The 959730-nt window shown below is 40.5% G+C and overlaps 15 protein-coding genes and 2 pseudogenes across 25 annotated transcripts; 9 read left to right on the top strand and 8 right to left on the bottom strand.

The window, feature by feature from the left end:
• Nucleotides 1–6284: 6284 nt before the first annotated feature.
• tay (tay bridge) lies at nucleotides 6285–495537 on the bottom strand. Of its 9 annotated transcripts, none has more exons than XM_065221311.1 (11): nucleotides 492273–495537; nucleotides 376733–377326; nucleotides 324258–324446; nucleotides 25923–26213; nucleotides 10455–12169; nucleotides 9776–10383; nucleotides 9357–9715; nucleotides 8988–9020; nucleotides 8477–8753; nucleotides 8281–8407; nucleotides 6286–8207 (listed from the first exon to the last, which is right to left on the bottom strand). In XM_065221311.1, the coding sequence occupies exons 1-11, from the start codon at nucleotides 492618–492620 to the stop codon at nucleotides 7097–7099; spliced, it is 5652 nt and encodes a 1883-aa protein (XP_065077383.1). In that variant the 5' UTR covers nucleotides 492621–495537; the 3' UTR covers nucleotides 6286–7096. The 9 variants fall into 9 exon arrangements, with proteins under 9 accessions (XP_065077379.1, XP_065077380.1, XP_065077383.1 ...); XM_065221310.1 differs by having other exon boundaries at nucleotides 6288–8207; nucleotides 9357–9730; XM_065221307.1 differs by having other exon boundaries at nucleotides 6285–8207; nucleotides 8281–8753.
• Nucleotides 495538–513974: 18437 nt separating this feature from the next.
• Vkor (Vitamin-K epoxide reductase) lies at nucleotides 513975–528175 on the top strand. The gene is made up of 2 exons (XM_065221406.1): nucleotides 513975–514374; nucleotides 527652–528175. Exons 1-2 carry the CDS (start codon nucleotides 514193–514195, stop codon nucleotides 527989–527991), a joined length of 522 nt encoding a protein of 173 aa, XP_065077478.1. The 5' UTR covers nucleotides 513975–514192; the 3' UTR covers nucleotides 527992–528175.
• A 254-nt stretch (nucleotides 528176–528429) lies between these two features.
• LOC135700752 (solute carrier family 35 member E1 homolog) lies at nucleotides 528430–540023 on the top strand. The gene is made up of 4 exons (XM_065221384.1): nucleotides 528430–529194; nucleotides 538589–538923; nucleotides 538993–539232; nucleotides 539302–540023. The coding sequence occupies exons 1-4, from the start codon at nucleotides 528867–528869 to the stop codon at nucleotides 539593–539595; spliced, it is 1197 nt and encodes a 398-aa protein (XP_065077456.1). The 5' UTR covers nucleotides 528430–528866; the 3' UTR covers nucleotides 539596–540023.
• An 8327-nt stretch (nucleotides 540024–548350) lies between these two features.
• c12.2 (von Willebrand factor A domain-containing protein c12.2) lies at nucleotides 548351–552991 on the top strand. Its single transcript, XM_065221327.1, has 5 exons — nucleotides 548351–548666; nucleotides 548722–549149; nucleotides 549206–549370; nucleotides 549425–552705; nucleotides 552772–552991. Exons 1-5 carry the CDS (start codon nucleotides 548468–548470, stop codon nucleotides 552872–552874), a joined length of 4176 nt encoding a protein of 1391 aa, XP_065077399.1. The 5' UTR covers nucleotides 548351–548467; the 3' UTR covers nucleotides 552875–552991.
• A 9783-nt stretch (nucleotides 552992–562774) lies between these two features.
• Acbp1 (Acyl-CoA binding protein 1) lies at nucleotides 562775–563791 on the top strand. The gene is made up of 2 exons (XM_065221286.1): nucleotides 562775–562893; nucleotides 563157–563791. Exons 1-2 carry the CDS (start codon nucleotides 562888–562890, stop codon nucleotides 563409–563411), a joined length of 261 nt encoding a protein of 86 aa, XP_065077358.1. The 5' UTR covers nucleotides 562775–562887; the 3' UTR covers nucleotides 563412–563791.
• Nucleotides 563571–566095, bottom strand: Rbsn-5 (Rabenosyn-5). The gene is made up of 2 exons (XM_065221285.1): nucleotides 565800–566095; nucleotides 563571–565743 (listed from the first exon to the last, which is right to left on the bottom strand). Exon 2 carries the CDS (start codon nucleotides 565739–565741, stop codon nucleotides 564149–564151), a length of 1593 nt encoding a protein of 530 aa, XP_065077357.1. The 5' UTR covers nucleotides 565742–565743; nucleotides 565800–566095; the 3' UTR covers nucleotides 563571–564148.
• Nucleotides 566096–575434: 9339 nt separating this feature from the next.
• LOC135700743 (uncharacterized protein DDB_G0271670-like) lies at nucleotides 575435–613341 on the top strand. The gene is made up of 7 exons (XM_065221372.1): nucleotides 575435–576606; nucleotides 582478–583263; nucleotides 591862–592369; nucleotides 592431–592535; nucleotides 592604–592747; nucleotides 592811–593196; nucleotides 610649–613341. Exons 2-7 carry the CDS (start codon nucleotides 583164–583166, stop codon nucleotides 610981–610983), a joined length of 1578 nt encoding a protein of 525 aa, XP_065077444.1. The 5' UTR covers nucleotides 575435–576606; nucleotides 582478–583163; the 3' UTR covers nucleotides 610984–613341.
• On the bottom strand, nucleotides 607756–609196 carry LOC135700704 (uncharacterized; annotated as a pseudogene).
• An 18008-nt stretch (nucleotides 613342–631349) lies between the features above and the next one.
• On the top strand, nucleotides 631350–683529 carry Pvf1 (PDGF- and VEGF-related factor 1). Of its 2 annotated transcripts, XR_010517595.1 has the most exons (7): nucleotides 631350–631549; nucleotides 645832–646336; nucleotides 668139–668247; nucleotides 669775–669980; nucleotides 670039–670344; nucleotides 670526–670906; nucleotides 682877–682966. XR_010517595.1 is itself a non-coding variant. In XM_065221393.1 (6 exons), the coding sequence occupies exons 2-6, from the start codon at nucleotides 646079–646081 to the stop codon at nucleotides 682958–682960; spliced, it is 963 nt and encodes a 320-aa protein (XP_065077465.1). In that variant the 5' UTR covers nucleotides 631350–631549; nucleotides 645832–646078; the 3' UTR covers nucleotides 682961–683529. The 2 variants fall into 2 exon arrangements, 1 of the variants encoding a protein (XP_065077465.1); XM_065221393.1 differs by lacking the exon at nucleotides 670526–670906 and having other exon boundaries at nucleotides 682877–683529.
• LOC135700749 (uncharacterized) lies at nucleotides 668308–683789 on the bottom strand. The gene is made up of 3 exons (XM_065221379.1): nucleotides 683615–683789; nucleotides 669474–669709; nucleotides 668308–669413 (listed from the first exon to the last, which is right to left on the bottom strand). Exons 2-3 carry the CDS (start codon nucleotides 669707–669709, stop codon nucleotides 668381–668383), a joined length of 1269 nt encoding a protein of 422 aa, XP_065077451.1. The 5' UTR covers nucleotides 683615–683789; the 3' UTR covers nucleotides 668308–668380.
• A 5248-nt stretch (nucleotides 683790–689037) lies between these two features.
• Spg7 (Paraplegin) lies at nucleotides 689038–701854 on the top strand. Its single transcript, XM_065221340.1, has 3 exons — nucleotides 689038–690007; nucleotides 690080–691210; nucleotides 701440–701854. Exons 1-3 carry the CDS (start codon nucleotides 689183–689185, stop codon nucleotides 701791–701793), a joined length of 2310 nt encoding a protein of 769 aa, XP_065077412.1. The 5' UTR covers nucleotides 689038–689182; the 3' UTR covers nucleotides 701794–701854.
• Nucleotides 701855–701913: 59 nt separating this feature from the next.
• LOC135700754 (protein SON-like) lies at nucleotides 701914–703586 on the bottom strand. Of its 2 annotated transcripts, none has more exons than XM_065221386.1 (2): nucleotides 703497–703586; nucleotides 701914–703340 (listed from the first exon to the last, which is right to left on the bottom strand). In XM_065221386.1, exon 2 carries the CDS (start codon nucleotides 703253–703255, stop codon nucleotides 702173–702175), a length of 1083 nt encoding a protein of 360 aa, XP_065077458.1. In that variant the 5' UTR covers nucleotides 703256–703340; nucleotides 703497–703586; the 3' UTR covers nucleotides 701914–702172. The 2 variants fall into 2 exon arrangements, with proteins under 2 accessions (XP_065077458.1, XP_065077459.1); XM_065221387.1 differs by having other exon boundaries at nucleotides 703434–703520.
• A 47244-nt stretch (nucleotides 703587–750830) lies between these two features.
• Nucleotides 750831–804928, top strand: LOC135700751 (progestin and adipoQ receptor family member 4). Its single transcript, XM_065221383.1, has 6 exons — nucleotides 750831–752150; nucleotides 769775–769990; nucleotides 781444–781547; nucleotides 781640–781777; nucleotides 793423–793563; nucleotides 794536–804928. The coding sequence occupies exons 1-6, from the start codon at nucleotides 751646–751648 to the stop codon at nucleotides 794641–794643; spliced, it is 1212 nt and encodes a 403-aa protein (XP_065077455.1). The 5' UTR covers nucleotides 750831–751645; the 3' UTR covers nucleotides 794644–804928.
• An 8283-nt stretch (nucleotides 804929–813211) lies between these two features.
• CIA30 (complex I intermediate-associated protein 30) lies at nucleotides 813212–814304 on the top strand. The gene is made up of 2 exons (XM_065221283.1): nucleotides 813212–813826; nucleotides 813886–814304. The coding sequence occupies exons 1-2, from the start codon at nucleotides 813284–813286 to the stop codon at nucleotides 814300–814302; spliced, it is 960 nt and encodes a 319-aa protein (XP_065077355.1). The 5' UTR covers nucleotides 813212–813283; the 3' UTR covers nucleotides 814303–814304.
• Nucleotides 814305–814361: 57 nt separating this feature from the next.
• On the bottom strand, nucleotides 814362–815874 carry CLS (cardiolipin synthase). The gene is made up of 3 exons (XM_065221282.1): nucleotides 815764–815874; nucleotides 814818–815704; nucleotides 814362–814753 (listed from the first exon to the last, which is right to left on the bottom strand). Exons 2-3 carry the CDS (start codon nucleotides 815586–815588, stop codon nucleotides 814499–814501), a joined length of 1026 nt encoding a protein of 341 aa, XP_065077354.1. The 5' UTR covers nucleotides 815589–815704; nucleotides 815764–815874; the 3' UTR covers nucleotides 814362–814498.
• Nucleotides 815875–824055: 8181 nt separating this feature from the next.
• Nucleotides 824056–825778, bottom strand: LOC135700675 (uncharacterized; annotated as a pseudogene).
• Nucleotides 825779–847121: 21343 nt separating this feature from the next.
• On the bottom strand, nucleotides 847122–955617 carry DCX-EMAP (Doublecortin-domain-containing echinoderm-microtubule-associated protein). Its single transcript, XM_065221338.1, has 9 exons — nucleotides 953894–955617; nucleotides 858867–859052; nucleotides 854660–855171; nucleotides 854437–854586; nucleotides 849567–849834; nucleotides 848769–848906; nucleotides 848436–848696; nucleotides 847953–848373; nucleotides 847122–847894 (listed from the first exon to the last, which is right to left on the bottom strand). Exons 1-9 carry the CDS (start codon nucleotides 955235–955237, stop codon nucleotides 847341–847343), a joined length of 3834 nt encoding a protein of 1277 aa, XP_065077410.1. The 5' UTR covers nucleotides 955238–955617; the 3' UTR covers nucleotides 847122–847340.
• Between the last annotated feature and the right edge of the window lie 4113 nt (nucleotides 955618–959730).

Genomic DNA, 959730 nt, shown 5'->3' with positions numbered 1-959730 from the left:
AAATACCATACGAGACAAGTCCAGAGCTCTTGTAGAACAGGTCCAATGATTCTATAGAACAAGCCAAGAAGCCTTGTAGAACAACTTCAGAGGACTATATATGGAATATGGTTAAAATTCAAATCAAGCTCGGGGCTTTTAGATTACATGTGTAATTATTTGGCAGTTATCAATCAAAACAAATGTCACTATTAATGGGGGAAAATGTCGTGACATTTTCTCCTCATAGTATTTCAATGACATTTACCTCCTCTGTGGCGAGTTCAAATACCATTCTGGATCTCATTCTGGATAGAGGGTATTGCGATAGCTTCGACAGACATGGTGGTACGAGTGCTGTACTCCTTTAATCTTTTACCTAGATGGATGAAATAGATTACAGGAGTACAGGGTTTGTACAATTATGTCTGTCATAGGTTTGAAACAAGTTCTGAAGGCTTTTAGAACAAATCCATAGAGTCAAATAAAATAGTCCCCTTGTGGGACTACTTCCGAGAACAGTGGGACCAGTCTAATGGTCTCTATGGGACTAGTCCACAGATCTCATATGATAAACACAGAGATCTTCAGGCCCTATGAGTTAAACTCAGTTCAAAGACCATGCGAGACAAGTTCAGAGCTCTTGTGGAACAGGTCCAATGATTCTATAGAACAAGCCATGAAGCCTTGTAGTACAACTTAAGATGACTGTAGGACGATTCCTCTTGAACTCTTTTCAGAGTAGCTCTTGACCTTGAGGTTCCTTTGCAGGCTCTTAACACTCTGTTTAGGGATTCTCTTAGACCCACAAAGACTGAGTTAAGCTCAGTTCAACGATCTTGTGAAACAAGTCCAGAGCCCTTGCGGTACAGGTCCACTGGATTTATGTAACAAGTCATGTAGCGTGGACTGTAGTCCAATAGTCTTGTAGGACATCCCAAAAGTCTCATGGGGCCCATTCAGAAGTCTTGTAAGACAAGTGCAGAGGCTTTGTGGAACAAGTTCAGTGAACTTGTGGAACAAATCCAAAGGACTTGTGGAACAAATCCAAAGAACTCGTGGGACAAATCCAAATGGCTTGTAGAACAAATCCAAGGGACTTGTGGAACAAATTCAAACGATTTATGGAACAAATCGAAAAGACTTGTGGAACAAATTCAAAGGCCTTGTGGAACACATTCAAACGACTTGTGGAACAAATCTAAGGACTTGTGGAACAAATCCAAAGAACTCGTGGGACAAATCCAAAGGACTTGTGGAACAAATACAAATGACTTGAGGAACAAATCCAAATGTCTTGACTTGTGGAACAAATCCAAAGGACTTGTGGAACAAATCCAAAGAACTCGTGGGACAAATCCAAATGGCTTGTAGAACAAATCCAAGGGACTTGTGGAACAAATTCAAACGATTTATGGAACAAATCGAAAAGACTTGTGGAACAAATTCAAAGGCCTTGTGGAACACATTCAAACGACTTGTGGAGCAAATCTAAGGACTTGTGGAACATATCCAAAGACCTCGTGGGACAAATCCAAAGGCTTGTGGAACAAATACAAACGACTTGTGGAACAAATCCAAAGGACTTGTGGAACAAATCCAAAGGACTTGTGGAACAAATCCAAAGAACTCGTGGGAAAAATCCAAAGGACTTGTGGAACAAATACAAACGACTTGTGGAACAAATCCAAAGGTCTTGACTTGTGGAACAAATCCAAAGGACTTGTGGAACAAATCCAAAGAACTCGTGGGACAAATCCAAATGGCTTGTAGAACAAATCCAAGGGACTTGTGGAACAAATTCAAACGATTTATGGAACAAATCGAAAAGACTTGTGGAACAAATTCAAAGGCCTTGTGGAACACATTCAAACGACTTGTGGAACAAATTCAAAGGCCTTGTGGAACACATCCAAACGACTTGTGGAACAAATCTAAGGACTTGTGGAACACATCCAAACGACTTGTGGAACAAATCTAAGGACTTGTGGAACAAATCCAAAGGACTTGTGGAACAAATCCAAAGGACTCGTGGGACAAATCCAAATGACTTGTAGAACAAATCCAAACGACTTGTGGCACAAATCCAAAGGACTTGTGGAACAAATCCAAATGACTGGTGGACAAATCCAAACGACTTGTGGAACAAATCCAAAGGTCTTGACTTGTCGAACAAATCCAAACGACTTATGGAACAATCCCAAAGGATATGTGGAACAAATCCAAAGGACTTGTGAAACAAATCCAAATTACGGCCTTATGCAATAAACTCAGTTTATAGACCATGTGAAACAAGTTCAGAGCTCTTGTGGAACAGGTCCAATGGTTCTATAGAACAACTCAAAAAGCCTTGTAGAACAACCTCAGAGGACTGTAGGACGACTCTAATGAACCGAAGTTCCTTTGCAGGCCCTTAGTTCAGTACAAATACCATGTGACACAATTCCAGAGCTTTGTGGTACATGCCCAATGGCTTTACAGCCTTGTAAGAGAACGACATCAGTCTCGTGGAACAAATTCAGAGGTCTTGTAAGACAAGTTCACAAGATTTGGGGGAAAATCAATAGTACTTGTGAAGTAAATCTGGAGCCCTTGTTGACGGGTACTTCAGAAGACTCCGAAACACCTCCAATAGTCTTGTGAGACAAATACAATAATCTTGCAAGACAATTGTAGAAGTCTTGTGGGGCAAATCTACGAAGGACTTGTGGACCAAATCCAGAAGTCTTATGGAAAAAGTCCAGAGTTTTTGTAAGCAGATACTTCAGAGGACTGTGGGACACAACTAATGGCCTTGTGGGGACAAGTCCAGTAGTCCTACACGTTGAGAAGACTCGTTGAATACATCCATAGACCTTGTGAACACGTGAACTAACGTAAAAATCACGTTTGGCTACTTCCGAGCCCATTGGAGATAATTCAATAGACTTTATGGCGTCAATCCTGAGATCTTATGAGACAAGTCCGGTCCAGAGATCTTGTGAATAAATCGCGAAAAACTCATGGAACAAAAATCATCGGCTTTGTAGAACACGCCTAAAGGACTTGAGACCCAGTGAGAGGCCTTATGAGATAAGTTACTCTTAATGGTGCTTTTGAAACCACACCACTCCAGAGGTATTGTGGAGCAAGTTCAAATGCTTTTTGGGCTAAATTGGACGCCTCTAGAATACTTGTGGAACAAATGAGACTAGTTCAGAGGCCTTAAGGAGCAATGTTGAAACCTTGTTAAGCTACTTCACGAACCTTTATCTGTTCGGGCTAGTAAAGAGGCAGTACAAGACTCATTTAGAGGGCTCAGAGCATTCCAAAGCCACCCAGCGATGGGCAGCTGGGTTTTGTCAGGTGTCTAAACTAAAATAGAAACCAATTCGGGGAGTCATTTTAGAAATGAGAATGAGAACAGCGGTGAAGATGCTCTTAATGGACCATGCTTTCCAAGTCCAATTATGGGAACTCTTCATGTGCAACAAATGTATGTAGTTCAGCATCCTGCTTGGAAGGCAAGTGCAAGGTCCTCGTGGGACACATCCTGTGGTTTTAAACGACAAGCATATATGTCTTCTAGAAAAAAAATTCAAGGGCCTAAAGCCCTGTTAGATAAGTCAAAGCCATTATAGAACTAAAGAGTTCAGAGGCCTTGTAGGACAAATCGGCATGCCTTATGAAACAAACTTAAAAGACCCTCTTAGGGAAGAAAATCCAGACGTCCTGTAAGACAAGTCCAGAAATCTTAAGGAACAAATTCAAAAAGCTAGTCATGAGACTATTCCAAAGAGGTATGGACTAGTTTCATAAAAAAGGTTAAGACGTCATATAAGACTCTTATATGACGTCTTAACCTTTCTTATGAAACTAGTCCATACCTCTTTGGAATAGTCTCATGACTAGCTCTTATAATAAGAGTGACGCTCGATGACATAATGGTGCAAGTCCAGATGTTATGTAAGACAAGTCCAGAGTGGCTGTGGAATAAATTCAGAGGAAAAATTTGAAAGACTTGTTCTGCTTATGCCGAGACCTTATGAAAGAAATTCAGAGTCCTTAATAGATTTGGCTTATGAGACAACCCCAGAGGTCTTAAAGACAAGTCCAGTACAGATGCTCTATGGAATAAGTCCAAATGCCTCATAGAGCTAGTTCCGAGGTCTTGTAAAACAAACTCCAGAGGATTTAGGGACTGATGATTTCGTGCAAGACTAGCTACAATATTTCGCAGGGTGAATATGTGAGACATATCCAGGCATCTTAAGGGATCAGTCCGAATACTTTATGAGGCAATTACAGAGGCCTTTTGAAACAAATGCATGTTCGAAGACCTTATGGACCGAATCCAGATGTTATGTAAGACAAGTCCATAGAAATCGTAGAATAAATTCTTGATGGCTTATAGGAAAAAAAATTGAAAGACTTGTTCTGCTAGTTATGAGAGAAGTTAAAATACCTTAATGGATTAGTGATGTGAGAACGCTTTAAGGCAGAGTCTCGTGGGATAAGTTCTGGGACCTAACAGAACTGCTTCAGAAGGACGAATCTTGATGATTTTTTGGACAATTCCTGCGGAATTGTGGAACGCATCTTGTGGGGCACGTCCTGAGCCCTAATGGGACTTTTATAGGCAGCCCTTAATTTCGTATTAAGCGAGTATTGTAGCTTCTACCCAGAGGCCCTTTAATAATCTATTTCGTGACCATTTCCAAGCTTTACATTTAGAACATTTCGAGACAAACCTCTGGACAAGTTTAAAGGGCTTCTGAGACAAGTTTAAAGATCTCGTGGCCGTGGGTCTACTTAAAAGGCCTTAAGCTCTCATGGATATCTAGTTCAGAAGCCTTATGATACAAGGGACCTTAATGACCAGATCAGAGGCCTTGTCAAATCTCTTGTTAGACAAGGTCGGAGGACTCTAGTCGTTGCTCTGCAAAAAGTTTAAATGACAGTGCCAGTCCAAAGTTCTTGTGAAACAAGTCCAAAAAATTTACACGAGAAGCCCGAAAGCGTACAGACTAAAATTTAAAATGTTGCTTAACACTATATTTAGGGATTCTCTAAGCTCATATCCATTGATTCCTTTTCAATCTAGCTTTCTAAATAACTACTTGCGATACATTGGGACCTTTTTGAACGCCCAGTTGGAACTTTTTGGAGATACGCGTATTTTGGGAATCTAACCAATGAACCACTCAGGCGCAGAATAGACCTGATTTTATTAAGTTCAATGCAAGGTTAACTTAGTTTCATTATTTCTGGTCGATGGTCTGATATCAAGGACCCTCCTCCTGGCAGTTTCCCGATGGTCCTTCTGAACTTAACCTGTTGAGACGGCGTTCCACCTTTCACGCTTATCCAGGTAGAACAATTTCTCCAACTCTTTTCTCCTTTTCGTCTCGTCGATATATGCCTTTTGACCCCTACCTGACACCGAGCTTGACCTGTATCACTTCGAAAAGGTCCCTTTTTTTGGTCTTCATTAAGAGTTTCTTGATCAAGGTTTAGTGAAAACAAAGCGTGAGACTTCCATCGAATTGTTCGACTGAAATCCCTGGTGAATCTCCCAAGAATTTTTACGTATAAATTGTATCGAAAACTTCAGACGAATTTGAAATACTATCAAGTTTTGAACATTTAAATTTGTTAGAAGAATTTCGTAATTAACTCCAATGTACTTTCCCTAACACGGACATCAATTTCAAGTACCAAATAAACTTCCCTAACATAAACATCAACATCAATTAAATTAAGCAAACTTTTCCATTTGTTATAATTGCCAATCTGCGCTAAATGAGAGCCAATCGGAGATGGAACATATCATTATTTTGAATTATTTATGTTGTACATTTGCCTTGTAAAAATCTCCTTTGTAAAAAAATTCTACCGTTAACCGCACAGATGGCATTGTACACTCGTTAAAAACAATCACGTTGCCGACTACTTGTTGTCCTAAAATCATCCAAACATTCTTTCAAGCACAGGCGAAATTATTTAAAAATAATACTAAGTCGAAATCTCGGTCAAAATTAAAACCCCGAACGGGCTCATTGATCCCATTATCGAATGAAAAATAAAATTTTGCACTTTTAACATAACCAACCAATCGAATCTTCATCCACTCATGGTTTTCCATAAAAAAACTACTATTTACACAAATCGACCGTAAAAAAAACCACGATTCCCCTTTTCCTCTCTTTACTTTTTTGACTGGTGGTGGCGACCGTCGCTTCCCTACACTGTGAAAAGAAAATACCGTAAACTTTTCTCCTTTTGTTCCTCTCTCCCCATTTTCCTTTTTAGTTTTAAAAATAAATTAGCTTTCTCTTTGTCACACATTTCTCCGGTTTCTCTTCCCCATCATCGTCCCCATCTTCTTTTTTTTAGTTTTGTTTTTGTTTATACAAATATCACTACTTAACATTTACAATACAATATAGTACAGATGCGTGTATGCCTGTGTGTGTGTGTGTGTCAATTGTTGTTGTTGTGGTTGTTGTTCTTAGTTTGTTGTTGTTACCATTTTGCGCAAAACATCAGTTTCACACACACACACACTTGTTTGTTGGTGGTGCTTAACAACTATAGAGCGAAAAAAACACTACTGTATTACAACACTTTCGCTGCTTTCCATTAAATTGGAAAAAAATGCACAATTTCTATGTTTCTGTTCTTTTCTTTTTCTTTTTTGCTGTCAATATATGCGCGCGTGTGTGTGTGTGTGTGTGTCTGTTTGTGTATGTATATATTAAATATCTCACTAATAATTTCCGTCTCTCTGCGACGAAGGATCATCATCCTACACGCACACAGAGAGGCATGCAAATATTCGCACCGGTTTTTTCGCCATTCGATTTAAACGTGTTTAACCTCCTAATTACAATTTAAAAATATCACCATTTGTTGTTTATTCCTCCGACCGACCGTCCGTCCGTCTCCTCCTCCAATCCTACTGTTTCTCCTTCATTTTGCATCACATGCTCTTTCACCATTTCCGGCACACTCCGGCTCACACGATTTTGATTCGTTCTGCTGTGGTTTGTTTGTGTGTGTGTGTTTGTGGGTTGCAGCTCCTTCAATCGTCGTCATCGATAACGATTAATGATGTGGACGCTGATGATGATGACTATCATCGCGATTGGCAGGAGTCTTCCTTTTTGTGCATATCGACCGACCCGGGTAGGGGTCCGGAGCCGGGCATTCCTGGGCCACCCTGTGCACCGGGTGGGGGTCCACCGGGACCACCTTGTAGCCCTCCCGGCCCAGGGCCGTTCGTCGGTGGACCTAGCGGATGGGAGGAGGGAGGTTTGAGACTGCCTGGTGGGCCCCCCTGGGGTCCTCCGGGTCCTTGAGGTCCCGGCTGCATCCGGTGGTGCGATTGAGGTGGTGGCACAGGACTTGGTTCTTTGCTTCGGTAGTGCGCAGCCGATTGGGCTGCGTACATAAGCGAGGCCTTGGCTTCCTCTGCTCGGTACAGGTCCATCACGGGATTGTAACGAAGCTGTTGATGCAGGGATTCGAGCCGATAATCTCGGAAGGGATCCGGTCCCCACGGGCCTGGAGGTGGAAAGTGTGACGGTAGACCCATCGAAGGCGGTAACATCGATCGGGAAAGATGCGCACCAGACATCATGTGCGCCGGATGTCGACTGGTCATGTACGGATGGGGCATCATCGAGGGATGATAGCGTGGATCGGAGGCTGCTGCTGCTGCGGCTACCGCTTGATTTCGCATCATCATCTCTTCCTCCTTGCTTCGCATGTTCACTTGAGGTTCTTCCTTGATTCGGACATCCAAATCCGTTCCGTTTCGCAGTGGAGAACGATCCCGCACCATAGAATTCGCACTAGCCGCTGCAGCAGCCGCTTTCGATTCCCGTTGCTGTTGCTGCAGCATCCTTTCCCGTTCCATCTCGCGTCGTTCCATTTCCCGGCGTTCCTTTTCCTTTCGTTCCCGTTCCCGCTCGCGTTCCCGTTCTCGTTCTCGCTCTTGCTGCTCTTTGCGTTGCTTTTCTTCCCGTTCCCGTTCCCGTTCCCGCTGTTTCTCCCGTTCTTCCCGTTCTCTCCTTTGCCGTTCCCGTTCTCTTTCATCCCGTTCCCGTTGCCGTTCTCGTTCTTCCGCCTCTCGGCGGGCCGTTTCGGCTGCCACGCCCGGATCCGGCTTAATCGTTGGTGGCCACGCTCCGCCAGCTCCCGGTGGTGGCCCCTGTGGGTACCCAGCCACTCCACGTGGTATTGCACTGCAAATTAAAAAAAAAAACAAGAAAACTAAGTACACAAGCCCAAAACGAATTGTAAGTGTGGAATTCTTACCTTCTCCACGGGTCGTGTAACGAACCGGGCATTTGAGATCCAATCGGGATGTCCCGCGAAAACGGTGACAGCCCACTGAAGGGTGAGCCACCGTACGGCGAAGCGTATCGACCGAAGGGGGAAACACCTTTTGAAACACATGTAGCATTTAGTACATGGTGACTGCTGAAGACCGTGCCAGATGGGAAAACCTTACCTAAATGACTAGCGGCCGAACCGATGAAGCTCGGTGGCAGCGGTGCCGATTCGTAGGGCCCGGGTCGACCCTGTAGGCCCGACGGTGGGTAACCCGACGACGGAAGATCATGCGGCCGCACAAGGCTCGCTGCCGACGGAGGATACATGTGCGACGGAGGCCGTAGCATGTCCGTGGCCGTTTTCATCGAGGCGGCCTTGTCCGGGTTCTGCTTCGCCTGGTGGTGGTAGATTTCCCACGCTATCCGCACGTGCATGGCGTTCCACTTGCCGGTTTTCTGCAATTGATGGGGAAAGATGGAAGCATTCAGGGCGTGTGATGAGCCTCAGGTGGCAAATTTATTTCTAATAGGGTTGGGCGCTATCGGCATGATGTGTGTCTTCTTACCTCGGTAGCGAAACCATCGTGACCACAGAACATGCATTAAACCTAACTAGGACCCAACAAACACATAATGAATGAAAAAGCGCGATGAGCAACCCTGGGAGGTACGAAGGACATGGGGACCTACCTTTTTGGTCGGATCAACCGGTGGTGCCTGTTGCTGTGAGGTGTTTCGTTTTCGTAGTAGTGATCGTGGTAGTAGTAGTAGTAGTAGTATTGGTGGTGATGACGATGAGTGGTTACGAACCAAAAAGTAACACGAGAACGAGAAACAAGAAAAACAAAGCTTTATGATTGGCTGCTGCGCGTGGTGATTGGAACATTTACGAATATGGGGTAGTAGTAGTAGTAGTTGGACACAGTAACGGACAACAGAACACAAACGGTCTACTGCTCACTAATGCGTGGCGTGTGTGTGTGTGTGTGTGTGTGTAGGTGAATGATTTGATCAGCGGATGAGATGAGGTGAAGTTTGAAGGAAGGGAAGTGAACTTACCTTCGGCACAAACGATTGCAGATGGCTTGGCGGAACGAACTGGGTTGGTCCACTTAGGCCGGGGTGTAGCAGTCCGGGACCGTACGGATAGGCGGGCATCCCGAGCCCCGTCCGGTAGAAGGGCGAATCGACGGCACCGATCTTCGGCACGTCCTTGAAGAGAGGCGGTGGAAAGAGGGCAGGCGATCCAGAACCGCCCGACTGAAGGATTGGCTGATGCTGATGCTGGTGTTGGTGCTGATGCAGATGCGTATGCTGATGCTGATGGTGATGTAGTTCCTGTCGCAGGTAGGGCGGAGCACTGAGACCGCTTCGGTCCAGAAACCGGTTGTCCAACTCACGCCGCAGCATGTCTTGGTCTGCATGGGAAGAAGCTTTATTGGGGTGAGTATTATCTGGGCGAGCAACGACGGACTTACCTTTCGTGGAGAATAGCGACTCTGCTGAGAAGGGATGCGGTGCCGAGGATTGCGAGGGTGTGCTTGCCGTCGATACGACCGGTGGAGGTAGCGGCGCTGCGAACAGTGGCGCTGGGAATGATGTTGGGGGTCCCGAGGAGAGCGACACCGGTTGATTTGGCGTTGGTCCACTGGACGAGGCAGAAGGCGAGGGAGGAGTTGGTCGTGACAGGGAGGAAGAACTGTTATTTACAATGGAACCGGCTGCGGCTGGCGAATGGGACAGTGGTGCACCCGCGGAAGATGCTCCCGGCGCAGCCGAAGGTGGCCATCCTGGTGGGCCGCCCTGTGGTAAGCTTGTGCTGACACTGGAGCTACTACTGGTCGTAACGGCCGTTAGCGAAGATTTAGGGTAGGTTAGACTAGAAGAAACGACTAACGAAGCCGCCGACGAGACGGACATCGCTGCCGGAGAGGATAATGCAGGTGGACCAGCCGAACTGTAAGGAAGCGTCGGTGATGGACCCGGTGGTGGACCACCGGTACTGGCGCTACTCGCATTGCTGCCGCCGCTGCCGTAGGGTAGCGCCGAACCCGGCGTCGATCGGGATAAACTACTTACGTTACTACTGAAAGAAGAAGAAAAATCGAAGATTAGTAAATTGGCGATAGGTGCTGCCATCTATCTACGAAAACTTACCTATAACTATCTCTTTCCCTATTAGGACTATGCCCCCTCGGAGAATGCGTTCGCGAGCTGCCGCCACCGGGAATCGACGACGGATGCGACGGATGGGTACTATTGCTATTACTACTGCTACTGCTGGTGCTCGTAGGCGGGAGGTGTGACGACATATGGTGCCCGCCTCCGTGTGACATTCCCGGAGGATGTGGCCCCACCAGCGGATGATGCGAGGAAGGTCCTACTAAATGCGGCGCCGGTGGTTGAGGATGAGAAGAGAGCGGTGGCGGCTGTTGTTGGGAAGCCGCCGCTGCAGCTCCAGGATGATGAGGAGGTAAGAGATGTGATGGTGGCCCTGGATGCGTCATCTGAGGTGGCTGCGACGACTGCTGATCCCTCAGGGATGGATGTGATGACGGAGGAGTGGCACCATGTGGCGGAGCACCCGAGTTTAAACCGTGTGGGGATGGTATGTGTGAGGATGGTGGCGGCACGGGACCACTCGAGGAATGAGGGGGTGCCGCCGCCAATGCCGAAGGCGCCGATGAAGAATTACTATTGCTACCATTGCTGTTGGCGTTCGGGGTGATGGGACGCACGGTTTTCGATGGCGGTTGACCCATCGGAGAGACGTCCCGATCCCGAAGATGCGAAGGACTTCCATTGTTTCCTACCATCGGATGCTGCAATCGTGAATCCATTAGGCCGAGACCGAGCATCGAGGGGGGTATGACGCCGAGACCTGGAGGAGCGCCTGGATGCATTCGAGGAGATAGATTCGGTGCCGCCACCGATGGCGACAGATACGGATTGTGGTTAAAGCTACCGTACGGAGAGTACAGAGGGTATCCCTGGTACGCCGCTCGATAGTGCGGTGGTATGCTACCGAGACCATTCGGTATCATCATGGCGGCCGAATGTGGGATTCCCGGATGGGTGGCATGAGATCCGTTGAAAAGACCAGTTGGCGTCACGGCTGCCGAGAGGGCAGCACTGGTGGCCACGGCTGGACTGTGCGTTCGAAGCCCACTTGTCGATGCAGCCAGTGAGCTTTCCACCGAAGGATGGATGGCTGGACTTTGCCCGCTTGCAGGCGTAGCTGCCGGTGGCGTGTGTGGTACGTTCACTGGCAGTGAAGATGGCGCTGCACTGTTACTGCTAGAGTTGGTGTGCGGCGGCTGGCCACCATTGGCTGGTATAGTTGGCGGGGGCAGTCCATTTGGTAACGAAGCCGCCGTTGTGGCAACGGCCGCGAAGGAGGACCCAGCTCCGATAAAACTCGGAACCGACGAAGGCTTCACGGGGCCACTATTACTACTACTACTGTTACTGTTGCTATTGTGCTGCTGCATTGATGTTTGTTGCGGCGAAGGCGGCGGCTGAGATTGCGGCGTGTGCGGTTGCTGCTGCATTGCCGGTGATCCGGGTATCGATCCGATCGGCTGTTGCTGCAGCGGTGACTGAGGAGATCCTCCTTGCTTCCCTGGCTGGGATGATGATATTGCTGTCGTTACCGTCGTCGTTGCAGTCGTTGTACTTAACGTCGCCGGAATCTTGGCCGACGCCGTCGGGAGCAGCGGTTTACTGCTCAGGCCGGCGGCCGTCTGTGGTGACGCAGGAGGCTGTGGTTGCTGGGGTGAAGCCACCCCGGGTTGCTGCGACTGAGGCGACGCCACAGCAGCAGGATGGCCGCCGATCGGTGTTAGGTGGGTACCTATCGGACCATTTGAGACCTGTTTGAAAGAAGGAAGGAGAGCAGAGCAGAAAAAACATTGTCAATGAGCTTGTTTATGCTAATTGAGGTGCTATTGAATTAGTGCCCATTACGATGCTAAGTGGTGCCATTAGTTAGGCGCGATTGACAGTCGGGCAAAACCTGTCGTAGCAAGGGCGTTTAGCAGCGCAGCGGCGACGCCACCACCGCTTAACCGATTTATTAAAACATAAATCAGAAGCGTGCGGAGCTGCCTGGGTGGAGAGGACTGTCGCACCGCGGCCTACATCTGCATTGGTTGTTAGATTAATGAATATACTATTGATTAGCACGTCGCATGATACACGGATCACCCGGCGACATCCGCAATTGAAACTCACCTTAAATTAACAGTTTCGTCCCCACCTACAAAACAACCACCATAAGCGCGCACTTAATTAAATGCTCATTAGCATCGCGTTGCAAAGGCTATAGGCGCAAAAAACCGTTCACAAAATTATCATTTAATTTAATCACCCACACAACAACATAATCCAGTTTCGAGTCCCCCCCCCCTCCCCTCGAATGCGCCGAGTTGAGTTATTTTGCAAATCAAATTAAAATCTACCTCCTCCGCTTGCCCCCACGGCCTTTTCAAGTGCGGCCGATGAATAATCGATGTGCGAGCGAATAAATTGGCCAGGAATTTTAATTATTTCATGCCAACGCGAGTCCATTATGCATAAATTGATTTCGAAATAGAGAACTGCCTACTGCTGTATTGCTTCCCAGTTTGCGCACTCTTTGCAAATGCATGACAACTCCATAGAGCGGGAATTTTGGAACCAATAGACCCGATGCATATGTACATATAGGGGTGGGGGTTTTGTACGGAAAAAAAGGACGACCAAATAAATTCGTAATGCAAAACCGATGTCCACAAATTCGATCCGGCGCGAAACGAACGTACGAACGAACAACTCAGCGAACGAGTTCTGGACGACCGATAGGACGGACAGGAAATCAATACAATTATGCAAATATTTGCTTATTTGGGCAACCCCAAATTGAATTGTCGTCAGACAAACTTCCGTCCTATGTTTCTCTGGTGCAGTCTGCTGCGCCTAGCCTACTACTCTACACTCTTCCCTGCAACACGTTGTGCCTAGCTAGAGTAGGCGGTGCATGAGGTTGAAGAGAGCGGGAACGGCGGACGAAGGGGATGGCTAATTGTCGTTATGATTATTTCATTAGGCAACCATTATCGAATTGTATGTCGATATTGCATATGCAAGAGCAAGCAAGCAAGCAAGCAAGTAGAAGCACGAAAAGCGAAACCTGTCCCATTGTTTGTTCCATTTCTGGCAGTTAGTTCGACGGCGACGGTTCGTTCCGGGTCTCTGGTGTCAACCGCGGACGAACGATGACGACGACGACGCCATGCGGTGGTCTCAAATCCCGCTTCGGAAACAATGGGGAGCGGTGAGTGCAATTGCGTTTATTACCGCCACGAGCTTTGCCATCATTGTCCATTGGTCACAGCCCGTGAAATGGAAAATTAATCTACCCTGCGGTGACCGCGGGTTCAGCAAGGGGTATGGGGGCCTTCAAACAACTGCGGAATGTGTTTGCGCAATTGAATTTGGCGCTATGTGCGGTTTCGCTATTGCCCAAATGATCAAACTGAAGAGTTTCGTGGGAGAATTATCGCAATTTTTTTTTCTGTGAATCTAATAACTTAATTAAATCTAGTGAATTAGACAATTTAGTAAAATTAAAAAATTTAATGAATTTGGTATTGTTTTTTTTTTAAATTTAGTATATTTAATAAACTTCGTAGATTTAGTAAATTTTGTAGATTTTGTATAATAAATAAATTATGTAAAATTATAAAATTTTAGTTAATTTAGTAACTTTCAGGGTGTCCATGCAAATCAAATTTATCAATTCCCGGTTTTTCCCGGGTATTTAATAATAAACACAACTCAAACATCACTCCTGCCTTAAACAAAAAAGGCGTTCACAAATAACCAAAACGTCTACTTTGTAGACAAATCTCCAAAATCTCATGGAATCATGAATTCGTATAAAATCAAAGAGTCTCACAGCTAGAAATCTTGTTTTGGTATGTCGAAAAAAAAGCATCAATACAAGAGACCTGAGCAGGAGAAACGCAGTATTAAAAGTTCTTCAAATCTTCCTGGAGTTTAGATCTTGAAGTTCTATAAGTCAAACAACATTGTGTGGGATACAAAGATGTGTAACCAAAACATGTATCATTCTCCAAATTGTCCTGGAAACATTATACAGGATAATCACAATCTTGTTCGACTGTTCCGACTCAGAATTTTAGAGCATTTTGTACTTCTACCAACATCATTTAATATTTTTTAATTCTGTTTAAAAATAACATTGTTGGATTATCCAAATTATCCGGATATCTAATATTGAAGTTCTGAAGACTCAGCACGATTATTCGTCTTAATGATAGAATAGGTAAACTTTTGTGAAGCCCCATAAGTAATATTATTGGTTTTGTTTATTAGGTTTTCAAAACTACCTGTACTTCAGATCTTTTTTTTTTATTACAGCCACGCCAAAATAAATTCTAAAAATTTATTCTATAAGCTATCGCAGTAGGAATAACAGCAAAATCGCCGTTTGCCTCGTGCACTGTGAAAGAAATAAATAGCGTTTATGTCATTTTGCCACAGTGAAAGACATAATATGATTCTTAAAGACCAAGATTGTCACTTGGGTTGAGTAAATATGGCCTTTCCCGGTGCGATTTGGGTTTTCCCGCATTTTCCTCGATTTTTTCCTGGAAAATGCTAATTCCCGTTTTCTTCTCGGATTTCCCGGTTTTCCCGGTTGGATGGACACCCTGAACTTTAGTAATTTTTTTATATTTTGAAAATTTATTAATTTTTTCTAATTTTGTAAATTACGTAAATTATGCATATTTTGTAAATTTTTAAGTTGTTTGAACTTCTTTCATTTAAATAACCTTTATCGTACCCTAATTTTGAAAATTCAGATTCAATTTAGTTATATTATATGTTAATTTTGTATAATTTGCAAATTTTGTAGATATTATAAATTTTGTAAATTTTATAAATTTTGTAAACTTTATAAATTTTGTATTTTTTAAATTAAGATAATTTTGTAAATTCTGTAACTTTTGTAAATTTTGTAAATGTAGTAAATTAAGATTTTTTGTTAATTTTGTAAATCTAATAAATATTTAAATTCTGTAAATTCTGTAAATTCAGTAAATTTTGTAAATATAGTATATATAGATTTTTTGTTAATTTTGTAAATTTTGTAGAGTTTTTAAATATAGTAAATTTTTAAAATTTAATAAACATTGAAAATTTTGTAAATTTAGTAAAAATAGAAAATTTTGTAATTTTTGTAAATTTTGTAATTTTTGTAAATTTAGAAAATTTTGTAAATTTAGGAAATATTGAAAATTCGGAAAATATTGAAAATTTTGTAAATTTAGTTAATTTAGTCAATTCGGTAAATTAAGTCAATTAAGTAATTTTGTAAATTTAATAAATTTAGTATATTTAGTTAATTTAGAAACTTTGCAAATTTTGTAAATTGTTTAGTCTGAGTAAATTTTGTGAATTTTGTAAATTTGGTATATTTTGTATATTTTGTAAGCTTCGTAAAATTTGTTAGCTTAGCAAATTTCGTAAATTTTATAATATAAGAAAATTTTGTTAATTTTAAAATCTTTTGAACCTCTTTTATTTGATTAAACTTTCTCGAATCCGAACGTTGAATATTCAGTGTCTATTGAGTAAAAATTTAAATTTATTAAATTCAGTACCTTTAGTAAAGTTAATATATCTAGTAAATTTAGTAAATTTACCATTTTTTTAAAATTTTGTAAATTTGTAAATTTTGTAAATTTGTAAATTTTGTAAATCTAGTTATTTAGAAAATTTAAGAAATATTGAAATTTTGTAAATTTTGTAAATTTAATCAATTTAGTATATTTAAATAATTTAGAAATTTTGCAAATTTTGTAAATTGTTAAGAGCTTTAGTAAATTTTTTACATTTTGTACATTTTGTGAATTTCGTAAAGTTAGTAAATTTTGTAAGCTTCGTAAACTTTGTTAGCTTTGCAAATTTTGTAAATTTTATGATTTAAGAAAATTTTGTAAATTTTAAAGTCTTTTGAACATCTTTTATTTAACTAAACTTTCTAGAAACCGAATGTTGAAAATTCAGTGTATATTTAGTAAAAATAGAGTACACTAGAGTCGCTTTTTACGCGGTTTTTTTTACACGGTCTTTTTTCACGCGGATTTCGGAATTTACGCGTTTTTTTTACGTGGTTTTTTTTTACGCGGGACGTATCACCCGCGTAAAAATTGACTCCAGTGTATTAGTAAATTCAGTAGCTTTAAATTTAATAAATTTTGTAAATTTTAAAAATTTTATAAATTTTGTAAGTTTGTAAATTTTGTAAATTTTACAGTCGTTTGAACATCTTTGATTTAACAAACCTTTATCGTAACCTAAGTTTGAAAATACAGTTTCAATTAAGTTAAATTTAATAATTAACTGTACTTTAAGTAACTTTAGTAAATCATGTTAATTTTGTATAATTTTCAAAATTGATAATTTTGTAAATTTTGAAACATAAGCATATTTTGTAAATTTTGTAAATTTTGTGAATTTTGTGAATTTTGTAAATGTAGTATATATAGATTTTGTGTTTATTTTATAAATCTAGTAAATTTTGATAATTTTGTAAATTTTGTAACACAAGTATATTTTGAAAATCCTGTAAATTTTGTGAAAGTTTGTTTAGATTTTTTGTAAATTTTGTAAATTTTGTGAATTAAGTAAATTTTGTAAATTTTGCAGTTTTTAAATATAGTAGATTTTCAAAACTCAGTAAACTTAGAAAATTTTGTGATTTTTTTTTCAATTTAGCAAACATAGAATATTTAGTAAACTTAGTAAATTTACTAAATATAGTAAATTCAGTAAATTACCGCATTTACTGAATTTACTATATTTAGTAAATTTACTTAATTTATAATTATTAAATTTACTAAATTTACTAAATATTCTATGTCAATAAGTCAATTTAGTAAATTTATGGAACTTAGAAAATTTTATAAATTTTGTAAATTTAGCAAGTTTTTATAAATTTTGGATATCTAGTTAATTTAGAAACTTTGCCAAGAAAATTTAGAAATAAATGTAAATTTAGTAAATTTTGAAAATGTTGTAAATTTTGAAAATTTATTTAATTTAAAATTTAGTAAGTTTAGTAGATTTCGCAAATTTAGTAGATTTTGTAATTTTTGAAAATGTTGTAAATTTTGTAAATATTTTTAATTTTGTTGCAAATTTTGTAAAGTTTGTTAATTTGGTTAGTTTAGTAAATTTTGAATTTTTCAAGCTTCGTAAACTTATATATTTTATAATTTAAATTTTTTTTTGAAAATTTTGAAGTCTGTTTAACATCTTTTATTTAACTAAGCTTTCTCGAAACCGAATATTGAAAATTCAATGTCTATTAAGTAAAACATTATAATTAGAAAATTCAGTATCTTTACTAAATGAAGTAAGTAAAATTAAGTAAACTTAGCAATTTTTTAAATCTTGTCAATTTTGTAAATCTAGTCAATTTTGTAAATTTTGTAAATTTTGTAAATTTTGTAAATTTTGTAAATTTTGTAAATTTTGTAAATTTTGTAAATTTTTTCAATTTTTTCAATTTTAAAAAACATTGAAAATTTTGTAAATCTTTGCAAATTTATTTATTTTAAAATGTAGTAAGTTTAGTAAGGTTTAGTAAATTGAGTAAATTTTCTAAATTAAGTGACAATTTAGTAAATTTTGTATTTTTTTTTAATATTGTAATTTTTTTAGAAATTGTAAAATTTGCCGGTTTTGTTAACTTTGTAAAAACTTATTTAATTTTTAATTTTAGTAAATTTTGCAAATTTTCATTATTAATGAGCATCTTTTATTTAACAAAGCTTTCTCGTAACCAAATTCTTAAAATTCATTAACTGTCACTATATATTTACTGATTTAAATTGTTTACTTAATTAAAAATTATAAATAATAAATTCAATCACTTTAGTAAATTTGGTGTGTTTTGTAAATTTTGTAAAATTTATAAATTAAAAAAAATTTAATTTTGTAAGCGTTGTAAACTTTGTAAATTTAGTATATTTGGTAAATTTGGTAAATTTGTTAAATTTGGCACATTTGTTAAATTTGGTAAATTTGTTAAATTTGATAAATTTGGAAAATTTGGTAAATTAGTAAGAATTGTAAATTTTGTTAACTTTATAAATTTTTAAAATTGTCTTAATTTAGTAAATTTAGTAAAATTTTTAAATTTAGTAAATTTTCGAAATTAAGTAAATTTTCTAAATTTAGGAAATTTACTATATTTAGTAAATTTTCTAAATTAGTTAGTTTTCTATTCTTCGTATATCTTCCAAATTTAGAAAATTCACTAAATTTAGAAAATTTACTAAATTTAGAAAATTTACTAAATTTACAATATTGCCATTTTGTAGAATATGTTAAATATTATAATTTTGTAAAGGTTGTGGCCGTTGTTTTTAATGCAGCTATCTCTTTTGAAAAATTAAGTTTCAACATGATTGAATAAAAATGTCGAGAATTTTGAACCTTGTTTAAGATTAAAACCTGAATTTATTCACCTATGGTGAAATTTTTGCAGGCATTCGTAACATATCTGGATGTGTCCAATGTGGTCCTGGGCACCCAATATGACTTCCATTGAACTTGTTTTCGAATTCTCATGTACCTTGATGTGTCACATGATGTGTTTGACACAATTCAGGTCGAATCTTGAATCATAACCAGTAATCGCCGGAACATGTTCGGGCCGTCCCTCCGCAACCAGTAAACCAATTCAAAAAAGTAAATAAGCGTTTTATTGGATCATGATACCATTGCTTCCAGTTCGGTGCTGTGGTTGTACGGATGTGGCCAAAGTGTTCCTGGGCACTCAATATGACTTCTATTGAACTTGTTTTCGATTTCTCACATCGCAGGATGTGTTTGTCACTATTTGGGAGTGAATAGCTCTCCAAACAGAGTGCATATTCAGAACCGAAAAAGTATGAAAATGGAGTATTACTTTCCACCACCAAATCCGACAGATGTCGCTCCGCCAGTGGAGGATAAATCAGTTTTCGAAAAATTGTCGATTTCGTGGAAAGTGTTGATTTTAACGAACCTTGGACCTTTTGCAACAGATAAAGCTTTGAAATATTCAACCAAGGTGTCTCGCTCGCTGTACTTGATCGACCTGAATATCCACAGGACTTTTCTGAAATCCTTGATTAGCTGGAGATCTTTTGAATTCTTCCTGATCAATGAGTCATTTTGGGCTATTCGGAGTAATTGGTCATATGGGATTATGATGAGACATTCGAGATAATGGCATTTGGGGTAATGAGTCCATGTCATTGTATGCCTGCCTTACTCCATTATCCGTCAATGTATTTATGTCCATTATGCCTAACCATGTGTATGCTCGTTTCTGTATACTCGCTTATTATCTTTTGATTAGATGGGCCACTAAATCAGTGCCTAATTGATTTGATTATTTCACAATGCGCACCACTCAAGCAGTCTGATTTATTTGAGTCCGAGTCCGACAACCGGTTCCGAAGATATTCATCACTCACAGGGTAACAACACAATAGTGCGTATACGTATGGTGAGCCGTTAATCCAACATCGGCCTTCTTTGGCATTCACCTTTTTTTTTTACAACCAACGACATAACCCCGCGCTCATGAAAACAGATAAAACTCGCATAAAATATTAACGATTCATTTTTTTTTTTGTCTTCTTCTTTTTTACAACCCGCCCATCGTTATCGGCAATCGCGGCAGGGAGTTATACGACCAATTGGCGCAAGCTGTTTTGTTCTTCTTTTTTCATCGTGCTTTGCATTTATAGTAGTGAGTAGGCCCTGCCCTGTTGCCAGGGTGGGAGCCTAATTTGCTGCCTAATTGTCATCTTGATCGTTTACGCCGACATTTAAACCGACGTTTATTGCTGAATTGTAGTAGGTGCCGCAGACCCAGCGCCCGTAACTTGATCCCAGGCCATCCCGGGCCATCCGATGGGACCTGTTCCGTCCGCCGCTAGCCTCCGGGGGCGTTCGGTCGATTACGATTTCGATTTAAGATTCGACGACCGTTCGCGAATGGGGTTGAGACATAATCGTAAATTTTTCGATTTAATTATCATTGCTTGGGATTTGGGAATCGCTGTTCGTTGGATTTTACAATCCGTGCTGCGGTCGGATTTTCGAGGGCAGATTGAATCACAATGTCGGCTTCGGAAAGGGTACCCGAGTAAAACTTGATTTTTATTGGAAGTCAAGTTGGCAAGTTGATGTCAGTTGCTGCTTGTGTGCAAACTGCAGACGTAGGTGGCAGCACTGGCGGTTATTATTTGGGGCATTACTCGTACTCTTTGTGCTCAATTCTAAAAGACGAAATGGTGACATGGCGCTTTCACTGAAACCCACAAACGGATTCGTAATAAAATTGACGATTCAACCGTCGGAGACAAATCGGTTGAACGTCGTCATCATCATCATCTCATCCAGGCCACTTGCACTAAAATCACACTTTGGTTGCGGTTAATTCGTATCCAAGGTGATTCCGAAAGGCGGTAAAAACCAACCAAGGTCCTGTTCTGGTGATGGTCGCTTTATTATCGGACTGTTAAAACTTTCTTAGCAACATGATAGCCTCTTTTTTCTGATCGATCGTTTCGGGCGGCAATGGCGGTACTGAAAACGGCAAACACATAGGGTCGCCTTTTTTTTACGAACCGAGATAGTTCTGCGCGCGCGTTCCAGTTTCGGCACGTAGCAGAAATATCATAAAATTCCGTGGGTGAATTCTCCTACGTGCAGCAATATAATGTGTTATTTATTCATCGGAGCTGTCGAAACACGAATGTGGAATACATTTTATGTGTGCGTTTATTATTGTTCAGTCGCTTTCGGTTGACGAGTTCGTTATAGATTAGTATCTACTGGCACTGGTGGCAAGTTGTTGTTTTCGACTGTAATTGAGCTATTAAAGGCAATTCGAGGCTCGGAACTAGTTTACTGCACTGCGGAGCTATTTGATCAGATATGCGTGTTCGAAACACGACTTGAATGCACAATTAGAGCCTTCGAATGTGTAATGGTTGTCCGAATTAGTTATTGTTTGATTTGTGTTTGCTGATAGCGATCATGCTTAAATTATAAAAAAAAATGTCTTCATGCTTCAGTTTGCCTTTTGAATTGGTAAGTTTCGAGCAAATAGTCAAAACATCGCAAATGCATTTACATGCTGACTCACGACTGATTCTCAAAACGGCGTATTCGATATTTTTCAATCAGTGTTGGCAAAATCAGCAATCATTTGATATTTTTCCGCTCTCATACAGTCTCAATATCACCCGTGATATTGGAAAAATATCATGCTTCATATTGATTTTACAAGCTCCTTTGATATTGCGAGACTATTCACAACGTGCAAAAATCAAGCTGAGAGTTGACTCGACACAAAAATGATTCCGTTTCGCATCGTTTTCTTAGAAAGAGAAAGTATAGTTTGCTATCTCTTTTTACTCTTCACCGATGGCAGACACGAAGTGACTGCTGCCAACCGTTATGGAAGCTTCGGTTGCGTTTGGATGTAAAGCAAAAATCGTGAAACTCAATCTCACCACAGTTTGTTGAGATTTGCAGCTGGTGAGTTTTGTGAGGTTGATATTCCGAGCTGCGATATCGCAGCTTACAAAATCAACCGCAGTTGTTTGCTTGTTGATTTTTGTCTACGAAAATCAAGCGTGATCTTGGGCGTTCGTGAGATTGGATGTTTTGATATTTTCCCAACACTGTTTTCAATAAATAATAGCACGGAAACGGCTCAACCAGTGTTTCCAGCTTATCAGTATCAACAAGTTTAAAAAAAATCGGTATTTATCGGTATGTTATCTTAATTGATCTTATATTTCTGCCGTTTTTTATGCCGAATATTCAAACTTTTGGACTAAGAGCGGAAAATTTGCTTTCCAGGAGAAGTCGGAAGAAATTTCCGGACAATGTTTGAACTAGCTTCTGGAGGAAACCGATAAAACTTCCAGAGAAAGAATAAAGTAGCTCTTCTGGAGAAGTCGGAAAAACTTCCGGGGAACTTCCAAGACAAATATTGAGAAAATTCTGTTGAAAATTTAAAAGGGCTGTCGAAAAAAAACGGGTGGCACATCCAGAGGAAGGAAACAAATTCCAGGAGTAGTAGCCATTTTCAGGGAAAGCCAGAAGAAGTTCAGAAAACCTTCCAATACAAACCGAAAAAAAACCTTCCGAGAATGGCTTATGGAGAAAGTTCCAGAGGAAGACGGAATTTCTGGGAGACACATTTGGTAGAAGTTTAACTGAACTTCCTGGAGAAGACGGAAGAAACTTCCTGGAGACGCTGGAAGAAACTTCCTAAGGTATATTGGAAGATACTTCTGGAGAAAGTCGGAAGTCAGAGAACTTACGGATCAGTCGAAAGACACTTCAAGGAGAAGTTGGGGAAACATTCCATAAGAAAGAGAGTTCTTGGGGATGTTAGCACAAAACTCCCTGAAGTTCTTTACATGTTTTAATGATTCTGAGCAATTTTCCTTATTTTTATAAAACATCCATGAAGACCCAACAATGCTCCTGAAGTTTCCTGAAATGCACTTCTCATCCTCGGAATGCCTTGAAATGTCTTGCAATTCTCCTAAAGTTTATGGAGCTGCTTTGAAATTCTTTGATCATCCTCGAAGTACTCGGAATTTCCTTGATCATAACGAAACTACCAGAAAGTCTCTAATCTTCTTTGAAGGTATTCGGAACAGTCCTGAAAACCATTAAATTGACTTTTCCAAAATATTTCTGATGTTTCCTAAAGTTCATTGGAGTTCTCTGGACTTTCCTAAAATTCCCGAGTTCTCCAATTTTAACAGAATTTAATGAAACTTTCTTCAATTCATCGGAACTTACCCTGATATGTCTTATCTGCAAATCCTGCAATCCGATATCGTAGCTACGAATATCAACAAAACTCACCAGCTATGATGATGTTTGCTTTACATCCGAACGCGACACGAAATTACCGTCACTGCTGGCAGCCGTAGCTTCGTCCATCGGTGAAGAGTAAAGAGAGATAGCAAACCATACTTTCTCTTTCTACGAAAACGATGTGCAACGGAGTCATTTTTGGGTCGAGTCAACTCTCAGCTTAATTTTTTACATGTTGTGAATAGTCTCGGAATATCGAAGGAGCTAGTAAAATCAATATCAAGCATGATGATTTGTTCAAATATCTCGCGTTATTGAGAGCGCATGATAGCGGAAAAATATAATTTGATTGATGATTTTACCAACACTGTTTCAGAGTGATTTTTTTCCTGAAAGGGCAATCCAGTTTCCTATAAGTTGCTTCCGTTATTTCGATTAGATGAGCCATTTTCGAAAATTATGCGAAAGACAAAATGGCCGAATTCCAGCACAGACTTGGTTCATTGCACCAAGCGAACAATTATGCGAATTTCTATATAATTCTGATAGGTAAAATCTGAAATTTGTTCGCTATTTGGCATGGGCCCGGGCCCGTCTCAGACTAGGTCAATCTATTGGCAAACTTCTGAGAAAAACTGAGTTATATCTAAGGTCATTTTAGGTCAGATATCTCTAGAATCAACATGAAAGGCTCAAGTTCAGTCTACGAGCTAAGTCAAGATATCTAGAGTCCAGGCTCATCGGTCAATTAATGTAGCATTAGTTACAATTACAGATGTCTCTTGATTTCTTGAATTTACTTCAAAGATCTTATCAGGAGCAGATATCTCTAGAATCAACGCCATAAGCCAACTCCAGATTTCTCCAGAGGACTTTTGACGTAGGACTATGTCTGTGAATTCTATATGGGGGTACACTTTGTGAAAACCGAAAATGGAACATGTAACACAATTATGAAAGATTTTGAACGTTAATATCTCAGCTACCCCTGGACCAATTTCAATAATTTTATCCCTAATCGATCTGGAATATTTCTACGCATATGTTTTCATTTTTCAAAATGTCACTATTGAAAATTGCACGAATGTGCAACTGTTGCTATGATAGTAAAAATTATCACCGATTGCCTGCGAAAAGCGATTTCCCTAACACAGATTTCAAACTTGAACTCCATCCGGTCTCACCAAACGGTGTTTATCCTATCACCACGTGGTGAGTGGTGATGTTCTCCAGTACACAACGAAATGCTTCCCGCGAGCAGCTAGCTACCAAGGCTGACCTCAACCGCTGGTCGGATTCAGTTCCAATCACCGTGTGTGGTGATGTCCGGTCATCGACATCAGCTGCAGCAGCAGGCAGTGATTTCGGCGCGTGGCGTTGAACATTGTTCTCCAGTACACAACGAAAGGCTGTCTGCAAGCAGCGAGCTGCAGCCCACATGAGCATCCATAGAAGGAGGAAAAAGCCGGACCGCTATTGATCGGAATCAGTTGCTCGTCGTGAGAGAAGTTGGAGAAGTTGTAGGTAATAGTATGGTCAAACCGAAAAAAATGCACTGAGAGAAAAATTACTGTAAAATCGTGTTTGGTAGTTAAATTGTAATTTTTTAAAGACCCCCTTTAGTAATTTTATTTATTTTTTGGTGAAGAAATCTTAAGTTATGCCCTCAAATATGGTGCAGTCTAAGGTGGTAAAATGCTTAAAAGTTTTTGTTTTTAACAACATTTTAAGACATTCAAAACTTACAAAAAAAGTCCATTTTGGAGACCTTATGGGATGAACTTAACGGCCTTACAGTTACAACTTCGGACACCTTACAGTTTGAGTCCTTGTCCTTATGGGTCAAATTTCTTTGATCAACGCCACAGAGCTTCTGGTAGTACTGAAAGTCTAGCCCAAGGTCTTACGGACTAAGAACAGCCCAAGTAACACTTTAAATTTTATCATGGTCTTTTAGAACATTAATTAGGTTGCTTTAAAATCTTGATAAACTCCAATGACCTTATGAATCAAATCCAGACGTCATTTCGGTCAACTCTATAGGCTTCACAGTTAAGTTTCAAGACCTTAGAGTTTGGTCAAACGGTATCTTTGGAAATGGACCTGGCCTGAGAATCAACTTCAGAACCCATATGAGTCAGCTTTAAATGTATTTTAGGTTAACTTCAGAGAGTCAACATCGGAGGACTTATAGGTTCAGTCCAGTTGGGGGGACATACATTTGTAGACCCATAAATTGCCACTTTATCACCATAGTCCTTCTGTGAAGTTGTTTTTTTAATAAAAAAAGGCTCCCATTTAGATGAATGTTGCAGATAGGGGGTCCAAAAATGACGAAATAACAAAACAATAATAATGTTTTCCTATATGCGCTTACATCTAAAAAAAAATCTAAATCTTTGAAGGCTCAAAAGCTAATATAGTCCCATAATCTTGAACATATTTACTTAAGAAGAAGAGGAGACAGTAGAACCAATTTTCTGTCAAACGCGAACCTCTATGATCATACTCTGTTCCAAAATATCGTTCACCACTCGTATGGCGGGTGACCAGCTAGCAAAACTAATCCATACAAAGTTGCGATTCCGATTAGCAATCGAAGATTGATCATCACCAATACGGCTCAAAGCTGGCCGAGCCGCCCTCTTTAGCACGCAGAAAAAGGGTCCCCAACCTAACCTCGTTCTTTGGAATCGATTGACTCACCTGCATTGGTGTCGTAGGATAAGGCGGTGGCAGGCTGGGCGGTGGAAGCGCCGCTGGCGCTGGGGACGGTGCCGGTGGAGCAGGACCCGCACTGACTCCGGGTGGCACCGGCACCGGGCTGGCACTGCCGGCCAGTCCCGCCAGCGGTCCATTGCTGAGCGGCAGCCCCGTCGGAGGGAAGTCCGACTTGCGTGGTGCCGCAGGACTCGGAGCCGCCGCCACCGGGGGCACCGCCTGCGACGGTTGTGTCTGTGGTGTCGATGCAAATACGACTGACCCTCCATCAGAACCCTGCCGAGAAGAGAGAGAGAGAGAGAGAAAAACAAAGTGTACAGATTAATAATTGATCACCGGTGGTGCTTCATCTACGCATTTTATTGAGTGTATTAAGTCTAAAAGAGGATAGAGTACATATTGGAGTGTAAATTTACATATGTCGTTGGAGCGACGCGGCATTGCCATAAATTATTGATTTAATCAATTTGCAAACAGATAGCGCTCGTGCATGGCGAATGAATGCAGTCGCACATGGACGAGGGGTCCATCGGGGGGAGGAAAACAGCGTTTAATCCGATTCTCGCTCGGCAGGCATGTGCATGTGCATGTAGGTAGAGGGTAGGCTTCGTCATTCGAGTTGTGGAATCAATATTTATTAATTTTGAATTAATTTACCCCGGCGCGTTCTCGGAAAGCCGCAATCGGCGGCGACACCGAAGTAGGCGGGTGAGTGAGAAATAATCCATTCATTATAATAATTACAAGGTAAAATGAGTAGGCTAATGCGCGCGGTACAAATGCGCTTGAGGGGCGACGTGATGTAGGGAGCGAGCGGGCAAAGTGGGAATAAATTTGCATATTTGATTAATTGTTACGATTAATTTTCATATAAACATCGACAACCGGATAAAAATCTACAATCTGCAGCAGAGGCGACAACGGCAAGCTTGGGTGTGCGATAGGTTATAATTAAATTTGCGTTACTGGCTGTCCCCTCGTTTTCTATCGGACTGCGGACGGGGCGAATAAAAAAAATGCGACAACAATGACAGCGAGCACACAACACTTGGGGGGGGAGCAAATTACTTGACACCTTTTGTAATCCAATCAGGCGCGATGAAACGCGGGCCTAAAAAATGAAACGGTGTGTATAAGTAGCTTTTATCACATTCCGTTTGCGATGCGGTCACAGACAATTGGATGTTCAATTGAGCGATGATTTATGGAAATGGGTTTCGGTGATTGAGGTGGGAGATTTTTTTTCCACTCACACTGGCAACTCTTCCAGCCTTTGACGACAAAGTAACGCAGTAGCCCGTCGTGGCGGACAGCAACATGGCGACCGTGCGCTATAAAGCTAAAGTATGTTGTGACTACCGATTTGAAAGGCACCGATAAGCCAAGCGCTTCGAGCGAATCCATTAGCTTAATATTTTTTTACGTCTGTTGTAAGCCAAGCAGAAAACTGGTCGCTACATCGATAACTAATGTGATTACCCGTAGTGCGACCACTTTGTGAAATCCGTGCCGCTTTGTTGGCCAACAGCGTGTTTGACAGGTGGGACCCCATCGATAATGTCAAAAGAGTCTGACTGCAACCCGTGAAAGGGTAATTTATACATAAATTAATTATTTTCTTGTCTCGCAGCGATCAACTCGCTTCATCAAGAAAGTCAGCGTGAGCAAGATAGCTATCGAATCACCCCTCGTCGTTCGCTGCTCGTCGATGTGCAGTCGATGGGAGAGGGGGTAAAATTTATTATGCATTCACGCGATCGCCTTTTGGCATGATCTTCGATCCAACGACGGGTTGCTACGACGGTGATAACCTGTGGTCGGAAAGGGGACTGAATTTATTATGTCCAATCCGCGCGCTCTCCGGCATGGCTGTCTGTGGTGGCCGCCTCGGGTGCCGCCACTGACTGCCTGGTACGATGCCCGATTGCGTTGTTACCACACCACGTATGGTACCTACCTACTCTGTGTACAGCCTAATACCCATGCATGGGCTGCGGTTTATCAACAAGATCGTTGTCAAACCACTCGCGTGACCATAAAACAAACGAGTAGGTTCGTACATACACACATTTATGGCGTTAAAGCTGTCGTTTTATGCATATTTGTGCACCATCTTTCCTGGCCTATGAGGCCGTGCAGCAGCAAAGTGCACCCCACGGATCCGTGTCCGTATAAATAGAGTCACTGAACGAGCCGGGTCTTCGTCGTCCGTATGGTAGATACAGAAATGAGCCTTTCCCGTCCCCTAGGATCGTTCGTTCGTCCCTCTTCGTTCGGTTGTCGGTGGTTGGCTTGTGCTTGTGCTGTGGCCCTCCTCTTGTTCGTCGGTTTGTTATAAACTAATCTGATTTTATGTATATATTTAATATTATTATGCTTATGAACATTGGGCGACATGAGCTGAGCCGTGCGACGGATGACAGGGGGCACAGGAAGGAACGGAAAACGGAACGGTTTCGTGCTCGGTTGGATATCGATGCAAATCAAATCGTGTATGTTGTATTTTGCTTCCCTGCTCCAGCCGTTGTTCAACCGTCGGTTGTCGGAGCTGCTGCGGTTGCAATGTGCCCACACGTCGTCATCGTCATCGCACCGGCCCAGGGGCTAGGGTGGTTCGATTTTATCATACAAATTCAGAAGTTATTCGAAAACGGTACCATAACTTTTACGGCCAATTTGATGTCGATTTTAAAAACGTTAACAAATGTAAAATAGATAGCCAAACAATGCGAAAATAGCAGATCATATCTACTAATTTAAATTCCAACGCAATATTAGATGAGCATGAGCATGGAATTCATAGGAGTTTCTCCTCCTCTGAACTTCAGAGGAAAATTTCAAAGGCAGTCTGAGAATAATTACATGAAGTTAGTGAAAGACAACGAAATCGGAGCATAAGTCCTCATATTGTTTAGTTAATACTTAGCGGGTGATGGGGATGCTAAGAGAAGGATTACAATTAAATCTGCGAATAACTCCAGAAGATCTTCAAAGAAATTCGGAAAATAATTCCAGGAGAGATTGCCGAACAAATTAAGGGGAGAAATCTAAGGAATTTGTGAGGAGAAATGAAAATGAATTCTTATGAGCCTTTCAATGTGAGTAGAATTCCAAGTGAGAATAAACTGGAAATCTGAATGAATTCAATGAAAAATATGAGATTCTTTCCATAAGATTTCTTACTGAAGAGACTTTCAAGGCAATTCCTAGGAAAATTAAAAGAAAATTGAATTCGGTGTATAGTTTCAACGAAATTTTGAGGAATATTTCAATGGAATTGCGAGAAGTATTCTAACTATATTCTTGTAATATTTTTTTAGAGAATTCAGAGAAGCGTTCCATGTGAATTTCTGAAATAATTCCATGAGAGTTTCGGAAGAATACGAGCGTAATATTAGTAACTTCAAGCAAATTTTCATGAGAAATCTCCGTTGAATATGTAATGGACTAGGTCTGAGGTCTTCAGAACAGCTTGAAAGTCCCCAAAATATTCCTGAAGTTAATAAAACTGCCTTGAAGTTATTTTGCAGTTCTCATTAATGTTTTCAACTTCTCTAAACTTTTTTGGACTTTCTAAAATTTCCACAATTTTTCTAACGATCATGAATCTTTTCTAAAGTTTTAACAATTCACTGAATTTCTCAAAACAATTTTTTTTAATTTATGTTATTTCTGGAATATCTCTGCTCTGAGGATATCTGTTCTTTCTTGAAGTTTTTTTTTTGTAGCGAGATCAATACCTTTCTTGAAGTTCTCAAAACTTCTCTAAAGTGTTTGCAGTTCTTATGAAGCTTGTTGTACTTCCCTGATTTTAATTGAACTGTTCTAAAAATGTTTGAGCTTCCGTGAGCTTCTGGACTGATGCGACAATCTCAATCTAGGAACTTCTTGAAATTTCCCGCTAATTTAGTGACACTAATGAAACTGAACCCCCCTGAAAATCGCCTTGTTTTTGGAGCTTTACTAAACTTATTTAAAATGCTCCCGAAATGTCCCTATAAGTTTCTGAAGTTATCGGATCTTCCCTTAAGTTCCATAGACTTTTATGGAGTTCTCGAAATGTTTCTGACGATCACTTTTGTGAAGTTTTCGAAGTTATTCTGAAATTACAGGATCTCATTTAAGGTCCCGTAACGAAATAGCTAATATAGTTCTACGATTTTCACTGAAGTTCTCAAGATTTGTCTGAAGTTCAAATTATCGAAACTAATTCATAACTTCCTCAACAGTCTAGAGTTTCCTGATGTTTTTAAAACTGCCCAAAATATGTCTCAATTTCCTTAAAATTCTCTATATTGAATATTTTAGTATTTTTTTTAAAAGAACCCACCATTTTACTGGCATTGATTGAATTGCCTTTAAGTTCTTAAGTTTTCCTTAAGTTTATAAACGCTCACGGAAGTTGGCCTTAAATCACTAATTTTCCCTGGAAAGTCCAGCCCTGAAGTTTTTTATGCTTACCTTAATTTCTCTAAATTGATCAAATGTTCCGGTAAATTTTCTGATATACATTTTTTATTCCCTGAATCTTCTAAATTTTTCAGATCAATCAAAGAATTCTAAATGATTCTAAAACGCAAACAATTCGCTAGCATTTTCCAATGGCTTCAAAAAAGGCCAAAATAGGTAAGAATCAACAAAAAAAAGCTTTATAAAAACTCCAAATATAGCTATAACTTTAAAGGGCCTAGTATCTCCTAAATGACTGAAAACAACAAAATGCCCTAGAATTGCATAACAAGCTTAAAAAATGCCAAATAAATCGCTATAAATGACCAATCCACAGTGGTCCAGGAATGCAATCTAGCTGTGTAGTGACTTTGTGCCTTCGGTAAAGGTTTTTTTTTAATATAAAAGCGCCATATTTTGTTCAAAAAAGAATTGTACTAATATTGTACTAAAATGCTATTCAAAATGTATCTTTCTAATTATTCATTCTGGAGATTTGATGTCTTCGACAAAGTTGTTTATTAGACTCTTACAAAGACGCCAATATTGAAGCTCCTTTAATTTTCAAGATATTTATTTTTAAAATGTGATGTCTAAAAACCAGTTTTTTACACTTAACTATGTCAAAAGTCAATCAAAAGTAGTTTATTTTTTAATGACGTATTCCAACAAAAGTTGAAACTTTGCCGAAGACACTACCCTGTTTTGACGCATCGTTTCAAAGATATTTAACAAAGACCATTAAATTTGACGTAATTTGCAAAATTCATATCTACGTAGTCGCACAAAATCACCCCTTAGAATTTTCAGAGCCTATTAAATACTGGATATAGGAGAATTTACGTATTCTCGTCAATCTAAGCAGCTTCAGCACTACTATTAGCAACTTCGTACACAAATGACGGGATTGTGTGTTTACATTTATCTGCTGCTTGCTATTCTATCAATTTCAATCGACAGCATTGTCCAAAACGGATTGGAAACGTTTTTACAACGCTTCAAACTTCTCAGGTGAGTGTGACTATTGTCGGCAGCCTCTTTTTCTTCGGCAACAACCTTCCCATTTGAACTGCGTGTTAACCAGCTGTTCTATTATCGGCAACTCTAAATAAGCAGTATTTTGTGGTACGTATAGTCCATTTGAAGAAAACCGTTGCATAGCAGGATTGCTCAGTCGTAAAAACGTAATCAGATTGCAGCTGAAAGACCAAGGAATCATTTAAATACAATCAGTGTTGTTGGTGAGAAAATACAGTGAAATTTACCGTATAAATGTTGATAGCCGAAAACTGTGAATGGGTGCCGAAGCCATCATTTACCCTGTATAGACTATATTTAAGAACGGAATTCCTTGTAACTTTTGTGTAATTCAAGTTTATTTTAGAACTGATTGAAGAGAACGCAGTAGGCAAGTACCTTGAATACCTTGAAAACTAAGGCAGCTACAATGTTGACGCCTTCGTAAAAGTTTCTTATTTGTGACTAATTTTTGAATAGCAGTTTAGTACAAATCTTTAGTGACCAAAATATGGCGCTTTTTATTAAAAAACATTGCCGAAGATACAAAGTCACTAAAATGACTCGTTTTGGAGTTATTAATTTAACTAAAAAATGTAAAAAATCAACCAGAATATCTTCAAAAATGACAAATTGCCAAATTGCAAATGACAAATACATAAAAATGGCCTAAAGTCTCCAAACTACCCAACAATCACCAAAAATAGCTTTATACAAAAGCCATACATGACCTTCACTCCAGGCTTTTAAATTACAAAAATTACCTTAGTCATAAAAGGCTTCATCAGTACATCTGGGCTTAGACGGTTCATGTTAGTTTTCACGATAGGCTTTCAAATTCAATCGAAACGGCCAAAAAACTTGAACTTGGACCTAATAGTTACAAATTATTTTTACAGAACAGTAGGTACTTTTTCTTCGACTCTAAAATGCGTGCAACTCAGACTGTGACTGTGACTGTGACTTTGGCTGTGACTGTGACTGTGACTTTGACTGTGACTCTGACTCTCTGACTCTCTGACTCTCTGACTCTCTGACTCTCTGACTCTCTGTCTCTCTGACTCTCTGACTCTCTGACTCTCTGACTCTCTGACTCTCTGACTCTCTGACTCTCTGACTCTCTGACTCTCTGACTCTCTGACTCTCTGACTCCGTCTTCGATTCAAACTCCGACTCCACAGCCCTGGTTAGGATACATGACTTATTATGAGAAAATTTAAATATTTTCCAGCCATCCAGTTTAAATTTTTATTTGATTTTCACCAACTGGCTTTTTATTGTAGCTCAATCTTGATTATCCAAACATGAAACTTCTACAGCAATATTGCATACTTATCCGAAATTGTTAAAGTCAAAAGTTACCTCATGTTACGGAATTTTTAAAATCTTATCGACCCATCATCGATTATTCAACTTTGGTTTAAGCCTTCGATTATAATTCAGAGTAAATAGAGGGGGAGAGGTAGCTCATCGATTCTTCCGGTTCGCCTCCTAGCATCGTGCTATAAGGTACCAGGCGATAACCAGGGTAGTTGATCGATAGCTCGATGACGTCATTTCGTTGGCGTCTGCAATGGGAAATTCTCATAGCAGTCGTTGACGATGGGACGTTGTCGAGTTGTTGAATAGCAACTATCGTGGTAACTCACCGATTACCTGTCGATCTGCCAAATTTGGAAAGACGTCTGCATTGAATTGTCTCATATAATAATATTCCGCCCACTATATCACAAGAAATTGCGAGTAGCTGAGTGGAATGGAGATAAGTTAAGCATTGGGTACAGGACCAAGTCTCCCCTGGGTGGTGCCAAAAGATGAGCGCAATAGAATCATCAAGTTGCCATAAGGCACGGAATGAGATTATTGCATGGCTGGGTAGTCACAGTCTGCCACTCGTTAGTCATTTCAGGTGGATTAGAACAGGTTTAGGTGGGCGTTGGCCAGATTTGGATTTTTCAGATGTGATCCTGGATAGGACCCTGTCATTGAACGTCGCGTGAAAGTGGAACTTAATGAAGGCCTAAGTACTTTTTCGTAGTTTTTAGTTTTCGGATTTGAAAGATCGTCGGTTACAGTGGCCTGCTTACTGAGCAGAAAAACGCGGTCCCAGGTCCTTACATATCAAAGAGATTTATGGTAAAATCGCTTGTGTATCGTGTGTTTTGCGAAACTCGTTGTTGTCGTTGGTTCCGGGTTTGAATGGATACACAAATTTGAGCAACGGTATTATGTGATATGAGGGGCTCGGTGGCCTTAGAGCAACCGTTTTTGCTTACTGAGCAGAACATCATGAGTCTAATCTCAGGCCAATCCACATTCAAGATTCGTCAATCGTTTTATTTGTTAATATGACTACATGGTAATATCAGCAACTCGGTGATTAAAAAGGTGCTCGTCTGCCTAGTGGCAAACGTTTTTGCTTACTGAGCAGAAGACCGTGGGTTTAGTCCCAAGCTCCTTCGCGTTATATGATCGTTAGGACATCAATTCAGCTTATCGTTTACCAAAACGAACCCTGCTGCAAACCCAACCCTCTTATCCAACATCCCAGTGATTACTCGTGGAAGTGCAGAGGTGTTCTCGGCTTCCATCAAAGCGAGTGTCATGTCAACACAATCCTTCCCATTCCTTTCTTGACCTGTGTTCGGGCGCGGCCGGCGCTGGTATTGCCTAATTTAAGATCACCAGTTTTTACACATTGAGGATGATTGCTAGTCCCAAGCATCGTCTATTGGTTCTCTGTGTAATTACAGCTGATCTGGCAGTAACAGAGTAGCAACCGTGGGCGGTCAATCAAGCTCAAGCTCAAGCTCAAGCTCGATTATAATTCAGAGTAAATAGAAATCGAAATAAATAAATACCCTTCATGGGTTTAAAATTCACGAATCTGCTCTACAACTAACGAATAAGATCGTACCAAGAACTCGATTTGCGACTATGATTTGGATGCGAACATTTCATTTGGATTACGCAACGCCTGCCTTGATTTTATTGACAGTGTTGCCAAACACCAACCTTCTTTGGTTTCACTCATGGACTCAGATAATTGAAACTAGGAAAGTCAAAGTCAGTTCAAATTATAAATACCGATTTTGGATTGAACCACTGTACCGAATGCTCATTCTTGCAAACCTTACGGAGCCAATCAACCAATATTTAATCCCGAAAGCTCAATTCTCTTTTTAGAACCACCACACGTGCCCCCACTTCCTCCCCCTGACAACTCTTGCACACACACATGGGAAGCATCAACGACCCCCCGGAGGCGGCTCAGACCGCCGCTTCAGAGATCTCGTCCAGCCCCATCCGCGTGCAAACAGCCAACCGCTGGCAGGGAGCAGCAGCGATTGGAAAACCGAGCTATTATTATTTGTAAATTGGTTTCGTTCAATCCATAAATATTAATTTCATTGAATAATAATGGTTTCGTTATTCGATTTATGCATACCATCATGTGGCTCTCGCTCTCGGTGAGCCCCTCGTTCGTCCGCACGTATCAACTTCATTCGCCGTCGGTGTAGGATTTCAAACAAAACCGATCGGCGGAGGGAAAGGACAGGGAATGGGGGATTTCCAATCGGATATGGAAAGGATTTACGGATGTTTGCATCCGATTGCTGTGCACTTCATCGAAATCCCGGTCTGTATGCTATGCAGTCGCTTTGGGAATCCGTAAATGGTAGTGCATTTTTGCATATTTCAGGCTCCCGAGGGGGCTGCAGCGGTTGCTGCTGCTGCAAAGGTAGTTTATCAATTGGTTCACTGCACAACGTTGAGTACGACGACGACGGCTCGGTGCCCGGAACGAGATATTGAATTAGAGATTGAGCACTTTTTTCGCCACGAGAGGGAGCCTCCCCATAACAAGAACTCGATCGAGTGCAGCGGAGCTCGCGGTTTGCATTGCATATTTGTTCACCTTTTTAAACAGTTTTATGGTGGTTTGTAAATTTAATTTTCATGCCATATTGCGAGAGCAAACACTGGAACAAGGGGAACTGGGGATGTAGACGCGATACTCACATTTGCAATACATTATCATTCAATAGTGGAACGAAGTGGAAACGTGTGCCGTTGGTGAATAGCATTAATAATCTGTTTGGATTTCGTTTGCCATATTGAGATCCGATTACATATGATGTTGCCCCGTTCTGCCTCTGTTTGATATTCATATTAGCACGACGATCCTATTGATTACTTATTCATACGCTTACAGCGGCACGAGGAGAATGATGACAGCCGTGAGATGTCGCTAGCGTCTTCCATTTTACATTGTCATTAGTCGTCGTTCTCCGGAGTAATGGGCACGGTATAATCATAACTATTATTGCCACTATCGTCCCGACTGATTATCATGTTGGTCCTCCTCCGGTTTAGCAACTGGCACAAGATGTTCCCTTTCCCTTTTGCCAGAAAGGCCATTATTAGTCTACCTTCTTCTTCATATGGTGCAAACCGGTACGATGCAACTTGCCACGAACAGCAGATTACTATTATTATCATATTGGGGTAGCAATCGGCCTGCTTCTGCTGCTGTCATATGCTTGCGGAGCAGTGTACAGGAATGCAGTAGACCCGACTAAAAATTTGTTTTGTTTTTGGCTGAACAAATCTCAATGCTGAAAATTGGAAAAACCCACCAGCGAAAATCGATTTTACTCTCGTTCCATATGGTTTACAGTGATGCGCAATAATGCGCACTACTTCCGACGTATAACGTCAGTGGTGTCGCCCTAACCTCAAAGTTTTTTTTAAATCGATACAAATAAGTGAAGCTACAAGACCCTATGTATTTTGAGACCGATTTGAATGTAGTTGTCGATTGTAGTGTAGAAAGTGGTTGAACAGGTAAAAAGTGAGGTTACGGGACGCATAGAGCGAGAGTAAAATCGATTTTCCTTGGTCGGTTTTTTTCAGTTTTCAGCTGTAACGACAATATATTCGATGTTTGATATGAAAACGTATGAAAGAAAAATGTCACGAATGAATGATTTCTGACATTTTCAAAATATCAAATGAACGCAACATTTTATTCGGGAACACATGGGATCAATTCCGCACAACGGCACTAAGCCACGGTGGTCTGTCCTCTTCGTACCGTCTTCGGCCATCACCTTCAGAAGGTAATCTTGTGTTGCAAGTGGGCTGAAGTAAGTAAGTAGCGGACGGACAACCGGCCTCAAGTTTGTCTTATCATAACCAACCTACCTAACAACGTCATTACCGTCGGTTGGCCAATTTTCGAAGAACATGCTGGCGTAAGAAGAGTCGCCAACCTGAAGGGAAAGTTGGCGGTCTTGCTGTGATCCAGTGAAATGTTATGCAATGAAGACTCAATTCTGAAGTTTTGATTAGATTTGACACATGTAGTAGTGCTATTTACAACGATTACTTAAGCTGGGTTTAGACAGGGCAAGTCAATTGATCAAGTCAGTTGAATTCAACTGACTTGAACGCGAATTGAACGTGGAAACCATGATTTGATCAACTCACTTGAATTGAACAAAGTTGGACCAAGCTCAACTTTTCAAGCCAATTGAATTAAAGTGAGTTTGCCAATTTACTTGAATCATCTAAGCCCAGCTTTAGGTTGAACAGTTCGGGGTGCATTGAGGTTGGTATTTTTTTTATTATTGATCAACAACACTGGCCTTAGATGAACACGGTAAGAATTTACGATCCCAATTTTGGCAATAGATTTACTCAAATTTGAGTTCGCTTCATAAAACTGCTCTTGTAGGTAAAATTTACCCGAATGTGAGATGACGATTGTTGGTAAATGGTCATCAAATTTCTATAAAAGTTACTTAAATATTGATTACCAAAATTACATTCATTTGTAAATGAATGTAGAGTAAGGTAGGGTAAAAATTAATTCTGAACACTCTTCCGAAAAAATCATTCTAGCTACGACTGGACTGAAAGAAAGTTCTGTAAGAGAAAGTTGCAAACTTTGAACGAGAATGGAACTAGTTTGATTTCAAATGCTTGGAGTTTTGTGAAATATTATTTTTTTTCAACTAAGGTCGAACTTTGCCCCACCATACTCTACATACAGCCCGTTATTCTGAGATTTTCCCGATTTTGGTAAATTGTTTTGTAAACTACATGGGGTTTAAGCGAAGGCAACACATCAAGAATATATTTGATAGCAAAGATTCCAACCTCAGAAGATAGGTTTACGTATTTGCTCATTTTCTATGCACTGTACCAAAACATCATCCTCTGTTCGAATGAAACCTCAGACCATTCAAATCGATTTTTCGAATGAAAGCTGACGTTCCTTGAATACAGGATGAACATTGATAGGAGAAACGAACGGACCTCAGTTGAAATACGTAATGCTTGTCATCTCAAATTGAAGTGAATATGGTATTGGTTCAGCCCCATAACGCAAATCATCCAACACGATGATGTAAATAATTCTATCGAACGTAATTTGCTGATCTGAGCTGACAAACGAGGTGGAAACATAATCATCGCTATCAGAGGTGGTACGAACTTTGGTAAAAGGGGGTATCCGAAGATTGTCTATTTTGTGGTGGATGAAGAACGATGTTTGAATCCATGTTGAAATGACTGTTTATGGATATTCAATATGAAAATATAAACAATGGAATTTTTAATCTAATTTAAAGCATTTGCAAGTCATCATATTCTTAAATTCTTGTCCTATGAGCGCCAATTTTCAAATAAATATCATCCTTAATTTGGATGCCAGTCATATAGATGCTTATCAGCTGATGACGAATTCACCTATAAGGCAATCATCCGAAGTTCGAAAGCATATGGTTAAGAGGCTCGAGCAATGCAATAATCATTCAAAACATTGAGAATGTTTTCGTTCAGTGTGGGTTACTGCCAAGCACAGCACTTGCGGGATTCGGGCAAAGTTGCCAGTCTTCTTAATGTGATGTCTTTGATTTAAGCAAGCGTCTACTGCTCGAAAAAATGGTTTTAGTTTAGTATAAAAGAAGAGCGGATTCAAAACAAACTGCTTTGGTCATTTCTAGCAACACTGCCAACGTAATCAGGCGCTGCTCGATTAGCTCTGGCTTTGACAGTTCGTTTGGCTCAAAACCAGCCAGTCCACTCCTCTCTTATAGCAGACCCTGGCTAGTTTTAGTCTTTACGATAATGTTACATAGGGGACGACGGGATGAGACGGAACAAGTCACTGATGTCTGATGATTATGCTCAATCAACTGTTCAGCAGGCAACGCTGGATTTTCTGGCGCCTAGTAGCACAAAAATCATGGGTACTATGTCACACTGCAGAATACAGGTTGCCCATAGTAATTTTCATATAAACTTCAAATGGTTTGTGCCAAATCAGTTTCTTATCAAATGAATTCAAATTTTGGGAGGCTAATCAGGAGTCGATTTGGTACCGCTTGAGTACTGTGGAGCGAAAATTTCAGGTCAACGACCGCTTAGGGTGGTAAAGTAAAATTTACCCAAAAGTATATGAAATTTCCGCGATAAATTAAGTGAATATTGATCTTAAGAGTTCTTTCCCTAATTACATTAATTTTCAGGAAATTTCCATTTCATTTGATGATGGCATGGATATCTCATATGGAAGGTAACTACCTTCGGCAAAGTTGTACAGTGGTCCAGGACCGATTGGTTAGAGAACAGTGGTTCAGAAATTTTTCACTGTGCGGCGCTAATGTGCAAGTCAATTTCCTGCATAAAATATATCTTAAGATTGACTATTGACTATATATGAAGTTTCCGTCTTCGGAAATGTTGTTCCGCTGACCATGGTCTTCGAAATTGTGGGCAAGTTTAGTTCAGAATTATATCACTACGCTGCACTAGTATGCCTGTGGACTTCACGTTGATGTCCTGATCATCTAAAAAGTTGCCCGAGGCTAAACATCTTTTTAATAAAAAAAAAGTAAGAGGTTGTATCCAAGACATGACCGTACATTTGACGTAGGATTACGTGCTCGGTATCAATATTCGGCGACTGTGTTAGGGAACCAATTTTTTCCCATCACGGAAACGCCCAAAATCACGCGTTTTCGTGTACAAAACCGTACGGAATTTTTGGTTTATTCAATAGATAATAAAATAAGCGAAAATTTATTGGAGGAATTTCTTGCTAAAATTTTCCAATTGCGAGATATTCGCAATCAATCACAAGCTTTAGGGGTGATGTGGCTGGCAGCAAAATGAGCGAACGTTCTATGAAGATTAATTCTTAAACAACAATAATTTATAGTGGTCCTGAAACGAACCGTTTTGTCGTGATGGTTGAGTAATGCTGAGCTATTAGGGTGTTCAACTCGGATGAGGCTGGCGAGCTGTATGTTGTTTGGAACGAGGGTGACGCGCTTGGCATAGATGGCCCACAGCGGCTCACATCGAGCAACTGAATCCGATCAGCAACGTGCGGCTTCTTCCTACTTCTTCGGTCAATGGACGCTCATGTGGGCTGCTGCTAGCTGCTTGCGGGCAGTCTTTCGTTGTGTACTGGAGAACAATGTTCAGCGTCACGCGCCGAAAACACTGCTGCTGCTGCTGCTGCTGCAGACATCACCACACACGGTGATTGAATAAGCACCGTTCGGCGAGACCGGATGGAATTCGAATTTGAAATCTGTGTTAGGGAAAGCGCTTGTCGCAGGCAATCGATGATAATTTTGATCAACAGTTGGAAGTAGACATGGAAAATCATTTGCATTCATTTCATGCATTCTTTAACATTCATTTGCCTCTAACTTTTTTCATCAACAGCATTCCGTAAAATGATGTAAATATCTTTTGTAGGTTTTGTTATTAGCTACAACTTTTGTTAACAAGTCAAATCCGTATCTCTGATGCATGACGAACCAGAGCGAACAGAAGCCACTATTGTTTTTCAGTGAATGTATTTTACATTCACAGAATAACAGTAACAAGTTCTGCCCGCTCTAGTTCGTGATGCATAAGAGATACAGATTTGAGTTATGAGCAAAAGTTGTAGCTAATAACAAAACTTAAAAAAGTTCTGTACATTATTTTGCGGAATGCTGTTGATGAAAAAAGTTAGAGGCAAATGAATGTAAATGAATGTAAATGAATGTATGAAATGAATGTGAATGATTTTATATGCCTGGTTGGAAGTTTGTGTTTTTTTAATAGTAACCTTTTGAAAATTGATAAAGTGTTCATTTTATTCAGATTCGTAGACAAATTTCCAATCGATTAGCTTGTTTAGAATTAAAATCCATCCGCTATAGACAAAGTTATACGTGGTCAAAACCTGACCACTTTTCGTAACGCGATCGATTTTGGTTTTTTTTTTTAATTGCACCCCCAATATGTTGCCGAAAGACGTAATCCTACGTCAAAAGTCCTCAGATTAAAAACGATCAAATTATCGGGGGTTCACGGTAGTTGAATATGTTCCTGACAACAACACCAAGTTGAAGTATTTATTATTCTATTCCATATATTTTCCCAATTTAGAGTAAAATTCTGTGAGAAAGACACGTTAAAAAATTAACTAATTAAAGTTTCTAATGGCATAATTACCAAGTCCCAGGCACTCATGTCAATCACTTCATCGTAGGCTATTTCTAGCATTAACCTGCTCAAATTTAACAGTCATCACATAAAATAGCTAGAAGTGCGTGAACACATTCCCCTTAACACATGTAGTACCCACCGAACTGTTCTTCAAATGAAGACATGCCGATTATTGCCCGAGGTTGGGCACTTAAAACTAATTAACAACTCTTTTCTGCAGAACAACTACTAGCCACCTGAAGTAGTTGTTTTCTTCCCCCTCGCTTGTTGTCCTCTTTTTAACACCGCACACACTCTTGATGATAGTTAGGATTCGAAACGGGGAAGAAAAGCTCGTACGCAGCAAAGAACGACTAGGTCGTAAAATAATTGCCACACACCATTCGAGTGTGCCATTTTGACCGCAAAACATTGGTCGTAAAAAATGTTAACAGGACTCCGAAAGCTCGGGAAAAAAGGAAAACAAAACAAATTTTTATTGGCCCGTGTCGTTTTTTTTTTTTATGTGTTTATTTTTATGTTTACCCGCAGGCTGATTTTAGAGTGTAACGTTGTTTGACAGCTGCGCGAGCACGAACGAGGGGTTAATCAAAGTGCGCGGTTTATACGGCCCCGTACGAATGCGAAGCGAAAGGAAGTCGTAAAATTAAGTTGTAATTAGAACTGATTAAAACAGTTCGTATAGTTATAGCAGAAGTTGTGTGTATTTATGATTGAGAAAAGAGGTGTCAGTTACCGTGTCGTGCTACCGGTTGGTAGCAGCTGCACCTGTTCCGAGCACGTCAAAGCAGAATAGCGCTAAAGTAGGCGACTCGAGTGAGTGACAATTAATTACCGCTTATTCAGTTTAGCAACGCGCTAAACGATTTAACGATGACGAGAATGATGACAGAGAGACGCGGCGGTTGCCATAAGAGAGTGTCGCCGTGAGCAGCAATCACAGCAAGCCAAGCGCGCGGCTCGAGGGGTGCACCGGTGTTGCGGAGCAGCACGACGTGGAATGCGATTAATTAACCTTTCAATTTTACACTTCACCTCCGATGATGCAGTGCGGCGGAGTCAAACCGCGGTCGTCGGTTTCTATCTAAACGGATAATGATGATGTTTCGCGTCAGTTACGTTACGACGACGACGATGATTAACTGCCATCGTTTCGTGATTTACCCCTCGGCGGTCGGTCTCTCATGGGAATGGGGGTACAACAGCATTTATCGTCGTGTTTTGTGTGTAATAAATAACGATAAACAAATCATTTCAGCGGGTTTCAATCGTGATTACATTTAATTTGGATTTAATTACTCATAAATTAGCAACATCCCAACTGGGGACACGACGATTTTGCCCTCGTCCGCGTATGGCATCGTAATGGGAAGGAAGTGTAACACGGGAAATAATTAAGAAAATTACACCATAAAGTGAACGCAAGCGTTTCTTGGAAATGCGGTCGCAGTCGGCCTACTAGTTCATGACTGACAGCCAGAGACAGGGAGAGTGAGGTCATGTGTGGTGGCAGACCAGACCAGGCAGTCGTCACTCGTCAATCGTCTCGCTCGCTACCCACTGCTCACTGACTTTGGCCCATTAATTAACATCAATTATTTCAATCAAATTTAATTGTTGAATAATTGAGAGCGAATTGAAATGTTTGGAGCAACTAATACAACCCATCGTCGTCGTCGTCGTCGTCGTCGTTGACGATGTGGGTTTGTAAGGGGGTCGGTATTATCGTGATTGAATGCAGTGTGGACAACCCTGTCACCGCCGCCAGCGCCTACTACCGGATCTCGCCTAGCTGTCAAGAGCTGTTAACTTTACAAGATGTATGCGGCGGACGGATTGCGTGACTTGTTGGAAGTTTATTTTACAGCTTGCTCATTAAATTGCAAAAGTTGTTATGCCACCGGTCGAAACCAGGCTAATCAACTCCCACCACCGCCAAGGGGTGGGCAAAAAACTGTCAGCATTGATCCTGCTCTGTTCCGTTCGGCTCAGAGCGGCTCTAACAACTCAATAAAACTGGTCTTGAGTGCTTTTCCCAACCCCAATCTGCCTTCTTTTGCTACAACAAATAAAAACAGGAGTAGAGCTATTTCAATTAACCATTCTCAAAGACCCATCAAAAGTTTACAAATCCCATCATTATTAATTATTTCAAATCACGCTCGCCTTAAATAGACAGCAGGTGCCGTAAAAAACAGAACCGAGCCAGCCACGAACGGGTAAAGGAGAGCCCCTCGCACACAATATAGATTACATTTATTCTCCTCTTTTCTGTTAGTTCAGACTTCAGAGCCTGCCGTTCGCGTCGCTTCACTTCGCGAGCATGAATATACAAAAAAAAAAGATCAACACTTTTAAATATTCAGTAGCTTGAAACTAATGAAATATTTTAATAATAATAACATCAACAACATACCAAACAGCAAAAGATCATACCATCACACAACCGACAATGGCGCAAAAAAAAGACGAAGCGAACAAGTGATCAAGAAGAGGAAAACAAAGCACAGAACTAAGTGAAATGAATTACAAATTATACGCTGTGTATAACAACCCATAATAGCTACCTCTTCGCTAAGCCATCATCATCATCATCATTATTCATTTTTGCTTTTTTTTTTCCTCACTCCACTCCACTCTCTGCTGCTGCACGACTCACTCGCAGTCTTCCTCGTCCTGCCCTTCACCCGAGATCCGTATTTTTTTTATTGAGTTTCGTTACCACTATCTTTTATACTATTCGCGCTCTCGGTGTGTTCATTATTCGCCTGCGGCTCTTGAAATAAAATAAAAAAAAGAATAAGAGAAAAAAGTGCTACACGGCGGCGGCGGTGGCGACGGACCGGACGGACCGACGAACGGCTGAAGAGCGTATACATTACCGGCCATCATTGTTCCTTTCTATAGAATTCAAAAGGGCAAAGTGGAGGGAAAAATGCTGCGCAAGCGCTTGATGAAAATTCCATTGAGGGACCCCTACCCCGTCGGTGCCCGCAGTCACAATAAACGTCAAAATCTACACGCTTATTTGCGAGTGATCAAATTTGGTGCTTCGAGTAGACCATGTGAATGCTTGCACCACGATTTTGTTCGCTCAAATTTTGCAATAAAGCATAGAATTGTAGGTTTTTCCTGGACAATATTTTAAACATTTCCGTTGTCAGACTTTCAGTTGAAACAAAAGGAATTCTAAGAATCACTTTAAAAAACTACACAACTGGCAATGAACTTCTTCTTAAAAGTGCCTGATAATTCAAACTGAACACTGCATTGGGTCCTAAGTGGCATCGATCGATTCTCTTCATCGATTAACTTGGGTACTGGACCGTTTCTTGTCATATTTGTCGTGTAAAATGATAGATAATAGCTGGTTTTATCAATCTGTGTGCTGAAATTAGCTGGGAATGTTTTAACATGACCGAGAGGATGCAAAGAGAAACTCAACGAAGAGAATCTGCCAACGTTACTTAGGACCTAATGCATTGTTCTGCTTGAATTGAACTTTTATAATGTATTATCATAAGTAGACCGGAAAAATCTTGAACACACGGAGATCGCTTGAACAAAGGCCCAAATAGCCTTCAACAGTCAAGGGTATTCTCACAACGCTCTTCAAAAGATAAAAAAAGACTTAAAATGTCTCAAAAACTACAAGGGACAGCCCTATGGGGTTGTACGCAATTGTGACGTAGGACTACGTGGTCTTATATAATACATGTTATTTGTTAACTGCAGCAGGAGCTTGTGTTTTGTGTTGGACTAGGAATTTGAGCGGGGTTCTCTCTGTTTGTACTCTTTAGAATGACGCGTTTGACAAAGATGGCCTACAGCGACTTAAGAAGAGCTACTGATTCCGATCAATAGCGGTGCGGCTTCTGCCACCTTCTATGGATGCTCATGTGGGTTGCAGCTCGCTGCTTGCAGGCAGCCTTTCGTTGTGTACTGGAGAACAATGTTCAACGACACGCGCCGAAAGCACTGCTGCTGCTGCTGCTGCTGCTGCTGATGCTGACGACCGGAAACCACCACACACGGTGATTGGAACTAATTTCTATCAGTGGTTGTGGGCAGCCTTGATAGCTAGCTGCTTGCGTGAAGTCTTTCGTTGTGTACTGGAGAACATCACCACCATGAATAAACACCGTTTGGTGAGACCGGATGGAATTCAACGTTGAAATCCATTTTAGGGAAATCGCTTTTCGCAGGCAATCGGTGATAATTTTAAATTTTTTCATTTCAATTTTAATTATCATATTCGTGCAATTTTTAATAGTGACATTTAAAAAAATGATAAAATGCGTAGACATATTTCTAATCGACTGGTGTTAAAATTATTGAAATTGGTCTAGGGGCAGCTGAGTTATTAACGTTCAAAATTTTTCATAATTTTGTTACATGTAACATTTTCGGTTTTCACAAAGTGGGCCCAGAGGAAACAGAGGTAGTCCTAAGTAAAAAAATTATATATATACATATAAATCGCGATCTTAAAATACAACAATGTTCTAAAAAATGCCGAAATGGCTTAAAGAACAGTCGGATACGGTAGGCATAGAATCAAAAAAAAAAATTACGTTCAACAGGTCTGAAACATCAACAAGGGCTTCAAAAGGCCAAAATTGCCTTAGAACAACGAAAATACCATAAACAGCTCACAAAAAAAAACTTGAAAACACTAAAATTATATTAGAATTCCAAAATGGCTTCGAAAAAGCCAACATTTACTACTCAATCGCCCTTTGGACAACAAAAGTGGCCATGATTTATAGATTATTTTGGTTTAAAATTGTCCAATATAATCTAATGGAATCTAACACCAGAACAGCCAGATCATGAAAGCATCCTGGAAACTGATAGATCTATCACAGACAAACAGACATAAAACATTTAATATTTCTCACTGTAAAACATCGTCGCTAAATCACTACGGCCATCTGTTGAGTACACTGTGATGGGCAGTATGCGCAACAGATGGCAACAGTGTATGAACGTCAAACGCAAGACAGTCGACTATGCGCGCCGCAGGTGGTGGTACTACCAACTAAGAAACATTTAAATTGACCGTTAAATGCGTGTTCGATGAACAACTTACGAGAATTATGTCTGTTTGTCTGTGGACATCCATCACTTTTCTTGTCTATTTATCAGAGATCCGTAAAATATATCAAAACGGCCAGGCTTACTGTGCGGCATTTAAGGGGCAAGATGATTCAGATACATCGGGCCTGTTTAAATCCAAGATTTAAACACGATACTTCAGAATCTAATAAATGAATGAAACGTGGACAACTCATACCGTATTATATTGTTATTTATAAATTATGGATCGTTGGGAGGATCCAGTCTAAATGATGCTTTATTTTCCTCTAGTTGTCTATTGTCCTAGCACTATATGGCTTACGGTTGTAGTCTTAGTTTCAAATTATGTTTAAAACCGCTAAATCGCCAACAAGCCCTTCAAAACGCGAAAGTCGTTTTAAAGCGCCAAAATAGCACTGAAAATGCTCAACTGAAAAACTCCAAAATGGCCCTGAAGATGCTGACATTGTGTCAACTTAAAAACGCTAAAATAGTCTTTGTTAAAAATATCCTCAAATATCATAAGCCTCTCGCTCAAAAATAGCCCTAATTAAGTAATAATCACAAGGGGTAGGTCACTCCGCACACCAATCTTGGGTCATCCTTTTTGTCAGTGTACCGATTGTGCCGGTCATCAGGGCTGAAAAAATCACTGAAATTCATCAAAGTTCACTATGGATGAAAAATTCATTTCATAGTGAATGCTGGTGATTTTTTCATGATTTTTTCAACTCTGCCGGTCATAGAGCAAGTTGCGATGGTTTGTAAAATATCCATCCCGGTAACCCGGCATTTCTGACACCTTGAATGTTTTGGGTTTGAAATCGCAAGGATAAATCGGATTGAGGAAGACGCGGGAAGTGGCGGGTGTTTGAAATTTTGGTGTTTTGTGTTCATAGGATAATGAAAGTCCTGTGTTTTAGGGTTTTATATTGCCCTTAAAGGAAGACCAGAAAGCTAGCCTTACGTGATGTGAAAAGCAACATTCTATCAGCTGCCGGAAAAAAATTGGAACCGGTGGGGGACATTGTTGGAGACCGACTATAGAGGATGATGAATAGACTTCTGTAGTTTGTTTTGTGTGAGTTGTAGCATTATTTAAATTAAGGGTATTAATAGGGTCTGATTAACTGCCTCTTTCTCTTGAGCCCACTCTAAAACCTACATTTCAGGGGAAACATCTCAGAAGTGTATAACTCGAAACGTAAACAACGACTTTGAACGTCGATTTCTCTTGAATGACCACACACCTACGGAATCTGATTACACCAGCTCATAGAACAAACATTGCTCTGTCAGATGATTTAGTTAGTTTGAGTGGGTGTGTTGTCAGTCGTAAGACGATCCAAGACACTGTTTACGTTTCAAGTTAGACCCTTCTGACATGTTTCCTCTGATTTTGTATTTAGATCTTTAAAAGAACTACTGGTCTTAGTATTCAATTAGAGGATGTTCCTTAATATACAGTCAAACTGCACGTAATGTTGTGAACAACTTCAATGACAGTTGTCCAGCAGTGCTCCCATTTTCTTTACAACAATCCAATGCACACAAGATTGTGCTGAAAGTGTGCCGATGGATCTGCCTAAGTTGTGCCGAATCTAATGTCGGCACAATGTGCTGAGTGACTTACCCCTTGAATAATCATCAAAAAATATCGATAATAAAATTTATCACTTAATTGAGCAATTTTGGGCAGTGCTAAAACTCATTTCTTCTACACTCAAATTAGCTGAAAATGAAGACAACCTTAACAGATAAACCAACTACCTGCATGAATTTGAATTTTGACATAACAGCATTATCTTCATCAAGACAACCTCTGACTATCGAAGTCAACATTTGTTTTTCTTCATTCATGGCTGCATGTTTATTATCGCCTCTGTTTTGTCAATATTAATATTCGTCTACATCTTGGTAGGGATGATTTTGAGGGTCAAATTACAGAATGATTATTTTAATTTAATACAAATAAAGCGCTTAAGAACGTGTCGTGAAAGTTTTTACACACAGATCGATGAAAAATTATTGCCTCATGCTGAATTGATGATAATATCTAGGTTTTAGACTCTGCATTTGATTATTTTGCTTTTGAGGATCGCTTCTGATTTAGACAATTTTGGGTTAGATAATCAAGCACTGATGAATATCAACAAACGCGTATTCGTTGATGTACACCCAAGTAACAATTTGGGTTTTATGAAGGTTCTGCAGACCATAAATTAGATATAAAACCTCGATAAAGCTTAAAAGGTTACTTGGGCAATGATCTCGGGGCCTCCTTTAGCTCAGTCGATAAAGGAGCAGCTACAAAGCAAGACTATGCTGGAGCTGGCTGGGTTCGATTCCCGGTTCGGTCTAGGAATTTTTCGGGTTGGAAAATTTCTCGACTTCCCTGGGCATAGAAGTAAGATTGGACTTGCCACACAATCATATCAATGCAAAAATGGCACGCAATAAGCTAATATGCGATATGCAATAAGCTTGAAATGCGAAGAAGAAGAAGAAGAAGAAGAAGATCTCATTTGTTAATTTCGCTCATACTTAACAGCGCAACAAACGCAATTCATCTACACATCCTTGCTTGTGATGGTAAATTTTCATTTTCATTTTGCAGCGTTTGGTGGGGCAATGGGAGCGCAAGTCAATCCAAAGCCGAGGATAAAGGAAGGGTAATGGCTGAATAGTCTATGCGGACCACTTGAACGCCATGGGAAAAGGAAGGGATTGAAGAGGTCGGTTATTGGGGGGTTTTGAGGAAATGACACATAGTACTAGATTTGTGTTGCAAAATGTAAAGAAACCGAAAATCCATCTCCCACTGATTCATCCTTTTACATATATACCAAATTGATATTTTAAAGCAACCATCAAAATAAACAGACAATATATGAAAAGGCTAGTTGCCTCCCTAAGCGGACCCCCCGCATCCTAACTCTTTTGTTAATTTACTTAATGTTATTAGGCTGTCTAAATTTTCTTATTTAAGTTCGTTTGATGATTATGATATCTCATTAGTCTAATTTAATAAATAATTGAAATCTCTAATTTAGCTAATCAATCATAACCCATGCTTTAATCAAGTACCTAAACTGCTATGTAATCTAAAATTTAACGTGTTTCAAGTAATTTCGACTTTCGACGATCTATATTTATTATATCTTAGATCGACCCAGGTGACACCTTCAAGTGACTAAAATGCTTCACTTTGAAATTAGTTTCCTAGCTGATTTTTTAAATTATATAAGGTATATGCTCCAACTACACTCACACGTTTCCACTATGTCGTCCCACAAAATTACGTATGGATATATCACAATAGAAGCACGCCACAGTGGAAATCCCGAGCCATAGTTCAAACACTTATCCCAAACCAAAATGAAGCATATATAAGATTAGTTACAATACCATGGTGGTGTTTAATATTGTTCCCTGAGTAATGCTTCAATGAAAACAACAATGAAAGCTTGTCACGCAAATAGAAGGAGCACCGTTGGGCACTTTCTGAAATATTTCAATAGTATACTTCCCTTGCAAACCCAAATAAATCTATCTGCGTAAAAATAAATAAAATAAGAGTGATTTGCGGCAAAACCCGCCAGTATCGCACCCAACGTCAGTGCCTATACGTAAGCGTACTACAACGCGGCTTTCAAATAAAGGAGTAACAAGTGTGTTACTATCACTTCAGGCTAGAACTTTGGTTCTCTTATGCAATGGTTCATCAGAGAGGGGAAGCTCAGTAATCCTAATCGCATGCTCATGACGCTATTCTGTCACGGCATGAACCAACGATGCCGAACCTAAACCAACCGTCTCCAACGCTCCACTATGAAGCATAAGATTAGGCCCACCCACCAACGTCCAGGTTAAAAACTAGCCAAGGGGAGGGCACATCCTTGCTTGTGATGGTAAATGATAAAAAACAGACACTGGTTTTGGGACGTTGGGACCAGATATTTCTAAAAAATTAGGCAATTCATTTGAGATTTTTTAGGCCAATCATAACCTATCATGATATTTTGCAACTGTTTTCGCTTAACTGTAGTAATACAAAGAGAAAATCGATAAAGAGAAACACTGTGAAATATATCTCGAAATTCAAATAATCAAAGCCTTCCGAATGGTGGTCCGATTAGTTCAGACTTCTGCCACCATGCGGCACCAATGTGCATGTAAACTTCCAGTATTAGTTATATCTTGAGATCCAGACCAGTTGGGTAGTTGCTGTTTAAAAAAAAAAGTTGTTTAGATACAGAAAACCATTCGATGAAGAAGATTAGTTCAGAATTTTGCCACTATGCGGCACTGGTGTGCATGTGAAGTTTCAAACTGTGCTATATCTCGAGATCCTAAAAAATCTGAGATCTGGGAAATAATTTTACTTTGGCCAGCTTTGGCGAAACCTTCCGTAGGGTGCATGTAAAAACACATGGTCGAGATCCTGGCCATATGGGAAGTTGCTGACCACTGCAAAGTGGTTCAGCAAACAAAGGCCTTCTGGAAAGGAGCAGAGATTAGATAACAATTGTGTTGAAGGCCTTCGTTACCTGAATAACTTTGTCTAATACAGCAATGTCCTAAGTGGTCAGGATATCGAAATATAGTATTCGCTGCAAGCTCACATGTACACTAGCGCCATGTAATGACATAATTCTGAACTAATTTGTTCACCATTCGAATGGCTCTGGTTACTTGAACAACTTTTTTGACGACAGAAAATACCCAGGTGATCAGAATCTCGACATATAGCACATTTCGGAAGTTCACTGTTACCACGTAGAAAGCCTCGAAATATAGCACATTTTGAAATAACACTAGTGTATCATGTAGTGACAGTAATTTTCTCATAATTCGAAAGGTTTTGTTTATCTGACGTTTTGCCGGATCACGAGACATAGCACATATTAAAATTTGACAGAAACACAAGCGCCTAGTAGTGAATTAATTTTCAACTAATATCTCCACCATCTGAAGGACTTTAGGTAACTGGCGAACTTTGCCAAAGACTACTTCTTTCTGAGTGGCTAGAATCTTTAGATAAACTACTGATTCTCGTCTTATATTTTGAATCTTCAATGACGACAGTTGATGATCATGATCGGAGATTATCACTAATGGTTAAATTGGTTTAATTCGGGTAGTAATAAACATCATTTTAAACTGCTCGAATAATGTGATCCTGTGACAGTAAAATCTTCTGAAACGCAGAAAGGAATGCTATCAACATAGATGGCCATACAACGCAAATGCGAATGTCGCATTGGAATGTCAAAATTGAATTAATGACAAAAGGTCGAAACACAAAAGGTAGAAAGACAAAAGGTCGAAAGGAAAAAAAGGACAAATGGACGAAAAGTCGATTGAATTTAAAGGGACCCGCGCTTGCTTGAGTTTCTTCACGGTGACACTATTGAGGCCATCACAATTCTTCTTCTTCTCCGCTTTTCAAGCTTATTGCATATCGCATATTTAGCTTATTGTGTGCTTTCAACTTAGTGTTCTAGATGCACTTCCACAGTTATTAATTGAGTGCTTTCGATGCCTGTACCATTTTTACATTGGTATAATTGTGTGGCAAGTCCAATCATACTTCTATGTCCAGGGAAGTCGAGAAATTTTCCAACCCGAAAAATTCCTAGACCGGACCGGGAATCGAACCCAGCCACCTCCAGCATGGTCTTGCTTTGAAGCTGCGCCTTTACCGACTGAGCTAAGGGAGGCCCCAGGCCATCACAATGCTATGTTTGAATTAGACAGTCGGAAACCCTCAGCCGTGGTGCCAGTTCTGAATTGACTGTTTGGCAACAGGCTCGAGAATCTAGTGTTGCCAAAATCAAATGGTATCATTTTGAAATTTAATTTATGATTTCGTTGATTTTGGACCACCATGCGTAATTTTTATGACATAGATGTTATTAGCAATTAAACTTTTATTAAAAATTGTAATCACAAGGAGCAAAAATACATTATTTTCAAAATCCGTTCGATTTTGGCACGGTGCCAAAATCAAGCCCCGTGCCTTAAACGAACGGTTTTGTGGTTTTGTTGCCAAAATCGAACGGATACTGTATGTCAAAATCACCCAGACAATGTCAACTCTCCTAACAACAATCTCAAACTTAGTGAAATTATTGCCTCATTCCATTACCAAACTGGTCTAAATACGTCCGTTGAAACGATGATTACCACACCTCACACAATTTTTTCCCTCAGCAAACCCACTCCCCGGCGGCATGACTCGGCAGTAAAATTTTCCCTTTACCTTCAGAAAACAAAACAAAAAAGCCCGCATCAAAATAAAGCTATCACAATCAATTTATCAAATTTTCGTTGATTACTGGACAAAAAGTGCTCGCTCGCAACGAATCAATCTCCGGTTCGCGCCCCTTCCCTTCGCACACTTGTCAGTCCGGCTCAAGTCAAGTCGTTAAGTTGGCCGACCGAATAGGCCATTAAAATTTGCGACCTCTTGCGGCCATCTTTAAAATCGGGTCAATGGGAGAAGTTTTATATTTTTATATTTTTTTATATTTTTCGAATTAAGTACTTTTAATTTATTTGATTATAAATCGATAAATCATCGAAAAAAATATTAAAATCTTTATTTGAGAAATAGAAGCATTCAAAATTTTGACATCTCCATCATCAAGTCGTTCTTTCAAGATGGCCGCGACTATATTTTAATGGCCTATTTTGTCAGTCACACGGAGATTGGAAATCGAAAAATTACATTGGCCTCTTCTAACGCAGGGCCGGCCGACGACGCGAAAGGGTTGTCAGTTTCAACACCTCTCTTGAGATCTAGTAGTCGGTCGGTCGGTCGTTTGCTGTCAGATTAGCACCGCCCCGCCGCCGTTCCCGTACCGCACCGCCTACTGCGATGATGACCCTGTTTGGTGGTGTGAGAATGTGTGTAAATTAACGGGCGCTCATGGAATTAATTAACAGGCAGCGCGCACGGTTGAATAAGAAACAAAGAAAAGAAATCATTGGGAAGGGACCTCTAGATGCGGTTGTGTCCGGTAGCACCTCGTGAGATAAGATGGACCCCGTGGCATGTTTCTGATTTTATTTTGTTTGTTCCAGCCACCATCGGAAGGAGGCGAAGCGTTTCAAACTCGGCTTTGAACAGGAGAAGGAAAGGGAGAAGGGACTAATGTATTTAATTACTATGTTACGGGTCTGAAGTTGCCGGGCATCTCTTGCCGCTGATGAGCATCAGCAGGGTTGCCAACCGACCAAACACAAACGAGTGAATAATTATGCTAATTCGCTTGATATAAACAGCACGAAATTTTCATAAAATAAATATTAATTCAATTTCATATGGGACGAGCCGCTACGTGTAAGCGTCGCGTTTGTAAAAGCATTTTGCCCCCCTCCAGTTTGCGTCGAAAACGGTAGACAGTGGCGCCGTTGCACGCCATCACCGATCGCTTGGCTTCGCATCAGTCAGAGTAAAGTGGCTTACCGGAGCCTAATGAATGTTTACCTCCCTGAGGGTTGTAAAGCGAGCAGATATATAGAGGCAGGGGAGGCACCCAACCATATTCCGGCATCGTAGCAACCTGTGAGTAAGTACTACGTGTCTGTATGTTGTTCAGCTTGCTACGATGTTTTCTCGCCTTGTCAGCACATCATCTTCCACCGAGGAAAAGGGCCGGGGAGTGGGCAGGAAGCGATAACATGCTGTTCAACATGCTCCAGGTTACGGGAGCATCGGCAACAGCATCAGGCGTGTTTAGAGCTTAACGGTTATGATAATGGGATGAATGTTTTAAATCTGCCATCACGCGCCTAGTGCCGATAATGGCGAAAGTTGAGGTGAAATTGAGCGAAAATTGCTGGTATTTTTTTGTGTGCCTAAAATGGCGCGCGAGGATTTTGCGTTAAATTGAAAATAATTGAAAAATACGGTGGTTGAAGCTTACTGTGCTGATCGAAACGAAACGCCGGAAATAAGCTAAACACTGTTTCCAATTTAAAAATAAACACGATGGATTGGCGCTGAAATTGTAAAAAGAGGTTATACTGAAAGTTGTTTTCTCACAATATGCCGTAATAGAAAAATTTGCAAATAAATATTTCGTTCAGTGTAATCAATTGCGAGGGGTCCTGCTCTTTACATAATTACTTTACTTGGAAAGTGTAAAACATCAAATATGTCGGATCAAATGAAGCAAAAGATCATGAAAGGAAAACTGGGAAGCCTTCAAGGGGCTGTCCATAAACTACGTAGACATATTTTAATGGGTTTTAGATTCCACTCCCCCCTGTGTAGACGAACTCATGAAAATTTTCCAGCCTTGCCATGTACGGATCATTTAGAAAGATTCAAATCACAGACGGATTTTTTTGTTTTGGATAATCATGATTCTGGTACAGCACAAAATTATCGAGTTCCCAGACTTAGGAATTTTCTCCAAATCCTGGACTTAGAAAGATGTTCAAGATCCTGGACATTGGAAGAATTATTCACACGGTCGTTAAGTCTAAGTCGAAATTCAGAAGAATTTCATTCATTTTGGCAAAAACTGTGAATACTCATGTCATGAGTAAACGGTGCTCTAGAATTGAGTATATGTCATTCAATTTTCCCCCAACACTACCGTATGGTATTGAGAAAGTATGCATTTAAAATTTTGTTCAGACAATTTAATTTAGTTTTCATATAAATATTATGGTCAGTGTAAAAATAATTAAAAAACGAGGGGTCTCACAATTTAATTCATTACTTTATTGGAATGTATGTAAATCAATGAAAATTTGACCAATGTTTTTTTTTTGCGGATTCAGTGTATTGTGGCACAAGGCACAATACACTGAATTAGCAAACAACTTTCGTCAAAATTGCTAAAAATTTAGGACGGGAGTTCAAGTCCGTTTTAATGCGGATTTCGACAGTGGCGTCACCTTAACCTCAATCTATCAGCTCTCAAAACGATAACAAATATTAAAATATTGCTTGCATAGGATTCATTTCAGTAAAACTGGGAAATTCTGTTCATTTTGTGTTTGATGCGATAGACCCTTTTAAACATTAAGCGAGAGTTCTCTACTTAAATTACTTGCCCCAATTTGATAGAAAGATGGATGCTGTCTTTGGCAAAATTGTCCAGATGAATATAACGTATGGTGAACAGCTCAGTTTAGAATTGACGCGTTAACATGAGTTTCTGGCAACGAAAATTGCTGTCTAGTGCAATATTGTTTATATGAAGAAAAAAACCTATTGGATGGTGAACATTTCAGTTCAGAATTCTCTCAAAAGGTTGGTACAATTTGGTTTCTCATTGTTTACTTCTAATCTTGACTGCTCGAATAGATAGAAGGCGTCAGAATTGGTCAGATGGACACTATTGAATAGTTGACAGTTCATAATTGCCATTTTATTTCTGCTTGCTTTAGCTTGAAATTCTGACTAGATAAACGGTTGCTGTCTTCGATAATATTTTTTTTAGATAAACTAGACCAGGGGGAACACACACACCATTGAGTTTCTAATTTGAGATCCTGGCCTGTTAGACGGTTGCCGTCTTCGGCGGTGTTGTTCCGCTGAACCATACCTATTGTAGTTTTTTGTTTATTGATTTATTTGGTAAGGCTCAATCGAATTAACTTTACAGAGCCGAGGATTCTTGGTCACTATACAATACATCCTAAAACTATAGTCAAAAGATACAAAACAATAAACACTTTATCTTCCGCTATCCAAAAAGCCTCCTCGATCAGAACGGGAGCCGGTTCCAATGGTTTCATTGTATGGCAGTATTGTCAACGTGGGTCAGAGCACTTCTATTGGAGCAATGGACGCAGAACGTGGTCAACACTAACACACTCATCACTAAACGGTTGCTTTCCAAAGTCGACGGCGCATCGACCGAAAGAACTGCTGATGACGAACAATGAGGAGGACCACACAATGGTTGCTGCCGAGAAAACAGACGATCGCGTGGCACACATCGAGAGTGGCCTGCTTTTGTCGACAGCCGAGTGAACATTGACCAGACCTATTGGATGCTGGACATTTCAGTTCTTAATTCCTTCACCAGGTGCCGCTAGTGTAGCATTCGACAGCACGACTAGAAAGAAGGTGGCTGTCTTTGGCAATGTTGTTCAGATGGACACAACGGATTTTGACTAAATAGGAAGTACTGTCGTTCAAATGGACCTGTTCAGGAATTATCTTTGTTTATACATATATGCATATCGCATATTAGCTTATTGCGTACTCTTTACTTAGTGTTCTAGATGCACTTCCACAGTTATTAATTGAGAGCTTTCGATGCCTGTACGATTTTTGCATTGGTATAATTGTGTGGCAAGTCCAATCATACTTCCATGCCCAGGGAAGTCGAGAAATTTTCGTACCCGAAAAATTCCTAGACCGGACCGGGAATCGAACCCAGCCACCTCCAGCATGGTCTTGCTTTGAAGCTGCGCCTTTACCGACTGAGCTAAGGGAGGCCCATTCGCATATTCGTAATCTGCATTTAAAAAGGAACCGAAATTCAAAAGTTCATCAATTTTGATGCACTGGAACTATTTTAAATTTAACGATTACATTAGCAAAAATCATCATCTTAGCGCCCCTCGGTGGGACTGAGCTGTCAAACAAACATTTAGGGTCAAACAGCCATATTTACCATATGGTATGTAAATGTATTCTATGTAAAGGATACCACTCATTGTTGTAGGTCACAACCATTAGACAGTGGACTGTCCACCTCGTATGACTTGATCAAGTACGATACCTGGTTGTATTCAATTTACTATTGAATGAAGGGCCAAAAACGGAGGGTGGACCCTTAAGCAGGGACACTTACGCGTGATCCACGGGAGCAAAAAGAATCTCCTTCCAATGATAAAAATGTTCCAATCCGATACAGAACAAGCAATCATACGAGGGGATGTTCCAATGAGTGGAGAGAACAGCCCACATTCAATTCACGAAATGTTATCAACAGGGAGTTGGTAATTCCACTCTCCCCATCCAAATCACTTCAATCAGGTGCCCTGATGGTCCCATCCCTACCCAATAAATTAATATGTTTATATGAAAATATGTAGAATACAAGAATATAATACTACCAATGATTTTTTGCTTAGTAAGCAAAAACGATCCCTTCAGGGTAATCGAGCATCTCAAATCCACAACACTCCACGACAAAATATGATTAAGTTTCCGCTTGGTATGTAGTGAACAACAGAGATACGCGATAATTCATATAGTTTCTGCGGTTGATGGTTAATTTTGAATATACGAATGGTACTGTCACGAATCTCTTTCAGATGGTGTATAAAAACCGATCATTGTTTATATCAAACTTCGATGAAAGAACACGGCAAAAGAATAATAATTTTACGAAAAGTGGTCAGGTTTTGACCACTTATAACTCTGTCAATAGCGGATGGATTTTAATTCTAAACAAACCAATCGATTGGAAATTTTTCTATGAATCTACTAAAACGAACACTTTATCAATTTTCAGTAGGTCACTTTTGAAAATTACACAAATGCCCAACTGCTGCAATGGCGATTAAAATTATCACCGATTGCCTGTAAAAAAGTGGTTTCCCTAACACAGCCGCCAAATATTGATACCGAGCACGTAATCCTACGTCAAATCTACGGTCGTGTCTTGGATACAACCTCTTTTTTGGTTCTTTCATTGCCTCGTATTCTACTGTTGGGCACACACAGTCTGGAAAGAGCAATGAATTGAATAGTGCAACCCTAATAACAATACCATACCCGAACGAAAATCCAAACGATAGAACTATTCTAGCAATGGTTTGGATGATACGCTGAACACGTCGTTAAGCAAAATAACCAGTGTGATAAGGGAATGTTTTCACACTCAGCCTAAGCATTCAATAGTTCTACACTTTGGGCATTTCAATTAATAATTTGTTTGAGCTTCGTCAGAAGACTTTGTCTTTGAGCAGTCAACAACTAAAGTAATGAAAGGAAAAAAGTCAGCATTGAATAATTTACGGACTCCAGGAGGTCCTCGATCTACTTTGAGGTAATGTCTCGAGACATCATTTCATTCAAGTAAAAACTTTAAGATAAACGCAAAACGTAATTTCCAAAAACATCAGACTTTGTTCTAAGCTACAAAGACACTGTTTTAGAGATTTTAGAACTCTCTCACACTCCCTTCCATTAACAGTTCCAAACGAGGGGCGCTATGATGGTGATTTTTGCTAATGTAATCGCACTTATTTAAAACATTTCCAGTGTACCAAAATTACGAATATGCATTTACCGCAATACCCTTAAAGAACCCGATGCAATCTGGGACGGGACTTGACAATCGGGTAGCGATTTCGAGCCAATTTTCTGTCAAATCCGAGCCAGTTGCTGATTGGTCGATTTGACCGTAGCAATCGTGGAATAAAAAGGACAGAGGGATCACATCAATCTGACTGGCAGTGATGCCGGAATCAATGTTGACGTCAATGGCGTTGTTAATTGTTAGTATTTGCGAAAGTAAAGTTGTTTATGGTTGTTTTTATTGTGTTAAGCAAAAATGATGTACAAGGTGCTAAACTGCGGTAGAAACTCCGGATCAATTTAAAACTAAAATAGAATAATCATTCTGCAATCCTGGCATCATTGGTCAACTCCGTCAAACACCATGCACTAATTTTCGATAGGCATTCATCAAAAACATTAAGAAGAGTGAGAAGCTGGATTGCCAAGTCCCGTCCCGGGATGCAATGTGAATAAACGAGGGGTTCCCCGATGCTGTTTTTTTGCCTATTGAAGCAAAGTTTTAGTTCGCAATTGCCATCGAAACAACGTGTCAGTAGCGCCACGCTTCACCCCAACCATATTCCATTCAGCAGAAACTTATGGACTGTCAAACAGGGGCCCCACCGAGCCAGGGGGCACACATCTACCCTCTAGCGTTCATCGTAATCGGGATGGCACATGTTATGATTATTAAGCAATAAAAGAAATCTCATTCTCAACCTTCGCCACCACCCCACCAAACAACAAGAAGGATGTCACGTCATCCGTCGCTGTCGATGTCGATGACGGCCAGTAGGGGGGGGGGCATCTCATCAGTGCACAAGTTGTAAGATGCCTCTTCACCCCATGATGGTCGTAAAATTATTATACGATCACAAGCCGTTTGTGTTCCGTTCTCTGACTGACTGTTATCCAACAAGAGGAAAAGGCGGTGCGGTTCGATGGGGGGTCGCCCATTAAACTTTATCGTACTCCGGGGGTATTCATTCAGTTTATTTTTATTGCGCCCCTCGCTTTTTATGACAGATGCAATATAAGTTTATTTTTATTTTCTTCGTGGCTCGGTCGGCTCGGGGAGCATAGCCTCCTCCTTCTCCTACTCCACTTTGAGTCAGTTCTTCCCTCCAATTTCCACAGGCAGAGCTTGCTTTGCTGCGGTTTTGGGGCCCTGTTTCTCACTCCTTTGCCCGCTTTTACGATACCAACTATTAAAAATGATTCTATTTACACTTTATTATCAACAATGTGTTGCCGGGGCTGACTTCGTCGTTTCCCTTTTCCGCTCGGCAGTCTAATATTATTATCCGGTTGTATTGTTGTTGTTGTTGTTGGCGAAAAAGGCGGAGGAGTCATAAGGTTTCGGTTTTTATACTTTTAATACGTTTATTGCCGTCATTATACACAGCACAGCACAGAAACAGAAGGAGGCTGAGCAATGGTCCGTAACAACTTCGGAAACAGTACGCCCGGGGCTCGTTTGGCGGCGCTGTTCTGTTGATTGTTGGAAATTAGGTGGCAAATTGAAAACTAATCTTAATTACATCTAATTATCGATGTTATCTTTCCTCTCACAACTTGTTTTTTATTCGTTTGTTCGTTCGTTCTTCTCACGCTCGGTTCGATTTTCGAATTCAAGTTGGTGGAGCGCTCAGGAATGTGCCGGTGTGTGTATTTCGTGTGTTCGACACCAGTCCGAACAGCGGCGCGCATCTCGATTTCAGCTAATAGCGTAATTATTATAATGGAACAATATTCCTCGGCTCTCGTCTCTCATCCGCCGCGCATTAAGCATGCCGGATGATGTATACACTATAATTGAACAATTGTCGGACCCCTCGTCGCCGTCGCCACTACCGCTCATCCAGCGCCAAAGAGGAAACAGCTAAAAAGGCGTAATGATAGGTTAATTAGCTGAAATCAATTATCTCCCTCGTGAGAGATATCTTTTGCTTCAATTATCCCCTCGCGGCCCCGGCGGCTGCAGCCTTAAGAAAGGCTTGTTCGACATTTTCCGACCGATTTGTTTGTGGAAATAACAGCCGAGGAAAACAATCAACTGCAATCAATCAGCGCTCGGAGCAGCGGAAACCGACTACTGACGCGCCCCTCGTTCAACCCTTTTATTGTTGTCAGTCACTCATGCCACGCCAACGCCTCCTTCGATGAGTGCGCTTTTCATTTAGCTAAACATTCTGCAGCGGGTGTGGGTGGGAGTGATTAAATAACGACGGCGACGCTTGCTTTTTGACAGCGTATTTTGCCCTTGCCTGCTGCGATGGAAAAACATGGTGCCACGTCACCGGCGAAAAGAAGCTCCTTGATGAAAGTTGATGTTTTTCGCCAAACGCAACCCGAGAGCGGTGAAAAGCGAGAAAAGGTTTGTTTTAAAGCGGGCATGGGAAAGGGGATTTAAATTAGTAGACAAAAGGATTTGCAATCGGCTTTCAAGCGAGGAAAAAGTAATTATAAAAGTATACACAGAAATCCCCGGCGCCACCGCGCTTTTTTCCACTGGGTATGGATGGGGGAAGGAAAGTGGATTGGGGAAGAGTAAATTAAAATTAAATCCTTTTGCCGGAAATTTTAACGATCCGCTAAGAACGTGCCTCCTCCAGCTAGAGCTGGAAAAAGCGAAAGGGAAAAGTTGCTTCCTGGTGGTTTGAGGGTAGTCTGATTATGCTTACATTAATTATTTTCACCACACTTTTACTTGAGAGTTGCACATTTTTCGCCGTGCTTTTTCCGCTGGGCCGATGGAACGGGAAGCACAACTCTCGCGTAACATTTGAAAAGGGCCTATGTCCAAAATGTAAACAATCCAGAAAATGAATTGTAAATTTTTCCGCCAGTATTTAATTCCTATATAAATAGATTGAAGTATTTTAGGCATTTATATTGTTCACAATAACAATAGTAACTATATCTCAGTACACAACATCCAAAACATGCGAAACGTTTTCAAAAATACATGAAAATCGATAAAAATTTAATATCACAGTAATAAGCCTTTTTGTGAATCTTTAAATGGTTAGGCCCTTTTTGTTAAGCCGTTGTGCTTGTCATCATAAATTGTAGGCCCTTTGCTAAGCCTTTTCTTAACGTCAAATAAATCATCGGCCCTGCCTCAAGCAGTAGGGCTTAGCTTTGATTTGAAATTTTTCAATCATCGGCCCTTCTACGTCGCTAGGCTTATGAATGGAACCTCATCGAACGAAAAAAAATATATGTTAGGCCCGAGGTTAGGCCGTTTTAGCATGAATGATTGGAAAAATTTGGTGGATCGGCCGTTTTTAAAATCAAGTTATTTTTAATGATTTGTATCGATAATGCGGAACATTCCTATACGACTGGTAGCTAATTACCAGTGCTACAGAATGGTATCAAAAATCGGTTTGTTTACATTTTGGACATAGGCCCTTTTCAAATGTTACGCGAGAACTCTTCTGGAACTGGAACTTTTACAAGCGCACTGGAGAGTGGAAAGAGTAGCAACATCTTCCCAACGTCATAAAAATAAATTCCCTCAACTATTACTATAAATGCAAATGTTATGGCGTACTGCTTTCGCTACGTTGCAAAAGAGCGAACGACGACGACGACGACGAGGGGTCCTTCTCAAACAAGGATCAACTAACAAGTGCTCCCTCGGTTTGACAGCACCACACAACATTGTTAGCTTTGCATGGACCGAAGGCGAAGCCTCATTTTTCCGATTGCTGGTGGAAAATTTCACCCGAAACCTTCCTTCCTAAATGGTTGGCAGGAATAGTTCATTTTATATTTATTTTATGGCCCCCTCGGTTGCTTCGACTAGCGAGGGACGGAACACTACTCACGTTTATTAACATAGCCATTTTGTTAAAATGTCATTTCTTTCGTTTCGCTTGCTTCGACGTTGTTGCTGCGGACGGAGAAGACGCTCGGTCCGTCCCGTCGGATGCGGATGACAGCGAAAAAAAAAAAGATGGCGACGTCGTTAGGTTCTTTTTTATGACGCTCGTCGTCGTCGTCGTCGTCGTTCGTTCGTTCGCTCGCCCCCATATCGTAAAAAGTTTGTCTCTATAAAATCGTGTACGGTGGTGGTAATGCTTTCCGTGTCGTAAAAACTACAGCGATTTTTATGAATCTCTTTACTCGGTTGTCTAGTGGCGGCGGCGTTCGAGAATTCCACCGCGGCATGACAAATGTGTTAACATTTTCTACGCGCGTTTATTTGCATGACTGACGTTTCGGTTTCAGTTGATGACAGCAGCGTGACCCCTCGTAAAACAGCACATTTGTAATAAATTGCTAAATTTTATTCAACTATCAACTGCTTTTTACAGCATGATTACCGAGGAATGGGAATGGGAACGACGCAGCTTGCTGCGATTGTCTTTGACAGTTTGTTGCGGCGGCGACAGCGGACGACGCCGGGGGGTCCCCCGTACCTGCTGCTTTGCATGTATGCATACACGTGCGTAGCCAGAGAGAAAGAGAGAGAGAAAGGAGGAGGAGGAAGAAGCAAAACAAAAACAACAACAAGCGGAGGTTACATTATAATGACGATGATTATCGTGTCGTTATACTGCTGTTTATTGTCACAAGATTATGATTATTATCTTTGGGTCGGTTTTATGGCGCTCGGGTATGTGTGTGTTCCCTCGGGCGAACGAGGGGTGAGGCGATAGCCGTAAGTTGAGTTATTAAGGTCGTGTTGCTTCGTTTATGTTATGGGAGTTTTATAGTCTTCATTTTTTTTTTTTGACAAACAAAAGCCCGGAAACTGCTAGTTTGGTGGGCCGTCAAGTGATTTTAATTGTCGGTTTGCTGGGCTTCACGGTTTTAGTACCATCAGTAGGCTTTGAAAAACGGCATTTGATGATGTATTTCAATGCCTGCTTCAACATCGTCGCCAATTTGCTGTAGGCACATTGAGAAACATAACTATTTCGTTAAAATTACGTTTCATTACTGGCGTCTTACATTGTTGTACTAAATTTTTACAACAAAAAACGAGATTCGGGGTAGATCCACTGTTGTACTAAAATGTATACCAAACATTTGCCATCAAATCAAATTAGTTTTATTTTATTACGGTTTTGTACTAAAATTCACAAACAAACAATCGTTCAGGATGGACCAACGACTGTCCTTAAATTTACCGAAAAAAAAAACACCAACAAATCAAATTTGTACGACTCGACATGCAACGCGGATGGGAATTCTTGTCAAACTTTCCGCACCACAATGGATACGGTAAAGTTCTGCTACATCATCGTCAGAAAAAGAAGGTATAGATAAAAGTACCTCCACCAAAAAACAACCTCAATCCAAGAGGAAAACTTTTGTTATAAAACTTTTTAAAAGCATCTTCATCGTTTTCAGCTTTTTTTTCCATCGGCTCCTCCCGGCGATAATGCACTGCTGCAAAATAGCGAGCTTGTGGAAAAACTATTCCCATCTTTCCATACGTTTCCCGGTCTCACGCGGTGGTGGCACTGAAGTAGACGATGATAAAAAAAATTCCACAAGAGCTGTTGCAACTCGAGAGCCATCCGAAAGTTGGGCACTGTGATAAAATTGAAAAAATATCCATATCGTGATTTCTGTAACCGAAATCAACTTAGTAGCATCCATGCCGCTAACACTTGAGGTCACGAGTTAAAATTTCATCCCCGGACTAGTCATGAATAATCTTTTTTTTTAGTACAAGTGTACTAACATATGAATTATTTTATTCTGATTGTTTATTCTTCCAGTGTGTTTTTTTTTTCGCAGTGCCTCAAACCGGAAACGAAGGGAAACAGGCGAAAGGAAATGCTCGTTTTTCACCGCCGGATCCGCTGGCATTTTCCGACGAACAAAAAGCTACTACTGCTGCTGCTACTGCAACTTATCGTCGTTGTCGTCGTCGTCGTAGTCGTCTTCTCAAGCCAAGCAGAGATAGGACGGCAGCGTTGTTGTTAGCGATTTTATTTATCTTCTTAGCAGCAGCAGTAGGAGTGACTGCTTCTCTGCGCTCTTCTGTGTCAGTTTTCCGGGGAAAACGATCCACCAGGAGAGCCAGACCAACTCGGAAAAGTTGAAGTTTATTTATTTTATATTACGCTGCATCGCGTTACGGGGATATCCCGTTGAAGAGCTGGTGAATTTCCAGGGTCGAACACGATTCCCCCGTAAAATTTAAATTTTAGTACAATTGTTCTAAAAAATTGCGAACAATCAATTGCGCTCGAAATTAAACCCTTTTCCAATAAAATATAAAACTTCCACAAGCCTAAATTCACCCCTGTTCCAGCAGCAAAAAAAATCTCCCCCAGAACAACGAAGATATTAAACCACAAAAGCCGGAGGGTGAAGCGGTAAAACTTTGCTTTCGACTTGGGGTGGAAAACAAAGCTAAGTAGACACGAGCAAAGAGACGAAAAAAAAAACAATTTCAGTTTAACAATAAGCAGATGAGCATCACAGGGTTGCCAAGCCATAAAAAGCCAACCCCACCCCCTGGACATCCGTGCAAGCGCCGCGACAAGACGATTTATAAAAACTCAAATCAGAAGGGAAAACACGAAACGACGAGAAGAAAGTCCTGATGATCCGCTTCGCTCCGCTCCTTCATGTTGTCATAATAAAAATAACATTTTTATGATGTAATATAAATTTAATATATTTCGCGATAACAATTCCCGAGAGGGTTCCTCCGCCGGCAGCAGGGGTGGGTAAAATTATGAAATTACATGCAAGTACACGAGCATCGGAGCAGCTCGGAAAAGCTGATGACAGGATGTGGTGTAAGCAGTTTTACGAGCAGAAACCCACAGATAATAATACGGCAACTTCTGCGTGATTTTTCAATCCTCGCAGGGGTGGGCAGAAGAGTACTCGAAAATCGCTAAAGCGATCATTAATTTATGAAACTTCCATATACCGCTCCAACCCTCATCACGGGCGACGAAACATCACATCGCAGAAAAGAGCTTATCGCTTCTTCCAAGTATGCACAACTTCGAACACACCCCTGAGCCGTTAGTCGGAGGAGCCGCAATCAACAGGGGCGGAAAAATCTACGAAGAGCGTTCTCGTTCCGGGAAAAACGGTTCAGAAGCCGGGGAAGGTGGATTAAGGACCCAAATCCTCGCCTGAATCTCTTCCATAACAGATTGAAGCCGCATTAGGAGCGACATCGAAGCTTGGTGACGGCGACGGGGGGCGCTCGTGGGAGCACACAGGAGTAAAAATCATTACTTTACGAAAAATTATGATGATTACTGTTCTCTTTCCTCGGGTCCTCCGTCAACTTCGGTAGCGGACAAAAGAAAGACTTTTATCTCGTCTCTATTTTTTTTTATTCGATGAACCCCTTGCTCCGGAAAGGGGGTTGAAAAAAAGGCGGTCGGGGAAAAATTACTTAAAGGAAAAATCCGGACACCGGACTTTGTCGGTCGTTACCACCGCCCTGGCAAGATTTGGGTAAAAATTAAACGAGGGATAAAATCTTTTTAGTTGTTTTCTTTTTTTTCTCTGGGGCCGTTCAAATAATGGATTAGGACCGAAAACGCGGAAAACTGGTGACAACGAGGGGTGAGTGAGGTCTTGGAAGGACCTTTTTCACATCCTGTTTTTCTTCTACAATGTTCATGGCATCGCCTGACGGACGCGACTGACGGACGCGCAAGGATGTAAATTAAAAGGGCAGTGAATTAAAAATAGATAACAAAAAAAGGTGACTTAATGAAGCCGAAATCGGTTCGTAATTAGATGGGTGACTGCAAAAGGGACGAGAAAGAAAAAAATGGCGTTGTTGTAAGAAAACTTTGGTTTTTTTAGTACAACACCAGGAGATGGCTTGGAGGAATCCACAAAAGGGCGAATGATTAATTTAAATTGAAGTGGAAAATCTACACCTTTAGAGCCTTGATGAGATGCGATGAAACGGGAGATTTCCGGGGAATCAAAGGATGACAGCTAATAATGTTGAAGGGCCATTCAATGATGACGTCCACTGTACAACTTGTGATGGTATATGTAGTATATATATATATAAGAAAATGCGGAACACAAAGAGAGTAAATCAAAAATTAAAATATGTTTGTGGACGTCACATCTTAAATGTAAAATTTTAATTTTGCAGATATGGCAGCACTGATTAAGATCACCAGCATTGTCAGACTTAACTGGGCGAATGCCGCTAGTATGATGGTAATATTTACCGATATGAAGAGGTTCCCTGCAGGACAGAGGCTTACCTGAAATGAAAAAAGTAATCGAAGAATTAATATAAGCAAATAATGGAATAATTGTACTAAACATTGAATGACGATTCACGACAGATTTGAAAGGAATTCTGAAACACTTTTACTAGTCAAATTCCGCTTTTTGATCAAATCATTGCTTAATGATGAAAGTGTCAATCTGTTCATTATTAAGGTAAGTTCAATTTTAGTACAGCGATTGATTTTCTGGACTGAGATTTTTATTACAGTTATCGTTGTAGTAGATTTTTTAGTACAAATCATTATTCGCTACATTATTTGAAATGACGATGGTGAGAGCACTGAATCACTGTTTACTAACGATGTAATCAGCTGATTTTATATTGTCTTCTGCTAACATATAATTTTGAGTTAAAATATGACAAGTTTGACGAAAATCCAGTGCAATTAAATTTTAGCGCAGGCATACATTATTCGATACCTTACTAAGTATCCCGTATGGCTCAAATGAAATTGTAGGTTTCTTGAATATAAATTGTTCTGTTTCATAGTAAATATTTGTAACAGCAAAAAATACTGTTTGTACTAAAAATTTAATTGACTGAAAAACAGCGACAAAAATATGTTTTTCTCGATTAGTAATCAATATTAACAGGTGTGAATTGGTAGGAACCTCAGCTGGTTCACAATGAATTCAACTGGTATTAGTTAGACAACTCACCAATGGTCTTCAAAATTCAAAACCCGTTGCACAAACTGTACAAATGTGGGTTAATTATTGGCAGAGCGTTTTTTAGCACAAATATTAAATCAATACTGCTTTCACACCATGCAAAATGGCGAAGGTGAGAGCACTGAATCTCAGTTTATTAACCAATAAATCAGCTGATTTTTCGAGTGCCTTGGACTCATAAATACTTTCTACAGAAGTTAGAATGACGAAGTTTCACAACAAATACATATTTTTTTAGTACACATATTGATTAACCGATGTCTCAGGAATCATGGAGAAAAGTTTAGATTTTTTAGTTAAATGTGACCAACTTTGTTTCATATTGAATACATATTGTAACTTCTAAGCCCACTGTCAAAGAGTGTGATTATAAAACAGCAAAAAATATGTTTTGAACTAAACATATAACAAAATGCGTGACTTATCTGGAGGTTGCAGAGTTCTATTTATTAATTAAACTTTAACATGGATTTGTAAATCTATTTATAAATAGAGTTAAGAATATTTAGTACTAATGACATGTCATCAAGCATTAGAAAAAGAGGCGTCTTGATATTCTCTGAATTAAAAAATGGTGACAATATCAGCTACTTTACAATGAAATTTATTAATTTACTTTTATTTACAGTTCATAAAGGTCATCAATTGTCAGCATTTAGTCAGCAAACTTTCCTTATTTGTTATTTGGTCATCAAACTGTCATAATTTGGTCAACAAACGGTCCTAATTTAGTCAACGAACTGTCCTAGTTTGGTCAGCAAGCTGTCCTAATTTGGTCAGCAAACTGATATAATTTGATAAGAAAGCTGTCAATTTTGTCAGCAAGCTGCCTAATTTGGTCAGCAAGCTATCCTAATGTGTTCAGCAAGCTGTCCCTATTTGGTCAAAAAGCTGTCCTAATTTGGTCAGCAAGCGGTTCAAATTTGGTCAGCAAGCGGTTCAAATTTGGTCAGAAAGTTGTCCTAATTTGTTCAGCACACTATCCTAATTTCGTCAGCAAGCTATCCTAATTTGATCAGCAAGCTGTTCTAATTTAATCAGCAAGCTGTACTAATTTGGTCAGCAAGCTGTCCTAAGTTGGTGAGCAGGATGTTCTAATTTGGTCAAAAAGTTGGCTTAATTTGGTCACAAAACTGTCCTAATTTGTCCAGCAAACTGTCCTAATTTGGTCAACAAACTGCCCTAATTTTGTCAATAAACTGCCCTCATTTCGTCAGCAATCTGTTCTAATATGGTCAGCAAACGGTGCTAATTTGGTCAGTAAGCTGTTCTAATTTGGTCAGAAAGCTATTCTAATGTGGTCAGCAAACTGTCCTTATTTGGTCATAAAGCTGTCCTAGTTTGAACTACAAATTGTCCTAATTTGGTCAGAAACTGTCCTGAATTGGTCAGCAAGCTAATCATTTGGTCATCCAGATGTCCATTTTGTAAAAAGGCTGTCCATTTGGTCAGCAAACAGTCCTAATTTTATCAGCAAGCTGTCTTCATTTGGTCAGCAAACTGATATAATTTGATCAGCAAGCTATCAATTTGGTCAGCAAGCTGCCTAATTTGGTCAGAAAGTTGTCCTAATTAGGTCAACAAGCTGTCCTAATTAGGTCAACAAGCTGTCCTAATTTGATCAGCAAGCTGTACTAATTTGGTCAGCAAGCTGCCTAATTTTATCAGCGATCTATCCTAATTTGATCAGAAAACTGTCTTAAATTGGTCAGGAGACTGTCCTAATTTTGTCAACGAACTGTACTAATTTGGTCAACAAACTGTCCTAATTTCGTCAGTAATCTTTTCTAATTTGCTCAGCAAACTGTGCTCATTTTGTCAGTAAGCTGTTCTAATTTGATCAACAGACTATCCTAATGTGGTCAGCAAGCTGTCCTGTTTTGTCAAAAAGCTGTCCTAATTTGGTCAGCTCACTATCCTGATTTCGTCAGCGACCTGTCCTAATTTGGTCAGCAAACTGTCCTAATTTGTCCAGCAAACTGTCCTAATTTGGTCAACAAACTGCCCTAATTTTGTCAATAAACTGCCCTCATTTCGTCAGCAATCTGTTCTAATATGGTCAGCAAACTATCCTAATGTGGTCAGCAAACTATCCTAATGTTTTGTCAAAAAGCTGTCCTAATTTGATCAGCAAGCTGTTAAAATTTGGTCAGCAAGCGGTTCTAATTTGGTCAGAAAGCTGTCCTAATTTGGTCAGCTCATATCCTGATTTCGTCAGCGACCTGTCCTAATTTGGTCAGCAAACTGTCCTAATTTGGTCAGCAAGCTATCCTAGTTTGATCAGCAAGCTGCCTAAATTTGTAAGAAAGCTGTCCAATTATGGTCAGAAAGCTGTCCTAATTTGGTCTGCACACTATCCTAATTCCGTCAGCAAGCTATCCTAATTTAATCAGCAAGCTGCCAAGTTTCGTCAGAGATCTGTCCTAATTTGGTCAGCAAACTGTTATAATTTGGTGAGCAAGCTGTCCTAATTTGGTCAGCAAGCTGTTGTAATTTAGTCAGAAAGCTGTTTTATTTTAGTCAGTAAGCTGCCTTAGTTTTGTCAGCAAACTGTCCTAATTTTATCAGCAAGCTGTACTAATTTCATCAGCAAGCTGTCCTAATTTGATCAGCAACTGTCCTAATTTTGTCAGCAAGCTGATCATTTGGTAATCCAGGTGTATATTTTGTAAAAAGGCTGTCCATTTGGTCAGCAGCAAACTGTCTTAATTTTGTCAGCAAGCTGGTCTAATTTGGTCAACAAACTGATATAATTTGCCCAGCAAGCAGTCAATTTTGTTAGCAAGCTTCCTAATTTGAAAGTTGTCCTAATTTGGTCAACAAGCTGTCCTAATTTGGTCAGCAAACTGTTGTCCTAATTTGGTCAGAAAACTGTCCTAGTATGGTCAACAAGCTGTCCTAATTTGGTCAGCAAGCCGCCTATTTTGATCAGAGACTTGTCCTAATTTGCTTCACAAGCTGTCCTGATTTGGTCAAGTGTTCCTAAATTGATTAGCAAAGTGTCCTAATTTGGTCAAAAAGCTGTCCTAATTTGGTCAGCAAGCCACCTATTTTGATCACAGACCTGTCCTAATTTGCTCCACAAGCTGTCCTAATTTGGTCAAGTGTTCCTAAATTTTATCAGAAAACTGTACTAATTTGGTCAAAAAGCTTCCCTAATTTGGTCAGTAAGCTGCCCTAATTTGGTCAGCAAGCTGTCCTAGTTTTGTCAGGAATATGTTCTAATTTGGTCAGAAAACTATCCTAATTTGGTGAGAAAGCTGTCCTAATTTGATCAGAAAGCTGTTCTAATTTCGATAGAAATGTGTCCTGATTTGATCAGAAAACTGACCTAACTTGGTCATCAAACTGTCCTTATTTGGTCAGCAAGATTTCCATTTAGTCAGCAAGTCCATTTCGACAGCACAATTTTGATTCATACAGTAGGTTATAATTTTGAACAGCATGCTGTCCATTTGGACAGAAATCAAAATTTATACAAACAAAAATCACTTCTGACACCTTCTACTCTACCCGGCCCTAAAAATCAAGCGATGTGTTATCTGCACATCAATAAACAAACCTCCTAACGATTTTTATCATCCCGAGAAAAATCCGACACGTGTCCGGAATAGAAATCTACATACCAAAAACCGTTTGTTCAGAAAATCCTGGAGTAATTTGCACACCCTCCTTTGGAGATCCCCATACAAAAAAAAAACGAACTCCGGATGCGTTCAGCAATAGCAGAGAGACCTTTATTGTGAAACCAATTACCGAAACACTTCATTCTCGTCGTCCTATTATATTAACGCAGAGAGGACTATTGGTATTGGCCCCCTACCCTAGCCTGGATCCAACCCCTCAAGATAGAGTAAAAGCATTATCATGCTTATCCCATATTTTCACTCTCGCTTCCCTTCCCTTCGGGCCGGCCTATGGACCCCGCCGGAACACACCCTCGGGGGTATTAGACTTCACCTCTATCTACGAAGCAGCATAAATCCCATCTCGATGCACAGCAAAAAAATAATTTTGATATCACGTCAAAGTGGATGCACTACAATCATGTCGAAAATATGGTGTAATATTACTTGCTAAAAAGGAAAAAATTATCATTAATACAATGCATAAACTGACATTACGCTGCTTTTACTGCATTTGTTTATTTATGTGGTCATAAAAATTACATGAAATTTTCGACATGATTGTAGTGCATCCACTTTGATGTGATATCAAAATTATTTTTTTGCTGTGTGGGATGGCTAAACGATTCCCAGTCAATGACTTCCGTTTTCCACCACCGTAGGGGTGGGGATCATCCCTGAGCTCATCTTTCCCTCGGCTGAAGTGAGGAAAGGGGGGTGGAACAAGCATTAAATAAATTCATAATAATAGCGCTCCGAGAGGAAATCTCATTTATTTTTCATAAACTTTGTTCCAAGCAATCCCGTGGAGCACCCTTGGTCGTCGGTTCGGGCTGGAAGCCCGAGTAAAAAATTTCCGTAAATTATCTTCTCTAAAAAGTGTAGTTCCGACGTTCTAAACGATAAATTCAATAGTTTCGAGCTTATTGGCACTTCAACAGGAAATTCTACTGAATTTCTACTCGGCAAATAGCCAAGGAAAAGGGAGAAGTGGTTCAAGAACCTGCCAGCTCCTTCAGAGAAAGCGATTTTCCCGGGGAAAAAAAACTAGACAACTTTCTTTCGCAAGCCAACAACAAGAGTATCGCCGGATTCCTTTCGACAGGGAGGGGACCAACAACGGTCTGCTACAATTCCGCATGAGTATCTGTGATTTAACTGTGCCCTGCTCGGCTGCAGTGTGTACAGTAGTGGTAGTAGTAGTAGTACCGAGGGAAAAGGAAGGATAATGTTGAATCAATGGAATAGTTTTATCTTTCTTCCGTTCCTTCCGAGATGCTTGTGCGATACAAGATGCCATGCCGGAAAAAGGTGAAGGGTGCTGTGGAATAGCTGTAGCTCAGGCTCTTCTTCTGGTTGGGAAGAAAATTGCATTCCGGGAAGGTTTCGTTCGCGCGTTCCTTTTCAGAAATTGTTGGAGAATGAAAATAACTTGGATTTAATCAACATTCTGGAACATTCGCTTTGTAGATGGGATCGGAGAAATGAGGACTCCAGCAGAGAAATAATCCGGGTGGAAGTTGCTTTGAATGGAAGGTGTTGCTCGGGACCGAGGAAGCTAGATTCTGCGGTTTGAAGACATGGGGAAGTCTACATTCCGGCAAAAACGCCTTATTATTAAGGGAGGTGGGTAAGTAATTTGGCTGATTTGGTCATTGAAAAAACTGGCCCATTTTGTCGATAAGTTGTCCAATTGGTCAGCAAACTGTCCATTTGGTCAGACAGTTGTCAATTTGGTCTGGTCGACTTGATATGAAAGCTATTCATTTGGTCAGCAAGTAGTTATTTTTGCTCAGCAATTTGTTCATTTGGTCAGCAAGCTGTCTATTTGGTAAATTTGGTGCATTTGGCTTAAAAATTATCCATTTAGTCAGTAAGCACTTATTTTGAACAGCAAGCATTATTGAATTAGGTCAGCAAACTGTCCATACAGCAATCTATAGATTTGGACGGCATTCTTTCCATTTGGTCAGCACGATGCCCATTCAGTCAACGAAGATGTCCATTTGGTCAACACGCTGTCTATTTAAATAGACAGCTGTCCATTTGGTGAACAAAGATGTCCATTTAGTCAGCAGGCTGCCATGTATTCCTGCCCATCTGATAAGCAAACTATTCATTTGGTGAGCAAGCTGTTCATTTAGGCAGCAAATTACCCAATTGATTAATTCTAGAGCCTTCATATAAAACCATGCTCAATCACAGCCAAATCGACACAAACGAGTCCGTTTCTGCTCAGTTCTCACCCTCAATTTTGTTTACGTTCCATCTTCTGAACACATCCATCTTCTACTCCTACGTGCCATGCCATGGGCTTGAGAGGGAGCTTGAGAGATATTATCGTATTATTCCATCAGTAGATTTGCCACTTGAGTGATTTAACATGATCAGCACACACTACACAAATATTGTTCCTCTTCCTGCCTTCCTTCCCCCGAAACTCAAGCGTTTCAAATACAACACACTTCATGCTCACACTCCAATCTTCACTCGATCGAAGCAGAAGAAAAATAACCACCAGCAGAAGACGATGAATCTTTCAAGTGTGCAATCAATACTAAACACTCTTGTGCTAGTTCGGATCGGTTGTTCATTCTTTTCCCAAAGATTTTTAACTTGAAAAAAATAAAGGAGAGTCGAAAAGTTGAGGGTGGACGAAGAGAGCAATGTGGAAACGTCTTCTCAAAATGGATTTCGAACAAATGTTTCCCTATCGTGAAAATCAATGTTGGCTGAACAAGGTACTTTCAGTCGTAGACAGGGATCTTTGGCCACTCTTGGCTCTTAAAAGGGTTCTTTTGGATCCCAAAATGGGCATTTCGGATTACGAATGATTTGCCGTAAGCAACGGGCAGCTCATTTTAAGCTCTTTAAAAAAAAAACAATGTTGGCCTTAAAAGACGCTTTTAGCTCAAAAAGGCCTTTTTGGCTAGTTTTCACGTTTAAAACAGCGCCTTTTGGCCATTCTTTTGAAGGACCTATGGAACTAAAATAACCATTTACGAAAAAACTACTGAAAATATCCAGCAGCTCATTTTATGCTCTTGAAAAAAAAAAGTTGGGCCTAAAAAACCTTTCTGACCACCTTTCACCTTTAAAAAAAAAAACCTTTTGGCTATTAAAAAGTGTTTTTGGGAACTAAAACAACCATTTACGAAAGAACTGCTGCGAGCATGGAGCAGCTGATTAGAGCCTCAGTACAATTTTGGCCATTGATCAGTCGCTTTCAAAACTGTTTTGACCCCAATTCGTTTTAAAATTAAGCACCTTTTGGTCCTTTAGGACTGTCATGGTGGTTACTCATGGAGCTCCGAAAACCGAAGTTTTTCTAATCAAAACTTTAGAAGTTCCGAGAATTTCAGGGAAGTCCAAAAAACTACAGCGAAGTACAGAAATCTTTAGAAATATTTCAAGAACTTCATGGAAGTCCAGAGAACTTCAAGGATGTTTAAATATTTTTCCAACAGTTTCCATTTATCAAAGCGCTTCAAAGAAGCACTTCAGGAGAATTGCGAGAACTTCAAGAAACCTCCACAATCAGAAAACCTCAGGGCAGTTCAATTAACTTCAATGAAATTACGGAAATTTCAACGTAGTTTTGAGAAACTCCAGAATTTTCGAAAACTCAAGAATTTCCGAAAAGCGCAGTTCCGAGAGTTTCAGGAAAATTGCGGAATCTTTAGGGAAGGTCCATGACCATCGGGAAAATGCGGTAACATTTTATGGGAAGTTCTGATAACTTCGTGACATTATCGGGAACATCAGAAAAATTGCGGGAACTTCTGCGAAGACCAGAGAACTTCAATACAATCTCATTAATTTTAGAAAAATAAACAAAAAAACTTCTCTGCATTTCCGAGATCTTCAGGAAAATTAAAAGAATTTCAAAGAAGTTTTGAGACAGTAGGCAGTTTCTCTATCTTCTAGATAGTTCCAAGAACGAGATCAAGGAACTTCAGAGAACTTTCATTAATTTCAGTAAAATTCTAAAAACTATCAAGAAGTCGCAAGGAATTATGGAAAATTCCAAAAACTTTCAGAAATGTTCCTAAAGTTCTTATCAAGGAAGCTTCATTAATATCAGAAAAAATGCCAGATCATAAGGAAAGTTCCGATGAACTTCGGAACTATTTCCATTAATTTCTGGAAAATTTCAAAAATTATCAAGAAGCCTCAAGGAATTATGTGAAAGTCCAAAACTTTCAGAAATGTTCCTAAAATTGCAGGAAATGGCGTTGTTATCAGAGAACTTCCATTACCATCAGAAAAAATCCAGATAATTAAGAAAGTTCAAACAAACTTCAGAGCACTTTTCATTAATTTCAGGAAAATTTCAAAAACTATCAAGAAGTCTCAAGAAGTTGTGTAAAATTCCAAAACTTTCAGAAATTTTCCAAAAATTTCAGGAAGTGGCTTGGTTATCACAGAAGTTCCATGGACACAGAAAAAATACCGGATCATTAACGATTTAAGGAACTTCGAGAAGCACTAAAAAACGTCAGAGAAGGTCTTAGAACTCAACAGACATTTTTAGCCTTATGCAGCTTAAAACAGGGTCACTTATCTTTTAGCCTGCTAATTTGTTTGTGTGGAAATTTAGGGATGTTCCGAGATTTTAAAAGACATTCCGTGAGTATAATGATGTTTCTACAACTTCAGGAAAATGTCGGTAGCTTCAGGGAAGATCAAATAACTTAAAGGCAGTTCAATTAACTTCAGGAAATAGATCGAAACTTTTAAAAATTTCTAAGAAATTCAGGGAAGCCTAGAGAGCATTAGGAAAGTTTAGAGAACTTTAGTGCAGTTCCAATAACGAACACGTCAAAAATATCAAGACTTTCGGAGAAGTTTAGCTCCTGAAGAATTTGTTTTGATAAATTAAGTGAATTTTCATGAACTTTGAAAAAAGTCGAGAACTACACAGAAAATTTTAAAACTGCATTTATTATTTAATTTTAACTTCAGCAAAATAACGGAAACCTTGCAGAAGTTCCGGGCATTTTTTGGAAGTCCATAGAATTCGAGAGTAGTTCCACTCCGATTTGCATAAAACTTTGCATTTTTTTTTCAAAATGGCGTTTTTGTAATGTTTCAATAAATTGTAGCTCGTAAATGCCACTTCTGATCGAAATGAAGTCTGAGACAAAGTTCTAGAGAAAAATAAAGTCTTTATGGAAAATTCCCAAGTAACATTGCAAGATTTATTGAGGTTTAAATGCACGCTACAAGTCTAAATCATGGTCTACAGAACCCTCATAAAACCCAAATTGTTACTTGGGTTTTACATGGTATTTAAAAATTATCGGAGTTCCATTAATTTCAGGGAAAAGAAAGACACTTTAAGAAGCTTTCAGGAAGTCTAGAGAGCTTCAAAATAGTTTAAAAAAACATTTGAAAAATTTCAAGAATTTGTCAGAAGTTCAGAGAACGCCAAGGCAGCACAGTTCCAAAAACTTCAGGAGAATATCAAGCCCTACAGAAACTTCCGAAAATAACAGGGAAGATCAAAGAACCTCAGAGCAATTCTATAAACTTCAGGGAAATTGGAAATATGTTTTAGGGAAGTTCTGACTCCTCCAGGATGTTGCAAGAATTCCAGAAAAGTTAAGGGACGTTCAGAAAATATCCATGGACATTAGGAAAATTGAGGAAACTTCAGAGAGGTTTTTGGAAGTCTAATGATTTTAAAGCAACTTTCGTGAGCATCAAACTTTCTAAAAATTTAACTTAAGGAAAATTTAGGGAGTAAATAAGTACTGAAAACATTAGGGAAATCCATTTTCAAAGTCTGGAGAAATTTTCAATAGTTTAGAAATCTTTATGAAAGATACGCAAACTTCAAGGAAAATTAAGGATTCTCCAGGGCTACTTTAAGAAAATTTGAAAAATTGCAGAATCGCTAAAGGAGTTCTGAGAATTTAAGGAATTTGAGGTGGGCGGAGGGTGCATTTATGAAAATTTGTGAGTACTTCTTCTTCTTCTTCTTCGCATTAGAAGCTTATTGATTATCGCAAAGTAGCTTATTCTGAGCTCTCAACTTAGTGTTCTATATGCACTTCCACAATTATTAATTGACAGCTTTCGATGTCTGTACCATTTTTGCATTAGTAGTATTGAGCGGCAAATACAATCATACTCTATGCCCTGGGAAGTCGAAAAATTTCACAAACCGAAAAATGTTCTAGACCGGTCAGGGAATCAAACCCAGCCACCTACAGCATATGGTCTTGCTTTGTAGCTATGCCTTTACCGACTGAGCTAAAGGAGCCCTCAAATCTGTGAGTAACCAGCTCTTAATTGACCATGACAGCACTGATTTAAGCCGCACAAAGAACAATGCTAGAAAGAGCTGGAATTAGGGCGTAACAGATTTAGTAAACAATGACTTCTTCCGTTGATTTTTTTTTTTGGAATTCAAGACACACCTGCACAAGCCCACATTTCCATTTGGGTAGGGGAAGTCTTCCCCTTCTCGACGGTGATGTTGGTTTGCCATCGAGAGAAGTCATTGTGCACAAAAACTGATACGCCCTAATTCCAGCTCTATCTAGAATTTTGGCTTTCATATCTCTTTTAAACAATCACGTTGGCCCTGGACAAAGGTAGCAAGTCACAGTGGTCCAGGATGGAAATTTAGCAAGACAAAAGCCCTAGAGTACATTGATCTTAAGTTTTAGAGGAGTAGTGTCTTGTGTAAACTTTTTCTGCTTGAAAAACCTCTGTCTTTCGGGCGTTTTTAAAATTAGGGTGGTTCACAAATTATTGTCATAGAAAAACTAACTTTTTTTATTTTTGAAATGTACTTCAGCAAAGTTGTAGCTGATATGATTTCAAACTACTTTGCTGAAGAAACACTTTTTCTATCTCTTACTGAGGCTTTCATTTTGAAGTAATTTTTGCTGAATTGACTTAGGGTGGTCCTGAACAAACTCACTTTTTTAATTGTAACTTTTTTTTTTACGTGAAAGTCACCAAGAGATGATTTTTAGGGCTTTTAACAAGTACATATTTTTGTCGAGGAAAGTAAATTTATATCACTTATTATTTACGAGATAACATTCGTTCACTGAAGCACAAGATGGAGATTTAGCAAGACAAAAGTCCTACACGGCAAATTAGAACAACCCAAATTTGAGTTTATTTTGCTCATGATCGCCAAAAGTGCAGGAACGCAGCGATGAGTAAATTTGCCTCATGTTCATAAAAATCTGACGGAAAATGAGGAAATTTGACGAAAATTTTACTCAATCTAGGAGTAGTACCAATAGACTGAGTGATTTCATTTTTACTTTTTTCATGATCGGGAATTTCTTTCTGGACAAACCTGGAAAAACATGAGGCAAATTTACTCATCGCTGAGTTCCTGCACTTTATGTGATTTATGAGTAAGCTAAACTCAAAATTGGGTCGTTCCCATTCGCTGTGTAGTGCTTTGTCTTAAATTTTAAAGGATTTACGTCTACTGTGAAATTTTTCAAATAGATGATATAAAAAACAAACTTTTTTCATTTTTTGCAAAAAGAGACACATAACGTTTTCCCAATATTATGTTCCGACAATTTTCGATGAATAAAGAAAGATCTTCTCACATTGCACAGTGGTCCAGGATGAAAATTTAGCAAGTCAAAAGTCCAAGTACTTTTGTCTTAAATTGTATGGGTTTAGTGTCTTCTGTGAACTTTTTCAGCTGAAAAGCTCCTTCTTTTGTCTGTTTTTAAAATTAGGGTGAGTCACATTCTGATTTCTTGACAGTTGTTGTACAACTGAAAAAAAGTAACCACCAAATATTATTGCTTATTTGTTAAGAGTTATAAATGTTCTAGAATTGAAGAAAAAACAAAACAAATTGAGCTACTTAAATCAGGAGCTCTAGATCAATTGTTATAGGAAATCTAACGCACATTCCAAATCTGCAATACTATTTAGGGGTTATCTCGATTTTTAGTACAGTACAGTGAATCTTTATCAACAAGATTTTTAGCCATAGGCTAGCTATTTTCGGTGTTATAGACATTGTAATTTAACGTCAAATGTGTGTAAATTTGTATTCAAGACGTGTATTCAGCTCTCTTACAGCAGTACTACTTTTTCATTAGAAGGCACTCAATTTTAGCGCAATTGTTCAAAATGTACGTAAATTAAACATGTATCAATAAATTTAGTACACTTTAGTACACTTCAATTTGCGTTGAATTCAAAGTATTCAAATTTAGAAATGCGTAAATTTAGTCTCATGGATTGTGTGGTATGCAGTTTATTTAGTTTTCTCATAGAAAATCTGTTAAAAAAGTTATAGAAATTGTTTTTTATCTTTAGTAACAGCTGTAGTCTAGTTCATCTCGGTGTTATTAGAATTAGAATGTGTGTAAATTTGTATTCAGACCTATATTTAGCTTTATGAAATCAGTACTAAATTTTCATTAGAAGAATTGCCCAGCATTCAAGTACGCAAATCATACATTTAACAATGAATTTAGTACAACTTAGAACAAGACAATTTGTGTTATTAGACCATTTAAAGGTGTAAATTTAGTACAACCGTTTTTTTAGTAAGTAGGCCTACTTAGATTTTTTAGTTACAGAATGAGTCGTATCAAAGAAAATCTGATCAAAAAGTAATAGATACCGGAATTTTAACGTCAAATGTGTGTAAATTTGCACCCAAGGCTTGTATTCAGCTTTCTTGCAATAATACTAAATTTCCATTAGAAGACACTTAATGTTAGCAAAATTGTCCAACATTTCAGTACGTAAATTATACATTTAACAGTGCATTTAATACAAGTTTAGTACAATTACGTTCCGGTTGAATTGCAAGTACTAAAATGTGTTAATTTAGTACAACAGTTATTTTTTTAAATTCTGATCCCAAATCAACCCGCCACGCAGAAGGCCGGAAATGTTCCGTTGCAGCGTCTGCAATCCAGGTTAAATTTCGGATAATAAAGCCCGATTCGATTCGATCCGAACCGATTCGCTCCCTTCCAGCTCAATAAAAGTTCAATCTTGTGTGTGATCTCGAGGCGGAGAAAAATCGTAAACGATGGAAGTGAAGATGAAAGGAACCCTTTTTTCGACTTGTTATTTTTCCTTCAACCCCTCTCCAAGCGAGAGAAGGCGGGGGTGTGTGTGTGTGTGAAATGGAGAAAGAAAGAGCGAGAGCTCAAATTGGTGATTTATATTTTATTTGTCCGTTAAATAAAAGTTTCGGGAGTAGGGTCGCCGTCGGAAGCGGTGGTGTTTTGTTGTTGCAAACTGGCTTTTGGCCTCTCCGGAGGACCGGCCGATAAAAAGTGGAAACGACCCACTTTTCGGGCACACGCTGCAGTCGAAAAAATAAAAATGGTAAAAAGCAGTTGTAAAAACCGAAATAACCCGCAAATGGCACGTTTGTGGAGTGTGCCCCGTCGTCGTCGTCGTCGGGTACAATGGGTCATTTTTGTGGGTGGGAGTACTTGAAGAGATTTTCTGTTTTATTTGTCGGTGGTAGATGGTACACGGGTGATAATGTTATGGGATAGGATATTTATTCCGAACCGGATTGATTGTTAAAATGAGACAGGAATGTCCAAAATTGGGTGGCAGCCATGAATACGTTGATTAACCGGATGAGTAATTGCCTGAGATGGCTTGGATCTAGACGAAGCTGGTCGTCTGCTGTTCAAACGGACTGTTTACAGTCCAAACGGACTACGTTCGAGTAAACGAACTCAGTGTACTGTCCAAAAACACACAGTGTACTTCTCAAACGGGCTGAGTTGGAATAAAGGGACACAAGCTACAGTTCAAGCGGACTCAATCTTATATTCAAACGAACTCAGTCTACTATTAAAACGGATTTAGTTTACTGTTCATTGTTCAAACGGACTTCGAATGCTGTTCAAACGGACTCGATCTACTGTTCAAACGGACTCAGTCTACAGTTCAAACGGACTCAATATACTATTCAAACGAACTCAGACTACTGCTCAAACCAGGCAGTCTACTGTTCAAACGCACTCGATCTACTGTTCAAACGGACTCAGTCTACTGTTCAAATGGACTCAATCTACTATTCAAACGAACTCAGAGTACTGCTCGAACCAGGCAGTTTACTGTTCAAACGGACTTGATCTACTGTTCAAACGGACTCAGTATACTGTTCAAACGGACTCAATATACTATTCAAACGAACTCAGACTACTGCTCAAACCAGTCTACCAGTCTACTGTTCAAACGGACTCGATCTACTGTTCAAACGGATTCAGTATACTATTCAAACGGACTCAATCTACTATTCAAACGAACTCAGACTACTGCTCAAACCAGGCAGTCTACTGTTCAAACGGACTTGATCTACTGTTCAAACGGACTCAGTATACTGTTCAAACGGACTCAAAATACTATTCAAACGAACTCAGACTACTGCTCAAACCAGTCTACCAGTCTACTGTTCAAACAGACTCGATCTACTGTTCAAACGGACTCAGTCTACTATTCAAACGGACTCAATCTACTATTCAAACGAACTCAGACTACTGCTCAAACCAGGCAGTCTACTGTTCAAACGGACTTGATCTACTGTTCAAACGGACTCAGTATACTGTTCAAACGGACTCAATATACTATTCAAACGAACTCAGACTACTGCTCAAACCAGTCTACCAGTCTACTGTTCAAACGGACTCGATCTACTGTTCAAACGGATTCAGTATACTATTCAAACGGACTCAATCTACTATTCAAACGAACTCAGACTACTGCTCAAACCAGGCAGTCTACTGTTCAAACGGACTTGATCTACTGTTCAAACGGACTCAGTATACTGTTCAAACGGACTCAATATACTATTCAAACGAACTCAGACTACTGCTCAAACCAGTCTACCAGTCTACTGTTCAAACAGACTCGATCTACTGTTCAAACGGACTCAGTCTACTATTCAAACGGACTCAATCTACTATTCAAACGAACTCAGACTACTGCTCAAACCAGGCAGTCTACTGTTCAAACGGACTTGATCTACTGTTCAAACGGACTCAGTATACTGTTCAAACGGACTCAATATACTATTCAAACGAACTCAGACTACTGCTCAATCCAGTCTACCAGTCTACTGTTCAAACAGACTCGATCTACTGTTCAAACGGACTCAGTACACTGTTCAAACGGACTCAATATACTATTCAAACGAACTCAAACTACTGTTCAAACCAGGCAGTCTACTGTTCAAACGCACTCGATCTACTGTTCAAACGGACTCAGTCTACTGTTCAAATGGACTCAATCTACTATTCAAACGAACTCAGAGTACTGCTCAAACCAGGCAGTTTACTGTTCAAACGGACTTGATCTACTGTTCAAACGGACTCAGTATACTGTTCAAACGGACTCAATATACTATTCAAACGAACTCAGACTACTGCTCAAACCAGTCTACCAGTCTACTGTTCAAACGGACTCGATCTACTGTTCAAACGGATTTAGTATACTATTCAAACGGACTCAATCTACTATTCAAACGAACTCAGACTACTGCTCAAACCAGGCAGTCTACTGTTCAAACGGACTTGATCTACTGTTCAAACGGACTCAGTATACTGTTCAAACGGACTCAATATACTATTCAAACGAACTCAGACTACTGCTCAAACCAGTCTACCAGTCTACTGTTCAAAAGACTCGATCTACTGTTCAAACGGACTCAGTCTACTATTCAAACGGACTCAATCTACTATTCAAACGAACTCAGACTACTGCTCAAACCAGGCAGTCTACTGTTCAAACGGACTTGATCTACTGTTCAAACGGACTCAGTACACTGTTCAAACGGACTCAATATACTATTCAAACGAACTCAAACTACTGTTCAAACCAGGCAGTCTACTGTTCAAACAGACTCGATCTACTGTTCAAACGGACTCAGTACACTGTTCAAACGGACTCAATATACTATTCAAACGAACTCAGACTACTGCTCAAACCAGGCAGTCTACTGTTCAAACGGACTCGATCTACTGTTCAAACGGACTCAGTCTACTGTTCAAACGGACTCAATCTACTATTCAAACGAACTCAGACTACTGCTCAAACCAGGCAGTCTACTGTTCAAACGGACTTGATCTACTGTTCAAACGGACTCAGTACACTGTTCAAACGGACTCAATATACTATTCAAACGAACTCAGACTACTGCTCAAACCAGGCAGTCTACTGTTCAAACGGACTCAGTATACTGTTCAAACGGACTTAATATACTATTCAAACGAACTCAGACTACTGTTCAAACCAGGCAGTCTACTGTTCAAACGAACTCATCTATTGTTCATACGAACTCAGTCTAGTGTCCTGTTGAAACGAACTGAGTCGGAGTAAACGGACACTATATAAGAATGGACCCCGGGTACTGTCCAAATGTAGTTGGAACTTCCGGAACCCAGTTCCAAAAACACACACGACACACGTATACTAAAATGTCCGCCATAGACTCGAAACAAACCGACAATATGTCAACCACAGAGATCACACAAAAAAAAACCCCTTTCCACCTTTTCCTTAATGTGAGCAAATATTTGTCCTTATTATTACAACACAGATCCGCTCTGTTACGATTGCAAAAGAATCTTCCATCCAACCCTAGCAGCCAACCAGTATGCATCAACGTCGTTCGTTCGTTCGTACCGACCATGTTCTGAAATATAAATTGATATGATTCCATTTCAATTCCTGACATAATTCAATTCACAATGTGCTTCTGTGTTTTCCATTCATGTGTTCTACCTCGGAGCACTCTTGGAAACGACAACGGCAAAAGTTCACAAGTCAGAACAATAGCCCGGGACTTGCTGAAGTTAACTGTGGCTTTTCGTCGTCAATCTGATGATGGTGGTGGAAGATCGTCGGCGGTCGAGAGAGTCGGGTTCGGTTGAGGGGACGGAATCCAATACTTCTACTTCACCGGCAGCAGATACTGGTGCGGAGAACATTGCTATCTATTCCGGATGATAAAATATTATTGCTGAAATGATTTAGATGTTATACAACACTCTCCCGGTCCTGGTCTTTTTGTGTCGAACTGTCGGTTTGTGTTGTGAGTCTTTCTGAATCATCTGTAGGGGGGTAGGGGGAGTTGGCTTTTCAACATTGAGTGGGTCGAGAAAAAAGCAGATGGCGCTCCGTTCGGTCGGTCGCTGTTGAAACGATACGTTGGATCCGGGACGAAACCGACAACGACATGATTCCTGATTCTACTGCTTCTGGTTGTCGTTGACAACGGGGTCCCCACTTCCGTTTGAGTCGAGATAGATATGGGGGGTGGGTGGAGGTATGCATTTCAATAGCTTCCCACATCGACGTCGTCGTCGTCATCGTCGGCCTCATCATCCTTTCCAACAGATTCACATATTGGACAGACGACGATGACGGCCAGGACGAAGCACATTGCAAAGCCTTATCCCCCCTCCTTTTGGCTGCGATTGAACGAAATCCAAAATCCTGTACACGAAGCGAATACTTTTCAAATATTTATTTATGAGTTTATCTGCTTTTTGTGTGACCGGTGGCGAACAGCTCTCTACCGTCGGTGAACGAGAAAACGGTTGTCATTGTCATTGGACTCTCGTGTGTCCCGTCCGGGAATGATGCTGCCATGAGCCGGACAAACGGACATTCCAAAAACAACAGAAGAGAAAGGCACTGGATGTTTTGTTTTCAATTAAAATTTGATTTGCCATTGCCGATTTCGGTCGGAAGACTTCCCCGTTGTTGTTGCTCTGAACTGGTCCGGTACGTCAATTGCAAATGGTTTCTCATTCTAGCAGACCAAAGCAAATTAGAGTGAAACAATATGCAGGATCACGTACGGAAAGGGACCTACTGTGAGCACTTTTCGGAAGCAAAGCGAACGGCCGGTACATTTTGGCAAGTTCCATCATCGTTGAGGTTGAAATCGGAGCCAATTGTCTGGACGAATGAACTGCCACCGTAGGCAACGGTCTCGAAAAAGCCATTTCTGGCTGAAAAAGGTGCTTTTCGCCGGAGATGGACCAATTTGGCCACCTGAGAAGGCCTTCAAAAGGCACCGTTCAACCCTGGAAATGTGTCTTTTGATCCTATTATGGCCATTTAGGTTTAAGTGAGAAACGGGTCTCTACAAAAATCAAAAATGTTGTCCTTAAAAAGCCATTTATGGACACCTTTTGTTTTTTGATAGAAAATATTGCCATTTTGGCTTACAAGTGGGCTGCTATGAACAATTATTCTCATGCAAAAAATAAAAGGGCATAAAAGGGAGCTTTTAGCCATTTGGGCAACCTTTTAGCCTAAAAATAGGGTCTTCTAACCCTGAAAAGCTGCTTTTTGCTAAAGAAAGTGCCATTTTGACTTACGAATGACACAAAGTCAAAGAACCAAAGGTCGAATGGACGAAACGTCAAATTCAACTTAGATGGAAAAAAGGTCGAATGGAAAAAAGGTCAAATTGAACTTAGAGGGTCAAAAGGTCGAATGGGTACAAATCCGAATGGACAAAAGGCCGAATGGACAAAAGGTCGAATGAACAAAAGGTAGAATGGACAAAAGGTAGAATGCACAAAATGTCGAATTGAACTTTGAGTAACAAAAGGTCGAATTGAAATTAGAGGGACAAAAGGTCGAATTGAACTTAGAGGAATAAAAGGTCGAAGGACAAACGGTCAAATAGACAGGTCGAAGGGACAAAAGGTCAAATTGAAATTAGAGGGACAAAAGATCGAATGGACAGGTCGAAGGATCAAAAGGTCAAATTGAACTTAGAGGGTCAAAAAATCGAACGGGTACAAATTCGAATGGACAAAAGGTAGAATGGGAAGAAGGTCGAATTGAACTCTGAGTAACAAAAGGTCGAATAGACAAAAGGTCGAATAGACAAAAGGTTAAATTGAAATTAGAGGGACAAAAGGTCGAATGGACAAAAGGTCGAATGGAACTTAGAGAAGAACAAACGGTCAAATGGACAGGTCGAAGGAGCAAAAGGTCAAATTGAACTTAAGAGGGACAAAAGGTCGAATAGACAGTAAGGTCGAATGGACAAAGGGTTGAATTAAAATTTGAGGAACAAAAAGCAAAGAGGAAAAGGTCAAATTAAACTCAAGAGCGACAAAAGGTCGAATGGACAAAAGGTCGAATTGAACTTAGAGGAATAAAAGGTCCAAGGACAAACGGTCAAATGGACAGGTCAAAGTGGAAAAAGGTCAAATTGAACTAAGAGAAAAGGTCGAAAGGACAAAAGGCCGAATGGATAAAAGGTCAAATTGAACTTAGAGAGTCAAAAGGTCGAACGGGTACAAATTCGAATCGCCAAATTCCGAATGGACAAAAGGTAGTATGGACAAAAACTCGAATTGAACTTTGAGTAACAAAAGGTCGAATTGAAATTAGAAGGACTCACCCCAGCAGGCTTGGGTTCAATCCCAGTCGGCGCCGCCGGGATGTTCTGAGGCATAACATCTCTGATCACGCCTTCCTTCGGAAGGGAAGTAAAGCCGTTGGTCCCCGGTTATGAGTTGATGGGTCGATAGGTAGGGTCCAGGTGTGGGAGCTGCCTCCCTGGCGTCGGTAGCATTGGTGCTCAGCACGGAAAACAAGATCGACGGAAAACAAATCAAGGAAAAAAAATTAGAAGGACAAAAGGTCGAATTGAATTTAGAGAAGGACAAACGGTCAAATGGACAGGTCGAAGGAGCAAAAGGTCAAATTGAATTTAAGAGGGACAAAAGGTCGAATAGACGACAGTAAGGTCGAATGGACAAATGATCAAATTGAACTTAGAATTTGTAGAGAAAAATAATAATGGGAAAAATACATTATTTTCAAAATCCATTCGATTTTGTCACGGTGCCAAAATCGAACCGTTTTGCAGTTTTGTTGCCAAAATCGAACGGGTACCGTATTCCAGTCCAGAAAACAACTGCAACTTGTACCAAAACAGGTAATTTCAGTGGCGTCGCCTTAACCTCAATCTACCTGTGCACCAACTCTCAAAACATTAACAATTATCAAAATATTGCTTGCAATGGATAGATATCGAGTTGACTAAAAGATTAAGTGTGTTTTTCAACCGATTCGAGCATGAATATGGCATTAAATCTGGTTTTTTAAAGTTGGTGCACAGGTAAAAAGTGAGGTTACGCGACGCCACTGGGTATTTTTGAATCCAAATCGAGTTGCAAACAGGCCATTTCAACATTCAAATATTTTGGCCTAACAAAACCTTCCAATTTTTGTCCGAAAATGACCACTTTGATTACAGAAAAAATGTCCTAAAATGATTCCATTTAACCTTGAAGATCATTCCATAAGGTTACTCTGAAAGGATTCCGAAAAGGGAACTTGGACTGAGATCCTGAAACAATGCAATTTATGAGCTTAGAAAAGCCTTTTGCGTCCTTTTGGAATGTCATTTTGGTTATCACTAGGTCATTTAGGATTTGAGGAGGTTATTTTGAACTTGAGAAAGGAATGTTGATCTAAGAAACGTCATTCTATACTTGGAAAGGTTATCTTGGGTTTGAGAAAGCCCATTTCGACATTGAAGAAGGTAATTTTGGATGTGAATATTATTTTGACCCTTGATAAATTCCATTGCACAGTGGTTCAGAAGCCGATTTTAGGTGGAATAAATTGTTTGTGTCTAAATCATTAGTTTTAAGTATATTGTGTCTTCGGGAAAGTTTTTTTAAATTTATTTTGGCCAATTTTAATATGTGCAAGACGTTAGGGTGGTTCATATAGTTGATGAGTTCTTAATAGCAAGTGATTAGTTATTCAAAATAGACCAGTGTAATGTTGGACAAAGCTGTTGAATCAGTTATTTGAAACAACTTTGCTGAAGAAAGCAATTTTCTTCAATGGTTAACGATTTATTCTGATTTTTAGTATCTAACTTAGGGTGGCCCCCAAAAATCGGGCTCTAAACAGTAACTTTTTACACATTGATTTCTCGTAAAATAGACACTTTTTTAAATTTTGATGGCGCCAAGCAATCAAGGTGCAATCTCATTTTGTTTTAAAGTTAGAAACGATATTCACTGATATTCAAATGCTTTGTTCGACAAAGTTGTAGAACAACTCATTTGAAGCAAATTTCTTTAAGGAAACAATTATACGTTTTATACGTTTTTTAATATCTACTGTAAAAAAGTGTCTACAACATATATTTTACGAGCAATCGATATATAAAAAATTACTGTTGAAAACTAGATTTTTGGGGCCACCCAAAGTCACTTATTAAAAATCAGTATAAAACGTGATCCATTAGATATAGAAAATAGCTTGTTAAGTTAAGTTGTTTCTTATAACACGTTAAACAACTTTGTCCAACTGGTCTATCTCGAATAACTAAAAAGTTGATCTTTAAATCCATAAACTGTATGGACCACCCTAATGGCTTGCACATAACAAGGTTGGCCAAAATAAATGAAAAAAAAACTTTCCCCAAGACACCGCTAATGATTTAGGAACAAATAATTTATTCCACCAAAATACGGGTTTTGGACCATTGAGTATTGTTAGCTTGAGGAAGCCAAATTGAGCCTTCAAGATTGTGTTGTTTTGAGCTTGATGACAGTTGTTTTGGCCTTGAAGAAGGCCATTTTTACCAGGGGAAGGTCATTTTGGTCCTAGAACTGGGTAATTTAGGGTGTGAAGAGGTCTATTTAGGCCTGGAATACTGTCGTTTTGGCCTTGAGAATTTTGAAATTTAGTAAGCCTATTGGCCTGAAATAAAGCTTTTTTGAGCTAAAAAAGGCTGCGGGAGCCATTAGGTACACCATTTTGGGCAAATGAATGCCTTTTAGACGTTAAACCGATCATTTTGCACTTTGAAAGGTAACTTTGACCTTGGGAGAAAAGCATTGAAGGAAAGACATTTTGAACGTAGGAAGGCCATTTTGGACTTGAGGAAACCAATTGAAGCCATTTTGGATTAGAAGAGAAAAACTTTGTGACCCTTGAGGATGGTCATATGAGGGTAATTCTGGATTTAAGTTAGCCCATTTTAACCATGGTTCCTTTGAAAAAGGCAGGTTTAGTCTTAAAGGAGACAATTTGAACTTTTAGGAAGGTTATTGTGGCGTTCATTTTGACCAGTTAGGAAGACCGTTTTGGACTTAGCATTTTGGCCTCATCAGGGTAATTTTGACCAAGACGAACGCCATGTTTTTACCTTAGGAAAGGCGACTTTAGCCTTGAATAAATCCATTTTATGTTTGAGGATGGAGGCTGGTTTGGCTGTTTAGGAAGATTATTGTAATCTTAGATTGCCTTGGGAGAAAAGCCATTCCAGCATCGAAGGAAAGACATTTTGAACTTAGGAAGGCCATTTTGGCCTTGAGCAAACCAATTGAAGCCATTTTGGATTAGAGGAAGGCCTTGAAAAAAACGTTTTGACCCTTGTAGATGCTCATTTTGGTCATATGAGGGTAATTTTGGCCTTAAGTGAGCCCATTTTGGCCAGTTCATCTTGAGTAAAGCCATTGTCCCTTTGAATAAGGCAGTTTTAGTCTTAAATGGTCGCCTTCGTTTTGACCAGTTAGAAAGACCGTTTTAGACTTAGGAAGGTCATTTTGGCCTCATGAGGGTAATTTTGACCAGAAATAACGCCATTATTGTACCTTGGGAAAGGAGACTTTAGCCTTAAATAAATCAATTATATGTTTGAGGATTAAGGGTATGGCTGTTTAGGAAGATTATTGTAATGTTAGATTTTTTTTTCGACTTGAAAAGGTAATTTTGCCTTGGGAAAAAATCCATTTCAGCATCGAAGGAAAGACATTTTGAACTTAGGAAGGCCATTTTGGCCTTGAGAAAAACCATTTTGGATTATAGGAAGGCCTTGAGAAAAACTTGTTAACCCTTGAGAGGATGGTCATTTGGGTCATATGAGGGTAATTTTGGCTCATTACGGCCAGTTCATCTTGAGAAAAGCCATTGTCCCTTTGAAGAAGGAAGTCTTCTATTGTGACCTTCGTTTTGACCAGTTTAAACTTAGGAAGGTCATTTTGGCCTCATGAGGGTGATTTTGACCAACGCCATTATTGTACCTTGAGGAAGGCAACCTTAAATAAAACCATTTTATGTTTGAGAATGGAAATCCTGGTCTGGGCTGGGTTTAGACAGGGCAAGTCAATTGATCAAGTCAGTTGAATTCAACTGACTTGAACGCGAATTGAACGTGTAAACCATGCAAATTCAACTGACTTGATCAACTCACTTGAATTGAAAAAAGTTGAACCAGGCTCAACTTTTCAAGCCAGTTGAATTCAACTGAGTTGATAATTTGACTTGCCTAGTCTAAACCCAGCTTTAGGAGAGGCTGTTTTGGCTGTTTAAGAAGACTCGTGTAATCTTAGATAGTTATTTTGGATTTGGAAAGGTAATTTTAGCCTTGACTAAGAAAGATCATTTCAGCATTGAAGGAAGATGGAAATTTTGGCCTCCAGAAGGTTATGTTGACCTAGTTCATTCTTAAAGAAGGCCTTAGCAGGGTTAATTTTGGCCTTGAGGAAGGATGTTTTGGTTAAGGAAAGCCATTTTTACGTTGAAAAGACCATTGTAGATAGCAGATAGGCAATTTTGACCTTAAGTAAAGCCTATTTTGGCCTCAAGGATGACAATTTTGGGGCTTCCCTTAGCTCAGTCGGTAAAGGCGCAGTTACAAAGCAGACCATGCTGGAGGTGGCTGGGTTTGATTCCTGGTCCGGTCTAGAAAATTTTTCGGTATGGGAAATTTCTCGACTTCCCTGGGCATAGAGTATGATTGTACTTGCCGCTCAATACTACTAATGCAAAAATGGTACAGGCATCGAAAGCTCTCAATTAATAACAGTGGAATTGCATCTAGAACCCCATGTTGAGAGCACGCAATAAGCTTAAAATTCGAGCAAGAATAAAAAGAAGAAGAAGAATGACCCTTTTGTCCCAAAAAATACTATTTTGGCAATAAAGGCCCTTTTTTTATTTAGATTAAGAAGTACAATTTTGGGATTTTCGTCATTAAGCACGATTAATTTTGAAACTTTTTTTTTATTTTAAACGTCCCGAATTCGTCTATCCTGACCCCATCATCCCCTCACCTCATAGTTGATCAACCCACCAAAAAACGACAACAAACCAAATCTCCATGACGACAACTCGGAAAACGGTCGTCGTCGTTGTCATTCGCAATCGCAATGATGGCCGTCGTTTCTCATCTCGCCTGTTCGTATGCAAATCTACATACTTCACTGCGGTGCCAGAGCAAACACAACGTGAAAAAAATCGCCACATCCCGGCGAAAAAAAAAAAGCGCGCCAGTGCTTCTCCTTTTCATCAGCATTTTCCGAGATAATGGAATCGGAATGGACTTTTTTTTTTGCTGCTCCGTTGGTTGCTCGGACGTTTTTGCTGCGATGCCCAGTCGGACAAAAGTGAGATTAAATTGTACCCGTCCAGTAGTGGCAGGTTTCGCTTTTTTTCGCCATGGCCATTTTCGTCGTCATGTCACAATGACACGGAACGCATATATGGGACGGGGACTCGGGCGCGGACAGAATGTCCGGAACGTCGATTTCAGGATGAGGAAAACTGCTTCCTTTTCGTGCCGAGCTCGCGCTCTCTCTCTCTATCTCTCTTTCTCGTTTGGACATCCATCGGAATGACATAGCACAGGAGTGGTGTGGATTTAGCAGCCTCAGACAGCGACGGAAAAAGGGGATTTGGCATCGTCGTCATCGTTGTCGTCAGACCTGGCCATAGGACCTGAAGGCTTCCTGCAGAGATTGACTGGATTACGTGTGCGACGAACGACGATGACAACGGGGGGTAGGATTCTGATACCATCGTCGTCCTATCCCCCCCAACTGGCAGTTGCGAAGGTTGAAATTTTGAGGTTAGGACGCAGACGACGACGACGACGACGACGACGTGGAACAACTGCTGAGATGGAGTGCAAGTATTTTATTTTTCCTCTCCGATGGAAGGATAAACGGCTTAGTCAGGGGCTTAGACTGGGAATAAAATGGTATTTTATGCTCCTTCTTCGTATGAATGTTTCGACGGGGGGAGTGGAATTTTCGGGAGGCTTTTGGCTTCCGTACTCGTTTTGGTGCGAAACCAGAGGCATTTATCCGGGCTGGGTGGACGTCGTCGTGGTGCCAGCCAAGGTAAGTAGAATAGTAGGGGTGTAGTAGCAGGATCAGTTTCCGATACGACCGATTGGGTTGGGATTTGATCCGTTCGGTATTGCGGAGAATTCGATTTCGGCTTTTTGCACTCTGGGCCCCCCCTTCGGAACCGGTAGGCGTGTGTGTTTGTGCAGTATTTTCACTTGATTCGAAAGCCGAAAATGGTCATGCAGGGGTGGGATTGAGCCTTCTCGTTCGGAAATTCGGAGCGAATTTGACGGAATCTGATTCAGGTTGATGAAGGTAGAGTTCTGAAATTGCCACACAAAGTGATCTGTTCGTTGCTTATTGAATCGCAAAAATCAGCTCTAAATTTGGCATGCCCGATTTCCGATCGATTTCTACCACTGTGAGAGCAGAGTTTCAGCCTGGGCCAAAAGAACAAATGCTCCAGGATACCCATCCTTGTACACCAGCAAAACCAGGTTGAGTGGGAAAAAGGGATGTTTGCAGACGATTTTCATTGTTCAATTTAATTCCGAAAGTGACTCCCCGGGCTGCTCTCGAGTCGAAACGCAGACCTCCATGTCTGTCTTGAAAAACCGGAAGAGAAATGTACTCCCATTTCGGAAACTTGTAGTGCTAATTTTTCTACCCTCTCGAGAGATTGTCCTGCCCCTCCTCCTATCACACAAAAATTGCTCCAAGCCATTGGTGCTCCGGTCGGTGGTGGTAACTCCTCCGACATATGAATGGGATTTGCTATCATCGTCGTCGTCGTCGTTGCGGAAGCTTGTTCCGAGAAGCATCAGCAAAACTCTGTCTTCCATCGCTTCGGGTATGACGACGACGACGACGGTCGGTACGATGCAGAAGATCACGTTCCAACTATATAACTAAATTAGAATCCTTGTGCCGGGGTATTCTGCTTCTGACAGGAAACAGGACTCCATCCCTTCCATCGTTCGGTAGAGGGGGGCGTGGTCGGGCGGTGCCATGGTCTTGGTACATATTCCCAGTTCGATTTCGTCCGTTGCAGCGCCTGGCATAAGAGCGAGCCGATGTTCAGTTCTTCCGGATCTTCTCCTGATGATGATGGTGGTGCATCCGAACGAGCAAGCAAGTAGTCATGAAAGTCAGACCGTCTAACACGGGATATAAGAGCAGCTCGACGTCGTCGTACCCGGCACATACGGAACGGAGAAAGGAGCTTATACACTTATTTATTTATGCAATATACGGACCAGCAGCAGCGGCAGGCGAATAGACTCGTTCAATGTTGGCAAATCTCGACTCATACAGGCTATACCTTCCTCTATACTGGTGTCTAGCAAGAGAGATAGCTTCGAAATGCAGTCAAGTGAGTGTGTGCAAGAAACGGACGAAAACGATCCGCATAAATAGATAATTTAAGTAGCTTCGTGTTAAAATAACAATTTACGACGAGTGGATGCCAGCACCGACGGCGTGCCACCGTGAAGAGGGAGGGGAAGGGATGCGCCGGAAATGACGTACTGGGGTGGTAGACTAGCGGTTGGTGGCAATGCAATGCGATAGGACATGAGCTAATTGCCGTGTAAGAGGGTTGTACCGAAGGGTTTAACAGCTCTTATATCGGTAATGGGTTGATAAGGGATGGAGTTGGTATCTAACTATTTGCAAAGTTCCAGCATGTAGCTTCAGCGTCAACTGAATTGGATAACATTTTTGTTTAAAAGTAATGCACTTCCATAGCAGAAAGCTGTAGCAACTTGGTTGTTCATATTCTGCAATTAGAGTGCTTGTTGTTGCCAAATGCCACAAAATTAGCTTGATTTTGGTAGTTCATATAAGGGGCTCGATGGCGTTAGAGCGACCGATTTTGCTTACTGAGCTGAAGATCATGCGATCAATTCCAGGCTCCTTCACATTTAGAATTAGGATAACATCGCATACTTGTCGTGTTTTGCCGTCGTCGTCACCATCCCGGCGATGGTTGAATAAAATTATATGAGGAGCTCGATGGTCTTGGAGTGACCGTTTTTGCTCACTAAGTAGAATAGCATTAGTTCAATCCCAAACTCCTTATTGTTATCAATATAGTTTTTTGTGTGCTTCGGAATTTTATAACCTTTAAGGGAGGGAGATCAATAAAAAAAAAATTACGATGTATGGACAATTTTGGCATCTTTATCACTCAAAAAACGATGCTTCCGGTAAAATGTGTAACGGCAAATTGGCAACGATTAAAAAAAGCAGCTCAGCCATTTATTGACGCATTTGAAATATTTGACATTTGAAATTAAAGACTTTCAAGATTTGTTCGGTTAAAAATCGATCCATAAATTACTGAGTAATGATTTTTCAAAAATTGCCAATTTGAAGCTACACATTTTACCGGAGGCGTCGTGTTCGCAGTGTTAGGGCTATCGATTTAATTTTTAAAACACACTTAAGCGATGCTAGGGCCTCTCAGATTTTTGTATAATTGCTCGCTAGGCACAACGAACCAAGTTTGTGCTGGAATCAGGCCATTTTGATTCTCGCCTAATTTTTCAAAATGGCGCATTCGATATTCTTTAATAAATTATAGCACGAAAACGGCTCATCTGATTGAAATGACGCCTGAGACAAAGTACTCCGAAATAATCACTAATTTCCGTAAAAAAATTAAATTATTAAAAACTTCAATAACAAAAAAAGTGCAGTTATAAGATTTATAATCATGCAGCCATTTCATAGCAAAATGATACAGTGGTTCACAGAATTTCGAAAAAAATGTAGTTTTGTTCTTTATTGCAAAATATTAGACCAGTCTGATTTTAATTTGATATAAGGGTGACCATTTTTTCTAAAAATTACCTTATTTCCTTAATTACCTTATAAAAGTTATAAATTTTTGAAAAAAAATCATGTTTGAAAAAAAAAACAATTTTGTTGACCACTCTAACATGGAAATGGTTACCCTAATAAAACAAATAGGGGTCTAGTATTTCGCAATAAGGAACAAAAACTCAATTTTTTACGAAATTCTTAGAACCACTAAATCGTGTTGCTATGGAATGGCTGCATATATTTATTTGAAAGCTTATCCAAAATGCTAGCTTTTATTAAATGGACACAATGGATACTTCAAAGTTGATCAAAGATATGCACATTTAAAAAGAAAACCAAATTGTAGATAGGATCTCATCATTTGGAGATTTTTTTAGAATTCCTGCGAATTCATAGCTCCATGTGATTTTGGAGATCGAGGTCTGTAGTTCATATTTTTCAAGCTGATAGTAGGCGGCCTTTCTGGTGAGCAGTTCCACGTCAAATGACCAATCGAAAAAATTCGATCACGTTAAATTTTCAAAATGGCTTCTTTGAATTAAAAAAATTTAATCCAATTGGGTTTTTTAGGGGTATTGAGGTAAATGCATATCCGTAATCTGCATTAAAAATGGAACCGAAATCCAAAATTTCATCAATTTTAGTGTACTGGAACTATTTTAAATAGGTGCGATTACATTAGCAAAAACCGCCATCTTAGCGCCCCTCGGTGGGACTTTGTATGGGAGTGAGCAGTCAATTTGTTAGTTTAGAGTCAGCTGTTCCATAATCGAACTGTGAAACAATTTGAACCACCAACCTGCGATGCCACAAATATCGATTTGTGTACACGAAAAATGTTGGGACCCCCTTGTTTATTCTATTTTAATGTGTAGCACACCAAAAGCGAAATTTTCAGTTTCCCAGTTTCCCCTTTCATGGACAGCGCCACCTACTGGAGTGGATACGAACTTTTCCAACCGAAACAAATGCAATTTCAGCGTGAAAATGTATTCAAATAGCCTTAATTTGATTTAACGAAAAAGAGACCCCTCCCCCCCAATCCAATGAATTGTAGAGCGCTGCAAAAATTCAGCAAACGAGTTACAATGGATCAATTTTCGGACCAGCTCCCGCAGTTGGAAGAACAAGACCAAAGTCACAAGGCGGTCTCTCCAAAATTAAATTACAACAGGAACGAACGAAACTTGTCGGCACTCAACTCGATTCCGGCTGCGTTCTTCTATCTGGATACACCGCATCGCAAACCTCCCCCCCCCATCTCTTTTCTCGCACTTTTGCTATATAATAATTGAACTGATTTCATTAGACACACGGTTGCAAATCGGGGGTGGTGGCGGTTTGTTGCTTGCTGGCTGCCAACAATTTCCTACCAAACTTTCGACTGCTTCTCAAGATTCTTCCGCCCCCTTGTGGATTGAACAGCTCTCTCGTCGCAGGTCGCAGCAGACAGTAATCATATTTCCCACCCTCAGCGACGTCGCCGTCCCCCCGCCCCTTATAGCAAGAGAGAAAAGCTGTACTCTAATAATTTAATTTGAAAAACTTTTAATGGCTTTTTCATCTAACTTTATCTTTCTGTAATTTATTTTATCTTGCTATAATTTCGCTGCCTGATGCTTCTTCAGTTGCTGGTGGTTAGAAAGGCAGCAGTAAAGGCAGACACTGAGCTGAAACTCAAGTGAAAAAGTTTTCCCTTTCCCTTTTCTCGTAGTAGGCGGCGTCCGTCGTCGTCGTCGTCGTCGTCGTCGTCGGCGCTGGAAAATGGCGACGGGTGCCGACGAAGAAGGCACGTGCTGCTGCTGCTTATTGGCAGGCAAATCCGAATGTTTTTCCTCCCGAGTGCGAGAGAGGAGCAGAATTGCAACAAATTTTGATCGGAAACCGTAGGAAAAGTTGAAACTAACAGTCAGTTACCATTGGAATACCATTTGCGCTATGGTACCGAGTACAAAAGAAGAAACTAATTTATCTACCAGCGATGCACCTCGGGCCGAGGCGAAACTTTTCCACTTTTCCATCGTCAAGAACCGGGAGGGGGTGATTATCATCGTTTCGCCCCTCGGTCGTGATAGTAAGTATAGCATGGAAACTTTTCCTCTAGAATATTAATAAAAGAACGATCGTTCCTTATTCGATTCAGCATGGTTGTTCTCGTCGTTTGCTTCCTTCCCACCAGCACAGGGGGATAGGAAATCGTTAAGAGTAGCAAATTGGATTATCCCTCGTCGACTGACGACGACGCCGTTCGAGTTAATGAACTGACAGGTTACGACCGTCACCCCTCGCAGCGCATTTGGAAAATTGAATTAAAAATTCTCATCCGTCCCTCAGATCGGAGGAAAGAACTTCCCGGTCACGCCAAAAGTGGCCGCCTTTGGCAATTAATTTACAGTTTTAAATGCCACTCTCCCTCACTTAAGAGCCATGGGCATGGCACTCCAAGTGGTGCGTGCAGTAATCTCCGTTGATTTATGTGGAACGTACCTGAAACGAAATAGAGACAGAGAAGAGTAAGCCATTAGGAAAAATGCATTCGAACCGAATTCCAGGGTAAAGTAATTGCTAGCATTTTGTGTAATCCCTCGGAAAAACACAGCGACTACACTGACTTAAGCCAGTCTCGCTCACCCCTCATCTCTGCCAAAGATAAACACCCAAAGCCATAACAATAAAACGTGTTGTTTATTTAGAAAACATGGATCCCCTTCTACACACAAGCAGACACGTTTGTTTCACCACCGCCAGCTTGCTCGCATCGAAACGAGGGACAGGAAACTGCAGATTAACGTCAGTCAGTCGATTTTATCCCTACAACCAAGTAAGCCATGGGTGAGCTGTTGCTCTCGGCCACGACGTCGTAAATGCACTAAATGTACACACAAGTTCGCGTTACACGAGAAAGTCACAAAAGCGGCTATTTTTGACAGTTTATGGTCGTCGCGCCTCCTCCCATATTGGTGCGCCCCCCGAAAGGCCCATTTTATTGCGAACGAAAGCCGCGATAAATTACCAAAGATTGTGTAAAACTGCGCTACACTGCCACAGCAGGAGAGATCAAAGGCGAACCACAACCGCGCGTAGGGCTCGTAAATCTCTACTCACAGACAAGTCGGCCGGGTCGATTGCCGCACAGAGTTCGAAAAAGAAATGGAAACGAGGGGCGTAAACTTGCACGCCCCATAAAGAATAAAAAAAAACGCAGCATCCTATCCCATCCCCCACACCCCTTGCGTTGTCGTCGATGCCCTCCGAACTTCGATCTGCGCAAATTAACAATAACTCAAAACCCTCCACGACTCCTTGCGATCGTCGTTTCTCCCGGAGTGCAACTTTCGCGCACAAAGCGCAATATCATTTAAAAACCAGTTACGACCTGTCAATAGGGGCAAAAATATTGGTACAACCTCACGTCGTCGTCGTCGTCGTTGTTGTTTTCGCCAGCGCTAACCGCCAACCTTAACCAACAAGGCGCAAAAAGCGGAACAGCGAGCAAAAGTCGGCATATAAATAACTATTGTGTCACTTTTATTGAAAATCAATTAATTGCAGTCCCATTTAACGTTCCTACCCCTCGCACGTTGTTAAAATTTGACAACCGAGCAGACAGGAATCAAAGGAGGCGCTGCTGCCTCTGCAGCTTGCTTAATTTTAATCACTGAAATATGCAAATTTTCTCCTTGTGCGAAAATGTCAAACTGGATTCTGTTTTCGGCTTCTCCCGTTTTTTTTTTGGATCGCCTCCAATATTTGCGCCGCCTTCTACAACACACTCAATTAAAGCTTCTAATTGCCGTTATGATTATTTTTGAATTGGAACGGTTTTTCTGAGTAGAGTAGAGTGCCAAGAAACGAATTAGCAAATTGTATACCCCCTTGGCTCCACCACGCAATCGCCATCCATTCGGACCATAACCTCAAATGGTGTCGTTGGCGATATCCCCGCCATCATAATCGTAATGGTCGCACTGTATCGCATACGGCTGGCTGGCAAGATATACTCTTGGCACCGCATGTGAGGTTGGCGATAGTCATTTTCGATGCACGAGTCTAGTTGGGCGTTTGAACAACTTAATAGTCCTATCACACCCGGTGTTCAGAAACGGTTGCAGGTGGCAGGAAGAGTTGAGCAGAGTGCCAGCAAAACACTTTGACACATTGGGTTTTCGAAGTACGGTTGACGGTTAGATTGTGCTAGCGTGATCTGATACTCGTAGACGACATTTTAAAAGGTGCCCCAAAAATGCAAATTGGGTCATTTTGGTTGGTGAGAAAAAAATCGGGTGAGGGAGAATTGACTGTAAACAAGCATAGTCAAACATATATATGCTGCGGGCAGCGTAGATAAAGAAGCCTTCGTTACTTAAAAAATGCTGATCGAATGTACAGCAGTAGAACGAAACAGGGGAGAAACTGAGAGAATGTGAAAAACGTTCTCTGTCGAGTGCAAACCCGATTGAATATTAATAAACAAAACGGCACCACAAAGATCTAGAATCGGCGATCGAGCGATCGTTTTTGGCTCAATAATAGAATCATTTAGGAACAATATCGCATGTTTTATAGTATTAGTGTGATACTTTCACGTGAATCTACTAACAAATAATACGCTAGAATGCTTGGTTGTCTCCATCAGCATCCACTCACACCTGAATTGCACTCGAAAATGGCACAGCATGGAAAAAAGAATCACTGAAGAAATGTGCAAACTCAGAATCAATCACACCATGAAATGTTTCGCTAAATTCTGCGTTCAACAAAGAAATTCGAAGCTCGTTTCGAAATGAGACACTTTCGAATTGAGTGGAATCAACTGAAGTCTGTTGAACAACTGTCACATTATCAGGCAAGGGTCCACGATGAGCTAATCATCTTTATTGAGGTAGGAAGTTTTAGATGAGTGCATTTCATGATTCTACTAGCGGAGTTCAAAATAGAACTCTAACCAAAAGGTAACCAAGATACATTCCTGCCAGAGCCTGAAACTTGAACAAAAAGGACAATTGTACTTTTTAAATCTACATTTTACGATCCAAGAGAACTCTCCTCGGAATTTTCTAGGAATTCTCGTCGGAATTTTTTTGAAAAAAAATCTCAGAATTCACTTCGAATTTACTTTAGAATTCTCTAAAGATTTCTCCCCAGACTTTTCAAAGAATAATAATTCTTTCGAAATTCTTTTCACTTTAATTCATCTTGGTACTCCATCGGAACTAATCTCAACCTTAGAATTTCCGTTGATTTTGTTCAGACTTCTCTCCTAAGAATTCTGTTGGAATTTCCCTCAATATTCCTTTAGAAATATCTGCAGAACTCGAAATTCTTCCGGGAATTTCTGTGGAAATCATTATAGAATTGCAATGGAATTGACTTCACAATTCCTCTTCAATTCCTTCAAGGATCCCCTTTAAATTCACTTCCGAATTTCTTTGGAACTGTTGTCAAAATTTCCTTCGTATGTTCTTTATAATTCTTTTGGAGCTAACCCTAAGAACACGATTTCCTTGGAATTGTTATCAAAATTTCCTAGGAACTATGCTTAGAATTTCCATAGAACTCTCCACAACATTTCCTTTGATTTTTGTTTTTAACGAGATTCCTATGAATTCTCACTCAGAACACTTTTGGAATTATCACCGGAATTCCATTAAAAGTGTTCCAGATTTTTTCAGAATTAAATTTCAATGGATTTCTTCGCTTGCAACCCGTTATTGGATTCCCTTCGAGTTTTGCACAGAATTTCCTTTGAATGTTCCTGAAATACTCGTGACGATTTCCTTGAAAATATTCTAAGAGTTTGAATCTCTTATCAATCTTTTGGAGCTAAAGGGTGTCCACGATGAAATTGCCACACTATGAAATTGATCTAACTTTTTAACCGTTGGGTTGAATTTAATAAAAATTTGGGTGGATTTAGTTCATAGTGCATTATTTACATCCTGCAAGTTAAAAGTCCTGTGATCAAAACTCGCGGAAATGGAGTCGAAAGAACAGCTCGTGCGTGATAAAATCTTGCGCATTCATCACGAGAACAAGGATCTTTCGCATCGTTCCATCGCTAAAACGTTGGGAATCGCGAATTCCACAGTGTCGCGAGTGATTAAGCGGTTCGAGGAACGGTTGACCACCGATCGGAAGCCCAGAAGTGAAGGAAAAAGTATTCCGTACAACACCAAAAATCACAACCGCGTAGTTGGGGCCTTCAACCGAAATCCGAACGCCTCCGTTAGGGATGTGGCCAAGAAGCTGCACCTAAGCCGAAGTTTTGTCCAGAAGGCCAAAACTAAGGCTGGGCTTCGAACGTTCAAGGTACAAAAGGCCCCTAATCGCGACGAGAAGCAGAACAAGTCCGCCAAAACCCGTGCCAGGAAGTTGTACCTCAACATGCTGACGAAAGTTGAATGCTGCATCATGGAGGACGAAACATATGTGAAGGCCGACTTCAAACAGATCCCCGGCAACCTTTTTTTCACGGCCAAGGATAAGTTCAGCGTTCCGGAGCATGTCCGCACTCAGAAGATGTCCAAATTTGCGAAGAAATTCCTGGTTTGGCAAGCCATCTGCACGTGCGGGAAGCGGAGTGCACCTTTCGTGACCCAGGACACGATGAACGGACAGGTGTACATAAAAGAGTGCCTCCAGAAGCGGCTGCTTCCTCTCCTGAAGGCCCACAACGTCCCAACAATCTTCTGGCCGGATTTGGCCTCATGCCACTACTCCAAGGACGTGCTGAAGTGGTATGCGGACAATAAGGTCAATTTCGTGCCGAAAATGTTCAACCCTCCCAACACTCCGGAGCTCCGCCCCATCGAGAAGTACTGGGCGATTATGAAGCAGCACCTTCTTAAACGACCTAAGGTAGTGAAGACAGTCGAGGAACTGAAGAAAGTATGGGTTTACATGCAAAAAACGGTTGATTCACAGGTTGTGCAGAATCTTATGGCCGGGGTTAAGGCCAAGGTGCGGGCATTTGCGTATGGACTGTAAATAAAATACGAGTAAAATGGTAACATGAAGTTTAATAGTTATTTCTCAATCCCTGAAAATTTGATGGCAATCGGATGAAAACTCGAATTTTGCGAATCAATTTTGTGTGTGGCAATTTCATCGTGGACACCCTTTATGATCAGAATTTGACTCTGGAATTTTTCCCTGAATTTTCTGTGAAGTCCTCTCAGAATTCCATCTAAAATTTCACGAGAGTTGCCTGTGATCTTCTCAGAATCCTTTTGACCTACCGCCGAATTAGATTTCCTTGGAATTTTTCTCGAAATTTCCATTGGAATTCTCCTTAGAATTTCCCCTGAACTCTCCTGAACATTTCCTTCGAATTGTCATCCAAATTCGATGGATTTCCTATGCACATGCTAATCTAGAAATTCCCTTGGAACTAGACTCATAATTTTAAAACCCTCCTAAGAATACTCTAGAAATGTATCCCAAAATATCCTTGGAACTATGACCAGAATTTGATTCTGAAATTTTTCCTGAATTTCCTGTGAATTCTTCTCAGAATTCCGTCTAAATTTTCACAAGAGTTGCCTGTGATCTGCTCAGAATTCCTTTAGAATCATCCTTAGAATTCATTTGGAACTAACCACACAATGCGATTTGCTTGGAAATCTTCTTGAAATTCCCGTTAAACTAACAGTGGAATTCGCTAGGTGCTACACTAAAAAAAAAATCTCTTGAAATTTCACTTAATATTTCCTTGGAGAACTATGAATTCTTTCGGGAATCCCCTTGGAAGCTTTATTGGAATTTACCTCAGAATTCCTCTATAATTCCTTCAAGTTTTCCGTATTAATTATTTTCATAATTCTCTTAGAATTCCCATGGAATTATATAATTTCCAAAGAATACTACTCAGAACTACTTTCAGAATCCGATTCACTTGGAATCCTTGGAATCAGAATTCACCAGGAGCTACCCTCAGAATTTCCTTTGACTTTGCTTCAGACTTCCCTTGGACTTATCCCTCAATATTCCTCTAGAACTATCTGCAGAGCTCGGAATTCCAGTGCAAATTTCCTTAGAATTCCATTGGAATTGACCGAGTACTCCGTATTAAATATTTTCAGAATCTTTAAGCCGGAATGCCATGAGAACTATTGTCAGAATTTTCTTCGTATGCTCTTTATAATGTTTTGGAGCAACCTCCAGAACACGATGTCCTTGGAATTGATCTTAAAAATTTCCTAGGAACTTTCCTCAACATTTCCTTTGAATTTTCAACCAAGTTAGTTTTGAATTTTTTCGCAAGATTCCTATGAATTCATCTCAAAACTCTTTTACAATAATCACTCCAATTCCATTAAAAGTCTTCCATTTTTTTTTTCATAAATTATTTTACTTTGATTTCTTCGCTTAGAATCCTTTACTGGATATTCCCAATGAGTATTCAACAGAGTTTCCTTCGAATGCTTCCAAAAATTCTTTGAAATTCTCGTGAGGATTCCCTTGGAAATATACTAAAAGCTTGATTCTCTTATCATTCTTTTGGAACTATGCTCACAGTTTGAATCTTCGTCTGAATTTTGTGGGAAGTCGCCTCAGAATCCGTAATAAATTTTAATAAGAATTGAACTCCGTTCAGAATTTCCTTGGAATCTTTCTTAGCATACCTTTGTAGCCAACCACACAATTCGATTTGCTTGGAACTCTTCATGAAATTCGCTTAAAAATAAACATTAAATTCACTAGGAGCTACTCTCAGATTTTCAATTGATTTTTATATTTCCCAGGAACTCTCTTTGAACTATGAATTCTTTCGGGAATTCCCTTGAAAGTCTCATTCGAATTGACCTCAGAATTTCTCTATAATTCCTTGAAGTATTCCCTATTAATTCTTTTTAGAATTCATTTGGAATTATTACTGGATTTCCATGAGAACTATTATCAGAATTTCGTTCGTATCGAATTCAATTTCCTTGGAATTTTTCTCCAAATTTCTTTTGGAACTCTTCTAAGAATTTCCCCTCTCCTGAACATTTCCTTCTAATTGTCATCCAAATTCATTGGATTTTTTTCCAAGAGAATCCTATGCTCTCTTCTCAGCATTCTCTTGGAATTATCACCGGAATTCCACTGAAACTTTCCTCAGAATTTGGAATTCTTCTCGAATATAGCTTGGAACCATTTATTGAATTCCTTATGAGTTTTCCACAGAATTTCTTTCGAATGCTTCCAGAAATTCCGAGAAACTCTCGTGAGGATTCCCATGTAAACATCCAAAGAGTTTGATTCTCTGATCAATCGTTTGGAACTATGCTCAGAAGTTGATTCTGGAATTTGTCTTTAAATTTCCTTTTTGCTCTCATCTGAATTCCCTAGGAATTCTCCTCAGAACTCCGCCTTAATTTTCATCAGAATTGCTTATGAATTCTGCTCAGAATTCCCTTGGATGATTCATCAGAGTTCCCTTAGAACAATTCAATTAACTTGGAACTCTTCTCGAGATTCCCTTGTAGCTAGCCTTAGAATTTTCCAGGAGCTAACCTCAGAATTTCCGTTGATTTTTTTTTAGCTGTCATTTGGAATCATCCTCGGAATTTTCTTAAAACCATCCTATTGGAATTTATCTCCAAATTTCCTTGGAACTATCCTCCAAACTAGGGTTTTTTTCTGGGATTCCCTTGGCAATCCCTATGGAGTTGACCTCATAATTACTCTACAATTCCTTCAAGTATTCTCTATCAATTGTTTTCAGAATTCCCTTGAAATTATCTTCGGAATTGCATGAGCACTTCGTATGCTCTTTAAAATTATTTTGGAGCTACCTTCGAATTCGATTTCCTTGGAATTGGAACTCTCCTTAAAATTTCCTCTGAACTCTCCTCAACACTGTCTTCAAATTGATACCCAAATTAATCTGGATTTTTTTCCAAGAGGTGCCTATGCACTCTCCTCAGAATTCTCTTGGAATTATCACCGGAATTTCATTGAAACTCTCCTTAGAATTCCTTCAGAATTCAAATTCCCTCGAATTCTTCACGCATGTTTGGAACCTTCCCGTTTCCCTATGAGTTTTCTACAGAATCCACCCAGAAATTCCGAGAAATTATCGTGATGATTCCCTTGGAAATATCGTATGAGTTTGGTTCTCTTATCAATCTTTTGGAACTATGTTCAGAATTTGATTCTAGAATTTCCCTTTCAATTCCCATAGAGGTCTCCTCCGAATTATCTTGGATCGCTCATCAGAATTCCGTCTCAATTTTCATCAGAATTGCCTATACATTCTGCTGAGAGTTCCGAATTCCTTTGGAACTAATCCTACAATTCAATTAACTTGGAACTCTCCTCGAAATTGCCTTGAAACTAGCCTCAGAATTTTCTACTCTAATAATTTCCGACAAATTTTTTTTAGATATCCATTGAAAAATTCCTCGGAATTTCTTTAAAATTTTCTTGGAACTTTCCTCAGAACTAGAAATTGTTTCGGGGGTTCCCTGGGAAATCTCATTTGAATTGACCTCAGAATGCCACTGAAATTCTAACTAATTGTGTTCAGAATTTTCTTGGAATTATCTTCGGAATTCCATGAGAGCTAATGTCAGAATTTCCTTCGTATGTTCTTTATAATTTTTTGGAGCTACCTCCAGAACACGATTTCATTGAAACTGCTCTCGGAATTTCCTTGGAACTCTACTCAACATTTCCTTCGAATAATCACCCAAATTTGTTTGGATTTTGTTCAAAAAATGTGTATGCACTCTGCTCAGAATTATCTTGGAATTATCGCCGGAATATAATTGAAACTCTTCTCAGAATTTGTTCAGAATTAGATTTCTTGGAATTTTCCTCGCATGTCGCATGGAACCCTTCTTTGGATTCCATATGAATTTTCTACAGAATTTCCTTCGAATGCTTCCAGAACTTCCTTGAAATTTTCGGAAGGATTCCCATGGAAATATCATAAGAATTTTATATCATTTAGGAACTCGAACGTATTGAAGTAATCCTTAGAATCACCTTGAAACTCTTTTGGAATAATCACCGAAATTCCATTGAAACATTTCTCAGAATCCGATTTCTTTGGAGTTTTGCTTGGAAGTCGCATGACATTCTTCTAAGGATTTCCTTTTGATTTTCCACAGGATTTTCATTGAATGCTTTCAGAAATTCCCTGAAATTTTCGTAAGGATTCCCTTGAAAATATCCTAGGAATTTTATTTCCTATTTCATTATTTTGAGAATTCAAATTCCGTGGCATTTCTCTCTGATTTCGCATGGAATTCTCCTCAGAACTCCCTCTCCTCAGAATGCCCTCTAAATTTGCATCAGAATTGTCTATGAACTCTACGCAGGATTCCTTTGGAATCTCATGAGAATTCCTTTGAAACTAACATCAGAATTCGATTTGCTTGGAACTATTCTCGAAATTCCCTTGAAACTCTCGTCAGAACTCATTTTGAATTCTCCTTAGGCCCCTGACAGATTGAAAACTCGTGACCGAGCGGATCAAATTACTTTTATTAATCATTGTTATTCCTTTTGCTGGTATTTTCACTCTGCCAGGGGCCTCTAAATTGAAATTTGCATTGCCTAAGAATTCTCCTCAGAGTTCCTTTGGAATCAACCTTAGGAATTAGATATGCTTGGAATCAGTTATGGCATAATCATTAGCAAATTGATATTTTCCGCTCTCATACGCTCTCAATATCATATATGCGTGCTATTGGATTGATATTGGTATTGATATTGATATTGGAGCAAAATATAATGATATTGATTTTACAAGCTCTTTTGATATTGCGAGACTATTCACAACGTGCAAAAATCAACCTGTGAGTTGAATCGACGCAAAAATGATTCCGTTACACCTCGTTTTCTTAGAAAGAGAAGGTAGAATAATGCTCTCTCTCTATTCTCTTCACCGATGGCAGACACGAAGTGGTGACTGCTGCCAGCCGTTTGGTGAGTTTTGTTAGCATGATATTCCGAGCTGCAATATCACAGCTTGCAATATCAACCGTAATTGATCGTGTTCTTTGGTGAGATTTGATTTTTTGATATTTTTCCAACACTGCTTGGAATCATTTTAACAATTTCGTTGGAACTCACTCTAGAATTCAATCGGAATTATTCGTAGATTTTTTGAAATTCTTCTTACAATTCACCAGAAAATCTCCTCACAATCTGCGTGAACTTTTCTTCAACTTCACCGACAAATGTCTACTCAGAACTCTTTTTAGAGTTCAATAAAAATAAGCAGCGCCTAACTACCTATTCCGGATATCATCCATATTTTATGTGATATGGTTGCACCATTAATGATATCGTTCGTTTATGTTACTCATTTATTGGGCTTTCCTTAAAATTCTTCCAATAATTACTTTTGAATTCTTCTCAAAACTCCCTTGAAATTTTGCTCAGAATTGCCTAAATCACGCGCGATTGCGGCCATCTCGCCGGGAGCAAACGAAAATCAACAATAATGATGAAAAGCTTACAAGAATGTTCGATTACTTGAATATGTTTACATAGAAGAAGAGCTGTTTCATCCACTCAGAGTAAATCAATTAATGGCAACATTTGTCGAATTTTTCCCACCGTGCAGCGGATCCCGGAACTGGTAACCAAAGACTCAGTTCCACTCGTTCTCATTCAGCTTTCATTCGATGGCTAAGCTCCCTATTCGATGCTTCTCCTTCCAGAAAATAAATCTCCGCATTCACAAAAAAAATAGAGACATAGAAGCAGTTTCCCACTCGAGAAAACACGGAAAACGAGGGGAACCGGCAGACGCCATCAAATTCAAGAGCCCTCCCACCCAGCCATCTACAGGAAATCCCCTTTTTCAAGAAGGAAAACTATAAATCGGATGTGTCGCTTTCCGGAAAGGACAAAAAATCGTCGACTTGGCAAAATCTCCCGACTCGAAGGAAGGCAAAATATGCAAATATCGACGATTTCCACCAGATGGCAACACTGTCTCGGTCGCCGTAGTACATTCGTCGGTCGGATTTCGTGCAGAATCGAAATAAAAATTGTGAATTTATCGAAGCAAGGCGTTCTTTCCCCGTTCCGGGTTGTTGTAGTCGGAATCGGGAAAAAGAAAACAACACGGAACAGGAGGAGGGTACAATTTTATTAATATTATTGTTATTAGCGTCTGTCGGTGGCATGTGATTTGAATTTCGCCCGGTGTATAAAACTGAAAGGAATATAAAGGAACATTTCCCTAAACGGCTTCGTTTTTTTTTTTTTTGCCAGGAGCTGGCTCTGTCTGCTTGCTTTTCTCTCGATAGGGCTCAAGTTTTTACTGCTTTTCGACCCTCGTCTTCTGCCGGAGGAGAGCCCTACTATGTGATGTCGGTACAAATTGCTTTGCATGACAAGAATCTGTTACCGAGGGTGAACCAGGACGGGATATTCGAAGTCGAGTCGATTTTTCCTGCGGGCCTCGTCCGTGGAACGAGGTGAGACAATAAGTTTTTATTGATTGTTTTCTGCGAGCTGTGCTTTTTTTTCGGAACGAGTGGAAACAGTCCGAACCCATTTTGCATGCTGAACACAAGTGGTCGGTGAATTTATTGCATTTTTTTTTCTGTTTGTCCCACTCCGAACACGAAACGGTGACGATAGTTTCATAAAATGGGAACGTGCCGAAGGGATTTCTAAGTTAAAAAAACTCGTTCGGCACGAGAATCGATCCCACACCCCTGTCAAACGTGCAAACGTGCTGGGCTGCGACGCCGCTGTTACCGCGGCACCGCATATTTCCCAGATCAAGAAACAGAGTTGAAAAGTGATTTAGAACTGTGCTTTACTCTGCTCGGCTCTTCTGTTCCAGTTCGGGGCTAAGTGAGTGCGAGAAAAAACCGACCGACAGGCACGAATGTATTTTTTACGGTCCGTGTTCTTGTGCGGCGCGTTTTCGACAAAAAAAAAAGCCACTTGTTTGGCGTGGCAAAGTGGGGAAAGTTTCGTCATAATTCTTTTTAACAGCTTGCTCGTAAAAAAAATATCCATTGAAAAACCGCACACTGATGAACAACAACTTTTGCCAAGTTTTCAAGCGCTCGCTCTCGACGACTGTGAATAATTGAGTTGAGAGGAAGATGCGGAAAAAGAGACAACCAAACATCGACCATCGGCCAACGGTGGAGGAGCGCTGGAAAGCCAATAAAGTGCTCGCGGTTTTACATCCTTTTGGTTTTTGTTTTATTTGAAGAGTGAATATTCGGAAGGGTGTCGGTGGATGGGATAATTAAAAGTCGCTTCTGGTATCGTTTTAATGTTCCGAGGCTCCCGGAAAAGGGATACACTCGGATTGGCATCTGCAGATTAAATTAATTACGATAATTAACACGCTGTTTCAATGAACGGGTCGTATTTTGAAAGCACATAAAATGCATGTCATAAATTCGACAAAATTCAGTGTTGAACTCCGAGTCAATACCATCGATCGGAACTCCGACAGATTTCCGTCTGATGTTGGAGCCGAATGCCGTCTCGGATTTCTAAGGAACTTCATATTATTATTATGTGAGTTCAAAGCACATCATGCCTATTTAATTTGAAAGCTCACTCGAGCTTCAGACAGGGTTGACATTAAACTCCGACAAGAAAATGTCCGTTGTCTACCGTTATTTTTTAAACAGAAATATACATTTATAGATTTTCAGCTGAAAACTAAAATTTGGGCCTTTTATCTATATCTTCTTTTTGAACTCCGACACTAAGTAAACTGAGGTTCAACTGTATCAAGCATGATGATTTGATTCCAAATCTTGTCTTGGATTCCGACACAGGTTTGAAAATAATGTAAGGATTTTTTTTTTCAACCACTTCGAAATGACACTCCGACAGATTTCCGTTTTTAAAGGTGACCGAATGCAATCGCGGTTTCCAATGAAATTTTGCTAAAGCGGCACAATTTCTACAGAAGTTGGTAAGTTATACAAGTTGGAATTAAAATCGAGTCTTATTGTCATTGTTGACTGAAATCCAGTAGCACGCGCACAATAAAAAATATATGTATATTCATGGAGTACCGATTGTCCATAAATTGTCCCATAAATACGAGATTAGGATTTCACATGCTTTTCAAAACCCAAGATTTTTTTAATTTTTATGGTTCATGCCTTTGGGTCGAATTTCGGAAAGCAAGCATTTGAACAGGATTTTAATGAAGGTATAGAAAATATGTAGACGACTTCTGAAGGAATTTAAGAAAATAAGTTGTCGGAGTTCAATGCAACACTTCTCCCGGAATCTGAAACTAAAACTCTATCGGATGCCTAAGATAGAACTCAAACCTGTAAATTTTGTCGGAATTCTATTCAGGTGTGGCCATGGATTGAGTAGAGTGGAGCCGACTTCTTCGGACAGTAAGTCTATTCACGATTTTGTTGAAGTTTAAATCGGGAATCCGAAGAAGATTTCACACCTACATAAATTACCGGTAAATACCGTCAATATGTATTGAGATGGTACCGAATAGTAATAAAAATAAAATGTTCAGATCAAATCTTTCAAGTTCCATACTTTAGTCAAAGTCAAAGAACTTTTGAATTTTGATGGGCTTCAGAATTATTATTTAACAAGACCACTAGGCCTAACGGTATTGTCCATTTTTTTTTTGATGGGCTACCACTCAAGTAACATTGCAAGCTTTATAGAGGTTTTATAGCATTCTACAAACCTAAATCATGGTCTACAGAACCCTCATAAAACCAAAATTGCTACTTGGACAGTCAAACTCCATTAGGTAACATTTTGGAAAGCGAGAGATTGTACAGAATTTTACTGAAGCCATAGAAAAGACGCAGACAACTTCTATGTAGGAATTCAAAAAAATATGTTGTCGGAGGTCGATACACGAATTCTCTTGGAATCTGAAACTTAAAGTCTATCGGACTCAACCCTTTAGATTTTTGTCGCAGTTCTATTTAAGATTGAATTGAAATTTAAATCGGAGTTCCAGATTGACGTTCCTTAGGGGGAATCCGAAAAATAATTCACATCTATATAAATTACCGGTAGATTCCGTCAATTCGTGGACATACAAATAAAATAAAAAGTTCAGATCATATGTTCCAAGATCCATTTGTCATAGTCTCAGAATTTTTAAATTTTTATGGGCTTCAGAATTATTATTTTTCAAGACCACTAGACCCCAAACGTTATTAGGCCAATTTTTTGGAAAGGGAGAGATTGAACAGAACCTTACTGAAGTCATAGAAAATATGTAGACGGCTTCTGAGGGAATTCTGAAGGAATTCAAGGAAATATGTTGCCGGAGATCGATACAGCACTTCCCCTGGAATCTGAAACTAAAACTCTATCGGGCTCTTGAGATAAAATTTCACCTGTAGATTTGATCGGAGATCTTTTCCTGATTTTTTCGAACTTTAAATAGTAATACTGCCGGACTTCCAGATAGAGCTTTCTTTGGGGAATCCAAACAGAATTCACACCTACAGAAAATACGGAATGTCAAATAAAAAAATAAAAACATTTGCGAAAAAAGTTTGAAGGGATTTCAGATTTTTCGGAGTAAAATTAGAGAATTTCTCGATGTCTAATATTCCAGGAGGGATTTCGTTGGCATTCGGTCCGAATACCGGACGGAATTCCATCGGATTTTTTGAGAGTGTTCCGATTCATTTCGTAACTGAATTGTGTGCGAATCCCGTTTATGTATTTAGCTATTTAGCTATTATATTAAACTAATTAGCTATTTAGATATTTAGCTATATAGCTATTTAGCTATACTGCTATTTAGCTACTCAGCTATATTGCTATTTAGCTATATTGCTATTTAGCTATATTGCTATTTAGCTATATTGCTATTTAGCTATATTGCTATTTAGCTATATTGCTATTTAGCTATATTGCTATTTAGCTATATTGCTATTTAGCTATATTGCTATTTAGCAATGTTCCCACGCGCCGAAAGCACTGCTGCTGCTGATGCCGACGATCGGACACCACCACACACTGTGATTGGAGCTGAATCCAATCAGCGGTAGAGGGCAGCCTTGATAGCCAGCTGCTTGCGGGGAGCCTTTCGTTGTGTACTGGTGAACACCACCACTTACCACGCGGTGATTGAATAAACACCGTTTGGTGAGACCAGATGGAATTCAACTTTGAAATCTGTGTTAGGGAAATCGCTTTTCACAGGCAATCGGTGATAATTTTAATTATCATAGCAACAGTTGCACATTCGTGCAATTTTCAATAGAGACATTTTGAAAAATGATTGAGTCTTAAATTTATATAAGTTGCGTAGATGCGTAGAAATATTTCTGATCGAATGGTGATACAATTATTGAAATTAGTGCAGCGGTAGCTGAGTTATTAACGTTCAAAATCTCTCACAATTTTGTTACATGTTACATTTTCGGTTTTCACAAAGTGTACCCCTATATAGAAATCACAGGCGTAGTCCTAAGTCAAAAAATATTTGCTTGGAGAGCTTCTGTTGTTTTTAAGAACAAAGAGTGTAAATATTTATACTTTGCGCTCGTAGCTTTTAAACTGAAATATCCAAATGTAATCGTTAACGCCGAACTCATAGACTCGATGTTTTCTGCTTGATACACACTTAGAAATGATTACCGACTTCGGTAATTTTAACCGAACTTGCAACAGCTGAACTGCTCGGTAAAAATCGGGCAATTGAATTCAATTAGTTTCAAATCAAGGAAAACTTTAACGCAATGGCATAAATCGATTATTTAAACAGGGCTGGTTGGTTTTTTGAAATTAAAATTAAGTGAAACAGCTTTTGTAATGAGTGTCAAAGTTTTACCGAACGTTCATCTGTTGAAAGATCGGTAAAAATTACCGAAGTCGGTAATAATTTCTAAGTGTGTAGGACGAAAATGGGCAATTAGGCCGAAGTAAATGTTTACCTACCTCCTTATGAAAATTTATCATTGAATTGACACAGAAGTTTACCCGAATCAGAGATTTGGTTCTTTCAGAATAACAACAGCCCCATAAATTCGTTTTCCCCCTTTGAAGTATTGCCACTCAATGGGACCACCCTTCTTGTCGAAATAAAAAAAAAAAAAAACAACTCAAATCACGCACACACATCAAGGGCAGCCAATTTCCGATGCTGGGTGGCCATCCCGGTACGAGGAGCAAATACGACCGTAATCGCACCAATTCCACGCTTAAACTCACATTACTCTTTCCGAGCAGCGAACGACCGTTCAAAATATTTGAAACATTAAAACGTCATCATCACCGCCGCCACATCACATCGGCCGCGCGCGTCGCCTTCTTTGATGTACGGTCGCGAACCTCCCAGCCGACAAAATGGCGGCGACTTGGCAACGGGCAATTCACAGTGGAAACCTGACGCAGAGGCAGAGCAGTAGATGTTTTAAAATATAAATACCCCCTATTTTATCGCTAATTAAGCCGCATTCGCGCTGTTGTGAATCACCCCTCGCCACAAAAATAAAGACAAATGTCACACATTCGGCTGACGAGGGGCATGTCACACCGAGATTAAGTTGCGCGCTGACTAATCTCCCGGACTGCTGCGGGACATTATTTCCCCCCCAGCACTCTGGGGGATTCGAACAGACCTATAAATATTTGCAATGACAACCGTGGTGGCAGCAGCAGCAGCAGCAGTGACTGGTAAAAGCCGCAAAACCCTACAACACAGAAGCTGTTGGGGCACATAAACTTTTAATTTCATTAGCAGTAATCAAATCAAATCAGCTTCATCATCATCTCAACAACGATGAGGCCGACGGCAACGGCACTGCTGAATGTGGCATCGTTGGCGACGACGACAAATGGCACGAAATCACTTTCCTGGCGACAGAGCAGGAGAAGGTGGCTCCCTCGTGTGGTGGAAGGAATTTGTGTTCAACATTCATCGCATGTCAGATTTATTTTCAGAACTTGTTTTCAACTTCTCGCCTACCGGTTTTTGGCATGGCTTGCTCTGATGATGGTGCGAACCCAAACCAGTAGGCCAGGAGGACGGCGATCACAGACAGATCTATGCCTACTTGGCATGGCATTCTACGACGACGACGATGATGGTGATGCATCGCACCACCGCAAGAGAGCGTGAAGTGAAATTACGATATTATCGTATTAATTTAGATCACAAAATAGTTCCACTCTTCTTGGCCGTCGTCGTTCATACGATACATTTCACTGAGGCAAGTGCGGTAGCACGGACATGACTTGCTAGAGACGTCGTACCGAGATGGTGCGAATTACAATACTCCCCGCGCTCGAGGGTAAGTGAGTGATAGCGCGCGCTAGTTAGTTGGCCTTCTCCCAATTAGCCCAGCCAGAGTCTGTCTGTATACGAACTGTCAGACAGCTAAATTGCAACAGTTTTCGCGCTTCGGATCGTCGCTCATCGTCAAGTGGCACAAAAGTAAACATTCCATCCCCCCACACTGCCCGTAGAGTGAAATGGATGCCAAATGTGGAGGGAAAATAAGAAACACACCAATGAAACCAAGCAAACGGCGGAATGACAAGCATTTCGCGCGGTGTTGGTAAATTATTTTGGCTAGATGTCAACATATTTTAAATCTTTCGTTACCGATCTAATTTAGCACGTCCATCCGTCGGCATGTGTCTCTGTGGGGTTTTGGTTTTTGGTTTTGGTCGCTGAATAGGAGCAACAACAAGACAAAAAAAATGATTGAAAGATGTTGTGCCGAAACAGAGCTGCTGCTGCGGTTGACCGATGTCCGCCTTAATGGCGGTTGACAGTGTGCCAAAATACCGCATTTCTGCTGAAATCGATCCACTTTCCATCACGGTTGAAGAAATGCGATGTTCGACAGATCTTGGTTTGTTGGGAAAAGTTTCAATGAACAGGTTCAAATATTTCAGCGGCCTTTCAAAACTGTCACCTGAATCCGGAATAGAACTCCGACAAATTTTGGATCCCAACGGATCTACGATCTGGGATTTTAATAAATTTGTGATCCATTCATCTCCTTAAAAGTGACCTGAATCGAGATTTTAAGGGTGTTTGGGAGTCTTGATCGAGATTTAAGGGATGTTTGGGAGTTCAAATCGTTACATGTTTTGACGTAGGGGTACACTTTGTGAAAACCAAAAATGGAACATGTAACAAAATTATGAAAGATTTTGAACGTTAATAACTCAGCTGCGCCTGGACCAATTTCAATAATTTTAACATCAATCGATCAGAAATATTTCTACGCATCTGATAAGTTTAAGACTTTATCATTTTTAAAAATGGCACTATTGAAAATTGCACGAATGTGCGACTGTTGCTATGATAATTACAATTATCACCGATTGCCTGCGAAAAGTGATTTCCCTAACACAGATTTCAAAGTGGAATTTCATGCGGTCTCACCATACGGTTTTTGTTCAATCACCGCGTGGTGAGTGGTGGTGTTCTCCAGTACACAACGAAAGGCTGCCTGCAAGCAGCGAGCTATCAAGGCTGCCCACAACCGCTGATCGAATTCAGTTCCAATCACCGTGTGTGGTGTTGTCCAGTCGTCGGCATCAGCAGCAGGAGTGCTTTCGGCACGTGGCGCTGACATTGTTCTCCAGTACACAACGAAAGGCTGCCTGCAAGCAGCAAGCTGCAGATCGTATGAGCATCCATAGAAGGAGGAAGAAGCCGCACCGCTATTGATCGGAATCAGTAGCTCTTCGTGATTCGCTGTGGGCCATCTATGTCAAGCGCGTCATTCAAAAGATTATAAACAGAGAGAACCCTGCGCAAATTCGTATTCCTACACAAAACACAAGCTCCTGCTGCAGTTAACAAATAAGATTTATTATATGAGACCACGTAGTCCTACGTCACCATTGCGTACAACCCCATAGGGCTGTCCTTTGTAGTTTTTTTTTTTTTTAATACGGCTTGGCTTGACTCGAGATTTTAGGGATGTTCTAGCCTTTTATTTTCGGTGATGTGCTGAGTTCAAATCTTTAAATTCATTTATCTTCGTAAAAACTACTATAGTAGAGGTAGCTCCAACCGTTTCTCTAGGATGTCAACTTAATTAATTTGATATGACAATGGAAAATTGTGTGAAAATCCAATAAAAACCTAATGGAATCGCGTTCGACAGAATTCAATTTAAATTTAACACAACGGCAGCGTTGATTTCGAGAATAATAGATTTAGGAATCGAACAAATTCAGGCTACACAAAAACACACAAATTCGTCTCTGTTCGACAAAACCCACACGAACTCCATTCATGACTCTGCACACTAACTTGAAAGTACCCATTAATGGTTAAAAAAATACCCATTCTGAAGAAAAGTGGCTTACCTAATTAAATAAGTAAAAATGTTACCCATTAATGAGTATCTGTTACCTATTAATGAGTCAGACGCCATTTTGAAAAAATAGAAGATCAAAAATGGCCAAATTTTAGCAAAAATGTGAACCAACAATTATGCAATGTTTCTAAGTGAGCTAAAAACGAGTATTTATTTTGGAAACATAAATCTGTCTCAGTCCGACAAACTCAAGGCAAACCCCTTTCAGATATTAAAATCCATCTGCAACATCAGCATACAACAAACAGTGGAACCACTGTGAACTCCGACAGTTTATTTAGGATTTAAACTGAATTCAATATAAAGTAAGCTCTGTGTTTAAAGACAGCGGTGATTTTTGAGTAAATAGATGCTAGAATGCGATAATTTTGGCTTAACAAAACGAACAGAAATTTATCGTAGTTAAACAGGTTCAAACCAAACCATCATTAAAATAGGTATTGAGCTATTCCACAGCCGCAGGCAGTATATCAAGCGTACACTCTTTTGTATGTGAATTTTAGGGCATACCTCAAATCCCCTTATCCGTCAATGTATGAGCTAGGTAAAGGAGTGTGCGTTTGATTAGTGTTGTCGTAATTGGCCCTTCGTTCGGTTTTCAACTCTAGCAGAACTATCAACTTTCATAGCTTATAAATAATCGCACTAAAGCTTCATGTTTATATAAGTAAAGCATTTCATCCTCACTCTAAAATTTTTAAACTTCACGTACGAAGTAACAACACGACACGAGTGCTTAAAAATCGAATTTAGTAACGATTTGGTTAGGAAAAGTAGGCCATTATGTTATTCAAAACAGTGTTGAAAAGTGACACTGAGTTTAAAAAAATTACATCCGCAACTCCAACATACAGCAAATATTAATTTGCCGGCCATTTAATTTGTACTGCTGTTTACATTCATAGAATCCCAACATATTTATAAAAATTGCAACTCCCCTAGATTCTTTAGGATGTAGGATGTAGAAGATTCCAATTGAAAGTCATGTGAAAATCATAAAATAATACCGGAATCCGATGAATTCTGACTAAGAAATCCAAAGAAATCCAAAGAAATTCGACTATAATTTGGAGAATTTTTGGAAAACTTTAACTCCGACAAAGATGTTACCTAAATTTGATTTTAATTTCAATGGAAAAACGTGTGTACATTTTTAAAAATCGCTTCGAACGGAATTCCATTTAGATTGATCTAAAACGCAGCGGAGATTTCGAGAAAAAAATATCCGGGAAATCTGACTAAGAAAAATCCAACAAAAAATGCTGTTAAACCGACAAAACCTGAATAATCTTCTTTTAAATCTCGTCATATTAAGCGCGTAACAACGACTTACAGAAGGTATTCAAAATCGATTTCAGTCAATGAGTTTCTGCGGTTTTATTTTTAAAACCTTCCCAATTTATGTAATTCCGACAATCCTCTAAAGCCGGCGCCAGTGGTGTAGTGGTAAGCGTGACTGCTTTCTCACCTCAATAAGTCTGGGTTCAATCCCAGCCGAGGTCGGTGGGATTTTTCTGAGGCATACAAATCTCTGGTCACGTCTTCCTTCGGAAGGGAAGCAAAGCCGTTGGTCCCGGCCCATGTGTGTTGAAAATGGGTGCGATATCCTACGCAGGTGTGGAAGCTGCCTTCCTGTACATTTGAATGCTGTCAATGGATGGCAATCGATGTCCGTCGGTAAATGGCACTAGATTGCGGAATAGAGATCGACGTTAAATAAAGGATAAATAAAGAAGACAATCATCTAAAAGTCTCTCGTTAGAGTCTCTAAAATTGTAACAAAATTGGATTTGGAAAATCAAAAAAAAAAAAAATGGAATCGCATTTGGGTTTTTAAAAGATGTATAAAAATCTGTCATCGTAGGTAGAGAGGAAAAGGTATACATTCATTAAAAAAGTGTCTACGTAGTTCATGGACAACCCTTTACAAAGAATTCTAATCAGATTTAGTTAAAAGCCTCAGTCCGGCAAAGTCAAATCGTCATATTTCTTCCGCAACTCCGACAACATACGATGTATTATAAAATCAAATTTCAACCGTTCCCGGTCACTGGTTTCATTTATATTTACACAACCCCTCCCAATTACTCACTGCAAGACAACGGTTGTTTACCCGGAGCATTTATCACACGTCTTTTTTTACGACAATTTTTATTGAATCAACAATGGAAACCTTCCACTCAAATTGTACTCATTCCACAGAAACACGAACCCTCCTCCTGCTCCGCATTCTCAAATATCTCACTCGAGTCAATGCAGACAAGAGTTTAAATTTAACTCCAAGTGCAATAAAAAATGCTTTGTGTACACTCACTCCTCCGCATATCGGCACCTCTCTCTCTCTCTCTCGTTCTCCTCTAGCACAAATGTTATTACAACAGGGCAAATATTCCGAGTCGGAATTCCCAAGTTTTCCATTCAACGGCCGATCGAGAGCGCATTTTTCTTCGCGACTCACAGTAATCACATTAAAATCCATGTTTACAAAATAATAAAAATTTAAATGGGATATTTTCCTCGCGCATACTCCGCACTTGCTCTTCTTTTTCCTACCCCCCCCCCCCCCCCTCCCTCGCCACTCGCTGCGCTGTTCAACGAGGGGTTCGCCAAAAATAGAACTGGAACGTCACGTTTTTCAAAACTCGACGACTCGACGACGAAGGATTAAAAATAAATTAAATTCGAGCAGCAGCAGGAGGGCGGCGGTGCGTTTAACGAAGAAAATCTACTCCAACTGAAATGCGTCGATTGATGGGACGGTTTGACAACCGGGGGGTGCACCAACGGTGCGTCTTGTTTGCAGTTTTTCCTTCCTTTAGCACTCAACGGCTTACAAATGATCCAATTAGCAAAGTGACACTGTGTTGACAATTAATCACGCCAATGATGTCGAAAATGTCTCGCATCTCAGCGGCTGGCTGTGCGCTGTTGTTTGTTGGAAAACTCAGGTAATTAGAAACTTACTCATTCACCGCTCATTCGCGCTGAGAATAGCTCTTGTGAGGGAAAGCAGTAAACCAGTAAAGTGCAAACATCATCATCGTCGTCGTCGTCGTCGTCGTCGTTGTCGATGCTGCTGAGAGTTTCCAATGTAATCTTGTTTACTTTAGAAAAACACAGAGGGAGACTACGCAGACGATGATGGCGAAGAAAAAGGGGAAGCACAGTCTGAGTCGTCCTCATCCACAGCAGTTGGTACGTGTAGTACGTTAGAACATACTTTTAGAGAAAAAAATACCTCCTGTCAGTTCAAGTATTTTTATACGATCTATTTAGAATAAATGACACGGTAATACATCAGAACTCCAGTTTGCCTTTGCCGTGCGGGACTGTTGACAGAGCGTGCAACATATACAGCAGAAGAAGGGAAGGGAGACGGCACAGATGAGAGGTGTGTAAAAGCAAAGCGAGAAAAAGGTCTTGACACTGAATAGGAAACGAGATAGGAACATGTGAACCTTTCGTCGTGTGTGTCACAGACAAACGGATTGCCCACTCCAAAGGGCCTGGGTTCAATCCAAGTCGGCGCCGTCGGGATTTTCTGAGGCATCAAATCGCTGATCACGCCTTTCTTCGAAAGGGAAGTAAAGCAGTTCGTACCCGATCCATGCGTTGATGGATCGATAGGTAGGGTCCAGGTGTTGGAACTGCCTCTTTGGCGTCGGTAGCAAGTGTACTGAGGAGGAAAGGATTGAGATTTCGCTCCCGGTCTCTGGGAGGGGGAACTGTCTTTGTTTCCTGAAATGATAAGAATATTCTCATACTTCCACAAAGTTTCTTGAACTTTTACTCAGGTCCATGTACTCAAACTTGTACTTTCCAATCTCTATAGATTATCCGTAGTTTCTTTACCTCCTATGAATCTCCCTTAACTTATGGATTGTTCCGCCAATTTCTAGGGAGTTCTTTCAACTTCTACGAATGTGGTTTATCCATGACTCATACAGAGTTACCTAAGCTTTTAGGAAGGACTGAATTTCTACAACGTTAGCTAAACTTGAACGAGTTTCCGATAACTTAAACATTGTTCCCTGAACATCTACAAAATTCACTAAACTCCTAGGAAATTTACTCAACTTCTACGAAGTTTTCTGAACTTATTCCAAGTTCTAGAATTATTATTTTTCAATCTTCCAACGCAACCAAGATCTCAGAACATCTATGAACTTCACCGTGAAGATCCTCAACCTTTTCTACGAATATGCCTGAACATATGGGAAGTTCCCTGAAATTGAACAAAGTTTTCAAAACTTCATGGAAGTTCATTGAACTCTGTTGAAGTAACTCACAAACTGCTGCGAAATTCCTCAGGTTGATACGAAAGTCCTTGAAATTCTACGAAATTCCCTGAACTTTCACAAAGTTTGCCGATCTTCTACTAGGGTCTCTGAACTTTTACAAAAAGTAGAAGAGTCTGTGCCTAGGGGTACGAACGGAAGCTTGAGCTAGGACCGCTAGTGGATGGAACAAATATGTTGATCATTTAGTTCTAAACTCTTTCCGTTTTAGCATTGATGGCCCTAAAAAGGGCCGGTTGTTTTCAAATGGTGGCCACACCAGTGCAAGTCGATGCCGACCGGATGACGGCGGCCTAGTCATGCTGCCTCTTGCGGGAAGCCTTTCCTCCGGTCGATGTGGGTGCTTTCATCGTCGTCTTCGTATTGGTGCGATGCGTGTTGTTCCACTTATACGTCGTGTCCGACGCTTATCCATCCGTTGCTCGAAAGCAAATGACGAAAAAGCGATTTGGCAAGCGTTTTTACTATCGCTGCTTTTCTCCTCCCTTCCTTTCATTGGTGAAATGGTGAGCGGTCAACCGAGCATTGAGCTCGCTCATGTGAGCACGTGCAATGTGTGGTGTGCTCGATTTGCGCTCTATCGTTGCGTCCGTGTTTGGGATTTTTCGTTACATGTCTGAATTTTGATGAAGTTTTGCGAAGATCCTCGAATTGCCACGTAATTCGCTATAAAGTTCTCTGTGTTTCTCTGCGAAGCTTAAAAATGCTTTCTGAATTTTTACGAAAATACCTGAACTATATAAATTCCATCAAACTTCAACGAAGTGCCCTGAAATTGATAGAAGGTCCTCAAGCCTTTATGAGGTTCTCTCTAATTTGAAAATGTACCTTTAATTTTTACGAGGTTTCCCAAAATTGTGCAAAGTTCGTGCAAACTACGAAGCTCTACGAAGTTCCCAGATGTTCTACGAAGTTTCCTGAATTTCTACAATGTTCCTTGAACTACAACGTAGCTCCCTGGATTTCTAAAAAAATATTTCTCAAAAAAGGCTCTAAATTTCTACAAAGATGGCTGAACTTCAACAAAGTTTGCTAAAGTTCTACAAAATTCACTGTACCTCACTGACCTTCTATGAGGTACCCTAAACTACTATAATGTTTCCTGAAGTTTTCCGTAGTTTCCTGCAAATCTACGAAGTTCCATGAAGATCTACAACGTTTCCTCAACTCTTACGAAGTTACCTGAAATTAAGTGATGTTCCCTTAACGCCACTTCTGTTTTGTCATTCAGTTTTATAAAACAAAAATAGTTAACACAAACTCCCCCACCCCCTCCTCGCCTCCCCTCATACCTGGTCACAAATTTGAAAGGTAGTGAAGACATTTCGTCCATCTCGTTGAAGATTTTTTCTAAATGAGCTGTTCCAGGCAAAAATATCAAAGAATCAAAATCGATTGAAATCAGAGACTTTCTTCTTCTTCTTCTTCTTCTTCTTCTTCTTCGCAATTCAAGCTTATTGCATATCGCATAATAGCTTTATTACGTGCTCTCAACTTAGTGTTCTAAATGCATTGGTATAATTGTGTGACAAGTCCAATCATACTTCCCAGGGAAGTCGACACATTTGCCAACCCGAAAAAATCCTAGACCGGACCGGGAATCGAACCCAGCCACCTCCTGCATGGTCTTGCTTTGTAGCTGCACCTTTACCGACTGAGCTAAGGGAGGTCAAATCAGTGACTGAACCTGGTTTATTAATGGAAGCTAACCATTGTCAACCTTGTTCAAAGGTGAATTTAAGGCAGTTGTTAATCAAAACCAATCTAAATCAGATAGTGGGTTCCTGAGCCACAACTGTTAAATATCGTCAAATGTGAATTCAGGGCCATTTTGATTCAAACCCTATCGAAATTAAAGACTGAGCCTCAACCACCACCAGGGATGCCAGTTATAATTGAGCAATTCCACGCCAAATGACGAATCGGAAAAACTCGACCTTCTCCGAGTTTAATGAAACCTGGCATCCTGACCCTCACTGATTTCAATAGATTGTGAATCCCAACTGCCTTGAATCCACAACTGACTAAATTTAACCGTCGTTTCAATCAACACGGTAACCCCAAAATACCCAATAATGACTAATTTTTTTGAGGGAGACTGGGACTACCCATTAATTGAGTAAACATATAACCCATTTATGAGTATTTGTTATTCAAAAATGAATACTTACTACTTGTTTTTGTAGTTGCAATTACTCATAAATGGGTTAAATTTTACTCATTTCATCGGTAGTCCCAATTTCCCTCGAAAATGCTTTCTTTGCAGTCATTATTGGGTATTTTGCGGTTACCGTGAATGGTGTTTGAAGTTCCCAGTCTCTGATTTCGATAGGTTATGATTCACATTTCACAACAAGTGTTTCCAGATTGTTTTCTTGCTTATCGGTATCAAATGTTTAAAAAATCGGTATTTATCGGTATTTACAATTTTAATTAATTTTATATTCTTTGAAGGTGAAAATCCAAAAATTTTGGGCTAAGAACGGAAAATTAACTTTCCTGGATTTTTTTGACGTAGGACTACGTCTGTGATTTCTATATGGGGGTACACTTTGTGAAAACCGAAAATGGAACATGTAACAAAATTATGAAAGATTTTGAACGTTAATAACTCAGCTGCCCCTGGACCAATTTCAATAATTTTATCACCAATCGATCAGAGATATTCCTATGCATCTGTTAAATTTAAGACATTATCATTTTTAAAAATGTCACTTTGAAAATTGCACGAATGTGCAACTGTTGCTATGATAATTCAAATTATCACCGATTGCCTGCGAAAAGCGATTTCCCTAACACAGATTTCAAAGTTGAATTCCATCCGTTCTCACCAAACGGTGTTAATTCAATCACCGCGTGGTGTTTTCCGGTATACAACGAAAAGCTCCCCGCAAGCAGCTAGCTATCAAGACTGACTTCATCGGACTGATCGGATTCAGTTCCAATCACTGGTCGTCGGCATCAGCAGCAGTGCTTTCGGCGCGTGGGAACATTGTTCTCCAGTACACAACGAAAGGCTGCCTGCAAGCAGCGAGCTGCAGCCCACATGAGCATCCATAGAAGGAGGAAGAAGCCGCACCGCTATTGATTTGAATCAGTAGCTCTTCGTGAGTTTCTGTGAGCCATCTATGTCAATCGCGTCATACTAAAGAGTATAAACAGAGAGAACCCTGTTCAAATTCTTATTCCTACACAAAACACAAGCTCCTGCTGTAGTTAACAAATGAGATTTATTATATAAGATCACGTAGTCCTACGTCACCATTGCGTACAACCCCATAGGGCTGTCCCTTGCAGTTTTTTAATTTTATTCAGGCGAATTATTTTTAGCCACGTCCATCTTTGAGCTTTCCAGGACATGTCCGAACAAATTTCGGGGGATTCTTTGAATTAGTTTCTGAAGCAAGCCGAAAAAAACTTCCAGAGAAAAAAAATAGAGAAGCTTTTCTGGAGGAAGTTTGAAGAAAGTTCTATGAAAAATCTGAAACACATTCGGGGAACTTCCAAGACAAATATTGAGAAACTTCTTACGAAGATTAAATTGACCACTCGGAAAAAATCTGATGACGCATCCAGAGGAAGCCAGAAAAGCTTCGGAAATCGGAAGCAAATTCCAGGAGTAGCCCTTTTCAGGAGATGCCAGAAGAAGCTCGTAAAAACCTTCCAATAGAAGTCGGAAAAGACCAACGGATAATGGCTTATGGAGAAATTTCCAGAGGAAGGCGACAGAAACTTCTTGGGAGAATTCGATAGATAAATCCGGTAGAAGTTCAATTTTACTTCCTGGAGAAGACGGATGTCGGATGCCAGAGGGCTTACGGAACAGTCGTCCAGAAGATAGAGATTACTGGGAGATATTAGCACAATATCCCCTGAAGTCCCTTACATATTCTAATGATCCAGCAGCTTTCCTGATATTCATAAAATGTCCCTGAAGTTTTTGAAACATTCCTGAAATGGCCTTGAAAGTTCCTGCAATTTTTCTGAAGTTAATGGGGCTGTTTAGATGTTCTCTAATCACTCTCGAAGTACTCGGACCTTCAATGAAACTACGGGAAAATATCTAATCTTTTTTGAAGGTCTATTGACTTTCTTGGAGATTTCGGAACTTATCGCAAAACTGCTCAGGCAACTTTTATGTGACTTAATTCAGTCACAATTAAGTTGCTGCAACTTTCTGCAACAGTTTTGTGTTACTTGGGTGTTTAAGTGCTCTCACAATTTTGTTGAAGTTAATGGAACATCAGTATTTAAATTTTGTTATCTTCCTGATGTATTTTTAATTTTTAAAAGTTCTAGAAACTGTCATTGCTTTCTCAATTTTCATATAACTCATGTATCTTACCTAACATTCCCAAAATTTTAATGAACCTCTCGGAAATTTGAAGTTTTCGGAAATTCCCTGAGCTTCTCGGAAATTTTTTAAAGTTTCAGTTATATCCTTAAAATTAATTGATCTGTACTGATGTTCACTGAGCTTCCCTAAATTTCCATCAATTCTCCTGAAAACCATTAAATTTCCCTGAAATTCTTTGGGCTTAACAACGTTTCCTTAAGTTCACTGGAGTTTTCTGGACTTTTCTGAAAATTCAGGGGTCTCGAATTTTAACAGAAATTAAATGTAACTGTCTTTAATTTATAGAAACTTACCCTTACAGATCTTTAAACTTACCCAAAAAGTTAGACATGTCTGAAGATTTAGAACTTCTAGAAGTCTCTCACAATAGTTCCCCCTGACAACTAAGCGTGGGTAGGCAATACACATTTTGATTATTTAAAAATATAGGTATAAATTGGTATGAAATCTCAAAAATCTGTTCACTGAGAAACCTTATCTTGTATCAAGTTTTAAAAACGGCATAAACACTGATAAATCGGTATATCTGGCAACGCTGTTCACAACTGCCTTGAGTTCATCTATAACGAAATTTGACAGTTGTTTCAATTATTAAGTAGTGACTCATAGTGAGACATATGAAATAGCCTTGTTTGCATAAAAATTCAATGGAGCCGACCAACCGCTCTGTTTACTTTGCTAATGGGCCCGACCTAGGTCCGTTTGTCTATGCCACAGAACGGACTCTCTCTCTCTCTCTCCGGACTAGAGTTTCCTTCTTAACAGCGCTCGGCGGCGCAGTTTACCCAGGGATGAATTATGAGTGCACTCGACAATCTCGCTTGTTTGTGTAAACATCCTTAAGCCTTCGAACGTGTGTGTCATCATCACCGTCATCTCGCTACTACAGAGTACATATTTTTTCTCACTCGACGCATCACTGACTGAGTTGCACCAAAGACCCGACTAACCGAGCAAGAAGAGGTGTCCATCAAGCGCGACAAGACTACTTTGTTTAAATTAATCATGAGTCGTGAGACGACAGGCTTTGCCAAGCCTGAACGAGTGACAATTTGAGTGGTATTTATCAAATCGTCCGTGAGCTTTTCGTGTCGTGCTGGAACAGAGTGAATCTTAATGAGCAAACAAATTTAGGAGCCTAATGGCTCTTGGAACAGAATGTTCCTTCAAAATAAAAGGAAAAAAGTGCTGGAAGAGAGCACCTTTTCTGGAGCACATGAACCGGGCTGAAATTAGAACTCGGGCCACGTCTGCGGTCGTAAAGCAGAACTCAATTTTCTTCATCACCAGCTAAGGGGAAAAAAATACAAGAGGAAACGACACGGTCGACCACCCTGAGACGGTCAAATTCCGACGGAAAGAACAAGCAGAAGGCAATCGTCTCAGACGGAAAAGATGAAGTCATCCGAACGAACGAACGAACGGTTTCCGTGACTGGTCCATTTTCTCTGTGTTCACTCGTTTGCGACCGCACAAATCAGAGCTCACCTTTGGTTTATTTTCGTGTCAGGCGACGGAACGGAAACGGGAACGGAACGGAGAGAGGAAAGGCAAAAACACTGACAAAAGAGCCGATTAGCTTGCTTTTTTTTTTGGTTGTTTGTGCCATTGTTGATGTTCTCGCTATATTTTCGCTCGCCGCCGCCGGACAACCACGCGATTAGCCAATTTAGCCACTTAGTCGTAATTATACACCTCTTTTTTCGGTTTTCGTTTTATCTGAAGTAATGTTTTTCTTTCGGTTCGTGTTAGTTTACAATTAAATTAAGCCCCGTAGCGAAAAGAAGGAAAATTTACGAACTCGATTGCATAGCAGCAGCAGCAGCGCAAATAATCGCCGGTGAGCAGTGACGGTCACGCGTCACCGTCACTGTGTGAGCGGAAGAGTGGAAACCATCAAAGCAATCCATGCGGCGATCGCGCGATAACTCTCGAAATGATACTCATCGCGATTGTTAATCTGGGCGCTAATCTCCCAAACTGGATCTCTTTTTTTCCATTTCAATAGCGCGACCAGAGGCAGCAATAGGCAATAGGCAATAAAGACGATGACAATGGTGAATGGGTGTGATTACGATTTTCATTTTCACGGCTCGCTGCAGAGCTGCGGTGCGGCGTGTCGGCGCAAATGCCTATTAATAATTGGCTCTTTCTGTGTCTAAGCTCACTCAAACGCAAAGCGCTCTTCTGACAGAGGTGGGGCCGAGTGGGGGACCCCGCCATTTAATGTGGTGTAGTTATTTATGTTTACACGATCCGTCTCATGTTTTGTTGTACATGTCCAACGGACGGACGGTTGGACGGACGGTTGGTCGGTTGGCCGCAGCAATACCATGTGAGTATCTATCTTTCATTACGGCTTCGCTTTGGTGGTGGGCGTCCTCCTCGTTCTCTCTCCCTCTCTTTCGTACTCTGACAAGCCGACAAGTGTTGTAATGAATGCGATCTGTGTGTATAACAACTTCAGACCAGGCCTACTTGATGGCAATCACAGCCCGAAGGGTCCACCGACGCTATCCGCACTGTGACCGATAGCTCGAACGTAAACCAATCGTCTCGCCCCTCGGTTCCAGTAGATCCAAATCGATACAAACTGTGAACTGTTTGAAATGTTTGAAAGCGAACACAACAAAAAAATGCTCACATCAGCAAGCCACGGTCAATTGTTTGTTTGATTTAACTAAATTTATTTGCCTTTTCCTGTAAACACACAAAGCAGCAAACGAAGAAACGGCCATATTGCTTTCATCGATGACCGCGAGAGCGCGCTCCAAGTCCACAAACACGGCGTTCGATTATGTTTACTCTTTCATTCGATTTTCCCTGTCGCTCCGCTCCGCATCGTGCCTGCGCCGAGCGAAGTGAAGCGAAACAAACCACGTCCGTGTGAGAAAATCGGAAAAGTAAATTAATTGAAAATAATTTGAAATAAATTTCCTAATAATTTACCCAAAAAGCACTCGCGTTCTCTTTCTTCTGTTCGCCAAGAGTGGGATTTTATTACACCTCGTTTCGGTTTCGTGCCCGACGATGGGGGGAAGGAGCAGGGCGTAGCCCCCGGAAAAGGTTAAATGATGGGTAATTTTAGAGATTTTCACGTTTCACGTTTGCAAAGGTGGAGATGATGAAAGGGAAGGAAGCATAAATTAATTTGTTCCATACAGCCGCAGCAGCAGCAGCAGCAGCAGTGCTGAATTTTTCTGTGTTAGAAAGAAGTTTCGGGGGATCGAGGGACCCCTCGACGCCGAATCGAAGTAGGTGACGCGACGCGACGGACGACGATAAGAATGTTAATTATGTTTTGTTATGAGTTAATTTGCATGCTTATTCGGTCGTAAAACGATTCGTTAATGCCACGTGCAGGTGAGTGTGAGTGTGTTTTGAAATCGGTTGGAGTTAATCGGCATTAAATTGCCGTAAAACCGATGAAGATGGCGGTTGTTGCTAGATGAAAGAAATCAGAGATTGGGAACGGCAATATCAACACATTCAACAAAACTGTGGAACTATTCTTTGGATGAGAAAGGTTACGAGCTACCAGTATGGGAATATGACTTGACAAAGCTACACACTAGACACTAAAATGACTCATAACTACCAGACGGATGTTGTCCTGTAACCTTGTTGAACACCCGAAGCTTCTATCTGATCACGTTATCACTAGAATACCGTTATCTGTGCTCTGGCGTCACCTAGTCAGTCAATTCCAAACTAAACTTTTCACTACCGGACGGGTTTTACCCAGCTGAACAACTTTGATGAAGACAGCAAACTTCTATCTGGTTTCGGACCTGAGTTCTCCTTAGAAGAACTTTTTTCTCCGCACTGATTTCCGCCATCTAATAAGCAGTTTACGAACTAACCTACTTACTACCAGACTGGTTTGGGTCAATGGGTCAACTTACTCAAGTCAGGATGTTTATCTCTCGTCTTGAGCCTGAGTTGTCACTAGAAGAACATTATTTGCACTCTGGCGCAGTGGCGCCAAATGTTGAGTCGATTCTGATTTAAGCTATATGTGTCTTGTGAGCATGAGCATGAACATGATTGATCGTCCGAGCTGTAATTACACAGAGAACCAATAGACGTTGCTTGGGATTAGCAATGACCGTCAATGTGTAAATACTTGTGATCTAAAACTGACGAATTATTTACTTTAATAAAAGCCGAGAACACCTCTGCACTTCCACAAGAAATCACTGGGATGATGAATAAAAGTGTTGGGATTGAAGCTGATATGCTGAATTGATGTCCTAACGATTCAATAGCGCGCGGAAGAGCTTGGGTTTAAACCCACGGTCTTCTGATCAGTAAGTAAAATCGGTCGCCACTAGGCCACCGAGCTCCTTATATTACACAAACACAACAATTACGATCAAGTTATCGTTAAATTTGTTGTTACTAGGTGAGAAGGATTGGATATTGATTTCCGATCAACCCGTTTAACCTCAAACTCAAATATTACATCTTTTACATACGCATCCCTCCAACCGAATTTCATAACGCTTTATGTCATGTTATGAAAGCAAGCCTATTTAAAGTATAACTCTATAATGTGAAGGAGCTTGGAACCCTGATTTTCTACTCAGTAAGCAAAATCGGTCGCCACTAGGCCACCGAGCTCCTTATTTCACAAAACAATTACGACCAAGTTCCTGTTCGAGTTTCTGTTGCTGGATCTTGATCCTGGTGGTGACCTCACCGACGACGGTAAAACTACTCTTGAGAAGAATTTGTTTTAGATTTCCTAAAAAGTTGAATATTATTTCTTCTATGTACTCGTTTATCCAGCCGAATTTCAATACGCTTTACCTCATATTAAGAATAAATATGATTTTCACTAAAACTCTATAAAGTGACTACCAAATCTAAATGGGTCTTAAACAGTCGAAAAACGTTTTATCTGATATAGTTCCTGATCGATAACAAAAATTGCATTTGAACTGAACTGCTAAAATGTTGAAGATAGTTTGAAGGGACTTTCTGGAATAGTTCTTAAAAATCAAGGAAATTCAGAGAGATTTCCGAAGAAATCCTCAGCGAAATTCAAAAAGCCATTCCGATGAAAATTTCCAGGAGTTCTGAGTAGCAAACAAGGGAGATTTTGAAATACTCTCTTCTATAAGAAAATTTTGAGAACAAAAGCCAAGGGGATCGAATTCTCAGGATAGTTTCAAGGGAATCCCGTAGGGAATTGGAAGGATTTTCCAAGGAGAATCGTCAGAAATGTTTTAGGACAATATTGCGGAGAATTCCAAGACAATAATTAGGTGCGCACAAAGATTATTCTTTGAAATATTCTAAAGTAATCTCAAAGAGATTTATGGAGAGAAATCCTAGCAAAACTATTAAGAATTTGAAGATAATTGCAACTTCGACTTCGAATTCCCAGCTTTTTCCTGGTTTTCCAGATTTCCCGGTTCACTGGTCATCCTGAACATGTTATATAACTTTGCAGTCTGAACAAGGTTTTAGAGTGTCCTTTCGAGTTGCCAAGCCGATTGGGACACTGAAAATCTTGGACGGTGGTTACATTCACTTATTCCTAATGTTTCTTCGAGAGCGTAATTTAAAGGCTTGGGCTTAAGTCGTGACTTCATTCGTGTGATGAGTAGACTTATGTCCAACCACTACTCGCTAGATTCACATCTCCATATCATAAATCTCGTGGTTAGCAACATCTGTCGGTGTGGAAACGGTTACGATGACATCGATCACGCAGTTCGGCAATGTACGGATAAAGATGCCGCCATAGAGCGACTTTTGAATACCATCGAAGCCCAAGGAAGACAACGTGAGACAGAGACGTGTTGAGAACACGCGATCTCTGCTATATGCAGTCGATTTATATGTTTCTGCAAATGTCTAGTATAAGAATTTAATACCTTTGTCTTTTGTCTCTCTTTATTCGGTTTTGTTTGTCTTGTCGCTCCGTCTCGATGAGTCTCATCGTCGCCCACTGGTCACCATAGCCGGTCGAACTACCACACTACCATTCATGCTGGCGACATCGCTCTGACGAGACAACGAAACCCTATCGCAAGCACTTCCCTTATCTTATCCTTCCAAAATGTACCCCTCTAACCTCGGGTAAACCGCGAGTATTCGGCCCAACGCCTATTAGACATAGAATTAAGTGAATTTTGTTACAAACAAAGTGCAATGAATTACCGGCTCCGTAAAGCTAACGCGATTGAGCCTTCCAAATAAACTAGACCGATTTCTGAAATTCTAAAAAAAAATACTTCACTGGACATATAATAGCATTGCGCTTGCAATCAAGGTACAGACTTTCAATGTTCCGAATGAACTACTGTGGAAGTTCTGATAGTGAATCTATGAAAAAAGGTCGAAAGACCATTCTTCGAAAGACAAATGGTGTAAGGACAAATAGTCTAAGGACAAAAGGTCAAAGGACAAAAGGTCGAAGGACAAAAGGTCGAAGGACAAAAGGTCGAAGGACTAAAGGTTTAAAGATAAAAGTTCGAAGGACAAAGGTTGAAGAACGAACAGTTTAAGAACAAAAAAATATAAGGACAACAGGTGGACTGGACAAAAGGTCGATATGAACAAAAGGTCGAAATAATCAAAAGGTCGAATAAACAAAAGATCTAATCAACAAAAGGTTCAATGAAATTTAAAGGTTGAACAGACAAAAGGTTGAATGAACAAAAAGTCTAAGAGATTGTAAAGGGACAAAAGGTCGAAAATGGAAAAAAGATCAAAATTGACAAAGGTCATATGGGCAAATAGTCGGAAAAACTTTTAAGCACATAAAGTTGGAGTGTTCAGTAGCTTTTATTTGGCAAATCACTGCTCATGTTTTAAAAAAAGAGTATTTCAGCTACTAAGCTTGATTTACTTGCTCTACTCAGCATATGCCTTTCTGATCTTCTTTTTTTTAATTTTTTAATCCCCTAGAATTTTTTATCCATTTTAACCTTTAGGGAATTCGACCTTTTATCCTTTTCAATTTAATTCGACCTTTTGTCCATTTCGACCTTTATCCATTCGACCTTTTGTCAATTCTACTTTTTGTATATTTCAACCTTTTATCCATTCGAACTTTTACCAATTTCGATTTCACAGGCCCGTTGTTTTCTGAATCATCTTGCCACTTAATTGGCCGTTTTGGTAATAAATAGACAAGACAAATGATGGAGGTAGGTATATCAATCATTTTCCACAGGATGCTTTCAAGAACTTGCAGTGCTGGTGTTAGATTAGATTAGATTGGAAATGGTAAATATTGTAAAAAACTCTAAAAGCGATGCAGAATCCGTTCGAAAGATCCCTGCAATCTGCAATAGATTCAGAGACTAGGAACGGAAACTTCAACCATCAATTTTAAGTTCTTCATTTCGGCACTGTCACAACACTGAATAGCTTTAGAAGAATAAAAACCCAGATCATGCCATGACACAGGCTAAGAAATCGAGCTACGCTTACGGTTGATCACGAACGGTTTCGTTGAAAGTTACTATCTTTTGAGCAACATTGGTCTTGAAGAATTTATGAGGAGTGCTGCTGTGCAGAAGGGCAGAACCATCAGTAGTCATCGGTCCTAGGCTTTGCAGACGAAATAGACATCATCGGAATTGATCGTAAAGCAGTAGAAGAAGCGAAATCATTTAGAGCGAACCAATAGCTCTACCAAACCGAATTACATGGTCGCCGGTAAACAGCATGGCAACAATAGCAGCAGTGGTGGAAGAATTTGTGCACCTTGAAACACTAGTGGAAATAGACATCAGACTAAACGCGATTAGTTAAGGACCGAGTTCAGCGGAAAATAATTGTCCGTTCGGAGTAAGCTCAACGTAATAAATTTTGAATTCTAATAAAGAATTAGTTTTATGAATCCATATCGAAGAACATTAAGAATATTGACCAATTGGCAAAAGCAAATAATATTAGTCAGAGACTGGGAACGTTGCTAGCAAATCAAGATTTGTTTTAAAAAACAACTTCAAAAGGGAGTTTCCATCCTTTTTGAGTAAGAGAAATACGTGTTTTATGCTCTTACGGAGTGCAGCAAAAAGTTGATAGTAGAGCTTCAAACCAAAGGTCATTTGGATGTATGAATGCTGTCAACAAGGAACGATATATCAATAATATCAATTGTTTAAATAATCGTTAGGCTAAATCGCACACCAGCTCAAATACTCCCTGTTGGAAGCATTAAATGGCAATTGTTTGAATCTCATCACAGATCTTACTATTGGAGGTCTGAAAAGGTCGATCGGTTTGAGTCTTCGCTAGAAGTTCGACAGAAGAATTCACATGCGAAGGAACTATGGTTGGTTGGTTGTCTTTATTAAGGAGATTTTCAGCCAGACGCTGGTTCATCTCCGGGTAAGAAACTATCTTGCATTCCAATATACCTCAAAGCGAGAGCTTTTCGAACATTAGTGTATAGAATGGCCATCATGAGCAAGTTGCAGTAATTCAGAGACGAGGAACGGCCCCGGCGTAGAGGTTAACATCCATTCCCCGCACGCTAAAGTCACGATTTCAAACGTTATCCCTGGACAAGTCACGAATGACCCAAGTGTTAATAAAGTAACTATTAAAAAGAATCAGAGACGTGGGACGTTAATCTTGCTGTTGGGAAATGGTATAGTATAAAACTGAAGGCAGCATGTCAAGAAGACGGGTGACCTAACTTTAAACATTGACATCTTCGCTATCAAATTCACTAGGAGCTTTCTCCTATGTGACCTAAATTGCGATATTTTGTAACTTTAAATGCCATTTTGTCATGAACAATTTTGCGGTGTTTTGGCGGTTTTAAGACCTGATTGAAAACTGGCCATTTTGGTTTTTCTTTGGCCATTTTGGTGATTTTGTGACCATCTTGACGATTTTAAGGTGATTAATAGCAAATTTTAGTTTTTTTTTTAATTACAAGGTCAGTTTAGCTATTGTTTTAATGTTACTCAACCACTGCCATATTTTGAATTGTAATGCGTCCTTCCACCAAGAGCTTTTAGTTCACGGCTTCCAACCACGACATCATATGAGTGTGCGGTTCTGCTTAACAGTAATTTTGGTATAATTGGTGTTCATTGAATTTTGAAGCTTCAATGTTATCCAGAGACCAGACACGCCCAATAAGTGTTGCCAGCATTACTTTTACCCTTCTTACCTCGCAGAACAAAGCATTGAGGTCCGATTTCTTACCTGAAAAGAGAAAGAGAAAAATCAATTAGAATATTTTTCAAACAAATTTAGCTCAATAAATAAATATTTTAAATTCTCTACGCACAAAAGCTCATACTCTGCCGTTTCCTAGCACACCCCAACCTATTTCATCGCATTCCAATTTTATTCGTTATTAAAATATGCAAATGATGGCGGATGGTGGTACCATGACAGCGCCATCTCCACTCCACTCTCCGAACCGACAGAAATCTCATCCGAAGCAGAACTTTTTTCCTCGCTCACCTCCCCAGAGCTGCACTTTTCAAATATTCATACCAACTTTCCAAAAAAAAAAAACCACCCATTATTCGCCTTCGCCTGCAAGCGCTGCAACCAGCACCAACCAGAAACACATGCGAGCGCTGTTATCGCGTGGCATGAGCATGACTTTCTCCTGTTGTTTTTGACGGCGGCGGCGGCGGCGGCCTGGAGTGGGCCAGGTAAAAGTTGCTCCGTTGTTGTCAGAAAAGTTATATTATTATTTTCCCGCATCATCATCGTCATCATCGTCGTTCTGGTCTCTGGTCCTTGGTCCTTGGTCCTCGATCCCCGGTCCGGGAGAAGCGGCGAAACTTTTTCCCGCACCGAAAAATTCATGGGTTTTGAAAATGAATTGATTTTGTTTATAAAACATTTTAAAACTTTCTCCTTGCCTCGGTCGCTCGATCGGTCGGGATTGGAAGAGCATTGAAATAGGGCGGCAAAATTTACGAGCGGCAGTTGCAATTTTGTATTTGCTGGCGCAAATTTTCAAATAAATAAACACAAGCGGCGACGGGTGATTAACGGGTCGTCGCCATCTTGGATTTCACTCGGCGGGGGTAATTTGAATTTTTATGACCACCACCGCACCGCGGCTTACTTTGTGTTGGGAGTAAATATTTCAATTGAAAGCAAACAAGCGCAGCGCGTTCTCGGTATCTGATCTTTGACAAGATGGCATCATTCTGCGTGGGGTGGGTGTCCCGGGTGGATATTTACGACACAGGACAACTGAACCCATTAGTATAATTTTAATCACTCAAATCCTGCGCTTAAATTGTCCGGCTCGCTCATTTCTCGTTGTAATCTGACAGCGCGACATTTACCGAGCCGTGTCGACCGACTAATAAGTGCTGACAATTTGCGCTACTTTTTCTCAAGTACTGCTGCTCGTTAGGTCGGTAGTGCGCTCATTTTTCATCTGCACTTGTCCGTTGCCCGCTTGGGTTGAAACTAAGTAGGTTTTGCTGCAGCAGATTGGTTGTCATCGCGTTATTATTTTGCTTTTTTGCCATCGAGGCGAGGGGTCGCTCAATGTCCCACCCAAGCAGAAAATCTAATGTTCAAACAATAGCATCACCAGTCCCCTCGGTGTACGGTAGCCAATAAATTTCTTCGAGTAGATTTTTCCGAGCGATTTAGCACCCGACAAACAAATTAGTGCCAGACGGTTGCCAACGCGACGACGACGATAACGAGGGACCCCTCGTTTCCTCACTAGAGAGCTGGACAGGTTCCTACGCGGCCAAAGCGAGTTAGTCTCAATTACGCGCGCGGTTTGTACAAGCTATTTCTCGGGAATTATTCCGCACCGACCACGGATGGGGACGGGACCGGATTCCAAGTTGGGGAGCTAACGACGACAACGGCGATGAAGATAAAATCAGCTTCAACTCACGGTCTCTCGAGGGCTAATGGACTCGTTTTTTTTTTGTTCAACCTTAAAACTTGCAACATGGTAGAAACCAGACGAGGAGGAGGAGGAGAAGGAAAACAATGCAAACAACGCTGAAATTATGCTTTAGCGATCGTTGTCGTCGTCGTCGTGTCGTGTCTTGGAAATAGTTCCCCTGAGGGCAGAGCAGGAGGAATGTCGAAAATTTGAACCATTTGAATTCTAAGTATGATTGGGGGCCCCCTCGTCTCCAATCGAAGCTCAATAAAAATCGCTGATGGTAAGGAATTTGATGTGAAAATATTTTCTCTTTATACAGAGAGCGAGCAAAACGATTGACGTGCCATCGATACGTAGCAGCAGCTTGGGTAGGTACGTGGCTGGGCGGCGACTTCTGACGACGGCGACGGCGACGGTAGCAAATCGCCTTAATTAAATATCCATTAAATCAATTTTAATTAAATTCTCCTTGAAGGTGGATTTCGATTCGAGTAGGTACCTGCCTCCTCCGGCTGCCACTTACGCGCAGTGGTGAATCATAGTTGGAGGTGATTATGTCGTGAACGGAGAGCTCGACGCTCAATCACTCAATCAAGGGGAGTGCGAGACAATGTTGCCAGATTTACTACTTTTGACTCTCTTCTTACGGCGAATTTGACAGATTTCGTGATGACTAATCATGCACGAAACGTCGGGAACGTAAACAACCAACGTTTCATCAATTAGACTGCGAAAGCTAGGAGCACTTGACATATTGATTAGTAGACAGTTCGATAGCATTCCCAGATCGAGGAATCAGAATATTGGCAGATCGATGCGGTGCTTCTAATTCTCAAATTTAATTATTATATTTTTAGGAAAATGAGACAGTGCCGATTCAATGTCAAAGATACCTCATTGTGATCTACTCCGTCAATTGACTAAAGCATAGATCATCAAAAAATGCTAAACGCTTGAAGTCACTACACTGGCAACACCTTTCATACATCGCAGAAACATTAAGTATTAAGTGATTTTTTAAATCTGCTTATTAATTAACTCTTTCCAGCTCGAATTACTTAACCAGTGCTGCCAAATTCCCTGTCAGGTGATCATTCCACACGAACGCATAATTTCACTTGGCGCAAACCACGCCGGTAATCCCTTCGTTTATCAAAACAAACAAGTTTCCCACCATGTAAGAACAAAAGAACCCTCGGACAGGCTCAATTACCGAAACCCCAAACAAGAGCAGCGCCGCCTAGGAACGCAGTGAGTAATCGTTTTGTTTTCGCTCTTCAAAGCAGGCAGCTCAAAAAAAAAAAAATCGAACAAAAGAACACACAGAAACAAGTTCCGTTCCGTCCCTCTGGCAAAGACTCAACTCAACCGAACAACAAAAGCGCTGGATCCGAGAAACCGGAATCATGTATAGGTTTCTAATAACAATAATAATCGGATATGTGCGCTCACTCACCCGGTGGCGGCGACGGCGCAGCACTATACCCATCTTAAATCAAGGGCTAATCCTCTTTTCTCACGCACATTTACCGCACCCCTCACCTCCTCGGCGACGTCGCCGTTTTTGTGAGGTTAGGTTATGGGCCAGGTAGCAGTAGCTTGATCCAGGGTCTTTTGTTCCCTGCGGGAGCAAATTAGAAGCGATTTCCTCCCTGCTTGAACCTTCGGAAAACAATACCGGGAGGCGAACGAAGAAACTAAAGTGGAACACAGAGGATTAGACCGACCCGTTCCGTTCCGGGGGCAAGACCGAGAGCGGTAGTAGCGTAGCTACCCGTGTTGAAATCCGAAGAAGCCATGAAGAAACTTGTCCAACTTGTCGGATTATTACCGCGCCGTGTCGCGCCCTTTTGCGACGATTCTTGTAATGCGATAAATTGTCCACCGCCGCCGAGACTTCGCCTAGGGCTTCCTCTTCAGCCAGGCTTATGATGGTCCGGTGTCTGGCCGGACGACTCATTCATATATGGTAAGTGATTTCACGCGCTGCTGCCAGGTGTGAGCTCGGTGTGCCGGGTCGCGTTACGGTCGATAGGATTTGGCTTCTGTAAGGTTTCCTCTCTCGGTTTTAGAAAAGGGGTTGGGACGCGCTGACGGCGTGGACTGGCGTTCCCTGTCTCTGGGTTTTGGGATCGAAAAAAATAATTAACTGACAATTTTGAATCGCTAAAAATTTGCTATAAAATTTCATGTAGTTGAAGATGCTAATTTCAAATAACGGACTAGAGTGGTAACTATTGTACGATAGATGAGGAGATGAAAGTATAGAATTGATAGTTCCGTTAGAGGACGGCAGGGTGAAATTGTTTTATATAGAGAGTAGAATGCGAGCAAGGACAACTTTTATGAATGAAGGTATAAATCGGTTTGATCATCTCTCTTTACCAAACTCCCCCGTTGGAGAGGGATGGTGAGGGGTATTCCCCCTGCCACCACTGGCAACAAGAGATGATCACCGACACGCTCAAGTACCGACGATGTGTTTGAAACAGTTCTACCGATTTTTACCGCACTCAAGCTGTTATCTGAAGGAAGGCATCCAGTCGTAGCTCTCACCAGAACTATCAACTCTATACTTTCATCTCCTCATCTATCGTATAAAAATTACCACTCTAGTCTGTTATTTGAAATTAGCATCTTCAACTATGTAAATCGTTGACTTCACGCAGAAGTAATATAAAACAAATAGTTAAAGTAAAATTTCATGAATTTCACGGTTCGTTTAATTTTCCTGCACAAAGTTTGGCTTCACGGCTCCGTAAAGGTATATAAATTGAGCCTATGAAAAAGAAACGACTGCACAAAGTTTGCGGAGAACATAGGACAAACATAAAGTTTATTGGTTATATCTCCGGAATTAGACGTCCAAAACTTTACTCCAAATTCGAATGATCAAATTGATCTTCTTTAAAGTTACTATACAATAGAGCTGCTTTTTAGTTTAGATGCAAATGTTTCATCTAGGCTTAAGCTTCACGATTCCGTTAAGGTACTTCGACAGAGCCTGGACAAATAGACGAATTTAATTTAAAAAAAACGGATTAAATTAACTAAATAATATTTTTCAAGGTAAACCAATGCGGCGCCGGTGGTGTAGTGGTAAGCGTGATTGCCTCTCACCCCAAAAGGCCTGGGTTCAAACCCAGTCAACGCCACCAAGATTTTCTGATGCATAACATCTCTGATCACGCCTTCCTTCGGAAGGGAAGTTAAATCGTTGGTTTTAAGCAGAATTTAAAAAGAAAAGGGTTTGCTGCATAATTTCAAAAGAATACAGAGAAAGATTTACAGGAGAACTTTTTTAAGCATGATTCGAGAAAAATGTCGAAGGAATCGTGATCTGAGCAGTCTTGTAAGCGGTCACCGTAGTCGACACATTTTCTGTGATAATCGACTGCTTTCAGATACTTGCAAAACAAGCTATCAAATTACAGTACCAAACTAAAATGTCATATGACAGGCTCTGTCATACGACACTGTCACCGAAGACCGTCACGAATGTATGTATTTTAGCTTTTCTCATAATAAGAGCTGCTGATGTTGTGCTTGTCTGAATTCTAAAAATAGCAAGCAACGATGTCCTAGTAATAAAACATGTATGATCAGAAATGGTTTAATATACACCAAATTGACGAATTATAACGAAATCAAACATGTCATGTGATAGTTATTTGAAAATTTTTTTTTTGCTCGAATGTTGTTCTACCGTTTGTGTTGTGTAAGAGAGACGAAGGTAGAGCATGAGAGTACGAATACAAACAGACTGTCGCGCACGACAACGAAGCGAGTGTAGTAAAAAACGTCAACGGTTTACATCCCTGGTTCTGAGGTAAATAAAGAAAAATGCTGGAGAATTGGAATCAAATTCTTAAGAAAGTTTCACGAAAATTCAGCACAGAGTTCCGAGGGATTCTGAGGAGAATTCCAAAGGGTTTCTGGGGGGAGTTTTGCGAAAGGTCAAATAATTTCAAAGGTTTAAGATAATTAAGAGCTGAATAAACCATTTTAAGGCTGAAGAAACATATCTAGCTAGAGCTGGAACTAGGACGTAAAAGCTTTTGTAAACAATGACTTCTTTCGATGATTGCTTGAATTTGCCAACGCAAATCAACTTCACCATGGTTATGGTGGTTTGTGTGGGCATGCATTGAGTTCATAGAAATCATCGATAAAAGTCAAAGGTTGTTAGGCCCTAATTCCAGCTCTATCTAGATATGTTTGCGTTGCGTTGCGTTTGTACCGGAGTAATTCGTAGGTTGCATACTGGCAACTGTCATGTATCTACTTTACCTTTTCTTATTCTAATTGCTTCAGGATAACTATTTGGGAATAAATAGCTGTCCAATCGGAGTTCAGAACAGGAAAAGCATGACAATTACCATTGCCGGCCACGCCCATCTTCTCCGTTACAGGGAAAAGGAAGGATATTGTCGATGTAACATCTACTTAACGGGAGGCCAGCGACTCACCGACGCCCCCATAGATGCTGCGGAGTTGGATAGTTGATGGATCAGAAGATGGGTCAGGGCTCGCTTAAGCACGCGATGCGATCATGTGTTGTTTTGGAGCAGTTTGGGAATAAACCCACAAGCTTTTGCTCAGTAAGCAAAAGCGGTAGCCGTCAAGCTAGGCAAGCTCCCCAATTTTAATTTCAATCCTGGTTAAAATGTAAGGAATGGTCTCACCCGAATGATCCAGCTGGGGTACCATGTGTGATAAAAACACTTGAAAAGATATGCACTTTGGGGGGCCACTTGCGCAGTTTTGATAACATCTCCAACGAAGGTCGACAGCCGGGAACATTAATACGCACTCGCGACGATGGGGAGCATAAACAAACGCGCTGTAAAGGGTGCCGCTTGCTAAATATTGGGATTTTAGGAAACCCGTCTTTTCACCACATTTTACCGAACAGTTCATCTGTTGAGATTTCGCTAAAAATTACCAAAGTCAGCGATAATTTTTAAGTGTGTTGAAATATCTTTCGATTTGTATAGGCTAAATTATAGCACAGTTTCAGAGATTCACGTAAATTTCATTTCATTTGGATAGCTTCATGTCACCGAGCTTGAACAATTGTCGGTCTCAGTAGTTTACTGTGATGTACGGGGCTCGGTGGCCTAGTGGTGACCATTTTTGCTTACTGAGCAGAGAAGAGCAGAAGGGTTCAATCCCAGGCTTCTTTATATCATTGAGTTGATAGCGTCGCATTATTTGCTTAACAAGCTTCAAAAGACTCACATCACTGTGCAAAATTATTCCAGATCACAGTCGTGGAGATTTATAGAGTAGTGAGTCGTAGTAACAACGGATATCGAACTAGCAATCCTTCCCTTATCCGACGACCGTAAGGACGTGGCCAGTACTGTTATTGATCTAGGAATTACTGATTCACAGGAGTTTACACACTCACTAACCCCAAGCCCAATAAATGTGGTTCTTTGTACATTTCGTTGTTTAAAAATTCAAAAAAGGTAGACTTGAGTTCGAACTAAAGGTATTCAAGAATATAAGCCAGAAGCTGTAATCCGACGCCAATTAGAAATCTAAGATACATTCACTATCCGTAACGATAACCATACATCATTTAGGCGACCTTTATCAGCCAACGTGCCATGTATGAAACCCCTCCTATCATCCAATTCCACGAACACAAATCACAACCTAATCCATAATAAATTAAAGCTCGTTCAGCTCCTAAATACCATGTCTCATTATGTGCCGGTCGCTTCCTCTTGTGTGCTACGCGATCTGGTGGTGGTCGGGGATTCCGCGAGCTAATTTATACGAACAAATGACGATCCAATGGAAGGCATACCACCAAAGGACTCAGCAACGGCAGCGCGACACACAGTAGTGCTAGTCCATGGAGAGGAATTTAATCATCTTCATCACTTAATAATCGCATGGCATCTCCACCATTCAAGTCACCCCTTACCACGGCGGTCGCGTTGGCCCGGTATGCAGTGGGCACCAGCACAAGTGGAAACTATTTTCAGGCTGATGAATATTTATACGACGGGAAAACTCCGGGAGTAATTTACGCATGATGAAATATTTATCGATACTGTGTGAGTTTGAAGCAATTCCGGAGGTCCGTACTTTCCGAATGGAAACCAACGCAACGGTAGCGCCATCTGTGAACGGTTTCAAATTATCATTTTGTGCGCTTGCCAAAAGATGGCACCACCAGAACTGCGCAGGAAACAGTATCAACTCCAAACCCAGTCCGATTGTCTGTGGCCTTTGTTCCAGAGAAGTGGAGGCCTCACAGCAGCAAAATGAGAATATGAGACTTAAATGGCGGGCATATAACACATAAATTATAAGCTTGATGATGATTATGATGATGACGACGTCGACGACGACGACGAGAGGGATAAAAAAATAAAAAACTGGAAAAGAGCACGCAAGAACTTCTCCCGGTCTCGAATTAACATTCTATTAAAATAATTAACGTAAATCGTGATTATATACACTTATTATTAAAGTGTATTATTATAAATAATAACAATTTCCAGCCGACAGAGTCCCGGGTTCTCGCGTTCCGCAGCTCGGAATCGGAAGGCGAAGATGGCAACAAAGAGGAAACGGAGAGAAACGAAAGCGACTGTACGTGGACGAACGTTTAGCGAGGGGTGCGACACTTGAAAGGTTCACGTTTGCACTGAAACATCGGTCAGTGCATCGGCGGACCCCTCGACACGCGGAGACCATTATCATCGTGTTGTTCCACAAAGTTCTGCGAAATCCACGTCCCGTCGTTGGTCGTTGGTGAAATAAAAATGCTTCGTGCGGAAAGCCAGAAAAGTGGGATGGAAGAAGGCGATGGCCATAAATAAGCACCTTTTAAGTGGCGGGAAACGACTCTTGGCTCGGTTCGGATCGAATCGGACCGAGTCACAGACAAGTGGAGCTGTGACTTTCGCGCCGCGCTTTCAACAGATGGCGTGCCATTTGACCCGATGATGTAGCAGTGTGACACCGATTCGGTCCCCGAGATAAAATTAAAACTGTCAAGTGGTTCACCATGTGTCCGAGTTCAGAGCAGCCAAGAGGCACAAAGGGCACCAGACAGCAAAACACCACTACCAAGCTCATCGAGAGTAATTATAGACTCCGAGGTTGGCATCAATGAAGGGTTTCCATTACCGTGAGCGAGTGCTAAAGTGTTTTCTTCTGAACAGGTCCAAGTAGGCCGTGACAGACGACGACGACGACGAGGAGGGAGGGGCTCGACACTAATAACAAGTTTAACATGGCTGTCGTTGGTCCGTCCGTCGTCCGTGTCCACGCTGGCTGGTCTTTTGCACTTTTGCCAAGTGCTCACTCTCCGAAGCTATAGAGTTATTAATTTGATGATCACAACGTGCTCTCGCACAGCTTGATATCTCGTCGTCATGGCCCCGAACCGTCGTCGGCGAGGACGAAGACGACGTTGCGCTGTCGTAAACGTGTAATTATCAGCTATGCTTAATGAGCCCGATTGGTCTTTCGGGCTCGTTACCTACCTCTCTCTAAATGGAATTGTTTATTTTGCCATTTTCGCGAGTCATTTCTCACTTTTCTTCGCCTTTATTTTCCTCCGATAATGGAACGCAAGACGCCAATGTTTTAGCACCGACCGGGAGAAAGTTGTGACGGGAAACTGAGCAGCAATCTAAGATAATTGGATCGCTCTTAGGCCCCGAACACAATAACAAACCACAGCACAGCCCGGCGGATCAATATGTCCATAAACAGGCAACTACTAAAAGTCGAAACGGGAAAATTACTCAATCTCGCTCGGAGGCGGAGTCGACCCCGACCCGAGCGAGACGAAGCGCACGAACCGGCAATAATCGATCTTAATTGAGTGATTAAATTGCACGGAATTGAGGTTAGGCTTCAGGTCAATAACTGTCAAACGCGTGTAACGCTGGTAACACCGTACTGCACCCGAGCGAGCACACAGAATGCTATGAATTAAACATCATCGGCATCGCTTGCTACGTACCTATCTACCAGCCCCGTACTAGTACTAGCGAATGACGTTTCGAAATAATAAACGCCAAGCGCCAAGAGCGCAAAGTGAGAGGAGCGTTGAAATAATAGCACTTTGATAATTATTAATTATACACAATGTTGATGATGAATTAGCAGCGATTATTGTAGCTTGATTGTTTTTTTTTATTCAATGCGGCAATAGCAGCTGTTGCGCTCACTTGTCGGCACCGATGTTATTCTGTTGTTTCAGATTAATTAACACGATTCCATCGCTCTCTGCATTTTCATCGACCAAGGGGTCCTACAATGCAAAAATAGCTTCCTTTATTGCAAACTTCATGATCGAATATGAACAAAAAAAAGAGGTTATGTCCAGCGCGCAACAGCAACGAAACGAATAACCAAAACGAGGGGGAAGGAACTTTAATTGAGGTCATTATTCATTGATATCGCTGCCGTAGTTTTGGTCGGCTGCATCGCTCGTCGGATAACTGCAGTTTCATTTTTTTTTATCCTTTGTGACCATCGAACACGGATGAAGGAAAATACTTTTTTTTTACTGGGAGTGTTTTGGCAATTTATCGCATTAAGAAGAATGCCTGTTATGACGATGACATGCACTCGTTGTCTGCTTGCGCCCCGAAGGGGTCTTTCGTTGTTCCGAATCGATGGCCTTGTTCTGAAACCGATGGTTGTTTTTTTTTGTGGATATAATTTGTAGTATGCCATATGAGACAACTGTGTAATTTCTGGCTAGACTGACGGATTTTTTTTCACACTGCAGCATGAGAGTGAAAACCAATTATTTTTAAGAAACAACTTATTCGATTATATTGGATTTAAGGATTGAAAAATATCTAATACACCATTTTGAAAAATTAGGCTTGAGATAAAATGACCGAATTCCAGCACAAACTTGGTTCAACTAGTGAACATTTATGCGAAGTTTCATGAAATTCGGAGAGGGCAAAATAAAATAGTTTTGTCAGTTGGCAGCTGCTCTACTGATAAAACTCGTTCAGAACGGTGTGAAATAAAACAGTGATATTCTCTCGGTAAAATATGACGTATGCTCCTTCCGTGAACCTCATTTCATTTCATGGCACAGGGCTTGAACGATCGTCGGTCGCAACGGTCTGTTGTGATGTAAGGGGCACGGTGGCCTAGTCGTGACCGTTTTTGCTTACTGAGCAGAAGATCGTGGCTTCTATACTAGGCCCTCTAACATTACTAATAAGATTAATATGAACGAACAGTTTTATCAATTTCAACAAATATTATCAAATAAGTTACCTTCAAAAGATGATGAGTGATAAGTACTGCTACAATGACTTACTTGATTGACTTCGTTGCCACCAACCTCATATTTTTGGCTAAAATTTGGACCAAATTTTGTGTATTGTGTGTGGCCTGCAATTATGTCTTATGGCTGCAAGAAGCTATAATTCGGGAGTTGAAGGATGATAGTTCTGCCGTTCATCCAATAGCCCAATTTGGACTATTAGATTTGCTAGCTTTTTGATTCAAAATTAAGTGACGAATGACTTTAATCGAAGATCACATATCAAAAAGACTGGCAACTCTCCCATTTTCGCAAACGAGCGGAATGAGACAGGCACATTCGCGTCATCTTCCGTTCAAAAATAAATGCTCCAATCGAATTGAATAGCAAAGGTTTCATCCTCAGAAGAAAGGTTTGTGTATTTGCTCATTTTTGAATGCGTTGCTTCCACCTTCGCTTAAGCGCAGCGCTACTGTTTATGTCGCTTGGATTCTGGAAAATTTGCCAGTTTTTTTGATTTGTTGTCTTCGTTTTTCACTCTAATAAACATCGTCATCATCATCATTTCAAATTTTAACTGGCCAAATTTAATTTCTGTTGAAGTCGAACAGCTTCACTACAGCTTCTATTTAGAACCTCAGTCGGCGTCTACAAACAAATTTTCAATCATTTGTCTCTCTTTCTTCGATCGTTCTTGAAGCTCTTCGCTGAATTTCTATGAAGTCCCTCAGACTTATCAGAGGATACCTTAATTTCTCTGGGGCCTCCCTATCTTCATGAAGAATTTCTAAGCTTCTCTGAGGTTCCATGATTCTCTGTGCAGTTCTCTGATGTTCTCTGCGGTTTCTATGAACTTATCTGAACCATGATAAGGTTTCTCTGAACTTGAAATCGACTTGACTTCCCTGAAGCTCTCTGAGTTTCTCTGAGGTTCCCCTGAACTGCTGTGAAGTTCTGCGCTTTTCTTAGACTCTTTAGAAGACATCTATGAAGTTCTCTGAGCCTTGCTGAGGTTTCTCTGAACTTTTCGAAAAATCTTAAGCCTCAGCGTTTCCATGAAGTTCGTTAATTCTCTTAAAATTTGCCGATACCCCCTAATCTAATCTGAGCATATCATAATATCTCTGAGACTCCCCAATCTTCACTAAAGTTTCCAAAGCATGAAGCTCTCAGAGATTTTCTGAGGTTCCCTGAACTGCTCTGAATTTCTGCGAGTTTTACTTTCGAGTTGTTTCTTTCAATTTTCCGAAGTCCCTGAACTGATCTAAGGATACCTTAATTTCTCTGGCATCCCCAATCTTCTATAAGATTTCCCCTTAGTCTTCTCTGAAGTTCCATGATTCTTTGTGAAGATCTCCGAGGCTTTCTGCGGTTTTTAGAATATCTCCGAAGCATCTATTAAGTTCTCTGAACTTTTCTGAAAATCTTCATGAATTCTTTGAAACTTTCTGAGTTTCCATGAAGGTCCCCTGAACTGCTGTGAAGTTCTGCGGTTTTCTCAGACTCTTTAGAAGACATCTATGAACCTTGCTAAGGTTTCTCTGAAGTTTTCTAAAAATCTTCTTGAATTATCTTTAGCTTCAGAGTTTCCATGAAGTTCGTAAATTCTCTTTAAATTTGCTGATACCTCCTAATCTAATCTGAGCATATCATAATATCTCTGAGACTCCCCAATCTTCACTAAAGTTTCCAAAGCATCTCTGAAGTTCCATGATTCTTTGTGCAGTTCTCTGAGGCTCTCTGTAGTTTCTCAATTTTTTTATAAGTTCTCCCAAGCATCTATGACGTTACCTAAGCCATGCTAAGGTCTCTCCGAACTTTTCTGAAAATCTTCTTGACTTCTCTGAAACTCTCAGAGATTTTCTGAGGTTCCCTGAACTGCTCTGAATTTCTGCGAGTTTTACTTTACGTTTTTTTTTTTTTTAAATTTGCCGAAGTCCCCTAAACTGATCTAAGGATACCTTAATTTATCTTCTCTAAGATTTCCCCCTAGTCTTCTCTGAAGTTCCATGATTCTTTGTGAAGATCTCCGAGACTTTCTTAGGTTTTAAGAATATCTCCGAAGCATCTATGAAGCTCTGAAATTTTCTGAAAATCTTCATGAATTTTTTTAAGCTTTCTGAGTTTCCATGAACGTTCCCTGAACTGCTTTGAGTTTCTGCAAGATTTTTTGAAGTTCTTAACTTATCTGACCATATTTATTTTAATTTCTCTGTGACTCCCAAACCTTCGATAAGGTTTCCAAAGCTTCTCTGAAGTTTCATGAGGCTTTGTGCATTTTTTTAGACTCCCTGTGGTATCTCAGATTTTTTTGAAGCTCTTCTCTGAAATTCACTAAATATCTATGAAGTTCCGCAAACTAATCTAATTTCACTGGGACCCCCAATCTTTTATAAGGTTTCCAAAACTTCTCTGAGGTTTCATGATTCTTGTGCAGTTTTCTGAGGTTCCCTGTGGTTTCTCAGATTGTTAAAAGATCTCCCAAGTATCTATGAAGATATCTAAGCCATACAAAGGCTTTTCAAAAATTTTCTGAAAATCTTCTTGACTTTCCTGAAGCTCTCAGTTTTTCGGAGGTTGCTCTGAGCTGCTCTGAAGTCCTGCGAGCTTTTCTTAACTTCAACAGTCCGAAGTCCCCTAAACTGATCTAAGGATACCTTGATTTCTCTGGGATCCCCTAATCTTTTATAAGGTATCCTCCAATCTTCCATGATTTGTTGTGAAGATTTATGAGGCTTTCTGCGGGTTTCTCCGCCTCCTTGGAAGATCTCCGAAGTATCTTTTTAAAGTCGTTTGAACCTTGCGGAGGTTTCTATGAACTTTTTTTTAAATATTCTTGAATTCTCTGAAGCTTTCTGAGTTTCCACGAAGTTCCTCTGAACTGCTCTGAAGGTCTGCAAGATTTTCTGAAGTTTTTCTTAAGATGATTGCCTGAAGAGTTCCCAAATGTCCGTCCAATAATTTCCAGAGCACAAATCATGGACATTTTGGCAACAAAGCAACGATGTTTTGTGAGAATCGATGTTTGTGCTATAGAAATTTCGAGATTATGATGCGGTCAATCAAAAACAAGGTTTCTGCAACGATTTACCTTAACTTCTCTGCAAATTTTCTGATACCTTCTAAACTAATCTAAACATATCTTAATTTATCTGAGAATCTCTAACCTTCTCTAAGGTTTCCAAAGTATCTCCGAGGTTCAATGATTATTTGTGAAGTTCTCTGAGCTTCTGTGAAGTACGATGAGTTCCACGAACTTCTCTAAGGTGGGCACCTCTAAGGATTCTTCAGACTTCTCCTAAGCTTCTCAGAAGTTCCTTGAGCTTTCCTAAGGTTTCCATAAACTTTTCCGAGAATCTTCTTGACTTCTCAGAATTTTCCTGAGGCTCCCCAGAACTGCTCTGAAATTTTGCGATCTTTTTTGAAGTTCTTCCTAACATTACTTATCTGAGGACTACTTAATTTATCTGAGACTTTTTTACTTTCCCAATGGTTTTTAGGAAGCTTCTCTGAGGTTACATGATTCTTGGTTCTCTCAGAATCCTTTAAAGTTTTTCTCAGCTTCTATGAAATTAAGCTAAGCCTCTCAGAACTTCCCTAAGCCTCTTTCTGAGTTTCCCCAGGACTGCTCTGATGTTCTGCGATCCTATCAGAATGTGTTCTTAACATCACAGAAAATTGCTGAATTTATATGAAGACCTCTAAACCAGTGATGTAAATTTTCATATCATTCGATAGAAGATGAACCACTACAACCATTCAATCAATTCTGTGTAAACAAATTCTCACATGACCATACTTTGAAGGGCCCCTTTCTCATTCGAAGCTCATTGTCACTGTCAATTGAGTCACTCAGTATCATTTGATATACGACAGTGGAGTATGGAAGAAATCTAGGAAAATGGTCCCGAACAGACAAGTCGACCCGATGTCGGATCAATGTAAGGCTAATTTAAGGTCGATGTCGACCCAATGTCGTGTTAATGTCGGGTAAATTTTGGGTTTATGTCGGGTCAATGTCGGGTCAACATCGGGTTGGGGTTTGATAGAAGTCAGGTTGGTGTCGGGTTGGCTTAGCTTTTTCGCCGAAATGTCGACCAGAGCTCCGTTTGTGTGTAGGTTACACTCAATCGAATGAGGTATAGCGTTTCTCAAATGAGAATGATCCATGCCTTCGTCAACTGACTAAGCAACTGATATCACCCATTCGAAGGAGGTCCCCTTTGATAGCGAATAGCTACTTTTCTCATTTTCATCAAAAATGTTCAAATGATTTTGAGAATTTACAGCACTGCTCTAAACTTATCTGAGAGCACCTTATTTATTTGGGACCCACAATTCAATAAGGTTCCATGCTTTCTTGTGAAGACCTCTGAGGCTTTCTGTTTCTCCTAAGAAGTTCTCCTAAGCATCTATGAAGTTCTCTGAGCCTTCCTGAGCTATTCCGAAAAAAAATCTGGACTTCTCTGAAGCTCTTTGAGTCTCTATGAAGTTTCCCTGAACTGCTCTGAAGTTCCGTGAGCAATGCTGAAGTGCATCTAAATTTCTCTTAAATTTGCCGTCCGAAGGATTTCATAATTTCTTTGAGAATCTCTAACCTTCCCTTTGGTTTAAAAAGCTTTTCCGAGATTCTATGATTATTTGTGAAGTTCTATGAGCTTCTGAGAGGTATCCTGATTTTCTTGAACTACTCCAAGGTTCTCCTGTGCTTATCTGTGGGGTTTCGTATGACTTATTTGAAGTTCTTCTAAGCCTCTCTGAAGTTCCTTGAGTCTTGCCGAGGTAACCCTGGGTTATTCTGAAATCTCTTTGACTTTTCAGAACTTCACTGAGCCTCTCTCTAAGGTTCTCCTATCGTTTCTGAAATTCTTCTTTGAGATGTTCACTGAGCTTCTGAGAGCTAACCTGATTTCCTTTAACTTCTCCAAGGTTCTTCTGTGCTTCTCTGTGAGGTTTCGAATAATTTTTTTAAGTTCTCCTAAGCTTCTCTGAAGTTACTTCAGTCTTGCCGAGGTTACCCTGGGTAATTCTAATTCTATCTTTGACTTCTCAGATGTTTCCTGAGCCTCTTTCTAAGGTTCTCCGATCGTTTTTGATTTTTTTTTCTTTGAGAAGTTCACTGAGCGTCCGAGAGGTATCCTGATTTCCTTGAACTTCTCTTAGGTTCTCCTGTGCTTCTCTGTGGTTTTCTAAGACTGCTTTGAAATTCTCCTAAGTTTCTCTGAAGTTCCTTGAGTCTTGCCCAAGTTACCCTGGGTTATTCTGCAAATCTCTGTGACTTCTCAGAAGTTCCCTGAGCCTCTTTCTAAGGTTCTCCTATCGTTTCTGAAATTCTTCTTTGAGAAGTTCACTAAGCGTCTGAGAGCTATCCTGATTTTCTTTAACTTCTCTGAGGTTCTCCTGTGCTTCACTGTAGGGTTTCCTATGACTTTTTTTTTAAATTCTCCTAAGCTATTCTGAAGTTCCTTGAGTCTGCCGAGGTTACTATGGGTTAATCTGAAAAACTCTTTGACTTCTCAGAACTTTCCTGAGCTTCTTTCTGAGGTTCTCTGATCGTTTCTGAATTTCTTCTTTACATCACTGTAATTTGCTGAATTTCTAAAAATTCCCCAAAACTAATCTGAACATAGCTTTATTTCACTGAGACCCCCTAATTTTCTCTAGAGGTTTCCAAAGCTTTTCTGAGGTTCCATGTTTTTTTGGGAAATTATATGAGCTCAAGAGAAGTACCGTGTTTTCTTTGAAATTCTCTTAAGTTCTCCCAGACTTCTTAAGTCCTCAGACTTCTTTGAAGTTCTCCTTGACGTCTCTTGAGACTCCCCCGGACTTGCCCGGAATTATTTTTAAAATTTTTGTCTTGTTCTCTTACAGGTATGTGTGCAAGCAACGGTCACCTAAATAAAGTCAATGCGTGATTCATTATTCTTATAATATGTTTCGAAGATCGGATCATTGCCGATTGACAGCTGTTTATTAGGTTGTATTATTTTTGTCGGTCTTGAATATGATGAAGTTTTCCAATGACGAGGATTTATACATATTGAGTGGATTGTTGTGATGGAGCTCGAAGGCCTAGTAGAGACCATTTTTTCTAAGCGGACTGCTCTGTAGTTTTACGAGCTAAGATTATTTTGAATATGCTGATTTTCTCAGCAGTTCCTCCTCCTAATTTGCATTTATGTTCCTCTTGAACCCTTTAAACTTCTCCTGAGATTTACTGAAGTTTTTCCAAGCTTTTCCGGAGCTCAAGAAATGTTTTTCTAATGTACCACGAATTATTTAAAGAACTTCTGAGAAATTTATGGAGCTCTTAAGAGCTTCAGAGAATAATATTGAAGGAGCTTCGGACAGGAAGGAAGATTGACGAGGTACAGCGAGCTTCAGAAAAATGTTTAGCGATCTACTTCTCTAAAGCGAAGACTTCTCTAAAATTAGCCGAGTTTTGAACTTGTATTAAGATTCCTATTAACAATTTCAGCTCTCCTGAGCATAATTGAAGTTCTGGTAAACCTCCCTGAGGTTTCCCTAAAGTTCTCTAAATTAATATTTTCAGAATTTCACCAAACTTTTTCAGAAGCACTTCAGTGAGAGGTAGTTTCTGAAAAGAAGAATCTGTAAAATTGGACCAAGAAGCTTTGGCGATGTCTGTCAGAGATTCAAGGGACTTCGCAGATGTTCAGTAAGCCTCGGGAAAGTTCGGCGAACATCAAAACTGTTCAAAAGACTTATCGTTTTTAGCGATTTTGCAGTTTTCAAGCAAACACAAATCACGGCTTTTGATTGTTTATTTGTCACCTCGTCCGCAAACCTATCGCTTACTGTAACTTTAACCGAAGAAATGGATACACCTCCGAAGGGGTCACCACCCAGAACATTTGATCCTCTCCACTTCAGGCTTGACTGCTTACCCATCGTTGTTGTCGTCGTCGTCGTCGTCGTTGTTATTTCCCAGGGAGACTCTTGATGTCGTGGCATTCTGTGATGGTGGCCGCCGCTGTTGGCAAAAGGTAATCCGAGAATCCCCGAGAGTGCATGACACCCCACGCCAGCAGCAGCAGCCAAGCAAGCGATTGTAATCTGACAACTTCGTCACTCGATCATATTTCATCATTATCTCGCCGTAATCGCATCCCCCTCCGGGCTGCTTCTTCTACTTTGTCGCCATCTAGCTGTTGTTCATCTTTTGCTTGATGACTTGATGTAGTTGGCTCTGACTTGTGCCTGCCGTTTGCCTGTGCTTGCACAGGGTGATTCGGTTGAGTGGTTTGCTCCGCCATCAGTCAGTCTCCGCCGCTGTGTGTATAGATTGTCATCTTTGATTACATTAGCCCCCGCCAGAGGGCCCGGGGAGTTTGCGTTAAATCTTTGGGTAAATTTTCGCATTCGCTTCGCTTCTTTTCATTTGAAGCAATTTGAGAAGCAAGGGACTTGAGGCTGTCACTGATACCGGCTCGCCTCATTTGTTATCGCTTTTTATCGAGTCGACGACGCGATGCACTGGCAAAAATCGTCGGTTGTTTTTCGAAAATGCATCCCAACAAATTCAACTTTTGCACTTCTTTGACATCCCTAAGGCAGCTCGCGCGCGAAAAGAGAACGTGGTAGGAAGAAAAATTGCATCAGCGATAAGACAGCAGGCAGTCTCCGCCAAGTGACTGTGAGTGGAATTAATATCAAAAAGGCAGCAAAAGCAAGCAAGCAAGACTGATTGCCCGCGGAGGAACCTGCTTGCCCGTCGTCTGCGGCGTCGTAGTGGACCCTGCTGGAAGCCTCTCTCTACTTACTTAGGTCAAACAGATACGGGGGGGGGGGGGATAGGCGATGGCTTGAAATTACAATAATCATACCCAAGCTTGGACCCGATGGGGAGGTAATTACGTACTACAAGCACTATGCAAAAATAAAGATATATGTAAGATATAATTTACGGTAATTGCTGTATGTAAAAATGCAAATTTGCACGCCGCGAGCTCGACTAACGAACACGATCGAAGCAAGCTGATGCTCAACGGGAGCGGAAAACGTTTGACATCGGTCATGGCACGCTAATTTTTTTTTGCTTTCGTCGCAGCTGTCAAACCGAAGCAACCGGAGGAAGTTGGCTAATTTCGATTTAGCGTGTAGCGTGAGCTACCAAAACCGACTCCGAACGACAGTTTGCGAGTGGTTTGCGGTTTTTTCCCGGACAATTCACTCCGGGTAGTCAAACCTAAAAAAAATCCAAACATAACGTGTGTGCAATAAAATGGTAATAAATATTAAATTGTGGTTTACTTGCATAATAAACAACTCAAGCTCTGCGGTGATGGCGGTGGTGGACGACGGCACTTGTACTCGATAATCGGTGCAATATTTTAAAATTGAGTGCCAGACCGTGCGCTGTGGTTCTGCGGCCTGAGAGGTGACTAATTAACAGCGATTTTATCGCCTCGGTCCCCTCTGTCTCTCTCCATTTCCATTTCCCATACTGAGAAGACTGTGTGTAATAAATATCAACGAGGCTGTGACAGGTTAATTAATTTCCAAAGAGGTTTTCATCCATCAAAACATAACTGCCTTGCATTGCGCTTTGTGAGAATTCGATTGAAAACGGATGTTATGATATGTCGGAATTTGAACTACATGACAGCAAAACGATCAAAACGAATAACCGGAGGTTTCATCATACTTGAGACAACGCACCCAAAAGCTCCTCCCTTATCCTATCATTCGATAATGTACTCCCCTTGCCCAACTCCTACTAGACATAGAAATAAGTGAATTTTGTTACAAGCAATGAGCAATGAATTATCGGCTCCGTAAAGCTAACGCGATAAAGCTAAACGAACTAGATAAAAAGAATCGGTATTTACTATTTAGCCTTTCCATGAAATTCGGATGAAATTTCCGGGGAACGTTTAAATTAGCTTCTGAACGTGGCCGAAAAAACTTCCAGAAAAAGACAAAAGAAGCTCTACTGGAGAAAGCTTCCAAGAAAAAATTAAGAATCTTTCGGGGGGAAAATTTCAAGACACTTTCAGAGGGAGCCAGAAAGGTTTCGGAAATCGGAAGTAGATTCCAGAAGTACCCATTTCCAGTGGAAGCTAGAAGAAGCTCAGAAAAAAACCATCCAATAGAGGTCGGAAAAAAAACCTTCGGAAGAAGCTCATGGAGAAACATCCAGAGGAAGACGAAAGCAACTTCTGGAAGAATTCGATAGATACTTCCGGTAGAAATTTAACGGAACTTCCTGGAGAAGACGAAAGAAACTTCTTGGAGACTCTGGAAGAAACTTCCTGAGGTAGTTTGGCAGAAACTTTTGAAGAAAGTCAGAGTGTTTTCGGAACAGTCAAAAGAAACTTCTACGAGAAATTAAGGAAAAAAATTCGGAAGAGACTGCCGGGAAAAATTCCGGTGAAAATCGGTAAAATCTTCAAGGGAAAGGTAGCACAATATTTCGAGCCAGAAGAAGCTTCCGAGGGAAATATGCTATGTAAAATGTTCTGCACTCTTCAGGTATAAAAGTTCCGAGAACTACAGGAAAGACCAGAACTTTGTGAGACTTTAAAGATCTTTAAGGATAAGTTCGGAGAACTTCATTGCAGCTCTATGAACTTCAGGAAAATTTAGTGAATTTAGCGTATCAGAGAACTTAACTGCAGTTCCATTAATGTCATGAAAATTACAGAAAACTTTCGGTAAGTTCAAAGAATTTCGGTAAATGTCCGTTAGCTACAGAGCAGTTCCATGAATATCCGGAAAATTGTGGAAGCGTGTGAGAAGTTCCGAAAACTTCAGGAAATTTTTTAAAACTTTAGGCCCGTTCGACCCACTTCAGAAAAATTTCAGGAACTAACAAGATGTTCTATGAAACAAAATCCACAAAACTTTAAAGAACTTGAGAGGAACTTATGGACAATTTAAAAAAAAAAACTTTATGTTGGCTCCATCAAAATCAGAAAGATTATGGAAACACTGAAGAAGTTCTGAGAATTTCATAAAACTTCCAAGACTTTAAAGGAAGTTACGAAAACTTCCTGGTGGTTCCAAAGAATTCAGGAAAGCTTCAGTGAAGATCAAAAAGCTTCATGGTAGCGGCACCGGTGGTGTAGTGGTAAACGTGATTGTCTCTTACCCCAAAAGGCCTGGGTTCAATCCCAGTCGGCGTCGCCGGGATTTTCTGAGGCATAAAATCTCTGATTATGCCTTCCTTCGGAAAGGAAGTAAGCCGTTGGTCCCGGGTCCATGAGTTGATGGGTCGATAGGTAGGGTCCAGGTGTGAGAACTGCCTCCCTGGCGTCGGTAGCATTGGTATTCAGTACGGAAAACAAATCAAGGAAAAAAATGGTAGTCATTCCCTTACCAAAAAATCAGCTAAGATTAATGATCTTTAATTTAAGGAAACTACGTAACTTCGAGCAGTTCTGAGGCCGCAGGGAATTTCCATGATTATCAGAAAAATTGCGAGAACTTCAAGTAAATTTCGAGTACTTAGGGGCAGTTTCATCCAATTAAGAAAAAAATAGCGAGAACTTTCAAAAAGTTCCAAAGACTAAAATAGCCACATCAAGATTTTTTTTAGAAATTTCACAGAAGTTCCAAAAAATTCACGGAAATACAGAAAACGTCGGAAAGTTTTGAGCTCTTTAGAGCAATTTTATTATTTTTTGAAGTGTAGCGAGAACTTCCGGGAAGTTCCAGAAACTTATAGAGCAGTCCACACAAATCATAGGAACTTTAAAGAAGTTCCAAGGATTGAAAGGAGAAGGAGCAGTTTCTTGAACAGACTTCAGAAACGTTCTGACTTTCGGACTCGTTTAAAGGTATGAAGGTGAGTCTAGATAAATTCAGGACAGCACCATGAACGTTAGCAGAAGTCGCTGGAAAATTTCAGAAAACATTAGAATTGTTTTAGGAACATTAGAATTGTTTTAGGAACATTACAGAGAATTTCAGGGAAGTTTGAAGATTTTTAGGACAGTTCAATTCATTTCTGGACAGTACAAAGAACTTCAGGAGGCTTGTGAGAACCTTAGGGTAGCTTCGAGAACATCAGCGAAGATCATTGAACCTCAGGGCAGTTCAATCTTCTGCAAGAAAATCTAAGGAACTTAACAGAAGCTTCAAGATATTTATGTTTCGAGATCTTCAGGAAGTTCAGAGAACTAAAAAGAAGTTAAATGATTTTTAAGAAGTTTCATTATTTTCAGTATTTCAAGGAAGATCGGAGAACTTCAGCGTAATTCCTTTAATTAAATGCAGGGAGTTCCGAGAATTCATGGAATATTCCGAGAATCTCATGAATGTTCCAAAAATTTATAGAAATTTGCGGGTCTTCAGGGAAGATCGATGAATAGCTGGAAAATTTGTGAAAATAAGGTAAGCTCCAAGAACTTCTTGAAACTTTAGGAAACTTTGGGGAAATTTAAAGATTTTACAGGAAGTTCTATGAGCTTCAAGGAAGTAACGAAATCATCAGGAAAATTGTGAGAGTTAGGAAAGGAAAATTGTGAAACTTTTAAAAAGTTCTGAGAAATTCAGGGATGTCTAGAGAACATTATTGAAGGTCAGAGATCTTTAGTAGACTACGCTATGCTGTTTAATAAACTTCTCGTGAATTTTTCTTGACATTGATTAAAAATACAGCAGAAACAGATGTGACTGGTTTCCAATAAGTAGGTGCTTAGTAAAACAATAATTGAAAATTAGTGGGATTCAGATGTTCAATTTCAAAATCACAGCAAAAGCTCATTCACAGGTTCTCCATCTGTTAAAAGTTTTGATATTAAGCATCATAGTTCGCTTCGAAAATGAGCGGTGACGCTACAGGAGCGCTCTTTTATAACTTTACAGGTCCAAGCAGGTCGATGCGCAAAAAAGTGGTACTCGATTATGACGTCTGGGGGCTAACCCTAAGGAAAACGTGTTTGTCATGAAATAGTAACATTGTACATCTTTCAAAAGTTGTTCATGTAAATTTGGAAAAGTATATTATAAGATTCGTATAGTTATTTCCTACCGATTGGCGTATTTGGATTTTCATTTCATCTATAAATGACAATGTTATAAGCGTTCAAAACCTAACACCTTTTCGTGACGGTCACAATTTTAGATTTTAGATTTACCCAATGTACCTTCCCGTAAAACGTAGTCTACGTCAAAAACTCAACATATTCAAAAAGATAAAAGCGAGGATAAAAGCCTCTCACAATAGTTTTCTCTATCATGTGAGCGGGGGCAATAATAATATTGAATATTAAAATATCGGTATCAAGATCGAAAATCGGTACAAATACCGATTAATCGATACATATGGCAACGCTGCTTCAGACAGCCCAATGACAGAATGTCATTATACGCCTTTTTAATGCACCATCAACGTAGAGTGCGCTACGTGAGTTCGAGAAGAAACGTCAACCTAACCGTTTGTTTACATCAGAATAACTATTTTTCACAACGCAAATTAAAGCATTTTTCATTCAACATCTTGCCAATTTCCATCAGTCCACACACAAGAAATCCGGAAGATCATAACCACTAAGGCACTTTTCTAATTTTCCATTTTTCGCAACAAAAATATTCCTGTACACCAGCAGGATCTTTGCAAAAACGTTACAGAATTAATTTTTTTAACTGTATATTAAGTTTTGGAGCATCTCAGATGAATCAATTTATCAGGAAAAGTAAAAAAGTGTTCCGCTTCCTATCCCTCAAGGCAAAAATTTCTGCTAACAACACTCTTTTTGACGTTCTCCTATTCACCACCAGAGGCTGAATCGATCGTTTAGTTCCCATTAAAAAGGCCTATCACGTAAGCAACATTCAGCTCTGCAAAACACATTTTGTTGGGCCCGGGACATGCTGCCTACTGTAAACCTCAGTTGTTGGTATATCGGCCCTGTCAGTGGACTGCCTTCACAGGATTCACCGACGAAGCGACCATTTTCCTCAACATTATTTACCATACTTGTGTAGGTGTGCGGTCAAATCCGAAATAATTGATGCTTACCTGAAAGAAGAGGAGAAAAGAAAGAAATTATTAGTACATTTTTTATAAATTCTTGCAAATGAAATAATATTGACAGATAAACGATTAACGGATAATCAAATTCGCCGCTCATACCGAAAACATCTGGATATCAGTTGAAAAGTGTTCTGGATATTAGTAAATAATATAATAATTCTAACTCCATAATGACACAAAAACGAGCAAAACGATAAAAAATTAAACAACCTCAAAACAACAGACACACTTGGACCATAGACTAATACCAAGCGATGGAAACTAACGATTTTGAATTGGCTCATTACTTGACTAGCCTATTGGTCCCAAGCAAATCGATTAACGTACCCCATTCTAGTCGAAATTCTAGTACTACACAATGTTTGTTTTGATTTGCTATGAAAATTTGACAGATAAAATGAGAGGTTCGTGGATTTTCCTATGTTTCGAGGGGTGCATCGATTAGCTTGGGACCGAAGATAGTACCAGAGCTGCGCTAACAAGCTGAGGAAGTTTCTTCGGGACCTTCTGGTCTTAGAGTCTATTACCTAAGACCGCTAATTGAAGTACCCCTCGAAACGTAGGAAAAACTACGAACCCTTCGTGAAACTCTGTCTCTTTTATAAGACGAATCAAAACAAGCACAGATTTTAGTACGACAATGGGTTACGCTAATAGATGAACTTGGGACCAATGGGGTAGTCAAGTAATGAACCAATTTAAAATCGTTAGTATCAATATCTTGATTTTAAAATGGAGATGATTGTCTATGGGATCGATAAAAATATCGTTGCGCTCAGAAAACGAAGCCGGTATGTTTTTCGAAATAAAAAACCCAATCCAAAAACCGCCATAATTGACACTTAAACGATAGCCTGTCACGCGTTCTTCTGTGAAAAGTGCCAATTTTCCCGTCACTCCATCCAATTATCCAAGTGCATGTTTAAATAGCACAGCTTCTGTTTCATATGTCCCTCCTCTTCACGGAAGCTGTCAATGCGCAACTGAAACTGAAAAGTAGAAACTCACAAAGTCAAAAATCGTAACCAGAGTCCTTCAGGAGCAGATATTAATTAACAAACTCTGCCCCCCACACACCAACCAAACAGTGTCGTAACTCCATTCTTAAAAGCTGGTGGATACCTTTCAAAAGGCGTGTTTGCATTCATCCATCACAAAAAAGCATCCAGCAGGGTTCGGTATGGATGTCACCGCCATCATCATCATCGTCGTCGTCGTCGTCGTCATCGCTGCGATCTGACAGTAGTGCCGAGGGGTGAGTCAGTGGTTGAAATCGAAAGAAGTTTTTAAAAAGAGGAAAACGAGCTCCAGTCGCCGGGAACAAAGTGGCGGTATAACTTTTTTAATTAGAAAAAAGTTTTTCCCCCGATGTGTAGGAGAATGAGCAGCCCTGGAATCCTCTTTTAAGCAAAAAATGAAGAACGAAAAAAAAACGATGCAAATGCAAAGGGGTGTGGGGAATGAGATTTTTTTTGCTGCAGTGGTGAACGATGGCGACGAGGACGACGAAAAGCTGCTTGTTCGGAGCTAAAACAGAATTATGAACGTCATTCGGTGGAAAAAAAAGATGGGAAAAGCTGTTTCCCGTTGACGCGATGGCATGAGGAAAAATATGAAAAATATCGGAGTAGATACACGGCCGATGGGAGTAACTCAAAATTGCGTCGACTTCGACGCAGAATTGGATGAGTACAAATCGAGAAAAATTCTACTCATCGACTGAGTAACCCCACTTTTTCGCAATTTTGAGTCGAATTCGACTCAATTCTCAGTTACTCTCATCGGCCGTGTATGGATAGTAGGGAAAATGAAAAAAAGAAGAAGCGAAAACGTCAGCGCACAGGGCTGCCTTCACACGCACCGATAGCTCGTCGTTCCTCCGAACGGTATTAAAAATGTATGAATGTTTAAAGAGTTTTCCACCGCCACTGGGATAGAGCGGATAACTGACTCCCTTCCTATGTATGTGTATGTGTCGGTATGTATGAGCGCGCTGCCATAGTCAACTTGGTATGTAAATAAGTTTTATTGAAAAATCGTATGAATAATTTATACACACCCCTGGGATTTGCGAGACGTGTCCATCACAGAAGCATAGGGCTCGATGCAGTCGGGCAGACCCTGCCAGCCACCAGCAGAGCAGCAGGGGTGGGATAAACGATGAAAAAGTTGAAGTGCTACTAGAACGGAACGCTTTTTCCACGCTTTTCCACCGACGTTGTGTATGTGTGTTTGTGTATGTATGTTTGCACTTCAACACAGCCAGTCAGGTAGGTGTAGAATAGTGTGCACAGCGACACCGAGCACAGGAAAACACGAACGGTAGCAGTTTCATTTAAAATTCCATCAGACAGGAGGTACAAATTTATCTCGGTGAGGCGGTCGTTGTCATAGTCATCGCCTACTATGTGGGAGAAGCACAGCATTGTTTGCTCGGTGTTTACCTTTTGCACAGGGGTGTGCGAGAGTGGATGTGTCAAGTGGCAAACACAGGACGACGAGCTGGGATTTAAAACAAAACCAGTAGCTACTGATGGTTAATTATTCAGCAGGTTTGTTTATTCCGAGAGAGTTGTCAATTTTGACACTAATTTGACATTTGGGCGAACCGTTTCAGAGGTTTTTTTTTCCGTGCAAAGTCAAACAAAATGGCGCCGTTGCAAGCAATGCCACGCTATCACCTACGGAGAAAAGAAAAGACACTTCCCGACATAGCGAAAGAAGACTCTGAATGGCGATGGCTTATGGCTATAAATTTTTCATCACGAAGTCTTTTAGAGCTACTGCCACTACTCTTCTATTCAAAACGTCCCTAGCAGACTCGACTGTCATTGCGCTTTCAGCCAGAAAGGAGGAAACGAGCTCCATAGCGAAGGAGACTATTATTACAACTATCCTTTGGTTCGGTTTCTCTTCTTATTCTACGAGGACTACTAGCAGGAGCGTAAATGCGAACAAGTTGATAATACTGTGCCACCCTCCTCCTCCAACTGTCGTCTCTTTTGTTGACTCTTATCTGTCGGCACTTGTTCTCGTTGTTGAAAGATGGAGAACCCTGCAGGCTGGTAAACACAGCGCAAGGACGAGAAGCGCGAGATAAGATCGCCAATTTCACTGCTTCTGCCCGTCCCTGCCTGGCTGGAAGGTATCCGTGCAGATTACGTGCGGAAAAGATTGGAAAGCCACGCTAGGATTCTGCTTTTATCTCGTTTAACTGTCATCTGATTCAAGCTTTTCATCCACCTCTGTTACTCGATTCAGAGACAAATTGCTACTTGCTACTTTTTTCTCTTTTTCAATTAGGAAAACTGCAACTGTGTTGAGCTCGGTGTTTCGGGCAGGTTTTGATTCCATTATCGGTCAAAGTTTTCCCGGGGGAAAAGTTGTTTTGGAAGTGGGAAGTTTGCAGAACAAATCGCATTGCTTTTGTGCAAAGATTACGTACAATACCAGCAGCCAACTCAGCAACTGAGTCGAATTCAACTCAAAATTTCAACAAAGTGGAGTAGCTTAGTGAGGGAGTAAAATTTTCCTCACTTTTCGGGGAAAACTGACATTATTCTACTCAGTCAAGGGGTATACTGAAAGACTGAGTGATCTTTTGATTTTCCTGATATTCAAGTTTTTCCTGGAAAATCGAGGAACCCAACTCTTTGTAATTTTGAGTTACTCCCATTGGGCGTGTAGTAGTGGAGAAAATATGCGAGTAATAAATAGTGTCGAAGAAGATGAACTTAACGTTTAAATGTCAAAACGTGAAGTACAAATTTTAAATACAGAAAGATAGGTTTCCACAAAACTTTACAATTGAAATTTTAATCAACATAAGTAAAGGTCAAATCGAATAGATGCAACTTCATCAATGTTTGTATTTCTGATCAACCTTGGTTGAATAGAAGCCAATATAGAAACGCGAAAAAATGAGCTAAAATGTATCGTTTCAAGAACACTATTCCTAAAACGATAAGTTATTTTAAAAATGCGAGTCTTTTAGCTGAATTAATTCATAAGAATCAACTTGGGCCTCATTTATTTTTGTCAGATTTCAATCGACTCGCATATTTTTGTAAACGTTATGCTTCTGAATATCTAATTATTATATTACATATTAGTATATATCAACAATTCGGAATGAGGAGGGACCATCACGGCACTCAATTGAAACGATTTGGATGGGGAGAGCGAAGATGTCAACTCCCTGTTGCTAACATTTCGTGGATAAAGGGCGGGCTCTTCTCCCCATTCATTGGGGCATCTTCCTGTTGGATGGCTCGTCCCAAGGAAATGAATAGGCGAATTGCCTTTCAATCCATCCATTCGTTTTTGGCCCTTCATACAGCGATTTGCTGATGACAATCAGAGGTTATTAAGCTAGATCAAGTTCAACAGTGAGGAGAGCCCACAGCTATCGGACCAGTTTCCGTGCTACACAATGAGTGGTAGACCACTGTCATCATCATCAAGCGAGTCTTTTAGCTGAACCTCCATGACTCTTCTTGATGCTGTCCCTGGTAGGGATTATGTAGAATAAATACAGAAAAGCTATAGACCGAGCAGAAACAACTTATCGTTTTTGGGCAACAGTATCCAGCATTTTACGAGCGCTCATGGCTGCCACAATCTGGTTGAGTTTCTGGTAGGGAACATATGATTTGAAGTTTGGCTTGTGTCGTTTGACCTGTAAACGATCAAATTACATCGTTTATTCGTCAATCGACATAACCGAAACATCAAATCGAATGTTCCCTACCAGAAACTCAGCCAGATAGTGGTGGTCATCAGCGCTCGTAAAATGCTGGATACAAAACGACAAGTTCTTGACAAACTTTTGTCGAAAGATGTAAAGGAGGTTTAGAACATCTTTCGGCAATATCCAGAGGAAATACATGAAAGAGATGCAGATTGCATATCCTATCATTCCAAAAATTCTAACCTGGTTTAATTTTCTTCCATATTTACTAAAACTGTTCAGTGCCATGGTAAAACTACCCTTACTACAAAAGCTCATAAAAATTCTACAGGAATTTCAGCATTACTTAAGCAAGGACTGATAAACGATAAGTAATGTTTTAAACATAATGCTTCATTCACTGACCACTGAAAACGAATCTTACTCAGAGACTGAGTCACGTTTACTCATTCGTATGGAGAAATTTCTAAAAGCGTAGCTTACCCATGTTCTGAATGACCGACACTTTTAGAAATTTCTCCATACGAATGAGTAAAAGTGACTCACTCTCTTAGTTAGTTTCGTTTTCAGTGTAGTTTATGGCACTCATCTGGTTGTTCGGATTTTCACTCCTCCCTTTCGTCTCTTTCAGTAAAGCTGGGTTTAGACTAGATAAGTCAAATGATCAACTCAGTTGAGCCTGGTTCAACTTTTTTCAATTCAAGTGAGTTGATCAAGTAAGTTGCATGGCATGGTTTACACGTTTAACTCGCGTGCAAGTCAGCTGAATTCAACTGACTTGATCAATTGACTTGCCCTGTCTAAACCCAGCTTAACAGAGGAAAATGAAACGACATGCAACGGTCAGTTATAGGTGGTTATAGCATAGACTAACACTAAGACCAGGGGTCCCGAAGAAACATGCTCAATATTTTGGCTCAGGAAGTACCAGACCTTCGATCCCAAGCTAATTGCCGCATCCCTCGAAGCGTAGGAAAATTCAAGAACCCCTTATTAAACTCTGAATACCTAAAACGTCGTAGTTGACTAGATTTATTTCCTTGCAAATCGCTGGTCAAATTTTGTCTAATACGTTTTCTGAAAAAAATATTGCCATCTTCATGGAAACAAAACGTACCGGAACCAATGAAACATACAATATGGATATATGAAGTTTACTAAACATTATCATTCAAACGACTCGTTTACACAGCTGCAGCTCCATCTCTCTTCGTCTTTATATTTCTATTCCTGATAGAGACTGTATGAAGAAAAGAAATAGAAAAACCAAATAACCTAAAACTTATCGCTTTCAGGCCACAGCGCAGAAAACGATAAGTTTTTGAAAAATTGCAGCCGATCTCTTTTTCAATATTCACCCAACAGTGTCATGGTATCTTGTAATGCTTTATTACTCCATGTTTAAAAGTTCAAACCAATTCAAGACATTTTAGCATTTTTCTAACACTGAGTGATAAACGATAAGTTTTTTTTATTTTTATTAAAACATAGCACGTTAACAGCAAAATGCAAAACGTCTTCCTAATGTTCATAATGCTTTAAACTTCAAACCAATTCAAGGCGTTTCAGCATTATTTGAACAGCTGATGGATAAACGATAAGTTTAATTTTATTAAAACCATGTATTTAGTAGCTTAATTTGCTTGAAAATCGCGTTCATGGGGTCGTCAAATGTCGCCAAATAATTAATCAAGTTTTCGGAAACATATTGATCAGCAAATTTTGCAAAACAAAGCACGTTAAAATCAAAATCCAGTGGCAAGTAAATGACGTCTTCTGTAATGTTCATAAACTTTGTCAATGAATCGTATATTTTTCCAGTTGTTGGTAGTGCCAGTATGAATACGAACCCCCGAAGTAGCAACCCACCAATATACACACAGACAGACGAAATCACCTCACTAAACGGGCAGCATTGCCAACATCCTGAACATCTACCAAATACCTTCAAAACGCAATTTAACCATTGGTTGGAAACTAACGATTTTAAATTGGCTCACTACTTGACTAGCCTATTGGTCCCAAGCAAATCGATTAACGTACCCCATTCTAGTCAAAATTCTAGTACTGCACTATGTTTGTTTTGATTCGCTATGAAAGTTTGACAGATAAAATGAGGGGTTCGTGGATTTTTCTATGTTTCGAGGAGTGCATCGATTTGCTTGGGACCTAAGAGAGTACCAAAGCTGAGCCAAAAAGTTGAGCACGTTTCTTCGGGACCTTCTGGTCTTAGAGTTATTTCTATGATTAAACCTTCAAAGTACATAGAAGCACCTGGAAATTGTTTTGCAACACACATAGTGAATATCTAATATTTTATCTTGCAGCGAACACCCCCCCCCCCCCCCCTTCCCACGATTATCACCATGAAAAAGATACCGAAAAACGTTATGAATTCACTTTAGAAATATGGACTTTGCATCTTCTTCTTCTTCTTCGCATTTCAAGCTTATTGCATACCGCATATTAGCTTATTGCGTGCTCTCAACTTAGTGTTCTAGATGCACTTCCACAGTTATTAATTGAGAGCTTTCGATGCCTGTACCATTTTTGCATTGGTATAATTGTGTGGCAAGTCCAATCATACTTTTATGCTCAGGGAAGTCGAGAAATTTTCCAACCCGAAAAATTCCTAGACCGGACCGGGAATCGAACCCAGCCACCTCCAGCATGGTCTTGCTTTGTAGCTCTGCCTTTACCGACTGAGCTAAGGGAGACTTTGCATCTACCACCGTCAAATGTTTGGAATCACTTCTGAAAGTACCGAACCACGTTGAAATGTACTCACTTTAGAAATGTTTGAAATTAATTTGAAAAATATTTAATCACTTCGGGAAAGTTTGGAATCACTTTGGAAAGTTCTTATCACTTCAGAAATGTTTGGAATTTCTTTGGAAAGCAGTGTTTCAGTACTTTCTGAAGTGATTCCAAGCTTTCTCGAAGTGATTAAGTAGTTTCCGGAAGAAGTCCAAACGTAGTACTTTTCAAAGTAATTCCAAACTATACAAAGTGATGTAGTACTTTTCAAAGTGATTCCAAACTGTATCTATAATCGCTGCAGAAAATGCACTACTTTCTGAAGTAATTTCAAACTTTTCCGATGTGATTCAGTACTTTCCAAAGTGATTGCAAGCTTATCCGAATTGCGTCAGTACTCTTCAAAATAATTCCGCACACTTTGGGAAATCACTTTGGATAGTACTGAATCGCTTCAGACATGTTTAGAATCTTGGAATCTCGTTGGAAAGCAGTTATGCAACATTTTCCGCAGTGATTCACTACTGTCCAGAGATTTGAAACTTTCCCGAAGTGGTTCAATACTTTTCTAAATAATTCCAAAAATTTCTTAAGGGATTCAGTACTTTCCAATGTGATTCCAAACTTTCCGATTTCGAATAAATGATTCACTACTTTCCAAGAGATTTCAACATTCCCTAAATGATTCAATATTTTCCCAAGTGATTTCAAACGTTTCAAATGGTTTCCTAACTTTTCCGAAGTCATTCAGTACTTTCCGAAGTGATTCCAAACATTTCTGAAGTGATTACAAACTTATCCGAATTCAATATAATTCTACTCATCGAAATAATTCCACACACTTTGGGAAAGTTTGGAATCAGTTTGGGTAGTACTGAATCACTTCAGAAATGTTTGGAATCTCTTTGGAAAGCAGTCATTCAATACTTTCCGAAGTGATTTCCCAACTGAAGCGATTCACTTCTTTCCAAAGAGATAGAATCTCTTGAAGCCCAGCGATCGTGATGGTGGCTGGTAGTGCTGAACGGCACACACGAGATCGAGAATTCAAACTTTTCAGAAGTGGTTCAATAATTCCAAACATTTCTGAAGAAATTCAGTCCTTTCCAAAGTGATGCCAAACTTTCCGAATTGTTTCAGTACTCTTCGAAATTATTCCAAATAAGTGATTCACTACTTTCTAGAGAGATTTCAAAATTTCCTAAATTATTCAATACTTTCCGAAATAATTTTAAACTTTTCCGAAGTTGATCAGTACTTTTCTGATCAATTCCAAAGATTTATGAAGGGATTCAGTACTTTCCAAAATGATTCCAAACTTTCCGATTCCGAATAATTGATTCACTACTTTCCAAGAGATTTCAACATTCCCTAAATGATTCAATACTATCCCAAGTGATTTCAAACTTTCCAAAATTGTTCCGAACTTTTCGGAAGTCATTCAGTACTTTCAGAACAGAAAGGGATTCAGAAGGGATTTACAGAAGGGATTCAGTAGTTTCCGAAGTAATTCCAAACATTTCTTAAGTGATTCCAAACTTATCCGAATTCTGATTCTACTCATCAAAATAATTCCCCACACTTTGGGAAAGTTTGAGATCACTTTGGATAGTACTGAATCACTCCAGAAATGTTTGGAATCTCTTTGGAAAGCAGTCATTCAATACTTTCCGAAGTGATTTCCCAACTGAAGCGATTCACTCCTTTCCAAAGAGAATCCAAACTTTCCAAATTGATTCAGTACTCTTCGAAATAATTCCAAAGAAGTGATTCACTACTTTCCAGAGAAATTTCCAACTTTCCTATATTATTCAGTACTTTCCTAAGTATTTCCAAACTTTTCAAAGTGATTCAGTGGCTCCCACAGTGATTAAGTGCTTTCTGAAATAATTCCAAACATTTCCGAAGTGGTTCAGTACTTTTCCAAGCAATTCCATACTTTTCTTAAGTGATTCAGTACTTTCCAAATTGATTCTAAACTTATTCGAATGAAATATAATTCTACTCTTCGAAATAATTCCACACTCCTTGGGGATAGTTTGGAATCACATTGGATAGTACTGAATCACTTCAGAAATGATTAAAATTGGAAAGCAGTAATTCGACACTTTCCGAAATGATTCAAATTGCTTCAGTACTCTTCGAAATAATTCCAAAGAAGTGATTCACTACTTTCCAGAGAGACTTCAAACTTTCCTAAATTATTCAGTACTTTCCTAAGTGTTTCCAAACTTTTCAAAGTGATTCAGTGGCTCCCACAGGTATTTTTAACTTTCCCGAAGTGATTAAGTGCTTTCCGAAATAATTCCAAACATTTCCGAAGTGGTTCAGTACTTTTCTAAGCAATTCCATACATTTCTGAAGTGATTCAGTACTTTCCAAAGTGATTCCAAACTAATCCGAATTAAATATAATTCTACTCTTTAAAATAATTCCACACTTCTTGGGGAAAGTTTGGAATTACATTGAATAGTCCTGAATCCCTTCAGAAATGATTGTAATTACGTTGGAAAGCAGTAATTCGATACTTTCCGAAGTGATTTCCAAGCGATTCACGCCTTTCTAAAGGTAATCCAAACTTTTCCAAAGTGATTGAGTACTCTTCGAAATAATTCCGAAGAAGTGATTCACTACTTTCCAGAGAGACTGCCAACTTTCCTAAATTATTCAGTACTTTCCTAAGTGTTTCCAAACTTTTCAAAGTGATTCAGTGGCTCCCACAGTTATTCTTAACTTTCCCGAAGTGATTAAGTGCTTTCCGAAATAATTCCAAACATTTCTGAAGCGATTCAGTCCTTTACAAAGTGATTCCAAACTTCCAAATTGATTCAGTACTCTTTGAAATAATTCCAAAGAAGTGATTAACTACTTTCCAAAGAGATTTCAATGTTTCCTAAATGATTCAGTACTGCCCCTAGTGATTCCAAACTTTTCAAATTGATTCAGTGCTTTCCTAAGTTATTCCTAACTGTCCCGAAGTGAATCAGTACTCTTCGAAGTAATTTCAAACCTTCCCGAAGTGATTTAGTACTTTTCGAAGTAATTAAAAACATTTCCGAAGTGATTAAGTACCTTTTTCTGAAGCGATTCATGCCTTACTAAAGAGAATCTAAACTTTTGCGAAGTGATTCAGAACTTTTCTAAATAATTCCAAAAATTTCTGAAGATATTAATTACTTTCCGAAGTGATTCCAAACTTTTCAAATTGATTCAGTACTCTTCGAAGAAATTTCAAATAAGTGATTCACTACTTCCCAAGAGATTTCAACATTTCCTACATTATGCAGTACTTTTCCAAGTGAATCCATACTTTTCAGTGGTTTCCAAAGTTACTCCTAATTTTCCCGAAGTGTATAAGTACTTTCCGAAGAAATTCCAAACATTTCTGAAGTGATTAAGTACTTTCCAAAGTAGTTCCAAACAATTGTGAAGTGATTAAGTACTTTCCAAAGTGATTCCAAACTTATCCAAATTCCGAAAAATATAATGCTTCTCTTCGAAATAATTCCACACAATTTGGGAAAAGTTTGAAATGACTTTGCATAATACTGAGTCGTTTCAGTACTATCTCTTTGGAAAGCAGTGATTCAATACTTTCCGAAGTGATTCTCAACTTTTCTGAAGCGATTTACTCCTTTCCAAAGAGAATCCAAATTTTTCTGAAGTGATTCAGTACTTTTCTAAATAATTCCAAACATTTCTAAAGAGATTAATTACTTTTAAAAGTGATTCCAAACTTCCAAACTGATTCAGCACTCTTCGAAGAAATTATAAAAGTGAATGAAGAAAGAAGACAAATAAGTGATTCACTACTTTTCAAAGAGATTTCAACATTTCCTAGATAATTCAGTATATTTCCAAGTGGACTCCGAACTATTTAAACTGATTCATTGCTTTCCAAAGTTATTCCTAACTTTTCCGAAGTGATTCAGTGCTTTCCAAAGCGATTTCAAATTTTTCCGAAGTGATTTAATACTTGATGAAGTGATTCCAAACTTTCCCGACTTTTCTAAATCTGAGTACTTTAAGTACTTGCTGACGAAATTTCAACCACTTTGACACATGAATTTGCTGTGAATTTCTATAATTTTAGAAAGGATGTAACATTTTCTAAGCTTTTCTCAATGATTCCAAAAATAGCGAAATAGCTTTGGGTTAAAATCAGGAAAAACATTCTTCAAGGCTCAAAAATGATCTAAAACTCCGAAAGAGAAATCAAACCGCTTGAATCCGGGTGGCCAATTAAATTCCCGGTTGTTTTCCCGGGTTCATAAAAAAATAGCATATAGTATAATGGAATACTCCAAAAAGCCCTAAATTGCATCAAATTGATGGACAATTTAAATAATTTATATCGGAGTTTTGAATTTTTTCTTGATTACATGACATTTTCTCGAATGCCGAGCGGGTTGAACCGAATGATATGTTGAGCTTTGAAATTTCTTTAAAAAACAAAGAGACCACGGATTAAAATTTATATGCTGGAAAGTGAAATTTGTCGAGAAGAAAAAGAAAGAGAGAACACGAGAAAATTTCTAGATTTTGAGAGTAGGCCAGGTTTTCACATTCTTGAACTTGTCGAGATTTCAGACAACGAAAAATTTAAAATATCAAATAGAGTAAGTGAACTAGTTTTTGACCCAAGAGGTTCCGCAAGTGGCCCTAGCTTCATTTCCCATTTTTTTTTATTCTTTATCAACTTTATTTTCATGCCAGGTTAGAACATAGGTTAGTATAATAATATCGCTGAATTAGTGAAAAAAAATCGAAACTTCGCTTGAAACTCACTGACATTTAGTGACCGATAAACGATCAAATTCAATTTTTCGTCTTCAAACCGACAATTTTTGCGTCACTTTTCAAATAGACTAATTTGATCGATTCTGTTCATCGACTCTCTCTTTCGTAAATAACTCGGTTACATACAAGTTTCCTTTTCCTGTCGTCTTTGTCATACTAGATTGTTGCTTCTTCCATCGAACTGTGTGTCGACAATATCCGGAAATAACCTTAACACGGCCGTGCCGATCGAAAGAGACAGTCGATGAAGAGAATCGATCAATGTAGATAGGACCTATTGAAAAGTGACGCGAGAATTTTGTATGCAAATCGAAGCAGTATTTGAGCAAATGAATGATAAACGATCAGTTTTGCAAGCTGTCCAATTTGAAAGCTGAATCTTTTTACAAATAACGATATAGTGTTCTTTTCAACAACTGCACTGGAAATACAACTAATGACATTTTACATTTCGATCGAGTTTTCGATTGAATCGCTTTGCCAGATAAACGATAACAAATATTCGCAGGATATAATCATTCACGATAGCTTTAAACAATTCAAAGCTTAATTCGTTTGAGTAGTATTGAATTCACCAGTATGTTTGAAGCAACCTGGCAAAACTCAGTGACAGATAAACGATAAAACTCGTTTTTCATCGTGAAACCGTCAATTTTTGCGTGGAAATCGCAATACCATTCCACCGCGGCAGGACGACCCGGACCGAGCAAGGAACGCGAGCAGCAACTCGACACTTTGTGGCCTTTTGCTTGAGTTGAATTAATACAAAACGATTTGTTGTAATCCGTGTGGCTAGCAGATTAACTTCTTGTCTGGTCGGACGGTCGGTCGCTGCTAGCTGGCAGGCTGCCTGGTTTGGCTGGTAGCTGGGTAGGTAGATAGGTAGGTATCCCGTTGTTATGCGACGTGTTTTGCACATTGTTCTGCCTGGGCTGCACACAAAGCGAGAATTCCTCGACGTCGTTTTTTTCCCCCTTAGCACGGGGTATCGATTTTCTGCCCAGTGCGAAAAAAAATACTGGCGGTCGGCGGTTTTTTCTCCGCACTGCACTATACTGCGCGCACCAAACCGCGCGCTCGTCTGGAATTTCATCGGATTGTATAAATTATTTATTAAAACACACAGTGGCGGCGGCAGCGGCAGTTCGGCAGCAGGGAAAAAATACAAACGCGAAAGCCAGTAGCAGCGCGGAAAGAATCTGCAGACAAGTATTTGCTGTAATGAAGATGCCATACCAAGCGCAGAGATTACAAACCGCAAAAGCCAGAGCCTGCTGTTGTAACCGGATCGTGTCGGCATAGCAACCGTAGTAGCCCGTGAGAAAAGGCATGAAATTGATCCACTGGGAAAGATCGATCGGCGAATTGAAATTTTTATCGTTCAACTGTCAATTGAGCAATTTCTTGTCGTTTATCACTCATTCGATTGTTTAACCATTGCGTCATTCGTATAGATAAAACGACCGCTGACGACAGTATTCAAAAAGAGTGACTGCCCTGTGGCGAGTAATTAAATTCAAACAAGCGTAAAATTGTTTCCAAGTTAATTAAATTTCCCTGCCTGCTCCGCCGGGCTCGCGCTTGTGTTGATTATAAATTATTCAATATGTGCTCGTCGACGGTCATTTGACATTCGTTTGTTGCTTTTTTTTTGGTCCGTCACTCACCGCCTCCTACTGTGCTGTTGTGTGCATTCAATGGTCTCTGTCATTGAACAGCTGAATTCGTACAAAAAAGGTAGGCAACTTTTCCATTATTTTATTCATGCGTCGATAAAAACGTAAACACATTTCTCACCGACACCGACATTCAATGGGACCAAGGACCGAGCTTGGTTGCAAGCAAAAAAAAACGACAGAAGAGCGATCAGACAGACGTGATGCATTCAATTTACTGGTTCGCCTCACTCAATGTTGTATTGTGTATGTGTGTACAATGGAGAGCCTTTTGTGTTCCCGAGAGACCGTAATCGTGCTTCATTTGCATATTAATCGGTGTTTAAACCCTTTCTGGTTCCCCATTAGCAACTACTAAATATTGCGCAGCGCGACCGGCGGCGCACCCCTCGCCCGTAATTTATCGTTTATCTGTCATTACACCCGTTGCGGGTCGCGGTGTTTGGGTCCGCGCGCTCGGCAGAGTGGCCAGATTATTTTTTTCATTATCGGTAGCTTCTCAAAACTTTTATCGGTAGTTATCGGTAGGTCGACTTAAGAAGGCTTTCCCGATACTTGAAACTTTTGTGAGCGGGGGGGGGGGGGGGGATGACTCTGTGCTCCAGAACAATACACTGTCCTTCAGATCTTCTGCTTTAAACGTGTCGAAATCAATTTTTCTATTTATAATCTAAAAATCTGTGATTCTCGGTAGGAAAAGTGAAAAATCGGTAGTTTTGAACCTTTCGTCTGTGAATCGGTAGGCACCCCGAAAATCGGTAGGACTACCGATAAATCGGTAGGTCTGGCCACCCTGGCGCTCGGCGCGCAGTTAACCATTTTATCGTTTAAATGTCAATTAAGACATTAAGTGCATTTCCAATCCAGGCCTTTATCATATATATATTTTCGCTCGTCGTGCACAAAGCCTTCTTTCATTTCGCGAACTACTTTCGCGGCGCAAAGTGAGTAAGAGAATGGAACAAAAAAGACAACCCGCGACGGACGTCGTAATGGTCGCTGTGCCGTCGTAGCCAACGCCAACAGCCGCAGCAGCAGTTCCAGCAAGAAGGCGAAGTAAATTATCTACGTCCTTTTATCTGGTTTTGGCTCGTTACCCATTTCAAGTTGAATAACTCTTTTTAGCACTCCAGTCGTCGTCGTTGTTCGTGCAGCGAAAAGTCGAACGGAACGGGACAAAAAAAAACCCGTGCCTGTGAGCACCGAAAGATAAGGCGACCGAGGCAACATTTGACCACTTATGGTGAAAATTACGCGTTTGCAAAACGCGAAACAAGCAGCAAATGAAGTTGCTATTGGCTGTTATTTTTAATCCAAGCAAAGGCTTTTTTTTCTTGACAGAAAAACGAAATTTTCCGACAGAAAAACGATAAATTTATTTTTCTTTGCAAAAAGTTTCACAACGATGAATGCCGGCAAAGATTTCCGATCTATCGTGTTTCTCGGGACCTCCCTCCGGTTATTGTACGCGCGTGCAGCAGGGAAATAAATTGCCCTGGCAGTATAATAAACTGCCATCTAGATAAGATTCACGTCCGCGGCGGGCGCGATCGCCGCACGCCCTCAAGACCCGGAGACACTACTGGCCATTAGTCGGTAGCAATCTAGTAGTAATCCATTTCGAAGCCCTGTTTACAAGCTCATAAGTTAGAAAACGAGCGGATAATGTCATAAATTTTAATTGCAACCGGGCCGTTTTACAACTCGCGGCAACGCAGTAGACTAGCTGATCGTTTATCAGTCATCTGAAGTCGCTTAATCCACTCCGAGCAGTTTTATTTATGGCGTGACGAATAATTTAAACTTTACAAACACGGCTTTTCACCGATTGCCGGAAGACAAAAGGGAACCGTCGTCGATAGTAATAATAATTGTTTGTGACGAGATAAAGGGGTTCCCTTATTCTATGGCGTGTATGTTTATTACTTTATTATTACCCCCGTTTTTTTTTTGTTTCGCTTTGTATAGAGGGAAGTTCGCGATTGTTATCGATATTCCCGCTTCGCTTCCGAACGAAACGTTCAAAAAACGCAATTTCCATAAGAATACGCGTACCTCCCTACTCACCAGAAGCGCTGTTCCGCCACTTTTGACAGCCTGGCGGAGCAACGAAAAATTGAAAACGAAAACAAATATTTTGAAGGGTTCTCCAATGGCATGTAATTCTATACGGTACTTAGCGCTCTGCTTGCTCACTCACTCGCTACGCTTCGCGCGGAAAACAGGGTTCGGCTCCTCGTTCGTAGGAACAAAAGCCCGAGAACCGCAAGAGAGACCCTCTTCACTTTTTTTTTTGTTCCGTTGTTCCCCGTCGTCGGTTCGGTTTCTTTCTTCCAGTCAGGCCAGGGTTTGACAGTTGAGAATTTCTCGCACCTCACGTGGTCGGTGGTGCGTCGCTAATTGAAAGGAAACCCCTGGCAACCAGCCACGACTACGACCACCGCGCGCTTCCTTGGCCTGCTGTGAACTTCTTTAATACATGGAGCCAATATGGCGGCAGATGGCGGCGGTTGGCAGCGTTGCTGCCAGAAGAGAACGAGAAGTGCTCAACTCATGTACTTTACGATGAAGAAGAGTCGAATTTTCAAGGGTTATAACCGGGGCTCTCGAGACCGAGAGAGAGAGAGAGAGAGCCACGAGATGGAAACGGTAATTTAGTGCTTGAGTGTTAAGTGCACGCTTCACAATGCGTGTATTTCTCACCAAGTGCTCAGCTCTATAGAAAACTGATCGTTTTTACGTCAAGTGGCGAAGAATTCGCTTGGTTAAAGATTTCAATTTGCAATAAAAGCAAATTGAAAATAGAAATAGATACTTGTATGATTTTTTCGTCAAATTTTGGTTGACAGCACTTATCGTTTTCCTTTGCAAGTAGTATAACTTCATAATATAGTAAACAATCGTATAGAAGAACTGTATTGCGTCTGGCAAACAAAATGGAGTTGCGTTAATCGTGCGAAAAAACGCCGTTTTACCGTTTATCCGTCACTGATGGGCAGAAATAGTATTGCGGTTTTCAAGCCGAATTTCCGCTGAAATCCACCGAACGTCCACCACCATTACTCAACCGAGCAACAAATGACCGCGAAGAAGAAACTGAAAGCCGTGGCAAAAACTGCTGCGCTGCTCCAGTCCAGTCCTTGCTTGGCTTCGCTTCTTTCATTAAAATTTATGTTATTCAAATAAATTTTAATGTATTCAGAAGTGTACAGCTCTTTTCTTGCTCGCACTGTGTTGTTCCGCTCGACTTGGCCCGCTTCGTTCGCTCAAGTCCTATATCTTTTATTATGTTAAATTAAATATCTCTCGTGTTGTTGTGATGATTTTTTATGCGCGCATTTTCCTCCGCACTTCAAAGAGAGAGAGAGAGACCCTTCTGGTTCTCCGTCTTTCATTCTTGCACGCTTCTCGGAGTGTGACTTTTCCCGTGGCTTTTTTGCTTCTTTTTTCCATCAAGATTTCCGTTCGCCGTGTGACAGCACAGAGGGAAATCGCAACTGACAGAACGATGAGCCTCGCAGCAGAACAGGAAAAAACCTCGAAATTTTTCAGACAACAAAAACGTCTTGTATACATAATTTGAATGTAATAAATTGTGATGTCTCTGTTCTTTTTTTTCCCCGCATCTTCCATTTCGAATGAAACGAAGGAAAAAGAACGAGATTCACACGCGATTCCCCCATGCTTCCCGAAGCGGATTTCGGCGTCACATGAGACACTTTTGCGTGAAACCATGCGCTAAGAATGGAGGAAACTGCCACCATCCAAGCGAAAGCCACGCCGGGAGAAGAGCCGATTGTTATTTAAATTTAAGCAATTATGGTTAGATTGGAATATTTATGCACGCATTTAGCTTTAGCGGAGGGAAGCGAAAAAAAACACACGAGGGAACTCTCAGTCCCCTCGTCGTTCAAAGCCGCTTCTGCTGCGTTCACATCCGAGAGGAGCAGTGTCAAGTTGCGCGGCCCCCTGTTGCCTGTCATCGTTAAATGGTTTGGGAATAAATCAGAACGAAAGGAACGAACGAACGAAAAGCGATTATTCGGCTTCTTGGTTGTTGTCTTGTTGCTTTTCGGGTTTTACGATCGATTCCAGTGCCAGTTGAAGCGGGCAAAAAGCAACAGTAAGAGTTTATTGACAATTCACTTTTGAAAAGCAGTTCGAAAATTGATTGTGCGAATTAGCATGTTTTCTTTTTCTTTCTTCTTTTTTCGTCGAGGTTCATTGAATCTTTGTTGGATTGGTGATTGAAAGAAGTGCGGAGCGGGGTAAGCTGATAAATTGTCAAGTGTTGCTTGAATAATGGCAATTTAATGGGCGACAAAAAGCGTTCGATTAAGGAGAAGTTGAAATGTTGACAGGTAAACGATAAGTTTGGAATACTTTCATTTTATTCGCTGGAAGGATCAAATATTGGCAAAATATCAGGTTTTAGGTTCACAAAATAAAGCTTCAACAGTTGGTTGGCTTTCGTCAGCTGGAAATAGGCCGAACACCAACTGAAGTTTAAAAAAGCACCAAACCACACTGAATAGCATTATTTGGTGCATCTCTATAACAAACGATAAGTTTACCCGCTGAAAGGATAAATTTACAACTCGTTATAATAACCGGAAATGTTGAAACGTGCTTCTAAACATCTCGCACAATTATCGATTTATAGTTTAGGAAGTCTCAGATAAATTTACCAGACTTATACCACAGACAAACAGACATAACACATTGAATATTTCTCACTGTAAAATATCGTCGCTAAAACATTACCGCCATTTGTTGAGTACACTGTGGTGGGCACTACGCTGAACAGATGGCGGTAGTGTGTAAACGTCAAACGCAAAGGAATTGACAGTGCGATCTATTACGTTAATCTATTACGGCACAATTCATCAAGCTGAAGTTTTCTCCGAAGACAGATGGTAATGACTTCTATTTGTAGAAAAAATTTCAGGCCAATCTGAAGTTTGTTGTTAGAGATAGACTGATTTCCCTGTTTTACGTTTGTTGTGGAATAATTCTACATAGAGCTGGAATTAGGGCCTAACAGCTTTTGTAAACAATGACTTCAATCGATGATATCTTGAAACTCAAGGCTCGCCAACTCAAACCAACTTCCTCATCGTGTAGGAAAAGACTTTCCCCATCCGATGGTTATGTTGGTCTGCGTGGGCGTTCCTTTAGTTCCTAGAAATCATCGATAGAAGTCATTGTTTACAAAAGCTCTTACGCCCTAATTCCAGTTCTATCTAGAATTATACTTTTTTGTGTAATAAACCTAAACGATTTTTTAAAAATTAACAGCACAACTCATCAAGGTGAAATTTTCTCCGAAGGCTCCGAAGACTTCTATTTGTCAGCGGCTTACGATACTTTTAAATTGTCCGTTAAATGCTTGTTCGATGAACAACTTGCGAGTGTTATGTCTGTTTGTCTGTGCTTAAACGCTAAGTTAACTTTCTAATAGGTCTCGAGTTATAGATTGGGGACTTAGTAACGATTTTTTTTTTAAATTCTGAATTTAGTTGCGAACCATTTTCGGCTTCTGCAACTAATTCGAAGTGATTTTTGAATTCAACAACTGGTTAGGAACAATTATCGACCTCTGCAACTTCTATGCAACAATTTTCGACTTCAGCAACTGTTTGACGTAGTCTACGTCTTACGGCACCCCAAAATGGTGAGCAGCACAGGGGAAAGAGCGTCCTACATAGCTCTGGTCTTCACAAGCTCCTACCTCACGCTTCCACGTGTCGGATGATGACAGCCAGTATATGCCCATATATGTGCTGGTAGCGGGGTGTGGGAAATGTCATCACGATTAACCAATATCGTGATGATAGGAAGGCTAAGGAGGTGCGAATCGTCGAGCGTCTGTCCAGGAGGTGCGGCTCAAACAGCGTCTGTCTGGCATCCAGCATTCCAGCGGCTGGAACAAGAAATGTTGAATCGAGTCAACTAAACCTAAGATGGCAGCCCCATCAACACGATGTAGGTATCGCGACCCTGGTACGGTAGCATACTGAATTATAAAAATACTCAGAAAAATGAAGTTAGAAGAAGAAGAAAAACGAACGGAATTTTCGGCAACTGACCCAACGGCAACGAAATAAGGACAATGAATGGAAACGCGGTTCTTGGAATGTCAGAACGTTAAATGAACCTGGAAGAGTGGGCCTTCTGGCCCGTGAACTGCAAAAGGTGAATGTGAGTGTGGCTGCTATTCAAGAAGTACGGTGGCTTAGATCTGGAGAACGTTAATTCAGGGCGGTAGATGCTATCGCCAACATATCGTTCAAATACCATATCTACCATAGCGGTGGCGATAGAGCAGAACACGGAGTTGGTTTCGTAGTGATTGGGAAACAGATGAAGCGGGTTATGCGGTGGAAACCGGTTAGCGAGCGCATCTGCGTTTTGAGGATTCGTGGCAAATTCTTCAATTACAGCCTGATCAACATCTACGCACCGACTAACGATAAATCCGATGACGTGAAGGACGCGTTTTATGAAAGCCTGGATAAAACCTATGATGAGTGCCCTAAACACGACGTGAAGATTGTCATCGGAGATGCAGACGCGCAGGTCGGAAGAGAGGAATTCTTTCGCCCAATCATTGGAACAGAGAGCCTTCTTCCTGCAACGAATGATAATGGCCTGAAGCTGATAAACTTCGCTGCTGCTCGTGATATGGCCATCAGTAGCACCCACTTTGCACGCAAGGATATCCGAAAGCACACCTGGAGACGACCCTAATGGCGAAACATGCTCCCAGATCGTGTTGGTGGATGGTCGGCATTTCTCGGATGTCGTAGATGTCAGGACCTTCAGGGGTCCTAATATCGACTCGGATCACTACCTCGTTGTCGCGAAAATTCGAGCGCGTCTATCGACCGTTACGAGTTCGAGAAACCGGAGATCGATGCGTTTCAACATCCAGCGTTTGACAGTAGATGGTGTTGCTGCAGAGTACCACCAGAAGCTGAATGAGCGGATAGCGGAAATCAACGTGAACGAGAACCTCAACAATCTGTGCGAAGCTGTCCACGGAGCGGTGAGCACAACAGCACGAGAGGTGATAGGTACAGCTCAGAGGCGCCCCCGGAACGGGTGGTTTGACAGCGAGTGACAGAGAGTCAGAACAGAGAGCGGTACAGGGTAGTAAGGTCAGCCGAGAAACGAACCCATCGCAGGAAAAAAAAAGGCAGTACGAGGAACGCGTTATTGCTGAGGCACAAGAAAGTATGCAGCAGAATGATATGCGAAGGTTTTACGCAACTGTCACAGCGCCGTTTCCCGCCATGTGCTATGACCGTGAAGGTAATCTGCTGACAGATAAAACGATGGTGGCTGCCAGGTGGAAGGAGTACTTCGAGACGTTGCTAAGCGGAGAGAACGAGAGAGCATCTACAAACAGAACACACATCGACGACGATGGTCAAGCTGTGGAACCACCAACGCTAGAAGAGGTGAAAAAGGCGATACGAGAGCTGAAAAACAGTAAGGCTGCGGGGAAGGACGAGCTCCCGGCCGAACTTCTCAAACACGGAAGTGAGCAGCTGCACCAGATGATCCACCGTATACTGCTCAAGATATGGGAGGTGGAAGAATTGTCCCCTCTACAAAAAGGGACATAGACTGGAGTGCGCCAATTACAGAGGAATCACGCTTCTGAATTCGGCGTACAAAATATTATCACGTGTTCTGTTCAACAGATTTGAGACCGCTTGAGGAATCCTTCGTCGGCGAATACCAGGCTGGTTTTCGTGAGGGTCGATCAACGACGGATCAAATGTTTACCCTGCGTTAAACCCTTGAGAAGTTCCGGGAATACAACTTGCAACCCTCATATGTTCATAGATTTCAAGGCAGCGTACGATTCAGTAAAGAGAAACGAGCTATGGCAGATAATGCAAGAAAACGGTTTTCCAACGAAACTAATTAGGCTGATTCGTGCAACGCTGGATGGTTCGAAATCATGTGTACGGGTTGCAGACGAGATTTCGGCCTCGTTCGTGACCTTAGATGGGTTGAAGCAGGGAGATGCTCTTTCGAACTTGCTATTCAACATCGCCCTCGAAGGAGCGATTAGGAGAGCTGGCGTGCAGAGGAACGGTACCATCATCACAAAGTCGCACATGCTCCTTGGTTTTGCGGACGACATCGACATCATCGGAATCGACCGTAGACCAGTGGAAGAGGCGTTCGCGCCTTTTAAGAGGGAGACAGCGAGGATTGGTCTCACGTTAAATTCTACCAAAACGAAGTACATGGTCGCCGGTAGAAAGCGTGGGAGCAATAGTGGTGTTGGTAGTGAAGTGGTGCTAGATGGCGAAAAATTTGAAGTTGTGGACGAATTTGTTTATCTTGGTGCTTTAGTGACGTGCGAAAATGATGTTACCCGCGAGGTGAAAAGGCGTATTGCAGTCGCGAACCGGGCTTTCTACGGGTATACGAAAACGAAATTCGCGCTGTACAAGACGTTGATTCTGCCGGTAGCCCTTTAAGGCCACGAATCGTGGGCATTGAAAAAGGCCGATCGGAGAGCGTAAAGTGCTGCGAACAATACTCGGCGGTAAACTGGAAAATGGCATCTGGCGGCGTCCGCATTAATCACGAGTTGTACCAAGTATATAACGGCATGGATATTGTGAAGCTTATAAAACATGGCAGGCTACAGTGGGCTGGGCATGTGGCACGAATGCCGGAAGAGCGTCAAGCGAAGTCAATATTCAGCAGGGAACCCGGAAGAGGACGCACGCGTTGGCTTTGTGCAGTTGAGGAGGACATTAGGTCCTTGAACGTCCAAGGCGACTGGAAGCGATTGGCTCAGGACCGAGACCAATGGAGACGGTTACTTCGTTCGGCGCAGATTTGAATTCAACGAGTCGTCGCCCATCAGGTACTCAGGTACAGGTACGTCTTGCGGGAAGGTACTGCGGGTAAATAAAAATCTAAAATTGCGACTGTCACGAAAAGGTGTAAGGTTTTGAACGGTTATAGCTTTGTCATTAATAGATGAAATTAAAATCCAAATACACCAATCGATTGGAAATAACTCTCACAATTTGCTACAATAAATGCTTTTCCAATTTTCCAAAAAAAATCGTTGAAAAATGTACAAATTAAAATTGATAATTTTATCACTGTTTCAATGAAATAAACGTTCTCGCCAAACCGAGTACCATTTGGTTGCGCATCGTTTGACTTGAACCTGTAAAACTATATAAGGGCTCTGCGGTTGTTCCTCCGCCGTGGCAAGCAGAAACAGGAGCAAATCAGGAAAAGGTGGAATTTTTCCCTCTGCCTCTGCTGAACATTACCACAGTCAGGCTGGAGCGCTTATGTTGTGAATCCGCACATTTTCGCATCGGACGGACGGTGTGGTAAAATAACACCAGTCAGCGTGATCACTTTGATGACAACCAACGATGAGGTGAAGAGGATGTGGCATTTGTGGAGATCGAACAATTGGTCATACATATTCTACAGAAAGAGTTATTAGGACTGTTTTCGGTCCCGTTCAAATAATATGTAACGCGACAAATGTTATTTTTACATTACTACCCCCTCCCCCCCCATCCTCCTATAACAACAACCTAAAAAGAATTGACGTAAATTTTTTCACCCGCCAAAAGAGCCAAAAATTCAATTTGAGAGAAAGTGTGCATGTCATGTATTCTGTACCTCTAACAACTACAAAATAGTGTAAAACATGTCTGGTACCTCTTTATATGCAATTAGATTAACATCTGAAGTCCATCCTTTTTTACATATTCTGCATAAAAGATGCTTTCTGTCACGCCCCATTAATAAAGAACGGCGGGAAATCCTGTCAGGGGCGGGGCTTAGAAAGTAGTTTTTGTGCAGAATATGTAAAAGAGAAGAGTATTTTTTTCTGCAGAATATGTAAAAAAGGGTGGACTCAGGATGCTGTATACGAATTACAGATGCATTACTGTAAGAACTGTCAAAATCCTATGAATTTACACGCTAGTGTTCGTGAGATTCTACTTGACGAACTGAATTTTGATAATTTTGGGCCGTCCCTGTGTTGAAGTGGGATCCAGTGGGACGGTAAAAATTCATTTACATCTTGAAGTAGAACTTTACATTGGTGTTTGTTACAAAATTCATACACTAAGTGGAGTAGCGAGTTTTTAGATGGTGCTATGTTTAGTTCGGTCCAACAAAAATTAAACCTCTGAAAATGGGTTGTGTGGGATAGCAGGAATGCGGTGTCCTATCCCCCCGCTGCTACCACCGTTTGACAGCTCTCGATTCGACATCCATCAACCAACGTCGTGTCCAACCGACTTCGGGTACGCGCCAACAACGAACGATCGGTACGTGAAACCACATCTTCCTTTCTCATTCCAGCAGTTGTACAGGCAAGTCCATGTTAGCCCCCGCTCTCGAGCAACGGATGGCTGCACAGTTTCCACAGGTTGAAGCATCTTAGTGTAAATGCAAGAATGGCAAAAAGTTAAGAGATATATTTCTGAATACTTGTAGTTCTAGTTCCTCATTATGTGCTTAAGAGGATAAATTCGTACGTTAAGCTATCCAATGAACATTTAGAATTATGATCCTGCTTGGATGGACGGATTTTTGATTGCTTGAAGTAGCAAATTATGATTAAATAATGATCATGGACCAAATTTTCTAATTTTGTGAAAGCACAACTGTGAATATCAAATTTTCGATTGAGCTGATGGAAAGAAAGTGAGGTTGCAATCCCAACTAACCAAAAAGTCTGCATAGTAACAATACGACTAATAATGCGCCAAAGCCCTGTATTAGTCGTATGTTAGCTTTATATAACAAAATTCAATCCAAGCCCGCTATTATTGGTTACCTCCCAAGTATCAATTTGTGTTTTATGAGGGTACTGTAGACCATGATTTAGACTTGTAGAGTGTTTTGGAACCTCAATAAAACTTACAATGTTACTTGGGCTGGGATGTGCAATACATGCTTGTGAACGGTTTCCCACCGGAGGTATCCCACTACGATAAAGCGTTTGGTTAAACGTGTTATCCATAACAAATGTTCAACGGAAATGGGATGGGCTTGAAGTATGTACGGAGAATATATGTTAAAACAGAGGATTAAAGACAAGTGTTTCATATGCGGAAATATCCCCAATAGCAAGTCCAGGAACATTCAGAGTAAATTGACCTGTCAATGAGATGAATTGGAGTTAACTAAGGAAATAAGTTACTTCTACTAACGGAACGATTCTCGGTTTCTGCAACTTGTAAGGCTTCTGCAACTTCTAAGCAACCGTTTTCGACCTCAGAACCTTATTTCGAACAGCTCGATTCTCGGCTTCTGCTACTTGTAAGGAACGGTTTTTGACATTATGATACATTTTTTAATTTTAAACGATTTTTCCCATCTTCGAAAAATTATAAATATTTTGGCAACTTATTTGAAAAGATTTTTAGCTTTTTTTAGTTTAAGAGACGATTTTTGTTTCTACTACTTATGAGGAACGATAATCTGCTTCGGCAACTTATTAGGAACAATTGTTAAGGCGTATGTAACTCTTTACGAACAATCTGAAATCTCCATCTTATCAGAAAATATTTTTGGCCTCTGCAACTCATTACAAATGATTTTCGTTTCTGCAACTTATGAGCAACGATTTTCGGCTTGTGCAACTTACTTGGAACGGAACGCTTGTCAACTATTGCAACTTACAAGAAACGATTTTGGACATCTGCAACTCATCCCAAGCAACATTGCAAGTTTTATCGAGGTTTTAAAGCATGCTACAAGTGTAAATCATGGTCTACAGAACCCTCATAAAACCAAAATTGTTACTTGGGATAAGAAACAATTTTTGAGCCGTCTGATCCTTATTAAGAACAATTTTCGACTGCTATAACTTATTCGGAACGATTCTCGCCTTCTACAGCTTACCAGAAACGATGTTCGATTTCTGAAACTTATTAGAAACTGATTTCCGACTTAGCTTCAATACATTCCTATGCGTATATTGATTTTTTTTTCTCATCCGAAACCGAGGGGCTACCCGATCTTGTTGGCAAATTCATTCAAACCAAAAAGCCATAACATCAACAACCAACCTTGAGAACCGGTTTTGACCGTTTATGCCATTAAAAACTTCCATATTTCCCGTCCACTTTGTGAACAAACGGTGTGACCATTTGCTCTTTCGCCAACGGTCGCCGTCGTCGTTCGTCCGACGAAAAATCGTTAAAACTTTATCATCTCCCGAAATTGGATGGACCACAAATCACCGGAGACCGCCCACAGTTGGTGCGATTAGGCAACGCAACGATCGTCGGGAGAAATTTTTCTAAATTACCGCATCGTCCATAATTCATTTTGACACATTTCCGCGGGGAGCGCCATTGACCCCCCCCCCCCCCCCAGCCAAATTTTTTCACCATTTACAAATGCTTCATTTGTACCGGATTAAAGAGGCATGAACAAGTTTGATAATTAGCATATTATGATTAATGCTCTGTGTTCACTCGTCCCCTCGATTGTGTTTTTTTTTCTTCAACCACAAAACTCGCACTTTCTCGAAAATGATTTATTTAACGCTGGGAGAGTGCCAAATGCAAACAAATCATAAAGAGAGCGTGAATTAATACATTTATAGTCGGATCATCCGCGCGATTCGCGGTTGAGATTTATTGAGTTGAGAAAACGATCGTTTGGGTACACGCGTTCGGAGCTGTCAAAATAAGCGCGAATCACCCCTCGGTGGCACAGTTCGTGCGGAGCCGGATTTCGCGTTAGTGTTGACCTCAATTAGCCCGATAATCGGGCTGTAAATTTGACGGCGGCAGTGCGGTGGCGTGCCGACTGACGACTACTGACGGCGCTTGTTTTCAATCAATCATTCCCCGGGGCTTTGAGTTAATTTGGCAGTTGTTAAGCGTTTGTTTACCTTTTTCGGTCCTTCTCTACTCTCGAAAAGTGGCCTACTGTGTGATTAATGTATATTTTTCTTTCTTCGAAAGAAATGTGTGCGGTGTTATGTCACGTGACCTTTCTCTTTTCCATTTTGCCATGCAGGTAAATGTCAAACCGTTACAACGGATGTGGACTGTAACCAGAAAGAATTTTTAAACCTTGGGAACAGTCATTAGGATGTGTGTTTGCGGGAAGCGGAGTTCAGTTGTCGAGCGTAAATCTCTTAATTTTATGACTCTAAACAATTAATGGACGGGCGTCTGGGGTGTTGAAAGCGGAACGAAAACATTCCGACCACTCTCTCTCTCTCTACTTCTGGGTACACAGGCTGCTTTGAGGGGTTAGGGTTCAGAGAGTGGTAAAGTTGTAGTAATTTAGCACTCAGCAAAACAATTTCAGTGACTTTTGAACAACGTTCCATTCCATAGGCTACTCCGCAACGAACGAATGACTAACCCCCAGAAGAGCTGTCAAAAAGGAATGTGTTAAATACGCCGCAGTGAAGAGCTAACCTAACCTAATTTTCCCTTTGAGAGCTCGTCGGGTTCGGTCGAGTTGTATAGTGTATCACAACTGCGAAGCCTAGCTGCTTGCGTGTGTATCATTTCAACACGAAACAAACGAAACCAGTAGCAACCATGCAGCAAAAAAGCAAACACAACACGTCCGATTGGCAGCCGGTAATCGGTAGCTGGCAATCACGATAATAATATCAAATCAATTTTAATACGATAATTGTAATTTAACAATCCATAATCATGTTAACCATCCGCAGCTAATAGCGATAGATAACATTTTCGTTTCGATAACAATCATCGCCGTACCAGCGTTGAGAGAGCGTAGCAATCGGTGGAATGGGGTGCTCCGCCACCGCCGTCTCGCAGTGTGTACTCTCGGCAAACGTCAGTTGTTATCAATTTTATCGTTTTCGCTTTTAATGCACACCGCGCGCGCTGATGCACACGCTTGCTTGATGTACACGAAAATCGAATTATACGTTTCGTCTTGCTTCGTCCGACCCCAAAATTGGATTCATGGCAGTTCAAATTTCCGAAATCATATCAAAATCACGCCGCACGCACTCCAGTACGCCAAAATGCTATGATTTATATCGTTTTTTTTTTGGGGCCGACCACCTCTCGCCTTTCTCTTCTTCCTCCTCTTTGCCATATGTGAGCGGCACGCGCTCTTTCCCCGGATTGCTATGATGATTGTCAGTTATCAATCATCTCAATTTACAATGTTATTACCCACTTCAATTTTTGTCATGTACATACACACACACACATGCGACATGGAATCAACCCCCCTCTTTTCCACGCTTGCTTTTACCACGGACGATGACAGAGCGAGTGCCGACACCGCTGCCGTCGAGTCGAGTAGGACAACGGTACGGGAATGATGATGATGTCGTTTTGTCGTAACAATTCAATCAACACAGCAAATCTAATCGTTTGTCATTCAGCGCAGTAGTTAGACGAATGGGGAAGCGGTGGCGATGATTTGACGAAAAATATTCGCTCTCTACCCTGTCAAACGAAGCATGCCATGAATAAGCCTTCCGTAATGGGTGCCATTCAACCGCCTCGCTCAGGATGATGGATTACCAAACTGATCGTTTATCTGTCAAAATAATAGCAGAAAAAGTGGTTTCGACGAGAGTGGCTTCTTGTCTCAAGTTTCCGATCCGATCCATTCAGACACAATCGGTTCTCAGTTCTTCTTTCTGCGTGCTGCGCTCCGGCTAATGGACATCATTTAATTTACACGCTCGAATGCGATCCGAGTAAAAGATAAACTCCCGGCCAGACAGACACGGAAAATAGAAGAAACAAGTTTGTCTGTTTGGATGGATCAATATTTACACTCTTAGCACATGTTGTGTGGTGCTGTTACGACGATGAGCAAGCGAATGAACCCCGTCTTGAAACACAAACGGGCAGACGAACGAACGGAGGATCGTCGAGTGTTGTTTTGTGTATTATTGTTTAAGAAATGGAAAAAAATGTCGGTTGGAGTACCCCTCTCAAGCGATACGGTGTACGAGGGGCACTTGAGATTCATTGGCTCGATCATTTGAGAAGCCCCGAGGGAAGTACTCGTGATTATTTATAACTGTTTTGCAGATTTCCAGTACTTTCATCGTTTAACTGTCACTTTACTTTGAAACATCACATTTGCATCGTTTGTCTGCCAATTTTCCGTAACAACAATGAATCCAACTTCATCAAACAATTTTCAAATTACCTGAAATGACCATCATCAAGGAACTGCAACAGTCCTGAGAAACGAGAAACGCTTTTTTTCCAACAAGGAAGAAAAACAATAAACAATTATTTGCGGTTCGCAGCCCTCCACCATTCGAAAAAATGGTGTGCAGTGGCAATGGCAACAGCTGCCATTCAACAACAACAACAACAATAAAACAACGCAAGACACAAGGAAACTAGACTGCGAAGAAAAGCAACAGAAAACTTTTTCCCGAAAATTACTGTAATTAATCCTTTTATTGCATTACATGCTGCTGCTGCCTTCCCTTTGTGTTTCGATGTTTTTCTTCCGTCCTTCCTTCGCCTTCTTCTTTATGATGGGTTGTGTTCTGACAGTTGGAAGGAGATATAGAAAAACGCCAGCAGCTTGTGTTTACTTAATAATAGCCCTTTTTGCTGCTGCTGCTGCTGCTACTTCCATTTCCCATTCTTCAAACCGGAGAAAGAAACTCAATTATTCCGTACTTTTCGGTTTTAAGAAGTTTATTAGGGCTCTTTAGTCACTTGAAAGGGAGAACCGCGCGGCGGCGCGTTGAATCACCCCTCTTCGGCCCGAACAGCTGTCAAACCAAATGACTCCGGCCGACGCAGAGGAGATTTTAACCCCAATTAGTCACTCGAAACCGATTGTTTACATTATCAGTTTCAAACTGCATTTGGTGACGGACGACCCTCGGCTGTTTGGTTTGCTTGCTTCAAGAATCAGGAATCGGAAAAAGAGGGTGAAACTGGACACTGTTATTATTGTGTTTATGTAGCCATAAAATCCCTGCTTTTTCGTGTGACAAAAAGGGGGTGACTGCCATTGGCAATGCAACCGTCAGTGCCAGTTGTCCAATTTAATATTCATGCCAAAATACAATTAAAATATAATCCCCCTACGCTCTGTTCAAGGGCCGTATCGAAAAAGAAGTGAGACGTCACACGCGTCCTTTGTTATTGCAGCGCAGCAACCCTAGCCCTGCCGAATGTCAAACCAAACGGGCGGCGAGCGCACGCAGGGGCGTACGCTTGACAGTTTTATCTTTTCCACGCTTGCTTCGATTGACAATGGGGGCATCGTGCCGCCGGCAGCGACGGTGGTTAATAAAATCGAAATTCAAGTATTTATGGATTATCAAACACTCGTAAATCTGGCTTTTATGGCTGCCGCCATTGACTGTCAAATGCGTGCGTGCGGACGTACATGGATATTTGTTTTTGTGCGCCAAATTTCCCTTCTCCGAATCGGATCCGACATTATTTGCGGTAGGGATTTAGCAGCCAGTCCCTCGTTTTCCTTTTTTTTCTTCCTCTCTCGATCCCATTCGAGGGGTGACAGCAAAATCAATAAATTTGATTTGGACCGTTCGTACACGAGAGGGGTGCGCCAGAAGAGCAGAGAACCGCAAAAATGAATACAAGACACACGAGAAGCGGCTGCTTGACCTGATCCTATTTGTAAAATGATACGGTGTTGGTGAGAAGGGTAATTTTTTTCCACGAATTCCTAGGCACGACAGAGCTGCACTAAGGCTCTTTTGTTGACATTTGTACAAACTTGTTATCAAAGCACGGGCTGCCGACAGTCTCTAAAACATCACCAAGTGCCGGTTCCTGGTAAACAATTGATATTTATGTTCGACGTTTGTAAGTCGCTGTGGCGAGTGAGTAAACAACAGCCCAGTTGACACATGTAAACAACCGGAAAAGTCATGTAGTACGTAGCAGGCCTGGCGTTGACAAATGTTTTGATTAACAAGCAATCGCAGAATGGCTGGTGAGCATGTTTACCTGTTTGACGGCTGACTGGTTCGTTACCGACGAGCTGGCTGCTGCCGTGGCTTGCTGCGACTGCTGTTGGGAAGAACTTCCCGCAGCTGTCGCGGCCGCCGCAGTAGTCGTGGCCGATGCTGAACCGGCGGCTCCGGACGAACCTCCGGAGCTCGCCGCCGATTGCGACGGAGGAGTCGGCGGTGCCGGTGCAGCTGCCAGCTTTTTAGGGCTCTGGGGCCCCGCAGTTTCCTGCGGGGTGTTGGAGGGTTCGACTCGTACTATGATCGCTATTTTGGTTCCTTTTTGAAAGGTGGAAGCACAAAAGGAAGGCTCGCCTTCGGTGGTGGCCTTCGAAGGCCGCTTTGCTCGACGCTTGCTTATTCCTCGTGAGCAGCCCTCGTATCGGCTGCCGATGCTCCTCGTGTTGAACCGAAAATCTGTTAATCCAAGTAGGTTTGTTTACACTGTAACGGGTTTTGGCGCTCTCCTGCGGCAGCGTTACAACATTTCACATCTTCTTCGCAAAAACAAACACAAGCTTTCGCCTTCTTCTTCTGCTAGCAGAGGTAAAACAAATCAAAACAAATACACATCAATTTCACCGTAATTTGCTTCTTGCACACAAATTGACGCCATTTTCCACTCAATTTGACAGCCAGTTTCGTCAAGCGCTCGCGAAGGCGTACGGCGGCAGCGGTGGCCTCCTAACGAGGGGCTACTAAATTATGCAAAATGACGTGCCGGGTGGACCCATTTCTGTAATTGCGAATGGCCCTCGTCGTGACATCGACCATGGTCTCCTCCTCTTCACATCGGGGCGCGCTCTCGACCGACCGTTTATCGTCGTCATCAAATCGTGATTGAGTGGCCTCTCAAGTATTATCATATTTAATAGGCTTAAGTGTGTTGAATTAAGTTGAATCGGTGTTTTTTGTTCTTCATCTTCTTATTTAGCTGTCTTCGTCGCCACTTATTCAAATTTCGACATTTTCCCCACACTTGCTTGGATGGACCCGCTGCTCCATCCGATTTTTTTTTTATTGTGCCTCTCTAAACAACTTAACGCTCGTTGATTCACTCGTCGGTCTTCGCAAAAAAAAATTGAGGTTATAAAAAATTAATCAAGTGGCAGTTTTTTTTTTCTTTTTGTTGCGGCTCTTCTCGTTTGAGTGTTCGGCCCCTTGGAACGGTGGCGGTTAGTTCGCATGATCTTGACACCCGAAGAATCTCGAGCACCGCAGAAGATTAAGCGCTTTGCGCGAATAACAACACACAGAGAACGAGAGAGAAGAGGAGGGGATCAATAAAAGCCCATTCGAGTGCGATTCTTCGACAAGAGAGCCCTCGGGGGGAAATCAGAAAGCGATTATTTCTCGTTTTTATGCCCGCTATAATCTTCTTTAATCATTAAATTAATATTTATACACCCCTGAGCGCTGAAGAAAAAAACAAAATGAAGATCGGGGGAATCGTTAAGTGTAGGAAATAAAACCATTAAGATTACGCGCGGCTACGGTTGCTACGATCGAAACGGATTTGCTGCCGACGCTGCTGCTTGACGAAACTGCTGTCGGTTTTTCGCTTCACACTGCTTACAATTTTGACACTCGCTTGATGATCACAAGCTTGACATTTGCTTCGTTAATTTCCAATCAACAACACACTTTGCTTTTACGGCTTCGCGACCCAGCGCTCATACAAGGGGATAATCCACCGATAAGTAGATGAATGTAATCCGCTTTCCGAAGACTTTTACTTCTTTGCACACACAAACACACGCACACTCGCAGCACTTGGGCTACTGTGGATTTTTCCCCCACAGCTCTTCTTTCACTACTCGTGCGATGCGATGATGTGGATGTTGATGATGATGAGGTGCAGCTCCGTTGAACAAGGTTAATAATCCAATAAATAGTAGGCCGGAACCGAGGCGAAAGCCGTACCGAGAACACTGCGCGCCTCACCGTGTGCGTTTGACAGTTCCGACTGTCACGACGACGACGACGACGCGGAGGGTGGAAGAAACCCTGCCACACAAAGCGTAGCAGAAGGCAAAACTAAAACGAATTTCGTAGATCCGTGAATGAGCGCGACGTAGTAACCGTGTCTTGACCGTACCAAAGTTCAACTCGTTATGAGCGCAAACGGCGCTCACGTAGCAGGCTTCGGCTGCGAGAGAGAACCACCGTGAGCCAATGCCACAAGAAACCGGTTCGCTGCACGCACAACGAGCGGGAGAGCCATCGAGAACAAAGAAAAATGCAACGGCCACGGCGCAGACTCGCTCACAGTGTGAGAATTTTGCACAACATTCGCTCACCGCTCGCGACGTACCATCTACCATGTGCCACTCTCTCTCTTTCGTTCGAGGCTTTTGCACAGCGAGAAAGCGCAACTTGCGCCATATTGCAATATGGCCGCGTGCAATGACATCTCCTCTACTGTTCTTCTGGCCGCGAGCTGAAAGATCTGCACTAGCCAAGTCGGACGGAGCAGTCACGTTCGTGCTTGAACATACCGGAGTCAGCCGTTCAAAAGCGCAACGCTCTCTTGGAACGTTTGGCTCTCCCGCTCCGTCATCGTCGTCGTCGCCGCAACCACGGACGCCATCATGGATTTTTGGTTTTGTTTTTGTTTTCGTTTTCTGTCTGGCCTTGCCAGCGTGTGTTGCTGCTGGATGGAGCTAGCTGACGCAGGCGGATGATGACAGTCTAGAACTGGCTGCGGTCAGTTCACCAACGGAAACGTACCAGTTCGGATGAATGTTTTGCATTCACTGCGCGAAAATTTCAGTCCGACAACCATCAGCTGTCAGCTGAAAGTCAATACCAGTCAATCAACCGAATCACCCTTCGTTCACACTCGCTGCGCCTAATGGCAACCGAAACGTCACTCAGAGCGCCAGTCACGGCCTGCTGCACTCGTCGTCGTAAATAAGCGCGAAACAAATCGCTTTATAATAAGTAACAATTTTCTGCTATTTATCGTGTAAATATAATTATTTTCGAGTTCTCTTCACTTACGTGCCTCCCTAACATCCCACCGCCCCTCACCAGCACTAACAACCGGTTGTTGTCGGCCGTGTTCGTTTAGTATTTTACAAGCTCTCTTGACACCACTCGCCGCGTCGCGTTGAACACAGCTTACCACGACCGCAGCCAACTTCGGTTCGGTGACGGCGGCACACGCGACGATGACGACGACGGTGGCTGTTGCGGTAATTACCGCAATAATAACACTACTAACAAACATTCGTCGAGCGGCGTACACTCTGAAGTGTGCGCCAAGCGCGAACAAAAAAAAAGACGGTCGGTAGGTACCTACTCACAATAACAATAATAACATAAACAAAAACTCGTAAAAAGTACCACTCTACACACTAAAAAAACAACAACAAGAATGACGTTCTTGCTTTCTACTAGGGAACAGGGGTGTGCAGTGCACACATGTGCGCAAACCCGTGCACTGCACATGCACATTTTTTTTTATAAATTTTAACTTTCACGGTGACCAAAGTGACGGCGGTGTGGGGTGTGAGTGACACTTTGCCATTTGGGTCGAGTCGTGACAGACGCCTTGACGGGGTAGCTAATGGCCAACAATTTGCGGTAATAACAATCATCACCACCAGCAGTAGCAGCAGCACCAAAGTGCAGTCTTTCGTCGTCGTCAAAGCTTGTCACGGGCGAGCGCGTGTTCGCATATAAGGGGAGGTTCACAAGATGGCCTCGAAACGCAACGAGAGCGCACAGTTTGAGGCTCGTTTGGAACCGACCAGGTTGAATTATTCAGAAGACAGCAGTAGCAGCTGCAACCAGCGCTGCCATTTATACAGATTTATCTGTATTATACAGTTTTTTTAATCTTAATACAGACCCGATACAGAATACAGATTTATCACAGATTTTTAAATTACAATACAGATTTATACAGATTTTTATAAAATGCTTGAGAAAAAAAATCTATATCAAAATAAGTTATCAAGCAGTTCTCACTAATATCAATATATGTTATAATTTTGATATTCTTCGCATATCTTTCACCTCTCATTTTTGTTCTGTTAGCCATCAACTCCATCAAAATGAAATCAATTTGAGTTATCAGGAATAATGAAAACAACATAATTCTTGTTTTCATTTTGTTCTCACCCTCTGCTCGGGAACCTATCAAATTTCCATCGACAATTAATCATGTTATGGTGTTTTTGACAGCATTCACAACCAGAGGACCAACCGCTTTCGGATGCATATGGAGCTGGTAGTAAACGGTTTGAGATTGTATGGGGATTTACAGTATTAATGGAATATTTCCAATATAAGCATGTATGCCCGCATAGAAAAATACCATTTCTAGAACAGTTCAAACTTCACTGACACCTTACTAGCTATGTTAACTTTTCACAAAATAGTTTTGCTATGGTTTATGGAATGTAATAAACATTAAAGAAACACTACTTTCAACTGTTACAGTTTCTGTTATGTTTCAGCTAAATTTTGTTACGGTTGATCAACTATACTGAACTGTTACAAAACATTACGAATAAAAGTTGTAAACAACTTGTACAACGCTTACGTGTTTCGATTATGGTTGCTTTATGTTTTTACAATTTGTACAAACAGAAGAAAACGCTTTTGATTGAAACGGTGCTCGTGAGTTCATTGTGTTGTTTTGTTCGTTATTTTATTTTTAAAACCCTTGGTAATATTAGCTTAAAGCATAAAATATTTCTTAAAAGCGCATGCATTTTCTACACAAATATTCAGGGCTAACAGCGGTTTACATGTGAAGGAGATTTCGATGTTGGTGGCTCACATCATCCAAAAAGGAAATCGAAGCAGGTACGTTATGCCGGGGCCTTTTTATCTTCCAGAAATGGAATGGAGTTTGTTTTGCAGGGCAAATTCATTTATCTATTCATTTTATATTAGATCAATAAACATGTTACCAAGAGCAAGGGAGGTGTCCACAAAAAGAAATCTTGTAAATCACATTAAAATTAAAGAACAACCCATGATGGCTGTATTCCGGATAAGCTACGACAGTATTTATTATAACGTCAATAAAATAGTAATTTATACCATTTCATAGTATATCATGAAGTTAACAACAATGGTTGGTTCTAAACCGTACTACCTTATTCGAAAGTTAATGGAAATAGTTTCACATATCCAACTAGAACCTTTTCTGATGTGGTAAGGCTATAGTTGTTTTGCTAAAAATGTATGAGAAAAAGCGAGATTTCGTATGGTGAACGTTCTTAACCACCCATTGTTCATATGGTTGGGTCTTCGAAAACCTTAATCAATATGGTCAAAACTTTATCTAGGTATGGTTTGATTAAAGTTGACTGAACCTTTCTCATTATGGTTTTCAGAGGAAGATAAACCATTTTTAATGTGGTAATCGTATGGTTGTGATTTATGCGGGTGTTAAATACAAGAAAAGTGCCCGAGCACATTAAAATGGTACAAATACAAGTACTCGTAAACATTTTACTTGCATTGCAAATGTATTTCGTAAGAAATTGCGGATTTTCTGATATTCTCCATACTGCAAAAATGATTTTACCAGCACTGGCGGGGCGACATCTCTCGACTTTTCGGTGTAACTACCACACAAATGATGTAATTAATTGTATTCATCTATATTAAAAATATCAAATAGTAATGAACTCGTGCACTTTTTTGCATTTAAAACTGCTTATCAGGAAGATAAAGAATAGAAACTAAAATCTCCATACATTTTCAAACGGCTTCATATCACTCTTATAAATAAGTACGGACGATATCACAAATGGCGCAATTATATCCCGTATGGTTAGCACGATAGCCCGAATAGGTGGTTAAGCACTTTTTATGGTTATTTTGTATGCACTGTATTTGTAAAACAACAAAACATGATTAATTAAGAAAAAAAAATCGTCAATACAGAAAATACAGATTTTTTAATAGAGTGGATACAGATTTTTTATAAAACCACCTGGCAGCTCTGGCTGCAACTACAGTGGCAAACGGTAGCCGTTTAAGTCAAGCCCAGGGCGGTTCAACTTGTTCAGCGAATAACGCAGCACTTCAGCGTTGATTGAGCAGATGATTGACTGGACTATGCATTCCGAGCACGAGGAAGTCTTAGCGAATGGTGGAAGCACTGCGGTTTTGATCTTCGATAAAAGCAATTAAAGGACAGAAATGCGTTCCCAGTCTCTGTGTGGTTCGATTTCGATATAGGAACCGATCTCTGGAACAGGGATGCCAGATTTGAAGACTACTTGTCTTCTTTTTGAAGACAGCTGAAATTCTGTGAAGACATTTAACCCGCAGACGTATGCAGAAGACGTTTCACGTTCTGTGAAGATTTTGAGGACATGTTGCAATTGAAGAAGACTTCCGAAGGTTTTTTTTAAATGTAAGCAGACATGTGAAGATATTTGATATAGAAATGACGATTTTGACTTCATATTTTGAGCCATCTGAGGGACGACATTAGATTTTTTGAACAGTTGAAGATCTTCAGACTAAATTTGACCAGCCTGAAGTCTAGAAAAAAATCTCGAAAACAATATCCAGAAGACATGTAAGCTTCAATCAGTTGGAAATCTTTAAATACACTCTGATCAACCTGCCATCTTTGGCGAATATCTGAGAGATGCATTTTCGAAAATTTAGGGATCTTCAGATCATCATCTTAAGGACAAGGTTGATAAAATCCAGAAATGGCCGTTGTCATTGCTGGATTTCCTTGTAAAATCAGCCATAATAGCGGCCATTTGTAAATTCTATCAATCTTGTCGTTAAGGAGAAAGAGGACGTCATTTCATTTTTTTCGAAATTCAAAAGCAAATGAAAATGTATGTCAATGTGTTCGCTGTATTCCGCTAGGCAAGTATAATGCAATGAACACATTTTCATGAACGGAATTTTTGTTTTAAGCGAAAAAACTGCTTTTGAATTTTTGAAAATTAATGGCATCTTATTTCAGCTTAAGCGCTGAACACAGAAGGCGTTTTTAACCGAGGGGGGCGACAAATCTAAACCTTAAGTCTAGATGCTCAACAAATCTCACAATAGCGAATCAATCTTCGAAAAATCTTCTTTCATTTCTCGCATCTACTTTCATCGCGTATAATCTATTTGCAGGAAATCTTCAGAATCGTCATCAATCTTCTTTCTATCTACTCAGCGTGCGCGCAGCTAGCCACAGCAAAACATAATATTTTCTGCATCGTAGATAGAGTCGTCCCCCTCGTTTTTAACGACAGACTTTTTATTAACGATTGTTGCGTGTCCGAAGTGTTCACACGGGGCGACTTTATAGCGACACAAAATTGGTTTGAGTCTTCGGTAAAGGGGCAACCTTGGGGGAAGCAAATAAAACGGAACCAGAAAAAATCTAAAATCGGAAATCTATGAACATCTCGGAAGTTCTATGCACACCTCGAAAATTCTATGAACTGTTCAGAAGCTCAATGTATTGCCCGGAAATTCTATAAAATTCTGGGAAGTTCTACGAGCTGCTGGGAAGCTCTATGGTGATCTCGGAAGTTCTATGCTCATATTGGAAGTTCCATGAACAACTCGGAAACTCTATGAGAGTTTTGGAAGTTCTATAAACTTCTAAGAAGTTTTATGAACTGTTCGGAAATTCTATGATCACCTCGGAAGTTCTAGTAACATCTCGGAAGTTCTGTGAACTGCTCGTAAGTTCTATAAATATCTCGGGAGTTCTATAAACATCTCGAAAATTATATGAATTTCTCGAAAGTCCTGTGAACTGCACGGAAGTTCTATGAACTAGTCGAAAGTTCTAGGGACATTCCGTAAGTTCTATGAACATCTCGAAAGTTCTATGAGAATCACTGAACATAACTTGAGAATCTATGAAGTTCTATGAACACTTCGGAAGCTCTATGAACACCTCGGAAGTTCTATAAACATCTCGGAAGTTATGAGAACTGCTCGTAAGTTAAAAATATCTCCGGAGTTCTACAAACTTCTAGAAATTTATATGAATTCCTCCGAAAGTCCTGTGAACTGCACGGAAGTTCTAGGTATATTTCGGAAGTTCTATGAACAGCTCGGAAGTTCTATGAACAGCTCGGAAGTTCTATGAGAAACACGGGAGTTCTGTGATCATCTTGGAAGTTCTACGAGCATATTTGAAGTTGTATGAACACCTCGGAAGTTCTACGAACACCTCGGAAGTTCTACGAACACCTCGGCAGCTCTGTGAACTGCTCGTAAGTTCTTAAAATATATCCGGAGTTCTACAAACATCTCGAAAATTATATGAATTTCTCGAAAGTCCTGTAAACTTCACGGAAGTTCTATGAACTAGTCGGAAGTTCTAGGAACATTCCGTAAGTTCTATGAACATCTCGAAAGTTCTATGAGAATCACTGAACATAGCTTGAGACTCTCTGAAGTTCTATGAACACTTCGGAAGCTCTATGAACACCTCGGAAGTTTTATAAACATCTCGGAAGTTATGAGAACTGCTCGTAAGTTAAAAATATCTCCGGAGTTCTACAAACTTCTAGAAATTTATATGAATTCCTCCGAAAGTCCTGTGAACTGCACGGAAGTTCTAGGGATATTTCGGAAGTTCTATGAACAGCTCGGAAGTTCTATGAGAAACACTGAAGTTCTACGAACACCTCGGGAGTGCTGTGAACTGCTCGTAAATATCTCGGGAGTTCTACAAACATCTCGAAAATTATATGAATTTCTCGAAAGTCCTGTGAACTACATCAAAGTTCTATGAACTGCTTGGAACTTCTATGATCATCTCGTAAGTCCTATGAACATCTAGGAAGTTAGTTCTATGATAGGGATATTTCGGAAGTTCTATGAGAATCTCTGAAGTTCTATGAACATATCGGAAGTTCTAGGAACATTTTGGAATATGTGTGACCTGCTCGAAAGTTCTGTGAATAACTCGTAAGTTCTAGAAATATATCGGGAGTTCTACAAACATCTCGAAAATGATATGAATTTCTCGAAAGTCCTGTGAACTGCACGGAAGTTCAATTAACTGCTCGGAAATTCTATGATCATCTCAGAAGTTCTATAAACATCCCGGAAGGTCTATGAGAATCTCTGTAGTTCAATGAACACCGCGGAAGTTGTAGGAACATTTCGGTTCTGTGAACTGCTCGTAAATTCTGTACATATCTCGGAAGTTCTACAAAACTCTCGAAAATTATATGAATTTCTCAAAAATCCTGTGAACTGCATGGAAGGTCTATGAACTAGTCGGAAGTTCTAGAGACATTTTGGAAGTTCTATGAACGTTTCGAAAGTTCTGTGAGATTTGCTAAAGATCTATGAACACCTCGGAAGTTGTAGGAACATCTCGAAAGTTGTATGACCTGCTCGGAAGTTCTGTGAACTGCTCGTAAGTTCTATAAATATCTCAGGAGTTCTACAAACTTCTAGAAAATTATATGAATTCTTCGAAATCCCTGTGAAACGGAAGTTCTATGGACTGGTCAGAAGTTCTATGAACTGGTCAGAAGACCATATAGGTCCACCGTTGTATGATTGGCAATGCACCCGTGTACTGAATGGGAATTGTGGGTTCAAATCCCACCGGTGCCCTTAGATTTTTTCGCGAGTTTTCTCACACACACGTCTCTTACCGATGATATGTGCTAATCTCTCAGTATGTTCAAACTATCTTATAAGTTCTAGAGACATTTCAAAAGTTCTATGAGAGTTTTGGAAGTTCTATGAACATCTCAAAATCTTCTTCTATGAACTCGGGAGGTCTATGAACACCACAGCAGTTCCATGTACACCTAGAAAGTTCTATTAACATCTCGGAAGTTCAGTGAACGACTCGGAAGATCTATGAACATCTCTGGAGTAATATGAGCATCTAAAAAATTCTAGAGCACGAAAGTACTATGAACTGGTGAAGGAGATGCTGAAACGAAACGAAACGAATGCAAAGCAAACGGAAACGATCTACGAATCCCTTCGTTTGTCTGATGTTAGAGTCTTATGTGACCATCCCCTCCTTTCGAAAAAATTTTCCCGCCATTGTGTTCTAGTCTTATTAACCTCCTGTTTCTGTGCTACTTACCCCTGCCCAGCCAGCATTCGGTCAACCGTCCGAGAGTGGTATCTGAAGGAGGCTGTGGAAACCAGTTTCCTACCTAGCTTCCTCCAATCTAAATTGTTACCCATTAACTTCGAGCCCGTCACGAGTAATCGGCATCCAATACTAACCTAGATTTACTGCTGTTTAAAATGTAAATTCAAACATTACTGATTTTCGGCTCCGAAAAGTGACACACACGATTGAGCCTAGCAAATAAACGAACTAGCTAAAAAAATGAAAAGGGAAAAGAAAAGAGATTCTTAATTGTGTTGGAGAACTGTGGGAGAATCGGGACCTCCCTTAGCTCAGTCGGTAAAGGCACAGCTACAAAGCAAGACACTGCTGGAGGTGGCTGGGTTCGATTCCCGGTCCAGTCTAGGAATTTTTCGGGTTGGAAAATTTCTCGACTTCCCTGGGCATAGAGTATGATTGTACTTTGCCACACAATTATACTAATGCAAAAATGGTACAGGCATCGAACGCTCTGAATTAATAACTGTGGAAGTGCATCTAGAACACTAAGTTGAGAGCACGCAATAAGCTAGCCATACGCAATTAGCTTGAAATGCGAGGAAGAACAACAAGAAGAAGAAGAACTGTGAACTTGTCGGAAGCTCTCTAAATATGTCGGAAGTTCAAAGAACCTTTCGTAAGTTGTAAGAACTTAGTGGACGATCTATGAACCTGTCGGACGTTTTGTGAACGTACCGGAACTTCTGTGAACCTGTTGGAATTTCTGAGAACTTCTCGGAAAATCCATGAACTTGTCGGAAGTTCAGTGAACCTGTCGGATGTTCCATTAACCAGTTGGAAGTTTACTGAAACCTGTCAAAAGTTTTGTGAATTTGTCGAAAGATCTGTGAACTTATCAGATGTTCTGGATACTTGGCGAAAGATCTGTGAACTTGCCGGAAGTTCTGGGGACTTGTCGGAAGTTCAGTGAACCTATCGGATGTTCCATTAACCAGTTGGAAGTTCACTGAAACCTGTCAAAAGTTTTGTGAACTTGTCGAAAGATCAGTGAACTTACTGTTATAACTTGTCGGAAGTTTTATGCACTTGTCAGCAGTTATTTGAACGTGTCGGAAGATCTGTTCTACGAACTTGTCGGAAGTTTGGTGAACCTTTCGGATGTTCCATTAACCAGTTGGAAGTTCACTGAAACCTGTCAAAAGTATTGTGAACTTGTCGAAAGATCTGTGAACTTATCAGATGTTCTGGATACTTGGCGAAAGATCTGTAAACTTCTCGGAAGTTCTGGGGACTTGTCGGAAGTATTGTCGAAAAATCCATGAACTTGACAGAAGTCAGTGAACCTGTCAAAAGTTCTGTGAAAGAGATCTATGAACTTGTCGGAAGTTCTGGATACTTAACGAATGGTCTATGAACTTGTCGGAACTATTGCAAACTTGACGGTAGTTCTATTAACTTGTCGGAAGTTTTATGCACTTGTCAACAGTTATTTGAATGTGTTGGAAGATCTGTTCTACGAACTTGTCGGAAGTTTGGTGAACCTTTCGGATGTTCCATTAACCAGTTGGAAGTTCTATGAACGTGTTAAAAGTTTTGTGAACTTGTCGAAAGTTCGATGAACTTGTTGGAAGTTCTGGATACTTGGCGAAATATCTGTGAACTTGTTGGAAGTTCTGGGGACTTGTCGGAAGTATTTTCGAAAAATATATGAACTTGACAGAAGTTCAGTGAACCTGTCAGAAGTTCTGTGAACTTGTCAAAGGATCTGAGAAAGAAGATCTATGGACTTGTCGAAAGATCTGGATACTTGACGAATGGTCTATGAACTTGTCAGAAGTATTGCAAACTTGACGGTGGTTCCATTAACTTGTCGGAAGTTCTATGCACTTGTCAGCAGTTATTTGAACGTGTTGGAAGATCTGTTTTATGAACTTGTCGGAAGTTTGGTGTACCTGTCGGATGTTCCATTAACCAGTTGGAAGTTCAGCGAACCTGTCAAAAGTTTTGTGAAATTGTCGAAAGATCTATGAACTTGTCGGAAGTTCTGCATACTTGGTGAAAGATCTGTGAACTTGTCGGAAGTTCTGGGGACTTGTTGGAAGTATTGTCGAAAAATCCATGAACTTGACAGAAGTTCAGTGAACCTGTCAAAAATTCTGTGAACTTGTCGAAAGATCTGTGAAAGAAGTTCAATGAACTTGTCGGAAGTTCTGGATACTTGACGAATGGTCTATGAACTTGTCGGAAGTATTGCAAACTTGACGGTAGTTCTATTAACTTTTAGGAAGTTCAGCGAACCTGTCAAAAGTTTTGTGAACTTGTCGAAAGTTCGATGAACTTGTCGGATGTTCTGGATACTTGGCGAGATCTGTGAACTTGTCGGAAGTTCTGGGGACTTGTAGGAAGTATTGTCGAAAAATCCATGAACTTGACAGAAGTTCAGTGAACCTGTCAAAAGTTCTGTGAACTTGTCGAAAGATCTATGAAAGAAGTTCTATGAACTTGTCGGAAGTTCTGGATACTTGACGAATGGTCTATGAACTTGTCGGAAGGATTGCAAACTTGACGGTAGTTCTATTAACTTGTCGGAAGTTTTATGCACTTGTCAGCAGTTATTTGAACGTGTCGGAAGATCTGTTCTATGAGCTTGTCGGAAGTTCTGGGGACTTGTCGGAAGTATTGCAAACTTAACGGTGGTTCTATAACTTTTGCAAACTTCCAGGCACTTGTCACAAGTTTTATGAACTTGTCGGAAGATCTGTGACCTTGTTGGAAGTTCGGTGTACTTGTCGGAAGTTCGGTGAACCTGTCGGAAGTTAAATTATTCAGTTGGAAATTCAGTGAACCTTTCGGAAATTCTGTGAAATTGTCGGAATTTATCGAATGTTCTGAAAACTAATAAGATTATAACTTATCTGTGGAATTGTAGGAAATTCTGTGAACTTTTCTGTAGTTCCCTGAACTTTCCGGAAGTTCCGTGAACTTCCCCTGAAATCCTTTGGATATTTTTTTAAAACATCAGGTTGATTAGGTATTATTCTGAAGATCTTCAACGACCAACAATTCAACTAATGTTTCTCAGATATTCTATCCTTTCGATATTGTTTAAATCTTCAGGTTGATCAGGAATTATTCTGAAGCGCAACAACGAACCAGCAATTCAAACCATGTATCTTAGATATTCTCTAAAAATATCAGATTGACCTTAATTTGATCAAAGATCTTAGTAAAGTGCTTTGAACATTTTTCAAGACTTCAGGTAGTTCAGATATTCTCTCAAGATATTAGTTTGACCAGGAATTGCCCTTAAGGCCTTCATTTGATTTAAGGCCTCTATAAAATCCTTTCGATATTTTTTCAAGACTTGATGTGGGTCAGTGAAGGTGGGTATTCTCTCAAGATATCAGGTTGACCATTAATTGTGCCAAACGTCTTCAGATGATCAAGGACATAAAACCTTTGGATATATTTTTATCAAGACTTTTTTTTAATAATGCAGGCTCAGTAGCTTTGCGGCGCCGATATTCATTGTTTAGATAACAAAATTACATTAAACTTACGATAGTAAAGCGGGGGCTGATTACTCGCGGCTATCTCGAGGTTAGGGGTAACAAATTGTAACATATTGATGGCAGGGTAGGGATTGAGAACACAAGGTTTGGAGAGCAATGTGCTCTTGATGTCGAACTAAGCGACATACTGATGAAAAATACAAGATGGAGGTATTATCAAGACTTCAGGTCGTTCAGGTATTATTCAGAAGATCTTCTACTGTCCAACAATTCATATCATGTCTCTCTGATATTCTCTCAAAACACCCGGATGACCAGGAATTATTCCAAAGACCTTCAGTTGATCAAAGATCTCAATAAAGTCCTTTGAATATTCAACAGTTCATCAATTCATGTCACGTTTCTCAGATATTTTCAAAAAATTCAGGTTGACCACGAGAATTATGACATTATTATTTTCAACTCTACATGATATTTTCAATTAAAACCCACGTATTACAATTTTCTGAACCACCCTAAAATATTAGATTATTAATATCAGAATGTAGATTCAAGAGTATAAAATTACTTTAAAAGTGAGTATAAATCACAAAGAAACGTTTTAACAAAAAGTTCAAAAATTAGACCAAAGGTTCTTGTTCTACGATTTATGTAAATTTTCCAGCGTCCATAATTTAAAACACCTCAAAAGTTTGAATTTTTCATGAGCTTTTTAATAAAAATCGGACAAGGATATTTTGAGATACTTAGGTTAAATTTTTTTTCGCAGATATTTCAATCAGAAGTGCTGTTTTCGTTCTAATTTTTTTTTAATTCATAGACGCCATTTTGAAAATTTTAAAAGATTCAAAATAGCCGAATTCTTGCAAAAATGTGAAAACAATTATGCAAAGTTTCAGGCAAATCGGAGAAAGTCGAGTGTTTCCGATTCGTCAAAAAATCGAAACCGAAAACTTCATGCCCTATAGGGTGACTTTTCGGTTTTCAAAAACTCAAACTTTGACGATTTTGCGCCATCCCTAAATATCATGTCCGATTGAGCTCAAATTTTGCACAGGGTCTTTTTTTCGACGCCATAAGCATTTTGCACATGTTCGGTTTTGGAAATTCAAGATGACCATTTCCAGTGGCACCCTAATGATATCCCCTTAATACGACTAAAAACGAATCTCCACCATATCAATTTACACTTCAACGTCGGTATTACGCCATCCATTCGCGCGCTTCACCGAATCTGACACATTAAGTCATCAACTCTGCGCCCGCCACCGACTGCTACTGCCTTTCCCCCTTTTGCAGTGATTCTCTATAGCACTCAAGCAAGGAAAAAAAGAGCTGAAATCACCGCAGGAAGGAGAGATTTATTTTAAATGGTAATAAGATAAGATGCGCACAGAGTCGTTTCGCTATAGTGCAGGGATTGAAGAAAAAAAAACACTCTCCTTCAGCGGCAGCAGCGGGGATATTAAGCAATCTCTTGAACCATGTTTCTCTGCGCTTTCGTGCCAAGTCGTAGTTCGTAGTAAAAACAACTCCGAACCAGATAAAAACGGCTTCTTTGCCTTGACTCGCAGTAGAGTGGAGGAAAGAAATCAGCAAATGTCCATAATCTCCCTCCGCATGCTCCTCTTCCGAACTCCCTCCCGGCGAGAACCGTCGACGACAAGTCAACAGAGAGATAGAGAGCGAGCGAGAGACCGTCGGAGTGCGTTATAACGATGATTATCGTTAATAACATTTTTTATTATCACTCATAATAGCTGATAATAAAAATAAATAATAATCATAAATTTACGGCTAAAAGCAAATGTGCCGTGGAAGAGTACACGGCAATCGAGCTCGCTCTCACCATGGTCGGTCTTTTCCACGCAGCAGCGAGCGATGAGTTTCTTCACGGCTGCTCGAACATGTGTGTATGTGTGTATGTGTGTGAGTGTGTGTATAAATTCAGTTAAGCACTTTTAATTACGTTTTAAGTAATTAAATAACCGAGCAACGCGACGGAGATGACGACCACGACGGTGACGGCAAATGGCAATGGTGATGATGGTGACGAAAAGTTAAAGCAGCGGGGAAGCCTCGGTCGTATCATTTCGGTCCGATGAACAGAATTGGAAGAGAGGAAAATTTGGTCTTGCTGTGACGCTGTCAGTGGGTTTGTTTTGTTTTTTTACTTTTATCAGCAGGAAAAATCCATACAAGGACAATTAACGAGGCTCGGTAGCCTAGGGGCTACCGTTTTTGCTTACGTGAGCAAATTCAAGCCAACTAACGAATCGATTTTACTTTTCCATCTCCGAGCTCCATGAAACTTCGCACAATTGATCAATAGCGGCAATGAACCAAATTTTGCTAGAATTGGACCATTTTGACCCTGGCCTAATTTTTCAGAATGGCGTATTCGATATTTTTGAATGAATCATAAGCACGAAAATGGCTCAATCCAATAGAAAGGATGTCTGAGACAAAGTTGTTGGAAACTGGATTACTTTTTCAGAACAATATAAAGCACTTAGAAAAAATGTCAAAGGTCACATACACATTGACCAAATTCGTAGAACAAAAACTTTTCGTAAAATGTCACCCATTATTTACAGTGATGGTCTTTAAATTAACCCCATAGACCGATTTTCACACAAACTAGCCAACTTTGTTTTGTTATGCTCAATTGAGCTGAAATGTTGACACAGAACTACAAATATTCAGAATTTTGCGTGTATGTGATATCAAATTATTGGAAGCACTTGCCGGAAATTGACGGGCTGGTTGAAAATGGACAACTAATTACCGAAGTCTATTATTTCGGAAATGTTTGACCATATCGTTAGTAACTTTCTTAAGCCGTTGTTTATTGGTTGAAAATTTTAAAACTCATTCCAACATTCATGTTTGAATCCACGAAATTTTACTGTTATAAATTTTGAGTTCAAGAGTAATTGATAAAAGTAACTGTGCTGATTTAATCTATTAACGTTTGGGGATTTTGTTCTGGTGATTTTGGAGAAGTAGGTTAGGTTAGGTTTTCTTTGTTAAGGAGGCTTACAGTCTGGGCTGGTTCGCCTCCAGATTTTGGACAAGTATTTCGTATCAGAGAATATTATTTTGATAATAGTAAACCTGTTCCTGTTTACCTGCTCATCTCTGGACAATTCACAAAGGACTAAAAAATTGAATTTCTTTAAAGGAATTTTAACTCTTGCCCTTCATCTCATCTTCTACATATTTCGATCTCTCCAAATGTTGAAGCTATGGTGAAAAATGTGTACACACTAAAATTATTTCACAGATTTCTGCCAAATGCGATTTAGCCAAAGGGATCAATGGGGTTAAATGGGGCAGTCATGGTAAATTCAGACCTGGTTACTCATGGATTTAAAATGTGCAAGAACGCCCATTATGATAATTGTAATATAGGAATGTATAACTGCCTGTACACCCATTTCAGTTCCCTATAATTGACACTAAGGTATGGGTAAAACTGGTCTATAATCAGCTTGTCATAAAACTACGAAGAGCGCCATTTATAATATGCTAGATAATTTTGTTAGCAATCGATATCTGAGGCATGGAATACTTTGGCCAACGAGAGTTGAACCCAGACCCTCGTTTTGATAAGCCAAACCACTAATCACTGCTCTATCCCACCATGCTTCTCTCACTGTCATGGTTCACAAATAAAAACCAGGAAGCGATCATAATGAAACTCTTCGTTACATTACACAGGAACAGATAATAGACGCCATTCCTAAAAGTGTGAATAAACATCTCCAGTAGGTTGAGCATTTACTATTTTACACAGTCCGATATTATATGTAAGATAATATCAATAGAGCTCCTGCAAATGCATGAATGTTCATGAAGCTCTCGGAATTTCTCGTGTATTTCTCTGAACTTCCTCGAAGTTTTCTTGACTTCCCTGCAGTACTGTACTTTTTTGAAGTTCTCAAAGCATCTAAAAGTTTTCACAACTTTCCTGGAATTAATGAAACTACATTCAAGCTTTTTCGAACTTTTCGAAACTAAATTATTGCTCACGGAACATCCCTTAAACTTCCCATTTTTCTCTGGAATTTTGTTCCTACAACTTTCTGGAATTCTAAGAAGCTACTGAAGATTTAATAGTTTCCTAGAAGTTCTCGAAACTTCTTTAACATCATGTAATTAACCTGAAGCTAATGCAACTGCCCTAAGGTTCCCTGATCTTCCCTGAAGATTTCAGAACTTCTCTGGAGTTATTGAAATTACCCTAAAGCTCTTCGCACTGCCCTGGACTTAATAGGACAATTCTAAGAAACCCTAGGCTTTATTGATAACTACCGAACTTCAGTGGAGCACTTCAAAATTTTATAAAGTTTTCACATCTCTCAAGTTTTCTGGAGCATCTGAAAATGTCCCGCAATTTTCCTGAAATTAATGGAACTGCAAACATCTTCCCTGAACTATCATCAACTTCTAGAAGTTCTAAATTTTTTTTAATGGGGATCACTGGCAGAGTTGCGACCTATCACAATCACGATCGTCAAACAGCTGATGGTAGTAACGCTTTGTACATTCCTATCAATGTGCTCGTCGAAGCTCTCTCCATGACCATCCATCAAGTTGACGAAAGAAGTAAAAAGCAACTGGTGAATGTCGTCTTCTGTTGTGATCCATCACCGATCTGGTCATTCCCGACAATCACGACACTCATCTTATGTGAGTGTGTTGGTGAGTGAGCCCAAGAGCTTCCGTTTAATGTTGCCTGCTTTGTTTTTAACAACAGTCGCGCCTGCCGAGACAAACTTAGAATGCGTAGGCATTATTTTCATTTTCTTCTGTCGTTTCGCTTTTTCTCATGATCGTACTGCAGAAGTCTTCACTGTTTTCGTTGTGCTTTTCATCATCGAGTGTAACATTTTGCTTGTGAGTAGCGACCATTACTGGTGATTGTTGTTTGCCATGGCTCTAACTCTCACTGCGTGACAAAACGATCTGTCAACGATAGTCGGTTGATGTGAAGACGAGTGTCACGTGAGTGTCATGATATTTTGCATCACTGATCACTGGACTGCTATAAAGTTCTCTAAGATTTCCTGAAAATTCCTAAATGCCCTGCAGTTCCTTGAACTTCCCTGAAATTTACGGAACGTCTTAAGAGTTCCCTAAATTTTCTAAGATTTTTAATTAAGTTCTCTAAATTTTTCTAAAGATCATAGATCTGATGGAAAGTTCCGGCTTTCCTGATGTTTCACGTGTTTGCTTGATGCTATTTGAACTGCCCCAAATTTCTTTAATGTTCTCTAGACTTCCCTGAATTTCCCAGTAATTAATCCGTGCGTAGATGCAAGCACCATACCCAACTTTGGACGCATCAGTAAAGACGTGGAACTGTATGGAGACCGAATTTGGTAGAAAGATGCAAAACCATCCCATTTGCTAGCCATATCTTCCGGTACTGGATCGTCTCAGTCGAAAGTGACTAACCAAAGATGTTGCGTTTGGATTTTGGCCCATGCTACGACCGGAGAGACCAATCCGAGTGGGTCTTAGAGCTTCGCAATCGCTGAGAGGATCTTGAACCTCGATGCGTAACTGGTCTGGTCCCATCCTGCATCTAGTGTTTCAATTCTCTGGTTTGTTTTGAAGTGGAGCCTTGTGTCAACTCCAAGCGCTTCGGTGGGTAAGTTTTGCAGGATTTCCGCACTATTTGAGCACCATTTTCGAAGTTCGAGGCCTCCTTCTGCCATCAGAGCTTGAATTTCCTTCCATCGAGTCCACGCCCGGTAGTAAGCCGCCTTAACAGAAGATCCAAGAAATTCAGCGATCTCCAGGGAACTTGAGAAATCTTTAGGGAAGGTTCATTAATTTCAGGACAATTCCTGGAACATGATCAGGAGAATAGCGAGAACTTTCATGAATATCAGGAAGCATTAGAGATCTTTAGGGTAGTCCCTTTAACTTCACATACATTTAAGGAATTTTTAAGAAGTTCTGAGGAATAAAATGAAATGCAGAGAATTTTTTTGGATGTTTCGTAACCAAACTGCGGGAACATAAGGAACCTTCTGGAAAGTTCAGAGAAGCTACATGAACTTCAAGGTGGTTCCAGTAGCTTCAGGAAAACTGCAGGAACTTTAAAGAAGTTTTAAGAACTTCAGGGATATTGAATCTTTAAAGAAGTTCCAATCAGTTCAGAGAACCTAGGTCTAGAGATCTTACGGAGGACAGGTCTTAAGAGTGGTTCCAATAATAAGGTAGTTCCAACATTTTTTTGAAAGTCCACATCGATAAGGTTAGGTTCAAATTAATTCAAGATCCATCAAATTCTGGACAATTTCGAGAAACCTCAAGAAGTTCCGGGAATTTCAGGAGCTCTCGGAGAACTCCAGAAAAATTAAAAAAAAACATCAGCAATGTTTCGCAGACTTCATAGGAGTCTAGAGAACTTTAAAGAAATTAAAAATTTCATTCATTTCAGGACCGTACGAAGAACTTCAGGTGAATTGATAGAACTCCAGGACGGATCAGAGAACCTAAGGGCAGTGCAATCAATTACAAAGAATTTGCTGGAACTTTGTAGGTGTTCTGGAATTTTCAAAAACTTCCGCAAGTTCCGAGGGCTTCAGGAAAATGTCGGAAACTTTTGGGAACATGTTTTTCATGGCAGTTTCGATAGCTTAAAAAAATGCTGGAACTTCAGCGAAGAAGTTTCAAGACAGTTCCATTAATTTCAATCAAATTGCGAGAACTTTTAAGATGCTGCTAAATCTTCAAGAAAGCTTGGAGAACTTCAAGGAATATTAGAGATATTATGGTAGTTTAATTATATTTTGGGAAGTTTCAAGTACTTCGTGGGTGCACAGACAGATTCAAGACAGAGCCATTAAATTCTGGATAATTTCAAGAACCCTTACGAAGTTCCGGGAATTTCAGGAGCTTCCGAAGTAATGTTTCGCAAACTTCAAAGAAGTCCAGAGAACTTTAGGGGAGTTTAAAGTTTCATTCATTTCAGGACCATACGAAGAACTTCAGGTGAATTGATAGAACTTCAGGGAAGCTCTGAGAACTCCAGGACAGATCAGAGAACCTAAGGGCAGTGCAATCAATTACAAAGAATTTCCTGGAGCTTTGTAGGTGTTCTGGAATTTTCAAAAACTTCCGCAAGTTCCGAGGGCTTCAGGAAAATGTCGGAAACTTTTGGGAACATGATTTTCATGGCAGTTTCGATAGCTTAAAAAAATGCTGGAACTTCAGCGAAGAAGTTTCAAGACAGTTCCATTAATTTCAATCAAATTGCGAGAACTTTTAAGATGCTGCTAAATCTTCAAGAAAGCTTGGAGAACTTCAAGGAATATTAGAGATATTATGGTAGTTTAATTATATTTTGGGAAGTTTCAAGTACTTCGTGGGTGCACAGACAGATTCAAGACAGAGCCATTAAATTCTGGATAATTTCAAGAACCCTTACGAAGTTCCGGGAATTTCAGGAGCTTCCGAAGTAATGTTTCGCAAACTTCAAAGAAGTCCAGAGAACTTTAGGGGAGTTTAAAGTTTCATTCATTTCAGGACCATACGAAGAACTTCAGGTGAATTGATAGAACTTCAGGGAAGCTCTGAGCACTCCAGGACAGATCAGAGAACCTAAGGGCAGTGCAATTAATTACAAGGAATTTACTGGAACTTTGTAGGTGATCCGGAATTTTCGAGAACTTCCGCAAACTTCCGAGGACTTCAGGGAAATGTCGCAAATGTTTGGGAAGTTACATGAACATCACATAAAAAAAAAGTAGAAGCTTCACCGAAGAAGTTTCAGGACAGTTGCATTAATTTCAATAAAATTGCAAGAACTTCAAGAAATATTAGAGATATTATGGTAGTTTAATTAAATTCATGGATTTTTCGAGTACTTCGTGGATGCACAGATCACAACAATCCCATTAACTTCAGAAAAAAATCAGGAACTTTCAAGGAATTTCGAAGCAATATAAGAGATATTCCGAAAAATTTCACAAATGTTCTGTAGATTTAAGGAACCTTGCCTTGTCTTCAGAAGAGTGTTATGAATATCAGGAAAATTTCCGGAACATCTAGGAAAATTTTGGAAACTTCAAAGAAGTATCAAAAACTACAATGAAGTTCAGAAAAGTTCAGGTAAGATAAGGTATTTTAAGGGAAGTTCCAAGAGTTTCAAAGAAATTATCAAAATTAAAGGACAATTATAGGAAACTGCGGGAACTTTTAAAAAAATACCAAGAAATTCAGGGAAGTCAGAGAAGCGTAGTTCGGAGATATTTTTTTCAGTTCTAATACAATCAGGAAAGCACGTTACACATAAGAAAATTCTAGAATTTTTGGGAAGTTTTAAGATGTCGAAGAATTGGTTTCGATAATTGAAGAGCAAGAAGGGGAAATGTATGTACTGTCGGCCTAAATGCCCCTTAATAGCGACCAAAAATATCCATTAGTACCGTCACAATGACGCGTTCATCTAGATAAAATTGATAAATAGCAGATTTTAAGCGATGGGCCCAATCTTAGATCGATAGGCCAACATTAGAGCCATTTCATCTACTTAATTTAAAATTAAAAAACTACATTGACTATTCAGTTCTTATTTCAGGAAAATACTAGGAACCTTTAAAAAGTTCGGAAAATTTCAGGGAAATCCAAATTACTCCAGAAAAGTTATGAATTTTCAGGAAAACTTGAGAACTTCACAGAAGTCAATAGAACGTCAAGAAAAGTCTATCGTAGAAGTTCAGAAAACGTTAGGGAATGTCAGATAATTCTGGGAAAGCTTCATAAACGTTAGGAAAATGTGGGAGCATTTTAAATGAAGTGCTGTAAGCTTCAGGACAGTTTCAAAATTTAGGACAACCTCAGAGATGATCATTGTAGTTCCATTAATTTCAGAAAAATTGCGGAAAATTTAGAGGAGTTCCCAAATTTTCATGAAATTTAGACACTTTTAAAGATGTTTGTAAAAGTTCAGAAATATTTTGAAGTGAACATAAGTTCAGGAATTTTCAAGAAAGTTAAGAGAATATTAGGATAGTTCTAATTAATTCAGGACAAAGGCAAATAGAATTCGAGTATTTCCGGAGTGATTTGAGATTTGGGCGTAATTGCATTTGTAAACCAACACGTCAATCGCCGATTTCTCACGAATGAAAGCTCAATTTCGAAAACTAATAACACTATGAGGGGAAGGAATTATTCCTCTTTCATTTGGCATAGCTTGTTTCCGAGATTGAGGTTTCATTCAAGATAAATTGCCGATTAACGTGTTTGTTTACAAAAGCAAATACGCCCAAATCACAAATCACTCCGGATTGGGGCTCACTGGTGACTGCCGAAAATGATACCAGCAGAGAAATTCAAAGACGCATTATGGCAGGGAATCGTGCCTACTTTGGACTCCGGAGGACGCTCCGATCGAATAAAATTCACCGCCGAACGAAGTTGACTATCACGGCCACGAGTCCTGAACTATGCTCGTGGAGGACCAACTTGGTGTTTTCGAACGGAAGCTGTTGCATACCATCTACGGAGGAGTGCAGATGGATGACGAAACGTGGAGGAGGCGAATGAACCACGAACTGCACCAGCTGCACATTGCAAAAATTGGGCGACTACGGTGGGCTGGGCACGTCGTAAGAATGCCGCACGACGACCCAGTGAAAATGGAAACGAAATGGAACGACCAAGTAGAAGGCGACCTGCGGATCCATCGCAGACTACGAGGCTGGCGAAGTGTGGCCATGGATCGAGTAGAGTGGAAACGACCTCTTCGGACAGCAGAGGACAACAAGTCCTTAACCTGATTGGTAAGGTAAGTAACCAAGTAGAATTGGATTTTTTTTTTGAAAAGTTCCGAGTACTTCAGAGAAGATCATAAAACCCCAGGGCTGTTCCATTAACTTCAGGGAAATTACAAAAATGTTTCAAGAACTTCTTTGAAAATGTTAATGCGTCCGGAACTTCCTAGAATTCCAGAAAAAAATACGGAGACTTCAGAGAAGATCCATGATCATTAGGACAATTGAGGCTACTTTAGAGAAGTCCAGAGAAGTTCAGGGAAGTAGAATGATTTTAAGGAAAGTTCGTGAGCATCAGCGTAGTTTTGAAAACTTTGAAAGAACTTCAAGGTAGGAAAACTGTGGGAACTTTGAGAAGAGAATTTTAGGGAAGTCCTGAGAGAAATTCTCGAAAGTTTAAAGATTTTTAAGAAAATTACGTGAGTTTTAGAGTAGTTCCGAGAAATTCAGGAAAATTAAAAATTTAATATCTGTCTATAGCAAATAGCAGTCACGTCACCTTGTCTACTGGTATGTTGGTGATTCATATTTTTGCTTGAATTGAATACGTTTATGGCCTAATCCTCTGTAATACTGCGAAGAGTTTAGTTATTAGCGCTTATTTATTTAGTGAAACAAGCATAGTGAGGTAGATCAGTGGTTATGGATTTGGCTTTTCAAGGCTAGGGTCTGGGTCAACTCTAAATGGCGAAAACATTTTACATTTCAGAAATCGATGGCTAACTAAAGGAATTATTTTACGAATGACGCTCTTCCCTGTTAGTATTTTTAAGATTTATTGAGAACTAATTTAAATTTAAGGAGGGATTTCATAGTCCATAAACCCATAGAATAAAACAATTCACAATGAAAACATTTTTTTTTTTAAATAAAACAAAAAAAAAAGGAAATGGTAACCCAATGGTAACACCACCATTTCACCAACCCTTGCAGTTTGGCACCGTTTTGTCGAAAGCTGCACTCTTCTTTCGACGTCAACTGAAAACTTAGATGAAGAAAAATCATAATGAACACATTTAGTTACATGAAACATAAAAAAATTAAATGGTAACCCAATGGTAACCCCACCATTTAGGCAACCCTTGCAGTTTGGCACCGTTTTGTCGAAAGCTGCACTCTCCTTTCGACGTCAAAGGAAGGCAGAAAGCTCTTCAACTTTGCCATGACGCTTCCATTCACTCCGGCTTCCCGGCGACAACAAAGGCAAAAAGCGTCCAAGTCGAGAGAAGCACACTCTTCTCAAGATGCTAACAACTCTGCTCCGCTGAAGAAGCTCCCAAGGTGCAAGCTAGGGAAGATGCAAAAAAAAAACACCATGAAACGAAACGCCACTTTCAAAAGATTACATCGTCTTCGTCGTCGTCCTGGCTGAGTGTGTAGTACCATCCAAAGTGCAGCAGCAGTTTCTCAAAGCGAGAAGCAGTTTGTTTGCGAACCCTCTCGAAAAAAGAAGTTCGCATCGTGAAGTGAGTTGGTAGCGTCAAACCGAAAAGGCGCGTTTCATGGCTGAAGAACGCCCACTTGCGACTGTAATTACAACTTTTGTTTCTTTCTTTAGCTACGTTTTATTTTATTTTTTTTCTTGCTTCTTGCCTAATGCGGTTGAGTCGAGCACTCTGGTTGGGGTCGGGTAGCTGGTAGCCGCCTAATAATAAAATAAATTGAAATCCACTTCGTGTCGGATGCGATAACGACAACAAAAACATAGGGTCGCGTTGGCTACTTTCGGTGGGGAGCAAGCACCAGGCTTAGATTGGAACAGATTACCCGCACCACCCTTGTGAATGGTAGGTACCTGCACGAAACGAAAAGAACTACGGCTGGGGTAATTAATCTTCTCGCATGCCAGCAGCGCGCCGTTCTTTTGCCGGGAAGAGGAGTTACCTGGAAGCGTAAATCAATTAGCACGCGTGAGCTGTTGAATTAGCGACGGAAGAGCGGAATTTATGGCTTCTTTCATGGACTGGTTGCGTTTTTCGGTGAAATGACTCATTCGGTGAACGCTAATTAATGCTTATTTTAATTTGGTTGGAAGTGATTTGCGTGTTGCTTGACGTAAACGGCACAATAATGTTACAATTTCTACCGGAACTTTACTTTTCAAGGCTTTTTGAAAGCATTCGGTGAAACGGCTCCATTTCGCATAAAAATCCAATTTTACTCTATTTCCGACGGGATAACTCCCAGACGAATGTGTACAAACAAGCGGAGAGGCATCCTTGATCCCTTCTTGCCGCAAATGCTCACGAATAGCCCGAATCGGAACGACATACACAAGAACCACCAAGAAATGGAGATTGAGAGCTTATGGTTGGCTTATACACGGTATACTCCACTACCACTCGACAGTCCACCTTCCTGTTCCTATTCGTGCGGTTAAGATAAATCCCGGAGCCTTTCACTTACCAGCAGCAGAGGGAACGATGGCATGCAGATTGTGCAAGAACTCATTTTTACCCTAAAGCCTTGTGTGCGCTCCAAACCGTCCTGTCTGCCTGCTCTCTTATGGTCCGTTCCGTTCCGACAGAGCTACAAGATATATTAAATGTTAAACTTTTCACCCTATCACCACCTAGTTTTTCACCGTGCAGTTTTTTTTCTTCCTGGCTTGTGCGCCTCACGGAATGCATATTCATGTGCTCGCTCGGAGCATCGGAGCAGAGAGCATTGAGCAAACAAACTGACTCCTGCCACCACCAGAGGCTTGACGACGACGACGACGATGCAAACCACATGCACAGTGGGCCAGGAGTGCAATCTAGCGGGACAAAAGTGATAACTTCGAAGTGAAGCGTTTCCGGCAGCAAAGTTGCCAATTAGGGCCATCTATTGGCATAAACAGATAGTTCGATACTCAACCGTATAGATGGCAGCAGAATCTAACTTTTTACTCCGACATTCTGGAGACTTGACATCTTCGACAAAGTTGTTCGTCTTATTAAAATGAATAACTTTTCTGAAGACGTCAAAAATCTACCTTTTCCTAGTTGCTTGAAACTTTGCATAATTGTTTGCTATGGGCAATGATTCACATTTTTGCTAAGACTCGACCATTTAAGATCTTGGAAAATTTTCACAATGGCTTCTTTTAAATTTTTCAAAAAATTGTTGCACGGGAACAGCACTTCTGACCAAAATGAGGTCTGAGACAAATTTGTAGAGAAGAATTATGTCTTTCTGGGAAAAATATATGATTTTTTTAAAATAATTTTAGTAAAAATAAAAAAAAAATACAATTTAAATATTTCAAAATGTCTACGTCTGATTTTAGATATATTTTTTAAATAAGCTTATGAAAACTGAAAACTTTTGGAATGTTTAAAATTGTGGACGCTTACAAATTTTCAAAAATCGTAAAACAAGAACTTTTCGTGACATTTTTTACCTTTTCGTTAAATTTTATTTTCATGTAATTTATACTCAGAAATCAATGTTTGAGACATTTTAAATCATTTTCTGCGGAAAAAAAATAGAGCAGTTCCACGTCAAATGATGAATTGGACAAACTTGAACGTCTCCGATTTGCATAAAACTTTGCATAACTGTTTGTTATAGGCAATGATTCATATTGTTAATAAAACTCGGCCATTTTGGATCTTTTAAATTTTCAAAATGGCGTCTTTGACATTAAAAAAAAAAATGTAGCGCGGAAGCGGCACTTTTGATCGTAATGGTGCCTGAGACAATGTTGTAGAGAAAAATAATGTCTTTCTGGGAAAAATAGGCAATTTTTATTTATTTATTTAAAGCAAAAATTAAAAAAAAAATAAAACCCTAATGTAGGATTTTCATGTCTATCGAAGAGTTGATTATTTTGTTAAGATGCACAACTTTGTCTAGGACGTCAAGTTTCCAGAATATCAGAGTAAAAAGTTAGATTCTGGTGCCATCTGTGCGGTTGAGTATCAAACTAATTATGGTGAAAAACTTTACCGGAAGACACCAAGTCACGGAAATGCTTCGTTGCGGAGCTATTAAATTTGTCTCGCCAGATTGCATTCCTGGCCCATAGTGGTGCCACATGGTAGGAAGGAGTTTCGTTATTTTGTATTACTGCTGCGACTGCGGCTCTGATCTCTTATCGTCGACAACCGCCGACGACGACGACGACGACGACGACGACGATGGCAGCGACGCGATTCCATTTGGTACGTGGCACAAAACATGTACAATGGCCATAGCAGGACTGCTCACCTTCGCCGTCGTTGTCGTCGTCGCCATTGCTAGAGGGAGGATTTTTGCCTTACTCACTGTTCTGCATCAGATTATGGCTGTGCGGACTATCGTATTCGTCGGTGCTCGCCGTAGCAAGGCACCGAGAGAAATTTTTTGATCAGATTTAATAAATTTTCAATCGACCTCATTAAGCACACAACTTAAAGTGTACTTGATCAACTGATGCGAAATTATAATTGAACGGAAATAGATTTGAGTTCCATGATTTTTGAACGAAAATTTATAAAAGGCAATGGTAATTCAATTGGTAACCTAATGGTAACCTCACAAGTTCAAAGGCCTTTGTGGCTTTGCATCTATTTGTCGAGAGCTGCACTTTTCCGATGCCAAAAAAACGGCACAATACTCACAGATTGAGTTCCATGATTTTCATTCAAAACTAAAAATAATGTCTAAGTTAATCTAAAGGTAATCCAATGGTAATGCTATGGTAACCGTATGGTTACCAAATGGTAACCTTATAATTTCCGAAACGCTTGCAGTTTTGCATCGTTTTGACGAAGGATGCCCTTCTTTTCAAGAAGACAGAAAACTCTTCAAAAAGAGATTGAACAGTACTCATTCGGTAGCTCAATTCAAAGAAAGAACTCATACTATCCAAGAAGTCGTGCTAACTAAAATTATTAAATACCACAGGGAAAATTTTGTAAGTTCAGGATTTCATGCTTTAGTATTTTGCATTCTTTGAAGACCTCATTCTTAAGGTAACGCAGAATGCTCAATCTTCTCGGAATGCTCGGATTCTCCAACAAACGACCATCAATTGGCACTTTAAGAACCCCTGAGTACTCTAATGCTACTGCCACAAGAAAAAAACCTGATTCCAACTCTTTGTTCCTAAATGAAGAACACAGATTAACCACCTCTATTGACGCTACCAATCCTCTCCGGAGAGTTCCTCTTTGTTTTTCTCATTGACGAGGACGACGACGACGACGACGATGACTGTTGTTGATTGCCACATGTTTCCCTTCTTTGGATTTGTTTGCCTATCCCGGAACGTGTTTGTTACATAGCAAAACATCCTTCGAGCTCCTAGAATAGAAGCTGCCGGCAGACGGAAAAAGTAGCTTCTCGGAGGAGCCAGCAAAAAACAAAACACTACCACTTGGGCAAGAAGCCATCTCTCGGCAGAGCCCGGGCCCGGACAAAAGAGTAATCATAGTTAATGTAAACATACACACCCCTTCGAACAGGATCACGTTACACAAAAGGAGTTTATCGTCATCCTTGTTGTTTTTGTTGATGCCTTGGCTACGAATCTACACAGTTTAGGCTGCTCCTGTTACTCACCACCGTCATCCGGAGAAGATTGGGCTGTTACATAGGACTTTTCCTGAGCTAGCTCAGGAACAAAAAGGACTTCATTGTGTGATAAATTGGAAGTAATAAAATAGTCAATTTAATTTCTCCTTTGCAGCTCAGTTTGCTCTTCTTGTTAGCTGGAAGTTGGCCCGGCAAAATCCCTACGATGGCCGGATGGAGGGGGGATTGAGTGTCAGATCTCGATGCAAAGTAAATACTTCTTGTCTGTGCAGAGCACTTGGGTACGACGGCAACGAGGGACCTTTTTGGCTTTTCTGGCTGCAGTTTGCGAAGAAGGATGAGAACAAACTGAAAGGTTAATTTATGAGCCAAACTGTGAGGTTGATAGAGCCCAATTGACATTGTTTCTTGAATGAGTACTTTGGTCTCGTGGTAGAAAGCATTGTCGTTTTACCTTGACAGGGGCTTGGGCTCAAATCTCACCGGCACAGAATTTTGTTTTTAATTAAATTGCATACCCATTAGGCGCAATGCAAGCACATTTCGCCACTGATTTAGATTACGAAGTGATTCTCTAATAGTATCTTAACTCCTGACTGTCACTTCCAAAAACACCACTTTTCACACCACTAATCCCAGATAAGATCCCATCAAGGCACCCATAATCGGGAAATCTTAAATATTGCTCTTACTAATTCCCAGTTACAACTTTCCGGAAACCGAAAGCTACCCCGAGAGAACGAGAAAAGTGTTCAGCGAAACTAATCTCGATAAGAGCAAATTTTCCACAAGGTCCTGCCTTCACTTTCCCCCTCTCTCATCGCAATTGCCATGTTTTCATTTCATTATCACCAAACAATATGTAAAGTTGATCCTGCTTTCCCTACTGTTTGCTGTTCTCTCGTAAGTGAACTGGCTGATTTTGCACCGCCTCCTCCCTCCTCCTACACAACTCCAAAACAACCGTTCTAAATTGAAATTTCACCCTCCAGAGAAAAGAGCAGCAGCAGAGCAGTAGACTCGCACAGGGACCGAAGGCAGATATAACCCACTAATAGGGAACTAATATCATAAGTTTGTGATGCTGCAACCAAGGTAGGTAGGCAGCTCGCTTGCATCGTCATCATCGTCACTATCATCGTCTTCAGCATCGGTTGGAGATCAGAGATCCTTACAAACTTAGCCTGCGGAAGGCAGCCGGCTCTTACTCGACAGGGAGTGAGCAATTTGAATAATTTTATCGTCTGTTACAAATATAAATAACCTCCACCGGTTGTAATGGAGATAGCCTGGATTTTGTTACTCGGGTGGGTGCATGTACCTCTGGTGGATGGTGGGATGCCTTCCGGGAGTCAAGCAGAATAAGCCCAATGCACGACGACGACGACGACGACGAGTTGAACCTGGATCAGGACGACCGACGATGAGGTGATTGTTGAAATTATTTCGGAGGTCTTCAAAGCAACTCGTCTGTGTTCCCGATCAAGATAGCTCAAAGCTGTAAATTTATTTAAGGTTAGGATAGCAACAATATAAATTCATGTTTTCTTACATTTAGTCTCCTTACACAATGTACCAATGAATGTAACAAATAAAGAATTCAATTTTCTCTTATCCAGTCTAGAAACAAGAATATAAATCAAATAAAAGGTACTAATTTACTGTAGTATAATATTTACGTAATAATATATAATGTTGCACTCGATTCACCAGATAATGACAAAGCAATTCTACATTTGACATTTGTATCGTCTGACAATTCGACTGACATTTATCCTGTATATTCTTCTCGTTCACGAATACTCTCACGCTGAAACAAGGGACCGCCCGGTGACTGCATTAACCACAACATCCTCCCCACCGTGACGCACAAGATCCTTTTCGGCGTCACCAACTGGAACTACATCAAGTACCGCTAGTTTGTTCACAGGTCTATTTAACACACCGCTAGATGTCTCTACGTCCGCTTTACGTGCTATTCCATCCTTACCTAGATGAGTTCGGATCACTCGACCTCGTACCCAACCATTACGGTTCCCTTCACCAGTTATCACCACTAACATTCCTTCCTTTACCGGTGCTACATCTTGGAACCATTTGCTGCGTCGGGAAATAACCGGTAGGTACTCGACAATCCATCGCTGCCAAAATATGTCCATCATATGTTGGATTAAAGTCCATCCCTCTGCCAAAGCCTTCTTTGTGTTCACGGGGGTTTTGACCGCTTGACGCACTCCACTAGAACTCAGCATCAAAAAATGATTCGGGGTTAAAGACTCCTGTTGCTCATGTTCCAGTGGTACAAACGTTAGCGGTCGCGAGTTGACCATGTGTTCTGCTTCAGCCAGCAGCGTCACGAACCCCTCGTCATCCAGCTTTCGCGCTGTTGGTAACGATCCTAATGCAGTTTTCACGGATCGAACCATTCGCTCCCAACAGCCACCCATATGAGGTGCTGCTGGGGGGTTGAACCTCCACTTGGTATTCGCGTCCGTAAACGTACTGCTCATCGTAGTATTAATCGATCGCAACTCGTTTTGAAGCTCCCTGCTAGCACCTACAAAATTCGTGCCATTATCAGTATATATTTCTTGCGGAGCTCCTCTTCGGGCGACAAATCGCCGAATGGCCTTCTTACACGAATCAGTTGTTAAACCGTGGGCTACCTCCATATGTATTGCGCGGATAGTGAGACACGTAAACAAAACAACCCAGCGTTTGACCGAGTTGCGTCCTACCTTTACGTAGTAGGGCCCAAAGTAATCGATCCCTACAAATGTAAATGGTCGTAAGAATGGCGTGACTCGAACCCTTGGAAGTTGTCCCATTTTTGGAGGTACAGGTCTAACTTTATAGACACGACACCATTGGCAGCGACGAGCTGCAGAACGTACTTCAATTCGTAACTTCGGGATATAGAATTTCTGCCTGACTTCATTAACGATAGTTTCGTTGTTCGCGTGTCGGAATGGTACCAATCCAAAAGCAATTTAGTGATCTGATGTTGTCTTGGTAGGATAATAGGATATCTGGTATCATAGCTGACGTATTCAGCTGCTGCGAGTCGGCTACTGAATCGTAGAACTCCATGTTCATCGAGCTGTGGAGTCAGTTTCGTAATCGGACTATTTTTGTCCAACGGTTTCCGCTGTTCTGGCCCCGCATCCATGTTACGTTTCAATGTCGCCACCTCATCTGGATAATGTTCCGATTGCGCAATACGCCACAAAATTCGTTCAGCTTTCTGCAAATCATCACATGTCAATACTCCTGAGTGATCACGAAGTCCATTTCTTGCCCGTTGCAGCATGACGTCGTAAAAATGATGTACGTACGCGACACTACGTAGTAGTCGCTCGTACTTCGAGAAACGATCTACATCAACCACTGGAACTATCAACATATGGCTGCACACGTATGCTGGACGTAGTTCTTCCACAGTTTCATCCAGTAACTCCAACCTATCTCTCGGCCAGTCATCCTTCTCTTCATACAAGAACGCTGGTCCACGCATCCACCTGCTATCTGGTTTGCAGTTCGGGCCTTTCCCCCATTTTGTTGCCTCGTCTGCTACGTTAATCTTCGTTCCTAACCATTGCCACTCGTCAACTTTCGACAAACTCAGGATCTCATTGACGCGAAAAGCTACATATTGTCGGTAACGTCGGGTGTCCGATCTAATCCAAGAGACAACTGTACTTGAATCGCTCCAGAAATACGTTCGCTTGATTTTGACGGAATGACCTTCTTCTATTGTTTTACGCAACCGTGTGCCAATTACCGCCGCCTGCAGCTCAATACGGGGGGTCGACAAAAGCTGCAGTGGGGCAACCTTTGTTTTGGACGCAACCAGAGAGCATCGTATCTGCCCTCGGTCACGTACGCGAAAGTAAGCGACTGCAGAATATGCTTGTGCGCTACCATCCACAAAGATATGAAGCTCCAATGAATCGTAGCAGTTAGGATCGTACCTAGGAAAGTAACATCGCTGGATTTTCACGTTTTCCAACTCCTTCAGCACTTGCAGCCACGCCTTCCAACGCCCAACAAGTTCTTCAGGGATCTGTTGATCCCATTCCACGTTTGTTTTCCACACGTCCTGTATTAATATTTTTCCCTGGATCACCAGCGAACCCACCAACCCTAATGGATCGTAAATTCTCATTAAGAAACTGAGCATCATCCGTTTGGTGGGCACTCTATCACCTTTTGCTAGTTCTTGAAGCTCTCCTTGTACGCCAAGTTTAAAGCAGAAGACGTCTTCACCGGGCAACCACGATATCCCCAGCAATCGCTCAAAACCACTCTGACTGTTCATCGTTAGGTTCTTCACTGTTGCTGGATTGATCTCTCCAATAGCTTCCAGAACCTTGCACCTGTTTGACACCCAATTCCGAATATGAAAGCCTGCTTTTTGATGCACTTCCGCTACTGCCAATGCCAACTCAACCGCCTCTTCTTCTGTGTCGACACTGTCGAGATAGTCGTCGACGTAATGCTTATTCTTAATTGCCGCAGCCGCCTGTGGATATTCTTGCTCGTGCTCCGCCGCATTCAGATTCTTTACATATTGAGACTGTGCTGGCGAACAGGTTGCCCCGAATATAGCAACGTCAGACACCATAGTGACCATGGGCTGAGATGGGGAGTTACGGAAAACGAATAAAAGTGCACTTCGATCTTCTTCTCTGATCCCGACTTGCAAAAACATTTCCTGAATATCCCCAGACATCGCCACTTCTCGTTCACGGAATTTGAACGTTACGCTCATTTGCGGGGTCAGCAGATCCGGTCCCTTTAGTAACATCGTGTTCAACGACACACCATTTACTTTGGCGGCCGCGTCCCATATCACGCGCACTTTGCCAGGTTTATTGGGATTTAAGACTACCCCAAGCGGCAAGTACCAAGTACGGCGTGGATCAAACTTAGCCCTTTCTTCATCGGTCACTACGTGGATATACCCTTTAAACTCGTAATCTGCTATCTGTTGACGCACGCTGTCATACAGCTTCGGATCCCTCTCCAGGCGCCGCTCGAGACATTTCAGTCGTCGCTCGGCCATCGGTCGGCTGTCAGGGAACTCGAAATCGTCTTGTTTCCATAGCAGCCCTGTCTCGAATTTTCCGTCCGTCTTCCGTATCGTCGTTCCTTCAAGGATCAAGCGCGCCCGTTGATCATCCTTGCCTTCCAAATTCGGTGCAACGGCGACACCTATGCTTTCCACCGAGAAGAATTCTCGAACGTAATTATGTAGATCGAGCTCAGTTAATTCCGCACAAATGTGCATCTGACGATGTAGAAACTGATTCTCTTCACCACGCAGACAACCGCAAACAACCCATCCGATGCGAGTTTTTGCAGCAATAGGCTCTTGCTCCTTCCCTTCACGTATTTTGGCAGTATTTAGTAGATGAATATTATTTACTCCAATCAGCAGTCCTGGCGTAGCCCTCTGGAAACTCTTCACCGGTAAACGTTGTAGGTGCTTGTATTGTTTAGCTAACTCATCTACATCAATCGATTGTTCCGGAAGCCCCAAGTTCTCAACTGTGTAGACTTCTGATAACTGATACACCTTTCTACTCCCAGGTTCCGAAATACCTAGCTTAACGATTTGAGTTGTAGCCACTTTCTTGTTGATTCCGCTGGTCCACTGCATGCACAAGGATTGCACCTTGCCATCGACCCCAAGTTCGTCAGCTATTGATTGCTCTAGGAGAGTTGTAGATGATCCATCGTCAAGAAATGCGTAAGTGTCGATAGTGCCTGTCTTGCCGTACAACGTGACCGGTAGTATTTTGAATAAGGTCGACGTAACTGGTTGTCGGTGGACAGTGACAGTGGCATTCGTAGTAGTCAAAGGCTGTTCCGGCTTAGGGTCGTAATGAAGTAGCCGATGGTGACGTTTCTGACATTCGTTTACTCCACAAACTTCGCCTTCACATGGCCAGCGAGTGTGTGCGATCAGACATCTCCGACAGAGTTTCTTTTCCTTCACCACTTTCCAGCGTTCGTTCACTGAGAGCTTCTTGAACTCGACGCACTTCTCTGCGATGTGGTCATGCGATTTGCACAACGGACATTCCTTTTTTGTATCGCTTTCGTTGCGCTTTATGTTCGATGACTCTACCCGTTGATCACCTTTAGGAAGACTGGCAGATGATCCTTGCTTCTTCTTTTCGTACGTAGTATGTGTGTTCACATATGCTTTTTCCTTCGCCTTAGGTTTTTCATCTTTCTGATGCTTTGAAATCGGACAAACATTAGTTATTCCACTAGTAGCGGTCGTGACTCTTCCCATATATTCGCCAAACGTCCTCAAGTTGACAATCGGCTGTTGCTCCTGGTACAGTGCCCAGCTGAATTTGATGTTGGCTGGAAGTTTATCGACGAGCTCTTGTAGTAGAATGGGGTTGGAAAGGTGATTTTCCATTCCAATCGCTTGTAGATGTCCACACAGATTTTGGACAACTAGACCAAACTGGATTAGAGTTTCCAGCTTGTCCGCTCTTGGTGCGGGAGTGGCACGAACTTTGGTCACCATGTGATGCACGATTTGCTCGGGCCTCCCATACAAGGTCTGTAGAGTTGACATAATTTGAGGTACTGTCGATGGGTGTAGCAGAAAGCTGCTCACCGACTCCTTTGCGATTCCTTTCAACGAACGTTGTAGACGCAGCAAATTTTCCGAGTCTGAATAGCCACATGCATCTGTTGAATGCTGGTAACTACTTACAAAGAGAGGCCATTCAGTAGGATCCCCAGAAAACGTGGGGAGTTCCTTTGGGATCACCTGTCTAGCTGCTAGCTGTTGACGCGTAGGTCCGTATTGGGCATTCAAGAAATTAGTCCTACCGAAATTGTCTAACCCTGGAGGGTGGTATTGATTAAACTGCGTTACATTTGTCGGCCCTATCTCTCGATTTATGGTAAAAGTGCAAGGTGTTCCTGCTCTACCCACCGTACTAATGACACTAGGACAAGGTGTCTTTCTATCCGCATACGCTACAGAATCTGCTTCGAAACTATGAAATCGAGAATCACTCACCATGGACGCCAGAGATGTACCACTTCCCGTGGACTCCGGTAATGCTGCATGTGATGGATGTCCGATTTTCTCTCGTAGAAGAACCGATTCCAGTTGCTGAGCAAGCTGCTGCTCTCGTTCTTTAAGTCGCCGTAGCTCTTCTTCTCGCGCAGCATGTTCTTGCCGCCGTTTGGTTTCCAGTGCCTGATATCGTTGCTGACTATCCTCTAGTTGTCTTTTCAATGCGTTTTCCACTTCCTGTAGCTGTTGCCGCTCTCCTGCACGCTGCTCCTCCAGTCGATTCAGTCGGTTTACAAGTTCTATTTCTCGCCTTCGCCTCAATTCGTTCTCCTGCTGGTGTTCTAGTTCCATGTGACGTTGCCGTTTCAAGTTCGATTCAATTTCGTGTAATCGATTCTCTAATTCCTTCTTCTCGTCGTATGCTTGCTGCAGTTCCGCTTTGCCACGCTTTTGAAGTTCATTTGTCTCACGCGTCCATTTTTCAAAGGGGGTAGGGCGAGAGATAGGGTTCGTTAACTTTCCGATGATCTTCGGGTTCGCACCGGTATTCGGTCGCTTCAAGGTCAGTTCAATACTTGGAATGTTTGGTCCTGACTCCTCCAAAAGCCGCGTGTATGGTTGAATGTTTACCAAATGCAACTTGGGGAGATCTTCCTCTGGACTGTCACCAATAGTGATGCTCTCGATCGTACGGGGTACAGATGCCCGTTGCTCGTCAGCAGCTGGTTGCTGATTTCCAGCAGTGATTGCGCTACCACCCAACGGAGTAGACGAACCAACAGGGATAGACTCTTGTGGTTCGACCGACTCTGGAATGTTTTCTTTCTCACTACCACCGACGGCGCCGGTGCGGGAAATATGCTGCTCAACCCATTTCTCCACCTTTAGTATACTACTACTGCTACTACGACGACTCACAAAGCTCTCAATGTCATCGTCCTGCTGGCGGAGCAACTCGTGCTTTCTAGCTATGAACTGCTTTTCCCGCTCCAGTTTCTCCTTAGCGGCTTTCTCAATCAGCAACTTCTCCTGCTGTATCCGCTCCTGTTCTACCTGCTCTTCAGCTCGCCTCTCGTCCTCCAGACGTTGGATTTCACGGTCAATGTGGGACCTACGACCGCTTGTAGCACTCGATCGACCAGATCCCGACCTAGCTGATCGCTCTGGTACTCTCTTCGACGAACACTCCGCACAGCAAAACTCCTTCGAATAGACAGTATTCGTATCCACCCTCGCGCACGAAAAATGGTTCCAACGCTTGCATCCTCCGCATTGGACCATATACAATTCTGCATTGTTGGGTTGATCACATACAGCACAATCGAGATCCTGTCCGTGCTCAAAATCGATCATCGAAGGCATAAATCCATCCTCTGTCAGGTCCAGATCGTGTTCAGAAGTACTAAGATGTTCTTCACCGAAGAGATTAGACTGTTTGGCAGCCTTGGTCTTGGAACGAGTCTGACGAACAAACGATTTCTCCATTCTCGGTACTCTATAAATCTTTGAGATTATGTTGAAATTATTTCGGAGGTCTTCAAAGCAACTCGTCTGTGTTCCCGATCAAGATAGCTCAAAGCTGTAAATTTATTTAAGGTTAGGATAGCAACAATATAAATTCATGTTTTCTTACATTTAGTCTCCTTACACAATGTACCAATGAATGTAACAAATAAAGAATTCAATTTTCTCTTATCCAGTGTAATAATATATAATGTTGCACTCGATTCACCAGATAATGACAAAGCAATTCTACATTTGACATTTGTATCGTCTGACAATTCGACTGACATTTATCCTGTATATTCTTCTCGTTCACGAATACTCTCACGCTGAAACAAGGGACCGCCCGGTGACTGCATTAACCACAACAGTGATAACTCGGGACCGGTCACGAACGTGAGTTTGCACTGGGAGAAATGGTGCACAGCGATTTGGCATGAAATGCATCAAAGTCGATCATATAGAATTCGGAAAAAATGCTGGCAATATTGAAGCAGTTACCATTGAGTTACCACTAAATATCAAGCAGTATGGCCAAAGTAAAAATTCAAAGTTCAGAGGAAAGAAGATTCAGAAATACGTGCTGATTAAAATTGACGCGTTTACCATTGGGTTACCATTGAGGTACAGCTTTGCAGCTCACCACACACAACATCATGGCTAATTCATAGGATTCGAAGGAACGGCTGAGTAAAAATATGATTATGATTGGGTTATTGTTGAAATACTATTGAAGTACCATTGGGTTTACAAAAATTTTAATTTTGTGATGTCACCACACACAGCATCATGGCTAATTCATAGGTAACGAAGGAAGTGCTGAGTAAAAATAGGGTTATGATTGGGTTATTGTTGACCTACTATTGAAGTACCATTGGGTTATCAAAAAGTTACCAGAAATCCAGATTACCAGAAATGACGAATAAATTTTTCACTTTTACCTTTGTGTCATCAAGGTAAATTCCAATGTGGCATTTATCATCGGGTTACCATAAAATGTTTAGAAATAAGTGCAGAGTAAAACTGTCGCGTTTACCATTGTGTCATCATAGAGATATCATAGTGTAGAAAGCATCCAAGTCGACTCATAGAATTTGGTAAAAATGATGGGTTAAATTGAAGCAGTTACCATTGAGTTACCACTGAATACCAAGCAATATACCGGAGAAAAAATGCCAAGTTTAGACTGTTTAATGACAAGTAAGAAGATTCAGAAGTATGTGGTGAATACAATTGATGCTTTTACCATTGAGTTACCATTTAGGTACATTATTTCAACCTTAAACTGTGTGATGTCACCACACACAGCATCAAGGTAAATGCATAGGATTCGAAAAGGAGGCTTAGTAAAAATGTGACGTTCAAGATTCACGAAACGAAAATCAATTATTTAATTCATGTGTTTCACTTATACATTTTTGCCAAAGCATCAGCCTTATACATTCCATAAGACAAACCACATAGGTCCTATTAGAATGCATAAAAGGTATGTGTGACCGCTTATACATTTCATTTGACACATGATCTTTATTAACTGCTTATTAGTTGACTTATACAATTTATGAAGAATCAGCAATGGAAATTTGCCAAAAGGTATAAGGAGATTTCTATCCGTGTTGGGCTATCGTTGAAGTATCTTTGGGTAACCATTGAACTATCAAAAAATGACCAGAAATCTATTACGAGTAAAAATGTCACGTTTACTATTGAGTCAGTAAAGCAAATTCAAGTGTGGCATTCTTCATAGGGTTACCATTGACGTTCCATAAAATATTTAGAAATAGGTGTAAAGTAAAAATGTTACGTTTACCATTGTGATATCACAGAGATACCATAGTGTAGAAAGGCATCAAAGTCGACTGATAGAATTCGGAAATAAATGTTGGGAGAAATTGATGCAGTTACCATTGAGTTATCACTTAATATCAAGCAATATGGTCGGAGTAAAAATGCCAAGTTTGGACAGCAATAATTGGACAAGTAATAATATTCAGTAATATGTGCTGAATAAAATCGATGCTTTCACCATTGGGCTACCATTGATGTACAATTTTTCTACCTTAAACTGTGTGATGTCAACACACACAGCCCCAAGGAAAATTGATAGATTTCGAAAGCAGGTGGTTAGTAGAAATGTGACGTTTATGATTGGGTTAATGTTGGAATACCATTGGCTTACCATTGAAGTACCATTGGATTATCAAAAAATTATCAGAAATCCAGATTACCAGAAATGACGAATAAATTTTTCACTTCTAACTTTGAGGCATTAAAGCAAATTCAAATGTAGCATTTATCATCGGGATACCATTGGGCTACCATGAAACATTTAGAAATAGGTGCAGAGTAAATCTGTCACGTTTACCATTGCCTCATCATAGAGATACCATAGTGTAGAAAGCATCCAAGTCGACTCATAGAATTCGGTAAAAATGCTGTGTTAAATTGAAGCAGTTACCATTGAGTTACCACTAAATACCAAGCAATTAACCGGAGAAAAAATGCCAAATAGAAGTAAGAGGATAAAAAAAAGTGCTGAATAAAATTGACGTGTGTACTTGAGGTACAATTTTGCTACCTTAAACTGTGTGATGTCACCACACACAACATCTAAGGAAACTCATAGGTTTCGGAAGCAGGTTCTTAGTAAAAATATGGCGTTTAAGATTAGGTTATAGTTGTAGTACTATTGGGTTACCATTGAAGTACCATTGGGTTATACAAAAATACCAGAAATCTATAACAAGTACAAATCTCACTTTTACCATTGTGTTTTCAAAGTACATTCAAATGTGACATTTGTCATCGGGTTACTATTGGGCTACCATCAAATATATAGGAATAGGTGCAGAATTGTCGACTCATAAAATTCGGAAAAAAAAATGCTGGGTAAAATTGAAACAGTTGCCATTGAGTTGCCACTGGGTTACCACTAAATATCAAGCAACATGGGTAGAGCAAAAATGAAAAGTTTAGACTGCATTAATGACAAGTAATAATATTCAGTAACATGTGCTGAAAAAAATTGATGCTGTTACCATTGGGTTACCATTGAGGTGCAATTTTTCTACCTTAAACTGTGTGATTTGACCACACACAACCCCAAGGAAAATTCATAGATTTCGAAAGCAGGTGCTTAGTAAAAATGTGACGTTTATGATTGGGTTATCGTTGACATACCATTGGCTTACCATTGAATTACCATTGGGTTATCAAAAAATTAATCAAAAATCTATGACGAGTAAAAATTTTACTTTACCATTGGATCATCATCGGGTTACCATTGGGCTACCATAAATCATTAAGAAACATGTGCAGTTTAAAAATTTCACGTTTACCATTGTATCATCATAGAGATACCACAGTGTAGAAATCATCCAAGTCGACTGATAGAATTCGTAGCTAGGTAAAATCGAAACAGTTACCACTGAGTTATCACTAAATATCAAACAATATGTGCAGAGTAAAAATGCCCAGGTAAGATTGCATTAATGACAAGTAAGAAGATTCAGAAATATGCGTTTTATAAAATGGACCCGTTTACCATTGGGTTACCATTAAAGTACAATGTTGCTACCTTAAACTGTGTGATGTTACCACACACAGCATCAAGGAGAATTTATAGGTTTCGAAATCGGGTGCTTGATAAAAATGTGGCGTTTAAAAATAGGTTGAAGTACTATTGAAGTACCATTGGGTTATCAAAAAATTACCAGAAATCTATGATGAATAAAAATGTAAATGCTATAATTTATCATAAGATTACCATTGATTGAATGAAGTACTGATGGAAACTAACTATTTTAAATTGGCTCACTACTTGACTGGCCTATTGGTCCCAAGCAAACGATTAACGTACCTCATTCTAGTCGAAATTCTAGTACTACACTATGTTTGTTTTGATTCGCTATGAAAGGTTGACAGATAAAATGAGGGGTTCGTGGTTTTTCCTATGTTTCTAGGGGTGCATCGATTAGCATGCAACCGAAGAGAGTACCAGAGCTGAGCCAAAAAGTTGAGCACGTTTCTTCTGGACCTTCTAGTCTTAGAGTGACCTCTATGGTACCAGCGCATATTGAGAAATAGGTACCCCGTAAACATGTCACGTTTACCATCGTGATAACACAGAGATACCATTGTGTAGACAGCATCAAAGTCGATTTGTAGGATAGCATGCGCTTAGTAAGTATGCGGTGCTCTCAATTGTGGAACCAATGCATAGTGGTCCCGGATGGGAATTTAGCAAGACAAAAGTCCTTCTTCCTTCCTCCTCGCATTTCAAGCTTACTGCTTATTGCGTGCTTTCAAACACAGTGTTCTAGATGCACTTCCATAGTTATTAATTGAGAACTGTCGATGCCTGTGCCATTTTTACATTAGTATAATTGTGTGGTAAGTACAATCACTCTCTATGTCCAGGGAAGTCGAGAAATTTTCCAACCCGAAAAATTCCTAGACCGGACCGGGAGTCGAACCCAGCCACCTCCAGCATTGCCTTGCTTTGTAGCTGCGCCTTTACCAACTGAGCTAAGGAAGGCCTCCGAGATAAAAGTCCTAGTGCATTTGTCTTAAGTTTTAGAGGTTTAGTGCCTTCTGTGAACTTTTTCAGCTTGAAAAGCTCCTTCTTTTAGTCGTTTTCTACATCCACATTCGAACTTCACAGCCTCCTCAAGACCTAAAACGTCCGGATCGCATAATTTAAAACCCATGCGGTCACTTAGTAGACCGTATTTGCCTCGTAAAACTTGCCTCTAAAGTTCCACCTAGTTCGGTTTACCAGTCCATGGACTTACCGGACCTGATTCCGAAAATCGTAGAACCTACCAATTTCAAAATGCCTCATCCGGATACTCTCCAAAATCCTTCAGACATTCCGAGACACTCTTAAAACACTGGAAGACTTGTCTAAGAACTCCACAAAACCAGGTTTTGAAGTTTGCTATTTGAGCTTTTGTGTAACAATTCTTGGTAAAAACTTCTGATCGAAGGGTAGTCCTAAACAACTTCAAATAGGAGCTTACAAAAAATAAGCAGAAGAAAATCCAGTGGGATAACTTCAATGGACATAACAGTTTCAAGTCCTGAAGCTTCAATAATATATCCAGAAGACTTATGGATCAACTATGGGCTAAATCCAAAGCTGTTCAAGAACGAATCCAGCGAAAACCCTTAACAGACGAAATTCGGGTAACTCCTAATATGTGTAGTTGACTCATATGAAGTCAGACATCCTTAGTAAATCCAGATGACTCCGAGGGAAAGGCTCCGAATGTACTCTGGACCTTTCGGGACCAGATGTTCAATGGACATGTTCTCAAAGATTTTCGAATCAATAATGGAAGAGTTCACTAGATGTGATGATGAAATCTCCCAATTCTATTCCAGTGTTGACCCGTACTGAAAACCCTACCCTGGAGGTCACCCTCTCAAGTCCATCTCAAGATGTTGATATTGAAAAGACCACTCCTGAAGAACTCACTCATAGATTAGACCCGTAAACACACTTGACCAACTTTTCCCAAACTTCTATTGATTGTGACCCACCTTTGTTGAAATCCATGAACTCGTGATCTATGATCTACTAACGTTGCACTGGGAAAAAATATTAACACCGTTTCTATTAATTTTAAGGGGTCAGTGGCTTGGTGGAAGTTGTTTATAATTAAATATATAAACGAAAATGGCAAATGAGTGGATCTGATTTTAACACAAATCAGGAATCTAACTTATTTATTCTAAGTTGTAGGTGGTTACATTTTTCAGCAAAGTTTTAGAAGCAAATAATTCAAAGATCTTTGCAAAAGACAACATTTTAATAGTTCTTCGTTTAAGCATGCTAGAACTATTTACCTGCTTTAAATTGGGGTGCCCCTAAAAACATCAGCTTTTCTAATAAAACCTTTTGACGTAGGACTACGTTTGTGATTTCTATATGGGGGTACTCTTTATGAAAACCAAAAATGGAAGATGTAACAAAATTATGAAAGATTTTGAACGTTAACAACTCAGCTGCCCCTGGACCAATTTCAATAATTTTATCACCAATCGATCAAAAATATTTCTACGCATGTTTTATCATTTTTCAAAACGTCACTATTGAAAATTGCACGACTGTGAAACTGTTGCTATGATAATTGCGCAACTGTTGCTGCGAAAAGCGATTTCCCTAACACAGATTTCAAAGTTGAATTCCATCCAGTCTCACCAAACGGTGTTCATTGACGCACCGCGTGGTGAGTGGTGGTGTTCTCCAGTACACAACGAAAGGCTTTTCGCAAGCGACTAGCTAGCTATCAAGGCTGCCCTCAACCGCTGATCGGATTCAGTTCCAATCACAGTGTGTGGTGGTGTCCGGTCGTCAGCATCAGCAGCAGCAGTGCTTTCGGCGCGTTGCGTTGAACACTGTTTTCCAGTACACAACAAAAGGCTGCCTGCAAGCAGCGAGCTGCAGCTTACATGAGCATCCATAGAAGGAGGTAGAAGCCGCACCGCTATTGATCGGAATCAGTTGCTCGTCGTGTGCTGCTATGGGCCATTTATGCCAAGCAAGTCATACGAAAGAGTATAAACAGAGAGAACCCCGCTCAAATTTATATTCCTACACAAAACACAAGCTCCTGCTGCAGTTAAGAAATAAGATTTATTATATAAGACCACGTAGTCCTACGTCACCATTGCGTACAACCCCATAGGGCTGTCCCTTGTAGTTTTTATTTCAAATGTTTCAAAAAGGTGGTCTTGAAAAGAGTTGTTGGGTCATTTATGGCGCACATTTTTGCTGAACAAAATATTTGGGTGTAACTTAACATTCAAGTTACGAATAATTTTTACCCGAAGAACATACAGTCTTTAAACGTTAATATCTCAAGTAGTTGGATAGGTAATTGAATTCTTTGAAAATACCGAAAAATAGTTCTAAAATTACGCGTAAGCGACTATCCACTTATTAGGTAAGATTTGTCTATGGACTTTTCTATCCCAGGTGCCTCTTAGTATGATCTAACATCGAAAATTAACGTGTTCTGTATTCTTCATGTTTTCGTAATAGGTATTTCTGAGATCCCTAACTCAGAAATGCCTTAAATAGCAACTTGCTGCCGTCTGCAAAAATGTCGGCTGTAATTAGTTTGAAAAGTCTTACAGTTATTTTTAACAAAATGCAAAAAATAAATAAATTAGAAGCACCCCAATAAAAAGCAGACAAATAGCTCTAGCATGGTCAAATGAAGAGCTAGACATATGGTGTATTCAGAAAAGTTGCTTGAATTTTTTTTCTAAGACTTTGCTGAAGAATGAAACTATCTTTAACTTCAAACAAGAAACTTAAATATTTGATTTAAATGTTAAATAAGGACCACCCTAATCAAATTTTCCCACAAGTAAACGTATGATTTAACCATGCTAGAGCTAGTTTCAGCTTTTTATTAGAGTGCTTCTAATAAAATCTGTTATCTTAGTCCAACATTTTTGTTTTACATTTCGTCAAAAAGTAGTGTAAGGAAGACTTTTAGAAATAGTTACATCCTACATTTTTGCAGGTGACACAATTGTGCAAAGTTTCATGCAAATCGGAGAAGGACGAGTTATTCCTATTCGTCATTTGGCGTGGAACTGCAAACGCACCCCTCAAACCTCGGGTAGACCGCGAGTATTCGGCTCTACTATTAGACATAGAAATAGGTGAATGTTTTTGAACAATGAACTTTCGGCTTCGTACAGCTAACGCGATTGTGGAACGCTCATAACTAAATAAAAAAATAAGTATGTGCTATGTATTAATTGAAAAATTAGGGAGATTCAGTTGTTCAATTTGAAAATCAGAGCAAAAGCTCGTATTCAGGTTCTCCACCTTTTAAATGCTTCGATAGCAGCGCTCTTTTATAACTTTTCAGATTCAAGCAGAACGATGCACACCCAAGTGGTACTCGATTAAGACGTCTGGGTTAGGGAAAACGTTTAATTCTTCTTTTAAATTTGTCGAACCTCTTAACGGAATCCCTTTATGAAGAGCTTTGAGTGTGTTGGATTATTTCCTTTAAATTCCGGAACAGATACGCGTATTTCGTAACAGCAGGTAGCCACTGCCATGTCACAATTTACCCAACCAGGTACCTAAATTTAGTCTCCAACAGCTGCCTCTACCTGCTACGATGTGTGGTTTGTGGTAGCATGCTAAAGAGTCTCGAGTATCCGTTTCCTTGATCTCTGTTAAGCAATGCTGATGGATATTTCTGAACTTTCTGCTACGTCTAGTTTCCAAGGTGAAGATAAACTCCGAAGGAAATTAATGTTATCCTTTGTCAAATTGTGCCCCTTTGTAAAGATATGTTCTGCAACCTTGGATTTAAACTCATAATGCAGTCCTTTATACATCTCTTTGTAAGCGATGTGTTCCTTAAACCTTGTTTCCAAAGTCCTTTTCGTCTGATCAATGTAGATTTTATTGCAATCTGGACAAGAGATTTTGTAGACTCCGGCTTTCCCTAAGACATTTATTGAATCTTTTGTTGATCCTAACAGTGACCTGCTGCTGAATACTAAATCTAGGCCAAAACTCCTAAAATTCGAAATCAATGGTTTGGTAATGTTTTTGTCGAAATTCACCGCTACCCTTTTAAACCGTCAGTTACTGGTGTAAGAGTTGTCGAAATACGCCAAAAGTGATCCCTTGTTCCTTTATCGATTACTGCTTGAATTGTTTTTTCTTGATACCCATTAAGTCCAGCGATTTCAAAAATGTGAGCTATTTCCTTTGATTTGCCTGTATCGCTAAGAGGAAGAGTTTGGATCCTGTGAACCATGTGGTGAACAGCGGCCATTTTGTGTTGGTGGGAGTGGTTTGAAGTGCTTGGTATTACTCTCTCTGTATTTGTTGGTTTCCTATAGATTTCAAAACTGAACGAAGCCGTGTGAGTAAATTTGATGTCCTTGGGAACAGAGTTGAAAAAATCATGAAAAAATCACCAGCATTCACTATGAAATGATTTTCTCATCCTTAGTGAACTTTGATGAATTTCAGTGATTTTTTCAGCCCTGTTTGGGAACGTTGCTTATGGCCTCCAAAGTTTTTGATAAATCTTCCCTTTTGACAATGCTAAAAATGTCATCCACGTACCTTTACCAACAGTTGGGCAACAAATTCCTATCCTCCAGAGTATTTTCTAGGTTAGCCATGAACAATTCACATAAAAATGGAGAAAGCGGATTGCCCATAGGAGCACTTTTGGTTTGTTTATAAAAATTTCCTCTGAAAATGAAATAATTTTCCTCCATACAAAGACGAGTAAGCTTGAGATATGACCGAACTATGTTTTTTTCAAGTAGAATCCTCACGTTGCTTCAGAAGCCAGTCCTCCTCTAAAAGGCTAATGACTTCCTTTACTGGTACACTCGGAAAAAGTGCTGTGACATCAAATGAAACCATGATTTCATCTTCCCGAATCTCTCCTGATGTTTTGTGAATCTTTGGTAAACCTTAGATGATAGATACAATAGGGTTTGAAACTTTCAATTGATTCGTAATGTTGCCAATAAACGACTTGCTTGTTTAACCATATATGGGAGGGGGTCAATCACCAACTGTCTGTATGGGCCATCAGTAATTTTTTTCGTCATTCGATTGTCATAGTGCTCTTTGTCCAAAATCACTACTGCATTACCTTTGTCAGCTTTTGTATAGAATACCGGCTTTTTTTTTAGTTCTAGTTAGAGAATTCGAATCTCTCTTTTTCGGTTTTACTAAGTGAATGTCCCTTTCCGTTTTGTATTGTCTCTGAAATAATATTCCTGGCAGTCCCGTGTAATTGAATAGGAAGTGTGTGATTGCAGTCTCCATGTCAACGATGGCCTCTTGCACGTCAGGCGATTTACCACAAAACCTTCGACGGATTGCAGCTGTTTTAACTGAACTGTGGGATTTCTGATCTCTCTGCTGTGTTGTGTAATTCAAATAGTATTGTAGTGACCTCAGTTTGTTGTTATGTAACTTTCTTTTCCTCTTTTCCTTGCAGTCCTCCAATACCTTTACTTTAGTCAAAAACCAGTGGAAATTCAATTGTGAATTTTTTGGGCAATTTCCAATCACTTTTTAGTTTTTTTTTATGGAAAATTGGAAATGTTCAGGTTCGTAGAGTTGTTTCCTATCGATGGGTGTATTTGGATTTTAAATTCATCTATAAATGACAAAGTTAATAGCGTTCAAAACCTAACACCTTTTCGTGACGGGCGCACCCTGTAGTCTACTTAAAAAATTATCCATAAATGGGGTGAAATTGTACTTGCATCGTACTTATTCTGATTTCCTTTGGGCTAAAATCGTGTGTGAGCGACGACTAGTTCCACTTACATTCCCCCCGACGCCACATTTTCCGGACTGCACTGATCAAAATACGTACCTGCAAATAGAAGAAGAAAACGCATGATTAGAGTTAAATTTTCAAATCCAACCCAAAGACTGCCCACACGTGCGCAGATTGTGCAATAACAATAGCAATAAAGTAACAACTTCGCTTCTTTCCATCCAGAAGGCGGTATAAGCCGATCGCGTATCTTGATGTTGATGAAGAAATTTAAAACCCATCTCAAACGCGCATCAGTGTTCAGAGTATAAAAAAGAAAAGAGTATCGCTATCCCGGTAGGGAGCGAATGAGGCGACGGTGATGAGGCTGAGAGGATAAAAGTTTTACGAGTGCGCCCTCCGCTCCGTTCCTCTATCGAAACCATTCCGGGGCTTTGGGATCCTACACAATAATAATGCTTTACGATGCCATCGAACAGAGGCGGAAAAAAAAAACTTCAGCAGGTCGGATCAAGGAGGTATTATACACGCAAAAGGGAATGGTGCAAAGAAATATCTCTTTTTTTACTCACTTACTTCATGAACCTCCGGTTAGCGATGGATGGATCGAGATAGAGAGACTGAGACCCGTAAGAAGATAATCGTTAAAAGCTAGTCAAATGAGGGGGAAGTGAGTCGTTAAATGAGATTATCGATAAGCACCGACAGGCAGAGTAACAACAACAACTGCGGCAGGCTTGATGGGGGCAGACACAAATACCTGGTTTCGAACCTGAACGGTTAGACGGTTAGACGGTTGACGCCTACGGAGAGAAATTGCCTTTTCTTGTTCTTCATTTTTGTGTTGAAAAAAAAGGTGAGAAAAGCGTAGAAAGGGGAAACCGGAAGGTTGAAATCGATCTGAGTTGATGAGGTGTTATTTGTCGGGGAAATGGTCCATACGGTGATTTGGTTTGGTTGCTTAAAAGATGTCTTAATTTAAGGTAGGTTCAATAGTTGAACATTCTATCCAAACGTACAAAATAAGCCAATCATAAGTGAGCCATTTCACTGAAAAATAAAGGACCTAGCCTACGTGCATATTTTTCGGTGAAATGGCTTGTTTTATAATTCTGGATAGGATTTTCACCTTAGCCTCAATCAGAGTCATTCAACTATTGAACCTACCTTAAATTTAGAAATACTTTAAGTTACCCAACCAATTCAACGAGTGAGCCAATTCACCGAAAACTTTTTTTTTATTAAACGCTAATTCAGGCCTCCGCTGATCGGTAATTTTTGAACTAAGCTTCGGTAATCTGAATGCCGTGTCTAGCATTCAATCACTGAACCATCAAGCGTAGATGCAAATTTCTCACCATTTCCCGCAATTAGAGTAGCATCTCTCCGGGAACGGCACACGGCCATAACTGTCATCATTAGTGACATTTAGAGCCGCAGTAAAAATCATTTCGAAAACATGACTTTGTAAACGATGGGAACGGACCCACAGAAAACCGAAACACCGGACCTCTTGACCTCCCGTCTCTGGCTTATTGATTTCACTGAGCACAACGCGAGGGATCCACCCGTGACTTCCGTCATAGCAGTGAATCAACTTTAAACAACCACCGAGGGACCCCTCGGTGGATCATTAACGAACCAACAGAAAGAAAAAAATTATGCAAATTTAACGATGCTTAACATCATCGTAACAAGTTTTTCACAACTAGCTTCGCGTGCGCTTCGGTTGCCACGACTATGAATGGAATTGGATGGCCTTTCGCCTTGCAGCGACCCCTCCCCACAACGAGACTCGGTTGAAAAATGACACCCGAATCACCGACCATCATGACACATGGTGTGGGTTATAGTTTTGAATAAATAAATATTTTAGCAGCTTAAACAAATTAGCTAGCTGAGCGACCAAGACAACGACGACGAAAAAAAAAGCAGATCGACAAATGTATTCAAAACATGCCTGGACGACACTAATCTCTGTCAAGATTGTGCGGTTTATTATTTTTTTCTGTTGGGATGGGAAATGAATAACGAGATTAGCCATAAATTTCGGTGGATTAGCCGGAGTGGATTTTTTGGATTTCGTTTTCTGGTTGCACAATTTTCGGAATTTATTTGGTTTGTCGGTCGCAATGCAGGATTTTTTTTTCCGCGCTGCAAATTGACCGTCCTTAGACGATGGATGGATGCGCTAATTGATTGGCCAAACAAGGAACGTGTAACGATCCGGAGGGGGTAAAAATAGGCATCCAAGCTACGCAAGAGGCCGGGTGTCAATTGGTTGGGTAAATTGGGAATATTTTCGGATGGCTTTATTTTTGGAAGTCGAAATTAACGACCAGGCGATAATAGGAGGAGGTTAGTCCACTAAGTGCTCGTTATTTGCTCAGGTAGTTATCGGAGAAGAGGACTCAATTTCAAGTGGAAAGTTTCAACCGGATAGAAGAAAACATTAGAAATATTGAAAGAGTAATCATGTGATTCAATAGTGGAAACTTTCTTCAGTGTAGGACAACTAGTAATCACTGGATGTACACATTTGAGTTCCCCTTACATCATCAGATAATCAGAAGAAAGGTGAAACATTTTCAAGATTCTAGGTTTTATAAAAAATAATGTTCAAGATTTTATAATTAAAATTTTCAACATTTTTGAACTAAGGATTTCATTTTCAAGATTTCGGATTTCATGAACTAAGACAACGTTTTAAGATTCTCAATCCTCAAGACTTCTTTTGCAGATCCTGGAGTTAGATACAATTGGAAGAACCCAGAAGAACGGAATCGAACCCTCACTTCGTGGCACTCATAATGCGCTTGAACGACGCCGCTAACCACACGACCACGAAGCCCACCCTTAATCGAATAGGCTTGCATTGCCTTCAACGAGTCCCAGCGATTTGCCAACCAGTCTCACCCTTAAGTCACTAACAAATCCTTACCATTAAGTCAATCACTAACAAGTTCGATATCATCTAACGGTTCCAAGGTATGCATCGTCGCAATCCAACGGTGCTCCAACGGTCATTACTCGTACTTTCCAAACTTCCCAAATTTCCTCTGCATACCGAGTAGCAAAACCTACTTCCTTTAAAAGTTCAATCGTTCAATCCATTTCCCATAAATTCCGTCATATTCTCTAGCTTCTCATTATTCACCAATCTGCAATAAGCAGAGAAGTTTGACAAATTTCATTGAAGTTAAAGAAAACTCAGATGAGCTCAACAAACTTCAAATAGCTTCAGTGGAGTTCTCTCAATTACAACTTCAGTTAAGCTCTGCTTCCCTTAGAAAAAGTCCTATGCGTTCTGATGAAGTCTTCCCTATTTCAGAGTGGTTTTACAAACTTTCGAGTACTCTTACCAATTTCCTGTAAACGTCGGAGTGCCTCTACATAGTGCAGAGATTTTAATTTCTGGCCTATTCTGCGTGTTTCGAGATGTGAGGTGGCTCGCTGTCCTGGTGAAGTAACGTGTCACCACAACCTAAAACATGATTTTTGAAGATCACTGGATCCTTGATGTTCGCAAAATGCGGAGAAGTTCTCAGACATTTTTTACGTTCGAAGTTCACAAAACAACTGTGAAGTGCGCTGAACTTCTTTAGAGTATACAATACTTCCTTGAAAATTGCTGAACTACTCCGAAGGAGCTTTAAAGAGTTCATATGCAATTTATGAATGATCTGATAACTTCAAGGGAAGTTCTCTGATCTTAAAAGGAAGTTCTCTGAACTTCAGGCGAAATTATCTGATCTTCAGGCATAATTCTCTGAACTTCAGGTGAAATTCTCTGATCTTAAAGTGAAATTCTCTGAACTTCAAGCGAAATTCTCTGAACTTCAGACGAAAATTCTCTGAACTGCAGACGAAAATTCTCTGAACTTCAGGCGATATGCTCTGTACTTGAAGGAAAGTTCACAGAACGCATAATTTCCATTAAAATAATCACAGAATTCTGACGAAAAGTTTACAGATCTTCCCTGAAGTTCAGGGTGCTTAAAAAAATCTCTAAGGTTCACAGAACTTCCCTTAAGTTCACAACCAAAGTTCCCTGATGTTTGATAAAAATTCAGAGAACTTTCGACAAGAAGTTAAGAAAACTTCCTACGAGGGTTTCATAGAGCTTCTTACGATAAGTTAAGAGATCTTCAGAATTTCCAACAAAAGTCCAGAGGACTTCTGAGGAGAAGTTCAGAGAACTGTGAAGGAGAGGTTTAGAGGACATCCGAGTAGAAGATCAGATAAACTTCGTCGAGAAGTTCAAAGATCAGCGAAATTCTCTGAACTGCAGACGAAAATTCTCTGAACTTCAAGCGAACTGCTCTGAACTTCAGGCGATATGCTCTGAACTTAAAGGAAAGTTCACAGAACGCATAATTTCCGTTGAAATGTTCACATAGTTTCTGACGAAAAGTTTACAGATCTTCCCTGAAGTTCAGAGTGCTTAAAAAATCCCTAAGGTTCACAGAACTTCCCTTAAGTTGACAACCAAAGTTCCCTGATGTTCGATGAAAAGTTCAGAGAACTTTCGACAAGAAGTTAAGAGAATTTCCGAAGAGAAGCTCCGAGATGTTCACAGAACTTCATTTAAGTTCTCTGATGTTCCGACGAGAAGTTCAGAGAGCAACCGACGAGATTCAGATGATCAGAAGATGTTCATAGTACTTCCGACGAGAAGTTCAGAGAACTTCCGAGAAGAAGTTCAGGGAACATACAAACAAAAACGTTCAGAGAACTTCGGAGGAGAAGTTCACAAAACTTCTGAAGAGAAGTTCACAGAATTTCCGACTAAAAGTCCAGAGGACTTCTGAGGAGAAGTTAAGAGAACTGTGAAGGAGAGGTTTGGAGAACATCCGAGCAGAAGATCAGATAAACTTCGTCGAGAAGTTCAAAGATCAAGCGAAATTCTCTGAACTTCAGACGAAAATTCTCTGAACTTCAAGCGAAATGCTTTGAACTTCAGGCGATATGCTCTGAACTTAAAGGAAAGTTGACAAAACGCATAATTTCCGTTGAAATGTTCACAGATTTTCTGACGAAAACTTTACAGATCTTCAAGGTTCACAGAACTTCCCTGAAGTTCACAACCAAAGTTCCCTGATGTTCGATGAAAAGTTCAGAGAACTTTCGACAAGAAGTTAAAAGAATTTCCTAAGAAAGGTTCAGAGATCTTCAGACGAGAAACTCAGAGAACTCCCGACGAGAAGTTCAGAGATTTTCCGAAGATAAGTTCCGAGAAGTTCACAGAACTTCATTTAAGTTCTCTGAAGTTCCGACGAGAAGTTCAGAGAGCAACCGACGAGAAGTTCAGATGATCAGAAGATGTTTATAGTACTTCCGACGAGAAGTTCAGAGAACTTCCGAGAAGAAGTTCAGAGAACATACAAACAAAAAGTTCAGAGAACATCCGAGCAGAAGATCAGATAAACTTCGTCGAGAAGTTCAAAGGTCTTCCGAGAAGAAATTCAGCAAACATTTGAGGAGAAGTTCCGAGGAAATGCTCTGAGAACATCCGACGAAAATTTCAGTGAACTTCCGATGAGAACTTCACAAACCTTCCGACACGAAGTTCAGAGAACTTCCGAGGAGCAAATCACAGAATCTCCGATGAGAAATACAGAGAACTTCTGACGAGAAATTCTGAGAACGATTGACGATAAATTCCGAAGACTTTCTACTAGAAACTCACAGTTCTTCCGAAAAGAAGTTCACCCAAATGAGAAGCATAATCAGAAGCATAATTCACCCCGAATAGGCAACATATTTCAACAGGCCAATGGTTCAAAAGTTATGAATTGTTGAAAAAAGTCATTTTTTGGACCACCCTAACATGGAAATGGTCACCCTAATGACAAAATAAAAACAAACACGGGTCTAATATGTCATCGTTTTGTTATGGAATGGTTGAACTACAACAAGGTTTCCCCTAACTTTTACGAGGATCCAAAGACTGATTTGATGATTTAAAGACTTGATAGACCTTCGAGAAAGCATCGTAGAACTTATGAAAACTTCGTACACATTGATTGAACTGCGTTGAAGTTCTGAAAACATTATAGAAGAGTAGCAATTCAGAAAATTCAGCTTAGTTTATAAAAGCCCAGCAAACTTTGTAGACGTTCATTAAACTTCACAGAACTTCAGTGAAATTCAGTTTAACATGAAACTGATAATTTTGTAGAACTTAAGTTTTGTAGAAGTTCTGAAGCATTTATAGAACTTCATCAAATAATGTGAAAAACTTGCTAGCTTTAAAATTTTAAGAGATGAACTAGCCTATGGCTACAAATCTCTTTAATAAAGAAAAAAAAAAAAAAGCTAGCTTTAAAGGAGTTTACCGAATTTTGTAGGAAATCAAGGAACTGAACTTATTTGTAAGGCTCAATCACGTTAGCATTACGGAGCCAATAATTCATTGTTGTGTTTGTAACAAAATTCACTTAATTCTATGTCTAGTAGGAGTTGGGCCGAATACTCGCAGCTTACCCGAGGTTAGAGGGGTATATTGTCGAAGGATAGGAAAAGGGGAGGAGCTTGGGGTTATAGTTTCGTTGTCTCATCAGAGCGATGTCGCCAGTATGAACGGTAGTGTGGTTCTAGATTCGTCTGGAGTTCGACCGGCTATGGTGACCAGTGGGCGACGATGAGACTCATCAAGACTGGGGTCAAGACAAACAAAAACTAATAAATAAATGATGACAAACTAATTAAATTCTTATACTGGACATTTCCAGAAACACATAAATCGACTGCATATAGCAGAGATCGGGTTTTATTTAATCTAATTAGGGATGTTTAGAGGACACCTTTGATATTAAGAGAAAATCGAAGAAGTTCCCGTTGCTTTTTGCAACTCAGAGCCTTATAAAAGTTTGGAAACCTCGTTGAATTTAAAGGAAGTTTGTTTGTTTTGATAGAACTTCATAAAACTTCATTTAGCTTCAGTGTTCTGCAAGTTTATATAGACTGTAAATATAATATGGAAATTTTGTGAAACCACAGAGCACGTTGAAGAAATGCAGGTGACTTCATAATAATTATGAGAACTTTGTGGAATTTAAGCGATTACGTATAAATTCCAGGAAATTCGTAAAACTTCATAGAAATGCTGATATTTTTCCTAAGAAATTGTAGACGCTTAGCAAACTTTGTAGAAGTTCAAAAGAAAATTAAAGAAGTTCAGTGTCTTACAAGGGAGAGAAGAGGGTCCAGTAATCACTCAAAACCCCTTACATAATTTGCGGATGATCCCTTAGTCTTTTAAAAGATAGTCCAACGACTTTGAAGCGACAATTCAGAGACCATCAAATGTAAATTCAGAACACTTCTATTATCAGTTCATAGTCCTGCAAGGGCTACAGTCTTGAGGACTTCATGTGCTAGGACTGTGGGTTTCTGAATAAGACAAGCAAACAGATATTAAACAATCATGCAAAGGTCTACAAGAGAAGTGCACTGTTGATTCACCAGCAAATAAAGAGAATATCAACGACCAATATAGAGGACGAAAAAAAGAGGATCTTCTGATCCTAACCAACCGATCTTTCAAGGGCGAGCTCCAGCGAATCCAAACACATAAAGCAACCAACGATACAGACAAAACTGTTGCTACGACTACCATGACAAACTCGCTCTATAACATAGCTCGATCCGAGTGGTAAAAGGATAATGATATATTGCTTGCCTGCTTTGTTGCAATATACACGGATGAGGGCATAGCTTGATATGAATCGAGAAAAGCATAACAAAAAAAATCCCATAACACACGTGTATTATCTTCGGCTCTACTTCGTGAAGCAGTTGGCCAACAATTTGCTCGTTTCCTTCTACCGCCCCGAGTGAGTTGTGTTGCACGGGCTGCTTGTCATGAAAAAGAACGAAGAAGATTATATCATTATTGCTTTGCACTTCTGACATAGCGTTATTATTCGGTTCGTTGATCGCTAGTCATTTTGTCATTTGGAGATATTTTTGATTCCTTGGCGAGCTCAGAATGGCCCAAAGATCTTTTCAGATGACTTCTAGGGCAAGTGCAGAGATCTTCAAAAGCAGGACATTTCTAGGTTCAGCTCAGATGCCTTCAACAGTCAGTCTAAAAGACTTATAGGGTCAGCTGACTCCAACTTTTTGAAATCTTCAAAGGCACATCTATAGATCAACCTCGGCAAATCAAGCGAATGCCATGACTCGATTTAGGTAACTTCAGGGATCAGTTCCTGTGTAAATTTACGGACATACAGTGCCAGAACAGAGGGCTTCAAAACAGAAAAGAATATCTACGTTAATTCAGAGGTCTTCTTCGCCAAGTCGAAAAGCAGAGGATCTTCTGACCCTAACCCACCGATCTTTCAAAGGTAAGCTCAGAATTGCCCAAAGATCTTGCCAGATGACTTCTAGGGTATGTGCAGTGATCTTCAAAGGCAATTCCAGAACATTTCTAGGTTCAACTCAGATGCCTTCAACAGTCAGTCTAATAGACTTCTAAGGTCAGCTGTCTCCAACTTTTTGAAATCTTCGAAGGCACAGCGGTAGATCAACCTCGGCGAATGCCATGACTCGATTTAGGGATCAGTTCCTGTGTAAATTGACGGACAGACTGTGACAGAGGTCTTCTTCGGTAAGTCGGCCATCCACGGACGAGTCCACAAGATTTCCAAAATTTTGTCCAGAGGACTTCTAGAACCAGTGCAAAAAGTTTCAAAGGCTGGTATAGGGAAATTCTAGCTTCAGTACAGATGCCTTCAAAAGTCAGTCAAGAGGATTTATGAGGCTGGATGTCACAGGATGGATCAAAGGAAGATCCACGGGTTCTCGTGGGCAAATCGAGGATAAAGGACTTCAAAGATCGATTCATGTGAGAGCAAGTTTGAAGGCCTTTTAGGCAGTGCTGTAAATTCTTAAAATCAATTGAACATTTTTGATGAAAATGAGGAAAGCAGCTATCCACTATCAAAAGGGACCTCCTTCCAATGGGTAATATCAGTTGCTTAGTCATTTGACGAAGGCATGGATCGTTCTCATTTGAGAAACGCTGATATCATTCAATTGAGTGTAACCTACACATAGACGGAGCTCTCGTCGACATTCCGGAGAAAAAGCTAAGCCAACCCGACACCAACCTGACTTTTACCAAACCCTAACCCGATGTTGACCCAACATTGACCCGACTTAAACCTAAAATTGACCCGACAACAACACGACATTGGGTCGACATCGACCTTAAATTTGCCTTACATTGATCCGACATCGGGTCGAGTTGTCTGTTCGGGACCATTTTGCTGGGTTTCTTCCATACTCCACTGTCGTATATCACAGGATAGTGAGTGACTCATTTGACAGTGACGATGAGCTTCGAATAAGAAAGGGGCTCTTCAAATTATGGTCATGTGAAAATTCGTTTTCACAGGATTACAGGATAACAGTTCAAAATAAAGGTCATGTCCAAAGTGCTTGAAATGTCCATATAATTTCAAAGACAGAGATTGGCCTTGGTCTTCGAAGTCTTATATTCGATATCCTAAATAATTTAAAAAGCGAGTTTGTAAGGCAGAGGTCAAGTTCAGAGAACTTCTCAAGTAAATCCAAACGACTTCAAAAATCTTTACAAGTGTATATCTAGAAGCCTGCAAAAGCTGATGCTCATGAGATAATCCAGAGATTAGTAAGAGTCGGTCCAGAGATCTTAACGGCAATACATTTAAATACAAATACAGAGGATTTCAGTAATAACTTCTAGGACACGTGCAAAGGCCTTTAAAGGCAAGTCCTGGGAGATTCTACCCTAGGTCAACTACAAAGAGCTTCATAAGTTGAAATAGACGATTTAAAGGACTTGTCCAGTGAAATTTAAGGTTATAGATTATCGTAACTTCTTTGACCATTATATTTAGATTGATTTCAGGGGACACCGGCAAACATATAAATTTTGAAGAGTAAGATCAGAGGTCTGCAAATGCTATTCCAGTGGACTTCACTTCAAACTTCTTGGTCGAGTGCAATGGTGTTTAACAACAAATCCTAGCTCCACTTCAAAAGGCGTCATGAGTTAAACCAGATGACTTCGAAGATCCATCTAGAAGAATTCATTAACGCATAGCAAAGAGTTCTTCAAACACATATTCCTAGGCTCTCATGCATATCTTTAAAACATTTAAGGTTATTTTAGAGGACTTCAAGCTCTTGTCCAGGGGACATCAAAGTTAGTTCAGATACTTCCAAGTGCAAATCTAATGGATTGAAGTAGGGACTTTCCAGAGCAAGTCAAGATGATTGCTCACGTTAATCCAAAGGTGTTTATAGAACATCACAAATAAGTTCATAGGTCAACTTCGATGACTTCCAAAGCAAGCCTTATGGATATGAAAAGCAATTCCTACGCAATTCAAGATCAGACTAGTTAAAGATATATCCATGGTTCAGACTTCTAGGACAAACGAAACAAGAAGCCTTCAAAAGGAATATAAGAAGTGCTCATGAAACAATCTTGTGTCAGAACTAGAGTCAGTTCAATTAACTCCAAATAACTTGAGAGCAGGTGTAAGCTCTTTTAAAAGCGTTAAATATAGCATGAATAAGAAGAGAACTTTAATTGTAGATGCACCGATCTTTAACGGCATATCTGGGAGTCTGTACAATCCAGAGAATAGCAGGATACAGTCCAGAATTTGTCATAGGTTAATATATTTAAATACTAGTGCAAAGCATTTTCGTTCAAACTTTTAAGAAAACTGTAAAGGTCTTTAAAGGCAAGTTCTGGGATCCAGTCTAGCTCAAGCTCAAAGAACTTCATAGCCTTAATTAGTGGACTTCTACGATATATGCACAGGAATTCAAAGTTTCAGATGATCATCAACATCCACAGTACTTCTACATTAGATGGAATGGTCTTGACTTTAAGGTTAACTCTAGGGGGCATAAAATACAAATTCAAACAGTTTGAAAGGTAAGATCAGGTCTCCGAAGACTATCTATCAGAGAAATTCATATCAGTTCAAACTCCTAGGTCGAGTGTAGAGATCTTTAAAGGCAAGTTCTGGTATATTCTAGCTTAGTTCCACTTCAAAAACTTCATGAGTTATTCCAGAAGGCTACTGAGATCCATAAAGAAAAATTTAAGATGGATTTGTCAAGGACATGTTCGTAGATTCTCATGCATATTTTTAGAAGGATATTCAAAGCACAAACCTAAAGTATTCAAACCCTAATACCATTACCTTGGTTACTAGGACATCGCAAGTTAAAATGACTGCTTAGGTTAATTCAAAGGTCTTCATAGAACATCACAACGAAGGTCATGGGTTAATTCAGAGGTCTTTTAAAGTCAGCCTGAAGAACAATTCCTAAACACTTCCTAAGCATACTTGTTAAAGAACCATGTGCATGACTTTGTGCAGACTTGTAAGACAAGTGCAGAAGTTCGAAGGAATTCTAATAAAAATTCAGAAATCTCCAATTGCATATCTAGAAGCGTTAAAAACCATTATCAGAGGTGTTCATGTAACCATCAAGAGTATAGCAAGACTTCAAAGAACTCCACCAATATCTACAAGGTAAAATACAAAGGTCTTCAAGGGTTAATATGGAGACCTTCAACTACAAGTCCAGAGGAATTGATTGCAGACTTTCAGGACTAGTGCAGAGATCTTTAAATGGAAATCCTTATATCTCCTAGGTTAGCTGCAGTTCAAAGAACGTCATGAATTAAACTAAATAAGATCTAGGATTTGACCAGAGAAATTCAGGACACAGTATGGAGTTACTTAAAGATAAAATATACTAGATTCTCTTGCACCATCTAAGACCATCTAAGGTTCAGAGGACTTCTAGATTAAAACCCAAAAAATGCAAATTCATTGATTATCAAAATCAAGTTCAGTCATTCGGTTCGAAGCATTTGACGGCAACAACTTCATGGATCAGTCCAGACTTCTGTTACAAGTGCAAATGTCGTTAGCTGTGACTCCTGGGATTATCAAGCCTAGCTCCACTCCACAAAAAACTTCAGGAGTTAAACTAGAACACTTCTAGCATATAAGTCCAGAGAAATATAAGACTAAGCAAAGAGCTCGAAACGAGACACGTTTCTCATTCACATCTATAGATCATCTAACGCCATTCTATAGAACTTTTTGGTCTCAGGTTTTTAATTCTAACGGTAAATTCGAATATCTTCTATCCAAGCGAATTACTCAAGTCAGTTCAGAGATATCCTAGGACTTACTTTGACGTCCTCAAGAAACTCAAGTTACTCAAAATGACTTGTAAAGCAAATCGAAAGTATGATGCAAGTTATGAAATTGGTTCGCTTGGTATAATACTCATAAGAGTAAAACAAGGTTATTAATTTTCAATGTAATTCCACATAGCATTTTATATCCATGACAAATACAATGTGCAGTCTTAAGCAGTATCATTCTCACTCTCCCATTGTAGTCGAAATATGTATCTGTCATGGATACAAATTGCTGAGCAGAATTCAATGGAAAATAATAACCTTTTTTAGCTCAAATTCAAAGTAATTGAACAACATTTCCAAAGGGCTTCAAGATCAGTTTAGTTAAATTCAGAAATAGTTAAAACACCAAAACTGAATTCACAATAATTAAGTTCCAGCACATTAATCGTCAAATTTGAAAGCTTGAAATTGTTCCAAATCCTAGAAAACAAAGAAAATATATGTTATGATAACTTTAAAAACAAGCGCTTCGTGTGTTAATTCAGGACATGGTTCCCTCACGAGACGAAAAACTGGTAAATTTCGTAAATGTTGACATGCTATTAGCGATTAAATGATTAGAATAAAATTCGATTTAGGCCCCTGACATCTCAAAAGAACCGGAGAACCTTCACTTTTGACGAGTTCCGAAATAATTGACATTGACCCCATTGGCTCTTGATACCGGAGATATGCTGGATTGAAAAGGGGTATATTTCTTCCGGTGAAGACTGTGATTTCTCAAAAACGTATGCCTACAAATAACGATCAACCGCTACTCAGGACTCATACCGAATGTTCCACAATCCGGATCCGAGGACCACATTCTCTCTTTGCCGGAACATGGACATGAGACACATCAGGCTAATTTTCAAAGATGAGAACAATGGAGTACCAGTAGTTTGGCCACTGTGGTCAACATCCGGATCTTCTGGAATCCGGTTCCAAAGACCACGTTTTCTCTCTGGCATGCGACACATCAATTCATGCTTATTTTCAATGGCAAAAACGATGGAACCTATCAAATTGTAGTCTGCCAACGGTGGTCGGTCAGTATTCGAATCTTGCAGAATTTGGATCCAAGAACACCTTTTCCTCTGTGCCGGAATATGGGCATGCGACAAATCAATTTAGGCTAATGTTTGATGACAAAGACGATGTAATATCAAAAATATCTCGAAATTGTAGTCTGGCCACGGTGATCAGTATCCGGATCTTCCGGAAACTGGTTCCGAAGATTGCTTTTTATCTCTCACGATGGGCATGCGACACATCAATTCAGGCTTAGTTTCAATAGCAAGAACGATGGAGTATCAACAATTTCTACAAATTGTAGTCTGGTCAGTTTGCGAATCTCCCAGAATCCAGATCCAAGAACCAATTGGTAGCAATTCAGGCAAATTTCTGACGACAAAAACGATGAAGTGCCTCTCCGATTCTTTTGCTCCGTCAAGGTCAAAATCGAATTACAAACGACTTTAAAAATCAACCGTCGGTAGTTTAAGACACAATAAACTTTTAATTGCCAGCAGATTGTTTCAACTTTAACGAGATGTGATTTTGACGTCTGTACAGCCTTAATCAAAACAAAGTACCAAGAACTAATTGAAAAAAATTACAACACCATCCGGATCGTGACCTCCGGAGCAATCTCTTGCGCGCGTTCCATTGGAGCGATAATGATGAGTCAAAACAATTCCCCGGCGCAAAATAATGATGGTGATTGAAAATGTATAAACTCACTCAACCCACTCAACAGCCGATTGGTGGCAAAGAGCAGAGGTTATCAGCTATTTAACTCGAAGATTACACATACTTTACGCTCATCAACAAACTGGCTACTGAATATTGTTGCTTCCCAGTGAAGTGGGTCACAAACCGGTCGCAGTCGCTCTTATCTCGCTCTTTCCTCCTGAACGACGGACTCGGACCCGGCGGTGGCCTGAAGGTTCAAATGATCATCAATTTCACACGCGGATCGCCTTGCGACTGCTCGCCCTGATAAGACAGAGCAGGGGAATTGAAATGGAGATTTGATTCGAATTAAACGGAAATTTGTTTCGCTGTCCGCTCTCCAAGGTGTCAGGTTCAATTGTGCAAATTTATTCCGCCGTATTATCATAATTGAATCGGGCTAATTATTTAATGCGGCTCATATTAAATTGAAACATTTGAAAAATGTTAATGTATCGGCGATTACAACGATGGCAACGGGAACTAACATCCGTCACGAAACGAATGACGGCGGGGTTGGGGAATGTGTGGAAGTGGAATCCCAGATAAAGCTGTTTGTTATTTTAATTTAGTTGGAATATTCATTTGCCTGGTGAGCAGAAACAATTTTCGATTAAATTGCGCTGCGCTGGAGGCGTCCTACACCCTTGTGAATATTTATTGACATTAACTACTATTCATTGGCATTTAACGCAAATTGGTTCAAACGTGTCTGAGACATCGCTATTCGTTAATCGAAATTTAAATAAATGATATAATGTATAAAAGGAATGACCGATATCGATATCTCGGAAATGGCTCACCGCCGATAAGGGGGGTAAGCACCCACCCTTTATCCAGAAAATGATACTCACCGTCACACAATTCTCGGAATTGCCACTTTCTGGAACCGTTCACACTTTTCCCTCCACACCATATTTAATTAACTGACATTTTCCTGCGCTCCGGCAACGCACAGCAATTTCGATTGATCCGTTCGATTCACGTAATCCCCACGAAATAAAAGCCAGCTACCAGGCTAGCGCCAAATTGTTTGTAAAATTCTCATTCCAAATTCAAACCACGGGGAAACGGGAAATGCGAAGCAATTATTCATTTACGAACCACACACCGGCGCTGCGAGTGTATATTATCGCTAAATATTTAAGTGGAAATTGTTTTGTAAATACGGTGGAATTAGCTGTATCAATCAACAGAACCAGCTGCTGGAGGAAGGGAGGCAGGTTTGGGATACTTGGTGGGGGAGGGGGTTTGGTGGAAATATATATATTTATGGCAGCCCGACTGACTTTCCACACATGGGTGGGTGTGTTGTTTTTACGAGCGAGCTCCGAATATGAAATGTGGAAACTGTCTGTTTATGATGGGTGGTGGAGAAATGTTTCAAACATTTTCATACTCTTTTGTTCGTAGAAATAAACAACCCGCCGCAGTCCGGGGAAAGGGGGGGGGGAAGTAAATTAAGTTTTATTGGTACGGGAAATGGCTGCGAAAAACGTATGCTGCGTGTTTTCGTTGAAATTTCAAAGCTTAAATTCAGGAAGGAGAGGTGCCGTTTGTTTGTAACGTATTTTTGTTCATCCAAAAATATGACAACCCTGATGAAGATCTACAAAGCTTGACCGAAACGTGGTATTATCCGAAGAAAAATCATACATTTTCAAGCTATACATTCATAAGTGGTTGGCCACCTTTATGTAACAGTAGGTAGTGGAGCACAATAAGCCAAATTTCTAATTAAATAACTCTACGGAGCCGAGTGATACAGAAACAAGTATGTGGTCATCCGGAGCCAATTTATAGGTCGCACCCTTAGGAATGTATAATCTTTCCAAAATCTACGATTTCGATTAGTAGTCCCGTGGAGATTTGAATTTCAACTTTCACGTCTATGCCATGCACAATCAATGAAACCGACCCAAATTTTAGATTAGTTCACTCAGTGCAGGGACTCAGTGATGAGTAAATTTGCCTCAGGTTTTCCTGTGGAAAACCTAAAAAATCTGCCGGAAAATGAACAAAATTTTTTTTTCATATTCGGGAATTTTGACGTCTGTGATTTCTATATGGTACACTTTGTGAAAACCGAAAATAGAACATGTTATACAATTATGAAAGATTTTGAACGTTAATAACTCAGCTACCCCTGGACCAATTTCAATAATTTTTATCACCAATCGATCAGAAATATTTCTACGCTGTTATCGCTATTGAAAATTGTGCAACTGTTGCTATGATAATTAAAATTATCACCAATTGCCTGCGAAAATCGATTTCCCTAACACAGTGTTCAAAGTTGAATTCCATACGGTCTCACCAAACGGTGTTTATTCAATCACCGCGTGGTGAGTGGTACACAACGAAAGGCTGCCTGCAAGCAGCAAGCTGCAGCCCACATGAGCAACCATAGAAGGAGGAAGAAGCCACACCGCTATTGATCGGAATCAGTAGCTCTTCGTGAGTCGCTGTGGGCCATCTATGTCAAGCGCGTCGATCAAATTCCTATTCCTACACAAAACACAAGCTCCTGCTGCAGTTAACAAATAAGATTTATTGAATAAGACCACGTAGTCCTACGTCACTATTGCGTACAACCCCAGAGGGCTGTCCCTTGTAGTTTTTTTCCTGAACAACCCTGAAAAAACATGCAACAAACTTACTCATCACTGAGTTCCTGCACTTTATGTGATTTATGAGTAAACTGAACTCAAATTTGGGTCGTTTTTTTCGCCGTGATGTGATCTGCTAATCGTGATTACAAATTTCTCGGTTTATTCCCGGAGTTTCGCAAATTTTTAAATTAAACATAAAACCAAATGCGATTGAGTCGAAGCGAATTAGGTTCTGCGTTTGGAGTCTTGAAATTTTACTCCAAATTCTGTACAGAAATTTATTGGATTGTTTTCAAGCTTTTCATTTAGAATCAGTACCATTCCCAGAGTTCTTTGCAGAATTCTTCTAAAATTATTTTCAGGTTCTGTATGCAAAAGCCTTGAATTTTTTTCTTAACCCTCCGTTACTCCCACTGTAACGCACAAACGCACATGAGTTTTCCATTGCCATTTTGTTGCTGAGTTACCAATCGATCTGAAACCAACGAGTATTCCTCAAAAAACTTGTTTTAATCTAAACAAGCTAAACTTTTATTACAGTAAACAACTTAAAAATGCGGATAATAGGGAAAATGTAAATGGAAACCGCGTAAACTGTGACCATACTACTTTGGATTTGACTTCATTGATTACAACTTAGAATATATCGAGATCCTTACTATTACTGTCCCCGACAAAGTTGTTCAGGAGCTCATAGCCTTCTCGTTGGCGGACAGTAGTTCAGAATTTTCTCACTACCTAGCGCTAGTATACATGTGAAATTCTCGCATATGATATATCTCGAGATCCTGACCAGATAGAAAGTTACTGTCTTTCACAAAGTTTTTCAGGAGGTCAAAGCCTATTGCTTGGTGCTCAATAGTTCAGAATTTGCTCACTACGCGACGCTAGTATACACGTGAAATTCTCATATAAAATATCTCGAGTTCCCAGCCAGATAGAAAGGTACTGTCTTCGGCATAGTTGTTCAGGATGTCAAGTCTTTTTCGCAGGTGGACAGTAGTTCAGAGTTTTCTCGCTTTGCGGCGCTACTATACATGTGAAACTCTTGCATATAAAATATTTCTAGATCCTGACCACATAGAAAGTAAATGTATTCGGCAAAAATTTTCAAGAAGTGAAGATCTTTTTGTTGGGTGACAATAGTTCAGAATTTTCTCACTATGCGGCGCTAGTATAGTTGCTGTCTTCGGCAAAGTTGTTTAGGTGGTCAAGACTTTTTGGCTGGTAAACAGTAGTTTAGACTTTTCTCACCACGTGGCGTTAGTATACATGTACACTTCTCGCATATGATATATCTCGAGATCCTGATCAGATAGAAAGTTCCTGTCTACGACATAGTTGTTCAGGAGGTCAAGGTTTTTTGGCTCGTGGACAGTAGTTCAGAATTTTCTCACTTCATGGTGCTAGTAGACATGTGAAATTTTCGCATATAAAATATCTCAAACTCTTGACCGTATAGAAAATTACTCTCTTAGGCAAAGTTGTTCAGGATATCACAAAATTTTGGCTCGTAGGCAGTTGTTCAAAATTTTCTCACTATGTAGCGTTAGTGAAATGTGAAATTCTCGCCTGTGATATATCTCGAGATCCTGACCAGATAGAAAGTTACTGTTTTGAACAATGTTGTTCAGGATGTTAAAGTCTATTTTTTGGTTCACAATGTTTCAGAATTTTGTAGGCCACTAGATTTGTTTAAATATATTTTTTTAAATATTTAAATTTTGTATTGAATTTTAGAACATAATTAAAATGTTTTTTTAGTACAGTCAGTGAAAAGTGTTAGCGACAAGATTGTTCAAATATTTATTTTAATTTATTTTTTATTTTAAAACAAAATCAAAAGTCACATTTTTAGTAAAGTCTTAAAAGTTGGTGAAAAGTATAAGCCGCTTTTTTGTATTTTTATTTTTTTTATTGTTATTGAATTTTAGAACATAATTAAAGTGCACATTGTTTTAGATAAGCCCTAAACTGCCGTTATACGCATAAGAGTCCCACGGTGCATAAGTATTGCATAGAACATGGTACAGTTATGCGTATAACGGCAGTTAAAGTAAGTAAAAAGTGTTAACCGCTAGGTTTGTTTAAATATTTTTTTTATATTTTAAATTTTTACTGAAGTTTAGAATATTATTAAAATGCACATTTTTTAGCACGGTCCTAAGCATTTGTGAGAAGTGTTAACGGCTAGTTCGAATTTATATTTTATTTGTCTTTATTTTAGAATATTATTAAATTGCACATTTTTAGTTAAGTCCTAAAAGTTGATAAAAAGGATTAGTTTGTTAAAACGTTTATTTTTATTTATTTTTATTGTTTTTGAATTTTTGAACATTATTAAATTGCACATTTTTGGTTCAGTCCGAAATGTTGGTAAAAAGTGATAAGGGCTATTATTTTTTGAAAATTTCTTTTGAATTTTAGAACATAATTAAATTTTGCATTTATTAGTCAAGCCCTAAAATTTAGTGAAAAGTGTTCAACGCTAGTTTGTTTAAATGTTTTTTTTTTATTTAGAATTTTAGAACATAATTAAATTTCTTATTTTTTAGTACAGTCCTACAAATTGGTGAAAAGAGTAAGCCACAAGTTTTCTTGTATTTTTTTTTCCATTGTTATTATTATTTTAGAACATAATTTAATTGCACATTTTGTTGTAAAGTCCTTAAAGTTGGTGAAAAGTGTAAGCAGCTTGTTTGTTTCACTATTATTTTTATTTATTGTATAGTAAACCATAATTAAATTACCCATTTTGTTGTAAAGCTCTTAAAGTTGGTGACACTTCTCAGCACTAGTTTGTTTAAATGACTTATTTTTTTTTATTGAATTTTAGAAAATAATTAAATTTCACATTTTAAGTTATGTCCACAAACTTGGAGAAAAGTGTTAGACACCAGTTTGTTTCAATCATTGTAATGATTTTATTTTATTTTTTATTGGATTTTAAAACATAATAAAGTCCTAAAAATTGGTGACAAGTGTGCGATGGTAGTTTGGCTAAATATTTATTTTATTTATTTTTGATTTTTAATAGTTTGTTTATTTTTTTTATTAATATTGAATTTTAGAACATCATTATGTCATCAAATTGCACATTTGTGTTAACAGAAAGTTTGTTTAAATATTTTTTTAATTTGTTTTTTTTTTATTTAATTTTAGAACATAATTAAATTGCAGATTTTTTAATAACAAAATACCAGAAATGGATTCAAAGCATCATTTTTATTAATCTAGCATAATTTAAAAAAAATCCTGATTGTTCAAACGACAAATTAATGGTTAACACTTTTTACTAACTTTTAGGACATAACTTCAGCATTCCTCAAAAAATATTAAGAAAACCGTTAGGGGGTTCCACCGAGAAAATTAATGTTTTATTATTCATTGACATGAATTTACTGATTTTTCTTTCAGTGTATTAATTTTTAACAGTCATTTTCAAGTTAATGATTTTATGAAAAAAAAAATCCATTTTTAGTTACGCCGTTTTAGTTTAGTTACTCTTGAGAATAATAATCATATTTTAATGAAAAATGCAACCTTGGGTTGTAACCAACATATAAGCAAAGCTTGATTCAAATTGGAAAGGATTGAGACAATATGGTCATATTTTTGTGCGTTTTTGGGTGGAAATGCTGAATTATAAATTTAAACAAAAATCGTAAATCTTGAACTAAGATAACATTTTACAATTATGATACACTGACGAACTGCCTGGAGAATTTGGGTGTTATGGGTGTGCCAAAAGTGTTTTGAGTCCTTTGAAATTCACTCTCTTTAGCAATTTAGAATTGTCCTCAGAATTCCAAAGAAATTTGACAAGAAGTTCCAGGTTATTGTTAGAAGCATTCGTAGATAATTGTCAGGAGAACTAAAGGTGAATTTCAAAGTAGTTCTTAACATACTGTTATAGGGATTATGATGAAAATTCCAGGAAATTCTAAAGCTACTTTGAAGGAATTTCGACAAACTTAATGATGATGTGGATATAATCCTAGCACTATCCTACGGTTGAAAATCTCTTAATGCATAATATATCAATCAGATAATTTTGAGGAATGCTATTGAATATCGATAAGAATTCCAAAAGAACTTAATTCTGAATCAAATATTTAATACAAAACGTTGCAGAATTTAAAGCTAGTTTGAAAATAGCTTCAAGGAATTTCCGGCGGGGTCCTTCAGAGGAAATTTTGATTATTTTCAAAAAAATTGGAATAGCTTCCCAAGAGATTCTATTCTTAAGGGATTTCTGAGGATTTTTTTCAAGGGAATTGGAGAGAAATGGTATCAAATTGTCGTGTGAATTATAAATAATACGAAGAAAATGCGGGAGTTCCAGCGAATTATGGATGGATTAACCCGGCGAAGTGATGAGAACAGAATTTCCCATATGTTATGGAGAAACTTTCTAGGAAATACCCGGGAGAATTATATTTTTTGAGGGGATTTCTGAATATAACTTTCACGTTGAAGGTCACGAGATTCTCGGACAGGGTACGAATAATCTAAAATATATTTAAGTGACTATAGAGTAGTTCCACGTCAAATGACGCATCGGAAAAACTCGACCTACTCCGGTTTGCATAATTGTGTGTTATGAGCATTTTGGATCTTGTATTGTTTATTTTCAAAATGGCTTCTTTGTAAATTTTTAATAAATACGCTGGCAGTTTCTGCGGGTATTGTGAGTTTCCCATGTACCCGCTTCCAGCATCAGTAGGCTGCGGTGGCTCTTCTTTTCCTTCTATCCCTGAATAGAGGAGGTCTTCTAGAGAGATTTTCAGGAACAGTATACAGTAGAATACGAACTACTTGCAGTAGTTTTTCCAGGATATTCTTCGAGTATTCTTCAGAGAAATTGTTCCAGACAAGAAATGAAGCAGCAATCCAGTAATGGAGGATACACTTTGGACGTTTCAAAAATGCTGTAATCACTAGGCCTGATCTAGAATTGAACTCAGCCTGCTCCGGCCGACCCGTCGTCGTCGGCCGATTTCAAAGCAATCACATGCGTACTAATCAACCCCCCCGTATCCTCCGTATTCGATCACTATGCATTCCGCGTTGCCCATCCGGTACGACTACTAGAAGACACATTCAGAGCGAGCTCTGGGTACGCAACAACACACTCGCGAGAAATGGCGTGAAATACGTGCGCTGGGTGTCTGATGATGGCAAGTGCCTACCACCCCCTTCCCCCCGTACATAAAAAACACACTCACTCACTAAATGGTCGTTTTTTAATTGTTTTGCGCGCACTTGAAGTGACTGTTAAAATGCGAATAAATTTCCTAGTTTTAATAACACTTTCAAGAGTCGAACGACGAGAGTCGGTTATCGTTGGCTTGGAATGCTAATTGAGATTCTCCGTTGTCCTCGTGGGATGGGTACTAATGAGCCTTCCCCCCTCCCAATGCATGGGGTCGTGATTTATTTGGTTGTTATTTTTGGATTTTATTGCGCAGGGGGCGTTGAATGCTAATTTTTCTACGGTACTGTTTTATAGCATCGAGTTTCTGTTCGGTGAAGATGAATTGGAGGGAGATTTCGATGGAGAATCGGTTCGCGGACCATTGCTGACCGTCTAAAAAAGTGCTATAACATTTTATGGCACCGATTGTTTATAGCCGCGTGATTATTTATCGATTATGGCATCACCGGGAGCCTTTCAAGGAGCTCATCTTGCTTTCAAGACTTCCTTCAACAAGTAACTGACTGCAGTAATTGGATCAACAAATTCATTTACAGCTCACACTACGGCAGCAGTTCTTGCTTGGCAAACCATATCGAGTAAGCGAGAGCTGCTAACTTATTAAAATTACACTCATCGTTTCTTGCGATCAGCATCCACCGACCGACCGACCAACCGACCGACGACGACAAACTAGGGGACAGAAAGTTGAGACCAGGGGATAAGACGAGAAGGGGGGACTCCAATTTCGTCTCTTTGCTTGCGCGTTCGCCTGCACCAGCCAAACTTGATTAATGTAGTTTAATTAAAGCAGATTGATACGAACATGGAAGCTGAGCTGACGTTGATGATGGCTACCCCGACGACCGACGACCGACGACGACGACGACGCTGACTTATAACAAGCTCCAAGTGATGCGAGGAGCAGTTCTAGAGGAGACTTCATTACGCGCGTTCATTATGATTGAGCAATCGGTTGTTACCTTTTAGAAAAAAAAAAACAAAGATGGAACGAGCAAGATAGCAGCACTGCGCCATCTAGGGAAGAGAGCCAAAACGTGACGACGACCAAAACTGTGAAAAGATCGTCGATGGTAATTAAATTACCAATAAGGCGGAGCGATGATTATCACAATTTTCACATTTCACAACCCTTGTACGAGGAGGAGCCCTTAGATGGCCGAATGGTATGATTGATTAGTCCATTTCCGCGGGGTTTTCTGGCAACCCTGCCTCCTGTCATTCACCTCGACACGAACTGGGGCTGAGGAGCGGTTTCTGCTGAAATCAAGTTAAATCAATTAACACAGTAATTAATTTTCGAGAAATTATAATTCTCCTCTTCCTTTTGAGAGGGCTCGCTCTCTAATAGGATTCGTCGTCAACATTGCGCGCTCTCGCGGAATTCCCTCTTTGGTATGAGATGTTGTTTTTTTTCGTCGCCGTCATTAATTTTCATTCTCCAGCTGCCGCGGAATTCCAAACCTTCCCTCGAACCAAAAAAGGGACCAGCAGCAGCAGATCCTTATAAAAGCCAAGCAGGCAGGCTGCAGCAATCGCTCGGAATGCGTGTCTGGACCTTTTTCCGCTGCTGCTACCGCTCGATGGCTGAAGTCTTAGCATTTTTCGTTGCCCTCGTCGTCCGTCCGTCCGCTCGCTAGTTCGGCTTGGGCTTGGGACTGGAAACAGGGTTGGTTGTGTGCGGGCGCTATTTAAGGAATTTCGATAATGAAATGCCTGCGGTTCTGCGCGGCGGCTGATTCCACAGAAAACCGGCGAACTGGAACGAAACCAAAAAACCAATTCTCGCTGGCAAGTGGTTCGGTAATTTCTTGATTTGATCCGTGCGATAGTGACAGGTATTTCGAGGGGACATTCCGAGGGCAATTTACGTGGTTTTTTGGTTCTTACGAGGGGCAGTGTCCAGAGAAGGGGAGTGTCTGCAAGGTTCGTTGGAAACTCCATAATAGAGCCTCTCCAGGTACGTTGCTGCATTTGGGAGTCAGAGACTCCGATGCTTTGGGGAGGGGACAACAAGTTGCAGCAACTGTAGTGTGAATTGAATCTAGTTACATACAAGTTGCTATAACCGGCCTGCGACAAGTACGCTACTGAGTTAATCCAGAATCTTAGGGAGAAGCCACTTAAATATCTGGGAAATTAAGGTTTTTTTTTATTTTAAATGCAGAAAACCGGAGAACTCTCCCCGCCCTCTCTCTATCCCTCTATTGAGAAACAAAGAAAATTTTCAGAATATTGAAAATTTTTTAGGTCTTATAATTAGCATAATTTAGATAATTTTCGAAGCCCAACATTAGAAATGCCCTTAAATGTCTCAGAACTTTTAAATTTATCTAATTCACATGTAAATTATTTATAAAACTGTAAATCTCCACTAGAGAAGACCGCGAGTATTCGGTTCAACTCCTTTAACTCTAGATTTAAGACATTAATTATGTATAACCCAAATGATAATTTGGCACTGTAAAGTTAATTCGATTGAGCCGGAACAAATAAATTAATTTACAAAAAAAAAAACATATAAATTATTCGAATGGCACTAGACCATATTGATAGATTGAGCATATTCATTGTTTTAACCAGTGTACCAGTGTACCCTCCCCCCCACACTTTTCGTTTAATCCTATTGTATGAAAAATATCGATGACATGTTTTTATGTTCAAGATCTCCGATGAAACTTTGGCGTAGAAGTTTCAAAATGCAGGAAAAGGTGTGTTCTGTTAAATCGTGGAGATTTTGGAATTCAATTTTTTAGTATTCAATTCATTATAACAAGCACCTCATGGGATGATTTTAGCCGAAGGAAAATCGACGATGAACTTCTGTACAACTAGATTCCATAAAGTATTAAATAAATTTAACAATTGACCAAAAGTTTCGTCCGGCTTCTCTGTAAGTCAACTTGTTCCAGACTCAACTACTTCAGGAAGTGTCACCCGACCTCTCCAGAATTAGTTTTTCCAAATTTCCCCGATTTCTTCTGACTTTCTGAGACTAAGACTTAGACCTCAAGAAGTTTCTTTTGATTTCCATTGAAACAATCTTCAGACATCCCTCGGAAGTTTTTTTTTTAACATTCTCCGGAAGGTTCTTCCAACTTATCCCGATAGTTTATTTTCTATATTCCCCAAATGAATCTTAAGACCACTCCTGTAATAATTTTCTTGGAGTGTTTACCTTAACAATCTGGTAGATAATTTGATCGAAACTCCAGGATAATTTGGAGAACCGCGAGCATCTTATAAACATCAAAATAGATTATAAGTCATGCGCAAAAACTCAATGAACATGATTGGCAGGTGTCGTCAATGTGGGTATCGGGCAAGCTTTGGTTGATCCAGGATATTAAATAGGCTGAACTCCTGGATGATTTGGAGAACCTAGAACAACTTATACACATGGAATTTAAACCTAAATTATGCGCATAATCTCTATGAACCTGTTTGGAGTGAATTCGTAATTAAGGGTAATGTATCAGTCATAGTTGATCTGATAGATCATTTGTTCTGAACTCCAGAATACTTTGGAGAACCTTGATCATCCTACAAACATCAAAATAGATTATTAGAGAAAAAAAAACTGCGCAAAAACTCTATGAACTTGTTTGGGTAGGTGACGACATCGCACAGGCCTTGGTTGATCCAGTAGATTAAATAGGTTTAACTCCTGGATAATTTGGAGAACCTTGAACAACTTATACACATGGAATTGAAACTTAAATGATGTGCATTATCTCTATGAACCCGTTTAAAGTTGTTTCATAACTAAGGATAATGTATCAGTCTTTGTTGATCTGGTAGATGATTTGATAGGAACTCCAGGATAATTTGGAGAACCTTGAGCATCTTATATACCTCAAAATGGACTATAAATGATGCACGAAAACTCTATGAACATGATTGGGTAGGTGTCGTCAATGAGGGAATCGCGCAGGCCTTGGTTGATCCAGTTGATCAATTAGGCTAAACTCCTGGACAATTTAGAGAACCTTGAACATCTTATACACATGGAATTAAAACCTAAATGATGTGCATAATATCCATGAACCTGTTTGGAGTTGTTCCGTTACTAAGGGTCTTGTTTCAGTCATGGTTGATCTGGTAGATCATTTGATCTGAACTCCAGGATAATTTGGAGGAACCTTGAACATCTTATATACATCAAAATATATTATAAGAGATGCGCAAACACTCTATGAACATGATTGGGCAGGTGTCGTCACTAAGGGAATCGTGCAGGCCTTGGTTGATACAGTTGATCAAATAGTCTGAACTCCACGACAATTTGGAGATCTTTGAACTTCTTACACACATTGAAACGTAAATGCTGTAAATAATCTCTATGAACCTGTTTGGAGTTGTTTCGTCACTAAGGGCATTGTATCAGTCATGGTTGATCTGGTAGTTCATTTGATCTGAACTCCAGGGTAATTTGAAAATCCTTGAGCATTTTATATAGGTACCTCAAAATAGATTATAAGTGATGCGCAAAAATTCTATGAACAAGTTTGGGCAGGTGTTTTAACTGAGGACATCGCATAGGCCTTGGTTGATCCAATAGATCAAATAGTTTGAACTCCAGTACAATTTGGAGATCCTTGAACATCTTATACACATAAAATTGAAACGTAAATGATTTGCATAATCTCTACGAACCTGTTTGGAGTTGTTTCGTTACTAAGGCCATTGTATCAGTCATGGTTGATCTGGTAGATCATATGATCTGAACTCCAGGATAATTTGGAGAAACCTTGAACATCTTATATACATCAACATATATTATAAGTGATGCGCAAACACTCTATGAGCTTGTTTGGGTAGGTGAGGACATCGCACAGGCCTTGGTTGATCTAGTAGATCAAATAGACTGAACTCCTGGACAATTTGGACAACCTAGAACATCTTATACACATGGAATTGACACCTAATTATACACATGGAATTGACACCTAATTGATGTGCATAATCTCTATGAACCTGTTTAAAATTGTTTCGTAACTAAGGATAATGTATCAGTCTTTGTTGATCTGGTAGATGATTTGATTGGAACTCCAGATTTTTTGGAGATCCTTGAGCATCTTATGTACCTCAAAATGTACTATAAATGATGCACGAAAACTCTATGAACATGATTGGGTAGGTGTCGTCAATGAGGGAATCGCGCAGGCCTTGGTTGATCCAGTAGATCAACTAAGCTAAACTCCTGGACAATTTTGAGAACATTGAACATCTTATACACATGGAATTAAAACCTAAATGATGTGCATAATATCCATGAACCTGTTTGGAGTTGTTCCGTTACTAAGGGTCTTGTTTCAGTCATGGTTGATCTGGTAGATTGGTTGATCTGAACTCCAGGGTAATTTGAAAATGCTTGAGCATCTTATATACCTCAACATATATTATAAGTGATGCGCAAACACTCTATGAACATGATTGGGCAGGTGTCGTCACTGAGGACATCGCGCAAACCTTGGTTGATCCAGTAGATCAAATAGTCTGAACTCCACGACAATTTGGAGATCTTTGAACATCTTACACACATAAAATTGAAACGTAAATGCGGTAAAAAATCTCAATGAACCTGTTAGGAATTGTTTCGTTACTAAGGGTCTTGTACCTGTCGTTGATGATCTGGTAGATAATTTGATCTGAACTCCAGGATAATTTGGAGAACCGGAAGCATCTTATGTACATCAAAATAGATTATAAGCGATGCACAAAAACTCAATGAACATGTTTGGGTAGATGTCGTCACTGAGGACATCGCGCAAGCCTTGGTTGATCCAGTAGATCAAATAGTCTGAACTCCTGGACAATTTGGAGTACGTAGAACATGTTGCAACCAAGCAAATTCATCTAGAATTGTCAAATTGAGTTGAATTAACATCCGTTGCTAACGATATCGTCGCTGTCCAGATTAAAGTCTGTGTTCGTTAGCACAACAACCTTATAAGGTTTTGGAGATCTAGGCCTTTGAGTTTGGCTATAAACTTGTGCCTTCATATTTTACCTGTATAGTTGTTGAAGAAAGCATGTAACTATCGATTAGATTTTAGATGACCACGCGGACTCGAAAGGGTGAAAGATTTTAAAAAATGTGGCTCTTGGACTTGAACAATAATTCAGGATTCCGACAGTCCGAAGCTAGGGAATTATGATGAGAATGCCCAATGAGTTTTGACGAGAATTGTACAGGAATTCTAGGGATGGTTATAAAGGAATTCCGGGGCGAGTTTCAATGGAATTTGAATAGAAATTACTCGGAATGTTGAGAAGTATTTAAATAAAATTATTAGGAGAACTACAGGTGAATTCAAAGATAGTTCTGAAGAGCCTATTAGGGGGATTATGAGTTGTATTCAAGGGTTCTCTAAATCAATTCGGAATACATTCCAAGAAGCATTCCCAGAGAATTTAGAAGGTAATACAATGATAATATGAGTATAACCCTGAAACTAAAGCTAACGCTCACCTACGGCTGACAATCTATTAAATGTTGATCGATCGATTAATCAAAGAGAAATTCTAAGGAGAGCTTCAATGAAATATGGATAACAATTCCAATCGAACCTAATTCTTAATCTAGTAAAAAATCAATGCAGAATTTTAAGCAAGCTTGAAGATAGTTCCAAGAGAATTCCTAAAAGAATTTATAAGAATTTTGAAGATATATCAAAAAGTTTGGGAGGATATGGCAACAGTTTTGAGTATATTTCCAAAGAAACTCTGAGTATTGTTTGTCAAGTTTCAAGTGAATTCCAATTCCAGCATTTTGAAAAGCACTACAAGGAAATTTTGAGATTAATTTCCATGAAATTCTAAGGTGAAACCCAAGAAAATTTTGGGGTAACACTTTTCTAAATTCTAAATTGCGTACCAAGAGATTTCCAGGAACATTCCAGGCGAATTGTTAATAGTATAATGAAGTGAAATTAACACAAACAATTGAAAAACATCAGGAAAGCTTCGAAAACATAAAGGATGTACCAATAACTTTAGGGAATAGCCAACATATTCAGAGAAGTATCAACACACTTCAGGAAAGTTCCGTGGACTATGACAAACTCCAGAACATTGGATAAGTTTAATGATCTTTAAGGGAAAATTCCGAGAGCTTCAGGGCAGTTCCATTAACTTCAAGAAAATTTCGTTAACATGATAACTTCATGACTGACCCAATATCTTCAAGAACATTTCAGGAACTGTACAAGAACTTCGACAAAAAATCTGATAAGATTAGAGATCTTTAGAAAATTAACTTTAACGATTGACTTCAAACAAATTGCAGGAACTTTACGGATGTTCCAAGAAGAACTGTCCTGATCTACGATGAAGTTTACAGTGTTCACTGGGCTGTCGACAGAAGCAGACCACGTGCAATGTGTGTCACGCGATCGTCTGTTTTCTCGGCAGCAACCATTGTGTGGTCTTCCTCATTGTTCTTTATCAGCAGTTCTTTTAGTCGATGCATTGTCGACTTTAGAAAGCAATCGTTTCGAGATGAATGTGTGAGTGCTGACCACGTTTTGCGTCCATTGCTGCAATGGAAACGCTCTGAACCCCGTTGGCGAATCTGCCATACAATGAAACCACTGGAAGCGGCTCCTGTTCTGGTGGAGGAGGCTTATTGGATAGCAGAAGATAAAATGTTTATTGTGTTGTACCTTTTGACTATAGTTTTAAGATGTATTGTATAGTTAACAAGAATCCTCGGCTCTGTAAAGTTAATTCGGTTGAGCCTTATCAAATAAATAAATGAACAAAAAAAAAAATACGATGAAGTTTTAAAAATTCTTAGTAGGGGAATTTACGTATTCTCGGCAACCTAAGCAGCGACCTCCTTTCTATAGCCTTTTTCTCTAAGGAACGCACACATATGCAGTATTGGTTTGTTTACAATCTTTTACTGCCAGCTGCTCTAACAATTTGAGTCGAAAGAATTGTCAAAAACTGTTTTGAAACGCTTTTACAAAGCTCCAATCTTCTCTAGTGAGAGCGAGTATTGTCGGCAACCAGTTTTTCTTCGGCAACCGTTCCATTAGAACTGCATGTAAATCTGCTGTTCTATTATCGGCAACTCGAAATCAGCTACAATTTGTAGTGCGTGTGTTGCATTTCAAGAAAACCTTGCTAGATTGCTTTTTCTAAGTGGTAAAAATATAGTCAAATTGAAGCTGAAAACATAAAGAATCGTTTGCATGCATTCAGCGAAGTGTTTTCGTAAGAAAATCCAGTGAAAATAGCGTTTCAATTTGTGTTGCCGAAAATAGTCTGTCGTGCCGAAGCCGTCATTTCCCCTGTTTGGCTCCGATAGTTACAGGACAGCTCCATAGATTTCCGGAAAATTTGAAGAACTATTCCATTAGATTTAAAAAAAAAAAACAAATTGCAGAAACTTTACAGAAGTTGATAAATCTTCAATTTAGTTTAAAGATGAATATCAGGAACATTGCGGAAACTTCAGGGAGGTACTGAGAGCTACCGATAAGCTTCAAGAATTAAATTCTGAATAATAACGAGAAATTCAAAAAATTAAAGGTATTCCAGAGATTTAAGATTACCAAAAATTGTGAAAATTTGAGACTTAAGTTGAGAACAGATTTCAAAATCCTGGTCTTGAAAAACTTTTTCAGATCATGGGGCTGGATTCAAAATTCTTTGAGAAATATTATAAAGTTCCAGTCAAATTCCCGGTTATTTCCCGGTTGCATACGATTCTCGATTAGTTCCCGGTTCTCCCGAAACTTAACGCCTCTGGAAATCGAGATTGGATTCTTCATTGTCACTAAAACGCCTCCCATTTCTCGGAATCTCACTCTCAATGCTGTGAACCAACAGAAAAAAACGTAGATTTTATCAGAGCGGACAGGAAAAATTGTCATGAAATTAACCCCGACGGTAGAGGGCAGCACCAGTAAACAAACTCCCAAGAAACATACAGAGAGAGAAGCCCCAGCAAGATAAAATGCCGACCCCGGGTTTGGCGCTTCTTGTTTTCGCGCAGATTTGAATCTTCCTGCGCATTGTATTCCAGAAGCCACGTTTTCCTGCGGTTAGAAATCTTCAGCACACACCATAAGTCACGATTTGTTTCACATTGCATTGTGTTGGTTGCACGGGGTCAAATCCCAGCGGGAAATTTGTTCTGGCCCCAGCCACCCTTCGCGATCGATCCGCCGATGAACGTCAAAATTCAAACATTTTCCAAATTCTCCGGTGCAAATTCCGATAAATTGTATTACAGCGGCAGTTCAGGTACTTCCAGCTGCGCTGCGCCTTGACCAGGAGGGTTGACAAAGTCCGACGAGAGAAGTGCCCACGGCGGACACACCGGGCCATAAATAAGGTACGAAAACGACTTGCTTGGAGTCTCTCTCACACACGAATGGGCTTGCTCGAATGGCCCCCGTCCTGTTGTAGCTGTTCAGAAGTAGCACGTGATTTGTGTGGATAATAAAGGTAAAATTGATAGCGACGAATGTGCGACGGGCAATGACTGGGCAAAGCGGTTTCTGGTAGGGGGTGGGGGAGGGTAGAGAGGAAGGAGTAAAAAACATGCATACCTGACCCAAAGTATCCACCTTTTGCAGAAGAGGGAGTTTAGCGAATGGAGTGGAAAAAACGGTTGAAATCGACCAATACACGAATGCAACACAACGGCAATCAGTATTACTAAAAAGTCAAAAGTTAAACACCGAACAGCTTGTCCCCCGAGGGGTAGGCTGGTTCGGGTTATCGAAAGAATTCTTTTTAAAGTAGGCTTTATTGAATTGAGCAGTTCCACGCCAAATGACCAATCGATAAGAATTACGTTTTGGATAAAACTTTGCATCATTGTTTGTGATGGGAAATCATTCAGATTTGTACTAAAAATCGGTCATTTTGAATTCAGATTTTATTTTGCAAAATTGCATGTTCGCCTTTCTCAATAAATCGGAGCACGAAAACGATACTTCTTATCGAAATGTCATCTGAGACAAATTCATACAAATTTCCAAACATTTTTACAGACAATTGTCTACCGGGAAAACAGTTCAAAATTTGTGCGCTTTTGCTGAATTTTGAAATATCAATTGCGATAATTTCAGAGAAGTTAGCATTTATGATAAACCTTTCAAATAAAAATGTGTTTGCATTTTCAAGAAAAAATTGTGATTCTTTTACGTTGCGTATTTTCTGGAACGGCAATCCAGTTTCCTACAACTTTGCCTCTGACGTAATTTTGATTAGATAAGCCGTTTTAGATTTTAATTCAGCCTTAGTTTGAATAATTGTTGTACATATACCACGTTAACCTTTGTTCAGCTTTTAAACATCTAAATCTGATGATTTTAATCAGCCGAAAGCTTAACAGTTATATAGATTATAAGCTTTTTACGGCATTAAATAGCAGTCTTTTCCAACCCTTGTTCAGCCTTCAAGATTTCTTTAGAAAAAAAATAATAATGGAAGACCGCTTCATATCTTATATATTTTTATGGGACTGCAACCTTGCTGACTAATTGGATTTACATATTTATATTGTTATTATAAGTCTAACAATTACCTTTGCACTTCGGGATTCGAACAGGCAGTCGCTGAACGAACCAGAGCGAACAGAAGCCACTACTGTTTTTCAGTGAATGTATTTTACATTCACTGAAAAACAGTAACAAGTTCTACCCTTCTTCTAATTCGCTCTAATACCCGCATAAGAGATACAGATTTGAGTCATGAGCAAAAGTTGTAGCTAATAACAAAACCTACTAAAGCTCTATACATCATTTTGCGGATTGCTGTTGATGAAAAAAGTTAGAGGCAAATGAATGTAAATGATTGCATGAAATGAATGTAAATGATTGCATGAAATGAATGTAAATGATTTTCCATGCCTGGCCATAATTGAGTTATAGTTTTAGAATGCGGTCTGAAAATTCAGTCAAAACACAGAAATACAAATGCTAATACTTCCGACATCGTCGCAGCCCACTTCTACCTGAAGCTATACCTTAAAAGCTCCTCTGCCTTGTCTCGAATGCTGCCGCTGCTTGGAATTAGAACGGGAGTGAATTTAGAAGAACTAAAATGCCGGAAATGCAACTGACTATATTTAACCAATTCGGCTATAAATTTTTTTGTTGTGCAGTGCTGATTTGTGGAGTAGTGTAAAGCTAAAATAAGGCTTGTTCAATCTTTAGATCAGCTAACTTATTTAGGTTGAATAATGGGGATACAATTAGCTTCATGCACTACTAATCAACTATATATTCATCCTGGTGATAATCAGCTTTGTACATCAGCTTCTGTTCTTACTGTTCAGCTTGAATTGTTGCTTGGGAAACAAGAACATGTGCTTGGATGTTGCGAAAATGGTGAAATGCATCCACTGCCTACCGGTTGGAATCAACCCACACCTCCTCGTATGCTAGACGGGCGCTCTACAACTATGCTACTGTCAAAAGGACCTCATTCGAATGGATGATTCCGATCTGATTCGATAATTGGCGAAATCATGGATTATCTTTAAGCAAGACAGCAAGAAAGGCTTGAAGTAGCCTGAGGACGAAAGGGACCTTTGGTCGACATTTAAACCCAATTCTAAGCCAATCCAACATCAACTAGACATTAACCACCCGATATTAATCCGACTCGAACCCGACATTTAGCCGACATAAACTTTACTGCGATAATACTGATACACAGATCAGACACTGTCTCAGGAACCGATTGGTAAGTTGGGGTTTTTCACAGTTTTGCCCTAAAATCTCCTATTTTGCATGATTTGAATGCTGTATCTCAAGATACCGATTATATAGACGGATGCTTTCTTCCGCAAAGTTGATCAGGGGGTCAAGGATTGTTGGATGATGGACAGAACAATTCAGAATTCTTCCGCTAGGCGACACTACTGAGCATTCGAAGTGAATATGTTTGCGCTGCCGTATCTTAAGATCCTGACTATTTAGACGGATGATTTCTTCGGCAAAGTTGATCAGGAGGTCAAGGACTATTGGATGATGGACAGAACAATTCGGAATTTCCCCGCTAGGTGACGCTAGTGAGCATTTGAAGTTAATATGTTTGTACTTCTGTATCTCAAGATCCTGACTTTTTAGACGGATGATTTCTACGGCAAAGTTGATCAGGAGGTCAAATACTGTTGGATGATAGACAGAACAATCCAGAATTCCTCCACTAGGAATTTGCTAGTGAACATTGAAAGTGGATATATTTGTGCTGCTGTATCTCAAGACCCTGACTATTTAGACGGATGATTTCTTCGGCAAAGTTGATCAGGAGGTCAAGGACTGTTGGATGATAGACAGAACAATTCGGAATTCTTCCGCTAGGCGACACTACTGAGCATTCGAAGTGAATATGTTTGCGCTGCCGTATCTTAAGATCCTGACTATTTAGACGGATGATTTCTTCGGCAAAGTTGATCAGGAGGTCAAGGACTATTGGATGATGGACAGAACAATTCGGAATTTCCCCGCTAGGTGACGCTAGTGAGCATTTGAAGTTAATATGTTTGTACTTCTGTATCTCAAGATCCTGACTTTTTAGACGGATGATTTCTACGGCAAAGTTGATCAGGAGGTCAAATACTGTTGGATGATAGACAGAACAATCCAGAATTCCTCCACTAGGAATTTGCTAGTGAACATTGAAAGTGGATATATTTGTGCTGCTGTATCTCAAGACCCTGACTATTTAGACGGATGATTTCTTCGGCAAAGTTGATCAGGAGGTCAAGGACTATTGGATGATGGACAGAACAATTCGGAATTTCCCCGCTAGGTGACGCTAGTGAGCATTTGAAGTTAATATGTTTGTACTTCTGTATCTCAAGATCCTGACTTTTTAGACGGATGATTTCTACGGCAAAGTTGATAAGGAGGTCAAGGAACAATCCTGAATTCTCTCTCTAGATGGCACTAGTGAGCATTTGAAATGAATATGTTTATGCTACTGTACGTTCATGTATTCTTCTTTGTGTGTGTGTGTGTGTGTGTGTGTGTGTGTGTGTGTGTGTGTGTGTGTGTGTGTGTGTGTGTGTGTGTGTGTGTGTGTGTGTGTGTGTGTGTGTGTGTGTGTGTGTGCGTGTGTGTGCGTGTGGGTGTGTGTACTGGATGGTTCTGGTGAAAACTGGCAGCGCTGGATGCTTTGATATAACCAATTGCAGGGTGGCCAGTGATTCTTCATTTTGAAATTCCCGGTATTTCCCGATTTGCCAAGTTTAAATAAAAAAAAAATTCCCGGTTTATAATATTCAGCAAAAAAACACAAGTATTCAATCCAATTTTCAATCAAATCAATGTAATTAAAATTTTTGTAGTTATTTGTGGGAAATTTACCTTCAATAGCATAACTGTAAAATTCAATTTAATGGCTCCTCGAACTAACCATTGATCTTTACGATGTTTTGATCCATATATGACGAATTTAAGGCCAACCCGACAAATGGTTGGCAGCACCCTCTCAGATTTCAATGATATAAAGATATCTTTATGTTAAGAAACTTTGCATACTTAATTGATTAAAAAAAACCTTGACCACCATTTAAATAGGGTCGAACTCTTTTTTTTCGAATATTTTCTACACAAAATTATAACTCGAAGTTTGTAAGTCCTTAGCTTTATATTTATATTACTACACTGAAAAAAATACTTAAAATTAAGATGAAACTAATCCATCTGGAATGAAATTCATCTGCTTAGATTTTATTCAGTGTAAACACAAATGAAGCCAAATAAATTTGTTGATGTCTGGAATTGTGGTTAAGGACACCGTTCATTTTGACGTCTAACATGGAAGTGCGAGACCATCAATAGGTGATATTTCTAATTTCTTCAAGGTGCTGGGTGTAAATGCTGCTAAGATGAAAGCAAACTATCGGTTATCGGAGGAGAAAACGTTATCCAGCAAGTTTAGCCGTTTCAGTTCTTTTTTCTATGGCATATTTTAAGTAAATTTTAACGCTTTTTGTTAGAATTTAGCTATGATAGTAGAAAAAGAGATAGGGAAGAGCGCTACTTCGTCGTAATCACCTATTTCCGTTCTATCGAGCAGAAATCATCAATAATATCAATGATTTCACCATGCACAAAACAATAATACGTTTGTTCCGATGCGTTAGTTCATTAGCTACGACATAAATCCTATTAGAGCGCATTGTATGCATATTTACGCTCATTGTTCTCAAAACAAAAGAAGCGCTCCTAGCGCATCCCCTTTTTCTCCGTTTATCCGTAGGACGAAGGAAATCTAATGGCGTTCCAATGCGTTTGGACGGAATTGAAACGCGTAGGACGAATTTAGAAGCAAGAAGCAGTGTTAGATTTTTAATAATATCTCAACATTGTTTGACTCTTTATCAAATCCAACGGTACGTATGGAAAGGTGGATAAATTTAGAAGTTATCTTTGATGAAAACATTTCATGTTTTGTTCAAACGCTATCCAAAAAGCGTGGTAAAGTGCGGGATGTCCTTAGTAGGACGGAAATTAGATCAAAAACCCTAAATATTTGAATAAAAAAAATGTTTTGGTATGATCTAGGACATCAAAATTATTCTGAAGTTTAGACCTTTATCTTAAAAAGATCAACAGAGGTTCAAAAAAGATGTTCTTCAAATATACGTTTTCAAAAATCCTCGTAATGCCCAAAAAAACACCGAGTTCAAAAATTCAAACCCAGAATTACGCTCATGAAGATGTGTTCATTGCATTCTACTTGCCTACCGGAACACAGTTAACACAATTTGTGTTTTAATAAAAAAAAAACAGCTTTTGAATTTCCAAAAATAAATGACGTCCCCATTCCCCTTACACTTACCAGTAGATTTCCTAGTTACTCTCCTCGTAATTATCTTGAATTTTTTTCCTAGAAATTCTCCTAAGAATTACTTCGGAATCTTTCTTAAAATTCCTTTGTTAACATGTTTCAAACATTTAATTGCTTTGAAATTATTCTCAATTTTTTAAAAACCTTAAAATGCTCCTCGGAAATTCTTTGGAGTTATTATCAGAAATCCATTGGAATTTCTGTTTAAATTTTCCTGACAAATTCCTAAGAATTTAATTTAATTGGTGCTCTATTTTTTGGGAACTATCTGCAGAATTCCCTTGAAGTTCTTTTCTTCTTCAGTATTAATTTGCAATTATCTTCAGAACACCATTTAAATTCTGTTTATAAATCTCTTTGAATTCTCCTTAAAATTCATCAGGTATCCTGATCACGAATCAAATATAAGGCTTTTCAGAATGACTTTAGTATTCAATTCAGAACTTCCTTACCTCTCCCCCATTCTCAGAATTTTTTTAGAACTGTATCTCAAATTATCTTGGAATTATGGACAGAGTTCCTTTAGATTTGTTAGGAATCTTCCACAGCGCTTAACACTTAAAATCTTTTTGCATTTCCATAGGTATTCTCAGCAGCTAGATCCCTGAAAGTTATTTCAAATTCCATAGCCTTAAAAAATTTCCGGAGAGAAATCTGGCATCTTAATTTTTTTCAAGGTCCCACCCTTTGAATATTCTCTCAGTCCCAGATTGATTTGTTCTAAATTGTTCTCAGACTCTAAACATATGTCGACGAAACTTATCTTGGACATTTTCTTGTTTCTTGCTGAATATGAACAACCGGGAATTTTTTTTAGGTTTGCACCGGGAAAAGCCGGAAATTTCAAAATGAAAATTCACTGGTCACCCTGGGTTTTTTTTAAGGTAGACCTGCTTTTTGTAAATCACAGATCTTTGATGTTTTTGGTAGCATTTTTCAATATTAACTTTACCCAAAAATCATCTTCCTAGGACGATCAATTTAAAAGAGAATGGAGTGGAAGTGGAGTGGACGGGAATCGAACCCAGCTTCCTCCAGCATAGACTTGCTTCGTAGCAGCGCCTTTGACGGCTGAGCTAAGGGAGTATCGCTTGGCTAACAATGTTTCATCTTCAGTTTTAACGAAAATTTAAAAGAGTTTTCCAAGGCAATTACGTGGCGCATTTCAAATAAGTAATGGGAGTTCTGAGCAGAACTAAAAATAAATTCCTATGATAATTCCATGGGAATTTCAGGATAGTTCTAAGTGCTGAGGAGAACAGTGAATTTTACAGGAGTATTTTTCAGGGAATTGCTAGAATTATCAATAATATGAGGAGAATTGCAGAAGATTTTCAAACTTATTACGGAGGAAATTATAAAAGAATTCAATTTCCCCACAATTGGACACTGAAAAAGGTCAAGATTCAAGGTTTTGGAAACACAAATTGAAATCCTGAGGCCTTCTTTTCTTGAGATTTACTTAGGCTTGGAAGATTATATGATCCTGGTTTTATGAAGGTTCTGTAGACCATGATTTAGGCTTATATGAAATGTTACTTGGAGGATTGAGATAAATCTTCATAGTTCAGGGTGTTTTATTTAAAATTAATTATTCCGAACATGCAGGTGGGAATTGAAGAGAAGATTTCAAGTTTTGAGAAGTTTTCAAGTTCCAAAACTAGCAAACATATTTGAAACGCTGAACTTTGAACTTTAAGGCTGCGAACTTGAAATTAATCAAATAGCAGAGACGTCATTTTTCTAATTTTTATAAATTGTACAAAATTAAATATATTACAATTAAGCATAACACCGGGAGGATCACTAATCCTAATCACTACTAAGACAGCACCATTATTCCTAGAACGAATTCGGACCTGTGTTCGAATTCTTAAAAATGCGTCTATCTTTTAACTTCCCTAGAAAATTTAAATAAAAACTTTAAAGAATTTCCTTTAGAATATTTTCCCAGCGTTTATTTTTTATAACAGTCTAGAAATCAGCTGCAGATCCAACCAAAAAACATGAAATTCATCCTTAGATTTTCTTCGAATTTTAAAGTTTTTTCTAGAAATTCGCTGAAAATTCCTGCTACAATTCTATTGAAAATTTGATTTCATTCTCTTTTGAATTCCCAACAAATTCACTTCCGAATTGTCTTGAAATTTCGTTCAGAATTTTCTTGGAGTTCTCCTCTAAATTCTTCAGCAGTTTTGCATAGAAGTTGCTTAAAATTCTCTAGAAATTCGTTTCGTGATGGCCTTGGAATTATCATCGGAATTTTCTACACCCAACCGGGGGATGTAAGATTCGCTTACAATTATGTGGGATTCATCATCAGAAGATGTTAGTGGAGACCGCATGAACCGAGGATGCGATATACCTAGCTGCAGTCCAATGCAAGAAAATTGGAGACCGAAAAATGTAGAGTGTATTAGTGAGGTAAATTAGTTAAGTCGAAAAAAAGGAATCAGATTGCCGACGGGACTCGAACCACGAACGTTGCGATTATCAGACCTGTGCTTTCTCCACTGCTCTCTCCATGCTTCTGAATATGGATTGCCTAAAAGCAAACATGAAGCGCTCATTTTCTCGCATACTCAACTTCGTATGCTTTTTCTACTGGAGAGATTCGAGGCAAGTGTGTGCGTCGTTCTACAATGTTCTACAATGTGCGTCGTTCTACAAGCTTACTGATATAACCGAAAGCGTAGATAGAACACGACAAAAAACCATTACATCGCCTGCATGGTCAATTCCTAACATTCGTTGCGATGTTCATGAACAGAGGATGATAGGAAACGGAACTAACATTCATTGTAATAGATTTTTGGTTTGCGTGTATAAATTACCACCAGAAATTATTTGGAACTGTACGCTCAAAATTCGATTTATTTGGCATTTTTCACGGATATATGATTTATTGCTCCATGTTTTCATAGCTTTAGTGTTTAATATTAATACAAAACTAACCAAAGATTAATTTCTTGAAACATATTAATGAGAAGGATATGATTGATGTCTCTCCAAATTGGGGGCCCTGGCTTTAGCCCAGCATCGCCATACCTTTAATACGACACTGCTCAACAGATCTGTAATCTGTGAATTCAAGATTGATTCTAGTATCACAACAAAAAAATCAATTCGAATAAATTTTAATATCAGAAAAAAATACAATTGATGAAAAAGGTCAGTTTTTGATATACGCCTTAAATCTGGCTACCAAAAAATTTCAAATGATTTATTAAAGCTGCTTTAAATTTCCCGTCAAATGCGTCCGGTTATGTCAAAATTGGATTATTTTTCAAAAAGTTAATGCTATTTGAATTTTAACAAAATGTTGCCTGTCCCGATAATTTTGTCTATCTGTATTCTATTCTATTTTTGAAGGGTGTCTGGTGATTTGGTCGATTGCCGTTTGACCGAACGCCATTTGGCCGAATACTTGAAAAGAGCTATCCATTTTTTGAACACTACTAGATTCCTAAATGGCAGCCCTGCGGACTTTTTTTTTACTTTCCACAAGTCTGGTTTTTTGACATAATAAATTTGAGATTTTTTGTTAAATTGTATATTGTATAAAACTGAAATTTTATATTGTCGATGGATTCATTATTTTTTTATAGATAAACCAAATGACCCGGAACATTTTGAAAAAAATGCTTGTTGATGATACGAGAATTACAAAATTCCCTGAGAATTCCAGGTTTTTCCAGCCAAAATTAATTCCTTGAAGATTCCCGGTTTTCCAGGTTTTTCCAGGACACCTTGCATGATTAAGAAAAATATTGTTTTATTGCGAAGTGAGTGGAACAACTCTGCCATATGAGTAGAAAATATGATTATACATCTAATTATTCCACAATTCCGAAAAACATTTTTCAAAGCGAAGTAAGTGGAAGCAGGCCTGGAATAAATCATGGAAAACTTTAAATTTCATCTGTCAGACCAGTCTAAGACCGACGTTCGTCTGCACTGGCCAGCATTTACGCCGTACCACCGTGGTAAGGACCCAACTTGAACTCAAAATTTATTCATTTTCTCAACATCCATTTGCGTTTGCGTTGCCGTTTTTGCTTGTTTGCACTGTTTCTTTCTGCATTTTTTTTTTTGCAATCGTGTATCTCCTCCTGATTTGCTTCAGAGGAACGTGCAATCGGACACCACACTGGGCGCACCGCGACTATATGCCTCCACCATTGCATTGGTTGTTGGTAAGGGATTTGTTTCTTGACTGCTTGTTGGCTACTCGGGGCTTGATAACAAATTTTGTCGTAATTAATTCACCCTCGGTAATTAATTTTAATTGCACTCCATTCCGGCGCGATCTCTCCGGCAGTGATTACACAAACCAAACATGGGTTTTTTTCTGCTGCTGCTAGAAAACAACCCAAACAAGGAGTCGAAACCAGTGTTTTTCTTTCGTTTTAACAACAACAACAACAACGACATAACCTCAATTGGTGTTATCGAGCGGGAAGGTCAGCTTACCTGTAAAGAAACATGGGAAAAAAGTGGATGAGTACAACTGTCAATGTTAAAAGGAGACAAAGTTAAACACAGCCAAGTGCCGCACCATCTGTTGGTTGGTGGTGAGAACATTTATCCCCGTTGCCTTCGGCAAAAAAGCATACTCATTAAATCTTAATTTTCAAACTAAGGGGGGGAGCAGCGGAAAAAGTCAGAACGCAGCAAGTATTTCCAATTAACTCAAATTACCAATCCTCACGGGAGGGAGGGTGACGTGGTGGGTAAGACAGAGTAAACTGATTTTTCGCTGACGACGACGACGACGACGACGACGACGACGACGAGGAGGAAAGTTTAATTAAAGGCAATCTTCCCCTGCTCTGGCAACTTTCTAAATTTGCTCCCCAAGGGAGCCATTCGTTTTCTAATCTCCGACAGAGAAGGAGCGCCCGTATGCGGCAACGGGGGTTGCCAAACATCCTCGGCACATGAATCGTATTCACATTTCACGCGGCGAAATGAACGAGGGTTGTTGATAAATACGGAAGGGCATCAGGGCCGTGCGTATGCTAATGGTGTAATAAAAATGAATATGTAATTATTTCGATGATGTGCCGCATTGTGTGACCCTTTCCGGAACGAAATGCGCTAAATAATCGCACTAATGCGCTGTCACAATGCTATAATCGGAATAGTTAGAAAAAGAAGGCGTTTCCAAGCAAAACCATCAACTGTATAAAAGTAATATTTCGTCAAAATGCTATAAAATATTTTTGCTATAAAAATTTTATAGCACCTGGCCAAAATCCCCGTAAATGATACCTCCATGGAAACCACCCCGTTTCTAGCTTTCTGAGTTCGATCATTCATTGCTACAACCCTGTTTTGATTCAGAAATAATCGCTAAAATCGAAAATGAAGCACAATCTACCACGGCTCACGTAACAACCGCAAATTTCGCATTCCTCCCGATTGGCCGCCACCACAAATCAGTTGGAATTCATCGACAATTGTTCATTTCATATTTCACCACTAATGAAAAACTAATTGAAAACCCGATTTATTTCCCTGCGACCTGGGAACTGTAACATCCCATCCACACTCCCATCCGACATCGGTCCGACAGACCAGGCAGACAAACGAAGCCGAACCGCAGTGCACCCGTGTGCTTCTATTCTACCGACCACACCACACCGCACAAAAAGCGTAGCATAAATTAATTCAGATTGTATTTTAATTTGTGCAAACATGTTGCCCCGAAACACTGCCGTTGCTCGCCGCAGCAATAATAACAATAACAATAAAAACGGATCATCCTCGTCCCATCCAGAACCTCTGATCCCATGGACGACCGGTCGGACAACGGTTGCAATTTATTTACAAAACGCTCGTTTTCAAAACCGGAACCAGGGCAGCGCGCACGGCAAATTTCGGTGCCATGGAATTCCAGCTATTTTTGCCTCCAGCAGTGGCCACGGTGGTTAACTTGATTTGTTTTTGTGCGAGCCGGAGGGCTGTGGACAGAGTATCCAAGGTTACCAATTGAGCGCATCGCATATGTACTTTGGTCGTAGAAGCCAACATAGCCTCCTGGTGGCGTTTTTTTTTGCATTTATGATTTGCGACTGGTCCACAACACAGTCGGCGAGCGGGTCTAGAAGTCGTAACCCAGTTTTTATGGCATTGTACACCCCATTAAAAGAATCGAGGTAAATGATGCCATAAAAATCGATTCAGACGGTTCGGTTGCGCGAGATGAATGCATAAGTAGGTACTTTAGTGGTGCTATAAAAATCGATTGCTACCAGTTGATAGCGCGGCGAGCTGCACGAGCAGAACTGGTTCAAGAGCGATATTTTTTTTTTTTTCATTTTGCGCAGTGTAAAGCCATTTGAGGGCGACGAAAATTAGCTGTTGGTCGGTGGTTAATTAGCACCACATAGCCAACGTCGTCGTCGTCGTCGTCGTCGTCGTCGTCGTCGTCGTCGTCAAGTGGTTTTACGATTGTCGTTTTTATTGACCCGCAATTATTGTTTTAGAGGAGTTGCAAAATTATGGCCCGTCGTAAAAACACGGCATCCAAGTAATTGCTGTTGTTGTGTTTTCAAAAACTGTTTACTTTCGATACATGCTGCTGCCCGACGGGGCAGGGTAGGGGTTGATGTTTTTGCCATAAAATAGCTATAATTGTCTACGCTTCAGTTGTCAAATCGGTTGCTGCTGAATAGTTGCTGTAATGTCTCTATAATAATTTCCGGTAGGATGAAACACTGTTGAAACCCCATCGTACAACTTCAAAAAGCGAAACCATTCTCAGTCTCGGTTCAGTGTTCTGGGCAGCGATGCAATTCAACGCATAAACCAGAAGGTTCCATTTGATCTGTTATGGGAGTAATAACGGGAAAAATGAAAATTACACGATTCGTTGAATCACTGAGAGGATCAAAGGCAGGAGCAAAAGTTGAATGGGTTTTTTGTGTGTGTTTGATATGGGGGGAAAATTGCAGTGATAAGAGAAAAAAGCCAACGGAAATTGCATGGTTTATGGCAAACGACCAAACCCAGCGGACGGAAATATGGCGCGGCGGATTAATTTCAATGGATTGTCACAGGATGCAGCTTTTTGTTTTTCCTTTGTTGCTGATGGGGACTGAAGTTGGGCTTTAATGAGAAATTTAATCTTTGATGTTTGAGGTTGGCATTGGAAATAGACAGTTGCTATAAAAATGGAGATAGCGAACAGAAATAGTCAGATCTTTACATTTTAGCATTATTCTACTCTGTATTAATTAGTCGGATAAGTGGAATCAAAATTTATTAATAAAACATGAAACTATAGTGCATTTAAAGCTTTTTTTATAGCATATAAGTTGTCATTGAAAACTGAATGCCCAACAAATTCAAAACATGCTTGACGTAAACCTTGAAGGCCTTCAGAGCATATTTTGTTTAACAAATTCTCAGATCGTTCTGTGACTATGTTAGCTATGTATCAATAAGGTTTTGGCACCGTCGGGGTTAACCTCAATCTGATGACAGTTCAGTGGTACTGTTTACGTGGACTTAGTCGTTTTTTTCTTGGGTGGATTTTCTCGATAATTTTTCAGACTGCAGTGAGATGCAAACCACACTTCTGCAATGTCTACGAGCAACATCCTTTCAACATCCTCGACAATTTTCAAGTTAAAATTCGGAAATTTTAGAAATTTTTTTTCGAAAAAACGACTAAGTGCTTGTAAACAGTACCACTGAACTGTCAAAAAGGTTCAGCCGATTAACACTGAGTTCATTCGTGACGTCACGCTGCAGAACCTAATTAGGTTTTGCACCGTCGGGGTTAACCTCAATCTGATGACAGTTCAGTGGTACTGTTTACGTGGACTTAGTCGATTTTTTCTTGGGTGGATTTTCTCGATAATTTTTCAGACTGCAGTGAGATGTAAACAGCATTTCTGCAATGTTCACGAGCAACATCTTTGCAACGCGCTGTTCCTCGAAAATTTTCAAGTTAAAATTCAGAAACTTTAGAAATTTTTTTTTCGAAAAAACGACTAAGTGCTTGTAAACAGTACCACTGAACTGTCAAAAAAGTTCAGCCGTTTAACACTGAGTTCATTTGTGACGTCACGCTGCAGAACCTAATGGAGACAAATGGTAGTTGTGTGGGTGCAAAGAGCGCACAATGCTGAACATTCAGCACACTGTACAGAGCAGCATTGGGCACTCTTTGCACCCACACAGTAGTCTAGTCGCATAGGAGTACTGAGCGAAACCCCAAAAACTTGATAAAAAATATTACTCAAAAACGAAAATAAAAACACATCGTTGTGTAAAAAAGCCTAAATGTTCAAGGCAAAGTTTAAAGACATATTGCGCCCTCTGTCTACAAACCATAAAACCATCAAAACCAAATACACTGACGTCGCTTTTTACGCGGTTTTTACACGGTTTTTTTACGCAGTTTTTTTTTACAAGGATTTCGGAATTTACGCGGTTTTTTACGCGGATTTTGGAATTTACGCAGTTTACCGTTATACATTGGAGTCGCTTTTTACGCAGTTTTTTACAATGTTTTTTTGTGGTTTTTTTACGCAGATTTTGGAATTTACTCTGTTTTTTTTACGCGGATTTCGAAATTCACGCGATTTTTTTTACAAGGTTTTCGGAATTTTTTTCCGCAGATTTCAGAATTTACTCAGTTTATCGCTATACACTGTTGTCGCTTTTTACACGGTTTTTACGCGGATTTCGAAATTCACGCGGATTTTTTACGCGGTACGTATCCTTGCGTAAAAAGCGCAGTTTATCGTTATACACTGGAGTCGCTTTAAGGCGGTTTTTTACGTGGCTTTTTTACGCGAATTTCGGAATTTACACGGTTTTTTGACGCGGATTTCGGAATTAACGCAGTTTATCGTTATACACTGGAGGAGCTTTTTACGCGGTTTTAACATGGTTTTTTTTATGCAGTTTTTTTACACGGTTTTTTTACGCAGTGTTTTTTTACACGGATTTCGGAATTTACGCGGTTTTTTTTTTACGCGGCACGTATCCTCCGCGTAAAAAGTGCAGTTTATCATTATACACTGGAGTCACTTTTTACGCGGTTTTTATGCGGTTTTTTAACGCAGTTTTTTTACACGGATTTCGGAATTTAGGCGGTTTTTTTACGCGGATTTCAGAATTTACGCAGTTTACCGTTATACACTGGAGTTGTTTTAATTTCGGAATTTACACGGATTTCAGAATTTACACGGTTTTTTACGCGGATTTCAGAATTTACGCGGTTTTTACGCGGAATTAAGAATTTACGCGGTTTATCGTTATACACTGGAGTCGCTTTTCACGCGGTTTTTTACGCAGTTTTTTTTTTTCGCGGATTTCGGAATTTACGCGGTTTTTTAAGCGGATTCCAGAATTTTTGCGGTTTTTTACGCGGATTTCGGAATTTTTGCGTTTTTTTACGCTGATTTCGGAATTAACGCGTTTTTTACGCGGATTTAAGAATTTACGCGGTTTATCATTATACACTGGAGTCGCTTTTTACGCGGTTTTTACGCAGTTTTTATTCGCGGATTTCGGAATTAAAGCGGTTTTTTTTACGCGGATTTCGGAATTTATGCGGTTTTTTTACGCGGATTTCGGAATCCACGCGGTTTTTTTACGTGGTTTTTTTTACGCAGCACGTATTTCCCGCGTAAAAAGCGACTCCAGGGTACAATCAATGTTTTTCAATACAAAATCCTTACTGTTTAGTATCATTATATTTTTTTCTAAAAAGTATTTTCAATTATTTTTAATTTGTTATTTTGATTTGAAATCAGCTGAGGGGTTCACAAGTGATTTTTGGAAAAAAAAATCGATTTTTTGAACTATCCTTTCATGGAAATGGTCACCCTAATGACAAAATAAAAAAATACGGATACATAGCAATAATTGATCGTTGCCGCTATGCGCCAAGCGAAGACAACAACCTCGGGAGTAACACACTGAGGCAAATAGACTTAAGAATTTCATAAGGCTCGACTTATGACCAACACATATGAATTTCATAAGCGTGACTTATGAATGATTTTCGGGTAACATGAGGTAGCCTCGTAATATCAACGTCCATGGTTCGGTTCCAGTCTGCTCCGATTTATTATTATTTTGTCAATATTATTTTTCATAAGGCAAATCAGTGAAATTCATACTGATTTCTTGTGGCTAAAATTCATAAGTGGATCTTATGGAATTCTTATGTCCAATTCCTTCAGTGCATGCCATAAAAATACGCTTGTGTGCGTAGTGGCGAGATTAATCTTACACGCATACATTCAAACTTTGCGTAGGTATGAGTGAATGCAATTTCACCAATACATGGATACACATCCAGCTGTCAAAGTTGCAGCCCCATCATCATTAGCAGACCTTTTTCCAAAGTTCCGGAGAAATAGGGTTACCATATCAAACACTTGGAAAGGAGGACATTTCATGTGAGGTTTGGAGATTAAGGAGGACAATGATTCCTTTTCTTAACATTAAAGGAGGACAATGAGTTTTATCAAACGTTTTAATAATATGTGCGCTGACTGTTCATAACTTGTAGTCGTAACTAATTCAATTCGGGGGCGACTGCGGCATAGTGGTTATCATCCATACCTCTCACGCCAAAGTCACGAGTTCAAATCTCACCCCCGGACAAGTCACGAAACGAATGACCCAAGAGTGTTAAAGCGACTATAATAAAAAAATAAATAAATAAACTAATTCAATACATCTTCTCGTTATACGTCTGTAAAATGCATCAAACTAGCCTTCATAATTCATTTTTGATACTTGGAAATGATCTAGTCAACCTGATTTGCATTTGATGAATTTTCTGACACTTCGAAAATAAATTATAATGTTCGAAAATCCAGCTGTTTTTGATCGACCGATTATCTAGAAATTGTTTGTCAAAATTGATTCCTGGTTTGTCTGAAATAGCAGGTTTATTTGAAAAATTTCCATTTGTCAAATATAAGTTATAATTCACCAAATGGACCGCAGCCTAAATGTTGACAGCTATAGTATACTCCTAGTCCCACCATCGAATGGAATTTGCTAGATAAGATGAGGTTGTGACATAATTAAACGAATAAGCTCTGCAAACAACGCTCTTCGAAAACAATTTTATGGATATGTAACTGGAAAAAATGCATGGATTAAAAAGGAGGACATTTTTGGGCAAAAGGAGGATGTAGAAAAATTAATGAAAAAGGAGGACATGTTCTCCTTTAGGGTACCATATGGTAACCCTATCAACATTTGTAAACAAACCGGAGTAAAATTTCGCAAGATTTTAGAAAATTCAGGAAAAATTCGGGAATTTCAAAGAAGAAGTCTGTGAACTTTAAGGAAGTCTGCAAACTTTAAGGAAGGCTATGAACTTCAGAAAATTCTACTGAATTCAGGGAAGTCTGACTACTTCAAAAATATTCTGTGAAGTTCAGTGAAGTTAGCGTGCTTCAGGAAAAATACTGGTAACTTCAGTAAATTCTGCTTATTTCAGGAAAATTCTATGAAGTTCAGGAAATCTCTGAAAATATCAAGAAAGTCTGTGAACCTAAAAAAACTGTAAATTTCAGAGAAAACTGTGAAATTCCGGAACGTTCTACGAACATGCGAAAAATTTATCTTTAGGGTAGTCTATGAACGTCAGAAAAAATTCTACGAGATTCATGAAAGTCTGTAGATTTCTGAAAAATTCTTCAAAATTCCAGGAAGAGTTCTGTAAAAGAAAATTATACGAATTCCAGAAGAAAAAAATATGGTAGCTTCAGGAAAGTTCAGGGAACGTCCGGGAACTTCAGGAATAATCCGAAAACTTCTGAAAATTTTAGTAAACAGCTGGAAAGTTTTGGAAAATTCAGAAAACTTTTATCAACTCGAATGAAGTTCAACATACTTTTGAAAAGTTCTGCAAACTTCAGGAAAAATACTGGTAGCTTCAGTAAATTCCGCTCATCGTAGGAAAATTATATGAACTTTAGGAAATCTCTGAAAATACCAGGGAAGTCTGTGAACTTAAAAAAATACTGTACATTTTAGAGAAACTGCCTCTGAGATCTACATGAAAGTTCTGTGAACTTCAAGAAAATTCTACGAGTTCCAGAAAAAAAAAATTCTGGTAGCGAACGTCCGGGAACTTCAGGAATATTCCAAAAACTTCAGAAACTTTTAATAAACTTTTGGAAAGTTCTGAAAATTTCAAGAAAATACCAGTAAATTCTGCTTATTCCAGGAAAATTCTTTGAACATCAGGGAATCTCTGAAAATACCAGGGAAGTCTGTAGATTCCTGAAAAATTCGTCAAAATTCAAGGAAGACTGCAAATTTGCTAATTATTCTAGAACAATGCATTTATTTATTTCCCAGGAAATTCTAAATCACTAGGAAGGTGTTGTAGAATTAGACTTTCAGAAAAATTCTGGTACCTTCAGAAAATTTTAGCGAACTTCAGGGAACTTCAGGAATATTCCGAAAACGTCTGAAAATTGTAATAAACTGTCTGTCTGTCTGTCTGTCTGTCTGTCTGTCTGTCTGTCTGTCTGTCTGTCTGTCTGTCTGTCTGTCTGTCTGTCTGTCTGTCTGTCTGTCTGTCTGTCTGTCTGTCTGTCTGTCTGTCTGTCTGTCTGTCTGTCTGTCTGTCTGTCTGTCTGTCTGTCTGTCTGTCTGTCTGTCTGTCTGTCTGTCTGTCTGTCTGTCTGTCTGTCTGTCTGTCTGTCTGTCTGTCTGTCTGTCTGTCTGTCTGTCTGTCTGTCTGTCTGTCTGTCTGTCTGTCTGTCTGTCTGTCTGTCTGTCTGTCTGTCTGTCTGTCTGTCTGTCTGTCTGTCTGTCTGTCTGTCTGTCTGTCTGTCTGTCTGTCTGTCTGTCTGTCTGTCTGTCTGTCTGTCTGTCTGTCTGTCTGTCTGTCTGTCTGTCTGTCTGTCTGTCTGTCTGTCTGTCTGTCTGTCTGTCTGTCTGTCTGTCTGTCTGTCTGTCTGTCTGTCTGTCTGTCTGTCTGTCTGTCTGTCTGTCTGTCTGTCTGTCTGTCTGTCTGTCTGTCTGTCTGTCTGTCTGTCTGTCTGTCTGTCTGTCTGTCTGTCTGTCTGTCTGTCTGTCTGTCTGTCTGTCTGTCTGTCTGTCTGTCTGTCTGTCTGTCTGTCTGTCTGTCTGTCTGTCTGTCTGTCTGTCTGTCTGTCTGTCTGTCTGTCTGTCTGTCTGTCTGTCTGTCTGTCTGTCTGTCTGTCTGTCTGTCTGTCTGTCTGTCTGTCTGTCTGTCTGTCTGTCTGTCTGTCTGTCTGTCTGTCTGTCTGTCTGTCTGTCTGTCTGTCTGTCTGTCTGTCTGTCTGTCTGTCTGTCTGTCTGTCTGTCTGTCTGTCTGTCTGTCTGTCTGTCTGTCTGTCTGTCTGTCTGTCTGTCTGTCTGTCTGTCTGTCTGTCTGTCTGTCTGTCTGTCTGTCTGTCTGTCTGTCTGTCTGTCTGTCTGTCTGTCTGTCTGTCTGTCTGTCTGTCTGTCTGTCTGTCTGTCTGTCTGTCTGTCTGTCTGTCTGTCTGTCTGTCTGTCTGTCTGTCTGTCTGTCTGTCTGTCTGTCTGTCTGTCTGTCTGTCTGTCTGTCTGTCTGTCTGTCTGTCTGTCTGTCTGTCTGTCTGTCTGTCTGTCTGTCTGTCTGTCTGTCTGTCTGTCTGTCTGTCTGTCTGTCTGTCTGTCTGTCTGTCTGTCTGTCTGTCTGTCTGTCTGTCTGTCTGTCTGTCTGTCTGTCTGTCTGTCTGTCTGTCTGTCTGTCTGTCTGTCTGTCTGTCTGTCTGTCTGTCTGTCTGTCTGTCTGTCTGTCTGTCTGTCTGTCTGTCTGTCTGTCTGTCTGTCTGTCTGTCTGTCTGTCTGTCTGTCTGTCTGTCTGTCTGTCTGTCTGTCTGTCTGTCTGTCTGTCTGTCTGTCTGTCTGTCTGTCTGTCTGTCTGTCTGTCTGTCTGTCTGTCTGTCTGTCTGTCTGTCTGTCTGTCTGTCTGTCTGTCTGTCTGTCTGTCTGTCTGTCTGTCTGTCTGTCTGTCTGTCTGTCTGTCTGTCTGTCTGTCTGTCTGTCTGTCTGTCTGTCTGTCTGTCTGTCTGTCTGTCTGTCTGTCTGTCTGTCTGTCTGTCTGTCTGTCTGTCTGTCTGTCTGTCTGTCTGTCTGTCTGTCTGTCTGTCTGTCTGTCTGTCTGTCTGTCTGTCTGTCTGTCTGTCTGTCTGTCTGTCTGTCTGTCTGTCTGTCTGTCTGTCTGTCTGTCTGTCTGTCTGTCTGTCTGTCTGTCTGTCTGTCTGTCTGTCTGTCTGTCTGTCTGTCTGTCTGTCTGTCTGTCTGTCTGTCTGTCTGTCTGTCTGTCTGTCTGTCTGTCTGTCTGTCTGTCTGTCTGTCTGTCTGTCTGTCTGTCTGTCTGTCTGTCTGTCTGTCTGTCTGTCTGTCTGTCTGTCTGTCTGTCTGTCTGTCTGTCTGTCTGTCTGTCTGTCTGTCTGTCTGTCTGTCTGTCTGTCTGTCTGTCTGTCTGTCTGTCTGTCTGTCTGTCTGTCTGTCTGTCTGTCTGTCTGTCTGTCTGTCTGTCTGTCTGTCTGTCTGTCTGTCTGTCTGTCTGTCTGTCTGTCTGTCTGTCTGTCTGTCTGTCTGTCTGTCTGTCTGTCTGTCTGTCTGTCTGTCTGTCTGTCTGTCTGTCTGTCTGTCTGTCTGTCTGTCTGTCTGTCTGTCTGTCTGTCTGTCTGTCTGTCTGTCTGTCTGTCTGTCTGTCTGTCTGTCTGTCTGTCTGTCTGTCTGTCTGTCTGTCTGTCTGTCTGTCTGTCTGTCTGTCTGTCTGTCTGTCTGTCTGTCTGTCTGTCTGTCTGTCTGTCTGTCTGTCTGTCTGTCTCATTTCACATCCGTTGAACCATTCTGAACGGCCATACCGTTGTGGTTATACCACAACATTACTAATACAAATGTATTTATCTGTATCTTTTCCGGTACCATAGAGTCGACAAAATAAAAGTAAAAGGAGAACAGCAGAACGAAGCACATGCGATACGAAAATGGAGTGATGCAATGTCAATTTTCCACAATGGTGTTACGGTTTTATAAGACGCTACTAGGAATGGACGTCGATATATCGTGGAGCACATCAGAAATAGCATGGGAGACTTTCGGGAGACTAGCAGGAACTAGAAGTGATGCAGAGAAGGACAATAAGCTCACAAATAGACACGACAATTGGACAGAAGGGTGAAGAAACTAGCGAGAGTTGGTGAGATCGTTTTAAATTATTGATCATACACATTCCCTAGTAGCACACATGTCACTGAACAATTGTGGTTACTTGTGTGCCACTTATTCCAGTCACAATCAAGTTGCAGCAGCTTATTTCGATCGAAGTGTGCTGATTGGGTTGCTTGTACTAAATACACGCCAGAATTAAAAAAAAAGGTTTTTTGGAATTCTGCTGTTTCATGAAAACCTGTTTAGCATTTGAAGTGTCCGGTTGGACTTAGGATGACCCGGATGAAATATTGTTTATTTAGACAAACATTATCTGTACGTCACGGATTAATTGACTTCAAACACCACTAGCAGCAATGCAAAAGATCTGTAATAAGGGTCAACAAGAACATCAACAACAATGTGAAAGTCATGATTTCGGAAGTCGGAAGTCGGAAGTCAGACTTCCAAACTTTAGTTTAGAGCTGGAACCACAATGTAAACTGTAGCTCTTGATATTGATCCAAAGTTGCTTCCTAAGGTCGCCAACTCAACCTTGTTCAAATCTGGTAACCCTACTCCTCCCATATGCCATAATTCAATCGTCTTCGCCTCGTGTTTACAACAAACCAACAAGATTTATCGCTTAAAATTCACACATTTTTCAATTCAACTCGCCTTAGTGCCCAGGTTTAGTCTAGTGGGTGTGTGTGTGTCAACATCACCATTAGTCAATTTGGCCACGCTGCTGCTGCTTCTGGCCGCCCAACCACGCCGCATTGTTCGGATTCCACCGAATTCACCCATCCATCAAATTGTCACCTCTTCCCGTTCTCAGTTAGTGTAGTTTGGTTAGCGCAACGTGTAGTGCGCGTGGGGTACGTAAGTCACACCTCAATTCATCAAGAAACGAAGAATAATAAGAAGAAAACAACAAAGAAAAATAACTCAATAATGAGAAGGAACCGTCGAAGAAGAATCCTGGGAGGGTGAGGGGTGATGAGGTACACACATAATTAACATAACAAAAGACCCCGACACTGGTGGCAGCAGCACGCACGTGTGTGTGTGTGTGTGTGTGGGGACTGGGCGAAGGGGGCTATCATTGTGTACGCACATGCCACTGTTTTTTTGTCAGCCTCTCTTTGTCAATTTTCTATTCGGATGGATGTGGACAGGACAGACAACAATACACAATCCGACAATCCTCCTCGTTTGTTATTTATGATAATTATCTCCGGGCGTATGTGTCATCATTATCATCGCCATCATCATCGTCACAGTACCCCGTCGCATTATGATCCGAGCGGGGCGTGGGAAATTACCACCGTTCGATAAACAATCGATTAGTTTGTTTTGGTGATAAATGTGTCCTGGATTCGGGGGGTGCGAGAGACGGGCACAGTTGTTGCAATATTTGCGGTGGTTTCAAGGTTTTATAGCAGATGATTGTCGAGTTTGGTGGAAAAATTCAAGCTGAACAAGGCATTAGGTTCTAAGTCACATTGATAGATTCTCTTCGTCGACTTTCTCTTTGCATCCTCATGACGATGTTAGGATATTCCCAGCGCATAGATCGATTCGGACCTCCCTTAGCTCAGTCGGTAAAGGCGCAGCTAGAAAAAAGCTGGGTGGCTGGGTTCGATTCCCGGTCCGGTCTAGGAATTTCACGGGTTGAAAAATTTGTCGACTTCCCTGTATGATTGTACTTTACACACAATTATACGAATGCAATAATGGTACAGGCATCGAACGCTCCCAATTAATAACATAACTGTGGAAGTGCATATAGAACATTAAGTTGAGAGCACGCAATAAGCTGCTATGTGATAAGCAATAAGCTTGAAGTGTGAAGAAGAAGAAGAATAAGAAGAAGAAGAAGATCGATGAAACAAGCTATTATCCTGCATTTGACACGACAAGAAACGGTTCTGTTCCCAAGTTACTAACGATTGAGAATGTCGATGAAGAGAATCGATCAATGTTACTTAGGACTTAATGCATTGTTCGGCTTGAATTGTGATTCAAATTTATTATTTATTAATAATGTTTTTTTTTAATAACTAAGCTTTAAACGCTTAGCTATAATGTTTATAGCAAACCTATTTGTATAGCAACTGCCAGTATGACGTCAGATTGTACTCAGGCGTTGAATATGGTCAACATCTGAATCGAAATTTCAGTGAATATAATTTGTTTGTGATTTTTGCTGCTATAATGTTTGCTATAATCGACATATTGATGAAGAAAGCAACTGTACAAAACTGATTTAGTATTGGTTTTGCGAGCATGTGTGCATTTTTTTCGGGGTCAAAACCTAGTTCGAGTTCAACAAATTGTTAGTTTGACCAAAATTGCTAACATTTGTCGCATGGATATGACGAATTATGGGTCTAAGAATATTATAGCAGAACTGTTATAGGTAACGAACTCTTCAAATGATCATCTAAGTCCTTTGTTCGGATATTTGAACACCAATCTCTGGAATCTCTAAATATTAGTTCTGCAGAATTTTCTCTTTAGTAGATTCTGGTGTCCACAATTTTGCGTTCCACACATTTTGTAGACCAGTAAAGTTTCCAGAAAATATTCAGAAGACCAGAATACTCTAGAAAAGATTGATATCCAAAGACCAGAACACCCTCCCTGGTCCCTAAAAGACTAAGAAAAAGGTCTCCAGTGGACCAAAGGGATCTTAGGAACAAATCAGAATGGCTTCCAGTAGACCTGAGCATTGATTTGGCAATTCTGCCTGTTCAAACAAGTTCCCAGTTGTCCAAAATAGGAAACTATGGTCATAACTGGAGCACGTACTTGATAGCTATAAAGAAATTTCAACCGTTCTATATAGAATGATTCAAAAAGTTCATTGGTGTTCTCCAACGATCGTGACGTAGTTGAACATCAGGTTTCTGGTCTCAGAAACTTCCTTTAATACACATTTAGTAGTTCCTTCTAAACAGACTCGGAATGAAAACAACGTGGTCATTTATAATAAATCTTATTTGTTAACTGTGTTTTGTGTAGGAATATGAATTTGAGCGAGGTTCTCTCTGTTTATACTCTTTAGTATGACGCGCTTGGCATAGATGGCCCACAGCGACTCACGAAGAGCTACTGATTCCGATCAATAGCGGTGCGACTTCTTCCTCCTTCTATGGATGCTCAAGTGGGTTGCAGCTTGCAGCCCGCTGCTTGCAGGCAGCCTTTCGTTGTGTACTGGAGAGCACCACCACTCACCACGCGGTGATTGAATAAACATCGTTTGGTGCGTTTGGTGAGACCGGATGGAATTCAACTTTGAAATCTGTTTTAGGGAAATCGCTTTTCGCAAGCAATCGGTGATAATTTTAATTATCATAGCAACAGTTGCACATCCGTGCAATTTTCAATAGTGACATTTTGAAAAATGATAAAGTCTTAATTTTAACAGATTCGCAGAAAAAATTCCTTTCGATTGGCGTATTAAGAAATAAAATCCATCATCTCTGGATCAAAATCAGACCATTTTCATACCGCGCTCGACTTTGGTTTTTGAAATTGCACCTCCAATGTTGCCTTAAAGTACATAAGGCGTAACAGCTTTTGTAAACAATGACTTCTCTCGATGATTTTTAGGAATATTCAAGGCACGCCCACGCAAACCAACATTACCGACGGGTCGAGAAAGTCTTACCCTACCTGATGGTGATGTTGATTTGTCTAAGCAAGCCTTGCCTTTCAAGACATCATCGAAAGAAGTCATTGTTTACAAAAGCTGCTACGCCCTAATTCCAGCTCTATCTTGATATGGAAATGTCCAAAATATACTCTTTTACAAATTTATAGTGGTCCCGAAAAGGACCGTTTTGTCGTGATGGGGGTGTTAAACACAGATGAGGCTGATGAGCTGTTTTTGTTTGATGGCCCACAGCGATTCACGAAGAGTTACAGATTCCGATCAATAGCTATGCGGCTTCTTCCTCCTTCTTTGGATGCTCAAGCGGGTTGCAGCTCGCTGCTTACACGCAGCCTTTAGTTGTGTACTGGAGAACAATGTTCAACACCACGCGCCGAAAGCACTGCTGCTGCTGCTGAAGCTGACGACCGGACACCACCACACACGGTGATTGGAACTGAATCCGATCAGCGGTTTAGGCCAACCTTGATAGCTAGCTGCTTACGTGGAGACTTTCGTTATGTACTGGAGAACACCACGCGTTGAATAAACACCGTTTGGTGAGACCGGATAGAATTCAACTTTGAAATCTGTGTTAGGGAAATCGCTTTCCGCAGGCAATCGGTGATAATTTTAATTATCATAGCAACAGTTGCACCTTCTTGCAATTTTCAATAGTGACATTTTGAAAAATGATAATGTCTTGAATTTAGCAGATGCGTAGAAATATTTCTGATCGATTGGTGATAAAATTATTAAACTTGGTCCAGGGGCAGCTGAGTTATTAACGTTCAAAATCTTTCATAATTTTGTTACATGTTCCATTTCGGTGTTCACAAAGTGCACCCCCATAAAGAAATCACAGACGTAGTCCTACGTCAAAAAATCACAATTTTTGGAGTAGATACAGATTTTTTCATATATGTCTATATGGAAAAATAGCTTGCTATAAGTACGAATGACACCAGAATCTTTTTTTTAGCATGTGTAAAATCAATACCTTGTAAGGTTTTTTTTATACCGTGTAAAAAAGACCTGAGTGTAATTCGATTTTGTAAATTTTTGCTCAGAAAATGAAATTGAGAGTCAAAAAAATGTCGCCTCTTCAGTTTATGACGTTTCTCAAAGTGGATCGCAATCAAAAATACGCTTGAGAAATGCTGATCAGACGAAACATGTTTTCTATGATTTAATATAAGATGACCGAGTTGTTTAACAAACTCAACCTGCAATTTATGAATCAAAAATAAATCAAATTGCCTCGACAATAATTTATAGCACAGCATGAATCGTCGCCATGATTCACCGAGCCCAATGGCCCCCCGATTTATCACGAGCAACTAGCGCGTCAGACCGGATTTCGATAATGGAAAAATTATCATTATGGCGTTAATTTAAAATTAAACGACACCAATTTGTCGTGCTGTCGCTCCACCACGACTGTCACCTCACCACCGAAGTAGTAGTAGTAGTACAAAACAGGTTACGAACCGAACGTGAACGTGAAATGATAATTCACGGATCAACCATCAAATCCGTGTCCTCTGACTGTTGCTACAACCTTGGTACTGTCACCCATCATCAGCGGGAGAGGAGTGCAATATGTCAAAAGGTTAATCGTTGTCTGAACTGCCGCTAGGTGTCACCCCCGGGGGCGGCGTGAAGCACGATTTGTCACTCCCGCGCTGCTGACCCGGCTCGCATGCAATAAATGAAGGAGAAAACCAGCCAGTGACACACTGCCGCGCGCGAAAATTGCTCGCCTGTTTATTTACGGCACTTTATTTGAGCATTAAATTTTATGCCACTTTCAATTCAATTTCAAGCTGCCGCGTCGCGTCCCGTTTCGTTCGCCGGTTCAGCGTTGGTGTTGGATTTGGATTGGGATGCCCTCGAAGTGTGATTCTTTTTTTTTTGCGATTGCTCTTTTGCCTTGATGGGATGGGGCAGTGTTGCCATATTTGATTGTTTTTCGATGTTGGTATAAAGTTTGCTGCAATTAAGACACATTTCGTAACTTTCGTGGCGAAAAACGATCTTACTCGCCTGGCAACACTGCCATCGAAGGCATGCATGCGTGTTATGATTGCTATTAGTATTATTATTTCACATATTTCGCGCCTCCTTCCATCCATCGTTTCCGACCGCGCGCTGCTGGCTTTTGAGTTCTTTTTATAGCTTCAGACGTCGACGTCGAGAAGTGCGCGGCATACAGCGGCATGTATATCATCATTTTAATAAACTGGATGAATGACAGCCAACGCGGCCACACCCATTTCCCACTGACTCCGTGCTGTGTGCTGAATTGTTGATTTATGAGTTTACAATCGGGACGACTGCGCGGGGCTATAATGTGCTTGATGGGTGCTTTCTGCCGTTTCATCGTGTGTGATTGTTATTCAAAACTTTTGCACAATGCCGCGAGGAAATATGAGAACCATGTTATGATGTTGTTTCTCCGATGTTTGTCATAACAACTGACAATATAAAATAGCACTCTTGGTGTCAGGGTTGCCAGCTCTCGGGCGTCCCATAAAATCTTTAAATTCCTTCCACAACGGAACGGATTGCGCTTTAGTGCCCCAAAGCAGCTTGAATTCTTGAAACGGAAAATCCCTTCTAAGCCGAGATAATCCCATTATAGTTAAATAGGGTGGCCGACCTTCCCATCGTCGTCTTCTTTCTCCGCCGAGCAGCGTAGTGACAAATGCCTTTGCCTGCTTGCACCGCCATGCATCCCTTCCGTCCTTGCCCTCGACTGGAAAAAGAAGTTTATCTGTGCTGCACGCGAACGAGCTGCCAAGTGAGTAAACAGACAAAATAATCACCGGAAGCCACTTTTGCTTGTGCTCAAGCACAAGCAGCTAGAGAGGTACTAACGTACACTACTCCTCTTTCTCTTCGGGAGCTTGCCAAAAAAGCCGTAACTAATTGAGATATGGTTGAGACGTGTTATTTATTAGCTGCTTCTGGCGAGCGCTTAGCCAAGAGATTCGCTTCCACTTGAGCACCATGATGAAAAATTAGTTTTCCCCTCGGACCGGATTAGGGTGACCAGGGTCGTCCGGAGGGCGGAGGCAAATCCTCTAGTTCGCACACTAAGCTGAAAAGTCGATTTCGGTCGGTCGTAAAAACTATCATTAGCAAAACACTACAACACGACGACGACGACGACGGAACGATGATGCTGTCACGAAACAGTAATCACGGGATTATCTTTCTCTCGTTCCTAATGGTGGGAAAAACGCAGGAGGAGGGTGAAAGCAGTTTTTAGGTTAGGCCATTGGAAGACATGAGAATGCTGATTTTCTCGCTTTTGCCGTCGTCATCATCCAAGACGTTGCGGTGTGTGGTGGGGGTTCTCCGCTGCGGGTTTCGCTTTGATTGGAAGCCTTGAACGGATGGCCATCGGTGGGCCCCTCGTGTGTCGTTTGCCCTGGATAAATATGTTTGTTTACTACAATCTTGTGAAGTTGCAGATGAAGAGCAGCAGTAGACGAAAGCTACATCAAATCACCATGATTATGATGGCGTGTGAGGTACGGCTTCTCAGCTCAGCAGACTGTCGGATAATGCCGAGTAATGGGGTAGAAGTTGTTTTTCCATTTGATAAAATTTCACTGGAAGCTATAGGAGGAGATTGATGGTGCCTCGGCGTTGAGTTTATAATCTGGAGAATTCACCGTTTCAATGGATCGGGACGACTGTTGAGGACTTTTGACAGAATTTTACCATGAAGCTTTTTAAATGGGAATCGGTACAACCCATGAGAACCAGTTTATTGAAGATGGATAGACCGATAACAAATCTTATGAGGGACCGAAAAGAAAGCTTGGGACGACCTCTGATGAAATTTAGATTTGTCAACAATGATATTTGAATCACCACCAAGCTCTATTAAGGTAGCTCGGGAAGACTGGTGGGATTAAGCTTTATTAACTGCTGAAGAAGCTACCTTTGGTTTGTTTTTTCCGTCGATCTTGTTTTCCGTGTTGAGCACCCATGCTACCGACGTGCCAGGAAGGCAGCTCCCACACCTGGACCCTACCTATCGACCCATCAACTCATGAACCGGGGACCGACGGCTTTACTTCCCATCCGAAGGAAGGCGTGATCAGAGATGTTATGCCTCAGAACATCCCGGCGGCGCCGACTGGGATTGAACCCAGGCCTGCTGGGGTGAGAGGTAATCACGCTTACCACTACACCACCGGCGCCGTTGAAGAAGCTACGATTGTCTAGTAGAACTGAACGCCCAAGCAACATTGCAAGTTTTATCGTGGTTTTATAGCATTCTACAAGTCTTAATCATGGTCTACAGAACCCTCATAAAATCTAAATTGTTATGTGGGCGGTCACAATGAAGTCTATAAATCAGAGTCGGGACAAGCCATGGGAACCAGTTTATTGAAAATGGATCAGGACGACCACTACATAATCATCGGAACCTCAGGGCTTGGGACGACTGCTGAGAAAGCTTGTGACAACTATCAGATCCCTTTAAGGTTATTCAAAGTGACCTGTCAACAAGCTGTCCTTTGAAGATGCCTTGGGACGATCACTGACTATAATATTACTTATAAGCTAACATGGGACTCCATGAATGCGACTTGGGACGACTGATGGGTACAAATTTCATAAGGTTTGATCATGACTACCACTGAAGAAGCTTCGACCAAAGTGGTCATCGCGAAGTCTTTAAATTAGAGTCGGGACGACTCATGAGAATCGGTTTAATATGACGACTTATAAATCATTGATTTAAAGGTAATTGACCTTAAATATAGCATGAGAGGTCCTTGGTAATGAAGCTTGTGTCACCCATCAGATCCCATAAAGACCGATGTGGACTCTGCAAGTAAGTCTGTGAACTGAAAAAAATCTTTAAAATAATACCGGATCAACCTGAGGGCTTGAAAAAAATCCTGAGGACTTCAGGAAAATTCAGTGAACTTCAAGAAAATTTTACTAATTTCAGAAAAATTCTGGTAATTTCAGCAAAATTTAGCGAACTTCAGTAAGCTTCAGGAATATTCCGAAAACTTCTGATTTTTTTTATAAACTGCTGGAAAGTTTTGGAAATTTCGGAAAACTTTTATTAACTCGAGAGAAATTCGGCGAGCTTCAGGAAAGTTCAGAATTTTCTAGGAAAGTCTTGAAAACTTCAGAAAATTTCAAGGAAAATCTGAGAATTTTAGGGAAGTCTGCGAACCTCAGGGAAGTCTGCGAACTTCAAGGACGCCTATAAACTTTATTAAAGTTCAGAAAATTGTACTAAATTATGGAAAATCTGCGAGCTTTACGGAAATTTGCGAAGTCCGTGAATTTCTGAGAAATTCTGCGAATTTAAAAAGTATTCTGCAAATTTTAGTGAAGTCGGTGAGCTTTAGGAAAACTCTGCAAACTTCTGAAAACTTCCACGTACTTCTATAATTTTTGGAAAATTCAGAATGTTTTTAGGATCTTCAAGAAAATTTTGCGAATTTCAGGGAAGTTCAGCAATTCTTTCCTTCTGGAAAATTCTGCAAATTTCAGGAGAAATCTAGGAATTTCAAGAAGTCTGGGAACTTCAAATAATTCTACGAACTTCAGGAAAATTTTACTTAATTCAATAAAGTCTGGAAGTTTCTGAAAAATTAATTCTGCGGGTTTCAAAAAAAAATTCTGCAAACTTCAGTAAAGGCGGCAAACTTCATGAAAATTCTGAGAATTGCAGTAAAGTCTGCTTCCACCAGGAAAATTCAGCGAACTTAAAGAAATCTCTGCAAGTAACAGGGAAGTCTGCGAATTGAAAAAAATCTTTAACATAATTCCGGATCAACCTGAAGTCTTGAAAAAAAATCCTGAGGACTTCAGGAATGTTTAGTAAACTTCAAGAAAATTCTACTAATTTAAGAACAATTCTGGTAACTTCAGCAAAATTCAGGAAATTTCACGAATATTCCGAAAAATTCTAATTTTTTTTTGAACTGCTGGAAAGTTTTGAAAATTTCAGTAAACTTTTATTAACTCGACAGACATTCGGCGAGCTTCAGGAAATTTTAGGAAAGTCTTGCAAACTTCAAGAAAATTCTGCAAATTTCAAGAAAAATATGAGAACTTTTGGGAAGTCTGCGTCAGGGAAATCTGCAAACCTCAGGGAAATCTGAAAACTTCAGGGACGCCTTTGAATTTTATAGAAATTAGGAAAATGGTACTAAATTATAGAAAGTCTGCGACCATCACGGAAATTTGCGAACCTATGTGAAGTCCGTGAATTTCTGGGATATTCTGCGAACTTAAAAAGTATTCTGCCAATTTCAGTGAAGTCGGCGAGCTTCAGGAAAATTCTGCGAACTTCTGAAAAATTGCACGTACCTCTGTAAATTTTAGAAAATTCAGAATTTTTTTAGGAACTTCAGGAAAATTCAGAATTTTTTTAGGAACTTCAGGAAAATTCTGCAATTTTTTTCTTATAGAAAATTCTGTAAAATTCAGGAGAAATCTAGGAACTTCAGCGAAGTCTGGAATCTTCAAGTAATTCACCGAACTTCAGGAAAATTTTACTTAATTCAATAAAGTTTGTAAGTTTCTGAAAAATTTATTCTACGGGTTTCAAAAATATTCTGCCAACTTCAGTAAAGGCGACAAACTTCATGAAAATTCTGAGAATTGCAGTAAAGTCTGCTTCCACCAGTAAAATTCAGCGAACTTAAAGAAATCTCTGCAAGTAACAGAGAAGTCTGCGAATTGAAAAAAAAATCTTTAAAATAATTCCGGATCAACCTGAAGTCTTGAAAAAAAAATCCTGAGGACTTCAGGAAAGTTTAGTGAACTTCAAGAAAATTCTACTAATTTAAGAAAAAATCTGGTAACTTCAGTATAATTCAGGAAATTTCACGAGCATTCCGAAAAATTCTTATTTTTTTTTGAACTGCTGGAAAGTTTTGAAAATTTCAGTAAACTTTTATTAACTCGACAGAAATTCGGCGAGCTTCAGGAAATTTTAGGAAAGTCTTGCAAACTTCAGGAAAATTCTGCAAATTTCAAGAAAAAAATTTGAGAACTTTTGGGAAGTCTGCGTCAGGGAAATCTGCGAACCTCAGGGAAATCTGCGAACTTCAGGGACGCCTTTAAATTTTATAGAAATTAGGAAAATGGTACTAAATTATAGAAAGTCTGCAAGCTTCACGGAAATTTGCGAACCTATGTGAAGTCCGTGAATTTCTGAGATATTCTGCGAACTTAAAAAGCATTCTGCCAATTTCAGTGAAGTCGGCGAGCTTCAGGAAAATTCTGCGAACTTCTGAAAAATTGCACGTACTTCTGTAAATTTTAGAAAATTCAGAATTTTTTTAGGAACTTCAGGAAAATTCTGCAATTTTCAGGAAAGTTCAGCAATTTTTTTTTATTCTAGAAAATTCTGCAAAATTCAGGAGAAATCTAGGAACTTCAGCGAAGTCTGGGACCATCAAGTAATTCTACGAACTTCAGGAAAATTGTACTTAATTCAATAAAGTCTGTAAGTATCTGAAAAATTTATTCTACGAGTTTCAAAAATATTCTGCCAACTTCAGTAAAGACGGTAGACTTCATGAAAATTCTGAGAATTTCAGTTAAGTCTACTTCCACTAGGAAAATTCTGCGAACTTAAGGAAATCTCTGCAAGTAACAGGGAAGTTTGCGAACTGAAAAAAATCTTTTAAATAATACTGGATCAACCTGAGGGCTTGAAAAAAAACCCTGAGGACTTCGGGAAAGTTCAGTGAACTTCAAGAAAATTCTACTTATTTCAGAAAAAATCTGGTAACTTCAGGAAAATGCAGAGAACTTCAGGAAACTTCAGGAATATGCCGAAAAATTCTGATTTTTTTTTAATTTTTTTATAAACTTCTGGAAAGTTTTGGAAATTTCAGAAAACCCTTATTAACTCGAGAGAAATTCGGCGAGCTCTAGGAAATTTTAGTAAAGTCTAGCAAACTTCAGAAAAATTCTGCAAATTTCAAGAAAAATCTGTGAACTTTAGGGAAGTCTGGGAACCTCAGGAAAGTCTGCGACCTTCAAGGACGCCTTTAAACTTTATAAAGATTCAGAAAATTGTACTACATTATAGAAAGTCTGCAAACTTCACGGAAATTTGCAAAGTCCGTGAATTTCTGGGAAATTCTGCAAACTTAAAAAGTATTCTGCCAATTTTAGTAAATTCGGTGAGTTTCAGGAAAATACTGCGAACTTCTCAAAATTTCCACTTTCTTCTGTAAATTTTGGAAAATTCTTAATAGTTTTAGGAACTTCAGGAAAATTCTGCAAATTTCAGGAAAGTTCAGCCATTTTTTTCTGCTGGAAAATTCTGCAAATTTCAGGAGAAATCTAGGAACTTCAGGGAAGTCTGGGAACTTCAAGTAAGCCTACGAACTTCAGGAAAATTTTACTTAACTATAAAAGTCTGCGAATTTCTGAAAAATTTATTCTGCGAATTTCAAAAATATTTTGCCAACTACAGTAAAGACGGCGAACTTCATGAACATTCTGAGAACTTAAGTAAAGTCAACTTCCACCAGGAAAATTCTGCGAACTTAAGGAAATCTCTGCAAGTAACAGGGAAGTCTGCGAACTGAAAAAAAAATCTTTTAAATAATACCGGATCAAGCTGAGGTCTTGAAACACATCCTGACCATCCTTGTATCATGAGTCAAAATCAGAGAGACTTGATTTAAATTGTTGGACAGTTGAAGATCTTCAGAATAATATCTGTTAAACCTGAAAATTTGAAAAAATATACTAATGATTTCAGAGAAATCTCTGATCATCTGTAGGGTTTGAAATAATTTCTGATCGTACTGGTATCATGGGTGAATATCTGAAGACTGAAATAAACTCCGGGAAAATTCTTCCCAGAACTCTAGAAAAGCTCTTTTCACATCTTGAGGCAAGTTGCGGCACCGGTGGTGTAGTGGTAAGCGTGATTACCCCTCACCCCAAAGGATCTGGGTTCAATCCCAGTCGGCACCGCCGGTATTTTCTGAGACATAACGTCTCTGATCACGCCTTCCTTCGGAAGGGAAGTAAAGCCGTTGGTCCCCGGTTCATGAGTTTGATGGGTCGATAGGTTGGGTCCAGGTGTTGCAACTGCCTCCCTGGCGTCGGTAGCATTGGTGCTCAGCACGGAAAACAAGATCGACGGAAAACAAACCAAGGAAAAAAATCCTTACATCATGGGTCAAAATCAGAGAGACTTGATTTAAATTTTTGGACAGTTGAAGATCGAAACTGATAAACCTGACAACTTGTAGAAATATCTTGATGATTTCAGAGAAATTTCTGATCATCCTTAGGGGATTTTTAAATATTTTCTGATCATACTGTAACATGAGTGAATATCTGAGAGACGCTATTGTTGTTCAGAATAAAACCTGGCCAACCTGAAGACTTGACTACATATCCTGAAATAAACTTCGGACAATTATTTCCAGAACTCTAGAAAGGTTCTATCCACAACTTGAGGCAAGTTTTTCCCAGAACTGAAGGGAAGTTCTTTCCATAATTTCGGAAAAGTTTTACCCAGAACTTCAGGGAAATTCTTCTCCGAGCTTAAGGGATGTTCTTCCCAGAACATCAAGGGAGTTTTCCCCAATACTTCGGGGAAGCTCTTCTCAGATGAGATAAACTAGACAACAGGCTAACAATCTCAATATAAACAAAAAGTTCTACCAAGACCTTTAGGGATGTTCTTCCCAAAATTTCAGAAAAGTCCATCTCAGAACTACAGAAAAGTTCTTCGCAGAACTCCAGGGAAGTTTTTCATTCAAACTTCAGAGACGTTCTTCCCAAAATTTGAGGGAAGTTCTACCCCGAGCTTCAGGAAAGTTCTGCCACGAACTTTAGGGAAGTTTTTTCCAGAACTTAAGAAAAACTCTTCCTATATTTTCAGGGAAGTTCTTTTAGACCTATAGGGAAGTTCTTTCTAGAACTTCCAAAAAGTTTTTCTCAGAACTCCAGTAGAATCCTCCCCGAACCAGACATGGCAAATCGTTTACTTTCATTTCGTGCATTCATTCACATTCATTTGCCTCTAACTTTTTTAATCAACAGAATTCCGTAAAATGATTGAGGAATGATTTGTAGGGTTTGATATTAGCTACAACTTTTGTGAACAACTCAAATTTTTATCTCTTATGCATGATGAACCAGAGCTTACAGAACCCACCATTGTTTTTCAGTGAATGTCAATTCAATTCACTGAAAAGTAATACCATGTTCTGAAAGCTCTAGCTCGTCGTTCATAAGAGGTACAGATTTGAGTTATTGACAAAAGTTTTAGCTAATGTTAGAATCTACAAAAGTTTCATACATCATTTTACTTAATTCTGTTGATGACAAAAGTTAGAGGCAAATGAATCTAAATTATTTGCCATGCCTGCCCAGAACGGAAACTTTTCTTCAAACTTTATGCAACTTCTTTCCAGAACTTTGCTCTCCTGAACTAAACGGATGTTCTTCCTAGTACTTTAGTAAAACTAATATTGAAAAATATCAAATACGCCATTTTCCAAAAAAAAAAACTACAAGGGACAGCCCTACGGGGTTGTATGCAATGGTGACGCAGGACTATGTGGTCTTATATAATAAATCTTATTTGTTAACTGCAGCAGGAGCTTGTGTTTTGTGTAGGAATAGGAATTTGAGCGGTGTTCTCTCTTCTTATACTCTTTAGTATGACGCGCTTGGCATAGATGGTACACAGCAACTCACGAAGAGCTACTGATTCCGATCAATAGCTGTGCGGCTTCTTCCTTCTTCTATGGATGGTCATGTTGGCTGCAGCTCGCCTTTCGTTGTGTACTGGAGAACACCACCACTCACCACGCGGTGATTGAATAAACACCGTTTGGTGAAACCGGATGGAATTCAACTTTGAAATCTGTGTTCGGGAAATCGCGTTTCGCAGGCAATCGGTGATAATTTTAATTATCATAGCAACAGTTTGTAAACAAATTTATCTCAGACGTCATTTCGATCAAAGGTGACTTTTCAGTGCTACAATTTATTGAAAAATGTCAAAGACGTCATTTTGAAAAAAAAAATTACAGGATCCAAAATGGCCGATTTTTTGCAAATGATTGCCCATACTTCATAATTATTCAAAGTTTCACACAAATCGGTGCAAGGTCAAGCTTTAAATTTTTATTTTTTATATCCTAGCCTGGAACTGAACAATTTCATCGCAAAAAGACGCGCTTCAACATCCCCAACGAACTGTTCGTGCCTGCTCCTCCCAACGCTAAAAAGCCTTAAACGGGACCCTTTGCCACACTCGACGAGAGTGAACTGTGTAAGAACATCAAATAAACATCACCTCAAAAGGCCCATGGTGCGGCGCCGACTTACGGGTTTCACACTTTCCAAGTGTATCTTCACCCACATACGTGCTCTGCCACTTGACACCTTCATCCACCGCGGCCCTTGAGAATTATAAAATCTCGTACAGAGAAGAAAAAAAAAACGAACTGCAACTTCGTGTGTTGAATCACCGGAGAGTGGATAATTAAATTAACGCTCTCTGTGTTGTCTTTTTTTTCTCCTTTCTCTGTTACCATCCGAGGTGCCCCGTGTTCTTCGAAAGACAATTCTCGGCTCACCCGGGGGGTGTCCGGAGAAAAATGCATTATTCATCATCATACATGGCGGATAATTTCCAGCAAGTGGGGTCTTGAGCTTCCCCTATTTTAACATAATTACTTTAATTCAATGATTGAGTCTTTCTCCGGGACGGGATTTATGAAGCACGATTTAAAATTCATGCACGGATTCCGCTTCGCATGAATATTTCATCATTCGACAAGTGAACCGCACACAATCGAAACTACGTTTCCTCTTCGGATGGGTCGGTCGGTTCCTCGAAACGACGCTACGGCAACAAACACCATTACATCCCCTCTCTATCGCATTCAATTGGCCATGGATTTCCTGGTATATCGCATTTCGCTCCGATGGCAAACAAACTCGAACACCGACCGGCACATGCGGAAAGCTTAAAAACATATTCATCTTGTTTCCTTCCTGCCCCACTTGAAACTTCCGAGGGGCGCTTCACTGCTGCTCTTCCTCTCTCCCGAAGCTTCTCCTCCTTGGGAACACAAAAAAAAAGAACAGAACAGCTTGACTTTCCGCCGTTGCTTTTGAATACATGCTCACACAGCATGTAGATTTTTTTTTTCGCATAGCTCGCTCCTTTCATATTCATAAATATAATACGATACAACACAATATTGTATCCTGATGGCGGCAGCCCCCTACCCTCGTTCTAGATTTGCGGTGGTCGCAATTTTTTTCCCTGTCTAGCTAGAAGCCAGAAACCGGTGGTGTGGTTCACAGATTTCCATAAACATTCCTTTCCCCTCGTCGCTTGCCGAGGGGTGAAAGTTTGTTCCGAAGTCAAATTTCAATTTCAACGATTAAATAATCAATCGATGATTTTAGCGAGAAGATTTTCTTCAGTGTTTCCTCTGCCCGCCCATTCGGAGACCCCTCGTGGACAAGTTTTTTTTTCCAGCACTGTTTTTCACTCAGATCCAGAGCAAAATACCCGTATGAAAATCATTTCCGAAGCGCTCACACAACAGCGGCGGTGCAGTTCGAGAAAGGAGTGGGACACCCGACGGGATCCCGACGGATATAGACACAGGAGTATGTATGCAAACACCGCAGCAGCCAGAGCAGACAGCAATGACAAGCGAGGAGTTCCGTTCCGACAAAAAAAAAAACTCACAAAAAATCAAGCCTGGCAGGATAAACTAGCCGAGGAAAACTCGTTCACGTTTTATTACGGCTGCATGCTTCCTGTTTGCGTTTTTGTTCTGCAGTTGAAATTTTAAAACTTCGCTGGTAACTGGTTCTATTACTTCCCGGGAGGAATTTGGCGAGGTTTTGGCAAACTACGGTGCCTCCCCCTGAATGTATGCATAACCGACCCAAGCGCAATCCAATTGAAATGCGAGATTGGATTTGTTGTTTTCGGAGCGGGGATTTTGCTTTCTCGATGCCTTTGTAGTTGGGTGTTCTGTGCCGGATTTTGGGCGGGGAGTGGGTTGAACTTTTTGTTTGCTCAGAAGGGGGACCCGACATGGTAACTGTGCTGTTATAGGGCAATTCGGTTTCAGTTTTATGCATCTGTACGATCTCGTAAACAGGCGTGCTCCCAGGGTCGATTCATGCCAGTGTCGTACCAATCCGCGCATCACGGACACAAGTTCCGATCCCAAATGATGCGCTTTCAGAAGTTGTTCCGAACAGGCCAAACGCATTTTTCGTTCTGATCGGGGTCCACTCGCCACTGGTGGAATTCTGATGGTCATCTCGAACCACAAAACGTACATAAAACCTCGGAAACACCCATTGGCACATTGAAACTAAAGAAAACTTTTGTCAGATCTCTTGTATATGATCGGTAATAGAGTAAAACTTCATGAAGCACAACATGTACCGGTGGAGGTCCCGGTGCACTTTAGGCGGTCGAACTTAGAAAAATGCATTTTTTTTTTGACGTAGGATTACGTCTTTCGGAAACATATTGGGGGTGCAACTAAAAAAAACCAAAATCAACCGCGTTATAACTCTGTCAATAGCGGATGGATTTTTATTCTAAACAAGCTAATTGATTGGAATTTTTTTTTACGAATATGAACACTTTACAATTTTCAATAGGTCACTATTGATCAAAATTATCACCGATTGCCTGCAAAAAGCGCTTTCCCTAACGCAGATTTGCTTATTCAATTACCGTGTGTGATAAGTGGTGGTGTCCGGTCGTCATCAGTAGCAGCAACAGCAGCAGCAGTGATTCCGGCACCTGTAGTTGAACATTGTTCTCCAGTCCACAACGAAAGGCAAGCAGCAAGCTGCAGCCCACATGAGCTTCCATTCACCGAAGAAGCCGCACCGCTACTGATCGGATTCAGTAGCTCTTCGTGAGTCGCTGTGGGCCGTCTATGCCAACTACTGGTAATTCAGTGGAATATCAACGGTTTCTATAACAACCTTGGAGATTTGGAGGTTCTGGTCCGGAAACATTACACCGCGGTTCTTGCCCTCCAGGAGGTCCATAGGACAAACCCAATGCGGCTGAATACCCAACAAACAATTTTAGCTGCAGACTAGCTTATACAGGCAAATATCAACTGTATAAGCCAATTTTTGGCTGTATAAGCTAATCTGCAGCTAAAATTGTTAGTTGGGTAGCTCCCTTTCTGGTAGATACCACTGGACCTACAAGTGTAGCCAAATTAGCATTTATCACTCGATCACAATCGGGATCGCGGAATCCCTTCTCCCCGATTCACTTCAACACCGATCTTCCCATTGTCGGAATTAGCATTGAGTTCCGAATCCCGGTGTCAATCGTAAATGTTTACCTACTCAACGGAAAAATTCAGGACGACCTTCAAAATAGTCTCCAACGAGTGCTACCGGTCCTCTCCTTATCCTCGGTGACCACCCATCCTGGGGGAGTCCTAAAGCAAGTCCTCGCGGCTCTGCTATCGCTGAGCTAACGGAATCACTCAATCTGGTGATCCTCAATGATGGATACAACACCTTCGTTCGCGGTCAAACCGAGACCGCAGTCCCACCATTACCGGAAAGCTTTTATGGAGGAATCTAGAGGACCCAGCCGGGAGCGACCATTATCCGATAGTTATCTTGCTGGGGGATCCCCCTCCAGAAACCTCCAGGCGTCCCTATACGTCCCTTTTCGATCAAGCTGTTACCCATGCATCCAACGAACAATACCGAAGACCAGTCCGTACCCTGACAGGAAACCGAAGCAAGAAGAAAGGCCTTCCGTGTCGCAAAACGTCTGCCCAAGGACCACCCCGATAAAGATCGTGCCACCGAACACTACCGAACCAAGAGAAACCACTGCCGTCAAGCCATTAGGGATGCCAAAAAAAACAGCTGGGAGCTGGGAACTCCAATCAAACGGCCTCAGAGTTTTGGAGCCAAGTCAACGCTCTGAGTGGCAAGAGAAAGGCCAGAGGGTTAACGTGACCCATTTGAGACCTAATCATCCATCAACCGCTACGAAGAGGACTTCAATCGCCGAAACAACGCCGGAACTCAAAGTCTCGATAACATTTCCATTTTGGAGTACGCTGTTCCTCTTTCCATCAACGCTCCTTTCCGTCTCGATGAGCGCTCAATATCGCCCTCAACCGGGAAACAGTGGGAAATCGGCAGGTCCGGACGAGATAGGATATGCTACATCATCTGCCGCTGGAATCCAAACTCATATTTCTCGACTCTCGAGCGCATGGTGAACTTGATACGTTTTCTCGAAGATAATAACCTCTTAGACCACCGGTAACAAGCTTTTCGGACTGCACACGGAACCGGAGCTTACTTTGCAGTTATGCGAGATATTTTACAAGACGCGATTTCCTTGGATTTGGCCAAGGCCTACAATCGCGCTTGGACACCTTGTGTTATTCAACAACTTGCAGCCTGGCCGTCATAGCCGTCACCGTTTTCTTCGTTGCTATGAACGGAATCTTCGGTGCTCTTCCTAAAGGTATTTAGGACCTCGTTTACGCGGATGAGATAGTGTTGATGGCCATCGGCCACGCTCTCAAAGCATTACAAAGAAAGCTAACGGCAGCCGTTTCAGCGTGCTCTCTGAACAGAAAAGTGCGGTCTCCCACATCTGCCGTTCCTCACACAATCCCCTACGAACAGCCATCAAATGCGATGGTATACCGATACCGATACCTTTCAGGAAAACGGTTTCAATACTTATAGTCAGTGTTGGCAAAATCAGAAATCAATTGATATTTTTCCGCTCTCATGGGCTCGCAATATCACGCGTTATATTGAAACAAAATAGGATGCTTGATATTGATTTTACAAGCTCCTTTGATATTGCGAGACTATTCACAACGTGCAATCATCAAGCTGAGAGTTGACTCGACACAAAAATGATTCCATTGCGCATCGTTTTCTTAGAAAGAGAAAGCATAGTTTGCTATCTCTTTTTACTCTTCAGCGATGGCAGACACGAAGTAACTGCTGCCAGCCGTTATGAAGGCTTCGGTTGCGTTTGGGTGTAGAACAAAAATCGTGAAACTCAATCTCACCACAGTTTGGTAAGATTTGCAGTTGGTGAGTTTTGTTAGCTTGATATTCCGAGCTGCGATATCACAGCTTGCAAAATCAACCGCAGTTGTTTGCTTGTTGATTTTTGTCTACGAAAATCAAGCGTGATCTTCGGCGTTGGTGAGATTTGATTTTTTGATATTTTCCCAACACTGCTTGTAGTAATCCAGGACCGACAACTGAGATTTGTCCCACATTTTAATGATGTAAGGAACAGTTGTCACACTCGGCTGAACCTACTCCGGACAATGTCTAAGCCGCACCAGAGCAACAACCGCGAAATCCTGATTAAGGTGGCTAAAGGGGTCGTTCATAGCAGACTCTTTTATGGAGTTGAGATAACAAGTGCTGGTAACGAGTTGTTATCCTCCAGGCTGACACCCATCTATAATCAAAACGTCAGTATCATGGCTGGTCTCTTGCCCACGGCACCGGCCGACGCCACCTATGTTGAGCTGGGAACCCTTTCTTTTAGATACCAGGTAGCGGAAACTATATGCTGCAGGGCCATTAGCTGCATGGAGAAAATGACTGGGACTAACGAGGTCGTTCTCCTTAAGGAGGGGAGTAGCATCCTCAGGAACCTAACCCATTAGGAACTCCCGCCGGCGGCTGAAGTACACTGGAGTGGAGCCAGAGAATAGGACGCCCTCTTGCCTCCGGATTGATTAATCGATATCCAGGTCTTTTAGAGCGGGAGGAAACTCACCTGCAACCTACACCACCACTATACTGATGGTTCTAAAGCTTCGGGCAGAACCGGGTTTGGCGTCTCGAACTCCATTAGTTATACCTTCTTCCGGCTACCAGACCAGTGCTCGGTTTTTTCGGCCGAAGCTGCGGCAATTCACCACGTGGTCACCACTCCTACCGATAAATCACGACTCCGCCTGTGTTCTCGTAGCATTGAAATCACCGGTAACACGTAATCTGTGGATCCAAGGTATTCAAAAGTCAACCCCACCGGATACCATCTTCCTCTGGATCGATGGTCCCTGTGGAATAAGGGGAAATATTGAAACGGATAACCTCGCAGCCACCGACCGTAGAGGTCGCATGGTTACAACGAGCGCCAAAAAGTGGACTAAATCGATACTTCGCGAAGCTTGAGCTAGTGAATAGGCTTCCAGAACCGAGTCATCCGCAAACTTAAGGGGGAACAATAAGATGGACAGGATGTTCCAAACTGGTGGGACCAACGTGTCCTGTCCCGTTTGCGTTCCGGCCACACACGAGTCACACATGACATGGGAAGAGCACCCACCTTCCGAAAGAAATGTGACACTTGTGGAGTCACAATGACGGTGGAGCACATAGTGATCAACTGTCCCTACTTTCAGGGCATCCGAGACCTATATGGAATGCCATCTAGTATCCGGGACAACTTGGGAAACGACTTTACCTTACCAATCAGATTAAGGCCTTGTTGTCCTCTGCTGTCCGAAGAAGTCGTCTCCACTCTACTCGATCCATGGCCACACTTCGCCAGCCTCGTAGTCTGCGAAGGGTCCGCAGGTCACCTTCTACTCGGTTGATCCACCTTGCCCTCTGCGCGCCTTTTCTTCTTGTTCCTGTTGGGTCACTTTCTAGAACCATTTTAACTGGGTCGTCGTGCGGCATTCTTACGACGTGCCCAGCCCACCATAGCGCCCAATTTTTGCAATGTGGACGATGGATGGTTCTCCCAGCAGCTGGTGCAATTCGTGGTTCATTTGCCTCCTCCACGTTCCGTCCTCCATCTGCACGCCACCGTTGATGGTACACAACACCTTCCGTTCGAAAACACCAAGGGTTCTCCACGAGCCTAGTCCAGGTCTCGTGGCCGTAGAGGACCACTGATCTAATCAGCGTCTTATAGACAGTCAACTTCGTGCGGCGGCGAATGTTATTCTACCGGAGCGTCCTCCGGTGTCCAAAGTAGGCACGATGCCCTGCCATAATGCGTCTTTGAATCGACCACCTCGATTTCGACACCGTCAATCTGAACTCGCGGTGGGAGGCTAACATTGTCTTCCCTAGAACCTCTACATTTCATGTATTTTGTCCTTGATGCGTTGATGGCAAGTCCAATCCGCCTAGCTTCAGCCTTCAGTCTGAGGTACGTTTCCGCCATCGTCTCAAAGTTCCGTGCCATGATGTCGATGTCATCGGCAAAGCCAAGAAGCTGGATGGACTTCCTGAAGATCGTGCCACGCGTGTCTATCCCTGCTCTTCTGATCATACCTTCTAACGCGATGTTGAATAGCAGACACGAAAGTCCATCACCTTGCCGTAACCCCCTTAGAGATTCAAAGGGACTCGAGAGTGTCCCCGATACTCGAATAACTCACATCACTCGATCCATCGTCGGTTTATCCGGAAATCCGTACTCGTGCATAATCTGCCATAGCTGATCTGGATCGTATGTGGATTTGAAATTGATGAACAAATTATGCGTGGGCACGTTGTATTTGCGCCTTAGGAAACGATGCTTCATTTAAGACGCCGGATTATATCACGACATTTGAACCACAACAACCAGGAACACGATTGGAGCTTCGATCAGGATAAAATCGCACAGAAGGTCACCAGAAACGGAATTACGATAATGTAAAACGGATTTATTAACATGCTGAGGAACCTTGTCAGCTTTCACGACAGCAATCGGCAGTTCAAAACTCTGTGTACCAAACTCTGTATTATGGGGGATCCCCCTCCACCCCTACCACCCCGTTTTTTCCCATCTGGAATCCCCACCGCAACTCTGCAATTTGGGGTCTCTCTTAAGGAACCCTATTAAATTTAAAAGAGACGAACCAGCCAAAGGTTACAGTGCTTCCAAAAAATTGGAATTTTGTAATCGTAAAATTGAAAATATTTGTAGTTCTGTGGCGAACGTTTCAGCTCAATTGAGCAACGTTACAACATGCCAAAGTTGTCAATTTTGTATGAAAATCGACACACGCTGTTATTATATCGAACAGCACTGCATATAAAATAGGCACTTCGCCTAGTTCAATTCAGTCTTGTAAAACCCAATTCGATCTTGCACTGACCAATTCGATCTCGTGAATGACTGTAACGACATTCTAACCATGAAACGACGAACTGAAGCTTGAGCCAGGCCCAATCTAAAAACTGAACAAAGTACCACGATCGCCTTTCAACGACCAATCCGGCCCTAATGAACACCGAAGCCGGTGCCTCTATCAGAGATAACCTTCCGGGAGCCACTCGATACGCTACCATAAATGAAGCCATTATAGAAAATTCCACCCTCCATGAGATCCCCCGAGAGACCCTCATCAAGATCAACCCAATTAATCGCCCGCGGAGTCCCGCGCACCGCGATCGAATGCGATACAATCGCGCAGCGAAGAACTGCGTGGTGTCCGTGTCCATAACACAACACAGAACTACAAATCGCGAGCACGATCCTCGACACGATAAGGACCGACGACTGAAAGGCCACGGAAAGATCTAGAGACCCGCGATAGGCTCACCAGCAGCAGCGTAAAGAAATCGATCGGCAATTAAATTCAGCATAAAAGCGCATGTTTTCGCTCTGCCAGTGGGTCGTCCCGCAGCTCCTCCGGCGAACGTCATCCAATTAATTTTCAATAAAAATCTCAGGGCGAGGGACGAACCGATCGAACACGAAACTATAAGCAATTTGTAGGAAATTTGCCTGAAGGGATGTATCTGTGAGTGAGAGCATGTTGTTGCTTCACCGCCTGCTTCGCGAAGAGCAAAAGAGCATTGAGATGGCTTGTCGCTGATAAGAAGATGGAAGGTAGCAGCCTGCTGTGATGAATCGCGAAACCCCGCTGTCAACGCGGGCGATGCTCATTACCACAGCTTGAACATCGGAGCTCAGGAAAATCAGTTGGATAGAAGAGCACATGAGTTGGCGAAAGCGTGAGGGGTCCATCTATGGTTCATTAGGCTGTGTAAAACAACTGTATTAACAGGACCCCTCGAAGCGCAAGCCGGGGCCATACATATTTATGAGCGATCTCTCAAATTCCCGTCCCAGTCCGTGCCGAATCCAAGTGCACGAAGGAGGAAATCGGTCCGTTGCAAATTCGATTACGAGAAAAATGGAGCGACGACGACGTCGTTGTCGAAAACGGGAAACTGGTCGATCAATCAAATCGAAACAGAACTCCTGTTGCTGCCACACTGCGCAGCTTGACTTTGTCTTCCATAAAGAGATGTAAATTACATGCAGTTTTGCCGCATGCAGGCACAGGTAGCTCGCTCCGTTGTTGGGTTCCTTTTTGTCCTTTTCTGGACAAGAAGTTGAAAGTGAAGTGGCTGGCAGGTTTCATTTTTTTTTTGTGTTTGCCTCGGCTCCTCTTATCGAGGATCAGTTGCAGCAGATGACGTTGTCGTCCGCCACTGACTTGAAGGGGGTTTTTGCTGGTTTGTTGGAATCAATCAAATTTGATTGGATAAAAGATCAGGTCGGAATGATTACATTGTTTGAAGTTATCGGTTGACGGTATTTTAGGATAATTGAAAGATTTGGTAGGACGGGATGGGGGTGGCCTGCTGAAGATCCATTCGGTTATGTGAAAACGAACTTAACCTAGCGAACACCAGTTTGGTCATGGGAAGAGGACTTTGGCTCCCGTGAATAACAATTTGTTCTTGGGAAGACCAATTTGGTCTTGAGAAAAACAGTTTGGTCTTGAGAAGACCAATTTGATCTTGGAAATACCAATTTGGTCTTGGGAAGACTAATTTGGTCTTCCGATGTCCAATTTGGTCTTTTGAAGAACAACTTGTTCTGTTAATAACCAGTTTGGTCTAGGGAAGACCAATTTGGCCCTGTGTATAACAATTCAGTATTGTGATGTCGAATTTGGTCATGGGAAGCCTAATTTGGTCTTGAGAAAAATAGTTTGATCACGGGAAGACGAATTTGGTCTTGATAAAAATAATTTGATCTTGGGAAGACCAATTTGGTCTTGAGAAAAATATTTTTTTATTGGCAAGACCAATTTAGTCTTGAGAAAAACAGTTTGGTCTTGAGAAGACCAATTTGATCTTGGAAATGCCAATTTGGTCTTGAGAAAAACAGTTTGGTCTTGAGAAGACCAATTTGATCTTGGAAATGCTAATTTGGTCTTGGGAAAACTAATTTGGTCTTCCGATGTCCAATTTGGTCTTTTGAAGAACAACTTGTTCTGTCAATAACCAGTTTGGTCTAGGGAAGACAAATTTGGTCCTGTGAATAACAATTCAGTATTGTGATGTCCAATTAGGTCATGGGAAGACTAATTTGGTCTTGATAAAAATATTTTAATCACGGGAAGACGAATTTGGTCTTGAGAAAAATAATTTGGTCTTTCGAAGGCCAATTCAGACTTTTGATGACCACTTTGGTCTTTTCAAGAACAATTTGTTCTTTTTATTATCAGTTTGGTCTAGGGAAGACTAATTTGATCCTGTGAATAACAATTCAGTCTTGTTTTGTTCAAATTGGTCATGGGAAGACCAATTTGGTCTTGAGAAAAATAATTTGGTCTTGAGAAGACCAATTTTATCTTGAGAAAAATAATTTGGTCTTGAGAAGATCAATTTGATCTTGAGAATACCAATTTGGTCTTGGGGAGATTAATTTGGTCTTCCGATGTCCAATTTGGTCTTTTTTAAGAACAATGTGTTCTTTTAATGACCAGTCTGGTATAGGGAAGACCAATTTGGTCCTGTCTTGAGCAAAATAATTTGGTCTTGGGAAGATCAATTTGGTCTTGGGAAGATCAATTTGGTCTTGTGATGTTGGATGAAAATTTGTTCTGTTAAAGACCAGTTTGGTCTAGGGAAGACCAATTTGGTCCTGTGAATAACAATTCTGTCTTCGGATGTCCAATTTGATCATGGGAAGACCAATTTGGTCTAGAGAAAAATAATTTGGTCTTGAGAAGAGAGAGACCAAAACATAATTTGGTCTTGTGAGTACTAATTTGGCCTTGGGAGACCAATTTGATCCACAGAAGACTAATTCAGACATGTGATGTTCAATTTGTTCTTGTCGTCCGATGAAATTTTTTTTTCTATTTCTTTTTCAACGAAAAGGTAAACGATTATCGTATGCCTACGCATTGCATTGAAGGTTAACAAATGTCGTTTCAAAGTACATCAACAACGTGACCCAATCAAATTAAACATCATGTTTGTGATGACGTACTCTCCACTGCTTTTTGGAATCTAAAAAAAAACAACCGTAATAACAACATCACATCGTGAATAATTTAATTTGAGCCAATCAACCAGCGCCAACGCACCTGGTTTCGAAAATCAAACAGATACCGAAACGGACCCAAGTACAACAAAAAACGCACATCTCATGCAGTGAAATAAATATATTACACTCATAAAAATCACCAACCCACCTGTCAACAAAGCAATCGAACCCATTCCCCAGAAACCGCTGCAGCAGCAACAGTGAGAACACTTTCGGTAAATATTGACGATTCAGGGTTGCCAGAACTGCTCGAGCGAGCTCTTCGTGAGTGTGGCGCAGCAGCAGCAGCAACCAGAAATATTTGTAAATTACCGCCTGATAATTATCACGTCCATTCATTAACAAATTAACGTCTTTCTCTGCACTGCTGGCTGTCCGTGAACGTTACTTGTACGTTGGTTGGTTGGCCGGTTAGCGAGGAGAAAATTAGCGTGTTGAGTATTATTGCCAGCGCAAATAACAAACCATCATCGTTCGGCGATTTTTTTTTTCTTCCCGCGGCTCTATACCCGTAGTTATTCGCTTGGCAGCTCGTAAACAAACCCGGACCCATCGTCTAATAAATAAATAGTTCATGGGTGCTAGTGTGTGTGTGTGTGTGTGTTCACGTCATGATTGTGTGGAAAAGTTCTCAAATGGATTGCTTCTGCTACAAAAACAAACAAACGGTTTCTTGAGAAAACGTGGCAAGTCATAATATAATAAGAAATGGGGGGAAGTTGTACCGGCTGCGCTCGATTTAATAGTGTTAATTTTAGCTACCGCATGATAAATGGTTTCGCGAAGCATTTTGCATATTGCTGCTAGCAACCAAGCACTTCAAAACGCACATCGCTAAAGAGGTTATGAATGAGGTGTGAAAACTGCTCCCTGGGAGAAAATGTGCTTATTTGTTTCAGTGTGTACGCGTGGAAAGAAGTAGGCCAATAGAAATGATTTATGATTTGCATGGACTTGAAGAATAGTTGGATAGAATGCTCCAGAGACTGGGAACGATTGAAATTGGTTTACTATAAACAATCGACATTGTAGGATGGGAAGCTATTGCTTTAGCGAAGTACAGTGAGATGTGTTAAACGAGACTTGAGGTATCTGAAAAAGTGTTGCGATCAGAGACTGGGAACGATTTGCATCAAAAATTGTAATTCTCAATAAAAGTTTCCATTAGGGGTTACCAATAACTTTAGTAAAGGCGATGGATTCCAAAAACTGGGAACAATTCGAGTGAAATAGGCTTCTTACAACAATTGAGATTAGGATGATAAATCAATGCTGTAGCAAAGTACAGTGTGATCGATGAAGGCACATTCCAAACTGAATGAGAATTAATAAATTTCTGGAAAAAAGTGAGTCTACTTAAAACTGAGTTTAAATATTACTCTTTTTTTGAGCAAACCAACGAAAATGAGAGAAACCCTACCTTGCATAGAATTATATTCAACGGCCTTGGAAAATGTTCCGATCAGAGACTGAGAACGTTCCCCCTTGATTTGAACTATTGTATTGTCGTACTACTCCATCACAATTGAGAAATTCAGTAGCGTCGCGTAACCTCACTTTTTACCTGTTCAACAACTTTGAAAATGTTATTTAGGGTCATGTTTACATTCTAATCAGTTTCAAAATTGATTTGTATCCATTGGAACCAATATTGTTTTGTTTGTTTACGTTTTGAGAGTTGTTGAGGTATATTGAGGTTAGGGTGACGCCACTGGAGAAATTATTGCCTTCATCGCAAGGAATCGATTCTAATTTCGCTATTTATACCCTTCTAAAAGTGAGAGCATCCTCCAAAGATGCGCTCTTTTGTCAGTCGAAATTGAATTCCTTAGCAACAAAATTAAGGAATGACACCGATAATGGCCATGCATCAGAACCCTAGTCTTAACCACTTCAAACTAGGGAACAACGAATAGAAGATTAGGAATCACATAGATGAAGACTAACTAACTCATTGTTTACTTGTTTTAAGAAGGAAACCCGAGGACTTACCACTATTAACAAGGCATACAAAGTAACAAGCTGACTAAGATGTGTTCCTTTGATTACTGAAAAATCCTGTTCCCCTAGTTTGAAGTAGTCAGAACTAGAAATCGATGGTAGATCTTACATCCCGTAACGTACCACGACAAGATGATCTACCCACGTTACGGGGCCCGGTAGTAAGTTAAAATTAGAGGAGACGAGTTCCCGAGACTGGCAACGCTTGTGTTAAATTATAAACATTGTAATTTTATCATTGGAAGCTACTGCTTTAGAGCAGTTCCACGCCAAATGACGAATCGATTTGAAGCGACCTTCTCATTTGAGCTATAATTCGGCCATTTTTAAACTAAAAAAAAACTTCAAAATGGTGTTCACGGTAAAAAAAAATACAAGTAATTTTGCGTTAGAAATCCAAACAAAATGTTTCAAACTTAAATAACAAAAAAATACTCATCATTAAGAGGCTTATGAAAAATGCTATCTCTTGCGAACATTTCAGGATGGACACTTAAAAATTAACAAAAATCCTTGAATAACAACTTTGGACACACTTTTGAACTTTTCGTTTGAACAATTTTACACAGAAGACCATCTTTTAGACTTCCAAAATTGTTTTCTGTGCTAATATTTCCCAATTTTTTTTTTTACAAAAATTCATCAAGTTGTTGTTTAAGTATTTTGATTAATTCTTAAGTGTCCAGCTTGATGATTTTTGTTATGCTTTTAAAGAAAAATATATATATTTTTTAATATTAAAGAGTAATTTTCTGATACTTGAGTTTCAACCACTTTTTTAATTTTTTTAGCCAAAATATCTTTATATTTTTTACCGTGTATATTTTCCCTGAAAAGGAATTATATTTTGCAACAACTTTGTCTCAGACGTCATTTCAATTGGAAGTGACGTTTTCGAGTTATAATTGGTTGACAACTCTCGAACACAGTTTTTTGCGAGATTAAAAATGGCGGAATTTGAGCAAAAATGTGAATGGTTAACCATAACAAACAATCATGCAAAGTTTCATGCAAATCTGAGAAGTACGAGTATTAAATGCAATTTTGTTTTATAAGAACTGAACAGATTTGCGCAAATATAGCAACCAGAGACTAAGAACGCTTTGCTTTTAAAGACGCTGCTTTTATGATAAATGTAGCATTTGAAATTATAGCCTACCAGGCGCAATTTCCTTGGACATACGGAATCATTGTGTTTACACCTAATCTGAAAACTCCATTCGAAAGCCGTCACCTTATATCTTAAAAGCTGTTCTTCACTAGTCCGCGGCAGACCCGTACTCACGATTTTTGTTTAGGTGGCCAACTCTCAGTTTTGTGCCCCTTCCCCTGGCGCTTTCACTCGTAAGATGCCCTCATCACATTCCATGAGGATAGCATAAAAGAGAAGAGATATCGCAACAAATTCTAGCTATTATACCCATTTTCTCTGATATGAAGTGGGAGTTATTCAAAACAGGGATGCCAGGTGTTTTAAACAAAAAAAAAATCTTCATTGAGATCGAAGAGATGCTTTCACATGTACCCACCGCTACTTTTAAAATAAGCGGGCGGGGGAAGGAATTCAATATTTATAAAACTGACCCTTCTCAAAAGTTCAGGGACCTTCTTAGAAGTCAAAGGTGGTTCGTAAAATTTCATTTGATTTCAGAGAACTTCGTAGAACCTCTTAGATCATCAAGCAACATCGGTAAGTTTCGAAAAATCGCAGGCATTCATTGAACTGTGTAGCAGTTTTGGGAACTTTCTAGAAAAGTAGACAATTTTAAAGGAACTTCCATAGATTTTCAAGAAACATCGTAAACTTTCGAAAACTTCGTAGACATTCATTGAACTGCGTAGAAGTTCTGGAAACTTTCTAGAAATCCAGAAAATTTTATAGAAATTCTGCTAATTTTGTGAAAGCTTCAGAAAATTTTGTAGAAATTCAACAAGTTTCGTAGAAGTTCAGAGAACTTTGTTGAACTTTATCAAATGTTGTTGAAAATTAGCAAACTTCAGAGAAATTTAGCGAATTTTGTAGAAATTCGAGGAACTTCATTGAAGTTTAGGGATTTTTCTTTAACATCAATAGACTTTTCAAAACTGCAGGAACTTTGTGTGTCCCAAGTAACATTGCGAGGTTTTGTGGTGGTTTTAAAGCATTCTACAAATCTTAATCATGCTCTTCAGAACCCTAATCAAAGCCAAATTGTTACGTGGAATGTTCAGACGACATCGTAGAAATTAAGAAAATTTAATGTAAATTCAGGGAGCTTCGTAGAGCTTCAGAACATTTACAAGATATTCAGAGTACTTTGTAAAAACATTGGGAAAACTTCGTAGAACTGGGAGTCTTATACAAGTTTGGCAAACTTCGTCAAGGTTATGGGAACGTTCTTTACCTTAAGGAATCTTTATTAACATTCTTCTTTTAGCTTCAAGGGCCTTCGTTAAAACTTAAATAGATCAGGAAATTTCGAAAAAAAAATCGGGGAGCAGCAACGTTCATAGGAATTCTCAGAACTTTGTAAAGTGAAATCTTCGAAGAAATCTTATTGCGCTCATGATCAATACAAACCCAAAAATCACAACGGACAGTTCTGGAAACGATAATGCGATTATCATTTGTATTACAAACAGAGGCGTCGCGTGACACATTTGTTTGCCTGTGCACCAAACTTTGTTCGTTAAAGTTTACCACCACATATAAGTTTTTGTTTTATTTGCTCCATGAATTCGAGGGACATATTCTCAATTACTTTATTAACCACTACCTAACGTAACATTTAAAGACTCTATCATCTTGTTTAAACAAAACTTGTATGGCCCTTTTAGCGCTAACCGAAGCAGGAGGAATTGCAAAACTTAACTAATTCTCGTTTTTATCACAAGGCTAACTCTTTCGATTGAAGTGTAATGAAGAATATCCGTCAAACACTTCCGAATTTTATTTTTTACACACAGTAAAAACAGTATCAAAATCTAGAGAAAATTCATGAAGTCCCTTGTGTAGCAAACTTGAATTAATCAACTCTTTATTCATCAGAACAATACTATCAGAATGAACCAGGGGAAGCTCATAAGTTTTGACAGGCGCACCGGCGCAACGCCGCAACCATCGGTAATTGAGAGATTTACAACTGACAAGAGAATGAGAACGAGCTTTTACGCTCTCTTTCTCTATTACTCTCTTTGCCTGTAATCAGATATCCAAGTGCACAGAAAGAAATGCACACTTTAGGCACCCATACATCACAAATGTTCTTCTAATTTAAACTCACACATTTAAACCGGTCTGCAAATATGATACACGTCCAAAGCGTACCAGACTGCTGTTTCCGTGTTGCAATTTCCGTTTCAATTACAACTAGTGGTGCAAACCGCCATGTATTATGGGAAATTTGTGGTATGTTTCAAGTGGTTATGGAAGGTCTGCTTGGCTTACATCAGGCATTTAACCATTCACAAACTAGCCGCCCGCCCGGCACCCAAAAGAGCTCGCTTTTAGGTGCACTATTTAACGAGTTTTGTCATGGCAGTGATATCGACATGCTTAGAAATCAATGCATTGGGGATTAGGCAGACCATCCGAACTGAACTGAATCCTTTTTGAAGCAAATCAAGGTCGAAGAGTTAATTGAGCCACACTATAAAATAGTGTATTCATGGTCACTTGTGGTCTGGCGTAAAGAAATACAGCTATAATGTGACCATCAAATCTATAAAAATCTAAACGCATAATTATGTACACCTGTGTCGTGCACAGGTTGCACATGTGGACGCGACGCACCTGATTACAGATCATGATCATATGAAATAGCGATAATCTTCGATCATCATCATCAACTGTCGTTACTTAAAATACCCCATATAAGACTAGAAAAATCAATATGGATATTTTCAGAACGGGGATGAGATCGAAAATCGATGTACGCCGCCATTTTTAAATCAAAGATGGTGGCCAACGATTTAAAAAAAAACTGTAAAATATCCTGCAATGTGGATATTTTTAGAACAGGAATGATATGCAGATGTAGAAAAATGATGGCCATTGGTTGCAGAAAAACTGTCAAATATCCTACAATATGGGTATTTTTGGAACCGAAATGACGTGTAGATGTCGAAAATCACCGATTGCCGACATTTTGCCTAATTTATTTGACAGTTTTTTTTTTCTTCTAAAACCAATGGCCACTCTCTTGGATTCTAAAATAATGACGGATATCGATATCGGTTCAAAAATTCGCGTATTGTATGACATTTTACAGTATTTCAGCAACCAACGGCCGCCATATTGAATTCGAAAATAGCGGAGAACATGATTTTCGACATCTACATGTCATTCCGGTTCCGAAAATGTCCATATTGTAGGGTATTTGACCTCCAGAACAACTTTGCCGAACACAGCAAGTTCCTAGATTTTGAGAACACATTACCCAGTGATTGTTATCATATCAGTGGGTGGGTTATCGTTTTTGTTGCTGATCATGATGTGTAATAGAAATGGTAATCCATGATCTCGGATGTGCCATGATCATGATTCCGTTTACTAGTGTTTTTAACGTCGGTAAGCATCGGAATATTTTCTTGATTCCCTGCTGGTTAGTTAATTATTCTCCCTCTATGCGGCGCTTCTATGCTTGAAAACTTCAATTACATGCTATAACTCGAGATCCTAACCTTCTAGGAAGATGCTGACATCGACAACTAGAGCCTTTCAAGTGGTGAACTGATAAGTTCAGAGATCTGCCACTACGGGGTACTAGTGTACATGTGAAGTTCCAGTTTATGCTGTATCTCGAGATCCTGACTATCTACAAAGTTGCTGTCTTTGGCAAAGTTCTTCAGATAGCCAAGGCCTTCTACATTGTCAGTACATTTGATAAAAAATCACTCACCACGCAGCGCTATTGTCTATATGAACTACCAAACTGTGCTATATCTCGAGATTCTAACCACCTAGGAAGTTGCTGTCGTTGGAAAATTTGTTGCAGTAATCAACGCTCTCTACATGGTTAGCCTATCAGTTCAAAATTCACAAAATTTAAACTTGCCCATCCACCATCCAGAAGACCTAGGTAACTTAAACATTTTTGCCGGCAACAGCAACTTCCAAGATGATCAGAATCTTGAAATAAATCATATTAAGAAAGTCCGTTTAGTCGCTAGCGCCGAAGATAAAAATTTCCCAGATAGTCAGGATCAGGGCTGGCAAATGTCATTTTCAATGAAAGATTTAACGCGATTTTTACAGAGATACTTCTGTCTCTATCATCGGATGAGAAAACGATGATAGAGATTTTCTTTAAAATCTCATCGAATTTTTTGTCATGACAGAACGTGACACTGTTGTGAACATTGTAACTACTAGCTCATTTATTGATTCTATTGTTACTTGCACCACGAAAATCTTAAAAATATATTCACTTTACCAATTACACATTGCTGCTTGCTTAAAAGTCTCTACATCATTAGGAATCTTTGATTTAAAAACCGTTTGAGAATTATTCTCACGAGTGTTTGATTATTGGATAATGATAAGAAAGTTCATGATAGGTAGCTTCGTCTCAAGATAGTGAGAGAACCTGTTTTCTAATATTCACGTGGCGGCCGTGATATTTACCAGCACTGGTCAGGATCAAGAAATATAGGAAACATCGCAGTTTCACATGTACACAAGCATCGCATAGTGGCAGAATTCTGAATTATTATATATTGAATGGTAACAACAACTTTTCCGAAGGTAGCAACTTCCCAGATAGTCAAGATCTAGAGATATCACTCACTTTGAAATTTTGCATGCTCACTATCACCACATAGGGGCAGAATTTTGATCTAATCTACTCTCAATTAATCATATCGACAGCCTAAAGAAAATATGAAAGGACTTTGTCGTTAACTTATTTCACGGAAATTATTATTAAAAAAGCTAAAATTCAATAAAAATGATTTTTCCTTATACAGATTTACCCGCTTTACTACCAGTCACAAGAGAAAAAAAAATCAAATTTGAAAGAGAAAATTCGCTCTCACGATCTCTATCTCTCACCATGCCATGTATTTGGATGACACTCTAGTTGTGATTTCCCTCTCACAGACTTCAAAATAGAGTACCTAACTTTGCAAAACATGTCTGATACCTCTATATATGCATTTAGATTAACATCCGAAGCCCCTCCTTTTTTACATATTCTGCACAAAATGTACGTTCTGTCTCACCCTATTCATAAAAAACGGCGGGAAATCCTGTCAGAAACGGGGTTAGAAAGTATTTTTGTGCAGAATATGTTAAAAAGGAGAGACTTCAGATTTTAATATAGCTGCATATATAGAGGTATCATACATGTTTTGACTGCACTGCCCTCTCTTAACAATTAACGGAACTACGTTTATGCGTAATTTCTGATAGATGTCACCATTAAGAACAGCAGTGACATCTTAAGGAAAATAAACGCAGAAGCATGGTAGCATGATTATTAAAAAAATTGGCTATCTGAACAACTCTTCCGAAAAAAAAGCAACTTCACACCTGGTCAGGATCTAGAGATGTACTCTATACATCTAAATTCTTTGATTATCTGAAAAACTATGCCGCAGTTTGTTTTGCTGATCATGATGTAACCAGGGAATCAAAAATGACTTCATCATGACAAAACGACATGCGACATACGAGCCAAATAATAATTGGTGATCAGTAAGGGCATGTTACAAAGATAACATTGTTTGAAAGTTTGTCTGCAACAATTGCGGTTGATGACTTAACTTAATCGGAACGGTGGAATTCTTTGACTTTCTCCACAATCACCTAATAAATTCTTCAAGAAATTTTCTCAAAAATACTATTCCATCCCTCACTCAAAGTCATCCAAATCTAAAACCCAAATATCTTTCAAATTTATTTACAAAAAAGTTCTAAAGGTTAGCCTTTCAAACTTCCAGAAAACTCACACCGGAATTCCATTTAAAGTTATTTGGGCCGTAATTTCACTGACATTTCCTCGCGGTAAGTTCAGGCCTTTTTTGTTATAACCCTCACATAGAACCTTCACTAATTTCCTCTGGAAGTCCTTTGAACATTCATGGGAGTACTCTGGAAAATGTAGAATGTAAAATTCATACCAAATTTTGAATAGAGTTCCTGGAAAATTAATCTCAAAATCTTTCGCGAATATATTAATGAGAACTTCGGCTAGGGATTGCCTCTATGTTTCGGAAACAGTTCTTAGTATTTTTTGCTGATTCTCATGTCAAATTATACAACCAACAACGGTACCGGATGTTCCGCATTATAGTCTCTTATTATAAAATTTAACTAGTGAAAACGACTGCAAACCCAGAGACCGGGAACGACACTTTAAACGATCAAAAACCACCACCGGGAAGGTGTCCCTAGTGAGCCACAAAAAAAAAAGTACATAAAACGTTCAACCATCGTTCTCAAGATTCGTCCTAAATTGAAAAGCTTTTCCAGCCGGAGATTCGATCAAATTAACCGCAACGAAGTGAAATGAAGAGACACGGCCACGGAGATACCGAATAGCCTGGGCTGGGAGTGGAAAGTAAGCCCTAAAGTGATTTTATTATCTCTTCTCGGTGGTTGCGGCCGAAAACCGAAACGAGCAGCACCGGCAACAGCAGCAGCAGCAGCAGCAGCAGTCATCGTCGGGTCGGGTCTGGCCAAGGAAGAAAGCTTCAAAGCCAGAAACATAAAAGCGATAGCAAAGAGGCGCAAAGGCAAAGAAAAGCATTCCATTGGTTTGCACCCGTCCGTCCGTCCGTCCGTCCCTTCTTTGCCGTTTCGTTCCGGTTCAATGGAGCCTCCCCGATCCCGGTCATTTGTGGTCGATTCTCACACATTTACGGATCTTGCTTTGCCGTCGTTCGACCGATGATGAAGCCAAAGCGGAAGCCCATTCGTCGAATGAGGTGAAGAAATAGCAACCCTCTCATCATCATCAAAAGGCAAAAGTTATGATGTTTTGCGGCGGCTAGTTTCCAACAGATGGCGGCAGCTTATCGCTTCCTTAAAAAAAACATAAACTTACCTTATCATCGTCTCCCTCGCTATCACAGATATATCCTTTGCCGGAACTGCACCGACTGCTGGCGTCGCTCAGCCGGTCCCGGGAGCTGTCCGGATCCCGCTGGGCCACCGACGACGCGGTCAGCCGCTCCGAAGCCCGGCCACTGTCGTCCGAGGTGCTCGGATCGACGTTCGGTGGCAGCGACAGGTTCTGAAACGGAAACAGACAGATAAAAGCAACCAGTTAATAACCTAACCTCAAAATTGATACACACATTTATGCTCGGCGGAAGCCGACTCGAGGCTGTAACAGATAGCAGCCATGGATAATCGAAATTTCATTCTTTTTTTTTTGTTGGGTTGGATTGTGGTTTCGATTGTAGTGCAGAGAGAGAGAGAGAGAGAGAGATAGAGAGGGCTTTGTTGCGGTTATGTCGAAGGACGACCTAGCGCGCTCACAGCGGGACCCCGTTCCTGAATGAGATGAATATTGATGACGACGTCATTGCCACACTATGTCTCGCCCATGCTGGTTCTCGGATGATGATGATGATAATCATGATGAAGATGATGATGATTATCGGGTTCATCTCTGTGGTTGGTCCAACCGACGAGATGAAAGAATGCAATCAGAGACCGAGAACGGCAATTGGCTATTTGCCTTTATGGGGATCCGGTAGGCCTTATTGATAGTTATGCTAATGTTTCCATCGCCAAATGGGTTCCGTCCATTCGACAAGCCGTCGGTCAACAACACTGGGAGGAGGGAAATAAATTATGGGATACCGTTTTCCTACTTTAGTTTCATGGGGAAGGGAAAGGAAACGGTCGAGGAAAATGAAAGCGGATTGTTCAGCATTCATAAGACCAAGGACGTAATGGGTGGTAAATTAACACGTTTCCTGGCTAATTAATTGTTTCCCCGGATGTTGAGCGTTAAATTATGGCATCCCAGTCCAAGCTCAAGCTCAGGCTTTGGAATGTCAGAACCGAAGCTTCGCTTCTTGGGCAGTAACACGTGTTGGAGGGATAGTTTCAAATTATTTCCTGTGATGATCGATTCTAGGTGTAAACCGTTTAAAGGCGGAAGCTTCCAGAGTGGATTGCATATTTGCTTATTGCTCTACACTGAAAAAAGTTTTCACGTATTTTCTGTTAGGAACGCACATAACATCAATGATTTTTATCTGAATAGTACATAACATAAGACCGATTCCACCAATTTCAGTATGATAGACAAAATATTTTCGGCAGGTGAGAAGACCATTTTGACTATCAAGTTGTTTCAAATTCCTATATCGCTTTTGTCAATAAAAAAAAAACTTTTTTTTTTAAATACTTGTTCAACAGTTAAGGGCAGTTCAAGCTCTAGGTAATTCGTTCTTAGTCGAGGTATTTAGCAAAATTTGCCTCATTGACAGAAACAGCCTCGAGTAAATCGTTCAATGTCTATAAAAAGGATTTCGATAATATCTATCAACGATAAAATTAGGGCAGTACAAGCTTTCAATACTTCGCTCCTTGTCTCTGAAAATGTATGAGCTTTTTTTTAAAAGGCTTTATTAGCGAGAATTTTAGCTCATTGGCTAGTTCATCTCGTAAAAAAAAATTATGAGCTAAAATTAAGCCTAATCCTGAAATCCATTAAAAAAACTTAAATTTCAAACATATGTCTTACTTTTTTTCGATAACTAACCCTACTGCTACGCCTCTCCCTCTCGAATCACGCTAGAGATGGGCAGTGTCACGAACGGTTCTTAAGAACTAGTTCTTCTAAATGAACCAATTAACGACCGTTTTTTAAAAAAAGAATGGTAGTTCTTTAGGAGCCGAAAAAAAGCAAAGGGAATTAATGGATCTAAAAAAACTTGAACGACATAGGAGATCTAGCATGATAATTAACTAGTAAGAGAGACATAGACAAGTCCACCGATGTATTTGAGTTCGTGCACTGATGAAAATTTGACAGGAGAGCGAGGCAATGTTTACTAAAACTTAACACCAAATGTTCATTATTCATGAACATTGTTGAAGCAAGATAGAACGTTAGGGATCGAACGAACGTTGAGCGACCAAATAGGTTCCACATTATCAGTGGGCTATATTCGTTCCACTAGAATGCATACACGTTATCAGTCCCCTTTGTTCTCCCTATCACAAAGATGCAGTGATCATGTGCGAATAGTCCTTTTTCTCCGATCGACTCCCGAGAAATCAAACGGTCAACCGTAAACAGAATCAGCTGTAGAAGAAGAGAGTAAAATAAACCGTCGCGCTTTACACATCATCGGAGCGCGTTTGTTGCTCATTAATTTATTTGATAAGGCTCAAACGAAATAACTTTACAGAGCCGAGGATTCTTGGTCACTATACAATACATCTTAAACCTATAGTCAAAAGGTACAACTTCCGCTATCCAATAAGCCTCCTCCATTAGAACTGGAGCCGCTTCCAGTGGTTTCATTGTATGGCAGTTACGCCAACAGGGGTCAGAGCGCTTCCATTGCAGCAATGGACGCAAAACGTGGTCAGCACTCACACACTCATCACTAAACGGTTGCTTTCCAAAGTCGACGATGCATCGACCGAAACAACTGCTGATGAAGAACAATAAGGAGGACCACACAATGGTTGCTGCCGAGAAAACAGACGATCGCGTGGCACACAACGAGAGTGGCTTGCTTTTGTCGACAGGCGAGTGAACACTGGGAGCGTGTTTGATTATCCGCAATAAATTTTAGTGGTAGTGTTCGCGTTATACTGTAAACGTGATTATACTGTGTTGTGTCCGAAAAGTCGGTTTTACGCACGAACATTTGGTCCTTCGAGCCGGATTAGTTGGATACTTTTAAGACGCAGAAATCGGACACAAGTACTGTGGACAAAAACTGTTGGGAGTAACTTTTGTGCCGACAGCAATTTATTGCACTGTTCTCACCACTGTGTTGAACTCCTTGGAAGGGATTGAGCGGTTTGTGCAGAACTATGATCCAAATATGAAAGGAAAGCTGGAGTTCGGCTTCAAGTTCTAGAAGCGGTTTACAAGGAGTATTTCGAGGTCCGGAGTAAGATCAAGCCTCTACTGGATGAGATCGACCCAAGCGAGGATTCAGAGATGAAGACGGACGATGACCAGATCGAAAGGAATAAAACTACAAGGGACAGCCCTATGGGGTTGTACGCAAAGGTGGGCTTATATAATATATCTTATTTGTTAACTGCATCAGGAGCTTGTGTTTTGTGTGGGAATTGAATTGGAATTGAAGAATAGAATTTGAGCGGGGTTCTCTCTACTTATACTCTTTAGTATGACGCGCTTGACATAGATGGCCCACAATGACTCACGAAGAGCTACTGATTCCGATCAATAGCGGTGCGACTTCTTCCTCCTTCTATGGATGCTCATGTGGGCTGCAGCTCGCTGCTTGCAGGCAGCCTTTCGTTGTGTACTGGAGAACACCACCACTCACCACGCGGTGATTGAATAAACACCGTTTGGTGAGACCAGATGGAATTCAACTTTGAAATCTGTGTTAGGGAAATTGCTTTTCGCAGGCTATCGGTGATAATTTTCATTTGTGTAACTTTCAAAAGTGACATTTTGAAAAACGATAAAGTCTTAGATTTGACAGATGCGTCTAAATATTTCTGATCGATTGGTGATAAAATTATTGAAATTGGTCCAGGAGCAGCTGAGTTATTAACGTTCAAAATCTTTCATAGTTTTGTTGCATGTTCCATTTTCGGTGTTCACAAAGTGTAGCTCCATATAGAAATCACAGACGTAGTCCTACGTCAAAAAGGCTATCAGTGACTTCGAAGATCATAATGTGGCATAAAAGCGGATCTTCTCGAAATGATGGATAAAAAATCTGCATCTCGAGATTTGACAGCAAATAGCTCATCAGCAAGTGGCTTCCAGAAGGTCAAACTCCCGGAGGTCAGGCTTCCGAAGTTCAGCGGAAACATTCTGGAATGGGTCCCCTTCCAGAATAGTTTTTGTAGCCTCATCGACTTAAATACCCAGCTGATGGAGATAGACAAGTTCAACTATCTGCGTTCATCTCTATCTGGAGAAGCGCTGCAGGAGATCGATTCAGTAGAGCTCTCCGCTGTAAACTACACTGTAGCGTGGGAAGCATTGCAAACCCGCTACGAGAATAAGAAACTGAATCGTGAAGGCTCACATCGACGCACTTTTTGCAGTGGAAGGGCTCTGAAGGGAGAGCAACGACGGGCTGAACCATCTCATAAGCGAGTTGGAAAAGAAAGATGAGAAGACATCATAGTGGAGTACTATCTTGGCACACATGGTATGCAGTCGCCTGGGTTCTGCTACCTTGAGGAACTGGGTAACTCATCATATTTGCAATGATGTTCCTACGTACAAGATTCTGATCAGTTTTCTTCGCAATCATACTTCAATCGATAGCTCCAACGAAATTCATCCACGAAGATAATCAGCAAATCGTTCATCGAAGCCAGCAATCTGCCATACCGTCGTCAAATCAGCTAGAGGATGCCCTTTCTGTAACGAGACGTGGCATTCTGCATTTAATTGTGCGGCATTCTTGCGAATGAAGGTTGCTGAGAGGAATGAATGCCACCAATAGGACCACTCCATGTTGCATGGTGGAGAAATACGATCCTCCGTTCCCCACTCCCACAAAAACCATACTCCTGTCAACGGTGCTTGTCAAAAGCCAAGATCGATTTGGGAATTCGATGCTATCACGGGCATTGCTCGACTCGTGTTCTCAGCACTGTTTAATGACCAAAGGCTTCTCGAACAAACTGAAGTTCCGAGAACGCTTCTCACATCTGTCGGTCCAAGGAATTGGATCATCCCATTCAATATCCACCACAGCAGCTACTGCTCTAGTAGGTCCCAGGTCCAGCCATATATCGCAGTATGCCGAAGAGATGAAGGTTCATATTCTGCCAACGCTGACTGTATCGTTACCCACTGCCGCCATCGATCCATTGCAATGGAATATCCATCGGAGCTGAGTACTACCCTGGCCTGCTTTGCAACGAGCGACAAAAAGCGACGAATGACGGACCTACTATGCAGAACACGGTGTTTGGCTCGATAGCTTCCGAACGAATTCCAGACAATGCGGAATGCAGACGAGTCTCCCTGACCAACGTTTGCTGTTCAGCTGAAAATCAGAATCAGCTTACCAGGAAACCAGAAACGCGCAAAGCGGCCAGCACTGACTCGTTGGATGTATCATCTTGTTAATCGAACAACCGCAAACAGCCTTCAAAACGAGTCACTCCCTGCTTTCCCTTTCAGCGGGTTGGAGATGACTATGGTGCATTACAAGCGGTAGCAGATCAGATTCAACGACGAGGAAATGTTCTTCCAAAACCTCGCCTGGATGCAGTTGCAGAGAATCGGCTTTCATCATGGCAACGAATACAGCAGCTCAAGCACGGGATAAGGAAGAAGCGGTCTACACACAATACCTGTCAGACCTACACAATCTAACGAAGTGGACGAAACAAAGAGACAACATTGCTGTTGGGACAATGTTGTCCTGAAGTAGGAGAATCTCCACACAGCAGTTTCTAACGGATGCATACTACCGATCCGAACCAAATTTGCTTCACTGGCCTAGAAGGACTTCTAGAACTAGGACTCCTCCAACGGCGGAGGCTCCTCCGCACACCAGTTAAGTTATGTATTTCTTGAATTTTCGAAAAGTTTACCGACTTTCTTTTTCACACTCACCCTTGTTCCATCCTGTCTGGATGATCAAGGTTTGAACGCTGACATCGTGTTGTCTTTGACCAGATAAGGTAATCTGTGTTGTGCAGTGGTGGATCCTTGTCGCATGCCTGATGCATCTTAAATTTTGACGTAGGACTACGTCTGTGATTTCTATAAGGGGGTACACTTTGTGAAAACCGAAAATGGAACATGTAACAAAATTATGAAAGAATTTGAACGCTAATAACTCAGCTGCCCTTGGACCAATTTCAATAATTTTATCACCAATCGATCAGATATATTTGTACGCATCTATTAAATTTAAGACTTTATTATTTTTCAAAATGTCAGTATTGAAAATTGCACGAATGTGCAACTGTTGCTTTGATAATTAAAATTATCACCGATTGCCTGCGAAAAGTGATTTCCCTAACACAGATTTCAAAGTTGAATTCCATCCGGTCTCACCAAACGGTGTTAATTCAATCACCGCGTGGTGAGTGATGGTGTTCTCCAGTACACAATGAAAGGCTGTCTGAAGCAGCAAGCTGCAGCCCACATGAGTATCCAAAGAAAGAAGAAAAAGCCGCACCGCTATTGATCGGAATCAGTAGCTCTTCGTGAGTTGCTGTGGGCCATCTATGTCAAGTGCGTCATACTAAAGAGAATAAACAGAGAGAACCCCGCTCAAATTCTGTAGCAGTTAACAATAATAAGATTTATTATATAAGACCACGTAGTTCTACGTCACCATTGAGTACAACACCATATGGCTGTCACTTGTAGTTTTTTTAAATTATTGTCCGATTTCTAAGGAAATCGCAGCTGCGCTGTGTTAATTTTCAGAAAACATTGCCCCTCTCACCTATCACATTTTCATCAGTGCATGAGCTAAGTCTATATGGAAATGTACGCAATGCAAAGAGCAGTTTTATGACCGCTTCACACATATGCATATTTTTCACTCTTGTTTGCTTTTTCGTTTTGACTCTGGTGAGCTAACAAACTCATTACAGAACCCTTACGGGTTCAAAATAAACAAAATAATCCCAACTCTTTTCGTGTTTGAAAATCCGGCAATATGGCATCACTGCTGCAGCTTAAAATTCAAAATCTGTTTCTGAAAGAACGGAAGAACTGTTCCAACAAAAAAAAAACTAGTTCTATTCAGTGAGCTGAACGACTCGGAACCGCTCAGTGAAAAGAACTATTTTGCCCATCTCTCGAATCATGCCCTCATCTTCGTCCTCAAATCAGAAACTCTGGCGATCGAGAATGGAAGGAAGCCCGCAGCTCTCTCAGCTAGCTCTGGAAGGTGTCGGATCAAATCATGTGATAATTGAATAAATTGAAAATTAATACACTAACTAATAGGCCTCACTGCGTCATCATTACGCTACTGCTGCTGGAGAGGCACAAGAGCTGCTACCTTCTGAATCCGTTAGTGTCAGTGCACCAACCGACGAGCTAACACGACGGGTGCAAGTAGTGCCTGTGCGCAGAGATGAGTGCAGTGCAGCTTCTGGAAAAGGAAAAGACCACATTTTCCGCTACCAGCCAGGCATTCATTACGAAGTGAAGCGTGGTGGTGAATATTAATGACAGTGATGATGCTGGCCGACGATAAAGGCGCGCACGTTCGAAGCACTTGCATGCGTACAGACAGACACAGCGAATAGACTCGAGATGACCACACAAACAGATCAGGGTACGATTTCACTGCCTGACACTCGTCCGCTATCTGCGCTCTGCTGTCTATATCATTAGCAGTGGTTAGAGTTGTTTCTTTTTAATTAAAACTAAATTGGTACGAGGTGTTAACGTTCATCGGTCGCCGGCCCGCCATCAGCACCTTCTTCTACCGGCCTTACTAACTATATTCAGGTGGGTCGTTATTTGTCTCTATGTCGGTGCCAGGCCACCATTATCGATAATCGATTAAGTTGTTTGCGTTTCCCGGTTGGCATTCCCGGCTAAACGGTCGTATTTTAAAATTGGCGATCCATTCATTTGGGGCAATCAAAGAAAATAATCAGAGACCTGGAACGATTTATCAGAGATAAATTGCAATTTTATCAACCGGTGGAAACTAACGATTTCAAATTGGCTCACTACTTGAATACCCTATTGGTCCCAAGCAAATCGATTAACGTACCCCATTCTAGTCAAAATTCTAGTACTACACAATGTTTGTTTTGATTCGCTATGAAAGTTTGACAGATAAAATGAGGGGTTATTGGATTTTCCTATGTTTCGAGGGGTGAATCGATTAGCTTGGGACCGAAGAAAGTACCAGAGCTGAGCCACAAATTTGAGCACGTTTCTTTGGGACCTACTAGTCTTAGAGTTACCTCTATGGTTTTATTATCAAGCTCAAACATTAGGCGTTCAATTGACTGAAGAGCTGAGACATTCACTTCGGATTGGAATAAACTCGAGGAGCGCTTTTTGCAATCCAAAGTGATGCCTCACTGATATTTTTTTTTTCATGTACTCACCAAGTCACTTTCACCTTAAGTTCATACAACTGATCATGCCGTAACTAAATATTATGCAATCTATCTATCTATCTATATAACGGGTGTTCAATTAAAAAAATGAGAATGATTTCAGTGCCGTCCAGAGCTCTTGTGAGAGCATCGCGACTAAGTTGCGTATGCCATATGAGACAACTGTGTAATTTCTGGCAACACTGACGGATTTTTTTTTCACACTGCAGCATCAGAATGAAAACCAAAATATTGTTAAGAAACAACGTATTCAATACGATTGGATTTAAGGATTTGCGACAACACTGGAAAAAAAGAATTTTTTTTCTGAAAAGGCTATTCAGTTTCCTACAACTTTGTCTCAGACGTCTTTTCGTGTTATGATTTATTGAAAAATATCTCATACGCCATTTTGAAAAATTAGGCGTGAGATAAAGTGACCGAATTCCAGCACAAACTTGGTTCACCTAGTGAACATTTATGCGAAGTTTCATGAAATTCGGAGAGGGCATCATAAAATAGATTCGTCAGTTGCCAGCTGCTCTACTGATAAAACTCGTTCAGAACGGTGTGAAATAAAACAGTGATATTCTCTCGGTAAAATATGACGTATGCTCGACTCGGGTCCTTCCGTGAACCTCATTTCATTTCATGGCACAGGGCTTGAACGATCGTCGGTCGCAACGGTCTGTTGTGATGTAAGGGGCACGGTGGCCTAGTGGCGACCGTTTTTGCTTACTGAGCAGAAGATCGTGGCTTCTATACCAGGCCCTCTCACATTACTAATAAGATTAATATGAACGAACAGTTTTATCAATTTCAACAAATATTATTAAATAAGTTACCTTCAAAAGATGATGAATGATAAGTAATGCTGCAATGACTTACTTCAAACCTAATATTCTTGGCTAAAATTTGGACCAAATTGTGTGCATTGTGTGTGGCCTGCAATTATGTCTTATAGCTGCAAGAAGCTTTAATTCGGGAGTTAGAGGGTTATAGTTCTGCCGTTCATCCAATAGCCCAATTTGGACTATTGGATTTGCTCGCTTTTTGATTCAAACTTAAGTGACGAATGACTTTAATCAAAGATCACATATCAAAAAGACTGGCAACTCTCCCGTTTTCGCAAATAACCGGAAGGAGACAGGCACATTCGCGTCATCTTTCGCTCAAAGATAAATACTCCAATCGAATTGAATAGCAAAGGTTTCATTCTCAGAAGAAAGGTTTGTGTATTTGCTGATTTTTCGATGCGTTGCTTCCACCTTCGCACAAGCACAGCGCTACTGTATCTGTCGCTTGGATTCTGGAAAAATTGCCAGTTTTTTGATTTGTTGTCTTCCTTTTAATGTTAAAATCACTCTAATAAACATCGTCATCATCATCATTTCAAATTTAAACTGGCCAAATTTGATTTCTGTTGAAGTCGAACAGCTCCGCAGCATTCTATTCAGCACCTCAGTCGGCGTCTACAAACAAATTTTCAATCGTTTGCCTCTCTTTTTTCGATCGTTCTTGAAGCTCTTCGTTGAATTTCTATGAAGTCCCTTAAACTTATCAGAGGATACCTTAATTTCTCTGGGACCTCTCAATCTTCATTAAGAATTCCAATCTGTGCAGTTCTCTGATGTTCTTTGCGGTTTCTCAGATTTGTTAAGAGTTCTCCCAATCATCTATGAATTTATCTGAACCATGATAAGGTTTCTCTGAACTTGAAATCTACTGGACTTTCCTGAAGCTCTCTGAGTTTCTCTAAGGTTCCCCTGAACTGATGTGAAGTTCTGCGCTTTTCTCTGACTCTTTAGAAGACATCTATGAAGTTCTCTGAACCTTGCTGAGGTTTCTCTGAACTTTTCTCAAAATCTTCTTGAATTATCTGAAGCTTCAGAGTTTCCATGAAGTTCGTAAATTCTCTTTAAATTTGCTGATACCTCCTAATCTAATCTGAGCATATCATAATATCTCTGAGGCTCCCTAATCTTCACTAAGGTTTTCAAAGCATCTCTGAAGTTCCATGATTCTTTGTGCAGTTCTCTGAGGCTCTCTGTAGTTTCTCAATTTTTTTATAAGTTCTCCCAAGCATCTATGACGTTACCTAAGCCATGCTAAGGTCTCTCCGAACTTTTCTGAAAATCTTCTTGACTTCTCTGAAATTCTCAGAGATTTTCTGAGGTTCCCTGAACTGCTCTGAATTTCTGCGAGTTTTACTTTACATTTTTTTCTTTCTGAAATTTGCCGAAGTCCCCTAAACTGATCTAAGGATACCTTAATTTATCTTCTCTAAGATTTCCCCCTAGTCTTCTCTGAAGTTCCATGATTCTTTGTGAAGATCTCCGATCTCTTCTGCGGTTTTTAGAATATCTCCGAAGTATCTATGAAGCTCTGAACTTTTCTGAAAATCTTCATGAATTCTTTTAAGCTTTCTATGTTTCCATGAAGGTCCCCTGAACTGCTCTGAATTTCTGCAAGATTTTTTGAAGTTCTTAACTAATCTGATCATATCTTAATTTCTCTGAGACTCCCCAACCTTCGATAAGGTTTTCAAAGCTTCACTGAATTTCCATGAGTCTTTGTGCATTTCTTTGAGACTCCTTGTGGTATCTCAGATTTTTTGGAAGCTCTTCTAAACATCTCTGAAATTCACTAAATATCTATGAAGTTACGCAAACTAATCTAATTTAACTGGGACCCCCTTCTCCAATATTCATTGACGTTTTTTTTAAGAATAAACATAAAAAAATACTGAATTCGTTGAAAAAAAAAATTCTAGCTATATGACTGAAAAAATTCTCATTTTTTATTGAACACCCGTTATACATAAATGAATTTCTGTCTGTCTGTCTGGCCCTTATAGACTCGGAAACTACTGAACCGATTGGCGTGAACATTTGTATGCAGGGGTTTTTGAGGCCGGGACAGGTTCTTATGATGGTTCGGGACCCCTCCCCTCTCTGTAAGAGGTGGCTCCCATACAAATGAAACAGAAATTTCTGCATAACTCGAGAACTAATCAAGCAAATGGAACCAAATTTGGCATGTGGTGGTATAAGGAGATGATCATAGGGGGTAGCCCCTTAGATAAAAAGGGGGGGGGGGGGCTACGTGCAATATTAAGTTCACTCATAATCGCCAAAAGTGCAGTAACTCAACGATGAGTAAATTTGCCTCATGGCTTCCTGTGGAAAACCTCGAAATCCTGCCGGAAAACAAGGAAAATTGACGAAAATTTTACTCAGTCTAGGAGTAGTACCAATAGACTGAGTGAATCCAATCTTTACTTTTCTCATATTCGGGAAGTTTTTCCTGGACAAACCTGGAAAAACATGTGGAAAATTTACTCATCGCTGAGTTAATGCACTTTATGCGATTTATGAGTTAAATAAACTAAAATTTGGGTAGTTTTCATTCGCCGTGTAACTTTGCAAAATATTCGCTTGTTAGCTAAGAGACCTCAGGAAAATTCTAATTTTACAGCTGAGTCTAGGCTATTATCGAAGACAACAAATCAAGAAGACTGGCAACTCTTCCATTTTCTCATACGAACGCTATGAGACAAGTACAATCGCGTCATCTGCCGCTCAAAGGTAAATGCTTCGAACGAATTTGATAGCAAAGATTACATCCTCAGACGAAGGGTTTGTGTATTTGCTCATTTTTCTATGCGTTGCTTCCACCTTCACTCAAGCGCAGCGCTACTGTATCTGTCATTTGGATTCTGGCAAAGTTGCCAGTCTTCTTGATTTGTTGTCTTCGCTATTATTTAACTTAGTATCGGCAACATAATTTCCAGAACTTGTCGGCTGTTGAAATCTTGGCAATACAAATTAAGTGTGTATGTCCCAAATTTTTCCCGAATGGGTGACCACACTGTGATTGAAGTAAACACATGTCCATTTTTACCGAAGTCTGGCATAATCAGAGACTGGGAACGGCCTTAGAGTGAAAAATCTGTCGATAGACAATGTCTGCATGGCCGTTGAATTCGACGCATTTTTAAGTTCCGTTTACTAAAATTCGCTAAAACGTAGGTCACTCATAGACTAAATAAAATCGTACTCAAACATGAGTAAATGTCACTCAGATTTGAGTGACATTTGCTCATAATATATGAGTGACATTTAGATCTATTTGAGTGACCTACGTTTCTGCGAATTTGAGTAAACGGAACTCAAATTTAAGTCAGATTCAACGGCCGTGTGTATTGTCAATTGAACTTTCAAAGAAAAACCGTGGCCAATAAGCACAACGTGTAACATTGGTTCTAACAAATCCATTTCTCCTTCTCTGTTGCTGTTATTATTGATTCTCCTTGGACCAATCGTTCTCGGCGGATGTGGATTTATGCAAACAAAAAGCGAATCGAAGCAAAAACCAAAACAGAAACGAATCGCCATGGATGGCCTGGCGAAGGAACGACGGGGGACGACACTTTCCGGAATGAAACCGACAGTGGCAGAAACTTTTCCAATCAGATTTTTCCGATTCGTCCTCTTTCAGGGTTCTGGAGACTGGTTCTAGGTTTGAATGCAACGAAACGAGACTGGACCGGGACAGACGGATCGGGACGGGGACGTACACTTTGGAATAATTGATTTCGTTTTAATGGAAGAGCGGAACGCCGCAGAAAGGACTGCTTGCTACCTAGAAATTGTAGGGTGAACGAAAAAAAAAACAGTACAGGACCAGAAGCCGGAAGGATTTCGGTTTGATTGATTTGCTTTTAATTATTGCGGCAGAATGGTCAGCGAGTGAATGAGTTTGTTGTTGTTGTTGTTTGGTTAGTTAAGAGATGGAAGAGGATTTGAAATTTGTTCTGTCTCGTTTATACCCAGATAATTCCAGATAGAAGAAACGTGTTTGAAACAAAATGGTTACGAAGTTATCTTGGAATGAGCTGAAATGGTGTATTTATGTCTAAACGGACGTTCCATTCCATCATTGATAGGAAGGTGGTCGTCCCGAGCCAGACTAAAACTCTTAATTGATCGACCTAAAATGTCCCAATTCAGTTATGATTGAAGAAACACGGCAGTCGTCCCGATCCATTGGCTCAAATGATCAACGGCGTTTCAAATCAAGTCTAAAAGTCCCACCGGTGGTCATTACAATCCACATTTTCTTCAACTGAGTGTGGACAACTATTGAACATTCCGCGTCAGTTTTGATGAAAAATACCCATCGCAACCGAGAATGGAGTCTAAATCCTTCACTTCAAAAATCGTTCAACAACTTTGACAGACTTCCACATTTGAACTCGCTTACATAAGACATTCATCCGTCAGCCAAGTGTATTCAAAGTGCAATGAAATGAGAACTTTCCGCTTCCAGGATTCCCGGGCAAGAAAGTCCTGCGCTGAGCAACAAGCCGACGCGCGACGTGCGACCGAAGACGAGGGGAGTGACACCCAGGGCAAACTCTTGCTGCAAGTTGGATCGGAAATTTGCTCCCTCTATCGTCGTTTTCCTTTTTTTTTACTCAAAGGAAACGCTGCGCTCGTATAAGAATAATGGAGTTTCAGTACTGTGCTCAAGTTTTCCCGTAGTCAGTGACACCATCCCGCCCCCCCCCGCCCCCCCCCCCCTTTCCGGAGATCGGAAAAGCAGTGCAAACGGGGAAAATTGATTATTTTGCTCTTCCCTCTCGATTCCCTGCAGCGGAAAGAAGAAAAGAAATCCCGAACCAAGTGAAACTTTTTTTTTTGTGTTGTCGCCTCAAACGAAAAAAAAAAAACAGCGGAGAAGAGAAATTCAAATAAAATTTTCAATAGTTTTATTGAATAGGAAGCGAAGCGAAATGAACTGATTCGCTTCATTGAACGAGTCCCACTCCCTCTCGCGGCATTTTTTTCACAGTCTTCGGGTTCAAGTCGGACGAACATAGGTTTAAAGTTGTCAAAGTTGTTTCTTTCTTGAAGCAAAAAAAAAATACATAGGGGAGCGTAAAAACAAAGTGTAAAAAATGGCAACAAACTGGAAAGAAGTGCTTCCCATTTTTGCAAAGTGTTTGAAATTTTTCTGCTACACCATCTTGCTTGCTCGTTTCTTCTTTTCTTCCTGTTTTGTGAGATATGTGAGTTGCCGTAGCAGGCGGGGAATGAGCATAGTAGGCGGGAAGATGGTCCGCCGTAGCCCCGCACTCACAGCTGAGGGCTTTTGATGGCTTGTCGTCGTCATCCTCGTCGTTGTCGCGCAATTCCATTCACTGCCATGTTCGCTTGTGTGTGTGTGTGAGTGAATGTGGTCGCGAGGAGAACAGCAAGTTGAGTTTTTAAGCTTCTTGCCATTAGGAAGCGAGGCGAAAACCGTTCTGTGGGGTGTGAGCACTTTTCATGGCTTTTTATCTCGCTACCGTCTGGAATTTCAACGAGCTGCAACGTTAGGGTGGGGCTTTTTCACACCTTTTTTTCTGTGACTTGGAAAATGTAAAACTTTCAAGGTTATTTCAACAGTAAGGGTTTTATTAATATTGTGACTTTTTCAAACACTTGAAATGTCAAAATCCCAGGGTGTGAATAGAATGGTGGGAAATGTCAAAAGATTTAAGAGAACAAAACAAAGGAAGCAAATCATAAATCGCGCAACCACCTTCACTTCCAGCTCGCGGTAACTTTTCCCTGCGATTTTCTTTTCAACCGGAAAACTTTGCCTTTGTGGCTCAAAAGCAAGGTAAACTTATTCTAATGTCTTCGAATCGCGCGTGGCACTTATTCATCTGACAGTTATTTGTGTTCGAAACACTCCGGAAAGAAAAACACTTGACTCGTTTTCGGTTAATTGGATCTGGAGCTCTTTTGTTGTACCTGTATGTAACCATAACCGGGAATGTAGCCGTAGAGTAATAACCACAAAGTTTTGAAGCAATTTTTACTCCATTATTGCCTCAATTAGGCCCAAACTTGGCCTTCTCCGGAGAAGAACGGTTCAGCACAATCCCTGCATCACCACCACCGCCGCCGCCGCCATTACATCATCTGTCTCATTCTCGCAATGATTGCTGGCAAATTGATTCTGCAAACTCTAATCAAAAAGTTTTCTCCCTCCACAGTTCCTCCCACCGTCGTCGCTCAAAGGCGAGAGGGCCGGCGGAAGAGGATGGCCAGTTTTTGTACTACTACCATGAGCGCCATCTGTTGGTGGCAGTTGTAAAACTTTGACGTGCTCCATTCTAACGCTCATAGGGATGGGGCCCACTGTGGGATAAAAGGGGCTGAGGATCTGGTCAAAATAGACTTTTTCGGTTTTTATTAAAATGGGAATTGAAAAATTTCAATATTATATTTACAAACATCTAACTACCGGAATTTTTAAAAATCTTAGAAGTACTTCAGAATTTTGAAACAAAATTTCAGCTTTTTAGAGGAACAATCTTGTCAGCAAGTTCCTTGTTTGATATAACAGATCTATATGTTTCAGTTGGCTATCAGCTGTTTTCAAAACCGGCAGCAGCAGGTGTATCCTCCTCGCTTCTTTTTCTCAATAAGACAAAAAGAAAAGAAAAATAGGACAAAGAAATAAAATAGGTCGAGGAACAGGTTCAGGGTGTCGACTGAATAGTGAAAGATAAATTCCCTGATTTTACAGTTGCTTCCCTGAAAAAAATCCAGGCAGCTTCGAAGTGATGATAACACAGGAAATCAAGAAATAGTTGAAACATCATGACTAATAGCGAAGACAACAAATTAAGAAGACTGGCAACTCTTACAATAGCGTCATCTGCCGCTCAATGGTGAATACTTCGAACGAATTTGATAGCAAAGATTACATCCTCAGAAGAAGGGTTTGTGTATTCGCTGAATTTTCTATGCGTTGCTTCCACCTTCACTCAAGCGCAGCGCTATTGTGTCTGTCGCTTGGATTCTGGCAAAGTTGCCAGTCTTCTTGATATGATGTCTTCGCTAATAAGCACAATTTTTGATAGTTGCGGTAGTTGCTCAATTTGGTTCCTATAATAGAGGAAATTATTGATTCCTATGGATTCTACTATTCTAAAAGAAGTAACGCAATTATATTTAGGTACAAAGGAGCAAAATCTTATAAAAGTATGTTCCTTTCCGAACAAATATTAAACCTTTAATTGAATGCGTAAATCCGTCATTATTATAGCAAAAGCCACATACCGCAGCTGTTGAAACTTCACCAGAAGACCTGCCTATTGAAAGCCATTTACATTTTCTTGATAGGGGAAATGGATGTAATGTCGGCCTAAATGCCCCTAATTTGGGCCAATACATAAATTCAGCAATCGACTAAATTAATACACAAGCGACCAATCTTCTTATTATTTGAAAGCCCGTGATATTGTTTTGTTTTTTCTAAATTCAGGATCTTGATTTGAAATTTGGAATTACTCTGGACCTTGATATTTTTCCATATTCCAAGATTTTAGATTTACGGTTTAGCGACTTGCAGTCAATTTAATTGTTTGTAAGAAAGTTTCCCTGATTTTAATTTGGCTGTTTTCCAAGTCTGAGATCCGATCAAATTCACAACTAGAAAAGTAAGAGGTTGTATCCAGGCATGGAAAATCATTTACATTCATTTCATGCAATCATTTACATTCATTTGCCTCTAACTTTTTTCATCAACAGCATTTCGCAAAATGATGTTCAGAACTTAAGTAGGTTTTGTTATTAGCTATAACTTTTGCCCATGACTCAATTCTGTATCTCTTATGCATCACGAATTAGAGCGGGGAGAACATGTTACTGTTTTTCAGTGATTGTAAAATACATTCATTGAAAAACAGTAGTGGCTTCTGTTCGCTCTGGTTCGTCATGCATAAGATATATGGATTTGAATTGTTAACAGAAGTTGTAGTTAATAACAAAACCTACAAAACTTCCATACATTTTTTTGCGGAATTCTGTCGATGGAAAAAGTTAGGGGCAAATGAATGTAAATGAATGCACTAAATGAATGCAAATGATTTTCCATGCCTGGTTGTATCCAAGACACGACCGTAAATTTGACGTAGGATTACGTGCTCAGTATCAATATTCGGCGACTGTGTTAGGGAAACCACTTTTTCCCATCACGTAAATGCCTCGTTTTCTGATGACAAAATTACGCATTTTTGTGCACAAAACGCACGGAATTTTTGGTTTAGGAGGAATTTCCTGCTAAAATTTTCGAGATTTTTTTGCTTGATAAAGTGCTTATTTTATCACATTCGTAGAAAAATTTCCAACCGATTGGCTTGTTTAGAATTAAAATCCATCCGCCATTGACAGAGTTATAAGTGATCGAAACCTGACCACTTTTCGTAACGCGGTCAATTTTGGTTTTTGTTTTTTTTAATTGCACACCCAATATGATGCCGAAAGACGTAATCAGTACGAAACCTTGCCAATATTTTAGGTGTATAATTTTAAAAATAGGTGTAAGGCTCCTGGAAGAGTGAAAGCTGACCACCGAGCAGACACAAGATTTTATAAATATTTTTTTTTCTTTTTGCAGGTCAGCTCTGTCACCAGCTTTCACTCTGCCAGGCATCTACGTCGGAAAATTGTAGAAACTCAAATGATCCAGAATCTTGTTTTATAAGATTTGGATTTTAATTAAAATATAAGTCCGCAATCTTCAAAATATTATTAAATAAGAAACTATGAAACATCAATACGTCCCATAATATTGAAGAAATTGTCGATGTTTTAGATATTTGAAAAGTATCTAGTTCAAGAGCTGGATTTAAAGTCTAAGGCTTCGAAAACAATTCACTGTTTCACTTTCCCACATGATTGATGATGTCATTATAGTTGTTAATGCAGTTATTAATAAGGATCGAGATATATTTCCCTGAAATTTAAGAAAATTCCCTGCGATTCCCTGATTTTCCAGGTTTTTCAAGGTAGTCGACACCCTGGGGTCGATAGTAAAACGTGGAGTATTGAGCGAAAACCCAAAACTTAAAAAAATAGAGCTCAAAAACAAACAAAAACACATTGCTGATTTTTTGATAAGTTGTGTAAAATAGCCTAAATTTTCAAGGAAAATATGAAAACATATTGCGACCCCAGTCTACTAACTATGAAAATAAATTAAAAAAAACAAATACAATCAATGTTTTTCAATACAAAATCCATTTTTTTTTAGTAAAATTATATTTGTCCTAAAAAGTATTTTAAATGACCTTTCATTTGACAGTTTGATCTTTGAAATTCATTAAACCGGTTCAAAAGTTATGAATTTTTGAAAAAAAAAAAATCATTTTCGAAAAAAAAAAACGATTTTTGAACCACTCCAACATGGAAATAGTCACCTCAATGACAAAATAAAAAAAAATACGGGTACAATATTTTGCGATAAGGAACCAAACTACAATGTTTTACGAAATTCTGAGAACCACTATATCGTTTTGCTATGGAGGTGCTGCATATAGAAAATGTTTAATCACTTTCACTTTCGTTTCACTTGGTTTACTGTTGCTCTGACATTCGCTGATGACGATAGTTGGTGTCGAGTTGACGCACGAAAAAGAGGACGAGCACATCGGCAAGTCGGCATTTTATAGTGGGTTGCTCCATTTTGCTAGATAGACCGGACAGAGTCAGACTGACATTTCTTTTTTTCCACCGGGCGCCATGATCAGGGGTTGAAACTGTTGACGTTTTTTACGACACTCGCTTCGTTGTCGTGCGTGACAGTCTGTTTGAATTCGTACTCTCATGCCCTACCGTCGTCTCTCTTACACAACACAAACGGTAGAGCAACATTCGAGCAAAAAGAAAATTTTCATATAACTATCATATCATCTCACTGCGTCCTAGCAAGAAGTACGGTCGACTTGTTTCGCGCTCCGTTAATTTGGAAGTTTTCTCGCTATTATCTGACGTAAATAATCAGTTTTTTCTCGCTTAGTGATTCCTGGCATAATTCCCGATAAATTTATCAAAAAGTGAGTTTTTTTTTCTGAGAAGAAAGTGTGTTTTCGGCATCATCGGAAGGAAAATTGTTTTTGCGATTGCCAATTCGCCAACCATTTTGCGCACCATCGGTGCGTGGTCACGCATACCTGTGCACACGGATCATCGTCATCGAGTGTCAGCATCTGCCTCCACATTCAAACCGCTCATCCATCTCGTGTGTTCAGCTGAGTGCCGAGCTTCATACAAGCACACACCAACGAAGACCACGCGGATCGAAGATCATCAAAGCTGCGCGTCGCTCCGCTGCTGCTGTGTAAACGCTCGGTGGTAGTAGTATAGGATTATCAGATAAGTTTTTGTTCTTGTTTCTTTCTTTCTCCCATTAGTTAAATTTTAAGTTTGTGTTTCTGTGTTTGTATTTTTTTTTTCTCGTGTATTGTGTCCGAGTAATTTTGATTATCGTTGCAGTGGTAGAGCGTTTTTCGCTCCCACTAGTACGGCAAAATGGACATTTTGTCAGAAGACGAAATGGACGTTTTGTCGGAAGATGACACCACTTTGCCACGCGATAGCAAGAAGGGTCGAAAACGTCTGTCATCCCAGAAATCAGACGATGCCATCCCTGCTTCGTCATCTCAGTCTGGTAATGGACAGGGACAGATAAGCCCCCGATCGCGAGCCTACCCAGAAGACTCGACTGGCCCATGGGTTGTTTACTTTCAGCCCAAAAAGAAACCTTTGAATGTAATGCAAATTACTAATGATCTGACGAAGCGGTTCTCGGCCGTGACCGAAATCTCGAAGGTGAGGTACAATAAACTTCGTGTTGTCGTCTCTAACCTGAAACAAGCTAACGAGATTGCTGCCTCCCAGCTCTTTACACTCGAGTATAGAGTGTACATCCCAGCTCGTAATGTGGAGATCGAAGGTGTGGTGACCGAAACGAGTCTGACCCCCGAGATCTTGGCGAAGCAAGCGGTTGGCCGTTTCAAGAACCCCTTGCTTCCCACGATTGAGATACTGGAAGTCCAGAAGCTGAACTCAGTATCTTTCAGCGAGGGTAAAAAGAGCTTTACCCCCACAGACTCGTTTCGGGTGACCTTTTCTGGTTCAGCCCTTCCTCACTACATCGAGTTGGGAAAACTTCGGCTACCTGTGCGTTTGTTTGTTCCTCGGGTCATGAACTGCCAAAATTGCAAACAGTTGGGACATACGGCCTCTCACTGTGGCAGCAAGGCACGCTGTTCCAAATGCGGGGAGAAGCACGAGGATGGCGCCTGCACAGTCACTGCACCAAAATGCGTGTACTGTAAGGGAACTCCTCATGGTCTCTCATCGTGCCCGGCGTACAAACAACGCGGGGAGAAACTAGAACGCTCTCTTAAGGAGCGTTCCAGGCAGTCTTTTGCAACAATGCTAAAAACAGCCACACCATCAACCAACGACAAAAATCCCTTTGCTGTTTTGTCTGATGACGAGTCTGACTCTGACTTGGCTGAGGAGGGAGTTTCTTTCAGTTTTCCGGAAGGTTCTGCACGGAAACGAAAACGCATCCGTTCGCGGAAAGTTGCAGATAAGGAACCCCAAATCAGCTTGCCCAAATCAAGGAGTGATGGAAAAAAGGAAGTTTCAACTCCTCCTGGTTTCCGCAGAACTGACTATAACCAGAACTTTCCATCTCTCCCGGGGACATCAAAAACCCCTGATGGCCCATTTTTAAGAACAGAAGCCCCTTCTTCATCCGGGTTGTTCTCATTTGATAAAATTGTGGACGATATTCTTAAGTACCTCAATATTTCTGATCCTCTCAAAAGCATTGTTCTGGCAATGCTTCCTTCTGTGAAGACCCTCTTGAAGCAATTGACATTGAAATGGCCCCTCATTGCAGCAATCATTTCCTTCGATGGATAATTTTCCAAACGAGGTCGGGGATTTGATCACTGTTCTACAGTGGAATTGTCGAAGTCTCATTCCTAAATTAGATTCTTTTAAGTTTTTAATTCACAATAATGATTGTGATGCATTTGCTGTTTGTGAAACTTGGCTCTCTTCAGATATCGATCTTCCTTTTTATGATTTTAACATTATTCGACTGGATCGTGAGGATTCGCGTGGAGGAGGGGTACTTTTGGGGATCAAAAAGTGCCATTCCTTCTATAGAGTGAATCTTCCACAATTTCCAGGTATTGAAGTTGTTGCATGTCAGGCTATTATTAAAGGTAAGAGCCTTTGTATTGCTTCTGTTTATATTCCTCCTAGAGCCGTTGTTAATCGCAAACAACTTTCAGATATCTGTTCGGTACTTCCTGCTCCACGGTTGATTATGGGAGATTTGAATTCCCACGGTACAGGCTGGGGGGAACTGTATGATGACAACCGTTCTACCCTGATATATGACCTCTGCGACAGCTTTAATATGACAATTCTTAACAATGGAGAAGTAACACGTTTGGCTGGCCCATCCTCGAATGGAAGTAGATTAGACCTCACACTTTGCTCTAACTCATTATCGTTGGATTGCACGTGGAATGTGATCCAAGATCCCCACGGTAGTGATCACTTGCCGATCAAAGTTTCAGTTGCCAGTGGGTTCAATCCGTCGGAACCCGTTAACGTCGCGTACGATCTTACCCGTAATATCGATTGGACAAAGTTCAAGAATGTGATAGAAGATGCCCTAACGTCGGTAGAAGGTCTGCCACCGTTGGAGGAATATAACTTCCTCTCCAATCTGATCTTGGACAGCGCGCTCCAAGCTCAAACTCGGCCGGTTCCAGGAACGTCTTTCCGTAGGAAACCTCCGTCCCCTTGGTGGGACCAGCAATGCACTGAGGTTTATCGTAAAAAGTCCGACGCGTTTAAGCTTTTCCGGAAACGTGGAACACCCGTACATTTCGAAGCGTACTCGGCTCTTGAACGCGAACTCAAGAGCCTCATCAAAGCCAAGAAACGCGGATACTGGCGGCAATTCGTGGACGGATTATCGCGCGAAACGTCGATGAATACGCTTTGGAATGCGGCGCGAAGGATGCGTAACCGTTCTTCAAACAACGAGAGCGAGGAGTACTCCGATAGTTGGATTCTCAAGTTCGCGCGAAAAGTATGTCCTGATTCTGTGCCGGCACAGATGATTCCTCGCGAAACGACGAATTCGGTAGACGAGATCAGCCAGCCTTTTTCAATGCTGGAGCTCTCACTCGCGCTCCTTTCGTGTGGCAATTCGGCTCCGGGGGCTGATAGAATCAAGTTCAACTTGTTGAAGAACCTCCCAGACGTCGCTAAGAGGCGCATGTTGAACTTGTTTGGTCAGTTCCTGGAGCTTAATATTGTTCCGGATGATTGGAGGCGGGTGAGAGTTATAGCCATTAAAAAGCCTGGAAAACCCGCGTCAGATCACAATTCGTATCGTCCCATTGCAATGTTATCGTGTATTCGAAAATTGTTGGAGAAAATGATCCTTTTTCGCCTGGACAAATGGGTTGAGTTGAACCACCTACTCTCAGATACTCAATTTGGTTTCCGTAGGGGCAAGGGAACGAACGACTGTCTCGCGTTGCTTTCCACTGAAATTCAGTTGGCTTTTGCTAATAAAGAGCAAATGGCTTCTGTCTTCTTGGATATTAAGGGGGCTTTTGATTCAGTATCGGTTGAAGTCCTTTCAGACAAACTCCACGCTTGTGGCCTTTCTCCATTAATTAATAACTTTTTGTACAATTTGCTGTCAGAGAAACATATGAGCTTTTCTCATGGAAACTCTACAGCTTCACGATTTAGCTACATGGGTCTCCCCCAGGGCTCATGTTTAAGCCCCCTTCTGTATAATTTCTACGTCAGAGAAATTGACAATTGTCTAAGGGACAACTGCACGTTGAGACAACTTGCAGATGACGGAGTAGTGTCTATGACAGGACCCAGAGAGGCCGACCTGCAAGGACCCTTACAGGATACCTTAGACAATTTGTCTACTTGGGCTATCCAGCTAGGTATCGAATTCTCCACGGAGAAAACTGAGTTGGTCGTTTTTTCTAGGAAGCATAGCCCAGCACAACCAAAGCTTCAACTTTTGGGTAAACCGATCACTCATTCTATGTCCTTCAAATATCTTGGGGTCTGGTTCGATTCAAAATGCACCTGGAGATCCCACATTGAGTATCTGAAGCGGAAATGCCAACAAAGGATCAATTTTCTCCGAACAATTACCGGAACGTGGTGGGGAGCCCATCCGCAAGATCTTCTAACGTTGTACCGGACAACGATTTTATCGGTTTTAGAGTACGGTAGTTTTTGCTTCCAGTCGGCGGCTAAAACGCACATCATCAAACTGGAACGGATCCAGTATCGCTGTCTTCGTATCGCGTTAGGATGCATGCACTCGACTCATACGATGAGTCTCGAAGTGTTAGCGGGCATGTTGCCATTCTCTGATCGGTTTTCGGAATTATCCCTCAGGCTCCTCACCCGTTGTGAAATTATGAACCCACTGGTGATTGCAAACTTTGAGAAGCTTCTTGAGCTAAACCCTCAAACTCGTTTTATGTCATTGTACTACGTGTACATAACACAGGATGTCAGCCCTTCGCAGCATAATCCCTATCGTGTTTGCTTCTCCGACTTCGACAGTTCTGTTCATTTTGATTTATCAATGACGCAAGAGATTCGCGGAATCCCAGAGCATCATCGTTCCATGATTGCTCTGTCAATTTTCGCTGCAAAGTTTGGCCAAGTTGATTCCGCAAGATCGTTCTTCACAGATGGATCACTAATAGAGGCGTCCGCTGGTTTTGGTATTTATAACGAATTTCATAGCGCCTCTCGAATGCTTCAAGCTCCTTGTTCCGTATATGTTGCTGAGCTGGCGGCAATACATTGTACGCTAGAAACGATCGCCTCACTTGCGCCAGATCATTATTTTATTTTTACGGATAGTCTCAGTTCTGTCGAGGCTATTCGCTCCATGAGGCCGGTAAAGCACTCCTCGTATTTTCTCATGAAAATACGAGAGCTTCTAAGTGCTTTATCTTTAAGATCTTTTGTCATCACCTTTGCATGGGTCCCATCTCATTGCTCGATTCCGGGCAATGAGAAGGCGGACTCGCTTGCAAAGGTGGGCCTATGGAAGGCGATATTTACGATCGACAAATCGCCTACGACGAATTTTTCTTCATTTATCGTCAACAGTCCCTCGCCAGCTGGCAAAATAAATGGAGTGAAGGGAGTTTGGGACGATGGTTATATTCAATCATCCCTAAGGTGTCGAAGTGTCCTTGGTTCAAGGGGTTGGATGTGGGTCGAGACTTCATTCGTATGATGTCTCGCCTCATGTCCAATCACTACTCGTTAAACGCTCACTTGTTCCGTGTTGGGCTGGGAGACAGCAATCTCTGTGAATGTGGACAAGGTTACCAGGACGCAGATCACATTATTTGGTCATGTGCTGAGCACCGTGGAGTCAGATCCGAGTTGTACGATTCCCTTCGGGCTCGAGGTAGACAACCTAATGTTCCAGTTCGGGATATTTTGGCTAGACGCGATCTGGAGTTTATGCAACTCATATATGTTTTCTTGAAGAATATTAACCATAGATTGTAAGTTTGATTAACCTTGTGTTTAGTTTGTGTTTTGTATGTGTGTGTGTATTTTGTTTTTTGTAGATTTGTTTCTGTAATAATTGTATAATTACAGAGTTGATATAACGTCGATAGGATTAAGTATTTGTTTTAGAAATAGTGAAATTTTTGAATCATAAATCATATTCCAAATCTCCTTTTCCCTCTCCCGATCCAAACAATTGTCATCCACTAACCTCGAGAAGACCGCGAGTAATCGGTTCCAATCCTTTAATTTTAGATTTAAGACATTTATAATGTATAAAGAAAATGATAACTTGGCTCTGTAAAGTTTATTCGAATGAGCCTGTACAAATAAAGTAATTAACAAAAAAAAAAAATATAACTATCATATGACATGTGTGATTTCGTTCTAATCCCTCGATTTGGTATAAATTAAACCATTTCTGATTATAAATGTTATTAATAGGACATCGTTGCTGCTATATTCAGAATTCACACAAGCACAACATTAGCAGCTCTTATTATGAGAAAAACTAAAATACATACGTCCGTGACGGTCTTCAGCAACAGTGTCGTATGACAGAGCCTGTCATATGACATTTTAGTTTGGTATTGTAATTTGATAGCTTGATTTGTCGGAAGCAAAGGCAGTCGAGTATCACAGAAAATATGTCGACTACGGTGACCGCTTACAAGACTGGCCATGATTGACAAATCAGTGAACTGGTGCTAACCAAGGTGTTCCAATGTGTCAAATTCATGATTCAGCCATACTGGATTTTTGTGTGGAACAGCGACCGAGTTTGTTTACAATTTGCTCTAAAACCGCACTACCCCTAAATACTCCATGCAATTCCTTTCAGGCTCTCTCTTGAATTCCGTTGGAAATCTCCTCTTAATTCCCTTGGAATACACCTTAAATTAAATTTAGATATGTCCTCAGAACTTCCATCGTATTCTCCTCATAATTCTCCTAAAATTATAGTCAGAACTCTCTTGGAATTCTCTTCAGAATTCATTTAAAGTTCACATGTAACTCTTCTCCCAATTTCTAGTCAATATTCCTTGGCTTGTGTGCTCCCGTTGAATTTCTCTTCAGAATTCCCTAGGAATAATTCTCACATTTGCTTAGTAATTATGCTTAATTAGACTTCTGAAAATTTTTCTTTAGAATTAAATTGAAGCTCTTTTCGTTTGAATTCCCCTCAGATCTACCTAGGAATTCTTCTCAGACCTCCCTTGGAAATCTCCTCGAATAAAAAGGTCCTCAGTATTACTTAGGAGACATTCCATAGATTTCGCTTCGAAGTTCTCCTCAAAACTAAAATTGAGCCTTAGTCAGAACATAGAATACTCCCTAGACCTCCCTTCAGGTTCACCTCATAAAATTTCCGAAATTCTCAAGGTAGTGCAACAAAATTTGAGAATCACGAATACTTTCCCATGTACCTTGACAATTTTCCAAGATCCATTATATTGATCTTTGTTTTCAAATCTGGGATCTTTTCCAGCATCTTCAAAGTTTCTTCAAGGGTGGATTGGGCCTTAAGGGGAAAGGACACGTCATTATTTTTTGGAAATCCAAAAGCAGTTTTTTTTTCGTTTAAAACCGAAATTCTGTCAATGAAAAGGCGTTCACTCCCCAAGTAAAACTTGTATGCGTTATAAAGGGTTTTATAGCATTCTACAAGTCTAAATCATGGTCTACAGAACCTTCATAAAACCAAAATTGTTACTTGGGTATGGTCCGGTAGGCAAGTAGAATGTAGTGAACACATTTTCATGACCGAAGTTTTGGGTTTGAGCGAAAAAACTGCTACTGAATTTTATGAAATTTATGGGACGTTTTCAACTTAAATACAGGAAGTGAAAATATTCTTCAGCCATATACAATTTTATTGTTTCAGAAGCTGAAGCAGCTGACTCATGATTTTAATATGTTTAATAAATCTCACAGTGTTGAAGATTCTTCATTCAATCAAATCTCAAAAAATTGTCTCGGATGTCAATTAATTCAATTTTTAATTTTTTAAAACAATTTAAAATTCCGCTCCTTCTATTTGCAAAATTCGTGTTTTAGGCTTATTACTGTTTATCCCAGTAACGTTCACAGGCTTCGAAAAATTTCTATCAAATCTATAATAACACATACTTTTTAAAGTTTCAGGTGCCAACATGAATTATTAAAAAAAAAATAACAAAAAAATGATCTTAAGGTATTTTAAAAATTTAAAAAAAAATATCAAATAACAGTATTAAGGAAAGCATTCTCCCTGTATGATTTTATTATTATGAATGATAACATCAATATAAAATTACAGCCATTCCATAGGAAAACGATATAGTGATTCTCAAAATTTCGCAAAAATTTGTTGTTTTGTTCCTTATCGCAAAATATTAGACCCATAGTGTTTAATTGTACCACTAGGGTGACCATTTCCATGTTAGAGTGGTCATAAAAATCGTTTTTTTTTTCCAAAAACTCATAACTTTCAGAACTTATTTTTCCAAGAAATTATGTTTTATTACCTTTCATTTGATAGTTTGATCTTTGAAATCGATCCAGTGGTTCAAAAGTACACCCGCTATCCAACTTGAAAAGAAGAATAGAAGAACTAAGGGAATTACGGACACTGGAGAAAGAAAACAAATAATAAGTAACTTCCCAGGAAAAATAAGAAGAACTTAAAATATTTTTTAGGTTTGAAAATATTCGATTTTACTCGACTCTGAAGACATTTTTAAGACGTTTGAGCCTAGCTCATCGATGTGCTCATAACTCTGGAAATTTCTGGAATCTTCTATACATAAGCATGTACGTAAGCGCGGAGCACTAAGCCTAAGAAACAGGTTAGTAACTTCGATCCATTGTTGTTCTTCGAGTGCTATCGATTTGTGGCCATCCATCAAGTTGTTCTGTATATTTTTCGCTAACTAAGTCTCAGGTTTGGTCAAAATTGAGCAATTTTTGAATTATTGAAAAGCAACTGACTAGTTTCGTTTAGTATCCCATACAAACTTTAAAGATCTTCCGCAAATCCAAATCGTAGCCGAATTCGATCAAATTTGGCACAGTTTTTGGGGACCTCACAATCAGGATGGCAAGTGAATTTCCATTTTTAAATTCCTGGTTTTTTCCTGGTTTTCCTGGCCAATGATGTAAAAATTTCCTGGTTTTAAAAACCATGTTTTAAAAAGAACTATTTTTAATAAAAAAATAAGGTGAATCCTTGTACCATCATTCTTCGCGCAATGCGGAATTTTACAAACCAAAATAGGTATTAAGGTTCTTGTGAATGCCCGTGAAATCTTTATCTGATTGTTTGCTGTAAAGAAGCTAGTAGGGAACCGCGCTACTTCGTCGTATTATGGCGCCTATTTCCGTTCTATGTGCTAATATAGCAAAGCGTTTTCACTCATGTTTTTGCAAAAACATCTTTGCTTACAAGATTAGTTACGATTGACACTGAAACATTTGCGATAACCCGTAAAATGAGCGATTTTAGGGGTGTATGACAAAGAAACGCTGAGATACGATGGACTAGCGCGGAGCCCTATCTAATGTCTGAAATTTAGAGATCTATAAGCCCCTAAATCTTGAGATTTCTGTTTTTGAAACTGTGATTTTTTTAACTTAATTATTGAGATTTTTAGCCAATGGGCTAGTTTATCTCAAGACGAAATTGCGAAGTGTGATATGAAGGAGGACTATTTAAACAAACCTTTGCTTGTAACCATTTTATGGATTTCCAGTTTGTTTAAATTTTCCGCAAATTGTCAACGATTAAGGATCTTATTTAGCGGAATTTTGATTACAACATGATTTCAAAATCATATGATTAAAAGATTTCATAAACAACGCTGGTTTAATAACTCTTATTATTAAAAAGACTGACTGCTGAAGTTCATAGAAACTCCCTAAAGTTCGTAGAACTTCCCTGAAGCGTTAAGGACTTTCCTGAAGGGTTCATTGAAGTTTGTATTGCCTGAATTTCATGGGACTTCCCCGAAGTTCGAAGGACTTTTTTTAAGATCTTAGGACTTCCCTGAAGTTCGGAGTTTTTTGAAATTCATAGGAATTTCTTAAATATCGTAGAAGTACCACGAAGTTCGTAGAAATTCTCAGAAGTTCGTAAGACTTCCTTCAAGTTCGAATAACTTTTTCGAAGATCTGAGGACTTCCCTGAAGTTTGAAGGACTTAACTGAATATATGAGGACCCTAAATTTAGAAGAGCTTCCCTGAAGTTCATAAGGCTTTAAATATCGAAGGGTTTTCCAAAAGTTTGTGGGTCTTTCCTTAATTTCTTGGAAATTCCCTGAAGTTTGGAGAGCTCCCATGAATTTCGTAGGACTACCTGTAGTTCAATCGACTGCTCGGAAGTTCTAGGAACTTTTTTTGAGCTTGGAGAACTATGTTAAGTTTAGAGGACTTCTCAAGAGTATTGAAGACTTCTCTGAAGCTCGGAAAAAAATCATAAGTGTCATGGGATTATCCTTAAGTTTTAAGCAATGCCTAAATGTCGTACAAGTTAAAGGGTGTCCACGATGAAATTGCCACACTATGAAATTGCTCTAACTTTTTAACCGTTGGGTAGAATTTAATGAAAATTTGGGTGGATTTAGTTCATAGTGCATTATTTACATCCTGCAAGTTTTAAAGTCCTGTGATCAAAACTCGCGGAAATGGAGTCGAAAGAACAGCTCGTGCGTGATAAAATCTTGCGCATTCATCACGAGAACAAGGATCTCTCGCATCGTTCCATCGCTAAAACGTTGGGAATCGTGAATTCCACGGTGTCGCGAGTGATTAAGCGGTTCGAGGAACGGTTGACCACCGATCGGAAGCCCAGAAGTGAAGGAAAAAGTATTCCGTACAACAGCAAAAATCACAACCGCGTAGTTGGTGCCTTCAACCGAAATCCGAACGCCTCCGTTAGGGATGTGGCTAAGAAGCTGCACCTAAGCCGAAGTTTTGTCCAGAAGGCCAAAACTAAGGCTGGGCTTCGAACGTTCAAGGTACAAAAGGCCCCTAATCGCGACGAGAAGCAGAACAAGTCCGCCAAAACCCGTGCCAGGAAGTTGTACCTCAACATGCTGACGAAAGTTGAATGCTGCATCATGGACGACGAAACATATGTGAAGGCCGACTTCAAACAGATCCCCGGCAACCTGTTTTTCACGGCCAAGGATAAGTTCAGCGTTCCGGAGCATGTCCGCACTCAGAAGATGTCCAAATTTGCGAAGAAATTCCTGGTTTGGCAAGCCATCTGCACGTGCGGGAAGCGGAGTGCACCTTTCGTGACCCAGGACACGATGAACGGACAGGTGTACATAAAAGAGTGCCTCCAGAAGCGGCTGCTTCCTCTCCTGAAGGCCCACAACGTCCCAACAATCTTCTGGCCGAATTTGGCCTCATGCCACTACTCCAAGGACGTGCTGAAGTGGTATGCGGACAATAAGGTCAATTTCGTGCCGAAAATGTTCAACCCTCCCAACACTCCGGAGCTCCGCCCCATCGAGAAGTACTGGGCGATTATGAAGCAGCACCTTCTTAAACGGCCTAAGGTAGTGAAGACAGTCGAGGAACTGAAGAAAGTATGGGTTTACATGCAAAAAACGGTTGATTCACAGGTTGTGCAGAATCTTATGGCCGGGGTTAAGGCCAAGGTGCGGGCATTTGCGTATGGACTGTAAATAAAATACGAGTAAAATGGTAAAATGAAGTTTAATAGTTATTTCTCAATCCCTGAAAATTTGATGGCAATCGGATGAAAACTCGAATTTGGCGAATCAATTTTGTGTGTGGCAATTTCATCGTGGACACCCTTTACATTCAGTCTGTAGAAAATTCTGTAAAATTCGTAGTTATTCCCCAAAGATTAAAGGACTTCCCTGAAGTTCATAAGACTTCTATGAAATTTGTAGCACTTCTCTGAAGTTTCGGAGAGATTTCCTGACCGTCGTAGGTCATCACAGTAGTTCACAGGATTTTCCTGGAACTTGTATGACTTTCCCGAATTTTGTAGAACTTGCATGAAGTTCGAAGGCCTTATCTGAAGTTTTTAGAAATAGAACTTTTTTATTGAACATGTTGAACAGGTACTTCAAAGTAGTTAAGCGTCGGCACTGCTTAAGTCTGCTATCAATTAAGCACAAACCATACATGCAATTGATTCGAGAAAAAAAATTAAATTAAAAATAAACACAAAATATATTTACTAAATTCTCAGGGTAAATTTTTTTCACAATGTTTAGTTGTGTGAAAGATTTAGCTTGAACAAAATGGTTAGTTTTGACCAGATTATAAAAAGAAACTTTTACATACATAAAATTTAAAACCTATTTAAATTATATAAACAAGATTATATTCCTGGTGGACTTATTAAATTCCTGGTTTTTCCTGGTGAAAATAAATTCCCGATTTTTCCCGGATTTCCTGGTTTTCCTGGTTCACTTGCCACCCTGCTCAATACAGTGGGAAGAGAGTTGTTATTCGCCATACAAACTTGACAACGACCCTAATACTCAATTTATATAACACATGGTGAGATCTAACAACTGTTACACTCAAAATGACAACCAATGATCTTATTTTTGATTTCTGATGTAATTTGATGTGTCGCATGATAGGTTTTAGTTCAAGCCAGATTCTGGCCACTTCCCCGGGGGGAACCCGGAGCAAGCTCGGATGGGACCAATGTTGTCCTGGACACTCAATATTCCTACCAACGATCTTAGTTTTGGGTCCTCATGTGATATGAAGTGTCGCATGACATGTTTTAGTTCAAGTCAGATTATGGCCACTTCCCAGGGGGAACCCGGAACATGCCGGGGTGTGACCAATGTGATTTTGGACACTCAATATGACTACCAATGATCTTATTCTTAAATCCTCATGTGTTGTTATGTGTCGCATGATGGGTTTTAGTTCAAGTCAGATTATGGCCACTTCCCAGGGGGAACCCGGAACATGTCCGGGTGTGACCAATGCGATCAATATGACTACCAACGGTCTTGTTTTTGAAGCCTCATGTGTTTGAAGGTGTCATATGGTGGATTTTACTCGTTTCAGATCCTTTTTGGTCTCATGACGAATACGCATCGAAACATATTCCGGCCGTATCTCCGAAACCAGTTGACCGATTCCAAAAATATTCAAAAGCGCTCTATAGGGCCTATAATGCCTTTCATTTGATGATGAATCCACGAATGTTATACAGCATGGTGACCAACGAATGTCGACCGATTGTCAATTTGCTGCCTGCATAAAACCGAATGCGATTGAGTCGAAGGTGTCACTAGTTGAAATGGGTCATTACTACGATGGCAGCACCCTAGATCTTAAGTTTGTTTCTGCGTCAAAATTCGTTTATTTTTTTCTGATTTAACCAAAATTTAACTATTTTGATAATTTGCGCAGAAATCTACAGGATTTCCTGTAAATATTTCAGGATTGCTTCCCACATACCCTAAACCGACGATAAACGTCAATATCGACTTCAGAAGAGTTGACTGTATTCAATTTGTTTTAAATTGAGCTGAATTTAGCAAGCAACATTAAATTTAGCCAATTTCCACCGCACTGTGCCTAAACTCGAAGCGAGAGCGAAAATCGAACAATCGAGTCGGGTCAAAACTTTTACGGTCGACTATCGCAGCAGTAGTATACCGACACCACCGACCGGTAGATTAGTCGAAAAGTTGTCCTTTTCTTTAGCTGCTCGGGGAGGTTAGAAAATCACTCAACCCCGCATCACACAGGCGGCAGACAGACATAGTAGAACGAACCCGCGGGAGAAGGACGGAAGATTTGAAAGACTTTTTTTTTATTTGGCAGAATTATCCCTCTCTCAAGTATCAATAACGGATTAGGAAGTGTTGGGAAAATGGGTTGATCCCAAGGGGGCGGGCTGGGAGGTCGTGATCCAAGAATGGTTGGAGTGAATTTCTTTTGGATTTTCGGTCCACGGAATGTTGATAATTGGGGCGAAATAAGCGTTTAACATTCGATCGATTCCCCAGATATTTGACTGTGCGACTAATTTTAGTTTGTTATCATCTGAGGAAAAACCCGAATCTATGGTGAGATCTGACTCTTTCTTACGAAATTATTTTTTTGAAGATCTAATCTGTTATCCGAAACATGTCTGATGTGGTCAACGGCAATCGATTTGTATGTATTTCATCTTGTTTTTGAATTCTGATGTAATTTGATGTGTCGCATGATAGGTCGGAAACTAGCTACTTCCTCGGGGGTATCCAAGAAATATGTGGAAATATGTGGCCTATGTGATCCTGGATGCTCGGTTTTACTGCCATTGATCTTGTTTTTGAATTCTGATGTGATTTGATGTGTCGCATGATGGGTTTTGGTCCTAGTCGGAAACTGGCCACTTCCCCGAGGGTACGCGGAACATGGCCGGATGTGGCCAAAGTAATCCTGAGTACTCTGCATGGCCACCAATGAACCTTTTATAGAATTCTCATGTGATGGGTCTGGAACGATTTAGATAACCTCCACCTAACCGAACTGACCGGTACATGTTCCGGTCATATATCCGGAACCGGTAAACCGAAAGATATTCAAAGAAATCACAGCACCTTTGCTTTGATGGTTGTTGGGCCCAATTCGGTTCACTGGTTGTGGAGAAACACGACTTAGTTCCCAAAATCCGTGTTTTTCGGATCTTGTTCCGTCCATATATCCGGAACCAGTTGTCCAATGAGAAGGTCCTGGCCAAATAGTATAAACAAAATTAAGACTCAACCTTCTCCGATTTGCATGAAACTTTGCATAATTATGTGTTATAGGTAATCATTCACATTTTTTCCAAAAATTACGGTCATTTTGGATCTTGTGATTTTTTTCAAAATGGCGTCTTTGAAATTTTTCAATAAATTGTAGCACTAAAACGTCACTTCTGATCGAAATGACGTCTGAGACAAAGTTGTTAAGAAAAGTAAAATAATTCTGAGGAAAATATTCACGGTAATTTTGTGTTACGTACATACACACAAACCATGAAAACTTGAAAATTGAACAATCGTAGAACATCAACTTTTGGTCATATTTTTTTTAACTTCTGTTAACTAGCCTTGTTGTATAATTTTTGCACAGATAACGATTAAGAATGTCTCAAATATATACAGTCAAGATTTCGTAGTACGGATTCGCTCTTGCATAATTCTTATAGTACGGGTGCCACTGGATTCCTATAATACGGTCGATCCGGCATTAACGAATACACGTAACATGGGATTGGAGCTAATTGAGACACTGATTGTACGGTAATTTGAAGACATAACTTCCTGATGCCTTTAGAGAAATTGTTAAACAGATAGTTACCCACTTTTTTTGGGAATATTCAGTTTCCGGTAGGTTACAAGTCTGGCCCTGTGGAAGATCCGGAACATCCGTAAAACTGGTCAATTCATGAAACTGGTCCTAGAGCTCCGCGGTTTTCATCTAAATCACGCATACACTTCTTTTCAGAATTATTTCGGAGTTATGATCGGAAAATAGCCTCTTGGGACCACGGGATGGTCCTCCGGAAGATCCGGAACATCCGTAAAACTGGTCAATTCATGAAACTGATCCTAGAGCACCGCGGTTTTCATCTAAATCACGCATACACTTCTTTTCAGAATTATTTCGGAGTTGTGATCGAAAAATAGCCTCTTGGGACCACGGGATGGTCCTCCGGAAGATCCGGAACATCCGAAAATGTGGTCAATTAATGAAACTGATCTTAGAGCTCCGCGGTTTTCATCTAAACCACTCATACACTTCTTATCAGAATGAATTTGGTGTTGTAATCAGAAAATGGACTTTGGGAACCATGGGATGGTCCACTAGAAGATCCGGAACATCCGTAAAAGTGGTCAATTCTTAAAACTGAGCCTAGAGCTCCGCGGTTTTTTTAGAAACTACTCATAAACTTCTTATTACAATAAATTCGGAGTTGTGACCAGAAAATGGACCCTTGGGACCACGGGATGGTCCACTAATAGATCCGGAACATTCGTAAAAGTTTGCAATTCTTAAAACTGATCAGATAGAGCTCCGTGGTTTTTTCGAAATCACTTATAGACATCTTATTAGAATGAATTCGGTGTTGTGTACGGAATATGAACTCAGGAAACTACGGGATGGTACGGAATATAGACTCTGGAGACTACGAGATGGTCCACTGGAAGATCCGGAACATCCGTAAAAGTGGTCAATTCATGAAACTGTTCCTAGGGCGCCGCAGTTTTTTCGAAAGCACTCATAGACGTCTTATCGCAATGAATTCGGAGTTGTGACCAAATACTGACTCTGAGAACTACTGGATGGTCCTCCGGAAGATCCAGAACAACCATAAAAGTGGTCAATTCATGATAACCGGAATATGGCCTCTGGAGACTACGGGATGAACCTCCAGAAGATCCGGAACATCCGTAAAAGTGGTCAATTCTTAAACTGATCCTAAAGCTCGGTGTTTTTTTTCGAAACCACTCATAGACATCTTATTAGAATGAATTCGGATACATGTACGGAATATGAACTCTGGAGACTAGGGAATGGTCCACCGGAAGATCCGAAACATCTGTAAAAGTGGTCAGCTAATGAAACCGATCCTAAAACTCCGCAGTTTTGTTGAAACCACTCATAGACGTCTTATCAGAATGAATTCGGAATTGTGTTCGTAATATGGACTCTGGAGACTACGAGATGGTCCGCCGGAAGAGCCGGAACATCCTTAAAAGTGGTAATTTTTTTTTTAACCGATCCTAGAGCTCCGCGGTTTTTTCGAAGCCACTCATAGACATCTTATTAGAATGAATTCGAAGTTGTAATACGGAATATGAACTCTGGAGACTACGGGATGGTCCACCGGAAGATCCGGAACATCCTTAAAAGTGGTCAATTTATGAAACCGATCCTAGAACTCCGCGGTTTTGTCGAAACCACTCATATACGTCTTTTCAGAATGATTAGGAGTTGTGTTCGGAATATGGACTCTGGAGACTACAGGATGGTTCTCCAGGAGATCCGGAACATCCGTAAAAGTGGTCCATTTTTTAGACTGATCCTAGAGCTCCGCGCTTTTTTCGAAGCCACTCATAAACATCTTATTAGAATTAATTCTGTGTTGTGTGCGAAATATGAACTCTGGAGACTATGGGCTGGTCCACCGGAAGATCCGAAACACCCGTAAAAGTGGTCAATTCATGAAACCGAGCCTAGAACTCCGCGGTTTTGTCGAAACCACTCACTATTATCAGAATGAATTTGGAGTTGTGACCGGAATATGGACTCTGGGAACTACGGGATGGTCCACCGGAAGATCCGGCACAACCTTAAAAGTGGTCAATTCATGTAAGTGATTCTAGAGCTCTGCGGTTTTTTTCGAAACCGCTCATAGACATCTTATCGGAATTAATTCGGAGTTGTTCGGAATATGGCCTCTGGAGACTACCGGATGGTCCTCCATGAGATCCGGAACATCCGTAAAAGTGGTCCATTTTTTAGACTGATCCTAGAGCTCCGCGGTTTTCTCGAAGCCACTCATAGACATCTTATTTGAATTAATTCTGAGTTGTGTGCGGAATATGTACTCTGGAGACTACAGGATGGTCCACCAGAAGATCCGAAACACCCGTAAAAGTGGTCAATTCATAAAACCGATTCTATAACTCCGCATTTTTGTTGAAACCACTCATAGACATCTGTTCAGAATTATCTTGTAGTTGTGATTGGATTATGGACCCAGGGGATCATGGAATGGACTTCTGGATGATCCAGAACATCTATAAAAGTGGCCAATTCTTGAAACTTATCCTAGAGCTCCGCATTTTTTCAAAACCATTTCATATACGTCGTATCACTATGAATTCGGATTTGTAATCGGAAAATAGCCTCTTGGGACCACGGGATGGTCCTCAAGAAGATCCGGAACATCCGAAAATGTGGTCAATTATTGAAAGTGATCCTAGAGCTTTGCAGTTTTTTTTTTCGAAACAATCATAGACGTCTCATCAGAATGGATTAGGAGTTTAGACCGGAATATGGAATTTTTAGTAAACTGCTTAAGGTATGCTATAGTTTTATCTGTTAAATATGGTTACTATTTCAAATGGTAAAAAATTACCAAATTCTCCAAAAAAATAAACAACCCGATGGACCCTTCAATATCCAGATGTATATAGGTAGTATGGGTTCCCTGCACCTTTCTAAGTAGAATTTCATAAATTTTCCATCCGATCCCCGGCGATTGTAAAAACGTTGTATTTGCAAAAATTGAGTACCTCGTTTCTAGTGTGTACTATTGGTTTAAAAAAATCGGAAAAAGTCGACCTTCTCCGATTTGCATGAAATTTTGCAAAATCATTTGTTATGGATAATGATTCACATTTTTCCTAGAAAACGACGATTTTGGATCTTATAAAACTTCCAAAATGGCGTTATTGAAATTTTCCAAAAAATTGTAGCATGGAAACGCCATTTCTGATCGAACTGATTGAAAATTTTCGAAGACGTTAATTTGAAAATTTTACAAAAATGCTAATCATTGCTCATAACAAATAATTACGCAAAGTTTCATGCAAATCGGAGAGAGTCGAGTTTTTCCGATTCGTCATATGCCTGGAATTGCTCGAATAAACTTTCGAGGCCTTACAAAGCTAATTCTGTCTTAGTAGTTAACTGAAACCCCAGATATCTCTTAGTTCACTATACCTTGTGAGCTAGACTTAAAGTAGCCTGACGGGTCATGCCCTAATGGCTTTAAGACTTACCTTGACGACCTCCCGGCTTGCCTACCAAGGTTTCCAACTTCCGACAAACAACGGATTGAGTTCATAGACCTTTCCGAGGAAATGAGGGACATCTTCAAAATTGAAAAAAGAACCTCACTGTCATCTGGCAACCCTATTACCCCATCACGTTTAGATCCATCATTCCATTTTCGTTCAACCGTGGGAAGATAAATCATTCTCTCGCTTTTCCCTGACTTCAAACGCTGCTGCTGCTGCTGCTGCTGCTGTGTCCATTAACAGCGACGAAAACGACCACTAAAGCCACCACCAGTAGCCGTCCATCCTAGTCGATCTCGGAATCAAGACGACGACGACGGTGACGATCTTCAGCGCTCGAAGAAGAGCGCTCATCTGTCACGAGCTCAATCAAAGCAATTTATCAGTTCTGCGAGCTGCTCCCCTCACGACGCCGACGACGATGACGACGACGACGACGCACAGATTTTGGATTGCTTCCCAAACAACATGTGCCAGAAGAGGAATGCATAATTAATCTTTCGAAATCACTGCCTGTGTGCGACTCTTTACTATTTAGTCGACGATGAAGACTATATGGCTGCGCCAAACGACAGTTGAGGCAGTAGGATACCGAAAGAGAGACGATGGCGATAAATTAAAATAGCTAATTTAAAAGTCATGTTCTCTAATATCTTTATTACCATAGTCAAACATCGTTTGGCGCTGCGGGGAGTTGCACCCTGCCCGCTAAAAGCTCCGTCTTTCCGTGTGAAGCAATCGAGGACGAGGCAGGCGATTGGTGGTGTGTGACTAGCGAGAAAATCAATAAAAGTAAAGATTATTTTCGTGCACACAGCAGATAGATCGGTAGTAGGAGATGGAAGGAGGCAGATAAGGGCGGATGGAGCCACCACACAGCCACAGAAGGGGCCGGGCAGATGGCGCGAGCGCGTCAAGACAATAAGGCAGTAATAATAAAGTTTTCACGCTGCTTCCTTCGCCAAACACCGAGGGGGCGCATTAGGAAGGTGGTGCTAAGCCCAGGGGGGGATGGAGGCAGTGGATAGTGTGTGTGTGTGTGTGTGTCTCAATTGCAGTGTGAGAGAGGGCATTACACAGCAGATTGTTCGAAAGGTTGGCGCATTTGTTGAGATTGAGGTTATCGATGATGGATGCCTTCGGCATTCGGTTGGTGCGAGAATGATGACGAAGGAAGCTGGCTACAGGGGATTTCAAAGGTTTTCAGAGACTGGGAACGGAAGGTTCAGAGTTACGGTGAAACGAGACTGGTTTGTTTCAGAATCAAAAAATAATGTGTCCTATATAAATGTGTTAAATCTATTGGGCAAATCGTAGTATGGGTCAAAAATAGCCTGAAAATAATATCAGAGACCGAGAACGGTATAAATTATGACCATAAAAAAAAGTTGCTCATATCGACAACTTCAACGGAAAATTGTGATCAGGGTGGCAGTGAATTTTCATTTTACAATTCCAGATTTTTCCCGGATTTCTGGTCAATAATTCAACAATTTTCCGGTTTTGCGGGGAATTTTTTTCAATATTTTGATGTGATTTAGACTTAGGAATAAACGGAACCGTTAACCTTTACGCAATATGAGATGGATTTAAAAAAGTTTTTTTTAAGATCCAAGATTTGAACAAAAACAATCGTTATAACCGGTTCTGGAAAATTTTCAAGGCCCTGGGACTTGGAAGAATTTTTGAATTTAAAACAGGTTGAAGAATATTCCCTAGAGTTCTGACGCGAATACCTATGAAATGTTAATGTTAAAGAAATGATGAGGAGTATTCCTACCAAATTCTTGGAAAAATTATAAGGAGTTCTGACCAGAATTCTAATATAATTCTGAGATGAAAACGTAAGGAATTCTGAGATAAATTCCGAGGGATTTCTGGGGAGAATAAAAAATAATGAAAACAGATGAAAATTTAAAAAAATTTCGACTGTATTACGAAAAGTGGTCAGATTTTGACCACTTATAACTCTGTCAATAGCGGATGGATTTTAGTTCTAAACAAGTCAATCGATTGGAAATTTGTCTACGAATCTGCCAAAATGAACACTTTATCAATTTTCAATAATTAACTATTGAAAATTACACAAATGTTCAACTGTTGCAATGGTGGTCCTCAGCAGCAGTGCTTGCGGCGTGTGGTGTTGTACATTTCTCTCCAATACACAACGAAAGGCTTCCCGCAAGCAGCTAGCTATCCAGGCAGGCCTCAAGAGCTCTTGATTCACCGAAGACGGAGGAAGAAGCGCACCGCTACTGATCGGATTCAGTTGCTCGTCGTGAGCCGCTGTGGGCCATCAATGCCAAGTGCGTCACCCTCGTTCCAAACAACATACAGCTCGCCAGCCTCATCCATGTTGAATACCCTAATAGCTCAGCATTACTCAACCATCACGACAAAACGGTTCTTTTCTCAGGGTCATCATAAATTATTGTTGCTTAAGCTTTAATTTTAATTGAACGTTCGCTCGCTTTGCTGCCAGCCACATCACTCCAAAGCTATTAGATATTTAGATAGTACCCAGCAGCCAAACATTTGTGGTCAAATGCATAACAGTATTGAAGTGGTACATACAAATGCTCGCAATGACCGAATAGCACATGACCTTGTCAATTAACCAGAAACACTTCGAATTAAGGTAGGGTTTTCGCCAGGACGCTAGAAAAAAAAAACAAAAATAGGCTCGAATTTGTATGATTGATCGCGAATATCTCGCGATTGTAAAATTTTAGCAAGAAATCCCTCCAATCTATTTTTACTATTTTTATTATCTGTTGAATAAACCAAAAAATCCGTGCGTTTTGTGCACGAAAATGCGTAATTTTGTCATCAGAAAACGAGGCGCTTCCGTGATGGGAAAAAGTGGTTTCCCTAGCACAGTCGCCGAATATTGATACCGAGCACGTAATCCTACGTCAAATCTACGGTCGTTTCTTGGATACAACTTCTTTTTAACTGGTGAAAACTTCTGGCATTTGTCAACACTCCTTAATTTTCGAGTCACAACAAATGTAAAATGACAGTTTGAGAACAATATTTGTGTCCACAAACGGCCATTTTTGATCAGAATAAAAATAATAACAAGTTGCGTTTGTTGGATTGTGCCGGAAAAAGAGTAAGTCTTTCTTTTGATAAAGACTTGCTCTGTTTCACCAATTGATTTTGAAACACTAGCTTAAATTTTTTAACATATGTTAAAGTGCATTGATTTTTCACGGGTTTTCCCGTTGAATTCCAGGATTTTTTTTCGGTTTTCCCGGTGCCACCATGAAAAGTACAACTTTGCGATCTATCCAACCATCTCGATTGAACGCTTTCGCTTTTTTTTTTGACGTTGTGACGTATGTGATTTCTATATAGGAGTACACTTTGTGAAAACCGAAAATGGAACATGCAACGAAATTATGAAAGATTTTGATCGTTCATAACTCAACTGCCCCTGGACCAATTTCAATAATTTTATCACCAATCGATCAGAAATATTTCTACGCATCTGTTGAAATAAAGGCTTTATCATTTTTCAAAATGTCCCTATCGAAAATTGTACAAATGTGAATGTTATGATAGTTAAAATCATCATTGGTTGCTTGCGACAAGCGATTTCCGTAACACTTTCAAAGTTGAATTCCATCTGGTCTCACCAAATGGTATTTATTCAATCTCCGCGTGCTGAGTGGTGGTGTTCTCAAGTGCACAACGAAAGGCTCCCCGCAAGCAGCTAGCTATCAAGGCTGATCGAATTCAGTTCCAATCACCGTGTGCGGTCGTTGGCATCATCATCAGCAGCAGCAGTGCTTTCGGCGCGTGGCATTGAACATTGTTCTCCAGTACACAACGGAATGCTGCCTGCAAACAGTGAGCTGCAGCCCACATGAGCATCCATAGAAGGAGGAAGAAGCCGCACCGCTATTGATCGGAATCGGTAGCTCTTTGTGAGCCTTCAATACACAATGAGAACCGCGCTCAAATTCCTATTCCTAAACAAAACACAAACTTCTGCTGTAGTTAACAAATAACATTTATTATATAAGACCCCGTAGTCCTACGTCACCATTGCGTACAACACCATAGGGCTGCCCCTTGTAGTTTTTAATTTGGTTTACGTACTGCCATCTATGTGTCATAAATGCTAACATGAATGACTCAATCGTACTGTTGGGAATCATAATGAGCAGTACTTATTTTCCATCAAAATACCTTCAATTGGTGTGATTCGTGCTACGTAAAACGTTCAAAAAGGAGCATCATTCCTCGGAGCACTACAAATGTCTCTCCAGCCGTAAATTGTGGGACGGTCGGTCATCATTCACAGGTACACATTTACAACCGTTCTCCCGAAACGGGAGGAAGAGACATTTCGGGCATAACACACGACTGCAAAACTATGCGAACGGGAGGGGGGGGGGGGGACACTGCAATCGATCGGAAAGAAAATCGAGATTGAAAGCACCCAAGGCGAAGTAGAAATGGCTCACCAAGGGCGCATCTACCGACAGCAACGACATGACACAGCGAAGAACAAATTGCTTCGCCGAGATACTCCCCAACTTGATGGCATTCCTTCCCGACGACGACGACGACCGAGATTCACAAAGTACAGTGCAGAGCGGAGAGTAGTTGACGTAGAACATGTGTTCTCCACTCTTGGCGTCGTCGTCGTCATCCTCTGGGAACTACTGCTGCTACTGGCTACGGTACTGAGGAGGGTTGTAGGATTTTTCTCACTATCCGACTCCTTCCCCTGGCCCGTCATCAAAGTTTCATAATGAAATTTGCCATCAATCTCGAGTGCTTCTGATGCCTCTTGTTGTCGTTCGTTGTCCTGAATCGTCGTATCATCGTCGTCATCGCCGTACAAGAGGGAAAGAGCATTGATCTAGCTGGTTCAGAAAACCAGGGGATTACCGATTTACTACACGTGCATTCAAGTCAACTTTTTTTTCATATTCGCAACCATGACGAATGATGTCGAATGGCCTACCAACAAGAGATTAGAGCGAGGGGCTATTAATCATCCGGTTTGTGTGGATCTCGTCACTCCGATAAAGGAAGCACGACGGCTCAATAGAGTGCTCCGCTCAGGACTGGAAGTCGTAGAGCAGTAGCGCGAATGGCCAAAAAAACGGAGTGTTAAAATAATCATAATATTAGTATTAATATTAATTCAATCTGCTAACGGTCGTCCGGTTGGCCGTTTCTTCATCAGGTTTGAATGTGATTTGAAATTCCGGGCCCCAGAGCGGGAAACCAGCTGGATCGGTTCGCACAAAACGGCAACCGTCGTCGTCCGTCCATCCGTCCGTTGCTTGCCATCAAGATTATTATTCATATCACTTTGTTCTCTGCTTCGTATACGGCTACATGGGGAACGACCTACGGACCAAAGGTGGAAGAGACCTGCCCACGATACAATCAAATTTAATCGATTTGATTTAATTTGCATATTTTTCTTTTCATCTTCGCTGCGAGCAGCGCATAGCGAGGAAGCCTTACAAATGTTCGAATTATTGGCACCATCGACTTGAACGAACAGCTTATAAGGTAATTACTCAGTAAACGATAATAGACACTTAGAGGCATTAAGATCTGCGATAGCAATCGCTAACAAAACGGAAGGAACCCTACAAAGGTGTACCTGTCCAGACCATTTGTAGAAAACGTAACTGAATCAATTACTTCGCCGATGCTAATCCAAACGACAGCGTGATCAAGCACAATGAAACAACACATTTATCCCCTCGGCGGCGGTAGCAATCGCTAATGCAACCTGTTCCGGACAGCACATATATTTGGACGAGCGGATACATTTTCATTAGCGCCTCGGGATGCCACAGAACGGCGGTATTTCTCATTGAACCGACTAGGTGTGTGCAACTATGTGACTAATAATTACGTTGTTCGGTCGCTCCACAATAGCAGTAGCGTAGAAAGGTTGAAAGCGGACACCTCCTTCCTTTCGCTATGGTGCGTTGTGGATGGGTGCTCACAAAATGCAAAGCTAATTCCAGTTCACAGCATACGTAGTTCGTCCCCAGTGGCGGGCGACGGCGATGATGCTGATGACGATGTTAATTAACCGAGTACTCATCACACCAATGTGGACGAATACGGCGGAGGCGCCATCGTCGTTGGTATGTATTTCGCTGGATTGGTACCGTTTGACGAACGAGGGATCAAGTGAGTTTGCTCGTATTGGCAATGATGGCAGATAGACGACGGTGGCAACACGACACAGGTACTGGTACATCGTTAATATTATACCGTTTTGCACCGTACTGACAAAGGCGAAGGATTAAAATGTTAAACATCACTCGATTGAGGTTAGAATCACTAGCTGACGCTGAGAGGTCATCGAGTGTTTTGAGGAAGACAAAAAGTGATCTATTCAGTAAATTCGTTGCACTGTACTGAGGGGGGAAGAGCCCGCCTTCTATCTACGAAATGTAGGCAACAGAGTCCGGAACTCGGCGATTTGCAATCCCAGACCGGTTGGCAAGAATTTGACACCTTAAACGTGCACATTCCGATTATTCGGGTATCAGATAGCTAACCACAGCCCACCCCAGTAACTTGACACCGAAACAACGGGGCCACCCAGACCAACACTTGACCCTGAGGGCGATGTTCTCATTCTCAATTCCATTTTATCTTTTTTTTTCTTCTTCCCGAAAACCGACCAACCGAAGAAATCAACCTTCGGCATTAATCACCACACGCTTATCACCCCTCGCTCGGAGCCGGAAACTCACAATTATCCGTCTGAATGGCTTTGCCGGTCGAATGAATGAAGCATGATGATGATGATGATGATGATGATGATGGTAGTAGCGCCGCCGAGGCGTGAAAAGAGCTCTCTCATATCACCGCCGCAACCGACATGAAACCCGAGGCGGAAAATACCAAGAAGCAGAGTTTCCAATCAATAACGTCCCCGGCTCTTATCAGTTCTCGGTTCAATTTCTTCATCCTTCGGTCTACCCCCCCCGCTTTAGTCGTGCTCGAGTTTTTCGCCCCATCGTAACAATAATTAATAACACGGTTCTCTACGTCGCTTGCTCCCAGCCAAGGGGTCCCCCGTCAGTGTGGTCGTAAATTACTTTGATTGATTTAATTGGAATTTAATTTTACACGTTGTTTTCTTCACGCTTCGGCATTTTGTTCGCCCGACCCATCGTCGAAGTAGGTCTCGTTCGTTGTTCGTGCGATGTGTGCGTTTTTCATCCTTCGCAACTATACGCCTACAATGCTACTTAGTTTCTTTTTTTTAGTTGCGGTGCAATTGGGAGCCCTGTGCAGCTCATCAATGCAGATTAGCATTTCCAGCTAATTAAATAATTTCACGCTGTGAGTACGACGTCATGCTCCGTCATCAACGTCATCTGGTGCGATTCCATCCATCCATCGCTCCGCCAGTTGAGTTCAGAGTCGGGCAGACGAAGAGGGAGAGAGAGAGAGAGGGTCCTCTGCTGGTGTATAATTAAAACACCATTTGCTTGTTATTATCTCTCGCTAGAAGAACTTAATCGCATCCGTCGCTGAGCCGCCCGGAGGTTCGCATCTCGGATCCCGAATGAAAATTCTCATGCGAAAATACATTCGGAAGCATTGAGTCATATATCAAGGTTACATTGTGCTTCGTTCGAATCGATTTTTAATCGGGTTCCCATCGTTTAAAACGTGGAGTCACGCAATTTGACCCTCTGCATGCTAGATGGCGCCGGCACTATTGACTTTGCTTTCATGTGAAATGACATGGAGCACGAACGGAAAACGGAAAGATGAAAACAACACTTTTTTTTCGCACATAATATCACAGACCAATAGACGACCTAAGGGAGGTTCACAAATGTAATTGGACGTGGAATGCGATTTTAATTGAAAACGTATTTTTTGAATTGAAATCTGAATTGAAAATTGAAATTGAAATTGAAAATGAAAATTGAAATTGAAACTGAAAATTTAAAGTTGACATTGAAATTGAAAATTTAAATTTAAATTAAGTTTTTTTTCCTTTTAATTCAACTACTATTGAATCACTTTTACTTACACTAATTCAATGATAGTGAAAGTAAATAGTAAACGTCGAATGATGGGGAAAGTGAAAGTGATACAATAGTTGTAGAATTAAAAACAAAAACAACGTAATTACCCTAATAAATGGGTTCCATACACTAAAGATATCACAGATGGTACGACCATACCACATAAAGTTTGCATGATATCCAGAATTAATGGTTAGGCGCGATTATGATTATTGTTTATGCGGGAAGGTATTTCAATTTGAATTTTCATGAAGTAATGAAATTGGGTTGTTAGCGGAATGCTAAATAAAACAGCAAAAAAGGTTATCTTCCATTTAATTCCACTTAATTAATTTTGGTATCCATGACAGATACGTATTTCGACTACAATGTGCAGTCTTCATCAGTGTCATTCCCACTAAAGAACTTATCAAAATCTAACCCCCTTAAGTACTCATCCCCTAGGTAAAAAAGTCAAGATCTTAGGTATAAAAATGAAACTTTCAAATTGAAATTGAAAATTCATACATATATAATTAAGGAAAAATACAAATTTCAACAATCTGGAACTTCAATAAGCCTATACTTTCCACAACTATTTGCTGTACAACTTTCCCAAAGGCCCTGCAGCGATGCCAGGTGTATTAAGAACAAATCTTCATCGAGACGGACGAAATGTCTTCACATGTCTTCATTTCATTTTTTTTTAATTGCGACCGGAGAGTGTTGCGATTTACAAAAAAGAGTCATTACAGAATTTCAGAAAAGTTACGGGACCATCATTTGATTTAGGAAATTTCGTAGTAGTTTGGGGAGCTTCGCAGTAGTTCGAGAAACTTCATAAATGTTCAGGGAGCTTCGTAGAACTTCATGGAACTTCGTATAAGTTCAAGAAAGCTGCGTTGCCTAGAAGTTCAGGAAACTTTCTAAAAGTGCAGCAACTGTTGTAGAAATTCAGCTAACTTTGTAGACGCTCAGCGAACTTCGAGGTTGTAGGTGTTCAGTGAACTATGTAGAACTTTATTGAACTTTGTAGAGATTAGGCGAGCTTGAGAGAAATTTAGTGACATTCAGCGATTTCTTAAAAAAAAACACACGTTCAGGATAAGGCCTCCCTTAGCATAATCGATAAAGGTGCAGCTACAAGGCAATACCATGCTGAAGGTGGCTGGGTTCGATTCCCGGTTCGGTCAACGAATTTTTCGAGATGGAAAATTTCTCGACTTCCCTGGGCATAGGGTATGATTGCCCTTGCCACACAATTATACTAATGCAAAAATGATACAGGCATCGAAAGCTTTCAATTAAAAACTGTGTAAGTGCATCTAGAACTCTAATTTCAAATTCGAAGAAGAAGAACGTTCAGGATAATTTCGTCGAACATAGCGAAAAATCAATGAGGAACGTAAAGCTGCGAGCATCGTAGAAGTGCAGCAAACTTTGTAAGAGTTTAGCAAATTGCGTGGCAAATTGAGGAACTGTTTTGAACTTCGAAGAAATGCAGGGAATTTTGTAAAATATCGTAGGAATCCTAAAAAAAAATCTAAAAAGTTCAGGAAACCTTTAAGCGTTTCAAAAATCTTCAAGGTTTCAGTTTATGGAATTTCGTAGCAGTTTGTCAGAGACCTTATACTTCAAAAAAGCTAAGTGCAGCGATCTCAATCTATTGCTTACAACCCACCGGCAAGTCGCAGATCATCAGACATCTATTCACATTTGAGCTAAAATTCGGCCATCTTGAATCTCGCAAAAAACTGCAAAATAACGTATTTAACAAATCATAACTCCAAAACCTCACTTCCAATAGTAATGACGTTAGAGACAAATTTGTAGGAATAATCATAGCTTTTCAGAAAAAAATATACACGGGTAAAAATTAACGTACTTTTGAGTAAAAAAAAACAAAACAAAATTTAAAACATACTTAACAAAAAAATACAAAATAATAGACAACATTGAACGTTGGAACGATTCAAAGAGGGACAACATAAAAAGGTCGAATGACAAAAGGCCAGAGGTTCAAAAGGTAGAATGAGCAAAAGGTCGAATTATTCCATGAATCCATTTGACCCTTTGTCCCGCTTCTCATCATTCGACCTTTTTTTTCCATTGAGCAGTTCCAGGCAAAAAAAAAAGTTTTGAATCGACCTTCTCCGATTTGTATGAAATTTTGCGTAATTGTTTGTTAAGGGCAATGACACACATTTTTGCTGAAATTCGGTCATTTTGGATCTTGTAAAATTATCAAAATGGCACCCTTTAATTTTTTTTTGAAGAATTGTATTACCGAAACGGCATTGGAGACCAACTTATAGTAAAAAATATTATCTTTCAAGGAAAAATAAACATAATATTTTTAAGTAAAAATACAAAATAAAAAAAAACCCAAATATCCAAAAATTACCTTGCTTGATTTTTTTATCTTTTTATAGAAAGCTTATCAAAAATGCAAACTTTTGAAGGGTTAAAATCATGGTCACTTGAAAACTGACAAAAATCGTAGGACTAGAGCTTTTGCTAAAAATTTTGAACTTTTGTTGATACGCTTTTTCGGATGTTTTTCCACAGAAAATAATCTAAAATATCATGAAAAAAATGTTTTCTGATTATAAATTAGGGGGTGTTCATAATCTACGTAGACAGTTTATGGGGGGAGGGGGTTGACAATCACCGCCGGTTGACCGCCCACACAAATTTTAAAACATTTATATGGAAAATTCAAACATTTGACCAAAAGTCAAGTCTACATTTTTTATCAATTTGTCCTGGTTTTGAATATTTCAAAAGTTTGCATTTTACAAAAGCTTTAATTTAAGACTTTATGAGATATGTGGATTTTTTTTAAAATAGATTTAAACAGAAATTTGCTTCTTTTTTGCAACCTACAACTTAATCTCGTATGTCATTTCGATCAACAGTGCCATTTACGTGCTACATTTTTTTGAAAAATTTCAAGGATGCTTTTTTGAAAATATTTAAGATTCAAAATGGTCGAATTTTAACAAAACTTTTAATGATTGAAATTTTTGCAAAATTTCATGCCAATCGGAGAACGACGAGTTTTTCTATTCGTAATTTGGCGTGGAACTGCTCTTTTTCCATTCGACATTTTGTCCGTTCAACCTTTTTATCTTCGACCTTTTGTACCATTAAAATAATTCGACATTTTGTCCTTTCGACCTTCTGTCCTTTTGACCTTTCGTCCTTTCAACCTGTTGTCCCACTAGAATTAAATCGTCCTTTATGACCCCCTTGGACCTTTTGTGTTTTGACCTTTTGTCCTACAACCAAAAACGAAAGGTTGAAAGGTCAAAATGTCGAAACCTTAATTTAGCCATTGACATTGACAAACATTTTAATTTTTTTAATGAGTATTTGAAAGCGAAAAAATACAAATTTATAATTTACTCATTAAAGTTTCCAATCGGGATCACACATTTTCAAATAACAGGTTTTTTACGATCGATTTTGCGCCATCTATTTTCGACCTTTTGTCTCTTTATAACCTTTGTCTCTTTAGACATTTTGTCTCTTTATGACCTTTTGTCTCTTTAGACATTTTTGTCTTTCAATCTTATGTCGTTCGACCTTTTGTCTTTCGATCTTATGTCGTTCGACCTTTTGTGTTTTGACCTTTTGTCTTTCGACATGTTGTCTTTCGAAATTCTGGCTTTCGACCTTTTGTCTTTCTATCCTTTGTCTTTTGACCTTTTGTTTTTTGACATGTTGTCTTTCAACCTTTTGTCTTTCAAACTTTTTTGTATTTCAACATTTTGTCCCTTCGACCTTTTGTGTTTCGACCTTTTGTCTTTTGACATGTTGTCTTTCAAGCGTTTTGTTTTTCAAGCCTTTTATCTTTCGACATGTTGTCTTTTGACCTTTTGTCTTTCGACCCTTTGTTTTTCGACATTTTGTCTTTTGACCTCTTTTCTTTCGATCTTATGTCGTTCGACTTTTTGTCTTTCGATTTTATGTCGTTCGACCTTTTGTCTTTTGACCTTTTGTCTTTCGACCTTTTGTCTTTCTACATGTTGTCTTTCGACATTCTGTCTTTCGACCTTTTGTCTTTCTATATTTTGTCTTTTGACGTTTTATCTTTCAAACTTTTTTGTATTTCAACATTTTGTCCCTTCGACCTTTTGTATTTCGACCTTTTGTCCTTTGACATGTTGTCTTTCAAGTTTGTTTTTCAGGCCTTTTATCTTTCGACCTTTTGTCTTTCGACATGTTGTCTTTCGACGTTTTGTACTTCGAACTTTTGTATTTCGACCTTTTGTCTTTCAACCCTTTGTTTTTCGACATTTTGTCTTTCTATATTTTGTCTTTTGACATGTTGTCTTTCAAGCGTTTTGTCTTTCAAGCCTTTTATCTTTAGACCTTTTGTCTTTCAATCTTTTGTCCCTTCGACCTTTTGTCACTTCGACCTTTTGTCCCTTCGACCTTTTGTTCCTAAACCGTTTATAAACTACGTAGACTGTTTTTGATAGATTTAGGTTTCAATCCATACAAATTAGTCGAGAAAAGGTTCAACCTGAAAAATTCCGAGCCGGGAATCGTATCCAGCCGCCTCCATCCATGGTCTTCCTTTAAGTTGCGCCTTTACCGACTGAGCTAAGGGACTCCCCCACAGGGAAGGTATGTAAAGATGAATTCTGCCGGTAACCAATCAAATGGAAACGTGCACATGTCCTGTGAAGACAGGATCGTCATGTAGAAGCTCAGGTGTCAATCACGGTCGCCATGTTAGATTGACATGATCATAATTTGTGAATCAGAGAACATCAAATGTAAGCTCAGGAAACCTCAAGGAAAAGGAATTTTCAGGGGTTTTCGTGTCTTTTTTATTGGCAATAGCGGAGCACTTCAATGGTAAAATCAGCAAACTTTCAGGGCATACTCAGAAAACCTCCACCATGGACTTTGAAGGCTAAGGAGTTAGCAGGGTGGCCACTGAATTTAAGAAATTAAATTCACGGTTTTTTCAAAGGTGCCAGCTAACAGCTAAATATGGTAATAAGGAAATACCGGCATGCTTGACTTCAGCAATTTTAATGCAGAAAACCGTAGAAACCCTTCTCCGTTTTCTTTTGAGAAACAACGTAATCTACGGAATAACATTTGAATTCCCGAATTAAGATTTTTTTTTTTAAGATTACATAAGAATTTTTGAAGCACGGCCAGCACTTTTCATGCTTGAACTCTATGAGATTTTTGAATTTAAGTATAGCCTATTTTAAAGATCTCAGATTAAAGAAAAAGAATCATGACTCTTGGACTAGGATAACTTTTTAAGATTATGACGCTTCAAAACATTGGCTGGAGGAGAAATGTAGACGAATTATATGGATAATTATAAAGCAATTCTGGGGCAACTTTCAATAGAATTTGACTATAAATTTCACGTTATTTTGCGAAGTATTTGTAGAAAATTGTAAGGAGAACTACAGGTGATTTTCAAGGTAGTTCTGAAAAGACTATTACGGGGATGATGAGTAGAGTTCTAGGGTACTGTAAAGCAAATCTGAATAAATTTCAAGGAGCATTCAAGGGGAAGTCGAAAGAGGATTCAAACTGCTTAATGTAGTTCAAACAATTCTTTGTAGAATTTTAAGGGATTTCATAAGAAATTTTGAGGAATTTTTAGAAGTTTCCAGGATGGTTTGGGAGGTAATTTTTAACATATTTCCAAAGCAACTGTGAGTAGTGTTTCAGGAGATTTCGAAGAAATTTGAAAAAAAAAAATCAAGTTCGAAGGAAATTTTGGGATAGTACTTTTCTAAATAATAAATCACATACCAAGAGATTACTAGGAATATTTCAAGATAATGGTTAAGAATATAATTAAAGCACATTCTTGCGAGAATTTTTAAGAATAAAAAAAAATAAATGTAAAGTGAATTTCAAGATTTTTCTTTAGGGAATTCCAAAAGTGTTTTGCAAAGAATTCCGAGACTTTTATTTAATTTAATCTTTAATCAAACACCAACACAGCCAGTTCTTGAAAGCATCCTGGAAAATGATGGATATACCTCCATAATTTGTCTTGTCTATTTGATATATGTTTCACATCGTAGATGCGTCACACATATCAAAACGACCGGGTCTACTGTGCAGCATTTAAGGGGCAAGATGATTCAGAAAACATCGGGCCTGTTTAAATCGAAGATTTAAACACGATGCTTCAGAATCCAATGAATGGATGAAATGTGGAAATCTCGTACCGTACGTTCCGATTTTAGTAATTATTTAATTGGTTGATTGTTGGAAGCATCAAAGCTAGAAAGGTTAAGTGATGCTCCAGGTTTTCCTGTTTGAGTGGCCACCCTGAATTAGAGGCTGGTAAACGGTTGGACAATGCGTACCATTGGATGAGGTACGAGTAACCATAGGAAAGATCGAGTAACCACCTGGTGGGACCTTGATCTAATGCAGCTCAGAACAGCGTCTGTTCCGCATGCTAGGGATGGCTGATAACTGTCTTCGTGCAAGCGTGGGACTCTAAACAGAGCTGTGCATGATACTTTTCCGACAAAAAGGGGATTGAGACAGGCCCAACGTCCATAAAAAAAATCGTTGCTAATAATACAGAAGGAATTACGGATGACGACTTCTGTGTACAGCACAGGTCAACCAGGCTATAGTCAGACTGGTAATGCAAGTATGGTTAAACTTAGAGGCGTGTCCAAAAAGTGCGAAAAACAAGTGCAAATGACAATGATGTAAAATATTCTGAAAGCTCAGCAAACTCTGAAGACGCAGGACGTCACGAATAACTTCAGGGAGTACCAGTACTAGTCCAAAGAACCAAGTCCAGTGAATTTAAAAGAAAAACAAGTACAGAACACTACGTATTATGTTGGGTTCTGAGGGCATGTCCAAAGAACCTCAATTATGGAAGTAGTGAGAGCTTGCCATCTGAAAATCAAGCGTAGTCTTTGAAGCTTCAAATGACAAGTCCTAATACTATGTTCAGAGATTTCTAGAAAAACCCCTGCGGTCTCGTTCAAAACGAGAAAGGAAATTGTTCTACTTACATGATTAATATGATTAACGCTGCTGCCACTGCTGACCCCGCTTCCGCCATTGCTGCTAATAATACTGCTCCCGATACCACTACTGCTACTGCTGCTACTACTGCTACTACTACTACTGCTGCTGCTGCTGCCGCCGCCTCCACTGGCGGCCGTGAGCGCGCTGAGGCTGCTACTGCTGCTGCCATTGCTATTGCTGCTGCCAACGGTGAGGCCACTGCTGGCAACACTGCTGCCACTTAGACTACTACTACTGCTACTGTTGCTGCAGCTGTTGCCACCGTTGGTAACGTTCGCTGCCGCCACGGCCGCCGTCACTGGGCCACCGACACTGGTGCCGTTTACCGTTGCCGTTGCCGGCACGCCTACGGTTGGACTACTTATGTTACTATTACTGTCAATAGTTTTACTATTGTTGCTATTGGCATTCCAGCATTCTGCTGCAGCTGCTGCTGCCGCTGCCGCTTTCTGTTGGTCGAGCTTCTGTGCCGTCGTGTCGATAATCCTCGGCGGCTTGTCGTCGACCATAAGCGTCGTTAGCTCGACGAGCGTCGAGAGGCGCTTCTCGTTGCGCTTGTTGCCTAGCTTGACGGCGAACTGCGAAAGAGAAAATGGAGAGGAAAGATGTTAGAATCCGAGTGATAGCTGTTTAAAACTAGAACTACTGAACAATCCACGTGACATATCAATCATTGATAAACAAGCAATGCACCAACAACCAGATTGACACGTTCAGCACAAAAACCGTCCCCGGTGCAAAATTCCCATAGAACATATCCGTCAATTTGAATTGAAAATTTAAGAACCCTGACGCCCACTGCGCGAAGCGGAAGGAATCAAAACAAAGAACCAACAAACGAAAAAAAAAAAAAACGGCATTAAATGTCAAAAACATTTATCCCGACGATGCTTTGCTCCCCCGTTCAATGGGAGCTGTTTTTTTTTCGGATCGAGTAAAAAAACCAAAGCGAACAAATTAATTTAATGCTTTTAAAATTGATTTTCCTCTCTTCCAGCGCAGAACAGAGCGAGCGAGAGGGAGACATATAGAGAATCGATGGGATTTTTTGTTTTGTTTTGCTGCGAAGCGAAGCCCGGGGGGGGGGGGAGGGTGCTTTGATTCGATTTATTTATCGGATACCGATATCGGATTGCATTGCACTCTGCTATGCCTTGTTTGTATCGCTCCTCCGCGACAGCGTCCGATCGAAATTTTCTGGGAACTGCCACCGCCGAGGGGTAGGCAAATGGGATCTGTCGAAAAATAAAAATTAAAATAATCCACCAATCCATCGAAGCGTATGTTTTATTTTCCAATAAATTTTCAGGAGTCCGTCAGACATCATGGGAAAGTGAGATAGAGAGCGAGAGAAAGTGAGAGGTGGACCAGGACAACGAATGAATAATTTGCAGTCACGTTCCAATTCGGCTGGGTTCGAAAAAAAAGTTCTGGCCCTAGAGGATGACTTTGGTAGTAAAACAAAAAAAAAACTTCAAACTGACAGTGATTCGCCACCCCAAGCTGTACACCTATCGGATTTGGAAGGACGAGATAACGGGGGAAAAAAAGACGGCGAGAAGGGCGAGAGAGCTAAAGAGGAGAACGGAACGGCCGGCAGGGGGTCATCCAAATTGGATAAAAACGGATCCTTTTTGCGCTTGGGGAATTTTCAATGATCAATCTCGATGGAGCAACTGCGGCGCGTGATGACGACGTCCTCGACGATGACAACGATACCCGGCGGCGGCCCGGTGATTGATTTTATCTGCTTCGGGTCCGTTCAAAGGCCACCATCGCCACCTGGGGGCGACGGGGTTGCGTACAAAAGCAAAAAAAAACCGACGTCAGAAAAAATAAACGGAAAAACTCCGGAGTGATTTAATTTTTATTGACAGTTTGTTAATTTGCGCGATAAATTTTCCGCCTGTTTCGCTTCCTCGATAGGGCGTGTTGAAATTGGTCACACGGGTGCAATCAATTGAGCGGAAAGGCGGCTCGTGGAATGTTGATTCTTGGGGGAGGGGCAGGCAGGCAAGGCAGGCGGTGCAGTGCACAGGTTGTTTTTTTTTTGTTTAATCCAGGTGATAAACTGAAAATTAAATAATATTTTAAAATTTCGAAATGGTTTTCCCGAACATACATGACATTTAACGGTTGGTTTAAATTGTTGATAGTTGGTAGTGTTGTCAACGACGCCGCATATTCAGCCATTTTGATTTCGCAAAATAATCATGTAGTCATAAGTAATCAAGGTAATCAGAATAATCACAAGTAATCATGAATAATCAATGGTAATCAACTAGTAATGATCATGAAGAAATCATGAGTGCTTAATTCATGTTAACAATAAAGTAAACATGAGTAATCACAAGTCTTGGTAATCACAAAAATCTTCGGTAAATACCGACGATTTATCGCACGAAAATGACTCATTCTGTAAAAATGTGTCGTCCTGAGAAGGACCAATTGTTCGGCCTTCACTAAAAATGATTTATTTGATGAAAACAGTGATACAATTATCATGTGTACATTTCTCACCAGTTTTTCATGGTAAATTGGAAAAGTTATTTCAGCAGATTTCTATAGTTATTTCCTATCGATTGGTGTATTTAGATTTTAATTTCGTTTATAAATGACAAAGTTACAAGCGTTCAAAACCTAACACTATTTCGCCACACATCCACAAATACGTAGTTCCACGTCAAAACGAACGAAGTTTACCCGATTTTTTACAAAGCTCTCTGAATTTGTACAAAATTTTCTGAAGCTATTTGAAGTTCTCCGAATTTCTATTAAATTTCCAGAACTGCTTATAATGTCCTTTGAAAATCGACAAAGTTTCTGAAATTTTACGAAGTTCAATGGAGTTAAAGAAAAATCCTTGAACGTCACTGATTCGTTATTGATGAAATTTAGCTGAAGTTTGCTGAATTTCTATAAAATTTGCTGAATTTGTTAGCAGAACTAACTCCATAACAACTTCATCTCTTGAAATACCACTTCTATGTGAAGAATCAACTTAGCCCTAATCTATGTTCGGCAGATTTCAATCGACTCGCATATTGTTTGTAGACGTTATGTTTCTGATTATCTGATTATTATATTACATATTACTATGTATCAAAAATTCTGGATGAGGAGGGACCATCAGGGCAATTGAAGCGATTTGGATGGGGGGGAGTGAAGATGCCAACTCCCTGTTGCTAATATTTCGTGGATAAAGGGCGGGCTGTTCATCCCATTCTTTGGGACATCTTCCTGTTGGATGGCTCGTTTTCTGACCAATTGGCTGATCAAGTTGTTGGAAGGAGATTCTTAACTGTCCCAAGGAAATGAATACGCAAATTGCCTGTCAATCCATCCATTCGTTTTATTGTAATCCTCCTTTTAGTTCTTGTCGTACTCCTGACTTGTTCGGTGAGCCCTCTAAAGTTGCTCCTAAATTTTAATCTGTTCGGTAATGCCATCCAAACGTGCCGCGTGACGAATCAAACTAATTTTTGGTTGAATGATCAAGTTAAAGAATCTATGACAAAAGATCGAATAGACAAAATGTCGAATTAAATTTAGGGAGACAAAACGACGAATGGACAGAAGGTTCAATTGAACATAGAGGGACAAAAAGTTGAAGTGGATAAAAGTTCAAAATACCAACATCACAATTGACAAAATATTGTTTAGAAAGTTTTCGCTCAGAGTTTAATAGAACTTAAAAAAATACTCATGATTTGAAAAATAAAAAATATTTGAGACTTCGTCACCCATTTTATTCTCCAACAATTTGACCAGTTTATCAATATCGACATTTTGTTTATTCGACCTTTTCTCCGTTTCGACGTTTTGTCGATCTAAGTTCAATTGTCGACCTTTTGTCCCTTCCAAATTTTGTCTACTTCGACCGTTTGTCCCTTAGACCGTTTGTTCCTTCGACCTTTTCTTCCCTCGACCTTTTGTGCTTCGACCTTTTGTCCTACAACCCAAGTTAAAACACAACAATCGGTACAAACTTCCCGTTGTTCACATTTTATGCATAGAGGGCGGTCTCGTCTTCTTTTAGGCCTGATTTTTGTTTAAAATGAATGAGCAAACTGGCACCGTTCCACTGCAAGAATTACCTATCTCATTAAGCCATTATCTTTGCCAAGCTGCCTTGCTTTAGCAGCAGAGCTAACTCCATAACAACTTCATCTCTTGAAATACCTCTCCTACGGTACATCACTATTCAACTCAGATTTCAGCCGAGATCAAACCATAAGCCAACAACGGATAAAGCTCGATAAATTACTTGGCAAAGCATTCCAACAATTTACACCTCACCCTCAAAAGGGTCAACACGCCTTCTTCCCTTCCTCCTCCACCATCCGAAACTCCTCTAATCGCTCTTCATTACACGCTCAAACTCCCGTACACTGCAGCCCACTCACAAACACGATTAACTCTTGCAAAACATTGTGCTTCTCTTGCAACGGAGCGAAGTTACTCGTCGGAGTGGACTTATGTATGTACGTACCTTTGGCGAAGGACCAGATTAAAACGGCCTTATGCAAACAGACGACGACCATTAAATTACTACTACTCATCGTGCTTGCTCTTTCTCTTTCTGGTGTCGCATATGCAGCACACTCCTTGCAAAAGGGTGAACATTCCGCTGCTGCTGCAACCAGTTCCAAAGTCAACTGTGTGTGTGTGTGAAACAGTATGAGGCAATAATAAAGTATGATTTATGCTACAAGCTCTCTAAGCAAAAGGAGCAGGCAGCAAGATCAAAAGTGGTCAAGCACAGTAAATGTAGAAACCCAATGCCAATATAATAATAATAGTTTTATGGGACTTCCTCCGGACAAGAGCCAGGACCTACTGGCAGGCAGGGGAGCAGTCGGAAAAGTAAAATTTCAATAATCTTTAATGTAGATCGGATATTACATGATGTATGAGTATCGGGTAGTCTCTACGACAAAGTCGAAGAAAACCGCAACATGTCAAGGGTTGGATGGTTGGGGAGCTTCTGCACACCCTAGTCAGGGGGGGTAGGTTAGGTATGTGTTTGCTCACATATCAAAACCGTATTCTCCAGAGCAAACGAGAAAGACCTCTCGACAGCAGCAAAAGGGAGGGAGCTCTTTATAACATTGAACCGTGCAATAATAAATTATGATATAACCAACCATATCGTAAACAGGCACTCCTTTCCGACAAACGAGAGTCGTCTTGGCTTGGTTGGGGACCGACCATAAGGCATACCTAATGTAATGGACTTCTGCTTTGCACTGAGGCACTGTGTAGGTTTATCACTTTCCATCAATATGTTGGGAATGGTATGAGTTTACTGTCCTTCTAATATGATACTTCATGTAGAATTAATGCTTCTTTTCCAATTCGTTTATTTGATTGAACTCAAGTGTCTTTTGGGCTGTATGAACTGGAAGATTGTTCAATGAATGGGTGAAAAAGGTCAAGATTTATTATCAAGAAGTTCTGAATTTTAAAATGAAAATTGAAATTGGAAATTGAAAATGAAAATTGAAATTGGAAATTGAAAATTAAAATTGAAATTAAAAATTGAAAATGAGGATTGAAATTAAAATAAGTAGGTTAACTGATGCCATGAAGCGTAATGGCTCCATACTGCAAAAAACATCAAATGGACAGTTAGCGGAAAACCGACATAATAGCACGTTTCAAAGTCGCATATTCAGACGTTTTCTAGTTTACAATTACTTGAAGCTATACATAGTAGAAGGTCTCTGCGGTTCAGTAATTTTTGAATTACAAAACTGTTCGATTTTTAAAGGCCAGTGAAAAATTAAAAATTTATTCCGAATATAAACAGACTCAGTTCACCCCATTTGGGTCGGAACAAATCACAAGTTCCACAAACACAACATTCAATATTCGTTTTACATCACATCTAAACCTTATATTTCAAACGTTTACATGATTTCTTAGCCTTCGCTTTAGTCTTATACTTCTTTGAAGCCGTGATTTTTGACAGTAATGCATAACAGGAGCTACAAATGTTGACTTTATTATGTGTAACACTCAACAAGATATTTCGATATATCGGAAGAAAATTATTAATCATGTAGATGAATTGGATCAAAGCAACTAATTTTTGGGTTTTGATAAATGTAGGGTAAACCATCAAACGGAATACCACAAACGTAATAGTTCTTATAAAAAAGAACGTTCTGTTTTTGATAGTTCCTCCTTATTCAAATAAGATAGAACTGGAAACCCAAATTGATGTGAAAATACCTACTGTGTGAATTTAAACCCAAAAATCTAACTAGACGTATGGATTCAGAAAGGTCTATTCAACCAAATCCAAACCTAATATTGGAAGGAAGAAACCAAAATCCATCTTGGCTGAACATAAAATCCAAATTTTACAAAAATACGTACTTTTATCAATTTAAACCCGGCTTTGTGCGTGCTTAAAAAAATTATCATCGCGTATGAATTCAGCAAGGTCAATTCTATAAAATCCAAGTATAACTTTCAATTTAGCAGAAAAGGAAACCCAAATTTCTAAAAAAATACTTTTCGAAGTACAATTCCGGTTCAACCTTCACGTATGGATTCAGCAAGGTCCATTCTATAAAATCTAAGCCTATTTTTCAAATGACGGAGCCAAAACCCAACTTGACTGAACAGGAAATTCAAACTTCCATCAAAATATGTATCGGTTTTCATTAAAAAATCAAAAATTCAAGACGTATGGTTTTAGCAAGGTCCATTCTATAAAATCCAAGTCTATTTTTCAATTATCGAGCCGAAATTCAACTTGGCAGAACAGAATCAAAAGCTTATATGAAAATACGTACTTTTGTGAATTTAAACTCGGTTTACTCAAAAATTGAGAAATTCAATCCTCAATTTTGGGTCATGACATAAACCTGGAACCAAATGGCCATGGGGCCGTCCTCTGGTAGGTCCGGAACATCCTGAAAAGAGGTCAACCAATGAAACTGTTCCTAGAGCTCCACGCTTTTTTTTCAAAAACATTAGGAACTATGATATAAGAATTTGGGGTCATGGCATAAACGTGCACCTGCATGGCCATGGGATCGTCGTCTGGAAGTTCACGGTTGTTTCCGAGGGGGGCGACACATGTTAATCTCAATTCTAGATGCTAAAAAAATCTCACACTAGCGAATAAATCTTCGAAAAATCTTCTTTCATTTCTCGCATCTACTTGCAACGCGCATCATCTTTTTGCAGAAAATCTTCAAAATCGTGATAAGTCTTCTTTCTATCTACTCAGCGTACGCGCAGCTAGCCACAGCAAAACACAATATTTCCTGCATCGTAGATAGAGTCGCCCCCCTCGGTTTTTTCACAGTTTCATGTATGAAACACTTTTACGGATGTTCCGGATCTTCCGAATGACACGACCCCAAATTCATTCTTATAACACAGATCCTAATATTTTTTTTAAATAAACTGCGGAGCTCTAGGATCAGCTTCATGGATTTACCACTTTTAAGAATGTTCCAGATCTTCCAGAGGACGGTCTCATGCCCATCCGGGTCCATGTTTGCGTCCCCACCTATTTTTTTCTTATATCACAGATCCAAGAGATTAAAAAAAACTGCTTTCACCGATGTTCCGAATCTTCCGAAGGACAGTTCCATAGCCATCCGGGTCCATGTTTATGTCACGATCCCAAATTATTTCTTATACTACAGTTCGTGTTTTCGAAAAAAAAAAAAACTGCGGAGCTCTAGGATCAGTTTCATGGATGGACCACTTTTATGGATGTTTCGGACTTTCCGGAGGATGGTCCTATGGTCATCCAGGTCCAGGTTTATGTCATGATCCCAAATTATTTCTTATATCACAGTTCCTAATGTTTTTGAAAAAAAAACCGCGGAGGTCTAGGATCAGTTTCATTGATGGACCATTTTTAAGGATCTTTCGGAGGACGATCTCATGGTCTATCCAGGATCATGTTTATTTCACGATCCTAAATTATTTCTTATATTCGAAAAAAACCGCGGAGCTCTAGGATCAGTTTCATGGATTGACCAATTTTACAGATGTTTCGGATCTTCCTGAGCACGCTCCCATGGCCATCCGGGTCCGTGTTTATGTCATGAACCCAAATTCTTTCTTATATCACAGTTCCTAATGTTTTCGAAAAAAAAAACCCGGAGCTCTAGGATCAGTTTCGAGGATTGACCAATTTTACAGATGTTCCGAATCTTCCGGACGACCGTTCCGTTGTCTCCAGGATCCATATATAGGAACCATGACTGTATTATGGCTAATCATGAACATTTGTGCCCATTAATCTAATTTATGGATCTTAGGCCCCTTGCAAAACCCATAAACACTCCTTTAAAAAAAGTGTAACGACTCTTTTCGCTTTTCAATAAAGTAGACAATCCTATTTTTAATCTCTTTAAAATCAAAATAATCTACAGACCCTAGTATCACAATTTTTGAAATTCATCTAGAAATGGCTAAGTTATGCTATTGCAAACTTTCCGTTACACGTTTTTCGGAGGCATCGTATTCGGAGTGTTAAAAACAAATCTACCATCAGGTTTGAACACACGAAGGTCGGTCCATTATTTAAAATCTCAGCCTTATTTTCAAGGGATGTGAATCTCACCAGAACAATGAAGGGGTCTAGGGGAGCGAAATCTACGTTAAAAGTTAGTTAAATTACTTCAGGAAAGCTCAGACTAACATTAACTATAATTCAATCACTCTACAGGAAAGTTTGGACTCCCTAAGAAAGGTATTGAACCACTTCAGAAAAGGTTGGACTCCGTTTGGAAAATTTAATCTAAAAAAAGTGTCGGTTCACTTCGGAATGAAGATGACCTAAAAAAGATTGTGTCCTTGCCAAATGACAAAGCAGTTAACGAAAATCTCACTTAGGAAAATGTCAAACCCGTTCTGGAAACCTTGGATTCATTTAGGAAAGGGATTAAATCAGCTTATGTGCCGGACTCCAGAAAATGCGAAACCATTTCTTTAAAACTTGGGTTCGAAATATGTTGAATCACTTCAGGAAAGCCTTGACAACTTTCAAAAGGATTGAATAACAACAGAAAAGAGTTGGTTGGAAATGCTATCAAACATCTAAACATCTAAACTTCACGTATGAAGTAACATAAAAACACTTTGAATATAACAGAAAAGTTGAGACTCAGTTAGAAAAATGCTGATGACTTATGCGAATGTTTTAGCTCACTTCAAAAAAAGTTCAGACTCAGTTTTAAATCTGCTTTGAAAAGTTTCACCTCATTTAGGAATTTCCTGAATCGTTTCTGATTTGATCTCACTTCTCAATTTTGAAAAGATTGGATTTACATTGGTTTAGCTAAAGGGGGTACCAAGGGAACCAGGCCCCCTCCAGAATTATCTAGACCCCCAGAATTTTTGGTGTTTTTTTTTAACTCACGAGTTCGATGTTACTACTTAACAGCGATTAATAAAACTGTACCACAAACAAATATTTTTTAAAGTCTTCATGTTGACTACTTTTGGATTAGAAGAAGCAATTTTGAGAAATTATATGATATCGATATTTAATCGATAGCATAATAAGTCGTCTCCCGGCTCTACAAATTGGCCATGAGCCCAGGGATTTTTCTTTAACTTCTGGGAACTTCGTAAACCTTCAAGGACTTCTAAGAAGTCCAGGCAACATCGTAGAAATTGAGGAAACTTAGTAGAAATTCTGGGAACTTCATAGATCTTCAGAAAAATTCGCAACTTGAAAAAGTTATGAAAACTGCGTAGAAGTGAAAAATTCGTAGAAGCTCATTAAGCTAATGATCGGGAACCTCTATATAATTTCAAGGAACTTTTCTGAAGTCTCACTTGGAATAGTTGTGGAATAACGTACAAATTCAAGAAATTTCGTTCGTGGAACTTCGCGGAAAATAATCACAAAACGTAGATGTGCGCCAAACTTTATAGAAGTTTTTTTCAAATTTCGAAGCATTTAGAGGAGCTGCATTAAACTTCATATAAGTGTAAGGAAGTTTGAAAATGTTCAGGGAATTTTGTATAAGATCGAAATATAGTTCAATAAACTTCTAAGAACTTCAGGAATCCTCGTTTCAGTTTAGGGAACTTCGTTGCAGTTTGCCAGAGATCTTACTTAGAAAAGCTCCATGAACTTCTTGGAGGTTTTGGGAATTTCGTTAAATTTCAAGGAACTTCCTAAATATTCAAGAATATTTGTAGCTGTCTTAGGTGTCTTTCTAGAAGTGCAAAGATGTTCAGAGATCTTCGTAGACTTAAGGGGGTATTCCCGATCTTTTTTTTTCAAAAAATCAAATTTTTTTTTTCACGTTTTTTTGTACTTTAGACTATATACTTTCATCCCCCCAAGCCGTTTTCCGATCAGCGAATTCGGTGTCCAGGCATAGCTGACTAATGGTAAGAACCCCCAAATGGTTTTAACTAAAGTCAAAACTTTAAACGCGTTTTTCTCGAAACCACATTTTTTTATCGGGCGAAGATTTTTCTCCGAAACTATAAGAGATATTGACTTGAATCTTTGCGCATTTTGTTCCTTATTAAATTCTTTGGAGCTTCTCCCACTTTCAGCCAAAAATATTAACATTTAACATTGTTTGAAGCACCTTAAAGCTGCAAAAAAGCGGGCTAAAAATCGCCTGTTTTTTCATATGGCCGCCATTTTGTTAATTTGCAAGATTTTTTGCTGCCAACGGGAGAAGCTCCAGAGAATCTTATGCAGATTATTAATTTCATCACGAAATCTGTTTCAGATGAAGCCGTTCCAGAGAAAAGTCTTCGCCCGTCCAGGCGTTTGCGGCGAACAGGGGTCTGTTTGCCGCCATTTTGTGACGTCAATAATGTCTTTTTTTATGTCGAAAAAAATTTATTTGTAAACTTTAATGTTCAATAAACAAGAATCCCAAAGAGTTAGGCGCATTACTATTCATTTTCCTTGAAAAAAAATTAATTGAAAAACAGGCCGAAAAAAGGCAAAAGATTGGGAATACCCCCTTAAGAGAGATGGAAAAAAATACCATGTTTTCAGGTCAGAATTTTGGAAAAATATAAAATTCAAACTCCTAGCATTAAGTTTTAGTTCCTATGTCAGAGATTTAACTTATAATGAAATATTCAAAATAAAAGAAGCTAGTTACAAAATTCATGGATTACCTAACTCGTAGAATTTTCTAAAGTTTGAGATGCTTATAAATTTAAGATCCAGGCTGCAATGATATAACCTAAACTAAACATGAAAAGTACTAACACTAAACATCAATGAGTCAATAGTCATATCGCAAAAAAAGGAACATGCTGTATCTCTTCGGACCAACAGGGGCTCCAAATGGATCAGTTGCAAACGACTTTCGTAGTTAGGCAATCGGAAGGGATCCGTCCACGGCAGTTTGCATACCGCATATCTCAGGAACCGTCGCTGAACAGACTCAACTCTTTCGACACCGTTGTTGTAGTGAGGAGTCCAGACAACCGAGCAGTATTCTAATATGGAACGAGACAAGGAGCAGTACAAAGATTTAAGGCAGTAGAAGTCTTTGGTAATCCTGAAGATAAACCCTAGAATTCTGGAAGCTTTGACGAAGGCATAGGAGATGTGCTGCTTGAAAGAGAGTTGTGTATCCAGAATCACACCTAGGTCCTTAATTTGGCATGACACGCTCGATTTCAGTGCATAACAAAACATACTTGAATATAATTGAAGATAACATATCAAGAAGACTGGCAACTCTTCAATTTTTTCATACGAACGCTATGCGACAGGTACAATCGCGTCATCTGCCGCTCAAAGGTAAATGCTTCGAACGAATTTGATAGCAAAGATTACATCCTCAGAAGAAAGGTATGTGTATTCGTTCTTTTTTCTATGCGTTGCTTCCACCTTCACTCAAGCGCAGCGCTACTGTATCTGTCGCTTGGATTCTGGCAAAGTTGCCAGTCTTCTTGATTTGAATTCTTCGATATAATAGTCTCTTTCTTGCGCGAAAAGAGATAACCGAGCATTTGGACGGGTTAACTCTCCATATGATTCAGAATACACCAATCAATCACCAAAAGCATTCAACTGACGTTGAAGGAAGCAACAGTCTTCAGTTGAGTGAATTCGAAGGAAGAGTTTAAGGTCATCTGCGTAAGTTAATCGTGGTCCCTCAATTACTAGATTCACGTCATTTAAGTAAATCAGGAAAATCAGCGGTCCCAGGTGACTACCCTGGGGCACGTCGGACGTGGCAGCGAACATACGGGACTGATGATCACCGATGACAACAGCAGGATAGCGATCGGTGAGGTACGACTGAAACCATAGCAAAAGGCAGCCGTGGATATCAAGCCTGTCCAGTTTTCCGATAGATATGCGGTGATTCAATTTATCGAAGGCAGCAGATAAGTCAGTATAAATGACAACCGTCTGAGCACAATCCGACATACTGTTAGAGAGATGTAGGAAGTAAGGCACAGCAAGTTAGTGGCAGTGGAGCGATCAGCCATGAAACCATGCTGGTTGATACTAATATACGGCTTACAGTGAGCGAGTAACGGTTCCATAACTACGAGTTCGGACAATTTAGCAACAGCGCTAAGCGAAGTGATGCCACGGTAGTTCCCAACGTCCTGTGTACTACCCTTATTGTGTACTGCAAATATGTGCGCTAGCTTCCAACAGGATAGGAAAACGCCGACGTCCACGGACCGTTGAAAAACGTGCAGCAGCGGAGACAACAAACTGTCCAAGTGCGTTTTGAGGAACGCCATCAGGACCCGGATTGTACGACGACTTGAGTTTCGAGGAAGCCCTGGAAAACATCTCGGGATTGGTAGCTCAGTCTCTCGTCCGGGAAGACACTAGCAAATTTTTCAGAGAACAGCTGACAGATATCTTGCGTAGATGAGGCTACGTTACCATTATGTATCATAGACGACGGAAGACCAACTGCTTGGACGTTTCGCAACTCGTTTGTATTCGTGATTGATCCTGACACAGTTGAAGGGATAGTGTGCGGTGCTTGGTGAATTTCCAAAGAGCGGCTCTCTTTCTGGATTTCAGTCGACGAAATTCGCTCGTATGCCATGGTGGATGGGTCGTATGATGATGAATCTTTTTCGGAACGTGTCTGTCAATGACATATGCCAAGACATTGGAAATAGTTTGAGCGGCGGACTCAATGTCAACGGTGTCCAATCCAAACTGGAGAGTAACTCAGCGATACTACCATGGTCGGCGTTGCGAAAATCGCAGGAAAAGGAGGCAGCTTCATTCAGCTTAGTACTTAACGTCACCAGTAGCGGCGGGTGGTGCCGATCCAGTCTTACCAGAGGAGTGGGCGCCTCGCATAAGAAAGGAACTATGGCCTGGGCGGTTGCAAAACAAAGATCCAAACTGCGTTTGTTTGATGATTGATTTGCGAAAGAGTGGCTGAGTTGCAATTGTCCAGAAGGAGCGAAGTGTTGGAATGGATGACAGAGTGATCCATATCAGGATAGGAGAAGCCGTTGCGTTTTGTTCCATGAAATCCCCGGGAGATTGAAGTCAACAAACACAATAACTTCATCGGTTGCTTTAACGGTATCCATAACAGAGAAAATCGATTGGCAATGGGTTTCGAACCTCACTTTAAACCTAGAATTTAAGCCACTAAAACACCTCCACCTTTAGCTTTCCGGCTATTAGCAGCATTCCTAACGCAACGGAAAACTTCGTAATCGCCGACGAACACCTGACGAGAGACCGTACGTGATTCCAACCATGTCTCCGTGAGAACAATGATGTCGTAGCAAAGATCCGAGGTAGCTACGCGAAAATCGTCGACATCACAGTTGATACCACCGACGTTCTGGTAGTAGACGGATATCTCATGCTGGCAGTTGGCAGTCCAGGCATCACATGATGTGGCTAGTGCAGAGGCCGCAGAACCGGAAACACAGCTAGAAGTTGAAGCGGCATCAGGCAAAGGAGAGGCTGAATCGTCAATATACTTGCCAGTAATAGCTGGTTGGAAGACCCCCGACCTACATCTACACTCAGGGCCGAGATGACTATGCTGAGCGCTGGCTGGAGTAAGCGCGACTGAGGCAGAGAAATCGGGGGCTTCCACAGTACTATCCACGATGCGTCTCGGTGGTGTTCCTTTTATCATCCATTTCCTAGACGAGTGTGTCGATGGGAAGCCAAACCGGAGCAGCTCCAGGAGTTCGTGATGTTCCGTGATATTGTCCATGCGACGCTTTCCGAACGCGAATATTGTTCTACCCGACTTGGTTACAAATACAAGATTGTAAACAACAACGTAACAAAAATTAATCACTATTGAATCTACACTTGGACAGGAGATGCAATTTAACTCTTGCACGAGATCGCACCGACATGAAATCTGTTGACAGTTTGTGTGACTGAATGACTGTTCTGTACGAGAATCGTTGAGTGGAGCGTTGCAAGAAAACGCACAAAAGCGAATGACAGCTGACCCAGTGCTTAAACTATGGCAATAAAGGAACGAGCGAGGGAGCGCGATCGAGCGGCGCAACACCCAGTGCATGAAAAACAATTATACACTGAAAGTTTTATTTTTACTTTCCCTTTGTGAAAAAATTGAGATTTGTTCCGGCCGTAATGATAATTAATAAACCGGTAAAAATCATTTGAAGTTTAATCGACTTTTCCAGCTTGTTCAGTTGTATTTTCATTGCTTAAGGTTGTATTACTGTATGCTATAAAAAAATCGTTCACCATAAAATTATAGCAAACAATCAAACGACTCGCGATGCTCTCAGAAGTGATCCTCCATCAACATTTCCCCACAACTTCACTTCCTCCGCGAGATTTGTGCTTCGGAAGATGCAAAATAACCCCTCGAAGGCAGGCGCCTTTCAACGCGTCCGAGGAAGACCCGTTTAGAGAAAAACAAAAGCCGTCTACTAATAGTGCGACTAATTAGGTGCTGTTGCTCGCCGCTAAACGCGCTCATTTGTTCGACAAGCTGCTCCGGCGGAGATAGAGTAACGCGATTTCGCCGCTGGCCATTATTATTATAATTATTACACAGTCTATGCTACTATGCTGTTGCCGGGCAGCCTCTGTGAGCGGGCGGTGCTTTGTAACTTATTATTATGCAAATTTCGGTGCACGGGTTTGGTCTGCCAAACGTGAACGTGGTTGGTGCGTGGCTCCGTGCAAGCAAGACCGTAGTACTTTACAATGCTTTCTTAAATTTATCATTTAGTGGGACAACTTTTCACCAGGCAGCATTTCCAACCGAGATTATCAACAAGCTTTTGATTGCCAATTTGTTGCAGGTCGGCAACGTACGGTGCGGAAAGTTTTCCGTATTGAGTTGCCGTCGTTTACGACGAGCAGCAGGATAGAGAGAGAGCATGGAAAATTTTAATCAGCTACGATAAAGTTTCCAATAAATTAAACGGTTTTTCCAGCACCGTTCTTGTGCTCTGTTCCGTTATGCACTGGGTACCGGAGAGTACAAGTGGAACTTGGAAAATGAGTAAAGTTCAACTGCTGCATCCTATCGATTTCCCTCCTGGATCCAGGAAAGGCCCTATCGCTCGGGAAAAACTTGCCAGCCAGTAGCCAAGTTTATTACATTATCACATATTTTCCGTCGTCGTCGTCGTCGGTGCATCCGACTTGTAGTCGGTCCGAGATTGAGATGAGGAAGAGATTGTTTCGTAATAGAATACAGTGATGATCACTTTTATTGAGTACAATTATAGCAGGTAGTTCAAACGATACAACTTGCCGTTATTCCACGATTGTTGATTCAAAATGTTGCGCCATAAAAATCGGATTCGTTCCAATCATAGGGCCACCACTGTAAAGTGACTGCATCGGTGAGTCTCCCCTAATTTAGTGCAACCCCGGAGGATCCAACATGTGCAAACGGCCACTAGTTTACCTTGGTTTCCATTTCGTTCGGTCTTCTCCAAGTGGAGTGGACTCGATAACCTCCGTAGCTCCGAGAGAAGGGTGAAAATCTATGAATACCTACCTCGGGAAAATGGAAAAGGGACAAGTTTTAATTGACTGATAAGTTTATCTTCGACCGAGTTCCAGGCAAACGACGTTCGGTTAGCAATTAGATTAAAAAGTAACTTCTGATTGTGGACCGTCTGGTCCCCGTTATGGCTTTCACGATTGATTGCGACCGCGCCGTTATGACTCGCCATCGCAATCGGTTCAATGGAATGACAACTACCTGGTAGTGCTGCCAGTTGCATATTCCACCACTGATTGTGCGGTCAGTGAGCGCAGTAAGTTTATTTGAATTATTAATTGAGCAATTTCCTCCCTCCTCGCGTGCGCTGAATTGTGGGTGTCACACGGGGTAAACATACTTTGCGCCCGGCTCAAATATGCATTAAAACACTCCATCAAATCACAATCGATTGTGAAGCAACCTGTAATTTTGAAAGGGAAAAACACTTCATTTTCTATCGACGGCGGCTTTCCACAGACAAATGGACGCGACACTGGTTCGTTCGAAGTCTTGTTTTTGTGATGCAATTTTGAGCATTATGGCAACTTGCTATAAAATTATAGCAAACCCTTCAGTAGCGCGGAATTTTCCCAATTCGAAAATTCCATCGCATCAACGTCCACTTGTTTGTGCTGCCAGCCGGCCCCGCAGCAATCCCTCTGCCCTCGATGTCAATCACATTTATGAAAAAGATTGCCATTTTATTGCCCCCTTGGTCGACGTCATCGACGTCGTTGAGCCGTCACGATTCGTCGTAGCGTTGCGGAAACATAAAGAATCCAGGGTCACGACGATGACGACGACGATGGCGGTTTCAATTTTCTGACTCTTCCACTCTATCCTTATCTGTCAATCGCCTCTTTTGTCACCTTTTCTGGGAAGTTTGCACGCCGAAATAACGATACAACCGGTCGATGTCAAGACTGGTGCGATTTTTTTCCCGGGGGTAAGGGGAAGAAAATGGAAGGCAGCAGTTCAATAATCGAACCCATGTTGGTGCACCGAGTGAAGAAAAATTGTGACGGAAGGGGGGAATAATCGATTTCTTCTCTTGCGGTGCTACCGTGGCTGTTGTTGTTGTTGTTGTTGTTGTTGTTGTTGTTGCTTCGGAAGTCGAATCGAGATACGAGCGAGCGACAGTAGTACGTTGTGTGTACAATCTGATAAACATGTCAAACATATTTGCTTTCTGATTGGATTTAAATCACTGCTTCTTTTTTTCCTTTGAGGGAAAACGAAGATCGCAAGATTGTTACGAATATGGTTGGTTGGTTGGTTGGTTGCTCGGTAATTTTGTCGGTGGAAGAATGTAATAATTTGGTGTTGCAGTACTGTTTGGGATGCGTTGAGAATGTTTGGTGTCATAAAAGGTTGTGCAAGAGGGTTGATTTTATGATTTTAATGATCGTACAATTCGTAGTTGCTATTCCGTGATTGACCAGTTTCAGCGATCCATTTTCAGTGTGCAGATTACGGTGAACCAGTATATTCAAGAGAAATAGCGGCGCCGGTCATGTCCTCCCGGTCATTGGGATGGGAAGGATTGTTGTTGCAACAAATCTATAGAACGATTGAGCTGAGAATTTAATCCATAATCTTCTATAATTAAAAAAACGGTCACCCCTAGGCCACCGAGGACCTATTATTTATATATAAGACAATTATAGTCGAATTTGTTGCCGATTTGTTGACCGAATTTGTTGTCGAATAAAAACCGACTTGTTGATATTATCGTTAAATCTTGGCAGAGGCTTCACCGATAACGAAAATGACCGTCACGTGAAATTAAGCATCAGCAGCTAAGAGGCCATTCCGGATGAATGATCGCCCTGGAAGGACTGAATCATGATTTCCAACCACCACAGTTACGCACCTTTTTTTTTTTTTCCTTTGGTTTGTTTTTTCCGTCGATCTTGTTTTCCGTGCTGAGCACCAATGCTACCGACGTGCCAGGAAGGCAGCTCCCACACCTGGACCCTACCTATCGACCCATCAACTCATGAACCGGGGACCAACAGCTTTACTTCCCATCCGAAGGAAGGCGTGATCAGAGATGTTATGCCTCAGAACATCCCGGCGGTGCCGACTGTGATTGAACCCAGGCCTGCTGGGGTGAGAGGTAATCACGCTTACCACTACACCACCGGCGCCGTTAGTTACGTACCTGTTCTAACAAAATTTGTCACACTAGGCCACTGAGCCTCTTACATCACATCACAACAAACCATGCTTCCGACTAATTTTCGGATCCTGATAAGGTCTGTCACATTAATCCGGACACCTTCAAATCACTGTGACTTTTGAAATATTGCACGTAGGATTGAAAGATTAGGTATAGCTGGGAGTCATTGATGAAATTCTATGAAGACTATGATTGGTGTTTACATTCCATGTTAAGTCTTCAAGATAGCGACGAATGAAAAACAATGGCGCGACAAATCCAACAAATCCTGACTTGTCAATACGGGGAAAAATTTGATTTATCTAAATCCACTGTTCACGGTGTGTGTGTGTGTATTCCTTCTAACCCCCACTGGCCGGCAGTGTTATTATGGAAGAACTCTCTCTTCAATGTCACATTTATGGTCATTGTAGACAGCTTTAGTCCGGGAATTAGAAGGTGATAGCTTTATTGCAGATCCAGCAACCCATTTCAGAATGTCTGGACAGTCACGCCCATTCCGAGGTTACTTTCACTTACAATAAGCCCCACGTGCGTGTATTATCTCTATCAATTGGATATTAGTATTACATACCCACTTCCAGGTTTAATTTGATGTTTAATTTATAAATAATAATCTCGGTCTCACCATGTTCCGCTGGTCAGCCGCCATTGATTGCTTCTTTTGGAATCCCTTGTACTTTTTCTCTAACGCTTCGTATTTCATTCCGGGCTTCACCGGCAATTTCCTTCCGTAGATCGTCCTTGGTCGGTTCTGACCAATGACCAATGATGATTCCGCCTTTTCCGGGTTTTTCTTGTTTTCCGAGGGTGATAAATCCGCACTAATTTCTGTTCGATGTTTACTCTTCCTCGCTGGTTGGTGTGGTCAATCTCATGTCCACCATACATACCTTACCAATCAGGCTAAGACCTTGTTGTCCTCTGCTGTCCGAAGAAGTCGTCTCCACTCTACTCGATCCATGGCCACAGTTCGCCAGCCTCGTAGTCTGCGAAGGGTCCGCAGGTCGCCTTCTACTTGGTCGCTGCGCCTTTGGTCTTCTTGGGTCGTTTTCGAGAACCATTTTCACTGGGTTGTCGTGCGGAATTCTTACGACGTGCTCAGCCCACCGTAGTCGCCCAACTTATGCAATGTACACGATGGATGGTTCTCCCAGCAGCTGGTGCAATTCGTGATTCATTCGCCTCCTCCACGTTCCGTCATTCATCTGCACTTCACCGTAGATGGTACGCAACACCTTCCGTTCGAAAACACCAAGGGCGCGTTGGTCCAGGTCTCGTGACCGTAGAGGACCACCGGTCTAATCAGCGTCTTGTAGACAGTCAACTTCGTGCGGCGGCGAATTTTATTCGACCAGAGCGTCCTCCGAAGTCCAAAGTAGGTACAACTCCCTGCCACAATGCGTCTTTGAATTTTTCTGCTGGTATAATTTTCGGCGGTCACACGAACTCATCGACCACCTCGATTTCGTCACTGTCAATCTAAACTCGGGGTGGGAGGCTAACATTGTCTTACCCAGAAACTCTTCCTTTTATGGATTTTGTCTTTGATACGTTGATGGCAAGTTCAATCCGCCCAGCTTCAGCCTTCAGTCTGATGTACGTTTCCGCCATCGTCTCAAAGTTCCGTGCCATGATGTCAATGTCATCGGCGAAGCCAAGAAGCTGGATGGACTTTCTGAAGATCCGTGTCTATCCCAGCTCTTCTGACCTCACCTTCTGCGTGGTTGAAGTTCGTCATAGATTAACCTATCGCAGCCCGGGAAGCCGAGCGATTTGCAGTTCCATGTTCCGAGTTTCCAATCGTAGTCCTTATTTCGTCGCATAGGTCTGTGCCGATTGTTCCGATCCGTATTTCTTTCTTGAGTATTTGCAACGTTATGTTTTTTTTTCCAGGGTGGCTTGTTGGGCCTGCTCCAACCCCCTGTCTCGCCGGGGGACCATCGTGCACAGCTCTGTTTAGAGTCCCACGCTGGCACTAGGACGGTGATCAGCCACTCCTAACATGGAGAACAGACGCCGTTTTGAGCCGCACCTCCATGGTGAACAGACGCTCGGGTTTGATGAAGCATTTCCTCTGTCACCGTGCTATGGTTACCGCGCCAGTGTTCGCGTCGCACCTCTTCACTTATCTATTGCCGGACTGGCAACATTGTCCAGACTATGCCACCCAGCTGTGTCCATGTTTCAGCTGGTAGTATTTTGTTATCATATGACTCGGGGAGGCGTGAAGTAGGAACTTGTCAGGACCAGAGCTAGGTATTCCGCTCCTTCCAGGTTGTCAACTCACCATTTTGTAGCCCCTCATGGTCACCATCTGTTACTGTATTGCCATGGTCATCTGACATAAGGATCGCGTCTTAAATCGCTGGTCCACCTAGTACTCGGAATCAGTAATTGAATCAATGTAGAGATTAGTATGAGATGATTTTATATGCAAAGTGCGAAAAGAGAATGAATGGAATACGAAAGGGATTCGTTTCAAGAAATGATGGTTTCAACAGATTCCCCAACTAACCATACTGCAGCAAAGTAAGTAAATATAAGCTATATTGCGACTAAATGGTTACTTGGGTACTCATATGGCCGTCAGAATGGTTCATCGTTTGCGAAGTGAAGTATTCCTAAAAGTGATGCGTTATATTTCTTAATGTTTTTATTTTATCCTAACGTTATCTCAATGTTATATGTCACAGACAAACAGACACAATACATTGAACATTTATCATTGTAAACCCTACCGCCATCTGTCATATACACGGTGATGGGCAATACACTCAACATATGACTGTAGTGTGTAAGCGTCAAACGCAAGGAATTAATTATGTGCGCCACAAGTGGCGGTACTATCAACTAAGAAATATTTAAATTGACCGTTAAAAGCGATTTCGATGAGTATCTTAAGCATGTTATGTCTGCTTGTCTGTGATCATACCTTCAAATCGCAACTCCGGGTAATCCGCGAAAGTGCTTGCATTTTTCTGAGGCATTTTTTGATCTAACTGCAATCACTCTCTCACACTCGAAATGTGCCACGACTAAATTGGTACAACGACGCCCTATACGCTCTCTGACCAAAGCGCAGGGACCTAAATCCACTTTTCACCGTGTGCTCAAATCATTTTCGGAACGTTTGACGGTCGAGACGAAACCGAGAAGTGATAAAAACATTGGACGAACTGATCCTGTGATGATATTGATGGAAAACCCAAAACTCTCCGTTGTTGGCTCGTAAAATAGGAATTTCACCTGGTTTTGTCTAAAAATCAAAACAGCGTTTGGACAACACAATACGAAACTAACGATTTTAAATTGGCTCACTACTTGACTAGCCTATTGGTCCCAAGCAAACGATTAACGTACCCCATTCTAGTCGAAATTCTACTACTTCACAATGTTTGTTTTGATTCGCTATGAAAGTTTGACAGATAAAATGAGGGGTTAGTGGATTTTCCTATGTTTCGAGGGGTGAATCGATTAGCTTGGGACCGAAGATAGTATCAGAGCTGAACCAAAAAGTTGAGCACGATATTTGGGGACCTTCTAGTCTTAGAGTTACCTCTATGGTTTGGAGCTGAAGTCGTATAAAGTAAAAACAGTTCCAAATTGCAACGACAAACAGAATTTGACAGCCAAATCACGGGCTTTCTATTCTGCTATGGCCAAAAATGCTACAGCTGAGTATTTCAGGACCAAGAAGGCATCGAAATTTCCCAAAAAAATACCTTATTTTGGCAAGAAATTTGCACGTTCATTCCTTTATTTAACGTTATTTAACGTCGGTCTCTGTTCCGCAATTTAGTGCCAATCACCAACGGACATCGATTACCATCCATTGACGGCAATCGAATGTGCAAGAAGGCAGCTTCCATACCTGCACAGGATATCGCACCCATTCAACGCACATGAGCCGGGACCAACGGCTTTACTTCCCTTCCGAAGGAAGACGTGACCAGAGATTTTTAGAACCCTCAGAAAAATCCCACCGACCTCGGCTGGGATTGAACCCAGACCCAATGGGGTGACGAAGCAGTCACGCTTACCACTACACAGCCGGCAATGACACCAGGGCTGGTAGCGATCACTGCTGTCAAAAATATTGATTTTAGTAACCAAGAAATAAGTGACCAAATAGTGACTTATAGTTGTTCAAATAGTGACTAAAAAGTGACCCAAGGGAAGAAAAGTAGTCGTTTTGATGGCACAGAAAAGCTATAATACTTCAAGAAATTTGAAGAATCTGGAGTCAAATTTCATGCACAGTTTTAAAGGCTCGTGGAATTTGATTATTATTATTTCTAAGGACCTCGTTCCAAGGGAGTTCTGGGGAAAAAATCTTTAAGAAAAATATCAAATGCTATCTGCTTTCAAGGCACTTCTGAACAATTTTAGATTTCATGTGAAGCCAGATAGTTTTGAGTAGAATTTCAAGAAACCCTGAATCGAATTAAAAGTAAATTTTAACGAAAACTCTTAGGAATTTCTGAGGAGCACAACTCCTGTGAACTTAAGAGGAAAATTCCAAGGGTATTCATTAAGTTTCTGGTAGAAAACGAATCCACAGCATAAGTCCTTGGAATTTGTATTAAAATACATACTAAAAGGAGGATTGCAATGAAATCTGAGAATAGCTCCAGGACATCTTGAAAAGGAATTCAGAAATTAAATTTAGGAGAGTTTGCCAAACAAATTATGAGAAGAAATCAAAGGAAGTTGTAAGGAGAAATACCAATGAATTATTAGGAGACTTTCAAAATAAGTAGAATGCCAAGGGAATGAGTGAGATTCAAAAAGAAATCGGAAATGAATTCAATGAATATTCGGAGAACCTTTCCAAAGGGTTCATATTGTGGAGAACTTCAAGGTAATTTTCGAGGAAAACAAAAAAAAATCGAAGGATAGCTTCATAGAAATTTTGAGGAATATTTCAATGGAAATCTCCGTTGAATATAGAATGGACTATTCAGAGGTCGTCAGAACTACTTGAAAATTCCCAAATTTTTCTTGAAGTTAATGAAACTGCCTTGAAGTTCTTTTGTAGTTTGAAAAACTAGCCTGATGGTCATAATGTTTCTCATCAAATTCTCAAACTTCTTTAAACTTTTTAGGAATTCCTAAAGTTTCCCCAATTTTTCTCACGATTATGGATCTCCTCTAAAGGTTTAACAATTCGCTGAAGTTCTCTAAACTTCTTTAAAATTTATGTGACTTCTCTCATGTTAACGGAACTGCTCTGAGGTTCTCTGTTTTTTTTTTTGAAATTCTTAAAACTTCTCTAAGGTTTCGGCAGTTCTCATGCAGCTTGTTGTACTGCGTTGAATTTGATTGAACGGTCCTAAAAATCTGAAAATCTGGGAACTGCTTTAAATTTCCCACTAATTTTTTGAAACTAATAGAACTGACCTCCCCCTGTGATTCTTCCAATTTTTGGATGCCCCTCGAATTTTGGTAATGTTCATAAAAAAAAGTTTGCGGATCTCTTCTTAAGCTCCATAGATTTCTAAGAAGTTCTCGAAATGTTTCTGAAGCACACTGTGCTACGAAGTTTTCGAGGTTTTTCTAAATTTCTGGAACTTTTGTGCTCCCGTAATTTTCATGGAATTAAAACGAAATAATTAATATAGTTCTATGATTTTTACTGAAGTTCTGAAGTTCATGGAACAGCCCTTAAAATAACGATACTAATTTAAAACTTCTTCAATAGCCTAGACTATCCTGGTGTTATTAAAACTGCCTAAACGATTACTGAATTTCTATAAAGTTCTCTAGCCTGACCTGAATTTAAGAACCCGCAACTTTACTGAAATTAATTGATTTGCCTTGAAGTTTCGACAATTTTCCTTAAGTAATATAACTATTTTAAACGCTCCCTGAACTTATTTATGCTTATCTGAAATTCTCTAAATTTGTTTAATAATCCGGAAAATTTCTGATATATATTCTTAATTCCCTGACGCTTCTGACGTTTTTGGATCAATTCTATGGAACTCCTTGTAAGTCGCTGCAAATTTTCTTAAGTTAATGGGATTATTCTGAAGCTATCTGATCGTCCTCGAAGTACTCGGAACTTCGCTGAATATCATGAAACTATCTAAAAACACCTAAATTTATTAGAAGTTCTCTGGAATGTCTTTAATTAATGGAACTTTGTTGATGTTCTCTTATCAACTTAGCTAGTTGTTTTGCATTTTTTTTAAGTTCTTCTTCACCCTTAAAATACTCTCACGTTTTCCGGATGTTCATATAATTTTTATCACGTTCCAGAAATTATCTCGGAGCTTTGCTGAAGTTTCCGGAAATTTCCTGAGTTTCTCGAAACTTCGATACGGGTTTTACAATTTCCTTAAAATTATTTGAACTGCCCTTTGATTATCTGATCTTTCTTGATGTCCTCGATGTTTCCCTAACTCTATTAAAGATCTCGGTTCTGATCGGCAAAAAATTGAATTCCCGTAAACACCTTTAAATTTCCCTGAAATTCTCTGGACTTCTGTGAACTTTTCATAAATTTTCTGAAGGTCTCTGTACTTCCCGGAAATTCTCGCAACATCTTAAGGGTTCTCGATTTTTTTCAGCACATCATGGAACTATCCTGAATTTTTCTAAACTTACGATTAAACATCTTTAAACTGCTCCAAAAGTCTGGACCAAAGTTAGTCTCTAGATCTAGCGTTTCTAAGGTGCTTATAACTTATTAAAAATTTGCCCAATACCCCTCAAGTTTTCTATATTTTTCAGGTTCGTTCTCTGACATTCTAGGAACTTCATAAAAGTTCCTGAAAATTTTTGGATGCTAAAAGAACAGCTTTGAGGTTCTTAACGCTTCCAGTAATTTCCCCATATTTTCAGCGTGTTAACTTCCCTTATGTTCCCACAATTTATGGAGCTTCACTGAAATTCTCAGCATTTCCTTTCATTCATCAGAACTTCTCAAAAGTTCCTACAATTGTTGTGAAGTTAATGGGACTGCAGACTGCAGATCTCTAATCATACATAAAGTTTATTACGAACACGAAATAAATCTTCTTTTTTTCCATAATTCTGGCACTTTGAGAATTTTTAAAATTTTGAAGTTGTACATGGAATACGAAACTTCAATACATTGAATGTTTTTAGATCTTGGACCTACTCAAATTAAGTAAGTTATTTTAACTTTTTGAAAGTGAGAAATTAAGAAAGCGTTCAACCTCAACATTCAATGCATTTCATTGTAAAGCTGTTTCTATAAAACTGATTGCCATGTCTTAAAAACGTTTAGGTTAATTGGTGTTATTTTTGATCTATCAAAAAAGCTGTCTTATTACAAGCCTGAACCTTATCCGTTAAAGTTCTGGAAAAAAACAGGAAAACTCAGGTAATTTTATTTAAAAAATCGAGTAGACACCTTGTAGACAGAGAAAGACGATTAATCGTCACAAAGCATCAATCTTGAAATAAATTTACGCTTTAGTGACTTGGCCTTAAAAAAGGAGGCTTTTCAGTGACTGGCTTGAAAAAAGTGACCAAGTCACTAAAAAGAGACATGCTACCAGCCCTGTGACACATTGATGCCTTATGCTTCAATCGAAACAGCCGCGATGACAAACAAAATGTCACTCAACCGTCGACGTTTGATCACACATGAGACTGACCGATACCGACTAGTCCGGTAGTAGCTGGTAGAGCTAGCTAACAGGTTGCTTTTCACCCAACTAAATTAATTTATTATGCATGGAACAAGTCGACCTTTGTCTCCTAGTTGGGGGTCCTCTTTTTCTACAATTCATTCCCAGGAGGAGGTGTAAAAGGATTCCCGATAGGGAGAGTATAGCATGGCATTCCACATCGACGGAGAAGAAGAAGAAGCCATAGCAGGCAGCAGCAGCAGGTATGGTGGAGAATGAGTCAACAAATCATCGGGTGTAGATAACCACATTTATTGACTAGATCCGATTTCCGATAATCATAGGGATATAGCTCTTTGGCATGTACCTCCTCCTTCAACTGCTGCTGCTGCTGCTGATGTGGTGTGCACTCTTCTTTTGTGAGAGCTTTGAAATGATATGATTACAGAGTAGAGAGTTAAGTAGATCGGGAGGGATGGGGGGAGAGGAGGGGGCGATAGAGGGTTTGGTTCGATTCACATGGATGCCCTAGCGTTGATTGACGGTTCTCGTCGACGTCGGCGTCGTCATCGTCATCGTTCCGGATCCCTATTTAATCCCTCGATTGTTGATGTAATTGGCTGGTTGCTGCTGGTGATGATACCGTTGGAATGTGGGAAAAGCGAAAACGATTGACTTTTTACCATGCTGACACGTACGTGGTTGTGGGGTTTGTTCCCTCAGAGGGGGTGGGACCCAGCGGGATTAAACAATTATTTTGATTAGGGATATCATCGCAGGCAGGCAGGCAGACGACGAGATTGGTTGTTTGTGGGATAATTGAGTGTCGATCACTGAATGGCTGGGGCTATTGGAATATTTAAAATCGTTTCACTTGAACGCGGACAGGCGTTTGGTAAAATTAGCTCTCAATGACGTAGTTGATAGGGAGGTGGATCGGGATACGAAAAACAAATTTCTCTTACATGCTATTTATGTCAACCTCAGGGTGGCTAGTGATCTGGGAAAACCGATAAATAACCGGGAATTTGAAAAGTATCCATGTTTAGTATTTAATTAGTTATAACAAGCACCCCATGGGATGATTTTGGACGAAAGAGTTTCTTTTAAGTGACCCAAGAAGACCAAGGGCGAAAGTGACCCAAGAAGACCAAGGAAGCAGCGGGCAAGGTGGATCGACCAAGTAGAAGGCAACTTGCGGACCCTTCGCAAACTACGAGGCTGGCGAAGTGTGGCCATGGATCGAGTAGAGTGGAGACGACTTCTTCGGACAGCAGAGGACAACACGGCCATAGCCTGATTGGTAAGTAAGTTAGGGTAAAAAGTCACATTTTTATACAAAAATTCGGCCATTTGAGAAGTTGTGTTTTTTTTTTGACGTAGACTACGTCTTACGGGAAGGTACTGGGGGTAAATAGAAAATCTAAAATTGCGACCGTCACGAAAAGGTGTAAGGTTTCGAACGCTTGTAACTTCGACATTTATAGATGAAATTAAAATCCAAATACACCAATCGATAGGAAAAAACTCTCCAAATCTGCCACATATACTTGTCCAATTTTCCATAAATAAAAAAAAACAGTTAAAAAATATACAAATAAAAAGCGATTATTTTATCACTATTTTCATGAAATAAACGTTAACGGTGCCGGTGGTGTAGTGGTAAGCGTGATTACCTCTCACCCCAACAGGCCTGGGTTCAATCCCAGTCGGCGCCGCCGGGATGTTCTGAGGCATAACATCTCTGATCACGCCTTCCTTCGGATGGGAAGTAAAGCCGTTGGTCCCCGGTTCATGAGTTGATGGGTCGATAGGTAGGGTCCAGGTGTGGGAGCTGCCTTCCTGGCACGTCGGTAGCATTGGTGCTCAGCACGGAAAACAAGATCGACGGAAAAAAACAAACCAAAGGGAAAAAAATGAAATAAACGTTCTCCCCAAACCCAGTCATCATAATCGAGTACCAGTTGGTTGCACATCGTACTGATTGAACCTGAAAAGTTATAAAATCGCGCTGCTGTCGTGGCTCAACTCATTTTCGCTTCGGACGGCATGGGAGAAGCTAGCAGCAGTAGGAAGGCAGCAGCAGTAGGAAGGCAGAACTCAGCCATGGTTGCCAAAATTTAACTTCTAGTCGGTCAGAAATAACCACGCTCGGATAACAGGGTTATTCGATAACTTTCCATCTATCAATTTTTTCCACGATTTAAATTTAACTAGCCAATTGGGACACAGGCTTGGAAGTAAAATAAGGCACGATCCATAAATAGCGTACCCCCCCTCCACACCTTGACAACAACCTAAAAAGTCATTCATGAACTTTTCCGAACACTTTTTTCCAGGAAATTAGTGCAACAAGCTAAAATTAAATGAAAATGGTTTTTTTCTCGTACATTTTTAACCGTCCCCAGACAGGGTGTCTAATCAATCCAAGGAATCAAATTCCCTGAGTTTTCCAGATTTTTCCAGGTCGGATGAAAACAATTCCAGGTGCATACAAATTATACACATTATTATTTTATCGAACCCCCCTGTTTGCTGGTGTTCACACTGCTTGCACATGTCGAAAGAACTGTCAATTTAGATTTCAAAACAAAACCGTATCAGGAATCAAAAGTAAATACTTCCATCATGAATTACCGGAAAATTGCTCTAGTTTCGGCAGACGTATATGCTTTTATTATTTTAAATAAAATGAGAAAGAGAAGGTGAACTTTGTGGAGTAGAAAATGGTTGCTCAGGAGGAACACCGGCAGGGATTTGGCTCATCTTGTCCATCAAGAGCTGCGATATGAATATGAAAATGGATTTCAAAACTTAGCCAGGATGTCGATACCAACTTTAGACACGCTAGTGGGAAAAGTTCTCACTAGATATACATGATTCCTTGAGCTCTGAAAATTTCTGTTAACAACTCAATTCTTCAAGGTCTTCAACCCTTCTGACGTCCCTGAAGTTTTGTTTCTGTTCTCCGGTAAAATTTCCTTAAAAATCAACAATCTTTCCAGACAATCTGCAAATGTCTCGGTAGTTCTACAGATTTCTTTGAAGTTCTGTGTGTTCTTCAGAAGTTCAGCAAATTTTCCTAAAAACCTACAAAGTCCCTGAATCCCTGAAGATTTAAGATCCTTAAAGATCAACGATTATCGCTGATGTTCACAACATTTCTAATAATCTACAAACTTCTCGAAAGTTCTGTAATTTTCTCTGCAGATTTTCGTGATTCAATGAATATCTGCAAATATCTCTGAACATATATACAATTTTCTAAAGAATTAAAAGATTATCTAGAAATTTCTGAACTTTCCGGAAGTTTTATGAAGTATTCTGAAGTTTTTCTAATTTTTCTGAAGCTGTGCAAATATCTCTAAAGATCAGCGAACTTACCTGAAGTTATGTGAATGTCTTTCAAAATCCAAGAACCGCAGTAAAATTCTGAAAATTTATTTAAACATCTGCTAATTTTTGAGTAGATTTACGACCTACCCTCTGAACTTTTCTAAAGTTCCTAAAATTTATTTCAAATTCTGTAAAGTTTTCTGAAGTACTGTATTTCTGCTCTGTAGATCTACGAACTGCCCTGAAGTTCAATAAATTTCACAGTAGATCTCCGAACTCTTCTAAAGTTATTTAAATTTCTTTGTGGATTCTTGATCTAAAGATCGGCGAACTTTCCCGAAGATCTGCGAGTTTTGCTGAAGTTTTGCAAATTTTTCTAAAAACGTACGAATTTTCTGACGTTCTACAGACTTCTCTTAAGGTCTACGGACTTCTCTGAAGTTCTTTAGATTTATCTATTTCCGACTTCCATGGAGTTCTGCAAAATATTGTACTTTTGTACTTCGCTGCGATTTGTTTTTGGAATTGAGGTGCTTTTCTGACATTTAACGAATTTTTCTGAAGATCTCACATTTGTGTGAAACTTTCCGTCAAATTCCTGCAAATATCTTTAAAGTTCTGTAAAGTTGTCTTAAGCTCCGTAGCTCTATTCCCAAGATCTACAAAAAAAACTTGAGGCGCCATAAATTTCTCAGTAGATCTGCAAACTTCTCTGATGTTTTGTAAATTCCTCTAGGGTTACCCTGAAGATTTGAAAATTTCCTTGAAGATTACCTAAAGTTGTCAAAATTTATCAGAAAATATTTGAGCTTTCTTGAAGTTTTAAATGTCTCTCTCAAGATCTACAAATTTTCCTGAAATCGTGTAAATATTTATTTTTTTAAATCCCTCAAGTTCTGCAATTGTTACTGAAGATCCATTAACATTTCTGAGATTCTTGTGATTTTTTCAGAAGTCCTGTGATTTTTTTCTAAGTTCTGTAGCTTTGTTCTGAATATCTACGAACTTTTGTGATGTTGAATAATGTTTCGAGGATCTCCAAACTTCTGTGAAATACTTTATATTTCACTGTAGATTCTTGGACTTGTCTGAAGTTATGCGAATTTCCCTGAAGATTTGTAAAATTTCGCTTATAGTTTTACAAATTGATTTGAAATTATTTTTGCTTGCTTGAAGTTTTGAAAATTTCTTTGAACATTTATCTGAAGATCTACGACCTCTCTTGTGATTTTGTTTTTTTATGAATTTCTGTTAATAACTTTTAATTTGTTTGTAGTTCTGTTCTCAAGATCTACGAACTACCCTGAAGCTCAACAAATTTCTCAGTAGATCTCCGACCCTCTCTGAAGCTCAAAAAATATTCTATGTTGGGTCTCAGACCTGCTGTTTGGCATGCTTATTCTTATACAATACATGCTTCGTATGCTTCCTTTTGACGGTTGCCAGTCTCTCTTTTTCGGCTGTTTCCTTTTTACGACGATTTTGATCCTCCACATACAAATCAGCGAAGAGCGAGCGTGACAAGACACTCTGAATGAACTTGTCTCGTTCGCACACGTTGTCTTAGCTGTCAGATGCTTGTCAAGTTCAGTGTCCTTAAGAAACGTTTCGAGAAACTGAACGAAAAACTTCTTTTGAATTACGAATGAAGTGATAATTGGAAAATTCCCTCAGTGGAACCAAAATTCCCTGAATATTCCAGGTTTTTCCAGAAAAAATAAAATTCCCTGTAAATTCCCGGTTTTCCAGGTTTTTCCAGGTAGTAGACACCCTGCCAGAGGGCAAAAAAAAAGTTATGAGAGAAAATTCTATCTCGAGCTCAATCTCTCAACATGACATGTATTTTGATGACACTCGATTTGTGATTTCCTTCTCACAGATTACAAAATAGAGTACTTCACACTACTAAACATGTCTGGTACCTCTATATATGGATTTAGATTACCATCCATATACATATTTTGCACTAAAGATACTTTATGCCCCGCCCCATTTATAAAAAACGGTGGGAAATCCTTTCAGGGGCGGGGCTTATGAAGTATTTTTTTAAGCAAAACATTTAAAAAAGGAGGGACTTCGGACGTTAATCTAAATGTAAATTAACAGATACCAGACATGTTTTGCATTGCACTGCCCTCTATGAACAATTAACGGAAAACAGATTATGCGTAGTTTCCGATAGATGTCACTGCGAACAACAGCAGTGACATCTGATGGAAAATGAATGAATGAATGATTTTTTTTAGCGTTCTGAAGGTGAATCGCTGTGGAAATCTTATTTCTGATCAATATCATTACCACATTAAATTTCATTTGTTTATTTTAGATTTGTGCTCTAGAAATCTTGAAGTGATAGTGAATATCAGTCATCATGACGACCATTGTTAGACACTTTAAGAAATTACCTGAAGAAAGCCCTACCTTCATATCTGATTGTAATTTAAGAACCAAAAGGAGTTGAATATGTATTCGCATTTTTATAAGGTCCTGAATTTAACTTAGTAAAACTTAGTAGGAAATCCAAAATATCTAAATCCAGAAAGTCTCTTGAATAAAGAAAAAAATCTAAATATGACCGAAATCATAGGTTACTTCTACTGTATTTAAAATCAATATCTTGAAAAATGCACGAGAATTTCCACTAAAGGGTGTCCACGATGAAATTGCCACACACAAAATTGATTCGCAAAATTCGAGTTTTCATCCGATTGCCATCAAATTTTCAGGGATTGAGAAATAACTATTAAACTTCATTTTACCATTTTACTCGTATTTTATTTACAGTCCATACGCAAATGCCCGCACCTTGGCCTTAACCCCGGCCATAAGATTCTGCACAACCTGTGAATCAACCGTTTTTTGCATGTAAACCCATACTTTCTTCAGTTCCTCGACTGTCTTCACTACCTTAGGTCGTTTAAGAAGGTGCTGCTTCATAATCGCCCAGTACTTCTCGATGGGGCGGAGCTCCGGAGTGTTGGGAGGGTTGAACATTTTCGGCACGAAATTGACCTTATTGTCCGCATACCTCTTCAGCACGTCCTTGGAGTAGTGGCATGAGGCCAAATCCGGCCAGAAGATTGTTGGGACGTTGTGGGCCTTCAGGAGAGGAAGCAGCCGCTTCTGGAGGCACTCTTTTATGTACACCTGTCCGTTCATCGTGTCCTGGGTCACGAAAGGTGCACTCCGCTTCCCGCACGTGCATATGGCTTGCCAAACCAGGAATTTCTTCGCAAATTTGGACATCTTCTGAGTGCGGACATGCTCCGGAACGCTGAACTTATCCTTGGCCGTGAAAAACAGGTTGCCGGGGATCTGTTTGAAGTCGGCCTTCACATATGTTTCGTCGTCCATGATGCAGCATTCAACTTTCGTCAGCATGTTGAGGTACAACTTCCTGGCACGGGTTTTGGCGGACTTGTTCTGCTTCTCGTCGCGATTAGGGACCTTTTGTACCTTGAACGTTCGAAGCCCAGCCTTAGTTTTGGCCTTCTGGACAAAACTTCGGCTTAGGTGCAGCTTCTTAGCCACATCCCTAACGGAGGCGTTCGGATTTCGGTTGAAGGCCCCAACTACGCGGTTGTGATTTTTGGTGTTGTACGGAATACTTTTTCCTTCACTTCTGGGCTTCCGATCGGTGGTCAACCGTTCCTCGAACCGCTTAATCACTCGCGACACCATGGAATTCGCGATTCCCAACGTTTTAGCGATGGAACGATGCGAGAGATCCTTGTTCTCGTGATGAATGCGCAAAATTTTATCACGCACGAGCTGTTCTTTCGACTCCATTTCCGCGAGTTTTGATCACAGGACTTTAAAACTTGCAGGATGTTAATAATGCACTGTGAACTAAATCCACCCAAATTATCATTAAATTCTACCCAACGGTTAAAAAGTTAGAGCAATTTCATAGTGTGGCAATTTCATCGTGGACACCCTTTAAACACCTTAACCTAGTCTACGTCAACCATGCGGTCGTGTCTTGTACACAACCCACCATTTTTTTTTCAATAAATTGTAGCACAAAAACGTCGCTTCTGATCAAAATGACGCCTGTAGAGAAAAATAAAATTATTCTGGGAAAATCAAACATGGTATTTCTTATTAATTTTGATCGGTACAAATCAATTTAATTTTTGACGTAGGACTACGTCTGTGATTTCCATATGTACTTTGTGAAAACCGAAAATGGAACACGTAACGAAATTATGGGGCTCATAGCCTAGTCAGTAAAGGCACGGTATTACCAAGCCGGAGGCAGCGGGTTCGATTCCCGGTCCGGTCGAGGGAATCTTTCGGGTTGGAAATTTTCTCGACTTCCCTGGGCATAGAGTATCATTGTGCTTGCCACACAATATACAAATTCATGCATTGGTATTGGCATCGAAAGCTCTCAATTAATAACTGTGGAAGTGCATTTAGAACACTAAGTTGAGAGCACGCAATAAAGCTAATATGCGCTTAGCAATAAGCTTGAAATGCGAATAAGAAGAAGAAGAACGAAATTATGAAAGATTTTGAACATTAATAACTCAGCTGCCCCTGGACCAATTTCAATCATTTTATCACCAATCGATCAGAAATATTTTATACTGTTACCGTTTGGTAACATTCAATTCATTTGTTGTAGGTGTATAGGGCCCTTAATTTAGATATAGCTAAATAGAGTATAAAGTTTAAACGACAAATGAGGAATGTTGGTAGGTTAGTAACGGAGAGGATTTGCTTCATGGGTTAGAAGTGGTGATAAACCACAACGCACTGAACTCAAAATTGATGAGCGGCGGAAAGAGAGATCTGGGCAAACGAAGAGCGAGGGAGTACGAACACGGTCAGAGTGTGAAGTGATCGAGAAGACGAGTGTGAGTAGAGCACGACAGTGAGTAGAGCACGACAGTGAGTAGAGCACGACAGTGAGTAGAGCACGACAGTGAGTAGAGCACGACAGTGAGTAGAGCACGACAGTGAGTAGAGGACTGTTGAGTGGTGCGGTTCAGGGAGTTGATTCGGGCGGTGTGTCGTCGCCTGTCTGCGAATTTCTAACGTGGACCTCGTGGTGTAGAATCGCTTTACCGGTATCATGCCGTCCATCTCCTCGGCCTGAGCACCCGATCTGCCAGACGGGACCTTCCAGATGTCGCCATCCGGCCGACGCTATCCAGCCGACGCTATCCAGCCGATGCTATCCGGCCAACGCTATCTGGCCAACGCTATCCGGAGGTCACCATCCGATCCACGCCATCCAGTCATCGCCACTCGCAGACCCTATCCAGCCGACACTATCCGGCCATTGCCATGCGGCCATCACCCTCCGCCATCCGGCCGCCACCATCCGGCCACTACCATTCGGTTGTTGCATTTCGCCGTCGTGACTGTCAAAGTCACCTAGCACCCCAGATCAGGTCGGTTCGTCCAATAAATTAAATCAAGGTAAATCTTTAGTTTAGGACACCTACATTATTATTATTATTTATCTTTATTAGGGAGGCTTTCAGCCTTGGGCTGGTTCGCCTCCAAAGGACACCTGCATCCGAAAACCTCCCCAACGCCTGAAAATAAAACCCTGGGACCCGGGAATAAAAGAGGCCTTTGGAGCCCACCCCTGTGGCTGCCGACAGGCTTAAACCAGCAGCTAGGTGCTTAGGTACGTCCCCTTCTGGGACGGCGGAGAATTTCCCGGGATTAATGAGTTTCAATGAGTTTCAATACGCAGCAATGCTTCCGACTGTTGTTTTTCAACAAGAAACTATTGAAAACGTGGTAAATGTCAAGCATTGCCCAAAAGCGTCGAAATAACTAACAAATCCACCAATTACGTACATGCATATGCTGCTTCCCCAACACAGTCATCAAAGCGTCATTAGTAGACGAAACAAGTTGAAGTGGCATTCACCTCCAATCTTCGGGCGTGGGCGGGAGGATGCAATTGCGTAACATTTTGCACACTCGTCGCCATATTAAAAACCACACGCCCCCAACGACCACACAAAATGCTCTCCAGAGTTGTAATCTTATAACCAAACTTGGAAGCAGAGGGTTGATTTTGATCCATTCTCTGCATCGACTTTCTGTATCGTTAATAACTCGACTGCAAACACATTCATTGATACGTTTGTTGTTCTGGGTGATAGAAGAGCATAGCAGAAATAGTGCGAAATAGGTTAGTGGTCATCAAAAGAGGAAATCGATGAAGAGAATTGATTTTCACCCCTCTAATTCAGTCGTCGTTACAGCAATGAAAACTAGCATCGCACCGCTTTTGGTTCTTGGGTTACACTTGCTGGTTGCAATTCTGCTGTTCGGCATTTTCTTCACTATTTTCTAGGGATGCCTAACAGTCCAATTATTCGATTAATCGTATAGATTTTTCCAGCTATTCGATTAAATATATATCGAATTTTTAATTATTTGAGCGCGTAACCGACATCGCTTCTTATTTCTACTCGTTTGATTTAGCGCAGTAGAGAAAATAAAAAGAAGTACAAATTTATCTGAACAGGCATAGAGAAGAACCATGACGTGAAACAGAATCATATATTCACCGAAAAAAGTGTTAAGTGTCTTTCTGCTAAAGGCTAAGATTTACCAACTTGTTGAGAGATGGAGTTTAACGAGAAATACTAAAAAGGGGAGGAGCTTTAGCTGGGTGGACACTAAAGAGTATAAACAGAGTGAACCGCGCTCAAATTCCTATTCCTACGCAAAACACAAGCTCCTGCGGCTGTTAACAAATAACACATATTATGTAAGAGCACGTAGTTCTACGTCACCATTGGGTACAACCCCATAGGGTTATCCCTCTCATCTCCTCATCTATCGTATAAAAATTACCACTTTAGTCTGTTATTTGAAATTAGCATCTTCAACTATGTAAATCGATGACTTCACGCAGAAGTAATACAAAACATCACTCTGGATGGGAGCTTACCATGAATTACTGTCATTGGTCGAAAGGTACAGTAGCAGCACCTACCCTACCCGTGTCCCTCGAGATCGTTAAGTCGACTATGACAGGAGCACATATCGTGGTAGAGGTAACAATAGCTGCAATTGCCAAACCTACGACTGGATGCCTTCCTTCAGATAACAACTTGAGTGCGGTAAAAATCGATAGAATTGTTTCAAACACATCGTCGGTACATGAGCGAGTCGAAGATCATCTCTTTTTGCCATTGGTGGCGGGGGGAATACCCCTCACCATCCCTCTCCAACGGGGGAGTTTGGTAAAGAGAGATGATCAAACCGATTTGTACCTTCCTCAAGTTGTTCTTGCTCGCTTTCTACTCTCTATATGCAATTTTCACACTGCCGTACTCTAACGAAACTATCAACTCTATACTTTAATCTCCTCATCTATCGTATAAAAATTACCACATTAGTCTGTTATTTGAAATTAGCATCTTCAACTATGTAAATCGTTGACTTCACGCAGAAGTTATACAAAACATACTGTCAAAGTATTAAATTGATTTCTTAACTCGTTGTCAGTGAAAAAGTTCGATAGTCTTTGTTTGTTTGAAGTCTTTAGTTAACTCTTTCATCAGTCATTTGTGGTCCTGAAAAGGACCGATGGGTTGAAATCATGGGATCCAGTTTAGAACAATGCTGTGGAATTATTTCCTGCCTTCCATGCCTTACACCTGGATCTATCGATGAACAGTTTGGTGGCCACTTGCCGTGATGGTTGAGTAATGCTGAGCTATTAAGGTGTTGCGAGCAACTGAAATCCGATCAGTAGTCATCAGTAGTAGTCCGACCTTTCGCCGTGTACTGGAGAACAATCTTCAATGCCACGCGCCGAAAGCACTGCTGCTGCTGCTGATGATGATGATAATGACCATTGGACACCACCACTTACCACACGCGGTGATTGAATAAACACCGTACGGTGAGACCGGAGTGATTTCGATTTTTAAATCTGTGGTAGGGAAAGCGCTTTTCGCAGTCGATCAGTGATAATTTTCATTATTATAGCAACAGTTGCACATTCGTGCAATTTTCAATAGGGACCTTTTGAAAATTGATAAAGTGTTCATTTTAGCTGATTCCTAGATGACATTCCAATCGATTGACTTGTTTAGAATTAATATCCGTCCGCTATTGATAGAGTTATAAGTGGTCAAAACCTGACCACTTTTCGTAACGCGGTCGACTTTGTTTTATTTTTTAATTGCACCCCCAATATGTGTTGACGAAAGACGTAATCCTACGTCAAAACTACCGTATATATTTTTCTAAGAAATACTTTTCTTTTCTATACAAATTACGAAATTAAAAAGTTTCATGCAAATCGGAGAAGGTCGAGTCAAACTTTGTTTGTATTTAGTCTATTTGAACTGGAACTAGTCTACTAAGTATCTCGAAAATAACGTGATATTGCGAAATTGCACGTGATAGAAACTTGTTGAAACCGGTTTTGTGTAGAGTCGAGTGGAGATCAGGAAAGCAAGTGCGGCAGAGAAACGTCGCAGTCGATAAACAAATTGAATCTTGTCATGCGATGGTTCGGCCTCGATTCCGAGTTGGCGAAGATGACGATGTGGTGGCAAAATTAGTACAGGTTTAAATGCGAGGCATTTTTTTGTAATTTTGCTTAAGCCAGTAAATTGCTTTTTCTTTTTATAGCAAAGCTACAATATTGCTATAAAAATAATTATAATGCTGTGCAATTCTGTCCAAGTAACAAAAGCTTTAATTGAAATTATAAAATTTTTGAAAATAATCACACACTCCACTAAGGTGGTTCAGTTTTTCTACACCGATACAAACACCAAAAAAATCAACTGAGCAAAACCGCGCGTGTACCGACCGACTGAAATAACAGACCGATAAATTTCCAAATCTTTCAGAATCCTGTCATCATCAGTTATAAACGTCGATAAATTTCGTTCGCCAGCTTCGCCTGGGTAAGCAAAAAACATCGAGAGAAAAATCACTTATGTTATACACTGGAGCGACCACTGACTGTCCGTCCGTACAACTTATCAACTGCGGTCCAGAAAATCCTCCACCTTCCCCCCCCCCTCCCCCTTCCAGTAGTACGAGAAAGAATGAGCAGAGAATGCAATAAAAAAAGTGCCTCTTCCTCTTCGTCCTCCGCCAGCTTCCGCTCCGAGCGTCTTGTGGTCTCCCATTTCCTGGTCTTCAAGAACAACTTTGCCCGACTTCATAAAGAGAGCGACGGTCGGTGCAAACGCGAAGCGATGGAAAAATCGATAAAATAAACAGGTTCCTTCTTGATTTCGTTTCTTTCTTTTTTTTACTGCCAGGCCACAGTGTCGTGGCAGGGTGTAATCGCAAACACACTTGGACAAGCGCCCTCCCACGTCCCACCACCGTCGTCGTCATCCCAGATACAATATGAGATGCGGAGATGCGAACGAAAACGTAGAGTACATGAATCTTACCCTCGACGGGCAGAAAAGAGCATTTATCATTCCGCAACCTGGCCTGGCTTGCGGCGCGCGGCCCTGGCATCTTTATGACGTTCATTGAGGGATAAACTCGAAATTGAATCAATCATTCAGGTGATCGAATTGCTTCCCCTTGAAAGCTCGAGTCACAATCAATTATGCCGCAGAAAAGGTTCGAGATTTTTCCACAGCAATCAGCGGGAAAAAAAAATTCCGTGCTATAAAAAAAGTGCCATAAAATCCGATCGCCACTTTCGTTGTTCTCTTCATGTACCCATTAAATTCCGCTTGGAATTATCTCCTCTTAGTACAAGTCGAGATAAATTCCCCGAGATACGCCTTCGGGGACCGCCCAGAGGGAACGACCCCAATAACACGGGTTTTAATTACCCCGACAACCGAAGGAATTGGCCTCAGCACGCCATATCTATGCTCAGGCGAACTCACTCAGGGCTCAATTCAGCCGGAGCTGACAGTAGGTAGCATGTACGATCGCTGTAAATAATCCTTAAACGACATCATCATAACCATAATCATTTACTTGCTTGCTTGCTCGCTAGGCAGCCAGCTTCATCTCTAACGTCTTTTACGAACGCGAATGTCGTCGTAGCACGCGCCATCTTCAGTCCGCCTTCGCCACGATACGATAACAAATCCATTTTCATGCTACCCGCCGCCGCCGTCGCCGTCGCCCTCGCCGCCAATATGCATGCATGGGCGGACGGCCTACGGGCATTAAATTACGATTTTTTACGAGCTTAGACATGGTCGCATCTTTGCACTGGCCTGGTGGTTCGGTCGTTTGGATTAGTCCCATGTGGCGGTGGCCCTGGCAGGGGCTTCTGGTTTCTCCTTGGCGTGGTGACGATATCGTCGGGTACGCGTTTGGGTAATTGGAATTTATTCGATGGGTCTGGATGAAATTTTCATCGTCACTTGTTCCTCGGGGGTAACCAACTGCGTTCCGTTTTGATTTTGATTGGTCCGAAGAATTTAGAGGACATCCGGTGTATGTGTTGAGAGAAGGTCTGGGGCAACTTTGGGAAATTAATTCTATTTAGATAATTTCTACAATAAGTCCGGAGGACCTCGAACGTCAAGGTGACTTTTGAAGCTCAGGTAACCTAGAAATGAGAGTCTTCCAGGATAAAATGATTAATGATGGAAATATCTTGAATTTACAGAAAATGATGACTAGAATAACTGATGACTCAGGCGCTATCACGCCCCTAGTGTTGGGAATCGAAAATCTTTGACGGTGGTTTGTTTACACTTCAGGGGAAACATGTCAGAAGGGTCTAACTCGAATTTCAAAAAATTACTTGGATCGTCGGTTTCTTACGAATGACGCAACACACCCACTCAATCATCTGACAGAGCAATGTTTGTTCTACGAGCTGGTGTAGTCAGATTCCGTGGGTGTGTGGTCATTCAAGAGAAATCTTGAACGTCGAGTCATTGTTTCGAGTTATACCCTTCTGACATGTTTCCCCTGACTTCTATAGAGAACAACGTATGCAAGTTTGATCAAAGTAGTCGATCGCGTTCAGAAATAACGTCAAATGGAACTGGAAAATCCGGAGTGGTCCGGTTCCAAGCTGGATAAAGTGCTGAAGATGCCGAAAACAACAGTTTGTCGAGTGCTCAAAACCTACAAGGAAACCCTGAGTGTGGAAAGGAATCAGCGGACCTACGAAAAAACTGGAACCAGGGATCGTCAGCTGCGCAGCAAGGTGTTGAGGTACGTTAAAGCCCGGTCTTTCGATCCGTGATGTGGCCAGAAGGTACAACGCCAACTTTCAAACGGTGCGGAACATCCTTGCCAGCGAAGGATACAAGTCGTACAAAGCCAGTAAACATCCGAACCAGCACATGAAGCAGAATTCCGTGGCCAAAAAGCGTGCAAGGCTCTTGTACGACCGTATTTTGATGAAACACAAGGACTGCACTTTGATCTATGACGAAGCATACGTCAAACTCGATTTTAAGCAGCTTTCCGGTCAAAAGTTTTACATCTCGAACGGACGTGGGATGTACCGGGAAGATTCGACGGAAGATTCAACGGCGATGACATCCCAAGTTTACATCGAAGAATGCCTGAAAAAGCGTGTATTGCCGTTCATCCGCAAGCATAGGGGCAAATTCAGTCGATTTTGTCCCCAAGCTAATGAATCCTCCGAATTGTCCGGGATTTCGACCAATCGAAAAATACTGGGCAACTTCAAAGCAGCGACTTCGACGACAGACAAGGACATTCAGCAAATGCGGGCAAAATGGAAGAAATGCGCTGATTCCGTGTCCGTTTCAACTGTGCGGGCGCTGATGAGCTCCATCAAGAAGAAGGCTCGAGATTTCGAGAAATGTAACCACCTAATTCTGTAACTTTGCAGTTTTAATAAAAAAAACTGTAATGCAACCATTAATGGATTTTTTAAACTTATTGAATCACGAATTACAGGTCCTTTTGTGCGTACCAATTTACTTTTAGTCAGTCTTTACAATATATAAACAAATCGGGATGAGTAAGGAGCATCAGGGCACCCAATTGAAGCGATTTGGATGGGGAGAGTGAAGATGCCAACTCCCTGTGACTAACATTTCGTGGATAAAGGGCGGGCTGTTCTCCCCATTCATTGGGGCACCTTCCTGTTGGATGGCTCGTTTTCTGACCAATTGGCTGATCAAGTTGTTGGAAGGAGATTCTTAACTGTCCCAAGGAAATGAATAGGCGATTTGCCTACCAATCCATCCATTCGTTTTTGGCCCTTCATATAGTGATTTACTGATGATAATTTTTTTCGTATCTCCCCGAGCCAATGAAGAACATCGCAGTGGATAATTTAACTCTCAAGGAAATTATACGTGCTCTTGAAACCTTGGATGCTTCAAAAGGTGCTGGACCGGATGGTTTACCACCTATTTTTTTAAAGTCACTTTCGAAGGAGCTAGCAAAACCTTTGTTCTGGCTGTTTAATTTATCCTTGGAATCGAGTGTACTTCCTCCGATTTGGAAGGAATCATTTTTAATTCCAATTTTTAAAAGTGGTAAAAAGTCTGATGTAAAAAATTACCGTGGAGTTGCTATATTATCAAGCATTCCTAAATTATTCGAATCCATCATTAATGACAATGTATTCTTACAGATTAGGTCGGTAATTACTAGCAAACAGCACGGATTTGTTAAAGGACGATCTACAACTACCAACTTGATACATTTTGTGTCATACTGTTTAAACTCAATGGATAAAGGAAATTATGTAGAAACGCTATATACTGATTTCAGTAAAGCATTTGACAGAGTTGATATACCACTCTTGCTTTTTAAGCTATCCAAATTAGGCTTCAGTCCTAGGCTACTGAAATGGATCGAGTCGTACTTATCAAGGCGGACGCAAAAGGTAAGATTTGAAGGAAATCTGTCCACCATAGTTAATGTAACATCTGGTGTGCCACAAGGTTCACATCTTGGTCCATTACTGTTTATTTTATTTGTCAACGATATAGAACATATTTTTAAATTTCTTCATGTTTCTATATATGCTGATGACATGAAACTTTTCATGGAGATATCTAAAGCACCTGATCTTCAAATATTTCAACAAGAAATTGACGTTTTTTACACATGGTGTAAGAAAAATTTGTTAGAACTAAATATTAATAAATGCAATTCTATATCGTTCACAAGAAAGCAAGCTGTAATACACGACACAATTACTCTTGGCCAGAAAACAATCCAAAGATCCTATCAAGTCAGAGACTTAGGTGTTATCCTCGACTCCAAGTTAACTTTTGCTGATCACTACAATAACATTATCTACAAAGCAAGCAACATGCTCGGGTTCATTAAAAGATTTAGTTTGCACTTCAATGATCCCTACACAATCAAAACACTTTACGTAGCATATGTGAGGCCTCTTCTCGAATATTGTAGCATAGTTTGGGCTCCATATCATGATACACATGTAAACCGCATTGAATCAGTTCAAAAGCAGTTCTTGTTGTTCGCTCTAAGAAAGTTGGGTTGGACGAGTTTTCCACTTCCATCTTATGAATCGCGTTGTATGCTAATTAATTTAGATGAGCTCAAAAAGCGAAGAGAGTTCGCAATGATTGCTTTTATAAACGATGTGATTTCGCAAAGAGTTAACAGTCCAGAGATTTTGGAAAATATCAATTTTTATGCTCCCACTCGCTCACTGCGGAATAGAAATTTGTTTAGCATCAACAATCAAAGAACAGACTATGCCAAAAACAGCCCATTGAATAGAATGATGTCTTGCTATAATACATACTGTGAATATATTGACATAACAATGAATAAAAGTACGCTTAAAAAAACTTTCTTCACGAGGTTAGCTAGGCATCAATAATAAAAAATATAAATGCTATGCAAGTAATTGAAGTAAAATTGTAACAATTAGCGTTTAAGTAAAACTGTAAAACGGTCTACACTGATTGACGACTAATAAATAAATAAATAAATAAATCAGAGGTTATTAAGCTTGATCGAGTTCAACAGTGAGAAGAGCCCACGGCTATCGGACTAGTTTCCGTGCTACAATAAGTGGTAGAGCACTATCATCATCATCATCATCAATATATCTTAAATGTTGATGAATCAATTAATCGAGAAACTTTGAGAACAGCTGCAAGGAAATACGGATGATAATTCCATGGAAATCTAATTCTTAAAATAGCATAAAAAATTCTTTGCACAATGCCATTCTACTTTAAACATAGTTTCAAGAGAATTCCTAAAACAATTTGGAGGGAATTTCAAGGAGTTTCGTGGAGCGTTTGGAAAAAAATTCGAGCACATTTCCAAAGAAACTCTGCTCCATAAGAATCTAAAGACATTTCCAATACTAAGAAGAGTGTCAAGATAATTCCATTTTGAGAGGAATCCTGAGCCGAAATCCAAGGAAATTTCGGGAGAATACATTTTGTAATTTTAAACGGCATAGGGTTAAGATCTGATTTCCATCATACTAGTTAAGCACAACCCGCTCTTCCTTTCTTTTTCGAACAGGTTTGAACAAAAAAAAATGAATGTTTTTATCAAAGATGACTCCTAAATTTACCTTTCCACGTTAGATTTGTTAAAGAGTCACAAATTGTTGAGATATTGTTAAAAATCCAACACTGTTTCTTAAATCAAATTCGGTCATAAGAATTTCAATTAACACTCAGGTCGGCCAGGAGGAGGAATTATAGGAAAGTTCAGCGCTCACCAGCTAACGAACGCCAACGGCCTTGATTTCACCGCCTATATGAACATGGCCATTCGTAGTACCTACTTCCAGCATAGCCTCCCATATCGGTACACCTGAAGATCACCGCAGCAGACAGATTTGCAAATCGACCACAATTTGATCGACGGGGGGCACTTCTCGGACATTATCGACGTCAGGACCTATCGCGACGCAAACATCGATTCGAACCACTACCTTCTAATGGTTAAGGTGCTCCAAAAACTTTCCGTTGCCAACAACATTCGGTACCGACGCCCGCCACGGTACAATCTGGAGCGACTGAAGCTGCCCGAAGTCGCAACTGATTACGCGCAGTGCTTCGACGCAGCGTTGCCGGATGAAGGAGAGCTCACCGAAGCCCCTCTTGAGGACTGCTTGAACAGCCACTAACGGCGCTGCTGAAGGTGCCATTGGTTTTGTGGAGCGAAATCGACGGAACGATTGGTTCGACGAGGAGTGTCAAACGGTTTTGGACGGGAAGAACGCAGCGCGGGTGAGAATGCTGAACCAAGCAACCCGTCAAATGTGGAGCGACACAAACATAAGCGAAAGCAAAACCATCTTTTCCGGGATAAGAAGCGCCGCCTGGAAGAGCTGGAGTGCGAAGAAAGCTGTATCGTTCTCACGAAACGTGCAAGTTCTACGAGAAACTCATCACATCCCGCAAAGGCGTTGTGCCGCGATCCGAAATGTGCCGGGATAAGGAAGGGGGTATCTTGACGGACGAACGTGAGGTGATTGAAAGGTGGAAACAGCACTACGATGAACATCTGATGGCGCAGAGGCAGAGGACCAAGGCAGCAGGATGAATGGCTTCGTCGGTACAGCGGATGAGGGGGACATGCTCTCACGATAGGTGAAGTTAAGGATGCTAAATATCCGACCGCTTAAGAACAACAAAGCAGCTGGTAAAGCGGAACTCATTGAAATGGGTCCGGATAAGTTGGCCACCACGTCTGCACCGACTGATAGTCAGGATTCGGGATACAGAACAGCTACCGGAGGAGTGGAAGGAGGGAGTAATATGCCCAGTATATAAAAAAGGCGACAAGCTAGAATGTGAGAACTATCGAGCGATCACTGTTCTCAACGCGGCCTACAAAGTGCTTTCCCAGATCATCTTTCGCCATCTATCACCGATAGTAAGCAGATTCGTGGGAAGTTATCCAGCCTGTTTTGAGGACGGACGATCTACAACGGACCAAATCTTTACGTTGCAAAAGATCCTCCAAAAGTGTCGTGAATATCAAGTCCCTACACACCACCTATTCATCGATTCCAAGGCCGCTTATGATACTATTGATCGTGAAGAGCTATGGAAGATTAAGGACGAGAACGGTTTTCCCGGGAAGCTGACCAGACTGATCAGGGCTACGATGGAGATATCGGACCCGTTTGAAACTCGCAAAGGACTTCGACAGGGCGACGGTCTATCCTGCATATTGTTCAACATTGCGCTAGAAGGTGTTATGAAACGTGCGGGCTTTAACATGCGGGGCACGATCTTCTGCTTCGCTGACGACGTGGACATTGTCGGAAGAACGTATCGGGCCGTGGCGGAGCAATACACCAGGCTGAAACGTGAAGCAGAGAAGGTTGGATCATAGGGACAGGACTCCACAAGACCCTGAGGTCGGGTAAACTTCACCCCCGTACTAAATGTACCATGTACAAGACGCTAATAAGACCGGTAGTTCTCTATGGGCACGAGACGTGGACGTGGGTGTTTTCGAACGGCGAGTGCTTAGGGCCATCTTTGGCGGGGTATGTGCGAACGGTGTATGGAGGAGAAGGATGAACTACGAGCTGGTGCAACTCTATGGTGAACCCAGTATCCAGAAAATCGCGAAAGCTGGACGGGTACGATGGGCGGGACACGTTTTAAGAAAGCCGGACAACAATCCCGCAAAAATGGTGTTTGCCTCGAATCCGGCCGGTTCAAGATGAAGAGGAGCACCGCGAGCAAGGTGGTTAAACCAAGTGGAGCAGGATCTTGGAAGTGTGGGACGGTCAAGAAATTGGAGACAAGCAGCCACGGATCGAGTGAATTTGCGTAACATTGTGATGCAGGTGCAATCCTGAGGGATGTCGGACCAGGATAAGTAAGTAAGTAAGTATGTGAAGCCTGATAGTTTTGAGTAGAATTTCAAGAAACCTTGAACTGAATGAAAAACAAATTTTAATGAAAGCACTTAGAACGGCGCCGGTGGTGTAGTGGTAAGCGTGATTACCTCTCACCCCAGCAGGCCTGGGTTCAATACCAGTCGGCGCCGCCGGGATGTTCTGAGGCATAACATCTCTGGTCACGCCTTCCTTCGGATGGGAAGTAAAGCCGTTGGTCCCCGGTTCATGAGTTGATGGGTCGATAGGTGGTAGGGTCCAGGTGTGGGAGCTGCCTTCCTGGCACGTCGGTAGCATTGGTGCTCAGCACGGAAAACAAGATCGACGGAAAAAAAAAAAAAAACAAACCAAAGAAAGCACTTAGGAATTTCTGAGGAGCAAAACTCCTATGAACTTTAAAGGAAAATTCCAAGGGCATTCTGAGGATAATTTCATAAAGTTTGTAGGAGAAAACAAATTCGGAGCATAAGTCCTTAAATTTTTTTTTTGAAAATTCAAAAAGGAGGATTACAATTAAATAACTCCAGGACATCTTCAAAGGAATTCGGTAAATGAATTCAGGAGAGGTCTTCAGAACTACTACTAAGTTCCCAATTTTTTACAGAAGTTAATGAAACTGCCTTGAAGTTCTTTTGTAGTTTGAGAAACTAGCCTGATGCTCACAATACTACTCATCCAATTCTTAAACTTCCCTGAACTGTATAGGACTTTCCTTATTTTTTCTAACGATCATGGATCCCTTCTAAAGGTTTAACAATTCGCTGAAGTTCTCTAAACTTCTTTAAAATTTATGTGACTTCTCTAATGTTAACGGAACTGCTCTGAGGTTCTCTTTTCTTTCCTGAAATTCTCAATAGTGCTCTAACGTTGTCTTTCAGTGAACTTCTGGGAATCAGAGAACTGCTTTAAATTTCCCACCAATTTTCTGAAACTAATGGAACTGACCTCTCCCTGAAATTCCTCCACTTTTTTTAGCTTACTAAACTTCTTTCAAATGCACCCGCATTTTGCGAATGTTCATAAAAATTCCTGAAGTTCGCGGATCTCTCCTTAAGCTTCATAGATTTTTATGAAGTTCTCAAAATGTTTCTGAAGACCACTGTTCTTCTGTGAAGTTTTCGAAGTTTTTCTAAATTTCTGGAACTTCTGTGTTTCCGCAATTTGCATGAAATTCGAAAGAAATAATTAATATAGTTCTATGATTTACTAATTTGAAACTTCTTCAATAGTCTAGACTTTCCTGATGTTATTAAAACTGCTTAAACGATAACCGAATTTCTTTGAAGTTCTATAGACTGTCCTCAATTGATCAGTATATTTTAAGAACCCGCAACTTTGAAGTTTCGACAATTTTCCTTAAGTATTCTAACCATTATAAACGCTCACATATTTTGCAGAACCTGAAGTTCTTTAAATTTGTTTAATAATCCGGCAAATTTTATGATATATATTCAAAATTCCCTGACGATTTTGTATCAATCATAGAATTTTTGTAATACCCCATAATTCCACGGAATTCCTTGTAAGTCGCTGCAAATTGGCTTAAGTTGATGGGATTATTCTGAAGCTATCTGATCATCCTCGAAGTACTCGGAACTGAAACTATATGAAACTACCTAAATTTATTAGAAGATCTCTGAAATATAACTGCTTGCTAAAAGTAGTCGCATTTTTTTTTTATTAATTCTCTAATCAACTTAGCTGAATTCGCATTTTTTATGTTCTTGAAATCTTCATGATATAACACCGGATGTTCACGAAATTTTTATCACGTTCTAGAAATTCTATAGGAGCTTAGCTGAAATTTCCGGAACTTATTTAAGGTTTCTTAAAAAAATTTGAACGGCCCTCTGATTCTCTGATCTGTCTTCATGTTCTCGAAGCTTCCCTAAACCTCTCAATTCTATTGAAGATAAATTTCCCCGAAATTCTCTGGACTTCTGTGAAGTTCCTGAAATATTCCTGAAGTTTTCACAAATTCTCTGATGGTCTCTGTACTTCCCTGAAATTTTCGGAACATCTTAAGGGTCCTCATTTTTTTTTTCTAAATTTACGATTATAGATCTATAGAAACTGCTCCAAAAGTTTGGACCAAAGTCATGGGAACTGCTCTTAAGATCTGAAATTCCCCCCCCCCCCCCCCCCCCAAAGAACTCTAGATCTAGCTTTTCTGAGGTGCTTAGAACTTCTTAAAAATTTGCACAATACCCCTCAAGTCTTCTTTATTTCTCAAGATCGCTTAACACGTATGATGTGCTCTGAAGTTCGAGGAACTTCATTGGTTATGGATCTTCACTGAAATTATTTAATTCAAGTTCGTATTTAACATTATGAAAGATTAGAGATCTTCATTGCAGTCCCAACACATTGTAGGAAATTTGAAGAAGTTCTGAGGAATGAATTTCCTTTCATTCCTCAGAACTTCTTCAAAGTTCCTACAATGTGATGGGACTGTAATGAAAATCTCTAATCTTTCATAAAGTTAAATACGAACTTGAATTAAATAATTTATTTGTTTTCCTTAATTCAGGCACTTTGAAATTAAATATCTTGAACTTGTACATGGAATACGAAACTTCAAGACATTGAATACTTTTAGATCTTGGACTTACTCATATTAAGTATGTTTTTTTTTAACTTTATTAAAGTGATAAATTAAGTAAGTGCTAAACGTCAACATTCAATGGATTTGACTGTTAAGCTGTTTCTTTAAAACTGATTGCCATGTCTTAAAAACATTTGGGTTAACTAGGGTTAACTACCCCATTTCCGGCCTATTAAGCACAACCCGCATTAGTCATTCTTAATCTAGCGCAGTTTAGCACCAAACGGAATGTTATTATTACTGATGACTTCCAAATTTATTTACCTTTCCGTATGTACCAGAACATTTGATAAAGAGAAACCAATTGTTGAGATATTGTTAAAAGTCTAATACTGCTTCTTGACGCCAAACTCGGCCTACAGATTCTAAACTCGGCCTAACGCATTGAAACGCCATTGAAACGCCAATGAATTCACTTCGGCCTATCGGATGAAGATGAAAATTGATTCGGTCGGAGCGCTTCTTTTGTTTTTGGGAATAATGGGTGCAAACCTTCATATCACGCGTTCTCATTGACTTCGTTCCGTAGCTTATTAACTAAAGTATCGTACCAAACGCATAATTGACTTGTTAACTCTGAAATCATGGATTTATTTGAAGTTTTCTACTCGATAGGCTCAAAATGGGCGATTAGACCGAAGTAGTTCTCTACCCTACTGTTGTTTTTTGACCTTCCAAAAAAGCACATTTTGAACGCATCTTAAAAATAGCTTTCTTATTATAAGCCTGGAATTTATCCGGGATAATTCTGGAAAAACTAGAAAACTCAGGCAATTTTGTTTAGAAAAATGAGTAGACACCCTTCAGCTAGAGAAAGACGATTAAACGTCACAAAGCAAAGAATGATCAATCTTGATATAAATTCACTCTAAAAAAGTTGAAAATAGTGACTGATTACAAGAAAAAGTGACTTTAGTGATTTGACCTTAAAGAGGAGACATTTTTAGTGACTGGCTTGAAAAAAGTGACCAAGTTACTAAAAATTGACTCGCTACCAGCCCTGTATATTTATATGGGGAAAATATAACAACACCATGTTTTAGTCATAATGGACACTTCAGAATTGATAAAAATCGTTCATACAGATTTCACGCTATTTTTGGGGCACAGTTTGATAATAATAATGAATAATGAGATTCTCATCTAGTATCCAGAACATCAAATGCAACAGGAAATGTTTTTTTTCCAGCTGAGTAATTAACGGATGATGAAGAGAATCAATCAAAGCAGATACGACCCATTGAATTGTTGATCTAGAAATAACATATTAATTGCCATCGATTTCTTTAACGATATACTCAACGTTCTTAGCGGAAAAAAATATTGAAAGATATAAAGGTCGATGACTGGAGAAAAAATGTGTTTACACGTGAACTTTCTTGAAAAACTGTTTGTTTAGATTCATGATATCTTTATCCAATAATTTTAGAAAAATTAAATAGTTTTTTTTTGGGTAGTAAGCTTCTCCCTTAAAGCGAAGACAACATACCAAGAAGAGTGGCAGCTCTTCCATTTTCTCATACGATCGCTAATAGACAGGTACAATCGAGTCATCTGCCGCTCAAAGGTAATTGCTGCGAACGAATTTGATAGCAATTTGATGATTTTTCTATGCGTTGCTTCCATCTTCGCTCAACCCAAGTAACAATTTCAGTTTTATCATGGTCTTGTAGACCATGGTTTAGACTTGAAGAATGCTTTAAACCCTCGATAAAACTTGCAATGTTGCTTGGGAAGTGCAGCGCTACTGTATCTGTCGCTTGGATTATGGCAAAGTTGCCACTCTTCTTGATATGATGTCTTCGCTAATTTGCTATAAAATCGAATCGATCTTCCAAATCCTGAAACTCTCTGCAACGCTTTGTTTAATTAATTATCAAAACCTCAAAACACGCTGATAACTCATAATTTTATATGAAACAATACAAACCATACGTTCTCCATCACGATAGATCATATCCGTACATAAACAAGGAGACAAACAACCGGGGATCCCCCTCCCCAAAACCGGAACAATATCGTGCATCGTACATTTTGAACAAACCACAACTCCGGGAACATCACGGTGCCTGGGGTTGCAGACGAGTTGGAATAACCATACGTTTACCTTAAAAACACACACACGACGAGTCGTGTTGAGGGGAGGGAGATAGGTACAAAGGCTAATAATAATTTCATTAAGTAAAGTGGCTTGTTTCTTCCCGCTCCCTCCACAATAGAATAAAGAACAAACAGGATAAAATTGGCTGAATGAGGAACCGTTTAGCGGCTAGACGGGGGTTAGATAATCGGTACCACTCCATGCAGACACTCACCTGAAAAAGAAAAGAGATGGAGAAAAATGAGGTTAGTACGAGTTTATCGTGAAATTTAACAGTTGCTATAAAAAATTATGGCTAAATGAAAATAACTGCTGTAAGAGTAAAATTTCAGATTTTTTCACGGTTCATCGAATTTCCAGGGCAGTCAGACAAGTCCACGTTGCTGAAATGGTCGAATTGCACGTTGAAAATCTGTTTCAGAGCATCGGAGTACTGCGAAATGGACGCAGCAAAAAAAAATTCGATAAATTATACATTTCTCCCCTTTCCCCCCCACAGAATGCACCGCTTCGCTTGGGGTTTCACATTGAAGTAGTAGGTACTCGTACCCGGGAATGGTAGCAGCAGCTTCACACAGTTCCAGCTCGAGGGTCGTTATATAATCTTTTATTTACAAACAGACAGAAAGTGAGTGAGTGAGTGAGTGAGTGGGTGAGAGTACCAGATAGGTAGAGAGAGTCGGTATGGAGTGGAAAATATTTTTCAACTCCATAATTCCGAGCAACCGAGGTCGGACCTTCGGACCCGGGTGGTGGTGGTGAAATGATGAATAGCCCGGAATCCGCAAGCTACCAACTTCCACACCGGGTTTCCCCCTTTTTGCCCAACTGGGTAGATTTGAATCACGTTGTAGGTACGTGGAGGCAGACAACCGGAGCAGTGGCAAAACCAATGAATGTGTAACTGAATTATGGTTTCGAAATGAACTCGGCGCTAAAATTGTTTTCACACCTGGATTTCTCGCGCTTCGCGCATTGTTATTCCGTTTCGTTTCGGAATGTGGGGTGCATAAAAATGAAACGGTTTTTTTTTTTCGGACCCCATCTCCTCGTTGTTTACAGTGATAATCGCATAAAATGGTGTACAAAATTGTCCACAATCCAATTTGTCACTGTTTTCGTTTCTTTATTCGCTGGAGAGGGAACAACCACAATTTGAATATTACCCGAAAGCCGAAGCAGAAAGGGGCAGAGCGAAAGAGGGACAGCAGCAGCAGTGGTGGCACGTGCCCTATCTCTCGTTGGATGACAGCTCTCGAGTTGTTATCTCAAGACTCGCATCTGCTACACACTCTTGCGCTACTTGCTACTTTGCCACATATATGTATAAATATGTTCATCAACAAGAAGATCTATCATCATGTCGCGAACGCGCGCTCAGAATGACAGGCAAGAGGCACACACACGCGATACAGATCAAAACACAACACATTCGTGTAGAGCAGAGCCGGGCAGAGCACCATGCTGTGAATAGGAATTTAAGTGAGGGTCGACGACAGCTGCTTGGCAGGGAAGGAAAAACGAAGTATGTGCTAGGGCCCTGTGTGCACGTGAGCCATTTAGGCGAAAGAGGGACGAGTAAATGGATTTTGAAAAGCGAATAAAATGGAACTTGTATCACTCACGGGAACCGGACTACTGGTGTTGGCTACCACACGGGCTTCATCGAGGGTGTGTTGGGTGCACTTGGACATGGTTTCGGGTCAGTTGAAAAGAGGGGTTCGGATTCCCAAATGGCGATGATACGGCAGTGTGGCAATCTGCACAGATAGATCGGGATGAAATGGGGGTTTAGCACAGGATTCGATGGAAAGTGCAGTGAACAGCATTGGATTAGGTTTGCTGCATCGAAATGAACCTGGTGGAAGTTGGTTGGCACTTTGTAGAAGTTGCCAAAGACACATTTGATCGCAAAATCAGAACAGGAATTCCATTTTTAGAAAGCTGTTTCTTTCTCGGTTTTACTGGTGAATGATTCCAAACATTTACAGGTTTTATAAATCATGTTTTAGTTAACAATTGGAAATACGTCTGTGATGTCTATACTGGGGTACACCTTGGAAAACCGAAAATGGAACATGTAACAAAATTATGAAAGATTTTGAACGTTAATAACTCAGCTGCCCCTGGACCAATTTTAATAATTTTATCACCAATCGATCAGAAATATTTCTACGCATTTGTTAAATTGAGGATTTTATCATTTATCAAAATATCACTATTGAAAATTGCACGGATGCGTTACTGTTGCTACGATAATTAAAATTATCACCGATTGCCTGCGAAAAGCGATTTCCCTAACACAGATTTCAAAGTTGAATTCCAATCGGTCTCACCAAACGGTGTTTATTCAATCACCGCGTGGTGAGTGGTGATGTTCTCCAGTACACAACGAAAGGCTCCCTGCAAGCAGCTAGCTACCAAGGCTGGCCTCAACCGCTGAACGGATTCAGTTCCAATCACCGTGTGTGGTGGTGTCCGGTCGTCGACATTAGCTGCAGCAGCAGCAGTGCTTTCGGTGCGTGGCGTTGAACATTGTTCTCCAGTATACAACGAAAGCCTGCCTGCAAGCAGCGAGCCGCAGCCCACATGAACATCCATAGAAGGAGACTTAAGGCGCACCGCTATTGATCGGAATCAGTAGCTCTTCGTGAGTTGCTGTGGGGGCAATCTATGCCAAGCGCGTCATACTAAAGAGTATAAGTAAAGAGAACCCCGCTCAAATTCCTATTCCTACACAAAACACAAGCTCCAGCTGCAGTTAACAAATAACATTTATTATATAAGGGCTGTCCCTTGTAGTTTTTTTTAAACCGATTTACCATACAAAAAATAAAACAATTAGAATTTTGATCGCAGCATGATTTTCAATTCAGATAAATTATGTAAGATTTTAAAAATTACTCTGTTCTAATAACCATTTCAAATCACTACAATGTATTAGGCCTCCGTTGAATTGTAATGATTCGGAATACTTGTATTAACTAGCTATGTACAATTCAGCTCACTTTGCAGAGCGGTTTGGAACTGATCAGCTCACCAAAAAGAACCGATTCTTTAGAACAGCTCATCAACTCAAATTGATTTCACTATTATTTTCAAATACTTTTTTTTAAAGTGAGAATTATACTTATCTATAGTTTTAAATAGGCTGATTTATTAAGTTCTACATATGAGCTTTCTCTTGTATTTATATTTCTCATAACAATAGTAAGGGAGATAGAGTTATAGTTCAATATGCTGCTCCTTTTTTCGGTACTTATTTGGCCTGCTTTAGAAAATATGCGTTCGCAAGGAATCGATGTCGCCGGAACACAAAGACACTTGCGCATCAGGCGAAACAGGTTTGGGTACACAGCTTTCCCGGTTTCCCACCACTCTAGCGGATCTCCAACTCTCGCCAGATATTTGTCCAGCAAAAGCAAAAGCTTCGCGACGGACAAGTCTACAGGGATCGAAAGAGTCCTCGGCATGCGATGGCAGCCCATCAAAGACGAATTCACTTTCAAACTTTGCTTACGGGAAGACGTTGCGCTGTTGTTGGATGGCAACACGATTCCGACCAAGCGAGAAGTTTTTCGAGTCGTCATGAGCGTCTTTGATTCACTGGGCCTAGTAGCAGCATACGTTGTTCACGGGAAATGTTTAGTGCAAGACATATGGCGAAGCAAGATAGAATGGGATCAACGAATTCCGGAGGAAATCTGCAGTCGATGGCGTCAGTGGGTGCAAGCAATTAAAGGACTGGATCGAGAAACGGTGCCGCGATGCTACTTTCCAGGATACAGCAGCTTGGACAACATAGAACTACAGTCCAAGGTAGCCCCGTTGAAACCACTGTCCATTCCACGACTGGAATTGCAAGCGGCAGTTCCTGGCAGTCGCCTCATGAAGTCTGTACCTATTCGACGTCGAATGATCTGGAGTGATTCAAGCACGATCTTGTCTTGGATCCAGTCGGATCAACGTAGATATCGACAGTTCGTCGCAGTGAGAGTCGGCGAAATCCTGAGCGAAACCAGTGTAGACGAATGGCGGAAAGTTCCGGGAAAGCTGAACGTGGCTGACGAGGCAACACAATGGGGAAAAGGACCATGCTTCAAAAACGGTTCTCGGTGGTTTACGGGTCCCGAGTTCCTGTACATTGCTAAATTGCTGAATTGGAATGGCCAGGAAACGAGCTACCAGAACCGAACATACCAGAGGAATTAAGAGTCACCATGAAATCACCGAACCGTTGATCGACTACAGACGTTTCTCCAAGTGGGAAAGACTCCAGCGAGTAACTGCGTACATGCTCCGTTTCTGCGCTAACTGTTCCGGAAAGGTGCGTGGAGAAACAATAGAAGCCGGTGGAGATTTGTCGCAGGAAGAGCTGCAGTTCGCGAAGGAAACACTCTTTCGCTGGATACAAACGGAAACGTTCCCGAAGAGATGATCGCAGTCGAAGAACAACATCAACGATTTCCGGACCAAGCCCCCAGACTCGAGAGAGCCAGTCCACTGTGCAAATGGTCACCGATGTTCGACGAAATAGGAATGCTGCGGATGTATGGGCGTATTGGTGCCGCTCATTACTCAACGTGCGCCGTTAGATTTCCGTTTATTCTGCCATAAAACCACTACGTCACTGATCTTATCCTGGACTGGTATCATCGACAATACGCTCATGGGAACTCTGAGACTGTGGTGAACGAGATAAGACAGAGGTTCCATGTCTCCAGTTTGCGAAATACTGTCCGCAAAGTAGCAAAAACCTCCTCGTATGGCACCGCTTCCAGAATGCAGACTAGCAGCGTACATTCGACCGTTCACCTTCGTGGGTATGGATTATTGTGGACCGTTCCTTATCCGTATTGGCAGAGAAAGTGCCAAGAGATGGGTGGCTCGGTTTGTTTGCCAGACGGTACCTTGAAGTAGCGAACTCATTGTCTACAGTAGCCTGCAAAATGGCGGTGAGGCGGTTTATCGCTCGAAGAGGTGCTCCGCAAGAGAGCACAAATCAACAGTTCATTGTCCAACCGGAATACGTAGTGGCGGTTCAATCCACCGTCAGCCCCACACTTGGGAGGATCGTGAGAACGCTTAGTTCGGTCTGTCAAGGTTGGTCTAGGCACTCTTTCCACCTCCAGGGAAACCGGACGAGGAATCCTTTGGCCCTATATTGGTCGAAGTAGAAGCGACCGTCAACTCCAGGCCATTGACGTGTGTTCCGGTAAGCGCAAAACATGAGGAAGCCCTCACTCCCAACCACTTTCTGATGTTAAGTTCCAATGGCGTCGTACAACCAGCAAAACAGCCTGTGGACGTTGCAGCTACACTCCGAGCCAACTGGGGACACGTTCAGGCTTGTTTGGATAGGTTTTGGACAAGGTGGATTACGGAATACCTCCCTACCCTCAACCGCCGCACGAAATGGTTCAACGAAGTCAAACCAGTGCGAGCGGGAGATTTAGTGATCGTCATGGATGAAGCTATACGGAACAGCTGGCTTCTGGGCAAAGTTCTTTAGGCACATCCAGGGAAGGATGATGTGCAGACTGGCAGTGGTGTGTTCCGGCGGCCAGTAACCAAACTGGCAGTGTTGGATGTAACAGAAGGAGGTATAGCTGATGGAAGTCCCAAGTCCCAAGCAAATTGTTAATACTATTGAATTGGATTGTCAGTAAGTTAAGACTCGAATGAAATTACCTATGAACTAATTACTATAAATTAACTAAACATAGATCCTACACGAACAACAAACATACAGGCTACAGAGTGAATCGAACACGTTAAAAGGACTAAAATCTGTAAGTGAAATAACGAGTTCGTAGCTTAAAATTAACTAAAAATAAAACTCTTCCAGCTAAGAGCAAATCTGGTGTTTGCTATATAGACGTCCGAAACTTCGACGAGCGATTTTCACTCCTGTGGCAACAGGCGTCTATGTGATGTTTTGCTGTACCTGTTGTGGACATTAGTACATCCTTTTCCTGAATCTGGTTGATTTTGCCTTGTCATGCCTCAAAAGTTGTCTTTTTTAAAGTACTGATCTTCACAACATAAAGATATTTTAGATTTGATCAAATTATTCGCAGTTCTATTTGTCCAACGCTCTCAACTGAGTGAGAGGTAGCGAATGACACACAAACAAACAAATTAAATAAACAACTTCATAGACCAATCACGATTTAGCCTTTGCTTGCCAGATTGTCTGTTTCGCAATCAGTGCTTCAAATCAGTTCATCAGCAAACAAAACCGCCCATCAAGTTTGTATGGAGTACATAATCTCCACCACTTGTCCGATTGTAACACGCTTCCCTGCAGGAACCGATTCAAGTGAGAAGCTTTCAATGCATCATCAGAAGTGCATCACTTGCACCGATAGCGGGCCACTTGACGATGGACAACTGTTGCAGGACTGGCTCCTTTGATTGCCTTGTGTAGCCACCTTCCTTTCTGCCACCTGACTTGATGACAGGTATATGTCAGTTTGGATTGAAATTAATATTTTTATTGCACACCTCTCGAGCAAGCTTGCCATCATCATCGTCAACGTGTCAGATCAGCTTGTTTATTTTCCGCTTGATTTTATTTTATTGCCTTCCTCTGTGTCTAGCGAGAAGGCCTCTCTCCCTCTCTCCGTCTCCGTCTCCTTCTCTTGGGTGCGCGCACGAACAACAAGCATTGAGCGTTGAAATGATTTATGAGAGATTGTTCCAAATCTGGTTCGGTCGGTCGAGCGTGAGTGAGTGAGGCGACAATTTGCTACTACACTTCAACTGTCAATCGCTGCCACCGTCGTCGTCGTCGTGACAACCAACCGCTCCGGGGAGTGATTTTTTGGCTTTCGCAACTCGGGTGAACCGAACGACGAGTGATTTGTCACTGCGTGACAGTTTCTCACACACTCAGAGGAGCGGCGTGAAGGAATTTCGATTCCAAGTCATTTGTTGACGTTCGTTTGCCATGATCGTAAAAAAAAACCGCACAAATTGCAGTTTGTGCTGTCTTTTCGCACCAGATGGCGCGCTCAAAAAAATAACTTTTTATTATCACCATAAGCAAAAAGGGGGAAAGTTTTTGGACTTGCGCTGCTGCTGCAGCGGTGATCTCGGAGTGTTGTGTGTGTGTAATGATGAAGGTAAAACGAAAACATTTATATAATTTTCCGCCAACTTTTTTTTTATGTTATTATTTTTGTATTTCGCTTTTTGCTGGTTGACCGACCGATGTCGTGTCGGGTAGTAGTTGTGCGCTGAATAATTCATCACATATGTTTAAATATAAATTTCGCATGCAACATAAATTCCGTGCAATTATTATGACTTGTTGGGTGTCGTGTTTTGGTATACGAACGACCTGTACGACTGCCTGCAAGCTCAATGGAATCATGATAACGGAAGGCGTATGGGGAAGGGGAAGTGCATTCGTGCCAACGAAGCATATTTTTTACAGGCTACCGCAGCTACTACTAGCCATAAATCGCCCGTAGGCAGCACACAGTAGTGGTGTCAGTGGCAAGGCAATGCAAGAGAACAAGTGGTAAAGGTTACAGGTGAGAGTTGCCAAAAGTTAATTATGGTGGCCTTTGCACGGCGGGAAGCGCGGTGAGAGTGATGGAATCTCAATCGATATTGAAAGAGAAATCGGATAGGCAATTAGTTGCAGCTGTTTGAATTAGTTCCGAGGGAGCAATAGAAGAAAATTCCATTATTAAACGGTGGCATTAAAAACAAGTGCTTCATATGCACAGTATAGTGATATCGGATTGATGACCAAGACAACGTCAAACTCAATAATTTCGTTCATAAAGTGTACACGTTCGTGCTAAGTATAAGACCACCACTGCAGCAGCCCCCATTCTTATCCTGTCAAGTGTCAACAAGTTTATGTGCATACCAACTTTCCCAATCAGACGGACAGCATAATAAATAACGGAACAGCATCCCATACATTTCCACCTTCCGAACTCCCCTTATGTCTAACCTGACAAAACTTTCCCAAAACAGTGCCCATTAATTCTCTCACAAACTACATCGCTGAAGAGCTGCTCATTACCGGCGGGACCGAAAAAGCCATTTTTACGCCCTCGTAGTTTCCCAAGTTGACATTTTCTGGCACTGCTTGTCACATCGTCGTCGTCGTCGTCGTCGTTGGTGGTGTCAAGCCATGCGGGAACGTAAAATGACATGTTTGATGTAATAATAATAATTAAAACACCGCAAACGCGAGAGCGACAGGCTAGCGAGAATGTGCAGAATGTGAACTTGTAAACGGTAGTGGTCATAATTGAAAGCAATGTCGCTGTTCAGGCAACATGATAGCAGTTGGTTGCAGTAAGTTACTGTAGCAATTTAAAACATTGTTTTTTTCGAGTCTACAGCCCCAAACATGAAATTGTTTTTGCAATGTTAATTTTTCGCGTTTTCAATCAAAATGCCGATCTTTTTCCCAAATTAAAAATTCACAATCGAAAAACATTGTTTGAATACACAATCCAGGCACACGCTAATGCGTTAACACGCATCGGTAATTGGCAAACGACGACTCTGACGCCGATAATCTCTCTCTTGCTCTGTCTCACCTCGCCTCTCTCTCGTACCGCCGCAGCAACAATTTATGGCAAATGCTTAATCATGTGTAATTTTGCATAATTTCAACTTTTTATTCACTACCAGGGGGGCGCCGCACTTCTTCCCGCTTCCTCTTCGGCGGGCCATCGTAAGTGAATGGTTCGAATTTAATTTCCATCGTCATTATTTTTCCGAGTGTGTTCCGTTGGTATTTCGCTGGTTGATAAAAAGAGAGTTGGCTGGATCATGGGAGGGAGGAGCAAACGATCTCCGCTCGTTGCTAGTTATTTCAGCGAGCGAGAATTAATTTAATAACATAATTTTACACTGCTCCCCACCACCTCCCGACTTTCGAGACACATTGACCGTTGGTCCGGCCGCGGTTCAGTGCCGCAGCAGTGGAGGTTCGTTTAGAAGAAAATTAATTATTCATATCAAGCAATTAATTAAATTTAAACTAGCTCACACATTTGCCGACCCCTCCCCTGCGAGTGGCCCACCATTTAGATAGTTGCCAGCTGCTGGACGGAACTTGAGAGGAAGTCAAACGTGGGAGTCACACCCACTATCTACTCGTTTGCATTGGGAATCGATTGGTAGCGGATAGGTCATACGTGGCACAGTGGGGCAACGATCCCTGTGGCGTGGCAAAAACGCAGATTTACACTTTAGGTGAGTCACAGATCTTCTATGTCTTGGACAACATTTCTCAAAACTTTAAAATGCACAACTTTGCCCGAGAAACCATCCTTCTAGGACTCTCCGTTTAAAAGATAGATTGTAGTGCCACCTATGCAGCAGGAATACGAACTAATCAGAAAGCACCGCTAGTGATTTTGGCCACGCTACCGGGTTCGCAGCCCACTGCGCGTAGGTTGGACTCTTGGCTGTGTCAGTTGAAAAGATTGCTCAGAACGGTAGTTGAAAAACTAAAAAAGTCGTATGGGCATTAGAATGTAATAAGAAACTGCCAGAAGATCGTCAAGATAACCCACAGTACCACGAAAGCTGGCTCTAAGGTCTCTGGGGTTTACCATTGAGACTCTCTCAACTTGTAATTGAGGCCTTACTTCACATAAAAAGCATCTGATGCTATAAGGTCTCTGACCAAAGATATGTCTGGAAATGGCTTTTAAGGCTTCTGAAATTGACTCATAAGATGCCTTATATGATCGCCGAAGTTGACCTGCATCTGCATTCCTACCATAAGACATCTGAAAATAACTTAAGAAATAGCTGTAGTTTTCAGAGACAAACCAGTCTAAGACTGAAAGTCGCTTTAATAGAAAAAAAATCTGCAGTTGACCCATGAGTCTTCTGAAGTTGGCTCGTAAGACGCCTAAGCGTAGTCCGTAGCGTCCTTGAAGTTTACTCATAAGACCTCTGAAATCCATCCATATGGCCTCTATTTACACTTAGCCTGCAAGGCCTTCAAAGTTAACTCATATGTCATCCTTAGTAGTCCTTATAGGGCCCCTAGAATTCTTTTGACTAACCCACAAGACTTCTGAACATTACCCATAAAACCTATGACGCTAACCCAAAAAATGTTTGGAGTTGATCCTTAATGCCAGGAAAGTTGATTCATTACGCCTTAGAGTACTCATTAGGTCTCTAGAGTTAACTTTTAATCAAATTATCCCATCAAATCTTAAAAGTTTAGACAGGCTAGAGGTAACCCACCAAATCTCTGCGATTAAGCTTAAGACCTCTGGGCTGAATTCGTAGGACTTTGAGTAGATCCAAACGACTCATGATGTCACCACAAGACCTCTGGTGTTGACCCATAAAGGAGTTTACGTAGATTGTCATGTCTCGCAGATCTTTGGACCATAACTCATTTAAGATCGCATCGCTTAAACCCGCTGAAGCTGATACAAGAGTTCTCTGAAGTTATTCAGGTTTTTTACGAGAAATTTGAAATAAATTCGCGAGACCCTTGTATAACAATAGTGCCAAATCAATATAGAATTTAGGGATTTCTGCACTTATGGAGAGAGATTAAACCGAATGTCAGACAGAGTCGTATCTACTATCGTATCAGTGGCGTCCCGTAACCTCACTTTATACCTGTTCACCAACTTTCAAAACCAGATTTAATGCCATATTCATACTCGAATCGGTTGAAAAATACACTTAATCTTCTAGTTCACTCGATATCTATCCATTGAAAGCAATATGTTAATAATTGTTTATGTTTTGATAGTTGTTGCACAGGTAGATTGAGGTTAAGGAAACGCCACTGATCTATATGTATAAAAACGTAGCTGATTCCAGTTTACCTGTTATTCAGCTTTTAGTAGGAAAATGGCGCCTTCGGACCAGTTACAATACAAATCGGAGAAGGTCGATTCGAAAATTCATTCAAAATGTCTAATCTACGCTATAAACTTTAAAAAATTTCCTGGACTCCTCCAGAATTTCCTAAATATCCAGAAAATGCTTTATACTTCCTTGAAATTCCTTAAATTTTGATGAGGTTTCTTGAACTTTCCATTTGAAATTCCGGGGTTTTCCCAGTTACTTTTCTAATTCCCGGTGATTTACAAGTTTTCCCCGTTCGCTGGCCACCCTGCCTGAACCGCTTTCATATTGTGAAGGTTTTCTGAAGAACTCTAGAGTATCCTGAATTTTTCTGAAGGTTCCCAAATGTCCAGGAAGTTCTCTATAGTCTTAAGAATGGTTAACAACAAATTATAAAGATTTCCTAAACATGTTTGAAGTTCTCTTAACTTTTCTGAAGAAACCTTCACTACACTGCGGTTCATTTGAGCTTCTCCAAACATCACCTCACCTTCCCTGAGGTTCCTTTAACCGTCTCCGAAGAGTCTTCCTGAAGTTCCTAACCATCTCAAACACAAACAGTTTGATATTATTTGAACCAGTGTTGGAAAAATATCAAAAAATCAAATCTCTCCAATGCCTAAGATCACGCTTGATTTTCGTAGACAAAAATCAACAAGCAAACAACTGCGGTTGATTTTACAAGCTCGGAGCTCGGAATATCAAGCTAACAAAACTCACCAAACTGTGGTGAGATTGAATTAAATGATTTTTTGCTTTACACCCGAACGCAACCGAAGCTTCCAGCTGGCAGCAGTAGCTTCGTGTCTGTCATCGGTGAAGAGTAAAAAGAGATAGCAAACTATACTTTCTCTTTCTAAGAAAACGATGTGAAACGGAATCATTTTTGTGTCGAGTCTACTCACAGCTTGAGTTTTGCCCGTTGTGAATAGTCTCGCTATATCGAAGGAGCTTATAAAATCAATATCAAGCATGATATTTTGTTCCAACATCACGCGTGATATTGAGAGCGTATGAGAGCGGAAAAATATTATTTGATTGATGATTTCGCCAACACTGATTTGGACCACTTTATAAAAGCTAAGATCAACATCTCCAAATGTTGTAAGAATTGTTCTAGTTCTAGTGTTAAAAATAAAAGAATGAAAAATTAAATAAACAAAATTGCAAAAAGGAAAAATGCAGGAACTCGAGAAATTCAGGAAAAACAAAGTACCGAGAAATTATGAAAAATTCCAAAAAATTCAGGCATGATCCATGGATATCAGGAAAATTGTTTTCACGTTGAAGAATTCCCGCAAACTTCTTGAAAATTAAGGAAACATTACCATGGAGGAACGTAAACTCTGAAGTCTTGCCAGAGCAAGTCCAGAGATGTTCAGGGATGTTTTTTTTAAAGATTTTAAGGGTGTTCCAAGATTTTTAAGGAAATTTCGAAAACTTTAAGAACATTGCAGGAACTTCAGGGTTGCAGTTCCATTAAGTTCAGGAAAATTGCGGAATTTTTTAAAAGTTCAGAAATACTCAGGGAAGTGAACTTCTTTAGAGCAATTCAAAAACTTCAGAAAAGCTTCGAAAACTTCAAGGATGTACACTGAAACCTTCTTTAAGAAGTCTAATTTTTACGCAGTATCCAATTTACGTCCCTCTTTTTACGAAGTAAATTTTTAATAACGAGGTTTTTTTTACGAAGTAAATTCCAAATAACGAGTTTTTTTTTGCTATTTTGGAAATCTGGGAGTAACTGTGAAATACAATATGGCTATCTTTGGAATCGGAGTGACATGTAGAAACCGGAAATATATGTCTGATGCCATTGTGAAATCCAAGATGGCGACATCCGGTTCATGGAAAACTGGAAAATACTTTCAATACCCCACAATATGGGTATTTTTGGAATCCGAGTGACTATGTTTAACGCCATTTTGAAATAAAAGATGGCGGCATCCAATTACATTAAACCTGAAAAATAATGTGTCAAACATTGATTTTCGGTACCTACACGTCACCCTGATTCCAAAAATATCCATATTGTGGGGTATTCACAGTATTTTCCAGTTTTTCATGAACTGGATGCCGCCATATTGGATTTCAAAATGGCTTCAAGCTTGGATTTCCAGTTCCTATACGTAACTCTGATTCTAAAAATACCCATATTGTGGGGTATTGAAAGTATTTTTCAGTTTTTCAAGAACCGGATACCACCATTTTGGATTTCAAAATGGAGTCAGATATAGATTTCCATTTTCTACACGTCATCCTGATTCCAAAAATACCCATATTGTGGGGTATTGAAAGTATTTTTCAGTTTTTCATGAACCGGATGCCACCATCTTGGATTTCAAAATGGAGTCAGATATAGATTTCCAGTTTCTACACGTCATCCTGATTCCAAAAATACCCAAATTGTAGGGTATTTGACATTGTTTACCAGTTTTTCTGAAACTGTACGCCGCCATCTTGGATTTCAAAATGGCGTCGGACATAGATTTCCAGTTCCTACACGTCACTCCGATTCTAAAAATACCCATATTGTGGGGTATTGAAAGTATTTTTCAGTTTTTCATGAACTGGATGCCACCATCTTGGATTTCAAAATGGCGTGGGACATAGATTTTCAGTTCCTACACGTCACTCCGATTCCAAAAATACCCATATTGTGGGGTATTTGACATTGTTTTCCAGTTTTTCTGAAACTGTACGCCGCCATCTTGGATTTCAAAATGGCGTCGGACATAGATTTCCAGTTCCTACACGTCACTCCGATTCTAAAAATACCCATATTGTGGGGTATTGACAGTATTTTTCAGTTTTTCATGAACCGGATGCCGCCATCTTGGATTTCAAAATGGGGTCAGACATAGATTTCCAGTTCCTACTCGTCACCCTGATTCAAAAAATACCCATGTTGTGGGGTATTTGACATTGTTTTTCAGTTTTTCTGAAACTGGACGCCGCCATCTTGGATTTCAAAATGGCGTCAGATATAGATTTCCAGTTCCTACACGTCACTCCGATTTTAAAAATACCCATATTGTGGGGTATTGAAAGTATTTTTCAGTTTTTCATGAACCGGATGCCGCCATCTTGGATTTTAAAATGGCGTTAGACATCGATTTCCGGTCCCTACACGTCTCCCCGATTCAAAAAAATATCAATTTTGTGGGGTATTTGACAATATTTTCAAAAACCTCTTTTTACGACGGCTATCCCAAATAACGAGGTTGTTTTCACGCACTAATTCGATTTACGAACCCCCGGTTTGGTTCGTAAATGGAGGTTCCAGTGTACCAAGAACCAAGAAGGAATAGAAAAACCATTCAAAGGAGTATTAAACAACTTCAGGAAAGTTCCGTGGACTACAGGAAAGTCCAGAACTTTGGGTAACTTTAAAGATCTTTAAGGGTCAATTCCGAGAGCTTCAGGGCAGTTCTATAAACTTCAAGGACATTTCGTTAACATAAAAAAGATCAGCGAACTTCAAGACAGTTTTATTAACTTCAAGAACATTTCAAGCACTGCACAAAAACTTCGACAAAACTTCGGATAGGTTAGAGTTCTAAAGAAAACGTCAGAGAGGCCGGACCGGAACTTTACAGATGTTCAAAGAGCGATGTCCAGAAATACGAGGAAATTTCAAAGATCCTTAGTATTAGGTTCCGATAGTTTCAGGGCAGTTCCATAAATTTTTGGAAAATTTAAAGTACTGTTCTATTACATTAAGCAAAACTACATGAACTTTACAGAAGTTGACAAATCTTCAATTTAGTTTAAAGATCTTAACACTCCGAACACGATGCCTCCGGTAAAATGTGTAACGGCAAACTTGCAATGTTTGAAAAATCATAGCTCAGCCATTTGATTACGAATTTTAAATCTATTGGTGCCATTTGATACTACGGACTTTTAAGATTTCAGGCGTAACATTTAATAACGGCACAAAAGCTTTTGTACGCAAACTTTTTAAGGCTCATTACACGCGAACCGAAGTACGCTCACGCAAACCAACAACATCATCGGATAGGGGTAACTCTCACCTTTCCGAAAGTGGTATTGGTTTGCGTGGGCGTACTTTGGTTCGCGTGTAATGGGCCTTAAAAACTTTGTTTACAAAAGCTTTTGTGCCGTTATCAAACGTTACGCCTGATTTATGTGGTTTTAACAACAATCAATACGAAACTAACGATTTTAAATTGGCTCACTACTTGACTAGCCTATTGGTCCCAAGCAAACGATTAACGTACCCTATTCTAGTCGAAATTCTAGTACTACGCAATGTTTGTTTTGATTCGCTATGAAAGTTTGACAGATAAAATGAGGGGTTAGTGGACCGAAGAGAGTACCAGAGCTGAGCCAAAAAGTTGAGCACGTTATTTTGGGACCTTCTATTTAGTCTTAGGGTTACCTCTATGGTATTAATAGGTTTCAAATCTATCGATAAATTGCTGAGCAATGATTTTTCAAACATTACACGTTTACCGTTACACATTTGACCGGAGGGGCGTCGTGTTCGGAGTGTTAAGGAAAGTTACATGAACGTTGGAACTGTTCTGAGAACAGTTCCATGAATATCAGGAAAATAACGAGCAATTTCAAGAAAGTCCAAAAATTAAAGATATTTCAGAGAACATCAGAAAATTCAAGGAAGTGCAGAAAACGTGGGAAAGTTAAACAGATCTGTAGGGCAGTTTCATTAATTTCAGGGCAATTTCAGAAACATTCGCACAATAATAACGAGAACTTCAGGAAAGATAACAGAACTTCAACTGGGCTAAAAGCGTAGCCCAGTTAGCGAACTCCACTCGCTAACTGGGCTGGCTTGTCAAACGTCAAAAAACACTGAGGGGAGCTTCAATGGATTGTTTGCTCGACGTTAAAAAAAAATGCATGTGCATTGAATTGATACAGTGAAAAGTTTGTTATTGTTATTTTCACAGCATTCAATCTCGCTAGTTTAGAAAGGTTCTGTTCTTTTGCTCATAACGCTTTTAAGTCTTGATTTCAGTGTGAAATGAAAATAATTCCAAATTTATTTACATCAACACTTAATATTCTATTCGAATGCTCCTCACCAATTATAACAGCTAAATGTCAAACTAAATGTGACGTCTATTTTTGACGTATAACTGCTTTTTAACTGGACTACAGCCCAGTTAACGACCGCCCAGTTAGCGAACAAGTACTGTAGCATGAATTCGAAGTGAGCGGGGACGCACATATACAAAATCAGTGAGTAACGAGCTCTTAATTTACCATGATAGCACTGTGTAGAGTAAATTTCAAGAGTTTTCTGCAGGGGATTCCCAAAGTGTTCATTAATTTCTAGAGATTAATGGACTGAATGATAAGAGTATTGAGGGGACATCCAACATCGGGGCATGTAAGATTTGCTAGCAATTATGTGGGATTCATCACCGCAGAATGTTAGTGGAGACCGAATGAACGGAGAATGAACATTGGAGACCGAAAAATGTGGAGTGTATTAGTGAGAGAATAGAAAAAAGGTTGCCGGCTGAACTCGAACCACGAACGTTGCGATTGTCAGACCTGTGCTTACTCCACTGCTCTCTCCATGGCTAAAAGCGAATAAGAAGCACTCATAGTACGATAATTTGATTTCGCATGCTTTTTCAGCTGAACGTGGATTGGAGAGAATCGAAGCAAGTGTGTGCGTCGTTCTACAATGTTATAAATAAAAAGCTTGGTTGTATAGTCGAAAACGTAGATAGAACACAAAATTATTCACTGCGGAGGATGTCTTACATTGAATGTAATAAATTGTTGGTTTGCGTGTAGGCTTAACAAAAATTGTGTAGATTCTGAGACTTCAGTTGAGAACAAATTTCAAGATCCTGGACCTAAAATTTTCGCTAATTCGCAATTCCTGGTTCAGTGGCCACCCTACTCACTTCAAAAACACAAATTTAACGTCATTTAAACTTTCAACCTCAAGCCTTTAAAAAAAAAGCACATTCAAAAGAAGAAAAAAGTGACCTTCATTCAGAACAACTTCTCCGTTTCTTGCTGACACAACCTGCAATTTCCTTGTTCTTAACTGCTTACCCACCAATCTATTGTCTGACAAATTCCTTCCCATTTATTCTGCTCTCGTCTGCTCGCTCACCCAACCAAGTCAAACGAAGCCAACCCAAGTCGGTATCATGGCATCATGTGTAACTTTCTGTGTCAATTGACACACAGTCATACACACACAGAGAAACAGTAGAGACGAGACAACACGGTCGGAAAGATTTCATCGCTGGTGATTTTTCTTCTCTTATTTCTTTCTCTAAACAGAAAACCCGTTACCGAAGAGTTTATTAACATGTCATTCCGGCGTACGTACCAGCGGTAGTTGAAGCAACTTTATCACTACTAGTCATCATCATCATCATCATCATCATCGTCACCGGTTATAAAACGAAGACGACGAAGACGACGACGACGTGAGGTGAAGTCGCGTCTAAAAGGGCAGCACACAAAATTGGTTGGAACGACAATGAAGGCAATTGTTTGTTTGTTTGTTTGTTTGTATGTTTTCATTTTTCTTTGACAGGGTTGACGGCGTTGATTTGCGCGCGTGAGTGAACGATGACATGTGATCCTTCACTCCTGCGTCTGTATGATTCTCAAGTAAGCACTTGAAAGCGAAGACAACGACGACGACGACTCTCGAGGGTTCGGATGACTAACTGTGTTTGTCTCGCAACTGAAGAAGAAGCTGTTAAGAGAAGAAAAAAAGTGTCGGTGCAACTAATGTACTGCTTCTTCGTCTTCTGTTCTGTGTTTTGACGCGAGACTGAAAGATGATGCACTGGAATGTGCTTTCAATTGCTTTCGATTACAATGCCGCACTGTGTACTATTTTTAGTTTTAAAGTACCGGTTTTGATAGTACACCATTCCACGTTGCTATAATTTTATAGCAACTATTTTTTTATAGCTTTCATTGTCCATATTCGCCACAGCACCACCAACACAGCTACGCTTCAAGAGGTCAAGTACCAATCATTCAAAACAAATTATAGCACCCTGCAGTAGCCAGTAATACCGCAGTTCATAATCGAAATCCAAACTCGTTTATCACCCAACCAACCACTTGTCACCCACCGATCTGTTCGCTGCTAATAGCCTATTTCCCTATCGATATCATTACCAATCTTGACCCACACACTTGACAAGCAGCTTATTATTGCCACTGTCAATATTTACCCCCTCCCCCAATGAGAGCCCGAGAGAGCGATATACTCTGGCTGATTGCCCAATCACTTTCCATAGAGGAGCCGCCCGCAGTGCCACCGGTCCGAACCGGTTCCAGCAGTCTCGCTATAATAGCTTTATCTTATCAGAGTTGTTATCATTTTAATAACACAGAGACCCTCGCGGCTGTAATCGCAGCGAATCCGAACAGAACAAAAGCTCGCAACTGAAGGATACCGCGCGACCAGCGGCAAACAAAGGGCCACTTTTCCGACGAGTTTTCGGAGCAAATGCTTAAAACCGGCACAAAAGAGCCTCGAACGACTTTTGCGCTAATTAGCTGCTTAAGAAGAGCAACCGCTCCCTGCTCTCGACGCGGCTTATGCTTCGATTTGCCGTTTCTTTGCTAACTGGTTGACAGCAACAACAAAAAACCGGGAGCGGGAATCGGAAAACAATGCGGTGAACGATGAATGACGTTGGTGACGTTTGTCGTCGTCGTCGTCGTCGTCCTCATTGGTGAATTATGAAAACCGGCAAAGTGGTCTACCGGTCGCGGTGAAGAGCGAATGAATGCTTGGAAAAAAGGGGTGCTCAGTTGAGTGGAACGGAATTCTGAACGGGCTTCTGGATTCTGAAGCAGTGTAGGAAAATGCATCAGCAGTTGAGATTGATTTACCTTAAGATATATTGTGGATGATACAGGGGGGGGGGGGACTGAATTTCCATTTTGAAAGGTGCTTTCCTGATCAATAATTTGAAAAAAATCCAGGTTTTGTAAATCATGATTGTAGTTGTTGGTCATTTTGAGTGTAATGTAGTGCTGCATTTTACAGTAGAATATCATATGAAACTTTGTAAAATATTAATCTTTATCCTTTTCTGGCATGAGCAAAAAGAACTCTGCGAGATCACCCCTAGCGCAGGAATCCATTTTGGTCTATTTTAGGATCGGAAAGTACTGCGACTTTCACATACTTTTAATTATTATTGCATGCTAAAAGACAGCTGAACGAGTGTTGATTCCACCAAGTAGATACCTTCCAATAGACTCGGAGCTGACAGCAGCAGTAGAACAAAGCAGCATGAGCATACATGAGCATACCACCCACGGTTCCTACTCTGTTATTTCCAGATCAGCTGTAATTACACAGAGAAATAATAGACGATGCCTGGGACTAGCAATCATCCTCAATGAGTAAAAACTGGTGATCTCAAACTAGGCAATACCAGCGCCAACCGCGCCCGAACACAGATCAAGAAAGGAATGGGTAGGAATATGTTGCCGTGACACTCGCTTTGATGGATGCCGAGAACACCTCTGCACTTCCACGAGGAATTACTGGGATATTGGGTAAGAGGGTTGGGCTTGCAGCAGGATTCGTTTTGGTAAACGATAAGCTGAATTGATGTCGGAACGATCATATTTATAACGCAAAAGGTCGTGGGATTGAACCCTCGACCTTCCGCAAAAACGTTTACAACTAGGCAAACGAGCTCCTTTTAATCATCGAGTGTTGTTATTACCATGTAGTCGTATCAGCAAATAAAACGTTTGACAAATCTTGAATGTGGATGGGTTTGAGATTAGACTCACGATGTTCTGCTCAGTAAGCAAAAACGGTCGGTCTAAGGCCACCGAGCCCTTAATATCACATCATACCGCTAGTCGAGTTGTTGTAACCATTTAAACCCGGCACCGACGTCGACGACGACAACAAGTTTCGCAAAATGCACGATAAACAAGTGATTTGACCATAAATCTCTTTAATATGAATATTCCTGGAACCGTGTTTTTCTGCTCAGTGAGCAAGCCACTGCAAGTGACAATCTTTTGAATTCTTGGAATATTTTATACCGGCCCCCAAATTGCGATTAGAGCCTTAATTAAGGAGATAAATCGATTTAAAGGTTTGGGAAGCCCACCGGCCGACAAATAAAGGATTTTGGAATATTTTATACTAGGAAATTTCGAGCATCTGAACACCCCCCAAATCACGATTAGAGCCTTAATTAAGGAGATAAATCGATTTAAAGGTTTGGGAAGCCCACCGGCCGACAAATAAAGGATTTTGGAATATTTTATACTAGGAAATTTGGGTATGAAAATTTCGAGCATCTGAACACCCCCCAAATCGCGATTAGAGCCTTTATTAAGGAGATAAATCGATTTAAAGGTTTGGGAAGCCCACCGGCCGACAAATAAAGGATTTTGGAATATTTTATACTAGGAAATTTGGGTATGAAAATTTCGAGCATCTGAACACCCCCCAAATCGCGATTAGAGCCTTAATTAAGGAGATAAATCGATTTAAAGGTTTGGGAAGCCCACCGGCTTCGAAAACACGTTCAGAAGCACTTTTGGTACACTTTCGATATCAATTTCGGTCGAAAACAATTAAATTTTTGCAAAAATAGTTGCGAGCAAACCAACATCAACACCGACCGTGCCGAAAAAATATCACTCGCTATGCCACAAATGTCTGGTCCGGGAGGAAAAAAAAAACAAACAACGCAGATACCGGCATCTCTTCTGATGCTTGCAAACATGATGAATCACGTTTTCTTTCTCGATTCTAAAACATCCCAGAAAGCGAGAAAACCAGCAATCACACACAATCGCATAAAACAGAGAGCAAACTTAAAACACAACCGTATCTGAAGGGGTTCGGAACTGCACTCCTGACAGCAGCAGTAGAACGAAGCAGGCGAGAAACTGAAAGAATATGAAAAACGTTCTCACCGACTGAATGATAAGACCTAAAATAAGTGAGTGAGTCGTTATTGGCTCAGATTATACCCATTTGGATTGATTTTATCTACTAAAACATAGTATTTTTTCAACCTCAATAACAGTATCACAATTATGTTTAAAGCTTGATTAGAAAATAAATCTCTAAAAGAATGATAACAACGCAATAAATTTACTGAAACCTTACTTGAGGTTAATTCTGCTCAACATGCAGCACATTTTAAGTTGCGTAGAAGTTTTGAATGAAATGGTTAATTTTTAATATTTATTATAAACATGTAGGGGACGACGGGGTAAGACGACCACCTTAAGCAAAATTTAACCAAAATTATATAAAATTTCCGCGATAAATTAAGGGGATATTGATCTTTAGAATTTTTAGATTTTCATTAAACTTCCTTTTCATTTGATGATGTTCTAACACGAACCTAAAGATGTCATGGCAAGAGAAAAGGGCATGCGGGCTAATGTTGGCCATATGAAATATCGCATGATCCTGGCCATATAAAAAAATACTGTCCTCAGGCTCGGCAACGTTGTACATTAGGTCAACACCGATTGCTTAGAGAACAGTTGTTAGCGCGAGGCAATTAATTTAAAACCAATACCATAAGCACATAGTTGCATCTCGTTTGCATAACCACAGCTGACGTCGATACAAAGGTCAAGAAAATTAAATGAAAAGCAGGGAAGAAGAAACGAAGGCTCGTTTTACATAATCTTACTGCAGTATTCACTTAGGAATGTTTAAGCGTTCAAGTAGGATCATATCTGCGTTACAAAAAGAAATAAGTTTAAAAAATAATCGATAAATCCCAGGTCTGAGAGGGTATAGTATATAAGGTCTAAACTACACAAATTTACCCTTTCAAGGACAATTGGAACCCTAGCTAATACAATAGACAAAATTAGGTAAAAGTCTGGTATTGAAAGGGATATGTAAAACTGTTTTTTTTTATTCCGAAAGAACATTCGGCCTTGAAGTGAAAACTTCTCTCCTTAACCGGAGAAAAAGTAGATCCTAGAATCAAAAGCAGTGTCTGACCTAGTAAGCGAAAGACTCTCCCCAACCGGAGAAGAAAGTAGCTTTTGGTCGCGACAACAGTAGTTTAGAATTTTCTCACTGTGCGGCGCTAATGTGCAAGTAAGTAAGTATAAAATATATCTAGGCTATATAGGAAGTTTCCGTCTTGGAGAAAGGTGACCAGCTGACCAAGATCTTCTAATTTGTGGGCAAGTTAGTTCCAAATTCCCAAAATCACTACGCTGCGCTAGTGTGCATGTGGACTTAACTTTAATGTCTTGATCATATTAGAAGTTGCTAAGGACTGAAAATCAATTTAATAAAAAAAGATCAAAGACAAACAATTGGTTGTCTTCGGAAAATTTGTTCAGGTGATTGAAACTGGATGGGAGACAGATTAGTGCACATCTTTCTCACTACATGAGGCTTGCATGTATATCATAAGGAAAGCCTTAGTCACCTGACCAACTTAGCCGAAGACGACAAATTTCTAGATGGTCAGACTTTCGAGATATGGCACATACTGAAAGTTCAAATTCATACTTGCGCCATTATTCTAATGTGCTGATAGTCCGCAGGCCTGAAACATTTCGAATACACATCACTCAAAACAATACTTGCGCCACGTGGTGAGACAATTGTAAGCTATCCAAAAACAGTACTTCTTCTTCTTCTTCGCATTTCAAGCTTATTGCATATCGCATATTAGCTTATTGCATGCTCTCAACTTAGTGTTCTAGATGCACTTCCACAGTTAGTTATTAATTGAGAGCTTTCGATGCCTGTACCATTTTTGCATTGGTATAATTGTGTGTCAAGTCCAATCATACTTCTATGCCCAGGGAAGTCGAGAAATTTTCCAACCCGAAAAATTCCTAGACCGGACCGGGAATTTAACCCAACCACCTCCAGCATGGTCTTGCTTTGTAGCTGCACCTTTACCGACTGAGCTAAGGGAGGCTCCAAAAACAGTAACGGCCAGGATATCAAGATATTGCTTATAGGTACAGGAAGTTTACATGTACACTACCGTCGCATAGTGAGAGAATTCCAAATTTACATGATTACCATCAGCTTTTGGAAGTCCTTGATCAACATTGAGGGATGCAGAAACTTCGTAAACAACCAGAACCTAGTTTCATGAATTTACCACTTTTACGGATTTTCATTCTGATAATAAATATACAAATGTTTTCGATAAAGCCTGATGTATTTCAGAAACGAGATATTGTTATTTACTGCATTCAGCCTTGAGGTACAACACATCCCATCCAAAAGTGGCCGTCTTATCTCGATACAAGTCAAGCTGTAACAGCTTCTGTAATATCTCATTATTTATAGAAAGGATTTTATTTCCTCCATCGAACAGACTTGTGTTTTCCTATTGGTATCATTACTTTTACATGATAAATTATATCACAGCTCTAGAACATTACCTTCTGTAAACAATGCTGATGATGGTACAGCACGCAACAACCACCCTACTGCTTTCTCTCTGAGATGACCACGTTGGGCATGACGAGAGGAGCAACACAATAGTTGGGTAAAGAAGAATTGCATTATAACACACCATCGACTGGAAATGCTCTCGGCAACGTGGGGCTTTAGGTAGTGATAAAACGTCGCTAGAACTATTCCACAGCCGCAGACAGTAATGAGCAAAGGCGGGCGCACACTTTTTGCCTCTAGATTTGAAGACACACTTCAAATCTCCGCGTACATCGTACGGGTTAGGCAAAAGGTGTGCGTTTGACTTTGTACTGTCGCATTGATAGCCCTTCGCTCATTTTCAACTTCTATTCAATTTTGATACTGCCGTACTCTAACGGAACTATCCACCTACCTTCTTCTAAGATCATTCTCTAGCTAATAAATGATCACACTAAAGCTTAATGTTCGATAACATTTCCAACCCACTCTGAGAATGTTCAGGTTCCAAACAATTTAAAACAGCGGCGCCCGGTGGTGTAATGGTAAGCGTGACTGCCACTCACTCCAAAGCGCCTGGATCCCAGTCGGCGCCGCCGGGAATTTCTGGGACATAAAATCTCTGATCGCGGGAAGTGAAGCCGTCGGTGCCCGGTCCATGAGTTGATGGGTCGATATTAAGTCTCCAGATTAGAGGTGGGCAAAACAGCACATCTGGCTGAGTGGATAAAACCCATCCAGCTCACTGAAGGGAGTCGATTTATGTTAACAGTTCTTCAGCTCATATTGGAATTTTAGAAATTATGATACAAATTCAAAATCGGAAAATTAGGTGCATAAAATTGTAAAAGTAGTCTATACCAACAAATCCGTACCTTACAACATGGAACAGCTGGACGGGTCCGAGAGATTAACGGCTTCGAGAGCTAAACGGGTCCGAGAGTTGTCATCCTGTCGATGACTCAGATCCGGAGCTGAGCTGATAAGCTGGAGAGCTGTATTTCGCTTTTCGGTTATTTGCTTTTGTGCGGATCTTCCACTCCCCCAGAGAATGATTGGAGGATAGGTGAGAGCACATACGCAGGAGGAATAACATCAGCAATAAGAGCCGAGTACATAAATAAATTGGATAATACCTAGCAGTAGAAAACTAAGATCGTGTAGCACATGTACATATTTCTCTCGTTCTCTCTCGTCTTGGTTTACGCGGTGACTGTTCAATGCGTAAGTGGACTAATGTGTCCTTTTTTGAAAAGTTCTGCTATGAGTGATGGATTTAATGGTTTAGACTTGTGATATCAGTGAGCTGAATGAGCTGCGGTTCCTAAAAAGTGAACCGCTGGGCATCAGCTCACTTTAGAGAATTGGGTCTACAGAACAGCTCGTGAGCGGATCTCCCATCTCTAGTCCAGGTGTAGGAGCTGCCTCCCTGGCGTCAGTATCATTGGTGCGGAAAACAATACCGACGGAATACGAACCAAGGAAAACAATGTAAATAACAACAACAATTCTGACGCGAAAAATCATTTAAGCGTTAATTTCAAAGAAATGCTGAAAAAGGGTTCCTACAACATTCCTAGAAATATTCTAAGGAGTTTTGCCCAACATTCCAACTTAATTCTAGGAGGATGTCCAAAGGAATTCTGAGATTAATTCGAACGGATTTCTGAGGATTCGATGATATGTTTTAAACTGAATTGCTATGTTATTTTTAGACTAATTCTAGGGGTGTTGTTAAGAGGCATTCAAGGTGCGATCTTGAGGAAACAGCAAGTTAATTTTGGGGAGAATCCCTAAATAATTATTATGAGAATTCAAAGAGAAATGTAAACAGAATTAGGAGAACAGAATTCAAGGGAATTCGGTGAAAAATACCAAAGGAATAGTTTTATGAAGTTAGTTAGAATAGGAGGAAAAAATAAATTCTTAGGTTAGATCCAAGAAAATTCCAAGACATTTCAGAAGAGACTTATGAAGGATTTCTGAGAAGAGTTTTTCCTAGAGTTTAAGTAACATTTGGAGAAGAATTTAAAAGGGGTCGAATTCTCAGGATTGTTTCAAAGAGTTTTAATGGAATTCCAAAGTGAATTCCATGGTCTTACGAGAAAAGTTTTCTGATAGTTTTAAGAAGAACGCCATGATCATTATGAGCGCAATAACATGATAATACTGAGACTAATATCTTAAGAATTCCAAAGAGCATTGCATGGTGATAAATGAATTCCGATTAGCAAATTCTCGGTTTAAATTAAGCATAAAACCGAAAACCAATCACACACGTATAACCGTCCGGGAGGCAGAGTGCCAGCGCTAATCCGGCAAATGCAGCCGAAAACCTAGATACTCAATTCGCCAGAAAAACTTTCCAAAGCTCTCTGAACTGTAACTTGAAGCCTTCCGAACTTTTCCTAGAAGTTTTCTTAACATCCAACGGATGTTTTGTAAACTTCTTCCTGAAGAACCCTGATGATTTTTCTGAAACTCCCTGAAGTTTTACTGAACACCTTTTTGGTGTTTTTCTTGAAGTTCTATTTACGTCTTCCAAAAGATGTTTATTTTTTTTCTGAATCTCACTGAACTTCTATTAGAAGTCTTCTGAGCTTCTATATGAAGTTCTTTGAACTTCTATTGAAGGTTTCTAAAATTATTTCTGAACAGCTCTGCACTTCTCCCTGAAGATCTCTGAACATCTTCCTGAAGTTTTCTAACCATCTTTCCGAAGTTCCCTGAAGTTCGACTTGCAAGTTCTCTGATTTTCTAATTGCAAGTTCACTGAACTTCTACTTAAAGTTCTCTGAACTTCTACTTGAAGTTCTCTAAAATCCTACTGGCAAGTTTTCTGAACTTCTACTTGAAATTATCTGAACTTCTACTTGAAGTTCTCTGAATTTCTACTTGCAAGTTCTCTGATCTTCTAATTGCAAGTTCTCTGAACTTCTACTTGCAAGTTCTCAGAATTTCTACTTGAAAGTTGTCTGAACTTCTACTTGAAGTTCTCTGAACTTCTACTTAACGTTCATTGAACTCCTATATGAAGTTATCTGAACTTCTAGTTGACGTTCTCTGAATTTCTACTTGAAGTTCTCTGAATTTCTACTTGAAGTTATCTGAACTTCTACTTATATTAGAAGCTCAGAAGACTTCTACTTGAAGTTCAGTGAGATTTAGGAAAAAATTAAACATCTTCTACTTGAAGTTATTTGAACTTCTACTGGAAAATCTCTGAACTTCTTCATGTAGAGCGTAATTGCTTTTGTAAACAAACACGTCATTTGCCGATTTCTCGCGAATTAAAGCTCAATCTAAAAATCTAACAACTAAACAGCTAGAGGAATGATTCCTCTATCATTTGGTATAGAGCATTTCCAGCCCAAAACGCAAACCGGTTGGTCATGAGTGTTTCCGATTTGAATGAAACATTTCTCACGTGTTCGCTGCTACTAATGGTTGCATTTTTCATTTAAATATGATTTTTTCCTCCAGAGTAACTTTTGAAAAGGGCGTATAAAAAAATTGATTATTTTTTCTCAAAAAATCATAACTTGAAAACTATTGATCTGATCAAAACGGCATATGAGAAGAAGTTTTAGGTAGTTAAATTATCTTTGCGGAAAAAAATACACTGAAAGAAAAACTTAGTAAATTAGTATTTAAAAAACGTAAAACGATGATTATCTCAAAACACCCCCCCTTCGATCTTTATAATTTTTTTTTTTCAAAAAAACTGAAAAAATGCCCTAATATTTGATGAAGAGTGTATGCTGGTAACTTTCTTAAAAAAAAATTAATAATTTTTGAAATTTTTGTTTGTTTTTACAAGTTGGTGAAATTGCATATTTTTTAGTAAAATAGTAATTTATTTGGATTCTTCGCATAATTTTCAAAACCATTGCATATAGAAACTTTTTTCCTAAGTCCAGCCGTTCTCAAGTTAATGCAATTAAAAAAAAATAATTATAATAATTTTCTACATTTTGGGCCATTTTCAAATGTTAGTCGTGATGTCCAGCAACGAGATGTTTTTCCATGAATATATATTAAAAAACAGACAATTCATTCTCGAATATGGTAGCTGTCAGACTTACCCGTTTCTATTTAGACGCAGCGGAAAAGAAACAAGTTTATAAGTAAATACTCTCAAATATACCCAAATAATCAACAAACCCACTCATGTGCCTTTTTTCTGTCCTCTATTAGTTGTATACCTGGATAGAATTGTGTATGTCATAACAGAGGCTCAAAACATAAACAGGTAAACAAATATGTTATTAAACCTGTAATTGAGATAAATTCTCTAGGTACTTCTCTGACGTATACCATATTGTGCCTTAAGAGCTCATCCCGCGATATCACAACTACATAAAAAGGCACCCCGTGGAGGCTTCTTACACTTACACTTAAAAAAGTTTGCTATAATCAATTGTACCTAATGAAGATAGGTATAATGTCAACATTGTAATTATTCTGCTACATATATATATATATATTGGGACGATCTTCACCTGTTCCATTCAGTTCATCTCTCTTAGCGTTTCATGTTAAAAAGCAAGTAGTTTTTTACGATGGATAACAATTTCAAGTGTTGTAAACCTCCATCTAAATCAATTTCAAAGCATGACATAGTAGCAGTTCAGTTGTTTATCTCAAAATTTTTAGAATTTTTAAAGTTGCAAATAACAGTCCAAAAGTGTATTTTTATGTCAGATGGAGCAGCTTCACAATACAAAAACATAAAAAAAATTTGCTAGCATTTGTGGATTTAAAGATAAGCATAATGTAGAAATTGAATGGCATTTTTTTGCAACTTCACACGGCAAAGGTCATTGTGATGCGATTGGCGGTACCCTTAAGAGAATGGCAACCAGAGCAAGTTTAGCTAAGCAACACGAGCACCCTATAACGAACCCTTAACAACTGTACGACTGGGCAAAATTTAATAGTCGTAAAGAAGATCTTCAAACAAAAATGTCATTTTGTTATGTTTCTACGGAAGAATACAAAAGGGCTGACACGGAATTTGATCCAATTTTTAAGAAAGTGAAACCAATTCCTGGAACTCGAAAATATCATTGCTATATTCCAGTTTCAAACAACCAAATTGCAGTAAAAATATTCTTTAATTCAAACGATACACCCAAATTATTCAATGTACACTGGAGTCGCTTTTTACGCGGTTTTTTTTTACACGGTTTTTTTTTCACGCGGTTTTTTTTTACGCGGATTTCGGAATTTACGCGGTTTTTTTTACGCGGATTCCGGAATTTACGCGGTTTTTTTACGCGGTTTTTTTTTACGCGGGACGTATCACCCGCGTAAAAAGCGACTCCAGTGTATTCAAATAATATGAGTTGTAAAATAAAATAATAAATATATACTATTTTTTATCTCAACAAATCTTTCATTTGACCACATCAACGTGCTTCTCTTCCGCTGCCTCTAGATAGAAACGGGTAAGTCTGACAGCTACCATATCTGAGAATGAATTGTTTGTTTTTTAATATACAATCATGAAATAAAATCTCGTTGCTGGACATCTCGACGAACATTTGAAAATGGCCTAAAATGTTGAAAATTGTTATAATTATATTTTTTTAATTTGCATTAACTTGAGAACGGCTAGACTTAGGAAAAAAGTTTTTATATGCAAAGTTATTGAAAATTATGCGTAAAATCCAAATAAATTATTATTTTTCAAAAAAATATGCATTTTCATCAACTCGTAAAAATCAACAAAAATTTAAAAAATTATAGATTTCTTTTTAAGGAAGTTACCAGCATACACTTTTCACGAAATTTAAGGGTATTCCATCAATTTTCTTGAAAAAAAAAAATTATAAAGATCGAAGGGGGGGTGTTTTGAGATAATCATCGTTTTACGTTTTTTAAATACTAATTTACGAAGTTTTTTCTTTCGGTGTATTTTTTCCGCAAAGATAATTTAATTACCTAAAACTTCTTCTCATATTCCGTTTTGATCAGATCAATAGTTTTCAAGTTATGATTTTTTGAAAAAAAAATAATCAATTTTTTTATACGCCCTTTTCAAAAGTTACTCTGGAGGAAAAAATCATATTTAAATGAAAAATGCAACCATTAGTAGCAGCGAACACGTGAGCAATGTTTCATTCAAATCAGAAGGGGTCGAGACAAAATTGACATTTTTTTTAACGATTTGAGCTAGAAATGCTCAGTTTGTTCGCGAGATAGTGCTTCTATTCGCGAGAAATCAGCGATTGACCTGTTTGTTTACAAAAAAAGCAATTACGCCCAAATCTCAAAGTTCTCCGGAAATGTAAGCTTAGAGAACCTCAAAAACAATTCTAGAGTTCCAACGGCATTTGTTACCGTATGGTAATATTTGATTGATTTGGTGTAAGAACAGGGTAGGGTACAGCGACGATGACGATGATGGCATTTTTCTGCATGGTCAATAAACGCCCATGCTCCATTGAACCACCAAATGCCAAACACTAGTGCGGGTGAGGTATGGATAATTTTTAAAAGAAAAAATTCTTGGAAATGTTTATGAACGAACCAACAAACACTGAACTTCCTCGGAATGTCCTTATGTAAGTTGTTCCTCTGACATTTATGGTAACAAACCTAGTTTCTACCCAGACAGAGTGTGTCCCATGCAATAAAACATTCCGAAGGTCAAATCCCCAAACATAGCTTTGGCACAGTTTACCATTCCATTTATTTATTTTTTTGTCGTTCAAAATATACGCCCCGCCGGAAAACCTCCCCCCATTCCAAGGGTAAGAGAACGAATACGGATCGGTAATCGCATGTCATTCCGCAATCCAAACTGTTTTCCGAAACGACATAATCCTTCCAACCGACAAACAGCTTTCCTCCACGCCGCCAAATATTGAAAAATCCCCCGTGTATCTGCTGCTGGCTTCGAGTTGCGCTAGCTATGGCTGATGCTGTTCACATTCCATCGGAAAAACCTCATCACCATCGTCGTCATCGTCGCAGTCTTCGTGTTCGTCCAAGGAGGAAGAACCGCAGCAATCCCCCACAGCAGCAGCAGCAGCAGCAATTCAATTTCCAACTTTTATCCACGGTGTCTTGGAGAGGAGGCAGGCAAGCTCAGAGCAGTGACGAAGCAGAACAACCCCAAAAACATCGACAGTCTCGCTTACTCGCATACACTTGCACACAAACAGACAGCCACGGTCGAGTCCGGAGTCCGTCGAATGTCAAGTGGCAGCAGTGGATTCTCTTCAAAGGAAAAGCTCTTGAGGGTCTTTTCTTTGGCTCGCTACGGGTTAATGCTTCGAAGCTGTGTAATAGCCACAGCAGCAGCAGCAGGTTGACTCTTGGTGTGTTTGCAAATCTGCTCTGGCATGATTGCATTCATTGCTATTCTGAAGAACACACCAACCACCAATACTGCGACGGATCCGTGTGGCGTTTATTTCGTAGGAAAGATACACGTGTTGTACGGACGGGGAAGAGGGCAACGAGAGCGGATCCCTTGCACCAATACAGCGCTTGCCTGGTTGCTGTAGGGTTACTGTAGAAGAGAGGGATTGATACTGAACTAATACACCGACGATATGATGGTTGTTGCTGCTCCGGTGAACTTTAAGGTGGAATCGAAAGAAGGAAAGTAAACGAGAAGGGTTTGAGAGTGTGAATTCAACCTTCTTATTTGCTGCTTTTGTCCATCAGACGAACCATTCGGTCTTTTGCACTGGAAACTGGATACATGGAAAATTCCAGCAAGACAGTCGATCACGAACCAAAGGATAATGTGTTTACATTATCCTTATAACAGCAGGACACTGCATCGCGAACAAAAATGGCAACCACTGCTTTTGACCTGAACAACTTCTGCCGTCGTCAAACCAAACCGAATACAAAAGACAAGCCTAGCTGCAAGCAAACGTCGCAAATGAGAAAACCCGGTTCAACCACACACACCCGTCGGTGGTCATATAGATAGAGAACAAGTGGCGCTACAAATAATGGCACTGCGGGAAAAGGGATTTGCCTATGATGGGTAAATCGGAAAATTTGTTCACAGTTTCAAATAGGTCGGATTAACGCATTTCTAGAGTTGTGATGCGGGATTATGATGTGATTTTTCTGCAATGCACCATTTTCACTTGCGTTGAGGTTGTGGGAGGTCACCAGTATTAATCTAGATCAAATTTGCGGTAGTTTTACGAAAAATCTAGAATTTAAAGAAACACATGTGGGCACAGGATACAGGATAGAAATGTCTGTTGGAGCATTAGATTTTTTCAGATATATCTGAAATACTGGATATGAATGTACTGAAATACTAGATATGATTGTAGTCTTTAGAACCGCATTATTATGTTTCAAGTGAACCAGTAATTTGGTTTTAAAGACCAATACTGTAGTCACCTAGGTCTTAAGCAGGGATGGATCGCTCTTTTGGGTCTTTTTAATTTCAATATAGAATGCTTACGTTAAATCCAATTGAATTTTAAGTCAATCCATTCAAAAATATATAGTTTAAAGCTATTAATCTCCCTATCAAAATTCAAAATTTGCACCACAGATCCACAATCTGTGTTTTCACTGAAGGTGCACTTGAGAGCGCTCTCGAGTGCACCACCTCCATTGAAAACAGAGAGTGTGACTCTAGGATGTTGAAATTTTGCATTTTGATAGGAAGATTAATAGCTCTAAACTATATAGTTTACGATGGGTTATCGGAATATTCAACTGGATTTTTCGTTAATAAAACGTGATTAATAAGCCCCAAAAGAGCGATCCATCACTGGTCTTAAGTGAATATTTCTAGAGTCTTGACCAGTGCACAGTGATCCAGAATGCATATGTTTTGAGCCTGAAATTGAAACTTTAGACTAAAAGTCTCTTCTACAAAGTTATTCCTTATAGTTAGCCCTCATTTTTATGACAATGAATTCTAGGGTGGTTCTTATTATCATTAAAATCAAAAGTCTAGCTTTTTTGTTTGAATAAATTAAGGAATACATTCTTCGTCAAAGTTATAGCTGAGCTAATTTCAAGCAATTTTGTATGAAAAAAAACTTTTTTATAACTCTTAAATTGACAAATTTAGAGCTATTTTCTTGAATTGAGTTAGGGTGCCTCTAAAAAACAGTTGTTTTGCTCTAGTTTTCTTATGTGTGGCATTCTTCCTTGAAATATCTTGGTATCATCTGTAGAATTCATTTGACATTCGCTTCAAATTTCCTTTAGTATTCTCATTGAAATTTACAGATAATTCATTAAAGACTTCTGAAAATCTAGCACAGACCAGTATCCTTGAAAAGTTTCCAAGGTTCAGAATCTATTTTCGGGAAAAAGAAGTTTATTTTCCCCGATTATTCCTCGAAATAAAAGGCTTTTCCAAGTTTGTTTACCGGTGTTTTAAAATTCCTTGAATAAGTCATAGCTACTGTAGACTTCCTTAGTGCCAAGTAATCAATTTAAAACATATTGATCATATTTTTCACACCCTATATTGGATGGGAAAAAGTGACTTCAGTGACTATTTTTAGGAAATAAGTGACTTTAGTGACATTTTGGTGTAAAAAGTGACTGACTTCAAAATAGTGACCTGCATATTCCATGTAAAAGTTCTCGCAATTAAAAATTTAAAAAAATAATGACTTTTTTAAAGCTTGTATTATTAACTAATCTTCAGTGAAATCCCATTAAATACAAAACAATTTTAGGAACTTTACAGAAGTTCTGAGAAATGAAAGTAAATGCCGAAAACGGAGGGAACATAAGGGAAGTTAACATCCTTGAAAATATGGGAAACTTACTCGAAGCTTTAAGAACCTCAAAACGGTTTTATTGCCCTCCGAAAAACTGCAGAAACTTTGAAAAAGTACCTAGAATTTCAGAGAACTTCGCCGGTGTCAAGAGAACTTCAGAAATGTAGAGAACTTGAGGAAAATCTGTTTCAGCTTTTGTCCAGACTTTCGGAGCAGTTGGAAGATCTATAAGCGTGAGTTTAGAAAAATTCAGGATTGTTCCATGATGTGCTAAAACAAATCAAGAACCCTTAAGATGTGCCGAGAATTTCAGGGAAGTACAAAGACCTTCATAGTATTTATGAAAAAAATCAGCACAATTTCACAGAAGTTCAGAGATTTTCAGGAATGTTTAAAGGTGTTTACGAGAATTTAATTTATTTCAGAGCAGAACCGAGAACTTTAATAGCTTTGAGAGCTGCGAGAACATCCAGTCAGATCAGAGAATAGAAAGGCAGTTCAAATAATTTCAACGAAATTGAAGAAACCTTAAAGAAGTTTCGAGAAACTCAGCGAATTTCCGGAAACTTCAGCAAAGCTCCGAGAGAATTTCTGGAACACAATAAAAATTATATGAACATCCGGATAATGTGAGAGTATTTTCAGTGTGTGTTATATACTGGAAATTCCAAGAACTTCGCAAAATTGCGAAAATTTAACTAAGAACATCAACAAAGTTCCATTAATTAAAAAAAGCGAAAACTTTTCTCAAGCACCGATTAAAATAAAAAATAAACTCCAGAGAACTTCGAGAAATTTAGATAATTTCAAACAGTTTCATGATGTTCAGCGAAGTTCCGAGTACCGTTCCGATTCAAATTTCGGACGATTCAAATTTCGGACACTTTCATTTTTAATTAAATATTACATCGAGTTAGAAACAAAGTAATAATGTTAGATGATCGTGGAAGGCACTAGTCAAAAAAATTTAAAATTTACAAGACATGTGGATCATATTCGACCGAGAGAATCAACTTTTAAAAGTGTCCGAAATTCGAGTTTAAGTGTCCGAAATTTGAATCGGCACGGTACTTCGAGGCTGATCAGATAACTTCAGAATGATCTAATTAACCTAAGGAAATTTGCAGCGACTTACAAGGAGTTCCGTGGATTTAAGACATATTCCGAGAGATCTATGATTGATCCGAAAACTTCAGAAGCGAATATAAATCAGAAAATTTGCCACAACGTTAAATAAATTTAGAGAACTTCAGGTTAGCGTAGACAACTGCAAGGATGTCCAGATAAGTTCAGGGAAAATTAGTGATTTAAAACAAAGTCCCGTGAGCGTTGATGAAGTTTATAAAACTTATGGAAAATTGTGGAAACTTCAGGACAGTTATATAAATTTCAGTAAAATTGCGGATTCTTATAAAAAAATACTGAGAAATTTAGGCAGACTTTAAAGAAATTCAAAAATCTTTTGGGAAGTTTTAATACCATAAGGAAAGTCTAGCCTATTGAAGAAATAATGAATTCGTGTCGATAATTTAAGAAAAGTTCCATGAACTTCAAAGAAATCTTGAGAACTTCAGTGAAAGTCATAGAACTATATTAACTGTATTTCGATTTGATCCCAAGAAAATTACGGGAACTTAAAGAAGTTCCAGATAAATTTCATAAAAACTTAGAAACATCACAGAAGTGCAGAGATCTTCAGAAACATTTCGAGAACTTCGTAGGAATCTATGGAAATAAATCTTTCCTTAAGAGAACATCAGGAGCGTTTCGAAGAAGTTTAGTAAGGTCCCAAAAATAGGGGGAGTTTCAGGGGGAGTTCAGTTCCATTAGTTCAGAAAATCAACGGGAAGTTTTAAGAAGTTCCCAGATTTCCAAAGAACTTTCAAAGAAGATGTTAGGGAAATTATTAAGATCTTCACATAAGTTCAGAAGTTTACGGAAGCTTGAGCATATTGAAAACAGCTCATTTAAATTCAGGGCAATACAACAAGCTTCATGAGATCTGTAATAACTTTAGGAAGTTTCTATAACTTCAGGAAAGAACAGGGAACTTCAGAGCAGTTCTGTTAACATTAGCGTAAATGCATAAATTTTAAAGAAGTTCCGAGAACTTCAGTGAATTGTCAAAACGTTAGAAAAATTGAGGAAACTTTAGGAAGTCCGAAAAACTTCAGAGAACTTTAAACAATTGATGAGAAATATTGTGAGCATCAGGCTAGTTTATCAAACTATAAAAGGCAGTTATCATTAACTTCAGAAAATTTTGAAAACTTTCACGTAGTTCTGAAGATCTCAGAATAGTCCATTCCATATTCACTGGAGATTTCTCGAGTAAATTCACAAGGAGTTCTCCGTAGCATTTGCGCTTGGGATTATCCATTATCAGTGTGTAAAATCCGACGAATCTTCATTTTTTAGGTCAATAACAGCACCGGCCACGTCCTTGCGGTCATCGGGGAGGGAAAGGATTGTTATTTCAACAACCGTTGTTACTAGAGACCGAGCCTCTGCATCTATAGGGTTGTCACTGAAAATACGTTTTTGTTAGTGGGAAGGTTGAATTAGATCTGGATTCACGTTGGAAAGAGATGCGATCTTTTAAAGCCTGTTAAGCAAATGACGCGACCCTATCAACTCAGTAACGTAAAGGAATATGGGTTCTAACCCAAGATCTTCTGCTCAGTAAGCAAAAACGGTCGCTCTAAGACCACCATGTCTCTTACATCACAACAAGCTACGGCCGACGATCGTTCATCATCGGTTACAAGAAGCTATTAAAATTAAATGACATCCCCGAAAGCAGTTCACAATGTCTTCTGAAACGAATCAAGCGTACGTCACATTTGTTAAAACATATGTATTATTTTTTCCTGAATTGTTCTATTATTAACGAGGCCTGTGATAAATCAACTCCGTAATGTAACGAGGCTTGGGTTCCAACCCATGATCTAAAACTGATTGGAAATTCAAATGAAGTCTTTCGAAGGTCCAAGAGGTCAGGTTGATCAGGAATTAGTCTGAATATCTACATTTTAACAACAATGCAGCCATGCAGATATTTATGCAAAAGATAATTAAGGTCAAAAAGTAAGAGGTTGTGTCCAAGACACGACCGTAGGTTTGACGTACTCGGTATCAATATTCGGCGACTGTGTTAGGGAAAGCGCTTTTTGCAGGCAATCGATGATAATTTTGATCACCATTGCAACAGTTGGACATATGTGTAATTTTCAATAGTGACCTATTGAAAATTGATAAAGTGTTCAATTTAGCAGATTTATAAAAAAATCCAATCGATCGGCCTGTTTAGAATAAGAATCCATCCGCTATTGACAGAGTTATAAGTGGTCAAAACCTGACCACTTTTCGAAATTGCAACTGATCATAAACTCAAATCTTTCGAATATTCCTTCAAAAGGATATGATGATCAGAAATTATTATTAAGGTCTACAACTGATCAAAAATACAACTTTGGAGATTCATGTAAATAGTCAGATTGATCAGGAAATATTATCAAGGCTTACAACTGTTCAGAAATTTAAATGAAGTCTTTCGAATACATCTCATATAGGTATAGAGGTAATTCCAAAAACGAGGAAAATCAAATGATTGTATTTGAAAAGGCATAATTTTCTTTAAAATATCCTTAAGAAAATTTTTGAATTCCCTGAGAATTCACGGATTTCCAGGTAGTAGACACCCTAGTTAATGCAGTGCTAGCGACACAATTGGAGCTGGCAAAGCCAGTCCTCTAGGCTAGTCTAATCTAGAGAGCTAATAAAATATTTAGATAATCAACGCGTGAGCTCAGCAATCGATATCCAATTGTGAGATCACCAATCACGAATTTAATACTGCAGACAACAGCTGATGAAAACCTGCACCCTCTGAGTGTTCTCTGCTCTCTTGACACTGGCGTATAACAGCACACATTTCACTTTGGAATATGAGCCTTGATTCTAGTCTGGTCGACAGATTTTCTATTCTAATCTTACATAGATTCTGGTTCTCTATTATAGTCTTGAAGATAGGTGGGGGTTAGATAATCTGTTCTAATTCAGCTATTCATGCTTTAACTTCAGAAGGCCACTAGAATTCGCAAGGAAGGGACGGTCTACAAAAAATTTGCAGTAGCTCGCTAACGAATACTGCATCAGTAGATGTAATACTGGTTTGCTTTTGCTGATTGAGGTGATACTCTAAGGAAGCCTTAGCGTGAAACTTCAAAGGCACAAATGTCAGCTTCCATAAAACATACAAGTTTGAAATTGCTACTCTCTGTTTGTAGTAGCACAGCAAACAAGGAGTAGCAATTTCAAATTTGTATGTTTTGTGGAAGCTGACATTTGTGCCTTTAAAGTTTCACGCTAAGGCTTCCTTAGAGTATCAAGATCCAAATTCTGATCTTGAGCACCAATGCAGGAAGGATCCCCTGTCAGACCTAGTGAACCGCTGTTCTAATCCAATCGCAGTGGTTATATCGTGAACAGAAAGAAACTTATGGTGGAAATCGGTACAAATTACGATCAGCAAAATTGCGCAATAAGTCTGAATAAGATTCCGTAAATAGAGACGGACCGGAAGGAATCGTAAGAACTTCTAGGGGAAGACAGGGGAGAAACTTCTGTGGGGAGCTTTCGAAAGATGTCGGAACAAATCTCTTAGCGAAGTTTGGAAAAACATCTGGAAGAAAATGGAAAACACTTCCAGGGGAAGTGGCAAAAATCTTTTGACGGATGTATAAAGAAACTTCCGGAAGTAGTCAGTCACAACAAGCCTCGGGACAACCTTTCCGTTTTGGTTTCTCGAGGAAGTTTGAAGAAGCTTCCAGATGATTTCGAAAAACAGATCTGCGAGATTTCGAACAAAAAGTTTCCTGAAAGTGGTAAAACTTTCTGAGGAAGAACGAAGCTGGAAAAAAATCTCCTGGGATCTATCCCAGTTTCTGGAGATTGTCCAGAAAACAGATACTTCCGGGCGATGCAAAACGGAATTCTGGGATAAAATTCGGGAAAAATCTGGAGAGATTTCCAGGGAAAATCGGTTTGAAATTTCGGAAGAAAATAAGCTTTTAAATGAAGTCGGAAATACTTTCCAGGAAAAACCAGAAGAATATCTGAATAAATTACTAAGGGAAATAATTTCAGAGGAATTTGGACGCAGATTCCTGGAAAAAAGGATAAACTTCCAGGAAATGATACATGAAACTTCTGAGAAAGGAAGAAAAAAATCTCTTGGGAAGTCGGAAGACAATTTCCGGAAAATCCAGAGCTCTTCATGTATCGTTTAGCAGAAATTAAAATATGAACATTCTGATTAACTTATCTGGTTACTAGATATAATTATTACCAGATTCTCGGGTAGAGCCACCTGCTGTTTCCTGATTCCCCGGGGTAGCCAAAAAAAAAAAAAGGCCGGCAAATGAAAACACTACTCAGAATTCAATTCTCTCGAAATTGCCTTAGTAAACTCATTAGAACCTTCTTAAAATTCTTCCCAAAACTTATTCAGAATATTCACTAGTAATGGACCTGGAATCCTCTTCACAATCAACATGGAATTTCCCCCAGAACTACCAAAAACATCTACCCTCAACCCACACAATTGACTTCGAATTACAACCAAAAATCGCTAAGAGTTCTTCCCAACTCCCTTGGAATGTTTCGCTGGAATACCTTCTTGTTATCCCTAGAATTCATTCTAAAATCCCCTCAAAATTCTCTTTATAGTACTCCAAAGTGACTGTATCGTAAAAAGCTACTTCATCCCAAAGGTATTGACATTTTTTTTTCAAAATCCAGAATCTTATTTTCCCGAAGAGAGAACGAAGTCTATTTTTTCCGATTTGTCATCAAAATTCACAAGATTTTCCCGATTTACTGGTCATTCTGGACAATCTCTAGACCGCAGTTCCAAGTCTAGATAAATCGGGCAAAAATTTCCCACAGTGGCCTCTCAGTTTCAAGATATCAAGCTGAACATTTCGTTAGGTCCTAAGTAAAACATTGATTGATTCTCTTCGTCGACTTTCTCTTTGTATCCCCCCACGGCCATGTAAAGACATCCACAGGTCGATAAAAGAAGCCTTTATCTTGCATCTAATAGGACAAACACAACAATAAACGGTTATTGACGAAATTGAAAGTCGACGAAAAGAATCAGTCAATCTTAGGACCTAATGCAACGTTCAGCTTGTTATATGTTTGGCACTTGGGATAAAATTGCGCCTTCCGTGCCCCTCCACCATAACCAAAACACCGAAAAGCGTTGTGCAACCGAACCATTTAGAGAGACCGAGAGGGGGGCGGGGCAGTCGACGAGATTCCAGTACACACAGAGAGAAGAAAAAAAAAGCAACAACTTCCGAAATAAACTCTTCCTTCCTTTCTCCGTTTTCTGTTGCACTTTTGGCACTCCTCCGGTTCGTTGGGAAATGCAACCAGCGCAATGTTTGGTCATAGAAGCACCGCAAACAACACTCTGGACTGGGCTCCGGGAACGAAAAAGAGCTCCCTCAAACGAGCGCGCTCTCAAGGCAGGCAGGCGAGGGAAACGCTAAAGTGGATAAAATTAGTTTAAATTGTTTGACTTTTTCCTCTTCGGTGGTGAGCGACGAGGATACTCGGATCGTTCTCTCTGCTGTTTTCCGCAAAGGATCCTTCTTCGCCCGTACGAATGTCGGAAGTTTTTGTCTTGCAAGAAGCACAGTACCATCGTCATCCTCTGTCTATTCGGTGTTCCGGACGGACCCCACCAGCTGGACAAGGTTGCTAATCCACTCAAGTGGATCGGAAGAAGTTTGTTCTGGGAAATGTTGGCTTGGCACTCTCGTCCGAGAGGCGGAAGACCATGAAGAGTGAACTAATTTGTGGAACTGTGCGAAGAGTTTTCCGAACAAATGGGAGGCTGTGATTGCCTCTGTGATCTTCCAGGAGGTAGGAATTTGAGTTATGGTAATTCATGACCCTAATTGTGGCAGAAACCACATTCACTCACACACCGAGAGGGCGAAACTGACACTTTTGTCGTGTCTTGGCTTTCATGACACAAATGGAAACAGCGAAACTGAAGGCGCTTTGTTTCCGCGACAAACAGAACGCGAGGGTTGGTGTCCTTTCAAGTACGTCATTACCGTACGGTCGGTCGTGGTTGAGGTTTGCTAGGTTGAATAGAAACGGGATTCTGAAACATGGGGAGAGGAAAATAAAAGAAACCGAGGGAAGCTCAATAAGACAAAAGTCAGAAGCAAGCAAACAAAACAACGACGACCATCGCCATCCAGAAGCGCTCGGTCCGATTATTATCTTAATAGCTTCGAGTTCGTCCTCTTCCTTCGTCGTCGTCGGGGTAGCACGAAACGGGTGCTCTGCTGTGAATGGTTCGGTGATTTCGGCTCTGACGGTGACAGGTAGACAGGGAATGGGAAGGTTGACTTTTTTTTTGCTGTGTGCTTCCTTCAGTGTTCTCCTCCAAGGGGTGATAAAAGGGGAATAAAATTTAACTTTGAATAATTTAAATCCTTTTCGCCTCTTTTGGTTGTTTTGGCGAGGGTAAAACCGGGTAAGTCAATGTGACGAAATGGATCCAGCCAGCGGAAGTGAATACTTTCCAATCCCAGTAGCCAAGGAAGGTCGTTCAATACAACCAATTTGGAGCGAAATTGGTGCGGTTTCGAGCAAATGACCCATTTCGAGGAAATGTGCCATCATCGCTTTCATAGAAATAGATGTTTTGTACTGCTTTGGAACGTTTGCTTGCTGTTGAGTTTGAATAAACTTTCAATAAATTAAATTTCTGTTGAATAGAGCTTGAGGCTCGGATTGAGGTGATTTCGGCCAAGTGACCCTTTCCGAGGAATTGGCCTCTGCACCAAGCGAACATCATAATTTATCGTTAAATACACGAGCGTCTAGTACCTGTGAAACCGGAAATCTTCAGGGAATTTTACTTTTCCTGGAGAAACCCGGAATTCTCAAGGGAATTTTCCAATTCTCTTGCCATGCAAATTTTCAAGAAAGAATGTATTGCAGTACTTCAAATAATCATTGCAGGAATTTGAAAAAAAAAATGCAATCAAATGTAAATGACCTTGATATTTTCTTTACTTATTGACTAAAAATCGGTTACAGGTTTAATGCTCAAAGCCTACTTGAACTATCCACTTAATTTTAGTCTAAAAAATTACTTTGCTCCAGTGCGAATATTCTAAAAAAAAAATTAGAGTCGCTCAAAATGTCAAAAATGTTACCGGATTTCTTAATCAGAAAATAAGATCTATCAGTAGTTTTTTATAAGACAGGATGTTTTTTTTTTCTAGTTTTAAATAAACATCAAAAAATTTCTTCACCAAATATTACTTAAGTCCATTCGGAGCAATACAAGTACCACTGATATTTCAAACATTTTCTACTTAAATTTTTCCATTTTGCATTATTCCTTTTATAAATAATCCCGTTTTGAAACCGCTACCTTAGTAAGGAATCAGTGATTCACAAGAGACTGAAAAAATATTGCGCGCCGGTGGTCTAGTGGTAAGCGTGATTGCCTCTCACCCCAAAGAGCCTGGGTCCCATCCCAGTCGACGCAGCCGGGATTTTCTGAGGCATAAAATAATAGTTTCTTTTGAATCTATTTATGCTAAAAAATTTCATTGTTCATAAAGCCTCAAGGGAACAGAAGATTCTTACCGATTGAGCACTAGACTCGAGCAGTCATACCGATAGGGTGCTCAATTTACCCCAACAATTTTATTTCGGTTATAATTCTTTCATAAGATTCAAAAATTTAAGTCGGCAACTAAATTTCAGTTTAATATCTTGTTTAATCAGGGCCTTAACAATCGTTATATCGATCGTAGCTTGTTGTGATGTAAGAGGCACGATAGCCTGAACAATGCGTAAAGAGCAAATCGAAACATTGAACGTCGCGTCAAAGTTGAACTTAATGAAGGTTTCAGAAAAAGTGTCAAATACCGTACAATATGGTTATTTTCGGAACAGAGACAACGCGTAGATGCCGAAAATCGATACCAGATACCACTTTGGAATCCAATATCTAATCAGGGTTCAGTAAGTGTCAAATACCCTAAGATCTGAGTATTTTCGGAACGGGGACGACGCGTAGATGCTGAAAATCGATATTCGATGCCATTTGTAGGCTTTTTGACACCTCTTCTGAAATCGGAAGCTATCATCTTGAAATTCAATCGGACGTCGATTTCTGGCTTCTAGAAGTCAGCTCGATTCCAGAAAACCCACATTAATTGACTGTATTTCACAGTTTTTCTGAAACAAAGCCGCCATCTTGGATTTAAAGACGGTGTGACATCAATTTTCGGCATCTACGTCTCATCCCCATTCTGAAAATGTGGTTACATTTTAGGGTATTTAACACTTTTCCGCAAATCGGATGCCGTCGTCTTGGATTACAAAATGGCGTCGGATATGTATTTTCGGCTTCTAGACGTTACACTGATTCTAAAAAAAAACCGTTTGTATGGGTATTTGATAGAATTTACAACTTTTTCTCAAACCGGAAGCCGCCATGATGGATTTCAAAATGGCGTCGGATATTGAATTCCAATCTCCAGACGTCACCCCAATTCCAAAAATACCCATATTGATGGGTATTTGACAATATTTTCCACTTGTTCTGAAATCGGAAGCCGCCATCTTGGATTTCGAAATGACGTCGCATATCAATATTCGATCTGTAGACTTCACACCGATTACAAAAATACCAATATTGATATGTATTTGACTGTATTTCCACTTTTTCGTGTATCGGCAGCCACCATCTTCGATTACAAAATGACGTCGGATATGGATTTTCATCCTCTAGACATCATCCCGATTCCAAAAATACCTTTATTGATAAGTATTTGACAGCATTACCCAGTTTTTCTTAAACTGCAAGCCGCCATCTTGGATATCAATTTCCGATCTCTATACGTCCCTCCAGTGTTCACTCGGCTGTCGACAGAAACAGGCCACTCTATCCATGTGTGTCACGCGATCGTCTGTTTACTCGGCAGCAACCATTTTGTGGTCCTCCTCATTGTTCTTCATCAGCAGTTCTTTCGGTCGATGCGTCGTCGACTTTGGAAAGCAACCGTTTAGTGATTAGTGTGTGAGTGCTGACCACGTTTTGCGTCCATTGCTGCAATGGACGCGCTCTGACCCTCGTTGGCATACAACAATTTGCCATACAATGAAACTACTGGAAGCGGCTCCAGTTCTGATGGAGGAGGCTTTTTGGATAGCGGAAGATAAAGTGTTTATTGTGTTGTTCCTTTTGACTATAGTTTTAAGATGTATTGTATAGTGACCAAGAATCCTCGGCTCTGTAAAGTTAATTCGGTTGAGCCTTATCAAATAAATTAATAAACAAAAAAAAAAAAAAAGACGTCACTCCGATTAAAAAATACCCATATTGATGGGTAAACAAACCACCCGACAATGACAAATTTGCCATCCACGTACACAGATCTATGCGCATACGCTTAAATGAACCGATTGAATAATCCACAACATTAATAAAAGTTGCGCGAATTTGGATCGAACAGTTTCGCTTCAATGCAAAAGAAAGTTCATTTTACAATGAAAGAAGAAAAGAACACGAGTCAAGCCAAAACAAACAGCATGCAAACGGGTCGAAAGTGGTTATGTTGATGTTGACGGGGATCTGCTCGAAGAGAAAACAGAATGACTTTCAATTGAAAGTGATGGTTGACAGCTTCATCGTCACTTGACGATTTTCGATTGAAAGTGACTTTGTGGGGCCCTAATCCTGGACATCCAGTCCAAAGGTCTTGAGATTGTGTAATTTTTGAGAATCTTATTTTTCACCGGATTGTCATCGGAATTCACGTGCTTTACCCGGGTTTCTCAAGGTTCTTTGGTCACCCTGACCATGGGTTAAAACCCAAGCCTTATTAATTACTGAGTTAATCTATCATCCAAGCCACTATTGGTTATTGAAAATTATTTGTTATTCTGTTATTGTTAATAACAGAAATTCGAGGAACGATTCAGAAAAGTAATAAGTATATTTAGGTTCGGAAGACATTCTTAAGTACTTTGGAAGATTTCATTTCATTGTAATAGCTTCTTGTAACCGATAATGAACGATCGTCGGTTGTAGCTTGTTGTGATGTAAGGGGCACGGTGGCCTTAGAGCGACCGTTTTTGCTTACTGAGCAGAAGATATTGGGTTAGAACCCAAGCTCTTTTACGTTACTGAGTTGATAGGGTCACGTCATTTGCTTAACAGGCTTTAAAAGATCGCATCTCTTTCCAACGTGAATCCAGATCTAATTCAACCTTCCCACTAACAAAAACGTCTTTTCAGTGACAACCGTATAGATGCAGAGGCTCGGTCTCTAGTAACAACGGTTGTTGAAATAACAATTTTGTATACTGAGAGTGGATTGCTAGTCCCAAACCCCATTCATATGGTTCTTTGTGCAAATTTTGCTAAATCTGGTCAATCACGGAGTAGCAACTACTGAAATGTATGGTCGTCAATGCTCATTGCTCATGCTCATGTTCATGCTCTCTCTGGTCACCCTGATCATTAGAAGGAATATTTTGGAGTATATTAAGGGTATGCATAGGAAGATTACAATTAAATGAAAGAATAGTTGCAGGAGAACATCAAACAAATTGGGAGGAGAATTTCAAGAGTTCTGACTTGAATTACAAATTAATTTGTGAGGATAAATGCTTTTGATTAATTTTGACAATATTTAAATGAAAATTCTGACAAATATTACACAGGAATTCTGACGAGAGTATTGAGGGAATTGCGGGAAAACTTACAAGGGAATTTGACCCCGGTAAAAATCCTGATGAATGCTGGTATCTACAGTGAAACGAGTCTACCAGTTCAAGACACATTTAGACGAAATATGGAAATCTGTAAATGATAAATAAGTGGAATTAGATGTAATGCCGAGGATAGTTTTAACGAAATTTTGAGATAAAATCCAAGCTCAATAGAAATCAAGGATGTTCTGAAAAGGATTAAAGTAGTATTAAATTATGACCTCCATCAACTGTCCATTTTTGACATAAATTAGATGAGGTTTTTCATCAGCAGTTCGATTCCCCTAATGGCCATTTCTTCATCATCATTTCAATAGAGCGCAAACCAAGCGACTTGAACCGATAAAATTTGGTCCATAAAAACCCTATTTTAACCCCCAAAACCCAGAACCGTAGATTCCAATTAAGCAACCAAGATAAAACCGCATTAATCACGCAGGTTATCAACGAAACACCAATTATCTCACGCACTGTCCGCATCGTTTCATATGAAAGCTATGGAAAATGTGTGAACCCATCTGATACGAAGCTTGGCCTCTTGAGTAGAAACTCCCCAACAAATAAACAAACAAACAAACAAGCAAGCCTACCCACGACGCAAACCCACTAAACATGCACACACACACACACACACACCGACATAAAAGCGACTCACTCATCGCGGCGAACACGAAACAAAGCGATTCCGATTGAATAAATTACCAGCAAATTAGTGTTTTACACCGCACGCGTTGATAGGCAGTTTGTCACACACCTGTCCTTTGGCCGGTTGCTAGTTGATCCGGTTTTCTTCGGTGCTTCTACCTGTCAGATAGTGACACACTATCGGGACACACACACACCCAAGGGACATAATAGGTGGTTGTTGGCCGAATTTTGAATCGATATCAGTTGATATAAAATATTCAGAAATTGCACCTCCATTCATTTGTGAACCGTCCAACAAAGCAGGCAATTTCGCGCGGGGAATTTGCAACGAACCAACCGTCCACCAACAGGACGCGAATCCGGGAAATGGAAATTGAATGGATGTCACAACCGGTAATTAATGAAAATGTGACAGCAATTACGAAATTGTATGCACCACATTCGAAACTGCCGGGAATAATTTGCCACCTTCCCGCGAAACGTTATGTGGGCAATATGGCGCTGCTGCATACATAAGGCTACTGTGAATTTTCGCGTGTCAAAAGCTGTCAGAATTTGCGGATTGCAAATTATCGACGGAAAACAGTTCCAACACAGCAGTTGCCATGCCCGCAACAGACGGGATGCGTAGGTGTGGGGAACGCTGGTCCATTCCCAACTGCACCGGAAATCGATAATTGGAAATGGTTGCACCGGGTTCAATTTGCCATGGAAGGAGAGTTTTTCCATTTCGAATGTACGTATGAGGTCAATGTAGGGGGCTTGCTTTTCGGCAGTCTGGCAGTCCTGTCAATAGGCAATAGGCGAAATGGATAGTGTGAGTGTGTGAGTGTATGTTCCACTCACTTGCCGAGTAGAGATGGCGCTAGATCGATCTCCAATCAACTCAATTTCACTGGTTTAATTGAGTGCAATAGATAGGCCCCTCTCTTAGCTCAGTCGGTATAGGCGCAGCTACGAGGTAAGGCCATGCTGGAGGTGACTGAGATTCATTCCCGGTCCGGTTTAGACCTTTTTCGGTTGGAAAATTTCTGGATTTCATTGGGCATACAGTATGATTGTACAATTGCCACACAATTATACTAATGCAAAAATGGTACAGGCATCGAAAGCTAGCAATTAATAACTGTGGAAGTGCATCTAGAACACTGAGTTGAGAGCAGGCAATAAGCTAATATTCGATAAGCAATAAGCTTGAAATGCGAGGAAAACCTGCAAAATGTTACTCCGATCAGATAAATGGTTCCGGAGATATGGACAAAATAGTAATGTTTTGACCATTCCCACAACAAAATTGATATCTCAAAAACTATGCACTCTAGAGATTTGAAATCTTCGGAGGAGTTTGTCGTATGAGGTCTTCTTTCGAAAATAAATAAATTTATATTTTACTATTTTTAAAGTTAAAGGAAAACTTGCTTCTACCAAAATAATTTAATTTTAAGCAACTTTGCTCAAGAAATCAAAATTCTATCTCATCAACTCATTCAACATACGCCATTTTGAAACCTTTTACAAGATCCAAAATGGTTGATTTTTTGCAAAATGTGAATCATTGCCCTTAACAAACAAGTTTCATTCCAGGGAGATTCGTAAGTAAGTTTCGTAAAGCATTCTTAGGGAATCTCAGTCAGGAGAATGTGTTCTCAGAAATAGTTTCAAAGGAATTCGAAGGAGTTTTAAGCTAATTCTTAAGAAAATTCCAAGAGATTCTCTCAAGGACATTTAAAGAGAGAAACATCCCAATGGAAGTTTGATGTGAATTCCAAAGTAATTTTGAGACAATACTTTGGGAAACCAATTGTGAATTCCAAGAGCAGGAGAATCTAGAGGATGATTCCTACATAATTCGGATAAGAATTAAAAGAAAATTCTGAAGGGAATTTCAAGGGAATTCTGAAATAAACTCTAAAATAACGACGTTTTTGTAGATTTTGAGACGTGAAAAATATTCAAGGTTCTTAAACTTACAAAGTTATTCCAACATTTTGTACAACTTTTTACTTACTTAACGATCCTGCGCACCTTCAGGGGTGCAAAGAGTCTTTGTGAAAGATTTACATCCTGGGCGATTACTAGCTTTGGCCTTGACCTGTGCCCAAGTCAGATTTCGGTCAACGTTCTTCGTTTCACTGTTTAGGCACTGCCTCTGCTGCGATGTCCTGCTGGATTCCAGTCCAGTGTTTGCTTGCAGATTTCGTTTCCGCTCCGTCGTAGTGTGTGGCCGACCCACCTCGACTTCCGTGCACGAATTTCTTTCTCTATCGGCTTCTGATGGCACAAACGATGAAGCTCGGAATTTGAGATCCAATTGTGGGGCCACCAGGCACGAATTATGTACCACAGGCATTGGTTGATAAACACCTGCAACTTCTGAGTGTTATCCGCTGATACACACCATGTTTCACTGGCGTATAACAGCACAGGCTTCACGTTCGAGTTAAAAATTCGGATTTTGGTGCGTCGACTGATCTGATTCGCTCTCCATACATTTCGCAAACTGGCAAAAGCAGCCCTCGCCTTCTTAATCCGTGCACCTATATTCGACGCTATCTGGCTGCCAAGATATTGGAAGCTTTCGACTTTTTCCACTGCCTGCCCAGCTACCGTGAAATTGGATGGTTTTCCGTGTTGACATCCAACGATTTGATCTTGTTGACGTTGACGTTGCTTCAGAGGAGCGTTCCACAAGGTCGTTGAGCTTACTCTGCATGTCAGAGCGCCGTTGTGCTAATAACGCAACATCATCAGCCAAATCGAAGTCGTTGAGATGCTTCATAGTAATAGGCTACCACGGTTCGGTAAACGACCAACGGCTCCAACCATGATCTCGTCGATTACGATGAGGAACAGTAGCGGTGATAATATACGTCCTTGCCCCACAATTACGATTACCCGAATCAGGTCAGACAAAGCTCCGTTGTACAACACTCTGCATGAGAAAGTTTCGTACTGCGCTTCGATGAGGTTGACGATCTTATCAGGGACTCCCTTGCGTCTCAGAGCGCCCCACAAGTTTTCGTGGTTTAGTTGATTGAAAGCATTTCGTAGTCAATGAATACCAAGTACAGGGACTCTTGGAACTAATTGACCTGCTCCAAGATGATGCGGAGCGTGACAATATGGTCTACACAGGATCTTCCAGCTCGGAATCCTGCCTGCTGTCGTCGGAGAGTCACGTCGATCTTCTCCTGTATCCGATTGAGTTGTCGCATACAGTTGGATTCCCCTTTTTGGGGACTTTTACCAAGACGCCCTCCTGCACTTTGTACAACTAATTGAGCTAATCTGAAGGTGGTCGTATTTTTGATCCATAAGCTCGCGACCCATCAATATTAAATAAGGCAAAAAAAAACGTTAAACATTCCAAAATGGCTTAACCGAAGGATTGCCTGAAACCCAATAACAGAATGGCATTGAAACGGCTTGTAGTTAAACTGCAATTCTTAACGGAATCCCTTTATGAAGAGCTTTGAGTGTGTTAATATACAGTACTTTCCCGTTTTTGTAAGCTCCATTTGAAATCCAAGGATGAACCTCCATATCTCAGTATCAACGTTATTACACTAGCCAGGAGCCGTCTCTTGCTACTGCTTGGTCCCGAGATGTTCGGTATGATTCTGGCTACCGCGTTGATGGCCTTCGCTGCCTTCTCGTAGGCGTATTCTACGTGGTTATTGAAGCCAAACGATCGTCGACCATCACTCCCAGGCATTTCAACACGCACTTCTAGTTTATTGCGTGCTCCCCAATGGTAATTTTTGACCGCTGCAGCGCTTTAAAGTTACTTATCAATACCACCTCGGTTTTGTTGTGGACTATCTGTCATGTCGACCACCTCGGTCGCCAACATTTCCATCTATTCCAGCGTCTTGCCTGTTACCGTAAGACAACCCAACAAACATTGACTGTTGAATAAGAGCTTATTCAGCCTTTTCAGCTGTTAATCAGCTCAAATTGTTTGTTGGGGACGTCGTCCGCAAAGCCAACGATCTCAACTCGTTTGGGTAGCTTCAGCGTTAGACCGCCGTTTTAAATCACGTTCCAGAGGGTTGCACCAAGGATAGGCTACTGGCCTACCGTGTTCCAAGCAGAAGTCTAAGCAATTCTTGTATGTTCTAAAATTTGCTTGCGTAGAAATTATAGACATTCGAATATCTGCATTATGTCTGATAGCCAAGCAGCACTAAATGCTTTGAAATCAGCAACATGTAATTCTAAACTTGTATGGGAATGTGCAATGTCACTCCAAAAATTGGCCTGCCAAACCCAAGTGAACTTATTTTGGGTTCCTGGTCACTGTGGAATTCAAGGGAATGAGAAAGCCGACACACTAGCTAGGCTTGGATCATCTCAACAATTTATAGGACCAGAACCATTATGTGGAGTTTCTGCTTGCTCTCTTAGAATGGAGTTCAAGAAATGGGAAAAAATGAAAGTGGAGACCAATTGGAACAACACTCTCATTGCTAGGCAGTCGAAACGGTTTATTAATCCGAGCATTTCAATGACTAGCAAAATTCTTTTACTATCAAAGAAAGATCTCAGGATGTACACTGGTTTAATAACAGGGCACTGTCCATGTAAATATCACTTGAAGCTAATAGGAAAACTTCAAGATGACATGTATCGATTATGTGACATAGAAAAAGAAGACTCTGAACACCTGCTATGCCCATGTACAGCAATCTTCAATAAGAGGCGTATTTTTCTGGATAAGGGGCTGACAGAACCCTTTGATATTTAGAATTCAGTTCCCAGCCAAGTAGTGCAATTCATTCGAAATGTAATACCTGACTGAGAAAATGCTTTCGGTCAGTCTATTTCGGTCGCTTCATAAAATGGTGTTACGACATGCTGATAAAGCAATATTAAAACGGGGAATATATCACAATAGATCTAAGTACTGGTCGCAGTGATCAAAATACCCAACACGGAAAAAAATGGAGCCTTGTGGAATTCCCAACGTGGTCCTAGTCGATCTCTGTCCCATATGTGGCTCATAGATCAGAACCCTATTCTGGAAGTAGCGTCGGCCTCCCAGCTGGAGCTGTTGAACGCATTCTTGACGTCGATTGTTATCACAGCGTAATATCGATCTCCTCTCCACTTCTGTTTCTCTAGAATTGCATCCACTTTTACTCTTCCTGTTCGAAATTGGAACTGCCGCTCCAAAAATCCTTGCTCACTCTCCGTGCATTTCATCAGCCTGTTTAGGATGATCCTATCCAAGAGGTTTCCGAGTATATCCAGCAGGCACTGCTACGAGTTGCTCGTTGGTGACTTCGTCGTTATCTCCCTCTCCGTCTCCGTACGATGTAGGTGGCCAGGTCGTTGGATCGTGCTTCGAGAAAAGTCCTTTCACGATGACTTTCTGGTTCTCTAAGCACATTTCAGCGCTCAAGCATGACTTGACATCTGATCTTCATCCTCACGACACGGTGTGCGTCATTGGCAGCAGCGTCTCGATCCAGCTCCAGTTGACAGTTTGACTTGCTCTGCTTCATCTTTCGTTTATGTACTCGGAACATTCCTGTACGTTCCTCTCTGTCTGCTTCTGTGCTTGCTCTCTGAACACGTCTTCTGGCTCTGAGACAACTAGCACGGAGGGTGCTAATTGTCTCGTTGCAGCAGTAGGCTGGAGGTTCCCCTTCAGGTCGCAAGTTCTCGTCCTCTGTACTGCCACAGGATTCCGTTGGCCGATGCCATATCGGATTGCCTGATGGTCACTATGGGTATATCCTTCACACACCCTCCAATTCATGTTTTCCACCAGCGACGGACTGCAGTCCGCATAAAGTGACGTCGATAATGGATTCTCGATCTCTGCGAAAAGTGGTGGTGGTGCCTTTATTGAACAGCCTAATTTCCAGCTTCGCCAGAGCTTCCAGCAGAATGTCCCTAAGCATTGAAATCTCCTCCGATGACTACCGGTCTTCGTCCGATCAGCTCTTCGGTCAGTTCAACCAGCGTCTCGTGGAATTGCTCCATCGTCCATCGGGTGCTTAGCAACTGCATATGAATATTCTGTTAATTTTGACGATCACGAAACCTCCTTCTTGAATGGGGTATCTGCCCATAACTTGTATTGCAGCCATCCCAGCTCTATCCGCCACAGTTACCTTTATCGGGAGGGACTCGATACAGCTGTTCAGTGTCGCAATATTTGAGGTTTATTTGAGTTATCTCTGTTATTGTTGCGACAAAATTTCAAAGAATTCATGCTTAAAAACCAAAAAGTTCAGCAAAATCTTCAGGCTGACAAAATCGGGAAAAAAGCTGACAAAATCGGGGGTAGACAAAATAGGGAAAGCACTGTATTTCCTTTTAATTCCGTTATAATTGCTTATCTTTTGACAGATACGCATATTTCGTCGAATACTTGCAGACTTCATCAGTGCCAATTGGTGTTGAGAACTTGGCACTGATGAAGTCTACAAGTAGTAGACGAAATACGCATATTTGTAAAAAGATAAACAATTATAACGGAATGATATGGAAATTAAACAACACACTCTAAACTCTTCATACTAGACCAACTAGTATTAAAACTTATAAAAAAAAAAACATACAAATAACTTTAAATTGCATTCCTTATAATGCTGAACTGAAACTCGAGCCCGCCACGAGTAATTGGTACCCAATGCTAACCTATAACTACTGCTGTTTAAAATGTAAATTCAAACATTACTGATTTTTGGCTCCGCAAAGTTTCTCACACGACTGAGCCTAGTAAATAAACTAACTAGTTAAAAAAAACGTCCTTAAATCTCTCAAAATAATGTTAAAAACGCCTTTAAAATGTCAAAACTTCACAAATGGCCACACAATCGCTAATCCAGCCTATAAATACCAAAATGGCTTTAAGGTGAAAGTAAATCGAATTAGAATCAGGGTTGCTTCCACTCACTTGCTATAAAAAAATGATTTCCTGAATTTTGAAATCATTAGATGTTATAATGATATTTTGTACTTGTTAGATACAAAAAGAGGATAAAAGGCAAGTGTTTGACTAATAAAATCTGTCAATTTCGCTACCAGAGTGTTACAATCAGCGATCTTATGATTCGTGAGCATTCACTCATAGTGAGCGCTCGCGAGTCGTAAAATCGCTGATTGTGACTATCTGAAAGCAAATTTGACAGGTTTCATGTGTCAAACACTTGCCTTTCAACCTCTTCTTGTATCTAACAAGTACAAAATATGATTATAACATCTAATAATTTCAAAATTCAGAAAATTATGTTTTTATAGCAAGTGAGTGGAAGCAAGCCTGATTAGAATGGCTCCCTTCATCGATTTTTTACTAAATAACGCAGCGCTCAATCGAAAAAGCTCTTCCGTGTGCAAAATTAAAGAACTAAAATGGCTATCTCTAGCCATTTTTACAAGATTGATTTATTGTTTAAATTTTCTGAAAACCATTTTCTAAGTTCAATTTTAGGACCACAATCATAGTGGTCTATAACTTTGCTCATCAATTACACAAATATTTCGTATGAAAGGTCATATTTCACTCCCGTAGATCGTTTCAAAATACTGTTAGGAGCATTTCCTCCGAAGACAACATACCTGTAAAATGCATTATTTCAATGCAAACCATTTTTTTGTAACGCAATTCCAAGCATTAGATTTCGTTTTCCCAAGCAATCAACTGGCTTTTGCATGTATCTGTGCGTAAGCATGCTCCAGGTTGAAGAACCATTGTGATTTGGGACGCTCGCACAAAACAGAGAAGCGAAAAAAAAGCCACACGACGGGGCGATCCATGAATGAATTAGCAAGAAAAAGCATCTGCACCGTCAGCACACGGCGAATGAGAACGACCCAAATTTGAGTTTAGTTCACTCATAATCGCCATGGTTTCCTGTGGAAAACCTAAAAAAATCTGCCGGAAAATGAGGAAATTGACGAAAATTTTATTCACTCTCGGAGTAGTACTAATAGACTGAGTGAATCCAATCTTTACTTTTATCAAATTCGGGAATTTTCCCCTGGAAAATCCTGGACAAACCTGGGAAAACATGAGGCAAATTTACTCATCGCTGAGTTCCTGCACTTTTGGCGATTATGAGTGAACTAAACTCAAATTTGGGTCGTTCTCATTCGCCGTGCAGGATCAAGCTCGATTCGCAATAATTGATGCATATTGTAAGATATCTATTGGTATTTCAATTAGAAATATTTTGCGAAAATTATCGATAGTTGAAAACGGATGCTATTCGGCAATGTCATCTATGCGTTATCGCAAGAGCTCCATAACTTTGCTTAACTTAAATAAATAGTAAGAATATTTCTAAGTCGTGTTGGAAACGCGTGTATTTGTGAAATAATAAAAACAATTCAGTGTGTGTGTGTAAGCTAATTTAAGCATACTCGGCGAAAGTTTCAACCTATTTGAGGAGGTATTCTGTTATACATTGGTATTTTTAAAGATAATTATATAATTCCATGAACTTCGGCAGAACTTCCTTGAACTTCGGCAGAACTTCTCTGAACTTCGCTGAACTTTGACAGGCCTTCTCTGAACTACGGCAGGACTTCCCTGAGGTTCAGCAGGCCTTCCCTGAACTTCGGCATAAGTTCCCTGAACTTCATCAGGACTTCCCTGATTTCCAAGAATTGAAATGGAAGGACTTCCCTGAACTTCGGCAGGACTTCCCTGAACTTCAGCAGGACTTCCCTGAACTTTGGCAGGACTTCCCTGAATTTCTTTGAACTTCGGCAGCAGATTTATGTTATATGGCTTTCTCAATCTAGGGCAATCCAAACAGTCAGTTTTGCATTTCCCTGTTTGGATTACCCTAGACTGAGAAAGCCATATAAAAGAAATCTCCATACGTACCAGTCGAATATAAATCACTGCGGCAGAAGCTCCTTGAACTTTGGCAGGACTTTCCCGAAGTTAGGCAGGCCTTCCCTGAACATTGGTAGGACTTCCCTGAACTTCAACAGAACTTCGCTGAATTTCCGCAGAACTTCGCTGAACTTCGGCAGGCCTTCCCTGAACTACGGCAAGACTTCCCTGAGCACTAGTAGAACTACCCTGGAATCTTGGAATTGAAGTTGTCATTTCAATAGAATTATTAGAATTATACAATAATATTGTGTTTACGAATATGTTCAAAATTTCAATACTTCCCATTTTTCTAATTTGAAATGCTTGTTGGTATTGGTGCATTTCGAATTTGGGTGTGGTTTGAACGGGTGTGAATTCAGTATCAACGGAAAAGCATTAATTTTTACCATAAAACACTAAATGGCCTAGAATTGCTTTAACACAAAACATATTTTAAAAGTCTTTAAAATAGTCTGACAACTTCTCTTAGGGCAAGTGTGGCCAGTTTTGGCCTTATCTTAAATTTCACAGTTTTTCATTCTTTATAAAATTTATTTCGATACAAGGTAAGAACATATTCTTTGCGATAGTAAATCCATGCCAAGTTATTTCAAATCTGATTTAAGCCCTACGGTCAAAAACTGGGGCACTAGTGCCATAACTGGCACACTTACCGTAGTCTTGAAAACGACAACTCTAAGGGGCTGTTCATAATTACGTAGACAAGTTTTTGGGATTACCCCTCCCACTCCCCCTGCGAAGACAATTTTCCATACACAATTTTTTTTTAAATTTGTATGGGCCGTGGATAAGAATTTGAACTTCATCAGACTTTGCACTTCTTCAAAAGCCCATATGGATTCCCCTGGAAGTGTCTTAAAATATGAATTGCTTTCGACTCTTCCCGGAAGCTTTGTTCAACAGATAGATTCCTATAATGTTCCCCAAGTGAACAAAATAAGTTAATTTCCAGGATCTGCATAAACACATGTTTTTTCCCGGGAAGTCGAACCAGTTTCCCAGGTGGGCAGAATATTTGAAAACCCCTGGCTCAGCAAATTTGGATTTGGATTTAATTGGACAATGAACGGCTCTGTTTCTGGCGAACTGTTTTGTTTGGAATTAGTTTGAAAAAATTTGGTCTGATTTCGGTTAAATTGCCCATTGCGAGGAAATAGCTGCTATGCCAAACGAACTGCAAACTCAACAAAATCATTAAACAAAATTGCTTTTTACTAGGGCTTCAAGGAAATTGCAATAAGGGTCACAAATGTGAACAATTCTCGCGTCACTTTTCAAAAGGTCCTAAGTAACAAATGTAAACGAATCGAGTTAAGCGATACAAACTATTGCTCTTCTATCATTGTATGCGATACAAAAACATCCATTCAAATTTACTTTGATTTATTTAAGATAATCATAGGTCAAACATTGTCCAATGTACAGTTTGAAATGATGGGTACATGATTGTTACTTTGATCATTCGGACTGCCTAACATGATTGGTGTTCATTTTCTAAAGGCGGAGCCAATCTAAAGTTAGGTACTCTACTCTGAAATCTGTGAGAGGGAATCTAGTATCATGTAGAACAAAACGTCCAATGTAACACTCATTGATTATGTCATTGAGAAAAAATCGTCCAATGTAACATGTCCGATGTACAACTTGACTAGTCAAAACGTTCCATGTGCTTTTTTCTATATTGTAGCATGAAATTCAAAGTCAAATTGTGATTTACCGTTTCTACTGAATTTTCAACGTTATTATTCACTGACTAAATTAAAAATAGTATTGCAAAATGTATTGTTTCTAAACAGTTAAAATTATAATCTGTCGAACTTCAACTTAGATTTTCTAAAAATGGCGGATATGTTATATTGGTCTATTTGAAAAGTGACACGAGAATTATTTCTTCTACTTAAAAAAAATTCTCGGATATGAAAACTCACGCAAATTTGTTAGTAGTTTGTAAGCGAACAGCAATACTTTCGATTTAGATTACAGCCGATATCCCAAATGACCCATTTCCGGGAAGTGGCTCTATTGTCCAAGTTTCTAATTTCCATCAAGGCCCACACCTCCACACTAATCAACCTCGGCATTATCTAATCTCTCGCTGGTAATTGTCCATTTCTGTGTAATCACGCCCTATCACAGCAACGTAAAAATTCCAAACCCAATGGCCATTCCTAGAAGTAAAGTAGAACCACCAAGGAAAACCCAAGTCGCTGTAAACAGGAACGCAAAAGTTAAATGAAACATTTAACCCCATCAATCTCTTTGGTCGGGCCGTGTGGGTTCGAACACCCGTTCGTTCGGGCCCCGTCCTCTTACCCAAGCGAAAAACGAACTGATATACATACACGGAAAGCGAGAGACAGAGCGGTATAAGCAGCAGCGCAAAGCAAACAGACTCGATTCGAAATAACGGGAACCCGGTTCACCCGGTAGCCCTTCTATTCTCTCAATACATACGACCGAACCGACCGAACGAGAACGGTAAGCACGGAAAGACACACATTTACAAGAAGGCATGGAATTGGAATGGGAAGAAGCGATACGACGACGACGATGACGATGACGACCGCTAGAGTGTGGCGCTACCGAAAGGTTGGTCAAAAACGGAGGTCTTTCGCTGGATGCTGTTTGGGTTATTTTTCTCGTTTCGAAGGGAAAGGAAGTTCGGCAGTTCGGGCGTCAAACGACGGAGGGAGATCGATTATGCAATCTTGTCACAGAGCGCGCGCAAGTGGTGACAGTCGGTAGGGAAGTAATTCGCTTGACAGACATATGCGAAACAGGTAGCGATTGAAGATGGAACAACGAAACAAGTTTTAAGTGTGACCTACTTTTTCTTGGAGAGGGTTTCGAATCAAACCCTTATAACACTTTTACGTTTGAGATAAACTGACAGAATTGAGGGTAGAGGGGGAATCGCCACGGGTTCACACGAGAAACGAGCATCGAATTGCAATAAATCAATATTCCTCACTATTTAATCGTCCCATTTGGAAGCGGTCCAACAAATACCGCCAACAGCGTGCAATGGTAAAGAGGGAGGGTTCTCTATTTATGTGCAATCATTGACCCAACCAAGGTGCTACAAAATAAGGACAAATTGGTGGCCTGTGGGGAGCAGACCTGGCGGTCCCATGTTTATAATTTCCACAATATGGGTATCAAGTTTGTTGGGGTCTGCCTTAGCTCAGTCGGTAAAGGCGCAGCTATGAAGCAAGACAATGCAATTTTTCGAGTTGAAACATTTCTCGACTTCGGCAATTATACTAATGCAAAAGCTCTCAATTAGCAACTGTGGAAGTTACCAAAGAACACTAATTTGAGAGCGGTAATAAAGCCATGTTACATGTCTCCTGTGGAACTCCTATCTACATGGGACTGTTCTTCTTCTTCCTCGCATTTCAAGCTGATTGCTTATTAGCTTATTGTGTGCTCTCAACTTAGTGTTCTAGATGCACTTTCACAGTTATTAATTGAGTGCTTTCGATGCCTGTACCATTTTTGGCATTAGTACAATTGTGTGGTAAGTACAATCATACTCTATGCCCGAAAAATTCCTAGACCGGACCGGGAATCGAACTCAGCTACCTCCAGCATGGTCTTGTTTTGTAGCTGCGCCAAAACTGCTTGACAAAAATATCCATTTGATAGTTCCCGTCTATTCGCAACTCTTCTTGGTCAGACTGATACACGCTGATTTTTAAAGAATGTGTCACACATTTGTAACCAAACCAAACTGAGATTTGATGTGATTTTTTAAATTCAAATTCATTACTCTCAACATTGGTTAAACTGTTACTTTAGCGACTAAATTTAAAAATAGTGACTTTTTGGTGAACTTCCCAGGAACTTCTAAGAAACTTCCCAGGAACATTCCAGGTACTTCCAAGGAATTTCCCAGAAACTTCCAATGAATTTCCAAGGAACTTCCCAAGAACTTCCAAGGAACTTCCAAGGAACTTCCAAGGAACTTCCCAAGAACTTCCAAGGAACTTCACAAATACTTAAAAGAAAGTCCTATGGAACTTTCAAAGAAACTTCTAAGGAACTTTCAAAGAAATTGCCAGGAACTTCCCAGGAACATCCAAAGAACTTCCCAGGAACTTGTAAAGAACTTCTCAAATACTTCAAATAAACTTCCCAGGAACTTTCAAAGAAATTGCCAGGAACTTCATAGGAAGTTCCCAGGAACATTTAAGGAACTACTCAGGAACATCCAACGAACTTCCCAGGAACTTTCAGTGGACTTTCCAGGAAGTGCCGTGAAATTTTAGTAAATGTCTTGAAAATAGTGACCTTGCCACTAAAAAGTGACCTGCTACCAGCCTTGGAACGCGAAGCGATCCCTAAATTCCGGAACGTCAAAGAGAATCTCTATTTCTGACAGTGCCTTGAGTTCCGGTGATCCCGGAAATAATCATAAATCGCTGTTTCCGGAGAATTTAAAGTACCGAGATTCCAGGAAATTCTAGAAGTATTGATTGTGGGCTGCAGATTTGAACATTCTGGAGTTTCATAAGTGCCTGAAGTTTCGGGATGGAATTTCTTGAATTCCTGGAGTTAGTGAAATTAATGGAATTGTGGCAAAATCAAGCAACAGTTCTCACAGTTCCAAAATTGCTGGAAGAGTTAAGTGGAACGAAACCAAAGACTGAATCAACCCGTTTATCGGTGTTCTATTATATTGAATGACTTAATTTGAACATAACTCAAACTTCAATTACACTGCGGAAAGCATTAGTTTAAAGATAACACAAACTGAATTCAAAATTTTCATTTGTACGAATCTGTGAGCTTAACTTTTCATAAAATTTTCCATGAGAGCCTTCCAAATGTTTTAATTTCGGATGCTTTTAAAAATTTCAAAAATCATCACCAGGAACTTCCGGACAGAGGTGGAAATGTACATTTTCACCGCAGAGATGTCACCACTGGATGGTATGTGGGAAGCTAATGTCACGACATTTCCCCCCATAACATTTTCATGACATTTACACACTTAGAAATTATTACCGACTTCGGTAATGTTTTACCGAACTTTCAACAGCTCAACGTTCGGTAAGACTTTGATCCTCATTTCTAGAGCTGTTTCACTTAATTTTAATTTTAAAATATTGTCAGTCTTGTTTAAATATTCGACTCTTGCCATTATGAAGAAGTTTTCCTTATTTTGCAGCCATAAAACCAAGGGGCAAGACAGCTCCTAATCATGAGCAATTTCAGAGTTGCTTTTGAGGCACCTCGAGTAACTCACATTGCTCAGTGAGCAAGATCACTGTCATTTGCTTTCTCACTTTTCGCATCACAGCAACATATGGAGGTGCGAAGCCGGCCTTCAACTCCAGGCGAGTATGGTTGCGATTTTGAACTCCCGGGATCGCTCCTCGAATGGCCTAAAAAAAATCAAAACGTGCGTGGGCTGAGAACTAAAATCGACTCGATTTTCTTGGAATTTGCGGAGGTTGAATATGAGTTGATCGTACTGACGGAAACGGGACTGGATGACCGGATCTTTGCATCGCAACTTCGGATCACTGTATTACGTCTTCAAGTGACCGATCTCCTTTGCACAGTCAAAAATCGAGCGGATAAGGCGTTCTGGCTGCTGTCTCAACTAGACTAACCAGCTACCTTAGTACCTCGCCCATTTCCAGTCTGTTGGAACGACTCAGGATTTTCGTAGAATTTCCACAAAACATTCTCAGTATTGGCGCTGTCTACCTGCCGACTGCACGATCATCCTTGAGCATCATCGTTAGATCTCGATTGAGTCCCCGCTCTCCCGCACTACTATTTGGCGACTACAACCAAGCTGGTTTAGGTACAGTGGCGCTTTACCGACAGCGGCACACCATTCATTGACCCACTGCTATTGCATATGCCGGTGGCTGGCTGTGCTCTTTTGGACGGATTTAACTTACACGGGTTTAGTCAAGTAAACACTTTTCCCAATCGAAACGGACCTTTGCTAGATCTTGTCCTGGCAAATGATTTCGCATTAACGGCCACTGATCAGTCTAGATGCTGACCATCCCGCTCTCGTCGTGTCATTCAGGTTACCTACTCCGAATTCAAATAGACCAATCTACATTCTCTCAATTCTCAATTCTCTTCATAGACTCTCTCTTTTGTAAATAACTCGGCTACAAAAACATTTCCTGTCGTCTTTGTCATATGCTAGATTGTTGTGTCTTCCATCGATCTGGGTGTTCAAAATATCTTAACACGGCCGTGACGATCCAAAGAGAAAGTCGATGAAGGGAATCGATCAATGCAGAAAGGGCTCATTGAAAAGTGACGCGAGAATTTTATTTTGTTTACAAACAAGACTGACGCCTAATATATGAAGGCGGTTAACAGAGTAAGCCGAGGAATCAACAGACAGTAAATTAATGAATACCATCTCTGCTGCTGGAAGTCTCACACTTTGTGCTGCTGGAAGTCTCATACTTCGAGGTTTTTTTTTGTGTTCCAGAAGTTTCACCAGTTCTTGACGTTTATGAAATTTTTGGATTGTGGAAAGCAGCACATCAAAAAGATTCGTCAGAGCGCTACTAATTCCTAAGAGTCCCGGGAACTCCAAAAGTTCTGGAAGTTCATGCAATTCTGCAGCATCAAACTTTTTCGGAGTTCTGGAGATTATAACAATTCTCACAGTTCCGGTAAGAAGTGGTACGTGGAACGAAACTGGGTACAACTCGCTTCTGGGTGTTCTAGGTGGTTTAAATATTACTCGCGTTAAAGGAATTCCTGAATTACAAAAACATTTGCTTCCAGCAACATGATCGCACAATTGTTCAAAAAGACGAGCCTCCAAACAGGAAGATGCCCCAATGAGTGGGGAGAAGAGCCCGCCCTTTATCCACGAAATGTTATCAACAGGTAGTTGGCATTCCCACTCTCCCCGTCCAAATCGCTTTAATCGGGTGCTCTGATGGTCCTTCCCAATCCCAGCATTGTTTTGTATATATATGGGCAATACTATAAATAAAAAAATAAGATGCTGCATCCAAGACACGACCGTAGATTTGACATAGGATTACGTGCTCGGTATCAATATTCGGCGACTGTGTTAGGGAAACCACTTTTTCCCATTAGGCAATCGAATGAAGTGTGAAAATTGATAAAGTGTTCATTTTAGCAGATTCGTAGAAAAATTTCCAATCGCATGGCTTGTTTAGAATTAAAATCCATCCACTATTGACAGAGTTATAAGTAGTCAAAACCTGACCACTTGAAATTGCACCCTCAATATGTTGCCGAAAAACGTAATCCTACGTCAAAAATTTATACGATCTCACCAACTTTCGCTCTTCTGTCCAATTTTTTTTGTCTATTTGTGAACCCGTTGTTCCTCTCTGCATCGCTGAAAGTCTCCCATGTTATTTTTGATGTGTTCTACGACATTTCGAACATTTTTTATAAAGTCCTATGAATACCTTGAGTTCCTAGTTGCTTCTTATCAACCCATAACACCAGTGCGGAAAATAGACAATGTCTCCGGGTATTTTGCTAACGAGCATCACTTCTTTCACTTTTACTTTGTTGACTCCATGGTACCATAGTTAAAATGAAAGAATAACTCTAGATAGAGCTGGAATTAGGGCGTAACAGCTTTTGTAAACAATGACTTCTCTCGATGATTTCTCGGAAGCCATGGCTCTCCCTGGCAAATCGACATCACCATCAAGTAGAGGAAGACTTCTCCTACCCGATGGATATTGTGCGGTATACAGTCATGAGCTTAAGAAAGTGTGAAATGAGCTGTATTAATGATTCGGTAGAAATGTATACGGAGCTAAAGTCGACGAACACTCTATGTCGATTTGATCTAAGTAGGCTATGCTTCGTATATTTGAAAACCCAGAACTCGTGGCCTTTCATTCCCAGGAGCTCGAAGAGGTAAGTAACAATTTAGCTGCAAGCTACAGCGTTGGGGGATTCTCCTTTGAACCAGGTGGAAATCCACAGATATGTTGGTTTGTGTAGGCGTGCCTTGAATTCCAAGAAATCAACGAGAGAAGTCATTGTTTACAAAGGCTGTTGCGCCCTAATTCCAGCTCTATCTAGAACTGCAAGATGAAGCGCAGAATTCCTTTAGAATTGTACCCTTAAAAGTTAAAATACGATTCCCTTGGATCCTGGAATCCTCTTCACAATGGCCATGCAATTTTCCGCAAAGCTGAACTCACACAATCGACTTGAAATGCTAGCCAAAACTCTCGTAGAGCTCATCCCAAAAGTCCCTAGAACATTTTCTCTGAAATATCTGTTATCTCTAGAATTCATTTTAAAGTCTGCTCCAAATTTCTTTGAAAAAAAAAAAATCCTAAAATTCAGTTAATGATTCTTCAAAGTGACTGTATCCCGAAAATATAGTCCAGCTAGATCGTGCTTGACAATCAGAAATTACCGATCAAATTGGCTCCTTCTCGATACTCTCTAATATCACGTCCTGTACAAGGGTTATAATATAAGATTTGGTAAGTCCTAAGCGATTCCATAAACTTTCTGAAAGTTACAGAATCTTCAATTCACTGCAGGTACGGAAGCAAATCTAATTATGACAAAACAAAGTTTAGATTCATCCACCTATCGGTAATAACCAACGCTTCTCTCGATCTTTTCACCCATCAGTGTCTCTGTAAGTTCCTCACCGAAACCAGTAGTCCAATCAAGACAAAATGCAATAGGGTCACATTTGAAAAGATCCTATGAGTCAAATGTAAGCACTGACTTTGAACATCCATTTCTCGCGGATAACAACTCATTCAGGGGATTCAACTTATTTGCTCTATCAGAAGGTGTGGCTAGTTTGCGTGGGAGTTAGGTTACTTTATTTAAAAGACTTTCAGCTATTGGCAGGTTCGTCTCTGAGGATCTCTGAGGGGGGTCCCGGGAGAAGGATGGGGCCCCAGAAGGGTTCTCTAGTTTGCTGTCACGAAGGGTCAATGGTTCTTTGCTGGTGGATTCTGGTTGTGTCGTAGATCTGTTGGGGTCAGTAGTCCGAGTTTTGGTGCGTATGGATCGTGGTTGTATCATTGGTCCGTTTAAGGTCGGTAATCCGGGTGATAATGCGGGTAGTCAGTCCATGATGAAGAAGAAGGTGCCACTGGTAGCATGCTTCAGTGAAGGGTCCGCTGCCTCTTTGAGAAAATTTAATAGCGCAGCGGTCCGGCTTGCGTCATTGCTGAGCACTTCTTTTGCACTGTGTGGAAGCCCGTAAAGTTCTTTTGCTCCCTGGTATTGGCAACAGTTACTGTTGGAAATGGAAATGCTCAAAAAGCGTCGGAAAAGTAGTAACGCGTTCGAAAACAAGCCTATTTCTGAGTTTACTCCGTGGTTGCCAATGCAATTCTCATAGGAATTCTGCCCCAAATTTGACAGTTTAATTGTTCCCATTCGCACAAAGTGCACACTTTTGTAAAATTGAGACCGAAACGAGTTCGAATTACCATCGAAGTTGGACCCGAACTGTATGGGAATGAGGACATTAATTGCAAGTATCTACAGTGACGTTTGAGAGCTTGTCGCTTTTGGATGAAGTCTGCGATCACTCAAGCAAACATCCCTAACACAGACATCGAAATCAAAGTACAGTAAACTCTCCCTAGCTCGAGATTGAAGGGTGGAGGTAAATTTCGGCATTAATATGGAAAAAGTTGCAAGACTTCCATCAAGTTGTGTAAAATATCGAGTGAGGGAGAGTTGACTGTAGTAAAAAAAAAAATACTAACGAATACCACCTGCATTCGTTCATTAGGTTAATGTATTATATATGTTCATCAGGTTTATGCACCCTTATTCTGATTCTCCTCCGTAGAATCCTCGTTAGGATTCTGTCCCAAATGCGCTACCAAAAAACGTTCAACCTTCTGTTAAATTGAACCGAAACGAGGTCGAAATATCATCCAAGTTGGACCCGAACTTTCAAGCAGCTACATTGACGAGTGCGAGCATGCGGCATTTGGATGGATGAAGCTTGTGGCGATCAATCAAGCAAACCTCCCTAACACAGACATCGAAATCAAAATACAGTCAACGCTCCCTAACTCGATATTGAAGGGTGGAGATACATTTTGGAAATTAGTATGGAAAAATATGATAAGACTTCCATCAATAATTGACTGTAGTAACACAAAATTCCCTAACGAATACCCGCTACATCAGGTACATCAGGTTTATGTACCATTACACCACTTTTTCAACATGGATGAAGTGCATCTGTTTCGCTGCGACAATACAAAATGTTGTTTAATGTGTAGGCCAGAACGTAACAAGAAGCTTCTTATTCTTCAAAGTGACCTTTAGTGCGATAATTTATTAGCTAAAGATAGTTCTGCAGACGATAGATTGGTAGTTCCGCTAGAGTACGGCAGTGTGAAAATTGAACAGAAGTTGAAATTGAGCGAAGGACCTAATCAAATGCGCACTCCTAGCTCACTTGATGGGTGAGGGGATTTTGAGGTATTCCCTTCTTCCTGAATGGAATAGTACAAACCCAGGCTTGGTCAACTCCAGATAATCAGAATCCTATTGTCACGTCCTGCCCTTCAGTAACAAAGAGTAAGGTTTGGCAATTGTGCCGGAAAAGGCAAACACAACATTCCGACTCACCTCCAGTTCCTCGTACGTCTTGAACGCGAGGATGGCGAACCCGTCCACAATGTCCTCCTCCAGGATCGGCGAGGGATCCTTCTCCTTTCGCTTCCGCCGCACCGTTGGCCGCGGTGGCTTCTCCCGGCTTATCGGCACGTCCTCGTCGGCACTGTCGTCCGGACCGAAAACGCAACTGCCGGGACCGCCTCCGCCACCGCCACCACCTGCACTGGAGGCAGCCGCACCAGCAGCGGCAGTACCATCGGCGGTAGCGGCGGCATCCTTATCCCGCTCGGCTATCATACGTTGGGCCCGTTCCCGTCGTTTGTTGCGCTGCTTGCTCTGTTGCTTTACATCTATTTCCATGGCTCGATCACCCCGTCGCAATTGGGATGCATTATTGGCTACGGGGGACCACTTTTCCGAGTTGCTGTTGTTGATGTAGCTTTACACACATTTGCTACTCACGGGAAACGGATTTTAACACTCAAATCTTCCTACACTTCCTACTTTCAGGGGGTGCAAACTTTTTTCTCACATGCAATTATTTCTTTATTTTTCTCCTATTTTCAGTTGACAAGCGCGACGTCGTCAATCGATTTCAGATAACAATGGAGAGACGTACACGCACACCACTATCGCACCCACTTTGGAGATGATATATACACGCACCACTCACTGCTCGGTTGGTTGATTGACTTTTTTTTTCTCTGGCACAGGCTTAACTTTTCTATTTTCTTCGGCCCTTCGTATGGATGGTGCTGAATTCATTGACGGATGTGCTCGCACGGGTTTGATTGATTATTCGAATCTAAAGAGGGGGGGCACCTTATTTAACAAGAAACTCTTCTTCTTCGAGCTCGGGCTGTCGAGGGCCCACGGAATGACGACGACGTCGGAACGGACTACACGTCACACGCACACCAATGTAGGGGACCGCGCGAGGATCTCCTTTCCTGCGTAATTTTAATCGTATTTCCGCTGAACTTTTCCTCACTTTTTGCTCTGGTTGTTGTTGTTGTTGTTGTTGCTACGCCAAATTCAGATTTTCACTTCCATCACAGAAACCACTTCCGGCAAATCTTCTGCCGAGTCAGCGTTTTAATCGCTGCCGCTGCTGTTTGCCTGATGCTTCTTCGTTTTCTTCAATACATATATATGTAAACACAAACTATAGAGGAAAATAAAAAAAGACGGCGATCCACAAATGAAACTCAATGGCGGAACGCAGCATTCCCCGTGTCTTCTTTAACCCTGTATCGGGGGGTCACACCGTTCACAAACTTGTCTTCACCCGCAGCACGGAATCTTCTTCACTTGACTCCAAAAGCTTCCGCTAATTTCCTGAACACGGTGTTTCAGTTTTCAGCACTTTTCAACTCTTTGACTGACTTGGTTCGGAAATTTTCTTCTTCTTTGCTTCTTCTCCCAGCACGAACGAACGAACGGTGCGCGATGTGAAGGGCCTCCTCCGGATTCACCAAATGGAGGCGAGCACTACTAAGCCCGATTTGCACACGGGACTTGCACAATGCTTCCCTTCACCTTCTCCTTCTTCTCACCGCGTACACACACCTTACACGATTCAGCCTCAACCACAGGGAAAGAAAAAAAGGAAAACGAGGCGAAGATTCTTTCACCTTTTCGATAACTAGTCCCTGTCCAGTTTCACCGAAAACCTGCTCCAAATGTTCAATTGATTGATTTCATTTGCAGAAACATGATTTTCCTCAATTGTACACAGTTTTTTTTTTGGTTTGGTTTGTTGGTTGAGGAAATATATTAGGAGACCGTCACAGCGAAGAGCAGCAGTATCACACCACACCAATACAGCCGCAGGCAACGCGTTCTGACGACACGGTACCACTACAGTGCTGTCGGCTTCATGCAAAACTTCACACGCTTCTTGCTTCTTCTTCCACTGCTGGCTGCTGATTCTGCTACTGCTACTGATACAACCAACACTATCGTATCACGCGTGTGCGGTGTGTGTTTGTACACAGAGTGTCTGACTGACTGACTGACTGGTTGGCTGAGACGGAAGGTTTTTCCTTGGTTGGAACCCGTAATCTTCCAATGGATCCAGTTCCCACTTGGGGTTCCAGAAAATCTTCCACTGCTCACCGAACTTGCTAAACTGTTACTAGTGTCTTCGACTGTTCGGCACCTTGCACTTGCCACTTTAATTACAACTTGAATTCTTCTCGGACTTAACGGAGAAAACTTGTCGGACCATTCACGTCTTACGTTTTCCTTCAATGACGACCATCTAGTGTGAGCCTCTTGACACGAGGGGATCGCTGCGGGGGGAAGCGACTGGCGAGGGAACAAAGCTTGCACATCAAAAGGTTATTAACACTCTCTAATCGTTCCTTCTTGTATATGTCCCACTACCTTCGGCGATTTACTCTTTCTCGCTGTTGATCGCAAGCCGTGGGATTCCAAGTTTTCCTCTAGTTGATCCTTCCAACCTTGTCGAACTTGTCTTTTTCACCGTCAACAGTGTGTGGCATTCCGTTCGGGAAAATTTCATGCTAAAACATTGCGTTCCAATCCGTTGGATCTTGGAGTTTTCTCCTGGTGGCACTCTTTTCCTCGCGCACACACAGAGATCAACACATCAATATGTTGTTGGATGAAAACACACAATACTGCCAACATAAGCAGCGCGGCGAATCGAAACGCACGTCACACACATACAGTGCTACCGCACTAACTCTCACCAATACCGGCTCAGAACGCACTTTGACGGGCGTCGTCGATGGTTCAAGCACTGGACCGTGGACCACAGCAGCAGCAGCAGCAGCGGGCAACACTGCTCTGCTCTGATGTTGTATTGCCGTGCCGTTCTTTCCCTTCTCACAGGCTTCTTGTCTCTTGCAGCATAGCTTGTGCTTGCACGTACGCAAGAGAGGGTACCTCCAGAAACACACCACTACCAATGCACGCAATCGAACCGCTACACCGCACACTTGGTACACACAGACCCGTCCGTCTGTCCGTCCGTTTTTCTTCGTGTGAAAATTGTCCGTGGTTGTTTTTACAGTCCCGGATTTTCGTCCGCCGATTTTACTGAGAATCTTCGCTCAGGAACCGCGACGTGGCACGTACCGAGATCGGAAAATTGCTTCCCAAATTGTTCGCACGTCACTGTGGGCACTTTCTGTCGTGAAATCAGCCCAAATTGGCTTTCCAAATGGGGACAACTCTGCAGAAACGAGAAACCGATCGTCTGTCGTCGTCCTCTAGTGGCTCGCGTACACGGGAGACAAAGAAATTTCAGTCTGGTTACAGCGATTCACGCCGCACGGTTGGCAGCAATGGCGTCCGTACTCTTCGATCGCTGCCACAAACCAGTGCCACCGACACCACCAGAAACCATGGCTCGCTGCCGTACAAATCGATTCACAACAATCCTCGCCGAACCACCGGAGCAGGCAACGCTTCCTCACTGGAACAAACCTTTCACCCATACACCCAGACACCCGCGCTTCGCATCGTTCGAAAATCATCTGTCACTTTTGACATCTGTTCGGTCGTACTGATTTGACGCTACGAGGTTGGCGTCCTGATTCTGTCCTTCTCATTCGTTTGTTTCGTTTTTTTTCCTCCCATTCTCAAGGGTTCTGGAGAGACTGAACACTGAACCACCGCCGTCGTCGTCGTCGTCGTTGTCAGTCCGTCAGTTCAGTTGATTAATTTGGACTCATTAAATAACACGAGAGCGAGAAATACTTGAAATTACTGCCACTCTCCCCTAATGGGTCGTATACCACGCGAAACGGGTTAAATTTAATTCAATTAATCGCCTCATGCTCATCCTCGCCGCCCTCCCTCGAAAGTCACACACATCGACGGAAACTTTTTTATGGTTCTATTTTGGGTTTATGCTCTCTCCACTTCTTCCAGCCAGCATCACGCAATGCACGTTGCTCTTCGTGGTCCCCTTCCTTCCGAGCTATAAACATTCTTCCAAGCAAGCAAGACAAGCGGAATCTGTTATCGTTCGCCTTTTTTTTTTTCCTGTCCTGATTCCCGCAAGAAGTAAAGGATTACAAAATCAATTTGACGGCTGATCCTTCACTGTTGATGCTGGGAGCTTTTTTTTTTGCTCTTCCTTCTACTGTCATCTCGCTTGCCGGAGTTGTGTGCGACACTTTTTCGCTCCTCAGCTCGGTGATAAATAATGCGGCGGCGAGAGGGGATCCAAGTTCTTGGCTTTGATTTCTATCGTCGCGCGAGTATATTGATTTACTCTCCTCCTTTTTGTCACTCCTCACACTTCATTTGTTTGATGAATGGTTTCAATGTGCTCCGTTTTTTTCTCCAGACGACGATGAAGTGGATCCGAAGGGAGGGGTGTACTCCGTGTGGTGGGTGTTGATTGACACCTAGCGCGATGTTGCTAATGTTCCGTTTTTCAGCTCGCGAGCGATGTCACACTCCTTGAAATCGATACCGTGTGTGTGTGTGTCAGCAGGGACTGGTTAGCGAATGGATTGTAATTTTTGTCGATTTAAAACGTGCTGTTTATGGTTCTGCTTAGCGCTTGGTGAGGCTTGTTTCCTCAGCGATAACTGGGTGCAATTCGAGGAGGAATGTTTGAACACGTTTGGTTCGAGCTTTCTTTTGATTGATCGGTGACCATGGGTCATCTTCACTTACTTTTGTAGGCCAAACTTTTTTTTTTCGATGATAGTTGGTCTGCTGCACAATAATACACCAATTACCTCGATTCGTGGCTCCTTGTCTTAAATTTGCGTCTTTGAACGGCCCGTCCTCTTGCAAACATCCCAAACACAGACATCAAACTCAAAGAAGCAAATCAAGTGTTTCTGCATTTATTTCTCAACAATCCAAAGTACAACAGTCAGGATGTGCTTTTGTTAACACACCTCAGGTTGTGTATTTTGCTTGATACATGTTTATTTCTCGGCGGTTGGACAGCAATGCTTCTCATTTCTTCAAATCTTTCGTCAAAGAATACTTGGTGTCAATATTTTGATGACACACTCCGTTGAATGATTGTGGTTGTGCGAAAATCTGGTGAGCACCTTTGATGACGATTGTTCACTTCTTGAGATCAATTCCCGGGATTTTCCCATTTGTCTGCCGGACACAGCCAGGTGGTCGGCTTCAAAATTGCCTCAATCAGCGCAATGCACAGTTGCCGGAGGACGGACAAAGCCTAGAAATTAAGATTGATGTTTTATTTTCTTATATTTTTTCCATATTACACAATTCTCCTAATATTAATATTCGCATTAAAATTCTCCAGACAATTTTGCAATGTGTCAGAATCTTTAATCATAGGAAAATTCTTCTGATTAATTAGTAATAATTGCAGATATTTTTATTGCTCACGAAATAAAATCATGTCTCTTAGATATTCTTCATAGAAAGTAGGTTAATCAGGAATTATTCCAAAGACATTAAATTAATCAAATACCTGCATAATGTTCTCTGGGTATTTTTCCACTTCTTCTGGCTGATAAGTTATTATTTTCAAATTTAAAATTTTTCAATAAATCAAATCATGCCTCTTAGATATTCTTGCATGAAATTAAGTTGATCAGGAATTATTCCAAAGACCTTCAATTGATCGAATGCCTGCATAATATTCTGAGGGTATTTTGGACTTTCTTCTGGTTGATTAGTAATTATTCGGAAGATCTATAACTATTCAATAAATCAAATCAATCTACTAAGATATTCTTACAACGAAGTCGGTTGATCAGGAATTATTACAAAGGCCGCCAATTGATCAAATACCTACTGCATCAAAATTTAATGCAATTCAACCCTTTTATATTTTTTACACATTCCTTGGGCTCCATACTATAAGAGAAAAAATCTACAAGGGACAGCCCTATGAGGTTGTACGCAATGGTGACGTAGAACTACGTGGTCTTATATAATACATCTTATTTGTTAACTGCAGCAGGAGCTTGTGTTTTGTGTAGGAATAGCAATTTGAGCGGAGTTCTCTCTGTTTATACTCTTTAGTATGACGCGCTTGGCATAGATGGTCCACAGCGACTCACGAAGAGCTACTGATTCCGATCAATAGCGGTGCGGCTTCTTCCTCCTTCTATGGATGTGGAATACAGCTCGTTGCTTGCAGGCAGCCTTTCATTACTGGAGAACAATGTTGAACGCCATGCGCCGAAAGCACTGCTGCTGCTGATAATGATGATGCCGACGACCAGACACCACCATACACGGTGATTGGAACTGAATCCGATCAGCGGTTGAGGTCAACCTTGATAGCTAGCTGCTTACGGGGAGCTTTTCGATGTGTACTGGAGAACACCATCACCACGCGGTGATTGAATGAACACCGTATGGTGAGACCGGATGGAATTTAACTTTAAAATCTGTGTTAGGGAAATCGCTTTTCGCAGGCAATTGGTGATAATTTTAATTATCATAACAACAGTGGCGCATTCGTGCAATTTTCAATACTGACATTAAAACGATAAAGTCTTAAGTTTAACAGATGCGTAGACATATTTCTAATCGATTGGTGATAAAATTATTGAAATTGGTAAAGGGGCAGCTGAGTTATTAATGTACAAAATCTTTCATAATTTTGTAACATGTTCCAATTTCGGTTTTCACAAAGTGTACCCCCATATAGAAATCACAGACGTAGTCCAACGTCAAAAATGCCACAGCGTGCTAGATACTTAATTTTTACATGACAACATGCACCAAGTCCACGACATATGGAAAGTTTACACCGGTGGAACTCGGCGGGCCCGGCAACAGCTAGCTCAGCGATACGGATGCGGATAGCAACGACGGAAACCAGGTGCTGACATGGCAGCACCGATCTTCGCATCGGGTAGGAGTAGGGTTTAATTATATTGAATACATACATCAGTCTTAGTTTGACGACGAAACTTAGTGGAAGCTTTTTTTTAAAAGAACCTCCCGCTCGTATTTAAAAAGTTAACTCGCGCTTGACATAGATGGCTACAGCGACTCACGAAAAGCTAATGATTCCGATAAATAGCTGTGCGGCTTCTTCCTCCTTCTATGGATGGTCATGTGGGCTGCAGCTCGCTGCTTCCAGTTAGCCTAAACAGAGAGTATACACAAAGAGAACCCCGCTCAAATTCCTATTCCTACACAAATCACAAGTTCCTGCTGCAGTTGGTAAATAAGATGTATTACAGTGGTGACCCGATTTTGTCAGCCCCCGATTTTGTCTACCCCCGATTTTGTCAGCTTTTTGACCCGATTTTGTCAGCCTATATGATTCAATTAGTTTTGGTTAAGGTGGACTGTTTTGTACAGTCGTATTCGTATTTTATTGATTGTCGAGCTCAATAATGACATTTTTTGATAATTAAATGTGCGGTGGTGGCAAGATCAAAGCAGGGGGAGGGGGGTTGAGGGGCTAGTTGAAAATTATGAGATCCTTGTCGAATGGCTTCGTCTTCCACCTCCGCTTGCTTACTTTCGTTTTCCACATTCCGTAGGTATCCGTTGGCCAAAGCTGTACCTAATCGCCTGATGGTCACTATGAGTGTACTCCTCACACACTCTCCAGTTCATACTTGCCACTAACGACGGACTGCAGAAAGTGACGTCGATAATGGATTCCCTACCATCTCTGCGAAAGGTGCTGATGGTTCCTTCGTTGGCCAGACTGACGTCCAACTTTACCAGAGCTTCCAGCAGGCTATACCCTCTTGCGTTCGTACATCTGCTTCCCCAGTCCACTGCCCAAGCATTGAAATCTTCTTCAATGACGATTGGTCTCCGTCCGGTGAGCTCCCCGGTGAGTCCATCTAGCATCTGGTGAAAACTGCTCCATTGTCCATCTCGGGGGTGCATAGCAACTACATACGAAGGATCCATTAATTTTGGCGATCACAAAACCTTCGTAAGACCTCGTCACCACTTCTTGTATGGGATACCTGCCCATAATTTGTATTGCCGCCATCCCTGCTCTATCGGCCACCCAGTTATCGTTATCGGGAGGGACTCGATACGGCTCCGCAATCATTGCAACGTCGCACTTTGTTTCCGTTGTCGACTGCCACAACAGCTGCTGTGCTGTGTCACAATGATTGAGATTTATTTGGGTTATCTCCATTACTATTGGCCCGCTATCGCCTTTTTGTAAGTTGGGCACCTGAAACTTCCCGTCATATGACCGTTTCCGTCCTCCTTTCTGCAGAGCATGCACCTCGGTTGCTTCATACAGTCTTTAGCAACGTGCCCCTTCTCTCCGCATTTCCTGCACAGCTCCGATCTATCAGGGCCTTTGCAGTTTCTCGCCCGGTGACCAAAGTTCATGCACTTAAAGTATCTCTCTATTTGCTTGGTAACCCGAGGGATAGCTTTCAGGGGGCATACTGACCACTCAACCTTGACTCGTCCTATCTTCAGCAACTCGTTAGCTGCGTCCGTCGCAAGTCGTATCGACGCCGTTTGTGTACCACCGTATGCATTCCTCAACTGGATTGTCATAGGCACATCTTCCAGATTGCATTGCACCTTCAGCGAACATTGTACCTCGTCTTCCGTTGTGATCTCATCCAGATCCTTGCACTCGACCACTGACTCCTGCGATAAGGCTTTTACGTTCGCGTCCTCGCCAAGAGATTTTTCGACGAGTTCCTTGAAGGCTGAACTCCTCATCGACGAGTCCTTCTTCAGCTCGAAGAGCATCTCGCCTTTCTGGGTGCGCCTGGTTTTCACCACGTTCTCACCTAGTTGCTTCAACTCCGGAACTTCTCTCACTTTCCGGAGGAGTGCTACGTATGTCGTTTTGTCTTTCGCCTCGATAACCAGAGCGTCGCCCTTACTTCTCTCCCTACGATGCCTGGGGTTTTCCTTCTTCTTGACTGCCTTCTTCCTCTCTTCCGTCGTCTTCTTCTTCTTTTCCTCTTCATTCTTCTTTTCCTTCTCCTCCTTCTTCTTCTGTTCCTTCTTCCTTTGTTCTTCTTCCTTCAGTTTTTTTCCTCTTCTCCTTCTGGTTTTCGACTTTACGCCAATCACTGTCTTCTCCATCTTCTTGCTCCTTGTCCCCTTATTCGTCGTCCTTGTGTTTTTTGGGGTCCTCTTCGTCTCATGGCGTTTCCCTATCTCTTTTCTCCGGACGTGGGTTCGATGGTCCCTTCAGCGTCTCCTGCGCTTCAGCCAGCATTGCATTCTCCTTGGTCTCAAGCAGAGCCTTTTCGGCCGCTTCAGCTCTTCTTCTCCATTCTTGCAGTTCCCGATCTGCCACAGTTATGCCAGATTTGATGACCGTCGCTAGTAGCTTGATCTCCTTGTGTATGTTGTTCTTATCCTTTACGAACACATAGAGTTCATCGATCTTCCTCCTAACCTCCGTCATTTTGGTTCTCCCAAGCTGCAATTCTTGCTGTTTGCCACTGCTGGATTTCGGTGTGAATATTTGGCATGGCACCGCACCTAGCTGCTCTCTTTGGGGTCCATGCTGTTCCACTTAGGGTATGCTACTACTGGAACTCGCTGTGGTCACCTGGTTTGACGCTGGTGATCTCTGCAGCTTTCCGCTTCTTGCGAACACGTTCGCTCCTCCGTTTTCACTGTCTGGCGTCTTGCCATCGTCCTTCATATTTTTTTTTGGTTTTTTCTTTTTTTTCATTTTAGTTTTTTTTCTCCAATTTTATCCATTCTGATGGGTCACCCCTTCGGGCCGCTATCTCCACTCGTTGTATGTAGTCTCCTATCGTGATCCCATGGTTATCTATGCAAGCAGGGAAGCCATGCTAGGGTTGACACGGTCCTTCATGGGGGCCGTGTTCAGAGCCAGATCGGCGTAAGTCAGTAATGTTACATCTGAGCCTACTACTCACCAATCACCAATTGGTGACGAGTTTTGAATGTATCCGGAGGCCTGCCAAGGTTTTACCGGGACAGGGGCCCACTCGCCATTTCAAGAAGGTGTCACCCTTCTTGGGAGCAGAATAGCACGTGTGAGTGTGTGTGTGTGTGTATGTGTGTGTGTGAAAATCTCTACAAATTTCATTCAGAGAATTTTAATATTGGGTCCAGGGGACGTATGCAAGTCTTTATTATGCACTATGTATTATTATTGTTGTTCTTACAGAAAATGATTAACACCATATGCATTGAGTGGCCATTCAATTCTTACCTAAGTCCATTTAGCCACCCCCCTCCACACCATCAATGTAAGAATGTCTTTTCTTATATGACACTTACGAAAAGTTTGAAATGCAAGCTCCCCCCGCCCCCCTAAATGGGCTCGATTATATTGAATGATTCCTAAAACATAAATCTTGCATTATCAAACAGCATTTAAAGATATTATGTTAAAAAAAATTAAGCGAAAAAAATGTCCCGATTTTGTCAGTGTCCCGTTTTTGTCAGCCCTAAATTCATCAGGGGGCTGACAAAAACGGGGCATTACTGTATATAAGAGCACGTACACACTTCGATAATTTTTACCGTAATCTGAACAGCTAAACTTTTCGTAAAATTTATGCAATTCAATTCAATTGCTTTTCAGCTACTTTGAAACTAAATCTCCACTAAAATGACAAGATTTGATCATTTAAACAAGGTTGAACATGTTTTGATATTATTTTCAAATTCAATAGGCTTTAAAATGAAGGTCAAAGTTTTACCGAACGTTAAGCTGTTCTGATTTCGGTAAAATTTACCCAACACGGAAACAAAATCTTAGTATGTAGTCTTACGTCACCATTGCGTACAACCCCTTGTCCCTTGTAGTTTTTTCAATTCATAGAAATTTCGATGTTTTAGGTGCATAATGAATTCAATTATCGAAAGTGAGTATCAAAATAAGACTTATAAGCATTTTAATACAATTCACGGATAGGAAATTTCATGAATAACAACCCTGTCGAAGAAGGTATACGCCTATTTTTGACCATTTTAAAGTTATTCTTGTTTTGATTCTTTAAGTTATTGTTAACATAAAAGTATACCAAAATTGTGTGCCAAAAACAAGCCTGGACACACCTGGGCACAGTCATTGGCTCTGTTTGGCACCCATAGTCCGTATCCCGGAATGGAAATGTTGTACCTACTCCATCTCAGGTTTCGAAAAACAAAACAAAAACAAGAGCTGTCAAAATACCGGGTTGCCATACAAACCATTGTTCAAGCAAACAAAAGTCAGTTCAATCGAGAGTTCAATGACATCCCGGTACTGCCAGCACAGTTGCGGCACACTGAGAAAAAAGTTGGCACAAAATAAGCGTGTAGAGTGACCACCCCTTGGATTTTCTACAACTTTTGTACTTTCTACCAGTGTTGGGAAAATATCAAAAAATCAAATCTCACCAACGCCCAAGATCACGCTTGATTTTCGTAGACAAAAATCAACAAACAAACAACTGCGGTTGATTTTGCAAGCTGTGATATCGCAGCTCGGAATATCAAGCTAACAAAACTCACCAACTTCAAATCTCACCAAACTGTGGTGAGATTGAGTTTAATGATTTTTGCTTTACTCCCGAATGCAACCGAAACTTCCATAACGGCTTGCAAGCAGTCCCTTCGCGTCTGCCATCGGCGAAGATTAAAAGGAGATAGCAAACTATGCTGTCTCTTTCTTAGAAAACGATGTGCAATGGAATCATTTTTGTGTCGAGTCAACTCTCAGCTTGATTTTTGCACGTTGTAAATAGTCTCGCAATATCAAAGGAGCTTGTAAAATCAATATCAAGCATGATATTTTGTTCCAATATCACGCATGATATTGCGAGGGCATGAGAGCGGAAAAATATCAATTGATTTCTAATTTTGCCAACACTGCTTTCTACAAACATATTTTGCAAGTGAAAACACATGTTTTTGCAGGACATTGTAATTCACTATCTCTTGAAGAAACAAGTTATTCTAATAATGTCGATTTTTAGGGGGATATTTTCACCTCATATAACAATTTCCGGTGCAAAATGACGCAGATAACTAGGCAGGATTCTGAAAGTATCATTATTTTGGTGTCAAAAAATTATAACAACATTTGTCTATATGAGACTATACATGTGTTATGTTGAATAACTAAACAAATCTAAAAAATCAAAATCGCATAAAAACAGAATTGAGTGAAGTGGAAGAACTCAGATACAGCCTAAATGTATACTTTCTTGCAACGAATTTATTATGCACATTTTGCCTCGCAGTATTTGGAAAAATGGTTCATGTTTACCTTTTTGCGTGGTGCCAACAGTCTAATGTAACATTTGTAATAACTTTGCACTTGAATTTCAATTCAATTCAGGGATTAAATGGTGATCGCCCAGGTCCAGTAACGTCTGGTAGATTTCCTTTTTGGTGGGACGTTACTGGCATTAAGATCTACCACCGAAGTCCAGTCTGAACTACTTCAAACTAGGATCAAACAGGATTGTTTTTGTAATCAAAGGAACACACCTTAGTCATTTTTACTTGTTATGCTTATGCTTATTATCAACTAGTAGTGACACGACTCAGCTTTGTCTGTTCTCTAGTTTGAAGTGGTTAAGACTAGGATTCTGCTGCATGGTCGTTGCTTTATTTTGTTGCGAAGGAATCCGTTTTTGACTGGCAAAGGGGCGCGCATTTAGAGGGGTGTTCCAACACTCCGAAGGGTACAAAGAGCGGGACCTTACCATTAGAGGCGGATCCTTGCGATAAAGGCAAAAATGACAACTGTATCAAAATCAAATACTTCATGCACTAAACTAAGGACACGGGTTATACCACAATAGATCAAATAGCTGGTCGCAGTGGATTTATGTTCCGAACAGCTCAGCCATCATCGCACATCGTCTACCTACGATGTGATGGTTAACATTGATGGTTATCTCGATTTTCTCCTGTATGTACAGTCCGGTTTGCAAATTGATCATTTTTAGTATTGCAGCTCAATTCTTGCTTTCCTTCACGGCTTAATCTTCTTGTCCCGACAACGAGTCTACTACTCTTACGATGCGTCTCCAAACGTTCATCCAAGACCTTAGGATGTTTGATTAAAGCATCCAACGCAGAAAGATTAGCTGAGTATTTTACACATTCCACGCTTCCAGTTCCTTCCAGTATTTTAAACGATTTCTCAGGACTAATTGTCGGTATTCTGCTTCGGGCATTCTTCACTATAGTACAGTTGCAACAACTTAGTGTTTGTCACGGCATCAATCGCTACTCTCGCGCAATGACTACAATTAGATTCACAAAGCTCAGCACCGCACCATATCTGAAACGATAGAACAAAAGTAAACGATTAGAATTCTGCCGGTAAAAATTGGTAGGCCTATTCGGTAAAGCTGCGGCCATCCCATGCCAGAAGATTCGATTGTCGGTCCAGTCAAGGAAAATGTACGGGTTGGAAAATTCCTCCACTTCCTCAGTATGTTCGTGCTTAAGATTATAACTTAGAGAACTTTCAGTTTATGTTTTCAATGTTGACAAAATCAAAATACTGATCGACGTTTCGGTCCGTCTGACATCTTCTTCAGGGACTCAGCGACAGTTTTATCGACGTTTTAAAGCATTTTTCAGGACTAAATCATAGTTCAACAAACGAAAATTGTTACATTGAATGGCACCTCCATTTCAATTATTGCAAAATGTCAAGTCACTATTTAAAATTGCCCAGCGAGATCCCATCGCTTGCATTTTTAAAATCGATGCCAACGAAAGAGTTTAGAACCATCAAGCAAATTGAGTGCTCCCCTTCCAACCAAACCTGGTGTCACATCTCGCACAGCATTGCTCTAGAAATAAAAAGGTGCATGTACAACTGTGCCACCAGTTCCATGTCCTCTTTCAAAGCTTCCCGAGCGTCATTTCCCCCCTCCCAAAGAAATTAACCCACTTTTCCACCCCCAGCGAGTCTAGATTGCCAATCAATAGCAGCAACAGCAGCGTTGGGCTCAGCCTATCCACCTTTGGAATCAGGCATCGCGTAGTAGACAGCAACGAACGACCGCCCAACCTGTATCGAAGGCAGAACAGAGCAGCACCAGGATAATGATAGTGTTCAATGCCAAACCAAACATCATCATCGTCGTCGTCGTCGTCGCCACCGTTCGTAGTATTATCATTATCATCATCGTCATCACTATGGTCATAGCTTCGAGCCTCGAGGCAGGCACTCATACCACGAATAATATCGGTAATAACAATCATAACAGCGAGAAAACCCGCCGCTGACTGCCGTAGGCATACAGGACAGGATCTTATCAAGGAGTCATGATATGATTTTCCTAGTGCCAGTATCATCTGGTTGGTTGGTTGGTATTTATTTGTTTCTTTTTCTATATGCCATTCGATTACTTCCATTTGCATGCACTAGAAAGTGGCGTGTTTGCTTAGGAAGAGTAGTATGTTGAGTTTACTGGACTTGAAAGTTTTGTGGAATGGCTAGAATGAGATTGGAAGAGTTGACTATGATTATTGGTAATTCGCATATTTTGCCAAGGTCCCACACCAGAAACTTTGAATGTCTTCTGAAAAGTCCTTCAGATTTCGCTGTGTTTTTACTTTAGAATCTGTAAGTTGCATTGAGCATTTTGGTTATATTTTTCTCTATTTTTTAAATTATACTTATAATTACCAGCAGGCAATTTTATCTCGTTCTCGTTAGCATTTCAGTGAAAATCACCGTCGCCCTAATTTAATAAAAAATCCGTTCTTGGTGTGGTTATTCTTTTGGACTAAAACCGACAATTCAAAATGCTTAGAACTTAGTTTTTTTTTTTTTTTTTTTTTTTTTTGAGGGTTGTCCAACTGCAGTCTTAATAGGCTAGAATCTCGGTTGGGCTCTCCATGCGATACACAATACTTTCAGACGACTCGAGCTATGGTGCTCACTAGGTCACTGCAGCTTTTAGGCTCGTATTGTGATCAACTGTGTGTATTAGATTACGACCATAAATCCGGAGAACCCCGAGATCCGGGCGCAATCGCCCCTGCAAACAAACACGTCAATCGTCAGCCTCCCGCGAACAAAAGAACAATCCTGCAAACAAACTATAACAAATCATAGAGGAACTATTCTTCTACCTGTTTGTGTTATTAGTTTTTCCAGACTGAGCCCCAATCCGCGAGAAACCGACAAATGACGTGCCCATCTACAAAAGCAACTACGCTCCAACTTCGAAGCTCCCCGGAAATATGTGATAAATCATGTAAATGTAAATGGAATACAGTAATGTCCCGATTTTGTCAACCCCCTTTTTTAAAAATGTTTTCCAATGTTCTACAAAACCCATGCCCTTTTTCAGTAATCTTCTTGAACCTATTGCACCAAAGTATACTTTAAATATCCCTCTTAACGAATGACGAATGAGAAAAAATTAGATTTATGATTATGTGAAATTATTGAAAGAAAAAAAATCTGAAGCGCGGAGGGGCTAACAAAATCGGGTCATTACTGTATTTAAAATAAATAAATTCATTCTTACCTTTTTATGGTTGTTTGATTATTAATTGCTATTATTACCTGCTAAGAGTTGGCTCCTTTAAAATACTGTGTAGAATTTATCTCATTATTCCTCAGTTCTATCGATTTGTGATAGAACCACGCTCAGCATACTATCCTGTAGTACGACTTGGGCATGCACCATGCAAGTAAGTCATCTATCATCAAAATGATGGGATATGGGGTGATGGTGAAGGGATATAGAAAACGAATAAAAGAACAGAAAGAAAGGTATTAGTATTGGTTACATTAACACACAACGAAAAAGAAACATAGATGCACAGACAAACAGAAATAACACATTTAATATTTTTCTCCACAAAACATAGTCACTAAAACACTACCGCCATCTGTTAAGTATCATGTGATGGATAGTACGCTGAACAGATGGCGCTAGTGTGCAGACGTCAAACGCAAGGGAACCGACCGTGCGCGCCACAGGTGGCGGCACCACCAACCGAAAACACCCGAATTGACCGTCAAATGCGTATTCGATGAACAACCTGTCGAACCGAGTGTTATGTCTGTTTGTCTGTGATAGATGGGTTATTAGGAAAGTACAACTACATTATAACTATTAGTGCAATGGATGAACGTTAGTTTCGGGGTCATGTTAGTGTTAGAGTTTTGTTAGTATTGACCCGTATTCAGCCCTGTCGGCCCCTCGAACACTAGTCGCAGGCAGTTGTTGTTAGAACATGCGAAACTGTCACTGCTACTATGTTAGAGGTATGACCCGTCAAGATTCGAAGTGCAAAAAAAAAAAACTGTTAGAACTTTCTTATAAATTAACTTTACACTCAAAGCAAACTATTAAAAGCGAATTTAAAATTACTATTTTATTTTATGCTAATATTAAAATTATGATAAAACTACAATTTACCTTTCAAATCAATGAACTGGAGAAAAACTACAATTTTATCAAATTGCAAAAAAAAATCATAGCGACACTTGACAAATCATCATCAAGCCTCTCATCATTGGACAGGGGAATTCATATTTATGCAATTTACTCATTTAATCAAATTGCATGAAGTTACGTTTTTTTATAATTAAATCATAAATGTGTTCCCGCCAAGGAATGTCCACTCATGGAGAGTTACACTTGTCATACAACAAGCAATGAGTTCCCAATACGTTCAGTATTAATTCCATTTGACCCGAATACGCTACCTGTTCGTTAAAGTCCGGGGTACGAATCCGAACCGTTCTATCTTATAAAAGAGTAACCGAAAATAGAAAGAGAACCGGAAAGAGATGTTGCTTTGAATGATTTTAAGTGAAAGATGATGAGAATTGTCGTTTGAAAGGTCGTTGAATTACTTCGGTAATTTGACGTACTTCCGGCCACGATGACCGTTCAATCCACACATATCTGAGGGTTTCTGGAACTTCTACTCGTTCCCTTTGACGTGAACCGTGGAAGAGGCGAGAGTGCGAGTAGTAGATACTTATGTGTACTTAGTGTCGCGGTGTGTTTTTCTTGGTATGTGAAGTTTAAAATGTGAGAAGTCTAAACGACTGAATTTAATGTTACATTTCTCGTTCCTTTCCGTTAGCCTGTAGAGTTCAAACATTAGGTTAGAAGTTACGTACGGTCAACTTTTTGTGTGTGCAAAGTGTATAGAAAGGTAAGGTGAATAATGTCTTTTGTGTGGAGAAGGGCCTAAACCAACGACAGAAGGTCGAGTTTCGAACGCCTTTGGATACGGTTGTGTCTAAATTTGCTCTCTGTTTTGTGCGTGCATTCTCTTTCATAGTTTTCGGCTGCATTTGCCGGATTAGCGCTGGCACTCTGCCTCCCGGATGGAACCAAGAAAGAAAACATGATTCATCATGTTTGCAAAATTGCAAGTATCAGAAGATTTGGCACTGCGTGGTTTGATTGTTTCTCCCGGACCAAAAATTTGTGGAATCGCAAGTGAAAATTTTAATTTCTGTTTATTTACGCGGTGATCAGAACGGCGCTGATCTATTGTTAGGGTTTTGCGATGTGCATTGCTTTTGTGCACGGAGTGTCTTGAAAGGGAAAAGTGAAGACAAGTGATATTTGGTTGTTGTGTGGTTGGAGTGGAGAGAATCGGGAATGCGCTCCCGGGTGAAGTGATTTGGTGAGTGCGTTCCAGTTGAAGATTGCTGACAAGTGTATTTGTGGTGATGCAAATTATGGTTTAGTGACGCATGGCTTCAAACATTTTGTGTATCCAAATAAAACATATTACATACTAAATACGCACAGGGCATCGTCTGCTGACCATTGCCGCGGGTATATCGTGGGAGTCCCAGGTACCCGGTTCAAGCTTTAGTTGGCGGCGGTGGCTCTTCTTGACCTTCTACCCCCTGAGTAGTTAGTGTGAATAAGGGCGTCTATGTGATGTTTTGCTGTACCTGTTGTGGACATCTAGTGCATCCTGTTCCCTTAACTTGTTGAGGGCACCCTGTCTTGCCTCAAAAGTTACCCTTTTTGAAGTACTAGTCTTCACAACATAAAGGGCACCATTACGAAGCATGAGATTTGATCAAATTATTCGCAGTTCTACTTGTCCAACGCCCCTGGCTGGGTGAGGGATAGAGGATGACACACACACTCCCACACACACACACGCAGACACACACACACTCCCACACACACACACGCAGACACACACACACACACACACACACACACACACACACACACACACACACACACACACACACACACACACACACACACACACACACACACACACACACACACACACACACACACACACACACACACACACACACACACACACACACACACACACACACACACACACACACACACACACACACACACACACACACACACACACACACACACACACAGAAGGGCCTAAACCAACGACAGAGTTTAAACAGTAGGTAGCATGTCCCTGGTGGAGGTGCCTCAAGGTTGTCAGTCAGTAGAGTCACGGTATTGCCAAGCCGGAGGCGGCTGGTTCGATTCCTGGTCCGGTTTTCGGGTTGAAAATTTTCTCGACTTCCCTGGCCATAGAGTATCATTGTACTTGCCATTGCCACACAATATACAAATTCTTGCAATGATATTTCATTTTCATTTTGCAGCGTTTGGTGGGGCAATGGGAGCGCAAGTCAATCCAAAGCCGAGGATAAAGGACGGGTAATGGCTGAATAGTCTATGCGGACCACTTGAACGCCATGGGAAAAGGAAGGGATTGAAGAGGCCGGTTATTGGGGGGTTTTGAGGAAATGACACATAGTGATGCTAAATGTAAAGAAACCGAAAATCCATCTCCCACTGATTCATCCTTTCACATATATACCAAATAGATATTATAAAGCAATAATCAAAATAAATAGACAATACATGAAAAGGCTAGTTTCCAGTTGCTTTAAAGGCTAGTTGCCTCCCTAAGCGGACCCTCCGCATCCTAACTCTTCTGTTAATCCACTTAATGCTACTAGGCTGTTTAAATTTTCTTATTTAAGTTCGTTTGATGATTATGATATCTCTAGTCTAATTTAATAAATAATTGAAGTCTCTAATCTACCAACCATGCTTTATTAAGTACCTGCACTTGTGAATGTAATCTAAAATTTAACGTGTTTCAAGTTGTTTCTGACTTTGACCTATATTTAATATATATTAGTTCGTCCCAGGTGACACCTTCAAGTGACTCAAATGCTTCACTTTGAAGTTAGTTTCGTAGACGATTTCTAAATTACACAAGGTACCTATATGCTCCAACTACACTCACACGTTTCCACTATGTCGCATCACAAAAATACGTATGGTTATGTCACAATAGAAGCACGCCACAGTGGAAATCCCGAGCCATAGTTCAAACACTTATCCCAAATCAAAATGAAGCACATATAAGATTAGTTGCAATACCATGTACAAAAATGGTGTTTAACATTGTTCCCTGAGTATTACCTCAATGAAAACAACAACGAAAGCTTGTCACGCAAGTAGAAGGAGCACCGTTGGACACTTTCTGAAATATTTCAATAGTATAATTCCCTTGAAAACCCAAATAAATCTACCTGCATAAAAATGAATAAAATAAGAGTGATTTGCGGCAAAACCCGCCAGTATCGCACCCAACGTCAGTGCCTATACGTAAGCGTACTACAACGCGGCTTTCAAATAAAGGAGTAACAAGTGTGATACTATCACTTCAGGTTATTTAATAGCTAGTTGCATAACATTTATTTGACACTCCCTCAAACCAGAAGTCATCTTCAGATTGGGGAAATGGCTCTAGTGTAAGCATATGGATCTAAGATTGGGCCCTTCGCTAAAAATCTGCTATTTATCAATTTTAACCATTTGGGACGGTACTAATGGATATTTTTGGTCGCTATTGAAAATTTAGTCGATTGCTGAATTTATGTATGGGCCCAAATTAGGGGCATTTAGGCCGACATTCACTATCTGACTAAAACTGAAACGCGGCGAATTTGAAAAAAAATGAGAAAAGGGGGTAGGGTAGAGAACTATTTCGGCCTAAGCGCCCATTGTGGGCCTATCAAGCAGAAAACATCAAATAAATCCATGATTTAGGCGTTAACAAGGAAAATATGCGTTTGGTACGATACTTAAGTTCAAATGCTACCGAACGAATAAGAACGCGTGATATGAATGTTTGCACCCAATATTCTCGAAATCAAATGAAGCGCTCCGACCGAATCAATCTTTATCCGAAGTGAATTCATTGGCGTTTCAATGCGTTAGGCCGAGTTTGGCGTCAAGAAGCAGTGTTAGACTTTTAACAATATCTGAACAATTTGTTTCTCTTTATCAAATCTTACGGTACGTACGGAGAGGTAAATAAATTTGGAAGCCATCAGTAATAATAACATTCCGTTTGGTGCTAAACTACACAAGACTAAGAAAGACTAAGTGTGGGTAGTGCTTAATTAGCCGGAAATGGGGTAGTTAACCCTATATTATTTAAATTTCAAGATTTCAATCTGTTCTTCAATTGGATCGTAAAAACTACATTCAGGCAGAATTTATCTGCATGAAATTCTAGTTTAAATTACTCTGGACTCCTAATTCAAGAGCAAATTTTCATTATGTCGTAAGCAACATTCGCACCAATCCGAGAAAAATAAAGTTTTGTTTTGATGACCGAAAAGTTATTCCTATTTCCAAGTAAACACATATAATCTCATAGTGATAGCAATGTTTAACATATTTAGCAGGGTTTTAATCATACAAATGCAAATCGCTAGCTTTCATGCTAAAAAATACTGGTTTTTGAGTCAAAAGTTATTATACGTCGTTTGGTGGCCCCTATTGTTACTTAAGTCAAAGTGTATTTACCAGGATATTCGGGAGAATTATCAATTACGTCTCCTTACATGCAGCCCATTCATCATTTTAGAACTACCGAAATCATCTTAGCAACAAACAGTTCGATTTATTCACTTTAATAATGAGAAAGCGAAACGACGAACGTACACTTTTCACGGGTTTCTCAGCGCTGTTACTTAAGTCAAACGGCATCTCCATAGAAATTGGGTGACTTAAGTAACATCGAAAACTATTTTGATCGGAAGGTGATTACGTCAAAAAGCAATTTGACTGGCAAATAAATTTAAAAATAGGATTTGATCCTATATTCGGACAGTATATAGTGTAATAGCAGGAGAATCGATTGACACTGATAGCTCGACTTTGTTTACCTTTGTTACATTCGACGTAATGAAAATTTGCTCTTGAATTATTCTTAACAACCTGAATCGATTAGCATATGACATTTGACCCCTGACTGTTGGATTGAAAATAGGTTCTTCCACCAGCGATACAACAAAGTGTAGATTTCAGAATCGACTACATTTAAATTTCAATTATTAATCTTCTCGAGTATACAAACACATGAATAAGATCTATTCCCGAACGGGTAATTTTGGCGTGAAACAGCTTAATCATTTACGTTTAATTATTATTTAATTACCACACATCCTCACCGGCCTCAACGCTTTGGCATGTTCCGATCAATCAGATCAGAGTGTCTGCGTGTGTGTGTGCGCGGAAAGTTCTTCCTCTATTTTATGTGATACTCTTCGTATGGATGTAGATATGCTCTTCTCAATGTCTACCACAGTCGAATGAATGAATCTTCACGCACGCAGACAGAAAACTGCTCACCATCATCATCATCATCGTCATCGTCGTCGTCGTTGTCATCGCAATTCTCTCGCATACATTGAAGCCTATCATTGTCGTCGCCTATATCTGTATCATTTGTACTGTACCACTTCCAGCTCCAGCTGCTGCCTGATATGCACGGCACAGACGTTCTCGCGATACCACAGTGACTGGTTGGTTGTTCTTTTATATTTGGTTGTTCGCCACACATCTAGTGCAGCGTTCTAGAATAATGTCCAGCAGCCGCTGCTAAACTTCGCCTCAACTCTTGATTGTGCATCTTCTGCCTATCGAAACGCATCCTTCCGGAATCATCTAAAAGTCGTCGGTCAAAGCGCGTACGGCGGCGAAATGAACTCATCAAGCAACTGCAAATGTTCGCTCACCGCCGGATTGGTCGGTTTAAGCTTGGCCGGATTCCTGCTGTCACTGTACACGTCCTACGTGGAAATCCGGGCCGAACGGGACCACAGCTACGAGGCCATGTGCGATATCAGCGAACGGATTAGCTGCACCAAAGTGTTTACGTCTCCGTAAGTATAGAAAGAAAACAAAAATTAAATGATAAGGGCGATGTTCGCGGGTTGCAGAAGTGTAGGCGTTCCCTCTAAATATGAGTGCTTCAAACGCGAGTGCGATTTATTGCCAATCTGTCGGTATTAGTGGTGGTAATGGTTGTTTACAAACAAAACATTCCTCCTGCAAGCAGAAGGGAAACATAAGTTTCGAAAGTAGAATAAAATTTAAAGTAACAATAAAAAAAGAAGCACCACGTGGCCATTCTCTGCGAAGCGACGACGAAGTCGCGAGCAAACGAAAAACACATAAAATAATCATCACAACAAATAAACATTCGGAGTGCGGAAAATCCCGCTATCAAGTCAGTTTCGACCGTTAGGTCTGCGACTTGTTACCACAAGCCAATCGAATCGATTTCCAATCGAGAAGCGATTCAATTACGGTTGACGGTTGATGACAAACAGTACGAGAGAAAAAAAAAGAACATGGAAGCACTTGACAACTGATACCACCGCAAGGATCAGGCTGCGCAGACTCCATTTCCCTCCAGTTGATTGCTCTGGGCTGCTATTCGCGTATTCCAACACTATTATTATCATTGACATCATCGCGGCTTGCGGACCGAAATCCGAACCGACATGTTATTCTTCTGGTATGAGATGTTTGTTGGTTGGTTAGTTGGTCCATGGAGGCGCTTAGACGTGCCGTGGGGTTGGGACGTGACCAAGTGCATGGATTATACGTAGGCCTTTGTCCGTCCTTCACGCCGCACTCTTTTGCACACAAAAGAAACAAAAGCAATCAAGGATTTGTGCTGTGTTGACTGACCGACCACGTATGCGACCGACGGGATTGTCGTGGCTGGTTTGAAAATAATGCAAGTGTGATTGCGTTTCGATTCAATGGCGACAGAACAAGAAGCGACTACTATTGATCTAAAAAAATAAAAAAATAAACGTTAAAAGGTCACAACGGATTGTGCATATGAATTTCCTTTTCTCAAATTGTTGCCGTATTTCCATCCTCTAATAAGCATTTGAACCGCTTGTTTTTAATGTCGCCATAAAAGATAATTCCATCCCATGGTCCACCGGAAACCTTGCATAAATGACACGTTTTTGTATCTCATTAAAAACAAGGATAAACTGCAAATGATGTCGTTGTAAATTGTCTACATTTTTACTAGAAATTCCTCCGACTAAGATGAGCGGAGTCAAATGAACTGTTCAAATCTGAACCAAACGAATATTCCCATTACAGGGCTGGTAGTGGGTATGTAATGTAAAAGTAGAGACTTTAGTGACGGAAATAGTGACCAAATAGTCACCCCTATTCTGTATTTCGTTTCGAACGAAATTCTCATACACAAAAATATTTTTTTGTATGAGAATTTCGTTCGAAACGAAATACAGAATAGGGGTGAGTGTCTTTAAAGCAATATAACAAAGTGACTAATAACGACAACGACACAACCTTAACCTTAATATTTTACATGTGAAGTTGCGATGTGTAACACGAAAAAGGACGCTACAGGGAATCACCATCAATTTGATCTCAAACAATTGTTTTTTTATTATGTAGGGTGACCAGTGAACCGGGAAATCAGGAAAAGCCCGTGAATTTCGATGACAAATCAGGAAAAAAATAATATTCTGGACTTTTAAACAATTTCAAGACTGGTTTTTTTCAGAATATAGTCACTTTGATGAACTAAATATTATGCGAATTTAGAAGAGATTTTCGAATGAATTCTGGAGATAACAACAATGTTTTTCAGTGAAAAATACCAACAGATTTTTTTTTACGAACTCTAAGAGAGATTTGACTAGAACTTCAAGTCATTTGTGGGACTTCAGACGTTTAGAATATAATCTTTAGGCAAGGGGTTGGTCACTCTACACAGTGTGCCAAAATCAAACTTGGGCACCCCCGGGCGTCGTCATTGACGCTGTTTGGCACCCATGGTTACAATTTTTATGATATTTAAAGTTACTGGCAACACTGAACTTTTTCTGCGCTTCAGTGTGCATGTGTCAAAATGTGTTATTGATGTTGCCATAATATAATCAAATTATTTTCAAAACAACCGTGAATCTCCACCAAGTCTCGCCATGGATTCTCAAAATCGTTACACCTGTGACGGCAGTCGCATCCACATTTCCTCCCAGACGAAGAACAGATGACAGCGGTATCTTGACCTTACCGAGGTTTCCGGCCATGGCTAAACGAACTAGCGATGCAGCTCTCACGGCTGCGGCTGCATCCAAATCTGCTGCTAGTCCGTCATTTTTTTTTATAAATTTTAGAGGAGACGGAACAGCAGCAGTGGCAGCATTGGAAGCAGCTGCAGCCGTGGGAGCTGCATAGCTAATTCGTGTAGCCGAGGCCGACGCTGGAAATCTCGGGCCGGTCACGACAAGCAGTGCTTGAGTTTTAATCGGAAAGTCAACCAAACAAAAACTATACCATCCGACCATTCGAACTGCTCGAATACATCCATCGCCACCGCTACTACACCACCAGCACTTCATGATGGCGTTCACCGCCAAGGCTGCGCTCGGGAGCTCCACCAATCCGGAGGAGGAAATTTCCGATATCAGCGGGGACATTCGCACTTGCGACGGGTGGCAGTCCTTGATGGTGAATGCAATCAGCAGCAGATCCTCGGACGGCATACGGGTGGGGTATTGAAGAAGTGGAGAATGCGATTTTTGCTGGCCTGGGAAGTGATTGTTCTTGGAGGCGTTGTAGACCTTGAAGCTGATCGAATTGTGCGGCACTGGTTCGACAGCGATGGCGTTCCCATCTAGACCATGGCGGCACCCTCTTTGGTCTTCAAGAACTTTATTATGACAACATGTCCATACAGGAAGGACAGATTGAACTGCTTATCGGTGTTAGCTGTGTTGTTATCGAGTCCGTAGACCATCATCACTGCGCCCTATTGCTGTGCGGGTTGAATGGTCCGTTTCGGGTTAGCGGTGCGTCCTTCATCAGTCCGACGTGTGTTCCGGCCGGTGTTGGTTTCCAGTTCTCCGACGGATGATACTCGGGCGGTGACAAATTCGGTGCAAATCCTCCGCTGGCTCCCAGAAGGACTGGTTGACTAATGATTGACGTTCGTTGTGCGGGGTTAGTCTTCCGCCGAAGATTTGGATGATTTTGAAAACATTGAAAATCAAAACAAAAACAAGAGCTGTTAAAATACCGGGTTGCCAAACAAGGCATTATTCACAAGCAAACAAAAGTCAGTGCAATTGAGAAATCCAACTTAAACTCCTGCGCGCCTGGTGGCAGGAATAGGCACTAACCGACGGTGATAAGTCTGGACAGCCCTTGACAATTTCATTGATTGTTTGCAAAATTGTTTAATTTCAATGTAATTTCATGCAAATTTCTTGTCAGCATGGATGAACCTTGTACAAAATGCATAAAATTATTTTGTAATGCATTGTTCCTAAATAAAAAGCTACTTCAAGACAGTTAAATTACAGAAAACATGTTAAGGTTTGAAATCATCTGCCGATTAAACAGCAGACAAAGTTGGCCGACTAAATCCATCGACGAAAAACTATTAAATAGGCCGATTGCTCGGTGTAGCAGCAGACGAAAAACGATTTAATCTGCTGATTAATACACCGACTGAAATTATTTTTTAAGTGGCAATAGATTTAGTCGGTGGACGAATCAGGTAATCTGGATGATGTTTGTTTATTTGGAAGATATTTTCGAAACAAAGCACGATAAAATTCAGAATTATATACCATTATTACGAGTACTACTTTTTTGCTCGGATCATGTTTTGACTCCCACAGAAACTCGCTAGAATAAATACAAAATAATAGTTTTTTGGTTGAAATTTCAAAAATGTATTCAGTTTGACACATTATTTCGGACTTATCACCGCTGCGATTGCAGCGCCACGGTGGCCGATTGAAACTTGGATTTGTCAATTACTCCTTCTACTTCATGGCACTGCTGATACAGCTGCGGCACACTGAGGTACACTGAGAAAAATGTTGGCGCAAAGTAAGTGTGTAGAGTGACCACCCCTTGTCTATAGGTAGTTTTTTTTTAAATTCATGACGAATGTGAAGAGGATTTCAGGTCCATGTCTAATGAATATTCGAAATAAGTTCTTAGAAGATTTTTAAAAGAGTTGTGATGACAATTCGAAGGAAATTCTTAGAAAAATAAAAGATAATTTCAAGTGAATTCTAAATAGCATTACAAGGATCTCACGATAAATAAGGAGATGAGCTTCATACGAATTCCAAGAATAGTACCAAGAGCATCTCGAGAAGAATTTCAGGAGAATTCCAAGCGAATTTTCAGAAGAATTTAAAGGAGAACACCAAGATAATTATGAGCAAAATTGTATGACAATTCTGAGAAGAATTGCGTAGAAATTTTAAGGAGAATTCAGACAAGGGTCTCTCGGATAGAATCTCAAATTAATTTTAGAGAAACTCTGAAATAACTCTGTGATGGGAAATGATTCTAAAGAAAATTTGAGAACATTTCATAAACATCCTGTAAAGAGTTTTGAGCCAGCTTTTTCATGATAGTTGAAACATCGAACAATTTTAATGACTTCTTGATGAGAATTTTTGGTAACTTCCCGGTTGTCAGATATACATTTAAATTAACCTTATAACAGGATTCGATTGAGCAGAAGAAAGCAAAAATGTTGCTGACTCAAAACAATCAAGAAAATCACCAAAAGTCCGGAAATAGCCCGTGAAATTGGAATTTCCGGGCATAATGATTATGTCTGATGCAAATTTTATAATTGGTTTATGTGAACCTAAAATTACAAAATTTGTGCTTTTCGTCTTTCGCTCTACGCTTTATCCTAAACTTATTTTTTTAATATTAATTTATTAATTTATCATTAAATAAGTTGTTCTACCGTAATTTTTTTAATCGTCCCTTGTTATTTAATATTTGCTTCTCCTCGACCTATTTGAGTGATGTCGGACATTAAATGAAAATATTATAGGCATCAGCTTTATTAGGTAATCAAATAATCTTTTTATTAATTTAATAAGGAAGTGTATTGTCCATTTCCTCACTCTGTACTCAGTTTTCTGACCCGATTGATGACAACAAACAATTTAAAGGCTGACTAAAAGTAAATGGGTACGCACAAAAAGACCAGTAATTCGTGATTCAATAAGTTTAAAAAGTCCATTAATGGTTGCTTTACAGTACTTTTATTAAAACTTCGAAGTTACAGCATTAGATGGTTACATTTCTCCAGTTCGAACGAAATCTCGAACCGTCCTCTTGATGGAGCCCATCAGCGCCCGCACAGTGGAAACGGATACGGAATCGGCGCATTTCTTCCATTTTGCCCGCATTTGCTGGATATCCTTGACTGCCCCACCGCTTCGTCGAAGTCGCTGCTTTGAAATTGCCCAACATTTTTCGATTGGCCGAAATTCCAGCCATTTCAGAGGATGCATTAGTTTGGGGACAAAATCGATCTTTTTGGCAGCATACCACTTCAGAACCACCTTGGAGTAGTGGCAGCTTGCCAAATCGGGCCAAAAGATGGCTTTGCCCCTATGCTTGCAGATGAACTGCAATACACGCTTTTTCAAGCATTCGATGTAAACTTGGGATGTCATCGTCGACGAATCTTCCGTCGAATCTTCCCGGTACATCCCCACGTTCGTTCGAGATGTAAAACTTTTGACCGTATGTTTCGTCATCGATCAAAATTCAGCCCTTGTGTTCGTCGAAACACGGTCGTACACGCTTTTTGGCCACGGAATTCTGCTTCATGCGCCGGTTCGGATGTTTGCTAGCTTTGTTAGACTTGTATCCTTCCCTGGCAAGGATATTACGGTGCGTTTGAAAGTTGGCGTTGTATCTTCTGGCCACATCTCGGATCGAAAGACCGGGGTTGGCTTCAACGCACCTCAACATTTTGCGCAGCTGGTTCCAGTTTTTCCGTAGGTCCGCTGATTCCTTTCCACACTCAGGGTATCTTTGTAGGTTTTGAGCACTCGACAAACTGCTGTTGTCGGCATCTTCAGCACTTTAGCCAGCTTGGAACTGGATCACTCCGGATTTTTCAGGTGTTTGCGCACAATATTTTTTCTTCTTTCGAGTTCCATTTGACTTTATTTCTGAACGCGATAGACTTCTTTGATCAAACTTGCACCAGTTGTTCTCTATAGAAGTTTAAACAAACCACTGTCAAAGATTATCGATTCCCAACACTAGAGGCGTGCTAGAGGCGCACGAGGGGCGTACCAATTTACTTTTAGTCAGCCTTGATTAAGATGGTTTTAGATTCAGATCGCAAAATGGTGATTGAAGGAAAAAATTAGGAACAGAGAAAAATGTTCAAAGTCTCGTATTTACACAAATCTAGATAGAGCTGGAATAAAGGCGTAAGAGCTTTTGTAAACAAAGACTTCGCTCGATGATTTCTAGGAATTGAACAGACGCCCTCGCAAACCAACATAACCATTAACTAGGGGAAGTCTTCCCCTATCCGATGGTGATGTTGGTTTACGTGGGCGAATATTTACTTTCTAGCAATCATCAAGAGAACTCATTGTTTACAAAAGCTGTTACTCCCTTATTCTAGCTCTATCTAGAAATGTTGAAATTTTTTAGTCAATCAAATCAAAAACCATGGAACCTACACAACTTTTCTAGATAGCCCACGGCCAATGAGAACAACTGAAATTTGAGTTTAGTTTACTCACGTCATTTTTTTTTCTGTGGAAATCATCAAAAATCTGCTGGAAAATTTGACTCAGTCTAGGATTAGTACCAATAGACTGAGTGAATTCAATCTTTACTTTTCTCATATTCGGGATTTTTTTCCTGGACAAACCTAGGAAAACATGAGGTAAATTTACTCATTTATTTATTTGTTGTTTCATCTTGGATAAAAAAATAAAAATCGTACAGACTACTTTACCTAATATTCTAATCCTATTTTTAAAAGTACTTTTGCTAATCACAAAATCGAAATCCTAGTATCGTTAAAAGCTCGCAGACAAGCGTCGAAAGGATTGTTGAAACCGTAACCAGTCCGGTGAGCCGGCACAGCGACAAGTTGTGAGCTCCTCAACTGTCGGGGTGGAACGTATAGAGGGACATCCTGTAGTAAGTTGAGGACAATCATTGTTGCCACGCAGTTAGTCGAAAATAACTAGTTGCTGAATGTTTGTGCGCCTAGCACGTAAGGTTTCCAAATCAATCAGCTTACAGCGTGCAGTGTAGTCAGGCAGATTTAGCGGGTCGTTCCATGGAAGGTTGCGCAGCGCGAATCGAATGAAAACCTTCTGAATTCTTTCGACTCTGATGATCAGCGATGCGTGATAAGGTGTCCAGACAGAGGCCGCGTATTCCAGGCTACGTACCAAAGTACAGAACAATGTTTTTTGTGCAAAAATGTCTGTAAACTGCCACGTATAGCGTCGAATGCATCCAACAACCGTAGAAGCTTTAGCCGTGACAAGTGCAACATGTTCGTTGAATCTTAACTTCGAGTCAATAGTAACACCAAGATCACAAATTGAGGTAACACGCTCTAATTACACGGATCCAATTGTGTATTGGTGGTTGACGGTTGTGCTCCGACGGGAAAACGATATCACCTTGCATTTTCCTATGTTGACACTCATACCATTTTCTTGGCACCATAGGAGTAGCCCATTTATGCCATTTTGCAGGGCGAGGCAGTCGAGTACGGTCGCGATGACTCTGAACATCTTTAGGTCGTCGGCGAACATTTGCTTAAATGAAGAAATCTGAAGGCACAGATCGTTGACGAAAAGGACAAACAGCATTGGGCCGAGCACACTTCCTTGCGGTACTCCAGAAGTAATTGCAAAGGCCTTCGAGCGTGCAGAATTGATCGAAACGAAGGAATGGCGGTCGTTCAAGTAAGAGAGAATCCAATCAACTAACCAAGTAGGGAATCCAATAGCTCTTAATTTTTCGGTAGCGTACACGTGTGGCACTGTGTCAAATGCTTTTGAAAAGTCGATGTAAATGGAGTCCCCACCTGTCGCCGGGCTTCAACCCCTCGAAACAGAGTATTAGTGTAGCACAGCAAATTTGTAGTAGTAGAGCGGTGCTGGACAAACCCATGCTGGAACTCCGAAATTATAGGATGAACCACATTGTACAGAGCATTGTGCACTAAGGTTTCAAAGACCTTGCTAATGCAACAGAGAATTGATATTCCACGGTAGTTTCCAGCTCGGTTTCGATTACCCGCTTTATGGATTGGCACAATTGAAGCTGTCTTCCAAACATTGGGAAATGATCTTTCGCTCAGCGAACGGTTGAATATGCAGGAGATCGGAGAAGCGAGTGAGCGTGCGCAATATTTGAGCAGAGATGGGGGAATACCATCTACCCCAGGGCCTTTAGAAACATCGAGGTCATTCAAGGCTTTCATAACGTCGTCCGGTGAGAAGCGCAACGTTGGGATATTCAGGTTGTACTCGTGGATGAGATCGAAACTTGAAGGATTTAGAGGTGGTGAATTTGTGTTGTAAACTGATTGGAAGAAGCTCGCAAACAAGTTAGCAACATCGACAGGGGAGCTAGCAGCGATCCCGTTAAACTCAACTATGTCCGGAATACGATCGTTGAGTTCCTGCACTATTGGCAATTATGAGTAAAGTAAACTCCGATTTGGGTCGTTCTCATTGGCCGTGCAGTTTCAGAATAAATCTTATCATTCTGGAACGAGGAAAATTTTCCGAAAGATCGTGGACATACACGGCAAATGAATCTGACTCATATTTGAGTCACGTTCACTTAAATTCGCAAAAAAACGTAGGTCACAGGACTTTAACTCAAATATGCGTAAATGTCACTCATATATGAATAAATGTCGCTCAAATATGAGTGACATTTAATCTTATTTGAGTAAAAATTTACTCATATTAGAACGGGACTCACATATGAGTCTGATTTATTAGCCGTGTAGAAAATTTTGCATGCGTTTAGGACTTAAAATCTTTATCTCAAAAAAACAACATTAGAAATTTTGGACCAATTCTTCAATGCTGGGACTTAAACATTCGAGATCTCTAAGACAAACAAGTTAAGAAAATTGTGCGGCCTGGAATAATTGTCATATTTTGAATATATAAAATGTAAGTTGACAGTCCTAGAAAAATGTTAATACTTCTTTCGCAAATAACAGCGGCACCAGTGGTGTAATGGTAAGCATGATTGCCTCTAGCTCCAGCAGGCCTGGGTTCAATCCCAGTCGGCGCCGCCGGGATGTTCTGAGGCATAACATCTCTGATCACGTCTTCCTTCGGAAGGGAGGAAAAGTCGTTGGTCCCCGGTTCATGAGTTGATGGGTCGATTGGTAGGGTCCAGGTGTGGGAGCTGCCTCCCTGGCGTCGGTAGCATTGGTGCTCAACACAGAAAACAAGATCGACGGAAAACAAATCAAGGAAAAAATAAATAAAAACAAATCATTCTTCTGAGGATGAAACCTTTGCTATCCAATTCGTTCGGAGCATTTACCTTTGAACGGCAGATGACGCGATTGTGTCTGTCTCATATCGGTCGTATGAGAAAATGGGAGAGTTGCCAGTCTTCTTGATATGTTGTCTTCGGATAAAGTTTAATGGACATAAAATATATCAGGAAATTCCGGAATCATTTTAGAACTTCAAGGAACTTAGGATAAAATCAACGCAATTCTAAAAAAAATCAGGGAACATTGTAGAAGTGCAGCGAACTTGATAGGAATTCTGAGAATTTTGTAGAAGTTCAGCAAGCAATTCAAGGAAGTTTGTAAAAGTTCAAGAAACTTCGTAGAAGTTCAGCCAAAATTGAGAAGCTCAACAAACTTCGTAGAAGTTCAGAGAATTTTGAACTTCAGGATTTGATTCGGGATTTCATATCGCCCAAATGTTTGGGAAAATTCGTAGAGAAAGTTCAAGTCTTTTCCTAAAGTTTAGAGGAGATCTTGGTCAAAATGAGATAAGTTATGGAACTTCGTAGAGGTTGAGAACATTTTCAAAAAGTAAAGAAAATAGACAATTCAAGGGACATGGGAGCAATTTTCCCGCCCATCAGAAATGTTTTAGTGGTTAATGTCACCTTTTCCACTCGCTGAGTACGGTGCTATCCGTCATACAAGCTGCAACTTTTGGTTTGAAAAAAATCAGCCCTTTTTAAAAGATCGTCTGGATTTATTTTAAGAAAAACATTGTATACATATGCCTGTCATCCAAATAAAGGATGATATTTATTTGAAAATTGGCTCTCAGTATTTGAAAATACAGCTCTCACAAAACAACAATTTAATAATAGGATGGCTTGCTTAAAATTAGATGTATATTTCGATTGTTTACATTTCCATATTGAATAGCCATGAATAGCCATCATGGGTGCAAAAATCGTTTGTTTGTAGAGGAAACATCCTCCACCACACGGCGAATGAGAACGACCCAAATTTGAGTTTAGTTCACTCATAATCGCCAAAAGTGCAGGAACTCAGCGATGAGTAAATTTGCCTCATGTTTTTCCAGGATTTTCCAGGGGAAAATTCCAGAATTTGAGAAAAGTAAAGATTGGATTTACTCAGTCTATTGGTACTACTCCGAGACTGTATAAAATTTTCGGCAATTTTCTCATTTTCCGGCAGATTTTTTAGGTTTTCCACAGGAAATCATGAGACAAATTTTACTCATCGCTGAGTTCCTGCACTTTTGGCGATTATGAGTGAACTAAACTCAAATTTGTGTTGTTCTCATTCGCCGTGCACGAAATAGACAATCTTCGATTTCCACACCTTACCAATGTTCGTACCACCTATGATAGCGATGATTATGTTTCCACCTCGCTTGTCAGCTCAGATCAGCAAATGACGTTCGATAGAATTATTTACATCATCGTTTTGGATGATTTGCGTTATGGGGCTGAACCAATATCATATGCATTTCAATTTAGGATGACAATCGTTCTACAGTAAGCATTACGTATTTCAACCGGTTGCAGCTATCATTCGAGGAAGCGATTTCGATTTGAATGGTCTGAGGTTTCATTCGAACAGAGAATGATGTTTTGGTACAGTGTAGGTTTTATTAACTGAGAAATTTGAAAAACTTGTATGCCCGTTAAGGTGATTCCATGAAGGGTCCATAAATTACCGTTATGATGGCTGATATGCCCTATCACTTCAAGTTTTCTGGATCACAAATGTCGGTGACTGTTGCGACACCGCTCATGAAATTGGAACTTCCTGTTTGCTACACTCCAGCAAACGTGAAGATCCAGTTTCATATCTGTATGTTTAATGGGATATTTGTGCTCTTGAAATTTTAAGGGGATATTAAGATCAATCAGAAATAAGGTTTCCACAACGAATTACCTTAAATCTCGATAAACATTTCAATTGGTCCTATCTGCTTTGATCGATTCTTTTCATCGACTTTCTCTTTTCATAACCACTGCTATGCAAACAGATTTCGCGCTAATTCTACTACCACATAGTTTGATAAAGGAGGTTCTTATCTAGCGTCCAAAACGTCAAATACTACATGGAAAGGTTTTGCAGCTGAGTTATTAACGAAAGAGAAAATCGATGAAGAGAATCGATCAATGCAGATAGGACCTCTTGAAATGTTTATCTAGAAATAGGGGAAATGGCTCTAATGTTGACCTATGGATCTAAGATTGGGTCCATTGCTAAAAATATGCTATTTATCAATTTTATCTAGATGAACGCGTCATAGGGACGGTACAAATTGATATTTTTGGTCGCTATTGAAAATTTAGTCGATTGCTGAATTTATGTATGGGCCCAAACTAGGGGCATTTAGGCCGACATTACATCCAGTTCCCGTATCAAGACTGATCTTCCTATCTGGCATTTGATACTTCCTATGCGAGCTTTTTACCTGCTCTCAACTTACTGTTCTTGAAGCAACTCCAGTTATTAATTGAGAGCTTTCATGACTCCCAGTGCATGAATTCATTGTGTGGCATATCCAGGAAGACGATAAAAGTTCCGGGAATTGAACCTGCCTTTTACTGACTAAGCTATCTTGAGCGAGGGTAAACTTTTATTACCAAGAAATTCGGCGATTCAAGTCATTGTCTGCAAAAGTACTTTTCCCTAATCTCAACATACCCCGAAATAGTGAAAATTAAAGAGGGTTTTAGTATAAGAGGAGCGAACTGGCTGGTTTTGAGTCAAACGAACTGTCAAAGCCAGAGCCAATCGAGCAGCACCTATCTTGATTGCATTGGCAGTGTTGCTAGAATTTACCTAGGCATATGTTGCCAAGGCAGTTCGATTTGAATCCGCTCCTCTCTTATACTAGACCGTCTCTAGTGAAAATGAAAGGCAAGTAGGCCGGACCCAATCAAGGAGGGCTGTGATATCTATTTCTCAATCATAGATGCTCGAAAAACCTCACGAAACGAAAAATCTTCATTCATTTCCCGCATCTGTTTGCAGGAAATCTACAATATTCTTTCTATCTACGACAGAAAAGCTAAATCTTCCCTGCATCTCATCTAGAATCACTCCCTTCGAACTAACGGGCAGTTTAGATTTCTTAGAAGAAAGGTAACAACCTTCTGAGTTCATTCCAGATCTAGGATAAATGTGATTGAAGATTCTTAGAACAAATTCAGGAATTTAAAACAAATGATAATCGTTTTACTGTCGCTATTCGCATAACAGTCCCATGGATATCTCCATAAAATCAATATAACATGGGACTGTTATGCGAATAGCCATAGTTTAGCAGATGAACAATTTGGAAAATCTCGATGTCCAGAAATCTTCTTGATGAGGGCTTCACAATTCTACTAATATTTGTCAGATTCGTATAACCGACCTTTTTTCACCAACAAATCGACATGAATCTCAAACATAACTTTTGATCGAAAATCTATAACGTCCGATTCAAATGTATCCCATCTGTCAAAACCATAGAAATTTATTATCCAAATAAAAATAACTAGTCCAGAATAGATCAGACACCAACCATCTCCATAAGTCTTGCACGCGTGTTCGTAGCTTGGATAAACGATGTCAGTAGTGTGCTTTGAGCAGTAATTTCATGGTAATTTCTATGCTCATTCATGTCGGTTTGTCGAACTTCAACTTTGGTTTACACTAAAGAGGCTGAACTTATTTGTAATATAATATTGAATTCATAGGAAAAGTTATTCCAATCCAGCAGAAGACATATCAAATGGATAAGATGTCGCCCCTTTGCTTTACACACCAAATCCGACGAAATAACAAACATTTCTCCTTCTTTCCTTCCAGCTACGGTCGCGGTTTCGGGCTCATAGGACCGCTCCTCGGCGAGGACTCCCCGCTGAACATCCCGAACGGATTCTTCGGCATCTTCTACTACTTCCTGGTGGCCGGTCTGTCCTTCAGCAACAGCATCCGGATAACTCGCCTGACAACCTACCTGATCGGCCTGTCCAACCTGCTCTCCGTCTACCTTGCCTATCTGCTGTATTTTGTCCTGGAGGACCTATGCATCGTTTGCGTCTCGACCTACGCCGTCAATTTGATCAGTTTAATTCTGGTTCTGCAGAAGGGCCAAATCTTGGTTCGCGAAGACCAAGTCATGAAGGTCATCAAGAAGGACCGCTAGAAGAGTGAGAATATGATTGCAGCACAAAAGGGTTCGAATGAAACATTGCATTTTAAAGCTTATTGTTACCGCCCTCCCTCGCTCGTACACCGTAAGAAGATTTGTTTGTTTCACGCCAAAAAGATTGAACCTGTTGTATAATGACGTTTTGCCTACCTGTAGTTACGATTAATAAATTCTAAATGTTTTATTGAACGATGGAAAAAAATCAGTCGTTTTGAATCGGGTTGCCTTCTTCGAAAAAGCCAATGTTCGAAATGCGAGTGTGTGTGTGTGGGTGAGTGAATGAAAGACAGCAGCTGACGTGACAGAAAACCAAGCAACAAGCTGTCAAATGCAGCTGATACCAATACACTCGCACGGTTTTACGAATGCAAGTGGTTGGCAAAGGAATCCTATGCGCCACCTTATGTATTTCTTACCCGACCATTTGGCTCTGGTGTCTTTTCTGTCCGCCGTACGTCGGTAATCGTGCACGGGGAATCAAGTCAAGAACGTCGTCTCGCCATGGTCTTCGTCTCGCGTCGTGGTTGTCGTGTCCGAAAAATGAAAAATGTAAACGTCAATAGTTCACGATGAGAAAAGCACTGACGGTGTCAACAATTATGTGCTCTTTCCAAGGGAAATTATCCATTTTGACCACTAAGAATCGTCCGCGTTACTAGTGTTTGTTTACTTTTTGTGTGTGCCAGTGAAGTGAACCAAAAATTGTCGACGTAATAGCGCATTTTCCTGCCCACTAAACAAGTGCCCTTTTCGTTGTGAAGGGGTTGTATCCCCTCGACGGAAACAGAAGCTAGAGCAGAGAAGTGCAACCTTTCACCCTCGTCTAGTGCCATCGTTGTGTGATCCGCAAGGACGACGCCTCAATCATCATGGCCGTAGACAAGACCGCGACTCGGCAGATGATGACAATCACATTCCTGTGCATTATGTGGTATGTGGTGTCCAGCAGCAATAATGTCATCGGCAAGATGATCCTGAGCGAGTTCCCGTACCCGATGACGGTCACCATGGTCCAGCTGACCAGCATCACCGTCTACAGTGGGCCGTTCTTCAATCTCTGGGGAGTCCGCAAGTACGTGGACATCTCGTGGCGATACTACTTCAAGTTCATTGTGCCACTGGCGCTGGGCAAATTCCTTGCCTCGGTCACCTCGCACATCTCGATCTGGAGGGTTCCAGTTTCCTACGCGCATACGGGTAAGTGCCCTAGCTGGTTGCAAAGAACCACCCTGAGTAATTATGATCATAGGTCAAAACCAAAACTATGATCTAATCGACCGAACTTCGATTCGATTCCACTCCAGCTGGTTCGTTCAAATGTAACTTTGATTCACTCTCTCTCTCTTTCTTTCTCCTGCCTCTTCGGCGTGGATGTGGAGCATTGCGATGAAGGAGTTGCACTGCGGCGGCGATGGTATTACAAAAAACTGGTTCGCGTTTTTTTCTTTTGCGAACGTACGACCGCAGCACAGCGTGTTTGGTTATTACGTGTTCTGCGGAGCGCGGTGGTGGTAATGGGTCCGAAATTATTCAAGTGTAATGATCTTGCACACGGCTACACGATGTACAACACTGGCATTGCGATATCTCCGCACTATCCTCTTGTGGTCGGCGACAGGTTAAACGGAGCGAATACAGGGCGCAATTTACATTTGAAAATTAGACACTAGTGAAACTTAACGTAAAATTAGTGTTCGTTCGTAAAATTTGAATGGCAACCGACCTGTTAATTGAGACCGAGATTGCACGTGGCACTCACGTGGAGATTATTTTCAGTGTGGATTTCAATCCAAGAATCCGAAGTACAATATTAGTTAAACATAATATGATAACATTACAAATTTCATGGCTGTTATAGAAACAAAGCCAGTAAGAGAAAACATCCCGGAAAATAATTGGATTAAATAACGCCAATCGTCAAAGATATGAAACAAGCGTCAACCCGGCGAGGCCTACTGCGTTGCATTTATATATTTATTTATTTCGTCAAGCAAAGTAGACTACATACACTGTTTGCAATGTTTTGCTTACACGCTGCATTATTTCTATTTCCTCTTAGTCGAGTTTTTATTTGGTTTTTGGATATAGTGATGTCAATTTCATCGCAATTTTTGTTATACAGGTACATCATTCGATTGATGGGACCCTTTTTTGGCGTAATTGGCGCATGTGCTTTCATAGAATAATTTTCGAGTTTTAAGAGGTCTAAAGGGCGCTTACAAATTTAGTTGTGAGAGTATTGCTGCAGATTCTATGTCATTAGAAATAATGTCATTGATAAAGGAAAGCATTGCAAATTCACGCCTTAGTATTTGTAGATTGATGAGCATGCAGCGTGCTTCAAATGATGGCAGGATTGTGAATTAGATGCGAAATTTGAAGTGTCAGTAAAAGTCATGTTCGAGCAAAAAAGACCTGCTTTTAACGAATTGAACCTAATTGGAGTTGGGAATCGTTAACAGCAATTAATAAAAAGAAAAATTACGATTACACGATAAATGAGGTCAACTCTAAGTGGAGATTAGTTCACTCATATTCTTGAAAACATAGTTAACTCATAAACTGAGTAAAACTTTCCGAGCTTTTACAGGAATTTGTTTTCTAATATGAGATGTACATATGAAATCAGTTTCTAGAATGAGTAAATTTTTCGCCTCATATTTGAAAAAATATGAAGGCCCGGAAAATTTTACTCAAAGTAAACTACGTTTTCTAGAGTTTGAGTAATTTAAACTTAAATATAAGTCGTTCTTATATGCCATGTAGTGTGAAAATCCGTTAGTTACTTAGTACTGGTCCTTTTGCACGCCAGCAGCGGGGGAACGAGCACATATTAGTGAGAGATTCAATTTTCTGCCACGTAAATATGGATAAATCGACAATCAAAAGAGCAATCTATAAACTTATTAATACGATTATAAACACTTTGTACTCAGAAAGTGTTGATGAATCAGAATCAGGGTTGCTGAAACGATTTAGATAGGAAGGAATATCGAAATAAACATCATCGAGAAATGGAGAGTACTGTACAACGAAGCCAACTACGCAAAACACTAACAATGTTGTAACGACAGTTATCAAGCAACGTATTCATTACATTTTGCAAAATAATTACACACCTGGGGTTGAAAAACTAGGCTAAATATAACACAATTTGCTGATACCAACCTTTTTGCCTTTCTCGTACACCAAGGTGTACGTTCCAAGACCCGGAGAGACGAATGGCATATACCAATAGACTCATCTCAACGGGATCGGAAAATGTTTGTTTTTTTTTGCAAGGAGGACCGCGACTGTGCGCCCCGTCATCAATCGGAAGGCCATCGTGCCACCGCTTGATGACTGGGCGCACAGTCGCGGTGACACTGTGTACAGGATTCTTACCGCACTAAAACCTCTTTGGACGCCTTGCCCTTTTCCCCCGGAACCACGTCGTATTACTTCGGAGGAGGCCGTGCATTACGCACTTTACTTTACCTCAGCTAATTGGTGCTTCCAGTTCGCTGATCGTCTCACCAATTTGTGAGCCATTTAGCTCCCAGCGTCGCGTTCTACTCGGTTAACCACGGTGGTGGATTCAGCCTATTCTGACGGAGAGTTCTCTTGGCCAGGGGTTGAAACAGTTGACGTTTTTTACGACACTCGCTTCTTTGTCGTGCGTGACAGTCTGTTTGTAATCGTACACTCATGCTCTACCGTCGTTTCTCTCACACAACACAACCGGTAGAATAACATTCGAGCAAAAAGAAAATTATCAAATAACTATCATATGACATGAGTGATTTGGTTCTAATTCCTCAATTTGGTGTAAATTAAACCATTTATGAACAGAAATGTTATTCCAAGGACATCATTGCAGAATTCACACAAGCACAACATCAGCAGCTCTTATTATGAGAAAAACTAAAATACATACATTCGTGACGGTATTCGGCGACAGTGTCATATGACAGAGCATGTTAAATGACATTTGAGTTTGGTACTGTACTATGATAGCTTGTTTTGTAAGTGTCGGAGGCAAAGACAGTCGATTATCACAGAAAATGTGTCGACTACCGTGACCGCTTACAAGACTGCTCTTGGCTTCGGCTTTCACTTCGCACTTGTGTGAGCACATTACTACTTTCTAGCTGGTCCTCTCGCCATTTTCGCTGCAGCGCTGACGTGATCTGCGTTACTGCTCTGCTGACGGCGTTAAAGGTGCCCTCCTCTCGACACATTTCTTCGACGACATTCTCCGTGCTAAGGGCGAGCATATCCTCTCGCACAGCATCAAATCTAGGACGTTCGAAGACCACGTGCTCTGGTGATTCTTCCACATTCCCATTCTCCGGACAGAAGGGTGACGTTGTATGTCCGAACCGATGCAGGTACTTCCTGAAGCAGCCATGACCAGACAGGAACTGCGTCAAGTGGAAGTTGACTTCTCCATGCTTCCTGTTTACCCAGGTCGATAAAGCCGGAACGTACTGCTCAATTTCCTTTGGTTCTTCTTCGTTTTCAGCGCTTCAATCCAGGCTGGACCTCCGTACCTTAGTATCGATGAGGACACACTAGCCAGAATACGCCTCTTGCTGCTGCTTGGTCCAGAATTGTTCCGCATGATTCTGGCTATTGCGTTGATGACCTTCGCCGCCTTCTCGCAAGCATATTCGATTTGTCTATTAAAGTTTAGTCGGTCGTCGACCATCACTCCCAGATACTTCAGCACACGCTTGGAATCAATGGTGTGCTCTCCAACGGTGATTTCTGCCCGCTGCACTGCTTTGCAGTTACTGACCAACATCACTTCTGTTTTGTGGTGGGCTATCTGCAGCTTCGCTCCTTGCATCCAGTTACCAATCGTATCTATCGCCTCGGTTGCCAGCATTTCCATTTCTTCCAGCGTCTCACCGGTTACCGTCAAGACGACATCGTTCGCAAAGCCAACGATCTCAACTCCTTTGGGCAGCTTGAGCGTCAGCACGCCATTGTACATTCTGTTCCACAGTGTGGGACCTAGAATGGAGCCTTGTGGAACTCCCGTCGTGATTCTAAGCGATTTCTGCACCGTATCTGTCGCGTAGACTAGGACCCGGTTCTGGAAGTAACTACTTAGAATCTTGCAGAGGTAGTCTGGAACCCTCATTCTATGGAGCGCCTTGGCGATGGCCTCCCAGCTGGCGCTATTGAATGCATTCTTCACATCAATCGTAATCACGGCGCAGTATCGATTTCCTCTCCGCTTCTGTTTGGAAGCTTTCTCGGCTCTGTCAATCACTGTCCGAATTGCATCCACCGTCGATCTCCCTTTACGGAATCCGAACTGCCTCTGCGAAAATCCATGTTCACTCTCCGTGCATTTCGTCTCGAAGAGCTTTCCGACAGTATCCAGCAAGCATATTGGCCTATACGATGCAGGATCCCCCGGCGGTTTTCCGGGCTTCGGCAACAGCACAAGCTTTTGTACCTTCCACCTATCAGGGAACTGACCCTCGTCCAGACATTTCTGCAGCACCATCCTGAACATGTCCGGGAACGCCGGGAGCTTTATTCGCCTTCAACCCTTTCGCTGCTGCTATGAGTTCCTCGTTGGAGACTTCCCTAATAAAAATTGTATGGTTAATTTGCTTAACGACGTGTTCTGGGTATCATCCAAACCATTTGTGGAATAGTTCAATGATTAGGGTTATCGTTCGTTTATGGTTATTTTTTATTAGGGTTATTCAACGTTGTGTTCATCTCCCTCGCCATATGGTGTAGGTGGCTAGGTCGTTGGGTCATGCTGTGGGAAAAGTCCCTCCACGAGGACTTTCAGCTTGTTGGGATACATTTCAACCGGCATCGTTGGACCTCTGATCTTCGCCATCGCGACTCGGTATCCTATTGCTCCTTGAAACTATTTGACTTGCTCAGTTTTATCTTTCGTTTCAGTGCAGCCCTGGCCTCTCGGAACACCACCCTGCGCTCCTCTCTGTCTGCTTCCATTCTTGCTCTCTGAGCGCGCCTTCTGGCTAGAAGGCAAGTAGCACGGAGGGTGCTAATTTCCTCGTTCCACCAGTAAGCCGAACGCCGCCTGTTCGTTGGCTCCAGTTTTATCGGCATAGTTGTGTCACATGCCCTTGCTAATGATTCGGTCAACTCGTTCGCGCTTAGGCCCGCGGGACGCTGCTGTCTACCCTTAGAGCTTCGATGAAAAGATCCTTATTGAATGCCTTCGTCTTCCACTTCCGCTCGCTTACTTTCGTCCTCCGCATTTCCACCGGTGTCCGTTCGCCGATACTGTACCGGATCGCCTGATGGTCACTATGGGTGTACTCTTTGCACACTCTCCAGTTCATATTTGCCATTAGCCAAGTCGATAATGGATTCCCTACCATCTTTGCGGAAGGTGCTGCTGGTTCCTAAGTTGACCAGACTGACGTTCAACTTTGCCAGAGCTTCCAGCAGGCTATACCCTCTTGCGTTGGTACATCTGCTCCCCCAATCCACTGCCCAAGCATTGAAATCTCCTGCGATGACTGGTTTCCGTCCAATGAGCTCTCCGGTGAGCTCATCTAGCATCTGGTGGAACTGCCCAATTGTCCATCTCGGGAGTGCGTATGTAAGTTCGTATGAGTGTAACTCACTCAATTTTCGCAGAGATGGCTGGATCAATTTGAGTAAAACAAGTTCCAGAAGATGTGTTTTAGATCCCCATAGATCGCTATTGATTTTTCCCGATCGGAATTATGGTTCCGAGGATATGAACAAAAATGTGAATTCCAGATTCCACTGGGGAATTCACAATAGATTAATATATCAAAACACTCATCATGCAACACCTCAAATCACATTAGAATCTTACTATAAGATCAATGGTGGACATATTCAGACCCAATGGCCTCTTTCAGATGTACCGAGTACCCCCGGGAAGTGGACAGATTCTGACATGCACCGAAATGCATCGTGCGATACCTCAAATCACTCAACATAGTGATTAGTGCAAGTATTTATATTGATTTTCCATAAAACCTCATTGAAATCTATCAGAGAAAAAGTGCGTATTCATGATCGAAAAAGTGAAATTTTGAAATGTAAACAAAATTTCTCACTCACTTTTCTCGACGTTGGCAATTTGAGTGAAACCGCTTCCATTTCGTTTAAACTGTTCTCCCATATGACGCTATTGAATTTTATCCTGATCGCACATTGGGTTCCGCACATTTGGGTTTATCAGTGACAGTGACTATTGACAGTCAAGTTATATACCGGCCAACCGGAGTTGACGTATCCTTCTTCTTCTTCTTCATTCCTTTATTTAACGTCGGTCTCTTATCCGCAATCTAGTGGCAATCACCGACGGACATCGATTGTCATCCATTGACGGCAATCGAATGTGCAGGAAGGCAGCTTCCACACCTGCGTAGGATATCGCACCCATTCATTTAACACAATGGGCCGGGACCAACGGCTTTACTTCCCTTCCGAAGGAAGACGTGACCAGAGATTTTTATGCCTCAGAAAAATCCCACCGACCTCGGCTGGGATTGAACCCAGACCCATTGGGGTGTTAGAAAGCAGCCACGCTTACCACTACACCACGGGCGCCGGCGACGTATCCAAACAAACCTTCAAACCGTACACGGAGATGAAAAACTACCCAAAATTAAGTACTTTTCCCTAATTCCGGGGTTCAAGCGCAATAACCCAAATTTGAGTAAATCGCATATAGTAGTTTCCATTTAACACCAGCAAAAAAATTACCTACTCTTAAGTATAGTCTACCCAAAATTAAGTTTAATTCACGTACATTTGAGAATACGCAATTTACTCAAACGTAACTTATTGGGCTGAACTATATCGTTGGGTCGAATCTCTCATTCCTTTTTTGACAACAAGAACGAGGGCAAATGAGAGGCTGAACTCAATATTAAGTAAAAAGAACTCAAATTTTGGGAAGTATTTTTTCTCCGTGATGAAAAATGTCCGTTTTTTTACAACATGGCAGCACATTGACAGGTCTACAACTATGACCGTCTATAACAGTGACAGCTCGTTCGTGTGGTGGATTTGAAAACGCGCGAATTTCTAATGCGTGTTGCAAAATGCATCGCACGTGTGATTTGATTAAAGATGTAAAACAGTGTAACCAAATAAATTTTAAAATTTTCCTTAGATTACAAAAGTCTGTAAATGTCTGTGAAAAAAAAAACTAAAAAGTCTGTAAATTCACAGACATGTCTGTAATTCTGGCATCTCTGCCCGTAAAGGAGAAGATGGGCGTGATCGGCAATGGTAATTGTCATGCTTTTTCTATTCTGAACGTTGATTGGAGAGCTATCAAGCTAATAGTTTTCCTTGGGCAGCGTCATGACATTTGCTAGTACGCAATCTAAGAATTAATCCGTTACAAACGTAACGCAACGCAATAATTTAAAGTTTTCTATATCCGCGACCTCGAAGTGCTGCTCCTGGATTTTTTTTTTAATTAAAGGATTACAAAATTCTTCGATTAATCTTCATTATCCAATATTTGGGTTCATAGCCAAAGCAGTTCAGTAGCTTTGGATCTATTTGAACTGCAATCAGGCTAAAGCCTTGACTTCCTTTGCTGTCCGAAGAAGGCATCTCCATTATACTCGACCCATAGCCACACGTCGAAGTTCGCGCAGGGTCCGGAGGTTGCCTTCTGGTCGATCCACCTTGCCCACTGCGCACTTCATTTTCTAGTTCCAGTTGGGTCGCTTTCGAGAACCATTTTCACTGGGTCATCGTCCGGCATTCTTACGACGTGCCCAGCCCACCGAAGTCGCCCAATTTTTGCAGGGTGGACGATGCATGGTCCATCCAGCAGCAGGTGCAATTCGTGGTTCATTCGCCTCCTCCACATTCCGTCTTCCATCCGCAGTAGATGGTCTGCAACACCTTCCGTTCGAAAACGAGCATAGTCCAGGTCTCGAGGCCGTCGAGGACCACCGGTCTAATCAGCGTCTTGTAGATTGTCAACTTCGTGCTCAGGCGAATTCTTTCGGAGTCCAAAGTAGACACGGTTCCCTGCCATAATGCGTCTTTGAATTGCTCTGCTGGCATCATTTTCCGGCGGTCACCAGTAAGCCCAAATACACGAACTCGTCGACCACCTCAAGTCCAATCCACCTGGCTCTAGGCGTCAGTCTGATGTACGTTTCCGCCATCGCCTCAAAGTTTCGCGCCATGATGTCGATGTCATCGCCGAAGCTAAGAAGCTGGATGGACTTCCTGAAGCGATCTTGCCACTCGTGTCTATCTCCGCTCCACCAGAGCGATGTTGAATAGCAGACACGAAAGTCAATCAACTAGCCGTAACCCCCCTCGAGATTCAGAGGGACTCGAGAGCGTCCCCGATACTCGAACAACACACATCACGCGATTCATCGTCGCCTTGTTCAATCACGCCAGTTATTCCTGAAATCCGTACTCTTGTATAATCTGCCATAGCTGTTCTCAATCAATTGTGTCGTATGCTGATTTGAAACCGATGAACAAATGGTGTCCAGACACGTCGATCATCGACTTCAATAATTTTCTTCATTCAAGAATAGATGCCAGTAAATTTCTGAATCAAATGATGTTTTTAGATGAACGATGAAAAATTAAGCAAATTGTCGTTCAACATGTTTGTTCGTTTTCGATGCGATATTGCAAAATATGATTTACTGTTCAAGACGGATTCAGAATTCTGGTCCTGCTGGAATCCTTCAACTAGCGAGATTCAACTAACCGATCTAAATTGCGCTCGCCAATATAATCCGTTGTATTTTTATTCTCTCTGAAATGGAAAAGAAGAAATAGAGATTATAAGACTATTGTTAATTACAAACAGTGATTTTTAAGGCCGATATTGAAGTGATGTTCTGTGAATTTCGATGTCAGTTATAAATTTATCCCAAAACTCGAAATGAGTTAGCAATTCAGTAGAGTAATGTTGTCCAGTGTCAACTGATTCAAATTTATTGACGTGGCTAAAATGTCCAGCTGGGTTTCCAATCCCCATCGCTTGCTTGTAGATTCCGTTTCCACCCTTTCACAGTGCGTGACCGACCCATCTCCACTTGCATTCTCGAATTTTGGGTCATACTGACTTATGAAGTCAGCGACGATGGAGCATTCGAGATAGATTCAGTAGTGAGACCACCAAGCACGAATTATGCATATGGGTTAATGAAGACCGACATCTCGCAGAACATTTGAAAAGGACCTAATCCAGTTTCTGAAACAACAAATTCGAATGTTGGTACGTTGGCAGATTTTGTTTGATCTCCATCTCGATTTGGCTGCCAAGATATGGGAAACATTTTCATTCCTCCCCCGCTTGCCAACAAAAGCTGTTGAAGTATCCTATACCATATATTTGTTAATCAGAAAGAAAACACTTTACTACTTTTAACAGCTGTGTTGTAAACGGAAATCTACTCTGCAGGCGGAAGCACGTTTTAATTTTCTTATCAGCAACGGTACACTCAAGTTACCGACGTGAACGTAAATGTAAACAACATCTTATCAATTCCAACGAATTCCCAGACCGAAGCAAATTTCCAACCACTATCATTGACCTATCTCTTTCTTTCTCTCTGATTTCTTCTTTTCACAGTGAAAGCCACCATGCCGCTGTTCACGGTGATCCTATCGCGAATCATCCTCCGGGAACGGCAAACCAAGGCCATCTACCTGAGCCTGGTGCCGATCATCGTCGGTGTTGGCATCGCTACCCTGACGGAGCTGTCGTTCGACAGCATTGGCCTGGTCAGTGCCCTACTGGCAACGATGGGATTCTCGCTGCAGAACATCTTCTCCAAGAAGGTCCTCAAGGAAACGGGTGTCCATCACCTGCGGTTACTGCACATCCTGGGTCGGTTGGCATTGTTCATGTTCCTACCGCTGTGGATCTACTTCGATCTGTACAACGTGATGAAACACCCGGCCATCGTGAGTATCTCTAAGTGCTAACTGGGCAATGGACGATTCAAATTTAACATGAGTCATTTTGTTTGGTAGACCACCGGCGATTACCGAGTGATCGCGCTGCTGTTCACCGATGGGGTCCTGAACTGGTTGCAGAACATACTGGCGTTCAGCGTGCTCTCGATCGTGACGCCACTGACTTACGCGGTGGCCAGCGCTAGCAAGCGCATCTTTGTGATAGCAATTTCCCTGTTCATCCTGGGCAATCCGGTGACGTGGGTCAACATTTTCGGCATGCTGGTGGCCATCATGGGTGTTCTGTGCTACAATAGGGTAACGAAACCAGACGGTCAATTCACGGCGAACTCGAGCTCAATCGATTGTTTTTTTTTTTATCGACAGGCAAAATACTTTTCCCGAACGCAGGTACCGAAGGAAACCATCCTACCGTACGCCAGTATCAACAACAACATCAAGTACCAGCCGTTGGAGGATACGAGCCTGCTCAATGGTGGTTCCCATCACCATCCTGGAAAAAATGGCTTCGCCAGCAATGGGGGAGGGATGCCGAATGGTGGAACGGCCGCTTACTTCCAGAATGGGGGCATCAGTAACAATAGTAGCAGTAGTAACTCGAATGGCAACCTGCTACTAAGCAATAGCAATGGCACGCCCAATAAGATGTTATTTGTGTAAATTAGGATCGAAGTCAAGTTTAGGTAGATTTTTTTTTCATTTGACCATTTATCCTGTACAGTTGACAGTTTATAGTGCTATTGTGTAATTGAAGAATTGGCGAGGAACGATCGTGATGTGTAAATTCTCTAGCTCGAAGGGCATCGTAACGCAATTTTTTTGAATAGAGATAGAGAAAGCGAGGAGAGGAAAATGAGAAGACGCTAAAAGAGGAGTTATTTATTTTTGATTCGCTCGTATTTGTGTAAACTTAGGACTATTTTTTGTGCAATCGTTTGTATTGAGAATGGAACGTAACGCATAGTATTTCGTGTTTATGAGGTGTGATGAAATGATGACATATTTGGAATGCACTAGCGAGAGTGAAGAGCACCGCTGGACGCGAACACTGATTGCAAGAAAAAATATTACAAATAAAGGCTATTTTATATGATTATCAAAGGAAAAAGTGTGTATTCAATTTTCTGCTTGTAAGTAATTTAATCAAACCAGTTGGTTTCCAGGATATACTGTTTAGCGGTTGCTGTTCAATTTGATAGGTAATTCGAAGACCTTTCGTTATGATCATCTTCTTCTTCTTCTTATTCGCATTTCAAGGTTATTGCTTTATATTAGCTTATTGCGTGTTCTCAACTTCGAGATATGATCACTAACAGGGCTGGAATGCTGGAAAGCACCTCAGACCGATAGCAAAGCAACTTTGTGCATGCATCTCACAACACTCGACAAAAAGTGAGTGGTTCTCCCATTTACTTCGCACACTCTTTTCCAACTAATCTGTGAGAAATCGATCCACACAATGAGCGATACACTCCGTGCGGTGCAGGGAGCGAATATAATACAACAAGCGCTAATGTCTTATTTAAATTCTTTGCAGACTTGGCTTACCACGAATGCATGCATACACGGCGAATGAGAACGACTCAAATTTGAGTTTAGTTCACTCATAATCGCCAAAAGTGCAGGAACTCAGCGAACTTTAGTTTTGAAACATTATAAAAACGGATGTAAATCCTTTACCTGAAAAGATAGCGATTTGCTTCATTGAGCAAAAATGTGCATTTTTAGGGCGCTTACAACTTTGTAGGGCATTGAAAAAATTGTAATATTCAAACTAAAAAGTTATGGTAAAAAACCCGGTTTTTAAGGGGGTACTAACTTTGTGTTTGCTTGATTCTCACTTTATATATTTTAGAAAATCAGTACACTTTTTTTTTTTTTTTTTTTTTTTTTTTTGTAAAAGTGAAGTTTTATTTGTCAGTTTAGCATACAAAGTTTTTGTGTTTTACCGTCAATTTGCTACATCAAGATTAAAGTTCAAATCAGCTAAATCAATTCTTCCGTTACAATCGTTAACGAAGCAGATATATGTAATAAACATATTCAGAATTGCCACTCTATGTCTGTCGTTTATTCCTAATAGGGCAGGTCTTAGCAAGTCTTCGAACTCGAGTCGCCTCCATCCACCCAAGATGACTGCTATTCTCTGCTGAAGAACCGTCCAAGCCGGGCCGACGCGAGCACAAGCACAAAATTTGTGCGAGAGAGTTTCTGCTGTACGGTTGCCACAATGCGTACAGTTTTCGTCATCTACTCGCCGCATCACGAATAGCAGTTTGCGGTGCTCTATCTTCTCGTTCACCAACAAGTAAAGCTTTGTCCTCTGCGCTGAAGTAAGTTGCCTCGCTGCAATGTTTCGCCATATGCGTGACCAGCCACTTGCTGGACTGTTACGTTCCACCCTTGGTAGCTCAGTTTGCTGGACGAAGTACTGGTGAATTTGATCGGTGGAGGGGTTCTGTTGGATTTGGTGGGGAATTTGGGATAATATTACAAAACGAATATAGATTAAATTGTAAGCATTTTATGGTTTTTCAAAATTTATACATTGGTAAGATTAAAATTTTCGTCAAAATTATACTAAGTCCGAATAACGGAGTGGAATTCGATCAGTGTTTACTAAAATGATGAGAAAAAGAACATCTGGGTTCTGGGAACATCTGGGTTCACTCGGAGCTTCGTGCTGGTGAAGAGCTTCATCCCAGCGGATTACTACTGCGCCTGTGATCTGCTGGGCAGCTAGCATGCGTGAGCACGAGTTCATCAAAATGAACATCGAAATTGTAAGTATTTTTTAAATAATATTCATAAAAATAAAATTATTAAAAACCCCTCCTGAGACAATTTTAATTTTAATTTGAAAACAATAATATTTACCATAAATAAAATAAAGAAGCGAAACATACATTCTCTCGAATAAACCGTATCTATTCATTGTAAGTATATTTCGATTTTTTACTATGGCACGCATAAACCATTTTTATACTAAGTTTGCATTCTCTCACTTTATACCGACCTTTGCGTCGGTACGGAGAGTTGCGATTTAGCGTAACTTTTATACTATTTAGATTTCAATATTTTTCAGTGTACATTGCGCGCATTGAGTGATCAGATGACAGCCCTGCACTTACATACTAGCGACACCTATTGGACAAAAAACTGAACTGTTTGCGATATTCCTTGATTTTCCACCAAAAAACCAGGTACTACCCGTTTTTGGCACATTGTATAAAGCGTTCGATACATTTTATAGAATTAAAAAAAAAGACAGAAATCGCGTGTTGCCAAAAACGGGAAGGAACCACATTTTTTTTATACACACATGCAGTTATGCAGTTCAAGCAGTAACCACGTTACTAAGAGACGTTACTATCATTGAAAAAATGTTTACTTAATCGTTTTAAGTTTTCAGCAAGTTCATGATCCGATTCCTATGGATACTCGTGTGGGCTGCAGCTCGCTGCTTGCAGGCAGCCTTTTGTTGTGTACTGGAGAACAGTGTTCAATGCCACGCGCCGAAAGCACTGCTGCTGCTGATGCCGACGACCGGACACCACCACACACGGTGATTGGAACTGAATCCGATCAGCGGTTGATGGCAGCCTTGATAGCTAGCTGCAAAACGGGGAGCCTTTCCTTGTGTACTGGAGAACACCGCCACTCACCACGCGGTGATTGAATAAACACCGTCTTGTGAGACTGGATGGAATTCAACTTTGAAATCTGTGTTAGGGAAATCGCTTTTCGCAGCAACAGTTGCGCAATTATTATAGCAACAGTTGTACATACGTGTAATTTTCAATAGTGACATTTAAAAAATGATAAAGTCTTAAACTTATCAGATGCGTAGAAATATTTCGGATCGATTGGTGATAAAATTATTGAAATTGGTCCAGGGGCAGCTGAGTTATTAACGTTCAAAATCTTTCATAATTTTGTTACATGTTCCAATTTCGGTTTTCACAAAGTGTACCCCCATTTAGAAATCACAGACGTAGTCGTACGTCAAAAGACTGTGAAAGAGGACACTAAAATTGAAAGTTTTTTCTTCGGACTGTTTCATCTTACTATTCTTCTTTGCTGTAACTTCCCGTAAGACGTAGTCTATGTTAAAAAATAACAATAGAAAAGTTTTAAAAATCCCACATTTTTAAAAACCGGCAAAGGAGACATATTTTTCAATTTTACGTCAAGAATTCCAATTTTCATATCCTGGAACTCGACTTTTGTGTAGATCCTGAACATATCAAAACATTTTAAAACTCAAAAAATCATCACGATCTTGAACTATTAAACAAATCAAAAAGTCTAAACCTTGAAAATTTTTCAAATAAAATAAAATTTTAATAGGTAAATAAATAATTTTAAGGACCCGATCATATTTCCAGTTGTTGTAGATAGGTTTTAGACGTGCGACACGTGATTTTGCAGAGCAAAAACTACGAAAGGCAACGACAAGAGAACGACATTGACACAACAAGCTTACGAGATGCGTTAGAAAACTCTGAGGAGCAAACCACCAATTTGCTGAATTTTCTACACCAAACTGGACTTTACCGAAAAATTTGAAGGATGCAGAGAAAAAAAGAAGGAACAGCCGAAACCCGGTGTAGCGGCAAGAAGGTTAAGCAGATAACGGAGCAAGAAAGGAAGGAAGAATGTAACATGTAACAGGATGAAGATGAATTAAGCTGGAGAAAATTGATACGGTCATACACAAAGCGGATAGCGGATGAAACAACGTGAATTGTGCATTGAAGTAGAAGAAGAAGAAGCAGAAGATGAAGAGAAGATTTTGGATGATGCGAAGTATCAGATGAAGGTGGAACGAAAAATGACGCTGAAGAAGAGGAAGAAGATCAAGAATATAAAGCGAAAAATAACGAAATGTAAAAGAATGACACGAGAAAAAGATTAAGAGAATCCAGAAGAAGCGAAGCGGAACCGGAATTGGATGCAGCAGTGCAGAACGAAAACAAGAAACGAACGAAGGCTACGGAAAAACGAAGATGATCAAGAAAAGATAGAAGAAGTAATGGTGAAATTAATTGAGAAGTGAAAGAGATGAAATGTAATTATCAACGATGAACCAAAAGGAGATGAAACAATGAAAGGAGACAAAGCTAAGTGCAATTAACCACTACACTAATTCGTAACTTCTTCAATGGTCTTCCCGGATGTTATTCAAACTGCCCAAAATGATTCTGAGTTTCCTTAAAGTTCTCAGTATGTTTTTATAAGAACTCGCAATTTTACTCAAGTTAATTTAATTGCCTTGAAGTTTCTACAATTTTCCTTAAGTTTTATAAACTTTATAAACGCTCACGGGACTTTGATTTAAATCACTAATTTTCCTGGACATCCCTTGAGTTTCCTATGCTTAACTAAAGTTTTTTTAACGGTCCGTTAAATTTTCTGATTGATTTTCATAATTCCCTGACGCTTCCGAAGTTTTCGGATCGATCATAAAACTCTCATATGCTCTAATTCGACGGAACTCCTTGTAAGTTAATTAGATTGTTCTGATCGGCCTCGAAGTACTCGGAACTTCGCAGAATATCATGAAACTACCTAAAAATATCTAAATTTCATAGAAGTTCTTTTTATAGATTTCGGTGCTTGCTGAAAGTTTTTAATCAATGATTAATGATTCGTTGATGTTCTCTTATCAATTTAGCTTTTTTTTAAGTAATGTGATACAACACTCTTAACATACTCTCACATTTTCCGGGTGTTCATATTATTTTTATTACGTTCCAGCAATTCTCTCGGAGCTCTGCTGAAGTTTCCGAAAATTCGCTGAGTTTCTCGAAAGGTAAGGTTAAGCAAGGTAAGGTTTCTGCAATGTACTGTAAAATATTGAAATTGCTCTTTGATTCTCTGATCAGTATTTTTTTTAACTAGTTCGTTTATTTACTCGGCTCAGTCGTGTGTGATACTTTGCGGAGCCAAAAATCCGTAATTTTTGTATAAACAGAGGGAGCAGGATTAGTAATTTCCATTTAATTCCACTACCTTATTTGCTTATCCTTGACAGATACGCGTATTTCGTCTACAATGTGCAGACTTCTTCAGTATCTTGTACTAATACTCGACTGAGGAAAAACATCACATTTACCGAATATATATTAACACAGGTACATTATCACTTAGAAGCTAGGTAAACTTAAATTTTTATTTCCCGTAGCAGCAGGTACTCAGCTGCTTATTCGTTGATGTGTCCTAGCTAGTCACCCCTATTCTGCATTTCGTTTCGAACGAAGTTCTCATACAAAAAAATATTTTTTTGTATGAGAATTTCGTTCGAAACGAAATACAGAATAGGGGTGAGTAACTTGAAAAGCCATGTGTGCCCGTTTCCTTGATCCCTGTTGAGAAAAGTTGAATTCCGTTGTTTGTTGATCTCGAGGCTCTCTGCAACATCCAATTTCCATGGTGTAGATACGGTTCGTAAGATCGTGATGTCCTCCGTCGATAGTTGGTGGTCCTCTGTGAAAATGTGTTCTGCAACCTTTGATTTGAAATCATATGTTAGGCCTTTATCTTCTTGCGTTTTGGCCTTATTAACTTCCGCTATATGTTCTTTAAATCTAGTTGCTAAAGTTCTCTTGGTTTGTCCTACGTATACTTTGTTACAATGATTACAGCTTATTTTATGTACACCTGCTTTACCTTAAACATTAACTGGGATCCTAACAATGATTTCAACTGGTTGTGTCTACTGGTGAAAACTAAATCTAATCCGAATTGTTTTAACTGTGGTCTTAGCTTAGATATTACGATCAAATGGAACGGACACTCGTTTTCAAGGTTCAGGTGCTGCGGTGAGGGTTGTAAATAATCTCCTTTGTAGAATTCTCGCTTTTTTATCAATGATTGCCTGGATTGTGGTCTCCTTGTATCCGTTGAGTCTCGCTGTTTCGAAGATGTACTGTAATTCCTTAACCTTTCCTTTCATCGAATGCTGACTCTTCCACTCAGCGATACAGGTGGAAGGCGGTCATTTTCTGCTGGAACGAATGGTTGGAAGTACATATAGACTTTTCAAAAAAGCTCAGATCTTTCATGTCTACGATAATCTTTAAAGGCATCGGATTTCTCAAGATACAAATTTGTACATTCGTGATCCCATCCAGGGGTGGCGGGTCTTATTCTGAAGGATGCACTTAGAACACGTCGTTTCTGAGCTTCTAATGCGCTTTTGTAGATCAGTTCGGTAAAGAAACGATACTCGTCCAATGGTAGCAGAGGATCGGTAGTCAAGAGTTACCGCCGATGCAATTTTTTTCTAATCAATATCCCTCGTGCGGTCTAAGGAACTTGAATTGGCTGGTCTGATTTTTTACGACCACATTTGATTGAAATACTACCATGGGGATCATTGATTACCTTCCACAGACAATCTCATGATAGTGAGTTATAGCATAAAGATATATCAAGACGACTCTCCCGAGCAGTAGTAGTCAAATTGAAATCGTCGCACAAATCATAGAAAATACCCGCTCTATTGTCATCGTATGGTTCGCCCCAGCCAGTACCGTGTGAGTTCATATCGCCCAGTATTAGAACGGGAGATGGAATGATATTAACTGAACTCCAAAGCTGGCGGCGGTTTATGGAAGTCCTTGAAGGGACATATACAGAAGCTATGCAAAGATCTTTGTTCTTCACATTTATTTGACAAGCGACAATTTCAGTGCCTGAATTTGTTGGGATTGAGATTTTATAGAAGGGGTAGCACTTTTTGACGCCGCCATATGAATCATCTCGGTCCAGGCGGATAATGTTAAAATTGTGGAGGTTTAGTTCATGTTCAGAAGAAAGCCATGTTTCACGAAGTGCAAATATAGCACTATCAGAATTTGAACGTTTAGATATTAAACTAAATACGACAGTTCCATTGTAATGAAGTGATTATATCTTGATCCTCGGCTTCTTTTTATCGGGGTCGTGTACCTCCGGAGACTCACTCTCATCTACTATGTCAGAGTCTATCGTTCATCGGAAGACAAAATCTCAAAAGTGTTTTCCATTTTGTGCGGCTGATGCACACTCTGATCAGTCTTGATGTTGTCGGAGCTTCCCTGAAGCTCTCAATTCTATTGAAGATCTCGGTTCTGATCGGAAATAAAATGGAGTTCTCGTTAACACCTTTAAACTTCCCAGGAATTATCTGGACTTCTCGAGGGGTGCGACACATCTAAATCTCGATTTTAAATTGTCGAAAAATCTCACACTAGCGAATCAATCTACGAAAAATCATTTTTCATCTGAACCCATCTACTCGCATTGCTCTGCACCTTTTTGCAGGAAATCTTCAAAATCATAATCAATCGTGTTTTTATCTATTAAGCGCGAGTGCATCTCACAACAGCAAAGCAACAAATTTCCTGCATCTTAGATAGAGTCGCCCCCCTCAGGACTTCTGCGAAGTTCCTGAAATATTTCTAAAGTTTTAATAAATTCTCTGTACTTCCCTGAAATTTGTCGGAACATTTTAACAGTTCTCGATTTTTTGTCATCACATCATGGAACTATCCTGAATGTTTCTAAGCTCACGCTTATAGATCTTTAAACTACTCCTAAAGTCTGGCCTTAAGTTACCGAAACTGTCCCATAGAGCTTCTCGGAGATACTTATAACTTTTAAAAAAATCCACAATTTTCCTCAAGTTCTCTATATTGCTGATGTTTTCTTGATACCGGTGAAATTCGCAGAAATTCTAGGAACTTCTTAAAAGTTCCTGCAATTTGCAGCTAATAGAACAGCTTTGAGGTTCTTCAAACTCCCAGTAAGTTCCCCATATTTTCAGAATGTCAACTTCCACATTGAATATTTTGAGATCTTAGACTTAAGAAAATTAATTAAGTGTTAAAATTCACCATTTTTCATGGGTTTGACTGGAAAGCAGTTTTCTTTAAATTTGATTGTCATGTCCTAAAATCGTTTGCGTTAATTGCTGTTGTTGATGTTTTACCTAACGCATGTAAAATATAGCGTACTTTTTAGATATGCATTGCATTTTTTTGCAATAAACAAAGCATTCTGGAAAACTAGAAACGTGTACCCAACTTTTCCGTGTCGGTCACTTTCCAACGCCCACCGTGTAGCTCTCATCGATATCAAACTGTTTATGTTTACAATCCTCCACACTTTCCTTCCCTGTGGCACGTATACTCCGCAAATATTCACCACTCACACCAACAGAAGCAACGGCAATCAAAACAGAACCGCAAACTCCGAACTGTCAAAATCAGCTGTCGCAAGCTGTTGAACGCACCGAACCGACTCAAAACAGAAACGAAACATCCACTCTCGAGTTGAACCGCAAAGGGCGTAACACGCGGGGGAAGTCATCGTAGAGCACAATTAAAAATCATTCGAAAATCAGTTGCACCCTTTACTAAAAATCCTTGCCCATCTCGCAACACTTATCCAGCTGGACTTTGACCCGATCGGGAACGACATAACATAACTGATAGTGATTAGCTAACACATCTTGTCCGCACCACTCGATCGGTTTTCTGCGGAAATGCTCCCACGGAACGCCCAAACCGTACGTAGGTTGAACGTACTGAAGCGGATTCTCACAAACGGTAATAGCAGCAGTAGCGGTAGTTCTCCCGCGCTATGGTTCCGCTACAGTTCCACGGGAGCTACCATCCGGATCGACGACGTGGAAAAGGAGATTCAACCACCGAAACAACCGGAACTGGTTCCCAATGGATATGGTAAGTCTGGACCATGTTCCGAACTGACCGATTCAACTGTATAGTTTACTTCTAGTGAAAGTGGCAGAGTCCGGTGAAGCTCAGCTTTCGCAGACTCGACTGCACCACCTACGGTGGATGCTGCAGAAGGACAACCTAGGACAGGACATGATCTTGCTCGGTAGACCGGGTAATCTGCGCAGGAATCTGATTATGCAGTACTCGGAACTGACACGGAGGGAAGTGGAGTACATTCTGTTGAACCGCGACACGACCGAGAGTGACTTAAAACAGCGCCGGGAGATTATGGACGGTACGGCAACGTACTACAACCAAAGCGCGGTTCGAGCAGCTACCGAAGGACGAATTCTGGTCATCGAAGGAGTGGAGAAGACCGAACGGAATGTGTTACCCATTTTGAATAATCTGTTGGAAAACAGAGAGATGCACCTGGAGGACGGGCGGTTTCTGATTTCCGCCAAAAATTACGACAGCTTGCTGGAGGTGAGTAGATGGGGTACTTTCTATGAAGAAATCTTGATTCACCGTGTTCGCCTTAGAGATTCAACAAGGAACAGCTAGACAAGTGGGGTCTGGTACGAGTTTCCGAGGACTTCCGTGTGATAGCATTGGGATTGCCAGTACCGAAGTATCGAGGATCACCACTTGATCCACCTTTGAGATCCAGATTTCAAGCAAGGGACATCAGTGATCTGCCTTACTTGGTAAGATACTAAAATATTTCTTTTTACAAATATTGAAACATCCTTCAATTGCAGGACATCCTCACGGAATGCAAAACTTTGGCGAGCAACAAAAACCCCGAAGTCCTCACGAAGCTAACCTCGTTCGGCTTCAGTGTCCTTTCTTCGGCATCCACCTTGCCGGACTTTCCAATCGATAACCTTCGCTACGCCGGAATGCTGATCAACAATAACCCTCTGCTCACGGAACACAGTCTACTGAGCCGGCTCTACCCCTACCCGGTGTTTTTGGAAAAGGAAGGCGTTGGCCTTACCAAGTCCCTAATGGACTCGCTAAAGATTACCCCGAATCAAACGCCCTCCACGGAAATTACCAGTGTTGAGCCTCTGAGTGAAAATGCCCTTACGGTCAACTTGAAGGTCAACACCAAACCGATCAGTTTTACCATGCGACGAGGCAAATCCGACGTCGAAAACCTACCTACCAGCTACAAGAAGACCAACTACCAGCAAAACCTCCTAGCGGACCTCATCCAATCAATTGCGGTGGGCGACATCTGCCTGATCGGTTCCAAAGGCTGTGGAAAATCCATCCTGGCAAACGAACTATGCCGCCTGCTGAATCAACAGGCCGAAACGATGGTCCTCTACCAGGACATGACAGCCCGTGACCTAATCCAGAAACGTACAACCAAGCTCAACGGAGACACAATCTGGCAGGACTCGCCCTTGCTGCTGGCGGCTCTAAGCGGTCACGTCATCGCTCTCGATGGCATCCATCGACTGCACCACAGTACCCTAGCGATCCTACATCGACTGGTTCACGATCGGGAGATGCAACTGTACGACGGTAGGCGCTTGATGCGTCATGATCGCTACGATCGTCTTCTCGAAGCAGGACTGATGAAAGACGACCTTACGGCACGAGGATTCCTGCGAATTGATCCAGCATTCCGAATCATTGCCATGGCAGAACCTCACCAAAAAATCGGCACCAATTGGATTACCGCTGAGACGTTGAACCTCTTCCTGTTCCACGAGATCCGAGGCCTTAGCAAAGACGAAGAACTCAACGTCGTCAACTCGCTGTACGGACCACTGGATGAAACGATGCACCAGATTCTAAGTGTAGCTCACCACCTACGCGCATCTGGTGACACCACCATGCAGAACTTGGCGAGCAACCTTTCAACCCGACAACTTCTGCGGATTGCTCGTCGACTTCACGAATACGGCGAACATTTATCCGATCGTTCTGCCCACAGCATACTGCACAACACATTCCTCACAAAATTCATGCCAAACGTACCCAGAAGCGTACTGGAGAACGCTCTGCGAACCTGTCATGTGACACCGGGAACGGAAAGCCGCGCTGAAGATGTCACCATTTCGACCGACGACGGTGTCCTCCGCATCGGGAACACCAAAGTACCAATCTACCAAACGGAAGCCGTCAGCAAAGTCCCAGACATCGTGTTCTACAACGTCCCACAACACGTCAAACTCATGGAACGACTTCTACAGGACTTCACTCTCGGTGAACACCTGCTTCTGGTGGGCAACCAAGGCGTCGGTAAAAACAAAATCGCCGATCGTCTACTGCAGCTCATGAATCGTCCCCGAGAGTACATCCAACTGCATCGAGACACGACCGTTCAATCGCTTACCCTTCAGGCCAGTATCCGGGACGGTAAGATCATCTACGAAGACTCCCCACTGGTGAAAGCCGTCAAGAACGGCCACGTGCTCGTAATTGACGAAGCAGATAAGGCACCCATTCACGTTACCTGCATTCTGAAAACTCTCGTTGAAAATGGGGAGATGATGCTTTCTGATGGGCGCAAGATCTGCCCACCCGCCAGAGGTACCCTTGCAGCCAACGACAAGCTGATCTATACCCACCCTGACTTCCGGATGGTTGTCCTCGCCAACCGACCTGGATTTCCCTTCCTCGGAAATGACTTCTTCGCCGCTCTCGGTGATCTATTTTCCTGCCACGCCGTCGATAACCCGTCTCCGAACTCGGAAATCTACCTCCTCAAGCAGTACGGTCCGGATGTTCCGGAAGCGACCATCCGCCAACTGGTGGACGCCTTTTCCGAACTGCGAGACATGGCCGACAGTGGAATTTTAAACTATCCGTACTCCACCCGTGAAGTGGTCAACATCGTGAAGCATTTGCAGCTGTTCCCCAACGACGATATGGCCGAACTGATCGGCAACGTCCTCGACTACGACCGACACACTCCGGAGACACTGGATCAGGTGACGAACGTACTACTCAAGCATGGATTGGCGATCGCTCCGTACGCAAAGAATGAGCTTGCTGCACTGCGTAAGCAACGGGAAATCCAAATGACGATCAAAAGTCACAGCGGAAAGGGCGTTTCAGCACCGAAGCACGGCAAGGTTGATCCGAACAATGATCCCCACGTAGGCGGCAATACTTGGGCTGGAGGTACCGGAGGACGCGACACAGCTGGTTTGGGTGGCAAAGGTGGTCCGTATCGATTGGATGCCGGGCATAAGGTCCATCAGCTGTCCGATGCGGAGAAGGACGACATTCCGGAACATGTGAAAATGGCAGCTAAGGAGATGAACCGAAAGGCGTTCGAAGAAAAGTTGAAGGAGATTCAGATGAGCAAGTACGACCATAAAGTCTACATGGAGTTCAAGGGCCCGGTGCAGAAGCAGGTACAGCAGTTGAGGGTGACACTGCAGGCACTGCAGGCAAAGAGCAAGGAACGACATTGGCAGAAGCATCAGACTTCCGGCGAGATGGACGATACCAAGCTAGTGGAAGGAATTACGGGTGAGAAGAACATCTACAAGAAGCGGGTCGAACAGGATCCGGAACCGGGACAACCGCAAGAGAAGCCGAAACGCTTAAAGCTGGTGGTGGACGTGTCCGGATCGATGTACCGCTTCAACGGGTACGACGGCCGACTGGATCGTCAGCTGGAAGCGGTCGTAATGGTGATGGAAGCATTCGATGGATTCGAGACGAAAATCAAGTACGACATCGTGGGGCACAGTGGAGAAGCGGTGGAGATTCCGTTCATCAACGTGAACAATCCACCGAAGGACGACAAGCGACGGCTGGAGACGATCAAGATGATGCATGCGCATTCGCAGTTCTGCTGGAGCGGCGATCACACGCTGCCGGCTACGCGAAATGCGGTCGATGCCCTGGCCAAGGAGGACTGCGACGAGGCGATCGTGGTGGTGCTGAGCGATGCCAACATGTCGCGATATGGCATATCGCCGAGAAATTTCAACGACCTGCTCCAGAAGCAGGCCCCGAAGGTGCAGGCGTACGTGATCTTCATCGGCAGCTTGGGTGATGAGGCGCAATTGTGAGTTCGATGGTGGTTGAGGTTTGTTGGGGTAGATGTTGATGATTGTTTTTGTTTGTTTTTTAGAATTGCGGAACACATGACGGCCGGCAAGAGCTTCGTGTGCATGAACCTCGAACAGTTGCCTCAGATATTGAAACAGATCTTCGCCGCTTCCGTACTACAATAACAACTGTTGTTTTGTTAAGTTGACAATTTGAATATATGGTTAAGTTTTTGTTACAGGGGTTATAACTAAGGGTGAGTTGCATTTGTTTGTATGTAAATAAAGTTAAGAGCTATTATAGGGATGATTTATCTGTGTAGGCAATTATTTGTTCCACGTAGGCTACGCATGCACGTCCACTTCGAATTTTCAATTACACAAATTTTCAATTACACCATTTCACCTGAAATTGCTACGTCATGTATGCTGAAGTACAGCAAACGTGAAGTAACAAACTAATTGTGGTACGTGTCGGAGAAGCTGATATTTGTGCACGTAAAGTTTCAAAGCGGTTACGATCAATGCTGTCAAAATTAGTGACCTTGTTGAAGAAATAAGTTACCAAATAGTGACAACTATCAAACAAGTTACATAAGAAAGGAAAAGTAGTCGTTCGATGGCACACCACATAAATGATTGGTTTTAGACTTAACATCTTTGAAGTTCTCTGAAAATCAGGAAACTTCTTAAAATTTCTCGCTTATTTTCGGAAACTAATGAAACTGAACGCCCCCCATTTTGTGAGCTTACTAATCTTCTTTGAAATGCTGCGGCATTAGAAAACAGCTATCTTATGAACATAGACATTTTCCATAACAGGTTTGGAAAACTCGGTGAATTTTATTTAGCAAAATTGCCCTGCTTAAGAACCAGCTTTTTTGTTATTAGTATATTTACTCGTGACGATAACCTATCAGTTGAAAAACTTTTCTTAAGGCCAAGGAAGCGGTTTCTGGAGAAATATATAACTGGATCTCTAAATAAACTACACAAAATCATAAGCTTAAATCTTACTTCAATTTATTTAAATCAATTCACAAGATAAGATGACGAAGGCATTGAAGCTCGCATAGAAACCCCGATAATTTCAAATAATATTGGTGAAAAACAGGAGAGCTACATCATTAATCTTGTACTGTTTTGTAACAAGTACTCAACATCAGTTAGGTTAACTTTGACCAAGTGACAACATGTCAAAGGGGCGTAATTACATTTGTAAACAATAGCTTTAGCCGTCGATTTCCCACAAATAAAAGCTCACTCAATGACTCCAATAGGTAGAGGAACATTAATTTGGAGGGGTAAGCTTTTATTTGCGAGAAATCGTCGGCTAAAGCCAATATTTACGAAAGCAATTATTCCATTTGAAATTTTGGCACATGATATTTCATTTCCAGATATCAATTTCACTATTTGAATCATTCTGTACTGGTAATAATAGCACCGACGAAAATAGTTCAAAATATTTTGCTATGAAGAACTACAGCTATCCCCCGAAGAACGCGTTAACCACTGAGATCCCTAATAAAAATAGCCATAAAAGAGAGCTTAACGACGTGTTCGGGGTATTATCCAAACCATTTGTGGGATAGTTTACCCATCCGGGATACAGTTCGTTCATGGTATTTATTTATTAGGGATCCCCTATTCGATGTTAATGTTGATTTGCCAGGGAGAGTCATGTCTTTCGAGAAATCATCGAGAGAAGTCATTGTTTACAAAAGCTGTTCCGCCCTAATTCCAGCTCTATCTAGAACTATTCTCAAAAATTTGGAATGTTGGCATCACTGCCTGGCTCAAAGAAAAGAAAATGGAAGCCACTTACCACCTGAGAAATTGCACGTTTTTAGCAGCCTATTTTTCACAATTATGCAACATTCACTCAATTTACATTAATTATTGCAATTATCACAACTTCATCTAAATAAAAAACACTATTTTCGAAAATTAAGCACTTTGCAATGGCCGAAAATCGCGACGCAAGACCCGAAAAACAAACACACCAAACCGAACCGACACCGAAAAAAAACTGACATTGGATTGGAAAGCGTTGCCAGCATGTTTTAAAGCTTATCGGTATCAAAGGTTTTAAAAAATCGGTATTTATCGGCATTTACTATTTTAATTAATTTTATATTTTTGCCGTTTTTGAAAGTGAAAATTTTAACTTTTGGACTATGATCGGAACATTCCGGAAGAAAACTCCGGGGAATGTTTGAATTAGCTTCTGGAGGAAGCTGAAAACAAGAGCCACAGAAAGAAGAAATAAGCTCTCCTGGAGGAAATTTGAGGAAAGTTCTGAGAGAAGTCGGAAAAACATCCGCGGAACTTCCAAGACATAAACAGAGAAACTTCTGGCGAAAATTTAAAGAAACTTTCAGGAAAAAATCGGATTTCACATTCAAAGGAAGGCAGAAAATTTTCGGAAATCGGAAATAAATTCCAGAAGCAGCCATTTCCAGGGAAAGCCAGAAGAAGCTCAGAAAAATCTTCCAATAGAAGTAAAAACAAAAACCAACTGGACAAAATTCCAGAACTAGACGATAGAAATTTCTGGGAGAAGTTTAATTGATCTTCCTGGAGAAGACGGAAGAAACTTCCTGGAGACACGCTGGCAGAAACTTCCTAAGGTTCCTAATTCTGAAGGAAGTCGGAAGCCAGAGCGCTAACGGAACAGTCGACATAATTCCGGAAGACAGAGATCTTGGGAGATGTTCTAATGATCCAGAAAATTTTCCAAATTGTCATAAAACATCTCTGAGGACCCCGCAATCTCGCCCGCAATGCCCCTGAAGTTTTTGGAACGTTCCTGAAATGTACTTAAATATTCCATATTTCCTCGGGCTGTTTTGGAGTACTCTGATCATTTTTGAAATACTTGGAACTTCCCTGATTGAGACTACCGGAATATCTCTAATCAACTTTGAAGGTCTCTAGACTTTCTTGAACTTTTCGAAATTTCTTAAGCGCTCTCTCTTTATTGTAACATCAGCATTTATTCCCGATATTTATAATTTTTAAAAGTTATCGACACTGCCATTAATAAGCACAGAACTTCCCATAAAATGTTCTCACAATGTGCTAATGTTCGTGTAACTTCCCTTGCGTTTCTTAAATTTGCATGAGCCCTTCGGAACATTGCTGAAGTTTTCGGAAGTTGCCTTAAAATTTCAGCGATTTCCTTGATATTTATTGATCTGATCTGATTGTCCTGATGTTCTCGGAGCCGAACTCGGAGCTTCCTAAAGTTCTCTCAATTCTCCTGAAACTAATGGAACTGTCTGAAAACCATTAAATTTTCCAGAAGTTCTTTGGACTTGTGAAGTATCCAAAATATTTATGATGTTTCCTTAAGCTCACTGGAGTTCGCTGGACCGGGTTTTAGAATTTTAACAGAAGTTATTAAAACATTCTTTAATTTATCGAAACTTACTCAAAAGTCTGGACTTTTCTGAAGTTTCAGAACTTTTTAAAAGTTCCTGAAGCTAGTGTGGATATGCAATAAAAATCTAGAAGCATCCCTGAAGTTCCGGGAAGCTTCCAAGGGAAGTCGAAATAAGTTTCCGAGAGGAATCGTAAATAGAAAATTCCAGGGGCAAGTTATAAGAAAATCCAGGAAAGTAAACGTATTTCCCGATTCCCCCGGAATTACCAGAAAGAGCCATCGACTGTACATGGGTAGCCAAAAACGGTGGGGAAATTGAAACATTAATCGAAAGAGTATCCAAAAAATTTGAGATATTCAAAAAGATACAAGTTTCACACAATCATTTTCTCCGAAATTCTGAGCGCGGGCAGACAATAATCATTTTTATCGGTATTCTGAGGAACCTTATCTGTATACGCATTTTAAATAGAAACTAAGCGATCGATTCAACCCCTGGTGGTGAATATGAGAACGTCAAAAAGAGTGTTGTGAGCAGAATTTTTTGCCGTGAGACATTGGAAGTAGAACACTTTTTCACTTTTCCTGATAAATTAATTCATCTGAGATGCTCGAAACCTTGATCTATAGTTGAAAAATTTAATTGTGTATTATTTTTGCAAGGATTCTGCTAGTGTTCAGGAATATTTTTGTTGAGAAAAATGCAAAATTCCAATAGTGCCTTAGTGGTTATGATCTTCCGGATTTCTTGTGTGTGGATAGTTTAGGTGCAAATCAGTTCAGATGTGTGGAAAATCGTAAAATAAGACAATTACTGATGGAAATTCGCAAGATGTTTAATGAAAAATGCTTTAATTTGCGTTGTGAAAAATCCATCTTCTGATGCAAACAAACGGTTTGGTTGACGTTACCTCTCGAACTCGACTGTTGCCCTCTACGTTGGAGGTGCATTAAAAAGACTCTAGTTCGGAAATCGGTATAAATACCGATAAATCGGTATATCTGGCAACGCTGATTGGAATTGGAACGAAATCAAAGCGGAATAGCGGAAAATGGAACCGAAAAACGAGTCGAGCAGGGATGCCAGATGGTTTTAGAAAAGTCTTCAACAAGATTGAAAAAAATATCTTCAAATGTCTTCACCGCCACTTTTTAACTTGGTGGGTGGGGTGGGACCCAGGATGTGACAAGAAGTGCTGAATACCTCACCTCCCTGATTCTCACCATATTCAGAATTTTGTAACTGTCACAAGATACTGAATCGTGACTAAACTACGTGGACGCGAGGAGGATGAAAGTAATCCATTCTTCCATTTCACTGAACGGATTTCAATAAAATTTAAAACAAAATTTCGATTTATTTTAATAATTTCGATGTGTAATGAATAATAACACGCGCTTGCCGATATCATCTGATTTCATCCTCTTATTATCGATAATCTTGAATGAATCATAATTATGTAACTGTTCGCTCATAGTATTTTGTAGTGTGTATTACGGTTTGACTGCTGTTACTTTCTTTAGGCCCAAGCATAGAAGTAACTCTAAAGGGCCACCCACATTAGATGCGTTTGCGTTGCGTTGACGTAAATTTGACAGTTAGACAATAGATTTAGCTGTCACTTTGCCGCAACGCGTCCGATCCGGATCTAATGTGCGTGGGCCTTAAGACCAGTAGGTCCCGAAGAAACGGGCTCAACTTTTTGGCTCAGCTCTGGTACTATGTTCGGTCCCAAGCTAATCGATTCACCCATCGAAAGATAGGAAAATCCACTAACCCCTCATTTTACTTGTCAAAATTTCATAGCGAATCAAAACAAGCATTGTGTAGTACTAGAATTTTGACTAGAATGGAGTACGTAATCGATTTGCTTGGGACCAATAGGCTAGTCAAGTAGTGAGCCAATTTAAAATCGTTAGTATCGTTTCGAGCGCAATGACATCGGAAGTGACCCGAATAGAAATTTACATTAGCCCAACGTTTGATTTTGATGTCTACATCAGCATCGAAATCAAATGTATGCCTGATGTCAAACATTAGAAAACATTATGATTTAGTTGTATTTAAGCAACGTAACATGGTGTATACATCAGAAATTTTGGAACAAAATTTTGCCATTCTAATGTCGGTCTGACGTCAAAAATTTCAATCTCTTGACATTAGAACCAAACGTTTTAAGGATGTTTTCTGATGTACATTACGTTAGAACCTGGGAGGGAGAAACATACTCGGAATACGTGAATGTCAAGTGAAGCCAGAAATGAGCTGTCACAAACTGTCAGTAGGAGCCAGCAGTAGAAAACATCAATCAATGGGAAGTATTGATATCGAATACAAAATATTCTCTTGCTTGAAAACAATTTGCACTGCAAAATTTTCGTTTCTTCAGTTCAGGAATCGGTATGTAATTTAGCTAAATTGTAGTGCATCAATCATGTTATATCGTAAATTTGATAGTTTTCTCAAAATGGAGGGGGTTGTAGAGATATTCAGGTACGGTTACTCTAAATTTTCGGGTTCGTGTCGAGTACAAGTATACGAAGAAAATATTTTTGAGTTCGGATCGAGTAAGGGCTATATTTGGGTACGGGTAGCATCGAGGGGCACGCAAAAACTTCAACTCATGCACAGGAAGTAGCCGTAATTAAATGAATTCCATTAATTACAGGGGTCAGGTCAAGTTCGGGTTCTTGATTTTTTTATGAATTGGGTACGGGTTTCGTTCGGGTATTCAAATGTCTATATCTGACCATCTCTATGGGATTGTTTGTTAATGTGATGTATTGTTATTGGTAAATAAAAGAAATGCTTAAAATATTCACACATTTTTTCATCATTTCATAACAGTTGGTAACAACAAAATTTCAGCTCAAATCAACTTAACATACTTCGGCTATCAACGGGACGGGATTTATAAAAGTCCAACAACCGATCACTCTCTTCCGGTTCGTCTTCAGGAGGTAGCAAGAAAGCTTCAATCGACGGAACGGCATCTTTTTTTTTTCGTTTTCTTCCCATTTTTATCGACGCGGAAGCAGTCCTCTAAAAAATGGGCCTGCCATTAATTAAAAAAGATCATAGCAACATTGATAAAATGCAAAACACTTGTACCGTCAACACTTACGCTACAGACTCGCGAGCTTGGTTTAATTTCGCCAGTTCCGGAATCCATCCGACAGAACTTAATCCATTGGGATCTTGTGAAAGCAAAAAACCCAATCCAGGATAATTCCTGCTGTTCCGAAATTAAAAAATAATTCCAACAGAGACACGAAAAACCGAAACCCCTCATTATGGGAACAAATTACTTGATAATTTTTATTTGCCAAGAATTTTCTTGCGCAATATTGTGATTGATTTATTGGATTTTGTGTGTAGTATTTGCTTCTCCCTCCCAGGTTAGAACTAAACGTTGTTCGGATGTTTTTATATGTAAATGTATTCTAATGTTTTCTTATGTAGATGTTTCCCGATGCTAAAACCAAACGTTTTTTTGATGTTTTCGGATGTACACAACGTTAGAACTAAACGTTGTTCGGATGTTTTCAATTGTACTTCCTGTTTGTTGTTCTCTGATGTTTTCAGATGTACAAAACGTTTAAAGTAAACGTTGTTTGAATGTTTTAAAATGTAGATGTTTACTTATGTTTTAAGAAGTACAAACACTAGAATCTTACTTTTCAAATGCTTTCAATTATATTTACAACACATTAGAATTAGAAACATATTCGTGTAAACACTACACACCATTGTTGTTAGATAACATCATAAAAATGCGTACATAACAGTCAATGCTGAAGCTCCCGTTTCCCACCAGTCAGTTAACTGACCTTAGCTAACCTAATGTCATTGTGGCAACTCTCTATGCGGCAGGGGAACTATGCCATTAGCGCGCTAAGAGTTATTAGACCACTGACATAGGCGCCAATTTGTAGGTGACGAGGCACTTGGTGACATTACAGCGAGCTTGGCGATTGTTATAGCATTTTTGAGTGAACTACCAGACAATCATGACAATAAGATCGCTGCGCCTCCAGATCTCCCTTTAAATCGACCCGCTGTGCCAATTTGTCAATAATGCATGACACTTTGGAAGTGGATCGGGATGATCTACAAATGCGGAAAGTTTTGGGGTACCAGTCTTCTACCTTATTGACGAACTGCAAATATATAATAAACAAAATTATTGTACATGAAAAATATGACAATGGACAATACTCGAGGAGCACTGGGAGTTTTCGAACGACGCGTGATTAGGACCATCTTTGGCAGGGTATATGAAAATGGTGTATGGAGGAGAAGAATGAACCACGAACTGGCGTAACTTTATGGCGAACCCAATATCCAGAAAGTCGCTAAAGGTGGAAGGGTACAATGGGCGGGACACAAATACTTTCAATTATGCAACACATTTGAATTACATACATGATTTTGTAAACAGTAAACACCATTGTTGTTAGATAGCGTCATAGAAATGCATACATAATAGTCAATGCTAAAGCTCCCGTTCCCCACCAGTCAGTTAACTGACCTTAGCTAACCTAATATCATTGCGGCAACTCTCTATGCGGCAGGGGAACTATGCCATTAGCACGCTAAGAGTTATTAGACCACTGATATAGGCGCCAATTCGTGGATGACGAGGCACTAGGTGACGTTACAGCGAGCTTGACGATTGTATGTATTGGATGTATTCTGATGTTTTATGCGTGCAACAAATTACATCGTGATGAAGTTTGATTCTAATGTAACGTTAGGTTCTGTTGTCGTTGGATGTATTCTGATGTCAAATTTTACATCGTCAAGACGTTTGATTCTGATGTAACGTTTGAGGCTAATGTATTTTTATGTACTTGGACGTCACACTGAAGTCTGAATACATTAAGGGTACAGCAATATACGTTAAAATTTAATGTATTGAAGATGTCTGCTGATGTTTCCTACATTACAATTTCTATTCGGGGAAACGGCAGCGGCAGCGAAAAAGCCCGATCTGAGTAAGCCTACTTGTCGGATTGAAAACTAGCTATAACCAAATCGACTTCGGTTAGGCATCTTGATGTCATTTGTGACAACTGTCAAACTTTCCGTTTCCGTTACGCTTCCGCCCACATTGCGTTTGGGCCTTTAATCGAGCCTCAATTTGCTCATAACTAGCCAGCAACAGCTGCTGCGTTTCAATATTTTCTAAAATTTGTGCGGGAATAAATATGATTATCAATAGTTCCATCAAACTCACCCACATTTTTTTTACAGTGAAGTTCCCCTGATGCCACATGTACAGATTTATCTGTAATCATACAGATTTTTTTCAATATTTTGATACAGATATCAAAAAAGATTTTTGAAAAATATACAGATTTTTGCAAATAATGGAATGTATCTTACATTATTTTTTGTATTTATTTTTTATCGGATAAAGTGGATTTATTCAGAGATGATATAATAGATATAAAGATTATCTTTTCATAAAACTTGAATAAATCTAGGAGTTTCGTCCCCCTCGGATTTGATATATCGACACCGATATTCACCATAATATGTTCCGTCCATACCTCCGAAACTAGTTGACCCTTCCTTAATATTCAAAGGCTTTATAAAAGATCATTTAATTTTTCATTTGGAGTTTAACTCAATCTTATTTAGTGGTAGACGTGAAACACGTCTTTCAAATTTTTTTAAATTTGTCGTTCCCACCCCGAAAAAAAATCATAGATTATATTCAGTGCAAACACAAAAAAGTTTTTGTTGAATAACTTTTTTCCTTTAAAAGTGCCCATCTTGGGATGTATCAACGAGTTGTAGATAAATGGTATGTCTTTCTTTAAAAAAAGTTTCAGATTTAAAAAAAAAATGTGTTTTTGAGAAATCTAATTTTTAAGTTTTAAAAATTATTTTTTTCAGTGTAGAAAAAAGACTTTAATTTTTTTTATATTTTCTTACAAAAGCTCATTTATTTTTCTACAAATCATCCTCTGGCAACATTTTTGTAGGACTTGACATTATTGAGTTATAGTTTTTTGAATAAAATGATGACAAAAAAGTTCTGCCCTTTCCAAATGTTGGTCTAGTTTTTTTTTTAAAATAAATTAAGTATGCAAAGTTGCTTAAGTAGACGAAATCTATACACTTACAAAGTTTCATTGACATCTGAGAGGGTGCTGCAAACCATTTCAGTGCTAACATTTGAAAACGGCGCAAACAAATGGAAGGGGAAAATTTCCCCTACCCGATGTTGCTGTTGTGTCGCGTGGGTGTACTTCAAGTAGTGAGTAAAGGGCCCACAAACCATTTGTTTACAAATGGCTTTTGTGCCGTTTTCAAATGTTAGCACTGATTTGTACCGTCCCAATGAAGCGTTAATCTAGATTAAATTTATAAATAGTAGATTTTTAGCGATGGGCCCAATGTTAAACCCATATAGGCCAACATTAGAGCCATTTCCCCTACTTGAATGTTTTTTGAGTGATAACATGTCTTCAAATCTGGCATCCCTGGAGCCGAGTGCGAATTTGAATAAAATCCCGGTAGGGCTGCCCGATATCCGTACATACATGACGATGACGATGATGGATAACAGCCGAGCACCGCCGAAGCTGACAACCGCCGCCACCGGCTTTGAATCGACCGAATGGAAATCTCAAATACTCAAAAGCCTCAAAAGCGCATCATCTTCTCTTCGTAAAAGACGTGTATCGCTGTTTTGTCGTCAGTCGCCGTCAACCGCATTGCATTGCAATATCCTAAATCTGATTGGATTTTTTTCCTGATTGTAAAGCTGTCATATAAATCAAACGAATTTCGTGCAATATGTCGGTAAGTAATTTTCCCGTTGTTGATCATAAAAAAAGCTGAAGACCTATTTCGTCCTTGAGAAAAATTCAATCAATTAAAAAAGAGGTTATGTCTCATTTAAAGAGCTTAAAGAGGGGAGGGGAACATGAGTGAGGTCATCTCCATCGCTGTGTTCTTTTCCACTTGAAGCTTCGTTCACTTCCCAAATTGATGTTAATGTTTTTTTTTGCCATCGTTCATTAATGTTAATTAACTACGTTGTTTTTTGGTTTGCCTCCAAACAGACTTTCGAACAAGCTGCGGAGGACGTAAAGAACCTGAAGGTCACGCCGTCCGATGTGGACCTGCTGGAAGTCTACGGTCTGTACAAGCAAGCTACCGTCGGCGATTGCAACACCGACAAGCCAGGTCTGCTCGACTTCAAGGGCAAGGCCAAGTGGGAGGCCTGGAACGGGCACAAGGGAACATCCCAGGACGATGCGAAGAAGGCCTACATCGAGAAGGTCGCCAAGCTGGTCGAGCAGCACGGACTGAAGTAATTAGCGTTGGTACAAAATGAACTTGCAGACGCACATTGGCTTAATGCTGAATATGCCTTTACTCTTCCGAATCTTACGTTTAGGGCATGACAGGAAAATTTTCGCTTGTCGAGGGTAGGTGGTAGTATTTTGACTCATTATTTGTTAGTTTTTTTAAAATTAAATTGTGAATCTTCCAAAATCTACTCAAGGACATGGAATCAAAACCACTCAAAGTTTATTGTATTTGAAATACATTTAGGTATATTTTTCGTTGGATGTCTTGAATTGATAATATATAATTATAGTTATTACTATGATAACACGTAGGAATAAGTTGGATAACAATAAATTAAACTGCAGCCTTACTAGCTAAGCAGGTTTGTTTTTCGATCTGGAAATCTTTGTCTTTGATTTGAATCACAAGGGGTAACAAAACACGATTTTCTACTACAGTGAGCCTGAAAGTACACTTTTTCTTACCTTCAGAAAATTCAGGGAAAATATTCTGGAAGACGACTTCTTAGGTCTTAAAGCAAAATACACGGAAAGCATTCATCATTTGACTATCAGAATAATACATGTATTTAGTTTCATTTCTAGTCGAGAAACCCCTTGTGGGTCAAATCACAATTAAACCTATTCAATCGATTTTCTTTTTCGGTTATCTAGTTCCAGGATAACACCATTCATAATTCTAAAGCCGCAAAGCTGAAAGACTATCTCCTGCGTTCGCTCGTCCAATTTTCTCCATACCATTAATGATGCCCACTAGATTGCGCTGCTGAAGCCACCACCGAGGCAGCAGCCGCTCTTCTTTGCCTCTCGTAGAACTCGTGCGTCAGTTCGCTCAAATTTCGCTCCAGCGTTTCGACCTCTTCGAATCTCAGCGCTTCCCTCGCTTGCTTGATGTACCCCTTGACGATGTTGATCTGATCGATCAACGGATCCGCGCTGCTTGAGACGGCCACCCCCGCAGCCTGGTAGCCACTCCAGTTGTCCGACCCGGTCACCGGTGTCGGACCGTAGAACCTCCCGTTGGTCATCTCCGCCGTGGAAGCCGTGCTGGAACTCGAACTCCCATTGTAGGGCGTCGTTTCCGATTGTAGTTCGTACTTTTCGTACGCTTCCAGTGCCAGTCTCCGTTCCCTCTCGATCCTCCGGGCGGTTTCCTGCTTCTTGCGAAGCTGAATCTTTTTAATCTCTTCCTCCACCGGGAGCGGAGGAATCGAAAGCATGCGTTCCTTGATGAATGAAATGCACGACAAACGGATCGTTTTCTTCAGCGCCTCTTCGCGACTTCCCTGAGCGAATGGGATGGCCAGAATGGTCTTGCTAATGTTATCGATCCTCTCCGCCGAACGCCCTATCTTCTCCCGCAGAGCACTGGCATCCGACAGACGGTAGATGGCATCGCCTTCGTACAGACTGTTGATGATCTTGGAATACATGGGAATGTCTGGATCGATGTCCTTCTTTTCATGGAGCAGTTTGTCGTACAGCTTCGTAATAAGCGGTCGATCCGAACGGGAGTCTTGCATCTCTTTGCGGTTCATCAGCAGGTGGAGACAGTGCTCGCATACTCGGAAACCGGACGAGTCATGATCCTTCCCCGATTCTTCCGGTGGAGGAACCGGTTTCATCGACTCCATTCCGGGACTCACCGGTTGGACGATGGCCCTTGCCTCATCAAAAGACAAATGAAACGAACACCCATCGCACATAACCGATCCACAAACCCGGCAATGGTGCTGCCTTCGTGTCAATCCAAAGCTCTTCGCACAGCTCGGACACAACTTAACCAGCTTCCCATCGATCCACGGCACCTTGCTCTGTTCGTGTTTCTTCCGCGCGTCCGGATCACTCGGCAGTCCATCCAACAGCTTATCCAGTCTAATAATTAGCTTATTCGTCTCGGAGGCGTACCTCTCCAAACGGGGATTCCTAACCGCTTTGAAATAACCCAAATAATCACAATCCGTACCCACCGACTGGTCCGAGGAGTAAATCGGATTCACAATCGGCACTCGATCCTGCTTGCTCACCACCAACAGAGAACTGTCCAAACTCCTTGCCAAATCGTTGGCCGTTTCGTCCAGATTTAGGATTTTCTTCTTCGCAAAGCTGAACATCTCCTTTAACGATTTCAGCAGATCCTGCTCCTCGGAATGCTGCTGCTCGACGTGAGCCGTCAACCGTTCCGGTGTCTTCAAGTCCGCCTTGCATATTGGACATAGGAATCCTTCCAAAATTTCCGAGTCATCCGAAGGACCGAGTAGAAACGCACTGCCAGCACCGGTGGAACCACCGGAACCCGGGTGGTCGTCCAGATCCTCGAACGGATTGGACATCACTGAAGCAAAATAAACCTAATCAAATAATGGCACAATGAAAAGGTCCAACACTTACCTCACCAGTTGACGCCCCCTTTTTTTTTCGACACGGAGTCTTTCCTTCAATTCACTCCAGCGGAGGCAAATAACTTACCGTATCGGAGCTCCCGATTATTAATTATAATTGCCAATTGCCAACTTCGTACGGGGAGAATTGAGGGCGATGACGAATGATGTGTCTCTGCGCTTTTCTCCTGTTTCTAGCTGTGGACAACGATTGAATGAAAGTGATAAAAAAAATGACGTTCCTCTTTCCTTCCAGCCCCCGATCCAACACGCATCAGTTGCTTCCACTTCCACTTTTTCCGAACCACAACGCACAGATTGATACGAAACATGAAAGTTTAACGCCACAGCAAATGTAAATAAATAAATCACGGAGAAAGCACAAAAGGCAAAATGTCACTTTCCGGGAAAATTGTGAGGCAGAGACTGGGAACGTGTGAGTGTGAGAGACTAATATCGCCCAGCTCTACATATTAAGTGTTTTGCTCTTCACACCTCTTCACACTAGCGTTGCCAGGTCATTTTCAGAAAAATCTGGAACAGTTAAAATATAAAATCTGGAAAAATCTGGAATGCTTCAAAAAATTCCGTTTAACATAATGCTATTGAAATCAAAGTTATGTGCCAATCTCTTGTAAGAATCGGTCAGTATGATCACCTGGAATTTATTTTAAGTACTAGAATGGTTATGAATTACATGTTTAAATAAATTATATAAAGCAAATAACTTGTTAGCATTGCTGAACGCATCAAAAAGTTGAAAAGTATTGACACAGTGTGCCCAAAAAGTTTCAATATCCATTACGCAGCATTTCAAAAATTTATACCCCGTTCACATTACAGCGTATATCACGTGATATACGCTGTCTTGCAATGAGCACTCATACATCTAGTTTTCACTGGAAATCCTATGTATGAGTGCTCATTGCAAGACAGCCTATATTACGTGATATAGGCTGTAATGTGAATGGGGTATTAGTCAAATGTGGGTAAAATACTGCAGAAAATATGTTAAGAATTGACCACTTTGTCAAGCAGTTTTGGCGTGACTTTCTACCAGCGATTCCACAAAACTGGACCAACTAATATCTATTATTTTATGAAACGCACAAATGATGGCTACTTTTCTCGTGGTTTAGAAGAAAAAATCTCAAAATAATGTTTAATTTCAAAGTTCAAGTGGTAGTAAACGTCATTTTAAGTGCTCGAATAAAGTGGTTAATTGTTTTTTTAACTGTATTTTTTTTAAAAAGAATGAGAAGCAAAGAATCAAGCAAATTTGATGCGATGGATTTGTTTTAACTAATAATAATCGATGTATTCCTTACTATTTCATTCAATAACAGCATTTAAAGATTTTAAAAGTTCTAAATAATTCTAATATTACCATGAGGTTGATCAGATTTACAATTTATTTCTTGACATCATACAACACACAACACCCAGTAGACCAGTAGGCAATTTTATTTTGAAGCAAAATTCACCTGGCTGAAGTGGGAATCAAAGTCTAACATCGTGGTACTCACACACAGTTTACTTAAACTACGGATAACTACGCATGACCATTACGAATAGTTTTATGCCAAAGAATAATTTTATTATATTACTAAAATAAAAGTCTTATAGCTTCATTTTGGAAGTCTCAGGATCTTGAAATGATTCTATATTCCGGAATTTATATTTTTCTGGGTCCCAGATAATGAAATTTTTTGTTAGTCTGATTTTACTTGGAACGAGTACTCTTCACAGGATATTTTCGCCCTTTTTTTAGTTCCATTTGAATCATCCTAGAATTCCATCATACCTCTTTTCTATATTCCCCTAAAATAATCTTGATAGTATCCAAACTTTTACAGTAACATTCTAAGAGTTCTTAGCATTACCTCTTGTAATCTCTTATAAATCACTCTCCAATTCCACAATTCCCTCAAACTGGTAATAATTCCCAAGAATTAGCACAATTTTGTGTCAATTTTTCTCTATGAAATTCTGAAAAATAATTTCAAAATAATTTCCTTGGTATACTCTTCAGAATGACCGTCACACTCTTCTCAGACTTATCCGATAATTTTCTTTGAACTGCGTGGTAGGTAAAAATTGTTTTGAGTATTATTCAAGTAGTTTGCCAAAATGGTTTTGAATGTTTCCCAGAAATTGCGCATAATTCCGTTGAAATGTATTAAAATTAATCTTCATAGAACAGAATTCCATTGAAATTATTCTAACGATTTGTATCAGCATACTCCTTAAGTTTCATCATAAGAATTTCCGGATTGTATTTCCTTTATTCACAAAATCTCCATGCAATTGTCATCAGAGTTGATAAGACAATTGACACCGTCTTCAACCAGACTGTATATTTAACACTAGACAACGGACAACACACCACACCCAGTAGACCAGTAGGGAAATTTTCAGGAAGTCAAAATTTGCACCGGTTGGAGCGGTAATCGAACCCTCACTTCGTGGCACTCACAATACGCCTGAACGAAGGGTGAAGTCACACGAACACGAAGCTCACAAAGATGGATGGAACTGTACTCAGAATTAGCTTGAAATTCTCGTTTGATTTCACAAGGAATTCACCTTACACTTCACTGTGAACTATTTTCAAAATTACCTTAATTATGTAATGTCCAACGTTAGACGTTGAGTAGCAAGTTTTGCTTTTTATTTTTTGATTAGATGGTAAATCAATTGCAGTGCTATTTTTAAAGCAACATGTTTAAAAAATCTGAGAAAATCTGCAACATATTTAAAAAATCTGGAAATATACGTGGTCTGTCTGTGTATCTGGCAAGACGCCTAAAAATCTGGAAAATCCAGATAAATCTGGAATACTGGCAACTCTGAATTGCCTGATGGAGCCGAGGATGGAGCGTTTGTGCTTTGTGCGCAGGGAGGGATGCCAGATTAAGAGAATTTTGTCTTCATTTTGAAGATATTATTTTAAATTCTGCACACTCATTTTCTACTGCTGGAAACCAGCAAAATTTCAGCAATCCTTCCATCAAAATATAGTTGATGGATGACCAGCAATTTGGTCTTACGTCAACTTAACAAAACATAACTGAAAAATCATTAATGTTTACTGAATATTCAGCAAAATTGAGTAACAACCTGTTAGCTGGAATTTTAGCTAGTTTTATTAAGCTGTTGCCTTTTCATGCCAACAAATAAATAGAACTTAGGAAAGCTTTTTGTATTTTGAGCAGACAAGTTTACCGCCCATAAATGAAGATAATTGTCTTATATTTCAAAAACAAAACTCGGAGCAAAAAGGAGTTCAAATGTTGTAAGCGATAAATCAATCGAATCACGAATATATTGCATATAAAGCTATAAGCGAATCCAATATAAACTAAGCGATCATTTCAGCGTCTGGTGGTGAACAAGGGAACCCTAAAAAAAGAGCTGAGGGCTGAAATTTACACCGTGAAGCATATGAAGAGAAAATATTTTCACCTTTCCTGATTCATTTATCTACCGCAGGTGCTTGAAATCGCCATCCAAGTGGAATATTTTGTTTTCTGTATTGATTTTGCAGCGGTGGTGCTTCCATATATTTTTGATGATCAAAATTAAGATTTATAAAATTGTCTCAGCGGTTATGATCTTCTCGTGATCTTCAGGATTTGTAATATGTTGTTATTTGAGCTGTAAATCAGTTCAGATCTGTAGATCATCGAAAAATAAGACCTCGGTAGTGCAATAAAATATAAATTATTTAGAATTTTGAAAATCGTCATTGTGATGTAAACAAACGGTTTGGATGACACTTCCTCTCAAAATCGCCTAGCGCACTCTACATTGAGGGTGAGATTGAGAGTGCTTAAAAAGAGCCTATCCAGTATTTTACTATCGCTTATGGCCGCCACAATCTCGCTGAGTTTTTGGTAGGGAACATAAGATTTGAAGTTTGGCTTGTGTCGTTTGACGTGTAAACGTTCAAATTTGAACGCTTACACGTCAAACGACACAAGCCAAACGTCAAATCATATGTCCCCTACCAAAAACTCAGTCAGATTGTGGCGACCATAAGCGCTCGTAAAATGCTGGATACAATCGATGGAAGTGATATGAGAAGCCATGTCGTTGTGATTAAAGTTTAAAAAAAATATGTTCCCAAAAAGTAGATATTAGACAATAATTCTCGATGAACATTTCAAATGGTCCTATCTGCTTTGATCGATTCTCTTCATCGACTTTCTCTTTTCATAACCACTGCTATGCAAACAGATTTCGCGTTAATTCTACCACATAGTTTGATAAAGGAGGTTCTTATCTAGCGTCCAAAACGTCAAATACAACAGGGAAAGGTTTTGCAGTTGAGTTATTGACGAAAGAGAAAGTCGATGAAGAGAATCGATCAAAGCTGATAGGATCATTTGAAATGTTCATCGAGAATTCTTAATTTATCTGTCATTTTAAGCAATCTTTTACCACCTGGTCATGGAGACAGATCCTCGTACAGATCATACCTACCAAGTTATGCTGTTTTTGACGATTTTACTTGGGTGGTATAATATCCGTTTCTTCGTTTATGGACAGTTTTTCCTATAGAAATACAGACTTTGACTTCAAACTTGATGTTGATTATGAATAATGACAATAATGTCTTCACGAAATATCTATAAGACTAAAATAAATCTTCGATTAGTTGGACACCAGGTAGGACATCTTTTGATAAACCTACTATTATGGGAGAATATCTCAGAGATGACATTATAATTTATGGTTTAAGTTTTTTAGAATAATTAACCAGGCCAGGCTACAGGCCTATAAACTTCCTGATAAACATGCCGTCTTGGATTAATACCTGAGAGATGTCATTTTTGTTTTTGAACAGAAGAGTTAAGAAAGAATAATAATTGATCGATTGAAAGTCTTGAAAAAATATGCAAAGAACTTCAGTGAAATGTTCGTCTATCTGGAGATCATTTGAATACTTCTTAAAATACCTCCCATCAATGTAGAATATCTGAGAGAATATCATTGTACAACGTTCCCCAAACATCTTCACAATTTCATAAGTTCAGGAAACAATTCCTCAACTTCTACTCTGAGTTTCTCCCAAACACTTAATTACGGTTTCCATGTTCGGTCATTTTTGTTTTTCACTAAGATCCAGCAAAATAAAATGCCGAGTCTCTCGGTGGTGCCCATCTTGGCAAAAAATCTAAGTGTGTGAAGTTCTAAGAGATTTTCTGGACGAAATTGTTTGATCTTCCTGGACTTTTCAAAATTCGCTGTAGTTCTATGAAATTTTACGCAGTTCATCGAACTGCTACATAATTCGCTTAACTTATACACAGTTTACTGCACATATACGTTTCTCGTTGATTATTTGTGAAGTTCCAAAAAAATTCCTGAGCTTGCACGTAATTAGCTGATCTATTCCAGGTACTTCAAACTTCAACGAAGTGGCCTGATATTAAAGAAGGTTGCCGAATATCTATGAAGTTCTCTTGAATTAAACAATATTGGATTAACTTTTACGGAGTGTCCTTATTTTTTACAAAATTTACTGATTTTGTACGAAGTTCTATGAAGACCTTCGAAGTTCCTAGACTTTTTACGGAGCTTTCACTCAATTTATACAAAGTTCAATATAATTCAACAAAGATCACTAAACATTTACATATTTTGCTGAGCTTTTACTCAATTCGTTGAATTTCTACCCTTCGAACTTCGTCGAGCTTTCATACAGTAAGCTGAACTTCTACAAAATTCGGTGCACATCTAGAATATTTCGTAAACTTCTACGCAGTTTCCTGAACTTCTACGAAATTTCCTAAAGATCAACGAAGTTTCTTGAAGTTATTCCATGGTTCCCTGAACTTTTACGAATTTGCTCGAACTACTACTATACGAATAGAAATTCCCTTATACCTTATGGCAAATTTATATTGCTGATTATTCATAAAATGTATTTATAAGTCAACTAATAAGCAGACGTCTTGAAAAAAGTTAATGAAGATCATGTGTTAAATAAAATGGACACACATACCACAGACAAACAGACATAACACTCGCAAGTTGTTCATCGAACAAGCATTTAACGGTCAATTCAAAAGTATCATAGTTGGTAGTACCGCCACCTGTGGCGCGCATAGTCAATTCCCTTGCGTTTGACGTTTACACACTACCGCCATCTGTTCAACGTACTACCCACCACAGTGTACTCAACAGATGGCGGTAATGTTTTAGCGACGATGTTTTACATTGAGAAATATTTGATGTGTTATGTCTGTTTGTCTGTGCACATACCGTTTATACATTCCTATAGGACCTATGAGGTCTTATGGAATCAGGCTTATGATGTTGTGGCAAAAATGTATAAGTGAAGCACATGAATAAAATAATTAATTTTCATTTCGTGTACGAAGTTCCTGTAGTAATCGGCGTTGATGGCACCGTTGAAAAATTGTTTCTTATAGCTAAAACTTACAGTATCTTATGGGAATTTTTGGTGAAGTCAACACCTATGTTACCTCTATGAATCAACAGTTCATTATGTTAACAATTATTCATACTCTCATACTGACTCTCTTATTCTCTTAAGCTGGGTTTAGACAGGGCAAGTCAATTGATCAATTCAGTTGAATTCAACTGACTTGAACGCGAATTGAACGTGTAAACCGTGCCATTCAACTGACTTGATAAACTCACTTGAATTGAAAAAAGTTGAACCAGGCTCAACTTTTCAAGTCAATTGAATTCAACTGAGTTGATCATTTCCCGGAAAAAAATAACCATACAATTACCATAAAATAAAATACAATTACATCTAAATCTATTGCCAACACTCGATCTTATTGTGCGTATATTGGACAAGAAATTTTAACATATTGTTATTACATTAGATGTACAATACGTCCCACATAGTATGAGTTTTCAACAATAGAAAAACAATAAAATGAATGGGAAATGGCTTGAGTTTGTTCGGAAAAAAGTGATTTTTTGTACGGTTAAGATACATAACAACCCCCTTGTTCTATTGTAGATTTCCCCATTTACCATAGATTATATTGTGCAAACAATAAATTCTATGGTTATTTTATAGTTGTGGACGATAAAATTTATTTTAAGTAAAATAAATTCTATTGTATTGTTACAATACATTTCATTGTATCTATATCGTTCTTTTTTTTACGGGTTGACTTGCCTAATCTAAACCCAGCTTAAAGGTCCCTGTAATCAAATTCTCTTAACTTCCCGGAGCTTCTATTGGCGACATTGGCGTTGACGGCGACTCTGTAGCTCTGGTAGCTCTTTACTCCTATGGTAAAATCCATAAGCAAACGTCAGACTGTGCGTGAAACATGGCGGATTTCGTACTATCCTTTCACTCCACCAAAAAATCCCATAAGAAACTGTCAATCTTTTCTATAAGAGACAATTTTTCGGCGGTGCCGTCAACGCCAATAAAGATTCAATTGATCAGTTCACGAAGATTTGCCGCACTCTTCTCTCATCCGTAAGTTTTGACAGTTTTGGGTGGTTTGTTTTGGCTCCCATTCGTTGGTATCTCTTTTACTCAGAAGCAAAATGATAGGGAGCAAAAAGTGAGGTTAGGGACCGTGCACTGATCTATACAGGATTCAATTTTATAAATCTGAGCAACCCCCCTCTACAAATTTGAAAGTAGTGGTGAAGACATTTCGTCCATCTTGATGAAGATTTTTTCAAAATACACCTGGCATCCCTGCTTGTGCGTTTGTTCGTTCGGTTCAGTTCAGTTTCGTTTTCGGTCCGTCGCTGGTCGGTGCGTTAGAAAAATGTTCTGTATTTTCCATCGCGTTTCTCTTTGATCTTTTGAAAGTGTTGGAATTTATGTGAATAATGAATTCTGTCCAATGCGACGAAATTATTAGTAGTTCTGTGAATAATGTGTGAATGTTGCAGGATTGTGAAAAATTTGCTGCCAAACTCGTGCTTTTGCTGGTGATCTTCGTATTATGTTTTGTTTCATTTCCGACCGAGGGGTGCTCGAACATTTTCAGTAAGGGTCAACACAAATGACGTACACACTTAGAAATTCCAGACTAATATTTGAAATGGTGATGTTCCAAAATAACCATATTATTAGCTTGACATATACTGCCTAATCGCATATAAGTCCTATATGGATTTCCATCAGTTTTGAGATAACAACACAATCCACTATCAATTGGCATCTACTTTCGTATGATGTGATAAAACTACGGACTTTGATCATGAACAATATGATAACAACATCAAGTCAGCCTGTACCATCAAGCAAAGTAATCGCATATCAGTTCAGCTACAGTTCTGATTTTTTAGTTGCCATATTTTTCGCTGATAAATCAACATGCATGCTTCAATGCATTTAATTTTAACCGAGATTTTAACTTAAAACAAATATTAATCAATTTACTATGATTTTTCATTCGTAACTTCGACTGCCATTTTCTCAATGCCATCTTTTTCTATATGGGACTGATATAAGATTGTAGGCAGTACAGTTAATAATGTAATCTAACATCATGCATCAATAAAACTAAAACAAGAGAGTTTTTTGGCCGTGAAATTGAGAAGAAAACATCATACGCCCTGATAATTTCTTACATGTTGTTAGCCCCGGATCTTCCACCCTTTGCACTGCCAACGCTGGTGATACGCCGGTAGAAATCTAAACTAACATTTGAAAGGCACGGAAGAGTCAAACTGTAAACAAACCATATTTTGCCACATAGAGAGAACACTAGTCCAACAATTGAAATAGGTGGAACAACCAAACGTAAACAATGACTTTAAGCGCAAATTCCTCAAGAATCAAAACACATCCATGAAATCTAAAACCATCATCTGAGTAAGCTTCCTTTATCGAATGGCACTGTTAGTTTGCGTGGGAGTGTTTTGATTCTCGAGAATGTTGTGTTTAAAGATTAAAGCCCTTGCTTATGTTTGGTTGTTTCGCCTATTTCAATTGTTAACAGTTCACAAACTACTCAATAAACACGAAAAAATAGAAGAAAACATCATTGAAAACGGTTCCTTTTAAATGGTGTGTTTCCAATTTTCCACTCTATGATGCATCTGATTGTTTCGCCTAGCTCCAGAACTACGAAACATATTGTGTTAATATGCAAAACGTACTGTTTCTGTAGTATTTAATCAAGCCCGATTAATTTGATAAGCATCCGATTGATATTTCACGGCTAAACAACGAACAAAAAGAAGACAAAAAAAAAATCTCCGGGCGTAATGCCACTCTCACAAAATTTGCGAAGGAAGAACCAAGGCGGAACAACCAACAGGTAGATGCATTCGTTATCTGCATTAAAAAGTGGAATTGACCTCCAACATTTCATCAATTTTGGTACAGTGGACAGTAAAAATGTCAAGATTGGTTTAGAACGCACAACACTCTCTCATTTCTTATGGCGAAAAACCAAAATCCTCACAACTGTCAACGCAGTAAAAGTAGCTCACAAAAATTAGAAACGTTTCATCTAATGGTTCATGCAGTGGATTTGACCTTCATCCAGATGCAACATCGCCAGCAGTGCTGAATACGACCATATACACCTACTACTGAGTGCTCCCCAGTCACTCATCCACCCACACACCGAAATCACCCACCGCAGCAGCCATGAGCCAGTGCACTCGGGCGATCGATGAGTATAGTGGACGGACTGTCGTGCGGTTCTGTGGTCGGTCGGTCGTCGTTTGATTGTTTTCCTCCTTATTCGTGTGTTTCAGCATATCGATTATAGTAGTGTATTGATCCGCTGGAAGCCCTGCTAACCGAGCCGCAGTGTACTAATCATCGCTAAAGAATTAAACAACAAAAACATTGATCGATATGCGAGCTACATGCCGAGTAGTTCGTATTATCTATGACGCAAAAAGTGTTTCAGTCGTGAGCTAGAAGGGTGTCGTTTCGTGAGTGCATTCGACAGCAGCAGCCAGCCCTTAGCTGTTGAAAGTGTCAAAGCTTGGGTTGAGGTTTGACGACCAAAATGTTGGCCATCATGTGATAAAGATTAAATCTAGCGTCGGCGGTGAATGGAGTTAGTGGGGTTTTGTTCGGTAGCCCAAAGTGCCGTGTCTGATAAAATCCACGTCGGATCGGATCGATAGAACATCTCCGCTGTGAACGGTAGTGAGCAAGCTCAGAAAATCGATTCAGTAAATCTGCGAGTAATGCATCCCAGATAGGTCGTCTAAGGTTCCCGAAAGTGGAACAAGAAGGAGAGCTGTAGGAAAAGTGGAGCAAACCGCGGAGAATAGATCCCCAAAAATATTTATAAATATGCACTGCCCTGCGGCTGTTCGGCCGTCGTCATTGATTTGTTGATCCGTGGGCAGTCAGTGTGTTGTGGCGTTGCGGTGAGTGTGTGTATGGTAGGAAATAAGTAAGCAGGGTGGTGCATCAACCAGAAGTACATCTCAGTTCGCTGGCCGTACAGTCAGAGCAGTAAGCAGCTGTAGAACATTCATCTATCTGGCTAGGCTACAGCACATCGCACCAATCGCCAGGCCAGCGACCATCATTGACCAAAAACATAAGTCAAATAATATTACCTAATCGGCCTCACCAATACTGCGACGTGAAGGAGTGGAGAAGGTTCCATCTTCTTCTGTTCACTCAGCAGCTGTGCAACCGGGGAGTGATGGTGAGTGACGTATAAAGGTAAACATACGACCACCCACAACCTCCCCTGCTGCTAGCGAATCTGGCAAAGGAATGGAAAGAGTGTGGGAGTTAGCGGCGGTGCATTGAATTGCATAATCAGTACTGCACTTTTTGGGAAAGGAGCTCAGTTCGCTCACGTGCACAACGAAAGGTGAGTGGTTTCACGATGGATTTGATAACACGGAGGTAAACCGGCAGTTCTTTATACCATCGACAGACATGATTGTAGTACAACGGAAATCAAGTACGTAGATTGCGGTACTGCAGTAGAGGAGTACAACGGTACTACAATCATGTCTGTCAAAGGTATTAGATAGGGTTTAGCGGATTAAAGTTCAGCTAAATTCGAAGAATTTTTATTTCGGTCGTGTATGTTATCAAAAACATTAAACAGCAAAAAAGGTTATCTTCCATTCAATTCCACTTAATTAATTTGGTATCTACGAAAGATACGTATTTCGACTACAATGTGCAGTCTTCATCAGTGGCATTCCCAGTAAAGACTTATCAACATCTTGAGCATTCCGCTAACAACCCAATTGCATTATGTAGGGGAAATGACGGCTTCGGCATGCCAGACTATTTTCGGCAACCCAAATTGAAACACTATTTTCACTGGATTTTCTTACGAAAACACTTCGCTGAATGCATGCAAACGATTCTTTATGCTTTCAGCTTCAATTTGACTATATTTTTACCACTGAGAAAAAGCAATCTAGCAAGGTTTTCTTGAAATGAAACACACGCACTACAAATTGTAGCTGATTTCGAGTTGCCGATAATAGAACAGCAGATTTACATGCAGCTCAAATGGAACGGTTGCGGAAGAAAAACTGGTTGCCGACAATACTCGCTCTCACTAGAGAAGATTGGAGCTTTGTAAAAGCGTTTCAAAACAGTTTTTGACAATTCTTTCGACTGAAATTATTAGAGCAGCTGGCAGCAAAATATTGTAAACAAACCAATACTGTATATGTGTGCGTTCCTTAGAGAAGAAGCCTATAGAAAGAAGGTCGCTGCTTAGGTTGCCGAGAATACGTAAATTCCCCTACATCATTATGAAAAACATATTTTTTTTCTCGATAAAATGCATTATTAATCGTCGTTTATATTTTATTGCCTGCATACCAGCCCTGAAATTAATGCACCGAATCCTTTTTACGCGGTTTTGTTTTTTTTGATGTTCAAATAAAATCATGGTTGATGTAACTGGTCTCAAAAAAGAAAAGAAAAAAGTTTAAAAAAATTATGGTACCTACAGACGTTTTATAACTTCACCACAGAAAAAAAGAAAATTGTAAAAATGGACCCTCGTAAAAAAGGGTTGGGTGTAATATTTTGTGGTAGTTTTATTGCTTCGATTGCTAGTGATGTGTATGTTGTTGTTTGCTATACGGTTCAATGATTTTCAATTGATAAAATCAAAAATAAATTTATTTAAAATGTAAGGAGTACGAATTTAAATCCTGCATACGAAATTGTATGACAAAATATCGACTTTTTAGCTATCCAGAAGGTGAACATGAATTACACCAAGCATGCATTTTTATGATCCGTTTTCCTCTAGATCAGAATCCTAGAAAATGATTGTAGATTGTTTTTTTTTTATATTGAATGTATTATGAAATTACAGCTTTACACACGGCATCTATTTTATATTGTTAAGTTACATCGAACAATAGAATCTACCGTTTACAATAAATTAAAACAATATGATTTTTTAAATGGTCTGTGCGAAAATTGTGCCTTATGAAAGGTTAACACAGGACATAACTCCGGAGTAAATTGTGATTAGGGCGAAACTAGCAAAATGCAAAGAAACGGAGATTTTACAGCAATCATGCGGAGCAGGCAAACAAACAAATACCCACAAACATGTTTTTAATGTTACACTATCGAAAAATCCGTGCAAAGCGAAAGGCGAAACGATCTTTCCTTTGTTTACGATAGTACAAGGCGCAATTTTAAAACATTTCAATGGACGGGCGAAATCAATATTGTTTACCAACAAAAGCGAAAATAGTAAAAGGCTCATCTTTAGTTGAAACGTAAACACGGCGAAAAGTCTAGACCAACAATTGAAATAGGCGGAACAACCAAACGTAAACAATGGCTTTAAACGCAAATTTCTCTAGATTCAGAATACACCCACGCAAATTAACGAAGCCATTCGATAAAGGAAGTGTCCTCTTTCAGATGCTGGTGTTAGATTGCGTGGACGTATTCAGATTTTTGAGAAATTTGCGCTTAAAGCCATTGTTTACGTTTGGTTGTTCCGCCTATTTCAATTGTTGGTCTAAAAGTGAAGGGCGACACTTATTTTAAGGAAATCAAAACAAGGCGCATAGTATTGAGCGAATTGTTGTTGTCATACATGTCCGGGCGATTTAATGAAGGCGTATTCTAGACGTTCCGCATTAACGGGTGAAATTATAAAAATGACAATGTAGCGGTATTCTGATTAGATATTAAATTAATGTAGCATGAAGTTCAAATGCTACAAATGTTCAATGTTACTATTCGAAACGACACGCTTTATCCCAATTCACTTGTATGTAACTGGTGAACTCATCTCAAGAGTAAATTATCCCTGCTTGAAATTTCATCCATTAAATTGTTAATTCGCTGCTCACTAGGCGCGTAAGTTTTCTTATTTGAGGTTTCATGAAATTTGATCAGTGGGATCGAGTATAATCTACCATTAGGATTACTTGTTGTCGGAAATTTAATAATAAGAAAAACACTTCAAGCTAAAGATTGGAATGAGCTAGATAGAGGTGGGATACTTGGGAGAAAAAGAGATAGTATCTCTGATCGAATCGGAAGGTAATGGGAGATCGCATTTGATAAGATCGTTAGTCTACAAACAGACTATTTAAAATGTATGTAGAGGTATTTAAAATGTGAGAAGTGTTTTTAAGTTCAGTGTAATTAATTGTTCGTTAATTTCTTTTGATGAGTTACTATTGAATTGTTTTAGTAGTCTAGTGCGGTACAGTGCGCGATTTAAGTTTCAACAAAAAGATAAATCATTTGCTATGCAGTTTTGCAACAATGCGCTCATCCAGTTGAACAGCCGTTTGACGGCTTTTTGTCAATAGTTTCGTCCCACCTCCCGCTCGGCATACCGCGCCCCATCGTTATTGCCACTATCCTGACCCCACGCGTTGGCATTGAAGGACCTAACTTCGGCCGGAGTTAGAAGGTAGCTGGTTTTACTCCAAGTTGGACTGCTTTAGAATCTCAGTCCACCATTTCTGTCCTGAAGCGTGTAGATTTTGTGTTTGGGAAAGAGCTTGACCTGTGATGAGAACAGGTTCGCTCCGGTAGAAAGACGGTTTCTGATTAGTTTTCATTCGGTTGGATTTAGTGTTTTCTTTTGAATCTAAAGCACTTAATGTCTACTAGCGCGTTCCAATCCTTTGCGTTAGACTGAACTCGTCCTGGGGTTTTGAGTTTACCGGGCATCCGAAACGACAAGTGGTCCTCTATTGAGGTGACGCTCAAGCCATTTGTTTAAAAATCAATCTACGGAACACCCTAGTAGACCGATTTTGGCTAGCCGACTTTATGCCGGCTACAACGCGTTTTCAAGAGAAAATGAATCAAAAAGGGATTTTAAACTCAACACAAATAAAAATGTATCAATTTTAAGATAATCCATTAAATTCAATTGGAAAAAATAGTGCTTAACCTTCAATTAAAAATTAAATTAATACATGCAAACTTGCTCGGTTTTTCTCAATTCGTTTGCATTTAGCTAGTTTCGCCCTAATCAAAATTTGCTTCGGAACTAACCGCAAGATGCCAGTTTCTTCAGAGTTAAATAAATGGTTTCTCGATAGTTTATAATCTAATCCCAATGAATCCATGCCTAATGGACCATAATGTCCACATGAGAAGTTTCAAAATCTCCTGTGAAATGAACAGTGTGATAATCAGTTGTTAAAATTCGTTTAAAACTAAGATTCAATCAGATATTTTGTTTCAACCATGTCTCCAACTAGGTGACCTGTATGAGCTACAAGTAGAAGGGAATCGTATGGGGCAAAACCCATGAAAATGTAGTATGATGCGAATCGAATGTTTTTAAAACTCTAATAACTGCGGATTCAGCTCAAATTTTCTTTGCCATTATCACACGATCAAGATCCTAGTGGCTGAAAAGTATAATTATAACATGAAAGTCAATAAACATAAACGAGCAATGCTGACATAGGTTTCAAAGTCCATGCTTCCTTCTGGAACTAGATCAACGAGTCACACTGGATACGGTCAAAGGTGTGCAATTAATACTGTTAATTGAATAAATGTTTTGTTAATAATAAAATTGTTAATAACTATTCAAATAAAAGAGTTCGCCCTATGTTACTTATTAAAACCAGTATAAAACGAGCACCGTTAGAGATAGAAAATTCATTTCTTGAGCAAAGTTGTTTCAAATAAATAGTTCCACAACATTGTCATACATTACATTACAGTCCCCATGATTATTGAGTTCTCCTTCTCCATAATCCACACAATAGAGTCAAGGAAAATAGGTAATTGACATATACATTTGGAAACTAGTTGGTTTGCAGGAAGGAGTTTTTATATGTGAAAAACCAAGGATTGAAGTAATTGTTTACAAAAGCTGATTCGCCCTAATGAAATGTTGGCCTCGATATGTAACATAAAAGTTTCTGTGTGTAATTAACATTACAGCATTATACTTTCTATTTAGCTTTCATCGCTCGGTAATAGCGGACTGCACGGGCTTTGAAATGGTAGTTTTACATTTCACTCCTCCCTTTCCATCTCCTAGGAACAGAAGAAAATAAAACGATTTGAGACAGCCAGTTAGTTTCAAAAAGTACAGTTATAAAACCCGTGCATGCCACCAAGGATTCAGAACCTTGATTCATCGATATGTAGCATTTAGATCTAATTTTGGGCCTACTAAGCACAACCCACTGTTTATTTGTCTTTGAATTTTTACACAAAATGGTATGTTTCTACCATAGATGGTTTCTATATTTATTTACCTTTCCTTACGAATCAGAATATTTGTTGAGGTGTTATTCAAATTCAACGGGTTCGTTTTTTTTTCTGTTTTCGCTTCTAAAATCGATATTTTTGGAAAAATGTTCAAATCTCCATACATTATTTTCCGGTTAACTGTTTGTCCGTAGGAAGGTGGTGCCATGCAGTCAGTAGTGGTGAAACTAAAACTGACAGCATGCAGTTATCCATTGCCAAACATTAATCAAAAATGCCAAATATTCAAAAACTCCCTTTCAGTTAGCGAACGTTTACTATAATTGACTTGAAATGGCTCTAATGTTGGCCTATGTATCTAAGATTGGGTCCATCGTTAAAAATCAGCTATTTATCATTTTTTTTTAGATGAAAGCACAAACGAAGTGACAGACGGAGCGGCTCGAAAACTTTGGTGACTAACCTGCTATTTCAATTTTTCAGTGTACCACATGGTAACACCACTACTACTGGATTGTACCACATGGCAATACTACTACTGGATTGTACTAGCATTTTCACCAAATGTATTATAATGTTTTGGTTCTATCTCTTTCACTCTACTCAAAACTGAAATGCATAAAAAAATGACAAAATGATACACTCTTTGCACACTGTCAAAGAATCATTGTACACAAAATCAACTTTGTTCAAATCATAACAAAAAAACTAACCCATCTGGTGAATGATGGCACAAGCTTCTAAGAAAATTCTATTACAGTGAACCACATTATTTTAATGGATTTCTTCGCCAGTTAGTCCTCTGTCACTTCGTTTGTTTTGAAAGTGTCATTGGGACGGTACTAATGAATATTTTTGGTCGCTATTGAAAATTTAGTCGACTGCTGAATTTCTGTATGGGCCCCAATTATGAGCATTCAGGCCGACATTACATCCATTTCCTATGTGAGATGCTTTCTGCTCGATAGTTCTCTGTACCCTAACTGCATTATAAATCAAAATAGTTAATACTAAATAACCCTTTCTTTTCTTTCCGTGTTCACAGCTCCTCAGCCGTTCTCAGTCAAGAACGTCTCTATAGCAACACACACTCAAACAACGGCCACTCACCGCCGCGGCAACCTTACAGCAGCAGCCCATTCAAAGTGTAAATAAAAATATCGGTACCGTCGCGGCGCAGCGAGCCAGTAGGTACGGCACCAGTCGATTCGGTGTTGTGTAGACTTCCCACGTATTCTATATATCCATTAGGTGTGTGCATTTGTGGACGAAGAGAGGTAGAAGGAAAAAGCGCAGCAGCAGAAGCACCGAGCGGAGATTTCCAACGGGACACTCGCGAGTGTAGGTAGCTGGCTGTCGCGCGTAAATGAGTGTGTGTGCGTGCCATTCCGTCAACCATCTTTGATTCGCTCGCCTGTGTGTGGGGCACCACTGACTGCATCGTCGCCCTCTGTTGCCTGCTGTCTGTCCCTGGCCTACGGGTTCAGGTCGCCGTCGTCGCCCGTCGCAGCGCAGTCAGTCAGTCAGTAGTACTGCGAAGTTAGGCCTAGCCAGAAGGAGAGAGCTGCGTTTGTACGTGAGTGTCGTGTGATCGGTCGCCGTTTCAGCTCTCGGTGTACAAGAAGAAATCCATTAGTAGTTCAAGTGAGATTAGAAGTGTAGGTAGGAGCTGCGAGCTTCGTCGTCGTACGCAAGCGGGCGAAAGAGCAGAAGAGAGAAGTTGGCTTGAATATGGCTGTGTTTTTAATTAACATATGCAAGTTCAATGGTTGTGGCATTACGTTTCCGAGCTTGGGTGATCTAATACAGCACATCGAGGATACCCACATAGGTGAGTACCGGTGGATGACGAATAATTTACACGCGCACTGTGCTTCCCAGGGTGGTCAATTTTGGGGCCTTTTAGGGGTGCCCCCAAGTCCAATTAGTTGGCCATTTATTAACAAATATACCTATACTTGAATGGGTTTGTGTGTTTCGATAAGAATGACGATCTAGTGAGAGGGATAAAGCGAGAGAGCAGCATTCAGTGTGTGCAATCGTCACTCGAAAGGGGTGGGGTGGCCTGAGGGTGGCTCTCTGGATCACTCACGCGCTCGTGCTATGGATGGGGCGAATTCTAGCGATGATTCAAACCACCAACAATCGCCGATCGGGTCATCTGATGCATGCGCGGATATGGATATTCGCGAGTGTGAGTGCATGCGCCAGAGAGGGATAACATTATTTTGTTTTGGTGGAAGATCACGGGATCTCCTCGGGCGCGTGTGAAATGGAAAATCGGATGTTCTTGAAAGACTTTTGGATAACGTAAACACAGCAGCAAGTGGAAATGTAAATAGTAAAAGAGATAGAGGGAGAGCCAGCTGAGAGAGGGAGAGAATGCAGAATGTATGACTAATCAATGAATGGATAATGAGGCAGAGGTGCCAGCGTGGCCAGTACAGGCAATTAGTAAGCAATATGATTAATATACTGGTCGCAGTGGTGAAGCAGTAATGTTGTTAAACAGGTTATAAATTTATTTACTTGTCGGGTATCTATACTTTTACTAATCATGCTTGCGGTGCACAAATAGCAGGGCCCAGCAACGTAGTGTAGGTTAATTAAAATGATACATATTTGCTAATATGTTTATTGTTTACATCGAGTTTGCCTCACACATTAGATTTTAGGCGTAGTTTTCGCGCAACACGAGAAAAGGGCCTATCATTGTTGATTGATTCTCTTCATCGATTTTATCTTTCGTAAATAACCCGACTGCAAATGAATTTCCCATTGAGTGTGTTGTTCCAGGCGCAAGCTAACATCATCTTCTGTCAAACTGTGCTGCGAGCTTAGCGAGAAATTCGTTTATGTTACCATGGTATACCAAAGATAAAGTCGATGAAGAGAATCGATCAACGAGGATAGGCCCTTTTCAAATGTTAAGCGAAAGTTTTTTGTTGCAGCTTCATAACCGATGGCTCTACCGCAAGGTGTACTTTTACAGTGAGCACAGCTATTTTGTAAATAACTCGCTTGGATAAACATTTCTCGGGGCGCTTTTTGTTGCTTTTGATAGCCAATACAACCTGTTACAGCACTGTATTGAACACATTTCAGAAAATTGGTTCCCTTAGCTGTAGCAATTTAAAGAGAAAATCGATGAAGAGAATCGATCATCGCAGTTAGGCCATTATGCATGCTCCATGTCGATTTGTTCGTCGCCGTTCAAACGAGGGGCTTTTCCCTTCATTTTGAGATTACTAATGAAATGTTTCGTTTGCGTCCTTTCATACAAAAAGTGGGTCAATTGGAGCGTTTATTTCTATGGGTAGTTTTTCTCGCTGCCTTTTTGTATGGAAAATATCGAAAACAACATATTTTGTTTCATGTTGTATAATGCTCATGCTGTAATCTCTTCTGTATAGGATGTTTGCAAGAATCTTGACGATTTCATATTTATAAATTGAGCTACACTTAGTTTGAGGTTCTTCCAGTCCACAATACTTTCTTCATTCCCCGTCAAAACAGTCAATGGTAAATTCCTACTAGCTAGATACAACTAATATGATGTATCATCCGAGATATATTGTTCTAAGCTAATATAATATACCATATGGAAAGGTTGAGATTTTTGAATAATGTATGTATGTATGTATATACAATCCAACTTCCACTGTCCGGCACAAAATGGAAGAAAAATGTTTGCAATATAATCTATTATTATATTATACTGATCCCATTGTGAACAATTTTAGACCGGAAGTTGAAAGGTGATAGCTCTGTTGAGATTCAGTAATTTCAGAAGCAGGCATTTCAGAATGCCTGGTCACTCACGTCCATTCCGAGGTTACTTTCACTTACAACAAGCCCCGCATACACGTAGTAGGGGTAAGAGGGGCATAGTGAGCATCCCGTGCACCAGCTTGGACTTCCGGCCGTTCGGAACTAATTTATTGGTGGTAGGATCAATATCATAATAATATTGAACCTACTACTATTTTCGTTGAGCCCTGTTGAATAATCGGCATCTGTAGTGGAATACTCTTCTCTCTTTCTCTATCACTTTTCGATGTTTTTCATATCTATTCTTGAATATTGTAACATTTTGCCTAGGCACCTCCACTGGATCCTCATCTATCACTGTCTGAATAATCCGTCACAGCCTGCCTTTTCATGTTTCAAAATCTTATGAATAAATGCTTTTACTACCCGGACGGCGGCCCGCTTGATTCACTCCATCTTGATGACCTTCAGTTTGCCTATCAGCCTCTCTGCCACTTTTCGTCCTTGAGACACAAATCCGAAATCAGATCTTTTTTTGACACAATCAATTTTAGAGTTTTAATCGTTCAAATTCGATAAAATCCATAAAAACACAGAGACTTTTTTTTAGCAAAATCAAAACAAAAGGTTGAGATTTTTCAATAAATGTCAATATCTGCGCAATGAGAATCAAGCTGTATGGCAAAAGTAAATGCCAAATAATAATTAAGGAGTTTTCTTTTCTCCTTAATTATTCCAATTTTTCTTCATCGCTATTTCTCCTCTTTTGATTTACCGAGATGTTTCTTAAGCCAATATTCTTCAATTCAAGAACGTATTTGAAATCTTTATAAATCATAGACCTTTGCTATATGAAACCCAAAATACTAGCTTTTATCATTCAAATTATGTATCCCAACCTAGCCTCACACTTGAATCTTTCAAATTTTAGGGGATGTATAAAATTTATTCTATGAACAAAAATTACAATCCGAGATCTCTCAAAAAGTTTTCCTAGTCCGAATAGTCTAAAAATATATCTAAGTATTGAAAATGTTAAAAAAGTTGGAAGGGTTGTATACTAGATACGACCGCAGGGTTGGCGTTGGATAACGTCTGTTATGTGTTGTACTTAATTGTGTATATTATATTTTAGGAATATTCCTTAACTCTTTTGCGATATCTTTCCCCAAAGCGCGTTCGGACAACTCAGGCGTTTTCATTAATTTCTTCTCTCGATTCCGGAAGTGCACGACGTATCTGGAACTACCACACCAAAATGTATGCAGAATATTGTCGGTACTGGATTAGTAGCGGTAACCAGCAGGACCTACGTTGATTTAAGCTTAACACCCGCAGATCGATGAACGCTCCATCACATCACTTCAACCTTTCACATTCTGGCAAGAAAGTCAATTCTAAAACACCTTTTTAATTTATATGGTGGCCCTGAAAAGGGCCGGTTTTTTGTTCTGAGTCGATGATACTAAATTAACCCCCGAATCCGTACAGAGTACGTCCTTGCCACTTTAGAGCGTAAACGACATCCATGGCGGTGACAGTCTTCCTCTTCGCATGTTCGGTGTAAGTAACGGCGTCACAAATAACGTTTTCCAGAAATACCTTCAGCACTCCTCTGGTTTTTTCGTAGTTGAGACCGGATATTCTCTTCACTCCACCACGACGAGCCAAACGACGGATTGCAGGTTTAGTGATGCCCTGGATGTTGTCACGCAACACTTTTCGATGACGCTTGGCTCCTCCTTTGCCAAGGCCTTTTCCTCCCTTGCCGCGTCCAGTCTTTTCTAATATGGTAAAAGTATCGTCGATGGAGGTTGAAACGAAAGTGATCAATACGATCTATTCGGACTGTTTGAAGATACCAATAAAGGCAACTTGCGGATCAGCAGTTCGGTCGATTTCTGATAACGACGGATCTCACGCAGGGCGAATGTGCCTGGCCGGTAGCGATGAGGCTTCTTTACTCCTCCGGTGGCTGGAGCGCTTTTGCGAGCGGCCTTCGTTGCCAACTGCTTGCGAGGAGCCTTTACTCCAGTGGACTTTCGAGCGGTCGGCTTGGTGCGAGCCATTTTCCTTGCACACGATGTGCTCACGTTGAAAGCAAACTGTGGAATAAAAAAAATGACTTCCATTCTGTTTTATAACATGCGTTTGCTGCGTTCAACCAATCAGAAACGATGAAAGAACAGAATACAACAACTAACAAGAAGAATTTAACCCTCGAGTAGGTATAAAAAAGTCGAAATTTGAAAAAAAATTTCACTTTCGTCTCAACCTTTATCAACGATACACTAACCATCTCCAACAATTACTGAACGCGGCAAGGGAGGAAAATGACTCGGCAAAGGAGGAGCAAAGCGTCATCGAAAAGTGCTGCGTGACAACATTCAGGGTATTACTAAACCTGCTATCCGTCGTCTGGCTTGTCGTGGATTCAAGCGAATTTCTGGGCTTATTTAAGAGGAAACTAGAGGAGTGTTGAAGGTGTTCTGGAGAACGTTATCCGTGATGCTGTTACTTACACCGAACACGCTAAGAGGAAGACGGTGACTGCAATGGATGTCGTTTACGCTCTGAAGCGACAGGGACGCACTCTGTACGGTTTCGGAGGATAAATTATCGGCTCAGACAAAAAAACCGGCCCTTGTCAGGGTCACCAAATGAATAAAAAAAAGGTGTTTTTAATTAACTTTCTTGTCGGGATTTGAAAGGTGGTAGGGATGTGATAAAAAGCTGATTTTTTCAGTTAAGGTTGTTAGATTTAACCTAAGTTGGTTGTTACTGGTATGAGATCTACCACTACTAATCCAGTACCGACAATCATTTTGCTGTGTTGGGGTAAGAAGTGCGTTTGCAGTGATATTCCAGTCGAAATACAAAAGAATCAACAAAAACCGCCTGGGTTGCATGCGCCTTGGTTAATCTGAGGGCAATCATAGTCATACTAAAGAGAATAAACAGGGAAAACCCCGATAAAATTCCTATTCTACTACACAATACACAAGCTACTGCTGCAGTTAAAAAAAATATTTATTATTTATTAGAAATCCACCGAACTGCTGATCCGAAAGTTGCCTTTCCAACGTCTGGTCCGTGAAATTGCCCAGGACTTCAAGACCGATCTGCGCTTCCAGAGCTCAGATGTTATGGCTCTGCAGGAAGCTAGCGAGGCCTATCTGGTCGGTCTGTTCGAAGATACCAATCTGTGTGCCATCAACGCCAAGCGTGTCACTATCATGCCGAAGGACATCCAGCTGGCTCGTCGTATTCGTGGAGAACGCGCTTAATTACCCCGTCGAAATCTTAACAAAAACCGGCCCTTTTCAGGGCCACCACAATAATTCAAGAGAGTTGTAGTGAACTTTTAAAATTTTAATTCGCTCGTTCCGTTCTAGTCCAGATTAAGTAATGAAGTAGAGTGTACGGGGGTTTGTTTTCGAGATTTTGAAAACTAACACAGTGGGTCCGGTATATGATTTGGAAATAAATTTCGCTTTATTTTCATGTAGCATCAAAGTGAAAAGGTCTTTGCCCAATCCACTAGAAAATAACATATATTTTATGGTACTTTCTAAGTAAATTTTATTATGTTTTCAAGATTCTCGTAGCATCATCCATTGTTAAGAATTTTAAAATTATTTTTCGAGATAAAATATGGCTCTGCGAAGATTCAACTTTCGATATTCAATTGTCGGAAAGGCATTAGAAAATTAATAGTTAAACTCTTTCTTGATAATGTTGTGGCCCTGAAAAGGGCCATTTTTCCAACGCGCTTAGCGTAGTTGCCCTTGCGGAGCAGACGGTGAATACGACCGACTGAGAACTGCAGCAGCTGGGCATTCCATGACGGCGGCCCAGTATACCGAAGCACTGGCACCAACGCACTCGGCGTAGTTGCCCTTTCGCCCCCAGGCTCTGCTGCCGTTGCTCTGCTTCCGCTGCTCTGGTACTGCTACTCTGCTGCTGGGTCGACGATCGGATAGACAATGATGGAACGGGCGACCTTGTTGGACGCTTATATAGTAGAACAGAAATTATCAGAGGTGTCAGATACTCGCATCTGATGTCTCGGTTGGAGAAAGTATAAGACTATAAAAAATCAATCGTTTTTTCACCATCTTTAGACAATGGTTTACTTTTAACCATTTTTCAATAGTTTACAGAATGAAATCAATAGTTTTGAAACATTCAGCAAATAGCTAGAAATATTTCCAATCGATTGATGCCATTATCTCGTAAATCTATCGAGAGACGGTTGAGTTATTATCGTTCAAAATCTTTTAATTTTTCGTAACTCATCCAAAATGACTGTTTTCAATTTTGTACCCCCGTATGTTGCCGAAAGACGTTATCTAACGTCAAAAAAATTTTTTTTTTGAGTCTGCGTAAGCTGGAAATCATTCGGCCTGATGACCATTATAGGCCTGAGAGCCGGACACCAGATCCCACCATAATAGACCTTTTTGACGTTTAATCGTCTTTCTCTATCTAGTACACATAGATGAATGAACGGTTTGTTTTCCCACTAATCTGTTTCCCTCTTGCTCGATTTAAATGGTGTACAGTAAGAAATTCTCGTTGGAAACCAGGCCGCCAGAGAAATATGGTCTTTAAATATTTAAATATACCCGCTTGGTTGGTCGAAACTATGAAAATATGAAACTGCTTACAGTTAAAAAAAAGATTAGATTATCGTAATTCTTGACATGTTTATCATGTTAAATCTTTGAAACTTCATACTATGGAAAAATATTTGGAAACTTTTTTGTTACACATACAAAGCGTTTATGGGACTGATTCAAACTTAAATAATGGGCACTCTAAACTTTTTGTCAAATTTTTAAGCATTTACCCCGTATTCTATCACATTCTCTGATTGGTGAAATGAGCTTTTGAGTTTTTTTTTTTTAAATTGGCTCAGTTTCCAATAAAGATTTTAAACTTGAATCAAATTTAGGTAGGGTAAACCCTCCTATAGGCGAAGCGTTTACCCTACTTGTTGTTCGTTGCAGATAATTCTTTTGATACGTTATGTTATAACGTTGTACAAATACTGAAAATCTGCCAACCCTGCCCACCGTACGATTGTAAATAGAGAGAGAGAGAGAGCGCGCGAAAGCGAATGGCTTCCAGAGCAAGAGATTGATTATGGAGAGATAACTACTCTCCACTGGAGGTTCTCGGTCACCCAAAAAGCGTGCATGTATGTGGCAGAATGGTGAGTCCATTGAGTGGACGGAGCGGAATGGAATCCAATATCCAACAATGACGTAGATGCGAGTGGGTGGTTGGGATGTTGCATCGATATGTATATGCATTGGTGTGCGTTAGAATACATACGGCAGTCGGTGGACTCGATGGGTGGTGGAGTGCGTTTAGTGAGCCGGTGAAGCGAAACAACAACCCGAGAAAATGTAGCTGCCTACCTGTGCTATTGAATAGTAGGCATAGAATAAACATAGAAGCATAGAACCGGGAGAAGGGGGAAATAAATTAAGCAGATAACCGATGCAGATATACAGAAGAGTGTAAGTACCTGACCGGTTGCTTATTGCTGCCCGGTCGGTTCTAATTTGGATATCATTTCCTCTCTCGCCTCGCCGCACTGTTATTATATTGCTTTGCTTTGAAGACTTACCTCGCCTTGGGCCACAACCCCCTTCCTGTCGCTTTTGGTTCTATTGGCCTTCGGCCAAAACTATGCATTTTTATAATAAATCGCAGTGGCATTCCTCGCAACAGAAGTCATGACCGAAACGTGAGTGATGTATTCTAACGTGGGGGGGTTTGGCCTGTGGCTTAGATCAAAGAAACCGAGCATAACGGGCGAGATGTGCGGGGTGCCCTTTCGCGGTTTCTAAATGCTATTGTTATCGATATGTATGAGGCAATGTGGGGAATGACTTCTGCTTTTTTAGTGTCTATGTTGGCAGAGGGGGATATCTAGATGGCGACATTCATACTGTTTGATGGTAGCTATATATTCGTGTTGTTTGTGGCGGATATATTTGATAAGAAGCTTACCGTTTTCGCTGGGTTGCTTGTGAGTAAGGGGAATGGAAGGGGGAGTGTGATGTGGTGGAATTGCGCAGTTACTGCGGTTTGTTTTTTTCTTCTGTTGTGTTGTTTAGTGTAGTGACGATAATGAACAAGTCACACTACAACGATGAAAGGGCAGATTGTTAGCTACCCCTGCTTGGATCAAGTTCGAACAGTATGTGGCAAAAGTGGTGTAACCGTTGGAATGTCGGTATTATTCCGTTTGACATATATAATCCATTTAAAAGGGAAATTATTTGATTATGATTGATTCGTTCATTTACTGAGATATCGAAAAGGGTTGAACATATAAAGATGAAGTATCCTAGATTTTGCCCATCACTGTGTATCAACCAACATGCACTTTATCGAACGTGGTGCACACGATAGGGGAGGCAATGTAAACAGATATGAGGATTCGAGAAAGCTTTTATTAGTACGTGGATGAACGTGATAATCATAATTGGGCCATCAATCAGTGATAAAGTAGTTGATTACGACATTGTAGATGTTGTTCGCTAATTATGGGTTTACAATTGACACTGGAAAGCACAGATGTAAAAGGGCACTTTAGTTTGATCATTATACTAACTGGTGAATCCGATTCCTTCTATTACAGACTATGACTCCCAGATCCTCGGCCAGAAGGAGAAGTCTCAGTCCACGTGTCTTCCATTGAGCTATGTGCTGCGGTTCATCACAGATCCATCGCGGAAGGAGAAATCGCTCACCAATGGCGCCACCGGGGGTGGCAGCCTAAAGGGTAGCCTCGGTGGCACTGGTCTCAATGGAACGGGTCTCACAGCATCCAGTGCTGCCGGTGGCGGTGGTGCCGATAGTACTGGCTATCAAAGCACACCACCGGGGACGCCCGGGAGTACCACTTCGTCATCGCTGCTTGGAGGCAGCGGTGGACTCGGAGGAGGTGGATCCGCTGGCGGAGGGGGCACTGGATCCGCCGGGAGCGGCTCCGGTGGAACAGGGGGTGGGAACGCTGGTGGAAACAGTGGCGACGGCAAACTTGCAACGGCAGGATCGGCTGGTACCGATATAAAGCGTAAGATTGCCATTAAACACCACAGCTACAGCATGTCGTCGTCGAATCGGAGTACAACGCCCACCGGTAGGTTATATTGTTACTTAATTGATAGATCATTACTAATACTCATTCTTTCGAACTACAGGTAGCGAAATGGACGACGATGATATGATGGTTTCCGAATCCGAAGACAGTAACGATTCTTGGACGACGGAAGAGTTCAGTTCGGAATTCATCATGCGCTATGGAAGCAGGTAATTTTACGCGTTTGATTTAACTTAAATGATTTTGAACTAAATATACGACATTTCCATCTCCGCAGGCGCCATTCGTCATCCGGCGGGAACGGATTAAATTCGTCTAACGAGAAACCATTTGCATGTCCCGTTCCGGGTTGTAAGAAGCGATACAAGAACGTTAACGGAATCAAATATCACTCGAAGAATGGCCATAAAAAGGACGGAAAGTATGTTGCGAAGCTAAATTTCCCGTCTGAAATTATTTTTAACACGATCCCGTATATTTTCAGTCGCGTCCGGAAGGGCTTTAAATGTCACTGCGGCAAGAGCTACAAGACATCGCAGAGGCTAAAAAATCATCAGCTCAGTGCTCACCAGAATCCGGTGGTGGATGCTGCCAGTGGGTCATTGCAGTCCGTCGTCACTGCCGTAAGCACCAGTGCAACTGTGCAGCAGCAGCTGTCAGGAGCGCTGGTGTCTCCCGTTTCGTTATCGTCATCATCGTCGTCGTCGTCGTCGTCGTCATCTTGTTCGTCCTCTGTGTCGTCCATCGTTGCATCCATATGTTCCTCCGCCAACAATACCAGCAGTAACCATCAAGCCGGTGGTGGCAATGCGTCGCTCAACGTGTCCAGTGCCGTCGCCATTGCCACCGCAGCAGCAACTAGTCAAAATGGTGAGTATGCAGGAGAGCTATCGATTTCACTGGGAAAACCTCAGGCACAGGAGAAGGAGTGTTCTTCCTCGTGGTAGCCAACAAACTACCGATGAATTCGTTCAACCAGGAGCTCCCTCCGTTAACCAGGATCCACTGCTGTGGAGCCGGGGTTTGAAACTCCCCCAAGCATTCAATTGACTTAGCTTCCGGGTGGAAACCAACTCATGTGCGCTGGTAAGATTGGCCATCGAACTTCAAAGAAAACGGACAGCAACCACCTCCACGGGCCCGATGGAGAGTCGGAATCAGACCCGGAACTGAATGTATTCCACGCAGGCTTCCGGATCCCTGTAGCATGTTCAGGGCAGAAGCGCTCGCTAGCAAGCCGATAGCCATTCGTATTATTACCACTCAGATCTGACACAGTCAAGCATGCTTAATATCCAGAAGTTCACTCCCAAGCATTCAACTTCATTTGGATCATTTGGATGCACCCAGCGGAATCGAGACCAGGACCTGAAACGGTGAGTGACGGCCATGGTTCGGACCTGCTGGACCTTGGACTGGTTATAAACAAGAGATCTCAGCATGTCCCGGCTACGAACTGGACACACCAAGGCCTCTCACATGTTCATAGACATTTCCAAAGGGGCAAAACTGCTTTTGTAAACTTTGTTGTCGGTGAAGGCATAGCTGTCCCATGTTGCAAAAGAGAAAAAAAAATCGAAAATAATTTAAGTCGATTTGTGCCACATGGGGGAATGCCGTTTGGCATCAAATAACTTGACGTAATGGTCGTTTAGCATAATGGATTTCGCCTCAACCCTGAAAAGAACTTATTTTTTTCCTTGATTTGTTTTCTGTCGATCTTGTTTTCCGTGCTGAGCATCAATGCTACCGACGCCAGAGAGGCAGCTCCCACACCTGGACCCTACCTATCGACCCATCAACTCATGAACCGGGGACCAACGGCTACTTATAGATAGAAGGAAGATAGATTTAGATGCAAGAGATGAAAAAATATTTTTTGTAAATTGATTCGCGAAATTTTTTGACAATCTTAAATTGAGATTTAGATGTGTCGCACCCCACGGGAATTTCTGGATCTCCGGCTATCCATTGAATTCCAGGAAACTCCATAGCTAAAAGAATTGTAGAACTTGGTGCGCTAAGGGTTACGACATATTGACGTTTGAACCTTTGTTTAGAAAAGCAGATACGGCTATATGAACATTCACTCTTGAATTAGTTTTTAAAAAGAAGAGTATGAGAAAAATGCCGTTGGTCATATTACAGCCAGTTCCCAACAGTTGTTTTTTTTTGTTTTCAACTCTCTTGGAGTGTGTATTTGTCATGCAGAATTTTTGTTAGCACCATACTATCTACAAGCCTACAGAAATTCTCTCAGACCTCCATCATCTGCTGGAACTTTGGCAACATTCCCGTACTCTGAGATCTATCAGGAACAGCTTGAAAGCCGGCAGCCCCTAGAGCTATTGGGGACTTCATGAAACTTAGGTACTCTACATCTACATTAGTTGTAGAATCCTGTACAGAACCTAATTGAGAATTGCAAAAACTCTCAGAACTACACTGTAACTTAAGCATCCATTTCTTAGAACTCCTTTATGCTCTGGTAGTCTGAACATTGTAAAAGCCTATTATAGATCTCACGGAATGTTAAGAACCGCAAGAAATGCTAGAATTTCTAGAACTAGAAAAGATATTCCAGTACTCTGAGAACTTCCACAACTTCACAGTATAAACTACAAGAATTCTCAGAACTCCAGCACTTTCTGGTACCTAAGTAACCAAAATGTTCCTGCAGACCAAAGTGTTCGGAAATTTTCCAAATATTTGATAGTTTCTAAAATTCTCTATCTACGGTAGTGGGAGTTCTTAGAACTCGAAAAATGCAGTTTAAATTTTTAAGATAGATGAAAATGATCTTAAATCGCCTTGAACTGCCTGCTTGTATAATGCATGAATTTCTTCCATGCGTTTAAATAGCTTTAGATCACCAAAACATCCAAAAATGTAGTTGAAGATGCTTATTTCAAATAATAGGCTGAAGTTGTATTTTTTATACGATAGATGAGGAGATGAAAGTATAGAGTTGATAGTTCCGTTAGAGTACGACAGTATGATAATTGTATATAGAGAGTAGAAACCGAGCAAGGACAACTTTTTAGGAAGGTACAAATCGGTTTGATCATCTCTCTCTTCACCAAACTCCCCCCGTTGGAGAGGGATGGTGAGGTGTATCCCCCCGCCACCACTGGCAAAAAGAGATGATCACCGACTCGCTTATGTACCGACGACGTGTTTTCTCGATATTTCTCTACTTGTCTTGCTCGAACATATGCCGGCCGCCTTGAAAAATTATGATTTCAATTGCAGTACTCTAGCTTCTATCTTTAATTTTGTTTTGCTATGCTAATTCTTCCTTATATAATAGACACATTAAACATTTGTACAAAATCAACACTATTGTTCTCCTGCTGAAAGTGGGATCGTTCAACCAGATTCACTTTCCTTGCCTACTGTTGCTGTTGATGTGGTCCATATTATACGAAACAGCTGATCAGTGGAAGGATTGTAATCCGCTGCTCGTAGTCGATCGCTGTTGTCATCTACTGGTGTGTCTCATCGTCGGTTAAGTTGGTGATGTTTCCCTCGAAGTAAGTGAATACGAATATGGAGTATCATGATAGAATGCAGTATAAAACCGGAACAACTTACCTGGCAGGCCGTGTTGAACTACCTGTAGATTTTCTACTACGAATATGATGCCTTCCAGTGTTGTTCGCTCGATGATGATCTCCGGGCGACGACGTGTGCTTGACAATTCAAATGTTTACTTCGCAGATTTGGTAGACGACTTCTTGATGGTTTCGGTAGTGCGGTGCTGAATCTCGCTTCAGGATAGTAGCCAATCTTGTTACCTCGATGGTTCAATAGACTATATGCTGAGATTTCCTCGGGTGGATCTTCGGACCAATTGCTGCTAAGACGTTGTTGTTTCAACGTGAATGTCGATGGACGGGATGAACTTCTTAGTGAACTTTGTTGGTGGACTGACAGGACGAACCGAACGCCGTGGTTCGATCGGTGGTGGTGTCGCGGACGCCCTCTGGCATCGATGATCTCCCGCTAATGATGACGTTTCGATGATTCCTGATAGGGATAGGTAGACTTCCCTCTTGACCGCTAAGGTTCGATTTGGCTCCCCGATGATATGATCGATCAGGTGAACTGGCCAAGTTCGCTGACGACCACTTCGTTGAATCAGGGTTTGAAGTGTACATCTTCTTGCCCGGAATGCAGTTGTTATTTGGAGCACTGCTGCGCAATGCAGGCGCTCGGCGCCTCTGTAATTTCAATTGAAATCAGGCGATAGCTCTGAATGGACACAAAATGCACCACACATGCAACATGTAACTACCACCGGACAACACAGATTACCTTATCTGGTCAGAGACAACACGAAATTCAGTGAGTAGCTTGAATCGTCCAAATTGAATGCAATAGGCGGTCAACTTTTTGAAATTTTAAGAAATACGTAACTTAACTGGTATGCGGCGGCCTCTCACCATCCGCCATTGGAGGAGTTCTAGTTCTCCTCAGCTGCTAAAGCAAGATTGTCTCGTATCGGTAGAAAGCATGCTTTTGAAATTGTTCTACGATAGCTACCGTCATTGGTTTGCACCGTCACGACTCGAACGTTCCCATCTGCTCCTGCGTGAACTTCGGTAACACGCGCTAGTGGGCACTTGAGTGGCGGAAGGTTTTCATCCTTTAGAACAACCATTGTCCCAACAGCGATGTTGTCTCTTCCAGTGCGCAAAACAGTCAGGTTCATTTAGTCATTTTGATATGAATATGAACTGCCATCTGCCTCATCATTCACTGCCTCGTGAGAGTCTGAATGAGTGAGAGGTAAACGAGTCACTGACAGCCGAGCACTCAGTCAGTACACTCAGAATAATTTTCACGTTAATGCTACGTGAAAACATACGTAGATTTATTCCATCGTACTTTTCCCATAAGAGCTATGTGATTCTCATGTAGGGGTCCTCATTTTATGAAACTTAACTGCCATAGGATTATAATAGGATTGACAGATCTGGGTGGATTCTACCAAAATTTGGGTAGTTTTGAAATAGCGTGTAGGCAGTCAATAATTTTACGCTCTGGTCTCTTCGTTTTGTCCACTTCGTTCGATGGTGTAGGTCTGACAGGTATTGTGTAGACCATTTCTTCCATATGCCTTGCATGCCTTGCATGAGGTGATGTATGTTTATAGCCGATTCTCTGAAACTCCAACCATCCAAGTTAACTTCCGGAAGTGTAATTAGAGGTCGTTGAATTAGAAAGTGTCCTGGTGTCAATGTCTCAAAGTCTTCAGGATCGGTCTAGAGTTCAGTACTGCGTCGATCTGTACGAGAATCCTTTGCATTTCGTCGTACACGAGAGTTCGAACGCCGATGCTTCCCACAGTCCTCCAAAGTTAGGTGATCGTGCAGGGATGAACTTGAATTCTATGCCTTCTTCAGCTGCGAGATTTACAACAGAATTCTGAAAGTCCCTTGACTTAACCAGATTGTGAACCTCAGCGATTTCTCGTCTTGCACCAACGAAGTTTTTTGCATTATCGCAACTTGTGGCTTTCCTCTGCGAGCGATAAATCGTTTGAAAGTAGCTAGGAACCCTTGTGTAGACAAGTCTGCTGCTAGCTCTAAGTGAACCGCTTTCGTTTCCAGGCATACGTAGATTGCGACGAAACATTTACTCGGTTGTGCATGACGTTGAGGGTACCTGATTGTGAATGGTCCACAGTAATCAACTCCAACTCGCTGGAAGGGAAAGCAGGGGAGAGTGACTCGTTCTAGAGGAAGGTCTGCCATAAGCTGTTCGTGAACTTGTGGATGTGATCGGCGGAAACATGCAACACATTCATGCAGTACTGTGCGAACAAGATTTCGGACATTCGTAAGCCAGAATCGTTCTCGCATGGCAGATATCAGCAACTGTTGTACTGCATGGAGATGCCTTCTGTGATAGTGAACCACAACAAGCTTGGCGAAAGGATGACGATAATCAATGATGAATGGATGTTTCAGATTTTCCGATATGATGGCATGTTTCAGCCGACCGCCAACGCAGAGTATGCCCTCGATCAGCTGAGGATTCAGTGACTTGATCCTTGAAGAGTCTCGTACGTCCACTGTTCAGGTCACTGATTTCTTGCGAGAAGCTTTCATTTTGAGAAACACGAACTAAAATTTTGAGAGTATTGTCTATTTTGATTCTCCAACTGAATATCTCGCTGGGAATAGCAGTTGGAAGCGCTGCCGTTACGCTTTTCTCCTCCAATACTGCCATTTAAAATTCTGCTTCTTGAACTCGTTGATCGCTAGGCCAGTGTTGATCTTCCAGTCGCAGCCAGCATGGACCGTGGAACCATAGTGTCTCATACTGCAACTGTGCGGGGTCATCCCTCGTGAGATAATGTCTGCTGGATTCTCCAGTCCTGCTACATGTCTCCAAACTCCCCCTCTCGTGATGTGCTGGATTTCGGAGACTCTGTTGGGGACAAGTTGTTTTCATCTAGCGGGAGATGATGATAGCCAGCACTTCACAATCATTGAATCTGTCCAGAAGAATGACTGCGCTTCCAAGTGGAGAGCAGTTTTAACCTTTTCATACAAATGTGCGAGCAGAAGCGCTGAAGAAAGCTCCAACCGAGGAGTGGTTTCACGCTTTTCAGCCTTCTTCGGATTATTCAGAGGAGCTACTCTAGATTTGGCTGTCAGTAGAGGAACAGACATTTCGCCAGTCTCCAACACGGTGCGCAAATAGGTGCAAGCTCCGTAGCAGGGCATCTGATCGTTCCTTTTTTCTAGCGAACGGCAGCAGCAGTATGAATTCAATTTCACCACTCCCTTATGTGCGGTACTTTGTATACCATTCAATACCCCCACACTACGCTTTGCATTCATACATACCGATGCACAGTAAAGCGAATAGATACCAAAAAGCATTCCCACTTTCTCTTCTTCAAAATCCTCTCCCGTACAGTCGCTCCCTTTCGCTCTGGTTTCATTCCCATTTTGATTTCATTCAGGTTCCTTTTTTCGTTTTGGGTTGGGAATGTCCGAAAAACAGTCAATGAACGGCATTCATCGAGCAAAGTGGTTGGTGTGTTAGATGCTAAAAAATAATATGTTGGTTTGAAAGAACAATGTTTGGTTTGTGAATAACAACATTCAAGAATCAATATGATTTTTGTTTATCAGAATGAGAGTATTTGAATGAATCTACACGGTAATTCTAGAATACTCCTTTTATGACTATGTTTTACACATTTTCGAGAATACGGTTTATACGTCAAAAAATGTTTAGATTTTAGTTACAAATGAAGAGTACTTTTTATGCATTTTCGAGTATGTCAACGACGAACAAAAATGTGTAAAAAGTAGTCCCCGCTGAGAAAAGAAAATTTATGCCGCGACGTGCCGCCATTTTCAAAACAGCGTTCATTGGAAAAGCAGCGTTTTAATTCAGTTCCCGGTCCCGGATTACTTTTGTAAAAGTGTCAGCGGTGGGTCAGCGGAAAATGGAGGAATTGTCAAAAGCTTTGCAACAGGACGTATTCACGACACTGGCAGGTAATTAACGCATTTACTTTTATTGTCAACCAAATAAAAAAGGACATCGAGTAACCATTACGTGTTAAATGAAATTTTCATCTAAATGTAGATCATGTCCGCGGATGGCTTTGAATCATGGGACAACTGTCCAGAAAAGGCGTTAGAAAACCGCCAAACGTGATGCCATTGGGAGTCGAGGAGGAGTTGGCAGCCCCGCTGATTCGATGGATTGTTGTAAGTGTTTTTAATATTTTGCTATTTTGAAAAATTCATATCGTTATCTTTTTATCAATAGGAATCCCTTTCGGCGTACGCAGTTCTGCATAATGCGCCGGTGCCTCCCCACATTGTTAACCAGGGAAACGTCTACATGATGTTCATTGAGGGCCTAATTTTTTCCTTGGGTACTAGATCAGTCCAAGCAGTAGAAACATTTGTAAAAAATTTCATTGTATTTAACTACAAGGTACCAGCTACATTGATAAAGCTGGCTGAATTAGTTGAAATACTTAGCTATAAAGTAAAAATGAGCAGTTCACGACTCTCAGTTAACAAACTTTGTAATAAAATGCGTGAGACGATTGATGCGAATAAAATCTAGAAAGGATTTATTCCATTTAATTAAATAAATAAGTAAATATTACCCTTAAAATTCTTGTGCATTTTTATTCAATATTTAAAACGAACTTGAAATACAAAATTTGTTTTATTGAAGGTATTACTATGCATTAAACAATGCATGTGGGAGTATAAATTACGCATTTATACTTTGTTCGGGGTGTCAAAACTACGCATTTTTAAGTTTACTATGTGGTGTAAAAAGTATGCAGATTCTGACGTACATTAGATTTACGCAAAAGAGAGTAAAAACAGTATACTCCTTTATTGGGTAGTCCCATTTTCCAAAGAAAGAGCGTACTTTATAGTCATAAGAGAGTTTGTTTTGATTACCGTGTATAGTGCCTTTTCATATCCAGAACAACATGTGAAAAGGGCATACAAGCTTTTTGTAAACAAACCTTTGTAGGCCCTTTTCTCACCAACCGAGGGTCGCCCACGCAAACCAGCAATATCATCGGGAAGGGGAAAGTGTCCCCTACTCGGTGATGTTAAAGGTTTGCGTTGGTGTCATATTGGTGGCGAGAAAAGGGCATAAGAAGGTTTGTTTACAAAAAGCTTGTATGCCCTTTTCACATGTTGTTCTGGATATAGGATTGTTTAATAAATTTTATTTTTATTAAATTGTCAACCTATTAACTTCTACCTTTTAGAAATTCATCATAAATACATTCGCACGGGTTTCAGACCTTGCACTGGACAGTTTTTTAGCGGACATGTTTGGAGGCTGTCTAGCAGGTTCAAGCGGAGACCCGAAATGTATCCCAAACAAAACGCTTCCAGAACAGTTAAGTGTGTTGGATGTTGGATTGCGACAACCACACCATGTCAACGTTTGGGAGTACTGGGTACAGAAGAAAATCATGCAAAAGGATCTCTTTGAAGCAGCTGCTGTAATTTAGGCCGTTCCATCGATGCAAGTATCAGTGGAACGTGCTTTCAGTGCTCTGGCGTTAACGATTTTAGATCAGCGCACATCCTTGGGTGAAAACACCCTAGAAGATTTGCTCACTATCAAAATAAACCAACCAACTCAAATAATAGAAGTAATGGAATGGTGATGATTTAATGAACTTCAAGGCAACGTGCAATCATTTTTTAACAAGCAGAGACATAAAAACCTAAGTCTACTCTACTTAGGTTTTTTTATTTCTATGCTTGAAGTTCATTAAATCATCACCCTTCCATTACTTCTATTATTTGAGTTCAACAAGTAGTAGAGTAGATGTTTGGGGCCTCCCTTAGCTCAGTCGATAAGGAGCAGCTACAAAGCAAGATCATGCTGGAAATGGCTGGGTTCGATTCTCGGTCTGGTCTAGGAATTATTCGGGTTGGAAAATTTCTCGACTTTCCTGGGCATAGAGTATGATTGGACTTGCCACACAATTATACTACTGCAAAAATGGTACAGGCATCGGAAGCGCTCAATTAATAACTGTGGAAGTGCATCTAGAACACTAAGTTGAGAGCACGAAATAAGCTAATATGCGATAAGCAATAAGCTTGAAATGCGAAGAAGAAGAAGACTAGATGTTTGTATATTTTTTGACTTATTAATGTCATGTCGAGTTCTTATATATCATCATCGTATGACATTTGACGAGTTTAGTCACGTTAGCTCCGTAAATATTAATATTTTAATAGATTTCTTGAGTTCTAAAATGGTATCAAACATCCATTTCCGACTTCTACAAGTTACGCTGTTTCCGGAAATATCCATGTTGTATGGTATTTGCAGATTCATAGTGTTCTAGTACATCGGAAGTCGTTATCTTGTATTCCAAAATGGCGTCGAAGATCCATTTCTGGCATCTACATTCTGCACCGGTTCCAAAAATATCCATATTGTTTGGTATTTGACGAGTATTCATAGTGTTCTAGCATATCGGAGGTCACCATCTTGGATTTCAAAATGGCATCGAACATCCATTTCTGGTATCTACATTCCACACCGGTTCCGGAAATATCCATATTGTAAGGTTTTTGACGAGTATTTATAGTATTCTAGCATACCTGAAGTCGCCATCTTGGTTCCAAAATGGCGTCAAACACCCATTTCTGGCATCTAAATCCCGCACCGGTTCCGGAAATATCCATATTGTATGGTATTTATCCAGTATTCATAGTATTCTAGAATATCGGAAGTCACCATCTTGAATTCCAAAATGGCGTCGAACATACATTTCTGGCATCTACATTCCGCACCAGTTCCGGAAATACCCATATTGCATAATGTTTGACGAGTTTTCACAGTTTTATAGCAAACATAGGTCGCCATCTTGGATTCCAAAATGGCGTCAAACTTCCATTTCCTGCATCTACATGTCACACCGGTTCCAAAAATACTCATATTGTGTGGTATTTGACAAGTTTAATTGTTTGCCTAATCGTGCGGGAGTCCTTCATTTACGCGAAATCCGCGTCGCGGATCGCTGTTTTCCAACGCTTAACCCGCTTAATATGACTGCCGATATATAAAAAAAGATATCATCGAGATGAATCGTATCATACGTATATATTCCAAGCGCTGCTATTTCACACTGGAAAGGAAAATAATGTGTGTGCGAAATGCTTCCGTGCGGTAGCCGATAGGTAATCCGTCTGAATTTACAGCTCCCGCAGTTGGCGATCCACTTGACCAAAGCAGAAGGAATGAATTTAAAAATCGGCATCTGCAAAGCAACTGCACAAAGCACAATGCAGCGTAGAAAGGAAATCTGACTGTTTTTAGATCCCATTCAGTGCGACTGTTTTTTCATCAGGTTCAGTGAATGCCGATCACTGCGAATGATGAATGCGGAAAATGTACAAGTTCATGCAGTCACAGGCAGAATGCGTTCCCTCTTCAAGCCCTGCTCCGTAGGCCTTGTTTGATGCATCGCAGAATCCATGAAGTTCAACAACTGCGCATTCTTGCTGTATCTAACCCAACGAGAAATCGTCAATGTGTCCAGACCTGCTAAATTCCGCTTGTACTCCCGCCATTGCTCCTAAAGGTTCTCGTTCAGTGATTCATCCCATCCACATTGCTTCCTCCACAGGTCTTGGATGAAGATCTTTGCCTGAACTACAACTGGTTCTAATAGGCCAAGTGGATCGAATATGCGGGACACATTCGAAAGCACAGTCTGTTTGGTCCGCACCACTTTAGGCTATTATTTGAAATTAGCATCTTCAACTATGTAAATCGTTAACTTCACGCAGAAGTAAAACAAAACAAATAATTAAAGCCAAAAATGGTTAAAATGGTCGGAAAACACGGAAGGAGCTACTAAACCCCTTTTGGCATAATAGTCGTATGACATAACAGTCGTTTGGCATAATTGATCAATGCACGGAATGAACTCACGAAAAAAACATTACGTTTGAGCGGTGCCGTGGTTACTAAAAATGAACACATGACGTAATGCTCGCGTAACTTTAGAAAAAGGCCTTTACAACTTTTATAAACTGCTTTTTAAGCCCTGTTCGTGCAAACCGAAGAACGTCCACGCAAACCATGACCACCAGCGGGAAGGGGAGAATGTCCATAGCCGATGGTGCTGTTGGTTGGCATGGGCGTACTTCGGTTCGTGCAAAAAGGACTTAACAAGTTGTTTATAAAAGTTGATATTTCTTTTTCTAAAGTTACGCGAGCATTACGTCATGTCAAAACAACAATTGAAAAGGCCTCAACTCCATTTTGTAAACAAACCTTGTAAGGCCATTTTCTTGCAAACCGAAACCTACATTCGCAAACCTAAAACACAAGCGGGTAGAGGAGAATTTCCCCTACCTGTTCATTTTGTTGGTTTGCGTTGGCGGACTTCGGTTCACGACAAAATGGAGTTGAGGCCTTTTCAATTATTGGTCTTGATGTGTTCATTTTTAGTAAACACGGCACCGCTCTAGGATTGGGCGATCTTCAGAGAAAGATCGATCTTGACGGGTCGATCTTATATTTGGCTCTAGAATCGATCCACTGATTAAATCGGTACCAAAGAATCGATCTTTGATAGATCGATCTTATGGTTTTTATATCAATTGACCTTTCAGACGTTCATAACTCGGACACTTGCATAATCCCAAGTGCTTAGTTTGCTATCCTTACTTGTGCTCTAGCCAAAAATGTTGGTTTGTTATTGTTATCTTCACTTTCGGACTATGTATACGCTTGTTTCCGTTGGAATCCCAAGAAATTCTATCAATTATTCTTTTATTTCATTAAATGTTATCGTAACGGTAAAGAGCAATGAGCACAGGAGAGAGGTAGCGAAAACCTTCAAATTTTGCTGAATTCATAAATATTGGAAACGCAAATAGTGACGCCATTGTAGGGAGCAATGCTGATGTTGACGTTATGTTCCTTCAATTTACCTCGCAGTCTGGTGTGATAGTAAATCGTTTTTTCAATGTAAATACAATTACAAAATTTAACACCTATTGCTTTTTGAAGATCGAAAAGATCGAAACAAGAGATCGATTTTTTCGATCTTTTCGTGGACAAGGAATCGATCCGAAAAATCGGAAATCGTGATGAAAAAGATCGATCTTCCAAAGATCGATCCAAGATCGCCCAATCCTACACCGCTCAAACGTAATGTTTTTTCGTGAGTCCATTCCGTGCATTTCAATGCCGTAAAAAAGTGTTATTTTATTAGTGTTCAACAATAACAGTAAATTTTTCCTCTATTTGGCATCTCAAAACTATTTATAAGATATTCAAAGTGTTTTGTTACTTCATACGTTAAATTTACGATTTTCACTTCAGTTGGGAGGAAATGCTATACTAATATCTACATGAAACTTTAGTGCGATATTTTATTAGTTAGAGAAAGTTCTGAAGAGGATAGAATATCAATGTTTTGCCGGAATGCCAATTCCCGAAATGATACATTTACCGTCATTTATTTTCCCCGAACGAGCAATTCACCGGAGTTTCATTTATCATTTATTACTTTAATTAAAATCAGTGGTGTCGCCCTAACCTCAATCTACCTGTTCAACAACTCTCAAAACGTAAACAAACAAAACAATATTGGTTTCAATGGATACAAATCAGTGAAACTAGAAGACCCTATGCCTTTTGAAACTGATTTGAAGGTAAAAATGACCCTAAACAACGATTTCAAAGTGGTTGAACAGGTAAAAAGTGAGGTTACGCGACGCCACTGATTAAAATGTTCAAAGATGGAAACATTCTCTTATTTATAAAAGTATTTAAATGAAGAAATATTCGTTTCTATAGTGAAATATTCCATTGTTTATCAAAATATTGGGCTTGGTATGTATCGAAAAATGTTTTTTTTTCCGAAAAATGGTATGTTCCAGAAAATTGCCATATTAAAAATCAGTTTCTTAATATAATCGAATCAATCCCAAATGTCGCACTGTATGTATTTGAAATGTCACAAAGTACGGATTTTTAAAATAATTGTATTTTTTTTTCTTCAAAAAAGGTTGTTAAAGCGAGTGTTACAGTCCACGCTTTATTATTATTATTACGCTTACAATTTTTCAAGTATTATGCAAAACGACTATTATGCCAAACAGGGATGGATCGCTCTTTTGGGGCTTTTTCATTACGTTTTAATATAGAATGCTTACGTTAAATCGAAGACATCATATCAAGAAGACTGGCAACTTTGCCAGAATCCATGCGACAGACACAATAGCACTGCGCTAGAGTGAAGGTGGAAGCAACGCATAGAAAAATGAGCAAATACACAAACCTTTCTTCTGAGGATGTAATTTTTGCTATCAAATTCGTTCGAAGCATTTACCTTTGAGCGGCAGATGTACTTGTCTCAGAGCGTTCGTATGAGAAAATGGAAGAGTTGCCAGTCTTCTTGATTTGTTGTCTTCGGTTAAATCCAACTGCATTTTCAGTTAACCCATCTTAAAATAGATAGTTTAGCGCAGTGGCGTCGCCCTAACCTCAATCTACCTGTTCAGCAACTCCCAAAACGTAAACAAACAAAACAATATTGGTTGCAATGGATACGAATCAGTGAAACTAGAAGACCCCATGCCTTTTGAAACTGAATTGAATGTAAACATGACCCTAAATAACGTTTTCAAAGTTGTTGAACAGGTAAAAAGTGAGGTTACGCGACGCCACTGGTTTAGCGCTATTAATCTCTCTATCAAAATTAAAAATTACCGCAACGTTGAGCCACACTGTTTCCACTGAACTTACACTTGAGACCGCTCTCGAGTGCACCTTCAGTGAAAACACAGGTACCATTAATGAACCAATTTCCGCTCATTTAAGCCAATTTTATGTTTTCTAAATTCACAAAAAAAACCGTTAATATGTTTTTAAATGTTTTTAGTATTATTCGTTAATTCAATCCAGATACTATGCGAGAAAAATCAGAAAAACATCTTAATCTGTAGATAAAAATAAAAAATAAAAATACTGTTACCTGCACCAGTTACCGCTCACGGCAAGATCAGGTGTTCCAATTACCGTTCAATTTTTATCCAATTTTCCGGTAATTTTAATTGATGGTATTTTCATTTCTTTTCTTTCTTTAGATGGATAAATAGTTAGAGTTTCTGTAACATTTTATTTCATTGCTGTAACACTAATAATACCAATTTTCATTATACAGTTTAATCCTTTACGTTTGCATTCCTGTCTGAACTTTTGGTCGACGAATTTTGATTTTTCTTTTCTTATTCTCTTTCTCTGCCTTTTTTATTTCTCGTTCTCTTCGTTTCTGCTGTTTGTCGTGTTCCACCTTTTCCTTCTCCTTAACTTTAGCATCCATAAACAAGGCGAATTCTTTGCTAGTGGCAACAGTAGGTGGACGCAATGTTACCCGCTTTCGTTGCACCGATTTAATAGGATTTGGGTGGTTGAAGGATAAATTAAATGCCGCTGTGTTATCCGTATTATTTTCCTTTTCGCTATCACCATGATGCTCTGACATTTTTAAAAGTCTATCATCATTAGATGGTAACTGACCGAACAACTGTTTCTGCGTTGCGTATTTGTTGGCCATATTAGGATCACAATCTGTGGGATAGAAGAACAATCGTTCATTCAGCTATATAATTAAAAAAAGTTTAATCTAAATAACATACCGTCATTAGCCTATCCTCGAAAAACAATTTCGTCATCACTTAGTTCATCCACAAGAATGGGTTGGGTGCCACTATCGAAAACCTTACTCCTGTGTTGATTTGCTTCTACGGGTTGGACAAGATTCCCATCGCTGTACTCAAGTGCTTCCAAAGACTGATTGTCACTGCTGAAGACGCTGCAGCTGGTTTTCAAATTCCTCCAGAAGTAGAATAGGTTAGTATCAGTTATGTTTCCTTACCATAGGAGCGAATTCTGTTGGATTCGAAATTCGGTAATCTGTTGTACGGTCAGTCTGCTCTCCAGTAGGCTTATTAGTTTTACTTCTGAGGAATCTGGTGGTGTACCAGACGACCCATCAACATTGGCACTTAATGGTAAAGATGAATAATCAACGGCATCGGGACACCACGGATAAATTCCACTCCGCATGAATCCACTTCGAACGACTGACTCTTTATTAGTAAAATTGAGTAAAGCTTGCATCATAAGAGGACATATTTCAGGTTTAGAAATTGGCGACATACCATTATGTATGCGGAAACTCAGCACTTGTTCATGCCAGTGCTTTTTAAGAGGCCCAAAAAAACTGACGTCAAGGGGTTGAGTCAGATGCGTCGAGTTTGGGAAAAGTGCCACTAGGATTATTTGATGGTCGTTACAAAATTCAGCGTTCATCAGAGAAGTGTGGCTTTTATGACCATCTACGAATAAGATGACCGGAAGTGGTATTTTTTCTTTCTCGAGCCACGGCTGAAAAATGTTCTTAAGATAATCATAAAATGCATCACTTGTCATCCACCCGCTCGCGGTTTTTCCAATCCCCCAACCTGGTGGAGCACTTTTAAAAATTTCTCCAGGGAGCCGGCTTTTGTAGGGGAATAGCACCAGTGGGGGGAGTAGGTGGCCGTCGGCGCTAGCAGTAAACAGTGCGGTGTAACTTTCTTTATCATTGTTGGCGTAGATAGAATGCAGGTGTCTGATGTTCTTCGATGCCAAGCATTTCTGATTTCTCACGACTAATTCAAACGCGGTTTCGTCAAGGTTGAAGATCCGGTTGGGGTTGTCCAGTAAATATTCGAATCCCTCCTCTTTCAGATTATCACGCACTTCTTTAAACCACTGACGGATTTGTGGTTCGGCCACGGTAGCTCGATATTTCGCAAGGATGCTCGGCTTCCGTTGCGAAATTTGTTTATGCCGTTGCATGAAGAGCTTGAACCATTTTTTGCCGGGTATTCCTTTCTTGAAAGGGGTATTTTTATTTGTTAATTTCACAAACTGAGCTACACTCAGTTTTAGGTGTTTTTCAGTGATTGGGAAACCAGAGCGTGCGGCATGGGTCATCCAATCCACTATCCGGGTTTCTTCATCCGATGTCAAAATGGTTGACGGCCCGGGTTTGTTCTTACAATATTTATGTAGTAGTTTATCGCGTTAAGTTCCTGCCGGAACACCGTAGTGAGCAGCAGCTTGCCGTATGGACATCCCACGTTTTGCTGCGTCTACTGCCATTTCCATCGCCTTTGCGGAATATCCCTTCTTCTTTGCAGTTGGAGTCATCCTAAACAAGACAAAGTGAAAGGATAGCGAGCGTGAATTGGTTCTCAATAAATTTTTAGCGGCCCTGAAAACCGCTCAATACATTTTGACTCAGATATATGTAAAAACCCATTAGTTGTCATGAATCTTTGTATTAATCATAAATAAGACACTCAAATCTACCTACCTGTGCTAGTTTTAGCCCGAAATATCACGTAAACAAAGAACTATTCACTTAAATTGAAATCATCGACATACTAGCCAAAACAATAACATCGCGTGACGTTTGACATTTTCGTCGATAAAGAAACTGACCAAAAACTTTTTCTCAGCAATAAGACGTACGTCAGCAAAAGTAATTAAACCAAATGAAAATTTAGGGTTTTTGAAGTTTACGTATGTTTACAAATGTATAAACAGAGTACAATTGATCCGAAAAAATAGCTGTTTTTTGCAAAATTGAGCGGTATATGGGGCATGAGCGGAGACTGGTGCACTGATGGTAATTTTGAATTATGATAGGGAGTTTAATAGCATTAAACTATCTATTGTACGATGGGCTAGCGTCTGGCTGAAAATCTCCTTAATAAAGACAACCAACCAGCAAACCAACTGTGATAGAAAGTCTGTTACTCACTTATTCCTGCTACTCACTTATTTCTGTTACTCTTGGTGATTCCCGAATATGCTGGATTCAACCGTAGGTTCACGTCGTAGGAACGGAATAGTACTGGAAATCCGTCTTCACGAAGATCGGCTTCGACGGCGGTGGACTTCCGGCGGACTGACTATTCTGTCATTTTAAACAGTCTCCAGAAGGGAGCATCCATAAATGACGTAGCATATTTTTGATCAATTTTAGACCCCTCCTCCCCCCCCCCCCTCGTAGCGTATTTGGCTATATCCAATACATGGTTGGTCACAAATTCTGAAACCCCCACCTCCCCCCTCAAATGCTACGTCATTTATGCATGTTCCCAAAGAGAGACTGTCCACCAAATGGACAGTTAGATAGGGAGCCTAAATTGTGTCAAACGGGGACTAACCAGAGAGATCCCCAATAAGAGCGTAGAGGCTATAAGTACTTGTACTGAATAGACTCCAGAACACAACTGGTTTATTTGGAAATATCTTGACTTTGGTTAGAGAGAGAAAACTGGAGTAAGAACCTTTTTTCTAAAATATTGCAGATTTGCAATTTGCCCCGTGATCTATTGCTTTGGTTGTTTGTGCCTCGTTAGTTGTCAATATGAATTCTATAACAAAAAGTAAGGAAATGGCCCCAAAGAACGATCCATCACTGATGCCAAAACGGCTGTTATGTCAAATAGCATTATGCCAAATCGGGTAGACCCATATGAAGATAGAATACGTTTGGTAAACGTTATTGTCGATTTATCGAATTATTTCAAGTGAACCCACGATCTTCTGCTCGCTGAGCAGACACTCGGCGCACTGAACCGCCCAGTACCGTCTGGACAATCGCGCGGTTGCAGTTAATACTGAATTCTGAGATGGTATTAACTGGGCAGTGGTGCATGAATGGGCGCAAGATCTAACCAAGGTTTCCTATTTTCTCCCATTGCAGCATCCTCCTCCTCGAGCTCGTCGTCATCCTCTTCGTCCTCATCGTCGTCGCTGGCCGGTTCGCCCAACGGAAAGTATGACAATCTGGGCATCCTGACGCCGGCCACATCCCCCAAGCTGACCCTGATGGGTGGCACCGGTGGAACGGGAACGGAAAACCTGCTCCCAATGACCCCGATCAGTCCAACCGGTGGCATTGGTAGCAGCAACAGTGGGGGCGGTGGTGGAGGAGGCGGTGGAGGTAGTAGTGCGACCGCTAGTTCAGCGCTGGTAAGTAGTAGTAAAGCTCTGTCGGCGGCCACTCTCGTGGGCCAGCTGCACACCGAAGAGACGTAGCCGATACTCAAGAATCTACTGCTGAGAAAGTGTTGAAGGTGAACGTGACCGCAAGCACCGCATGATCCTTCGGGTTTGAGCTTGCGGGTTTCGTCTTTTTCGTTGTTTTCTTTGAAAAAAAGAATCGTTAGTAGTGAAAGAATAATACGCTTTTTATCTTTACCGACACCGTGGTCAAATACAGAGAGAGAGATGGGGGATATAAAACAAATATTAGACAGCAGAAGATAACCGGCAGATATACCTACCTAAGTAAATTTAATGCAGATGCGTAGTTTAGGGCTTCAAAGGTTCACCTATTCAAGATGGTTCAGATTTAGATTTGAAACAAACACTAAACATAGCATAGTAACTTGGTCTCAGAACAGGAAATAGATCACCTTAATACTTGGTAGCATGTAGAAGGCATTACACATATTCTCTCTCTCTCGCACACACACAGTCAGAAACTAACCACCTCTTTTCACGTCGCTTCTTTTATTCGTCTGTCTGCGCGGTGGACTTTAAACGCCGACTTTTTTTGTTTTGTTTATTTATTTAACTCTATAGCAAACTCCGTACTTAAGAGCAGAAGCTAAATTACTGAAACTGTATTGTCACTGTCGGTTAAGTTTTCGTTCTCGTTTTTTGTTTGTTTTATGAAATTTAAGACCTCATACTTGGTCGTGTCCAAATTTTGCACTGTTTTAAAAAAAAATTAGGCATCTATTCCCTGCAATTAAATTACATCTCGACGTTCACTGGAAAGAAGAGAAAACGCGGAAAACTAACTAGAACGATATACTAATATCAAAGAATAACAAATCAGATCTCAGATTCTCGTTCGCTTGTAGCTTGTTAACATACACATTAGGATGAGAGGAGAACTGTTTATAGTAAAGGCCAGCAGCGGCATTGCAACGACGAAAACGAAGAAAGATTGATAAACTATTGATACCAAAATTTAAGTCATAGGATCTTTATAGATAATTAATATATATATATATCTTAAAATCAATGCAACAGCCTGTTGATGAAAATTTAAAATACAAACAAAACACCTACACATAGTACACATATAGACAAACAAAATTGTATAAAATATAAATAACGAAATTGCATGAATGCCATCTTCCTTCGGTTGTGACGAAACAAGCAACAACAGCTACTAAAACAAATCAAGAAGAAAAACAATGATCACACAATGGTTCAAAGAGGCTACACACTGCTGGCTACACTTGTAGTTGTGTGCTGCTGCGCTCCGAAGAAGAGTCGGAAAATTATTAGCTAATCAGAAAATCAGCGCCGATGGGGAAGGTTGATCCGGTCTGTCCGGGTCGAACTTGTGCCCACCGACCGAATTGGTAAACAAATGCTCAATACTAGAATCAGTATCAAGTACCCAATCACAACCACAGCGCCACCCATACGAACATACATACATACATACATAACAATATGAAAGCACCCATTTTCATTGAGATTATCATCGGCAACGTTTGTAGTTTTGATTGCACGGAGAAGCTGAGCTGCGTTCATTGTTCAAGCGCATTATTTTCTCATTTTTACTGAGGAAACGCATCGTTCATTTATAAGGTAATAACGATTAATGTAAACATTAATATTTGTGTTGATTCAAATGCTGTGATTTTTACAACCCCCCTTTCCCCCCTGTTTCTCGTCATCGCCCACGTCGCCATCCCCCGCATTTCGATGTTTGTGATTTTCCCCATATATTTCCTCAGCTCCTTTCTGTTCCATCAAATTTGGAGAGAGCCCTGCGATGAAAGTCTGAGGTCGAACGAAAGTTATCTGAATTAAGGACTTGGAATTGTGACCACCGGAACATTGAATCGAGTTGACTCAATTTCGTCAGAAGTCCTAGACAGAGTAAAATTTTCATGGAAAAGTCAACTCACTTTTGAGCAGTTCCATGCAAAATAGCGAAAACAAGTTGAACTGTTGAGTCGACCTTCTCCGATTTGTATGAAACTTTGCGTAATCGTTTGTTGTGGGCAATGATTCACATTTTTGCTAAAATTCGGCCATTTTGAATCTAGTAATACTTTCAAAATGGTGCCCTTGAAATTTTTCATAAATTGTAGCACAAAAACGGCTTTTCTGATCGAAATGACGTCTGAGCCAAAGTTGTTGACATTTTTGATACATTTCAAGAACGCCATTTTGAAAATCTCTTCAAAATCTTGGCCGATTTTTAGCATAAATGTGAATCATTGCCCATAACAAACAATTGGGCAAAGTTTCATGCAAATCGGAGAAGGTCAAGCTTTTCCAATTCGTCATTTGGCGTGGAACTGCTCTTTTGACGAGAATGAGTCGACTCGAACTTTAAGATTTGAGCTATAGGGGTAAGAGGGGAATAGTGAACAGGTGAGGCATAGTGAGCATCCCGTGCACCAGCTTGAACTTCCGGCCGTTCGGAAGAAATTTATTGGTGGTAAGATTCAATATCATAATGATATTGAATCTACTACCAGTTGATTTGTTTCATGCAGCTAGAGATTCCGGGTCAAACTGCGGGATGCTCACTATGCCCCACCTGTTCGCTATGCCCCTCCTCCCCCTATTTATGCGATATTTGTGCTCCGAAAAAAAAAATGGTAGTTCAACTCAGCCATTTATGTATGTATTTAAAAAGTTTTAAAAATGTTTAATACCTGAGAAGTTTTTCCAAGAAAATGTTTTGAAAACCCCCGTCGATAACGCCCAAGTTTTGCGCAGTGTTGCCAAACCAGACTTTCACCGCGGGGCACTGATTTCCTCTCATAACCATCATCTGTGAAGTTGTATTAAATATTCTCGATTATTTAAATTATTCACCCAAAATGGCATCCCGCCAGCCCAATTCACCCACCCTCACTTCGTGCTGTGCTACCCCTCGTCCTCATCCACACGACCGCCCCCTCCCGTCTTTGTTATAATTGTTAGTAGTACCATTAGAAAACCAGGTAGTCGTAGTAGAGAACTAGTAGCAGTCTAGTAGAAGAAGTGGATATTTTGTCTTTTTTCCTAGTGAGTAAGGGTCGTCGAGCCGGACTAAACGCAAAATGCACTGTTTTCACATGCTGCTTTTCTGTAAGTTTCGTTTTTTGAACCTTGTAAAAAAATATCTAAAAGAAGGTTACCTGAACAAAAACATTAAAACATATTACCGGATAATGACTTTGTAAAAAGCCCCTTTCCATCGAGAACTTAGCTCTTAGAATTATTCCTCTCGTGGTTGTTGATTCGTTATCGGTGTATCCCAAACTTCTTGTCCCCTTTCCATTCCCTTATCGGAGGAGCAGATGAATGCCTGGACGAGTCTAACCTCACTTTTTTTTCTTCTCACGTCTGCTGGAAGACAGTCAAGGGCGCTTTGTTTACAAAACACACCACCCCAACCTGACTTTAGGCAGCGGAAAAACAAGTGACGCTAAACGAATTTCGGTTTTTGTCTGATGTATGCGTGTGTAATATAAGAGCAAAAGTTGTTTCTTTGTTATGTTCGTGTTTTTTTTCTCCTATTAACCATTTTCTATGGCCAAAAGCTTGGCTGTCACTGTCCATACAAAAAAAAAACATGCTGACAAGAAAAACGAACTTTCTCGCAGAAAGCGCCAGCTGCGATTTACGTGCATACTAAAAAAACGGAACGGGAAATGTGTAACACAAAACAAGAAGAATAAAACATAAGAAAATAGAAGTGAAAACTTTCTAGCTAGTCAAATTTTATGTTATTATAATATTAAAATATTGTAATTATACGTTTTATCACATTGTAAAGCTATTATAATTCAGATAAATGAAGAAGAAGAAAAAGGCTAGGCGATAGGAAGCGTAAAGGAACAAAAACTATTAAATTAAACAAAATATTACAACTTCTACACACAACTGAGAAAAATGGTCTTTTAGTCGTCTTTTAAATGAAATTGTAAGATTAAAATTAAGAAGTTTAAATTATTTATTTAAATTAATTGCAACAGTAAACTAGAAATCGAAGAAGTTGGACGAATAAGTAGCAGAAAACAGAAAGTAAACAAACAAAAAACATCACAACAACAAAAAATCCAAACGCGCTATTTCAAATTGTATAAAACAAAACAAGAAAGCAGAAAATTGCATGAACTATTACGATTATTATTATATCTCTGTATGTCATATTTATTGATATGATGATGCTATAAAGAAAAAAACAGTCGATAGGTCAAAATCACTGAGAAAATAATAATAAAGAAAAACAAGCTGAAAATTAACTAGGCGACTAGTAGGGTTATTGAATCCGAACGGTTCCCTAATGATGGTGCTGGAAAACCAGGCAATCTTTTCGGGGCCTCGAAGGCAAAATTAGCATCCGGAACCGTGCGTTGCTTTTGAAGCTTAAAACTTTGATACAACTTCCACGGCGCGGATATTGCGATTTTTGTGGATTTACCGCGGATTTGAACTTTCAGGCGTGAAAACCGCGGTAACATTAATTGGTGTCGCGAAAATCGCGAATGATATGCTACCACAAAAATTGCGGAATTCATTTTAACCTTAAGCGTCCCGGATTATTTTGCTGTCATTAATTGTGTTGTTCATTTCGCGGCTCTAGTTTTCTCAATTTTTTACCGATTTAAACCAAGCACCCTGCAAATAGTCCAGAAATTATCAGAGTTCCATAAGTCACACTTGTTGGTCACGTCGGATTAACGGTTCCGGATTTACACGGAAATTCCTTGGGGTCTGTCCAAAGTTTATTGTTGTTTACATCAACAGGCTGGATGAAGCCCCAATGATTTTAACCTTATCAACTATGGTAAAAAAATACATTCAAGCATGGTCATAACATAAAAAACATTAAACAACGTATATCTTATAGTCAATATCTTAACTCCTGTCGGCGAAAAACAGAAGAAAACTTTCGACGAAGCGCATCACGGGAGAGATGAAAGTCGAAAACAGTTCGACAGTGAGCATGCATAAGGGCGAATACGCGATGATCGATTCTCTTCATCGATTTTCTCTTTGCATTGCTACAGCTAGGCGAAACAATTTTCTAGAATTTGTTCAATGCAGAGTAGTAACAGGTTGTATTGGCTATCGAAAGCAACAGCAAACGCACCGAGAAACGTTAAATCTAGCGAGTTATTAACAAAAGAGAAAATCGACGAAGAGAATCGATCATCGCGTATAGGCCCTTATGCATGCTCACTGTCGAGTTGCAACTCTGTTGAATGTTCTCTGCAGTCCGCAAATCGCACCGTACGCTCCATAATTCGTGCGACGAAGAGGCAGTCTTAGCATAAGGTTATTACGAAGCGGTCGGGGTTGAACATTCAGGTCAATTTGCCTCAGGATAGCCTCACAATCTGTCCTTCCTTGTAGGATATCGGCCACGGTTCGGTTTTTTTTTTTTAGTTTTTATTAAGAGATTTTTAGCCTATGGCTAGTTCATCTCCGGAAGGCCACGGTTAGGGCTCTGCTTGTGTCTCTTCTAGTCCGGAGAAGTTCTAGGTCGATAAGTTGACAACGGCTTTCGTAACTTGGTAATCGAAACGGATCATTCCAAGGCAATCTACGCAACGAAAAACGAAGAAAGCGACGTTGAACAGATTCAATTATCTCGGCACCGTTGTTGTAGTTTGGGTTCCAAACCGCTGAACAATACTCAAGCGTCGATCGAACAAGCGAACAATAGAGAGATTTTAGACAGTAGATATCAGTGAAGTTTTTAGCTATCCTAAAAATGAACCCTAAAGTTCTTGACGCCTTATCAACAACATATGCAATGTGTTGCTTGAATGAAAGCTGCGAATCCAAGATCACACCCAAGTCTTTCACCTGATTCACGCGTCCGATTGTCGAGCCAAGCAGGTCATAGCTAAATATTCTCGGTTGTTGTTTTCGTGAGAACGTAATAGCGGAGCATTTGGCTGGGTTCACTACCATTCTGTTTAACCTGCACCAACTAGCGAATACATTCAGTTGACGTTGAAGAAAGTGACAGACAGCAATGGAACAGATTCGTAGGAAGATTTTGAGTTCATCTGCATATGATAACCGAGGAGCTTCGACGACCAGATGCACGTCGTTGAAGCATAGAGGTAACTCTAAGACCACTGGGTCCCGAAGAAAATCATTATTATTTTTGGCTCACTCAGTACCAGAACAACGGTCCCAAGCAGTCCCAAGCTATTTCACTCACCCCTGCATGTTCTGCATGAATCTACACACCCCTGATGTTATCTGTCAAACTTTCATAGCGAATCAAAACAAACATAGTGTAGTAATAGAATTTCAACTAGAATAGGGTACGTTAATCGTTTGCTTGGGACCAATAGGCTACTAAAGTGGTGAGCCAATTTAAAATCGTTAGTTTCGTATTGATTGTTGGTAAACCCATGTTGATCAGCACTCAAATACTGCTTGCAATGGGACAGCAACGGTTCCATAATCACTAGTTCGAATAGCTTCGAAACGGCACTTAACGACACTTAAAGATGGAAATATGCCACCTGAGAGCAGGCATGGAAAATCATTTGCATTCATTTCATACATTAATTTACATTCATTTGCCTCTAACTTTTTTCTTTAGCAGCATTCCGCATATTGATGTATAGAACTTTTGTAGGTTTTCTTATTAGCTACAAGTTTTGTTCATAACTCAAATCTGTATCTCTTATGCATCACGAACTAGAGCGGGCAGAACTTGTTACTGTTTTTCAGTGAATGTAAAATACATTCACTGAAAAACAGTAGTGGCTTCTGTTCGCTCTGTTTCGTCATGCATATGAGATACGGATTTGACTTGTTAACAAAAGTTGTAGCTTATAACAAAAACTACAAAAGCTCTATACATCAATATGCGGAATGCTGTTAAAGAAAAAAGTTAGAGGCAAATGAATGTAAATGAATGCACGAAATGAATGCAAATGATTTTCCATGCCTGCCTGAGAGAGACATTCGGAACAGGCGAAGAAGCGGAATTAACAAGCTAGCAATATGTCTCTTCAAAAATACACATGGAACTCCATCAGGTCCAGGATTGAAGGATGACTTGAGCAGAGTCGCGGCCTTAGAAATCATTTCTGCATTAACATCAATTGCACCCAGCGTTTGATCGTTTACTGGAACGTTCCTGGCAGCCAGGTTAATATGGTCGTCAGTTAGTGTCTCACTGGCAAACTTTTCGGAAAAAAGGTGGCATATTTATATCCTGAACAGTGGCAGCAACTTATCCGTTGAATTCCATAGACGATGGGAGGCCGGATTCCCTGCGCTGCTCGTTCACGTAGTTCCAAAAGGATTTCGGGTGTAGCCTAAGTTTGCGCTGGATGCCTCGTTGGAAACTTGAAAAGCATTCACGACTGACTCGCTGGTACATGTGATTCAGCCTCACATAATGTAGTGTCAGAGGAAGCGTGCGATACTTCGTAAATCATCTCAATGCTGCTCTCTTGATTGACTTCAACCTACGTAGCTCTCTCGTCTGCCAGGGAGGGTGAGACACTTTGTGGTGAGTTCTTTTCGGGACGTGTCTGTCAATGACATACAGGGTGCGTGACAAATTTTTGCAGTAAATTTCAAATAGTAATTTCTCATGCTTGTGCATCATGATTAAGATATATTTGTCAGCACTGGATAGCTTATACTGTTAGGTGTAAAATGTAAACAAACAATGTTGAGTAAACGTAAAGATGTCGAAACAAGAGAGCAATCTGTCAGCAGTTGTCGCTTTGTTGCGCGCCGGAGTAAGCATAAAAGAAATAATTCGGTCGGTAAATGTGTATGAAAGAACAGTGTATAATATAAAAAAAGGCTTGAGAATGTGATAAAACGGAGCACCTGCTCGTACTGCTAATAAAGCACAGATATGGCTTGCGGAAAATATTTCAGAATTTTGGGAGGAAGAAATTTGGCCCCCAAGCAGTCTCGATATCAATCCGTTGGATTATTTTGTATTGGGCTTCGTCGAACGGGATACCAATAGAACCCCTCACACCAAACTTAATTCGCTTAAAGCTTAAATCAAGGCAGTTATGACATCTATGGATCGATACAATCCCCCCTATTCTGCGAGGCACGTGACTCTCTCTCACTGGTGAGGTGACAATAGTCACCTCGTGTGAGGTGACTCTCCATTTGATTTACATGGAGAGTCACCTCACACGAGGTGACAATTGTCACCTCACCGGTGACAGAGAGTCACGTGACTCGCAGAATAAGGGGGAATGTAAAACGTGCATACGGCAGTTTCCGGAAGCGTCTAACTACAGTCGTCAAAAGGGAAGGCGATTTTTTTTGAATAAAATTACTTACAACTTCCATATGTTGCGAAAGAAAATACATCACATAACATTAATTGCTAGAATAACTAACTGGTATAGTTTTTCTCAAATATGTCATTTACTGCAAAAATTCGTCACGCACCCTGTATGCCAAGACATGTGAAAAGGTTTGCGCTGCAGCCTCAACGTCAAGTGCGACTTTTTAAGGATTTTTTTTTTATATTTCCAAAACGAACATAGCATTTTTCGTTGTCAAATCATAAACGAATCGTATATATGCGACTAATTTCATATGATAGCACAGAAACCGTCGAGGAGGCGGTTAAAAAGGCAAACGCGGTCCGGTACATCCACTCAAAGGGTGGTTTTGAAATCCGAAACTGGGTGTCGAATTCTACCGAGGCACTCCAGTCGCTAGGTGAGTCAAAAAGGAACCAAATTGTTCATTTCAATACCGATAAGGCTACGGGTTGTGAGCGGGTTTTGGGTATCGCCTGGGACCCTCAAGAAGACGTGTTTACATTCGCTTTGAAATTGCGAGAAAATCGGCAACCGTACCTGCCTGGGAGTGAGCGTCCAACAAAACGAATCGTGTTGAGCATCGTAATGAGTTTATTTGATCCGTTAGGCCTGCTGACGATGTCCACCGTCCATGGTAAGATGCTGATTCAAGACTTGTGGCACTCAGGCTGTGAGTGGGATGAAGTGGTTGACGATGAGAGCTTCGGAAAGTGGAAAAAATGGACAGCTCTGTTACCGGCAAGTCCCCGGCAAGGTGACAGATAACCTTAGTTTCACGTACCCACTTGCAAATAGTAGATGTCGCCATACGACGTAAACAAAGGGATTGTCCTTCACCGCCGCAGCGATATTTCTCTATGGAAAGCCAACTTTTTGTTTCACCTTGTGTGGATGCCAAACAACGGACAAGAATGCCATATGAAAAGAGCTAATTTATGATTTTCGTGGTTAAGTGAAATAAATCCATACAAATTGAACCTAGTTTCATTTTCTTATATCATCTAATGGCAATAACAATACTTTGGTTTCTTCAGTTATTTTTTGCTGTTGAATTTGACTATCCTTCAGATTTATTTATTTATTTGTCGTCAATCAGTGTAGACCGTTTTACAATAGTGCTGTTGCCTTACATGCTATTTTAAAACATACGTTTTATTTGAAATTGTCAGCAAATTATTGCTTTCAGCATAGTTGTGCAATGAAGACTTGTCCTGGGCCCATAAAATAAAAAAAAATGTTTACTTTCCCGTGTTTCTCTTAAGGCGTAAGTAAAGTAAACTACTGAAATTTAAAATTAGTCAAATTGCATGATATAGGGGAAATGACGGCTTCGACATGACAGACTATTTTCGGCAACCCAAATTGAAACACTATTTTCACTGGATTTTCTTACGAAAACACTTCGCTAAATACATACAAACGATTCTTTATGCTTTCAGCTTCAATTTGACTATATTTTTACCACTGAGAAAAAGCAATCTAGCAAGGTTTTCTTGAAATGCAACACACGCACTACAAATTGTAGCTGATTTCTAGTTGCCGATAATAGAACAGCAGATTTACATGCAGTCCAAATGGAACGGTTGCCGAAGAAAAACTGGTTGCCGACAATACTCGCTCTCACTAGAGAAGATTGGAGCTTTGTAAAAGCGTTTCAAAACAGTTTTTGACAATTCTTTCGACTGAAATTGTTAGAGCAGCTGGAAGCAAAAGATTGTAAACAAACCAATACTGCATATGTGTGCGTTTCTTAGAGAAAAAGGCTATAGAAAGAACGTTGCTGCTTAGGTTGCCGAGAATACGTAAATTCCCCTATTACATATTCAGCTTAAATGCATTTAAGGCCTTCGAAAGACAGACAAAGTTCATCACTGTAATCTTTTAAGCAAGTTCCTCAAATTGAATATTTTGCAGTTCTAGCTGCGTATACAGCAAATTTTTTTGCTGAAACAGCTCACGAAATTGTATATACATGCTGTCAAATGAACTCTTGGCTCCTCCTCCTCTGTTCCAGAAATAACGTATACATGGTGATGGGAGTGCACCTGCCCACAAAGCTCACATGACTCTTATAAAGTTTGATTACATTCTTGTTTCAGCAATCCAGTTTTGGTATTATTAATATCAAATAAAAACACTTTTTCGAGCATCATCCGCCTACTAAGGTTGATGTTTCGACAGTTTCATAGTTATAATTCTTAATTTGTTTTCAGTATGTGGCAACACCTTTACTTGTGGTTCAAACAGTAACTACCTACGTGACTTCTGAGCTCTTTTGAATGTTTGGCTCCCGTTTGACAGTTTGACTCGGCATTTTGAGTTAGTTAGTTCGCAGTACTCTGGTATACAGTATCTCCTCCGGCTTTCCTTAATCCGACATCACGGTCTCTAATGGAGCTTTTTTTTACATTGGTAACATTGATTTGTATGGACTTGACAGTCAGATTATCAAATTTGTCGGATTAGCGGGGGGATACTGTAATGACTCGCTGCAAAACCATTCTTGTTTTGTTCATCATCGACGATGATAACAAAAGCGTCGAAATCAGTATCCTCGCTTAATTCTTCTCATTTGTTTCGATTAATTCGATGACAATCACATATTTTCGTTTTACAAATCATATGTTTAAACTTTTGGTTCTGTTCTGATCAAAGACACACGAGACTACAAAAATAGTTTAATAAACTGATTATGAATTGTGCATACGACCTCGCATACGACTGAAAATCAAAACGACATTTCTCGCTGGTATCACTGGACTTCCTATGCCACTAATGTTAATTTTGACGTCAGACGCGCGTTACGGTTTGGTGGGCGCACGACAATGATATGAATTTTAAGCTTGGATTTTATTTATTGTTCATCATTTCCGCATTCGCCCTATTCAGATAACCCTTCTGAAACGTGTGAGTTTGACAGAACCACCAGAACCAAATTGTTGGGGTACACTGGCAATATACTGGAGTTGTCAAGTTGCCCCCGGGTACCGGACATAGCGCAAGTAAAAATTCCCCGTCACTATTTCAGTGGTGGCGAATCACTACGATTCACTACAACTCCACGTGTTCGTAGAAGCCAGTGCAGGTGCATATGGCTGCGTTACATACCTTCGAATGCTAGTTGATGGGAATCCTCGCTGTATCTAGGTACAAGCTAAGTCCAAAGTGACACCACTGAGGCCGCGTTTGGAGCTGATGGTAGCAGTTTTTGGGAGCAAAAATGGCCGAAACCGTAGGGGCAAATCACAGTTTGTGCATCAACCGTGTACAGTTCTGGACTGATTCAAGCACGGTGTATTCTTGGATCGTGTCGGATCATCGGAAATACAAAGTGTTCGTCGCATACAGGATCGGTGAGACACTAAGCAAGACGAACTCATCGTATTGGCGCTGGATCCGAACAAAGTTGAACATTGCGGATGATTTGACCAAGTGGAAGGAAGGAACCCGGATCATATCGAACAGCCCGTGGTTCATTGGTCTTAAGTTTCTGTACGAGGTGGAGGATACCTGGCCACATCCGGAGCCACCGAGACCGAACGTGACGGAAGAGTTACGAGCCAGTTCACTGTTTCACAGAATCGAGATTACAGGGCCGCTGATCGACTGTGGTCGTATTTTGAAGTGGAATATCGTAGTTCGCACGGTAGCAAACATTCTACGGTTCCTTCGGCGGAAGCAGCAAGGCTTGCCAATAGAATCTCTACGAGCTGATGCCAGAGTAATGCGATTAGGTAGAGGGTCCGTAGCAGCAGTAGAACGTCCGTTGCCGAGAGAGGAATACCAAGAGGCGGAACGTCATCTGTGGAAAAAGCACAAGGTGAATCTTTCGCGGACAAAGTGAAGATGTTAGTTAGATGCAGAAAAGGGAAGTGCGAGGCCATTGATCGTTCCAGCAATCTGTTCAAGCTTTCACCCGTGCTGGACGAGTATAATGTGAAGCGAATGGACGGCAGAGTACAATAGGGAGAGTTCGTTCCATTTGAGCTACAGTTTCCGGTAATCCTGCCAAAGGAGCACCCGGTGACGATCATACTGATAGAACACTATCACCAGCTATTAGGCCATGTGAACCATAAAACTATAGTAAAAGAGTTAAGGCAACGTTTCTACGTCCCAGGAGTCCGCAAAGAACTGTTACAAGTTCCAAGAATGGCTCCGCTTCCAAACCAACGAACTACTCCTTTCGTTAGACCGGGGTGACTTCTTCGACCCGATCAACGTAGTGGTTGGGCGTCACACGGAAAAGCGTTGGTGTGCTCTTTTCACTTGTTTCGGAACAAGAGCTATCCACCTAGAACTCGTGCATAGTCTGTCGTCGCAGGCATGCCTGATGGCCATCCGGCGTTTCGTCTGCAGGCGCGGAGTTCCTATTGAATATTTCTCCGACAATGGGACGAACTTTGTAGGTGCAAGCAAGGAGATCAAACTGGACTGTTTTGGACCGATGGAACTTCAATCCACCATCGGCACCTCATTTCGGTGGAGTGTGGGAACGACTCGTTCGTTCGGTCAAAGAGGCGATGAGGGTCGCAGACTGACGGATGAAATACTCCAAACTACGCTGGTTGAAGCAGAAGATATAGAGAACTAAAGACCACTAACTTACGTTCCTCAAGAACCGGGAAATACTGGGTCGATAACTTCCAATCATTTTTTCAGGGGACTTCCATCAAGTGGAACAGAGGGTTACGTACCGTCGACCAACGAAGCTGAGGCACTACGGGATAGCTACAAAATGCCGCAGTTACTGGCTGACCGCATATGGTACAAAATGGCATACCGAACAGATCCCACTGGAAGTAGGCGAAGTTGTGTTTGTAGCAGACGACGACAACAGAATGGGCTGGGTTCGAGCAGTTGTGGAGGAGGTCGTCCAAGAAGCCGATGGACGAATCCGACAAGCCGTGGTACGTACAGCCAAGGGCACTTACAGACGTCCGGTAGCAAAACTTGCGGTGCCGGAGATACGTATTAGTAAATCTGGTTCCAGCGGGGATCCTGCACCAGTGTTACAAGGAAGGGCTGTTGAGGAACGCGCAGCTACAAATACACGCACAACCGTTGGGGCGTACCTAACTGCAAGTAGCCACCCGAGCAAAGTCCAGCATCAAAATGACAGCAAATTGAAATCAAGTTTTAATATCAACATCAAACTGAAATCATAATTTGATTTCAGTTTACGCAATGGACAAATTTAATACCAAATTTTGTTTTCATTTTGCTGTACATTTGCTTTTCAAAAATATTTTGTCGCGGGTTTGTTTTCATTGCCTTAGCATAACATCAAATTGAATACTTGTTTTGTTATCAACAGGAAAAATTGATATCAAATTTAGTTTGCAGTTTGCTTTCACTGCTAGCAGAAATAGTTTTCAATGTGATGTCACAAGAAGATTTGTTTAATCTCAATTTTGATATTTTAACCGTTAAAACGGCCAAAACGACAGCAACCTGAGTAATCATTATTAGCGAAATCACAACATCAAATTTAGATTTCAATTTGATCTCAGACTTTGCTCGGGCAACACCCCTGATGTTATCTGTCAAACTTTCATAGCGAATCAAAACAAACATAGTGTAGTAATAGAATTTCAACTAAAAAAGGGTACGTTAATCGTTTGCTTGGGACCAATAGGCTACTAAAGTGGTGAGCCAATTTAAAATCGTTAGTTTCGTATTGATTGTTGATAATACCGTTTGGAGCTTACCACCATTAGGGGTGAAAGGTGGGCGTCTTACTATTTTCTCCTGATGTGGCGTCTTAGTGGAATACCTTATTTGCTTATCCTTGACTGATACGCGCATTTCGTCCTGTAAGTACATCGAACCTACTTGTGTTTTCCTTATAATAACGTTATTTTTACATAATAAAACTAAAACAATAAATGCTAAACCCAAACAAATGCACAAAAGCAGGTCGCCGTAATACAGAATGATTGGTTTTGTTGTTTGTTTTGAGGATCCACTTGTTATCAAGCTAGAATGTGTTTTACAACACAATCTATTCTGTAGCAATGTGTATAGTTGAGAAATTGAATAAATCACTTGGGTAGATGTACCAGTTATGGCTATACGTTCCTGTTATGGTGTGTTCCAATTATGGCCTATGGGAATTCCATAGGCCATATGGAACACACCTTAATAGGAACGTATGGCCATAACTGGTACACCTACCCTATTTCAGTTATGTTTATGATTAATTCCTGAGAAAATATAGTTTTACTAGAGGATTTGAACGACGAAATAAGAGGGATGGATGGATGGAGAACCGAGTCGATGGCTCTTGATACTTGGGCAGTCATGATCGAACCTTTATGGAAAGCGGTAGCTTGACCATTACGTGAAAGAGTGTTTAATAACAGTGCGAACAAAGTGATTTTGGCTACCGGCGTAATTCTACATAATGAAATAATAAAAGTTCAAGGCTTGTTTCAATAATCTAAAATCACGAGTGTCGGGCCGTGATAACCTTTTTAAAAAAGGTTACTTTTACATATAGTTATGCACTTAGAACGTAATTCACTTTACTCGCAATACTAACTGACCACGTTCCTGCCGTGGTTGGTCTTACATATAAGCTTAATCTGCTGACCGTGCTACTCGATGGAAACTATGAGGCCGGCCGTATCAAAGTCCGCTGCTGGGTCGATGATCCGATGATTCAGGTGGATGTTGCAACGTAGCTCTAAATTGTTTCAATAATCTGAATGATGGACGTCTTACCCCGGGTGACCATCTTACCCCGTCGTTCCCTATGGGAAACCGTTCGAAACTGTTCAATCAACCGGTGGAAACTAACGATTTTAAATTGGCTCACTACTTGACTAGCCTATTGGTCCTAAGCAAACGATTAACGCACCCCATTCTAGTCGAAATTGTAGTACTACACTATGTTTGTTTTGATTCGCTATGAAAGTTTGACAGACAAAATGCGGGGGTTCGTGGATTTTCCAATGTTTCGAGGGGTGCATCGATTAGCTTGGGACCGAAGATAGTACCAGAGCTGAGCCAAAAAGTTGAGCACGGGACCTTCTGGTCTAAGAGTTACCTCTATGGTTCAATTGCTTGTCAAAAATTCATAAATTGATCAATTTTTACCAAACCTGAGATTGAGAAACCTATACAGAACATCTTCGTTGAAAACCGCAAATCGATTCGACTTCTGTTCAAAAATAATTATTTTCTATTTATGGCCATGTGTTTCGCCACATACCTACTGGGGTGCACCACCACCAATTTGCGGTCTTCGACGAAGTTGTTCTGTATAGTTTTCTCAATCCCAAGTTTGGGGAAAATTGAGCAATTTTTTTAAATGTTGTCAAACAAATGAACAGTTTTGTTCCGTTTCCCATACAATTTTTTAAGCTCTCCCGCAAATCCAGATTGTAATCGAATTCATTCATATTTGGTACAGTTGCTGGGGATCCCAATACGAATCGAAAGAGCTGTTTGGGGTTGTGGTCCGTCATATAAAGTTCATATAAGACCCACCGCGCGGAAACGACCGCGCAAAAACAAATTAAAAGTAATCTCTATAACGGTACTAACAAGTTTTAATATGGTCCAATAATGACAAAATTTGAGCCTTCAATCTAATTTTTTTGCTCAAAATTTAATTTCAAAATTGTGATCCGCAAACAAATCACTTCTTTATATTTTTCAGTTTTATTAAAACTTATTTATGAGATGAATTCAGCACATTTCCTGCACTAGGTTTGCTTTATTTGAGCAGAAACTTCTTATAAGAAGTTTCTGCTCAAAAAAGCAAACCTAGCGTTCAGAATCACAAGGGCCTAACTGCGATGATCGATTCTTTTCATCGATTGTCTCTTCGTATTACTACACTTAAATGAAACAATTTTCCAACATTTTTCCAATTCACTTATGTAAAAGGTTGTATTGGCTAGCAAAAGCAACAGAAAACGCACCGAGAAAAGTTAATCCAGCCGAGATATTATCAAAAGAGAAAATGGATGCAGAGAATCGACCATCGCAGTTAGGCCCGTATGATTCTGAACGCTAGAAATTGTGTTCACATACAGTTGTTTTGAAAAGATCAACCAGCGATCTTGTTCCAAAGACTTTTTTCGATACTTGTGGCTGCTTATTAGACCCAATCTAGGGACACCCTATTTCGTTTTGAAAACGAAGCTTTTAAAGGCTGACTAAAAGTAAATTGGTACGCCCCTCGCTCACCGCTAGCACGCCTCTACCTAGTTACCTCTATGCCTCTACTGTTACCTACTATGCCTCTACTGTTACCTACTAGTAACCTCTATGCCTCTACTGTGTTACCTGACTTATAACGAATATACGTTGTATACGAGTACCCCGAATACAACGTATAGTTCGTCTAATTTTACATTGCAAATGCTATGCAAAATTAGACGAGTCATACGTTGTATTCGGGGTACTCGTATACAACGTATATTCGTTATAAGTCAGGTAACACCAAGGTTGCAAAGACTCATTTCAGCTAAAACAATGTTTTTCTAAATTATGAAATAATTAGATGCCATGATCACATTTTGAATTGGTAGGATACAAGAAGAGGTTGCAAAGAATGTGTTTGACATATTAAACCTGTTTATTTCACTTCATGAGAGTCACAATCAGCGATTTTTCACAAACTCACTCACTCACTCACTCACTCACTCAGCGATCAGCAAATCGCTGATTGTGACTCATAGAAAGCAAAATTTACAGGTTTTATGTTTCCAACGCATACTTTGTAACCTCTTCTTGTAAGTTACAAGTAAAACATGCCATCATACCATCTTTTGGTTTTATTATTCCGAAAAACATTATTTTAGCTGAAATGAGTCTTTGCAACCTTGGGTAACACATTAGTGTTGGGAATCGAAAATCTTTGATAGTGGTTTGTTTACACTTCTATAGAGAACAACTGGTGCAAGTTTGATCAAAGTAGTCGATCGCGTTCAGAAATAACGTCAAATGGAACTCGAAAGAAGAAAAAATATTGTGCACAAACACCTGGAAAACCCGGAGTGGTCCAGTTTCAAGCTTGGCTAAAGTGCTAAAGATGCCGAAAACAACAGTTTGTCGAGTGCTCAAAACCTACAAGGAAACCCTGGGTTTGGAAAGGAATCAGCGGAACTACGAAAATAATGGAACCAGGGATCGTCAGCTGCGCAGTAAGGTGTTGAGGTGCGTGCCAACTTTCAAACGGTGCGGAACATCCTTGCCAGGAGGATACAAGTCATACAAAGCCAGTAAACATCCGAACCGGCACGTTCCGGGGCCAAAAAGCGTGCAAGGCGCTTGTACGACCGTGTTTTGATGAAACACAAGGGCTGCATTTTGATCGATGATGAAACATACGTCAAACTCAATTTTAAGCAGCTTCCCGGTCAAAAGTTTTACCAACCTAACGTGGAAACTAACGATTTAAAATCGGCTCACTACTTGACTAGCCTATTGGTCCCAAGCAAACGATTAACGTACCCCATTCTAGTCAAAATTCTAGTGCTACACTATGTTTGTTTTGATTTGCTATGAAATTTTGATAGATAAAATGAGGGGCTCGTGGATTTTCCTATGTTTTCGATGCACCGCGATTAGCTTGGGTCCGAAGAGAGTACCAGAGCTGAGCCAAAAAGTTGGGCACGTTTCTTCGGGACCTTCTGGTCTTAGAGTTACCTCTATGGTTTTACATCGCGACTGGACGTGGGGATGTGCCGATGAAGTTGAAGATTCAAGTTCGTTTTTGCCGACAAGTTCGCGAAGAAATCCATGATTTGGCAAGTGATTTGCAGTTGTGCCCTGAAAATGGAACCATTCGTCACATCCTCGACGATGACATCCCAAGTTTACATCGAAGAATGCCTGAAAAGGCGTGTATTGCCGTTCATCCACAATCATAGGGGCAAAGTCATCTTTTGGTCAGATTTGGCCGCCACTACTCCAAGGTTGTTCTGGAGTGGATGCTGCCAACCAGATCGATTTTGTCCCAAGCTAATGAATACTCTGAATTGCCCGGAATTGTCCGTTTTCACAGTGCGGGCGCTGATGGGCTCCATCAAGAGGAAGGTTCGAGATTTCGTTCGAACTGGAGAAATGTAACCATCTAATGCTGTAGCTTTGAAGTTTTAATAAAAGTTTACAGGTCTTTTTGTGCGTACCAATTTACTTTTAGTCAGCCTTTAGTTACTTATATGCTTGCACTTTTTTCAAATATCAATTCAGATTTAAAAATAAAACAAGTTATCAACGTGTTTTCAAAAACATAATTTAATATCATCAACGACTTTGCTCGGTACTAGGTACTATGAAAGATAACCATGTAGAAAAATGGAAATAGAGATGGTAGAAGGCTTGTACGAGAAAAAAATGCACCTTTTTTATCCGTGGGTAAAAATTGAAGAAAACTAGTTTAGAGTGAATTGTTTACATGTGCAAAATTTCATAACAATCGGTTCAGTGGTTATTGAGATGTCATCGAAACAAGAAGAAAATCGCCGGAGAATTTTGCGCGCCGTCATGGAAAATCCGACTGCGACCATGAGATGGATCGGAAGGCAACTGGGAATCACCCATACAACTGTGTCTCGGGTGGTAAAATCGTTTAAGGAGTCCCAGACGACCGATCGGCGGGCTTGAAGTGGAAGAAAATCGAATACAGCTGACCCTGTGAAGGCCCGGAAGGTGTTGGATTATTTCAAGCGTAATCCGAACCTTCGATTCGCTCTGAAGGCAAAGTGTTCCGCCTGGTTCGTTCAGCAAACCATGAAATGAGCTAGGCTTCGTGTATTCAAGGTCCGGAAGGCACCGAACCGGCGTGATCAACAAAACACGGCGGCCAAATCCCGCGCAAGGAAGCTATATCGAGAGTGGTTAACGAAACCGATGTGTGTGGTTATGGATGACGAAACCTACATTAAGGCAGACGCAAAGCAGATACCGGGGCTGGAGTTCTACGTTACCAAATCACGGTTTGATGTTCCGGAAGACATAAGGAAGAAGAAAGTGGACAAATTCGCCAAAAAATACTTGCTCTGGCAGGCTATATGCCAATAGGGTAAACTGAGTAAACCCTACATCACAATGGGTACCATCAACAGCGAAATTTACCGCACCGAGTACCTCCAGAAGCGTCTGTAGCCCTTCCTGGGGTCCCACGGAGACGAGACATTATTTTGGCCGGACCTGCCATCATGCCATTACGCGCGATCGACGTTGGATTGGTACAGAGACCAAGAGTACCAAAAACCGCCAACCCCCCAAATTCACCAGAGATTCGTCCGGTGGAAAGATTTTGGGCCATAATGAAGGCCAAAGTTCGAAAATCGTCCAAGGTGTTTAAGAACGAGCTAGAGTTGAAGAAAGAATGGATGAAAGTGACCAAAAAGGTCGGCTCCACGATTGCACAAAATGTAATGAGGGGTCTTAAGGGAAAGGTGCGGGCTTTCAGCGATCGAAAGGAAATTGAATAAAGTAATTATACCGAAACATAATCCATGTGTATTAGTTCATTCCCTGAAAGTTTCAAGAAAATCCGACTTAAAATAAATTTTTTGCGAACACTTTTGTCTGGTGCATTTTTTTCGAGTACAAGCCTTAGATCAAGCGTAAGAAAGAGTTCGAAATTTCCTCCTAATACCACCAAAAATAACGAGTTATTCTTAGGATTGCGTTTTAGATTTTCCCCCTCATGTTTTTTGGAAGGTGGTGTCCATAGTAAAAATTATCATTTGTTCCAGTCTGAATGTTGGCGTGACTTAATACCAGGCTTAATACCATAGAGGTAACTAATAATACTCTTCCCATATCTAACGCAAACCGTTTCCTCGTATCCCTACAGGTTCACGGCCGCTAGCCAACCCTGTCATTAGCACCAACACACAAAATCAGTGTCTGTGTTTCCATCCGAATGCAACTGCTCTCCGGGAAAGAGCGCCAAAAGTGTTCGCGAATCGCATTTGGTGGTCGGTGGCACCTCCGCTGACCCGCGACGACACAGCCACGGGAAAATGTGAGCAGAGCAGAACTCACACAACGCTCAGGTGAGAATTTTATGCCTTCAGGGGAGCGGATAAGTATACTTTTTATAAATCTCACTCTTTCACCCAGTCAGCCAGCCAACGGTGAGTGAGAGCGTGCTCGACAGCAGACCGAAGCGTACGCAACTTAATTTCTATACGACGTTCCTGGACTGGGCACGTCCATCGGTTAGTACGAATCAAGCGAGCAACCTGTTCGGACGGAACGTTCCTCCGCCGTGGTCAGTCAGTCAATCAGTGGTCAATTGTGTGGTGGTGTTGTTGCACATTGTAAGTAGAGTCACCGTTCGTGAAGTGAGCGGGATTATGAGTGTGATGAGAGGTGGTGTTGAAGGTGGTGTAGATTTGCAAGGGTGATCTTACAAGTCATTCTGAATGAAGTCTAAGTACGCGAGGCGGAAGAAGTCGTTGAAAACTGAGAAGAAAACAAGTGTCTGTGGTTGAAACGATTACTTTTTAGTATGACTCAAAAGCAGTGAAGAATTCGGGAAACATTGGTAGCGCTCCGAAGCGAAATGTTTGCTCAAGTTTCTACTGGAAAAAAAACGAAATGCTATACTAACAGCGTGATAGTGGAAGAAGACCAGATAAGCTGCTTTTGTAAATCCTAAATTGAATAATAACCCAATTAGGGCCAGCTTTAAATCAAGTGAATTTGTGTACACACAGCGCACTTTATTCGCGTTGCACTTGGCAGCAGAGCAGAGCATAGATCGGAGTAGGCCATCGACGGCGTGAAATGCGTATCACCGCCTACTATCAGACGACCGGCTATATAGACAGTGAAGATGCACAACTCTTCTCCCTCATAGGGTGACCAGAGAGTGAGACGTAGTAGGCGTGCGATAGAACGGGAACGTGCGATGTTGACTATGGTGCGGTAACTTCAATGCGGGTGGAAGCGACAAACAAAGCAAATGTACCTACGCAATGTGACTGACCTTCGACGAAATGAACGATCATGTGCCCTCATCATATTTTACCTGTCGCCGTCGGTCGGGTGGTCGGACGACATCACTTCAAATATTATTGTATCTTTATGGGGAGGGAAGTATTTATCAAGTGCATTCCCTGCAGTCCTCGCCACGGCACGGTCTCTTATCGGACTTTGGTGCCGTTTTTTACGGCTCCGATGTGTGTACATTAGGGCAGCTACCACGCCGGGCGGTTAGAGGGATAGAGTTGTCACACACGTAGCTGTGAGGTTGAATCGAGAAACGGAAGGCGATGATAGATAATGGAAAAGTTGGTACGATGATAAACTTAATAACGACGCTCAACGATGTAGTGACGCTGGGCAGGAGGGTTGTCTGTCGGATCGGGAAAGAGATGTCCCGCTGCGCTGTTTTTTTTTTGCTGCACGATTGATCACAGCTTATGCGACCCGCACACGCAATATTGAGATGATGGCGGGATTTTTTGGTGCAAATTTTACACCAGAAATTATTACTAAATTTTGTTTCTCTATTCAGCAGTAGGGTGCAAATTTAAGACCAACAATTTTCCGAAAAGCTTGCCCATCCGTTCACTAGAACGGTACATATTTTCCAACAGAAATTTTCAGTATAGCTTAATTTTAATTATCAGAGCGATGCAAATTTTGCACCAGAAATTTTCAATAAAGCATGCTCCTCCATTCACCAGAATGATGCACCAATCATGTTCAGTGAAGTTTGTTTCACCATGCATCTTTGTGGTGCAATTTTCAGGCTTTAGCAGAATGGTGCAAATTTTCCACCATGAATTTTCAATAAAGCTTGCATTCATCTGAATGATGCAAATTATGCACCAGAAAAATGAATAAACCTTGCTTCTACATTCACCACAGTCTTGCGAACTTTCCACCAGAAATTTTCAGTTAAATGTGCACCTCCAAATTTTTAGCGTGATTCAATTTTTCCACCAGAGTTATTCATTTTGATCTCTCCATGCACACCCTTGATAATATTTTTCCACCAGAAATATGCAATCAAAAAAAGCTTTTTCTTCGATTTACAACGACGTAGGTGTATTTTTTCAACCTTAAATTTACCCTCTTCTTTTACCATCCATGAACCACCTTGAAAAAAAATTACACCAGAAATTTTTTGTATGCACCACTGTGGTGCAATTTTTTGACCAGTGGTTTTCAGTGCCCCTTTATTATGAAATGAAGCTATTTTACCTTCAAATCAAGTTGTCAAGTTATTTTATATTCTTATTTTGTAAACGTGAAAATAAAAATCTTTTTTATAAAAGGGGGGAATTACCCCCACCTTGCCCCACCCTGTGCACGCCAGTTTCACAATCTCAAAATTCTGTGTAGAACATTTTAGGATTTACTTCAAGAAAATTCTTAAAATCTACTTTAAAGTAATCGGTGTAGTTTTGAAACTTCTCGATAGAATTTGCTTAGATTTCTCTCCATATATATATATATTTAAAAAATTCTCATGGATTCCTCCTCAGAAATCTCTTGTTGTTCCCATTAGAATTGAGAAACCCTAGAATTCTCCTCATATGTCCCTTAAAGTTTAGCTCAGAATTTTCTTGAAATTCTTATCAGAATTGTCTAGGAACTATTCTGAAGATTCTCCAACCATTGGAATTCACCCCAGGGTTTTCCCTAAATATTGTCGCAACATTACCTTGGAATTCATATCAGAATTTCATGGGACTGTTTCTCAGATTCCATGAAATTGTTTTCAAAAATGCCTTTGAGCAATTTGTTGAAATTTCCTCTTCGGAATTATTTTGAAATTTTCCTTGGAATTCCCTTCAAACTATTCTGAGAATTCGATACACATGGATTTTTCTCAGAATTCGATTGGATCTTTCATCTGAATCTCCCTATTATTTTTTCCCACAATCCCCATAAAAGTCTCTTCAGATATACCTTGAAATTCACCTCTAGATCTTCCTACAATTTTGTTTAAATACTTCTCAAAAGTATTTGGAACTTCAGGAGTTCTCCACAGAACTAATTTAGAATTATCTCTAGAATTCTTCTACAATTCTCTACAAATCTCATTTGGCAGTCGCATTAAAGTTGAGTACACACGTGTTCAAAGTCGCAGAATCCTAAAAATTTGTTCTGGCCATGACTTTTTTTAAAAGTCTGAGATCTTCAATTTAATTTTTCGGTGTCTGAAATCTCTAAAAAATAAAGAACATAAAACAGTCCAAAATCCCAAACAAAATATCATGTATTCTTCGAAAAATGCCTTAATCCGAGATCCCACCGTGGTTCTATTTGTTTCCTAGATAAATTTTCAAGTTCAACATGCCATAATTCAGCGAATACCGGTTCATCAAGCCGGAGATTTATTTTAGGACTACGTCTGTGATTTCTATATGGGGCTACACTTTGTGAAAACCGAAAATGGAACTCATAACAACATTATGAAAGATTTTGAACGTTAATAACTCAGCTGCCCCTGGACCAATTTCAATAATTTTATCATCAATCGATCAGAAATATGTCTACGCATCATCACGCATGTTAAAATTATGACTTTTTCATTTTTCAAAATATTGAAAATTGCACGAATGTGCAACTGTTGCTAAGATAATTAAAATTATCACCGATTGGCTGCGTAAAGCGAATTCCCTAACACAGATTTCAAAACTAAATTCCATCCGGTCTCACCAAACGGTGTTTATGCAATCACCGCGTGGTGAGTGGTGGTGTTCTCCAGTACACAACGAAAGGCTCTCCGCAAGCAGCTAACTATCAAGGCTGCCCTGAACCGCTGATCAGATTCAGTTCCAATCACCGTGTGTGGTGGTGGTTGAACAGCAGCTTTTCGAAATTCTCGATCACCAACGGGTTCATGACTTCACAGCGGATAAGAAATCGAAACGACAGTTCCGCGAACCAATCTGGTAAGGGAAGTACGCCCGCAAGTACTGCCAGACTCATTGTATGCGTCGATTGCATACAACCTAGTGCGATTCGAATACAACGATATTGAATCCGTTGCAGCTTCAAGATGCATGTGGGATCGAACCAGACACCTAAATACTTGATTTTTCTACCCATGAGTTGAAGCTGAAACTGTGCTGGATAAGGTTCCTAGAAAAAACAACCATCTCAGTTTTCTCCGGAGAGAATTCGATACCCAGATTCATTGCCCATGTAGATAAATTGTCCATGTATCTCGGAGACCACGCCGTCATCTGCAAGCTGCCTTAGCGTGCAATTTTCGGCAAGGCAATCGTCAATGTCTTTGGCATAGAAGTTGTACAGAAGGGGACTTAGACATGAACCCTGCGGGAGGCCCATGTAGTTAATTCGTGAAATTGCCGAGTTCCCATGAGAGAAGCTCATTTGTTTCTCGGACAATAAATTGTACAAGAAATTATTGATAATAGGTGAAAGCGCACTGGAATGGAGTTTGTCCGAAAGGATGTCGATGCAAACATAATCAAAAGCCCCTTTAATGTCCAAGAAAACTGAACCCGTAATTATATTTAATTATATTATTTGAGTAGTAGCTATACTGAAGATCCGAGAGATGTCGCCCCTTCAGTGGTAGGAAAATCATTTTTGCAGTATGGAGAATATCATAAAATCCACGATTTGGGACTAAACATGCTTTCACAGAAGGAAACAAATAAACGAGTGTTTACCTTATCACCATAGTAATGTACTCGTGCAATTTTTGTGCACCTAAAACTGCCCAGAAAGACGATAATGAATAAAAACTGAATATTTTCATGCATTTCCAAATGGTTTCCTACCATTCCCATACATTCGAAGTGACTGGCCCTCTGGAGGTGGATGATGTCAAAAACAACAAAACATGATTGATTGGATTTTTAGTAGAAAGCAACGCAAGGCAGTCGTTCGTCCCTTTGCCCCTTCGAAATCCAAGTTGTGTATCTGAGAGGAAGCTATTCGCCTCGATCAGTTTATTGGAACCATTTGAAACTACATACATCGATACATTGCCGAGTAATGATTTTTCGAATAATGCCATTACACATTTTATCGGAGGCATCGTGTTAAAAGAAGCAGACTAACTTTTATTATAATCTGTCAAACCTTAGAGGAGTTAAGCAGAACTTCCGAGAAATTAAAGGGGAAAACTCTTCAAGAGAACCTCAAAGGTAAAGCTCAACACTTTAAGCCTAAAAGCTCTTCAAAGAAGTTAATAAATCTTTAAAAAGGAATCTTCGAGAAGTTTACACCGTGTCTAATATATTCTCATACACCTTTTCATCTTATCGTAGTGGTGAAGCTACAGTTCATACACTTTATATGGATTGGTGTAATCTTGCACTGTGTTTACACAAACCATTGACGGTTCTGTTTGCTTATTTTCATTCAGTATCCATCTATTATCAACGATGAAAGAATTTCGTGCTGTGGTAATAAAAAAGTTTTTGGAAGGAGAGCGCCCTGGCGCTATTTTCAAGAGTTTGCAGAATCTGGAAGTAAAGCGGGATTTTGTGTATCGAACCATTAGAAGGTACCGTGAGACTTCCTCGTTAGATGACCGGAAGAGATCCGGCCAAAGACGTTCAGCTAGGACTGAACGAGTGATTAAGACCGTCAGGGAACGAGTTCGACGAAAATCACAACGCTCTGTACGTAAAATGGCCGCTGATCTCAATGTCTTGAAATCGACCATGCACAATGTACTCAAGCAGGACCTGGGATGCCAAGCTTTCAAGAAACGTAAAGTTCACGGAGTTTCGGAACCTTCCAAGAAGAAACAGCTTGAAAGAGCAACTCTCCTACTATCGCGGCACGCTGGACGAGACTTTGTCTTTTCCGATGAAAAGTTATTTGTCCTGCAGCAGTCTCACAATGTCCAAAACGACAGGTTGTGGGCGTATAGGTCCAGGGACATCCCAGATAGGGACAGAAACATTCCACGGTTCCAAAGCGCCGCTTCCGTGATGGTATGGGGAGGTATTTGCAAGCGCGGTAAGCTACCGCTTGTTTTTATCGAGAAAGGGGTTAAGATCAACGATTTATACTATAAAATGGAAGTTTTGCAGAATGTCGTGAAGCCAAGCTTAGAAAGAATGCGGCGCGCCTTCTCATACAGCAAACTTGGTCCAAAACTGGTGTCGAGCAAATTTGACCGACTTTTTGGCCAGTTCACCAGATCTAAACCCCTTGGATTATTTTGTGTGGTCATACATGCTGTCAAAAATAAACGAACACAAGGTGTCCACTTTGGTTCAGTTTAAAGCCGTAATCCTTCGAATTTGGGACGAAATGCCGATGGAAGTCGTGCGTGCCGCTTGCGATGGGTTTGAAAAACGTTTGAAGCTGGTCAAAAAGGTTAAAGGCGGTGTTATTCCGAAGCATATGCTGTAATTGATCCATACTATATTACCTTTCAATAAGCACAATTACTAATAAAATCTGAATAACTGATGTGAAATAATCGATGTTTGAATTTGTATGAGAATATATTGGACACGGTGTAATACAATCAGGGAACTTCAGAAAACTTCACTCAAACACCCAACGTCTGATACTGAAAAATGCTAAAACTATCATAACTCCGTCATTTTTGAACAGATTGTTTATCCATCTAAAAAAACCCAAACTCCTAAAGTGTTGATGAGCTTCAAAGGATTTTGAAAAAAAAACATTTTTTTACGGAAATATTTGGAATTGAAGTCGGGTAGTTTGTTATGTTGTGGGTTTGGAAGTTAAATAAATTAAAAAAAAAAAATTACTTTATGGAATCTGTCATAAGACGCAGGAAAAAAAATGCTTTGCTGTTGTGTGGTGCTCGCTCGATTAGTCGATAGAAAGAAGATCGATGAAGATTTCATGCAAAAAGGTAGAGAGCGATGCGAGTAGATGGATTTAGATACAAGAGATGAAAATCGATTTTTCGTAGATTGATTCGCAAGCGTGATATTTACTGTGATTTAGATGTGCCGCGATAGTGTCGCATAGTTTTTTCAAGGTTTTGTCTATTTTCTGTGTTGAAGAACATCCTGGAACCAGTGCTGAGATTTGTCATTGTCATTGACAGAATTTCGCGCGATATTGACAAAATTGTTCGTCACATAGTCACTGACAGACTTGATCCTCAAAAAAACCTTCGTCAAAATCTCATTCATTTTTTCGTCCATGACAAAGATTCACCTGGTAACAAAAAGTGTAATTTAGTGCATTCTGTGTCACATTATTGTTATCCAAGTAGCTCAGAACGTAGATACTTGTTCACTAAAATGGATTCATGTGATTGTTTTGCTCAAGTCATTTAATTTCGTAACAAATTTAGCTAATAAACAAATCTGCACATGTTCGTCACTGACACCATTGTCATTGACAATTGACATGGTTTGCCTTGACTATGACTGTTAGCTCAAACGAGTGACCAAAGCAGAATTGTCAATATCACCGTGTACTGTCGAGATTTTGCAGCACTGCCTGGAACTGTCTTCTCACCGACAGGGAATTTGTACTCCTAAAATGGAAGGGAATTTGATATATCTACCAATCCACGGAATCACGAATTGAGTTTGTTGTTTGGCGATGAAATTGAATTCTTCTGCTGCTCAAAAGAGGCACTGGGTCTCCTGCTCGTCTCCTACATCCGGCAGAAGTAATCATTGATTAGTATCTGGCAAATTTGGACCCTTATCTTCTGCCGCCTGACTCCAGTTGTCCGGATTAAAAAGTTCTATTTCTGCAGTCATTCCTTCATATTTTTTCAATTCTTTTTTTAAGAGATTTTTAGCCGAAGGCTAGTTCATCTCTTTGTCAAAAGGACGTCTCAGAAGGAGAACCTCAAAACAGAGTTTTTGTATAAACAGAGTGTTTTGCTTAACATCTACGAACATTTTTGTTGGATTGATTGCTGTTTCTGCGGGTGGACACCGTCATGAGGGCCGACGGCTCATCCCATATAGCGCCCCACCGCCTGCTAAGGCTGTAGAATACAGCCTTCCTGGCTCTTCATAAGGAGTGACAAATTATTATTATTATTATTTAATTTTATTCATCGGACTATTGTCTACATGAAACAACCTTAAAGCTAAAACAATTCAAGTGTTTCTAATCCGTGCCAAAAAGCGAGATGAAGATTCCCCAAATTCGAATAATTCTTCGACAGCCGTAAACGTACGCATCATAGTTGTTAGAGGTTCGTTGTAACCGAACGCCGTTCGATGGTACCGCGGTTGGAGAAGGGTACCACTTCGTAATGTTCTCGGTGGTACTCGGATATCCAACAGCGAGCAACAAAACAGCGAGCTTGGCAACAAAAACTGCTTGCTGATTTTTCCGTCGGCATTCCAGAGTATCCAAGCTCAGCAGATTGCAGCGATCAGAATACGGCGGGAGATTTTGCGGATCACACCATGGTAGATTACGTAATGCTATCCTGATAAACTTGCGCTGAACACTTTCGATCCTCAAGCTCCAAGTCAACTGATGAGGAAACCAGACCAAGGAGGCATTTTCCAGGATTGGTCGCACAAGTGAGCAATAGAGAGCTTTCAGGCAGTGTGGGTCAATGAAGTCCTTCGATATTTTCGACACAAAACCTAGCTGGCGATTCGCCTTTGTGATCAGAGCAGAGCGGTGGAGGTTGAACGTCAACTTATGGTCCAGTAGAACACCAAGATCGCTGAACTGGTCGGTTCTTTGAAGAACCACACCGTTGATGGCATAGTCAAAAACAATCGGCTGCCTGATACGGTAATACGACATTACCATACATTTAGGAATGCTGAGGGTAAGCTTATTCCGACGACACCAATCAACGAACAGATCCAATACCGATTGAAGACGAATGCAATCCTCAGCAGTCCGCACCACGAAGTACAGCTTTAGGTCATCGGCATACGCAAGCTTACAGCCATCTCCAAGTAGAAGAAGTGCGTCGTTGATGTACAACACAAACAGCAACGGGCCAAGATTGCTACCCTGTGGTACACCTGACGAGTTCGTGAAATACGAGGAAGTACTGGAATCGAGTTTCACTCGCAGAGACCTGTCAGTCAAGTAGGAGCACAACCACGAAGTCAAACGGTCCGACGCACCGAGTTTGGATAGCTTTGCCAACATAATGTCATGGTTGATCGTATCAAACGCTGCTTTTAGATCAGTGTAGATGACGTCTATTTGTGCCCCATTTTCCAGTTGCTCAAAACATGTCGTGGTAAAATCTAGAAGATTTGTGGTAACCGATCGTCCAGGCATGAAGCCATGTTGGTCACTAGAGATATAGCATTTGGTGTGCTCAAGAATGAAACCACTCACAATTTTCTCAAACAGTTTTGATGTTGCAGAGAGATTAGTAATTCCTCTGTAGTTTTTAACGTCACGTTTATCTCCTTTCTTGTGTACCGGAACCATAAATGACTCTTTCCAGATTGCAGGAAATTTCGACTCTACAAAAGATTTGTTGAAGATTCTGCAAAGCGGTTCAACAAGCGCTCCAATGGTACGACAATACACTGCAGAAGGAATGCCATCTGGTCCAGGCGAGAAGGTACATTTCATTTTCTTGGCGGCATTAGTTACCATAACGGGCGTTATTTCAAAAGTGTTTATGTCAACAAGGTTTGAAGGCACATCCGAAACAGCCGAGACAAGTTCAGTCGAGGTGATGGATTCTGCGGCAAAAACCGACGAAAAATGAGCAGCAAAAAGCTCACATTTCTCCCCGCCTATCGACGATTCAACGTCATTGAAAAAAAACGCTTGCAGGCATTGTTGAATTTTTCCTCTTCGAGTTTACATAGCTCCAAAAGCTCTTGGGGTTTCGCCTTAAATTAGTTTGCACTCGTAAAACGTACGATTTGTAGAGCGAAGAGTTTAGATTACGGCACTCGTTACACGCCAAGTGAAAACTACGCTTATTTGCCAGGGAACGGTATCGCCGAAGTCTACGTTGCGAAGCATTTCTTTTTCGTTTTAGTTTTGGTAGCAAAGCGGTGCTCCACGCAGGAGAAACAGCAGGCCGACGAATCGGTACGTTTGTATCCATCCAATTATTTAGCACAGCACACAACGTTTCAGCCATTTCATCAGCATTCAGTCCATCGAAAAAAAGGTCCCAGTCAGTGACGGAAAGGAAGTCCATTAGAACATCGAAATCAATCTTGCTATAGTCTAACGCAAGCTCATCACTCCCATTCAGCAGCAGTGCACCGTCATCAACTAGAGATGGTAAGCAGACGACTAGTGGCGGATGATGAAGATCAACTGGCAAGAGTGGTGAAACAGATCTCGAGATTTCCACAGGAAAGTCCGTATGGCAAAAGAACAAATCCAGGATGTTAATTAAAAATGAACATTGAACATTGATCTGAACAAGACGGCACCGTCACGAGGTCCAAAGGCTCATCCCGTGCGGAACCGTCCTGACAGCCGGAAGAAAACTCACAAACAGAAAATGACAAAAGGAACTAACTAAACACAATGGTATAGCTTGGCTTCCCTAAGGAAAACCAAGAGGGCGTCAGCAGCGGGTGCGTTGTCTCCGAGGAGGTTCCGGATGCTGGAGGTAATCCCGTAGGCCTCCCTGAAGCAGTGGAACTCTGGGCAGACGCAGAGGATGTGCTCGACGGTCGCTGGAACTCCGCAAATCACGCAGCTTTTCTTGAAGGGTCCTCCGCCGAAATTGTGGCTTAGTCTACTGTGTCCGGTTCGGAGCCTGGATAACACTTTTTGATCCGGTTGATTCCGGAGGTCCGTCCATGCCTCCGTGCTTCCTTTAATCTTCCGGATAAAAGGTCCCCAGGTGCCGAACCACTGTTCGTTCCATGCCTTTCGAGTTGTGGATTTGATCCATCGCTTGATGTCCTGCAACGGCACCTTGTCAGTGAACCTGGGACCGGATGGTCCAGATCCAGCGAGGTGATCCGCTGCATCGTTGCCTGGTATCCCACAGTGTCCAGGTATCCACGTATCTACAGTGCTGCTCGGGGCGAACTTCAATGTGGCCTGGATCCACGGATGTGAAGGAGCTGCCGAACGGAGTTCCTGTATGGCGCTGTGGGAATCCGTCAGGATGAGGATAGGTTGAATGGCAGGTACTGTGGCTGCATGAAAGATTAGCAGTCATTCCTTCAGTCAAAAAAATGAGGATCTGAAATTGTTGGTGTAATTAAACCATCTACTCTAAAATGACAAATCACGAAGAACCACCTTCAACTTGGGTTTGACCACCCACCTCACGAGCCTTGCCGCAGGAATCCGTTTATTCACATGGGCAAAGGTATCGGGAAATGCTAAACTGCAGCTGTTAATGTGGCTTCTGAAGATTAAGTACTGGAGTTTTATCGAGTTATTTGTTTAATTTGCTGCACTTTTAAATCAGCATTCCTGAGGAATTTGTTGTTCAAAACCAGGGTAAACAGAACGAAAATGTATAAAGTCTTTGGCAAAACACGGTAAGTAAAATTTCTGTGGGTTTACTCAAAAGTGAGTAAGCATTAATTTAACATAATCAGTGTAAAAGATACCCAGATACAAAGGGTAATCAACTCTGCACACTGTGCTGAAGCATAGTATGTAACACTGATCGGCACGTAGGGCACACGTTGACAAGTATTGTTGAGTTGTGCCAACCGTTCTCATTACATTGCCTTCGCGGTCCAGCATCGCCAAGTTTCGGGAGAGTGTCATCACGTCACTTGATCCCACAATTGGAAAATTTGTGTCGTCTTCAGGATGCGGATTCGGACGGCCTTAAGAAATATCAAAGACAAAAATTGTTTGAATTGAACTCGTAGTTCTAAAGCAATATAGTACTTACATCAGTATTAAAAAAAAAAATCTGAGCATTTTCCCACCGAGAAATCGATGTAATCATAAACGAGCACAAAAGTGATTATAAATTCAGGGTTGCCAAACTCATGGGATATTGACGCCTCGATTGACAGATTTCGGTTCATTTGGCACAGCGTAGGCACAGCTTTCAGCACAGTTAAAGTACTCGTCACAGATTAAGGTATGCAGAGTTGAATACCCTTTGCTCGGATTGGTAAACCAATGTTCTCAGTTTTTGACATTTTGCATAGAAATACGAATTTAAGTAAAAGTTACTCACTTTTGATTAAAAAATGAACGAGCATGTAACGTCAGAAAAGACAACCAAGCTGCGTTTTATTACAGTCGAGGGGTTACATTAATAATCAAAACTTTGAAGCATCCCTCGTAATGTTTACAAAATACATTAGTTACCTTTTCTGACGCAAATCGTGTCACGGGAAAAAAAATAAAAGAGTGAGCTATATTGTTAGTGTACTATATTTGGCTCTAACCCTATTCAGTGTTAAAACAAAAACACTCCTAAATTTGAATTTTCAAAAGTTACTTACTTCAGAAAAATTCGTCAAAAGTAGGATCGAGCTTTTTTTTATTTGAAAAAAAAAACAGTTTTTCAAGATCTCAACATTTTTTTGAACTTAATTGCTATGATGAACGTGTTGGAAATTTAACTACTCCAGCGATAGAAAAATATTTGTGTTGGGATTGCCGTGACCTTTCCGCAACTTTTCACTCAGCCACGAAAAGTCTTCCGGTAAAACACTTCTGGACGTATTCTTCTGTCAATGTCTCTTGAATCTCAGACATTGACGGAAGAATACGTTCAGAAGTGTTTTACCGGAAGACTTTTCGTGGCTGAGTGAAAAGTGGCGGAAAGGTCCCGACAGGGATATCCTGGTAAATTCGTTAAATAGTTATCAATATATTTCATCGCTTCAATGAAAACTGAACTTCATTATATCATAGAGGTAACTCTAAGACTAGAAGGTCGCGAAGAAACGTGCTCAACTTTTTGGCTCAGCTCTGGTACTCTCTTCGGTCCCAAGCAAATCGATTCACCCCTCGAAACATAGGAAAATCCACTAACCCCTCATTTTATCTGTCAAACTTTCATAGCGAATCAAAACAAACATTGTGTGGTACTAAAATTTTGACTAGAATGGGGTACGTTAATCGTTTGCTTGGGACCAATAGGCTAGTCAAGTAGTGAGCCAATTTAAAATCGTTAGTTTCGTATTGATTGTTGATTATATCGAACTGGCTAAGCATTTGTAAGAAGATATGGAAGAAGACAAAATGATACCTTACAATTGAAAATTAATTCGTGTACCAAAAATTTGAATTCGCAATTCGTTGTACCTATGCTCAAAAAAGGAGGCTTCACAATGAAACCATTATTTTCAAAACATCAGTAGGGGGAATACAAATTATACACTTTGGCCACCCGCGCGTCCGTTCTCTCTCCGCACACTTACCCACTACAGAGCTTTCTGTTACTACTCCGATGATGGTTGCTGCGGCGATCACTCGCACAATGATTAACCACAACAATAAACGAGTCTATACCTACCAACAGAAGCAGCAGCGAAAACCGGGACGTGATGGTCGTGAAATTCCACCGCGTAGCACCGCATTAGTCGACGATCGCCGTCGTCCAAAAACAGGTGCGATGACTCATCATTGCAACGTAACGTGCTTGACTACCGACTGACTTGTGTTACTACCAGAGCCTACTATCTAGAATATGACTTACAAAAAAGCATAGTTTCTGTTACGTATGCGCACAGCCTGCTATTTAGGTACCGCTCGGTTGATGGATAGTTCCAGTTTGTTTACGTTTTTGATTTCCGTTCTTGACCTCCGGGCTATGGAAACCCGAATTGTAGGTTTTCGATTGGGAAATAAATGACAATGCCTGGCTATCAGTTTGATTCAATTCCACAAAAGATACGGCTAGCGGTGGTCGTAGTTTTTCGTTGCATGGTCACCGGATGGTGGTAATCAAAACTGAATTCAACAAAATTGTAACCACTGCCGCCGTCGTCCGTCAGTGTAGGAGATAAACGATGCGAAAAGAATTTATATCCCAACGTTAACAGTTGAGAACTCGTGTGTATGACGTCGTTGTTTTGATGGTTGATGAAGTCAAAATGATAAGGCAGTTTTTTCACCGATCATTAGTCATCTAATTCAGAGTCACGTGTTCGACCTTTCAAAGCCACCAAGCGTCTCCATCAGAGTGAACGGATCTTGATCGAAAAGAAAACATTTCGGTGCCAACATTTCATTAGGGCGAAACTGTTTTTGTAAACACACTCGATTTCTCGCAAATAAAAGCTCACCCCTGCAAATTAACCATGGTAGAGATCAAGTTGATGTCGCTACTTTGCATGTTTCAGCATTTATTCGCGAGAAATGGACGGTTAGTGTAAATGTTTACAAACGCAGACAAAGAAGCTCGAAATTCCAGATGCCTGCCTGCTTCGACTGAAGTTGGCAAAATCCCTCGGAAACGTCAATTTAGCAGAAATTAGCACTTTTTCTATTGTGTTAATGTGCGTCTACAATCTACACCGAAGGCACGTCAAGTGCGTAATCCACTTGAGTAAGCCCGGCAGCTCTACATCTTGCCGTCATCGCCGCCACCGGCCGGCCGTCGTCTGATGACCCAGGTTCAGATCGTATGTGTTTACGTTCGTGGCTGTACAGAAACTAGTGCAAACATTTCGCGTGACCACCGACACACCGCCTCTCGGAGATCGATTTTGATGCAAAGGAGGATATTTAATTTCTTGTTTTTCGTTATTTTTAGTTTCGATTGAGTCAAGTGGATACAATCACAAGATGATGCACACTAATTGAGGATAAGAAAACGGAAAGTAAGAAAATCACCGCAAATTGGTTCAAGATATCGCGCAGTGAGAGGCGCGTGCTGCACAAGTGCAATTTTCGTGTTTATCGGTGCGCTGCGGTCAAGAGGACGAGAATAATCGAAAATCGGTGTCTGTGTTTGTGTGAAGAAGAGCAACGGAAAGGATCTTATCGAAGCAGGCGAGAAAATGTGGCGATTTCAAGTGCATCAAGCAGGCGTTGCAGCGTCGGGTCTGCTGCTCCTGTCGGTGTTATTGATCAGTGTAGTTAGCTGGACAGACGCGACGGCCCTTGAAGGCAGCCCGTACAACGGGCGTCTCTATCAACAACGAACCGCCTACAATGGGAACCGCATGGTTTTCCCGAACGAAAAGGAGCGATACAATGTAATCAGCAAGGACGTGAAGCGCGAAGTGGATGAGGACGACGGTTGCTGCTACGATGATGTAAGTAAAGCAATATCTTATCAATTCGATTACCCTTGGTAGTGACAACCGTGTAATGAATCACCCACACCTTGCGTCGGGGGCTACCGTCGTAAATCATACTTTCAAAACATCGAAGCTTGTCGAACACATTCCATTACATATTACACAGCCTTGAAAAATCTGAACCGCTGCTGTTAGTGGACTGACGATGATGCAGATGGCAGAGTGAGGAATGTGGTTTCCCCTTCTAGTGCTGTTGATAAGAACACTTACTAACTACCTTACTATTCGCACGTACCTATCTATATACCTGTGTTCTGCATTCCATTCCATGTGTAGAACATATAAGGAGAAAGTCGATTTCTTTTGTTTGCTTTAATGATGAGCACACGATGAGTAATTATACGCGTCGTCACCACCTTGTATGATCGGTATCGCCAACAGGCAATAATGTGTTATTGTTTACATCTTCTTCTTCTTCAATTTACTGAACGGCACGTTCTTATCGCGTGTTATGTCGCTATATAAAATTGGTTCGTATTCTGCGAGTCGCATAGCTTTGACTGACTTAAGAGTAGTTTTGATTTTGTCATGCTTGTCGACGACAATCCAGGGGCCTCATCGCGCCTCGACGCTTGTATGTCGTTTCGACTTGCGAAATGAGACCCCAGAACATCATCGATAATTATTGCGTCACATCACATAACTCAATTTGCAGAATAATTGCGTCTGTCGTGTTAGCTATTATGGACGTACAAATCAATAATGCACCTAATGAAGCATTGTTCTGATCGAAGATACGGTATTGTACGGTTTTGCAGTTTTTACGTGGGTAGGAGACAGGTACAATGGCCTCACGTTTTTACCTCTGTCCGGATGTGCGTTGACGTTGGCGTTGTAGGCCGTGCGGTTATTGTGAATGAACCTCGGAAGGTTTGAGCGGAGACAGAGTTGCGTGATGTGATTCATATAGTAGGGTGCTTCAGTGCTTCTCATCGAAAAAAAAAAAAAACAGTTTGCTAGTTCAAATCATAACCCAACAAAATGAGCCTGTGCAAAAGATTTGTAACATGGATTTAGTTGGCCAAATGCTGTTAAAATTGAATTTGTTTGTGGTTTGTTATGGTTATTTTGGTAGCAACTAAAGAAAGTAAAAAAATCGGAAGAATTGGAAAATAGGTTAAATTGTCATGGCAATCACATATTTAAATTTTGGCATTTTTACTAGGGTAAGTGAACCAGGTTTTTGCCCACTGGGCTCCGTAATTTGCCCTATCTTAATTTTAATTTTGTTTCATTTTTTTTATTCAAATTTATGTTCATGCTGGATTATAATATATCAAGCTGAACATTGCATTAGGTCATAAGTAACATTGATCGATTCTCTTCGTCGACTTTCTCTTTCGTTAATAACTTTGATCACATAACCGTTTCTTGATGTATTTGTCATATTGGATGCTAGATAAAAGCTTCTTTTATCGATCTGTCTGCTGAAAATACCCGGGAATGTCTTTACATGGCCGTGGGGATGCAACGAGAAAGTCGACGAAGAGAATCTGTCAATGTTACTTAGGACGTAATACATTGTTCAGCTTGATATATTTTGTCATATGCTTACGCGAATGAAAACATGAAAATTTATTTCAAATATTAGTTAGGGCCAAAAACTGGAGCACTAGTGCCATGACTGTAATAAGTTTTAGAGCGATATTAGTGAATTTAGTAGTAAAAATATAAAAAATAGTAATTCGCTAAAATATCCATTCAAAGTGTATACATTTCGTGCAACCTCTAAAGTGCCCCTCTTGGCAGTAAGGAGTTGTCAAAATCTGGATAAACCTAAACCAGTGTTGTTATGATGAGTAGAATTTACCCAGGTTCTAATCGCATATTTCTCAAATTTGGAATGGCGCTGGTGTGAAGGGGAGATTTTTGCTCTGTCTACATATCCTAAAATACCCTGAACTTCGAAAATCTTTTTAATTCTTAACTTTTAAGGTATACATTAGCGCATTTCTGGACAATGTTTGTTGTTGGTTGAGAACCAATTTACAAAACTCATTCAAAAGGTTAAGCATTCGATACGATATCCCTACTTGGGGATTGCAATATAGAATGTCTTTTCGAAAACTCATTGATTGATAGAGCCTAGAGGAGCCAGTCGGATGAGGTTATGTTTGAAATAGAGCTTCTGCAGTGGGACTAGGCTTTTCATATCTATCAAAATGGGTTGAGTTTACCCAGATGGAAAACGTCAACATCTAAGTGTACTTTACTCAGTTTCCCTCAAACGTATGTTTACGGGGGGTAACATTTTATGTTTTATGAAGTTATACAAAGCTACTATAAAACAAATATTCATAAAACCCTGGTCAGGACTACTTTGCCATTGATGCATCCACCAAAACCTGATTAAGACTAGAATCTGTCTAGTTGGCCCATCCTGTAGAAGGTTCTGAAGGGTATATTTTCGAAGCTTTTCAAGATTGATTTATTGCAAAAAGTTTGTATGACGAACGTATTGAGAACCATCCCGTAACCATAATAAAAGCTATTTGGCAACAATAAAAACCTTTTTAAAGCCATTTCCCTAGCCGCTTGCTGAATCCACTAGAAAAATCAGCAATCAAGATAGAAAAGGATTCATAAATACCATCGGATCTTATCAAAATAATTGAAATATAAACTGATCATATAAAAATCCTATTAAATTTCCAAAAGTATTAAAATTGTGAGCATGAGCATGAGCATGTTTGACCGCCCACGGTTGCTACTCTGTTATTGCCAGACCAGCTGTAATTACACAGAGAACCAATAGACGATGCTTGGGACTAGCAATCATCCTCAATGTGTAAAAACTGGTGATCTCAAACTAGGCAATACCAGCGCCGGCCGCGCCCGAACACAGGTCAAGAAAGGAAGGGGTAGGAATGTGTTGACGTGACACTCGCTTTGATGGAAGCCGAGAACACCTCTGCACTTCCACGAGGAATCACTGGGATATTGGGTAATAGGGTTGGGTTTGCAGCAGGGTTCGTTTTGGTAAACGATAAGCTGAATTGATGTCCTAACCATCATATAACGCGAAGGAGCTTGGGATTGAACCCACGGTCTTCTGCTCAGTAAGCAAAACCGGTTGCTCTAAGGCCACCGAGCCTCTTATATTACATTATAGCGTTACTCAAGTTTTTATAACTATTCAAACCCGGCACCGACGACACCGAAAAGTTTTTACAAAATACACGATAAACAAGCGTTATTACCATACATTTTTAATATGAAAGGACCTGGGACCGTATTTTTCTGCTCAGTAAGCAAGCCACTGCAACCGACGATCTTTGAAATCCTAAAACTAAAAGCTACGAAAGAGTACTTAGGCCTTCATTAAGATCCACTTTCACGCGACGTTCAATGTTTCGATTTTCTCTTTACGCATGGTTCAGGCAATCATAACAAGCTATGACCGACGTGACGATTGTTTAAGACCTGGTTAAACAAGCTATTCAAATGAAATTACGTTCTCGAATTTCACTTGGCATGTAATGAACAACAGAAATACGCGATAATTCATATTTTCAGCGGTTGATGGTTAATTTTAAATATACTAACGGTACTGCCTACGACTACGACAGCGATTACGACAGCGACTACGACGGCGCCTACGACAACGACAACAGCGAATTTGTAACTTACCATTTGTCTACGATAAACACCTTTGCCTAGGCACTTTTCTAATTTTCCATTTTTCTCAACAAAAATATTCCTGAACACCAACAGGATCTTTGCAAAAACGGTACATAATAAAAAATTTCAACTGTAGATTAAGTTTTCGAGCATCTCAGATGAATCAATTTCTCAGGAAAAGTAAAAAAGTGTTCCGCTTCCTATGTCTAAAGGCAAAAATTTCTGCTAACAACACTCTTTTTGACGTTCTCCTATTCACCACCAGAGGTTGAATCGATCGTTTAGTTCCCATTAAAAAGCCCTATAATAATTACCTTTGTTGTAATACTTCCTGCATTGCCATGGTCATCTGGGAGGAGGGTCGCATCTAGTGCTTTCCCCAGGAACCGTTCACGGCCACCAGCTTGGGCGTATCCAGCGAGACATCCTTCAGCTTACTCACATCTCCGACACTCAATGCAAATCGCAGGCACACTTACGCTAGTTACAAAAAAAGAACACACCCGTGCAAAAAAACGGATCCAATAAACATCACCCCCCTAATACACAAATACCATAGACGAACTGTATCCCGGATGGATAAACTATCCCAAATTTCTAAATTTCCAAATTTCCAAATTTCCGAAATTCTAAATTTCCAAAATTATTAAAATTGTTCTCATAAAGTGGCCTAGTTGTAGCGTAGGTGTCATATTAAATCTTATGTGAAATGTACTTGAAAACATCGAAAAAAATAAGTCCGCCCTCGGAAAACGTCGATCTTACTTATTATTTTTAATTGAGAAAAAAAAAATTCTTTAGATTGATCGCTAAGCTCAGCCGAAATATTTTTTTATGATTATCGTATTTCAAATATCTGCTCATTGCTAAATTGACCAAACTAAAGTTATATCCAAGGAAATACACATTGAAAACGAAGATTGTAAAAATCAAACAAAATAATTGCAATTGGTTGGTTTTCATTTGTGAAAAAGCTGTTTTGCTTTAATGAAATCCCTAACAAATTCATAAGGTTTTAAAATGGCTTTTATGAAGAAACTGGCTGACTGAATTGTATTTATCTAAAGCCATTTTGCTTGATCCTAACCCGTTCAGATTTATGGCAGCAGTTATGGAGGCAAAGTTGCCTGCAAAAAGTTAAACGTCAAAGTTTGTTTATCTTTCGATAGTTGCCTTGTGCGATCATTGCAACGAGGTTTTACCAACAATCAATACGAAACTAACGATTTTAAATTGGCTCACCACTTTAGTAGCCTATTGGTCCCAAGCAAACGATTAACGTACCCTATTCTAGTTGAAATTCTATTACTACACTATGTTTGTTTTGATTCGCTATGAAAGTTTGACAGATAACATCATGGGTGTGTGGATTCATGCAGAACATGCAGGGGTGAGTGAAATAGCTTGGGACTGCTTGGGACCGTTGTTCTGGTACTGAGTGAGCCAAAAATAATAATGATTTTCTTCGGGACCCAGTGGTCTTAGAGTTACCTCTATGGTTTTACCATAGAGGTAACTCTAAGACTAGAAGGTCCCGAAATAAGGTGCTCAACTTTTTGGCTCAGCTCTGGTACTATCTTCGGTCCCAAGCTAAACGATTCACCCCTCGAAACATAGGAAAAACCAATAACCCCTCAATTTAACTGTCAAACTTTCATAGCGAATCAAAACAAACATTGCGTAGTACTAGAATTTCGACTAGAATAGGGAACGTTAATCGTTTGCTTGGGACCAATAGGCTACTAAAGTGGTGAGCCAATTTAAAATCGTTAGTTTCGTATTGATTGTTGGTTTTACCATAGAGGTAACTCTAAGACTAGTAGGTCCCGAAGAAACGTGCTCAACTTTTTGGCTCAGCTCTGGTACTATTACTATCTTCGGTCTCAAGCTAATCGATACGCCCCTCGAAACATAGAAAAATACACGAACCCCTCATTTTGTCTGTCAAACTTTCATAGCGAATCAAAACAAACATTGTGTAGGACTAGAATTTTGACTAGAATGGGGTACGTTAATCGATTTGCTTGGGACCAATACGCTAGTCAAGTAGTGAGCCGATTAAAAATCGTTGGTGAATTTCTCCCGCTGGATTAGAAGCAGTTACTGCAACGTTTCGCACCATTTCGCATATATAATGGAACAGCCAGAACCTCAATCGTTCCCGTTAAAGATCCCCTTCTTCCGGATGGTTCCCGAAGTGCACCATCAAACGATGCAGTTTAAATTAAGTAAACGCTTGAATGAAATTTTGACCCTTTCGCCGAATAAAATCACTGCTATGAATCGGAAACCAGCCAATCTCCGCTTACTGACAGTTTCTGTGGTATTCTGTAGTCACAAACGCAAATTGTTTCGTTCGTCCGAAGACTGTTTCATAAAAGAGACGATCAATACCGGTCAGAACGTGATGCAAACGCCAGATGCTCAGTCGTTGCTGAAATTGACTTCCCTTCGGTCGTTAACATCGCTGGCATTTTTCATCCTACTTCGTCTACCCTTCGAGATGTCCTTGTCGTAAATTTTGCTTTTCTTCAGTATAAGGATCCAACTTTTAAGTTCAATTTGGTAACAGAGTAATTGGGGATTTTATTATACACTTTAACAAGTCTAAACAACAATAATATACGCTTTTTGCTCGCATTTAAAACCGAATAGTTTTATCGCAGACAAACAGACATAACACATTGAATATTTCTCACTGTAAAACATCGTCGCTAAAACATTATCGCCATCGGTTGAGTAAACTGTGGTGGGTAGTACGCTGTGCAGATGGCGGTAGTGTGTAAACGTCAAACTCAAGGGAAATGACTATGCGCGCCACAGGTGGCGGTACTACCAACTACGATGTGGCATGAAAAAGAAGACTCTGAACACCTGCTATGCTCTTGTACAGCAATCTTCAATAAGAGGCGGAATAAGGGGCTGACAGAACCCTTTGATATTTGGAATTCAGTGCCCAGCCAAGTAGTGCAATTTATTCGAAATGTAATACCTGACTGGGAAAATGCTTTCGGTCAGTCTATGTCGGTCGCTTCATAAAATGGTGTTACGACATGCTGATAAAGCAATATTAAAACGGGGAATATATCACAATAGATCTCAGTACTGGTCGCAGTGATCAAAATACCCAACACGAAAAAAAAACTACGATATTTTTAAAATTACCGTTAAATGCTTGTTCGCTGAACAACTTGCGAGTGTTATGTCTGTGGTTTTATGGTTGCTTTTATCGAGGGGGACGACTCCGATGCAAAAAAGATTGTGTTTTGTTGTGGCTAGCTGCGCGCACGCTGAGTAGATAGAAAGTAGATTGATGACGATTCTGAAGATTTCCTGCAAAAATATGATGCGCGATGCAAGTAGATGCGACAAATGAAAGAAGATTTTTCGAACTGGGTAAACTCTACTCAATTTTGAGTAAATTTCAAATAGCATGTAGGCTTTTAACACTTCTGTAGTGGGTGAGCATTTTGCTGGCTCCCACCTTAAAACAAACATCTAAAATTACATATTATTCGTATCAGACTAATCTAGATTTTTTTTCTATTGCATATTATATTCTGGTTTGCCCATAACCTCCAGTTTGAATAAAATTTAAATATTATTTAAAACAGGTAGTTTAGCGGAGCCGGTGGTGTAGTGGTAAGCGTGATTACCTCTCACCACAGCAGGCCTGGGTTCAATCACAGTCGGCGCCACGGGGATGTTCTGAGGCATAACATCTCTGATCACGCCTTCCTTCGGAAGGGAAGTAGAGCCATTGGTCCCCGGTTCATGAGTTGATGGGTCGATAGGTAGGGTCCAGGTATGGGAGCTGCCTCCTTGGCGTCGGTAGCATTGGTGCTCAGCACGGAAAACAAGATCGACGGAAAACAAATCAAAGGAAAAAACAGGCAATTTTTCACAACACTGAGTAAAATTTAACTCAACTGTGAGCTGTTTTTGATAGCCTTGTTGATATTGAGCTTTCAACTGCTAACGAATCGGTGAATCGATTTGCTTGGGACCGAAAATAGTACCAGAGCTGAGCCAAAAAGTTGAGCACGTTTCTTCGGGACCTACAAGTCTTAGAGTTACCTCTATACTCATAGAGGTAACTCTAAGACTAGAAGGTCTAGAAGGTTGCTACTACTGGATTCTACTAGCATTTTCACCAAATGTAGTAGAATGTTTTGATTCTATCTCTTTCACACACTGATACACTCTTTGCACACTGTCAAAGACCATTGCACACAAAATCAACTTTATTGAAATCAAAACAAAAATACTAGCCCATCTGGTGGCTGATGGCACAAGCTTCTAAGAAAATTCTATTACAGCGAACCACATTATTTTAATGAAGTAATGAAATTGGGTTGTTAGCGGAATGCTTTAAATAAAACAGCAAAAAGGGTTATCTTCCATTTAATTCCACTTAATTAATTTTGGTATCCATGATAATAAGTATTTCGACTACAATGTGCAGTCTTCATCAGTGTCATTCGCAATAAAGAACTTATCAAAACCTAACCCCCTTAAGTACTCATCCCCTAGGTAAATAAAGTAAGGTCATGGATACCGCTCCCAATTTCATTACTTCACCAAAGCTTTGGGAATTTTCCTTATTAGAGAATTGTATCGATTTTTCTCCTTTAGTTTACTTAAACCTTTGGTTTTTTAGTTACGTAGGTTCCGATTCTACACATTTACGATAAAGATAGGAGTGACGTCACCATACCTCTCACCTCTATAGAGTACACCGTGCCTGTACCAACGTCCTTGACCGTGGAGCAGAAGAAACACCCTCCGTTGAGCAAAACATCAGCTGCTTCGATCAGTTCAGAAGACCAGTTTTTTTTTTTTCACAAGACAAGCGCAAATCAATCGAACAGACAGATAGCTTGCTTTGATTAGCGTTAGCGTTAGCGTTGTTATGATATACTTCGTAGATTGGATACTAGCGACACTCACGTCTCTTCTGAAATTCTCAGTTAGACTACTTTCAGGAATAATGCTGGGGAGTAAACATTGGTTCCAATCTAAACAAGAGTAACAGAAGCATGACTGTCACTATTCCCGGCCACGCCCATCTTTACCATAACAAGGGATAGGGAAGGAAATGTTGATGTAGTACTTACTTAACGAGAGGCCACCGACTTAGTGACACCCTCATAAGTGCTACGGAGTTGGAGGGTTGGGTAGGGTATTCGGTTAGGATTCACCTCAAGTTGGCGATGCAACCAAAATTATGTATTGTTTATTTGTTGTTTATTTAATCTCTCGATAGCCGGCTATCGAAAGAACATATTCATTTTGTTTAGTGATCATGAATTTTAAGAGTCATGGCGGAGAGCTTGGGATTAAACCCATGATTTTCTGCTAAGTAAGCAAAAACGATCCCTCCAGGGTCATCGAACATCTTAGAACCATAACGCTTCGCGACAATACAGGGCTACGTTTTCGCTTGATATGCAAATAGTTTCCAAGGTTAATGTTCAATATCAAATATATAAATGATGGCGGCGATTTATTGTGCTGTGGAAGAGCTTGGGGTTAAATCCATGAGTTTCTGCTCAGTAAGCAATATCGATCCCTTCAGGGTTATCGAGCATCTCATAATCCACAGCGCTTCGCGTCAAAGTACGAATATATGGATGAACTATCTATTATTGAATAACTATTATTTACGATGATTACATGAAAGAAATAAAATATAAACTACAAACAAAACGTGACTACTAAAATCTCAAAAAGATATTCTTACAAATGTATTCCACGCAACCAGGAATCTCAAAACCATTAGACGCTATAATGATACTCTGCACATTTTAGACACAAGAAGAGGCCAAAAAGCAAGCGTCCGACACACAAAACCCGCCAAATCCACTTGCAGTCACAATCAACGATTCTACGAATCGCGAGCGCTCACGAATCATAAAACCGCCGACTGCGGCACTCTGAAATCGAAATTGACAGGCTCTATGCGTCAAACACCCGCCCTTCAATCTCCTCCCGCATCCAACAACACAAATCTCCATTACAACATTTAACGAATTCAAAACTCCGAAAATCTGCCTATCTTTCTATTGGGCCTGTGGACATGCGTTAGCTCGACAAATTACAGCATGAACGTGGCTCTTTGAAAAGATGTCCAAGACAAAATTGTAGAAAACTGATAGATGGTATCGAAACAAGTAAACAAATAAACTGGAACGAACTCACCAAATGAACGATGGTTTGCACGTGAAGCCTATACTTGAAAGACTGGTGCACCTCTTAATTTTAGCTAAACATTTCATAACATTCCTTCGGATCTTCAAAGAAGCTCTTGCACCTGCTTCCAATCAGAATCATCGATTATGATAAACGAAAACACTTTGGAATGCATTTCCAACCGATCACTTTCACTTTCTTGCACTAAAATTAGAAAATGCCAAGATAAAATAAAACCGTAAATTTGACACTCGGAAATTTTTCGCGTCCGTAAAGAAGCAGAGCACACTTCGATTCATCAGATAGCTTGCTTTGATTGGCCTGAAACCAGTTTATCGTCGCCTCTCGCTTGCTACGTATTGAACTGGTGGCGCTTTCCGGAAGTAACGGAATCTCTCGTATCATCGTATCAATTTCAAAACTAACGATGACTCATCGACCTACTTGACTTGTCAAGTTTTGCAAATGTATGACGGGCGAGGCATAACAATCAGGGTCGTTTAGCGAAATTATCCTTCAATTTATTCAAGCGGATAGCCGACTCCGAAGCGAATCATCTCGTCCCTGTTTGGGTGTAGTTTCACTTCGCCGGGGTGTCCAATCATCCTCTCAGCAGAGCTTGATATGGATTTTTTTTATATTGGTGACAAGCAGCTAGACAGCTTCAAGCAAGCATAAATCTCTCTCAATTTACACTCTGTGACTAACCATCTATTCACCAGATCAAAATCTGGGTAACTCCGTCATTGGCGCCACCCAGCTCAGCGATTCAACAGTCGTGGGATTTCTCCAACATACCTAGGTACCTACATCCAATCGGCAGGATGATTAACACATCTCATTTAGTGATACCCACGTGTTGTGCTGAGTGTCAATAATCTCCCATGTTGTAGTACCCACGATGTGCATGGTACTTCGATTGGCATGCAAAAAATTTCTTCCGACGACGATGACGATGACTCACATTCGTCCAATCTCCGCGTAGCCAACATGTTTGACGGGTTTATTAGCAATGCAAGTCTGCAACGAAAAGGTTGGTAAGCAATGCGTCTTGGACCGAGCTGTGACGCGGTGGTAGTTATTCAATCCAACATGCAAATTCCTGCCAAGGTAAACCTGGCGGTCGAATGCCAGTTGACTTGCTGATCGCTTGCCTCCAGGCAGTAGTAAATTTCAGTAACTATCAAACGACAGCTATGTGTATTTGTGAAAATTATCACTCCCTGCTCTGACATCAGCGTGTCAAACAAGCGAGACTTATTAAGTTAGCACGTCTCGTGATTCCTTCTTTGACGCGATCTAGCTACTAAAGAGAAGCTCTATCTAAGCACTTACTATTTAGTCTAGCTTGGCTTATGTACAGGGAACGTGGGAGCGAAGCTGATTAAAATTGAAAGCGCGGCTTCTGTTTGCTTTGTGATATTGCGCTTGATAAACAACATAATGGATGGTGCTGGACGTGTTTTAGTCGGACGGTGGTCGGTGGCCCGGTCCGGTGAGCTTCCGCAATCTACGGGGCTGAAATTATTAGCGACAATTTCCAACTGTACGAACACAGTTGTCGGGTCGTTATTATTCTACAAATAACAAGCGACAATGATCAAGTGTATCTTTTTGCGACCGCAAAAGACGTCACTCTGTGTGTAACATTGAAACAGCTGGAATCGGTTTGCACATAAACAGTAGGTCGTTGTCAATCCTACAGGTAGGTATCGAAGTGCTCTTGTTACTCCGAACAGGGTGTTGACTACCTTTAATAACCTGGAATTGTCAGGGAATTTTAAAATCCTAGCACCAAGTATCAAACAATTCTTAAAAATAAGCTTGAATATATGGAAGTACGCCTAGGAACCTTCTCGTTATTCACTTTTGCTCATTGAACATAATAATCATGCAGTGGATTAATCTTCAGTAACAACATACATTCTGAAAATTTAAATGTTTTTTTTTTACGTAGGACTACGCCTTTGTGGACTATACTGTTGTGCATATAAAAAATGTTTTAGGTTTTAAACGCTTATAACTTGACCATTTATTGATGAATTTAAATTATTTCACACCCTTTGATTCAGAATTGATGTAATATTTGTTTGGTATGGAGATTATAGTAATTAATCATTAGTAAACTATTGAAAATTGATCAAAATTTTAGGTCGCGATCAACCAATCACATGCTCGCTTGCTATGACTATCGAGAGAATAGAAAGCGAAGCGACCGGTTGCGAGTTTATAAAAGAGCTTACCTGCACGTTTTACTTTTCGTTAGACGCCGTACACGGCCGATGAGACCAACTCAAAATTGAGTAGAATTTCTCTCAAAATAGTAGAAAGTCAGTAAAATTTTCTTTGAATTAACATCAGAATTCAAGAGCCACATGTGAAAAGGGCATACAAGCTTTTTGTAAACAAACCTTCTTATGCCCTTTTATCGCCAACCGAGGGTCGTCCACGCAAACCAACAATATCATCGGGAAGGGGAATGCTTCTCCTACCCACTAATGTTGATGGTGTGCGTTGGTGTCATATGGGTGGCGAGAAAAGGGCATAAGAAGGTTTGTTTACAAAAAGCTTGTATGCCCTTTTCGAATGTTGTTCTTGAATTCTCTTGCAATTCTCATTGAAACTCTCCTGCTATTCTCCTCATGATACCTGTACAATTTTCTTAAGAATAACCTAGGAATTCAATTCAGAACTTCCTTTCTTTTTCCCCTCCTGGAAAATCAGGGAATTTCATGGAATTCCATTTTAGTCCTGAAAAATCAGGGAATATCTTTTCAAATCAGGGAAATATTTCTTAATCCTCTCTGAAAAGTATTACTGATCTCGCTAGTCTCATACAAATTAATTTCTTGAGAATGTTTGTAAATTGATCAAATCGTTAATAGAATTGTGAGCTAGTGGGTTGTAATCTCTTCCCAAAACCAAATAAAGCACTAGGCATCGAATTTTCATAGCATGATGATATCTATTTAATCATTCGCCCATAAATGCTGCGCACTGCCTATAGCCCTACTAAGCGCTTAGAACTATCTTCAATTCCTTAACATTACCCAAGTAACCATAGGCACGTTATTTCGCCTTTTTGGCTACATACGGGTTTCATCAGAACTTGCAAACACTTGTTTAGCCGTTGTTCAGCTGTATATAGTCAAAAAGGCAAAATAACAGGCCTATGGTTACTTGGGTAGAGCACTCACTCATACCGCTGCCTGTCGCCGTTGCTTACTCCACGTTGACTCGCTTGGGGATAGATTGCCTCGATTATGTCGCTTCGTCACTGGGGGCCACTTAGCCTTGACATCTGCTCCACTCGCATGAGGACGACCTGGGCGTACTGAACCTTTATCCGTGATCGGCGGACCGCTCCAGCCAATGTGCTATGAGAAGCGGATCTCCTGTTCCTCCGTGTTCGACGGATCACTACTGCCGACGAGATGTGTGCAACTATTCCCTCGTCTGTGATCGGTGGACCAATGGCCGCTCCGGCACCGTATTCGTCTTGATTCTATCAGTGACCAACGTACTCGATCCGTTCGACCAGCACCGTGGACGTCCAGGAGAATGGCAAAGCTACAGTGGAAGAAAAGAAGCCCTGCAACGCAGTGTGGTTAGCTTCATGCGTGTGGTTTCCTGCATGCATCATCACTTACTTCACGGTGAAGGCTTCTTTCCGGATGCTTTTGACCGGTTGCTTTTGGCCGACTAATCGTCTGTAGTACTTCCTCCAAACGCCGGATATTTGCTGTCTGCAGCAAAAACACACGTTGTCACTCACACGTGAACAGAACCAACTTATCGGTGCCAATTACCTTGTGGCCGAGTTTCTCTGTCGATTCGATACACCTATGTTCTTTGCCTCCTCGGGTCAATCTTCCGATCGTACTGGTGGGCGGATGTTGCCACGTGTCTGTTGAAGGTCATCGAATGGTCAACGCGCTTAGTGAGAGAGTGATGTATGGGTTAATTTACCTCTCGGTGCAATTCAGTGGATCCGGCTGATCAACACCTGCTCTGGCGGTTGCTGTGGGCGTAACGTGCCGGATGTGAAAACCGCAAAGGTTTCAGTATCAATAAACTGGAAGCACGGCGATCGAATGCGAGGAAATTACCTGTTCCTGCTGGTTAGAAAAACCCTCTTCCTGCGTTGCCGTCAGCGACGGACGTGACGTATCCGATGGTGCTGTGGTTGGTCCTACGTTGGTCTGACAAGGACGACGGTTTCCCAAAATGCTTTGACTTGCACTCGCGTCGTTCACTTCACTGATCGGAGCGGTCTTTCAGCGGTGGGTGATCCGGCAATCTCGCTCCCAAATTCGCACACGTGCCGTCACTTTTTACGTGGATGGAGTGCCGCAGAATCAAACACCACGTTTCACTGCGACGAACCAAACCGAAATGATGTCTTGCCCGTGCTATGTCAGTCTTCGCCAAGCGGAAATCGTTCGGAACTGTCGACAGGACGGCAGCGACAGGCAGCGAATCTCCCTTTCTTGCATTTTCTTGCAAATGTGTTACTGGCTGCGTTCTATTTGTTTATCTTGGCTACACGGTAACTGATAATTACCTATTATGCTGTTTACTCATGCTACTAACTAACGTAACTGTAACAGGGTGCTCAAATAAATGATTTTAATTGCCTGATGTGGCATTTGTGAAAGTTGAGCAGTAAATTAAGAGCATAGTCTGCTCCAGCTGTATCCAGCTGTATTGTATAAAAATTTCAGATGTATTAACTGTCCGAACTATCAAAATCCTATGAATGTGCAGGCTGCATTAGTTTTGATGATTTTGGGCCTAAATGATCAATAAACATCCAACTCTGGATTGGCACGTATTTGAGTTGAATTGGGATCCAGAGGGTCGGTAAAAATCCATTTACATGTTTGAGTAGAGTTATGCCAAAATTTATCCTCCAAATGGATTAGTGCGTCTCTGGGTGGTTCTGTATGAGGTTGGGTCCAACAAAAATTAAACCTCTGAATGGGTTGGAGAGTCTTTGTGTAAATTGTAAATAGTTAAAAGATAAGGGTTATATTACTGAGCACGTGTAGTTCTAGTTCCTCACTGTTTTGCTGATAAGTTCAGACATTAAGCTATCAAAAGAAAATTTAGAATTGTGATCCTGCTTGAATGAAGAACTTTTGATTGCTTGGAGTAGTAGCAACAATCAATACGAAACTAACGATTTTAAATTGGCTCACTACTTGACTAGCCTATTGGTCCCAAGCAAACGATTAACGTAGCCCATTCTAGTCGAAATTCTAGTACTACGCAATGTTTGTTTTGATTAGCTATGAAAGTTTGACAGACAAAATGAGAGGTTATTGGTTTTTCCTATGTTTCGAGGAGTGAATCGATTAGCTTGGGACCGAAGACAGTACCAGAGCTGAGCCAAAAAGTTGATCACGTTTCTTCGGGACCTTCTAGTCTTAGAGTTACCTCTATGGTAGTAGCAACGGGTAGAAACTAACGATTTTAAATTGATTCACTGCTTGAGTAGCCTATTGGTCCCAAGTATTTCTATGGCGTACTCCATTCTAGTTGAAATTCTATTACTACACTATGTTTGTTTTGATTCGCTATGAAAGTTTGACAGATAACATAAGGGGTGTGTGGATTCATGCAGAACATGCAGGGGTGAGTGAAATAGCTTGGGACTGCTTGGGACCGTTGTTCTGGTACTGAGTGAGCCAAAAATAATAATGATTTTCTTCGGGACCCAGTGGTCTTAGAGTTAGCTCTATGGTAGTAGCATAGAGGTAACTCTAAGACCAGAAGGTCCCGAAGACATGTGCTCAACTTTTTGGCTCAGCTCTGGTACTATCTTTGGTCCCAAGCTAATCGATGCACCCCTCGAAACATAGGAAAATCCCCGAACCCCTAATTTTATCTGTCAAACTTTCATAGCGAATCAAAACAAACATAGTGTAGTACTAGAATTTCGATTAGAACGGGGAACGTTAATCGATTTGCTTGGGACCAATAGGCTAGTCAAGTAGCGAGCCAATTTAAAATCGTTTGTTTCATATTGATTGTTGGCTATACTGCCGCTGAAAGCAAAATTGTTCCATGCAGGGCTACTTCCACTCACTTCGCTATAAAAAATGTTTTTCGAAATTATAGAATCATTGGATGCTATTATGATAGTTTGTACTTGTCAGAAACAAGAAGATGTTGGAAGGTATGTATTTGACACATAAAACCTGTCAATTTCGCTTTCAGTGCGTCACAACCAGCGAATTTATGACTCAGAGTGAGCGCTCGCGAATCGTAATATCGCTTATTGTGACGCACTGAAAGCAATGACAGGTTTTATGTGTTGAACACCTAGTTTACAACCTTTTCTTGTAACTTACACGTACTAATTATCATTATAATATCTAATGATTTCATAATTCCGGAAAACATTTTTTATAGCATGTGAGTGGAAGCAACCCTGATTCCAAGTATATATTAAACTCCACCGGCAGTTTGTATCCAGCTTTCCATGCTCGGTAATGGCGGCCTGTTTGTATGAATAAATGTATCCTTCACTGTGCTTTTTGACAGTCTCTGAAGGTTCGGATTTTGACAAGTCCCTTTCCCTCTCCCAGGAACAGAAGAAAATGGAACAACATACGCCCTCCAGTTAGTGTCAAAAAGCACAGTGAAGGATACATTTATTCATACAAATAGGTCGCCATTACCGAGCATAGAAAGCTGGATAGCAAAAATTCAAATTAGCGGGCTTATTAGTTACCTGGGATGTTCAATGCGTGTTTGTGAATGGTTTTCCACCGGAGGTATCCTGCTGTGATCTACACCCAAATGTAACGAATGTTGCGAAAAATGCAACACGCTAAAACACGTAAAAACTTGCGATTTTCGCAAAAGTTTCTTGCAAAAAACGCAGAATTTCCTTGCATTGTCTTGCATTTTTCCGCAAGGTTACAATCAATTACGAATAATGCAATATAATCTTGCAAATATGCCATAGAATCTTGCAGTTTTATTTTGGGTGTTTGGTTGAACGTGTTATCCAGAACATATCCATATCCAGGGAATATATTTTAAAACGGAATTAAAGACAAGTCTAGATATAGCTGGAATTAGGGCGTAACAACCTTTGTAAACAATGACTTCTATCGATGATTTCTAGGAACTCAAGGCACACCCATGCAAACCAACACAACCTACAGGTAGGGGAAGTCTTCCTCTACCAGATGGTATTGTTGATTTGCGTTGGCGAGCCTTAACTTTCTAGAAATCATCGAAAGAAGTCATTGTTTACAAAAGCTGTTACGCCCTAATTCCAGCTCTATTTAGAAGTGTTTCATATACGGAAATATACCAAGCGGAAAGTCCAGAAACAGTTTGAAAAACAACTAATAAGATTGAGGAAATTGCCATTTCAAGGAGAGGAAATAAATGGATCATGAACTTATTGAAAACTTTCTGTAATTTCTATATGGGGTACACTTTGTGAAAACCGAAAATGCAACATGTTACAAAATTATGAAAGATTTTGAACGTTGATAACTCAGCTGCCCCTGAACCAATTTCAATAATTTTATCACCAATCGATCAGAAATATTTCTACGCATCTGTTGAATTTGAGACTTTATCAGTTTTCACTGATGAAAATTGCACGAATGAGCAACTGTTGCTATGATAGTTAATATTATCACCGATTGCCTGCTAAAAGCGATTTCCAAGACACAGATTTCAAAGTTGAATTCCATCCGGTCTCACCAAACGGTGTTTATTCAATCACCACCTGGTGAATGGGGGTGTTCTCCAGTACACAAGGAAAGGCTCTCCGCAAGCAGCTAGCTATCAAGGATGGCCTCAACCGCTGATCGGATTCAGTTCCAATCACCGTGTGTGGTGGTGTCCGGTTGTCGGCATCATCAGCAGCAGCAGTGCTTTCGGCGTTGAACATTATACACAACGAAAGGCTGCCTGGAAGCAGCGAGCTGCAGCCCACATGAGCATCCATAGAAGGAGGAAGCAGCCGCACCACTATTGATCGGAATCAGTAGCTCTTCGTGAGTCGCTGTGGGCCATCTATGTCAAGCGCGTCATGCTAAAGAGTATAAACCGAGAGAACCCCGCTCAAATTCCTATTCCTACACAAAACACAAGCTCCTGCTGCAGTTAACAAATAAGATTTATTATATAATACCACGTAGTCCTACGTCACAATTGCGTACAACCCATTGGGCTGTCCCTTGTAGTTTTTAACGCATTTTTTGAAATCTAAGGCTTCCAACTTTCCAGATCAAGAAGTAAATAAGCCAGGATATTGGAACCAGATTTTTATCGAAAAATCATAAAATTTCTGATGAAATTGTCTATGACTCACAAATATAAAAAAAATATATAAAAACAAAATATTAGGCCCTTATTACGAGTGTCACTTTACGGTGAAAACGAAGTGAAGTGACCACTTGTCACTCACGGTGAAGTGATTGCCGTGTAAATCAAATAGGAATCACTCCACCGTGAAGTGACATCGGTAATAAGGGCCCTTCCTAAGGCCATTCCATCAACACCAATTGGACAGTAGTTCTATTCAAATTTGTTAAAGGCGAATTCTTTACTCTTAACTCAACAATTGCTGCTCAATTGGTCGTAAAAAAGTGACGTTAGTATCTAAATTTTAAGACATACCTAGTGACTTTTGGGTGAAAAAAGATACTTTTTAGTAACTGACTTGAAAATAGCAGGCCAGTGACAAGACCTATACTAACAGAAGCGTTTGACAGGAGGCAGTATGTCCTGGGCTCAAATCGTTGCTGGGCCCGCTGTTACGGTACACTGAAACAAAGACCATAGTTAGGAATACTATTTTGCAGAAAACACTTATTTTCAATATAACTACGCTTAATGCCGTTAAATCTACCATGATTTCAGTATAGTTGACTAAAAATATAATCAAATTTACTACCATTCTGTCAAAACTACTATGCTTACTCAAACGGCATAGTAGTTTTGATAGAAAAAATAGTAAAATTAAATGAATTTCGTTTCTGCACAAATCTATTGGTGGGAGTATTTAATTTAAACCGTCAATATAGTATTTTTGCCAATAGATTTTGTTTCTGTGTATAACCGTATAACCGTATAACCACCGACAAACCGACATGAAACATAAACTTAACTCTTGATCGAGAATCCATAACGGCCGATTCAAATGTGCAGCGATCCCATCTGTCAAAACCATAGAAATGTTTTAGATAAAAATAATTTGTCCGAAATAGATTAGACACGAACCAACTCATAAATTTTGTACGCGTGTTCGTGCGTAGGATAAATAGTTTCCGCGAACACGGCGGCAGATGTCGGTTTTGTGCTTTGATAAGAAATTTCTTTGTAATTTGTATGATCATTCAAGTCGGTTTGTCGGTGGGAAAATCAGCCCTGCATTTAGAAAGATTGGTATAAATTGGCGTTGACGGCACCGTCGAAAAATTGTCTCTGCTAGCAAAGATTGACAGTTTCTTATGGGATTTTTCGGTGGAGTAAAAAGATAGTATGAAGTCCGCCATGTTTCACGCACAGTCTGACGTTTGCTTATGAATTTTATCATAGGAGTAAAGAGCTGCACAGTCGCCGTCAACGCCAATTACAAATACTTTTTGACATATTTGCCATATTTGCAATGCCAACACGGTAACTCACAACAACTCAAAATTGAGTCGAACATGCCCATTTCAGGGGGAAGTATGGCTACTCAAAAGTGAGTAGATGCACTTTTACTCACTTTTGAGTAAATAACGTTCTCGCGCAGAGTGAGTCAAAACCACTCTGTGATATTTTCAGCCGGGAAGTTTCTTTTTTTTTTATTTGTTTTGATAAAAAATGGAAATTACCTGCTCCAGGTTCATTTAACTGGAGCTGAAGACGACTGAAAACCGTCTCCGCATGCAATTCCTACTCACCTTAATTAATTTCGGTCTTTATTTATTTATTTATTTATTTGTCAGCATCAACAGACTCGATATGGTCCCAATGATGGTTTAACTTAAAATCAAAATTAAAGTCATAAGTTAAAACTACAAAACATTAAAACATGATCATTGACTGTTTCCATTTCTGGAGAAGAATGAAGAGAAACGTCTCCGAAGTGTTAGTCGTGGCAGGTGAAAATCGAATACTGATGAAACTCGGTTAAATACTCGCTGCAGTCCGCCTATTGCACCGTTGATTGCATAGTTTGTCCTACGTAGTGGCATTCTCAGCATAACATTGTTAACGGTCGGTGTTATAAAATAATTTCGCCGTTTCTTAGATCGTTTGCTCCGACACAGCTGGCTTTTACTCAGTTTGACATTTCTCGTTTACTCAGATTTTGACCGAGGGGTTTCTACTAAGCTTGTAAGGTGGTTGGTAATCAAAAAATACAACAAATTATAAAATAATTAGTGAATTTTGAATTACTACGGGGGTGACCTCGTTGTAGTGGTTAGCATCCATACCTCTCACGCCAAAGCCATACCTCTCACGAGTTCAAATCTCACCCCCGGAAATGTTAGAATGACGCAAGAGCGTTGAAGTGACCATAATAAAAAAAAACAATTGTGGGTAATTTCTGTAATTTGAGTAATTCCATAAATATGTGTACTCTGTAATTATCATATTCTTTATTATTCTAAGTAAATTTTATGATTTTAACTGCTTCAGATATATGTTATTATTAAATTAGTGAAAATCGAATTGAGAAATTTTTTAAAAAAAAATTTTTTGGTGGTTACATTTGTTATGTCACGCTAAATTGAGGAAAAATTAAGCCCCCTCGACCCCTTTCGTTTTGTTTTTCCTATACCTAATGCATTGCTTGTCACAAAATCATAAACCCTCCCTTGCCATCACCCCTTAGCGCGATAATCGATATTTTTCAGTGTCAACATTTCAAAGGGGCGTAATTGCTTTTGTAAACAATGGCTTTAGCCGTCGATTTCTCGCTAATAAAAGCCCACCCTTCCAAATTACCAATGCTAGCTGGTACCGGAAACATTTCTCTACCTGCTGGTGTCATTCATTTTAATGAGTGAGCTTTCATTCGCGAGAAATCGACGACTTAAACCATTGTTTACAAATGCAATTACGCCCCTTTGAAATGTTGGCACTGATTTGATTGCCAATTATGTTGAAATTCGCATAAGTTATGTCCAAATCCAAATCAAAATATAAGCAACAGACGAGTCTTGCAATATTGAAATATAGTTTTTACAGTAAAACTTTCAAATTCAGTTTAAAATATTAGTTTAACATAATTCCAGTTTTGTTTTTTTTTTGCTGTGCATCTCACTTTTATTAATCGAGCTTGGATTTCATCGTATTTCTCTAACAATTCCATATTTGGAAACATTGTTAATCATTGAATAATTGAGTAATTCCAAAGTAACTCCTAACATTTTTCAAGTATTCGTAGTAATTTCGGTAATCAAGAATAATACAAGTAATTTAAAAGCAATAAAGTAATTTTTATTAATTGAAAAATAATCAGAGTAATTTTCGGTAATTTGACTGACACTGGTAGAAACCCCGCGATTTTGACAACCTAATGCATCAGACGAAATTGAGTACGATCGACTCACCCGGTGAGGAAGCTGAAGTAAGCGTGAATACCACGCTGCAGTTTGAATTTGGATATGGCAAAAGCATTAACTTTCACCTTAATTAGAACTTTTACAATGCATATCCCAACCGTATCCATGTCCCCTGGCTCTATAATCCGATTAAATGCACTTCCTTATAATCACTCTACATCTATACCATTAACGCGTCTCTTTGTCACAGTTGAAGTGGCAGTTTAATTTACCCGCAGAGGGCGAAACAGGCGGGGTTTCCCTCAAAGAGCGATGATAATGCGTGACAAAGCGATGCCATTGTGCGATTAGTCACACACTTATAGCAAATTGATTTTCGTGCTAATTTCCCCCTCTTATTACCTTTCCAGATCCCACTGGAGCTGGCCCTGCAGTTGGGCAATATCACCAGCAGTGACGACGTGTTCACCAATGGCTTGGTCGAAGAGGATTCGATTGATCAGCGTATCTTCAACAAGGGTAAGTTCTTTGACAAACAAAAAAAAAGTCTGCTGAAAGTTTCCAAAATAAAATGGATATATTTACAAAATATATTAACGTAATAGGGAATCATTAAAACGACTATTTGTATGAGAAACAATTATTCGATGGCTCAGAACCGCAACGGTTTCCGCACGGTTGAAGAACCGGTAGCAAGCTTCCGGTTTTTCGCCGCGGATCCGCCAGGGCTTCCGCCGGTGGGGTGATTCTTTCGAGGCCACGTTTGTAGAGTATTGTTGTTGTTGTTGTTGTTGTTATTGTTATTGCTGTTACTGCTACTAGTAGGGCTATCGTCGGCAGCAATGGTAAAGTTCATGATCGCTCGGGACCTTCGGGGAGACGTTCGCATCCCAGCCGGCGGAATACGACGCTGCCTGTGGGGAGTTCCCGGTGGTTCCAGAGGCGTATGGGGTGGTGTTACCTCGGCTGGCGGAGGCGATGGCACGGGTGGAGGCGTTTCTGGAAGGGGACGAGCTTCCGGTGAAGCATTTGCTGGTTGTAGTCTGATCGGAGAGGGGGGTTCCGGTGCGTCCGGTGGTTCCTCCGTACCAACTTGTGGTTGTTCATCGCAGAAAAGATTCCGCCGAACTTTGCTCGAACGAGGAGTCAGATCTTCGTAGATGATAAGGGCGAACTGGTGTTCCTGAGTGTGAACGTGCTTTCGATAGGACAGTTTGAGTTTGGTTCGCTTGTCGCTGGGAGCACTGCTGCCCGGGGTGGACGGAATGGGAGTACTGGTGCCGTCCGCCGTTGGTGATGAGTCCTCTCGGGGAATGTGATGTGTGGTACGGGTACCACGGTGCTTCGATTCGTTGCACGATCGTACGGTGCCGATCGCTTCCAGGTACTGTAGCTCGGAATACACATTTTGGTGGGGTTGAACCAAGGAGGGCATTGGTGAGTCTCGGTTGGGGTCGGGTTCGTCCTCTTCGTCATCACTGGAGGAGGAAAGTGGAAGGAATTGGCGGCCTGCGGTTAAGGGAGGTGGCTCGGAGGATATCGGGTGCAACCGGGGAGGCGTTTCGAAGCTGAGATTCATGTCTGGGGATGCTGATTTGTCCGAGGATTTGTTTTCGGGCAAAGATGTGGTTGGTTCTGCTAAGGTGGTAGATTGTACGGTCAGGTTCTCCGGCGGTGTTATCATTCTGTAGTGAGAAAAGATAGTTAGGCATTTTGAAACATATAGGAGAACGTTGGAAACATACGTAGACATGTGAGTTTCACGTTCCTCGAATGCCGCAACCGTATTGGCGTTCGTGAATCTCTGTACCAGTCCAGCTTGCTGTTTGTATCGCAGGAATTTCACGATCCGTGACCTGCCCCTAACGGTTACCCCTTTCCACTCGAGAATGGCATTCGAAGCTAGTTGGTCATCTAATCGGTTGATTTCGCTCGAACAAAGCTCTATATACTGTCGTAGAATTCCACGAGGGTCGGTCATCTGAAAACAAAGAAGAAGCAATAATTCCCTGTCATTAGTAAAAGGTCTATTATATCACTTCACAGGATATGGAGAACGATCGGCCGGGGAGACACCCAAACCTGCCGGATGCAACACGGAAGCAACGATAGTAAGTCTACGTCCGGCGAACAACACCGATCCTAGATTGATCTTCAGCCCCTCCTGTACCCGAGTGCAGCGCTGCAGCGGCTGTTGCGTATCCAAACGGCTTTCATGTCAACCGACTTCGACCCGGCAAAGAGCTTTCTCGGTAAGTTATTAAAATCCACGCAACCGTTTCAGATTCTAAAACTCTTGCTTATTCGTAGGTCAACATCCTCGAGTACTTATCCGGTGTCAAGACCCGCTTCAAGAACCGCGATATAGCCCTAATCGAAGAGCATGTGGGTTGTGCCTGCCAGTGTCGGGTCAAGGAGGAACACTGCACGCCGCTGCAGAAATACAACGCCCGTAACTGTCGGTGCGAGTGCAAAAACTTAGACGACCGATCCAAATGTCTCCAGCAGAGTGACATCAAACAGTGGAACCCGGAGACGTGCCTGTGCGAATGTCTAGATCCAACGGATTGTACCAGCGGGTCGTACTATGATCAGAACGCTTGCAAGTGCCTACAGGTAATTGAAACTGAGATCTAAAGGGCTAGGTGTTTTCTTGCAATCTTGGCGCAGAATGTGATTCATTCGATTTTTCCTAACCGAGCAAATGTGTGCCCCTTTCTGGGCCAGGACACCGAAGGTGAACCCCCATCAACTAACCGGATGATTTCGTTTGTTTTTTCTCTCCCCCATTTTTTAGTACGAATACTACAGCATACATTAACACAACATGCACGCCAAAAGAAACCCAATCGATCGCACTATTTTTTTTTAAATTATCATCACTGTAGTACTAGTAGTAGTAGATAGGTTTCGAATTCCTATAGAAACGATCGATAAGCATTTTCTGATTTGATCCTACCTATAAGACAAAACATAAAAAAAGTGCCAAAAAACAACACATGAACGAATGACTCGTGTGAAATCTTAAATATATTCAAACTATCTAATCTAACAAAAGCTGGAACTGAGTGCGTGTTGTCTATGTTATGTATTTTGCGTCCGCGTGTGTCCTTCCGCGCCCTTCACTCTCGGCATTGATCGACAGATCGATTCCCCCTGCGCGTTGGGTTCTTATTCCGTGAGTATGATTATCATTTGAGAGAGTAGTCGTCTCGACTTGTGGTGTTTATCTGTTGTAACCCGTCCTAAATCTCACTCATAAGCCCCCTTGCATTATACTAAGATCTACGTGACTAATCAAATTACGGGGGAACCCTCAATCGTTTATTAAATGCTTCTCTTGCGTCAGGACTAATGAATTAACAAGCAGGTGCGGTGGTGATTTTCTGTTACGTGCGAGGAATATGCTGTTGCTTCCCATTTGCTATATCTATAATTTTCTAAGCTTTGCTTTGTGTAGGACAGTGGGAGCTTTTGGGCGGTGGTTTGTTGTTGAAGTAACTATAATACACGTATTTGCCTCCTTCGGTAATTGAGAGTTGATAGATTTATTGAACCTCAGAGTTGGTTGGAAATGCTAACATGAAGCTTTAGTGTGATGATTTATTAGCTAGAGAATGATCTTTAGAAGAGGGTAGGTGGATAGTTCCGTTAGAGTACGGCAGTATGAAAATTGAATAGAAGTTGAAAATGAGCGAAGGGCCATTAATGCGACAGTTTTTAAAGATCGACGCACATTTTTGCCTAACCCGTACGATGTACGCGGGGACTTGAAGTATGTCATATAATCATTACACTACTTAGACCACCCGCACCGGTGCGTTGCTAGTTCAACAACTTTAGCCGTTGCTATTTTAGTTAGCAACCTGATTTCGCACCGGTCGGTGCTATTACGATTGTTAATTTATGTTTTGGACTTTCGCACCGGTAGTTGCTAAGCATATCGTCGAACTTCGAGCTGAAACTGATCGCAGAGCTTTGTGATTTTTTTGTTCGATAATATTGACATTTCTAATCAGGACCCAGGAGTTCAAGCAACGGTCTTCCGGAAGATCCGATACATCCGTAAAGGTTGTCAATTCGTAAAAAAATTGTGATTCTATTTTAATGAATTTAAATCTGAGACCAGCATGCTGGTGGCTACGGAACAGTCCGTTGGAAGATCTGCACACTTAGTTTTGACGTAGGACTACGTCTTTTATTTCTATACTTTACACTTTGTGAAAACCGAAAATGGAACATGAAACAAAATTATGAAAGATTTTCAACATTAATAACTCAGCTGCTCCTGGACCAATTTAAATAATTTTATCACCAATCGATCAGAAATTTTGGTAATGTCAAGCATTGTCCAAGGTACAAATAAAAATTGATCATTTTATCACTGTTTTCATGAAATAAACGTTCTTCCCAAACCCAGTCCTCATAATCGAGTACCACTTGGTTGCACATCATTCTGCTTTAACCTGAAAAGATAAAAAAAAAGAGCGCTGCTGTATGGCATTAGCTCATCATTCTCTGCTTGCTCGTCAAGCAGTACAGTTCGGCTTTTGCTCGCTCTGACGAGTTGTTCGAAAGTTTCTAGTTTGTTCCAAACGTTCGCAGTTTAATCGCGTCGTCAGTAGTGTCGGTCGCTTCGTGTGATGGGAAGACAGCGCTCCCGGAGCAGGCTCCGAGACAAAAACGGAGAAGAAGAACAGCGGTGAAGGTAGCTTGAGTATACCTATTTCGAATAGGTACGCTACTCTTTCCACCGATGTAGGGAATCCCACCTCAGCCACGGTGAAGCGGTCTAAGAAGAGGAAGAAAAATCAGACAATGCCACCGCGACGAACGTCAGCGTCATTGGTGATTTCGGCGACGGCGTCGACAACGAAACTGCTGCCAGCCCAAGTGCAGCAAAAATGAAGCTTCCTCCACTGGTGGTGAAGCAAGTGCCACTCAACACGCTGATTGGCGATCTCGTATCGCTGGGCGTTGCAGCTGAGTTTAAGATCGGCAGGATCGGCACCCGGTGAGAAACCCTTCAAGGTAGTCATCAGGTGTCTACCAAACTTCGACCCCAAGATGGTCGAAGCTGAAATCAATCGGTACAAGCTAGCCCCAATCGCTGTCTTCCGAATGACAAGGAGAGACGAAAACGTGAAGACGTACCCGGATTGTCTTTTCCTGGTGCACTTCCAGAAAGGGACGGTGACGCTCAATGCGCTGAAAGCCATCCGATCGATCTACTCCATCATCGTACGGTGGGAGCCATACCGTGGCGGCAATCGTGACGTAACACAGTGCCAGCGGTGCCTCAATTTTGGACACGGTACCCGCAACTGCAACATCAAGCCACGCTGCAGCAACTGCGCTCACGAACACGCCACTTCTGATTGCCCTGTGGATGGAGCCTTGGCGTTAAAATGCGCCAACTATGGTGGTGCACATCAAGGTTTCGACAGACAGTGCTCCAAACGCGAGGACTTCAAACGCATCCGAAAGCAGGCGTCAAAAAGGACAAAACCCCAGCGTTCAGGACGGAGGATTTTCCGCCTCTTCGTGCTCCCCAGCAAAGGCAATTCGCGGGTGCAAGCCGCCCCCCTTAATAAGCTTCCGGTGATTCTGCTGGGCAAAGCTCTCCATCCCCCTGGATTCTGGAGACAACCAACAGCGCAAAACAACAACCCCGATCTGTTCTCAGCAGACGAATGGATGGAAATTTTCGTCAACATGTCCGGTGCTCTTCGTAAGTGCCGCAATAAGCCCGAACAGATCGGTAAGTGCTCGGTAAGTTCATCATCCAGTATGGCGTCTAAACCGCTAAGTATCGTCCCCAAGAATGCTTGCTCTGTAAGAGCAAAAGAGATTGAGCTTGCCGACTTGCTCCGCAAGCACAGCATCGACGTGGGCCTTCTAACCGAGACCCATCTAAAGTCCGGCGACAGCTTCTGGTTGCCTGACCACAATTCGGCTTGATCGCACTATCTCCAGGGGGGGGGGGGGGGGTGGTGTTGCGGTCGTCGTCAAGGAATAAAATACCACACTCTGTCCCATATGCGCACTTCTATCATCGAGGCCCTTGGTGTGGAGGTGGAGTCGTCGACTGGATACGTCCAGTTCATCGCCGTTTACTGCCCTCGACAGTGTGCCCGCTTCGTAGTAGGAGGAGATCTAAACGCTCGCCATGAGGCCTCTGGCGGAACTACCAGCAGAACCAGAACGGTCGTCTGCTGTTCGACCACTCACAGCATGGGCTGTACTCCGTTTGGTTTTCGGATGAGCCAACATTTAACTCACCGGCGGGCAACCCATCGACGCTAGACCTGTTCCTGACAAATATCGGTAGCTTTGAACGAATTCATCTCCGACCACCAACCGGTGGTGGCTGAACTGGGCTGCAACGTGGTTCCTGCTTCAAGTCTGCGCAAGGACTATCATCGCGTAAACTGGGCCCAGTTTGGACGCGTGGTAGACAGGCACATCATCGACAATCCGCCGCTTGACTCCGTGGAGGACATCGACCGAGCGTTGGATGGACTCCACCAAGCCATAACCATGGCTGACGAGGTGTGCGTCCGACGAGTTCCTGTGAGGGGTAAGTTTAGTTTATTGCCATTGATTCCCACAGCCAACTCTTGATTCGCCTGAGAAATGTTCGTAGACGCCAGTTCCAGCGAGGAAACGTGAAATGGCCGATCTGAACAAGGAGATTGCTTCCAGAATGGTCTCACTACGGAACGAAAGTTTCGGGTGGATTGTCCAGAATCTGGACGACCGCTCCAGACCAAGGTCTTAAAGACGCACCCTAAACCCATTCCACCACTCAAAGATGAAAATGATGACGATCGGCTCATAATCACCCCTCAGGAGAAAGCAAATGCCATTGGTGAGCATATTGCCAAATCGCACTTGCTTGGCTCCAACATCTAAAGTCCGCTCGAAGTTCAGGTTGAGCAATGCGTACTCAACCTTGATTCCTCGCCTTGTGCCATCCCTCCGGATGAACAGATTTGCTCAGCGCTGAAATGCACCAAAAACATGAAGGCCCCCGCGTTTGACGGAATATTCAACCTAGTATTGAAAAATCTCAGCATGAAGGTTCACTCTCTGCTGGCTGCTGTCTTCAACAGATGCTTCCAAATATCTGGAAGACAGCGAAAATCATACCTATCCGCAAACCCGGGAAGGACCCAACGCTAGCTTCAAGCTACAGACCAATCAGCATCCTTTCAGCGCTGAGCAAATTGTTCGAGACACTTATTCTCAATCGTTTGCTCAAGTTTGTCGAGGAGCACAACATTCTCCTACCGGAACAGTTCGGGTTCAGGAAGGGGCACTCCACAAATCATCAGCTAGTACGGGTGATGAATAACATCCGAAGTAACAAGGCTGTATCCAAGTCCACAGCCATGGCATTGTTAGACGTTGAGAAAGCGTTTGACAATGTCTGGTACAATGGGCTTGTATACAAGCTTTGTAACTTCAACTTTCCTTTGCATCTTGTTAAAATCACCCGTAACTTGGCTTCAGCAAAGGTCGTTTAAGGTATCGTTGAATGGCTGCCTTTCAAACACGTTCTCCATCCCAGCAGGAGTTCCTCAAGGAAGTCTGTTGGGCCCTTTGCTTTACAGCAACTACACTACAGACATTCCTCCCCTCGGTGACGGTTGCGTGTTTTTCCTGTTCGCAGATGATACCGCAATAACCGTCAAGGGTAGGATTCCTCGCGAAATAACAAGCAAGCTCCTACGATATCTTGACGCCTTTGCTGATTATGTCACCACGTGGAAAATCGAAATCAATGCCTCCAAAACACAAACAATCATGTTCCTCCATCGACAATTTTTTTTTTTTTTTTTAACTAGTAAAATTTGTTTTATTCAGAAAGTTAAAAAATAATTACAGTACAATCATTCAAACTTCGTTTTCCAAAGCAAATTCTAATGCGGTTACGTCGATTACATTATTACATTGCATAATAAAGGTGACATATTTAATGAACAATTTGAGTAATTTACATTTTTTGTTTGTGTCTATATTCCTTAATTGGGGCCTCAAGAGTTCGTCAATCGAGAGTCGGCGCCATCCATTGAGTAGAGTTGTTATCTTTCGCTTCAGTAGTCCCCAAGCTGGCTCTACCCTTACGCATTCGCTGAGCTTGTGCTGCAATGTTTCACATGCAGCGTTGCAGTGCAGACAGTTTTCTCCATCGGCTCTGTTCATTCGATACATCAGTTTTCGGTGCTCAAGCTTTCCGTTGACCAACAGAAACAAGGCGCTCCGTTCATTCGAGTTCAGCTTTCGCATGGATATGTTTTTCCAGATTTGGCGCCAGTTCGCTGTTGGATGCTCACGAGTTACCTTCGGTGCTTCAGTTTGGCCTATGAAATGGTTATGAATGCTATCGGCGGAGAGGTTTTGTTGGATTTGCGGAGGGAATGTTGGGAGACTTGAAAGAATGAGTTTTATACAAGGACAGTCTGCAGGTAGGGTAGCATTTGTCTGGGTAAGAATAGACCTGTAGAAAGGAAGGGAACCGATATCACTCACATGTCGATGAATGAGAAGCGCCTTGCACTTCATGGCTGGTAGCTGGAGTTTTAAGCCACCTGCTTCTCTGCTACGCGCCAGCTGTTGCATTGGAACTCTCGCCGTGATGCCTCTCCATAGGAACGTGCCCATCGTCGCCGTCAGCTTTGCAGTGTGAGCAGCAGTCAGAGTGAGAATGGATGCGAGATACCATATTTTGGAGGTGATGAACGTGTTGAGAAGGGTGACTTTCTGGTTGAGGGTGAGCGTACGGAGCGAGTGGAGATATATCTGCTGAGCGAATTTACTGATGAGAGCATCCCAATTCAGCCTGCCCATGCACCGTATGGAATTTGCGAACGTCACTCCCAGAATGCGAACGGTGTTTTCATTCCGCAGCCACGGTACTGTGAGTGGCATGGTATCAGTGTAGCCTACTGATATCGTTGTAGATTTCTCCAGACTTAGCCTGGCACCAGAGACACGTTCGAAGCGTTGAAATGTCTCTCGTATTTGGTTCATTCTACTCACACATGTGCTGATCACCGACACATCATCGGCATATGCAACCACGAGATCAGGTCCACATATACCCTCGAGCCGCTTGAGCAGAGGGTGTAAATAGAGAGCAAATAAATGCATAGAGAGTGGATCTCCCTGGCGAACCGATCTCTCGATGGGGAAAGCATCCGAGAGATGACCGTTTACCATCAGGCGAGAAGATGACAAATCTCCGATTTTGTTGAGTAGCTGAATGAGGTTCGGATCGAACCCGAGTGAGCACATGTTCCGAAAGAGAAATGCACGATCCACATAGTCGAAAGCGTGACGGAGATCGAAAGATGCTAGCAGACCCCGTTGTTTACATTTGACCAGCTGTGCGATACGATCCTTTAAGGCGAGCGTGGCCTGAAAGATGTTTCGGCTGGAGTTGGAGCATTTTTGACTCTCGCTGAGCACACGGTGGGTTCTCATCACGCTTTCCAGACGCTGCTTGAGGACACGAGAGAGGATTTTATAGTCGAAGTTGAGTAACGAGATCGGCCTGTAAACGGCGCCGGTGGTGTAGTGGTAAGCGTGATTACCTCTCACCCCAGCAGGCCTGGGTTCAATCCCAGTCGGCGCCGCCGGGATGTTCTGAGGCATAACATCTCTGATCACGCCTTCCTTCGGATGGGAAGTAAAGCCGTTGGTCCCCGGTTCATGAGTTGATGGGTCGATAGGTAGGGTCCAGGTGTGGGAGCTGCCTTCCTGGCACGTCGGTAGCATTGGTGCTCAGCACGGAAAACAAGATCGACGGAAAAAACAAACCAAAGGAGATCGGCCTGTACGAATGCGCTGTTGGATCGTTTCCCTTCTTTTTTACTAGCACGATCACACCGTCGACGAATTCGGCCGGAAAATTTCCCGAAAGTGCCTCATTTATGACCAGTGTGATTTCTCTCCAGATGACGTCGAACGTTTTGAGATAGAACTCTCGGGGCAGAGAGTCTCCTCCGGGGGATTTGTTCGGGCTGCTCGTCTTGATGGCTGTGAAGATATCGGCCGGAGTAATTTCGTTCATACAGGACTCACTTACCGGATCGTTTTCTGGGATCACCCTCTCACATTCGAATGTGTCCGCTGCTTCCCTTTCCGTCTCACCCGCAGCGTATAGTGATTGGTAGAAACCAAGCATGTGCCGCTCAATTGCGCCGGGGTCGTCGATGAGTTGGTTATCGTTGTCACGCAGCTGTGTGATGGTTGTTCGTTTCCTACGCCTGACACCCAGCTGGAACATCGAGATAGGTTCTCCAGAGATAAAATTCTCGTTGATGCGCATGAAGGATTGTGTGAAGTTTTGCTGAAGGGTCAACATTTTTGCTTTCACACGGTTTATAGTTGACAGCATCGCAGGATTTTGATAGTATCTATCGTACGCTCGTCGTAGTTCTCCATAGAGGCGTTGATGTTCTTGATTGAATTCGTCGAAAGCAGCCTTTGACTTCCAACGGAAAAAGGATTTTATTTTGGGCTTTGCGCACGCTAGCCACCACTGCATCCATGAACCGTAATTCCGCCGCTGGCGGGTCCAGAATTGCCAACGCACTTGAAATTCGTGAATGTTGTCTGGTGTTAATAAATGGGGACGGAGCGACCAAAACCCACGACCTGGCTCGCGCCCTGATTGTGGGAGGCAAATTCGTGCTGTCACGGCTTTATGGTCAGAAAAAGAGCATACATGCACATCAGCTGTTCTTAATTGACTCCGAAGGCTCTGGCTGACGTACATACGGTCTAGACGAGACGACGAGTTGTGTGTGATGTACGTGTAGCCGGGGATGTTTGGACAGAGTTGTTCCCAAACGTCGAGAAGCTGCAGATACTGTACGGATGCGAGAAGAGCGGGGCTGTGATTGTTTCCCGTTGCGTCACGTTGACGTAGGACACAGTTGAAATCACCCGCTACTAGTGTGCGTTCTGTGCCATGGCGGAGGTAGTAAGCAAGAGTATTGGTGAAGAAACGCTCCCTCTCTGCACGGAGTGCGGTACCAGATGGAGCGTACACGTTGCATATTGTTGTGTTTTCCAGTTGTAATGCAATCAACCGTCCGTCTAGGCTTTTTTCGACGTTTGAGAATCGCAGATGCTCCTTCAGCGCTATTGCCGTCCCCCTTCGTGAGTGATCCACATTGCACACAACAGTGTAGCCGGGCAATGTGAGTTGCTCGTTTTCTACTTCTTGAAAGAGTGCGATGTCTATATCCAGCGTGCGTAGAAAGGTTTGTAGTGCGTTGAGTTTTGTCGAGTTGGTGATAGTGTTGATGTTTATCGAGGTGATATTGTAACTGCAGAGAGCCATTATAGTTCGCAGTCTACCTCCTCGCTCGCATCACCGTCATAGTGTTGTCGCTGCTTCTTGCCTGGAGGACGACCACTACGGCGCTTGCTGCTTCCAGAGGCAGATGACCCATCGGATTCGTTACCATCGGTAGTTTGTCGTGTGACCATTCTGCTGACAGAATTTATCAGAGCCGGCGGCGCCATGAGAGTAGCATTTTGCTCGGACTGATTTGTTTTCGCCAGCTTTGACGTAATTGGGTTTTGTTTAGGTGACTTCGGAGCAGCGAGCGTAGGCTGCACGGTCGGTTGTTGGGATGGTGGATTTTTACGTTGTTGGTTCGTCTCAACGGGCTTCGGTCCGAACGGTTTAACGAGAGGCGATTTCTCCTTCGTTGCAGTGGGTTTCGTGGCGTTGGGTTTTGGCGCGGTGGGATTCGGGCCGATGGGGTTCGGGCCGATGGGACTCGGGCCGATGGGTTTCGGTCCGGTTTCTTTTGCTACATTGGCATACGTCTTCTGCACAAGTAATTTCTTGTTTTGTACACAAGAGATGCCATTGTGGACGAATTCGCCGCAATGACGGCATGTTTGCAGCTGTCCGGAGTAGGTCACATTCGTTGACTGACCGTCGATAGTGACGTAGCTTTCGATGTTACGTTGCAACATCATGCGCACAATCCGAGCGCCGGTCGGGCGTCCAGCAAAGCGGTATTTGCTGTCCCAGACTTGCTCGGTCACCGAGAGAACCTCACCGTATGCGCTTAGAGCTCGAGCGACTTTTTCGTTCGTGGTGAGCTCGGACAGGTCCGTTAGCTTCACCTCTACCGATCCATCCTCCAGTGTGATCCGAAGCTTGTACGTTTTGCCGTCGACCTCGATTTCGTGGATGTTGTCGTGCTCGGCAACGATTTTTTGTGCCAGCTCCAGGTCGACAACCTTCACAAAAGCGCATCCAAGAGCCCTACTTGGCTGGAGTCGGAGCACCTGCTCGTATTCTAGACCCAACTCGATTGCAACGAAATCATGAAGCTCCTCGAAGGACGGCTTCTTCGGCACGTTTTCGTAATGAATACGAAACGTGTTTTCGCGTCGGACACTCATCGCGGCGGAACTACGCGGCGACAAGAACTCGCGAAACAAAACTCTTCAAAACAATGAAAACAATATAGCTTGCGAATGCCTTCCAGCGAGAATAAATCGACTGCTTCGCTTGGAAGTTGAGCGCTAACTGACAATCATCCAAACTAAAACTGGCTCCCTCTTGTACTGTAATCATGGATGGCACAAGGGTCGAGTGGTCCGCCGAAGTAACCTATCTCCTATTCCGCTCGCATGTGGAGAAAACCGTAATCAAGTGTTCCGCCTTGGTTAGGTGTCTGTATCCGCTGATTTGCCGAAGATCCCGCCTCTCAAGGGTGAACAAACTGGCTGTCTACAAACAAATTATAGCACCTGCGATCCTCTACGCAGCTCCGGTGTGGGAATCATGTGCACAGACTCACTGGAACAAAATTCAGGTCGCTCAGAATAGACTGCTGAGGATGGTACTCGATCGTCCTTTCGACACTAGAATAACAAATTTACACGAAGAGGCAGGCATTGCCAAAATAGATTCCAGAATTAACGAAATTAAGCCTAAATTTGCACAAAAATGTACATGCTTTGATAAGCAATTTGTATATAGTAGATTAGGTGTATATAGTAGTTGTAGTTGTAAATAGTAGTTATAAGTAGTCTAGCATCAACTCATTTTCGCTTCGGACGGCGTGGTGGTCAGCAATAGCAGCAGTAGGAAGGTGGTGGCTAGTCCACTCCTTCACACCTAACAAGCAACAATTGACTGGTCGTGTCAAAGGAGGAAAAGGTCTTGGTTAAAGAGGCGCCAAGCGTCATCGCAAAGTTCATCGAGATAACCGCCATCCATCGTCTGGCTCACCGTGGTGGTGTCAAACGTATCTCCGGTCTGATCTACAAGGTGTGCTGAAGGTGTTCCTGGAAAATGAGGTCCGTGGTGCTGTCACCTACACTAAACACGCCAAGCGTAAGTGGCCATGGATGTCCTCTACAATAAAACGGCCCTTTTCAGGGCCATCAAGCTTATAACAGTAAAGAGTTGGCTTGTTTGTCCATATTCAGAACCTCAGGCCCCCAACGACCACACAAAATGCTCTCCAGAGTTGTAATCGTGTAACCAAACTTGGAAGCAGGGGTGCAAGTGATTTTGATTGATTCTCTTCATCAACTTTCTCTTTGAAAAAAAAAATACTACAAATTTGGTACGCCTACAATTCAAAAACGGAAAGAGTTGAGATAATAGATAATTGATCAATTAAAAGAACTAAATGCTCTTCACATTTATTCCGTCCACTAGCGGTCCTACGTCAAGCTTCCGTTCGTGCCCTAGGCACAGACCCTTCTACTTTTTTCTTCCGAGCTCAGCTGTTTAAATCTCAGCAAACATTTCATTTGTTTGCTGAGATTCAGCCAAGCATTATTCGAGACTCAGTAATTAAATGTCACTTTTGCTGAGATCTCAGTGAAACTTATGTTTGCCGAGATTTGCACAGCCGAGCTCGGTACAAAAAACTAAGTGTGTGGGACACCCGTAAAAGTGCTCAATTCGTAAAAAAAAATATTTTAGATCTCCGCGAAAAATATGCCAAAGCTCCGCGAATTAATTTCTGGTAATTCATTGTTGTGATCAGAATTGCGACCTATCACAATCACGATCGTTGTTTTGGAATTATTTTAACCTTTTCAATTATGTTTCGGTTGAATAAAAGAAAATAAATATAAACTTCTAAATCCGTTTAAAAAGATTCCTAATAGGCATTAGTATTGCTGAAAAGTAATAGAAAATGCTAATCTTGGTGCCGGTAAAATTTCAAGAATGCTCTCTTCTGTTTATTCAAAGTAGAAATTTCCTATAACACCTTGAGATCTACTCAGCACTAATTAATAAAGGAAAATACAAATCACACCGTCTTCAACTAGAGATTACACTTACATAATACTTAACACAAGTCAACGGACCACTATACATAGAGTGATAGAGCACCCCGTAGACCTCGAAACGTTCCACCAACTGGTGTGGGAATCGAACCATCATTGCGACACACAACACACCTACATTACTATAGTCGCTATATTTATAGTCTGGCGGATAGAATTAAATATATTGTAGACCAACAATTGAGAAGGTACTATCAACTTTCATAAACAAAGCTTTAATAGTTCTTTCCTCACCAAGTTAACAGCATCATCGGATAGGGGAAACTTTCCCCCAACTCGATGATGGTGTTGGTTTGCGTAGGCAAGATGTGCTCTTTTCTGTTGTTGGTTGCGATATGCTCGATTGGTTCCGTTATTTCACAGGTCAAATGGATCCCGAGATTCTATCCACCAGACTTTAAATATAGCGATGACTGGTGACGCCTTTAACTGCATGATTACGAAACCTTAAAGCCCACGCACATTGCATCCATGCAACGTTGCGCAAAATCCGTCTGTCAGACAATCGATTTAGCAATCTGCTAGTCATTTCGATTACACTAAACAATGCAGTATGCATGGGCCTTTAATACTAGTTAGAATGGGAGAAAAATACATTATATTAAACATTAGTTTCATCTACTGAAGCATCCACTCATCAGATTATGCATGTCATTAGTTTTAACATATTCAATTAAATAAACCCACTTTCAAACTGTAGGCTTGGGTGGCGGTTACATGCAGCAACTGTAGATCACTCAATTTGGCCACTACTCTTGCAACTAAAAACGTCCCATTTCCTCTACCAACCACATTGCAGATCTATTCGGCCACTCGTTCCCGCAACCAATCGACGCTGGATCGTAGGCGACTTATTCTGAAACCTGTCCCGTCGCTATCCTAAAGCAACAGCAAATCTTTCAAAGAGAGGATGTGGAAAATATGTACATGAATGTGCGCACCCAGTGATTCAACTATGCGAAAGGCGAAGGGAAATCTATTAAAAAAAGAAGAGCACAACACCATCATAATTGCAGAAATTTACAGTACAAATCAAAAGGGAAGCCGAGATTGCGAGTCACAAAGTTTATATTTTAACTCCAATGACTGGTCGCCGCTTAGCGGCGAGTGAAATAAGAACACATTAACGAATCAGAATTGTAGTTAAGCAGAAAAAAAGGACATTCCTAATGAACACAAAGCGGAATACACTACCGTTCGGGTATCGATTTGGGTTCAAACGAACGCGAGTATAATAAATGCCAGGAAAGGGTGAACAATGCCATACCTAAACTTCCAGAGTAGTGCATCACGGAAGGCGAATGTTGTGTGAGGTCTGAGAGGTTTTTAATTTTATTTTATTCAATGAGCATGATTTGAAACAAGGCGTGGAAATTATTTATTTCTATGTTTATATGCAGATTTCTATAATAAAGAAGAAACATTCTAGAGCGAACAAAAATAATTGTTTTCGTCCTTCGAACAGTACTGATTACCAAACAGCAGCCATTTTTAAATGGCACCCCATCGTTGACATGGTAGATGAAAAAGGACGTACCTTTTTAGTAAGGTTTTGCGCTGGTCCACGGATTGATTGGCTCAATATCGTATTATTCTCACTTCCACTGCCGTTTCCAATGTTTGAGAACACCGATAGTCACAATTAAATTTTAAAATCACATATTTTCGGTAAAACTTATTTCTCGGAAAATTCTGGGTTTTAAAAGTATCGATGCGTAGAATAAAAACAAATCGCCGTTGTTGAAGAAACGTCAGTGATGGGATAAACAAAAATGGACGCCGGTAACTGGAGTTGCTGCATGGGCCAACAAGAAGTGTTGCCAGGATCAGAGAAGAAAAAAAATCTGTTCAATTCTCACTCGAGGTTTCCATCATGGTATACAGCGAGTATATAAATCAGTGCCAACATTTCAAAGGGGCGCAATTGCATTTGTAAACAATGGCTTTAGCCGTCGATTTCTCGCGAATAAAAGCTCACTCATATGAAAAAATGACACCAGCAGGTAGAGGAATGTTTCCTCTACCAGCTAGCATTGTAATTTTGGAGAGGTAAGATTTCATTCGCGAGAAATTGACGGCTAAAGTCATTGTTTACAAAAGCAATTACGCCCCTTTGAAATGTTGGCACTGAAATGGTGATACAGCTTTGTCCACTATATCCAGCATTTTGCGAGCGCTTATGGCCGCCACAATCTGGTCGAGTTTTTGGTAGGGAACATATAATTTGACGTTTGGGTTGTGTCGTTTGACATGAAAACGTTCAAATTTGATCGATTGGTGGCACCCTCAAGCGAATGGCAAAGAGAGCTAGTCTTGCTCGAGATTATGGAAACACCATAACAACTCCACGAGAATTTTATAACTGGGCAGTTGAACAAACAGATAAAAATACAACAAAACTACGTTTCGAGTACATATCCACTGAACAGTACATCGAAATGTCAGAAGAACTCGAAGAACTATATAACAGCACAAAGACAATATCTGGCACACAGAAATTCCACAGTTTTGTGTCTATAACTGGTGACAAAGTAGCGGCAAAAAGGTATTCTAATTCAGAAGATGAACCAAAAATATTTAACTTGATTGGAAAAAGGAAAAAAATAGCATGTATGAAAATAGGTTTAAAACATTGAAAATATATAAATAAATGATATATGAAAAATCTTGTCTTTTCTCTCTCACATATTATCACATTTTGCATCAATAGTAGACAACATAATAAGGGAATGATATTTTTTAGACAAGGTCTACATCTCCAAATAGTTTTATTGAACTCTGAGAGGGTGCTGCCAATTCCAAATACGATTTGGCTGTTGGAAGTAAGTAGTGAATGCCCCTGGACGCGTGTCTATCAACAAGAGTGTCTATAGCAGCCCCGGGAACGTTGATGACAGCTGCCAGTATGAGTGTGTATGAGTGCGTGAGAGTGAGAGACTGACGAAGCATAAATTGCTGATGTGTGTACAATTTATGTTTGTTGACTAGTCCATTGTAACTTGTAAATAAAGACGCACGTAGAACGTAGTCCGCGGTTGTTATTTTTCTTCGTTATCACGCGCCTCCCGGGACGGGTGTTTATTGTCCGGTAGTTCGGTTTGGATAACCTGTGTACACCTGCGCTGGGATTCCCACATTGGCGAGAAATGCATCATGAGCCCTTTTCATATGAAATTCTCGATTAATCAAAGTGAACTTAAGTGCTGATTAGACAAAATTGAATCGCAAATTGAGCTTCATTGGATTCTGTGATGATTTTGAGCTTCACTGGTTTAGTTTTGTGTGAAAATGGCAAATCAAAAAAAAAATATCAGTTCAGACATGAAAAAGTTTTAGTAAGAAAAACTTTTTTTTCCTTAAAAGTGCCCATTTTGCGATGTATGGACGGATGGTAGTAAACATAATTACCTATCTTGAGGCAAAGTTTCATCCAAATCAACCATGGCCATTTTTTTTAAATCGAATTTAAATTTTAAAAATATTTTTTTTTCAGTGTAGGTCTCAAATGAATTTTTTTCCAGTATTTTTTTTTTCGATAACTTGGTCAATTTCCTAAAAGTCATCCATACAACATATTTTTGTAGGAGTTGTCATTTTTCCATAATCTTTTTTTGAAAAAAATCGGCAGAAAAAGTTTAGCCCTTCTTAAATGTTAGTCTAGATACATTTTGGAAAAATTAAGCATGCAAAGTGGCATATTTAGTCAAGGTCCACACATCCAGAAAATTTTATTGAAATCTGAGAGGGTGCTGCCAGCTTCGATTCGATTTGGCGTGAAATGCGTCATAAACCCGTTTCTAAAACTGGACTATTTCTAATTATTCAATGATTGGTTAGCATTATTTTGAGATAAATAGAAATATCAGTGCCAACATTTCAAAGGGGCGTAGTTGCATTTGTAAACAATGGCTTTAGCCGTCGATTTCTCGCGAATAAAAGCTCACTCATGAAAAATAATGGCACCAGCAGGTAGATGAATTTTTTCTCTACCAGCTAGCATTGTAATTTTAGAGAGGTAAGATTTCATTCGCGAGAAATTGACGGCTAAAGTCATTGTTTAAAAAAGCAATTATGCCCCTTTGAAATGTTGGTACTGATATTATTATTTTTATTTACAGCTCGAAAAAAATTAAAATATTGCATGCGCCTTTTTGATTTATTTTATCTTGTATGGCCCCAAGGTTATTCACCCGGCTGCGTTCACAGAAGCCATTTTGCCCCTATGTTTCGCCTGCTAGTTTTTGACATTGTCTATTTCGCCACAATGTTTACGTTCTTTTTCCTGATGGTTTGTTACTATATGCCTTTTTAATAGGAACTAAACGATCGATTCAACCTCTGGTGGTGAATAGGAGAACGTCAAAAAGAGTGTTGTGAGCAGAAACTTTTGCCTTGAGACATAGGAAGCGGAATATTTTTTTACTTTCCCTGACAAATTGATTTATCTGAGATGCTCGAAAACGTTTTTGCAAAGATCCTGTTGGTGCTCAGGAATATTTTTGTTGAGAAAAATGGAAAATTAGAAAAGAGCCTTAGTGGTTATGATCTTCCGGATTTCTTGTGTGTGAATAGTTAAGGTACAAATCAGTTCAGATCTGTGGAAAATCGTACAATACGACAATTACCGATAGAAATTGGCAAGATGTTGAATGAAAAATGCTTTAATTTGCGTTGTGAAAAATAGTTATTCTGATGTAAACAAGCGGTTTGGTTGACGTTTCTTCTCGAACTCGCGTGGCGCACTCTACGTTGGTGGTGCATTAAAAAGGCGTATCGACCTTTTGCAGTTTATTGGATTCCAGGTAATTTCATGCGTTGTGGTGTTTTCACTTTGTTTAACAATGTTTCCTTTTGATTACCAACCGGTAATTGCAAGGAGTAGTGAAAAGATTCACATTATATCTTTCGCCATGTATTGAGAAAATATGTCTGTTTCGCCTCATCTATGTATATGGGAGGAAGCGGGCGTAAGAGACAACTTAATTTGTAATAAAAAAAAATTGGTTTCACCCTCATGTTTTTTGCGTTTTTTAAGAATGGACATTATATTACCAATTTTTTTTAATATTGTTTTGTAGCATTTCAATAGTAGTATAACGTGATGCATTAACCTCAGTTTGTTTACACTTGTGACATTCGCCCTTATTCCAGCTCTATCTAGATATTACATGATATGCGCCATATTCTGTATAAAGACTATGGCTTATATGATGTAATATAGGCTCCCTAATAAAAATTGTATGGTTAATTTGCTTAACAACGTGTTCTGGGTATCATCCAAACCATTTGTGGAATAGTTCAATGATTTGGGTTATCGTTCGTTTATGGTTATTTTTTATTAGGGCTGTCTTGCAATGAGCACTCATACATCTAGTTTTCGCTGGAAATCCTATGTATGAGTGCTCATTGCAAGACAGCATAAATTATATGATATAAGCCATAGTCTGTACGGGGTATTAGCATAGAGGTAACTCTAAGACTACTGGGTCCCGAAGAAAATCATTATTATTTTTGGCTCACTCAGTACCAGAACAACGGTCCCAAGCAGTCCCAAGCTATTTCACTCACCCCTGCATGTTCTGCATGAATCCACACTGATGTTATCTGTCAAACTTTCATAGCGAATCAAAACAAACATAGTGTAGTAATAGAATTTCAACTAGAATAGGGTACATTAATCGTTTGCTTGGGACCAATAGGCTACTAAAGTGGTGAGCCAATTTAAAATCGTTAGTTTCGTATTGATTGTTGGTATTAGCGTGGATTATAAACCATTTTGAACCATTCAAGGTAAGGCGAATAGTACGTTCAGTCTACAGAGTTAAACCATAGAGGTAACTCTAAGACTAGAAGGTCCCGAAATAACGTGCTCAAATTTTTGGCTCAGCTCTGGTACTCTCTTCGGTCCCAAGCTAATGATTCACCCCTCGAAACATAGGAAAAACCAATAACCCCTCATTTTATCTGTCAAACTTTCATAGCGAATCAAAATAAACATTGCGTAGTACTAAAATTTCGACTAGAATAGGGTACGTTAATCGTTTGCTTGGGACCAATAGGCTACTAAAGTGGTGAGCCAATTTTAAATCGTTAGTTTCGTATTGATTGTTGGTTAAACGCTGTACAGATTGTAGACTTATAACATGTTATAACGGTTGTCGAATAATTGCAACACAGAAACCACCATCAAGATAGCGCTATAACATGTTATAACTCTGTCGTCTGAACGTACTGTGTTGCAATTATTTGACAACCGTTTTAACATGTTATAACTTTCCAGTCTGGACAGCATTCAAGTTATGGTTCGCATTTATGCGGATAGTTTGTTTTTTCGCACTTTACAGCTGTAACGATGATATTTTTTGTGTTATGCCTTGTTCAGACTGGAGAGTTATAACATGTTATAACGGTTGTCAAATAATTGCAACACAGAAACCACCATCAAGATAGCGCTATAACATGTTATAACCATAGAGGTAACTCTAAGACCACTGGGTCCCGAAGAAAATCATTATTATTTTTGGCTCACTCAGTACCAGAACAACGGTCCCAAGCAGTCCCAAGCTATTTCACTCACCCCTGCATGTTCTGCATGAATCCACACACCCCTGATGTTATCTGTCAAACTTTCATAGCGAATCAAAACAAACATAGTGTAGTAATAGAATTTCAACTAGAATAGGGTACGTTAATCGTTTGCTTGGGACCAATAGGCTACTAAAGTGGTGAGCCAATTTAAAATCGTTAGTTTCGTATTGATTGTTGTTATAACTCTGTAGTCTGAACGTACTATTATTTATATATTTATTTCGAGGAAAACTGATCTTCCCGAACCCACTATGCACCAGTGTACAGCTGTGCTATGTGCTGCATGGGCAACATGACAAATTCAAAACATTCGTTCATCTGTCATCATTTTCGTTTCGGAAAAGTGCTCGCGAGTTCGGAATTTCATAACAGTGACTATTTCTTTAGCAAATTCCCTAAAAATCTAGTTTCTAGTCAACTTTTGTGAATATTGTGATTATCAGTATATATTTTTTAGACAAGCTAGTTTACAGCTAGTTTTTAGCATGTTCACAGAATCCGCCGTTCAAAATACATCATGTTGAGACTAGGACCATTCAAACACTCAATCACCGGTAGACTTCCCAGGGCAGCGCTTCGATCGCTTTCGTCTTCAGTTGGCAAGCTTTCCGGTGGACCGAACAACTGCACCGCATCTAGAATCGATGCGACGACCCGCCCACAGCAGCTGAAACACCATCAGCTCCGCCACTTCAACGATGAATATCGCGCTATTTTGCGTCTCTTTTCCCGTTCCTACGGAGTGCCTCAGCACCTCTTGAGTCGTAGTTTTCACACGTCCTTGCAACGATGTCAACAGAATCGTGACGACGGTGGTTCCTCCGGAGGTAATAACCGACCTCCGAAGCCAAACAAGGACGACGACAAGGAGAAGATGATGTCGGTGGTGACGAAAACCCTGTTCTGGATGGTTACCATCTACTTGCTGGTGGGATTCCTGTCGATGGTGATGCCGAACAAGAACCGGCCGGAGACGACCACCCGGTATGTCAGTTGGCATGAGTTTGTGCACCACATGCTGGCAGTGGGAGAGGTTAAGGAGGTGGTAGTTCATCCGGACATGGAAACGGTGACGATTCTGTTGCACGACGGGGCGGTCATCAAGGGACGGCGGGCGCACTCGAACATTTTCCACATGGCCGTGGCGGATGTGAACAAATTCGAGGAGAAGCTTCGACTGGTGGAGAAGCGACTGGGCATCAAGGATGGTGTTTCAGTACAGTTCGAGCGCAGTGGGGATGTTAGTGGGCGAATCCTGTTTACGCTGATTGCCACCGGGGTGATAATTGCGCTGCTGAGTCGGATGCGGGGCATTCGGGGGCCGATTAGTATGGATTCGTTTGTAAGTCTTAGATTGTTAAGGATAGGAGCTTTTAATTCAGATTGTCTGGTTAATTGTTGATTATGATTTCAGACTCAGATGGGCCGTGCGAAGTTCACCTTGGTTGATCCGGTCGAGGGAGGTCGTGGCGTTTTCTTCAAGGACGTTGCCGGTTTACAGGAAGCCAAGCAGGAGGTTAAGGAATTCATTGACTATTTGAAATCCCCCGAGCGATATCAGCGGCTTGGTGCTAAGGTTCCAAAAGGAGCGCTATTATTGGGGCCTCCTGGATGCGGAAAAACTTTGCTAGCGAAAGCGGTGGCAACGGAAGCGGCAGTTCCATTCCTGAGCATGAACGGTTCGGAGTTTATTGAGATGATTGGAGGATTGGGAGCTGCTCGGGTGAGGGATCTGTTCAAGGAAGCGAAAAAACGATCGCCTTGCATTATCTATATCGACGAAATCGATGCCATCGGACGGCAGCGCGATGGCGGTGGAAGCTTTGGTGGAGTCAGCTCCGGAGAGTCGGAACAAACTCTGAACCAGCTGTTAGTCGAAATGGACGGAATGGCTTCCAAGGAGGGGGTCCTAATGTTGGCCAGTACGAATCGTGCGGATATTTTGGACAAGGCTCTGCTGCGGCCAGGACGGTTCGATAGGCACATTCTGATCGATCTGCCGAACCTGATCGAGCGAAAGGAAATCTTCGAGAAGCACCTGTCGGGAATTTCGCTGGAAGCTGCTCCGGATAAGTACTCTTCCCGGTTAGCGACGTTGACGCCCGGATTTTCCGGGGCGGACATTGCCAACGTGTGCAACGAAGCAGCATTGCATGCGGCTCGGTTTAGTCAGAAGATAGTGACAACGAAAAATCTGGAATATGCTGTTGAGCGATTGGTAGGCGGAACGGAAAAGCGATCCCATGCCCTGTCGCATGCTGAGCGAAGGGTAATTGCGTTCCACGAGTCCGGCCATGCGCTGGTTGGGTGGCTGCTTCCGAATTCGGATGTCCTGCTCAAGGTGACGATCGTACCGAGGACAAGTTTGGCGCTGGGGTTCGCCCAGTACACTCCGAAGGAGCAGAAGCTGTACAGCAAGGACCAACTGTTCGACAAGATGTGCATGGCTTTGGGTGGACGAGCGGCGGAGAATATTACCTTTAATCGGATTACAACCGGAGCGCAGAACGACCTGGAAAAGGTTACCAAGATGGCCTACGCGCAGGTGAGCTCAACTTTGCAAAAAACACATTCACCCCTATTCTGTATGCCGTTCGAAACGGATTTCCCATACAAAATGTTTGTGTTTTTGTATTGGAAATTCGTTTTGAACGGAACATTGAATAGCGGTGATTAACTAGGTGCGGGATTTGTCTGAGATATCGATCCTTTTCTTACCAGAAGGTTTTTCGTAGTTTTGAGGTGCAAAAAGCTAGAACAAAAGATGTTCCTAACCTCAATCGATTGTTCAACCTTTCCTGAAAACGCGTTTCCCCGAATGTAACTTTTCCCTTGAAATTTTCTCCACAACTTTTTAGCATTTCTTTGTAGAACACTCGACAAAATTTATTCTGAAAAAATGTGGAATTCACTCTACAATTCAGTTTTAATTCAGTATGCATATTTTACTTTTAATTTTCGAGGAATATTCTCTAGATTTTCTGATAAATAGCAGGTTTTTTTTAGCGATGGGCCCTGTCTTAGATCCAACATTGCAAGACCATCGTCGAATCTGACCAAAACCAGATGGATCCAGGTTCAATTTCCAGCGCTTTGCGGACTTTCGTAGCTAGATGAGCAGCGATTTGGGCTGCACATAATTCCAACCGTGGAATACTACGCTTCTTCAGTGGGACCACCCTCTTCAACGTTCACTTCTCCGTTGATTCCAATTGTACGCACGTACAGACACGCGCCATAAGCAACATCGGATGCATTTGCGAAACAATGTAGTTGCATATCCCCTCCTCAAAAACATACCGATCAATACGAAAACTGACTAGGTAGGGCAGCTCGTTAATAAAAGTCATTCATTTGGCTCGGACCTCCTCGTCCGAGTCCAAAGACAGCATCCACTACTGTTACATCAATATCTTGGCCCGAACGACAATCGGTGCAATCAAACCAAGTGGATCATACAGGCTGCGATCTCCGACAAAATTTTCCGTTTGATTATCGATCCTTCCTTCATGCTCACGTTGATGCTGAATCGAAACTGGTCGGTCGATGGTTCCCAGCCGATTCCCAACGTTTTAATTGTCTCTTCGGCATCGAAAGATCGACTGGATTGCGTGGCTAGGTCATCTTCCGGAACTCCTTCTAGGACCGCTTGGGAATTGGAACACCATTTTCTCAGTCGAAAACCTCCACGTTTGAGTAACTCAGTTATCTCTCGTCGTAATTTGATCGCCGACTCGACGCTATTCTCTCCTCGGATGAAATCGTCCATGTAAAAGTCTTGCTTTAGCGCCTCTGCAGCGCGGGGAAACGAATCGCCTTCGTCTTGGGAGCCAATCCATACGTCACTGTTGTTAGAACGTATTTGGAAAAGTATACATTGGAGGAACCACTTATCAGGATGCATGCTGATCATGCGGTACATCTTCTCGATATCTGCCAGTAAGACTATCCTGAATTTACGAAAGCGGAGGACAATAACGTACAGTTCGTCTTGGATACCGGGGCCGACCAAGAGCGCTTCATTCAGTGAATTTCCAGAACTGGTTTTCGCCGATGCGTCAAATACACCACGGACCTTTGTGGTCGTGCTCGACTCCTTCACCACCGGGTGGTGGGAAAGATAACAAACTATAGCGGGTTCTTCTTGATCTGGGGAGACTTCACGCATATGTCCTAGATTTATGAATTCCCTCATGAATGCCTAATACTTCTCTTTCAATTCCACGTTCCGATCCAGTTTCCTTTCGAGGCTCTCCAACCGTTGCAAGGCATTGCAGTAGGAGTCACCAATCATACGGGAAAAGCCTTCCTTTTTGGGATATTTGACCACATATCGCCCAGTCGATTCCCGGGATGCTGAGCGTTTGTAGAAATCCTCACAGCACTGCTCGGTTGTTGATAGAATTCTGGTATCTACTTCGTCTATTCGCCAAAATTTCTCGATGTTCCGATCGAGTGACTCCAAGGTAGAAATATGGCATAGCGGGGGTTGGGATATCGTTTCATAGGACGACTTTCCCGATACTAGCCACCCAAACACGCTCTCCACAAGCGAGGGTGATGATTTCCCCAAATTGATGCGGCCACCCTTCAGGAACGTATAGAAATGTTCAGCACCAATGATCAAATCTATTTTCCGTGAAACGTTGAATTCAGGGTCTGCAAGGTCAATGCCCTCGGGAATGGTCTAATTTTTCTTTGGAATTAATACCGCAGGCAGACTTGTGGTGATGTTGCGAAGAACCAAACAATCCAGAGAGACCGAAAATTCGTCGATTCTAGATCGAACTTCTGTGGAGGAGACCGAACCAACAGCCCGAATTTGAGATTCACCGACGCCGAAGATGGGTTGGTTTATTGTTGGCAGAGTCGTTCGCTCATCAAACAACATTGTGAGCCCGAATCCAATAGTGCTCGTGCAAGATGCTCTCTCCCATATCCATTCACAACGACGAGTACGACAGTAGATAGGAACCCATTCACACTTCGCGGGTCGGATACAGAGTCGGAGGAAACCGTGTCTTCAGTAGTAGTTGGGACCATTTCGACTTCACATCTACCTAGCAACGTTGGAGACTGGATGGGATTGGGAACTTTGTCCTTGACCGTGATTAATGTTTCCGTTGCCAGTTACCGATGTTTTGAATCCAGGATGCAGCAAAGTGTGGTGTCGCTTTTGACAAGTACGACAGGAGAAATTGGAGGGACATTTGCGGACCACGTTCAGCCTATCCTTCAGCGACATTTTCTCGAAGACGGGACACTTCACCAGGAGATGATGTTGACTGCATGCGTGACACATAGGTAGGTAATTTTCTGTTGCTGCAGCGTAGCTACCAACCCGAGAAGAAAGAGGACCATGGGACGACTTTGGTTGCTTTGAGGGGGGATTGTGTTTGCCTTGGAAGGATGGTGCGAATTGTTCTGCAGTGATCGACAGGGATTCCAGTGTACGTATTTTCTTGGTGAGGAATTCGACAAGATAGGTGTACGTAGGATCTCCATCAGCGGACACGAACTCCTCCTAATCCTTAAGGGTTTGCTCGTCGACTCTTGAGCAAAGTAATTGAACCAACAAGCTGCTCGATTCTGCTATGGGTTCACCCAGTTGGCCCAATATTTTGACGTGCCACTGGAATTCTTCCACCTTGGCACGAAGTGTTGAAGCGGATTTGCTCAGGACCTTAGGTTAGAATGTAATGGCCTGCAAGTGTTTCTTTTTCAGCAGGTATTTGTTGGAATACCGATTCAACAGAGACTCCCAAGTAACACCGTAATTGTTTGCATTAAAATTCAGGGATTCAATCAGCTGGAGTGCTTGGGATTTCTGCCGATGAGTGTATTAACGAATTGAACGAATCGTGATCGTCAAACTGCAAACTGCGGTAGAGAAATCGTCGGAAGCTTTACGCCACTCAAATGGTAAATTGCGGGAACTGCCGGTGCCGGTTGAACTGGTACATATATATTTGCACCCACAAATTTGTCGGAATCATCGAATGCTTCATATTCACCTTTTATTGTCTCGAAAGTTTCTATCAGTATATTCAGTCTGCTCAATCGTATCGCTACCTCCTTAGAGTCTCGTTCGGAGTTGAAAATGTTCAGGAACTCGTCGATGCGGTTTATCGAATCCATGATGTTTCGTCGCTTCAACTGCTTCATTTTCGCCTCCGACATGATGTGGGTTTGATCACTTCCGATGGATGGCTGGAATGATCGAAAGACCCAGGAAGTACCGAAAGTAGGGTTGGAAAAGTTTGGACAGACACTCACCTGTGCCCGTCCAAAGACAGGCCTTGTTTTATAAATAAACTGGAACCTCCGATACAAATCAAACCACGTCCGTGGATAGATGGCAGGGGGCGCTTGGTGCACTAGCGATCTAAAGTACGGGCTGCACGCTATTACTGGTAACGATTCGGCGATAATCCTTCTTCTTGGGGTAACAAATGTTCTTCCGCACAGGTAGGTGGTATTATCATCCGAGAATTTTAATGACTTTAAATCAGGAACGGTACACGAAATCGTTACAAAAAAACAGACCCAGGAAGCACCGTACAATGGGAAAGGGAAAGAATGGACAGATACTCACATGTACCTGTCCAAAAACAGGCCTTGTAATTTGTATACGGTACTGCAATCCTTGGGAAGACTTCCCAATGAGTGATAGGGTTAGGTTCAAGCGTCGTACAATGAAGCGCACAATATCCAACACCCGTGATCCTGGTGCCGAAAGGTGCATTGGAGATGGATCCCAATTTGAATTCAAATTATTTAGCTTCAAAGTGATCTAAACCTAACAAGAGCCATTTCCCCTATACTCATCCCAAGAAACAATTTCGATTTTATCATAGTCTTGTAGGCCTTAGTTTGGTCTTGACAAATCTTTTGAACCTATATAAGTGTGTGCACTTAGAAGAAACGGGTGGTGACGATGGATCACTAGGTTTCGGTTAATATTTACAGCTGTATTTGAACGGGAATTTGATTCGCAATATTCTCGCACAGAAAGTCCATCAGCCGTGGGTGGCTTCCTTCTCTAAATTCTTGCCAAGCCCCAGCGACGAGTAGAAAAAATTAATTCCTTTTCCACCTGTTCGACGTAGGGGGCTTTATTGTCCGGTGAGGCTTTTCCTGGGGCTAGGATCAGCAATTCGAAAGAAATCAACAGCGGAGTCGTGTCCATTCGGCACCTTCCATGCTGAAGATAGAAACGGGAAAGTCTGACTGCCATAATATCTGAGAATGTTTTGTTTGTTATTGAACATTATGCATTTCCCACCAAACTGGACAAATAAGCGCGTTTTCACTTATTAAAAAGCGTGATAAAAGTGGAGTAAGGAATAAGTGCACCGAAGACAACCAAACCAATTTGACGTAAACGTGCACTTTTACCACACTTTTTGCATTTTTGGAGCAGTCCAGTTTTAGTTGCAACTAACAATACAATAATGGAATATGGAAAACACATTTTGTTGCTGGTGACGTCCAGACTAACAGTTGAAAATGGCCTTAAAATGTTGAAAATTCATAATTGAGGGAGTTCGAAGGAAATGGGTGTGAGTGACTTTGATCGATTCTCTTCATCGACTTTCTCCTTTGATAGCCACGCCACAGCTAAACAGATTTTGCGCTATTTCTGCCACATAGTTTGATAAAGGAGATTGTCATCTAGCATCCAGAATGGCACACGAATCAAGGAATGTGTTTGTAACTGGCAAAGAGAAAGTCGATGAAAAGAATCGATCAAAGTCACTCACACTCCTTTCCTTCCAACCATGCTTGGCATGCACAGTTATACACACCAACTGCTCATTTGTTAATAACTTTTAACTCAGTTGTTGAAATTTAGTTTTCTTTAAAGTAATTGATAGATTAGGATCATAGTTTACTGTAGACATGCAAAGAGTAGGTAAATCTTATCATTTGAATCAACACCAATGAATGTTTACACTTAAAGTCCGAGGTGTGCAGCGAGCATTTCTCACTTCGTTTTTGCAACGCAAAATCAAGTACATTTTATTACTAGAAATAAAATATCCTTTTTTACATATCAATAAAAATCTCTGTGCAAAGTTATTAGCAAATTAATAGTTCGTGAGTAAAACTGTGTATGCCAAGCATGCTTCTAACCCCCTCAATTATTATTTTTGGAGTTCGCATTAACTTAAGACCGGCTGGACTTAGGAAAAACAAGAAATATGCTATTGGAAGATTGCCGCAAAAGCTCAACGCAGATGTCGCCACTGCATGATGATGATAATGTTGACAGACTGCATATAAAATTCGTGAAAATAAGCATTAAATCATAATTTACATCAAGCCTACGTGAAATCCTTCCAATATAACATTCGAATTGAAGAAGAAAACGTTTTTACGATCAGACTGATGTGCATCTTTGACTTTTCCAGGTGAACTTTCATAAGATATATTCATTTCATTTCACGGCTCCATCAATGCTGCATCGTAAATATGATGGTAAACAGAAGTAATTTGCTCAATTACTCAAAATAAAGATGATTTGGCATCTTGTTATCACTTTGAAGACCATCTAGCACCATTTTATAGTATGGTGCGTGTTGAGTAAATCAAGTTCCGTTGCGTTTTCCGTCGAAAATTGTGAGTATCAATATGCTTACCTAAAAAAGGCTAAAATGAACATTTATCGAATATAAGCGTCCTATACAACCATTTTCATTATCACCAGCATGACACAATGTTTCCTAAGTAAATTCACTTAATTTCCACTTTCATCCTAGTGGAAATCGCACATATTCACCATTTTCCGAAAAATGCAGCTGCGCAGGAGGTAACCTCTACCTGTGGGTGCAAACTTGTTATGCATAATTTTCCATGAAAACATCTCCGATCCATACCGAAATAATAACAGTTAGTTTGCAAACACGTTTTCTTACACGATTCAAGCAAAAGTATCCACTGGAAATTATTAGTTTTTCTTTATGGACCGATTTGCCCCAAAAATCGTCTGTTTTACTTGGAGAATTTGGAAACTATCCTCCTTCTAGTAGTTCTCACTTCGAAATGTAGGTGGCGAAAGCTTGGAAAAGTTTCACTGCAAGACGCCAATATCAAGCATAAGTTTTCAAAAGGACGTTTGTAACATTGGATAGGAAATTAGAAACATTGGATAACAATGTCCATATGATATTATTAAATCCTATATGCTATTTTTTTAAATCTGTTTCTGCTATTAGTTGGATAAAGGGATTAAGTTTAAGGAAATTGTGAAAAATTTTGAGTTTTCGTAAAAACGGACAAGACTTTTTATAAAACTAAATTAAACACCTTTTACGTGTGTACTACTCACATATACCTTGATTGATTCGTCGGTATCACACCTTGGTTGTTACATACACCCTGCACGATTCGTTTATTCGACAGAACGGTTTTCACATACGTCAAATCAGATACACCGGTTTTTGTTTTGCAGTGAAGATACGTCTTTCGAAATTTGCGGTCCGAACAGTTGGATCTTCTTTGGCAAGCGCTTTGTCTTTTTTCTTCTCGTCTTAAACGACCTTGGCTGAGATCTGATGTAGTTCGTGTTGTCGTTTTAATGCTTCCTTCTCAGCATCATCTCTGGGTGGCAACATGTAAAAAAAAAAGAACTGAGTTCTATTCCTACTCTTTACTGTAATAATCTATATTTCTGATCGATTGGTGTTAAAATTATTGACATTGGACCAGGGTCAGCTGAGTTATTAACGTTCAAAATCTTTCTTAATTTGTTACATGTTCCATTTTCGGTTTTCACAAAGTGTACCTCCATATAGAAATCAAAGACGTAGCCCTACGTCAAAAAGTCGAAGAAGTTTTGAGAAAATCAAATTTACAATGAACTTACTGAGTTTTTCCTCTCGCTGTTTTGTTTCTGAAAGAACATTTAATTACGAATATTTTTTTTTAAATGTCGTTTTGGTCAGATCAATCATTTTCGATTCTTTGAAAACATATCCAGCTTTTCATGCTCGGTAATGGCGGCCTGTTTGTATGAATAAATGTATACTTCACTGTGCTTTTTGACATTAACTGAAGGGCGTATGTTGTTTCATTTGTTTCTGTTCCTGGGAGAGAGAAAGGGAGGAGTCAAAATCCGAACCTCAAGATAGTACAGTGAAGGATACATTTATTCATACAAACAGGCCGCCATTACCGAGCATGGAAAGCTGGATAATCATTTTTTTAATTCGCCTTTTTCTGAAGTTACTCTGGAGAAAAACATTATTATGTAAAATGTAATTTTGAAAAATGCAACCATTGGTATCCTATGAGTAATGTTTCATTCAAATCGGAAACACTCATGTCCAACCTAAAGAGCCTGAAATAAATTCAGGCTCTTTAGTCCAACCGATTTGCGTTTTGGGTTGAAAATGCTCTAATATCTCACGGAAACCGTAGTTATCATTTTATGGATCACCCCCAATAATTTTTCATTGAAGATTTGCAAAATTTGCACTTTTATTAGAAAAAAAACAGGTCGTATGTGTGCAGTATACAGTTTTTACGCTTCTGTCAAATTAGTTACATACGACGTTTGATACGCCCCCCCCCATAAGTTAGGTTTCCTATGTAACATTTAGCTATGTTTTGATCGATTGGCACAAACGGCAAATAGTTTTTTTTGGTGAGAAAATGAAACAGAGCGGGTCCAAATTTTGCCAGGAAAAGTAAACAGAGTAGTTTCTGGTAGCATCAAAATGATAATTTGTTTACGTTTATTACATTCGATCTATTCAAAACGTACTCTAGACTTATCATCTTCGCGCAGCGTTGTCAGATATACCGATGTTGTAACTTGATACCGATGTACAGTTTTTTTTTTATTTTATACGGATTTTTAAAATTATTAAAATGATTATTGTCTGTCCGCGCTGAACTGTCAGAGGGAACTATTGTGAGAGATTATTATCTTTTTAAATATCTAAAAAAATTGAGCCTCTAAAAAAATAATCATGTTTCAAAATGTCTTGTGCTTGATACTCTTTCAACTAATTTCCATTTCGTCGCCGCTTTTGGTTACTCAGGAGTTGAGAAACAACTGATGGCTCATCCCGGTAATTCCTGGGAATCGGGAAATACTTTTATCAAGTGAACAAATAGATCCATCAAAAAGTTATTTTTAACTGCCTTAAGTTTATTTAATATTCCCTTGGAAGAGTAGAATCCAAGTTAAATTTATGCGTCACTAGTGGCGGGAAATAGTACTAGTCGATGGTGATAAATTTATGGCAGCCGGTTTAAATTCCAGAGTTTGAGTGATAAATTATTGAAAAAAGAGTTCAAAATAGTGAGATACGAGCATTACTATGGATGATACATGTAGGAAATTTGCCGAATAATGAAATGTTATATTAATTTTCATTCCAATGTCATTGAAAGATAATGAAAATGCGTTTTTTGATGCACCGATATTATTTAGGTTATGTTTTTTATGATTGAAATCGACGTCCAAGTCAGTCTGCTGGATATACTGGATGATGTTGGGGACTCCGTGCTAGCGGATTTAGAGACCTAGCATATTGTGTGCCTGGGCTACACCAGTAGATCAGCAGCAAAGCAGGAATTGTGGGGAATGGATTTGTTCTGCAAAATTCCCATCCCGGGGAGCGGCCACATGAAATTAATCACAAATTACCCCCCCCCCCCCCCACAGGAAACTTTTCAACTTATATTCTTCTGATCCGTAAACAATGGCAACCTTTCTCCACTGCACGAATTTGTTGCTCCCCGAATTCGGAAAAGTTGAAATTTGTTCTCGTTGCATCCCGAGATAATGCAACGATCCTGCAACAACAATGAGAATGTTAAGCAGTGGAGCTTGTGTTAACGTAGTCTAAAAATTCAACTATTTTCCTGATTGCAAGCAGTGATATCATTGTAGTCATTTGTCCTTCTTCAAGGACACTTTTCTTACAATTCTACAAGCTTTTTGACCACCAAAAACGTACCAAGACAAGACAAATTTTCAATTTTAAAAGTGAAAATTCTGATGTGAGTCGCGTTTGACAGATGTTAACATTTTTATCACCGCTACGACAACAGCGGCCACGGGTGGCCGGTAATTGGTTGGATTTTACTGTCCAGCTTTGCGCTGGAATTTTCATCCACCTTTCCCCTAAGTTATTTTCCAATTCGCCTTCCCTTTGAAACTTCTTCTGGCTTCGCTCAAAAGTTTCTACCGGCAGTTTTAGTTTTCAACTTCCTCAGCAAGGGATGATTCCAGAGTTTTATTGGGAGTCCATTAGCTTCAGGAAAACTGCGGGAACTTTTCAGCAGCTCTGAAACTTTAGAAAAGTACAGACTTTTGGGTATGTTTTAAGATCTGTAAGGGTAAATGCCGATAAATCAAAGACAGTTTCATTACCTTCTATTAAAATTCAAGAACACGGGAATTTCAGGAAAGTCCAACGAACCTCAGTGAACATAAGGAAACATCTGCAATATTTTGGAAAATTCGCAAGTCCAAAGAACTGCGAGGAAATTTAATGGTTTTCAGGACAATTCCATTTGTTTCAGGAGAATTGAGATAACTTTAGGGAAGCTCTGAGAACACCGTGTGCTTATTATTCTCATCCATATATATTCTTGAGAATTCAACTGAGCAACTATTGAAAAACAATTAAAATACTATTGCTTTTACACAGCATCATGGAACATCTTTTGTTCGAGCACCTTTTTGCATCTCAAAACAACGAGAAAAACTTCTGGGTTAACTTACCGAAAATACTCACCCAATCACCTCTTCCATAGATCAAATACTTCGGCATGAATGCCGCCGTCGGTCCGATCTCCTTCTCCGAGGAGAACGATTCGAATCCGTACGCCGAGAAGCCCTACTCGCAGCACCTGACCAACGTATTCGACGTGGAGGCCCGTCGCATGATCACCGATGCGTACGAAAGGACCGAGCAAATCCTGCGGGACAACGCGGACAAGTTGAGAACCCTGGCCGAGGCCCTGCTCGAGAAGGAAACCCTCAACTACGACCAGGTGGTGGATCTGATTGGACCACCGCTGTATGACGACGCCAAGCGAAAGATCGAACCGGTGGAGTTCGAGGACAGCCTGAAGAAGCTGGCCAACGGTGGCGATGAACCGCAGTGAGCGCGCCCTCATTAAAATAGCTTGTTGATTGTTTTAGGAGAATAAATTGATATGTACCAATACCTACTTACCTGATTTGATTCGTATGGGAGTTTCTTTTTGAGTGACGACAGCCGAAACTAGAGTTCCATTCAGCATATTATCTTTATTGAACGAATCGGTTCCTACTTGCTAAGTAAGACATACAATTATTATGGTTGATACAAGTATATACTCAGAAGTAGAGACAAATCTTACTCTTACACGATGCGTTACTAAAAAAATGTCTTAATTTAAACAATAATCCTTAACTCTAAAAAACGACAAACTAAAAAATGGGTAGGTCACGATTGTTTGGGCTTAAATTTCTTTTTTTTTTGTAAACCCTAATTCGAATAATCTAATCCCTGAAGTCTCTGCGGTAGATGAACTCTTCGTCATCTCGGTCTCGCGAAATGATCGGACGACTGTCGCGCTCGGCTCGCGGGGGAGCACGACTCGGCGGGTAGTCGAACTGTGGATAGCGCACATATGCATCGTACCGCGGAGTATAATCGTAATAGGGGCGGGAGTAACGGTTCCTTTCCTCGTACTGTTCGTAGGCTGATCGCACAGCAGCCGCTCGTCGATGGTCTGGCAAAGGTGACGGTGAACGTCTAATGCGGCGACGATCGACCGATGGCGACCGTCTACGTTTGCGATCGCGAATTGGAGACAAGGAGCGAGATTTCCGCGAATTGGACCGAGATTGTCGTGAACGGGCGACTACAAATGGTGAAGGTGACCGACGTTTGTGCGAACGGGACCCACGGGAAGACGATCTCGATCGCCGCCTGGGGAGAGCTGCAACGGGCGAACGATGCCGAGCCACCACCAGCGGGGAACGAGACCGTTTTCTCGAACGAACCGGTGACCGTGAACGCTGACGTTTTTTGTGTCCCCCATTGCTACTGGTAGTTGGTTCAATGTCTTCACCTTTTTCCTGCTTTATTTTTACATCCAACTCACGGTGGCGCTTCATTTCCTGCTCGTAAAAAGTCCGCTTCTCGGCGGGAGTCATCAGAGTGGCTTTTCGGATAATTTTTGCCTGTGAGCAGTACTGTTCCGGATTGTACGCCGGTATGCGTAAATCGTCCCAACATTCGTCGTCCTCATCACGTACCTTTTGCGGTCCAATTGGATCTTCCTGATTGTAGATCAATTCCGGCTCTTGTGATTCTGACGATTGATGCGTCGCTGCAGCCGTCGTGATGCAGTATTTGTACATGTCAAAATTGGCTCGATCGTCACAGGTAGCTGTGTGCATCTTCAGCTCGGGCTCCGCCACCTTGTGGGCATGGTTGAAGGGGCACGTCACGAACTCTGTGTTCGGATGCATCTTACGGCACTTGAACAAGTGCCGGGCCATGGCCGTAGCCTGAACCCGGTGCGATTTGTTGTACGGGCATTCCAACAACGTGCCATATCCCATAATGGAAGCCATTTTTCTTTCTTTCAAAAATTTCAGTTCAAAGTTTTGTTTTGAACACGCTTGCAGAATGGCCTGTTGTGAATAAAACAGATGCAAGCTGCCAGGAGAGACAAAACAAAACCCAATTAGAACCGACTCAACCACTATTTTCTTCGAACCACCATTCCACTAGAAAATCAACGATTATTACCTTTGAAAATATGGCGTAGTTCGTTTTTTTTTTCTTTCTTTCTGCTGCTGGCTTCACCCTTACCTTTTTTCAACACACGCACAGGCACTACAAAACAAAACTCACGTTTGGAACGTTCTGGACACAAGCAACGAGACGACTGCGAGGTGAAACCAAGCGATACCAAGAAAAAAAAAAAACAACCAAACCACACTGACACTGACAACTATAAACAAAAGCGAAAGCGATAACGAAAACGGAGGAAACTGACAGCAAGCGTCAAAGTGTCTGCCCATGCAGCAAAATGTGTTTACCGATAATCTCGCGTAGCTTTGCAATATGGCTTATCTACATCTATCGATTCTTTTCATTGATTGTCTCATTCGTTAATAAAATTGCTGGCATTCATATTTCGGGCTATTTTTTTTTTTCTATTATTGCTCATAAGCTTCTTGGACGATAAAAACAGCTGAACATGTTTTTAGAGCCGAGTTATTAACGGAAGAGAGAGCCGATAAATTGGGCTATTTGAAAACGACGTGAGAAATAATGGAAACTGGATGCATGTTGAAAATCCTCAAATCCAGTGATGGCAACATTCTATAGAACTATTGGCGTCTTGCAGTGAAACTTTTCCAAGCTTTCGCCACCTACATTTCGAAGTGAGAACTACTAGAAGGAGGATAGTTTCCAAGTTCTCCAAGTAAAACAGACGATTTTTGGGGCCAATCGGTACATAAAGAAAAACTAATAATTTCCGGTGGAAACTTTTGCTTGAATCGTGTAAGAAAACGTGTTTGAAAACTAATTGTTATTATTTCGGTATGGATCGGAGATGTTTTCATGGAAAATAATGCATAACAAGTTTGCACCCACAGCGAGAGGTTGCCTCCTGCGCAGCTGCATTTTTCGGAAAATTATGAATATGTGCGATTTCCACTAAGATGAAAGTGGAAATTAAGTGAATTTACTTAGGAAAGGTTGTATCATGCTGGTGGTAATGGAGAATTGGTTGTATAGGATATATTCAATAAATGTTCATTTTGGCCTTTTCTAAGCAAACATATTGATACTCACAATTTTTGACGGAAAACGCAACGGAACTTGCTTTACTCAACACGCACCATACAATAAAATGGTGCTCGATGGTTTATAATGTGATAACAAGATGACATATCATCTTTATTTTGAGTAATTGAGCAATTTACTTCTGTTTACATCATATGTACGATGCAACATTGATGGAGCTGTGAAATGAAATGAATATATCTCATGAAAGTTCATCTGGAAAAGTCAAAGATGCACATCAGTCTGATCGTGAAAACATTTTCTTCTTCAATTCGAATGTTATATTGGAAGGATTTTACGCAGGCTTGATGAAAATTATGATTTAATGCTAATTTTCACGAATTTTATATGCAGTCTGTCAACATTATCATCATCATGCAGTGGCGACATCTGTGTCGAGCTTTTACGGTAATCTCCCAATAGTTCAAACTGGATTCTTCCAGTTTGTTTTTGAGGCATCCAGTGAAACAGATACAGTGAAAATTCCTTGGTTGGGTCACCACCTCGGCCCAACTAATGAATTTGATTTGTTAGCTGTCCCTAAATAAAAAATAACCATAAACGAACGATAACCCAAATCATTGAACTATTCCACAAATGGTTTGGATGATACCCAGAACACGTCGTTAAGCAAATTAACCATACAATTTTTATTAGGGGTGTCAACTGACAGAAGTCAAACATTTGTTTGGGGGATATGCGCATCCTTTGTTGTGGTCGAAAAGATTTCACTGATCAGTATTGTACACGAAACGAAAATCAATTATTTTATTCATGTTTTTCACTTATACATTTTTGCCAAAGCATCAGCCTTATATATTCCATAAGACAAACCACATAGGTCCTACAAGAATGCATAAAAGGTATGTGTGACCACTTATACATTTCATTTGACACATGAGCTTCATTAACTTTTTGCAAGGCGTCTGCTTATTAGTTGACTTATACATTTTATGAATAATCAGCAATAGAAATTTGCCAAAAGGTATAAGGAGATTTCTATCCGTGTATGGAATTGGTTCCAAACGTAAACAAAACATGTAGGTTTCTTATGGCTTGTTTACGTTTGGAATCAGTTATGCGAGGTAGGCGAGGATTGTTCGTATTTGACAGCCACATCCCACCCCTGGATTTCACAAAAAGAGGAAGCAGTTGCTTGACGCTGAGGACAAAAAGCAAATCATATGTGCACAATTTTTGTTTTTGTTTTCAAATGAAACTCAAATGTTTCGAACAATGTTTACATTTATTACCTTTCATTCGCAGTTCTTAACGCATATGCTCACTCCTGGGAACAATTTGTGTTTGATTGTCAAATCCAATTTGACATGAGATTTTGACGTCCATCTAAAAAGACCCAACCATGGTGGGTATATAAATGGTGATACAGCTTTGTCACTAGATAGGCAAGGATGTCGCGGGGGGGGGGGGAAAGTGCGGTTTTAGAACAAATTGTAAACAAACTCGGTCGCTGTCCCATACAAAAATCCAACATGGCTGAATCATGAATTTGACACATTAGAACACCTATATGTAGTCACCTTGGACCAAACTATAAAGCAGCGAATTTGGACTGATGATTTGTAATCTTCCAGTTTTTGAAGAATAATTCATCCATTTTTTCATTATTAATAGCAAAATATTTTGAAGTATGATAACCACTACACTATGTGGAATAATAATGATAAAAGATGATAACTTTATTTTTGAAGGTATACAAAAAAAAAAATTTGAAAGTTGTTGAAAACTAGTAAGCCATGAGGAAGACCTCAATCAAAAAATTTCATTATGCTAACAATCACTGTTGATTCAAGTTCAATAAAACCTGTTATCCGATAATTATCGCTGTGTTTGATTCTTCGTTTATAAGTTAAATAAAACCCGTATATTTTCAAGAACCTTTACAAAGAAGAGTTCCTACTGTAATTTGTGCGAAGAAGATTCAGTCCCGTCCTCAGGTGAGCGAACTGTCGGTGTGATTACGAACCAGCCGCCTGAAACAAAAGTTAAATCGAGTAATGAAGCACTAAATTTGGTAAAAACTCGGTAGTGTGAAACATCATGAGAGGAAATCTACACAGTAACCGCAAAATACCCACTAATGACTACAAAGTACACTAAAAAAATATTGAAATCTAAATAGTATAAAAGTTACGCTAAATCGCAACTCTCCGTACCGACGCAAAGGTCCGTATAAAGGGAGAGAATGCAAACTTAGTATAAAAATGGTTTATGCGTGCAATAGTATAAAATCGGAATATACTTACAATGCATAGATACGGATTATTCGAGAGAATGTATTTATCGCATCTTTATTTTATTTATGGCAAATCTTATTGGTTTGAAATAAAAATCAAAATTGTCTAAGGAAGGTTTTTTAATTATTTTATTTTTTATTAATATACAAAATACTTACAATTTTGATGTTCATTAGGATGAACGCGTGCTCACGCAGTCTAGCTGCCCAGGCGCAGTAGAAATCCGCCGGGATGCAGCTCTTCACCAGCACGAAGCTCCGAAGAGAATCCACATGTTATTTTTCCTATCATTTTAGTAAACACTGATCGAATTCCACTCCGTTATTTGGACTTAGTATAATTTTGACGAAAATTTTAATCGAACCAATGTATAAATTTTGAAAAACCATAAAATGCATAAAACTTAATCTATATTCGTTTTGTAATATTTTTGAGTGTAAGCATTTTCGAGGCAAACTGGGACTACCCATTAAATGAGTAAATTTTTACCCATTTATGAGTAATTACAACTACAAAAACAGGTTCAGTAGCAAATACTCATAAATAGGTATTATATTTACTCATTGAATGGGTAGTCCCAGTCTCTCTCGAAAATGCTTACTTTGTAGTCATTATTGGGTATTTTGCGATTACCGTGTATAGTCGCTTTATTACACAGTCACTATAATTAGAGTCGGTGTATAATGAGTCACGACAAGAGTGAAGCCAAGTCTACCTATTGAACTGTCAAACCGGCTACCTATCGTGCAAAGTAAACAAACATTACGATGCTATGAAAGGTGCACGAAAGGTATTGCAATAAAATATAAAATAAAATTGATGAAATGATCATAAACATCCAGTGAGCATTAAATTGACATGGGATACGTTTGGTAATGATCAGTAATGGTAATTTCTATTAATTTTTGATAAGATAATTTGACAAAATCACTGATATAATGATTCACTACAGCCGCTATTTTTTTTCTCGCTAGAAGTAATTTGAAGTTGATGTAGAAATCTTCTGTTGCCAAGTGAAAAGAACGGGAATCCTTTAAAAACCGTGATGCGAGTTCAACTGTTTATCTCTTGGCGTGACTCATTATACACCGACTCTAACTATAATATGGCCATGATGGAGAGAAATTCTATCTAGCAAGCAAGGGAACCACTTGCTAACTCAAAAGTACCCATTAATGAGGAAAATTTTACTCATTAATTGACTTAACTCATGAAATGAGTAAAACCGGTTTTGCTCATTAATGAGTATTAAACGAATACGTTAAAAATTGATATTTTGTACCCTTCTTACTTTTCTCGAAATGTTTGAAAAGTACCCATTTTATTGATTTGCTTTTTGCTTCATTAAAACAATGTATTCCTTTAAGAAAACCTGAAATCCTATTAAAACAATTCATACTCTTTATTCAACATAATTATTAGCAAAATATCACACAAATAATCAATGCCCAGTGGATCATCGGTCTACAAGGTTTGCTGTTCATTGAACTGGTTCGGATCCTTCTGTAACCTTCACTCTCGCCTTCACTTCTTCCTCTTTGAAAATCATCGCTAACCTGAAACGGAACACATATTTAGAACACATACAATTTTCATCATAATTGCACGTACAATTCTTACCTCGTAACAATCGGTATCAGATCATGTCCGGGAATGCTGTGCTGTTCTTCAGATTTGTTATGGAAAGTGACGGAAACAGTAAAACTCGCAGCCGCAGCATTGTTGTTAAATAAACATTTTCACGTCAATTGGCGTTGACGGCGACTCTGTAGCTCTTTACTTCTATGATAAAATCCATAAGCAAACGTCAGACTTTGCGTGAAACATGGCGAACTTCGTACTATCCTTCATTCCACCAAAAAATCCCATAAGAAACTGTCAATATTTTCTATAAGAGACAATTTTTCGACGGTGCCGTCAACGCCAATCAACATCGGTCGGCTCGGTTGGAACACAATTTCATACTCCGTCGTATCGTCACGTAATAGATACACGTGAAATTCATGAACGTTCATAACGTTCGGTTGTTAAAAAATGATAAAGCATTCTGCGCTTCCAGTTCACCAAAGATGTCTTGACAATAATTGAATGTACATTTTTACCTTTTTTAATTGCAGGAGATATGTTCAAAAATGTGGAAAAAGTACCCGCTTTCCGGTTTTCGAAAATACCCACTTTTTAACAGTTTTGAATAGCTTAAAAAATGAGTACAAGGTACTCATTTAATGGGTACTTTTCAGTTAGCGTGCAATAAGGGCAATAAGTGATATTAAAGACCAACAAATGAAAAGAGTCTCAAATTGTATAAACAAAACTAAGATAGTCCATTCCTTGCCAATCGAACGCCAATTAAAAGCATCATGGAATAGCGAAAACCTGATTAAAATAATCATGGAATAGCAAAATCTGAGATTTTTTATTCTGCTGCTGGTGGGTATGTTCGATTAGTTCCACTATTTGACTGCTCAATTGGTTCCCGAAATTCTCTCCGCCCGACTATAAATATAGCGATACAGCGATACAGTCGGTAGCATTGGTGCTCAGCACGGAAAACAAGATCGATGGAAAACAAATCAAAAGAAAAAAAAATATTTTGTTCAGGTTCCCCACCTGTCTTATGAATAGATTGAATAGGCAGACAAGACGGCACGCCAGTTTTATATGGAAGCTATACAACCCCCTACGATGTCTTCGTTACGTCCATGCAGATTAGACTGATGCAAAATTTGAAATTTTCGCTCCACAGTGTTTAAACAGTTCTTTTTTGGTTCCTGATTAGCCTTCCAAAATTGGATCTCATTTAGTAAGAAACTGACTTGGCACAAACCATTTGAAGTTTATATGGAAATTACTATGGAAAAACCAAATTTTGTGTTCATATCTATCTAATAATTCACCATATTACTCTGCTCTACAAATTATTAAGTGCACTCGTAGCAAATTTTCACAGCTACAGTTGATTGATCATGCCATAACATTATCAATCTCTTAAACAATTAATTACTATTTAATTTGATGTTTGGCTGAAAAACAATATTTCGCAAAGTTGTAGCTGAGAAAATTTTCCATAAGAATAACTATAGAAATTTTTAACGGTGCAATATGGAAGAAGAATAGAAGACTACGAAGAAAAAGTTTGGTTTCCTTATAGTAATTCTCATATAAACTTAGTCAGTTTCTTACCAAATCAGTTCAAACTTTGGGAGGCTAATCTAGACCCGATTTGGAACCGCTTGAGCACTGTGGAGCGAAAATGTCAAATTTTGCATCAATCTAATGCAGATTATGTGGATAAAAAGGTTTCTTATCCCGGAACTTCCAACAGAGATAAGCAGCGAACTCTACGATCCCTCATAGTATACGTTTGGAAAACGTTATTGGCAATTTATCAAAATTACAAATTGAACTGAGGCACTCAGTGCACCGAACCCGTCTGGCGTTTTTAAGACTTCTTCCTGTGTTATAAGGCTTTTTTGATATTTTATTAAATTAATTTTTGGCGTTGGTTGTACTCTCTTCGGTCCCAAGCTAATCGATGCACCCCTCGGAACATAGGAAAATCCACGAACCCCTCATTTTATCTGTCAAACTTTCGTTGCGAACCATTGTTTGTTAGCGTGTGTAATACTAGACTTTCTACTTAAATGGAGTACGTTAATCGATTTGCTTGGGGCCAATAGGCTAGTCAAGTAGTGAGCCAATTTAAAATCGTTAGTTTCCACCGGTTGGTAATAGTCTCGAAAGGACACGTCCCAACAAACAATTCAGAGTCACAAATAAGCACAATATTGAATAGATGCTGTATAACAGTGTACAATGCTGAATAAAACGAGTTGTCGAATTATGTGCTGAAAAAGCTCATTGAGATCGATAGGTGCACATTTATTCCACTGTTTGCTCTGATCTGATTAATTTACTTATTAAAAGCTGTAAAAGCATTAAATGCCTTCCCAATTCAACGCCAGAAGTTTGATCTAATAACAAACTGAATAAGTGTAATTTGTACATACATTGACACTTTAATTCGACTGTTTTAATTGATTTAATAACATGCTTTATTAGACGTCTAATAAATGTTCTCTTGCTCCATTATTAGATTTCATTGCATTGCTTTACAATATTGCTGAATAAAGGTGAATACAGTCAGTATAATAGGTCTTATACCACTAAGCGTCCATGTTGTAATCACATGATTTGTAAATTCTTTATAAACGACGTATTAGATTCATTGTTCGACAACACTGGTTCAGTCTAACAACAAGACGAAATCAGTAAAGTAGTGGTTACCGTTTTCGCTTTCCTAGAAGAAGGTCGTGAGTTCAATCCCAAGCTCAACCCTTTTTTTTATTGTTGTTCAACGACTAATTAATTTAAATAGTAATCATCGATCACTTGACTCAGGACAATGAATGCATTGATCTAGTTTAAAATATAACCGAGCATCCTTTCTTTCGACTTGGAGAGGTGAAGAGGTAACATTGGTCTGATTTAAACAACGATGCATGAATTAATTATTTCCACAGGGCCTTGAAGGAGCTAGAGTTGCGATCGGGAGCAGGCATGGAAAATCATTTACATTCATTTCATGCATTCATTTACATTCATTTACCTCTAACTTTTTTCATCAACAGCATTCCGCAAAATGATGTCCCGAGCTTTAGTAGGTTTTGTTATTAGCTACAACTTTTGCCCATAACTCAAATCTGTATCTCTTCTGCATCAAGAATTAGAGCAGGCAGAACTTGTTACTGTTTTTCAGTGAATGTAAAATACATTCACGGAAAAACAGTAGTGGCTTCTGTTCGCTCTGGTTCGTCATGCATAAGAGATACGGATTTGACAACAAGTTAACAAAAGTTGTAGGTAATAGCAAAACTTACAAAAGTTTCATACATCATTTTGAGGAATTCTGTCGATGAAAAAATTTAGGGGACAATGAATGTAAATGAATGCACGAAATGAATGCAAATGATTTTCCATACCCGATTCGGGAGTGCTGATACGTATTTACTTTCAAGCAAGCTTTTATTGATTATTGAGTTGCCCATATGATGAATTCTAGGATACCTCAGATGACAAGGCAAGCGGCTGGTGATCGGAAGGTACATGGTTCGAATCCCATGCAACGACATGAATAAGATTTAATAAATTTTCTAATATCTGTGGTGCCGAGCCACGTCAGAAATAATGAAAACAATCACTTTAAAAAAACACACCCTTCCCTGTCCCCCTGTCCGTCTTATTGTCGGGTTAATTTACCAACAGTTGAATAATCGTTTTATAAATGTATAATAATGTCTAATTAAACGTTACTTCACATGAGAATCAACCGTATACAGATCGTCACTGTTTAAAGACAGCAGTGATGTCTAATAAACGCTGAATAATCAAAAAAATTATCATATAAAACTCTGTTACAACATATAAGTCGAATAAAAGCTTCTCGACATACCTTATACAGCACAAGTAGTTCTCAATGTTGTGGTTGAATAAATTCTCCAGATTAGTGTGAACAAAGCCTGAACAGAAGTTATTATTTAAAAATAGTACAAGAACTATTAAGCATGCAGTTGAATAAAATTGCCAAAAAAGTCGTTTCTTCACTAGACTATTGTTTGTTGGGGTGAGGGTCTCGCATTGCGGAATGTGCGCAACCAAAAATTAGAAGAAAAGGATGTAACAGAACAGAACATTACAAGACCAGTGGAACTAAACTTCAAGAGCTATTCAACTAAACATCCCATATGAACCAATCAGAGGTTCTCTTCATTTTCGAGAGAGGCAATTACGCCGACTTCACACAGTTTCGAGCAACTCTGAATTGTTTCCCAGTGTAGCAACATCAAGTTGATGTTGAATGTTCGTAAAACCAAAACTGAATCTTAGGCTGAAACTCAAATTTCCCATCCATGAGAAGGACGGTGATAGCGTGCCATTCTCTGAAAAGTTATCCCCAGCGGGCAATTCAATGTTCAACTACATTAATTCTTATCCATATTTTACCGCGTAGGAAGGCAAGCAAAAAGCGCCGTGAACATGAGCGCATAATAATGCCAGAAAGCTTATTGCGGGACGGAAGACGGGAGGTGTGATGTAGGAATGCCTCCCCATCCCACGCGAACAAGAGAGAACCATCAGGATAATCGAGTGTGTGAGAGAGAATGAGTGGGAGCTTTTTTGGTGCATCGCGCGCGCGGGCAAAAGATGAACACACCGGCTTTTTTTTTGTTCAACATAGCAGGCCTACCCTGGTAGGTAGGTAGGTAGGTACAGTTGCACTTCCTTTCTCCTCTCCCAAGTAAGCAGTGCAGTCCCTACCCTGCGAGAGAACCTTCCCACCCTCTCGCTCTCTTTCGCTCTTCATCTTCAACCGGGAGAGCAATCCTACTATCGCTATGTCAAATGGTTTGGGGGTGGTAAGTGGAAAATTCGCTCATGGCTATGCGAACTTTCAAAGCTTGCCCCGTGGTCGTCGTCGTCTTTGGTCGCGGCGCTCGCTGTTCAGTTCAACCCCGTCCGTCGAGCGAGCGAAACGTGAATCGGGCCGCCGCGAAGATTCATCCTACTGCCAGAACCGTGTGCGTTTTCCACCATCAGCAGTACATGTGTGTTTGTGAATACTGTGTTATACTGCAGTGAAAGGATAAAGAGTTTTTCCGAATTGATGCTCGGTCCTCGGCGATCGAAGCGGGTTTCGGTTCGGTGAAGGTGTCGTATCGCGAGCTGTGAGTGCGGGTTGAAGTAGTGCGGATTTTTTCTGGTAAAAGGACATTCCTCTTCAGTAACATGGCAAATGTGAAAATTTTTGGGACCACATGCACACATTCGAGTACAGCCACACGTACACACGCTTAACTCCAGAGGGAAAGCTTTCGAGCGGAAAATTCTGAGTGGATGAGGGTGAAGTTTGGGCAAAGAGAGATAGAGAGCGAGCGAGAGTTCGTTGTTTTGGGAGATTTTCGCATGGCGAGGCAAGTTTGGTGAGATGAGATGGAGGAGACACACGTGCCCCGAAAGAGGCTGTATTGGTCTTTCTGGGTGCTTGTGTTTGTATGTGTGCTGGGTGTGTGTGTAGGATCTATTGCGCGGGGGATGGTAAGCATCATCTGGTCTTGGTGAGCCGGGCTTTCGATCGAAGTGATTCTGACAGGATGGTGCGGTTCTATATGCAGTACAGTATAGTGAGTTTGGCACCCGGAAGGTTCTAGCATAGTGCGGGTGGACTGGGTGGATAGCAACAAAAAGGACAGTCCATAAACCACGTGGGCACAAGGACCATCAATCATCATAATCTCGAAAACGGTAGTGAAACGTCACACACTTCATTACAACATTGTGCACGTGGTTTATCGGTGAACCTAAGGGAAGAGAATGGTGTCCTCCTGTATTAGTAAATTACACACGTCGCAATTTATTTAAATTTCATGTCATTTGTCAAAGTGAAATACCAGCGCAGTATAGAACATAAATTATTTTATTACATTAATATTATATAACAGCTCATTCAATATTCAAGGACACATAAGATTTTCTTTACTTGATTGAACTATGGGAGTTTGAGGTTAGTAATGAACGTAGATATCTTACATACAGCATTTATGAATATGATTCTTGGAAGTTTACTCTCATAACTAAATAACTAATTTTAAACGTGATGGAATCCATCTTGGATGAAACATAAACAAACATGTCATGTAAAATAAAGTGCTCCGAGACTGTAAAGTTCGTTACTCGATGAAAAGTACGTTTGATTCAGAGACGATGTTGTATAAGAGGAGCGCGGAGAGAATATAAGTAAATCTGGTTGCACGGCCAACTAAGTTATTTTGTCTGCATGGTTTGGCAACCCGCAATTTTGTGTGTACTTCGAGTGACTTTTGATTTAAGCGACTGTCGTCTGCTTGAGCGTCACGTTTTGTTGACCGTATTCATTCTGTAAAAATACACCGAATAAAACGTGACAAAATGTCAGTTTCTTCTGGAATCCCGAAGACAGTGTCGTCAGAGAAAAAGTGGTTTCAATTCTGTCGGTGTCCACTCGGTCAAAGCGTGACGGAAATCTCTGGATTATGTAGCATAATTTATCTACCATATTGATAATTGAATTGCTGTTTAGATGAACGTCGATTTTAAACTAGTTTATTAAATTTCAGCTACATTTCAATTACGATTTAGATTTTTTCACTCACCAAAATTAAACCTTTTATCGGGTTTTCTGGAAATTTTCAGGGAATGAAAAACTACTAATTTGTTGTTGTTGTTGTTGTTTATTACCGACTATTTACATCTGCTGATGCATTCGTGTCTTTAAAAAAATGTTAGTGTACAGTGTGTTTTGTGTGGTGTTAGTGTTAGTTGTTAAGTTCACACTTAGCTTCTTTACTGCTCCGGTCCAGATTTCATCGCTTCAGATACTGCTGTATCCGTTTTTCCTTGCTTCGTTCCACTAAATATTCATCACTGCTTCTTGGATTTCCATCTGGTTCAATCTTCTTTTGATACCCGGTTTCACCTTCTTTATCGCCATCTTCTTCATCCGTGTATGTGCCTGTATTCACCTTTCTCTCTTCTTTCACCCCTTTTCGTTTTGCTTCGCACTCTACTTCATCCTCTGCATAACCATCTTCTTCTGCTTTCTTTACATCATCTTCTGTCATCTTCATCAGCTTCCATTTTTACCCTTAGGTAGCGGCAACTCTCCTCCTTCGTCTCCTTGATTTTCCTAAGTTCTTCACTTGATCTTCTGCCCCGCTTTCATCATCTTGCTCTCCATTCATGTCTTCTTCTGCTCCCACTTTGTATGTTTCTTCTCCATCATCCTCTGTTTTCTTCTGTTATCCTTAACGTCCTCTGAATCCGCTTCTCTCTTTTCCTCATTTTCACAATGTTTGATAGCTATTAGCTTCATGCAGGAGCTTCAGTAACCACTTTTCACTGTCATCATCGGTGCATAGTTTAATAGTTATTTCTCAATCCCTGAAAATTTGATGGCAATCGGATGAAAACTCGAATTTTGCGAATCAATTTTGTGTGTGGCAATTTCATCGTGGACACCCTTTATAAAGACTAGTTGGATCGATCTCATGTTTCGTCCTGACTGCTTCAAATTTCCTGCAGTGTAGAATTACGTGCAGGACATCCATAACCGTTCCACAGCATTCGCATGTCGGTGGCGATGATTTATTTAAAAGAAATTCGTGTGTTAGCCTGGTATGGCCGATGTGCAAACGAGTAAGTACTCGCTAATCGGCAGAACTTTTCTGATCGATCCACTTTTTCCGATTTGATCGCATAGACCTCCGCCGAAAGAACGCTACATTTGTGACGGAAGGCCTATAGCTCTCTGCACGCTGCCGCTGAATACTCCTGCTCCGACTCTGTCTTCACACCTAGAACCGTCGGTATAGATAGCCGTAGCACGGTGAAACCGGTTTGCCAGCAACTCCTGTATCTGGGGGATCTCCCGCTTTCACCTGTCGTTTTACGTCTCAAACAATGCGTGGCTTGGGAGCATGCCACACTCGATTGGCGAAACGTGTCCATACAGCGATGGTCTGAAAATTTATATCAACCGCCGCCAGACGATCGGATACACGTTGGAAGACTGGAAGATCGACATTTCTATGATCCTTTTCCAGCAAGCGAATGGCAACTCGAGCTGTAGCTTGAAAAACCAGGAGATCGAACGGTAATGTGCCCGCTTCAGGGCGAACCGGACCATCCGGTGGTAGATGGGTGTGAGAGTTTGCACAACCTTATCCTTCGCTCTGCTGACAAGTCCGATGCCGTAAAGAATGTGTGACGTAACAATTGCCGATCCTATGCACCGAAGGGATTCGCGTTGCCCTCGTGGAAGTTTAGCCCCAATCATTTTAAGAATTCGCAGCTTTGAGTCGCCTGTAGTTTTCACAGTCTTACAATGCTGTTTGAAAGTCAGTGACCGGTCGAGGGTGACACCGATGATTTTCTAACGATTCGTCTTCGGTACAACTACACGATCGATTCCAATATTGCTGCTAGGCTCGACGGGTGTTGGGACTGCCGTAGAAGATGTTCGATTTCGTAGCTGATATTTTGAACACAACGCTCTTCACCCACTTATCGACAGCTTTCACCGCGATAGAGCGGTCGTTCTTTATTATTCCGTACCACCAGCAAAATATCGTCAGCATATAATAGCACGGTGACAGTATGTGGCACCGCTCTGAAGATTGGCTGCATCGCGACGAGGAACAACGTGACCGACAGCACTGACTCTTGGAGAACTCAGTTTTCCAATGGCATTTCACTCGATAAATGTCCACGTTCACTCAGAATGTTCTGTCGGCGAGGAAACTGTTCAACACATCGAACATCCGCCCACCTATCTGCCACTTCCGCAGAGTGCGTAAAATGCCGTATCTCCAGGTGGTATCATATGCCTTCGATATATCGAGTGATGCTATCAAGCAGTGTTCATCACTATTGGGAAGCGACCTATCCAACTTCGCCAAGTACGTTTCAACCCCGCGTCCAGCTCTAAAAGCGTGCTGCCTTTTGTCTAATCGTCCTTTTGACTTCAACTCCGTCGTCAATCTACGATTCACCATGCGCTCGAACACCTTCGCGATACAGCTGGTCAGAGTGATAGGTCGGAATGCTGCAGGACCAGACTCAGATGAATGCGGCTTCGGAATCGGCACTATTATTCCGGTTCTCCAGCTGATAGGGTACACGCCACTACACCAGACTATGTTTAGAAGCTCCAGTAATGCTATCTTGACGCATACAGGTAGACGTCGGAGCATCAGATACCCTACCGAATCAGGACCTGTAGAGACCAGTGATGCAAAATATCATGACTCTCACGTGACACTATTCTACGCATCAACCGAATATCGCTGACAGAACGTTTTTTCACGCAGTGAGAGGAAAACAACAATCACCACTAATGGTCGCTGCTCACAAGCAAAATGTTACACTCGCTGCTGATGATGAAAAGCACAACGAAAACAGTGAAGACTTCTGCAGTACGATCATGAGAAAAAGCGATAAAAACAATGCCTACGCATTCCAAATTTATCTCGACAGGCGCGACTGTGTGAGTTACAAACAAAGCAGGCAACATTAAACGGAAGCTGTTGGGCTCATTCACCAACACACTCACATAAGCAAGCAAAGCAGCAACTGCTTCAAAACGAGCACAGATGAGTGTCGTGATTGTCGGGAATGACCAGATCGGTGATGGATCACAACCGAAGACGACATTCACCTGTTGCTGTTTACTTCTTTCGTCAACTTGATGGATGGTCATGGAGAGAGCTTCGACGAGCACATCGATAGGAATGTACAAAGCGTTACTACCATCAGCTGTTTGACGACCGTGATTGTGATCGGTCGCAACTCTGGTAGAGACACTACGTCCTTCGTCCAGTGCCCACAGAAGCTCTTCCAAGGTGAAGTCAGAATTATAGATGTCCTTGGTGTTTGGAAGAGAGTCCATGTGATCCCGTTCCGCTCTTTCCTTCGCTGCTTGGAACAGTGGGGGATAGCTTGAGGTCGCCGATCTCTCGCAGTAGTGTTTCGCCGTGTTGTGCTGCCGCTTACCTCTCAGGGTGTTCATCGTCTGCCACATTTCTGCCGTTGTGCTGCTCGGAGATATTTTTACGACAAAGTCCTCCCATGAACCTTTTTTTTAGCTTTCTTCACTGCCTTCTTAGCCGCTGCCTTCGCTTTCTGGAACTGCTCCAAAACATCCGCCGTGTCTAATCCCGCTGCTCTGCTGCACTTCAATACTCTCAGAAGTTTTCGGCGCTGCTTAATCGCCGTTTTCACTTCCGGGCACGACCATGGTACCGATTTGGGACCAACTCGTCCTGATGCTCGAGGGATGCTTGCAGTTCTGCTGATTTAAAAAATTGTTTTATTCAATTTCGTCTCCCATCGCGAATGCCCAACCTTTTCACTCCACCCATCACATTTTGTACAACCGATTTTCCCAAATTTTCTTGCCCATAATTTTTCAATTGGGCGAAGTTCCGTTGAATTTGGTGGGTGCATATCTTTTGGCATAAAATTGACTCCGTTGGCTCGGTACCACTCCAACACGTTTAGAGCGTAGTAGCAGGATGCTAGATCAGGCCAAAACAGAGTTGATCCTTTGTGCTTCCTTATGAATGGCAAGAGACGCATTCGCAAATATCCTGACAGATCAGGAACTTCTTCGAACATCCTCCGGAACAACTTAGACTTGACAACGATTTGTTGAGCAACTTCGTGTAAAGTTTCCGGGCGCGGGTTTTCGCAGTGATGTTTTGCTTTTCACTCCGGTTTGGGGCTTTTTGCACCTTGTAAACATGTAACCCAGCACGCTTCATGGTTTTCTGCACAAAACCGACTGACACCTTGGAATTTTTAGCAACATCTCGAATTGACATGTTTGGACGGTTCTTGAACTGTTGCACCACTTTCCTGGCCACTTTTACGACCACTCCCTTCCTTTCTTCGGGCACTCAGACGCTCCTAGAAGATTCTTATCACACGAGACGCAGTTGTATTTGCAATTCCAAGCTACTGTATGAATAAATAGAAACTTGACAGATGTAAACAATACACTATGCATGAGATCTACTCAAATTTTCAGGTTTTTTACTCATACGGTTCAAACTTACAGAAGATTTTCGGTGTGCCATTTTTATCGAATACACCCTTTAATTAAATTTGTGATGATGTAAAATTTTGCCAAATATACCAAACATCCAAATATTGCTCAATTTTCACAAAATCTCGATTTTGATTGAGAATACTAGACAAAACAACAAATTTAAAATTCTCCCGCAAACCCAGATCATACCCAAATTTGTTCAACTTTGACACCGTTGTTGGGGATGTCAATACACATCGAAAGAACAATGAGGAACAGGAGGTTGTGATCCACCATACAAAGCTGACCCACCCTAGTGTGCATCGTACATTAGGGTATCTCCTAGGTCTTCAAAGCTAAATTCTTTACACATAATGTGACCGCTCCCAGAGAGATCTGTAAATGGATCTGGTGCAGCTAGAATTACGAAACCACATTTGCTAGAGGCCACTACAAGCCGTTTTTCCTGTGAGTATTAAAATCCACCTTCCAATTCTTCAAAGAAGAGAGCGGTGGTATTTCTCAATGCTTATATGTAAAGGGCGAACACGAAATTATTGCGACACATTCAACAGGGTATAACTTTTTTACCATTGGGTAAAAATCAACCAAATTTTGCACACTTTCTCATTGATGTGTATTGTGTACATGCTGTCAAACTCGAAGTCGTGTTTTTCGATTCAACGAAAATGGAGGTGAACCAACACGAGTTGAGAGAACAAATTCTTTCCAAACACCTGGAATTTCCTGACCTGTCGCACCGGCAGTTGCACACTGTTTCCAAAGGTGCAAAAACGTGATCGAAATTGTTTTGACCTCTTAAACTTGATTTTTATGCTATAGTGTCTTGAGCAAAGTTTTTCTATGAAATATTTCACATATTATAGAGGTATCAGTTTGGTGATTAATCCCCCTAAAAGTGAAATGCAAATTTTCGTTTTCCTATTTTTGCATATAAAAATTTGCTTTGTTCGGCAAAGTTGTAGGAAATATTATTAGAAAAAGCTTTGCCAAAGACACCATACGTCTATCTGTTGAGTAGAATGGGTTTTTGTGGAGTTTTCTTTGAAACACCCCTAAAAACTAGTTTTTTTCAAAATTACTTTTTCTGGTAATTTTCTACAATTTTTAAATGTTCTACAAATTTGTCACACTCAAAAAAATACACAACTTTCACCGAAAAAGTGTATTTTTATCTCTCATACTTATTGAGTTATTGAAGCTTTTAATCTAAAAAACGCATCTTTTTGGTATTGAAAATCTCTACACGCCGCAAATTTCCGCAGATGAAACCATTTACATAAGAAACTATACAGTAATCACTATTGAATCCATGTATAACCGTTTGTCTCTCGCTGTCCCTTGCATGTAAAAACAAACACTAAAAAATCGACGAAATTGTACTGGTGAGAACGCCCAATTCTATGCTCGCAAGCTCTCGCGCGTCTCGTGCGTGGAAAATAAGTGTTGTCAGAGAGACGATTTTGACTGTGAATACTTAAATGGTTTAGAAATGTAATAAATAGCTGTATACTCGTTATGTTTCATGTTCTAAACATTTCACAGAATTTTTTTTATTTACCGGATATCGTGACTTTTTTATCACTTTATTTGGCAACCATGATCTCATGCGTTGTTTACAATTAGAGACGTTGAAAGTAGCTTATTGCTTAGTGTGGTCGGAAGTCTAGTTTCAACTAAAATAAGGTTTAAAACATTACCGAAATATGGCGTCATCCTCAACAGGTAAGTTTGAAAGTTATTTCTGTAAAATGCAGACCAGATAACAGATAATAACAATCATCACTGCAGACCTGTTACACCGATTGCTGGAGACGTCCGATCCTCTAATTTCGTCCATTAGAGGATTTCCGAAGAAAAAGGATACTCCATTATCGAAGGATGCGAAAAATCTTTTGGTCGAGTCAGATGACGATTGAGGCGATGATAAAAGTGATAGTGAGGATTAACAGTGATATTTGATTGATAATTTGAGAGAAAAGAAATCAACAGTTGAAAACCATACCTCATATTGTTTTAAATTTCTTGGAATTCTATTTCTGGAAACCTTCCATGGCATTAGTAGTTGCATAGTAGAATAAGGCATTCCATGAGACAGTTGTCGTAAGCTGATTTTTTTTTGTTTACCAAGAAGTTTTGACAGTTCACAGTTAAACTGACAGATATTTTCCATAGAAAACAGCTTTGTTTATATTTACATTTTGTATCAGGCAATACCTGATCTCTCACACACTTAAAGCTTTTCAGCTATCGGGTCAACTGCAAAACGTCTCATGGATAGCCTTATTGGGCTCTTACCAGTACAATTTCGTTGATTTTTGAGTGTTTGTTTTTACATGCAACGGACAGTGAGAGACCAACGGTTATACATGGATTCAATAGTGATTACTGTATAGTTTCATATGTAAATGGTTTCATCTGCGGAAATTTGCGGCTTGTAGAGATTTTCAATACCAAAAAGATGCGTTTTTTAGATTAAAATCTTCAATTACTCAATAAGTATGAGAGATAAAAATATACTTTTTCCGTGAAAGTTGTGTATTTTTTTGAGTGTGACAAATTTGTAGAACATTTAAAAATTGTAGAATATTACCAGAAAAAGTTATTTTGAAAAAACTAGTTTTTAGGGGTGTTTCAAAGAAAACTGCACAAAAACCTATTCTACTCAACAGATAGACGTATGGTGTCTTTGGCAAAGTTTTTTCTAATAATATTTCCTACAACTTTGCCGAACAAAGCAAATTTTTATATGCAAAAATAGGAAAACGAAAATTTGCATTTCACTTTTAGGGGGATTAATCACCAAACTGATACCTCTATAATATGTGAAATATTTCATAGAAAAACTTTGCTGAAGACACTATAGCATAAAAATCAAGTTTAAGAGGTCAAAACAATTTCGATCACGTTTTTGCACCTTTGGAAACAGTGTGAGTTGGGAAAAATGTTGAACATTCACCATTCAACCGTCTCCAGAGTGTTGAAGCGGTTCCAGGAGCGGTTGACGTTGGACCACGGCAAAGGAGCTGGAAGAAAACCGGGACCGGAGAACAAAAAGACGGAGGGAAAGGTGAATCGGATGATTAAAGCAAATCCCAACGTCTCAAGCCGTGATTTGGCTAAAAAGATCGGCATGTTGCAGAGCTACGTTCAGAATGCAAAGAAGAGAGCTGGACTACATACATACAAGGTACAGAACTTCCCAAACCGCGATGAGCGGCAACAATCGACGGCTAAAACTCGGGCACGGAAGTTCTACGAGAAGATGCTGACAAAATATGGCTGCTGTGTGATGGACGACGAAACGTATATAAAAGCCGATTTTAAGCAAATTCCGGGGTTGGAGTTTTTCACCGGCAAGAGCAAGTTCGATGTGGACGACAAATTTAAGAAGAAGAAAATGTCAAAGTTCCATTTGGCAGGCCATCTGCTCTTGCGGACTGAGGAGTGAGCCTTTCGTGACAAAGGGCACAGTAAATGGCGAGATCTACAAATCTGAGTGCCTCGAGAAGCGCCTTTTGCCGTTCTTGCAGCAGCACGACGAAGCTCCGCTATTTTGGCCAGATTTGGCATCATGCCACTATTCTAAAAGTGTCCTGGAGTGGTATGAGGCCAATTCTGTCCATTTTGTTCCAAAGGACATGAATCCGCCAAACTGTCCGGAGCTGCGCCCGGTGGAGCAGTACTGGGCAATAATAAAGCGGGAACTTCGGAAGAGCAAGAAGACAGTCAAAGACGAGAAGGACATGTTTAGAAAATGGAAAAAAAAACTGAGAAACTGGTACCGGATGACACTGTAAAGACTTTGATGGAGGGCATCAAGCGAAAATGCGTTCAATTTTACACTCAAGGCTCCATCGATTAACTTTTCTTTTGATTTTTGAAGTAAATATATGTATAAAACTAGCCTAAAATTTGATTCTAAACATTATAAGAAAATTGGCATGACATTTTCGGTGTCGCAATAATTTCGTGTTCGCCCTTTAAATGTTGGAAGAGCAAATTTTTCGATGACGGACTGAAGAATCAGTTGCACCGAATTTTTATCGTAATCTACCCTTGAGACACCTTAGTCACAAAGATTTTTGTCAGCATGAATTTGCATTCTGGGCCGCAGTGCACCAGTTGAAGCCTTCCAGTCACCCCGAACCTTATCAGCGTGGTTGCAGTCACCTACTAGAACATACATACGTTCCATTCTCGGTACCACGTGCTTCTAGAGCTTATTTCCTGTTATCTGCCATCCGGTAAACTAATTTCGCACGGCAATGCTTTGCTCCGGCCCAGAAGCTATGTAGCCCCTTCTAATTGGATTTCGTCCTCCACAACCCTCGCAATCCATATGGTTCTTTAAACGTTTCCACGAAAATGTTCACACCACCACCAGCAGCGTCATGTGCGACGTGATGATCGAACGGGTGTCGGTCCAATTTGGCTTCAATTTCCGCGTGCCTCAACATGAACCGTGTTGGCGACGACGAGAGCCGATTCCAAAACGCTACCCACTGAGCTTGCTGAGACTTTGTAATGTGGAATGAATATGAAAGGAAAATTGGGCACCATCGACTGACTTTTCGGTGTCGTGTCAAGTTTGTGTATATTTCTTTTGCGGATCGTATGCCGAATGAATACATTTTCGTAAGCCGGCAAGCAAGGAGAAAAGGAAATTATTACCATCAATCATTCATGCGAGGAACCGTCCAGGAAGGAAGCCATGCCACGGCGGCTGATGCTAATATGAGAGTTCTATGATCCGTACGGATGGGGACCACGGCGACGGCTTATAATAGGGTTGGCTAACTTTCTTGACGGGCGGCCGACCGCATGGGTTCGGTGGAATCCGCTCTAATCTTGATATTTTTCACAATTAATTAGCTCATGCCGTATTCCACGTCGGGTAAATAAACAACCACACCATCAAAAGCTAATCTCGCCGGGTTAATCAGAAAGTGATAATAAGGTTGGCACGAGGTGTCTCTATTGAAACAAACGACGCGAGCGCCGTTAGGCAAAGAAGTTGTCGGTGATGGAATTTGCCGACCTTGGGCGATAAACGTCAGCATCGTAGTAGCTCACTTCAAAACTCTGATCTCGTGCGGGTTGGTGCTTGCTGACGATGATGATGATGAAGCAGCGAAAAGTTTATCTATCCCGACTACTTTGATGGATGAATATTTCCTACACATTCATCGTCATTTGGTTTAGCGCAAAATCGAGTGTAACGAAATACTTTTATTCAATTAGAGGGGGAAGGTTCAATGTATCGGCAAAAAGGAAAACACATTTCGGTCATGTAATTACAACGCAAAGGACGGAAAACCAGTCTCAGCGAACGTATCGGCGCAAAAGGGCAAACGGATGAAAAATTATAAATAAACGGATATTGATTATGCCATTAATCCCCCTGTGTGTTTGTGTGTGTGGCGTGGTAGTAGTACACACCAAATCGTTTTGGTGATTTTGTTTTAGAACCACCCAGGCCGCTAGCGATCAGCGGATTGCATGCGGTTTTCTGATTTGTGGGAGCTTCGAATAGAATGGCATGGAAAAGAAATTAAACGATGTGTCAGAGCTTCGTGACACTTATTTCGATTTTAATTATTTTATTCGTTACAAAATGACACTCGGGGCGAAATGCAGCCGGTCGGAATATTTGCTTTGTAACATTCGATAATGATAGCCAACTGGCATCTACGACGGGCTGGAAACGTGTGTGAAGATACATGTTCAAAACACAAAGACTAAATACACAGCAGCATCTTCACGGCTGTCACGGGAAGGACGTTTTTGCAAATGATGTGACTTTTTCAACTCAGTAGAGTCGCACTGTCCCGACCGAGTTCCATCAGAAGCGGTTTTCTACGTTCTCTTATACTAAGAGAATCCTATGATTAAAACATGATGCCGAGTGGGGTTGAGCTCACGATTTTCTGCTCAGTATGCAAAAACGGTCATTACTAGACCTCCGAAATCTTTACATCACAACAAACCACTACAACCGCAACTACCACTATGATCGTTCAAGCTCGAAGACATAAAGCTATTCAAATGAAACAATGTCCCTGGCAGGGATCTTCTATGTTTTCGAACGTACGAACCTGGATCGAGTTTACGCAGGGAGACTAGTGAATGTTCATTTAAAAAAAAATCCCGGTTTTCCTGGAACACGCCTAAAAAAATTCCCGGAAATTGTTATAATTTATTTATAGGTGAAACACAGTACTGTTATGGTAAATTTAGAGCTCACTGATTTCTTAGATGCGCACACCCAGCTCACCTCATAGCCATGCACCTCCATTCAGGGGCGCCCTTAATTCTAATATAGGAATTTATATATATCTTCATGTACCTACATTTTAATTCCTTCAAACTGACACTGAGATATGAGTAAAACTTGTCTGCACTCAGCTCGCCATAAAACTAACTGAGACGTAGTTCTCGAAAATGTGCTCAAATTTACGTAACTGCCATACAAATCTGTAAAAAAATATTCTCTAGGCTTCCTCGATGTGCTAAAGGTGCTCGTACATTCTCTGAACTTCCTTGAAGTTAACTGTAAAGAAGTTGTCGCTGATGGATTTTTAGAATTTTTTAAAAGCTACACAATTTTCCCGAACTCAGGTCTAGCCGATGGGCGAATATGTTTCGATTGGGCGGAGCTCTAGCGTGTAGGGAGGGTTTTTGTTCTTTTGTTTTTTCCCTTGTCGGGTATTTTCATCACTGTGACGATTTTTCTGATCTATTGTGATATATTCCCCATTTTTTTTTCTTTAGCTATATCAATATGCCGTATCACTATTATTAGGAGTGATCGCCATCCTTTGACTAATAGCATTATCCCAGCACGGCATTATATTTCGAATAAAGTGCACTTCCGTACTGGGAGTTGTTCTCCAAATGTCAAAGGGTTCTACCAGCCCCTTGTCGAGGAAATTACGCCTTTTATTGAAAATTGCCGGACAGTGGCATAGCAAATATTCCGAGTCTTCCTTTTCTATGCCACAGAAGCGACATACATCATCTTGAAGTTTTCCAATCAGCTTCAAGTGATAATGACCTGTTATAAGACCTGCATATATACTAAGATCATTCTTAGAAAGTTCCAGGATTTTGTGGGTCACTGAAATGTTTGGATTAATGAATCGCTTCGACTGCCTAGCAATAGAAGTGTTCACTTTTGAAGATTCCCACGCTTTTAGCTCCATTCTAAGAGATGCAGCCGATAAGCCACAAAAGGGCTCTAGCCCGATGAACTTATGAGAAGATCCGAGTCTTGCTAGTGCATCAGCTCTTTCATTTCCCTCAATCCCGCAATGACCAGGAGCCCAATATAAGTTGACTTGATTATGACAAGACAATTTTTGAAGTGATTGAACACACTCCCAGACAAGTTTTGATCTACATGTCACCGAATTTAAAGCATTTAGACTAGCTTGACTGTCGGACATGACGCATATATTTGAACTCTCATAGTTTCTAGGCAAACATATAATGGAACACTCTAAAATTGCTTGGATTTCAGCTTGGAACACAGTTGGCCATCTGTCCATAAGAACCGATATTTCTATCCCTGGGCCAGTTACTCCTGCTCCGACTTTTGTTCTTGGGCACCCCCAGCACGTTGTTGGCGGTTTAAGAGATGAACTAGCCTATGGCTAAAAATCTCTGTAATAAAAAAAAAAAAAAAAAAAAACGTTGTTGGCGGCATACCACTCCATGTTTTTTTTTCCGCAATGGTAGGATGCCAAATCCGGCCAAAACAGCACGGAACAATCGTTTCCAGCAGACGTTTTTCCGGACACTCGTTCACGTACATTTCCTAGTTGACGGTCCGGGTTAGTCAGCCAAACCAGATATTTCTTAGCAAGCTTCGATAGTTTCATATGCTTGAAAATGTTTGCCACCTTTCCCCTTCCGGTTGCCGTATAAAACTCCTGCCCAGGAAGCTGGAGTCAGTTTAAAATGCGAGTATATCAGATTTTCACGAAGCGCGTGCAAAATTTTGATGCGTTGCTTCTCTTGCTTGGACGCCGCACCCAGAGCTGTCCAAACATAACCTACCCAAAACAAGTTCACAAAATAAGAACGTCGATCGGATTCATGTCGATGTTGTTCATTTGTCAACTTTTAACTCCCAACACAGTTTACCCAATTTTGGGTTGGTTCAGTTTTGACCGATCTGGGTGTATACCCAAATTTGGGTAGGCTTCAAATAGCGTGCACACCTACAAAATTAGGGGTGTTCAGTTTATTTACACTGCCAATCATACCAGCTCAGCGACTGAGAATAATTGACTCAGATAATTTTCTTTCCATACGAAATTTACTCAGATTTAGTAGAAACTGCAGTTACTCATAAGCTATGAGTAACTGCAGTTTCTTCCAAATCTGAGTAAATTTCGTATGGAAAAAAAATTCTCTGAGTCAATTATTCTCAGTCGCTGAGTTGGTATGATTGGTCGTCTAAATGCTCGATTAAAAGAAATGCGTCAAGTTTAAGTCGACCAAATGTTGATCGTAACACCTCTTACATTGCGGCAATCTGCCAGCTAAATCTATTGTCCAACTGCCAGATTTGCCGCAACGGATCACTAACGGATGCAATGTGCGTGTGACTTCAGAATTTCAGAATTTTAGGGTAGTTCTAAAAAGAGTTAATTGGAAAAACGTGAGGCGAATACCTTGTGAATAATAAGGAGAATTCCATCTCAACTCTGATAACAATTGCATGGAGCTCCTAAAAACAAATGATAGAAAATTATTAAAATGAGTTTTAAGGAAGTTTGACGATACGTTCTAGAAATTGCTAGGAAATATGGATATTATAATGAAATTATATGGAAATTGAAAGGAATTCAGCAAAAGGAACATCTGGGAGAATTGCAATGTCATTTCGATCGAGTACTTAGGAAATAGAATTCCAAGATATTTCTGACCCTCCCTTCAAAGTATTTCTCAAGCGGATTATCAGGTTAGTCTGAAAAGAGTGCCAACGTTATTCTGAAGGGAGTACCAAAGAAATTATCAATAACATTCTAAGGAAAATTTATAGTGATAAAAGATGACAAAATTAAGCGAATCCTTTGGAGTTTTAACCAGTTTGAGGGAATTATGGAATTGCAGAGTGATAACTAAGAGATTTATAGAGGGAATGCGTGCTACAGAGAACGCCTTGAATGTTATTTTTCATTTTCATTTTGCAGCGTTTGGTGGGGCAATGAGAGCGCAAGTCAATCCAAAGCCGAGGATAAAGGACGGGTAATGGCTGAATAGTCTATGCGGACCACTTGAACGCCATGGGAAAAGGAAGGGATTGAAGAGGTCGGTTATTGGGGGGTTTTGAGAAAATTACACAATGTACTAGATTTGTGCTACAAAATGTAAAGAAACCGAAAATCCATCTCCCACTGATTCATCCTTTAACATATATACCAAATTGATATTTTAAAGCAATCATCAAAATAAACAGACAATATATAAAAAGGCTAGTTGCCAGTTGCTTTAAAGGCTAGTTGCCTCCCTAAGCGGACCCCCCGCATCCTAACTCTTTTGTTAATCTACTTAATGTTATTAGGCTGTCTAAATTTTCTTATTTAAATTCGTTTGATGATAATGATATTTCATTAGTCAATTTAACCTCATGCTAACTCATGCTTTATTAAGTACCTAAACTGCTATGTAATCTAAAATTTAACGTGTTTCAAGTTGATTTTGACTAAAATGCTTCAATTTGAAGTTAGTTTCCTAGCTGATTTTTAAATTATATCGGGTATATGCTCTAACAACGCTCACACGCTTCCACTATGTCACACCACAAAAATGCGTATGGGTATGTCACAATAGAAGCACGCCACAGTGGAAATCCCCAGCTATAGTTCAAACACTTATCCCAAATCAAAATGAAGCACTTATAAGGTTAGTTGCAATACCATGTACAAAAATGGTGTTCAACATTGTTCCCTGCGTAATACCTCAATGAAAACAACAATGAAAGCTTGTCACGCAAATAGAAGGAGCACTTTTGGGCACTTTCTGAAATATTTCAATAGTATAATTCCCTTGCAAACCCAAATAAATCTATCTGCGTAAAAATAAATAAAATAAGAGTGATTTGTGGCAAAACCCACCAGTATCACACCCATCGTCAGTGCCAATACGTAAACGTACTGCAACGCGGTTCTCAAACAAAGGAGTAACAAGTGTGATACTATCACTGCTGGACTAGATCTTTAGTTTTCTCATGTAGTGGTTTATCAGAGAGAAGAAGCTTAGTAATCCCCATCGCCTACCCATGACGCCATTCTATCGCGGAATGAGTCAGCAACGCCGGCCATAAACCTACCGACTCCAACACTCCACTATAAAGCATGAAATTAAGCCCGCCCACCAACAGCAAGGTGCAAAAACTAGCCAAGAGGAGGGACAGAGAACGCCTTGAATGTTATTGAAATTTTTTTGGGGATTATCGAGATTTTTAGGGGGAATTCAGAAAAGAAGTATGATGAAATTCCAGGATGATTCAAATGGAACTCTTGAAACAAGGTCGGAAATATTCTGCAAAGAGTTCCAAGGAAATTCAGACTTACAAAAATATTCATGATCATGAGTTTAGAATCATGTCAATACCCTGAGACTTAAACAAATGAAACGTTCAGACTTTAACCTTCCTAGTGCATTAGGGTCTTTTTTGACCTGGCGTCACTTTAAAAATAGCTGTTAACTTTGTAACGAAATATGATAGAGTTATGAAATTTTCTGACTTTTCCTAACATTTGGAAACGAAAATTTTGCTATTAAAATAAGTTCTAGGAATGGCGCTACAAACAAAAAGTGACAAGTTGTGCATTAGGGTAAAAAAGACCCAGATTGCAACTCGCTCCCAAAAATCAATTTTTGAACCGATTCTTGATCTATGTGTCTCAAATGAACGATAATGGTTCCTAAAATGGCACCCTTTCCAGGATTTCTTCTATTTGGCCATTTAGGCTATCTGGCACTGGTTCCGATAGGGCACAAAGGGACACTTCCAAAACCTTATGTACTGGTACCGTCCGACGGTTCAAATTTATGATTTTTCATTCAGTAGTAAATAGACATCATGCCATGGACCTATCTGGCCACATCTGAAAACCCGGACCCGGTTAAGGCAGGCCCCAAAAAGGATACTTACAAGACCTCATTTACTGGTACCGCCCCAAGACTCAAAATTTATGATTTTTCATCCGGTAAATAGATATCATGCCACAAACAAACAAGTGGATTTTGAATACCATTTGAAATTTCGAAAAGGAATCAGTACTGGCAGAAATGACATTTGACTTGGGAGCCCAACTAAAGATAGTCTAACGAGTGAAACCCGACTGTACCTGTGTCTGAGACGAAGCTCGTGAAGACAGTTTTCGGCCCTATTTTTTTTGTTCATTAATTTATTTGATAAGGCTCAACCGAATTAACTTTACAGAGCCGAGGATTCTTGGTCACTATACAATACATCTTAAAACTATAGTCAAAAGGCACAACGCAATAAACACTTTACTATCCAAAAAGCCTCCTCCATCAGGACTGGAGCCGCTTCCAGTGGTTTCATTTTATGGCAGTTACGCCCTCAAGCACTGTCCTACTGAAAACATCTAATGGTGATAATCCCATATTAAGTGAACCTCACATACCGTAGAAATATCATTCAATAACTTTACAAAAAAATTAATTATTTCATAAGTTGCACAATCCGTGTTTCGTGTGTAAGGAAACAAACAACAATCAATAATCTTTCTAAATAACAGCTTCTTTCCAATTCAGTTCCGTTTCAACTGATACTAGTAGGTAATTTTTTACAGAGTATGTTCCATACCACTTATCTTTTTATTTTTATCTCTCCAAGCGATCATTTCTATGAACCAGTAAATAGAAAATACAAAGATATTGAATTTGATGAAAAATAATGAAAAATATTAACCCTGCTGATCAAATCGATTCTGTTTACGATGCGTGTAACGTGAAATCATATATTCATAGCTTTCTCAAGGTTAAGACGTGACAATTTATCTTTTTTACAGTGACAGGGCTAGATGCAGGAAGTTGACATAAAACTCGATTTCTTTCCATATAAATTTTCTTAAATCATAAGATCAACGTACTTGTTTAGGGCTTTGTACACCAAACTTATAATTAGTAACATCTCTAATACTTATTCTTCATCGTAGCTGTTACTATAGTTGTCATATTCATCAGAATCGTCAGCATTGTTACAAGGTTCGCATTGAGGATTCATGTAATATTATCTCATTTTTTGACTGAATGTTTCGTCAGAGGATTTATTCGTTTAGAACTGTGTGCCATAACCAATATTCCGATCTTGGGGTCTGAACGAGCCAATGCAGACTTCATCAAATCTGACAAATTGGCCTCTGGAGGAGTTGTAAGAGCAAGATGGGGACGAATATATTTATAATTTTTGTGGCAAGATTCATCCACAAAACTCAAGGGAAATAGCTTTGAAATAAACGAAATTATTTTAATTTTAAATAACAGACTAGAGTGGTAATTTGAATACGATAGATGAGGAGGTGAAAGTATAAAGTTGATAGTTCCGTTAGAGTACGGCAGTGTGAAACTGTATATATAGAGAGTAGAGAAAGCGAGCAAAGCCAACTTTTATGAATCTTTCTTTACCAAACTCCTCCGTTGGAGAGGGATGGTGAGGGGTAGTGTGTGGTGGCGTACACTGCCGTACTTTAACGGAACTATCAACTCTATACTTTCATCTCCTCATCTATCGTATAAAAAATACCACTCTAATCTGTTATTTGAAATTAGCATCTTCAACTATGTAAATCGTTGACTTCACGCAGAAGTAATATAAAACAAATAGCTAAAGAAATTATTTTGTTTATAATGCATAGATTAGTAACCAATGATCTTACCTACTTATCCACGTATTCTGCTAAATGTTTGTATTTATGAATACAAGGAGGTAGATTTCTTATAAACGGAAACTCTCTATTTACCTGCTCTTCTAAGATGTTGTATAACTCTGCTAACTTGTCCTTGTTCAAAACTTGGTTTGACAAGGCCAAAGAGCTTATCAAACGCAGGTTTCTCATCATATCAGCATCCACATGAAGAACTTCTGCAAATTTTTCTGGCTCAGAGAGTAGCCTTCTGGCCATGTTTGAGTAAAATGCTCCAAAAACCACTACTTGCCCTTTTCTGCACAGGACGAAACTATTTCCACTGGATTCTTGAGACTTTTTCCCATTAGAATGATTATATTTGCAAAGGTCAAATCAGCGCTGATCAGAGATAATAAATTTTGCTCCTTTTATGACGATTTTTTCCCACTGTGCATGGTAATGGAAAAAATTTTCAACTGCTAATAATTCAAACATCACCTCACTAACAACTGTACGGACAAGTGGATATTTAATATTTACCCAAAAGGGTGTCTCCCATCAAATTGCATCACGGATAAAAAGCGTTGTAGAAAATAACCCATTGGGTATTTTCTCTTGAAAGTTTGGGTAGAATAATTTTGAGTGTATTGTTTACACTTTATTTTTATCGCTGTCAGTTTTTCGAAAGTGGGAAAAATGGCATCACGCGAAAAGCAACGTCACGAATCGATTTTTCACAAGCATCTGGAAAATCCTCAAATCGGAATCGTGCAGTCAACGGTGAGTCGTGTGATTAAACGTTACAACGAAACTCTGAGCATCGAACGGAAGGAGAAATTCGGTCAGATTGGATGTTCTATTAGTGATCAGGATCGCGAGCGTGTCGTGAAAGCGTTTAAGCGGAATCCCAATGCCAAAAATTTGAATCTGTCCAAGTCTTTCGTTCAGAGAGCCAAGGACCGGGAGGGACTGCATACGTGCAAAGTGCAGAAGGCTCCAAATCGTGACAAACGGCAAAATACGGTGGGAAAGTCACGGGCCCGGAAACTTTACACCCAGATGCTGACGAAGCCTTATTGTCTCATCATGGCTGATGAGACTTACGTCAAGGCGGACTTCCGGCAGCTTTAAGGGCTACTGTTCTTCCCCGCCCAGCACAAGTTTGATGTTCCGGATTAAGTAAGAAACAGAAACTTTCAAAGTTTGCCAAGAAATACCGTGCCGATTCAAATTTCGGACACTTAAACTCGAATTTCGGACACTTTTAAAAGTTGATTATCTCGGTCGAATATGATCCACATGTCTTGTAAATTTTAATTTTTTTTGACTAGTGCCCTCCACGATCATCTAACATTATTACTTTGTTTCTAAGTGGATGTAATATTTAATTAAAAATGAAAGTGTCCGAAATTTGAATCGTCCGAAATTTGAATCGGAACGGTACATGGCAAGCGATCTGTACATGTGGCAAACGAAGTGCACCGTTCGTGACTACCAAGACTGTAAACGGGGAGATCTACCTCAAGGAGTGTCTACAGAAGCGTCTGCTTCCTCTGTTGAAGCAACACGAGGGCCCTACGATCTTCTGGCCGGATCTAGCTTCGTGCCACTATTCAAATGTTGTCCTGGAGTGGTACGAAGCCAACGGGGTCACTTTCGTACCCAAGGACATGAACCCCCCCAACGCACCGGAACTAAGGCAAAGCAAAAAATACTGGGCTATTATGAAGCAGGCACTACGGAAGCATCTTAAGGAGGTCAAATCTGAGGAAGACATGAAGAAAAAGTGGGTTTCCGTACAGAAAAAGCTGCAGCCCAATGTTGTACGGTACAAAATATACCGTCGGAAGCGATACATCCCGTTTTCTGCTGTAGTCCGGTCGTAGATTAAAGAGAAAAGTAAACCCAATCCAGTAGTGCAATTGATTAACTATTTCCTTGAGTGATCCGAATCCGATTTCCGGATAAACTGACGCGATTGGTCAAGGCGACGATGGATCGAGTGACGTGCGTTGTTCGAGTATCGGGGACACTCTCGAGTCCCTTTGAATCTCGAAGGGGGTTACGGCAGGGTGATGGACTTTCCTGTCTGCTGTTCAACATCGCGTTAGAAGGTGTGATCAGAAGAGCTGGGATAGACACGAGTGGCACGATATTCAGGAAGTCCATCCAGCTCCTTGGTTTCGCCGATGACATTGACATTATGGCACGGAACTTTGAGATGATGGCGGAAACGTACATCAGACTGAAGGCTGAAGCTAGACGGATTGGACTTGCCATCAACGCATCAAAGACAAAATATATGAAAGCAAGAGGTTCTAGGGAAGACAATGTTAGCCTCCCACCCCGAGTTCAGATTGACGGTGACGAAATCGAGGTGGTCGATGAGTTCGTGTATTTGGGCTCACTGGTGACCGCTGAAAATGATACCAGCAGAGAAATTCAAAGACGCATTATGGCAGGGAATCGTGCCTACTTTGGACTCCGGAGGACGCTCCGGTCGAATAAAATTCGCCGCCGCACGAAGTTGACTGTCTACAAGACGCTGATTAGACCGGTGGTCCTTTACGGCCACGAGACCTGGACTATGCTCGTGGAGGACCAACGCGCCCTTGGTGTTTTCGAACGGAAGGTGTTGCGTACCATCTACGGTGGAGTGCAGATGGATGACGGAACGTGGAGGAGGCGAATGAACCACGAATTGCACCAGCTGCTGGGAGAACCATCCATCGTCCACATTGCAAAAATTGGGCGACTACGGTGGGCTGGGCACGTCGTAAGAATGCCGCACGACGACCCAGTGAAAATGGTTCTAGAAAGCGACCCAACAGGAACAAGAAGAAGAGGCGCGCAGCGGGCAAGGTGGATCGACCAAGTAGAAGGTGACCTGCGGACCCTTCGCAGACTACGAGGCTGGCGAACTGTGGCCATGGATCGAGTAGAGTGGACAGCAGAGGACAACAAGGCCTTAGCCTGATTGGTAAGGTAAGTTGAGTGATCCGAAAGTGTTCCTGTGACGACTATTAGCTTAAGTGGTCAAGCAGCATAAAGCAATCTCCGAATCGCGCGTTGTGTGCATAGTGCAAAAGTGCATCAGGAGCAGTTTGGATTACAAAGTGTCCGAGCAAGGTGGAGAAAATTGCAAACACTGGGACTAGTCCCCCCAGTGAATTCATCATACCAATCTTCTGGGCCGTCGATTGATAGACGGTGGAAAATCCTTCGAAAAGGAACGGGTAAGCCCCATCAGTTATATTGGTACAAGCCACGATGCGTGTTTATGGTTAGCAGTTGACGTGACCGTTCGTCAATCTCCACCTGCAGAAAAGCGTCTGTCAGATCGATCTGGCTAAAAACAGTGCAATTAGCCAAACTGGTAAAAATGTCTTGTGGCAGGGGAAGCGGGTACTGATTGGGTTGCAGCGCATCGTTCAGACCCGTCGAATAATCACCACAGATGCGTATCGATCCGCTCGCTTTCCGAACCACGACGATCGGAGCCGCTCACTCCGAGTAGTCCACAGGTGAGATGATTTGGTCTTGTTCCAGCCGATCCAGTTCGTCGTCCACAGCACGGTACATAGCGTATGCTACTGGACGTTTCGGACGAAACACAGGACTCTTTCCAGCCTTCAGCTCCAATTTGACTTTCGCCTTCGTGCAGAGACCCAACTGCTCTGAAAACCCTTGTAGGAACTTCGTTTTCAGCGCGTCCAGACACGCCGAACCACTGCCAACCTTGTTGCAGATCGTGTCGAAGGGTAGCGACTACAGCCCAAACGTTTCGATCGTGTCGGACCCCAGAAGGTGAAGATGCTCCTTCGTGACTCGCACTAGGCTACGCATTTGCGTTCCACCAATAACTACATTGCATGAAGAAAAAAGTGATTGGTTGGAAATGCATTTGAAAGTGTTTTCGTTTATCATAATCCTTTTCATCAGAACTTTTATTAGGCGATTGGCAATCTGGCCAGATGATTCTGATTGAAGGCAGGTGCAAGAGCTTCTTTGAAGATCCGACGGAATGTTGTGAAATGTTAAGCTAGAATTAGGAGATACAACAGTCTTTCAAGTATTGGCTTCACGTGCAAACCATCGTCCATTTGGTGAGTTCGTTCCTGTTTATTTTTTCACTTGTTTTGATACCATCTATCAGTTTTCTACAATTTTGTCTTGGACATCTTTTCGAAGAGCCACGTTCATACTGTAATTTATCGAGCGCACAATTTTCACATGTTGAGATCGAGTGGGAACGTCAAGATAGTCATCCAAGTGCTTTTGTTTCTGGTTTTAGACGTTTGATGTCTTCAGTTATGTTTTTGTACTTTAAAGTTCCCTTTATCTGTGATCATGGTGGGTCTGAAGAGTTTTTGTTGAGCACGCTGAGGCTGAAATTGCATACCCCCTCCCCATGGACATGGAGGTTGACGATACTGAAGCAAAGGGTTATATTTAATTTCTTTATATTTGCAACGATGATGATTTCCTATAGTGACACATATCACCTTCTTAATGCTTCAGTATGCCTCAAACGATTAATTCTTGGTTGTTAATAGAACTTCCTTGATGAAATCGGCTGCTTCATGCAGACTGAGCAAACCTCTCACTAATAAAGTAATGATCTTCTAGTAAATTTTGCATATCATTTTATTAATATTTTATTTTATTTAAGCATATTATTTTTGTTACAGTCAATTAGCATTAGCATACGATACAAGAGATTTAATATTACTTGCTCGTTTTTGCGTTAAATAATCAATATTTATTTACTTGTATTTACCTTTGAAAGTTTTATTTTCAAGTTTTTTTTTTGTAATCTGAAAATTTTCCCAGTTTGGTTAGAAGTTTCGAAGCTAACGCATGTCCACAGGCCCAATAGAAAGATAGGCAGAAAAAGTGTATCATGAAGAATGGTTGCATGCAGGGTTGCTTCCACTCACTTGCTATAGATGAGTGATTTTCGGAGTTTTGAATTCGTTAGATGTTGTAATGGAGATTTGTGATGTTGGATGCGGGAGGAGATTGGAGGGCGGGTGTTTGACGCATAGCGCCTGTCAATTTCGATTTCAGAGTGCCGCAGTCGGCGGTTTTATGATTCGTGAGCGCTCGCGATTCGTAGAATCGTTGATTGTGACTGCAAGTGGATATGGTGGATTTTGTGTGTCGGACGCTTGTTTTTTTGCCTCTTCTTGTGTCTAACATGTGCAAAGTATCATTATAGCGTCTAATGGTTTTAAAATTCTTGGTTGCGTGAAATATATTTGTGAGAATATCTTTTTGAGATTTTAGTAGTCACGTTTTGTTTGTAGTTTATATTTTATTTCTTTCATGTAATTATCGTAAATAATAGTTATTCAATAATAGATAGTTCATCCATATATTCGTACTTTGACGCGAAGCGCTGTGGATTATGAGATGCTCGATGACCCTGGAGGGATCGATTTTGCTTACTGAGCAGAAAATCATGGGTTTAATCCCAAGCTCTCCGTCATGACTCTTAAAATTCATGATCACTAAACAAAATGAATATGTTCTTTCGATAGCCGGCTATCGAGAGATTAAATAAACAACAAATAAACAATACATACTTTTGGTTGCATCGCCAACTTGAGGTGAATCCTAACCGAATACCCTACCCAACCCTCTAACTCCGTAGCACTTATGAGGGTGTCGCTAAGTCGGTGGCCTCTCGTTAAGTAAGTACTACATCAACATTTCCTTCCCTATCCCTAGTTATGGTAAAGATGGGCGTGGCCGGGAATAGCGACAGTCATGCTTCTGTTACTCTTGTTTAGATTGGAACCAATGTTTACTCCCCAGCATTATTCCTGAAAGTAGTCTAACTGAGAATTTTAGTAGAGACGTGAGTGTCGCTAGTATCCAATCTACGAAGGATATCATAACAACGCTAACGCTAACGCTAAAAGCTGCAGCCCAATTTTGTACATAACCTAATGAGTGGAGTTAAGCGTAAGGTTCGAGCGTATGGTTATGGTATTGAAGTTGAATGAAATAAATATGCCAAAAGCTTACTAATGGGTTGTATTTAATTGTCTGAAAGTTTGAAAAGGATTGGTTCACTAGGTAATTTGCTACAGCGTTTTTTTCCGTGAAGCAATTTGATGTGGGACACCCTTTACAACAATTTTCGATTCAAAAACTACGTATAGTAAGCCCCCTCCCTGCTCTCTAACTACGCATATGAGATTGAGGAACTATTTTTGAATGATTCATCTGAACATACCAAATCGATAAGATAAAAAAACTACTAAATTATTCCAGTTTGGAATCTGATTCCCATTGGTACACCGGCAGTGTTGGCAGGAAAAGTGATTTTTGACATTTAATTCAAACCGTAAATATTTGAACAGTTATAACAGTTATAACATTCTAGCACCGTACTTCCTTTGGCAAAGTTGTTAGGTACTTCCTGGACTATTTTTGTACATGGTTAATTGCATGGTTCAAGCAATTTTCATGCTTATTTCAATCGCAATACGAAAAGCCGGGTTACAACCAATCGTTCCCAAATTTTGCATAGTTGTTTAGAACTCCAAATGGAACCAAAAAAGGGTTGTTTTCATTTGGTGAGTTAAAGTTTGAGTTTGCACATGTAACGGTGACCCACTCTAATGTATGTTCAAACTTTTTGAAGCATTCTGCCTATACTTTTCTTAGCGTTTTCATTTGCCTATTTGCTTCCTATAATTTATTTAAGCTTGCAATTATTACGATACTCAGAAAGATTCTGGAACATTGAAGTTTTTGCTCGGGAGATCGGTACACCAATTTTAGATTTTTTATTAACATTCCAGATTTTTCCACAGTATATCATTTTGAAATCTGGAAGTGTGTTTGCAGTACCATTATTCATATGATAATGGTAGTGTTTACATGCGGGGCTTATTGTATGTAAAAGTAACCTCGGAATGGACGTGAATTACCAGGCATTCTGAAATGGGTTGCTGAATCTGCAGTAGAGCTATCGCTTTCTAACTCCCGGACTAAACTTGCTTTAAATGAGTACATCAAGGATTGTTGTAAGCAAATTTCTTCCATAATACCACTGCCGGCCATTGGGGGTTAGATTGAATACACACACACACATTCCAGATTTTTCCACAGTATATATTTTAACTGGACCAGATTTCCCTGAAAATGGCCTGGCAACGCTTCGCATGGCAAACAGTTGATAGAGGAAGAGTGATAGCTAGTGAGAGTTTTCTCAACTATCTTTTTTTTTTCCTCTGTTCGGGACATAAAACTACTGCGACCAGTAAATTGATCTATTGTAGTATATCCCGTGTCCTTAGTTTAGTGCATGTCGTATTACTTCATCACTATTGAGAAATGATGAAGTATTCGGGTTTGATACAGTTGCCTTCATCGCAAGGAATCGATTCTAATTGAAAGGTCCCGCTATTTATACCATTCGGAGTGTTGGAACACCCTCCAAAGGCGCGCCCCTTTGTCAGTTAAAATAGGATTCCTTAGCAACAAAATTAAAGAATGACACCGATAATGACCATGCATCAGAACCCTAGTCTTAACCACTTCAAACTAGGGAACAACGAATAGAAGATTAGGAATCTAACTAACTCATTTTTACTTGTTTCAAGATCATCCTCGGTCCAGGCAACCCGATGACTTATCACTATCAACAAGGCATAAAAAGTAACAAGGACTAAGATGTGTTCCTTTGATTACTGAAAAATCCTGTTCCCCTAGTTTGAAGTAGTCAAGACTAGGAATCGGTGGTAGATCTAACATCCCGTAACGTACCACGAAAAGGTGATCTACCCACGTTACGGGGCTCTCTCAACTATAAATTCAGCTTCAGCGGAGCAGTCTTGCTCAATCCCACCAAGGTGGGCAGGACATTCTCAAAACAGGCCTGACAGGACTAGGAACTGTAAATAATAATTAAACATTTCAAATGAACTAAAGTTGAAAAGACACATTTGTGTCACTTGAGAATTCAAACGTACAATCCATTCAAATACAAGAAATAAAGATCGTTTTAAGTCAAAAAGCAGTCTAGCTCATTCCACAATCGGTCGACTTGATGAACGATCGCATCATTCCAGCTATAAATACAGCAGCAGCGGAGTAGTCGATTGGATTGGTTCCCCTATTCCACATTTGAACGGCAAATCGAAAGGAGCTTTGGAGTATCAACGAGAGGTTGAGAGTTTTCCCTAAAGCGATCAAGGAGTCACATCAGCAAGCGAACCGGTTTGTCAAATGACCTGAAGCAACCAAAAATCACGGCAACTGTTCCACGTTGTCCAACACTCAGGATTTTCACTCAACAAAATTCAACACAGACTTCAATTTCCATCAAAGTCATCATACATATCTTTTTTGTTCGGCTTATATAGCCATAAGCCCCGTATAAATATAAGTTATCTGAGTTAATGCCGTGCCCGTGTCATGTACATTGGGTTTTTATTCACCATAAGTTATTTTTGGCTCTCAGATTCCTAAATCGGTTGATTTTAAAACTTAGAAATGTAAGCATCCAAGCTAACTACCGGTGAAGCTAAACTCAATGTAGATGAAAGTTAATTAATCTGCCATTTCGGACGTGCGTCATATCACATAAACAAAAAACAAACAAACAAAACTTACCAACCGTCAAACAGTATAATTCACCACGGACCACGCGTCTCCATCATCAAACGTGAAACCCGTCTCCTTGCTAATCCGCTAAAAATCAACAAACAGAATCGATTAATGTGCTGCCACCTACACCTTCATCCTCACCTACCCTTTTATTTGCACGGTCTGGCATAATTTTCCTCCAGCAGCAGCAGCAGCAGTGATGATTCACCAAAAATTCGCAACAAAAAACGCGAATTGCTACTGCTGTTGTAGGTGTAAGAAGGGTCGCTGGGTGGTATTTAACTTATCTAACCTTACACAACACGTGCTCCATCCGCGCCAGCAGCATGCAAACCTTTTGACCTGTCGTCGTTCCGACGTTCGTTGCTTCTTCAATTGGAAAGTTGTTGGGGTAGAGATGTGTTGGTTGAAGGCAGAAAATAGAACCATCCGTTCCAAAGTGCGTAAATGCCAGAGCCGCGATTGATTGATATTTACGTAAACTTTGGGGCGTGCGTTTATTTGTTTAAGCTTGTACGTTTTTTTCTTCTTCCGCGGCAAACCAGTGACTTGACTGTACCTAACCTACGTATTGTTCGATATAGGAAAAAAAAGTACGCTAGTGTAGTGCAACATGTACGCGAAAGGTAGACGAGATGAGATGGTCTGGTGTCGTCTGTTTTGTTCTTTTTTGGGAGCTATCCAAGCGAGAGGAACGTGCTGCAGATGGTGAGATTTTTTGCCCTGCTTGGGCTGGTGCGCGCTCGTTTCTAAGTTTTTTTTTTTATTATTTGAATGTGGTGTGAAAATGTGTACTTTTCTCGCGAAAAAACAGATACATGGGTAGTTGCTTTTCATAGTTGATGTTGAGAATTTCGTGAGGTGTGAGAATGTATATTGTATGAAACGATATATTGTTCTGTGTTGAGGAATGGGGATACCTAATATTCATGGGTTCTACTCTTAGATTGATTATTTTTTTAGTAACTACTACTACAGGTATAAATATAATTTCTTTAGCGGTATTTAGATGATTACATATTCGTTATGGATTTCGTTGTGTTTGGAAAGTTTACTAATCTTAACTAATTTTCATGGATTCTACCAAATATGTTGGTTAACCACTGCTACACTGTGCTATGCTTTTTTCTTAAGTGTATTAATATTGAGGTTGATACTCATGTGAGATGTTTTATTGTGTTACAAAACGTACAAAATCTCTAGTGAAGGTGCAAGAGCTCGGTAGGAAAGGAGTGCTAAAAAAAAAGTGATATTCTAGCTAGAATATGACGTTTGCTCAATCCATGATCAAAAACACAGTAGAGTTCGGCCAGGGCTTTAATGAATTTGAATAGCTACAAATCGCCGGGTTTGAACGTGCGTCGGTGTAGTAGTATTTTGTAATGACAGATGCCCGGTGGCCTAGTGGTGACCGTTTTTTCTTACTGAGCTATATATACGTTCTATTTTAGTGTCCTCTTTCACGGTCCCTTTCATCCCCCCGTATTTAAGGTGTTTTTGTGCTTATGCTGACCCCTCGATAGAGTTGACGTTTTGCGCTTTTTTATATCAATATAATCACTACAAAAATCAGTAATGTCCCATTTTTTAAATACTCGATTAATAACCACTCGATTATTTTTTGTTCGTTGTGCTTCCATTTTTCCACCAATGAGAGTGCAGAACATGTTTGAAACTATGGATGATGTTCCTCTGGGGATGTTACCCAAGTAACAATCCACTCTGATTTATGATGGTTTTATAACGGCAATGAACAATGCATTTAGTTTAAATATAGCATTTCAAAGTGTAAAACATTCCTGCTTAGTAATTCAGTTTTTTGCTGTTTTAAAACCCTTTTATAGTCTGGCAAGAAAGTCAAAACTGTCTTGTTTTAAAAATAAATTTAGAACAGTTCTCAATCCCTACTTAAAACTGTTCTGTAATTCAAGCATAAACGTCATTAGTAATTGTTTATTAATGTCTTCATAAAATACTTTATAAACGTGTTCTATCGTTATAAAAGCAACCATAAAACCATTAGGTTTTGCATTAGAGCAAAAAGTATTTATTGTTACTTTTAAGGCTTTTAAAAGTACATCATAAACTCCTCAAAACCCCCTGTTTACAAATTGAGCTTAAAAGATGGTTCCTCATTGTTAATAAAAGCCAAATTTATGACAATGAAATCTCGAAAGATAGACGAAGTAGGATGAAAAATTCAAGTCGATTTAAGCAAAATTTAGTTCTTTAGAAGAACCAGCACACCATCAACGACTGACCATCTGGCGAAGAAGAGCAAACCCAAGTAACAGTTTGGGTTTTATGCGGGTTCTTTAAACCATGAATTTGACTTGTAGAATGCTGTAAAACCACGATAAAATTTGCAATGTTACTTGGGAAGTGAGCGGGGCCCTCGAATTCATAAAACATTGTCGGAAGTTTAAAAAACATACCAGCCTTCTCCAGATCTTGCGAATAGATGACAACCGACAGCAAACCACTGAAACTGTTAGTTAGCGGAGATTAGCTAGTTTCCGATCCATAGTAGCGATTTTATTCGGCGAAAGAATCAACTCTTCGAAAATTTTATTCAAGCGTACATCCCTGCATCGTTGGATGGTGCACTTCTGTAACCATCCGGAAGAAGGAAATCTTTTTCGGAAACGATTGCGCTTCCAGGTGTTCGAAATGCGAACTGTTGTAAAACAGTATCGTAAACTATCTGAGTAACTGCTCCCAATCTATTGGGAGAAAACCGCCTGGAAGAACCCTGCATCCCACAGCGCAACAATCGAAAGATAAACAAACTTTGACGTATAACTTTTTGCAGGCAACTTTGCCTCCATAAATGCTGTCATAAATCTGAACGGGTTAGGATCAAGCAAAATGGCTTTAGATAAACACAATTCAGACTGCAAGTTATCTTCATAAAAGCCATTTTAAAACCTCATGAATTTGTTAAGAATTTCTTGAAAGCAAAACAATTTTTTCACAAATGACCATGTTACAATTAGTTTGCTTGTTCGATTTTCAATCTATATTTCCTTAGATATAACTATATTTTCTGAAGAATATTTTTTTTTATCAATGTTAAACAATTAGTTAAATTGACGTTTTCCGAGGGCGGACATATTTTTTTCGATGTTTTCATGTAAAATTCAATAAGGCACTTAAAACTAGGCCACTTAATGGGAACTATTGTAACAAATTTGGATATTCAAAACACGATTTTTATCCATCAGTTTCGATTTTAATTATTTTGATAACATCGGATTCATAAATCCTTTTCTATCTTGATTGATGCTTTCCTAGTGGATTTGGCATGCCGCTAGGGGAAATGGCTCGGAAAGGGGTTTTTATTGTTGCTAAATAGCTTTTATTGTAAATGGCAAATGGCTCTCAATGCGTTCGTCATACAACCTTTTGCATAATGAGAGAGAGAAGGATTAGTATTTTCCATTTAATTCCACTACTTTATTTGCTTATCCTTGACAGATACGCGTATTTCGTCTACAATGTGCAGACTTCTTCAGTGTCTTGTACTAATACTCGACTGTCGAGTATTAGTACAAGACACTGAAGAAGTCTGCACATTGTAGACGAAATACGCGTATCTGTCAAGGATAAGCAAATAAAGTAGTGGAATTAAATGGAAAATACTAATCCTTCTCTCTCTCATTATACAGGTATTCCACTAAGACGCCCACATTCATCAGGATTGAACCTTTTGCAGTTAATCAATCTTGAAGAGCTTCGAGAATACACCCTTCAGAACCTTCTCCAGAGTGGGCCAACTAGACATATTCTAGTCTTAATGAGGTTTTGGTGGATGCATTCATGACAAAATAGCCTTCACCAGGGTTTTATGAATGTTGTTTTATAGTTGCTTTGCAGTACTTCATAAAACTTAAAATGTTTCTTGGATGTTACTTGGCATGCTATAACTTTAATTAAATTTTTTGAATTAAAAATAATTGATGTTTCGGTTCGTTAATAGGTTAATCGATTATTGGAATAAAAATATAAAAATCGGAAATCACTAGAAGAATGAGAAACGTAGTTTTGACATCCACTGTTATTGTAAATAATTATATAATTTGAAAGGGACCGAGGTTAATCACAAATGCCTCTCCACGGTTGCTTTAACGGTACGGAAATATTTATTCGGGTTTGAAAACATAGCTGCTTTCGAAGACGTAATTTCATTTGAATTCGGGCATGAACGATCTTAGGTTGTAGTTGTTTGTTGTGATGTAAGAGACTCGGTGACCTAGTAGAAACCGGTTTTGCTTACTGAGTAGAAGATCGTGTGTACATTCTCAATCTACTTTACATTGCTGAATTGATAGGGTCGCACCCTCCTTACTATGGGAAATCTCAACTTTTTGTTCATTGCCTTCTAGTCTTTTTCCATATTAAGCTGCGAAACAGTTCGATAGCCATTCTTTTAGAAAATTTTCTCAGCTACAACTTTGCTGAAGATCGTTTCTATGTAAAACGAGACAGGAAAAAGTTATTAATTATTTAAGAGATTGGTAAACTTATGACATGATCAAGCAGCTGCTCTGTAGGCAACACTGTATTTTGCAGTGTGACATAGTAGCCATGATTTTTGTGTCCTATTCAACGCCCGAGAAACACCAATGTTGCCTGCTGAGCAGTTGATTGAGCATGATCATAAGACATCAGCGCATTGAACCATTGATAACTTTCGATCCTTGCATTTAATCAAAAAGTGGTCTTCAGCAAAGTTGTTGCTGGGAAAATTTCCTACAAGTTGAAAGCCTTTAAAGCAGACTGATATGGTGAATTATTAGATAAACATGAACAAAAATCTTGGTTTTACCATAGTAATTTCCATACAAACTTCAAATGGTTTGTGCCATCTCAGTTTCTCACCAAATGGGTTCAAATTTTGAGAGGTTAGTCAGGATCCGATTTGGAATCGTCTAAGTATTGCGGAGCGAAAATTTCAAATTTCGCATCACTCTAGTATGCACCCACCAGACTTGGTCAGCAGATTGTCATACGGCTTTCGAGCACGGTATTCTGCTCGAGTGATCGATTTGCCTACTGGTGCGGTTTTGCCTGTAAGCCTTCGCGTTAGCGAATTCGCTGCACTGTACCACGAGCGGCATCATGATTTTTACTCAAATCGCGATCGGACATATCTGGGTTGCTCCTGATGGACCTCACGACCTTTCCATGGAGCTGACGGTTGGCAGTTCCACTCCAGCGTTTACTTTGAGGCTTCTGATTCGTCGTCAAGGTTTCCCTGTACGTTGTGAGCACGTGCCATAGGTGTTTCTTGGAAAATTCAATACTTCAGTCACGAAAACCACGATGGATTTTTTTTGCTACGCTCCTCTGTCTCCAAAATAAGGGCGTTTTATGAACTATGAAAAATACAATAAAACGTTCACTAGGAGCGCTGTAATAAGCAAAAGAGTTTGTTCCATTACTAAGTGCGCCGGTTTAGTAATTTTGACTGTAAAAAAAATAATATGCCGTTGCCATGACAACGACAAACAAGCCTGTAGTCAACTATTGATTTACTTAATTTTGTAATTTTTCACATTTTTAGCCTTCTTGAATGGCTACCGAACTTGTCATTGGCTAATGACAATGTGTAGAATGCTTGCGTAAAAAGACTAGGGTGGGAAACGGATTCGAAACTCAAATGTTATTAGCCAAATAAATCCATAGACCATATAGGTACTCCGTTGTATAATTGGCAATGCACCCGTGTACTGAATGGGAATTGCGGGTTTGAATCCCACCGCCCAACTAACAATTTTAGCTGCAGATCACCTTATACAATCAAAAATTGGCTTATACAGCTATTTGTTGCCTGTATAAGCTAGTCTGCAGCTAAAATTGTTTGTTGGGTGGTGCCCTTAGATTTTTTCGCAAATTTTCTCACACACACGTTTCTTACCGATGATATGTGCTAACCTCAAACTATCTTATAAACAATTATATATTAATTTTTGTACAGCGTTGGGACTACTTGAATCAAAGTTAAAGCGATTTTCCATAGTAATTCCCATACAAACTTCAAACCATTTGCGCGACCTCTAAACCTTCATAAATCTTTGCCATTTTTGCACAGACTCATATTACTGAATAAAACTGAAGGGTGGCCTATAAGATTTCTGATCATTTTTTTTTCAAACCGAAGCACCCTAATGACCATTAAAGGGTGCCCCACATCAAATTGCATTACGGAAAAAAACACTGTAGAAAATTACCCATTGGGTATTTTTCCTCGAAAATTTGGGTAGAAGTAGTTTAGAGTGTATTGTTTACACTGTATTTTTATCGCTGTCAGTTTTTCGAAAGTTGGAAAAAATGGCGTCACCCGAAAAGCAACGTCGCGAATTGATTTTGCGCAAGCACCTGAAAAATCCTCAACTCTCTCATCGGGACATCGGAAAACAACTCGGAATCGTGCAGTCAACGGTGAGTCGTGTGATTTAAACGCTACTAAAAAACTCTGAGCATCGAACGGAAGGAGAAATGCGGTCAGAATGGATGTGATCAGGAGCACAAGCGTATCGTGAAAGCGTTAAGGCGGAATCTCATTGCGTCGGTCAGGGATGTGACCAAAAAGTTGAATCTGTCCAAGTCTTTCGTTCAGAGAGCCAAGGACCGGGAGGGACTGCATACATACAAAGTGCAGAAGGCTCCAAATCGTGACGAACCGCAAAATACGGACAAAGCCTCATTGTCTCATCATGGATCATGACACTTACGTCAAGGCAGACTTCCGGCAGCTTCTGGGGCTACGGTTCTCACCGCCCAGCATAAGTTTGATGTACCGGAGGAAGAAACTTTCAAAGTTTGCCAAGAAATATCTGGCAAACGGAGTGCGCCGTTCGTGACTACCGGGATTGAAAACGGGGAGATCTACCTCAAGGAGTGTCTACAGACGCGTTTGCTTCATCTGTTGAAGCAACACGAGGGCCCTACGATCTTCTGGCCGGATCTAGCTTCGTGCCACTATTCAAATGTTGTCCTGAAGTGGTACGAAGCCAACGGGGTCACTTTCGTGCCCAAAGACATGAACGCACCGAAGCTAAGGCCCATCGAAAAATACTGGGCTATTATGAAGCAGGCAATACGGAAGCATCCCAGGAGGTCTAACATGAGGAAGAAATGAAGAAAAAGTTGGTTCCCGTACAGAGAAGCTGAAGCTAGATGTTGTACAGAACCTACCCAATAAACAATTTGAGTTGATTAACAGCTGAATAAGCTATTTTTTAGCTGAAGACGCTTGTTTTTGCCTGAATAAGCTCTTATTCAACATTCAATGTTTGTTGGGTAATGAGTGGAGTTAAGTGTAAGGTGTGAGCTTACGGTTATGGTTTTAATTACCGTAAAATTCGCAGCTGCTACTCCGTGCTTAAGAAACTTTTCATATTTGTTTTCCTTTAAAAATCCAGACTACCTTTTGAAAAGGGCCGAACTAATTTTACAAAAAATAATTACACAAAAATTTGTTCAAAGATGGAATTGTAGAAAATTGTCTGAACGTTCATAAAAAAATTTAAATAGAAATATCCCCAAAGAGAAAAATAAATTAAAAGTGTTGGTTGGAAATGCTAACATGAAGCTTTAGTGTGATAATTTATTAGCTAGAGAATGATCTTTTTGAAGAGGGTAGGTGGATAGTTCCGTTAGAGTACGGCAGTATGAAAATTGAATAGAAGTTGAAAATGAGCGAAGGGCCATTAATGCGACAGTTTTTAAAGATAGACGCACATCTTTTGCCTAACCCGTACGATGTACGCGGAGACTTGAAGTATGTCTCCAAGTCTACAGGCAAAAAATAGGGCATTTTGACATGCATTTAAACTGCTTGATTGATTTCCTTTATTTAGGAAATTATCATCCGTAGGGTGGTTCATCTTCGAATGCATACATACTAGACCTTTTCATTTTTATAAAAAAAAGTCCGGATCCCACCGGTCAACCAAATTATTGTTCCTCATGTTAAGTTGAACTTCTAGACAAATTTTCAGGTAAATTTTGCTTCGAGTAAATTTTGTTATTTTCCGGTAATTTATGTATTTTCATATTTGTACCAGCTTGCATACTAAAGCAAAATATGTGTTCTACCAACTCTGTAAAAAATGAGTTGATTAAGAATTAATTTATTGCATTTTGACTTAGTTTCTGATATCATGTAATATAAGCTATCTTGCAATGAGCACTCCTGCATAGGGTTTCCAGTGAAAACTTGATGTATGAGTGTTCATTGCAAAATAGCCTATATTACATGATATAAGCTATAGTCTGAACGTACTATTAGAGATGTTCAAAAAAGCAAATTAAATTATTTCTTTTACAATTGTGATATACAAATATGCACGTTACGACTTGTCTTTCACAGATTAATTGATAAAAATCTAAAAAGAGGTTCCAATGAATAAAATCCACTGCACAACACAGTCAAGAAGAGGGGCAATTTAGCAACCAAATGTAATAGACTATGTACTCGAATTTTTATGAGGTCCTGGATTTGGCCAAGTTTTACAAAGTATGAAATCCAAAATATGTACATAGGAACGACATAAAAGGTTACTTAAGCTGTATTTAAAATCAATATAAAAAAAATCTAAATTTTTTTGAAATTTTGTCGTGCGAATGAATAATTCTTTTTTTTTCCGTTTCCCATACAAATTTTAAAGCTTTCCCAAATCTAGATCGTAACCTAATTCATTCAAATTTGGCACAGTTGCTGACGATCCCAATACGAATCGAGAGAGCTGTGGGGAGCCGGGGGTTGTGATCCGCTATATAAAATTGACCCACCCTAGTGGACACCCTGCACATATCTTCTAAAGCATCATTCTCCAAAATCGTGAGAATGCAATATCGCTCCTCCCAAAGGGGTCTCCCTTATCTCAGTTGGTACAGGCGCAGCTACAAAGCAAGACCATGCTGGAGGTGGCAGGGTTCGATTCCCGGTCCAGTCTAGGAATTTTTCAGCTTGGAAAATTTCTTGACTTCCCTAGGCATAGAGTATGAATAGTACAGTCATCGAAAGCTCTCAATTAATAACTGTGAAAGTGCATCTTAGAACACTAAGATGAGCATTCACAATAAGCTAATAAGGGATAAGAAATAACCTTGAAATGCGAGGAAGAAAAAGAAGAAGAAGAAGGAATATCACTCACAAATTGTTTTTTCCCTTGATTTGTTTTCCGTCGATCACCAATGCTACCGACGCCAGGGAGGCAGCTCCCACGCATGGACCCTACCTATCGACCCATCAACTCATGAACCGGGGACCAACGGCTTTACTTCCCAGAAATTTTATGCCTCAGAACATCCCGGCGGCGCCGACTGGGATTGAACCCAGGCCTGCTGGGGTGATAGGTAATCACGCTTTCTCACAAATCTCACTTGGATAAAATTACTCTCCAGGTTATAGAGCGACGTGAAGAAGCAGTCTATTTTTCCTGCAGTCCAAATTAGAACCCGATGTAGAGTAAAATGTCTAAAATTTGAATCAGTCTAATTGTACATCCAGCAGTGACTCACATAGTACCATCCAACCATCCTCCACAACCACCGAAAGGATAAAATACATTCTCTTCGCCGCCGCTCACGACAACCAAAGAGATTCTCAGAGGTCACGGTGGTAGGTGGTAGGTGGAACCGTGGCCCCCGGGGTGTATTGAATGGCCCCCCCAAAAAAAGAGTGTTCATAAAAACCGAGCGCGTGCAATGCATGTATACGATTGTGTGTGCGTGTGTGTGTGTGTGTGTGCTGGGTTCGTTGGTTTAGCGCGAGCGAATGTGGCCGTTCCGTCTGTTCGTCGAGAGGCAAAGAGAGAATCCGAGATTGCATCTGCTGTTCTATTTAGTGCGCTAGGGGCTGCGGCTGCTTTTGCTGGGCTGGGTGTTCAGTTTGAGTCCGTCGGGAAGGAAGAAGGTGAACTAGTACGCTTTTTTTTCCGAATCTTGAAAACCCCCGCGTTAGGATTTATGGGGGCATTTTCGTTCTGCTTTTCCATCTGTGATTCGCCTCGGAGCTTGGTGCTAGTGGTGGAGCACGGAAAATGGCCTTTTGTTGTTGGACTGAGTCTAGTCGTGTCGATGACGATGAAAGTGGCTGTACTCGCAATGGAATCGTGCTGTCGTCGTCGTGATATAATTAATAAACGAGGTAAATAAGCGTTCTCCTAACCAACAGGTCCTGGAGATTGTTCCCACGGGGTGCCAGGAGGAGGCCCACTTGGAGACGAGCGGTGATTGCTGAACCAGCTGAAACGGTTCCGTGCCGAGTGTGCCGAGAAAAAGGAAAAATCTGGAAAATCTTCCCCTATATACAGTTGGAGTGTTTTTGACGGAAAACCTTTCGGAACAGAGATTATATAAAGATTACGCGATTGGTGTTGTTCATTTGCTTCCGACGGAGAGCGAAATTGTGGTGAGAAAACACGTAGTGGAAAGCGAGAAAACGCGGCCGGACGCGACAGTGGGGTGTGTGTGTGTGTGCGCGTGGGGTTTTGGGGAAAGTGCATTTCCCTCGAGCAGGTGGGTAGTGAAAGGGTGAACGAAAAATAGACGTCTCGTGATTTTCTGCGCTGCTCGCGTGTGTTTAGAAGTCCGAAGAAAGAAGGTGGTTGACGTCACGACCATCGAGTGCGTGACGACGTCGGTCCCCTTCGTCGTCGCGACGCGTTTAGTGTGCAGTAAGCAGAGGTTCGCACTGGCGAGATAATTGCCACCAAGCTGGAGGAACCGGACGTAATGCAACCGACCGAGTGTGCAGGGGTGCTTTCCCCGATGGTGGTCGAATCGGCTACTGCCCCCATTTCCGTGGTGCCTACTACTACTGCTTTGACTAATATTAATTCTAATGTGCCGTTGATGAGTGGCCATTTGACGATACTGTCGCCACCGTCTTCATCGGCATCGTCATCACCTTCGTCGTCACCGGAAACGGTTCGAAGTGCATCATCGTCAGTATCGTCGCTATCGCCGCCGCCACCGTCGCCGCCAGTGGTGGTAACGAAACAGTGTCAACAAGAAGACTCAGAAGAGGACGACGACGGCCAGGGCAGGGCCCCGCTGATGAAGCAACTGAATAAACTGCTCACCCCACCGGATGATCTGCTGCAGTGGAAGGACATGCCACAGCACTTGCAGTTCAACCCGTACGTCCTAACTGGCTACCGGCCACTGCAAGGCGTCAAAGGATGCCTCAGCAGTTTATTCTACGTGCATAACGAGACGATTAATATTTTAACACATGGTAAGTAGGAGGATTTTCCCCATTCAATTTATGTTTGTTGTAGCCAGTAACATATTATGCAGGCCAGATGATGGGATTTAGGGATGGAAATCTGTTATGGATGCAAGTCATACAGGGGGTGACGTGTTTGTCCTAGTTTCCGGGAAAAGGTTGATGAGTGAACCAAATCTTCCTTGCAGCGTCATTTTTCGCTTTAGACTTCGCAATTTAACAAGGCAAAATATTAAGGGTTTTTGATAATGCACGATACTACCATAGAGGTAACTCTCAGACTAGAAGGTCCCGAAGAAACGAGCTCAACTTTTTGGCTCAGCTTTGGTACTATCTTCGGTCCCAAGCTAATCGATTCACCCCTCGAAACATAGGAAAATACACTAACCCCTCATTTTATCTGTCAAACTTTCATAGCGAATCAAAACAAACATAGTGTAGTATGGAATTTATACTAGAATGGGGTACGTTAGTCGATTTGCTTCCCGCATAAACGCGAACCATAAATTGACCTTACCTAAAATGGTTAAAAATTGTTTATAATCCCTGCTAAACTTTAACTGAAATGGTTATGGAACTATACATGAACGTTTAATGATAAAGTTTCAACCTTATGTATTATAGTTTTTTGGAACTGGACCTTACAAATAATGGGTTGTTAAGAACCATTACCATTCCAAATTCTTGTTTTCTCCATACATTTTCAGAAAGAGAACTATATAAGAACGTTTTTACTTATGATTTGAGAACATTAATGGTAATGGTTATGGTAGTCAGTAAGGTCCATTAATGGTTTTGTATTATCGCTCAACTTTACGTGGAATATATCGTGAATTGGTAATCAGTAAATTACAGGCAACCAATTCGCGATATATTCCACATAAAGTTGATCGATGTTGCAAAACCATTCGTGGACCTTACTGACTACCATAACCATTACCATTAAAGTTCTCAAACCATAAGTTAAAAGGTTCTAATATAGTTCTCTTTCCGAAAATGTATGGAGAAAACAAGAATTTGGAACGGTAATGGTTCTTAACAACCCATTATTTGTAAGGTCCAGTTCCAAAAAACCATAATACATAAGGTTGAAACTTAATCATTAAACGTTCATGTAAAGTTCCATAACCATTTCATAAGAACGCGGCAGAGCAGGGTTTTGTTTCTCTCTCGTTAGTGATTGCTGTGTCATTACTTCTGTCGAAGCACGCACATAACCTAAAAATTTTATTACATACACACATTTCCGTTGGATGGGATTCGAACCATGACCTTTCGATCACCAGCCGCTTGCCTTGCCATCTGAGCTATCCTAGAATACATCAAAAGGGCAGCTAAATAAGTATTAAAGGTTTAAATTTGAAAACCTATCAGCACTCCCAGTCGTAACTCTAGCTAATTGTGAGAATGATGAATTCATTCATAGTTGTTTAACATGAGACCAACGTTACCTCTCCATCTCTCTAATTTCGATGGAAAGGATGCTATTCTTTTCAATACATCTATGAATTGGTTGTCGTAAGTGATACGATCTATGATTACGATTTAAATTAATTAGGCGTAGAAAATAAATAAAAAAAGGGTTGAGGTTGGGATTGAACTCGCGACCTTCAACTTGGAAAGCGGAAACGGTAACCACTATGCTACCAATTTCGTTTTGTTGTTAGCCTGAAGCAGTGTTTAGGAATAATGAATGAATACGCCGTTTGTAAAGCATTTACAAAGCATGAAATTATAACATGGACGCATAGTGGTATAAGAGCTATTTTGCTGACTGTATTCACCTTTATACAGCAATATTGTAAATCAATGCAATTGAATCTAATAATGGAGCTAGAAAACAGTCATAAGACGTCTAATAAAGCATTTTATTAAATCTATTGAAAACAGTCGAATTAAAGCGACAATGTATGCGCAAATTACACTTATTCAGTTTGTTATTAGATCAAACCTCTGGTTCTGAATCAGAAAGACAGTCAACGTCTATAAAGCTTTTAATAAGTAAATTAATCATATCAGAGCAAACGGTGGAATAAAGGCGCATCTATCGATCTCAATAAGCTTTTTTCAGCACATAATTCAACATCCTTTTTTATTCAGCATTGTACACTGTTATACAGCATTTATTCAATGTGTATGCTTATTTGTGACTTTGAATTGTTTATTGGGTATGAACACAAAATTTGGTTTTCCCATACTAATTTCGATATAAACTTCATAACGTTTGTGCCAAGTCAGTTTCTTAATAAATTAGTTCAACTTTTGGGAGGCTAATCAGCACCCAATTTGGAAGCATTTCAAAATTTGCATCAGTCTAATGGATAGGTGCAATGCCCTACGTGCCCTGCTCTGTAGAATTACTAGTGCGCATACTTTCAATGTTTTCACAAAGCCCTGCATGATCTAATCCAATCTACCGAGAAAATCAGTTAGCTTGATTTCTGTGTTTAAATATTCAGCACAATTCTTCCACAATACATGCAACCGTTTCCGGATCCTTGCTTTCAACACAAGGAACTGCACAAAATTCTCCGCCAACGGTAAACACGTTGATTGCATGTCAATTCCGAGCCAACTGACTAGCTATAAAACATAGTAATTGTAGCGGTAGGTCCAATAGACCACACCAACAGTAGTAGGGGTAGACGGGGCAAGGTGGCCACCCAAATGTTGACGTAATTTTCATATGTAATAATTGCAATGAATACATTCAGTCATTGTTTACCCTAGCCAGAGCTGATAAAAATCATTCCGTATACACTCAACTTAGCTGAAAATGAGGACAACCTTAGCAGATAGAGCAACTACCATTCTCTTGATTAAGACAACCTCTGAGTATCGAAGTTAACATTTGTTTTTCGTGGCTGGATTTTCATTATCACCTGTGTTGTTGTCAATATTAATATTCGTCTTCATCTTGGTGGGGATGATTTTGAGGATCTATGCATTGAGGATCCTATGAATTAAAACAACTCAATGTATTAAATTTAAGATTTTTTTAAATAAATTTAAAAAGTAACTTTTGAACACCGTTCTCAGACACCCCGGGGCAAGATGAGCAGGTTCTACAAAGGGTAATTAATTTTGATTGTTTATTCTTTTTGAAATTTCTTCAATCACCATCATTAGTATACACATACATTTATACATTATTAAGAAGTAAATTTAAAACAAGTGATTCATGATTTTAGAACAAAAGCATTTTGGGTAAAATCATTCACTGTATTTACTTACTTGTGTTTTTCATAGCATAGCGCAATCGAATACAATAAAATTTAGTGACTTAATTGATAAAAACTGCTTGTCGGATCTCTTAGTGAACAAAATTGAACACCAAGAAAACCACTTCAACTTCACTGCTTTGCCAGAAATCGCAAAATAATCATTGAACAAGCGTTGCCAGATATATTTTCTCTAGCAATGAATTTAAGTTTGATCAAACAAGCAATTGCAAATTCTTTTTAAAAAGAGAGGATTGTTTTCAGTCGGCACATTTTCAACACGTTTCTAAATCAGTGTTGGAACGTTGAATCTTCGGATCATTATTGAAAGCTACGTATGGGGTGCTCATCGTGCCCCGTCTACCCCTAATAGCAACCGAAAGCTATTAAATCATTCTTCCACCGCCGAGTCCTCCTCCAGCGCATTATTTCCTGCTTCAGACGAACGTCAAACCGATGGTCATTTGATTGTGAGCAGCCGGTCTGAATATTGTATGATTATATTCACCACGATTATAATGGGAGTTGCCCACCCACGGCACCGCCGCGCCGTCGATTTGTGTGTGAATATCCACGATTGATGGTTCTTCGATGATGATAAATTGTGTGCTGTGTGAGCAAATTTGCGTGAACGGTTGGCCGCGTGTGCGAAATCCTACTTAGAAAGCGGTTTTCGCTTCAAGAGTTCTCGATTGTTTTTGGTGGGCGAATTTGTTACAGCAGAGAGGACATCAATCTTTGTAATTAAATTCCTGGGAAAGATATCTGAAGCTTAATAGGTACATTTGGCTTTCACTTCGATGGAGACGCATGGTACGTTGTTCTCGGCGGGTGTAAACTGAAGTGTGTTACCTACCATCATGTAAACCCTAACTTCCCAAACCGTTCAACCCACTAAATGACACAAATCGGCCTTGACTGTCACTTGTCAGCATCGATGACGGCTGGATTTCTCTGTGCGGTCGTCGTCAGGGCGATAAACTAACTAGATAGACTGTTGTTCTAGGACAAAAGGGGAAAAGAAAACCACATTCCGCCTGCTTCGTCACAAAAAATCAAACACAAAAACGTGACAATACGCGTAAACTATTTATGGGAATCCTATTGGCAATCGAATGTTGCCGGGGGTGCAAAAATAACGACGAAAACCAAAGATAAATTTATCTTCCGCACGTCGATGGCAGCTTCGCAGATAAATTGGAATATTTATAGTTTTTGACGACGACCATTGGCCCTTGGGCGCAGCGGGGGCATCAGGGACGCTGTGTGCGTACGTTTTTTGGTTTGGAGAAAATTGATTGAGTGGGTCGATTTCGGGGTTCTTTGTTGCTTTTCTCAGAACATTGGGAAACAAGATAAAACCACATTTACGACGACGAACATCCATTGTTGCTGTTTGCTCATCAGGGCGACATGGGTCCCTTTTGACGTCATGTTTTATTAGGACCGACTGACTCCGACTAGTTAGGGAAATGGGAAAAATTGTGCCATTAGCTTTCCGTTGAAATGCTAACATAGTTGTTTACACATGGCATACTAAAGTTACTGTACAAACGGAATGTGGTTTTAGCTAATAACCTTAGATACAAGACCATTGACTGATTTCTAGAACCAATGACTTCCATTTACATTTCCAGATAACGTAATAGATTTTTCCTCTTTCTGGGAGTCCTCTCCGAGACCTTTTTCTTACTGATGTGGACCACGTGTTTCATTCGCTTGCTGAACTTTTGTACGTCAATAATACGTACGTACCATCAGAGAAAAAAGGAAATCCATTGAAAAGGTGACGCAAAGCGTCAATGGCCGAGTGGCCGACCCGGGTATTCGTTTCATTCATGTGCTACTGTATAATTGGATGCACGTGCAGGAAAGGATACTTTGGAATGGAAGATCATAATTAATGATAGCTTGAGTGAGTTGGTCGTCCTAATGCATTATAAAGAAAACAGTAACAATGTGCTTTGGTTGAACCATTAATGCCTTGATTGCACTACATGGCTTGTAACATGTTATCATAATTATAGGCGAAAAGAAAAAAAAGTCATCAATATAGCCTGGACCCTCCTTGTAGTACCGTGCTACCACTTAACCTAGTTTACTTGAATCGACATTCATGATTTATTAGGGTTAGTTTTTTAGTTCTTACAGAAATTTATTGTCTGAAAAGTTGCCAAAGTTTCAGTACTAAAGGTCCAAGCATATTATATCAAGTATTGATATTATGATTGTATAATTGTGATAATAGTGCTGTTAAAAATCATTCCTTCTACACTCAACTTAGCTCAAAATTAGGACAACCTTAGCAGATAGACCAACTACCTGTATGAATTTGAATTTTGACATAAAAAAACATTCTCTTGATCAAGGCAACCTCTGAGTTTCGAAGCCAACATTTGTTTTTGTTCATTCGTGGCTACATGTTTATTATCGCCTGTGTTATTCGTCTTCATCTTGGTGGGGATGATTTTGAGGATCAAAAATGCAAACTGATTATTGTCATATTACACAAATATAGCGCTGTAGGATTTTACACACTGTTCGATGGAAAACTATTCACCCACTATTCACTTTTTTTCGTTCAAACCGTATTTTCCATACAAATAAACGGTTCCAATGGAAACGAGAATATGGGTTATTGCCTCATGCTGAAGAGAGGTTATTGACGCTTAACGCACGCACGCTATTGAGTGCAAAGCCGGGTAAAGTTGTTTATTATTTTCCTCGGACTAAACTAAAAATTGTATGAAATTAGAGTTGAAATGAGTTTGACAGCGATTTGTTTTGTATTTTCCTCGGATTTTCATTAACACGCCAATACTACCGGACGTGAAAATCACTTTTTTTTCCCTTGATTTGTTTTCCGTCGATCTTGTTTTCCGTGCTGAGCACCAATGCTACCGACGCCAGGGAGGCACAGCTCCCACACCTGGAGCCTACGTATCGACCCATCAACTCATGGACCGGGGACCAACGGCTTCACTTCCCTTCCGAAGGAAGGCGTGATCAGAGATGTTATGCCTCAGAACATCCCGGTGGCGCCGACTGAGATTGAACCCAGGCCTGCTAGGGTGAGAGGTAATCACGCATACCATGTGAAAATCTCTATTGATGATAATATCGAGGTTTAAGGTTCTGGGGTCGACAATATTCAAAATAATATTTTTTCCCAAAATTAATTTGATTAGTTTGCTTTTGAGGAAAGATATGATTTTGATAAATTTGGGTTGGATAATCAAGCACTGCTGAATGTCATCGTCCAATCGTGTTTGCCTCCAAGACTTTTAAAGTTCCTCTGCAAATTTTTATCTGAACATGTTGCAAGAAATCCGTGGAATACCAGATCATCATCGGTTGATGGTTGTTCCCTTAATTTTTGCAAACAAAGTACCACCACGTCAGTAACAATAGGAGTTTTTTCACAGATGGGTCAACTGTAAACGCTTCAACTGAGTTTGGAGTATTCAACTAATTTCATAGCGCAAAAACCCTGTTCCGTATATGTTGCGGAATTAGCAGCCATATTCTACGCAGTAGAGCTAATTGTCTCACTACTCTCTGACCGACCATTATTTCATTTTTACGGATAGTCTTATCTCATTGGAGGCTATTCGTTCAATGAGGCCGATGAAGCACTCCTCGTATTTCATGCCAGAAATACGATCTAAACTGATTCGTCGCCCAGCTGATGTGGGCGCTATGCCCAAGTAACCATAAGCATTAGTATGTAGCCTTTCATCGGCTTTATTTCAGCATTACTAGTGTTAATAAGCCCTTAGACAGTACTGCTAATGCTGAGAAGCCATTAATGAGCACTGCTAATGCTATAAGCTTTCAATCAACACTCCTAATGCTCCATGCACATAATCCTCTTTATATGAGCATTAGCAATGCTTGATAATATTTTGACAGGAAAACCACGTAGTCAGTATTTTTGAGGTATAACGAGTTGTGTCTCTCGAACATGTTCACAAACACCAACATAAAAATTTGACAAAGATGATTGAGTAAACGATTGATGCATGACTTTTAACACGCGATTTGTTTAACCACTTCGTATATTCTCATCCATAAATCTCTAGATCTACGTAATGTATGCATTTGAAAATAAAACTCAGTGCTTGCATCAGGAAAGTGTGCACAAAATTAAATTATGAGATCTTCACAGCTTCTTGATGATGAGATCTGAGACCATGAAAACGCGAAATGCATGACCTCAACCAATCGTGTGCTTAAATAAGCCAATTTAAAAAGCAATTTCCATCACGATCTATAGCTTAGGGAGTACAGGCACATGATTGTTGTTCCAGAATGTCCAGGTTCGAGTCTCATTACAGGTAAAATTCATAGCATCTATATCCGTATCTTAATCATAAATATGAAACACAAATGATGAAACTTGAAAAAAAAGGTATCTGAACATAAAGAAATCATTAGTTATCATTTTTTATTCCGTTTACGAGTCTACTTATTTTTGGCATCGGGGGCGGTGGGAGGTATTTGTTTACTCAAACAGCCCGATTATGTGCAAATAATAGGAAAAAAATTCGCGCGGGAATGGAAGCGATAATTTTTGACGTTTCTCACATCAGCCTTAAGTAAGCATTAGCAGTGCTAGTAACGGGCTACCATACTAGCATTATAAAGGCCCGCTATTTCGCCTTTTTAGCATTATATCAACTCTATATTAGCATACAGCACTTCATATGCATTAAATGGCTGCTTCATATTCGGATTTCAAGCAGAATTAGGGCTACGTTTTAATGCGTATCGGTTACTTGGGTGGAAGGCGATATTTTTGATCGACAAATCGCCTTTGCGGAACTTTTCTCAATTACCCGTCAGTAAGTCCTCACCAACCAAAATGGAATGAGCGTGACCTGATGAGTGATGGTTACATTCTATTCTCCCACAGGTATCGAACAATCCGTGGTTCAAAGGATTGGACATGAGTTATTTAAATTTAAAGGATTTAGTAGTTAGTGTCATCTTGTGTTCTGCCAAGTTGTTAGCTGCCCATTGGTGTACCCCCATGTTTGTCTTTTTCATCAGTATGTCGCTTTGTTCGAGATCAAGAGTACATTGCCCTCCAAACCCTGTGTTCTCAATCCCTTCCCTGACATCCAATTGTTAAAATTGTTACCCCTAACCTCGAGATAGCCGCGAGTAATCGGCTCCGCTTTACTAACGTTAGTTTTAAGTAAGTTTGTAATCCAAACACTGAATATCGGCTCCGCAAAGCTACAGCAAATGAGCCTGGAAAAATAAAGGCTTTATAAAAAAATCGATTCATCTACACTGGGTTGAAGCGCTACTCCTTGCGTGTGATGGTAAAAAGAGATTTGTTCTAACTTTACGATCTGGATGTTTGTTTGTCAAAGTCCGATATTTGCAAAACAAAAAACTGTATAACCTACCCAGAATCTTGAAAATGTTTCAAAACCAGGGATTTTGAGATTTCTTCCAAATCCAAGATCTTGGAAACATTACTCACAATCTCAATGTCCAGATTTTCCTAGTCAATTGCTATGTTCAATTTTCCCCTTCCCACCGAATGGTATTTAGCTTAATGGCCGGACACCATGGCAGCTCACATAACATGTAATTTTCAAATCTATGTGTTGACCCGAATATCCGGCCGGTTGTGCTGTCGTGGTAAATTTAGAGCTGTTTACTCACTGATTTTTCACCACGCCCACCTCAACTGGACTGCAACCCCTTTATGGAGCACCTATAATTTTAATATTGGAATGTACTGATTATCAGATATTGGCTTTTGAGTTTTACGGTGGATCAAAACGTCACGATGTTTTATGTCCGACGTGGTGGTCTTTGAAGTTGGCCTTCTTTAGGGTGTATAAAGTTATTAAATTTATTATTAATATAACTAATTCATCGTAATATGTAAACTGCCGCTCATCGCAAGTTGGTCCCATTTGCGTTTTTGTCCAAACTGAGTTTTTAATTATTCTGCATGAACTCAACAACTTTGTGTTGGAAAAGTTTGGTACACGGATAGAAATCTCCGTATACCTTTTGGCAAATTACTATTGCTGATTATTCATAAAATGTATAAGTCAACTAAAAAGCAGACGCCTTGCAAAAAGTTAATGAAGATCATGTGTCAAATTAAATGTATAAGCGGTCACACATACATTTTATGCATGCTTGTAGGACCCATGTGGTTTGTCTTATGGAATGTATAAGGCGATGTTTTGGCAAAAATGTATAAGTGAAACACATGAATAAAATAATTGCTTTTCGTTTCGTGTAAAACAGTCAAACATCAGATTGAAGGCTAGGCGAATTGGACTTGCCATTGGACGCATCGAAGACGAAATACATAAGAGAAAGAGCTTCTAGGGAAGACAATGTTAACGCGTTTTTCTCGGCTTGCTGACTTGTGCTATGGGGCGGAATTGCCATAAGCGGCAGTAAACTTCCTCGAAAGTCTAGACTTTTCTGAAATTATCGGACCTTCCCTTAAAACATCGGACCTTCCCTCGAAACATGGGAAAATCCACTAACCCCTCATTTTATCTGACAAACTTTCATAGCGAATCAAAACAAACATTTCGTAGTACTAGAATTTCGACTAGAATGGGGTACGTTAATCGTTTGCTTGGGACCAATAGGCTAGTCAAGTAGTGAGCCAAATTAAAATCGTTAGTTTCATATTGATTGTTGGTTGAACTCTCATCACGGTTTTCGAAAGACTCCTATTCTTTTCACTTGGCAACAGAGGACTTCTACAACAACTTCAAATGACTTCTAGCGAGAGAAAAAAATTGCGGCTGTATATATCAGTGATTTTGTCAAATTATCTTAACAAAAAATAGTAGAAATTCTCATTATTGATCATCACCGAACGTATCCCATGCAGTGTCTGTTTTTATCATTTACCATCACACGCAAGGAGTACCACTTCAACCCAGTGTAGATGAATTGCGTTTGTTTTGAAAATCTTTGCTGTTACGTACGAGGGAAATGGACAAATGAGTTCGTTATTCATCAACGAATATGCATTTGTTGATATTCTCCAGTGCTTGATTATCCAACCCAAAATCAGAAATGATCATCAAAAGCAAAATAATCAAATTCGTTTTGGGCAAAATGATTATTTTGAATATTGTCGATTCCAGAGCCTAACACCGGGATTTTATCATCAGTTCAGCTTGAGACAATAATTTGCCATCGGTTTGTGTGTAAAAACTAACACGACACGTCATACAGCGGTATAGATAATCGAGTAAAATTAAAATAATCATTTTGCATTTGATCCTCAAAATCATCCCCACCAAGGACGAATATTAATTTTGACAACAACGGAAGCGATAATGAACATCCAGCCACGAATGAAGAAAAACAAAATGTTGACTACGATACTCAGAGGTTGCCTTGATCAAGAGAATGTTGTTATGTCAAAATTCAGATTCATGCAGGTAGTTGGTCTATCTGTTGAGGTTGTCTTCATTTTCAGCTATGTTGAATGTAGAAGGAATGATTTTTATCAGCACTGATCCCATGACAATTTAATGCTCACTGCGTGTTTATGCTCATTTCTTCGATTATATTTTATATTTTATTGCAATACCTTTCGTGGACCTTTCATAGCATCGTAATGTTTGTCTACTTTGCCCCATACACGGCAAGAAAAAAATACCTAAAATTAAGTTAAAAAAAACTCAACGTTGGGTTCTATCATTTGAGGTCCGGCGTTGAGTGAATCAGAAAAGCGGCGTTGGTTAAAATTTACTCAACTATTGAGTAATAATAAATGAACTCAAATATAAGTTAATTTTCATTGAGGTTGCTCTTATGCGCCTTTAACCATTTCATTTCCACAAGCGTTGATAGACGAGTGGTCAACACACGGGCCCCGTAATCTCAACGTCCATGGTTCGGTTCCAGTCTACTCCATTTTATTATTTTTTTGTCATGATCAGGATTACTCAAAATTGAGTTTTCTTCTTTAACTTAATTTTACCTAGCCCCACGGAAGCCACGTGATGAGTGAAAGGAACTCAATTTTGGGTACTTTTTTCTTACCGTGTAGGTAGCCGGTTGACAGTTCCAAAGGTAGACTTGGCTTCACTCTTGGCGTGACTCATTATACACCGACTCTAGTCTGAGTCACCCTGAACTTCTCAGAACTTTTTAAAAGTCTCCTAAATTGTTCTAAAGCTAGTTAAACTTCCTTAAAGCTCATTTAATTTCCCTTATTACTTGATTACTTGATCCTTGAAGTATTCGTTCCTTCTTTACTGAGATCTTTGGAACATTCTTGAGCTTCTTGTTAATGGCTAGCCAGATGTACTAGTTTAAAGGGATTCCCCTAACCTCTGGTCTAGCCACGGAGATCATCTTGGGTGGGCTACACTCGCCTCTTTTGGTGGCTAGCTAGAGCTTTAAGGTCGGCTCCTGGCTAGTCGACACTGATCCGAAGTACAAAACACCTCTTAGTTATTTTCAACTCTTTTATTACTAACGGTTTCGGTGTCTGTAGTGTGTGTGTGTGTAGTGCTGGCCAGCGATGACGGGATTCTGCAGCAGGTAAGGTTTCTCGGCGGTGGATGAACTATACGTATTCTCCGGGAACGGTGCTCGACGGTTGTCGCAGTTTGGCACAACGGATGTAGTGCCGTGGCTCGATCGGCTGATCGACGGTGGCCTTGCTATTTACCTGTTGCTGGTTTAAAGCAGTTGTCGGTAGCTTGCCGATCAACGCTTGCTAAATGGGTGGAGCTGGCGGTATAGCGTTCGCCCTCGCATTTTTCGACCATCGTTTTTCTGTGGCCGGATCGCAATGCCTTTTTAGCCCGTATTTAATGGGTCCTGAGGGAAATAAGAGAGGTGGTCTTGGAGCTGGGAATTCCGCTACTGGGTTATTAATTGGGTCCTCTGAATCCGTATTCGCCGGTATTTGTTGGTAACTCTTCACTATAAAACTCGTTTGTAATTTATAAGAACTATCTTGCGCAATGGCTGAAGTAGAAGAGAACATTCTTTTCAGTTTGACCCAGTAGCTTCCCCTTGACCTAAGCCCATTTCTACCTCCCTCCCACTTTTTCACCACCCCTTGTCCATATCTTTCTCCTGTTTCCAACGCCCACCTTCATCCTTTCTCCTTCCCGTTACGTGTTACAATTATTTAATTTGGCCGTTTAAGTGGGAGCGGGTTTTCGTTACATTAAAAAAAAACAAGACAATATTGTATACTGTCGTTCAAGTTGGACATCGGAAAATCCCACACGCGACATTCGATTTTACCCTCGTTCTGTACGTTAAACATAACGTCGGACATAGTGCGCTGAATAGCGCATCATTGTGTGAATACAGCGCACTATGTCCGACGTTATGTTTAACGTACAGAACGAGAGTAAATTCAATTGGCGCGTGTGGGATTTTCCGGTTTTCTACTGAAACGATAATACAAGAAACTGACATACAAATATTAGCTCCCATGAGCATGATCGAATTCATAATGAATACACATATACCCTATTCCTCGCTCTCGCTATCTGCTGATATATCTCGCTTGAAGTGAATCAGTAGGATGCAGGAACCAAAACGGTAACATTTTCGAAACTTTCCATAAGTTTACAGAGCTTTTTGAAAGTTGCTAAAATTATTTAATGAAACTTCTCTGAAGTTCCTGACACATCTCGGAATATAATAAAACAGCCAAAAAATCTCTATACTTCTCTGAAGTTTTCTGGACTACCCTGATACCCTGAGATCTTGGAACTTTGCTTGAAGTTTGCCCCGAGTTTCTAGAAACTAGGATGTTCACATATCTTCCCTGAAGTTCTTGGTATTGCCCTGAAATAAATTGATCTATCCTGAAAATCTTTGGACTTCTGAGAAGCTCCCAAAATATGTCTGAAGTTTTCTAAGCTTTTCAGGAGTTCTCTGGGCTTCCCTAAAATAACCAGAATTTCTTGAAGCATCTCGAAATTTGTCTGAAGTTCATAAAACTGCCCTTGAAGTCCTAGCTTCTCTGAGGTTCTTGGAACTTCTTTAAAGTTTCTCCGATTTTCCTCAAGTTCCCTGGATTTCTCTGAAGTTATTTTGTCTTCTCTGGATATCCCTGTTTGTCTGAAGCTGGTGGAACCGTCTTGAAGTTCTCGAAGCTTCCCTGACAAGCCCGGCATTTTACATAAGTTCTCGGAACTTCCCTTATTATCCCTTAATCTGTTCATGTAACTTCGCCGAAATCGTCAATATTTCCTTCATTCCTCAGATCTTCTTTTAAATTATTGCTACTCCTCTGATGATGTTCCTGGAATTGCCCTGAAATTAATGAAACTGCTCTAAAGATATCTTAACTTCAAGACACTTTTAGAATTTTGTATTGAGTTCACTAAACTTTCCTGATATTCTGCAAACTATCTTCAGGTTTCAGAACTTATTGAACTGCCGCTCGTGACAAGTCCGTCCCATAGCACAAATCAGCAAGCCTAGAAAAACGCGTTTAAAAAATTGCATCGAACCATACCTTCTTATTCCCATAACAACCTGTTTTGGTGTTTTTCCTAACTTTTTCAGAACAAAGTTGTTGAGTTCATCCAGTATTAAGAAAAAATGTGTGAGTCTCATTGAAAAAATCAGTTTTGACAAAAACGCAAATGGGTTCGACTAGCGATGAGCGGCAGTGAAGGTAGTCACCTTTTTCATGAATTTAATGGAACATCTCGAAATTTACTTGAAGTATCCGCAATTTTCCAGATATTCATGAAACTGCCCTAAAGTTCTCAAAACTGTCCTTAAATGTCTTTATTTCTTTATTTATTTGTTTCTTTATTTATTTATTTGTTTCTTTAATTATTTATTTATTTCTTTATTTATTTGTTTCTTTATTTATCTGCTTCTTCATTTCTTCATTTCCTAATTTCCAATTTCCTAATTTCCTAATTTCCTAATTTCACAATTTCTTAATTTGTTAATTTGATAATTTAATAATTTGTTAATTTGTTGATTTGTTAATTTGTTAATGTTCTAATTTCTTAATTTCCAAATTCCTTAATCTCTTAATTTTATAAGTTCCTTATTTCTTTATTTCTTATATTATTATTATTTATGATCTGGTGAATTTATTAATTTATTAATTTATTCATTTATTAGTTTATTATTTTCAGATTTTTTAATTTTTTTTTGATTTATTAATTTATTAATTTATTTATTTATTTATTAATTTATTAATTTATTAATTTATTAATTTATCAATTTATTAATTTATTAATTAATGAATTTGTTAATTAATGAATTTGTTAATTTATGAATTTATTAGTATATTAATTTATAAATGTATTAATATATCAATTAATTAGTTTACTAATCTTATAAGTTATTAAATTAATTTATGAATTTATGAATTTATGAATTTATGAATTTATGAATTTATGAATTTATGAATTTATGAATTTATGAATTTATGAATTTATGAATTTATGAATTTATGAATTTATGAATTTATGAATTTATGAATTTATGAATTTATGAATTTATGAATTTATGAATTTATGAATTTATGAATTTATGAATTTATGAATTTATGAATTTATGAATTTATGAATTTATGAATTTATGAATTTATGAATTTATGAATTTATGAATTTATGAATTTATGAATTTATGAATTTATGAATTTATGAATTTATGAATTTATGAATTTATGAATTTATGAATTTATGAATTTATGAATTTATGAATTTATGAATTTATGAATTTATGAATTTATGAATTTATGAATTTATGAATTTATGAATTTATGAATTTATGAATTTATGAATTTATGAATTTATGAATTTATGAATTTATGAATTTATGAATTTATGAATTTATGAATTTATGAATTTATGAATTTATGAATTTATGAATTTATGAATTTATGATTTTTTGAATTTATGGATTTATGGATTTATGGATTTATGAATTTATGAATTTATGAATTTGTTTTTTTTTTTTTCCTTTGGTTTGTTTTTTCCGTCGATCTTGTTTTCCGTGCTGAGCACCAATGCTACCGACGTGCCAGGAAGGCAGCTCCCACACCTGGACCCTACCTATCGACCCATCAACTCATGAACCGGGGACCAACGGCTTTACTTCCCATCCGAAGGAAGGCGTGATCAGAGATGTTATGCCTCAGAACATCCCGGCGGCGCCGACTGGGATTGAACCCAGGCCTACTGGGGTGAGAGGTAATCACGCTTACCACTACACCACCGGCGCCGTTTATGAATTTGTGAATGTATGAATTTATAAATTTATGAATTTATGAATTAATGTATATATTTTTAATTTATTAATGTATGAATTTATTATTTTTTTAATTTATTTATTAATTAATTTATTGATATATTAATTTAATAATTTATTAATTTATTAATTTGTAATTTTTTAATTTTTTGATTTTTTTAATTTATTAATTTATCAGTTTATTAATTTCTTAAATTATTATTTTAATGATTTATTCATTCATTTCTTTATTTATTTATTTCTTTATTTCTTTCTTTTTATTAATTTATTAATTTATTTGTTTATTTATTTATTTATTAACCAATTTTTTTATTTACTTATTTATTTTATTTTTTTTCCTGAGGCTTGGTTCTTGTTCTACATTTACTTATTTAGACGTTAAGCGTCTTGAGTGAAGTTTTCGTGCTTGAATATTAAAACAAAAGTTCTAGGACTTGTTTCCTCCTGAATTCCCATCCTGGACGCGTTGGTAAACTACGTAGTTAGTGGTGATTTATGACCTTATGTGTCCACCAACGCGATAATCCCTGTTCGTAAGATACTTAAATTGAAGGATATCTGGAACTTTTTATTAAATGCACACTAGCACCATTGAGTGATAGGAACTTAACTAACCGTTGACCTCCTGAAGATCTTTGCTTACTACTACAACTTTCTAGATAATCAGGATCCCAAGAATCAAAATGTTGAATGTGGGGTACACCCTAGCTTAGATGATAACTCACTGCGTCGTACTGGTGTCTGATGAATGAACATCACTCATGAGTGACAGTGGGTTCGATCATAGCACGCTGCTGTTTAATGCTGAGCTTGATCTGTCCTCTTTTCGCGGTTGTCCGTTGGCCGGACAAGACACACGTTGCTGCTGCTGCTGTCATCTTGTGTGCTGTGTTGCTGATGTTCCAGTGGCGCTGGGTAATTCTCATCCGGAGGATAAATTCACAAATGCAAATAAAATGGAGAGTCACCTCTCTAGCGGTGACTTTTGTCACTGGCGGCGCAGAATAAGGGGGACTAGCTCCTCGTAGTGAATGAATTTTGAACCTACCTGTTCACCTAAACAACTTTGCCGAAGATAACAATTTTCTATACGGACAGCAACTTTCTATCTAGGTCTCGTAATCTAGCTGATACACACACGTACATTTTAGCGTCGAGAATTGTAAACTAATCTGTTTACTATCCGATAGGACTTGATCTTTCGAACAATCACCTGACAGTTGCAGAAAAGTATGCTTGAATCGAAAACAAATCCGACGATTGTCACAGCGAGATGATGCGTAGAGCGTGTCTATATGTCAAAGTGCAATGACCTTCCAATAGGAAATTCTAATACTCTCCTATATATGTATAAAAGTGTCCCACATTCGAGGCTCATGTTCCGCAATTAGCCACAAACAATTCACTTGAATCGCATTAGAATATGCTTTCAGACACTACAGTGAGTTCTAGTAACGCACCAAATTGTCGATGGCGAAAGAAACCTGCTATTTATAGTGGTCACCAAAGCAGAACAACGATAAACATTACGTAACCGAGAGCCTCTTTATTTTCTTTTCCAGCAAAAGCAGCAGCAGTAGGAATAGGTACCTACTCTACAAACCAAAAAAGAAAAGCTTAGGCACGCAACGGATATAGCGATCTGTGTTTAGTGAGTGCGTCTAATGGTTTCATGCGGGCTCTTCTCGTATTTCTCCATTTACAATTTGGCAATGGCTGCGGTGTCGATGTCAGTTGAAGTAGTTAAGGCCCACGCACATGGCATCCGTTAGTGCTACGTTGCGGCAAAGTGACGGCCAAATCTATTGTCTAACTGTCAGATTAGCCGCAACGGATCACCAACCGATGCAATGTGTGTGGGCCTTTAAAGAGGGAGGGCAAAAATTGGAAATCTTTTAATCTTGGTTACTTGGATCAGGCAAACATAAAGTATCTGCGCCTAACGTGTATGCAATCCTAATAATATACAGATAGCTATTTGATAAGTCTGGTACTTGGGCACTCATTCCTGTGAAACCTTTCCGTTGAAGCGAATGTATCCAATTATTAAATTGAGTTCCATGTTCTCTTGGAATAAATATTACACCACTTTCGTTTGGCGCTCTACTAACAGCATTTTCTGCTCTTTGTTTAATCTTTTCCCCTCACTTACAGGCATTCCAATAGTGTACATCCTGGCAACAGTTCCGGCAATGATGCCATGGGAGAAGGAGTACCGCTTTCTCTCGTGGTGTCATCTGGTCGGTTCTGTTGCACCCTGGTGCGGTAGTTTCGTCTACCATCTCTTCATGAATCTGGAAATGGGCGAGAGCGCGTACTATCGGCTGCTGCAGCTCGACATGCTCGGAATTTGGATAAGCCAAAGTTTCGGTAAGTAATCCCTCTCGAATTGCTGTTTTAACGTGGAGCCCTTTCGGAAGCCCTCAGTGCTTTTGCAGGCGCCCATTGCAATTGAGCTCTTCAAACATTGAAGCCACGCTGTTACAGAAAACAAGCAATGTTTGAAGAGCTTAATCGAATTGAAAGTCAACCGACAGCTTGTTCGAACTCCCACGCGGCACACGAGCCTTGCAATCCATACTGACGGGTGTGGAATTCAATTTGCGAACATCATATTGAATTCCACCGTGTCAGCATCATGTATTATTCCAAAACGGGAATTTCAATGCCACCGCCAGCCGGTTTATCTATCGCCCACAAGGCGTCACGTAGCGATTCTCAACCTAACCAACCGATAACACGCCGGTCGCCAACCGATCCAAACCCAACCATCCGCAGTGGGAATGTCAAGGCTTCAACTTCCAATCCAATATAACACATTCGAAACGGAAGAGTAACATTTCCCGGATTCGCAACTCAAGCGGCCACGGTGACAATATGGCTGCGCGGAAAGGACGGAGTCGGTCGGCTAAAAATGTGATAAAATATGTAGACATCTCCTCTTGACGAAGCCGGGACCGTACGAGAACATTTAGACAGCTCTCTAGGATCGCTATTTGAAGCCTTTCTTCTGTTTTCGTTTCACATCCCCCGTCAGCCATTGTGTTACGTACGCTACGCGGGAACCAATCGAAAGTTACACAAACTTCAGAAAAGCACAAACAAAACAAGTAGAAAAGAAAATGGTCATACTTGCCCACCCTCGATTTTCCATGGAATTGAATAAATGTTTTATTTTCATGCTGACTTTTTCCTATACAAGGTTTTCGTATACAAGGGCTTCTTCTCGAGTCATCGTAGGCAGCAGCAGCAGGCCTTTGTTTGTCGATCAATCAAAGTGGCCTTTTCTTTTCCACAGACATTCAATAAATAGAACCGACGGCGACGACAGTTTCGCAAGGTTCTTGATGTGTACGTTTTTTTTTCTCTTCTATATTCTACGAACTCAAAGTGTGTTCAGAAAAACTGGAGAGACCTCACTCCGACAAAAGTTTTGACTGATGAAGGACTTGACAAAGTATCCACTTTGCTTTATGTCTTTGGATCCGAAGAAAACTTTTATGACGTGCAACCCCCAATTGTGAATAAATTATTATATTACACAATTAATTACACAAATGAACGATTACAATTGTTGAGGGTATTATTATTAATTAAACGTCACCCTTTATCAATAATTAAGTATTGCTATCATTCACATAAAATTTGAAATTTGATTATGGATTGTTTAAAAAAATACATTTTCTAAGATGGCAATCAATTTTCCAAATATTCAGAATTTTTTTTCGAAATCTGGCTTCTCCAAAGTTTTTACAATCATGCAATTTTGGAAATATGGAAAGCTGTTGACTTGGATCGTTGTTTAAGAAGCATTGATCTTCAAAATAAAAATAAAAATTAGATTCTAGGCAGTCATACGAACTTCAGGTATATCGTATTTAAACGAGATGTTTGCTGTTAGAGTGTTTATATATATTTTGTATATATAGGGGAAATGGCTCTAATGTTGGCCTATGGATCTAAGATTGGGCCCATGGCTTAAAATTTGCTATTTATCAATTTATCTAGATGAAAGTGAACGCGATTGAAGTCATTGGGACAGTACTAATGGATATTTTTGGTCGCTATTGAAAATTTAGTCGATTGTTATAAATTTATGTATGCGTCCAAATTAGGGGCATTTAGACCGACATTACATCCATTTCCCCTATATCAGAAAAAAGTAAAATTGGATCTTAAAATTGAGCACGCCAAATGACGAATCGGGAAAAAGAATTGTAGTATATTCAAAATGACATCTATGAAATTTTTCAATATATTTTAGCGCGGAAACAGTACTTCTAATTGAAATGACGTTTCTATTACTTAAAATAAAAAAAAAATCCCAGAATTTTCTCTAAAACTTTGTTCACAAAAATGGACCGTTGTCGATCTACAGTTTTTTGGAAAAACTCATGGACGACATTTTGAAAATTTTACAAGATTCAAAATGGCTGAATTATAGCAAAACTGTGAATCATAAAAAGCAATAATGCAAAGTTTCACGCAAATCGAAGAAGATAAATTTAAAAAATTATTTCTGTTTCGTTATTTTGCCTGGAACGGCTCAATTCCGCAACCCTTCCGTGTTAAGGCCGGCACACAATAGATGCGTTTTCGGGTTTTTTGACAGTTAGCCCATGCATTATCTGTCAAAAAACCCGAAAACGTATCTATTGTGCACCGGCCTTTATAGCGAATTCGTTTATTATTCAGTTCCAATCTGGATCGTAAACAAGATTGGGACTGCTTGTTTTCTGACAAACGTCAGTTTGCTCGTTTGTTTTTAAAACCTAGCTCAGGTTGAGGTTCACACTGACAAAAAGTTCGGTTTCGCACTGGGTTGGAACGGGTTCCAACCCCGATAGTAAACGAATTCGCTATTAGACTATTCTCTTCGAATTCATCGTGATGTCATGGATTCCTTTGCAACATACCGGGTGAGATCTTTCCTTTATTTTTCTCTATTATATGAAACATTAAATGCTGGATTCGGACCCTCCCGTACCAGGGCACCCGATTGAAGCGAAATGGATGGGGATAGTGGAAATGTCAACTCCCTGTCTTTAAAATTTCGTAAATAGAGGGCGGGCTCTTCACCCCACTCATTGGACATCCTCCTGTGGGATCGCCTGTTTTTTGACCGGTTGTATGATCCTATTGTTGGAAGGAGATTCTCTTTTATCTCGTGGATACCCGTAGGTAATGTTGCCCACAGATAGTCCACAGTCTGCCATGCGTCTCCATTTATATTTAAACTTAATATTTTTGAAAAATTGCAGCTCAGAAACGGAAAAACATGCATTGCTGAATTTTTGACATGTTGCGTAAAAAGGTCTAATTTTTCATGAAAAAATATAACATTCAATAGGGTCTTTGGTCCCGAGACCATGAAAATCGATTATAATCAATGTTTTTCAATAATTACAATGCGCTGAAACGTCTGAAAGTAGAAACTCCCTGTTTTTATGTGACTGAAAGTCAAACCAAGCAATCCAAATTACTAAACAAATGAATGAATATTAATTCCAAGGGAATTCTGAGAGCATCCCAACTAACATTCTCAGCTTTATAAGCCAACTTTTCCAGCGTTGGGCTTTAAAGTAGCTGAAACAAAGCTGCAGATACAGCTACAAGCAGAAGCTATCAAAATAGTTTTAGAGATCGTTTACTCAACTTTGTCACAACCATTATTCAACTTGTCAGTCCACTGAATAACATCAGCCAATAAACGCTAATGTCACTTCTATGCAAATATTAATCAACTTTCAACTTTAAGCATCAAAACAAAGCTAATAAAGCGAATATATTACTTAGTTGTTGGCTTCTACACAACCAACCACTCTTGCTGAATAACATAAACATCAAAAGTGCTTTTTCAGCAACTAAACAACCTGTACTCAGCTAATAAACTGTGTTAGCGCTACTTTGGAAGCTATGTTACAGTCAACTAGGTTTATTTTTAGACTTGTGCAGTTTCACAGCATTTACTCTGCTTCTTTACAAAGCTGAATTAACTAGTCGAGAAAATGGATTCATGTGCACTATTAGCATAGAGGTAACTCTAAGACTAGAAGGTCCCGAAGAAACGTGCTCAACTTTTTGGTTCAGCTCTGGTACTCTCTTCGGTCCCAAGCTAATCGATTCAGCCCTCGAAACATAGGAAAATCTAGAGTCGGTGTATAATGAGTCACGCCAAGAGAAAAACAGTTGAACTCGCATCACGGTTTTCGAAAATTCCCTTTCTTTTAACTTGGCAACAGAGGACTTCTGCATCAACTTCAAATGACTTCTAGCGAGGAAAAAAATTAACGGCTGTAGTAAATCATTATATCAGTGATTTTGTCGAATTATCTTAAGGAAAAATAGTAGAAATTGTCATTACTGATCATTACAAAACGTATCGCATGACAAATGTAATGCTCACTGCGTGTATATGATCATTCCTTCGGTTATATTTAATATTTAATTGCAATACCTTTCGTTGACCTTTCATAGCATCGTAATGCTTGTTTACTTTGCACGATAGGTAGCCGGTTTGACAGTTCAATAGGTAGACTTGGCTTCACTCTTGGCGTGACTCATTATACACCGACTCTAGGAAAATCCACTAACCCCTCATTTTATCTGTCAAACTTTCATAGCGAATCAAAACAAACATTGTGTAGTACTAGAATTTCGACTACAGTGGGGTACGTTAATCGTTTCCTCGGGACCAATAGGCTAGTCAAGTAGTGAGCCAATTTAAAATCGTTAGTTTCGTATTGATTGTTGCTATTAGCCTCTACTCAGCGATCTTGATGTAGAAGGGCATGTAAATTTGTTTACGTCAGTTCAAAGTGATAACGTAGCGAAGTTGGTAGTATCAAGGTTCGCCAATGCGGTCGTCTCGAGTTCGATTCCAGGTACAGTGTAAATAATTTGGTGGTGTTGCTTATAACTAATTACGATTAATTTGATTCGAAATAAAATAAATATGATAAATTCCTACGCAATTGTGACGGTTGTACGCAATTGTGACGTAGAGCTACGTGGTCTTATTCAATAAATCTTATTTGTTAACTGCAGCAGAAGCTTGTATTTTGTGTAGGAATAGGAATTTGAGCGGGGTTCTCTCTTTATACTCTTTAGTATGGTGCACTTGACATAGATGACCCACAGCCAGAGGTGGCAACAGTACATTTTTTGAAAAACCATCGTCCAGAGCGAAACAAAACAGCCAGCACACGGGCGGCCGTGTCCAAGCGAACAGCGGAGATAGAGAATAAATAAAATCTCGCAGCCTGATTTTTCCAAACAATTTATTGTAATGAAATTTTAGCTGCAGGCTTGCGTGTGACAGTAAATTACCAACTCCCTTATTTACGCATAATTTGAACGTCAATGCTTATGAGTGGTCAGTCTTCATTCTTATCTTTTAATTCCATGCAATAAACATCAAATAAATGCAGTAATTAGCCAGAAATCAGCAAAATTCTACACGACATAAATTTATGTCGCGCGCGCCGCCGGTCTTGTCTGCTTCTTTGTGCGAAAATGTTCTGTCGCTGGCAGAAAACAGTTTAGAAATGTCATGACATTATTGCCGCTTGCCAGTTTGTTTTTGTGTGTCGTCAAAATGGTTATCGCAAAAAGTATCTAATGTTAAGGAAAAAATGTTAAACTCCAGGACTCGTGCCACCACTGCCCACAGCAACTCACAAAGAGCTACTGATTCCGATCAATAGCGGTGTGGCTTCTTCCTCCTTCTATGGATACTCATGTGCATTGCAGCTCGCTGCTTGTAGGCAGCCTATCGTTGTATACTGGAGAACACCACCACTCACCACGCGGTGATTGAATAACACCGTTTGGTGAGACCGGTTGGAATTCAACTTCGAAATCTGTGTTAGGGAAATCACTTTTCACAGGCAATCGGTGATAATTTTAATTATCATAGCAACAGTTGCACATTCGTGCAATTTTCAATAGGGACATTTTGAAAAATGATAAAGTCTTAAATTTAACAGATGCGTAGAAATATATCTGATCGATTAGTGATAAAATTCTTGAAATTGGTTCAGGGGCAGCTGAGTTATTAATGTTCAAAATCTTTCATAATTTTGTGACATGTTCCATTTCCGGTTTTAACCAAGTGTACCCCCATATAGAAATCATAGACGTAGTCCTTCGTCAAAAAAGCGTGAACAATATTTAACCTGGCGTCAAGAGAAAGCTGTGTAGTAATTATTGGATAATCGGGTAAAGGTTGAGTAAGCGCCTTTCAAGCTCACACATAACTAAACAGCAGGATAACAGCTGTATAGAAGCGTAAATAGATATTCAATAAGAGCTTGTCCTAACCGCCACAACAGCCATAAGTAGCTGACTAAGTTCGCCAGATTTGCTTGTATAGAGGTTAAGTAAAGGTTTCCTCATATCGTATAACGTTTGAATACAGTTTGAGGCTGTATAAATTAAATAAGTAAAGCGTTTACATTGCGAAAATTGTTAGTTGGGATTTCAAGAGCATTTTAAGGAGAAATTCAAAGGGAGATCGCAGCATGATTCCACGGGTATTTAAGGTGATTTCTTGTCCAAATATGGCCTATCACCACTTCATGTTTTCTGGGGCGCAAATCTCGGACACTGTTGTGACATCGTTCATGAGATTGGATCAGAGCAACGCCGGTGTTGCAGTGGTAAGCGTGTGTACCTCTCACCCCAGCAGGCCTGGGTTCAATTCCAGTCGGCGCCGCCGGGATGTTCTGAGGCATAACATATCTGATCACGGAACGGAAGTAAAGCCGCACATTGTGTGGCTCTACGGAGCAAAAATTTTACATTTTGATTGGGAGATTAATAGCATTTAACTATTTATCACAGACAAACAGACATAACACTCGCAAATTGTTAATCGAACATGCATTTAATACCCACCACAGTGTACTCAACAGATGGCGGTAATGTTTCAGCTACGATGTTTTACAGTGAGAAATATTCAATGTGTTATGTCTGTTTGTCTGTGTATTTATTATCCGATAGGTTTACTGGATTCTGCGTTAGCATTCTGTTGGATAGCCGGCTTACCTCCTTCGATGTGTGGTGGCAATGGAGCATCCGTGCCGACTCCAACACTGCTTGGGGACTCTGTTGTTGTTGGTGTTTCCTTTGGGGTGAAACGGGGTGTGGAATTCCAGGGACACTCGCGAATTGGCCAAACACTAGTCTACAGAAACTACATTTATTCCACAATTAACAATTTACTTTTCACAAACAAACTTAATGCTAACAATTTGTATATTCTTCGTCCCCGATGGGAGTAACAACCGATTCAAACGGCTACCGAAACCATCTCGATCTGGTCATCGCTTGACTCGTGGCAATGTAGATCAAATCTCCCTCTCGCACTGTCCGTTCGTTCGGTCCAGCTTCGCACTCGTCGTTCGATCATCTCATCTGCTGCTCTCGATGCTCCGACCGTAGGTACGATGATCGCTGCTATCCCTTACGTATTGACAATAGACGCATCTCCACTTGTAGTCTAATCCCTTTGTTGGCTGCAGATCAGCTGTAGCAGCGACGGCGATAACTCTCCAGGGTTGTAGTTGTCTGGGGGTCTTACTCTCGTACATCCTCACCCACCCAGAAATTCGCAAAATTTCTGAAAGAAAATTAAAAAATCCTCTTCGGAAGGATTGGGAGTTTGGGAAGGGTATAGGAGCGGGGTTTCACGACAAGATTGCATCAATTTGGTTTTCCTCTTGGCTGTTTGAAAGTGGCAACATGCAAATTTTCTCCACCGGACGTTTGAGTTCTCCTGTGGCTGTCTCCAGGGTCACGACTCTAACTACGTTGTCTTCACCCGGGTGTATAGCGACGATTCTTCCCATTTTCCAGCGCCTTCCTCCCATGCGCATCATCTTTAATAACGACGAGCTTGCCTACTTCAACGGAAACTGCTGGCTTCCATCGCTTGGTCCTAGCTTGCAGTTGACTCAAGTAATCTCGGCGTCACCTAATCCAGAAATGCTGTAATTTTTGCTGCATCCACTGGTAGTGATTCAGTCGATTCGGTGGAATGGTCGTGAATTCAGGGTCGGGGAGGGTCTGCAGCGAAAAACCGACTAAAAAGTGTGCTGGTGTCAAAGGTTCCAAATCGTTTGGATCATCCGACATCGGTGTCAACGGACGGGAATTTAGACAGGCCTCACCTGTGTTAGTAGTGTGGCGAAATCTTCCGATGATGCTGGGGTCTCTCCTATCACCTTAATGAGATGTTTCGTAGCCGACCGAACTGCAGCCTCCCAGAGTCCTCCGAAATGTGGCGCACTTGGTGAATTAAAATGCCACTGAATTCCATCCTTAACCAGTTCGCTTGTGGGAACGATCTTTTAGCAAGCAGTAGAGATCTGCTAGTTTGTTCCGTGCTCCAACGAAGTTCGTACCGTTGTCGGAATTGATGTCCGGACATTTTCCTCTCCGTGAAAAGAACCGTCGCAAGGCTTGCAAAAAACGATCAGTCGAAAGATCGGAGACCAGTTCCAGGTGTACTGCTTTGGTACAGAGGCAAATGAACACCGATACGTAGGCCTTCACAGCAGCTCGTCTGGGGGGGGTGGTCGGATGTATTCACCCAAGAACTGCTGCATTGTGGAAGATTTCGTTCGCAAGCATTTCACGCAATGGTGAACTATCTCCCTTACTACATTTCTTCCACCGAGTGGCCAGAATTGCAATCGCACTGCTCCCAGTAGCAGTTCTGGACCAGCATGTAGTAATCGCTCGTGAAAGCAACGGAGAATCAACCGTGCTGGTAGAACTGGAGGATGCTTGGTGCTCTCCAATTCCTCGGAATTCTTCAGGCGACCTCCTACTCTGATCAGATCCTTGCACACGAACGGGTGAAACCACCTCAACGGGGACTTTCTCGATACAAACTCTCCCCTCGATAAAGCCTTCCATTCCTCTGCGAAGACCTCTCGTTGGGCGCTCCGGAGCACTGCGTTTTCAGCAGCTGCAGCGTTGAAGAATTCATTTGCGGGACGACTTGCTGCTGGTATTCGTAGGAGTTTCATGAGTCGAAGCCAGATCAGAATACGATCCGAACTTGCTGAGATACACTTCGTTGAATTCTGCCACGGGTGATACAGTACACGCAACTACGGTGCGACGCCTCTCTTCCTCTCCTGCTTCTGGGATTTCTTCGACAGCACCAGGCCATGCTTCTGGAGCCTCCTTCAGCCAATTCGGACCTTCCGACCAAAGTTCATTGTCGACGATATCTTCGGGGGACACTCCACGCGATATTAGGTTCGCTGGGTTGTATGTACCAGGCACGTGTCTTCATTGTCATCCCTCCGTTAGCGTTTGAATTTTTGCCACCCTGTTGGCAACGAACGTGGTCCATGTTGCTGATGCAGATTCGATCCAACGCAGCACACATGTTGAATCTATCCAGAAGAAAGTCTGAACCGCTAACCGAGTAGAATCCTTGACCTTTTCGTATAACTGGGCCGATAAGAGCGCACCACAGAGCTCTAATCGTGGGATAGACTGGCAACGGAGTGGAGTCACCTTGGATCGGGATGATAAGAGTCGAACCTTGATTGTTCCGCTGGAATCCTGACTTCTTATGTAGACGCAGCCACCATACGCCTTATTCGAAGCGTCTGAAAAGCAGTGTTTTTCCACGAGTACTGCCTTGCTAGTACACAGCGATCGACTCGAGTTTTATTCAACAATGGGAGTTTTTCGTGAAATTTCCGCCAATTTTCACCCACCATCGAAGGTACTGGTTCTCGTCTTGCAACGTCCAAAGCTGCTGCATGAAGATATTGGCAGACGAAGTCGTGGCACCAATCAATCCAAGCGGATCGAACAGCGTTGCGATTAGTGACAGTATTCGACGTTTCGTCAACAGGACATCAGGTTCTATCGGAGGAACTGTGAACTGGATTCGAAGGGCAAGGGTAATGGGCATTCACGTTAGTCCTAACGTTTTGACGGATTGATCAGAATCCAGGTTGATTCGTTTAGGGTCTCGAAGAGCCAGGTTTTTTTCGGGTACGCCTTCCAGAACTTCGGGAACATTGCAAGCCCACTTTCGGAGCTTGAAACCACCACACAGCATCATCTCGGTCAACTGGTTTCTGAGACTGATAGCTGCATCCACCTCGTCCGTACCGGTGGTGACGTCATCCATATAGACGTCCTCACAAATTGCTCTTGCCGCGAGCGGAAATCGGTCTTCTTCGTCAAATGATACGGACTGGAGCGGTCGATCCTTGAGCCACGTAAGGATTTGTCGGGACATCTTCTCGACGTCCGATACGAGGAGAATCTGCTTCGTCCGACTGCGACTGCGACCTCAAATCTTCCTGCACACCTGGCCCTACCAGAAGCACATAAATAATAAACAAATCGACCCTAGTAGCACGCTTGTCACAAATCGGATGTGGCAACTTCTATACAACTAATATCAGTCATAAACAAGTTGCTCCAACTTATTGTGACGGAAATGTGCTACTCGGGGAGTTTACACGGCTACACTAGCAAGGTTATATTAGTGAGATCTTGAGGCGAGAAGTCAATTGCGAACAGTGAGATATACGTCACTGCCAACAGCTGTTTCGTGTAAAAAAGATAAAGATTGCAATGAAATACGAACACCACTAAACATTTGCACATTTCACTTACACCAATAAGCCTGTTGGCTTGGACCTTATATAAATAAATGTTTGCATGCATAGATATTAGATATTAACGACGTTTAACGCACGCACACTAGCGGATACATCGCCGTGTAAAGTTGTTTATTATTTTCCTCTGACTAACCTAAAAAATGTATGAAGTTAGATCTATCAAAATGAGTTTGACCGCTATTTGTTATGTATTTTCCTCGGATTTTAGTGTTAGTGCTCTCACATATCGCACCAATACAACCGGAGGTGAAAATCTCTATGGATGTTTACATCACGATTGATTTCTGACGCAAATGATCAATCTTTAATGTAAATTTCGCGAATATACACGAGGATCATTGATTATAGCAAAACTTGCCATATGCAATCGTCATAGCTCTTTTTAGTACACAACTTGTTCCTTGTGTGGCACCTTTCTAGCGAACTAGCATCGCCGGCTAGCTGAGCTGAGATTATTCTGTAAAACAAATCTATGCTATCTGAGGCATAATCCAACTCATGGCAAAGTAATCAAACCATGTGATCCCATCTACCCTACTTTTCACATTGCAAGCCAATGTCTAATATTTCAACTTATTTTCATTTTCTTTTAGAACCGCCTTTAATGTTGGGACTGACGAACGAGTTTAATCATACCACAAGATTAAAATTTGATAAATGCAATGTTGATGTAGCTTACTTTTTATTATATTTTAAATAAACAACTACAACGAAGTCAAGCAAATGTAGTGCAGTAAATTTATACCATAACAAGAATGTCTTTCTGCGTTATTTATATCTTCATCTGAAAAAAAAAAAACAAAAATTATGTCAGGTACCCTACAGCTGCTGCGCTGTTAAAAGGTGTAGCCTTTCCACGAACGAAGTCAGGAACAGCCTTTCTAGCATGAAGCCACTTCCGATGCATCTTTCAACAACACACCCATAGCATTCCCTTTAGGGCCAATCAAGATGAAAAAATAGATCCCATCCCATCCCATCCCATCCCTCCGCATCCTGTTCCATCTTCAACGGTATTCTATAAATATTAGCAAAAGCGCCGTCAACTCCAGGATTCTGAAAAATTCACCACAGCATTTTCTATATTCTTGCTTCCCAGCCCATCCATCGTGTCAAGGCAGTTTCTTCTTCTAACCAGTGTGTTCCGTTATTTTATTGCAGGCGCTCTTCCTATGGTAACGGCAACGGTATACTGCCTGAACTGGCCCCTCAAGTGGCTTATCATCATATCGTACTCGCTGTTGTGCATTTGGGGTCTGTTCAAGGTAAGTTTACTCTCCTACCGGAGAAGATGAACCACTTGAACTTCTCACCTTTATCTTGTTCTCTATTCATTTCTCCTCCTGCAATCACATAGGCCATGACGGCATCTTCACCGTGGCAGCGCCGACTTTGTTTTTTGCTGCCGTTCATGATGCGGATCGTGCTCACGTTTCTCCGGATATCCAAGCTGGGCGGGGGGAATCCCGCCTCGCTGACACACGTATTCCTGCAGGTAGGTTCCAATAAAAATCACTGCCAAAAAAGATGCTCCCCGCACGCGCTTCGGGGGAGCGGGAGCAACGTCTATTATTCATGTGTTTACCTACGTGTGCTATGTTTTGAATCGTCCAAACGTCGGTTTGGATGGCTATCGGAATCGATTATCGGCCGTACGAATAAATAATACATTGGGTGGAAAAGGGCATTATGAATTTATGACGGCGACGTCGGTGTTGATCCACCATGGAGTGGAGAGTGAAATTGATATAATAGTGTTTGTGAGAAGGGGAAGAGAGGGATGATAACAGGAGCGTGTCGATGGCAGGACGACTATGGACCGTGGGTGCTATCAACAGAATGCCTAATTCAAGGGTGAGTTTTCAAATAGCCGTATCTGCTTCGGTAAACAATGATTGAAACGTCAATTTGCCGAGACTCTTAGCTCGCCCACACGCAAACTAACACCACTATAATGTCGGGGAAACTTCACCCTATCTGATGGTGGTGTTAGTTTGCGTGGGTGAGCAAAGATACGGCTATTTGAAAATTCACTCTTGAATTATCAGTTTTCTATGTTCGATGGCTGTCATGCAATGGTTATTACGTGACTTCAGTAATTATTGTTTTTGTTTTCAGTGGTCAACTTCCGGGTGGCGTGGGTGTTACTGGAAGGCTCACGCACACAGCTTTGAGAGCTTAGTCGATGTGTCTCTGAGTGGGCTCAATTTAAGTTTTTTATTACCTTTCTGCACCTGATGAGGTGATGGGTGTTGTTCAAATGCTCAGGAGCGTAATTGACTGAGAGAAAATCGATTTTAGATAATGTTCTAGAATATCTGTAAGTGTAAGGGAAGAATCGATTTAAGAAGGGACTACCACCAAAAACGTTCGAATTTAAAAATAATAATAATGGGTATATCAATGTTTAACGCACCAGCAACTTTAAACATTGCTCACTAGTCACAAGCGTGGGTAAAGTTTGCATGGCGGATCATATCGCCCTGTTCCCGCAGCTTTATGGGTATTTAGGTTCTCAGCAAATGTGCCAAATTTGAATGAATTGGTTTTCAAGTTGCATTTATATAGATTGCAAAAAAGACCCAAGGGGCATAAATTCATCCAAATCTCCAAATCATCTTCATGGTGACCAGTAAATCTCGATTAGCAATTTTCCCGTTTTTCTCCCGGAATGTTGGAAATTATCGCGGTTTAGGTATTTTAATTAAGCACAAAACTGAAAGCGATGAAGCCGAAGGTTAAATGGGTAATTTCTAAGACAGCAGCACCTCTGCTGGATCTTGAATTTGGATCTGCGACAGGTTCGAAGTCTTCACAATTTGTGTACGAACATTTCGTTCAAAACTTTACAGGCTTTTATTTGATTGTTCTCAAGCCTTTCCTTTAGATTAATTTCCTTTCACAGAGATCTCTCCAGATTTTTTTCTCTGGAAATCCCTTGAAATTTTTTATATAATAGTACAGAAATTCTCTGTAGAAAACTCTAAAAAAAAATCTTGAAATTCATCCTTTCTTCGAATTTTAAGTTCTTTCTAAGAATTCACTGGAGCTTCATTTTTTTTAAATTTGCATGCACGTAGAATTCACCTCAGACCAACAATTGAAAGGGGTCTATTAGCTTTTGTGAGCAAAAAATGTAATCCCCCTTCCCTGCCTTCCCGCCGGGAATTGTCTTCAAGTTTTGCTCAGAATTATCTTGGAATGCTCCTTTAAATTCTTCTGAACATTGCATGGAATTTTCATTAACATTCTCTAGAAATTCCTTTCGAGATGCGCTTGGAATATGCTCGGACTATCCTTATAGATCTTCGCATAATTATTTTGGAATCGTACCCTCAAAATTCGCGTATTCCTGGAATCCTCTTCACTCTTGGGAGATCTCTCCTAGAGGTTTTCTCAAAGCTACCTAGAAACCAGGCTCAACTTTTCAAGCCAATTGAATTCAGCTGAGTTGATCAATGACTTGCCTTATCTAAGCCCAGCTTAACTCTTAATCATTCTTGCATTTACTCAAAACCGCTCCAATGCGGTTAAGGGATTGGTTTTTGTTGGACACAGCTTTTAAGAGACGCACATTCCCATTAACAGCTTAATTTTGCAACAACGAACAACGTCTAGCGTCTCTACGGAACTGAATTTTTATCTCGTTTCAACTCAGTAATGTGACAACACCCAGTGGGAGCTGAATTTATAATAGGCTCAAAATCATCCAAATACCCTTTTATTTGAGTATCTTTTGCTCCACTTGCAAAACTGCAATATCAAGAGTTGAACAATCACACTTTCGCAACTCTATTTAAAATTTGAAATTGAAAACCATCCTCAAACTACAACGAGTAATTAAGTTGTTTGAAACTAGTGACGTCAGCCATACTTATTAATATGTTTCTGTCATAAAGAAATATTTCCCTGACTTTGAATGAAATTCCCTGACAATCCCTGATTTTCCAGGTCCAAAAAGATATTCCCTGATTTTCCAGGTTTTCCAGGTAGTCGATACCCTGGTTTGGTTTTCAATAAGTAGGTGCTTAGTATAACATTAATTGAAAATTAGGGGAAATTATTTAAGGAATTTCAACCACACACTTAAATTTTTTGACGTAGGATTATGTCTTTTGGCAACATATTGGGGGTGCAATTAAAAAAAAACCCCAAAATCGACCGCATTACGAAAAGAGGTTAGGTTTTGACTACATATAAGTCTGTCCATAGCAGATGGATTATCATTCTAAACAAGCCAAACGATTGGAAATTTATCTACCAATCTGCTAAAATGAATACGTTATTAATTTTCAATAGGTCACTATTGACAAGTACAAAAATGTCCAACTGATGTAATAGTGATCAAAATTATCACCGATTGGCTGCGAACAGCGCATTCCCTAACACAGATTTAAATATCGAATTCGATCCTGTCTCACTGAACGGTGCTCATTCAATCACCGTGTGTGGTGGTGTCCGGTCGTCGGTGTCAGCAGCAGCAGCATCAGTAGCAGCAGTGCTTTCCGCGTGTGGCGTTGAACATTGTTCTCCAGTACACAACGAAAGGCAGCCTGCAAGCAGCGAGCTGCAGAACCCACATAAGCATCCATAGAAGGAAAAAGAAGCTGACCACTATGGATCAAAATCAGTTTCTTCGTGAGTCGCTGTGGGTCATCTATGCCAAACGTGTCACCCTTGCTCTAAACAACATACAGCTTGCCAGCCTCATCCCTGTTGAACACCCTAATAGGATGTCAGTTCTCATATCAAGACCAACAATTGAAATGTCCTTAGCTCCATTTTGTAAACAAACCTTGTAAGGCCATTTTCTCGCGAACCGAAGTCCGCAAAGGCAAACCAATATAATGAACAGGTAGGGAAAATTCTCCTCTACCCGATTGTGGTTCACGAATGAAGATTTCGATTCGCGAGAAAATGGTCTTACAAGGTTTGTTTACAAATTGGAGTTAAGGCCATTACAATTGTTGGTCTTAATATGTTAAAATTTAACATACCATATATTTTTAAGGCAACATTGGCAGTGCAATTTCAGAATCCATAGTCGGTCAAGCCATGGAAGTGGTCAGGTTTTGATCCAGAAATGATGGATTTTAATTCTGAATACGTAAATCGATAGGAAATTTTTCTACGAATCTGTTAAAATTAAGGATTTATCATTTTTTCAAAATGTCACTATTGCAAATTGCACAAATGTGCAAGTGTTGCTATGCTCATAAAATGGTCACCGGTTGCCTGTGAAAAGCGCTTTCCCTAACACAGATTTCAAAATTGAATTCCATCGGGTCTCAACAAACGCTGTTCATTCAGTGGGGGTGTTCTCTAGTACACACCGAAAGGCTCCCCGCAAGCAGCTTACTATCAAGGCTGCCTTCAACCCTCAACCGCTGATCGGATTCAATTGCTCGTCGTGATTCTGTGATTGATGTGTTTTCCCTAATACATATTTCATTTCCGCACCGCTATCATCTCCAAGAACATCGAGGACACATTTCAACAGTATTGTTCTAAACTGACCGCCAAGCTTCCAATCCATCGGTCTTTTCAGGACCACAAATGACTTATAAAAGAGTTAACTAAAGAGTAAGAGATTGTATCCAAGACATACCGTCCAGGATTGGCTTATACTACATGGACATCGACAGAGCACCTCACAAACAGAACTCTCAAATTGCTTCCGAATTTCAACCCATCGAACTTTTTCTAACGAGTTAATACGTCGGAGACGAGCCAGCCAACGGCTGAAAGTCTCCTTAATAAAGATATATAAAAAAAAAATAACGAGTTAATAAATCAATTTAATATATACTATACTTTTGCTGTGACATCAAAACATTCGTAATCCTACGTCAAATCTACGGTCGTGTCTTGGATACAACCTCTTACTTTTTTGCTGAGATTGGCACCACCGAGCAGCTCAGTATTTTATTTTGCTGGATCTCAGTGAAAAACTTCCCGAGATTCAGCTAAGAAGCGGGAATTTTGCTGAGATCTCAACTAACAAGTAGAACAAGCTGAGATCTTAGTAAAAAATAAATGTCGAGCTGCTCGGTGATGCCAACCTCGGCCTGCTTTATGAAAAATAATGTTGACACACAATAATAAAACGGAGCAGACTGGAACCTAACCATGGACGTTGAGTGTTTTATTCAACCTCAAACACGGGTTCCACGTTTTATAATTATTTTTTAAGCGAATATTTAGAACGTTTACAGATAGCGAGCTGCGCTCTTTTTCTACTCTACCTCGAATCCCTGTGTCTGTGTGTTGGTGTCGGCAACGTCAGTGGGAATGATGATACGGGGGGTCGCCACATATTGCAACATCTTCCCTACAACGAAAATTAAAGCTCCAACTGATAATCCTTCAAACGTTCCGGCAAGCGTGTTTTCCTTCTTGGCCGCTCCACTTGGTTCGGCATTCCATTTGCTTGCAAAACACGTGGTGATGAACTTGACAACGTATTTTGCGATTCTGTCATAGTAGGCACGGTGTGGCTGCTGCGATTCTTTGACTATTTTGACAAGTAGAATCATAATCGTTTGTTGGTCTGCGTTCCGTAAGTTCTTTACGCGGCTTTAAATGCACAAGACTTCGCCGATACTGATTACCATCTACGTCTACCAGGTACGAGCATTCATTCAAACGGTTGGAAATAGTACCTGGAGTCCACAATTTTGACGATGTTGGATCCAGTTGAACATACACCGGAGAACCGATGTCCAGTACAGGCAAATTACGAACCTTCTTATCGTAATGCAGCTTTGTGCGTTTACGTTGTTCTTCAATTGATGATGGAACGTCCTCTACAATCTTTGGAAGCAGATGACTGATGCCAGCAGTTATGCGGCAATGAGTTGAACGAGCGAACAAACGTGCCACAGGACTTGAGCCTATCTTATTTGGAATATTACGCCAATGGAGGAGAGCATACCAGAACTCCGACTTACTCTCCTCTGCTTGCTTCAGCAATCGTTTTGCTATTTTAACTGCGGCTTCCGACTTGCCATTTGCTTGTTGATGATGAGGTGCCGAAGTTACTTGTTCGAAGCACCATTCCATGGCAAACTGGATCATCTTCCGATTGACAAAATTGGTTCCATTGTCCGACAATTGTGGTATTCCGTGACGGGCAAAGTTTTCTTTGCAAACTGCGATCACGGTTTCAGGTGTCAAATCTTTTAACAGGTTTACTTCGAAGAAATCCGAGTAGTAGTTCACAGTAACCAGCAACTTCCGCTTCAACCCCTTGTAGTCGGCAAAGAACACGTCCAACGAAACCATCTGGAAAGGATGTACTGGGATTTGATGGCTTTTCATTGGAGGATTTGACTGCGATGCTGCAAACTTGGCACATACCGAACATTGGGTGACAGTGTCCTTAATCTGGGAACTGATACCCGGCCAGAATAAGTTTGCTCGTGCGAGTCTTAATGTAGTCTCCACTCCATTGTGGCTTGCATGACAACTATCTACAAGTTTTCGTCTCAACGAGTGCGGGACAACTATACGATCATTACGAAACAGTAGGCCGTCTTGAGAAGTTAGTTCGTGACGGTAGTTAAAATAAATTTTTGCACAGTCAGGTACACGATCGACCGATTTCGGCCAACCTTGTCGAATGTAGCCTGCAACGAGCTTCAACGATTGGCCTCCTCTGTATGCTGTACTAGTTCTGTAAGCTTCGCATCTGAAACATCAAGAAAGCTACTGAGCTTCACTTGTGATACTTCCTCAAATATCGTGTAGACATTCAGCTTTTCATATCTATCCGCGCTCTCTTGATTATTGACTGGGGCACGCGAAAGAGCATCTGCTACCACATTATTTTTACCGGTCACAAACTCCAATGAAAGGTTGTAGCGTTGGAGTTTCAGCAACATATGCTGAAGTCGTCTTGGTGCTGATAGAAGTGGTTTGTTGAACACGTTGATTAATGGTTTGTGATCCGTCTTGATGGTTGTCTTTGGGTTTCCCACAATCAGCTGATCAAACCTGGTGCAAGCGAAAACAATTGCCAAAAGCTCCTTTTCTATTTGAGCGTAATTTCGCTCGGTGGTAGTCAATGTTCTAGAAGCGTAACCGATAATTCCGTTTCCCTGAAAAACGGCCACTCCCAGCCCAAAACAGCTTGCATCACACTCGACTGTTATTGGCAGTGTAACGTCATAATATTGCAGTGTACTGATATTGGATACCAGAGACTTAACCAAGTTGAATTCCTCCTGCTAGTTTGATGTCCATTGCCAATGTGCGGCGTCCAAGATGAGCTTGCGAAGGCAGGTAAGATTGACACTGAGATTGCGAATGAATCTACTCAGGTAGTTAACCATACCAATGAACCTATGAACCTCCTTTTTGTTGCTTGGTGTTGGATATTTTTTAATGGCTGCTATTTTCGATTAATCTGGACGGATGCCTTGAATAGTCAGAACATGACCGTAGAACTTAACCGACGTCTGGCAAAGGTTTAGTTTTGATCGATTTAGCTTGACATTGTTTTCCTTCAGCCGATAAAACAGTGCCTTCAGACAACAAACTGTTGTGATTCACCAACGCTTCTTCTAGCGTATTTCCTACTCCATAAATGAGCAGATCGTCAGCAATGCACTCTACTCCTTTCAGATCCTGGATCATTTCTTGCAGCTAGAGCTGAAATATCTCCGGTGCTGATGCGATTCCGAAGGGTAGACGAGTCCAGCGGTATCTTCCGAATGGTGTCCTGAATGTTGTAAGTTTACTGCTGTTCTCATCTAGGACTTCGTGCCAGAATCCTTTCTTCGTGTCGATCGTGGAGAATATTTTAGCCTTCCCTAACTCAGGAAGAATTTCATCCAGCGTGGTGAACTGCAAGTTTGGTCTACGTAGCGCTTTGTTCAACATAACGGGATCTATACAAATTCGTACGCCGGTGCCCGCCCCTCCTCGCAGAACCAATACCAGGTTACTCACCCAGTCGGTGTAACTCGCCTCCTTCACAATAATACCACAGACAAACAGACGTAACTCTTTGAAAAACTTGTTCTTGAAAACATAGTATCTCAAAACTTATAACCTCAGTAACGACATCTTTCTGGCTTTTCGCGGAAAACAAGCTTGCTCGCTAACTCGTAAACAATATTGCATAAAAGTTCTATAGAATGTATAGAAACGTCAAAGTGATCCGATGCCAGCGCTGCGGCGAGTAGTTCGCGGAACTGATAATATTCAAATCAACCGTTAAATGCATGTACGAAGATACACAATGAAGAGTTACGTCTGTTTGTCTGTGATAATACCGTCATACTCCAAAGTTTCCAATTCCTTTTTGAGTTCGTTGCGTAATGCGATAGGCACCCTACGAGGTGATTGAATTGAGGGTGTAATGCAATTGTCCAGTTCCAGTGTCACCGTACCCGGAAATTTTCCATATCCTTCAAAAAGCTTTTGGTGTTTCTCCACGATCTGCTGTGCTTCCACTCGGTATACTTTCAGCAATTTTTCCGATGATGAGCCAGGCTCTGATATGAACTCGACAGTTTCGCAGAACTTGACAAAGCCAAGCTCTCGAGATGCCCTGACCGATAGTAGGGGCCGATGATTGACATCCACGACTTGCAATACTAAACGATACTTACGGTTCAATCGACGACACTTCACTTTCACCTGACCTAGAACCTTGATCGGGCTGCCACCGAAACTTTGCAATCTCAACGTTGATGGCTGTAATGAAGGCTTGCTTTCCCCTGTGAGTTCGATCAGTCGATTATAGCCGATTAGGCTCGTGTTGGCTCCTGTATCCAAATCGCATAGAACGGACTTCCATGACTTGGCGAACTTGAGGTCCAGCTCCGCTACTACGCCACCACCGTTGGTCGTGTTGTCGAAAATCTTATTGATCAAGTATTCCTGTTCACTTTCTTCCGACGAATCCTCGGTTCCAGAAGAGTCACTATTCGAGTTGCTTCCATCCTTTACCTCCTTGACGCGTCGCGATCTCCAACTCTTCGATCTTTCAGCTGCACGACATACTTTCTCAAAAATTTTGTTGTCCCATACTTTGTTGACTTCGGATTCCGGAACATAAATTCCCAACTGCTGCGACCGTTTAGCAGTGATCTCCTCAGCACGACAGAGGTCTACCGCTTTATCCAAGTTTATATCTGCAATCGTCAACATCTTCGTTCTCAGGTGCTGCCATTTATTTGCAGTGACGACTTTGTACGTAATAAGCTCCGATTCGAGGGCTCCAAATTTAGAAACCTTAGACAATCCCTTGAGACGAGTAGAGAATTCGTCAATCGACTCCTGAGAGGCCTGGATCGCAGAAAAAAAAACCAATCTGTCCACGATTATGTTGCGCTTTGCTACAACTTTGGCCTTGATAGCACGAAGAGCGGTTTCCGTTGTTGCTGATTCTTCAGCAGAGAGTTCAAAATTGTAATTTTTTTTCTTGCAGGTTCACCGATGACAGTCAACAGGAAGCTTACTTTCTTGGTGTTATCCTCCGATGGCCATTGATCCATTCCGATTGCCTTAGTATACTCCATCCAGCTCTTGTTAAAAAAATCATAGTTCTCCTCCATGTCACCTTCCAGTACTAGAGGTGATGGTAGGGGAACCGGAATATTTGCAGCACACGGTCGTTGCCGTTCCGTTTGTTGTTGACGCTGCTGCTGCAACGAGGATGTTTCTGTCGCTGTAGCCTTTGCATTCATTGTTTGCATAAGTTGCGTGAAAATGTTCGTCTGGTGCTCCAGAAACATTTTAAATTGGTTGGGATCCATGTCGATGAGGATCAACCGTAAATTTTTCCACTTCGAAGAAAATGGCCGCCAACGCGCCGTGATGCGAAAATTTGTACACAAGTCTTTTCACAGATTTTTCCGCGATTTACACAAAATGACGCCGGAAAAACTATTCGAAACACGCGATCACTTCTGATACCATGTTTTATTCAACCTCAAACACTGGTTCCACGTTTTATAATTATTTATTTAAGCGAATATTTAGAACGTTTACAGATAGCGAGCTGCGCTCTTTTTCTACTCTACCTCGAATCCCTGTGTCTGTGTGTTGGTGTCGGCAACGTCAGTGGGAATGATGATACGGGGGGTCGCCACATATTGCAACATTGAGATTACGGGGCCCACTCATCTTTCAACGCTTGGGAAAATGAAATGGTTAAAGGCGTATAAGAGCTAGTAATCATATATACAGAGATTTGCTGAAATATTAACATACGATTTGGCAACGTGATATGTTTTGTTCACAGAAGCTTTTAACACTAACGGCGCCGGTGGTGTAGTGGTAAGCGTGATTACCTCTCACCCCAGCAGGCCTGGGTTCAATCCCAGTCGGCGCCGCCGGGATGTTCTGAGGCATAACATCTCTGATCACGCCTTCCTTCGGATGGGAAGTAAAGCCGTTGGTCCCCGGTTCATGAGTTGATGGGTCGATAGGTAGGGTCCAGGTGTGGGAGCTGCCTTCCTGGCACGTCGGTAGCATTGGTGCTCAGCACGGAAAACAAGATCGACGGAAAAAACAAACCAAAGGAAAAAAAAAAAAAAAAAAAGCTTTTAACACTTGCCGCGGAGCAAAATGTTCCAGCTTTGTGCGTGACTTTATCATTGTCTACGGTATGAGTTTGTTTAAATTCTCACTCAACTGGTGAACTATTTTTGCCATGTTTTGCCCTAACCACGGTCTTGGAACTGCAACGAAGTGTAACAATGTGAGTTTTTACAGGTTTCCAGAAAACGCTAAACTTCACGAAAAAAAATGTCGGACTACCGTCGGATTTTTCCGTAGTGGATTAGCGTTGGATTAGGTTCGTGTAGTGTATGTTACAATGATAATCATTTGATGGTATCTAGTTAAAATTTAATGCTTCTTACAGTACCACCTCGAGCGCAAGCAATTGTATTTAGGTAAATTAATTAAGATATATAGCTGCAAAAAAAAACAACAGAAATATTGCGTACAGTTAAATTGCGCACTTCACACCAAACTGGACGAATAAGCTCGTTTTCACTTATTAAAAAGGATGATAAAAGTGCAATTTTTTTTTTCTAATCGTTTTGGTGTCTTCAGTGCATTCATTCCTTATAATAAGGAAGCAATAAGTTCTCCAGAGACAAAGACGGAATCGTGCATTTTATCACATTTTTTTAATTTATCGGACTGTCCTTTTGCAGATGCAATTAGCAATATTATCCGAATTGAAAAATCTATAAAAAAATTCTCAATTTACAATGTATTATATAATTGTTAATTATGCATAAAATTCTCAATATATGTCATACGCATTTTACTGCTATAATACATATTTGCTTTTAGTTTCAATTTCTTTCCCCCCGATTACAATACTTTTCAACTCAATAAGAAATCCTCTAAATATTTTCTAATCAGAATGCTCGTTTGGCTCACAGTTTGACCAACCAGTGGTAATTAACGATTTTAAATTGGCTCACTACTTGACTAGCCTAGTGGTCCCAAGCAAACGATTAACGTACCCAATTCTAGTGGAAATTCTAGTACTACACTATGTTTGTTTTGATTTTCTATCAAAGTTTGACAGATAAAATTAGGGGTTCGGGGATTTTCCTATGTTTCGAGGGGTGCATCGATTAGCTTGGGACCGAAGATAGAACCAGAGCTGAGCCAAAAAGTTGAGCACGTTTCTTCGGGACATTCTAGTCTTAGCGTTACCTCTATGGTTTCACAGTTCTCGCTGCTCGATTGGCTCAAAATGGCCGCTTCCGCGAATCTCTATGTATAGGATTACTTATAAGAGCTACCGCATGTTAGAAGAAAATAATTCATAAGTCACGCTTATGAAATTCATATGTTTCGTGTTCATAAGTCGAGCCTTATTGAAATTGTTAAGTTTATATGCCTCAGTGTATGGTCATTACGAAAAGTATCAAATGTTAAGGAAACAGTACCCGTGCCACCACTGGCCATGGAAAAGCAACTGTAGGTAATGAACAGATTCTCACACACGTGCAGTAGAATAGAAACTCCCCGGAAGACCCACTACTCCTCCATAAACCTCATTATAGCGCGACGTCAATCAGCACTAAACTAATTAGTAACCCCTGACTGTATGCAATTGACTCACATTGTTCTCTTTCTTCTTCCGCCTCTTCCTCTCTTAAGGACGCCGTTTCGGCCGTGGGTGGCGTGATTGGAGCGATGCACATACCGGAAAAGTGGTTCCCCGGCAGTGTGGACATCTATCTCAACTCGCACAACATCATGCACGTGCTGGTGGTCATGGCCGTTTACTCGATGCATCAGGTATGTATGTACATATATTTGAATTTGCCAAGGTTGAGACCCGGTGGTGGAGCGACGGAAAACGTGGGCCGAAAGGTAATGCGATTTTCGACGACCATGTTCACAGCCGGCAGCTTACAAACGAAATCCGTTTGCGTTCGTGACCTTCTGGTTAAGAGGATTTGCGTTATTATATTTGCTGGAAATATCGCGCACACACACACACACGCGCGCGCATGTGAACCGGCTTGGGTTGCCTCCTGTAGGAGGTAGCAATATAACAAGAACGAGTGACGCGGAACATAGACACTAGATTCAGGGGATAAGGAAGTATCATTGTCGGGTCTCGGGTCATAGCAAGTTAGCAAGTAGCCAAACGTGCGACCATTATAGGATCTAGTATTTACATGTAATAAAGTTAGGAGATTTTGTTCGGTTTTCGGGATTACACAAGCCAGTTATCGAATGTGACAAATGTGGAATGTGGAAGACACATTTAAAGTGGCTGAGGTTATGTTTACATGTATAAGTAGAACCCTGTCTAAATTGAATACACCCTCGTCGAGAACGATGATACCTTTTTGTTTCGGTTGCCTAATGTCATTCCTCTTAATAAAACTTTTCCCTCGAGCCGTATTCGACGGGAGAACACGTAACCGAACCCGCAGCCAAATAAGAATAAACCAACCCATTCAAAGAAGGCCGTTGAGTGAAGCATGGAATCGATATAAATTTGCATATTTTTTGCAACGTTCAACACGCAACCCACCGACGACGTGAAGGACCGGCTCCCAAGGCAATATCCGCCAAAAAAAAAAAAGGTTCCACAGTAAGCGAGGTCCCCCCCCATGATGCCTTATTTGTACTCAACCCATCAGTGAAGACCATTTTCTAGTCCATTTGTTATGATTAAAAATTGCCTCCACCGAGCTCACGTGTTGTCGTAAAATTTCGTTTAGCAGTTAATGATTTTCGCTTACCTTTTCCTTCCAGGCTACCATCCGGGACCTTGAGTGGATGCAGCACGCGGAGTGCTGCCGATCCAACCTAACATCATCGTTGAACATAGACGCAATTAATGGTTCCCACCTGGAGCTATGACCAGCTGGTACTGTATATTCCGTCCCGCAGAATGCTGATGGCATTGGCTGCACCTCCTCCACTTCATCCTCCTCCTTCTTAGCCGTCAACGCCAACAATTCGACTGATACCGGTAGCGCTGTTTCGGATGTCGATGCCACTCCCGTCAGCGACAGCAGCAGCAGCAGCAACAATAATGTTTCGAACGCGTCATGTGGCGGCTGGTGGTTGGTAGAATTCGTTCGCTTCCGTGTACTCTCACGAAACGAGTGCGGTCACGACACCGATGACGGTGCGTTTGGATGGCTTCGTCTGATTGTTGCCGGTTCCCGATAGAGCCCTACGGCGCGTGTTTAAGGGTAGATTTCTCTCGCCGTCCCGGGGGAGCTGTTTGACCGAAATCTGATTCCGGATTTGAACATTGATTGCCTCTTTCTCGAGAACGATGTGTGCGCAAATTTGCAAATTAGCCTACTGTCAAACCTAGGTTGTAGAAAGTGGGCAAAACGAAGACAAATGATTTCGTTAGTGATACAATTTTCGGATGCACGCAGCTTTAAGAGCCAATATAACTCTGACCGACTATTTATTAGCCTCGGAGCGTTTTGAAACGAAATGAGTGTGCTCAAATTAACAGCTCAATAGTCGCTTTGGTAGCCTACTGTGGTATTTCTTGGCAACTTCAAAGAACATATTTTAATCAATCATATAAAGCAATGGTTAATGTAATTTCTTGAACACACACACACACACACACACACACACATCTCCTTTTTTAAAAGATAGTATAAATTCAAATAAAGCGAACGTTATTGAAAATGTAGCTTCAGACTCGACCGAACCGCTTAGTCGAGGTTTCTCATTTACCTGCGGCGATCGGACTTTGTCCGTAACTTAGGCCCCTTCCTCTTTTGAGTCGACAATATTCTAGATAAACATTTCAAAAGCTCCTATCTACATTGATTGATTCTCATCGTCGATTTTCTTTTTCGTTTATAACTCAGCAGCAAAACAGTTCCCTGTTGTATTTGACGTTTTGAACGCTAGATAAGAACCTGCTTTATCAAACTATGTGATACAGTAGCACGAAATCTGTTTGCAAAGCTGGGGTTATCAAAAGAGAAAGTCGATTAAGAGAATCGATCAAATCAGATAGGGTCATTTGAAATGTTCATCGAACATTCTCTCATTTACCCGGTTTGAAGTGAGATTTTTCAATCGCTGGATTTTGCTCGTCACTTACTGCCAGGGATGGAAAATCATTTACATTCATTTCATGCATTCATTTACATTAATTTGCCTCTATCTGTTTTTCATCAACGGAATGCTGCAAAATGATGTATAGAGCTGTAGTAGGTTTTGTTATTAGCTACAACTTTTGCCCATAGCTCAAATCTGTATCTCTTATGTATCACGAATTAGAGCGGGCATGTGACATTCATTGAAAAACAGTAGTGGCTTCTGATCACTCTGGTTCATCATGCATAAGAGATACGGATTTGAGTTTTGAACAAAAGTTGTAGCTAATAACAAAGCCTACAAAAGCTCCATACTGTATTTTGCGGAATTCTGTTGATGAAAAAAGTTAGGGCAAATGAATGTAAATGAATGCACGAAATGAATGCAAATGATTTCCACCGGACATGGGACTGTTGTGCGAATAGCGGCGGTATGGGTGTCTCAATTTGATGTTTCGGTGCCAATATTTCATCGATTTATCGCGAATAAAAGCTCACACATGCAAAGTAACAAAACATCAGGTAGATGAATGTTTCCTTTACCCATAGCTTGCATCGTTAATTCGAAGGAGTGAGCTTTTATTTGGGAAAAATCGGCGGATTATCTTCACGTTTATCCAATATGTCAAGAACCAACCACACAACTCTACGAATCGGACACCTGAATGTTCGAGGTCTCGAACTTCATGTTGATGATATCAAAAACATCCTAAACCGGACATCATACCACTTTTTCGCTGTTAGCGCATCCCAGGTTTCAACCACGTCAAACACTCCCTTCCAACCGGTTGAGGACGAGGAGCATGATCTTGCGGTGGAGTTGGTGTGTATGTACTAACAGGCATTAAATACAGAAATGTGCTGAAATCAACATTCGATAATGATGTTCCGATTATCTCGAGACTAGAATACCTCGTTCTGTTCCTGGTCCGGGTCTGGGTGATCCGTAGCGAACAAGTTTAACGCACATCGTCTGACTACCCGCTACAACGATTTAGGTTTAACCATTAGGTATCGAGGCTGAAATCCAGACCAACGCAACGGGATCGGATGAAATTCCGATTTGCTTCGTGAAAATGCTGTGTCAGACCAATAAGTGACCTTCCGGCAGTGTCCGGCGTTGGAGAAGATACTACTCGGCCAGATCACTGAGCACCTAGACAAACCAAATATGTCACTGCTGGCAAAACATCAGTCTGGATATAGAAAATGTTATAGCACCACAAGCGCCCTTACTAAAGTGACGCATGACATATACAGCAACCTAGACTCAAACCACTGCACCGCTATGGTCCTAGCGAGGGTCCTAGATGATTTTTCGTAGACCAGCGCTGCCCAACACGCGGCCCGCGGGTCGGACGTGGTCTCAGGATCTCAGCAATGGTATCATGCTAGTCCAATTTCATTCATCATTATGAATTTTAGTCCAGAATGAATGAGAAATGGACAAATTTCAGCTTGAAACATGTTCATCGAACGTAGATACAGCTATTTGAAAAAGCAAGTTTTAAAAGGTTGGGCAGGCCTAGCGTAGACTATCAACGGCTGAGACATAAATTTACTACAGCTTTTCTAAGTCATCGTAGTCAAGTTGTACAAATTGGAAACCAGTCATCTGCTGAGCGCCCGGTACCCGATGGCACCCCGCAAGGATCCTGCCTCAGTGCACTATTATCACCGACGAACCGACATGCCACAGGAGCATTTCGTTTGTCCACAATTCGAATTGTCAAACGAGCGATTCGAACTTTCAAACGGGCGATCAGATCTGTCAAACGAGGTGAGACGCAAACCAAGGCAATATAAATTATATGTGGGTTCGCGTCCTTGCTCATGGTATGACGTGATCGGATGAGTAGATCTCGGTAGTATTTAACGTATTTTAAATATGGCGTCTTGGGCACAAATTTGAAAGTAGCTTGTATGAGCTGTCACGTCGGTTCGTCGGTTATTCAGCTTATATATCCACAGCTTCCCGTCACAGTGGAAGTGTGAATACCAACTGTACGCCGATGATCTTCAAATCTACATTTCTGGACATACGGATGATATCAGAAGACTGATTGCAACTATTAATCAGGATCTGGCAGCAACCGAGAACATTGGGCTAAGGCTAACGTTCTCTACCCTAATCTGAACCTTGGACTCCGAATCGGCAAAAAAATTGAACTGGTTTGCGCAGATCAACGATGTAACATCAAAAGTGTTTGGAACGCTACGAACATTCAGGCGATTCGCCCCGGTGCTAACTATACAAACACGCAAGAAGCTGGTGCAGTCCGTTCTTTACGTACTGCGATGGGGTCTACTATAATGGACTCTCTGTAGCCTTCAGAGAACAATTAAACCGATGCTTCAAGGTCTCGGTACGCTTCGTGTACAACATTCGACATCGAGGAAGCACTGCTGCTGTACGTAATACCGTTTTGGGGCACGACCTCCCAAAGAACTACCACAATATAGAACTACTTATAGTGTGGATTCGTTCTTGCCGGATTCCTGATACTACTGAGTACTGAGTACGGTTGATCCGGCATTATCGAATACACGTATTTGAGCTAATTGGGACCAAATACTGATTGTACGGCAATTTGAAGAGATAACTTCCTAATGTCTTTGGAGAAGTTGTTTAGTAAATTGGACACCTTTTGGGAAGAGTCAGTTTCCGGTAGGACACAAGTCTGGTCCTGTGGAAGATCCGGAACATCCAGTTGGTCAATTTATGAAACTTATCCTAGAGCTCCGCGGTTTTTTCGAAACCACTCATTGACGTCTTATCACAATAAAATCGGAGGAATGACCAGCAAATGGACGCTGGAGACCATTTCAAAGTGGTTAATTCATGAAACTGATCCTAGCTACGCGGATTTTTTAGAAACCACTCATAGACATCTTATCAGAATGAATTCGCAGTTTTGACCAGAAAAATGATACTGGGGATCACGAGATGGTCCACTAAAAGATCTGGAACATCCGTTAATGTGCTCAATTCATGAAACTGATCCTAGAGCTCCGTGATTTTTTAGAAACCACTAATAGACATCTTATCACAATGAATTCCTAGTGGTCTTCTGGAGGACCAGACTTCTGACTTTCCGAATGCAAATTTTTTTTCCAAAAGGAGGTCATCTACCTCGTTAATAACTTTTCAGAAGACACCAGGAAGTTAGCTCTTCAAATAACCCTATATAATAAGTATTTGTCCCCAATTAGCTCTAATCGCATGTGCTACGTGTATTCGTTACTGCCGGTTCCTATAGTGCGGTCCCTATTAATCGTACTATAGGAATGTTGACTGTATGTTGCTTCATAAGACAGGTGTATCATGAGGTACTTGCTAAATCATCGTTCCTAGGCTACGTCCACGTCTGCTCGAAGGAGTTTGCTAGTGTCAGGGACGCTCACCTGGAACGATTTGCCACTTGCAGTCAAACAACTACCAACTTTAGTCCTATTTAAGCGATGTCTTAACAGGCCTGGTTGACAGTAATGGCGGTAAGCTACAACTCGAATTAACTTTTAATCCCGTCCCTGTTTGGATGATCTGCAAAGTGTTTGCGTAGAATCGTGTTGATTAACTCTGATGTGGACATCAAAGCAGCCGGACAGTCTTAGCAATGCAAAGGGAAAATCGATGAAGATCATCGCGTATACGCCCTTATGCATGCTCACTGTCGAAATACACTATAGGTGCGTTTACCCTACCAGCATCAGCAACAATCTTGGCAATGGAAGAACAGTGAGTTACTGTAGGCTGTAGGTTTCTTATGGCTTGTTTACGTTTGGAGCCAGTTATGCGAGGTAGGCGACGATTGTTCGTATTTGACAGTCACCTCTCCCCCTTGGACGCCAATTGGCGTTGACGGCACCGTCGAAAAATTTACTCTTCCAGCAAATTTAGACAGTTTGTTATGGGAATTTTCAGTGGAGTGAAAGGATAGTACAAAGTCCACCATGTTTCACGCACAATCTGACGTTTGCTTATGGATTTTCTCATAGGAGTAAAGAGCTACAGAGTCGCCGTCAACACCAATTAGGTTTTGCACCGTCGGGGTTAACCTCAATCTGATGGCAGTTCAGTGCTAAGAGGAAGAGGAGACAATACGGGGGCGAAAACGAACCACTTTTCTGTCAAACGCGAACCAGCTCGTGATTGGCCGATTTAAAGTTCGTAAGATAGAGATAGAGATAGATATAGATAGAGATAGATATAGAGATTAAAGAGTAAGAAGCCAGTTGTCTCCTCTTCCTCTTAGGTTCAGTGATACGTAAGTTTACGTGGACTTAGTTGATTTTTTCTTGGGTAGATTTTCTGGATCATTTTTCAGATTGCAGTGAGATGTAAACCACACTTTTGCAATGTCCACAAGCAACATCCTTTCATCACGCATTTCCTCGACAATTTTCAAAGTTAAAATTCGGAAATTTTAAAATATATTTTTTTCGAAAAAACGACTAAGTGCTTGTAAACAGTACCACTGAACTGTCAAAAAGGTTCAGCCGTTTATCACTGAGTTCATTTGTGCCGTCACGCTGCAGAACCTAATAATTATTGTCTCCTCTTCCTCCCAGGTTAAAAGCACGTAATGCCGTAGAGGCGCCGCTAGTGATGGGGGGCAAAACGCGGTCAGTGTAAATTGAGCTGAGCTTTTCGGTTTTGAAGCTGAATTATTGATGCACTGAAAATAAGCTTATAGTGGAAATTAGTGGTACACTGGAACTATTTTAAATAAGTATCACGGAACGAAAATTAATCATACTTTCCATAAGACAAACCATTTATAGGTCCTATAAGAATGCATAAACGAAAAATATGAGCGTCAAAAGGAGCCAGAACAGCGTTGCCAGAATGTTTTACAGCTATCAAAGGTATCAAAGGTTTTAAAAAATCGGTATTTGTCGGGATTTACTATTTTAATTAATTTTATATTTTTGCCGTTTATGAAAGCAAAAATTTTAACTTTTGGACTATGTTCGGAAAATTCCAGAAGAAAACTCAGGGAAATGTTTGAATTAGCTTCCGGAGGAAGCTGAAAACAACATCCAGAGAAAGAAGAAAGAGAATTTCACATTCAACGGAAGGCAGACAAGTTTCGGAAATCGGAAGTAAATTCCAGAAATAGCCATTTACAAGGGAAGCCAGAAGAAGCTCGGAAAAACCTTCCAATATAAGTAAAAAAAAAAAGAAAACAACTGGACAAAAATATAGAACTAGACGAAATAAATTTCTGGGAGAAGTTTAATTGAACTTCCTGAAGAAGACGGAAGAAACTTCCTAAGGTAGATTGGAAAAAAAATTTGGAGGAAGTCGGAAGCCAGAACGCTAACGGAACAGTCGAAAGAAACAAGGACATAATTCCGGAAGAAAAAGAGCTCTGAGGGGATTTAATGATCCAGAAAATTTTCCAAATGGTCATAAAACATCCCTGAAGACCCCACAATGCCCCTGAAGTTTTTGGAACATTCCTGAAATGTTACATATTTCCTCGGAATTCCTTAAAAGTTTTTTTAATTGTCTTAAAATTATTAGGGCTATTTTGTAGTACTCTGAAATACTTGGAACTTCTCTGATTATAATGGGACTACCGGAATATCTCTAATCAACTTTAAAGGTCTCTAGACTTTCTTGAAGATTACGAAATTTCTTTAGCGCTATCACAATCCCGATTTTCTAAATTTTTAAAAGTTATCGACACTGCCATTGATAAGCACGGAACTTCCCATAAAATGTTCTCACAAAGTGCTAATGGTCGTGTAACTTCCCTTACGTTTCCTAAATTTGCATGAGCCTCTCGGAACATTGCTGAAGTTTTCGGAAATTGCCTGAGTTGGAACTCCTTTAAAATTTCAGCAATTTACTTGAAATTTATTGATCTGTCCTGATGTTCTCGGAGCTTCCTAAAGTTCTCTCAATTCCCCTGAAACTTATGGAGCTGTCCTGAAAACCATTAAATTTCCCAGAAGTTCTTTGAACTTGTGAAGTATCCAAAATATTTATGATGTTTCCTTAAGTTCACTGGAGTTTGCTGGACCGGGTTTTAGAATTTTAACAGAAGTTATTGAAACATTCTTTAATTTATCAAAACTTACTCAAAAGTTTGGACTTTTCCGAAGTTTCAGAACTTCTTAAAAGTTCCTGCAGCTAGTGTGCATCCGCAATCAAAATCTGGAAGCATCCCTGAAGTTCCGGAAAATAAAAAAAAAAAAAAAAAATGGCGGGGGAAGATGGAAGAATCTTTCGAGTGAAGGCTGAAGAAGCTTCCAAGGCAAGTCGAAATAAGTTTCCGAGAGGAATCGTAAAATAATTTACGATGTAAGGTGGAAGAAAATTCCAGGGGCAAGTTGGAAGATAATCCAGGAAGTTAAATAGGATTTAAAAAGTATTTTCCGATTCCCCCGGAATTACCAGAAAGAACCATCGACTGTTTATCTATTCATGGGTAGCCAAAAACGGTGAGGAAATTGAAACATTAATCGACAGAGTATCAATTTTTAATGGTGCTTTTTTAATTTTAAAGGCCCAACAAATTTGTGATATTCAAAAAGATACAAGTCTCTCCCAATAATTTTCTCCGAAATTCGAGCACGGGCAGACAATAATCATTTTGATTACTTAAAAAAATCGGTATAAATCGGTATAAAACCTAAAAAATCGGTATTCTGAGGAACCTTATCTGTATATCGGTATCTAGTTCGGAAATCGGTATAAATACCGATAAATCGGTATATCTGGCAACGCTGAGCCAGAATCAAGCTGTCATGAACTGTCATTGGGAGCCAAGCAGTTTGATGATGCTCTTCCTACAGTTCAACAAGAATACACAAGGCGGTATTGAAATCTTGCGTAAAGTAATTTATGACAAACTGTCCAGCTATCTTATTCAAAAGGACACCGTTTTTTTTTTAAATTCATTCATTGAACATACTCAAATCAATATTGAAAGATACTATTTACCAATGTTTTTGTCTAAATATTTAGAGGCACATCAAAATACATAACAGAAAAGTAAATTTTCTCACTGCAAACTGAACAATCTCAAACAATGATTACACCCTCAAAGAAAAACAGGCTATAAGGTGATCCAAGAGATGCTTCTCAGAGGAACTGACAGCTAGAAATCTAGAGTGTGTGAGTGATCTGGTATTAATGGTGCTGAATGTAAAGATAAACAAAGCAGAAATTCATATGAGAATAAACTGCCAGTTCTACTGTGATCTGTCAAAAGTTCTTGGTAAACAAAAAAGTCAGCTGATCACAACTGTCTCGTGGACAGCCTTATTCTACCACGCCTATTTTGATTTGATTTCAATGGCACACATTTTCATGACAAGAAGAACAACTATAAAATGAATTCCAGGTGTGCTATCTGCTTCTCCCTTCCAGTGTGTGACCATATTTCATTTGACACATGATCTCAATTAACATTTTTGTAAGGCGTCTGCTTATTAGTTGACTTATACATTTCATGAATAATCAGTACCTAATAGAAATTTGCCAGATGAAATAAGGAGATTTCTATCCGTGAACGATTACATTAGCAAAAATCACCATCTCTTCGGTGGTATGTACTTTGTATGGGAGCAAGCTATCAATTTGTTAGCTTAGTGTCAAACAGTGCTCAGAAAACGAAGCTCTTTCAGATGAGCTATAAAAATCGGTTTTATTGAATGCTAATTAGAACCGTAACCAGGAAGTTGATAGTGAAATGGAGTTCATTTCATCTCTTCCTATTCTTTAGGCTTTATCACGATCCCTCTGGGACTTTACACCGGCTCTCAACTGAGTATTCTTTGAGCACTTCCACAGTTGTTAACTGAAAGCTTTTCTAAGCCTGTATCGTTTTTGAATTAGTATTATTCTGTGACAAGTACAATCACACTCTATGCCCGGGAAGCCGTTACATTTTTTAAGAAGAAGGGGGCATCATTAACGAATCAGATTTCGTGTCAAAACGGCATAAAAATCATCTAACCTATTGTCCTGACTAATTCACCTTTAGTAAAAGCACGAGTTTCCTTAACAATAGTTACGTAGAGATGTCAAAGCAAAATGAGCATATAGAAATCGCTGACATTAAATTAAGCATGAAAAGAGTTAAATGATACCAAAAAAAATAGTTCATCCTATATGAAACAGATGAGTTGATTCCTATTACATTACTATTTACTTATTAGTTAGAACAATTATCTACAACTGCAATCACAGAGTGTTACTGTACAGTAGTCAGAGAAACAATTGTGTGAAGAAAATCTAGTCATACAGACGTACACCCGTACTATTTATCTTGATACATATAGATTATAGTTATTCTTAATATAAAGATATTAGTCATCCGAACCTTATAGGAACAAAAACTTTAAAAAATGGAGTAAAACAAAATCAAAGAACACGAGAAAGGCTGTTTACCGTTAATTTAGGAACCTTATTTTCCAATTGATCGGTTCAAGTATTGCTCTGTACCCATACGTAGCGGAAATTAGGTCTTTAGACTGAAAGTAGTAGCTATGCGGAAGAACACAAGAAATGGACTAGTAAAGTGATTGTTGGTTGAGTTTGGATCCTGACGACACTGTGTATAATTTGGATTTTCCTTGTTTTGCAAATTGTTAGCACCTCTAGACTTGACTTGCTCCTCTATTGTCAATTTCGGACTCATTACGACTGCTCCAAAAGACTACATTTTCAAACTTCCACTGCGAATTCCAACTGGATTCAAACGCACAAAAACTACATACTCAACAACCATATGACTTCTGACTCGGCGGTTTACGCACCGAACGTTGTGTTCACTGTTTTGACATCTACACATGTCTCTAAACTTATCGTTTTCCAAGTACGACGCTTATCAAACTTCCAAGGTAAAACCGCTGTCGTAGGTATTCTATTTATAACTTTAAGACGAAGCTGGATCGAATATCGAGCGCAGTAAGCTATGAGCTATGTACGATTTTGTCACACAAACGCCTACTGAACCGAAAATGTCAAAGTGTTCGCATTCGGCAAAGACACAATCGTCACATATGCTAACAACGTGAGGCAGGATAGAATGTATGTGGAGTTTCATGAATTGCAGTTCGTTGCAAAAATAAAAATGTAATAGTGATGAACGCATTGACCAATAGCATTGTAGTAGAACAAAAAAACACAAGGAAGTACTATCAAATGAAATTGCATGTATAGTTTCCTATAGTTGATCTCTTGCATGTAGAAAAAGAAAAAAACAACATTGAAGCAATAACTTATAGTATTACGAGTAAAACCCCAACTACTGTAGCGAGTTAAATTATTTCCCCGTATGAACATAGGTGGACTTTGCAGGAAGTCGTGATTTCACAGCAAGGGACTCCGACTACGAGAAAAAAAAAGTACAGGTCACATATAAAGCTGGATTCAAGTTCCAATAGTTTGTTGTCCGTCGGGAAAATCGATTCTTTTGGATACGCTGCAAAAAGTAAAAGTTTCGGAAGAAATTTGTTTTCCAGATTGAAGCAACAATTTTGCCTATTGATGAGTGTGTCATAAATCTTAGCCACAGTTACAATTTCGCTTTCCCGCAGGGGATAAAGTATTAGCAATCCTTTTGGCCATTTGAATATGATCAGAACAGCCTAATGGAAAGTGAACCATTGACATTTGCCGGTAAAATGACATCTTTGTTGTAGGTATTTGACATGTATCAACTTCTATCAACACGCCTGCATCGGCTGAACATATCACCCACATCTATAGACAACCTGGTCGGAAGCAATCACCTTCCGCTAAACATAACCCTCAGTAGGTATTCTCGTTCCCGTTGTTGATATTAGAAAAAGAAAAGAAGAAAAGAACAAAACCAACTGCTGTAAAATACATGCCAATCGAATTATGTAGTAGTTTGAAAACTTAGCGTTAGAACATGAATGAGAAAACTACCAATAAGGAGCAAAACACACTTTTCTTTCGGAATCGTTCGAAAGGGCTACGAAGAAAAACATTAAAACAATGGAGAATAAAACCAACACTTTGTGATATAATTATAAAACCAATTAATAGGAAGTGCATAAAACCCCTACTAAAATAAAATCAACCGAGAAAAAGTTTAGAAATCACGGTTAGTTTATAGCAGTTTCCAGCTTTTGTCCCCCACAATCTGTAAAATAAAACAGCCCCTTGCAAATGGATAAAGTCTGCAATAAAAATTTAAATCTTAAAATTGGATATCTGAAAACGCTTCAAAAACTCTAAATAAAATATTACTAAAAAAAATTGCTATGCAAAATACGCAAATCCAGAGAAAAAAAAACAACAACAACAACAACAGAGGATTTAGCTGTACATCTTGATTAGTTTGAATTGAATACCCATTCTCCAGTAAGCTATAGTTAAATATCTGAAAATAAATTAAAAATAAATACATATTTAAATGGAATCTTTCCAATTGAAGTTGAATTGAAGTTTTGATTGAAATCTACGGTACGGAACGGTTGTATCAATTGACTCTAGAAAACATTTAGTTTGATAATTCGTCATTCAAAGAATGCATGAAACCGGGTGGAGTAGATCCTTCTGTAAGTCATGTCCCAAAACTGATCAGTAGGCAGTAAATAACCAGAAACAATAAAACACATTACCGAACAAAAAGCTTGTTTCACATCGGACAACCATACAACCAAAGAAAAATCGAAATAAAGAAAGTATTTTACAAAAAAAAAGTTGCGTTTTCATTTTAAAATATCATGGCTTAGGACTACACTAAACGTTCGGTAAGTGAAAGATCATCAACTGAAAATCGAATAACTGAAACAAGTTTCTGATCTGTGCATCGGATCTCTTTAAATGCATTTGACAACTGGGTTGACATATGAAATGTATTTTTGTTAGAGAATACCGTTCGTCGGGTAAAATGTATGTGTGTGTTTTTGTTGCCTATTACTACCGAACGTTGAGAGTTATGTTATTAGCAAACACTCGAATCCTCCGGAAAAACGCCATGTAAACCAACTCCCTGAACTGTAACCTTAGGAGAACAGAACTTCCTGGCGAGATTATCGGAACTCGTCATGATGTCACACCGTGCACAAACTGAAATGTACATAATGGCTTCTGAGAAACATCCCATTCTTGAACGACTCGCTCTATGTTGCGTGCCTTGATCCATCTCGGTTCCAGCTTGGTAATCAACTTGTCGATGTAGTTCCTCTAACTCAAGATCTGTAGACTAGGTTGTCCTATCCGAGTTTGTAAGATATTGCCCTGGATATTGCTTACCTGCCATCCTATAGCTGGCCCGATTTTACCCCGGCGGAAATGCCTAGAGCAAGGGTACTTCCCCCAAAGTCGTTCGGATTTGGGTGAAACAACAAAACAACAAGAAGGAATCAGTTTTAGACGTCTATTATCTGACGGTCTGGCGGTGGTTCTGCTGCAACAAAGCACGGACTGTGCTGAGCGGTTGTCGTATTCGGCTGCTTAGCAGCTGTCCTTGGAAATTAGCGAGGGGGATGAGCAGGGCTCCTTTGTCGGAACCCCCCCCTCCTCCCCTCCAGGCGATGGTGGTGATAAGTCACCGGACTACCCACTCGCCGCAGGCAATCCCGGGTATCACCGCAGTGATCTACCCTTGGTGGTATAGCCTTCTATATCACCTACTTCGTCCTGCTTGATGAATAACCACTGACAAACCGACATGAATGACCATAGCAAAAACAATAAAATTTCTAACCAAAGCACACTACTGAAATCTGGCTCCGTGTTTGCGGGAGATATTTAGCTTAGCCATGAACCCGCATGTAAAAGTCATGAATTGGTTCGTGTGTGATCTATGCTGGACAAATTATTTTTATCTATATAAAAAAAAATCCTATGGTTTTGTAAGTTTGCGGCTTGGTAGCATACCTGCCAGCCTATAGCATGCCCGATTTTACCCCGGCGGGGCGGCTTCGAGCAAGGGTGCTTCCATCAAAGTCGTTCGGATTTGAGTGAAACAAAACAACAAAAATAAAATTCTATTCGCTACTTATCTTCTCCTCCTCGCTGTTGCTGCTGCTGTTCGGTGGGTTCGACGACGGTATGGCGGCGGTTCTGCTACAAAGCACGGATTGTGCTGAGCGGTTACACTTACTTCACCTTTGGCTGCCTAGCAGCGGTCCTTTACTTTTAGAGGGAGGGATGAGCGAGGCTCCTTTTTCGGAACCCCCCCGGCGACGTTGGTGATCCCGGCAACCCCGGCAGACACCGCAGTGTTTCTGCCCAGGAAAACTCACCTGTAGTACTGCCTGCTTCGTCTTGCTTGACGATTAACTGCGGTGGCGAGACTGGCTTTATTGGCTGAGCCACCGCAGTCAGGACGGCGGGTGTTGGCCGGATCCTTGGTGATTAACCAGAGAAGCGTATAGCTCCTGCTTCCCACAATGGCGATCCGACACCCTTGGTTGTTGCACTAAACAACACTAATTTTTGCAGCCACGGGGCCGGCTTCCACTCGCGGTGCACTGGATAGATGAGTACTGGCACTAGCGTCGCGGCTGGGCAATCTTTTCCCAGGTAAAGTCCGTTTTCTCGGGACTAAGGGAAAAAACGTCTCCGAACGAAAAACCCGCGTAGACTCCACCGTGGCTCGAATTGTTCTCCCGTTCCTTTCACAACGTCACAACACAAAAACAAAACCTCCATCGCCCCTGCAACCGCGCTCGACACATTTATGTTGCTTTTAATGATTTCGCCTTCTTTGCAGCGAGAGGAGCTTTTGGGACCTAACTTTATTTGGAACGCGATACATTTTAAAACGATTATTTTTTATCCCTATCTAACTAAACTAACAACAACAAAAAACGAATAAAATAACGTGCAAAATTTACAAATTAAAATTATTCACGAAGGCATAGTGATGAGTATGTCGCCGGCCGTGCAATGAAAACAAAAACAAAGCATTACAAACACGGCACACGCTCGTGTGAAACACGGCTGAATTACACTCGGCAGCAAAACTACACAAAACGGGATAAATCGAGGGGGACGACTCTATCTACGATGCAGAAAAGATTGTATTTTGCTGTGGCTAGCTGCGCGCACGCTGAGTAGATAGAAAGAAGATTGACGACGATTCTGAAGATTTCCTACAAAAAGATGATGCACGATGCAAGTAGATGCGAGAAATGAAAGAAGATTTTTCGTAGATTGATTCGCTAGTGGAAGATTTGTTGAGCATCTAGACTTGAGATTTAGATGTGTCGTCCCCCTTGGGATAAATTGTAACACACAGGTTACAGTTTTGACAGTTCGGCCACAGACAAACAGACATAACACATTGAATATTTCTCACTGTAAAACATCGTCGCTAAAACATTACCGCCATCTGTTGAGTACACTGTGGTGGGTAGTACGCTGAACAGATGGCGGTAGTGTGAAAACGTCAAACTCAAGGGAAATGACTATGCGCGCCACAGGTGGTGGTGCTACCAACTACGATACTTTTAAATTGACCGTTAAATGCTTGTTCGATGAACAAAATGCGAGTGTTATGTCTGTTTGTCTGTGGTTCGGCCGTTTACGATTTTCGGGCATAAGTCAGAATTAATTGTCATGTCGGTTTGTCGGTGGAAAAACTGCGGTAGCGAGTCTGGCTTTATTGGCGGAGCCACCGCAGTCAGGACGGCGAGTGTCTACCGGATTCTTTGTGGTTTGACGGCGAAGCGAATAGCCCCTTAATGGTTAGCTTCCTCACAATGGCGATCCAACACTGATTTGCGCAGCCACGGGGCCGGCTTCCACACGTGGTGCAGTAGGAAAAACGCCTTGGCACTCGCGTCACGGCTGGGCAAACTTTTCCCAGTTGGAGTCTGTTTTCTCGGTTTTCTCCAGACAGACAGAAAACACGCGTAGACTCCACCGTGACTCGAATTGTTCTCCTGGTTCACAACGTCACAATACAAAAACAAAACCACCATCGCTCCTGCAACCGCGCTTGACACATTTATGTTGTTGTCGCTTTTCTTGTAGCGGGAGGAGAACCTAGACCTAAATTAATATGGGACGCGAAACAATCTTAAACGATATTTTTTTCACTAACTAACTAAACTAACAACATAAAAAACCAAATAAAATAACGCGCAAAATTTAAAATTAAAATTATTCACGAAGGCATCCCGCATAAACGCGAACCATAAATTGACCTTACCTAAAATGGTTAAAATTTGTTTATAATCCCTGCTAAACTTTAACTGAAATGGTTATGGAACTTTACATGAACGTTTAATGATAATGTTTCAACCTTATGTATTATGGTTTTTTGGAATTGGACCTTACAAATAATGGGTTGTTAAGAACCATTACCATTCCAAATTCTTGTTTTCTCCATACATTTTCAGAAAGAGAACTATATAAGAACGTTTTTACTTATGATTTGAGAACATTAATGCTAATGGTTATGGTAGTCAGTAAGGTCCATTAATGGTTTTGTATTATCGCTCAACTTTACGTGGAATATATCGTGAATTGGTAATCAGTAAATTACAGGCAACCAATTCGCGATATATTCCACATAAAGTTGATCGATGTTACAAAACCATTCGTGGACCTTACTGACTACCATAACCATTACCATTAAAGTTCTCAAACCATAAGTTAAAAGGTTCTAATATAGTTCTCTTTCCGAAAATGTATAGAGAAAACAAGAATTTGGAACGGTAATGGTTCTTAACAACCCATTATTTGTAAGGTCCCGTTCCAAAAAACCATAATACATAAGGTTGAAACTTTATCATTAAACGTTCATGTAAAGTTCCATAACCATTTCAGTTAAAGTTTAGCAGGGATTATAAACAATTTTTAACCATTTTAGGTAAGGTCAATTTATGGTTCGCGTTTATGCGGGATGTCCGAGAGTATGTCACCAACCGTGAAATGACAACAAAAACAAAACATACAAGCACGGCACACGCTCGTGTGAAACACGGCAAAATTACTTTCGGTGACAAAACTTCACAAAATGGGACAAATTGTAACACTCAGGTTACAAGTTCCTGTCCATGCTAATTTTAAACATCACCCAGACACAATATATCAAAATGCTCACTATTTAAGCTCTTGGCAAACGCAAGAAATAGGCCTCTAAAACCCGCCATATTGATGTCTAGAGGCACCTAGAGGTATATCTCCTCCTCGCTACGCCATCCAACAATAAAATCATCTACATAAAGTACTCCAATAAACAAATACTATGAACGAAATGTATCCCGGATGGGTAAACTCTCGGGTAATGGTTTGGATGATACCCCGAACCAGGCATGGAAAATCATTTACATTCATTTCGTACATTCATTTACATTCATTTGCCTCTAACTTTTTTCATCAACAGCATTACGCAAAATGATGTATAGAGCTATTGTAGGTTTTGTTATTAGCTACAACTTTTGTTCATAACTCAAATCTGTATCTCTTATGCATCACGAACTAGAGTGGGCAGAACTTGTTACTGTTTTTCAGTGAATGTAAAATACATTCACTGAAAAACAGCAGTGGCTTCTGTTCGCTCTGGTTCGTCATGCATCAGAGATACGGATTTAACTTGTTAACAAAAGTTGTAGCGAATAACAAAACCTACAAAATCTCTTTGCATCATTATACGAAATGCTGTTGATGAAAAAAGTTAGAGGCAAATGAATGTAAATGAATGCACGAAATGAATGCAAATGATTTTCCATGCCTGCCCCGAACACGTCGTTTAGCTCTCTTTATGGTTATTTTTATTAGGTTATGTAGAGGTAAGGATCAGCTAAACATGCCTTGAATCACAATCGAGTCAGCACACTGGTCAATTTCAGGATCGAGCATCTGGTTGATTGCTTCAGCCCATAAATACTCCTACGAAGTTTACAAACAAGGTCCTCCTTGCCATTTACTTCATATCCGGGTGGTTGCTGCATATAATTCTCGATGAACATTTCAAATGGTCCTATCTGCTTTGATCGATTCTCTTCATCGACTTTCTCTTATCATAACCACTGCTATGCAAACAGATTTCGCGCTAATTCTACTACATAGTTTGATAAAGGAGGTTCTTATCTAGCGTCCAAAATGTCGAATACAACAGGGAAAGGTTTTGCAGTTGAGTTATTGACAAAAGAGAAAGTCGATGAAGAGAATCGATCTATGCAGATAGGACCTTTTGAAATGTTTATCTAGAATGTCCTCCTCGATATCTCCATACATAAACACTGTTTGAACATCGAGATGAACCTCCTCGCTATCCATGCCGTAACGCTGCGTTAATCCTTGTGTAACGATTGAGACCTGTTTTCCTGTGGTTGTGTTGGGTGCCAGGTGTTTTGTGAAAAAATCTTCAACGAGATCGAAAAAAATGTCTTCACCGCTTGATGTAATATTGTATCTACATTTTGCTATTGCATCATTATTTCATACATCAGCTTGAATTACATTGATCGATAATACATTTTTTTTTGCTGTGTAGGGAACAATGAATGGCATATTAGGAATCACATAGATGAATACTAAATAACTCATTTTTTTCTTGTTTCAAGATCATCCTCTGTGGACAAAGCCGAGTCTTGTCACTGTCAACAAGGCATAAAAAGTAACAAGGACTAAGATGTGTTCCTTTGATTACTGAAAAATCCCGTTCCCCTACTTTGAAGTAGTCAAGACTAGGAATCGATGGTAGATCTAACATCCCGTAACGTACTACGAAAAGGTGATCTACCCACGTTACGGGGCAATAATCTAAAGTTAGGTAATCTACTCTGAAATCTGTGAAAGGGAATCTACTTAGTATCATGTAGAACAAAACGTCAAATGTAACACTAATTGATTACGTCATTGAGAAAAATCATCCAATGTAACATATCCGATACAGCGGCGCCGGTGGTGTAGTGGTAAGCGTGATTACTTCTCACTCTAGCAGGCCTGGGTTCAATCCCAGTCGGCGCCGCCGGGATGTTCTGAGGCATAACTTCTCTGATCACGCCTTCCTTCGGATGGGAAGTAAAGCCGTTGGTCCCCGGTTCATGAGTTGATGGGTCGATAGGTAGGGTCCAGGTGTGGGAGCTGCCTCGCTGGCGTAGCATTGGTGCTCAGCACGGAAAACAAGATCGACGGAAAACAAATCAAGGAAAGAAAAAAACATATTATTCACTGTTATGTTACATTGGTCTATTTGAAAAGTGACGCGAGATTTCTATTTCAAGCTTCAATGTACCCATGCAGCACATTTAGGAATACCTTCTCTCTTGATCTTTGAACATAAAACATCGCACAAATACAATCCTGTCATCATTCGCTTTGTTTTGCTCGCTTGTTTGTTTTCGTTCGGCTCTAAATTCAAGCTCTTTATTCTGGGCAAAAGTGTTGTGCAATACGCGCGGATTGTTCTCCACAAGATGTGAAAATTTGTTATTTTGTTAATACTTTTCTCGACAGTCCAGTGAAAATGACCCTGTGCTGCACCAAAATAAACTTAAATCTAGTGAAAAGTGCAACCTGTGCCTTCCGCAACTATTCTCATCTCTCGAGCGCTGGTTATGGATCAAAGCTTCTACCATCATCGCAACACCCGCTCGTTCCGGTGAGATTTGCCAACAATCTGTTCTGGGAGAAGGACCGCAAGGGCGGTTACAACACCACCACAGGCAAGAAAGTGTCCCGCAAGCAGCTGATTCTGGATGGGTTGAAGGAGCTGAAGGAAGAATTCAACCTGTTCAACCAGGAATGGAAGGAAAAGTTGGCCAGCGATGCGATGGTGGTGTACCGACCGGGCGAAACTGATGTGGTGTTCAACTTTGAGTCGGAAAAGGATTTGGATCGGTGGGTGCTCACGACGGATAAGGACCACAACGAAGGATTCACGGAGGCCAAGTTCGAGCTGAGCCCTGCCGGGTTCGGGATGTTTCACGGAACGCTGGAGAGCCGAGTGCCGAAGGACGGACGGATCAAACGGTCCGGATATGCCAACATGAGAAGCCTGAGAATTAGGGTGAGTAGTCGACGACGTGGCGGTTAATAGAGGGAGTTGATTGAATGTTTTACTCGTAGAAATCCTTCAAACGGGATGCGTTTTACGATTGGGAGCAGTACAATACGCTGGTGATGAGAATTCGCGGCGATGGCCGTTCCTATTTGATCAATCTTGCGTCGGAGGGTTATTACGACATCCTGTGGAACGATATCTATCATTATGTGCTGTTTACGAGAGGTGGTCCCCATTGGCAGTACGTGAGGATTCCGTTTTCTAAGTTTTTCCTAGCTTCCAAGGGGCGGGTTCAGGACAGCCAGGGACCGGTTCCGTTGAACAGAATCAGCAGCTTAGGATTCTCGGTGGGAGCACGCGGTGGTCACGAGGGACAGTTTAGGCTGGAGTTTGACTATATTGGAGTTGAGTACGATCCGAGTCATACGGAAGAGTTTGCCTACGAAATGTACAAACAGCCAAAGTACATTGTTGCTACTTGAATGAAGAGATGCGTATCTATTTTGCAAAAGAAAGCCCTGTTCTAGTCGATTGCACGGAATCAAAAATTAAACTTTTATTAAAATGGTATATACAATTTTGTTTGAAGGATGTTCCAAACGTGGGAAGGACCAAAGTTGGTAAACACAATGTCCAGTAAGGATAACGAAAAAGATAACAAATCAAACTGGGAGGGCTTCACGGTTTCTTATTCTTCTTCAGAATCTTGTACGTGTCCTTGTTGATTATGTAGCTCAGGGCAGCAGCCATCGTGGTGAATCCCGTCAGATACCACAGTGCATGCAGATATGGATGATCCACGTAGTTCCAGATTGGTGCCCCCAGGGTGGTGGCCACCGCGACCAGCTGTACGGCAGTGTTGACCTTGCTAATAAAAGTCGGTGCAAGCTGAGCAGTGGCGTGCGTAACGTCGAAATAACGTGATAATGTGCGCTGCAAAACAACCATAGCTCGAAAAATCATTCAATATTCAATTTCCCCCCGCAAGAAATCTTACCGGCTGAGGTAGACTAATGTAGCGTATCACAAATCCGGCTCCGATCAGGAATAGATCCCTAAACAGGATCATCCCAGTCAACCACAGTGGCAGCAGATCCACGTAGCTCATCGAAATCACCAGCGATCCGACCAGGATCTTGTCCGCCATCGGATCCAAAAACGAACCCAACCGACTTGCCTGGCTGGGCCAGTGCCTTGCAATGGAACCATCCGCCATATCGGTCAATCCAGCCACTATCAACATACCCATGGCCAACGAAAATTCCGACTGCACAATTACGTAGCCCAAGTACGGCGACATGACGATTCTCCCGATGCACAGCAAGTTCGGAATCGTTGCCACATTCTCCCGCTCGATAACTTCTTCCACCCGCTCCTTGACCTTGTCCTTCCTATCGCGTATATCCTGAATAATCACCTTCTTCTTCTCCTGAAGCATCTGTTTGTTCTTTTCCAGCACATTCTGTAGGATCTCCGCTCCTTCGACTGACTTGATTTGGAATTCCTCCTTCTTAAGCGACGATGAAAAGCACTTGTAAAAAGGAACATTCGGCGGGCCACCCAGCAGACGGTTGTTGTTTCCATCTCCCTGGTTCTGATGGTACAGACAGGCTGGGTTCAGAAATGCACAGCGAAAGAGTTGCTTCCGGCGAGTGGTTCCGGCTTGGACTCGATTTGCAATCGTCGATGGAATGCGTTGCAGAAGAGATCCATTGCTGGCCGAGAGCAGTATCTTTCCCGGCAGTTGGTAAACAGTGTTCAGAAGCATTCCGGTCAATCACTCTCTCTCTCTCTCCTGGTCAAAGAGTCTTGTTTTTGTTATCGTCCGTTTGGGAGTTCCAATAGGGTTGTTTGTTATGGTTATGCGCAGCTCGAGAACTATAACTGAATCAGAGGAATGCCGGGTCAGAGATCGATTCGTGCGAGCCCAAATTTATACCTACCATGTTTCTCAACTCTCTGGGAGGCAATCGGTGCATTTATAACCGAATTTGAGGCCAATTTTAAAGCTTTTGGGCGGAAAATAGCCGGATACTTTCGCCTTCGTGGAGATTTTACATAATTTTCGAGAACGGGACGACGGTTTGGGAAGAATATGAGGGAAACCGTCAAAAATGCGCGATGACATTCTTATGAAGAGTGGGAGCCCATGAAGCAAATTCTTATAAGATTGAAACTTTGCACACGCTTATTTGTGATTCCTCAAAACATCACGAATTCAACGATCGATTATTCCATCAGGATTCTTCCCGGTTAGAGCATCTCCACTGCTGGTCTTCATTTCGGTCGTTAAATGACGCCCCACATCGGTCTTCATTTAGTTTAGCAACCCGACAAAATCCGATTTCCCACCACTGGTTTAGTATAATTATAGAAACTCAAACTCCCACCGTGGGTTGCCTAATTACATTACAGCAATCAATAGACGGTCCCTATTTCTTAGAGGAGGGAGTTAATACGACCGGTTGGGTTGAAACATGAGACTAAACTATACGTTATTGATGCAGTACTGACATTTATAGCATACTAGGATTATTATAATTTCACCGAGTTGCTTCGATCTCCTTCACTCCTCCTCAAGCTCAGTGAGTTGCTTCGATTACTCCTCCTCAAGCTTGGCGGGCTGTAGACCAATTTTCAGGTGCATCTTTTCCATCTTGACGCGAGCCAATGGTTTTGTTAGAACATTGGCAACCATTTGTTCACTGGGTCAATAGCGAACGTTCATCACACTATTGTTGACCAACTCCTGAACCTAGACGTAGGCTCCAATCCACTGTTGACTGGAGATACCGGAGCATCCGTTTTGCTTCGGTCCAGTCTGCTTCCGTTGGTCGACTCACCTTGCGGCCCAGAATTGAGGCGCTTATGGCGATGTCCGGTCTCGTGTTGACCGCGATGTTTAGAAGAGCACCCACCAGGCTCTGGAACTCGTCGTTTCTGGTATGGGCTCCTCGTACGACGTTTTCTTCAACGGCTTCATCAGCAAACGGTTTTCTAGTTAGTTCGCAGTGTTAACCGCTTCCGTCCAGTATTTCAACGGCATTCGGGAGTCCAGTAGCATGCAGCACGCCATTTCCACCAGTGAGCGGTTCTTCCGCTTCGCAACCCCGTTCTGCTGCGGAGTGTAGGCGGTGGTAAATTACTGACGTATCCCTTGCGCTCGGCAGAACGCATCCAACACGTCACTCCGAAATTCACCCCCTGGTCGGAACGGATGATCTTCGGGATTTTTCCAAATTCCGTCTGGGCGAACTTGACGTACTCTTGAATACGCTGGGAAACCTCGGACTTCTGCTTCAGGAAATATACGACGGTAAAACGGGTGAAGTCGTCAATCATGGTGAGAAAATAATGTCACCCACCGGGTGTCACGGTTCGCATGGGTCCACACACATCGGTATGAATAAGGTCCAATGGTTGCTTGGACTTTGGATTCGACTTCTTGAGGAACGGAAAACGTGTCAGCTTGCCCTCAAGACAGCATTCACAGACGACTCGGCAGCCGCACTATTCCATCTCGATTCCAGTTGCCATACCCTTGGTCACCAGCTCACGGACGGCCACGATGTCCCAACACACGGTGCCAAGTGTGCTGACAGTTTGGGGGTACCTTCAGGGAGTACAGTCCCCCAGAAATCGTTGCTGCCGCAATCACCTTCTTGTCCTTCAAGATTCGACATCCGTTGACGTCGAAAATGACCGTAGCACCGTTTGCCGTCAGCTTATTCACGGAAACCAAGCTCAATTCGAAATTCTGTACCAGCAGCACCTCCTTGAGAGTTACTATTGATGGCTCACCCTCCGGAGACAGCATAGTTACCTGGCATGAACCGATGCCTTCCGCCTTCGTCGCAGTAACATCGGCCAAAATCACGTCCTGCTTACGACTCTCATTCAGTTCAACAAAAAATGCCCGATCCACACACATGTGCGACGTTGCGCCGGAATCAACGATCCATGAATTTGATACCGTTGCAGTTCCTCTCGTCGCGAACGAATACTCCTTCTTCGGGGTTTCTTCGCGAGCTGCTCGCACCCGTGGTTGGTTTCGCTTATCACGCTGGCCATCTGATGATTTCCGTTCGCTTGTCCGCTTCTCGGCCAGAGATGGACAATCCTTCTGCTTGTGCCCCGGTTGTTGGCAAAAATGACACAAAAGTTGCTTCCACTTCACGTGGGTCATGAGCATCGAGTCCAGTCCGCCACTTGAGTAACGTTTTGCCACCTCGTCGACCATCTTGGATTTGACCAGATCCAGCGTTAACTCGTCGTCGGACCTGCTTTCCAACGTCGTGGTCAGAGTCGAGAACGATTCCGGAAGACTCCGGAGCACCATAGCTACCTGTAGACTCTTGCTCAGTTCCTCTCCAGTCAGCGTCAGCCTCTCGAACAGACCCTCCATTTCAAAAATGTGCTGCTCGACGTCTTCTCCGTCGGAATAGCGCTTCTCGCAGATTCGTTTGAGTATCGCCACTTTGGACGTCAGTGTTGCGTTCTCGTAATGTCCCCGCAGCTTCTCCCAGGTCGCTTTCGCCGATTTGCAGTCCTTGATTAGGTTCAGCTGGTTATCATCTAGCAGGAGGCCGATCGTCGCCCGCGTCTTCTGGTCACCGCTGTTCCACGCTGCCCTGGTAGCTTCTGTGGCCGGATTGGCGGTGGTGTCTACCGGTCCGTCACCGGTAATGTACTGCCACAGGTCTTCTATAATTAGCAGGAACTCAACCTTGGTTTTCCAGACGGTGTAGTTCGCTCCGTTGAGTTTCATTATTCCCAATCTCTCCATCGTGAAAAAAATTTCAGTTGTTTTTTTTTCGGTGATATGGTAACGTCCTCTCTCGACGATGGCCCATAACCTCTTAGAGGAGGGAGTTAATACGACCGGTTGGATTGAAACATGAGACTAAACTATACTTTGTTGATGCAGTACTGACATTTATAGCATACTAGGATTATTATACTTTCACCGAGTTGCTTCGATCTCCTTCACCATTATCATCCTTCTGGAATTTATCGGGTAGATTATGCCTAATATCCATTATGCGTCCTTTATGCCCAACGTTCATTATGCCTATCGTACATTATGCCTATCGTACATTATGCCTAACATCCGTATGCCTAACGACCGTATGTCTAACGTCGTGTACCCGTCGTGTGCTGTCTGTTGCTTGTCCCTAGTGCAAATGTGAACGTCTCCGATGAATTCATTTTGATAGGTTGAGAGTGTCACGGCAACAGTAAGGTGCTTAGAGTTCTAGTTCACTACCGGGCTCCGTCCACCTTGCCTCTGTGATCGTGCTTCTTGTAGTTGTTAATGGTAGTGTTCCGTTTATGCTTGATGAATAGAACTAGCTGTTTTCGCCTTCCACATTTGCCTCGAATATCTTCGGTAGTGAATCAGAAGTACTTTGTTGCATTAAGGCCTGTATAGAGATCGAAGCGAAGCGAAATCTTATATAAAATAATCGATTTTTCACCAGTGCGAAAAATGTAATCCACAAAAATTTCACTTCGCTTGGAACTGTAAACAAACACCATCCAGCGAAATCAAGGATTGTGGATCCTATTTATGTCCGTACTAGTGAAAACCGCAACAGGTAGCGAAAATTTGACGTTTCATGTTCGATACGGGTTGTTTGAATACATCAGTTGGTCTCAGTTTGTTGTTGTGTTTCTGGATTTGTGGATCTGTACCGACAAATGTTTTAAAAATGGATTTCGGCCAAGTTTTTGAAGACGAAGAGACGAATTTCAATAGTGATAATAGTATGTATTTCAATCAATTCATAATTGATGAATCATCGGTTCCTTTTGCAGAGTAAAAGAAAGTAAGTCCGCTCGGTTCGAGTGACTAAAGACTAGTGAAAATTTATTTCTAATCAACAACTACTGTTGCTATGTTGGTTGCTAAGCTACAGTAGTATATAAGGCATTATGTATAAAGTATAGGAAATCGTAGGTTGCTTCGATCTCTTCTAACACTCCCTCCTAAGCTACGAATCCTAATAATGTCTTAAATTCTTCCAGCTTCTGATTCATCAGCGGTTTGGTGAAACCGTCTGCTGGTTGCTGCTTCGTGCTAACATATCCCAGCTCGACGACTCCTCTTTCTAGCACATCTTTGACGAAATGGTACCTGATGTCCAGATGCTTGGTCCTGGGATTGTAGCCTTGATTGCGTGCGATACAGATGGCTGATTGATTGTCGCACCGGAGCGGAATCCCTTGGATGCCAAAAATCTGCGACTGGAAATGATGCCACCATAATGCTTCCTGGATGGTGCGGGAAAGCGCGATATATTCTGCTTCGCACGAGGATAGCGCCACTGTTGGTTGTCGCTTAACGTTCCAAGACACTGCTCCTCCCATGAACGTGAAAACATATCCGGTGGTGGTTTTCCTGGAATCCGGATCAGTCGTGCTTCACTGCCAGCGCCAGAAGGTATCCGATGGTAGAATATCGTACCACTGGGGAATACACTTCATCGAAATCGATGCCTGGCCGCTGCGAGCACCCTTTGACGACCAGACGAGCCTTGTACCGCTCGATCGCACCGGTTGGTCCTCGCTTCGTCTTGAAGATCCACTTGTTTTGAATGGGCTTCCGGTCACTTGGAAGGTTCGTCAACTCCCAAGTCTCGTTTTCTTCCAGAGCGGCGATCTCCTCACGCATTGCCGCAATCCACTGCTCGCGGTCCGGTCCATTGATCGCTTCCTCGTAGCTTTCGGGGTCATCAGACGGCATCTCAGATTGTATCGGTGACGGCTGGGGGGAAACAGCTTCACCAGTAAACGAACTATAAGTAACGAAATCAGAATACTTGCCTGAAAATACGCAAATGGCTCAGATCTGGCTTCTTACCGGTCCATGCTTCCTCCGGTATCATCTCAAGGGACCTCGTTGGACTCCTGTTAACGAGATACGCTGTCGTTGACACCGCCTCGCCCCAAAATTCCTTCGGGAGACGCGAATCGTTCAGCATGCTTCGGGCCTTCTCGATGAGCGTCCGGTTCATTCATTCCGCTACACCGTTTTGCTGTGGTGTGTACGGACAAGTCTTCTGGTGACGCACTCCATCCTTCTCCAAGCTGCTTCTGAACGGCGCATTGACGTATTCGGTCCTATTGTCCGTCCTCAGAACCTTCAGCTTTCGGCCGGTCTGCCGTTCAGCCATGGACTTGAACTTCACGTATGCTTCAAATGCTTCACTTTTTCGTTCCAGGAAGTAGAGAAAAACTTTTCGACTCGCATCGTCGATGAAAGTCATCACATAACGGCTGCTACCGAGAGATGGAACCTCGATGGGTCCAACCAGGTCCGAGTGAACTAAGTCCAGCAGACCTTCAGCTCGCGACACACTGGAAGGAAAAGGATTACGTGCATGCTTACCCTCGTTACAGGCGATGCACTCCGGGATAACGTCGTTTGCCAATTCGATGCCGTCGGCCATCGCCATCAGTTTCCGTAAACTTTGAAGGTTGAGATGCCCTAGTCGTCTGTGCCAGATTCTTGAACTCGTTGTAAGGATTCCTCGTTCCTTCGGTTGAGCATGTACAGGCCACCTACCTGTGTGCCCGATGCATGCACGGTACCATCGCTTTCGTGTACCTCGCATTTATCTGCAGTAAACACCACTGTCAATCCTTTTTGACACATCTTGCTGACCGATAGGAGATTAGTGGCCAGTTCCGGAATCTGCAGCACTTCTTGAACTTCGATGAGGCCTTCACTCAGCTCGAGATTGACTAACCCCTTCGCGACCGACTTCATGCTGTCGTTGTTTGCCGTTCCCACAGAACGCGACAATTCTTGCTGCACCACAAAATCGCTGCCACTCCGGGACATGTGACATGTGGCACCAGAGTCGAAGTACCGCTCCGAGGCGCTTACATTGCCGATTGCAAAAACGCTGCACAAAGCCTTACCAAACGTCCTTGGAGGATTTTGCTTCTGTGGACATTTCGCTGCAAAATGCCCATGGTTCTTGCAATTGTGGCATGTGTCGTCCTTCTTTGCAGAACCACAGTTGCCACCACGACGCTTCGATTTTTGGTTTGAGTACAGCGCACCGTCTGCGCTGTCATTCTTGGGTCCGCTCTGCACCTTCACGTCTTGCAAAATTTTTGCCTTTACTGCGTCAGACGTCAACGCAGTACCCGATGCCTCAAGTCCCATTATCATGGGTTCGTAATGCTCCGGAAGTCCCATCAGCAACAACGCAGCGAGCCATGAATCATCGACCTTGAATCCGATTCCCGCAAGTTTGTGTGTCGTGGACATCAATTCATCGACGTACGATTCCACGCTACCGCATTTGTCCAACCGGATCGACGTTAGCTTCCTCAGCAACCCGATTTTCCGCGTCAGACCGTTGTCCTGAAAAGCATTCCGCAGCTTCTCCCACGCCTTCTTGGCATCATTCGTGTCCTGGACCAGACTGTAATTTGTCGTCTACAGGCTCAAGCAGATGGTGACCAACGCCCGCAAACTAACCTCACCGTCGACTTGCTGACCTTCAGTCCGCGACACAGCGCACCAGGATCCATCGCGGATGAGCGTCATTTTCATGGCGAACGCCCACGTCGTGTAATTTTCACGACCCTTCAGCTTTTCGATGATCGGCATAGCGACCGCGTTGATCCGTCCATGTCCAGCAGCTGACACTCCGGCTCCGCCTCCAGCGGCCGATTGCCCAGTTCCGCTTCCGTTGGCACCGTTCATCTGCTTACCGCTTGGTATCTTGAGTTGGAGTTTTTACTGCTTCTCGAAACTTCTTTCTTCCGGCTATGACCAGTTCTGGGCCCATAACCTTTTGCAGAGTAAAAGAAAGTAAGTCCGCTCGGTTCGAGTGACTAAAGACTAGTGAAAATTTATTTCTAATCAACAACTACTGTTGCTATGTTGGTTGCTAAGCTACAGTAGTATATAAGGCATTATGTACAGAGTATAGGACATCGTAGGTTGCTTCGATCTCTTCTAACAGTTCCTTTTGTGGACGATGAAGAAGGAGACCTCTCGGGGCAAAATGGTAAAGAAAACCGCAAAAGACATCGCAATTCACCGGCATCCAAACACAAATCAAGAAAGAAACAGCGGAAATTAAAGCACACTGAAGAAAAACAGTGGCTGGCCGAATTGATGAAAAGTGAAGAACTAATTTGGAATAAGCAACATGTTTTACACTCGAACTTAAACGCTTTAAGTGCTGCATGGAAACGAATCGCAAATCAAATACCTTCTTCTACAGGTAAATATTAGCTGTGTTTTTTCAAGGTCTTCAAATGAGACCCAGTGTCAGTAGTTGTTTTATTATACTACAGTTCTATTTCTCGATTACTTTTTCGAAGGGACGTATCAGTTTTGGTAAACAATGCATTTGATCGTCGATTTGGCGTAACTGGAAGTTCGCCCACGCATGCTAACACTACCATCAGATTGGGGAAATTTCCCCCTACCTTACAGTGGTCTTAGAATGCGTAGGCGAGCTATCAGATACGCCAAATCGACGATCAAATGCATTGTTTACCAAAACTGATACGTCCCTTCGAAAAAGTAATCGAGATTTATGTTATGTTTAATGTTACATTTGAACTATTTATGTGTTTTTTTTTTATTATTGTAGTACCCGAGTGCAAGGCCATGTGGAGAAGCATGAGAGATGCTTTGAGATACAAGCGGAAAGCGATTGTAAAAGGCAAATCCGGTGATAGTGGAAATGAGGAACAATCCGAAGATGTTGAAAACGATGCCGAGGACCTTGACATCACAAACATGCTATCTTTTCTCACACCCGTTACCACTCAGTTCCTACGTAAAACAATAACCCTGGGTGCAACAGACGGTGATGCTCAAGAAACCCAGGGTCTATTCTCGACGATTCGATCAACGAAGAAGCATCGACTTCAAACTATGCGTATGTGAGTATTCATTTTAATTAAAAACTATAATTATAGACCAACATGTGAAAAGGACTAATGAACTAAATAAAAACAATTGCTTTGCTGATTTCTCATGAATCACAAGACACACAATCCAATTACACCGTATGAAAGAACAAACTTAATAAATTCACATACTGCCGAGCATACTGCTGTGTTGGTTTGAGTAAGTTTTTAGTGATTTGTGAGACCTCAAGGGTAAAGTCATTGTTTTTCCTAGCCTATTGGCCCTTTTCACTTGTTCGTTGAAAATTCACAAGGAATTAGGGATTGTCCATTAATTATATATACACATTTCAGGCTGTTGTACACAAAGATGAAAAAATGATGCAATAGAATCAGGAAACAACGGATTCGAAACTTAATGTAACTCTGGTCGGTAACGAATCAAAGCAGAAGAATCCACATGCTCAAACAGTAACAATGAGAATAAATTTTTCAATCATATTGCATCTAAACAGTGTTCTTTATTGCTGATTATAGTAAAAAATCTGAAATACTAGATACTAATGTTCACTCAAAAAAACTGCTTTTCGTTGCCAAGGAACAGCACCTTTATGTGAGTTGACATACTCTTTAAGGTAGTTTCTGATAATCACAGCATTTCCTTGTTCACGAACTCGGTTGGCAGAAAGCGGACATAACTGGTTAGTGTTATTCCTCCATTGTCCCCCGATGAGCTTGCCGTTAGCATCGTAGGAATCAGCAAAATTTGCCGGGCAATATGATGTTTTTCCTCCTCGCATTAAATAGTTGTGCAATATCACGCAGGCAGATACAACGATTTGAGCCTTGTCTGGGAAGCAAAACATGGGTCTGCTTAAGCATAACCATCTCGCGCTTAAAATACCGAAAGCGTTCTCGATACACCGACGGGCACGACTCAGACGATAGTTAAACAATAGCTGGTTCTCTGCAAGCATTGTTCCTCTCCCTGGTGTAAAAGGTTTCATGATTCTTCGGCATAAAGGAAACGCATCGTCGCCAATAAAAAAGAACGAGATTCGCTTTGAACCAATAAATGTATCTTCCGGCAATGATAGAGAGTCCTCAATGATTTTTTGCCAAATAGGCTTCCAGCAAACACGCCAGCGTCTCCTTCTGATCCACATGCTCCAATATCAACATAGCTGAACCTGTAGTCAGCATCCGATATAGCCATTAGCACAATACTGTGAAATTTCTGTAAGGTTACAAAATTACAGTTAAGCCCTTATGATTCTAAACGCTAGACATAATACCACAATACCTTGTAATTGAAAAATAGACTTCCAGCTTTTGGAGGGCACCTGATAGCAATGTGCTTGCCATCAATTGCCCCAAGACAATTTGGAAAATTCCACTTTTCGTGGAACCTGTTAGCAGTTTCAATCCATCTGTTGTTGTCATAACGAGGTAGATTTTCGGCACCCATTTCTGCACAAATAGCTTTGCTAACACTGATTATAATGGAACCAATTGTTGACTTGCTAATACCCCGTTCACATTACAACGTATATCACGTGATATACGCTGTCTTGCAATGAGCACTCATACATCTAGTTTTCACTGGAAATCCTTTGTATGAGTGTTCATTGCAAGACAGCCTATATTACGTGATATAGGCTGTAATGTGAACGGGGTATAACTCTATACGATGATGTTACATGGCGTTCAAATGTTCCTGAAGCAAGATATATGAAAACAAAATTTTATATTTTTATAATGTAGGCTTACATAAGTGCAAATGTTTACTCCAAAGTTATTGCGAGCTTTTCTTTCGGAGAAATTCCATCATCAGGCCTTGTATTTCTCTTTGGCTGAAGTCGACGGTATACCCTTTTTAGTATATATTCGAAATCATTGGTGTCCATATGAAAATTTTCCTTGAAGGCTGGTGGATATGATTTCATATCGTCAAACTGATAATAATGTAACATTATTTTTAATCGTAGGAAAGCGAGAAATTTAGTAAATACTTACAGCGGTGACGAATCTACCCTTGGTGCTCCGCTCTGCTAAATAGGGATTTACTCGCATAGCCCTTGTTTTACGCTTCTTTTTACGTAAATTACTTATTATAACTGTTGCTACACCCGCAGCAGCACTTCCCTAATAAAAAATAACCATAAACGAACGATAACCCAAATCATTGAACTATTCCACAAATGGTTTGGATGATACCCAGAACACGTCGTTAAGCAAATTAACCATACAATTTTTATTAGGGTTGCTGTAGCTGCTAGAGTCCAAAAATTTAACATTATTTTTGATTACATATAAATATCGCAAATCAAACAGATTTTGTCACCAAGAGCAGTTTTCCAAGCGGCAACACTGTAAATAGAAATCCAACGAAAATAACAGCAATTAAACCATAATAAAATCTGACAGTTGCGGTAAATTTTCACTTCGCTAGAAGTGTAAACTGACCGATTTCACTTCGCACGAACTGTAAACTGCAAGGTGGTGAAATTAAAATACGTTCCACAATATTTTTTCGCTTCCATTTTCGCGAGCGAAATTTCGTGATTTTTCGTTAGGTTTAAATTTTGTTTTGCTTCGATCTAGGCTTTAAGCAAACAACAGCGAAAGAGTCACTGGTGGATCCGTCATTTTCAGCGTGTTGTTATGGTCGAGAATATGGTTGCCAGTAAGCATATTTTTTCGGATGAAGTATTGACAGCTCGGTTGACACGAAGGAACACCTTCCGACACCCAAAAACACACATGAACCACAATAAGCACAGACACAAGGTGGCAGAGTGACTTACCCCCTGCGTTAGACTCATGTTAGACTAAAACGCTGTACAGACTGGATAGTTATAACATGTTATAACGGTTGTCAAATAATTGCAACACAGAAACCACCATCAAGATAGCGCTATAACATGTTATAACTCTGTAGTCTGAACGTACTATAACCTTCCCTGTTGGGAGGCAATCCAACTAGAAAATCGATGAAAAGAATCGATCAATTGGTACAATGATCTATTTGGAAAGCAGAGCGAAATTCGCCGTGTACTTTCAAGTCAAGGGGTATTGAACCGAAGTGCACTAGAGAACAAAGGGCTTTCTTAATTGAAACCAAAGACTTCTTGCGCATTAAATTGCTCCAAATATTTCAATATATTATAAGGTTTGTTTTTTCCTCCTTTCTTCCGTAATCTCTTACCGGTGATACAACTATCCCATACAACAAAGTAGATTTCAAAGATTTCAAACTTCCAAATGCTGCTGTTTCCGACATATTCCAAACATCATCACCATGCGTGTCAGTATAGTATAGGGACATTAACGTTGAAAACATGGTCATTTTTCGTTTTTTAGTTCCAAACTCTGTCTTACGTAGTATTTTATGATTTGACTTTTCAACTTTTGGTCAATGTTTGGGTTTTGTTATTTTCTTGTTTTTTGTTTTGTTAAACCATATTTTAGGGTTTTTAATTTTCCTCTAAAAAATGATTCTATCAATGAAAATTTCAACAATGATGCGAAAGACTAACAACTGATGTTCATAACCAAACGAAAATTCAATTTAACGACTCTACTAGTTCAACTGACGTTGGATTGTTTTGATAATTTACATAGATCAACAAAATGATTCGGAGATTTCTTTATACAGGATTTAATGCTCATTTTTTTACTCACTTTCGAAAACTATACGAAAAAGTGTCAAGTAGTAAGGCATTGTTGGATTGCTGTCCATAGTTTCTTTTTGTTAATTACAATTTTCTGCTTAAGTAGACTAACATTTTGGTTGCTTTATCAAATATTTAGTAGGTTAGTTTTTTTTTATCTTGCAATTCATTAGTTTTATGCTTTTTCTGCTGTCTTCTCAAACTTATTCGATATAGCAGAACGATTTTTTTTTTTGAAACATCATCACAACCACCTGGTCCAGCTCCACTTTGGAACCGCTGCAAACCGCACCTGCTATAATAGGTCCTCGCAAAAATTCAACCGTTCTAAAGCCTCATTCTACGAAACAATGAATATCGATCGGTTCTCGATTAGATTTTCTACTTGGTTTCTACATTTTTTTTAACTGTTGTTGTTGTTGTTGTTGCTCAATTACGGTTACAAAAAAACTGTGAGTCCTTACAACTATTGGCAGTATTCTTCTCAGTTGACATGTATATTTATAAAATGTGTTTTGCTTGAGGGTTTTCGTTCAAATTGATTTCCAAATGGTGCGCAATTTTTTGTTCGTTCGGTTGGAGTTTCCCCTCGAATCAATTCCGAGAGAGGTGATTGGTTCTATTGCTTGGTTGGTATTATCTGGTTGTTGTGTCTAATTTAGATTGGTGTCATTTGAGAGAAAGAGTGAGGAGGGGAAGGAAGAGGGGGCAATTTTAGGAAAGTGCGTTCCAGCGCACACCTGAAAAGGGGTTCGCTTCCGGTACCAGAGAACACGCGTCTTTGGGGCCGTGCACAAAGAGGTGACTCTAGTATTTTTGTTTGTTTTCCAATTTAAATTTGTTTTTTTTTAAACTGCAAAATGATAAAAATCCTCTAAAAGCTTTGGTTTATTATTCCTGGGTGACTACAAATAACATTCTTCAACATTTTTTTTTGTTCTTCTACTGAAGTGGTAACAATTTACTTGACAGATGATGATTGTTGTTGGAAAAGTTTACATCCCATTCAGAAGGTTGTTGTTGTTTTTTTTAAGTTACAAATTTTCATACGACCTATATAAATAATCATTAAAAGAGTGCCATGTCTTAGTAGTAAGTGATTCAAAGGTGTATGAGTGACATTGTGAGTAGTGACTTGGTTTTAGAAAAAATGCTTTACATAGTGGTTTGGTTTTGTTTTGTCCTTCAACTAATCCTTCATCTACGACGATAACTACACACTAAAATTAGGTTTCTCAGGAAGATTGTTACCTTACTGCTAGTTCATCCCATTGATGGCTGCATTGTTCGTCTACAGTGGCACTTTCTTAAGACAGATCTGTTCCAAAAAGTGTCATGAAACCTTGCAGCGACCAACCGAGTGACCCCCGCACTAGCTATTCTACTGTTTACAAAAATCTCAGAAAGATGAATCCAGAACAGCGAACGAATCCGGTAGCAGGACGGCATATTCGACGGTTCCCTCCTCGTCTTCGAGCGGTGAAGCTGGAAATGGTTCGACGGCCGTCACGGCACGCACACTGGGCGGTGCACGTCGTGACGATCGGGACCGAAGGCGCCGGGGACGTTCATACAGGTCGGGTACTCCGACGACGCTACCGTCGCCTCCTCCACCGTCACCGTAGCCATCCGAGTCGTCGTTTTCTCTCTCGTCGTCTCCTTCGTGTTCTAGTTCATCCTCCTCGGTACCATCGACTGATTGGTCCTGATCCACCTGGAAGGAAGCACAGGGTGGCAAGCAGAGCAGAAAATGGGAGAAAACAGGCACGCCACGTGGTGCCAAGCGGTGTACGGTTAGAACAGGATCGATTTCCATTTTCGGTGGTAACTGATTGCCACATTTTCCAGTCAACGTCGGTAGTTGGGAAATACGGTAATCGGTGCCACCTTATGCTACGGTATTTCAGGTATCAGTGGTATGAAATTGATTTCGATTATAGTAAAAAAAAAAGCGAATGGTGAAGAGAGAGTGAAGCGAATTTTGAAATGGTGCTGAAATGGTTATCGAATAAGAGGTTAATGGGATATTTGTGAGACTTTTACTGTTGGTCACGGTTGACTGACGTTTCCGGCCAGCTGCTGCTGTCGTTGTTGCTGTTTGCTGCGCACTAGACATGTCACTAAGTTGGGTAACGCTAAACTACTAACAGCCAATTGCAGTCTCGGTTTGGTTGTTTCGTACTGAAGTTTTTTTTATGCGTGTGGTGAGAGTGGAATATTTCGCAGTACAGCTAAATCAGGTATATTCGTTACACATGCCAATCATTCCTAGGTTTTACTTCATTCACGTGTTTTACGGTGGAAAATTTTACGTTTTAAGTTAAGAAAGAAGTCATCCTGCAAGGTTAGGTTTTTGATTTGGTTTTGCCTAATTAGAAGAATCCTTGCAGGAAATGATCTAAACTTAAGTAATACAGGTGTGGGAATTAAGGTCATGCAGTCAAACCAATTTAGCAGTGGATGATTTGAAAGGATAATTTAGAGCAATCCAATTCTAGTGTAAAGCGTTGATGTTTGGTAAACTAAAGGAGCTTGATGATTAGGTGAGGAAATCATAATATTAATATCATTCTTAATCTCTGGATGCGCCGAGGGATGCGCTGTGGTTTTTATTCAAACTAGAAAAACGTAAAATCATTACCAAGTCAGCGTTGCCCAACCCGAAAAAAAAAATAATTATAATAAAACAACGAAATTACAATGATTTCCACTGTTGAATTTCGAGTACATTACATTGTTGTACGATAGAAAAAGTAAATTTAGATTTTTAACGATACAATGCTCAAACCATGGGGCCAGACAGCTCCTAATCATGAGCAATTTCAGAGTTGCTTTTGAGGAACCTCGAGTAACTCATATTGCTCAGTGAGCAAGATCACTGTCATTTGCTTTCTCACTTTTAGCATCACAGCAACATATAGAGGTGCGATACCGAAAAACTGCTGTCAAGCAAAACAAAAACCAGACTTGATGGAGTTTGAAAATGAGCCGAGCGTAGCATTTTTCTGAGGAGTAGAATGCCTACTGCTGTTAGAGTGAGCAACCCCTTGCTACTTGGTATACCCATATTGCGGACTTTACTGTTACTACTACTACTATAGATTCGATCTAGTGTTCACCTTTTTGACAAGTATCTTTTACTTTGCTTTTCTGATTCTGATGTTAAACACGAAAGAATAAACATCGTTTAATTTTAACTCTCGAAGTTTCGCGTAAGTCTTTTGTTCAAAGCCCATCCGAAAAACCATTTCAACTGCCAACCCATTCCACTGAGCTTGTGAGCGAAGGGTCATAAAATGAGAGTGAGGTTTGCTGCCATTCATGTTCATGTTTTCTACCACACGCTCTTACCATAGAGGTAACTCTAAGACCAGAAGGTCCCAAAGAAACGTGCTCAACTTTTTGGCTCAGCTTTGGTACTCTCTTCGGTCCCAAGCTAATCGATGCACCCCTCGAAACATAGGAAAATCCACAAACCCTTCATTTCATCTGTCAAACTTTCATAGCGAATCAAAACAAACATTGTGTAGTACTAGAATTTCGGGGGTACGTTAATCGTTTGGTTGGGACCAATAGGCTATCAACAATCAATACGAAACTAACGATTTAAAATTGGCTCACTACTTGACTAGCCTATTAGTCCCAAGCAAACGATTAACGTATCCCATTCTAGTCGAAATTCTAGTACTACACAATGTTTGTTTTGATTCGCTATGAAAGTTTGACAGATAAAATGAGGGGTTATTGGTTTTTCCTATGTTTCGAGGGGTGAATCGGTTAGCTTGGGACCGAAGAGAGTACCAGAGCTGAGCCAAAAAGTTGAGCTCGTTATTTCGGGACCTTCTCGTCTTAGAGTTACCTCTATGGGCTAGTCAAGTAGTAAACCAATTTAAAATCGTTAGTTTCGTATTGATTGTTGCTCTTACTCTCACTCTGGGTGAACTCTGAACTTCTTGCGTCGAACAAAAAAGTCATCCGGAGTCTCGAAAAGCGCATCTCACGTCAAATTACCCTCTCGCTTAAGGTTAATCTCCTCTCTCTCTCTCGAGGAGCTTTTGTTTACTTCTTCCTGTCGCCACTCACTCCAGGTAAGGGCTGGCTAAACTCGCCGGACAAGAGTGTTTTAAAACCCCCAGTGAGTTTGGGGAGTTTCAGTAAGCCTGATAACAACAACATCGAGGGCTTCCGGCCTGCAACTCCAGGCGAGTATGATTGCGATTCTGAACTTTCGGTACCTAAATTTCCTTCGGTTTCCAGCTCCCGGGAGCGCTCCTCGAATGGCCTCCGGGTTTATTATGAAAACGTGCGTGGACTGAGAACTAAAAACGACTCGTTTTTCTTGCCTGTTGCGGAGGCTGAATATGATTTGATCGTACTGATGGAAACGTGACTGAATGACCGGAGCTATTCATCGTAACTTTTCGAATCCCTTTATTCCGTCTTCAGAACTCACCGATATCCCCTGAACATTCACCATCTGGTACTTAGGCAGTCTACTGGAATAGCTTTGGATGGTCGTGGAATTTCCACAACATATTCTCAGTATAGTTGGCAGATATGGGAATTGTCGCGTTTGTCATTGACGCACGACAAGATACATTAAAAAAAATGGTCATCCTGGAAAATTCTCGTCAAACAACAATTTCTTGTCGCACGACAAGATCACCACGACAAAATCATGAATCCATCCAGTCGCGACTATCTATTCTAGTCATATGTCACTCATTCTGTTCTTTGAGATAAAGTCTATATAGGTTGTTAAAAAAGGGGGATCACGACAGGAAACCATCCATTCTAAAACGGAGGTTACACTGAAACAAAGATAATAGTTAGGAATACTATTTTGCAGAAAACACTTATTTTCAGAATAACTACGTTCAAAACCGTTAAATCTACCATGATTTCAGTATAGTTGACTATAAATATAATCAAATTTACTACCATTCTGTCAAAACTACTATGCTTACTCAAACGGCATAGTAGTTTTGATAGAAAAAATAGTAAAATTAAATGAATTTCGTTTCTGCAAAAATCTATTGGTGGGAGTATTTAATTTAAACCATCAATATAGTATTTTTGCCAATGGATTTTGTTTCTGTGTAGATTTAAAACAAGGCCGGAAATAATGTTATTTCCTTCAATATTGGTATTTTCTATTTCAGAAAAAAGTGGGAAATACAGCCAAATACCCTTCAATATGTATATTTTTGGAATCGGGATGGCGTCTAGAGACCGCCATCTTGGATTTCAAGATGGCGCAGGATATCGTTCTGCACCATCTTGAAATCCAAGATGGCGGCTTCCGATTTCAGAAAAAAGTGGGAAATACTGCCAAATACACTTGAATATGTATATTTTCAGAATCGGGATGACGTTTCGAGACCAAAAATCGATATCCAGCGCCATCTTGAAATCCAAGATGGCGGCTTCCAATTTTCGAAAAAGTGGGAAATATTGCTAAATACCCTTCAATATGGGTATTTCCGGAATCGGGATGACGTCTTGAGACCGAAAATCGATGTCCGACGCCATTGTTTAATCCAACATGGTGGCTCTCTGATTCTGAAAATTCTGTCATGTACTCTACAATATGTATGGGTATTTACGGAACGGGTTCGACGAAAATATATGTCTGACACTATTTTGTAATCCAATATGGCGGCTCTCAGATTCAGAAAAAAAAAACTATCAAATTTGGGTATTTTCGGAACAAGTACTACGCGTACATCCCGAAAATCGAGGTCTGACGCCAGTTTTGAATGCAAGATGGTGGCAAGTGACTTCAGAAAAAACTGTCAAATACCCTATAATATGGATATTTTCGGAACTGGGTCGACGTGTACATTCCGAAAATTGATGTCTGACGCCATTTTGGAATCCAAGATGGCGGCCGTTGTTTTCTGAAAAGTTGTCAAATTCTACGATATGGATATTTTCGGTACAGGACGCGTGTATGATGCCGAAAATCGATGTCCAATACCATTTTTGAAATCCAAGATGGTGGCTCTCAGATTCGGAAAAACTGCCAAATACCCTACATCATGGGTATTTTCGGAACAAAACTACAATTTATGTCCAACACTATTTTGTAATGCAAGATGACGGCCATTGACTTTAGAAAAACTGTCAAATACCCAATAATATAGATTTTTGAGATGACATGTAGATGCCGAATATCAATGTTCGATATAATTTTCAAATCCAGGATGGTGGCTTCTGGTTTCAGGAAAAACATATAAATACAGTCAAATAACCTTCAATATGAGTATTTTTGGAAAAGGAATGACGTCTAGATAATTACATCTAGAAATAGAAAATGAGTGACCTGCAATCCAAAATGGCAGCTACTGTCCGATGCCATATTGAATTCCAAGATGGCAGCTTTTGGTTGCAAATAAACTGGATAGTAATGTTAAATACCCCCATAATATGGGTATATTTTGAATGGGGACGATATGTGGAGGCTCAAAATCGATGTCTGACTGTCAAATACCCTTCACTAGACGGAACATTGATGGCTGATGCCATTTCGGCATTCAAATTTTCGGCATCTGCACGTCATCTTTGAGCCGAAAATATCCATATTGTAAAGTATTTTACAGTTTTTCCCACTTTTTCTGAAATCGGCAGCCACCATCTTTGATTTCAAGATGGCGATGGAAATCGATTTTCGGTCTCAGAACGTCATCACGATTCCGAAAATATATAGATTGAAGGGTATTTGGCAGTATTTCCCACTTTTTCTGAAATTGGAAGCCGCAATCTTAGATCCAAGATGCCGCTGGATATCGATTTTTGGTCTCTAGACGTCATCCCGATTCCGAAAATATACATATTGAAGGGTATTTGGTAGTATTTCCCACTTTTTCTGAAATCGGCAGCCGCCATCTTTGATTTCCAGATGGCGCTGGACATCGATTTTCGGTCTCTAGACGTCATCCCGATTCCGAAAATATACATATTGAAGGGTATTTGGTAGTATTTCCCACTTTTTCTGAAATCGGCAGCCGCCATCTTTGATTTCCAGATGGCGCTGGACATCGATTTTCGGTCTCTAGACGTCATCCCGATTCCGAAAATATACATATTGAAGGGTATTTGGCAGTATTTCCCACTTTTTTTAAAACCGGACGCCGCCATCTTGGATTCCAAACATCGATTTTCGGCAGCTTTCAGTTGTGTCCGTTCCAAAAATACCCATTACTGCAAACATGAAGTTCAGCGCCAAGATTCAAACTACTTCGAGTCAGAGGTGAAATCACGTCAAAACAACACAATTCCAGTTATTTCTAACTTGTTATGTCTCGCATCCAAAGCGACATCCGTTTATTAGAAAACGACCAGCGGCAGTTTTGTCGCGACAGAATGGAAGAATGACATGACAGACTTTTTCATCAATAACCATGTCGACAGTTTCCGTCAATCTTGTCGTCCGACGTACGTGAAACAACTAAGTCATTCTGGAAAACGTCACGCAACAGATGTTTCGTGGCCAAATGAGAGAAAGACAAGAATAGAAAATGTTTCGTCGAGAGACAGCCCAGTAGATCAGTCTTTCAAGCAGAGTTTTGTTGCATCGTGCTTGTCAGATGAGCGTTGACTTTTTTTTGTTGTCGTTGTTACATATGTCGTTTTCGTTTTTGCGGTGTAGCTACACCGGTGCTACACTGCCGTACACCGAAATATTTTAGGGTGTAGATATAGGCTGCACCTTTGTTTACAAACAAATTATGTTGAGCTGTCAAAGACTCGCGCTTATCCCTGCTTACACTACACCAGTGCTACACCGCAAAAACGTTGACAATTGAGGTTGACAATTCCCAAGCCTGATAGTTGCTGTCTACTTGCCTCCCGACCGAAAAATCGACTGCACGATCATCCGTGAGCATGTGGAATCTATTTCGTCTCGATTGAGTCCCCGCTCTCCCGCTCACCTTTCTGGCGACTATACAACCAAGCTGGTTTGCAGTGCCACTTTACCGACAGCGGCACACCATTCATTGTCCCACTGCTATCGAATATGACGGTGTTGTGCTCTTTTGAACAAATTTAACATACACGGGTTTACTCAAGTGTCTCACCCTTGTTAGCTCAAACAATGAAAATTAATGTGATGAGATCAAATTTGTTCGAGAAAATTCAGTTTTTTTCATTGTTGCTACAGGTACGAAATCGATACTTAAAAAAATCGTACCGTCGAAGTTCGTTTCAGTGGCTGTGTACTTTAAAAATATTTCACGGTTGAACACATTTTCTGCTGCAAGGCCACACGGCGAATGAGAACGACTCAAATTTGAGCTTAGTTCTCTCATAATCGCCAAAAGTGCAGGAACTCAGCGATGAGTTAAATTTGTCTCATGGTTTCCTGTGGAAAACCTAAAAAATCTGCCGGAAAATGAGGAAATTGACGAAAATTTTATTCAGTCTCGGAGTAGTACCAATCGACTGAGTGAATCCAATCTTTTCTTTTCTCAAATTGGGGAATTTTTCCCTGGAAAAACTTGGGAAAACACTTTTGGCGATTATGAGTGAACTAAACTCAAATTTGGGTCGTTCTCATTTGCCGTGCACAAAGCGAAACGCGCGCCAAAAGTTGGACGCAATCTGCTGTCATTATTTTACATTCTCCGCCAAAACTAGATCAACAATACAAAAGGGCACATTAGCATTTGTAAACAAATCGTTCTAAAGCCCTTTTTCTCGCAAAACGAAGGCCGCCCACGCAAACCAACACTATCATCGGATAGAGAAAGGTTCAGCCCTACAAGATAATGGTGTTGGTTTTCGTGGGCGTCCTTCGCTTCGTGAGGAAAGGGCTTTAGAACAGTTTGTTTACAAATGCTGATGGGCCCTTTTCTATTGAATATCCATGATGTTGTTCGGTTCTGAATTTATGACAGTGAGCATGCATAAGGGCGAATACGCGATGATCGATTCTCTTCATCGATTTTCTCTTTGCATTGCTACAGCTAAGCGAAACAATTTTCTAGAATTTGTTCAATACAGAGTAGTAACAGGTTGTATTGGCTATCAAAAACAACAGCAAATGCACCGATAAACGTTCAATCTAGCGAGTTATTAACAAAAGAGAAAATCGACGAAGAGAATCGATCATCGCGTATACGCCCTTATGCATACTCACTAGACTGATGCAAAATTTGAAATTTTCGCTCCACAGTGCTTAAACGTTTCCAAATTGGGTCCTGCTACGCCTTCCAAAATTTGAACTACTTTAGTAAGTAACTTACTTGGCACAAACCATTTCAAGTTTATATGGGAATTACTATGGGAAATCTTATGTTTTTGTTCATATCTATCTAACAATTCACCACATCACTACACCCAAACCAAAAATCTATTACAATGAATGTTAGTTCCGTTTCCTATCATCCTCTGTTCATGAACATCGCAGCGAATGTTAGATGTTGACCTTACAGGCGATGTACTGGTTTTTTGTCTTTTTCATTTCGTGTTCTATCTACACTTTTGACTATACCAGTAAGCTTGTAGAACGACGCACATTGTAGAACATTGTAGAACGACGCACACACTTGCCTCGAATCTCTCCAGCAGAAAAAGCATACGAAGTCGAGTATGCGAGAAAATGAGCGCTTCATGTTTGCTTTTAGGCTATCCATATTCAGGAGCATGGAGAGAGCAGTGGAGAAAGCACAGGTCTGATTATTGAAGCGTTCTTGGTTCGAGCCCAGTCGGCAATCGGATTCCTATTTTTTTCGACATAACTAATTTACTTCACTAATACACTCTACATTTTGTAACATTAGAGCATGTCCCATTAAATTAAAATATACTTGTTATTGTAATTGTTTGTAAGATAGGAGCTAGATCTAGAAATTGTTAGAATATTTAAAATAAACTCGCCTATTTGAGCGCCGTCCGCTACCAAAACTGCTCGAGTAGACGACTACCACCCCTTCTCAACGGTTGGCAAACGTGTGTGGAAGGAAGTTCAGTCCTCCCATTGCGAGCGAGGGAGGAGATAAATAGGCTCTCGACCGCTTGAGGAGGCCTCTTTTGTGGAAAACCTTGTGACCGTACGGACGCGCAAAATTATTCAGTCGAGTGTTAGAAAGTATAATACGGATGTTTGCCTTTCGCGTGTGTGACGCCGAGTGTGGCGAGTGAAATGGGCTGTAACCTGGCCAGAAGATCCAAAAACCAGTCTCGGTAGTGCATAACTCTGGTGTTCGGACGAAGTGTGCCGAAACCTACACGTGGCGTGCGTATTATTTGCCACCGAGCTGGTGCACAGTCCTAAGTTCGCGAGTGTCCGTCGGTTGTGTGGTAGCCGAAGGAGTGAATAATTGCCTCCTTCGAGCTCCTAGTGTTGGTCCGAAAAGCCGGAAAAGAACAGGCCGTTAGAACGGTCCACATTAGTGCGCGAGTGGTGAAATCAAATTTCGTACCTCTGTCCGAAAAGTGCGCCGCAACCAAAAGAAATACGCCTAACCACGTGTGCTCGCAGGATTCCTAGGAGAATCCCTGCCGCAATTGCCCCGACGCCTGCGACGACGCAGAGAGCAGCGAGCGACGGCGCGGGCCCAACGTAACCTCCCGATCGACAGAGTAGGCAGCCCCTGAGGGAAAAAGGTAAGTTGCATGCTACCTTCATAATGTTATAATTTTTCGGTCTCCAATTTTCTTACATTGGACCGCATCTAGGTATATCGCATCCTCGGTTCATGCGGTCTCCACTAACATCCTCTGATGATGAATCCCACATAATTGTAAGCGAATCTTACATCCCTCGGTTGGGTGTATGCTTTTGAAAATGATAGCAGTAATTGTAGCAAATTTTTTCCAGCTACAACTTTGTTGAAAACCACTTTTCAATCAAATGTAAGGAACAAAAGTTGTTAATAATTCAAGTCACTGATGTCTTACCATTATGCTCATTCAACTGTTCAGCAGGCAAAATTGGTGTTTCTGGTACGAAGAATAGAGCACAAAAATCATGGCTACTATGTCACACTGCTGAATACAGTGTTGCCTACAGAACAGCTGCTTGGTCATGCCATAAGATTATCAATCTCTTAAACAATTAATATTTAACAATTTAATTTGACATTTGGCTGAAAAACGATATTCCGCAAAGTTGTAGCTTAGAAAATTAAGAACAGTTATAGAAAATTTACGAAAAAGCAATATGGAAAATGGGTAGAAGACAATGAACAAAAAGTTTGGTTTTCCCATAGTAATTTCCATATATACTTCGAATAGTTTGTGCCAAGTCAGCTTCTTACCAAATAAGTTTAAATTTTGGGAGGCTAATCAGGACCTGATTTGAAACCGTTTGAGCACTGTGGAGCGAAAATTTCAAATTTTGCATCAGTCTAAAGTGGACCCTACACGATTACTTTTATTGACAATAATCGTATTGTCAATACATTCTATATTGACGTCAATATATCGAGATTGACAATATTTCTGAATTCACATCATCAATATTATTGTCAATAATTCCCCTTCGCGTCAATATATTGATGCGTGTGGGGTTTGCTTAATGCTCACTGTCGATTTGTTCGTTTGATTGTGATCAGTGGACGCGAGCTGTACATCGGAGTGCGAGCGCTCAATAATTAACTCGTTTTCATAGCGTTTCGGTGGATTAAAAAAAAATAATTCAAGTGAATGGTTTTGAGTGAAAAAGTGGATGTGGAATATTCAAGTAGTGTTGATTTTGAACCCTGCCAATAGTAGAATAAAACAAAGAGAAGAGCTTTTCATCTGGCTGGAGCAGTTCGCGTTTGACTTTCAACTTTAGCAATTCAGCTCGTGCCGTGCGCTGTGTGTGCCTTTTTTTTCTTCCCTTGATTGCTGCGTACTGGCGTTTCGCCTCCCGTACGAAAAGCGCTTGTCGAATGCCATCGTCGTCGTGTTTGTTCGTTGAGGTTGTGTTCCAGAAATGCAATCGAAGTGTGCCGTGTTATTTTTGTTTTCGGTCGATAGAGTTGTCGGTTTTGATTTCAGCGTTGGTCGCGAGTTGATTCGGCCCGTGAGGAGCTGGCGCTGTATCTTACAGATTGTGTACTGGCGAACTGAAGCCGATGTTGCGCAAGTGATTGGTGATGGAAAGTGGACGCAGTCCTTTTGACGTAGGATTACGTCTTTCGGCAACATATGTCAATAGCGGATGGATATTTATTCTAAACAAGTAAATCGATTGGTAGTTTTTCTACGAAGCTGCTAAAATAAACAGTTTATCAAAATTTAATATTGAAAATTACACAAATGTCCAACTGTTGCAATGGTGATCAAAATTATCTCCGATAGCCTGCAAATAGTGGTTTCCCTAACATAGTCGCCAAACATTGATACCGAGCACGTAATCCTACGCGAGATCCTACGTCAACCTCTTACTTTTTTTCTCTCTGCTGAGATCCCTCTTCTTGGAGCAGCTACGGTGTGTAGTTGCTGTGAGGAAGGAAAGGCGAGGGTGCTGTTTTTAACACCGGTTGAAGAAGTAGCGGCAGCATATCTATGGGAGCTCTTCGAAATCATCGTGATGTCCAATACCATAAACGAACTGTATCCCGGATGGGTAAACTATCCCACAAATGGTTTGGATGATACCCCGAACACGTCGTTAAGCTCTCTTTTATGGTTATTTTTATAAGGGATATCGGGTGAGATATTCCCTCTATTTTTCTTTTAACTTTCATTCCATTACATGAAACATCATATGCTGGGTACGGGACGGTCCACCAGAGCACCTGATGGAAGTCAAATGGATGGGGAGAATGGAAATGCCAACTCCCTGTCTTTAACATTTCCGCGAAACGAGGGCACTTCGGCCTGTTCTTTGACCGATTGTATGATCCTGTTGTTGCAGGGAGATTCTCGTTTATTCCGTGGATGCACGTGGGCGATGTTGCCCACAGATTCACCCAAACCGCTTTTGGCAGGTTGCGTACAATTAGAGAGAGAGAAGGATTAGTAATTTCCATTTAACACAACATAATCAAGGACGGACAGGAACAAAGTCGCGCCAACGAAAAAGAAATTCGGATTGTAAAGTAAAGCAGTATACTAGGTAATCATCATTCTTGGCAAACAAGTGAACTCCGTATGTTAAAGTCTTTCAAAAGAGCCGCGCTAAGAAAATACACCAAGTACCACAACTCAAGGACCATTATGCGAGGATCAATCATGCGTATCAACGAACCAGTTGCCAATGTTATCGGCGTTATCAACGAGATGTTCAACGGAAGCTTCGATCCCACCCGAAAACTTTTTGGAATTATGTGAATGAGCAACGAAAGGAGTCTGGCCTTCCATCGACTATGGTACTGAACGGCGAAGAAGCCTAGGAAGAAGCTTCATCCCCTCAGGACATTTCCCGTCTGTTCTCAACCAAGTTTGCGAGTGTATTCTCGGATGAGAACCTACCTGACGAGCACGTTTCTTTAGCAGCCAGTAATGTTCCAATGTCTGGTCAATCTTTGGCAGCTATCAACATCGACCTCGCCATGATAACTAGGGCGGCTTCGCAACTGAAGTCTTCATTTAAGCCTGGACCTGACGGAGTTCCTTCCGTCTTTCTCAAGCAACACATCGATAGCCTGGTGGCTCCTCTCTGCCTTCTGTTCGAAGTGTCCCTCTTTAGTGGGGTGTTTCATTCCTGCTGGAAATCCGCTGAGATGTTTCCAGTGCATAAGAAGGGATGCATAAGAAACAATGACAACTACCGTGGTATCACATCGTTGTGTGCCATATCTAAACTGTTCGAGTTGGCCGTCATGGGCCATTAGTCTCTCACTTCACGCAGCACTTGAGCGAAGACCAGCATGGTTTCATGGCAGGGCGATCGACTACTTCCAACCTTCTGTATCTCACCTCGTACACTACGGAGAGTATGAGAGACCATATGCAAACAGATGTCATCCTATAGAGATCGCCAAACTGGATAGGCTCGGTATAAACGGCAGTCTCCTACGATGGTTCGCATCCTATCTATCTTTTTTTTTTTTTTTTTCCTTTGGTTTGTTTTTTCCGTCGATCTTGTTTTCCGTGCTGAGCACCAATGCTACCGACGTGCCAGGAAGGCAGCTCCCACACCTGGACCCTACCTATCGACCCATCAACTCATGAACCGGGGACCAACGGCTTTACTTCCCATCCGAAGGAAGGCGTGATCAGAGATGTTATGCCTCAGAACATCCCGACGGCGCCGACTGGGATTGAACCCAGGCCTGCTGGGGTGAGAGGTAATCACGCTTACCACTACACCACCGACGCCGTTATCCTATCTATCTGATCGTCAGTTGGAAGTTGCAATCGACGACTGCCGATCTCATTCGTTCCCTGCCACTTCGGGTATTCCGCAAGGTAGCCATCTCGGCCCGTTGATATTTATTGTGTATTTCAACGACGTCAATTTCGTCCTCGACAGTCCACGACTGTCGTTCGCAGACGACATGAAAATCTATCTCCGAATCCGAGCCAACGCTGACTGCCACCTTCTCCAACTCCAACTCAACGCTTTTGCTAATTGGTGCTAACTGAACCGCATCGTTGTAAATCCAACACAATATTCAGTAATCACGTTCTCACGGAAGAAACATCCAATTACATTCAGTTATTTCCTAGAAGGCGTTGACGTACATCGTGTGAATCACATTAAGGATCTGGGAGTCATCTTAGATTGTCAACTCACATACAGCCAGCATATCTCGTACGTGATCGACAAGGCATCCAGAACGCTCGGCTTCATTTTCTGGATAGCTAAAAGTTTCACGGACATCTACTGTTTAAAGTCGCTTTACTGCTCCCTCGTCCGGTCGGTGTTAGAATACTGCTGCCCTGTATGGAATCCCAATTATCAAAACAGTGTACAAAGAGTAGAGTCTATTCAACGACGATTCATCTGGTTTGTCCTTGGAGGGATCCTCATCGCCTTCCATGCTACGAAAGTCGGTGCCAGTTAATTCACCTGGATCCTTTGTGGAGTCGAAGAGATACGACAAGGGCCCTGTTTTTGGCAGACATTCTACAGGGCAGAATCGATTGTCCTTCTATTCTACAACAAATCGACGTTAACGTTCAACCACGAGCACGCAATGCTGAGGATACCTTTTCGTCGTACAAACTATAGTTCGTATGGCGCTATAAATGCGTCAGAGATTCCGTGATATATTTTTAAGAATTAGGAATTAAGTTGGACTTCACGGCCTTTGCAGCTTGTTACTTCTTGACTATATTGTATTTCCTAGTATTGCTTAATCCATCATAATGACTAAACCCAATCTGTTGATGAACCAAATAAACAAATAAAGGGCTCAATTATGACTACACGGCGAATGAGAACGACCCAAATTTGAGTTTAGTTCACTCATAATCGCCAAAAGTGCAGGAACTCAGCGATGGGTAAATTTGCCTCATGTTTTCCCAAGTTTTTCCAGGGAAAAAATCCCGAATTTGAGAAAAGTAAAGATTGGATTCACTCACTCTATTGGTACTAATCCGAGACTGAATAAAATTTTCGTCAATTTCCTCATTTTCCGGCAGATTTTTTAGGTTTTCCACAGGAAACCATGAGACAAATTTAACTCATCGCTGCGTTCCTGCACTTTTGGCGATTATGAGTGAACTAAACTCAAATTTGGGTCGTTCTCATTCGCCGTGTATAAGTTCCCAACATAAAGTATGCATATTCGATAGAAAACGGGACTACCCCTGAAATTTTTGAATTGTTTACAACTTTTATGAGTATCTGTTACTCATAAATAAAAAACTTTTATTCTTAAATGCGTAAAATTTTCATCATTTTATGGGTAGTCCCAAATGCGTACTTTATAGCCAAAGATTTGTGTTTTTTTTGCGGTTACTGTGTAGCGACGGGTGTTTGCCACCTCGATTAAAAAGCAGTAGAGAACGCCTTCTATGACACAACAGCCAATGAATGTGAGTAGTTGAAGATAAATAATTATTAGTTTTCCTAGAAGCCCGCGGGAAATTCGTGAACTGCTCACTCAATGTGATAAAAACCTGTTAGCTCGTTGATTTCGGGCTCGGGAAATAGTACAGAGATGAAGCCACGCTACTAACCGCCACGTGCAAACAAAATCATTTGGTCATGTGAGTTTAAAAATGAACAAGACTGAAGGGATGCTCCTGGGAAAAAGTTTAAGTGGACCATAGCAAATTATCCGATAGCTTTATGACGGATCTCTCTCTCTATCTCTAATGACTACCAAGCAAATTACTACCAAGGTGACAAAGAGACATCGGTCCATTGAACATTTTTCTCAAACCGGTTGATTTCCAAAACTAATAAATAACCAAATTAATTAAGAGAGATTAAGAGTCTATGATCATGCAGAGAATGACAGAACGAACTGAAAGTATGACAACCAATCATCAACGAATATATAATAAAAGCCTACTTCAAAGTCTACTGTACTAGCCGTGACAGGCAACTACCGTGTGGGACCGAAGTTCGAATCCAAAAACTATATACAGTTTTTAATTATTTTGTTTACCTGGATGACATTTACGTCTAGAGTTAGGCAGCAGGTCATGAAATAAACAGTAATACAAATGAAAATATAATTGTGTGTCGGTTGTAATTGTCAATTGGTTGTTTCCGTTAGAAATTTGCTAAGAAAATAGGCCTCAAACAACTATAAAACGTATTTTTAAGTTCAGTGTTCAGAGTGCATTTATTTATCAAAATTATAACTGTTCGGACTTTAATCCTATTTTTTCGGTTGATCCTAAATCCGTACACATGTTCAGTGATGATTTAATGATTCTCCTTTATAAAATACCAACTCAGCGGAAAATGGAAGTGGCCAACGTTAAATGGACACCGGAAGATGCTTACACGGCCAATGAGATCAACCCAAATTAGAGTTCCGTTTACTCATAAATCGCCAAAAAGTGCAGGAACTCAGCGATGAGTAAATTTGCCTCATGTTGTTCCAGGTTTTCCCAGCAAATCCCGAATATGAGAAAAGCAAAGATTGGATTATCTCAGTCCATTGGTACTATTCCAGCAGATTTTTGAGGTTTTCCACAGGAGAACATGAGGCAAATTTACACATCGCTGAGTTCCTGCACTTTTTGCGATTATGAGTAAACTGAACTCAAATTTGGGTTGATCTCATTGGCCGTGATTTCATGTAAGTGAAAGTAGAGAGGGTCTAGTATAAGAGAGGAGCGGATTGAACACAAACTGCCTTGGTACCCTTGCCTAGGTGAATTCTAGCAACACTGCCAATGCAATCAAGATAGTTGCTGCTCTATTGGCTCTGGCTTTGACAGTTCGTTTGGCTCAAAACCAGCCAGTTCGCTCCTCTCTTATACTAGACCCTCTCTAGGCGAAAGGCAGGCATGTAATTCAAATATAACCTACTCCACTCTTAAAGCCTAGTATCCAAATCGAAGCGAAACGAAATTTGAAGCACGCGAAAAATCATGAAATTTCGCTAGCGAAAAAGGTTGTGAAACATTTTTCAGTTTCCTTTTTTCGCAGTTTACAGTTCATGTGAAACGAAATCGATCAGTTTACACCTCCGGTAAAGTGAAAATAAGACAGATCTAGATAGAGCTGGAGTTAGGGCCTAACAGCTTTTGTAAACAATGGCTATTGGCGATTATATTTCTAGGAATTCAAGGCGCGCCAATGCAAACCAACACAGGCATCGGGTAGGGGAAGACTTTCCATGCCTGATGGTGATATTGATTTGCTTGGGCGAGCCTTGAGTTTCTAGAAATCATCGAGAGAAGTAATTGTTTACAAAAGCTGTTACGCCCTTATTCCAGCTCTATCTAGAGATACGCTCTTTCTCGAAAAGTCAACTCTTTGTTTAGCTGGATCGTATTTGTTTACAGTTCAAAGCGAAGTGAAATATTTGCCAATTGCGTTTTCATACAGGTGAAAAAAAAAGTGGTATTTATTTTGTATGAGATTTTTGCCTCGCTTCGATTTCTATACAGGCCTTAATGTCCAAACGCAATGTGACCGGAAGTGGAACGGAAACGGAAAGTTTGACAGTTGTCACAAATGACATAAAGATGCCTAACTGAAGTCAATGCATACGTTTTCGGGTTTTTTGACAGATAATGCATGGGCTAACTGTCAAAAAACCTGAAAACTTATACATTGTGCGCCGGCTTTTTCGGGTTTTTCCGCTTCCGCTGTCATTGCCCTTGGGGCTTTATTCACGTTTTTTGCTGGGAGGGAGGTGACTGTAAAATACGAACAATCGTCGCCTACCTCGCATAACTGGTTCCAAACACAAAGTCATAAGCAACGATGGTTTGTTGATGTTTGGAACCAAATTCACATATGGAAAATCAATGAGCGTAGACAAGTGAGGCCCAGTAAATTTGTCGCCTGTTTCGTTCTCTGGCTGATTAAATGGATGACGGAATGTGACCTTTAACCGTTTAAACAGCGGGAGAAGGAAAGAGATGACAAGTTAACTGAGCCTTAAACATTTACATCTCATTGATGGCTATTCAGTAGGCCGATTTGACAGCACATTCCGCCTCTGCTTTTTGCTATACATTGTGTGTCTTACATCTCTACAACAACCTCCCCAATAGTGTACGGATTTTGATTTATAAGTGTACGGATTTTGATTCAAGAGCCATACATTTAAAACATATTTTTCTAATAGTTCCAATAGTGAGTTGTTCTAAGGCTGTGTTCCATTTGGTGTATTTTCACTAATTTTTTAAACATAAACCTGCTATACACGGCCAATCAGAACGACTCAGCGACTGAATTCAATTGACTCAGAGCATTTTCTATCCATACGAATAGGGGAAATGAATGTAATGTCGGCCTAAATGTCCCTAATTTGGGCCCATACATAAATTCAGCAATCGACTAAATTTTCAATAACGACCAAAAATATCCATTAGTACCGTTCCAATGACGCGTTCAACTAGATAAAATTGATAAATAGCAGATTTTTAGCTATGGGCCCAATCTTAGATCCAAAGGCCAACATTAGAGCCATTTCCCCTATTACTCAAATTTGGGAAAACCTGCAGGAACGCATAGCTGATTGGCCGTGTGTGTTCCATTAGGTGAATTTTCTCTTTAATTTGATACTTCGGAAATAAATTAAGATGTTCGAAAATCCCTTTGTTGTCGATCGGCTAATTTTCGAGAAGATGTGCTTCAAAAATGGCTCCTTGCCTGTCAGAAATAAGTCAGGTACAATAGCAGGTTTATTTGAAAATTTTCCATCTGTCACATTTAATTAGAAATTCCTTAAATGGAACACAGCCTAAGTTTTAGTGATCTCAAATAACTAAGAAAAATAGGAAAAACTATAGGAAGTAAGTGCGATACAAAACATATTGTAAGATAAGTAATAACATTATGTTGAGCATTAAAGCTGAGCTTGTGCCTAGGTGTACGGATTTCGGTCCCGCACGGTATTTCCATTCAATCTACTGGTTTAAATCCAGCCTACAGTAAATAGAGTAGCATAGCAGGAAATCTACACCAAAATAATGCTTAAATAACTGGACTGATTGTTTTGCGATTATTCTGGGGTCAAACGTAAGGATGAGGAAATTTTAGTTTCTGTGGTACTGTGGTTTGGTAAGGAACTGGTTTTGTTTTCTTATTGCATAAATACCCATTGATCAGCTGTACCGTTTGCAGTTTCCGCTGTGTTTCCCAATTGGCTCGGCCGCTGATCGTCCGCTGTTGTTTGTTGTGGTAGTGGTTGTGGATGTAGTAGTAGTAGTTGTTGTTGTTGGATTGGAGGTGGTTGATTTGGATTAGGATTATTGCTAGCGTTTGATTCGTTACTGAGAGGATTTTGACTGATTATCGGTGAGGTGGCGGTGATGTGAGTTTTGGGGGCTTTTGGGTTTACTTTTTGATGATGTTTTGCTACTAGCCTAGTGTTAGGAAGATTACCTGGAGAGGCGGACTGTGGCGCGGCACCTGAACGCCACGGAGGCCACAGTGGCTATTCTTCGGTGAGTTCCCAGATCATGAGGGATGCGTCGGTGCCACCGACCGTGACCAGACTGTGGTTGCCGTGCAGGAATTTCACGCACGCCAACGTTCCGGAATAGACCTTGGCTTCGGTGAACTCGGCCCGGGGCGTAATGCACGGGTAGCGGAAGAGGCGCAGGTACCCGTCGCCATCGCCGCTGACGATCAGATCCTGTACGATCGTTCGGGAAGCCGTCGTTATGATGGTGTTGGCCGGTGTGGCATAGTAGCGGTTGTTCCACATGCCGGCCACTAGGAAACCGACCGTACTGTTGTTGGTCGCCCACTTGACGTCCTTCATGGCGATGGGACTCTTCTCCGGCGAGAGGGATTTCACGTCCCAGAAGAGCAGATCAAAATCGACCGTTACCGATTGGAGGAAGTTGCCTTCGGAACTCCAATCCAGGTGGGTCAGCGGTTGCGAACCCCGGATCTTGTTGATCTTCTTGTACGAGAACCCATCTCGCGATACCCGGAACAGGTAGATGCTGCCGTTTTGCGAACCGATGGCGATCATGTCACCCACTGGGAAATAGCGAAATTGTGAGTGAGACTCTTTGATATACCTATCTCGCTACTATACCTTGATTGAACTGCACGGAGTTGAGTGGCGATCCGCAGACGCGAATCGTCAGCATGGTCGCTCCGTTCTCCGCATTGATCACCACCAGATGTCCTTCCGAGCTTCCGGCGGCCAGAGCCGCACCGTATGGATGGAACGCCAACGAAATGATCTCGTAGCCCACCGACGAAGTCCAGATGAGCTTGTGGCGCCGCCATAGCGCTACGTATTTATCGTGACCTCCCGTTGCAAACACCTCGTCGTCGGGATGTGCTGCCAATGCCCACAGCTGCTTGCCGTGGCCAAAGATGACCTGATTGAACCGGCGCTGTAGCGATCCTTCCAGAATATTGTTCCTCGTAGTACCAACGTATATGTTTCCATCATTTCGACCCGGTCGTTGCGGGTAGATCGTGCGAACTCCTCCGGCTGATTCCGGTAGCTGTTGGGAACAAAGTTTTCATTAAGGTTAGGTACCCCAACAAACCCACCAAAGCAACTCACCTTGATGTCCGTAATTCGTTTGTAGTTCTGTAACGAATCCCACGCTGCGATCTTCCGATCCTTCTCGCCTCCAGAAATGAGCGTCCCCTCCGACAGCATCACCAGACAGGAAATGGCCTTACTGTGAGCCTCAAACTCCATCCGCACAAAGTACGCCCCATCGGCGTCGACGCTGTAGATCGTGATGAAACCGTCGTTATCCGCAGTGATTACGTCACCGTCCGGTTCGAACTGAACACATGTCACAAAAGTTCTCGATGGCTGCAACGGAACAAAAGTAATGGAATGAGTTCTGTTTCTAATAAAAAAAAAACATAACCTCAATCCTCTTACCGGTTTGATAATGTCTGTCTTCTCGAAGAACCCATCCTTCCGACGGTGCCAGAACGCCAGATGGCCTTTGCCGTGTGTGATCAATAGATTGTCGTCCAGCGGATGGAATGTCGCGCCCCAGATGCCCTCTTGCAGTGTCTGCACTCGTCATCGTCCATCGCCAGAGGAGGGAATGCCGTGAGCCGGTGCCGGAAGGAAGCGAAAATTAACACATAGACATAAATTAACGTCCTATCTTCTCACTTCGGTTCACCACCCCATTTCCTATTTGTTTTCGTTGGAATTACACCCGTAACCATCATTGCCATCATCAGCAAAGCAAATTAGAAGGGGGAAAGGTGAACGAAACGTGAAAGTTTGAAGCACTTCCGGCTTTTGGTGTGTATGTTTTGTTGCGCCATTGCATGACAGCCGGGCGTTGCAAAGTGCAAATTGTTTCTTCTTTTTTTTTCGGGGAATGTTTTGCGGTCGATGAAAACTTTGGCCATTAGTTGTAGCCATCAAGACTCATTTTAAGCGAACACCGGAATAAACATTGTAATTCGTAAACTTCTAATTAGGAACTGGGTCAACCGCAATCGCATAAAAAGAGAGTCAAGTCGTAGCTCTTATTTTCTTTAAATAGATTTGTGTTCTGAAGATACTTATTATAATGAGTAATTCATTTCAGTACATCTTTGAAGCTGTTTTAGGGAGATCGTCCACGAAAAGCGATTGAACCAAAGGACCAGCACAGACCGTCGAATCGTATCGCTCATAATCTTCGAATAAACTTGATCTCTACTCAACGATACTTACCGCCACCTTGCCGAGCAAATGTCCCCACTGCCACTGCCACACGGAAAGTATACTCTCGCGGCCAGCGTCCACCGCCAGGATGTAGCTGCCGCCGTTGAGCTGCGAGAAGGCCACTGCGAGGACGCCCGTGTCCAGCTCGCCCATCCCGAACACGTACAACGTTTGAAGGGATTCCGTGCTCCAGATGCGGACGTGGGCTTGCGATTTGCGGTCGCGACCGGCACGCTGACCGGAACCAACCAGTTCCCGGGACGGGTGCACTTCCATACTGAGATTGAGGAAAGAGTGAAAGAATTGTTTAAAGCGATGATAGTTTATGGATATACACATTTAACTCTCCACAAACTCGTTCGTGAAGGGACCATCGAGTTATAGAGAAGTATCGAATTATTGATTTGTTTTCGTTCCATGATTTAAAGAAGAATCCAGAGTTAGTCAATAAACTGTAACATCGGGCTCAAGAATCCTTTCGCGGAAGTTCTGAGTAGTTGATTCAGAATATGCATCCTATTCTGACCCTTGAATGCTTCTGGATCATAATAGGTTTGCGGTAGACATTCAATTTAATCACAAATCTCGATTACTTTTTCGAAGGGACGTATCTGCTTTTGTTAACAATGCATTTGATCGTCGGTTTGACGCAACTGGTAGCTCGCCCACGCATACTGTCACCACTATTAGGTGTTAGCATGCATGGGCGAGCTACCAGTTACGCCAAATCGATGATCAAATGCATTGTTTACAAGAGCTGATACGTCCCTTCGAAAAAGTAATCGAGAAATGCTAGAGTTTATTAAAACGCATGAGATTTGATCTATTTCAGCAGTTATCAAACGATTGTTAATTGCGACCCACTTTGATAAATTACATAAATTCATGACCCCATAACACCGAAAATGACTAAGAATCTATAAACTACTATAACTATAAAACGTCAAAATTTTCTATAAAATATAAAAATCGCCTAATATACGCCAAAATGGTTGAGAATCAGAGTGGCCCTAAAACCGGTAAAAGTGACATACAAACGGTAAAAAGACTCTGAAATGACTAAATGATAAAATATAAAAAATAACATTAGAAACGCCGAAATGACCTGGAACCAAGTAGACCGGAAAAAATGGCTCTAAAACGCAAGGTAAGCATAGAAAAATAATGGATTGAAAAACGCCAAAACTCACCAAGAATCGCCAGAAAGGCTTAACGACGATTTTTCCCACCGTAAAAGGACCGATTCTCATTACAAAGCTCAAACAATAAGATAGCAAATAATTGAAAAGTGACGTATACAAATTTTAGAATCGACCATCCATTGTCCCAGGAACAGGTTCCGGAAATCCCGAACGAAGTGGTCAATAATTAAATTCAACTAAAACTAGTCGTGTGGCATATACAAATGAACAAATATGCATAGACAATTCATTTGACACGCTGCCAAATAAACATAGTGACAACAAACATAGTGACAACATTGTGTTGCCAAATGTGGAACAGATTTCGGAGGCCTCGGAGAAAGTGGCCAATCTTAAAAAAAAACCAAAACTAGGCATGTAGCATATCAAAATTTTCAGAATTGTATGAACATGTCTTAACCATGCCAATTGAGTAGAGTGACAATGGCCACCCAATGTTCCTGAAGCAGGTTCCGGAAGTCCCAGAGGATGTGGCTAATCTTCGATTACTACAAAAGATTTTCAGAAGTTCATGACCATGTCAGTAGAGGCCATGTCAATTCAATAGAGTGACTAAAGGTTTAGTGTTTTAATATCTGGACGCACTGTTTATTTTACTGCAGTGCTTCTAGCGGCGGGTTTGGAATGTTTTGACAGCGTAACGATTAATTTTGTCTAAAAAAAAGTTAAATTTGCTGGAAGCCGCGAACCGAAAATCAATTTTTGGACACCTACACCTAAATCGACCATGTGCAGTGTTCTCACACTCTCTATCGATCGGCAGGATCATAGCAAGCGTCGTATTGGAACTAAGGATCGGAAGCTGCATTTGAAGGTGTTGAGAATGGTTAGGGCAAACCCAGGGCTGTCGGATTATGATATCGCCAAGAAATTCGATGCCAGCCAAAGCACCGTCAGAAGGATTCGTCAGCGAGAAGAATTTCGATTTTTTCGGACCAGTAAGCAACCAAACAAGACACTGAAGCAGAATCTAGGGCCCAAAGACGTGCCTAGAAGTTGTACAATGAGCTTTTTACAAAGTACGAAGGATGCATCCTCTTGTTCGACGAAACGTACGTGAAGATGGATTATGGGCAGCCTCCCGGTCCAGGAGATGTCCCTAGCAATTTCAAATTCGTTTTTGCCAGGCTTTCGTCAGTAATTTGTAGACAATTCATAAGACACTATACCAATTAAACAGAGCGACAATTTTCACCCAATGTCCCTGGAACAGGTTTCAGAAACCCGAAAGGTCTACAAATTTCTGAAAATTTCGGTATGCTGCATGACTAGTTGAAGCCAGAGATTGGCCACCTCCTCCAACTTTGCTCAATTGCCATTAGCTCTTATGACATGCCCATAAAATATTGAATATTTCGATATTCCGGAACCTGTTCCAGAGCCATTGGGAGGCCATTGTCACTCTACTCGATTGGCATGGCTATTAATGACTAGTTTTTGTTAAATCAGAGATTGACCACTTTCTCCATGGCACCCGGAACCTATTCCAGGGACATAGGGTTGCCTTTGTCTGTCTGCTCAATTGGTAGGATGTCTAATGAGTTCTTGCCATTGTTAAAATCTAGGAATTCAAGGCACGCCCACCCTAACTAACATAACCATCGGATAGGAGAAATCTTCCCCTACCCGATGAGGATGTTGGTTTGCGAGGGCGAGCCTTGACTTTCTAGAAATCATCGAGATAAGTCATTGTTTACATCTAGAATCTTACATCTACAGCTTTCTGAAAATTTTGATATGCCACATGGTCAGTTTTTGTAGAAATCAGAAATTTGTCACATCATCCGGGGCTTCCGAAACCTGTTCCAAAGTCATTGGGTGGCCATTGTCACCCTGTTCAATAGACATGGAAGCTAATGACATGTCTATAAAATTCTGACAATTTTGATATGCCGCATGATCAGGTTTTGTAGAAATCGAAGATTGGCCTCCTGGATTTCCGGTATCTATTCCAGGGAAATTGAGAGGCCATTGCCACTCTGCTCAAATGGTAGGGTGTCTAATAAAATTGTATATGCCGCATGACCAGCTTTTGTAGAAATCACACTTCACAATTCGCATCGTGCTCTCTTGCCGAAGAAAGTGTTACCAACAATCAATACGAAACTAACGATTTTAAATTGGCTCACTACTTGTCTAGCCTATTGGTCCCAAGCAAACGATTAACGTACCCCATTCTAGTCGAAATTCTACTACTACACAATGTTTGTTTTGATTCGCTATGAAAGTTTGACAGATAAAATGAGGGGTTAGTGGATTTTCGATGGGTGAATCGATTAGCTTGGGACCGAAGAGAGTACCAGAACTGAGCCAAAAAGTTGAGCACGTTATTTCGGGACCTTCTAGTCTTAGAGTTACCTCTATGGTGTTACTGCTACCTAAAGCTACAAACAAATTTAAACAGCACTTTTCAGTGCTAAATATTACCCGCAAATTGTCTACCTTGTTCTATTCTTATACCTCTTCGATCCTTCTTTGGACCCTCTTGGATATCGATTCGGAAAATTCTTCTTCGATCCTCCAAATTCTTATAGTAATCTGCTTGAAAGTCGATTTGCAGAGACTTTCTTCTGTTTCCATGGCGGCTAAGCGCAAATGAAAAGGGCAATCTCTTGATCCCCCTTCGGATGGAATTTATTTGAGCAATCCATTTGATATGCTCACGGATGATGAGAATGATCCGTCATCCAGTCAAAATTCCATCAAACATTCCCGGCTTAATGCCAAGAAGGAAAAGGTCCCCCCTATTGTGATAACCACTTCCGATTTCCATGCTCTTCGTACAGTCTGATGTTTATAAAGTACCATCAGTTAAAACTGTATTTTGAGCTTTATCTCTATACATTCTTAGGTGTTTCTTTGCAGATTATCATGTTGGTGTACGCTGATTCAAAGAGTAAATGGTATTAACATTGAGCTGCCCATAGTTGGACGTTGTTGAACTTGTGGTACTTGCACAACATTTCATGTGAGTACCAAAGTAACCATATCATCACAAAATAACTTTTAATGTATGTTCAGAGTTAGACAATGTCACTGAGATATGGTTAGTTGGGTATTCAGATGAAGCTTTTACTTTAAAAAACTAATCCTGGTTGGATCTCTTTTTCGTTTGCATGTAACACTAACCGCACCGAGCGTTCATTCCGGGTGGTGACGGAACCTGAACAAGAAGAAGATGACCATGAGCCCCTTCTCGGAACGAGTGTATTGTTAATGAACCTGATGTACGATTCAAATTTGGATTCTGTGATGATAATCACATAAAAGGTAGAATAGGTAGCATCATCTTTATCGAAATGTAAGTATTTTTGACAATAATCATAACTAGATGATATGCAAATTTATACGATAGGTACCTGGATCAACGCGCATTCAATCTCGACGACATCTAATTCTGCATTTCAAAACCTTTGCCTCTCCTTTCTCATATCCTTCACCTATGCATTTACGATTCCATGTTAAGGATCAACTTAACCCTTATTTAATATTCGGTTGATTTCAATCGACTCGCGCATAAGTCATTATCTAAGAGCCATCTCATCATTATCTATTTCAGCAATCATGGAAGGTTTATATAATTGGTCATCAACATTACACTGGCGACCAGGCTCAATGTCCCCTCCAGCATGGCACAATAACAAAAAGCACAAGTCGACCACTCATCATTCACTTACCACATGATATCCTCCGTGTGTCCGGTGTAGTGCCGCTGTGCTTCCTCTTCCCGATCGTACAGAATGGCAACAGCCGCAACGTAGTACAGGAGCTCACCCGATGGCAGTACCCAGAGATTTCGTTTTGAGTCGATGCCGCGATAACCATGCCTGTGGAAGAGCGAAGCGCATTAATCAGATAACCTGCCATCATTTTTGATTACCCCAAAGAGCCAATACTTACACCCAGAACAGCGAGAGCTTCTTATCCGGCGGTGAATTATCCACCGGTGGATGGTGCATCGGGGGATAGAAGGTACGCCGCAGTCCTCTGATGGTAATGCGGGTGGGTTCCTCTTTCATGGAGTCCAGCAGGGGGTAATCGGACGACGCCCGTACCAGTTCGTTTTCCGGCGCGTACAGCACCCGGGGTCTGCTTTTGCTGCGTGCTCGCTGCCGAGCCGTTTTCGATAGGTCATCCGGAACGGAACCACCCAGCCGGGAGCGGGAGCGTCGCGCCGGCGAAGGCGGAATCACTACACCCGGCCCGAGGGCACCGACCGGAAGCGAAGGGGTATTGCTCAGGTAGAAGGTGTCGACCTCGGCGAATTCGTTGCGCAGCTGGGAGAAACTGCGCACCTCCTGACCGCTGCTGGTATACATCTTTTTGGCGCCGATCATCTTCAACACTTGACCGAGGTCCTCCAGGACCTCCTCGAAGGGTTGCGATGTACGGAGATTTAGCAGTACGCGGCACTGGAATGCGAGAAAAAAAGTGTTTCAAATTAATGCCGACAATCTCCCAATGCACCCTAGAAATCTCGAGAAAGGATAAACTGCGCTTTTCCAGCTGAGAATGAAAATGCACATATGGCAAATGCATTATGCATTTCCCATCGATTTGAAACTCGAAACCCGCTGGTCGTGTGAACAACCCCATCCCCTCCATAGAAGCAACGTAAGCGTTTTATTTATTGTCTTGCTTCTTCCGCCGGGGGCTCGTAACTTTCCGACTGACTTCCCGTATATGTGGGGTGTGTTTGGTTCGGTTGCCTTGAGCTGACAGCTCAAGGTTGCCGCGCGGACGAGTCCCGTAGAGTGTCCCACGTGGAGCCACCAGACACGCCAATTGGCGCCTTTCAAATGTGGTCATTAATCAATCAAACGACGGTTGACGAGTTGACAGTCGCCGAAAACTTTGTGAAGAAAGCCTCACAGCAGCAGTGCACGAGAGCGTGCGAAACGTGCAGGAGCACAATTAATCGATATTCGGTATGTATGCGAACAATACATAATCGCTGCTGTTTGGTCTACTTTGCATTGCAATCCACCGACCGGACCGGTCAGGTGCCCTCACTCCGGCCAACGGCAGGGAGTTGTTTGAATAGCTAATAAGGAGACGCGTCGACATGTAAATTTCTTGATGAAATGCTTCCGGTTCTGCACATGACCACATTTTTCTTTGTTGTACACGGAGAGGCAGCTGCTGGCTCGCGTGGCGTGGACACGCGAACGGTTTTCTTCAACTCGGGAAGCTATTCTGCATTCTTAGACGGGCGTTTTGGCCATTTTGAGATGATCTTCGTGGATAGATTTCATAGGTTTTTAAGGAGCCACTTTAGGATTTTTTTTTGAAACGATGGCAAGGTGACTTCCAAACATTGTCTTCATCCACGATGACCTGTTGGATCTGATAGGGGCAAAGGAGATTTTGACCACCCTGGCGAATCTGTTTCATCCCAGACGCTAATCCGGTAAATTACTGAAAGATTATTGGTAAAGGATCACGATGAACTGATTCGGCAGTTTGGTAGGAGCTAAACTCAGCGGCGTCTCGTAACTTCACTTTTTACCTGTTCAACGACTTTGAAAACGTGATTTAGAGCCATAACTATATATCGGTCCCAAAATGCATAAGGTATTGTAGTTTCATTAATTTGTATCGATTTACAGCAACAAATTTTTATTTTCGTGAGTTGTTGAACAGGTAGATTGATGTTAGGGGTTAGGTTGAGGGAGAAATTATAGTATTTTCAATATACTTTCATTATTTTTAGAATCCGTCTGCCCCCCTTTGCCCCTTTGAAGTCTGTGGGTGCTTAAACTTTTTGGACTTATATTGCCAATAACTGTTACAGTTTTATCAATAGTACCCTATGGTCCAGGGCAAAGTTGTGTACTTTTAGGATTTGTAAAAAATTGCTTAACATTATAGCCCTCTAAAACTAACATTTTTGGAAATACATGTAAAAAACTTATTTTAGAGGACCTTCCATAAATAACGCCTTATATCTAAAAGACGCGAGCCGATATAGACATGGTATCTTTAGCAAAGCTTTTAACTATGAAATAACCTACAGCTTTGTTAAACACACCGCACCTCTATCTAGTCAAACTAAAGAGTAAAACTTAGCAGCGCCACCTGTGGTGAAATTCCGTACTAAAACAACTTTATTGGGTCTTGTCATTTGCAAAAACTCTTCCCAAGACTCCTTATTGATAAAATCACTGTCAAAGCTACCAATGAAAAAAGCTCATGAATTTGGCCTTTCGTACCACTGAAATTGTTCGTTGCACCTCCAGAATTCTTCGCAGGTGTAGGTAGGTGTCCCTAATATTGCTACTTCAAACCTAAAGCCCACTTTTCTTTCAACTCTGCTAGAGATTAAAGGCTCAGGACCTAACCTATAGATCAAGCTTTCTTACGCTGGACAAGATGCGGATCTCAACAAAGCGATGGGAACGAAAGTTGAACTGAACCAGGATGCATTTGAGTAACGACTATCAGCTGTAGAAAAGTTGAACATCTGTCAAAAATATTCTTCTCCGGCATTCCTGCTGCAGATGATCTTGATCCGCGCAGGAAGTTGGAGTGCAGTCAAGCCATCTCCTGCGGTAGGCTCGTGGCCGTGAAAGTAGACCTACGGGTGAGGTGATCGATTTGTAGAAGCCTGCAATGCTATAATTATAGTCTGGTCCAGGTTGCAGCCGACGCAATAGCAGCTTAAAAGAAACTTGCCAATGCTTTTCAAGACTCCGGTTTAGCAACGAACATTGAGCTCCTATGCAAGCTACGAAGATTCGGTTAGTGAAATTCAAGATTAAGATTCTTCGAACCAGAAATTGACGAGTATGCCTTAGTGACCAGTTTTGTCCTTACACTGGCACTGTAGCAAAATAATATGCCGGAAAGAATGAGTCGAACCCGGCTGGAGATGGTTCAGTGACTATTCTACTAATCGGTGAGAGTGAATCATTCTCCTGCTAGGTCCATCGGAGGGAACACAGCTCAATCTGGAACCATTTGCGAACCTCAGCTCACTGTTTGTTTTGTGTTTTTGCTCTGATGGCCTTCCGCCAAGTGACGTCTAGGTGTCTGTGCGGAGGAGTACCAAGACCTTGGAATTCCGGATCCAGTGAGCACCGCACGACACCTTCCTCTTCATTACCCGAGGTCACAGAACAGAAGGGGAAGTGCAAACAAATCGGTGAATCAAAAGGTGGTTCATTTTTCTGCTCAACAAGCGTATTGTTGTAGCGTTCCACACGGGCTTTCTATGTGCACTCACACTATCATAGGATGCTGTCTATCTTAACTGCAGGCAGAAGATGCCTTCTACCGCTAGGTGCGCTAGTGTTCACAAATGACAAGTGGAGCCACTTTCTGATCCGAAGTTCCACTCCTGTGCCGAGGTGCTCGTACTAGTGCTGGATGATGAAGATTCGACGAAGATTTCAGAAGTTCCCGATGGAGGATCCCGACATTCTCGATGGAGATTCCGAACATTTTCGGCGGAGATTCTAGACGTTCTAGATGGAGATTTCAATCGTTCCCGACATAGATTCGAGACTCCCTCAGACTCCTAGATTCGAGATTCCAAACGTTTCCAACGAAGGTTGCAGACGCTTCCAAAAATGACTGCAGACGTTTTCGACTGGGAATCCATATTCCCCCAACCCTGAACATGGGTTCCAGCCGTTCCCGACAGAAACGTTTTCGAAGATACTTACTCGGAATGAAGCGATTCATTTTTTTTCTTTGTTGCGAAAATGCAGTAAGCTTTTTTGCAGCACTGCCAAGTACACCAATGTTGCCTGGTGTCCCGTAACCTCATTTTTTACTTGTGCACCAACTTTCCAACTTTCAGATTTAATGAAATATTCATACTCGAATCGGTTGGAAAATACACTTTATCTTCTAGTTTACTCGATATCTATCCATTGCAAGGAATATTTTGATAATTGTTTACGTTTTGAAAGTTGGTGCACAGGTAAATTGAGGTTAAGGAAACGCCACTGGGAAAGCATTACCCTTTCTGATGGTGGCGTTAGCTGCGTTGGCTTTCTAACAGTTTCGACAAACTGACGTTTGAATCTTTGATTCTACAGAAGCAGATACGTCCCTTTGAAAAAGTAATCGAGAATTGCGAACCTGAAATATCGATACTCACCTGAACACTATGATCGTGACTGTTGATAATCCGAATCACCCGTCCGGCGCTCGGCTTCAGACTGCCGGACGGCATGCTGTCCACTTCGGTCACGGAGGGCTTGCGGCTCAGGCGACTTCCGGTGCCCCAGCCCTGGTTGCCGGGCGATGCGTACCAAACGCCGTTTTTCTTACCATAACTAGCAGGCTGTGAATATCGAACCGAAACGAATCGAATTGTCGTGATGGAAGAGATTTGCGAAAAGGAATATATTAGTAAATTGATTGTTGGTGAGTTTTTATAATTGTCGGCGAGTTGGGCCACACACGCCAACATTTTCATGTTGCCGGAAAAGGCGAAACAGCTTCCCCGATCGACCTTGAGCTGGAAAAGCTATAGGTTTACCTATCGCACGCAATCTTCGGGTATCGAGCACACGAAACCAAACACCCAAATCGCCGTAATTGGAGGGTAATTGAATATGAACAATAGTAATAGCGAAACAATGACGCGCTCTTCGAGTTGGTGGCACGCTCATTTTCTTCGGTTCGAAACTCTTGATAAGAGCTACCAAACCAGAACCTGCTCCTTGTATTTCAGTTGTTTTTGTTTTGAATTTACGTCATCGGCGAAATGCGATCGATGTCAATTGAAAGTCCGCCTTCTCGCGGGACTTTGTTTCAAACATGCCGTAAGGCAGGTGAGTCGCGAGTTGCAGGGATTTAGTGCACCATGGAGGTACTAAATAATGGTCATATATTTTTGCGGAAGAAATGGGAACACAACTATGTCACTGCACTGTTGTACCGTCCAGGAGGAATGTTACCCAACCGGCAACGGTCGTCGTCTTCGGCGAGGAATGGCCATTTTGACCTGACTGACCCAATGGAGAGTTGCTGCGTCGTGTGGGGTAATAATTTATATGGCAGTTGCTTGCTGCAACTTTGCTATTTTTCTTTTCTTTTTTTTTGCAACTGCTTCCTTGTGGAGCTCTACAAAACCGAGTTGATATTGTGTGTGTGGGAAGTGGAAATAATTAGCGGTGATCGCCGGAAGGGGACCGTTAATAGCTAGGGAACAATAGCAATCGCAACGAACATAGTAGGCTGATGAAGTGAGATGGAAAGTGAGTGCAGAATGTTGTTCCGTTCTTAAAGGGAATGTGACTTTTCAATTAAAGTCTTAGCACTTACGTCCACTGGCGGTGGCGGTGGCTTTCCATGTGTAAACACACTATCGTGAATGAAGAACAACCATGCAACTCCATTTTTGTACGGGCACGGGTTTTTTTTATTGCCAGTGGAAACGCATGGTTATTTTTTGTCGCTAAATTCTGAACATTTGTGTCAAATAGGTATTTGAATAGAAACATCGCGTTCTTTGATGGAAAGTGTTACAAAGAGCTACCAATGTAGCACCTACTTAAGGAGTTGGCCTAGAAAACATTCGAAGCAAGTCATGAGAATAATTTGCATAAACATCCTTGAGAAGTGTACCATTTGAATTTTGAACACTTTTTGGAGAAGTTCATCAAGGTTGAGCCGATCTTGACATGGCGGTGTTCCTCTGCGTTAGTGATATATTCATAAGTTTTCTTTTTCTTCATATTTATTGCAGCAAATCAATGTTCTTTGACATGTGCGTCTTAATGCTAGTGATTTATTTTAATTAATTAATTAGTTGGCTAGCGAGTAGGAGAAATATGCAATAAGAGAGAAATAAATGGATCACTGTATGTTGTCAGTTTTGATCTCACCACTACTGACAGCATGGCGCCACCATCGTATGGGCAAAAACTTAACTGGAAGACGTAGTTGCACCTCCATGATTGATCAGAACAGCACATGAATTCAATCTATTTGCAGATCAATAACAGCGCCGGACAACGACCACGCGGTCTTCTGGGGAGGGAAGGATGATTAGTTCGACGTTGGTTGTTACTAGAGACCGAATGCATTTAAGATTTTTGGAGCGGAAAACGTTGGATTTTCTTCTCTTGTTTTTCATCAGGCACAACTATTTGAAAACTTCACGAATCGTGACGAAATATTCGTAATATTTTTTAAAACTTTATTATTGAGATTTTTAGCTAGTTGGCTAGTTTATCTCATAATATTCATAATTGTAAGAGGAGCACTTTCCAAATAAACTGACTACTAGCCAAATAAACTACTGACATAAAATAATCTGTACTTCCGGAAGCAGACTTTAAACTGATTTTTTTTTTCTGCTGTTTCTGGACTTGGTTTTCACTCGCTTGTTCTCTGGTGCTCTCCTCGGCCATCTGGCCAAGATACTTTCAAGTACTAAAGCCCCTCTACCTCTTCCTCCGTTTCCTGGGCGTTGTAAAAACCGGGAATTCAATGGAAGAACCGGAAAAATCTACATACCGATAACAACAATTAGTGAAACAAAGCAAGTATTTTCCAAAAGAAATACTGATTCTTTTGCTGCATAATTGCCATCAGTTCCGTCTTTTTAGCATTTAATTGCTCTAAAACATTGCAAATTGATTTTAAGAGGCAACTAACCATCACTCGATTTGCTTTTGCTTCTTCTTATTGTATTTCTAAATCATCACTTTCTAGAAGTATTGGTAAAATTCGTTGGTAGCGTGCGTCGCCATGCCAAAAAAGTATGGTGGTGGTATGGTGAGCAAAACCTGTCATCTCTTTTATTCTTTTACTTCTCAATACAATAGCAAATTGCCGGCGCCGGTGGTGTAGTGGTAAGCGTGACTGCTTTCTAACACTCCAATGGGTCTGGGTTCAATCCCAGCCGAGGTCGGTGGGATTTTTCTGAGGCATACAAATCTCTGGTCACGTCTTCTTTCGGAAGGGAAGTAAAGCCGTTGGTCCCGGCCCATGTGTGTTGAATGGGTGCGATATCCTATTCAAGTGTGTGGAAGCTACCTTCCTGCACATTCGATTGCCGTCAATGGATGGCAATCGATGTCCGTCGGTGATTGGCACTAGATTGCGGAACAGAGACCTGACGTTAAATAAAGGAATGAAGAAGAATACAACAGCAAATGTGACGTCACACATGCACGTGTATAATAATGTCGTAGACAAAACATTCACACTGCCAGACTACGCTGTATGACATTTTGCTTACACCCCTGAGCGGGAATGCCAATAACGCCAACAACAGGCTGCATGCAATGCTGCCATCTCCTCTGTTTGTGTTTAATTCAATATTTTTTTTTACTTTTGTAATTGGAACGTTTAAGTTGAACGTTGGAACGTTGATATTTATTCACCATTAAAAACATCCTAGATGAGTGGATCGTTATTGGTTTAAACTTCGTATTTCCATGTTTTATTAAACATATATTCACTGCTAGAGGTAATACATCTGACAATGCTTGTTCAATGATTCTTTTACGTTCGCTAACAAAGAAGTAGAGTCGAAGAGTGCAGTTTCGAACCCCTTTGGATACGGTTGTGTTTTAAGTTTGCTCTCTGTTTTGTTCGTGCGTTCGCTTTCATAGTTTTCGGCTGCATTTACCGAATTAGCGCTGGCACTCTGCCTCCCGGACGGTTATACGTGTGTGAGTGGTGGTTTTCTCACTTTCCGAGAAGTTTTAGAATCGAGAAAGAAAACGTGATTCATCAATTGAAGCATCAGAAGAGATGTCGCTATCTGTGATGTTTGATTTTTTTACTCCCGGACCAGAAATTTGTGGCACCGCGAGTGATAATTTTTAATTTCAGTTTATTTACGCGCTGTAAGGTGCGATAAACGGTATTCCGCTCATTGGATCTGTGACTCAGTTCTCCGTTGCTTTTGATTCCATCGGAAGTTAAGTTTTTTCTCCTGCGGGAACGGAAAAGTCGGAGAATATTCCTGTTGTACGGTAGATGATGTTCTGCGTATGATATGAAGTAAAAGTGGTATATCAGAAATAACTTGGTGCGATCCTTGAGATGATTCGTCACCTGTTCAAAGGAGTATTTAGATGCCACGATCGTTCCAATACCACTAGCTTGCAACCAACTGGACGGGATTACTGGAAACATTGGATTTATAAGGTGAGACCATTAACATTTTATGTACCATTTAATAGATGACATTAAGGAGACATTTATGAGGGGTCGTAGAGTTCTCTGCTTTTCTCTTAAGTACATGTTGGACTAACATACCTTTCCTATCCCTACAAGTTGTAAGGACGTGGCCAGGACAATCCTTAACTGTTGGAGCGGAATATGTCTTTATCTGGGAGATAGTAATTATTTCCTAGTTACTATCTGTCCAGTAATAGATATCCGTCTTGCTCTTTAAAGTTTTGAATTCGTACCACCTACGATATTGTGCAACTTGTTCGATAGTAATGCTAACAAAGAAGTGAAGTCGAAGTGATTTTCTTGGTGATTTATTTTGTTCACCAAGAGATTTGACCTCCAGTTTATATTAATTTTGTGTATTCGATTACGTGAAATTGTGAAATGCTACGAAGAACACAAGTAAGTAAATGCAGTGATGGTGTTTTACCCAGAAAATGCACGATGTAAAATCATGACATACTTGCTTTAAATTTTCGGATGTAATGTGCATGATCCTTAAAGTTAAAAATTCAAGATGCCGGACTTTGCGTGAAACTTTCAAACTGAATTGCTATGTTATTCTTAGAATAACTCCGAGGGAGTTGCGAGGAGAACTTCAAGGAGGGATCCTAAAAATAAATTAATAGGACAGTTTTAAGAAAATTCCAAAGGATGTCTGAGGTGAATTCTAAGATATTTTTTTAGGATTTCTGAGAAGAGTTTTTTTCTAGAGTTTGTTTTGAGGTTTTGAGAAGAATTTATAAAGGGTCGAATTCTCTGGATAGTTTCAAGGAATTTAATTTAATTTATTTATTTAAATCTTCAACAAAAAGCTGTATAGATAATTATCAAGTCTAAATGCCGGATCCTAAGATTAAAGGTACACTTGCTAATATTAGTTTGTACGAAGGGGGAGGTTGCCACAGCAGTGTGTGGTAACGAATCTGTCTTTGTGGTGCAAGAATGTCGATTCGGTTCAAAAAATAGCTGCAATCCACGTCACCATACAATAGTCCAAACACTAAGAGCCTTTGAAGTGGCTTCCTTCTTGCTCCCAACGAATCCAGGTCTATCAGTCTGCACCGTTCTTCGTAAGGCGGTAAGTTACCCACATTGCTCCAGGGTAGAACACGTAGCGTTGAATGGCTTCGATCCTGTTTACCTGTATAGCGTAGAAGGGTGCCCAAACAACAACTACATATTCAAGAAGTATAGAGATAGTATAGCGCATATATATTTTGAAAAGCGTATGTGTTTCTTTTCAAAAATCCTAATGTGGCAAATGCATGGAGACGTGCTTATTGAATCGCACTTCAGAGTCAATAATAACACCTAAATCTTTGACCGTATGAGATTGGAGCAATCTGCTGTGTCCAATGACATACTCACACTGCAAAGGCTCGCTTGAACGGTTGAAAGATATAGCACACGCTATTTCAAAACTACCCAAATTTGGGTAGAATCCACCCAGATCGGTCAAAACTCAACCTACCCAAAAATGGGTAAACTGTGTTGGGAGTGACAAGTTGACAAATGAACAACGTCGATCGGATTCATGTCGATGTTCTTCATTTGTCAACTTGTCAGATCAAACGCAGTTTACCCATTTTTGGGTAGGTTCAGTTTTGACCGATCTGAGTGGATTCTACCCAAATTTGGGTTAGTTATGAAATAGCGTGCACAACATCTCTCGCGTAACATTTGAAAAGGGCCTATCCTCGTTGATCGATTCTCTTCATCGACTTTCTCTTTGGTTTACCACGGCAACAAAAAACGAATTTATCGCTAGGCTCGCAGCACAGTTCGACAGAAGATGATGTTAGCTTGCGCCTGAAACAACACACTGAATGGGAAATTCATTTGCAGTCGGGTTATTCGCGAATGAGACAATCGATGAAGAAAATCGATCAACAATGGTAGGCCTCTCGTGTTGCGCGAGATTTTGATACCAGTGTTGGAAAAATATCTAAAACTCAAATTTCGCCAATGCCCAAGATCACGCTTGATTTTCGTAGACAAAAATCAACTAGCAAGCAAGCGTGTCTGCCATCGGTGGAGAGTAAAAAGAGATAGCAAACTATACCTTTTCTTTCTAAGAAAACGAATTGCAACGGAATCATTTTTGTGTCGCGCCAGCCCTCAGCTTGATTTTTGCACGTTGTGAATAGTCTCGCAATATCAAAGGAGCTTGTAAAATCAAAATCAAGCATGATATCAACAATCAATACGAAACTAACGATTTTAAATTGGCTCACCACTTTAGTAGCCTATTGGTCCCAAGCAAACGATTAACGTACCCTATTCTAGTTGAAATTCTATTACTACACTATGTTTGTTTTGATTCGCTATGAAAGTTTGACAGATAACATCAGGGGTGTGTGGATTCATGCAGAACATGCAGGGGTGAGTGAAATAGCTTGGGACTGCTTGGGACCGTTGTTCTGGTACTGAGTGAGCCAAAAATAATAATGATTTTCTTCGGGACCCAGTGGTCTTAGAGTTACCTCTATGATGATATTGTGTTCCAATATCACGTATGACATTGAGAGCGTATGAGAGTGGAAAAATATTATATGATTGGTGATTTTGCCAACACTGTTAGTTACATTAGCCTCCATGCCATTCAGCATACACCAGCGCAAAAGGTAATCAATATCCTGGAGGATTCCATGAAAATTTTTAGAAGAGTTTCAATGGAATTTCAAAGTGAATTTAATGGTCTTACGAGAAAATTTTTCTAGAACACCATGATAATTCTGAGCGGAATTACATGGAAAAATGAGACTTTTGTTCGCGTTAGATCGTCACCGCATTAACTACGTGAAATATGGACCGATAAATCGGGTGATGTCTGTTTATAATCTACATTGTGAAATGATAGAACTAAATATGCCACCCCTAAAACTGAAAAAAATATTTCCAAGCACTGCGAAATCATAGATCATAAGTTATAATGTTATTATGTAGTATACATTTTTTGATTGATGAATAAATAAATAGGGGGCCTCCCTTAGCTCAGTCGGTAAAGGCGCAGCTACAAAGCAAGACCATGCCGGAGGTGGCTGGGTTCAATTCCCGATCCGGTCTAGGAATTTTTCGGGTTGGAAAATTTCTCGACTTCCCTGGACATAGAAGTATGATTGGACTTGCCACACAATTATACCAAGGGGGCGACCCCGGCGTAGTGGTTAACATCCATACCTCTCACGCCAAAGTCACGAGTTCAAATCTCACCCCCGGACAAGTCACGAATGACCCAAGAGTGTTAAAGCGACTATAATAAAAAAAAAAAAAAAAAAAAACAGTTATACCAATGCAAAAATGGTACAGACATCGAAAGCTCTCAATTAATAACTGTGGAAGTGCATCTAGAACACTAAGTTGAGAGCACACAATAAGCTAATATGCGATATGCAATAAGCTTGAAATGCGAAGAAGAAGAAATAAATAAATAAATAAATGACATAAAACAAAATCCCCATTAACTTAAATATGTTGTGAACAAGCAATTGAATTTGGTTGCTTCCATCGTTTTGATCAAGCTATTATTGCAGAGGGATTTTTTTCATGAAAAAACGAGAGTTTTGTCACGATACGTGCCTTTACTGACAATGCGTTGTCATTTGGCTCGTTGAAAGTTTTTCATTTTGTCATTATGAGATATTTTGGATTCCCTGTATAAAACAGCATAAGAGTTGCCAGTCTTCTTGATAAGTTGTCTTTGTTCAAAGTTAAGATATAAAATTCGGTCTAGGCACTGTCTTTTAGTTCATTTTTTTTAAAAGCTATACAGGCACGCTTCTGGCGGCCCATTTATGCCTAAATTATGCCCAAGTTAATACAAACACTCGGATAACCTGAGAATACTATGTACTTTATCTTCAGTACAGAACATTCAAAAACACTGCAACTAGAAATTTAGTACTGAAACACCAACAAATGGAACCATAAACACGTCAGTGGTGTCGCTTCCAATGGATACAAATCAGTGAAACAAGAAGACCCTATGCCTTTTGAAACTGAGTCGAATGTAAGCATGACTCTAAATATCGTTTTCAAAAATGTTGAACAGGAAAAAAGTGAGGTTACGAAAAAAGTGAGGTCGAATATTTTTGTCTAAAATCTACCTTAACCGTAAAAAAAAATAACTGCTTGTTGGCCAAATACAAACACAAGTACTTGCATCATTTTGCATATGAACGAAAAGCTGAATATTGGGTCTTATATAATTAACGATGCAATACTCATCACTGTGCATTAAATTATGGCTTTCCAAATGATTTTTGTAAAATTCTTATTTATTGCAATTGCTGCACGAAAGAGACCATTAAAAAATACGTAAGCAATTTTGGCTTGCGAAAATGGCAGTCGTAATACTAAGATTCGAAGAATGAATGCGAACCAAGCGGTTTAAATTATAATCACAAAAAGACTGACTAAAATGATTGTTTTCACCATACTTTTTTTTCGAAATTATCCTCCCTTTCTCGATAGACTTAATAGCATTTATACTTAACATTTTCCGAATCATTGAGATGTTCAGGACATTGTTCAAGGCTTCATTGTGCTTACAGAACTCAATATCTTGACTAAAGAATAGTTTGAAGAGCATACAATTTCTTATTGATAGGGGAAATGGCTCTATGGATCTAAAGATTAGGCCCACCGATAAACATATCCTGCTCTTCAATTTTTGTTAGAACAATGCATAGAAATTGATTGCAATAAAAATTGGATATTTTTGGTTACTAGTGAAGAATCGTCAAAAAAATGCTTTCCTTCGAAATTTATGTATGTGCAACTTAGGCCAACATTAGTTCATTCGCGTTAGTTTTACGGAGTCGATCCATTAGGGACTTTAACCCTACTATTCCATAATGTGTATGCTGTCAAACGGTTCTCTTGAGAAGCTTTTGGTCTACTTTTGGACTGGATTTGCTTCGCTGCATCAACTTGCCTCTCTTTTGTTGAATTTGCATAAATTATCGAAAACCTGATTGGACTGTTTACCCAAATCTATACTCATTACAACCAACTTTACTGAAAACACTCTAACCGCACATGCACGTAGCCTGCTTCGTTTTGTCCAAAGGTGCTCCTTTCAGTGAAACCGGACCCATATGGGAAAATTTTCTGATTACTATGCTCCTTTTCTTTTACTAGCCACACGCCCTTCACAAAAAATGACCCCCTGCAACGCTGCAATCGGTTAGCCCGCTAATTAATGCACACACAGTCACACATACTCGTACATTAGAGTTCGGAGTCCCCTCTTTAGGGAGCAATTAAAATTTCCTCACAATCTGCCTACTGCCATCAAGTCGCGCAAGACGGTGGTATCGCGCTGATCCAACTCGGAAGGGAAGCGTGGTAAGGTCACGCCACAGAAGGACCTAACTCCAACGAAACTACTTAGTAACTAAATAAGGCGGGAAAATTAACCTCTCTGTAACCGTAGTGGAACATTGGCGGCGTCAGAATGACAAATGCTGATTCCTCTTCGTTATCGAACATTGGTGCGGGCACGGTACCGAACTTCCGGGGTTTTCAAATTTATCGCGCTTTCCTCACAACGACACTAAATGGGAGTAATTCACTTTGGTTTGTATTGGGGGTCGGAGAGGGGGGGCAGTATTGGATCACTCAATTTCGAAATTGCACTGTCACTTTTCACATTCTAAAACGACTCAGGAGCCAGGAGTCCTGCCATCCATTCGCGGCTATTCAGGACCACATCACACACACACAAACACACTCGGTGTCTAAACGGGTCACTAAAGAGTGAGAGACGGACGGGACTAGAGTCACACACGGTTCGCACGGTTCGACGTTTGGAACGCGAGTGAGTGCCTGGCATACTGCGATTCGCGTTTGCGGTGTGTCGTGCCGCCGTCGCCGCCTGCTTTTGGACAAGGACTTTCTCCTTTTAATGGCACTTGCTGTGTGTGCTGTGCCGTGCCGCCGTGCACAAACAAACCGGAGACCGGAAGCGCGATGAACCAGGAGGGCTGGGGGGGAGAAGTGACGAACTGACGAAGACGACGAAGTTGCATGGAATGGAGTTTATTTTTTTCGTTTTTTTTTTAACAATACCAAACGGATGTCGGGTGGTTCTTCTGAGGAAAGTCACTTTGTTGTTATTATGGGGAAGATGTTAATTCAATTGGATTAATTATTCCGGGTAATCGATTCGTCGGAGGCGTATGGGGGGATACTGGGAGAGGGGAGGAAAGGCATTCGTTGTGTGCCGGACGTGATTAGGATTGTTTTGAGTTTCTCCGGTGGCGTGGCAAGGCGAAGGTGGACAGCACCAGGATGACGGAGGTGAATTTTGATTATATTAGACCCAGGTGTTAATCGTTATTTGAAAGTTATGAAGCATTTTTTGAAATTTTACCTTGACTGGATAGGTTGTACATTGTGCTTGTCATACTTTGAGAAACAGCAAGGCTGTTGGCTCTGTAGAACAGATTTGGGGGGGATTGTTTTGCCCAGTGAAAAATTCTACCCGGTTAACCATAGACTAACAATAAGACCATGAGGTTCCGAAGAAACATGCTCAACCTTTTGGTTCGGGAAGTACCAGACCTTCGGTCCCAAGCTAGTTGAAGCACCCCTCGAAACGAAGGAAAATCCTCGAGCCCCTCATTAGACTCTGTCAAATCTAGATAAACATTTCAAAAGGTCCTATCTGCATTGATCTTCTCTTCATCGACATTCTCTTCCGTTAATAACTCAACTGCAACAGCATTCCCTGCTTAGTTTCGTATTGATTGTTGAGTTAACCCTGGGTACTGCTAGAGTGTCTGTAAGAAGAGTTACGTCATGTCAAAATTGGAACACCTGTCAGCTGATTGGCAAACGTCATTCCAATCGAGCAGAAAACCTGTCCAACGGATTAGATGTTGTTTCTCTTAATGTAGACACTCTAGGTACTGCAAATTCATTCCGTTTTACACATTTTACATACCTGTAAAAACCTGGATTATCAGGGAATTCAGGTTCAAGAGAATCATGGAATCTCAGAAAGTTTCATGATGTTGCATTTTTGTAAGTTGAGTTAAAGTTACTCACATAAAAGGGTATTTAGCACTTTTGTGATTGAATAATGATTCAAATATACGTAGCCAAGCATTGCTTTGACAGCATGAAGTGGTTTTATTGAGTATTCTAGGTCTTCATTGAAAACCTGGTTAGCTCGTAAAATTAGCTTCTCAGTGAAGTTTTAGTATTTTAATATTGCTGCTATTTCGTGGATAAAGGGCGGGCTCTTCTCCCCATTCATTGGGGCATCTTCCTGTTGGATGGCTCATTTTCTGACCAATTGGCTGATCAAGTTGTTGGAAGGAGATTCTTAACTTTCCCAACGAAATGAAAAGGCGAATTCGTTTTCGGTCCTTCATAGAGCGATTTGCTGATGACAATCAGAGGCTATTAAGCTTGATCACGTTCAACAGTGAGGAGAGCCCACAGCTATCGGAATTGTTGCCTTGCTTCAATGAGTGGTAGACCACTATCATCATATCGTCATGTAATGTTGCTGCTATTGCAATTTAGAGAAGAGAGAATTTTAATTAGAGAATTTTGGAGGTGACAGCGCTGTTTTTACGATTTCCCACTGGAGGAATCCGCCCGCAAATTAGCATTTGGTTAAACGTATTATCCGGAATAATTTTCTTGTTGAGCTCGGTCTCAAAATGTGCTCAAATCAACACAAATATAATGGGATTAAAAACAAGTGTTTCATATGTAAAATACAGAGTGAACAGTGAACTGGGAAAACCGGAGTAATGCTGGAAATTTGAAGTCAGCGAAAGATGATAAATCTGAAAAAAATATATCTTGTCCTCTCTTCGAAAACTATAAGATTTCAAAACCGTTGGACAGGACTAGATTTTCAGGATACAGTCTGTTTGAAGGACTATTAAGTGAATTTTAGAATTTGTTTCCAACACAAATTTGAGCATATTTTAAAATGAATTCTAGAGATAACACCAAGGTATTTAAGAGAATATTTTCTTTGGAGCTTTAGCAAAATCTCTAAAAGAGTGAAGAGGATTCCAAAATTCGTGAAAAATAGCAAGGGAATTTTGAGGGTACAGTTCCAAAATAATTCTGCGAAGATCTGTAAGGAAATTTAGAGGAGAACTCCAAGATAATTCTTAGATAAATTTGAAGATAATTCTTGCTCTTAGCTTAGGCCCTTTTCAATTGGTTGAGAATCTGAGATGAATTGCATAGGAAATGTTCGAAGAATTTCAAGCAAATTAAAAAAAATGCAAGCTCAAGTTAATTTCTAGAGCGAGTTTAAAATTCGAAGAGAATCTTAGGACGATTTTTATGAGATGACAATACTTGACGACAGATAAGAATAGTAATTACATCTGTGACTTCTGAATGTTCAGCTCCCGTTTGAAAGCTCACATTGGCTCCCGTTTGACAAGCACATTGATCATCCAGGCTCACGCTTATCACGAGATGAACTTACTATCAAGAGATGTCATGTCATTTGAAAATGACGTTGATGTCAACGGCAATATTCATCATATTTTATTGAGAGTGCAATTTCTAATGTAACAATATGAACAGGGTTCGTAATTTGCATTAAAAGTGGAATCGTAATAGAAAATTTCATCATTTTGGGTACATTGGAACTTTTTTAAATAAGTGCAATTACATTGGAAAAAAATCACCATCTTAGCGCCCCTCGATGGGACTTTGTATGGGAACGAGCTTTGTTAGCTTAGTGTCAAAAAGTAAAGTTATTATGTTGCTTTAAATCTTGATTTAAAAAGATCGAGATGAAATTCTATGGGTTCGAAAAAAACATCGCTGTGTTCAGAAAATTTAGCTCTTTCAGGTGATGTATAAAAACCGATAATTTTTTTTCTAAATTAAAGAACCCAATTTTACGAATTAATCAGATTGTCGATCAGTGTTGGGAGGACCTACTACCAGGTAGTGATAAACATCGCTAGCACTATTCTACAGCCGCAGGCAGTATATGAGCAAGTCAAACGCGCACTCTTTGGCCTGTGGATTTGAGGAAGTACCTCAAATCCCTCATCCATTAATGTATGAACTAGGTAAAGGAGGATGCGTTTGATAATTACTGTCACATTAATGGCCTTTCGCTCAATATTAGCGTCTGGTCAATTTTAATACTGCAGTACTCTAGTGGAACTAACCTGTTCAGAACTTTCTCTGTATCAAAGTATTGTTCCATGGAAAATTTCGAGTGGTGTAAAACGTCATTTGAAACTGCTCGTCTGGGAACCGTTGAAAAAGATGCTCACGTATTTAGCCTACTTTGTGCAAAAAATTATCGATATAATTCTAAGGAACTACCCTAGTCCACAGTCAAATGTGTCAGTGTGTACAACATATCGACCCACCCCGAATACGACCTGCTTAAGTCGACTCTTTTCTTTCTCAAGAAAAAAAAAAGCTGTTATCTTCTTCCTCGCACTCTACGCCTTCATGCTTTTTCCACTTTCCATTCAAGATTTGCATGAATTTCCCGGTTTCTCAGTTTTGTTTGTTTTTGCCTGCTCCCTTACGAAACACATGCCTTCAATATTCGGATAGCATGTTTCGCCGTTTTTCCGCCGCCGTCGTCGATTGCACCAAAACAACGAACGGAACAAAAGCAGCACCAGGCAGCTAGTGTAGTGAATTAATTTAAATTTTTAAAACTCCCTTCCTGATCCATTCATGCATCAGCAGCAGTTTGCAGGTCGGTTTTACGCTCACGTGTCATTATCTAGGAGGGAAAATCTGACCCCCGCCCCGTCCCAAGACGGGAAATAGGCAAAGCAAGAAACCGCAACTGTCGAACACCGTGAGGTTGAGGTTGAAGAGTTTATGATTTTGGCATAAATCAACAGCCCCAAATGGGGGATCCGAATGATGGCCACTGCGCGTGTTGTGAGGAAAATTGAGGAGTGCCGAAAATCTGCGGCCCCCACATTTCCCGTGTGGCGCAGCATATGCCGGTAAGGTCAATAACGTATTTATGCTAAGTACTTCCCTATCTGGCAACGATCCGAACGGAATGATTTGATGAAATGGGAAAATGGGATTGGTTTTCAGGGTCAATGCTGCAGTAATGGTCGAATGAGGTGAGGTCACGGTCGAGAAAATGTGCAATTTAGACAAATTTTTAAACCATTTACATGCAAATTTCATATTTGCTTAATGCAATGGAAGCCATATTGGATTCGGTAGCCCATCCTTGAATCAAATCAACGGTCAAGATTACTCCAATTACAGGGCTGCAATTCGTGCTGCTCACACGAAACGAACCACCTCCCAAAATTTCAGCATCATACCGCTCAAGATCATCGAGTTTCGACGCACGAAAATTGCGAAGTGGGAGGAAAATTACGCGCCACAAATCTTCTTATCACAACCTTCCACAAGCGTGTGACTTCTTCGTGCCGCGGGCCCAAGGCAACGGGGCGTTGTTATTAGTAGTTATTGCCCTAACCACACTCGTAGAGATTTATGAAAAACGCGATGGCCCAACCAATCACACTTTAAGCAGCAGTTTTCGCTTTCTGTTCTCCATTTGATGGCTTTTCGCACGAAAACCTGAATTGCAGGGTTCGGTTTCAGCTTTCCCGAGGATTTCCAGATAGCGCTCTCCCTCGCGTTCGTTCTGCTTCAAGTACCTACCTATGTGGGGGTTGATTTGTTTTCACGCCAATTTCTGTGATTGAAAGTACGCGACGATGATGGCTCGAAGATCCGCGTCCACCACCAACTCCAATTAAGTTGATGTATCACAAGCACAACCGACCCGAGGAGAGAGGGAAAATGGGTTTTCCACCGTTCTGCCTTCCTCCGCTGGCTAATAAGACTCGATCAACCGCAGGGTAATTGTACCGCGCGAAGGTTGCATGTTACATGTCTTGTTACATTAATTCAACTGCTGGGCCACGTCGACGACAAGGCGGGACGTGGTTGGCCTTATCGCCAAAATGTGATTCCTTTGTTATTGTTGGGCGTTTTTGCGGTTGTTGTTGTTGGAAACTGATTTCGCAGCTTATCTCAACAGTTCTTCCCACGTGCGATACGGCTAAATTGACTGCGTGTCGACGATCAAGGATTGCAGTTTCGCTGTTCTGTCGTCAAATGTCACTCAGCGTAGAAAAGTAGGCTTTGAGTTTTTTTTCTGTTACCGTGACGAGGTTATGTGAGGAAATATGAAAGCTTCAAGTATTTTTGTGCACGATATTTTTTTTTTTAGTTGGATGTGAGCCAAAAATAGTTCTATCGTAAGATTGGATGTGTCGGTTGAGCGAGTAAAGGTTAAGTAATTCAGCTGGTTTGACTTATTTGAGTGCACCAATATCGGATTGGCACCGACACGTTGATTACGTCAGTCGGCAGTCGAGTGAAAGCGGACAATCGACAGTCGATCGAAATTCCAAATGACACTCATTATGCTGAGCAATGCAAATGGGATTCAGTCTTCGAATTCATTAGCAGCTGACATTGGAAGACTGGAATTTATGCTTTCCGTTTCCAGGTGGGAAAATCCAATGATTATCATACAAATTTGATCAATAAGTTAGATAGGGTTAGATAAGTGGTCAATAAGCGGAATCACGTGATTTACTACATAGCGAAGAGGGTTAGGATTTATCTGCGCCTGTGAGTTTTGCTTTTAACGTTTATAACTGTCAAATAGACCGCCATCAAAAGTGTCATACCAAGGTTCAGGACAAATACGATAACTTCTTTATCCCTGAAGAAGATCTTAATGTAGGATCGAAACGTTGGGTAGGAAAAAAACGCTTCTTAAGCTTATTCTGTAAGACTGCCAAGTCATTCCACGCATTCCAAGTATATCATGTGAAAGCTTCATAAGATAATTTTTCAGTTTCAGGGCGAAAACGCGATTTTTTCGAAACGTTAACTACTAACAATTTTTCAATTTTTTTTATAAGATGCAAGAAGAGCTATAGCGATGAGTGAGCACTCATCGTTATAGCTAATCGCTAATTGAGACACTTTGGAAGAGGAATTGATAGGTTTTATGTGTCATACACAAACTTTACGTCCTCTTCCTGCATCTTACAAATAAAAATATCGTTCTAATATTTCATAGTAACTCCGATTGGTCACATTTTAGCTGTAATGAGCAATTGCAAGCCTGTTCAAGACTGTGAGATTTAATGTGAATTTCAAAATCATGAGTCAGATTCCTCGGATTCTGAGAAAGAGAAAATGTTATAGGGCTGAAGAAACTTTTTATTTTCTGTGCCTTAAAAAGAGAAGCTTGAAGTTATTTAAAAGATTCTGGAACGAAGATTCAGATTTCAGATGTTGAAATGTTTTCCAAGATCCCAGATTTGAAAACAAATATACAGCCATACAAATACATAGCAAAACGATATATAGTGGTTCTCAGAATTTCGCAAAAAATGGTAGTTTTGTTCCTTATCGCAAAATATTAGACCCTTATTTTTTATTTTGTCATTAGGGTGGTCCAAAAATCTATTTTTTTTTTCAAATATCACTTCTTCCTAAATTGACTTTTTCAAAAATGTATAGCTTTTGAATTACGGGACCAATTTCAAAGATCAAAATATCAAATGAAAGGTAATTAAAAACACTTGAGACTTGAAGTATTTCTTCAAATCTAAAGGCATCTTTATCCAATAATGTATGAGTTAGGTGAAGGAGTGTGAGTTTGACGAGAACTGTCGCTTTAAAGGTCCTTCACTCTTTTTTAACTTCTATCCAATATTCACACTGGCGTACTCTAGCGGAACTATCAACCTACCCTACCCACTTCACAACTTTCTCTAACTAATAAATGTTCACACTAAAGCTTCTTGTTGATATTAGATAGCATTTTCAACCAACTCTAAAGGAAAAGAATTCTATGGATAATTCCAAAAAAATGTAGAAGCGAATTCCAAGTGAATTAATCATATGGTCGAGCAGTTTTGGGCCAACCTTCTACCAGCGATTTTACGAAAATGACGCAATAAATTCTAGCACGAATAAGACCCTATTTTCTCGAGGATCTAGAAGAACAAAAATATCCAAATATTGTTACACGACATAGTTTGTGTAGTAGGAAACGTCATTTTGAACTGCTAGAATCATGTGATTCATTCCGAAAAGTAGCGGCGCCAGTGGTGTGGTAAGCGTGATTACTTCTCACCCCAGCATGCCTGGGTTCAATCCCAGTCGGCGCCACCGTTCTGAGGGATAACATCTCTGATCACGCCTTCCTTCGGAAGGGAAGTAAAGCCGTTGGTCCCCGGTTCATGAGTTGATGGGTCGATAGGTAGGGTCCAGGTGTAGGAGCTGCCTCCCTGGCGTCGGTAGCATTGGTGCTCTTCACGGAAAACAAGATCGACGGAGTGTAAAAAATCCGAAAAGTGTTCCAATGAATGGAACTCTGCGTACAGTTTTAAAGAGTTTTTTTTTGAAAATTGCAAGGGAATTCTACGAAGAATTCTTAGTAATCTGAACTGAAATTTGGGTCGATCTCATTGACCGAGACCAGCTTCGTATCCTGCGAGCTGCAAGCGTGTTTTCCGAAATTTTTGATTTAATCGAGATCACTCGACTTCGGTGTTTGCCGAAGCATCATACACCGGTGCAAACATTATACACGGGCACTACCACCAGTGTCTTGTTAGCTACGTTTGTTTTTGACGTAGTACTACGTCTGTGATTTCTATATGGGGGTACACTGTTTGAAAACCAAAAATGGAACATGTAACAAAATTATGAAAGATTTTGAACGTTAATAACTCAGCTGCCCCTGGACCAATTTCAATCATTTTATCACCAATCGATCAGAAATATTTCGATAGAGAACACAAGTGAAAGTGGTAAATGTCAAGCATTGTCCAAAAGCGTCGAAATAACTAACACATCCACCAATTACGTAGTATGCATATGCTGCTTCCCCAACACAGTCATCAGAGAGTCGTTAGTAAACGAAAAATGTCGAAGTGGCATTCGCCTCCGATCTTCAGGAGTGTGCGAATAGGAAGGATGCAAATGCGTAACATTCTGACACTCATAGCCATATTTAGATCCACACGTCCCCATCGTCCACACGAAATGCTCTCCAGAGTTGTAATCTTGTAACCAAACTTGAAAGCAGGGGTGCAAGTGATTTTGATCGATTCTTTTCATCGACTTTCTGTTTCGTTAATAACTCGATGGCAAACACATTCATTGGGCTACAAAATGGTGAGTGACAATCTGGAAGGAGCGATATACCTAGCTCCGGTCCTCACAAGTTCCTACCTCACGCCTCCACGAGTCATATGATCACAAAAGACTGCCAGCTGAAACATGGACACAGCTGGTTGGCGTAGCCTGGGCAATGTTGTCAATCCGACAATAGCAGAGTCAGGAGGTGCGACGCGAACACTGGCGCGGTAACCATAGCACGGTGATAGAGGAAATGCTTCGCCAACCCTTGGGTCTGTTCACAGCGTCTGACTGGCATCCAGCGGCTGAATAAGAAATGCTCTTCCCCGGAAGCTACACCTAAGATGGCAGCCCCATCGCGGCGGATAGGAGACCTTAGGCCAACCACCTACTGTCTCTGAAACCTTTACAATTGTTACAGAAACCAACAGAGAAAGACATCGAACTGATATAACGGCAACGACTTTTAGCGCAAAACAACGGACACGAATTGGATCATGGAATGTATTGACGTTAGCCCAGCAGGGTAAACTGGCACAACTCGCCAACGAGGCAAGACGCATGAATCTAGAAATCCTGGGACTGAGTGAAGTTCGTTGGCCAAACTTTGGAGAACACAAACTGCCTTCGGGACAGGTACTACTATACTCTGGTATTCGAGGTGAAAACGCTCCCCGCCATCGTGGAGTTGGTCTCCTACTTAGCGTCCAGGCAAGTGCTGCGCTCATCAAGTGGGAGCCAACACGGTAGAACACGGGTTCGTAACCTTACCATAATCCAATGTTATGCGCCAACCGATGCTGCCGAGCTACAGGACAAGGAGAATTTTTACAGTCAACTGAATGCCGTCGTGAATAAGGTTCCAAAGGGTGACATCAAGATCTACACTGCCGACTTCAATGCGAAGATGGCAACGTAGAAGAACAATGGACGGCCATCAAGAATGCCTTTATAGAAACAAGCGAGAACAACTTGGGTGAGCTGCGCACCCATAAGAAAGAGTGGATCACAGATGAAACCTGGCGGAAGATTGAGGAGCGTAGAGAAGCAAAAGCCGCGATAGAGCGGGCGAGAATCAGAGGAGCCAAAAACGAAGGACGTCAACGGTACTCGGCTCTAGAGAAGGAAGTCAAGCGCTCTTGCAGACGGGACAAGCGAGCGTGGGTGGACTCCCTGGCCGACGAAGGGGAGAAAGCCGCAAACACTGGAGATATACGCCTCCTCTACGATATCTCACGACGCCTGAGTGGAGCAAGGATGAACCCGAGGATGCCAGTGAAGGACACGACTGGACAATTGCTTACCGACCCCACTGACCAGCTGAAACGCTGGTTTGAGCACTCCGAACAACTTCTTCAAGTTTCGACGGCCAACCAGCCATCAACATCTCGGCATGATCCGCCTAGGGTGCGGCGCATCACTCGCGTCAATTCCGAGGCCCCATCACTGCAGGAGATTGAAGCACCTATCCGAAGCATGAAATCCAACAAGGCTCCAGGGGTCGATCGCATATCAGCAGAGATGCTCAAAGCTGACCCCATGCTATCCGCACAAATGTTGCATCAACTATTCTGTAATATCTGGGACACCGCGACTTTTCCGGTCGACTGGATGCAGGGCATCTTAGTGAAGGTCCCAAAGAAGGGGGATCAGACTGTGTGCGACAATTGGCGAGGCATCATGTTACCACAGACAAACAGACGTAACTCTTTGAAAAACTTGTTCTTGAAAACATAGTATCTCAAAACATATAACTTCAGTAGCGACATCTATCTGGCTTCTCGCGGAAAACAAGCTTGCTCGCTAGCTCGTAAACAATATTGCATAAAAGTTCTATAGAATATATAGAAACGTCAAAGTGATCCGATGCCAGCGCTGCGGCGAGTAGTTCGCGGAACTGATAATATTCAAATCAACCGTTAAATGCATGAACGAAGATACACAATGAAGAGTTACGTCTGTTTGTCTGTGATGTTACTGTGTATTGTTCTCAAAGTTCTGTGCAAAGTTATCCTGAATCAGATACAGGAGAAGATCGACGCGACTCTCCGACGCCAGCAGGCAGGATTCCGTGCCGGAAGATCTTGTGTGGACCATATTGTCACGCTCCACATCATCCTGGAGCAGGTCAATGAATTCCAAGAGTCCCTTTATTTGGTATTCATTGACTACGAAAAAGCTTTCGACCGTCTCAATCACGAGAATCTGTGGGGCGCCCTGAGACGCCTGGATAAAATCGTCAACCTCATCGAAGCGCAGTATGAGGCTTTCACATGCAGAGTTCTGCATAACGGAGCCTTGTCCGACCCTATCCGGGTAGTCGCTGGTGTGAGACAAGGATGTATACTATCACCGCTACTGTTTCTCATCGTAATCGACGAGATCATGGTAGGTGCAATTGACCGTGTACCGAACCGACTTCGATTTGGCTCAAGATGTTGCTCTACTAGCACAACGGCGCTCTGATATGCAGAGTAAGCTCAATGACCTAGCCGAACGCTCCTCTGCGGCGGGTCTCACCATCAACGTCAACAAGACCAAATCGTTGGATATCAACACGGGCAACCCTTCCAACTTTACGGTAGCGGGGCAAGCAGTGGAGAAGGTCGAAAGTTTCCAATATCTTGGCAGCCAAATAGCGTCGGACGGCGGGACCAAGAGCGACATAGGTGCACGAATCAAGAAAGCTAGGGCTGCCTTTGCGAGTTTACGAAACGTATGGAGATCCAACCAGATAAGTCAACGCACCAAAATCCGAATTTTCAACTCGAACGTGAAATCTGTGTTGTTATACGCCAGCGAGACGTGGTGTGTATCAGCGGAGAACACTCAAAAGCTGCAGGTCTTCGTCAACCGATGCCTGCGGTATACAATTCGTGCCTGGTGGCCTCACAACTGGATCTCGAATGCCGAGCTCCATAGTCGATGTCATCAGAAGCCGATAGCAACAGAAATTCGAGAGCGAAAGTGAAGGTGGGTCGGCCACACACTTCGACGGGGCGGAAACAAAATCTGCAAGCAAGCGCTGGATTGGAATTCGGCAGGACATCGCAGCAGAGGCAGACCCAGGGGCTCATGGTGGTGGAGCCTCAATAAGGAAATTAAGTAATTCGATAGGAATCTGACCTGGGCCCAGATCAAGGCAAAAGCGAGCAGCCGCTAAGGATGGAAGTCTTTCACGTTGGCCCTATGCACCGCTGGTGGTGCACAGGACCCTTAAGTAAGTAAGTAAACACATTCATTGATACGTTTGTTGTTCTGGATGATAGAAGAGCATAGCAGAAATAGTGCGAAATAGGTTAGTGAAGTCATCAAAAGAGGAAATCGATGAAGAGAATTGACTTTCGACCCTCTGCTTCTAAGTCCCTTAATTCAGTCGTCGTCATAGTAATGAAAACTAGCATCGAACCGCTTTTGGTTCTTGGGTTACATTGCTGGTTGCAATTCTGCTGTTTGATATTTTCGAAGGACCACCAAAAAGCATGAAATTACAATATTTTCTAGGGATGCCTAAAAGAAAAATTATTCGATTAACGATTAATCGTTAACCTCCAATCCAGGTATTCGATTAAATATTTATCGAATTTTCAATTATTCGAGTGCGTAACCGACTTCCCTTCTTATTTCTAAGCGTTAAATTTATTCGCAGTAGAGAAAATAAATCAAAGTACTAATTTATCTGAACAGGCATAGAGAAGAACCATGACGAGAAACAGGATCATAAATTCGCCGAAAAAAGTTTTAAATGTCTTTCCGCTAAAGGCTAAGATTTACCAACATGTTGAGAGAAGGAGTTTAACGAGAAAAACTCAAAAGGGGAAGAGCTTTAGCTGGGTGGACACTGATATTCTACCGGCTGTTTCTATACAGTGCATAATCAAATGTAGAAAGGCACTGCAGATGAAGGTTATTATAAAATTCTCAAAATGGGTGGGGCATGAATTGCTAGCTTTCGAAAAAATATTTTTTTTCATGTCCGATTGACAAGCGACAAAACCGTAAAAAGAGGAGGAACTTCAGCTGACATGTCCTTAATTGTTGCTTTCATCCATACAGTAGCTATGTAACCGAAGCTCCTCCCATTTGGTGGTGTCGTTAGCATCTAGTGTTTCGTTCGATGTCTAGTGCCGTATTATTTATTGAATCGCATCACAGGCTTTCTCTGTATTATCTTTGCATCTCTCAGGTGAATCACATTTCATCGTCATTATGACTGCAGTTAACCAATATCATTTATTATACAAGACCACGTTGTCCTACGTTAAAATTGCATACAACCCCATGGGGCTGTCCCTTGTAGTTTTTACTATCGAGCACTGGTACTGTTTTCACCATGGCTGTCTCAAGGCATTGCTTAGGATTTTTAAACACGATCTCGTTACTGAACAAATTTGCGTTAATAATTCAGTTTTTTTTACGAAACTATAAATACACTGACATAAAAAAACATGAAGAATATCAAATGAAAATTATTTTTAAAAAAATACAATGTCTCATTGTTCTGCTTTTTCTATATTAAAAGAAAATGAAACAGATTGCTCATATCAAATTTGGAGATCTTATTGATTAGGTAAAAAAAAAAAATCGGTCTATGCGCCAATTTTCGTCCTATCGTGCAAAAAACATCAAATACATCTATGATTTCGGCGTTAACGGTTCAATTATACGTTTGGTACTATACTTTAGTTGAAAAGCTGCAACACAAAGCCTTTAAGAGCGTGGAGTTGGTTCTTAAAAACAATAGAAACACTCCAAGCAAATCTATCTTTCTATTCCATTTTTGCCTTCATTCGTATGATGCAGTAAACCTAATGATGTTTCTAACTTTTTGTACGAAATTAAAACCCGTAGACCGAATTTGGAATCAAGAAGCAGTGTTATGTTTAGCAAAATATAACCCATTTGCAGGGCTGGTAGTGGATATGTGATATAATAGTAGTGACTTTAGTGACTAAAATAATGAAAATAGTGACCAAATAGTGACTTTAAAGCAATAAAAAAGTGACTAATAGTGACATTTATCGATCAAAAAAAAAAATTGTTACAATATTTTGTTGGCTGCGACCCACTTCGAGAAATTTTATAAACTCACAATCACAACCCACCCTGAAAATTTTTCATGCTCTTTTAAAATAAAACAAATAATCTCATAAATTTGACTCGAAAAATTATTATTTATTTATTATACAGTGAACCAGGAATTCAGGAAAACCGGAAAAAAAAGCGCGAATTCGAAATCACCGGAAAAAAATCGGGAAAAGTCCGTGAATTTCGATGACAAACCGGGAAAAATAAGATTCTGGACCTTTAAACAATTGCAAGGCTCCTGGACTGGAAAATATTTTCAGGATACAGTCACTTTAATTAACTAAATTTTATGAGATTTATGAATTCTGCAGATAACAACAATGTTTTTCAGAGAAAAATACCAATAGATCTTTTTTAAGGACTTTAAGAGAGATTTCACTAGAACTCCAAGTGTTTTGGGACTTCAGACGTTCAGAATAGAATATTTATGACGATTGTGAAGCGGATTCCAGGTCCATTTCAAATAAATATTCAAATTAAGTTCTTAGAAGAATTGTGATGGCAATTCAAAGGAAATTATTAGAAAATTTAAAGATAATATCAAGCGAATTCTGAAGAGAGTTTCATGGATCTCACAATAAAAACCAAGGGAGTCGAATTTTGAGGGAACAATTCCAAAGGAATTCTGATATGAGTTTTATGAGAATTCCGAGTTAATTCCAAGAGCATCTCGAGAAGAATTTCAAGGGTATTCTGAGGAGAATTCCAAGCGCATTTTCAGATGAATTTAGTGGAGAGCTACAAGATAGTTATGAGCAAAATTGTGTGACAATTCTGAGGATAATTTCATGTAAATTATAAGGAATATTCAGACTAATTCTAAATAGAATGTAAGGATTAAGTTCAAGCAAGTTTTTTCGAAGCAAATCTTAGGATGAATTCTTCGATTTTTTTTTTCTGAAATGCTGTATAGACATTTTCAACGGTCTCAACAATCAACAATCTCAAATTAATTTTAGATAAACTCTGAAAATAACTCTGTGATAGGAAATGATTCTAATGGAAATTTGAGAACATTTCAGAAAAATCCTGTAAAGAGTTTTGAGTGAACTTTTTTCAATAAAGTTAAAACATCGATAAATCCTAATGACTTCTTGATAAGAAGCTAACGATTTAAAAAAATGGTGTTTCCCTGTTGTGAAATATACATTTAAATTAAGCATATATGCGATTAAGCCGAAGAGATCACTAAGCTAAATGGGTTATAATTTAGTTATCAGAAATTTCCCTGGCTCAAATTAACCGGGAAAATCACCAAAATTTCGGGAAAGCCCCGGGAAATTTCAAATTGGGATTTGCTGGTGACCATGATTATGACTAATGCTAATTTGATTTTTGTTTTATGTCACCCAAAATTTGAAAATTTAGCTCTTTTTAAAATTATTTTCCACTCTACGCTACTCTATCCTTAAAGTACACAATTTTTTATTTATTGGTTTATGAATTTATCATTAAATGAGTTACTTACTCGTCCTATTCGAGTGATTTCGGACATAAAATGAAAATATTATTTGCATCATCCTTATGCCTTATTAGGTAATCAAATAATAATAACACGGCAAATGTTGACAATTTTTAGACAATAAATTTTAAAGACCTCGGATATAGAAACTTTTGAAACACGTCAGATTTGTATAGCTCTAGGAACTACAAACTTTTCTAGATAGCGGTCCAAGAAAAAATCTCATTATTCTGGAACGAGGGAAATTTTTCAAGATGGAAAGATCGTGAATACACACGGCAAATTAATCTGACTCATATATGAGTCAAGTTCACTTAAATTCGCAAAAACGTAAGTCACAGAAATGAGTAAATTTTTACTCAAAGATGCGCAATTGTCACCCATATATGAATAAATGGCATTCAAATATCAGTGATTTTAGTGAACGGGACTCACATATGAGTCAGATTTATTTGCTGTGTAAAAAAGTTTGCATGCGTCTCGGACTTAACATCTGGAAATCGAAAAAAAAAAATTGAAAGATTCCGGGATATCGAAATCTCTAAGACAAACAAGTTAAGAAACTTGTGGATATAGGGAATGTAAGTTCACTCGGCCTTGTCTACCGAGGATGATCTTGAAACAAGGGAAAAAATGAGTTAGTTGTCTTCATCTATGTGATTCCTAATCTTCTATTCGTTGTTCCTTAGTTTGAAGTGGTTAAGGGTTCTGATGCATGGTCATTATCGGTGTCATACCTTAATTTTGTTGCTAAGGAATCCAATTTTGACTGACAAAGGGGCGCGCCTTTGGAGGGTGTGTCAACACTCCGAAGGGTATTAATAGCGGGACCTTTAAATTAGAGTCGGATCCTTGCGATAAATGCAAGAGTGGCAACTGTAAAAAAAAATCGAATACTTCATCATTTCTCAATAGTGATGGAGTAATACGACATGCACTAAACTAAGGACACGGGATATACTACAATAGATCAATTTACTGGTCGCAGTAGTGTTTGGTCCCGAACAGAGAAAAAAAAAAAGTTCACAGTCCTTGAAAAATTTAAATTAGTAAATTTTCCTAGACCATTTTTTGAAATATCCTAGACTTGGAATCACGAAGTAAAGAAGCCAGGATGTTGGAATCAGATTTTTTTTTATCGAAACCTCAGAAATTTTGCGATTAAATTTTCTTTTACTATTTTGAGATCCCAAGGCATAAGAAAAACTTAGAAATATTATTAAATAAAAATCGAAAATAACGAACCTGAATGTCCAAATCACGGAGATGAAAAAAATAAAAAATATTAGTGATTTCATCAGCACCAATTGGACAGTTGCGGTCTGTTCGCAACTCTTCTTTGTTGGACTTTACACGCTGATTTTGATGAAACTTTTTCACATTTTTTTTACCAAATCGAGCTGTTACTTGATGTGATTACTTAAAGGAAAATTATTTACTCTTGACATTATTAGTCGTAAAAAAGTGACTTTAGAGACTAAATTTTAAGAAATAGTGACTATAGTGACTTTTAGGTGAAAAAAGTGACTTTTTAGTGACTGACTTGAAAATAGTGACCAAGTCACTGAAAAGTGACCTGCTACCAGTCCTGCATTTGTCACTCTTCTATCAAATCCAATGGTACATATGGAAAGATCGGTTCAGTTACCCGGCTCCATACCACCCTTGAGGGCATTCCAAGCAACAATGTATATATTCAGGCGTGAAGGAACGTACTGCTGTAAAAATACACTATTTTGCAGATTAAAACGCAAAAAATCATGCCAAATATCCATACGAACACAGATTAAAGATAACTACCTGTAGTATGAACTCAGCATCCCAATCTTCATTTATCATCTAAACAAGGAAGACGCAATAGGTTCCTTCAAGTTCTATGGAATAAAATATTCCAATGAACTTAAACGCAAACCCTGGTAGTAAATTCCATTTCTTTCAACTCAAACGCAAAGGGTGGTTGTTTTGAAGTATCCTTTGACCACTATAAAGTCTCCTTTTCTAAGACCAAGTCACTTTACTACTATTTTCAACTTTTTTTTAACGTGAATTTATTTAAAGATTGATCAATCTTCTGTAGGATCAGATAGTCCAACCGATGCCTACATGTTGTTCTAATTATCGAATAATTCGAAAATGTGTTGGTTCTATAGAGCTTTTGGACGTTTAATCGTCTTTCTTTATTTACAGAGTGTCTACTCATTTGGTTAAATTGAATTCCCTGATTTTTCTAGAACTTTAACGGGTAATTTCCAGATTTATAATAAGAAAGCTATGTTTTAGATGCGTTAAAAATATACTTTTTGGTACAACAACTTGATAATCAGTTGTAAAGAATCAGCTGTAAAATCAAATCCATTAAATGTTGAAGTTTACCATTTATTTAATTTGAGTAATTCAAAGATACTTCAAAATATTCTCTTCTGAAGATTCGTTTTCCATGCACAAGTTTAGGATATTAATAATTTTCAAAGTGCCAGAATTAAGGGAAAACAAAATATTTGAAGTTTGTAATCAACGTTATGATCAGTTAGTGATCTTCAGTCCCATTGACTTCACAACAATTGTAGGAACTTTACAAAAGTTCTGAGAAATGAAAGGAGATGCTGAGAATTTCAGATGCTGCGAGTTAACATCCTGAAAATATGTTTAACTAATTGGAAGCTTTAAGAACCACTTCTGTTAGTTTCGGAAAAACTACAGGAACTTTTATGAAGTGCCTAGAATTTCAGAGAACTTCACCGGTACCAAGAGTACTTCAGAAGTAAAGAGAACTTGAGTAAAGTTATGAAAACATTTAAGAGGTTTTAAGTACCTCATAAAAGATATTTGGAGAATTTCAGAGATCTTAAGGGCAGTTCCTGTAACTTTAGTCCAGATTTTTGGTGCAGTTTAAAGATCTATAAGAGTGAGTATAGCCAAATTCAGGATAGTTCCATGATGTCCTATAAAAATCAAGATATTCCGAGAATTTCAGGGAAGTACGGAGACCTCGAGAGAATTTTCTGAAAACTTTTCGAAAAATTCCAGGAACTTCACGGAAGTCCAGAGAAGTTCAAAGGTATTTACGAGAATACCATTAATTTCAGAGCAGAACCTAGATTTTCGATAGAGTTGAGAGCTTCGGGAAAGCTCCGACAAACATCAAGACAGATCAGAGAATCGAAGGCAGTTCAAATAATTTCATGAAAATTGCAGGTACCTTAAAGAAGGTTCGAGAAACTCAGGGAATTTCCGGAATCAAAGCTCCGAGAGAATTTCTGGAACGTAACATCTGGAAAGTTTATGAGTCATAATATAAAAAAAAAATGCGAGAAGTTTTGGCAAGCACCGATTTCAGAAATTCCAGAGGTCTTCTGAGAAATTTTGATTGTTTTAGATAGTTTAATTATATTCAGAAAAATACCATTAATTTAAGAAAATTTGCAGTGACTTACAAGGAGTTCCGTGGAATTATGGAATATTCCGAGAATTCTATGATTGATCCAAAAATTTCAGAAGCATCCGGGAGTTATGAATACATATCAGAAAATTAGTTGCAACATTAAACAGATTTAGAGAACTACAGGTAAGCATAAAAAACTTCAGGGATGTCTAGATAAGTTCAGGAAAAATGAGTGATTTAAGGCAAAGTTCCGTGAGCGTTTATTAAGTTTATAAAACTTATGGGAAATTGTGGAAACTTCAAGGCAATTTAATTAATTTACGTTAAATTGTGAGTTCTTCTAAAAAGTACTGAGTATTTCAAGGCACTCTAGAGAAGTTTAACAAAATTCATAAATCTTTTGGGCAGTTTTAATAACATCAGGAATGTCTAGACTATTGATGAAGTAATGAATTAGTGTCGTTAGGGTGATTCCACGAAATTAAAAAAAAAAAAAGTGTTGAGAACTGTCGTGAAAATCATAGAACTATGTTAATTATTTTGTCTCATTCCACTATATTTCGAGCATATTTAATCAATTGCTACCAGAGTTAAAGAAGGACTTCAGGAACTATCTTGAAGATTAGCAAAATGCGAAAGCATTTCAAGACGCTCAGTAAGCTCCAAAATAGGAAGTATTTCACGGGGAGTTCAGTTCCATTAGTTTCAGAAAATTAGCGGGATATTAATATTCCAGATTTTCATAGAATTTCAGAGATGTTAAGAAGATGAAGATTAGTTATATCTTCACATAAGTTTAGAAGATCGTGGATGCATAAACATGTTTAGGACAGTTCAATTAAAATCAGGGCAGTACAACAAGCTTCATGAGAAGTTCAAAAACTTCGACAACGTAAGAAAGAACGGAGAACCTCAGAGCAGTTCGTTAACATTATAGAAGAGAAGTTTTCGTTGATCGTTAGGAAAATTGACGATTGTTTATGAAGTCCGGAAAAGTTCAGGGAAGTTTAAATATTTGTTGAGAATTATTGTGAGCATCAGGCTTGTTTCTCAAACTCAGAACTTCCTTTTTTTCCTTGATTTGTTTTCCGTCGATCTTGTTTTCCGTGCTGACCACCAATGCTACCGACGCCAGGGAGGCAGCTCCCAAACCCGACCCATCAACTCATGAACCGGGGACCAACGGTTTTACTTCCCTGATCAGAGATTTTATGCCTCAAAACATCCCGGCGGCGCCGACTGGGATTGAACCCAGGCGCTTACCACTACACCACCGGCGCCGCTCAGAACTGCCTTGAAAGCAGAATGCACTTACTGTTTTTTCTCAGAGATATTTTTTTCAGAACTCCCTTGGAATGAGGTCCTTAGAAATTAAAATTTAATTCCATGAGCCCTTAAAACTGGAATTTGACTCCACATTCTTGAACAATTCTTGAAGTTTTATAACTTTTAAGTCTAGAATTTCAAAAACGTGTCCAAATTAAAAATAACTTTTCAAGTCTCTGAGTTTTATAAATTTCATTAAAATATCTTTATCCTAAGAAAATTATTAAATTCCGTCAATAATGAGATTTTTAAAATTAAATTCCCTGAGGATTTGTGGTTTCCCAGGTTTTGCCTGTTAGTAGACACTCTGACTAATACCGTGGGTTTGGTGAAAATTTTCTCTTGAATCTTGCCCTTTAAAGTTTCTTATCGTACATAAGTGTTTATGAGATACTAATTGAGTAAGTCTAAAACATTTATTTGGTGTGCCATCAGAACAACTACTTTTCATTTCTAAGGTCACTATTTGGTCACTTATTTCTTCAACATGGTCACTAAAATCATTATTTTTGACAGCATTGATCGCTACCAGCCCTGGGATTTGGACAAATTTTCAACATTCGTGAGCATTGAAATGTTGTTAAATTTCGAACACATCAAGACCCCGAGATTGAAAAAAATATTAGTTCTAGAAGTTGAGTTTATCTTAAATAACTTCAAATATGTTGTTGCGAACTGCCCTCGTCGATGAGCGCACCTCCAAATCAACTGTGCGATACCAACTAAATAGTCGACAACTGACAGAAGCAGATCATGGGAAGAACAAAGGGTAACATGATAAAAGCGAGGGGGCGACTCTATCTAAGATGCAGGAAATTTTTTGCTTTACTGTTGTGAGATGCACTCGCGCTTAATAGATAGAAACACGATTGATTATGATTTTGAAGATTTCCTGCAAAAAGGTGGAGAGCGATGCAAGAGATGAAAAAAAGGTTTTTCGTAGATTGATTTGCTAGTGTGAGATTCGATCATTTAAAATCGAGATTTAGATGTGTCGCACCCCTCGGATAAAAGCCATCAACAGGACCGAATTGGAGACATAAAATATCGAAAAATGCTTTCTAAATTTATCAGCTAAATTATTGCGTTTATTTATCATTTAATTTAATCATTAACCATTCTTAACACACGGTTAATTTGCTAGCTAAAAGTGAATTATTCGAATAATTTACCAAATTGATTGAATTTAGGATTTCTAGTCTAGTCTAGTCTAGTCTAGTGGAAATAGATTGTATTCCGGGTTAAAACAAAACGACTGTAAATTACAACACGCAAATCAAAAACATTGAAGGCAAACGATTTTTCAGGAAACTTTAACGCAATACAAATTTTGGAGCTGACCTTTCTAGTCGTTGCAACGTTTTTTTTTTACGTTTGATTAAGCACCATCTTTGGAGCCCTTCATCCTTGCAGCATATTTTCCTACATGGCTGGTAACTAGACTGATGCAAAATTTGACTTTTTCGCTCCATAGTGCTTAAATGGTTTCAAATCGGGTCCTGATTAGCCTACCAAAGTTACAACTCATTTGGCTAGAAACAGACTTCGCACAAGCCATTTGAAGTTTACATGTAAATTACTATGGGAAATCTCAACTTTTTGTTCATTGCGTTCTGGTCTTTTTTTCATATTGAGCTGCGAATGAGTTCGATAGCCATTCTTATAGAAAATTTTCTCAGCTACAACTTTGCTGAAGATCGTTTCTATGTAAAACGAGACAGGAAAAAGTTATTAATTATTTAAGAGATTGGTAAACTTATGACAAGATCAAGCAGCTGCTTTGTAGGCAACACTGTATTTTGCAGTGTGATATAGTAGCCATGATTTTTGTGTCCTATTCAACGCCCCAGAAACACCAATGTTGCTGAGCAGTTGATTGAGCATTATCATAAGACATCAGCGCATTGAACCATTGATAACTTTCGATCCTTGCATTTAATCAAAAAGTGATCTTCAGCAGTAGCTGGGAAAATTTCCTACAAGTACAGTTGAAAGTTTTTAAAGCAGACTGATATGGTGAATTATTAGATAGACATGAACAAAAATCTTGGTTTTACCATAGTAATTCCCTTACAAAGTTCAAATGGTCTGTGCCATCTCAGTTTCTCACCAAATGGGTTCAAATTTTGAGAGGTTAGTCAGGATCCGATTTGGTTAAGTATTGTGGAGCGAAATTTTCAAATTTTGCATCACTCTAGTGGTCACTCTACACACTGTGCCGAAACACAGCATGGCGCACTGTTCGGAACGTTAGGGCACATGTTGACAAGTAGAACGCAAAAAATGTAAAATGGCATCACTGTCGAGTGTCGTTTTGCCAATCGTTGCTAAGGATGAATACTTTGTTTACTCCTATGTAATATCCAATAAGTTCGAGGATTGTGACATGCGAAATTTCGAAAATCTGCACCATGAATCCTTTAAATCTAATAAAGCTCAGTCCATCTAATTTGATTCGCAGCGAAAAACCCTGTTGCTTGTAGTTTTGTCCAGAACAGCTTCTATTACAAGTTCTTCCACACCATAGTTGGTCGATAGGGTCTTGTCGATACGGCAGTCAAGACGGCCGTTATGGATTACATCCAGATTCGAACAGATTCGTAGCCCTTGAAAATAATGCTCTTCGTTGCAGTGAGTTTCTTACAGGTGGAGGTTCCTGACTCAGGTGCACGTACAACAAAGCCATAACCGAAACGTAAATTCCCAGAAGAACATCCTGCATCCTGCGATGGTCAAATTTACATTTGGAACGAAGGATAGGGCAGGATATTCTAAGAGAGTCGAGCTACATTTACAAGTTTGCTATGTAGAATGACTGATTAATGTACATCAGCCTAACGTACTTCAGCATATGACCCAGCACCGAATAATCAATAAAGACAAAAAGCTTATCATAGGAGTCGTCGGCTAATATTGGTTTTGCCGAGGATCTTCCGGAATGGATTTTTTCTCTTTTCCCCTGAGTTTTTCCTCAGATATTCTTGCTTGTCATTTAGGCCTTTTCTACCAAACGTGTAACCAACCGGTGGAAACTAGCGATTTTAAATTGGCTCACTACTTGACTAGCCTATTGGTCCCAAGCAAATAGATTAATGTACTCCATTCCAGTCGAAATTCTAGTACTACACTCTGTTTGTTTTGATTCGCTATGAAAGTTTGACAGATAAAATGAGGGGTTCGCTGATTTTCCTATCTTTCGAAGGGTGCATCGATTAGCTTGGGACCGAAGATAGTACCAAAGCTGAGCCAAAATGTTGACCACGTTTCTTCGGGACCTACTGGTCTTAGAGTTACCTCTATGCTACGACTTTGTTTCTGAACACCTGAATCAGTATTTCATCGAGTCAGAATCTTGTAGAACGGTCAAGTTTACTTGAAAACCATATAGGTTTGATAACTTCCAGTTTATCTTCCACCTCCCGTTTCGAAAATGAAAATTTAATCACAACCTCAAATGTCAGTAAAACTTCAGGGTGGCCGAACTCATGTTATATTGACATCTTGATTGTTACTCTTTGGCCTACTTTGGCACGTTCGGCACAGGTAAATCGCTGGGCATCACTCTACTGGTCACCCTAAAAGACTACGTCCGTCATTCATGCATCTTCCCTAATGGGGCCATAACCATAACCCATATAGGGCTAGGACAAAAGTTAGTGCTGGTGTCCCGCACACTAAAGGAAAATGGATCATCGCTTAACCTTCTTCTTCTTCTTTCCTTTATTTAACGTCGATCTCTGTTCCGAAATCTAGTGCCAATCACCGACGGACATCGATTGCCATCCATTGCCGGCAATCGAATGTGCAGGAAGGCAGCTTCCACACCTGCGTAGGATATCGTACCCATTCACAACACACATGGGCCTGGACCAACGGCTTTACTTCCCTTCCGAAGGTAGACGTGACTAGAGATTTTTATGCCTCAAAAAAATCCCACCGACCTCAGCTGGGACTGAACCCAGACCCATTGGGGTGTTAGAAAGCAGTCACGCTTACCATTACACCACCGGCGCCGGCATGTGCAACTTATACCAAATAGACAAGACAAATGATGGAGGTATATCTATCATGTTCCAGCATGCTTTCATGAACTGGCTGTGTTGGTGTTAGATTAGATTAGAAGTTATTATCTAGCGCCAAAAACGACAATCACAACCGGGAATGTTTTTTGCAGCTGAGTTATTAACATATTGAATGTATCAACGTTCACAGCTTCAAGCTTCCGCTGGATTACGTTGCATTCGACACTTCCTTGTGAAGTTTTTCAAGGCCTAAATAGTACTGTTACTTCATACCCCAAAGGCACATCTAGAACACAGATATGCAAATGCAAATTCAGCTGGTACAAGGAAGGAGATTCCGTGAATTTCACCCCTAACCCTGACCCTGTGTCGGCTTGGTCCTCATTATGTCCGTCCGTATGTGTATGCATACATATATGTATGAAATTGCATGGGAAAAATCGAAACAATATACCGCATCCAAACCACACACCACGTCTGCCGTATGAATTACGATCCGGGTACAGTGACGCGCCTAAAAGAAGCGACAACTTGCGGCTTTATGTTGAATTTTGATTGGTATTTGACAGTGAAACGTGTGGACTCGATTTTCATGTTTTCGATTTTGCTCTTATTTTCTGAATTGTTGAGGCAAAACTTGCATTTGATTTGATTGGAATTTGAGACCACACGATCAAAAATACCGGTGAAAAAAAGTGTATTAAGCTTTTTACGAGCGCTATGGCGAGTGCTAATGGCAGATAAATGGCATCAGAATGAAAGAATCAGTCAAACCATGGCCTGTTTGGCACTCAGTGATGAAAAGTGTCACTTTGCGACACTGCTTTGAAGAACATAATTTCCTACATTTCTTAACTAAAATAACAGTGTCGAGAAGTACTACTTTTCAGCACCCAGTGCCGAAAAGTTCCACTTTTCGACACTTTTTTTTGCGTGTAAAATAGCTTCTTATGCAACATGTTGTAAAAAGAAGATTTTTTTTCAGGACGAGTCGAAGTTTATCCAGTGAGCCTTGCCGAGTTCGAACATGTTTTGCACTTAAAAGAGTGCCGAAAAAGGGTGCTGAAAGTAGAACTTTTCGGCACTGGGTGCTAAAAAGAAGTACTTTTCAACACTGTTATTTTAGTTAGGAAAAGTAGGCCATTATGTTTTTCGAAACAGTGTTGACAAGTGATACTTTCCAGAGTCGTTCTGAAAAAATCTTCTTTTTGTAATTTGTTGCACAACTAGCTATTATAGTGTAACGGTTCAAAAAATGACGGGTTTTAGTTTCCATATTTAATGAAATTCAAATCAAATATGTGGCGTTCCCATAACCGTTACCACCACTGTTCTAAGACACAAACCTAGCATGCAGTTGCAGATTATATCTCCCATAAACCACACATGTGTGATTCTTCTGCATTTTATCGCAGGCACCTGACGCAATAGGAAAAATCACACCCGACCGGCAATTCCAATACGGGACGAGAAACTCTCCGTCGAGAAAACTGCATACGTGTAGTTGGCACGTGATCAGTTCAGGAGATGCACTGAAAAAAATATGGTCCGTAAATACGAAATTTAAACACCGCCCCACCAATTATGATCTTTGATGGTTTATCGCGTAAAGCACAGTATATTCAAATTTTCCTCAACCAATCCTTAAAGAGGCATATTTTACCTCATTAGCCCATCATGAGTGTGGCATTGAAAATGCAAATGCGTTCCTCTGAAATTACCTCTCTATGCTACGAAGCGGGCACAATAATGGTCGCGTGTTGATGCTTGTGTGCTTCTCTTCCCGGAACACCCGGTGGAAATTAGGGATGTTGCTTGTTGTGCGTGCGTTCGTGCGAAATTCCAACCACTTGTAATGGGCAACATTTCCATTAGATAATTGCTTTGCATTACAGCGGGAAACTGCTGCTTCACCCCGCCGTGCCGAGGATAATTTGTATACGTGTGTGGAAATTGCTGCAACTTTATTGACTTTATGGAGAAAACTTGCACACTTCTTTGCTGCGAAGAAAATATGGCAACACTGACAAGCGAGTGCTGCACGGCCGATGAGAGCGAGTCAAAATTAAGCGGTTCTGCACTCAAAATCGCAAAAACGGTTATGAGGAAAATCGAAGAACATTTTACCGAAGACAACAAATCAAGAAGACTGGCAGCTGTTCCATTTTCTCATACGAACGCTATGAGACAGGTACAATCGCGTCAGCTGCCGCTCAAAGGTAAATGCTTCGAACGAATTTGACAGCAATGATTACATCCTCAGAAGAAAGGGTTGTGTATTTGCTCATTTTTCTATGCGTTGCTTCAAACCTTCACTCAAGCGCAGCGCTATTGTATCTGTTGCTTGGATTCTGGCAAAGGTGCACGTCTTCTTGATATGATGTCTTCGATTTTACTCATTCTAGGGCTGTATTTCATTTGGTGAATTTTCACTTAAATTTGACAGATGGAAAATTTTCAAATAAACCTGCTATCTAGCTTCTATTCCAGCAGACTTATTTCTGACAGACCAGGAATCAACTTTGACAGACGCTTTCTCGAAAATCGGCAGATCAACAACAGATGGATTTTCGAACATCTTCATTTATTTTCGAAGTGTCAAATTTAAGTGAAAAATTTACAAATGGAACACAGCCTAGGAGTATACTACATGCTAATTCAAAACTACGCAAATTTGGGTAGAATCCACCCAGATCGGTCAAAACTGAACCTATCCAAAAATGACTAAACGAAGTTGGGAGACACAAGTTGACAAATGGACAACATCGACATGAATCCGACCGACTTTGTTCATTTGTCAACTTGTCACTCCCAACATATTTTAACCATTTTTGGGTAGGTTCAGTTTTCACCGATCTGGGTGGATTCTACCCAAATTTGGGTAGTTTTGAAATAGCGTGTTACAGACTGAGTGAAACCTCTCTCGATTTTCCTCATATTCGAAATGTTTTCTCCTGGAAAATCGAGGAACATTTTACTCAATCTATAAGTTAACCAACGTTTTTGCGAATTTGTGTGAACGAAACTCAAATTTGAGTTGGTTTATCCGGCCGAGCAAGATATTATAAAATTACGATTGAGAGAGAAATTGGTTTTGCGGTAAGTGTCAAAACGCGCAACTTTCAGTAGATTTGCATATACGGGCTTGCATGCGATTTTCCGAATTGCAACTGCAACAAAGTGAACCGTAATGATCAAAACATTATCATTAACTTCGGCATGCAAAATGTGCCGAACCGATGGTTTCGTGTTCGCGTGGGGGGTTCGTGCGGCCGGCTTACGAAGCGTAATATATTCAAATTGAACGTTTACCATGCTTGGAGGCATACACAGCAATAAAGAACAGCAGCGCATATCTCATATAGGGGAAAGTAGCCTACAGTGAGACATCAGGAACAGTGAGTCAAATGGAATATCTTGATCATAACAGTGGTCAAAATTCTTGATATTTTCGTAGAAAGTGAATTTGGCCAAGCTACATCATGTGATGTGGTTTGAGCTAAAATATTGAATAATTGAGCAAAAATCGTTTTGTTGCAATCAATTGCAAGTTAATTTCAAAAACAGAACTCATATTTTTAGAATTCGATAGATTTGTCAACATTTGAGTTGAGTCGTTGAAACTACAGTATTGAGACATATTATTGAAAGGCCTCCATATGATCCAAAAAGGCCCATGGATCTGAAATTTCCTTAACATGAAAACCTTTCTACTAGATGTGTTCTGAAAAGAAAATTATTTGAAAATAGTGATGAGTGAGAACAGGCAATTTTGAGCTTTTCAGCCGCATAATCACTACACTATATCTTTGAATAGAAATTACTCCGCATCGAAACAAGTTATTTGTGTTCTTGACCCAGCGTTTTGAAAGGATTTGAATGTTAAATTTGATTGATTTGGTCAACATTTGATTTGTGGTATTGAAACTACAGTATAGAGACAGATTATTGGAAGCTTTCTAAATGATCAAAAATGGGCTCTTGTTCATACCGTGCGAGTTTTGATGTTTTTCAAGATTTTGACCTGAAATTTCCTCCACATATTGGTAAACTTATCTACTAGATGTGTTCCGAAAAGAATATCTGTCTGTTGATGAAATTTCTCTGAAATTCTCGGAATTTACTTTCAATCATCGTAACTTCTAATAGGCGAGCTATTAGTTTCCTTCAACTTTCGTAAAGATAATGGGACCACTCTGTAGTGCTAAAAACTTCCTTAGAGTTTTTGGAATCTCGCATAATTTTTCTCAATTCTCCTGATGATGTTCTTGAAACTGCTCTGAAGTTAATGGAATTGTAATAAAGTTTCCTAGAATTTCGTGAATTTTTTGGAACTTCTGCAAATTTCCGAAATTCCCTGAAGTTCTCTAAACTTTCATGAACTTCTTTAGACTTTGCGGAAATTTTCGAAACTTTCTGAATGTTTCTACTATTTTCCTTAAAATGAGTGAAATTGTCCTAAACTTTTCTAGATTATCCTGAGCCTCTGATTTAATTTTGGGTCCACTAAGGGGCTGTTCATTAACTACGTAGACAATTTTTTGGGATTATTACCCCCTTCAGGGGGCGTAGACAATTGTCCATACATTTTTTTAAATTTGTGTGGGCTATGGATAATTACCAATCACCCCAACACCCCCCACCCCCCACCTCTGCCTACGTAACGGGTGTCCAATAAAAAATGAGAATGATTTCAGTGGCGTCCAGCGCTCTTGTAAGAACATCGCGACTAAGTTGCGTCGTACGGCTGACCAGGGCCCCTTCTCCAATATTCATTGACGTTTTTTGAAGAATAAACATTATGTTTTCAATAAAAAAAAATACTGAATACGTTGAATTTTTTTTTACTAGCCATATGACTGAAAAAAATCTAATTTTTTATTGAACACCCGTTAATTTATGAACAGCCCCTAAGCATATCCCGCCCTTTACCACTATTTTTCGAGCGGATTTCTTCACAAAATAGATTTTTTTCACTGCAGCTAACTTATAAATTTATTAACCTTAAGATTTGAAAAAGTGTAACTAATTCAGTGTCAATATTTCAAAGGGGCGTAATTGAATTTGTAAACAATGACTTTAGTCGTCGATTTCTCGCGAATGAAAGCTTACTCATGAAAATTAATGACACCAGCAAGTAGATGAATGTTTCCTGTCCCAGCTAGCATTGGTAATTTTGAGGGGTGGGCTTTTAATTGCGAAAAATCTACGGCTAAAGCCATTGTTTACAGAAGCAATTACTCCCCTTTGAAATGTTGGCACTGAATTGTTAAAATATTGTTAAAATCTAACACTGCTTCTGAACCCCCTAACTCGGGCTACGGATTCTAAATTCGGCCTAACGCATCAAAACGCCTGTGAATCGCTATTGAATTCACTTTGCCCTATCGGAAGAAGATAAAATTTGATTCGTTCGGAGCGTTTCTTTTGTTTAGGAGAATAATGGGTGCAAACATTCATATCACACGTTTTTATCCAAGTAAAGAATAGTACCAAATGCATAATTGACCTGTTATCGTCGAAATCATGGGTATATGTGATATTGATGTTTTCTACTCGATAGGCCCAAAATAGGTGGAACTTTCTGCTCTGAAATTCACAAAAGTACTTCAAATTTTTCGAAACTTCCCTTAAAATCCCCGAATTTCTTTGATTTTGTCTGGGCTTTCCTAAATTTCTAGGAACATCTATTAAGCTCCTGTAGTTTTCCTGAAGTTATTGCAACTGGGGCCGTCCGAAGTTTCATCCTGGACGTTTGTCAGTAGAAATGATCAGCCGTAGGATATTGTTGGGGCCTCCCTTAGCTCAGTCGGTAAAGGCGCAGCTACAAAGCAAGACCATGCTGGAGGTAGCTGGGTTCAATTCCCGGTCCGGTCTAGGAATTTTTCGGGTTGGAAAATGTCTCGACTTCCCTGGGCATAAAAGTATTATTGGACTTGCCACACAATTATACCAATGCAAAAATGGTACAGGCATCGAAAGCTCTCAATTAATAACTGTGGAAGTGCATCTAGAACACTGTGTTTGAAAGCACGCAATAAGCTAATATGCGATATGCAATAAGCTTGAAATGCGAAGAAGAAGAAGGATATTGTTGGTAACCGTTATTAGCAATTTATCAAACAGGCATTCCATAAAAAAACGATATACTAAAAATTGGCAGTTCCCAACAAAAGCCCAACAAAGTCACTTTCAATTGAAAATCGTCAAGCGAAGACGAAGCTGTCAACCATCACTTTCAATTGAAAGTCATTCTATCTTCTCTTCGAGCATAATATCCACTTCAACATCAACAGAATCACTTTCGATCAGTTTTCATGCTGTTTGTTTTGGCTTGACTCTTGTTCATTTCGTCTTCCCTTTGTCAATGAGCGTACTTTCGCATTGAAGCGAAGCTATTCTATCTAAATTCGCGCTGTTTTCCTAACTTCTGTTGATTGTTCACTCGGTTCATTCAAGCGCATGCGCAAAAGATCTGCGCACGTGGATGTCGAATTTATCATTGTCGGGTGGTTTGTTTACCCATCAATATGGGTATTTTTGGAATCGGGGTGACGTCAAGAGTCCGGAAAACGATATGTGACGCCATTTTAAAATTAAATATGACGGCTTCCAGTTAAAAAAACTGGGAAATACTGCTGCCGACCCATCAATATGGGTATTTGTGAAATCAGGGTGAAGTTTAGAGATCTAAAGTTGATATGCGACGCCATTTTGAAATTTAAGATGGCGGCTTCCAGTTTAAGAAAAAGTGGGAAATACTGTCAAATACCCATCAAAATTGGTATTTTTGGAACCGGGATGCTGTCTAGAGAATGAACATATAATTCCGACGTAATTTTGAAATCCAAAATAGTGGCTTCCGATTTCAGAAAATCAATATAGGTATTTTTGGAATCAGCATGTCATCTAGGGATTAGAAATAGATATGCGACACCATTTTGAAATCCAAGATTCTGGTCACGTCTTTCTTCGGAAGGGAAGTAAAGCCGTTGGTCCCGGCCCATGTATATTGTGAATGGGTGTGATATCCTACGCAGGTGTGGAAGCTGCCTTCCTGCACATTCGGTTGCCGTCAATGGATGGCATTCGATGTCCGTCGGTGATTGGCACTAGATTGCGGAACAGAGACCGACGTTAAATAAAGGAAAAGAAGAAGAAGAAGAAGAAGACATCCAAGATGGCTACTAGTTTGAGAAAATGCGGAAAATACTGTCAAATACTCATCAATAGGGTATTTTTGGAATTGGGATGACGTCTAGAGAATAAAAATCGATATCTGTAACCGTTGGTTTCATATACCCATTTGCATTGACTTTGTCAAGTGCACCAACATAGAGCTACTCCTTTCAACGCACCTTGCATTTGGTAGTCAAGTGCTGCCATCTGTGTGTCACAAATCTGTGTTCATTTTCTAAGCAAATGAATTGGGTCTACTCCCGTATGTCTTACACTGTAAATCCAAGCTAGGGAAGAAACATAATTATCGGGTTGAACAATGGGGGGCTTGTCAAAAAAAATGAACAGGAAGATTGTAGGCTCCCTGCAATTCTAGAACTTTCTAGTTACTTCGGTCGGACTGATTCGTCCTTTCTGGCTCAAGACTTCAAGGAAGTTAGAAGTGCGCGGCGCGTTAATATAATCGAGATTAATTATTAATTAGTGGTAGAAAAAGTCCGAGTGTTAAAAAAGTTAGTGGTAGTACGTGTTAGTAGAGGGGTGCTGTGCCGGAGAAAGGGACCATTGTCCATCTCGAAGAGTTACCGGAGTGTAATTTGGAAAAAGGTAACCTTTTTAGCGATATTAGGGATGATTTTTGACAATGTACCCTAAACTTGGTGACGTGAGACTAATCTAAACTTGAACAGGCCAAGTAAGGCCTTTTTCCGTTCGCCTAGATAGACCTCGGACCGCACAGCTCGTTAATCGACGGTCAAATACCACGTGGACATTGTAGTCATCCGAAAAATATATCCCTGAGCCAGAAATCGTCCCTGCGGGTGCTCCATTGGAGGCCACGGCAGACGAGGGATTCTCTCGAGCGGTAAGGTCCACCACATCTCTCCCAGTACGCCATTGTAGTGGCAGAACGACGGCTAAGATCGGCCATTGTTTCGGCCATTCTGAGAGCTACACGTCGCCAGAAGAAAGGCTGGGACCATCCAGTGTGTCAGCCATTTTGGGGAGCCTTACGTCCCCTGGATAAGGCCAGTGTTTCGGCCATTTTGGTTGGAAGTCACCACGGAAAGCGGCCGTTGGAAATCACCACCACCCAGCATTGCCAACAACCACCGTAGTTCATCCACACCTTCCGTCCGTAAGTCACCACCACCACCACAGCACCCTCCTGAAAAACCGTAAGTCGCGCTGGTTATGTTTTTTTGTTGAAAACTGTTATGCATATAGAGTTAGGACCTAAGACAAAACACGAGGATTGTAAAATTGGTAGACAAACACATACACTAACGAGTTTAAAACGTGATCACGTAGTAGTTTGTTGTGAGGTTAAATGGGAAAATAAAGAATACCCGATGGACGAAGTTAGATTTTCAAACCACAAATTAGCAGCTATTCTATTAATAGAAGAAGATAGTCTTTCTTGGGTTTCACACCTTTTAGTTGAATTCGTTCTACTATGTTGAAAACTTCATACAAAGTGGAAGTTTCCCACCCCTCGCTTTCTTAGCTCTTGCCGTGGTATGAAAAGGTAAGGGCGGTGTAATTAGACGGTTCGACCCTGGCCGACGAACCCTTTAATGTTCATCCAGTTATTGATGGTTTTTCTTTATGCTACGATTACAGTGTCAGACATCGGGGAAAGCATAAAACGACCCTGGGAGCGTTCTCTTCCGCGTTTGGACCAAGGGAAGAGAAAAGAGGAGTAACAATGCCCCGTCGTCCCCTTTCAAAAAGAAAGGAATTTCGTTTTGAATTTTTATTGTAATTAATTAATTTAAGCGGTAATCATTTGAGATTCAAGTTAAATAATTGCTTCCTTAAGCCCTTTTGAAAATTTATTCCGTTTACCTTCTTCACTCTCATGAAGAAGAAAAGTGTTCATTTTACCAACACATCCACATATGTTGAGAACTGTCAAACTGTTGTTTATTGATCGGCGCGAGTACGACGATGCATGCGAGTCATCGATCTCCATCGTTATTTTATTTTCTTACGAAAATTTCGCGAGTTTTCCAGCGGTTTTGAAGCAAAATTGTGTTTCGAAAAAGAAAAATCTCGTAGCGCGCGTTAATCAGTGATTAGGTCATTATTTACCGGTCTGCTTGCCATTGGATGTTCGGGTAATCAGCTGATTGGAGATGGTTCTTTTGCGGAAGGCAATAATGGTGTTTGCCAGGTAAGTTAACAATGTCCATAAACAAAAGTATTGACTTCAATCTTGACATCTTATTTCCAGGTTTCCTACAGGATTTCAGGTGTAAATTTATTCACGTCCGGACGTATCTCTAAATGATGAGCCTAATCAATCACTGCGACCGATATGAAGACTCAATGAATTGTACTTTGTTTTAGGATTCCGGTTTCAAATCGCAAACCGAAAATACTCCCATGGGCTTCCCAGACTCGTCAGCTAATTCATACGAGCTGGTTCCAACACGAGCAATGACGGTGCAGGGCACATACAAGGCATCTAGTTTGGCGTTGTAAGAATCCGCTGCGGAAGATTGACGGAAGTTTCGCCGAAAAACTCTCTGGCCAACCACGTAGACCGGAGCAAAATGTTTCGCACGAAGATTGTAGGTTTTTATGTTTTTATCGTGTGCTTTTTTTAAGTTGTTACGCACGATTGAGTAAATACGTTCATCGATTTCCCCCTTCCTTTCCAACCTTTTCTCATCGGACACCTCGTCCGTCTCCCTGTCCATCCTATGTTCCTCTCCTGTACCTATTATTTCATGTCCGAAAAGAATTCTGTACGGGGAGAATCCGGTCACGGTGTGGGGCGTACTATTTAAACAAAATTCGATTTCAGACACCCGAGTGTCCCAGAGTTTCTGGTTTTCCCTAACGTACGTCCTGATACAAGCGTTTACGGTCCGATTTAAACGTTCTACGGGATTCGATTGGCTATGATGCCGTGAATTCCTCCAATGTTGTATTTTATATTTCGATAGTAGAGTTTTGAACTCTATTGATATAAATGTCGAAGCATTGTCGGTTATGATAAATTCCGGAACTGAATACCTCCTGAACCAGAATTCTTCCAGGATTTTCGTGACTAGCGGAGCTGCTATTTTTTTAACTGGGGTGAGTAAACACCACTTCGAAAAAAGATCCATGGTAACCAGTAAGTGCGCATTGCCGTTCTTACTGCGGGGAAGCGATTGGATGAAATCCAATGCAATAATTTGAAACGGTTTTTGGGTCACTCTTTGCTTACCTGGTTCTGGAATTTGAGAGCTATTTGCTGGCTTATTTTGTCTACAAAGGGAACATTTTCTAATATAGCTACGGACATCCTCTAACATCTTGGGCCAAAAGAATTTCTTCTTCACCAAGGCCACCGTCTTCTCGCTCCCTAGATGCAGTTTATCGTCGTGTTCCTCAACGAGAATCTTTTCACGGAGAGACTCAGGAACACACGTTTTCCATGAAAACCGATAATCCAAGAGATCGTCCTGTGTTGAAACAAGCTTCTTGAGGATACCGTTTTCGATCCGGAAATCCTTGTATTTCTCGGGATCCGATTGAACTTTCCTTTTCAAGGATGCATACCAGCCGGTGTCCTCCGTAGACAGTTCTTCTACAGACCTGGACAACGCATCGGCTACTATATTGTCAGCTCCTTTTCGGTGAAGGATAGTCATGTCGTGCTTTTGGAGTTCTATGCTCCAGCGACATAAGCGTGATGACGTACGCCAGCTGCTGCGCATGATGTAAGTTAAGGCAGATGCATCTGTATAAACTGTGAACTTGCTACCTTCCACATAGCAGCGAAATCTCTCAATCGATTTAAGTACCGCAAGGCCCTCTTTTTCGGTAGCGAAGTACCGTTGTTGTGTTGTAGTCAGTTTTTGAGAATAGTACGCTATGGGCTTTTCGATCCCTTCATGCGTTTGTGTAAGCACACCTGCTATGGCAGCATCACTTGCGTCACAGTGGATTGCAAAAGGAAGTGAAAAGTTGGGATTAGTTAATATGGGGGCACTAATTAAGTGTTCCTTTATTTTGTTAAATGCCACTTCGGCTTTATCGTTCCAACAAATAGTTTTAGGTTTGTCTCTCAGGAGATCCGTAAGGGGTTGTGTAATGGCACTATAGTTAGCCAAAAACCTTCTATAATAATTGCACATGCCCAAGAATCTTCTAAGGGCCCTCAACGAAGTAGGTCGTTCGTAATTTACTATTGCTGACACTCTATCTGGATTTGGCCTCAAACCAGTCTGGCCTAGAATATAGCCTAGATATGTCACCTCCGACACACAAAAGTGTGATTTCTCCAAGTTGATGGACAAGTTGGCAGCTCTAAGTCTGGATGCAACTTCTTGAAGTATGGCTAGGTGCTCCTCAAACGTATCGCTGACGATTATGATGTCGTCCAAGTAGACGAATACGTTTGGTTCCAGTTCACCCCCACCCAGAACTCGGTCCATCAGTCGAGAGAGGGTGGCAGGACTGTTCACCAGACCGAAGGGCATTCGGGTAAACTGGAACAATCCCCGTCCCAGTACAGAGAATGCGGTAAATTTTCGAGATCTAGGATGCAGAGGGACTTGCAAGAACGCCTTCGACAGGTCCAGAGTAGTTATGAAATTTGCTCTTCCTAGTCTACTTAAAATTCTATCTGCGTGTGGGAGGGGATAGGAGTCTCTAACCGTACGTTCATTCAGTTTGCGCGCATCCAGGCACAGGCGCACCGTTCCATCTGTTTTGTCTACAGGAACTAGGCGTAAAGCCCAGTCACTGTACGATTTTTCGATGATTTTACACTCCAGCATTTTATCTAGTTCTAAATTAATTTGGTCCTGCTTCTTAGGGGAAGTAGGAAACGGGTTAATTCTAGCTGGAGGAAGTTTCTTAGCTTCATCTGTAAGTTCGATTCGGTGACTAATCCAGTCAGTAGTGTCCAGTAAACCTTCAGTGGCTATTTTAAATTGACTTTTGATGTCGTTTAACCTTGCTACTTGTTCTTCACCCAATTCAACTTTGGAATCGCTGGTTTGAGAATACTCCTCTTCGAGAATGAGCTCTGTGTCTTCGTCCAATTCAATCGCTTCGACTTGAGCTTGTCCTACCGTAGGACGGATATCGAAGGCTCGCCAAAAGTTCATTCCTAAGAGGATTCTTCTCTTCAGTGAGGGTACTACTAAGGTATCTATCATTTTAGTAGCACCATTAAAAGTAACAGGTAGGTATACTAAACCGGAAACCTCCAGTTCTTCTCCATTCGCAGTCCGCAGACTCACATCGGAGGGAAACAATTCTAAACCACTTTTCCTAATAAGTTTTAAAGCTCCAATTCCAAGGATACTCAGATGAGCCCCGCTATCCAGTAAAGCTATAAGAGGAATTTCAAAAACGGATAATTTAACGAATGGCCTATCATCGTTGGCTATATTTACAATCAATTCGTTTACTTGAAAATTGTGCGAATGTACATAATCGGTTGACGATACTTGGTTAAACCCTAGGTTTCGTAAAGTATCTTTAATTTGCTCAGTATTTTCAAGGGACTTTAATGCCGGTCGAACTGTCGGCCCTCTGGGACAGTCTTCGACGCGTTTTTTGCACACCAAGGACATGCAAAGGTGTCCACATTGTGGAACCCACACTTCAGGCAATATTTATGTTTCGGTCTTTCGCAATCGCGAGCGTGGTGACCTTTTAAGCGACAATTGTAGCAGTAACCATCCTTAGGGGGCTGATAATTTTGCAACAAAATCTGTAAACCTCCGTCCTTATGCTCATTTGTTTGGGAAGCATTACTCGATTTCCTCTGCCACGTTCGGTTTTCATCATCCGATGCGCGTCGCTCTAATGACGAATTATGAAAAGTCCGCGATTTTTGTTTCTCGTCAGTTTTAAGTTTCGATTTCGGTTTCGCGCCGGCGTTCAATTCATTTACTTGAGATGATTTTCCGCGCGTGTTAGAATCGGTTGTCGAAGTTTGGTATTTGTACCAGTAGGTCGCGTCTAAACGTCTACCGAATTTCTTGAGATCGACCAGATTGTCAATCTCCGAGGACACAGCGTGACCCTTGTAGTCTGCTCGCATATTCCGAAACACGATTTTGAACTTTCTGCGCTCGGTCATCGGTTTTGTTAACGAATTAAAGAGTTTCTGCAACTCCAGAAAATAATCCTGAAAAGTCTCGCGCGGTCCTTGCTTTCTCGCGATCGCGCGTATCTCGCTCGTATGGTCGTGATCCGGGCTTAAAAATTCGCGTTTCAGTTCTTCTTTTAACTCTTCCCACGAGGTGAAGTCCTCATTATCGAATCCTGTCATGAACCATGTTTTTGCCGCACCGTTAAACAAGTGAATAGCCGACCGAAACAGATCTTTCGGTGACATTTTCTCGGATTTCGCGAAAAATTCGACCTCTTTCAAGAACTTCATCAACGACTGCCCGTTATCTGACCCGTCGTATTTCAATCTCCAGTCCGAAACTGGTCTACGTTTTTCCGATCTGTGACCGTGCTTCTTTTCCCGTGACGACTTCCGAGGTTCGTCTGCTGACCATCCAGTTTCCGAACTAGATGACCTCTTCGATTCCGAACTGGAACTCCGAACTCTCGGTCTAGCACGACGCGACGATTTCTTCGATTCCGGACTTGAATTTCGAACTCTCGGACTAGCAAGACGTGACGATTTCTTCGATTTTTTCTGCGGTTCTTCTACCTGTCCCGAAACCTTTTGAACATTCAGTGGGTTGGGAAAGTTTTCTAATGATTCTGGTCTCATCATCTGTTGAAACGCCCACATTTGCATCTGGGGGTTCCCGAACATCCATGGAGGCAACATGAACGGTAGAAAATTTGACGGAACGTTTTGATTGCCCGCCTGATTCTCAACTGATTTTAAGCTCTGTTTTCGCGAATTCCTAGATCCTTCGAGCGAATCGTCCTCAACTTCTTCCTCATCCTCCACTTCCTCATTAGAGGCCAAATTACTTTTCTTCCTTTTCTCTGACGCGTTCTGATTGGCTACTAAGAGCTTCGAAAACGATTGGTTCAATTGTTCTAATACATCGCGTTGTCCCGAAAACAATGAAAAATGGGAATTAAATGCTCCGCGAATACACGAAATGAGTGTGTCGATATCCGCGAGATCTTCATCTTTCTCGGTATTTTCCGGCAATCTCTTCGTTCGTGCAAAGAAGTGTGCTAACCGTGTTTTGAGACTATCGCGTATTCCCTCGAAACGGGTTTTACCAGTAAGGAAATCTTTTATTTCCTTTACTTTCGCGTCGATATATTTAATTTCTTCGTCTATCGTAGTATCTAACCGCTCAAATTCCAAGTCCTGATTGCCTAGATCTCTTTCCGTTTTCAATTGCTCTTTCAGACGTCTTATCAGAGCCGCGCGCGTTTCGGTTTCCGTGAAAGGAAGACCTCTGATTTTCAATTCATACTCAATCTCCTGACGTTCGAGATGATGTACCAACATACTTTTGTACAACATTTCGAATTCAACATCCATTGTTAAACTCTAATCAATTTGCCAGTTCTCAAACAAAACTAAACTTCGTTTGGAGGACGAAGCTAACTAAACAGGGCTCTGTTTTTGCTCTCCCTTCCGGGGGACGAAAACTTGTATCAATACGATAAATATATAATAATAAAAATAAAAAAATAAATAAATTAATGTATAATAATGGTAATTCAATAATTCAATGCAAAAATAAATTCAAATTTTAGTTGGGCGCCAAATTGTTACTCCTCTTTTCTCTTCCCTTGGTCCAAACGCGGAAGAGAACGCTCCCAGGGTCGTTTTATGCTTTCCCCGATGTCTGACACTGTAATCGTAGCATAAAGAAAAACCATCAATAACTGGATGAACATTAAAGGGTTCGTCGGCCAGGGTCGAACCGTCTAATTACACCGCCCTTACCTTTTCATACCACGGCAAGAGCTAAGAAAGCGAGGGGTGGGAAACTTCCACTTTGTATGAAGTTTTCAACATAGTAGAACGAATTCAACTAAAAGGTGTGAAACCCAAGAAAGACTATCTTCTTCTATTAATAGAATAGCTGCTAATTTGTGGTTTGAAAATCTAACTTCGTCCATCGGGTATTCTTTATTTTCCCATTTAACCTCACAACAAACTACTACGTGATCACGTTTTAAACTCGTTAGTGTATGTGTTTGTCTACCAATTTTACAATCCTCGTGTTTTGTCTTAGGTCCTAACTCTATATGCATAACAGTTTTCAACAAAAAAACATAACCAGCGCGACTTACGGTTTTTCAGGAGGGTGCTGTGGTGGTGGTGGTGACTTACGGACGGAAGGTGTGGATGAACTACGGTGGTTGTTGGCAATGCTGGGTGGTGGTGATTTCCAACGGCCGCTTTCCGTGGTGACTTCCAACCAAAATGGCCGAAACACTGGCCTTATCCAGGGGACGTAAGGCTCCCCAAAATGGCTGACACACTGGATGGTCCCAGCCTTTCTTCTGGCGACGTGTAGCTCTCAGAATGGCCGAAACAATGGCCGATCTTAGCCGTCGTTCTGCCACTACAATGGCGTACTGGGAGAGATGTGGTGGACCTTACCGCTCGAGAGAATCCCTCGTCTGCCGTGGCCTCCAATGGAGCACCCGCAGGGACGATTTCTGGCTCAGGGATATATTTTTCGGATGACTACAATGTCCACGTGGTATTTGACCGTCGATTAACGAGCTGTGCGGTCCGAGGTCTATCTAGGCGAACGGAAAAAGGCCTTACTTGGCCTGTTCAAGTTTAGATTAGTCTCACGTCACCAAGTTTAGGGTACATTGTCAAAAATCATCCCTAATATCGCTAAAAAGGTTACCTTTTTCCAAATTACACTCCGGTAACTCTTCGAGATGGACAATGGTCCCTTTCTCCGGCACAGCACCCCTCTACTAACACGTACTACCACTAACTTTTTTAACACTCGGACTTTTTCTACCACTAATTAATAATTAATCTCGATTATATTAACGCGCCGCGCACTTCTAACTTCCTTGAAGTCTTGAGCCAGAAAGGACGAATCAGTCCGACCGAAGTAACTAGAAAGTTCTAGAATTGCAGGGAGCCTACAATCTTCCTGTTCATTTTTTTTGACAAGCCCCCCATTGTTCAACCCGATAATTATGTTTCTTCCCTAGCTTGGATTTACAGTGTAAGACATACGGGAGTAGACCCAATTCATTTGCTTAGAAAATGAACACAGATTTGTGACACACAGATGGCAGCACTTGACTACCAAATGCAAGGTGCGTTGAAAGGAGTAGCTCTATGTTGGTGCACTTGACAAAGTCAATGCAAATGGGTATATGAAACCAACGGTTACATATCCGTCGGCATTTTGAAATCCAAGATAGCGGCTTCCAACTTCAGAAGAAAAGTGGGAAATACTGTCAAATACCCAATCAATATGGGTATTTTTTCAATCGGGGTTACGTCTGGAGGCTGAAAATCGATATCCTACGTCATTTTGAAATCCAAGCTGGCGGCTTCCGATTTCAGAAAAAGTGGAAAATTCTGATGCCGACCTATCAATATGGGTACTGACGTCTACACGCTAACTTGAAAGTACTCATTAATGAGTAAAAAAAGACCCATTTTGAAGAAAAGTGGCTTAACTCATTAATGATTAAACAATTTTACACATTAATGAGTATCTGTTACCCATTAATGATTAACAATTACTCATTAATGGGTAACAGATACTCATTAATGGGTAAAAAAATACTCATTTAATGAGTTAAGCCACTTTTCTTCAAAATGGGTCTTTTTCAACCATTAATGGCTACTTTCAAGTTAGCGTGTAGAGGCTGAAAATTGATATTCGACGTCATTTTTAAATCCAAGATGACGGCTTCCAGTTTAAGAAAAAGTGTGAAATACTGTCAAATACCGATCAATGTGGTTATTTTTGGAATCATGGTGACATCTAGAGGCCGGAAATCGATGTCCAACGCCATCTAGAAATTCAAGATGGTGGCTTCCGATTTCAGAAGAAGTGTCAAATACCCTACAAATGGCGTTGAATATTGATTGTCAGCTTCTACGCGTCGTCTCCGTTCCGAAGAGTGTTAGTGTTTTTGACACTTTTTCTGTAACCCCATGGCCGCCATTTTCGATTCCAAAATGGCGTCGAATATCGATTTTTGGCGTCTACGCGTCGTTCCTGTTCCGAAAATACCCATATCTTAGGGTATTTGACACTTTTCTGAAACCCGATAGCCGCCATCTTGGATTACAAAATGGCGTCGAATATCGATTTTTGGCGTCTACATGTCGTCCCCGTTTCGAAAATACCCGTATCTTAGAGTATTTGACACTATTTCTGGGCCCGAAGCTTGATAATAATTCGACAGTGAGCATGCATAAGAGCGTAAACGCGATGATCGATTCTCTTCGTCGATTTTCTCTTTTGTTAATAACTCGCTCGAACTAACGTTTCACGGTGCGTTTGCTGTTGCTTTTGATAGCCAATACAACCTGTTACAACTCTGCATTGAACAAATTCTAGAAAATTGTTTCGCTTATAGTACGTTCAGACTACAGAGTTATAACATGTTATAGGGCTATCTTGATGGTTGGTCTGTGTTACAATTATTTGACAACCGTTATAACATGTTATAACTCTCCAGTCTGTACAGCGTTTTAGCTGTAGCAATCCAAAGAGAAAATCGATGAAGAGAATCGATCATCGCGTATACGCCCTTATTAATGCTCACTGTCGAATTATATTCTTGGCAACCCGGTTAATCTGACAGTTCAAACGTTGTGTTTTAAAGACGAAGAAACAACACAACAAGCAGTGGAATCCGAACCAAGACGAGAGTCAAGACAATGATCCAGAGGCACCCCAGGTGTACAAAACGGATACCGGACAAACTGGCCCGACCCGAGGAGCTCCTCAAGACCGCTGTTTGACAAAGACCTCGGCAAAAGGATTATCGAAACGCATCTGATTGCATTTTAAATCCACAGTCGCCGGGTCAAGTTGCTGTTCAAAATCGCTGGAGCTATTTCGAAATCGGCTACGGAGATCAAAGTTGGATATCTGGCAGCGATCCGGGACAACGCGGATGCACGGTTCAAGGTGACCAATGTTATGTACGAACTGGACGAGAAAACCCGGAGACGAATCTGTTGTGCTTATACACGAAACGAAAATCAATTATTTTATCCATGTGTTTCACTTATACATTTTTGCCAAAACATCAGCCTTATACATTCCATAAGACAAACTACATAGGTCCTATAAGAATGCATAAAAGGTATGTGTGACCGCTTATACATTTCATTTGACACATGATCTTCATTAGCTTTTTGCAAGGCGTCTGATTATTAGTTGACCTATACATTTTATGAATAATCAGCGAAATTTGCCAAAAGGTATAAGGAGATATCTATCCGTGTAGGTGCTTATAGGTATCGGTGTACGGAAAAAAAAACATGTTCATGTAAAGTGATTTGATGTTGAATTTGCACTACTTGCCGAACATTGCAATTCCCTTGGAAGAGATCATATCGAAGCACGATGAAATCAACAGCAAATCACTTCATTTTAGATTGTATTGCACATCGTTGAACTCGAAATGTCAACCATACTGATAGGGGAATTCACATGGGGGATCACATGTTTCAAAGTGACAGTAGCTTTAGTAGAAGCAAGGCGAGACATTGAGCAATAAATTTGATAAGTTTGACACTGTTTTGTAATCGAATATATCTCAATAATACACTATTATTGACTTCAGCAACAATTTCGTATTACCAGTATTACTCACGTTCTAGAACGTGAATTTGTTGTTGACTTGCCATCTGCGCGAGTAATGTTTGTCATGTGCGTTTTTGACATTGCTTCCAAAAGCAAAACTAATCTAATTCAATTGATGAAAACAGTGGTGCCAATTCAAATGGTAATCATTTTGATTGAAAGGAGTTATACAGTACATATTTTTCAACAACAAATCACTTTGTTTCAAAACGCAAATAACTTGAAAATCAACGATAAATCACTTCGATTCATAGTGCCGCATAACAGACTGAGTCAACTGCAAGAGCATTTGGATTAGATGTGACAACTTTTTACCGTGTGGATGTGAAAATGACACTGGAGAAGGCGACGAAAGGGTTCCGCTTCTTCTGCGGTGTTACCAAGCAGCAGGTGAATGCATTTAAAAAATGCAGAGAAAGGCTATTCCGGATTGTGCGCGGTTGCCCTGATTTTGGTCTGCCTTACGCAGAATGGATCATCCTGCTGCTGACAGGCATAAGGATGTGCGCTGCTGGGGAATCTGTACCCGGTTTTGGGGAATCTATGATGGGACTTGGTCCAAAAATTCACGGTTGCGGTTCTCCGAATCCATAAATTGGAATGTATTAACAAAAATTATTTGACACATGTACTGCGCAGGCTGAGAGATAGTACAGTGTTGCCAGAATCTTCAAAGATCATGATAATTTCTAACCATGCGTGCCAATCAGTGCGCCAATGACTGTGTTTTTGGCACACTGTACGGAGTGACCAACCCCTTGCAGTGCTGCCAACGTTGGAAAAAAAATTCGCTCCGCATCACTAGAGAGGGTCTAGTATAAGAGAGGAGCGGACTGGTTGGTTTTGAGCCAAACGAACTGTCAAAGCCAGACCCAATCGAGCAGCGCCTATCTTGATTGCATTGGCAGTGTTGCTAGACACCTCCCAAGCATAAGTTGCCAAGCCAGTTTGTTTTCAATCCGCTCCTCTCTTATACTAGACCCTCTCTACGCATGACCATCATTGAAATCCAACAACTACACGGTCGTTTAAATTGCCTCAAAATTGAGTCGAGTCGACTCTATTTTGGTGAAAGTGGATTTACTCAAAAGTGAGTTGAATTTGTCGGGCTTTTCCAGGAAGAATGTCTCGAATATGAGGAAAATAGATAAAGGTTTCACTCAGTTTATTAGTGTACTTCTAGACTGAGTTAAATTTTCATGGATTTTCGTCATATTCGAGAAGTTTTTCCTGGTTTTCCATGGCTGTTGCCCGGAAAATTCAACTCACTTTTGAGTAAATCTACTTTTGCCGAAGTTGAGCCGAATCGACTCAATTTTGAGTCGGTCTGAAGTTTCACTAGCTAAGGATTTATACATTTTATTATGAGTACCAGAAATTAACTTCATGATCATATCGACTGGATATCGAATCAAATATTATGATATTCTAATTCTAGTTTTGATTTTTTTTTATATGATCAGAGGTGGTAACAAGATTATTTTTTTTTCAAAAAAATATAACTAATTATGAAAACGTATGAGGGAAAAATTTCGTGACATTTTTTCCCCATATAATTCCTATGACATTTACCAGCTCTGGCTGAGATGTAGAATATACCTAACCATTTCCGCAATCAATTCATTGTCTAATATACAAAGTTTAAGCATTTCAATGCGCTCCATGACTTAAAATGTGTGTACAGTGGTAAATCCAAAAATTCGGGGGGTAAAATTGTACAACAGATATTTTACACCACCCTCCCACTCGAGATACCTGTAAAACAGTGTAAAATCCCTTACAAATAAAATCACTTTCACCCGAACAAAAGGAGTGACTTGCAAAAAAAGACCGCACGTGCTATCGTCGAACCCCTCCCCTCCCACCACTCCAAGACCGACCAAAACAAAGCAGAAGAAAGTCCAAGAAGGTGCTAATTACTTCCCGTCCACGGTCGGTGCCCGGCTGTTGGTTGTTGTTTGATTGACTGAATCCGATCACCTCTTGCTCTCTCAAGACCGTGCCGAAATTCCCCTGACCGGTTGGACCGTGCTTGCAAGAAGTCACGAGTTCGCCTGAAAGTTGAAGGAAAACACCCCCAAGGCCAAGCCTCTTATCTGTGGAAGGGTGGCGAAAGTTCACCGTCCGAGGACCTTGGGCGTGCTTAGACTGCTTAGACCGGGGGCGGGAGATGGGGTCAACTTAATTTATGACACCGAAGCTTTAGATTGTGATAATGATTGTTTCGCGCACCGAGCGGGAGGCGAAAAAGCTTCTTCATCCATCAGTCACACGTTGTTATCACGGGGAATTCCCATCCATCGGTCGTTATTCGGAGTGTCCGAGAGAGAGAGTCATCGTGGTAATTAAGGCAGGATATTTACACTGCTGCTGCTAAAATGGTGCATGAAAAAGTTAAACTACTTGGGTGAGGTGGGTGGTGAGTGAGTGGTCGAACGTTAGATTTGTTGTTACCTGTCTGAGTTTGAAACGAGATGGTGCGTGCGATTTTTCACTCGACTTATGAAATACGTACCAATGAGTAACTGGGTAGTGCTGAGAAAAATCAACGAGCTTGATTGATTATTTTCAGAAAACGATAAAATGAAACTGAGAATTATTGAAAGTCCGGCATGAGGTACTTATATGAAATGGTGAACAACAACGATTCAACGAAAAGATCGGTGCACTAACGTTCAACGCTTCACTCACCCAGGTGCTGTAGAGCAGGTCGCCCTTGGACATGGAATTGTCGAAGAAGGGACACTTTTTTTTTTGTTTGTGGGAAAAGAGAAGAGGAAAGAAGAGAGTTAGTTTCGGTTCGCTTGACTTTCGGAGGGAGGCTTGGTAATGGGGCAAGTTCACGACGTTCTGTGGAGAGTGTGATAAGTTGTGAATGTTTAAGCCTATAAAAAACACCGGCAGTCGCACACCATTTTTCATCCGGTTGAATAGAATTGAGAATGAAATGGTTGAATTTTTCTACTCCTAAAAGACCACTTTCATGTCAACATCGCTTAAATTATGAACGGTCGTAAATCACGTCGCCTATGTGCGGAGAGGGCAGTGGTCAGGTGTAAGGAGGTTGCAAGAAGAGCAAGATGAGGTTGATACCACCACCATATGCGGTTGAATGGAAGGAGAAAAGTTGAAGGCAAAACGTGTCGTAATTCAAATGGACTCCTAGCAGATAGGTTTGTTTGGTGTACGTGATTATGTTTTATTGCTGGCTCTAGGAGAGGAGAGTGTGTCTTGGATTTTGTGTGGAAAGGTTTTGTCTACTAAAAGATAGGTGGCACCTCTGAAGCGGCTTGGTAATGTTGAATTCGTTCTCAAATGAATCGAAGCTTCTAGCACAGACAAATAGACGTAATTCGGCATTCTGGTTAATCGTTTACGCGTTTAACGATTAATTTAAATGTTTTTGACGTAGGACTACGTCTGTGATTTCTATATGGGGGTACACTTTGTGAAAACCGAAAATGGAACATGTAACAAAATTATAAAAGATTTTGAACTTTAATAACTCAGCTGCCCCTGGACCTATTTCAATAATTTTATCACCAATCGATTAGAAATATTTCTACGCATCTATTTAATTTAAGACTATATCATTTTTCAAAATTTTACGATTGAAAATTGCACGAATGTGCAATTGTTGCTATGATAATTAAAATTATCACCGATTGCCTGCGGAAAGCGATTTCCCTAACACAGATTTCAAAGTTGAATTCCATCCGGTCTCACCAAATGGTGTTTATTCAATCACCGCGTGGTGAGTGGTGGTGTTCTCCAGTACACAACGAAAGGCTGCCTGCAAGCAGCGAGCTGGAGCCCACATGAGCATCCATAGATCGCATCGTAGTGGGCCATCTATGTCAAGCGCGTCGTACTAAGAGTATAAACGCTCAAATTCCTATTCCTACACAAAACACAAGCTTTTGCTGTAGTTAAAAAATAAGATTTATTATATAAGACCACCTAGTCCTACGTCACCATTGCGTACAACCCCATTGGGCTGTTCCTTGTAGTTTTAGTTTCTCAAATTACCTATCGCAGTGTTGGCATCGAATCACTTTGATGTTTCTATACAATCAATTTACCTTGTACATTGTACGAAAAATCTTCCACTTTTTGTATTTCCATAGTCAATCTTGTCCAGTGGACAGGAACATATTGTTCAGCACACTAGCGCCTCCTAGCGTTCGTCTCTCCGTTTGAGATCTCACTGCCATTCTCTTCTGAAATTTTTGGCTTATAATCTTGAACATTTTTCTGAGACCTTGAAATGTATTTTAAATCGAAGTCTTAGACTCTTGAGAATTTTTGTTAATCCTTAATCATAAATTACTGTTTACGGAAGCTTTAAATGCTTTCAATGTTTGCATTCCCTAATTTATTTATTTGGAACTTTTTTAAGGATATCTTTTCAAATTTTCCTAGGTTTTCCGGATCATTCCAAAATATCTCCAGAATAACTTTTATTTTCAGGATTCCCTTCAATATATCTTATGTCCTGTATTCCTTAGACATTTTGTATAAAAGAGTCCCATAATTGTTTGCAAAACACTTTAGGAATTCATTCCAAAAAACTCTTGAAATTAACTCTACATTTATCATTGTATTCTTAATCATTCTGGCGAGAATTTGCTTTAATTTTTCTCCATAATTTTCTTTATAATTCGAGAAGGAATATTCTTTGAAAATCTCTTCGTATGTCATTTATTATTTAGGTAAGAATTCTCCCAAGGTTTACGTGGATATCACCATGTAATTTTCCTCAGAATGTATGCTTTCCAAAATGTCCTTGGAGTCTCTGGGAATTTTCTTCAAACGCTCAGCCTTCGACTTCCCTTGGAAATTTTCTTCAGAATATCATGGAAAAATTCTCAGAGTGTCTTTGAAAATATACTCAAAATTGTCTGCGAACCCTCTCGGAAACTCGTCAAATTCCTTCAAAATTCTTTTAAATTCTCTTGAAGCTATCTTCAAAAAAGCTTAAAATTCTTCAAAGAATTTTTCGAGCCATATTATGAATTAGATTTCCTTAGAATTATTCTCCATATTTCCGTGCAGCTCTCCTCAGAATTTCTCTTTGATTGATTGATTAATCAATATTTAAGGGATTTTCGTAGGCGTAGTTTCAGGATTGTAGTTCTATCATCTTAAAGTTTGCTGTAGGGTTGATTTACATTGAAACCCCCTTTCGAAGTCCCTTAGAATGCTCCCTGAAATTCCTTCAGATTGGCTTTAGACTCTCATAGACTTCTCTTGAAACAGTTCCCAAAATTCTCCTCCGAATTTTTTTTACAGTTATCCCTGCAACTCCTCTACAATGCCCCTCAATTTATTTGAAAATTCTCATCAAAATTCAATCGTTGAAATGTCAGAACTCTAAAAATTTGTCAATGTCCGAGAGCTTATCTGTTTTTGACGTAGGACTACGTCTGTGATTTCTATATGTACTTTGTGAAAACCAAAATGGAACATGTAACGAAATTATGAAAGGTTTTGAACGTTAATAACTCAGCTGCCCCTGGACCAATTTCAATCATTTTATCACCAATGGATCAGAAATATTTTCACGCATCAATAACAATACTTTTGACTGTTGATTTTAAACTAAAAAGTGTTAAATGTCAAGCATTGCCCAAAAGCGTCGAAATAACTAACAAATCTACCAATTACGTACATGCCTATGCTGCTTCCCCAACACAAAAAAGACGAAACATGTCGATGTAGCATTGCTGCTTCCCCAACACAATCTTCAGAGAGTCGTTAGTAGACGAAACAAGTCGAAGTGGCATTCGCCTCCGATCTCCGGGCGTGTGCGAATAGGGAGGATGCAATTGCGTAACATTTTGCACACTCATCGCCACATTCAGAACCACACGCCCCCAACGACCACACAAAATGCTCTCCAGAGTTGTAATCTTGTAACCAAACTTGGAAGCAGGGGTGCAAGTGATTTTGCCGGCAAACACATTCATTGATACGTTTGTTGCTCTGGGTGATAGAAGAGCACAGCAGAAATAGTGCGAAATAGGTTAGTGAAACCATGGTCATCAAAAGAGGAAATCGATGAAGAGAATTGACTTTCACCCCTCTGCTTCTAAGCCCCTTAATTCAGTCGTCGTCATAGCAATGAAAACTAGCATCGCACCGCTTTTGGATCTTGGGTTAAACTTGCTGGTTGCAATTCTGCTGACCACCAAAAAACATGAAATTACACTATTTTCTAGGGATACCTAACAGTCAGACAGTTAATTGTAAAGATTTTTCCAGCTATTCGATTAAATATTTATAGAATTTTCAATTATTCGAGTGCGTAACCGACCTCCCTTCTTATTTCTACTCGTTAGATTTATTCGCAGTAGATAAAATAAATCAAAGTACTAATTTATCTGAACAGGCATAGAGAAGAACCATGACGTGAAACAGGATCATAAATTCGCCGAAAAAAGTGTTAAAGCGTCTTTCTGCTAAAGGCTAAGATTTACCAACTTGTTGAGAGAAGGTGGTTAACGAGACAAACTAAAAAGGGGAAGAGCTTTAGCTGGGTGGACACTGATATTCTACCGGCTGTTTCTATACAATGCATAATTTAATGTAGAAAGGCACAGCAGATGAAGTGTATTATAAAATATCCAAAATGGGTGGGGCAGGATTTTCTGGCTTTCGAAAAATGATTATTTTTTCATGTCCGATTGGCAAGCGACAAAACCGTAAAAAGAGGAGGAACTTCAACTGATAGGCCCTTAATTGTTTCTTTCGTCCATACAGTAGCTGACCGAAGCTCCTCCCATTGGGTGGTGTCGTTAGCATCTAGTGTTTCGTTCGATGTCCAGCGCTGTATTATTAATTGAATCGCATCACAGGCAGTGTTGCCAGTATTCCAGATTTATCTGGATTTTACAGATTTTCAGTCGTCTTGCCAGATACACAGACAGATCACGTTTATATCTTGATTTTTTTAAATATGTTCCAGATTTTCCCAGAATTTTAGAATGTGTTGCTTTATAAACATCACTGCAATTAATGGACCCTCTTATCAAAAAATAAAAAGTCAAACTTACTACTTTAATTACTAAAGGCTATCAACGTTGGACATTATTGCAACATCATACATGGAATTGTTACAACATGTTTGCGATGCGTTGCAGAATCATGAAAATTGAGACATTTTCTAAATATTGTTGGCTGTCAAAAATCTTAAAATTTTGAAACATATCGAGCCAGGATATTTTTAAAATTTTTTTTTTTTGATTTTGGCTATTATTTTTTTTTTAAACCTGGATTTATTAAAATCAATATTTCAATATGAAGGAATTTCGAGAAATCGAAAACTGTTCAGGATTGAAAACAATAAATTTAGCTTTGGAAAATTAGCAAGGCTTTTGAATCTAGAGAACCACCAGGACTTTGAAGTATGTTCGTGATTTATTTGAGGATAATTAATTAGATATCCAAATACAGTTTTAAAGTACCTGTAAATATTGAGTTACCTTAGCAGTCTGAAATACTTTAGAATTCTGAATTGCCCTAGATTTCAGAATTTTAAGGTAATTCTGAAAATAGTTTACAGAGAAGTGTAAGTATGCAATCAGTGCAACCTTTGATTGAAGTGAAGACGGTACAGCACAGTAAATGTCTTTTGCAAACTCTGATGAAAATTGCATAGAGATTTTGTCAAGAAAGGAAAAAGTTGGAATTCGGAAGAGAAAACATAGAAAATTCTTAAGATGAAACTTAAGGAGAATGCTGATACGAATCGTGAGAATAGTTTCAATGGAATTATGTCCAATGCCCAAATGGAGATTATGTTTTATCAAGTTTTAAGAAATCTGGCAATTTCGGGGAGACTTTCAAGGCTATTTTGGCAAAGTACTTGAGTATTTAGGAAATACTGAAGAGGATTAGTCTGAGAAGTATGTGACGGTCATTCTGAAGAGCGTACCAAGAAAATTATTAAGAATATTCTAAGGGAATTTCTTAGAGAAAAATTGAGACAAAAATAACTTAACTTTTGGATGATTTTAGCAATGCTAGTAAGTTGGCTTTACATATTTTTTTAAACATGGATTTCAAAACATTCTGGTAGACATTTGATAGACTTTGAATAAATTTCAGATGATCATACTGACCGATTTTTATGGGAGATTGACACATCACTTTGATTTCAGTAGCATTATGTTAAAAACAGAATTTTTTTGGTGCATTCCAGATTTATCCAGATTTTATATTTAGACTGGTCCAGATTTTTCAGAAAATGACCTGGTAACGCTGATCACAGGCTTTCCCTGTAGTTTCTTTGCATCTCTCAGGTAAATCACATTTCATCGTCATTATTATCAGCAGTTAACAAATAGTTATTATTATAAAAGACCACGTAGTCCTACGTCAAAATAGCGTACAACCCCATAGGGCTTTCCCTTGAAGGTTTTGCTACAACATTTTAAGATTATAATACTTCACTTCAAGCATAGAATTATGATGAGAATGCCTGATAAATTCAAAAGATTCGTAGAGGAATTCTAGAGATGGTTTTAAAGTAATTCTGGGCAGAATGACCAATGAAATTTGACTAGAAATTTGTGGTAATTTTGAGATGTAATTCGAGAAAATGTTAAGCAAAATAAAGGATAATTTCCAAATTCGTTCTGAAGACTATGATGGTTAGGTTAGGTTAGCTTACGTTACGTTAGGTTAGGTTAGGTTTTATTTTGATAAATGGACTTAAAGCGAGTCGTAAGGAATTTCAGAGAGCATTATAAGGAAATTCGGGGGAGAATTCAAAGTGAAGTAACCTACGGCTGGAAATCTTTTTAACTTTAATGTTTATATGTCCATTAATCAAAGAGAGATTCTTTGGAGAGCTTCTAGGAAATATGGATAATAGTTCCTAGGCAAACTAATTTATAATTTAGCTCAAACAATTATGTCAAGCTAGTTTGAAGATTAAACTATCTTAGAGAATTCATATGAAATTCGAGGAAATTTCAGAGAATTTTCGGGTTGTTTGGCAGGAAATTTTAAGCATATTTCCAAAGAAAGTCTGAGTAGTTTTCCAGGAGATTCGGATGGAATTTCCAAGGGAATTCTAAGGAAAGTTTCAGGAAAATTCCAATAAAACTCCACGAGTTCCACTCTAGGGAATTTTGAGAAGAATTTTAATGGAAATCTGAGAATAATTCACATGGAATTCTAAGGTAATATCCAATGTAATTTTGGTATAATACTATTTTAAATTATAACTGGCATACCATAAAATGTCCGAGGAATATTCTTAGTGAACTGTTGAGAACACTTTCGAGAGAAATATTCGATTGTATTTTTGACTTAGGACTACGTCTTTAATTTCTATACTGAGGGTCACATTAAAAAAAAATCAGACATGTAACGAAAAATCCCAAACACGGACGTAACACACGACACATTGCGCATGCTCACATGAGCTAGCTCACCGCTCAGTTGACCGCTCACCATTTCAGCAAAGGGAGGGAAGAGAAAAGCAGTGGTAATAAAACACTTGCCACATTTCTTGTAATAGAATACGGGATGCCAATCTGGGAGAGTTGCGCCAAATGCCATCACCTTAAACTCCAAAGGATCCAGAACAAAATCCTTAGGATGGTCCTAAACAGTCCCCTGTGGACTAGAAATTCTGAGATCCACCTCCTGGCTGGAATTCAGACATTAGAGAACGGAGAATATTCATCCTGGAAAGGTTTAGAGACACCTGTCGGAGATCAAATCATCAGATCATACGTGATGTAGCAGGTTAAGTTATACTCGTAGTTAGTTAGGTTTTCAACGCTTGCCACACCGTTTTCTTCGTCATTTACTTTCGAGCAACGGACGGATAAGCTTCGGACACGACGTATGAGTGGAACAGCACGCATCGCACCAATACGAAGACACCCACATCGACCGGAGGAAAGCCCTCCCGCAATAGGAAGCATGACTGGGCCGCCGTCATCCGGTCGGTATGGACTTGCACTGGTGTCAAAGAGTCAAGTAGCACTAGTTGTTCTTTCACAACAATCCAATTCAATGCTGGTCGGAGCACGTCTTTGTCTGGTGTGAATACTGCCATATACTTGCAACTAGGAACGCTCTGACGAAAAATACTCCAAAAGAGAGGGGCCTAATTAGCTATTCTGCAAGTATAAAATAGACTGTAATTCAGTGAACGTGATCAGTTGCAATTCCGTTAGCTGTGGGGACAGTCGTCACAACTAATTTGAAAGACGCAGTAAGTGGACACGTGGACTTCGTAATGAGAAGCATTACCAACGGCAACGACATCCTTCGAACGTTACACAGCTGAGTTTGACTAGAATGATCACCTGCGTAATGCTACTGCCAGGAAAGCCAGTTGAGTACGCTGTCTCTGGAGATACCCAAGTACACCGGTTTGTTCGCTTGAATCCAAAATGGCAGTTTCGGACATCGGAGGCTCTCTGAGTAGCTTCACCATCTTTCGGACGTTCCACTGCAGTCGTTCTGTTAGGCCGGCTACAACATTGATCACACGCCATCCCGAAAGTACCAGCATGTAATTTTTTTTCGATCCCAAATGGTCTTTTTCAGGGCCGCTATATTTTTACGCTATAGAATTTCTTTTAAGATCTATAGATGGTGGGTAAAACAGGTTCACAAAATTGAAATATTTTTGAACCATGGAGAGAAATAACAGCAAAGAATCATCAATCAGTGCCAATAGCAGTGTTCGGAAAATCACTATCAGCTTTGGGTCATTGAGTCTCCAAGAGAGAATAAACTTGCGTAAAGCATCCAGCTCTAAACCTTCCCGCAGACGTCAATTGGTAGCACGTTTATGTATTTCGTGTTAGTACTCCATCCACTGAAGCAAATACAACAGGAATATCAAAAAATAGAGCCAAAACTAAAAGGAGCGCCAAAAGGCAACAGCGATTAGTACCTATTCGTTCCGTACCCTCCAACTTCAACAACCCTTTCGATGGACACCAGGAAAAAAACAAAAAACGGCAACCATAAGAAAAATACAAGGTCCCTTTCAGGGCCACCAATTCGAATGCAGAAGGAGTTAAGATAATAGATTTTCGAATAATTAAGAGAACTAAGAGCAATCCCGTTTGTTCCGACCACTCACGGCCTTTGCACTACATATTTCAGATCTTAGATGTAAAGTATTCATCACCTATTTCTCTTACCGTCGGCCTTTACTTGCTGAAATAGGTAAGTAGTAATATTATCATTCAGAATTTAATGTCACAATGTATCAATAATCACTATAGTTCATCAGCTACACGGTAGCTGTCCCAAGCGTTCAAAAGGACATTAGAAAAAAACAAATAACGGCTTTTCTCAAGGCCACCATTCGAAAAACAACCAGCCCTTTTCAGGGCCACCAAATCAAAAACGGAAAGAGTTAAGATAATAGATTATCGATCAATTAAAAAAAACGAAAGGCTCAACATGTTTGTTCCATTCACTAGCGGTCCTACACTACCGATCATAAGTTTAAGGACACCCCCAAAAAACCATGCAAGTATGTTTTGTTCAATGATCTCTCATTTTACGTTCATACGTACGTACGTACGATCTCCAAAGGTTATTTGAATGGTATGAATGGTATAGCATAAGTGTTCTACTACTACTTTTATTTCAAAATTTGGCCAACCCAATTCTGAGAAAATCAGTCACGATTCTTCAGAGTAAATTTTGAAAAATATTATAACTTTGGGTGAACTTTTAGCACACAAAATTTGAAAATTATATTGAACAATTTGCTTACGAGGAAAGTTCCATTCAATACCTTTCAAATAATCTAAAGAGAACGAAAATTGGACGTAACATGTTTTGAACTTATGATCTAGAGTGTACGTCGAGCTTCCGTCGTGCCCCTAGGCACAGACCTTTCTACCTTTTTTAATTATTAAGAATACAAATGTACAGTAAATTTCAAGAGCTTTCTGGAAGGAATTCTTTAAGTTTCCTGTATAAAATTCCAAGACTGTTATGAAGAAAATTTTCAGAGAAACCGGAAATAATTAAACGATTGTTAAGGGGAATCCAGAATTAAAAGTAATTTTGAAGACAGTTCGAAATCATCCTAAGGAAATCCTTGAGAAATTTGCAAAGATACAATGAGATTAGTTTCAAAGAAATAATTTTGTAATTTCAAACATTAAACATTTTTCAAGATTCCAAACACAGAAATTTAAGATCTAGGATTAAGAAAAAATCACAGCATTCTGAGACTTTGATTGAGAACAAATTTCAAGATGCAGACAGGGTTGCTTCCACTCACTTGCTATAAAAAATGGTTTTCGGAATTGTTTGTGATCAACAAGCCTTGCCCACACCAGACTACATCCCTGAACTACAGCAGATATACCTCGACCGAAGATGGATATGATCAGCCACTACCTGAAGTCCGATCAACCGAAGTGATAACGGCGATAAGAGAGTGAGTGCTTCGTCGATAGTGGATGATGACGGCAACAAGCGCCCGATAGATCGAAGGACAGTCGTAATTGGGTCACCGGCAAGAACCTAGGCTATTTTAACTTGTTAATATTAAGAAGAAATATATGTATAAGTTTGCATGAAGTTTTCTGTGTTCCGCAAATAAATGTGCTTTTTATTGTAACTGGTGCATAGTTCGCGAGTGTTAAGAATCGAAGAATTCCAAGGAACATTTACTGGATAATGTCCCAAAACCCACGAGCTTCCACCTAGGAGATCCTTAACGGTAATTGGTCGCCTATTGGACCCCATTCTCCTCCAACCCATTGGTCGATGTCGGACCTGACTGCCTCCAGTGCGTCTACTGTCGAAGGTCAAGGAAGGTGAAACGGCCAGGTTCGTTCAGGAATAATGAAACCATTAGATGCTATAATGATATTTGGGCCTTGTAAGTTACAAGAAGAGGTTGTAAAGTATGCGTTTGACTCATAAAACCTGTCAATTTAGGTTTGAGAGTGCCACATTCAGCGATTTTATGATTCGTGAGCAATCACTCAGAGTGCAACTAATGCCGTTTTAGTTTGATGAACCCGGTTCGAAACTGGCTTAGTTTCTTCAAACTATCACCAACAATCAATACGAAACTAACGGTTTTAAATTGGCTCACTACTTGACTAGCCTATTGGTCCCAAGCAAACGATTAACGAAATTCGAAATTCTAGTACTACGCAATGTTTGTTTTGATTCGCTATGAAATTTTGACAGATAAAATGAGGGGTTATTGGTTTTTCCTATGTTTCGAGGGGTGAATCGATTAGCTTCGGACCGAAGAGAGTACCAGAGCTGAGCCAAAAAGTTGAGCACGTTATTTCGGGACCTTCTAGTCTTAGAGTTACCTCTATGCTATCACTCTCGCGGTGAACTGGGTGAACTGAAATGTTGTGTACATGTGTATATGTGACTTGAAATAGAAAAGTTAAAAAGGCAATGACAGCTAGTTGTCAAGGGATTGCTCAAAAGCAGATTTCAGTTTAAATCACGCACGACCAACTCCAACAATTCAGCGACTGCATTCAATTGACTCAAGGCATTTTCTTTTCATACTAGATATACTCATATCTAGAAAAAAAAACTGCAGTTACTCATAGCTAATTAGTAACTGCAGTTTTTTTTTTCAAATATGAGTAAATTTCTTGTGGAAAGAAAATGAATTCAGTCGCTGAGTCGTTGGAGTTGACCGTGCGGGACTGACATCAAATGTTTCCACTAGAAATACTCAGAGGGAGAGATGGGCGGAGAGAATGTTTTGAGCCAAATGAACTGTCAAAATTCTGAGCCAATCGAACATTCCAATTAGATTTTTTCCGAGGATTTCTTATTCTTACTAGAATAAATTTGAGAGTATTGCAATCGAACAGAAATTCAATCACCTTTATGTTTTGTGTGCTTCTCAAATTCAACTAGTTTTTGGAACCAAAAACAATATTCTAACTCTATTGATTAATTAATCTTCGTTGGTTAATAAATGGTACCAAGAAATGTGCTAAATATTGCAATGCAATCAATTATTATTTTGCACGTAAATCAAATCAAAAATAAAAGTAATTTGAAATGCTAGCTTCTAGCAAGGGTTGCAAGATAATTTAGGAACAAATCCCTGCTGCCAAATTGTATTTTGTTTTCTCCGCCTATCTCTCCCTCTGAGTATTTCTAGTTTCCACTATGGGATTTTATAAATTTGACAGTACCGGTCTATAAATGTATGGCCCATAACAAACTTGAACAACACATACAACTCTTGCGGCTGTATTGCATATTTTATGCTGTCGCTTACACCGCATGTGTTTGTTTTGCGTTGGTTTTAAGTGTGTGGGTGAAAAATAGCAGGCAACCGAAAAATTCTAGCTCAGGCTCTGAACCATTTGGTGGATTATTTTAAGTTTTTGTTATAATTTGACAGATGGAAAGTTATCGATTAAACCCGGTAGTCGAGCTTGGTTACTTCTGACAGACAATAAGTTAAATTTTGACAACCGTGGCTGAGTTCTTATCGAAAACCGGTCCATCGACAGCACAGGGATTTTCGAATGGATACCATCAATTACGAGCTCATTTATTACCATGAAGGATACATAATCCAACAGGATGATTACAGATACTTGAGGAATATGGACAGTAGAATGGTATTGAAATTGTATATTTCATCTTTGCTCAAAATTGTATGCAGTTTAGCAAAACCGCGTAAGTCTCATACCACATTTGAAAATTGACAATACCTAACGGGATATTCATAGAACTATTTTCTGGCCACCCAGTAACATAATTGATCTAAGGATTGCATGTTATAGCTATGCTCAAGATTCTATGTAATCTAGAAAAAAACGTGTCTTTCTAGGGCGACTTTCTGGAATTGACTGTTTTCCCCGTGATTCCGGATATCTGGGGATCCGTTTTCCGGCCACCCAGTAACAGAATCGGTATGAGGATTGCATATTTCATCTATGCTCAATATTCTTTGCAAATTACAAAAAATCTCTTATCTCTAGGTTGACTTTCAAGAATTGACCGTTCACGGAGTTCTCCGGGAATCTTCAGACCATAAAGGGTGATACGGTCAAAATTTGGTCAAGGGAAAACGCGTGTAAATCGGTGAAATCGTTTATTTAAAAAATCAAATTAAATTTCTTTTTCAAGTTCAATTAGTATAAAATTCAGGAAAAATATTCAGTTAGGCTTCCGCTTTTCCAAATCCGAATTGCCGGGCCTTACGCTTGACCCCTGCCATCAGATTTTGTACAGCCACCTTGTCCACCTTCTTCGCCGCAGAAAGCCAGTTTGCCTTGAACTGCTGCTCGCCCTTAGCAGTTTTTTTGGTCTTCTTTAGGTTCCGCTTGACAATAGCCCAGTATTTCTCAATTGGGCGGAGCTCTGGCGTGTTGGGAGGGTTCTTGTCCTTGGGAACCACCTGCACGTTGTTGGCGGCGTACCACTCCATGGCCTTTTTACCGTAATGGCAAGATGCCAAATCCGGCCAAAACAGTACGGAACAACCGTGTTTCTTCAGGAAAGGCAGCAGACGTTTATTCAAACACTCTTTCACGTAAATTTCTTGGTTGACAGTCCCGGAAGCTATGAAAATGCTGCTTTTCAAGCCACAGGTACAGATGGCTTGCCAAACCAGATATTTCTTTGCGAACTTTGACAGTTTCATGTGCTTGAAAACATCTGCTACCTTTCCCCTTCCTTTTACCGTTTAAAACTCCTGTCCCGGAAGCTGCTTGTAGTCGGCTTTGACGTAGGTTTCGTCGTCCATTACCACGCAGTCAAACTTCGTCAGCATCGTCGTGTACAGCCTCCGGGATCGCGCTTTGGCCGTCGTATTTTGTTTATCATCGCGATTTGGAGTCACTACCTTCTTGTAAGTCGATAGTCCGGCTCGTTTTTTGGCTCGATGCACGGTTGTAGACGATACACCCAGCTTGTTTGTGGCATCTCGGAGAGAGAGGTTAGGGTTTCGCTTGAAACTACCAGCAACTCTCTTTGTCGTCTCAGCGGCTTCCGGTTTTCGATTTCCCCCCGATCCAGACTTCCTGGCTGTCGACAAACGTTCCCCAAACACTTTAATTACATTTGTAACGGGCCCAAGGCGAACCAGCCAATGGCTGAAAGCCTTGTAAATAAAGGAAAAAAAAAAAAAAAAAAAAACATTTGTAACGGTTGATTTGGCAACTTTTAGCGATTTTGCCAACTTTGCGTGCGAGTAGCTCGGATTTTCGCGATGCGCGAGCAAAATTTTGGTACGCTGCTCTTCTTGCTTAGACGGCATTTTGACAACTGAAGAGTGAATTCCAAAATCAAAATAGGAGCAACATTCTACACACACACACCTTCAAAATGAGGGGTGTTCAGGTTTTTTAAATGCAAAATTGAAAGAAATACGTCAAGTTGATATTGACCAAATTTTGACCGTATCACCCTTTAATCCTCTCACTAGTTTTACCGGTCCAGCTGGCCAATTACAAGTCCAGTCGATCTCCTATCTATTTCGCTGAAAAGCCAATGTCCTTAATTTTCAAATTAGGGCTCAATTTCAAAATTTTATGGACGCATTGGCGAGTACCAGCCATGCACACAGTGTTGGGAAAATATCAAAAAATCAAATCTCATCAACGCCCAAGATCACACTTGATTTTCGTAGACAAAAATCAACAAGCAAACTACTGCGGTTGATTTTCAAGTTTTGATATCGCAGCTCAGAATATCAAGCTAACAAAACTCACCAACTGCAAATCTCACCAAACTGTGGTGAGATTGAGTTTAATGCTTTTTGCTTTACATCCGAATGCAATCGAAACTTCCATAACGGCCTGCAGCAGTCTCTTCGCGTCTGCCATCGGTGAAGATTAAAAAGAGATAGCAAACTATGCTTTCTCTTTCTAAAAAAAACGATGTGCAAGGGAATCATTTTTGTGTCGAGTCAACTCTCAGCTTGATTTTTGCACATTGTGAATAGTCTCGCAATATCAAAGGAGCTTGTAAAATCAATATCAAGCATGATATTTTGTTCCAATATCCCGCGTGATATTGCGAGCGCATGAGAGCGGAAAAATATCAATTCTAGATAGAGCTGGAATTAGGGCGTAACAGCTTTTGTAAACAATGACTTCTCTCGATGATTTCTAGAAACTCAAGGCTCGCCCAAGCAAACCAATATCACCAACAGGTAGAGGAAGTCATCTCCTAACCGATGGTTATGTTGGTTTGCGTGGGCGTGGCTTGAGTTCCTAGAAATAATTGAGAGAAGTCATTGTTTACAAAAGCTGTTAGGCCCTAATTCCAGCTCTATCTAGAATTGATTTCTGATTTTGCCAACACTGCGTGCAAACATGAATCGACACGCATTATGCTCCGGAGTCCCGGGTTTTCCGATCCGGTTGGCCAAATGCATCTCCAATCAGGTAACTTTCTATTTCATTTGAAAGTAGATTCCTATATCTATCGAATGGTGGCTAAATTACAAAAATCGATCATCAAAATGGCATGAACCGGCACGCTGTTGCAGTCTTGGGCTTCTGACTGTTAAAGAATGTTCTGAATTTTCTGGAGGTAAAAATATATTTACGCATCGTATATAACTATTCAAGTAAAGTAAAGCGACATTCGAAAAAAAAAATCATGGGGATTTAGAATGATTTTCATGATTGGACCATTTTTAAGGGTGTTCTGGATCTTCTGAAGACTACTTGTCCCGGATCAATCGATGTCTCATATGGCTCATATGGTATTTGGCACAGCATCATATTTTTACAAAAAAAATCTTTGCAGTACAGCCGGTTTCCATTCTCCCGGACCCACTCCAGCTTGTAATTAATTCCGTGCGGGCATGATGACCAAATGGTATTCTGGACGCTTAAATGGCAAAAACAGGTTTGTGCAGTTAGATGTCTCGTACTCCCCTTGCTGTAGTTTTCTTGAAAATCGCACTCAAATTGTGAATTTTACAGCAAAACAATATTGGGTCTTAAAAGACCCAGAAGCCGGGCGTGTGACTTTTTATATTCTGAGACGCTGTACGTGCTCCAAAACTCTTGAAACTTTACCAGAAGTTAGGAAAAGTCCCCACATTTCAAGATTACTGAGCTTTTGGCTTCAGAGAAACAGTCTTTTGAGCGTTTGGGCCGAAAAAGACCCGAATACCATCGCAAGGTAAAAATTGATATAGAAGTTCATAACAATTCAATATTTTCTGACTGACTGACCTTAAGTTTTGAATGTAGGCGTGAAACTGATGAACCTTGAAATAAAATCGGTTTCGAACCTAGTCGTTTTTCAGGTTGCTTGGTGGCGAACCTAGGTTGGTAACTAGCGTTCAAACTATCAGTTTGACAGCTCTTAGGTTGCAACCCGGGTGAGTGTTATCTTCAAACTAAAATGGCATAAGGGTTTTATAATTCCGAAAAATGTGCTTTTATAGCAAGTGTGTAGAAGCAACCCTGGATGCTGGCTTTAGAAAACTGTTCAAGATTATGGGACATTCAATATTCAATATGCTATTAATATTCAAAATGCTATTTTTTAAAGCATTATCATTGATGAATATATTCACATACTTAAATTGTGTTTCCTTGCTAAAATTTGAATGTTGTAAGGAAGGGAACGAAATATTTTGATTTTTTGGCCCAATGTCACCCCCACTTACGATATATTGAAAAAATGTACATGCATGTTAATAGAAGATAGAACCAGTGTCGATGTTGAAAGAGTCCCGCAAAAAGAAAATCTTACAAACAAGCAGCACGGTTTGTGATTTTTTTTTTTTTTTTTTTTTTTTTTTTTTTTAACTCTTTATTTGTTCCAAATTCAAAATAAATTACATTTCATTTTAACCTAGGTGCTCCAGTTACTGCAGTAACGTACCAGCCTTAATTGTTATGATATATATCTAAGTGTTTTTACATTGTTCATGTCTTGGCAATTCAGTATTTTAAACAGGTTTTTTAACCTGCATGTCAGTATAACAATTGATATCTTAAAACTAAAAACTAAAACTAAATCTTATCTAAGTATAAAGGGAATTAATCGTTGCAATTGAGGATTGCAACGATTTTTGCCTGAAATTATTCATTATTTTGTTGGACATTTGTGCTAAAGTCTCAACATTCGAAATTCTATGTACTTCGGTTGTACTGTACCAGGGAGGCAACTTCAAAATCATTTTCAGAATTTTGTTCTGAATCCTTTGAAGTGCTTTTTTCCTGGTAGTGCAGCAACTAGACCATATTGGTACAGCGTAAAGCATGGCCGGTCTAAAAACTTGTTTAAATATTAGAAGTTTATTCGTCAGGCAAAGTTTGGATTTCCTGTTTATAAGAGGATACAAACATTTTATATATTTGTTACATTTGGCTTGAATGCCCTCAATGTGATCTTTAAAAGTTAATTTTTGGTCAAGTATTAATCCAAGATATTTCACTTGGTTTGACCAGGAAATTGGAACTCCGTTCATAGTGACTATGTGACTACTACTAGGTTTCAAAAACGAAGCTCTAGGCTTATGTGGAAATATTATAAGTTGAGTTTTGGAAGCGTTGGGAGAAATCTTCCATTTTTGTAAATAAGAAGAGAAAATATCTAAACTTTTCTGAAGTCTGCTGCAAATAACACGAAGACTTCTTCCTTTAGCGGAAATGCCTGTGTCATCAGCGAACAAAGATTTGTGGCAACCCTGAGGCAAATCAGGGAGGTCCGAAGTGAAAATGTTATACAATATAGGCCCAAGAATGCTACCCTGAGGAACTCCTGCCCTAACAGGTAGTCGATTAGATTTGGAATTTTGATAATTTACTTGAAGAGTTCTGTCAGTTAAATAATTTTGAACTAATTTCATAATATAAAGTGGAAAATTAAACTTTTTCAATTTAGCAATCAAACCTTCATGCCAAACACTGTCGAATGCTTTTTCTATGTCTAGAAGAGCAACTCCAGTTGAGTGGCCTTCAGATTTGTTTGAACGAATTAAATTGGTAACTCTTAAGAGTTGATGAGTAGTTGAATGCCCATGGCGAAATCCAAACTGCTCATCTGCAAAAATTGAGTTCGTATTGATGTGAAGCATCATTCTATTCAAAATTATCTTTTCAAAAAGTTTACTTATTGAAGAAAGCAAACTTATTGGACGGTAGCTAGAAGCTTCAGCTGGATTTTTATCCGGCTTCAAAATTGGAACAACTTTTGCATTTTTCCATTTATCAGGAAAGTATGCCAAATGGAAACATCTGTTAAATAATTTTACCAAGAAAGACAAGGTACTCTCTGGGAGTTTTTTGATGAGGATATAGAAAATTCCATCATCACCTGGAGCTTTCATATTTTGAAAATTTTTAGTTATAGACCTTACTTCGTCCAAATCAGTCCCCCAGGAATCATCAAAAATATTTTCCCGAGAGAAAATATTCAGAAAATCCCGAGCAACCTGATTCTCAATAGGACTAGTAAGACCCAAACTGAAATTATGGGAACTCTCGAATTGCTTAGCAAGTTTCTGAGCTTTTTCCAAATTTGTGATCAAAATTTTACCACCTTCTTTAAGCGCTGGAATAGGCTTTTGAGGTTTTTTCAAAATTTTTGTGAGTTTCCAAAAGGGTTTGGAACTCGGGTCTAATTTAGAAATATTATTTTCAAAAGTTTTGTTCCTCAGGGCAGAGAATCGCTTTTTAATTTGTTTTTGCAAATCCCGCCAGATAACTTTCATGGCAGGATCGCGTGTTCTTTGATATTGTCTCCTACGGACATTTTTAAGACGGATCAAGAGCTGAAGATCATCGTCTATTATAATTGAATCGAATTTAACCTCGCATTTTGGTACTGAGGCAGCTCTTGCTTCAACTATAGAAGTAGTCAGAGATTCAAGAGCATAATTAATTTCATCTTTGGTTTGCAAAGGAATGTTTGGATCGAAGTTATATTCCATAAATGTTCGATACTGCTCCCAATCAGCTCTATGGTAATTGAAAGTAGAGCTGTTGGGATTACAAATTATTTCTTGGGATATTTCAAAAGTTACTGGAAGGTGATCAGAACCGAAGTCAGCATGGGTAACCAATTGGCTACAAAGTTGACATGAATCAGTTAAGACCAAATCAATAGTGGAGGGATTTCTTGCAGAAGAAAAGCATGTTGGGCTGTTTGGATATTGAATAGTGTAATAACCTGCAGAACAATCATCAAACAGAATATTACCATTGGAATTGCTTTGAGCATTATTCCATGAGCGGTGTTTTGCATTAAAATCACCAATAATGAAGAATTTAGACCTATGACGGGTAAGTTTCTGGAGGTCACCCTTGAGAAAATTCTTTTGCTGGCCTACGCATTGGAATGGCAAATAGGCAGCTATAAACGTAAGTTGTCCAAATTTTGTTTCAACAGAAACCCCCAAAGTTTCAAAAACTTTGGTTTCAAATGAAGAAAGAATTTTATGCTTGATTCGTCTATGAATAATGATGGCAACGCCACCACAGGGTCCATCAAGACGATCATTTCTATAAATCAAGTAGTTTGCGTCCTTCTTAACCTTATGGGCAGGTTTGAGGAACGTTTCAGTTATAACGGCAATATGCACGTTATGAACTCTTAAAAAGTTAAATAGCTCGTCTTCATTATCTTTAAGAGATCGAGCATTCCAATTTACAATATTTAATGCTTTAAAATCCATTACTGAATTTTAAAGTCATGACAATATTATTTGCAAATTTTACTCCAGTTTGAATAGCATCAAACATGGAGTTAGATTTAAGCATATCAGAAATCATGTCAATTAATGAATTCTGTAAAAATTCCATTTTGGGGGCAGTAATGCTTCCTAAGTCAAAATTGTCAAAATTTCCATTAGAACGTTGGTTAGTATTTTGATTTCTACCCGCTGCAATAGCAGCATAGGTAGCTCCATTAACTCGCTGAACATTGTTAGCAGCGAGGGGAGTAGGTACAGATGAAACATTTGAAGCAGGGGAGATATTTGTACCTACGGGTACGAATGTAGAATTTGTTCCTCGCTGACCGTTGTTAACAGCAGAGGAATTTGTACCTGGTCGGAAACGTGGAGCGTTTCCTACCTGACGGTTAGAACGAGATTGTAGGATCGCTTTGCGAGTCTTACATTCCCAAAAATTGGATTTGTGGTTTTCACCACAATTTGAACATTTAAATTTCTTAGGATCTTCCTTCACAGGACAGTCGTCCTTTGCGTGAGAGGAATCACCACAATTCATGCATTTAGCTGGCATGTAGCAATTTTTAGTTCCGTGACCCCATCCCTGGCACTTACGGCACTGGGTGAGGTTTTGGAAATTTCCTCCAGTCTTCCTGAAGTGTTCCCACTTCACTCGGACATGGAGCATAAGGCTAGCTTTTTCTAAGGCCTTAAGGTTGTTTAGTTCACTAGACTTGAAGTGAACTAAATAAAAATCATTAGAAATCCCGTTGCGCGAATCGCCAGGACGGGATTTCATTTTCATTTTGATTACTTGGAGTGGCACAACTCCAAGTAATTTTGCCAGTTCATCTTTGATCTGATCCAGGGATTCACCACTGGGCAGTCCTTTCATGACAACCTTGAACACACGTTCAGTTTTGGTGTCGTAAGTAAAAAATTTGTGCTTCTTCTCAGTAAGATACTTGAGAAGACATTTAAATCCGTCCAAGGTTTCAGCCAATACACGGCATTCACCCCGACGTCCAATTTGTAGTGAAAACTTAACTTTCACGAAATTCAAAAGTTCCATGCGAAGAGCATGGAAATCGGAAGTGGTTATCACAATAGGGGGAATCTTTTCCTTCTTGGCATTAAGCCGGGAAAGTTTACTAGAATTTTTCTTGGATGATGGATCATTCTCATCATCCGTGAGCAAATCAAATTGATTACTCAAATTAATTTCATCAGAAGGGGGGTCAAGAGTTTGCCCCTTTCTTTTGCGTTTAGGCGCCATGGCGGCAGTAATTTTTTATCCAAATCGACTTCCAAGCAGATTACTATAAGAATCTGAAGGATCGAAGAGGAATTTTCCAAATCGATATCCAAGAAGGATTACCTCGGGTAGGGTCCAAACAAGGATCGAAGAGGAATAAGAGTTGAACAAGGTAGAAAATTTTTACAGGTTGAGCACTGAAAAGTGCTGTTTAAATTTGTTGTAGCTTTAGGTAGTAGTAACACTTCCTTTAGCAAAAAGCAAATAGATCCGCACGGCAAGAGAGCACGATGCGGACTGACGGTTTGTGATTAAGTTTTCATCATTGAAAGCCGGCAACCCCATTTTTGCGTTAGCATCGAATGACTTTGTTTCAGAGGATAAACATGCCATATCGGCAACGAAGCTTCTGGGAGTCAATATCATCTCTAGGAGCTAATATAATTTCAATCATATGCTTGCTCTAACTTATCAACGACAAAATGCACTAAATGAATGCAATACTTGCAATCCATCGACTTTAGGAACAATAATGGTTATTTACTTTGCTTGTTTGGTACCCCGCTCGATAGTTCGATTGGTATTTCCGACTTTACTATTTGTGGGACTCTTATTAAAATCGACATTGAATAGAACAAATACGCTTCAATCAGCCCTCAATGTTCTATAATTTTCCTGAAAAATCCTTCAATTGTCAGAATGTTGTGCCTAGTTTTAAAATAATTAGCTAACAACTAGATTCGGTACCCTTTCCCAGTTTCTCCCAACCCAACCGACACCTTTATAACGGCCACCATTTTTCTTTCGCTCACCCTTCTCCAGCTGATCGAAGAGCCATAAAAACTGACGAAAACAAACGGAAGGATGAGCGGTGTCAACCCATCAAGCATTGAATTGGCACGTGGTGCTTCTTGTTTGCTTTTGCCTCTGTTTTTGTTTACCCTCTCAACCACACAACAACGATTGGTCGGAAGAGCTTAGCTCCCGCTCCGTTCCGTTCCAATAAAGGGGAAAATTCAACCAACTCCCACCGTCATCATCACCCCCCAAACCATTTTTCCTTTATGGGGTGGTGGAAATCGTTCTCACCAATACGCGCATCATGTAAAATTCGTCTTGGTATTTGGTGAGCAAAGCGAAATTCTCTCGCGCTCTCTCCCACGGACACGATCCACTTCGTCGTGAAGCCGAAGTAGGCAGGCAACCGCCGACAGCTGTTCGGGTTCGGTTTAGATTCTTCGTCGCCCGCCAGCGTTCGCCACTGGTCAGTCTTCGGCGGATGACAAGGCAAAAACAAATCACTGTTCTTCACTCTTCCCGTCTCAACTTCTCGTGTTTGGTTGGCTTGAGGAAAATAATAAGAAAATCAATGCGCTCCACTCTCGTGGCGAGTGGAAAAATTTAGAACGTCCATCGAAAGTGAAGTGTTAGTTTAGAGAAAAGGGGGTTACAACCGCCGCGCTACTCGGAAAAGAAGGTCAGTAGATTCTACTGCCCGCGGGTAAAGTTTTCCACCCAGATCCGAGGGTGATGATAAGGGGGTAAATGGAGTGGCCGAGTAGCCTTCAGCGGGTGGTGGTGGCGGCAAACGGTCACGGGGGAGGGAGGGTTAATTTTCACCTGTGTTAATAGAGCAGCTCAAGGACGGGATTGTGAGTCAGGTCCAGTCTCTGAACTGAGCTGAGACTGAATGTGCGAGTGAATGTTTAGTAGGAGGATAAATGGAGGGGAGGGGGGGGGGTTTCTTGTAGGTTTTCGACTCATAAAATTAATAAACGGGGTCAATGTTGGTTCGTGCGACGACGACGACGACGACAACCGGGACGGTCTAAGCAGCGTAATGTTTCATGTGTGATCTGGGGGAAGGGGGGAACAGAACGAGGAGGGTTCAAGTCGGCTGGGAATGGTACAGTGGAATCTTGAATACAAACGATAGGTACATACACGATTAATGGAAATTGGCTTTATACCGGTTTGGAAAGTTCGACCGGAATTGGACGAAAAGCACAATGCAGATAGGGGCTGTAATTGGCGTTTCAGAATTTGCTCCAACCATGCAACGCAGTATCATATAAAAGGCACATTTTCTAGACAGATTTAGACCATCCTTAATTTTCATATTCGACCCCATTGTGTGTTCCGTTCGAAACGAATTTCTCATACAATTTTTTTTTAACATTTTATTTTAATAGAATAAATGGATGTAATGTCGGCCTAAATGCCCCTAATTTGGGCCCGTACATAAATTCAGCAATCGACTAAATTTTCAATAGTGACCGAAAATATCCATTAGTACCATCCCAATAACGCGTTCATCTAGATAAAATTGATATATCGCAGATTTTTAACGATAGGCCAACATTAAAGCCATTTCCCCTACCTATTCAATATTTACTTCGGAAGATGTTTTAGAATTACCCCAGAAGTTTCTACTGACTTCACCAGGTGGATACCAATGCTACCGACGTGCCAGGAAGGCAGTTCCCACACCTGGACCCTACCTATCGACCCATCAACTCATGAACCGGGGACCAACGGCTTTACTTCCCTTCCACAGGAAGGCGTGCGTGATGAGAGATTTTATGACTCAGAAAATCCCGGCGGCGCCGACTGGGATTGAACCCAGGCCTTTTGGGGTGAGAGGCAATCACGCTCACCACTACACCACCGGCGCCACTTGACTTCACCAGCTTCTTTCAACTTATCCTGAAAGTTTTTGCTGTATTCTCTTGAAAATGTCATAAGACTTCTCCGGAATTTTATTTAATTTGTCTTGGATTTTTTCTTGGAGATTTATTCTAGTTTTATAAGGATGTTTTCTATGTCTTCCTCTGGAATTTCTTCTGTTTTCCTTGGGAAGTTTCTTATGACTTCTACTGGAAGATTCCTGGAACTTCTCCTGAATGTTTACTACGGTTTCCCCAGAAATACGTCTGGCGTCTTTTTGAAGTTTCTATCGATATCATCTGGCAGCCCAAGGCGAACCAGCCAATGGCTGAAAGCCTTGTAAATAAAGGAAAAAAATATCATCTGGGAGTTTTGTTTTCCAGACTTGCTCTGAAAGATTCTTCTGACTGAAACTGGATAATTCATACGATTTCTCCTGGAAGCTCCTTGCAAGTTCTTTTAGAAGTCATGCTGATTTGCCCCGGAAGTGTCTGCCAACATCTTCTGGAAGTTTCTCCAAACTTTCTGTGGAAGTTTTCTCCAAACTTTCCTGAAAGTTGATTTCCCGACAGATTCCTTCAAATTTCTCGGGAACTTCTTATGGACTTCTCTGGAAGTTGTTTCCAATCTCTCCAAAAAGTTCCATCTGCTTCCACTAGGAATTTTCCTTCATTTATTGATATATTTACACAGAGTAAATTTCCCGGGAATGGCTTCCTGATCGGTGTGGGCTAATTTGTAGTGAAAATGTATTCTGTTCTGCTGTTTCCCAGAAAATCGGACTAGCTTCTCTAAGAATTTCCAGTCAAATCCATTAAATGTTAAAGCTATAAACACTTACTTCATTTTAGGAAGTCCAAGATCTCAAAATATTCAATGTGTTGAAGATTCGTATTCCATTTACAAGTTCAAAATATTGAATATTTTCAAAGTTATTTATTTCATGTTAGTAAACAACTTTATGAAAGATTAAATATCTTCAGTAAACTCCCATTAACAATTGTAGGAACTTTACAGAAGAAATTATTGGAAATGTTGACAATTTCAGAGAAGCTTCATAAACATATGGGGAACTTTCTGGAAGCTTTAAAAACCTCAAAGCTGTTCTATTAGCTTCCGAAAAACTGCAGGAACTTTTTAGAAGTTCCTAGATTTTCAGAGAACTTCACCGGTGTCAAGAGAACTTCAGAAATATTGAGAACTCGAGGAAAATTGAGGAAACTTGGAAGAAGTTCCAAGTATCTCAGAAAAACTGAATCTAGAGTTCAGAGATCTTAAGGGCAGTTCCCGTAACATTACTCCATACTTTTCGAGCAGATCTATAAGCGTGAGTTTGAAAAATTCATGATAGTTCCATAATAAGCTGAAAAAATCGAGAACCCTTAAGATGTTCCGAAAATTTCAGGGAAGTACAGAAACCTTCAGAAAATTTATGAAAACTTCAGAAATATTTCAGGAACTTCACAGAAGTCCGGAGAATTTCAGGGAAGTTTAAAGGAGTTTAAGGTAGGGGAAATGGATGTAATGTCGGCCTAAGTGCCCCTAATTTGGGCCCATACATAAATTCAGCAATCGACTAAATTTTCAATAGCGACCAAAAATATCCATTAGTACCGTCCCAATGACGCGTTCATCTAGATAAAATTGATCAAGAACAGATTTTTAGCGATGGGCCCAATCTTAGATCCATAGGCCAACATTAGAGCCATTTCCTCTAATTCAATTTATTTCAAAGCAGAACCGAGATCTTCAATAGAATTGAGAGCTGCAGGGGACCATCCAGACAGATCAGATAATTGAAAGGCAGTTCAAATAATTTCAAGGAAATTGCAAAAACTTTTAACATTAATAATAACAAACTCTTTGCATTTTTGGAAACTTCAGCAAAGCTCCGAGAGAATTTCTGGAAAGCAATAAACATTATATGAATACCCGGAAAATGTGACAGTATTTTAAGGGTGTTATATAGAAATTATGGAATTTTTATGAAATTCATAAAATTGCGAAAATTTAGCTCAGTTGATTAGAGAACATCAACGTAGTTCCATTAATTAAAAAAAAAAGCGAGTTGGTTAGATATTTTGAGATAGTTAATTGATATTCAGTGAAATTCCAAGTACTTTGAGGACGATCAGATAACTTCAGAACAATCCCATTAACTTAAGGAAATTTGCAGCGACTTACAAAGAGTTCCGTGGAATCATGGGTTATTTCGAGAATTCTATTATTGATCCGAAAACTTCAGAAGCGTTAGGAAATTATGAATATACCTATATCAGAAAAATTTGCCAAAACATTAAACAAATTTAGAGAACTTCAGGTAAGCGTTGAAAGGCAATCGAAGCGATTCATTAATACAAACATTTCTGTGACCAACAAAATCGTGGAAATTTCTAAAAAAGATCTTAGTATATATACAGGTCTTATAACAGGTCATTGTCCGAGCCGTTATCACTTGAAGCTGGTTGGAAAACTTCAAGATGATGTATGTCACTTCTGTGGCATAGACAAGGACTCGGAACATTTGCTATGCCACTGTCCGGTAATTTTCAATAAAAGGAGTAAGTTCTTCGACAAAGAGCTGATAGAACCCTTTGACATTTGGAGAACAACTCCCAGTCAGGCTGGATGGAGTCTCGCTCGCGAGTTTGAAATGAGCTGAGCGTAGCATTTTTCTGGGGAGTAGAATGTCTAATGCCAAATCATTCCACTGAGCTCAAGAGCTTGTGAGCGAAGGGGGATAAAATGAGAGTGAGGATCGCTGCCATTCATGTCCATGTTTTCTATCACACGCTCTTACTCTCACTCTGGCTGAACTCCGAGCTGCTATGTTTATTATTAATTTATTTCATAAGGCTCAATCCAATTAACTTTTCAGAGCCGAGGATTCTTGTTTACTATACAATACATTTTAAAAATATAGTCAAACGGTACAACACATTAAACACATTATCATCCGCTATCCAATAAGCCTTCTCTATCAGAACGGGAGCCGCTTCCAGTGGTTTCATTGTATGGCAGTACCGCCAACGGGGAGCAGGGCGCTTCCATTGCAACAATGGACGCAAAACGTGGTCAGCACTCACACACTCATTACGAAACGGTTGCTTTCCAAAGTCGACGACGCATCGACCGAAAGAACTGCTGATGAAGCACAATGAGGAGAACCACACAATGGTTGCTACCGAGTAAACAGATAATAGCGTGACACACATCGAGAGTGGCCTGCTTCTGTCGATAACCGAGTGAACACTGGCTCCGAGCTTCTTGCGTCGAACAAAAAAGTCATCCGGAGTCTCGAAAAGCGTACATCACATCAAATCATCTTCTCGCTGAAGTTTACTATCCCTCTCTCTCGAGGAGTTTGTGTTTACTTCTACAAAATTCCTGCCGCCACTCACTCGAGGTGAGGGCTGGCTAAACTCGCAGGAAAAGAGTGTTTTAAAACCTCCAGTGAGTTTGAGGAGTTACAGCAAGCATGCTCCCAGTACGGCAGTGCACTTTATTCGAAGTGTAATGCCTTGCTGGGATAATGCAATTGGTCAAATAATGGCGATCACTCCTAATAATAGTGGATACCGTACCATGATATAGCTAAAAAAAATGGGGAATATATAACAGTATTCAGGGATTGAAATATTCAGGGATGTCCAGCTAAGTTTAGAGAAAATGAGTGATTTAAGGAAAAGTTCCGTGAGTGTTTATAAAGTTTGTAAAACTTAGAGAAAATTGTGGAAACTTTAAGGCACTTCAATTATTTCAGTAAAATTGCGCGTTCTTATAACAAATACTGAGAAATTCAGGGCACTCTAAAGAACTTTAAAGAAATTCAGAAATCTTTTGGGCAGTTTTAATAACATTAAGAATGTCTAGAATATTGAAGAAGTTAGGAATTCATGTCGATAATGTAAGGGAATTTTCATGAAGTTCAGACAAATCTTGAGAACTTCAGTAAAAACCATAGAACTAAGGCCTGTACTCGAAAAAAATGTACCAGACAAAAGTGTTCGCCAAAAATTTATTTTAAGTCGGATTTTCTTGAAACTTTCAGGGAATGAACTAATACATATGGATTATGTTTCGGCATAATTACTTTATTCAATTTCCTTTCCATCGCTGAAAGCCCGCACCTTTCCCTTAAGACCCCTCATTACATTTTGTGCAATGGTGGAGCCGACCTTTTTGGTCACTTTCATCCATTCTTTCTTCAACTCCAGCTCGTTCTTAAACACCTTGGACGATTTTCGAACTTTAGCCTTCATTATGTATGGCGGTTTTTGGTACAAAAACAACGTTATTGGCATATGGCCTGCCAGAGCAAGTATTTTTTGGCGAATTTGTCCACTTTCTTCTTCCTTATATCTTCCGGAACACCAAACCGTGATTTGGCAACGTAGAACTCCAGCCCCGGTATCTGCTTTGCGTCTGCCTTGAGGTAGGTTTCGTCATCCATAACCACACACATCGGTTTCGTTAACCATTCTCGATACAGTTTCCTTGCGCAAGATTTGGCCGCCGTGTTTTGTTGATCACGCCGGTTCGGTGCCTTCCGGATCTTGAATAAACGAAGCCCAGCTCGTTCCATGGTTTGCTGAACGAACCAGGCGGAATACTTTGCCTTCAGAGCCGCGTCACGAATCGAAAGGTTCGGATTACGCTTGAAATAATCCAACACCTTCCGGGCCTTCACAGGGTCAGCTGTCTTCGTCTGGGACTCCTTAAACGATTTTACCACTCGAGACACAGTTGTATGGGTGATTCCCAGTTGTCTTCCGATCCATCTCATGGTCGCAGTCGGATTTTCCATGACGGCGCGCAAAATTCTCCGGCGATTTTCTTCTTGTTTCGATGACATCTCAATAACCACTGAACCGATTGTTATGAAATTTTGCACATGTAAACAATTCACTCCAAACTAGTTATACCCAGATTTTCATAAATTTTTACCCACGGATAAAAAAGTTACACACGAATAAAAATGGTGCATTTTTTTTCGAGTACAAGCCTTATATTACTTATTTTGTTTTGATTCCAAGAAAATTGCGGGAGTTTAAAGAAGTTTCAGAAATTTCAGGAGAACTTCGAAGTCTTCACAGAAACATTTCAAGAACTTCATAGTGGTCTATGGAACTTAAGGGAAGATCCGGGAACTTCAGGAACTTTTATGAACATTAGATAAATGTGGGAGCATTTAAAAGAAGTTTAGTAAGCTCCAAAAATAGGGAAATTTCAGGGGATTTTAGTTCCATTAGTTTCAGAAACTTCAGGATGTTAAGTAAATTTTTGAGGTCTTCACATAAGTTCAGAAGTTCACAGAAGCTTAAACTTGTTTAGGACAGTTCAATTAAATTCATAAGAACTGCAAAAACTTTAGAGACGCTTCGAGAACTTCAGAAAAGATCAGAAAACCTCACAGCAGTTCCATTAATATTAGAGAAATTACATAAATTTTACAGAAGTTTCGAGAACTCAAGCTTAAACTTTTTTGAAGATCCATGTATTGTTTGAAAAATTAAGGAAACTGTAGGAAGTCCGAATAAGTTCAGGGAAGTTTAAAAACTGGATGGGAAGTATTGTAAGTATCAGGCTAGTCTCTCAAACTACAAAAAAAAACTTTAAGGCAGTTTTATTACCTTCAGAAAAAGACTTCAGAATAATACATTCCACATTCAAGGGAAATTTATCATAAAAATGCACTTGAAGTTTTCCTCAGCATTCTCGAAACTCGAATGGAATTTTTCTAGGAATTCACTTGGAAAACTCAATTTTCTTTGAATTTTCCTCGGAATTACCTTGAAATTATCCTCAGGAAGAAACCCTTTGGAAATATTTTCAGAATTTTCGATTAATTCAATTCAAAGTTTCTTTCGAATCTCACTCCTTCCCTTGGACTTCTACTCACATTTAAAGTCTCCTCAGAATTCATTTGCGTTTCTCCTCATAAGTTGTTGGGCACACTCTCTTGGAATTCTTTTCCAAATTCCTTTGCAGATCTGGAGTTATTCTCAGATTTAATTGTAACCTTCCTTTTACCATCAGTCTTACCCCTTAAGTATTCTCCAAAAATGTCCAAGGACTTATACTCCGGATTCGTTTTCTTCCACAAACTTCATGAAACTATCCTCAGAATGCCCTTGGAATTTTCCTCTGAAGTTCAAAGGAGCCCTGCTCCTCAGAAATTCCTATGAATCTTACTCAAAACTATCTCAGGCTTCACATGAAATCTATACTTCCTCAGAAATACCTTGAAAGCAGATTGTACTTGATGTTTTGCTCAAAGATTTTTTTCCCAGAGCTCTCTTGGAATGAGGTCTTTAGAAATTATATTAAAATTCCATGAGCCTTTAAAACTGTGGAAGAAATTTCACTCCAGATTCTGTTATTCGTGAGTGTTCAATCTTGAAAGTATTTTTAACAAAAAGCCCAATTAATTTCCTTTAACTTTGCTGTTCACAGGTTTTCAATCATACGCATGAGTTAAGATATAATTAATTATGAGTAAGAGACGGTATGGGAAAAGTGTATTTTTCTGTTTGGCCCCATATACGGCTAGCTAGTTTAGCTAATTCTTCAATTTTAGGCCGATATTAAGGGCATTAACCATATAAATACATTTGGAAATTAAAGAAGATTTTAGAACACACAAGTGAAGATAAGAGAGGCCTCCCCTAGTTCAGTTGGTAAAGGCGCAGCTACATAGCAAGGCCATGCTGGACGTGGCTGGGTTCAATTCCCGGTCCGTTCTAGGAATTTTTCGGGTTGAAAAATTTCTCGACTTCCCTGGGCATAGAGTAGGATTGTACTTGCCACACAATTATACTTATGCAAAAATGGTACCAGGCATCGAAAGCTCTCAAATTAATAACAGTTGAAGTGCATCTAGAACACTAAGTTGATATTGATATTTGCGATACGCAATAAGCTTCAAATTCGACGAAAAAGTCGAAGTATCTGTTTTATTTCAAGAGACTGAAGAACTTCCTTACTGTATTAAGTTTGTAAGAACACAAAGAATCACAATTCAGGCGTCATAACCCAAATCAAGAACTAACCCTTCTGCTGCAAACTGTTGATTGCTTGTCCGTCGTTCGCAATCTTATAAATATTCAATTTCAAAAAACCATGACCCGTTACCTCGCTTTGTGGCTTTGTGCCCCGTCGCTATACATCACAACAACACCTACCCTTACTCGAACCTCAATTCTCATCTGCTTCCGGTTGCATCAACATCCACACTGCACTGAACTTTACACTACTCATTACAGAAAACAATTTCAAAATCTGGTCGTCAAATTTCATCCACCGAGAACGAGAATAAAGTTCCCCACAAAACAAAACTTCAAACTAACGCAAACACAACCCAACACGCAACTGGACGGAACCTGGATAAGCGCCAGGGATGGGACCCCCTTGCTTGACGACCACGATGGACGACGGCGGCGACTACTAAGATTGTCAACCACTGATAGCAGTTGCCTAGGTGTGCTGTAGGTACACGGCCTGCTTCGTGTGCTGAGGTTGTCGTTGTCAATAGGAACTCACCCGGTGCCCCCAATTTCGTCGTCGTCGTCGTCGTCAACCACCCACATCCACCCCATCAAATTAGCTTGGGTGAGTGGATGAAAGTGAAAGCTCGCGAGAAAAAAGAAAACGAACATGGCGTCGAAGGGAAATTTATTCGTTTGACCCTGTTCTCGTTTCACACCATCATCATCATCATCATCATCATCGTCGGATGATTTCGACAACGTACATTCTTTTTGCAAAGTCATAAATTAAATTTCAAAGCCGACTGTGACGCAAAACGATCGAGTTAACATTTTCGCTAGATCATTACCATGCGGATAATAATAATAATAATTATGGCGGTGGGAACGGAACGTCCCTGTACCACACCTTGAATTTCGACTTTTTGGCGTCGTTATACAGAATGCGGAAAAATCCTTTTAACATATTTTTTCTTCTGGAAATTAAACTGCACTAATGATGATGGCGCGAACGGTGAGCAAGAAAATATCGACGATGATTGATAATACCGCGGCATAGCACGTAACGCGCCGCACCTTAAGCCAAACAAAAAAAAAGAGGAAATCAGTTTTCGATTTATTAGCCCTTTTCCAGGCATACTTGTTGGGAAATTGAAGGGATGGTTGGTGTAATTAGCCTCAACTAAACGGCTAAAAGCTTCCAAACGAGGTTCAGTGCCAGGAAGTCGTTAAAAACTCATAAAGCTTGATTAGATATAAGTCGGATTTCCGGCTGGTGGTGCACCACCAGCAGGGAGCAGTACGACTTTCGTCGTTGCCAAGTTGTTAGACATAAAACTGAAATATAGCAGGTAACAGCACGCTCGTTCAAGGTTAATTGAATTTGATTCTTCAGATTTTCGCTGGGATTGAACACACCTTAAACAGGGCGTAACCGATAGTGGAATACCGATGCGGTTTGGAAATTGATGTTCGAATAAAATCGGTAGGAAATCACCCCAACGCGACTAGTAGGCGAGGAGAAGAGAAATCGGTGCCAGGGCATGCTTCGATAATGGTTAGAGGTAAAAATAGTGTTGCTCGTCATAAATCATGTGGTGCCTCCATGGATGTTGAGATTTGCGTTGCTATGGAGTACGAAAGGGATCATGGTTATGTTTGATTTGGGATCATGCTATTTTTTTTAAACGAATACTTTTACCGTTGATTTCTCATGAATCAAATTCTACAATCTGATTTTGTGAAGTCTTTCCAAAAAATCTCTCTGAAACTGTTTTGGAAATGTTTCCATAAGTTGACACTGTTTACTAGAATTATTCGAAATTTCTATACAGAATTTTCAAAGGTTGTCTTCTGCGAGTTACCTTTTTAATTGATGAATTATATAAAACTCAACAAATTTGTCAAATTTCGGAAAGAACCCGGAAAGGAGCAAACTTTTGGAATATTTAAAACCACTTGAAAATTGACAAAAATTGTAAAACATGAACTTTTGGTCAAATTTTTGAACTTTCATTTATGTTAAATACTAGCTGAGTGTGCCCGGCGTTGCTCGGGTTCAATATTAGCTTGAGTTTATGCGCCAATTAAAAAAAAAATGCTATGTTGTACGCTACCCCCTATGACCTTCACATGCCAAATTTGGTTCCATTTGCTTGATTAGTTCTCGAGTTATGCAGAAATTTCTGCTTCATTTGTATGGGAGTCCCCCCTCCTAAAGAGAGGGGAAGGGTCTCGAATCATCATAAGAACCTTTCGTTGCCCCAAAAACCCCTGCATACAAATTTTCACGCCAATCGGTTCAGTAGTTTCCGAGTCTATAAGGGTTAAAAAGACAGACAGGCAGACATCCCGGGAAATTTACTAAAAATCACGTTCCATTCGAAGCTTCCGAGGATGTCGAAACTATTTCTAGAGTAGTTAGAAACGAACTCCCAATGAAACCAGTTAAAACCCGGGAATTCGATGGGAAAGCCGAGAAAAATCAATACATCTGAATATATGGTCACTTGAATTATAAGATTTCTTATTTTGGTTTATGAATGTACAAGTTTATTCTAACTGGTGATTTGTTATTTTGCACCAACCAATTATGAAGTTTGTGAAAAATAAGTTCCTGAGATTGCCATGATCTCCGAATGAATAATATAAATATTTAGAGAAGTTCTGGGGACTGCAGGAAAGTCCAGAACATTTGGGAGGTTTAGAGCTTAAGGGCAGTTTCATGACATTAAAGAAACTTTAATGAGCTTAGATGAAGATCAGCGAACAGTTCCATTACATTCAAGAGCATTTTATGCTCATAACAAGAACATTGAGAATCTTGTGAAAACTTCAAGAACTTAGGAATAAAGTTCGAAGAACTTCAGAGCAGTTCTGGGAACTTTTGGGAAGCTCCGAAAACTTCTGGACAGTTTTGATAACTTCAGGGCCGTTGGATTAAGTTTACGAAATTGCAACAACTTTACAGATGTTCCAAGAACAAAGTCACTGGCGTGCACAGGGTGGGGCAAGGTGGGGCAATTGCCCACCCTTTTAAAAATAAAAATATTTTCACATATACAAAATTATGATATAAAATAACTTGATTTGAAGGTAAAATAACCTGAACTTGATTTGAAGGTAAATGAAAACCTTGTATTGCGTCAATCCTTTGAGATGGTGCCTGAAAATTGCACCACAAAGGTGCATGAAGGGACAAATTTGAATGAATTTTTTTGGTCGAAAAATTGCACCGCACCGGTACAAAAAAATTCTGGTGTAATTTTTTTTTAAGGTGGCTAATGGAGGGTTAAAACAAGAGGGCAAATTTAAGGTTGAAAAAATTAAACTTCGTAATGAATTAATTGATCGTAATGAATTAATTGAATCACACTAAAAATCTGGAGCTGCACATTTAACTGAAAATTTCTGGTGGAAAATTCGCAACATGTAAATGTAGAAGCAAGGTTTATTCATTTTTCTGGTGCATAATTTTCATCGTTCTGATGAATGTAAGCTTCATTGAAAATTTGTGGTGGAAAATTTGCACCATTATGGTGCATGAAAAGGTAAAGCCTGAAAATTGACCCACAAAGGTGCATGGTGAAACAAACTTCACTGGCAATTTTTGGTGCACCGTTCTGATGAATGGAGGAGCATGATTTATTGAAAAATTCTGGTGCAAAATTTGCATCGCTCTGATAAATGAAATGAACAGAAAATTTCTGGTGGAAATCTTGCACCGGTCTGGTAAATGAAGGCAAAATCTTTATTTAAAATTAAGCTATATTGAAAATATCTGGTGGAAAATCTGCACCACAACAATGAACGGATGGGCAAGCTTTTCGGAAAATTTTTGGTCTTAAATTTGCATCCTTCTGCTGAATAGAGAAACATACTTTAATAATAATTTCTGGTGTTAAATTTGCACCATTGATTTGCACTGATGATTGAAGGGAAGCTGCTTTACTGAAAATTTATGATGAATAATCTGAAAATAGGGCAAGCTTTATTTGGTGGAAAACCTGCAACATTCTGATGATAGGAGAAACAAGCTATATTGAACATTACTGGTGGAAAATGAAAAAAAAGAAATCTGCAACAATCAGAAGATTGGAGAAGCAATTTTTATTAAACATTAACGATGGAAAATTTGCATCGTTCTGATCAAATGAAATTTTCTGGGGACAAGTTTGTATTGAAAATTTCTGGTGTAAAATTTGCAACAATCTGCTGCATGGAGGGTCAAGCTGAATTGAAAATTCCTTATGTAAAAATTGCACAGTTCTGGTGAATTAAGGGGCAAGCTTTATGGAACATTTCTGGTAGAAAAACTACAACGTTTTGGTGGATGGACGGACAACTTAAACTTGACTTCCGAGAAGAACCTCAAGGGTATTGAATTCTGAGGACAGTTCCAAAAGAAAAGATTTCTGGGGATGATTGCATGAAAATTCTGCGAATGATTTCTAGTGATTCTTGCAGATAGTTCCAAGATAATTTCGAAAAGAATACCGAGAGAATCGAATTTTGAATGAAATTACAAAGGTATGTAGGGGAAAATTTCAAGGAAACTCCGAGGATAATTTCAAGCTAATTTTAGGAAGAATTTCTGGAGAATTCAGAGGAAATTCTTCTGAAACTTTAGGGGAATTTCTGTTACAAGGTGTTCTGAGAAAAAAAAGCTCTAACATATTCCGAGAAGAACCTCAAGGACATTGAATTCTTTAAGAGTTTTAAAATATTTCTGGGTAGAGTTCAAAGAAAAGTCTGCGGTTAATTTGTAGTGCATCCTGCAGATTGTTCCAAGATAATTTCGAAAAGAATACCGAGAAAATCAAATTTGGAGTGAAATTCCAGAGGGATTTTACGCAAAATTTAAAGTGAATTCCGAGGATAATCTCAAGCTCATTCCGGGAAAAATTTCTGAAACTCTAAACGAATTTCAGTTTTAAGGTGTTCTGATAAAAAAACATGAAGAGTTCTAAATATAATTGCAGTGGATTTCTGAGAAGAATTTCAAAGAGCTCTTAGGAGAGTTCTAAAAAAATCCGAGAAGAACCTTAAGGATATTGAATTCTGAGGACAGTTCCAAAAGATTTTTGGGGAGTATTCCAAGAAAAGTCTGTGAATAATTTCTAGTGAATCCTGCAGATAGTTCCAAGATAATTCCGAAAAGAAGACCGAGAAAAATTAGATTTTCAGTGAAATTCCAAAGGGATTTTACGCAAAATTTAAAGCGAATTCCGAGGATAATCTCAAGCTCATTCCGGGAAAAATTTCTGAAACTCTGAGGAAATTCTTCTGAAACTCTAAGGGAATTTCAGTTTCAAGGTGTTCTGAGTAAACGTCAAGAAGAGTTCTAAAAATAATTCCAGTGGAATTCTGAGAAGAATTTCAAAAGAGCTCATAGAGTTCTAAAAATTTCGAAAAGAACCTCAAGGTATTCCGAGGATGGAATTTTTCGCAACTGTACAAAGGTTGAAGATGCTTTTGGATTCCCTAATTGAAAAGTGGGTATAAGTCTGCTATTTATTAATTTTATCTAGATGAATGCGTCATTGGGACGGTACTAATGGATATTGTGGGTCGCTATTGAAAATTTAGTCGATTGCTGAATTTATCTATGGGCCCAAATTAGGGGCATTTAGACCGACATTACATCCATTTCCCGTATATTGATAACGCTGAATCGACCGACGGAAACATTCGGTGGTTGTGAGACGGGTGTTGAAAACAGACGCGACGACCATCTTCAATACCATTGCTGAGGTCCTGACAGCGATGCAGATTTCTTGGGAGCAGGTGATGGCAGTATGTTTTGACAGTGCCAGCACAATGACTGGCAGCACTGCTGGAGTACAAGCCAAGTGCAAGGACAAAAACAACCATATACTTTTATGAAGAGCTTTGAGTGTGTTGGTTTATTTCATTTTCATTCCGTTATAATTGCTTATCTTTTGACAGATACGCGTATTTCATCTACTTCTTGAAGACTTCATCAGTGCCAAGTACTCAACACCACCGATCAAGATTGGATTGATCAAGAGCAATATACTGTTTGTTCACTGCTATGCGCACTGTTTAAACCTTGTACTTGTCGAAGCAGTGTGCATGCGAAAGGAGAATGCGATTCTTATTGGTCATTCATGTCGGTTTGTCGGTGCTATCACCACCATCTGACGTGACTTCAGCTGAACCCAACCACCAAGGCAACAACGTTGCAGCAAATGTATCATTTTGGTTAAAGCCCTAATATCGCAACCATTTGACGAACCGATCATCATCGACATCATCGATGGGATTGAATTGCATATTTCCATTGGCTGTCTGAAAGCAGTTTGCGTTAAAGAGGATGAACCACCACCGGAGCAAAAAATAATTAAATTAGCTAAATTGAACAGTAGGAAAATAGTGGGAGGTGGACAGCACCATCCACCACATACTTTGGAGTACTCCCCCATCCCCAGATTAAATGCACCATATAAAAAAATGCCCCTCCTTAACAAGATTCCTGTGCACGCTAGTGAACAAAGTCCAAACAACTTTAAAGAAGTTGGGAGTTCCATTTTCCCAAGATTGTCAGAAAATTTGGAAATTTTACGTCTTCAAAAGAGTTGTTTATTTTGTCAAGGGAAACAACTTTGCCGAAGACATCAAGTCTCCAAATCGTCAGAGAAAGAAGTTAGATTGGGGAGCCAGCTTTGCGGAAGAGTTTTGAACTATTTGTTTATGTCAATAGATGGTTCTTATTATGATGAGAAACTTTGCCGAAGACACCAAGTGGCGGAAATTCTTCGTTTCGGAGTTATTAATTTTGCTCCGCTAGATTGCATTTCTGGCCCAGTGTGCATTGTGAAGTGAAAATACAATTTTCCTTTTACATGTTATCCCGGGGCATCTGCTGGTTGCAGAATGAGCTTTCTAATGGCAATGTTTTGTGCAAAACTGTGATTGCAGCCTACTACAGGTTCCTCCCGTGGGATTCCAGTGACTCCGGAAAGGCCAATGTGGTCAATGATTCACTTTAAGTCTATAGAAAGGATATTCATGAAAATCCATGAAGAAAGAGCTGTCGCACGGCATGTTTTTGAGTAAAAATGCAATTGACCCCTGCTACAGGTTCCCCCGGGGGAATCCTAGTGGTTCCAAGAGCAGCCAATGTGGTCAATGATCCACTGCAATTCTATAAAAAGCATATTCATGAAAATCCATGAAGAAAGAGCTGTCGCACGGTATGTTTTTGAGTAAAAACGCAATTGTTCTCTGCTACAGGTTCTCCCGGGGGAATCCTAGTGGTTTCAAGAGCGGCCATTGTGGTCAATGATTTACTTTAAGTCTATAGAAAGGATATTCATGAAAATCCATGAAAATCCTGTCGCATGGCACGTTTTTGAGAAAAAACGCAATTATCTCCTGCTACAAGTTTCCTCGGGGGTATTCCAGTGGTTCCGAGAGCCGCCAATGTGGTCAATGTTTCACTTTAAGTCTATAGAAAGGATATTCAAGAAAATCCATGAAGAAAGAGCTGTCGCACTGCATGTTTTTGAGTAATAACGCAATTTTCCTCTGCTACAGGTTCCCCCGGGGGTATCCAGTGGTTCCACGAGCGGCCAATGTGGTCAATGATCCACTTCAATTCTATAGAAAGCATATTCATGAAAATCCATGAAGAAAGAGCTGTCGCACGGTATGTTTTTGAGTAAAAACGCAATTGTTCTCTGTTACAGGTTCTTCCGGGGGAATCCTAGTGGTTCCGAGAGCGGCCAATGTGGTCAATGTTTCACTTTAAGTCTATAGAAAGGATATCCAAGAAAATCCATGAAGAAAGAGCTGTCGCACTGCATGTTTTTGAGTAAAAACGCAATAGTCCCCTGCTACAGGTTCCTCGGGGGCATACCGGAGGTCCTGAGAGCGTGCAATGTGGTCAATGATTCACTTTAAGTCTATGGAAAGCATATTGATGAAAATCTATGAAGAAAGAGCAGTCGCACGGCACGTTTTTGAGTAAAAATGCAATTGACCCCTGCTACAAGTTCCCTCAGGGGTATCCAGTGATTCCGAGATCGGCCAATGTGGTCAATGATTTACTTTAAGTCTATAGAAAAGATATTCATGAAAATCCATGGAGAAAGAGCTGTCGCATGGCACGTTTTGAGTAAAAATGCAATTGTCCCCTGCTACAGGTTCCTCCGGGAGTATTCCAGTGGTCCCGAGAGTGGCCAATGTGGTAAATGCACTTTAAGTCTATAGAAAGCATATTGATAAAAATCCATGAAGAAAGAGCTGTCGCATGGCACGTTTTTGAGTAAAAATGCAATTGTCCACTGCTACAGGTTCCTTCGGGGGTATCCCAGTGGTTCCGAGAGCTGCCAATGTGGTCACTGATGCATTTGAAGTTTAATAAATGCCTATTCATGAAAAACCATGAATAATGAGCTGTCGCACGGCATGTTTTGGTGTAAAAATGCAATTGTCCCCTGCTCCAGGTTCCCCCGGGGGCATACCGGAAATTCCAAGAGTGGCCAAAGTGGTCAATGATTCATTTGAAGTTTATCGACAATCTATTGACGAGAAACCATGAAGAAAGAGCTGTCACACGGTATGTTTTGAGCGATTAAGTGATCTGCCCGCATTCAGAACCCCAGAACCGAATCCAGGGAAATGGTAATTAGTATGAATTCAGCTTACTTTGTGGAAGCTCAGCTAAATTGATAGCCCTTCAGTGAACTTTGTGGAAATTCAGAAAATGTTGTAGGAGTCAAGCGAATTTCATAGATGTTCAGTGAACTTTGTAAAACTTCATCGACCTTCGTAGAAATTAAGCGATCTTTAGAGAAATCTAGTGAATTTTGTTCTTTGACTTTATGTTTAATATTACCATAGAGGTAACTCTAAGACTAGAAGGTCCCGAAATAACGTGCTCAACTTTTTGGCTCAGCTCTGGTACCCTCTTCGGTCCCAAGCTAATCGATTCACCCCTCGAAACATAGGAAAATCCACGAACCCCTCATTTTATCTGTCAAATTTTCATAGCGAATCAAAACAAACATAGTGTAGTACTAGAATTTTGACTAGAAAGGGGTACGTTAATCGATTTGCTTGGGACCTACAGGCTAGTCAAGTAGTGAGCCAATTTAAAATCGTTAGTTTCGTATTGATTGTTGGTATTTCATGTAATGTAGTAAATATTGTATACAAAAGTCCATTGTTGTAAACAACATTGTTTACAAGTTGCTCGGATGCGTGAAATGAAATGCAAGTTTACGTGAATGAATGTTTACATCACTATTAAAATCCAGAATTTTTATCTGTGTAACCCGTAAAGTACCCGTACGATTGTGCGCACAGTTAATTTTGTGGTTTACAACAAAAGTTTTAAAATCAACTTAAAGTCACTTCAAAATCATATAAATTAACCATATTTTTAATCAGCAGATTAATCATCCGAAAATTCAACATAACTCAATCTCCCCGCCGAGTTCTTCCAAGCGCCGAACGAGACGACGACGACCATCACCACCACCACCGCACTTCGCAAGGCGGTCAAATATCGATTCATCCCCCAAAAAAAAATAAACCATAGCTGACCGAAACCCACGCGAGTGCCCAACTTCTTCTGGTCGTGTCGTCGTCGTCGTCGTCTTCTAGTGGCTGCCTGCCGCCGCCGCTGCTACCACTCACGAAAAGAACAATTAATCCTCGCGATGAGGCCCATGAGCGAGCAGAGCACGCACACCAACCACCCACCCCACTTCCCTCGATCGGGAAACGAATTGGTCTGCTCCATTTGCATTGCTAATTAGCACATACACACACACATACACACATTCAGAGGGGCACGACGTCGACGACGTAACCTAGAAACCCGCGGTATGCGATTCGTTCCTGTTCGGGGATTTCGGGGCCACCAAAACAAAAACCGACCGCCTTTGGTCCCCAACAACAAATGGGCGTTTAAAAATACCCCGAGCATTGATTTTACCCATACGGGGTTCGGTGTGTTGGCGTGTGGGTCCTAATTATAGAAATCAAAACTACGAGCATAGTGTACTTACCTTGAAGACTTTGAACGAGGAAACCACGTAGCTGGAGCCGTCCTCCAGCTCGTCGAGGGAGTACTTGCGGTCGCCGTCCATCGAGAAGATGTACCGGGCGCCCCGGGGCAGATCCATCCGCGCGGAGATCTTATCCAGGAGCGCCTCCAGTGTGCAAATGTCACGTCCGGGCTTGAAGCGGAACTCGACCCCCGGGAAGAAGGGATCGCCATTCCGGTAGAACAGGACCCGTCTGGCTTTCCAGAACGACAGGTTTGAGTATCGTGATTGCGGATTGCCCCCGATGGTGCCGGGTACGCCCGGGTTGTGCGGCAATAAGCCGGACGGACCGGGAATGTTTTCGAGGGAAAGATCGGTGCGCGATGGAGTTCGCGCCGCTATGCTAATGGCCGGATGAACCGGCGTAGTCTGTGGCTGTGAGGAAGATTGATCACTCTGATTGTCCATAAAGGGCGGCACTGGTGCCGCACCGGATCCTATGGGTTGGACGACGGGACCCGAAGGACTTTGCACTCGACTCCCGGAAGCTACCTGTCGGCGTTGATTTGCACCCCAACCGCCACGGCCACCACCACCGATTGCACCACCACCACTAGAGCCGATCTTACTACGATTCACCACCACGTTACTTGTTATCACCGGATTCACGTTCACGGTCCGAGGCACCACAGGACCACTTTCGTCGTCGTCCGTTGGCGATAGGTTATTCTGGGTATACGATTCACTGTCCGGTCGAGCCTTCCAGCCACCACCTTTACGTGGTTTTATTCCACCGAGAGCACGCGTCGGAGCGTTCGGATTTGTCGTAGGTTGCCGGATGCTCCCCGTTGGTCCATTACCAGTTGATTCCGCTGTTGGTCCTAGAGGATCGCCGTCCGCTAGTGGACTGCCATCAAAGTTTCCATTGCCATTGGTGTCCCGTATGGGCGTCGTGGGCTTATTGGCTGCTGCTGCTCGCTTCAACGGTAACGGTGACACCGATGCCTTGCTCTTGATTAACGGTTTTGGCTTCAGCAGCGGAGGCGGAGGCGCTGGTTCACTTTCGTTGGCCTCCTTCTGACCGCTGCTATTATTGTTAATATTATCACCCGCCTGTTGTTGTTGTTGTTGGGTCACAGCACCTGGATTCGCGGCAGCACTGGGAGCACCAAACGTTCCGTTACTTGGAGTTGTTTGTAAACCACTGACCTGACTCGCCGGATCGTTCTCTCCCGAAGCCATCGCCAGTGGGCCACCGCCAGTAGTAATCGGTGCGCCTGTGTTGGTGTTGCCTCCATCGCTGTGGCCGGGATTGGGGGGCGTTTTCAAGGCTCGTTCGGCGTCTGCGCCACTTTCATTGGACATTATTATAAAGTTGTCGTGCTGGTGGTCGTCGTTGTAGTTGTGGTAGTACTTCTCTCTCCGGTAAACCGACGACGACGACTCACGGTAGCCACCCCCGCCGTGCCACTCGCGTACCTCACGTGCTGGGAGCTCTGGTTGTAGATCTAACAGACCGCTGCTGCTGCCACGGCGGACGAATGAAGAACCGTGATGGTGTTGATGCTGATGATGTTCACCGTAATTCCCAACGCCACCCCTGCTGCTGAAGAACCGCTGCTTGTTAACATCGTAGGATCGAATCGGAACGTACGGCGGTGGTGCTGCCACCTGGTACTGATTAGCGGCATCTACCAGGTCGTCCTCCTCCTCATAGTACTCACTGCTCGAGACCGTCTCCGAAGCCGAGCTCTGCACACACGTGGACGGTATTTAGAATTTTGCAGCGTGTTGTTCGGGTGTTGTGTGTGGGGGTGGTGGAAACAACGTGGGTGCCAAGGGGGTGGGTTTTACACGCATACACATAGAACGTTATTGTTGTTGTTTTTTTTTATTTGATTTAAAGGGTACAATCGAAAGTGGAAAAAGAGGGAAAGATTCGTAATTACCAGGGCTTACACTTATCGGGTGAAAAATTGTTCTCGTTCCGAATTTTGGATCGTTCTTTCTTCACTAATTATTATAATAATGCGAACACATCAAGTGAACCAAAAACACAACATTGACTTTTCATGCAACATTCACACTCGGACGAAACACGCAGCAAGAAGAAGGAGATGAAGCATATTTACTAGGTTAGGGTTAATATAGGTGCGACATACAAAGCTAATTGGAAATTGAAGTGAGATGGCATTAATCTAGATGCTGTGCTGCGACACGGAAAAATGTAGTGCATTGGGCCAATGTCGGTGCGCTTATCTTGGATTTCAGCTGGCGATGAGGTCGGTTGATTTGTTGGATGATTTCAACAAGTGAGGTTAGGCTTACATATGTACAGTTAGTTCTCCCTCAGTCGATTGAAATATAGGGTACTGTAATAGATTTTCCCATACAAAATTCTAAGAAATATTGATGTAACTCGTAATACGTTCTTTAACTCGATGGAAAGATAGAGTAATTTTTCAAGTTAAAATAAGACCTTCATTGAAATGTCTATTGGAAACTCTCCCATCGAATATGACCTGATGGAGGAGACGCGTGGCTGTTGACTATGGAGTCATTTTAAGATGCGTATGAGAAAACTACCTTGAGTGACAATCTCCAATTTGGATGAAACTTGTTACGTTTTACATGTTTCCAAGTGCTAGATACCATTTTGACGACTAATTTTCAGGGTGGCAAGCCAACCAAGAAAACCTGGAAAAAGTCGGGAATTTCAATAACACATGCAAAATAATCCTCAGGGAGACGTCGTGGCAATTTGATGCCTTCGGAATTTTTTTTTCCCATTAGTTTATTTTTAAGGCTCAAATATCCAAAAGGACACCACGGAGCCGAAAACCACTAATCAATGTACCATAAAAATATTAATGTGGAATATTGTTTATGCGTTTTTTTAACTCTTTATTTGTTCCAAATTCAAAATAAATTACATTTCATTTTAACCTAGGTGCTCCAGTTACTTACAGTAACTTACCAGCCTTAATTGTTATGATATATAGCTAAGTGTTTTTACATTGTTCATGTCTTGGCAATTCAGTATTTTAAACACGTTTTCTTAACCTGCACGTCAGTATAACAATTTACATCTTAAAACTAAAAACTAACATTAAATCTTATATAAGTATGAAGGGAATTAATCATTATTATTTAGGATTGCAACGATTTTTGCCTGAAATTTAATTATTTTGTTGGACATTTGTGCTAAAGCCTCAACATTCGAAATTCTATGTACCTCGGTAGTACTGCACCAGGGAGGCAACTTTAAAATCATCTTCAGAACTTTGTTCGGAATCCTTTGAAGTGCTTTTTTCCTGGTAGTGCAACAACAAGACCATATTGGCACAGCGTAAAGCATGGCCGGTCTAAAAACTTGTGTAAATATTAGAAGTTTATTCGTCAGGCAAAGTTTGGATTTCCTGTATATAAGAGTATACAAACATTTTAAATATTTGTTACATTTGGCTTGAATGCCCTAAATGTGATCTTTAAAAGTTAATTTTTGGTCAATTACTAATCCAAGATATTTCACTTGGTTTGACCAGGAAATTGGAACTCCGTTCATAGTGACTATGTGACTACTACTAGGTTTCAAAAACGACACTCTAGGCTTATGTGGAAATATTATAAGTTGAGTTTTGGAAGCGTTGGGAGAAATCTTCCATTTTTGTAAATAAGAAGAGAAAATATCTAAACTTTTCTGCAGTCTGCTGCAAATAACACGAAGACATCTTCCTTTAGCGGAAATGCCTGTGTCATCAGCGAACAAAGATTTGTGGCAACCCGTTTATGCGTTCTTCTTACTCTGTCTGGGAGGCGACTTGAACTTAGCTTCCGCCTTTTCCGTGCCCTTGCTTCATCCAATCGGCAAAGGCCTGCTTTATGAATGAAAAATTTCAGTTCCGTGAATTCATGTAAAAGCAGTTCTGTTTTGCATGTTTTGAAGTAAACATGTTAGCAATCCAGTCTTCCTTCGACAAAGTTGTCTATGAGATTACGATGAAGAAAGTTCAACGAGAAATTTTACGTCGTGTTTTAGATGATTTTGTAAAACGACAGCAAGGCCGGAACATGCTGCGGTTTATATGAGGCATGAGGCTAATTACGACCTCAAACGAATAAAACTTATAATGTGACACCTCAAATCACATTAGAATGAAAAAAAACTAGTTCAATGGTAGTCATTTGGGGGACCCTGTGCCACATTGCACAGTGGTCCAGAATGCAGATTTAGGTGGAATGATATGTTTTGAGCCTGAAATTGAAACTTTAGACTAAAAGTTTCTTCTAAAAAGTTGTTTCTTATAGTTAGGCCCTTATTTTTATGACAATGAATTCTAGGGTGGTTCCTATTATCATTAAAATCAAAAATCTAACTTTTTTGTTTGAATAAATTATGGTGTACATTCTTGAGCAAAGTTATAGCTGAGCTAATTTCAGGCAACTTTGTTGAAAATAACTTTATTGTATCTCTTAAATTGGCCGATTTAGAGCTATTTTCTTGAATTGAGTTAGGGAGGCTCTAAAAAAAAAACAGTTTTTTTGCTCTAGTTTTCTTATTTCGAATTTCTCAGCAAAGGCGTCTTCAGATAACTTTTAGATCTTAAGAAGGCGCAAATTATTGCTGCCCGAAGCTTGTCAATATCTTTCGCCGATCAAGAGTTATTGACGTTTTTATACTAAAAATATGCACTTGCATATGCAAGTTTATTTTTCGGCATTTGAAAGGGCGTATGTTATTCTCAATAATATGAAAAAAATTGAAGTATGTGATTTTTTAAACTCGTATAAAGTCAATTTGAATTTATTCATTTTTTTACTATATTTGGGTATATCTTTTTTATTAGAAGAGATACAGGCAACAAATTCAGCTATAGAACATTTGTCTTAAAGAGTTTTAAAATTCTCTACAAAATAACTTTCATGAGAAATTTCAAATAAAAATAGTTCATAGTGACTATGTGACTACTACTAGGTTTCAAAAACGAAGCTCTAGGCTTATGTGGAAATATTATAAGTTGAGTTTTAGAAGCGTTGAGAGAAATCTTCCATTTTTGTAAATAAGAAGAGAAAATATCTAAACTTTTCTGCAGTCTGCTGCAAATACCACGAAGACTTCTTCCTTTAGCGGAAATGCCTGTGTCATCAGCGCACAAAGATTTGTGGCAACCCTGAGGCAAATCAGGGAGGTCCGAAGTGAAAATGTTATACAATATAGGCCCAAGAATGCTACCCTGAGGAACTCCTGCTCTAACAGGTAGTCGATTAGATTTGGAATTTTGATAATTTACCTGCGGAGTTCTGTCAGTTAAATAATTTTGAACTAATTTCATAATATAAAGTGGAAAATTAAACTTTTTCAATTTAGCCATCAAACCTTCATGTCAAACACTGTCGAATGCTTTTTCTATGTCTAGAAGAGCAACTCCAGTTGAGTGGCCTTCAGATTTGTTTGAACGAATTAAATTGTTAACTCTTAAGAGTTGATGAGTAGTTGAATGCCCATGGCGAAATCCAAACTGCTCATCTGCAAAAAATGAGTTCGTATTGATGTGAAGCATCATTCTATTCAAAATTATCTTTTCAAAAAGTTTACTTATTGAAGAAAGCAAACTTATTGGGCGGTAGCTAGAAGCTTCAGCTGGATTTTTATCCGGCTTCAAAATTGGAACAACTTTTGCATTTTCCCATTTATTAGGAAAGTATGCCAAATGGAAACATCTGTTAAATAATTTTACCAAGAAAGACAAGCTACTCACTGGTAGTTTTTTGATGAGGATATAGAAAATTCCATCATCACCTGGAGCTTTCATATTATGAAACTTTTTAGTTATAGATCTTACTTCGTTTAAATCAGT

Source organism: Ochlerotatus camptorhynchus, unplaced genomic scaffold (genome assembly GCF_037179485.1).
Source record: "Ochlerotatus camptorhynchus isolate MF236.1 unplaced genomic scaffold, CSIRO-AGI_Acam_v1.1 ptg000141l, whole genome shotgun sequence".
In the NCBI taxonomy this organism is placed as follows: domain Eukaryota; kingdom Metazoa; phylum Arthropoda; class Insecta; order Diptera; family Culicidae; genus Ochlerotatus; species Ochlerotatus camptorhynchus.
The sequence above is the reverse complement of the archived record's forward strand: the minus strand, read 5'-3'. Positions and strand labels throughout refer to the sequence as shown.

What these genes read in the sequence shown, in the direction of transcription:
- tay (XM_065221305.1), bottom strand. Translation starts at nt 492,620, where the DNA reads ATGGAAATAGATGTAAAGCAACAGAGCAAGCAGCGCAACAAACGACGG. An exon ending in GCGAGGGAGACGATGATAAG is followed by an intron (nt 26,214 to 324,257) that starts GTAAGTTTATGT and finishes TCTTCTCGGCAG; the next exon opens with GGTTCTGATGGAGGGTCAGT. An exon ending in TTACACGACCCGTGGAGAAG is followed by an intron (nt 8,208 to 8,280) that starts GTAAGAATTCCA and finishes TTTAATTTGCAG; the next exon opens with TGCAATACCACGTGGAGTGG.
- Vkor (XM_065221406.1), top strand. Translation starts at nt 514,193, where the DNA reads ATGAACTCATCAAGCAACTGCAAATGTTCGCTCACCGCCGGATTGGTC. An exon ending in ACCAAAGTGTTTACGTCTCC is followed by an intron (nt 514,375 to 527,651) that starts GTAAGTATAGAA and finishes CTTTCCTTCCAG; the next exon opens with CTACGGTCGCGGTTTCGGGC.
- LOC135700752 (XM_065221384.1), top strand. Translation starts at nt 528,867, where the DNA reads ATGGCCGTAGACAAGACCGCGACTCGGCAGATGATGACAATCACATTC. An exon ending in AGTTTCCTACGCGCATACGG is followed by an intron (nt 529,195 to 538,588) that starts GTAAGTGCCCTA and finishes TTCTTTTCACAG; the next exon opens with TGAAAGCCACCATGCCGCTG. An exon ending in GTGTTCTGTGCTACAATAGG is followed by an intron (nt 539,233 to 539,301) that starts GTAACGAAACCA and finishes TTTTATCGACAG; the next exon opens with GCAAAATACTTTTCCCGAAC.
- c12.2 (XM_065221327.1), top strand. Translation starts at nt 548,468, where the DNA reads ATGCTCCCACGGAACGCCCAAACCGTACGTAGGTTGAACGTACTGAAG. An exon ending in TCAGTGATCTGCCTTACTTG is followed by an intron (nt 549,371 to 549,424) that starts GTAAGATACTAA and finishes CTTCAATTGCAG; the next exon opens with GACATCCTCACGGAATGCAA. An exon ending in TTGGGTGATGAGGCGCAATT is followed by an intron (nt 552,706 to 552,771) that starts GTGAGTTCGATG and finishes TTTGTTTTTTAG; the next exon opens with AATTGCGGAACACATGACGG.
- Rbsn-5 (XM_065221285.1), bottom strand. Translation starts at nt 565,741, where the DNA reads ATGTCCAATCCGTTCGAGGATCTGGACGACCACCCGGGTTCCGGTGGT.
- LOC135700743 (XM_065221372.1), top strand. Translation starts at nt 583,164, where the DNA reads ATGGCTGTGTTTTTAATTAACATATGCAAGTTCAATGGTTGTGGCATT. An exon ending in ATCATGCGCTATGGAAGCAG is followed by an intron (nt 592,536 to 592,603) that starts GTAATTTTACGC and finishes CCATCTCCGCAG; the next exon opens with GCGCCATTCGTCATCCGGCG. An exon ending in GGCCATAAAAAGGACGGAAA is followed by an intron (nt 592,748 to 592,810) that starts GTATGTTGCGAA and finishes GTATATTTTCAG; the next exon opens with TCGCGTCCGGAAGGGCTTTA.
- Pvf1 (XM_065221393.1), top strand. Translation starts at nt 646,079, where the DNA reads ATGTGGCGATTTCAAGTGCATCAAGCAGGCGTTGCAGCGTCGGGTCTG. An exon ending in CCCGGCAAAGAGCTTTCTCG is followed by an intron (nt 669,981 to 670,038) that starts GTAAGTTATTAA and finishes GCTTATTCGTAG; the next exon opens with GTCAACATCCTCGAGTACTT. An exon ending in ACGCTTGCAAGTGCCTACAG is followed by an intron (nt 670,345 to 682,876) that starts GTAATTGAAACT and finishes ACCACATTGCAG; the next exon opens with ATCTATTCGGCCACTCGTTC.
- LOC135700749 (XM_065221379.1), bottom strand. Translation starts at nt 669,709, where the DNA reads ATGACCGACCCTCGTGGAATTCTACGACAGTATATAGAGCTTTGTTCG. An exon ending in CGTGAAACTCACATGTCTAC is followed by an intron (nt 669,414 to 669,473) that starts GTATGTTTCCAA and finishes TTCTCACTACAG; the next exon opens with AATGATAACACCGCCGGAGA.
- Spg7 (XM_065221340.1), top strand. Translation starts at nt 689,183, where the DNA reads ATGTTGAGACTAGGACCATTCAAACACTCAATCACCGGTAGACTTCCC. An exon ending in CGATTAGTATGGATTCGTTT is followed by an intron (nt 690,008 to 690,079) that starts GTAAGTCTTAGA and finishes TTATGATTTCAG; the next exon opens with ACTCAGATGGGCCGTGCGAA. An exon ending in CCAAGATGGCCTACGCGCAG is followed by an intron (nt 691,211 to 701,439) that starts GTGAGCTCAACT and finishes CCTCTTCCATAG; the next exon opens with ATCAAATACTTCGGCATGAA.
- LOC135700754 (XM_065221386.1), bottom strand. Translation starts at nt 703,255, where the DNA reads ATGGCTTCCATTATGGGATATGGCACGTTGTTGGAATGCCCGTACAAC.
- LOC135700751 (XM_065221383.1), top strand. Translation starts at nt 751,646, where the DNA reads ATGCAACCGACCGAGTGTGCAGGGGTGCTTTCCCCGATGGTGGTCGAA. An exon ending in GATTAATATTTTAACACATG is followed by an intron (nt 752,151 to 769,774) that starts GTAAGTAGGAGG and finishes CCTCACTTACAG; the next exon opens with GCATTCCAATAGTGTACATC. An exon ending in GCATTTGGGGTCTGTTCAAG is followed by an intron (nt 781,548 to 781,639) that starts GTAAGTTTACTC and finishes GCAATCACATAG; the next exon opens with GCCATGACGGCATCTTCACC.
- CIA30 (XM_065221283.1), top strand. Translation starts at nt 813,284, where the DNA reads ATGACCCTGTGCTGCACCAAAATAAACTTAAATCTAGTGAAAAGTGCA. An exon ending in TGAGAAGCCTGAGAATTAGG is followed by an intron (nt 813,827 to 813,885) that starts GTGAGTAGTCGA and finishes TTTTACTCGTAG; the next exon opens with AAATCCTTCAAACGGGATGC.
- CLS (XM_065221282.1), bottom strand. Translation starts at nt 815,588, where the DNA reads ATGCTTCTGAACACTGTTTACCAACTGCCGGGAAAGATACTGCTCTCG. An exon ending in ACATTAGTCTACCTCAGCCG is followed by an intron (nt 814,754 to 814,817) that starts GTAAGATTTCTT and finishes GTTGTTTTGCAG; the next exon opens with CGCACATTATCACGTTATTT.
- DCX-EMAP (XM_065221338.1), bottom strand. Translation starts at nt 955,237, where the DNA reads ATGTCCAATGAAAGTGGCGCAGACGCCGAACGAGCCTTGAAAACGCCC. An exon ending in CCTCGTTCAAAGTCTTCAAG is followed by an intron (nt 859,053 to 953,893) that starts GTAAGTACACTA and finishes CGATATTCACAG; the next exon opens with CCTGCTAGTTATGGTAAGAA. An exon ending in CTCCGTGCAGTTCAATCAAG is followed by an intron (nt 847,895 to 847,952) that starts GTATAGTAGCGA and finishes GCTATTTCCCAG; the next exon opens with TGGGTGACATGATCGCCATC.